The 1,153,433-nt window shown below is 36.7% G+C and overlaps 2 protein-coding genes, 4 long non-coding RNA genes and 1 pseudogene across 11 annotated transcripts; 5 read left to right on the top strand and 2 right to left on the bottom strand.

The window, feature by feature from the left end:
* Positions 1–26,396: 26,396 nt before the first annotated feature.
* On the bottom strand, positions 26,397–42,091 carry LOC126933859 (uncharacterized; annotated as a pseudogene). Its single transcript, XR_007718747.1, has 2 exons — positions 41,651–42,091; positions 26,397–27,645 (listed from the first exon to the last, which is right to left on the bottom strand). The product of XR_007718747.1 is annotated as an uncharacterized LOC126933859 (transcript).
* On the bottom strand, positions 37,274–949,642 carry LRATD1 (LRAT domain containing 1). 2 transcript variants are annotated; one of them, XM_050754043.1, is made up of 3 exons: positions 949,638–949,642; positions 44,358–44,572; positions 37,274–43,343 (listed from the first exon to the last, which is right to left on the bottom strand). In XM_050754043.1, the coding sequence occupies exon 3, from the start codon at positions 43,305–43,307 to the stop codon at positions 42,429–42,431; it is 879 nt and encodes a 292-aa protein (XP_050610000.1). In that variant the 5' UTR covers positions 43,308–43,343; positions 44,358–44,572; positions 949,638–949,642; the 3' UTR covers positions 37,274–42,428. The 2 variants fall into 2 exon arrangements, with proteins under 2 accessions (XP_050610000.1, XP_050609998.1); XM_050754041.1 differs by lacking the exon at positions 949,638–949,642 and having other exon boundaries at positions 44,358–44,606.
* LOC126933856 (protein NYNRIN-like) lies at positions 86,629–93,215 on the top strand. The gene is made up of 2 exons (XM_050754040.1): positions 86,629–87,502; positions 90,871–93,215. Exons 1-2 carry the CDS (start codon positions 87,202–87,204, stop codon positions 91,692–91,694), a joined length of 1,125 nt encoding a protein of 374 aa, XP_050609997.1. The 5' UTR covers positions 86,629–87,201; the 3' UTR covers positions 91,695–93,215.
* Positions 217,721–264,510, top strand: LOC126933861 (uncharacterized). Of its 2 annotated transcripts, none has more exons than XR_007718750.1 (3): positions 217,721–217,902; positions 220,122–220,151; positions 264,417–264,510. It is a non-coding gene; the product is annotated as an uncharacterized LOC126933861 (long non-coding RNA). The 2 variants fall into 2 exon arrangements; XR_007718751.1 differs by lacking the exon at positions 264,417–264,510 and adding an exon at positions 234,297–234,595.
* LOC126933860 (uncharacterized) lies at positions 554,624–836,312 on the top strand. 2 transcript variants are annotated; one of them, XR_007718748.1, is made up of 5 exons: positions 554,624–554,787; positions 713,822–713,925; positions 728,444–728,534; positions 734,736–734,806; positions 735,436–736,021. It is a non-coding gene; the product is annotated as an uncharacterized LOC126933860 (long non-coding RNA). The 2 variants fall into 2 exon arrangements; XR_007718749.1 differs by lacking the exons at positions 728,444–728,534; positions 734,736–734,806; positions 735,436–736,021 and adding an exon at positions 836,018–836,312.
* Positions 949,643–1,014,854: 65,212 nt separating the features above from the next.
* LOC126933698 (uncharacterized) lies at positions 1,014,855–1,024,251 on the top strand. 2 transcript variants are annotated; one of them, XR_007718708.1, is made up of 3 exons: positions 1,014,855–1,015,161; positions 1,016,197–1,016,307; positions 1,023,357–1,024,251. It is a non-coding gene; the product is annotated as an uncharacterized LOC126933698 (long non-coding RNA). The 2 variants fall into 2 exon arrangements; XR_007718707.1 differs by lacking the exon at positions 1,023,357–1,024,251 and adding an exon at positions 1,016,952–1,017,666.
* Positions 1,024,252–1,105,432: 81,181 nt separating this feature from the next.
* Positions 1,105,433–1,136,722, top strand: LOC126933505 (uncharacterized). Its single transcript, XR_007718643.1, has 4 exons — positions 1,105,433–1,105,762; positions 1,106,561–1,106,655; positions 1,135,121–1,135,266; positions 1,136,560–1,136,722. It is a non-coding gene; the product is annotated as an uncharacterized LOC126933505 (long non-coding RNA).
* Positions 1,136,723–1,153,433: the final 16,711 nt, after the last annotated feature.

The following is a 1,153,433-nucleotide window of genomic DNA, read 5'->3' on the forward strand; positions in this document are numbered from 1 at the left end:
TAAATTTGAAAGCTGCTTGAATAATGTGAATAAATAGGCACTTACTGATAGATAGAAATATGTATTATACTGCAGAAATAGCAGTGGAGTGGGAGTTAAGAAACCTCCTTCTGTTCCCAGTTTGCCATTTATTTCCAATGTGACCTTGGACAACTCACTTTTCTCTGGGTCTCAGTTTCTCTATTTGTAAAATAAGACATTATTAGATGAGATGACCAACTCCTCCCAGTTTCCCCAGGACTGTTCCAGCTCTAAAACTGAAAGTCCCACTGTGTGGGAGCCCTCTCACAGGGAAAACCAGAATGATTGGTCCCCCTAACATTAAGGTTATGTGATGTGGATGTTCTCTTCTATTTCTGACTCCAAATTCTTCCCTCTCTGGTCTCAGGTTTCCTATCTGAAAATTCTAGACTTGGATTTACTGAAGAGGATGGAGGCCTGGGGTGACCAACCATCCTGGTTTCCTGGAGGTGATTCCAGTTTTAGCTCTGAAAGCCTTATGTTCTGGGAAATCCCTTAGTCCTGGGCATACTGGGACATTTGGCTACCCTAAGGGCAAGAAGCCTTCCAGCTCTGCCCTCCCAGATGTGGAGCTGGCCTAGTTTATGATGCAGGCCTAGCCACATGTACTATAGTAGACTTGATCTGACCTAACTGGCCTAATTAGCTACTGGCTCTCAAAACATTGTGAGCAGAAGGCTGGGTTGAGCTAGTTAAGAGGCTCATGATTAATACTCTCAAAGGTTCATTTTCCCAGGCAAATCTATACAAAGCTGTATATAATACCACAACAATCAAAGCAATGCCCTGATCTCACACATGCGTTTACCCAGGAAAAAAAGCTCAGGCAGTATTCTAATGAGAGATTTTATGCTAAGAAAGAACATAAAGACTGACCTTTGATTATGATACAAGTTTAATTATTTTATTTATTTTTGGAAGCTAATTTTATGATTCTTAACCAAGTGGCTGATATTGGGAAGGGGAGTTGCATTAGCACTTCCAGGACAGGGATCAGTATTGGCAAGCTGGTTACCTTTAGAATTCCTTGGGGATGCAGTAGGAATAGCCTTGGATTTGGGGCAGAAAAGCAGGGATCATAGACTGGCTCCACCAGTTACTCAGCTTGTACCACTCAGTTGTTGTCTTTGGGCCCTGAGTTCAATGGCCCTCAATGCCCATCTGCCTATAGTGATGATAGTGCTGCTATGGTAGACTGTTTTATTGTTAAAAATGTTCCCTGCTCTTCCCTGGAGCAGGGGCACGGGTACTCCTTGTGTGAAGAAAATCCTTTTCATCAGCACTGCCATCAGGCTTAGCTGTGTGATGTGCTTTGTCCAGTGGAGTGTGAGCAGAAGCTTTGGAAGGCAGCACCTGATGCGTATCTCTCTGTTGCATCTGCTGCAACATCTCTTTCTCGCTTGCAACTCTCTGCAACAAAGCCGGTGTATCAGTTTGTTGGGGTTGCCTAACAAAGCACCACACACTGGGTGGCTTAAACAACAGAAATTTATTGTTTCATACTTCTGGGGGGGCTACAAATCAAAATTCAAGGTATTTACAGGGTTTTTTTTTTCTTTTTTCTTAAGGCTGTGAGAGAGAATCTGTTCCATGATTCTTCCATAACTTCTGGTGGTTTGCTGACAATCTTTAGCATTCTCTGGCTTGCAGAAGCATCATCCCAATCTCTGCCTTCGTCTTCACAAGGTGTCCTCCCTGTGCCCATATCTGTCTCTATGTCTGAATTTCTCCTCTTATTCGGGCGATGGTCAAATTCAGTTAGGGGTCCACCCTAATGACATCATCTTCACCTGATCAATGGTAAATATTCTATTTCCAAATAAGATCACATTCACAGGTACTAAGTGACAGTACTTTATCATCTTTTTAGGAGGACACAATTCAACCCACAATGACCAGCGATGGTCCAGATAGAGCTGCTCTGTCAGCCGGAGTCCTAGATTGAAAATACTGTGGAACAGAGGCACAGCCAACCCACATTGAACATGTATGTGAACAAGAAATGCATCTTTATTGTTGCAAGCCACACTGATTTGGGCATTTTTTTTTTGCTTCAGCAAAAACAAAAATAACTTTATGATATGATGATGTAATGAAATTAGATAAGGTACCTGAAAGAGCTGACTGGCATATCTCTGTATGGGAGTGAGGAATAGTACTGATTGTTTCTTCCAGCTGCCATTTCACATTGTGATGGAATTCTGTCTTGTGTTGTTGAGACCCCCTTATTTGAATAGAAAAAAAAAAAAACTGTCCAGGTGTGGTGGCTCATGCCTGTAATCCTAGCACTTTGGGAGGCCGAGGTAGATGGACTGCCTGAGCTCAGGAATTCAAGACCAGCCTGGGCAACACTGTGAAACCCTGTCTCTACTAAAAGAGAAAAAATTAGCCAGTCGTGGTGGCATGCGCCTGTAATCCCAGCTACTCAGGAGGTTGAAGCAGGAGAATTGTTTGAACCCAGGAGGCTGAGGTTGCAATGAGCTGAGATCGTGCCACTGCACTCCAGCCTGGTGACAGAGTGAGACTTAGTCTCCAACAAAACAAAACAAAACAAAACAAAACAAAACCCCACTAATTTCTGACCCTGGCTCCATCATTTCCTGGATTTGAGCTGGAGCGGTCTCTTCTTGATTCTGAGTTCAGTTTCCCCATCTGTAAAATGAGGGGTTTGTATTTTTCATGATTTCAAAGGCCCGTTCCAACTCTGATGTTGTGTGTTTTGCTCATATTCCTCACTGTTTGCTGGATGGGTTAGATCTCCCTGGTTTGGCTCAGAATCATTTAGCTGCTGAATGTGCGGCTTTTAGAGGCATGCTGCTTTTTGAAGGGCAGCTGTGGCTGAATAGCTAATGGATTTAATCAAAGAGGCAACAAATACTGCCTCATGAAGATAGGACTGTGTTAAAGAAAAAGAGTTATTTCAGAACGCTCCATCCCAGGAAATGAATGGAATTGTCTGCCTGAGTCAGAGTAGCTGCCGAATGCCTGCCCCAGTGATTGGGGTTTCTTTGAAGAACAACTGGCTCCCAAAGAAGTGACCTAGTGTGGTCTACCTCAGAGAAAATAAGCAGTCTTCTAGCGCTCAGCCCTAGGGCCACTTGGGAGAAGTTTTAGCACTGATTCGAATGATCTTCATGACTTTGGGCAACTCAGCTTCTGTAAACCACAGTTTGCTCATCTGCAAAATGGGGCTAAAAACAGATGGTCACGAGAACCACAGGAATACAGGTACAGGGAATGGTCTTGAAAGACTGACAGTTTGCAAATGCTATTTTCAGAGGAATACGTGGTAAATGAAGTGAGTTTTGGAATAAGCCATAGGTTTTAATCCCAGCTTTCCCTCTTACCCTGAGCAAATGACTTAATGCTTCAGAGCTCAAGTTTACTCATCTATAAAATGGGGATAATTATTCTTACCCCATAGCATTGTTGGGAAGATTAAATGACATTACATAAGTCCCTTAACAGAACTCACTACACAAAACAAATAATGAAATTTTTATATTTTATTGACTTTTGATAGACTTAAATGTAACACATAAAATTAAAATTAGAAAGGAAATTTTGACAATTTCAAGTACCTCATTTTACAGATAATAGCCCTTAAATGCCAATGGAAATTGAATGTCTTGCCCAAGGTCACACAGGTATTAAATTACACAAGTGAGATTACAACCCAGGATTCCTGATAACTCGTGATCTTTCTACCCTACCAGTCACTACCCTACCAGTGAATATATTTTACTTTAAAAAGACAGGGTCAAAGGGGCATAACACATACAAAATCCAGACATGGGAAACCTAGGCCTTAGCTTAAGTCTCTTTGACATGTCACTCCAGTACGCTGAGTAAAAGGGATTAGCCAATATGAGAAAGTTAGAACTCCTCATGAGGTTGTGCTGATAGTTTACTTTGGTTCTAGATTTAGTCTTCATGGAAATGTGCATTTACTTTGTCACAGAATAAATATTTTGTGATTTATTTTTATTTTTTTGAGACAGAGTCTCGTTCTGTCGCCCAGGTTGGAGTGCAGTGGCCGGATCTCAGCTCACTGCAAGCTCCGCCTCCCGGGTTTATGCCATTCTCCTGCCTCAGCCTCCTGAGTATCTAGGACTACAGGCGCCCGCCACCTCGCCGGGATAGTTTTTTGTATTTTTTGGTGGAGACGGGGTTTCACCGTGTTAGCCAGGATGGTCTCCATCTCCTGACCTTGTGATCCGCCCGTCTCGGCCTCCCAAAGTGCTGGGATTACAGGATATTTTGTGATTTTTTTAATGTTCCTTCATGTTTGGTCTCTACCTTTGAGATTTTGAAACATTTCCTCAATATTTGGTAGGTAGGCAGGTATAGGTTAGGGCTAGGGTTACAGAGGATGTTACACCCAACTGGGACAATTTTTGTGAGGGACCTTCACAAAGGATTTTGTGCTCTCTTTTCCCAACATCACTATCTCCCCAATTCAACTCATTACATTCTGAAAGTCTCTTTTATGAAATCTATGCCTTTGTAGGGGACCATCCAGAAATTGTTAAGGCAGCCTTTACTTTGGGTGGGAATGAGGAGATGGATGATAGGAAATCATGTTCATGCTCTTTCTCTCCCGTATGCCCAGCTGGCTCATGTGAAAGCATCCACCATTTTTGGAAGCCTAGAGGAGAAAATAACTACCATTTTCTCCACTTGACTCTCTCTGCCTGGGAGGAGAAGAGACCCACCTGATTAATAGAATCTGGGGACAGTTCCTTGGAGATGCATGGCCCCTCCTCCTCCACTCTCTCTTGCTGGCAAGATATGTGTGTCTCCAACTTCTCTTCCATGTGATAAATGACCAGGACAAGCTCTGCCATGGGATGGGGTGCCCTAGATTCTCCTGAAGCTGTGTATGTGACTAAGCAAGTAAAATCAACTGTAATGGTGGAGTGGGGAAGGAGTTGGCAGAGGGGATACGCTCAAAACCCATCTTGACCTCTAGTCCAAACCAACTTCTCTAGTCCAGTTTTACCTGAGATCAAGCTGATATCTTCATCCTGACTCCTGTACTGTATATGTTTTTCAATGGATTCAGACCCAGATGGGGTGAACCTATTCCCAAGTAGAATATCTCATCAGCTCCTAGTTTTCTATTTATTTATTTATTTATTTATTTATTTATTTATTTATTTATTTTTGAGATGGAGTCTCACTCTGTCACCAGGGCTGGAGTGCAGTGGTGCAGTCTCGGCTCACTGCAAGCTCCACCTCCCGGGTTCACGCCATTCTCTTGCCTCAGCCTCCTGAGTAGGTGGGACTACAGGTGCCCACCACCAAGCCTGGATAATTTTTTGTATTTCTTTAGTACAGATGGGGTTTCACCATGTTAACCAGGATGGTCTCGATCTGCTAACCTCATGATCTGCCCACCTCGGCCTCCCAAAGTGCTGGGATTACAGGGGTGAGCCACCACGCCTGGCTGTCAGCTCCTAGTTTTCATTGAAATATGGTTTAAGGGAGAAAGCTTTCCAAGTCTATCGAGATTGCTGTATTAGTGATTTCCCACATAGTCGAATAACCCATTTTAGGCAGCTGTGACATTTTATAACTGGGAGGGTAGTTAGATATGAACAACAGCCCAGGTAGCTTAGACATTCACCTTCCAGTTCCCACTCCCTTTGAAATTTCAGCTCAAGAAAACCTTCTCTGGTTCCTTGAACAACACAAGCATGCCTCTGAGACCACAGTGCCCATTCACTCTTCCTCAGTGGCATTAATCATTCTGTCTTGTCATGGTTGGTTGTGCCTTTCCTTCAGTGACCTTCTGTGTACCTGGGTTTACATTCAGCAGATAATAATTTGTCTATACATCTTAGTTAATATGCAAACACAGACAGTGGGCATTTGGATTAAAATAGATATTAGAAGAGGTAAAAATCACAAAAGAGACTACTAAGGCAAATAATTTCTTATCTAATTAGGAAAATTATAATATATTGCAGTTGACTGAGTAGTTTAGTAGTAGTCCAATAGGGAATCCAAGTTTGTTCTCATTCTATGCAACAATATTAGATATTTTTCTCACTTGGAATGCAGTCATTTTAGTTCAAACTTTTATTTTCTCTTGTAAACCCTCCTCAGCTACTTCTATACCTACTTGCCCCATGTTGTAATGTCTTCAACTATAAACAAAGTAAGTAAATTTAGAAGTAAAAATGTTAAGAGGTGGAGTTTTAGAATTTAGAGATTATCTGGTACAGCCGTCTCATAAAATAAATGAAAAAGTAGGACCCAGAAAAATGAATTAACTCCCAAACATGCCTGTAATCAGTTTAAGCCAGACTAGAACTAGAGCCCTGTTGTTTAAGATAAAACAGCTCTGACTTTGTATTCAGTCATAATATTTTTATTCAGTAATAGAAACCGACTTAAAAAAAACCTGTACCAAAAAATAACTTGTAAATTTCTCCTTCTACATTTTCCTTTAGCCTCTTTTGACTCCATCAGTTCATGCTGAAAGCCTTTCAGATATTTACTCATTCAGCCAATAATTGTTCATGTACTGTGCACTACTGCTGTAATCCATAGGAATAGAGAGAAAATTAAGACCTGGTCCCTGCCATTAAGAAAACCATGGCCTTGATTATGTACACAGGTAACTAGCAAATAAGGTCCTAGGATATTTGCAGGATGCTAGAGGTGTATAGAGAATGGGGGTACCTAGACTGATTTAAAAAGCCAGGGAGGACTTCCTGTAGGAGGCAATCTGGAAGGTAAAGTTAATTAGCCAATTAAATGGATACGTAGGGACTGAATGATGACAGAATAAGAGATAACAGTGTGTTTGAAGGCATAAAAAGTCAGAGAGCACCATACATCAGCAATGTTGCAAGTATTTCAAGATTGCTAGAACATAGCATATGAGGATAGAATGTCCTCATTGAATTCAAATTCAGCTCAAACACTTTTTATACAAAGAATAATGACCTATTCTCACCTCCTCAGGCACCTCTTTACAAGTTTTCATTTGCTCCATTTCATTATAGTTACGTTTATTATTTTACATGTTATGTATCTGTGTGATGTACGTGTCCTTAGAGTCTGTTTTTTGTTTTGTTTTGTTTTGTTTTGTTTTTTGTTTTTTTTTTGGTCTGAGCCTTGAAATTCCTCTGTTGGTAGAGTGAATTATTGAACCCTTCGCTGTTTCCTGTATCCATTCCTTTTGCTGTGTAAATTTGTAGTTTGCTCCACAAAAGACAGTGTATTTCCCTCTGACTATAGGCTTGGCCACGTGATTTGTTTTCACAAACGGGCTGTTGGTAGATGTGATGTAAATATGCGTGTGCAATGGGCCTTGCCCTGCTGCCCCTCCATCACTGCCATGAGATCTTCATCTGCTCTCCACCAAGTAGCTACATCACTTCATCCTGCACCCAAAAATTAGACACTTAGAGCAGATCTGAAGATCTACACCAGCTGGACCCACAGCTTGAAGACCAGCTGTTCAGGCAAGCCCAATTGCTATCACCCCAGCTGACCCATAGATGAGAAGCAAACCCAGCTGGATCAGCAGGGCCACTCACATCTGACTCACAAGTGAAAAATAAAGGCTTATGTTTAGATGCCACTAATTTGGGGGTTGCTTTTTGGACAGAAATGGTTGAAATGCCCTCCATTTCAACCCTTGACCTACATCATCTAAGGAATTGTTGTGCAATGTTTCAAAGGGTCTACACCTAGGTGACTGGGCTTCCCATCAACCCACTCATTCCTTGCCATGTCTGTCTCTGTGAATCATTCTATCCATCCCCAGGGTTCCTTCTCTCAGGAAACCCTAGTCTAGATACCTAGGGAGAACAGAGATCATCCATGAAGCTCATATGCCAGCTGAGGAGATAGGAAGCAACATTACATACAGTGAAATGTGGGAGATCTGTAGAAAGTAAAATGTGGAACAACTAGGGCTAGACTGGGCATGGAATGGATAATCCAACCAGCCCAGACTGTCCTGGGAATGTAGGTGGGACCTGGGCTCTTTCAAATGGATGATTACAAAAGCTGAAAACTGTAAGAGAAGGTAGAGAATGGGACCAAAGCTGTACACACAGGGAAATGAATAATAGTGAATAATTTCATTATTGAAATTATTTGAATTATTTAAATTATTATTGAGCTCATCTTCTTTTACTGTTTCTGTTATCTTTGTGATATTAAGCACAGAATTTACTTCTTAATATTTTATCTATCTGATGCTTAATATTTCATTTGTCAAGTGATGCAAATTCTTACAGACCAGCATAATTTAAAATGGCTGCATGAAATAATAGATGAACAAGTACTTTCGAAACCCCACCAAATATATACAATTGTAAGAAGTAATAATTGTTCTTATTAAAAGGCTTAAAAAGCATTTGGAAAAATATATTAGAATTTTTACAAAGTTAGATATTATTGTTACCAAATTTAGTTTTAAATAATGCCTTCCCATATTAGTGCAGTACTAAACTGTTAACACGACCTTTTCTCATCCATTATTCAATTTGATCTAATCAACATCTAAAGAGCACCTAGTGTACCTGGAGAGAATGGCAGCAGAAAAGCTATCCTACTAACTCTCCTAGGAATGGGGAGGACAAGAGACAAAGTTTGTAGACAAAGTCATCTGTCATTGCCTGATAATGCAAAATTTCACCACTCATCTCTAGTCAGCCACAGCACATGCGTACTTATAGAGTGAGTATGATGGATAGAGAAGGATGGGATTGGCAGCATAAAAGAATCACTCTTGGATTGAGTATTTGCCTCCCTTCCAGACACAGAGAACGAATATGCTTGAAAATGGTATGTGTCTTAATCTGCACCCCTCTCCCCTACAAGATGACAAGATGTTAAGGCCTGTCTTTAAGATTTATAGGTGATAACAGTTAAAACAATTTAGGGTATGTTAGTAAGTTATAAATGAATTCCTATTAAACTTTACCAAGAAGAAATCATACAGATTATTATCTCTTATACCGATAGTGTAACACTAGGTATTAATAACAATAGTTGAAAAACACTTTTAATAATGAAAGCAAAGATATACTAATTAGAAATTATTTAAAAGCACTATCTAAACAATTTCTATGTTTAAGTGGAAGTTAAAGCTGCAATATGTTTATTAGAAGCCTAGTAAAAATAAAGAAACTGTAAGAGAAGGTAGAGAATGGGACCAAAGCTATACACACAGGGAAATGAATAATAATGAATAATTTCATTATTGAAAACATCAAAATGAATTAAGTTAATTAAGGATGAACCTTATGAAATTTTAATGTGTAGGAATAACAATAAAATCAAATTGTAGGAAGAAAGGGCAAACAGGGATTATAAGCTAATGCATTCATACAAAAAAGAGTAGCATTGAAGAATTCAAAATACAATTTTTAATTTTGTTTTGAATTGAGAATAAGTCATGGAAGCCCTATACTAATACATTTGACTTTCTCAAAACAAAACTAATTTTTTAAATGAAAACATAAACAATCAAACATGTTTCAAGAAGAATGAAAAACCTGAATAAAACATGTAATTTAAAACATAGTAGAAAACCTATAATATGGAATGACCCCAGAAACAGGCAATGTTAAATATTTTATGGTGTTATGGAATAATTCTCATGTTATTAAAGTTGTTTCAAAGCAGATAAAAAGCAGAAATGTTCAGAAATTTATTTCACCAAAATGTGACAATGATAGCACAGAAGGAACAAAGCACAGAAGGAGCATCTCATTTGTAATTTTGAAAATAAATGGGAAAAACTTTACGAAATGCCAAGAAATGAAGAGGCAGAACTGTATTTAAAGATTAGTATACTACGACTATGTAGGTTTTATTCCTGAAATAAAAGGCTGTTATAAAATTAGTTGTATTATTTTAATACATGCTCATGTATTAGAGAAGCAACATTTCTAATAATCTCAAAAAGTATGAGAAGTCATTTAATGAAATTATTACCCATTCCAGATTAATGGGAAATGAAGAAATGAAAACACATATAATGGCAATGCGTAGTGAACTGGAAATTATAAAGACACTTCTTAAACATTATAAAGAATATCTAAAATCAAGAACCAACTGCATACTAATGTTGAATAATTAGAGACATTCCAATTAAAATCAAGTGCAAGTCAAGGTCCTAAAAGCCCATTATCACAACCTTTCAAGAAACTTTAGACCATTCGGTAATACATGAAAGAGACATAAAAGTTTCAGAGATTACAAAGGAGAAGTAAAATTATCATTGGTAGAAGATGATATGTTTGCCTATTTAGTACATCAAAGAGAGTCGATTATCCAGGATATAAAAGAGAATCAGCAACCTGTTTGAATGAATACACAAGTTAGTAACATGGCTGGACTTTTAAAATATAAAAATGAACTGCTTATGTAGGTACCAGATATGGCTAGATAGAAATTATAGCAGAGAAAAATAAAATAACAATAGACAAACACTGGTGAACCTCTACAAGATCCAGGAATAACAGGGAACATGAAGATCTGTTTAAGAACATTGTCAACTTTCATAGCAGAATGTGAAGGAAATATGAGTAAATGTAAAAGCATTTCAGGTCCTCAGCTAGGAAAATAAAACATTTTAACTAATTTCAGGTTTAATTATATTATAATTTTTTTAATGTAATGCATTACATTTTAGACTTCAATGTAGTTCTAACCTAAGAATAAATAAATAGCAAAGCAAGTTTGGAGGTTGTGGAAATCTTGAGTATTTTTTCCTACCAGATGTTAAAACACATTTTAAAATGACAATGATTAAAACAATGTACTGTTATTGACTTACTTGAACAGATGGCACACACAAACCGGGTGACTTGAGGAGAGTTGAATAAAGGAAGTGTTTATAAAAGTGTAGGCAGATTTTAGAGAAACGACTAAGGAATTATGCAATACTCCAGGCCAACCTTAGACCTGAAAGGTGGTGAGGAGCCAGGGGCAGTCATAAATCCACTGATGGGAGAGCAGTGGAAGACAGACAGCTGGCAGGTGCTGAGCCCTTCTAGAGGGACAAACTGCCCCATGGCCAGAAGGAAACCAAAGCAAGAAATGCTCCAACATAACTTACCTCCTTCCCCTGTCTCCTGTGATGTATCTCACTGGTCAAATCCAACCAGAAGCCAGAGAGCAAAGCAGTCTGTGGATGTAGTCCCTAGGCGTTAGCAGGCAGGGGACAGATAAGAGTGGACATAGTGGTTAGATCCAGAGAATGCATCTCAAATAACAACAGAAAATAGCCCACAAAATGCCAGAACTGACAATAGACTAGACTAGATAGTCCAAATATACACTCTAAAATATTATTCAGTCAACAAATATTCAATGCATAAGAACATTAGGATATTATAAATCAATAAAGAAAGTAGGATTATTCAATAAATGGCGCTAGAAAATTGAGCAGCTCTTTGGGAAAATTAGATTAGTGCCTGTGCAGGACTGTACAGATAGACCGATTCAGCACCCACTCCCACCTCTTTCCAACTTGGCTTCTTGTACCTAGAAACTGGGAAGCTTAAAACCACAAGCTGTACAACAGAATGGATGAGAGCACAGATTGAGGAGCCGGACGGCCTGGGTAAAAATTCTAGGTCTGCCATCCAATAGCTTTGTGATATTGGGTAATCAACTTAACTCTGTGTCTCGGCTTCCTTGTATGCAAAATGGGATAATAACAATACCATTTCAGAGGATATTGTAAAACTTAAATTAGATAATATCTGTAAAAGTCCTTAGAGCAATGCCGGCATGCAATAAGCATTGCATAGTGTTAGCTTTATTACATTGTTCAGACACGGGTTTTGCTTAGGAGATCTAGGAGATCCCAGTTCACTACACATTCTCTGCCCATTGGAAGGCGGAAATGGGCACCATGAAGTGGTAAGAGTGCCCCAGGAAACTGGGTCTCTTGGTAGAAATATTTAACTGTTCTGGGGCTGCTAAAGTGGGAGTTCTTCTCTCCAGTCCCAAGCATGCAGCAGTAGTGGGTTTCCCCTAAAATACTCACATGGGGTGTTTGAAGATTTCTTGCTCTTGGCTGTGGGGCATCCAAGTTTTATGCCCTTACCCTCCTGGTAATTCAGTAAATTAACTTAAACTATGTAACAAATCCCTCTCACCTTAAACCAGCTAAAATAGATCCATAATTCGACCACTAAAGATCCCTGCCTTATGCCAAAATAAAACCCAGAAATTCAAATACTTGATTGTAAAATTAAAGCATTTAACAATCAGAGAGTAAATGTGAGCTCTTAAATGACTTCAGCGCTTGGGCAAAAATTATTGTAAATATAAAGATATTGGAAAACATCTTGAGAGATTTGATCACATTCTTTATATATTTCATAATTTTATATTATGATCTTTATATATATTTATATATATGTTTATATATTAAAGATCAGAATTAAAATACATATAGAAGATCAAGATTTCCACATGAGAGTAGTCATACTCTTAACATATTAGTTTTTATATATATCATTATAAAAATACTAAAGCAGCAATATAAATAAATCCAGAAGACATCATCAAATAATTTATATTAAACACATTTATATTTAGGCCAGGTGAGGTGGCTCACACCTGCAATCTCAGCACTTTGGGAGGCTGAGGCAGGAGAATAGCTTGAACCCATGAGGTGGAGGCTGCAGTGAGCCAAGATCATGCCATTGTGCTCCAGCCTGGGCGACAGAGTGAGACTCCGTCTCAAAAAAATATATATGTATACGTATATATGTATATATGTGTGTATATATATTTCATTATAATTTACAATCAACTTCTATTTAAATATAATAAACATATTCCAATAAAGATATATAAAACATGTGTTTATGGGTAATTTTAAAATGCAAATTAAATGTAAAATATCTTGTTTTTTCTTTACCAATTTGGTAAACTAAGAAAAAGGATTAAAGGATTTAATTTTTATCCTGGCAAAGAAGGTAGTGAGGAAGTACATGCATTCTCTGTTGGTGGGAACATAGATTGGTGAAATCATTCTGGAGGACAATTTGGTAACATTTACTGAGGCTTTATGCATCCTACTCCTGGCTCTAAAAGCCGTGCTTCAAGCTGTGGCTGGTACATAGAAAACAGCTTGAAAACAAAATCTATTTCAGGGAATTGCCCACGGCCACTCCCATCTATTCCTGACTGCTGCTCTCTGCAACCCTCTCTTGCCACCCAGTTCCAGCTTCAAAGACCACTTTGGATTTGAGAGCTTTTGAACCCTCCTTTAATGCCAAACTGTTCAGACTTCTCAGGTCTCCAGATTGGATTTTACAGTTCACCCAATCTGAGATCCCACTCTAGTTTCCTACTGTCTCCTTCAGTCTCAGAATGAGATCACTCCAGTTCTCCCTACCAAGCCCAGCCACAGCCCCCACTGGCTGGCCCTGCCCACGCTGGCTCCTTCACCTACATCTCTCCTCATCCTTCTTCAGTGAATATTTAAACAGTCCCCAACTAGATCCACAGCTGATTGATTTTTGTCAAATGCCAAAGTTAATATATACCTTTTAGAATAAGTATAATTGAAAAGGCTCCTTACATGCTACATAGTGTTTTTCCTTTGATATTATTGAATGTGACTGAACCAATTATATGCTATCTCTTGTTGGCAACTTTCAACAATATAATTTCTTTGACTATATTTTCTGGAGCTTTGCTCTAAGCTTTTAGTGATTCCCATTCTCCTCAAATATTTTTGGATTCTTCCTGCTCTGGGGAAGTAAAATTCCTCTCTTCTCATTTAAGAATCCATAGATTGTGTGAGTCATCGCTTTAGCAATTTTGAAACTTCCTATCTTCTTTTTCTCCAAGTTTTGAGCAAAATATGAATTGTCTTTAAATGGAGAAAAAAAAGGGAAAAGCCACTTTTATATTCCTTCTCTATTTCTTGCTGTATCTCCACTTAATATGTGCCATTTTGTAACAGTTAATTATCTGTAGAAATCAAAATGAATTTTGAAGAGATAGTGAATGGGTTAGATTAAATGGCAGGTAGAGTCAGCCAAACAGGGATCTTTACTTTCTCATTTCAGCATTAATAGCCTTTCAGAAGTATTGTATCGACTGTCCTGGGGGAGAGGCAGCGTTATGTATTTATCTGAAGATCATCCACTTTACTAGTTCAAATAGGATAACAGTCCCTTAGGGGTGACTTACTTTACCTTCTTAAATGTTTAAAACACACACACACACACACACACACACACACACACACACACACACACACCCTCCCTGGTTAAGATTATTATTTTATTTTATTACATTTCTCGTTTTTCACTATAGCTAGCCCAGATTTGTGCTTGTCTTAATTTTTATTATGCTTAAATATAATCCACAAGCAAGATAAATAAATGTTAGAAATAATTTGCAGCCAGAGTGCAGAAACAGGGTTTGTTCATTATTTCTAGAGGCATAAAGTTTCATCAAAACATATTTGTCAAATATCTTCCATGTGACACTCACTTAGGGCATTCAGGGTCTTAATAACACATTGATGAACACAGCGGTGGGGAAGAGCACGTGAAATTTTAAAATGTAGTAAGTGTTACCATGGCGATATGCATAGAATGTTATAGAACCTTATCAAAATGGAGGGCAGTGATGCCAAACATTCCTGGGAATTCTGCAGGGCTCTAGAGCTGATGTTTGGGGTTGAATTAATAACAGGAGAAATCCATCTAAATAGCAGAAGAAGGAGAGAAGCTGGAGAGTAGAACTGGCAGGAGATATGGGTGAAAGGCAAAGAAGAATGAGATGTATTGGAATAATTGACAGTAATAAGTGCAACCTCTTGAAGGGCAAAATAGATGCACAGCCAAATGTGCCCAAACAGCTTTATTCATTCATATCATTTTCGGAAGCCTATTTCAAAGAAATAATGCTAAATACGGGAAGAAAAACAGTACAAAGCTATTTATAGCAGGCTTTTTTTTTTTTTTTTTTTTTTTTTTTTTTTTTTGAGATGGAGTCTCGCTCTGTCGCCCAGGCTGGAGTGCAGTGGCGCGACTCTGCTTACTGTAAGCTCCACCTCCTGGGTTCATGCCATTCTTCTGCCTCAGCCTCCTGAGTAGCTGGGACCACAGGCACCTGCCACCACGCCCGATTAATTTTTTGTATTTTTAGTAGAGACCGGGTTTCACTGTGTTAGCCAGGATGTTCTCGATCTCCTTACCTTGTGATCTGCCTGCTTCGGCCTCCCAAAGTGCTGGGATTACAGGCATGAGCCACCACACCCAGCCTATAGCAGGTATTTTTAATATTAAAATATGAGAAACAATCTCAAAGTTCAACTATCCGGAACACTTTAAATTAATTCAATTATTATAAAATTTAAAAACCCTCCAGTTTCATTAGAAAATTAGAAAGAAAAATTGCCCCACATTATTCTAAAATGATGTGTCAGTTATGGTTGTAGTTGTATAAAACTTAAAAGCAGAGGGATTAAAAATAGAAAGGGATCATAAAAATTGCCACAGCAGGGAGTCAAAATAAGTTCTTTTTTTTCATTTATAAGGTTTCAAGATGATTTAATAATATATTTTTAAAATAATTGTTAATGTCCACAAAAAGAAAACTCCAACCTAGTGAATTCTAAACTTCTGCACTGGGACTTGTACCTTGAGTCTAAATTTCCAATTTAACATAATAATCCTTTTAGTCCATGAAGAAGTACAAGATGACTTGTAGAAAAGGTAGATTTCAGAAATTCAAATTTGCACTTTCAATCAAAATATATTCTAAGAGCCATAATTACTTCTGGCTGATACAGAGTGCTATGTCCTGCTAACCTGGCCAAGCGTCTTTCAAGATAAATATGCAGAGTTGCCATAAGCTACTGGTTTAAGTCCCTCACCCTGGTTACTCAGATAAGAAAAAGAGCTGTTGGCTGTAATTTGATTATAGTTCATGCTCCAGCACTAACTGGCCTCTCTTTGAGGCTCCCTATTCTCATCTGAGAATTTGATCAGAGTAATCTTGACCTTGTCTATTTCATTAAACTGGATTTAGTTAAGATTGGCTCAGGAGTTGCCTGATATCCCGTGTTGAAATCTCCAAAGTTTGAACTGGAATTCTGGGACCATCAGATGAACGACATCAAAATCACTTCAGCAGCTCCTTTGAAAGCATACAAAACTCAGCCTCACCCTCAGAGATTCAGCTGGTTTGGGAAATGACTCTGGCAACTGTACATTTTAGAACCTTCACTAAAGGTGACTTCCTGTACCCTGTAATGAAGTGGCTTGAACTCGACTAACCTTTCAGCTGATAATAATTATAAATTGTGGGGTGAGGAAGAACCCAGTGCTTATAAATACTGATATGGACCCCAAAACAGGCAGACACTGGGAGATAATTCAATCTGTGAAAGAAGGAAATCACAGCGAGCAAAATCTGTGTTTTTAAAACTTTTTCCCTGATGATTGACCCCGTCTGCAGCATGTGGGTATAGAGTTCAAGCATAAAGTAACCATATTACTAGGCTGGGAAGTCAGACATTAGAAATAGAGGATATCATTTTGTCTGAGAATTGAAGAGGAAACCTTTAAAAGGAAGGAAACATGGGAGAGCCTCAAAATCTGTATACAAATTTCTCTTAAATTCTTGGCTGAATCCTAAAATGAATCATGTGGTCAATACTTCAAAAGGCCCAGAGAAAAACAATCAATAAAATATTGAAAGAGCTGAGCACAGATTTTAGCAGCTTCTAAGTACAGGGTGGACAGAGCTTGAAATTAGGTACTATCAAGCCAGGATTTATAACAACTATGATAAATATGCTAAATAATATACAGGGAAATGTGGTATAGTAGGAGAAAAGATGAAGAATGTAAGAAGAGGTATGAAAATTGCAAATAACAGCAAACTGTAATTCAAGAATTAAAATATATGACAATAAAAATTCAAAAATTCAAAATGAGTATGATTAAGAGCAAATTTTAATAACAGAACTGATATTGAAGACAGAGTGGCAAAAATAATACTAGCTGAAACAAAGACAAACAGATTGCAAAATATGAATGGAGATATGATCTGTGAAACAAAATCAAGTGGGCTAATATGCATGTAATTTACTAAAAAGAAAGAGAGAATGAGGAATTAATATTTGAGGAAGATTGACTCAAAATGTTTAATTATCAAAATTGGCAAACCACAGATGAGGTCTGCAAATCCCACAAAGGATAAATGCAAAGAATACTCCACCTAAGTACATCATAGTCAAACTGTAGTAAATCACTAATTTAAAAAAATGTCTGAAAAGCAACTAATTAAAAAATTACAAAGAACTATGTGGTAAACGATGTATTACACATAGGCTAAAAATAATAAGAATGACAGCTGACTATGAATTCAAAATAATGGTGACAAGAAGAGAATGGAGTTATATCACATTGCTAAAAATTAAAAATACAGTCTATATGCATCAAACATATGTTTTAAAAAGGAAGGTGAAATGGTGACATCTCACATGAGTGAAAGTCAGTAAAATGTGTTATTAGCAGTCTTGCACTACAGGAACCGCTAAGTTCTTCATACTAAAGGAAAATGATAACAAATAAAAATCAGGATCCATGAGAAGGAATAAAGAGGAGTACTGTGGTAAAGATGTGATTAATATGAAAGTTCTTTTCATTTTTTTCTTAAATTCTCTAAAGGAATTATTTAAAGACAAAAACAACAATGTACTATGGGTTTTATAGCAAATTTAGAAGTAAACTATGACAATAATAATACAAAGAATGGAAGGTGGTGTATGTTTCTTAATTATACACCAAGTAATCTAATCTTTTTTTTTTTTTTTTTTTTTTTTTTTTCAGACAGAGTTTCACTCTGTTGCCCAGGCTGGAGTGCAGTGGCCGGATCTCAGCTCACTGCAAGCTCCGCCTCCTGGGTTTACACCACTCTCCTGCCTCAGCCTCCCGAGTAGCTGGGACTACAGGCGCCCGCCACCTCGCCCGGCTAGGTTTTTGTATTTTTTGGTAGAGACGGGGTTTCACCATGTTAGCCAGGATGGTCTCAATCTCCTGACCTTGTGATCCACCTGTCTTGGCCTCCCAAAGTGCTGGGATTACAGGCTTGAGCCACCGCGCCTGGCCAAGTAATCTAATCTTAATTCAATGCCAAAATTCATAGATCAAACTATAGAAAATTATACAAAGCTAAAACTTCAATAAATAAAATAGGTAGAATTCTGAAGATATTTCATTAACTCAAAAAAGACAGGAAAGAAATAACAGAAGGAATAAATAGAAAAATAGCAAGATATTAGACTTAAAACACAAGCATACCAATAATTACATTAAATATAATTGGACTACCCCTCCAATTAGAACACAATATTTTCAGAATAGATTTTAAAAAGGCATAGTTATGCAGTGTTACACATAGGTTGGAAGTAGTAGGATGCAAATACTAAGCAAAAGAAAGATAGTGTAGCTGTATAATGTCGGGCAAAGTAGACTTCTAGACAAGGATTATAAGCAGAGGTAGAGGGATATTTCAAAATGATAAAAGGAAATCTCTCAGTAATAGAAAAAATAAATAAAAAATCATTAAGGACATGGAAGATTTGAGCAACACTTTTAAATAACTTGATCCTATAGGCATATATAAAACATCATGTTAAACAACTGCAGAAAAAAACATTCTTTTGAAGTATATATGACACGTATATCAAGATACACTACGTGGACCATAAATAAGAGTCTTAACACATTTCAAAGCATTGAGTTCATGCAGTATATACTCTCTTTTTACACTAGAATTAAACTAGAAATCATAAATAAAACCTATAGAATATTTGAAAATTAAGGGACATATTTTTAAATAATGTTTACGTCAAAGAAAAAGATTTATAAAGCCAATATATTTCTAACTAGATTCATCATGGTAAAAAAAAAAAAAAAAAAAAAGACTGAAAACAAAATTTATCACATTCCTTGAAAGTCTTCACAGGTTATTGTAGTACACAAAGTGATAATCTCTGGTCTAAAGGATGCCACATATTTCCTAATTCACTTGTGGCCTGCCATTTCTCTAATCCATACCACCATACCTCCAACCTTTTTCTACCTCTTCAGAACTTAAAATCTTCAAGGGCACTCTGATTTTGCCCATAGGATCATGTCCTGGCTTCTTAATTTGATATAAAATATACTTCATGACTATTTCTTGCTTATCCAACCTCTCTTATTTTCACTTTCACCTATATCTTGCATTCCAGCTATAAAACCAAAACATGTAAGGAAATTTTTATTGATTCAATGATGCACATTTTTCATATTTTAACATCTCTAATATTGGGATGTATTTTATGATCAATAGTATCATACAATCAATTTGCATATTATTTTTCTATTAGTGCAAGTTAAAAGTAATAGATGTTATGCTTTTTTTCATGTGTCTTTGATTAAACACATAGAATCTTGCTTCCTCTTTTGTGTGCATCTGGCAATCTAAACACTCAACAGTGTTCGCAAATGCTGCATCTATGTCAACTGGTTAAAAATAAAAACTACTATTTGAGTGTCTACTATGTGCTAACCTCTGTGCAATGTGCTTACAGGACCTCTTTCTAAGTTTTATGACCACACGATTAGCAAGTATTATCTTAGGCTCAGGGAGGTAAATTTAATAGCACAAAAGTCACACAGCTAGCAAAAAAGTGACACAGTTGGAATAGAACAAAAGACTATTTGGTCCTAAAGCCTTTGCCATTCCCACTTCCCATGAGTCCTTTCCTAGCAATGCTCCATTACTTATCAAATTAGGCATATGATTTTCAGAGCTCTCACAGTATCTTTTCACTATATTGTAAGGATTTTTCTTCCACATCTTTCTGATTTGTGACACAATGAAATAATTTATTTCTGTATCCTTAAGACTTAGCAGAGTGCCTGATACATAGCAATACTGCATAGTATGAAGTATAAGAAATTAATCAATGACGTATCCCCAACAAGGTGACTTTCCTATCTCCCCTTCCAACCATATCCATTATAGTGTCAGTGACACTGGAAAGTCAAACAATCTGAAGATAGGATTATGGTCTGGAACTGAGAAGCCTAACCTGTAAGGCAGTGACAAGAAACGGTTTTCATCTTAGCACTTATTCTTAGTGTTCAGAAACACTCTGAACCTGTCTTAGCTCAGTGAGAAGTGCAGGGATTCATACCTGTGTCATCTTCCCTGGACGTGGCTGGGTGGAGGATGGGAGAGTGGCAGCATTCCTGTGATGGGTTTGCTATCTGTGCTTGAAAGAATCCTGTTCTCTCCACCCTCAGGGCCTTTTCTGTTACTGTTCCCACTATTTGGAAAAGTCTTCTCCTAGATATGACTCTCTGCCACTCCCTCACTTTATTCAAAATTCTGTTTAAGTATCAGTTGATCAGAGAGGCAGACCTCGCCATTCATTCTAAAACAGCACATTTCGCCATCACATAATTCACTATGTATTTATTGGACTTTTAGAATTATTTGTTGCACTTATGTTTAAAATTATTTGTTGCACTTATGGACACTTCATATTATCTGATACATTTTTGTGTATTCACTTATTGTTTGTCTCCCCTGTGTAAGCTCCATGAGGGCAGATACTTTATTCTGTTCACCAGCCACCTGAAGAATGCTCAGCATATAGGAAATGTTGAATCAATAACAACTGAGTGCAGTATCCTCTGTGTCCTCTTCCCTTGGTGGCAGTAGCAGCAAACAATAAGTATGAGAAAGGATATCTGTGTTCTTAAATAATCTATTATCCATAAGATGGATCAGTTTTGCAAAATAAATTGTGTTTATGCCTTACATATTCTACATCTCTAACCGTTTATGCATTTCTCATTCTCTTCTTAATTTTACACCTCTCCACGTCTCTCTCTCTGGTCTTTACCATAAGAGACATTCGCTGTTTCTCTAAGAAGAGAATTTCAAAACACCTTTAACTATCCGGTCCAAAGAACCATGCTCTTTGTTTTCTTAATGAATGCTATTAATGAGTTCAGATTATTGACCCCTACACTTTTAATTATTCTCCTTCGCAGGTATTTTCTGAAAATAGTCCTCCAAAAAGCCTAGACTGTGATAAATTGGCTCATTTGTTAGTATCTCAAGGTCAGTTTGAGTATCAGTCCCAACGCTGAATTTTCTTTTTTACAGTGTTTGGCCTCTTGCAAGATACAGAGCCAAGTTAAGAAGAGAGGAAGAATAGTCCTGTCTTGAATGTTAACGTTAAACTTAAAAACTTTAGGAAAGAGGATAGTGCAGTTGTCTAGTTCAATCTGCATGTTATAGAAAGTCACTAGTAATGGTTCCAGTAACACATCTAAGGAGTATATTGGTTAGTATATAGTTTCAGTACCTTGTGACAAAAATGGAAAATAACAGTGGTATATACAAGGCAGAAATTTATTTGCTTCTTCCAAAAAGGCTGAAGATGCCATGGAGATGGCAGCTGTGGGCTTTGAATCTCTAAGGAGCCCAGGCTCCTTTTGATCCAATTTCTCGAACATTCCCAGAGTTTTCTCTTTGTCTACAAAGTCGTAAATTGTACAGTACTTCATCCCATGCCAGCCAGCAGGAAAGAGAAAATAGAGTTGGGAGGGGCACACCTCATCCCTCCAGGGCCCAGGCAGGAAACCGAACATCACTCCTGTTTACACCTCATTTTTCAGAACCTAGTCACACCAAGATGCAAGATAAATAGTGTTTATTCTTGGAAGCTGTGTAGAGAACTCAATATTAGACTTGCTCTTACTATAGACAGGGAGAGTGGTTAATGGCATATAGCTAATAGTTTTTTGTCACGGGAATAGTGGGTAGGATAGTACTGGTGTCTTCAATCCTATCTGATCAAGAACCATCAGTGGAAGACTTGGAATTCTTCTCATTGATTTCCCTTATGGCCCAGAATGTGGTCTTCTAACAAAACAAGCTGGTCATTTAGACAGAGTCACTAGAGCTGTTTCTTAGTTTTGTAGGTACAAAAATATATGGGGAAAGATTTGTGTCAAGCATACTCTCTGCTATGTTCTGAATGTTTATGTCCTTCTAAAAGGGGTCCTTAACCCCAAAGTGAGGATGTTAAGAAATAGGACTTTGGGGAGGTGATTAGGCCTTTGGGGAGATGAATAGAATTCATTTCTACATGGAACAGGCCCTGGAGATACCTTTCAATCCTTCTGCCATTTGTGGTTAGAGTGAGAAGACAGGTGTCTATGAGGAAGAGGGTCCTTTCCACACACCCAATCTGTCAGAGCCTTAATCTTGGATTTCCCAGCCTCCAAAGTATGAAAAATAAATTTCTGTTGTTTATAAGCTACCCAGTTTATGATAGTTTGTTATTTTAATAACAGCCTGAATGGACTAAGATATTCTTTAAAAATGGATGTATAAACCAGAAAAAGAAGCTAACTTAGAATGAGAAAAATAGTTATTGATTGGCACAGGCAGTTTGTATTAATAGGATCATATGGGAAGCTGTTAGGAAAGCCAAGGGATAATGGGAAGCTGCCGAATGAATATAAAGGATTACAAAAGACACCAGTTATTTCAATAAAAGTTCATAAAAATTGTAAATGTAAGTAACATCTGAAACAGGTCTTATAGACTTTTAGAACTTGGAGGATATTTAAAGATCATTTAATTCAGTCTCCAATTTTGAGAAATAAGGAACAGAGGTCCAAAGTGGAAAAGTGACTTGATGAAAGATCTCATAGCTCATTACAGGGAGAACGAGGCAAAAATGAAACAAAACAAAACAAACATGTTTCTTCATTTCTAATACAAGAGTCTTTTTCAATTTAATTTACACTGGATTTCATTGTTTCATTTATTGAATTATTCATTCAACAAACTTAAATATTTTAAAAGCGTATTTAAATAAATAAAAACACAGCCATATAATTACCACCCAGATTAAGAAACAGAATGTGATCAGCACCTCAGAGGGGCCCTTAATGTTTCTTCTATTTACTATGTTCTATCCAAAAGTAACCACTATCTTTATATATAACACCATAGCTTAGTTTTGTTATGTTAAAAACTTGATGTAAACAGAGTACTATGTACTCTTTTGTTCAGCATTATGTTAATGAGATTCATCATATTGTTGCATGCAAGAGCAATTCAATGACTTTTATTGCCATAGAGCATGCTACTATATGAATACAGCACAAATTATTTGTCTACTGTACTGTTGGAGATTTGAGTTTTCTCCAGTCTTTTGCTATGAGTAATAATGCCTCTTTTAAGATTTTTGTACACATCTTTTGTTACACCTGTGTATACATTTCTAGGATCCATAACTGAATGAAATTGCTGGGTCACAATGTATGAGTATTTCCAAGCTTAGCAGAAACTTCCCAAAGCTATTGTTATCAGTTTAAATGCCCATTAACCGTGTATGTGAGATCCAGGGACGTCACATCCTCAGCAGCACTTGGTATTGTCAGTCTTTTCAACTTTACTTTGTGGTTGGTGTGTAGTGAAGAGTAGAAATAAAAAGAACTTCCGCCTGGGCACGGTGGCTCACGCCTGTAATCCCAGCACTTTGGGAGGCCGAGGCGGGCGGGTCACGAGGTCAGGAGATCGAGACCATCCTGGCTAACATGGCGAAACCTCGTCTCTACTAAACAAAATACAAAACATTAGCCCAGCGTGGTCGTGGGCACCTGTAGTCACAGCTACTCGGGAGGCTGAGGCAGGAGAATGGCGTGAACCCAGGAGGTGGAGCTTGCAGTGAGCCAAGGTTGCCCCACTGCACTCCAGCCTGGATGACAGAGCAACACTCTGTCTCAAAAAAAATAATAATAAAAAATAAAATAAAAAGAACTTCCTTAGCTTAATAAAGAATTGCTACCCAAAATCTACAGTAAACATTATACTTAATGTTGAAACTTTAGAAGCTCTTTCTTTAATACCAGCAACAATATGAAAGTACTTGTTAACATGGTTTCTATTTAATCTTATACTGGATGTTCTAGTCAGTGTAGTAAAACAAATAAAATGAAATAAAATATTTAAGTAAAATTATGCAGGAAAATTGTGAAAAGGAGATCCCGAGGGATGATCAGTCTTACTGGCTTTTAAAATAATAACTAAAGCTACAGTAATTTTTATGGCCTAAACCTAAAGCATTAAAACACAGACCAATGATAAGTAATATAAAATTAAGAAACAGACCCACATATAGATGAAAAAATGTAGAATATGATAAATAGGACATTTCAAATCCATAGGGAAAGAGGGCTTATTCAACTGTGCAGCCAATACGATAATAAATTTGGATCTATACTTCACTTCTTATAACAGCATAAACTGCAAATAAATTAAATATTTAAATCTGAATTAATGAAAATATAAACCTACTAGAATAAAGCACAAGATAATTTCTTAGGGCCTTTGTAAGCGGGATACAAAATAAAACATTGATACATTCTATTTAATAATGGTATGGCAAAATCACCAAAAATATAGGCAAAAATAATTGTAACACATTCACAAACAAAGGGCTAATAAGCCATTTGCCTTGTTAAAGCAAAGAGCTAATTTTCCCAATTTCTAAAGAGCTTCTGTCAATTTCTAGGGGAAAAACCAGACTTTATTTATTTATTTATTTATTATTTTATTTTATTTTGAGATAGAGTCTCGCTCTGTCACCCAGGCTGGAGTGCAGTGGCGTGATCAGGGCTCACTGCAACCTCCACCTCCAGGGTTCAAGCGATTCCCCTGCCTCAGCCTCCGGAATAGCTGGCAGTACAGGCACATGCCACCAAGCACGGCTAATTTTTTGTATTTTTAGTAGAGACGGGGTTCCACCATGTTAGCCGGGATGGTCTCGATCTCTTGACCTTGTGATCCACCTGCCTCAGTCTCCAATGTGCAGACTTTATTTTTTAAAAAATATGATTGAACTGACAAAGTTAAGAAACAAAAAAGAAAGGTCCAAGACTACTGGAATAAAATCAATATATAAAAATCAATAGCATTTATCAAAAAATAAATTTATCACCAATTTACAATATGTACATTCAACGTAGATATAACAAAAAGATCTGTGAATCATCCTATTAAACAGAACCACAAGATTTTCTCAAAAAATATAAAATTCTATCAAAAATGTAAAATACATTATTAATATTTATGATAATGAGAAAAAAATGAAAACCCTGTCAGATAAATGGACAGAGATATAAACAGGCAAATCAGATTAGAGAAACACAAATGACTAACAAACATATGAAAAGATGCTCAAACTCACTGGTATTTAGGGAAATACAAATGCAAACAACCACGAGATATCACTTTCCAACTGCCAGAGTGGGAAAATCAGGAAGATGGATAATGCCAAGTATGGATGGGAATTGTGGTTACAGAGACTCATATGCACAGCTGCTAAGAACACAGACTAGAAGAATCACTCTGGAAAGCAATCAGGCAGTACTTAGTACAGATAGGTGTATGTATGTCTTATGGCCTAGCATTCTCATGTATATATATGTGTACACCTTACCCATGAGGTGGCAAGGACCAGGGAAAATTATAGCAGCACTATTTGTTGTAGTGCAGAGCTAGATGCAGTCCAGGGAAGTCTACTAGTTAGAGAAGTATAGCATAATGGATGCGTAGAAGCAAATCAGGCAGCACTCAGTAGTCTGAGATGGATCTATGGTGTAAACAGATCTTAAAAACCGAGTGCTAGGTGAAAAAAAGAGAAACACGAGGAGATCCATAGCACAACATCATCATTTGTGTGCATTTACAGTACGTACACACAAAAATTCTTGCTAATATGATGATGTACAAATAGATATATATTAAGCAAATTAGACTGGGGTCCTATGATGAAGATGAGGGGGATGAAAATTAAGATCGTAAATAAAAAGAAATCAATCAATAAAGAATGTAAGATTTCACAGATCAATGATTGTGATAGGCCATGAACATAGGCATATGTTAGCTTTTTGCAAAACAGTGTGTGTATATGCACATAAATGTGTGTGTGTATCCTAAAATCTTTCATGTTCATTTACTAAGTGACTCCATATCCAGAAATATCTAAGGAAATAACCCAAAATAAAGAAAAAAGTATCCAAAGATATTTATTGCAGCATGGTTTTCAATACTAAACAGTGTAAACAATGCAAATATTTAACAATAAATACAGTGATTAAATAAGCCATGGCATATCCAGTTGATATAATACTTTGCAACCATTAAATTGATGTTTACATGGAGTTTATATTGACATTGGTGATGCTAATAGCATATTAATAAGTAAAATGTATGATATAAAATTGTATTTGTGTGAATACAATTAAAATTGGGACATGCTTTGAGAGGTTAATAGAGGAAAGTACACATATGTGAATAGTGGTTTTATATGAGTGGTAGAATTATAGACAATTTTTTTCTTTCTTCCTACATTTTCAAATGTAATTTAATGAATAGCTATTACTTTCAAAAATGTAAGACAAATTATACCAAGAAAATAAAGCATTACTTCTAGTTTAAATGCAAATATCCTAAGAAATACAACCGATTACGAGCTGTCAGTACTTTTCCTAAGTGCAAGGAAACAGGACAAATTATGAAGCCACCTGAGTCCCTGGAACTGGGAACAGCCAGTGAATGCTGGTTTCTTTAAATAACAGGGTGTTCAACTAGATGCTTTGACTAAGTCACTAGAGATAGAAAAGAGGTGGAATGCTATACTGAGAGCTAGAAACATCCACAGTATAATAATAGGAAACTGGTTTAGACAACTCTTAAACCAACATTGAGGAAATACAATGTCTGTTTGGGCTGCTATGATATAATACCATAAACTGTGTTGCTTATAAACAATATACATTTATTTCTCCCAGTTCTGGAGGGTGAGAAGTCCAAGATCAAGGTGCCAGCAGATCTATGTCTGGTGAGGGACTGCTTTCTGGCTTATAGATGGTGCCTTCTCCCTGTGTCCTCACATGGTGTTAGAAGTGAGCAAGTTTCCTTGGACCTATTATTTTATAAGGGAACTAATCCATTTGTGAGGGCTTTTCCCCCATGTTTTAGTCAACTCCTGAAAGGCCCCACCTTCTAATATCATCACCTAGGGGGTTAGGATTTCAACATATGAATTTTAGGAAGACACAAAGATTCAGACCACAGCCTACAGGGAGAGAGAAGTTTTGAGGACGGTGGTGCACTGTGAGTCCTCCCAGGTCTCCTGGGCATAAGATGGGGCAGTTCTGTCTCACCTCAGGCCTAGCACAAAGGGCTTCAGGGAACCACTGGAGATTCCTTCACTGGGATTTGCTCCCAGGATATCCAAAGGACAAGAGGCTGGCCAACTGTAGGATTAGCCTGTGCTCCCATGCTGGATATAGGCTACACGCAAGAGAAAGCTTGGGTGGGATCTCCTGATATTTCACCCAGCAGAGCTGCTAGGTAGAGGAATTGCTTCTTACCTTACCTGGTAACAGGAGGGAGCATATGGTTGCTGAAAAGAATACATTCGTCCAGGTCAAGGGGTCCAGTTGCAATATCAGGGGTTGGTGCTTGGTGGGTCTCCTAAGAGCATCCATGAGACAAAGATCCAGCTCTAAAATTCTGCTAGGCACAGGAAAAACACAATGTTTTTATTGAAAGTGCCAATGAAGTCATACATTTCCTGACTGCTTTACCAGCCTTCCTCCACCATCCTCTCTACATCCCCCCTCCCCCAACCCCTACACAAGCACATGCTCTAGAGGAGTGGGGTCTAGAGTTATCAACATAGGTCAAAAAGTGAAGACAGGCAAAACTGTTCCCATTGGGAGAAAGGCAAGTTCCAGGACTTTTAATAAAGTTGTAAATGGACTCTTTGAAGGGTATAGACTTTCCAAGCACCACTTGAGATTTTGTTTCTGCAATTTGGAGCACCATAGAACTTTCTGTTACCTAAGAGAGAAGAGAAAAAGTTAATGAACTGGCCTGACTTTACCCAGTGATAGGGGAGAAACTACCTTCATGAATAAATGTAGGATTAAAAAAAACACGATAGTTTTGATTGTATTACTTCATGCCAGTTGCATGTGTATTTCACTGATGTGGTGATTTGGCAGATGGACGTCCTGAGTATGAGCCCCAGGAGAAGCTAGTTGGAGGCTACTTGGAAAGCTAGGCAAGATCTCATTGCAGTGGTTCTCAAAGTGTGGTCCTGAATCCTGTGGGGTCCCTGAGACTCTTTTACAGGATGCACAAGCTCAAAACCATTTTCACAATTCTACCATTTTGGCTTTTCTATTCTAATTCTTATACAAGTGTTTACAGGAGTTTGACAAAGTTTACAAGATGTGTTATATGAGAACAGTTTGAGTGCAAAGGCAGACATAAGAATCCAGTTGTCTTCTATTAAAATAGTCATTAAAAAATTTGCAAAAAAAAAAAAATTTGTAAAACAATGCCACTCTTCTCACTTTTCTCTTTGGAAAATATAGTTATTTTTATAAAAAGCATCACTATGTAACAGGTAATAGGTTTGTGATTTGGTATTTTAAAATGTGTTAATATTTTAAAACTTAGTATTATTTCTATCATGGCAAATGTTGATAAATATAATTTACATAGACAAAAGTTCTTTGGCCCCCCCCAATAATTTAAAGGCCCTAAGACCAAGAAGGTTGAGAACTGCTGTGCTAATGAAATAGGTAGAGGCTCCAAAGGGGAGACAGAGTCTATGAGGAACTGAAGCCTCTACAGACTGAGGAATGCAGTATTTATACAATTTCTTCTCACTTTTAAAAGTCTGAGTAAACACACAAATAAAAACATAACTTTTATAATAAAGAGTCACGCGTGTAAGATCTTCCTCCAATATACAACAGAGATAAACCTTGCAATAGAGTTTTCAGTTGAAAGGGCGAAGAAGTTAACTGTAAGCACTGGGAAGTCCTTAAAAGCAGAACATAGATGAGAGTGCAATAGCTCTCGGTGAAGGATAGGAGGATAATGCCTGGAGAACCCTCTGGCCTGGGAACACAGCTGTGGGTACTATTTTTAGACTTTCAGTGCAGCTCAGATGCAGTCATTGAATAAAATATTAGGAGGAAGTATTTGTACTTCCTTTAATAGAAGAGTGTCATAGTCCATTTGGGTTAAAATACCATGAACTGAGTGACTTATCCACATCAGAAATGTATACTTCACAGTTCTGGAGGCTGAAAATCTGAGATCACAGTGTCAGCATGATCAAGTTCTGGTGAGGGTCCTCTTAATGGTTACAGATTGCTATATTCTCATTATATCCTCACATGGATAATAGAGAGAAAAAGCAAGGTCTTAAGTGTCTTTTTATAGAGGTACTAATCCAATTCATGAGGGGGTCCACCCTCATGACCTAACACCTCCCAAGGGCCCCATCTCCTAATATCATCACTTTGGGGGTTAGGATTTCAACATATGGATTTGGGGAGAATACACATATTGAGTCCATAGCAAGTAGTTCATATATTCATTCTAAGAAACACCCATTTTCATTGTCCTCAGAGCACCTCTATTTGAGTGCAATTTTAGTTGCCCTTTGACTTTTATCAAGAAGTGTTTGAACTACTTCATGTTTGAAATTCTGCTAAGGGGGTTAAAAAATGAGTAAGAGAAGACTCATACTCTCCAAAGATTTATCACCTAAGTGGAGACAAATAAAACACATTCAAAAATTAGGAAACCTGCAATCTCAGTGATAAAAGAAAATTCACTTAGTATTTTAACTTAATTCAGCTAATGTCTGCTGATTGCCTTTTATGTACAAAGTATTGTGGGTGGACAGGTTTATAGACATTTAATTAACTTCATCCTAACATTGTGAGTTAGAGTTCATAGTCTCCTGTTAAAAGGCTGAGGGATAGAGGCTCAGGGCAGTGACTAGTCTAAGATCACACAGCCAGAAGCAAAGAGCTGGATGTGTAGCCATGTGTTTTTCAAGTCCAATGTCCTTTCCCATATACCATCTTTCTCTGAGACAATTTACTGAGTGGGTTTCATTTATTTGGGTCTAATTTGATGTGAGTTCATGGTTCATGAGGAACAACTAATCTCATTTAGAAGTGGATACCAGATATTTTTTCATGAGAATGGTCATAGGTAACTTGTTTTACTGCAGCATCTCATGGTAATGCTCTCCTAGCTAAGTTAAATAGGGATCTTTATATGTGTAAATAGGTCTGTCATTCAGATTTGTGCCTGGCCTGTCTCATGTCATTTACCCTGACATTAGGCCTGGCCATTCACTAAAGAGTCATTATTTTGTACAACTATTGCAGTTTGTTGCTGGAAAAATTTTCATTAAAATTAATTAGAATTGCAAATATGCTTTTTATCCAGAATATTTAACTTCTTATAAGAAATTAAATGCATGCTATGCATTGACATTTTTTCTTGTTCAGCTTATTTTTGAAAGACATTTTTCCCAACACATGATCAACAGCATAATATTTATTGATGAATAAATGAAAAGTCCTTTGAGAATTACCTTGGACCCCTGGTTACCAACACAGATGTGTTGACTATTATCCAACAGATGCACCTCTGTTTCTAAAGTTGAGGATGAAAAACAAAGGAATCTGAAAATTGAGGCTTGATTCCATTTTGATATTTGAACATGTACTTGAGACTTTCATTCCAGGAGGTTGGACATCAATTATAGGTGATTAGTGTGTGTTACACAATTGGTCCAGGGTTTGAATGGATTTGCCTTTTTGAATACCCTGATACCTACCTCTCTAAGGTAGATCATTTTGAAAAATTAAGAGCTCATCTTCATTAAGTGGCCACTACTAGAACTTTGATATAAATACTCCCACGCATTCACTGAAAACATTAAATGGGTTTTGTTCTATAAGAAAAAGGTGGAGGGAGACATTTGATTATTCCAGGAAAATCTTGTAAGGTTCAGAGAGATGTAATGTTCTGATCAGAACCCCTGAGTTAAAGTGCTGGTTCTACTAAATGCAAGATATGTGATACTGAGTTGGGTGTTTTTCCCCTTCCAAGCCTCAGTGCCCCTATTTGTATGCTGGGAACAGTAAGACCTGATAGACACAAGGTTGGTCATGAGGACAATTGACTATGTAAGCTACACATTTCTGAGCAAATGTCAATAATTATTCTTCTGATGATGTAGACTTAGTTGTCTCCTTACATTATTTCATCATTATAAGCAAATATGATATTCAGGACACTCTTGTAAGTAATAAAAGGTTTTTCAAAGGAAACAAAATCACTGTGGTGCTATAAGGTTGGAGACTTAAATATTTGTTACTTAAAATTACTCTGATGGATATTCTTCCTCTAAGCAGCCCTTATTAAATTCCAAATGTAATCCTATTGGAAAAGTAGAACTACAACATCAGCAATACTCCTTGAGAGTTCTTGTCAATTTGACAGATTTGACAGGCAGATAAATTTAATTTATTAAAAGATCCCGTCTAGCATTTTTAAAAGACAAGGGGTTTGTACACTGTAAATGGACTGTTTTCACAGCCTTATTAAAATAAATGCATAAAGTCAGCTGTTTGTCTTTGTATTTCATTAACATTAAGGAATTGTAGTCCAGTAGCTGACAGTTATATACCTGGATATTTTGGCAAACTTACCAATTTTTGTATATAATCTGGAATTTCTCCTTCTGAAAGTAAATGGGAATTGCACACAAGAAGGAACATTTCGTTTGTATGATGTGCCGAATTTCATAGAGACATTTACTGTAGTTATTAGAGGCATTTAGAGAGCCGATGCTATATGCCAAAAGCCATTGGAAACACATGAGCAAATTCAAGATTTCTTTGGACAAGAAGCTCAGATTTGTTTTTCTTCAAAGAAATGCAATTATTTCTATTGAAAGAATACTGTCAAAGTTAACAGGTTTTCTGTTTTGCTTTTTCCTTCAGAAGGCCATTTTAAATTAAACACAATATGCTTTAAAATTGAAATATTTATATAGATTGTGAGCCAATACCAGTTTTTAGAGTTGTTAATTCTCTTTTAGCAATTGTTGCACCTCAATTATTATTTCTACTTTGGAAAAGGGTCTTGGTCCTGAAACATTCTGCACACTGCATCTGATAGTTGTCCTCATAGCTCCAACATCCTGCTTGTTCTTTCTCTTTGTAGCTCCCCTAGCTCCTCAGCACTGGCCTGTGGCCCTGTCTTCCTGTCTATCAGCTCAGCCTCTCTCCTTGGGTGAGGCTCTCCTCTCAGTTCATCTCTGCTTTGGGTCCGGCCCCCTTCCAAGAAGCTCTTGTATGTTCACAGTTACCCATTAAAGAACCTGTCCCAACCCTGTGAACTGAATCTTAGGCAACCAATCCATCTATCAATCAAAGACCCTGTCTACAAATATACACTGGGAGGTGAATTAATTGGTAAATCCAATGCTAATAATCTGATCTTGGTAGTTCAACATCAAGAGGACTTCACTTAAACACATTTAAGCTGTACTTCTACAGACTTCATAAGACCAAACTCACCCTAAAAATAGTATTTAATATACAATGACAGAAGATAGTCTATTATATTTAAATAACAAGAAGGTATATTTATCCACATTTCCACCTAATAATAAAAAGTTAACAAAACTGTGTAATTATCTCAGAAGAATCATCCAAATACTCTATGCCAGTCAATGACTGATTTTTGAAGCTGATGTATGCCTTCAAGTGTTTCTTCCTTTGACCTCCTATGGTAATTTTAAAAAAATTATACCTGGGTAATTACCTATATTCCAGGCTGTAACGGATTATAGCTAATAGTGGGCCTGTCTTCTTTGTCCTATCTCGTTCTTGAAATCTAGACTATGCTTTGTATCCACGTGAAATAAAAAAAAAAAAAAAAATGCTTGCCTTTATTAGGGACCCAACAGATGTTTAAGGAGTTTATCTCCCACTAGGACATTAATTTCAAAATATAACTTACTGTTCTTGTTGTAGAATAGTTGTTTTTGAATTAAATTAGATTCAGATAATTAAGTCAGCGTTGATTGAGGACCTGCTAAGGACCAGATACTAGTTACTAACCAATCAAAGATCAAAGTGCCAAGACACCTTCCTCACATTTATTTCAGAAGGCAATCAGGTTCTCATTAACTTAAATAGATTATATTTGACATAGTTTAGGGGATGAAAACTGGAATATTAAATGGATGGCATGATCATTAAATGTTTGAAGAAAGTGCTATACCAGAAGTTCAAATGGGAGAGGATGAATTTGGCTAGTTTTAGCTGTTTTTGTAGGGGATGTTGCAGGAAAAGGAGAAGCGTCACAGAACAGCTGGTAAATGAACAGGGTTCTCATCAGGACTCAGGAGAAGCAGGACTTTTACTAAATGTGCCAAGGAGAGGAGAAGAATGTTCCATACAAGTGAAACAGCTTGAGCAAAGGCATACAATCACTAGGCTTTTGGGGAAAGGTAGGTGGTCCAGTACAGATGCCTCCCAGTGAGAATGTGCTGTGAAGATCAGGGGGCGAAACTTCAGAGGTTGGGAGCTGGGGTTGGAAGAGGGGAGTACGGGACAGCAGAGCTTGCGTGCTGCCAGGGAGTCTGGGTTTTATCTTATGAGTTATAGAAAGCCCTTAAAGGCTGTAAGGAAGTAACATAGGCAGAATTAATCTGGGTTTAGAGCCTTTGTTTTGTTGGCCTGTCAAAGGATGGAGTAACTACCTCTCCTCCCATTTTCTTTCATAGATCCTGTCTTATAAAATTATACACAAATAAAGCAGACACATGCAAGGGGCACTGATTTCTGACATCAGAATAGTGAGGCTGCATAATGAAAAATCTCCACCACTGTCTACTCTGGAAACTGCTCTCAGGGCAAAAGCAATGTTTTACCAGAACCCCTATTTACCTGGATTCGAATCTCAAATTAGTAATACTTTTCACTCTAAAGAAGTTCTCTAGAATTTTGACACTTTTTTCCTCAACAGGATATCGTGGTTTAAAATCCCAAATTAAAGTAGCTTGTCTTAGATACAGGTAAGCTTAACCATGTCCAGAACCAGATTAAACTAAACTAAATGTCCAGAGGTGCTAAGAGAATAACTCCCTACAAAAGTAAGGGGTGCTCCTCCTAGGAGTTCCAAGGAACACATCAATATAAAAGCATATATATTTCATAAGACATTAATGTAGTTACATTCTCAGTGCTCAATTGCATTTCAAATTATTCCAGCTGTTCAACCAGCCTGGAGGTCCAACCGTCAATCAAAGGAGGCTGTTTTTCCTCTGCTCCCCCTACTGGATGGTCAGGCAAAGTGATTTTTTTTCCCCCCAATACGTGCTGTAGGTGAATGTAGGTGAATTTGCTTACTAAGATTGGGAGAGATTTTACTTTCCAAAAAGTAAACAGTACTTGGGTTTTCAGGAGACTCTTTCTTCACTGAATGAACATCTCTGGCAGTCTACAGCCCATTCACTGCAGTGATCTATTCAAGAAATGTCTGGTCTCATCTTTAATTCTTGCAAATCAAACCTCAGGTGCCTTTGAAATTTGCAACACCCAAAGCTACCTCACCTGGGCAGAAATTAAATGACCAAGAAGAGAAAAATCTGTATTTCCATAGTAATGAAACTCATAAAGTTCATTCAAGAAGAAATGTTTGTACCAGTATACCCAGGATGGAGAAATCTTTTAAACTCTGTATAGCTAATCTCCCATCACTTGCAGTGTAATATACCACAATGAAGGTTCACATCATTCCAGCTTATTTTCTAAATGGAAACTAAATTTCTACTGTATGGTTCTTAAGGAGAATCTTGTATAAGTTGATACGCACTGTTAGCCCATTCCTACCATGGTTTACCTCCTAGAGAGATGCTGGGCAGTATTCCTCACACACCTTCCCCAGTTCCTCCACTGAGTGAATAGACTCTCATTTAGCACCTACTGCAAGTGTTAGACTTCCCAGCAGCAAAAAAGAGCAAGTCAGAGCCTTCCCCAATAGACCTAGGAAGAGACAGACATAAATGGTATTTGTAGTTGAAGAGAGAGTCTGGGGGTGTTAACAAACTACAGCGGGAACTACAAAAGAAACTGACTAAAGCCACCTGAGGGGCTAGCATGGAGCCCGGCCATAAAGCATAGATGAATAAGAGTTTGCTCTTCAGGAATTTATTTATTTATTTATTTATTTATTTATTTATTTTATTATTTTTGAGACAGAGTCTCGCTCTGTCGCCCAGGCTGGAGTGCAGTGGCCGGATCTCAGCTCACTGCAAGCTCCTCCTCCCGCGTTTACGCCATTCTCCTGCCTCAGCCTCCCGAGTAGCTGGGACTACAGGCGCCCGCCACCTCACCCGGCTAGTTTCTTGTATTTTTCAGTAGAGACGGGGTTTCACAGTGTTAGCCAGGTTGGTCTCGATCTCCTGACCTCGTGATCCGCCCGTCTCGGCCTCCCAAAGTGCTGGGATTACAGGCTTGAGCCACCGCGCCTGGCCTGTTCAGGAATTTAGAATGGTAAACAGGTTAAGGGGACAACATAGAAAGCCAAGAAAGTATGAATGAAAACTACATGTTCTACAAAAAGTCCTGTGTGGCCCGAGTGTAAGATGAGAGTTGAAGGAAATGCAAGTTGGTGAAGATAGGGGCCAGACCACGGAAGACGCTGACTGCCCCACTAAGGAGCTCAGCCTTTACTTGGCAGTGATGACTCTGTGGTTAGAAACAGCGCTATAGACCCAGGTGTTTGGATAGAAGAGCTAGAGGGGTAGAGACAGGTGAGGAAGCTATAGAAATAGCCAGGTGTAAAGTGAAAATCCAGATTGGAATAAATAGCAGGTGGGATAAAAAGCAGTAGCACACAGCATTCCTGACTATATCTAGGAAAGTATTCATCATCTTCCCAGGTAAAGGATGGTGTCTCCTACAAAATAGAATCAAGAGAGTAAAAGAAACACCTACCCATCAGCACCCACACATACACACAACCAACTCTCTCTCAATGATCATGGGGGCTGTGAACTCTTCTGAGGCTTCTCCTGCACAATGTGCTCATTCCTGGGCCTGAATCTGACTCTGGCCTTAAAAGACACATGGAAAATCTCACAGGACCTCAATGCTGTGGGTAGGGGTTGTGTCCTTTGCCAGCTCCAAAAAGTCAGGGGACTCTGTTGCTTCTTAGAGTTGATAAAGTTATCCTTGAGAACGGTTGCCAGATAATATACCGGACATGCAGTTACATTTGAATTTCAGATAAACAGATAAGCTTTAGTACAAACAACCTAAATATTGCAGGGAACATATTTATTCTAACACAATAATCCTAAAATCAATAATAATTTACCTGAAATTCAAGTGTAACTGAGAATCCTGTATTTTTATTTGCTAAATCTGGCAGTCCTACCTCTGAGCCTTGCTTCCCTTTAGCTCAGACCCCCTGGGCAGACACTTGCACTGAGAAGCCAAAGGTGGGAAGAAATAAAGCGAGTGCTATTGGGAGTTGAGAGATGTTTTTCAAAGTCATCACGGGTATGATCTCCCTAGATCTGCTCACCCCCTTGCAGAATCTGAAATCTACAGTGGACTTGGAAGTGAGCAAAGCGCTGGTATGTCATAGGACTGTCATGGGGAAAATAACTGAATTTAGAACAATAACTTACCTGCTAAAGCAAATGTCAGTGTACTTATAATAAAGAAGCTCTCAAATAGAACATTAATGTCTATATCACACACTGATGGCAAGAATTTCCTTAGGATACATATAAGCAATAGCCTTATATGAGCTTTTTCAATTTTTTGAAACATTAAATGATGCTCAAAGTAACTTTTGAAGCATTCATTTTATGCTTGAAATTTAGGACATTGATTCTATTCATACCTAGTATTTCATAGGCATCTATCCTTTGGACAACATAAAGTTCAGAACTCATATTCATATTAAGAATTGAATTATAAAAGCCAAGAGGCATAGCAATTATTTTAATATTTTAATATATCAATGAGTAATGTGTATTTAGAAAAACACCCATGACCAAACTCCATCAAATCTAATTTTCCCAGAGTTAAGTGTACATCTAATAAATATATTCCTATAAACCGAAGAAAATTTTTAACAAGAGCTACAATAAGCTTCCTTCTGAAGGAATAATCTTGTGATTTCATGTGAGAAAAATCTCTCCCTGAGGTGAATGAGAGATGAAGTTATGAAAGTTACAGTTGGAACTATGAGTTTGCTTTTCCCTTTCTGACTGAATGACAAGAGAACATTTTCTGCTTTTCCTGGATTCTTTGTTTTCTCTGCTAGAAGCAAATCAAATATTCCAAATACCCTTCAATTGAATTAGCCCCATAAGGTGTACTTCCATGAGCCTTTTGAGGTGGAAAGACCCTGCCAATTTTGCTTAGAGAAATTTCTTTAGCCTCACCTTTGCAGGCAAGGCAAGTGATGGGCTTTCTGGTTTCCTGGTAACTAAGAATTAGTGAGAAGCACTTGTACTAAACAGCTGCCATAGTCTTACATTTATGGAGTACCTACTGTGTGCTTCTTCTATCAGCCATCAAAAAGATGATAAAAGTCCACAGCATAGGAAGCCATTCATCTGAGTGTTCTGCCAAAAAATACAGTAATTACAAGCAGTGTCACCGTCAGTGACAAGATCGGGGAAGACTATTTTTCCTTTTTTTCCCTCAACTTATTCAAATACTTAAACCTCTTCTATTTCGAGTTCAAATGAGGTAAACATACAACCTCAAAGACAAACTTTGAGTTTTGAAATAATGGGATTTTATAAATTACTAAATGTTTGAAAGATAGGATCTTAGCTTCTCTTTAGTGTCTTCAGTTAGAAGGGAGAACAGGTGTCCCCTGTTGAAAAGCTTATTAGCTCATTATATCATCTCATAGCCTCCCCACTTTATCGTTCTTCTTAGTTTTCAGTTACTTCCTAATATTTACAGCTTTCCTTTGAATCTTTTTATTTTTAGTTAGAGAAATCAGGAACATATTTTTCCAAAAATGAGAATAAAACTAATTGCATAACTCCCACATTTTCTTTTTGTTTATTGTTAGCTTTACGAGTAGCTGCTTGCTGTCCAGTCATACATTAGCTATATGACCGCCAGGGCTTTTCTTCCTTTTTTGTATATCTCAAGTCACTCTCCATTTTGTTTTTAAGTAGCCTGTATGCGTGTGTGTGTGTGTATGTATCTGAATGAAATAATTGCTAGCTATAGGCAAAAATGTATGTGCACACAGATATATATACATGTGTATATATGTATATGAATGTGTACTTACATATACATAAATGTACACGTGTTTATGTATATGTAAATATGTATATATATGCATATTATACCAATAGCTAGTAATTTCAAAAAAAAGTTGACTTGAGTGTTAGATAACTATTCTGTAAATTCAGTTTTTGATGTTTCAAGAAACACAAAGGTCTGTCTTTTCACCTACAGACCCTTTGTGCACGTGGCAAATCACCTCTGAAAGGCAAAAACTAACTGGATTCTCTTCATGTGTTCAAAAAAGAGAAGAAAGTTTTAAAGATATGCCTATGAATAAAAGAAAATTAGGTTGCTGTATTATGATTGTGCAATTGGTATTAATTTCATTGGAACTCGACCCTGTTCCATTTATTAGATGACTAAGACATTTAACACTTAGGGGTGTTGAAAGCGCACCACAAAACATAAGTAGTCAATAAAGTATGTTTGAAGACTTTTAGTATATACTACTTATTCAGGTAAATCATTATTTTGTAAATACTAATAGCGTATTTTTCCAAGAAAAATAAAAAAAGCCATGTTCTAACAAAAGTATTCACCACAGAAAAATTAAACATAGGGGAAGGTAAACATTAAAGTTAAAAAAAAAAAAAAAACAAGTAAATCATACAGCTGCTTCTATGCTTGATGTTCTAATCTGGCATAAGTGTTTCCTAACTATAATATATATTATTATTTTTTAAAAATACTGTCATTACAATAGCTTACATTTTTTAATATTGAGGAACACTTTATATCAATTTAACTCATACTTAAAAATGCAACATATGTAAATTCTATATTTTTTTTTGGTTTGGAATGTAATTTGAGAATAACAGCATTTCAGGACTGGTTTTGTTTAAAGTATACCCAGCCCTCCTCCTTATTTTATTTGATTTTTGGTTTAAATAAAAGTGGACCAAAGCACTCTTTGAAGTAAAAGTACCTGTCTTTTCTTTTTCTTTTGTTAAATCATAGTTTGTCTTCACTACCTGAAAGTTGAGAAAGAATGCAGTATAAATATAGCTGTTCTCTACACTGGAGCAGGCAGAACAGAACCAATCCCCAACTTAGCCACACCCAACATCATGGAAATTACTGTGAAGCTGTGGTCTCTTGAGGACAACTAAAACCAAAACTAAACCCCTAGCATTATTAAAATGTTAGGAAACTTTTCAGGTAATTTCTGTAACTGGTAAAATACAGAAAGATTACATTCACTCATAATAAAAATCAAGTGTGCCCATGCCATCTGCAAAGGGAACTTGCACCATCTTGGTTTCACTCACATTGTTAACAATGCCCTAAAAATATACACCTTTTCCAGGATAAAACCATTAGGTAATATCGTGATCATATCCTCTGCATCATGAACTATCACTCAAATTATTCTGTCATGGGTTACCTTACTAACATTGACAAAGAGATAATAAATGATAATTTCAACAGGAATATGAGAAACCTTGCAAAACTTTCAAGTTTCTTTCATAACTATTGTTTTGTTATTGCATATTTGTAGAGGTATTATCATCAACCCAATCCTTTATAGGCCAATATAGTAACGAATGCTAATTGAACTGCCCAACTCATTTTTATTGTCAGTCTAGCCTTAGCAAGTATAAAACTGACAAGACATTTCCTCTATGAGAGTGACCCTCTTAGTGAGGGAGAAATCTGTGTACCATCAGAGGAAATAAATCTTAGTATTCGGTGTGATAGAGACTAACTCCTTTCTTTTGATGAGTCCCACCCTTTGAGTGACTTTGAGGTGGAAGACAAAATGTCAAGAAGGAGTCTGCAGGAACAAGTGCTTAAGATGGTGTTTAATACAGCAGGGAGCCAAGATACAGTAGTAGGACACAGTAAAGAATGTGGAGTGTGTAGATACAATAAAGAATTCATTTTATGATCTGCCACCTGTTATTTGAAAGAGGAAAAAGGGAAATAAATGACTTTCAGTTCTTCATACATGCAAATGTAAGTTAGTTATTACAAAAGTTTTGCTGTTGTTTGTGCTGAAAGAAAAGCATATGCGTTTAAACATTTATTTTTAAAAATAAATCACTCAATAGGCTTAAGAAAAATACTTTAGTTCATATTTCATTGATCTGACCTTTTGATTTAAGATCAGGGGATGAATCCAGGATGAAAACCAAAGAAAATAAAAAGAAAAAGAAAGAAAAAATAGAAGTGAATCATGTACCATGAAAAAGGCATTTCCAGTCTCAGCTAACCTCAACTAGTTTTTATTGCATTATTTTTGAAATGCCAAGAAACTGGCTTTGGCCATAATACTTGCTGTCCAATCAAATCACAGCTGTTAATATGCAATTGCTTGCAACAGTTAGTTAAACAGCATTATTTGACAAATTCCCTTGAAAGAGACATAGATGCTATAAGTGTCTAACACAGTGAATCAAGTAACTATCAGTTAGGCTGGGGCCACAGCGGGAGGAGAGAAGTTTACAAATCCTTGTCCACAGAAGGGGTTTCACACCCAGCCCTAAGTTTTTGAAAAACACACATTTGCCTGATCCTACAAGTTCTTCCCTGTTTTCAGGAAGAACTGAACTGTGGAACTGGCTAAAGAGGAGGGGAAAAAAGCCACCAACTCTAGATTCATTTTTAAGGAGATCAGGAGGAGAGGAAGAAAAATAGAAATGCAAATGTGAAATGGTAATGATATACAACATGGAGAAAATAAACATCATGGAACCTGCTAGCAATTTCCACCAATTTCCACCAAAGCAGTGAACCCCTTAACTGACAGAAATTCAGTACAATATACACATTAATTAACAACTCCACCATTACTAGGGCTGCTGTTGAAAGCCAAAAAATTAACAATATTCAAAAACAGAATTCTTATAATATTTGAGAAAAATAGAGTGAAAAGGCAATGTTAGCTAAGCTCTTAGCTACATCCACTCTTAATGGCCCCCAATATTTAAACTATCATGGATTAAAGCCATGAAAATAAAAATTTCAATTTGAAATTTTATTAGCATGTTGCTAAAATGGTCAATAAAAACATCAACACGATAGGCTTTGTTGACATAGTTGGAAAACTGCTCTCTCATTTTTAAAACTTTATTTCCACTGCCCCACCTTTGAAGATTTCTATGTTAGGAAAAGCCAAACTAAATATACTGGCTATGGTGTTGTAATAATGCTGGTTTCTGGAATGGTGCCATGTCCTCCCCCTCCCTCTCCTCCAACTCCTTTAAAAATATGACTATTTTTGAAACGCAGCCCGAGGAGGGAGCAATCAAGGGTTCAGAACAATAAGCGCCCTTCACACATTCAAGTTCCCAGACACCAGGTGAACGAGGGAGCTCCTTGTCGGGGGCGGGGCCGGCTGTCCTCACCGAAATCGCTGCGCCATCTTCCTCCCGGGACCAGGTCGGCTTCCCTTCGCCAGCGAGGGAGACTCGGAGGCAAAGGCGGGTGGGGGTGGCGTTCGCTTCCCTCGGTGGAAAGAACGGGAGGCAAACACTGTCTGGCTTAGCCCGCAGCCTGGAACACAATGTCAGGAGACCTGGGGCTGGAGAGCTGGAAAAGTCCCGGGCAGCCTCAGGATAACCCGGAATCCCGAAGTGCTGTCTTGGGGAATTATTCCCAAGTGCACAAGGGACAGGCTCGATTTCTTGGAAATCCTGCGATCTGGGGACGCATCCACAGAGGAGCTGAACTGTGCCCTGAAAAGACCAATTCTCGCCTCCGACCGGTCTCTGTGCACGCGCTCGGGGCGGTGATGGTCCCTTTTGAGAAGAGGGTCGTTTTCGGGTCGGGCCACAGTCACTGGCCATGGACTCGTGGGGGAGGCCATATCCTTTCTCCCCTCAGCCCCTTCTCCGTTCCCGGTTTACATCTCAAGGGGAAAGCGCACGCGGGGTCTCCCAGCACCGTCACTACCACCGTGGCTGTCGGCCAGGCGCGCGCAGCGGCGCCCTTTCGGCCCTGGGGCAGTTCCTGAGACTGCCTGCCGCTGGCTGGGGGGTGCGGGGGTGCAGCCCGGGCCCGGGACACCCGCAACGGACGCGCTTCGGGGGCAGGGGTTGAGAACCGCCAACTGCGAAGTCCGGGTGCGGGGAAGGGAAGGGAGCGAAGTGTGGGGAGGCAGAGGGGCTGGCAGCCCCTAGGCGGCTACTCCTTGTCGTCCACGAGGTCGGCGAGCTCCTGGAGCACTCGCAGGCGGCCGCTGGCGTCGATGCGGCGCTTCTCGCGGATGAGGTCTTCCAGGCTGTGAAACCTGGCGGTGTGGACCTTGTTCTCTCCCAGGTGCACCTTGAGATAGTACTGCTGCTGCGGGGACTGCGTGCCGGCCGGCACCTCCCCTCCCGCCTTGAACTCCCGCTTGCCAAAGCGGCACCAGGCGGCGAAGCTCTCCGAGTTCGTCCAGCAGATCTCCTCGCTCTTGAGGCCCAGGTGGCCGCAGGCGTTCTGCACCACCAGCTCCGCCACCAGCGGGCGGTAGCGGTACCAGCTATTCACCACCCGGCCCACGTTGGCCGCGCCCGCCTCGTATAGGCTGTCCTGGCGGATCTCGCCTTGGTGCAGGTGGATGATCTGCCCGCCGCCCACGTAGACGGCCCAGTGCGGGGCGGGCGCGGGCGGCTCCGGGGCGGGCTGCAGCCACAGCAGCTCCAGCAGGTCTCCGGGTTCGCAGAGCGCTGGCAGCGCGGTGACCGCGTAGACGCTCAGGTCGGCGCCCTGAGGCCCGCCGCTCACTTTGGAAAAGATGCATTCCTGGCCCCGAAAGGCGGAAAACTGAGTCTCGTTGAGGACCAGCTGGTGCAGCAGGTGGTGGTGGTGGCGGCTGGGGCTCTCCGGGCAGGGGGTGCAACCCGGGGGGGCCTTCACGCCAAACTTGTCGGGCTGCCCGCGTTCGTCCAGGTCTTCCTCATCATCCGAAAAGAAGTAGGCGACCCCGACCCGCAGTTCGTCCTTCTCAATCCCCGACGGGTCCCCTGTGGGCAACTCGCTGTAGTTGAGGTGGGTGATGCGGTCCAGTTGGTTGCCCATCAATGAGGTGGCGAGGTGAGGGCCAGGAGCGGGGATCTGCGGAGGCACAGAGAGACAGAGACACCGTCAGAGTCCTGGCTGCCCCTTTCTGTGTCCCTCCCCAAGACGTGCAGTGCCCCTGGGACCTGCTGGCTCGCCTACGTGCCCTCACCAGGGTCACCGTTTCCGGCCCAGTCCTCCGTGACTCCCCCAGGCTAGGAGGGGCAGAGAAGCCGCCACCGGTCCGGCGAGAGCAGATGCCACGACATAGCCTCCGACCCCTTCCGGGAACCCGGTCCAACTCCCAGAAGAAAACACCCAGGCTGGCTGGAGAGCTTGCGGGGTCCCAGTGGGGAGGACAGCGCTGACTGTGGCAGCGTGGGAGACGGACGCCCAGGAAGGACGGAGGGGTGGGCTGAAAGGGAGAAGGGAGCCTAAGGCCAGTGAGCTGGGAGCAAGCTAAGCTCCCATTTCTGTCCCCACCCTCTCCAGCCCACCTCCCAGTTTTGCACTAGGTTGCCTTCCTCCCCTTACAGTGGCTCGCACAATGACAATCGGACACATTCTCAGGCATTCAGTTGACACCAGCAACATTTTGGACACTTGGGAGTCCAGACACTGGCAAGCTGGTATACTGGTGTATAATGTCACATACACCCACAATGACAAACCTTCGCGACGACACACTGGCACACTTAGACCCCACACATTCGTACACAATTTCAGCTCCACACTTGCACGCTCGCCGTTGCACGTACGCCCAAGCACCCGGGCACACCTGCCCTCACCGGCAGGTGCACTCTGCCCCTTACTTCTCTTGCCTTGTCCCCATCAGGGCCAATCGGACTGCGCCAGGGCGAGGCTGCTCTGTCTAAAATAACCTAACAAAGAGGCAGGGGAAGGATGGAGAAAGCCTGTGCAGTGTATGTGTGTGGGTGTGGGTGGGAGCATGTGTGTGTAGAGAGGTCCACTTTTAGCCCAAAGACCCCTTTCCCTCCTACCCAGCACAGGATCCAAACAATCGGACGAAGAAAAACCGTTTCCAAGGCAAAGAAAGCCGCTTCTCCCTACCCGTGATTTCCCTGCTCCCGAAACCCCAAACTCCTTTAAAGTCTCGTGGTCCCCATGGGTGCTGCGGAAGCGGCGGTGGCGAGTGGGTCCTGGGCTGCGCGTGGGGCTGCGGCTCCGCTCTACCCCTCGCTGAACCGTGCAGTGCGGCGCCGGTGCGCCACCAGGTCTGCGCTGGCCGGCCCGCCTGCTCCCACTGGACAGTCCCGGCTCGGCTCTGCTTTCCCACCGCCGCGCCGACGACTCTAAGTAGCCGGAGCAGCCGGTTCCAGGGCCCGCCCCAGGACGCGCTCATTGGTTGGGGCGGGTGCCCGAGCCCTGTCAATCTCCGCCGGCGGGGGAGGGGAGCAGGGGCGGGCCTCCAGTGAGCTCCGCTCCGCTCCGCCCCGCCCCGTCCCACGCACACCCGACCGCGCGCCGCCTCCGGGAGCGGAGGTGTGCGCACAGGCGGGGTTCGCGGCGCTTTCTGCCAGCCGCTGCTGCAAGCTTGCGCCCGCGCCCCCAGGTCATGCGAGCTGATTGTGACTGAGAACACAGTCCGCCCGCGTTCCGTGTTCCAGGAAGACAGACTCGGGCGGCGAAGCTGAGTCTAGGTATGGAGAAGAAACCCCAGGACACCCCAGTGTGGCCCAGGCACTGCGAGCGGTCCGGGGCAGGCAGCGACATTGTTCGAGGCGGGCGCCTGGGCCCTGCTGGGATCCCCCAGAGCCTTGGTTCCTGATGGCCCCTAGGCTGGTCCTTGGATCAAAGACCCTTTCCCAGACGTCTTTGAAATTGCTTCTGTGAAGTTTGGCTCCTCTTCTTTGACTGGAGTGAGGCTGCTGACCCAGAGCTCATGCCCGGTTTAAAAGGAGTTTGGTGTCAAATGCCACTCAAAAGCCTGAGCTTTGGCCAGTCCATTCCCCGGCTGTGCCTATGATATTGGCCTCCAATTTTCTGACTATAAGAGGAATACCTCACAACTCATGTGTATGAGTTCATACATGCAAGCAGAGAGTAGGTCGTAAAAGTGTTTTCCAAACCTCAGAATTGGGATTCCTAAGCAAGTTTTGCTTGGTTTTGTGGGAAAAGGGGGTCCAGCAGTAGTTAATGATTACATTTCTGGATGGAAAGTTAATGAATGAATGTGTTCTGAATATTGGGTGTTGAAAAAATGAACTTCGTATATACAACATTCTAGACCAATCGTTTCAAAACTTCCTAACATTAAGCCTCAAAGAGTTCTTAGACATCTGGTTCTGGTCCCAACGCTACTCATCTTTAAGCGTGGACTCCAGCAGCTTTTCTATGAAGCCTCTTTTCTTTCCCAGTGAGGAAGTTGATGCTTCCTAGTTGAACCCCCCACCTCTTCCCTACAAAATGAATTCGTTGAGAGTAGACTTGCATTCTGCACAACCTTGTATTCTGGGCCTCTTTCCCAATGCTAGCCATGCAGTGGGTTCCATCAGCAATTGTAAAAATGAAAACAGCCTGTATTGACCACTTATACGTGGGCAGGCACGTAAGAATAAATTAAGTAGACAATTTAATCATTATTCATCCGAATTGTAACAAACAGGGAAACAAAATCTCCAATACTAATGCCAGCAATCCATCCAAGCCTATGGGATACCAGATCCAGTCTTTCACTAGATTATAGTGTTTATTGCATAAAATCTTGTTTCAAAAAATGAGAAACTGGTGTTCCAGAGAAGTTAGCTGATTGGCTCAAGGTTACATGGAGACTGATCCATATTACAACCCCCCTTTTTCTTTGCTAGACTTTTCTGCTTGAATATCTTCAAACCACTAAGCCTTCAGTTTATGTTTACTTTCTGAAGGTCTCTGTACACCCCCACAGCCTCCAAATGCAGTGATTTATCAAATTAGATGCTAAAATATTACTGGAAAAAAGGGTTTTAAGTGATCATCTGTATACATTTGATGTACCTAAATCTTTTTAGAAATTTGGCTATTGTCCATGTGCTTGCAAGTTATCAGAAAACAAGTTGTCATTCATGGAACTGACCACAGGTTGAGATGGCCTTTTTAATACTTGCCGTAAGTAATAAACAACTCATTTTGGCTCTGAAGTCAAGAGAATTGAACAAGCAGCTTTAGAGATCAAGAAGTGAGTTATTGGTCTTGTTACAAACTGGACTTCAGGGCTGTCTGGGATAAGGGTATCTGAAGAATTTATTATTGACGTCTAAGAAGAACTCTTTGAAAGCAACTCAGAATTTGAATAACTTAAAAAAATCCTCCCTCCATCCCCAAGATCAAACCTTGTGCACAAACATTTACAGCTCATTTGCTGTGTTCTGTCCTATGTGTTCTGTTTCATTCTGCTCCAGACTACAGAGTAAGCAGGTCGTTCCTCTTTGTTTAGTATTCCAATACTATAAAGCATAATTAAGATAAAATGTTGTCAGTTATTGGAGATACAGTGCCTAAAGTTTAAAAATTTTTGCCTCTCCCTTTCCTCTCATTCCCCCTGCTAGGCTAAAAGGCTAACTGCTTTTGTAATCACATGGGAGGAAAAAGAACCTGGAGCCGCCTTGAAACATAAGGCAGGGAACACATTGACTGTGAGGCTTGAAATAAAGGGAGCTAAAAGTAAACTAAGGAAAATACATCTACACTTTGTCATCTTTTGGCAATTATCAGATAATAAAGTAAGAAATATACCAATTGAATGAGGGCTGCTGATTGTAGAAAACGTTTTATGTTCATCACAAAATACTGTTTTCAAATCGTTTTGACTTTTATTTTTTACTCCATCCTGCCTGCGTTTACAATGAGAAAATACAGTGCTATCAAAAGTAGAATATAGTTGTCCAAAACACAAACTCTGAAAGCCAACTAATTTGAACTCTTTTTCAACATTTATTGCTGGGTAACCTCGAGTCAGTTATTGAACCTTTGTGGGCATCAGGAAACTTCCTTATCTGTAAAAAAGAGATAATAACAGTGGCTACCTCACTGAATTGTTGTGAGTTCATACATGTAAGCATAGTGTCTGACACACAGTGAGCTTTCAGTCAAAGCTATCTTATTATATTTCTTGGTGGAAGACAGAGGTCTCGTACCCTACTTGTTTAGGACAGCTGTGCAGTTCTCTTTCTCCTTTGCCTCAGGCAAAAGGTAGCAATAGATAGTGTCCAAGGTTCCTTGACTGGGGTGTAGGACTGCTTCTGTGTTAAGGTGGTGAGAGCCCTGCCTATCCTTCAAATACTCTGAGACCTAAATCTCTGTATAGATTTCAGCGTGTGAGCCCCCCGGGCTAATCATGTGGTGGCAGGGAGTGGGGCGGGGGTTCCCTGAAGGATTTTTAATCGTTTTAAACGAACATTTCCTGGTGTGAGGAATTTGTATGGGAAAAAAGTTATGGGGAGTGATTAGGAGTCAGTCAAATATATGTGATCTTTTCTGCTAGTGCCATCTGGTGTATTCTCTCTCTCTCTCTCTCTCTCTCTTTGTTGCTTCTTTGGCACTATACGAAAAACTGTTCTCCAGATTTTACTGAACAGGTCCTTGGCTCAAACTGTCATCCTTTAAAATTGGCCCTGGAGTAAGGGTTCAGGAAAATTACATGTCCCACTTTATACTTTAATGAATCGAACTGTTCCGTCTCCCTAGGCAGTTAATATACCCCCCGATCTGAGCTAAAGAATACTCTGTATCCATCTGGATTCGAGTTGGTGATATGGCTTCACCAATCCCATTTTCCTTCCTTCTGGGCATCCAGCTAAATGACAAGTCCCAGCATGCCTGCAGTCGTTTGCCCTGTGCCCTGTGATTGAGTTCTGGCGAATGGAATGTGGGTGGAAGTAGAATAAGCCACTCCCAGGTGCCGCTCCTGAAACTGAAACTATTAACACAATCTTCCAGAGCTTTCTTTTGCCATTTGGCTGTTTGTAGAGGATTCATGGTAGGACTCCTAGGATCTAATAGATGGAGGCGCCACTAGAAGGAAGAAGGCCACGGCTCCTGAATGACTGTGTAGAGCTGATAATTTCCCCTCCCAAGAAAACTGCATTGGACTGTGAAGAAATAAATCTTCTTGGGTTAAGTCACTCCAAAATTGTGTGGTTATTTATTAGAGCAGTTAGCCTGTACTGATTGATATACTCTCCTTCATTTTAGACCTCTCTCAGAACAATAAAAATCCTCTCGCTGCCCCTCCCCGCAACACACACACACCTCCTCCTCTCTTTGTATCTGTTCTCACTGTCAAGCTAACTTGCCTGGAATCCCTACAGCATTTCAGCAGGTTCACATCACCTAGAATGTAAAGAAATAACTAATGAACACATCTGTCCCCTCTAGGTACTACCCCATATCTCCCTACTATTTGTTCTAGAAATTTTCACAGCTTCCATGTGACTTAACTTACCCAGCTCTCTACACATCTTGCCTGCTTTCTACTTTTATAGACCACAAAAATGGCCTGGGAAATCCCTCCCAGTAAACTCCTTGCAGCTGGTATCCTGCTCCCCTTAACCTGCATGCATGTATTGACACTCTGGCTATCAATTTCTTCTTCAGTGACCTCTTCCAAGTTTGACTTCCACATTTGCATGTTTTCTAATTTCTTTCCCATAACTGAGTGTTCGTATTAAAGTGTCTTTCGTGACTTCTTTTCATTGAACCATTAAAGACTCATGAATGCTCCCTGGGCAAAACCTTTAGCACTAATTGGTTTAATATTTTCTTTTAGGTGGATTATACAAAGATATCGTCACCTAGCATTCATTTTTCTCTGTGTCCTCTCCTGATTTTAGGAGAGTTCATGCCTTTTGTGTGGGCCCACTTCCCCATATTAGTGATGGTTGAACTTCCCTGGGTAGGCATGGGTCACTATTACAGACACACTGCTTGCTCTTCCTTTTCTCTGGAATGCCTTTCCCTGCCTGTCTGATCTAACCTCCACTCAAAATTTATAACCCCTCCAAGTGTCAGCCCCTCCAATCTATCTGTCCCCTCAGCCCACTCTAATTGAGACCCTCCTGTATGCTTCCATAGCACCATGTGTGTATTGGACACAAGATGTGTCAGAAATTTGTGAAAACACTTATCAAATTGAGCTGGCATCATGGGTTGACTTTCCTCTTTTTCTTTATTAATAGACTAAAGAATATTTGAAGAAAAGTGCAAAATCTAGTTCAAGTCTATATTCCCTTTGCCAAGTATAGGTTTTGGTGCAGTGTGCACTCAGTAAATACACCTTGCCTGACTCAATGCGCACATGAATAACGGTCTCTGTTTTATTTAGTTAGGTGTCAGTATTTGCGTTTGTTTCAGCTTTCACTAATTTGAATGCTTCGATGCCTAAGACATGTATTAAATCAGACAATGTGTGGGAAGGTGTGCTATGTGATGTATAGTGTTGGTTTTCCAGATAGTCCTCTAGCATCATCAGGGAACCTGATAAAAATGCAGATTCCCAGGCTCTATCCCCAAGCTACTGAAACTTAATCTCAGGATTGGCGCTAGGAAATTTGCATTCTGAACAGTCTTTCCAGGCATTTTGGATGCCGCACAGTAATTACAAGTCAAATGCTACTCAAATGTAAAAAAAAAAAAAAAAAAAAAAAAAAAAAAAAAAAAAAAGAAAATTCTTCTTAAGTACAGCAATAGCCCTTGAGGAGTAGGCACTTAATAAATACTTGGAATTTCATTCTCTAGACATCCTCTGGTTCATTTCAACAGCACTGAGGCTCATTTTAGACTTGCTCTTACTAAGCTGGTAAATAAAGGTATCAGTTTGCATTGTGAAGTCAAGTGGCTTGTTTAAAAGTCATATTGCAGGTGTATGGTAGAGCTGAGGATTTATCTTTTTTTCTCCTTGCTCAAACTCCTGTGCCCTGGCCCACTGTGCTCATAGGCTGTGGTTAGAGCAGAAACCTGCATTAAACAGGAAAACTTTCTGGTCCTAGGTGTCAAATTCCCTTTTAGGCTACTGACTGACCGATTATGAAAACCTTGGTTCTGTCTCTGCAAAGAGTAACTTTTATGCTCTTTGTGTTGCTTCTGGATTGCCCTTTTATTAGTGCCTTTGCTGGCCCCATCCTGGCAAAGACAAGTCCATCAACCTGGGCTCTGAATGCCACCTGTTTGTGCCCTCTCAAGAACCTCACACTTTTAATAACCCCTTCTCTCTACCTTCGTATATAACTCCACCTATTCTCCTAACTGCTTCCCAGTTGCATGGAATCATATTTGTCTCTCACATCTTAAAAACGTCTCCTAAGTGTACCTCTTCCTTGGGATACTCTCCCATCTTGCGGTTTATCCCAACCCAACACAGGCTGTCTTGTGCAGCCATCGCTCCATCACTGAGCAGCTCTCACCAAGGGGACCAGTGATATCATCAGCATTGAATGTGATGGATGGTTTTGGGTTCTTACCTTACTTGATTTCTGAGAAGCACGTGCACAGACAATAACTTCTTCCTTGTTGAGCTAGGCTCTTCCTTTCCTTCCATTGTACTACAGTCACTTTCCTGGTTTCCTTCAGCCTCTCTGGCTATTCATCTTACAACATTTTGTGGACTCATTTCCTTTAACTTCTTTCAATAGTGGTTTTCTTCAGGACTTCTTCTGTTTGCAGGTGCTCTTCTCAATGCATCCTCATTGACTGGCTTTTGAAAAGTCATATTGAAGGTGATCTTGTCTGCTTCTTTGGCTTTCATCCCATGCCTATCTGATAACTCCCTAATGGAACTATAGACCCAAATATCCAACTGCCTAGAAGACACATCCTTGTGGCTATTCCACAGACGTGGAAAGGCCAGGATGTACCAAGCTCTGAGCACTTCTTTTGCTTTTCTTTTTGTCTTTCATTTTGCTAATAGGCACTGTTGCCCTCCCAGTTTTGCAAGCCAGTGCCTGGGCATTATCTATCACTTTTCCCTTACCCCGGGCTACATATGGCCATGTCCAACTCTTGTTACATCTCCCTTATGCATAGTCTTTCTCATCTGTCCCCTTTAGTCCCTTCCTACAGCTCACCTTAGTCCCAGGCACCAGGCACTCCCATCTACATTGCTGCAGCTGACTACGAATTATTCCCCCAACCCCAACGTTGTTGTTCCCCATAGTCATCTCCCTGTACTGTATACAGAGTGATTTCTAAAATGTGCATTTTTTAGGTCACTTCCCTGCTTGAAACTCTCAGTAACTTTCAGTTGCCCTCAGGAAAATATTGAACAACCATATGGCAGATTCATGATCTTGCCCTTGTTTACTGCTCCACCTCATCTTTTGCTACCCACCCCTCTTGCTTCTTGCTTCAGCCTTTCTGATTAAGCTTGTTTGTTTGTTTTTGAGGCAAAGTCTTGCTCTGTCACCCAGGCTGGAGTGCAGTGGCATGACCTTGGCTCACTCCAACCTCAACCTCCCAGGTTCCAGCGATTCTCGTGCCTCAGCCTCTGGAGTAGCTGGGATTACAGGCGCCCACCACCACTCCCAGCTAATTTTTGTATTTTTAGTAGAGACAGGGTTTCACCATGTTGGCTAGGCTGAACATGAACTCCTCACCTCAAGTGATCCACCTGCGTTAGCCTCCTAAAGTGCGGGGATTACAGGCATGAGCCATCGTGTCTGGCCTATTTGTTTGGTTTTAACTATTCTCTGCCTCATTGAGAGCCTGTGCTGTTTCTTGTGTTACTGCTTATATTTCCTCTGCTGAGATTCTTTCTTCCAATCTTCTTTTGACAAAAAAAATTCTTTCTTCATCTCCATTTAGATTTCACCTCCTCCTGGTAGCCTTCTCTCACTTAGAAAATCTGCCTTGGGTACCCTGCTAGGTGGTCCCACCGTTCTCTGTTCTTTCCCTGTTATATTGTCACTACCTAGCTCTGTGTCTGTATCCACTACGAGACTGTAAGCTTTTTAGGGGAGGGACTGTGTCTGTGATGTTCCTACCAGTATTTCCATCATTGAGCACTATCCATGATACAAGGTGGAAGTTTAATACACATTGGTTGAGTACAAATGAATTTGAATTGATAGTGATAGCTTTTGGAGTCAAAGGTGCTTTCTCTCTCTCTTTTTCTATTTCCTCTACCTACCTCCTCCTTCTTAGTTAAATTTTCCTACAACCAATAGCACAAGGTAGGGAATCTATGGAAAACTTGCAATAAATGCATTGCTGATTGATAGAGATAACTTCATATTTTTTTAAAAAAGTAGATATGTGCTTATTTAAAGCAGTAAAGTGTCTGCTTAGATATGTGTTTCACTTATTCTTCTAGGTGTTTATTTCTGGTGTCATGGCACATTTTTATAGCTACCAATGATGATTTATTTAGTTTTCCTTGCTTAGTAATTATCTTTATCATAATGAGGTATTTATTTGTTTGCAAGTTGTCAAAATGAACCTAACTATAGACATAGCACATAATTAATAAAGTATGATTTTTCTTTAAAACGTGTACTTAACATGCCACTCCTACCAGCAAATTTTTAGCCCATTTCTAAATTACCAAAAGCAAGGAGCTCAATTTACGCATGTCCTCATGTTTCCTTTCCCTCATCCCTCTTGCTCTAATATTGTCTTAATTGTTCTCTGAGTCTTTGCCTTTGATCCTAGTGTCTGAGCTGGTTCTCCTGCCATAGGTCAGCTTTAGTCTGAGGGTTCTATTCTGAGTGCCTGGATTCAAATTATGACTCACCTACTTATTCACAGTATGGTTTTAGGGAAGATGCCTAGTTCCTATGTTCCTACGTGTCTCAGTTTATTCATCTTTCAAATATGAATAATAGTATTTTTCCTTAAGAGGTTTTGATGAGTATTAAGTAAAATAATATAGTAAAACACTTAGCACAGCATCTAACCCAGAATAAGGTGTTAGTAACTATCAGGCCTTTTTTTTTTTTTTTTTTTTTTTTTTTTTTTTTGAGAAGGAGTCTTGGTCTTGTTATCCAGGCTGGAGTGTAACATGGTGTGATCTTGGCTCACTACAACCTCTGCAACCTCTGGGTTCAAGCGATTCTCCCACCTCAGTCTCCCAAGTAGCTGGGATTACAGGCATGTGCTCGCACGCCTGGCTAATTATTGTATTTTTAGTAGAGACGGGGTTTCGCCATGTTGGCCAGGCTGGTTTTGAACTCCTGACCTCTTGGCCAGGCTGATCTCAAACTCCTGACCTCAGGTGATCCGCCCACCTCACCCTCCCAAAGTGCTGTGATTACAGGCATGAGCCACCACGCCTGGTCACTATCAGGTCTTTTTAAAGAATCCTACCCTACTGAGTCAATAACATTTTCTTTTTCTATATTCCTCCTTTTTTAACATTCTGTAGTATTTCATTATTATTACTCTAGAGCACATAGTAATAAGCTTAAATATTTGATTTAGAATCTACCTTAGATACTATCCATAATATTAACTTTCACATTTGATTTCAAAGCATTTATTAAGCTTGTCCTGTGAATCAGACATAGGACTTAGACCTGGGTTGCAAAGGTGCAGAAGACACATTCACTATTCCCAGTGGAGCTCACATTATATGTGGAGGGGTGGCTAAGATATGAACAAATGCAAACTAACGGAAGCAATAAAACTTTTTAAAAGCACAGAGGAGGGAATTATTAACTCTGGAAGAGATAAGGAGGAGGCTATTTTATAAAGAAGTTTTATAGAATAAATAGAATTTTTCTGACTAGGAAAGAGTGGAAAGTCCTTTCAGCTACGAGGAGCAGCATATATAAATTTCAAGAGTCATAAAAAATGTGATATTTTCACAAAAACACAAAGTGGTTTGATATTGGTAGAATGTGAAGTAGGCATGAATCAAGTCAGAAAGGGGTCCTCATGGCATACCCTGGGCCCATAGTGTCAAGTTTATACTAAAGAAGAAAGAAGCCAGAGGCAGGGAGACCACCAAAGGGGATGTGGTAAGAGACCAGGTGTCTTAGCCCATTTGTGCTGCTTTAAAAATACCATAGACTGCCTGTGTTAAACAATAGAAACTTATTCTCACAGTTTTTAAGGCTAGAGGTCCAAGATGAAGTGTGGGCCCAGTTGGTTTGTGGTAAGGGCCTGTTTCTTAGTTTGCATACTGCTGGATTTCAGACTTGGATGGGGCCTGTAGCTCCCTTGTTTTGGCCAATTTCTGCTATTTGGAATGGCTGTATTTACCCAATGCCTGTACCCCCATTGTATCTAGGAAGTAACTAACTTGCTTTTGACTTTACAGGCTCATAGGCGGAAGGGACTTGCCTTGTCTCAGATAAGACTTTGGACTATGGCCTTTTGAGTTAATGCTGAAATGAGTTAAGACTTTGGGGGAGTGATAGGAAGGCATGATTGGTTTTGAAATTCGAGGACATGAGATTTGGGAGGGGGCAGGGACAGAATGATATGGTTTGGTTCTCTGTCCCCATCCACATCTCATCTTGAATTGTATTCCCATAATTCCGACATGTTGTGGAAGGGACCTGGTGGGAGACAATTGAATCATGGGGGCGGTTTCCTCCATACTGCTCTCGTGGCAGCGAATAAGACAAGATCCGAAGGTTTTATGAGGGGTTGCCACTTTTGCTTCTGTCATTCTCTCTTGCCACTGACAGGTAAGAAGTGCCTTTTGCCTTCCGCCATAATTGTGAGACCTCCTCAACTATGTGGAGCTATGTGTTCATTAAACTTATTTTTCTTCTCAGTCTCAGGTATGTCTTTATCAGCAGCATGAAAACGGACTAATATAGTAAATCTGCCTTCTTGCTGTGCGTTCACATGGTCAGGGTAGGAAGTCATAAGTTTTACTGACTTTCCTTATAAGGCCACCGATCCCTTCATATGAGCTCTGCCTTCAAGACCTAATTACCTTTCGAAAGTCCTGTCTCCAAATACCAAATTCCAATGCACTGGGCATTAGAGTTTCAACATAAGAATTTTGCAGGAACACAAACATTAGTGCCTAGCACCAGGTAAGCCAACTTAAGGCTCCAAAATAAGGCAGAGATAGTGGAGGCATAGGGGAATGTATGGGTTTTAGATCTATGTAGAAAGTAGAATCAATAGTGATTAGTGATTATTTGGATACTTTTGATAATAGGATGAATTAGGGAAAATGATAACTTCTAGCTTTCTTGGTTGGACATCCAGGGCATACCTAGAATACCTGGACAGTCATGTTTCACAGACCATAATGCTACTCTACAAAAAAGGTATTTCTGCTCCTCTCTAAAATTCAAAATAAGCTCCTCCCCACCTTCTTGTCAATACTTGTCTTTCATTATTCACTAACAGATTTTCAATAGGGAAATAGCACTACTCTCTGCCTTCAGAGCTTTGATTTTGAAATTCTTTCCATGTGGCATGTGCCCTGTTTTTTCTACCTAGTCTATTCTTGAAGGCTACTCTAATCTTACCTTCCGGGAAAAACTTTCCTTAACCACTCAGAATGACACCACTGTCTTCTACTTCTGATTTTCACATATGTCTAATTGACTCTCTGTGGCAGATACAATGCCATGTTGTGGTCACCATTTCTCTTTCGAGATACACAAGGAGGTTTTATACCTCCAGCTTCTGCATAGTTACAGTTCTAACCCCATGTGCCTAAGTTATCACCGTTGGGAATGTGAGCAGATATGATATGTCATGTTAAACCTGAGGCAGTTCTGAGTGTTGGGAGCTCTTCCTGCTTTGCCTTTCTGTCCATATATTTTGAAGGAGGAGATCTAACATCTTGTATGATGTTAGATCTTGTATGATGAAAGCCATCAGAGGTGAAGTCATCTTGTAGAGATAATTGACTTCAAATTAGACCAGAACCAAACCTAACCAAAAAAAGCTTTATTTTGCTAAACTCCTGAGATTTGAGGATTAATCAATCTGTGAACACAGCAAAGCACAGTCTATTCTGACTAGCATGACTAGATATCCTCTTATGGGGTAGATATAAAATCATAGTTCTGTTTTTAAAATTTCACATTGATATTTTTGGTTCTTAATATCTTTTGAAGGAATTGTACATTTTTTGATGACTAAATGAAAACTGACATCTTAGATGAGAGATAAACTTACAACCAGTGTTGACAGCCCCATCTACCCCTGTTTTTCTCACACTTAAAAAAATTACCTTATTTCAGTTAACTCATAATCTTGTGTACCTGACTGCATTTCCTCAGTTCAGAAAATGGACAGTGTTCACTTGTCAGAATTTAAGAATGTCTCTTAGTTATGTTCCACTGAATTATACTTTGTATTGAATTATACCATGAATAGAAGAGAGATAAAAGGAATGAAACTTGTCTACTTCTGATTATTATTATAGTCCTTTGATAGAAGTAGGCATATGAATGCATAGTTTTTCTTTCTTTCTTTTTTTTTTTTTTTTTCAGGGATACAGAAATTCTGATCCCAGCCAAAGTGTTGTTAAGTGTTGCTATGTTACCAATAAGACTGGGCCCCACTTTTCTCTCTTATATATAACACAATCTTTTATTGCATTTTTTTAATATCTCTGTTTGGGTGTAATGCTACCAATTTGAAATGTGTATGTATTGCCTCCTGTCCTCAAGGACCTTCATCGAAATGGAATGTTTTAACTAAAATGAAACACTAACAATTTCCCCCTGCCCTGCTGTTTCATTTATAATAAAAACCCTGTGCATCTATAAGACTTTGATTTTTCACGTTTATTATCTCAAAAGTGATAGTTCAAAATTTATAAATAATGATACATGATTGAAAAGCAAAGGGGAAGTTCTGTCCGGATGACAGCAGCTATTCATAAAATCTTTAAGCAGTCTTCTTCCAGATTGAAATATTGGCAGAATCTCACAACTAATTCACAGAGCTGGTTTCAATAGAAAGTTTGAACCACAGTACTTTCCGTTTCTTTGTATTTTCTTGTTTTTAAATGCAAGCTGCATATTCAGACAAAATCCTCTTTTCTGATTATGATAAGTATGACTTTTAAGGCTTTGAAATATATATTTACAAATATATATTATATAAAAATATAAATATTTATATATATATTTTCTGCTGCAGTCTCTTTCTGGAATGGAGTATGATTAGTAAGAGGAGTTAGTTTTCCTTTCTTTTGTCAACTCTATTGTACTGAAAAGAGGAATACAGAATAAGAATCAGGAGACTTGCATCCTTTTTTAATCACGAAGTCTCTGAGTGGCTTTTAAACAGCACATGTCTTCTTATTGGACCTCCATTTATCATGTGAATTAGATAAGAGTCTGACTCCATTATGGGTCTCAACCAGGAGTACACATTAGAATCAACGAGAGATCATCCTTAAAACTTGCATTTCTGAGCTCCATTCCAGACCTACTGAATCAGAATGTCTAGGAGGGGGCTTGAGGTATTTGTAGTTTTCAAAGTTGGCAGGATCTGTAAATCAGCATACTATGGACACGGGCATTCCATAAAGTTTTGTTGGATAATGAGAGAGGTAGGAGTCTGGAATAATAGTTCAGGACAGGAAGGTAGACCATATAGTGAAGCCTTGCAGTAGGGACCAGGAGCAGTCGCGAGCAGCTGGATGGCTGTGGGAAAAGACCACCACAGTGCATGCAAGCTGATGAGCGGTCATGAGAGCTAAGCCACATCTCCTTTACCGTCTTGATTAGGCTCTGGATTTGCTTGCTTTTGTCTGTTTTACAGTGTGCATATGTGTGTCTGTGCTTTCAGTGATCATGATTTTTTCAAAGAATACATTTCTGGGGGATGCTCTGCAGCTTCCCAGTAGCTCTCTGGGTGGGGGAAAGTCCTGGCCTGGCTTCACTCAATTACACGACTTACCTTAAATGGATCCCCAATAGAATGATTATAGGGACATAATGAGGGTGTAAGCACACTGTGAATATTGGTAAGCCCGTCTTTTGTCAGGTGGTCAATTTCATTCAGTTCAGTCTTCATCAATGAATATTTCCAAGTGCTGTCATGTACAGTGAAAGTATGGGTGGGGATGGAAGGTAAAAGAGGGAGGAAACAATAAAACCTGGACTAGCAAGGGAGCAAAGAGATTTGCAAACAACGAGTGGAGGGGAGGTACTAATACCAAAGGAAGTACAGACAGAGCAATGAAATTCATAGAAGCCACTAATTGTGACTGGGTTTCTAGAGCCACTGTGCTCTGTAGGCAGTGGGAGGCTTTCTAGAAAACACACTGCCTGCTAGACTCGAATTCTCTTAACACTGATTTTGGCAGGGGTGGGGGTCATGGAGGAGGAGTCTCATTATAATTATTATTGTCTCCTTTATTTTGTTTTATTCCAAAGCAGTGGAAAATCCTTCCTTCTAATGGATTAATCTAAGAATGAGACAGTACTTTCTTGCCATCCCTGAGATGCTTATGTGTAGTCTTTGAGAGTCATTTTTTTCTATTTTATTTGTGTCTATGTCATTTTGTGTTGGAATGGTCTGTTTTCTGAAGGCAGGGACTGGGTCTTCTATGCCCCTTCCTCTCTTCGTTGTGCTGGGCACACAGTAAGTGCTAGTTGACTAAGTAAAAGCATGATTAATGTGGATCCATGGAATAGTAATGAGAAATTGATGAGGATGTTAATAACTAAAATGTATTTTATGTAGAAGAGATCAGGGTATGTTAATGTCTACACATATTTTTTCATTCTAGGATTACTCTGGGCTAAATACAAAGCAGTAGAATCTGCCCATTATCGACAGAAAAACTGAGGCAAAGAGAGGTGCAGTGGCTTGCAAAGATTGTATAGAATGCAAATCCACTAATAAGTCCTGATAATAACCACTCTCACTTGCATATCAGCCCCACACTGTGAGGTGGGAATCACAGAGATTATTTGCATTTTATAGATAAGGACCTCAGGCTTAGAGAGGAGAAAATAAACAGGACACATTGACAAGTACTGGTAGGTCCCTGACAAAATGCTCTGCGTGAATTGCTTAAGCACAAATCAGTTTCGGGGATGCTCTGTGGAAGACAAGGGGGTTAGGATGTGTCAGTGGGGTAGAAAGGACATGGAGTTGGTGTTTGTCCTAGCTCACCCATGGATTTGTTTATGTCAGCTGGGAAAAAAATGACTTCCTTTTTCTTGGCTTTAGTTTCTTTAACCACAATGAGAGAGATGGGTCAAGATAATTTGTGAAGTTGCTTGTAGCTCGAACATGCTGACTTAAATATATCTTGAGTATTCCATATTCAAACTGCTTGAGACCAGACATGCTCTGGATTTTGGAACTTTTCATATTTTTTAAAACATGCATATATATAATGAAATATATTGGGAATGGTACCCAAATCTAGACTTGAGATTTGTTTCATATACACCTTCTACACATAGTCTGAAGATAATTTCAAACAACATTTTAAATAATTTAGTTCATGAAGCAAAGTTCACGTACATTAAGCCATTAGAAAGCAAAGGTGTCATGTCAGCACTCAAAAAGTTTCAGATTTTTGAGCATTTTAGATTTTGGATTAGAGATGCTCAACCTGCATATAGAGATACCATATTGGGAAATCATGATGGGCTGAATCATTTTAGGATAATATCATAGTTACTGATATATATAACTCTAAAATTTCTTTATTAAAAATTCTGTTTAAACCAAATTATCTCCCCTGTAATCCTTCAATGTTGGGGGCACATCGAGGAGAGATGATTGGGACACAAAGTTAATAAGTGGAGCATTTTGTAATAGTTTTTGGTGTTACCTAATCACAGGGTGAGGGATGAAGCACGTGACACTGCCTTCTGGGCTCTCTTCTTACCTGTCATCAAATACAATGATGAAATAGAAACCAGTAACCCCAGCTCCGTGTGTTTTATAGGCTCAGATGAGTATTCAATTTCTGCATTTAAAAATAGGAATAGGCCAAGCGTGGTGGCTCATGCCTGTAATCTCAGCACTTTGGGAGGCTGAGGCAGGCAGATCACTTGAGGTCAGGATTTCGAGAGCAGCCTGGCCAACATGGTGAAACCATGTCTCTACTAAAAATGCAAAAATTAGGTGGGCGTGGCAGTGCACACCTGTAGTTCCAGCTACTCGGGAGGCTTGAAGTATGAGAATTGCTTGAACCCCGGAGGCGGAGGTTGCGGTGAGCCAAGATCGTGCCACTGCACTTCAGCCTGGGTGACAGAGCAAAACCCTGTCTCAAAAAAATAAAAAATAAAGATAAATAAATAAATAATAAAAAGAGGAATAAAATGAGCAGCCTTGCCCCTTTCCAGAGGATCCTTACGTTGATCATGTGGAATAATCTGTCTGGAAGTATTTTGTAAACTGCAGAGAGCTGTACGAAGTCTCCTGTGGATGTGAGGAATTATGACTGACTAACACAATCCAATGGCCTTGAGTATATTCATGTGGGGACAGTGGTGACCTACCGTTGCCTGAATTACTTGACTCTGGCCTATATTGGGCTTAGGAAAAAGAAAGTGAACCGATTCTTATTTAGTTTTATCTAAATCCCTCGAGTTACCTGGCTCGCTTCCCAGAACCTCATCAAAACGGAGCATGAGCCAGCTGGGTTGTCCATCCTGGAATGGAAAGGAAACACCATTAGGTCCTCACTTTCGCTGGGTGCCTGTCATGTTTAGAGGAATTTTATTCACCTGACCTGATTATCCACCACTGTGCATTATCACATTTGTGTGACCTTGAAGAAATCATGCCGCCCCCCCTCTAGGCCTGAGTTTCTTACTCTTTCAAAGTTTAGGAGGTTTGACAGGATAATTTTTGAGATGCTATCCAACCTCTTGGTTTAACAGGGTTTTTAAATAAGGGTTTGTTCACATAGAAAACAGCATTAGAGCCTCTCCAGTACAACTGTACTCAAAGCTAGCATTTCACTGTGCTGGCAGGAGAGGGGCTGCGCCAGGTGACCTCACACTGATTTTTTTTTTTTCTTTTCCGTTTTCTTTTTCTCCAGCTGAGTGAAATGGGCTGATGTGAACATGAGTCCCACTGCGCTCTCTGAGAGATGAAGCTGGTTCAGGAATTCTGAACGTGACCTGCTTAGTAGTTGCGAATCAGAAACCTCTGGGCAAAAATTGGAGTTGCTTCCAAGACAAGCAGGAACTCTGAAAAGCCTGCCCCAGTAAGGCTACTGGGCCTCAGCTACCCATATGTTCCAGGCCGTGGCACTGAACTCTGAGACATCATCAGATGTCTCATCCCTAACACATGACGGTCATTGTGTACTCATATGGGTCATTGCCTACCCATATGTTCCAGGCCATGGCACTGAACTCTGAGACATCATCAGATGTCTCATCCCTAACACATGATGGTCATTCCAGTGATGGAACTTTGATAATTAGATAAGAAAATTCATGAACATATGATATAAAACCAAAAGAAAAGCAAGAACATTGTTATCATCACCTCTGGATAGGGTTTTCTAATGAGTGGGGGAGAGAGAAGGGACACATGGGGGGCTTCTGGTTCTGATAAGATCCTTTTAATTTAATTTGAGTGGCATGTACAAGGGCAATCACTTTATGATTATTCATTTAAATATACATTTACTATTTTATGAATCTTTCTATGTCTGTGTTTACTGCAGATTTTCAAATACTAAAATACGAGATAGTGCACGTGAAGCATCTAAGCACCTGGCAAAACATAAGCATTTAGTAGATGTTTTTATTGAGACAATTGCAGGCAGGTAACAAGGCAGATCAAGAAGGATACCTCCAAATTCAGAATCAGGCCCTGTAGGACAAAGGAATTCAGATGCGGAAGGAGATGCCTTCAGAGGCAGCTATGTGATCAGTCAGGGTTCCAATATCTGTCCCTGATTCTTACTGTCAGTGTAGAAAATGTTATTCCTATCTGAGACTCTTTCTTTTTTCTTTCCTTCCTTCCTTCCTTCCTTCCTTCCTTCCTTCCTTCCTTCCTTCCTTCCTTCCTTCCTTCCTTCCTTCCTTCCTTTCTTCCTCCCTCCCTCTCTCCTTCCCTTCCTCCCTTCCTTCCTCCCTCCCTCCCTTCCTCCCTCCCTCCCTCCTTTCCTCCTTCCCTCCCTCCACCTTTCTGTCTTTTAAATAGGTTATTAAGTCCCTGCTATATGATTAATACCATTAGGTATAAAGTCAAAGATGAAAAGACAAAGTTTCTTTCCCCCTTTTTGTGAAGTCTGGGTAACAAACATGTAAGCAGATTGGTACTCTAATGTGTCAGAAAAGCCAAGCTATAATTTTTGAAGGTGCTGTGTTATAGGCATATGGCACATCCTCAGAAATTTTAGTTACCATCAGAGGGTCCTGTCAAGTCTGTGGAGCCCTGAGGTTCTAAGGTGGCTTCTGAAAAACAGGTGTGATGTTAATTGACAAAGCAGAGAGTCAGAAGACTATTTTAAATCCACAGATTTTGCAGTTCAACTAGAGTGCTTCTTTCCCCCCCAGGAATGCATAAGGAAGGGCTAGTGACTTAGGCTGAGCTGGGAGAGCAAGTTTATCTTGTGTGGGAAAGATGTGCTTACCTGCTCAAGTACACCAGATGTCCTTTAAACTATGTCTGAACATCGTCACTTTATGAAAAACCTCCTGGGATTTCAGAAGAAACCAATTTCCTTGATTTTAAATTTAAAAAATAAAACTATTTTAGCCTCCCTCAGAGATTGAAATATGCAGTAGCAGTAGTACGTAATAGCGGATTTCTATCTTTTATAAGATAACATTTCATTTATATATAATTTTTTCTTTAAATGTTTCATGTAGTTTTCCATGGACATTGCTGGATTTTTGTAACAACAGTCTCACCCTTTTACTATCCCACCAGTAAAGAGTGGATCTAGCTTTTAGACACAAGGATACTATAAGGGATGGTTTACTCACAGTTAATATGTGAATGCTAAATGAATCATAGCACTCATTTTTAAAACTTTTTTTTGTATATGCTAATCCCTAGTTCTAGAAAATGTGGTCTAAGTGTCTGGATGCATACCAAACCTCTCACCAGAAGCTTGGTGGAAAGAAAACTCTGGAGGCAGAGCATCAGCACCCAGGAACAGTCCTTAGACTTTGCAAAATGCAAATACACAAATGGTTGTCTTCTAGATATTGCTGCTCTCCTTTGCTTCTGTACTCTGTTTCCTGGCTCCCTTTCTGCCAGTCTCCAAGACATTCAGCTCCTCTTGCCGGACCTGTTGTCCCAGAATCCATCACTCCAATTGCTGAGCATCTCTTCTCTCTCAACTTCTTTCCTTAAATTCCTTCCTCAGTGATCTATTTTGTCCGCTTGCCTATGCCATGCACTTAACAGATGTTCTGGAGGATCAGATCAGTAAGAGACATTTTGTAGATGAGTCAATAGATCAGCAAAATGAAAACTTTTTGAGAATCTGCTGAAAAGCATAAACCCCCTCCACATGAAAAATTGCACACCCCACCTTAGAAAGTCCTTGTCATCTTGAATCATAGTGCACAGCATAAGAAGGCTTTTAAGAACTCAGTAAGATAGGCTAGGTGTTGTGGTTCATGCCTGTAATCCCAGAACATCGGGGGGCTGAAGCAGGTGGATCACTTGAGTTCAGGAGCTTGAAGTCAGCCTGGGCTACATGGTGAAACCCCATCTCTACCAAAAAATTAGCTAGGGTGCACCCATGATTCCTGCTATTCAGGAGGTTGAGGTGGGAGGATCCCTGGAGCCCAGGAGGCAGAGGTTGCAGTGAGCCAAGATCACACCACTGCACCCCAGCCTGAGTGACAGAGTGAGACCCTCATCTCAAAAAAAACCAACCAACCAAGCAAAAAAACCTCACCTACTAGAAATACGTAGTGGTAGAGAGTTCAGGCACTTCTCAACTAAATTCCTATTCCCTCAGGGTTTTGTCTTTGAGTTACATAATAAAATATAATGATATAAACATAATACAATTAAAACCAATGAGACAAGGAGATGGAACGTTCTTTGTAAACTAGCATTCATTGTATCAGATAACGTATCATTATTATAACCAACAGGTAGTTTCAGTAAAGACAAGTGAACTTAGTCTTCTCAGATAAACATTAACAGTATTTACCATTATCTGCTTCCCCTTCTCTTCTTTCAGGACACAAAAAGTATTGAATGTCTTAGTCTCTTGGTAGTTGAACAAGACTATATGATTAGTCTTGGAAGTGACATCTGTCACCCAGGCTGAGATGGTAAAAAGCCAACGTGCAGTTTTTCAGCCTGAAAATTATCTTCCTTGTTAGGGAAGAGGCTTCCTGTTAAGATGATGGGGCCACACAATTGAAGCCGAGTGCATTGCTGAGAAACTATAGGAGTACCATTCAGATTTGCAGTGAAATTTGCATGAATGAGATATAAACCTTTATGTTATGCCACTAGGAATTTGGGAGTTGTTTATTACTGCAGTATAACGTGGTTTATCATGACTAATGCCTCCCCTAAGTGGACTGGCATTGAAGAAGAGAGGCGTGTTATTTACATGGAATTCTGATTTTGTTTTTGAGCAGTAGGTTCTTCCTTGTGTATATCTCTTATTGTCCTCCTCTACAAAATATAGAGCTGAATAAAAATGTCAGCCACATCTATATGTCAAAATAAAAATAGCAACATTTTAACCTCTCTTGTCAGAAAGGTTGGTGACTCCAATTTTAAAGGAATAATTGGTTACATATGCCTTGTAGCCATTGATAAAAATGTGTGTTTTAGTTCTTTCCCTAGGAAATTGCATGAATGGCATGCAGGAGAGAAGAGGGTCAACACATGATGGCTAATGCGATTAATTAAAGGGCTTAGTATAAATGGCCAGTGGTATTTAGTGATACCTTAGAGAGATTAATGCTGGTTAAACACATGGGTAGAGGGGGCAGATTAATGAATATCTCAGTGGCTGTAAAAGATGTTGTATTAATTTTTCAGTGGAGCAATTAATAAACATCTCTACCTCCACATTATATGTGAGGGATCTCACTTTAATCCTTTAAATGCTTTCACCATCTGTAATTAGGCAATTAGTTCAGGGAGCAATGTAGCACATACATAAGGAGAAAGAAAAACAACAAGTATGTATGACTAAGAGTTATTTATTTTGTATCAAATCAGTGCTTCTATTTCTTTTGTTGGTGAATAGCAATTATCCCAGGAGCCTTACTGCCCCTCCACAGGGATGGGGACCTAGTTCTTACCTCTGCTCAAAAGCCCTGCAGCTAGCACAGAATCGGAACCTATTGGCACTTCATTAAATAAATGCCTTTTAGTTGGTTTCCAAGCAGGCATCAGAGAAGAGCTTAAGACTGGGCCCTGGAAGTCCTTTCATGAGCAGACATACCACATCTGAAAAGAGACCTTGGCCAATTCTCTTGGATAAAAGAATGTTTGAGTCACTGCTTTTTATTCTTGCTCCTTCTCCCTTCCTTCAATTAATTCCTTTTATTCCTTCCTCATTCTGTGACCTTTCACAGCAAGGCTAGGTGCTATGAGATGCTTAAGATTTTGCCTTTGAGAAGTTCACAATTTACGTGGAGTTTGAGAAATAAGGCGCAGACCTATGACGAGTTAACTAATTATAAGGCAATATAAGTTTTGTATTAAATTACTGGGGCATATGATGAGGTTTAAATAGGCCTTTAGGGCATTGGTTTCGGAGTTGTGTTTTGTCCTTCTTGGTTCTTCTAATCTTCCTCAGCACACACTTGTATTTTCTTCTCCAGACCCATGGTCTATGCCTGCCACAGTGTAGCTTTGATCTTTGGTGATAATGAAGGTACAGATCATTTTTAAAATTATTTTGTCTATGGAATAAGTAACTTAAGGAAAGGAGTTATCAACCTGGAAAGATACTTTTCAAACAGATTCAGTATGATTTAAAAAAAATGGGTGAGTGTTCCTTTTTTTTTTAAATTTCAAAAAATGGGACATCTTTGGAAGAGTGAACAGAAAGGCTAAGAGAACCTACAAAATAGAGAGATTACAAGAGTTAGAAAAGCAAGGACTGAGGATGCATGATTCACCAACTCATACCTAATGCTTGGCACAAGTTACTCAGTTGTTTGTCAAATAGTAAATGAATAGTGAGAGTGGAGTAGGAGAAAAGAGACAAAGGGCCACTAAGGTGGGTGTCAGAGACAACTTTTGAGGTAGAGAATTAGGGGAATTTTGAAAATGAATCACTATTATTGTAAAGGATATTAAGAAGGGCATCAATAGTGAAAGAGAAAGGGTAAGAAGATACATTTATTCTGTCTTGAAAGAGTATTTTCTCAAGAGACTAGAGATTTGAAGTGCTGTACTTCATAATATTTAGTTGCTGGTAGTAAACTGTGTTTTTAATTTTTTCTTTGTTTTCTTTGGTTATTTATTTATTTTTCTTTTTGTTTTGTTTTGTTTTCTGAGGCGGAGTCTTGCTCTGTCGCCCAGGCTGGAGTGTGGTGACATGATCTAGGCTCACTGCAACCTCCGCCTCCACGGTTCAAGCATTCTTGTGCCTCAGCCTTCTGAGTAGCTGGGACTACAAGTATGCACCACCATGCATGGGGATAATTTTTTTTTTTTTTGAGACAGAGTCTCACTCTGTCGCCCAGGCTGGAGTGCAGTGGTGCAATCTTGGCTCACTGCAAGCTCTGCCTTCTGGGTTCACGCCATTCTCCTGCCTCAGTCACCTGAGTAGCTGGGACTACAGGTACCCTCCACCATGCCCGGCTAATATATATATATATTTTTTTTGTATTTTTAGTAGAGACAGAGTTTCACCGTGTTAGCCAGTATGGTCTCCATCTCCTGACCTTGTGATCTGCTCACCTTGGCCTCCCAAAGTGCTGGGATTACAGGCGTGAGCCACCCCATTCAGCCTGTTTTCTTTGGTTTATAATGTGATCTTGCTCTAACATAGCCTTGTGGGGCTCTAGGATTCGTTTGGTTGAGGCTGCTGTTTATGAGTGCACTCTTTGCCAGGCAATGCACTATGTGTTTTATGAGTATTATCTCCTTGAATCCTCATCGTATCCCTCTTGGGTAGCTATTACTAGCTAGATATTATTTTATCTTTTTTAAATAAACTGAGGTCAATAAATTTTTAGCAATCTGCCTATGGAGATATTCTACATTAACTGTACACTTAAGATTTAACCCCATACTCAAAAGACCATTACCTTAATCCTGCTTTATGATCCTATGGTCAAATTTATGTGTGCTGCAGGGTGTCAAGGCAATGAGAAAATTAGTGAATGGACCTGATTCTCATTCTCCACTTCCCTCTCTGTTATTTCACCTATTTGGTTGCTAGCCTTTTGTTTTCCTATCTTGTTTCTATTCCCAATCTAAGTTTGATTTTTCTATTTTGACCCATAGTGTTCTTTTTGGACAGAGATTCCCACTTTTCAACATTTTTTTTTTCGTGTATGATCTGACAAGCATGTACTTACTAGCACTTATGCTAAGCCCTGGCATCACAGATATGAAGGAGACATCATGCCTACTTTCAAGGAGGTCACAGGCCATGGAGAGAAAAAGACACACGGACAGATCATTACACTGAGGTGTGGCTAGTGTTATGCAAAATGAAAGCACCAATCATTGAAGAGGCTCAGGAAAGGCATGCTTTAAGGTATACCAGAGCAGAAGGTGGGTATTGAAGGCTGGTGAGACGTGATACAGCCTCAGTTTAGAGGGATCAGATTTGTGCTCAGACCTCTCTATTTTCCTGCTTCCATCACCGCAGGTAATGACTTTGCCTAAAGAAACCCTTGGACTCGGCCGGGAGCGGTGGCTCACGCCTGTAATCCCACCACTTTGGGAGGCCGAGGCGGGTGGGTCACAAGGTCAGGAGATCGAGACCATCCTGGCGAACATGGTGAAACCCCGTCTCTACTAAAAATACAAAAAAATTAGCCGGGCGTGGTGGTGGGTGCCTGTAGTCCCAGCTACTCAGGAGGCTGAGGCAGGAGAATGGCGTGAACCCGGGAGGCGGAGCTTGCAGTGAGCCGAGATCGCGCCACCGCACTCCAGCCTGGGCGACAGAGCGAGACTCCGTCTCAAAAAAAAAAAAAAAAAAAAAAAAGAAAGAAACCCTTGGACTGAGTTTTAGCCTGACCTTAGGTGACTTGAACAGCTTTTGTTCAAGGTATACCTGAAAACCAATGAAGGAGTGTTAGGAACATTTTAAAAGTTTTTAAATTTTGTATTTTGCTGCTAATATATAGAAATACAGTCGAGTTTAAAAATAAAAACCTTACATCCAGTAACCTTGCTAAATTAATTAATTCTAACAGATTGTAGCTTTTTTGTGTGTTTTCTACATACACAATCCTTTTACCTACAAACAGGCTGTATCCACAAGGCCATTATATTCTGTAGGGGTTTTTTTGTTTTGTTTTTTCAGTTTTTTTCTCTCTAAATTGTAGTTTGAATATTTTCTATTAATCAGTCCTCCAGTTCATGAATCCTGTCTTTTTCAGTATCCAATCTGTTGTTAAACACACTTACTGAGTTTAAAATTTTATTATATTTTTGTTAATATATTGCCCATTGTCCATTGAAATTATTTTAAATTTTTAATTACCTATGAAAGTTCTCCATTTTTTTAGTCTATTTTGTCTTTTTTTGTTGTTGTTTAGGAGATGGCATCTCACTCTGTCACCCAAGTTGGAGGACAGTGTCCTGATCAGAGCTCACAGCAACCTCGATCTCCTGGGCTCAAATGATCCTTCCGCCCCAGCCTCCCAAGTAGCTGGGATTACAGGAGTGAGCCACCGCACCCAGCTTCCATGATTTTTAAATTATTTTCCCCAACATATTCATCACAGTTATTTTAATGTATATATCTGCTATCTCTGATGCTCTCAACTCTGCTTCTGTTATCTTCTTTTAGGTTTTGGTCACACTGTACTGTATGTTCACATGCCCATTAATTTTGCTTGATGGCTAGACATGGTATATGCAAATTGGCAGGATCCCCAAATGATGTTTCATTTCGTGAATTGCTGACCACTTTGCATGACCAAGCTGGGATAAGGCAAGGTGGGTAGTGTTTGTAAGACGTAGTCTGCCTCTAGCTTGCCCCTGTTGCTGATGGGTCACCCACCAAGATTGTCAATTGAGAGCCTGGTAGTTGTTTGCATGCTCATAACAGAGAGACTTGAAATTTCCCCTCTGCCTTTTTGAGAGGTGCTTGGCTCACCTCTTTAGGAAGCCAATTTCTTCAGGCAGAGTCCAGCTTGGGGTCTTTAGGTCATTCACATCCCTTCCTTTGTTACTTTCTCCCAAAGTAACCACGAAAATTCTGATTTTTTTTTTTTTTTTTTTTGAGACATAGTTTCACTTCTGTTGCCCAGGCTGGAGTGCAGTGGTGTGATCTCAGCTCACTGAGACCTCCGCCTCCTGGGTTCAAGAAATTCTCCTGCCTCAGCCTCCCAAGTGACTGGGATTAAAGGTGACTGCCACCACTCCTGGCTAACTTTAGTAAAGATGGGGTTTCACCATGTTCGCCAGGCTGGTCTCGAACTCCTGACCTCAGGTGATCCACCTACCCCAGCCTCTTAAAGTGCTGGGGTTACAGGTGTAAGCCACCGTGCCCGGCCTCTGATTTTTTTTTTTTTTTTTTGTGGATGTTAAAATAGTTAACATTTATCATTGCTTACCATGTGCTATGCATTGTTTTAAGAGCTTTACATGTCCTCTATTTTCTTTTATCTTTTTTTTTCATTGTAGCAAGAACACTTAACATGAGCTCTATCCTCTTCAATTTTTAAGTCCACAAAACAGTACTTTAAGCTGTAGACACAATGTTGTATAGCAAATATCTAGAAAATGTTCATAGATGGATAAATAAATAAGGAAAATGTGGTATATACATATAATGGAATATTATTCAGCCACAAAATGGAAGGGAACCCTGCCATATGCAACAACATGAATGAACCTGGAGGATATTAAGCTAAATGAAATAGCCAATCGCAGAAAAACAAATACTGCATGATTCCATTTCTATGAAATATCTAAAATAGTAAAACTTACAGAAACAAATAATAGAATAGGGGTTGGCAGGTGCTGGGGGAGGAGAAATGAGGACTTGCTGTTAATGGGGTAAGGCCTCAGTTCTGCTGGTTTCTTTATATCCCAACAGCAGCCTTTTGCCAGCTCTCCCCACATGGGCAAATGTCCCCTGGAAAAAAGTCTTTGGAGGCCTTAGTGAAAGTCACCAGGTCTCAAGACATTCCCACTCTCATGTGTGGTTCTCCTGTAGGTTTTATTTCCTTAGCATGGGAGACTGCAAGGAAGTTCCATTCTACTCTTTTGAAAATTTGTCTTAACCTTTTAGTCTCCTGATCTATGCACTTTTAGTGTATGTTTGAATGGTATTATGTTTGGGATTTTGTATGTTTGGATGATAAAAATTGACTCTTTGAGGCCATGCAAATATCTAATTTGGTACCTGCCATCCTTTGCACTGAGATTAGCTCCACTGGTTTCTGTCTCACAGCAGAGGCCCCTCACCTGCCCCTAACCAGCTGGTCCACTTTCAGCTCACACCCAAGATCCATGACCCCATCCAGCTACGGCTGAAAGTGCTCAGGGTGCCTCTTCAAGGGGCTTTCTTCTTGGCGGAATTACAGTCTTCATTCTTCATTGCTTCTCTGATTCTTTGAAATATATGTTTAATTGTTTATTTGTTTTCATGTATATTGCTGTTCTGATTGCTTTTTGTGGAACAGTTGCTGTGTCTTGAAGACCTCCCTCTTTCTTAGTGCAAAAATCCTCAAAATGTATTTCCAAATTTAATGGAAATGGAGATTCAACATTATTACCTGAAAACACTAGGTGGGCCATGTAGGAAGAGACAACTAACCAACCAACCAACAAATAAATAACTTCAGGAGGCGCATTGGTCAGGACAGAACTAATAGGATATAGATATAGATATAATATATATAATATATAATATATGCATATATATAATATATACATTATATATAATATATAATAATATAATAGGATATATATATATATGGGAGTTTATTAAATATTAACTCACATGATCACAAAGTCCCACAGTGGGCCATCTGCAAGCTGAGAAGCAAAGAGAACCAGTCCAAGTCCCAAAACTGAAAAACATGGAGTCTGATGTTGGAGAGCAGGAAGCATCCAGCACAGGAGAAAGATGGAAGCTGGGAGGCGAGGCCAGTTTTCACGTTTTTCTGCCTGCTTTATATCCTGGCCGTGCTGGCAGCTGATTAGATGGTACCCATCCACATTAGTGGGTCTGCCTTTTCCAGTCCACCGACTCAAATGTTAATCTCCTTGGCAACACCCTCAGGGACAGACCCAGGATCAATACTTGGTATCCTTCAATCCAGTCAGGTTGACACTCAGTATTAACCATCACAGGAGGGTAGTAAAGATACAAGCAGTTACAGTGCAGCTAACCGGATATTTCTAAGTCAATAAATAAACATATAACTTTCTTTATACAGCATGAAGAAAGCTTTTTAAACCCAGTTGCAGAGCTGTTTTTATTAATCTCAGCATTTGAAAGAGATTTAATGTATTTGCTTCATTTTTTTAAGAGGAAAAGATGGAACACCAAATGTCACCAGTTTCACCAGTCATTTTAAAACATGCAAGAGGAACACACATACGAAATTAAGCTACCAAATATTTATTGGAGGAAAACAATCTTTCTTATTTCTTGATTCCTTTAAGACCGATTTCTTAATTATAATCCTGTCCCAACTTTGTGATAGATGGTTAGAGTCATTTCTTGAGGAAAGGTAATTTCATTTCCCAGTCTTGGCCTCAATGTCTCTGCACCTAAAATGCTGAGATTGGGTTAAATGATAGCTAAAGTGTAATTTCTCTGACTCCCTTATGAGATTGGCTTTTGAGATTTACACTTTTCCCCCCAATACATTTCTCAATAAACTAATATGTATAACCAAAATTAACATTAAAAATTGCATGTTAGTGAGTATAGGGCTTCCTCTATCCCCAGCAGATTTTGTTCCTTGTCTCAAACTCATCTAACTTAGTAAAACTATGTTCCTTATATAGAAAATCACATAGAAAATCATCGTTATCATTTATTCTGCTCTGTATGACAGGATCCACTTCAGAAACTTTCTGGGACTATTCTAACAGTCACAACTGAACAAACCTTCATTCATCCAAAGCTAAGCCAAAGTTGATTTAGACTTCAAGGTTAAGTTGTTGCCGTGATTAACTGGTTCTGTGGAATAAACGTTGAATAATACGTATTTTGGTGTTTAAAAATTGTAATGTATTTGGAACATCCTGTTGTGCATTACCTTTTCTTTCTAGAAATATTTAAATGATTTTTAAACATCAGAAATGAATTTCAGATCTTCATCCCCTGTGATCAACAGATGTTTATCTGTTAAAGAGATTGTTGGAAGTTTCCTTGTCACGGTCTAGACATAATGCAGTGCCACCTGGATAAAACCTTGTAGCCCAGACTGGGGATTTTGCCCATTTTATTAGCCAGTTTCAGGTCCAAGGGTGCATGCGGGTCTCTATACATAAGGTCATTGACCTGATCCTAAAGTATGAAATCTGATTTAGGCCAAAATAAGCATTTCTAAGATCTCACTTGCATTGTATTCAAAGTCATTAGGAGTTACAGTGAACAAATGCCTCTGATACTTATTTTGAATCCTCACTCTTATTTGCCACATGTTCTTGAGACTTTGAAGAATTACTTTACTTCTTTGGTGTCTGTGTCTTTATTTATAAGTGGTGGAGAATTGTACTCTGTGTGTAGAACTTCATTTTCTAAGATGTATTTCAAGGAAGTCTAGTCCCAGGGGATGCACTATCAAAAAGGAATTTTATGGTAATTTGAGTTTAGAAAATTCTGTGTATTCTTAGAGACTCAAAATGCATAACAAGCAAGATACAGTGACTCATGCCTGTAATCCCAGCACTTTGGAAGGCTGAGGTTGGAGGATCACTTGAGCCTAAGAGTTTGAGGCTGTAGTGAGCTATGATAGCACCATTGCACTCAAGCTTGGGTGACAGAGTAAGACCTTTAAAGACCTGGGTAGTGTTAATGAAAAACAGTATGCCATTTCACTTGTGTTCTAAATTATTTCTGAACAAGGAATCATTTTACCTTTTATTTCCCCACTACCGAGTTCGTGGAACATGCTTAGAGAAATGTCATAGAATAATTTGAAGGCATGGTGAACAAAGATGTGAAAATATTTTGATATTTGATGATAATTCTCAAGCATAGGTTGTTGAAAAACTCTCATTACTATACTTTTAAGAGCATCTTGCTGTGCCAATATCAAACTAAAACTTCCCTAACACTTGACTTTCTCCTAGAATCATATACATTTTCATGTCATCATCCTATTTGATCATCTACTTTTGACACCAGTTAAACAATGGGTATAACATAAGAACATTTTGGCCACAAAAAATCAGAGTTTAAGATAGTAAAACCATCACTTCTTGAGCATTTCACCCCATACTCCCCTCTTACTCTGGCTCCTCTCCTGCCTCTCCCACTCTCTACATCTCCTCTTCCTTCCCCTCCTTTACTTTTCCCCTTTTCCTTCACGATCTCTGACAGCCTGACATAGTCTTTTGGTCCAAGCCAACCAAGTTTTACTGGGACTTTACGTTTGAGAAAAGTGCTATGCCAATACGGGGATCCAAAACAGGTAGCACCTAGACATGGCTCTCAAAAGTCTTACTTTCTGATAGAGATAATGTATATGGAACAAAGAAGCTAAGAGTGACTCATGAAATAATGAGATTCTCTGTAAAGTACAGGAAGTGACCCAGTAGTTAACTACTCCTTCTTCCCAGTAGTAGAAGGAGTAGTTAATCTTGCTGGGAAATGTGGGAAGGGAAGTTCGTTAGTTAGGGTTCTTCAGAAAGAGAGAACTAATAGGATACATGTATATATGAAAGGCAGTTTATTAAGGATAATTGACTCACACTGGTATATATGAAAGGGAGTTTATTAAGGTTAATTGACTCATGTAATCACAAGGCAAAGTCCCATGATAGGGCATCTGCAAACTGAGAAAGAAGGAAGCCAGTAGTGGCTGAGTCTGAGTCCAAAAGCTTCAAAAGTAGGGAAGCCGACAGTGCAGCCTTCAGTCTGTGGCCGAAGGCCAGAGAGCCCCTGGCAAACCACTGGTGTGAGTCCAAGAAAGAGTCCAAAGGTGGAAGAACCTGGAGTCTGATTTTCAAAGGCAGGAAGCATCCAGCACAGGAGAAAGATGAAGTCCAGAAGACTCATCAAACCAGCTTATCCCACCTTCTTCCACCTGCTCTGTTCCAGCCGCGCTGGCAGCCAATTGAATGGTGCCCACCCACACTGACGGTGGGTCTTCCTCTCCCAGTTCATGGACTCAAATGTTAATCTCCTCTGGCAACACCTTCACAGACACACCCAGAAACAATACTTTACCAGCCATCTAGACATCCTTCAATCCAATCAAGTTGACACCTAATATTAACCATCACAGGAAGTGTGCACTGAATGCTTCACAGAGTAGGAGATGCCAGAGCAAGTGAGTTGTCATTTCCTGGGCAGTCAAGGACAGCAAGGTGGTTCTAGTAAGGGTAGTAGATTGTGAAAAACCACAGAGAGGGAGAGAGGGAGAGAGGGGGGGGGGGGGGGGAGAGAGAGAGAGAGAGAAAAAGAGAGAGAGAAACAAGTTAGATGACATGCAAATCTGCAAATCATCCAAATAAGTAGTAGAAATTTGGAGAGAAGCTGACACCGCCCTTTGGGCAGTGGCTTTCTATCATTTGTAAGCTTTGAAAACTCCTTGACTTCTTATCTGGAAGCTCAAATTTTACTTTGCACTTTCCCTAGCTGAAACAAGGGGAGAGAGCTTCCACTAGGCACTACTGGAAATCCACTGCTGCAGAAATATGAGCATATCTGTTTTCTGGTAGCACTCAGTAAATTTTTAATAGTGGCATAAAAGGATGAAAGTTTACCAAAACTAGAGAAAAGAAAAGGGGTAAATGAAAACACTTTATTGGATGCTATTTCAGGTGAAAAACCAGGATCCATCTGTTAATCCAGTAACACACGTAAGCAGCTTTCAAGAAAAGGAAGTGCTGATGTACATTAGCTCCTTCTGCTATTAAACGTGCTGGAACATATTTTAAAAACAGTTTAGAGCTAAAATTATACCCATTTATATCTTCTATTCCTTTGAAGTCTTTTAGTGATAGACAAGTCCGAACTATATTTATTCACGTGGGAGAAGAATTATCTTTGATTACCAAGTACTTTCTGCTTGGATGAAACCACTGCTGGGTATGTTGGGGTAGGTGTGTTTCTGTAAGATCAAAGATGGGGAAAGTTTGAGTGAAAGGAAATTTATTGCAAACATTATAAACATTCAGTTGACTTCTACCTCCCTATTTAGCCATGGCTCTGAATTTAACATGAATGCATTAGAAAAGGCTTTGTGTTATTTTTCTTGGCATACCTAAGTTGGTGTCCCTAAAGGGACAGCTTTATCCTCTCATGGGTGTCTTCTATCAGTCCTCACCTGGTGAGAAGGATATTTAAATCTTTAGCTCTGCCCATGGCAATGCCATGCTACAGACAAACATAGAAGGATATTCTGACCTGGCTTTATCAACCGTGTTACTTATATCTTGGCTCTTTTTTCCCATGGAGACAGAAATGCCAAACCAAGGCTTTGGTATGTTTTATCTGTTTCATTTGTAAATTACTCTTTTTTTTCACAAACGAATACATGTTCACTACAGATACATTTAAAAAACACAGATATGCAAAGGGAAGAAATTAAATCTACTGGCAATGCTTGACTCCTAGAAATAATTACTATTAACATTTAGAGTATATCCATATATTCATCTTGTCTTATATACTTTACAGTGCTTAAATGGTGTTACACAGATTATTTTGTAACCCAATTTTTGCATTTTAAATATATCAAAAACAAAAATACTTTTAAATTCAGTAAACAGTTCTACAACATAGCTTTTGCATGGATGCATGCTATTTCATTATAAGGATACATTCCAATTCATTTAAACAAACAATTCATTTCTGGACATTTGGCTTCTGGTTTGGAACCAATATAAACAGTGTGGCCAGAAATATACTACTCGCTAAAATTTGTACTCATTTATACTTTCCTCCTTAGAATAAATCCACAAGTGGAATTTCTGGGTCAAAGGCTATGCACATGCACATGGCCACTGCTGTTGATATGCTTTGAAAAACTGTCCTCAAGAAGGAAGGCTATTCTTGTTATGCTCCAAAAATGAATGCATGATAACATTTCCAACAAATATTACCAGTTCCAGTAAATACTGGTTCAGCCAGTTTCATATCACTTAAAATTCCTGGGGGTGATATCCTCCTCTGTACAATGGGTACAATAAAATGTACACTCAAGGGAAAGTGGTTAGGATTAAATGAGATAAGTGAGGCAGAGGAGCCTTCTACATGGTAGGGGCTCAGTAATGCATTTGGAATTGATTTAAGTTCATTTTGAGAATCCAACTTACAGATACAGCTCTTTGATGGATATTACATTTTAACTATTGAAGCTTTAGGATAAGGATTAAGTCACTTACGAACCACCATGATTCTATGCACCCTAAGGGAGGTTCCTCATCAGGTGGAGGGAAAGAGGTGCCTCAGGATAGGCACTGGGGACTCAGAAGGTTGTAGGGGTGGAGGATGAGAAATCACTTAATGGGCACGATGCACATTATTTGGGTGATGGATACACAAAAAGCTCAGACTTTACTGCTATGCAATGCATCCATGTAACAAAATTGTACCTGTACCCCTTCAAGTTATACAAATTTAAAAATAAAAGACAAAACAAAATTAAAACTGCTCTTAAAATCAACTTGAAATCAAGTGAGCCAGGTGGGCCTTAGTGATGTGGGGACTCCAAAAGGGTGGATAATTTTAAAGAAAATATAATCATTGGTTAAAGCTTGGAAAATACTGAAAAATATAGACGGTAGAGTGGTCCCCTGTAGAGCCGTTGTCCCTGATCTGCACTCTGGCATGGTGCCACTGGCTGATAGGGCAAATCGCTTTCTTTCTGGATTGAGAAGCACCAGAGCATGGTGATAAACCGTGCTAGGTGTGTGGAGTCAGAATTCTGGGTCCACCATTTGCTTGCTCGTTGAATCTGAGCCATTCTCCACACCTGTATCGGGTCTCTCGGGGATGATAATGATATATTGCAGGGTTGTGTGAGGATTAGATGAGCGAACACGGGTAAGTCACTTAACCTGGAGTCTGGGAATCCATAACGATCCACACACGTGGCTGTTGCTACTTTATGTATTTTTTGGCACTCCACTGCTTGGTTACACAGAGGCCACCGGGAACAACTCTAGGTGACTCTCTGGGTTATGGAGGGCAACAAATGTTACCCCCCACCGTTCGTCATTGTCCACAGAGTCCTCTTGAGCAGAGAACCATGGGAGAAGTTTCCTTCCTGTTTTCTGAAATGGAATAATGTTGCTTATTGCTGTTGTTTTCCTGTTAATGCTTCATTTTGTCCACATACAACACATAGTCTACTGTGTCTCCCTGTCTGTGTTGGTGGCTAGAAAGCTTAGGGGTGGATTTGTGTCCAATCTCTAGCTAATATGTAGGGCTTCTTGGGATACATTTCATACACTAGTCACCCTACTGGCTATACCTTATCTTTCTTATGTTCATTCCACATCTCTTTACATTTTCTCAAATTTAATATTTTCTTGCAAGTATTTTGTAAACAACTTCAAATTGATTTTAGAACAAGACAGATATAACTAAAGAAATAAAAATTAAGAAGAACATAAAACCCATCCCTGGTACACCCACTGCGGTAAATCTTGCTTATATAATTTCTTCTTTCCCTCTTCGCTCATTGTCTCTGTCTCTGTCCCTCAAATGTGTATCCATCCTTCCAGCTTACCTGCAGGCATGCAAGGTATGATTTTCATATAACTTTATGTCCTCAACATTTTCTTTCATTATAAAGTTCTTCATAAAATGGCTTTTAATGGCTGTCTAGCCTTCTATCATATAGATAAGCCATACTTTACTTAACTATTCTCCTGTTGTTAAAATTTAGGCTTTGTTTTTCTAAATTTTCCTTTGCTGTGTAACATTTATCTTTTTTTTTTCATAAAAGGCATTTTATAATGTGGCAGACTTTATAGAAGTTTGGGGCTACATTAGGGGTTAACTTCACAGCAACACTAACAGTTATAATGCTTATTACTAACCTTGTGTATAAATTTATATAATGCTTTACCGTTTTTAAACAAAATGCTTTCTTATGTTATTGGCAATACTCCTCCTCCTATTAAAAATGAAATTAAAGCATATAATGATTTCTGTCTGCCCCAGCAGAGTCAGGAAGCAGGAGAGTGGCATTCCCTGAGCCAGCCCTCTATGCATCAGGCAAGTGTGTAAAACAAGGAATAAAAATATCTTCTCCTTTTGGCATACAGAGGGCTTCATTAGAGAAGTCACTGAGGAATAGGAAGGCTTAGCTAGTAATTCCTGCTGCACCTGGCTTCTTCTTTCTCAAACCCCCAGAGGCAGTCTCCAACCATCGAATCCATGGCCTGAGAAGCAGGAGGCGTCCTTGCTGGGACCTCACTCCTGGTGGGTCTGGAGTTCACAGGCATCATCAAGTCTTCCTCAAAGACTGGGCCCTTCACCACTTGGTTTTCAGCAAAATGCAAGAATCTGACATCCCCGGATATGTTAAGGGTTTTGAGTTGGATGTTTTTCCAACTCAGTTGGCAAAGTCTGAAGGCCATGTTTAATAGAAGATGAGATGCTTGAGCTTTCAGCCTTTATCTTTAATTAAAGATTATAAGCAACATTTTAAATTCCCCTGTCAAAGAACTCCCTGCCTACAGCTCCCATGCCTAGTGATCCAGGCTTGAGGCCTTTATCTTGCCTCTGTGGTTGTGGCACCATATTCTGTCTCAATCTACTGACTTTTGTTTCCAGAATGTTATTTGAGTCAGGCTCAGACCTCCTTCAGAAACAACTGTGTCGTCTGTATAGATCCTCCTGAGTTTTGGATATCTGTGTTAGCAAACATGTCTCTTGCTTATGTTGTTTTTCAAGAAGAAGGCCTGGGTTGACTCTAGAATCCAGCTTCTATCAGCTGAGCCACTGTGAACACCAATTAGAACTTTAGTTTTTAAACCCATATCCAGGAAAATAATTATTTCCTCACAGAGTCACTGTGGAGACTGAACTGTCTGAGGTTAGATGAGATATTGTTTGAGGACGTGGCTGATACTTAACCAATGCCTGTTTCATTACGATGACCTGATTTTGATTCAAGAGTTTGACCTGGGCACAATTGGAAGGAGTTGTGAGAGCAAACAGTTACCAAGTTCTCAGAATATGCCTGTTACCATCCTCAATGCCTTACCAAAAATCCTACAAGGTAGGCACTGTTTTCATCCCCAGATCCACAGAGAAGTTAAGTGGCTTGTTGAGGTTTAGAGCTAGATGGAAACAAAGCCATGATTTGAACTCAAACAGTCTGGTTGTAGAATCTGTTCTCTTGACCACTCACTCATGCTGCCTAAAGCCTAACACATTGATTAAGAATGTGTTCTCTTTAAAGATTAACAAAAGCTCTGAATGTGGTTAGGCATTGGGAACCCTGGCCGGGCATTGCATCTTATTGCCAATAAATACCCACCTTTGCCTCCCAGCCAGTCACAGTCCCCTCTTGAGTCTGGGTCCTGTGACTTCAGCTCTGTTTTTTTCCTAAAACAGTGTATGACTTGCAAACCTGCTTTGCCACTGAGAGGTTTACATCTCAGTAGATCCTGGACCAGAGAGACCCAAGGAAAACAACCTCTTGTGTCCCAGTACCAAAGAAGAGGGGCTGTGACCCAGCATAGGAGTGGCATAAACTGAGTGTTGTTCTACACAGGAAAGTCCTGTGTGGCTCCTTCCAGGCGAGACTGTCAAATTTTTTACTCAACTTCAAATTATGCATTTTGGGGCTAAACTTTATCCCACAGAGCTCTTAAGCTTACACAGCAGTATGCAGTTTACAAAGCGTTTTCACTGCTTTGCCTTGTATAGTTGCCATAGCTAGTTCATGAGGGAAACCAGCAGTTTTTTCTTCCATCCCTGGCTCTCTAGTCCCTCCTCTTTGCTTTATTGAGTTCCTGTGGTGGGGTGTGTTTTGAGAACTAAAAAACAAAAGACAAGGCTCTTCCCTTACTTTCCCGTTGAGTCCTCATGGATTAATAAATGGGGATGTGCTTTAGAATCTGGATTTCTTGATGGGAAATCTAGCGATTGCTCTTTCCTCGGCTTGCCTTTTCCAAATGGCCACCAAACTTGATTAAGCGCTGAGTGCTGACGTATCAGTAACACAGGGCTCATAGCGAGCCTGTTACAGAAACTGTGGGCTCTAGGCCTGATCTTCTGCATGCTTAGGAAATGGCTCAGATCCAATCAGCTTGCATTTGATAAATCCTTTTTGAGGTTGTAGCCAAGGCTGACCGCAGCTAGTGATGCTAATGCTACATCTTGCAGAAACAAGAATGGTTAAAATCAAGAACTAACGTGCCCTAACAGCACTTTTAAAACAGGACGAAACAACATGAACATACTAATTTCTTAATCCATTAATTAATTAATTAATTTGTTCACTCTGAAATGGGGTGACCTCTGCATGGTAAAGGACTTGTCATGTCCATTGTATCTGTAGAATACCAATGATCAGTCATTGTAGAATACCAATGATCAGTCTCTCTGCATGCCCCCCTCTCATCAGGCCCCCAAAACTCTCTGATCAATAATGAGTAAAAGCTCTATACAGTTTCTTTCTCCTCTTTGTCTTGGGTCTTGAGGATGAAAGTGGCAGGAGAAGGGCATTCGTTTCTATTTCGCAAAGTGGTGGTTAAGAAGGAGGTCAACTTGGTGAGTTGCATCCAGGCACGATAAATGTTTCAAGTCCTCTTCCCTTAGTAGCTGCAGAGTCAGGGCATCATCAATTTCTGCTGTAATGAGACTTCAGCTTGGGGCTGCCCACTCCCTAGTACTTAGAAAGAGGTGACAATCAAACTGGCAAAGGCACTGTAAAGTTCACTCAGCAGAGACTTGGGTGAAGGAAGGTCAATGGTAATGCTGCCACTTATTGGGCATGGCGCATTAGGCATGTTGGATGGTGTGTAGGGAGGTGGAGGGCAAGTCCCTCTAGCAGAAGACTGAAGCTATCAGGAGTCGTAGCACCCAGGTCAGAGTCTGGGTCTACTGCTGGTCCTATTATATTCCTGTCTCTCATGCCATCTGTCAGAAAACAGAGTTATAGCTGTACTGATTAACCATTTCAGCCTTCCCACATGGCTACCTCTTCAAATGGCTGAGCTAAGACTTGTTCAAGCACTTACTACATCAAGAACCCAGATTCTCCATCCTTTTCTCTTCCTGAAGATATTCCCTTTTGAAAACTTTAAAATGCAAAGGTTCCCATTAGCTATTTTTTTTCTCAAGAAGGTGAACCTAATGACCACCCTCTGAGTAGGTCACCCTTAGGATTCCAAAGTGACTCTCATTCCTGCCAATATTGTGACATGACCTGTAATTATACTTTTTTAAAAAAATATTCTGACAGATAATCTGCCTCCCTCCATAGATTCATTCATTCCTATGCCAACCTCAAGGGGCCAGGAATTTGTAAATAAGTCATAGATATTCTAGATATGTGTCTAGCAATAAACTTGATTTTTTCATATTTCTCTAATTCCCCAGGATCTGCCTGGCTTCTGACATGTTGAACTTTGTTTCCTGGTACTGGCTGGGGGACACCCTTCAAAGCTGATGGCTGAACTCAGTTTCTCCAGCTTGGTGTTGGGTACCCCTAGGATATGGCTGTGCTCAATTCCTTGTCCCTGGTACTCCTGGCCCCTCTGACTGGCTCCCTTTACATGTAGCCCCAGCCCCATCCTAGGGCTTACCCTCCCCCCGCCCCTCAACCCCTTAACACCCTGGAGGGAACATGCTTACTATACCTTGTCTGTTACAAATTGTTCAGAACTCAATAAACCCTGGACAACACTCTTTCTGACTTAATTTATTCTTATAATGTGTCTTTGTAAGTCATCTTCTCATGAATAACAGGGCTAGGGTTTCGCTTGCCTTGTTGATATGTTGTTAAAAAGAAATAAATTGTATTTGAGTAAATCTGAAAAAGAAGAAGACTCTCCCTCCTTTCTCACCAGTCCTGCCCCACTGTTGCCCAATGTCAAAAATGTACTTGATCTGAAATTGCTCAGTAAACCACGAACAATAAAATAGAAATAATTTCTCTCTACAAAAATGAGGATGAATTAGTTATCCTTTAAATAACAAACTTGAAAGACTACTAATCTACCCTGAGAACTTTTTGAAGACCTGCCTTTGTCGCCAACTCTCTAGGAGGCCTGCTGTAGTCATTAACCTCTGGGACCCTCTTGTCCTCTCTTTATAAACAGAAGGCACAACATGGATATTCTATGGTCCTAAGAGGATGGCACATCATTCACAATGTAATGTGAGCAAATAGTGAGACCTTTGGTTATACATAATTTTGTTTTTACTATATGGATAAACCTTGATATTTAGAAATGAGCAGAATTATGTTATTCTCTGTATAGCCATTTGAAGTTAATTAGGCAGTGAATCTTAATTACCTATATTAGATGAACCTGGAAAACTAAAGTGAAACAGTTTCTGCACACTGTCTTCCAATCTGCCATTAATAGCATAAACAAAGAGCCAAATTCCTACATTTGGTCAGCAACCACTGACTTCAGGGTTTTTTAATTCATGGTTACATTTTTATCCCAGGTTAACAGTTTCCAGATCCAAGATAAGCCTCAACATTCTCTCTTGAAATGAAGATGAGAGAAGCTTAAGAACTTATTCTGTTTGGGCTGCTATAACAAATACTGTAACTGGGATGCCTTATAAGAAACAGATTTATTGCTCACAATTCTGGAGGCTGGGAATTTCAAGATCGAGGTGCCAGCAGATTTAATGTCTGGCAGGTGCCCATTTCCTGGTTCATAGATGGCATCTCCTTACTATCTTCCCAAGGGGTAAGTTCTCTGAAGCCTTTTTATTCTTTTTTCTTTTTTTTTTTAAATAAGGGCACTGATCCCAGAAATTTTATCTCTTAATACTATCACATTAGGATTAGATTTCAACAGATAAATTTGGGAGAGGATAAAAAATGTCTAGACACCAGCAAGGACTATGGCAATTCTTTACTCAGGCAATTAAGTTGTTCTGATTCTATTAAAATTTATTTTCTTCAGCTCCTAACATCTTGTATGTGCAAGTGTCTCAGCCTGAAATTTTTGTCTAAGTAGTGAAGTATCTAGGAGTAAGATCATCCACGTTAGAATAAGACCTGCTTCAGACAATCTGGATTTGAACATAGCAGTTGATGTCTTCTTTCTTCACTATGTAGAGCAAAAGGATTTTAGAAACCACCTAGTTCTCAGCCACATTTGGCCCATTTTGCTGATAGGAAAACTAAGTCTCAGAGGGGTCAAATATTTTGCTCAAAGTCATGCAGCAGCTAGTAGCAAACCCAAAACTAGGATCTAGCCTTCTGACTTTTAATCCTTGATAAAAAAAAGAAAAAGAAAAAGAAAAAGTATATGTTTGGTTGATTTAAAATGCTGAGTGTGGAAGGAAAATAATTTCAAAAGATTAACAACAATTACAATTTCTTTTTTCCAATGAATCCCAAGCCCTTTGATGCTAAAACATTGGAAAAAGATGAAGTTTCCTTTTACAGCTGTGCAGACTTAGACTTCTCCTTTGTACCTGGAAACATGATGCATTATTCATGCAAACAGAATGTATTTGTTCTGAGACTCTGCAGAGGAACAAAAAAAAAGTTAATGGCAAAATTAAGAGAAGGAGTGATCTCTGCTGTGCTTTGACAGAACAGCTATGAATAGCTATCTAAAGTTAGACATGGAAGCCCTCCTTGGGAAAGGAGCCCAAATAAAGACATTAATGAAAGCAGATTTATCGATGCATCTGGAATTCTACTGACTTTGTTCCTTCAGGTACAATGGTGTGCCATCTCTGGAGTCCTTCCCTTTCAAGTTTTAAGGCATTTAAGTGTTTTGTTTAATTTAATTTAATTTAGGAGGGCTAAATAATTAAACATGAGGCCAAAGTACATAAGAAAGTGGCAGTCTTTTATTGCAAATATGCACACACTCTCAGGCGAAGTTCTCTGGTCCTCAGGTGTGGGGGGCCAGGGAAGTCCCGCCGGCGCTCTGGGGTGATGTTCTCCGGTCCACGAATGTGGGGGGCCGAAGAAGTCACACTGGCTCCGGCCGGCAGCAGACTTTTATGCCTGGGAGCTGGAAGGGGAGGAGTTTGGGTCGTTTGTGTAGGAGTGGCTTCTTGAATTTTACTGTCCCCGGCTTGACGTCATTCTGCGCATGCTCAGTTGATTTGGTTCTTCCCCCGGGCGTGGGAAAATCTGTGATGAAGAACCCGGAAACAACAGGGACTGCTCCATCTTGTTCACCTTCCTCCATCTTGTCCCTTTTCCCTCACCCAAACATTAAGTACTAGACACCACAGTAAAAAGGGCTATGGATTCTATTTGTCCTCACTGTATGTTTTAGATGTGTAAAAAATATTATTTGCATGTTGTGAGATGTCAGAATAGTTTGAAGAGGGAGGTTACAGTGTTTTATAAAAAGGAAATATCCCAAAGTGGAAACGATTACTGTGGCATCACTCTGTTAATAGGCACTTGCTTAAAGTCTAGTGTATGGCAGACATCACAGTTATTAAATATGGATAGCAAGATTTTTCAACAGGTGATCTACAGACACCTACAGCTGACTCACTTGAGGCCGTTGACAAGATGTAGATACGCAGGCCAATTCCAGAGCTTCTGTAGCTGAATCTTTGGGGATGGACCTGAGCCTCTGCATTGCTAATCTGCTTCTGGGGGCTTCTGATACAAGAAACTGCTGTCGAGGGTGAAGATTCTTTCCTTCTTTTGCTTCTTTATTCAAAGTCGCTTATTTCATTTGAGGTATACAATGAAAGATGCGTTTAAATTAGGTCAAGATGTTTTGGGGCAAGCTTGTGACTGGTCTTTTTTCTTCCTATAGATAGTTTAGACTTTACCCCATAGGAAATAGGGAACTCACCACAATCTTTGAGTAAGATGGAATGCCTGATTTGATTTTTAGGAAAATAATCCTAGGAGCAATGGGGACACTGCACAATAGTGAAAAGATTGATTCGATCATTAAGGTTGTTTCTAAATGAGTTTGAAAGGACACAAAGATAGATGTGTACCCGCCCCCCACCCGCTACACCCTTGTTCTGCTCTCTAATCTTTGCACATACCAGAGATTTCGTAAGTTCTATGAGTACCTGGTTTTCTGCACGTACCAGAGATTTTGTTTTGCACATACCAGAGATTTTGTAAGTTCTGAGGCAAGGTCACAAGACGTGTTTAAGTAAGATAAACTCTTGCTGCCATAAACCTGCTCTCCCGCCTCAAAGTTTGAACCAAAATATCAGAAATGGCAGGAACCAATCATAGTTAGCCAAGTTGCCTTGTTCAAACACTAGCCAATCATATATCTGATTTGTATAATAACTCTATGCCCACTTTTCTTAGACTGTATAACATTGTTCGGAGCTGAGTGGGGGAGCTCTCCTGCCCGTCTCGTTTCATGAGCGAGGGAGAGTTCCAGGTTCGAACCTGTAATAAAGATCCTTGCTGCTTAGCTTTGACTCTGGACTCTGGTGGTCTTCTTCGGGGAATAAATGGTCTGGGCATAACAAATGGGGGCTCGTCCGGGATTTCCCCCAAGCCCACCAGACCCCCAAGTCAACGGATCTTAATCTGTAGGTAAGCCGGCTTTGTCACTGTCTCTGTCTTTGTCTCTGTCTGTCTCCCTGAAATTTCGCGAAATCCGTAATCTGTAATCTGTATTGGTCTGTTCTGTAAGTGGCACGGTCTTGGCGGACGCGCTAGAAGACAGCCACTCGGGACTGGTGGGAGACGTTCCCCAGTGCCCATCTGGGGGCCTCCATCCTTGGTTGCCCCGTCTGACTCAGGTCGGAAGTCCGACACGCGCTCGCGAATGCTCATCGTTATTACTGTCTGTCCGTTATTGTTAAGTGTTAAGTGTAAGCCCAAAACGAAACATAAAACCTTTTCTTCCCCTTCCAGGACCGGACCTGTCGGATACTCCCCTCTGCTTCACACTCATTTTCGTCCCCCCTTCTCTTTGTAGGAGCAGTCCAAAGATGGGCAACAACCAGAGCACGCCGCTCTCACTCCTTGTTACCAATTTTAAGGATGTGAAGGCTCGGGGGCGTAACTTCAGCGTAGAACTAAAGAAGGGAAAGCTAGTTACTTTCTGCCGTTCGGAGTGGCCGTCTTTCGGCGTAGGGTGGCCCTCCGAAGGAACTTTCTGTCTCTCTATTATTACTAAGGTAAAAACTAAGATTTTCCTGCCAGGGCAGTCAGGACATCCTGATCAAATTCCTTATATTCTAGTGTGGCAGGATCTTGTGGAAAACCCACCACCCTGGATAACTCCATTCATCCCTGAGCCCTGCAAAGTCCTAGTAACGCGACCTACAAGACAAAAGACTCCCTCTGCTCCCTCGGCCCCTGTGCTGCCAGACAGCCAGGACCCCCTAACGTTAGAACCCACATTTCCCCCACCATATCCGCACCTTATCCCGCAGGACCCAGTCCCCCAGGGTGGTGCTTCCGTAGAGGGAAACCGAGAAGCAGAAGCAGCCGAGAGCAAAAGTAACCTGGGGGGGCCGGCCGGCCGAACGCGAGGCCGCGTACAGCGGGACCAAGCTTCCCGACCCCCTGACTCCACTGTAGCCCTGCCTCTCAGAGAAATAGGATCGCTCGATGATACCGGGCTCTCCCGTCTCATGTATTGGCCTTTTTCCACCAGTGATTTATACAATTGGAAGTCCCAAAATGCTCGGTTCTCAGATAATCCCAAAGATCTAACCTTGTTGTTAGACAGTGTCATGTTTACTCACCAGCCGACCTGGGATGACTGTCAACAGCTCCTCCGAATCCTGTTCACAACGGAGGAGCGGGAAAGAATCCAAGTTGAGGCCAGAAAACTGGTTCCAGGAGATGACGGCCAGCCAACTGCAAATCCTGACCTCATTAATGCGGCTTTCCCTTTGACCCGGCCCAGATGGGACTACAACACGGCAGAAGGTAGGGGACGACTGCTCATTTATCGCCAGACTCTAATGGCGGGTCTCCGGGCTGCAGCTCGCAAGCCCACCAATTTGGCTAAAGTATATTCTGTGTTACAAGGTAAGACAGAAAGCCCCGCTGTGTATTTAGAGAGATTAATGGAAGCCTTCAGACAGTTTACCCCTATGGACCCGGAAGCACCGGAAAATCAGGCAGCGGTAGTAATGTCCTTTGTAAACCAGGCAACACCAGATATTAAAAGAAAACTCCAGAAATTAGAAGGTTTAGAGGGAAAGCAGATTCAGGACCTCCTTCAGATGGCCCAGCGAGTTTATAATAATAGGGATACTCCAGAAGAAAAACAGTTCAAGGCAACCAAAGAAATGACCAAAGTCTTAGTAGCAGCTCCCCCCCCAGGCAGGAAATGGCCAAAACAGAAAGCAGAAAAAGCAAGGCCCTGGGCAAGGATTAGAAAAAGATCATTGTGCTTATTGCAAGGAATGTGGCCACTGGATTAAAGACTGCCCAAAGAAACGGAGACCAGCTAACCCTACCTCCGTACTCGTTACCCAGGACTCTGACTAGGGAGGACGGGGTTCGGACCCCCTCCCCGAACCCAGGGTAACTTTGCAAGTGGAGGGGTCCCCAGTTCGCTTCTTGGTCGATACTGGGGCGGAACGCTCAGTCCTAACCAAACCAATTGGAAAAATGTCTAAGAAAACATCCTGGGTGCACGGGGCCACAGGCATCAAAAAATACCCCTGGACAACCCAGAGGACTGTAGACTTAGGAACAGGAAAAGTCTCCCATTCCTTCCTAGTTATCCCAGAGAGCCCCTGCCCTCTACTAGGGAGAGACTTGCTGACAAAGATGGGGGCCCAAATCCACTTTGAGCCAGAAGGGCCCAAGATAACTGATTCCCAAAACAGGCCAATATCTATCCTGACTGTCACCTTAGAAGATGAGTACCGACTCCATCAAGAGCAAAAGCCCCCCGATCAGGGAATTGACTCTTGGCTCCAGCGTTTCCCTGAAGCGTGGGCAGAAACTGGGGGCTTGGGTCTAGCTAAACATCGACCTGCCATATTTGTGGAAGTTAAGCCAGGGACGGACCCGGTTCGGGTTCGGCAATATCCTATGCCCCTGGAGGCAAGAGAAGGAATTACGCCCCATATCCGCCGACTCCTAGACCAGGGAGTCCTACGGGCTTGCCACTCATCCTGGAATACTCCACTGTTACCTGTTCGTAAACCCAACAGTACGGACTACAGGCCAGTACAGGATTTAAGAGAAGTTAATAAAAGGGTCATGGACATACATCCCACTGTGCCCAATCCATACACCCTTCTGAGTGCCTTACATCCCAAAAAACAGTGGTATACCGTTCTTGATCTAAAAGACACTTTCTTCAGCCTTCCTCTGGCTCCCAAAAGTCAAGAACTCTTTGCATTTCAATGGACGGATCCTGAGAGGGGCATCAACGGTCAGCTAACATGGACCAGACTGCCACAAGGGTTCAAGAACTCGCCAACCCTGTTCGATGAAGCCCTTCATGAAGATCTGGGTGAGTACCGGCGGCAACACCCTGAAATAACTCTTTTGCAATATGTTGATGATCTCTTAATAGCGGCCAGGTCCCCGGAAACTTGTGTTCAAGGGACTGAGGACCTCCTGAAGACTCTGGGGGAGCTAGGCTACCGAGCCTCAGCAACGAAGGCTCAGATCTGCAAGTCGGAGGTAACTTATCTGGGGTACCTATTAAAAGGGGGGCAACGCTGGCTAACCAAAGCCCGAAAGGAAACAGTCCTACGCATCCCTAGACCCCAGTCAACACGGCAAGTGAGAGAATTCCTGGGGTCGGCAGGGTTCTGTAGGTTATGGATACCCGGATTTGCTGAGTTAGCCAAGCCCCTATACCAGGCAACAAAGGAACGGCAGCCCTTCAATTGGACGGAAGAGGCTGAGCTGGCCTTTCAGCAAATCAAAACTGCCTTTGTTATCAGCCCCCGCGCTGGGGCTCCCTGATGTCTCCAAGCCCCTCCACTTATACGTGGATGAAAGTAAGGGTGTTGCAAAAGCCGTGTTAACACAGTACCTAGGCCCCTGGCAGAGGCCAGTTGCCTATTTGTCAAAAAAATTAGATTCAGTGGCTGCTGGCTGGCCACCCTGCCTCCGGATAATCGCGGCGACCGCCCTAATGGTCCGAGACGCTGATAAACTTATCATGGGGCAAGAGTTACGCGTTATAACCCCGCATGCCATTGAAGGCGTCCTCCGGCAGCCGCCGGACCGATGGATGAGTAACGCCCGGCTCACCCACTATCAAGGACTGCTGTTAAACCCCCTCAGAATAACTTTTCTGCCCCCAACCTCTTTAAACCCTGCTTCACTGCTGCCAAATCCAGACTTGGACGCCCCGTCCCATGAGTGCACTGAGATACTGGCTCAGGTGCATGGGGTGCGGGAGGACCTGCAAGATCGTCCGCTCCCCGACACAGAACTCACCTGGTTCACTGATGGCAGCAGCTACGTCCACCAAGGCCAGCGGTATGCAGGAGCGGCTGTAACGTCAGAGACTGAGGTAATCTGGGCGGAACCCTTGCCTCCAGGGACATCGGCCCAAAGAGCCGAACTGATAGCCCTCACACAGGCCCTCACCCTAGGGGCAGAGAAAAAACTAACAGTATACACGGATAGCCGCTATGCTTTCGCTACTGCGCACATACATGGGGCCTTCTACAGAGAAAGGGGACTATTAACAGCCGAAGGCAAAGAAATAAAAAACAAGCAAGAGATCCTAGCTCTATTAACTGCTTTGTGGAAACCAAAGAAATTGGCTATTGTACATTGCCCTGGGCATCAGAAACCAACTACGCCAATTGCTCGAGGCAACTTCTTAGCCGACCAAACCGCAAGGAGCATAGCAAAAGCTCCCAGTCAGCTCCTCGCGCTCCAGCTCCCCGATCCTGGCCCGCGAAATTTGCCATGTTTTCCCGACTATACCGAACAGGATCGCGAATGGATGAACACGCTTCCCCTAAAACAGGTTAAAAATGGGTGGTGGACTGATATAAATGACCAAACCATCCTACCAGAAAAATTAGGACAGCAGGTGTTGGAACATATCCACCGGACAACCCACCTGGGTGCCCGGTGAATGATGGACTTAATCAGGCACGCCAAGTTTAGAATCAGGCGCATAGCTGAACTGGCCAGCGATGTCACAACAAATTGCAAAGCCTGCCAACTAAACAACGCTTGCCCCCAAACCCAGACCACCGCAGGAATTAGGTGTAGAGGAACTAGGCCTGGTATCTATTGGGAAATAGACTTTACTGAGATAAAGCCTGGAAAATATGGGTATCAGTACTTACTTGTCTTTGTAGATACTTTTTCAGGATGGACAGAAGCGTTCCCAACTAAGAGAGAAACTGCTCAGGTTGTAGCAAAGAAAATATTGGAAGAAATCCTCCCCAGGTATGGCTTTCCCATCCAAATAGGGTCAGACAATGGACCAGCCTTCGTTGCTAAGGTAAGTCAGGATTTGGCTTCCATTCTGGGGGCAAATTGGAAATTACATTGTGCTTATAGGCCCCAAAGCTCAGGACAGGTAGAAAGGATGAATCGGACTCTGAAGGAGACCTTAACTAAATTGACCATGGAGACTGGCGCTAATTGGGTAGTACTTCTCCCCTACGCTCTGTTCCGGGCCCGAAATACCCCTTACAGACTAGGCCTCACACCATATGAAATCATGTATGGCAGACCCCCACCCCTGGTCCCCAGTCTAAAAGATGACTTACTCAAACCTGAAACTGAAAATGTCTCTGAGCTCCTGTTCTCCTTACAAGCCTTACAGAAAATTCACCAGGAAATTTGGCCCAGACTACGAGAACTGTACGAGGCAGGACCTCCGCCGACGCCTCATCCGTTCCAGCCGGGAGACTGGGTCCTAGTCAAGCGCCACCGGCAAGAAACTCTTCAACCCAGGTGGAAAGGACCACTGCAAGTACTCCTGACTACTCCCACCGCTCTCAAAGTAGAAGGCATCGCTTCGTGGATCCACTACACACACGTCAAACCAGTGGACCCAACATCCGACCTTCTCGAGCCGTCTGGAGCACCGGTTACATGGACTGTAGACAAAGCTAAGAACAATCCCTTAAAGCTAACCCTGCGCCGTCATCCCCATAGCCGTAACCATGTCTAGCTTACCTATGCTTTTATGCCTTATGCATCTGACTCTCCTCACTGCTGCGCCGTCTAATCCCTATGTCTGGAGGTTCTGGCTCTATGAGAACAAAACTCACCCCGGGGAAACCCCCCAAGCGGGTAAACTGCTAGCTAGCGCAGACTGCCCCCCCTCAGGGTGTAATACTATAGTTTACCTCAATTTCACTAGGTTCCAGATTGCCCAACCAGCAATACCCATGATCTGTTTTGAATATGATCAAACTGAATATAATTGTAAAAATTATTGGTGGCACCAGAGTGCAGGTTGCCCATATAGCTACTGTAAGACGCACTCTGTCCGATACTGGAGAGAACGACAAGGGTGGTATTTTTACAAAACTGAGTCTCCCGTCACTTACACTTGGATAATTAGAGACCCATGGGACTCTCGGTGGACAACCCCACAACATGGGGGAGTATATTACTCATCAACTAGTACCTGGCCCAGTAGCCATTTATATCTGTGGAGAAGTCTAGTCCAGATTCAACCCTTAATCCACACACAAATCCACAGGCAAGAAACCAAGCTATCACAAAACTTGCAGCCCTTCTCCTGGCTAACTCTATTACGGGAAGGGCTAGCATTCGCCAACCTCACTGGTTTAGGCGACCTGTCCTCTTGCTTTATGTGTGCAACCCTAGGAAGACCACCATTAACGGCTGTTCCTCTATCCTCCCCTCCCACAAACTATACAGGTTTTAACTCATCGATAGTCACGATACCCGATGTGGCCCTGTACCGTGACCCATACCAAGAGAAATACCCCTATTGTTATTTGGCATTTAGCAACAGCCTCTGTAACCAATCGGCTACATACCCTAATAGTCCCATATATGCTCCCCCTGGTGTGTTCTTCTGGTGTAATATGACTCTGTTAAAAACTCTGTCCAAAAGCATCTCTGACGGACAGTTGTGTATCCCTGTTACCCTAGTTCCCCGACTGACACTGCTAACCCCAGCAGAGTTCATAGGCTGGGCAGGGACCGCCCCAACTAAAACTGCGCGACATAGACGAGCAGTTTTTCTACCACTAATTGCCGGAATATCCTTAACCACCTCTGTCGTCGCAGCGGGGTTAGCAGGAGGGGCCCTACAACACTCCATGATAGAAAACGACAAGCTGTTACAACAATTCTCTGTTGCTATGGAAGACTCCGCCTATTCCCTAGCCTCCCTTCAGCGGCAGCTGACCTCCCTAGCACAGGTCACCCTTCAAAACCACAGAGCCTTAGACTTACTCACGGCTGAGAAAGGAGGTACCTGTATGTTCCTCAAAGAAGAATGCTGTTTCTATATAAATGAGTCAGGGTTAGTTGAGGAAAGAGTCCAACGCCTACACGAACTAAGCTTAGAAATGAAAAAGCAACAATTCACTACAGCCGCTAACAATTGGTGGAGCTCTTCAATGTTTTCCCTTCTGGCACCCCTTTTAGGCCCCCTAATGTCTTTACTACTTCTATTCACTATAGGCCCCTGTGTGGTAAATAAAATTTTACAATTTGTCAGAGAAAGGTTTGATACCATCCAACTAATGGTCCTCCGTAGCCATCACTAGCCTCTCCTGCACCCAGAAAGTGAGGCTATATTATAAGACTCTGGAAATCCAAGATTGGACATCCAGTTACTTATGAGAAGGGGGGAATGAAAGGACACAAAGATAGATGTGTACCCGCCCCCCCCCACCCGCTACACCCTTGTTCTGCTCTCTAATCTTTGCACATACCAGAGATTTCGTAAGTTCTGTGAGTACCTGGTTTTCTGCACGTACCAGAGATTTTGTTTTGCACATACCAGAGATTTTGTAAGTTCTGAGGCAAGGTCACAAGACGTGTTTAAGTAAGATAAACTCTTGCTGCCATAAACCTGCTCTCCCGCCTCAAAGTTTGAACCAAAATATCAGAAATGGCAGGAACCAATCATAGTTAGCCAAATCGCCTTGTTCAAACACTAGCCAATCATATATCTGATTTGTATAATAACTCTATGCCCACTTTTCTTAGACTATATAACATTGTTCGGAGCTGAGTGGGGGAGCTCTCCTGCCCGTCTCGTTTCATGAGCGAGGGAGAGTTCCAGGTTCGAACCTGTAATAAAGATCCTTGCTGCTTAGCTTTGACTCTGGACTCTGGTGGTCTTCTTCGGGGAATAAACGGTCTGGGCATAACAAGTTTCTCATACATTTATGTTGCTCCAAGATCATCTAATAGAAAGGAGAAGATCTGATATTCAGAATGTAGCTAAGAGTTGTTTTAATTTAATTTAATGTAACTTAATTTAGGAGAGCTAAGTAATTAAACATGAGGCCAAAGTACATAAGAAAGTGGCAGTCTTTTATTGCAAATATGCATACACTCTCGGACAAGGTTCTCTGGTCCTCAGGTGTGGGGGGCCAGGGAAGTCGTGCTGGCGCTCTGGGGTGATGTTCTCCGGTCCACAAATGCGGGGGCCGAAGAAGTCACGCGGCCTCCTGCCAGCGGCAGACTTTTATGCCTGGGAGCTGGAACGGGAGGAGTTTGGGGCGTTTGTGTAGGAGTGGCTTCTTGAATTTCGGTGTCCCCGGCTTGACGTCATTCTGCGCATGCTCAGTTGATTTGGTTCTTTTCCTGGGCGCGGGAAAATCTGTGATGAAGAACCCAGAAACAACAGGGACTGCTCCATCTTGTTCACCTTCCTCCATCTTGTCCCTTTTCCTTCACCCAAACAAGAGTATTTTTCTTTTTCTCTCCATGATAAGAACATTTTGGAGTGGGTTTATTTCTTCCCCTGCTCATTCCTCTTTACTTGTGCAGAAGTAACTAGCCTGATTAGTATAACTATGGCCAGTTGTTCTCCAATTTTGGTGTGCATAAGAATCACCTGGAGGGCATGTTACACTAAAGACTGTTGGGCCTCACCCCCAGAGGTTCTGATTTGGTGGGCCTGGGTTGGGAGACCAATAAATTTGCATTTCTAACGAGTTGCCAGGAGATGCTGATGCTTAACAAGGGGCCACACCTGGAGAGTTTTCTTTTTAGGCCAAAGCGTTCTTTACCTGGAAGTCTCTTGAAATAGTAAGAAGGGCAGTGGGGGGTTCCTCTTTGCTTTATTTTTCAATGAATTAAGCTCATCTGAGCTGGTCCTATTCACACTGTGGAGAGACACCCTGTTCCAACTTTTCAGTCTAAGACCACGTGTGTATGTCAAGGTGAACCTGCTTGTGCGTCCGGCTGTATCACTTGGGTGAGGCATAGATTAGGATGTTGTATTTCAGCAATCTCAAATCCAAGTTCACCATCTCATCCTTCTATTTACTAGATTGTTAGACAGGAAGGGGGAATGTGATAGTATTTGAACATCAACCACTTTTGTCCTCTTTAGGAAGAAAGTTTCCTTACAGAAAATCTGCATATTTGCTCAAATGAGCTGATATGCCAAACCTTGGCACCCCTTAGGCCGAGAAGTTTGCAGTAGATTGTGTGTGGATGCCATAGCATTGCAGTGACAGGGAGACATTATATTACCGGGACTTTAAGTTACAAAAATGAAGCTAAATTGCACCTATAAAACATTACTGTGTGATGTTTTGGCCCAGAGACTGTTAATACTTGGGATTTGACAGAGTACTAGAGTAGCATTTTCAAATATTGTCTCTGTTTTGTTTTGAATTTCATCCTAGAAGAAGAGGAAACTTTTCCCAGGAGACTTGCATTCATTCAGCTTCCAGAGGTGGAGTCACTCCTGCCCACATGACTCCCAGGTATGTTCTAGATTGTTCCCTTCAGAAGCCCTGAACATGAGTATGGGTTTCAGAGATCCGTGCTGAGATCAATGACAGAGAAATGTTGCATTTTTAGTCAATGAGAAGATAAAAAGAAATAGGATTTCTTCCTAGATCAGTAATGTGTCATTTTGGTGCATTGAGACTGAAAGCCTATGAAATGGAAAAAAAATTAAAACAGCCCATGTGTGAAGCAGACTGTTTTCAGGAATGGGAGCAGAATTAGTTTTAAAAATGACAAGTTTTCGTTGTCAAGTCAGAGAGGAGCAGTGGAAATGTGGGGAAAGAAATGAAGGAATCTGTGTTGATTGAAATGGAGCAAGAGAGGCATTTTCTTAACCCAAAGACTGAGAACTTACGAAACGCACAGATACGAATGGGAAAGGATTTTGCTGTATCTAATTGCTTTCAAAGGAGTAACTAAAAATAAAGAGGATGATTTAGTCGTTACTAGAATGGAGCCTATATTTCTCCCCTAAATTTTGGCAACTATTAGGCAGTATCTTCTCAGAGAGGGAACTAGAATGTTTTCCCAGAGGAAGGCTGCCTTAAGCACCATTGAGAGACCTTCTCTTAGTAGTAAGTGGGGAACCAGTCACAAGAGCAAATGAGATACCACCCTAAAACCCGAGACAGCTACATGAGGAGATTACATGAGATGGTCAGATTGTTAAGGTGGATACCAGCAGAGCATACTTCAGGGTAGCACAGTGACTTGTGGGGAAACAGATAAGGCATGTGCTATGAGGGATATGGCTAGGAAATGTATGAAGTTGATGGATTCAGGGAAGATTGCATTCTCAGTTTCAGCAAGAAACATCAATAAGATTTAAACTGGGCCTAGATTTGCTGTAGACTGCGGGAAGAGACCATCCATGTTGTGGGCTGCATTTATTTTTGGCAGATCTGGAACAGACTGAATTTCTTTCTCTCATGCTGGGGACACCGTGAGACAGAAGCTGGAGGCATGTGTGCCTGGCCCAAGAGCAAAGAGAAAGGAAGGAAAGCAGAGTGATCTAGCTAACAGGGTTAGCTCCACATGTGGTTAAGAAGAAAGAGAAGCAACTTAGAAAGTAGGTTAAACATTTTAAACTTCACTCAGTCTGCTGAGAAGGAAGAAAAGGAAAACAGGGGAACCAGAGCACTCAGACAAATCCCCTTTAAAAAAAAAATGAGAAAAGAAAGACATTTTGCTGCCAGAAAAACAGAACGAGTTAGTCAAGGCCTGAAAAATGCAAACACTGAGAGACGAGAAGATTTTCAGGGAGAGCACATGGTCTGGGGCGTGTTGATTCTTGCTGGCCTCTGGAGGTACACATGCTTTTGGAAGTTCATGAATTTGCTAAAGGCAATTTTGAACAGAGAGATGTAGAACACGAGGATGACTACCTTTAAGAGATAAGCTTTGTGTGCCTAGGTAACTCAAGAGCAAGAGGTAAGATCAGTAGCCACTAGTACATGAAAATACAACAGGCTTTGGAATCTTGCTGGGGGTGAAGAATGGCATAGAGAAAGCAAGGCAGTTGGGAGAGCTGACTGTTTATAAAAGTTATACATGTGAGGAAACATCCTCGTGAGAGACTCACTAGACAGGGTCTGCCACTATTCGGTTTTGAGTTAAAGAACATACAGCTCAAAATGGGGTTGGAATTTCAGAGGGACAGACCCTAAGAGGGAATATCTACCTGCAACTGTCTAACTCTTGTAAAAAGTCAGGATAATCCCAAATGCTACTCCTAGGGGGGCTGTATGATAGATGGATTTATTTTTTCTTTCAAGAAATCAGGGGGTCACAATTAACCTCTCAATAGAAGATTTCTCCTTACTGGTTTTAGATAATGACCCCAGGACAGACACAATACCCTCCTGGCAGAACTAAAGCCAAAAATATTTCCTCCTTTTTCTCAGTCAGTATTAAGCATTTGTGGCTGGAGATAGTACCGTGAGCCTGGGTCACTCTTCGAATTAGGTGCTAGGATCTGAAAACCTGACTCTGCATGCAGTAGGTGATTCAGAAGCTGGGGATTTATTTGTGACATCTAAACAATGCTGGTATGAGTTTGGCTCCGTGATACTCTTATGTGTACTTCCCACTGATGCTACGGAAAATGAAATCATGAGAAACTTGGAGTTCTACTAACTCAATTTTGGAGATGCTAAAAGCTGTAACCACTTGGCAGAAGTGGACCAAGATGCTACTTTTGCTGAAGACAGCCTCCATCAGAGTGACACTCATCTGGCTGAGGAAGAGCAGAATAAGGAAGTAGGGAGTGTATTATTTTCTAGGCTGCTGTAAGAAAGGTTGATCATCCCTAATTGAAACATCCAAAATCCAAAATGCTCCACAATCTGAGACTTTTTGAGTGCTGACATGAGGCCACAAGTGGAAACATCCACACTTGAATTCCGTGCATGAAACAAATTTGTGTTTTATGCACAAAATTAGTAAGAATATTGTATAAAACTACATTCAGGTTATGTGGGTAATGTGTACATGAAACATAAATGAATTTCTTGTTTAGACTGAGGTCCAATCCCCAACATATTTCATTATGTATATGCAAATACTTCAAAAAAAAAAAAAAAAAAAAGAAATCCGAAACACTTCTGGTTTCAAGCATATTAAGTAAGAGGTACTCAAACTGTACCACAGATTTGGTGGCTTAAACCAACATGAATGTGTGGTCTTATTGTTCTGTGAGTCTGAAATGGGTCTCATTGGGTTAACATTAAGTTTGGCAGGTTTGCTCTTGCCTTCTAGAGGCTTTAGGGGAGAATCCATTCTCTTGCCTTTTGCAGCTTCTAAAGGTGGCCCACCTTCCTTGGCTCATGGCCCCTTCAGATACCTTCAGAACCAGCAACACTAGGCTGATTCCTTCTCACACTGCTGTCTCTGTGGCTCCGAGTTCCTCTTGCCCTTTTAAGGACCCTTATTGTTACATTGGGCCCGTACAGAGAATCTAGGATAATCTCCCTATTTCAAGGTGGCTAATTAGCAACCTTAATTCTATCTGCAACTTTAGTTCTCCTTTGCCATATAAGGTAACATATTCACAGATTCGAGATTAGGACATGGACACAGGACAATTATTCTGCCTAATACAGGGAGCAAGAAATTTTGGGCCGGGCGCGGTGGCTCAAGCCTGTAATCCCAGCACTTTGGGAGGCCGGGATGGGTGGATCACGAGGTCAAGAGATCGAGACCATCCTGACTAACACGGTGAAACCATCTCTACTAAAAAATACAAAAAACTAGCCGGGCGAGGTGGCGGGCACCTGTGGTCCCAGCTACTCGGGAGGCTGAGGCAGGAGAATGGCATAAACCCGGGAGGCGGAGCTTGCAATGAGCTGAGATTCAGCCACTACACTCCAGCCTGGGGAACAGAGCGAGACTCTGTCTCAAAAAAAAAAAAAAAAAAAAAAAAAGAAATTTTGACTTCAGTTCTTTAATCTTGAATGTATGAGGCATAGAGGATTTTTAAAAATTTTACTTCCTTCCTTAGAATGTAAAAATGGGGAGATCCACCTACAAATTCAGGGCATTTTTATGTTACTCTTCATTGTATATCTTATAAGCAATATTTTAATGATGTGGCAGGGCATAATTTGAAATAAAATAGGTGATGAATTTTTGGTATAGGATAGAGCATTTAATGCTAATTTCATTAATGTCCTCTTCTGGCTCTTCAGCTGAACTGCCCGTATCATAGAAGGGCAGTTGTTCGTCTGTCTTATAGGCAGAAGCAGGAACCTTTTTTATAAGGATGATCTTTTTCTCCATAAAGAAAATGAGTAAAGCAATACTCCTGGCTGACCCAAGTCTTGGCCTTTGACCAAATGTTAAGAAAGAAGAAAAGTGAGGGAAAGGAAGGAGAAACACGTAACCTTTTCTTTCTGTGCCAAAGAAGACTCTGCCCTCCTCTCTGTGAGTAGGGAATATTGTGAGCAGTTTCAGATTTTCTCTCCAGTAGTTTTCTTGGGCCCATACTGTTACGGTTACTGAGGGTCATGGTTCTCTCTCTCTGCTTGTCTCATGGTTCAGTAAAAGGGAAGTGGATTTTTTTTCTGCTTTCTGTCCAATGTGATAAAACTATACATACCCACTGTACAAATGCAAATTTTTAGCTTGTGACTGGTGAGAAATTCTGAAAACTTTGCTTCAGGTCCCATTACCATAAGAGGGTAGGGCAGTGTCCATTTATTCTCAGGCGCAGGTAGTACTTTCCAAACCAACTTTATCGAGAAACCCTATGTCAAGGGCTTGTATGCAATTTCGAAGATTAACAATGCTGTTATATTGATCACCATTAACTATCAGTTCTTTGAAATTGGGATGGAGGGGTGATTTCTTCACCCCCAAACTTACATGTCTAGAAGATAAACAGAAATCCTAACAAGCAGAAATTTAAAGATGATATTACAACACCTCTCAACCTACCGAAGCTGTGACCTAAATCGTTATCCACAGTTTTATAAACACATACACTTTTATGAAGTCTTAACCCACAATGCTGTGATCGTCATCATCATCTTCATTAGAAGCAGATGACAGCAAAGTGTTGCCTACACATTTAGAATAATGTTTAAATAATTCCTGGGTGGGGGGTGAACCTGGTAACCTAATCAATTTTTGAGGGGCTATAGTAGGAGCTGGGGATGGGGGATTATTTAACAAATAATGTCTTCAAGAAACTAATTTATCGTCTAAGATGATGATGAGAGTATATTAAATTGAAAAACAGATCACTCTATAAAAAAGCAATCAATATAAAAATCTCATCAATATCATTGGGATAAATTTTTGAAATATAACATTGTTATTTGCTTTTTCTCTTCTATAAACACTTAAGATTTAGTATAGGATATTTGGAAAATATAGTGCAATGCATGCACACACATATCTCAATTTTCACTTCTGAGGATACATCACTGTTGAGAATTGTAGTTGAACATATTTTTGTTGTTGTTTTGTTTTTGTTTTTGTTTTTGTTTTTTGAGATGGAGTCTAGCTCTATCGCCAGGCTGAAGTGCAGTGGCACCATCTTGGCTCACTGCAACCTCCGATTTCCTGATTCAAGTGATTCTCTTGCCCCAGCCTCTCAAGTAGCTGGAATTACAGGCATGCACCACCATGCCCAGCTAATTTTTGTATTTTTAGTAGAGATGGGGTTTTACCACGTTTGCCAGAATGGTCTTGATCTCCTGACCGAGGCCCGCCTTGGCATCCCAAAGTGCTGGGATTACAGGTATGAGCCACCGTGCCTGGCCTGAACATGTTTTTATTGTGTCAGACAAGCCTTATCCCTTCCACTCAAATGGCTATCCCCAAATCTCTCCTATGTAGACATTCCAGAACTTCCCGGAACAGCTCCCAGTACTTGGTTGTGCTGGTGTCTTCCAATGTCAGTCTTGATGCTTTGTTTTCAACTTCCTTTCTTTTGAAAAAGCAAATCTCAGTATTCTGGAACATTTGTTACACTCTTGTTGCCTCCCTTAGGCCAGGCAACCTTGAAGGCAAGAGCCGTTCGTTCCAGTATCAGAAGGGAGATACTAACGAGGAGGGTGCAATGCTGCAGATGTGCTGAGTATGTATCTTATTCTCTGAAATCAGTATATTTTTCAGCTAGTTCTTCCTCCTGATAAAGGAAGATGAACTCTCTCTCTGAATCCTTTATTTTTGTTTCTAGAGACAGAAAGATTAACGGAAAGACAGAAAGATTATAAACACAGGTATAGCCTGTGTTTATAATCCTTTTTTTATGGACAAAACTCAGAATCAAAATCAACTGATCTTCTACTTCCCTCCCCAATCACCATTTTATTTTTCCTCACAGTAGTTTAAAACGTGATCAGAAAGATTTTGTTATGTACTATTTTCAGGGCCCAAATACAAGAAAAAGTAGCTGCTGTAACAATTCAATTTTAGAATAATATTTCTAAGAAATGCTCTGAAATGAAATGCATTTTAAACCATTGTATCATTGAATGTCACCAATTTTTTTTTTCAGTTTGCTCCTTTACTAGTTGTCCGGGTATTTCAATCCTTTCCTTTTGAATGGCTTTAAAAATTATTTATAATAAACTGTAGCTATTATTGCAATGAAGTGATATTATTCCGGATAGGTGAATATATGTTATTTTTGTAGAGCAATCATTTAGGAATCATAGTGTAGACAATTCAGAGGCTATTTCTCTTTACTGGGGAGGAAATCAACTCACAGGATGCTTCCTAACTTTATTTCCCTCTCTCGTTGAATACGTCTCTGGTTTCTTATACATAAACCCTTGAGTTACATCGGTTGTTGGTTATTGCAGTGACCTTAAGGCCGCACAGCTAGTGAATGGCAGGCTTGAGGCCAGAGCCAAATATTTAGTACCCAAGTCCTTTGCCCTTGGCACTGATTTTGCTTCCTGTCCAAAAGGATTAAAATAGTTTCCATTTAGGTGACTAAAAATAAATAAGAGATCCTTGACTGGAAGGCTTTTACTGTACAGAAAATTTCTTTTCATGTTTGAAAAGCTTTAAGCCCCAATTTCATTATTCTGTATGTATCTAGTTTTCTCAACACTATTTATTAAAGAGACTATTATTTTTTATTGCAAATTCTTGGCTCCTTTGTCAAAAATCAGTTGGCCATATATGTATGGGTTTATGTCTGAGCTCTCTATATTATTCCCTTGGTCAGGTTATCTATTATTATTATTAATATTTTTGGCCAGTACCATGGTATTTTAATTACTATTGCTTTGTAGTATTGTTTGAAATTAGGTAATGTGATACCTCCAGCTTTGTTCTTTTTGCTCAAGATTGCCTTAGCTATTCAGGTATTTTTGTAGTTCCATATAAATTTTAGTATTTTTTTCTATTTCTGTGAAAAATAATGTTGGAATTTTGATGGAAATTACATTGAATTTGTAGATTGCTTTAAGTAGTATGGACATTTTAAAAACTAGTTTTTTTCAATCCATGAACACAGGATATCTTTCCATTTATTTGTGTCCTGTACAATCTCTTTCATCAAAGTTTTATAGTTTTTGGTGTATACATCTTTCGCCTCTTTGGTTAAATTTATTCCTAAGTATTTTATTTTTTGTAGCTCTTATAAATGAGATTACTCTCTTGATTTCTTTTGCAAATCATTTGTTGTTAGTGTATAGAAATGCTAATGACTTTGTGTGTTGATTTTGTATTCTGTGACTTTACTGTATTAGATTATTAGTTCTAACAGTTCTTTGGTGGAGTTTGTAGAGTTTTCTATATATAAAATCATGTCATCACCAGTGACAATTTCACTACTTCCTTCCCTACTTGGATACCTTAATTTCTGTCTCTTGGCTAACTGCTCTGGCAAGTTCTTCCAATACTGTTGAGTAGAAGTTGTGAGAGTAGGCATCCTTGTCTTGTTCCAGGTCTTAGAAGTAAGGGTTTCAGTTTTTCACTAATGAGTATAATGCTAGCTGTGGGCTTCTCACACATGGCCTTTATTGTGTTGTATTGTATTTCTTCTATACTAATTTGGTGACAATTTTTAATTATGAAAGAATGTAGAATTTTATCAAATGCTTTATCTACATATAATCAGATATATGGTTTTTGCCCTTCATTCTGTTATCTCACAACATATACAAAAATCAAATCAAAAATGTATGAAAGACTTAAACATAAGACCACAAACTGTAAAGCTGCCAGAAGAAAACATAGGGGTGAAGTTACGTGAGATTGTAGGGCCAATGATCTTTTGGATTTGATGCCAGAAGTGCAGGCAATAAAAACAAAAATAGACAAATGGGATTATGTTAAACTGTAAAGCTTCTGCATAGCAAAGGAAAGAATCAACAGGGTAAGGAGACTCCCTACTGAATGAGTGAATATATTTGCAAATCATACAAGTCCTAAGGAGCTAATATCCAAAATATAATGTATAAGGAACTCAAACAATTCAATAGTAAGAAAACAACACGGTTTTAGAAATAGGCAAAGGACCTGAATAGATAATTTTAGAAGAAGCCATACAAATGGTTAACAGGTGTATGAAAAGGTGCTCCACATCACTAATTATTAGGGAAATACAAACTAAAACCACAATAAAATCTCACTTCATGCTGTTAGAATGACTACTATCAAAAAGAAGAAAGGTAAGTATTGATGAGTATGTGGAGAAAAGGGATCCCTTGCATGCTGTCGGTGGGAATGTAAATTAATATAGTCATTATGGAAAACTGTGTGGAGGTTCCTGAAAAAACTAGAAATAGAATTGTCATATGATCCAGCAATCCCATTTCTGAATATTTACACAGAAGATTTGAAATCAGTTTGGCAAAGGGTTATCTGCACTTCTATGTTCCTTGCAGCATTATTCACAATAGCCAAGTTATAGAATCAACCTAAGTCCATCAACAGAAGAATGAATAAAAAAAAAAAAATGTGCTAGGAACATGAAACGGAATACTATTTGGCCTTAAAAGAGAAGGAAATCCTGACATTTGTGACAACATGGATGGAATTGGAAATGTTATGCTAAGTGAAATAAGCCAGGCACAGAAAGACAAATGCCACATTCTCACTTATATGTAGAATCTAAATCAATTGAACTCACAGAAGCAGAGGGTAAGACGGTGGTTACAGAGGCTGGGGGGTGGAGCAATGGGGAACATGATGGTCAGAGCATATAAAACCTTAAGAGGAACATATTTTTGGGTTATGTTGCACAGCATAGTGAATACAGTTAATAATAGAGTATTGTATATTTCAAAATTTCTGAGAGTAAATTTCGAGTGTTTTCACCACAGACAATCTTAACTATCGGAAGTGCTGGATATGTTAACAAGCTTGATTTAATTATGTCACATTGTATTAATAACTCATAGCATCACTTTGTACCCTATAAATTTATAAAATTATAAATTGTCAATTTATAATTCAAACAAAACAAAACAAAAGCCTTGAGCTGCAGGGCTGGCTCCTACTTCACAGCCAGGATGAGACCCTTAGCAGAGAGCATGCTGGGAGGATGGAGAAGAAAGATGGACACCATCGTGCTTTCCCAGTGCTGATAGGGTCTCTACTGGGATGTCATTTTCTATAGCTATTTATTAATTAATGGAACAAATGTTTACTAAGCATTTGCTCTGTGTCAGAGATGTTTAGGATAGAAAGGAGTGAACAAAACAAACAAATAGTGCGGCTTCCTGGAGCTCACATTTTAACAATTGCCTTAGTGTTTTATTCTGTTAAGTCTGTCTTTAGCACCAATGATCTGAATGCTATCTCTATAATAGATATTTTGGTCGCAGAACAATTGCTACTCTTTACTGGATGCTTGTAACATTCCAGATACCATGCTAAGCAGGTCATACATTATTCAATTTAAACTACCCATCTTTGAGGTTGTTCTTATAATTTTTACTCTATATAATTAGTACATGGTAGACCTAGAATTTTAACATAGGTCTGTTTGACTCCTAAAGTTATTCTCTTTACCACAATCTACACTAGTGTATCTTAATAATCGTTGTCTTAAGTTAGAGGTCCAAAATAAAATAAAATAAAATAAAATAAAACATGAAATTGCTTTATTTTCATATCAGATAAATTCAACATAAATTAGTTTTCAAATCAGAAGAAAGCTATTTGTTCTTTAAGTCCCGTTGTGAGGTGGTAAAATAGAAGTATAAACTTCAGGATGGACAATTATGTCTATTTCAACACTTGCCTAGCTTATCATACATGGATGTGTTACTGTTGAAAATTATACCATCATCAGCAATTGTCTTCAGTTCTTTGTACTTGACCAAGAGTATACAGTAGATATATTACATGGTTAAAATGATTGCCACTATTTTTTTTTTTCTGGCACAGGGTCTTGCTGTGTGGTCCAGGCTGGAATGCAGTGGCATGATCTCATCTTACTGCAACCTCCATCTCCCTTACTCAAGGAATCCTCCCACCTCAGCCTCCCAAGTAAGCTGGGACTACAGGTGCCTGCCATCATGCCAGGCTAATTGTTGTATTTTTTGTAGAGATGGGATCTCACTATGTTGCCCAGGCTGGTCTTGAACTCCTGGGCTCAAGTGATCTGCCCATCTCAACCTCCCAAAGGTGTGAGTCACTGCACCTGGACTTTTGCCAATAGATTTTAATAATTATTGTATTTATCTTCAATGGAAAGTATGGGTCATAGCTTAAGGAAGTATGTATTTAAAACATACTTACACACATACAATACATACATACACACATTGTGGCAAAAGAGTTACTAGTGGTTTATACAAATGTATGAGTTTATGTAGCTTTTCCTCAACTCAGGTCTTTGATAATACATATAGTCTTTGACTCCCATTCTTCTTGTAACTTTCAAATGCTTACCTGTTTTAAAAGCTCTGTTTCCTTCTCTTCCCCTCTGTCCTTCTTGGATACCCGTTCTTTTGCAAATATTCATTATGGCTGCTCCGTGTAACTTCTACAGCATTAGAAGTTCAAAGCTGGGGCCAGGCTTTATGATTCCGACTTCACTAGCTGTGATTTCAGCATGATTTTGAAAACAACAATGAATTCTAGGTGGTTAGAGGAAGTAATGATTACCATAGATGTGCAAGCAAGTCTGATACAATGGAAAAATTAGAAAATTATATCAGGAGATATTAATATTAGCAGATGCTAACCATTGAGAGATTATCATATTCCAAGCAATTCTGCTAAGTGGTTTGTATAAATCGTCTCATTTAATCCTCACAGCAGGCCTATGTAAAAGATAACTGATTGCTGAGAGAGGTTCAGTAACTTGCTCATGGTTTGCACTGCTTGCAGATAGCTAATCAGAATTAAAGTCCAGGTAATTTTATTTCTAGAATTAGGATTCTTCTATAGTATGTGATAGGGTCAGAGATGGTGAGGAAGCCTTCACAGAGGCAACACCGCTGTACTTAAGCAAAAATTTCTACTGACACTTCAATCCCATTTACATCACTTTACCATTTCAGGTGTAACTAGATAGCATCAAGCATCTCTTATTTAATTAGATTAACTAAACCATATAACATAAGTAATTATAATTAATTATCTAATCAAATAGTTGTAATGACTGAAATTTACATAGTCCATGTTTTAGCACCATTTGGATTTGTGCACAGTTTACTACAGCCCTGTTCATTGTTCTTCTCACTACCAAAGAATGCTTAGATTTGATTTAAAAGTTGTCTCTTGCTTCTTGTATTGTGCCTCAGATTCTAGGATTACAACCAAAAAGAAATTATATGAGGTAAAATTTTACGATATTTTCAATCAAGAAAATCATAGACCATGAACAAAATGGACAGGTATTTGAGCAAAGTCTTTAGTCATCTTGGTCTTTATCATAAAAGCTTTTATTATGAAGTCAGTTAGAGACAATAATCTATTTGGCTTAACCATGTATAGCTATCATGTGCCCAAAGCTGTGTGACTCATCTTCATTGTTCTTTTACATGAACTGGAAAAAGGTGCTGCTTCTGAATTGGTATTCAGCTAGGCAACGGCAAGAGGATTTGTTAGGGAGAAGCAGGCATCGCTTCACAGAGATGGATGCAGCCCTGAGCCAGGACACAAACTTGGCAGGTGAAGAGAGGGATGAATTGCAGCCCATACTTACCAACAGAACAGGAACATTTGCGAAGTAAACAACCATACACGTTGGTTCTGTCTGCCTGTTGCTATAGAGGAAATTACAGGTAGAACGCTGGATACCATGTATTCCTTTCATATGGTCTTTTTTTTTTTTTTTTTTTTTGAGACAGTCTCGCTCTGTCGCCCAGGCTGGAGTGCAGTGGCCGGATCTCAGCTCACTGCAAGCTCCGCCTCCCGGGTTTAGGCCATTCTCCTGCCTCAGCCTCTCCAGTAGCTGGGACTACAGGCGCCCGCCACCTCGCCCGGCTAGTTTTTTTTTTTTTTTTTTTGTAGAGACGGGGTTTCACCGGGTTAGCCAGGATGGTCTCGATCTCCTGACCTCGTGATCCGCCCGTCTCGGCCTCCCAGTCTTAAGACCTTCTGTAAGGTCGGTAGTGAGGAAACTGACTAAGAGAAGCTGTGAGCACACAGCTATTAAGTGTGGGAGCCAGGATTTAGACTGAGGTCTGATTTATTCTAAAGTATGGCTCATTCTCTCTGATACACAAATACCTTATTTCTGCTCTGAAAGAATTTCCAAACTTGTGGGTGGCATAATTAGCCCCGATGAACAAAAAGCAGCAAGTCGAATCCTGTTTCTTGTGCACATCAAGCATTTTCTCATCTCTTTGCCTTTGTTTAATCTCTTTCTCCTACTAGGAGTTCCCTTTTCTTCTCATCTTCATGTATTAAAATCTTGCCTGTTTTAAAAAATGTCAATAAAATACTATTCTCTCCATGAAGCTTTCTGTGATACCCTTTAACATGAAAATAATCTCCATCCTCAAAATCCCCAAAGCACATTCTTTACCACTCTGATGGATCTGACCTTGTTGGAACTTTCATATGGCTATATGTATACATGCCTCTTTTGTGCCCCTGTAATGGACCATAAATTCTTAGATGCTGACGTTATATAAAAACTTTTTATCACCACTTCTTGGCACAGTATAGGAATTCAAGAGTTTGTTAACTAAATAAATCAATGATTGTATAAATGATTGAATGAATAAACCAATGATAATTAAGACTTATTTTCAATAAAATGATAGGCCAACCACCAATGCTGCTGGAAATAATGAAAATTCTTGATAAGAGAGTTTTGAAAATCTTAAATAAAGAGCTAACATGATGTTACCAGCTGAAATGAATGCCCCTCAAATTTGTATGTTGAAGTCTTAACCCTCAGTACCTCAGAATTTAACTTTATTTGGAAACAGGACCACTGCAGATATAGTTAGCTGTTAAGAAACTAGAGAAAAGCAATGCATTGCCTACTGAAGAACAGCAATTGGTGTGGCAGTAGAATTATCATCTGAAACCATGGAAGCCAAAAGGAAGTGGCACAAAGCATCAAGTGCTAAAAGAAAAGAGTAATCAACTCTGATTTTATATGCAGCAAAAATATCCTTCAGGAATGAAGGGAAAATGCAAGCCTCCTAAGATAAAGGAAAACTATGAAAATTTATTGCTAACGGAGACACCCTTAAAAATAACTACAGGTGACTCAGTGCGGTGGCTCAGGCTTGTAATTCCAGCACGTTGTGAGGCTGAGATGGGAGGATTGCTTGAGCCCAGGAGTTCAAGACCAGCCTGGGCAACATAGTGAGACCCATCTCTACAAGAAATAAACAAAATTAGTCAGGTGTGGTTGGTGCATGTCTGTAGTCCCAGCTACTCAGGAGGCTGAGGTGGGAGGATCCCTGGAGCCTAGGAGGTCAAGGCTGCAGTGAGTCAAGATCGTACTACTGCACTCCAGCCTGGGCGACAGAGTGAGACTCTGTCTCAAAAATAACAGCATGGCTGAATCCCACATTCCATGCAGCATCTATCTCGCTCTTTATATCTTAGAGTTATTGGGAGGTTTAGGATTTTTCTAGTCATCTCATTCCTACAGGACAGTGCTCCAGGTGGTCTTGAACCAACCCAGTTTCCCCTTTTCTTGTTTGTAGTTTTCAACAATAACTGTAGAATGTTCTGGGAATGCACATCCTGATATAAGCAGAAACTGGAGCAACCTGGGCTCTGTTATAGTCCCTCCCAGAAAAGGATGTCCTTCAAAGCTTTGGCACAGTGTGTCATGTTCCCTGGGGTATAAACCCTGGGGCACTTACAGAAGAGGCTACATCTGCCCTGGGCAGCTTTCCTGAGCCTTTTCCTGAAGCAAGCTTGCCCCGAATCCTGGTTTCTGTGGTCCCTTGCTACCTATTTGTAAGTAATAAACCCGCTTTCTGTGACTTGGGTATTTGACCATTCTGTCTCGCAGACTCATGCTCCAGATATGAATTGTGTTATTCCTCTGGAATAAAGAAGCAGTAGCTGCAGCAGATGTCTTGTTTATTAAGCATGTTTTAGTTCCTGCTAAGACATCATACACAGCCCTTTGATACCTGGCCCCTACTTCCCTTTTATTCTCTGTGTGGGGCATCCTGAATGGTATTTAGCATCTGTGCGGCCCTGGTCCTCTCTGAGCCTTTGCCTGTTTTCTTCTCTTTCCTTCTGGGAATACCTTATCACCAATCTCTTTCCCAGTTAACACCTTCTAAAAGTCAGTTTTTAGGTTAATTCCTTCACAGAGGCATCCCTGATGCTCTGGATTATGTTAGATGCTCTTGGAATGTGCCTTCAAGGGATCATGTATTTCACTTACCATGGAAAACATTCCATTCATTGGAATGAGCTGCTGGCTTCCCGGGGGCAGGAGCTGTGTTATCTTTTCCACTGTCAACCTGTGTCAGGTACTCTCTTCATGCATCATGAAAGTCAATAAACCTCTGCCATAGAAATGAAAAACAAGTCTATGATTCTTTTCTGAGAGGTTCAGAGGAAGCTTCACTGTCCTCTGCCAATAGTGAATCAATGATCACCAATCACTGATGGACTGTATTTGGTCCCACATTGGATAATTTCCTTTTTTTTTTTTTTTTGAGACGGAGTCTCACTCTGTCGCCCGGGCTGAAGTGCAGTGGCCGGATCTCAGCTCACTGCAATCTCTGCCTCCCGGGTTTACGCCATTCTCCTGCCTCAGCCTCCCGAGTAGCTGGGACTGCAGGTGCCCACCACCACACCCAGCTAATTTTTTGTATTTTTAGTAGAGACGGGGTTTCACTGTGTTAGCCAGGATGGTCTTGATCTCCTGACCTTGTGATCCACACGCCTCGGCCTTCCAAAGTGCTGGGATTACAGGCATGAGCCACCACGCCCAGCCCATATTGGATAATTTCTAAGTCATTACTCATTTCTGCTGTACTAATATTCTTTTGTGCTACGTAACTATTATATTAAAGTCAAGAGAAAAAAAAATGCAAGAAATGAAAAAACAACCTACTATTTCTTAGTTTCCAAGAAAAATAGAAGATTTAAGCCTCCCCTATTAGATTAAATCATTTTTCTAGGACATGCTAATTTAAACTAGGTTGTAAAATATATCCCAATTACTACATTTAGCAAAGCTATGTAGCATGAATTTTCTGTCACATTTTCCTAAAATGGGCTTCATTTATATCCTATTTTACTTTGCCTCATTTGATTTAATTGTTCTTGAAATATTCTACTTTCTTGTACAAACTTAGATCTTGAGGGCATTGCCCTCATGCATAACAAATTTGTTTTTTACAATCTTAAGGATAAAAGAACTTCAACCCCATTATTTCTTTCAAAAATCTTTGATAAGATATTTTAAAAATGTATTTTGTACTTATAAAATGCTATAAAATAATACTATGCACTCTTTCAAACAATTTCCAAGTTATTTATGATTTTAAGAAATGTTTATAAAATACTGAGATTTCAAAATTATTTAGATCACAAAATTTCAGATAACTCATGTAAGCTTCACAGCTACCTCAATCAGTAGGAGAGTACTGTCACTTTTTTCCATGTTTTACAGGGGACAGCATGGTAATATGTAGTTTTAATCCAAGATTCACGTTTGTGATTTTCTTTGATATGTAGAATACATTAAAAATAACAATAAGTAAACCCTTCAGAAGATACAGTTCTGTTAAGCACATTTATGAATGAGAGATTAAAAACTTCAGAGCATGGTAGCTGAGTCCTGACAGTGCAAATGTACTGAACACTTTTAGGTTCCTTTGCCATCAAATTAATCATTTGGCTAAAGTGGAAAAAATATGAGTCGACCTTCACATTTAAAGTTGTTGTTATCAACCTGCAAACAGAACATTCAGTTAAAAAATCATTTTTAAAAGAGTCTATCATAAAAAAGATAATTATGGGTTTGAAGCATCTCAAATTATAGAATTCCATAGAATTTTAGAGCAAAAAGCACTCTTTCAGATCTGCTAGTATTCTGAACTTTCAAAGAATTACAGTATTCTAATGCTTTTTAGAGGTGCTGTAGCCTGAGTTCCCAAGTACAATGACATATTTTGGTTCTGACGCATGAGGAAATTTTTATCAATTCTGAATAAATGAAAAAAAAAAACTAGTCAATTGTTTAAATAAACTCAATTATATTAAATTTAAAGAATTACATGTTATCTAAGATTTTAATTGTTTTATGTTTTTAAAATTCAAATAATATTTTCTTGTTTTATTTGCAGAAATTAAAAATTGACAATCCTATCTCAGGCTCCTCCTCCCCTTCTCTGAGTGTGTATGGGAAATTTTATTAGTCTGTGATACCAAACAATTTGGGTTCAGGAATATTAGCCACTGCTGGTGCTTCTGGAAGGATAGATGGATAAGATAAGGACAGGAAGTGTTCAACAACTTGCCGTAGGTCTGGGCTTGGAGCCTGGGTCCCCTGACTCCCAGGCCAGGTCTCTCCAGCTCATTGTGCTGCCACAGAAACCACAAAATAGCTGCTTTTCCCTTTTCTTTGCCAAATCCAAGAGTGAGAAGCTAAATTGCGCATTAAAATTCTACTCACCAATTCATGATAAAGCATTAAAAATTTAAATTTGATCCCTTTTGTCAAGCACCTTTCCTTTTATTAATTATCTAATCACAACAGACTCGATCAATAACCCTTGTTACATGAATCTCCAGCTTATTGATAACGTCCATCTGGGTACTATCGTGTATATGAAGACAAATGTATTTAAAAATTATTGGAGCACTTAAAATGAGGGTAAATAAAACTAGCCCAGTCTCAGCAGAATTGTGAGAAAATCATGAGGGGGGAAAATTACTTTCAATGGTAATGTTAAGGAGATTCACTCCAGCCCTGAGCCTACAGAAGATAACATCTTAAATACAAATTTCATTCTCTGATGACAGAAAAACTGTTAAACAGCTGGAGTTCAAGAAGGAAAATAGCCTAAAGTAGGGTGAAATTCCAAACATGCTATAAAAACAAATGCCTGATATTTTTATTGAGGTAATTTATTTTGAAAGGGAGGCGAGTAAATATTTAAAAAACAAAGTCAATAATTTTCTTTTTATTTGTTCAGACAAATGAAAAGGTCAGTAACTGAGCTCCTGATATGTGCTCCCAGGAGACAGGACCATAACGGTGATTTTTCAGCCTTTTAATTACTGCTGGTTTGCAAAGAGCATACATATTTGCATAATATAAAGCAACATGTTATGAATACAACAAAATGTAGGATACAGCCGCCAGTGCTGGCAAAATTAACTGGACCTAAGGGGAAATCAACTCTTTTAGCCTCCCCTAAATGTTCCCAATACCTCTAGATGGTGGGCATTTTGGAGGTTGATGATGTTTCCTATGATGCCGACCATTTCTGTAGATGGTATATACAATGTGTGAGAAAAACTGAACAGCAAGAAATTAGAAATAATCCTTTATGTTTGCATGTTGATCTAATATTTTACAAAACACTTTGCATATGGGAAAATAAGGTTCAGAAATGTCAAGATGTTAGTTCAAAGCCACTCAGGTAGAAATGGCTGAAGAGGAATGGAAACTAGTGACGTATGACTCCAGATTCAACTTGTCTGCCACACGCTACTTCAAATCTATCACTCGGTGTCTTAGAATATGCTTGTGTCTTAACATGTGCACTATAAGCATGTTCATTTCACCTGGGATATGGCTGTTTCTCCTTAATTTGGTAACTCTTTTGTATTCAGAGATCTTGAGATTCAGAGCTGGGGCCTTGCAGATGAGGGCGTAAAGTTAAATGATGATCCCAAATCCAACTTAGGTCAGACTCCATGATTTGGTAGTCCTGTCACCTGGCTCCAGGTGATTGATTGTTATTTCCAACACAGCCCATTCTGTTTCTTTCCAAAGTTGCTTAGTTTCAACCAAGGGGCTTGTCACCATAGCCTCGTGCAACGTTAGGAGGACTAAAAAATTACGTGATATAAATAAAGTAGCTTGTACGTGTTTAGAAAGGTACAAAGACCTAAACTAGTACTGACAATACAAGGAACCCCATTCAGGTCTTTAGGAATCAATTGAGTGGACTTCTAGTTATAAATGGCTTATTATTATTATTTTTTAAATATTGCTCTGTCACTCAGGCTAGAATGTAATGGCAGGATCTTGGCTCACTGAAACCGCCATCTCCCAGGTTCAGGTGATTCTTCTACCTCAGCCTCCTGAGTAGCTGGGACTGTAGGCACACACCACCACATCCAGCTAATTTTTGTATTTTTAGTAGAGACGGGGTTTCACCATATTGGCCAGGCTGGTCTTGAACTCCTGACCTTGTGATCTGCCTGCCTCGGACCCCCAGAGTGCTGGGATTATAGACTGAGCCACTGCACCCGGCCGTAGATGGCTTAATTCTGGCCATGTTGAGGTTTGTCTGCCACTGATGTTTTGTCTTCCTCTCCATCTAGTCCAACTCAAGCAACATAAAGGAATGTCTTCATTTCCATGATCTAGTGAGGTTTTCTGTTTGATTTTGGTGTCTATAAACTCCTGGAGAAATCTCCTTTACCCTTGTAATTGCCTAACAATGCCGTAACCTGGAAGATTACTTATATTTGCATTTCATTCATATTTAAAACAAACATGAATAATGTTCAGCATTTATTTCTGCAATTCCTTAAGACAGCTGCCCTCTTGTTCTGTCCTATAATTCACCTGTATTTCATGTTGAATCATGACACCAGTCAAGATTCTGAGAGAGACAAACTGTTCAAACACAAATACTTCATTTAAAGTATTCTCAGCCCAGTACTTTGGGAGGCTGAGGCAGGTGGATCACCTGAGGTCAGGACTTTGAGACCAGCCTGGCTAACATGGCGAAACCCCATCTCTACTAAAAATACAAAAACTAGCTGGGCATGGTGGTGGGCACCGTAATCCCAGCTACCCAGGAGGCGGAGGCAGGAGAATTGTTTGAACCTGGGAGTCATAGTTTGCAGTAACCTGAGATGGTGCCATTGCACTCCAGCCTGGGCAACAAGAGCTAAACTCTGTCTCTATCATCTATCTATCTATCTATCTATCTATCTATCTATCTATCTATCTGTCTATCTATCTGTCTGTCTATCTATCATCTATCATGTATTTATCTCTCTATCATCTATCTATCTATCTGTCTATCTATCTATCATCTATCATGTATTTATCTCTCTATCATCTATCTATCATCTGTCATGTATTTATCTATCTATCATCTATCATGTATTTATCTATCTATCTATCTATCTATCTATCTATCTATCCATCTGTCCATCCATCCATCCATCCATCCATCTATCTATCCTCTTAGTTAAGAATGCTTTGATTTCAGGTTAATTTACCTAAACAGTATCAGAATGAAGTAGAAACAGCGTGAGACTCAGAATTTGGATCCTGAAGCTTCAATCCCAGTTTCACTGCTAGGTTGCTTTATGAGCCTTGGCAAGTCTCTCTTCTGTGAGCCTGACTGCAATGAGGGATTAATTAGATGGTGCCTAAGTTCCGTCCCAGGCTACAGTCATTACATTATCCTGAAATCTATAATGGCAGAAGGGCTTCATCTGACTTCTTGACAGACGTCTATTGCCCCATAACTATGGGAAACAAGCTAGACTGAAACCTACACAAAGCATTCTCCTTTATGTTCTTGGTAAAAATACTGGATCAGGTTCTCAGAGCATGTTAACAAGTCTCAGGTAGTGGTACTTCATCCTGATCCTGCAGGTTTCTAAAGGCTCATCATCTATATTCTCATTTATTTGTGGCTATTGGCTGGTTATGGAGTGGCAGACATCTTAATTGCACATTAATGAGGAGTTAATTGCAATTAAGTGTTTTAATAGCAGCTGGTGATTATTAGCTTTTGAAGAAAAGGCAATTTTAGTTTAAGTAGGTCCCACAGCTTTTTAGGCTGAAAAAGGATAGACAATAATAGACCCTTAAAGCAGAGAATCTATGTGCAGCAGAGAACAGTCTTTAGGAGAGAATGTACCCTTTCAATGAGATCACTCATATGACTTGGGTCTCCTCTAAGAGAGGATCAAATCCATGTCAGGGCATTGGAATGGATTCCTATGGATTTGGAGTCAGGTTTCCCTATCATACCAGCTTAGACAAACTCTGTGTTTGAGTCGTAGGGTCCTCACTTGTAAAATCAATAATTACTACCATACCCACCTCCCTGGGTGTTGCTAAACTCAGATAAGATGAAAGACACGAAAGTGCTTACAAAAACATGTGTATATATTCACTCCTAGCTGTGCTGATCATGTAAAGTCATCTCTCATTATACTCTGGAGGACATTTAAGCCAAGACAATCTCTATACAATCCCAGTATAAAACTATTATAGAGGTAATTCACTGATAGATGAAAGGTGCCTGGGATGGGGTTATTGTTGAAACATCAAAACGGCAGAGGAAGTTTCCAAGAATCAACGACTCATGCTGAATCTTGAAGGGACCTGGAGGAAATGAGGCCTCTTGTCTGGTACAGTTTACGGACAGGCAGGTCTAGATTCCTTCCTTCTCTGTGATTCTAGGCAAAGAATCCTTACCCCAAAGTGCTTTAGACATTTTCCTTCTGTCTTCTGACATTTTCTTTCTCTAAAAGAGGACAGACAATTTGGAGATGAGCTTAGGGCACAATTTCAGGTTGGACAACTAAACTTTCTCTATACTCTGGGTTCATGTCAACTGAGGAGCTTCAAGTGCTTCTTGTCTTTCCCTAGGCTAAGGCAAAAGATTATTTTTCCCTCTAAGCAGACACAGAGATGATGAAGAGACCAAACTGTTGGAGGAGTTCCTATCCCACCAGTCCACATATCCTGTGTGATGGAAGCAAATCAGTCCTGAGCCCCGGCTGCCATGTCTGTGACTCTTTCCTTCACTGTTCACTGGCCCCTCTTTTTGGACCCCTCTCCTTGCTCTCTAGGTCCTGCCATCTGTAGAGACTAGTGGCATCTCCATTGCTGGATTTTTCATCCTTCTCTTTCTTCTCTTCCCCTTTCTTCCTTTTTTGGCTTCTTCAAAATAGTAATAATGATGATTACTATAGCAAAATGTATTTGGCTAAGAGTTTGTAGATCTGTAACCTGATATCACAACTGAAAGGTATGACGGTTTCCAGTTTATAGAAGAGGAAACTAATGCTCAAGGTTACATGATCAAGAAAAGACTTATTCAAACTTCACATAGCTACTTAGAGAGAGTGTTAGAATTTGTGTCTGCAGGTTCAAAGTCCTGTGGTGTTTGCATCACACCCTGTTTCTTTACCTGTGTACCTAAATTTATTCTTAACAGAAATCAGATATTAGCCTAGCATATGTTATGGAGAATGAAAGTGTTTTCTTTTTGTGGAATTACTTGTCCTTTGGTAAGTTGAATTCACGTAAAAATAACACTAGACTGGGCAGTCGGAATTCCAGGGTTCAAATCTCGGATCTCCTGTCTGTAAGACAAATAGAGGACTCAATGAGCAGTTTTCCTACTTTTCGCTTAAATGTATACAAGGCCTCTCTGTTACACAACTTTAGGTGGTGACGTTTACTTTGTGTCCCATGGCAGTGATGTTGTTTTTGTGTATGATATTTTGGACTCTGGTGGTGTTTCAAATGTAAAAACCAATAATTTATTTATTTCTCACTTAGCCTATTTGTTTCGTTATTATGGTACTGACATTTTGGTTGTACAGAATGTGTAAAATCTGTATTAAGTGTTTCTTTGTCTTAAATAGATGTTAATTATAATGCCAGCTGCATGACTTTCCTCTAACTATGTAACTTCCTTGATTCTTGGTTTCTCTGACAATCTAGAATGGTCTCAGGCTGGACTTCTAATATCATCTAACCTACAGCTGTGCAGATTTTAAAAGATGCTCTGCGGAATGAGTTTGTGTACTTCTCTCTCTCTCTCTCTCTGTCTCTGTGTGTGTGTGTGTGTTGAGACAGTTTTGGAGGTGTGGCCAGGAGCCCATTTCTCTAAACTGTCTCTGAAGCCAGTAGGATCCATTGTTTTCTTTGTACTGATAGCCAGCCTTAGCTGCTGTAGGGGCATTCAGGGCTTGAGTCATTCACTCATTCATTTATTATTCAACTCAACAAGTATTTATGAAGGGCTGACCCTGGCAGGCCCTGTACTATGATGAGTCAGACCCTAACCCTGTGTGAAAGAAACTCGTGGATCAATGTCAATATAGACAGGCCAAGAAACTATCAGAAAGCAATACTGTATGAGCTACGGTAGGAGCACTAAGGAAGCCTTCCAAAGTTATTCAAGCAGTCAGGGCAAGGGAGACTTCATTACTGATTTAGCTATTGAGGATGAGTTTTTCAGCAGAGTGGCGAAGGAATGGGTAATGAGTTGGGAAAGATTTCCTGGTAGAGAAGACAACATGACCTGAGACGTGGTGATGAAGTTGGTTAAGATATTTGTTTATTTAATCACTTAATCTATCCCAATATTGTGCCTTTACTTGGGACAGTAGCAGACTAGGGCTGTAGCTGGAGGCTGAAGAGAGCCACTTTGTCCTAAGAGAACGAGGAAAGCAGAAGCAAATTCCTAAAAAATTTTTTCTTGAGACATTGAATCTTTCACTAACAAGCCTAGTTCCTGAGCTCTGAGACTGAGTTCCCCACCCAGCTGGACCCATGGCACCATGACTGAATCCTGAGTGACAGATGAAAGAGAGACCTGGGATGCAAACCACATACCAATTTAGCAAAGGAGCCCTCTCGGGATTTCCTCTAAGATCCTGACTGCAGAGAAACGACACCATTTCCTGGCTTTAAAATGGAATTTTGAAAACCTTTCTAGTAACCTGCTTCTTTTGTATTGATTAATTTAACTATGCATGGGAATTGTATTTGGTGGTGATGGGAGGTTGTTTTAGGGAGATCTCAGAAGGCTTTTTTTTACCTCCAATAGCCTCAAATTTCCTATTCTGGGATATAAACCTTGCTTTTCACATGGTAAGATAAAGCTTAGAAAGTCAAGCTCCAGCAAGAGCTGACACAGCAACTCTGCTCAGGTGGGCCATGTTCTGCAAATCAGGGGTCCTTGACTCTGCCACTCACTGGCACAGCTCTCTGGAACTTAGTAAAGTGAGAAAATTAAACTATATGATAACTACATAAACAGTTCATCTTTCCAGGGCAACTTCTAGTAGAGATTGGATTGGCTGGAAGCATCTGATGGTGGCTAAAACGCTATGCCTTGTGGGTAAGAATGGACCAAAATGGGGGAACTACTATCCATGGCTGGCCCTGTTGGGGGGAGGCCCTTCTTTTTGGATCATCAGGGCTGAGCTCCACCCATCTAAGTAGTCCAGTGTCGGGTGCAGATACCTGTATTACAGTTGAGCTCCCTACATGCCTCCACCTATTCTTTGGTGATGGCCATTTCCCTGCCTAGATGGGCTTCCAAAATCCATCTCTGCAGTGGATTAACCTACCCAGTGTGTGTCCCACACAAGTGAGCAGATTCTGTGCCCAGCTTTGGCTTTCTCACTTTTCCTTCTTTTCCAATTCACCTGCTCGATCCTTCTGGGAGTGAGCCAACGTGCCATCTGCCCAGGGCTCCAGATTGGAAAAGAGAGGGGACACAGTTAGAAAGGAGACCTCCTCATGTATACAAGACAGAGGTCATTTCCTGGTAGAAGCAGTATGTAATTGTATTGCTTACAAACAGCCAATTCAAGCCTCAAAATGAGGCCATGGAAAGGGAAGATGAACTCAATAAAAATCAAACCCTTGAAACTTACTTTGAACATATAATTTTAGTAACAATCATCATCTGGATTAATTATGAAATTATTAGTGATGTATAACCAATGAAATTACCTCTTAAAACTTTTATGTTTTTCTCCGTCCTCTTCTTGAAATACAAAATAAATCCAAAATGAGTATTTATCCCAGTAAAACGCCTTGGTTTCAAAGAACAGCCAGCCTTGCTGCCTGTTGATTCTTCCCAGGTGAATGCCACCCCCAGGCTTTCTTTGGCATGCTTCAACGTTATGCATGAGCAATTTGGCTTGTAAAACCAGTTTGTAAATAAATGAATTTCAGAGATCTGTTTAACAAGAAGGCAAAATAGTGATCAAAGTGTTCAGTTGATTAGAAGAGGAATATGAAAAAGAGGAAGACAATAAGAGACAGAAATGAAGAGAAGGATGTATGCATGTGTATATATGATCAAACCTGCAATCTGACAGCTCTGTGGCCTCAGGAGGACTGAAACATTCACTCTCAGTGCTGTTGGGAGCCTGAGGACTAATGAGTGCTGATGGCAGATGTATTGTGCCTTTCTGCTTTCAAAGTTCTTGCAGTTATGCTATCTCCTTTGATCTCAGCAATCTGCTCAGAAAGCTAGACCAGAATTGCAATTCCCATTTCACAGATGACATTGAGAAGTGACTTGTCCAAGGAGATCATTTCTGTCTGTGTGTTTCTTTGTTTTTCTTTTCTTTTTTATTTTTTTGAGACGGAGTTTCACTCTTGTTGCCCAGGCTGGAGTGCAATGGTGTGATCTTGGCTCACTGCAACCTCCGCCTCCTGGGTTCAAGCGAAAATCATTTGTTTTTTGATAGAGTCAATTCTTGCCAATGAGCTACAGAGGCTCTATACATTCTTTGTCAAGTCCACCTTCCTCATCAATTCTTTCCTCATTGCTCTGCTGTTGTAAGGTAACTTGAGAAGTACCCCCATGTGCATGAAATGGATTTAGTGCTCCCCATTCCTGATGTCTTAACGCCTCAGAAATTTCTCTCCAGAAATTATATTCTTGACTTCCTCAGTTCTCTTTGAAAAGGCAAATATTGCTGGAAGGATTCATATCTTAAAGGAAGGAAGGTGGATTAGAGGAAAGAACACTTGGAAACTGCAATGGGCACAGATTACCTGAAACATCATTCAGCACTGAGTGTACAATTATACCCAAGCATCTCAGCTTGGCACTAAAAGCCCTTCACTTTAATTTTTCAGCTTTATAATCAACTTTATGATCAAGGCATGTACTATCATTTGCTGCTTCCTAAACACACCCTGCACTTTCTCATCCCTTCCTAATAGGAAGCACTCACTTTCAACAAGAAGTTGTCTTCTTTCAATTTGCCTCCTTTCCCCTTCCTGCTGTTTCTTCTTCTTGGGACTTCTGTAGTAATTTTCACAGTAGCCAGCATCAATTGTAGTGTGGGCTACTTTTCTGTTGCAGCTCTGACCAATTTCCACACACTTGGTGGCTTAATATAATGCAAATGATCTTACAGTTCTGTAGGTCAGAAATCTGACCTAGTCACTATCCCATTGCTTAATCCCATTGCTAAATCCCATTGCTAAATCGTACTCAAATACGTCAGTATTGGCTTCTTTCTGTTTGGCTTATGTGCTGAAGTTTAGCACACTGAAAGCAGGGCCTTCATCAGTCTCATTTACCATTGTAAACTCAACTCACAGTAATGACTAAAGCCTCAGTGCATAGGCCATCTTTTCGGGGCCATTTTTCTTAACTTCCAGACCTGGCATTCAGTGCCATATTCTTTGTTAGGTTGTCAACTCCTCAGGGGATATGTCCTGGTCTCACTCTCCAAGTTATGCCTCAAAGCACTCAGCTCAATGCACACCCACAACTGTGTGTAATACTGCCTCCACACACAGAGAAGGGGCTTCCCAGAGTCTAGCATTATTTAATTGACTTTTCCTATGTTCTTAAGGGCTACTGATCCAAATAAACTTTAGAATGCTCTTTCTAACTCTCTTTTCCTGCAAGTGTGATCAGTGTTCATAAACAGGTGAGTATTCAAGAGCTTTTCTAATTCTTTTCTGAGCCTCATAATCCTCCTGAGTCCTCACCAAAAGTAACTCCTGAACCCAGAACTTAGGAATTCCAAATGTAAGGGGCTAATACTGCACTGAAATGCCTAGTCGATGTCCTGCTTAAAATTCATAGGCTTGTATTTACTGCTTGCCAACTGCCACCCTTGGGAGTACCAGACTGAATGCTAATTTTCTTCTTGAAAGCCCTGAAGACAGACCTTAAGGAAAAGCAATTACAAAAATATATTACCACTGCCACCCCTAACTTCCTTTCAGTCATTTTAGAAATCAGTTTCCCATATCTTACAGAAGAACTCATATGTGAACTTTGGCGTTCGAAAGCCTTGGGTTCAAATTACAGAACGGCCATTTCCTAGGTGTATTATCTACATGAAGTTACTTCACACTTCTGAGCAGGGCCCCCAGCACAGCTTTACAGGCCATTTACTGTACAGTCTCAGTAGATGCCACCCACATAGATCACAATGAAAACAACCCACTCTGGAGTTGTACAGTGCTGCAGCCCCATCTGAGCTTCACTATACTGTAAAACGTTTGATTTGAACAACTGCCATGCATGCTGGTTATGGGGATTGATTGAAAATAATGCATCTAAAATACTTGGCATACATTGGAGTCACAATAAATATTAGTGAAGTGTCTGGTTTGAAGCTAGCTCTTGAGATGTTCTCATGAACACTGGACTGGAGCATGTTTTACCCAGCCACTAGCAGGTGGGAATTTTCAGTCCTTTTCATCCACACAAACACATAATTTGGCTTCTGATGGACTGGGGTTGATAATTGTTTACAACTGAGTGTTGTGCTTTCATCTGAGTAGCCTTCATTAGGCACAGAGAAAGAAACAGGTGCTGTTCTTTTGAGGTTATCACCACGCAGAGCTTCCTGACTCTCTCTTGGGCTTGGATATAAGGGAAAGAATGTTCTAAGGCAAATGTCATTGTCTGAGTGACGTTTCTAAATCTTGACTCAGAGCACATCACCTTCCACCTATTCAGCTCATTTATTGTAGCAAAGAGGGCAACTCCATTTAAAAAATGTATGATTCTAAAGGAGCTTTATTATGGCCATATATTAGAAGTATACATTTATAGCTAATTATTTGAATATTTAAATATGTTCTTTATGTTTTGACACACACAAAAGATCATTATACTGTATAACTTTATCTTGTTTATCTAATCTTTGTAATAATTAATATGCTATGCTTTATTTATTTTTAAAAATTATGTGTTTATTCTTTCTAATAAACTCTCCACCCTACATTTTCTCTCATGGAGACTGATGATGATACATGTATACAAAGATGTTATGAAAAGATATAGAACTCACATCATGGAACTTTCTAGGGGGAGCATGGCCAGGCACCCAAGGTGCTGGGGAATCACCGTAGTGAAGGGACGAGCAAGTGGCTCTGGGTGTTATTATGACTAGGGACTGGGGCCGGGATGAAGGGCCCTCTGCCACAGACCAGGGACACATTTAAAGGACACATTGTAATTGTGTGTATTTTTGAGGTACAATTTCATGTTTTAACACATATCTATGTTGTACTATAATTAACAAATGTTGTATATTACCAAATACCCAGGAAATAGGCTTTCAAAAGTTCTCACCGCAAAAACGTAATCAATGCATGAAGTGATGAATACATTAACTACCCTGACTGGGTCATTATACAGCATAGATATGTGACTCCATTTTGTTATGTGTGACCACTCACAGTGTTCATGCTCTCTCTCTCTCCCTCCCCTCTTACTCCATGTCTGAGTAAGCTGATTAGAAAGCCTAGGCGTACCCTCCATTTGCACCAGAAGGAAGTTCTAACCATGGAATCCCTGGCCTGTGGTATAGGACCCTTGACCCTGGCCCCAGTCCCTAGCCATGATAACACCCAGAGCCACTTGCCCGTCCCTTTACTAGAGTGATTCTCCAGCAGCTTGGGTGCCATGCTCCCCCCAGAAAGTTCTATGATGTGGGTTATAAATTTTTTTGTCCCATCTTTGTACATGTGTATCATCATCAGTCTCCATAAGAGAAAATTTGGGGTGGAGAGTTTATGAAATCCTCCATTGGGCAACCATAAAACATTTTATTTGCCTTTCTATCCATAAAACTCTTACATGCTAGGTGGCAGCTAGGATAGAAAAAAAGAGAATTGGACATGAGGGTGAAAGACAAGTGTGAGTCTTGTTTTAGCCAGTTATCAGCTGTGTGGTATCAGTGAATGGCTTACGTGTTCTCACTCCATTGAAATGGGCATCACAAGAAGTCAAAGGATAAAGACTTCAGCGCCTAACCCCATGTTTAGACATAGTAGTTGCTGGGATATTATGCTGATTCAGTGGGACAATGACTAACGTGCTTAACACCGTGCCTAGAATATAGTAAGTGTTCAACAAGAGCTAGCTTTCTTCCTTTTTCACCCTCTCTTTTCTTGATTCTCCTTTATCACCATAAAGAAATTCAGCAATAGATCTTTACTTCCTGCTTAGCTACCCTCAGTGTCCTGTCCAGCCCTGCCCTTGCACTGGATTCCCTATCCGAAATAAACTCAGGTCAAGAGAAGGATTTCATGATCCTAAGAACAGAGTAAGCCTAGGAGTTGTCATTCCAGGTCTAGACAATAAGGACTTGGGACCATCAGTGGCCATTTCCACTAAGACCATGTAAAAAGTTATAATCATATTTTGGGGGATTTGCATCAAAAAAAGTGTCCATCTCACGATAAAGTAGAAGTGATATTGGTAGATTTAATAAAATACAAATTATAGATTCAGACTTTCATGAAAAGGCATTTTGGAAAGAAAGGAATGAACATCAAAGAGAAAAGTCAAACTCTGAGGTAAATGTGGGTGGGGAACTTAGAATGAAGGGCAATGGTTAAGAAAGTAATCCTGTAATATTTGTAGGTGGTTATGGTCACAACACGCCCTATAATTTAGAGTCTTGTAATTTGGAAGACAACATTAAAGGTAACATGAACTGCTTTTGCCATGAGGCAATAAAGCTGTAAATGATTATCTTTTTAGTTCAGTTTATTCACCCCATCACTATTTCCTCGTTGTTTTCAAAGAAAGATTGGATAACCTTTTTGTTGCCCCAAATATAGGGTGACCTTTCTTTAATACAGAGAGAATTATTTTCTTTCAAAGGAACAGTTCTGTTTTCTGGACAACTCTCCTTTGTGAAATATAGGATTTTAGGTTGTCAGATCTATTGTATCCTTAGAGAGAATCTTAGGAAGTCCGACCCCCTCTGCTAAGAGATGAGGAGACTGCATTCCCTATCTTAAATAAAGTCAAGCCAAGAGAAGGATTTCATGATCCTAAGAGCAGAGTAAGCCTAGAAGTAAGACCCAATAAGGTTAAGTAACTTGCCCAAGATCTTACAACAGGTTAATGACTGAATATCTTGCTTTTTTTCCTGTGTAGCAATACATACTATACAATTGACTATTTCTCATTATTATGAGAGACATTACCAATCCATCTATGTATTTAATGTGAACTTGAGTTTTCTCCTAAACTTTTATCTGGGTCACTAATAATGCATTTCGAAATTGATCCTGCCGTATTTTGTGGTCTTTGATTAAAGCTTAAAATTAGAGGAAGACTTAAGAGTGATATGCCTCAACATCTCCACAATGTGGGAATTCCCTTAATAACATTCCATTTCTGATAGGTAAACATGTACTTTTTCTTTAACAGTTCTAGTGGTGAAGAACTAACTGCCATAGGAGCAAGTACAGGCTCTCACTTGCTCTCTTTTCTATTAGTCATGTTGAACACAATACTCTTTTTTTTTTTTTTTTTTTTTTTTTTTGAGGTGGAGTCTTGATCTGTCACCCAGGCTGGAGTGCAGTGGCACCATCTCAGCTCACTGCAACCTCAAGCGATTCTTCTGCCTCAGCCTCCTGAGTAGCTCGGATTACAGGCGTATGCCATCACACCTGGCTGATTTTTGTATTTTTTAGTAGAGACAGGATTTCACCATGTTGATCAGGCTGGTCTCAAACTACTGACCTCGTGATCTGCCTGCCTCAGCCTCCCAAAGTGTTGGGATTACAGGCTTGAGCCACTGCGCCTGGCCTAGCACAGTACTCTCTATCCAAGCCAGCCTATCCCTTCTTTGCTTTTCTTCATCTTATTCCAAAACTGAAATCCTTCATTCTTAGGCCACAAGCATTGTTCTCAAGCCTTGGTTCCTTCTCAGCTCTCTTGACCCTGTTTTATTGGGTTTGACCGTGTCATCGCTTGTTCAAGTCTTTTAAAAATTGGACTTTATTTGAGGAACTTGACAAACTACTTGTAAAAATAAACAATCTCATCTATTTTGCTTTTCTTTTGGTGATTTGTGATTGTGTATTTTCTCTTTGTAGCATCCTAGGAATCTTATAGAAGAGGCAGTTCAGGGAATATTGCCACAGATGGTAAAACCAAGACTAAATGAGGCTACTTGATTCACAGATACCCACACAACTAGTTGAGAGACGGATTTCAGACTGACATATTGGTCTCTGTCACCGAAGCTGAAGCTCAGTTTTGTTTTTAACAATCTGTGTGTTCTCCCTATTGAATCAATGTCTAGCACCTGTGATTATATCTGGGGATGAGAGGCATTTTGGGGGAATGCAGGGAAATTCCTTTTATTCCTAAAATTAATCCAGTACCATAATCCCCCACTCCATATCTTATTTCTGATAACCACTACATATTGTGCAATTCTTATTTTTTTCATTTTGTCTATTTTGAGTAGCTAATCCCCTTCCTTCCTACTCATATGTCTGGCCTAGGTCTCCTAGAACAGAAAGACAGCTTTTTCTAGATTGTACATAGCTTCCCAAATTCATGACAGTCATTCTCCTGTGATTTCCACACTGGAATCTTGCCTGTGAAATGTGTCCAACTGTTCCTAGGTGGCTTCTCAGTTTTAGACTAATTCCCATCATGTTGAAACAAAACAGACTTGTGAGACATAAGCTCAGATTTTAGATTTTGAGAACTGGTATTTTATCATTCAGTTCTAGAATCTGAAATGACAAAGGAAAGGATAGAGAAGAGTTGGTAGTTGGCATGTTAACAGGCAATGAACACAGGAGAAGAACAGGTACATTAATTTAATCTCTCTCTGATTCTCAGGATCATCATTGGTAAGTCAGACAAACTGTCATCAACCTGCTCCTCTTCCTGTACATCCATTAGCCAGCACATATGAAGTGCCCACCATTGGTGCTAGAAACACAGTAGGCTCTCAACCAGTGGTGATTTACTGTTTTATGACAAATGAGATCAGGCATAGAAAATGTCAACTTCAGAGGTCTCATTATTATTAGTTGTTCCTTGGGTGCTTAGACTTTCTCTCTTTAATTAGGGGCTACTCCATTTCCCTTTTGGAATACCATTAAATCACAAAGGCTGCCTTTGATCTGCCTGGATAGGTCACACCCAGATTTGTAAATACAGTTATAATCTCTAATTATATTGTAAGTGCTGACAGCTTGCTGCCTAGAAGGGAATAAGTATAAACCAGGATCCTTAGCCACTACTTCAGTTTTTCCATTCCTGGATTAACCAGGTAAGAAGTGTGAGAAAGAGCTCTGACTTTCCTCTTTTGGAAATCTTCCCGCAAATCAAGTAATTCTGGTCCTACCTAGTCACTGGGCCATACACAGAGAGCAGAAAACAGAAGTCAGCATAGTATTGAAAAGCATGAGCTTTAGAATCAGGCAGATAAGTTGATTCAAATCTTAGATGAGCCATTTGACTGCTGTAAAGCAAGTGGCAAGTTTTTTTTTTTTTTTTTTCTGTCACCATAAGTCCCCATTTTCCTTACTTATAAAAGGGACATCATGTTACCTACTTTTTGAGTTGTTGTGAGATCAAAAGAGATAATGTGTGTGATGCACTTAGCACATAGTAGAGGCTAAATACGCGTTAGTTTTGTTTTCGTCTTTTCCCCCCAGACTTTCTGTAAATGCACTAATGTCTGCCTCCTCAGCAGGGTTTGTCTTTCCATGCTCAGGAAGCTGCCCCTGTCACTCCCAAGCAGTGAGTGTGTTTATTGAAATGGTTTCACAGCCTGCCTAAAAGGCCAATAAAGAACACCATATTCCTCATATGCCTATTCATTTACTTATGCACTCTATTAACTTCCATTGAAGTCCTCATATATGAGATGCAGGTAAATTGGAAATTACAGTTTATGTTAAAATATTAACCAATCTCCTTAAGAAATACATTAAATCAAGAGTAGAGCTTCTGAGATATAATTTAGAAACTATAGGCTGGGTGCAGTGGCTCACACCTGTAATCCCAGCATTTTGGGAGGCTGAGGCAAGCGGATCATGAGGCCAGCCTAGTCAACATAGTGAAACCCCGTCTCTACTAAAAATACAAAAAATTTAGCAAGGCGTGGTGGTGTGCGCCTGTAATCCCAGCTCCTCAGGAGGCTGAGGAAGGATAATTGCTTGAACCCTGGAGGCAGAGGTTGCAGTGCACTGAGATCGTGCCGTTGCACTCCAGCTGGGGCAACAGGGTGAGATTCCATCCCCCCACCAAAAAAAAGAAAAAAGAAAAAAAAAACTATATAATTTACATACTTCGATGAAACTTGCATTTAAATGATTGACTTATATTTCCATACATCTTGATAACTTGCAAAACGATTTTATTTGAATACTCTTAATCTATCTATCTATCTATCTATCTATCTATCTATCTATCTATCTATCTGTCTGTCTATCTTAGTCTATTAGGGTTACTATAACAAAATATTATAAACTGGGTAGTTATCAAAAAGAGAAATTTAATTCTGTTCTGGGGGCTGGGAGTCCAAGAGCAAAGCACTAGTTGATTTGATGTCTGGTGAGGGTCCCCTTCTTGGCTCATAGTCGGCCATATTTATTCATTTATTTATATTTATTTTTGAGACAGGTTTTTGCACTGTTGCCCAGGCTGGAGTGCAATGGCACAATGTTGGCTTACTACAACCTCTGCCCCCCAGGATCCAGTGATCCTCATGCCTCAGCCTCCTGAGTAGCTGGGATTACAGGCATGTGCCACCATGCCCAGCTAATTTTTGTATTTTTTGTAGACACGTGGATTTACCATGTTGGCCAGGCTGGTCTCAAATTCCCGGCCTCAAGTGTTCCACCCACCTTGGCCTCCGAAAGTGCTGGGATTACAGGTGTAAGTCACCATGCCCAGCCTATAGCCAACTTCTTGTTATAGCGTCCCATGAAGGGAGGGGTAAACAAGCTCTCTTAGGCTTCTATTGATAAGGGCACTAACCTCAGAGCCCTCATGACCTCCCCACCACCAAAAGCCCACCTCCTAAGACCATCACATTGGGGATTAGGATTTCAATGACCACAAATGAATTTTGGGAAGACACAAATATTCAGACTATCTTTCTAGCTATCTAATTTCCTTGTGCACAGTAGGACTATGCCATATTTTAATTACATTGATAGATCTCTAGAAACGAAGGGGTAATCTGTCATTTACTAACAAAATACTGCCAGATATATTTTATTTAAGAATTCCTGCTTTTTTCACTAGAAAGGAAACAGAATGAACTCATCTCAGCATTGTTTTATATAACAAAAATGTATAAAATATCTATAACATGGCAAAGACTGCATGATTCCCCTCCTCTGACTGCTTGGCCCCATTGGATTCTTTCTAAAACTGTGTCTTCAGGCAAAGCTGAAGTTTGCATATCGTTAGCATGTTGTGGAGGGAATGTCATACATCAAAAAGGAGATGTTGGACTAAAAATTAGTTGTTGAGTTAAGGGGGTAGTGGTCTTGGTTGGAATTAATGAAGTCAAGTAGAAGATGAGAAAAGGATGGGAAGAGAGGTGGGAGAAGCAGACTGGGCAGCAGTGTGTGTGATTAAGAGGAAAATGGCATCAGTGGATTCTAAACAGGGAGGGCCAATGCCTATTTTTATTTAGTAGTCAGCAAGCCTTTATTGAGTATTAGTATATACCAATGTAAAGATGCCAATGTAAAATGGTTTCTCCACCTCAAGGAATTTTGTTTATTGGCTGTGCCCGTCTCAGCATCATCCAGGAAATAGGTCAAGGATTAATCTTGTGTGATTCATCTTTATCTAACGTAGGCAATAACAGTCAGGCACACCTTAATGCCATTTGACACTTGTTTTGTACAATTGCCTCCTCTCTTTCCAATTCTTCACACACACACACACACACACACACACACACACACACCTGGCTAAACTTTGATTTACTGTATAATTCTTTTATAGGAAGAAAAAAATTGGTCAAAATATATGAACAGCTGTTCTCTTTGACAGTTGTATTTTTCATTGCAAGTTAATTAAAAGATAAGACGTGGGTCCAACCATGACACACTGATTCTCTCTTTGAATCTTTGGGAAAAAAATTTGGAGCTGACCCTGGATCAGCGAGGTAAATATTTATTATAGCTATAGAAGCCAAGAAATTCTTTCTTACCATTGTGGCCACTTTTCTCTGAGGAACTATAGACCTGGACTTGTGTGGGAAAGAGTGGGAAGAAACATGAAGGGCTTTGTGGGAAGCAGCGAAATGAGGTCTGGTGGGACTCAGATGGATCCTAACTCTGGCTCTGTCACAATCCCACAGCGCATGTGATCCCTGGCAAGCAGCTTGAAACGCTGTGTAACTGTTCTTCTGATCTGCTACAAAAGATAATCGTATCTAGTCCTCATCCAGAGTCTTACTAAGAAGAGAAGACTAACTCATGAGAAATAACTAAGGAGTAGCAGAAACAGGTGTTCACAAGAATGACATTTGTGATTATTAACCATGACAGTGTGTGTCAGATTTTTTTTTTTTTTTGACAATATCTTGCTCTGTTACCCAGACTGGAGTGCAGTGGCATGATCACAGCTCACTACAGCCTTGACCTTCCAGGCTCAAGTGATCCTCCTGCCTCAGCCTCCTAACTCTGACTACCAGCACATGCCACCACACCCAGCTAATGTATCTTTTGTAGAGACATGGTCTTGCTATATTGCCCAGTCTGATCTCAAACTCCTGGTCTCAAGCAATCCTCCCACCTCAGCCTCCCGAGTGGCTGGGACTCTAGGTGTCTGCCACCATGCCTGGCTAATTTTTTAATGTTTTGTAGAGATGGGATTTTACTATGTTGCGCATGCTGGTCTGGAACTCCTGGACTTAGGTGATCTTCCTGCCTAGGCCTCGCAGAGTGTTGGCATTACAGGCATGAGCCACCACTCCTAGCCACTTATAGTAATGTTAAAAAGTAACAAATACCTAGATTCTACCTCAGACTGGAGTTATTCAGTCACCTTACCTTTGCCCTCACTCCCCCATACCCTTCTCAAAAAAAAAAAAAAAAAAAAAAAAAAAAGTGTATAAAAATGATATGAAAGGCTGGGCATGGTGGCTTATGCCGGTAATCCCAGCACTTTGGGAGGCAGGAGCGGGCGAATCACCTGAGGTCCAGAGTTTGAGACCAGCCTGACCAACATGGTGAAACCCCATCTCTACTAAAAGTACAAAATTAGCCAGGCGTGGTGGTGTGTGCCTGTAATCCCAGCTACTCAGAAGGCTGAGGCAGGAGAATTGCTTGAACCTGGGAGGCAGAGGTTGCAGTGAACTGAGATCAAGCCATTGCACTCCAGCCTGAGCAACAAGAGTGAAACTCTGTCTCAACAACAACAACAACAACAACAACAACAACAAAATGATATTAAAAAAGAGATCCTCCTTAGGTACACACATAAAACATTTTCAAATGAAGCCTGCTAGACTGTGAACTGCTGGGAGGCAGCTAGCGGGAAGAGTATCTTACCAGCTCTGTGCCCTTCAACCTGGAATGGGGCTTTAGCCACTGTTAGAGAGGGACAGAGGAGGGAGCAGTGGCTGGGGTCAGGGATGTTAGGGTTTTAGTCTCTGCTACTCATAGCTATGTGACTTTGGGCAAGTCAATTTCTCTCTTTGATCTTCAATTTTCTGACCTGCAAAATAAGGTAATTACAGAGTGGTGGCCCTCAATGTTTTCCAAAGCATGGGCTCTGTGGAGACCGATTTGGGCTTGAATCCTGGCTTCAACACTTATTTTTGGCCTTGGCACCTAGATTGTTAATTTTTTTCCATTTTCTTCTCCTCTCCTACACATAATTACGATCCTTCACATAATTACGTTCTCTGTGACTAAGACACAGAGAACACTGTGTGTTCCATCTGGTCTACCTCTGGCTTATCTTGCTTTCAACTAATTCTACAGAGTGAGGAAGAGGGAATATATAATAAATGGAGAGACACTTAAAGCTATGATTGGATATGTTTGGCTGTAAAACATCTGGAAAATTCAACTTCTTAAGGCAGTGTCTGTGGGGAGATATTGGGATATTAACCACCCTGACAAACTCATAGTAACAAAGCACTTTCAGAAATGATATTGAACAGGATAGCATGTGAGCATTCTGGTAATCCTGTGAATCAGCCGGGCATGGATTGTTTTCCACTTTTGCTGAGGATACATCTCAGGCCCAGAAATTTTAAGTGACTTAAGTTAAAGGTTTCTTGTGAATATGGCAGGAGTGCCCAAATATCAATCAGGTGTTCTGAATGCAACCTACTTCTCTACCCTGCTGCTTGTTTATATCAACACTGACCATTACTAGTAATATAAGTAGTGTTTATGATGTTTTTCAACATTCAAACTCTTTTCATATACTGTCATATCAGCTGTAAGCAATACCTGGAGGCTTATTTTAATTTTACCCAGCTGTAAGTTTCTTTTACAGCTGAAGAAACTTAATCTCAGAGATTTTAAAATATCTGTCCAACATCATAAAATAGCAAGTAATGGATTTACAATTCAATGTTTTGAACTCTTTGTTTCAGTACTTTGGAAACCGTATTAATAGTTTCTTTACTAAATTCTGTATTTCCATAGATTCGTAATCCTTTTTGAGAGAATTACTTGATAGAATGGGCAGAAATTAGACAACAATTCAGAAAGGCCTTCCAATTTGTATTTATTTCATTCTTCTTGGAAGTGCTATCAAGACATACAAAGACAAAGATTATCTCATGAATCCAAAAGATTCTTAAAATTGAGTTCCATTAATTCCTTCTGAGCCCAGATGCCACCAACTGAAGTCTTCAAATGTGTGGATTTCTAAGCTGTAGACCAGTTTTCCCCCACACAGAGTGTCCAGCTACTTAAATTTGATATTCTAATGTGCATATGAACTCTGGGTATTGGGAAAGTTATTGATCTGGATTGCATGACAGCTGCTTAATTCCAAAGTCTTAATTCCAAAGTTACAAAAATAAACCAAACTTGAAAATTAGCTAGTTCTGTCCCAGGCTCATCCACATTTTCCCCCTTGTCTCTAACAGTGAACTAGTCCATCTTATAGCTGCAGTTCTTGTTTAGCTGTGCTTCCTTTTAGCCTTTCCCAAAATGTGTTACTAATGAAGTTAGATTTTCTGTATTAATTTGGTACCGTATTGTACCAATATATGTTAATTATCCATTATATTTGTATTTTACTTTATGAAAATGGTGATGCACATTAATCTAACTCCTATATACCTTGTGATACAGTAATAAAATATAGTGTGATTCTCATTTTACACATGAGAAAAAGTATCGTGATTACTACTAATAAAAAGAGACTTGAAAAATTGTGACCTCAGTTCTGCTAAATATAGGACTAGTCCTTTTTTACGCTACATATATGATATCTACTTTAGATATCACTTCTTTGGCCACTTTTTAAAATCAACAGATCTACTTTCTAACTGAGAGTTAGTGGACACTTACCTTATGTCCATACGCTCCATGGCATAGAATAACTGGAGCTTTTGTTACAACTAAAAGTTGTAATAAGCTATTCTATAGTGGTTTGGCAACTCTGAAAAGAAAAATCATCTCAGCTCAATTATGTCCCCTCAAGTTTAATCCATTTAATCCAGCTTTCTTTTTATGAGTTTCGGCTCTTGCTTGGAGAATTCTCTCTGCCGCTCTCTGTTCTACTTATAGGTGTATTTTGTTAAGACTCCAAATACGTTAAGTCTCCAAATAAGGAAAAATACGAGGAAGAAAAACCATTTATATGTTATGATTTATTGTCAAAATGGTTATGTTGGTGAGTGGGGATTCACTCTAGTTTATGAATAATATATTTATGCTATTAAATCTCCTGAATTTATAAGACCTGTGGTCAAAAGAGAGACTCTAAGTATGATGAATTGCTACCACATAAAGGTAGTCAATCTCTATCAGCTTCCATTCAAAAAATGAGCTGGAATGGTTGCAGAAATGCTCTGAGAGGTTTCCAACTGGTGCTTTCTGTTTTAGTTTTGCAAGCTCTTTGGGAAAAAAAAAGTATTGAGCAGCCGACCCAAATTTTTTGATAACTTTAGTGGGCCCAGAAGCAGTGTATGCTGTGACTTATTAATACAGACGGGAGGCAAAATCTATGATGCTGTTAGAATTGGGGCATTTGGAGTGACTGAGGGGTTGAAATGTCAGCATTTGAACATGCAAAGTATTCAAAAAGGCCAGAATTTCGTCTAGGTTCAGACTGGTGTTAAATAAATGGATGTAAGTGGAGCCAGGAAGCATAAGTTTTCTGTACAATTGACTTTTTGTAGCTAAAAATATTAGAGCATTCTGGTTTCTTTATTCAACTTTCATTGATTTAGTGTCTACTGTGACACAAGCACTGCTTTAGGTATTTGGATGCATCAGAGAATGAAACAGACGAAGTCCTTGCTCATGGGGAACTTACATGAGAGAGGCCAAAAGTAATTAATAAACAAGCAAATATTTAGGAACTCAAGTGATAAAAATGACCATGGAAAAAGAGCATCTGCTCAACTCATTGATTCAAGTCAACCAAGATGCATGCAAATAAAGTGGCTTGTGAGTTCAGAGGGTAACTTCTTTTTGCCAAGGAAAATAATAGAGCCTCAGGAAAAAAGTGACCTTTAGTTTGGGACTTGAAGGATAAATGACATTACAGTAGACAGAGGGGATGGGCTTGGAAAATCCTTCCAATGCAGAAGGAGACTCATACAAATATATGCACATATACCAGTGCATGATGTGTTTCAAGAGCTGTGAGTTAGCTGCTGTATCTGGATAGTATTGTTCATGAAGAAAGGCAGTAGATCATAAGACAACCAAGGAGAGCAATGGAGAGCCACCTAAAGATGTTAACATGATGAGAGTTAGGTGCTGTATAAGATCCCTTTGTTTTAAGGGCCTTGTTCTACACAACATCTCTGCATTGAGTTAAATAGATGTGCATGTTGCAAATACTGAACCTGGGGGTCATGTCCCATAGACACAATCAGGGGAGTTGAAAAGCCTGCATGACGCAGATTTAACATCCATTGGTGCTCACTGTATGTTAGAAACTTATCTAAGCCCCCTATACAGAGATTATTTTATTTAATTCTTACAAGGAGGCTATCATCATGGTACTATTATTATTTTAACACTACAAATAAGGGAAGAGTGAAGGAACGTGTTAGAATCATATAGTTAGGCTGCAAGAGGCCTTCAAGGCTATGTATTACATTCTCATTAGGTGGGGAAGAAAATGGAAAGGGAAAGTGCTCCATCCATAGTACCCCCGCAAGTTAGTAGCAGAGCTGGGACTAGAGATCAGTCCTCTGGCTTTGGGTTCTGAAATGCATAGTACAGGAATCATTGAACTAAGCATGAGCCCGTGCCTCCTAGTGGGTCTCCATGTCCTTCTGTCCCTTTATTGACTATGAAGTATACAGACACCGTGTTCTCTGTCACTTGAGAGGCCTCAAGAAACCACCTCAATAACAATGGGTGTTCACCATTAGTGGTTAATTCATTTGGGAAGATCATTTCCTGCCCCACATTGTAGCTCTGAAATTAGAATGACCCCAAATGGGGAGTCATTTTAAGTATTCACTATTTTCGAGTGAGTTTGTCAAAAGTTTTTATATCTAAGCCCTCGCAACTCCATAGGTGGAAAATATTGGTTTGCATTGACATCAGAAGCTACTGGGGTAAAAAGACGGGGCTCTGAGGGAAGAATGTGTAAGTACAGCAGGGGTTTTGTGGTTAGTTTTCAATTTGGAGCTGGCATTTGCCTCCTCCTCTTTCATGAATTCCAATTCCTGCCATTCTTCTGTTATTACATTGTACTAAAGCCAAGCTAATGTACATTTCTAGCTTGCATGATATTTTGGTGATAATTTATATAATATCTTAATTACATGCCACTCTTTACTCTAGTGGCTTTCTTTCCATCTTTGGGTTGTGTCTTATCCTGCTATTCCCAGGAATCCTTCCTGAATCTGCCCCAGCCAGCTCTAAGCACACCCTTGTACTGTGTTTTCTTCACTATTCTGTACTGGGTGGATGCATTTACTGTATCTCTTTGCAGACTCATCTGTGCATGCTGCCAAGAAGGTAAAGTGAGGTAACAAAACTGGATTCTGGTTCCAGCTCCCCACTTACTAACCTATGACAAGTTCTAGTTTCCTCCTCCCTAAGGCAACTCATCCACCAAGAGATGGGAGGTTGTATCAAATATCCCTTCCCAATCTAAAAAGCAAAAGCCTAAGTTTTTGATACATTGCAGTCTTCTCAGTATGAGAGCGAATTTCCTATTTCTCTTGGAGTCTGTGCTCTACACCGAATAAGCGGCAAATGGCACAGTAGAAAGAACATTCAACCTAAAGTCATAGGCTTGTGTACAGATTTCAGCTCTGCTGTTACCTTTCTGCATGACCTTGGATAAGCCTCTTTGACAGACTTGGCCTTGGTATCCTCATCTACAAATTAGGGAGGATATATAACTCATAGCTGTGGGGAGGATTAAAAGAGATAAAGTGTAACAGTGCAGCACACACGATAACTTCCAAAAATGTTGAGTTGCAGCCACACAAAGGGGATATTCAGCTTTTGTTGTTACAATTGAGGGTTTATCTGGTTGAATTTGACATAACTGTAACTATCACCAGACCCTCTTTTGTCCAAAATGAGGAGTTCTTTTGTTACAGAGATAGATTAGAATAAGTTTAACTCAGTGGGAAGACTGCTGCTGTGCTTGGAAGCAAGGGCATCCTGGAGGGTCTATAACTAACCTTGCATTCTATAGAATCTCAATTCATACCTTGAAATATTTAGCACAATGACAGACACAGCTATATTTGCAGTTCCAAGATTAAAAAACAGGGTAAATGCCTTCATAAACAGATCTATAATCATTGAGATGTTTCCAATAAACTGTAATGAAACGTATTATTATTTTACCTATGAGACTCAATAGATTTGCAGATGGATAAGGACCAGTTCAGCTCAGCTCATCTCATTCTGTGAAATTGCCCATTCAGAGCTGCCCACTGCAATATATTCAGGAGTGATTTGTAGCAAACTTGCTCAAGTGACTTCACATTACAACCTTTTTCTCAAGACACTTTTCTAATGGCTCCTTTTTCTTGCTGGGTTTTCAAAGTCTTCTTTTGCTTTTGTTCTTGAATTTCAGAAGGGCCTAGGACAATTTAAAATAGGCAAATATAACATAATGAAATTGATTAAGAAATGTAAAGAAAATGAGCTTCAGGGCCAGAAAATTAAAACTTGAGTGTGCTTATAGCCAGGTAGAAAAAGCAGTGAAGAGCAAGGTGAAAGTATGTGTGTTCCACAGACATTAGGCTACATGTGTTTATTGACCACCTACTGTTTGTTAGAAATTAGAATACTAGCAAAACCTGCCTTCAAGATATCCCTCTTGACAGAGCGATGGGAATTAGCATTGTGGTGGGAAGTGTATGAAGTATATAAAGAATTTGACGCTGGGGAGATGTATTCGTTTCCTGTGGCTAGTGTAACAAATTACCACTAACTTAGTGGCTTAAAACCACACATTTATTATCATGTAGTGCTGTAGGTCAGAAGTCCACCACGAGTCTCCCTGGGCTGAAATCAAGTGTCAGCATGGCTGCATCCCTTCTGAAGGCAGGGGTCCCCAACCCCTGGTCCATGGCCAGTACTGGTCTGTGGCCTGTTAGAAACAGGGCAGCATAGAAGGAGGTGAGCATCGGGGGAGTGAGCAAAGCTTCATCTGTACTTACAGCTGCTCCCCATCACTCACATTACCTCCTGAGCTCCTCCTTCTGTCAGATCAGCTGTGGCATTAGATTCTCATAAGAGCACAAATCCTACTGTGAACTGCACATGTGAGGGATCTAGGTTGCATGCTCCTTATGAGAACCTAATGCCTGATGATCTGTCACTGTTTCCCATCACCCCTAGATGGGACCATCTACTTTCAGGAAAACAAGCTTAGGCCTCCCACTAATTCTACATGATTGTGGGTTGTATGATTATTTCATTATATATTACAACATAATAATAATAGAAATAAAATGGACAATAAATGTAATACACTTTAATCATCCTGGAACCATCCCCTGCCCCCTAGTCTGTAGAAAAAATTGTCTTCCATGAAACTGGCCCCTGGTGCTGACAAGGTGGCTGACTGCTGCTTTGAGGGGATGATTCTTCTCTTTGCCTTTCTTCAGCTTCCAGAGACACCCACGTTCCGTGGCTTGTGGACCCTCCCTCCAACTTCAAAGTTCAGATTTAGTAGTTCTCCCACTGGGTGACTCTTACCTCCTCTTCTGCTTCTCTCTTTCAATTTTGAGATCTGCATTAGTTCTCTGGGTCTGCTTTCACAAGATACAAAGCCCCAAATGGAGTGGTTTATACAAGAGAAATTTATTGCCTCCCAGTTTGGAGGCAGGAGCCTGAGATCAAGGTGTTGGAGGCACTGGTTTCTTCTGAGGGCTATGAAGGAGAACCAGTTTCCTCTCTTCTGGTGGTTTTCTTGCAATCTTTTGCACTCTTGGCTTGAGGAAGCATCACCATGCTTTCTGCCTTCACCTTCATATGCTGTTCTCCTTGTGTGTGTATCTGTGTGCTAATTTCCCCTTTTTATACAGATACCCATCATTTTAGACTAGGGGTCCATCCTAATCCAATATGATCTGATCTTAACAAATGATATCTGCAATCCCTCTATTTCCAAATAAGATCCCATTCTGAGGTAACTGGGGGTCTGGATTTCAGCAGAAAATTTTGGGAGGACACAATTCAACTCCAGCAGGACCCTTGTGATTATACTAGGCCTGCCCAGATAACCTAAGATAGTCTCCCTCTCACAAGATCCTTACTTTAGCCACATCAGTAAGGTGACATATGCACAGGTTCCAAGCATTAGGACAAGGACATCTTTAGCGGGATGTTAATCTGTCCATCACAGGAGGCTTCTGGGATCAGATATTGAAGGCCCAAAGATGAAAGGAAATTCATCAGATGTAGGGGAATTTTTGTGGGAGGACCCTTCAGATAGAAGAACCTCCAGCCCCTGCATCCTATGGAAAACAATAGTGCATTCAGTACACCACACAGATGCACGCAGGCTGGAAAGCTTTCACGCTCAGGCTTCATTTCACTCAATGTGACCTGGTCAACTATTTTTTCAATCTGATAGCACTGTCTCCAGGTTTCCATGACATCATGACCTACTTGTTCTCTTTCAACTGCCTTCACTACTCTTTTTCAGCCTTGTCCAGGAGACAGCAAGCCACAGTTGCTGGCAAAATCCTGCTTACAACTGCTTTTGTAAATAAGTTTTTTTCTTGGAACACAGCCATGTCCATTTGTTTCTATATTACCCATACGTGCTTTCATGATACAATGACTGAGTTGAGTAGCAGCAGGAGAGACAGTGTGGCCTTTAGAGCTGAAAATATCTTTTGCCTGGCCTTTTAGAGAAAAAGATTCCTAAAGCCTGGTCTACCTACTTTGCTGGATTTTTCTCCTCTTGGTATTAGAGAACCTCATCTCTTTTCTAGCCACATTCTGTAAACAATCTTAGCCAGTCCCCTGACTTTTACTACCTCTCTGCTCATGGCACTAACATTTGTATAAACAATTCTTATCCTGCCCCCATGAGCTCCAGACACACTTATCAAACAGCCTTCTCAACATCTCCACTTAGAAAATTAATAGGTATCCCAAATTTAATGTTTCCAAAAATGATTATTGGATTCTCTCAAATTCACTATTCTGTTTCCTCCTTAGGAAGCAAGTCAATATTGAGAGCCATCAATATCCACTCAGTTGTTGAAGCCAAATCTCCAAGAGAAAGCCTTCATTTTTCTCTTCCTTTCACCCTTTTATCCAATCCATCAGCAATCCAGTATCCATTACTTCTAATATATACCCAAATCTCAACCTTTCTCATGATCCGATATCTGCAACTACCCTCCTCATGCACGTCAGCATTCTCTTTCACCTGTGTTGCTGTAATGACACTTCCTGTTCTCCTTGCTTCCACTCTGCCCCACCCCTCCCTACAGTACATTCACTAACCAGCAGCCCAGTAATCTTTTCTAAAAGTAAATCTGAAGAGATTATTTTCCCCATTGTGTCTTCTTGATGGCCTTGTCAAAAATCTGTTGATCGTATATGCTTGGGTTTATTTCTGAGCTCTCTATTTTGTTCCATTGTTCTATGTGTCAGTTTTGATGTCAGTACCATTCTGTTTTGATTACTGTAGCTTTGTAATATAAGTTGACATCAGAAAGAAAGATGCTTCCAACTTTATTTTTCTTTCTCAAGGTTGTGTTAGCTACATGGGGTCTTTCTTTGGTTCCATACAAATTTTAGGTTTTTTAAAAAAATATTTAAATTTCTTTTTATAAAAACAATATTTCTCTGAAGAATGCCATTGGAATTTTGATAGAGATTGCATCAAACCCATATAATGCTTTGAGTAGTATGAACATTTAAACACTGTTATTTTTCCAATCCATAATCATAATCACTGTCTCTCCTGCCAGTTCTCCCTGTCTCCCATTGTACTTCTGCTGCCCTGGCCTTTATGCTGCTGCTTGACCGCAGCAAGTACTTCCTCATCTCTGCAACTTTGTGCAGTTATTGTTCCTTCTGCAGGGACCCTTTGCTCTGGAACTTCACATCTTGCTGTCTTATCATCATGACCCCAGTATAAATGTCAGTTCTTCAGATAGTTCTCCTCTGACCATCTTTGCTCTAAATATGCCTCCCCAGTAACCCTCTCTTATATCACACTTTTGTGAATTTTTTAAAAATTTTCTGAATGTATCATATTTTATTATGCTTAATATTTCCACAAAACTCACTCTTTCCCCTTCCTCTTCCCTTTCCCACAACACTGGGCTACTGGTTACATGATAGCAAGGGCTTGGGCTTAGTTAGCAGCATGCCTTCAAAGCTGGAGCTGCCCAGCTAATCTGTATCAAGGAGGAGAAAAGGTGGTTACAAGAAGAAAGAAGAGCACGTGTGGCAGTACAGGGATATAAATTAGAAATGTAGGGAAAGTATTCCAGAAAAAAAGTTCTCGGTGATATTTGGTGGAAAGAGGTGGCAATAGCATTGTGTTTATCTCTGTACTTCCAGCTTTTTCCTTCATTGACCCTGGCATAGGAGGCCTCTTCCCTGGAATCTTTAGAGGTCACTCTCTGGTCGTCCACTGGTGATGGCCGTCCCAATGAGTGACGTAATGCCCATAGACTGTTTTATGGATATACCATGATTTTTTAAACCAATCTTCTGAAGATGAGCATTTAGATGAGCATTTAGTCTTCTGGTTTTACAAACCCACTGTGATCAAGTCCACTGCATGCATTTTCAACTCTTGTATTTTTATAGGACCAGCTTTTTATCAGTATGCACAGTAAGGCCAGGGAAATTACTGCAGAAATGTTATACAGAATTGTCTACAACTGGCCACTTTGTACTGGTCAGTAGGGACAACTAAACGCCTCAGGTCTCAGCTTCCTTGGCTGCCCAAGACTCTTTCCCAGGACCCCTCAAACCATTCCAGCCTCGAGCTAAAGGTCAATGCCTAACTCAGCAGAGTCCCTCTGGAATTCCGTGGCAGGTCACTTCCATTCTGTGCTCTGCGGTAACACTTTCTGAATGTCTGAATATGAAACCTCTGCTCCATGGGCTTTAAAATTAGATAAGATTGCATATTACTCATTTTGATGCATATTGCCAAACGTTACTCTAGAAAATTGAGCATTTATAAATCCTAAGTATGGGAATATTATTTAATTGTAATTTCATCAGCACTGGGTATTGTCCATCTTTAATTTTTGTAAATCTTATGGGGAACATATATCTTATTTAAAAAATTTGCATTATTTTGAGAATTGATAAATTGAACATACTTTTTAATTTTTATTGCTGATTTGTATCCCTTTTTAAAGAAATTTTCTGCTTATTTGTTTTGTCCTCTTTTCTTTGGATGTATGCACATTTACAATTTTTTTTTCTTTTTTTTTTGAGTCAGGTTTATTAAGGTGTAATTATTTTATAAGCTTTATTGATATGTAATTTGCAGACCATACAGTTAATCATTTAGTATATTCATAGACTTGTGCAATCATCATCACAATCTAATGTTAAGATATTTTCGTCACTCCAAAAAGAAACTCTGTGCTCATTAGCAGTCACTTCTTATTACTCACCCCTCCACTAGTTCCTGACAAGCATTAATCTGCTTTCTATCTCTATGTATTTGCCTACTATAACTATTTCATGTGAATAGAATCATACAATATATGGTCTTTTGTGACTTGCTACTTTAACCTAGCATGTGTTTTTATGTTTTATCCATGTCATAGCCTGTGTCAGTACTTTATTCTTTTTTATTGTTGAGTAATATCTTATTGGATGAATATGCTATATTTTATATATTCATTTATCAGTTGATGGACATTTGGGTTGTTTCCACTTTTGGGATAATATGAAAAAGGCTTTATGAATATTCATGTACAAGTTTCTGTGTGTACATATATTTCCATTTACTTCGGTAAATAGCCAAGAGTGAAATTTCTGAGTCATATGGAAACTCTATGTTTAGCATTTTGAGGAACTGCCAAACTGTTTTTGAAAGTAGTGGCTGTACTATTTTACATTCTGACCAGCAATGTATAAGGGTTCAATTTCTTCACATTCTCAACAACATATATTATTTTCTGTTTTGTTTTGTTTTATTGTAACCATCTTAGTGGTTGTAAAGTATTATCTCATTGTGGTCTTTATTTCCATTTTCCTAATGTCTAGTGATGGTAATCATCTTTTTATGTGCTTTTTATCTATTTGTATATTCTTAGAGAAATGTCTATTTCATATAATCTTTCAATTTTTAATGGGGTTGTTTATCTTACTACCACTGAGTTGTAAGCATTCTTTATGTATTCAAGATAGAGTCCATTATCAGATAAATACTTTGTAAATATTTTCTCTCATTTTGTGATGTCTTTTCAAATTCTGGATGGTGTCAGTTGCACCCCAAAAGTTTTTAATTTTGATGAAGTTATACATATATTTGTATATATGTATATATATGTGTGTATATAGTATATATGTGTATGTATATGTGTGTGTGTGTATGTGTATATATATATATAGAGAGAGAGAGAGAGAGAGAGAGGGATGGAGTTTTGCTCTTTTGCTCTTGTTGACCAGGATGGAATTCAATGGTGCGATCTTAGTTCACTGCAGCCTCCACCTCCTAGGTTCAAACGATTCTCCTGCCTCAACCCCCCGAGCAGCTGGGACTATGGGTATGCACTACCATGCCCGGTTAATTTTGTATTTTTAGTAGAGATGGGGTTTCATCATGTTCGTCAGACTGGTCTTAAACTCCTGACCTCAGGTGGTCTGCCTGCCTTGGCCTCCAAAGTGTTGGGATTACAGGGGTGAGCCACTGCACCCAGCCAAAAGTGTATACTTTTTATATACAAGATTATATTATTGACAAGTATAATTTTCATGCAGTAACATTCGCTTTTTACATGTAAAGTTTTATAAATACATTATTATCATGTATCGACCACAATAATCAAGATGTAGAACAGGTCTATCATCCCTCCAATTTTTCTGGACTACTACTGGTCTATTTTTCTCTCCCTAAATTTTTGCTTTTTCAAGAATATTATGTAAATAATGTCATAGACAATAAAATACCAGATTTGTTTTAGTTTTAGTGAATCAAGTTCTAGCAAGTAGTTCTTTATAATCAAACTTACATATTTTTATTGCCAATGTTATGATCCCTGCTTTCTTTGCCTTTGCTTATCGTTTTTGTTTTAAGATTTCTCTGTCACTTAATTTTAGTTGTGACTACTTTATACTGCGTATATAGGACATCAAAATCTTCGCCTTCTTCTCAGGTATGCAGATTTTCTGGAAATAAAGTCCTGAGTTAAAGTTGCAAAAAGCTGATACAAATTAGATCGGTAACAAGAATGAAAAAATTGCAATGAGCAGGGTGGTTGTTCTCCAATTTTTATTTAAATAGGAGAATATTTTCTTCAAATAAAACCTTGTGTCGAAGCTAAAGATGTGAACACATAGAAGCAGAGTTTCTCTTTTGAATTCTGAGCAGAAATTCTGCCCACGTCATCTCTATTCCTTCAGAGCATAGTGAGTATCAGGGGCCTCCCTTATGAGTTACTCTGTGATCTACTAGGAGCAGCGTTAAGACATTGGTCAGCCCAGGACCCATCTCAGGATGAGGACAAGGGAGAAACTTGAGAAGCGATGAACCTAATCCTAGGGTTCCGATTTCAGGCAATGGTGTTTCCACTTTGCTCTTCCCTGCTCTAACCTCACAAGAGGAAACAAGAACACTCAGGGACAATGACAGCCGTCTTCCTATATAGGAAGGGCTGCTATGTGTCAGTCTTAAGAATTATTCAAAATTATTCCAGAAGAGAAATCTAGAATGAGAGTGATTAAATAAGCAAATAGAGGGAAGGACATTCTAAAAACAAGATCAACAGTGGAAGAGATTGCTTTTGAAATCCTTCAAGGTCAATTTCCTTGCCCCATCTTAAAAACTGTAATGGAGAACACACGATTCCACCCCGCACCACGTTCTGTGTCTGTGGCTGTTGTACACACGTCACTCTTCTGTGATAGATGCCTGTCGTCTAGCTCTTCTCTTCTATCTTGCCACTTCCCGGTGTCTGTCCTGGAGGCACAGAGGGGAGTGTCAGAGTGGCCAGTGATGGGGATCCCTAAAATGGATTTGTCTTTAAACTAAATTTTCAACTCCAACTTTAAAAAATCAATAACCCCCCAAATCAGAGTTTCTAATGAAGCACCATACATTTTCTTACTTTCAGGCATCTTTTCTGTGATATGAGACATCTTTGTAAGGGAACCAAAAGGAAATGTATAGTTTTTGTGATGTGTATGATTATTATTTCAGTGTGTGCAAAGGTAAGGATAGCCTTTCAGTGATATTTTTCCATTGTCTTTGTCTTTCTATAAACATTCCCCTTCTTGCTCTCACCTGGGATGTAGAGTTGCTGACTATCCTCACCACCTCCAGGAGATTGTACCCATGTATTCTTTGTGCACTTATGCATCCAGTTGGCTTCTCAAATGTCCACTGACATCCTATTAGAATTAAATAATGTCCACCTGTCAGTGCAGGGCTGCGCCAACTTGTTTCTTTAAAAGCCTGCACATAGTAATGCATTTTGGAAAGGAACCTGGGACTAATTCAAAAGAGCCAATGTTCCAAACCTCAAGTTAAATTCAATATGATTTTACCAAACTGACTATTCTATATTTGGTTTATATTTTGGTTTCATTTTGCTGTTTTGTATTATTTGTTTTTATTTTTAGCCCCCACCCAAGGTCATCAGCTTGATTGTTTCAATTTGGTATACTTTTGTAGTTTTTCTCAGTAAGTGTAGTATGATTAATCAGCTGATATTGAAGCTCTTGTGGGTCAGTAGTCCAGACATGACCTAGTCGGATCTTCCACTTGGTTCTCACAAGGTGAATCGAGGTGTTGGCAAGAGTGTTCTCATCTGAGGGCTCATCATTTCCAGGCTCATTTGGGTTGCTGGCAGAATGAACTTCCTTGTTTCAGTAAAGGCCCCAGTATTTTCCTGCTGGAGGCCAACGTCAGTTGGAGCCTAAGGAAACTAAGGCCACCTACTGTTCCTTGACACTTGGGTTACCTCCAAATGGCCACTCTTATTGTTCAACCAGCAAGGACGGCAAGGCCAGGCTCTTACCTCACAGAGGACTTGTCTCTCTTTTAAGGTCTTCATCTAAGTGAGGGTGCCCCAGGATCATCCACTTTGTATTAACTCAATAGCAACTAATTTGAGACCTTAATTACATTGGCAAACTCTCTTCGCCTTGGCCATATTTCAATGGCTAGAGGCAAGTCACAGGTTCCTCACACAGTGAAGGGCAGGCGTGATAAAGGGTGTGAACACCAAGGGGTGGCTGTTATTGGGGTCACCTTAGGGTCCATTCACCAGAGGTGTAAATGAAAACCCCATTAGGGGAACAAGAGGAGAATCTCAAGCTGTGATGTAAGGAGTCAAGGGGGGTATTGTAGAAATGAAGTTCTAAGAAAGCCAATGTCAACTCTGGGAAGGTTCCAGAATGGAGGCTGCTGGACTGAAAGGATCAGGCAGAAAAGCAGGAACTAAATTCCACAGTCAAAAATCGTCAGTGGGGAGGGTTAAGAGTACTAAATGGTCAGCAAGTACTAAATGGTCACAGTGGTGAAACTTGTGTGCAAAAGTGCCAAGGCTCCAGCAGCTGTGGATGCTACTTGTCACCCTCCCTTTGTGGACACATCAGCTGCTTTTAAAGGTTTCATCTGGAAAAATTGTGCCAAGCACTGCCCTCATCATTCCAAATACATTCTGTCATTTCCTTGTGTCTCTGGGAGGTAAAATTGGAATGTCTCATACTTGTAAAATGAGAGGCTCTGTAAAAATGCCAGAGGTGAAACTCTGTAAAACTGCTTCTATGTTGTTGTTAGGCAGCTTCCTTTGCTGTCTCATGACGCTGCTCTTGTCTTTGGCCCCAAAGCTCCACTGTCTGGTCGCCTACCTGACGCCCTGGTCTCACAGGAAGGCACATAGAATCTGTTGCTGAATCCCTACTCCCAGGGGATCTTGTTCAGGATGATGAAGGGATGTGCATACTTAGGGCCCAGTGGATTTGGCCTACAACAAGTAGAAGTGCAAACTATTGTAAGGAAGCTGTAACTTTAACACCTGAGCATGTAAATAACAGGATGATGTTTTTGAATGTGAGGATCAGGGCAAGCTTGGGCCGTGCAGTAATTAGAGACTATGAAATAGTAATTAGGTGTTTTTTAATGATGCAGTTGATTATATTGGGGTTCTCAGGTAGGGAAGCATATGGGGGTTGGCCAAAGGAAGTGGGAGAACATTGGCAAACCAGAATGGCTGGAGAGCCTACCAAGATGGCAAGGTACCAGCACCAGGGATATTTGGCATGGGTATGGGAGTATGAGAAACCTAGAAGAAACAATGGAAGCAGCATCATTGAATGCTCACGGTGAGTCAGGCATTGGTCTAAGTACTTTATGCTAATTAACTCTTTTATTCCTCATACTGTCCTATAAATTATATCCATTCTACAGATGAAAATCTGAACCATAGAGTGGAGAATAACTTGTCCAAGACCAGACAAGTGTAAAGTAGCACAATGGCTGTCTCCCCATTACAGCAGTGCACTGTGTGTCTGCTTAGCCCACAATCTCATTCTCCCTATCTTCCACCTCCTCTGTGAGTGATGGCACAATCCAATTGAACTGGCCCTGAACTGGAAACTCAGCAAGGGGGAGACAAGTTACTGAAGCAGAGAATGGGATGTGCCTCTAGGCATGCATCTAGACTGAGCTCCTGGATTTCTGGTTTAAGGTTGCTTCACAGGAACCTCCATTTAGGGTCAGGGCCCAGCCTGAGGGAGGATTCTACCTGCGAGCACTGGAGCGCAGCCTGCTAAGCAAGGCAAGGCAATGCACTAATGAGCGCTCACCTGTCCAGGTCTGTTTGGGGTGTGAGGAATTAATGGGGGAGTGAGATCCTCCCACCCTGGGACTGCTCCCAGTTGAGTGCTGCTGCTGGCTATTCTGTCTACACGAGGACCCCACGCTGATTTTAACCCCACATCAACCAGGTCTTTTCACTAACTACAGATTCTGGTGAATATTTTATGACAAAATAGGATTGAATCTGTAGAATAATGGTTTTAATTTTTCAAAGAAATATTTTGCAACACCTCTTGCTAGATATTGATAAGGTGACCTCACTCACTAGCCCCCATTCATACTGAGCCAGGAAGGGTAATGTCCTAGGGAAGGAAGAGGTGGACGGCTGAGAACCCAGGTCACTAGAGAAGAAGCAAGATATGGTGGATTAGAAGTCCCTACTAGACAGAAAACAAAAATAAAAAACCCTTTATTTTAAGGAAAAAGAGAAAGGAAGATTAAGACAAAAGGTGAAATTCTGGAGTCCTGTCTCCTTTGTGGGGCAATGAAAACAAAAATTACTAACCTCAGACAGCTATGCAAGGCAGACAGAAACAAAGGGGCTTTTGCCCCACTTTACCATATGGGACTCTGAGTGTTGGATCCCTCCCAGGCTTTCCCTTAGCAAAACACAAATGTTAGAAAAGTGGTCAGCCAGGGAGAGGACAGTGATAGTGCCCCTGCCTCTCTGCTCTGGGGTGGCATGTGGCTACTGTAGGCGTTCTTGCTCCATCTCACTGGGGAGCAGAGGATGCTGAGTTGAGAGTCAGAGGTCTGGCGTGAGTGGACAGCAGCAAGGCTGCTGTGCTCACCTTCTCTGCTGGGACCTAAATGAGGATGTTGCAGGGGCTCAGTGGGTCCGTAGCACCAGTGAAAGCAGGGAGGAGCTGGTCAGCAGGTTTACTAATGTTGGGGATTTAGTGGTGAGGGTATCCAGCCATAGACCAAGCAGTAGAAGCCAGGAGACCATCAAGGGGCCAGGAGGAGTTAGGACGATGCCATGGGCTGTGGGAGCCATCAGGACTAGAACAGCCCAGGACCACATGTGGACCAGACACTCAACTGCTTTGTGTCCCTCTTGAACCAAACACCTTGGAATTCAAGGGAGGAAATTAACTTTGAATTGATTCACTGTCCTAAAGATCCTATCTTAAATGTAAAAGTTGAAGACAGCTTTAATTAACAAATATGATTTCCTATAACCTTATGTCACCTTGAAAAATAATGAGTTCAGATGAGTGACAGTAAATTTACTATGGTAAATTCAAAGTGTTTAATTGTTTGTTTTTAATATCACTGAGCTGTAGTGTGTAAAGCAAATCATGAGAGTCTAAACAGGCAGGTTTCACATGTATGCTTTGTAAAATGTCTCCCATTTTCACTTGTATTTCTGAGCTGACGGCTTTAGCAAGAGACTCCTCAAGAAGAAAGCCAACTGCTCAGCAGGACAGTTAAGGAGCAAATACCAAGTCACAGAAGGGATTATCACAGCAGTGGCCACAAAGTCTAGAGAGGTGAGGGCCACAGAGTGCTTGCCACAGTCCTGGCCTCCTTGGAGTTCCAGGGAGCCCGACGCATCTTCATCACTTACTTTTGGGCTGAGGAATGATGCAGGGAAGGAGACAGGAGCCAACCTTTAGAGAGAACCTATTATGGGCTCACAATTTTGCATGCATGGCCAAATTTAACCATGCCAGCACCCAGAGGGTAAGTTATCCTCATCTTATGAAAAAAGAACCAGGAGCTAAGGAGATTCAATGTCTTGCTCAAGTTGCAAAACTCCTAAATACAGACCTTGGATTGGAATCCAAGTCTTTGTGATTTTTGTTCTCTGCTCTTGTCCCTAAGCCATAGTGGAAAGTTTGGCACATCTGACTGCACTGTTTCTGTTTTTATTTTTAAATCCAGCGGAAGCCTCTTCTGATTGTTGTATCAGTTGTCTCTGGGTAACCAGGATGTTTGACAGGAGGAGTAAAGGAAGTAGGCATAATAGCAGAGGGAAGGCAAATTTGACAGTGTCCCTGTGATGTGATTATATAAGGCTGATTCACAATCTTGCACCAATTATTTAAAGGCATGGGGCTTATTCACAAGCTTGCACCAATAATTTAAAGGCATGCATTTTATTGTAATTTAATCCATTTCAATTTCATTAAATTCACTTGAATTCAATTCAGCTCAGTTTAGTTAACAAGGCTTCTCTGTAAGAGGCTTTAGTTTAGCTTCTAGGAACATGGAGATTAATTAGATTGCACCTGTCCTGTCCTTAAGAAGCTCACAGTCAGATGCAAGGACAACAGTCAGGTTTTAGCTTAAACACCTAATTATATAATCTTCATAAACAATTTTTATGGAAAAAATATATTTCAAAATTCTTCATTAATTTATTAACAACTACCTACCAAATAGTGTTCCTGGCATATAAATGTTTAAAAAGTGCCTTGTTCACTATTTAGTTCCATATCAGCATATAATTACTAATTTTGAAGATGATTCAATGATGTGTAAAAGAGTATTTACTCATTTCTATTTGGAAGCAATCAGTGTATCTAAGAAAATATGTTGTTTGTTTTCAAAATCTTTACATAAAAGCAACTTCCAACATTACTTGTTAAATGTAATTGTGTTGTTTATCTGAAAGAGAAGATTGCAAAATGAATATATTGTAACACATTTTAGTAAGACAAAGAATGGTCAAATATTGAAAACTAGTTTCTCCTTGTCAGTGTTATTTAAAGCTATTGATTTGGGATTATTTAAAATATCGTTTACAAACATTTTACAAATAATTGCCTACGGTTATAAAAGTACAACTTTTAGATAAAACTCAGTTGTAATCCATGAAGGTGGAATTTTGTATTTTTCTTTTTAATTTAGCTGGATTATGTTTTGATGTTTAATATTATTAAGTCATTTTAAGATCAAGCTAAGTTGAATTGAGGCTTATTTAACAGAAATTTGAATTCATGGTAAAGTCACTAGAAAAGTCAAGATTTAAAAACCATTGACATGCTAAATACAAAATTCAGTTATATTATCCAAACTTTTTTTTTTTTTTCTTGAGATGGAGTCTAGTTCTGTCGTCCAGGCTGGAGTGCAATGGCACTATCTCGGCTCACTGCAATCTCAAGCCATTCTCCTGCCTCACCCTCCTGAGTAGCTGGGCCTACAGGTGTGTGCCACCACACATGGTGACTTTTTGTACTTTTAGTAGACATGGGGCCTCACCATGTTGGCCAGGCTGGTCTTGAACTCCTGACCTCAGGTGATCCACCCGCCTCAGCCTCCCAAAATGCTGGAATTACAGGTGTGAGTCCCCATGCCTGGCCAATAATATCCAAACTTGATGAGATTACTTGGGTTAGTTTATAAGTTGATACAATAGAACTGTGAAAGATGATAGCACTGCTCACAGTGGCCTTTTCAGCAAAGGAATATCTTAATATGCTTCTTGCCACCATGCTTAGCTTAGACAGTTTAAAGTTGCCTAACATCGGGAAACACTGTGCTTCCCAGCATCACACCTAATGTTGCCTTATCACTACCACAAGAATAGAAACAATTGATATTATCATTATTTTTTGAGACACACTTTTCCATAATAACATCCATTGCAGTTTTAATGAAACCCAAATGGAAATTCAATTAATTAAAAACCCATCCTTTTTTCATTTCCTCATTTTCAATGTAATTGAAACATTAACATGAGTTGAGAATAGAAAAAAATTAAAAACTCAAAAAAAATTATTAAATGCAAGGTGTTGGTATTATCCTGCATGTCATATATTTGCCATCTTTGGTTCATGGAGAGCTGATTCTGGCAGTCCACGGTACCACTGGAGACCTAACCTAGAACCATAGGAATCAAGCTCCCATACTGATCAGGAACAAACTCCATTGTGTGCACATCTTTTCAAAAATAAATATTTTCATGGACCCTCCAATGTGGAATTAGAGTATCTTTATTCTCACATTACTTAAATATGCATAAATATAAAATTAAGTATAAATTCTTTATGCTTTTATTCTTTACTTTTATTTTGAGACAGAGTCTCACTCCGTTGCCCAGGCTAGAGTGCTGTGGCAGGATCTTGGCTCATTGCAACTTCCACCTCAGGTGCTCAAGCTGTTCTCCTGCCTCAGCCTCCTGATTAACTGGGATTACAGGTGCCCACCACCATGCCCAGCTAATTTTTGTATTGTTAGTAGAGATAAGGTTTCATCATGTTGGCCAAACTGGTCTCGAAGTCGTGTCCTTAGGTGATCCACTTGCCTCAAGAACTCCCAAAGTACTGGGATTACAGGCGTGAGCCACCGCACCCCGCCTCTTTATGCTTTGGTTTCATATCACTCTGAAGTCAAAACAAATTTACAGACTAAAACCAAACAAATTACAAAACATAAATAATTTAAATTGTCAAACGTAATTCATTTTGCTGAAACTAAATTTCTGCTTGCACTTGGTCTGTGTCATGGATTATTCCTTTAATTTTAATATGCTTATTCAACTTTATTGGACTGAAGTCAATTTTCTCACCAGTTTTACACTCCCTTAGAACCATCATCCCTGCAGTTCACAGTGATGTCATTTGGAGTTCACACGGCAGTAATGCATCATTTGCCAACTAAATCTGCCTCTGTTCTTTTCTCATTAGCCTGAAACAATTAAAGTAGTACTATTTGATTGGTGACAACTCATTTATAAATATAATTACAAATTTGGATACTGGAACTGTGAGAAAGTGTTTGGAACTAAAGCAGTCATACCACTAATTCAGAGTATGCTATTTTTAATTTTTTAAATCTTTAGCAATGATGTTAAAAAATTTAAAAAGTCTGATGGGTAATGAAAAGACCTCTAAAAACTTGTCCTTGAACTTCTGTTTATAAAAACAGTCCGAAAATAACTCTGATAGGAAGCTATTTCTCACTTTATATCCTTTCTACCCTCCTTCAGTTTAACTTTGGGTGGGGTAGCAAATAACATCTGAAAGCTGGACATAGGTAGTCCTAACTGTGGTGCCTCACGCCTGTAATGCCAGAACTTTGGGAGGCTACGGTGGGTGGATCACTTAATGCCAGGAGTTCAAGACTAGCCTGGCCAACATGGTGAAACCTGGTCTCTACTAAAAATACAAAAAATTAGCTGGACGTGGTGGTGCACACCTGTCATCCCAGCTACTTGGGAGGCTGAGGCAGGAGAATTGCTTGAACCTGGAGGTGGAGGTTGCAGTCAGTTGAGATCATGCCATTGCACTCCAGCCTGGGCAACAGGAGTGAAACTCTGCCTCAAAAAAAAAAATAATAAAAAGAAATAAATAATAAACTCCATCAAAACAAAACAAAACAACAACAACAACAAAAACAAACAAAGATAGTTCTGGAAGGGGACAGATCAAGATGACATGGAGTCTTGGCATCTGAGTCATCAACAGAATCAAGTGGAGCAAATGAGAAAACAAAACTGTATGTAGAGTGTAGGTGCTTCATAATGGCTTTGTTGTGAAGGAGTCTCCCTGAAAATCGCCCTTTGGGATTCAATGTGTGAGTCAATGCTCCTTCATAGGTTAGCATCTGGCATCATTCATAAGTTCAACATCATTCTCATGTATTGGTGGAAGATTCACACCCTAAGGTGAGCCGTCTCGATATACGATGAACTTTTATCAGGGCATTGTTAGAGCTTAAAAATTAGGCACTTGGCAAATTTTGATGACTCCTGCCTGAGCTGCAGAAGCCTGCACCAGGATGCTGTCAGATTAGGGATATCATATAGCTTAGTCCATAAGAGCTCTGAGTTCCACCTTGGACCCTGCCACTTTAGACTAGGATGACCACCAGGATGACCCTGAGCAAGGAGTGGAGCCTGTATAAGCATCCGGTTGTTCTGCTGTCAAATGGGAATAGTAGTAGCACTTCCCTTATAAGGCTGCAAGGTAGCAACTAAATGGGCTAAAGTAGGGAAAGTTCTTAACACCTACCCAGCACAGAGCAAGTGCTTAATAAATGGAACCATTATTATTTACATCAGTAAAAAAATCAATATTTTCATGTAAGCATGGGGAAGGATGGCTCTAGAATAGTGGTTCTCAACCTGTGTTGAAGAGCTATAAGAAGTAGTAACAGACCAGGTGTGGTGGCTCATGCCTGTAATCCCGGCACTTTGGGAGGCTGAGGTGGGCAGATCATGAGGTCATGAGATCGAGACCATCCTGGCTAACACGGTGAAACCCTGTGTCTACTAAAAATATATTTTTAAAAATTCGCTGGGCGTGGTGGCAGGTGCCTATTGTCCCAACTACTCAGGAGGCTGAGGCAGGAGAATGGCGAGAACCTGGGAGGTCGAGGTTGCAGTGAGCCGATATCATGCCATTCACTCCAGCCTGGGCGACAGAGCAAGACTTTGTTTCCAAAAAAAAGAAAAAAAGAAAAAAGAAAAAAAGAGAGAGAGAAAAGAAAAGAAGCAGTAACACCTTGATCCTGTCCCAGAGATTCTGATGTACTTAGTACATGGTGTGGCTTGAACATGGGGATTTTAGAAAGTTCCCAGATGGTTCTACTGTACAGCCAAGATTGAGAATCAATTGCTTGTCTAGCAGAGCTCACCGTAGGGGTAGTCTGGTGTCATGCATACTGGAAATTCAGTTCCTCAGTCCCAGTCTGACTGTTGATAATTGATGCTGGGGCAAGACACTTTCCTACTCAGTTTCCCATTTATCTAGAATAATGGCCAGATTCCAACCAAACTTCATAGATTCAAAATTGTATGCTCTACTGGCTCAGAGAAGAGGAAAAAAAAAAAGTCCCCTTGGCTATAGCTCTATCTCTAAGCTGCTTTGGAAAAAAAGTCAAATCAATGAAGCAGTTATTTTTAAACTGTTCATCTAAAGGTGAGCAAGCATGAAAAAAAGTAATCCTCCTTTTCACTTTTTTACTTCTTGATATTTATAAACATACCACAATAGTTGATATTTGGAGACACAAAACAGAGAATGTTAAATGCGTAGCAGCTGGAAGTTGGAAAGTGTGTATATTACCATAATTTTCCATTGGCTACTTTCTTTCTACCACTTAACCAAGAAAACCAAAGATCTGAGAATGTCTTCTACAGCAGCCCTGGCTCCTGGGATGTATAAGGTGACTCTTGTATTGGATATGCCCCTGACAGGAAGGTCTTCATGGATTTTATGGGCAGGAAGGTTTAGTGGGGAGGACAGATGAAAGTTCATACCTATGTTGATGTTGAATCTCAGTACCAGGCCCAAATTCATAAGGATTCACCCCAGTTCCTTGGCTGTCCATTCACAACCACCTCCTAGTAGCTAGGCTTTAGAAAGTACACTGAAGGAAAACATCAGTGACCATCATGTGATGTACAAGTAGCACAATAATGACCAGGTGCATAGCAATTCGTGGCGTATGGAATACTTTCATATAAGTCATTAAAAATTTTAAGAAATAGCATTTACCTTACAAGGCTGCAGAGGGGAGCTAAATGGACTAAATCAGGGAAATTTATTGGCACATTCCCCAGCACAGAGCAAGTGCTGAATTTTATTTTAAATTTTTAAATTAAAAATATATTGTTGGCCGGGTGTGGTGGCTCATGCCTATAATCCTAACATTTTAGGTGGCCGAGGCGGGCAGATCACTTGAGCTCAGAAGCTCGAGACCAGCCCGGCCAACATGGTGAAACCCCGTCTCTACTAAAAATACAAAAATTAGCTGGGCGTGGTGGTGGGCGCCTGTAATCCCAGCTACTCGGGAGGCTAAAGCACAAGAATCACTTGTATCTAATAGGCAGAGGTTGCAGTGAGCCGAGATCATGCCCCTGCATTCCAGCCTGGGTCACAGAGCAAGACTCAGTCTCAAGAAATAAAATAAATAAAATGAAAATAAATAAATACACACACACACACACAGTGTATTAATGTTCACAATAAACCTGTGTGGATAAAATATTTTCATTCTAGTTTTGCAGAAGAGGAAACTGATGCATAGAGAGATAAGGTGATTCATTTGGTGGTATCCATATAGTAGGTGTCTGAGCAAGAACTCTATCTCCCATGACAAATTCTGGGTATCTCCACTGGACTGGGCTCACATATGGAGTGGAAACTGTGAATCTTATAGAACCGGGAAGTTGCATAATCCTTTCTCCACTGGACTGGGCTCACATATGGAGTGGAAACTGTGAATCTTATAGAACCGGGAAGTTGCATAATCCTTTAGTGCCTGTGACAGGAGCACTTAACTCTTGAATAGCTGAGATTTGTCCTTTCCCCTATCTTCCCCTCTAATATCTTCTTTCACGCCTGCCTTTCTCCACTGTCTTGTATTCTTTCTTGGACTTTCTTTATTTTCTCTTCCCTTTTTTTCTCTTTCTCTCGAGAATCTGGTAACTTCACAGAGCTGGAGCCTCTTTTCTTCTTCGAAATATGTCTATAATTCTTCTTGAGCTCCACTTTATTTCTCCCAAGGGAAGTCTTTCCTTGTCCTGATTAAGATGAGTGTCCTCCTCTGGTCCTTGTGCTGCTTGTCTGGAGCCAAACACCCTTCTGAGTTCATGCAGACTTCATCTCGTGAGACACTGGATCCATATCCCCATCTACCACTGGACCTGAGGGACAGAGGAAACTATTCCTTTCCCCTAGCTTCCCTTCTAATATTTTTATTCTTTCCTGCATTTCTCTATGTTCTTGTATTCTTCCCCTGGCTTTCTTTATCTTGTACTATCTTTTGTGTTCTTTCTCCCACGAATCTGGTAACTTCACAGCGCTGGAGCCTGTTTTCTTCACAGCCTTGAGCCCATTCCTACTTGGCACTAAGGTTCTTGTGTCTGCCAGGCTCTGTGTAACATCGCCCTTGAACATCCTCTGAATCTGTGCTTAAAGTTCGCATGTACTGTGCATACTCTTCTTTAGTCCTGCCAACGGAGGGCTGCTCTTGCCTCTGCTTTCTGCCTCCTTCCACCTAAGCCTCCACTGCTGAGGCCCATACCCTTGTAAAGTATAATGTGTTCTCCTCCTTCTTCAGGGGTTCTGTATCCTTATCAAGGAAGCTTCATGAGGAACTGAGATTACCCATTTTCTTTTATTGATTAGTCTTCAACTCTGGGATATTTTAACTGATTCAATAAGTTTAATTAAGATTGAGGATTTTTTTTTCTGTTAAAATGCTATAAAATCATGCTATTGATCTCAACCTTTAGATTGAAAGGGTAACAATTGTTTTCTATAGAACTCTCAATTTCATGCTAAATTTTTCTTTTTAGAGAATGTTTTGCCACATGGTAAGATTGGGTAATAATCATTTGAACTAGACCAGAATTTAAGTCTGATGTCATTCATATAGAAGATTATTTTTGCTTATGAATAATTTAAACCAATTTTTGGTTTGCTGTGTTCAGCAAAGAAAACCAGTTGAGTATATATTTCTCTTCTTTTTTCTATCTTTGTTAGTCACCATGTGTTTTTAAATTTAAATTAGTGTATGTATTATTAGATGCGTGACATAGAAAATGCCTAACCTATATGGAAATTGAGGGTTCCAAAAGCTGTGTAATTTGAGTTAGATAATATAAGACCTTCATTTGTTTCTTTATTGCTGAGTTCTGGTATATTTTATATAAGCCATTGCTGCATAGCCTAAAAGAGAGTCGATTCCTTTATCAACCTCATTTTACTCAACTGTAGCAAACTAAATTTTAATTCGATGATGGCCAATGGCTATTTCAGGTCTAACATCTTTTTCATGTTAGTTCCAAACCACCAACCTTACATAAAATATGTAAGTGAAACTCAATTATTTAGTATAAAAATCTCAGATATCTCTTATTTTTTTAAGGTTACTAAAAAGGACCACAATATAAATATATTTCCCTAACTAGGTAAATAGTGGTTTCTGTAGTAGAAACAAAAGCATCGTTTTCTTTCTTTATTTCTTCCTTTCTTCCATTTATCCTCCCTTCCTTACATTTTTCCTCCCTTCCTTCCTCCCTTCCTTCCTTCCTCCCACCCTCCCTCCTTCTCCTCTTCCTCCCTCTTCCCTTCCTTTCCCTTCTCTTCCCTTTTCTTCTTTCTTTTATCTTACTTTATTGGCACACCCTCATGAGATTTAAGATGGATTAATTTCTTTTAAAACTAAGTTGTACTTTTAGGGTAGATACTTAATCATTCCAATATATAAGGATATTTGCACTTCCAAATATAAACTCCCCAAAGTTGGAAACATTATTCAAATGCATGCACATTTAAAAATCTTTTCAGACATTGTTACTTTATTTCTACCAGATGGTTCTGTGATTCATTAAAGCCTGTGACTCCATTAAATGGGGAGGCAGCTCAATGGGAAACTCTTACTGTCTCTGGTTGTTCCACCACCTTACCTTGAATCTGCCTACCTACATTTCATTAAAGCAATTAACCACGGCCTTGTATATTCCTGCGGTTTAACGTTTAGGAGACTCAGATGCCTGATCACTCAGTAAGAACACACAATCTTGTGAGCCATCAGGGTTGCTCAGAACTCTTTCAATTCTCAAAAGTCCTTAATTTGAAGAGGCAGTTCGCTAATGCCTTAAACAAGTTCCCATGACCTCTCCATCTGCTTGCATTAAAATAAGGTAAATTGCTCGCTCTTCTTTCACTTTCTCCAAAAGTGACATGGACGTGATTACTGTCTCCATAGCCCAAACGACAAATGTTCTGATAACCCTCCACTTCTCCCTTCAGAATCCACAGCGCACCACCTCCGGAAGAATGGCGTGGGGGAGTACAGCATACAAACCTGTTCTGTGAGTTAAAGGAGCTATTCACACACCTTTGCATTTCTCTTCCTGCAGGTATTTAACCTACGGCAAGTGCATTCAGACTTTCCATATTTATCCAAACATTCTTACTGACAGGTGTGAATTGTAATTTATATAAATATTTTTGTTAAATATATCTAGCAGTCCATTCTGTACTCTTAGAACTTGCTGTATCCACGACTTAATGGTATTATTGCCCGTTTAATGATCTCACTCTCTCCCCAATAAAACTAGGATCTCTTTGAAGTAATCAGCTTTGTAATATTTGTTTATATCCTGCAGATTCTGGTACAGTTTCTGTGGTTGAATAACTAACTCATTGACCACTCTTGTTGGATCACATTCAGGGAAGGAATATACTTAGCCAGGTTTTATGTGAGGGAGGCCAAGTGTTTAGACCAAGAACTCTAAACTGGTAATTTACTTCATTGAAATTAACCCTACATATTCTGGTACTTTGTTATTTATACTACAACATTTACTTATACAACACATCCCATAAAAAAGAAGGATACATTGGAGGAAATGAAACTGAATTTGAGACTTAACAAATTGGTATAATCAAATTCCCATCAGTGTAGCAAAAATGAGAGAAAATCCCAGACAGTGAAATCTAGGAGATGGAGGTGAGGGGAAAGGATGAATATGTGAATATAGGTTTAGAAAAGGGTTTGCCTTTTTTTTTTTTGAGATGGAGTTCCTCTCTTTTTGTGCAGGCTGGAGTGCAGTGGCACGATCTCGGCTTCACTGCAACTTCCGCATCCCAGGTTCAAGTGATTCTCCTTCCTCAGTCTCCAGAGTAGCTGGGATTACAGGCGTTCACCACCTCACCCAGCTAATTTTGTATTTTTAGTAGAGATGGGGTTTCACCATGTTGGCCAGGCTGGTCTCGAACTCCTGACCTCATGTGATCTGCCCGCCTTGGCCTCCCCAAGTGCTAGGATTATAGGCATGAACTACCGTGCCCAGCCTGCCTCTCTTTTACTTACTCTTACAACTGAAATCTTGTGGAACAGGCTGTGCAGTTTTGAATATTTGCTGCCTACATTTTACATACCTTTTTTAAGATGTCTTCTGCAGGAAAAAAAACCTATAGTAAGAGATACACACTCAGACAATAAAATACTGTGTTTGCTTATAGCTTCTCTCCTAAAGTTAACTGTCAGTTAAGACTGTCTGTTTTAGCCATCGGAAACCCCCAAATGGATTGTATGAATCTTGTACTTCAGGCACCGAGTGGGGCTTTGCCACTGATGCCTTCATTCGTACTCCTTAGGTCAGCTGGTCACTCACTTGGCATGTTGGATCTGCTTGGATTGTAGTAAAGCTACAAATATCATTCCTGCACTCAAGAGACTGGTAATTTATAAAAAGGAGACAAAATTTTAGCGTAACATACAGTAAAGGGTAGTAAGTTACTCAAACTACTAGTCTTGAACAGAGAAATTGTAAACAAAAAACACAAGAGCTTACTACTTCTGATTTTCTGCTCATATAGGTATGTCTTTTGTTTTAAAAGACATTTTGAATCAAAATTTTACACCCAAATTTGTTTACGCCCAAAATTATACACAAATACAAACACACAGACACACAACAGCATACTAATGTGTTCAAAACACGGAACAGCTGTGAAGAACATTCTTGAACTCAATGAACTCCACCGTTGCTAAAAGAGAAAAATGGACAATGTTATCCATGAATATATATTATCCTACATACACACACTATATGTATGTATGTGTTTACACATATGGCTAATATTTCATAATATACACACATACATACTTATATTAATATTTAGGGTATAAATATTCTCACATTAGATAAAATATTGCTTAAAAGCCTAGAAACTTCTGTCAAGTGGATAGATACTAGATCCATAAATTAAAAAACTTTTCTTTGGAAAAGTCAGAGGAAAAATATTCTGATACTTTGAATGGCTACTCAAATAATTACAAGAATAATTAAAGTTAACATTTTCTTATCCTGACTTTGAACTTGTTTGGGACGAGTAATAGTATGTATTCAATTCTTCCTAATAATTAGTGTCAAGAAAAAAATATATCTTCTGTTCTTTCCCCTTTTGGACAAAAAGCTGACTGGTAGCTGAGGACTGGATAAGGAACGTATTAGTCTGTTCTCATGCTGCTAATAAAGACATACCCAATACTGGTAGCTTATAAAGGAAAGAGGTTTAATTGACTCACAGTTTCACGTGGCTGGGGAGGCCCTACAAACATGGTGGAAGGCAAAGGAGGAGCAAAGTCATGTCTTGCATGGCGGCAGGCAAGAGAGAGTGTGTATAGGGGAATTCCCTTTTATAATACCATCAGATCTTGTGAGACTTGTTCACTATCACACGAACAGCATGAGAAAGACCCACCCCCATGTTTCAACTACCGCCTCCAGGGTCCTTCCCCCGACATGTGGGAATTATGGGAATTATGGGAGCTACAGTTAAGATGAAATTTAGCGGGGGACACAGTCAAACCATATCAAGGGGAGTATGGTGGTCCAAATATTAGTACCAGACAGTGTTGTTATTATAACTCAGCAGTCATTAATTTATCCATTCAAAAAATATTTAGTGAGCTCAAGGCCAAGCACATAGAATCAATGCTGGGGGTAAAGATAAAAAAAAACACACAAGACAAAATCCATATTCCAGAAACAATAGCAGAAATATTTCCTGTCCCACATGCTCTTCCAGAACTTTTTATGAAGTCTATGCCCTCTCCTCTTGAACTTGGTCAGGCTTTTGTAACTGACTTGACTGTACAGCAACCCTGACTTCTAAGGGCCAGGTCATAAAAGGTAATGCAACTTCTGGTTTTCTTGGGATACTTGCTTTGGGGGCCTTGAGCTGCCATTTGAGAAGTCTGAGGTTGCCATCTTGTGTGGAAGCCCAAACTGACTCCTGCAGAGCAAACTCGTGGAGAGGAGAGATGTCCAGTCAGCCCTTAGATGACTTCCACTGTTCCAGCTCTAGCCACTGTCTGCAGACTGCAGAAGACTGCAGATCTATGCAGATATGCCCAAGACGGAACCATCTATGACTAGAGAAGAAACTCCAAGCCAGAATTGCCCAACTAGATGATTCTCAAATTTCTGACCCCGAGAAATCATTAGAGATAAATGATTGTTGTATTTTGAATAACCACTTTGAGATTATTTGTTATGCAATAATTGATACTGGAACAGACCTGAAGTATGTTCTAATTTCATGGGAGATATGAGCCTTAATAATTTACATACATTTCATAATAAATTATATAGAGATCACAATGTAAGAGAGAGAGACTTACAAATGTCACGAGAGAAAAGTAATTAAAGCACCATATAAACTCAGAGAAAGGTGAAATGAAGTACCCCTGAAGTTAATATTGAAAACCCTGTTGGAGAGCTGATGAATGAACTGGGCCTTCACTTAAGGATGAAATTTGGACATGATAAGAAAATTTCAGGTAGAAGGAACAAGTTATTCATCAACATATAACTGACTTTATATATAATACCTTACACGTGTCTCAATTATAGTGGCCCATTTAAACCTTATAGGACAAGATTGCCATTCTATGATGCCTTATGCCATTTTATCTTATGGCAAAATCATCCTTATGTTTTTACTTCTACTCTGGAATTCATGTCTGTTTCTCTGTTTCATACAGTATGCGTTATTTTGAGAGGTGCTGGGATTTATGGCATCCTCTGTCTTCATCAAAACCACATTGTCGGAGCATCTGCCATGTTCTTGTCCCTCTGGCTGGATTTGGAGAAAAGGGAGGAACAGGACATTGTCTTTGCCCTAAAGGAGCTCATGGCTTAGTCACCGTGGCGGTGCTGGAAACTGGGGTATTAAAAGAGTGGCAAGTTAAGAGAAAACTAGTGGCACATAGGAGGGAGTAAGCCACCATGCAGAGGAGGTGATATTCTAACTGAATCATTAAGGATTCAACTTTGCCAGACAGAAAGAGAAAGAAAGAATTCCCGACGGGGGGGTGGTGGCACACACCTGTAATCCCAGCTACTCAGGAGGCTAAGGCAGGAGAATGGTGTGAACCTAGGAAACGGAGGTTGCAGTGAGCCAAGATCACGCCACTGCACTCCAGCCTGGGTGACAGAGAAAGACTCCGTCTCAGAGGAAAAAAAAAAAAAAAAAGTTCCCAGCAGAGAAGACAGGAAGAGAAACAGCTCCAAATGTAAAACATGATATATTTTTGGGAAACACAAATAGTTCAGCACAACCCAGGGCATAAGATCTAAGTTGGGAACCTGAGTGTTGAGCTCGAAGAGGAGGCAGAAGGCAGATGACTGAGGGGCCTGCGTTCCTCATTTGCTGAGAGGTTTGGCCTCCATCCCAAAGGTGACAGATAATCTTAGGAAAGGTCTCGTGGCATTGAGCTTATACATTCAAGTTGCAATTATTTCTTATGTAGCTGTTCTCTCTATGTATGGTTTTTGGAGACAGAACATACTTTTTGATGAAAAACCATCACATTTCTGCTTACTTTAAGATTCTGACATGCATTTCCCCCATGGGTAGTGTTCACCCAAATGATTAGACCTAATGTAGCCTGAAGAAAATGCCACCTTACAGGAATCAGAAGCAATATATTCCAAAGCGTTTTCCACTCACTGCTCTTTCTGGAAATGTGGTTTCTCATGCCATGAAACTTGCATGATGCCATAAAGAGACTGATTGTAGTAATTTATGGACCTTGGCTCTGTCAGATCCATTGATCTCCTAGAGACAGATTAATTACAATTTAAGAACCCCTACCCCCATACAAAACACACACTATCAGTCTTTTCCCACTGTCAGGAAATTCTGGTGGTAAATAATTCAAGAAAAATGCAACCCCAGTGGGAACTGCAAGTGCCTGTATTTCATGACCCATGATATCCCCTGTGACGTGCGATGCTGTGCCAGTGAGACCACAGGCTCATTAATGAACCCTCACATTGCCCTGTTGTTCTGCTCCCTTTGGCTCAGGTTATCTGATCTGCCCAAAGTCTTTTCACTCATTGTCCTCTACAAAGAAGGGCATTTCCTCCACAAAACCCATCCTCATATTTTTTCTTTTCTGTAAGGCTGATGGTGTTCTAAATGCCTTATACATGTTTTGTTATTGTTGTTATTGTTTTCTATTCAGGTCTTTTAGAGTTTCAGGAAGAGACTTTAAAATCAGCCACCATTGTCCATTGAAGATATTTGTTTTTTTAATTTTATTCAATTGACAATCATACTCCCTAGGCAGTTAATAACTCTGGCTATATATTTCATGGTAAACAGCAGATATGACTTTAGAGCCCGAAGAATTGATGGTCTACCTCAGTATTGTCAGTAAAAAAGCAATGTTTAAAAAAGCAGTCTTTTACAAAACATTAGCTGAGCATAGTGGTGGGTGCCTGTAACCCCAGCTACTCAGCAGGCTGAGGCAGAAGAATCGCTTGAACCCAGGAGGCAGAGGTTGCAGTGAGCCAAGATTGTGCCACTGCACTCCAGCCTGAGCAACACAGCGAGACTCCATCTCAAAAAAAAAAAAAAAAAAGTGTTTTAGAATGGGCAAAACACTTGTGCATAAGGTCCTTTGAGCCCTTTTGGATGTTGGTTACTTGGGCACACCAATTAGCTTGGGGTACATTCTGTTCTGTTCTGTTTTTTCCAAATCTTTTTCTTAGACTTTCCCCTCCTGTCCTTCTCTAGGGTGAGTGCCTTTAATATATTTATTTTTAATGTCAGCAATTCACATTCTTGTGTCATTTAACTCTCACAACCATCTTGGAAGAGAAGTACTGTTAATCTAATTTTCCCAATGAGGAACTGACGTTTAGAGAAATTCAGTAACATGCCCCAGGTTACAGGGCTACCCCGTGGAAGAGCTCAGCTCCCAATCCTCAACTGTCTGACTTCAAAGTGTTTTTCTTATTCACTGTCCTAGGTAAGTTCCCTTCCAGGTAGCTGCATAAAATAATTTCTAGAAGTTTCCTTCTGCTTAGGCCTTTAAGAATATGACAAAGGGATTGCTTGTGCTTATAAAGTTTTGTCATATCATTTAGTTTTTTTAATTATAATGAACATGGAGAGCATATCTAAGCTTCCATCCTCTGTCTTTTGAGATTAATACAAAATTGACACAGGTTTTTACTTGCACTAATCCAGGAGTGTCCAATCATTTGGCTTCCCTGGGCTACATTGGAAGACGAAGGACTGTCTTGGGTATAACATAAAGCAAACTAACACAGGAACAGAAAACCAAACACCGCATGTTTTCACTCATGAGTGGGAGCTGAACAATGAGAACACATGGACACAGAGAGGGGAACATCACACACTGGGGCCTGTCAGGGGGTTGGGGGCTAGAGGAAGGGTAGCATTAGGAGAAATAGCTAATATACATGTCGGGTTGATGGGTGCAGCAAACCACCTTGGCACATGTATTCCTATGTAACAAACCTGCACATTCTGCACATGTATCCCAGAACTTAAAGTATAATATTAATAATAAACAGACTAACACTGATGATAGCTGATGAGCTAAAAAAAGGTCCATGCGTAAATCTCATAATGTTTTGCAAAACTTTACGAAGTTGTATTGGGCTGCATTCAAAGCAGCCTGGGCCACATGTGTCTGCAGCTGTGGGTTGGGCCAGCTTGGAGTAAACCCTCCTGTCTGCTGTTTGTTCTTCCCTCACCCACCCAGAAATGGAATGCAGTCCCTGCTCTATAATTTTTTAAAGCCATTTATATGTACAAAACATACCTTAATAAATTTTGGGGCAGTGATTGGGTTTTATTTAGTAGCTGTGCAAACAATGTAAAATTGAATACTAGGTGTACCATCAAAACTGAATATACAAATTCAATTACGAGATTAATACAGTAGCCAGAATTCCTTGTAAACAATACTAAAATAGAATAAAAATGAAAGTTGCTGGCAGGGCACGGGGGCTCACGCCTGTAATCCTAGCACTTTGGGAGGCCGAGGTGGGCAGATCATGAGGTCAGGAGATCGAGACCATCCTGGCTAACACAGTGAAACCCCGTCTCCACCAAAAATACAAAAAATTAGCCAGATGTGGTGGTGGGCGCCTGTAGTCCCAGCTACTTGGGAGGCTGAAGCAGGAGAATGGTGTGAAGCCAGGAGGCAGAGCTTGCAGTGAGCCAAGATCGTGCTACTGCACTCCAGCCTGGGCGACAGAGCGAGGCTCCATCTCAAAAAAAACAAAACAAACAAACAAAAAAACGAAAGAAAGTTGCTTCTACTGTAGATCATATATTTTATCCTTAATGTGTCATATGCAAGATGCCTGTCTTTCTGGCATCTTACCACCTGAAAACCCTTCCTTCCCACTACTGATTTTCTCAGCAGCATCAGCATCAGCATCCAGCCACGTCAGGGTCTTCACTCTACAAAAATGGCTTGCAGCTCAGTTCCGCTCTTTGATTTTTTAAATGTGGAGTTATCTAGTGTTCCAACTCTCAAAATGACTCATCAATGTACTCTGCAAAACAAAGGACCATTTCCTCTTTTCATCTCTTTGTAGCCTGGTAAACCTGCTTACAAATAGGAAATTTAGTCATCTTCCCCCAAAAGTCTTTAGCAATGTAAAGCTATGAAAGGGCCCATTCTCTTCCTTTACTGTCCATACACTCACCTCCAAAATAGTCAAACTGTAAAGCTTCTACAGTCAGATCTGGTCTCGTGTATCTTTTTAAAAAATGATCGTGCTGCACAGTCATACTACATAGATACACAAATTGTATTACAAGGTTATACCTGGTTATGAATTACCAAACAGTTCCTCATTAAGGAATAAATGAAAACTCTACAAAAATTATTTCGTACCTCATTTTTGGTATTATTCACTTTTACTGATTTTTTTTTTTTTTTTTTTTTTTTTTTTTTTTTTTTTGATGGAGTCTTGCTCTTTCTCCCAGGCTGGAGTGCAGTGGTGTGATCTCGGCTCACTACAACCTCTGCCTTCCCGGTTCAAGCGATTCTCCTGCCCCGGCCTCCTGAGTAGCTGGGATTACAGGCACCCGCCACCACGCCTGGCTAATTTTTGCATTTTTAGTAGAGATGGGGTTTCGCCATGTTGGCCAGACTGGTCCTGTCTTCTTGACCTCAAGTGATCCACCTGCCTCAGCCTCCCAAAGTGCTGGGATTATAGGTGTAAGCCACCACACCCGGCCTGATTCTGTGTTTTTTTATTGTTCCTACTGTAAATTAGTCTGTGCATACTTATTTTCACTTTTTTTGGGTCATTTGAAGAAAATCTTTAATCTTTTTAGCTTCCTTTACTTAGGCCAGTGACAGAGTTAAAGTTTCACAGTGCAGACTATGGTTGAGCATTGGACTCTAGAGTTGGACAGCTGAGCAGCAACTTGACTCTTACTAGTGTCCTAGCTGTGCGACATTGAACAAGTATTCAACCCCTCTTAGCTTCAGTTTTCTCATCTATGAAATAGGGAAATAAATAATCATCACTTTAAATGTTGTTGTGAGGAAGAAAAATGAGGTCATTTTAGGAGGAGAATTTAGCATGGCAGTTGTCATACAGAAAACTGTGAAAATATGCAAGCTGCTATCCATGTTTGTTTGTTTAAGAAGCAAGGTCTCACTCTGTCACCCACACTGGGGTGTGGTGGTGTGATCATAGCTCACTGCAGCCTCTGGCTGAAAGGATCCTCCTGCCTTAGCCCCCTGAGTAGCTGTGACTACAGGCACCTGCCACCATGGCTGGTTAATTTTTAATTTTTTTTGTAGAGATGGGGGCTTGCTGCATTGCTCAAGCTAGTCTCGAACTTCTGGCCTTGGCCTCTCAAAGTGCTGAGATTATAGAGGTAATCCACTGTGCCTGGCTCCATGTTATGTTTGTTCTTTTCAAAAATAATTATAAATGTTCATCTCTAACTATTGTCAAGAAATCCACAGACAAGGATTTTCTTTTAATAAAAAGGAAAGATATCATGCCAGCAAAGTTTGCAAACCAGGAAGATGTAGCCTTGGGTATGAAACAAAGATGCACTCCCAGAAAACAAAGAGAGAGGTTGTCTTGTATAGGGAAAGTTCCCGCCCTGGTTTCTACTCTGGTCTGCTATGAAAAAGAGGACTGCAAACTTGTTTGGTTTTGATTGGCTAAGCTTGCTGAAATCTGATTGGTCACACAGTCTATTTGTTAGATCCAGGAGGCAAAATGGGATTTTCCAGCAGTCACTGATACAAGCAGCATGAACAAGAACAGATAGCTATAAAGTCCCACAGTTATGTTACCATGTAGGTTTTCTGGGAACACAGAGTACTTGTGTGACCTCTAGTCAGCAAATGGCTGCTTGGCTCTATTTTTGAATTTATGCTTTTAGCTATTCTGGAACCATCTTAAAAATTGGCTTTCTCAGGATTCACACTATTTATTACGTTGGGGATAAAGTTTCCCCATTTGCCAAGTCCCTCAGCCCTTCACCTCTTCTTTGAATGTTCTGTGCTGCAATCTATTGCTTATGTCTTCTGTGCCTAAAGGGGGCATATTTTTCTTTTAGACAGAAATGAACTGCTTGAGCAGAAAATTGATGCCATGACCCTCCCTATACAATGCTATTTAAATCAAACAGTTTTCGTCCAAATTTCCAAACACCTGCCCAGTTTGTAGTTTTAGGTGCATCACTGGTTAGCCCTTTCTGTATGACACTGTGTTTGCTACATGAGTTCATGTTATTCCTGCTCTATGGAGAAAGAACTGAAGATAGGAGAGCTTGGGTCACATGTGCAGTGTAGCCATGTAGCTTGATTTATAGAAGCTTGCTTTTTAGAAGACTGAAGCTTGATTTATAGAAGGACACAAAATATGTTTGTTCATTAAGTTATTCAACAAATACATATGGTGCAACTAGGCAACGATTAAATAAGTGAATTCTCAGAGAAATTTTTAAATGATCGGTCTTCACCATTATTTAACTGAAAGAGGGCAAAGATTGTCTTTTAGTTCCCAGTAAATCTTTGTCCATATTGAAGTACGGTCAAGCAATTAGCAAGCAAATGTGAAAATATACTCAGGTAGGTTCTTATGTGCCTTCTCCTACCCTTCCTATAACAGGAAAGTCCAAGGAGTTTTTCTCCCTTGATAAATAAGCAAGAAACACAGTGTGACTTGTGTGTGCAATCCAGCGAGAGAATGAGAACATGACCCCAAATTTTCACTGTGACTCCAACATAAAAAAACTCTCACTGACTTCATTTGGAAAATATAATCTCCTCCAGAAAGGCTGAGGATGGCTGCAAAGGCTCAGACGGGCTCTAAATAAAGTCTCTTCGGAGGAGGTTTGGAACTTCAAAGCAAAGCAATTGAGTCTCAAGAAAAAAGAAACCTCTGGGGTCACCTCAGTGTGCCTCTCCACAGGCACCAAGCTGCTCACAGAAGCTCCTCTTATCCAGGAAAGTGTTGCAGCCCTACTGTCTCAGGAGGAGGCCAGCTTGACTCAGAGATTCTAAAATTTCCTGAATGTTTCTTAATTTGTTCCATTCTTTCCGTTGCTACCAAGTAACCTTAGCTCCAAATCTTCATATATCTTCTCTAGGCTCTTGCATCAGCCTAACAGGTCCCTGCCCAATGTCTAACCACAGCCCCTGTTAATTACAATTGCCAGAATTTATTTTTATTTTTATTTTTTTTTTAGCTACAAATGTGGTCAGGTTAATTGTCTGCTCAGAATCTTTCAAATCCTAGCATTTTATGCAAAGATCTAGATGTTTTGTCCTCTGCTTACCTATCTTACTTCATTTTCTGTTTCCTTAGTACTAACATCACAGTTCCTTGCATGGTCTGTGGAGGCCAACGTCTTTGTACCTTTACACATGGTGCTTTCTGAAACACCCGTCCTTCTGCCTTCTCCCAGTTGTTCAGTTAGTGAGTCTTTCCAAATGTATACCTCTTTGCCTAGGCTGGATAAGGGCCCTTATTTTTCCCAAGTAAGCATCCTTGGCTTACCCTTCCAAATGAATGCTTTCTCCTTTGAAGAAAACATCATTGTAGGCTATACACATATTCTGATGTGCCTTAAATATATTGTTTTAAAGTCAATTAAAGGCCGGGCACAGTGGCTCATGCCTTTAATCCCAGTACTTTGGGAGGCTGAGGTGGGCACATCACCTGAGGTCAGGAGTTCAAGACCAGCCTGGCCAACATGGTGAAACCTTGTCTCCTAAAAATACAAAAAATTAGCCAGGCATGGTGGTGCTGCCTGTAGTCCCAGCTACTCAGGAGGCTGAGGCAGGAGAATCGCTTGAACTCAGGAGGTGGAGTTTGCAGTGAGCTGAAATCGCACCACTATACTCTAGCCTGGACAACAGAGTGAGACTCTATCTCCAAAAAAAAAAAAAAAAAAAGTCAATTAAAATATTTTCAAGCCTTGTTTCTCACTAGATGGCCTTTGACCCACCACATTGGAGATAGTTTGTGTCATGTTTTAACACATGTGTTTTCAAATTGGACACATTGGGCTCAACTAACAATTCTGTCAAGTACTAGTATGTGTCCTTGAACAATTTCGCCAGCTTCTGAACATGATTTTTCCTCTTTAATACATAGGAAATACAGCCACATAAAGTTTTTGTGAAAATTAATTTTATTTATTTATTTTTTATCATTTTTTGAGACAGGGAGACTGTCTCCCATGCTGGAGTGCAGTGGTGCAGTCGCAGCTTACTGCAGCTTTGAACTCCCGGGTCCAGTGATCCTCCTGCCTCAGCCTCCGAAGTAGCTGAGACTACAGGTATGTGCCACCATGCCCAGCTAAAAATTAAATAATGCAATGCATAAGAAATATTTAGCACAATAAATGGTACATGTATGTTGGTTAATAAATATAAAAGGTGACATATCACATTTTCAAAAATATTTTTTGAACTTCTCAGTTGCATACTGTCTGCTTTCTGTTCTCTCATAGAACTTTCTTTCATGTGTAATGCAATTAAGGCCCATAATAGGATATATTATACAGGAGGGATAATATTTCCTGTTATGGAAATAGAGAGAGGAGGATAAGCAGACACTTTTAATGGTACACCAAAGGATGTTGTCTGGAGTTCTAAGTGAATTCATAAATGTAAAGTGGCTGACACATATTAGGTACTCCATGAATGTTTGCCTTCTCACTAATGGCAAAGCGTGGTTTCATGAAGTTGTTTATGTTCTTGGAAAAATATTGGAAAAAGATCTAAAGCCAAACTATGGTAGTCAGAATCATGACCACCCCAAAAATGCCCATGACCTAATCCTTGGAATTTGTGAATATGCAATCTTACAGGCAAAGGGGGATTAGGGTAGTTGATGCCATTAAGGTTGCTAATCAGCTGACCTGAAAATAGGGAGATTCTCTAGATTATCCAGAAACTGTTCATGGATTCTCCCCCAGGGTCTCCAGAAGGAATGTGGCCCTCATGACACTTTGATATTAGCCCAGGGAGACCACAGTCTGAAAGGATTGTGCGATAAAACTTTGTGTCGTTTTAAGTCAGTAAGTTAGTCGTAATTTGTTACAGCAGCGTCAGCAAACTAATATACAAACTAAGGAACAAATATGAACTTCTGATGGCTAGCCAGGAGCTTGGAGTTTTGTTATAGGGTACTGCATTGGTAGTTAAAACAAAATTGCCTGTCAAGTATGGAACTGAGTTTCTGTAGGAGCTCATGAACTCTCTTGGCACATAAATCCTGAAAGGTCATGTGGTTGTCATCGTTTACCTTTATCTTGTCAGTAACCTTCAGAGAAAACCAGTGTGTCTTCGTAGCCAGGAAAGTGGTAGGGGCCGTCACATTTTTTATCTCCTTATGTATGAGGGTGGTTGACTTAATGCTGGTGAAGAAGGGATGCAGGGGCAGCTGTTCTGAAAAATGCTGCACATTTGTTAATCATGTTCGTCGTGATGGTGACAACAATAATGACTAGTAGTTGTCAGTAGATTTCAGAGGATATGCATATATTTTTCTAATCCTCACCCAAAAAAGAAAGTCATACAAAGTAGCTATTCATGTATCTATATTTTTTTTTTTTTTTGAGATGGAGTTTCACTCTTGTTGTCCAGGCTGGAGTAAAATGGCACAATCTTGGCTCACTGCAATCTCTGCCTCCCGGATTCAAGCAATTCTCCTGCCTCAGCCTCCCGAGTAGCTGAGATTACAGGCATGCACCACCACACCCAGCTAATTTTGTATTTTTGTAGTAGAGGCGGGGTTTCTCCATATTGGTCAGGCTGGTCTTGAACTCCTGACCTCAGCTGATCCGCCTGCCTTGGCCTCCCAAAGTGCTGGGATTACAGGCACGAACCACCATGCCTGGCCCATATATCTATTTTTAAAATTAGGGAATTGAAGCACAAAGAAGTGAGTTGCCCAAAGGTGTAGAACCTGTATATCATGGTGCCTCTACCAACATCTGGTCTTGGAGACTCAAGCCCGTGCCTTGTACATTATGTAGTACTGTCTCCCTAACAAGCTGCGCTTCTCTGTTTCACTTTAGAATAAAAAAGCAGCTGACATTATTCTAAAATTTGTATCACACCTTGGTTTGTGAAACCTGCCCCCCATGTCCCCCGCCATGAAACCAATTCTGTTCACGAACTATTTGATGGATTTGATATTCAATGCCCATTCTTTCTAATAGATGTTGCATGTCAATATGCTGCTTATGGTGCTGAAGAGCTATTATTTCACTACAATATCATCATATAAAATGTCATTGTATTTTCCCAGGCACAGTGCTGTGATATGCAGTAACATTGAAATCAGTGGCTATTAGGACATTTTCCCAGAACAAAATGTGTCCCAGAAGAAACAATGTGATGTGGCTTATCCTGGTGTGTTATTTTCTCTCCAGTACTTGTCTCCTCCCCCTGCAAGCTCACATATTTTAAGCTTCACAAATAACACTTTCAAGAAGACTTTGAAATGAAAGGCCCACACAGTTATAGAGAACTCTAGGGGCATGTGTGTGTGTGTGTGTGTATGTGTGTATTTGCTTTTCTTAGGCGGATACTGAAATGGCACAGAATGTGGGAGGTGTTATGGTAGGTTTCCTGAGGCCTGGGGAGCATGAAAGAATCCCTTCATCAGCCTTATTGTTGCAGAACTTCAAAGTGAGGCCAAGAAAGAATAGGTGTTTGAGCAGTCAGGCTAGAAATTCACCATCTCCTCTGTTTCAATTGTGTTTCAAGTCCATTGCTCAGGTGACCTTACATAGTGTTGGGAACTAACGAGGGTGGTAAGCACATCAGCTTTTCAAAGTCTTACTGATTTAAATTGCCACCTTGGATTTTGCTTCCCTTCTGAGGCTATCTGCTCTCATCCGGAAGGGAAGGTGGTGAACCAGTAATTAGTAAGGAATAGGTTCTTATCTTTTATGATTGACCTATACATTCTATCCCCAAGAAGCTGGAGGTGGGAAAATTCATGTATTTATTCATTCACTCATATAAACCATTTTAATTAAATATAACCAGTGTGCTGAAAATGCAAGTGCAGCCTGTTTCTGAGAGCATACTGTTTTTTTTTTCCTTTTAGACCATACCACTTCATATATCCTTTGGATTATATAAACACAGTTAATAACTGGTTCCTACCCTTGAGAAACTTGGGGAAAATAAACTTTCCCATGTAGAAATCCATGGCTCTTTAAGGTGCCTACTGTTACCAAAACACCAGGTCCTGGTCGAGGTCCTGCTGCTCCAGGCACAGAAAGCCAATTGCTGTGGGAGCTCAGTCTCAAATCCATCTTTCTGATGGACTAAAACCAGGGGTTTTTATAGCAGGAAAGAAATGTAACAATGTGTAAGAAAACCAGAACTAGGGAGATGCAGGGAAGCAATCATGGTGAATGAGGAGTCTAGCATCTGGTGTAGTGATCTGGTGAGTTTTAATTTTTTGATAGTTTTTTGAGAGGCCTGAAGGTCCTTTCTTGAGGAAGGAATTGAGATTTAAAACAAATATATGTTTCAAGACTTAAGACCAGAAGGGTCTGCCGGGCACTGTGGCTGACGCCTGTAGTCCCAGCACTCTGGGAGTCTGAGGCAGGTGGATCACCTGAGGTCAGGAGTTCGAGACCAGCCTGGCCAACATAGCGAAACCCTGTCTCTACTAAAAATACAAAAAATTAGCTGGGCATGGTGGTGCACACTTGTAAAATCCCAGTTACTCATGAGGCTGAGGCAGGAGAATCGCTTGAACCCAGGAGGCAAAGGTTGCAGCAAGCAGAGATCGCAATACTACGCTCCAGCCTAGGCAACAGAGTGAGACTCTGTCTTAAAACAAAACAAAAACAAACAAAAACCAGAAGGGTCAATTTCTGTGTCTGTTAAACAAACAAACAAACAAACAAACAAACAAAAAACTACCTATAGAACTATTGGGTGGGTTTCACTACCATGCCAGCTTAACACATGAAGGGCCTGAGCAAGATTTAGCTATAGAAGAGAATCTGCTAAGTTGATGACATGTATAATACCTGCCATATTTCCAAAAGGGCAGCTACCACTTTAAGCCAAAACTACCTGGGAATGCTTTAGAGAACAGCGATTGAATAAGCTGGCTTTGAGGAGATTGGTAGGAATGAAGGGATAGAAGAAAAGCAAGAGCATTTTAGGTGATAGTGCTGCTACATGTGTGTCCCCATATCGCCCTAAGTAGGCTTGGATGAAGTGATGGCTTTTTATGGGAAGAATGGGAGAGCAGCTGAAGAGGAAGACTAGGCAGGTCTTGAGTGCTCCAGTAAGAGTTCACACGTTTTACAGGTGAAGGTAAGGTAAGAACTTGACAGTTGTCTTTTTTCTTTCTTTCTTTCTTTCTTTTTTTTTTTAGTCAGTGGAATGGCAGGATTAAATCACTAGTTTAGCGTTAGTTTAGGTGGTGAGTATGATGTATTAGGAGACAGAGAGACAAGTAACAGGTGTGCAGCAGGGAGGGTTATTTTTCCGGACGTGTGAAGGGGTGGCCTGCCCCTCCACACCTGTGGGCCTTTCTCATTAGGTGGAAGGAGAGACTTGAGAAAAGAAATGAGACACAGAGACAAAGCATAGAGAAAGAAAAAGTGGGCCCAGGGGACCGGCACTCAGCATACAGAGGACCCGCGCCGGCACAGGTCTCTGAGTTCCCTCAGTATTTATTGATTATTATCTTTACCATCTTAGAAAAGGGAAGTGGCAGGATCATAGTAGGGAGAAGGTCAGCAGTAAGACATATGAATAAAGATCTCTGTGACATGAATAAGTTTAAGGAAAAGTGCTGTGCCTTGATATGCATATGCAAACATCTCCATAAACCTTTTTAGTGCATAAAGAGTAGCATTGCCCATGGCCCACCTTCAGCCCTAAGGCGGTTTTCTCCCATCTCAGTAAATAGAACATACAATTGGGTTTTACACGGAGATGTTCCATTGCCCAGGGATGGGCAGGAGACAGATACTTTTCTCTATCTCAACTGCCAAAAGACCTTCTTTCCTCTTGTACTAGTCCTCCTCAGCACAGACCCTTCATGGGTGTCAGGCTGGGGGACGATCAGGTCTTTCCCTTCCCATGAGGCCATATTTCAGACTATCACATGGGGAGAAACCTTGGACAATACCTAGCTTTCCTAGGCAGAGATCCCTGCGACCTTCCACAGTGTATGTGTCCCTGGGTACTTGAGATTAAGAGAATGGTGATGACTTTTCACAAGCATACTGCCTTCAGGCACTTGTTTAACAAAGCACACCCTGCACAGCCCCAAATCCCTTAAACCTTGAGTCACCACAGCACATGTCTCTTGCAAGGACAGGGTTGGGGGTAGGGTCACTGATTAACAGCATCTCAAACACAGAACAAAATGGAGTCTCTTATGCCTACTTCTTTCTGTATAGACACAGTAACAGTCTGATCTCTGTTTCTTTTCCCCACAAAGTGAGAAAAGGAAGCATGGGAACCAATGAGTGTGGTGAGCCCAGAAGGTGCCAAGTGCCTCCCATACATGATCCTAGTTTATCCTTGGTGCAGTAGATACAATGATCCTTGCTTTAAAGATGAAGAACTGAAGCTTGGGCAAGTGTGATAACATGCATAAACTCAAAAGAATACTATTCTATAGAACTTTTCTTGGCTCTATGTCTCCTGTTTGTTTCATTTCATCAGGCTGCTGGGAGACCATGAGCACAAAGTTACTGTACATCCTGAGTTAACCTCCACATTACAATTGCCAATAACACAGCTCATATCCTCCTTACAGACACACAATCACGGTCAAAGCTTCCACCTCCACCCTTCCCAAAAGGCAGGGAAGGGAATTAGAAGTGGAGGGTGATATATTCTCTCAATGGGAATAATTCTTCTCTTGTTTATTAACTGAAGTCATCTCCTTACTTAATAAATTCCACTGGGGTGATCCACAAGATCTAAACATATGGAAGCCTTTTTTTCCTTTTGGGGTGCTCTGGGGAAGATGTACTTCATAGCATTTGCCTTTTGGAGTGTGAAAGGACACGTTATACTTAGATCCCTTTCTTGCCATGATGTCATCTATTCTCACATGTACAACCAGAGCTATTCATGTCCTATGTCCTGTACACAGCAGTCTCCCAACAGTGACTGCCTTATACTGGAATGATCTGCCTTGTCTCCCTTCCATACCAGATTGAGGTCTTTGAGACCAAGAATGGTTGCTTTTTAAATTTTTTTTCTTTTTTTAATCTGTTTCTCTAAGTTTTAGATCCTGAGAGAGCATCTTGGCATATTTAACTAAATTATGTGTTAAGAATTCTGACTATATCTAACTATACAATACAATATAGTCTTCAAAAACGTTCACAAGACAAGTAAATCATTAGATTCTATTGTTTGCAATGGTTAAACAGTTGAACTCATAGATTTCTAGTTGTGAAGGCTTAGTGTGCTTACTTACTGTGTCAAATGAAAACCTGTCTGGGCATGTTGGCTCACGCCTGTAATCCTAGCACTTTGAGAGGCCGAGGTGGGTGGATCACCTGAGGTCAGGAGTTGGAGACTACTCTGGCTAACATGGCGAAAACTGTCTCCACCAAAAATACCAAAATTAGCTGCCGTGGTGGCACACGACTGTAATCCCAGTGACTCAGGAACCTGAGGCAGGAGAATTGCTTGATCCCGGGAGGCAGAGGTTGCAGTGAGCTATCTCGCCACTGCGCTCCAGCCTGCACGATGGAGCGAGACCCCATCAGAAAAACAAACAAAAAACAAAAAACGAGAACCTGCAAGTACTAACAGGAAACCAAATATGTTCAGACCTATCTATTTTATATATCTATTCCTAATTATCTTTGCCATGAATTTTTGTTATTTTAATAACTTATTTATCACTATTTATTCTGAGATTATAACATGATATGAATTTATTTTATGTATATTTATATATCATATATATTTTTATATAATGCATTTTTATATTACTTATCCTTTTTTAAGAGACAGGGACTTGCTGTGTCAACCAGGTTGGAGTGCAATGGCCTGATCATGGCTTACTGCAGACTTGAACTTCTGGGCTCAAGTGATCCTCCTGCCTCAGCCTTCCAAGTAGCTACACCACTGCTCCTGGGCTTACTTATCTCTGTTTAATTAGTTATTCAGTAATTCATTTTGTTTTTTTTTTTATGGTGGTATTTATAAAGTTCCTGTTTCAACGCATCAAAAATTTGTATAACAGAAAGGCTACCAGATCAGAAAACAAGTGACTTGGGTTTTCGTGTCCTCCACTACAAACCGATTTTGTGATATTGGGCAAATCATTTCTCCTGTCAATGCATCAAATTCATCACGTGTACAATGAGCAAGTTGCTTTAAATACGTATCACAGAGTTTCACCAACTCTCAAATTTCTAGGTAGGAAAAGATGTTTTGTTTGTGTCTGAGGGTCAGTGTGTTGACCATCAGTATTAGAGTCCTCCACAAATCAAAAAGCAGCTGATGGATTTGACCTAATTGATATTTTTCGTGGCCTAGAATCGCATTTTGGCTGTCTGTTTGGCTCCTGGTCAAGCTGCCTAGCAGCCCTCGAAACACTCATATACTCCGATGAGGTGGATAGATAGAACTTTATAAACCCAGATGGTCTTGGAGTAGGTACCTATCTAAAACTGAAGTCTCTGGCTCCCAAAGTTTGACCACTAAGAACTTTTTTGATTAAGTTGTTAACCTTCAAATTATTTTGCTTTTAAAATTTTGCCAAGAAAACTTTATTATTCATCTAATGATTTTGAGTGCCTGTTTGTGTTAACAAAGTGATAGTAGTCTGAGCATCTGATAAAATTGTGATCACCAGTGTGACTCTCCAGTTCAAAGCAAATAAACTTTAGCTGCTATTCCATATGATTTCTTTGCAGGTAAATGTATGATTTCCAATTGGGCCAGGGCTTTACATAGAGGTGAATAAAAAAATATCTAGAACAATATATGGGGTGGAGGGAGAATGCTGACCTCCTGGGTCATTCATTAGAGAGAGCTGGAAGTGAAATTCTCAGGCTCTAATTGAGCCAAGTTGTGGTTAGATCAAAAGGAGATATGCAGCAGAGTATTTGGATACTTAGGCAAGCTTGTTCTCCAGCAGCATGTAGATTCAAACGAAACAGCAGAGAGAGCACAAGAAGGTTTAGAGAAATATAGAATAATGTGAAGAGAAGATATTTGACCTTAAGAATCTACAATTTGTAGAATAACATAGGATGAGAGTTATGGGTAGAGTGGCCCCAAGATTTGAAACAATATTCTGGTATAACATTCTTTTCATATAATGGTGATTCTGTGTGAGGCGAGAGAATGCCACCAAGTGTGGCCCTCTGATCTGCTGTGGCTGAAGTTGGTACAGAAGCAGGCCCTGAGTAAATGGATGAGGATTTGGTTGGTCCTGAGGACAGATCTCAAGTCTTCGGAAGCCTAAAACATAGCTATTGAAACTTAGATGCGTGTCGGTTAAATTGTACGGATTGGTTGGCATTTCAAAAATATTCAATTCATTCAAATGAATGAATGATCTACTCCATTTTTAAAGACGTTGATAGAAGTACCCAGGAAATGTCTTAACAGGAATGTTTGTGAGCTGGAATGGAGTAAAGAGGAGAGATATCATGGGGGTAAAGCCAAATATGATGTTCTCCAGGATTGGGGTGTGTATGTGGAGGTGGGGGCAACTTGTGGAAGAAATACCACCAAAGCATTTTGATGCTTCTAATATGTGATGGTCAAGAGGTAGAGCTTAGAACCAAATAGAAGCCAGAGAAACAGGATTCTAATTTGCTGTGAGATCCTAGGATAGTCTTGGAGTAATATTGTATGCAAGCAACAAGGTTCCTTAGAGTCTTCGTAGATTACAAAATCATTCAGGTATACATCAGCACACTCTTCAATTTATGTTTGAGGAAACTAAGGCCAAGGGGAGTAAAGTGATTGGCTCAAGTTGACACTGATGGGGGCAGAGCCTGGTCTGGAGCTCCCATCCTTCTTCCCACTCCCTTCCACTGATTCACGAATGAACAAAGACCCCAGACATGCCCTGGGTCTGTGGCAGGCTTAAAAGTTTCCGAAGCAGGGCTCTGTCAGATTGTCTACCCCTGCAACATCTGCCAAGCTGTCCTGCCACATCATGTTCTTTTCCCTCTTTGAGTTGTTAGGAATCTTCTGGTCACATTTGACAAGTGGAGCAGAACTCATAGGCTTTGCAAAGGCCTTTCACTAGCCAAATCCAGGAAAGCCTCATTAAGAGTGAATCAGTGAAGGCCTATCCAAGTAAGAGCTTTGAGCCAAACTAAACTATGACCTATTTATTGTGAAGAAGCACAAATAGAGATCTATTGAACTACAGCACCAAAATATTCTCAAATATTTTATTAGGCTTGTCTCTAATAAAAGCCTCTTTATTGTGAAGAAACACAAATAGAGATCTATTGAACAATAGCACCAAAATTTTCTCAAATATTGTATTAGGCTTGAATCCCTTGCTACATCAGAAATTAATGTGAACTATGCAATATTTACATGCAAAAGCGATTTCAAATTTCTTCAGTTTACATAGTCACTATTCTTCAGCATTCATACAGTGTTACTTAATGAAAGTTCTACTGGCCTTCACTAGAGACTCAATTCAGTTGTATGGGGAAACATTCATATTTGTGTAAAAAATGAATACTTTTTATTATCTTCCTTCTATTTTCCATCCCAAAATTAATGGATTTTATGTCAGAAAATTGTAACTTTAGACTATTCAGTTGAATGACTTTTAACATCATTTCCAAAGTTCTGTTTGCCAATCACCTAACTAACAAATTCGAACTATTTTCAGAAAAAAAATTGCATTAAATTTTACTTTATGTGGAAAATTAAAGATTGATAAGAGGTTGTTCGTCAAAATTCTTCTGCATCTTGACATCGTTTTAAGGACATAGGTCAGGACATTTACTGTAAAGGGCCAGAATAAATATCTAGATTTTTTTGAGACAGAGTCTCACTCTGTCACCCAGGCTGGAGTTCAGTGGCACGATCATGGCTCACTGCAACCTCCGCCTCCCAGGTTCAAGTGATTCTCCTGCCTCAGCCTCCAGAGTCTCTGGGAATACAGGTGTCTGCCATCATGCCTGGCTAATTTTTGTATTTTTTTTTAGTAGAGATAGGTTTCACTATGTTGGCCAGGCTGGTCTCGAACTCCTGACCTCAAGTGATCCGCCCACCTTGGCCTCTTGAAGTGTTGGGATTACAGGCATGAACCTCCACGTCCAGCCAAATATCTAGATTTTAAAGGCCACAAATGTATTTTGCATTATATATTCCTTTTTTCTCCCTCAACATCTCTTTAAAAATGCAAAAAGACGTTCTTAGCTCATGGGCCATACAAAAACAGGCCATGGGACAGGTTTTGTCTATGAGCCATAGTTGGCCCATCCCTGTGTGATTCTTTGAGTGGCATGCCTTTTGATTTGTTACCAGATATGTATGGTCTTCTCTTGATACAGGAGTCTATAGCTGATTTACTGGAGATGCATCACTCTGGATTTAGAGGTGCTTGCAAGTCTTGGTGCTTAACTTTTTGAGAGGTAATAGACACAGACATAAACACACAATTTGGCATAAACCATGGACACTATGCATATAAACACGTACTTTTGTGTAAAATCAAAGGGTTCACAGAACTTCCATGTATATATTCATAAATCCTTATTTAAGCATGTTCTAAATATATGATTCTCTTTTTTTCCCGTGAATTTGGCAATGATTTCTACATATTCATACAGATATTCTAAAAGAATTTTGTGTAATATGAACAACATTCTTAGTATATATTATTTTAAATGTCTACCTAATATTCCTTTTGGTATGTTTTCCAATTTATTTATTCATTTTGCTATATGTAGATGTTTAGGCTAGTTAAGTATTGAGTATTTTACCATTAAAATAATAAGGTAAATAGCTTTTTGCATAAAGCTTTTTCTTCTGTGGATGTATTTATTTTGTTTTATAAGTGGAACAGCCAGATCAAAACAAATAAAGCGTTTAAGAATTTCAATATTAATTTACAAATTAACAGTGCGAAATCAATACTATACTCTTTCTTATTTATTTACTTTTTTTTTTTTTTTTGCTTATCATAGGAAGCCTTCAGATATTGTGCAGAGTGCAGCATTTGTTTACCCCAAATGACACTTTTGACTTAACTGTTCTATAAAGGGCCTGGGAAATATGCATCCTACCCCTCTTGCATCTTGAGCACCAAGAATCCTAATTTGCTGAATGCTTAGTTTTGCCTCAATGAGCATCCAGTCATGGGATCGTTGTGATTACATATTACTTTGGTAGAAATCAATTGAATTTTGGGAAGAAATTAGTTTGTCACAAATTACTTTGGTTGAATTTTCTTTAATCTATCCATTCACTCAACAAATATTATCTATGAGTTGTTCCGTGCAGTAGTGTTTGGAATATACGGACTACAACAAAAGAAGAAGAATAGCAATAATAATATCATTGGCAACAATTAATAATAATAAAATAATAGCAGATATTTACATAGGGCATACTATGTGCTAGTTGTTATTTTTAGTGCTTTTACATATATTAACTTATTTAATTTAGTTTTATGGAGTAAACACCTTTAGCATTTTATTTTATAGATGAGAAAACTGAAGACTAAAGAAGTTAAGTAATAATCCCCACATCACCTAACTAGCAAGTTTGAGAGCTGATATTTAAGCTCAGGCAACCAAATTATAAAGTCCTTGCTTTCATGAAGATCTCATGCTAGTATGATGAGAATATTTTATGTGGAGTGAAGAATTTTGCATTTTAATGCTTCAAGTTATCTCTATAGATTTTGTTTGCAGGAGAGATGAATAAGATGAAGATGTGGTGCTGGATCATGAGTTTATGTTTCTCTTTTGATGAGTTTAAGTTCAAGTAGACTTTCCCTCCTTTCCCCATGCCTTAGCCTGAATCTACTAACTCAGACCATGTAAGCAGGAAACCCTATGGTCCAGACTCAAGTAATCAGACTTTTCACAACATTTACCAGTTAGGGTGTTTGTCTTCCTGTAGGCATAGCCCAGGAAGGTAATTTTTTGTTTTCCCAAGTCTCTCTACCTTTGGCTCTATTTGTTGTGGTTGTTATTCTCTGGGCATTGCATACATTCCCAGGTCCTAATGCAATCTCACAACAGGATTTGAAAGGTGTGAATCTTCAGTGACTGATACTGTTGAATACTCCCACTTACTTCTGCTAAAGAAACATTTCAATATCAAGAGGAATTCTATCCCCCACCCCCAGGCCATTCTCAGCTTCCAGACACTTCCTAATACAGCTGTGACTCTAACTGCTTGGTTTATTCTAGAAACTGCCACACAGAGAAGAAGCACATGTTTTAGAGTCACACAGGCCTGAGTTAGTCTCTCATTTTTATTCCTTACTACCTGTGTGACCCTTGGACAAGGCATTTAATTACTAGCTTCCTTATCTGAAAACTGGTTATAATTCCCAAGTTGAGAGGTCACAAATATGAAGAATAAATGATAACATTTATTAGCTGGTAGGCACTGAATAGATAGCAGTGTCTTTCTATCCTCAGACCTAACAAAATGAATGTTGGTGGTGAGTTGGTAAAGCGAGGAAAAAGTACAAACTATGGAAAAATTAACTTTTTAGGAGATGTGCATTAAAACAGGTCACGGAGTCATCAAAATGATTTCCACGTTGTTGAATGCGTATTTTTCTCCACATTAGCATCAGAATAATCTTCCTGAAACACAGCCCTTAGTATTTCATTCAAGTCCTCATAATCATTCAATGATACTTCACTGCCTGTAGGATCAATTCCAAGCCTCTTGGCCAGACTTTCAAAATGTTACATAACTTTGGACAAAATTAAAATAACATTCTTATTTCTCACCATGCCTACTGGTGTAATATTGTCCAGCAATCTTGAAATATTCACTATTTCTAGTTGATGTTTTTCTGATTCTTTGCCTTTGTTCATCCTCTAACTTACTCTTGGCATGTGCTTTCTATATTTCTGCCTGGTGATTATTCCATTCTTTAATGGCTCTCTTTAAAAGCAATTACTCTAGGCTTCCACAACCTCATGTTTCAAGAAAACACAAATTATTCTGTTCACCTCCCCATGATATTTAGTGCCTCGTCTCAAAATTTCCCTTATTCCATCCTGTATTTGTTGGGTGGTGTGGTCAAATGCCTCCCATTTTCTTTCCTGCCCAAGAGCAGGGCTAAAAATTTATTACCTTTTACCCTCAAAGAAATTCACACAGTGCCCGGCACAGTGGTCTGCTCTCAGCAAGTGTCGGTTGAATGAATGAAATAGGTAAACTGAATATAAAATATTAGGCCTCAGAGTTGGGCACCTGGATTGTCATCCTAGGTAGTATCTTGGTGATTTTGGGAAAGTCTACAACTCTAGTTGTAAATTAACTCATCTATAAAGCAGAAAATCTGGTTAGTGGTTTTCAAATTAGGCTTTGTTTAGTGGAAGTTCAGTGAAATCCTTCCGGATCCATTCTTGGAAGGAAATGTAATTCTAGGCTTCCTCTCTGCTTTCAACTAGCAAAGTGCATCTTTCATCCATTTACATCAGGATGTCAAATGAGCTATGTTCATTTAAACAACATATTCTATACATCAAACAAATTAAGCCATGAGATTGGCTAATATATGAGGCTCTTTCTCACTCATTTTTGACATGATGATATGTATTATTATATGTATATATTAGAGACATTAATACAATTACTTTAAAAATAGAATCGAATCTTATTCAAATTCAGAAATGAAGAGGCAGAGAACTATAATTTTTTCAGCAATTCATATATGTTTTAAGCACCTACTATATTCCAAGTAAATTCTAGAAATTTTAGTTTATCTCTAATCTCAAAAATCTACAACATAAATAAATAAAAGTTTCACTTTACATGTGGGTAAGCAAACAGGGTACAAATGTCTTCTATAAAACAGCCAAGTGCAAGTGGGAATTTGAGAGAAAACAGGTATGACTAGCCTCAGAGTTTGTGCTATCTTCCCAGTATGAGTCGTAATGCAATAAAAATTGATTCTGGGAATTACAATGCACAGACATATACTCAAAACAATGGAGTGGCTTTGAAAACACCTCTCTTCTCTCAGTCTGTAAGATGTAGGTTGTTTGGTGAGTAGCAGTGACTCAGACAGTCTCATTACAATTTCCCATTAAAAGTTCAGCTCAGACCAATGAATGGAATGATTACAAAGCCTATTCCTGTGCTGTGCAACTCCCATATGCTAAGCCATGACTAATTTCCACTGAGCCGGCTTGCCCATATTGGCATTTCATTTGCTGCCCAGAAAACATGCAGTGAGGCTTTAGCTACAGAACTGAGCAGGAAACAAAAGCCCAAATTCGTGCTGGAGAAAGGGAGGTGACATGAGCTTGAAGGGGTGTCGGAGGTGCTCAATTGCTGATATAGGAGCTGCAGGATGAGTGTGCTGAATAAAGTTTATTAAGGAAATTTCTGATATAAATTAGTAGATTTAGGCAGATAGTAGAGTATAATTTTGAAGGTTTTAGCTTGATAATATTCAAAGAAATTATTTTTTAGTATTTGTTCCAAAGCAGGTGTCCTGAGCAGCAGCATCCATGAAGAAGAGAATCATGACAAACTACAGATCATTTAGTGTTGAAATGTCGAGCTGTCTTGCTTGTATTTCATGTTGATGAGGAAGTACCTTAGACATCACCTATACCATTCCTTTTTCCAGTTGAAAATGAACTCAGTTATAGCAATGAAGTCATAACCTTAGATATCACCTATACCATTCCTTTTTCCAGTTGAAAATGAACTCAGTTATAGCAATGAAGTCATAATAAAAGCAAATCTTAGGGATTATGACACTTCTGCTATAACAACAGGATATGAATAATTCAGGTAAGATCTCTGAGGGCAGTGATTTTGGACGATTTTGCTCAGTGCTGTACTTCTATGCTCAGAACAGGGGAACAGGGCCTGGCCTAAATAATTGCTTGGGAAACATCTTCTGATGGAATGAACCACAGTAAGAATATGTTTTAAAATCTAGTTTTTAGACAAACTGAAGCTCATATTATAGTTGATTTAAATTTGCATCTCCATACCTTATAGATTTAATCAAACAACCTACAACAAATATTGACAATAACAAAGAGTAATTAACAGAAAATTTTCATTAAAAAAGCAATAATGCTAGTAATAGAAAAGCACAACCAAGTCGAATCAGCACTGACGCTTTTTATCTGACAAAGGTTCCTTCCCCACAAAGTGCTGGGACTTCAGTTATTCACAAGTACACTTGCTCTGCAAGAACATCATGACTTTGCCAAACATAAGGTCAGATTTTTTGGTAGAATTCTGAATTTAGAATATTTATAAAACTCTGGAAGTCATTGCTTTTGATTTCAAAATACTGTACTGTATTTTTACTCACATAATAGATTATATCTATTTTTTTAAGTAAAATGAATGACCATTGATGAGAACTCTTAAATACCCATGAAAGTGCCTATGTTTTTGGATTGGATCATAGAATTTGGGAAGGATCTTTTCAGTCCACTGGTGGACTCAGAACCAACATGTGATAATGGCCATGTTGGTTTAGTAGTTACATGAGACACATTAGTGGAGAGGGGGAAATTTGGGAGCCACCATGGAAGATTTAGGCCTCAGTTAAAGCCAAATTGCTCTATTTTAAAAACCTATTCAAAACCTATCCAATAAAGCATTTTCTTAAATATATGGTGCAATTTCTTGCTGGGTCCCTATTTATAAAAGAGTGAGCCAAGTTTTGTGACTATGATATCTGAAGAAGGGTGTTAGCTGGTAAGAGTTTATTTTCTTAAGGAAGAAATGGGAAAGAATATCACATTGCATGGTGATGTGGAGAAAGTTGTTGACAGGATTCTCCCTCTCAATCCTGTAAATGCATCTTTTTTTTTTTTTTTCAGCTGTATAGTCAACATCAGGATAGCCAAGAGTGCAAAACACACACGAGGATGGCACACATTAGAGAGACCCCCCATTGTGTTGTAGCAGAGCTGTGGCTAACACTTTGCTGGAGGGCCTGGGTGAAGACAGAGGGGTGCAGCATCCTACAGTTTCCCAGGAAGGTAGATTCAGAGACCTGGAAAGATTTGGCATACCCTACATAGCAAAAAGGAAAATATAAAATCTTGGTAATATAACTTTATTCCTAAAAACATGTGCTGGTGTTTTGGAACGTTGAATCCCACAGAGATAATGGAAGCTTTTAGAATCGTAGGGTAAAACTGAAGTGCAGACAACAAGATCAGTATCATTCACTGAGAGCTTTGGGCATATCAAAAAGATACTAAAACAGAAACAAATATAGACTCTTGTATTCATCAATTTAGGTTTATCTGTGAGCTCCATGTGGTGGCACAGCCTGAAGATGTTGAATCACCAATCTGTGCTTGGGATCTGGAATCAAAGGCACACCTGCCTATCTCCCATCTTTTTTCTCTACCCTCCAATGTACAATGTGCTAGGTGCTCAGTGTGTGGATGTCATGGAACTGGGTCAGAACTACTTCATATATGGAGTATCTTGGTTCCTGTTTTCATGGAGATAAAAGTCTAGTGATACAGAAGGGTGCTTCTCAAACTTTAATGTTTAGGTGAATCAACAGAGATTCTTTGTTTCTAATAGAGTTTTAGATCACTGCAATAAAACTTTCTGCAATGATGAAAATGTATTTTGTGCTGTCCAATATGGTAGCCACTGGCCACATGTGGCTATTGGGAATGTGAAATGTGGCAGAGTGGCTAGGAACTAAATTTTAAATTTCGTTTGATTCTCATTATTGTGAATGACCACATATAGCCATTGGCTAAAGTATTAGAAGCCAAGGGAGCTGGATCACTTGAGGTCAGGAGTTCAACACCAGCCTGGCTAACATTGTGTAACCTCGTCTCTACTAAAAATACAAAAATTAGCCAGGCATGGTGGTGCATGCTTGTAATCCCAGCTATTTGGGAGGTTGAGGCAGGAGGATCACTTGAACCTAGGAGGTGGAGGTTGCAGTGAGCCGAGATCATGCCACTGCACTCCAGTCTGGATGAAAGAGTGAGACTCCGTCTCGAAAAAAAAAAGAAAACAAAGTGAGCCGGATCCTTGTGGATCCTTGTTAATTACAACTTACACTGTTGATCAGCTGATATGTATTATGGAGGAGCTTATTAGAAATGTGTCATGTCCCTTTCAAGAGCTACCAAATTAGAATCTTCATTTAACAAGATCTCCAGATGATTTTGATACACATTAGAGTTTGAGAACCACAGATATTCAACAGTGGTTCTTAAATTTAAACATATATCAGAATTACAACGAAGCCTTGACATATTGCTGGAGTTCTAATTTAGTAGTTTAGTGAGGGGTGTACATGAATTTCCATTTCTAGCAAGTTCCCAGATGATGCTGATGATGCTAGTCCCATGATCACATTTTGAGAACCACTGCTGTAGAAGATATTCCATCCATTTTCCACTCTCTTTTCTTCAGGAATTGATGGAACTATTTGTAGACCTTGGTACCATTGTGTAAAGTTGCAAAGAGCAAAACCGAAAAAGCATAGGCAGAAGTGACATGAAATCCTCTTCTTCTCACTATTGACTGTGGTCTGGGACAAAACTCCCTGAGCTTCAGAGTTCTCTTCTTTTATTTTATTATGTGTAAAATTTTTAAAATGTAAGTAAAATATACATATAAAATATACCAACTGTATCATTCTTTTTTTCAAGTTTTATTTTAGATACAGGGAGTACATGTGTGAGGTGTTACAAGGTATATTGCACTTAGATAGTGAGCATAGTACACAATAGGTAGTTTTCAACCCATGCTTTCCTACCTTCCTACCCCTCCATTAGCCCAAGGTATCTATTGTTCGTGTGTTTATGTACATAAATGCTCAATGTTTAGCTTCCATTTTTAAGTGAGATTATGTGGTATTTGTTTTTTTCTTCCTGCATTAATTCATTTAGGATTATGGCCTTCAGCTCCATCCATGTTTCTGCAGAGGATATGATTTATTCCTTTTTATGGCTGCATAGTATTCCAATGGTGTGTATTACATTTTCTTTATTCCGTCCACCATTGATGGGCACCTACGTTGATTCTGTGTTTTTGCTATTGCAAATAGTGTAGTGATGAACATTAGAGTGCATGTGTCTTTTTGATATAATGATGTATTTTTCTTTGGGTATATATCTAGTAATGGGATAACTCTGTCTTAAGTTCTTTGAGACATCTTCAATTTGCTTTTCACAGTGGCTGAATCAATTTACATTATCACCAACAGTGTATGGTGAAGCTGTGGGGAAAATAGAATCCTGTTTTTTTTTTAAACCGTTATCTTAAGTTTAGGGGTACATGTTCAGGTTTGTTACATAGGTAAATGTGTGTCATGAGGGTTTGTTTTACAGATTATTTCATCATCCAAGTATTAAGCCTAGTACCCATTAATTATTTTTCCTGATCTTCTCCCTCCTCTCACCCTCCACCCTCCAATAGATCCCAGTGTATATTGTTCCCCTCTGTGTTCATGTGTTGTCATCATTTAGCTCCCACTTATAAGTGGGAACATGTGGTATTTGGTTTTCTGTTCCTGTGTTAGGTTTCTAAGGATAATGGCTTCCAGCTCCATCCATGACCCTGCAACAACATGTTCTAATCCTTTTGTATAGCTGCACAGTATTTCATGGTATATATGTACCACTTTTTCTATATTCAGTCTATCATTGATGGGCATTTAGGTTGATTCCATGTCTTTGCTATTGTGAATAATGCTGCAGTGAACATACACATGCATGTTTATTTACAATAAAAATATTTATATTCCTTTGGGCATATATCAGTAATAGGATTGCTGGGTTGAGTGGTATTTTTGTCTTTAGGTCTTTGAGGAATCACAACACTCTCTTCCACAGTGATTGAACTAATTTACACTTCTCCCGACAGCATATAAGCATTCCTTTTTATCCACAACCTCACCAGCATCTATTATTTTTTGACTTTTTAATAGCCATTCTGGCTACTGAGATGGTATTTCATTGTGGTTTTGATTTGCATTTCCCTAATGATCAATGATGTTGAGGTTTTTTTTTTTTAATATGATTGTTGGATCCATTTATGTCTTCTTTTAAAAAGTTTCTGTCCATATCATTTCCCTACTTTTTTATGGGGTCTTTTTTTTTTCTTGTAAATTCAAGTTCCTTATAGATGCTGGATATTAGATCTTTGTCAGATGCACAGTTTGCAAATATTTTCTCCCATTCTATACGTTGTCTATTTACTCTGTTGATAGTTTCTTTTGCTGTGCAGAAGCTCTTTAGTTTAATTAGATCCCATTTGTCAATTTTCACTTTTGTTGCAATTGCTTTTGGTGTCTTCTTCATGAAATCTTTGCCCAGGCCTAAGTCCTAAATGGTATTGTCTTGGTTATCTTTCAGGGGTTTTATAGTTCTGGCATTCACATTTAAGTCTTTAATTAATCTTCAGTTAATTTTTGTATATGGTATAAGGAAGGGGTTCAGTTTTAATCTTTTGCGTATGATTAGCCAGTTCTCGCAACATCATTTATTGAACAGGGAATTCTTTTCCCATTCTTTGTTTTTGTCAACTTTGTTGAAGGTCAGATAGTTGTAGGTATTTATTCTCATTTCTGGGTTCTCTGTTCTGTTCCATTAGTCTATGTGGTTTTTGTTTTTTTGTTTTGTACCAGTACTATACTATTTTGGTTACTGTAGCCCTGTAGTGTAGTTGGGAGTCAGGTAACATGATAACGTTGAATCTATAACCTGCTTTGGATAGTATGGCCATTTTAACAGTATTGATTCTTCCTATCCTGAGGATGCAATGTTTTTCCATTTGTTTGTGTCATCCCTGATTTCTTTGAGTGGTGGTGTGTAGTTCTCCTTATAGAGATCTTTCACCTCACTAGTTAGCCATATTCCTAGGTATTTTATTCTTTTTGTGGCAATTGTGAATGGGAGCTTATTCCTTATTTGGCTCTCAGCTTAACTGTTGTTGGTGTGTAGGAATTCTAGTGATTTTTGCATATTTTGTATGCAAAATATGTATGTTTTGTATCCTTAAGAAACTTTTGGGCTGAGACTGTGTGGTTTTCTGGATATAGAATTATGTCATCTGCAAATAGGAATAGTTTCACTTCTTATCTTCCTCTTTGGATGCCCTTTACTTCTTTCTCTTCCTTGATTACCCTGGCCAGAACTTTCAATACTATGTAGAATAGGAGTGGTGAGAGAGGGCATCCTTGTCTTGTGCTGGTTTTTAAGGGGAATACTTTCAAGTTTGCCCGTTCAGTAAGATGTTGTCTATAGGTTTGTCATATATGGTTCTTATTATTTTGAGGTATTTCCCTTCAATACCTAGTTTACTGAGGGTTTTAATATGAATGGGTGTTGAATTGTATCCAAAGGCTTTTCTGTGTCTATTGAGATAATCATGTGGTTTTTGTCTTTAGTTCGCTTCATGTGAGGACTCACATTTATTGATTTACATATGTTGAACCAACCTTGCATCCCAGGGATAAAACCTAGTTGATCATGGTGGGTAAGCTTTTTGATGTGCTGCTGGATTCAGTTTGCCAGTATTTTGTTGAAGATTTTGGCATTGATGCTCATCAAAAATATTGGCCTGAAGTTTTCATTTATTGTTGTATATCTGCCAGGTCTTACCATCAGAATGATGCTGGCCTCATAGAATGAGTTAGGGAGGGATCCCTCCTTTTCAAGATTTTGGAATAGTTTCAGTAGGATGGTATTAACTCTTCGTACATCTGGTAGAATTCAGCTGTGAATCCATCTGGTCCTGGGCTTTTTTTGGTTGGTAGGCTATTTATTACTGCCTCAATTTCAGAACGCATTATTGGTCTGTTCAGGGACTCAGTGTTTTCCTGGTTCAGTCTTGGGAGGGTGTATCCATTTCTTATAGATTTTCTAGTTTATGTGCATAGAGATGTTCAGACTATTCTCTCATGGTTGTGTGTATTTCTGTGGGGTCAGTGGTAATATCCCACTTGTAGTTTCTGATTGTGTTTATTTGAATCTTCTCTCTTTTCTTCTTTATTAGTCTAGCTAGAGGTCTATTTATTGTATTAATTTTTTCAAAAAAAAACCAAGCTCCTGGATTTGTTGATAGTTGAATGGTTGTTTTTGTGTCTCTGTGTCCTTCAGTTCAGCTCCGATTTTGTTTCTTGTCTTCTGCTAGCTTTTCTTTTAAAAACTGGATCAGCAAAGCTACCTAGTGGGGAGAGCATGAGTATCTTAGAGATTGAATGAAAGCCAAATACATTCCACAGTGCATGGTACACTATGGGTTCTGACTGAGTTGTAAACATCTCTGGGTGAAACTGGAACCAAACCATCACTTCTCAGGAAATCTCAGCTGCTTCCATGTTGTATCTCATCATCTTATGTCCATGCTGTCTTCTTTTCAGTTTTCTCTGTCTCTGTGCCATAAAATTTTTATTTCCCAGTTTTATTCTGTAACTTATTTATTTCTTTATTTGTTTTGAGACAGCGTCTCACTCAGTCTGTTGTGCAGGTTGGAATGCAGTGGCATGATCTCGGCCCACTGCAAACTCTGCCTCCCCGGTTCAAGCAATTCTTCTGCCTCAGCCTCCAGAGTTGCTGGGATTACAGGCTCATGCCACTACGTCTGGCTGATTTTTGTATTTTCAGTAGAGATGGTGTTTCACCATGTTGGCCAGGCTGGTCTCAAACTCCTGGCCTTAAGTGATTCACCCACCTCGGCCTCCCAGAATGCTGAGATTACAGGTGTGAGCCACTGCTCCCGGTCTTTGTTCCATTTATTCTTTGATTTATATCTTCCTCCCACTTTTTTTCTTTCCTTTCCTTCATTCCTCCATCTCTCTTTCCCTTCATTCCTTTCTTCCTCTCTTTCTTATCTTATTTTTTTCCTTTTGTCTCACTTTTTATTCCATTGGACTCCCTGTATTCTTTAAGATAATTAGTAGTGGATACTAAAATAATTTGGCTTTTTATAATAATTAGGAGAAATAATCAAATGGATTATCAGAAAAGAACCGTATATTCCAATTTCCTTAAATCACTTGTGATTAGTAGGAAGTGTTTTTTTGTAAAGTGGAAATGTTTAGATCCTTAAAGGACTGATTGAGAGGTAGTGGAAATGTTTAGATCCTTAAAGGACTGATTGAGAAGTAGTATAAAGGGTGCCCATTTCCCTTTATTTTTTGTTTCTCAGAACTGTTTCTACTTGCTCTCTATCTTAAAAGCTTATGAATCTCTATTCTGCCCCATGAGTTATACCTCAAATGATTTTTAGGTTGGAAGTGTGTATTCACTTCAATACCAGATACTTATTGCATTTGTGACCATTTTGTGGATCTTATTAGTAGAGTCCAGAATGGGCATTGTCAAGAAACAAGATTAGTACTATGAATGTCCTCATCTCACAGAATATTAAATCTGAAAGATTCTTAGAGTTCACCTTCTCCAACCTCTCACTTATTTATATTGGTAATACAAGCCTAGGTAGAAATGAAGACTTATACATAGTCATACATATTTAGATTTTGATGGTGTTCAGTTTATTAATCTAGGCTCTTTTTGCAGGTGACCAAAACACAACTTCAGCAAGTCTCTGCTAAGAATTGCCTCTATTGGCTGTGAGCTTCAAGGAAAGATTGAGCAACAGGTCCAAGAAGGGTAGAGATGGAGCTAGTCCTCAGAATTAGGGATGGACTTGCTGCTAAATTTTTGTCTCCATCTCTCATTCCTGCTTCTTTCAGTGCACTCTGCTGTTTTCCATGGTCATCAACTGCTTTTAAGTATTGACCTGTTATGATTTTATTCCTGAAAAAGGTTACTTGATGTTCTAGGACAAACGTTTAGGAGAACAACTTGGATCAAGTGCTAACCCTTGGATCAGTGAACTATGACTAGAGTGTGGGGTTTGTAACAGGATGACATGTTCCAATGCCAATGGTTATAATAGAGGAGAGACAGTTCCCAGAAGTAGAAGCATGCTGCTCTGGAGAAGAAAGGGGATGTTGGGCAGAGAAAACAATAAGTAATGTCTATGATTAGTGATAAGATTTGGTGACTGTGATTGCATTGGTTGGCAGCAGATGGCAGTGATCAAAAGCTTACACATTTTGGTTGCCCTGTGAAGTAAATGGTGTGGTGATTACACTCATTAAGTTATTTGTATATTAGTACTTATCTTGTGCTGTGAGGGTAATAAAATTCAGTGTTCTTTCATTATATAGGTAGCTCAGGTGATTTTATCCTTTGACCTAAAAGATTAAATAACACTAGTTTAGCATTGTGATATCATTGCTAGATACACACACACACACACACACATCTATATCTTTATCTATCTATACTCATTATCTATCTATCTATCTATCATCTATTTATCTATTCTGTCTGCCTACATATCTGTTTATGAAATTAGATGAATAGAACTGTTTAGGGGTTCCTATGTTCATGTTTCTTTAGTGTGTTCATATGTAATATGTAGATCATAGTAGGGTTTCATGTATTCATGCTTCTGTATTATTTTCCATAAGGGATCTATGAGCTTTCTCATTTTACTACTCTTTGAAAATTAAAAAATATATGTCTAGGTCTATTGTTTTAATTAAAGAATCTAGAAAGACAGTATAAGGTTTGTTTTAAAAATTAGTGTCCAAATTGTAGCAGAAATTAAACATAGCTCACTAAATTATCTATATATGTGTAGACATGCATCCACATACAGATATAGACATATATAACTACATGCCTGCAATGTTTATCTGCCGATTTTAATCTCCACAGAGTAGTTGTAAAATCATTGACTGGTATTAACTAGATTAGTGACTCTTGTGATCTTGATACTGCTTTTGTTTGCTTGTTTGCTTTTGATCATTTCTCCATTATCTTTCTATTAGTTTCAGATTCCCACTGACCTACAATAAACTGGCTTCTTTATTCCAAGGCTCATATAATGATTGCAGGGAAGGCAACATCTTTCTCTGAATGCCTAAAGTTGAGTTTCCCCTGTCATTTAAGATCTCTAATAGCTAAATGTGGATACTGAAGGTGGGAATGGTTCTTAACCCTGAATGAGGGTATATTTGTGTGCATGTGCATTCATCAGAGTACAGTGAAGTGTCAGAAAAGGTTCCAAGAGTAAGTGACTTCCAACTTGAATAATAAATATAATTCAGCCAGATGAGGGAATTATGTTCCAGGCAGCAGGAACAATGCACTCAAAGGTTCTGGGCAACAAGGAACATGTCCAGTAAGTATAGGTGGTCACACATGTAGGCCTAAGCATCATGAGATAAATCTTAGTTAGAGACAAATATTTTGAAGTCATCTGTATTTAGAGGGTAATCTAAGATAAGGAGAGATAAAGAGTGCTTGGAATGAAATTCTGTTAATAGCTGAATTTGAAGGATAGCCAAGTAAAAGAGGAAATTCACAAAATTCTGATCTGGGGAAGCCTAAGGGAATGTCTATTTCCAGAGAAAAAGGACTTGTCAACAAGAGTCCGTGTCACCAAGAGGTAAAAAGTCAAGATTGAGAAACTTCTTCAAATTTAGCGAGAAAGAGCTTGGTTATTTCATGTTCTTCCTGCTAATCATTCTCCTGGCCCAGCATGAAAATTTTAAAATGGACTTCTCTTACCAGATTAGCAGTTTGTAATCTGATCTCTTGAAGGTATAGATTACATTGGCAGGGGACCCTTTGAAAATACACTATTTTGTTATTTTAAAATAATAATAATAAATAGCTACTACTTAATAAGCATTTATCATAATTCAGACATTTAAGAACATGATCACAAATACTTACACCTCTATATTTTATAGGTAAAGAAACTAATGAACTTCTCTAATTCATATAGTTTCATATTCAGGAGTTTGTTATTTGAATTTAGATCTCTTTGACTCTCAAAGAGCTCAGTCCTTTGATCTTCACACCCTCTTTCTCTTCCTTTTATAAATCTAATCCTATCCCCTTGATGAGTTAACCATTCTCCTGGCTTGTAATGCCGTCTGTATGCCAACAACTTTCAACCTTATACCTCTAGACCTCTCTACTGAACTACATACTTCTTTATTCACTTGCTCATTTGAAATCTTCAACTAAGTATCTACAAGACTTGAAAAAAACCTTAACATACCTAAAACTGAACTTCCAAATTGCTTACTTTAAGTCTATTCACAATCTTGTTCATTTAAGCTGGTGGCAACTTCATTCTTCTAGTCGCTCAAAGTAAAAACCTTGGAGTCATCTTTAACTTCTCTTTCTCTCATACCTCAAATTTAAATCATCAGTAAATTATACCCCCAAAGCATATATAGAATCCAATCGCCTCTCACCATTTTTGCTATCATCCAAACCACTATCATTTCTTATCTGGAGAACCATAGTAGTCTCCTTTTTTTCCACCCTTCTCTACTAGAACTATGTTCTCAACTTAGCCACCAGAGTCTTTAAAAAAAAAAAAAAAGCATATGCTTAAATATGCATTCTTCTATTCAAAATCTTTCAGGGGCTGTCCATATGCCTTAGAATAAAAGCCAAAGTCCTCATAGTGACCTATAAGGCTATGTATGATTTGAGTTCTCCAACTCCCTTGCTTACCTCATTTCACATTACTATCAATCTTGTTCACTATGTTTTCTGCTGGCCCCATTGACTTCTTTGGTGTTCCTTGAAAGCTTCTGCAGTAAAACCTTTACACTGACTGTTTCATTTTCCTGAAATGCTCTTCCCACAGATATGTACGCCTAACTTCTTCAGTACCTTCAAGTTTTTGCTCAGGATTCTCATTTTAAATGAGATTTACCATTTCCTGACTTCCAGTTTGAACACAAAAAGAAGTAATTAAGGAAACTATCCCTTTCATTTTCATTGCACTGTAGACTTATCCTGAAGTTCAAAACAGTTCATATGTGAGTCAGATAGCATGCATGTTACTTGTGTTCATTTAAGCTATATGACAAAGTGTAACATACAAAATGCTCAGTGAGTGTCATTTGAGATAGAATGTTTGACTGAATTATTTTGTTCTTGCAATTGATGAATTGAACACATAATCAGGACCCAAGAACAACAAGGCAATAGGGCTCTTTGAAGAATAGAATTTCACTAGCTTCTCTTTTATTTGACAAATATTTGTTAGGCCAACACTCTGTGTTAGAAACTGGGATTTATTATAAAGGCGGAGGCAGGAAAGTGATCTATATATTGAAAGAACTCAGGATTCAGAGAAAGAATCAGACAAGAAAGGAGCTAAGAAGGTCTAGGTCAGAGTGAGGCATGAAGAAAGGCATGATCACTTATACCTGAGAGTGAGACAGGAGGGAAAGAAAATGAGATTAGTAAAAACTTCACAGAAGAGGTGACAATTTGAATATTGAAAGACATACAAAAGTTTGATACATAAACAATAGGAAGAAGAGCTGTCCAGGGAAAAGAAAACCAAAAACAAAACCATGGAGACTTAAGAATAAATGTCATATGTTCAGATAATGTAAGTGAATTTCCAAATTATCACTTTCTCACTCATAATGCAGTAAATATACATGGATATTTAAGTGATCTTTATGTGGAGCTTAGAAATTTCGCAAATTTCTAATAACTAATGGATAACTCCCTTAAGTCAAAGGAATTCTTAAAAGGAATTTAGACACGACACAGACACATTCTTTATTTATTTATTTATTTATTTTTTTGAGATGGAGTCTCACTCGGTTGCCCAGGCTGGAGTGCAGTGGCGGGATCTCAGCTCACTGCAAGCTCCGCCTCCCGGGTTCACGCCATTCTCCTACCTCAGCCTCCCGAGTAGCTGGGACTACAGGCGCCCACCACCTCGCCCCACTAGTTTTTTTGTATTTTTTAGTAGAGACGGGGTTTCACCGTGTTAGCCAGGATGGTCTCGATCTCCTGACCTCGTGATCCGCCCATCTCGGCCTCACAAAGTGCTGGCCCGGCCTATCACAAAGGGTTACTGCTTCACATTGTGTCGTTACGCATTACAACCTTATTGTACCTCCCCTAATCATGAATATTTCTGAACCCTCAATGAAAGTAAGATTTAATCCTTTTGTTTTGTTTGCTGCATGCATACCAGATGGCAAAGAAGATCTACATAGCTACTCTGAGAGTAACCAGATATTGATATAAAAATCTGTGAGAAACTCACAGGTAAAAGACAGTACAAAGTCAAATTCATAGTACCCTAATACTGTAATCTTGGTGTGCAAATCAATTATATATATATATAAAAATATATATATTGTGTATATTTATATATTTATATATTATATACATATATATAATTTATATATATATACACATTTTTTGTATGTGTGAGATGGAGTTTTGCTCTTGTTGCCCAGGCTGGAATGCAGTGGCACAATTTCGGCTCACCACAACCTCCACCTCCTGGTTTCAAGCAATTCTCCTGCCTCAACCTCCTGAGTAGCTGGGATTATAGGCATGCACCACCACAGCCAGCTAATTTTTTGTATTTTTAGTAAAGATGAGTTTCTACATGTTGCTAAGGCTGGTCTTGAACTCCCGACCTCAGGTAATCTGCCAAGTTGGCCTCCCAAAGTGCTGGGATTACAGGGGTGAGCCACCATTCCCGGCCAATCAATTGTATCTTTAGTATGAAGGTTAAAAGGTAAAACTACTACAATATGGTAGTTTGTTAAGGTATACACAATAAAATCAGAAGATGTAAAATGTGACATCAAAACTATAAAATGTATGTGTGTGATAAATGTTTGGATGTTTTAATGTGATGAAGGTTAAGTTGATATCAGCTTATACTACTTCTCTTGTAACTGTAAGATGTTTTATGTAAGCATCTTGGTAACTATAAGAGATACACAAAAGATTCACAGTAAAAGATTAAAGCATACCACTAGGGAAAACTGTCTAATCAAAAAGCAAGAGAGCAGAAAGAGGAAGAAAGGAACAAATGATCTATAAAACAATCATAAAACAATTAACAAAATGGTAGTAGTAAGTTCTTATCAATAATTACTTTGAATGTAAATGGACTAAATTCTCCAATCAAAAGATATAAAGTAGCTGAATGGATTTTTTAAAAACAGACACAAACAACTATATGATGCCTATAAGGGCCTCACTTCACCAGTAAGGACACGTAGGTTAAAAGTGAGAGGATGGAAAAAGATATGCCATGCAAATGGAAACCAAAAGAAAGCAGCAGCAATGTCTTAGTTCACCTTTTGCTGCTATAACAGAATACTTTTCAGAGTATTTTTTTTTTTTTAAATCTGTGAGAAAAAGACATTGGTAGTTTGCTAGAAATAGTGCTGAGTCTGTAGATTCCTTTGGGCAGTATGGCCATTTTAATAGTATTGATTCTTCCAGTCCATGAGTACAGAATATTTTTTCATTTATTTTTATCATCTATAATTTCTTTCATCGGTATTTTGTAGTTTTCCTTAGAGAGCTCTTTCACTTCCTTGGTTAGACATATTCCTAGGTGTTTTATTTCTTTTTTTCTGGCTATCATGAATGAGATTGTATTCTTGATTTGGCTGTAAGCTTGAATGTTATTGATGTATACAAGTGCTACTAATTTTTGTACATTGGCTTTGTATCATGGAACTTCATACCAAATTCATTTATCAGCTATAGGAGCTTTTGGTGGAGTCATTAATATCATCAGTGTAGACACATAACTTTATTTATTTTCCTATTTTGATTCATTTTATTTCTTTTTCTTACCCGATTGCTCTGAGTAGAACTTATAGTGCTATGTTGAATAGGAGTGGTGAGAGCAGGAGTCCTTGTCTTATTCCAGTTCTTAAGTGAACTGCTTCCAGATTTTGCCTATTCAGTATGATACTGGCTGTGAGTTTGTCATAGATGGCTCTTACTATTTTGAAGTATGTTCTTTTGATCTATTTTCTCATGTTTGTTGATGATTTTTATCATGAAGATTTAGGATTTTTTCAAAAGCTTTTTCTGCATCTATTGAGATGATTGTATGGTTTTTGTTTTTAATTCCGTTTATGTGATGAATCAGATGTATTGATTTGCATATGTTGAGCCAGCCATATATCACAGAAATAAAGCCTTCTTGATAGTGGTGAACTAACTTTTTGATGTGCTGCTGGATTTTGTTTGCTGATATTTTGAGAATTTTTGCATCTGTGCTCATTAGGGGTATTGTCCTGTAGTTTTCTTGTATGTTTGTCACATTTTGGTATTAGAGTGATGCTTGCTTCATAGAATGAGTTAGTGAGAAATTCCCCTATCTCAAATGGTTTGAAATAGTATCAGTGGGATTGGTACCAGCTCTTCCTTGTGTGTCCAGTAGTATTTGGTTGTAAATAAATCTTTTTCATGCCCATTTTGGTTGGTAGGTTTTTTTATTACTGATTTGATTTTGGAACTCAATATGCCATTCAAGGTTTTGATTTCTTTCTATTTCAGACTTGGGAGGTTGTGGGTTTCTAGGAATTTATCTGTTTCCTTTAAATTTTCTGGTTTGCGTGCCTAGTGGTGCTTATAATAATTTCTGAGCATTTTTTGTATTTCTATGGGATCAGTTGTCATGTCACCTTTGTCATTTCTGATTGCATTTATTTGGGTCTTCTCTCCTTTTTCTTTGTTAATCTGGTTAGCTGTATATTAACCTTGTTTATCCCTTCAATGAACTAGTTTTTGGTTTCATTGATCCTTTGTACTTATTTTTGGATCTCAATTTTGATGAACCCAATTTGAGATGACAATATTAATCTATTTATGAATGCTGAGCCCTTATATACTCATCACTCTTAAAGGTCCCATCTCTCAACACTGTTGAATTGGACGTCAAGTTTCCAGCATATCAACTTTGGAAAACATTCAAACTACAGCAGATAGCTATACTTAATATCAGATAAAATAAACTTTAAGTGAGAAACTGTAGGACAAGACAAAGTTGATCATTATATAATGTTAAAGAAACCAATTTGTCATGAAAATATAACAATTATAAATATATAGCACCCAACTTCAAAGCACCAAAATATATAAAGCAAGTATTAATAGATTGTAATATTATAATATGAGGGGATTTTGGTATTCCACTTTCAACAATAAACAGATTGCTCAGACACAAAATCAAGAAGGAAGCATTGGGCTTGAGCTACGCTTTTTGACCAGATGGACATAAGACTTATACAAAACATTTTACTCAACAGCAACAGTATACACATTTTTGTCCAGTGCACACAGAACATTCTCCAAGATAGATTATTTATTAGTCCACAAAACTCATCTTAATGAATTTCATAAGATTTAAATTATATCAGGTAACTTTTTCAACCATAATGGTATCAGACTAGAAATCAACAATAGGGAGAACTTCAAAAAATTCACAAATACATGAAAATTAAACAACATACTTCTGCCCCCCCACACAAAAAAAAATGTGTTAAAGGAGAAATTAAAAGGAAAACTCAAAAACATACATTAAGACAAATGACAACAGAAATACAACATATTAAAACTACGGGATGCAGCAAAGAAATTTTGAAAGGGAAGTATATAGCAACAAATGCCTACACTAAAAAAGAAGAAAGATCCCAAATAAACAATCTAACTTTATACCTCAAGAAATTAGAAAAGAAAAAGAACAAACCAAGCCTAAACTTAGTAGAAGGAAGTAAATAATGAAGATAAAAGCATAAATAAATAAATTAGAGAATAGAAAAACTAAAAATGATCAGTGACACCAAGAGTTAGTTTTTAAAAAGAGAAATAAAATCAACAAAACGTTAGCTATAGTAACTAAAAAAAATGATGAGAGAAAACTCAAGTAAATAAAATCAGAAATGCAAAAATGAAAGAGGAGACATTTTAAATGATACCACAGAAACAGAAATGATCATATAAAGAATAATTATATGCCAGCAAACTGCATAAAAAGAATAAATAGATAAATTTGTAGACAGATAAAATTTATCTAAAACTGAATTATGAAAAAAATTAAAAATTTGAATAGACCAATATTCATTGGATTAGTACTAAAAATCTCCCATCAAATAACTCAGTACCAGAGTTAGCATCAATGCTGAATTCTACCAAACATTTAAAGAAGAACAAATACCAATTCTCAAACTCATCCAAAAAATTGAAGAGGAGGAAAAACTTTTAAAGTCATATTGAGGGCAGCATTGCCTTTGTACCCAAGCCAGACAAGGGTACTACAAAATAAACTAAAGGCCAGTACAGCACATGATCTTTGATGAACATATATAAGAAAATCCTAAACAAAATTATAGAACACGAAATTCAGCAACACATGAAAAGTACCATTCGTCATGATGAAGTGGTATTTATCCTTGGGATGCAAGGATGGTTCAACATATGCTAATCAGTAAATGTGATTTATTAATTAACATATGTCACATTATCAGAATGAATAACAATAAAAAGATCATCTCCATAGATGTAGGAGAGGCATGCAACAAAATTCAGCATCTTTTTATGATGAAAACTCCGAAGAAATTAGGTATAGAAGGAATGTACGTCAACACAACAAAGACAATGCATGACAAGCCCAGAGCTAACATCATATTAAATAGTGAAAAGTTGAAAGTTTTTCCACTAAAATCAGGAAAAGGATAAGGATTCCCACTCTCACCATTTCAATTCAACGTAGTATTGAATGTCCTAACCAGAGCATTTAGGCAAGAGAAAGAAATAAAAGGCATTCAGATCACAAAAAATGTTAAATTGTGTTTGTTTGCAGAAGTGATTTTATATATAGACAACCTCACAGACTCTACCCAAAAATTGTTACAATAATCAAATTTAGTAAAGTTGCAAAATAGAAATTAATGCACAAAAATTAATAGCATTTCTACACACTAGCGATGAACCAGCCAAAAAAATAAATAAAGAAAACATTTACAATCAAGAAAATTATTTACAATGATTACAAGGAAAATAAAGTGCTTAGGAATAAATTTAACCAAGAACGTGAAGAATCCATATTCTAAACATTTTAAACATTGAAAAAGAAATTGAAGAAGACACAAATAATGGAAATATATCCCATGTTCGTGGATTGGAAGGCTTAATATTGTTAAAATGTCCATAACACCCACAGTGATCTACAGATTCCATGCAATTAGATGGAATTAAGATTTTGTGAAATAGAAAAAACAATCCCGAAATCTATATGGAACCACCAAGGACCTTGAATAGCCAAAGTAATCTTGAGGAAAATGAACGAAGTAAAGGCATCAGACTACTTGATTGGAAAATCTATTAAATGCTACAAAGGTATAGTTATTAAAACAGTATGGTAGTGAAATAAATACAGACATATATATCAGTGGAACACAATAGAGAGCTCAGAAAGAAATTCTGTCATATATGGCCAATGATGCCAAGAGTATACAATGGGGAAAGGTCAATGTCTTCAATAAATAGTGCTGTGAAAATTGGATATCCACATGGCAAAAGAATAAATTAATCCTTCTCACACTATATACAAAAGTCAACGCACAGTGAATTACACACTTACACATAAGACCTGAAACTAAAACTACTAGAAGAAAACATAAGGGAAAATTTCCATGACATTAGTCTGAGCAAATATTTTTTGTACTATGACACCACAAGCAGAGGCAATAAAAGCAAAATACACAAATGGGATTAAACTAAAAAGCTTCAGCAGAGCAAAGGAAACAATCAGCAAAGTGGACAAACAACCTACTAAATATGTGAATATATTTGCAAATCATACATCTGATAGGGGCCTTATATCCAAAATACATAAGAAATTCAAACAACTAAATAGTGAAAAAATAAATAAAGGACCGGACTAGACATCTCTCAAATAAAGACATAAAGATGGCTAACAGTTACATGAAAGTTCCTCAACATCACCAATCATAGAAATGCAAATTATAACCACAAAGAAACATCACATCATTGTTAAAATAGTTTTTATAAAAAGACAAAATATAACAAGTATTGGCAAAGCTGTGGAGAAAGAACAACCTTTGTACATGGTTGGTGGAAATGTAAATTAGAACAATAGTGGAAACCAGTATAGAAGTTTCTTAAAAATTAAAAATAGTAGTGCGCTATGATCCAGCAATCTCACTATCCAAAGAATATGAAATAAATATGTCAAAGAGATAGCCACACTCTCATGTTAATTGTAGTTTGTAGTATTATTTATAATAGCCAAATAGCCAAAATATGAAATCAACTTAAGTGTTCATCAGTGGATGAATGCATAAAGAAAATGTTATGTGTATATATATAACATTATATATATAAATATATATAAACATGAAATCAACTTAAGTGTTCATCAATGGATGAATGCATGAAGAAAATGTTATTATATATAACATTATATATATAAAATATATATTTACATATATATTTACATATGCAATGGAATACTATTTAGCCTTAAAAAAAAAAAAAGAATTCCTGTCATTCATGACAACATGAATGAACCTGAAGGACGTTATGTTATGTTATGTTATGTTATGTTATGTTATGTTATGTTATGTTATGTTATGTTATATAAAATAAGCCAGGCTCAGAAATACAAATATAGTATGGTATCCCTTATATGTGGAGTGAAAATGTTAGACTGATCAAAATAGAGAGTAAAGTGGTGATTATCAGAGACAGAGGAGTCAGAGATTCGGAAGATGTTGTTCAAAGGACATAACCTTTTAGTTAGATGGGAAGAATAAGTTTAAGATATCTATTGTACATGGTGACAACGGTTAATTACAATATATCATATATTTGAAAATTGTTCTCACCACAAAATAATGTTGTTTGTGAGGTAATACATACCTTAAATAGCTTACTTTAGCCAGCCATTCCACAATGTATACATATATCAAAATATTATGTCGTACACCATATATTTATACAATTTTACTTGTCAATTAGAAAAAAAAGACTGTTGAGTTTTCTGGTATACTTTCCAGTTGTCTTTCCAAGGGATGTTGGAAGTCAAGTAATTCATGGTTCGCAGTGCTCTTCCTTTATTTATCTGGATTAATCCAATTTTGAAAATATTTTAAGTACGATATTCTATTTGGACAAAAGAATATCAAAGCTATTATTTACACAAATGAAAATGATCCATATATTTTCTTTGGCTTTCATCAATGCGTTACTGTGCAGAGCAAGGCTATCTTGATTGGGGATTATAAGCACAATCTAAATCTCTTTTAAAGTATCTATTTGTCCACATCCCTAGACATCAAGTTGAAAGTGCATTTTGTTTTTTCTTCCCTTATTTGCTTTTCTAAATAGAACCCAAGTTTCTCCTTTCTACTGTGATTTTGGAAAGATGAGAAGATTTGGGTTTTGTCTGTCTTTATTTAGACAACGAAAATTTCATTCTCATGTTTCCAGGAGAGTTCAGGAAGTTAACAGTAGAAAAAACTGAGACTCTTGGTAGCCCTCAGGATTAAAATGTATGCTACATAAGTAAATAGATTTAACGCTGTTGCATCCTAAATGTCATGAAATACTAGAAAGCAACGTTTCAAAATATGTGTAACACTGGAAAGCAAAAATTATCCAATTACCAGACAACAAAAATGGTAAATATCTGGAAAGAGAATGGAATGATATAAATACTTTATGCACTGTGATAATCTTTCACTCAGATATTTAGTCTAATCACAATTAATATAATTAATGAATTTTTGCATTACATTATTTTACTATTGGTTTAGATAGATTATAAATACATATTCCATTTCTTTTATGCTTTTTTCTCTCCATTCATTTGTATGTATAAATTTTAATCATTTACTATGTCTTCTCTATTAGAATCTTAGTATTTTTGCTTTAACATTTCATTTTTGAATATTCTACAGATTATAAAACTCGACTTATGACAGTCAAATATAGACAGCTGTAACCACTTACTAGACAGCCCTATGACTTTAGAGCACCTTATCCTTCTACCTCCTTTGTGTATTTTGCTTTATTGTTCTTAGAATTTTTAATTCCTTACACATTTTGATTGTATAAGATAGTATTATAATTACTTTTTATGTATATATTAGTTTTCTTCTTTTGTTGCCTATACAATTTGTTTCTCTTTAGTTTCTGAAGTTTATTGTTACTAGAGTAGGTTGTTTTTCTTCTTTAGTTTGTGGAGTTTTTTCCTAGACCTTCCTAATTAGTGATGGTCAGTGTCTCCATAGAGTTGAGTTTATCAAGTCATTTCAGTGCCATTTTTGTACGCTTCTATGGGGCCAAGGCTATATCATCTATTTCCGTGTAGGCATTAAAATTGAAGGCCAACCTCTGGGACATACACCCCAGGAGGGGAAAAGCAGTCAAAACACTGATGCTCAGTACCCCCAACTCCTGTCTATTGTGGTATCATACGTTGAATTTAATAGTCTGGCTTTAAATTTCATTTTATTTTAGATCTTGGGTGCTTTTATTTCTCCTTACATGCTCAAATGGGTATTTTGTGGGGTTGCTCACACTTATTTTTTTTTTATCTGTTTATGCAGTTTTCTATACATTTATAATAGAAGATACAGTGCACATTCTTGCTATGTTGCTATAACTGGACCAAAGATATTATGTTAAATTAAACAAATAGTCACAATACAAAATATATTGTTTGAATCCATTCAATTATTTAAAATGCTTTTTTTAAATTTTAAACAAACATTTAGGTTTAGAAAATTTCAGAATAGGAACACAATCCAGAGTTAAGTATTATATTGGGGGGAGGAGGGAGATTGGGAAACACATAGAATTAAACATTAATTTTAATTTTATATTTTCCAGTGCACTATCGACTTTTTAAATCTTCCAATAACAATTCCATATAAAAATAGGCTTACAAATAAAAATCAAGGGCTGCTTATTTGCAAAGATTCATAAAATAGACAACTCTTTTGTAAGTCTGATTAAAGGGGAAAAAGAGGAATAGAATGAAAATTATTAGTATGAAATAATGAGTATAATTACAGGAACATAATATATTTTAGAAATCTGTGACATTTTATGCAAGTGCATGAAAATAATATTAAAAATTATAACAACATGTAAGACATTAAAAATATACATTATAAAATTTGATTTAAGAATAGGTAGAAAATTTAAATAGTTCAATAACAATTTAGAAAGTGAATTTAGGCAAATACTTGACACAAAAATAGAAATTTAGCTCTAATTATTTCACTGGCAAGTTTTAGTAACCTATTTATTAACAGGTAACTTCTAAGTTACTTAATTTATTAATTAGCAAAGAATACATGAATCTAGTTTTCAATGAACTTTTCTTATTCAGTCCATGAACCTGGCAAAATCATTTTTCCAAAAATGCAAATTAATCACATATAGAAAAATAAAAACTATGGACAAATTTTATTCAAAAATATAAATTGAAAGATTCCAAACTATTATAAAAAATTGCATATTTATTGTGCCATGATTTGTTCAGGATGATATGAATTAGGACAACTGTTGATGTCATTCTCTACTTGATAAAGTGAAAGGAGAAAATACATAATAATCACACAATATGAAAGAAGTCATTTGATAATACTCAATGCAAATTTATAATAAAACTAAAAATGGTATTCTTGACAAACTGAAAATAGGAAAAACTGCCTCACTTGATAAAGAATGTCTTTGATAATACTACAAGAATTCATAATGAAAATAAAACTGGCCTGCTATACCTAGTACCATTTATTTGATATTGACTGCACTGGACTACGTAATTGAAGTACAGACAAAAAAATTTACAAAGTATAAATAATGGAAAGGATTCGTAAACTTGCAGTAAGGTGCAAGCAATGTGATTTTCTATACCTAAAGGTCAAAACAATCAAATAAAACTATTAGAACTAGTAATCGAGTTTGTGAACTTAACAGGACACAAATCAGTATACAAAAATTAATGGTTTTCCTTTAACACAATAACATTCAATTAAAAATATCAAAGGCAATTATAGCCATAATAATAGCAAAAACCATAAAAAACTAGAGATAAACCTAACATAAAATAAAAAAGGATTATAAACTACTTATAAATCTTTACTTTAGGAGAGCAAAAAATAATAAAGGAAAAAACGTAGTCTGTCTTTGAATGAAAATACTCAAATATGTTAGATGAGTCTTTCTTCTTGAAAGTATTCTACAAGCCCCAATATTGTCTCAATTAACATAAAATAAGTTTCTAATAAAGTTTGATAAGCTGATTCTAAAGATTATCTGGAAAATTAATGTATTATAAATGCAAAGGAAATTTTGAAAGAAAAAAATAAGAATTTTTCTCATCAGTATTTTCAGTATGCCAAAATTAGATTACTTAAAACACTATGGAATTGAAATAGGGGGGTGTGTGTGTGTGTAATATATATGATATTATAAACACACATATATAAAGAGAATGTACTTGCATATATACGTATATATTCAATTACGTAGGATAAAGGTAGCATTTCAAATTTGTGGTGAAAGGATGACCTGTTTTATAAGTTATTTCTGGATATTTGCTATTATTTGGAAAACTATAAAAATATATCCTTACTTCCTCTTACACATTAAATAATGTCAGAAGGACCAAAGAGCTATAAGTCAAAATAAACAAAAAACAGATCCCTTGGAATTACAAAAAGAAAATATATTGTGTTGTTATTATAATTTCGGGATGAAAAAGGCCTTTCTATGTGGAATTCTGTCCAGAAATTTTTTTTTGGCAGAATTTTGCTCTTGTTGCCCAGGTTGGAGGGCAATGGCGCGATCTCAGCTCACCACAAACTCTGCCTCCCAGGTTCCAATGATTCTCCTGCCTCAACCTCCCCAGTAGCTAGGATTATAGGCATGTACCACCATGCCCAGCTAATTTTGTATTTTTAGCGGAGACGGGGTTTCTCCATGTTGGTCAGGCTGGACTGACATCATGTTACTTAAAAATATTTTGTATAGTAAAATATACGATAATAAAAATTAAAAGAAAAGTGAAAAACTGGACATATACTATTTTGATATATGTATGTATTATAAAAATGATCACCACAATCAAACTAATTAACATATCCATCACCTGACATACCTGTGTCTGTTTGTGTTGTAAGAATACTGAATATCTACTCTCTTAGCAAATTTCAAGCATACAATACATGATGACTAACTATAGTCATCCTACTGCACATCAGGTCTCCAGAACTTAGTCCTTATGATTGAAAGTTTGCATCCTTTGACCAATATCTCTCCATTTCTACCACTCCACAACTTCTGGTAACCACCCTTCTACTCTGTTTTCATGAGTTCTACATTTTTATATTCCACGTACAAGTCAGATTATGCAGTATATGTCTTTCTATGTCTGACTTATTTCTCTAAGCAGAAGGTCCTCCAGTTTCATTCTTCTTGTTGTACATAGCAGAATTTCCTTTCTGTTTAGGATGAATAATGTTCCATTGTATATGTGTGTGTGTGCACTTGTATGTGTATGGGTATGTATATATATTCCTTATCTATTTTATTTATCCATTAATTCATTGACAGATTGTTTCTGTATTTTGGCTATTGTGAATAATGTTGCAGTGAACATCAGAGTGCAGATATCTCTTTGAGGTAGTGATTTAATTCACTCTGGATATTATACCCAGAATGTTCATAAATGTAAATGAGTGAATTCTGTTTGAAAGTTAGTCGTTATGTATCATAATTTAAAATACCTATATTTTAAGAAATATTTTCACACCCATTTTTAAAGCATCATTTGTAATAGCCAACATTAGAAACAATCCACATGTCACTCAAAAGAAGCTGTTTAAATTAATTATAAAATATCTTTATTAGGGAATACTCTTCAGGGATTGAGAAAAATAAAGTAGACCTATATGTAGTAGCACAGAAAGCTTCCCAAACCCAGAGCCTGTGCAAAGTATAAACCCTGTTTTAAATCCTATTATTGGTCAACTTTTGTTTTTAACAGCATTTTAATTAAGCTTATTGTAGTCAGATTATCTATATTCAGTTTTAAATAACATGAATTACTTTTCATATGTGAGTTGAGGAATTCACTTTTACCTTAGCTTTCTTTATTCTTCATCCACAAAACTCCTCTCCTATTACCGAGCATTTTGCTGATATAATCTGGGTTTTAAGATTCACATAATTAATATTAATATTATATACCAATGCCATATTTGCAATAGTTGTTTATAATTAACTCTGCTCAATAGATTTCAATGTTATCTATTAGTTCTTTCGGTTTTTTGTGTTTTAACCAAATTTTTATTCATGTTTTTAAATTCAGCATCTAGTTGGCCAATGTTATTTTTAGTGAATAGTGTGTGAGCTGATACTTAGAGATATAGTGACCAGGCATTTTCGTATATGTGGCCCTTTCTTCTGTTGCTTTTTGCAGTATAGAGTTCTTAGTGTAGTGTACTTTTGTTTCTTTGTTTGTTTGTTTGTTTGAGATGGAGTCTCGTGTTGTCGCCCAGGCTGGAGTGCAGTGGCGTGATCTCGGCTCACTGAAAGCTCCACCTCCCAGATTCAAGCAATTCTCCTGTCTCAGCCTCCGAGTAGCTATGACTACAGGTACCCACCTCCATGCCCGGCTAATTTTTGTATTTTTAGTAGAGATGAGGTTTCACCATATCGGTCAGGCTGGTCTCAAACTCCTGACCTCAGGTGATCCACCCACTTTGGCATCCCAAAGTGCTGGGATTACAGGTGTGAGCCACCGTGCCCAGCTTGTTTTGTTTCCTAAAAAGCTCCATGGGTGTTCTTTTCCATGTTTAGTGTTTAGGAAGCAAAGTCTGTAGCTAACTTAAGTTTTTTCTAACTTTTGGAGTTTGTCTTTATTTAAGTTTGTCTAGTGTCTTTAAGTCACCAGAATACTTATTCTTCATCAGTTTTTATTAATTTGCTGAACACTTCATATTCACAGAATGGAATAATAGCAATAAAAAAGAATGAACTGCTACACTCAGCATCATGGATAATATCATAGGCCTACTGTCAGGTGAAGGAAGACAAATAGGTTTCCGTTTAAATGAAACTCAAGATAAACTAATCGATGTTGATGAAACTGGATTAATGACACTTTCTAGGGAGATGCAAATATTATATATCTCTATCTGTGTGATATTTACATGGTTTGACACACAGAAAACATACCAAGTTATACTTTTAAGATATGAGAAATTTACTGTTTGAATTATATCTTCCTTCCAACTGCCATATTTTTACTTAGTGAAATAATAGAATGCATAGGATTTAAGATGATCAAATTGCTGAACAAATGTTCTTTTCTTTTTAGAGATATCTTTTGTGCCTCTGTTGGTATCTTACCATTATAAATGAGGCACAGCATTTGGTAGGTCTCTTGAATTTTGGAAACAAAGGATAACAAAGTTTGATGTGTTTTGTCCACGAATTTACTGGAAGACCTAAAATACTGCCGTCCTTTAAGAAGATCTCGGCAGGTAATGACTCTCCAGCAGGTCTCAGCTGCAGTAAAGCAGCTCATCCACATTTGCCCTTATGAACCTGCATATCTAGTATCACTCAATGTGTCAACAGCAGACCAGAAAGCTGTATGTAGCTTGTGGCAAACCTTTGAAGGTTGAATCACTGTAAAGTCTCCTAGGGTTTTGAAGCATATTTATAACCCCTTTGGCAAGCAACTGTTCTGGTTTTCAAAGTAACTCATGGCTTCTTATTAAGGCCTTGTTACAGAGCCTAGAGTAGGTTTGGGTAAACTACAGTCCCCAAGACAATCCGGCCTGTTTTTATGTAGCCTGTGAGCTAAGAATGTTTTTCATATTTGTAAAGGATTATATAAAAAGGAGAACAATATTTTATATCTTAAAATTACATAAAACTAAAATTGTGGTGTCTATAAAGTTTTATTACAACATGATGATACTCATTCAGTTACCTATTGTCTATAGTTGCTTTCCCACTACCAAAGCAGAATTGAGTTGAGGCTATTAGACTGTATAGTCCACAAAACCTCAAATATTTACTATATGGCCCCTTTCAGAAGTTTGCCAACCTCTTGACTAGATGCCTGGCTATGAGTCATCGGGTAATTCTACTAAGTAGGTTTCCTATTATGTCTTGACTGTTTTCTGGTTCACTTTGACATACAATTGAGAGTTCCTAGCAGCTGTCCATTACCAATTGGAAATGTGTTTACATAATTGTTCTCATGCATGTTCTGATTTTGCAAGTAAATTGCATAAGTTCTTTCATATTTCCATTGTCCTATATGTAGGCAGTATGTTGCCCTTCAGCTTACATATATGGTAACCTGGAAAATTAACTGTAAATATCTAATTCAGGAGGAAAATAAGTCAAGCCTGGTTTATCCATGGCTCTGCACAAAAGATTGGTGTAACCAGAAGTGGTCTAAGGAGTGTTCTAGCCTCACTCAGGAAGGATATTGCAGAAGAGTGGGGAGATATTCTTCCCACTGAGTAGAAAATTGGTAATATATCTCAATATTCATTTCCTTGGGGAAGAGATGACTTGAAGTAATAAGCTACATCAGTTTACTAGCGGTGGCTAATTATCTAGCCAGAAGATACAGGGAGAAATCTTCCAAACTAGGCTTAAAATGTAGGACTGTCTATGGTCCAATGAATACTGACCAAAACCAAAGTAAATAAATCAACTAACAAAAAGGAAACCACTCCAGAAGAGAAATTTACTATCTAAATGGAATAGATGTAGGTCCAGCCCCATTCTTTAGCCATCCAAGCAGCTTCCCAATAGGTTCAACTAAGTGGTTATAAAGGCAAGGATGGAGTCTGTTTATGTGTTCACAACTGCACTTCAAGGTCAGATAGATTATCTGTCTTCCTCTACCACTGAGTGTCAAATTTTTCATTAGCAGCAATCAATTCTGAGCCCCATGAAGTTTACCCTCTTCTTACAGGAGCAGATACCTAGTAGTAGATTTTGTGTTTATATTTGACCCCAATCATGAAAGAGGCAGTTTTCACCAGAATAAACTTTTAACTCTCTCTTGATATGCATTCCCTGTATCTTATGGTTATGATGCAGGACAGGTGTGCCCCAAAATTGGGAACTGGGGCTTAGCCTGGGAGGGTTCTTGACTTTGCTCAGGAAAGAATTCAAGGGTGAGCAGTGTTATATAGTAAACTTTATTGAACCAGAGCTGCTCTTTGCAGAGAAGGAATAATTCATACACAGTGTGCTCAGAGTCAGCAAGGTATGGGCAGTTGGCAGCTATGTGTATACTTACTTATAGAAACTTTTAATTACATGCAAATTAGAGGGTGAGTTATTCAGAAATATCTAGAAAAAGGGATGGTAGCTTCTAGGTCATTGCCATGGAAAGAGGAAGTAACTTGCAGGCTGTTACCATAGCATTTGTAAACTGTCATGGCACTGGTGGGACTGTCTTATGCCAATGAGCAGCAAAGACAACTAGAGGCTGCCTTCAGCACCATTGGCTGAACCCTGCCAATTTGTTCACTCTATCCTGTTGGGACTAGGAAATAAGTCCAGTCAGTTTCCTACCTCATTACCCCCTCAGAGATTAGATACTCTTCTTTAATCTTAAGAAAGCTACAAAACAGTAGGAGCCGATCTTCTGTAATTGCTTCCTGCTGACTTTATGGACATAGGCCCTGCCTGATTGGATGAGTGAAAATCTCTGGATACCTGATATAAGGGCCCCAAAGGCAGGATGTTTTCATTCTCTAAGTCAAAAGACACGATGAGTTGGAAGTCGTGTGCTAGAATTGTCTTTACATGGAATTGCTGTACTCTAGAAAATACAAACTTCAAAGGAGGTTAAACAATCAAGGGGCAAAAGATAATAGTAAAAAGATAGGTATCAAAGGTCCCAGGAAGGGTGAAAAACAGGTGAGACTTGGGAAGATACTTTTGATAGTGGACTAGACATAGTTGGGGTCAGTTCCCTGGTTATATATATGTAACCTGGTGAAATTAATCATCAGGGGATCCTTCTTTCCAAGTTTTTAATAGAACTAAGTCTCCTGGTTTAACAGGAGAGATACTGTTTTTCTTTGGGGGAAATGGCAATATTTTTGTATTTTTGAAAGACCTTTTGAACCTGGCCTAAATTCTAAAAGGTACACAAGTGAAGTATGTCCATCACCCTGTTTCTCATCATGACCCAAATTAGGTTTTTAGTTTAGTTTTGTTTTGTTTTGTACTGTTTTTAAGACAGGGTTTGGCTCTGTTGTCTAGGCTGGAGTGCAGTGGTGCAATCTTGTCTCACTGCAACCTTCGCCTCCTGAACTCAAGCAATCCTTCCCCGTCAGCCTCCTGAGTAGCTGGGACCACAGGTATTCACTACCGAAACTGGCTAATTTTTGTATTTTTAGTGGAAACAGGGCTTTGGCATGTTGCCCCAGCTGGTCTCGAATTCCTGGCCTAAAATGTTCCACCTTCCTTGGCCTCCCAAAGTGCTAGAATTACAAGTGTGAGCCACCACCCCTGGCCAATATTTTGGGTTTCTTATAGCCAATTAAACATTTTAAGCTAGATTGAAATGGAGGTGGGAAGGCACTCATTACTCCTTATAACCTTTTTAAAGAAATAAAAGATTGAAACCAAAAACCAAAAATAAGGTGGCATGTGAAAAATATCAAGTTATATTGGGAGAAAACATTGCCTTTATAGAACTCCAAGATAAAATATTTTATCATCATTCCATAAGAACAGTTAGAACCAGAGGAGAAAAAGTTACAAGTGTTGACAAAAGCTCAAGAGAGTTATCGCTCAGGCTTTATCAAAAGGAAAAAAAAACTGATAGCAGTGAGACAAAGCAACCATTGAACCTCTGAGATATAAATTGGAGAACTTTTTGAATGAAACAGGTTACAGAATTGTAAAGGAAATCAATATCTTAAAATCTTTTTGTAATATGAAGACCATTTTTAGAAAGACTATTATAAATAATTCCTTGTTAATTATAGCTAGTTTAATTACACACTTTTTTTTTCATGAATTCATCTTAGGAAACATTATCATAATTCATATGGACTATCTATGACATGCTTGGACTTTCTGACTTGTCTTATACTACCTCTCCCTTAAATAGCCAGTCATTTTATTCTAGGACAAGAATTTACCATACCAGATTTTTCCTCATATAACATTACTTTTTAAATGCTCTCTTACCAAGAATACATCTTTGTATCCTTTAGCTTTCTTCACATCTGTCTTTCAATGCACTGGTTGCTTTTTATTTTATAATTAAAATGCCATATAAAACCAATGACTATGTAAAGCCAGTTTTCTGTTAGCCATAATAAAGCCTGTGAACATTAGTGGTTCACCTAGGTAAGAGCCTTAAAGTTAAAATGTAAAAGACACAACTTTCCCATCAAACTAATAATCTTATACTAGTCTCATTTACCCAAAGATAACCAAGTCACATGAACCTGAAAAGCATTTAATATTATTTGTTTTGTTTATGTGCACGCTTTTATGTGTAAGTCATTTGACAGCATTCTAGACACAACACATATCACGATACCCGTATGTACACATAAACAGAAACACATAAAGCTACCTACACAAGACAGCTACATACAAATTATTTACACAATTGGGACCTGTCTACCTGGCCAAATTTTGTTTGCCGTGATAGCTATGGAAGACAAGCAGAGGCAGAGAAGGGGATCCTGTAGTATTAAATAAGGAAGGGAGGGGCAAACTATTTTGCTTAAGGGGAGACCTCAGAGTCCCTGAGCTGCCAGAGAGCTCACCCAGTAGTGGAGACACTGAAGAAAAATGTTTGGGTGACTGCTTGTCTACCAGTATAGGGAACTATCTGTTGGGTCAAGGTTCCAGGATGCCCAAGTATTTTTCCTTGAGCAAGGCAGTTCATTGGGGGCAAATGGAAGAAGTCTAGCTCTAGTATTGATGGAGAGCTCTCTCCATTTCTCATCAAGAATAGTTAGGACATTCTCATTGCCAATGGCCCTCTTTCTTATAGTAGGCACACTGATTCTGGTCCAGGGGCTGTCAAGTCGGGGGCTCTCATCTGGGCATCTCAGACATGGAACTTGTGATACTTCTTCAGGATGGGTAACCCTAGGTGGCAGGAAGCTTAAAGCAGCCACTAACTATTACACTTTCTGACTATTTTTTATGTTTTTTACCCTAGTTTTTTGCTATCTCTATTGCTATAAACCCAAAAGGCCAAGTTTAGTGATTGGCTGGTAGGAGTTTGTGGTCCACTACTGGTTTTTGTAGCCTTCTCCTAATGTCAGGGGCAGATTGAGTAATAAAATGCATACCCAGGAGAGCTTGCCTTTCCAGAGAATCTGCGTCTGCATTAGTATATTTTCTGAGTACCTCAGCCAAATGGCCCTGAAGCAGAATGGGATTTTTATCCTTTCTCTAAGTTACTTCTCTAACCTGGTCATGATTAACTGGCTTAATCACACACTTCTCTATATCTTCTATTAAACAAGTAGTCATGTAATTTTTGTGTTCAAGATCTTGGGAACCCCCTTTGTTATTTCAAGTAGGGTCTAGATCTGGAAATGCATCTCTTCTCATGTGATAATTGGAATGGACTTGGTTACATGCGGCCACTCTACCTGCACATTCACAGTTGGCACTCAGAGTCTTCTACTTTTCCTCCACAGCACAGAAAGTAGATGGCAATACTGTCAATTCATGCCAAGTTAAATCAAAGAACATGGTCAACTTAACAAACTATTCTATAAATTTTCTGGATTCTCTGAAAACTGGCCAAATTTCTCCTCACATAAAGCCAAATCAGATATAGAAAATGGCATATATACTCAGAGTGTTCCTGTATCTCCATTAGCTACCTCCTGCAATGGACACAGATTTAGTTTTAGGGGCTGATATGGGGCCCCACTCCTGGTGGTACTGATTGGGCTACTTCTTTGAGAAACAAGGGGCATAGGCTGGGGCTAGTTGGATAAGAGGGAGGGATGCCTGATGATTTAGGGGTGGAATCCTGCATTATAGAACTAATGGGACCCCCCTTCAGGATGAGAGGACTGAGGAGACTCTGAGGAGGGTGTAGGCCTTCTACAGAGAGCAGCTAGAAGGAGATCCCATAGGTGTTGCTTCTGGGTGCCTGGCAGTAACATAAGCCAGTAAAAGGCCATAAAAGTCTGTACAGAAGGTACCTTCCCCAGTTTTCTTTTTTTAAATAAAATAAGTCCAACTGTAAAATAGTATTTTGACATGAAGAACCATTTTTAGAATAAATTTTTGGTCTCCCAATGTGTATTGTACCCTAATGGTGTTGCACTACAAAATGAGTTTGTTTTCTTTAAGCTGAATTTGAATTTGCCCAGATGCCCAGAAGAAACCTTAGCGGTGAATCCTCTGGGATGTTTGCCATTCTCCTTGTGTGTAACAAGGATCTTTACCAGACACAGAAGTTTTTCTAAGTCTAGCAAGAGGAAAAGCAACTGGGCTCTCATTATTTTTCTCTTTTAGATTTTAACCTCCTGCAGAGAAGGTGTAAGTATAGGTAGCAAAGTGTTACAAAACTGGATTGTGAGATACAGGCAGGCAGTAGAGTACTGTGCTTGCCAGCAAATGAAATATGACAAAAGAGGTATTTTTACTAGGCAAAGTATAAAAGGAAAAGTGAAAACAGAGTGGTGAAACTATAGGGCAGAAATCAGAAAAAGACAAGCCTGGGATTCCTCTCAGATTGGCCTCTAACCTACCATCCTAGAAGGAATGCAAATGCTGAAACTCTGGAGCCTCTGGGGGCAGCCAGTGATACTCAGTGCCAAGAAACCTGGAACACCTGAATATCAGTCGACGAGTGTCCTCACAACAATGACAAATATCCTGTAATATTTAGGGGCTGACCATGCTGAAAACCCTGAAACATCCAGGGCACAGCCAGGAGTGAAGCCCAAACACTTGATTGGGGCTGCACAGCAATATGACTCAGGCATTCCAGAGTCAACACAATTGGAGATCTCTTACAACCTAGTGCCTTGCTTAAATAATTACCCAAATACAACTATCAGGGAGCTAACGCCAGAAAAAAAATTCCCGTAACCAAAACATAAATATCAGAGTGGAAAAGAAAATGAAATAAAATGGCTGACAGAAAAAAATGTGATGACTTTGGAGAAGAAAGGACCAAGCGAAGGGACGACAAAGGATATAGTTGGTCAAGCATGCTACAGGAGACTTTGAATTGACTACCTAGCCAAAGCCCTTATTTCTTGGCTCACCTGATATTGGTGGGGGTAGAGGGGACACTCACCAGTCTACAGGAGCCAAAATGGCACTGATCAGTCTCCAACTTCGGGTTAAGGTGGAGATCTTCCAGGTTAAGTTGGAGGTTCCCCCAGCTTGGGTAGTTTTGGCTGCTGTGAGGGGACCAGCATGTGGTCCTGTGAATGGCCTGCTGGATTGGTGGGTCTCACCGGAGGCGGTATTGTGGCTGCTCACCCATCCAATTGGCCCCACTGCCTGTCAGGAAAGATAATGGCTCTTCAAAGAGCCTGTGGTTAGTGTTACAGCTCTGCAGTGTTAGCAGCTCTTTATTGTTACTGCTGCCATCTCTCACCATCTAGCCAATTGTTATCTCACCATCTCTGGCTATCTAGCTGAGTGCCCTCTCACCATTTCTCACTGTCTAGCCAACTGCTATCTTGCCATCTCACTGATGGCTGATCGCCATATTGACATCTTCACCATATTGATGTCTTTATTATCTTTGTGGTCACCAGATGATGTAAGCAGGTAGGTGAGCCCTGAAATTGGTGCTTAGCCTGGGAGAGTTCTTGGCTTAACCCAGGAGAGAATTCAAGGGTGAGTCAGTGGTATTAGACAACAATCTTTTATTGAACCAGAGCTGTTCCTTGTGGAGCAGTGCTAACTCCTAGGCAATGTGCCCAGGGTCAGCAGGATCTGGGCTGTTGGCAGCTGTATGTATACCCATTTTTAACTACATGCAAATTAGGGGTGGGTTATTCAGAACTCTTTAGAAAAGAATGGTCACTTCCCGGTTGTTGCCATGGAAAGGGGAGGTACTTGCAGGTCATCGTCATGGCGTTTGTAAACTATCATGGAACTGGTGGGAGAGTCTTATGCTAATGGGCAGTGAGGACACTGGGGGTGTTTTCAGCAACCCCTGCTGGCTTCTGCATTTCTTTACTTCATCCTGTCAGGACCAGAAAATAAGTTCTGCTTGTCTCTTAGCTCAGTTTCATCAATACTTCAAGGGCTTACTGTATGTTTTTTGCAACATCTCTCATATGTGGTAATGCTGTGTTCTAATGTGTCTCCCAAAATTCATATGTTGAAACCTCATCACTGATAAGATAGTATTAAGAGGTTAAGCCTTTAGGGGGTGATTAAGTCATAAGGGTGGAGCTCTCATGAATAGGATTAGTGACCTTATAAAAGATGTTTCAGAGGGCTGCTCGGCCCTTCCATTTCTTCTGCAATGTAAGGACACAGTTTATGTCTTCTGTCCTTGTGTCATTTTAGGACACAGGATGAAAGTGCCATCTTGAAAGCAGACAGTAGTCCTCGTCAGACATCGGATCTGCCTATGTCTTTATTTTGGACTCCTCAGCCTCCAGAACTATGAGAAATAATTTTTGATTGTTTATAAATCACCAAGGCGGTGGTATTTGTCATAGTAACCTGAAATAAAACTAAGACAGAAATTGGTACCAGGAGCAGCATTCTGCTATAACAAATACATAAAATTGTGGGAGCAGCTTTGGAATTGGGTAGTGGGTAAAATCAGAAAGAATTTAGAAGTGAAAGATAGAAAAAGCCTACATTTCCATGAACAGAGAGTTAAAAGAGATTCCACTGAGGGTTCAGAAGAAGAAGAGGGCCAAAGGGAAAGCCCTAGTCTTCTTAAAGATTACCTAGGAACTTGGTTAAATTGTGCCAATTTCCCAGTGCTTTGTAGAAAGCAGAACTTGCAAGTGATAAACTAGGATATTTAGTGGAAGAAATCTCTAAGCAAGGAGTTGAGGGAGCTGTACGGCTTCTCTTGGCAGCTTAGAGTAAAATACAGGAAGACAGAAATGAATTATAGATAAAATTCAGGCCGGGCGCGTTGGCTCATGCCTGTAATCCCTGCTCTTCGGGAGGCTGAGGCAGGTAGATCACGAGGTCAGGAGTTAGAGACCAGCCTGCTCAACATAGAGAAATTCTGTCTCTACTAAAGACACAAAAAATTAGCTGGGTGTGGTGGGGTGCACCTGTAATCCCAGCTACTCAGGAGACTGAGATGGGGGAATTGTTTGAACCTGGGAAGTGGAAGTTGCAGTGAGCCGAGATCATGCCATTGCACTCTAGCCTGGGCAACAGGGTGAGACTCTGTCTCAAAAATAAATAAATAAATAAATAAATAAATAAATAAATAAATAAATAAAATTCATGATCAAAATGTAAGTTTAACCATGTAAGAAAATAAAAAAAGCATGCTTGGGAGACAATACCAAGGATGTGGCAAAGTGAAAGTTGGATAAGATTACTGAGAATATAAAGAGGCCAGATGACATTCATCGTGACAGTGGAAGAAAGACTCCCAAAGCATTTCAGAAATCTTTGAGGCTGTCACTCTAATCACAGATTCAGAGTTCCAGGTCCTTGAAGGCAGAAATATTTTAAAGAAGGGGTTCAGGGAGTCTACTGGAATTTGAGGCTTGCTGCCCAGAACCACCTCAAGTCTTGTCTTTCTGCATTCCAGTACATGTGACCCTTGGCTTCCCCAGCTGTGGCTACAGAGGGCCCAGATGTAGCTCAGGCTGTCTCTGCAGAAGTCTCAAGTGGTAAACCATGGTGGTATCTGCATGATGCCAACTCTGCAAGTATATGAAGTACAAAAACTGTAGAGGAATGGCTACTCCCACCTAGATTTTAAAGGCCACCTCAGAGAGCTTTGGGTCTCAGTGAAGACCTGCCACAGGAGTGGGGCTTCTGCAGAAAACCCCCACTAGGGCAATGCCCAGCAGGGCCATGGGATGGAGCCACTACAGAAAGCCTGTATTAAGGTAAATCCAAGGTAGCAGGGACACTGTGAAGTCTTCACTAGGGCAATACTCTGCAGCACTATGGGAGGGGCCACCTCCACAAACCCTCACTAGGGCAATATTTAGTGGAGCCATGGGGGCAGGGCCATCCCCAAGGTCCCAGACCTGTAGAGCCACCAGCATACAATGCCATCCTTGGAAAGCCACAGGCACCCAACTCCAACCCAAGAGCTGCTACATAGGCTGTGCCCAGCAAAGCCAACACTTGTCCCAGTGTGTCCAAAAGGCAGGGCATGGAGTCAAAGATTATTCTCAAGCCTCAATATTTAATTTTTTTTTTTTTTTTGCCTTGTTGAGTTGTGGAATTACTTGGGACATATTACCCTTTTTTATTTTCTATTTCTGTCTTTCGGAATAGCAGTGTCTATCCTATGCCTATCTCATGATTGCATTTTGAAAGTACATACTTTGTTTGATTTTACAGGTTCACAGCTAGAGAACAATTTCCACCAAGGTGAGTTGTACCTTGAGTCTCATGTGTGTCTGATTTAGATGAGACTCTGGACAATGCATTTTGCATGTGAGAAGAACATAAATTTTTGGGGCCAGGGCAGAATGTTGTGGTATGACTGGATCCACATAACCCTTCATCTTGAAGAAGCTAGCATATCTATCCTACAGTGGAATGAGCCATCAAAGATCAATTACTGTGCTAGCTAGTACTTCTGGATACAGTATATGTTCTAAACCAGCAATCAATATGTGGTGCTAATTCTCCCACAGCTGTAAATTATAGGATAGGTAAATAAGAGATAGAATTGAAAATGGTACCTGTCATAATTCCATCTAATTAATCACTTACATACTTTTTGCTTTCCATCCTTGTTACTCTTGGCTCTACTGGTTTACAGATTTTAATGCCAAAGGAAGAATGCATTTATCAGGGGACACAATAACAGTTCCATTGAACTGGACTCCTGATTTTCACTTGATCAAGTTAGGCTCCTCTTATCACTAAGAAAACAAGCCAAAACAGGGATTATAGTGTTGGCTAGTGTGATTGAGTCTGCCTCTCCAGGGAAAACACAGTCGTTGCCACCTAATGGGAGTAATAAAGATTATGAACGACATATAGAGAATTCCCCTGAAACATGGAACATCTCCTTGTACTACTGCTGTTAAAAGTTAATGGTAAACCATTTCAGTCCAATGTAATCAGAACCTTCCATTCTCAGGTCTATCAGGAATAAAAGTTTGAGTCACTTAGCTGCAGGTTGCCTTTGATGAACTTAAAAGTACTTGCTGAACTTGAAAAATATAACAAGTACATATATGCGAAGAAAAATCATAAATGTCAACTACAGTAACGTCATCAGTTGCACAGCTAAGTACTGTTGAATCTACATATGTTTTCTTTCTTTATGGGTTAATTAAATAAGTATGTAAGTTAATTAGTATCTTTTTTTGCCCTCAAATTCCCCGAAACTATTTGACAAGGGATAGAGGGTGTTAGATTCAGAATATTATGGCAAAATCACAAAGAAATACTGATAGGAGAAACAGATGTCACCAGGTATGTTGAACTTGTAGCCAGGTGGAATTACTGATGATTTTTTAAAAATATATCTCCTTAGTGAATACTTTTTGATAGGTTAAGCAGTCTTAAAAATTGTAAGTGAGAAGTGTGTGTTTAAATACTGTTCACTAAAAGGGTGAATAGTATTGACATTTGTCAATTTAATGGCTCAGCACCAAACATCCTGCTGTCTATTTTGGTTAAAGATCTATATAGACAGGAGTCAGAAGTTGAAAAGGGAAAGCTACTTATTCTGCCTGTCTCCTGACAGTTGGAGAATGGGTCCACAGCTAAACTACAGTCAATCACTTGCTCCCACCCAGGAAATTGAATCTTGAGAGAATTACACAGAGGTGTAAAGTCTGTCAGAGGTTGTCTGTGGCAGCTGTGGTGGAGTCAAGAATTCAGTGATGAGCGGGTAAGTGTTCAGAAGCAGCAGTGACATTTCAGATGCATTTGTCTTGGGCTTGATCTTGGCTCTGCTTTTCCTAGCTTGGTTTATACCTGTGCCTGGCATGCCAGCCTTATAGTCAGTTTTGTAAACTACCTCGTTTCTTTTCAATAAGTTTCTTTTGTGCCTGTATTATCCAATATCATATTCTGTTATTTGAAATCAATATTGCTGCTTCATTGAATGGATTAAATTGGCAGGAGTCTGAGAGTGACAAACATTAAAAAAAAAAAAAAAAAAAAAAAAAAAAACAAAAAAACCACTGTCCATAGCTTGCAAGAAGCCTGGGACTAGAGTTCAAGAAGAGACAGTTTCTTCTGAGAAGAACTGAGAACAAAGAACAACTTCATAAACTGCGAATTTGGCCACTGGTTTCTAAGGCAGAGACTCATGCAGTAAGATTAAAGAGAGGCAAAGAATTAATAAGTAGAATTTGTCCAGCAATTTGCATTATGCGAAGCATCATCACAGTGATTATATTTAATCATTCCTTTAACTCAGTGGTTTTCAAAATATGGTAAACAGATCCCTAGGAGTCCCTTCTTCAATAGTTCTGTAAGGTCAAAACTATTTTCATAACAACACTGAAAAACTATTTGCCTTTTTCACTTGTTGACATTTACTGGTAAAGCAAAAACAATTTAGTTAAAAGCATGAATCAAGGCAATGGTGCCCAACTATTCTAATAGTTACTGTAGTTTTTCAACACCAAATACTCAGGGGAAAAAAAGGAGACAATTTTTCTTAAGACGATCTTTGATGAAATGGCAAAACATATTTTATTAACTATCTCAACCCTTGGGTACATACCTGTTTAATATTCAGTGTGATAAAATAGAAAGCATACATAAATAATAGGTTCCCAAGCTTTCTCCGTAGTGCCTTAGTGATTGTTTTTATGTTGGTCCCTATACCGAAGAAAATTCAGAACACAACCAATCCTACCAGTTGTATTTATTAAGTACAGTCATGCATCACTTGATAACAGGGGTACACTCTAAGAATCACACTATTAGGCAATTTTATCATTGTGCAAACATCACAGAGTATACTTACACAAACCTAGATAGTATAGTCTACTACACACCTAGGCTGCATGGTACAGCCTAGTGCTCCTAGGCTACATACCTGCACAGCTTGTTACTCTACTGAGTATTGTGTGTAGTTGGAAGACAATGGTAAATATTTGTGTATCTAAACGTAGAAAAGTTACAGTAAAAATATGATGTAAAGGATAAAAAATGGTACACCTGTATATAGCACTTACCATAAATGGAGCTTGCAGAACCAGAAGGTGCTCTGGTTGACTCAATCAGTGAGTGGTAAATGAATGTGAAGGCCTAGGACATTAACTGTACATTACTGTAGACTTTATAAACACTATATACTTAGGCCACACTAAATTCATATATTTTCTTCAATAATAAATTAACCTTAACTTGCTCTAAGTTTTTTATCTTATAAACTTTTATAACTGTTTGAGTCTTTTAAAATAACACACAGCTTAATACATAAATGTAGTATACAGATATATAAAATATTTTCCTTATATCCTTATTCTATAACTTATTTTCTATTTTTAATTTTTTTAAATGTTCTTACTTTTTAAAATTTTTTTGTGAAAAATTAAGACATACATATTAGCCTAGGCCTACACATGGTTAGGATGATCAGTATTACTGTCTTCCACTTAGGAGCCGTTTGAAAAAATAATGTTATGTCATTCATAGAAGTCAATTACTAATGGAAGGTGTTTGTTGGTCACTGCCCAAATTTCTCAAACCTTGGAATCAGATTGAAGTCGCCTTCATTTCCTGTTGCACTTTGATTTTCTAGTAGTAACTTGCTTTTTATCACAGCAACTGCAGAAAATGCAAGTTGGTAATTCTATGGTATCCTTCAAAGGGATGTAGTGCGATCTAACATTGAAACTGAACTACCTCTAGCTAGTAGTTTGCCCAGTGTTTACTAGATGATGCTGCATCTCCCTTGAAATATTCAAATACCCTGTGGTGCTACCGTGAGTTTTTGTTGGTGCTTTAGGGGGTGTTCTGGCACACAGTTTGGAAACTGTAGGCATAAAATATTTCTTTTCCATACCAAAGTACAGTGGTTTTCTCAAGGAAAAGCACTTGTACAATTTTTGAGCTGCAAGCTGAACTAGGTGCTTTTATCATAAAACAGGATTTTTATTTCAAAGAACAACTACCATACAATGGCTGCTCAGGCTTGGGTATTTAGTGAATGTTTCCTTCAAAATAAATGAAAATAAAGTGAGCCTATTACATCAAGGACAACAACTAACAGCACTCTTTGCCAATAATAAAATTCAAGTTTTCTTATAAATATTAAAATCTGTAAAACTTGTGTCTACCACCATGAGTTTGACAGCTTTTCAAAATTTAAAGATTCCATTAATGAGCCATCATCATATTAACAAATGTGATTTTTAATATTGTATAATAAAGTGTGTTAACATTTTGAAGCCCTGCATTACTCAATGAACCAACATGTTCGAGATGATTCATGTTACACAAAGATTCATGAGCAAAGGATCCATTCAAAGTGCAAGATCGATAAATAGATCTTAATATGCCAGATTACAAATAGTTCATGGATGTGGTTTCAGATTCCATGTTGCAACTAATCATTTAGAACCTACCACTTCTCCAGTTTTGTTGTAATATCAAAGCACAATGTCCACAGTTGTCCAAAAAGACTGTTAAAATACTCCACCCTTTTCTAACTATATGTCTGGTGAGCCCAAGTTTCCTTCATGTATTCCAGCCAAAGACACATATTGAAACAGATTGAATCTAGAAGCTGACATGAATGTTCAATTGTCTTTTATTAAACCAGGCATTAAAAAGATATTTCAAATATGTAAAATAATACTATTTTTTCTTATGAAATTTTTGAAAAAAGGTTATTTTCATAAAAGTGGACTTCCAATAAAACATTTATATATAAAATTCATATTATAAAATACCTTTTTGGGGTCATTACTAGTTGTTAAGATTTTAAAGGTTTCCTGAGACCATATGTTTGAGAACCATTGCTTTAGTCATATGAATTAGGCAGAGGAGTGCTTGCTACAGAAGAGAAAACCATGCTCATCAATGTTACGTGGACATGCCCAAAGTCACAGAGTATGCCACTGACATCACTACTAGTGGTGTCAGAATGCAAATTGATATTTCCCTTGTAGTCTTTGGGTTTGTAAAATATGGTGTTTTTTTTTTTTTTTTTTTTGAGACGGAGTCTCGCTGTGTCTCCCAGGCTGGAGTGCAGTGGCGCGATCTCGGCTCACTGCAAGCTCCGCCCCCTGGGTTACGCCATTCTGACTCAGCCTCCCAAGTAGCTGGGTACAGGCGCCCGCAACCACGCCCGGCTAAGTTTTTTGTAATTTTTTTAGTGATATTTCCCTTGTCGAGTCGTTTGGGCCTCCCAAAGTTGGGATTAGGCTTGAACCGCGCCCGGCCAAAATATGGTTTATGAAAAAGTAAAAGCGTAACTAAAATAGGACATGGAATCATGTGATTTAGATGTTCGTCCCCTCCAAATCTCATGTTGAAATATGATCCCAAGTGTTGGAGCTGGGGCCTTGTGGGAGGGGTTTGGATCATAGAAGTAGATCTCTTATGAATGACTTATGCCATCCCCTTGGTGATGAATAAGTTCCAGCTCTGAGTTCATGTGAGATCTGGTTGTTTAAAAGTGTGTGGCACCTCATCCCACTTTCTCCTTCTTGCCATATGACACACCTGCTGCCTCTTTGCCTTTGCCATGATTGTAAGCTTCCTGAGACCCTCACCAGAAGCAGATGCCAGCACCATGCTTTCTGTAAAGCTGCAGAATTGCTTTAGCAAGTAGGGTATACCTAAGGTATCCGGTGAAAGAAATTTCTAAGCAACAAAGTATTCAGAATGTTGACTGGCTGCTTCTAAAAGCCTATGATCAGATATGGGAGCAAAAAAAAAAATTACTGAAACTTGAAACTTATATTTAAAAGGGAATCAGAGTGTAAAAGTTTGGAAAATTTTCAGCCTAGCCCTGTGGTAGATAAAGAATCCAAGTAGCCTGTGGAAAAACTACTTGCTAAAGTGATTAGCATGACTAAAAGAGAGCCAAGTGCTAATATTTAAGACAATGGGAATAAGGGCTTGAAGACATTTCAGAAGTCTTCAAGTCAGCCCTTTTCATGACAGGCCCAGAGGCCTAGGAGGAAAGAATGGTCACACTGACCAGGCCAGGGGAACCACAGCTATGCAGATTTGGGACACTGCTCCTTGCATCCCAACTGCTCCAGCTATAGTCATGGCTTAATAGGCCACAGATACAGCTAGGGAAAGTACGAGTGTCCCAGATACAATCTGGAGAGCACAAGCTGCTGTAAGCCTTAACAATTTCCACATGGTGTTAAGCTGCTATAAGCCTTAACAATTTCCACATGGTGTTAAGCCTGCAGGCAAACAGAATGCAAGAGTGAGAGAGGCTTGACAACTCCCAAATAGATTTATGAGGATGTATGGAAAAGCCTGGGTGCTCAGTCAGAAGCCTGCCACATGGTTGGAGCTCCCCTCAAAACCCCCTGCCAGAGAAAGTCTACTAGGGTAGTACAGAGGAGGAAGATGGTGTTGGAGCACCCACACTAGTCCTCACCATAGCACTGCCTAGTGGAGCTGTGGGAAGGGGGCCACAACCCTCTAGACCTGAAAATAGTAGAGCCATTGGCAGCTTGTAACCTCAGTGTGGAAAAGCCACAAGCACTCACCAACCTATGAGAGCAGCCACAGGGTATGAATCTAGGAAAGCCACATAGTGGGGGACTGTTTAAGGCCTTGGAAGCCCACTTCTCACACCAGGATGTGTGATAGAAGTCAAAGAAGATTGTTTTGGAGCTATAAGATTTAATGACAATCCTGCTGGGTTTTGGACTTGTGCTAGGCTTATTGACCCTTTCTTTTGGGTAATTTCTCCTTTTTGGAATAGGAATGTGCGACCTGATATGTGGGAGTAAATAGCTTATATTTGATCTCACAGGCTCATAGGTAAAAGGAACTCATCTTAAGATGAGACTTTGGCCTTGGGGCATTTGAGTTAGTGCTGAAATGGGTTATGACTTTTGGGGACTATTGCAAATGCATAATTTTATTTTGAAATGTGACAAGAACATACGATTTGGAGTGTGTATTAGTCAGGGTTCTCTAGAGGGACAATACTAATAGGATATATGTATATCTGAAAGGGAGTTTATTAAGGAGAACTGACTCACATGATCACAAGGTAAAGCCCCACAATAGACCGTCTGCAAGCTGAGGAGCACAGAAGCCAGTGGTGGATGAGTCCAAGTCCCAAAACTTCAAAAGTAGGGAAACTGACAGTGCAGCCTTCAGTCTGTGCCAAAAGCCTGAGAGCCCCTGGCAAACCACTGGTGTAAGTCCAAGAGTTCAAAGACTCTTGGAGTCTGATATTCAAGGGCCAGAAGCATCAAACACAGGAGAAAGATGAAGGCTGGAAAACTCAGCAAGTTTGCTCTTCTGTCTTCTCCTGTCTGCTTTATTCTAGCTGTGCTGGCAGCTGATTAGGTGGTGCTCACCCGGGTTGAGGTGGGTCTGCTTCTCCAAGTCTACTGACTCAAGTGTTAATTTCCTTTGGTAATACCCTCAGAGATACACCCAGAAACAATACTTTGCATCCTTCAACCCAATCAAGTTGACACTCAATATTAATGATCAAGGGAGGTCGGGGGTGGAATTAAATGGTTTGAAGGTTTGTCCCCTCCAAATCTCATGTTGAAATGTGATTTTCAGTTTTGGAAATGAGGCCTGATGGGAGGTGTTTGGATCATGGGGGTTTTTCCCTCATGAATGGCTTAGTGCCATCCTCTTGGTGATGAGTGTGTTCTTGCTCAGTTAGTTCATCTGAGAGCTAGTTGTTTAAAAGAGTGTGGTACCTCTTCTATTGCTCTCTCTCCCTCATTCCTGCTCTCATCATGTGATGTGCTTGCGTCCACGTCATCTTCTGCCATAATTGTAAGCTTCCTGAGGCCCTCGCCAGAGGCCAAACAGATGTTGCTGCCTTGCCTGTACAGCCTGTAGAACCATGGACCAGTTCAACCTCTTTTCTTTATAAATTACCCAGCCTCACATATTTCTTTATAGTAGTGTGTAAACAACATTTAGAGAAACACAAAATAAGGCCAGCATGAATGCAGCAGTGAGAACTACTTATTATTTAGTCATTGATTGGCCTTGGTAGTATTTATCTAAACAAATCTAAGGTGAAAGCCAAAAAGCTTGAGTTGTGTGGTTATAGTACTGTGGGAGAATAGAGCTAATCAAGCTATTCAAGGATAGGAAATATCATTTAAGAATAAGAATATGGCCTGGAACTCTGAATTACAGAAAAGGGGCATAGCTCTGAAAAACTCATCGGGAGTAACATAGTGGAGGATGATCTGGCTAAAAAGGTCAACCTTCGGCAACATTTAACCTGTAATAAATTGCAGTCTGTCTTCATGCTTCATGCTTTCTGAAGCCCTGGTAGTTGCTGGGTTATTCTAGAAAGGTCTCAGACATATTTATACATTTGTGTGTGTGTGTGTGTGTGTGTGTGTGTGTCTTATTTGTGGTAATAATAAATATATATCTGCTTATTTATTTGTTGATTGGTTATGGGTTATTACAATTCTTCATTCTCTTAATGTCATCTAATTATAGTTACCATTTGATATTTACACAAGATTCCTAAATCATTGGTTTTATTGCCTCTTCTTTGACAAAAGAAATGTAGTATAGCAGTACTCTCCAATTTTACTCAATCTATAAAGAATGGAAAGTAATATTTACCTTTAATCTATGAAAATTATTTTTCCAAGATTGTGGAAATATTCCTGAAAGATGGTGGAGACCTTTAGGGTAGATTACTCTTGGAAAGTTGTTAGGCAAAGCAGTGACAAAAAAAAATGTATTATTTTGTTAAAATCATCTCTTCTTGCTATGTACACTCTTTTTATTGAATCCAGTCTAACTTTGACTTTTTCCTTATTGTTTTTGAGGTATAATTGACAAATAAAAACTGTATATATTTAAGGTATACAACTTGATGTTTTGATATACCTATACATTGTCAAATAGTCACCACAATCAAGCTTATTTAACATATTCATTACCTTACATAGTTACTATTTTCTTTTTCTCTTTGTATGTGTGATGAGAACACAAGATTTACCTTCTTAGCAAACTTAAAGAGTAAAACATGCTGTTGTTAACCATATTTACGTTGCTGTACTTTTGATCTTCAGAAAGTATTCATCCTTCATAACTGACACTGGTATCCTTTGACAAACATCTTCCCATTTCTTCTACCCCAGCCCCTGTCAACTTCTATTCTACTTTCTCCTTTTATGAATTTGACTATATTCCACATATAAGTAAGATCTACAGTATTTGCCTTTCTGTGTCTGGCTCATTAAACTTAGCATAATGTCCTCCAGGTTCATCCATATTACTTGCAAATGATAGCATTTCCTTATTTTTAAAAGCTAAATAAGGCTCTCTATCTAGACCATTTTCTTTATTCATGTATTTGTTGATGGACAATTAGGCTGTTTCCTTATCTTGGCTACTGTGAACTATGCTGCAATGAACATAAGAGTACAAGGAGGTTTTTGAGATACTGATTTCATTTCCTTTGGATATGTATTCAGAGAAGTAAGACTGCTAGATCATATGGTAGTCTTATTTATAATTTTTTGAGGAATCTCCATATTGTTTTACAGAGTGGCTGTACTAATTTACATTCCTATCCAAAGCCTGCAAGAGTTCTCTCTTTGCTTCATCCTTGCCCACACTTGTTCTTTTTTGTCCTTTTGAACATAGCCATCCTAACAGGTGTGAAGTGACATCTTATTTGTGGTTTTGACTTGCCTTTTCCTGATCATTAGTGTTGTTGAGCTCCTTTGCACATACCTCTTGGCCATATATATAACTTCTTTTGCGAAATGTCTATTCAGGTCTTCTATTTTTAAATCAGTATCTTTTTGTTGCTATTGAGTTGTGTTAGATCTTTATATATTTGGATATTAACCCCTTATTGAATATATGGTTTACAGTTTTTTTTTTTTTCCATTTCATAAGTTGGCTTTCCATTCTGTTGTTTTTTTCTTTTGCTGTGCATAAACTTTTCGGTTTGATGCCTTTCCACTTGTCTACTTCTGTTTTTGTTACATATTTTTGGTGTCATATCAAAAGAAATTATTGAGCAGACAATGTCAAGAAGCCTTTTCCCTATGGTTTTCTTTAATAGTTTTATGGTCTCAGGGATTATGTTTAAATTTAAATTCCTTTTGATTTAATTTGCATATGTGGTGTGATATAAGAGTCCAGTTTCTTTCTCCTGAATGTGGATTTCAGGTTTTCCCATCATCATTTATTGAAGACACTATCCAGTCCCCATTGTGTGATCCTGGGACTCTTATCCAAGGTTAGTTGACAAGCTGTGTGGATTTATTTGGGGGCTCTGTATTCTATTCCAGTGGTCTATATGTCTGTTTTGAGGTAATGGGTCATTTCAGAACATCATTCTTAGAGCAGTCAGTGATAAGGCATTGTTGCTTCTTGTTGCTTCCTTGTTGGTAGTTGCTAAATAATAAAAGACCTTTTCTTAATATTGCTTTACTTTTTAGTTTTGGAGGAGGCAAAGAAAGGGATACATGCAGAAGTCACATTGGAAAGTAAGTTCATAAACTAGAGAGCCCTTAAAGCTTTCAGAATAGAAAACATTTCTCTAGGCTCGGCTCCTGTAAAAGAGATATTTTTATCCTTTGCTTGATATAACAGGGAAAATTTAGCCCTGAATGGTTTGCTGGGGCTATTCTACTATTGAAAAATCAATAGCTACACAAGATAGGGCATTAGGCCATATTAGGGGCCTAAATTACAAATACCCTTTAATGTCTATGGAATCATAGCTATTACTAGGCAATCGATCCTGGCTTCATTACCTCTCTCACTCCCTGTTTTACATAAACATAGCAGCTCTGGTTACATTCAGAAAAAAATGGGTCTCAAAACAAATGCCAACATTCAGAGAGAAACTGAATAGCCAAGACTGTAGGATTTTTATTAGCAGGCCCATATTCTAGTGGGAAAGAGTCAATTGTGCAGGGGCACCAAAGTTAATACTATTCACATTGTAAGCCAAGGGCATGTTACTTCTACGATTTTCAGAGATGACTTACACAGGACATAAATATCTAAATGTTCTAGGAGTAATTATTGAAGGTCACAGTAATATGAGTCAAAAATCTCATTTTCTGACTATTCCAATCTCCAGTGATTTCTTATAGCAGCTCACCTTGGTTCCTGAAATGTCACCATTGTTCATTTCTAATGCAGGCTAGAAATTAAGGCTATTGTTAAATACTAGCATGCTTTTATCAAAATGCAGTTAACTGAGAGGGGGAATATCAAAGCAGGATTGGAGAGCAGGTAAGAAGATTGGTGTTTTGGGGAAATAAATCTTACTGACTGTAAGACGTATTGGGAATAAGGAAGAGACGGAAACTACAGTAATGAACGGCTGTGTAGTCTCTCCATAGCTATGGTTTGCAATCAATTGAGGTGGACACTGGCTTCCTGGGAATTATGTTTATGAGGGGAAAAGGCATATTAATCTCTGTTCAGATGTAGATGTGAACAAAGGGAAACCTAAGCAACAGACTTAGACTCAAGCTTTCTTTGTTTTGTTTCATTTGAATTAAGGCTTCTCTAGAACTAACATCTGTATGAAAACTTACATATTAGCAGAATAGTCTTTTGTTCCCAATCATGAGAACGCTGAATGCAGTGAACACACAATCTAGTCAAAGGCAGTTTCTTGCTCCCCTAACTCTCTGTTGCAAACTAAAATTATTCAAAACATATCTAGGATATTGAGCTGTATTAATGACATCAATACATTTACTTATCCACTAATCATTCATTCGATCCACAAACATTAACTCAGTATTTACTTATTTAATATCAGGCTCTAATGAAGGAGCATAACATAAGTATACGGTTGGGAAGGACCTTTCATTGCTCAAGAGTGTGGATGTTTGCCTATAAAAAATGAGAAGTTATTGGAGGATTTTAATAATAAGAGTAACATGGTCGAATTTAATTCTGGACAACTCAATGTGACTGCTGCACTGAATATGTGTTGCAGCAAGGGGAGCCTTGGAAGAGGACAAGTCAGGAGACTGTTTAAATAGTTCAGGTAAGAGGCCAGGTGCAGTGAATCACGTCTGAAATCCCAGCACTTTGGGAGTCTGTGATGGGAGGATTTCTTGAGCCCAGAAGTTGAAGATCAGCCTGGGCAACAAAGTGTGACCCCCGTCTCTACAAAAGCTCAAAGAATTTAGCCAGGCATGTGGTCCTAGGTACTCAGGAGGCAGTGACAGGAGGATCACTTGATCCCAGGAGATCGAGGCTTTGGTGAGCAGTGTTGGCACCACTCCAGCCTGGGCAACAGAGTTAGACTCTCTCTCTTTCTCTTTCTGTCTCTCTCTCTCTTCATATATATGTATATATATATGATTACAAGGTTCTAAACCAAAGCAGAAACAATAGGGATAGAAAAGGGACACCGAGGCCAGGCACGGTGGCTCACGCCTGTAATCCCAGCACTTTGGGAGGCCGAGGTGGGCAGATCACGAGGTCAGGAGATCGAGACCATCCTGGCTAACACGGTGAAACCCCATCTCTACTAAAAATACAAAAAAAAAAAAAAATTAGCCAGGCGTGGTGGTGCGCACCTGTAGTCCCAGCTACTCGGAGGCTGAGGCAGGAGAATGGCGTGAACCCGGGAGGCGGAGCTTGCAGTGAGCCGAGATCGTGCCACTGCACTCCAGCCTGGGCGGACAGAGCGAGACTCTGTCTCAAAAAGAAAAAAAAAAAAAAAGGGACACCGAGCTGTGGGATAGGAGACAGGAACAGTGAGATTTGCTGCTGAATTACCAATTAATTCCCAAATCCTTTTGAGGCTATTTCCTTGATGCTGAAGTGTTTTAGCGGTAATAATGACTCAGATAATTAACACATTCTAGAGCAGATTTTGTCAATCTAAGCTATGTAGTCAAAAATGGAAAGTGGACTTTAAGGGGTATATGGAGTTCTTCCTTGCCACTGCGCATTCTGTGATTCCATGCATTCTACCACTTCCTGCTCACACTGGTACCCACCTCAACGCAACTTTCCCATTAGCACGCATGTGGATGGGCAGGTTTTTCTCTCTCTCCCTCTCTCATTCTTTCTCTTGCTCCCTACCACCCACCATGGACTATAAAGAAACAAACAACAATCAGAGAACACAGACCTCAAGCTTAACAAGGTCTTTGTTGACTGCTATTCTAGAACATTATTCTAAAATTTCCAAGGCTACAGGTCCTTCAACAATAGATAGATACACTGGTGTCTATAAATATATTATTCTCTATCAAATTCCTTCTATTCTAACAAGATTTTGGGAATTTCTCTATCTAAACATCTGGTCTAGTCAGATAACTGGTACAAGATATTCTGACAGGTAGTATTCTGAGATTTTCTGATCTTTTGAGTATAATTGGTATAACCTGAGTCACCACCACTGTAAGGAGTGCTAGGAAGTAAATGAAGCGTGTGATGAAGAATAAAAGGAAGTTGTGTCTGAGTTGGGTGGGCCTTAGAAAAATGACCTACCTAAAAGATCTATCCTCAAAAGCCATGTTCTTACAATATTCTAACACACAGTGTCCATGGGCATGAGATGTTTTTCAGGCCAAGGTTATTGTCCAAGGAGGCCCAATCTGTCATATGATTAGAACAGGGTTACAAGCAGCAGGGCTTACTAGAGGTATGAGGGAGGTGGAAGGGTCATTGTTTTAGGGAATAAAATGGCAATTTAAAATATGAACATTAGCATACATTAGCAGCCAGGAAGATGAGAGAGGGGACTCTTTTTCCCAAGGGAAAGGACTGGCATATGTTGGTCAGGGTTTCAGGGCTCCAGCTAAGTAAACTTACATCCTAGATGAAAGCTATTTGTAATCCTTGTTGGCTGCCCTGGGACACAAGATGCATGGGACATCTCAGTTTTCACTCAAGCCTTCCAGATGCCAGATTCTGGGTAGTACAGCTAACTCTGGAATCACCTATGGCTGGAGGCTTTTGACATACACCCAGTTTGGGACAGAATTAACTCAAAATGTAAGTAGGATGAAGCCTGCATGTGAAGGACACCTTGAACTCTACAACTCAAAGATCAATTTGTACAGAAGTCCAGGCTGCACTTTAGTAGAACTCAATTTGGCTTTGTTTCAACTACCTTTTCAAATAGACACATTCTGATTCTGGGGTTAGCAATAAAATAGCCCAATTTCATTTTCTTTGTTGTCACTCATGACACATATAAATGTGTATTATTCAATACAGAGAATAGGTTGTGCCACAGATGTGAAACCCACATCAGAAATATTTGACTCCTTGGCTGAGTTTTCCACCTATTCTTGAGACTTGACCTTATTCATAGGATCTTTTTAGGAGATACAGGTGTATAGAAGGAATGAAATATAGTCAAAGTCAAGCAAATACTTTTTTTTTTTTTTCCAGACAAAGTCTCGCTCTTGTTCCCCAAGCTGGAGTGCAATGGCGCAATCTCAGCTCGCTGCAACCTCTGCCTCCCAGGTTCAAGTAATTCTCCTGCCTCAGCCTCCTGAGTATCTGGGATTACAGGCGCCCACCACCACCCCCGGCTGATTTTCGAATTTTAAGTAGAGACGGGGTTTCACCATATTGGCCAGGCTAGTCTCATACTCCTGACCTCAGATGATCCGCCTGCCTCGGCCTTCAAAAGTGCTGGGATTACAGGCGTGAGCCACCGCGCCCGGCCAAGCAGAGACTTTTTATAAGCCCCATAATGGTTTCAAGTTAAATAGTAACCTGTAAAATAGATGATCTCTATGGCCTTATGTGTTTTTATTGAGGTGTGTACACTTAAGTGTAAAGTGCAACGAATTTTTATAAATGTAAATATCCTTATATCTACCACCCAGGTCATGACATACATGTTTTTATCACCCCAGACGTTTTCCTCATGCCCCTTCCAAATCAAGTTTCCTTCAGAAGTAACCACTATTTTGATTTCTATCACTAAACATGTAGTCTACAGATAAGAACAATTTTCCTCTAGTCCAGGATATAATTCAGGATCATGAATTGCATTTAGTTATGTTTTTAATCGCCTTCAATCGAGAATAGTTCCCTAATCTTGTCTTTCATGATGTTATTTCAAAGAATACATGCCAGTTTTTTGGTTTTTTTTTTTTTTTTTTTTTGTATCAAAGCAGAATATCCCTCACTTTGAATTTTTCTGGTCTTTCCTTAAGATTAGATGGAGGTGATGCATTTTTAGCATCCCATACATGGGATGCTTCCCATACATGGAATCACAGTATGCAATCTTCTGTGTGTAGCTCCTTTCTCTGTCAAGGCAATGTCTTTGTGTTTAACTGGTGCTTCTGTGTATATCAGTAATTTGTGCATTTTATTCAACTTTTAAGTGATGATTTTACAACGTATTTATTGTTTTTTGTTTTAATGAACATTTAAATTTTTGGATAATATGAAAAAAGCTACTACAAAATGTTTGTACGTGTCTTTTGGTGGATGTATACACTCATTTATCTTGGGTATATACCTAGAAATAGCGTTGTTAGGTAAAAGGAGAAGTATTTTCCAATGCAACAGATGAATTTACTCTCCCACTAGCAATATATGAAAAATTCAGTGCTTGACAGCATCTCTAACACTTGGTATTGACAGTCTCTTGTATTTAGCCATCTCTTGGGTGTGCAGGGATATCTAATTGTAGTTTCAATTTTATTTTCCTGATGACAAATGAGTTCTGGTCATCTAGATAGTGAATTTTTGAAGCACTTGTTCAAATTATTTTTAATATTTAAAAATTGGGATGTTATTTTGTTATTTATTTACAGATGTTCTTTATATATTCTGGATATAAGTATTGTCTCATATACATATATTGTGACTATTTTATCCTTGTCAAGATATTGGGTATTCACTTAGTGTTGTATTTTGATGAATAGTTTTTAATGTAAAAGATCATATTTGTCATTTTTAAAATTTTGTGATTAATGCTTTTGGGGGTCCTATTTAAGAAATTGTTTCTTTCTAATAGAGAACTTAATTAGGACACATTTTCTGATGAGGTTAAAATTCTATTTAATATAGATGAAGCTCCTAAATGTGAAATAAGCACAATTTACAGGAAAAGTGCAAGAATAGTACAAAAATCTCCTATAATAGTTACCCAGGTTCTATTTGTTAACATTCTATCACATTTATGCTCTCTCTTCTCTTCTTTCCTCCACTCTCCCCTCTCCCTTCTCACTTTCCTCTCTCTCCTTCTTTTTTGTGTGTACTTCAATGCATACTTCAATGTGTATTTCATGTACACTCTTCTACATAATCACAGTAAAACTATCTAAATCAATAATTTGATGCAATTTTACCCATAACCAGGTCCCATCCAAATTTTAGAAATTGCTCCAATAATTCCCTTTAACCAAACACACACACAAACAAACAAATAAGAACAATTTTCCTCTAGTCCAGGATATAATTCAGGATCATGAATTGCATTTAGTTATGTTTTTAATCTCTTTCAGTCGGGAATAGTTCCCTAGTCTTGTCTTTCGTGATGTTATTTCAAAGAATACACGCCAGTTTTTTTCTTTCTTTTTTATCAAAGCAGAATATCCCTTACTTTGAATTTTTCTGATCTTTCCTTAAGATTAGATGGAGGTGATGCATTTTTAGCAATAATACCACAGGAACAGTGTTGTCTCCTTCTATGTGTATCATGTCAGGAGGCAAATGATGTTGATTTGTACTGCTGCTGTGGCTGTCAAATTTGATCACATAATTAAGGTAGGATCTGACTGGTGTTTCCACTGTAATGCCCTGACCTTACTGCAGAGGCACAATGAACTCCCACTCCAAATTTGTTCATACATCAAGACTAATGGTACTGCACACAGATCAAGAGAGTACAAAATGGTTTATTTCATATAAAATTGAGGTCTCTGGAACAAGCGGGGTAGGCCTCTCTAGCATGCATCATCTCACACACTGTCAAGAAATAGCTGTTGATCCTCTCAGTTTCCAGAACATTAAAATCAGCTCAATGTCTTTTAGGTCTTTTGGTGTCCTGGAGACAACATACTTCTCACTTACAAGTTGTACTTAAATCCATTTATGCTGTTATTTGCAAATCGGCCCACTTTGGGTGGGGACTCATCCAACAATAAGGCTCTAGAACCTGTTCAAATTGCAGTTCACAAGGCACTCTTGTTAGTGATAGTGGCAGGTGAGGGCGGGTGCCCGGCGAAACCCCACCTTCTAGCCAAAAATCCCAAAGCCTGTGGCCCAAAGTGAGAACTTCTATTCCTGTTTGCCTGCTCTCTCCCGATTGGTTCTTTCTGAATAATGTCTTTTTACCAATCAAATGTTGCCTTTTCCAAAACTACCTATGGCCCACCTCCCGCCCCCCAATCCTGTGCCTATAAAGACCCCAGACTAAGTTAGTAGAAGGGGAAGTGGCTTGACTGCAGAGAGGTGACTTGACTTCAGAGGGATGGCTGGACTTCGGTGAAGATGGCTTAACTTTGGAGAAGAGCCAGCCAGAGACGGCCAGACTTGAGGGAAGATTATCTGCTTGTCTCATCTCCTCTCCAGCTCCCCTCTCCGCTGAAAGCCACTTCCATTGCTAAATACAATTATCTGCCTCCAGCATCCTTCAAGTGTCCATGTGATCTAATTATTCTTAAACACTGCCCAAGAGCTTGGGATCCACTGAGTGGGGGTACCCAAAAAAGGCTGTCACATGGCCCTTGCCCTAGCTGGTGGAGGGTGGCTGCCCCACACGATGAACTAAGGGACCCAATGAGCTGATAACACACTGCTGCCCACAAATGGTGGAGCTAAGAGAGCGTGGTAACATGCCCTCTGGGGCTTCAGGAGTCACAGGCATCCCCACCTGGGTACCGCTGAGGGGCCTGCATGGAGCCTGCTCTTGCCAGCACCCAAAGCAGCTGGTCAGATCCTGTACTCATTTGCCCATCCCTGGTCTGGCTGTGGAGCGCGGGGCCTACTCTTGCCGGCACCCAAAGCAGCTGGCCAGATCTCACCCTCGCTCACTCACATGCTGCTTCCTGCAAGAGGCTGAGCACAGTGGACCGAATGAACAGGGCACCCCCATCGCAAGTCCGATGAAGGGGTCAAGAAAAACTCCTACATCATGAGTGCTCCCAGAGACTCCTCTTTGGGTCGTCCCTGACAACCATAAGTTGCCTAAGGACCTCAAGTGCCAAAAAGCTGCCATCGTCAGTCCCAGGCTTTATGCCCTTAGAGAGCCGATTGCTGGTCACGTCGTGAGCTCTCCCTGAAATAAAGGCTCTCACAGGCCCTGAATTAATAATTCTCGGTTTCCTAGCTGCCTATTATGTCTCAGATCATGCAAGCAGCAACCTGCAAGCTCGGCATGGCTACAAAGGTGTCCTTGTTATAGGATGAAGCCAGACTGGCTTTCTGGTATGTCCCAGCTGCGGGAAGGAGTGGCCTTCCTTCTTCTCAGTCTTTTGTCAGACACCATGTGTCTAGTAAGGTCACCCCTTTCTCAGGCCTCATTGCTTCCTGGGGAGTCCCTGGGTATGAATTGAATGAACAGCAATGGGAATTTGTGCACTTCACAGATAGTGTTACCACTGTCACGTGTCAGGGAGCTCAGTGGAAATTGCCACTTTTTATCCCTTAAACAGGACATCCTTGATAAAAGACAGGCCGCAAGGGCCAGTACACTTGGCCAAACTTCAGGCAGTTATTTTAGCACAGGATGCTTGGGCCAGTAATTGAAGCCGTCTACACATTTCGTATAGACTCTTGGGCCATTGTCCAAGGACTGGCACCTGTGGAATAGAGAATTCTAGGGATCTTTTGCCCCAAGGATACAAAACCAAGGTCATATATATTTGTAAACATACTAAATCCATCACGTGAAGCCTCATCAAATGCTTCTTATCCCCTCAAGTTCCAAACATCATTGATGGTAACCTAGGCACTCATTTCATATCTCACAATTCATAATAACAAGCTCTTGAAGCTCTTGAACAAGGGCATTTGATGGAATTTTCACCTCCATTATTAGCCTCAGGCTGCAGGCCTCGCATGATGCCGTAATGGCTTACTTAAAGAAGTTCAAATTCAACAAACATGGTACTTTTTAGTCATCATTCAAACATCAGGGGTGAACTGTCATGAAGAGCCTGATTTCATTTTTTGATGACAGAATGCTGTCATCTTTCAAGCTTGTGTCTCCTTTTTCCTATTCTGCCCTACATCTGAGCATGGTGATAAGTGAACAGGATGCTCCTTCCTTTAGTGCCAGCAGAATATTTAAACCCCACAAGCCCGTGGTAGAAAGATGCAGCCCAAGCCCATCGCCTAACTACAACAAACACTCTGGCTCAGTCTACTTTTCTTGCTCTCTCAAGCCGCTTTTGAACCAGAATTGGGGTGTCTTCCCTATTTGCTCCCCTAAAGTCTCATTATGTGAGTAATAAACCTTTTCATACCACTTGGTATGGAGGTGTGTCATCATCAGTCTTGACATCTAAACCAAATTTCGGGTGGGGCTTCATCCTGAAGAGTAGCCAGAATGCGAACAGTACATACTATTTTCTCCTTGTAATTATACATATTTTATGGGGGTAATGCTTTGAGATGGTATAATTATCCTGTTCTTTGCCAAACATTTACTTATAGGTTTAGCATCCATTTAGGATTCTTGTGTGAATCAGTTATTAATATGATGAATATAAATAATGTTATTCTAATTTCATCATTTATTTTACATTTATTAGTTGACATTTGACTGTGAGAAAGAGTTTTTCTCTGTTAGTTTATGTATGTATTTACTTATTTATTTCAGTATAAACTTATGGATTTATATTATACTAAACAAGTTACAATCTATTTTTATCTTTATTTTAATACTTCAATTATCTCATAATTAGTCAGTGGAATGCCTTTCAAGCTGACCCTGTGTCCTTTTGACAAACCCTTATCATTTTGTATGTATGATTTTCCCTTTAGTGTAATAAAATATTCTACTTCTGCACTGTTTATACTGCATCCCTCTAAATCAGCCATTTTTCCATGGAATATTAGTAAAGAATGACATTTAGAAGTCAAGATTCGGGTTCTTGACATGCTCATTGCTACTGAGATCCCATTGCTTATTGACATTTTCAGCAGACACACTAAGAAATAAATACATTTACACACATACACATACACACACAAGCACACACATGCCTATGTCCATACACACAAGTATATGAATATTTATATATGATTATATCTATTATGTACACACCCATATATATTTAGATATATCTCCATAACTATTAATCTATATTTTTCATTGAAGTTAGAAATATTGATGCAATCCTAAGATTATAAAAATACATAGATATTATGTATGTATATTACATACATATACATTTAAATCATCAGTATGTGTGTATAATTTATACAGCATGAGTTTCCACCAACACCTCCAATTCCAATCTAAAAAACACAAGAATTATCCTAGTCAAGTTGTTTGAACTTCCTTCTGTAGTGAAGAACATAGCTTCCATTATCTTTGCTTATATGCTCATTCCCTCTTTAGGTAGTCAGTATATTGACCCCACTGGCTGCCTCTTCAGTCAGACTCACAAGTCTTGGTCACTGTCCTTGGTCCCATTTGCCTCCTTGACCACAATTCTATATACCTCTCCATCCCCAGCCTCCCCTCCACCCCCAGCTGCCATGTGGCCCTGGCTTAGCCAAGATTGGTGACCACCGCTGCTTCACGGAAAGGTCTGGGTGGGAGCCAATACTTAATTCTTAAAGAAAACCGAAAGGAACAGCAGACAGAGCAGGAGAGAAAAAGAAGTATCAGCAGAAGTATTTTTGATTCAGTGTTGGGCTTAGATGTTTTTCTAAATTGTTAGAGCTTAATTGTGTTCTTTCATCAATACACTCTAAACTAAAATAATTTAAGATTGGCTAAATAATAGACTTTAATAAGTGTTGGGTGTTAATCATTGCTTTAAGTTTGAGATAGAGAAAATGGAAAATCTGGTAAAAAACAATGTGCTCAGCATGAGTAAAAGAAGGAGGGAGTAAAAGAAGGAGGAAGTAAAATTTAGTGACCATCTACTCAAGACTAACCACCTTTCATAAAGTTTTTAGTTATTATCAGTCTCAATACTAATACATTCAGGTAACTATCATTATTCCCATTTTAGTGATGAGCAAGTTAACTTCAATGAACATGCCTTTCATACAACAAAGCAAATTTATTACTTTGGCTGATTTGAACCTAGATTTATCTGACTCCAAAAGTTTGCTTTTTCCCCTCTATTTCTACCATTCTTACTCTAAAGGACTGCATGTCTAACTGATAAGTAAATACGAGAGTTGGAGTATTAATAATGTTGCCTTGATTAAAGATTAGCAGGGCCTCAATGTCTAGAGAAGGTTGGAAAATCAGAAGTCGTGAAGACAGAAAAGATGTGTTGAGTTTTGAAGTGTGTCAGAGGTATTTGGAGTCACCTTTGAAAAAAGATCAGGGACTACTACATTTCCTGGCATGTGGGGAAAGAGGAGTTATTTCTAGCTATGTTCAGCCAGAGGCAAAATCTTTGCCTTGGAGATAAGGATTTTTTTTTTCATAACTGCATATTTCTTATAATAGGCTAGATTTTAATACTGGAGCAATTTCTAATAGCTAAGCAAGGATTGCTTATTCCAAGCTGGCTGGTTGTGATACCTGTGGTGTCTTTCCCATTAAATTTCCCATTTAATGTATTTTTAAGGTATTTTGCATGTAACCCAGATGTTCTGTTCTCAAAATCAATCCACAAAATAAGAATACATTTCATATTTAATAGCAAAATTGTGATAACTTGAGAACTGCTGGCCTAATGGTTACCAATTAGCCTTCTTAATCTCTCTGAGCGTTCTCTGGGGTGCTAACTCATGTGTGAAGGAAGGGGCCCCACATTTTTCCACTGAGGATGAATTTTCATCTCGTCACTGTCAAATAAAATATCCAGACTTAGTAAAGAGATACTTTATTCAAAAGAATATTAGAAGAAGGAGAAAGGGACTAACAAAATAAGGAGAACTCTCTGACCATGTGATCATGTGATTACTTAGGGAACAAGCATTTTAGCCAAATATTTATGAAACGATGGGAATTTGGAGTGCCTGTGTCTTACCATATGTAAATAAGATGGGCATCTGTGAATCATCTGAGTCATATGGGGAAGAGTGTTTCTTTTCCAGAACACAAAAGATTAGGTGGAGTACTTCTTAGCCATCCGTGTTTTACAGCAATTGCCCTCAACCTTTTTGACACCAGGAAGCGGTTTTGTGGAAGACAGTTTTTCCATGGACATGGCAGGTGGGTGTGTGATGGTTTTCAGGGTGAAACTGTTCCACTTCAGATCATCATCAGGCATTAGTTCGATTCTCATATGGAGCACCTAGTGCAGTTCATGGTAGGGTTTGCACTATGAGAATCTAATGCCACTGCCCATCTGATCTGACAGGAGGCTGAGCTCAGGTGGTAATGCTCGCTTGAGCACTGCTCACCTTCTGCTGTGCGGACCAGTTCCTAACAGGCCACAGACTGGTACCAGTCCATGGCCTGGGGGTTGGGGACCCCTGTTTTACAGGATCCCAGGGCTCAGGAAAATTTCAACACTGTCACTATGTTTGGACTGCTGCTTGATCACTGTGTTGCTGGGTACACTTGGCTCCTGTGGTGTTGCTGCTCTGCCACTGCTCTAGGCCTCAGAGGCTGACTCTCCTAGCCACACACTTTCTCAAGTGTGGAAGAGAAATTTCCATAGATTCAAAGTGCACAGCTGAGGTCAGGCTTTGAATTTCAGTAAGAAGTATATTGAAAGTTTGGAGAAAAAGGACAGTAAATCACAGAGAACAACTCAAAACAGTCACATCTGGTCATCATAATTTTAAGTCCAAGTTTAAAGCCAGACTACACTCTAGTTAAAGGTGCAAAATGTGAGTCTTCATTTCCTGTCCCAACATCAGCCTTTTCACAAGATGATACAATTGAATTGTCCTCTTACTTAAGATAAAAATCCAGTCTTAGAGAGTAATCTTGCCTTTGGACAGGCACCAAGAGAAGCTATTAATATAATCAACCTAACAATGCCACATGTGAAGTATCTCACGTCCAGTCAATATTGAGCCTTGTGTTGTTTTGTTCACAGCACCTTTTCTAGGACAAGACAAACATTATGGTGTAACAGCCTTCACCTTACTAAAGTAATTTCCATCTCAGTGTACTACTACTGATAGCATCTACCCAGAAAAGAACATACAAAACCCACTAAGAATAAGAAATTATTTAAAGACACCATAGTCTAAACCCAGACAAAATAACATTCATTTTCACAGAGACAATAAAAACATATTTCCTAGAATATTCTGCCTTCACCTGGTGTCTCCCAGCTGGGTCAGTTCTGTTTATCTTTCCAGACTCAGGTTAAATATTCTTTCCTCACTTAAACCTCCCCTAACTCCACATTTATTGGTCCTCTTCTTACAGATCCTCATAGTACTTTTCACTGACTCATTGTCCTTAACACATTTATCATCATTAACTATTTGTGTGATTGTTGCTTAATTTTTTCTGTCTCCTGAAGTAACTGGTGAACACCATTAGGAGTAGGTCAGACTTTTTAACACTCTAACTCTCCTGACATAGAGAAGAGGTTCCATAAATACTTGAGTGAAAATTTGTAGAGAAAATCTTTGATAAAAGATACATCTCATTTATACAGAGGAGAAACGAGACATTCTGGGTCTAAGACATCAGTGTTCATATGGAAGATGACCTCTTGCTTCCTAAAAATAGCAAGTAAGACCTAACTTATATTTGCATAAATATATGGCATGGTTCTGTGTTTTCTGTTTTTCCCCAAAACAAGGTCACTACCTGCCTTAAAGGTAAATTAAAGTCTCCACTCTTGAGTAGTTGAGAAAATATGCAGGAATCTACAAAGTGGCAGTTTTTCAGCTTCTATACCCAACACGATATTTAAAGTAATAGCTTATTTTCAGCCATGTTTTGAGGTTATGTATGTTATTTTCAGAACTAATGATGTATAGTGTAATGTAGTGTAATTTGATCTCTTCAAATGATAATACCTATATTTATACTGTGATTTACCATTTTCAAAGCAATTTTACATTGGCTCATTTAATCTTCATGAGTACTTTTTGAGGGAAAATAATAAAAAGAAAACCTTTTACACCCATTTTAGAAATGAAGAAACTGCAAACCATATCCATTATCTAAGTAACCCACGACCACACAGCTAAGAGCAGCACTGGGACTCCAGCCCAGTTCTCCTGACTTTAACTCCGCCGTACTCTCCATGATTCTCTGGCTGCTGAGTCAACAGCAAGGCGACTTGGCCTATTTCTGTCTTAGTTTGAAATAGATTGTGTGTCTTTGGCCTCCTTTTCAAAATGAGAGCCATCAGTTGGGTTTATCTCAAAGTGAATTTTGTTCTTTGGCACTGGACCTTCTTTTCTAAAGGATAGTCAGATTTGGAAAGGAGCTCAGTCCAATGCAACACCCCCACCATGTGGCTGTCCAGCCTAAACTTGAATATTTGAAATGATGGAGAACTCACTCCTTTATACATGCCCTTGTGTATAAATGTTGGCTTGAGATTTATGACAAGTCATGAGATAAATACTACAATTATTTTTACTTTATAAAAAAGGGAAACTGAGGCACACTGAATTTAAAGAATTTACCTAAGATTACAACCCTAATAAATTATAGACTGAGGATTTGGTCCCTGTCAAGCTAACTCTAAAGCCTTCTTGCTAAATGGCCATAGTATGCTGCCTGCCTATCTAGGTAGTGTATCTCAATCGTTGCAAATGAGTTAAAGCCTTGTAAGTATTCTGATGCCAATTTGAACGCACATAGACGTGTATCCAAATAGATGGGGATTAAGGAAAGGGACACATTATTTAGAGATTTTAGTTTTGGCTTTATTACACAACTTGGCTGTGGCAGTGCAGGATTCATCACATCCAAAGGAAATGTGTTGACAAAATGCTTCCTTCTTTAAATGCTCCAAACGATTCCATGGTGGTTCTGGAAATTATCCCTTTTGGTATAAGACAATAATTAAAATCAAGAGTGGAGATCTAGTTTCATCCCAAACTATATTTAAATTCAGAGGCAAGCCCTCCAGCCCTGTCTTCAATGTATTTATCTTTAAACCTGAACGTGAAGTCCAGAGTACACAAATAATATCTTTTAACTTCTCAATATCTGATTCAGCTTGGCTCATGACCCACCCTTTTTTTTTCTTTTTTTCTGGTGCAGAAAACTAAATCTTGCAAGTTAAGTTAAATTTTCATTTTTATGCAAAATCTAATCTCGTTTAGGTAACTACTTCATCAAACCCATTTCTCCCAGTTTCTCCCCCTTCCTTCTTTTTTCCTGTGGCATTATCAGGGTTTAGAAGCTCTTGGCCTCGAGTGGGGACAAGGTAGGATGGGAGATGAGCATGTAGTGCCAGCCCATTGTATATTTTTGCAGACCATCACTGAGCTGTGTCTCATCCTCCCAGGTCTTGATCATCAGCCCTGTTCCTGAGAGAGCTATACTGTCTGCTGGCCTGATTCAGCATGGTCTCCAGTTGTAACATATTCTGTCTCCTTCCTATTCCAACTTGGAGGGCTCTTATCTGCTTGCACCTCAGACACTTTCGGATGCTCCCCTCTGACAGTTGGCACTGCTAGAGACTCAAAGATAGTTTCTTCAGGTCTTCCTGTAGCTGTTGCTGCTCTACCCAGTAGCTAATTGGTTTGTGATATCTGCAGGCCATAGCCCAAGGAGAGAGAAACTTTCTCAGCTTTGAGATCCTCTAAACTTATTTAAGGTTTTCTACCCCCCTTCACTCCCAATGTTTTGAGCCCCAAAATGGAACATAAAGTATGTCTCCCCCACCAACCCCCATACAGTGAGACACACTTACATCTCATTCCCAAGCTATACCCATCACCCATGTTTAATGCAGAACTTTTTCTTATCACTTCCATACATGGTTGTTATACAACTCTTAGGTCAGCAATTTTCCCTTCCCACTCCATGACTGGTAGCTGAACTCTGTATTCTCACTACTAGAGTTCTTTTTTTTTTTTTTTTTTTTTTGAGATGGAATCTCGCTTTGTTGCCCAGGCTGGAGTGCAGTGGCCCCATCTCAGCCACTCAGCTCACCACAAGCCCTGCCTCCCAGGTTCACGCCATTCTCCTGCCTCAGCCTCCTGAGTAGCTGGGACTACAGGCGCCCGCCACCACACCCAACTAATTTTTTGTATTTTTGGTAGAGACAGGGTTTCACCATGTTAGCAAGGATGGTCTTGATCTCCTGACCTCGTGATCTGCCCGCCTCGGCCTCCCAAAGTGCTGAGATTGTAGGAGTGAGCCACCGTGCCCGGCCTAGAGTTCTTAAAGAGCTAAAAACAACAGTGACCATGACAAAAGTCTCTTTAAATGTTCAAAGTTGTTAAAATAGGATACTGAATGAGGCTTTTTCTATTGTCTTGGAATTTTGGCTGAAACCCCAAACCTGAGAACAAAAAGGACCCTGAAATTTTAAATAGAGAACCAAGTTGCTGCCAGTTACCTCTTCCAGTGCTTACCGAGAGGTTGCCAAACCCATCTTACAATCCCTATCCTTCCCTCCTCAAACAACCTATACAAATAGGAGCCCAGGAATTCCAAGGAAATTGGTTAAAGGACAAGAAAAATTGTCAGTAGTAATCATACTTGAGGCTTTCCTATTTTCCTTGTTTGGGGATATGGAAGGGATTCTCCAAAAGAATCACTTAGAGAGATCTAGGGTATCAGCAGGAAAGCGACTGGTCTCACCCTCTCCAGGTGGATGTTGCTGAGTGGCAAAACTTATAAGTCACTGCAGTGCAGCACATCAGAGTATAGTACTATGAAGTGATTCTTAGGAGAATTTATTACAGGTGACCTGGTAACCATAGAAATGGGTGTGTGTTTCTAGCTCAGCAGCAGTAGGTGGCTGGAGCAACTCTGTTGGGAGAGCAATGAAAGAGGCAGTCAAGGGCAGACTACCTTTGCTGTTTGGTACAGCAAGATGTTTGAGAGTGGCCCAAATGGATGCTGTGGAAAGCAGCTAGAATCAAGCCATCTTTTAGATATCCAGTAAAGTGTGCTTTGGGGCAAAGGGAAGCCAGCAGTCTGTGGAATGTGTTCCCATGGACAGAAATGGAGGTGAGAGGAATTGACTAAAGGTCCAGGTGTCAATGTCAGGAATCTGCAGTGTGAGGTTGTTACAAGGATTCTGGAAAACCAAGATGCTTGATCTGGAAAGAACAAGCATGTAGACATCTGCTGCACCGAGAACATCACTGGATAGTCAGCACTAGCCTTAAGAGACCGTGAGAGCAGGACCTGAGAAATGAAAAAGTTTTTTTTTTTTTTTTTCCTTTTTCTGTATTCATACCCCTCTTTTGAGAAGAGCCTAAAGAGGTAGATGGAAAAGGTTTTCAATTTAAGCCCCTCAACTGAGTTTGTGATGGGGCAGAGTATGAAACTTTCATTGGGATGAGGGAAATAATTTTTGATTTACTTTCAGATGAATAGTTTTAGTGCCTGAAAATAGCCTTAATTACTAAAATAGGGTTTGCTTTTAAAATCAAGGGTGAATAGCACGTCATGGTTCAGCTTGAATTGTCATGCAAGAGTAGTAGGGAATATATCTGGGAAACAATAAAACTCATTTCCATAGACTGAGCAACAGTGGGTTACTGCCTCTGTGCCGTAAACTTCTAAGAACCAATTTATGAAGTCATTGTTAAGGATTAACTTGCAGTTACCACTGGAGTCATTTATGACTTCTCTTTTTTAGGGCTTTAAGTCTCAGCTTTACAAATAATTGAATGGTGGAATGATGACAAGAAAAATTAACAAGGAATATATATCTCAGTTAATATTTAAAATTATTGTTCTTTACATAAGAATTGTCTAAATGTGATCCCCAAATTACTATTTTTTAAAATTCTAGCATTTTATTCCTGCCAGCATTGCACAGTGTAGTACAGAGTTAGGGGTTGAGAAAAGCATTTTTCTGGGGATATTTTTATCATGGTCTTTGGAGATATCCTATTAACTTTTTTTGTTCTTATTCAACTAGAAAATTGTTACCAGATTAGTTCACCTTGTGCAGAGTTTGTAGAGAGCCAGACTTAAGCTCACTGCCTCTTCAGATCACTACCATAAACTTTTAAGATTTATCATTTACTCCTTAGATAATTGCAACAGTAAACTAAGAAGTCTCCTCATCCCTCTTCCAGATTTGTTCCTTCTGAAACATTTCCTATATTTCTTTTTTTTTTTTTTTTTTTTTTAATTTATTTATTATTATTATACTTTAAGTTGTAGGGTACATGTGCATAACGTGCAGGTTTGTTACATATGTATACTTGTGCCATGTTGCTGTGCTGCACCCATCAACTCGTCATTTACATCAGGTATAACTCCCAATGCAATCCCTTCCCCCTCCCCCCTCCCCATGATAAGCCCCGGTGTGTGATGTTCCCCTTCCTGAGTCCAAGTGATCTCATTGTTCAGTTCCCACCTATGAGTGAGAACATGCGGTGTTTGGTTTTCTGTTCTTGTGATAGTTTGCTAAGAATGATGGATTCCAGCTGCATCCAAGTCCCTACAAAGGACTCAAACTCATCCTTTTTTATGGCTGCATAGTATTCCATGGTGTATATGTGCCACATTTTCTTAATCCAATCTGTCACTGATGGACATTTGGGTTGATTCCAAGTCTTTGCTATTGTGAATAGTGCTGCAATAAACATACGTGTGCATGTGTCTTTTAGCAGCATAATTTATAATCCTTTGGGTATATACCCAGTAATGGGATGGCTGGGTCATATGGTACATCTAGTTCTAGATCCTTGAGGAATCGCCATACTGTTTTCCATAATGGTTGAACTAGTTTACAATCCCACCAACAGTGTAAAAGTGTTCCTATTTCTCCACATCCTCTCCAGCACCTGTTGTTTCCTGACTTTTTAATGATTGCCATTCTAACTGGTGTGAGATGGTATCTCATTGTGGTTTTGATTTGCATTTCTCTGATGGCCAGTGATGATGAGCATTTTTTCATGTGTCTGTTGGCTGTATGAATGTCTTCTTTTGAGAAATGTCTGTTCATGTCCTTTGCCCACTTTTTGATGGGGTTGTTTGTTTTTTTCTTGTAAATTTGTTTGAGTTCTTTGTAGGTTCTGGATATTAGCCCTTTGTCAGATGAGTAGATTGCAAAAATTTTCTCCCATTCTGTAGGTTGCCTGTTCACTCTGATGGTAGTCTTTTGCTGTGCAGAAGCTCTTTAGTTTAATGAGATCCCATTTGTCAATTTTGGCTTTTGCTGCCGTTGCTTTTGGTGTTTTAGACATGAAATCTTTGCCCATGCCTATGTCCTGAATGGTACTACCTAGGTTTTCCTCTAGGATTTTTATGGTATTAGGTCTAACATTTAAGTCTCTAATCCATCTTGAATTAATTTTCGTATAAGGAGTAAGGAAAGGATCCAGTTTCAGCTTTCTACTTATGGCTAGCCAATTTTCCCAGCACCATTTATTAAATAGGGAATCCTTTCCCCATTTCTTGTTTCTCTCAGGTTTGTCAAAGATCAAATGGCTGTAGATGTGTGGTATTATTTCTGAGGACTCTGTTCTGTTCCATTGGTCTATATCTCTGTTTTGGTACCAGTACCATGCTGTTTTGGTTACTGTAACCTTGTAGTATAGTTTGAAGTCAGGTAGCGTGATGCCTCCAGCTTTGTTCTTTTGACTTAGGATTGTCTTGGAGATGCGGGCTCTTTTTTGGTTCCATATGAACTTTAAAGCTTTTTTTTTTTCCAATTCTGTGAAGAAACTCATTGGTAGCTTGATGGGGATGGCATTGAATCTATAAATTACCAGGGCTTGGTAGTGTCAATGTTCTGGGTTTCAGCCATTCTAAATCCAGTAAGGTAGTGTTTTGATGCTGTCTGTGTGGTTGAAAGGAGCTCACAGAGCTTTGCAAAGTGAGTGAGTCTTCCGCTTCCTGCCACCTGCTCCAGCCTCTCTCCTGTTCACATTAGGCAGGAGAAGCCAGGCTTGGATCTTTCTCTTCTATACCTTGCTGGTTTTGGTCCCTGGAAGGTCTAAATCTGGTTTCAGATCTCTTCATTTCCTTTCCCAGAGCATGGCCTTACCAAAATTTAGTTTTGCTGACTAACAATTCTTGAAGGCCTGATTTCACTATTATCTAAATAAGAACACTTGGTCTGACTCATCCTGCGATTTGCACTCAAAATGTGACTTTAGAAAAACTGACATTTATTCTGAGGTGATGGAAGTGGAAATTTGGCTCTGCCTTATCTTCTGCAGTCAGTATTAGCTTCAATTCCTTATTTTCAAATGTTGGGTCCCATCAGGCATCACAGACATTTCCACATCAAAGGGCTTCCCGCCTTGAGATTTGTCCCATTATACTGACCACAGAGGCAAGGTTTTTAAAATGTCATGTGCGTGTGTGTGTGTGTGTGTGTGTGTGTGTGTGTGTGTGTGTGTTTTAATTCTTTAAAATTTCCCCTCAGAAAACTGGTAATCCTATTCTGGAAATTGCTAGTTTTGATGGAATTGGGTGTGGTCTGTAGCACCCTTGCAGAGTGATTGCAGCGAGGGTGTGCCTAGGCGCTTCTTCTCACGGTAAAGGCAACGGGAGAGACAGACAATCCCTAGCAGAGATTCATATTCATATGATGGACATGGAGGAGGGGGAGCCCAAGAGCTTTCATCAATGTTCTGTGAAGATAACCACTGTTAGGGTTTGATAGCATATATTCAGTCCCAGAGACTTCAAACCCAGGCTTTCCTTATGGAGAAATAAGAATGGCTTAAGCTCCAGACAAGAAGGAAAGGAAGCACTAAATTTCTCCGTCATTAACTCATCAGCTCTTGTATGTTTCCTGGGATTTTTATACACCCAGTATCACAAGTTCGGTGACTTAAAACAACAGAATTTAGTATCCTATGGTTCTAGGGCTGTGACATCTGAAATAAGATGTCCACGGGGTTGTGCTGCTTCTGATGCTCATGGTAGAATTCTTCTCACCTCTCTTTCTAGCTCCCCATGATGGCTGCCAAGCCTTGATGTCCTTGGATTGCTCTCCAATCTCTGCCACTATCATCATATGAGGCTCCCCTTGAGTATTTGTCTTCATTTTGTCTTCCCTCTTCTAATATAGACACGAGCCATATTAAATTAAGAGTCACCTTACTCCAGTATGACCTCATCTATGGCCTTATCTTAACTACTTAACACTTACAGCAACCCACAGAAAGTCATACTCTGAGGTACTGGGTATTAGAACTTTAACATAGATTTTCGGACACACGAAACAACCCATAATAGCCATTCAATACATTTGGCTTCAACAACTCATAAAACCCTATGTCTGGCTCTTCAGATCAAGCACTGCCCCTTCCTGTCTTTCCTGTGTTGTCTACTCCTGACATTGGGCTGGAATGCAGCATATTTATGCAGGCTCCAACTTTTGTTGTCAGAGTTAGGGAAGCAACGTGGAACTGAGGAGTGGTTCTCAAAAAATAGATTGGGCATAACACAAAGACTTGGAGAAATTGCTACAAGTTCAGATTCCTGGTGCCCAAGCCCTAGAAATGCTGTAAGTCATGTAGTTGCCTTTGGTCAAGTGGCTACATTTTGAGAAACACTTGCATGGAGGAAAAAGCATAGGATTGCAGTCCAGGTAAATTTAAATTTAATTTTGAGTACTAACTAGCTAGATGGCCTCTGGCAGTAATAAAGCTGTCTAAGCCTCAGCTTTTTTTTCCTCTTAATCTCCTAGAATTTCAGATTGAGTATGCCTGGATGAAGCCCAAAGGATTGCATTTCTAAGACATTCCCAGTGTAATGCACTTTTTTTTTCTTTCTTCTTTTTTTTTTAGATAGAGACTTACTCTGTCATGCAGGCTGGAATGCAGTGGCATGATCTCAGCCCACGGCAACCTCTGCCTCCTGGGTTCAAGCGGTCCTCCTGTCTCAGTCTCCCAAGTAGCTGGGATTGGAAGTACGCACCACCATGCCCAGCTAGCTTTTGTTTTTCGTTTTTTTTTTTTTTTCAATAGAGGTGGTTTCTCCACATTAGCCACGCTGATCTTGAACTCCTGACCTCAGGTGTCTCGGCCTCCCAAAGTGCTGGGATTATATGCGTGAGCCACCGTGCCCAGCCCCCAGTATAATGCACTTTGAAAGCCACTGCTGTAGTGGAAGCTCTTGGTGCTCATCCTGATATCTTTACCAGCTGCTGACCTGTCTCCCAGATGCTGACAACAACTCACTGCTGACCCTTCTTTGACAATTGCCTTCAGCCAAACACAAACACTTACCTCCAGGTAGATGTAATTCACACTGCAACTTCTACTCCGGAGCTTCCAGGTGGAATCAGGACACATGGAGGACACACCCGCTTAGCTCTTAACCTTCTTCAGAGAGACAGAACCAATGAGATGGATGAATAGATAGACCGATAGATACCGCACTGCCTTTAGAATCACGCCCACACTTCTTAGCAGGAGATTCCAAACTCTAAAACACCTGCCAAACTAACGTTCCTGGGTGTCTGATTTGACTCTTTCACCCATTTGTTGCTTTAAACTAGCCTCAGCTACCTCTTCCTTCAAGGATCCAAAGATCTTTTCCAAAAGTGGGGAGGGAAGGACGCAAGGGTTGAAAAACTACCTATCAACTATTTTGGTCACCATTTGAGATATGCGTTCAGTTGAAGCCCAAACCTCCGCATCGTGCAATGTATCGATGTAACAAACACGCACATGTACCTCTTGAATCTAAAATTTTAAAATAAAAAGGTCTTTTCATGGCTTCCCAGGCTGGAGTTGGAGTCCCTTCTCTATTTTCCTGCTAAACTGTTTTTGCTTATATGAGAGTATGTTTCTGTCCCCAACCCCCACCCAAAGTTTCCTAGTATGTTTTGCCTTTCATTCCTAAGTCTTCAGAAATTGACTCAATGTGGGCACTCAGTTATTCAGGTTTTGCTTCTGCATTTACCACTTTCTAGCTGTGTGATTTGAGGCAAGACATTTACTCCCCCTTAACTTCAGTTTCCTCATATCTAAAGTGGGACTAATAATCTGGTAGTTTTGTGAGATTTAATGAAATAATGCAAGTGAAAATGCCTAGCAGAATGCCTCTGAAGATCGTAAACACTCAATAATGTCACATCTCTTCTATCGACACTTCATCAAATCATAGTTTCCTTCTGCTGTTCTCTTCATTTTTAAAAATCTCACTCTTCTTCCAAGGCCAAGCTTTCCCACCTTCAGAGATCTTTCTCGTCTAGCCTCTGACAGCTGATGCCTCTTAGGGGAACTACAGGGGCCAGCAGAGAAAGAAATGGCTGGCTATGGTTGTGGTTACAAGTGGAAAGTATTTTCTGGCGCTCTTCTTCCCCTTGCTCTTCACTGCATGGATTCCTCCCACAGCCAGGAGCTCAGAGCTCTCCTGCTCTAAGGTATAAAGAAAAACTAGGAGAATGCTGGTTTTCAAATCTGGCTCTGTCTCTGCTGGGTAGAGTCATACGGTAAGTTATTTTCTGGCTTCCATATTACTTATATGATGGAGGTGGGAGAAAGAAATATCTCTCACAATGATTTGAAGGCAAAATGGTAGTACAAATGTGAACAAGTCTGACAGGAAGCTGGCTCTCAGTAGTGTATGCTAAGTGAATTAATAATTGATAAATGCTACATGTTTATTGGCAATACAGGATTGATTGTGCAAGAGGCAAAGCCCTGAAGTAAGTCCACAACAATGGAAACAGAAAGAGGAAGGTAGATTTCACTGACATTGACAATGAAACTATCTCCATATTTCTCAAAATATATTCTAAGTGAATAAAATACTGTAAAATATGCAAAGCACTTAGAAAAGTACTATATGCTGATTTCTCCATCATTTAGTGACTTTGGCTAATGGATTAGTAGTTCTGAAACCTTGGAGTATTGACTTGATTCGGTCTTCCAACTACAGCTCCTGCTAAGCGGAGATGAGCTGGAAACTTTCAGGTGCTCCCAATCAAAGCTGGTAATTAACTTGGCTAAGAAAAGAAAAAATGTGCGTTGGTCCTGAAAGCAGGATTATAAATCCTGGAGTGGGAGGAAAGTTTTTCCAAAGAAACTGCATTTTTAAAAAACAATGAAGTTGAAGTGAATCATGATACTGATTGTGATTTTGGAAAAGTGAAGACATAAGTGCTGGCATTGGTTTTGGTTGGAGGGAGGTGGCAGAAGGAAAGGGGAAGCATGCACAGTTTGTGCTGGGAACAATCTGAGTTTGATTCTTGGTTTTGCTGCTGACTGGTAGGCAAAACTGGGAAAGTGATTTTACTTATTTAGTTTTTATTTTTTCCTTTTTTTGAGATGGAGTCTCACTCTGTTGCCTAGGCTGGAATGCAATGGAGCGATCTTGGCTCACTGCAACCTCTGCCTCCCGGGTTCAAGCTATTCTCCTGCCTTAGCCTCCCAAGTAGCTGGGACGACAGGCATGTGCCACCACGCCTGGCTAATTTTGGTATTTTGAGTAGAGATGGGGTTTCACCATGTTGGCCAGGCTGGTCTCGAACTCCTGACCTCAAGAGATCCTCCTGCCTGGGCCTCCCAGAGTGCTGGGATTATAGGTGTGAGCCACTGTGCCAAGCCGGCAAGTGATTTTATATTCCTGAACTTTGGTTTTATTGTAAAGTTGGAGATTATCATCAATTAAAATTTTATATTAAATGTTTTATATAAATTATCTAGCATAATGTCTTTATAGTATGTGTAAATACTACAAATAATAGGGTTTTATGATCAACAATTCTGAAAGGTTGATGAACCCAACTAAAGCCCTCCAACTTGAGTTTAAATTTTTCTGATGTTTAAATTCTGGCAAATTATACAGAACTTTATAAACTTAAAATCTTTCTATTTCAGTGACTCCATTAAATGAGGTAAAAGGAGAAATAATTTTAAATTGGATATTGGAAACAGATACCCATTAACTTGGAGAAAAAGAACTACAACATACTAATTTATTAAAACATAGATGCTATACCAAAATCATATGCAAAGAGGAAAGTAGATCTATATCTATCCAAAAGGAATAGAATTATCTTTGAGAAGTAGTTCTAAACATTTAATTCTACTCATTAGATCTCTTTTCAAGGCTCACACATCTCTTGCTGTAAGAGCTAGAGAGAGAAGTGGAGTGTGGTCTTAGCCTTCCAGAAGTCCAGGTAGAGTGTAGAAAGGGCTATAATTCACTTGTGTTGCTTTCTCAGGCTACTCACTACTCCAGTACCTCATCGACACTGCTGCCTAAGCCATGCTCCTAAAATGGAAGTCTGATAACAACCCCTTTCCCCACCACTATATGATTGAAAAATACCCCAGTTGCCTACTATATTAGTCCATCCCCGTATTGCTATAAAGAAACACCTGAGACTGGGTAATCTGTGAAGAAAAGTGGTTTAATTGGCTCATGGTTACATAGTATATACAGGAAACGTAATGCTGGCATCTGCTTGGCTTCTGGGGAAACCTCAGGAAACCAACAATCATGGCAGAAGACAAAGGGGAAGCAGGATCATCTCACATGGCCAGAGCAGGAGCGCGAGAGAGAGGGAGGAGGTGCCGCACACTTTTAAACAACCAGATCTCACAAAAACTCACTCACTAACACGAAGACAGTGCCAAGAGGGAAATTTGCCCCCATGATCAAATCACCTCCCACAAGGCCCCACCTTCAGCTCTGGGGATTATAATTTGACATGAGATTTGGTCAGGGACACAGATCCAATCCATATAAACTTCCATTTCATCTAAACTCTGTAACCTGACACCCAAGGTTTTCACCATCATATTCCAATTTTCCTCTTAAGCCCCATCTCCTGATGGTACATTTTGTGAAGAATAAACCTCAAAGATTATAAACTTCTCAGTTTTTCAGACACTTCAAGATTTTCCTCATCGCTATGCCTTTCTATGTGGTTATTTTTTGATTAGAATTCCCTTTCTCAGTTTTCTACCCCCAAAACACTGACTCATACCTGAAGGCTTTCTATATATGTAGTAGTTAAGGTTTGAACACCACCTAGGCCTTTGCTGTGTGGCTTTCAGAAAATTATCATACATCATGTAGCTGAATTTCTCCTTTTTAAAAATATTGGAATAATGAAAATATCTAGCTTCATATAGTTTGGCTCTGTGTCCCCACCCAAATCTCATGTCAAATTGTAACTCCCAATGTTGGGGAGGAGACCCAGTGGAAGGCGATTGGATCATGGGGGTGGATTTCCCTCTTGCTGTTCTTATGATAGTGAGTGAGTTCTCATGAGATCTGGTTGTTTAAAAATATGTAGCACTTCACACTTCACTCCCTTTCTCTCCTGCCACCATGTGAATATGTGCTTGCTTCCCCTTCCCCTTCTGCCATGATTGTAAGTTTCCTGAGGCCTCGCCAGCCATGTGTCCTATATAGCCTGTGGAACTGTGAGTCCATTAAATCTCTTTTCTTTATACATTACCCAGTCTCAAGTAGTTATTTATAGAAGTGTGAGAACGAACTAATACATAGCTTACAGAGTTTCTGTGATCATTTAAATAATTGATAATTAAAAGATAATAAAACAGTTCCTTGTACACAGATAGCACTCAGTAAGTGTTAACTATCATCTTTCTTGTTTTTCCTTATCACCTCCACCCTCTTTTGCAGCTCAAAAATTAACTTTTTAAATGAAAACTTCTGGAGTGCCCCCAGGTAAATTAGCTGCGTGCTTTTTCCATATTCCCACAGGCCTAGGTTCTTAATTCGATTATACTGCTTATTAGACTATATTGTCATTATCTCTGCATCTCCCACACTTGCTGGAGAGTAAAACCAAACCAACACAAAGAGAAGAAAGTCTCACCTCCTTGACAGATGTGTTAGTAGAAAACTTGGAATCAGACTCAGCCAAGTCTCTGATTCCTAATCCATCTTTTCAATGCAACTAGGGAATGTACCCTATGGGAGGCAGCAGAGAGCAATGCTTAAGAACATAGGCCCTTGTGCCAACTTCCCTGAGTTCAAATCATGCATCTACCACATACTAGTTATGTCATTTTATTTATTTTTTATTTATTCTTATTATTTTTATTTTTCATAAGTTATTGTTGTACAGGTGGTATTTGGTTACATGAGTAATTTCTTTAGTGGCGATTTGTGAGATTTCGATGCACCCATCACCTGAGCAGTATATACTGCACCATATTTGTAGTCTTTTATTCCTCATCCCCTTCCCACCCTTTCCCCTAAGTCCTCAAAGTCCATTGTATCCTTATGCTTTTGTGCCCTCCTAGCTTAGCTCCCACATTATCAGTGAGAATATATGATGTTTGGTTTTCCATTCCTGAGTTACTTCACTTAGAATAATAGTCTCCAATCTCATCCAGGTCACTGCAAATGCCATTAATTCATACCTTCTTATGGCTGAGTAGTATTCTATCGTGTATGTGTATGTGTGTATATATATACACACACACTCACGTGTATATATATATAAAGAAACTGTGGTGTATACACCACAGTTTCTTTATCCACTCATTGATTGATGGGCATTTGTGTTGGTTCCACGATTTTGCAATTGCGAATTGTGCTGCTCTAAACATGCATCTGCAAGTATCTTTTTTGTATAATGACTTCTTTTCCTCTGAGTGGATACCCAGTAGTGGGATTGCTGGATCAAATGGTAGTACTACTTTTAGCTCTTTAAGGAATCGCTATGCTGTATTCCATAGTGGCTGTACTAGTTTACATTCCCACCAGCAGTGTAAAAGTGCTCATTCAGGGGCAGGTTATTTAATTTCCATGGTACTGAAGGTTCTTTTTGGAGTTCATTTCCAGTTTTATTCCATTGTGGTCTGAGAGAGTGCTGATATAGTTTCAATTTTTCTCAAATTTATTGAGGTTCATTTGACGGCCTATCATATGGTCTATTTTGGAGAAAGTTCCATGTGCTGTTGAATAGAATATGTATTCTTTGGTGTTAGATGGAATGTTCTGAATATATCTGTTAAATCCATTTGTTCCAAGGTTTGGTTAAATCCATTGTTTCTTTGTTGACTTTCTGTCTTGATGACCTGTCTAGTGCTGTCAGCGGAGTGTTAAAGTCCCCCACTATGATTGTGTTACTGTCTATCTCATTTCTTAGGTCTATTAGTAATTGTTTTATAAATTTGGAAGCTCCAGTGTTAGGTTCACATATGTTTAGGATTGTGATATTTTCCCATTGGACAAGGCCTTTTACCATTACATAATGTCCCTCTTTGTCTCTTTTAACTGCTGTTACTTTAAAGTTTGTTTTATCATATGGAAGAAGAGCTACCCCTGCTCGCTTTTGGTGTCCATTTGCATGAACTGCTTTTTTCCACTGCTTTACTTTAAGTTTACATGAGTCCTTATGTGTTAGGTGAGTCTTCCAAAGGCAGCAGGTAGTTGGTTAGTGAGTTCTTATCCTCTCTGCAGTTCTGTACCTTTTAAGTGGAGCATTTAGGCCATTTACATTCAATGTTAGTATTGAGATATGAGGTATCATTGCATTCATTGTACTATTTGTTGCCTGTGTACCTTGATTTTTTTTGTGCTTTATAACTTGTATTTTTGTTTTATAGGTCCTGTGTGATTTATGCTTTAAAGAGGTTCTATTTTGATGTGCTTCCAGGATTTGTTTCAAGATTTAGAGGTCCTTTTAGCATTTCTTGTAGTGGTGGCTTGGTAGTGGCAAACTCTCTCATTTGTTTGTCTGAAAACAACTGTATCTTTCCTTCATATATGATGCTTAGTTTCACTGGACACAAAATTCTTGGCTGATAATTGTCTTGTTTAAGGAGGCTAAAGATAGGGCCCCAATTCCTTCTAGCTTGTAGGGTTTCTGTTGAGAAATCCCCTGTTAATCTGATAGGTTTTCTTTTATAGGTTACCTGGTGCTTTTGCCTCACAGCTCTTAAGATTCTTTCCTTCGTCTTAACTTTGGATAACCTGATGATAATGTGCCTAGGTGATGATCTTTTTGTGATGAATTTCCCAGGTGTTCTTTGTGCTTCTTGTATTTGGATGTCTATGTCTCTAGCAAGGCCAAGGAAATTTTCCTCGATTATTCCCCAAAATATGTTTTTCAAACTTTTAGATTTCTCTTCCTTCTCAGGAACACCAGTTATTCTTAGGTTTGGTCATTTAACATAATCCCAGACTTCTTAGAGACTTTGTTCATATTTTCTTATTCTTTTTCCTTTGTCTCTGTTGGATTGAGTTAATTTGAAGACCTTGTCTTTGAGCTTTGAATTTCTTTCTTCTACTTGTTCAACTCTATTGCTGAGACTTTCCAGAGCATTTTGCACTTCTGTAAGTGTGTCCAATATTTCCTGAAGCTTTGATTATTTTTCCTTTATGCTATATATTTCCTTGAATATTTCTCTCATTGCTTCTTGAATAGCCTTTTAGGATTTCCTTGCACTGGGCTTTACCTTTCTCTGATGCCTCCCTGATTAGCTTAATAACTAACCTCCTGAATTGTTTTTCAAATAAATCAGGGATTTCTTCTTGGTTTGGATCTATTGCTGTGAACTAGTGTGATTTGTTTGGGGGTATTAAAGAGCCTTGTTTTGTGATATTACCAGAGTTGATTTTCTGGTTCCTTCTCATTTGGGTAGGCTCTGTCAGAGGGAAGGTCTAGGGCTGAAGGTTGTTGTTCAGATTCTTTCGATCTATGGGGTGTTCCCTTGATGTAGTACTCTCCCCCTTTTCCGGAGGATGTGGCTTCCTGTGAGCCAATCTGCAGTGATTGTTATCTTTCTTCTTGGTCTAGCCACCCAGCAAATCTGCTGGCTCCAAGCTGGTACTGAGGATTGTCTGCACAGAGTCCTGTGATGTGAACCATCTATGGGTCTCTCCGCTGTGGATACCAACACCGTATTTGGAGTGTCTCCTGGGTCCTGCGGGAGCAGTATGCTTTTTTTCCGAGGATGTGTGGGTCCTCTTGGGATTCCTAGTTATGTCATTTTAATCAGCTTCCTTAAAAAAAAAAAAAAAACCCTGTGTGCCTAAATTTTCTCATCTGTATGATAGGGATAAAATACATACCTATTGTAGAAGAGAAAATATATATTTTTTTCCTTTCTAGGTTCTCAGTTGAGATACTCTCTTGAAACCAAAAGTCAGATTAACGGAAGAAAAACAAGCAGAAATATATTAATGTATAATATACCAATTGTGTGGGAAAGGCCTCTACTCAAAAGTATTTCTCTGTCAAGGTGGTAGCTTAGAGGGTTTGCTTAAACAGTGTTTTCACAAAGAGCCAGAAATCCTACTTACTGGCAAGGCAAATGAGAGAGAGAGAGAGAGCAGTTCCAGTCTTTTAAAAGGTGGGAGAATGTGGAAAGATGGTACAATCTGTTTCCAGATCCTATTGGTGCCTGCTGGTGCCTTCTCTGGGACAATATACAAGTGCTGTTTTCAGTAAGGAAGGATTTATGTCCTGTGATCAGGCAAGTAGAAGTGGAGGCAGCGTGTTTCCCTGAGTTTTCAGTGTCATTAGCAATCCTCAATATTTTGGGGAGAATATTTTTATTTCCTTCACTATTCCATGAGGCTATTGGGTGAAAAGATAAATTAAAATATACAAAGTATTTAGAAAAGTACCTAGGAGTGTGACACATACTAAAACAAATTTAAATTCACCTATCAGAGTAACAATGAATATTTGAAATCCAAAAGTCAACATGTAGCTCTTTGAAACCCAACCATAATTTTAACAATGGTTGGGTTTAGAATCCTGATTCTATTTTATTTTAATTAACTAATTAATTAATTAATTATTTTAGATGGAGTTTGGTTCTGTCACCCAGGCTGGAGTGCAGTGGTACAATCTTAGCTTACTGCAACCCCCAACATCTGGGCTCAAGTAATTCTTGTGCCTCAACCTCCCGAGTGTCTGGGACTACAGGCATGCACTACCACACTCAGCTATTTTTTTGTATTTTTAGTAGATTTTAGTAGAGAAAGGGTTTACCATGTTGGCCAGGCTGGTCTCGAGCTCCTGATCTCAGGTGATCTGCAACCTGAGCCTCTCACAGTGCTGGGATTACTGGCGTGAGCCACCGCACCAGGCTCCCTGATTCTATTTTAGACCATCATGTATAGTATACAATTTTTTAAGAGGAAAGTTTTCTCTAAATTTCACACAATAATATAGACATCTTGAGATAGGATAGAATATTATTGACTGGCTTAATGCATGCTTATTGAGCCAAGCCCTGTGAAAGGCCTCAGTTATAAAGAAGCATACCAAACAGAGTATTAGTTCCTGACTTAATAGAGTTAAGGATACTGGAGGAAACAAAAATAAACAAAATAACTAACAAATAAATTATTACAAGATACAAAATAGATATGAATGTGTTTCCATGATGAAGAATAAAGTATTAGGCTTCACTGGGTAGGCTACATTTTAGCTGAGGCCTGAGGGGTAGAAAGAAGCTTTGAGTTAAATGAAGAGGCTTCCAGGCAGATGGGACAAGTGTGACCAAGGCCCCAAAACAAAATGTCTCGGTGTGTTCTTGAAATTGGAAAGAAGTTAAATAATTGTTGCCTCTGTGATAATGGGTAACATGACTCAATATAATGCTAAAATGGAAAGTAATTGAGGACTTTTAAGTAGCGGAGTGATATTAATCCAATGTATATGCTTATGGAATCACCGGTGGCTATATGACAAGAGATCAAAAAAATGCAAAACTGAGAGCAGCAAGACCAGTTAGAGATGTAATGTAATAGAACAGGTGACAGTGGGTAGAAACAATGGCCTGACCAAGGGTGGTGGGGTAGTGGAGATGAAGAAGTGTAGGTGGAATTCAAATCCCCCCTGTCCCCTGGCCACGCACACATGGATACACATGTTCTCATTTCCTTAGAAATACAACCATGAGTCCTTGATAATACATTTAGTTTTGGGAGTGATGCAGAGGGTTAAGTAACTTAATGACTCCCATATTTTTCACTTGAACAGCTGGGTGAATGGTGGCACAATTTATTGAGATTGTGGGGACATATGGTGAAGAAAGTTTTCAAAAGTTTTCAGAGGTGAAATTAAGAATTCATTATCAGATATGTTAAGTTTGAGATGCCAATGAGACAAAGACATGGAACCATCCAGGAAATAGTTGGGTAAACAAGATTGAATTCTGAGAAGGGGTCAGGGATAGATGAAGCTTTTGAAATGATTAGCACAGACAGTACTGAAAGTCATGTAAATAGATGAGATCCCCTAATAATGTAGGCAAAGCTTGAGTGCTGAGAAACACTGGCACATGCGGGGGAGATGCATTTGATAATTGGAGTAAGAGGGGACAATAGAGATTGGGATCACAGAAGCCTGGAGAAGAGAGTGTTTCAAAAAGTTTCAATGCACCGGGGACGTTGAGTAAAATTAGTGCAGGTTTGGCAACACTAGGTGACTGAGACCCTGGAAAGAGTCATTTCCATGCATTCTGCTGGGGAGGAGTGTTTGTGCAGTGACAGAAAGGTGAGGAGGTGGGGAGGTAGATGTCAAATGTGTACATAACTCTTTCAAGATGCTAGACTCTGAAACGGGCTGAGAAATGGGCAGGACCTGGATGACGATGTGGCTTCAGGGAAGCTTTTGCGTTTTGTCGTTGTGTAAGATGGGTGAAACTAGATCAAGTTGATAAGATGCTAAGAATGATGCAGTGTAGAGAAGGAGCGCATGATGGTAGGAGTGAGAGGCCAGAGGAGCACAGACTTTGGGAAGTCGAGAGAGGAAGACAAATAAGAATGAGGAAGGTGAATACAACAGGCAGGTAGAATTGGTCATGGAAGACAAGAAACTCTCCTCTGATGACTGGTCCCTGATATACCTGATACAGCAAGTTGTCCACTGTGATCCTCTTTGTAGTAACGTACCCTGGGGTCAGAATAGTTCAGCCTGGATAGAGTCTGTTGACCTAAGATTCCCAGGTTGGAGATCAAGCCTCTAACTGGGCAGGTTCCTGATTATGTCATCAGCAGAGTTAAACCATTCATGCCTCTTCTAAGCTCCCAACAATCTCCATGCTCCTTTCTGTTTTATGGCTTTCTCCTGAAGAAATTAGCATGTCTGGGCATCTGCCTACAGAACTGTTCTCTCTGTCATTTGTTGAATACATATTTATGATAGAGTTTCATCTCACTGGGGGTTAGGTTCTAAAGATAGCCGATAAGAACATCACATATTTGATTATTGCTTCTGAAAATGCTCCAAATCATCCAAAGAATAAAGAAAACATGACATGGTGAAACAACAGGACGTACCACAGATCCTATAGAGCTTGGATGCCTGAGTTTGAATTCTGTGTCCACCATTTACAAGCTGTGTGATAGTGAATGAAAACTCATGAACTTTAATTCCTTATCCCCAAAATATGTTAAGTTAGAAGTTCAATCACATGTAGACTATTGGGGGTCCCTGAAATTCTTTCAATGGATCTAGGAGTCAACACAGACACTTTTTGCCTTTTTCACTGTGTTTACATTTGCACTGATTTTGCAAAAGGGTGGTGGCACTAGACTGTACTAGTAGTTGTTTCATTCTTCACCGTCACACACTTGCAGGAAAAAAAAGTTTAATGTAAGAATGTTTTTGATAAAAGAGTAAATATTATTAATATTATTAGATCTCAACCTCTAAGCACACTTTACAAAAATTCTGTCTAACAAATGAGAAGTCCTTATAAAGCATTTCTGCTGCACAGTAGAGCACAATTGTTTTCTCTACAAAAGCACTTGTGATTGTTTCAGTTGTGAGTGAAACTAGCCATTTTTCTTTCATTAATATTACTTTTATACAAAAGAACAATGAACAGATGGAACAAAGCTCATCTGTACTTTGGTATTTGGCAGGTATAGTCTCAAAAGTGAACAAAGTGAGCTGATTACCTAAAAAATTGGTAATATTTGTTGCCAGTGATAAAAGTCAAGCTTTGAAGTGAAAGTCAGAGTTTTGGAAAACTCATCTGTGAGCTTGGCAGCTTCCCAATACTTAAGGATATATCCGATGAGATTGGTGGTGATATTAATGGCTATGATTTGAGGGAATGCTATATTTGATACTGTGTTTCAACACTTGAAAGATCTTTATAATTTAATGAGCCCATACTTTTCAAATTACCAACACACTGTGTTCAAAATCGAACATGAGTAATAGTTCTACTCTAACTATAAGGTAGATCAAAGGACTTTAACGTAACAGAGCAGAAAACGATTATTGATATAGGTTCAGATTCCACACAACTACTAACCTTTAAGAAACTACAACTTGTCAGTTTTGGTATATAAAAAATATATATTAACCATTATGTGAGAAGCCTATTAAAAACTTCTCTTTCTAACCACATTCCTAGGTGAGGCCAGATTTTCTTCATATACTTCAACCAAAATGACACATCACAACAGATTGAATGCAGAAGCAGAAATGGAAATTTAGCTGAATTCTAGTAACTAGACATTAAAGATTTGAAAAATGTAAAGCAATGCTACTTCTCTCAGCAATTTTTTTATTTTGAAAAATAATTTTTCAAAAATAAAATATGTCATTTATGTTAAGATGTGTATTATTTAAAATTAATACATATGAATTCTTTTATATTCTACAGTTTTTAATTTCTAATGTATAAAATATTTATAGATATAATCCCCACAAATTAAGCTCTGGTGGATTTTTAGTAATTGAGAACATAAAAGTTGTCAAAAGAATGTAAAAGAGTCCAAACCATTGTACCTACTTTATTGCGCTGTTATGAGATTTAAAGTACTTAATGTTTATTGAACCCTTAAAACAATGAGTGATATATAGTAAGTGATACACATAAATACAGTATAGCATTATTTTTGATGAGGTATAATGAAAAGGATGTACTCATCCCATTCCATCCCATTTCGTTCCATCCTATCCCATCAACCATATCACATCTACCTTCTCCTTCTTATTATGAAACATAAACTCACATTTTAGGATAATGAGTAAAAAATCTCTAATTCCTAAATTGCTTTTGCTTATTTTTCCTCTCATTCTCACCTCCACTTTATAACCCCCTCCACCTATACAGTTTAATTTGAATTCAGTAACATATGTGTTATAAAAACATATTTCAGTCATAGTGCTGTATGCTAGAAATAAAATGATTATTAAAACCCAGGGTTTTCCTGGAGGAAAAACTCAGTGTAGTGGGAAAAACAAAAACATAAAGAAATAGTTAAAATATTGTCATGTAAGAACGTAATAGTTAGATGAAAAACCATTTGTTGATGTACAGAGGCAGGTGCCTATAAAGAGAAATAAGATCTCAAAAGAGGGAGCTGTCCTTTAAATTGTGAAGAACAAATGGGATTTGCCAATTGCATAAGGGTCAAATAGTATTCCTGGGAATGGTTATGACATGGAGCAGCAAAGGCTTGAAGTCTCTGCTTTATATTTTAATTTAGACTATAGGATGACTGCAGTGGGAGGGGGAATAAAAGGTGAGACTGAAAAAATATTTGGAGATGAGATTGTGAGTGCTGAAGTGCCTCATGCTGAACAGATAGCTGGAGCCATGGAAACACTTTAGGGAGGTGTCTGGTTAGTGATAACACTAAACACCTCCTTCCTCATTCTCGGGCTAGAGCTCCCATCCCCATACTCCTGTGTCTGTGACAGCAGAATGCTCTCTGGTTTTCATGTCCTCTTCATAGCTGTCCCTGCATTATATGCTGGTACCAATGTTAGGATCTTTGCTTTAGGCTGATCCTTTTTATTTATTTATTTATTTATTTTGGAGCTAGAATCTTACTGTGTAACCCAGGCTGGAGTGCATGGTGTGATCTTGGCTTACTGCAACCTCCACCTCCCACCCTCAAGAGATTCTCTTGCCTCAGCCTCCCAAGTAGTTGGGACTACAGGTCTCCAAACTCTGATATATATATATATATACACACACACACACACACACGTGTGTATATATACATATATGTATACACACACACACATATATATATATGCTTTTTTTTTTTCTTTTTTAGTAGAGATGAGGTTTTACCATGTTGGCTGGAGTCTGCTCTTGAACTCCTGACCTCAAGTGATCCTCCTACCTCAGCCTCTGAAAGTGCTGGGTTTATAGGCATGAGCCATCATGCCTAGCCTGAAGTTTTCTGAAGAGGTCTTAAAATCAGGATACTGGGCTCCTAGTAAAGGCAACAGCAGTGGAAATAAAGGAGCGAATTAAAGAATATTTAGGAGACACAGCTGATAGAGAATTGTAACTGGCTGTGGGTGTAAAGAAGATGGAGCTTTTTGGGTTGGATGCTTCAGAACAAAATGATGTTACACAAAATAAAGCAGGGGATTAATATAACTGTTTTTTTTTTTTAAAATTTGACTGCTTGTTACTTATTTTCTCAGCCTTCTCGAAGGAAGTTTCTGCATCTGTTTTCCCTTCTTGCCTCCCTGAACCTAGAGAATGAAAACAATGGCAACAACATTTTTCTGTGGAGCTGTCTTATAGGATAGGATTCCAAAGCAGCACAAGTCACTCCCCCTTATTCCCCTTTCTGGAGCAAACGTGGGCAGGTGGGGAGGGAAGCCTGCATTCTGATTTAGCTCCCACCTTGGCAGACAATAACTTACCTCTTGCCACCAGAAGACAAGTCACAGCTGCTATTGTCTTGATAATTATGTTTATTCAAGCAGTGGAGTGGGAGTCCCGTGGTCAAGGGAGTGTGACTTGCCAGGTGCTCCCTGTCTAGGGCCTCTTTCCCCGTGAGGTGGATGGAGTTGTTCTCAGGAGCCCTTATAACCAGTTATAAATCACTTTCAGTGAGCTAAGGTCAAAGGCATGGGGAGAATAGAAAGTGACAACACTAAGGATTTATATGAGCCCTTCCCTACAAGGAGACCAAGCACTTCAAATATATGATCTCATTTGCCCTATCCCTGGAAAATGGAGGGCTTGAGGGAGGCAGTGGTTAGAGGCAGGTATGAAGGCTCTGGTAAACAACCTTGAATGGCCAATATGACAATATGGTTTTCTTTCTCTCTCATTTTTCTTTAGCACCTTTTTCCTCCTGTTTTTAGACAAATGAAGCAGACTAATTTTTCCAGGATGGTTTTCCACATTTTTACTTCCCTGCCTTAGTTTGATGGACTTCAGCAAGGTTGTGAGAATGAGCCTACATTTATTGGGGTTCTTTGGCTTTGATCCCTCAAGGAAGTGACATGCTGATACCAAAATACACATTAATAATCAGGATCAATAAATAAGTCAACTCTGATATGGAGAAATCTGTAAGGTCATTTATTAAAACATTAACTATTAAAGATAAATAATTATGACTGGAATAAGTGCCTAAGATTTGTTTCTAAGCATTTGCATCTACCACTTGCTACGTGAAACTCTTCCATGAATGAGAAATCTGTTCTGTGCTTCTTCAAAGACACAGGGAGGTTTTAAGTGAATCCTGGAAGGTATCTCCTATCTGACTAGTCCAAGGCCACACAGCATCTTTCTGGGAACTCTGACCTTATCACAGAGTCTCGGAAATTCCTATTCAGGTCTCTGCCTTATTTGAACATTGTATCTCTTGCTATTTGCCATACAAAGTAAAGTAACTTGAAAATGGTAGAAATAAACACCACAAAGGCAAAGTAGAATGGTAAAAGGATTAGAGGAATGACACAGGAAAAGCGATTACAGGAATTTAATCTGTTACATGAAGCTTTGGGCAAAGAGGATAAAAGGAGAGTGACTGCTTACAAATTGCACAGGCTGTAAAGGGAGGATTTGGGGAGCCCAGACTTGCCAATGGGTAAGTGAGTCTAGTCAAGAGGTAGGATTTCAGAAAAATCACTCAGAAGAGCAGGCTGAAGATAAGGGAAGCATCAGTCAGCAGCAATAACCAGGAGTAATGGCGGAGATCTTTAGGGTGTGGGCAAGTGACCCTAAAGACTTGCAATGTTAGTTTAGCCACCTGTTTGCAATTTTCAAATGAAAAACACTTGGAACAAAGATAAGCTGCATGGAATAAACTGCCCTAGGGGAGATTATAAATGATCAAAGGTGCCTTGGGAAGTAGGAGAACACAGTTTTCCTTGCAGCTTTTAGCAACTTGCTGATGGAGGTCAGAGTGAAGGTACTGTGGTCAGAGTGAAGACCTTCGCAGGTAGGTCCTTCCATATTCCCAAAACTACATTAATAGAGCTCCCTGGTCTCTGAACGGTGGGGAGCTATTTTGTAAGCCAATCAGGAATAATTCCACATTCAAGTAAGGGTATACCATCAAACAGTTCCTGGGAATCCTAGCAGTTTCAGAGACAGTCTTGACATAATAGGCTGATGCATTTTAGTTACTAAACCTAATATATTCTAAATTTTCATTACATTATTAAGTCACAATACCAAATGTGGCAATAATACACCTAGCTATGGATGCTTATGTGACTAAGAAACTTCCTCCTCAGCAGATCTAAAGCAGGGGTCTGACATGAACCCAATTCTGCTCTTTATTTAAGAGTAAACTAATAGTTGTAAAAAGTCGTTAGAAAGGAACCTGAAACATCATCTGGGCCAGGCTTATGAGGATACGTATGAGGATATGCATGAGGCCCAGAGGCATTCTTTCCTTACACCAGGACACACAGCAGAGAGGCAAAACTGCGTTTGGGTCGGGTAGTACTCAGCTCATCAAATCACAGGGCTTTTTTTCTTCTTCTTTTCTTTTTTCTCAAGCATGATCCTTCCTTGTTTGGCAGAGTCAGGGGAATTAATAATTAAAAATATGCTATTTTAGTTACAACAGTTTTGGTTTGGGGAATGATTACTTTTTTAGTATTTATTAGTGCTTAGTGAAAATTGTAACTTTCAGTTTGAAATGAAAACTGCCCAATTAGGCCAGGTGTGGTGGCTCACACCTGTAATCCCAGCACTTTGGGAGGCTGAGGTGGGCAGATTGCTTGAGCTCAGGAGTTTGAGACCAGCCTGGGAAACATGGAAAAACCTCTTCTCTACAGAAAATTAGCCAGGTATGGTACAGTGTACCTGTAGTGCCAGCTACCTGGGAAGCTGAAGTGGGAGGATCACCTGGTCCTGGTGGTCGAGGCTGCAGTGAGCTGTGATGGTTTCACTGCAGTCCAGCCTGGGTGACAGAGTGAGACTGTCTCAAAAACAAAACAAAAACAACAAAATAAACCTGCCCAATCATATCTACTGCACGATCAATGTAATTGTTCTGTAGTGTTATGATTACTGTAGCAATCTGTAGCTCTACTTTGTAACTGGATGCAAAAGATAGAGCATAAATACCTCTTCCCTGAAGAGAGTTGCATTGATTTGAGAGCTCTATTGAATAGTAGTCCTTTTATAAACAGCAATGAGGATCAAACTGAACTGTGTACAAAAGTAAATGTAACATGACCCAATTTTTTGAAATGACATAAAACCTTGATTTTTAAAAATGCACCTATGATTTAAAAACAATGGGTCTAAAACAAATCTGGTGGACAAATTACCTCTGAAACATAATGAAGTTTAAACTAGTAGCAACCTTTAAAGAAATGAATTAAACTCTAACTTGGTGTAGTATAATTTCAGCAGAATTCAAGCTATAAATATCAAAATGTTTTCTAAAACAAACAACCAATTTGATGATGGGAAGTAAGAGGATTTTAGAACCTGGTTTTATAAAAAGAAATTATAAGAAGCAAAACAATTACCGAATACATTTGTAGGCTGCAGTAATCACAGTTGGATTTTGGGTGGACGAATCACCTCTGAAATATAAAAGAGTTGCAGATATATTAAAAATTTAAAAAGCAGAACAGTTTGAAGATAATGCATTCCTCAATGAGTCACATGTAAAAAGCACCAACAGAGAGGTGCATGCTTGCAAATTTTCTTTTTCAATATGCAGTGTTTAAGCTCATGACATTTATTTTTAGGGATGTTCCAAACAGAGCAGGGGTTGGCCTTGTTCTTCTCTGATTTTGTAAGAGACATTTCTTACTGGTGAACTCATTTTAGGCAATAGAGAGTTGATGACCCTATTGTCTCTCTTTTTTAGTCTGTCCGTGATTCTTTTAACTAAATGCTCTAAGGTCAACTAAAACATAGTGTAGACAGAAATCAGGCTTTGAAATAAATTCTACTCAGTATATTACACACCACAAACACTGGACATCCCTTCAATGCAAAAGAGTACCTCTAATTTATACCGTTAAATCCTCCAAATTAGGATTTTAGCGAAACCTTTAGTTGGGTTTAATTGGTGAGTCTTTTTCTGTTCTGGTTTTGATTTTCTTCTGTTGTCATTTGGACCTTGTGGTTGGCTATTTCTTATTAGGACCTTGTGTCCTAATAAGCCTCCTTTGTGCTGCTCATGATATTAATATACACTGTAAAATATTTTGTCTCTTCAACTGCAAAGTTTCAAGCTTTAGAGTTTTCCTCTCATGTTTATTGCTCAGGTGGGTTGATTTTATCACCCTTCTTCACATTGATACAAATACAGGAAATGGCTGGAGGTCTCTCGCTGTCTTCCTATGTGGATGTGCGGTGGTTGCTGCAAAGGGCCCACCTTCCAGTGCTGTTTTGTTGGGAAGAACTTTATAAAGCTTCTTGACTTTAGGTAGGAGGAAAAACTTCAAGAGTGAATGTAGCCTACAAAAGACTATGCTTACTTCCTTTATCCCACAAAAATAATAATATCCAATATATTCCAGGTGCTCATCCACATTTAGTATATAAAACGAGTCCTGAAGGTAGCAGAAACTCAATGAATATTTGCTGAAATAGTGATGACTGTGTAAATGAGTAGTTATTAGCCTTCTTTTCAACATGAGAAAAGAGACTAGGAGACGTTAGATAAATACCTAAGTTTATAACCATAGAAAATCGTAGTGACATTATAACATTTTCTTTGATTTTTATCAGCTGGAGTGAAAAAGTGCCCAATTATCTCATCATTGAAACTTTGCTGTTAAAAATATTTCTAACTATTTAATTGTGGTTACATTATTTAGATTTTCTCACTATTAGTTTTCCTTTTGTTCAACAGACACTAGCCATTTACCAAGATTATGAGTGGCAACACATTGCCATTTGAACCCTTTGAACGCTTAACTCAAATATTGTCATAAATATTGTGAAACCATTTATACCTACATTCTACTTAGCTGGAACTCATGAGATTATCCAAAACTTGGGAACTTTATTCCTAAATATACTAAGAAAGATTTAATTTCTTCATTAAATTAACAGCACAATACATAGGAGAGTGCTTAGAGAGTTAGTAGGAGCTGTTTCTAAGCTTCTGAAGTTAAAAAAAAAAAAAGTGATAATTATAAGAGAATCTTATTTAATTATTAAAGAATTCCAGGAATACTCTGGTAGATAGGTATCAGATTTTAATTTTATGCACATATATACATATATATGAATATTTCTTCGTTTTTTTTTTTCATTTCCAGTAAAAGAGAAAAACGAAAGGATGAAATTTGAATACAAAACTAACCAATCTGTTCTGAACATATAATTATGTTGGTTTTTCACTTCCAGAAATATTTCCTTAGTATGAATGAGTTGCAAACGGACAAGTGTAAGTTCTTAACAAGTCAAAAGTATTTTCATAGCACAACAGGGAGTGTTTCCTTCCTCAGTGGCTCTGGCGATGGAAGGAAGTTCTCACATCCCAGTCTCCTCACCGGCTCCTTTATTCCCTCGAGAAAGCTGTTTCCTAGTGAGCGTGAACTGGCTGTTGCCTGCAGCTGTGAATGCAGCTTCTTATTAGCTAATCAATAATGAGAATTGATTGGCAAAGAAGTGTTCTCCATAGCCAGGGGGAGTAAATGAGATTCTATGGATTTCCTTCATTCCTCATTATGTTTGTAAAGTAATTTGTCTTTGACTCCTGCCTACATATGCAGCTTTGTTCATTTTGCATTTCTCTCTCCTAAAGGCCTTGCAAGGACAGAAGCTTCCGTTCTCTCCCCATGGCATGGACCAAGTTATTCCAATGCGAGCCTGGTGTTCCTGCAATAATTCTGAATTCTAGCTTTTAAGTTTCTCTTGCTTTTTGTCTCCTGTTTCACAGAAGCTTTATTGTAGAAGTTGCCCCCTCAACGAAGCCTTAAATAGTGGGCAGGAAATAACCAGGGGAAAGGCTAGAGAAAGGGGACAGGGCTACATTACAACTTTTATGAGCCCTAGACACCTTTGTGGTTGTGGGCCTCTTCCTCCATAAATATATTCCTATCTCCATACAGCAAACCAATCTTTCAGTTTCTCTCATATATATAATATAACATGTATATTACCTGTATCAGATATCATATGTCACATATATGTAATATATATAACGGCATAATCGGTGAGAATACAATTAAGAAAATTTTTAAAAAAGACAACGGTTTAAAAAAAAAAAAAAGAAAAGAAAGAAAGTTTTCCTGGCCATTGTCCCAGGGAAATTTTAAAATGGCTCTGTGAGATGAGGGCTAGATTTCAGACTATTATAAATGCGCATGTCTGATTTTTTTTTTTTTTTTTTTTTAAGGGAGAACTGGTTAATCCTCCCCCAGGGACCTACTCACAGTCTGTTGAATTTTTAAAGAACATTTCACGGGGGCTTTTGAGCCTGCTGAACTTAAAGGGGCACATTGGTGAAAGCTCCTTATGCTCTGAATTGATAACAATGAGGTCTGTAGCCCAGCGTTTCAAAACCTTGTCCCCAAGTGGAAGCCGAATAATCACTGATTTCAAGGTTTCTGTTTCTTTCAGTGTCTTTATTTAGATGATTTTCCCCATATTAAAAACTTTGCCTTCATACTTGCACTACAGGTTGTATTTTTATGTTTAAGCTTCAAAATTTATGGTATTGCGCTACCTGCATGTTTCCAAACATTTTTAAGAGTTTGTTTCTAGGGTAGCTGCACAAGCATTCAAAAAGGAAGATGTGGCAGGTGTGTTCACCTCTCCCTTATAAACCTAAGGCATCTGAGGCCCTCAAAAGGAGACGCTGAACCTCATAGAGCTTACTGTCAGTACTTGGGGTTAGAAGCTGGTTGTCCTGATGCTCAGATATAGTTGTGGCTATGGTTGCAGCGGGGATAATGGAGCTTTGCAGTCAGTGACCACTAAAGGCCCAGCCTGGCAGTCCAATATTTCCTGCTTCTCTTTCCCTAGCTTCAGCAGGAGACCCAGTTGACCAGTCTACTCCCTTTGCTTTGGTGACTTTGCAGTGTGTGCGCCCTCTGGCTTCAACATCAGCAGGCTCAGACTCACAGGATGAGGATCCGAACCTCCAGCATAGGATGGAGAAGGCCTGACTTCATCTGTTTCTGTCTTTACCCCTCCCAGAACTCCAGGTTTCAGTTTACTCCATCTTCTCTGGTGTCCCTCCAGATTTTTAGGGCACTCAGGGCCTGAGGGAGTGTCTGCGTTCTGTGTGTACATCCTGGCCACACAAGGCCTCTGTCACCTCTCAGCTCCCCGCAGAGAGCAGCTGAACAGCTTCTAAAACCTTAGCTTAGACTTCCCTGTGTTGTAGGAAACAGTGCCCATTTTTCAAACCTCCCCACGGGCTAACTCTCTTTCCCTCAGTCGGGGAACAAGTATATTTATGGCGTTTTAATGCATTTTTATTTGTCAGGAAATAATAGCTCTGCTTCATTTAAACAACAAAGGAACTTGAAAACTCTGTTGGTTTGGTCGCAATATTTGAAAGGTACATTAGAAACAGTTTTAGCTCTGGGTAGCAACACGTGTTTTGACAGCTCAGAACTGAGTCAAACCTGCGAATGGGATCTTACTGAATCGCTGGTTTTAAAAATGATTTCCTTTCAGTGGCAAAATGTGGAAATATTTCGTCTTTGCTCACCTTTGCTCTTAGAAAATGAAAAACTGCAACTTTAATAAATAAGTAACCCACGTTTTATTCAGAAATTTTGTCACATTCCAAATGGTTGCATTAAATAAGTCTAGTGATACCTTTGAGGATAACTACTGAATTTTAATTCATTGTAAGGTAAAAAATAGATTTTGTTGACTGTTAATCTCAGGGAAAGGTGTGCTAGTGGCAAAAACATGAGACTTGGAATTGAGACAAGGATTTCTGTCCTGGCTCTGCCAATTACTAACCCTGTCTGTCTGGGAAAACTCGTTTATCCTCACTGGGTCTTAGTGATCTGGGAACATCAATGTCTGCTTCCAAGACTTGTGAAGACTTAGTGACATATGTGGATTTTATAAACGTTAAAATATTATGTTAATGTTATTGTTTACTTCTGCCCTTTCAAAAGCAGGAACAATTTGTGGTTTAAAAATCTGTAAATTGAGTTTGATATTTCTCTAATCCTCTGTGAATTTAGTCGAAAGTTATGAGAAATTAAAACATCATGCAATTGTACCTCCATTTATTAATTATTGAATCAGATAATTTAATGTTTTATGTCAATCTATAGGATTATAAACATTCATATTTGGGGATTATTAATTCAAGGAGCATTAGAGCTAGAGTACTTTTGCAGATGACCAAAGTTCTCCTTTAGGTGTGTGTGATTTGAGGCTCAGAGAGGGTGAGTCACTTGTCTCGAATCACCAGCTTTCTGTGGGCTGACTAGGGCACCAGTACTAGGGCCCTGTTCTTCTGCCTCACAATTCACAGGCCCCATGTCCGCCATGGTTTTGGAAAGTGGGAGGGGGACGGCTAAGTTGGGTGGGTGCTGAGGATTGTGCTTCCTTAGCAGTGAATGGGAAGACTTGTACCTCTCTGTCCAAGCACTTATCACCATTCTTGCCTATGTTTCAGGCAAAAAAAGGTTTCTATGGGATGGAGATTTGTGCTGTAGAAAGAACATCCCTGCCCCCGAGCAGCTGTCCGTGTTAAGGTAAGCCCTTTAAACCATGTACACGTGCTTAAGCTCAGGATCTCATCTGTCATTTTCTCTAAGGCTGAAATGCAATAATTCGTATAAAACAGCATAATGTCTCATAATGGCAGATTCTATTACTTGTTTTTTGGTTGAAGGTTTTCAAGTTTCTCTAAGTCTTCTCTAAAGGAATTACTCAAAAAATAAGGGAGGTTTTGTTTTCCATCTTTGTTTGTGTACCTAAAAGTAAAAATATTAAATATCCTCAGTGGCAGTGAAGGAAAAGACCTCAGGAGCGAGCTGCTTATATTCTTTATCTCTGCCTCAGAAAGGTCAGCGAGACAGGGAGATGGGTCCCTGACAATCAGGAAGAGCCTCTGACTTTCTGTTCCTGATTGAGAAAGATTTTCTATTGGCCTATGGGACATTTTAGCAGCAGGTGAGTTCCTGAAGTGCTGCTGACAGTCCTTTGATAACAGGGACAAGGTTATAATTGTACTGAAAAGATTCCTGGAAGAGAATCTCCGAAAGGTGTCCCAAACCATCTTGTTCTTATGGCTAATGGGCTCTATTCAGAGTTTTTCCAAGTGACTGATGGCCTTCACTTGCATCGCCTCTCTCCATTCTGATACTGAAGAAGAAAAGGAAACATCTTAGAGCCAGACACAGCCACTAATGCGATGTGATTCATTCTTACACTTAGAAAGGGGAGAGCTGCTGCAAAAGACATTTCCGGCACTTGGAGGCATAGGATCTGGGTTTGACTCAGCTCTGAGTCTTCTCAGCTGTGAGACCGTGGTCTGGGCCTGTTACTGAATGTCTTTGAGCTTTAGTTTCTTTGCTTATCAGCTGGGGATAATTACATAATTTGGAGTAATAGACAGGACATGGGCCTTAGAGTCAAGTACAACTCAGTTCACATCCTGCCTACAACCTGCAGGGCTGGAGTTTTGGAGAAGGTTAGTCAAAGTGAATGAGTAGACTGAGTTTGGTGGCTCACATCTGTACTCCCAGCACTTCGAGAGGCTGAGGTGGGAGGACTGCTTGAGCCCAGGAGTTTGAGATCAGCCTGAGCAACATAATGATACTCTGTCTCTACAAAAAATTCAAAAACAAGAAAAAAAAAAAACTTAGCTTGTTATGGTAGCACATGCCTATAGTCCCAGCTGCATTGGAGGCTGAGGTGGGAAGATCACTTGAGCCCAGGAGTTTGAGGCCTCACTGAGCTAGAGTTATGCTACTCCACTCCAGGCTGGGCAACAGAGTGAGACCCTGTCTTAGAACAAAAACAAAAAACCTGAATGAGTCACTGTTACCCATAAAGTCACCTCATGGTATTAATGTTGGGGCAGGCTAAATGAGTTCTTCTAAGTTAAATGCCCAGCCCTAAAGAGATGCATTGATTACTATTAGTTTTCTTTCTATTGTGCAGAGATATGACAGATGGATAAAAATGAGTGGGGATTAGAATATAGCACAAAACAGTAAGTAAAGAGTAACATTTTGATTAAGAACTATCTTTTCAGAAGACAGGGAAAGCAAAATATTCTCTTTTTAGTGTAGGCAGATCTTTTACCAAGGGCTGCTTAGGAGGTGACTGACTCCTTATTTATTTTGTATTTTTTTTCTTTAACGACAGAAATACTATAATTGAAAGTGGAATTCAACAAGCAGACATATCATTATTACAGTGGCGAGATTGTGTAGGGTAAATTTCCATAAAGATACTGTGTGACCATTGGGATCTATCACATTGCAGACTGGCTGGAGTCTAGTTTATTCCATGCTTGACGTTGAAAGAATACTTTAGCCCTCTGGGTTAAGTATAACATTGTGGTACTTGAATAATTAAAGGAATAGGGGACAAGTATTAATATCTGGGGAGAATTATTCAACTTCCTGCTAATGAGATGAGGTTCCAGCAATGAGTGGGGGGAAGAAAGTGTAATTTGATTTGCATCCTCAGTTTGGAAAGACATTTATCTTGATTACATTTAGACAGTTGGCTTCCTCTTGTATTTTCATTTTCAATGACCTGTCCTATTCCTACTGTACATTTTACTGTCAATCCCAACTTTGAAAATTACATGTGGCCTTGCGTATGGGCAGGGTACTTCATGCTGTGGTAGGGGGTCTGCACATGTGTAGTGTACTTGCAGAGGGAGAGAGGGAGGGACAGGTGTTCACTTTGAAGACTGTGCATATGAGTTGCTGTCATTAGGAAGAGGGACAGTAAAGACAGGACCAAACTTATTTCTAGTGACCTTGATCTGACCTTGGATTGGGTGTTCGCAGCAAAAATTACTAAGGGACATATTGACTCTAGAAACAAATTTCAAAAATATTTCCCTTTCACTGTAGTGAGACTGATTTTCCTCTTATTCTCCTTTCTTCTGTGTAACTGTTGATGCTACATTTGTACTTTTGCAATTGCATAAACCTTTTCAAGGTAATCTGAAATTAGAGAATACTCACTTCTTATAACTTATATTTCATTAATTCAATTGTGAGTTGTTTGATAAATATTTGAACTTGTGAATAGAGAAAAAGGTTTCACATGTTGAAGAAGTACTCTCATTGTGAATGGAGAAAAAGTTCCACATTAGCAATAATGGATTTCCTACCAATTGGAGGGTAATTATTTGCTTGGTTTGGCAAGGAATAGAGTTTCAAAGGTTTAAAGCAAATGTTTAAAGTAGTGGAGCTTTGTTTGCCAAGCACCTACCCCCCCCCCCCCCCCAAAAAAAAAAAGAGAAATGTAAGTCAGGAATGGACATGAAGTGAAAATTTTCTACCAAAAATTCCTTTGGAAATTTGAGATTTGGTTCATGCTGGTCTCATTATATGCCTATTTTGAATTTTATTTGTTCAACAATATTGTTGACATACAGGCTTTCCTGATAATATAAGAAATAGATGTTTATTATAATAAATTCTAAATTCTTTTTTTTTTTTGCCCTCATTTTGTTTTATTTCTTCTGCTTGTTTTCCAGCTTATTTTCCTCCTCTTTTCCTTGATTCTTTAGGTTAGAGCTTACATTATTAACTTGAGATTTCCTTTATTTTCTAATGTAGGCCATAAACTTCTCTCTCAGCATTGCGTTAGTTATATCCCAGAAATTTTGATGTGTTCTGTTTTTATTTTTATTCAGTTCAATTTTTAAAAAATTTTCCCTTGGGAATTGCTCTGTGACCCCTGGATTATTTAGAAATGTGTTCTTTAGTTTTTATATGTTTGGAGGTTTTCCTGTTACTGATTTCTACTTGGGTTCCATTGTCATTAGGGAATATGGTTCATATGATTTCAGTTCTTTTTAAATGCATCGAGGTTGTTATATCACACAATGTGATTTGTCTTGGTCTACATTTTGTGAATACTTGAAAAGAATGTGTATTCTGCTTTTCTTGCATGGAATGTTCTATAAATGTCAGATCTTGTTGGTTGATGATACTGCTGAGTTCTTCTATATTCTTGCTTATTTTCTGCCTAGTTGTGTCAATCACTGAGAAAAAGTTGTTGAAGTTTCCAACTGTAATGCAGATTTTACTGCTATTTGTCCTCTCAGTTTTATCAGATTTTGCTGCTCATGTGTGGCAGTTTCATTATTTGGTCCATGCTCATTCAGGATTGCTACACCTTCTTGGTAGATTGACTCTTTTATCACTTGAAAATGTCCCTGTCTGTCTCTGGTAATTTTATTTGCTCTAAAGCTTACTTTATCTGGTATTAATATAGCCACTCTTGCTTTATATTCATTAATGTTTCCATAATATAGTTTTTCCATCATCCTAGTTTCCACATGCTGTATGATTATATATGAAGTGAATTTATTGTAGACAGCATGTAATTATCTTTTATTTTAAAATTCACTCTGCCAATCTTATTTTAATTCGTGAATTGGATTATTTACCTTTGATATAATTATTGATTTGAATTGCTTTTTTTTTTTTTTTTCTTTTTAAGACAGAATCTTATTTCATCACCCAGGCTGGAGTGCAGTGGTACAAGCTCAGCTCACTGCAACCTCCACCTCCTGGGTTGAAGTGATTCTTGTGCCTCAGTCTCCTGAGTGGCTGGGATTATAGGCATGCGCCACCATGTCTGGCTAATTTTTGTATTTTTAGTAGAGGCGGGGTCTTGGCATGTTGGCCAGGCTGGTCTCAAACTCCTGGCCTCAAGTGACCTGGCTGCTGCGGCCTCCCAAAGTGCTAAGATTACAGGCATGAGCCACCATATCTGGCCTGTTAGGGTATACTTTTAAAATATATACATTAATCTTTATTCTCTCTGTTTTTTATTCTTCTATTTTGTTTTTTTTTCTGGCTTTCTTGTGGGATACTTGCTGTTTAATAGAATTCCATTTTTAATTAACTGTGGTGTTTTGGAGTGTATCTATTTGTATGACTGTTTTAGTGGTTATGTGAGGTATTGCATTATACACATAACTTATTACTATCTACTGGTGTTGGCATTTTACCAGTTCATGTGAGGTGTAGAAGCCTTACCTGCTTTTACAGCTCCTATTTTATAATGGAAGTCTATTTCCTGCATATACATTGAGAACCAAACCAACTCGTGTTATGTTTTTGCTTTAACCATCAAATATAATTTAGAAATTCAAGAGGACAAAGGAAATTCATTGTTTTTATCTGTGTGTTTTTTTTTTTTTTTTTTTTTTTTTTACTCCTTCCATTGTTCTTTTTTCCTTCTTAGTATTTCAGGAATCCTTTTATTGTTTTTGTTTCTAAAACAAAATAATAGTTTAGATGACTTTTAGCTATCTTTTTATGGAAAGTTTTTGGCAACAAAATTTATTAGTTTTTTCTTCATCTGAAAATATCTTTATTTCCCTTTTATTCCTGAAGAATATTTTGCTGGATGTAAAATTCTGGGTTGAGAAGTCCAGCCTCTGCCCCTTGCCAAAAAAAGGTATCATTTATTTCTGGCCTCCACAGTTTCTTATGAGAAATCAGCTGATATTCAACTTGTTTTTTCTTTACAGGTAAAGTATCATTTCTCCCCTTCTTCTTTCAAGATATTTTGTTAGTTTACTTTCAGAAGTTTAACTATAATGTGTGTGGCAAACAGAATAGTTTCCTTTCAAAGGTATCTACCTCCTAATCCCTGGAACTTGTGACTATGCTACCTTACAAAGGGGCTTTATAAATGTGATTAAGCATCTTGAGAAGGGAAGATTATTAAGGCTTATCTGGATGGGCCTAATGTAATTTCTAGGGTCTTTTTAAGAGGAGTGTCAGAGACGGGGTGGAAGATGTGGTGATGGGAACACAGTTGAGATAGATTGGGAGAAGGGGAGTAGGAGGGAAGGGAAAGGGAAAGAGAAGGGAAGGAGGAGAAAGGGAGAGAGAGGAAAGAGAGAGACAAGAGAAAGATAGGAAAAGAGAAAGGAGAAGGATTCTACTTCTATGTTCTGTATTTGTCCCAAAGTAGTTTTCTCCTGGACTACTATTTTTTTTAATAGAAAAAGTTCTACCTGAAGTTATTTGTCCTAAAATGGATGGAGAGCATTACTCCTTAATTCAGCTTCAATGACTGGTACATAATCTGAAGAATTCTTTTAGAACTTAGACCTGAAGTATGCATATCCATGTGCTGAATTTAAATAGCTCTGTGCTAGATGATGGTAGAGTGAGGAGGGCAGTGAAAAGTTGGTCTCAGAGAAGTTTCCTTCTAGGATCAGGAAATTTTATCCTCCTGAGGAGGGTGTGTTAATAATACCCTGAGATTTTAGATATTCCCTGGCTTTGCGTCAAACATGCCATCCTTCAGAGAAGCCGAGTCTGCATGCAGTCTCATGACACTTTTTCGAAATTTTAATTGTTTTTTGAGCATTGACAATTGCTTATTGCTGGTGAATTGACTTTCCTCTGAAGGCCTAAGCCTACTGCCAGATTATTGATCTATAGGTTCATGAATGTTGTCTTTTTATTACACCTGTGAACCGGGCTTTTTCTTGTTGGAAGGCAGTCTAGGAAGTAGAGATGTTAGTTAAAACTGATGACTCTCCCTATCAGCTTTGCCTCTGCTATTATACTTTTATGAGGTGGAAAAAATGGTCCATGTGTAGGGAAGGGCACACTTCCCCTATAGCCCATATTGTCCTTTCCCTCAAGTTAGTTTTTTTCAGTAGGACTCATCAGAAGTCCTTGTTTGCTTCCTGAAGACTTCTGAAGATCCAAGAAAACAGAATCTCATCAGACTCACCTTGTCTACTAATCTGGGGTCTATGTCTCCTACGTCAGCTACCATCACCCTGGCTCTCTTCCCCTATTGCTCTGTACACTTCCCTTCATCAGATACAATTTCCCATTCTTTTCTCTCAAAGTATTTCACTAGCTCTTCAAAATTTCTGGACTATCTGTCAATTTTCTTATGCTCTAAACTTTAAAAAAAATTCTTTCACTACTTCATCTTTAAGTAAAATAAGGCTGCCCCACAAGGACTCTACACTTCTTGCTGTTCTTTCAAAATTAAGCCATTTAAGTTTTGTTTGTTGGTTTATTTGTTTCTGCTTCTTTTTACCCTCTCTCATCTTATGATCAGGAATTTATCTAGGTGTCCATTTATTCTTCATTGCCACTTTCAGATATGTATACCCTTGCTTCTCTTGGAGGGTGTTGGACAGTTCTCCTGCTTTCTTCAAGCTCATATCTTCTGGCTAGACCTCTTTCCCCCTCCTGGTTACTATCTTCTGTAAATAATATGTTCTCCTCCTCCTCCTCCTCCTCCTCCTCCTCCTCCCCTTCCCCCTCCTGCTTCTGCTCCTCCTCCTCATTCTGCTTCTGCTTCTTCTGCTGCTGCTTCTTTCTCTCTTCCTCTTCCTCTCTTCTTCTTCCTCTTCATCTTTTTTCTTCTCCTCCTCTTCCTTTTCCTCTTTCTCCTCCTTTTCCTCTTCTTCTTTTCTTCCTTCTCCTTCTTCTTTATTTGAATGTGTTGCACTATACTCTTTCTTGTTACTTCACTTACCGTTGTCAGAGACTTCATCTACATGGATAAAACATTCAGTAGCCTCTCAGTTCTTCATCTCTTCAAATCATCATTGTTATTTGCAACTCGGTAAAGGTGAAACTCTAAGCTGTGATGGTCAGCTAACACTGGATCATCTCTAAGCCAAAAGCACTAAACATACTAATTTGTTTTCACAACCTCCATTAGTTTTGGTCTGAAGAACCCTCATTTTTCCCTCCCCTGCATATTTAAAAACCACATCAAAGATTTTAATCCAAGGATCTCATTACTTTCTTGTGTTCAATCAGTTCTTCACTTTTCAACTTTTTAGTCATGGATTAAGCCATTATTGTTATTACTTTCTTGAAAATATCATCAATTCCATTGTCTTTGTCTTCCTCTCTTTTGCCCACATCAGAAGGAAGTTATGGTCCATATCCTCAGGGTCTGCACCTGAACAGGCACTCCTTAGAAAGTCACGCAAGTGAGCCAACCAGTTTTGTTTCCCTGTCTGATCACTAAGTTGAAAGGAGAATTGCTTCAAAATTATTCCCTGTGTCTCAAATGAACCTTTTTATCATGGTCCAAGATGACTGTCTTAAAGCTAATTATCTTTGCATGCCATTCTTAATCACGCTCAGCTGATGACCTAGCTTCATATTTCAAACTGAAAATTCAAGCCATCAGATGTGAATTGCTTTATTATTTTTGTCATGGGAGCCCTCTTAATATATACTATGTGACAGCCGGTGTTCATCTCTCAGGTGTATATGTCTAGGATCATAAATCTTAAAGCTAAGACGTGCCTCCCTTCACAACTTCCAAGCTGCTTATATGTCCCATTCAACATTCCTCCTGAGACGAGTTTCTGAGAAAGAAGAGAAAAAAGTTAGCTTTCCTTGTGCAGATCTTTATCCTTCCTGTATATATTTCTTTTTTTTTTTCTTTTTTGCCAGATGTAGACATTTTCAAGGGGAAGTAATTACAGCAGAAGAAGGCAAAGCATCTGCACCTGACCTTTGAGGTATGGTGCAGATTAAAGTCAGCAGTCCCTCTTTGGGAAGCTCCTTTCTCCAGCAACCACTGTAATACATTATACACAAACACAGCATCCTGCAGACTCATTTGTTCTACCATGACCAGATTTCAGTGACAACAGCAGCATATTCAGTCAGTTTCTGGCCTCCAGTGGTGATGGGGAAGAGACTACTCTGGCTGACTTCTTCTAATTTATTAGGAGAAACAGCTGCTCAGATTGGGAAAAACATTCTTTACACCAGCCAACCTGTACAATTCAACCCATGTTTTCCTTCTTCCTGCTTTTAGTATAGAAAGCATTTTTTCACCTATTAGTGACTTGACTGCTGTAGTAGATTTCTTTCCATCTTGTTTTTCAATGGCCTCTGTCTTTGGCTAGACACTCTAGACACTCCCCTGCATCATTGTATTGAGCTTCTCTGGTGAATCTTCCCCAGTGTCTTAGGAACATTCTTTAGCATCACTCACCTGAAAAACACTGTATCCCCCACAGTTTCATTCCAGAAACTTCCCCATTTCTTTTTCATGAGCCAGTCTACCCATATTTTTCCTGGACTTTATTATAGCAGTCACTGAGTGCTTTATTTTTGTGTGTGCTTTGTTTCTAATTTTGAAAATTAACAGAAAATTCGGAAGTTAATGATAGATACCCATACACCTAACATCCATAATTAATAAAAATATGTTATCATTTCTTCCCCAATCATATAAGGTATCTTTCTATAAATAGATATAAATCTTTGTGGCTCAAATGTATTTCTAAGCCTCCCTCCCTAAAGTAAATTTCTATCTTGAATCTGGTGTGTTTCCTTCCACTCTACCTTTTAGATGTGCTTTTATTTTTTAAATTCCTCTTGAAGCTATCATGCCACAATTAATCATTTAATTCAATATTATGAAGATAAGCAAGGATCTGGTTAGTTTATTTTAGTTTCTATAGTATTTCATTTTACAAATATACCATATTTTGGAGGCATTTACATTGTTTCAAGTTTTTCTAGTAGATAATGTGAATTTTGCTAAGTATACACCAAAAACCAGAATTACTGTATACTCGAGTGTGTTCATTTCAATTTCACTAAGTTTCTACTTGCTCTCCAAATTGGTTTTATAAACTGGTAATGCCTAACTTCCTAAATTATGCCAATCAGCTGGTGGATGTGCAATAGCTGCTCAGTGCTTTAGTTCACACTCTCCTGATTTTCTGTGAGGTTGCATGTATATTCATATTTATTCTCTATTTTCTCCACTGGAAATTCCCTGTTCAGTTCAATTAGTTCTTTTGCACATTTTTTCTAGTGGATTATTTCTGTTTTAAATATTGACTTATAGGCATTCTTTTTCTTTTCTGTAGACTAAAATTCTTGGTTATGTATATTGGAAATATCTTCTGCCAATTTGATCTGTTTTTAACTTTGTATATGGCACTTTTATATTATAGAACTTTAAAATCTCATATGATCACATTTATTTCTTTTTTTGTTATTAATGTGTTTTAGCTAAGAAATTTTTATGTTCTCAGCACGAAAACATTCTGCTACATTTTCTTTTAGGTGCATTACAAGTTTGATTTTATAATTCAGATGTTTAATGCATGTGGAAGTTTTTGTGTGTGTGTGATATGAAATAGTGCGCTAGATTCTGTTTTCCATAAGGAAAGCCAACTGAGTCACTACACATTTTTATGAAGAGTTTACCACTGCACACTGATTTGTATGCTATGTACAGCAGGTACTAATCTCCACATATCCTTGAGTCTGTTTCCAGTGTCTCTATTGATTTCCTTTATTGGTCTACTTCTCAGCCTCTTTCTAAATATTTTAATTAGCATATCTTTATAAAGTCTTAAGTCTAGTAGGGAAAGTTACCACACTTCTTGTTTTTTAGAATTTCAGAGAATATTAAATAATTGCTTTCAATTAATTTTGGAATTAGTCTGTTTAGCTCCCTGAAAAATCATGCTGAAATTTTGATTTAAATAGTTCTGATATATGGATTATTTGTGGGAATGCTAATCTACTTAGGAGAGTGAGATTTTTAATTCATGAACAACTTATACAAGTTCATCTGTGTAAATCTCTTATCTTCTTCAATAGCATTTTATAATTTTCTTTTTGTGGGTATTCTATATATTTTGACAGATTTATTCTATATCTCTTATAGTTAAAGTTGCTGTTGTGAGTGATATATTTTTCTATGAAATCTATTATTGTTGATATATAAGGTGACATTTATCTTTTAATTTTGGTCTTGATTTAAGCAACACTTCTAACTTGTTTTATTAGATTTTGGATAATCTATGTAAATTATCAAAATGTTCTGTGACAATGAGTACTTTTTTCTTTATTTGTCCAGTTCTGAGAATCTCTTTGTAAAAAAATTGCATGTTGTTGAATGGAAGCATGATGTTATTTTATGAAAGTTCAAAGTGGGCAGAAGGATGGTATGATTAATGAGTAGCCTAAAGCATGGACCTCTCAGAATCAGCATAGAATGCCAAGGTATTTGTGTTGCATGTGGCTGCTTACCAAAGGGCATAGGTTGTGAAAGGAGTCCTTGATCATCAAATGGGGAACATGCCCCTTTGTGTGGATGCTGGTCATTCTCTGCCCCCAGTTCCCTTAGTGCTTACTCACTGGGCCTATGTATATAGTGGCCATGGAATAGGAGATAGAGGCTATGCAAAGGTTCAGCAACATGGGCTTCCCCTCACCAAGACTGAGGGGCTACTGCTGGTGATGAACACCTAGCTTTCCAACAGCAGAGACCATATTGGTAAGCAGCACCATTCCCTAGGAAAACAAGCCAGCCTTGGTAAGTAGCACCATTCCCTAGGAAAACCAGCCAGACACCTGGTAACAGCTTGTTTCTAGTGGACCCTATCTGGCATGGAGTGGCTATTACTTATCTATCATTGAAAAAATTATTAATTTGGGATATAAATGTGCCTTTACTGACTGTTATAGTTGTGCCAGGCTTATTATACATGAATTCAGAATGCTTGCTCACTGACGTAATATTCTACACAATATTACTCTGACCAGTGGATTTATTTAAAACATAAGACATCGAGTAATGGGCTCGCACTCAAAATTCACTGCTCTTTTCATATATCCTATCAGTTAAAAATCATTTGACCTGACAGGACACAGAATAGTTCATTAAAGGTCCAGTTTTGGTGCCAATTGTGAGACAACATTTGCGATGCAGGTTATCGTTTAAATACACCAAAAATATATGATACTACTTTGCAAATAACCAGAAACATGATCAGGTAATCAACTGGTGGAAGAGGAATTGACTCCTTCAACTATTTTTTATTTGTATAAATTTAAGGGTTTAAATGAAACAAGTGCAATTTTGTTTCATGGATTATTGCATAGTGATGAAGCCTTGACTTTAAGTGGATCCATCATTTGAATACTGTGCTTTGATGTATCCATTAAGAAATTTTTCATCACTCATCCCCCTTCTGCCACCCCAAACTTTTTGAATCTCCAATATCTATCATTCTATATGCTATATCCACGTGTACACATTATTTAGCTCCTATTTATAAGTGAGAAAATTTGACTTTCTGTTGAGTTGTTTCACTTAACATAATGGCCTCCTGTTCTTTCCATGTTGCTGCAAAAGACAAATTTACGTTTTTTATGGCTGAGTAGTATTTTATTGTGTATATATACCAACTTTTCTTCATCCAGTCATCCACTGATGGACACTTAGGTTGATTCTGTGTCTTGCTATTGTGAATCGTGTTGTGATAAATATATAAGTACAGGTATCTTTTTTAATATAAAGATGTATTTTCCTTTGGAAAGACACATAGTAGTGGGATTGCTGGATTTAATGGTAGTTCTATTTTAAGTTCTTTGGGAAATCTTCATGCTTTTTCCATGGAAGTTGTACTTATTTACATTCCCATCAGCAGTATGTGTTTCCTTTTCTTCACATTCTCACCAGTATCTGTTATTTTTTTACATTTTAGTAATAGCCATTCTGACTGGTGTAAGATGATGTCTCACTGTGGTTTTAATGTGCATTTCTCTAAAGATTAGTAATGTTGAATTTTTTTTTCACATGCTTGTTGGTGATTTGCATGTCTTCCTTTGAAAAAATGTTTACTGCCAGCACAGTAGCTCATTCCTGTAATCCCAACACTTTGGGAGGCCAATATGGGAGGATCATTTGAGCCCAAGAGTTCTAAAGAAGCCTTGGCAACAGAGTGAGACCCCATCTCTGGAAAAAAAAAATCAGAAAAATTAGTTGGGCATGATGGACTGCACCTATGGTCGCAGCTACTTGGAAGGCTGAGGCACGAGGACTGCTTGGGCCCAGGAGGTCGAGGTTGCAGTGAACCATGATTATGCTACTGCATTCAGCCTGGATGACAGAGTGAGACTCTGACTCAAAAAATGAAAGAAGAAAAGAAAGAGAGATAGGAGAGAAGGAGGAGGAGAGAGAGAGAGAGAGAGAGAGAGAGAGAGAAAAGAAAAGAAAAGAAAAGAAAGATAAAAAGAGAAAGAAAGATGGAAAGAAGGAAGGAAAGAAAAGAAAAAAGAAAAGGAAAGAAAGAGAAAGATGGAAAGAAGGAAGAAAAGAAGGAAGGAAAGAAAAGAAGAGAGTCTATTCATGTCCTTCCCCCAGTTTTTAATAGGGTCATTTTGTTGGTTTCAGTTCATGTTAGATTCTCACATTAGTCTCCTGTCGGATGAACAGTGTGCACCATTGGGTGAGTATGAATGGTGCACCATTGTTCATTCTGTTGATTATTTAGCTGTACAGAAACTGTTTTAGTTTAATTAAGTGCCATTTGTCCATTTTTATTTGTATTGTTTGTGCATTTGAGGTCTTAGTCATGAATTCTTTACCAAGGCCAATGTTCCAAAGCGTTTTTCCTACATTTTCTTCTAGCATTTTTATAGGTTCAGGTCTTACATCTAAGTATTCCATCTTGAGTTGCTTTTTGTATATGGTAAGATATAGAAAAACCCTTTCTCAACACCATTTGTTGAAAATAATGTATTTTGATAGAGATTGGATTTAACGGCATATTAAATCCAATATGGCATAAAGATTATGGCATATTAATCTGCAGATTACTTTGGGCAGTATGGTCATTGGTCATTTTAGTGATATTCTGATCCATGCGCATGGGGTGTGTTTTTATTTCTGTCATCTATAATTTTTTTCATCATTGTTTTGTAGTTTCCCTTGTAGAGGTCTTTCACCTGCTTGGTTAAATATATTCCTAGATATTTTATTTATTTTGTAGTTGTTGTAAATGGATTTCCCTTCTCAATTTGGTTCTCAGCTTGATCATTATTGGTTTATTGAAATGGAGCTGATTTTTGCTTGTTGATTTTGTATCTGAAACTTTACTGAATCCATTTATCCAATTTAAGAGGTTTTTTTTTTTTTTTTTTTTTTTTTGAGTCTTTAGGGTTTTCTGGATATAAGATCATGTCATCAGCAAATAGAAATAATTTTAGTTCCTCTTTTTCGATTTAGATGATATTTATTTATATTTTCTGATTGCTCTGGCTGGGACTTCCAGTGCTGTGTGGAATGGAAGTGGTGAGAGTGGGCATCCTTGTGTTGTTCCAGTTCACATATGGAAGGCTTTCAACTTTTTGTCATTCAGTGTAATGTTGGTTGTAGGTTTGTTGTGTGTACTCTTTTAATTTGCTAAGTTTCTTTCTTTTTTCTATAGCTTCATACTTTCCTGATTTGTATGGTCTTAGAGTTCAAAGGGAGAATGCTTTCAACAAGGGACTAAACAGTGGCTCCATTAGTTTGAAAGTTAAGACTGCCACCTGGCCATTTCAAACTCTTTATATCAACTGTCTGGGGTGATTGATTCCTTTACCAATAATAAATTGATTTTTTGAATTAGCTGGGTGTGGCGGCACGCACCTGTAATCCCAACTACTCAGGAGGCTGAGGCAGGAGAATTGCTTGAACTCGGGATGCAGAGATTGCAGTGAGCTGAGATCACACCACTGCTGCTTTCCAGCTTGGGTGACAGAGTGAGACTCTGTCTCAAACAAAAAAATAAAAAATAAAATAAATTGATTTTTTGGTTTTTAATTGGTGCAAGAAATATTTTGTTGGAAAAAAAAAAGAGTTCTTGGTTTATCTCTTAGTATGTCTACATGTAATGGCAAAGTGAAAGAATAGTTACTAAAAAAAAAAAAAAAAAAAAAAAAAAATAGAGCAGGAGCATTGTGTCTCCACATCCTTTAGGAGAAAGAACCCTAACCAGGTGAGGAATTGGGTGAGAACAAAGAGTAGATGGAAGTGACAGAGAAAGAAGGAAGTTACAACTATCTACTAAGATTATAGAAAAGATAATCAGTTACAGAAACAATAACTGTATCTTTTTTGACCAGTTAAAGGGAAGATAACTGTAGAAGCTTCACACCTTTTTTTCTCCTTGTTATTTCTCTTTATATATGTGTATGTGTAATTGTATGTGTAATATATAATTGTATATGTTGTTTGTAAATTATATACATTTTTAAAATATTATTACTTTTCTCTCTTTTTCCTCTTATGTGTTTTATTAGGGTTTCTTGGTGATAGTTTATTCTATAATTTAGTCTGAAGAGTATAGGATATTGGTGGGATTCTGAATTTGTGAAATACATCATTTTACCCAGATTTAGTTGCTCAAATAAGAATTTGATGACTGTTGGTATATTGTCTTCAATTTATGGGGAAAAGGGTGAGCTATATTTGCCTACATATTTGTTTCTATGAAATGTAGTTTCATAGGTGAAAATTTGTAGAAATATGAATATGGCATAGAACTTCAAGTATATGTATGAGGGTATGCATAGACACTGAGTAGATGCTTAGTTTCCATCTTGTTCTAACCATCTCCCACCAATGGTTTTCCATTATCCTTCAATAAATTCAAATGCCTGGCATGATCTAATCACCACTACTCTGTTACTCAGAGTAAGTTTCAATCTTACTTGCTTTCTTTCGTTCCCTAAGATGTTCATTTATTTACTGCTTTAGACAGTTCTCATCTTTTCTTCTAAAATTCTGAGAATTTTAGTCAAAAATCAGAAATAAGTTACACAAAACTTTTTTACATCTTCATGGTCAACTTCCAGTCTCACAACTTCTGTTAGTATTTCCTGGAGTAGCTTATTCAGAGTAATGCCTGCTCCTTAAAACCATTCTATTTCTAACTCAACCCTTTGTCTGTCTTCTTAGGAAATTCATAACTATTATGGCATTAGGTCCAATTTATTTATTTATAAATTTAGTGCTTCAGAATAAACCAAGTGAATTTAGAGTCCGTGATTTCCCTGTTCATCATTGCATTTTAGCACTGAGCACACTTTATTTAATAAATGCTCACCCAAATTTTATTTAGCTGTTTGAAAAATGTCCAGAAGATGTAACAAGAAGTGATTTCAATTATGTTTTAGTTTTGTTTTGGTGGTATTACCTTCTCTATTTACATCCCTCTTTTTTTTCCTATTTAGTGGCTCTTAAAGAGGGGAGTAGTGTAGGAAAGTACTCCTTCCACCATCATTGTGAATTTCTTGTTTTTGGCAAGATTTCTAACCCTCTCAACTTTTCCATAGATAAATCCAATTCATGCCTTGATCCCCAAATATCTTACATTAGCAGACTCTTCTTTTTGGAGCTTACACTCTCCAGTGTCCCTGCCACTCACTGGGTAGGCAGCCTAGGATGTATTGGATCCTGACTAAATTCCCAAGTGTGATCTTGTCCCTTTAGGTAAAATGTTAGAATGTTTGTTAAACAAATGTGCATGGTTAGGGAGTACAAACAGTGCTTTTCTCCTTTCCTTGCCCTTCCCTTTCCTCTTCCACTTCCCCTTCACCTCCCCACCCCTCCCCCTCTCCTGTACCCTCTCCTTCTCCTGTCCTGTTCTTTCTTCTGTTTCTTTTCTTTTGTTGTTTTCTGAGACAAGGTTCCACTCTGTCACCTGAGCTGCCCACTTCAGTCTTGACCTCCCGGGGCTCAGGTGATCCTCCCACCCAGCTGACTTTTCTGAGTAACTAGGACTACAGGTATAGGCCACCATACTGGGCTAACTAAGCAGTGTTTTTCAAATGGAAGTTCTATTTAATTTGAGATTTTGGGACGTATTTGTCTAAAATAAGGAAAGTGTGGGCTTTTTTGATGTAGAAAAAGAATAAAAAAGCCTTTGGATATGCTATTAAATAGATAATCCAATACCACACCTGGTTTAGATATCCAATAAAGAAAGAGTGTAGTATATTAAATAGCATAAACCCTCACTTTAGACGAAGGAAACAAAGATTTATAACTTTGTTTTTGTGTGATTTAATTTCTAAAAATTTTAGTTCTCCCGTTTATTCAAGAGAGTGGAACCATTAGCTGTACAGATTAGTGGGTCATATATTTTGCTTTCCTCAGGGGAAAAATGGGTAATGTGTAAATGTATGAATTATAAGCTATGGAAGGCATGGTCTGTCTTCTCTGTTTCCCAAAAATGTCTGGGACAGGGCTGAGCATATATTACTTTATACATTAGGAATAAAAAATAACTATAACATATTTTCACTTAGTAAACAAAATTTGGATAAAATGATTCCTTAAAGGCAGTATTTGACAACAGAGTAATGCATATAAATTTGAAATTTGCTTACACATAAATAAAGTACAGAACACTTCTATTAAATATGACAAATATGTAAGAATCAGACAGACATAACTTCCCCAGGGTCATGTTGTAGAGGTAGAGTTAAGTCTAAAATATGAGTCTCCAATATCCAAGTCCAGGAAGGTTTCCAGTGTACCTCTCTAGGCTCCAAGTAGGGGGTAATGGATAAGGATGGAATGTGTGTACACACACACACACACACACACACACAGGTGTGCACATACACACATTCTAAAGATCCCCAGTTTTGTTTAAATTAGTTCTAAAAAGTTAGTTTGTTTTTATAACTTCTTATATTTTAGGTTCAGGGGTACATGGTTTGTTGTATAGGTAAAGTCATGTCACAGGGGTTTGTTGTATAGATTATTTCATCACTCAGGAATTGAGCCCATTAGCCAATAGTTACTTTTTCTGCTCCTCTTCCTTCTCCCACCCTCCACCCTCAAGTACTCCCTTTTTTTCCTTGTTTGTGCTCATAATTTCTCATAATTTAGCTCCCACTTGTAAGTGAGAACATGCGGTATTTGGTTTTCTGATCCTGAATTATTTTGCTGAGGATAATAGCCTTCAACTTCATCACCTTCCTGCAAAAAGACATGATCTCATTCATTTTTATGGCTGTGTCGTAGTCCAGGGTGTATATATACCACATTTTCTTTACCCAATCTGTCACTAATGAACGTTAGTGTTGATTCCATGTCTTTGCTATTGTGAATAGTGCTGCAATGAACATTCATGTTTATGTGTCTTTATAGTAGAAGGATTTACATTCCTCTGAGTATATACCCTGTAATGTGATTGCTGGGTCAAATAGTAGTTCTGCTTTTAGCTTTTTGAGGAATCACCACACTGTTTACACAATGGCTAAACTAATTTACACTCCCACTAACAGTGTGTAAGTGTTTTCTTTGCAACCTTGCCAACATCTGTTATTTTTTGACATTTTAATAATAGCCATTCTTCATCATGTGAGATAGGATGTCATTGTGGCTTTGATTTGCATTCCTCTAATGATCAGTGATACTGATCTTTTTTTATGTTTATTGACCGCATGTGTGTCTTCTTTACAGAAGTGTCTGTTCATGTCATTTTCCCACTTGTTAATTTTTTTTTTTTTTTTCGCTTGGGAATTTGTTTCAGTTCCTTATAGATGTTGGATGTAAGGCCTTTGTCAATACAAAGTTTGCAAAAATGTCCCCCCATTCCACAGGTTGTCTGTTTACTCTGTTGATAGTTTTTTTTGCTGAGCAGAAGCTCCTAGACCCCACTTTTCAATTATTGCCTTTGTTGCAATTGCTTTTGGTGTCTTTGATATAAAATCTTTGCCTGTTCTTATGTCCAGGATAGTATTTCCCAGATTGTTTTCCAAGGTTTTTATACTTTTGGATTTTACATTTAAGTCTTTAATCAATCTTGAATTGATTGTTTGCATATACTGTAAGAAAGGGGTCCAGCTTTAGTCTTCTGCTTATGGCTAGCCAGTTATCCCAGCACCATTTACTGAACAGGGAATTTTTCTCTTCATTGCTTGTTTTTGTCAACCTTGTGAAAAGATCAGATTGTTGTAAATGTATAGCCTTATTTCTGGGCTTACCATTCTGTTCCATTGGTCTATGTGCCTGTTTGTGTACCAATACCACACTTTTTTGGTTACTGTAGCCCAGTACTATAGTTCGAAGTTGGGTAACGTGATGTCTCCAGATTTGTTCTTTTTGCTTAGGATTGCCTTGGCTATTCAGTTCCTTTATTGGTTCCATATGTAGTTTAAAATAATTTTTTTCTGGTTTTGTGAAGAATGTCATTGGTAGTTTGAAAGGAATAGCATTAAATCTTTAACATTAAAGCAGTAAATTGCTTTGTTGCTTTGGGCAATATGGCCATTTTAATTATACTGATTCTTCCTATTCATGAACATGGGATGTTTTTCCATTTGTTTATGTATTCTATGGTTTCTTTGGGCAGTGTTTTGTAATTCTAATTGTAGAGATCATTCACCTCCCTGGTTAGCTGTATTACGGTATTTTATTCTTTTTGTGGCAATTGCAGATGGAATTGCCTTTGTGATTTGGCTCTTGTCTTGGCAGTTTGGGGTGTATAAAAATGCTAGTGACTTTTGTACATTGATTTTGTATCCTGAAACCTTGCTGAAGTTGTTTATCAGCTGAGGGAGGTTCTGGGCTGACACTATGGGGTATACACACACACACACACACAGACAGCTGAGGGAGCTTCTGGGCTGACACTATGGGGGATACACACACACACACACACACACACACACACACACACACACACAGATAGAATACCTCTCTTCCTATTTGGGTGCCCTTTATTTCTTTCTCTTGCCTGACTGCTTTGGCTAGGACCTCCAATACTATGTTGAATAAAAGTGGTGAGTGAGGACATTCTTGTCTTCTGCACATTTTCAATGGAAATGCTTCCATCTTTTACCCATGCAGTATAATATTGACTATGGGCTTGTCATAGATAGCTTTTATTATTTTAGGTATATTCCTTCAATGCCTAGTTTATTGAGGGTTTTTAACATAAAGGAGTGTTGAATTTTATCAAAAGCTTTTCTGTGTCAATTGAGAAAATCGTGTGGTTTTTGTCTTTAGTTCCATGTATATGATGAATCACATTTATTGATTTGCATATGTTCAACCAACCTTGCATCCCAGGAATAAAGCCTACTTGTTTACGTTGGATTAGCTTTTTGACATCCTGCTGGATTTAGTCTGCAGGTACTTTGTTGAGGATTTTTGCATCACATTGATGAAGTTTTGTTGTGGTTGTTGTAGTTTGATATCAGGATGATGTTTTGGTATCAGGATGATGCTGGACTCATATAATTAGTTGAAGAGAAGTCCATCCTCCTTAATTTTTTGCAATAGTTTCTATAAGAATGGTCCCACCTCTTCTTTATACATCTGGTAGAATTCAGCTGTGAATGTATCAGGTCCTAGACTTTTGTTTGTTTGTTTGTTTGTTTTTGATTGGTAGGATATTTATTCCTGATTCAATTTCAAAGCTCCTTATTGATCTATTCAGGAAATCCATTTCTTCTTGGTTCAGTCTTGGGAGGGTGTATGTGTGCAGGTATTTATCTATCTCTTCTAGGTTTTCTAGTTTGTATGCACAGAAGTGTCCGTAGTAGTTTTAAATGGTTATTTTTATTTCTGTGGGGTCAATGGTAACATTCCCTTCATTATTTCTATTGTGTTTATTTGGATTTTCTCCCATTTAATCTTTATTAGTTTAGCTAGTAGCCTTTCTATCTTATTTAAAAAAAACTCCTAGATTAATTGATCTTTTGAAAGACTTTCATGTCTCAATTTCCCTGAGTTCAGCTCTGAGTTTGGTTATTTTATGTCTTCTACTAGCTTTGGGGTTGATTTATGCTTGCTTCTCTCATTCTTTCAGTTGCGATGTTAAGCTGTTAACTTGAGATCTTTCTAACTTTTTGATGTGGGCATTTAGTGCTATGAATTTCCCTGTTAACTCTGTCTTAGCTTTGTTCAAGATATTCTGGTGTGTTGTATCTTTGTTCTCATTAGTTTCAAAGAATATCTTGGTTTCTGCATTAATTTCATTATTTACCCAAAAGTAATTCAGGAGCATGTTGTTTAATTTCCATTAATTGCATGGTTTTGAGTGATTTTCTTAGTTTTGACTTCTGTTTTTATTTCACTGTCGTCCAAGAATGTGTTTGGTATGATTTCAATTCTTTTGCACTTGCTGAGGATTGTTTCATGTCCAATTATGTGGTCAGTTTTAGACTATGTGTCTTGTGGCGATGAGAAGAATCTATATTCTGTTGTTTTGGAGTGCAGAGTTGTATAGAGGTCTATCACATCCATTTGGTCCAATGTTGAGTTCAGATCCTGAATATCTTTGTTAATTTTCTGCCTCAATGATCTGTGTAATACTGTCAGTGGATTGTTGAAGTTCTCTACTATTATTGTGTGGGAGTCTATGGCTCTTTGTAGGTCTTTAATATCTTGCTTTATGAATATGGGTGCTTCTGTGTTGGGTACATATATATTTAGGAAAGTTAGGACTTATTGTTGAATTGCATCCTTTGCCATTATGTAATGCCCTTCTTTTTCTTTTTAAATCTTTGCTGTTTTGAAGTCTGCTCTAAAATTAGAATTGCAATCCCTGCTTTTTTCTGTTTTCTATTTGCTTGGTAGATTTTCCTCTATCCCCCACCATCCCCACCCCCACCTGCCCTACCAACACACACTTTTTTTTTTTTTTTTTTTTTGAGCCTGTGGTTGTCATTTAGTGTGAAATGGGTTACTCGAAAATGGCATAACACTGGGTCTTGCTTATTTATCCAGCTTGCCATTCTGTGCCTTTTCAGTGGAGCATTTAGCCCATTTACATTCAAGGTTAGTATTGATATGTGTGGCTTTTATCCTGTCATTTCATTGTTATTTGGTTATTATGTTGGCTTGTTTGTGTGGTTGCTTTATAGTGGCAGTGGTTAACATCTGTTAATATCAGGTTGTGAGACTAAGTGCAGTGCACCTGCTGTAGTTGTCTCTGTTCATCCTACTGTCAGAGCAGTTCTGGGCAGTTCTCGTATCCAGACTCTTTCAATGAAGAATGTGCAGTAGTCTTCAAAATCTAGGTGATACATGTTGTGCATCTCAACATCTCTCTCCTCAAATATTGCTCTGGTTCTTTGGAAACATTGGGCTTGTATTTCATGCCCCAAAGTGGTGGTAGAAAGCTGATGCTAAAAGAATTAGATGACGTGAAACTGTAGAGTTTATAGAAAGGTAGGCTTGCATTCAGGAGACCCAAGTTTAAGTCTGGCCTCTGCTGTTTTTAGGTTTTGCAACCTTAAGAATATTATTTAATCATTCAAGTCTCAGTATTCTCTAAAGTGTAATGTTGTGCAGATTAAAAAGGAAAGGGAATGTAAAAGTGTTGTGGACCACACAGTGCTACAATTATTCTCTTTAAGATTTACTCTTATTTTGATACTTTTTTCTTTAAAAAAATTGATACATCATATTTTACATCTTTATTGGACAAGTAACATTTTGTTGTGTGCACTGAATGTATAACAATCAAATCAGGGTATTTGAGATATCCATCACTTTGTGTATTTATTATTTCTATGTGCTGGGAAAAATTCATGTCTTCTATCTACTTTGAGATATACAGCACATTATTGTTAACTATAGAAATATTTATTTAAATTCACAAGACACCCCCCAACTTTCAAGGAGGGAGATTTTTTTTTTTTAATGAAAGAATCAGTCCTCCTCTTCTAATGTGGGGCAAGAATAATATGGTGCACATGGAAGCACCTCTTCAGTAATTGTACAGTAAGTTTAGCAACTGAGAGTGAAACTCTCCTATCTTCAAGTTAGTGATGACTTCCCTTCTGAGGACCAAGGGTTTATGATTTGGAGGGCAGAGTAAAGACATGGATACTTTGATATAAGCCTAAGGAATCCCCTATCTTATGGCTGACCTCTTTTAATAAATAATTTTTTTTCTCACTTGATACCACTAGTGCCGCTGAGATAGAAAAATAACCATAAATTAGTTTCTAAACTTATTCCTTCTAAATGTGTTTAGAATTGATTTTATGGAAGTATAAAAAGGTATGAGGTTCCTTTTAATAATTCATCCTATCACTTATTGCTGAAATTAGATCTTGGGTTTCATCAAAGTCATTGGCAGTGAAAATAATTACTTAATTTAGCATTAATCTAAATTACATAAGTAAAATACAGGTGAGCTGATCCATACTCTTTGGAAGCCAAATATTTAAATTTGTGTAGCCTTAAATTATAAAGGACACTTTTTCTAATCTCTGTGGTTAAGATATGGCCTTTGTTATAATTAAACATATTTTATTTTAATGCCTTGATCTTATTTTTCTCCTCAAAATTGTCCCTTATCAACTGTCATTGGGTATCATGAGGTACATTTAACAAAGCAAAACAAAATTATTCATTTATTCAAATGCAGGCTGTATATTCTCATCTTAATTCTTTGTGTTTGTAGCTTTCTCCTTCTAGAATAATTGCCCTATTATTCATTTATTTATTCAACACAAATTTATTAAGAATCTACTCTGTGACTGACATTCTGTGTCGAAATTCAATCTATCCTTAAAGGGCCAGTTAAATTGTCACCTCTATTGTAAGTCAATCCCATTCTGCTTAGTTGGAATTAATTTTTTATATCTTATTGGCTAATAGTTGGTTTACGTACTTGTAAGATTGTATCTCAGAATACAACGATTATCTCATAATTAATTGTGCTCATTCCTATCTCCTCCTACTTGACTTTGAATGAAGCTTAGAGGCCACACTAGCAGAATAAACCTGTTCATAACTCAACTACTCCTTCCTTCTTCTGTTGGAGTATAGGCTCCATTCAGATAGAGAACTATTTCTCTTACTCATTTATGTTTTACCAGAGCCTGTCCCAGCCCTAGCATATAGAAGGCACAGAATAAATATTGTCTAAAAAATGTATGCTCTCCTGAATTGGTTTCAGCATATGCCAATATGGTGCAAGAATAACACAGTGTACATTAAAATGCTTCTCCCAATTTTCATATTGAAAAGAGAGGAATCCAGGTGGATCACAAGAGACTATATTATTATGATTATGATGATGATGATTATTTAATCAACATAATTAAACTTTTTTACTAATTTCTTGCTGACTATATACTGGAAGACATCCTATTATACATCAACTGGAGATTTCAGTATAAATAGATATTTGCATTAATTTTATAAACTTTGTACAGCTCAGAAATACTTAAATTATTTTTTTATTATTTAGGAACACAACTTCAGGTTGCCAATAAACAAACAAGACACTACATATTGTTAAAAGCAAACATATGAATAGCTTGACCCTACCTAATTATTGTGATAATGCTTTTGTTATCCAAATTGGCCAAGGAATAAGCAATTCTGTAAAATATTGTCTTAAAAATTCAAAATTATATCTGCAGGCACTCCATGTTATGTAGCTCATGCCCTTGGTACATATTAGGTATTAAATAAAATTGTGGAACTTTAGTTCCATTTAAGATTAAGATTATGCAATTGCAGAAAAGGTACTTTATATTTAGATTATGCTAACTAAACCTCCTACTCCTTGCCTGGATAAGGAGTACTGAGAATAATAATAATCCTGTGTTGATGTTGAAATGTCAAGCCAATGATTTTGCAAGATTCAATTTAGCAACATTGATAGAGGCTAGATGATTAAAAATAATATGAAATGCTAGTGTACAGTCTATATTCTGAAGGCAGAATTCCAATTATAAAACAGTGCCAGAGACTGAAAAATAGTTTTAAAACATTCTCAGGAACTCATCTGCCCTCTGAAACCAGAATCTATCTTTTACATTTTTGGAAAAGTAGGAAAATTAGCTCCTAGAGCCACTTAATGTTATAGAGGACATAAAAAAATCATGTGGGTAAAAACATCAAGATTCCTCTACTACTAGTAAAATATTAGGGAAACTAGGTATATTGAATGTTGTCTTATAAATCAGAAAATATTATCAAAGCTAATTTCCCAAAATGGGGAAGAATTGGGGGCAAAATACCCCCTCAGATGAAACAACCAGAGAGTAGTGATGTCTAGATAAAAAGATCCATCATAGTGTTTGCCATTGTTGTATTATTTATTGGGCTGCCCTTCACTCCTAATACCTTATCCCTTCAAAGATGGCCAAAATCCAGTTAATATGGTTGGTAACCAGCAAGCTATTGTTGGGAGTAACCACAGATCACTATGGAAACTGAGAGAAAAAATAAATAGGGCAATGGTGAAATCCATCACCAGTGCAGACCTATAGATACTGAGGTGGGGGTGGGGCAGTAGAATCCAAAGACTGAATTTCAGGGAGAAGGAATGAAATTGGGGCTGAAAGAAACTCTATGACTAATTTAGGGGATTCGTGTTCTAATAACATAGTAGGGCTCTGTGATTCAGTGACTAGCACGGCAATAAAACCCATCTACCATCTTGCAACCTTTGGGAATTTCCAGGCTTTAACTTTATCTGAACTGTAATAACCAGCACTCAGATTTTTATCTAAAGCGTAAACATGCAGTAGATAAAGTTGTGTCAAAGGTAAAAATGGGTTATAGGAAACATTGTGCAATGAGGGCAAATTTCCCTTTCCCTGACTTACAAAGGCTTGTCCTAATTCCTTTCCCTAACCAGAATCTACTTTCAAGTAGGAATTTTGTAATATTTATGACACTTGGAGTAAATTTGAATTAATTCATTTTCTTTTTCTGGGGAGGTAGAAAAACAGAGGGAATGTCATGCCCAGAGAACGAGTTAGTGGAAGAAGTAAGACCCAAGACAGTCTCCTGTCTACGACACCATGTAGTGCTAAGTAAGATCAAGAACTTAACATGCTGATAACTGTCATAAATGATCTGAAGAAATATAGTGTCAGGGAGACATGAATATGCATTCGTGCTAAGCTGAAATGCCATTTCTGCATATCTCCTTACTCTCAAACCACTTTAACTAAAGGGAAACCGAATAGTCTCCATGACTTCACACAGGATCCCTCCTTCCAATTCGGAGGGCTGATTCAAGAACTCTTGTCCGTTGGAATAAAAACTTGCTCACCTCTCCCCTCCAACACCCACACTAATGTTTGGATGCCAATTATCCTGAATCTATTGTCTTTCCTCTATTAAATGAAACAAATTGTGATGTTCAGTTACAGAGGCTTGTTGTTATTGTTGTCGGTTAGTTTTTGATGAGATACTCTTTCCTTGCCAGTTTTCTACTTAGAGGGGTTTCATGGGCTTGCAATTCTGGGGGACCAAATGGACGGTACATGAACTAGGAAGCTCAAAAACGTTGGCATCAGGGGTTTTTTCCCCAGAGAGAGAGCCAGGAACAGAGAAAGAGGTATAATCTTTAGCTGCAATTTAAAAATACTATGGGTTTAAAAAATGCAAGGCCAGCCAGTCTTCTCTATTTTCCTCTCTACGTCATGAAGGTATTTCTTTGTCTTCTTGGCTTCACTCCTCAATGCCTATCCTTAGAGGAGATTCTAGCTTGGTCAGACTGTACCCTGGAGTTTTGTGATACAGAGACAGAGAACAGAGGTATAAACAGGGTGAGAGAGGCGTGTAATCGAGTGAGAATGTTACAGTAGGTAAGTAGTCATACATGAGCAGGGCAGGAGAGTGACAGCCCTCCACCCGCTACAAGCAGGAATGTCAAGTGACCATCAGGTGATGGTCAGGCAGTTGTTATAGGGCCTCTCTAAATAATAATTGGTCGCAGCTGCTGCCAGGGAAAGGCCCTCTCCAATAGATAGAAACACCTGAAACTGTTGATAAGCAGCTTCCCAATAAGATCTTAGGAGTTGTGCGAGTGGGCTCAAGCTTCCACACTAAGAGGCAAAATGGCAGAGTTTAACTGGTCTATGACCTTCTTCTAAGAACACTGGGCTGGTAAGAGAAGAAATGCCTCAAGTGAGCATGCATACAACTTGAGGAAACACACTGTGCATGCGGCCCCTCCCAAGACCTGGCAGTCCACTGTGCCTGCAGATAGCCCACCCCAAGGGAAGAATCAGCAGAGACGGGGTGCAACCCTCCAGAAGCATGCTGATATATAAGACCCCAAGTCAAAGGTCAAACCATGTGCTTGATCTCTTGAGTCACCTGCTTGGCCCTCTTCCAAGTATAATTTACTTCCTTTCATTTCTGCTCTAAAACATTTATAAAAAACTTTCACTCCTGCTCTAAAAGTTGTCTCGGTGTCTCTCTCTGCCTTAAGCCCCTCAGATGAATTCTTTCTTCTGAGGAGCAAGAATTGAGGTTGCTGCAGACCTGTACAGATTCACCACTAGTAACAGAAGGACAAGGGAGGATAAAAAGATGAAGATCAGAGAGGGAAGGATAGAGAAAAACAGTCACTGGTGGCCAGTAAGAGCATAAAATGTAAACAACTGAAAAAGAAAGAACAAGGAAGATATGTCAGAAGGGCTAGTGGGTATTAATGGAAACCCTATTACTTTTTCATAGAAATGTAAATTAAAGATTGGGATTGCATGTTAAGAATAAATTTGTTGTAAAGAATGTGCTTTAATTTAATACAACTTAGTACATGGGGCATTTAGTGAACACCACACAGATACCACTTTCAGAACGGAAGCACTCATTTACCCAACTAATGGGAGTACTGGTTATTGAGAGCTGAAAATTGCTCATGGCCAAAAGGAGATCCTTGGCCCCAAATGATGCCCTTTCCATGAGGTATCTCACACCAGTGACTAGTCGATTAATATGAGGTGGAGGAATGTCCCTGGCCCCCTTCCCTCAGTGTATAACTATCCAGAGATTCCTGTGGGATTGGCTGGCTTTTGTTGAAATTGCACTACAGTTCAGCTTCTCTTCTGCCCAGGACTGCTTTGCTCACCCCTTTACAGATCCTGATACCAAGGCCATTACTAATCAACTTCCCGAATGCAAATTATCCTCTCAAAGTTTGTTTCCAGGAAGCTGACTCATACATGGATTATAAGGTGATTTAGGTTACATAAATAGCATACATTCATTTATCCAACATTTATGAGTTCTATTACATGCTAGTCACTGAGCTATGTACTGGAAACCCAGCATTGAATAATAGTCAAAATATTCATAGGCTAGAAAGGAAGCCAAGCCTGTAAAATCTAATTGCCATGTGGTTGATACTACAAGGTAGACATGGAGTAGTTATGAAGAGACTCCAAAGGAATAAATGATATTGGTGGATCATGAATTGTTTCACAGATCAGTTGATGTTTGAGCTTCTGAGCAGGTATTTGATAATGGCGTAAGAGAAGAAGAAAATACAAGGGAGAGGGAAGCAAATGCGGAAAACCACGGAGACCTCAGAGTGTCTGAGTCCTTCAGTGAATTGCTAGTAGTTTGATCTGGTTGAAATGTTGAATGGGTGATAGGAATGGTTAGTAAGGCAGAGGAAGCCTCTGTGATTTTTTCATATACCAAGCTAGTGTTTGAGCATTACCAAGATAAGTTAGGAAAACTTACAAGGGTTATGGACGGGAGTGATACAGGCATATTTTACTTTTCGTTACTTTTTTTCAGTTGAGATTTCGACCATGCAAGTGACATTCCTTGGTGCAGTGCCTTAGCTGTGATCTCCAAATGTATGTGTGGCCAGACTGGATGCTTTAGAATTGTGCAGGGCCATTCCTAACAAAGTAGACCATAGACTTCACACAAGTCTAACTGAACTAGAATCCCTGAAAATTAGGGCCAAGAATTTGAATGTTTCATGAGTATTTCTATCTAGCCACACTTATGTTTGTGATTGTGGTTCTGTCAAGGAGCTATACACATTGAAGTCTTAGGTGGAAATGAGCAGTATGAGATGGCAGCAATAATCCCCCAGCTGATCATAGCTTTCAAAAGTGTGGTGACAGAGGCTTTCAGTACTTCTGGATCAGGATTCTCTGGGATTCGAGTCTTAGCATCATTGATGATAAAACGGAGCCTGACAAAACCTTTCTACTACCACAATCTCGTGGTTAGACTGGGCATTTTTCTTGATACGATGTTTCTAGCTGCATTGTTCCTTATTGTGTAACATTCAACCTTAGTTCCTTGGACCTCCTGGAAATTTCATGCAATACCTTTTTGATGTCACTTGCAATGGTTAGAATGAATTTTATCTACAATTAAGAAATTTTAATCAATACATAACTACATACATTTATGATTGAAATTGTCTTAGGAAAAAAAGCAAATCTGTTAGTATTAACTGGAATTATTACTACAAAGTATAATTTGTGATAAAGTCTTACTGAAAGATTCTAGAGAATTTTGTGATTTAAACTCCCTTTGATTGAAAATAACTTCTATAGATATCATGGGCTTGCAAATCATTTTTGAGTTTATAAAGTTCTTTCTAGCACTTTTTCTGCTTTACTAATAAATATATTAAGTACATACTGTCAACCTTGTAAAGCAGTTGTTATTTTACAGATAAAGATTTTTACAACCGAATGAGCTTAATTATTTAAAATTACATATCAGCCAATGGTAAGTTAGAGTGTAATTGTTAGTCTTGATGCCAAAATGCAAAGGCTGTCTAAGTCATTCTTAGGACTCTTTGGTGTTGATTGTAATTGAACCAGTGATTTTTGATACTCAGTTTTGATCAACATTTTTCAGCTCTTGCTATGTGTAAGACAATATGCCAAATACCATGTGCAATACACATGCTTCAGATGAAAGCTTCTTTAAGATCTGTGATACAATTAGGGTAGCACTTGTATTCACAATTATTCAGAACTCAAGACGGAATGAGTTACGTCTTATGGGTATCAGAGGAGGAAGAGATTTATGCCAGCTAGAGTACCAGGGAGAATTCACTGAAGAGGTGGAATTTGAACTGAGCCTTGAAGAGCTGTTCAGCAGAAAGTGCAACCTTCATGTTCCACAGCGCTGCTTGCTCAGAAGGCTCCCACTCTTGCTCCTTGCTTAGAAGGCCTGTACACTTGGTTTAATCTCTGCTGTCTTGAATTCTTGACAATTTTAATTGGGACCCCTGGATATTTGTTTTGCACTGGGTGCCACAAATTATGTAGCTGATCCTGAGTAGGAATTCCGTGGGCCGATGTATTGAAAGTAAAGATGGTGTGGACTTTTAAATGTTATTTTATTTTTAAATATTTTAACTTGTATTTTAGTTCAGGGGTACATATGCAGGCTTGTTAAATAGGTAAATTCATGACTTGGGGGTTTGGTGTGCAGATTATTTCATCACCCAGGTACTAAGCATAGTATCCTATAGCTTTTTGTTTTTTGATATGTCTCCCTCGTCCCATCCTCCACTCTCAAGTAGGCACGAGTGTCTTTTGTTCCCCTTTTTCTGTCCATGTTTTCTCATGATTTAGCTCCCACTTATAAGTGAGAACATGTAGTATTTAGTTTTCTGTTCCTGAGTTAGTTTGCTAAGGATAATGGCCCCCAATTCCATCCATGTTCCTGCAAAGGACATGACCTTGTTCTTTTTATGCTATGGCTGTGTAGTATTCCATGGTATATAAGGGCTGTATTTTCTTTACCCAGTCTACTGTTGATGGGCATTTATGTTGATTCCATGTCTTTGCTATGGTGAATGATGCTGCAATGAACATATGTGTGCATGTGTCTTTATGGTAGAATGATATATAATCTTTTAGGTGCATACACAGTAGTGGGGTTGCTGGGTTGAATGGTAATTCTGGTTCTAGTTCTTTGAGGAATTGCCATAGTGTTTTCCACAATGTTTAAGCTAATTTACACTCTCACAGGCAGTGTATAAGTGTTCCCTTTTCTCCACAACCTCGCCAGCATCTGTTGTTTTTTAACTTTTTATTTATGTTTATTTTATAACTAATTGTTTTATTGATCATAATATTAACATTATTTTATTAATCAATAATATTAAGTTTTATTGATTATTCTGCTTTCTTTTGATTTACTCTTATTTAAACGTTATTTTTTAGTTGCCTATTTTTCTGTAGAGATGTATAAAAGACTTCCCCTTTATTCTCAGAATTCAGAGAAATTCCCTAGACATACATAGATGAGGATCTTTTTCAATGTGAAGACAACTTTTTCATCAGTTCAGGCCATTTGTCTTCTTTTATTCCTGTAGTAATTTTTTTGAGCACATCTCCATTCTCTTCCTTTTTTAAAATATACATATTTGAAAAAAAATATATATTAAAATATATATTTTATTTATATTTTATATATTTATATTTTATATATTTAAATATATAAAATATAATATATAAAATATAAAACTAATTTTATATTTATATGATATAAATATATATATTATATATATAATATATGTATTTTTAAATATATATAGTGAAATATATTTCAAGAGGTTTTGGGGAAACAGGTGGTATTTGGTTACATGAGTAAGTTCTTCAGTGGTGATTTCTGAGATTTTGGTACATCCATCACCCAAGCAGTGTACACTGTACCCAGTGTGCAGTCTTTTATCACTCACCACCCTCTGCCCTTTCCCCCGAGTCCCTGAAGTCCAATGTATCATTCTTATGCCTTTGTGTATTCATAAGTTAGCTCCCATATATGAGTGAGAACATATAATGTTTGGTTTTCCATTGCTGGGTTACTTCACTTAGAATAATAGTCTCCAGGCTGGACATGGTGACTCACGCCTGTAATCCTGGTACTTTGGGAGGCTGATGTGGGAGGATCACTTGAGGTCAGGAGTTTGAGACCAGCCTAGCCAACATGGTGAAACCCTGTCTCTACTAAAACTACAAAAATTAGCTGGGCTTGGTGGTGAGTGCCTGTAATCCCAGCTACTCTGGAGTCTGAGGCAGGAGAATCTCTTGGACCTGAAGCAGAGGCGGCAGTGACCTGAGATCATACCATTGCACTTAAATCTGGGTAACAGGAAAGACTCTGTCTCAAAAAAAAAAAAAAAAAAAAAAAAGTATAATAGTCTCCAATTCTATCTAGGTTGCAAATGCCATTATTTTGTTCCTTTTTATGGTTGAGTAGTATTCTTTGGGGGGTGTGTGTGTGTACATATGAAAATGTGATATATATATGTATATATATTATATATGTTTATATATTATATATGTGTATATAATATATACGTATATATTATATATTATGTATGTATATATTATATACGTGTATATTATATGTGTATATATAATATATACATATATATCTATATACACATATATATCTATCTATCACATTTTCCTTGTCAACTCATTGATTGATGGGCATTTGGGCTGGTTCCATATTTTTGCAATTGCAAATTGTGCTGCTATAAGCATGCATGTGCAAGTATCTTTTTCATATAATGACTTCTTTTCCTCTGGGTAGATACCTAGTAGTGGAATTGATGGTTCAAATGGTAGATCCACTTTTAGTCTTTAAAAATCTCCACCTTGTTTTCCATAGTGGTTGTACTAGTTTACATTCCTAGCAACAGTGTAAGAGTGTTCCCTTTTCACTGCATCCATGCCAACATCTATTTTTAAAAATTTTTTTGATTATGACCATTCTTGCAGGAGTGAGGTGGTATCCCTTTATGCTTTTGATCTGCATTTCCCTGATAATTAGTGATTTTGTCAGCAATTTTCATATCTTCTTTTGATAATTGTCTATTCATGTCCTTGGCCCACTTTTTGATGGGATTGTTCTTTTTTTTTTTTTTTTTTTTTTTTTTTTTTCTTGCTGATTTGTTTGAGTTCTTTGTAGATTCTGGATATTAGTTCTTTGTCAGATATATTGATTGTGAAGATTTTCTCCCAGTCTGTGGATTGCCTGTTAACTGTGCTAATTATTTCTTTTGCTGTGTGGAAGGTTTTTAGGTTAATTAAGTCCCAACTTTTATCTTTGTTTTTGTTGCATTAGCTTTTAATTTCTTGGTCTCAAAGTCTTTGCCTAAGCCAATATCTAGGATGGTTTTTCTGAGTTATCTTCTAAAATCTTTATGGTTTCAGGTCTTAGATTTAAGTCTTTGATTTCATCTTGAGTTGATATTTGTATAGCATGAGAGATGAGAATCCAGTTTCATTCTCCTTGATGTGGCTTGCAAATTATCCCAGCACCATTTGTTGAATAGGGTGTCCTTTTCCCACTTCATGTTTTTGTTTGCTTTATTGAAGATCAGTTGGTTGTATTTGGCTTTATTTCTGGGTTCTCTATTCTGTTTCATTGGTCTATGTGCCTATTTTTACACCACTACCATGCTGTTTTGGTGACTATGGCCTTATACTATAGTTTGAAGTCGGATTAATATGATGCCTCCAGATTTGTTCTTTTCACTTATTCTTGCTTTGGCTATGAGGGATCTTTTTCATTCCATGTGAGTTTTAGAATTTGTTTTTTCTAGTTCTGTGAAGAATGATGGTGTTTTTTTTGATGGGGATTACATTGAATTTGTAGATTGCTTTTGGCAGTATGGTTATTTTCACAATATTGATTCTACCCATCCATGAACATGGGATGTGTTTCCATTTGTTTGTTTCACCTATGATTTCTTTCAGTAGTGTTTAGTAATTATCCTTGTAGAGGTCTTTTGCCTCCTTGGTTAGGTATATTCCTAAGTTTTTAATTTTTTGCAGCTATTGTGAAAGGGATTGAGTTCTTGATTTGATTCTCAGCTTGGTCACTGTTGGTGTATAGCAGAGCTACTGACTTGTGTACACTAATTTTGTATCCTGAAACTTTGCTGAATTCATCGATCAGTTCTAGGAGCTTTATGGATGAGTCTCTAGAGTTTTCTAAGCATACAATCACATCATTAGCAAACAGCAACTATTTGACTTCCTCTTTACGGGTTTGGATGCCCTTTATTTATTTCTCTTGTCTGATTGCTCTGGCTAGGACTTTCAGTACAATGTTGAATTGAAGTGGTGAAAGTGGGTATCCTTTTCTGGTTCCAGTTCTCAGGGGTAATGCTTTCAACTTTTCCCGTTCAGTATAACGTTGTCTGTGGGTTTGTCATAGATAGCTGTAATACCTTAAGATATGTCCCTTCTATGCCAATTTTACTGAGGGTTTTAATTATAAAGGTATGCTGGATATTGTCAAATGCTTTTTCTGCATCTATTGAGGTGATCATGTTATTTTTGTTTTTAATCGTATTTATGTGGTGTATCACATTTATTGACTTATGTATGATAAACCATCCCTGCATTCCTGATATAAAACTCACTTGATCATGATGGATTATCTTTTTGATATGCTGTTGGATTTGGTTTGCTAGTATTTTATTGAGGATTTTTGCATCTATATTCATCAGGGATATTGGTAAGTAGTTTTATTTTATTGTTATGTCCTTCCCTGGTTTTGGTATTAGGGTGATATTGGCTTCACAGAATGATTTAGGGAGGATCCCCTCGTTCTTTATCTTTTGGAATAGTATCAGTAGGATTGGTATCAATTCTTACTTGAGTGTCTGATAGAATTCAGCTATGAATCCATCAGGTCCTGGACTTTATTTTGTTGGCAATTTTTTATCATTTTGATCTCACTGCTTGCTATCAGTCTGTTCAAAGGTTCTATTTCTTTCTGGTTTAATCTAGATGTGTTGCATATTTCCAGAAATTTATCCATCTCTTGTAGGTTCTATAGTTTATGTGTGTAAAGGTGTTCACAGTAGCCTTGTATAATCTTTTATATTTCTGTGGTATCAATTGTAATATCTCCCATTACATTTCTCATTGAGTTTATTTGGATCTTCTCTCTTCTTTTCTTGATTAATCTCACTTAATAGTCTATCAATTTTGTTTATCTTTTCAAAGAACCAGCTTTTTGTTTCATTTATCTTTTGTATTTTGTTGTTGTTGTTGTTGTTGTTGTTTCAATTTTATTTAGTTCTGCCACGATCTTCCTTATTTCTTTTCTTTTGCTCTGTTCAGGTTTGGATTGTTCTTGTTTCTCCAGTTCCATCTCAGCACCTGTTTTGCTGTATCCAAGATGTTTTGATAGCTTGTGTCACTATTATTATTCAGTTCCAAGTATTTTTAAATTTCCATCTTAACTTCATTGTTAACCCAACTATCATTCAGGAGCAGATTGTTTAATTTCCATGTGTTTGAATTATTTTGAGGGCTCCTTTTGGAGTTAATTTCCAGTTTTAATCCACTGTGGTCTGAGAGAGTAGTTGATATCATTTTGATTTTCTTAAATTTACTGAGACTTGTTTTGTGCCCTATCATATGGTCTATCTTGGAGAATGTTCCATGTACTAATGAATAGATGTATATTCTGCAGTTGTTGGGTAGAAAGTTCTGTAAATATTTGTTAAGTCAATTTCTTGTATGGTGTAGTTTAAGTCTATTGTTTCTTTGTTGACTTTCTGTCTTGATGACCTGTCTAGAGCTGTCAGTAGAGTATTAAATGTCCCCACTATTATTGCATTGCCATATACCTCATATCTTAAGTCTAGCAATAATTGTTTTATAAATTTGGGAGTGTTAAGTGCATATATATTTAGAACTGTGATATTTTCCAGTTGGACTAGTCTTTTTATCATTCATAATGTCCGCCTTTGTCTTTTTTTATTATTATACTTTAAATTCTAGGGTACATGTGCACAACGTACAGGTTTGTTACATATGTATACATGTGCTTGTTGGTGTGCTGCACCCATCAACTCGTCATTTACATTAGGTATATCTCCTAATGCTATTCCTCCCCATAGGACCTGGTGTGTGATGCGCCCCTTCCTATGTCCAAGTGATCTCATTTGTTCAATTCCCACTTATGAGTGAGAACATGTGGTATTTGGTTTTCTGTTCTTGTGATAGTTTGCTGAGAATGATGGTTTCCAGATGCATCCATGTCCCTACAAAGGGCACGAACTCATCCTTTTTTATGGCTGCATAGTATTCCATGGTGTATATGTGCCACATTTTCTTAATCCAGTCTGTCACTGATGGATATTTGGGTTGATTCCAAGTCTTTGCTCTTGGGAATACTGCCACAATAAACATACATGTGCATGTGTCTTTATAGCAGCATGACTTATAATCCTTTGGGTATATCCCCAATAATGGGATGGCTGAGTCAAATGGTATTTCTAGTTCTAGATCCTTGAGGAATGGCCACACTGTCTTCCACAATGGTTGAACTAGTTTACAGTCCCACCAACGGTGTAAAGGTGTTCCTATTTCTCCACATCCTCTCCAGCACCTGTTGTTTCCTGATTTTTTAATGATTGCCATTCTAACTGGTATGAGATGGTATCTCATTTTGGTTTGATTTGCATTTCTCTGATGGCCAGTGATGACGAGTATTTTTTCATGTGTCTGTTGGCTGTATGAATGTCGTCTTTTGAGAAGTGTCTGTTCATATCCTTTGCCCATTTTTTGATGGGGTTGTTTGTTTTTTTCTTGTAAATTTGATTGAGTTCTTTATAGGTTCTGGATATTAGCTGTTTGTCAGATGAGGAGATTGCAAAAATTTTCTCCCATTCTGTAGGTTGCCTGTTCACTCTGATGGTATTTTCTTTTGCTGGGCAGAAGCTCTTTAGTTGAATCAGATCCCATTTGTCAATTTTGGCTTTTGTTGCCATTGCTTTTGGTGTTTTAGACATGAAGTCCTTGCCCATGCCTATGTCCTGAATGGTATTACCTAGGTTTTCTTCTAGGGTTTTTATGGTATTATGTCTAACATTTAAGTCTCTAATCCATCTTGAATTAATTTTCATATCAGGAGTAAGGAAAGGATCCGGTTTCAGCTTTCTACTTATGGCTAGCCAATTTTTCCAGCACCATTTATTAAATAGGGAATCCTTTCCCCATTTCTTGTTTTTGTCAGGTTTTTCAAAGATCAGATGGCTGTAGATGTGTGGTATTATTTCTGAGGGCTCTGTTCTGTTCCATTGGTCTATATCTCTGTTTTGGTACCATAAATGCTGTTTTGGTTCCTGTAGTTTTGTAGTATAGTTTGAAGTCAGGTAGCCTGATGCCTCCAGCTTTGTTCTTTGGGCTTAGGATTGTCTATCAATGCGGGGCCTTTTTTGGTTCCATATGAACTTTAAATCAGTTTTTTCCAATTCTGTGAAGAAAGTCATTGGTAGCTTAATGGGGATGGCATTGAATCTATAAATTACCTTGGGCAGTATGGCCATTTTCACAATATTGATTCTTCCTATCCATGAGAATGGTATGTCCTTCCATTTGTTTGTGTCCTCTTTTATTTCACTGAGCAGCGGTTTGTAGTTGTCCTTGAAGAGGTCCTTTACATCCCTTGTAAGTTGGATTCCTGGGTATTTTATTCTCTTTGAAGCTATTGTGAATGGGAGTTCATTCCTGATTTGGCTGTCTGTTTGTCCGTTACTGTTGTATAAGAATGCTTGTGATTTTTGCACATTAATTTTGTATCCTGAGACTTTGCTGAAGTTGCTTATCAGCTTAAGGAGATTTTGGGCTGAGACAATGGGGTTTTCTAAATATACAATCATGTCATCTGCAAAGAGGGACAATTTGACTTCTTCTTTTCCTAACTGAATACCCTTTATTTCTTTCTCTTGCCAGATTTCCCTAGCCAGAACTTCTAAACTATGTTAAATAGGAGAGATGAGAGAGGGCATCCCTGTCTTGTGCCAGTTTTCAAAGGGAATGCTTCCAGTTTTTGCCCTTTTAGTATGATATTGACTGTGGGTTTGTCATAAATAGCTCTTATTATTTTGAGATATGTTCCATCAATACCGAATTTATTGAGAGTTTTTAGCATGAAGGGCTGTTGAATTTTGTCAGAGGCATTTTCTGCATCTATTGAGATAATCATGTGGTTTTTGTTTTTGGTTCTGTTTATATGCTGGATTACATTTATTGATTTGTGTATATTGAACCAGCCTTGCATCCCAGGGATGAAGCCCACTTGATCATGGTGGATAAGCTTTTTGATGTGCTGCTGGATTTGGTTTGCCAGTATTTTATTGAGGATTTTTGCATCGATGTTCATCAGGGATATTGGCCTAAAATTCTCTTTTTTTTGTTGTATCTCTGTCAGGCTTTGGTATCAGGATGATGTTGGCCTCGTAAAATGAGTTAGGGAGGATTCCCTCTTTTTCTATTGATTGGAATAGTTTCAGAAGGAATGGTACCAGCTCCTCCTTGTACCTCTGGTAGAATTCAGCTGTGAATCCATCTGGTCCTGGACTCTTTTTGGTTGGTAGGCTATTAATTATTGCCTCAATTTCAGAACCTGCTATTGGTCTATTCAGGGATTCAAGTTCTTCCTGGTTTAGTCTTGCGAGAGTGTAAGTGTCCAGGAAATTATCCATTTCTTCTAGTTTTCTAGTTTATTTGTGTAGAGGTGTTTATAGTATTCTCTGATGGTAATTTGTATTTCTGTGTTGTTGGTGGTGATAGCCCCTTTATCGTTTTTTATTGCGTCTATTTGATTCTTCTCTCTTTTCTTCTTTATTAGTCTTGCTAGTGGTCTATCAATTTTGTTGATCTTTTCAAAAAACCAACTCCTGGATTCATTGATTTTTTTTTTTTTTTTTTGAAGAGTTTTTTGTGTCTCTATCTCTTTCAGTTCTGCTCTGATCTTAGTTATTTCTTGCCTTCTGCTAGCTTTTGAATGTGTTTGCTCTTGCTTCTCTAGTTCTTTTAATTGCAATGTTAGGGTGTCAATTTTAGATCTATCCTGCTTTCTCTTGTGGGCATTTAGTGCTATAAATTTCCCTCTACACACTGCTTTAAATGTGTCCCAGAGATTCTGGTATGTTGTATCTTTGTTCTCATTGGTTTCAAAGAACGTCTTTATTTCTGCCTTCATTTCGTTATGTACCCAGGTTTTTTTGTTTCCATGTAGTTGAGCAATTTTGATTGAGTTTCTTAGTCCTGAGTTCTAGTTTAATTGCACTGTGGTCAGAGAGACAGTTTGTTATAATTTCTGTTCTTTTACATTTGCTGCGGAGTGCTTTACTTCCAACTATGTGGTCTATTTTGGAATAAATGCAATGTGGTGCTGAGAAGAATGTATATTCTGTTGATTTGGGGTGGAGAGTTCTGTAGATGTCTGTTAGGTTCACTTGGTGCAGAGATGAGTTCAATTCCTGGATATCCTTGTTAACTTTCTGTCTCATTGATCTGTCTAATGTTGACAGTGGGGTGTTAAAGTCTCCCATTATTATTGTATGGGAGTCTAAGTCTCTTTGCAAGTCTCTAAGGACTTGCTTTGTGAATCTGGGTGCTCTTCTATTGGGTGCATATGTATTTAGGATAGTTAGCTCTTCCTGATGAATTGATCCCTTTACCATTATGTAATGGCCTTCTTTGTCTCTTTTGATCTTTGATGGTTTAAAGTCTGTTTTATCAGAGACTAGGATTGCAACCCTTGCCTTTTTTTATTTTCCATTTGCTTGGTAGATCTTCCTCCATCCCTTTATTTTGAGCCTGTGTGTGTCTCTGCATTTGAGATGGGTCTCCTGAATACAGCAAACTGATGGGTCTTGACTCTTTATCCAATTTGCCAGTCTCTGTCTTTTAATTGGAGCATTTAGTCCATTTACATTTAAGGTTAATATTGTTATGTGTGAAGTTTATCCTGTCATTATGATATTAGCTGGTTATTTTGCTCGATAGTTGATGCAGTTTCTTCCTAGCATGGATGGACTTTTCATTTTGACTTGTTTTTGCAGTGGCTAGTACCTGTTGTTCCTTTCCGTGTTTAGTGCTTCCTTCAGGATCTCTTGTAGGGCAGGCCTGGTGGTGACAAAATCTCTAAGCATTTGCTTGTCTGTAAAGGATTTTGTTTCTCCTTCACTTATGAAACTTAGTTTGGCTGGATATGAAATTCTGGGTTGAAAATTCTTTTCTTTAAGAATGTTGAATATTGGCTCCCACTTTCTTCTGGCTTGGAGAGTTTCTGCTGAGAGATCTGCTGTTAGTCTGATGGGCTTCCCTTTGTATGTAACCTGACGTTTCTTTCTGGCTGTCCTTAACATTTTTTCCTTCATTTCAGCTTTGGTGATCTGACAATTATGTGTCTTGGAGTTGCTCTTCTCGAGGAATATCTTTGTGGCGTTCTCTGTATTTCCTGAATTTGGATGTTGGCCTGCCTTACTAGGTTTGGGAAGTTCTTCTGGATGATATCCTGCAGAGTGTTTTCCAACTTGGTTCCATTTCCCCCGTCACTTTGAGGCACACCAGTCAGACCTAGATTTGGTCTTTTCACATAATCCCATACTTCTTGAAGGCTTTGTTCATTTCTTTTTACTCTTTTTCTCCACACTTCTCTTCTCGCTTCATTTCATTCATTTGATCTTCAATCACTGATAACTTTTCTTCCAGTTGATCGAGTTGGTTACTGAAGCTTGTGCATTTGTCATGTAGTTCTCGTGTTATGGTTTTCATTTCTATCAGTTCTTTTAAAGTCATCTCTGCATTGATTATTCTAGTTATCCATTCATCCATTCTTTTTTCAAGGTTTTAAATTTCTTTGCAGTGGTTACGTAGTTCTTCCTTTAGCTCTGAGAAGTTTGACTGACTGAAGCCTTCTTCTCTCAACTCGTCAAAGTCATTCTCCATCCAGCTTTGTTCTGTTGCTGGTGATGAGCTGTGTTCCTTTGGAGGGGGAGATGCACTCTGATTTTTTGAATTTCCAGCTTTTCTGCACTGCTTTTTCAAGACTCCTCCTTTGGGGACAGGGCATAGCTAAACAAAAAACAGCAGAAACCTCGGCAGAGGTAATGCCCCTGTCTGATAGCTTTGAAGAGAGCAGTGGATCTCCCACAATGGAGGTTGAGATCTGAGAATGAACAGACTGCCTGCTCAAGTGGGTCCCTGACCCCTGAGTAGCCTAACTGGGAGACATCCCCCACTAGGTGCAGACCGACACCTCACATGACAGGGTACATCCCTGAGATGAAGCTTCCAGAGCAAGAATCAGACAGCAACACTCACTGTGCAGCAATATTCTATCTTCTGCAGCCTCCACTGCTGATACCCCAGCAAACAGGGTCTGGAGTGCACCTCATGCAAACTCCAACAGAGCTACAGCTGAGGGTCCTGACTATTAGAAGAAAACTAACAAACAGAAAGGACACCCACACCAAAACCCCATCAGTACGTCACCATCATCAAAGACCACATGCAGATAAAACCTCTTTGTCTTTTTTAACTGCTGTTGCTTTAAAGTGTGTTTTGTCTAATATAAGAATAGCGATTCCTGCTTGCTTTTGGTGTCCATTTGCATGAAGTATCTCTCTCCAGCCCTTTACCTTAAGTTTATGTGAGTCATTATGTATTAGGTACATCTCCTGAAGTCAGCAGAAACTTGGGTTGGTGAATTCTTATCCATTCTGTCAATCTGTATCTTTTAAGTGGAGCATGTAGGTCATCTACATTCAATGTTAATATTGAGATGTGAGGTACTATTCTATTTGTTGAGCTATTTGTTTCCTGAATGCCTTGGTTTTTTTCTCATTGTTTTATTGTTACATAGATCCTGTAAGATTTATGCTTTAAGGAGGTTCTACTTTGATGTATTTTGAGGATTTGCTTCAAGTTTTAGAGCTCCTTTTAGCAGTTCTTGTAGTGTTGGCTTTATGGTGACAAATTCTCTCAGCATTTGTTTGTCTGGAAATGACTATATCTTTCCTCATTTATGAAGCTTAATGTCACTGGATACAAAATTCCTGGCTGATAATTGTTTTGTTTAAGGAAGCTAAAAATTGGACCCCAATCCCTTCTAGCTGTAGGGTTTCTGCTGAGAAATCTGCTGTTAACCTGATAAGTTTTCCTTTATAGGTTACCTGATGTTTTTGCCTCACAGCTCTTAAGATTTTTTCCTTCATCTTGACTTTAGATAACCTGATGACTATGTGCCTAAAGGCTGGTCTCACTCCCACTGTACCCCTGTAACAGCACTGAGTCTACTTACAGGAAGCTGGTGACCAGAGCTGAGAACTTGCACCAGACCACAAGCCTCGTCATTGAGAAATCAAGCCAACTCACAGTTTTTTGGCATCTCAGGGAGCCTGCAGCAGTAATTCAGTTTCTTCAAAGGGTTGTGGATTCTCTTGGCTTTCCTGGTATGCTCCTGAGGTAGTTCTTGGAGCAAAAGTTCACGATGTGAGTCTCCACACACTGCTTTCTCTGAGCCGGGGCTGCAAACTAGTTCTGCCTTCTATTCACCATCTTAATCCAAGAATATCTCCATTCTCTTCTTACAGTGTCCTATTGTATCAGTAAAGACTTCCCTAAATTTATCAACTTGCCAGGCATTGTGGCTCAGGACCATAATTTCAGCACTTTGCAAGGCTGAGGCAGGAGGATCACTTGTGCTCGGGAGTTCGAGACCAGTCTGGGCAACATGCCGAGACTCTGTCTCTACAAAAAATAAAAATAAAAATAACTGGGGCCTGTGGACCCAGTTACTTGGGAGGCTGAGGTGGGAGGATAACCTGAGCCGGAGAGGTTGAGGATGCAGTGAGCTGTGATTGCACCACCGCATTCCAGTCTGGGTGACAGAGTAAAACTCTGTCTCAAAAAAAAAAAAAAAAAAGAATAAAAAAGTATATCAACTAAGTCTCATCTTTTCTCATAGTTTCCTTCTTTTTTCTTTTTGCCACATTTGAGGAGTTTCTGTTGGTTTTCTAAATGCCAATGTACATTCTGATATGAATGGGGAGTTTATTGATTTTGCAAACAAACTCGGTTATTTTCAAGAACTCTTTCCCATTGTTCTGTTTCCTTCTTTTCAGACCTGCCAAGCTATTATTTTAATTAATCTAAGATCTGCTTAAATTTTATTGATGCCTGTCATTTTAATGTTTTATATTTTAAGCTTACTTTTCCTTTTTGTCTTTTGAGTGACTGTTTCTATGTTTTTTGAATATTGTGTTACTGTTGTAATTGGTTTATATTTGTAAATATCTGGAAAGACCAGTTTCAGTGATAATATAGACTTTATTGGCTGTGATGAAGATGCTCTATTGTTTTCTTCTGGCCAGAGTCTCCTCTAAGAGTTGGAGTGAGCCTGTAATCCCAGCACTTTGGGAGGCCGAGAGGGGAAATCACGAGGTCAGGAGATCGAGACCATCCTGGCTAACCCGGTGAAACCCCGTCTCTACTAAAAAATACACAAAAAAAACTAGCCGGGCGAGGTGGCGGGCGGGCTCCTGTAGTCCCAGCTACTTGGGAGGCTGAGGCAGGAGAATGGCGTAAACCCGGGAGGTGGAGCTTGCAGTGAGCTGAGATCTGGCCTCTGCACTCCAGCCTGGGACAGAGCAAGACTCCGTCTCAAAAAAAAAAAAAAAGGAGTTGGAGTGATTACAGAATCTGAGGGTAACCACACGCCTCTTTTCCTTATATGTTGCCTAAAGCAAATAAGGACTCGTGCCTAATGTAGGAGGCCAGTGGAGTGCCTGCTTTTTAAGTACTTGATGACTTCTCCGTTATTAATTGCTCTATCCTTCATCTTTTGATGGTGAGATTTAAGGGGCTACATCCTATTGAAGCTTTGGTAGAGAGTGGAATACAAGGGAGGAGCGAATTAGGATTAGAAATATAGGAAATTTCCTTTTGCTTCTAGTGGCAGCTCTGAGTTAGCTGGGGTGTTGCCCCTTCTCTTTTCTTTTGATTGTTTCTTGATGACTTCATATTCTTGCTCTGTACCCTAAATTTACATTAAAAGTACAATCTGTTTTAAATGTATTTTAATTGCTGGAGAATTATTCAGTCTGCAAAACTAAATTGGCAAGAGAGTGACAAAAAACTATACTTCCTTTATAGCTGTGAACTCCACCAAATTCCTATCTGCATGTGGCAAAAAATGAGGTGGAAGGAGAAAGGAAAATTAACATTGGTATTTTGTGTGCGTGGGGGAAAATATCTCTTTTTTTTTAAAAAATATAGATATGTTTAGAACAGTTTAGGATTTTCAGAAAAACTGTAGTTTCCCCAATTATTAACAGTATTTACACGGTATATTTGTTGCAATTAATGAACCAATATTGATATATTGCTATTAACCAAGGGCCATACTTTATTTAGATTACCTTAGTTTTTATTTAATGTTCTTTTTTTGTTCCAGGATCTCATCCAAGCTACCATCATTGCATTTATTCATATCTCCTTAGGTTGCACTTGGCTGTGATAGTTTCTCACATTTCCCTTGGTTTTAATGACCTTGATAGTTTTAAGGAATATTTGGTAGAATACCACTCAATTGGAAAGTCTATTTTTTTTCTCATGTTTTGACTGGAGTTTAGTATTTTTGTCTCGTAATATCAAGCATACATACTAGTTTTTTTTCTTTTATTTTAAGAGACAGGGTCTTACTCTGCTACACAGGCTAGAGTGTGGTGGGATGCTCATAGCTCACTGCAGCCTCAAACTCCTAGGCTCAAGTCATCTTCTTACCTCAGCCTCCTAGGTAGCTAGGAATACACTACCACTCCCAGCTCATTTAAATTTTTTTTTTTTTTTTTGTAGAGACAGGTCTTGCTATGTTGTCCAGTCTGGTCTTAAACTCCTGGCCTCAAAATATCCTACCACCTTTGCCTCCCAACATTCTGGGGTTACAGGGATGAGCCACCTCATGTGACCCATACTATTAATTGATAACGTTGATCACTTGATTGAGCAGCCTTTGTCAGGTGTCTCCATTATAATGTTTTTCTTTTTTTGTTTCATTCCCCCTTGTCATGCTAAATTCATTGGAAAGTAGTAACTATACCCAATCCATACTTAAGGAGTGGGCAGAATATTTACATAAATCACATGGAATTTTTCTACATAGGAGATTTGTCTTTTTCCCTCCAATCGTTTATCAATTTATTCAATATTTTATTTCTACTAGTACAAACTCATGTATTTTATTTTATACTTTGTGTGATAACACAATACGGCTTTATTTGGTTGCTCAAATTGTTCTAACTTTGGTGCTTGGGAGTTCATTCAAGTTCACTCCTGTGTCCTTTCGACATACTGCCGGCAATATGGGTTTTCCTTTCTCTCTCTTTCTCTCTCTCTCTTCTTTTCTCTCTCTCTCTCCTCCTTTTAGTACTCACTTTCTGGCATGTGTCCCAGGCTCATTGTGTATGTTTTCTGTCCCAATCTTGGAATTAACCATTTTTCCATGTAGTCTGGCTCCTTTTATTGGAGAACGTGCTAGAAACCAAGATTTGGGTGATAGGTGTTCTCTTTGCTGTCAGGGTATTGTTCCTAATTTCTCTCATATGATAGAAAAATCTTTCTTTTACATTGTAGGGGCAGAAAGAAGGTGATCTCTTTCTCTGTAACACCATTTTAACAGGACAGGTTAACAAGAGAAAAGCATAACAACTTTATTACATACACATCAATGCATGGGAGTTACACATAATATAAGAACTCAAAGAAAAGGCCAGATGTTTGATGTTTATATACCCACTGCAGTAGGGAGAGGGAAGTAGGGGAAATGTGCTAAATTATTTTGAAGGATAAATGATTACTAGGAAAAATAAATGGACATCAGCAGACAGAAATTAACTTGTAAATAGTTATCTTTGTAATTGAAATGAGACTGAAAGGAAGACATCATCTTGTGAAAGTCCATCCATGTGTGGTGGCATTCCTCAATCGTCTTTCTTGCTATTGGCAATGAGGTTTCTGCGAAGGGATGGAAGGCAATTGTGTTCCTCTTTGGGAGTCCAGTTTCTAAGTAAATAAGGGAACCTCAGAGAAAAGCTTCGTCCTGTGCTTTGGAAGAGACAAAGGATTGAGAGAATTGAGGGGATGGGATCAGAGAGACCTTGAGGCTCTCTGCATTTGCTCCTTTAGTTCATCATGTCAAAGCACCATATATTAGGGCATGATTTTCTAACCTTAACAGTGTGTAAATAACATGTGGTTAAAAGGTGAGAAAATAATCTAATTCTGGGATTGTGAACATTTGTGTAGCCTGGTCTGCTTTCTACATAATGCTGACCACAGCCAAATTATTGCTCAGTGTTTAGCATTGGAATTCTTTAAAAATCACATGATATACAGTTTTGCTATTTTAATCCAGAATCTGTCCAAAGTGTAGAAAGAGTAGAAAATGTGAAAATCACCCTTACTTGGGGTATCTCATATAAGTACATTGGGATTCTCCACACACTTTTAACCATTAATTCTTGCTCAATATTGGCTTCCTTTACGTTAGTCTGAGCTTTCATTTGCTACAATACTTCAAGTTTAACAACCCCAAATATTGGCATCTTTGATACTTGAATATTTCTGCTTTATTTGCAACTTTGTACTTATCATTTGAAGCTTGGATTGACCTTATTGCTGTGATTAACCTCATTGCTTTACTCTTCCTATGAAAAACCCACTAGTTTTTTTGAGCTCTTATTCCCTTTTGCCATTGTGGCTTTTCCCTCCTAAAGAAGTTATTACAGCAAGTATGGACCAGTTTGATGAAGCTGACTTAGCAACATGCAGGGCTTTGGTTAAGTTAGCATATTTTGCAGTGGGGATGCCTTTGGAACAACTGATCTTAACTTTATTTCAAATTAGGATGAGCCTCTCCCTAGAGAGCTTATCATAAAGGGAAAGCTCTGATAAATAACTGAGAGTCTCTTTCAACTTTCTATATCTCCGTCCAAACCATAATTATAAAACATTAAAAACGTGGATTTACAAATTGAGAATGTGGATCAGAAGAACATGTCAAATTGTGCCTCCAGTTGGCAGACAAGATGGACTCCCTGTGGCTCAAAAGTTACAAGCAGAACCAAGAGGCCATGGCAGGGTGAGAGGGCAGTCACATTCTGCTGTGTCCTTAGAAAGTGTTACAGAACCTGTTTTTCTGCAACTGAGTCAAAGAACAGTTCCTGGAAAGAATAGCAGCTGGAAATTTCCCATCTGACCGCTAACAAGTCACCTGGAGCCAACAAACTGACCACCTGGAACCAGCCAATTAAGCAAGACTGATGATATGGGTCTTAAAGATCATCTGGTCCAGACTCTGTTCCTCATTCCCCTGACTCCTCTTCCCTGCCCTGCAGTTTTTGCCTTCATAATCTCCTGCATTCCAGACCCTCTTCAAAGTGCACTTTCATCTCCTCAATCTGCAGATTGCTTTAGAAAATAAAGTTCTAGGTTGACTGTAGTTAATAACAACTTAATTGTGTATTTTAAAATAAGTTAAAGAATGTAGCTGGATTGTTTGTAAGTCAAAAGATAAATGCTTGAAGGGAAAGATACTCATTTCTCATGATGTGCTTATTTCATACTGCATGCCTGCATCAAAACATCTCGCGTACCCCAGAAATATATACGCCTACTATGTGCCCACAAACGTTTAAAATAATAATAATAAAAAGAAAATAATAAAGTTCTTTTGCTTTTGCAGATCTCATTGGTCTTTTGTTAACATACAGTTTTTCCCTTTGGTGTTTGAACAGAGCATTGGAATAATCTTTTACTTGTTTGTGTTTACAAATTTAATTTGCTGCTTTTGAAATCTCTGAGCATTTTCCAACATTAAATTTTAGTTTTAAACTATCTCCTGGCAATGTGGTGCTATCTACATGAAAGCCCTTTCCAAAATGCAAATGTGGCCACCCACATTCTTACAGGAGGAATTTCCTGTCACCTCAGAGATCTAATCCTACCTACCTCTTCAGTGGTATCTTCTAATCCTTTGCCATTTACAATTTTTCCTGGATATATGCTCACTGTCTTGCAGTGAATATGCCAGGTGTCCTCACATCTGTGTCTGTGTCATGCCATCTTTCTGTGCCTTATAGAAGTGCTTTGAACTCAAACTATGTTCAAATACTAATCATTCCATTTACAAAATGCATCACTTTAGACAATGCTGGTATGTTTTCATTTTTTTTTTTTTGCCAACTCTAAAATGGGGGCCCAAAGTATTGAACCTATTATGTTATTAAATTTTAATGAGATCACATTATATTGAACATTCATTATTTATCTTGACACATATGGATTGTGTAAATATGTTCAATTTTTCTTCATCTGGCTAACTTCTATTCATCATTCAGGAATTAGTTGAGGCTACCCTCTTCCCAGAACAAGCTTTCATTCTTATACCTCTCCTCCCCAACCAAGGTTATTATAATTATCTGTCTTGGCTAGATAAACTGTATTTTTACCTATTTTAAAATCCTCAGGGAATGTCCTTTTCCCTGACTGTGTTTGTCATTGAAATATTTACTGAAATAATAAACATTAATTGTGTTGGCTGGCCAATAGAAATAATTAAAATAAGCTTACATGTTTTGACTTAAGATTATATTCAAATCTAAATAAATATGAGCACAAATCAAATATCCCAATCTAAGCTCTCCGTCCTCTACATGATTGTCTTAACTATGATTTTTTTTCTAGACAAGTTTAGAATGAATGAAAGATTTAGTGTTTCATCTAAGGCATTATGTACATGATGGCATAATGCCTTACAGACCATTTCAGAGAGATTTCTTTTCAGATTTAAATTATTACCGCTTTAGTGTTTTCTCCTTATGTTTGAGAACAATTCAATTAAAATGCCTGCATAATCAGTGCATATGGAATTGCTTGGATTCTAATCAACATTTTCTTACTGGAACCTCATTCTCAATTTCTATATTTTAGAAACCGACCAACCAATGGCTCCACTAAAAACCCTCAACTTCACAGGAAGTGGTAGACCTGACCTCTGCCTAATTTCACCTGTGCATCACAACCAATCCCACGCATGTCAGAAACACTTCAACCTCAACCTCAGTTGAGTCAAATTCAATCTCATACCACACTATTACTTTAGCTGATGTACTGATAAAAAACCAAAATAGTTTGACTATTTTTCTGGATTAGCTATTGGTTAATAACCACCTAATTGTCACATCAGATATAAGCACCACACTTTTAAACATGCTAATACAAGACCTGTAACTCAACCTCTGGCTTGATAGTAAATGGTTCATTTTCATATCCTAGGTCAGGCATTTATTAGTTGTTTGACTCCCATAAGTTACATAATCTGTGGTTAGTCTAACCTAGCAGTTAGACTCAAAATGTGGTTATGAGACTCCTAAAGGTCTCTCTTCAGTTTCTTTCAGAGGATCTGCACGCAAAGTAAAAACTATATTCACACTAACACTGACATTACTTGCCAATTCTATTCTCTATCTCTCATAAGTATACAGTGAAGTTTTCCAGAGGCTACATAACACAAAATACTGCACAAAAATTGAATGCAAAAGCAGATGTGAAAATCCATCAGTCTTCTTTTAAGCCAAGTATTAAAGAGATTTACCAAAATGTAAAATAATGATCATCTTCTCAATTCTATTTGCTTGTAAAACAGTAATTTTTATAAAATACATTAACATAAAGTGGGTTCATAGTTATTTTAAGTGAAAATAATTTAGTTTTTGCAATACGGTAGTTATTGATAGAGACACTCCATATAAAGAAATCTCTTAGGGGTCAACTGTAATTTTTAAACCTATATAGGGATTCTGATCTTTCATATATCCCAAATGGAATAGTTCTACTTGTATCTGGGGTTATTGTGAATATTATATAATATAAAGCACCTACAAAGTGCTTTGTGAACTACAATAAACATTATAATAGATAATATTATTCTTATTAACATTCATTTTGGAAGGGTCAAATATTTTGAATGCCAGTGGAAACAATTTAAATCAACCTCCTGGTTTCCTTCTCCGTCTGGAGAATCATCTTTTAGTGACAGCTGGAGAAGTAATACTCAGTAATCACAGTCATGTGTAAATCATAGGTTTTCATTGTTATAGATTGAAGGGTCTCTTATTTCAAGCTACCAGAAGCAGAATATGTTGTCATGATAGGTGTTTAAAATATTAATCTAGATTGTTTTTCTAGTCAAAATATTTGTTTTTAGTTAAGGGCCAATTATTTGTCTAGGCACTGGAAATACAAAATTAAAACTATTGCACCTTTCCTTAAAGGCCATCTCGTATAATAAAGAAGGCATGCATATTAGTGGGTTATCTTAATACTATTTGATGAATGCATCAATGAGAGTTAAGGCAGAGGTACAGTGGGAACACAGAGGCTGGCCTATAATTCTGTATAAGGAGTGTTAGGGAAGCCTTGTTATCTCAGGCTGGAGTGATTAGTTAGAGTTATCCAGATGAGGATGTGAAAAGAAGGGAAGGAGAATGTAATATAGATGGGGAAATGCACAGAACATCACAAGGCACTGATTGCACAATAGATTTGTGAGCAAGAACAAGATTTTGGAATGACTGAAGCATAAAGTGGGAGGCAGCCAGTGGGAAGAAAGCAGACTGGAAACCTAGGGTAGAAAGTAAAAGTCTTTGTAGGAACCTGCACTCAATCCTATATTGTGTTTCATTGAAAGGTTTAATTGGAGGAGTAGAATGGTCATGTTTATAATTTAGAAAGTTTAATGTATTCTCAAATGTTCTACAAAAGTGTCTTGCTTCACGGCATAAACACTGCAGTCATGAGAGAATTGGCCTCAGTTTTGCTAAGTACAGTTAAAGATCACATCTCATTTCCCAGTTGCATCAATTAGTTTCTTAAACCATAAGAAAAAACAAAGAAACAGCATTTAATTGTCCCATTTAACATGAAATTTGCAGGTAGGCAGTTCAAGTACTCAACTGTCTCCTTCCCTTGAAATCACTGTCTTTAGCTGTCAGTAATCGTCCCCTCAGGTTTACCAGATGACTGCTGTGAATCTAAGCATCAAATTCTCACACAACAAAGTCTAAAGAAGGAATGGCATATTTTTCTCATATAACCATTTCTTTTATCACAAAGGAAAATAATTTTCAAAAGTCACCTTGTAGATTGTTTATGTCTCCTGGGCTAGGAGATATATTCTTACTACCAGAACAATCCCTGTTAGACAAATCATGATTTATGCTGGAGGCGGGGTCTGGATACAGTTCTGTCTGAATAGAGTTAAGGATTCTGGAAGCAGGCAAGTAGAGGGCAACTAGATGTTAGGTAAACATCAACACTCTTTACTACACTAGATTAGTTCCAAAATAGAAATACAGCCACTGGACCCAATGATAATATACCCCATTCTCTGTAATGGGTTTTCATTCTTATTCAAAAACACTGTCTGACCTCTATTACTCCTGGAAAGTCCCTGGGTTTCCAATGGCTCTCTGATTAGATTGCAAGGCCTGTGCTTTGGACGCGCTCTAGCTCACCACGCGTGCACACACCAAGGCACTCAATTGCCCCCTCTCCACAGCTCCTGCCTCTTTGTCTCTAATCTCGCTGCTTTCAGCCCCTTTCCATCAGCTCTTTGAATCTCTCTCTCTCTCTCTCTCTCTCTCTCTCTCTCTCTCTCTCTCTCGTGTCTCTCTCTCTCCCTCTGTCTCTAGGCTTCCTGGAGTCTTAACCAAAAAGGGTGATACATACATTTTAGTGTGAACTGTTTTTTGTTTTCTTTTTTTTTTTAATTGCTGTTTGTTTTTGAGAAGGAGTCTCGCTCTGTCGCCAGGCTGGAGTGCAGTGGCGTGATCTCAGCTCACTGCAACCTCCACCTCCTGGGTTCAAGCAATTCTCCTGCCTCAGCCTCCCAGGTAGCTGGGACTACAGGTGCGCACCACCACACCCAGCTAATTTTTGTATTTGTTGTAGAGGCAGAGTTTCACCATGTTGGCCTTGATCTATTGACCTCATGATCTGCCCGCCTCGGCCTCCCAAAGTGCTGGAATTACAGGCATGAGCCACCGTGCCCAGCCGTGTGAACTGTTTAATACATCTTATAATGCATGCATATTTCCAAAACCTTCTAACAGTTCTTGTTGATATTAGTCATTCCAATTATGATTCCGGGCTGTTCCTCCTTTGAATGGTTGGATCTGGGGTAGAACAAGGGGCTAACACTAAACGATAAGCCTTGGTCTTTTATAGCATCCTCCAGTAGAACAATGCTTCTCAAAGTGTGTGTTGCCTATACCAGCAGCATTACTTGGGAATGAGTGAGAAGTGTAAAGTCTTGGGTCCTAAGTTAGAAACGCTGGGAATGGAGCCTAGCAATCTATGGTTTCATAACCCTCCTGGAGATTCTAATACACATTTATGTTTGAGGACCACAGGAATAAAAATGTCAGCAATCTGGAGTTAGGCAGTTGACTTTGGTTGAAATAATAAATCTGAGACTCTATTATAATTAATTATTATTGATAATGAAACACCTGCTTGATGAAGATTAAATGGACAGCTATTTTTGAAGAACTGAACTTTTGTTACTCATTAGTAGTAGGATTTTGTGCTCGTATTTTTCTCCTCCTTTTTGAATGTGATTATTAATAGTTTTTTTGAATCATAACTTTTATATTAATTTTAGCTACTCATAATCTAATTACTCATCAGAAATGCTTTCTGCTGTGCCCTTTCTTGGATAAGATCTATATGTGTTAAGTACTGAAGCTTTTCTTTCTTTTCCTAGTGTTTTAACTTTGCCTTTTGTCACCCACATTTTGGCTTTTTAACACCCAACTATTTTGTCTTTAATGTGCATTGCCTGTGTTCGAGAAGATGGGTACAAATGATTCTCCAAGTCATTCTCTCTCTCTCACTCTCTCCCTTCTCTTCCTTCCCCCTTTCATCTCCTGGTTGGGATTCATACAGCTGCTATTTCATTTCCTTAAAAGTCACTTTTCTTCGGGGTAAAAAGGATGCCTGCATATGCTAAGTTCCCTGGCTGTGGGCTTGTAGTTGAGAAATACCACCGTCTGTTCATATCTGCCTGAAAAATGCTCTCCACTTGGTGCCAATGGTGGCTGCAAATGGTCTCAGCTAGCAGGACTGTGTGGTTTCATTTCTTGGTGCATAACGTCACAACATAAAATGGGCATCATTTCTGGTACTGCACACGTGTTTCTAAGTGATTCCCAGCTCTGACTCTCTTGAGCAGGATGTTGGCTTTCCTTAGTATGGGCAATCCTGATTCTGTTACTAAATGCTTCTAGGAGGAGAGACGAATGTATTTTTCTTCCCCTGACAAAAGCCTATTCTAAGAACTGCAGCAAACAAGTGGCAGCATTTCTGAGCACCTACTATATGTACACACTGTGCAAGGTGCTTTTAAAATATTGTCTTTTTTTTTTTTTTTTGGAGACGGAGTCTTGCTCTGTTGCCAGGCTGGAGTGCAGGGGCACGAACTCGGCTCACTGCAACCTCCGCCTCCTGGGTTCAAGTGATTCTCCTTCAGCCTCCTGAGTAGCTGGGAATACAGACGTGCACCACCACTCCCAGCTAATTTTTGTATTTTTAGCAGAGATGTAGTTTTACCATGTTGGCCAGGATGGTCTCTATCTCTTGACTTCGTGATCTGCCCGCCTCGGCCTCCAAAGTGGGATTAGAGGCATGAGCCACTGCGCCTGTCCTGTCCTGATTGTTTACAATGATCTTTCAGGAAAGGTATTATAGCCTTACTTTACAGATGAGGAAACTATGGTTCTGAGGCTGTAACTGCTTTTTCTAGTTATACAAATACTGGATAGGAGCCTTTTATTACTACCTAGGTGTCTTTGATTCCAATGCCTTTGTGACATACTAAAAATAAAGGCAAATCATTAGACATGTATAGTGAGCTCTTACTGAAGATTTTGATAGCAATCCAATTTGGTATAGAGTAGCTTCTGTGTGTGTGTGTGTTGTCAATGCTGAACTTGACACCAGCTAAGTATTTAGAAATAATCTTTGGATTGCTAACTTTCAGCTTACAACCCTACTACGTATCCCAGAATTGTTGTATGTCTAGTTCGAGGGAAGGGGAGAGCATGTGTGTATTCACTTTTTCACTGTTGAATAATCATTAATCATCCAATAAATATTAGGCACCTACTAGTTAATATACCATGGACTAGGAATAAACCGATAACAGGACAATGCCCACCTTTGGGAGTCTTTGACCTTCTCCATGTTTTAAATAAGTTATCCATTTTACATTCAAGATTATCATGCACTCATTATTTCAGAAGTTAAAGAAGCACCTTAGATCAGTCTTAGCTCTGCCATGTTCGATAACCAGCACAGGAGAAAGATGTAGGCTGGGAGGCTAGGCCTGTCTCCTCACTTTATGATTTTCTGCCTGATTTATATTTGCTGGTGACTGATTAGATGGTACCCACCCAGTTAAGGGTGGGTCTGCCTTCCCCAGCCCACTGATTCAAATGTTCATCTCCTTTGGGAACGCCCTCACAGACACACCCAGGACCAATATTGCATCCTTCAGTCCAATCAAGTGGATGCTCACTAGTAACCATCACACCCCTTGGGGATAGAGAGCAACTCTTACTTATTTCTTTATTCCTGAAGAATATCACAGTTACTGGCCAATGGAAGGCACTCACTAAATATCTGTTGCATACATGCATGGTTGTTTCTAAAAATGCCAAGGAATTTCTAATTTCACAAAGAAAATTGTACTGGGATTAAAAAATAGTTTATTTCTAACTATACATAAATAATGACTCATAAAACTGATTTAGACATATAGGGATTTCATGGTAAAGTTATATATAGGTACTTAATATGATCTCAAGAAATATTTTCTATACTTTCATATAAAAATCAGTAGAAAATGTTTTAGAGTAGGACATTTCAGCATTTCTACTTCATAAAATACATTTCTATAAATAATTAAAAATTATTTTTTGAATGAAGTGTAATTTTAAGCAAAAGTATATTCTAGTCAGTTTTGTTTTCTATATCTTAGTAAGGCCATTGCTAAGGTTATCAATTAATTTAGAAAATCACATCTGTACTCAAGAGAGCTGGGATTGTCTTCTTGTTGAAACAGAGAAGCACTACGCATTGTATAAAAATGAGTGTTAATTATCTACAAACACCAGGGGGTAGACAATTAGCTGAATGCTCATACCTGTGTAGGCATTGTAAATACGTATTTCATACCATGGTACTATTTCTAACCAATATAAGTATTTGACAATTTTTATATCGACTTTAGAGCAGAAAATGTATCACTGTGGTAAATACTTTAGTAGAGGGGTAAAAAGGGGGTGTGAGCAGTGTGAATCCATGGTAGTGACACACTTTGAGTCTTTTCCATTTTTCCTAAAGTAGGTTTGATATTGGATTTTATAGAGGAGAATATAAGAAAAAAGTTCAGAATGTGATATATATGTTTCTGAAGAAAGAGCAGTAGGCTCAGTGAGATGTGAAAAGAGAAGGGATCAAAGGACTAAGCTGAGGGAGAGATCCTCAAGTACCGCAAAACATGAAATTTGTGTGATAGAACTATTCTACGTCTTTACTACAGTGGTCATTGTACTAATCTACACATGTGACAAAAATACATAAAACTAATCACTCCCCCCAACACACACACACAAATGCACATAAAACTGGTGAAACCTGAAAGGTTGGTGAATTGTATCATTGTGAATTTCCTGACTCTGATATACTATAGTTATGCACGATGTTTTCTCTTGGAGAAACTAGAAACCACTGAGTGTACAGAATCTCTATGATTTTTTTAAACTGTATGTTTCCATCCATCCATCCATCAACCCACCAATCCATTTATCCACTAATTATTTCTTATTTTGTTTTTCTTTTTATCCTACTTTTTCTGAGGTATGACTGATAATTGACAAGAATTATATATATTTAAGGTATACAGCTTTATATTTTGATGTATACATTAACTATAAAATGATCACCACAATTATGTTAATTAACATATCCATCACCTCACATAATTACCAATTTGTGTGGGGAGGGAGAAAGGAGAACACTTATGATACTCTCTCAGCAAATTTCAAGTATAAAATACAATATTTTTAACTGTGGTCACCATGCTTTACATTATATCTCCAGAACTTACTAATCTTAAATAACTGACACTTTATTCTCTTGATGAACATCTTCCATTTCCCACATCTCCTGCCCTGGAAATCCCCATTCTGCTCTCTGCTTCTATGAATTTGATTATTTTAGACTTCACATAAGTGAGATCACACAGCATTTGTCTTTCCGCTTCTGGACTACCTAGCATAATGTCTTCTAGGTTTATCCATGTTGTTGCAAATGGCAGGATTTTTTTTAAGATAAAATTTATATACTGCTATAAAGACACATGCACACGTATGTTCATTGCGGCACTATTCACAATAGCAAAGACTTGGAATCAACCCAAATGTCCATCAGTGACAGACTGGATTAAGAAAATGGCACATATACACCATGGAATACTATGCAGCCATAGAAAAGGATGAGTTTGTGTCCTTTGTAGGGACATGGATGCAGCTGGAAACCATCATTCTTAGCAAACTATCACAAGAACAGAAAACCAAACACCGCATGTTCTCACTCATAGGTGGGAACTGAACAATGAGATCACTTGGACTTGGGAAGGGGAACATCACACACCAGGGCCTATTATGGGGAGGAGGGAGGGGGGAAGGATTGCATTGGGAGTTATACCTGATGTAAATGACGAGTTGATGGTGCTGTTGAGTTGATGGGTGCAGCACACCAACATGGCACAAGTATACATATGTAACAAACCTGCACGTTATGCACATGTACCCTAGGACTTGAAGTATAATAAAAAAAAAATTTGTACACACACACACACAGACTAGACACACCTTTACATACATATATATACACACATAGATATACATACACACATGTATACATTTATATAAAATAAAGACACACATAGATATACATACACACATACACATATATACACACACACATATACACATACACACACACGTATATGTATATAGCTAAAGAAACTGTGATATAGTATCGGTTTCTTTATTTATCCACTGACAGATATTTAGGTTATATCCATATCTTAACTACTATGAATAATGCTGCAATGAAGATGGATGTGAAGGTATCTTTTCAAGATTGAGATTTCATTTGCTTTGTGTGTATACTCAGAAGTAGAATTACTAAAACTATAGTAGTCCTATTTTAATTTGAAAGGAATTTTCATACTGTGTCTTATAAGGGCTGCACCAATTTACATTCCTACTAACAGGGTAAAAATATCCCTTTTTCTCCACATTGTTGCCAACACTTACCATTTGTCTTATTGTAATAGCCATTCTAACAAGTGTATGAGGTGATATCTGATTATGGTTTTGATTTGCATTCCCTGTTGATTAGTGATATTGAACACCCATTTTATTTACTCATTGACCATTTAAATATCTTCCTTGGGAAAATGTCTATTTGGGTCCTTTGCCCATTTTAAAATTGTTACTTGTGTTTTCACTATTGACTTGTAGGAGTTCACTATATATTTTGAATATTAACTCTTTGTCAGATACATAGTTCATGAATATTTTCTCTCATTCCATAGGTTGTCTTTTCACTCTGGTCGTTGTCTCCTTTCCTGTGCAGAAAATTTTAAGTTTAATGCAATTCCACTTTTCTATTTTTGCTTTTGTTTCATGTGCTTTTGGTGTCATATCCCAAAAACCTGTTTCTAAGTCCAATACCAAAAAGCTTTATCTTTTTTCTATTAGTTTTACAGCTTCAGGTATTATGTTTAAGCCTTAATATATGTTGAGTTGATTTTTGTATATGGTGTGATACAGGGTTGCCTCTTATTTTCAGAGTGTAAGTTTCAAGACCCCAGTCGATACCAGAAACTGTCATGTGATCCTTGAGGTGTCGCTTTTCCAGCTAGAAACCTTTGTGGCCAGTGGTACCTTGTCTCAAGTTTTGCTAAGGCCCACTGGGCTCATTCCACCCCTTCAGCCTGACAGTCTGTGCTCGGCTCACGCTACTGGCCTGGATCTCATGCCTGCTAAGGGTGAGCCAGACATGGAGCAGTGAGGGGTGTGTCAGTGGGCAAACATAGAATCTGGCCACTGCGCACAGCCAGGCACGCTGGCTGTGACACTGCAGGCAGCTCCATGTGCCAGCATAGGTGCTGGCTCCCTGTGACGCTGTGGCTGGACCAGGCATACCACAGGCTTGTTTCACTGCTGGCACCGGGGCACGTAGTGGTGCCAAGAAGTTTGGAGATGCCAGTATCTACAGAACCCCAAAGATGGTGTCACAACCCTGGCTTGGGGAGCTCCTTGGTCTGGGCTCCCCAAAGGGCTGCAATTCTTCTCTCCTTCTCTCTTCTCTCCTCCTCATTGCCTGCAATGTGGCAAGCAAGGGGCATATTTCAGCCCTGTTTATGTTACAGCTCTTTTAGCCCTGCCATTTGGTGAGTCCTGAGTTCTTGTCCCATGCCCAGGAACAGTTAGGTACATGGACAACTGAAGGGTAAGCAAGACAAAGAGGTGCCTTATTAAATAGCTCAGAGGAGACCCGCAATGGGCAACTCCTCTCCACAGGCAGGTTGTCCTTTCATCTGCCCAGCTCTTAGCAGAGAGGAGAGTGACATTGGGTAGCTCCTCTCTGTCGGCAGGTAGTCCTGTCATCTGCCCAGCTCTCAGTAGACAGGAGACCTGCAGTGGGTATCTCCACTCCACGAGCAGGTTGTCCCATTGTCTGCTTGAGCCTGGCTAAGTCTGAGGTTTTTATGAGCTTCAGAGAGGAGGAACAGTGTGCTGATTGGTCCATGGGCAGCCATGGCAGGCCTGGAGAAAGCACTGTGGTCCACGGAACTGGAAGCCTCAGGCTGTCCCTGTCCTGAAGGTGGGGTTTCACCAGTAACCCATCTCTTTTTGCCCAGGAGCCTGTCTGCCTCTTGCCACCATTAACCTGCCATCCACAGTGCCCACAGTGCCCAGGCTGTTTGTGATGAGGGGTGGCTTCAGGCCCATGCCAAGCCCCCCTCAGAACTCCCTTGACCTCCCTCCTGTATTTGCCAGCACCCGAAGTCTGGAGGAGGCCGCAGCAGCAGCGGCTGTGTCAGTGATTCCCCAAGCATGCGCACACCTGGCCAAGTTGTCACAGCATCTGGACCTTGTCTCAACTTTGCTCCAGAATTGGTGTGGGCACTGGGATTGGCCAGGCAGTGGGAGCAGGCACTTCCAAGCCTGTGGGGGCAGGGGGGCTTCCTGGGCCCCCAAGAGCACAGGGATGCCTGGGTCTGCAGCCGTGGCTCAGCAGCTACATCTGTGCCCAGGAGGGCAGGGCTCTTGCCCTGCCAACTCAGAAGCAGGTGGGGCTTTTTCACCTGTTCCCAGCTCCTGTGGGCTTTGTGGAGCACACAGCGCCAGCCACACCTCCCCCACTGCAGCTCGCATCATGGCAGCAGTTGCTCCAGATGGGCTACTGCTGCCATCAAAACCCTGGATAGTACCAGATCCTATACATACTATGTTTTTTCTATACATACACACCTGTGATAAACTTCCACTTTTTCAAGCAATTTGCAGCTTCTCTTTGGAATATCCCAATTGCCAGCATCACTACTCTTATACTTTGAAGGCATTATTAAGTAAAATAAGGGTTGCTTGGACATAAAAACTGTGATACTGTGAAATTAGATCTGATAATCAAGATGGCTAAGTGACAAATGAATGAGTAGTGTATGCAGTGTGGATCTGTGGGTCAAAGGGATGATTCATACTGGGTGACAGATGCTTTTGTTGAATGGGATGGCGTGAGATTTAATCATCTTAGTATGGCAAACAATTTGAAATTTATAAATTGTTTATTTCTGGAATTTTTTATTTAATATGTTCAGGCCATAGTTGACTGTGGATAACTAAAACCACAGAAAGCAAAATGAGGAATTAGTGGGAACTCCTGCATAAGGGTCCAGTTTTATTCTTCTGCATGTTGATATCCAGTTTTCCCAATGCCATTTATTGAAGAGACCATTCCTTTCCATTGTGTGTTCTTGATACCCTTGCCAAAGATCAGTTGACTATAAATAGGTAGACTTATTTCTGGGCTCTCTGTGTTGTTTGATTGGTATATAGATCTGTTTTTATGCCAGTATTATGTATTTTTTTCATTACTGTAGAATTGTAATATATTTTTAAGTCAGGCATTGTGATGCCTCCAGTTTTGTTCTTGCTTAAAATTGCTTTGTCTATTTGAAGTCTTTTGTAGTTCCATAGTAATTTTAGTATCTTTTATTTCTATATCTGAAGGGAATGTTATGGGATGTTTATGAATAATTTGTTTAATCTACGGATCACTTTGAGTAGTATAGACATGTTAACAATATTAATTCTTTCAGTGCATGAACATGTGATATCTTTTTATCTGTGTCTTATTTAATTTCCTTCACGAATATTTATAATTTTCAGTGTATAAATCTTTAGCCTATTTGGTTAAGTTCATTTCTAAGTATTTTATTCTTTGGGTTGCTATTGCAAATTGCAAATAGAATTAAAAATTTTTTCTGTTTAAAATAGTTCATTGCTATTGTATAGAAATGACACTAATTTTGGTATGCTGATTTTGTATTTGCAAATTTACTGAATTCGATGATAAGTTCTAACAGGTTTTTTGGTGCTGTTGATTCCTTATGGTTTTCTACATATATGGCCATGTCCTTTCTCTATATATATAATTTTGATTCTTCTTTTTGTATTTGGGTACCTTTTATTTCTTTTTCTTGTCTAATTGCTCTGGTTAAGACTTCCAATAATCTGTTTAATAGAAGTGGCAAGAATAGAAATCCTTGTTTTCTATTGGGTCCTTGAGAAAAAGTTTTTAGTTTTTTTGTCTATTAATTATTATGTTAGTTGTGAGGTAAGTTTTTTTTGCCTATTTTGTTAAATATTACTTATCATTAATGGATGTTGAGTTTTGAAAAATATTTTTCTGTATCTATTGAAGTATTTATGTGTTTTTTCCTTTTAATCTGTTAATGTGAAATATCACGTTGACTGATTTATATATGCTGAGCCATCCTTACAACCTAGGGATAAATTTCTCTTGATCATGGCATATAAATCTTTTAATGTGCTGTTGAATTTGGTTCGCCAGTACTTTACTGAGGATATTTGCATCATTGTTCATTAGGGATTTCGGTGGTAGTTTTCTTTTCTTATAGTATTTTTGTCTAGCTTTGGAATCAGGGTGTTACTGGCCTCATAAAATAAGTTCGGAAGTTTTTCCTCCACATGTGTTTTCTTGGGAGAGTTAAAGAAGGATTGGTATTAAATCTTTTATCTGGTCCTGGGCCTTTTTGTTGAAAGTTTTGGATTATTGATTCAAGCTCTTTATTTATTAATTATCTGTTCAGTATTTTTATTTCTTCTTGATTCAATCTTTGAAGGTTACATTTCTAGGTATTTATCGATTCTAGCTTATTAAATTTTTGGCATATGATTATTTATAATAGTCTCATAATTCAAAGGGACTACACAACAGAGAACAGTTAACAATATGGCAATACTAAATCTTTTCCTATCAATAGTTTCCTTAAATGAAAATAAATTAAACTCTTGAATAAAAAGATATAGAGTAGTTGAGTGGATAAAAATACTAAAATTCAGCTATATGCTGTCTAAAAGAGACTCACTTTAGATTTAAGGACAGGGGCTGAAAGTGAAGATACTGAAAAAATGATATTCTATGTAAATGGTAACCAAAAAGAAACCTCAACACAAAACAATAAAAAAGCAGAAATGTCTCTACTTATACAAACAAAATTGATTTTAAGCCCTGACTATCATTTCTAGAGAAAATGAAGGCCCTTTAAAGATTAATAAAATATTTACTTCAACAAAAAGATACAGTTATAAATATATATGCACCCAACATCATAGCACCTAAATATGTAAAGTAAATATTGACTGATATGAAGACAGAAGTTGACAGCAATGCAATAATAGTAGGAATCTTCCATATCCCATTTTCAATAATTGATAGAACATACAGATAGAAAGTCAACAAAGAAATGGCAGACTTGAACAGCATTATAGACTAAATTGGCATAGCACATATATATGGAACTTTCTTCCCATTAACAAAAGGATATACATTCTTTTCAAACTCAAATGGAACATTATCCAGAATAGATTACATTTAGTCTACATAAAGAATCTTAACAAATTGAAGAAGATTAAAATCAAGCCAAGTGTCTCTTCCAAGAATGATGAAATGAAACTAGAAATCAATGACAGCCAAAAAAAAAAAAAAAAGGAAAATTGACAAGCACATGGAAACTAATCAATACACTCTTCAATAACAATTAGGGTGAAAAAGAAATGAAAAAGGAATTTCGAAAATCTTCAGATAAATGAAAGTAAAACAAAACACAATATACTAAAAGTTAAGGGAAACATTGCAAAAGCAATATTAAGTAGCATGAGGGAAGTTTATAGAAATAAATGCCTGCATTGGCAAAAGAAAAACAAGCTAAATAAACAATCTTAATACATACCTTAAGAAATGAGAAAAAGAAGGACAAACTAAGCCCAAGGTTAACAAAAGGAAGAAAATTATAAGAGCATAAATAAATACAGAATAGAAAAACAATATTAAAAAATCAATAAAACTAAGGGTTGGTTTTTAAATAAGATAAACAAAATGGTCAAACTCTTATCTAGACCAGGAAGAAAAGAGAAAAAACTCAAATAGTAGAATCATAAACAAAAGAGGAGATAGTACAAGAGATGCTTTAGAAACAAAAGAATAATTATTTTCTAAGCAGTATGATTTTCCAGAAAATGAACAGGCTAACAGGCCTAATACTATGCCTGCTGGAGAGGGAGGGAAACGTGTAACTCATACACACAGTGAAGCATAACTGACACAGTAATGGAAGTGTAAAGTAACAGAGTGTGCTCTAAAGGGAGTGCTTAGTATTTCCTGGAGAAGGCTAACATTAGGAAAACTCTCTTGAGAGAAATAAGTCTTGAAGTATTTATGTTTCTAGGAAGATTACCCACCACGCCATCAATCATACCTCAGAGAAATAGGCTGTCCAGAGAGAGCATTAAAAGTAAAAGCAGAGACATAGAATGTTGAAATGATTTGTCACAGGAACTGGTTTTTTTTTTTTTTTTTTTGCTACTGTTGGGGAAGAGGCGAGTGAACATGCAAGCAAGAAATGAGGTTAGACAGTAAGTAGGGGGCAACCATAGAAGGCATTGCATTGCCTGGTTAAGAAGTACATATTACAACTTCTAAATATGCATTAGTCATGGTTCACTAGAGGGACAGAACTAATAGTGTGTGTATATATATATACTATTTCGTGTATATATGTGTGTATATATATGAAAGGGAGTTTATTCAGAAGAATTGACTCACATGATCACAAGGTAAAGTCTCACGATAGGTCATCTGCAAGTTGAGGAGCAAGGAAACCCAGGAGTGGATCAGTCTGAGTCCCAAAACCTCAAAAGTAGAGAACCCAACAGTTCAGCCTTTGGTCTGTGGCCAAAACCCCCAAAACCCCTGGCAAACCACTGGGGCAGTTCCAAGAATCCAAAAGCTGAAGAACTTGGAGTCTAATGTTTGAGGACAGGAAGCATCCAGCACGGGAGAAAGATGAAGGCTGGAAGACTCAGCAAGTCTGGTCTTCTATCTTCTCCTGCCTGCTTTATTCTAGCTGTTCAGGCAGCTGATTCGATGGCGCCCACCCAGATTGAGGGTGTGTCTGCTTCTGCCAGTCCACTGAGGCAAATGTTAATCTCCTTTGGTAACACCCTCGCAGACACACCCAGGAACAATACTTTGCATCCTTCAATCCAGTCAAGTTGACAATCAATATTATTAACCATTACAAAATATGATAATGGATTTTTATAGAATGGTCAAATTTATTCTATGGAATTTAAGGCATATCTTGGGACTTTCATGGGAGAAGGATAGGGTAGCACACGAAACTGAGGTAAACACAAATACATTTGATTTCAAAGTTAAGGAAGGATATTATTTGAAGGGGCACAGATTTGCACATAGAGGGACACCTGCGAAACTGCTGTCAAGCACGGCCTTACCTTCTTCAGGCTACATAAGCTGGGAAGCTTGAAAATAAAAGATCAATAATTCCCTAGTTACAGATCATAATTTTTATCCGTCACATTGTAATTATCCAATTCATTCAATATTATGATACTTTAAATGTCTTGGTTTTCTTTTTCGTCTTCATGGCTCACAATCAATAAGTTGCAAGGTTTTGCCTTTGGGACCAGAAATAAGCTCATTCCTGCTTTTCCATTGTGAGTGTCAGTGCCATATTTTAGGCCCAATCTTTTCTTGCCTGAAATTTCTGAATAGATTTCTGGTAGGTTTTTTCTGTCTCTAGTTTTGTGTTGCTCTAGAATATCATATACGTGATGGTCAAAATGATCTGTCTAAAATATGGATGGAATTATGTCACTCATTTATTCTAATGTTTGATTGGCCCTTTAATGTCTGTAATGTCAGTTTTATTGCACTATCTCCATGAAGTAGAGATGCTGTAGAAAAAATAAGACACTTTGACTTCAAAAGACAAGGGTTTAAATCTTAGTTTTATCAACTACTCACTGCAGCTCCTACCTGTGGTCCAGGCAGACCTAGGCCATGCCTGCTATATTCCCAAACCCAGAAACAAATGGAGCACAGAGTTATGTAATCCTCAAGTGATGAGAAATTCATAAGTGACCTTTAGCACTGATGTGACACCTTCCCTAGCCTATGTTATAAAACGAGGATCTGTGACCCCAGGCCCTCTGACCATATGGGCTCACTCTCTGCATGCATTATATTGATCAATGAAGTTCAAATGCTTCACTACAAAGAAGAGGGAGTCTTCTCTCTGTTATGTATAATATTTGCACCATTCATTTGCTAGTTCTACAGGAAACAGCCTGAGAGTCACCTTGAAATGAGGCTTAGAACTCACTTTGGCTGGTCTTTAGCCCACTTCAGACTGTGTGGTCTGGCCTAGTTCACATGATCAAGCTATTTAAACCTCTCAAATGCCCAGTTTTCTCCTAACTAAAATTTGAGTTGTTAATGCTTACTGAGTAGAATCATTAAATTATACCATATTGACACCTTTTCTGGACATGGTAATTTTAAAAAGGTGCAATCTTTACCCTGCAGTTGAGCTCTAATTCACTTCATTCACCTTACTTCCCTCCATTTTAAGTGTATCATCAGCTGAAGCCACATTTGCTCAGCAGTCCTGATCAGGTCCTGTGTTCCTCTCCCTCCAGGCCTTTGCTCAAACTCTCTCTGTACACACTCTTAATCTCCAGTCTGGCACTAGTGCCATGGTCACCTGGCACAGCCCTGCTTATCTTTCAAACACAGGCTCAAGTCCCAGTTTCCTAGATTTCATCTTCTTGCTGATTTGCCTTGCACATTGATTTTAGTTCTCATCTTACCACAGTCACATGGCGGTTGTCCCCCTCTGATATATAAGAACATTCCAAGGCCAGCACTATTCACTGCAATATTATGTGGTTTTCCAATAAACAAAATGCCCCCAAATCCATGTAAATAAATCCGCAAAAATGTGATCATTTAACTTTTATTTCTAAAAAAGGGAAATGATGGAAGTAAATATGGTATTTACTTGCCATGGGATATTGTGCAGCTATTAAATCTAATAAATTAGATCTGTTTCTGTTTTACACACCCACATATCAATAATATCAATTATATGTGCAGCTATATATATGGTTTGTTTTTTATTCATGTATGAGAATGAGACAATTTTGTTAAATGTTAGTAATTTCCAAGGGAAGTCATTAGCATATTGCATAGCTTTCTGCTATTCTGTTGGTTTCTCTATTCCTTTTACTTGCCTCTGGTTTTCTCTCTCTTTGCTGGTACCTATTTCATGAAAAGACATTTTTATAAAACCCAGGTCTTTGAGGTCTCTTCTATCTCTTTATTTTCCCTCAATTTAAGAAATAATTTAAATCCAAAAACAAGCTATAAGAATAGTGTGATATACTCTCATACACCACTTAGTTAGATGCATCTATTGTAACATTTTGCCACAACAAATATGTACTATTAACTTAAAACAGCACATTGGACAATCATACACAATATGATCCCATTTTGGTAAATATATTCTGTCAAAACCAGAACTCTACATAAGGCGTATATTTCTGTGTTAGCTTGTATGACTAAGGAAACATTATGGAAGGCTATTTAAGAGCCTGTTTAATTGGTTACCTCTGTGGGCAGGGAATGGATGAGCAGGGAGAGATGTTTAACTTTTGCTTCTACAAAAGAATGTTTTAGTTGTTACAATCAATGCATATTCATTTTTGTTGTAACGAAAATAAAACAGAAAACAAGCAGGAATGGTCTTTTTCACAGTTGGTCTAAACATGACTAGCCCTCTGGATGAACGAACTTTTTCTCATACAGACAAGACGGAGACCGTAGGCTAGGCATGAGGTCCTGATTGTCAGGGAGGCCTCGGCCCTAGAAATCGGTCTCAGATTTTCTCTTTGCCCTCCAGGTAGTCCTAATGTGTACATCTACACAGTTACTTTCCTGCTGTCAGGTGAGGCTGTTTCTATGAATACGCCATGAAATTTCTGCCTTTTTAGGTGGTAGGATTATAATAATGTGTTTATTTTCTCTGTGTTTTAGAGAAAAGAGTGCAAATAAAATGCCAGTTTCTTAGATGTAAATAACACAATGGCTTTGCCCATGGTGTGAAGATAAATAGCTAAATTAATGAACATTTCAACTGATAGGGTAGTGTGTTGACCTGACTCACATTTTTGTCGCTAAAGGAGGATTATCATGGAATGCAGCAGAGGACACCAAAATGAGAGTTAGGATTGTGTTCTGGTTTCAATTTGTGTGATACTGACTAATAAAATCCTCTAGAGGCTATTTCCTTCACTGCAAAATGAGCTCAATAGAACCATTTTGAAGGCATCTGGAGATTGAATAAGATTACACAAATCAGTGCTCCACTGAGTCATAATTGGAACCTGAGGAAAATAGAAAAATCAGTAATACTGACCTTATTTTTATTTAAAATTATAATATTTTGTTTACCCTATATCTTTTCATTAATTTTGATTTGATTTATTTTTTATTTTTTGAGATGGAGTTTTACTCTTGTTGCTCAGGCTGGAGTGCAATGGCGCAATCTCGGCTCACTGCAACCTCTGCCTCCCAGGTTCAAGCAACTCTCCTGCCTCACCCTCCAGCGTAGCTGGGATTACAGGCACCCTCTGCCATGCCCGGCTAACTTTTATATTTTTAGTAGAGACGGGGTTTCACAATATTGGCCAGGCTGGTCTCAAACTCCTGACCTCATGATCCACCCGCCTCAGCCTCTCAAAGTGCTGGGATTACAGGTGTGAGACACCACACCTGGCCTTGATTTGATTTTTTTTTTTTTTAAATTGCACTAAACTATGATTTGTCATGATTACTGGGTTTTTTGGCACCCCCTTACATTTTGAGCTTAAAGCAAGTGTCTCATTTGCTTTTCCCTAGTCTTGGCCCCCAAATAAATACAATTATTTGCCATGAATCTTGACTCAGTAAATGTTAGTTTACTTCCCCCTCCACACGCGAACTGCATAGGTGCCTACACATTCATTAATGACTGTCGTCAGAATTCATAAAGTAGGTCAGGCATGTATATAAAAGAGTGACCCAGAAGAAATTAGGTTAATTTAGTTTAATTCAAAACTAAGTACATCTGTTTCACCCCTAACACAGTTAGAAAACCCTTAGGAAAGATTAAGTAGGTTTGAAGGTATCTGCTCTCTACCTGTGTTTTTTCCGTAGAGACTGAGAATGATAACATTGAATTCATGAACAGAGAGAAGAAGAATGGTTACCAGAGACTGGGAAGGGTGGTTGGGGGCTGGGGGGAAGGCGGGGATGGTTAATGGGTACAAAAATATAGTGAGAAAGGATGAATAACACCTACTATTTGATAGTACAACAGGCTGACTATAGTCAATAATAACCTAACTGTACATTTTTAAATAAAGAGTGCAATTCCATGGTATGCAATTCAACAGATAAATATTTGAGGGGATAGGTACCCTGTTCTCTATGATGTACTTATTTTACATTGCATGCCCATATTAAAATATATATAGGATATATTAATATCCCATATTAATATATCCCATGATGGGATATATTAAAGTATCCCATAAATATATATACCTACTATGTACCCACAATTTTTTAATTAAGAAAAACAACAAACAAAATGATCGAGAATGATACCCCAGCTACCTTACAGCTTTTTAACTCTAGAATCTCTAGGTCTAAGTTATACTTATTAAGTAAATTTTCAAATCCCTAGGTATTAATTATTTGAACCTGGTTTTAAGAAAAAGACTATCAGAAGGCTTTGACCAATAAGCTTTCTGGGAATTTCCCACACCCTGTGTATTCTATAACATTTATTTTACTTCAGGCACATCCTCTCAGGTCACGTGAAGCCTGATAGCATTATTAGTGGAGACATGAGTGTTTGGAGAATAAATGTTAAAAAGAGTAAAATAATTTCCCTTTGGTGTCACCTATAATCTTTTTAGAGTTTTAAATACTCAGAAAAACAACATGGCAGTCATTGAATATTGAAGCTGAAAATCAAGGAAGAGAAATAAAACATGAACAGAAGAGAACTACAAAGCAGCATGTGTGAATGAAAAACTTTATTATAGCGGGGAGTAACTCACCATTTTAGGGGTCCTGGGTAGGTAGAGATGTGTCATGAAGGGCTCCTAAGAAGGGATAGTATCTGATCTGAGCTTTTACTACAGTAATAACAAGAATGTAACATGAGAAAGTGTTATATCTGGCAATCCTCATAAGAACTTTGTGGCAGGTTATGTTGCCATTTACAGTTATCTGCTTCTCCCCTTCCCTGCGAGAGTGCTATACCTTCCTGCCCATTGTCATGCGTTTTGTCTGTCTCCTCTGGAAGCAGAATGCATCCTACTCCATCAACTTTCAGCTTAGCCATGTTTCTTCATGGGCCAATGGAATATGAACAGATGTGTCTATGCCCATCCAAACAAAATCTTTAAGAGCATGATTTAACTAGTTTCTTGTTGTTCCTCTCTGCGTTGAGAATAAATGTGCCCAATATTGTATCTGTTCTTTCACTCTGGGAGCTGGAATGAGAAGGAACGTGGAGTAGGGAGGGCCCTGCAGAATCAGGCAGAGCCAAGCAGAAGTTCAGCTGACTCGCAGATGGAAACATATGACATGAGCAAGAAATAAGTTTTTTGGTCACAAACTACTAAGATATCCCTGGTGATTTTGTACCAAAATTGACTAATGCAAACCCTATGAAGTAGAAGCTCCTATTACCTCTGTTTTCTGAGGACAAAACTGAGACAGAGAGAGAATTAACAATTTGCCCAATCACAAATTTATATAGTCCACACTTAAGAAGTAGCTTGTGTAAGGGCACAGGAGTATGGAAATTTATTTATTTAGTTACATATACACCATTATGTAAACAATTTGCTATTACTGGATTAAAAATTACAAAGAGAATAAGGAATGGTGGAAATAAGGATAGAAAACTAGACAGAGTTGTTCTAATTCATGAACGGCCTTTTAAAGGATGTTACACGATTGTCTTATAAATCATAAACAGGCTGCCATAACGAAACTCTGCAGGCTGAGTAACTTAAACAACAGAAGTTAGTTTTCTCATAGTTCTGTAGGCGACAGCTCCAAGATCAAGGATGACAGAAAATGTGTTTGTTGGTGAGGCCTCTCTCCAACTTGTCTATGGACATTTTCTTTGTGTTTTTGCATAACCTTTTCTTCTATGCATGCCTAGAACAAGAGAGAGAAAGTGAGAGAGAATGCAAGCAAGTCCTTTGGTATCTCTTCATCTGTTTATAGGGATATCAGTCCTATTGGATTAGGGTTCCACCCTTATGACTTAACTTTAATTACTTCCTTCAGGGCCCTGTTTCCAAATACAGTCACATTAGGGCATTAGGATTTCAACATAGAGACTGGGGTGGGGTTGGTGCACAATTCAGTCTGTTACAGTATACAAATATGGAGGAAATGCGTTGTTGATATATGTTAGAACTTTGAGTGCTCTTTACTGATCTACTTAAATAAAGTGCCGTATAAATTTAGTGTGATAATAAAAACACAGATATATATATAGTCCATTATATATGTATACTTGTTTATATATTCAATTATTCATATGCTCATTTATATATTAAATTATTAGATATTCATTATATATAATATTCAATTGAATATATTATAGATTCAATTATTTTTCTACATAGAAGAGATTCTGGTCAAGATCACATGGGGAAAAAGAAATTTATTTACATTTGATATTTCTGCAATGTTGGCTGCTTTCAATATCCAGATGCCTTTCCTTGATTTCTCAATTACCTTCTTTGTTTCTCAGGTGACTTACATTCAAAATTCCTGAATTTCCACAACACCTACTTTATGCCATCAGTCTCTAATGTCACAATTTCACCCAGATTCCTGCCCTTGATAATACTGCATCCTGGGAGAGTAAATAAGCCATTATATACACTCAAGGAGTTAACCCAGTAATTTACTGAAGCATGGGAAAAAAAGAAGAAAACAAAAACAAAAACAAAAACAAAAACAAAAAAAAAAAAAAAAAAAAAAAAAAAAACTAATAAAAGCTCCCCTAATGACCTAATGATATAACCTTTTCTTTTATTCAAGTATCACGTTTCACTTTCAGAACATGTCAATTTGAAGACAAATAGTTTTTTTCAACTTTTTAAGTGAAATAAAATAACAACTCTGTTCTTAAATACAAGTAACTATGAAGCATATGTGCGAATTGTCAGCTGTATGGCCTTTTACTCAGGTACCTTTCACACATGTAGGATTTCGTTCCAAGGGTGTCCACATATTTGGCCAATTATACAATTTTATCTGTAGGCAAACCTTACAATTATGGAATTACAGTGGCTACTATAATTACAATTCAGCAGCCATTAAAGAAACTGATGTGAAAATGGGGGCTTTCTAAAAATTGTGGGTATATTTCTTCACACCATTCAATAAAGAAACAAGAACATACAAATTCTCTTTATGGATTTAAATATCTGAATGTCATTTATACTGATTTTAGTATAATTTTCACTGAATGTGACATGTTTTCTGAATACTAAGAAATGTTTCTGGTGACTGAAGGTAAAAAGAGTTAAATTTCAGAAATCTTAAAATCTACTTGCGAAAATAAGGCAATGACACTATTTAAGACTAGTTCTACTTTTAGACTAGATTCCACTGGAACGTTGGTTTACCTTGGTTCTGACATTTCTCTCCTTTATTTTAAACACTGTCAGTCAGCTGGCTTCTTATTTGTGGACTAGGAACATCACAAATGTCTCTTAAAATATTCTTTATTTAACATTCCATTCCCTGTGAGATGCCATTTCATCTCTCCCCTTTACATACAAGCTCCTTCATCAAACCCTGGCCTCCACACCCTGAATGTAGATCCAGTGTTTACTCATCTGCATTTGGCTCTACCTCCTCCAGAACACCTTCATTCAATGCCATCAGGGGCTTTGCAATTGCCGAATCCATAGAGCACTTTTTAGTCCCTTTGTAGGCTCCACCCTGATGAACTTGACTGTGTTCGCAACTCTTTTTGATTCATTATTCTTCCATGGTTCGCATATCTCTTCTGATTCTCCTCCTGTCTCTGACATTGGTTATGGCTCCTTTGGCAGGTCTTCTTTTTCCTCTGATACTTTATGTTGAAGTCTGTCTTGGCACTTGTCTTACCCTTCAGCCTCCTCATAGAGCCTCCACTATAACTTGAAATTCAGCCAAATGCAGATTATTCTCAAATCTGTTTTCTCAGCCCAAACTCCTTGAGCACCAGACCCCAACATCCAGCTGCCTTAGAGATCACTCCATTTGAGAGCTTCATCGCACATAAGATCTGCACAGGTGGAAGGAATATCTGCTCTTCTTTCTGCATTCCTGTCTCTGGTGACTGCCACCAAGAGCCAGGCAGGTACCTCACTGGAGGTTTTGGAGTCATCCTGGCACTCTTCTTCTCTCATATGCTCTTCTATAATCAATCCAATCTGTTACCTAGCCCTGTAGTTTCCATTCACAACTCATACATAGATATGACTTTTAGCTCTTGCTCTTACCTGTATTATAATAACCTGTTAACTGGTTCATTGCTTCCTCTCTCTCTCTCTCTCTCTCTCTCTCTCTCTCTCCTCTCCTCTCCTCAAATCTCTCCCTCTTTGATACACAGGCACATACACACACGCACACGTTTTTCTCTCCTTCCAATCCATTTGGCATAGGTTGCCATATTCATAATAAAAATCAGATAACCTTCCTGGTGAACTCCACTCATATCTCTCATTTTTAAAACCTAAGTTCTTAAACATGACATTCAAAATCCCCATTATATGTCATAATCCTTATTTTCAGCCTTTTTTCTTTTATTAGTCACCATCTAATTTCTTGCAGTTTCTAATCACATAGATGTTTCTCATTCAATGCCTGTAGTAATTCTGTTGTTTTTTCCTTCTCCAAGAAATTTTCTACCCCTATACCAACTTCCTTGACTAATACTTAGCTTTTAAGGTACCTTGTATAGCTCATATACCACCTTTTTTTCTGTATAACATTTTATGATCTCTTACCACCCTAAGTAGAATTGACCTTGTTTCTCTACCACAACCTATGTCTCTCTCAGTGCACCTCTAATATTGGTTGAACAAATACCTTAATCTTCTCCTAAACAATATATCCTCTCTATACCTCAATATGGTATGAGGATATTCTAAGATAGAATAGAGTATGTGTAGTAAAATGTTTTGAGTCAATGACCAAATGAATGAAATGTACACATACCTAAAAAGATAGGCAGGATTGAATACAGATCACTAGAGAGGAATGAAAAAATGTCTCATGTTTCTGGCATCAAGAAAGACTTCATGAAAAAAAAATGCAATTGCTTCAGTTCTATAGAAGATTTAGAAACCTGGAATGAGGGTGGCATGAGACCCAGACTGTAATCTGGTATGTTCTCTTTTATTGCTAATATCTCTACATAAATATATTATGAAGTAAAATGATTTCTGGCTGATCGAAATTTCTGGTTATTTGTACAATAACACCTTTTCTGATCATCAGGCATAAAACTTCCTTAACCTATTGCCTTAGGTAATTTATTTTATCATAGACCTTTCTTCTCTAGTCTTTGCCACTATAAATACTTTACTAGTATCTTAAAGTCTAATTGTGAAAATAAGGCAATGACACTATTTAAAGCTACTTCTGCTTTTAGACTGGATTCCTCTTGTATGTTGATTGACCTGGGTTATGACATTTCTCTCCTTTATTTTACTAGTATCTAAAACCAGAATTCCCTTTTACTGTGATTCTTTATCTCTAGAAATTTTTGTTTCAGAAATCTTCAGAAAGGTAAAGAAAAAGTAGCAATGTCCTTTTTTGTTTTCTATATTTTCTTTCTCTACTGCATTCTTGAGACTATTATGGAACATGGCTCTGGATAAGCAAAATATTGTCTAAATTTCAAAGGTGTTGCTTCCTTGGGAATTTAATTGGTGGCTTGATTATGAGAATCCCAATGACATTTAATAATTGTTTTTTTTTTCTTATACAAGCTGTAGAAACAATACCTATTGTGCATAAGTCATAACAATTTACAAAACATTTTAGTTTGCATCATTTCATTAAGACTCGCAGCAAACTGGAAGCAGTATCAACATTTTCTTTATAGAGATGAAAAGACAAATTCAGATTAAGTTTCTGCTTTAAAGGTACAAAAGTAGTAAGTGATAATACTGGAACTTGAATTCTTTTTCACTTAGGAATTTCTTCAAAATGAATGAGTTCATGTCCTTTGTAGGAACATGGATGAAGGTGGAAAACATCATTCTCAGCAAACTAACAAAGGAAGAGAAAACTGAACACCACATGTTCTCACTCATAAGTGGGGTTTGAACAATGAGAACACATGGACACAGGGAGGGGAACATCACACACTGGGGTCTGTCGGGGTTGGGGGGCAAGGGAAGGGAAAGCATTAGGACAGATGCCTAATGTATGTGGATGACAGGTTGATGGGTGCAGCAAACCACCATGGCACATGTATACCTATGCAAAAAACCTGCACGTTTTGCATATATATCCCAGAACTTTAAGTCAAATTAAAAAAAAAAAAAAAGAAAAAGAAAAGAAAATCAGTCTTCCTCTCTCAAGACAGATCATGCCATTGAGAGACAGCTCTGATTATCTGTAAGTTCATCCTCCTGTTAGGTGAAATGTATGTCAGACAACACTTTCATTTTCAAATTCAAAGCATTGAGTTTTATTTAGAATCACAAACACAGAGAAAAATAAACAGCTCTCTCTTTTTAGTTTTCCTTTGAGATGACATGAAGCCCAAAACCCAGTTGTTAGAATAAGAGGTGTTAATAGAATCTGGAGGAGAGGCACACAGTTTGATATTCCGAGCCAAAGACAGGCTTGCTGGGCTGTTTCCTCTATCAAATCTTCATTATCCACCACACTGTGTCATTACTCACATGTTTTAGCATCAACAAGCTGCTCTGACATCCTCTCTAGCCCCCTTTCTCTCTAGAAATAAATGCTATTGATCAGCAGTTGCCATATCTAAAGCTGGCAGGAATGCATGAGCTTATTTTCTTTATTAAAGTTGACTGTAATCTGGAAAGAAGAGTTGATTCCCCTTGGATTTATGGTCATTTATATTTTTTCCTTGTAATCCTCCATTTGAAACATTTCATTACACACTGTCTAATGGGGTTTGGGAATATTTTTGTTCAGTAAACGATTTTTGTCATGCTGCTTTTTTACCCAATCATTAAAAACTCAGTAGAAGGTCCACAGAGAAAGATGCAAAGTGCAGCTGTGGCTATCTACAAGCTTAATATGTGGTCAATTATATTTGCTCTAATTTATAAGGTGATTTGAGACTGGCTTTTAGATCCAAAGAGTTTAACTGTAACATTCACCCTTTAGTGTCCTTGTGTTCTATCCATTATTTTCTTTCATATCTCTCAAATTTCAAGGCTTTATTTTTTCCTGCAGCTGTTTAATTCAATCGTTCTCTTGAATTTCAGCAAAAGCTTTATAATAAATTCCTCTGCTGCCAACTGCTCTTTCCCTTCTCCTTCTTTCCTCCCTTTTTTTACCTTGCTTTTGTAGCCCAAGTGATCCGTTCAGTATACACATATGATGTGTCACCCCGCTATGCACTTAAAATTTCTAATGATTCCTCATTACATTGAAGCTGGAAGCCAAATTCACTTCTAACCCCAAGGTGCTATGTCTGATTCCTCAGCTTTAAGCTGGAATTCCTCTGATTTAAGCTGGAAGCCAAATTCACTTCTAACCCTAAGATGCCTTGTCTGATTCCTTAGATTTGTATTCAGCCAATACTTCCCTCCTGCCCATCACACATATTATCCTTCAACTTCAATAAACTCCTCACCATTTCCTTTCATATCTGTATGGCTGTGTCCATGACACCATATCCCTTCTTCATCTAACTAACTTGTATTCGTCTTTGAGACTCACTTTCTTTTTTTCCTGGGATTACCTTCCTGCTCGAAGCGTGTCTACCATGTAGACCACTTGCACCAGTGACTTTCTGTTAGGGCTCTTAACACATTCAACTGTAATTACCTGATGACTTGAGCTTCTAACTACTACTCATGAGCTATTTGAAGACAGCATCTGCGTCTTTATAATTCCTTTGTCTCTAATTTCTAGCTCTGTGCCTGGCAAAGAGTAGGTTTTTAATAAAACGTTGTTGAATGATTGAGTTAAGGAATGAATGCATAAACATATGAAATAAAATAGAGTGAAACACTGTATAACAGATAATATTTGCTTGTCAAATGATTTTCAACTCCAGAAAGGAAGAATTGTGATGTCTGAAAAACCACATTTGGAGGACAAAATATATAGACCTGTGACTCTGAAAATGTTAGATCTGCAAAGGACCGTAGAGATTTCCTAAAGTGTTCAAATGAATTTAGTTCAACTTTTCACTTGATAGATGGAGAAACTGTCCTGAAGATGTTGAGGGGCTTCCTGGAGTTGCAGAACTAAGCCCCTCAGAGCTAGAGCACAGGACTTTTAAAGACTGCTTATGTATGACTGTGAAGAGTTAGTCACTTCATTTTTACCAGAATTGCAATGGTTATATAGTATGTGCTATCTTCATAAAAATATATATTACTCAGCAACCCATATGGTTAGAGGCAGGAGTTCTAAAAGAAGACTGTTCAAACCGCAGGGTTCTCCAAGTTCCCAAGTTTTACTGGAGACAATTTCAACATTTTTCTAAAATATACTGTTGACTCATCATAAGTTAAGAATGCATTAACACCCCCACAAAATGTAACCAAGAAACTGTGTTTTACCTGAAAGTGTATAGTCTAATTAAAAATGAGTAAAATGTGAATATCTCAATGTCTTCCTGGTACTTAATTTTTTCCTTTTATTCTGAATATATTCCAGTCATCTACTTAGGCCTTTCCATGAAGTATCAGAACATAGTTAACTTTCTCAACTCTAGAAGACGTGGGTACATAATTCCTAGTTTTAGCAGGAATTCTTCAGACTTGCTAATAGTAATATCAGAAGCCCTATTCAACTTTTCAATATGTCTAACACTAAGATGGATATTATGCATTGCCTCTCAATGAAATTACACAAATTTATTGGAATGTTAAGTTGGCTGAAATGGTTACAAATGAGAAGAGCATGCTGATTGCTGTTATATATTTCTTTGCCCAATAAAAAACGGAAATTAAAAAGAGTCAACCATTATAGAATAAATGCAGTTTATTTGGTAGATATTTGGTTCCTAAAAGTCGTGTCCAAATTTCTCCACAAAACTAAAAGAACGTTGCTTGGTTATAACAAGGTTGATGCCCCTTGGTAGAGTAGAAGTTCCTATTTTTCCAGGTCTGAGATTCTGAAAAATAGACTATGGGAGGTTATAAGTAGAGGTCATTATTTTACTATAACTCATTCCTAAAGTAGTGAAGAGTGTTAGGAACTGAGCAGCATCCTGAATTGAGCCTCTTAAGAATCATTGAGGTCCGATAACTTGTGTCAACATTGTTATCACAGGATTTGAAAGACTTGGGTAAGGACTCATGAGTGAGAAAACCGATAGAAAATTCTGGGGTCCCTTCTAATATTTGCACTTTCAATATCAAGTATAACTACCTTGATATGAGAACTGGAAATGACAGTTTCTAATTCATATAAGATCTCCAGGTTGATCAGTGGGAGAGCCCAAGTCTAAGGTTAGAAGGCAGCTGCTCTCCGTAATTCTGCAGTATACACAAGGGATCTATCTATCAATGAACTATAATTTATAATTACCCCAAATTCATATCATGAGAAGAGATATCACCAAGCATTTTTAATCAAGTCAGACTATTCAAAACCCACTGCTCAGGAAACTCTAAGATGTGGGGCTTTGGCTACTATTCAGTTTCTGAGGCATGGGGAATATGAATCTTCCAGAAATGCAGTTTCCTATTAAAGATGTTATATAGGAAAATAGCAGTAGAATTGGAGTTATAACTGGTATCTAATTTTGTTCCATTTGCTGAATTGCTGTATGACCTTGGATAATTCCCTTAATCTTTCTGAATCTTATTCCTTATCTATAACATTAATGGAGGTGTTGTTAAATGCATTCTTGGAAGCCTTATAGCTTCTTTAAAGTTGCCTTAGGAGAAAGATGAGGCGAATTCTACTCTAATTAGGGCTGATTATGGTCTCTTAAGGGAAGCAGTTATAATATCTCATTTATATACTTTTCTGGCAAATTGTTCAGTTGCATTTGCCTTTAAATGCTCTCAACTTAGTGGACAGTCTGAATTTCCAAATCTTATGGAAATAAGTGATTTCCCTAAACCTTAGAGATATTTTCTGCTAGGCTGAATTGTTAAGGATTTTTAAAAGTTCTAACTCCAGTTATTTTCCTTCCTTCAGTGATTGATTGGTGATGGTTGGAAATAAAATTAGAAGGTGTCCCCCAACTGTGAAATGACTCATAAGAAAGGTTCAAAGTGTTCTCTTTTGAAAAGTTCTTAGATTAAGAAAGTGCTTTATTCCCTTAAAATATCTTGGATGAAATGTCCAACCCACTTAGAATGATCTAATGTTAGAAATGGAAGGGACCTTAGTTTCACTTTCTACAAGTATCTTTTTATGGATGTGAAATTTGAGGTCCAGAAATATTTTCTTGACTGGGGAAGGGGAACAAGATGGGGAGAAAACCAATCATACAGCATGTTTCACTCTCTTTTAATAATCGTCTTTTATATTTGTATTTTAAAGTTTACAAAGCACTTACATAGCACTTAATTTCATATGCATTATCAGCCAGCGAGAAGGTTAGACTGTTGTAAATATCAAGTTTTATGTTGCAATGGTAATAACTAGGTAAATCAAGAAGAAAATAAAGACTTTCTGCTTCAGATCAGTGTTATTTCTACTCATTAATCTACCTTAAAATTTTAACTGTAATGATTAAAAAATAAATTAAATATTGATGCTGTGGTTATTTTCAGCTATTTCTCATTTAGATTGCCCCTTTTTCTGATAAAATTATTATCAATAGTGAGATGCAGAAATGTCTTTACTGGAGAATTGTTTGATCCAACAATGCTAAAACAAAAATATAAGTATCTTTGCATGCTTCTTTTAATATTTGTTAGGTGAATGGTAGGTAACAAGGAAGAAGGGCTGGGACATCCCTAGAGATAGAAGTCAAGAGTCTTACATATGTTACAAGCTGCTGGACTTTTCAAGGCAAAGGAGTTTGGTCCCAGTCTAACCTAACCAAAACTGTTGTAAGTTTACCACGGCTGTTGTGCTCATAGTCACCCCTTCTTTCTGAGAGACTCTGGAAACAAAGAACAAACACAGCTTGCTCCAACTTCTTTCTAACGCTTTGCCAGAAGCTGATCAGAAAATAGAGTTATTAATTAATAATTCATAACAAATATGAAGTAAGTACATAGTAAGTACACGTAGAGTAAAACTAAGCTTTCATTAGGCATAGATTACAGAGCTCCACCCTGTGCTGTGACATGCCAATGTTGAATGCTTATCATGTATTCTAGAAAGGGAAGAAGGATGGCAAATTGTTTGGGAGGAGAGCTTCCAAGTTAGATTGGAAGTCATGTTCTGCCTAGCAAAATCCCCCAGCATGAGATGATGACTAAGCGAAAAAAGAGGAAAGACAGGAGTTACCACTCCAAGGAAGGAATGAAATGGCTTTGCTACCCAGCCTCTCCCATCCTCTGCTGATTCTACATTAAAATCATGATGCAGGAGCATTAGATTTGAGAATCACACACTCATTTCAGAGAGGTTGTATTTTTTTCAGTTCTAGAAAAACCAAAGTGATGGCTTCTATGTGCCCAGGGAATAGACCCAGGAGGATCACCTCACAGACACCACAAGAGTGGCCAGTAAGGAATAATATTACTCCAAATGTCATGCTGTCATGAGTAAGGAGATGGTATCCAAACTACTACAAGTTACAAAATATTTTCTTTACTTTCTTACACAACTTGAAGAATGACTATATAAGAAAGTTAAAGAAAATATGACTTTAATTTACAAGTGAAAAACAGAAGACTCAAAGGTGTTAAATGATTTGCCCAGGGCCAGGTATTTCGAGTCATAATTTGAGTTTTTCCATTTCTAACAGTTTCCTCCCATTTGGGATGAAACTTGTGCATCATATTCGTTATATGTTATTGAACCATTATGTATTGTTCACTGAGTCAGGCATAAACAAGCCTTCTTCACTCAGTGGTAAGGAGTGTATTATTTTCATTTTCTCCCAACAGTCAATACAAGAGAAAACCCAGAACATTTTATGATAAAACTCCTTTTTTACCTTCTTATTTTTTCTTAATTCTCTCTTAGATATGTAGTTCTTAGTGGATTGATTTGCCCATTTCTGGACCCCGGAGGACACATGAGAATCAGAGACATATACTGGGGCAGTGGCCTTGCAAAGCCCAAAGCTGGGTCTTACGCTTCAAGGACAGAGTAAACACATACAACTTGGCTAAAAGTAGAATTTTCTTCACACTTCTGTGGACTAAGAGAAAAAAGTATTGGGAATATTGGAAGCAAAATCCATATATTTCCTTCCATATTCCAATCTCAGATGTGTTGGAGAAAGGTTAATTACATTTTGTCTGTTAGTCATTCTGATTATAGGTGTAAAAAAAATAAAAATTAATCAATTACCATTCTTATATTTTTTGTAACTCTCACAGAATTCTAATAGGACAGAGGACTTCGGTAGGTAGACTAATAGACTCCAACAGGACTCTACACCCTACTGGAACCTATGAATATGTTACCTTTTATGGCCAAAAGACTTTTCAGGTATGATTAAGTTAAGGATATTGAGATTGAGAGACCATCCTGGATAATCCTGGTGAGTCTAGTGAATTTACAGGGGTCTTTATGAGAGCGAGGCATATGGTTAACATCAGAAAAAGACATGATGAAACTAGAAGTTGGAATGATCCTCTCTGGAGATGAAAGAGACCCGGAACCAAGGATTGTAGGTGACCTCTAGAAGCTTGAAAAGACAAGGAAGAGAACTGTCTCCTAGAGACTACAGAAACAAGGCAGCCCTGATGATGCTTTGCTATTAGTCATGTGACTTCTGGAACTCTAAGAGACTACATTTATGTTGTTTTAAGCCACTAATTTGGTGGTAATTTGCTCCAGCAGAAACAAGAAAACAATATAGGTTCATCAGGGGAAGGGGTAGTATGTTTTAAAGAAAAGTAATTGAAGAAACACAGAACTAACGTAACTCAGTTTTACGTTCCTGTTAGGCTATAAGGCCGTGTTTTAATTTAATCCTTCATATTTTTGTGTTAATGCATCCATGTACTCATTGAGTACCAAAAGCAGTTCCCAGCACTGCTCAGTGGGTTTCTTATTGGAAGTCCAACGATGTCCTCTGAGATACACAATTGATCTTGAAAGGCTCTTGAATTATCATTTGAAATAGACACATGTTGGGAGAAAATAGAAACTCTAAATTGGGAGGCCATTTTGACACAGGAAGAGGCTGGGGCAAGACTAAGTGGTAAAGAAGCAGAGACTGGTGACTCAGGTCTGGATTTGGGCTTCATAAAACAGAGGACAGCAGCTTTAGGATTACTTTCTGGCCTTCTGGGCTATGGAAACTGGAAGATCTAGACAGATGCTCTGTCCAGGAGTAAAGGCACTGCATTTTTACCTTCCTTTCCTTGTGCCGTCTCTCAGGCATTTGTATATGGAAGATGGAGTGTGGGATAGAAGATAGCCTAAAAATGTGGCTCAGGAAAGCAATGGTTTGCCATTGGGTACATGTAGATGCGTGTACTTTTGGAGAACTCAGTTGTTCCTGGCTCCTGAACTACTCCTCACCCCCAACTCCCAAAATTCCAACTCCCCAGCCTCCAAGTAAAAAGCACGTGGCACATATAATTCAGAGATTGAGCTTTCTTAATCTTTTTGCCATTGTGAAAGACAGGTGTGAAAGCTGTTGGAAATTGGAGCTATTTTCCCTGGTAGGAGTTCATTGTCCTAACCCTCCTGGAATATGTTGTGTACTTTTTTTTTTTTTTAATCTCAAAATAACTCTCTTTATGGGAGGTGATAATTTTATATTTTTAAATATATATCTTTTTTGAAACATTTTTCTTACTAGACATTTTTGAAAAACCAAAATAGCATTTGTGATCACTATAATATTACTAATAATATGATTACTAGTAGCAGTAGCTGATATTAATGAAGTTCTAATAATGTGAAAGTTGCCGAATTGATATATAAGATATACATTATCATTAAAGCCAACGACAATTAATTAAGGTAGGAAGTACTATTATCTTCATTTCATTGACAAGGAAACTAAGGCTTGGAAAGGGAAAGGTCGCCTATATTATAAAGTCAGCCTGTGGCAGAAAAACTCAGAAGATAAACTTTGCGAATAGATCTTCTGACTTTATCCAATGAATCATTTAATTACTTGAAGGAGAAAACGTCATCTTCTTTAACTATGTAAGACCCATGAAAGAAGTGAAGCAGGTGGTCAATATTCAAATGATTGGAGATGGATATTTGTGTATCAGAGCCATAATGAATCCTGCTTCAGGCGTTAGCCTATCGTCTTCCCTCTAACATCAGCACACAACATCTAATACAGACCTCCTCACCCGACCCAAATCCAGTGTGACAGATTACACAAATGACTTTGGCAAATACTCAGAAGCAGGTAATTTATTGATTGATTGGTTGATTAATGAAGTTTCTGGTTGTAAGAATAAGTGCTTGATCAACAGAAAAGGGTAAAAGGCCATTGTGGAAATGAATCACTCAGGCATGATACCTATAGTAAGTGTGATTTTTTTTAACTTAGAATGAAGAGGGATACTAAAAATTTTTCTAGAAATAGCATTCTTTGAACTATCTCAAAAACACTGGCAGAATCTGCTATGGTATGAAAGTTTGTGTTCCTCCAAAATTTACATGATTTCAACATATGGATTTTGTAATTCTACCCCCCGAGGTGATAGTATTAGGCAGAGAATTTGGGAGGTGGTTAGGTCCGGAGGGTGGAAGCTTCACGAATGTGATTAATGCTCTTTTACAAGAGGGCCCTAGAGATTTCTTTTGCCCCTTGAGCCATGTGCGCATACTGCGAGAAGATGCTCTCCATGAGCCAGAAAGCATGCCCTCACCCAACACCAACACTTGCGATCACTGTTATACAGCCTCACTCACAGGTACATCTTGAAGGAAAATATATGAGCTTAACTAGGTCCATTCATCTTTATGCCTTGCAGACTCATTTCCTTTTTAGAAAACAAGAAAACAAGATCTGGTCACAGGATTTTACCAGTGCAAAGGATTAATCCATACCACTGGTGGTCAAGAAACCAGCCAGTGAGAGCAGGACACAAGAACACCTCGAGACAGATTGGTGCAATTATTTACTTTCATGGAGAGCTACACTTGGTCCTCAGCAAATCCAGACAAAATTGAAACTGCTTTAGCAAATGTTAATAACCACAAATAAAGCCTCTGTTGTTCCTCACCACTTCATTTTCAAACCCTGTGTCTCAATCAGTACTTAGAAAAACAGACACGGACTCCACAGGCCTGGAGCTATTCTCCCAGGAGATGTTGAAAATGAAAAAGAAGTCAGCAGCCCTGGATGAAATCCATTTCATACTTGTTTCATAACAATTGCACCAGATAGGGTATTGAAACACAATGAGTCTTTGGGACCAATTTCAGAAGCAATTTTTGAAGTTTACTTTTTAAAGGAGAGGCTACGGTATTTTGGGGAAACAATTGGAAAACTTTTTTCTCTAAAGGAACAGATATTAAATATTTTGAATTTGTGGGCCAAGAGGCCACATCGAGGATACTCTATGAGTGCTATATAACAAGAGAGATTAGAAACAAAGCTTGCCCTGCTGGCTTTTTTCCCTTGGGTGGTCCATAGACATCTGGATTGGTGAGCATGCTTTGGGTCCATCTACTGGCAGACGTTCTTCAGAGAAGATGAAATGCCAGCCTGGGTTGAAAGAGATTGTCCCTAGTTGCTTCTGTCCCAGCAACAACCAGATCTAGGCATGCTGCGTCTCCTCCTGGGGAGTCTGGCATTCTTAACTAGGCAAGTCGGGTGGAGCAAGAAGACTCACTGAGTCACCGACTTCTAGACAGAGATTTCATTGCTCCATGCCTGATGTTGCCAGCGACAGAGACCTCAACATGTAGACGGCAACTAGGGCAGGTGAGGCTTATCCGCTGGCCAGGGTAGCAAAGCCTGGGGGAGAACAGGGAATGGGGTGAAAGGGAAACCCAGCTTTGTTTCCACAGCTCAAAATGCTAGTCCTCTGGAGCAACGCTGGTGGGCTGTTTAATAACAGAGAGAAGCCTGGGTTTTGTCCACAGGTAACCTCTGTTTTAGATCCTGGCTGAACCCTGACATGATTACCTTGAGGAGAAACACTGGAAGAAGGTAGAAACTGGAGAAAGATGTTTCTACAAAAAAGCTGTGAAGATAGCTCCAGCTACAGGTAAATGAACATAGTCCAAAAGGCAGAATTGCAGGTGCAGACAAAGTGATTGGCACCATAAACATTAACAGGAAGGATGAGGGGAGTTTCCTAGGCAGAGACTTCATCGTGATTGGGAAAACAGAAGCAGCCATAGCTCATTGTATTACCCAGTTACTCGCTTCCCCTTTCTTGTGAAAGAATTACACATCCTTGTTCATTGCCTGGTGACTTTTGGGGCCTTCCCGTGGGAGTATAGTTCCTGCCCCATTATCCGGCTCGGCCATAGGATATATTTTGACTAATGAAATCTAAGCACGCATGATATAATGCTAGGTTGGATCAGAATCTTTCTGAAACATTTCATGCTTCTGTCAGTAATTCCCTTTTTCCTTCTGCCAACACAACGTCTACACTCATTTATTTTGGATGTGGAGTAGATTCAGGCCCACACTGCCATTTAGCCCACATTTCTTGAGGTGGAGAGTAAGACTCAGTTTTCATAAGCCATTGAGATTCTGAGGTCATGGGTTACTGTAGCAAAGATGACTAACTCACAGGTAAAATTTAGAAATGTAGAAAAGAGGCTTGTATTGGTGAAGTCTGTTACTGGACAGTCAGGTCCCAGACACCAAGCTGAGGGTTAAGGCCAGGGCTCTGGTCTCCATGATGATAAAATAAGCCAGGACATAATGTCTAAAGACCCTATTCCCAGGATACTTGACAGGATGCCAGGACAGGTATTTAGACTGAAGAAATATGTCTACCTTGAGCCACAAGGTTACAGCTGACCGTAGCAATCTTGACCCCAACCTCAGTCATTTAGTCATCTATCTGTATATTAAGAATCACCTGCTCTATATTCTAAGGACCTAAGGGTACAGAGATACCTCAATCTTTGGGGCCCTCAAGGATTAAGAAGGAAGATATACATATAAGCCAAATTTCCCAGAGTAGATTACATACTATGTTATAACTACAATCAGGATATGAGAAGGGAGAGATTAATTACTCATGGGGAGGGTACATCATAAAGTGTTTACAGGAAATTCTGGGTCTTGAAGGATGATTAGGTGTGTCTAGCTTGAAGGACTAACATGTTCAACAGCAAAGAAGCTTAAGGATTAGACCAAGTTCCCTAAATCTTTCTGGCCCAGTCAGACTTTGTCCAAGAGAAATTCTCAAAGTATGGTCCATTGGTCACCCTACACCAGAAGCAGCTTCATAATATAAACAGATCCTGTGTTCCCAAACCTCCTGAACTGGAATTTCTAGACCTGACTCCTGGGAGTATGCAAAACTAACTCACCTTCCAGATGACTCTCTGCCCACTCAAGTTTGAGACCCAGAGATGCAGCCTAGTGTGTCTCAAACCTGGTTACACATTAAATAATCCAGGCAGCTTTTGAAACATACTGATGCTTGGGCTTCACCGTAGAGAATATAATTTGATTGATCTGAAATGGGGCTGAAGCACTGGTATGTTTTAGAAGTTTTCTACATTTATTTTGGTGCATAATCAGTCGGAGAATCATTGGTCTAGAGATAAACATTGATTCACAGTTACCGTGTATCCATCATATGTGAGACATTATCCATGTGCCATAGTGGCCACAGTGATTAAAATTATAGTGGTCTCTCTTAAATGTAACTTAAAATATTGAAATCTGATAGGGAGACAGTGCCTGGCAGAGTAGACATTCAAAATCATACGTTGACTGAATGAATGAGGAGAAACTTATCAAAGAGGTTGAATATTTTAATCAAGTATTCCAGGTCATTCACAAGTACTGTAACTAAAGTTTAGGTACCACTGTCCCAGGGAGAATGGGACAGTGTCCCAGGGAGAATGTGGAAGGGAAGGAGAGTTAAATGGGAAATAGAGATAAAGTCTGAGTGCAGATAGAAGTGGCTCTGGCTGAGGGCACAGGAGCTGCAGTGGCCAGAAACCAGGCCAACCCGACAAGACAGTCTGGCTTTCAGAACAAAGAGGCTCCATTCTCACTGCCTTATGGGCATAGAGCTTTTGTTCTCTTGCTTCTATTACAGAACTTATCCTCAGAAAGTGTGTTATCTACCCATTTCGAGTTTTGCTTATTGCATTTGCAGAATTGAATTTTTCAAGAGTGATTGTCACAATACAATTTTGTAAACTTGTAGAACTGAACATTTCTAATTAGGTTGCTATAGCCCTTAGCCAAATTACTGCAAATGTCATCTCTCCACTCTCTTTTTGATGCAAAAATGTAGGGCAGTCAGCAATATACACAATTTAGTCTTAACACAGGCAGACGCTGTTCATGGTGACAGAAGGGTCTGTTTTTCATTAACCCAAAATTTGCTTAGTCAAGCAACTCCCTCATTACACAGCTTGCATTGAAAAGGAGGTTTCTTTCAAGCAAGCTGCTAGGTTAGCATTAGCTGTCCATAAAAATTAAGTAATTGCCCTATCTCAGGATGGTTAGCAAGTTGGTCATATTCAAGGGCCATCCCTGGCCGTGTTGAGTCTTCTCTAATGGCACAGACTCAGGTTTCAGGGATCGTTGGAAGACTTGGCAGAAACATCCAGTCTTTCATTGTTCTCTTCCATGAAAATCTATTTTCAGTTCAAGAAAACATTAATTTGTGAGTATTCCAATTCTGTCAACCCCAGAACTGAACTCTCCTGCCTTTATCATTCTATCCCCAGCCTTTCATGGATAGAACTATGAATTGTTCCAGTGCGAAGCTCATCTCTACACCCCAGTCTGGGCTGGTTCATTTGCAAACAAAGCATAGTAAAACACAATGAACAATTGATTAAAAAAACAAAAAGGACTAGTGGTCAGCGTTAATTGAGTACTTATTATGGATGAGGCATTGTCTTAGGCCCTTTAAGTCTCATTTAGTTCTGTTTACAGTTCAAAAAAAAGTACATTATTATGGCCTATATACAGATGAGAAAACCAAGTCATCAGAAATAAGTGGCAATAGTTAAGTTACACAGCTAAATTATGAAAGGGCTAGTTACACAGTAGTGTAATTCTATAGCTCTTTCTAATAACATTCTAATCAGCTTTGCTGTGGGCATTAACGATAGTAATTTTTATGCTTGGAATCCTCACCCCCAGTCATGAACTGTGGGCTCCCTCATCATGTGCCCTACTCTATGTGCACTTTTTCTACAGGTGAAGCTGGTTTCTCAAGGATGGTTTTCTCTAGTCTCCAGTTTGCTACCTATGGATAAATATTTAATATAAAGTTGACTTTAACTCCCAAATCTTTTGAATCATCTACTCCAGATATTTTATTGTTTAACTAGATCTGCCAATGAGAACAGAACCCCACGATTCTCTGCCCTCACCAGAAGGCTCCCTTCCCTCTGTCTTGGTCTGAGAGATGGGGTAGATGTGCACGCTTATGATGGAGAATGACATGCTCATGAGATCTTCTCTTTCATAGAGCTAGCATCACATAAAACCAGATTCGTCACCACTCATTATTCACAACCTTGCTCATGAACTGATTTTTCAGATTCGTTTCTTTCCCCCATCTCCTGTTGCTCTGTTGTGTAAGCTTTTTGTTTCATAAATTCATTTCTATTTTTAACCTCATTTTCTGCCCTAACTCCTCTAAGGTGACTGTAAGGTTCTTCCTAGATATTATTTGATTTCTCTCTCTGGCTCTACTGTCTTCCAGCTATCTCAATGATCACTAGCTTAGATATTCCTCATCCCCTCTACCTTCTAATTCAGAGCCAACTAGAAATCTTAGAAGCAGTTTTGATGACTCTTTCTTCTTTACATTTGCCATTCAGGACATTGTCCTATAGATTCTCATGCCTATAAATACCTTTGAATTTCTTTCCTTTCTCTCCATTCCCATTGCTATTCCCCTAGTTCCAGAGGCTCATGATTTATCACCTAGATTATAAAAATATCTTCTAACTGTTCTCCACATCATGACAGCCCTGTATTGTATTCTACTTTTCTACCAGAGTGATCTTCCTAAAGATTATACCTCTCCTTTTTAAGCCTCTGAATGGATATCCATGCTTTCAAGATAAAGTCCAAACCCCTTATGGTATCTCTCTTATCTATAGTTCAAATTTTATTCATTTTTCAAAACTCAATATAAATTTTCTTTAGATTTAAGCCTTTCTCAACTCACCTGCTATGGTTTGAATCCCTAAAACTCATGTTGAAAATCCCCAATGTGTCAATATTGAGAAGTGGAGGCTTTAAGAGATGATTGAGTCATGAGGGCTCTACCCTCAAGAATGGATCAGTCTATATTCATGGATTAATAAATTGAAGGATTAATTGATTAATGGATTAATGACTCCTGATGAGAATGACAATGGTGGCTTTATAAGAAGAGAAAGAGAGACTTTTTAGCTAGCACACTGAACCCCCTTGCCATTTGATGTCCTGCACTTCCTCAGGACTCCACTGGCAACAATGCCCTCTCCAGATACAACCCTTCAACCTTGGACTTCTTGGCCTTCGTCACTGTAACAAATAAATTCCTGTTTAAAATAAATTACTCCATTTCTGGTATTCTGTTAGAAGAAACAGAAAATGAACTAGGATATCACCCCACCCTGAAGCACTATTATAGCATTTCTTAAGTTGCACTGTACCTATTTATACGTGTCCTTTCTCCCCACTCTGAATTGTAGGCTTCTTGATTAGGCAAGGACTGTATCTAGTTAATTTCTGTACTCACAACTTCTAGCACAGTACCTGGCATGTACTTTTTGAATATTTAACAAATGTTTGCTAAATGTTTGGATGAAGAAATCAATTGGTGAGGGAAATAGAGGTCAGCATCGCCTATCCCTTTTCTTCTGCTGAGTTCAAAGTGTCTGCCCATGTCCACACATGGAAAGGTTACTGATTTATTCAGATATATGGATAGATGTGGTCGTTAGAAAGACCAATGAAGTTGCCTAGCTTCTTTTAGATCAAACATAAGCTAAGCTAATATCAACTGGCCTTTGTGCCGCAGAAAACTTGTATTCAAAGCATTTACTTTTTAACTGAAATTTTCATATGCCCTTCCCTTGTAGAAGAAGAGATGAAGTTGTAAAATTATTCTGAAATCGGTTTTTACAACTGAAGTAGATGAGGGATGAAAGCACAAGGGGGTTGATAATGCTGATACCTGAGAGAATATGAAAATTTGGTTGTAGGTAGAGAGCAAGATCAGTGAGTAATTTTCCTCCTGACTCTAACCTGTAGGACATGATGAGGGCGTGTGGAGGTCCTTGGAGGGGTTCTGAAACGAGGCATTCCACCAGCTACTTACTGAACACTGCCTGTGCCGAGCACTGCTTTAGGCTCCAGGAATGAAGAAGCAGTCAAGATGTGCTACCTGCTCCTGGAGCTTCTGTGTGGAAAGGGCACACAATAGCTAATTACAAGGCAATGTGTCAAGTGCTAGAATAGAGTGTAAAGAGTGCTCTGGAATCACATCAGACATTGAAGGCTTTCCTCTAGAGGCTCTGGCAGAACCCTGCAGAGGAAAATTTTTTTATTTTATTTTATTTTTTTTTGAGACAGAATCTTGCTTTGTTTCCCAGGCTGGAGTGCAATGGAGCAATCTTGGCTCAGTCAACCTCTGCCTCCTGGGTTCAAGCTCACTGCAACCTCAGTCTCCCGAGTAGCTGGGATTACAGGTGTACACCACCATGCCCAACTAATTCTTGTATTTATGGTAGAGACGAGTTTCTCCACGTTGGCCAGGCTGGTCTAGAACTCCTGACCTCAAGTGATCTGCCCTCCCTGGCCTCCCAAAGTACTGGGATTACAGGTGTTAGCCACTGTGCCTGACCTGCAGAGGGAACATTTGAATTAGATTAGGAAGAGTAAGAAAGGCTCCTCCAGCTTGATTCAGGGAAAATGACATTCTAGCTAGAGGGAAAAGTCGGCATAGAAATACCAGGATGTAAAGTGACATGGTCAAGTAATGATAGAAGGGTAAATGGTGAATGAAAGGGAGTGTTAACAGATGAGTCTTGTGGAGGAAGTTGGTCATAGTCATTGGTACTTCATGTATAGGGAGTGGAGTTGATGGAGGATATGAAAGTGGGAATTTACTTGATCACTCCAATATTGTATGTCCAGGGGCATCTTGGGGGCTTAAAGCTCATATGATTGAGGGTATTTTTGATGAGTTAAATAATATTTATATTTTGTACTAATGCAAAATTGAATGCAGGTCTGTAAAAGTGAGGGACTCTTGGCCGGGCACGGTGGCTCATGCTTGTAATCCCAGCACTTTGGGAGGCCGAGGCGGGCGGATCATGAGGTAAGGAGTTCGAGAGCAGCCTGGCCAACACAGTGAAACCCCATTTCTCCTAAAAATACAAAAATTAGCTGGATGTGGTGGCGGGCACCTATAATCCCAGCTAGTTAGGAGACTGAGGCAGGAGAATCACTTGATCATACCACAGCACTCCAGCCTGGGTGACAGAGCTAGACTCCGTCTCAAAAAAAAAAAAAAAAAAAGAGAGAAAAGAAAAAAGAAAGTGAGGGACTCTGAGTTTAAGGTTCATTAGGTTCAAGGTAAACTCTCTGCTGGTTCATAGAAGGTGAATATTGGTATAAAGCACCCTTACCGTCAAATAAATTCTGAGGATAAGGAGAGACTTGCTATATTAGAAAGAAAACGGACAGAACCATAAAACAAATAGAAACCTAATTTAGACGGGCTGAGCTGGCCTGTATAAAGATGTCCCTTGGTCCCTTGTCTGCTTCTTGAAAGCTGTCACCTCTCCCTTTATATAGGAGCGACAGATTGTGCCTTCTGACAATCCTATCATGTCCTCAGTGTTGCCTCTGGCTGCTCCTGGAAGCGGACGAATCCACTGGGGCAGGATGGTTGGAGAGGCAAAGGCAGGAGAGGGGGCTTTCGTTTGTTAAGTGTGCCAGATATCCTATGTTCAGACAGATGTCAGTACCATGCCTTTATTCCTGGAGCCTTTATTCCATACTTGTTATATAGGAAAAAAATGTCACGAGACCTCATACATTTTGCTGCTCCTCTTCCTAACAGGATCCGAAATAATCGATCTATTCATCTATGTATGCTATTTTTTCTCTTTCCAAGTACTCCTGGAAAGAAAATGTGGGGAAAATTTACCACTTTCTTTTAAGATTTTCTGCATATCGTGCATCTTACGCCAGTGAGCTAGTTTGAATTTATGAACGTTTTTGGTATCTTTCCCATCTCTACTGTGTCTGGCATATTACATTATTTATACTTTCTTTCTTCTTTTTTTCTTTTCTTTTTTCTTTTTTTTTCCAGACAGGTTCTAGCTCTGTCACCTAGGCTGGAGAGCAGTGGTGCAATCTCGGCTCACTGCAACCTCCGCTTCGAGGCTCAAACAATCCTCCAGCCTCAGCCTTCTGAGTAGCTGGGACCACAGGTGTGTGAGCTACCATGCCTAGCTCCTAGCTCATTTTTGTATTTTTTGTAGAGACAAGGTTTCACCATGTTGCCCAGGCTAGCCTTGACCTCCTGAGCTCAAGCTATCTGCCCATCTCAACCTCCCACTGTACCTGTTGTAACACTACAAGGTGACATATGTTAAACACACACCTAAACACACATAGTCACATACACACACACACACACACACACACACCCCAAAGAGACAGCTAATTCCTCGTGTTGCAGATAAGGTCATGTAATTTGCCCAAATCTATATGTTTCATAAAGTCAGAGTTCACATTTGAAATCTGGTATCACCAACACCAAAACTCAGTCTTTTCCCAGTAGGAATTTTAATTTTGTAAGTTTCCACAGTTTACAAAAATATTTAGGGCCATCAGGGCACACTACTCAAGGCACCCACAAAAATATTCTAATTTGCTTCCAACTAATGGAATCTCTAAAGAACTTGGACTTTTATCTGATATTCCTAATTAGAAGTTCTGGGAATAAGCACAGATACTTTCTCGTGTTCTGTCATAAATTTCACTACTCTAACGTCCTCATTTCAAACCCATCTCCTGCACAAAGAAGCCGTCCTTCTTATTTGGCATGCACATGTGATTTGACGCATGACAGCAGTGTGATCCAACTATTCAATATCACGTAGCTCTTATACCAATCAGACTGAGCTCCTAGATATTCCTATCATGAGTGGTTTGAGTTCTTCCACAGGAGACTTTATTCTTTCTATTCTCACTAATTGAATATTTATCACATTGTTAATTATTCAAGTGCTATTTCACTTTTATGCCTAACTTTGGCACTTGTATGCAATCATTTCTTCATGGCACATGTAGGGTCTTCCTTGTATCTTATTTAAATGTATATCCTCTTCTCTAATTGACTATGTCCTCTTCAAGTACATAATCAGTGTCTAGTAAATCTTTATATCTCTCACAGCGAAGAGCACAGTTCTGAATATGTTTTCCATAATTATTAGAATGAACAGATAGATACATTTAGGTATAATGATCTTTGACAAAATTGCTACTGTAGCATCTGCATATTGGTAGAAGTCAATTAGAGGCAGCTAGCAATTTTATGAAATCTTTCCAACTTTGATAGATTCTCAGAAAACTCTAAACGTGCTTTATATATCTCAGTGATAGGAAAAGAAGCAGTTTCTGATAGTGAGATTATACAGTGATTTCACATGTTTCTTCTCCAAATAACAGGCAAATATAATAATCTATTTTTTAAAGAAGGAAAATCTGACTTGTTTAACGTGAAGAGATTAAACTTAAGTGAATGGAATTTAGTAAGAATTTTATGCAGTAGACTATAGACACTTAAATCGGTGCCCTTCCTAGAAACAATGTTCTTCCACTATGACAGAGATTATTAATTGCCTTAAAACATTATGTAGGTCTGAAGAAAGAACCTATCTGAATTCACAAGATTAAATGTCTGAAAAACTAAGAAAAGAGGGTCAGAGAGGCATCTGACAGAAGAGTCATTGCAAGGGGGGTACAGTTCTAAATCCATCTCTACAGTTTTTAAATCTCTCTCATGTTCTCTCTGTTCAGTGGAACAAGAAAATGCCATAAACACGGTGAATCTTAGCACCAACAAAGAAAAGGAATTTGACAACATTACTCAGGCTATGTCTATTGAGTAGATGAAGACAGTAGATTAAAAGCTGGTTAAACATTCATGCAGTGAAGGCAGCAAATGGACAGTTGCCATCCTAGAGAAACTCTCTTAATGACATGCTACAGGACTATCTCCTTTGCAATGTTTGCATCGACAAATTGTATGAAAATATACATGGCCCATTTATAGAAGCAGAGCACAAAATAAAACTGAGTGGGAGAACTTTACATATGTAATTGCATTTATGGAAGTACAGCGTGTAGGAAAAAGAAGAGTTTTCTTAGCTACCCAGTTTAAAAATGAAAGTGATAATGAGGAATCTGAAAGTCAATTTGTGAGAAATTTTTTATAAACACTTTTGAATGCTTGAGCTAGTTGGTACAGCTTAGGGTATTTCCCTAAAGATACAAAAACACGGCCGGGTGTGGGTGGCTCACACCTGTAATCCCAGCCCTTTGGGAGGCCAAGGCAGGCAGATCACCAAAGGTCAGGAGTTCGAGACCAGCCTGACCAACATGGGGAAACCCCATCTCTACTAAAAATACAAACATTAGCCAGGCTAGGTGGTGGGTGCCTGTAGTCCCAGCTCCTTGGGAGGCTGAAGTAGGAGAATCACTTGAACCCAGGAGGCGGAGGTTTCAGTGAGCTGAGATTGTGCCACTGCACTCTAGCCTGGGTGACAAAAGCGAGACTCTGTCTCAAAGGAAAAAAAAAAATCAAAGACACACACAGGGAGATTTAATCATTGTACACCTTAAAGTCTGCCATGCTAAAAACACCTTTGGCTTCACCCATGTAGTTTAGGGAGAAGTAGGATCAATGGGTGGAAGTTACATTGAATCAGAATATCCCAGCATGCAGGACTTAATTAATTAAATCCACAAACATTTTCCGAACACTGTTAAGTTCTAAGATAGACTAATATGACACAGTAAGAAAATCTATGGAAAGTGGCAAGTTTGTAAATAAATAAATACAGAACTTCAGTGACTGTGCTATATGTTATTTTGCATATGGTCATATGGCTGTCTCCATAAAGGAAACTTTCAGAAAAGATCTACGTGGTTTTTCAGAGTTTGAGTTTTCCATTTAGGTTTCTTTTGAATATATCACAACGCTGAGATAGTCTTGAGGATGAGGGCAAAATTTTTTTTAAGAAAAGGAATCAGGCTGAGGCAGGAGAATGGTGTGAACCCGGGAGGCGGAGCGTGCAGTGAGCTGAGATCATGCCACTGCACTCCAGCCTGGGTGACAGAGTGAGACTCCTTCTCAAAGGAAAAAAAAAACGAATCAAAGATTTACTTTTTTCTTACAAAAGGACAGACACGGAATCTTAATTACCTACACGTGATGGTAGGACATTTGGCTGGAAAGTCAGGTGAGCAGCTGGAGATTAAGGAATGGAGCCCAGGTATACAGGGTGAGGCCTCAATCATTATGGCTAGAGAGAAGGTATGAGAGGAACAGAGTTCCCTGAGGCTGTACTGAATACCCACTGTCATTTGTTCACAGCTCATCCATGAAATTTTTAGGGTCGAGGGTTAACTTGTGAAGGAGAAAGAACACAATCAGGAATATCTCTGTTCTCCAGCAGAGGTCCTGTATTAGTTTACTAGGACCACCTTAACAAAGCACCACAAACTAGCTGGCTTAAACAACAGAAACATACTGTCTCACAGTTCTGGAGGCTGTAAGTCCCAGATCGAGACATTGGCAGGGTTAGTTCCTTTTGAAAGATGTGAGGGAGACTTACATGTCCCTCCCATAGCTTGTGATAGTTGCTGGCAATTTCTGCCATACCTTGACTTGTAGAAGCACCACACACTGACCTTTGCCTTCATTTTCATATGATGTTCTCTCTGTATCTGTGCTAAATTCTCTCTGTATCTGTGCTAATATCTGTATCTCTCTAAATTTCTCCCTTTTATGAGGATGCCAGTCATATTGGATTAGGGTCTACCCTAATGATCTAATTTCAAAGTGATTGCCTGTATAAAGATTCTCTTTCCAAATAATATCACATTCTAAGGTACTGGGAGTTATGGCTTCAGCACATCTTTTGGGGTAACACAACCCCTAGCAGGTACCTTATAAATATTAAGGCATTAGTAGAATTAAATCAGATTTCATTAAACATGTAGGTAACTCCCCATAAACAATGATGGCGAAATGGCAAAAGTGAGTTTGAAAATGGTGCATTTACTATTTAAAGAGAAAAATATAAAAATAGCTTCCTGAGATCAATAATATATTTTTTCACCATTTTCTCATAAATCCACCTTATTGCAGACTATGCTTTTGAAAATTAGTTGATTTCCATTTAGCTACTATTGCAAACAGCCTTTAAAGAAGAAATAGTAATTGAAGCATCTACATCAATAGTAATCCCATCCTATGAAAATGGCCTTTATCTCCTAATTGTCTATCCTATCAGGAACTAATTCATCAAAGCTTGGTATAGTAGACTGTGTCTTAGACTAGGAGTGATAAGTCCTTGATTTTAGTACCAATGCTGTCATTAATTGTGTCTTCTTTATGCAAATCACTTGATAATTCTGGACCACAGTGTTTTACTGAAGCCATGAAGGGTTGGTTTACTGGATTATGTATATAAATATTCTTGGAGTCTCTGTGCTACTTATGATGCTATACCATTCATGAATATAAATTAAATCGAAGATTGAATAGAATCCTAAATACCAGGAGATGAATGTAGACATCAATGTTAGTGAAGGAAGAAATGTGAGTGAAATAAAGTATAAAATAACTCAATTTGATTTATGAAAAATTATTTGATCATTATGTTAATTAACCACAGTTATTTTGGGAAATTTCAAGAAACTTCTACTAGATTTTTCAAGAAGAGAATAGATTGTTACTCCATGTAAGACAATGTTTTTTAAGCCACTGTTTTGGAACTATGAGTCACTCTGTTAAGTCAACTTAGTGTATCATGACCAGAACTAAGAAAAAAAACAATGTAATAGAATGGAACATAATAGAACATAAAAGAATAGAAAAGCAATGTGAAAATGTTTTCTATGTTAATATATGTACCTTTCAGCACTGGGTTGTGAGGTACAGTGTGTTTCTAACAGTCATCTCAGTTAGAAGCTTAAAAGCTTCTGTCTGTCTTAACTATCATCCATGCAATACTGTCTTTTCAAAGGTTTGGAACCACAGATAGGCTATGAGATCTAAAAAAGACAATGATGAAATAAGGGAAACATATTCAATTCTCATTTTGTTTCCATTAACCTCTTTAAACAACTTGATAAGCTTGCTAGAAATAGAAAACAAATGCTTTAGGGAGAAAAATTGAACATGAGTTGGATAAGAAATACGTTAGAGAATACAGTCATTTTAAATAAGCCCAGTCCTCCAAATCTAGATGAATTTTACACTAGGTTACTGAACGTGTTTACTAAGAGATCCAAATCAACTTAAAAAAAGACTTTTGTGAGCAGAAAACTTTAAACCTTGAATAAAGCAGAGACAGTAGTATAATGTGTGCTTAAGTGACTGTTACCTGGCTTTAATGATTCATAACTCATGATCCATCTTGCTTCATTTCAACTCCTCTTCCCAACCTCTTCTCTTTCTCCCAATTATTAAAAGAAAACTTCTGAGATAATCACTAAGCCTATGAACATTAGCGATAATTACTATTGTTAGTAAGTATCCTGTAGTGTTCAGATTTTTGGTAAACTTTTAAAAACTGAGATACTGCTTTGTACATAATAGAATATCTAAAATAAGAAAAATATATAATGATATATGCTGACAGAGATGTAGCAAACTTGAAACCCTCATCCACTGTTAAGGAAAATGTAAAACTGTGCAGTCATTTTCAAAACCAGTTTTCCAGTTTCTCAGAGTGCTAAATACAGAGTTGCCATATGATCTCATAGTCCTACTTCTGATTATCTACTGAAGAGGAATGGATGCATACATCTACACCAAAACGTGTACTTGAAGGTTCAGAGCAGCGCTATTCATAATAGTCAAAATGTGGAAACAACCACAATGTCTATAAGCTGATAAATGGTTATAAATAAAATGTGGTCGATCCACACAATGAACTGTTACTCATCAAAGAAAAGGAGCAAAGTGCTGATGCCCGCTACAAAATAGACAAACATCGAGACCACTATTCTGTGTGCAAGAAGCAAGTCTCAAAAGGCCACATATTGTAGAATCCTATTTATATAATATCCAGAGTAGGCAAATTTATTGTGACAGAAAGTAGATTACTGATTGCCAAAGGATGAGGTGAAAAAGTGGGGAAAATTAGGGAGTCACCTTTTAATGAATATAGGGTTTCTTTCTGGGGAAATGAAAATGTCCCAAAACTGATTATGGTGATGGTTGCACAACTCTCTAAATATGCTAAAAACCATTGAATTACACACTTTAAGGAGTGAATTTTATGGAATATGAAACTATTGAATTGTTAACTTTAAATAGGTAAATGTTATGGTGTGTGGATTATATCACAATAAAACTGTTATTTAAAAAAATGAAGGGAAATGAAAACATATTCATAGGATAACAGTATAAAATGCTGTAATTTCCAAAAGGTGAAGGAGGTGGCAAACATACCAGAGTTCATCATTATATGTTTAGTCTGATTTGAGTGAGTAGACATTTTTGAAAGGGGAAAGAAATGAGGTAAGGAAACTATGTATTAAAAGCACTTCCTTTGTCTCTGGCAAAGGCTGCACATTTGGGTAAACCAAATTTTAATTTGTTGTGTTTAGCAGGTACACATCTGCTGAATTTCTCACCTATCACCATCCCCTGGGAAAAATCTAGAGATAGTTCTGGTCAAATGATCTCTAGGCTTCTTATCAAGAGAATATTGACCTCTGAACTCAACCAAATCACCTTAACTGTAGGGGACTCAGAGTTACTCTACTTGTGTTACTTACTTAGGAGAATTGTCCTGAGTAAGTAACACAGGTAGAGTAACTGAGTCCTGTTCAGATTTACACTACTCTGAGGTAGAGTAACTCTGAAGTACAACTCAGATAATTGATATAACAATGTCTTGAAAATTGGGATGTTGCATTATTGCCATATTTGTCTATGTTGTTATATAGCAACAGAACCTATTCACGGAAAAACAAATTTGAGTTTTGACCTATAGATAATAGCTTCTGTGGCTATTGGTGGTCCATCGTAATGTATGATAGTCTCCATCCCTCACTCTGCAATCCTTGTACCAATTCTGGCAACTATGCTGTGGTGTCCATTTAGGAAACACAATAAATTGTATTACTGTGACTTATTTGTATTCACGCGTGTATTAAGAGAGAGACTTTTTAAAGGGGGGCACATTTGTATTTTTAAATGGTAGGCAAATCCTTCTTATGGTATAAAACTTCTATTTTCCTCCTAGACACCCTCTCATATACTTAACTCTATGTACTTAACTTCAGAGCTTAACAGGAGTTTTTTAAGGAGTTGGGGAGGTGGCCAACCATAGCTTCTCCCATAGGAAGGATTACAGAAAAGTCTGCATACATTTCACTCTTATCACCTCTAATTTGTCTTAGGCTTCATTTTTCCCCTGTTCCCTCTACGCCCCTCTTTCTGTCGAGTCAGTAACTGCATCAAGTGTCAAGAAGTAAAATCTAAAAATGGTGCAATTCTTCTTTTACTGGGACAGGTCTTTTCAGATTGAGCTGTTGGGACATCAAGGTATAATCTTGATGTCATATCACCCTGTAGCTGGAAGTGAATTTTGATAGTATCTATTGCCATCTGCTTTTACAGATGGAGATTTTAAGGCAAAGTGGAAAAGCTGCATAAGGATGACCACCTCCAGTGCTTTTCCTGGCCCCAGTGGCTGAGCATGCTCTTTCCTTTGAAACTCTCTGTGCTCTCAGCTCATACCCCAGGAATGTACTTACAACATAGCTTAGCATTCCACCAGGCTGCTTATTTTCTCTCCTTCTAAGCTCTACAATTTTGAAGGCACAGACCCTTTATTAACTTTGTTAACAAAGACTAGAGAATCGCACCTACCACAGGCAAGAGTTCTTTTTAGATCAATCCTCATTTAACAGCAGTCACTAATAGGCAAATGGTGTCCTGTGCCTTGGCTAAGAAATTTTAATCTGAGCATAAGCTGTAAAAGTAGGTATAAAACAACACAAGGCCTCGCTATTCTGCTTCTATATTTCAAGACCATGATCACTCTGTATAACATTAGGTCATTAGGCTGCAAAATCTTTGATCAGGAAGAAGCATGTTTGTGTCATATTTTTGTGCCATGCAAAAATACAAGTAAATCAAACAAAACAAAAACTTATACAAATCATAAATTTTTCTGCACAACTCTTTGCCTTTAATGCCTTTGTGTGTTTCAGAGTAAGCTCTTTGTTCCCAAAAATAATTTTAGAGATCAAATCTCGATCATTTTTTTTTTTTTTACTTGGTTTGACAACATTCCAGATGAACTGTCACTTTTGCTTCATAATTAAAAAATGAAATAGAGCTCTTTTTAGCTATTTTTCTCCAGCCTGTCATTAGGAACGAACACAAGTCAGTGCCGATATGTGGATTTATATTTCCTAGAAAGAGCGGGTGTTGATGGGCAAGAAGATATAAACCAACTTAAATTAAACTGCTTCTGCATATGAAATGGCTGGCTGCTTCTGGGCAGACTTTATTTCACCCGTAAATATTTAATAGAAATTGGTGTCTGTGGGTTTTGCTAGAGGGAATGGTTCTTACTCCTATTGACTTTGAGGGCCCAGGTGGCTCTGGGATAAAAAAGAAAGAAATTGTTTCATTTAATTTTTCCAAATCCAGTTTGTGGTCACATATGTCAGTGAATGGCGTTGGGCATGTTGGGGTACTCTTCTGTGCCTCAGTTGCATTACTCATAAAGCTGATAGGACTGTTTTTCTTATGTCCTGTCAGGCTTCTGCAGAGGATGCAATGAGAGAAAGGATGCAGCGGAAGTGCATGTGGGTTTATCCACAAGGAATTCTGGTGTTGCATTAGCGGGGAAGAGGCAGTCAGACCTGAGCGGGAGGAACTGTCCTGGTTCTAGGACAGGCTGATGAATAGGGACTAACAGTCACAGTTACTATTTCCAAAGAGGCACAGAAGTTAAGTGTCTTTGGAGCTTGGGTCACTTTCCAGGGAGTCCAGTCAAGATCACGGTGCACAGGATCAATGCCCTTCAGGATGTGATCATGCTCTCATGCCCATGGGTTGCACATGTCTGGACATCTGCAGAGTGTTTCCGGTTAGTCTGTTTCTTTTGATCAACATCGTAGGCAGCACCTGAGAGTTGTGTGTGTATGTGTGTGTGGGTGTATATGTGTGAGTCTGTATGTGCTTATGTGTGAGTGAAAGAGAGAGGGAGAAGAAGGGGTCAGGGACAAGTGGGGAGAGAGAGGGAGAGACAAGGAAGAAACTGGAGGCTAGTGAGAGACAAGCATGCAGAACATCCTAGCTCTCAGGAGAACCTATTATAACAAAGGCCAGGTAATATATCCCAGGCCATAGAGGAAAGGAAATGAAATTTAAAACAGGAACCAACCCCAGGAGAGACCTGGATGTGGTCAGGAGCCAAGGAAGAACCATGAAGGATTAGAGTAAAAGGGAACATGCAGCTCATTGGGCACAGGTGTATCCAAGGGCTCATCCAGATACACCTTTTACTAGCTGGGAACAAGAAGACTAATTCCAGACAAGGTCTTCTGGTGGGTTTGAGCTACCTAAAGAAATAATCCAGCTAAGTCTAATTTTGCTAAGACACTTACCAGGATGAAGCCTTCAGGCTAAAAGCCTACTGCTTTCTGGGACTAGGGGACACTATCAAGGACTCCAAAGGTCTGACCTGAACTGGCTGCCTTAGCAGAGGTATGAGGGAGCACTCCCAAGAGGGTAATTTCAAGACTTACAAACTGTTGAGTCTCTTTTTAAAATGCATTTAGGCCTAGCTGGTGTCTTGAAATTGTGTTCTTCTTGTCTCACAGAGTTTCGTCAATTAGACTGAGAAGCAGGTAATTTTTAAAACTTTTTAGATGAATGTAAAATATATCGTTTGTTCCATTGAGTTTGATCTTCGAGCTGCTTGTGACTACTAGATGGGAGACATAAAATCTCATGTTTTTAAGACTTCTAATGATGAGCATATGCTGTCAAGGTAAAGCTTTCAAAAGAAAATCTATTTATACCTGATATGTTAATCCTGGGAATAAAAGTCAAATGCAAAGTATGTGCCTACATCAATCATATCAGAACTTCTCACCCCAAACATATGTTAGCGTATGCCTTTCCCTTAAGGTGTCTCTAATACAAGAATGGGGGAAGGTGGAATCTAATTGCATCTATGCAAGGGCAAAAATCTGCCAACCCCATTCCACTAAGCTTGGTCCCAAAATGGTCTGGTTTCTGTTTACTCTTGTTTCTGAGCCTTCCTTGTACTTGCTGGTGCCTGATCACCCGATGCCCTGAGCCTTTGACATTGGCAGTGATGTGATATAGTAGGACCTGCAGTGGAGTCTGCCTTGAGTTTCTTGTTGAGAGGAAATGCAAGATTTAGGAAAACCAGGTAACAGAGGTGATAGATGGAGTCCTGTCTGAGAGCTGGATTCCAGGTCTAGAAATACAAGGAAGTCTAGGCCCAGTCATGCACAGAGGATAGTGTCTGACCATAATTAGCCAACCTAGGAGAGGGAGGCAGGGGACAGATAAAAGTTCCTGCCAAGGGAAAGAATGGAACTTAGTGTACAAGGAAGGGGCAGAGGCTGGTTATTAAACTGGCAGAGAAGAGAGCAAGGCCCTTTGGTTGTACAGTTACCATATCTTTAAATTGGCCCTCATGAAGAATAGAACTTTTCCCTGGCCCCAGAGTTTCAGACAGTGAGATTTCACAGAGGAACAGTCAGCCTAAGAGAGGATAGTTGAGACTTTGCAGGGACTGGGAACCAAGTGAGTATCATATCTCCTCCCATTCCTCTTAAGTCCAGTAAAACTTGTGCTTCTTCAGTCCTGAGGTTTTCTCTCAAGGGTCAGGAAGAATGCAATGAGACTCATTCACACCAAGGTGTGGTGGGTAGTTCATAGCTCATAGTACTTCCTGTAGTCTGAAATATGCTAAATACCCCTTCAACATTCAGCAGAAATTTTCAGAGTACATTGTGAAGCCAAATCAAACTCTAAAGGTGGACTTTCAGTCAGCATGCCAAAGATAGCACTGAGGAGTTCATCTAGAGAGGCTGGGCCTTTGAAATGCCACTTACCATTGCAATCACTGTAATACTGTGGCTTTTCTAAACCTCATGGGATCTGTATTGTGTGTGTTTGACCTCACATCTCTCTCTCTCTCCATGCCTACATACATACACATACATGAATATGGAGACAGATATGCTTATTTATGTATATATAATATACCCACTGTCTATATTATTTATTTATTCCTTAGCTTTTTTGTCACCATTTTAAAATAAATGGGCTTGTGGCAAATGTTGTCGGTGTCCGTGCCCACATCCCCACAGGAGCCCTTACCATTTTCCATCAGCCAGACTGACTTCCAATGGCCATTGTTAAAGTGAACTAAACATGGCCCAAAAAGGACTCCAGACTTCTGTATTCAAGTACTCGTGGACCAACTGCAGCCTAGCTTAATAGGTAGACCAAACTGAAACCTAACTTAGGAGTATACACCTGTAACAATAGCTAAGTCTTGGCCAATCCCAGTGGTCATACTTCAACCATTCATACACTGTTGAGTGTTTAAACTGTGCTCAGAAAAAGCAAACACCGACCTGTAACCAAGCCAGCCATTCTGTCCCTCACTTCTGGTTTCTGTATGTCATTTCCCTTTTTTTGTCTATAAATCTTCTACCACATGACTGTGCTAGAGTCTGTGAATCTGCATGATTCTGGGGGCTGCTGGATTCACAAATCATTCATTGATCAACTAAACTCCTTTAAATTTAATTTGGATGAAGTTTTTCTTTTTTCACCACCATCTGAGTCTTTGACTGATAGCTGTCCTCAGAATGCATGAACTGGTTGAAAATAGTCTCTTTCAAGGAAATACTCTTAGTCAGTGACTGGGAATGTAAAAGCTCAGCTCTCTTACTCTTAATGGGGATCATTCTAAATCATGTGTTTCCCAGCAATGCAGAACTTCCATGTTGGATTAAGCTGGTGGTAGTCAACTTAATAATACTCCTCTTATTAGCTGTGTATGTGAATCTCAGTCCCAAAATTAGACACACTCAACCCTAGACTCCTGGGAGAAACCCAACCAAGAGTGGGAAATTGATTATTTTTGTACTATTTTGCTAAAATATTTCACACACTGGTACTGATTTCCTAAAATATTTTTAATTCTTTATTTTTTTAAAGCATGTTTCAGAAAATTACGCTATCATGACTAAAAATTTAAAAATATTTTTAAAGGTGAATTACAAAGCCATTGTTTACCTTATAAAACTTAATAATCATGTCATGCACGATAAGGAGTTTTCACATAAATAAATAAAAGGAATTTCCGTCTCAATGATTATAAACTTTGATTTGACTACATCGTCTAACCTATCATGCAACATACACCTGAATCCAGTTTTACCAGCTTGTGGTAGATGATGTAACAAAGGATTTGAGAAACATTCAGGTGGAGAAACCCAGGGTGTGTGAAGAGTTCATGATGTAAAACTCTTTCTATAAACAAGCTCAGCCTTTGACTTCTGGGGCATTGTATTCTTCTACACCAGCCTCAGACAAAAATGCAAACAATACACACCTACAATTTAATCATTTCAAAAGATAATAGGTAATAGAGCAAGCAGTACTTGAAGTGTCATATTGCTGACTTATAAAAAAGTCTGCACAGAACAAGTTTGTATTAAAAGAACTATTGTATCCGTAAGGAGGGTCTCCACTTTGAAAACTGCTGAATGACACAAATCTTTAAGCCTGATCAACATCTGAGGCTTCCTGGATGAATTAGATGAACTTGAAAAGAAAAGAATTAAGAGTCACAACAGATGACTTAAAAGGGTTTTAGTTTCTTCAAGGAAATTACTGGCTACTGCAGCTGAACATATTTCAAAGTTTTTAAACAATTCATTTGTTTTGAATCAAACAATTTGAAATATTTTAAAACAATTTCAAACTTTCCTTCCAACTCTTAAACGTGGTATGTACCTGAAACTGAAAATATTACTCATCTAACTTTGTTCCATTTTAATAATTTTAGAAGACATTTTTGTTAAATCTGAAATCACATTTAAAATCTGTTTGTACATTCCTCAAAAGAAAAAAAAAAGGGTTTATGCATAAATAATTCCTTCCGATATGGATTTTAAATCATGTGTTCATTGGGAGCAAAATATTTTGGATCCCTGAGACCTCAAAAAGAGAGCTTATTATCTCCTGGACTTCCGTGGAGCTGCAGAAGCCAATGATTTCTTTGAATGAACTAAAACCTTTTTAAGTCTTCCATTTTGACTCTTAATTCTTTCTTTTCAAGTTCACCTAATTCATCCAGAAAGCCTCTGATGTTGATCAGGCTCAAAGTGTATGCCGGTGTCAAACATGGGGTCAATATCTGAAACAGCAACGTGATGTCTTCAGTGATTCAAAAATATTGATTGAGTGTCCACTTTCTGCCAGGCACTGTTTCAAACTCCAAGAGCACAGTGAGGAAGAAAACTACGACATTGCCCTCCTCGCGTTTGCCTTCTAGTGGGCTAAATGTGATGCATTTCACCATGAATAACTATAATGAATAACAAATAATAAGTAGCTGAAGAGCCTGACTTCATCTAGAGAAAGGCTTCCCTGCAGAAACACTCACAGACATCAGGCCGTGTTCCTCTCACCCCATCCCTGGCCCCCACCTGCCACCCCCACTAAATACTTGAGCATGTATCTCCTAAGAATGAGACCATCTCACACTTGACCACTAAATCATTATGAGAACCCTCCCCAAATTAGTAATAACTCTAAAATATCAGTTGATATAGAGTTCACATTCAAATTTCCCAAATTATCTCAAAATTATCTTCAAGCCATTTTTTTCCCCCAATCCAATCTCCAGTCTCTTTATCCTTTTCATTCTAGAACAGTTCTCCTACTTTTCATGTGTGTTTTTCCGACATTGGTTTTTTGAGTCCAGGTAGGTTGTCTTGTGGATTGTCCCACAATCTGAATGCATCTGTTTGCTTCCCATTGATTTCACTAAGATTAAACATTTTTGGCAACAATATTTTATAAATTAAGTCATGTACTTGTTCATCACCAGGAGGCTCCTAAGTCAGAGAGTCTCACTATTATTGCTATTTAATTACTTGGTCAAGATGGGCTTTATCAAATCTCTCCATTGCAAAGGCACACCTTTCCTTTTTGAATACGAAGTAATCTGCTGGGGAGACTTTGAAACTATATAACTTTCCTGTTCCCTGCAATAGCCTCTACTCCAATGCTCTGATTCTTATGCAGTATCACCTCTTTGTGAGATGCCTACATTCTTATCATAGATTCAATCTGATAACACCTGAATATGAGCTGGCCATTTATAGCATCAGGGACAAACAGGGCCAGATGAGGAGATTATCCTTGACAGCCCCTGCTGAGATTTTGGAGAGGAGTACCCAATGCATGCCGCACATTTGCTTCCTGTCTCCCATCAGAACTGCTTCTTTCCTCCTCATATCCCCCACACAGTTTTGAGTAATAGAAAACCGAAAGTTTCAGGTCTTTTTCAGGCTTTGCAAACCTATTTCAGTGATAACGTAAGCACCAGCACTTCAATACTGCCAGCTAAACAAACTTAAACATTTGCTGTACGCAGTGCCTAGGCTACAAAAACTCTTGCTCTGGTACAACTGAATTCCATCGTCTTCCCTTTTGGCAAAAATAAGCAATGCATTTGATAATCTCAGAAAAGAAAATCCAATTGGGGTATTTAGGGACCAGCTTTGTGCGTCCTATGTCTTAACAATAAAGGCAAACAAAGGTTAATTGTGGTGTGGCAGGGCAGATTTCTGGGATGGGCATGTGGGCGTATCAGGGCTTGCCATATATGCTGTTCTATTCCCAGCTCTATTGCTGTGATGTCCCGTCGGTTACTTAAAATCAGCCATAATAGAAGTTTGTACAACATGAAACTAATGCTACTACTACCAAATGCTACAAACTAGGACTCTTTCCTTTTCTGGAAAGTTATTGTTAAATATTTCCAAGCACATTGATGGATCCAGACTAACTCCTACCTTGAGTACTAACTCCTGCCTTGAGTATAGACCTGAGAGGGGAGAGGTCACAGCAGAGCATGTGCTCTCAAAGGCAGAACACATTATCCACAGATGACAGAAATGATATCTGTGAATGACAGAAAACAAGTGGTCGTTCAAGTGAGCTGTATCATCTAGGAGGGTCCTCAGGGGGTGACAATGGCGCTGCAGTGTGTGGGTGTGGGACAGTCATGGGCAGCCCTGAGCAACACAGGTACATCAGACAGCGTCAGAGAGCCAGGTGCAAGGGGAGGCTTCAGCTCGGTATCTTAGGGCCGAGTTCCATCTAATTTTCTGTGGTTCTGTTTTGGATTTGGAAGGTAAATGGCAAAGAAAAAGGAGTTCTCACACTTTACAGCAACAGAAACTCTAGTCTGGATATCAGAAGGGAACCTCCGACAGGGCATAAGTTAGAGATTCTGTTACCAGAACAACACTACAATTCCTAGAGAGTGTTGTCTTTAAACAGTTCAGGTTACATTTTATTATGAACTTTTATATTAACCTTTCCAGCAACATTTTCTAAATGGCCCTGGGTGACAGAGGAGGCTTCCTTTTTCTGCAAAAACACACATCTTGGTTTTGATATGGTGCACCAGAAATCCCTAAATCTCGTTTGAAGTCAGGGGTAAATTCAGACCCCAGGGAGACACTGGCCATCTGTGGAGGAACCAAGAGCCTGTTCCTCATTTAAACAAAGCAGGCTTAGGGGTCCGGCAATAAGGCTGGTCTTACTGTGGATGCATTAATACAGTAGTTGCCAAACTTGAGCAGGCATCAGAATCCCCTGGGTTGGGGGCGGGAAGGGGATTTTTAAACACAGATTGCTTGGTTCCACCCTCAGAGTTTCTAATTCAGTACATCTGGGGTGAGGCCAATTGTCTGTTATTTTTAAAAGGTTCCCATATGATGCTGATGCTACCAAGGACCACACTTTGAGAACCACCTTATTAGTGCAACCACATGAAGGGTGGGGCAGCTGATAGGTGTTTTCATGAGCCAATTTAGCCCAGTTTATCAACAGAAAATACAATTCTGTGTGTCATTGTTTTTCCCTCCATTGAACTGTGTACCACGCGGAAAGAAACCTTTCAGGATATGTAGAAACAGGTGCCCACCCTCCTTGGTAATAATAATAAAAACAGTCCCAAAAGAAATCCTGCATTTGGTGCAATAAACGAGCCTCCAAGAATAATCAGGTGCTGACAATTCCACAAACTTCCCATAAATTCTGACATGCCAGCCAAGAACAGCTCTGCTTTCCTGACATTCTGAAGTTAGCATTTTATGGCCTCACCATAATAAGATCATCCTGCTTTGGAGTCATTTGTGTTGTAATTGCTTTAAAATTTCAAAGAGCTCTGGATTTCTACACCTCATTAAATTGGATCACATCAGGAGGGCTGGAGATTTTTTTTTTTAAGATAGGAAAGTGACCTTTATTTGTTCCTTACCCTTCTGTGTAACTTCCTCTGGTCCTGTTTTTGCCACTGGACACTGCTGGACTCTTGTCCACAGACCTTGGAAGCTTCAAGGGATGGTTTGTGTTTACTACATATTCTGTTCTTCCTTTCCATGAGCTCAAAAGAGTCACAAGGCACCTGTGGCCTTGGGTTTAAAGTTTATCTAGGGATTGCTCGGGCCTGACTCATTTACCCCGTTATGGGCCTGACTCATTTACCCCGTTATCTTTCTACATGCCCTTGGGAACTACTTTACCCCATTATCCTTCTACATGCCCTGAGCTCTTCAGCCGCTCAGCCTCAGAAATATCAAGACATGGTGACAGGAGAAGGGTGAAAAGAAAGATGATTTCCCCCTCCCAACTGAGTTCTATTATCAATTAAGTTTTTTCAACAAGCTAATAATTTTTGAATGACTACCATGTGACAGGCATTGAATTAAATGATGTAGGTACATTGTTTCAGCTAACTACACATTAGCTCTATTAAGTAGACCTTGCTTAAAGGGCTCAGAGATAGTGAGTGGCTCCAAAGCCTATATTTCTACTACATCATGATGCCTAGTAGCGTTTTAAGGAACTGTAGGGATAAATTTGTAATATGTATGACAAACACGCCAACCGTGCTCTCGGGAAGCTCAAAATCTATTTCATTACAGCAGAACAAATGCCATATTTTGTCAATTTTGAGACAATATTGATCTACATTTTAATATATCTAAAATTAAAATCTTATAATTACTGCTGTTTTTAAAATTGCAGGCAGTCAGGTGGCTATGGTGACCTGTACCAGCACAGACATGGTCACCCACAGCCATTTCTTTTGTTATTTCTTCTAGCTCTAAATAAGTCTAACGCCTCTTTTGGTAAGTTTAAAATACTACTTTTAAATGATAAGAAAACATTATTTCATAGTTTAAGTGGCAGGGATTTTCTTTCTCAGGGTTACAAAAAATAATAGTGCAATTTGCTATGAAGAGTGTCTGTTTCCATGGAATGTGGTAACTGTTAAGAAACCACTTTTGTGTATGAGATAATAAGGGTGATAGACAAGGAAACCATTTTGGAGTGGGGGCGAGTCAGGCAAATTTTATGCAGAAAGAAACTTTTGCTGAGACCTGAAGGGAGTGGAAATTTGCAAAGAATGGCATTAACATGAGCCTTCTGGGCAGAGAGAAGGTGAGAACAGCATTCTCTGTTTTTGAAGCTGAATCTCTCCTATTACCTTATAGACCCATCCCTCTATCCCTCTAGAAGGCTAAAAAAGGATCGTATATGTGTATATTTATATTTAAACATCCTTATTATTTGCATGTATGTTTATATTTATATGTATGCATGTATGTATGCATGCATATACATGCACACTCAAGAATGTATGCAAATATAAACCTATGCATGTATGTGTATACATGTAATATATACATACATGTGTAAATATAAATGTAAACATACATACAAATAAATATAAACATATGAAACACATAATGCAAATACTACATTCAAATAATAATAAGCATAATTAAATATAAGCCTAGGTGTGTGAAAATACCTTCTGCCATCTCTTTCTTACTTTCTGTCTGTCCCTGGGTCATTCCATTTCTCTACTATCTGCCCCCATCCCACCCCCACTACCCATCTCAGTTTGACTGTAATTTGGATTCGAAAGTTGTCTTTCATTTAAAATTTACTTCATTTCTTGAAGAAAGCATTAGTTCCTCTATTCATAATTTAAAATAAAGTGAGCTGAGCATTTCATATGACCCTTACAGAGACAGCAAATGCAATTGGGATTCGCTAAATCAAGCAGCCCAATTTTTTAAAATCTGAGACCCAGTATGAGATTTTTCAGTGTGTCTGATGTCCATGTCAGGGCTGGGTAGTGTTGTCTGCCTGCCGTGGAACTCTCTCGTCTTCCTGACTGAAATGGTGATTTGCTAGCCTGGTGGGAAGTGCTTTATGCACCATCACTATGTGACCCTCACCCAAAGCCACCAGGTTCTCTTTGTGTATTTTGGAAGAAAATATTGAAAAAGTTAATACATTTTTTCAGTAGCGACGCATTAATTAGAAAAACCTGGTTTAATCTTTTACCTCAATGTAGAAGAATTTCTGTTGCCTGCGTGGTTGAGTGTTTCTGGATGGCAAAAAAAAAAAAAAAAAGATTTTAGGAACTTTTCTCACAAGGTAAGGTTTGCAGAATAATTTCCCTGCCAGTGTCTGCCTTCCTCCCCGGTCACATATGCTGCGGTGCTTCAGAAGGTGTTGCCTAATTCCAGCTCTTCCTAGATGTTTTTCTCTTGTTGTATCTTGTTTTGTTTTTACTTTTAAGTGAAATCATAACTGAAAAAAATGTCAAAACCACCACAGGGAGGCCTTCCGATGAAAAAGAGAGAAACACAATTACATTTGGAGTCAACATGAAAGGGATCAGCTGCACTGGAAAAGGCAGAAGATGGAGGGCATCCATTTTTTGTGTTGACTTGGTCGAAGTTCAATCTCAAATCTCTGTGTGACAATGCCATTAAGAGTACAGAAAGCACTAAATTCAGACCACCACCAATTACAACAGACACCTCTGGAAGGATCTTGGAAATGGAACTTAATGTTTTCATGATTGTACACTGAAATGATCATATTTTGGATATATATTAGAATAAATAGAGTATATTATTAAAATCAAGTTAGCTGGTTTTAAATTAATTCAGCCACTAGAAAATGTAAGTTTTCATTCGTGGCTTGTCATATATTTATATTGGATAGCACTGCTTTACATAATGTTCAGAGCATTTCCTTCAAAACGTCCTCGGAGGTCAGCATCATAATACCTATTTTAAAGTCAAGTAAGCCGAGGCTCAGAGATGCCGAGCAACTTGCCCGTCACCCAGATTCTATGCAGAGGCTCCTTTGCGTTTTGATTCTAAGTCAAATGAGTTCTCTTTCCAGCATAGTAGCCTCCTTTTTGCAGCAAATGCTTTCTCTCCCCAGTGGAGTGTCCATCTGAGTTCAAAGAGGAATGATGCAACCTCCCCAAATCAGCAAAAACTTGAAGAATAGAGAGCATGAGTGGATCATAGCCTTTCCATGATGCAACCTCCCCAAATCAGCAAAAACTTGAAGAATAGAGAGCATGAGTGGATCATAGCCTTTCCATGATGCAACCTCCCCAAATCAGCAAAAACTTGAAGAATAGAGAGCATGAGTGGATCATAGCCTTTCCAGGAAGCAGTCTGCTTGTCTACCTTAAGAGACGTAGCAACCAATTACATAGTTGACGAGAATTACTCCAGAGAAGTCCAAGAAGGAAATAGAGAGGCATAAATAACCAAAAATTGATCTTAATGATGATATTCTGAGAAAAGTAATGCTCGTCATTTCTGCATTTCCTCATGTCCTTCATTTCATTAACTGCTGCTCTGATTCAGCAGCTCCGGAAGAGCCACATTTGCATTTATAGATAGGATACCATACTCTCTAACTTGTCAGGGTGATCTTCTCACAGATTTGCATGTCCCCCTTCCAAGGCTTGAGGGGAAAATGGTTGCTAACTTTATCCAGATGTTGTTGTGCATCTAGACCACAAACAAGGCGGATCTGATTTACTGTTTCAACAAATATTGAGATTTTCCTTGCCATGTTTATTTAGCATCTCTTACATACCTAATTATGTAAAAATAAGCCAACTTTCATGAATGGAGTAGTTGAAACATTGATGGGTTTCATGGAATGGGTAAGTCGATTTGTGCTTATTGGTTTAATATTTCTAAACTTCAGATTATTCAGCTATAAAACAGAAATAATCCTTCCAATTGCTGAATTGTCAGGAAGAAGGAATGGGATAATAAACCAAAGTCAACAGATACTATGACTAGCACAACCAGGTGCTCAATTGATGATTTAATGATATTTAAAATTCAAAATATTAATTTAGATAGTGCAATGAAATTGACCTTGTTTGTGTTTGTGCTTTATGTGATGATGGGGAAAGGGGTGATGTGTACAGAACAGAGGACATGTATTCTAAACCCCTTATAAAAAGTTATTAATCACTCAGGTTCTCGTACAAGTTCAAAATGATGTGTTCAGTGCTTTCTCTTCTGTGCAGAGATCTGGAGAGGAAGACTGATGAGTAATGGGAAGGCAACACCTGTGCTTTTGTTATCTCTCTATCCTCTCTCTAGAGCTCAGTCTTCTCATCTATTAGTGGACAGGACATAAGAGGATGATTTCTAACAACCTGTTCAATGTAACATTTCACAAAGTTCTGATTTGCTTCCTAACCAACAGAAATGTATATTATAATATAGAAGATCAAATAAAACATTAAACTACTAACTGTAACAAATTCTTCTAGAAGGAAGTGGCATGAGGGAGACAGACACTACAGTCTTGGAGGGGGAGGAAAGACCACTTTTATCTGGGGGATCTGAGAGGTCATCTTAGAGAATCTGGCATTTGACATGTGTGTGAAAGATGGTCCAGATTGAAACATGGAGACGAGGGTGAAGAGAACTCCAAGCTGAGAGCCATGCCTGGGTGGGCAATGACATGGAAGTATGAGAAGGAGATGGCAAGATTTCTGTGGGGATGAAAGCATTGCTGTATTTCGTAAGTGGTGAGACTAGAAACAAAGATTGTGTCCAGATTGTGTATAGATAATGGTAGTGAAATTTGAGCTGAGGATGCATGAAAAAAGAGGATACAAGTGGAATTTGCTGTGCTGAGTTTTCTGTGATTCTGGGGACAGTGGGGTGAGGAAAGAAGGGCAGAGGACAAGAATCACTGAAAAATGACTGGCACTTTGAAGACCAGGAAGGATATGGGGCCCGAAAGAAGACATTTCATCAGGATTACCCCACCAACCCTTGATATTTTGAGTGAAAAAGTAACTTCAGTTATGTCTATGTTCCCATTTCCTGTGTTGTCAAAACCTGTGGGAGAAGCTGTGAAAGTGAGACTAAGTTCCCTTTTCCCCACATTGCGTGGATAAACATGGTTCTGATGAGCTTCACAGGATCTGGCCCAGCATGCGGCACTCAAGGCTGACATCTTGGCTCCCAGCCACCCATTGCTGGAAGATAGCACCAGACCTGTATGCACATGCTTGGGGCACTGGATAATTTCCAGATGAAAGTGTTTCTCAAAACCCCACCTGCCACAGCAGGACCTGAAGGATTCCCATGGGAGAGTGATAACTGGGACGTGCAAAAAACCAATGAAGCCTTCAGCCCACAGCGACAAGTCCTCTAGACGCCGCTACAGGAGGATCCCAGGGTTTAGCAAGTCTCCTGGAGTGGCTAGACAGGTTTGCCTTCGTTCGCTCCCTGGAGACAGAGCTGTCTGAGGCATGACTGAGCTGTTGTTCTTTGTCAGTTGTGCATGTCCAGGCAAAGGTGCTGGATTTCACTGCACACACACAGAGGGAACCTGTTTCGTGATCTGTGCTGAGACCTTAGAAGAAGGTGCAGAGCTCTCCCTAGTGCCTGGGGGTGGTGAAAGCAGGGAAGCAACAGTGAATATTGGATAAATATCTTTTTAGATTTCTTCAGGGAAAAGTCAGTTGAGCCCTTATGGCCTAATCACCTCTTAAAGGTTCCACCTTTTAATATTATAACAATGGCAATACAAGTTTTGTTTTGTTTTGTTTGTTTGTTTGTTTTGAGATGGAGGTTTGTTCTTGTTGCCCAGGCTGGAGTGCAGTGGTGCGATCTCGGCTTACTGCAACCTCCGCCTCCCAGGCTCAAGCAATTCTCTTGCCTCAGCCTCCCAAGTAGCTAGGACTACAGGTGCCTGCCACCAGGCCTTGCAATTTTTGTGTTTTTAATAGAGATGGGGTTTCACCATGTTGGCCAGGCTGGTCTTGAATTCCTGTCCTCAGGTGATGCACCTGCCTTGGCCTCCGATAGTGCTGACATTGCATGTGTGAGCCACTGCACCCAGCTGGCAATACAATTTTAACATGAATTTTGGGGGAAATCTTTGAACCATGACAATTACCAACACCACGAAGTCCCACAACACCCCTTGCTGTCTACTAGCCATAATTCTATGATATCCCCTGCCTTTCTTTTATTAAAAAGTTACAATAACCACTTAATCATGCTGATACAATATAGCTCAATTTCTGGTTTTGAGCTATATATAAATGCTATATGTAGACTTTTTAGCATTGTGTCCCATTGTGCCACCATGAGATAACTTTTTTTTTTTTTCAAATTAACCACAGATTTTAGGAATTTGGGAAATAGTGATCTAGTGGGTCAGGTTACATCTCTTAGAGGAGATAGGTCCAGGAGATGCTTTCTGTGTCATGGAGGATAAAAAGAAACTTAAAATCCACATGGAAATCCCATACAACTGTGCTGGGCCCAGGGGAGAATTTCCACACCTCTCTGTCTTAGCACTTCTCTTTCACGGGCCTGAGTCACATCATTAATGCCTAGATCAGCAACAGATTCATGGAAGGTGGAGTTCTTCTATCATCAGCAGTTTTCTCATAGGAGAATCTGAAGGATACTCTCAAGTTTTCGGAGGCGCATGTTGTTGCCTTCTCTCTCTCATAAAATTATAAGATGATAAGATTTGTTGTTAACAACTTCTGTATCTGATAATAATATTAACTGTTTCCTTCATGCTTTCATTCTTTCTTGAATGACCTCATTTCATTCTAGCTTCAGATCAGATGTTATTATTACCAGCTTATAAGCTGAGAAACAAAAGGTTGCAGTAGTTAAGTGGCTTGCTCAAGGTACCGTGAATATTTTAAGATGCAGCAATGGGGTCTCCTAGGATGGGCTTGAAATCAATTTGTTGGCCTGTCAGTGGGTAACTTACATAAGACAAGCTACTAACAGGTCTCATCTTCAGTTCTTTATTTGGAAAATGGGGATAGAAAGATACACACAAAGGAATCTGAATTTGAAGATTAAATGACAAAAAGTATAAAAGCGTGTAACGTGAATAGTACCCCGATTAATGCTAGTAATAATTAACAGTAAGCTAAATAAAAGCTCAGCCCTATTTGTTTTGTTTTTCATTGTTGTTGTTTTGTTTTTGAAATGGAGTCTTGCTTTGTTGCCCAGGCTGGAGTGCAGTGGCGTGATTTCGGCTCACTGCGACCTCCGCCTCCCTGGTTCAAGTGATTCTCCTGCCTCAGCCTCCTGAGTAGCTGGGACTACAGGTGTGCACCACCATGCCCAGCTAATTTTTGTATTATTTTTTATTATTTTAGTAGAGATGAGGTTTCCTTATATGTTGGCCAGGCTGGTCTCTAACTCCTGATCTCAGGTGTTCTGCCCACCTCGGCCTTACAAGGTGCCAGGATTACAGGCATGAGCCACTGCTTTCAGTCAGTGCTGGGGTTTTGACTATAAGTTCTATGCCGATTTCAGTACAGAAAGAAGAGCAATCAGTACATTTCCTTCATAAAATATTACCACTCTGTTGTAAGCCAGACTGTTGATTAAGTTCCTTAATAGAATATAACAATTGCAGTCTTTCATTATTAAAGGTCAATACTTTCTCAAATAGAGAATGTAAGTGCAATCCTTGAAAAACAAGTACTTTCTTTATATAAGAGTTTCAATGGCCAAGAATGCAGGTGATTCCCTACTCATTTGCCATGAGTCATCTAGCTTCAGAAGCTAGATCCGTACAATTACATACTTTCAAATTTCAGCTTCAGGTATATGTAGTCATATTTAAATTCACTGAGATTGATTTTTTCCTAGTAATGAAATAAGACAGTATTAGTTAAGCAGGACTGGCATAAAGATAAAATGGTATCCAAGAGGTAACATCATCTGTCATAGAACTAGGCACATACCAAATTTGGAATGAATTTTAGTATCCTCTGAAAATGTTGGCCACCTGACTGAGAATAATATATTAAAGTAAATGTATATTGACAAGCCTTCAACTCAGCTTGTAATTCTTACAAATACATAAAAACGTGTCTAGTAAAGTCAGTGAGCTCTTGGTGCATAGTGGAGAGAGTCAGAACATCGTCCAAATCTTGCCTTAGACTCTTGTGAGCTGTGTCATGTGGGTCAATTCCCTAACCTTTAGAACCTCGGTTATTTTTCATTAAAAAATATGGAAGTAATGATATCTATCTCAGAAAGGATTTGAGGATTTGAGGTTTTACAGTTAAGTTATATGATGCCTAATGTGGACCTCAACAAATGGTAGCTGTAGTTGTTATTTTGGTTATCCATGTGTTTTCTTCCCTGAACAAACTTTTAGGAGACACAGTTAAAAAGTTTATCACATCACATTTCCACATGTGGAACTTCCTGCGTGTAACTTTGCTATGGAACTTAAAATATTGACTCTTAGATTATATGACCAAATGTGAAATTGGACAGGGATTCCTGTGCAGATAAACAAGCATACTAGTCTAGGGTAAAATTTTGGACATTGATTTCAAAAAGATAACTCTTTCTCCTAATTAATATAATTTTCCTGCAATACGCATAGGAAGACAATGCAAGTTGCAAGTATACATGTAGTTTGGGGTGAGGGGGCTTAGAAGGTTGGGGAATATGTTTTATATCACACATTCATTGGAATTATTGTTTGCAAAAAACCTTTGCAACTTCAGTAGAGATAGTATTCATTACCCTACTTTTTGTCCCTTCAACCAGAGAAAAAATTTGGATGTCCCCAAACAAGGTGAAATTTGAGCTTTGATGCCTTGGTTCATGCTTTTGTCTATGCAGAATATTCTAGGTAAATTATTTTGCCTCTGGAAAATTCATACTAGATCTTCAAGGTTCAGCTCAAACGCTGCTTCTCAGATGAAGACATTCTACTGTCCTTCCCTTGAGGGAGGAATAATTTCTAGAAATTCAGTATATTGAAGTTAGCTTAATTCTGCTGGCAATGTTTATACGCAGGTCTTCACAGTAAGAAATTTTTGAGGAGACAGACAATATCCCATTTATCTTCTTCCCTTGTTAGTGATGAACATAAAGGTATTTACTCACTTTTACTGAATCTATCAGTCAATCAATCAATGAAGAGATAAATAAAATCTTTTGGAGGGAGATTAATGTCAGTGACTCATCACATCTTAAATTAGAAGGGTAAGGCAAGGTTATAAATTATCCATTATAATAGTCAAGCAGAGTTAGTGAAAGGGTCAAGAAGTGATATATGGGGGAGATTTAATGGGATGGATGGTATAGGTGCTTAATCCAAGGACACAGGCGAAGTCATAGTCATAGTAATGGAAAGATTATTATTTTAGTAGAACCTAAAAGGAACCTACCAGATTCTGCTCATATCTTTCTTATATCCTGAATGCATTAATAAATTATTAATCTTAAGGTATTTATTATTTCCATAAAAACACGAATGGGCTATATAAATAACAAATGAGAACAGTTTATAGATGAAGAGAACATGTATGACTAGCTGTTTTAGGAATCCTGAAAATCTCCACAAGTTACTCGCATTTAAATAATTTGAGAAAAATTTCCATCAAAAGACATATGATTCTATAGCAGAGGTATTTTAAGTTCAAAATTTTAGTTAATCTTCTTAAAGATTTAGGATCTTACATATTTAATCTATGCAACATATCCTGGTCAAATAATAATTTAACATTACAGTGAATTTGGTGGTGCCCTGAAAATTAAAATGCAGAGTTTCTGATTAATCACAGTATTGCTTATTAAATTGAGTGTTCTTGGGATCAAATGCCCTTGGTATCAAAAATCATTAGTGAGCTTTCTTTTCAAGTATCTTTTTTTTCTCTTTTTTTTCCATTTTTGGTAACTCTTTTTCTCTTTTACTTCTAGTGATGTAGTGTGATTAATAATAAAATGTTGCCTTACCACGGGGGGAAATAATAATGAATGTAAAATTCATATACGTGTTTCCATCCAAACGAAGGTATTATACAAATATAGAGATGATTATGATCACTGGATTATGGAACTCAGCACACTAACCTGCTGAATTTGTAGTCAGGAAGCTATGAAGTGAATAAGAAGAATATTTCATTTTTTTGAGCGAAGGTAGAAATGATACCTATTGAAGAAGATAATTTTCTGTCTATTGATTGCAGTTAAATCTACTGTTTAGTAGATTTAACAAATCTTCAGAGGTTTTCTACAAGTAGGTATAAAATGAATTTGGATCTTAAGTTTTGCATTGCTCTTTCTCGAGTCTTTGTTTTCCTCACTGCCCAAATTCTCTCAATATATATTTCATTCTTTTACATTCAGTACTTTTTTTTTTTTTTTTTTTTTTTTTTTTTTTGGTCTTTTTGAGATGGAGTATTGCTCTGTCGACCAGGCTGGAGTGCTGTGGTACAATCATGGCTCACTGCCACCTCCGCCTCCCAGGTTCAAGAAATTCTTGTGTCTCAGTGCCCCCAGGTTCAAGAAATTCATGTGTCTCGGTCTCCCTAGTAGCTGGTACTGTAGGTGCCTGCCATCACACCTGCCTCATTTTTGTATTTTTAGTAGAGATGGGCTTTCACCATGTTTGCCAGGCTAGTCTTGAACTCCTGATCTGAGGTGATCCACCCACCTCAGCCTCCCAAAGTCCTGGGATTACAGGCATGAGCCACCGTGCCCGGCCTTGTTCAGTACATTTTTGAGTGTTCTGTATGGGTTGCAGCCAATTCACTCAGGCAAACGGAACCAGGAAGATCCCTGCCCATCCAGTGACTTGAGAATGATGGACTGTGCTCAATTTCTCTTTCTCTGAGCTCTTTTCTGTTGTACTTACCATCATCATCTAGCCTTAAAGTGGTAGGGACTTTTGCTTTGGGGTTTTTATCCCATTTTGACACTGTCATTTCTTTGGGATGATGCTCTACTTACACATTATGCATCAACAATAAATTCAAATAAGACATTTCTTCAGAGTTTTCTGTACAAAATATGGATTTAGGACCAGTTTCACCAACTGCTCACATCTTTTCATTCATTAATAAACTAAATGTTTATTGATCAGCTACCACATGAAAAATGCTTCCTTAAGGTACTGAGAATACACTAGTGGATGAGGAAGTCACTGTCTTAGTCACAGACCCCAGATGTTGAGATAACTGTTACTATGGAAATGCAAATTATTGAAAATAGTATTTTTTCAGCACACATGAGAGTAAGACACTAGGTTCAAAAATAGTAAACAATAGGCCAGGCACGGTGGCTCACGCCTATAATCCCAGCACTTTGGGAGGCCATGGCAGGTAGATCACCTGACATCAGGATTTTGAGACCAGCCTGGCCAACATGGTGAAACCCCGTCTCTACTAAAAATACAAAAATTAGCTGGGCATGGTGGTGGGGACCTGTAGTCCGCCTACTCAGGAGGCCGAGGCATGAGAATTGCTTGAACCTGGGAGGTAGAGGTTGCAGTGACCTGAGATCGCACCACTGCACTCCAGCCTGGGTGACAGAGTGAGACTCCATTTCAAGAAGCAACAACAAAAAAAATAGTAAACAACAAAAAATTGATATTGGATAAATTATATTTCCAAAAACAAATATGGCCTTGTTTCTGTGTAAAACTCAAACCTATCCACCTCCAAAACTCAGCCTTCTCTCCTCTTCTCCATGTTGCTCTGCACTTCTCCTTGTTCCTTTACATTTCCTATTGACTTCTCCATATTCCTTTATGTGCTTTTTAGAGTACTTCTCCATATTCCCCCATCTCCCCTTCTACAGTTTTCTTTCTGCTTCAACTTACCCCCCGGGTTATCTTCTTGGATAGGGAACACTTCTCGTTGAACTTTACTCTCCTCTTAATTGCCTTTTCCCTTTCTGTCTTCTCCAGATTTATAGAGTTCTCACCTCAAACATAGTTCATAAGAGAATCCAAATATAGTATATCCCATTAGGCTCATAATTGTCTGATCATTTTTAGTACCTATAGGATAGATCGCAGACAATTTAAGATTATATTAGGTCTTCACAATTTGTGTACTTCCGCAAGTTTAGGCTCAATTTTCATTCATACCTCCTGCCCCAAACAGAGTCTACCCTAAATTACCCATCAATCTCTTTACCATTTCCTGATTGGATCATACCAATTGCATTGTATTTTTCATATCCTTCCTTTCTTTATACATGATATCTTGTTCTCTACAATGCCTTTACCCATTTTCTCCAGAGATTTCTACTCTAAGACTCATCTCAAAGATTATCTGCAGTATAAAACTTTCTCTAATAATTCTTGTTATAATTATTAGCTCTTTTCTATTATCCACACCGTTCATGCCTCTCTGCTGCCTAATGAATTTTAATGGCTTCTGCTAACTTGCTTGCATTTCCCTTGATATAACAGTGCTCTCATATTTTGATATCTAAGTTCATGATTCTGCTTCTGTCTGGAAGAATCTATCTCCACTCTTTCTTCCTCTACAAGACATCAAATACTCCTTCTAGATTCCAGCATCACTTTTTTTTTTTTTTAACACTTTTGCTAATCCTCTCACTAACTGAGGTCAAATTATTTCTCCTTGCATTCTGTGTGAATTATATGCACATGTTATAGATTTATGAATTTCTACCTTGTATCTCTTACATATTGGAGAACCTACATTTATCTATCTGTATTCTACTATAAGGCCATACGCATCTTGAGGGAAGGACTATGTAATATACATGTACATTACATATTATACTTATACATATACTTATACATATTATATGTATACATATACATATGCATTACTTATTTAGTTATTTTACATATGTGAATATTTGAACACTTAGTGTGCGCCAGGCACTGTGCTAAGTGCTAAATTACAATGGGGGCAGAACAAACACATTCCTCCATTTCATCATGCTTTATAGTCTACTAGAAAATGAAGTGGGAACATAATTCTGGTGAGTGTTACAAATGGATTAAGGGTATGACATAATTCTGGTGAGTGTTACAAATAGATTAAGGGTATGCAAAGAGATATATCAGGGTGGCTTAGCCTAAGTGGGGTGCAGTGAACCTGATTGAGAAAATAAGTCTGCAGTATAGCAGTTGTTTTCTTAGCATGAAAGTCTGAATTTGTGATTTCTTAGGTGGATAAGTTTCAAAGGATGGAAATGTATAGGGTATAACTGTAGTCAAGTAAAGAAAGTGTTCCCCTAATCTAGCACACTTCCTGAAACATGTAATATGAGCAGTAAATAGGTATGGAAACTATTTATAGTATGAAAATTTTTACACTTGTTATCTTTTCATCAATAGATTTTACCTAATTCTAAGGCTAACATTTATTTGGCGTAAAGTATTCTGCTTCATCATATATAAAACTTCATTCATGGCTTTCAATGGATGCTTTGATTTTTATTAAAGAAACACATTTGTTATATCTTGTGCTATATCTTGAATGAATTATTCTTCTACTTGAGTATCTCAGGCTGACAAAAATCTTGGAGCAAGAGGCAGAGAGGGTGTGGATAGTAGGGTGAAACATGTTCATTCCCTGATTTAATATTGTCTCGTATTTTTTTCTCCCTGTGTCTAGAATATACTTTTTATAAACATGGGAGATTAAACATCTGTACCTTCTGCCAAGTTTCCAGGAGACTCCTATAGGGGAGACAAAGCCTAGCGGCTTACAATGGCCTATGTACTTGGATGGTGAGGCTAGAGTCTTAGCTATGGGAAGAATATTGCAATGTTTCTTTCCTTTTCAGTCCCAAGACCTGTTGACCAGCTTTAGTTACAGTGACTATAAAATGAAATTTAGAGCCTGGTTAGGAGGAGAGATATTACCAGTGTTTCAAGGACCAGGTTTGTTTGTTTCCAGATTGGGGGTCTCAAAGAGGAGGATGGATGGGAGTCTCGCTAGCCCTTACTGACCATGTACATTTACCCCATTACAGGCTTGCATGGCACATGAAGGACAGGGGCAGATTCTGCTCCTGTCCAACTTCTCTTCCCTGGTTTTTGATAGGTGGACAATGATGTATACTCAATGGATAAATAAATGCATGTGCAAAATAACTCACTCTCATTGAGGGTAAATATGACATATATAATGACTTAGTGAAAACAAGAAATCAGAAAAGTATAATATAGATTTTTGGCCCTTAACATTGACTCAAGCTATAATCTACTATGTTATCTTAAATAAGCTACTTGGGGCTGGGCACGGTGGATTACGCCTGTAATCCCAGCACTTTGGGAGGCTGAAGTGGGCGAATTACAAGGTCAGGAGATGGAGACCATCCTGGCTAACACGGTGAAACCCTGTCTGTTCTAAAAGTAAAAAAAATTAGCCAGAAGTGGTGGCACATGCCCATAGTCCCAGCTACTCGGCAGCCTGAGGCAGGAGAATCGCTTGAACATGGGAGGCAGAGGTTGCAGTGAACAGAGATGCACCACTGCACTCCAGCCTGGGTGACAGAGCGAGACTCCATCTCAAAATAATTAATAATAATACTAATAATAAGCTACTTCGTCTCCTTAAATCTGGAGGGTATATATGGAAGTGATTCAACCTCTTAAAACTCCAGAGACTTATCATAGTTAGTACAGCTCCATTTCTGAGCTTAGCCCAATTCTGAGTGAGTTTAGACAAATGATTTCACTTTTCTAATCATTGATTTTCATAAAAAACGAGGTTAACTAGAAGACCTCTTAAGTTCCTTTTAGCTCTGAAGTTTTTTTTTAATAAAATTAAGAGCTCCTAGATCTGATAAACAACTTCAGCAAAGTTGCTGAATACAAAATCAATTTACACAAATCAGTACAATTTCTATACACCGACAATGTCCAAGCTGAGAGCCAAATCAAGAGTGCAATTCCATTCACAATAGCCACAAAATATAAATATCTATGAGTACACCTAATTAGGGAGGTGAAAGATCGCTACAATGATAATGACAGAACACTGCGGAAAGAAATCAGAGATGACATAAACAAATAGAAAAACATTCCATGCTCAAGGATAGAAAGAATTAACATTGTTAAATGGTCGTACTGCCTAAAGCAATTTGTTTATAGATTCAATACTCTTCCTATCAAACTACCAATGATTATTTACAGAATTAGAAAAAAAAAAAAAAAAACTATTGTAAAATTCATATGGAACCAAAAGAGCCCAGATAGACAAAGTATTCCTAAGTAAAAAGAACAAAGCCAGTGCCATCACATAACCCAACTTCAAACTATGTTATAAGGCTACTTTAACTGAAACAACATAGTATTGGTACAAAACCAGACACGTAGACCAATGGAATAAGTTAAAGAACCAAGAAATAAAGCCATGCACTTACAACCATTTGATCTTCAACAGAGTCAACAAAAACAAGCAATGGGGAAATGACACCCTTTTCAATAATGGTGCCGGGATAACTGGCTAACTATATGCAGAAGATTGAAACGGGGCCTCTTCCTTTAATCAAAAATCAATTCATGGTGAATTAAAGACTCAAATGGAAAACCTCAAACTATAAAAATCCTAGAAGAAAACCTAGGAAATATCATTCTAGACATAGGCCCTGACAAAGATTTTATGACAAAGACTCTAAAAGCAATTGAAACAACACCAAAATTGACAAGTGGGACCTAGTTAAACGAAAGTGCTTTTGCACAACAAAATAAATTATCAACAGAGTAAACAGACAGCCTACAGAATAGAAGAAAATATTTGCAAACTATGCATCCAACAGGGGTCTAATATGCAGAATCTGTAAGGAACTTCAACAAATTAGCAAAAACAAACAACCCTATTTTAAAATGGGCAAAAGACATGAACAGAGATTTCTCAAAGAGGAAACACAAGTAGGCAACAAGGATAGAAAAAAATGCTCAACATCATACGTCATTAGAGAAATGCAAATTAAAACCACAATGAGATACCATCTAACACCAGTCAGATTGGGTACTATTAAAAAAAAAAAAAGATGCTGGCAAGATTGCAAAGAAAGGGGAATGCTTATACACTGCTGGTGGAAGTGTAAATTAGTACAGCAGTGTGTAAAGCAGTTTGAAGATTTCTCAAAGAAAATATAACTACCATTTGACCCAGGAATCCCATTATTGAGTATATACCCAAAGGAAAATAGATCATTCTGCCATAAGGACACATGTACGCACATGTTCGTTGCAGCACAATTCACAGTGGCAAAGATATGGAATCAGCCTAAATGCCCATCGATCATAGACTAGATAAAGAAAATGTGGTACATATACACCAGGGAATACTATGCAGTCATAAAAAAAGACTAACATCATGTTTCTTGCGGTGAGATGGATGGATGGAGCTGGAAGCTATTATCCTAAGTAAATTAATGCAGGAACAGAAAACCAAATACCACATATTCCACTTATAAGTGTATGGATACCAGGAAGGAAACAATAGACACCAGGACCTACTTGAGGGTAAAGGGAGAGGATCAGAAAACTACCTATCTGTTATTGTGCTTATTACCTGAGTGACCACATAATTGGGCACCAAAATCTGTGACACACAATTTACCCATGTAACAAACCTGCATATGTACCTACCACCTGAATCTAACCTAAAAGTTGGAAATACATGTATATATCTGTTGACTATATGTACCAGAAGGTTTTTAAGTTATATGCAATTGATTAAATTCTAATTTATTAATATATATTCTTTTAAATACAAACCGTAATGTATAGTGTGATTTTGTTGATAACTTTTAAATCTATCTTAAGCATTTGTAGATGTTCCCTTTCAGGTATAGATAAAGGACAGGCCTATCTGAGACCTGTTAAGGACTTCTTTCATAATCTTCTATTTATTAAACTCTGAGTCTCTTCTACGCATCATGTTTTCTGTATACCTAGTTGTTCCATGTTAAATTAATGTGTTTTTTTAAATTAGGTGTCAAAAAATTGGACAAATTACAGAGCATTTGCCGTCTCTTTCTGTTTGTAGAAGTTTGAGGTTCACCTTCTATATGGTCTTTAGTCATCTGACTTTGTTTTATTTGATCTATATTATATATCCTAGGAAAGAGAATAGAGCCGACTTGCTAAATATTTTTATTCAGTACTCTCAGCAAACCATTTGTAAATATTTACTGTGTACCTACAATGTCCAGGTCACAACTGTAGGCTTTTGTATGCTGGAGCTGAGATAAAGTTGTAAAATTTTTAGGAATTTTGTGATCTGGTTGTTTAACACAGCCATTATATAAACGTAAGTTACATAAACTTACAGTTAAATAAATTATATTAAAAATAAAATGGGGCCAGACGCAGTGGCTCACGCCTGTAATCCCAACCCTTTGGGAGGCCGAGGCGAGTGGATCACGAGGGCAGAAGTTTGAGAGCAGCCTGGCTAACATGGTGAAACCCTGTCTCTACTAAAAATACAAAAATTAGCCGGGCGTGGTGGTGGGCGCCTGTAATTCCAGCTACTGGGGGGGCTGAGGCAGGAGAATCACTTGAAACTGGAAGGCGGAGGTTGCAGTGAGCCAAGATTGCGCCACTGCACTTCAGCCTGGGCAACAAGAGCAAATTTCTGTCTCGATCAATCAATCAATCAATCAATAAACAAATAGAACAGATACTCAAAACTCATCACTTTCTAAATATTATATTACATGCATCATTTTACATGTTCTTTAGACAATTTAAGTTATTGTGTCCATATGATAAAATGCCATACATGTGCACTGCTGGGCATCTTTTTTCAATTCTGTGTGTATTGGCATCATACTGATACCTTGAAATTGGCCATGGAGGGGATATTAGCACCACAGAAATCAGTATATGCTAGAAATCATTTCCCTTCTTCCCTTCCAGCCTACTTACAAACATTTTTCAGCACATCACTGCTTCTAGGCGCTACTTAAAGTCAGAGTCAGGAAGTAGCTGTGGCATTAAGGAAATCCAGTCTTCTGTGTAAGAAAGGTCAAAGGGGGAGGATTAGGGCTTTGAATGTTCATGCAGATTTATAATTAAAAGGTAATGGGCAAGGTAATTAAAAGGTAACTGAGGGAAACATTGTGTGCTTTGGGCATAGTATTGTAATTATATTCAATACATACTTTACCAGTTAGGATATAGTATAAAGCAGATTTTGCATATCCTGAATGCAATGAAAATACATTGGCCAAAGCTTATAGTTTTTTAAATGAGCTTTGTTAAAACGCAAATAGTTGCTCTCTCTTTGTTATTAAAATATATGTGTATACACAGACACACACACACACACACACACACACGAGTAATTTTATAGAACATCTGAGGTTTAGCTATAAAATCTGTCTCCCAACATTTATTTAGAGAAGTTTGATACAAGTGTTTGGGCCAATTTACCTTTAATACTCTTGAGGAAAGTCTTAATAGCTATTAAAGAACACTCTGGGATTATAAATCCCCCCTCATTTATGGAAATTGAAACCAGCATTTAATGAGGATCAACAATGTCCAGACAACTTGTTTGACAGTTAATATAGATGATTTCTTGCCTCCAGCACTTTATAAAGGGGAATGCATAGGAAAGAGAGAGAATTAATATATAGTTTGCCCTTGAACAATGTGGAGAGTGAGGAGTGGTGACCCATGCATAGAAAGGTAGACGGTGGGTGGAGGAAGACGATTAGGAAAACTAACCAATAGGAATGAGGCTTAATATCAGGGTGATGACATAATCTTTACAGCAAACCGCATAACACAAGTTTACCTATGTATTAACAAACCTACACTTATACCCCTGAACTTAAATCAAAGAAAATCCAAGGATAACTTTTGACTCCACCCCAATTTAACAACAAAGAGCCTACTGTTGACTGGAAGCCTTATCAATAACATACATAGTTGAATAAAACATATTTTTATGTTATATGTATTAGAGACTATATTCTTACAATTGTGTAAGTTAGAGAAAAGAAATGTTATTAAGAAAATTATGTCATCACTTCTGCAACACATACACTAAAATGAGTATGATACAGAGATTAGCGTTCTTGCACAGGATGAAAGACACATTCTTGAAACATTGCATATTTTTGTATGCCTGTATCAAAATATCACATGTATCACTAAATAAGCACATCAATTATATATGCATATAAATTTTTAAAAAATTAAAAAAGGAAGAGAAAATATATTTAGTGTTTATTAAGTGGAAGTGGATCATCATAAAGGTCTTCATCCTCATTATCTTCATGTTGAGCAGGCTGAGGAGGAGGAGGAAAAGGAGGGATTGGTCTTGCTGTCTCAAGAGTGGCAGAGGCAGAAAAGAAGGAGGAGATGGAAAGAGAGGCAGGAGAGTCAGGCACTATTGGTGTAAGTTTTATTTTTAAAAATCCACCTATAAGTGGACCTGTGCAGTTTAAACCTGCATTGTTCAAGGGTCAACAGAATACTGAACACATAGAAGGCATTGTTTGTAGCTTGCCTTCAATCTAATGATATTATTTATTCTAATTTGATAGTAAAGAAATAAAGGCTCCAAAAATTTGAGACCTTTACGTGATAACATTTCAAATAATTTGCAGAGACAAGATTTTCAAAACACATCTGTATCTATGATACTTTCATTCAACAGACTTTTCTTGGATGCTTGTTAGGCCAGCCCACTAAGTTCACAAGAAACATAATCATCATGGTCTTCAGAGTTCAGTAAGGACAAACAGGAATTAGGCAGGTAGGACAGAATGGAGTAGGTGCAAGGCATTTCAGGCAGAGAGAATAAATAACATCCTCAAGGGACTGGGAGCAAGAGCAGCAAGGCAAATTAACCACAATAGCAATTATTGTGAATATTTTGTTGATCACTTGAGGTGATTTATTCTTTTAATCCCCTAGACTCAGACATCATAAATGAAGTTATTCTAGGTGCTGGAATGACTAGATCATGAATTTACATCCCATTACAAGAAGTTTGAGTTTTTTCCATCAGCACAGAGTATTCCAAACAAAGAGATAATATAATCAGATTCGCAGTTTAGAAAGATCACTGTATTTCGTGTGAGTTTGACTAGTAACTGTCTCATTTAAAATGTGTTGTTCCTCCTCATATTTTTTTATGTGTTTATAAGAACTGAATGGATTTTATATGTGAAAATCTAGAGTGCCTGAGATACAGTAAGTCCTCAATAAAGAGTGGTCATTATTTTTTGCTTACAATTTCATGAGCTGTCCTCTGGCTAGCCTTCAATCTCATCTCTCACTGCTTTTGTCTTGAACTTCAACATACTTGGAGTATTTTTCCACGTGATGTATGTCTTTCTGAAGTGCTTCCATTTGCATAATTTGCTTAGTGAACTCCTACTATATTTTCACAACAGCAGAGGCTGAAGAAGAATCAGTGGCTGGAAGAAATTTGCATCACTCACATTTTGAAAGTAGCAATTGGAGGGGCTCAGGAAGGGACTCTCCAAAGAACTCATTTAAGAATCAACCAGAGAAATAGTAGGCTATAAATGACTATCAGGCCTGGAGTTCATGAGGTTATATTATAGCAGGAAAAACTTGAATTTCCTTTACCTGTTTGTTTCTCACTTTTTAGCCCCAGGAGTGTCTGTTGTAGCCTCTAGCAAGTTGAGGGATAAGTAAGGGAGGAAAGAAAAAGATGAGATTCCTTTCTTTTTTTGTTCGATTTAAGCTAAGGAAAGAGGCCTAAAACTGCTGAGTAGTTAATTATAATTAATACCTGGAAGATAATGACTTTAATAGAATTGAAATTGTGCTTACAGTTAAAAATGACCATGGAATCTGTGTATCATCTGTGAGTAATCAGGAAATTTGTGGAACTTCCTGAGATTTTATACAGGGCAATTGAAGAATGTCCTTGAGGAATATATTTTTATAAGAAAAAAGAGAAATAAAATACAGTTGTATTTGTATTGTATTTTCTCAATCCCACGTTTTCAAAGTCCTAAAAATACAAAGATTTTTGATTATAACACTCAGTGGGGTTTCTTTGACACTGGGAAAACATTTAAGAAAAGATGACAAATTCCTAGAAGGTATAATGCGATGGTAAAATTTGAGACCTAAATTTTTTTCAAGTGATTATGTTTAAATAAAAAGGAAATATATAATTCATGTGCAACCACCAAGACTATATTAAAGATTAATCATAGAGGTAACAAACCAAAAATTCAGTGATTAGAACACTGAGAATAATGGAGAATTTGAAGCTATTTATCTTCTAGCACATCTTGTTTCATAAACTTAGGACATCCACATTTTTAGCCTCTTTTTACCATGCCTCCGAAGTATGTTTTAGATCCTTTACAGGGTAGCCCTGGTACAGGTTGTCACATTGCAATGTCATCTCTTGGAAAGCCAATCTCCTTTCTAATCCCACCCGCAAGCCAACCCCTACCCCCTTATGAGAAAACTCAAACAAAACCTTCATTTCAACTACCCTGCAATTCAGTGCTCTTAGCCTTGCCAAAGACTTTTCACTCTTGCTATGGCCTTTATTAGATGTATTTTCTCTCACTGGTGAGACTTTATTCTTCAAGATTAAATTTTTTATTCTCATAATACTTTGTTCTTACTTATGATTACCACTTTGCATTATAAAAGGGTCTATTTGCTATTTTTCATAGACTGCTGTTTGCTTTGAGTAAGAAAACATGGAGAAAGGTTAAACATTTACAAGCACTCCCTAAGTGTCAGGAACTATTCTACTTGCTTTACAAAACTGTAATTTTCAAAATGACCCTATAGCATGTGTTATCATCTTCATTTTATAGATGAGTTAACCAGCTCTGTAAGTTAATTAACTTATCTGAGGGGATACAGCTGGTAAGGGTAGAAACTAAGTCTTTTCTGAGTTAAAGCCTCTGCTCTGTCACATTACCATGTGACAACACAGCAAATTTTGAGTAAGAGTTTCTTTACTTTTGTGCCTGGACTTTGTACTTTCTGAATGTGGTCTCTGGATTGCTGTTTTCCTCTATCTTGAGGGTGTGTGTGTGTGTGTGTGTGTGTGTGTGTGTGTGTATGATTTTCACCATTTTCCTCTTTTGCTAATTATACTTCCTAGGTACTTTCTAAAGATTTTGCCATACATACGAGTGTGGGAGGGGATCACAGGTGAAATTCCCCTTGAGGAATGCAGGGGGATAGTATCAGAGAGGAAGTAAAGGCTGCCATGATATTCTCAGTGGACAGAGATTTGCCACTGTATTGACCAACCAACACAAAGACTGGATCTGTGATGGCATTGAGCAGACTCAAGGGGAGGACCTGTACATTTCAACGTAAATCTGAATGGAAACAGGCACTGGACAGGTGGGACTGTGTCTGGAGCTACCACACAGGGCAAACCACCTGTCAGTTACCACGATGTTCATGTGAGAAGCAAAGCTCTATGAACACGGGCATTGTTCTATTGGTCAGTGAAAAAAGCAGCCTCCAATTCTTTCCACTAATCATAGTTAGCCATCCTTCCATTACCTGAGCATAAGGAGAGAGTGGTAACTCTTCAGCCTGTAAACTGGTGAAGTCTCTCTCTTTGCAAGCTATTTATTTCTTCTTGCATAATGAGCCTTTGGCAAGTGAATTTGAATTGGCTTTCTTGGCTGAAGAATAGAGGTCTTCTTAAATGACTTACTATGTATTCTGTTTTGCTATTGGAAAAAATACGTACTATCTTTTATCTCCATACTATCATATGTTTTAAAGGGCCTTTCTACTTATAGCTACAGGAAAATGGCATCACTGTCCATATTTCTGGTTAAGAAAATTAAGGCCTAGAGAAGTAAGGTGAACCCCAAAGCCACAGATTAATGTAGCAACAAAGCTGAGATGTGATCCTAGGTCTCTTGACATTTGGGTTAATGTTTATTTCATCACGTGTTTGTCAATATTTTTAAAAAGCAAAAGAATGAAAAGCAAAGAAATAGTGAAAAATCATTCTGGTTGATTTTTTGACAAGTTGTATACTCTTGGGAGTTATTAAGTGGAAGTTCAGCATCTGGGTAATTTTTGATCACCTGATGGCTCCAGGGACAAGGGTTTGAGCAGCTCAGAATGAAATTGGCTAGAGGAACAGTATCTCTTCTGACACAAATCACAGCTTTGAACATTTGCAGCATTTACCTACATCAGGCATGCACGTGAAAGACTCCAAGAAGTCATATATGAAAGCTGGTATTTTTAAAGCCCCTTTCTGAATATTTGTAAAACTTGATGACACTAGAGGATAGTGCTTTTCAAATTAAAAAATAATGCTGAAAAGGAATTGGAAGTCCATTTTACTTAAGGTAATGAGAATCCATTACAAATCTTTTTTTTTTTTTTTTTTTTTTTTTTTAGAGACGGAGTCCCACTTCATAGCCCAGGCTAGGGTGCAGTAGTGCAATTTCAGCTCACTGCAACCTCCCCCTCCCGGGTCCAAGAAATTCTTCTGTCCCAGCCTTCTGAGTAGCTGGGACTACAGACCTGTGTCACATGCCCAGATAACTTTTTTTGTATTTTTAGTAGAGACGGGGTTTCACCATATTGGTCAGGCTGGTCTCAAACTCCTCACCGCACGTGATCCAGCCACCTAAAAATGTTTTTAAGAATTTTCTCAGCATGTCTATTATGCTAGTGCCCATTCATTCAGTTTCCAATGAAGCTCAGGAAGTTGTCACTTTACAAATCCACACATTGGAATTTTTAGCCTTCTATTCTTTAGTTGGTATTCAAACCAGCAGTGGGAGTTTCTCTAGGAGGTAGATGTGTTATTTGTGAATATAAATGTTCTTAAGTTCCCCAATCTTCAGAGGCCACCTTTCTGAATTTGTATCTGCACTTGAAGCTTCTCCTCTGTGTGATGGGAAGGGGCCCCATCTTTGACTGAATTATCTTTCTTTACCCTTTCTGCAATCACCACAGTGTTTACATATCACCAAAGTCAGATTTCTGACACGGTTACAATATGCTATGAGTGCTGTCTCTTCTACAATTAAATAATCAAAGAGATGACTAACAAAAATATAAAACACAGGCTTTGTATTGCTGAGTTTCATGACTTCTTGCTTGTGTGTTTCCTTCCCCAGTTGGTTTGAATCTTCCCTATTGCTAGTGATCTCTATAGCATTGTATGCTTTCCTTTGCACTCTGACAGAGCAGGAACATTGCCATCTTGGACAATCACTGCCATTCCAAAGTCCTCCTTGATCAAAAACTGCCTAAATCCAAAGGGCATCAGCCTAATGGCTAAGGTCAGCATGACCATAAACCACAAATGACATCTCCAACCAGATACATTCCAACCATAAGATAAACCCCTCCTCCACCCGAGACATGCCAGCCCTGAGATAACCTCCACATCGGCCAGAGAGATGTCAGCTCCAAGATAACCTCCCCTCCGACCAGAGACATTCCAACCCTGCCATAAACTTCTCCTCCAGATAGAAACATTCCAAGCCTGTGATAAGCTCTCACCAAGAAATACTTTCAGTCTGTAAGAGAGAATAGTCCTGACTGAAATTGGTCAGAAGCCCCTCTCAGGTTTATTTTCCAGAATAAACCCATCTTTCACTGTTGAGCCACTTTTCATGTTTCTTTCCTCTTTCTTTTACTGCTATACACTCTAGTAGAGATTAATTCCTTTTTCATTTTTTTACACCAGACAATTTTAATCTGATTGTTAATTTTTATGCTATTTATACCTGTCCTAGGCAAATATAGGAAATCTTATTATTGCCAGTTTGAAAAACCTTGAGAGTTGGAAACACATCAGTTTGCTGAGACATATCTATAAATTGCAATTCTCGCAGGCTTGATTGGATTTTTCTTGCTCATGCTACAGTCTTGGACTGCATCCCAAGAGCCTCTGATTTCATCTGATTTTTTCTCCCAATCTTGAATTAATTTTATATTCTGATTTTTTCCCCATAGTGCTTCTCTGTAAATAGTTTGGCAGTCACTATTTTAATCAAGACTTTTTTTTGTTAATCTCAGTTCTACGACTCTGTATCAGTCAGGATCCAATCAAGATAAAGAAACTACACAGCAATTGAAAGAGTTAATTTTAAGATAAAGGATAATTCCATCCTGGCTAACATGGGGAAGACCCGTCTCTACTAAAAATACAAGAATTAGCCAGGCATGGTGGCACGTGCCTGTAGTCCCAGCTACTCAGGAGGCTGAGGCAGGAGAATCACTTGAGCCTGGGAGATGGAGGTTGCAGTGAGCTAAGATTATGCCACTGCACTCCAGTGCAGGTGACAAAGCGAGACTCCATCAAAAAATATATATATATATACAGGATTATTTTTGATGACTGTAAGGAAAATAACTTTACAGAATTAAAGAGAACTTTAAAATATTTTACACTTGATGGGAAAAACATGGAAAGAACAAACTTGGAAAGTAGTGAGCAGTTCCTCTCCAAAACTAGGATTCAGACATAATTGGACAAAGCATAGTTATAGCTCCTTGCATAGTTTAGAAATTCCCTGAATTACTCTGGGCCAAAGCTGGTCAATAGTCACTAACAAGGCAGGAAACATCCCTCCTTGGTGGGATACACCAAGACTTGGTATCTAACTGCTGGGCTGCCTGCAAGGCTCACTGAAAACCTTAAGTGGGGAGCCACTTAAACTTAATGAAAAAAATTGCTATGGAGCAGTTTGTTTCCTGTAATGTATCATGCTTCTTTATAGCCCTGGTTCTTAACAATACTCTCTATAGGAGTCAAAGAGGGCTGGTCCTATTCGTATTTCTTCTTGTTTCATTTTGAACCATTTTGTGAATTGTGAATAATTTGAAAAAGAAAAGAAAAGAAAAGAAAAAATATGCTGGGAAGAGTGTATGTTTCATTCATTCAAAGTAGCTGGAAACAATTTAAGCAAAGATTTGACCTTCTGAGAGCAATAAAGCACATATATTCAATCATTTCAGTTTTTCCCTTGAGAATCTGTCACAGTCAGCTAACCAAGAACATTTACTTTTTGTAGACCTGTATAAAGAATTGTTCTTGATGCTGTTAGGACAAAAGAGAAGTAAAAACATCATTAAATCAACACATTCACCAAAGCCTGTCAGTCTGCAGAGCCTATACTCTTCCCTAAGGTGTGAGTTTGGAATGATTCTTTAGTAACCTTGCATCAGGGCAGGTAGACAAAGTCTCTCTTTCCTTTTCTGCTCCACCTCAGGATATTTCCAAATCTTTATTTACCCTTTACTTCCTCTTATGGCAGAGGAGGTACTGCCACCACAGAATTTTATCAAGTATTAGAGCTTGATAAAGGTTGGATTCAAAATCATCACTGGCAAGCAGCTAACTGTTTTGTGTTGGAAAAAATCAATCTACATCTCTGAATCGTGACATGGGAGAATTATATCTATCTGATGACTGTTACAGTTATATATTATAAAAAGTATTCTTCTTTATTTCCTAAGCTAATGCCTACCAGAAACCTCATGATAATCTTCAAATACAGCATAAAGAAGAGGGTTGGGATAAATTGACCTGTTTAATGTATGTGATTGAAAAGTTTCTGTTTTTCCATTAAATGATACAAAATTAGCTGTAAAGTCACACTGAAAACTCAATATATTTCACATCTTGCAACTACAAAAAATGCCAAAATAAAAGGTATAGATAAAAGTCAAATCAATAAAATAAAACGCAGTTATAAAAATATTCAAATCCAAATGATGGTAGAAGAAAGAACAGAGGAAGAAAATCACAAATGACTAATAATAAAACGAAAAACTTAAGTTCAACCATATCAAATAGATTAATATTCCATAGAGAAAACACGTAAAGAAAACTCAAGGCCTAGAAGTTTTAATGGGTGGATTTTATAAAACATCCTAGGAAGAAAGAATCAGCATTCTTTGTTTATACAAAACTTTTCAGGAAGTGGAGGGTTGGGGTGCAGTGCCATCCATGTGTTGTCCCAGCTACTTGAGAAGCTGAGGCAGGAGAATGACTTGAGCCGAGGAATTTGAGGTTTAGCACTCTATAATGGTGCCACTGCACTCCCGCCCCTCCACCATCTGAAAAGGAAAGGAAAAGGAAGGGAAGGGGAGGGAAGAGGAGGGGAGGGAAGGGGAGCGGAGGGAAGCGGAGGGGAGGGAAGGGGAGGGGGAAAAAAGGAAAGAAAAAGAAAGAAAGAAAGAAAGAGAAAGAAAGAAAAAGAAAGAAAGAAAGAAAGAAAGACACTGACTCATTTTAAGAGGCCAATCTCACTCTGATAATAAAACCTGACACAGACATAATAAAACGAAAGGAAGTCAAGGAAAACAAATAAAAGGCAAACACTTGTCATGAACACATATTTAAAAATCCAAGAAAATAGTGAATCAAAGTAATCAATATATAAAGCAGATAAATCAAGATCAGAAAGGGTTTATTACAGAAATACAGGCCTGATTTAAATTTGGAGACATAATGAGTTTAGTTCAAAATATTAGCAGAATAAAAGGAAAACCAATATGAGTATCTCAATAGAAGCAGAAAAAAAGCTATTTTAAAAAGCTCAACATTCATTCCTGATAAAACTGTTTAGCAAAATAGGAATAAGGGGGAAATTCCTCAGTCTAATAAAGAACATCTATGAAAAAACTTATGACTAACATCATACTTAATAAAGATTTTGTTTAGACTTAAAGATAATATTCCTTCCTATTACTTTCTCTTTACCTGATACCCTTTCAGTAAGCTCTCCTTTTCCCTAAAGTATTATCTCCTGAGGGTGGTTTATCCATGTTGTCTCTATATTTTTATTATTTTCTTTCTTCTCAATTCCTTGTAATCTAATTTCTCAACCATCAAGTAATACCAAAGGTCTCAATTGTTTCAAAGCAATTTCCCTTTTCTTTTTCCTTTCTCAAACTATTCACAGCACTCACTCTCTCCTTCTTGGGACTTCCTAAGTATTAGCTGTTCTTTCTCAGTTTCCTTCTAGGTCTGGGATGACCCATGCAGCTCCTGAAGTATTATTCTTATAAATTCTTGTCACAATTCCATGTTTTTGCCATGATATTTTTTCTAAACTACAGGGAAGGGAAGTTCAATAAGATCAAATTGTATCAGCTAGTTTAAATTGTGGTGGTTTGACATCAGAAACTGGGAGAAGAAAGAATTCCTGTTACTTTCAATCTGTCCAATTCTTTTCGTCTTCCCAGCAAAGCGCCTATCATCGAGATCAATTGCCTTTCAGCTTGCATTTGGACACATACTCTGGTTTCTCTCAGTCCAGCATGCGCAGTTCAGAGAGCTCTGCTCAAATCACAAATCTTATTAGTGGTCTTTCCCCTCCTCCCATGTTTCTGCTTACACTTAAATGCCTTCCATGGCAATTCAAATAAAGAACAAACTCCTCAGTATGAAAAACTTACTGTGCCCACTAGGGCCCTAAGTATGATTCCAGCTTTAGTTTTAACCATACAGCCCTCTTATCTCTCTGCTCCAGCAGTCTAAGCCGTCCACCTGCTCCCTTTCTTGTCACTCGGGCTTCGCACTTAAATGTCTCTCTATCTGAGAGCTCTTCTTTCCCCCTTTTACCTAAGTACTAATCATTCTTCTGATTCAGCACAAATCTTATTCTCTCTAGAAACACTTCCATGACCTTTCTGCCTAGGCCAAATCTTCTATCAGTCAATTATTCTCACAGCGCCTTGACCTCTCCTGAACAGCACTTATCAGCATTGCAGTTTTGCCTTGCATTTATGGTGTAATTATCTAATTATTCTGTCTCTGTTAACAGACCATTTTACTTCAATAGTTCAGTAGCCATAGGTATGTTTACTTTTCATCATATGCTTGAGAATATAGTATTTATATATATTAATATATAATATGTTTCAGTGCATATCAAGATATATGTGTATCAGCATATATTAAGATATGTAAGTATACATAATGTGTATATTATATGATTACATATGTATATATAGTATGCAATATGTATAATATATAATATACTATGTATATTGTATATAAATATAGGCATATATAATATTGTATATAACATATAATATGTATATAATATATAACATTATATGTATATAATATAATATATAACATAATATATAATATAATATATAACATATATTATATATTACATATAATATATATATGAGTTTGCAGATACACATACAGACACCTGGCTAGGCAGATAGTCTTTACATATAAGGTCTATCTATTTACCTGTTCATTTGTCAATATTTCAGCCCTTCTTTAGGCCGCCTTCTTGATGACTCTGACTTCAAGGTTTATGGGCTCAACTGGCTTTCAACAGTTCCCACATTGCTTAGTCACTTTGACTGCCTGTTACCTGACTGCTCCTCTGTTGATGAATGACAACATCAACCTATGCTTGTTGCCTGCTGAAATCTGTATCCTCTGACCTAAGGCACTTGGAGCTCTTATTGGTTTATTTCTTACCTTCAAAATAACAGATTGTTTGCTTTTTAAGTGTTTGTTCTATATATTCAGAATACTAAGGGGATTTGCACGTGGGACACACCCAGAACTACCCTTTTAGCCCTTCTCTTCACCACCTTTCCTGTGCCCTGTCTTCTTCGGAGCCTGGCCTCCCTGACTATCCAGTATCTTGGGGTGAGTTCCCTGTTGCTCACTTGCAGCTGCAGCACGAATGAACTCATACCCTGCGAGGTACTGTCTCAGCTCAGATGAGGGAATCTAAACCCATATGCCAAAATCTCATCAGTTCATCACATTCATTTTGCATCTCTAATTAAGATGAAGCTCTCAGGACTGACATGAGCATCCTAGAGTTTTGGGGGCTCAGTGAGTGGAAAGCAAGTCGAAGAGAGTTGACATTGTCAGTGACCAATGACAAAACACTTAAGAACAATTAAGGAACTCAAACTGAAAATGCTTTCTTATGTAATATTTTATTTTATTATATAAGTAGATATTCGAATTAGACTACATTTAAAATTTTAATGTTTAAATATTTAATTATAATACTTATTGAATATGATAATGGGATGCTCTGGGAATTTTCTTTTTCTTTTTCTTTTTTTTTTTGATACCTCCATCAGTAGGCTACTCGTAATGTTAAAAAAAACACACACAAAAATTAAAATACCAAAGAAAACAGGCTGGACAATATGGATGGCCATGTCTAAATCACATAAGCCCAACAGACAGCATGTTCCAGCTGTGCTTCTATTTAGAGTTCTATTATAGAAAGAGAAACAGTTAAAGGATTCTGTAAGACTCTGCCAATTACATAGACTATTATCTTGAGCAAGTGCTTAACTTGTGTGCTTCAGTTTTCTCATCTGTAAAATGAGATTACAACAGTACTACCACACAGGGGTGCTCTGAGAAATAAAGGTGTTCCCATATGTAAAGTGTTGAGAACGATTCCTGCTATTTTCCTGGTCTTTTTCCTTCCTGTCTGGCATTCCCTACCAGGGCATCAGACTCATCAAATATGTTCATTTTGGATCACCTCTGTCTCTGGCAGGAGGCCTTCATTTATGCAACAAATTTTCCTAAAGAAAATTTGCACAAATGATCAATTAGAGGATTTGCGATGGATCTTGCCTGCTGTGGACATGAGGCTGTATTCTATCTTTAGTTGGAGCATATGCTGTGCATCTCACAGGCTTTCGTTAGTGCTTTCAAAATCCCAGACGCCCAAGAAATGTTCAGGCAATGAGTTCCTTTTCTTTCTTGGGTTATCAAAAGATAAATATGCTATAGTGAGAGAGCACTGGACAGGGAGCAGGTAGATATGGCTCTGCCAGTTTGTCTTCAGTTTCTACCCTTTCAGAGCTTCATTCCTTCTTCTGCAAAACTAGGAATCCAATCACAAGTTTGCAGAAAGGCTTTGAATACAAAATATGATCATTATATAAATGCACTTTGAAAGTAGTGAAGTTTTGTATAAATTTGAAAGCTATTGATGATGATTGTTAACACTGTTAACTGTTATTACAGTAAGTAGCAGAGGGTGCTCAGTATAGAATGGGTAAAATTTATTGTGCTACTTACTGTAATAATAACAACTTCTCATCACACTCTGCCCCCGATCTTGAAGAAGATCCAACTTGCAGGATATTCTTCAAGATCGGGGGCAGAGTGTAAAGGGAAGTTGTTAGTTTTCTATTCAAATTTCTCCTATACCAGCGCTAGAGCATGGCCACAGAGAAAGTGTATGGACTGATGTGTCATGATCCTTCCAGGAAAGACAGACACTGAAATAAGTACTCACTGTCCAGTCTCTGGAAGTGATTCTGACCAAATATTCCCAGATAAAAAATAAACTGGATGTTGGGGCCTGAAGGACCCACAGAATTTGAGGATGCAAAATATTTTTCAGATCTTAAGGACTAAATAAACCTATTACGTGGGTTTCAGATGAAATGAACTTTGAGGCCCTTTCAACTCATGTATTCTTGGATGTCACAAGTTTTAACCTGTCAAATAATAACAAAAACCACCCTGACCATCACCACACACACCACCACTATAACAACTGCCTTCATATAGTACTTAATTATGTGCCAGACACTATTTTAAGTGCTTTACATATATTATTTCCTTAACTGATATAACAGTACTATGAGGCAGTTACTATTAGTATCTCATTTTATAAATAAGACAACGAATCCACAGAAAAAGTAAAAACCTTGCTCGAGGACCAGAGTCATCAACATCAGAGCGAGGGTTTGAAGACGGATGGTCTGCCTCAGAGTTGCCATCTTAATCGTCACTTTCCTGTTTGAAGTCAGAAAACAGAATCTTTCCTACACGATTTGGAGCTGTGTCCCCACCCAAATCTCATGGAGAATTGAAATCTCAAGTGTTGGAGGTGGGGCTTGGAGGGAGGTGACTGGATCACGGGGTTGGACCATTCATGAATGGTTTAGCACCATTCCCTTGGTGCTAACTCGTGATGGAGCTCTCATGAGATTTGGTTGTTTAAAAGTATATAAACGCTTTTAAACCTTGGTCCTGCTCCTGCCACATAAGACACCTGCTCCCTCTTTGCCTTCTGCCTTGAGTAAAAGCTCCCTGAGACCTCCCCCAAAGCAGATGCTGTTATGCTTCCTGTACAGCCGGTGAAACGTGAGCCAATTAATCCTCTTTTTTTTATATAGATTGCCCTTTCTCAGGCATTTCTTTATAGCAATGGTGAGAATGGGCTAATACACTTCCCATCAAAACTAACTCCATCCTCTCCCTTAACTACTTCTCCCTCAAAGCAGACATAGAATAAATCATCTTCAGAAAAAGGGCATTTCTCTGAAACATGTTGCTTTTTACACTTGGTGCTATCACAATATCCCATAATGTGTATCATTCTAAATAAGCAAGTTCATTCATTCCTTCAACAGTTAGTGAGCGTTGACTCTCTCAGTTACACAGCTGGGAAGAGAGGAGTAAGACATGCAGATGTTTCTCAGGTACTCACAATGTGTAGTGATAGAAAGAAAAATGTGTAATCATAGGAGGAAATTAGAAGTGCTACAGAAAAGGTAGGTTTACAGTGTTACAAAGACACAAAGTCCAGTGTGCCCTCTTCTGTACCCACCAAGTTCACAATACTTCATTAGTAAGATCAATTATAAACTAACTCAAAAAGACCTAGACAACTCAAAAGCATTTTTCCCATTGAGAAATTTCTTTACTGTGAATAGCTGCACCTCTGAGGTGACAAACTAGCTTTGGAATGTGGCTGTTTGATGTCCAAATAGTGATGTTTTGTAGAAAATTTTCAAAAAATATTTTCTAAAAGAGGCATTTCCCCAATGAGACCAGCCAAAGGTAATAAAAAGAAAGATATTGCATGCTGCATTTGTAACTTAACATGAGGTTGAGATACTCTAGACCCCATGACTGCTGTAAGCAAATGAGCTCATAAACCTCTGAGGGGTCCTATTGGAGTGAAATCAGTATCTTTCTATTTTACTTTATTTTCATTTTTTAGTACTTCTCCACCAACCTTTAAAATTAATGCTTTAATTGATGTATTTATTTATACATTCATTCAGAACATAGTTATAAATGTCATTCTGTAATATTCTGTAATGTATATGACCATAGAGTTAGTACAGGTGGAAAGGGAGGCTGGGCAGAATCTGGATAGCTTCCCAGGGAATTTAACAGACTCATATCTGATTCTGAATTTTTTTTAGACAAGGAAAATGAAAAAAGGGTGAAAAGTGTCACAATTATCAGACAAAATGTAAAAGTCTGAGTAGGATTCTGGGGGTGCACATGGGAAGAAAAAGACTCTGGGGCTTTGACAAGATATGGCAGGTGGCCTCCCAGAGACCTGTGCTTTCTTCATAGGTCTCTCTGGAAATGAGAATCCTATGTTTATCCCAGAAGCGTATGAATATTCTAGCTTAGTCTACTAAAGCACTCAGGGACTTATCCCACTGTCTGGCCCTCAATCACAGAAAGCTCTGGCCAGATAGTTGACCTTCTGGCCATTAGTTTGGTTATAATGCAATTGAACATACAGCACCTTCAGTTGCAAGAAAATATGCAGGAAGGATATCTTGTTATTGACGGTGAAATTACACATGAGACCTGGGCAGGCCACAAGTTGACTCTTGGAGTTCATTACCTCCTTTGAACATCCACATTTCAGTTGAGGACCCAGGAGTCCATTCCTCAGTTCCTTGCTCTTGGCCATGAAGCTTTCAAATTCCAGACTTAAACCTCATTCTGGGCTTTGCACAGATTAAGTACTAAATCTAATAGTATGTGTATAAAAATGAGTATAAGTTTACTTAAGATTCCCAATTTCCTTTAGAAGAATAAATAAATGGCAATATTATTTCAATATCACCTCTCAATATTAATGTTTTTTAATTAACCATTTCTAAAGGTAATATATTATGTGACATGGTAATTAGACTTTGGGGCTTAATACATAGCTTTTTATTTTAAAAAATTACAAGTGATTCCTTTATTCCTTTTATGGAAATAAACAATATAAAGTTTTTGATTTCTTCAATTACTTTCTTCTTTCTAATTGAGGAATTTCTGCTACTCAACTCCTCCTCATCCCTTTTCTCAAGCTGCTATTTTCACAATTGGAGTGGAGATAGAGATTAGTGTTCTGAAATCCTGCACCCACAACTTGTTCATACACAATTTAGCAAGAAGAAGGAAGACTCAAATGATTTAAGGCTTACAGTCTGGGAGCCTGCACACTCTAAGTTGAGGCATCTAAATTGTACAGGTCCTCTTTTATTACTTATTATACCTTGGCAGGAATGAGGAACAGAATGATACATTTTAAGGCATAGGATCTTCTCTAGTGAAAGTTCTGCAGATCCACAAAAGAAGTGCTTGTCTCCTCTACCATTAGAGTGAAATGAAAATCTACCTTGATATTCCATGTCATCAGCAGTGTAGCCCAGTGACTACCGAAAACCATGTGTACAGGGAAGTGTCACAGGATTTGCCCTCTTCATTCCATCCTCATTCTCATTTTCTTCATTCAAGACTTTTCATTTATTTTCTAGGTTGTAAAATATCCCAATTTCTTCTACTGTCTTCATTATCACTCTTCCCCACTTACCTTCCATATTGCCATCAGATATCTTGAACATTGATTTTGTTTTCTGAACTTTACTAAAGTTATTTATCATAAAGTTACATCTTTTTATATATAATATCTATATATATAACTTTATCACAAAGTTATATATATGTTTGGGAGCCTTTTGGCAGAGTCTTTAAGGGTTGTCTAGGTATAGAATCATATCATCAGTGAAGAGAGATAATTTGATTTTCTCTTTTCTTCTTTGGATGCCTTCTATTTCTTTCTCTTGCCTACTTGCTGTGGCTATCACATCCAGTACCGTGTTGAGTGGTGAGAGTGGGCACATTTGTCTTGTTCCAGTTCTTAGGGGGAACGCTTCCAGCTTTTGCCCATTCAGTATGACGTTGGCTGTGGGTTTGTCATAGATGTCTCTTTTTCTTGAAGTCTGTTCCTTTTGTTCTTAGTTTAAGAGTTTTTAACATGAAGAGATGCTGAATTTTATCAGAAGATTTTTTCTGCATCTATTGAAATGATCATATGGTTTTCGTTCATAATTCTGTTTACATGGTGAATCACATTTATTGATTTGCATATGTTGAACCAACCTTGCATCCCAGGAATAAAGTCTACTTGATCATGGTGAATTAACTTTATGATATGCTGCTGGATTAAGTTTGCTAGTCTCTTGTTGAGAACTTTTGTGTCTATGTTCATCAGGAATATTGGCCTGTGGTTTTCTTTTTTATTGTATCTTTGCCAGATTTTGGTATCAGGATGATATTGGTTTCATAAAAGGAGTAGGGAGGAATCCCTCCTCCTCGATTTTTTGGGAATAGTTTCAGTAGGATTGGTACCATCTCTTCTTTGTACATCTGGTAGAATTTGGTCCAGGGATTTTTTTTTAATTGGTGGGTTTATTTTTATTACTGATTCAATTTTGGAACTCATTACTGGTCTGTTCAGGGTTTCAATTTCTTCCTGAGTCAATCTTGGGACATTTTTTCCAGGAGTTTATCTGTTTCTTCTAGATTTTCTAGTTTGTGTGCATGGAGGTGCTCATAACGGTCTCTGAGGATGTTTTGAAATTTTGTGAGATCAATTGCAATGTTTGTCATTTCTAATTATGTTTACTCATATTGCTATCAAATAGTTTGAAATTACTATCTTCATGATTCTCTCCCCTTCTTACAGCCCTTGGATGGTTGCTTATTATCTTCACAATAATGTTCTAACACCTTAACATGATATGCTACAATCTTTATGTTTTATGTCCTAATGAGTTTATCTTACCATGTCCCTTTTAGCATTTTGAATTCTAGCCATGTGGAGGTAGACTGCAAACATTCCAGGATCTTCTGGTCTCTGTGTTTTACATATGTCATATCTTAGTTACTAAAAAATTTTTAGTCACCTTTTCCTTTACCTGAAACTTATGGACCTTATGAAAACCCCATTTTGCATGCCTTTTTAGTTTGCTTAGCTTTCCATTTGATTCTCATACCTGTCTGTGCAAACCTACATCTTAGCATCTATCACATCATGTGATATTACTTTCTCAATATTTTCTCTTTTCTGCTAACATATAAACTATTTGAGAGTAGGAACTGTGTTTTATTTACATTGTTCTCTAGTATTTCACACAGTAACTAGCACACTGAAAGCAGTCAGTAAAGTTGTGTTGAATGATTGAATTAATTACTGAATGAACCAATTAATAAGACAGCTGTTTTCCAATGTAAAAAAAAACTGCATTACAGAATAGCACTTTAATTCAGTAATTTCAATCTTGGAAGCCTTGAATGCTAAGATGATGAGTTTAGGTTAATTTAGTGTTCAGCAGGAAACCATGATATGTATTGAGGGGAGGAATGGTTTAAAGGTTCTGCCCCTCTACAGGATTAATCTGTCAGGTTTGGCAAATTAGAACAAAGGGGCAGACAACCAATTATGAGTGTATGAGAAACAGAATTGACCTTCTATGGAAAACCTTTGTAGTATCATTTAAGTTCAAACACATGGCAGAGGCTACTTCTTTCATTCCATTTAATTAATTAATTTATGTATTTATTGATTGAGATGTGGTCTCATTGTGACCAGGCTAGACTGAAGCTTTCACTCATTTTAAGCTCTCTGTTGTGAGCTCAAAGGAGGACTTCTCCAGCTTCATCTCTGTACTTTCTGTGAATAGGTACAGGATGATTAAGTCATTTGTTCAAGGGCATACAGCAACTATTAGTAACAGAGGCAAAATATGAATCAGAGTTTGCTGTCTCAATTTCAGGCAAGACTGGTCAATCCTCTGTTTTTTAAAAAAGTAGTAATTTTTCTCACTTACTTAAACTTCTGAATTCTCATGTTCCCAAAATTTTCATATTTCTTACCTGCAAGTTCTAACATTAGTCATGAGACTCAGTAGATCTACATGTGGTCAAGAAGTTATGGAACTCCCTGTCATTTCTTTCTTCTCCAAGCTCCTCAGAGCAGTAAGAAGCAGTTCACTTAATATTTACGTTATAATATTCTGTTTTAACAACTATGTGCTCTTTCTATACCTTGCCTTCAATAGATCCTTCATTCTAAGTAAATACAGGGGAAATTATAAGTAACTATATTCCATGATATTATAAATAGCTATATGCCTCATTCTCTACTGGTGTTGTGGTTATTTCTGCCTTCATTTCAAATTGGGTTTGAGAATCTAGTCCCACAATCATTGTGGAGAGGCTCTATTTTCCTGGAATCATTTGCAATTACAAAAATTATCAGTTGAAGTATTTCAGGAATAAAAGCATCATAGGTAATTTTATTGGATAGAGATTTAATACATGGAACTAGAAATGCATACAGTCATTTGGAGGGCTGGGGATGTGAAGGTTAGAAATCTGCCTTTAAGAAATTTAGAAGTACAGGTATCAAAAGTAGTTGATGACACCATCTGCTTCCAGGACTAAAGTAGGTGTTCTTCAGGAGGTTCCTGGAAGCCAAGAGAAGGCACCCTCTATGTTTTTAGTTTCCCACATGCAATAGGTGTGATCTCTGTTGCTGTCAACAGAGAGGACTCCAGTAAGTCAAGGAATCCAGTGTGAATATTACAAGTGGCCTGCAGCTTCTGTGGGGGACGAGCTTTTCTTTCTCACTTGTTTCTAAATAGCATTCTAGTGACTCATTAGCTGAATCTAAAGTACAAGGGATTTTGAGAATTAGCATTCCTGGCTTCTCTCCTGTGATGCCAAGAAGAACCCAGAAAGAGGTGATGGTGGGGCTTCACTGAGCACAGTCTGGAACACTTGCATTCTTTACAGCTTTTCCAATTTCTTACAAGATAATTTTGCTTATTAATGAGGGGAAAACAATAGTAATAATGCACAGTGTATTTAGTGCTATGTTTAAACAATGCAAACATGAAATGGAAATGCTGTCCTACTGGAAGAATACCTTCAATACATCACATGTTCTACCTACTCTCTTCCAAAGCCATGAACTATTTAAACATTTTCACTGGGGTCTCACGCAGATCTTTAACACAGATAGTGACTTTGAAAATCATATTAGACTATATTTGAAAACATAGTTCATAAAATGATGAATAGTTCATGTTATATTAATGTAAATAGAATACTTGGTACTTATATGCTTTTGTGACTTTATTTTCTAGCTAAAAATAAGCACTTGATAGATATTTATTAAATTGAGGTGAGCTTATAAGCATTTAAACTCTATAAATGATTTTAAGTATTTAACTGGAAATGTATGGACAATGGAGTTTTTTTACTCTTTCCCATTTATATCAAATAGCTTTTGCTGCTAAATTAGTGGCTTTAAAAGTAAGCATTTATTGGCCAGGTATGGTGGCTCACGCCTGTAATCACAGCACTTTGGGAGGTCGAGGCAGGTGGATCATGAGGTCAGAAGATTGAGACCATCCTGGCCAAGATGGTGAAACCCCATCTCTACTAAAAATACAGAAGTTAGTTGGGTGTGGTGGCACACGCCTGTAGTCCCAGCTACTCGGGAGGCTGAGGCAGGAGAATTGCTTGAACCCAGGGGGCAGAGGTTGCAGTGGGCCGAGTTCACACCATTGCACTCCAGCATGGGAAACAGAGTGAGATTCCATCTCAAAATTTAAAAAATAAAATAAAATAAAATAAATAAAGCATGTATTTAGCTTGTGATTCAGCCCTTGGCCGGATTGTCCCTTGGGTCTAGGCCATCTTGACAGATATCTACTAACGTTGCTCCTATATCTGTGGTCAACTGGCAGGTCAGGTTGTGGCTGGATGATGTATGATGGCCTCATGTACATATCAGACAGCCATTAAGCTGTCGATCAGGATGACAGGGATGACTGGTTGACATTTCTCTCATTATTGGACAGAATAACCTGATCTTTTTCACCTGTTCCGAAGGTCTCAAGATCATTAAGAGAAGGCATATAAAAATGCATATATTCTTTTCAATTCTCTGCTTTTATTATATTTCCTTCTGTTAGCCGCAGCCCATCTGCAGCAGCCCCTGCAAAGATACCGGCTGCAGTGCGGGAGGCGTCACCACGGAGCTGGCAGGGAGACAAGAACAAGTAACCCCAGCAGGAGCCCTGCCCCCTACTGAGTTGGTAGGGCTAGAGCCAGCCTGGGCACAGCTGCGCCCACCCAGCTGTGGCTCTGGACCCGGGCATCCCTGTGCTCTTGGGGACCCAGGAAGTCTCCTGCCCCCACAGGTTCAGAAGTGCTGGCTCCTGCTGCCTGGTCTCTCTCTGCTCACAGCACCAGCTGCAGTAGGAAGCAAAGTTGTGGCTGAGAGCGAGTGCTGCTGTCACCCAGCTGGGTGTGCGTGTGCTTGGGGCGGCACTGACACACCAGCCCCCTGCTGCCTTGGCCCCGGCACTGACCAGCATTGGAGGTAGGCCTGCAGGCGCCCATCAGCAGGAGTGCTATGGACAGCACACTGATGGCAGCTGCAGGAAGCAGACAGGTTCCTTGATGGGAAGGGGTGGGACCCTGGTGAAACTCCTCCTTTAAGCCAGCAACTTTCTGAAGCCTGGGGGCCAAGACGCCAGTTCCAGCGAAGTCCACGCCCAGAGTGAGAACTTCATTGATGACGTTTTGGCCAATCGAATGGTGCTTTTTCCAGGCCCACTATTGGCCACCCATGGACCAATCAGTATGCACTTCCTCCATTCTGAGCCCATAAGACCCCAGACTCAGCCAGTGTCGCTCATTCAACGAGAGGACTTGCCTGCAGATAGGATCTACCCACTCCTTTTATTTTATTGAAATAAAAATACAATATCTGAAATTTCAAAAATTAAAAAATAAAAAGTAGTGTTAACAGCAGATTAAATATTGCAAAATAAAAGTTCAGCAAACTTGAAGATGAGACAATAATTATTGACAATGAAGTGCTGGGGAAAAAAGACCACACAACAAAAGTGAACATAATTTGTGGAAATAAGATACAGGAATACGGAAGCCATTCAGATTGTGTAATTGAGTTTCAGAAAGGGAGAAGGAGCAGAGAAATACTTAAAGAAACAATGGCTGAAATATTTGGTGAAAACTATCAAACTGTAGATCCAAGAAGTCTGATGAAGTCCAAGATGAAACATAAAGAAAACCACACCAAAGCGCATCATAATCAAATTGGTGAAAACCAGTAATAAAGACAAGAATCTTAAAAACTGCTTTGTTTCTGTACAGAGAAATAAAAATAAGAATGACAAAATTATTAAACAAGAAGACAGTTGAATGATATTTTTAAAGTGCTGAAATTTTAAAATTAAACTATAATTTTATAGCTAGTCAAACATCTCTTTCAGAAGTGGAGGTGAATCAGACTTTTCAGACAAACAAAAGGCAAGAGGCCATTGGCAACAAATCTAAACCATAAAAAAATTACAGCAAATGAAGTTCTTTAAATAAAAGGGAATGGAATGTGTTATCAGTTGGAAAACTGGGTCTATACAAAAGAATTAGAGTGTGGGATACAATAAATGTGCTGATAAGTATATAATACGTTTCTCATTTTAAAATTATTTTAAAAGATCACTGAGTTTTAGAAGCAATTATAATAACAATGTATTATGCAGTTTATAACATACTGAAAAGTCAGTAGCCTAAAAATCAGAGGAGGATTCGAAAGTCCGTTATAGGGAAAGTAGTATAATGTCATTCGAAGGCAAATGCTAAAAGGTAAAGGTGGATTTCTTTAAAATCATAGAAACCAGAAAAAAAGAAAGCTATAAGTAATAAGCTAACAGTAGAGATCAAATACAATCTTAAAGATACTAAATTAATCCTTTTGTCAAGAAAATAAAAGAAACCAAGAACAGACTGGATGAAGATAAAGCAAATATCCTGATGTTACTTATAAATCAAATCGTATCAATAATTGCACAAAATAAAATCATCTAAGCATTCTAGTTAAAAGACATTATTACCAAACTAAATAAAAAAGCACAACCCAACCAGCTGACTACATAAAAGGTGATTTGAATATAAAATTACTACATATAATCTAGAGGTAAACAAATAGAACAAGATGATGCAAACACTAACCAGTAAGAGATAGCTGAAATGCCTATACTGGTATAACACAAAGTAGACTTTAGAAAAAGAATTATTACCAGCTACAGAATGGGAAACTTCTTAATGATAAAAGGAGATATAGACTAGATGGATACACAATTCTAGGTTCTGAATATACTATAAAAGAGTTTTTAATTGCATGTAGCTAAAATTAGCATACCTAAAAGGAGAAAGAAAAATACCATTCTCCATAAGCTTAAAAAGATTAATATAGAATATGTTCTCTAATTATGTAAGAATGGAATCAGAAAGCAACAACAATAGGCATATGGAAAAGCCAAAGATCTTTGGAAATTATACAATTTACTACTAAATAAACCATGGACCAAAGAAAAAAATCATCAGGGAAATTAGAAAATATTTTGACTGAATGATAATGAAAGCATAACATAGTATAACATAATTTATCTACTAAAATAGTGCTTAGTGGGAAATTGTAACTTTAAAAACTTACATTAAAAAATAAAATTATAAATTAAATGATTGAAGCTTCCACTTTAACAAATTATAAACAGAAAAGCAAATTAAAATAAGTTTAAAAATAAAATTATAAATACACACACACACACACACACATTTGATCTTTGAACAATTCAGGGATTAGAGGAGCCAGGCTCCCTCCCTCATGTGAAAATCTGTGTATCACTTTTGACTCCCCACAAATTTAACTACTAATAATCTACTGTTTACCAGAAACCTTACCAATAACATCAACAGTTGATTACAAGTATTTGTATATTATATGCGTTATATATTATATTCTTTAATAAAGTAAACCAAATAAAGTGTTATGAAGAAAATCATAAGGAAGACAACATATTAATTAAATGGAAGTGTGGACCATCATGAGTTTCTTCATTTTTGTCTTCGCATTGAGTAGGCTGAGGAGGAGTAAGAGGAAGGGTTGGTCTTGCTGTCTCAGGAGTGGCAGAGGCTGAACAATATTGGCATATAAGTGAACTCATACAGTTCAAACCCATGTTGTTCAAGATCAACTCTGTGTGTGCACGTGTGTGTGTGTGTGTATGTGTTAACAGGAATCAATGAAATAGAAAATGTAAGCAATAGAAACTAAAATCAGCAAACAAAGCAAAAAAAAAAAAAATGAAACTTCAATGAATTGAAACAAAATGAAAAGGCAGAAGATAAAACATAGATAGCAACATTAGGAATGAAAAACCTCACTAAGATTTTACATATTGATATCACAATAAGAGGATTTTATGAAAGTATTTATCTCAATACATCTGACACTTCCAGTAGGCAAATTCAGTGAAAAGCATGGTTTAGCAAAACTGAATTAAGAAAAATTGACCAAGTGGAGTAGCTCCCTGCTGTAATCCCTGCACTTTGGAAGGCTGAGGCAGATGGGTCGCTTGAGCCCAGGAATTCGAGACCAGGCTGGACAACATGGCAAAGCCCCATCTTTACAAAATATACAAAAACTACCCTGGCATGGTGGTGTGTGCCTGTAATCCCAGCTACTCCAGAGGCTGAGGTGGGAAGATTGCTTGAGCCCAGGAATTTGAGGTTACAGTGAGCCAAGATTATACTGCTGCACTCCAGCCTGGGTCACAGAGTGAGGCCCTGTCTCAAAATAAAAGAAAGAAAAACTAAAATCTTAACAACTCTGCACATATTTTTAAAATTGAAATAGTAATTAACCATACCCCCTGACATAAATAGACAAAAGAACAAAACCAACCAATAAATAAGTACTAAGCCTAGATTGTTTCACAGATGAATTCAATCAAACATTTTTTTGACTACTGAACCTACTAACCTTCAGAAAATAGAGCAAGAGGAATAATTCCCAACATTTCATGAAGCTACCAGCCGATATTAAAACCCAACACAGACATCACAAGAAAACTACAGAAACACATGCTTTGTGAACACAGAGGCAACGATCCTCAAAATATTAGCAGATTGAATCCAGCATTATGTAAAACGATTAATTCACCATGACCAAATGGTATATACTTCAGGAATGCAAGGCCGAATCAACATTGAAAAAACAATCAATGCAATCTCATTTATAACCGACCAATAAAAGACTATAGGATCCCAAAAGATCAAAAAAAGAAAAAAAATGGCAAAATTCAACCCCCATTCATAAAAAAGCAAACAAACCTCTGAGAAAACAGGAATAAAAGGATGAAAGGGAGCTACCTCAACCCCGTAAAAGGCAACTACAAAAACAAATAAAAAACACACAAATAGGCTGGGCGTGGTGGCTCACGCATGTAATCCCAGCACTTTGGGATGCCGAGGCGGGAGGATCACCTGAGATCAGGAGTTCAAGACTAGCCTGGCCAACATGGCAAAATCCCGTGTCTACTAAAAATACAGAAAGTAGCTGGGCATGATGGCAGGCACCTGCAGTCCCAGCTACTCAGTAGGCTGAGGTGGAAGAATCACTTGAATCTGGGAAGAAGAGGTTGCTGTAAGCCAAGATCATGCCCCTGCACTCCAGCCTGGGCAACAGCAAGACTCTGTCTCAAAAAACAAAAACAAAAACACAAACAAAAAACTACAGTTAAAATTGTATTTATTGTGAAAGTCCAAATACTTTCTCACTAAGATCATAAAAACAGAAAGGATGCTCATTTTTACCTTTTCTGTCAAATACCATTTTTGAGATCTTAATCAGCATAATAAGATAAGAGAAATAAATAAACGTCAAACCAGTTGTAAAGAAAGAGGCAAAACTGACATTATTTGCAGACAAAGCCCTGTCTCTACTGAAAATACAAAAGTTAGCCAGGCATGGTGGCACATATATGTAATCCCAGCTACTCAGGAGGCTGAGGCAGGAGAATTGCTTGGACCTGGGAGATGGAGGTTGCAGTGAATGCAGTGAGCCAAGATCATGCTCCTGCACCATGTCAGCCTGAGCAACAAGAGCGAAACTGTCAAAAAAAAAAAAAAAAAAAAGAAAGAAAAATAAGGAATCTATAAAAAAATTCTAATAGAACTCAAAACTGCATTTAGTAGGGTTTTAGGATACCAGGTCGCAAAATATCACCTGTATGTCTATTTTCAATAATTTCAAAAAATGGAAATTCAAATTAAAATATTAACAAAACATACAATTAAAAATTAAATGCATATAGATATTGTGCAAAACCTTTGTAATAAAAGTTTAAAACATTGCTGAGAGAAGTTAAGATGTAAGTTACACAAATTTATAAATAACATTGAAAGGTTTACCTAAATTGTTTCTTTTGTGTGTATATTTTATTTTATTATTTTATATTCATTATACTTTAAGTTCTGGGGTACATATGCAGAACGTGCAGTTTTGTTACATACATATGCATGCGCCATGGTGGTTTGCTGCAACCATCAACCCATCAACCCATCATCTACATTAGGTATTTCTCCTAATGCTACCCCTCCCCTAGACTCCCACCCTCTGACAGTGTGTGATATTCCCCTCCCTGTGCCCATGTGTTCTCATTGTTCAACTCCCACTTACCAGTGAGAACATGTGGTTGTGGTTTTCTGTTCTTGTGTTAGTTTTCTGAGAATGATGGTTTCCAGCTTCTTCCATGTCCCTGCAAAGGACACGAACTCATCCTTTTTTATGGATGCATAGTATTCCATGGTGTATATGTGCCACATTTTCTTTATCCAGTCTATCATTGATGTGCCTTGGGGTTGGTTCCAAGTCTTTGCTATTGTGAACAGTGCTGCAAGAAACATACGTGTACATGTGTCTTTATAGTAGAATGATTTATAATCCTTTGGGTATATAACCAGTAATGGGATTGCTGGGTCAAATGGTATTTCTAGTTCTAGATCCTTGAGGAATCGCCACACTGTCTTCCACAATAGTTGAACTAATTTACACTCTCACCAACAGTGTAAAAGCATTCCTATTTCTCCACATCCTCTGTAGCATCTGTTGTTTCCTGATATTTTAATGATTGCCATTCTAACTGGTGTGAGATGGCATCTCACTGTGGTTTTGATTTGCATTTCTATAATGACTAGTGATGATGAGCTTTTTTTCATATGTTTGTTGGCTGCATAAATGTCTTCTTTTGAGAAGTGTCTGTTCATATCCTTTGCCCACTTTTTATGGGGTTATTTTTTTCTTGTAAATTTAAGTTCTCATAGATTCTGGATATTAGCCCTTTGTCAGATTGATAGATTGCAAAAATTTTCTCCCATTCTGTAGGTTACCTGTTCACTCTGATGATAGTTTCTTTTGCTGTGCAGAAGATCTAGTTTAATTAGATCCTATTTGCCAATTTTGGCCTTTTTTTTGCCATTGCTTTTGGTGGTTTAGACATGAAGTCTTTGCCCATGCCTATGTCCTGAATGGTATTGCCTCGGTTTTCCTCTAGGATTTTTGTCGTTTGAGGTCTTACATTTAAGTCTTTATTCCATGTTCATTTAATTTTTGTATAAGATGTAAGGAAGGGTTTCATTTTTAGTTTTCTGCATATGGCTAGCCAGTTTTCCTAACACCATTTACTAAATAGGGAATCGTTTCCCCATTCTTGTGTTTGTCAGGTTTGTCAAAGATCTCATGGTTATAGATGTGTGGTGTTATTTCTGAGGCCTGTGTTCTGTTCCACTTGTCTATATATCTGTTTTGGTAGCAGTACCATGCTGTTTTCGTTACTGTGTCGTATAGTTTGAAGTCAGGTAGTTTGATGTCTCCAGCTTTGTTCTTATGCTTAGGATTGTCTTGGCTGTGTGGGCTCTTTTTTGGTTCCATATAAACGTTAAAGTAGTTTTTTTTTTGTTTTGTTTTTCTTCAATTCTATGAAGAAATTCAATGGTAACTTAATGGGAATAGCATTGAATCTACAAATTTCTTTGGGCAGTATGGCCGTTTTCATGATATTGATTCCTCCTATCCATGAGCATTGGATGTTTTTCCATTTATTTGTGTCTGCTCTTATTTCCTTGAGCAATGGTTTGCAGTTCTTCTTGAAGAGGTCCTTCACATCCCTTGTAAGTTGTATTCCTAGGAATTTTATTCTCTTAGTAGCAATTGTGAATGAAGTTCACTCATGATTTGGCTCTCTGTCTGTTATCTTAAAATTCAATACAGTGGAGTGAAAACATTTATTTAAATTCTAAGTAGGTAGCCTAATCACAAAACCCAAGATTTTTTCTGATCACCCAGAACAGATTTTTCATAACAAGAATAAATAACTTGCTTTAAGTTACTTCCATGTGGGAAAAAATTTTACCCATTATACTTCTAATGATTAGAAATTCTTGAGGATTGCTGTTCATAATGCTTTTTTTCTTGTGATATTTCTGTTGTCCTTTGAGATGTATTAAAAACATATGTTATAACTAAGCATTTGAAAAAAATTAATTTAAAAAAATTATGTAGAAAAAGTGACATCTCTTGTAGTAGAAAAATGCATTCCAAATCAGCAAACAAAGGTATTTTTCTACAGCTTCATGCATTATCTGTATCCAAAAATATATAATTAAGTATGTTTATTTGCTATGGATACATTTTTTATCTGTTTTCTTGTTTGCCTCCTTGAAAGCATAGGTCAGTGGTAGTTTTGTTGAATGACTGTCTATTTGCTTTTGCTATTTGTTCTTTTATGATCTCCTTATCTCTAACATCTCATATGTTGTGAATTATCAATAAATATTGGTTGGATGAATTAGGGAATATATGACTTAATTAAAAATAAACAAATTATTAAATAAACAAATAAGTGATTCACCTACCATTATGTTTTGATCTTTTCTCCTTGTGACCCTTGACTTCAGCATAAACATGCTTGGCATCTTTCCTGACTGAATTTTTTAAACTGTTTTAATTTTGTAGCACAGCCTTCCCTGGCAATATGTTGCAATATTGCATAAGTGGTAATTCAGAGAGGTTCCATGCAACATCTGGCTTTTACAGAAAGTCCCCAAACAATATTAGCTCCATCTAAGTACACTCATCTCTTTATCCTTTGTCGACAAAAAGAAAGAAACTCTTATTACTGAGAATTAGAGCTTTATCTCCCAATTCTGATCAACTCTAGAAGAATTTTGTATTTTTAAATATTTTATTTTCTTTTTTGAAGGAAGCCACTTCTCCATTTCATTCTGCTCTGTCCCTTCATCATATAAGGTTTAAATGTGAATAGTTTACACATAAGTTCTAGTTTATTGATGGTCTATAATATTCTACCTTTATTACATTCTAATAGTCTAATAGAAATTAATATAAAAATTACCAAACTTTTTTTTATTATGGGCTTCTATAAAATTTTATTAACTTTTCTGACCACATTATCTTAGAAATAGCTCAATTAAAACTCTATGGGGAATATTTATGTCAAGTCAGCAATCACTGTGTGTGTAGAAGAGGTAAGACTAGCCATGCGCTAAGTAATATGATGATACAGTAAAATAAGAGAAATATTATGCCACTAGAGAACAGAAAACTCAGTGAAAACACAAATCAGGAGGGTGCTGAAGACATTCCATATCACCTAATTCAACTGACCAAGGAATACTCTATTCCATCTATAGTCTGTTGTGGCAAATTAGAAAAGTGGCCACAAATTCTTCCTATGCCAGTATGCCTGCCCTTTTGCAACTGATGTTGCATCTTCTTTCTTTAGGAGATGGAGTCTTCACTCCTTGAATCTAGGTTTCTCCACGTGACTGGCTTTGACTAATGTAATAGAAGTGACACAGCATTTGTTCACTGCCACTTCAACACCAAAAACCTCTGTAGCTGGTGGAGACTTTACTTGGGTTGGTGGGTTTGTTCTGCCCACTTGACCTGGCAGGCTGTGCTCAGCCCATACTAATGGCATGGATTCCACACCTGCCAAGGGCAAGCCAGGCACAGAGTGGTGAGGTGTGTTTGAGAATGCCAGCATGGAATCTGAACGCGGTACACAGTCTATCATGCTGGTTACTGCTGTGAGGCGGGCAGCTGTAGGCACTGGCATAGGTGCTGGCTCTGTGCAAGCCTGCAGGTGGACCAGCTGTACCACAAGTGGCTTCCACTGCAGGCACCCACATCTGGATGAGCAGAACATGGTGGTGCCCAAAAGCTCAGAGACACCCACAACCACAGAGCCCCAAAGAGGTAGTTACACCATGTCACAACCCTGGCTCTGGGAGCCCCTAGGTCTGGGGTCCTAGAAGGGTCATAGGTCTTCTCTGCTTCTGGTCACCTGAAATGTAGCAAGCAGTGGGGGATATGTTTCAGCCTGTTTTTGTTACAGCTTGTTCAGTCCTGCCATTCAGAGGGTCCAAGTTCCTGTCTCACATCAAGGAAGAATGAGGTATGCAGACAACTTGAGGGTGAGCAAAGTGGAGAGGACATTTTTTGAGTGACAGAACAGCTCTCAGAAGACCTGAAATGTATAGCTCCTATCTATAGGCGGGTCATCCATCAAGTGAGTGAGTCTGGCTGAGTCTGTGGTTTTTATGTGTTCTGAATGGAGGAAGTGCATGCTGATTAATTCACATATAGAAAATCTGTCAAATTATAAACATATAAGATATTTGAAGACATGGGCCATTTGTTCTAAGTTTTTGTAGACTTGAAGCTTACTACAGGGCTTGAACTGTATCAACTAAGCAATAAATACTCAAGTAAACAATTATCAAATATATTTATATTTTGTGCTTTAAATGTAATATGGCTTAGAAAATCTGGAAACCAGTTACTATAATTTGTAGTAACAAAGAATCAATAATTTCTGAATGAGGATCCCTTTAATATATTAAATTTATACATGCTTTAAGATGCCTATTTTCTTATTTCTGAATTCACACTTTTGTTATGGAAGTTTCTGATTGCTCCAAATAAAATTTTTGATAATGGAGGCTTTGTTGTACAAACAACTTACATTAGGATTCCTCTGTGGAGAGCTGATGTTATCTTATGAAAGGAGCACTGAAATGATGATACAAGGTTAAGACACCATGAAAAAAGAAAAACCAATTTTTAAAAACCTAACAAATTGTCTTTGCTATAAATATACTCTATATGTATACACATGCACAAAAACTGAGTGTGTATATGTAATAACTACTTATTTTTTGATGTGACAATAAAGTTAGTACATTCCCTTACTATTGTTTTACTTCACATTAGTACAGTTAATGCAATATTGCAACATTTTTGAAGATAGAAATCTGCATTGAGTATCAAAAGGACATAGTATAATAGCAAACATTGTACAGTCCCTAATATCTCTGAGTTTTAGGTCCCTGAATAGAAACAAAGAAATTATAAGCCTAGAAAGGGATATAATTTTCCAGAGGGCTGTTGCTAGAATCAAATAAGATAATTTAAATGAGAATATTTAATAATTGACAAATAATTCAAAAAATTAAAAACTATTATATTTAGCCTAATTCTAATAAATATGATTAGATTATGTTCAACATATGTACATATTTCACCAGTAGTGACTGTGTATGTATGGTTCTTTTTTAATATTTGATTGAGAGACAAGAAGTAGGGGTGTTTGAATGGTGTGACTACCCAACTCATGCATAGTAAAACAGTGCTACACATTTTTTCCAGGCAATGTTTATAATATTTTAAAAGCTATATTTGAAAACAAAATGGTACACGATTATGGTAAAAAGTAAAGTTACAAGTAGATACATATCTACCAACAAGCCTAATGACTTAAATCCAACAACCCCCAAAGAAAAGCTTAAACATAAGAAACAATCCATTTCTGGTGTACATTTAAAAATTGAACTTCTTTTAAAGGTGTGCTTATCTAATGGTTCTGATGGGGAAATGATGAGGGGAGGCAACAAACAGGGTGCCAGAAAGTTCTGATTGATTGGTGGTGTGAGTTGGTTTCAGTCTCCCTGGGCTTAGCAGGTGTTTGGTTACTCTTTCTCACACAGGAGCATGTTTATTGATCTTCTTAAACCTTTCCCCACCAGGGAACACACGTAGTGTTTTCTTAATGCTGGCAAATATATTTCCTTCTGTATGGCCACGTACTACTCCTTCTGTAGCTTCTGAACATTCAGCAGGGCACATTCTGTGTGCTCAGGTCCTTCAGCCCACCAGGTGCCTTGTTTGGACAGAATCTTCTGCCCTTTGTACAGAGCATAAATGACTCATGACAGACATTCTCAATTCTTTCTTCTTTGACAAACTCAGAGCTCAGGACAATCCCACTTTGGTGACTTGCTTTGTTGTAAGCCTAACTAGCAAGATGTGTTTTCTCCATGTAGATTTCTCTGTCTCTGCCTATGGATCTAATAGTCATCCGCTCTGCCTTCCAAACTTCAGGAAACAAGCATGTTATTATTATTCATGTTGTTTACTGAAAGCCACTTTCCTCAGGCTTGGGGTGCTGTGGGCACTCCCATCCTCTTCTTCTGTTCTGTTCTCAGCTTCTCTAACTTCTTTAGAAGGTAAAAGTTGGTGGCCAATAAAGGATAAAACACTTATTTTTTCATCCTAATGTCTTTTGCAAGTCTCATATGATGACCTCACATAGGACTTCTGTACAGGGTACCTACTACCTTTAAAAAAATCAAATCCTGAAACTATCAGTTTTCTTATTTTACTCTACAACAAACACCAATATTGTAAATATTTGCCCATTTTATGCAGTAATAAAAATATTTAATAACTTGCCCAAGAAAAAAAAGCAGGCAGGTACAATTTGAGCCCAAGTCTGACTCAGAGGTCTTTGCCCCAGCCCTGAATCATGCTTTCTTCCCAGCTCCCTATGTCTTACTGTATCAGTTTCTTCCCATGGTGCTGATAAAGACATACCCGAGACTGGATAATTTATAAAGGAAAGAGATTTAATTGACTCGTAATTCTACATGGCTGGGGAGGCCTGACAATCATGGTGGAAGGTGATGGAGGAGCAAAGTCATGTCTTACATGGTGGCAGGCAAGAGGGAGCTTATGCAGGGGGACTCCCATTTATAAAACCATCAGATCTCATGAGACTTACTCGCTACCAGTATGGAGGAAATTGTCCCCGTGATTCAAGTATCTCCACCTGGTCCTGCCCTTGACACAGGGCAAACCATATCCCCACATTTATCGTCTCATTTGTCCCCACATCTGTATTTGTGTTTTACTCTTATCCTATAAACCAACTGTTTGAGATACATACTGTTGGTAGAAGAACTGGGCCTAAAATTGATTTCTAGCTTAGGGATTGTTTTGTTACATTATACAGGCTCAATGATCTTGGATGCAGGATAAAATTCTTCGTTTATCCACATACTCTGCCTCACTCTGCTATGTGGTTTTCATCCAAAGTTTATCGAGAGAATGTGAAGATAATACAAAATGCTTAGTCAGAGGCTATCAAGGACTCCCATTATTTATGCATTTTGAGGTTATACGTAGAGGCCTCTTTGGATGGCCTCATGGCAGCTCAGTAGAGCTGGAGATGCAGAACTTTGGCTCTGAAGGCTGATATTGGATCACATTTCCCCAAATTGTCAACGTTGGGAAGCAGATATACACACGCCTGTGCTTGGGAACACGTGGCACTAAATTTAAGGAAATCTAACCTGTCGTATTTGTAGATATGGGGACTAAAGAAAAAAAACCAAAGATTGTTTTTTCATATAAATCCTTAAATAAGACAAGATGTGAGAGCAAAGCCAGAGGAAATCCAAAAGGTCAAGAAAATCGCTAAAGGAGCCAGACTGGAAAAGGCTGGATCTCTTGGGCAGCAGCCACCAGAGACTACAGGCAATATAGCTTGGTTTAAAGGTATTGGGTTAAAGCCAATGACAACTTTCTCATATTTGTTTCATCTCTTGTATAAAAGTAGGTTTAAAAAATAAATTAAATTTCAGAAATAGAATTTTATTGATGAGATGGTATGTTGGCTGTGGTCTTCAGTGAAATTTCACAGATCTTATCAAGGTGTGATTTTAAATAAATTGTTATCACAATGAGAGTAATCCTAAGACTCTAATCACCTTGCGTATATATCTCAGTTCAGCTAAATCAAATATAGGAGATGCACCAGGACTTGCCAACATTGTCCATGCTTTCACAGGTGTTTCCACTTCAGGCTGGGCCACATATACCTAAAGTAAGATACCAGATATGATAGTTGTCAGATGTGTATTCCCATATAGAGAACAAAACTGCAAAGAAGCATATTGGTGATGACAGGAACATTAATTCTCAAATTAAGCTGGCTCTATTCAAGACCTGAGCTTACTGTATCTTGGAATCAGTTGCAGAAGAAAAACAAAATAGTGGGGATTCTGTCAAATGAAATTACTAGGTAGGAAATAATGATATTTTCAGATCAAGATTTCTATCCTGAAAATGTTAGTATCTCAGTGTGTGTGTGTGTGTGTGTGCACGCGCGCATGTGCACGTATGTATGTGTGATAGAGGCTGAGGATTTTAAGAAATCCAGTGGTGCAAGAAAAGTTTTGCACTGAGAATAAAGAGATCTAAATTACATATTTTAACCTGCTCCAAACTCACCCATTTACCTTGAGGCACTCACTTTTCTTTTCTGACTATCTATCTGATCTCTTTTCTTAAAAAAAATAATAAAAGATATGGGCAAGTTGATTCCCGTGATCCCTTTCAATTCCAAAGTACTGTGACTATACACAGTGGTGAAGAGTTGAGAGTAAGTGCAATGCACACACTAAGGTGAGAGAACTGGTGGAGAGATTGCAGCGGGTTCTGGAATGCTTAGCTTGCATTTTAAACAAATAAAATGATGTTTTGGCCATTGCCATTCTCGTTTGAGACCATCATTCAGAAAATCATTTGATCTGGAATGTAACCTTGAAATTTCAAGTCAGGTCTAAAATTCTTAATCATATTTTTATGCCAAAGGGTAATATAGTTTTTCCTGCTAGAATATTGTGAAAAATGTCCTAACTTAAAGACATCTAATCAGTGAATTTTAACTTCTTTGTATTCTTTATAAAGCCTATTTGCTCTTCAGTGTATTGCAAAAGTAACTGCATGTTGTTCTTGTTGATAATCATCAACTCTTTGAATGCTTTTTGTTTGTTTGTTTGTTTGTTTGTTTTAGAGATGGAGTCTCACTCTGTTGCCCAGGCTGGAGTGGAGTGGCGCGATCTCGGCTCACTGCAAGCTCCACCTCCTGGGTTCAGGCCATTCTCCTGCTTCAGCTTCCCAAGTAGCTGGGATTACAGGCACCCACCACCACGCCCAGCTAATTTTTTATATTTTTTTTTAGTAGAGACGGAGTTTCACTGTGTTAGCCAGGATGGTCTTGATCTCCTGACCTCGTGATCTGCCCTACTCGGCCTCCCAAAGTGCTGGGATTACAGGCGTGAGCTACCACGTCTGGCCTGAGTGCTGTTTTCTAAATGAACTAATGTTCTAAGAGTTCAGTCACAGGAATAGTCATTATTTGTAATACTATCGTAAGCTAGTATATAACATTGCAAGCTAATATTTAACTTTCCTTAAAATATAAAAAATAGGTTCATTTACCTAAAAAGACCTCTTATTTTGATCTGGAGGGTAGGATAATCATGAATAGTCAAGGCATGTGCTGTTATATTCCTCTATTTACACCTATCATTCATATTTCCCTCTCCCTTGATTTCACCTTTGTGATTATCAGAAACAAATATGGGTAGCTTTACTGTGGTATAACTGACATACAATGAACTACATATATTTAGTGTATAATTTGATTAGTTTTGACAAATGTATAAGTCTGTAAAATTATCACGACAATCAAGATAGTGAGCATATAAATTATGCCTCCAAAATTTCCTCTTGCCCCTTTGAACTCCTCCCCCTCACCAGTACCTGGTACTTTTTAGTAACAGTTAATCTACCTTCTGACACTATAGATCTGTTTTTATTTTCTAGAATTTTGTAAAAATGGAATCATATTTTATACAATGTTTATGGTCTATATTCTTTCACTCAGCGTAATTATTTTGAGATTCACCTATGTTCTTATGTGCATCACATGATATTTTAAACCATTCATCTGTTGATAGTCATTTGAGTCTTCTCCAGTTTGGGGCTACTACAAATTAAAGTGCTATGTGACATTAGTATTCAAGCTTTTGTATAAACATATGCTTTCATTTGTCTTGAGTAAATACCTAGTAGTGAGATGGGTGGAATATATGATAGGTGTATGCTTCACTTTTTAAGAAACAGTGAATAAAAGCAGCTTTCTTTTCAGCCTGGATGTTTTTTTTTTATTATTTATTATTATTATTATTATTATTATTATTATTGCCCTGTTTTTCATTGACTTCGAAACAGTGAGAGCAAACATGTTTGTCTCATACTTGCCCTTAGAGGAAAAGCATTCAGCCATTCAACATTAGGTATGATGTTTAGCTATAGATTTTTTTCATGTCCTTCCTAGTTTTCTGAGCATTTTTATCAGGACTGGATATTAGATTTTGACAATTGCTTAATCTGTACCTATTGAGAAGATCATATTTCTATTTTTCTACTTTTTGTTTATTGATTTGGTGAATACATTGGATGACTATGTTAAATCAACTCTGCATCCCTGAGATAAACCCAAATTGGTTATGATGTGCTGTATTAGTCCGTTCTCACATTGCTTTGAAGAACTAAGACTGGGAAATTTATACAGAAAAGAGATTTAATTGGCTTATGGGTCCATAGGCTATACAGGGCGTATGACTGAGGAGGCCTCTTACATGGTCGATGCAGGAGGAAAAGAGTGAAGCAGGAGGTGCTACAGGCTTTTAAACAACCAGATCTTGTGAGAACTCTACCACAAGGAGTAGCAAGGGGGAAATCTGCCCCCACGATTCAATCATCTCCCACCAGGCCCCTCCTCCAGCATTGGAGATTACAATTCCACGTAAGATTTGGGTGGGAACACAGACCAAAACCATATCATATACCTTAAATATATTTTTGTTTTGATTTCTAATGTTTTTAAGTTTTTATATTTACGATTATGAGAGATATTGATCTGTAGTTTTATTTTCTTACAATGTCTTTGTCTGCTTTTGTTATTAAGTTAACACTGGCCTCAGGATTCATTGTGAAGTATTCCTTTTGCTTCTATTTCCTGGAAGAGTTTGTGCGTTTGTAACAGTCATAGAGACTATTTTCTTGTCTCTTACATCTATAATCAGTATTGGTTTTTCCTGTTTGGTAGAATTCACCAGTCATACCATTTGAGCCCAGAGTTACCTTTGTTAAGAGGTTTTAAGCTACAAATTTAATTCGTTTAATAGACATAGAGTTACTAGGGTTAACTGTTTTTTCTTGAATGAGCTTTGATCCTTTGTATCTTTCAAGGAATTTTTCCATTTTGTCTTAATTATCAAATTCATTTGCATTACTTTGTTTACAGTATTACTTTATTATTCTTTTCATGTATTTAGAATCAATAATGATGTCATCTTTCTTATATCAATTATTGGTAATTTGTGTCTTTCATCCCTCTTTTGTTCCTGATCAATCTGGCTACAGGTTTATCAATTTATTGGCCTTAAAAATTCAGCTTTTGATTTTATTTACTTTTCTGTTTTTTTCCTCTTTTTGATTTTTTTCTTTATTTTTGTTTTGATCTTTATTCTTATCTTGCTTACCTTGTGTTTAGTTTGCTTTTCTTTATTCAGTTTCTGAAAGCAGAAGTTAAGGTTATTCGTTGTAGAACTTTCTTCTTTGCTTATTGCTATTAATTTCCACCTCATTTTCCTTGACATATGCCAATAAATAAAAATTAAGCTATCTAAACAATGAATAAGAAAGAATTTAAAAATATTGTTATTATAGGAGAGTGGTTTTGATAACTAGTTCATCTTAGGAACCTCCTTGACCTGTGATCCAGAGGTTATCTTGCAATATATCTCATTCTATGATAAAATTCAAGATGTGTTCAAAAGTGTCATGCTTCTTTATGTTGAGGAAAACCCCAGGAATAAATGAAGCAGGAGATTGCTTCATTTATTCAAGTCATGAAGAAAGTACATTTAAATAAAAGTTAGATCTTTATATATCTTCATATATTTTGCTATAATGAAATATTTTTTAAATATAATTGTCATTAATGCTAATTTTCATTCATCTGTTTTTCAATAATTTTATATATTTTATTTGTTATACAGCATCAATGAATATTAAGAGCAAAGCCAGTATTTTCACTAAATTCACTTATACAAGGATTATTGTCTTGGAAATTCTTAAAGGAAATCTAAGTGAACACCCTAGCTTTAAATATGCCATTATCCTGAAACAATTGATAAATAATCTAAGATATGTAACAGTTTTTACTCAAAATTGCCCATTTGGAACTTGTTATATAAGTGCAACATTATTAGAGAGCACTGCTATTTCTCATCATTATCATAACACATGAAGTAATTTAGTAGAGACAGGCACTCAGGGGTTGACAAATTACGGTGTTATACATATGACACTCAAACGAATTCTCACCTTGTGACTAAAACATTAGGCTAAATGGTCACCAACTAGAGCACTGGGAGGAATCATCACTCTCCCCTTAGTCTATTTGCATTTTTTCTTAAATAAGGCATTCATTGTTCCTACCTTTGATCAGCTTTGAATGTTATAAGTTTCCTCTTTTACATCTTTAAGCTCTAGTTATTCCTTTTTTGGAACAAAGTAATAATCTTTATTAATCCACAGACATATTTTGAGGCTGAATTTAGGCAATGGCTAAGAGAGTCACAAGAATCTATAAGAAAGCACATAAATTTAAGGAGAGGTTTAATGTTTGAATTCAGTGCCACCATGGGCTTTTCTTCCTGCTTAAAATCCCTTAGGGTGTTTTAATATTAAGGCATGTGTGTTATGCTAGAGAAATTTAGCTTAGATTAGCTTTTCTAACAAACTCTTGATTTGAGGTAGAATCAGAAAGGAAATGTCATCCAGAACAACAATGTTTTTGAATGAGTAGTCAGGAAAAGTCAGGAAAACTTGCTCTCCTGTTTGTTTCCTTTGCCCTGTTTGTTTCAGAACAGTGATGTAACACATTTAAGATACTTTATCAATTTAAAATATGCTGAGGTATGACCAAATAGCCTCTGAGGGGAAGGCTGTGAGGATGTTTACCTAGTTGCTTCCTACCTGATAGCTACATCCTCCTTTCTCTCCCTGTTTCCTCCTTAAGGAGTCTCCCTGCTCAGATACAGACAGTAATGTCCCTATTTTTCCATCTGAAATCTGTTTTGGAGACACTTTTTCTGTTCTTCTGCAGTCTCCTTTTGTACGTCTATCAGTCTGTTTTTAGGAAGATCATCTCACATCAGGGACATGATCTCCTGACCTAGGTATGTGTGCGTGAAGGTTTGGGGGGTATTAGGGTGATGGAATTTGGGCAGCTAATGTCCAAGACATTTTAGTTGTAATCTCCACAAGTTGTATTTTTTATACCTGTTATATAAATAGACATAATATAAAACTTGCAGAATTGTTGAGTGATGATGTTGTATTAGGTAGTCCTCACACTGCTATAGAGAACTACCTGAAACTAGGTAATTTCTGAAGAAAAGAGGTTTAATTACTCACAGTTCCTCCATCTGTACAGAAGGCATGGCTGGGAGACCTCAGGAAACTTACAATCATGGCAGAAGGCAAAGAGTACGCTGGTAAGTCTTCCCGTGGTGGAGCAGGAGAGAGAGAGAGAGAGAGCAAAGGGGAAGTGCCACGCATTTTTAAACAGCCAGATCTCATGAGAACTCTATCACAAGACATCACTAGGAGGATGGTGCTAAACCATTAGAAACCACCCCCATGATATGATCACTTCCCACCAGGTTCCACCTCCAACCCTGGGGGATGACAGTTCAACACAAGATTGGGGTGTGGACATGGAGCCAAACCATATCAGATGTGTAAGGCATGCAGCATAGAATCCTCTAATATCTACATTACTGATTCTGCTGCCATTTGGAGTGAAATAAATTATAACAAATTTCTCTTTGATGTAGTAACCTTTTGAATCTCTCAGGATGACTATTTGTCATTCTCTTCTATTTTTGTAACATCACTGGATAAAGAAAATAAAGCTAGAATAAAATGGTCATGCCAGCCCATTACTGGAAAATGGCCCATGCTTCTCAAGTGGGTTTCTTTTGATTGTGATTCTTCTGTGAATTTCTGGGGATAAAATTCCAAAATAAAGAGTGATGATCATTTCTTATTATTGGTTAGCTAACTACCATTTTGTTGAACCTAGAAAAGCCCAAACATTTGCTGGCCATGTCAGAAGGAAGCAGCTGTTAAAGCTGGCATCTGGCAGAAGACGGCTTTCCCACAGCCACATTGCAGTAGTTGCTTGCAAGTGGATTCTTGCAAGTGGATTGCAAGTGGATTGCAAGTCGCTTGCAAGTGGATTGTAAAATGGGCATCTTAACAAATGGGCATGTTAACAAATCCTGTAAGCCTTTGACAATTTGCTTTTCCTCATTTCAGATCAGTGTTGGTCACTGATTTCTTGGTGATATCATAAAAGAAGAAACCCTATACTTTTCACTTCTGTGTTGATGGGTGTGTTGCATTCTTTTCTGAATATGAAGCAACAAGATTTGCCTTCTCCAAGCAGCAAGATCATTAGGCAATTTGTTCACATTCATCATGGTAGGGACTGTGTGGTAAACACACCTCAAAGTGATAACGTGACTTGAACTCACCTTGAGAATTACCCTGTGTGGCAGATGCCCTTGAATGTGTGTTCAGAGTTCCAACCTAGAGAATCCAAGAGTAGACAACCCAGAGATTTATTCCCTATCTACGAGGAACATCTGAGCCCCTAGCCATTCCCATGGACTGTGGTCTGTAAAGGGGATCAAGACCATTTGTTCCAGGTTAAATGAAGGTTGTCAGGTGGAGGTTGTTAGCAGGAGGCTGTTAAGTGAAGATGCTATATAAACTGCATGGCTTTTATAAGGGTTGTGGTTCTCCTGTCCAGCCTGCCACTGCTGGACTCTCTCCCCTGTATATAAGCCCCCAGTAAAACCCCATATCTCATTCACTGGCTCCAGGGCTCTTCTCTGACCTCTTGAACATGCTGCCATCCTCACTGGAGTCAACAGGATTCAGCACGACAGGAAGTCCTTTCTTATTGTTATTCTTCTTTTTAATTAAATGTTTTGTCCTGTATTAATGGAAATGCCCAATACATATGAAATCTTGCAAACATCTCAGAAAAACTGATTTCTCTAAAATTCTTACATTTGAAGGAGTATGTTTCACTCCCTGTTCCCTTTATCATTCCCTTTATCATTTCCTTATGGAAATAAGGACAGCATTTTCACTCACTGCAGTGTTTGCAAGGGATTTGTTATCAGCAACTGCTTCCTAAGTTATTTATAGTCTGACAAATAATTGACTTTTGCTATGGTGGGTACATATCAATTTGTATGGGGGTGGGGTATTTTCTCTGACATGAATAAAAAATAAGTTCAGGATAAATAATGTGCACAATAATATCAGGACTTAGAAAAGACCCGCCAGCATTCTGGTGATGTGAAAGGAATGCTGACCCGGGAGTCCTGGGTTGAGAAATCAAGTTTGCCGTTGATATGCTGTGTGACCTTGGGCTTGCTTCTTACTATTGCTGAGCCTCATCACTGGCATTGGCAAATTAAGGTGTTACTGTTGGTACTCTCCCCAGATCCTTTCATGTACCTTTTATTCTTCTGTATACCAGTTCCCTCACCTTCTCTCTGGTTTGCCTCTACTGATTTGTACCAGTGACTTTCTTCATGGGACTATTTTTGGATCCCTGGAGCCTCCTGCTTCATTCACCCTTATTCACAGACAGCCAAGGTGCTGGAGCGTTTATATATCTTCATTAGGCACCCCTAGCCTTTACTTAAGGACAAGCTAATACAGAGGTATGAAAAATAATTTGCCTTGCCTTCAGGCTGAACAAATTCCAAAGGTGTAATTTATATTCTACTGTTTCCGAGGTTGTTGCTGTGACTGCACCTAAAGTCTCAACCTGGCTGGACTTCTCCCATTCCCTGTACTCTTCCTCCCACATGCTCACGTAATTCTCCAGGGAGTACCTTGTTAAGAATCACTTGCACATAAAACCTCATCTCATGATCTGCTTCTGCAAAACCCTTTCAACTTCACTTAACCAGTTGTTAAAGGTTAACTAAATATAGGTTCAATACCGATTTATAGTTTTTTACTATTTCTCATAGTGTTTTAAATATTGCCTAGGTAAGTTTATATAATGAGATTATACAGACCATCAGTCTACATACCTGAGTTAGTGTAGGTGGGTAGATTTGGCCCCTTGAGGTCCAGATTGGAGTGAAAAATAAGTTACCATTTTACTTTATAATACTTCTTTCATTGTAGCAATAACTTTTGGTGGGAAGGAATTATTGCATTTTTTTAGACAAGGAAATAGAAACTCAGAAAGGACACATCACTTGTCTATATACATAGGGGACTTGGTTGTACCACTGGAACCCAAGTTCTCCAGCTCTGAACTCAAAGTCTTCTCCAAGTACAGACAAGGCTGTAGGTAAATGTTTTTCTTGAAACCACTTGATTCCCTGGTTTCCTCATCTGTCTTGCATGACCTCTAGCCTCAATATCATGTTTAATTTCTGAGAACCTTTAAATGTTAGCTAAGATATGAGCGTTGGGGCACCTAGGGAGCATAGATAAGTTAATAAGGGGCTTTAAGATATCTAAACCCTTAATATTCAAAAGAATCAAAGCTGAAAGGACACTGAACAAGATCTTTACTCACGTTCTTCTAATACCATAGCCTATAGGTAATGAAAACATGGGAACCATATTTTTACCTGTCTTCATGTTCTAACTGAGATTCATCCGTTCTCTTTTAAATAAACAACTTGGCTTTCTTTTTTATGACAAAGCCATTATGATTTGGTTTGCTTTCCAAATAGTTTGGTTACTGAATATCAACTTTTCTTAAGAAAAAATGTGATACCTTTAAGAAGCCAATTTGTAGAAAGAAAGACAGTTATAAGAGAAAAGTGGGAGCAAGTCAATTAAGTCTCAGGGAAACCTTTATTTTAACTACAGTCTCACAGCAGGAAAAAAGCACTCAAGGGACTGAGGTTCCTGCAAGGGAGGCCAAATGCATACTTCTCAGACTGAAGGAAAGAAAAGTTATTCTTAGGAGCCACTTGGAGGTGTTTAATAGGTAATTAGCGCCTTTCCTCTCCTTTGTTCCCGACAACTGACTGACATCCTAAATCAACCCAGGTGGTAAGAACAAGATAAAGGCCTTAAAGGCACTAGCTCTATGCTGAGATTGTGAATAATTACCTGGGGAAGCGGTTTTCAAATTCTTTCAGATTCTTGGGCCCAGTTTCTGCAAGTTCTGCTTTCTCTAGTGGGAGAATTCACATTTATAACAGGCATCGAAACTGTTTCCTAGTTCCTCATATCTAGAAACACAATTGGTAAAATACTATTTTAAGTATTTCTTCGAATTGAATCATATGTTTTCATTTTGTTGTTTTTTTCCTCTCAGTATCTTGTAATAAGTTAAATATTTGCTGAAGGAGGAGAGATATAATAGAAAATGAATGTGCCAGTGGTGAGACTTTATTTTTTTTCTGAGGAAGGGCTGAAATAAATGAAGATGCATAGAGAAGAAAAGAATTCTTAATAAGTGCAAGTGTCATCAAATACCATGCTTAAATGAACTCTTACTGAAGAGAGATTAGATTTTTTTCCCTGTATTTTGTTAAGAAAACAACTGAAGATCAACAAGTAGAAGTAAGGAGTAGACTCTTCAGATACATGAATTTCTAATAGTAGAGTTGCTCTAGCTGGACTCACTCAAACAAAATGAGTTCCAAATTCCCAGGGATGTGCAAACATTGAGTAAGCAATGAACTGCCAGGATTAAGTAGTACAAAGCTCATAGATGATTCCTGTTCCCATATTGCATATGTCTCCTTTGCGTTCAGAAAGACACTGGGCCTCCCCCAAACCAAAGGAGAATAGTGCCTCTGCCACCCACATCCAGAGGCATACATCTACTGCATAGGAGTTGCTTTCTTTTTCTTCTTTATAAATTGTTTTATCTTATTCTAAATTCACTAAAGAATGATGATTTTCAGAAATGTAACAGTATCAGGTGGAAGCATAGTTATGCATTAGTACAATACAAGTTAAGCTAATTAAAATATATCACTGATATATATCAAAATAGAAACACTTGCAAAAATGACAATACTTATTTTTATTGGGGATGTAGAGAAAATGGTACTCTAAAAATGGCAAGAGTGAATATGCGTTGTTATATCTTTAATTTTCAAGCCATCATAAAGATGGTATTAAAATTTAAAGTACATATACTTTTTGGTCAAGCAATACTTTATTTCTAGAAATATATGTTATAGAAACCAAATGGTTACTAGTAGAGACCTATGAATAAATAATTTTCTTGCATTAGATATTAGAAAAATACCCAAACATGATAAAGTAGTTATTCAAATTATGATACGTCTATACCATGGATGTTCATGAATGAAACCATTAGATACAACCTGTCATAAAACCATCAGATCTCATGAGACTTATTCATTATCAAGAGAACAGCATGAGAAAAACCCATCCCCATGATTCAGTTACCTCCCACAAAGTCCCTACCATGACACATGGGGATTATGGGAGCTACAATTCAAATGAGATTGGGCTAGGGACACAGCCAAACCATATCAGACATCAGACTATTTCTCTTCACAAATGATATAATTTTATACCTAGAAAACCTTATAGTCTTTGCAAAAAGCCTCCTAGGCCTAATAACTTCAGCAAAGTTTCAAAATATAAAATCAATGTACAAAAGTCAGTAGAATTTTCTATATACCAATAACATTCAAGCTGAGAGCAAAATCAAAAATGAAATCCCATTCACTATAGCCACATACAAAAAACTCCCTAGGAATATGTCTCACCAGGGAGATGAAACATCTCTAGACTAAGAATTATAAAACGCTGCTGAAATAAATCAGAGATGGCATAAACAAATGGAAAAACATTCCATGCTCTTGGATAGAAATAATCAGTATTTTTAAAATGGCCATACTGCCCAAAGCAATTTCACAGATTCAATGCTATTTCCATCAAACTACCAATGATATTTTTTATGGAATTAGAATAAACTATTTCAAATGTCATATAGAACCAAAAAAACCCCGAATAGTTAAAGCAATCCTGAGAAAAACAAACAAAAAAACCAAAAAACAAAGATGAAGGCATCTTGATACCTAACTTTAAAATATGTTATAGGGCTACAGTAACCAAAAAAGCATGGTACTGGTACAAAAACAGACATAGACTAATACAACAGGTTAGAGATCCCGGAAGTAAAGCCATAAACCTGCAACCATCTGATCTTTGACAAAACTGACAAAAACATGCAACAGGTAAAAGACTCCACATTCAACAAATGATGCTGGGATAACTGGCTAATCATATGCAGAAGACTGAAATTAGATTCTTTCCTTTCACCATATACAAAAACCAACTCAAGATGGATTAAAGACCTAAATGGAAAACCTCAAACTACGGAATCTCTAAAAGAAAACCTAGGAAATATCACCTTGGACAGAGGCCCTGACAAAGATTTTACAACAAAGCTTTCAAAAGCCTTTGCAACAAAAACAAAAATTGACAAACGGGACCTAATTAAACTAAAGAACTTCTGCACAACAAGAAAAATTATCAATTGAGTAAACAGATAATCTACAGAATAGGATAAAATATTTGCAAATTTTGCATCCCACAAAGGTCTAATATGAAGAGTCTATAAAGAACTTCAACAAATTAACAAAAAAAGAGTAAACAACCCTATCCAAAAATGTGCAAAGAAAATGAACAGATACTTCTCAAAGGAAGACATATAAGTGTCCAGAAAGCATATGAAAAAGAATGCTTATCATCACAAATATTTAGAGAAATGCAAGTCAAAACCACAGTGAGGCCATCTCATACCAGTCAGAATGGCTATTACTGAAAAGTCAAAAATAACATTCTGGTGAGGCTCTGCAGAAAAGGGAAAACTGATACACTCCTAGTAGGACTGTACATTAATTTAGCCATAGTGTAAATAAGTTTGGAGATCTTTCAAAGAACTTCCTCAAAGAACACACATATGTTCATTACAATACTATTCACAGTAGAAAAGACATGGAATCAACCTTGATGCTGATCAATGGTGGACTGGATAAGGAAAATGTGGTGCATATACACCATGCAGTACTATGCAGCCATAAAAAAAAAAAGAACAAAAGCATGTCCTTTGCAGGGACATGGATAGAGCCAGAGGCCATTATTCTAAGTCAATTAACAGAGGAACAGAAAACCAAATACTGCTAAGTAGGATCTAAACATTGAGAACACTTGGACAAAAAGAAGGGAACAATAGACATCGGACTTACTGGAGAGTAGAGCGTGGGAGGAGAGTGAGAACTGAAAAACTACCTATCTGATACTATGCTTATTACCTGGGTGATGAAATAATCTGTACACAAAACTCCTATGACATGCAATTTACCCATGTAGCAAACCTGCATATGTGCTCCTTGAACCTAAAATAAAAATCGAAAGGAAAAAAAAAGCAAAGCCATTAGAAAGAATGGATTGCAATTATAGCTGTTTATTGGAAGAAATGTTTATCAGGTATTGAGAAAACAAGGTGAAGAAAAATGTGTATGACATGTTTTAATTTTTGTAAGTCATGATTCAAATATGTGCACATATTTTAAAATTTAGGTTTATGTGTTTACCCAGGTATGCATATATACATAGTGCATTTTTGGATATACCTAAGTATAGAGACAAGTATGGAAGATGTTAACATGATTTACCTAGAAGGGTAGTGATAAGGGTGAAGAAATGAAGGAAAGAGGAAGGAAGTGGGCAATTAAAAAGCAAAATAAACGCTAGCCTCATTAAATAAATAGTGTGTGTTACATGGTTCTGCAACTGAGTATGTATAAAATTATATATGTGTAAAGAAAAATATATAAAATCTTTTCCTGAAAAATGAGGGGAAATACTTTACATATATTTTATTAGCCTAGTTTAAAAATCTAAGTGACAAATATTATTTGAGTAAAAAGTCGGCAAATACAGAGCTGGATTCAGCTCGATAGTGTATTTGCTTGTTCCTTTATTTATTTAAAACCTTTCTTATTCCAGTTCTGATTTAATCCAACTTGCAATGAAAATGTAGCATAATCTGAAAAATAATTGAGGAAATTACAGCGTAGGGGGGTTAGATGCATTTTAGACATTTTTTGGTAAACAATAACAAAAAACTCCTGTTGGGTATCTGACAAGTCACTCATGACTGAAGGGTCTATGCGTCCAAGCAGAACATCATCAATATTCTTATTGAGTTGGGTCTCCTGATGAATTTACCTCATTTATCTCTATGACAGATCAAAGCTATTTCTTTCACTTGGACAAACATTAAGGCATTGTTGAGCACTGTCAAACTCAATAAGTCAATGATAATTTCAGACAAAAAAACACATTTTCATTTTAATTGAATCCTAGCATAGGACTCACAGAAAAATGTCTACAGGATAAGAACTTAATTGCTGCAACCTTTCCATCTTCAGTTTTGTTTAATTTAACACTCGAGTAAACCGCCCAGTGGTAGCACACTATTATAGACAGATCTAGCTCCTTTGAAGTCATTTACAGGTTTTCACTAAATATCACAAATTAAGGAGTTCAGTATGGGTCAGGATATGTTATTTCTGAAGCCATATATCTGGATTCTGATATTTCATGTATCACTAAATCTATCAAGTAATAATTGTTTGCCTGGAGCTAATAGACATTAGAACATTTTTTAAAGTGGCTTTGCCTGGAGTGATGTGGTTTTTAGACTAAAAATTTCAGACAGAAATGAATGGGTCTCTTAAGGCAGTCAGAGGATGTACCTTCACCTCTAAATTCCAACCACTTTCCAATTACAGGAACAGGCCTGTAAGCTCTCCCTTAGAAAAGAACCCCTCTGGCTTTTACTATAACCTCTTCTTGCAGAAATTTATAACTCAACTGCAAAAATCCTCTCAAGGTGAAACATGTCATGTAGTCTTCCTGTCCCAACGTAGATTTTAAAAATACAGTTCCTGAGACTTCAATAGAAGACATTTAACTGAAGGAAGAAAATACGTCTTAAGTCTTCCAATTGAGAGGTCAGTAACATTCCCCAGTTGAGAAAAACAGGGCAAATATTAATTTAATATCCAAAATGTTGATTTTTCTTATAACTTTAATCCTTCCTTCCTCCCCTCCTTTCCTCCCTTTCTTCCATTTTATTTCCTTTCTAACAATTATCAGGCATTCGTTGAATTCCTTCTGTGTGTCAGGTACTGAGCTGGTTACCAGATATATTGGTTTCCTGTTACTGTTGTGACAAATTACCACGAAACTCATGGCTTAAAATAACAAACATTTATTTTCTTGCAGTTCTAGAGGCCAGAAATCCAAACTAAGGCTTACATAGCTAAATCAAGGTGTTGGCAGAGCTGTGCTCCCCTGGTAATCTCCAGGAAATAATTTGTTTTCTGTTGCCCCTCTTAGATTCTAGTGCCTGTCGATTTTCCTTGGCTATGGCCCTGTCACTCACTCCACTCTCTGTTCCTATTGTCGTATTGTCTTCTCCTCTTCTGTGTCAATTTTCCCTCTACTCACTCTTTTAAGATCCATTGTGACTGCATTTAGGGCCCACTCACATAATCCAGAGTAATTTTCCCATCTCAGAACCCCCAATAACCTCCACAAAGTTCCTTTTCACATAGAAGGTAACATTCATAGGTTTCAGGAATTAGGATCTGAATATCTTTAGGGACCAATGTTCAGCCTACCACTTGGAGATATACAAAACATATAGCATTCATCTACCTTCAAAGAAGCTCACCGGAGAGACACATAAGATTACCAAAATCTTACAAAAGATGTGAGACACACATTCTGAGAGCATAAGTACTTTGTTGCTAAAAAGATGGTTAAGAATTAACTGCTTCCCAACTATTAATTTCAGTTCCAGCTTGAACAGGAATCAAGGCCTACTTGAGGATATGAATAAAAATAAAATCTAGCAAAAATGGAGATGACTCTCTATGCCTGTGGTAGGCTGAATAATGACCCCCAAAGTTATCCAGGTCCTAATCCATAGATCCTGTGAACATTGCACTATATGGTAATGTGGCCTTTACAGCTGTGATTAAACAAAGAATTTTGAGATGGAAAAAAATATCCTGGATCATCTGAGCCAACCTTAAGTGAAATCACAAGTGTCCTTATAAGAGAGAGACAGATTTGAAGGCAGATTAGGGGAAGATGAAGTTATAATGGAAAAAGAGGATGCAAAACTGTTAGCTTTGAAGATGGAGGAATGGATCATCAACCAAGGACTGCAAGAGTGACTGCTCTAGAAGTTGGACAAGGTTGGGAACGAGATTCTTCCCTAGAGTCTCTGGCTGGAGCACAGCCCTGCTAACAACCTGTACTTTAGCCCAGTGAAACTGATTTTGAACTTCTGTCTGCCAAAACTATAAGTGAAATAAAAAATGTGTATTGTGTTATGCCAGCCCATTTTTGATAATTTATTAAAGCAGTCATGGGCAACTAAGGCAATATTTTAAAGGCATGAACGTTTTCAGCAATCTGATATAGCTGAAAGAGCACTGGTCTGAGAGATGAGAGACAGAATCCAGAATTGCCACTTATCATAAGCAACTACCTTTTTTTTTTTTTTTTTTTTTTTTTGGATATAGAGCCTCATTCTATTGCCCAGGCTGGAGTGCAATGGCACGATCTTGGCTCACTGTAACCTCCCCATCCCGGGTTCAAGTGATTCTCATGCCTCAGCCTCCCAAGTAGCTGGGATTACAGGCACGCACCACAATGCCTGGCTAATTTTTGTATTTTTAGTAGAGATGAGGTTTCACCATTTTGGCCAGTCTGGTCTTGAACTCCTGGCCTCAAGTGATCTGCCAGCTTTAGTCTCCCAAAGCACTGGGATTAGTGGCTCAGGTGTGAGCCACTGTGCCAGACCCAATCTTCATTTGGAGCCCAGGTCCTCTATCTGCAGGATGACTGCTGGGACTTTTCCCTTCATGTTCTCATGTTATTTACCTGAAAGAGGTTTTATATTATCCTACACTTTCTGAATCTCCAAATATTCAATCAGGAAATATCAAATGAGGAAAATAACATTGATTCGTGTATTCCTGAATTGAATTCGAATCAGCAGGAGGACATGAGACAATCTGTGCAGAATAGAGTAGATTTTATCATTATTGTCCTTGTTCTGGATCAGAATCCAATCAGAAATACACATTGAATTTTTTCATGTCTCACTAGACTTCATTCTAGAACAATTGCTCAGTATTCCTCTGTTTCTTCTGACTTGGAACACTTAAGGAGCACTGCCCAGTTGTTTTGTATGGTGCCTCAACTGGGTTAGACTGATTGCCTCTTCAGGAGTGCATCTAGGTGACGTATTTTAACAGAATTCCACAGAAGTAATATTGTGTCCTCCTCAGTCCACCATATTAGAATGCACACATTGTCAGTTTGTCCCATTTTGGGGATTTGGGTGAATGGTATATGAAAATTTTATATATATATATATATATCGTTTTCAGTTTTTATAAATCTAAATAATAAAAAAAATTCATACTCTTAAGCAATAGGGTATCAATTAGGAAATTCATATAGCTTTCAATGTCTAATATATTATTTTAAAGTTGAAAGAGTCAATGTCTCCCTAAAATAGCCTATATATCAGGGTCATAAAATCTGAGAGAGAGAAACAATGAAGATCTTTACGGAGCACACAGCATGATAGGTAAAATCCAGGGCTCCTCCTATTAGACCAGAGCACTGACTGATTTGGTCTCTGCCACTTAGTGGCACTATGATTTTGGACAACATATTACAATGATGGCAATTAGTCTACATTTATTGATAATTACTATGTTTCATGGGATGTTTTAAGAGGTGTGTATTTTTCCATTTAATCTCTACAACAACCAAATGAATTTTATATTAATATAATTGCCATTTTATAGGTCAGATAACAGTTGCATAAAGAGTTAAGTCACTTCCTTAAGATCACATAGCTAGAAGGTAGTGAAGCCAGAATTTAAACCCATTCTGCAACCAGGTCCTGTATTCATCACCACTGTATATACTGCCTCCCTAAAATTGCTAACCACTGTTTTCTCACATGGAAAATGAAGATAGTAATCATACCTATGTTATAGGTATCTGTGATTTAATAAAGGAGGCATTTAAATTTATGACTCATGTTAGACATGTAATAAATGTAAGTTTTATTATCTTATAGTTATCGTTGTGCCCTGATGTTATTGGTGGGAGGAGAAAAGGCTCAGGGAATTTAAATAATTGCCTAAGGTAGCATCAGGAGAAAATACAGATTAAAACCTTAAGCCACTGACTCATTCTGTGCCTCTTTCCACATCTCCTGAAAAGTGATTGTTATATTAAAAATCAGGGGGCAGATCCTATTATATTGATGTATAAATTAAAGACATAATTTACTCATAAACTCATTAAGAATCACTCATAGCTGCAGCTCATCAAAGAGAGGATATAGAAATCCTGTGTTTCCAGGAGCAGATGCAGAGAACATATTAGCAGCTTTGCTTCTGGAAAAAGTATATGCTTTGTTGATCACTCACCAACTGGCCCACTCCAAGGAAAGCTCTGAATCAGCAACCCCTTTTAAGAAAGTGTCAAGTCAACTCTTCATACCCTAGTAAGAAATGAGTAATGGCCCCATCACTAGAAGTAATTAGTGACTTTACACAAGACATTTCCAATGTGTGGGCCTCTATCTAAAATCACAAAATGAAAGAATTGGACTAGAGAAGTTATAATATTCCTCAAAGTTTAATCATTTTACGATACTCTGAAATATTTGATTATTAATTTTCTCCTTAGTGTGGGTTTTTAGAGCAGGAGTTAAGGAATCTATCGGCTAATAATTAATCTCGTATTTGGTATGGTGTTAAATATTCATGTTCATTGTAAATTACATAGCATTATCAGCCAAAGGTCTGGGGTTTCAAACATGCTTTTTCCTGGGCCCACTTGTCATTTGCCTGATTTCTTATTGAAATGTGCATACTTAGGCTTTATCTGAACATTTGCTCAAGAATCCCAGTTTCTTGTACTGCAGAGAGTCTCAAATGTGAGAACCTTGGTTTCCATAAAATGAAGGTATGTCTGTACAAACTCTCTGTGCTTTTTATCTATCCTTTATTGTTCCCAGGTAATACCAAAGGACACAAGAAGTTCACATCAGTGTTTGGTAATACACTGATTTTTAATTTTTATTGCTTTTATATGCAAAGGTTTTCTAAAGACCTTTGGAAGAATGAATTTCCTGCAAACTTTTCCACCATATGCCACACATTTTAAAATCAAGATGGGGGGGGGAAAAGCCAGCATATGATGGAATCAATGAGATCATGTGCCTCTGTCTTCTTATCCCAGCCTGTTTTCAAGTTGTATTAACTTGAAACCAAGATCAAAGTGATAATACCAAGATCCAAAATAAACCGAATTGCTTAAGACATTATACTGCAATTGGCCTATTGTTTTATTCTTTAGCAAATTAGCTTAGTCAATAGTTCAAACTTGAGTTTTCTTTTCAGAAACATTCTTTCTGAAACATTAAACAGAAGTAAAGTATCTTCCATAAGTTAAACTTCTTGTTTTTTTTTAATGGAAGTTTTAGTGCCATTTTTTATAGTTTACTTTATGAAGTGGTGCCTAGTCAAGAGTAGATTTTCTAAGATTTTTGCATTTATCTGGGAAGGAGTATAAATGATCATTTTTTTAAATCAAAGAATCATGGATATCATATTGCCTGCACAGAATACTCCATGGGCCTAGGTACTGGGAGACAGGCAGGGATGGATTCAAAGGAAAGGCAACAAGGCTGCCCAAAGTTGCAGCCATCCAAGTAGGGAGGGAAGAGATGCACATAAATTGCTTGAATGCAAAAGTCACCGTGTCACATAACTTGAGAGATTCGTAGAGCATTTTGAGAGTTCAGAGGAAAGTAAAACTGTTTCCAGGTGACAGATGAGGAAAAACTTTGCAAGTAGGTTAATATTTAGGCGGGAACTTGTAAAATGTTTCAAATGTGGACATGGAAAAATTCAGGATAAGGACACCTGAGAAAGAATGGATAGCTTAAGAGGAGGCACAAATGGACGCCTCCATTTGTAGGGTGTGGTTTGAAATTTGGGGATAGTTTAGTTTCATTAGAATGTATATCATGTAAAGAGGAATTCTAGGAAATTCTAGAACAAAAAGGATAAGTATGTGGGAGACACTAAGGAAGTGATTAGCAGGAATAACATTTAACCCAAAATTTTATTCTCACCCCACTAGCACTGTGCTTGGCATTATTCAGTTGAATTTATCTGATAGGAAAGAAGGAAGCAGAACATGTAGAATCATAAAGGAAATGGAAGAGATAGTCGAGATGTACAGTTTAGGATACCTTAATTTTTTTCTCCTACAGCAAACTTCTTAATAAAACACAGGAGAAGCAGGAATGCCTTTTTAATACTCTTGAAGGTAAAAAGAGTATAAAAAAGAAAAAAAAATAAATTATGGAATTGTGATTACTTGCAAACTAATGTCAGTGGGATTGCTTGGAGTGTCAAGTTTTGCTTTTTGAAAGATGCCCAATGAAAGAAAAAGTCGGAATGCAATTTCTAGAGGAGAATAGGTTTTGTGAACTTTGTCATCACTTCATTTTGCCTCTATGCAAAGAAAATTGTATCTTATGTTCCAAGTCACAGTACATTTGTCCTCAGATAGTTTTACGCGTAGTCACCACTACCAATTTTCTGTCAAAATATTTACATTATCTGTGGGGCTATTTCACAAACTAACAAACATTCTTAGGCTGAAGGAAATAAATTTTAGTGCGTTTAATATATACTTTGGCTTCCTTACCAAATTCAAATGCTGCTTGCAAGCTATATGACATTGCAATATTCTGCCAGTCCCCAAATTTGAAAGATCTGTTTGAGAAGATTAAATGTAATTACTTTGTTCATCAAATATTTGGGGAAGTTGAGTTTGGAGATTGCTGATTTGAGATTTAACTTTCAGTAAATTGGAAAGTTAAACAACAAAAAACCTATTGTTTCTCTCTCTCTCTTTTTTTTCTTTTCTACTTTGTTGTAGAGCCATCCATGTTTAAATTGCTTTTCCTATGGGGAGTGATTTATTTCAGGCTAACTTGTGATGGATATGTTTTCCATGATTCAAATGAGTACTTTTTAACCTTAGGCTATGGCAGATGGGTGCATAAATATGAAGCAGAAACTGAGCCAAGGATTGACTTGTTTGCTTTCTAATCCTTTTTTCCCCAACAATTTTTTTAAAAAACTAAAATCTCAGTAGTTTTTAAGAACTCTGGATTGGATTATTCAAACTTCTTGGTTCCAAAGCCAGTGTTTCATTTTGACAATGATAATAGCTGAATTTACTCACGGGTGTTTCTTACTTGGACTATCTCATCCTAATTTTAGGGTGCTGTTCAAGTACTAATTATTATAATCCTAGACATGTATCTCTTCTTAGCAATGCCAGGAGGAACTCTTCTATTTGCCAACTTATGGGAAAAACTAGAAATACCTAAAAGCAATCTTTATGTTCATGTAGGACATTGATCTGCGTTCTCTCTTATGTATAATATCTTTTACCAGTTATGTGATCATGGTTATATGAATATAGCATGTGATGGTATTTGGATAATCTAAAAGCAGATTGTATAAAATGGAAGGTCTTGTTTCATTAATAACAAAACATGAAATGAGACAAGCTAAACTCACATTGGAGAACAGTAGTGTGAGCACTAATTTAAGCAGAGACTCATATAACAAATTAGTATATATACAAGAATCATATAAATGTAATTCCAATTTTAAATTTTTATTTCTTTTATGGGCTGATTAGCAGTGGATAAGGAAATGCCTTTTGAATGATTTGGCCTGGATCTTCTTGCACTTTTGCTGTATTGTTCTAAATATTCTTGATTTTGACCCACTTGATCTATTTTCTTGTCACATTCTACTGGATTAACTGTTCTTCTATTTGCTCAGGAGTTTGCATAAGACGGTCTTTGCCTATGATGCATTTCTTCTGCCCTGGGTCTCTTGATTCACCTCTGGATTTCTTGTTCAGTGAGTCTTGGTATAAATCTCTTCAAAGACATTGAAATGACAAAAGATTCTCTGACATTTGGGGGTTGGAATTTAACATTATCATGGTAGTATATAGCCTGATAAACCAAGATTATCTTCTGACTGAGTACTATATTTATGACCCTTCTTTATCTTACAAAAACCTTTTCCTCTCTGCTTATTTCCTGCATCATCATGACCTAAGTTGTGGAAACTACATGGTGGAAGAGGAGGAGTAACGTTGCTGGATTTAGCAAATAAGAACTCCTAGGAAGGGCACAGAGAAGAGTTTGTTTTGGTGCATGTCTGAGCTATCAGATATCCCACGGAAAAGGTTGAATAGAAATGAGATATCTAAATTCGGTTGGGGAAAGTTTCTAATTGAATTAGGAGCCACTGGAATATAGATATCCTACGATTAAACCATGAAAGGGCAGTAGAACACCAGGGAGTGAATACAGATGAGAGAACCAAAAATTAGTACCTAGCCTCAGGGTAAAAGGGACAACATGAAAGCATGCCTGAACCTGTGTGATAATATTCATTTGCATACTTTTCCCAAGTTCTTATTTAGGTGGTCAATTAGAGTTATCTAAAATGGTTACAAAACTCGCCAAGATTACTTAAAATATTTCATGTATTTTGAAAATAAAGTCATTCATAAGATAACCTTTCCTTAAAAATAAAACAAAGTAAAATGAAGAAATATCTTTTGGTTTCCCCCTATTTCCGGCTATACAAAGACAAATGACATCTATTTCGAACCTGGCCTCCGTGACCCTCTGTGCTGCTTGGTCATAATACAGGTCCTCAAGCTATCCTTTTTTTTTTTTTTTTTTTTTTTTTTTAATTTGAGACAGAGTCTTGCTCTGCCACCCAGCCTGTAGTGCAGTGGTGTGATCATGGCTCATTACAGCCTCGAACTCCTGGGCTCAAGTGAAGGAGATGTAGCAGATACTACAACTGAGAGTTAAAATACTATATTACTAATAATGAAAAACTGGAACTGTGTTCCTCCTGATGAAACACTCTTGGAATAATACAACATCTCCTGAGAAACATCCTTGCTTATGTTTAATCTAAACATAAAGAAACATCAGACAACTATATATTGTGGGATACTAACAATGCACATGGCCTGTCTTTCTAAAAAATATAACGGTAAATTATATATATATAAAAAAGAAAAAAACACCAAAAGACTTGATTAGATTCAAGATAAAAAATTTGCACATAAGTTATTTCTTAACTGTATCATTGTATTAATGTTAGATTTCAAGGTTGTGAATATAATATTATAGTTACCCAAGAACATGATTTTATCTTTAGGAGATATAAGGGTACAGTAGAATAATGTCTACAACTTTTACAAAATTTTACGTACATACATATTAACATACATGCAGATACAGAGGCTATAGAAAGAAAATTTGGCAAAATGTTAATAATTGGTGAATTTACAATACTAATAGGGGTACATAAGCATTGTACTACTCTTTCAACTTTAGTGTAAGTTTGCATTTCACGAAAAAAAAGTTGGGGAAGTAAATTATATATACAATTGACCTTTGAACAACATGGTTTTGAACCATGAAGGACCACTTGTCCTTGGATTGTTTTTAATAAGAGTCACACGAAGTATGCCTGTCTGTCCTACCTCCCCTTCCACCTCCTCTACCTCCTTTACCTCTTCTGCCTCTGCCACCCCTGAGGCAGTGAGAACAACCACTCCTCTTCCTCCTCCTCTTCAGGCTAGTCAACATTAACAGGAGGAGAATGAAGACCTTTATAATGATCTACTTTCACTTAGTGAATAGTAAATATGTTTTCACCCCATTATAATTTTTCTTCATAACATTTTCTTTTCTCTGGCTTTCTTTATTGTGAGAATACAGTATATAAAGCATAGAACATTAAAAGTATGTGTTTACTATTCATGTTATCAGTAAGTCTTCCAGCCAACAGCAGGCTATTAATTGTTAAGTTTTGGGTGAGTAAAAAATTACATGCAAGATTTTTGACTGCATGAAGACTCAGCATCCCTAACTCTCCTATTGTTCAAAGGTCAACCATATTTGAAAGAAAAATTAATAGAACTGGAAAATATACTTCTCATTATAAATAACCCCAGTTTAAGAGGAGTACCTTTAATTGAAATCTGCAATTATGTATATAGTAATAGCTTATTTTTCAGAGAGTTCTGTACACTTTATCAAGCACTAATATATCCTATTTAGTTAGTATTTAGAAACTCCAATGGTGTCATATTGAATAATTTTTACTACTAATCTTCACTTTCTACTGTTGGAAAAGTTGCATCACTGAATTTAATAATCATGCACATGATTTTATAAGTTAAAAAACATGGAGAAACTCAACTCAAACTCAGGTCAACCAACTCTAAGTGTCCTTGCACTTTCTATATGGGATTCATTGCATGTACACGTTTGTGAGTGTATTAGTCTGTTCTCACACTGCTAATGAAGACATACCTGAGACTGGGTAATTTATAAAGGAAAGAAGTTTAATTGACTCACAATTCCACATGGCTGGGGAGGCCTCACAATCATGGTGGAAGGTGAATGAGGAGCACAGTCACGTCTTACATGGCAGCAGGCAAGAAAGCTCTTGCAGGGGAAGTCCCATTTATAAAACTATCAGATCTCATGAATCTTATTCACTACCATAAGAGTAGTATGGGGGAAACTGCCCCCTGAATCAATTATCTCCATCTGGCCCCACCCTCGACACATGGGGATTATTACAATTCAAGGTGAGATTTGGGTGGTGACACAGCCAAACCTTATCAGTGAGTGTGTGTGTTTTTCCAACAATTAAAAGATCTTTCAAATTTTGTGGCTGGCTCTTGCTTTGGTAGATAGGTCATGGAGCTGATGAAGCAAAAATTGTAGAATCAATTTTCATATTGAGAGAGAAATATCCAGCATTTCCCATTACTATGCCACAAACGATTGGGATTGGGATCACAGGGCATAGAGTAGTGTTGCTTTAAGAAAATGTTATTCCTGCAACTTGTATATATTTATTTGGTGGCTAGTACTGGCTTAAAACTCTTGTTTTCATTTACCCAGTTTGCTCTTGTAATACTTATAATTTTAATTCAAATATTCAGATTCTTATAGCTTTTGATCATTTCATGAGTCTTTTTCTTTTGACATTTGAAAACCATAAAGTCATATTAAATAAGAAAACCTTTTTTAGTTTTGGAAACTTGAAAATAAACTTATATTTCCCCATGCGCTACAAGTCAAAGGGGTTTTAGGAGCAACTTTCCTGAAGTTGCATTTATGATGATTTGTTTTAAAGTTTTTTTAATGATAAGATGACAGACATATTTATCATATGAAGTAGTGGCTATTACCTTAAATTTTTTTTTTGCCAGTTTCTTCTGACATTTTTCACTACTTTGGCAGATTTAACCAAACAATGCCAAACAAAGTACTGTACAAGTTAAGTGCTTTATGGAACCAAGTAAAGTGGGCCTTGAGATGTGTTTTTTCACTTTGTAATTGTATGATTATACATCAGGACTTCAACTCATATAGTTTATAACTGGTTCTTTAATTATGGATGTAATTCCTAGGCTTAATATGCTAGATTCAAAGTCATAAGCTGATTCACATCGATGCTCTGTGGCTATAGCTTTGCTGTCCCATGACTTCAGGGAAATGGCTTTCTCTGCCATTGCTGCTGCTGCTTAGATGAAATGGCTATTAAAGGGCTTGGTTCATTTGCTGACATGCCATATCCATTCCTTTCTATATCTCTTTATGAAGTATTCCGTGAACATTGAAAAAAAATAGCATTTTGAAGACATTTAAGGAGGGAGGCCAGTTCTCCTTAGAGCTGGTAAATCTGAAGGTCTGGACATGTGTGTACAGGCTTTTGATGTTTTCTGTTTTTCTAATAAGTAATTTTAGACACCTGGCTATTTTAAGAGGGCTATTTAAATCCCTCTTAAAGGAAGCAACTGCATTAATGTAAAATGTAGATTATTTGTGCATATTGTATGGAAAAAGCAGAAGTAACCATTAAAGAGCATTTGCTTGACCATCTCTTAAATAAAGTTTTATCAGACCAATTGCTCTTTCTCTTTTGATGATCCAGTATCCAAAAGGCCCAGGAACACTACAAAAATGGAAGTCCTGTAGCAGTAATAGAATGTAATAGAAAAATTGGCAAAGGATCCTAAGGTGTAATTCACAAAAGGGGGAGAAAAGAGGTAAACAAACAAATGGAAAAATATGCAACCTCTCTATAATTAGTCATACATATATAATTTTTCTGAAAAATAAATATAACAGTTCATGTAAATTAAATGCTTTAAAAAATACCATTTTAGATACATTTTAACATCATAAAAAGTTACATATGGTGACACATTATGCAATATTAGGAAAATACAGAAAGAAAAAATACCCATTATTTCCAATCCTCATGTCCCAGAAATAAGCACATTTAGTATTCAGTTCTTCTGTATTGTTTCATGCTTATCGTTTTATTTGTTAGTTTTATATAGTTTCAGGCTTAATACAGTATAGAATTGTGTATTCTTCTACACATACTTAGCAATTTTTCATTCTTCTCTATTTAAACTTAACAATATGAGCTTTCAATATACTATAAATTTCTCACCAGAATATGATAGCTTTTTCCTTTCTTTTATTCCTATCACAAATTTACATATGTAGAAGTGAAAATATGAAGTACAGAATTACAATGTGAAAGCCTTCACCTCTTAACTTTTCTAGTTCTTTGTGTACATTTCCAGATTCTCAGATAAGAATGGGTAAAAAGATAGGTGGGGCAGTAGCTAGGATAGAGAGAGAGCACAAATATAGGATCGTACTCAATATGTTGACTTGCAATTTGCTTTTGGATTCAATACATATAATGGACATTCTTCAATTTTACTAAGCAAAACAGCTTAGTCTGTTGAATAAATATGCAATGTTTACATTATAATTGATGCACTAATGGACATTTAAGTTCTCTCCAATATTTTGATGTTCCAAGGCTGCAACAGATATTCTTGTCCACTCTTCTGAGTGTTTTTGTATGAGAGTTAACTTAAAAGTAGAATTTTCTGGTCAGCAGTTTTACCTATTTTTTAGTTGATTGGTACTGACAAGTTACTCTCTAAAAATGTTGTACCAATTTATTCTTCAATCTATAATATGTGGAGTATCATATTTCCTATGGTCTTAAAAACACTAGATATTATACTGTTTTATAGTCTTTGAAAATATAATGGAGTAAAAATCGTACTCTATATTTTTATCATATTTCTCAGAGCAATACATAGTTTGAGCACATTTTCATATATGTATTATTCATTTTTGTGTAAATTGATGTTCAAATATTTTGGCCATTTTTATATTTATCTGTTTAAATCACAGTAAAACATTCCAATGAATGGTTTAACTATTGAATGCTATCATTTTGCAATATTGAAAAAATTACAGTATAAACACCTTTTGCAAAACGCTTTTATGCTATTCTAGATTACATACTTAGGATACAAATGATAAACCCAATTTGGGGTTAAGGGAGATACACATTTTTAAGGTTCTTCTTATTTTCCAAATAATTTCCCAGCAAAGGAGCAATGTATAGTAATGCTTATTTCATCAAAGACCAGAAAAAATACTTTTTTTGAAAATGTTGCTAAAATCATAAATGAATACATTTATTTTTCAGAAAAAGTATACATGTATGACTAATTAGAGAGTGGTAGCATATTTTTCAATTTGTTTGTTTACCTCTCTTCCCCCCTTTTGTGAATTACACCTTAGGATCCTTTGCCAGTTTTTCTATTACATTCTATTACTGCTACAGGATTCAATAGAGTATTGCAAGAGTGGGAGATGAAATAATTAACATAATCATAGAACAAAATCCACAATTTATCAAAAAGTCTGTATTGTACTGTGGTTGAGAACATTAATTCTGGAGCCAGATTATCTGGGGTTTGTATTCTAGGAGGATTAAATTAATTAATGTCAATGTATGAGTGTCCTGTGGCTGCTATGACAAGTTATAATAGACTGGAAGGCTTAACACATTTCTTTTTTTTTCATTCTCTCATAGTTCTGGAGCTTGTAAGTCCAACTACATATCACCTGAAGTCAAGGTGTTGGTGCTGTCTCTGGAGGTTCCAAGGAAGAATCAATTTCCTTGTCTTTTCAGCTACTAGAACTGCATTTCTTGCAATTCCTTGGCTTCTTGTCTTTTCTCCACCTTCAAAGCCAGTAGCACAGCATCTTGCTTCAGTCTTCGCATTGCCTCTGTCTTTCTCTGTGAAATCACCTGCTGCCTCATTCTTGTAAGAACACCTGTAACTACATTTAGTGCTCTCCTGGATAAACCAGGATAATCCCCCGACTTCAATATCCTTACTTTAATTATAGCTTCCAGGTCCCTTCGTTACATAAGGTGATATTCACAGGTTTCAGACGTTAGGATGTAAATATCTTTAGGGGACATTGATGAGTTTACCACAGTCTGTAAAGCACGTAGGACACCCTGGGCCACAGGAAATGCTAGGTAAATGTTGGCTGGTAGTATGTAAAAGTTGTTTGAAATAATGATGATATAAAATGCCCAATAAATTACTAGGGAAGTGCATGGGAATTTAGAGGAGGCTGAGTTTACTTCCATCTGAGGATATTGCAGGTGGCATAACACAGTGGTAAGCGTTGAGAAGAAGAGTAATATTTCAGTTTGCAAAGATGGGGGCAATGCAAGTTTAATGTGCTGCATAATTCAGCTATTCCTCCTGCCCCTCCATCCTGTGACCCCACATTTGCTTTGTATTCAAAAGGACAAGGATAGTATAATCTGTGGACAAGAAATTTTATTCCCTTCTCTTATTAGCTATGTTACTGAGAATGCTTTTTTCTCATTTTTGCATTTCTAAGCCTCAAATTCTTTCTCTATAGGATAGAGATTGAAGTACCTCTCTTACGGGCTTCAGAATTAAATAAAGTGTAATGGTTAGGGGGAGTGTTTTGTAAAACATAATTTAGTCCACAAATATTAGCTGTACTGTTTGTCTCTACATAATTATCAAGTATAAGGGGACTCCATTATTCCCAGGAAAAATGAGATCATTATCCTCAGAGCTTGATCAGGTTGAAGATATACTTTTCACAAAGATTCAGACTAAGTCTGAATGCAGGTAAAAATGAACTACTTTTTGTAACAATTAAATTTAAATACTTTGCTAAAATCATGGCACTACCGAGATGTGAGATTTGAGCAAACAGGTAACTCATTTCCAAATTAATAAATAGATTAATTCAATGGAAGTCAATATTAGAATAAAATTATGACTTTGAGGTTTTTCCTTGTTTTCTCTCTTTTCATACTTTATGCCTTAAAACTACAAGATTTGTATCTAAACCTATTCCCCTCCCTCAATTTTTTTCAGAAACTTTCAAGTATTTTCTTTCGCAGTCTTCTCCTCCAAGACCTAAACAATTCACTCTGGCATTTTTTTTTTTTTAAGGAACTAAAAGATTTTTTTTGACTCAGTGGGTTGTTCCAGCCACCCTAAGGCTCTCAGAATATCTCCCTCAAATTGTTAGTGACAAAATTCTGGTTTGCATACACTACGGGTTTTGATGAATAAAGAACTTATTTTACCTGGCGTATCTTATAAGAGCAAATCTGTGCAATTATAAACTCTGTCTTGTAGTTACTCTTATTAAGAAAAATTTCTCTGGTCAAAGTTAACTTTTCAGCATACCTAGTAGTGGTTAATGAAACTCGAGGTGTAATGTATGATAAATAACTTGCCCTGAAGCACTGCAAGAAGCAAAACCAATCCTTATTTCTCTTATGGAGATAGGAGTTCTACATTTTTCCTTTCTGCGCTTTTGTTAGTACATAATGTGGAAAAGAATTTTGTCACGTGATAGGGTTAGATGATGGCATTTTCTTCCTTAGTTGGTAAGAAAGAAATTGATGCTTGTGGTACATTGGTCATAGGTGGGGGTCCCTTTGGGTTTACTGCACTATGTCATTTTCCTAATGATTGGGGAAAGAAACATTATAGTCCACAAAAAATAAATGGGGTCCCGAGTGACCAGAACTTGTTATTTCTCTGATAATATGTCTTTATGTTTGTTTCCCTTTAAAACAGAGAAGTCAGCAGCTCCATCCAGGTTACACAGAGCAGGAGGAGGTATTTGGTCTTTTACTTGGTTCCACATGCTCTGAGCAGGAGAGGAAAGAAATCAAGCCAGTTAGACCTAGGCATTGGTGATAGTCTGTGATGGATCTTTATATCTTAGTTTCTTTTCACAACAATGAAAGCTGAATATCACCTACTTAAACTATACAGTAATAAATAGTTGTAACAAAAACATTGCATAGGAACAAAGACAGAAACTAATATAATTTGATACAATAAACATATCTTTGTATGATATATACATGTTTCAATAATACGTAAATGTAACATAAAGATACATATTAGGCACTTTATAGTTTGAAAATATTTTTAGATCTATCATGGCATCTGTTCCTCACAATAAACCTGGGACAATGAAAATCATCCCATTCTATAGACAAGAAAAGTAGAGGGGTGTGAATTAAATTTCTTCAACATCACTCACCCAGCTAGAGGGGCAGAACAGAGTGTGAGCCATGATTTCCTGGTTTTAAGACAAACCTCAAAACTTACTCTTAAACAACAGCTTCCACAGAAAACAAGCCTGGCTAATTCTCATCTCCTGCATGACAGTAGCCTGGTTTGTTATGCTCATTACTAATCGCTACTCTAAGCAGCAGGCAGTATCTTGGGAGGAAAAATGTCTTGATGCCAAGTATGATTTCTAACGTGTGTAAGTTTCATAAAGCAAAGGAAAGCTTGGACATGTATTACACGGCTGATGATGAAACAGGGTACTTACTGAGATGGATGTCTTTTTAAACACAGCAGCTGTACTATCTGTGTGTGTATCCATCCTTATATGTGAGTGTAAATAGCAATGTAAAAAATATGGTCCTTAGAATGGCAAACCCCCAAAAGCCTCATTAAATGCAAGTTTATGAAATATACTGATGTGCCAATGAACACGAGATATTAATGTATCTCTGATGGAAAGTATCATTCTTTAAAGTATGTTGGGTAAATATGATGCTATAAATCTAGGGCTCCCCAAGCAAGATTTTTCTAGTGAGTTTAGTAGACATGAGGGGAATCTGACCCACTGTGATTTTATTTGCTTTAGCGAATGGGGAAAACAAAAATCTCTCCATTGCTCAAAGCTCTTGGGCACACAGTTTTTTAAAAAAATGAATTACGGTATTAGCAGTCTTACAAGACACTCCCAGGTAGGTTAATAAAATATAAATACTTGCAGCGGCCAAATAATAGCACATTTGATTAGGAAAGTGGGGTGGGGGGGTTGGTCGTTAAGGTCCAGGGGAGTGATAAAGGTGCTGGTATGGGCTTGTGCGCTCTCTCTGTGTGGATGCAGAGACTGTAGCTGTGTTTTCCCCCAATGGCACTGCCAGCTGCAGTTCTTAATGAGTTATTACATCCTGGGCGGAGCAGACAACATGGTATATTAGGAAATATTTTAAAGAAAAATTTGCCGCCTTGCAGGGTCAACATTTTGAAGAGGCTAGACATGAGCTCCTGAGACCTTTCTTGAGAGGAGGTTAAAATAGAAAGTCTTCCTGGGAAAAGACAACGTGATTTTTATCAATGATCTAAAGGCTGAAAGTCAGCATGCCAACATGCAGAGAGAAATTACTGCAGTTCTTGCCTTCCACAGAAAGGTTCTTGTGACAAGGAATAAGTGAGTCTTACTGAGAGGAAAACAGAAATTAGAGTCCTCCACAGCCCTCCAAAAATGTTGCATGTCAGGTGAGTGTTTATCCATTTTAACGTTTTTTTAGTGATAATGGCTGAAGATACTCTTAGTATGTATTCATCAATAAAACATAAGGTAAGGGCCAAGAAACAGAGTCTGTGGCTTTTGAGGAATCAGTGCCTTAAGGAAAAATGTACCCCTGACATAGAAGGAAGCTGGAGAAAGAAAGCAGCACAGAACTCCTGTGATTGTTCTTTTCCTCGGTATTTTCCGTTTTATCCTCTCAAGAGTTTTGAAAGGTGAATATTTTGAAGTCTATTTTTTTGAGCAAGAAACTGAAGCAGAGAGAATGCAATTCCCCCTTAACTCTGCAAATAGAAGTGTCTATGCCTTTCTACCGCAGCCATAATTCTAGTGTTGATATACTTCCTTCAAATTGTTGTGGTGGTGGTTTTTCCTCTGCTATCTGTCTCTTCAATTCCTCAGTCATACGGTTAGCTTAGAGGGAAGGCAACTTTTTATGTTTCTCACAACTCATGCCCCACGGTTTTCACCTGTTTGGGTTGCACTTTCCAATCCCTGTTACTGTCATCTTCCTACTCCCCTTTCTCCTCTTTTATTTTCTATTACTCCATGGCAATATCAGCTCCATTAAGTTGTGGAAGGAAACGTGCAACAGTTGGCAATTTGCAGTTATGAAGCAGGAAAATGTGAACTTTCTCTTTCTTTGTGGAAATAACTCTATTTTTTTGGTGTGAGATGCACAGAAATTTCAAAAGTTTCTCTAAGGATATTTTATATCATACATTTACTAAATACCTACAATTTGTCTTGGATGGTAGTGGGAGCTTGATAATTTTGTGTATGTAGTTTAGGAGAAATAACGATGAATTCTTAAATGATGTGATAGACTTTCTGGTATTCAGAAGTTAAAGAAATGTATACATGTATGTATAAAATAAGAAATCATAACCAACAATTTTAGCATAAAAATAAGCAAAGAGCCAACACTACACAAAGTAAAGATAAATTGATTTTGATTGGGGAAAAATGAGCAGTTTATTAGAGGAGAGCTGGGCCTTATTACACAGAAAGGCAGTTTGAGCTGGCCTTACTATATGGTACAACTGGTCAACATGGTAAATCAAAAACCCTCTCTTCTGATTCTTTGTGGGATAACTTTTGAACCACAATAAGTGTTTTTATATTCTGTGTCAAAATTTATTTCATTTCCCTGATTTCCTTTTCTTTTAACCAGTTGTTTTTCTACTTTTTTGAATCTTTAAACATGCTTCTAAAAAACAAAGTGATTTTCAATATTATGTCTTGGGGCTGGAATAAGAAGTTGAGAGAGGTCTGTGGCTAATCAAAATAGAAGAGACACTCACAGACTATCACGAGGTTTCTGAATCTCACTGAAATAGACAAATACAGTGGCTGCCCATTGGTGCCCCAGGTTTGGAAGACACCTATAGTCTGAGTGCAGAATGTTCCAGCTTATATGTAGGATGACTGTGAAATCTTCTGTGGTACTTCATAGGCAAGCTTCAGGAGCATGACCTGGCTCTGAGTATGTTAGGGAACCTAGCTAAACCCAAATTTTTCTTCAGCATATGGTAAGTAAGATTCCTTTTTACAAGCTACAGTTTTCTTTATTATGCCTTTACTCAGGCTGATAACTAAAATACCTTATAATGTTGTTCTATCACATTTATAATTCAACAACTATTTACTAAGTATCTATTATAAAACAGATCTGAGGAAGTGCCTTCCACTTTCCAAACAATTATTTTCAGTGTTGCTGTTAGATAAATCAAGAGAGCCTTTCTACTTCTTTGCTTCCATTTTGCAAATTACTGAAATTCTCTGTTGTTCAATTTTTCATTTTAATTGGTAATGAATTACCTGGTGAGCAGGTGCAGGAGCCAAGGTGAGCATTTTGGGGCACTGGCAGGAGCAAACTCCGTGCAGACACAGTGGCAGCATCTGGGGATGCCTGTGACCCCCAAAGTCCCATAAAGAGTGTTACAGAAAGAGTGGATGGCTTAAGTGTTAAGAGTTCAGTGGATGCTCTGCATTTTTGCGTGAGGCAGCTGCCTTTCACCAGCGAGTGCAAAGGGTCAGTGTGACAGCATTTTGCATCCTCAATCATGGTTCACAAGTTCTTGTCCAGCGTCCAGGAGAAGTGAGGTCACATGAACAACTGAAGGATGGTGAATGTGGGGGATTTTATTGCTGATGAAAGACGTGGCTCTTAGTGGGAAGGGGAGCTGAAAAGGGGCTGGGGTGGGAAGGTAATCTCCCACTGCAGTCTGGCTGTCTCTGGCTGATTCTTCTCTGAAGTTACACCATCAAGCCATCCTTCTGAAGTCGAGTCGCTTCTCTCCCATGTCCAGCCGTAGCCTCCGATGTCCAGCTGCTTCTCCTCTCGCGCGCAGCTGAGCATGGGGTTGTTATAGGCACAGGATGGAGGCTGGGATGGGCCATGGGTGGTTTTGGAAAAGGCAACTTTGAAGTAGGAACAGGAATGTAAGTTCTCACTTTGGGCCATGGTTTCAGGCTTTTCGGCCTGAGGGTGGGGCTTTCACCAGGAACCCGCTCTTTTCTGCCTAGAATTTCTCTGCCTCCTGTCCCTATCATAAACCTGGGGAAAATAAGATTCTCTAGGAACACGTAGGAAGGGCATGACAGCATGCCCCAAGGCAGTGGGATAGATGAAATGCAGCACCTAATGAGCAAACAACTAAATTTAGTTATTTAGGGCTAATTTTAAAGATATGTCATTACCAGGCTGTTGTCTCAGGGGTCTGTGGATCACTAAGTAAGGGACCCTGGTGCTCTATTGATTATGCTAACTTTGTTCTCATCATCGCCCCTACACCTTTAATGTTATGAAAATTATATATTGTGTTTTTTCACTTCTTCCAGCTACCTTTAGAATTTTATCACTTAAAGGCTTACCTAGTAATTAACTAAAAATAAAGCAAGATGAATTTATTTTTGCCTTATTTTCCTTGAATCTCCTAATGGAACTTCTCATTAAAATTATTTGAAAATTGATTTTAGAGTTATTAAATTTTTAACATTATATATCAACTATTACTTATATTGAAAATAACTTATAATATTGTTAATTCATTAATCTATTGTTTCTTTTATTCTATGTCTTCCCTTTGCTTGTTGACTTTTTCCACCATTTTGTGGTGGTACATCCTTGAGAACTACATATTTTACAATTAGTATTTCTTGAATGGTACATTTGCCGAGTTATTGAATATACAACAGGCTTTTATTTTTCCCCCACAATTAACTCACAATTAGGTATAACTGAAAATCTTAGGCAAAAATCATATTTTTTGGAAGAAATTACTTCATAGTCTTCTAGCATTCAGTGCGGCTGATGAGAAGTCCCCACAAATTGTATTCTTTTTTTAATACTCTGCAAAATACTGGAAATTTGTATTTATCTTTGGTGTTCTTAAATATCACATGCATGTTGCAAGGCATGGCCTTTTAAAAAATATACACTACTTGACATTTAGTGGGTCTTTTTCATCTGAAAATTTAGGTCTTTTGACATTTTGAAAGTTTTGGAAAATTTTTCTCTGTCGTAATAATTCTATGTCTGCATAATCCCTTTTTCCTTAATCCCTCCCTCCCTCCCTCCCTCCCTTCCCCCCTCGCTTCCCCCCCCTCCCCCCTTCCCTCCCTTCCCCCCTTCCCCCCCTCCCCCCTTCCCTCCTTCCCCCCTTCCCTCCTTCCCCCCTTCCCTCCTTCCCCTCCTTCCCCTCCTTCCCCCCTTCCCTCCTTCCCTCCTTCCCTCCTTCCCTCCTTCCCTCCTTCCTTCCTTCCTTCCTTCCTTCCTTCCTTCCTTCCTTCCTTCCTTCCTTCTTTTCCCTTCCCGAGGTTTTCTTTAAGAGGTTATTGTGTTTATTTGTTTTTTTCCAAATATAGTTTAGTTGCAACATTTACTTTATCAATCTGTATTGCAGAAGGCTGTTAAAATTTCTATTTCTACATTGACACGCTTGTTTTTAGCTCTTTCTGTAAATTATATTTTGAAATGATTTCAAATCTACAAAATAGTTAAAAGAATGTACAAAGAGATTCTGTCCCACTTACACTTTTCCTTTCTCTTTCCTTCCTTCCTTCCTCCCCTCCACTCCACCTACTTTCTTATTTTGCTTCCTGGAACTTCTGTTGACATTTGCTGGGGTTTATGAGTTTATACTGCATTCTTAACTTTTCTTATCATTTAAGTTTGTGTTTTTAAGTCATTTTACATACTCCAGGAGAATCTTATCTTTTACCTTCCTGATCAATAATATGACATTAAAATATTTAGTCCATGATTCAGCTATTCAGCACCTATTTTTTATGTATGTATTCATAATTTCTACCAACTTGAATTTATTCTTTTTTTATAACAACTTACTCTTGTTTACAGTGAAGATACCTCTTTATCCCTTCAAGGATACTGTTCTTTGAAAGTCATATATGTTTTTTTTCTCTAATAAATCAACTTGCCAGTGTCTTAGTTTCTGTTTACTGAATTTTGCATATTTTTCAAAGTACTTTTTATTTTATTAAATATTTGATTACTCTTGATTTGGTGCTCACCATTTTATTTGAGATCTCCTTCTAATCTTTGCGTGGATCTAGATTCTGGTTGCTGTATTCAGCCTCCAAAGAGTGCAGTCTCTGCGGCAGTGCATGTCTCTCTGGTTGCTTTTTCCCTGGGTTTGGTTTCTAGTCACACTTTTGAAAGTAAATAGCTACCTGGGACACTGGTGCTACTTATTTGTCCATTTTGCCCATTGCAGTGTTCTCCTCTGAGTTCCAATGCTGAGGAAAAATGTGTTATGGGAAAGGGCTGATGACCCAGCTAGTCCAAAAGCTGCTCCTTAATTAATCACTTTCTGAAACACGCAGCCTGCCTTCTTCCAGGGTGTCTTACCTTGGTATTTCTGGAGAGATTCCTCCAGTGACAGAAGTTTCCCCTGTGCCTGAACTATACTGAGGTTTCCTTTAAGAGGTTGTTGTGTTGTTTTGTTTTGTTTGCTTTATCCAAATGTACTTATAACATTTACTTTATCAATCTGTATTGCAGAAGGCTGTTAAAATTTCCATTTCTCTGATTGCACTCTTATTTTCTAACCCTTCTTTTTAAAACTTTTCATTTTGAAATGATTTCAAATTTACAATGTAGTTGAAAGAATATACTAAGAGATCCCATTTCCACTTATATTTTACCAGATTTATTTACCCTTGGTTCTCTTGTATTTTTTTCTTAGCTATTTGAATATAGGTTGAATATATATTTATAGCTTTTACTAATTTATTACTACATCATGTTGATTTTCAGTATTTTCTAAGAACAACAATATCCTTTTAGATAAATATAGTAAAGTGTAGTTGAGAAAATTTAACATTGATATGACAAAACTTTTATCTGATCTACTGTCCACATCCCAATTTTAAAAATTTTCCCATTAATGTCCTTTATAACATTTTCCCCCCTCCATTATGGTATTTAGTCCAAATTACACATTTCATATAATATTTGCATATTTTTAATCCTTCTTTAATCTGAAAATTCCTCAGTCTTTTTTGTCTTTAATGACATTGACATTTTTAAGACACCATGGCAGTTATTTTTGTATTTGTCTCACAATTTGAGATTGTCTGATGTTTCTTTATAATTTGATTGTGTATTTCAGCCTATTTGGCTAAGGTACCACATAAGCAAGGTTGTGTGCTTCTCAGGGTTTGATATCGGGAGGTACAGAATGATATTTTTCCCTGTAACTGGTTAGGAGTGTTGTACATTTTCTTCAGTGTATAGTTAATATTTTCCTTTTATAAAGTAATTTACAGAGTGCTATATATAAATATAAAATACATTTAAATATAAAATATATAAATATAAAAATCTCTTTTATTTTCCCTGGAGTTAGTATCTAGTGATACATGCCTGATTCATGCTTACTATGATAGCTACATAACAAGAATATCTAATTTTATCATTCTTACATATTTTTAGTTGGCATTATAAATATAAAAAAGAGGGATTTTTGTCATATATCTCTATGTTTTTATTTTATTCCTGGATTCCCATTTTATACAATAGGATATAATCCATTATTACTTTCCTTATTTTTATGCTAAAATTTTCCCAGAACCAGCCACCAGTGAGGACTACTCCAGACTGACTTCCGTGTTTTAAAAATATGTCCTTGCTTATTTAGTCGTTTATTCAGGAGCATTCTTTTATTTTCTAATGGTGCAACATGTTCCAGGTTCGTTTTGTATTTTGTTTCTCAAACATGGAGATAGCCTTTTTTTTTTTTTTTTTTTTTTTTTTTTTTTTTTTTTTTGAGACTCCTGATTCCTTTTACTGGGGAGTAGTATTTATTAATAGACACCAACATCTGAGCAGTATCTGTGCTCATTTACTCTGGGGGTATTGTTGATTCTAGTCCCTTTCAGAGTTCAGAAATTGGAGCACTCCCTTTAATTCTAATTCAACCCCAAAGTGCTCTTGCATTTTTTCCCTCCTTCCATATTGTCTCTTCCTTCTATCATAGTAAAAACCTTGATTCTCAATAACATAAACATATTTATTTCTCAGTCTTCTGACATATACAAATAATACCATAATTGCTTTACCCATATCAGTGCAAAAAATAAAACTACTATTAAGAGTTCATAATTTTTTGATGTTCGTATACTTTTATTTGGACTGAAGTTGTATAATCAAAGTTATGAGTTCTAAAGTTATGTGGCTTAGCCCCTCTGCCTCCACAGTGTGATTGTTATTCATTTGAAATAAAACTAAATCTGAGTCTGGTAGCCTCTGGCTCTAGGATCTACTTCCCCATTTTTGTTGATTTAATTTTATTTTTCAAATAAGTCAACTCTCTCCCTCCTTCCTTGCCTCTTTCGAGTGACCAGTATTATTCATTTCTGTTTTATCTATCTTTTCTCTCTCTCTCTCTCTCTCTCTGTGTGTGTGTGTGTGTGTGTGTGTGTGTGTGTGTGTGTGTGTGTGTGTTTCATAGCAGAACTAAGAAGAGAGATGTTTTGCGATGGGCAGAATTCTAAGGTGACCCCCAATGAGTCAGTCATATCCTTATATAATTCCATCCCCTTAGGTATAGAAGGAATCTTTCACTTACTTTCAGTCAATAAACATAGACTAGATGAAGGGACAGTCACTCCCTTGATTATGTTACATTATACAAAACTGAAGAATGAGAGCGAGAGAGAGAGAGAGAAAGAGAGAGAGAGATTTTCCTGCCAGCTTTGAGGCAAGGACCTCCCACACTGTGAGAAGACCTGTGAGAGTGTCACTTGACAAGGGACTGTGGGGTTCTTTAGGTGCTGGGCATGGCCCAGCTGACAGCAGCAGGAAAGACAGGACTTCGGTCTTTCATCCACGAGGAATTCTGCCAACAACCACGTGAACTTAGAAAAGGACCTCAAGCTCCAGAAAGGAATGCATCCACTGTACACCTCTACTTAAGTCCTGTGAAACCCTGAGCAGAGAATCCAGTGTAGCTGTACACAGATGCCCAACCCACGGAAACTATGAAATTAGAAAAACAAAAAAGCACAAGCCACTAAATTTGTGGTATTTTTTTCTTAGTATTGAAAACTAATAAATATATTTCCTTATTTTCGATTTTATTTGCAGTAAACATAGAATTCTTCGTATATTCTTTTACACTTTTAAAATGCATTATATCCTGGAGATCTGCATGCTAGTTAATTTACAGATTTTTTTTCTCAATCTGGAGATCACAGTTGTAAAACACTTTATTATTGTAACAACAATTTTTCAACATTTGGGCAGTTATTCATTTCTAACACTTTACAGTTATAAATGATGATAGTTTAACTTTTTAGAAATGTGAAAATGATTTTCTTCTAGTAGAGAAGGTAAGCCCATTTGTCCTTATTGATATGACTAATATTTGGTCCCAGCTCTACCATAATATTTTATTTTCTAATTTCTCTTTATTCATGTTAACTTTTCTTTGTGTGGAGTGTCTTCTTTGTTCTCCCTGTATTTTTTTGATATTTAGTCATGTTTGTATTTCTATTCTAGCAGCTACCTTTGTGTTGGTGCCTTTTGTAAGTGTCCTGAATCCCCTCTATTCTTCCTTCACCTTTTACTATCTGGGTTGTTAGTTTTAAATGCCATCCTTTGATTCCTCTTAACAATGTATACAGTATTCAATTATCTCATTTTCTATTGTATTCTTTCCTCTTTTTGACTTATTAAAGACACAATCGTTTTGCTTTTTCAGTACATATAATATGTGTCTACTGTCCATGGCATTCCTGTTCCTACCATTCTAGATTTACTATTAAATATGTTATATCTTTCTCTGTCTCTTAGTATTGCTGAAGCTGTATCATGGGCAGTGTTATTGTGCCTAGTGTTAATCCCATGTAGAATTATTTTGGGGGAGGGATTAGATATGTCAAAAGATATAAAGTCACGTGGTCCTTCATATTCTAGGGTTATCCAGTGTGGATTTCTATTTTTTTTTTTTGTCATTTTAATCTTTTAAAAAGAATTTTTTTAGATTTGGAGTTGGAGAAAAAGTAAATGTATGTCCTTGTTTTGCCAAGCTAGTACCATTTTTATAGCTGTCATAGCTTTGTTCTCCCTATACATGTTTTGATATTTAGTTTACCCATTGAAGCTAGTTTCTGGATGAACTGACATATTCTGTTTCTCAGCCAAATGGCAAAACTGTCCTATTTCAGTGTTTCAATCCATCAGCCAGCATTCCTGTGCTCACTCAACTAAAGCCTTGGCAAAACAGGATGGCTTTGGCAAAAACTGTTCTGATGTGATTTGACAAGTTGGAGGACACAATAAAATGAACTGCATTGTCATTTCACTTCCACAACTTTCGCAAACATTCCACAGCTGTTTGTCTTGTATAGGCCATTCACCCAGAATAAGGAATGGAGTATGCTAGTAAAGTCTGTTGTAGGATGGGTAAGTAGGAGTTAACTCGGTGAAAGAGGATGGAGACAGAAGTTCGAGGCCTAAGGAATTATACATGGGCTGAACACAGCATTGACAGAAGAGGGCAGAGAGAAGGAATAAGGAAGAAACCAAAACAACAGGGCCTACTTAGGTCCCTGCTTTGCTTGCTAGCCCTGAGACTTGTAAGGAAATCCATTCTTTAATTAAATAAACATAACACTCCAAGAGGAAGTGAAAATTCCTAAAGGGATATCAAGGTCATTAGTATGGATAGTAGTTTTTCTTCGTCCTGACTTCTCCTAGGGAATGCTATGTTTTATATTTTAGGAAGGTGATTCTCCTGCATGAATTTGCTTTCCTTCCCTGAGTTTTCACATCATACTTAGTGTTCTTGTCCTGTATAGTTCCCCATTTTTGTATTCTCTATTGGTATTGTGGCCAGGTTTCATACTGAGTCTCTCAGGTATAAAATATCTTTACCTCTCGAGTTTCACAAAGCATCTCTGAGGGTAGTTATCAACACAATCAAATAGGGCTGTGAGTCTGTTCAGGGCTCCAGGAGTCTGGATATAAACGTTGCAAATTTGGTCAGGAACGTGAATAACACAATACATTTCTTTACATAGCATGCGTCATTCTTACAACTTATTAGTAGATAAAGAGAAGGAGAGTAAGTGGGGGAAAGTGAACAGAGAGAAGAGAGGACAGGAGAGTTGAGAAGAGGCACAGAGAGGAAAGGAGGGAGGACAGAAAGAGTGGAGAATATTTCTTACTGTGCAATTCCATCCAGTATATTAACCCCCTTTCTATAGGCATTAATATACTGGATAGAATTGCACTGTATGAAATTTCCAAATTATTAGACAAAACTTGCCACTCACTATAGAACAGGAAAATTCTACATTATTACTTTATAACCATTTTTGTAGTTTTTCTTGCAATTCTGGTACAAACAGATTTTGCTTTCCCATATTTTGAATCATCCTCTGCAGATGCAAAGAACCATAGGGCAGAAAGAATCCATTTCAGTGAGAATGGGAACAGCTGTCATGCACTGAATTTCTAGAGATGGCAATGGCTGTGATTCTAGTGGGACCTACCCAGTGTCCAGGGGTTGGGATTGGCATTGCAAACTATGTAACATATGCCCAACAGGAGAGACAGTAGTTTTCTAGTGAACCAGTTTTGTGACATGATTTTAGATATTCTCCTTACTTTTTACCCCAAAATCTGGGATCCTACTCTTCCAGAGAACTGTTCAATATTCTTTTGCATAAATTTTTCCTATTTAGCCTCTGTTGCTTACAACTAAGAACTCTAATGTACTGAATAAGTCACTTTTTCTTTTGGGGACTTTCGTTGTTGTGAAATTGGCTGATTGTTCTATCTATTTCAGTAAAATAATCTATCATCATAAGATTCATTAAAGACTCTTCATGTTAGAAATTAATAAGAGTAAGAGTTCCTTGAATTTAAAAAAAAAAAAGCAAAGAATGGCTCTTTCCAACTTTTCAGAAAATATTTCACACTCATTAGTGATTTTCTAATATCAAATGATTAATGACATGACAGTAAACTTCTTACTCCACTCAGTGAATTTCTGATTAAGTTAGAAGTGTGTTAATCACAGATGTAAGAAATTTATGTTTTTTTAAAAAAAGAATTTGATTATGGTTCTAATGAGAAGTGATTTTTTAAAGGGGCATACAATTTGCCATTTTGAACAAAATAACACTTTTTATGGGAATTGAAATATGCAGAGTGGAGATATAATAAAAGGAGCTTGAGATGTTGTCTGGAAAGGAAAAGAGCTCCAGGGTAAAAAGGACTGATAGTCAGAACATATAAACTGAGCATTCCATTGTTTTCCAGGGAAAGGAGATTCAAGAATTTTTTTTAAGATCAAAATAAAGGTTTTTTAAGACATCAGTTTCTTTCTGGAAAATATTTCAAAGTATTTGACATTTACATACCTTTATGGACAATGTGAGATATTTTTCAGGTCACCAGAATATAAGTATATTTAAAACATTCACCAGTAAAGATAGTTCAGCTTTCTTAAGATTGGACATATATCTTACAGTGCACAAAACTTACTGTTTTGAAAACATGCAACTTTAGAAGAAACAAATTTACTTGTGCAGATTTCAACAATAAAAACTCTTTGAAGGCTGTGAAAAAAATTTTTTAAATAATGACATGACATTTAAAATTTGAAGGGTTAATTGCCCTTGGGTGATTTTTAGGATGTTTCACCACAAGATGTAACAAAACAAAAAGGCAAAAGCATACTTTTTCAATCACCTAAAAAATCACTGACACTTTTGTGATAAATTGATTTAACATATAATCTACTTTTTTTCTTACTAGTGTTAAAATATTGATAATAAATAAGTACATTTTCCCACTACCCATCTTAAACATTCATCAGTGTGATGAATATGCATGATTATCTGGTATTTGTGACTGACACACACTTCTTTAGATGTGTCGTTGGTCTAGATAGTGTTTTATCTCAGGTTGAAAGCTCTTCAAAGCCAAGAACTATGCTTTTTACCTTTTTCCAATAGTAGTATTGAATACCACAGGTCTTTATCAGATATTTGATCATGTCCTTAGTGTACATTTAAACAGGTTTGCATTTCAAAGCCTGCGAAACAAGCATTTGTAAGACAGTATATGAATCTGGAAGTTTCATTCGTCAACTTTTGGTATACAGAGCAATCTTGTTTTTGTTGCTTTGTTTTGTTTTTAAAATTCACAAATTTTTTCAAACATTACATTCAGCTGAACTTTATCAAGTACTGCATAGTGCCAGGCACTGTTAGATGCTAAGACTCCAGGGTGAGTGAACAGAGCTGCTCTTTTACCTCATGTCCAGTGACAGATATATATTCATTTAAAAAATTACACCAAAATCAGTAAAAGGGAAACTGTGATAAGTGCTGTGAAAACATGTTAAAATAAAATTGAAAATGTGGAAGACATGTTCTGTGTTTTAGTCAGCTGTGTGTTCCCAAAGACAACCAAATAACTGGCAAATACTCCTTCATTAAAGGTCAGTTTAATTAATCATTTCCACCTTTCATCAAGCCTGTTTGTATCTATAATTGGAAGGCTAAGCTGGTTAGAGAGATCAGGACAATGTCCCTGAGTAGTGACTTCTGAGCCAAGAGCTGAAGAATGAATCTGGCTGGTAAACACCAGCCAGAAAGGAGAGTGCTTCAGGCAAGGGGAATGACTTGTGTAAACAGCACAAGCTCCTGGCAGCTGGTAACTGGTACAGTTGGCCCTCCCTTGATACTTACAGCACACTGTCCACTCACAGATACAATGACTACTCACACATCCCAAACCGTCAATATCCAGCTCTTCAATATGAATTTCAATAGAAAACAATTGAAATCACCGCTCAAGCAAATGGAGAGCAAAATTAACACAAGTCCATTCACAGTGTTCTTGGTACAAGAGATAGATAATAAAAACCTGCCTATTCAGTGAAAAATAACCAGCAGAAATGACCAGTCTAGAGGTGTGTCAGAGACATGTTACTCCACACAGAAAGGAACACCAAATTCCTAATAATGATGAAAAATGAAGTTCTTTAAGGAAATATCCAAATAAAAATGTTAAACAGATACTCAACTGCACCCTCAAGGAAATGAAAATAAATATCAATTAAAACTAATAATTGGAGGATGATTCGTAATGGATTTGAAGATGTGCCACTCATATCTCCCTCAGACAGGACTTGCTGCTGGCATGATGACAGCAGAGAACTGTCAGTCTGGGGTTGCCTCGGCTGCAGAGAACCATTTAGCACAAATCCAAGTTGTTCTCAGGGTGGCTGGCATCCATTGACCAACCATGGTCAGAATATAAATCTCTGCCCAACATGACCCGACAGGGAGCCTCACTGATGAATTATTTCAGTTCCAGAGCTCCCTGTGAGACCAACTGACACTATTGTTTAAACTACAACAGAGCTTGAATTCTGCCTCTGCACAATACTGACTATTCCTCTACCTTTCACAGGTGTTGATCACAAGATCACTTCCCAATAAACATCCTATGCTCAACTTGACTCAGAGTCAGCTTCCTAAAGAATCCAGCCTGAGACAAAATGCAAGACATTCAATAGCAGATCCAAAATTAAGAGCACCAGATGAAGTGAAAAATGGCAGCACTAAGGGAAGAAATTAAAACAAATTATGCTGTAGTATTTAAAATCAAATCAGAACCAGCAATGTCTGGAGTTGACTTGAAGAAAATACAGTCAACTATGCTAAGGACTAATTTTTAAAAATTCTGAAAAATGAAGTTGAAATGAGCCAAAAGAAAAGCAATTAGAGAGAGAAACATACTACCTGAAAGTTAGGTGCTTCCACAGAGATTGTGATTATTAAATAATATAAGCAAAATATTTGCAGAGTAGAAAATCTCAAATAGAAAAGTCTTTTTTTCTAAAATATATGTGTACATGATATTTATCGTGGTTTGAAACAAAAACAGGTGGGGATAGTTTCCTGGAGAAATTATCTCAGGATACAAGGAGGGAAGTGCAGAACTCAGGACAGGGTAAAGGTGTTGTAATGAGCATATTTCCACTATGGACCCCTTGGGCTTAGAAGTGCAATGTGCAACAAACCTTGGCATAATCCCACCAGAAAGGAGACTGAACCATTTAGCACCTGATTCCCATCCTCCATTGACAGAGGTGAATTCTGGGAACATTAATTCCCCATGTTGCCAGACAACCTGCTGGCACTGGTGAAAGCCTTTAGAAAGAGAAGAGGAGGAAAAAACAAACACACACACACACACACACACACACACACACACACACAATTTTAAAAACACAAGTTTTTGAGGTGGGAAACCGAAAGCATACTGAAAACTGTTGGTGCCTACGGACAAATTCAGGTATGGCAAACAAATATTGGGCAAGGCGTCGTTGGCTTTTGAAAAAATAATTTTAAAAAATCGAGATTGAGATTAAATTTGGTGAGGTAATTAAAATTCAAAAATGAAGAAAATATTGCACAAACACATTGGGGAAAAAGTCGGTTATGGAAGGGAAAGATACACCCCCATTTGCACATGGAATGGCATAAAACAAAGGTGAGTTTCCCAGAGTGTTGTAGGAAAATAAATATGTCCAGTAAATGTAATGGTGGAAAAAATCAACCCTCAGAAACCAAATAACTCCTCACAGAATAAAAACGGATTGACTGACTTTCCAACAAGAATTTTATAGTAGAGTAAAAATGACTTGGCTAGGGCAATCAGGCAAGAGGAAGAAATAAAGGGTAATCAGTTAGGAAAAGAAGAAGTCAAATTGTCCCTGTTTGCAGATGACATGATTGTATATTTAGAAAACCCCATTGTCTCAGCCCAAAATCTCCTTAAGCTGATAAGCAACTTCAGCAAAGTCTCAGGATACAAAATCAATGTGCAAAAATCACAAGCATTCTTATACACCAGTAACAGACAAACAGAGAGCCAAATCAGGAATGAACTCCTATTCACAATAGCTTCAAAGAGAATAATATACCTAGCAATCCAACTTACAAGGGATGTAAAGGATCTCTTCAAGGACAACTACAAACCACTGCTCAGTGAAATAAAAGAGGACACAAACAAATGGAAGAACATACCATGCTCATGGATAGGAAGAATCAATATTGCGAAAATGGCCATACTGCCCAAGGTAATTTATACATTCAATGCCATCCCCATTAAGCTACCAATGACTTTCTTCACAGAATTGGAAAAAACTGCTTTAAAGTTCATATGGAACCAAAAAAGAGCCCGCATTGCCAAGACAATCCTAAGCCAAAAGAACAAAGCTGGAGGCATCAGGCTACCTGACTTCAAACTATACTACAAGGGTACAGTAACCAAAACAGCATGGTACTGGTACAAAAAGAGATACAGACCAATGGAATGGAACAGAGCCTTCAGAAATAATACCACACATCTACAGCCATCTGATCTTTGACAAACCTGAGAAAAAACAAGAAATGGTGAAATGATTCCCTATTTAATAAATGGTGCTGGGAAAATTGGCTAGCTATAAGTAGAAAGCTGAAACTGGATCCTTTCCCTACTCCTTATATGAAAATTAATTCAAGATGGATTAGAGACTTAAATGTTAGACCTAAAACCATAAAAACCCTAGAAGAAAACCTAGGTAATACCATTCAGGACATAGGCATGGGGAAGGATTTCATGTCTAAAACACCAAAAGCAATGGCAACAAAAGCCAGAATTGACAAATGGGATCTAATTAAACTAAAGAACTTCTGCACAGCAAAAGAAACTACCATCAGAGTGAACAGGCAACCTACAGAATGGGAGAAAATTTTTGCAATCTCCTCATCTGACAAAGGGCTGATATCCACAACCTATAAAGAACTCAATCAAATTTACAAGAAAAAAACAACCCCATCAAAAAGTGGGCAAAGGATATGAACAGACACTTCTCAAAAGAAGACATTCATACAGCCAACAGACACATGAAAAAATGCTCATCATCACTCGCCATCAGAGAAATGCAAATCAAAACCACAATGAGATGCCATTCCACACCAGTTAGAATGGCAATCATGAAAAAATCATGAAGCAACAGGTGCTGGAGAGGATATGGAGAAACAGGAATGCTTTTACACTGTTGGTGGGACTGTAAACTAGTTCAATCATTGTGGAAAACAGTGTGGCGATTCCTCAAGGATCTAGAACTAGAAATACATTTGACCCAGCCATCCCATTACTGGGGATATACCCAAAGGATTATAAGTCATGCTGCTATAAAGACAAATGCACACATATGTTTATTGTGGAAGTATTCACAATAGTAAAGACTTGGGCAACCCAAATGTCCATCAGTGACAGATTGGATTAAGAAAATGTGGCACATATACACCATGGAATACTATGCTGCCATAAAAAAGGATGAGTTCATGCCCTTTGTAGGGACATGGATGCATCTGGAAACCATCATTCTCAGCAAACTATCACAAGAACAGAAAACCAAATACCGCATATCCTCACTCATAGGTGGGCATTGAACAATGAGATCACTTGGACACAGGAAGGGGAACATCACACACCGGGTCCTATTGTTGGGAGGGGTGGGGGGAGGGATAGCATTAGGAGAGATACCTAACGTAAATGACAAGTTAATAGGTGCAGCACACCAACATAGCACGTGTATACATATGTAACAAACCTGCAGGTTGTGCACATGTACCCTAGAACTTAAAGTATATAAAAAAAGAAATGAGTATAGGGAACAAAATGTGAAAATCAATAAAGATTAAATAATAAGTTATTAAATGGTAAAGTAGGAGACTTGAGAAATAAATGCCACAATTAGTAAAACAAATATATAAGCAAGTAGTAAAAGGGAAGTGTGAAAAATATGTAAAATTAAGAATTAAATAAGAAGATAACCACAGACACAGACAATCTCATTGAAAAGATAAAGTCTACATGATATACATAATTTCCTACAAATTACAGTAACCACTGTTGACTTAAACTTCAACTTCCAAAATAGTATGGAGGCAAATATAACGATCCACAGACATACTCACAGGCAAATTATTTCAAGAAGCAGTGATTTTAATGATATTAAGCTGTTACAGAGGATTCTGCATAAATATTCAAAAATATGAGTTATAAGCAGGTTCATTGCAGACTTATTTGTAATAGCAAAAAATGTGAAAACAATGTGGATGTCATACTTCTTTCTTTGAGACTGGAAAATTACCACGAAGAATTCATATTCCTTCCGTTTGAACCTGTCTACAAACATTCTGAATTCTGGTTAAACTTTTATTATTTATTTCCCAATACTTCTTCACAGGGAACTTTGTGGAAGTTGAAGTTTAAGGAGGCTCACTCTTGTTCTAATGAGATTCTTCTGAGCAATGGGCCATCGTGTTTTAGTGGCATTGAGAGGAGCAGTCACATAAATAATTTTCCTAGGCTAAAAGCCACCTGAAAATTTATTTTGCCATTTGAAAGTAATTGATCCCTTTATTTCCTATGTTCTACTCTCAAATAAGTATTCCTCCACAGACCTCCGCCCTCACTGTGCCTTTACTGCCCCACACTGCCCTGTTAACTGGTACTTGTCATTTGATTGTTTTCATTTCAAGATCAGGATCCAGAATTATGCCAGAATCATGCCAGAACCATCCCAATAGGCATCTCATGGGATGTCTTCTATCAAGACTTACTGGCCATCCATCATTCTCCAAGAAAGAAACTAGATTCAGCCTTCTCATTCATTACTTATTCAACAAATATTTATTGAAAGCTATTATTCATCAGGCATTGAGCTAGGTACTATGGATATGGATATGCATAAGATATAATTGTTGCTGTAAGTGATCTTGCATAAGTAAGTACGAAGGTTAAGCAGATAAAGTCATGAGGTGTTATGAGTGCAATAAAAATATTTTATGGAAATAGGGAGGAAGAGGAGCCTACACAATGTGGAAAGGGAACTAATAGGGCAAGACTTCCTTGGGAAAGTCACATGTGAATTATATCCCGAACAACAGTAGGATTTATTCACAGGAAGATGGGGTGTGTGTGTGTGTGTGTGTGTGTGTGTGTGTGTGTGTGTGCGTGCATTGGGGCAGTTGTCAGGAATATACAAGTCATGGGAAAGGTAACACAAAACTCAAAGGGAAAAAGTAACACAGAATATTCTGTACCAAAAGATAATGGAAGAGAAATGTGCTGTTACTACCTGTGTAACAACACATTCATTGAGCTTGTTGATTTTTAATCTTAAGCATCTGAATTTCTAAAATCAAATTCCTACATTTAAAGCAATCTAGAAGTAATTAGCAACACAACAAAAAACACTTATACTCGTACCTTGAAGAGTTTCTTTAGCTTGCCTTTTCCCAAAGCCATTCAAATGATAGACTTCATTTCCACCTTTAAAACACTTTAGACAGAAGAAGCCCTTGGGCATATAGAAAAGAGATGAAAGTAAATATTTATCGCCACAATTCATTTTCTTTTAAGCTCTCAGTCATGCTTTGGATCAAATAGAGCTAAAAGACTTCAAGGATCAAAGGGCTAAATATCATGAAGTGGCCACATAAATTCCAAAGCTATCTTTCATTTTAAGAATATATTAAGAGTGTCTTCGGTGACCTATAGAAAATTATTTTATGCTCTCGCTCCCAATTTAAAATAAACTCTTGCTAGCACACAAGAGACATTCATAATTTGCTTAATGTCTGCCTTGTGCAGCAGGAAAAAAATAAAAACTAATAAATTAGAGTGGAAAGAATAATCTTAAGTGCCTGCACTTTGGAGTCACTTATTCATTTATTTATTTATTCAATAATTTGATGATTTGTTTTGTGCCTACATTGTCACAGTGGAAGACACCAAAGATACCAGCAGACAAGTCAGGCGTACATCCTGCTTCTGGGGCCTAAATGCTCGTGGGGAAGATACACAACAATGTGTGTCAACGGATGAACCAACACAGATTCTAATAACTGCTATGAAGCAAGTAAACTGAGTGATATGATATGAAATAACTTAGGAATGCCACCTTAGGATAGGATGTTAGAGAAAGCCTTTCTTAACAGGTGACATTTCAACTGGCTTTCTGTAAGTCTCAGTTTACAGACATGTAAACTGTGAATAATAGTATCTATCTGATAGAACTTTTGAGAGCATCAACTGAAATAATGGACATAAAAAACCAAGCATAGTACCTGACAGTTAGTACTTGCATAAGTAAGTAAGAAGGTTAAACAGATAAAGTCATGAGGTGTTATGAGTGCAATAAAAATATTAAAACAGTTACTTACACTAGTATTAAAACAGTTACTTACAGACTATACCCCTGTACATTTTTAGTTTTTCAGTAAAGGTTGATGAAGCTTACATAGGTACACCCATTCTGTGAAGTAAGACTGTACACTTTCAAAATCCACTTCTTCCCAGAACTTTAGGATACGGAACATCAAATTAAGAAATGGTCTGCTGCTGCTTTTAAAAATGGCAAATTAACTTGTATCAGCTCGTTCCAACGCCAAGAACCACATGAGAGAAAGTAAGACGCAGAGACAGCGTGAGACAGATACCAGGCGTGCAGAGGCAGGCAGGCTTGATGAGGTTGTTCTTTGTTCTGATTATCATCTCTCTCCTTCATCTTCTGCACTTTGCTGATGCTGACTGGAGCTCCAGATTCGCCCTCAAAAAACTGATCTGTGTAAGGCGTAGAGTCTTCTCACAGAAGAGTGTAGCTGACAGGTTAAGTGCGATGATTCAGTACTGAGGTTTGGTGGAATTTGAGCTTTTTCAAGGGTTCTCAGGGCCGCATTTGAATGAGATGACCACTAGTATTTGTGTCAGTTGTGCCTTTGCGTCAATCCTTTCTGATCTTCCCCCTCCATCCAACTTAATAAACATAACAATAACAATAATGGCAACTGAAACCTACATACCATTTTACGGATCATAAAGTGCTATCTGGTACATTGCCATGAATAGGTTTGATAATAATCCATTGAATTTTTATTATTAGCCACTACTTTTGAATAGAGGAAAAGAATTATTTTGAGAAACTGGGTGATTTTCCTAAGAATACCCAGGTAGTAAGGACAGAAGAGGGGCCTGTTTCATGTCAAATTATAATCATTTTGGGAATCTAAGTTCCCATTTCTGTCTTTTGTTTTTTCTGAGAGTGAAAATGCATGGACTTGTCATTGTCATCCTAAAGAGAAGACAAAAGCCAAGATTGACAACTCAAATTTGCCTCCTTTGTGATACAGCATGGAGTATGTAATGGACAACCTGGTAGAACTGGTTATGATTAATACTCTACGGAATGAATCTGGGAGACCTAGTTGTTGCATAATCAATTCCCTTTCCCTTTTTATCTTGGCTGCTGGGGAGTCCTGAATAAATTTTAAATTGATTTCTGACACAGCTACCATCTCCTTTCTTCATAAATTTTCTTATTTTATTTTATTATTATTTGAGCTTCCCTGTGGGTATTTTTATATCTACATTGATATCTACATTTCTGTCTGTTTCTAAAACTACATTTACACTTGCATCTTTGTGGCAAGCTGCCTCTAGTCTGGTTCGGAAGCAGTCAGGACATAAATCATAAATGTAAGGTAGAACTACTTCACTCAAAGCAATCGAGCAACTTGTGAATGTAGGGAGAGTATTTTGACATTAAAAAGTAAAGCCAAATTTTTTTAGCATATTTGCCTGGATAAAGACATAGACTGAAGTCAGTCTGAATTTTGTAATATTTTCATTCGAATCTCATTATTTTAGTTACTTGCTCATTCTCAGACTTAAATGTCACTCCTTTGTGGGAGCTCCTCTACCATTTCAACAAGAAAACACATGGACATGTTGGGACACAGCTTCTGTTATTAATTGGAAAAATAAGAAATTTCTGTTTATACAAAACTTGTATGAGGTGCTGTTAATTTATTTGTCAAAACATAATTAAACTGCAAACAAATTACCGTACTTTTGACTGATATATTTTGATGCCTGGGTGGGAAATATCTCATTATTTTTTAGTCAATTACAAATGTGCAAATCAAGGATTTTAACACAGGTTTTCCTTTTGATGTAAATAGTAACATGTTTGGGTTTCTGATTTGGAGGTGATTATTTCAAAATTATTTCTTTCTTTTAGCTTGTAGGCCTGTGTGTGTGTGTGTGTGTGTGTGTGTGTGTGTATTTGCAATAATTATAAAAATAGCACCTACATCAAGGGATGCCAATTGAATTACTAGAGGAAGCTAGCTCAGTGGGAAGAATGATTCCATTTCTAGACAGCATAGTTCACCAAGAGACCCTTCCCCAGGTGAGAAGTTCTTTTTTGATTTTGCCTCTACTCAACCCCGGTTATTCTTTTTCAAAGGTCACGATATGCTCAGGATATTTCACTACTGCTTTATTAATTTAACAGAAATTTGTTGAACACACATCTTTAGATACCACCCTTAAGCCTACAATATAATTTATCATCTAAACTGGGACATTTTTTAAAGGAATGAAGGTGTTACTAATAATCAAGGCAAGGCTCATAAGATTTGGAGGTTTATTGACTTTTCTGATGGTCACACTAATAGCAAAGAACAGATGGAAAGCCTGGATCTATGTCAAATGTCTTTCCCTGTACTTCCCTTAAGGGCGGAGTAAGTGTTCAACAAATTTCTGAAAATTTAATGAAGGAATGAATCGATATTTTAGTTTCACCATGGCACTTAACATAAACCTTTGGGAAGAAGGATAGAAGTGTAAACTAGGACAGTCCCTGGCAGTCTGGTGCACAGGTTTGCCCTAACTAAACTAGACCCTGAGTATACAGATACTAATACCCTTCATAGATTGTCTTGTTAGCCATGCCATGAGACTGACATGCATCATAATATAAGAAAACATTGTGTGGTGAAAATGATAAAGGGCTTAGGTGTCCCACAAGTCAGGTGCTGAGTTACACTTTGGTCATTTTCTAAGTCACTATCTTGAATAACTCTCTTCACTTTTGAAATCGAGCTTCTTCATTTGTAATATATGGGTTTAACAGAGTTCTTATTTCCAAGCAACAGAATCAACAATGGTGATTTATGCAATTCTTTAATAAAACTAACATATTAAAATAATACCGAGGAGTCATAGAAACATTGGAAAAGCAGGCTAACTTGCCCAAATTAAGATGCAACGATTAAAGTCCAAAGCTCCACCCTACCACAAGCTTAGTGAGGAGACTGTTTGTCACACTCAACACTTGGTCCCATGTATTGCACTCCTCCTGGAAACTCCACTGAAACTGTTACTCTGTATCAAAAACTCTCCCTTTCAGTTATTGCTCCAGACTGAAGTCCAACTGCATGCATGCCTATGATTGTTGATATCTTGATCACATGATTAAGATTTAGCTGCTAAAGAGGCCAGGCAGAAGGCAGGTGGTAGGACACACACAAGGAGAACTCCACAAATAATGGAAGGATATCCAACCTCACAGGGTTTCTGTCATCATCAAGTTAGCCAATGAGAAAGTCCTTTGTAAATGGTAAAATGCTTCATTATTCATCATATTCCCATACCTGTTTAATGGTATGACATATAAAGAGGTTAAGAAAATGTTAATTGGCTAATGACAACTAAACAACAAGTTATGTTTCCTCCAACTCCCAACTGGGAAAAGAGGATCGTGTTTACTATGAGATATATACATTTTACAGACTAAGTGTAGCAATGGTTTAGGAACAACTTTTACTCACCTAGGGAAGTCAATGCTTGCAGATGTTTCTCGTTGCTCCATATCTTTCCATTTAATGTATGTAATTTGTGCATCCATTTCAAAATAATAACTTCGACTTCACCCCAAAGTGTGTAGACTAAAATAATCTGAACCTTTATGCCACTCAGTGATTAGAAGTTACCCTTGGTTGTTGACCAGCTCTACACTCTTCTTGTGCCTCTGCTTCTGACAACCCTGAACAGTCAATATTAAATAGCTGTAAAGCCTTCCAATGGGCGAAATGCTTAGGCTGTGCCCCCATCATTTCAGGACTCCATGGCATATACACATAGTGTCCCATCCCACTGTCCTCTTTGAAAATGGGGACACAAGATTAAGTATCTTTGATTAATATGGGATTAGCCCTTGAATCATATTCATTACCCCAACTTACACTTATAAGTACTTATAATAATCCTTTCCTTTGTGAGAAGTATATAGATAATATGCATAGCTTTTTTTTTCCCCTTTGGCCTGAGAAAACTGAGAACTTAGGTGGCTTTTCCAAATTCACAGTTTGTAAGAGGGAAACATGAGTAGAATGTGTCCCTTTAAATAATATTAGAAAAATTCAACTACAGTATCACTTGTATTTACATTATTGAATACGTCCATATTTTGTGGGCATTAGGTCAGAGATTTATCAGTCTTATCTTAGCTCAAGAAAAAGGTTTCACTAATTGCCCATGAAACTGAAGAAATGTATGTCCTGTAGTAAGTTGTAAATGAAAGTTCTCAACGTTATTATAGTTCTGTTTAAGAGTACTGGGTATCATTTTCTTGTGGCAAGACCCTTAAAGGTAAGAATGAGGGAAGTTTGTCCTAGTTATGGGTACCATATTGCCCAAATTTCCCAGGAATTAAATTTTAGATGTCCTAGGACCAGACAGAAGTAACAATTGGTCCAGAAAAATCACATTCAGACAGATAATAAATCCAGATCATCTTTTAACTAATGATCTGGTATTTACAGCTGTCTTTGGGTACTAATGTGGTGAGGAAGGGGACTGAGTGAAAGAGAAATGGGACAGGGCTAGTGTAAACCAGTCCCAAACAGAGGAAGTGAAGATTGGTCCTGAGTGTCAAGTATCAAAAAACTTACAGTTTCCTACAGGCAAAAATACACTCACCTCTTTTCTATGCTTAGAACCACTGTTCATTTATTTCCAAGAAGAAATTTTTGAAAAGAAAATGTACTTGTAATTCTAATATTTCTTTACATTTTAATCCAGTAGATGCCAACTTAAGGGAGATTGAACAAATCTTAGTTTTAGTAGAATACACACTTATCTATCTATGTATCCATCTGTCTACTTACCTGTGTATCTATGTATCTATCATCTATATATCTACTATCTATCTGTCCATCCATCCATCCATCTATCTAATCTTTCTCAGTTACTACACTTTAGATGAAAATGTATAGCTAAAAATAATGCCATGGGGAGAAAATTAACAGCAACTTGAGACTCAAGAAGTATCTGAAGAGTAAATATTTAGCTTTAATTTAAATTTTATCTTCATCATATTGTGAAGTAGTGTTATGGGATCTTTGGGGTGTCACTTTTCTGGCCAGAAACCTCTGTGTGGCTGCTGCAGTGGGGCAGACAGGTTCAGGTGCCAGCACCAACACCAGCTGTCTATGAGGCTACAGCTGGACCAGGTGTACTGCATGAAGTTTCCACAGCTGGCACCAGGGAACATGGTGGCACCTGGAAGCTTGGAGATGCCAGGAACTGCAGGGTTCCAAGGAGGGAGTCACAGCCTTAGCTCTGAGTGCTCTGAGGTCTGGGGTTCCCTGAAGGACTGCAGCTCTTCTTTCCTTCTCCCAAAACGTGGTGAGCAAGGAGCATGTCTCAGCCCTGTTTCTGTTATTGCTCTTATAGCCTTGCGAGTTGGTGGGCTCTGAGTTCTTGTCCTGTGGCCAGGAAGAATAAGGAAGAATGAGATATGCAAATAAGTGGATGGTGAGCAAGAGGAAGAGGAGCTTTACTGAATGATGGAACAGCTCAAAGGAGACCCCATGATGGGTAGCTCCTTTCTGCAACCATGTGTGGCCCATTGAGTGTTCAGCTCCTAGCAGAGAGGGTAGCTCCTCTCTGTAGCTGGTCTTCCAAACAAGTGTTCTGCTATCAGTGGACAGGTTAGCTACTCTCTGTAACTGATCTTCCGAACAAGTGTTCAGCTGTCAGTGGAGAAGTTAGCTACTCTCTGTAACTGATCTTCTGAACAAGTGTTCTGTTATCAGTGGAGAGGTTAGCTACTCTCTGTAACTGATCTTCCGAACAAGTGTTCAGCTATCAGTGAAGAAGTTAGCTACTCTCTGTAACTGATCTTCTGAACAAGTATTCTGCTATCAGTGGAGAGGTTAGCTCCGCTCTGTAGGTGTTTGTCCCATCATCTCCCCATCTTCTGCTCTCCTCATCCTCTGCTCTGCTCTGGCTGAGTCCAGGGCTTTTATGGGCCTCAGAGGGAAGAAAGTACATGCTGATTGGCCCATGAGCAGCTACGGGTGGCCTGGGAAAGGCACCACAAGTCCCACTTCAGTCCATGGGACTGGCAGCCCAGCCCCCAGCCTTCAGGCCCTCCATGGCCTGAAGGTGGGGCCTCACTGGGGATTCACAGGCTGAGGTGGCAGAGGGCTGACATGTCAGCACTGCCCTGAGCATGTGCACATATGGCTGGGCTATGACAGCACCAGGGCTTGGCCTCAACCCTGTTCCAACATTGGAGCAGGCACTGAAAGTGGGGAGAAGTCAGGCAGCAGGGGCAGAAACCCCAGTGCCTGCAAGGGGTAGGGGCCTTCCTAGGCCCCCAAGGGTGCAGACTGCAGAGCTGCCCGGGTCCTGTGCCCAGCCTCTCTGGCTCATGGCCCTGCCATGTGGATGGAGGGAGAGCTCTGGGAGTGAATCACCAGTCTTGGCCCAGCTATCATGAGTGTCAGACCCAGAAGTCACCCCAGTGTGGGGCAGACCCCAGGCACCTGGGTGGCACTGCAGCAGAGCCTCCTCCCAAGGTACAGGAACCGGGTGCCCTTGGCAGGGTGGGCATAGTGACCATGCTGCTAGTCGGGTCCTGAAGCAAAGGCTATTCCCACTTTCCCTGATGCGTGGCCCCAGCTGTGTTCCACAAGCCCAGCCCCTTGCTCTGGACGACCCCGCTCTCTGTGTGCAAGCATAACACCACCCCAGGCCCAGCTCCAACGTGGACCTGGCTCTGCCTTGGGACCCCTCTCTTCCCAATAGCACTGCAGTGGTTGTGGGCAAAAGCGGTGACGTAGGACCAAGGTCCAAAGAGGCAGAGGCTCTGGGCCTGGGGCAGGTTCTGACCGACTGCACAAGGGTGGATTCATGCAGTCGGCTGCCTCGGGGATGCGGGGCTTGGCGGCCCCCTGACCACTGCCACTGCTGCTCCTGCAGCCACTCTTGCTGCCACTGCTCACACCTCCCTGCTGTAGCTGGCACAGTGACAGCAGCCACTCCAGAGGGCCCTTCTGCTGCCATCAGTAGTAATACAGGAATTCAACTACTCTGATAAAATGTGGATGTATTTTCTTAATGAGAAATGTAAAATTTTATATGAAAGTGCTTCATTTTCCTAGATCGAATGCCATGCAGTCTTAGTGGTTTTCCCAAAGTTCCTCTCATGTTAAGTACTCGATGTAAGTAATATTTAATAGAATTTTTTTCAAAATAAATAGGCAAACTCGGGCCCACAGGCTGGTCACCTGCCTTGTAAGTAAAGGTTTATTGGAACTCTAGCCAGGATGAAGGTAAGGAAAATAGGTTTAGGTTGTACAAATACAGTCTTGAATCTTATATTTATTTAAAATCTCAATATTTTATTCATCTTGAATTATAGATTTTTTCATTAATTTTTGTATTTTTAAAGGCTGCATTAAATATTGTTTATCATAATTACTGAATTTTTTGGTACCTGTCTAAAGTCTACCTCTGAGATTGGAACCTTACTTCCTTCATCCTAATTTGGGGTTCCTGATATTTTCATCCCAGATTAAATTTTAAACAAAATATATGCTCAAAAATTATAAACCATAGCCCTATGATATGAAAAATAACATATGTTTAGAAAGGAAGGAAGGAGAGATGAAGAAATGGAGGCATAGGGAGAGGGTAAATCATTTTCTTCAACACCTAGGAAAGAATTCCACCACTTTCACCAGCCAGTTATATGCCCTTCTTTTATTTCCATGAGCACATAGTAGAATGCTGAAGAAGTGGTCCAGAGTTTAATCCTGGCTCCACCATTTATTAGCTATAGGTTTTAAGCTGCATTTTTAATCCAGCTGCACTTCAGTATCTGTACCTGTAACATTGGGTATAAGAAGACTTCTGTCACAAGATTATTTGTGATAATACATGAAGATAGTGCATTTCACAAAGTTTTCAAGTTTAGTTTCTGGTGCATGCTGAGGTCTCAGTAAATGGTAGTTATTGCTTTTCTTGTTTTTGATATGCTAGTAACGATATTATTGATTTTTTTCCTAATATTTTTGTATTACATAATAGAAATCAATGATATAATATGTAATATATTTTGTGTGTTAAATATATGGTAGTATACGACTAATATCAAATTGTACTACCCATAAGTTAATTATATTTATATATTGTTATATGTCAATTTTATATTCTCTTACGGTATCACTATCTATCTCTTGACTTATCGTGTATATTCTCAGAAAAAAGAGTTAACACCTTATATATTTATTGTATTTTGGCTTTTGGTTACATGATTCAGTTTCATGTTTAATATGTTTTATTCAGTTGGTACCATATTTCCAGTAGAAGTAGTAATGCTAGTTCCTTTCAATTTGGTACTTTCTTAATCCTCTCAATAACTCATGAGATCTATACTATTATCTATATTTGCCAGTTGAAGCACCAGGGTCTCAGAACGTCTGTGTGACTTGCCCAAGATCACAAAGCCAGTAGTAGAGCTTCCATTTAAATACAATCTAACGGACTTTTAGTCCAGTTGTAATTTTTTAAACTTTGTTTTGTTTTAGTTTAATTTTACTCATGAATTACACTGTCTCCCAGGATGTGAGCATATTATGTAGACCTAGTTGTGGTTTAATTAATGGTCATTTCCTTTCATTCAAGACCAGGCATCATCAACTCTTCTCAGTAGACTTTGCTAACACGTTTGAGGTGGATTAGATGTTGCCATAATAACTACTTTTTGCTATTTCAGCACTTCTCAGACACCATGTAATTGTTTTTTCATCTGTTTACCTGCTGCCACAATATGCGACCTTCCTGAGGTTATTAAACATGCTTTATTCACTTCTGCTTCTTCAGCACTTCATGAAATATTTGACACCTAGTAGGTGCTCAGTTAACATTTATTGACAAAATGAGTTAGTTCATGTGTAAATATTACTATTCATTTGAAATTTGAAAAATAACAGTAAGCATTAACATTCTCGAGTTCAAGACCAGCCTGGCTTACATAGTGAAATGCTGTTTCTAATAAAAATACAAAAAATTTAGCCTGTAGTCCCAGCTACTAGGGAGGCTGAGACAGGAGAATCGCTTGAACCCGGGAGGTGGAGGTTGTAGAGGTTGCAATGAGCCGAGATCATGCCATTGCACTCCAGCCTGGGCAGCAAGAGCAAAACTCCATCTCAAAAAAAAAAAAAAAAAAAGATTCTTTAGACATGATGTAAAAAGCTTTGCTATTTTGCTGCACTATGCTTGCTTTGATCTGTTGATTAATTAATAATAATTTTATGACTTTGTTCTGTAATGTATCTTACAAGCCAATCAATACATAAATATAATAAAATGGCATATTAAACACACTTCCCTCCTTCCAATTTTTACATATATCAGCAATTGTTTTTGTAATAGTAATAAAAGTAATTGCTGTTAGAGTACTGTAAGTTTGAGATTGCCTGGGAAGTTATATCCAACTTTTAGAAAGTCATTTGTTAGATGTTTAATAATTCATTTTAAGTGGGTAAAAAGTATTATGTTAGGTTTTAGGAATATATACATAAACACAACATGGTTTTTTCTGAGATGTACTGTTATCTATTGTAGAAAATGGAAACTTAACCAAAGGGTACTTTGATACACTTCACTGAGTACTTGTTTTTCTTTTTTTTTGCTAGCTGCAAACTGAGATGGTAAGACAAGGTGAATTTTAGAATTACTTTCTGTCCTAAAACCCTTTGTTGTTTTGATTATGATTAGCATTATTGGACATACCTATCAAAAGATGAGTATGGAATTTATTGTGTAATAAAACTTGATTCCTGGAAGGAAATAAATTAATTTAGTGCAGTAAGATAAAAGTTTCTGATCGTCTAAACCAAACACAGCTGGTAAATAAACTTGGAGGAGACATTTAAAGGAGGATTTGGATATCCAAAGGTTGCTCCTTACTGTATTAATTCCTATTTTAACTTAAGTCATTCTCTACCGAACAAATCCATTTTTTGAAAAATGAACTCTGTCACTGATGAGGTTGTCTCTGGCCTTTCCCTAGGAGAAATGTGATTTAAACAAATTAAATTCTCCCACTTTTTAAATTGAACAGGCCAGGATCGTCAGCCCTATCTCTCTTACTCCCATGCTGAAGTGAAATGAAGACCAAACTATAATTGGCAATTAATAACTTCAGATTCTATTACAGAACTCTTGTTGCAAAATTCATCTGCATAGAAATTTCCCAAGAAAAGTGCATGTCTAGGTCACTGTGACCAAAATCCGCCCTCTTCTATGGAACTACAAATGTCAAAACAACATCGAGACTGTACTCCTTGTCCCTGGGCTCATCTGCACTGGGATAATCAGTGTCTGGCTGTCCTACTGTTTCTCAGCCTCAGCCTGACCCGAGCAGGAGTCAGGAGGTTGGGTCTGTGAGGATTCTCAGGTCTACATGGCAAAAACTGGCAGAAAAGTTACTTAAGCCAAGGAATTATGTTTCTGCTATGAAAAGATCTTCATTATATGTTTTTTAAAAGGGACAAAGTCCTCTATCTCTATACATAAACTGGAAATTTAGAAAATGAAAAAATAAATGGAAAAGTGATATGATGAGTAGGTCATCTATCTGTTTAATTAGTAAAAATGCAAATTAGAATAATGATTGATCAGTTTTCCCCATGAATTGACTAAAAGAAGAAGAAAAATAGTGGTAATAACAAGTTTGGGCAGACATCTAGGAAGCTGCGCACTCTTATTTACCTTTGTAGTTGAGTTTGGAAAAACGTACCCAGAGCTATAAACACGTGTATGTCCTTTAAACTAATAATTTTACCTTTTAGAGATTAAAAAAGCAAATATTTCAGAATGTGAACATAGATCTAAATAAACATTTTATTTTTGACATTTTCATTTATAATAGCTAAACTAGGGAATCACATAAATATTCAAAAATTGAAAATATTAAATTCATTTCTGTATATACATACTATATACATACAATAAAGGACAATGAAGCCATTAAAATGGGATCATAGGAGAATACTTACCAGTGCTGTCAGATGACAGAAACACATATTTCAATGTGACTTCAGTAGTTTTCTCTAAGATGTCACTATATATTTGTATACTTTCAATATTTTGTAATGTCCTAAAATTTTATAAAAATTGCTTTTTCAAAGTAAAATAATTAATGTGTATATAAAATGTAAAATATATACTAAAATATCTCATTGTCAATAGGAATCACAAGCTATAAAATTACCTAACCTCAAAAGACATACATTTTTGGAGATAAACTACCAAAATGTATTTAAAGACTTGGAATTATATCAAGACCTTGGGCAGCAATTGTAAAGGTGTCAGTTCTTCCCAAATTAGGTTCCAAATTACTAAACATCGAATTAAATTGTAGTAATCGTTGCTGTAGGCGAATGCAGGGAGGGCTGTAGCCTTGAAAAGTTAAATTCCTTATTTGTCTATTTTTTCTGTGAATGAATAGAAAAATAAAGCCCACATATTTTAAAGCAGAAGTATGAGAGAACAATCCCTTTCTTAATATCAGTCGCACTGTAAAACTGCAGCAGTTCACACAAAATTATAATAATGGAAGCAGGATTGTCAGACTTACTGATGGAATGGAATACTAGTATAGATGTTTAATATGCAGATCCTTAGAGGGCAAAGGATTCATTATATTCTAGTATCTTTTAATCCAGCTCCTCCTCTTCTTTTCACCATAACCAAAATCTTAATACAGGTCCTAAACATTTCTCTCCTTTTCTTGCCGTGTAGTAATTTGCAATTATTCTGAGACATAAATTTGAACAAAGCTCTCTGAAGCTGCTGATCATTTAACAATGGAGACTTACTTGAAAAGCACTTTATTGCTGTATTTTCATTGACCGGAAAATGTTCTAAAGTTGGCAATTTGTGGACAAATGTCTATTTTGTGAGAAGACATAATCTTAGTATAATTTTAAAAGTTTCTGGTTACATGAGAACCTGTACCGAAAATATGTGAATTTATACAACTGTAATTCCATAGAAGGCCACAATCCACTTTCGACTTTTCCATATTGTTGAACTTGCTTAATATTAAATCAGTAAGGGAAGGAGATTATCTATTTAATAAAAATATAAATACCTTGGTCTTTGTCTCCCTTTGAATCAAAAATATTTCAAATTTTCTTAAGAGTTACATTTTGAAACAATAGAAATCAAATTTCTCGGAAAAACGCAAATGTAGTAGGTTTTAGTAATGAGAGGATTTTGTAATGCTAATGAAGTTTTAAGACCAAAAATAGAAACAAATGAGTAAACTTACTGTAAAACACTGAAACATTAATATCTAAGTGGGTTTCACAAAAGAAAATTTCTCTATTTTCTTAAGCTGATAAAACAAACTACTAAACAGCGTTACCATAACAACAGTAAAAACAAACAAACAAATGAATGTCGAAGTCTGGTAGAGCTGAGTTGAGGAAATTCTTATATGTTGTTGATTGAATTATAAGTTAGGACAAATTTTTAAAATAATATGGATCAAGAACTTGAAGCATGGTTCTATTTCTGAATCCATTTCCAACAGTCTATTCTAAGGAAACAAATAGATACAAATACAATAAAAATTATACATAAAAATCTCTCATCATATCATTACAGAATTCATAATAGTAAAATTCTGGAAGTAATGGCATTGTGCAGAATGTTTGATTATATAAATTTGTTGTAGTATAAGAGTAGTTGTTAAAATAATTTTTTCAAGTAATACTTAAATACTCAGGAAATATCATAGTATAGTGCTAAATGAAAAAGAAGAGAGATACTAAACCAAATTTATACTATGATTTGATATTTCACATAAATGTATGGGTTTTTTTTTTTGTATTTTTTTTGTTTTGGCTATAATGAAATAAGTTTAATTCAAAAGCATGCTAGCAGGTTTTTTTTTTTTTTTTCGTACTTTAAGTTCTAGAGTACATGTGCACAACGTGCAGGTTTGTTACATATGTATACATGTGCCATGTTGGTGTGCTGCACCCATTAACTCGTCATTTACATTAGGTATATCTCCTAATGCTAACCCTCCCCCTTTCCCCTTCCCAACAATAGGACCCGGTGTATGATGTTCCCCTTCCTGTGTCCAAATGATCTCATTGTTCAATGCTCACCTATGAGTGAGAACATGCGGTGTTTGGTTTTCTGTTCTTGCGATAGTTTGCTGAGAATGATGGTTTCCAGCTGCATCCATGTCCCCACAAAGGACACGAACTCATCCTATTTTATGGCTGCATAGTATTCCATGGTGTATATGTGCCACATTTTCTTAATCCAGTCTGTCACTGATGGACATTTGGGTTGATTCCAAGTCTTTGCTATTGTGAATAGTGCCGCAATAAACATATGTGTGCATGTGTCTTTATAGCAGCATGACTTATAATCCTTTGGGTATATCCCCAGTAATGGGATGGCTGGGTCAAATGGTATTTCTAGTTCTAGATCCTTGAGGAATCGCTACACTGTTTTCCACAATGGTTGAACTAGTTTACAGTCCCACCACCAGTGTAAAAGTGTTCCTATTTCTCCACATCCTCTCCAGCACCTGTTGTTTCCTGACTTTTTAATGATTGCCATTCTAACTGGTGTGAGATGGTATCTCATTGTGGTTTTGATTTGCATTTCTCTGATGGTGAGTGATGATGAGCATTTTTTCATGTGTCTGTTGGCTGTATGAATGTCTTCTTTTGAGAAGTGTCTGTTCATATCCTTTGCCCACTTTTTGATGGGGTTGTTTGTTTTCTTCTTTATGATTGAGTTCTTTATAGGTTCTGGATATTAGCCGTTTGTCAGATGAGGAGATTGCAAAAGTTTTCTCCCATTCTGTAGGTTGCCTGTTCACTCTGATGGTAGTTTCTTTTTCTGTGCAGAAGCTTTTTAGTTTAATGAGATCCCATTTGTCAACTTTGGCTTTTGTTGCCATTGCTTTTGGTGTTTTAGACATGAAGTCCTTGCCCATGCCTATGTCCTGAATGGTATTACCTAGGTTTTCTTCTAGGGTTTTTATGGTTTTAGGTCTAACATTTAAGTCTCCAATCTATCTTGAATTAATTTTCGTATAAGGAGTAGGGAAATGATCCAGTTTCAGCTTTCTACTTATGGCTAGCCATTTTTTCCAGCACCATTTATTAAATAGGGAATCCTTTCCACATTTCTTGTTTTTCTCAGCTTTGTCAAAGATCAGATGGCTGTAGATGTGTGGTATTATTTCTGAGGGTTCTGTTCTGTTCCATTGGTCTGTATCTCTGTTTTGGTACCAGTACTGTGCTGTTTTGTTTACTGTAGCCTTGTAGTATAGTTTGAAGTCAGGTAGCGTGATGCCTCCAGCTTTGTTCTTTTGGCTTAGGATTGTCTTGGCAATGAGGGGCCTTTTTTGGTTCCGTATGAACTTTAAAGCAGGTTTTCCCAATTCTGTGAGGAAAGGCATTGGTAGCTTAATGGGGATGGCATTGAATCTATAAATTACCTTGGGCAGTATGGCCATTTTCACAATACTGATTCTTCCTATCCATGAGCATGGTATGTTCTTCCATTTTTTTGTGTCCTCTTTGATTTCACTGAGCAGTGGTTTGTAATTCTCCTTGAAGAGGCCCTTCACATCCGTTGTAAGTTGGATTCCTAGGTATTTTATTCTCTTTGAAGCTATTGTGAATGGAAGTTCATTTCATGATTTGGCTGTCTGTTTGTCTGTTACTGGTGTATAAGAATGCTTGTGATTTTTGCACATTGATTTTGTATCCTGAGACTTTGCTGAAGTTGCTTATCAGCTTAAGGAGATTTTGGGCTGAGACAATGGGGTTTTCTAAATATAGAATCATGTCATCTGCAAACAGGGACAATTTGACTTCTTCTTTTCTTAACTGAATGCCCTTTATCTCTTTCTCTTGCCTGATTGCCCTGGCCAGAACTTCCAACACTATGTTGAATAGGAGTGGTGAGAGAGGGCATCCCTGTCTTGTGCCAGTTTTCAAAGGCAATGCTTCCAGTTTTTGCCCATTCACTATGATATTGGCTGTGCATTTGTCACAAATAGCTCTTATTATTTTGAGATATGTTCCATCAATACCGAATTTATTGAGAGTTTTTAGCATGAAGGGCTGTTGAATTTTGTCAAAGACTTTTTCTGCATCTATTGAGATAATCATGTGGTTTTTGTCTTTGGTTCTGTTTATATGTTGGATTACATTTATTGATTTGCATATGTTGAACCAGCCTGGCATCCCAGGGATGAAGCCCACTTGATCATGGTGGATAAGCTTTTTGATGTGCTGCTGGATTTGATTTGCCAGTATTTCATAGAAGATTTTTGCATCGATGTTCATCAGGGATATTGGTCTAAAATTCTCTTTTTTTGTTGTGTCTCTGCCAGGCTTTGGTATCAGGATGATGTTGGCCTCGTAAAATGAGTTAGGGAGGATTCCCTCCTATTCTATTTATTGGAATAGTTTCAGAAGGAATGGTACCAACTCCTCCTTGTGCCTCTTTTAGAATTTGACTGTGAATCCGTCTGGTCCTGGACTTTTTTTGATTGGTAAGCTATTAATTATTGCCTCAATTTCAGAGCCTGCTATTGGTCTATTCAGGGATTCAACTTCTTCCTGGTTTAGTCTTGGGAAAGTGTAAGTGTCCAGGAAATTATCCATTTCTTCTAGGTTTTCTAGTTTATTTGCATAGAGGTGTTTATAGTATTCTCTGATGGTAGTTTGTATTTCTGTGGGGTCGGTGGTGATATCCCCTTTATCATTTTTTATTGCGTCTATTTGATTCTTCTCTCTTTTCTTCTTTATTAGTCTTGCTGGTGGTCTATCAATTTTGTATGTGTATTTTATATGTATGTTCATAGAAACCACAGTTGCCCGAAACCCAATGATCCAAACCCAAGTCACCAATGGCCACTTTCAAATGATCAACTCTCCTAGTTCATAAACTGCCTGTTCCACACACATTCTTATATATTTTTTAAAAATATTTACATATTTAATCTTTATCTTTTGTCTGTAATCCGCCTGGAATTGATTTTTTCAGTAAGCTGTAAGTTAGGAACAACTTTTTTCTCATTTAGATAGCAAAAATACCATTGATTTATTCCCCCACCAATGATCTGCAGAATTTTCTTTCCTGTTCTTTATTTCCTTACATAAGTGAGTCTGCTTTTGAATTCTTTATTCTACTTCATTGCTTAATGTTTCTAACCCTTTCCAACAACTACAGTATCTTAATAGCTTTATCATATTTATTTACATCTGATTAGAAAAGTTATTCATTCCACTTATATTCTGCAAATTGTCTATTGCATTCTTGTCCACTGCTGTGCTGCATAAGTATTTTGATTATCTTTTAGAGTTTCATAAGAATTCCTGTTGGAATTTTGCCTGCCATTGCATTGAATTTATAGATTAATTTGGGGAGACTATGAATTTAGTGAGAATTCATATTCAATAATGAAACTTCCTATTTCATAGTCCGTAATGATATTATTACTCTCCATTTCCTTAGGTTTTTAAATTATGTCTTCAATGAAGTTTTATAATTTTTCCATATACTTCTTTTCATGGACATATTGATTGCAGTATTGTACATTTACTCTATGCTGGTAAAGTGATCATTTTCTTTGAAAAGAACACTAATCACAGAAGTGGCAACATAATTCCTGCTTTTTAGCTGAATGTGTAGAGCCAGAGTGTTATGACTGTAGAATATTTGTTTTAGGTCTGGCTCTTAACTCTAAAATTTGTCCTCTAAGGATGGTCAGTAACTACTTTTTTTCCTAAAGGATAACTTTCAGATCAAATCAGTCTTAGTTTTTTTCACTGGCATTATTTCTACATAGACACTTTATATATATACACATTATATATAACATATACATTATACTATATATAATATATAGTATACATACTATCTGTACACATAGTATATACATATATACTATACATATATATCTATATGTGTGCATGTGTATATATATGTCTAGAGAACAGTTGAAAAAAATTAAGTACAAGTCAATAATCAGTGCAGTATTTTAAGTTGTGCTACTCCAATTTATTACTTTTCAGCGTATTATAAAATAATTTTTAAAGCAAAGACAAGGAAAGAAAATCCTCCTGTAATTAGAAAATAATATGTAACAAAATGAATCTTTCAGCCTATAGGAATAATGGTATAAAACATTGTTTAAAAAGACATATGACAACGATAAGCACTTCTAATTTGAATCACGTCTGTAGTAGCTTTCACATAGCTGTTTTTATTCTAATTTCTAAGATGAGCATTCTGTTTCTCTACCCATTGAGAGATGTGTGAGATGTATGTTTTATCTCTTTTTTTCTGTATCATTGCACTTATGAATCAAATAATTTGCTTTTTAGGCAATCTTAAGCATTTTCATACACAACTGTCTATAGATAGGCTGGCTGTATTGAAAGCCTTTTAAAAAAATCAGTTCTCTGCCTAGAGGATATCACCAGCTTTTGAATTAGGTATATATGAGATCTACTTCACCATTTCTGTCAGATATGTCCCTTCCATTCTATAAGTACCAGTGTTCTCAACTATAAAAATGATTATAAGTGTACATTTCTCTGAGGGTGCCGAGAAATACAAATTAAATATAATATATAAGATTCTCAATATAGCTCTTGGAACATAGTATTGTCTCAGCCATTGGTCAATGTTCTAAATCTCTTTAACATCTTACCTCTGCTTGAAACAGTTTAAACCATTTATGGAGCTTTTTCTCTCCTTACGTATGTCTCAATTTTCCTGTTGATTGGAATGTTCTCTTATCAGTGAGGTCATCCCTAACAGACCAGTATAATAATGTGCTCTACCACACACTTTCTTCTCCAATTTTCTCTTTCCACTTGATCTAATTTATTTTTATTTATAGCTCTCTTACTACCTGACATGTAATTATTTGATTGTTTAATGTCTGTTTTCTTTCACTGGAATGGAGCAGGAGCTTTAAGTATCCTCAGTGCATAGAACAGCACCTGATACCATAGTAGCCATTCTTTTAATATTTGTTGAATGAATGGTCGAATACATGAATAAATATTTTCTATTTAAATTAGAATACATGAGTCAGGAAATGCTTGCATTACTATATAAAAGAATAATAGTATCTGCAAAATTGGTAATCTTCATCTTTTAGTTTAATAACAAATAACTTAATCTACATGCATGGTAAAAGTACATTTATGCTTTTGCTGAGCAATTGAGATTTCTGTCTTGTTATGTCTTGTTTTCTTTCTAGATGTAATAGTTCTTTTAAATGATCACATGACACTTTGATGTGGCTATTAAGAAATTTAAAGCCATTTATAGCCTATCTTTGTGCTATATAAGAGTTTATGATATCCATTTATTTACATTTAGCCTTATTTTATTTCTCTACCATTTTTTCTCGCTCACTTCCATATCCATAAATACTTATTTTTATTTCATTATATATTCTATTTGCCATCTAAATTTTAAAACTAGGAAGAGGTTTGTAATACACATACACATAGAATCATAAAGATACAGTTTTTATGTGTAAAGTATCACAGTGGCAATAAATGAAGTATATATACATTGTACATTCTTTGTAATTTGTAAATCTGTTAAACATATGCAGTAGTTCAATGAAGAGGATATATAGTCTAACCATATATCTATCTTTCATAATCAACCGAAGAGTTAATTCAGTATACATGTAGAGTGAATGGAGTAAACTGCTGCGAAATGTTCTGGCTTTAGGTCTAACGTGGAAATTTTTTAAGGGAAATGCCCTATGTATTCTTCTTTTCATAGTACTTTATTTTTAATAGAACTTTCACAAGTTACTGCTCTATCTTCTCTTCCATTGCATGAGATTTTTGAAGATGAGACCATTATATATTCAAATTGTAGCCATAATAGTGTTGTATCACTTAACACACTCTTCAAAATGAATGAAAAAAAGATCCTTTTTCAAATGTTCCAAATTATTTTATAGCCTAGTAATTAATGAATTTGGTTGAATTGTTGTATTTATCACATAAACTTTATAAAGATCAAATGATGAGAGAACCCACACATTTTTCCATCAGAATGACTCTGCTGTTAGTCTAAGTTTAAGCTCCCTTAGGGTATAAGCATCAATCTGCTTGAAAGTGCGACTTTTTTATGGATTAAAGTGGGAGATTCTGTTCAGTGAGATGGGACATTTTAGAAATTTCTCGATGTACAAGAAAATTATGTTATTATGATCAGTGAAACAGATGTATGATGATATAATTCTACAGTAGACATATTTTGGAGAAATGTTTATTACTCTACAGAAAACAAAGGAAAAAACAGAAAGATTAAATTCTATGATTGTTTTTGGAGATTTTTGGAAGGGGCCGCGAATAAATGGCAAATAAAAATACATAAGTGATAATTTAAAAGAACTCAAGTTATATCCTTATGATAGATATGGATGACGTTTTTGGAAAAATTGTTTTGGAAGAAAGAATGCAAATCATATTAGTCCAAGTCAAGATTTTCTGCACATTGATTTTCAACATTTTTAGTTAATTATGCATAAATCTGTTAGAATTTCTAGTAACATATATGTCAGATTAATTCACCAATTTTTGTTCTTCTAATGTTATAGAAAGAAGGGGAAAAAGCATGAAATATGCAGATTCCTCACTCAGATATGTTTATTTTTTATGCAGACACATGACTGGAAGTCTAGAGAGTCTACTTTATGATTTTTTATAGGTTTTTGCCCAATATACTGTTTCACAGTACTGAAATTGTCCCAATGAAAGTTCCCATTATCAGCATAACTCCTCCAAGATATGTGGATTTCATGCAGGGAACAAAAATAAGCAAGATCTAACCCATCATCATTTTCTAAGCTTGAATATTTAGTTACTATTGTACCCATTGCCAAATGCTTAAGTGGAAAGTGGAATTTTCATGATTTGCAGCAACGTTAGTATTTTCTAAAGATGTTGGTCCTAGGATATTCTTGCCTCTTACGACTGTGGGACCATTTTAAATTATTTTTGCCTTATGTCTCCCTATTTCTCTTCTCTCTCTACTTGATTACTTATGTGAGTATCTACCTGCGTGCTATAGAATCATCAAGTTATTCTAACCATAAAATAAGAAGATAGATTTTTTTCAAATGTCACATAATGAGTGTGTGTTCTCTGTATGACATTTTTGGAGCTAAAGCTTGTCACAAGAGTTTTTGCTAACAATGTTATGAGATTAAGTTTGCTCATTCATTTATTCTTGAACAATCTCTCAAAACCTATGAACTGCCAGGCACTGAGTTAGGCGCTGTAGAAGACAGAGCTTTGCATTAGACATGAGCTCCAGTAGCTCCCTGGTGCTCTCTCCTACACTTTGTAGTTGCCTTTCTTCTAATTGTTTCATTTTTATAATCCATTTTAACTTACATCAAATATTAATATTTATATGCGTGTCATACATAAATATATAGTTACTAAAATGTAGATATATGGATATAAATATTTTATGAAATATATATAGATGTCTATGGAAGTTTAAAAATATATACATTTTATAATTTTCCTTTAGCAAACTCCCTTATCCTTGTTAATAGATTAAATTAGGCAGTATTGCCCCCCAGGGATTGGAGGGATGGGAGCAGCATGGCTTTGATTTCTATTCATTCATAGTACTCCACAGTAAAAGCTAATTGTTTTAACTTACATTCACACATCATTTTTATATGATGATTTTATGCAAATGATTAGTACTTATGCAGATATTTAGTGCTTATTATTTTTATATGATGATTTTATGCAAATGATTAGTGCTTCCTCTGAGACCACCAAGTCTTTTCACACCTATAGTCATATTTATGTTAGACATAACCTTATAAAACTTGTAGAGTCTATCATACTAATTTTAGAAAGAAGGATACATTGAAATAGAGATTAGTTAAGTCATTTTCTGTAGGTCACAGAGTAAACACCATATTCAAGCATAAAATAACCTTGACTCCAACTAAATATAGTAGATGCTCAGTTATCTGCCAAAGGAAGGATCATCTGGAATGCTTTTATCTACCAATCAAATATTTTCCTAAACTGAAAGACTAAACCTTATCTTTTTCAGAGATGATATATTAATTCTAAACTCTTAATATTTAGTATCAGTCAGGAGAAAAGTGAAGTATGAGAGAAACATGGTATATTGTAGCATATGTTTAAGATGCTTTAAGTTTTAATTGGATAGAGTCTTAAAAAGAGACTCTCTTTTTGTCAGGTCAGCCTTAAATTTTTTTTTCTTTAAAATATTTCCATAGAGCTCTATCAGAGAACTTACAATAAGGTTCAAATTAATATTCTAAACCCAATATTTTCTTGGCTGAAAGATTATTTAGATTTATGCTTATATTTTTCAAACATTGAATTATAATCAATTTTAGCTTAATTGTATTATAATTGGAAAATAAGTTATATATTATTTCATTTCTTTGAAATCTATATAAATGTACCATTGTAAAAGTACCACTTATTCAAGAGACTGTCTTTTTATATAAAATTACTTTAGCAACATCTTTGAAAATCAATAGACCATGTATGTGTATCTATTTCTGCACTCTGTTTTTCAGTTCCATTGATCTCTACATCAATTATATGTCAATACTATATAATTATAAGTATTAAAATCAGATGATGTGACTCCTCCAACTTTGATATAGAGAAACTGTTTTGGTTTGTCAGTGTTTTTTGCTTTTTCATGGCAGTTTCTGTAAAGAGGCCTGCTGAGACTTTGAATTGGATAATATGGCTCTAAAGATCAATGTCATAAAAATGGGCATCTTTACAATATTGAGTCTTCTGATCCAAGGACTTGACATATTTCTAATTTTATTTATATGTATCAAATTTTTTGGTCATTTTCTTTGTATAGAATGTGCACATATTTTATTTAATTTATCCTTATATTTTCCATTATTTCTATGCAATTCATTTGGTTTTAAAATTTTTCAGCTTTCAGATATTTTTTTGGTAATATATAGGAGTATAATTGTTCTTTGTAATTTACCTAATGACTATAGCTTTGACTCATGGATTACTTAAGTGTATGGGGCTTATTTTCCAAGTATTTGGGAATTTTCCAGATATGTTTTCAATACTGATTTCTAGTTTAACTCAATTTTTTTCAGAGTTCATTTGCTGAAATGATTCTAATCCTTTCTAAATTTACTGAGACATGTTTAATAGTTCAGCATATGTAAAGAATAATGCAATTGAAAAGTTCTTCCAATGAGAGATAATATAATAATGGTGGTTAAACTAAAAAAGAAGACATAAAAACACTCAAATATATGCTGCTAAAAACATCACCTCAAAATATACAAGACAAAATAGAAAGAGCATGAGAAATAGGCAAATGCAGAATCACAATGAAGAATTTTAAAATGTCTTTTGGTAACTGATAGAACAATATGCCATATTATGTTAGAAACTATTCATACACTCTACAATCTAGCCTAATTAAAATCTTTATATTTTGCATACATTCAACATAAACCTTTTTCTCTTAGCCTTTGCCAATATTGCTTTTATTTTCTTGAAAACGTTTCCTAACATTTTTGTATGACCACTCTGGCCCAATTAGTTTAAAGGCCATATTACCTCTAAGGAGATTTTCTATTTCTCCTTCCTTCTAAGATTGAATAGCTAATAATTATTGAATATTGATTCTATGAAAGACACTGTGCTAATTATGTAATCATGTGATTTATCTTTATAAGAAAACTATGAGGTATCATTATGTCCATTGTATGCATCATGAAGTTGAGATTTATGTAGGTTGAATAATTTGCTATATTTAAACACTTCATGAAAGATGAAGTGAAACATGCACCTAATAGTTTCTACTCCAAAGCCCATGTTCTTAAATTCTATTCTAAATTGAATTACATATTTTCTGACTTCTCTTGGTGTAAACTTTAGTCGAATGCACGAAGTCTAATTAGGGTTCTAGTTCTATGTAACAATCAACCTGGATATTAGATACATAACCTATGGAAAAATACAAAAGCCAAAAATCACGTTTTCTAGAAGTAAAAACAAATACTTATACATCTTATTCTCTCTCTCTCTCTTTTTCCCTCTCTTACTTGCTCTATGTGTATGTATATGTGTGTGCATACATTTTTAATTGAATTTATTTGAACAAGTGCCCCAATACATGGTATTGCCCAAGGTAGTGTGCTTTTATGGTTCAGTACATGGTATTTGATTTTCTACTTGCGTCTTGGCAAAAACATCCATTAACTATATACACAATGATGAAGAAATTCAATCCAGCATGTAGCACATTTCTTTTCAGAACTTGTAATTTTGCTCTATAGGGAAGGCAGGTATTCTCAGTGGGAATCAGGGGCCTGCTCACTAAGAATTCCCCTGAGGCTCAGTAATGCCACCCAGACACATTTTCTCTCCTGCAGGCTCTTAGGATTAGTTTATTGAGACACAAGTTATTAGAGGGAATGACTGGGCAAACTGCTCTTAGCTACAGTTATGTTGAAAGCGTAAGAGATATATTTACTTATTATGGACCAAAAAAGCTTCCACAAAATACTCAGTTCTTGGTTATAAAGTGCCTTGAGGGGTAGCACAGATTAAAAAAAAGAATTAACTAGCAAATTAACTCAATTCTGCTCTGAAGCTATGGTTCAAATGAACATTTAATAGGCACTTTCTTTTTTCAGTAGCAACCCATTGATTTTTTTCTAAATGAGATTAAGTATTAATTTAAAAAGGATAAAAACTAAACCAACAAATAAGAAAACTATTTTTTACTCAAGTTATTGTATAAGCTATGTAACAAAAACTATATTGAAAATCAAAGTAGTGTTAACAATTCAGCCACAACTTCCTTGTCCTATTGTGGCAAATAATTACATTTTATAATATTGTCATAATTGCAAGATTTAAAGAGCAAAGCAGAAATATTGCTTATCTTCCTCAAATATTTTCATTGTGTATGGAGAAAACTAAATTATATTGAACACCAAATTAAAATGTATACAGCTAGATCCCATACCAGACAGAGTTACTTATGCGATTCACGTAATTTTCGCACTATAAATTAGGTATCATTATCCTCACTTAGCAGAATAAGATTGAAGCAGAGAGATATTTTTTTAAAAAGTTCTACATAAATTTCAAAATTACCAAGTGACGATGCCATGATTCAAATTTACATCTTACTAACTTTATAATCATTCCTTGCTCCAATTGCTGCATAGACAAAGAAACTGGCACTTGTATTTCTTAGAGGTCAGAGATTCATACTCAGCTAAGCAGAGATCTTTCCCAGGTGCCCTGAGTTTCACTTAGGAAATAATAAAGTTTCAAAATGGACAGATGAGTTCTTCATTAGAGTGATAACTGACCATTACAGTGACTGCCCATCTGAAAGTATCTCTTAATGTTAATCAGCATATTATCATTTATTATTATTATTATTATTATTAAATCTATTCTAAGTAAAGGTGTTGAATTGAGCTCATATAGTCTGACATTTTCAATGGCAGACCTTAAAGTCAGACTGAGTTTGTATCTGCCATTTATTTTGTGGGCATGTTTGTATCTTCTCTGTGCCTCAGTTTCTGAGCTGCAAACTGAATTAATGCTAGAATAATACATATATTAATATGTTATTGTAGGAATTTAGTGAATTTATAAAGAAAAGCACTCAGAACAGTGTTTTGTACGTTGTAAGTCGAATATTGGCTTCCTTTATTATGTAAATAGATAGTTACAACAAAATATAATTTAGACAAATGAATGTATTGTTATTGTTCTAACTTTTTGCAGAATGTATAAGAAAATTCTATGGACAATATTTATATTCAACCAAAGTTACAAAGTTAAAAAGACGAAAAGTTTATCCTACATTCTCATAATAATATATTTTATTGTCAGAAATGTTTGAAAAACGGTCCATTATTTAAAATTCCTTTGATATTACATTAATTCTTCAAGTCTTATTCTGTGCATAGAAATTATCCATTATTTGCATGTTGTTACTAAATTAGTTAATTGACCATGACTTGTAATTAAATCTAAGGTGGATATCAAATTATTCATGCTGTAAATAAATTAATGCTCACAGATTTTGCTTTTATTTTGGGAATATTTGATTCGTATTCCTTTACTCTGTAACTAACTCATTTTCATTTCTTATGGGCCATAATTTTCCACAGACGGGCATTATGAACCCATAAAAAGTTCATATGACTAATTTCAGTCCATTCTGCTTTGTCTTGAAAATATTTTCAGTAGCTCTTTCTGAGGTTTCTAACTGCAAATGAACGCCCAATGAAGCTTATTTCTCTGAAGTGTGACTTCAGTGTAATGGATCTTTCTAACAAACATGTCAAAATGCAAGTACCCAAATCAACTTTGTGTGTCAAAACGTCTTCTAGTGAGATTATAAATATTTCTATGAAATTATGGACAAATTACAATGGCCATTGTGAGATTTAATGTGACTAGTGTAATGCAGTGCAGATAGCAAATAATGATGGACACATACCATGGCTTTGAATACTTCTTAACTTCTAGTGTCACCTCTATATACAGACCTGCGTGTGCACACCCAATGGACACAAATATCATCTAGTGGCACTGTGGGTGAATTATGTAAATGAACTGGTATCAGAACATGTTCTGTTTAATACCATAAATAATTGTTGACCTATAATGGCCCTGTGACTGCTATGTTTTCAGAGTAGAAAAATCATTTCTTTTTTTCTCCCCAACTGATAGTTTACAGGGAAAATGAGTGTCAAGTACAAAAGAAAAACATGAAGAAAACTACTATATGTCCTGGTAAATGATCTGATAGAGGTATACTCGGGGTCCTTCTAGAATACAGTAGAACCACTTCTAGAATTATCAAGAAAAGTTTCTCATTGAAATTGTGGCCTGGATACTCACTGTCTTGGTGGAAGGTTAAGAAATGTTGTCAAAGCATTTCCATGGTTATGGGTTTCAAAGAAGCAGTGCTACCTTTGCCTGAGTAACCTGGAGGTCTCAGTGATCATTTTGATAATTCTAGAAGATCAGAAATTAATTTTTAAAATTTCTAGTACCTAACCAGTTAATAATTTCTCTTTCCAGGTAATACTATTCACAAAACTTTAAGATTTTTATCCATCAGCATTGTTCTATTATTATAGTGTAGAGGATATACACATTGTCCTTTTTGTGTACATTTACATACATTTAACCAATTTGAATTAAATATAACATTAAGATCTGCTTAATGTATGAGCTCACATAAGATATGTTCCTTGTTTTTAGAAGCCTAACATTCTAAACGGTGGAGACAGATGCATGAATAAATTTACATAATAGAGCTTTTGGTGCCGAGACTATTGCAGTATTAGAATGTTTTGAATCTGACAATGTACTTATGTTCCATGCTGAAATAGTATTGTTTACGTGGTCCACTTGAGCATTGAATCATGGCAGAATGTATACTTGATTGAATACATTTGATGCATGAACCTTCAAAACAACCTGAAATGTTAATTTCAATTTGAGATATTATAAGAAAAATAAATATTAATCAAATTTTTATTATTTGCTAAAAATTAATGTGCATGTTTAGGAGCATTGATTTATGGAGGAGAGTTGTGGAAATGATGGCAATATAAATTTGAATTTCTTGGTTTGATTCCCAACTTAATCTAATCACAGTAAAAATAGATAAAATTACTCTTAAATGCATAGCCTTTATCAGGGATAGAATATCATATCTGGGGATAAAAAACTCAGCGGTAAGTGACATGTCATAAATCACTTGACTCTTCCGTTCAAAGGCAGATGGAGGTACTTGGAAGGTTAGCTGCAGTGGGGTAAAGAAGGTCGGCATCTCCCCGTGTGTTTTAGGAAACTAGATTTGGACTCACCGAATGAAACTGCTGCAAACTTCTTGCATCCTTCTTATTAAAAAGTCAAAAAACAAAAAACAAACAACAACAACAAAAATAGATCCTGGTAAGGTTATGGAGAAAAGGAAACACTTATATACTGTTAGTGGGAATGTAAATTAGTTCAGTCATTATGGAAAGCAGTTTGGAGATTTCTCAAATAACTTAGAACTACATTTGACCCAGCAATCTCATTACTGGGTATATACCCAAAATAAAATAAATTATTCTATCAAAAAGATACATGCAGCACTATTTGTAATGCCAAACACGTAGAATCAGCCTAGGTGCCCATCAACAGTGGATTGGATAAGGAAAATGTGCACATATACACCACAGAAGATTAGCCTTTAAAGAAAATAAAATAATGTCCTTTGCAGCAACATGGACGCAGCTGGAGGCTAGACTATTATCTTAAGCCAATTAATGCAGAAACAGAAAACCAAATACCACATGTTCACATATATAAACGTTGGGTACACATGGACATAAAGATGACAACAATCACCATGGGACTACTAAAGCAGGGAGGGAAAGTGAGGGGCAAGGGTTGAAACACTATTGGAATTTAAGCTCACTACCTGAGTGATGGGATCAATCGTACCCCAAGCCTCAGCATCACACAGTGTACTCATGTAACAAACCTGCACATGTACCCCTTGAATCTAAAATAAAAGTTGAAATTATATAAAAAAAAATTAAATTTCTGCATCCTTTGATGGAGACAGAGAGAAAATATGACTGAGATTAGAATGTTTCTCTGTTGTTAAGTGGCATGTTCTACAGATGTCTATGAGGTCTAGTTGGTTTATAGTGTTGTCAATTTATGCATAGAAACATGACTCTTTGCCTTTTTTCTCATATTATTGTTATTCATATTAAACTTAGGCATGCAACAAAACCAACAATACATTGTTATATTTATTACTATGTATAATTTTATGTCTTCTAAGGAAGCTGAAAGAAGAAAGACTAACAAATATATATTTATAGCTTTTGTTATATTAATCCTCCTATTTTTCATCTTTGGTTTTCTTTGTTTCCATGGATTTGGGTTAACCTCTGGCATCATTCCCTTATCCCAAAACAACTTTGATCTTAATGGCAACTATATTACACACATATTATATTTCCGTATGTTACGTGACCAATGATAGGGTTTGACTGTGTCCCCGCCCAAAAGTCACCTTGAATTGTAATAATCCCCACATGCCAAAATGGGGCCAGGTGGAGATGATTCAATCATGGGGGTGGTTCCCCCATACTGTTCTCATGGTAGTAAGTAGGTCTCACGAGATCTGATGGTTTTATAAATGGAAGTTCCCCTGAACAAGCTCTCGTTTACCTACCACCATGTAAGACATGCCTTTCTCCTCCTTTGCCTTCTGCCACGATTGTGATGCCTCCCCAGTCATGTAGAATGGTGAATCCATTAAACCTCTTTTTCTTTATAAATTACCCAGTCTCAGGTATGTCTCTATTAGTAGCATGAGAATTAATACAGTCAACAATATATTGTATTCATATTTTCTATGATTACTTTTGTACAATCAGGAGAAAAAAAGACAGAAAAAAATGGCAGAATTGCCTTTTCCAGTCCCCTTTGCTTTTTCATGTGGATGGCTTACCATGTGTCGGTCATTTGTGTTTAACCTGAAGAACTTTCTTAGTATTTCTTGTAAGGCAGGTTTTAAAGAAATAAAGTCTCTGTTTTTTTTCTTTTTTAGGAAAGTCTTTTATCTTTACTTTTCAAAGATAGCTTTGCTGGATATAGAATTATTTGTTAATTTTTTTCCCTTGAGCTCTAAGAATATGTTATTCCACCACCTAGAGCTGAGTCCTTTTTCTCTTGCTGCTTTTGGAGTTTTTCCTTGTGTTTAACTTTCAGCATTTTATGATACATCTCTTTGTATATCTGTTTGTGCTATCCTATTTGGATTTTGTTGAGTATCTTGGATATGTAGATTGAATTAAAAAAATAAATTTGATAAGTTTTCAGCCATTATTTTTCAAATACATATATATATGTATTTATATATATATATATATATATATTTTTTTTTTTTTTCTAATGGTTTCTCTCCCTCACCTTCTTCTGGTGCTCTCATTCTTCATATTTGGTGCACTTAATGGTGTTCCACATTTCCCTGAGGATCCATGCATCTCCATTCCCTCTATCTTGTCTCCATTCTTTAGATTACATAATCTCTATCAATCTGTATTTATGTTTACTAATTATTTCTCTTGTTTGTTCAAATCTACCATCCTATTGAATACCCAATTCTTCCTAATTCTCAAATAGCTGTTATTTACTAAATAACTGTTATATATAGTAAATAGCAGACATTTGAGATCTACACATCTTGAATAGATATACTTGAAAGAATATTAGTTAACATTCTATTTCTAGACTTGATACTACATCATTATTGCTGAAATAGTGACTCGACTGCCCTGTACTCTGAACAGCTTTCTTTGTAACTTGGCAAATGTAGATATTACCTGTTTTCAAAGGATTAAAGGAAAAATAAATAACATATGTGGGAGTGTTTTAATAATATCAATATAAGGTATAATATTAATAATTCAAATGTAATAAATTCTGTTAAATTATTTAAAAGTTTATTAAGTATTTATATCAACCCTAGATAACTTCTTTAAAATTATATGAGCAAAGTTACAAAAACAGCTCTGATGACGTTTAAAAAATATTTCTGATGACATTTTAGATGAATATAAATGCAGTAAATATAATTCTGAGACATGGGACCAACATAGATATAATTCTGAAAACCAAGCATAGGGAGAGTTCTAGAACTGAGAAGATTTCAATATTTGGAAAAATAAACATTCATTTTCTTTTCACAAGGCAAAATTTAGAGTTTGTGTCTTGAAAAATTTGAATTCAATGCCAGCACTTTCTAAGGATTAAAACTTTTCACTAATGAAGCACAGCTATTAAATATTGTCTTGTTGATGGTATTAAAACAGAGGCAGACAAGTCTTTTGTCAGTATTTCTATATGAAGTATTGCTGAAATCTAAAGATTTCTCTCAATCAGCATATTAGTGTTAATAACAACTTGATGAGAAACTTTGTACTAAATGAATTCTATGGTTTGAATTTGTCCCCACCAAAATTTAGGTGTTGCCAATGTGGTAGTATTAAGAGGTAGAGCCTTTAAGCCATCATGATTAAGTTATGATGGCTCCTCCCTAGTGAATAGGACTAAGGTCCTTATAAAAGAAGCTTGAAGCAGTATTCAGCTAACTTGCTTTTCTGCCATTTGAGGACACAGTGTTTCTTCCTTCTGGAAGAACAGCAAGAAGGTCCTCACTAGACACCATGTGCCAACACTTTGATTCCAAACTTCTCAGCCTCCAGAATTGTGAGAAAATAAATTTATGTTATTTATACATTACCCAGGGCCAGATATTTTGTTACGGCAACATAAATAGACTAAGACAATTGGTGATTTTCAAATGAGGTTTAGGAAAAAAAAAAAAAAATTAAAAAAAAATTGACTCAAAGCCTCAAGCTGAGGATGAAAATGGAGACTGATCTCTTGGAATACCATGTTTTACTCAAAGTAAAATTTTAATTTTATATATATATATATAAATTTTAATAATATATATAAATTATAATTATATCTATTTAAATATTGGGAAGTAATGTAGGGCTCTTTGGGAAAAATCATTTTTTTTTTATTGTACTTTAAATTCTAGGGTACATGTGCATAACGTGCAGGTTTGTTACATATGTATACATGTGCCATGTTGGTGTGCAGCACCTGTTAACTCGTCATTTACATTAGGTATATCTCCTAATGCTATCCCTCCCACCTACCTCCACCCCACAACAGGCCCTGGTGTGTGATGTTCCCCACCCTGTGTCCAAGTGTTCTCATTGTTCAATTCCCACCTGTGAGTGAGAACATGAGGTGTTTGGTTTTCTGTCCTCGCAATGGTTTGCTCAGAATGATGGTTTCTAGCTTCATCCATGTCCCTACAAAGGACGTGAACTCATCCTTTTTAAGGCTGCATAATATTCCATGGTGTATATGTGCCACATTTTCTTAATCCAGTCTAACATTGATAGACATTTGGGTTGATTCCAAGTCTTTGCTCTTGTGAATAGTGCCGCAATCAACATACGTGTGCATGTGTCTTCATAGCATCATGATTTATAATCCTGTGGGTATACGCCCAGTAATGGTGTGGCTGGGTCAAATGGTATTTCTAGTTCTAGATCCTTGAGGAATGACCACACTGTCTTCCACAATGGTTGAACTAGTTTACAGTCCCACCAACAGTGTAAAAGCTTTCCGATTTCTCCACATCCTTTCCAGCAACTGTTGTTTCCTGACTTTTTAATGATCGCCATTCTAACTGGTGTAAGATGGTATTGCATTGTGGTTTTGATTTGCATTTTTCTGATGGCCAGTGATGGTGAGCATTTTTTCATGTGTCGGCTGCATAAATGTCTTCTTTTGAGAGATGTCTGTTCATATCCTTTGCCCACTTTTTGATGGGGTTGTTTGATTTTTCCTTGTAAATTTGTTTAAGTTCTTTGTAGATGCTGGATATTAGCCCTTTGTCAGATGGGTAGATTGTAAAAATGTTCTCCCATTCTGTAGGTTGCCTGTTCACTCTTATGGTAGTTTATTTTGCTGTGCAACTGGTTCAACATATGCAAGTCAATAAACGTAATCCATCGTATAAACAGAACCAAAGACAAAAACCCCACATGATTATCTCGATAGATGCAGAAAAGGCCTTCGACAAAATTCAACAGCCCTTCATGCTAAAAACTCTCAATAAACTAGGTATTGATGGGATGTATCTCAAAATAGTAAGAGTTGCTTATGACAAACCCACAGTCGATATCATACTGAATGGACAAAAACTGGAAGCATTACCTTTGAAAATTGGCACAAGACTGGGATGTCCTCTCTCACCACTCCTATTCAATATCCTGTTGGAAGTTCTGGCCAGGGCAATCAGGCAGGATAAAGAAATAAAGGGTATTCAATTAGGATAAGAGGAAGTAAAATTGTTCCTGTTTGCAGATGACATGGTTGTATGTTTAGAAAACCCAATCATCTCAGCCCAAAGTCTCCTTAAGCTGATAAGCAACTTCAGCAAAGTCTCAAGATACAAAATCAACGTGCGAAAATCTCAAGCATTGCTGTACACCAATAACAAACAGAGAGCCAAATCATGAGTGAACTCCCATTCACGATAGCTTCAAAGAGAATAAAATACCTAGGAATCCAGCTTACAAGGGATGTGAAGGACCTCTTCAAGGAGAACTATAAACCACTGCTCAGTGAAAGAAAAGAGGATACAAACAAATGGAAGAACATTCCATACTCATGGATAGGAAGAATCAATATTGTGAAAATGGCCATACTGCCCAAGGTAATTTATAGATTCAATGCCATCCCCATCAAGCTACCAATGACTTTCTTCACAGAATTGGAAAAAACTGCTTTAAACTTCATATGGAACCAAGAAAGACCCTGCATTGCCAAGACAATCCTAAGCCCAAAGAGCAAAGCTGTGGAGGCATCCCGCTACCTGACTTCAAAGTGTACTATGAGGTTACAGTAACCAAAACAGCTTGGTACTGGTACCAAAACAGAGATATAAACTAATGGAATAGAATAGAACCTCGGAAATAATAGCACACATCTACAACCATCTGATGTTTGACAAACCTGACAAAAATAAGAAATGGGGAAAGGATTCCCTATTTAATAAATGGTCCTGGGAAAACTGGCTAGCCATATGTAGAAAGCTGAAACCGGATCCCTTACTTATACCTTATACAAAAATTAATTCAAGATGGATTAAAGAGTTAAATGTTAGACCTAAAACCATAAAAACCCTAGAAGAAAACCTAGGCAAAAAAAAAAAAAAAATCCGTTTTTAAAAAACATTTGTAAAACAATGCTTCCAGTATGAATTTGTAAGCTACAAAACTAGGCAAACTCTCTTCATCTGTTCAGATTTATGATATTTTAAATTTGAAAACAGGTAAGTGAGGAAAACAGTTTCTGAATCTTAGTTCTGTGCTTTCTGGAATTTTTCTCTAGTTTTTCAGTTTTCCCTGGTTTATTTTCGACTTTCATCAGCATCTAATTATTTGGACTCTTTTTTTATCCTCTCAAGGGTAGAGCCACTCTGGAAGATATGACTTTTCTCTAAAGAGGATGTCTGGGGTATTGTTGCTGTAAAAAGACACATTCTGAGCTCTTCATTACAAAAAGAAAAGAGATTTTAACCCAGGTTCAACTTTTCTAGCAAAAGGACACAAATGCCAGATGCAATGCACATTTATTCTCTCATTCTTCTTCTCAGTTCTTTCTAGGCTGACAGCTGTATGGCATGAAATAAGGGATGCTTTTGGCCAGCCAGAAATATAAAGGCCATAAAGAAACAGCACACACTGCACTCATTTCCCATAAAACAGGACCAACTTTATTACTTTTGATTTATAATACAAATGACAATTGCATAAATTTGTTCGGACATGTACAGAATCAAACACAAAATAGAAAACTCCCTGAACAATTCAGGATGCTACCAATTAGGTCGAAAATTGAATAATTTCATTGAGTTTAATAACTTGAAAAACAGTTCTAATGATCTCTCTCTCCACCTCTTCCCCACACTCTCATTTTCTCTTTCATGGGCACATATACACACACATTTTCAGAAAATTATCAGTTATTACTACAGCTTAGAGTGCTTTTTGCCATTATTATTTACATCTGCAGTGTAAATTTTACATCTAAAATTATTTCCCATGAAGTTGAATTCAAATAATTCAAGAGATTTCTTTTGCTTTAAAACATCTTCAGAATATTTGGTCACGTGTCTTATTAAAAATATTATGCTACAGGATTATATATTATTCTTTCTTTTGTAATCTTATTACTAGAAATATCCTGGAATGGTCATTTTTATTAGATAAGTGTAAGTATATGTATACATGCATATTTACATATAGCTGCATGGAGTACACAAAATATATCCAGGAACCTTGAATCAAAGAGTTTTTTTTAAAAGAAGATACAAAAAAAAGTATAAATGTATATTGAGCACTTTCTCAATACCATGTACCATTTTATAACTAACATCTCATAGAAGCTGCTGTATATTTTAGAAATGAGAACCTTGAGAATCCATAGGATGATTAATTCAGTCACATAGTGGGTATATGTCTCAGTTGGGACTCAACTGATACCTTCTCCTGTCACATTTTCCCATTTTATTACTCCAAAGTTAATCAAGAAATAATGAAAATTAATCCATAAATGGTGCTTCTTCTTTAGGAATCAGTAAAATTTCATGATAAAGCAAAGTGTTCCACCAATTACTAGTTAGATAAACTTGGTCAAGTGAAATTCTCCGTGCTTCACCCTCTTCATCTGTGAAATGGGGATAAACACAGTCATTTTGTCATGTGACTATTGTAAAGAGCAAATGATTGAATCCGTGTAAAGTTTTTAGAAAGAGAATGCTCATATAACATAGCATTTTTCATAGTCTGGGACATGGAAGTCTCCTGGTATATTCTAATAAGTATTGTTATTTCTCTGACTCTAATACCTTGGTTCTTTTTTTTCTCTTATTCTGTGATAACGTAGTGGATATTTTCTTTTCCCCCAGAAATTACTGGGGTTTTTTTTTCTTCTCTTTTTAAGATAACTTTGTTCTAGTGCTTCCATAAAAAGGGAATGCAACTATGTTAGCAAATAAGGTTAAAATGAACCAGGGAGAATTGAGTATATTAACCTATTTTCCTGTCACTGAAGACTTAATTCTGTTGCTAGACAAAGCATAGCTGATGTAGCAGCTCCCAGGACGTTGGTATTCAGACCTAGTGCATCCATGGTGAATTAAGATAACTTTTCCAACTCTTTTATACAGGATTTAACTCTCTACTCTCTGGTGGCATTATGATAACACAGTTTCATAAACAGATTATCTTTTATCATTTCTGTCACATATTTAGAGTCTATATTTATTGCCTAGATCTCACTCCTCAGTAATAGAGCTGTGTATTCCCCTCTTTAGTAGATGTCTTCTGAATCTTCAAGAGGCAATTTGAACTCAGTATGGCCTAAGTTAGTTTATTTTCCTTTCCTCCAAAGTACTTCTGTCCATTGTGTAAACTTCATCTCCATTAGCAGATTTGCCTTATGTCTATGTCACTGGAGGAAAACTTAAGAGTCATCCTCTACTCTTCTGTATTTTTCAAATTAAAAAATAAAAGTTGAATGTTGCAACAGCCTTCCAATTAATTCTCTCTCAATCTTAAATTGTTGCTACAAGCATGATATCCTTTGATGAATGAAGATGGTTGCACCTTCTAAATAACTATTTCTTCCAATAATCATATTTTAGAAATAGACTTCAATGGAAATCATTTTCCTGTTTGAAAAATACCAAACTTATTAACATGGCATAGAAAATTCATCCTGACCTAATTTCTTTCTCTCTTCCCCCTTCCTTCTCAACAAAACATGTCTCATATCCCAATATGTATAACTGTTAAAGTTTCTAAGAAACACCACACACTGTCAGACTCAGAAGCAGGTTTGTTTAATAGCTAAATTGTGTGTGGCTTCCATCTCTCTTACTGCTGAATTCCTTATACTCATTTAGGACTTGATTAATGCTACCTCACCTGTGAAGCCTCTCAACAGCTTATGCAGAGGTAGGAACCCATAGAACCTCGTGAATACACTGTGAATAACTTTATAGTAACTTGCATACATCAATTGCCTAATTTCTAGTTGGGAACTATACCATTATAATACTAACTACAAAGGGTTGTTGGAAAGATTAAAAGACACAGGATGGCTAGTTTTATGTGTTAACTTGTCTATGCCATGGTCCCCAGTTGCTTGGTCAAACACTAATCTAGATCTTGTCGTGAAGGTCTTTTTAAGATGTAAATAACAAATCAGTAGACTTGGAGTAAAGTGGATTGCACTTGACAATACAGGTGAGCCTCATTCAATCTGTTGGAGACCTTAAGAGAAAAGATTGCTGTCCTCAAAGAGTAATAAACTCTGTCTCCAGACTGCCTCCAGTATTATGACTACAATGTCAACTCCTGCTGGAATTCCCAGCCTGCTAGCAGCCCTGCAAATTTCAAACTTGGCAGCCCCTATTTTTTTCTCTCTCCCTTTCTCCCTCTTCTTTTCTTTCTCTCCCTCTCTCTCTCGCATACATATATACACAGACAGTTATTTATGTATTTATATGAAAAAAACCTATTGGTTTTGTTTCTTTGGGGAACCCTGACTGGTAAAGGAGATGCACATAGTTAGTATTTAACATAATCTAAAATGGGCCCTGTTTCATACCAAGTACTTTAGTAATGACATAGTTAGATATTATTTAAATATATTCTGATATGAACACCCAATATACAAATTGATCAAACTGTGGCTGTTTGTTGATTTAATCAGAATGAAGGGTGGACAAGATTATTCACTGCTTAGCTGACTTCCTGCCTCTCTATTCCTCTGCATAAAGTCCATCTTTTGGGCACATCTTTGTGACTCTTGGAACACATTCTCAAATATAGGCTCAAGCTCAAGTCTATATTTTCTGTCTACCTAAAATAAAATAAGTGCATCCTTAGACAGTATTAAGTGTACCTTTGTACAACACAGGTCTTGGAATTTGTCCTTGGATTTATGCTTGACTTTGTGATGCATTTGAAGTACTGGAACACAGTGACCACTTTCTTACTCAGATAGTTTTCCCAGAGCACAGTGTCTGTCAAGGTGAGATTCATAATGATTTTGGTCAACTCAGAACACATTCAGATTAGACTGGGGTCAAAAGATGGGTGAGTGCTGATTTATTTCCTAGATTTTGTGGTAGTTTTAAAATGTCACATTAAAAAAAAAAAAAAAACTGGTCCCATTGGAGACCCATCTAATTATAATGTCTGGCTATTAGGTATTGATAGGTGAATTTTTTTTAAATGCATAGGTGATTCCGACATACAGCTCTGGGTAAAAATATTCATTATATTATTCCATGTACCTTGTTTTTCTTAGCCACTGGTGGGAGGGAGTTAAAAGAGTTGACTTGTGAGCCGTTCACTTGCTTTAGTTCTCTGGAGTAGGTGAAGAGAAAGAAGACAGGTGACCTGGTCTACTCTTCTTGTCAAGTGGAGCACTCTTTATCTCTGGATAAAGAGACAACATTGGCTTGATGGAAGAGGCTTCATCTAGTGAGTGCACTTAGCAGGGTTTTTCCTTACCAGAGATTTACTAATAGTGAAAAACAAAACAAAACAAAACTATGAGGCATGACTCCCTGGAAAAAGTAACATAAGTGATACAACTTTCTGAAGTCTAAAATGGGGATGTATCATAACATAGATGCTTCTCGTTGTGTTCAGTAATGACCTTTAAATCCTCACCTGGAGATTCGCTGTCTTATCCTTGACCAGACAGTGTAGGTCAAACACAGGAAGACACATTAAGGGAGCTTTTCTTATGTCCCAGACATCTGCCTTCTGTGCCTGAGCCTCTTTATTGCCTGTATCCCTGGGATTATTGGTAAAATTTGACCCCAGATAAAATCTCTGATATGTTTGAGCCTGATTTGACAATCCTATCCTGTGTATTAGCTTAGATACCAATGAGTATTTTGAATATTTTGCTCTGCCAACATAAAGAACTAGGTTGGAAGTGGAACAAAGGGCAATATTTAATTTTATCCTAATAGCCATGGACTATAAACACTGGTACCTAGGTTGGTAAAAGAAGCCAAAGGAACAGTTAGCGTGTGAATATTGTACCGGATCATTTCCTGCCTTCTTGTATACAAAGACATTTTGATATTTTGAAAGGAAATAAGGTGGAGAGGAACAAGGTGTCAATGCTGTCTTTCCTGTGACCTGAATATTAAGGGTATCTGTGTTTGTGATAGTTTCATTTTTAAAAACATGCCCTTTTACAGAGAAATGCATCCTTAACTTTAGGTGTCATGTTTTAGGGACAGATACTACGGTAATCTTTATTAGAAATATTATCTCAGAAATTCAAGGTAATGCCCTCGAGACATGCCCATCAAGTGAGCAACATAAACAACATGGCGCCCTGTTTCCAAAGTAACTAAATCACATCTGCTAACAATCACTTTTATTTAATAATGTCTACAAAGGTGCTGTAAAACAGTCTGTGCAGAAATTTCAGAAGTGTTCTCTGAGTTCTAATGAGACTTCTGAACTTCCCACAGTCTAAATGGAAGTGGAAGTGGGTTTATAGCAGGGAAGTCCCACTCGTGTGCTGGGGAATCTACATACACTATTGATTCTTTTTATTGGTAGTAGGGAGAACACTTAAAAACATTTCACATTTTAAGGGTTCCCCATTGCTCTACTGAGCTGCCGTGACATATAAAAGAAAGACGACTGATGAGTGTGCCTTCTATTTTTTTGAAAACAGTATTGAGGATAAGCCTAATGGGGTGTGACAAGGAGTAAAGTGCTGAGAATAATCTAAAAAGTTCTGGTTTGAGAGCTTGGAAACCTGACCTCTCAACTTGACTTTCAAACTTACTAGCTGCGTGGACTTGAGAAAGTCAGTAACTTCTCTGAGCTTGGCATTCTACTTCCAAAATATAAGGCCACTGAACTTGATAACGTCCAAGTAATTATCTTGCCCCACTTATTTTGACCCAATGAATCTATAATTCTATGATTTCTGAATATACTTGCTGTTTTCTATTACTTATGAAGAGTAAGAGATCAAATTTATATTTAGGGAAATCTAATTCTCATTTTTTCCAACTTTCCTCAACATTTTCATCCAATTACCTTAAAGGTCAAAGGAGAGTCTTCATGAACCTGGGGACTAGTTAAAGCAGCAGCAAGCAAGAATCTGCTTTGACATTCTGCTTTAAAGTTGAACATTAATTGAATGCGCTTAGCCTGTCCTGTAATTTATCCAATTGTTTTGTATAAAAGTAAGTGCTTTCCTCATTCTCCTATGATTCTTTACTAAAACTGATGCACATATTGTGCTGCCTATTAAGGCATCCATTACCCACATGTATCTATTTAAATTTACATATAAAATAGTTAAAATTCAATGCAATTAATAATTCAGTTGCTTGGGTGAATTAGCCACATTTTAAGAGCTCAGTAGCCATATGTGGCTAGTGGATAATGTACTGGACAGTGAAGATATAGAACAGTTCCAGCATCATAGAAAGATCTACCAAATCGGCCCAGGCGTGGTGGCTCAGGCCTGTAATCCCAGCACTTTAGGAGGCTGAGGCGGGTGAATCACCTGAGGTCAGAAATTTGAGACCAGCCTGACCAACATGGTGAAACCCCATCTCTGCTAAAAATACAAAATTAGTTTTTCATGGTGGCACATGCCTGTAATCCCAGCAACTTTGGAGGCTGAGACAGGAGAATCACTTCAACCAGGGAGTCAGAGGTTGCACTAAGCCGAGATTGTGCCATTGCACACCAGCTTGGGCAACAGAGCAAGATCCACCCTCAAAAAAGAAAGAGCTACCAAGTCACACTATGGCCAAAAATAATCTGGTGGTTTCTTGTTGTTCAGGAATTCTGAGTGCTTTCTGAAATATAGAAATCCAGTTTGAGAATTACAGCTGAAAGGATGCTGAGAAATATTAACTTCTAATATAGTAGAAACGAAGCCTAAATTGGAAATTAAAAATAATAGGAATCATATCAATTTCTGTAATGCAGGGATTTAGGCAAATCACTTAGATTATTGATGTATTTATATACAGTTGCTTTATCTGTATTATACTAATAAAAATAAAGGCACTTCCTAGATCATAGGGCCAACTGAAGATAAAATGAGATATTGCACAAAGACAAATATGTCCCATTAATATTTATATATTCTCAATTTACCAAGGTGTCAGACACATCTGGGCACTTAATAAACATTAATAACTGAAGGATTAAATGATGGTATTCATTCATTTATATAACATTGATATAAAAAAATAGAAAGTGAACTTGTTTATGAAATTTTCCAAACACAATTCTAGTAATGAAGACAAAATATTTTTACTTTATTAAAACTATTTCTCAAAAAAATTTTCTTTTTCTTTCTTTCTCTCTCTCTTTCCTTCCTTCCTTCCTTCCTTCCTTCCTTCCTTCCTTCCTTCCTTCCTTCCTTCCTTCCTTCCTTCCTTCCTTCCTTCCTTCTTTCATTTCTTTCTTTTTTTCTTTCAGGGTCTCATTCTGTTGCCCAAGCTGTAATGCAGTTGTGCAGTCTTGGCTCACTGCAACCTCTGCCTCCCAAGTTCAAGTGATTCTCCTGCCTCAGCCTCCTGAATAACTGGTACTACAGGTGCATGCCACCATACCTGGCCAATTTTTTTTTTTTTTTTTTTTTTTTTTTTTTTTTTGTCTTTTTAGTGGAGATGAGAGGTTTCACCATGTTGGCCAGTCTGGACTCAAATTCCTGACCTCAAGCGATCTGCCCACCTTGGCCTCCCAAAGTGCTGGGATTACAGGCTTGAACCACAGTGCCTGGCCTCAAAGACTTATTTCTAAATTTCACATGCTGGAGGATTAGCAGAGCAGCATAAATTACCTGTGAATTGTGGAATCTTATACCAAATTTAGTTTTAATGCTTTAGCCAACAAGTTTAGCATAAGTTCTAGAGCTAAAGATATGACACAAATTTTCCTTACAACCAAATCATCTCTGAACATTATCCTTTTCTATGGTTTTAAATAATATCTCAAGCTATTTTTGGAATGAGGCATTACTTTATTTGAAGGTTGCTTCCCTGGATCCCCTCTACTATAGTAGAGCACAGTATTAAGCCAAGAATTTGTAAAATAATGTTTGTAAGAGATAGGCAAGTGTCAAAATTTAGTGCATCTGCCTCATGATAATGTTTCCTGGGCCATTAAGCAATGTCTACTTGGTCTTAATTTACAGAGAATTCTAACAATGCCAGGGACCTACCTGCTTTCAGTTTATAGCAGATTATAGCTTGTAGCATTAAATGTATCTCAGTGGAGGGGTTACATATAAAGTAGAAAAAGTGATCACTGGCAGTCTTAAGAAAAATAAAATATCTTCAAGAAAAAGAGCAAATAAATAAGTAAAGCAGATAGAGGCCATTTCACATGGCACAAACCACTCTAAGTTTTCCAGTCTCCAAGGGCATTTTTGGAACCCAGTGTAATATTAGATGGAAGTATTAGATGATATGAAATAAAGCATGACTTACAGAGTCTGAGGAATTGGATTCTAATCTGGGCATTGCTATTCAGTGTTTGTATCAGCTTTGGCAAATACTCTTCTTGCTAGTTACTTCCCCTTCTCTATAAAATGAAGGTAAATTTGTATTATTGCTTGAGTCACTTTTGGTTTCTGAGTTTTATGATTTCGTTTGTAACAACAAATTAATGTGATTGTCCTGAGGGTTTTTTTTTTTTTTTTTTGGAAGAATTTGTTCATTCATTCTTCTTCTTTGACATGTGTGCTCATGTGTTTATATGTCACTCAACTGCTGATAGGATGACAGTCTCCAGACAGTAGTGCAAAGAACACACATTCCTTTGGAGCCACACAGGCCAGGCTTTGGGTCAGAGCTTTGGCAGTTCTTGGATATCTGACTTTTGTCAACTATTCTATGTATTTATGGAATCATAGTTCCTTCTCTGTAAAATGGGAATTGTATCATGCAAATTTAAAATGTTAGTCATGGGGATTAAAATCAAGTATAAAGAAAGCTAGACTTTGTTTTTATGCTTAATATAGGAGACTAAATGAAGAGTAATTAATACTCTTTATATCTTCCCTGTCTCTTTAAAATTCTCATGGCCTTACTGGTTGACAATTCAGTTAGAATATATTTGTTATTTTAAATTTTAAAAGTATAAGTGATTTAGACTAAAATGAAGACAATACTAAAGTAGCACTTTAAAGAGGACCATGAACAAATAAAATTAATCAAGCTTAAAGTGATACTTGTAATTCTAGAAATTTTTTATCCAAATGTTAGAATTTTCCTATAATTATTTTATTGTTCTTGTTAGTCATTTAGGTTATAAAAAAAGATTAATTCACATTTATTTTATTGATATCATGGCACTTGACTTGGTATTTGTATTTTCTGGAATTTCTACATGCCTGATTTTGAGATCAATAACCAACAATTCATTCCAGATACAAACATATGAAAAAAATTCAGTCTCACAAAATGTGCATTAAAAAAATGAAATATCACCTCTCCTCAATGTATGATATGCATTAATTTTAATTGTATTTTTATTTTTAGTTTTAACATATACATGATTTTTGGCTTATGGAAATTAAATTTACACTATTATATATTATTTTGGTAAAATCTATCAATATGTTAATGCTATTAGATATTTTAATTGTTGAATTACTCATTTCTTTTTTTAATTTTTTTATTATACTTTAAGTTCTAGGGTACATGTGCACAACATGCAGGTTTGTTACATATTGAATTACTAATTTCAACTGTAGATGTTAAGAAAAGAAATAACCAGAGGTGTATTAAAGTATATGTACATGGATACAAAGCAGTAATTATTTTTATTAGTGTATTTAAATGAATTTTGATCTTTAAGATATCTTTCTCAGCCTTATCATGTTTAATATACATTTTATGTAAAATATTATTGCCCTTGAACTTGCCTGAATCCCTTCTTACCTATTGGAAAGTATACTTTCATCGCATGCACAAGAAATGTAGCACTATTACTTATGTACATGCTCAGCAGTAGAGAATGCTTTTTATGTTATGTTACATTCATGCTAAACAAATATGTTTCAGAAATTAAATATGCTGCAGATTTATTTACATTAAAATATTTAGGATATTTAATGAGAAGCTGTGTGTTTATAGCACACATTCCACCATGAGCAATACCATCCCCAAGGGAGTGAAAACTTGGTTTTGGACGAGTGCCAAAAATCTTACTCTTTTTATGTGTAAAGCATAGATATACATATAGTACATAAAAAGATAAATGGCACACCTATGATATTAAAATTCATACTGCCTTTTTAACAACATGACTTTTTAAAAAACTATTGAGAAATGCTTCTTAAAGGGGTGATATTTAAAAAATCTTGAAAAATACTGGTTTAAATATAATGCTAAGTGCTAAAGAGGCTACAAAACTTGATACTTAGAGTCTCTCCCACTTTGGAGGATTGGTACAACACCCCCATGGATAGCAATCTACAGATTCTCAAGTCCCTTACATAAAATGACATAGTATTTGTATATAACCTTTGCACAGCTTCTTGTATACTTTAAATTATCTCCAGATAATTATAATACCTAATAAAATGTAAGAGCTATGTAGATAGTTGTTATGCTACATTGGTTTTGAATTTATATATTTTTTGTTGTATTGTTATTTTATTGTTTTTCCCCAAAATATTTTAGATGTGAGATTGTTTGAATCCTTAGGTGTGAAACCCATGGATACATAGGGCCAACTATATTTGTGTGTGATACATTTACAAATATATACACATGCAATATACGTAATGAGCACACACTCATCTACACACACATCCACTCAGAGAATGAAACTGAGAGTACTTTGTATGTATATATACTCACAAACACACACTTCTACAGAAAATTATTGTAGAATTATAGAATATTTTATAAAATATTTTAAGTGTTCCTTTTATTTGTGATTTTTACTGATAATTTGTAAAACACACAGTTTTTTTAAAATAATTATTTTGAAGACCAGTAACTACCATTGGTTTTATCTGAGCCCAGTATCAGACTACATAGAAGATTCCATGTTATAAAAGATAGGCTTAGAACACTTGGAGATTAGCATGTAACGAGGGAAAGAATCACACATAAAATTACCAAACATAAACAATGAGCTTTTTTGTGTGCCAAAAGAAAGATTTGAATGACAATGGTTCCACAATTTAGAAGAAAATCAGTTCTGCTAATCTATGTGCTCAGGGAAGTGTTAGGACTTGAACTTGTCTTTGGAAGACAAGTATATCAATGGGATTAGGTTTGGTTTATTTCCATGGTATGGAAAAGTTGGGTAAAAAGATAAATATTCACTTTTTTCTCACATAAAATCTGTCTTGGCAGAGGCAGTCCAGGGTTGGCATATGACTCTATTGCCCTCAAGATATCTTTCTATCTTGCTGCTTTACCATCTTAATGTTTGGCTTCTATCCTCAAGGTAACCTCACGAGGTACAAGTGATGCTGAAGATCTAGCTTTTATATCGAAATTCCAGGTAACAGGAAGGAAGAAAAGATCTCATTCTTTTCTTTTAAAAAGCCCTTTTGATAGGCTTGCAAAACACCTCTTCTTAAAACTCACTGGATAAAACTCAGTCATATTATGGCCACGTCTAGCTCCCAGTAGGACCAATAAAAGCATTCATATGCAAGGAGACAATGTCCTCTACCAAAATTTGGGCATTACTGGAGACATAAAAGTAGAATGGTTATATATTAGGCAATTAGCTGTGTCTGCGACAGTGCTGCCTTTAACAATGTAACAATCTTTGCATGTTTTAAATACAGAACACCTCTTCCCTGCCTCCCTAAAGAAATATCTCCATGGTCTTACAGAAGTTCTACATTCAACCCAAAGTCCATAGTCTCTGGATAAGATATATCCTTTCCACAGATCCAGAATGGCTCCTGATTATCCAACATTATATAAGCTGGAAATATTTATTAGCCTCCAAAATACCCAACAGAATTCATACAGAACAATTAAACAAGAAAGGTTATTTATAAAAGGAGGCGATTATATTACTGTGAGAATTGATGTACAAGAAGTACTAAGTGAGAAGGTCGCATAGAATAGGAGACAATTTTTTGTGACTAGAGAGATGCAGAAGTGGCTCACAGGGGAAAAAAATTATCTGGACCACAAAGAATCAATAGGACTTTAAAAGAAAAATGATAATAATGAAAATGATAGTGGCAAGAATATTATCAATAATAATAATAATAAAATTAACTAATATGTTAAGTGTTTTATATGTTTTGTGCATTTTCCTATTTCTCTATATGTGTTAACCCATGTGTTCATTTTAACAATCCTATAATACAAAATTCATCCCTGATTTTTTTGTTTGTTTTTTTGTTTTTTTGTTTTTTCTTTTCTTTTCTTTCTTCCTTTTTTTTTTTAAAATGGAGTCTCACTCTGTCGCCCAGGCTGGAGTGCAGTGGCGCGATCTTGACTCAGGTTCCCAGGTTGACGCCTCCGCCTCCCAGGTTCATGCCATTCTCCTGCCTCAGCCTCCCGAGTAGCTGGGACTACAGGGGCCCTGCCACCATGCCTGGCTAATTTTTTTTTTTGTATTTTTAGTAAAGACAGGGTTTCACTGTGTTAGCCAAGATGGTCTAGATCTCCTGACCTTGTGATCTGCCCACCTTGGCCTTCCAAAGTGCTGGGATTACGGCCTGAGCCACTTACCCAGCCTCATCCCTGTTTTATAGAGAAGTCTCGTGCTCATGCCCACACAGGTAGTAAGTGGCAAGGAAGTGACTTGTCATGCTCTTAACCACTAGAGTAGAATTGTATTGATGTTAGCATAAATAGAGGGAACACCTAATACTTTTTTTTTGGTGGTTTTGCATGGAATGTACTAGACTCCAGCAGGTAGTTTTAATTTATGCTATGGCACAAAGATGATTTCCAAAATACACATAAGAACCACTCTGTTAAAGTTGATGTGTGAATAGTATCTATGATTTACTGTTTATAAAAACTTATTTTAGACACTCTGAGCTCTAATAGTGATGAGATGATTACAATACCAAACCAATACTTATTTCACAGACTTTATACAGAAATAGTCATGTACTTTAGACATGCCTACCTATCAATGCTAAAGCCAATGTGCTTTAAATGGAGATTTGCTTGACGTTAGAACCGCGCCATATTTCTATGTCTTAAGCAAAGCCAGTTTAGAAAGAAAATGAAAAATATAGTGCTAAAAATACTCTATGCTCATCCTCTTCATTTTTTTACCATGTTATTTTCAAGGATAAAATACCAATTTATGAAAGAAAGATATTCTGAAGTAACAATTTAGGAGTGCTTTATTCATATATTTTTGTTTTAACATCAAATGCTTGAGGAATGTAAAATGAAAGCAAACTGTGGCTTTGAAGTTGATAACAGAAATGAAATTTAAATTCATAGCATTTATCACATAGTGGATAATGAATATATTCTTGTTAAATATAAGTCTTTCATTATGCTGGTTCTAGTGAAGGAGATTCTTTCTAGAATATCACAGTCCAATAGTACTTTCTGTGATGCTGAAAATATCCTGTACCTGTGTTGTCTAAAAATGGTAGCTACTATTCAGTACCTATTGAGCACTTGTGGCTTGGGCTAATAAGAAACTGCATTTTTAATTTTATTTTAGCTAACTTATATTTAAATGTATACAGCTACATAAAACTAATGGCTACCATATTGGGAAGCACAGCTGTAGTAGGCATAAATCTTAAATAAATGTGATGTACACATCTAGAGGAACTACAAAAACAAGAGCAAAGCAACCCCAAAGTTTGTAAAAGAAAAGAAATAACCAAAATCAGAGCTGAACTGAAAAAAAATTGAGACACACAAAAAATACAAAAGGTCAATTAATCCAGGAGTTTTTACTTGAAAGAATAAATAAGATTGACAGACTGCTAGCTAGACTAATAAAGAAAAAGAGAGACAATCCAAATAAACACAATGAGAAATGACAAAGGGAAATTACCACTGACCCAACAAGAATATATTAAAACAAACAAACAAACAAAAACCTCAGAGGCTACTACAAACACCTCTATGGACACAAACTAGAACACCTAGAAGAAATGGATAAGTTCCTAGAAACATACAATCTCCCAAGATTGAACAAGGAAGAAATTGATTCCCTTAGTAGACCAGTAACAAGTTCCAAAATTAAATCAGTGAAAATAAGCCTACCAACCAGAAAAAGGCCAGGACCAGAGAGATTCAGGGCTAAATTATACCAGATGTATAAATAAGAGCAGGTGCCATTTCTACTGAAACGATTTCAAAAAACTGAGGAGAAACTCTCCTTAACTCATTATATGAGGCCAGCATTATCTTAATACCAAAACCTGGCAGAGACACAACAACAACAACAAAAAACTTCAGGCCAATATCCTTGATGAATATGGACGCAAAAGTCTCCAACAAAATGCTAGAAAAGTGAATCCAACAGCACATTGAAAAGATAATCCACCATGATCAAGTAGTCTTTATCCCTGGGATGCAAGGTTGGTTCAATATAAACAAATCAATAAATGCAATTCACTGTATAGACAGAATAAAAAAGCAAAAAACCACATGATTATCTCAATGGATGCAGAAAAGGCTTTCAATAAAATTCAACATCTCTTCATGTTAAAAAAAAAAAAAAAAAATACACCCTCAACAAACTAAACACTGAAGGAACTTACCTCAAAATAATGAGTCATCTATGAGAAACCCACAGCCAACATCAAAATGAATGGGCATAAGCTGATGCATTCCCCTTGAAAACTAGAACACCATTCCTATTCAACATAGTACTGGAAGTCCTAGCCAGAGCAATCAGGCAAGAGAAGGAAATGAAAGGCATCCAAAAGAAAGAGAGGAAGTGAAACTATCTCTGTTTGCAGACTATATTATTCTCTACCTAGAAAACCCCGTAGTCTCTACCCAAAAGCTCCCAAATCTGATGAACAACTTCGGCAAAGTTTCACAATACATAACCATTGTACAAAAATGAGTAGCATTTTGTATACACCAATAATATCCAAGCTGAAAGCCAAATCAAAAATGCAGTTTCATTCACAATAGCCACAAAAAATAAAATACCTAGAAATACAGCTAACCAGGAGGATGAAATATCTCTATAGTGAAAATTGGAAATGAGTCACACTAACATGGTGAGTGTGGACAGAAATTGTGACTTGTGTTTTGGCAGTAGAATATGGTAAATGTGATGGATGTTTGCTGCATGTTGAAAGGCCAATTTCACTGATGTTGGAGACACTTCTTCTACTAGCAAAGAAGATTCTTTAGAATTTAGGGACTCATTGTCCCCTAGTTTCATCAGAGTCTTCCCACACATCTCCATTTCAAATTACAGGATCCTATCTTTCTGAACTAGTCCCCATACATTAACAATAGGCACTCAGTGAAGCTGGAAGTTCAAACGGCTTTATAATTTGGTCAATCTTGGGATAAAGTTCTGTTTTTAATTTTCAGCAATTATAGCCCTGTCACTATAGGAGATAAACCTTTCTTTTTGGGTATACCTAGTAGCTCTCAGGTCATTTTGATAGAGTGCATGAGCTGAACATTCAAATCCTTGAGCTCATACTTTTCTTTCACCACTGTAGCCAACTATATTAGGAGCAACCAACCAATGCAATTACATTCCATACCTTACAAAAAATGTTTAAATGTATTATATACATAAGTTACTTAACTCCTTGAGTCTTATTAATGCTTGAGTATCCAATGCAGATATTTTGTGAATCTGTATAAACAGTTCATTCCATGAATTATCAGTACTCTCTTTACTACTAAAAATAGCCATTAGCACTTTAATCAGACTAGCCAATTCCAGACACTACAGAACAAATTTAGCCAATATGTACTTATAAAATTTCACCCTATCCCTACCTTAATGCTTTTCCCTTCATGCAACAAAATTTGCATATATTTCTCCTTCCTTGTACAAATGAATACAAGCTCGTGTGTGTGTGTGTGTGTATTTGCATTTGTATACACACACTTGGGATTTTTTTACAGAAATAATAATATTAATATACAGCTCAAGCCTGTAATCCCAGCACTTTGGGAGGCCGAGACGGGCGGGCGGATCAATCAGGAGATCGAGACCATCCTGGCTAACACGGTGAAACCCCGTCTCTACTAAAAAATACAAACAAAAATAGCCGGGCGATAAAAAGGAGAATTTTTTCTAAATTTTTTCTAAATAATAAATGAACATACAAAGGTATAAATATAAATTTTCTCCTGATTTCATTGTGTTTACATATATGCAAACTTATATGTTATTATATGATATAAGTGCTTTATATGTGATTAGGGTGTTTAGTGTATCACTTTTTTGGTTTTACTTTTTTAGTTTTGCTTGTCTCATTCTCTCCTCTCTTCCCCATCACTCATGGAATAAATGCCCTCACTTCTTATACATGTGAAAATCTGACATCTGTTACCTGTTCATAAATCATAAGTTTGCATATACAAAGTTTTCATATATATATATGTACATATATATGTAGCATTTCTTTGTAGTATGCTGTAGAAAATTTATTTAAATTTAATACGGTTCTCTGTATATCATTGTTTATTTACTCCATATTAGCTCATGAAAATTTCTCCGAGACTCCTGGGACAGTTGCAGTTCCACAATATGCTATTTAATAGCTGCATGATAGAGTCTATTTTTAGATCTAAGTATATTCAATCAGCATTAATTTTGTTGTGGTATTTGCCTTAAAATTCCCCATAAGCATATCTTTGTGTTCCAGACTGGTTTAGCAAACAGATTCCCTAGATTCCCAGCAAATTTTGCATAGAAGGTATATGCAGTTATTATTTTAAAAGCACGGCTGTATTGTTTTCCTGCCATGGGGCCATCCCAACTGAGTTCCAGTGACTAAGAATCAGAAATGAGAAGTCATCACAGTATCCTTTGTGAATTCCTGTTAGTCCTATGAACGTTATAAATTAAAGATTTACTCTAAGTTTGTGTGTGGGTTTACAGCAGGAATAGGTACCTGGGTTAGAAACTGACTTCTGGAAGTGGGATGCTGCAGTATTGAAAACCTAAATATGAGGCATTCGTTTTGGGACTTGGAGATGGGCAGAATCTTGAAGGATCTTGAGGCAACTCTTATTGAAAACTGGAAAACTGGAAGGGCTCTAAGGTTCCCATTAGTAGAAACTGGAAGGCAAGAAGACAATTTTTATTGGACATTGGGGAAAAGGTGACACATATAATATGGCAGTGGAAAGTTTGTGAACAAAATCCCTACAATGAAATGGAAAGCAAAAACGCTATCAAATTATATTGCAAATCTGAGATTCCCAGGAAAAATGTAGAAAAGGCCCACAGGTAACTTCTAACTTCCTATGCAATCATAGAAAGATGAACGAAAAAAGAAACTGTCAACCTTTAAAGTATAATTTTTAGAAAATATAAAGCATTCAGGATGAGATGCATTCAAAACTAAATTGTTTCTCATCTCTAATATCTCCTGGAAAAAGACTCTCATGGTAATGAATAATCCCAAAATAACTATCAAATCTATGATGTTACCTCGTAAAACAATCTAAAAGAGCTTCTGTAACACATTGCGTTGACACCACATACCTAGCACAGTTTCTAAGGTGTTGAGGGTCATGGCTTTTAAAACTTCTCTCCTAGGGAATAGGACTTCTAAGAAGCTTAAAGGAATGTCTTGTAGATTCTTTCAATTTGACAAAATGCTTTTGGTATCATAAAGGCATTGTCCTATGATAGCTTTAATCTCAGCCCAAGGTATAGAGATGTTTGTCTCAGAGAAACTGTATATGAACCTCGATTTAATCAAGCCAACACCATTATAATTCATAAAAATTGGCAATTTAAGATAAATGTAGTAGCTGAAGCACCATTTGCTTGAAATAAAAAGGATAGAAAACAATCAAAATGCAAGAAGCCCCAGGAACCCCAACTTCTAAGGACAGGAGCTGAATAAGAAAATAAAACGCAACAGCACACACAGGCCACTTTCTGGGAGAGGCACTAGGAGAGCAAAGAGTTTTCCTGCATTTACTGTCTCTATGGGAGGCATCCTTAGGGGAAAGAAGGCAAGTGATCCATCTAACCTCCTTACCCATTGAAACTCCACTTAAATTAAGTAGTGATATTTGTTAAGAGGAAGAGTTCTTTTCTATAGAATGTCCTTAAGTAAGGTTTACTTACAGTAAATAAATTCAAACTCAATGAGGTGCATTCCTTGAAAATTGTCACAGAAGCTCTATACCTCTGTGTAGTATAAAATGAAGACATTCATAACTCAACTTTTCCCTGCTGTGTGAGATAATAACCTGCAAAACTCCACTTTGAGATTTCATCTGTTATTCTGAGATGGAGAGTAAGTATCTGGCAGGAGAAGCAAGGGCCTGAGGAGCCCAGCGGGGTGTCTCAGATCTCTCTGTTTTACCTGAGCCTTTACATGCCTGTATTCTTGAACTTCACAGTAAAGCTTGATTTCAGGTATATTCGTTTGTTAGGGCTGCTGTAACAAAGTACCACTAACTGGGTGGCTTGAAGAACAAATTTATTCTCTCAGTTCTGGCGACTGGAAGTTCCAAATGTAGATGTCAGCAACTTTGGTTTCTTCTGAAGGATATATGAGAAAAACTGTTCCATTTCTCTCTCCTAATTTCTGTTGATTTTCTGGCATTTTAAATTCTGAGCCTTTTTTTCCTTTCTGTTTTTGATTTTCAGTCTTATTATTTCCTATCTTTTACTTATCTTGGCTTCATTTACCTTATATTCACTTTATTTTTTCACTTTTTTTCCTATAAAATGTAAAATCTTAGGTTTTTTATAGTATAAGAAATAAAAAGATATACTCTTTCTTTTTTAATATTATAAAGCTATAGCTCCACAGATATTTTGTGTTCTGTTTGTTTGTATTCAGTTAGAAATATTTCTAATTACCCTTGTATTTTTGACTCATGAGTTCCTTACAATGTGTTGTTTAATTTCCAAATATTTGCAGTTCTACTACTTATTGAAGCAGTTCTACTGGCTTACTGAAATTAATAATTTAGTTCCACTAAGGTCAGTGAATATGTCCTCTGTATTTCCATCCTTTTGAAGTTTATTGACATTTTTTTCAGTGCTAGCAATTGATCTGTCTTGGTGAATGTACCATATGCAACTGAAAAACGTGCATTTTGCTATTGTGGCAGATAATTTTCTACATCTATTAATTAGATTAAGGTTGTTGATAGTTTTGTTCAAGTCTTCTGTGGTTTTTTTTTTTTTTTTTTTTTTTTTTTAAATCTAGCTGTTTGAACGATTGCTTAAAGTATTAAAATCTCTTTCTGATTGTGGAATTTTTTACTTCACTCTTTTAAATAGTCCATTTTTGCTTTATGTATTTAGGAATTCTGTCATTAGACACACATATACATTTTTAACAGTCTTATCTTCCAGACGAATCATCCCTTGTATTATTAAGAGACCTACATTCTGAACAGAATGAAGTCATAGTAATCAGGGCTATGTGAACAATTGAGACTGATAATTGAGGCCATCTACTCCAAATGAGATTTTTGTAATGTTTTAGCATCATTATATATTTTGGTTTTGCTGATATGAACCAGACTACTAATAGCATTAATCCACAGTATTTATTGAGCATCTATTATGTGTTAAGATACTAAGTGATGAGGATATATCAGTGAAGTAGTTTTGGAAAATGCCTGCTCCTGAACTTAAAATATAAATATATCCTAATTTATTTATAAATTGTATGGCAATTATTTAGTGGTATATAAAATCATCTATTACTATTTTGTATATATGTTTATATACATGTATATATAATAAATATATATATGCATGTGTATATATACCTGATATATAATATACATTACATGATATATATTATCTGTATATAATATATATAACATATATAACATATGAGTATATATTATATACATGCATTATATATAAGTATTATATGTAATACACAAACAGATGAATACACATGTTTTGCTAAATTTATTGCTCATGAGTGTTTTGTCTCCTTTTCTATTACCTTGAATCCTGATTCACTTGTTGTCTGGCTAGAGCCTTATAAAGATTTTTTTTTCTTAAAATACATGTTGTGGATAATATATTTTAACAATCTTTACATAGTCACTTTTTTTTCCCCACTAAGGTTAATGCTATCTTTACTGGGTTTAAGATACTGGTTGAAGTCATTTCCTCTTCAATTCTATAGTTCTCTGTTCTGATTTCTATGAGAAGTCCATAAGAAATAAAAAACACTAGTCAGATTTTTTTTTTTTTTTGCTTTTTGGTAAATATTTTTTATTGTTTTAAAGATTTTAGAATTTTATTCTTTGTCGTAATTCAGGAAATTTACCATCATAAGTCTAGATATTCACTCTTTTGTAGCAATCCTGCTTAGACTTAATGGGATCTCTCAGTATCCTGATTCAGATCTTAGGAAAAATTAATTCAGTTACATTATCATTTACTATCTTTCTTCCATAAGTTAAAATGTTTATTTTGTGTGTTACTAGTATTTGTGTTAGGTCTACTGAATTGATGCTAAAAATATATCATTTTATTCTTCATCTCATTGAATTTTACTTTCTCATTTTAGTTGTTTCTTTTATTTCATAACCAAGTCCATTAATTCACATCTTTTCAAGTGACCAACCGTATTCTCCTGCAACGTGTCTATTGACATTATATCAGGAAATTGTATTTGTTTTGTGTCAAAGGTGCTTTATTTGGTGTATACACTAGTTAAATCTTCCTAAGTGCTCTTATTACAGCCGGAGTTCTGAGTGTGGCATCCATCCTTCCTGTCTCTGACTGTTGGCTTTTCTTCAGTGTCATATTGTTTTCACTTGTTATTCACTGAGGCTGATCTTCTGAGATGCCTTAAGGGACTGCATTGCCAAGGCTTCAGTAGACACAGCAGCCTCTGTCCCCAGAGGTCAGTAGAGAGCAGGAAGCATTGCAATCAGTTCATACTGCAGGTCCAGAGCCTTTCTTATATTCTTCTGCCATGAATCTATAATGGCACTTATTTCAAAGACTTTTCTGATTTTTTCTAGAAGTTTTCCTCTGTCGCCCAGGCTGGAGTGCAGTGGCGTGATCTCGGCTCACTGCAAGCTCCGCCTCCTGGGTTCACGCCATTCTCCCGCCTCAGCCTCCCGAGTAGCTGGGACTACAAGCGGCCGCCACCACGCCCGGCTAATTTTTTGTATTTTTAGTAGAGATGGGGTTTCACCGTATTAGCCAGGATGGTCTCGATCTCCTGACCTCGTGATCTGCCTGCCTCGGCCTCCCAAAGTGCTGAGATTACAGTCGTGAGCCACCGTGCCCGGCCTTCCAGAAGTCTTTATTACCTAGATACAGGTGTAGAGAAAAGAGGTGTTTGCACTTATTCTGAACTTGGATTTTGCCTTTGAGTTTGTTGGAGAGAGAGCAAGTTCGTGCAAATGAGGCTATCTATGTGGTTAAAGTGAGAAAGATCATGAAACCAATCCACAGAAGGAAGGAAGAAGCGAGATGTTTACTAGGGACAAAACAATAATTAATATGCAATCAAAAAGCAGACAAAATGTAGTAATTTGATAAGAACCCAGAAAGGTTGCGATGTTTCACTTCTTTGTAAATATTTGTAGGAATAATACATATGTATTCTCTCAGTGAATCAGTTCTGAAGGATGGCAGGAAAGAGAACAAATGGCCCACGTGTCTTAGTTGGCAGTGGGTTCAGAGGAGTTTATTGCAAGGTAGTGATCCTGGAACAAGGAGAAGCAAAGAGAGCAATGGCATGCATTTCAAAGGATTATTTTTTTCTTTTGAAGTTGGAAGATAACATTTTTAAAGGCAAATGTTGAAAAAGGGAGAAGGGAATGAAGTGTATGAGAATGTGCAGCCTGGCAGCCTCCTCTGAGGGATGCACATTAAGTTATCATCTTAGGGGAAAGAAGGGTGTGAGCGAGAAGGGTGCAGGAGGCATTCAGCAAAGAGGATGCGTTTGCATGAGAGTTTCCTTTTTTCACATACTTGCATTGCATGGAGTAGGGTTTAAAATTTTGTGACAGAGAAGACATTAAGTCAAAGTTATATTGAGTCTCTAGCTTATGGTGTTACTAAGAAAATAAGAATTGCGTGTGACAGTGAGCTTATTTCCAGGTACAGACACACCTCAGAGATACTGTGGGTTCAGTTCTAGACAACCACAATGCAGCAAGTATCACAATAAACTGAGTCACACAGTTGTTTTGGTTTCTCAGCGCATATAAAAGTTATGTTTACATGGTAAGTTGCCTATTTAGTATGCAATAGCATTATGCCTTAAAAATAAACACATACCTTAAATTAAAATACATTATTGCTAAAAAAAATGCAATGATCATTTGTATCTTCAGAATTGTAATCTTTTTGCTGGGGAAGGGTCTTGCCTCAATGTTGAGAGCCTTGCTCTGGATTAGGTTTTGACTTATGGGAATATTGTGGTTGGCTTAGTCTTGTATCCAGACCAATAAAATTTTCATCATATCAGCAATAAGACTGCTTTGCTCTCTTATCATTCCTGTGTTCACTGTAGCAGCACTTTGACTTTTCATCAAGCCCTTTTCCTTTGCATTCAACAACTTGGCTAACTATTTGGTGCAGATGGCCTAGCTTTTGGTTTCTTTCACTTTTTGACATACCTTCCTCACTAAACTTGACAATTTTGACTTTTGATTTAAAGTGAAAGACGTGTGACTCTTTCATGTGAACACTTAATGGCTATTGTAAGGTTATTAATTAGCCTAATTTCAATATTGTTTTGTCTCAGAATAGGGAGCCCTAAGGAGAGGGAAAGAGATGTGAGGAATGGCCCATTAGTGGGGAAGTCAGAACACATAATAATTATCAATTACGTTTGCCATCTTACATAGACTCAATTCATGCTGCCCCAAAACGATTACAATGGTAACATCAAGAATCACCGATCAAAGATCATCATAAGGCATCTGATAATAATAATAATAAAAATAAAAGTTGGAAATATTGTGAGAGTTACCAAAATGTGGCACACAGACTGAAAATAAGCACATGATGTTGGAAAAATGGTGCCCATAGACTTGTTCAATGAAGGGTTGCCACAATCTTCCATTTGTAAAAAACACAGTATCTGCAAATAACAATAAAGTGAAGCCCAATAAAGCGAGTTATACCTGTATGTATTTGGCCGTTTGTGTTTGTATGAAAGTGTAGGACGTTCTAAGAAAAGTATGGGAGTAAGGTTCAGTCATTTCTGTGGCTTCTAGTTTATTTTCTTAGAGCATACCTATTTCTCACTGAATTCCTGCTTATGATCTTCAAGGCTGTAGAGATCAGCTCGTAAAGAAATGCACAAAGAGAGAGAAAATAGTTTCTGAGTATATTTCTAAAACGTTCACATTATGTAAAATGTAACACAGACTTCTTGGAAGGATTTTTTGCTGCCTGGAATACCCCTTAGTGAAATCCTCATTTCTGCCTATTTCCAGAGGGAAGCAGTACTCACTGTAGTGGTTTGAATTATTTTAAACCACCCACCGCAGCCACCCTGCTACCCCTCCCACTGTGGGTAGAGAATGCTTCTCACACCCATTAAGGTTGGGCTTTGCCACGTGACTTGTTCTAGCCAGTGGACTTTTAGTAGATGTGATGTGAGCAGAAGCATTAGGTGTGCTTGCACTATTTGGCTTGACTTTTTTGCTTTCGTGATTTGTCACAGAAAAGCATGCCTCAAGCAGCTGTTGATCTTTTAGCCAAGCCTGCAATAAATGACCTTGAGCTTTACTCTGCTCCGAGCCTTGCTGACCTCCAGTCTAAATCAGAGCTGTCCTTACTGACTCACAGATCCGCGAATAAAAAAGAAAATAGCAACTTGATATTTTAAGACATTGAGTTTTGGGGCAGTTTGTTACACAACAAGATATGATTAATAGAATGCAATTGTCAAGTAAGTTAAGTGCTGAATAGGTCACTTGTTACTTTATTTTCCACAGACCGCTTCTCTTTTCTTATTTTCCCTTCCTTTCTACTTTTTGCTCTTCTATATTCTCTTCTCTTTTCTTTCTCTTTTTCCTTCCTTCCTTCCTTCCTTCCTTCCTTCCTTCCTTCCTTCCTTCCTTCCTTCCTTCCTTCCTTCCCTCCCTCCCTCCTTCCCTCCCTCCCTCCCTCCCTCCTTCCCTTCCTCCCTTCCTTCCTTGCTTTCTTATTTAAATGCACATACTGATTATTTTTTAAGATTATCTATCAAAAATATATACTATTCTCCTTTCAGTAGTATCTCTTTGAAATATTTGTTTGTTTGAAACTCAGTAGCTCTTCTCCCTTAGTTTTTTTTATTACTTTGCATCTCTGTCTTTTCAATGTATTTTTTTCAATAAATTTATTTTTAATTGATAAATAATAACTATGTATATTTACAGGGCAAAATGTGGTGTTTTGATCCATGTATGCATTGTAGAAAAATCAGAAGTGGTGAATTAACATATCTATCATATTATCAACTTACTGTTTTATTTTGTGGTGAGAATGTTAAATATCTATTTTTATAGCAATTTTGAACTATGATGTTACTATATTTTCTAATTATAAAATTAGAAATAATTATTTTAGACATTTGTAAGGTACACAAAATAGAAAGAATATTTAAGTTTATCTGTAATTACACTTAGAGAAAGGGGGTTTTAATTTTTGGTTGTCATTCTCTAGTATATTATTTCAGGATGTATTTCTTGTTTATAAAGTCATTGTTTATATGGAGCAAATTTGTTTTTAGCTCCTCCACATAGTTTTGCATTCTGATTTATAAATTAATATATAATAATTATTTTCAACATTATGAAATTTTTAATTTTAAATTCTTTAGATTCTCTCACAAGGCCTCACCATTCTAGTTGCCCAATCATGAATATACAGCATATTCCTTTCACCTTTCATTCCATCATCTCTGCAGTTTTACATTCATCACCAGTGTTTATTGATTGCTTAATAATGTCTGAAAAAAGAGCACGTATTTTTGCCATAATAGATAATTTGATCTCTGCATACAACCCAAAAACCCATTATCCTTACCTTCGTTTTGTATGTGAGAAAACTGAGGTTGAGGAAATTGATTTTATTGTCCAAGATCTGGAGGTTCTTATGAGTCATTGTTGTACAAAGAAGCCAGATATCTTGATGGTTTGCTCTTTTGCCATGCTGTAGCTGCCTCTACTTTGCATGCCTGTAAACTCACATCTAGTTAGAACTTTTGGTTCAGTTTCAGCCACAATCTTATTTGCCTGAACAACTCATCCATCACCGCCATTCAAGGCCCCCAGCCATGGACCCAACTGACCTACCAAGACTGCACAGGGCATGAATGTTACCATCCATATTAGGCAACCCAGTCTGAAACTGTGGTAATCACCTACTCTTAAGTGAATGCAATGCCTTGGAGGAGTTAGGGATTCCTGAGTTATATCTCATCTCGACTATTTAAGACAACTGAACTCCTTAAGAATGTCTACTGTGGTCAAGTAGAAAGTATGTAGAGCTTAAACTCAAAAAGCCCTCAGAACTGATATAGAAGATTCCGTGGAAAAGAGTCCTGAGACTCAGCAAAGATGGCTGGGCCAATGTGATGCTGCAAGATAGTGGTAAAGATGGTTAAATATCTTTGCTTCTAGATGGACAGTACAACATTCTTTCCTCCGATAGTTGAAACATAATTTGGGGTTCTATTCTGCCTAGGGAGCTAGCTTATTGTGGATTTAACTTTTTGCTCTTGGCATTGTTCTTCATGTATCTTCCCCCATTAGAATTGTACAATAGGTTGACTTTATTTCTCTCAATTGAGTCCAAACAATTAATCTCAAATGTGTTTTGATTGACAGATAAGAAATTTGAACCCTTGACTCACCAGAAATATTTGGTTATGTATTTTATATAAGCTAGATTTATTTGTTGTTATAATAGATAGTTTTAAAAACCTAGACACACATCTGAGGTGGTGTTTAAAAATTCTTGTGTTTCAGCCTTATAGTACTGTTAAGATTCTACATTTCTATTCAGAAGACTTGTGAGAGGGTTTCAATTCAGGACAGTTTAAAATTGTATTTAATTAAAATTCTACCTCACTGTTAATTTCAAAGGAAGACAGAACATGCTTTCTAAGAATATCTTATCTACTAATCAATTCCTTTCCATTGCCATATGTATAAAAATAAGGATGATATTTTAAATGAATGTGTATGCAATAATGCATAACAAGTAATGTGTAACAATCTGCAGAAGTGCAGGTTACATTTTGCCTCCCCTGGGATGGTAACCGTTGGCTTGCTTTGCTATTGTGAAGTTTAAATGGACAGTAGTCTATAAAATAGCTAGTCTAGGGCAATGACCAGCCAGTGTTGATAATAAAAACAGCAATTCTTTCCTGTTTCTTTTTCACTCATCTAAAAATATCCTCTATTCATTAAGTGACACCTCTAACTTTTTTCAGATTGGGAAATATTTATAATGTTATTGAACGGATTTGTGAGCAAGTAATGTCAACAGCTAATTCTTTGTCTATCTACAGCCTGGGATAAAAAGAGTGGAATATGTAAAATAGATATTATCAGGGTGCCAACATTACAGTGATGCTTCAAAACTATTAATTAAACAAGCTGATTTAATTCTTACCATAAGCCAAGCTCTACGCAAGAGAGCCCATACAGACACATGGAGCTCCAAGGCAGGTAGGTCATGGTGACTACCGTGGAGCTGATCTTTAAGGATATTTCCTTTACCTTGTATATCCACAAACATCTCCCTTGCGTCTATTTTTCACAAATGCTACCCTGGTAACTCATCAGTAGTATTTTCTCTATCAAAACTCAGACCTTCATGAGCGTTCATGTGGCCTCTTAGAGCTGTGAGGCCGGAGTCTTGAGATCTTAAGAGATGTGTGTGTGTGTGTGTGTGTGTGTGTGTGTGTGTGTGTGTGTGTGTGTGTGTGTGGAGACTCACTTCATTTTTCCTTGTCCCTCCCGCATACAGGATGCTTTTCCATAATAACTGTTAAGGGGCATCTTGTAGGAAATAGTATTACCAAAGGTCCCCCACATACTCTATTCATTATTAGGGACTACAACAGAAGGTGTGAGAGGTTGAGTGGCTCTATAATGGGCACCAGGGCTTTTTTAGAACCAAATGACAGAAATGAATTCACCTGTAATATTGCTCCCTTCCCTCTGAGCCCAGCCATCATGAACACAGCTCCCCTCTTTGGAAAAGATTGAAATCTATGTAAGTGCCTCAATGTGCTGTGCTCTGTGGGTAACACTGAGCTGCGCGGAGCATCCGTCAGTTCCACCCTGCCTTTTCAGCACTGCCTTGGGCTGTAGAAATCCAACATCCACCACAGAACACAGCTAAGCCTGTCAGCACATCCACATCTTCTATAAGCCCCAGACTTGGATCTCTGTTCTGAGCTTATGGAATCATGAAGCTCACTCTACGAGGTGAACGCTGATGGATAAACACTTCTATAAATTATCCAGGAGAAACTCCAATCTGTGGATGATCTCTTCTTATCTCTCATGCATTTATTTATGTCAATGCTGCAGAAGCAGAAGGCTGTATAATCCGACAGCATACTGGTTTTGGAAAGGTTAGCTCAAAAGTTAGCAGAAAACTCTTCTTCACCTGTGTTACAACTTATTTGTTGAATGCTTCCAAAGATTTTTTTTAATCTCCAAGTTTAAAAATCGTATTGAGTGTTAGGAAGAGAGAAAGAAATTAAGAAAGAGCAAAACTAATGCTGTGTGTTAGCCTATTCTGACGTCTCCACATCTTCTTGGTATGCAAGGGTGATGGCCAAATGTGATAAAATGACCCCAGGTGGCCCCCGCCAAGTATGTATACCCACACACATACTTTATATAGTAATTTTTTTTGGGGGGAGGGCTACCCCAATGTAGAGGTGGATAGATTCCTGATGTGATGTCAGGGACATAAAATGAAGCTCCATTCTTATTTTCTTTTCGACTTTTTATTGATACCTAAGATCTCTTTAGCAAGTGGCAAAGCCTTTTGTTCTCTTATAAACAATGACAGTAACAAAGCAATAACAGCCACACTGACTTAAAATAAAATCATTGTTGTAGAAAATCATATTTATTGACATGATTTGGATGTTTTGTCCCCTCCAAATCTTATGTTGCAGTTTGATACCAAATGTTGGAGGAAGAACCTGGTGGGAGGTGTTTGGGTCACAGGAGCAGATCCCTCATAAATGGCTTGGTGCCCTCCCCATGGTAACAAATGTGTTCTTACTCTGTTAGCTTTCACGAGAGCTTGCACCTCCCCCTCCTCCCACCCTGCCCAGTCTCTTGCTCCCTCTCTCCCCATGTCACATGCCTGCTCCCCTGCTGCCTTCCGCCATGATTCTGCCTTCGTGAGACCTCACCAGAAGCCAAGCAGATGGCAGCATTATGCTTCCTATACCGCCTGCAGAAGCATGAGCCAAAATAAACCTCTTTTCTTTATAAATTACCCAGTCTCAGATGTTCCTTTATGACAATGCCAAATAGACTAACACATTCATCTTATTTTTTTTTTTTCCACATTATATTTTAAATGAATGTTAGGTAATGTCTTAGTCAGTTGGGCTGTGATATGGTTTGGCTCTCTGGAATGACATGGTTTGGCTCTGCGTCTTCAACCAAATCTCATCTGGAAATGTAATCCCCATGTATTGGAGGAGGGGCCTTGTGGGAGGTGATTGAATCATGGGGGCTGACTTCCCCCTTGCTGTTCTCATGATAGTGAGTGAGTTCTCATGAGATCTGAAGGTTTAAAAGTGTGTGGCATTTCCTCCCTCTCTCCATCTGTCTCCTACTTCACCACAGTAAGATGTGCTTGCTTCCTCTTTGCCTTCTGCAGTGATTGTAAGTTTCCTGAGGATTCTCCTGTTAAGCCTGAAGAACTGTGAGTTAATTAAACCTCATTTCTTCATAAATTACCCAGAGACTGGGTAAAACTCCAGGTAACAGGCTGCTGACTTCTCATTGTATCCTCATTTATTGAAAGAGCAAGCTAGCTCTATGACCTCTTCTTATAAGGTCACTAATTCCATTCATGAGCGTTCCACATTTATGACCTAATTATCTCTCAAAGATCTTGGCCACAAATATCATCACATTGGGGATGATATTTTAACATAGGAATTTTGGGGGAACACAAACGTTCAGTCCACAATAGGTACCATGCTTTTTAAGTTGTATTTAACTTAAACCTTATGACAAGTATTTATATAAATAGTTTACATTAAATCAAATTAAATATCAAATAACAGTTATTTAACATTCAACTATAATTGTTAAATAATTTAAATAAAATTTAACTAAATTTTAATTGATTAAAATAATTTAATTGTAATTATAAATAATAACTAATATTTAATTTGATTTATTATAAACATTACAATGCCATTTTTAGCATTTTAATTTTACTGTTGATAAAACTAATGCTGAGAAAGGCTAAGCTCATTGCCCAAATTAAAATGCAAACACCTGTCTGTCTTACTCCAATATTGTTTTTATTTCATTATGATACCTTGCTCTCAACTATAGCCCGGGTATAAGCATGCTTTTTAGAGAGGAAAAGTAAAGCATACTTATCAGACAGTATAGTATGTTTTCACTTGATCTATTTGTTTAAAATATTTCCTTTGATTATTTTAGAATTCTAAATTTGTAGACTACAGAACCACTAGAACTTAGCTAAATTATACTACATAATCCCAACGAAATAATCTCCTCTTCAATGACTGGGTAAAGAAGCCAAAACAAACTACTCAGTTTTGCCATCAGCCAGCCATTTTTCCTCTCCTCTCTCTTGCCTGTAGAAATAAAGGCATTCTGAACTTGAAAAAACCATAACTTCCCTCTTTTTCTGAGATACATGAACAGGGAGCTTGAATACAACTCTCAGTGCTCACACTCCTTAGTAACTGGCAGGGGTCAACGCCCCCCTCCTTCTGGCCTCCAGCAGTGAGATCTTGGAGCCTCAGCTCTTGCAGCCTGAATCTCTCCATCTGCAGTCTATCTGCATCCCCAACACAGCTGGGCTCTGCTAGGCAGGATTATTGCCAGTCATCTCCAACTCGCCAAACCTTCAGAAGGGCAGCTGGGACACAAGAACTTTCCTGGGAATTTCCTGGCCGCCAGCTCAGATACTGTATCCTTGTTTGCTGAGCTAAAACTAGTAAAGATTGGCAAAGATAAATTAGCAACAAATCCATGAGGATTCCATGTCTCATCCGAACATTTGCCCAGCACTGATTCCAAGTAGCATTCAACTTTGTCTCTAACGAGCTAACAGATGTGGGCATTACCAGAGGAAGTTAATGTGGGATTTTTCACAGAGCTGGGATTGGATGAGTTTCTTCTCTAAACTTTTTTCTGGAGCAACAGAATAGAAAATGTCATTCTAGTTTGACAGTCAACTCGAGAGAACATTGAACATTTTTTTTTTCCTTTTCCTTGGTTAATTTCTCAAGGCCAGATGATTCTCTAGCCTGTATTTGCCTAGAACATACCTGGAGGCTAGCATGAGGCACAATGTTCTGTCATTTATAGCACGGGGCTTTAGGAAAAGACATCTATTCCTGGTATGAGATCCATTACCTAGGGCTAATCAGACACTTAGCAAACTGCCACAGCTATAAAGTCCGGCGGCTCTGGAGGAAAAGCTGAGCAGGCCAATCTCACTGCATGAATGGGTGCCAAGCTTGTGTACATATTTTAGGCATTGTAAGCATGGAGAAAGGACTTATATGTTGAATACCCTTATTTGGCTGACACATCACACTCATTAAATTTTCAGATAAACCTATAAAGAGAACAATAATAATAGTTAAGAAAAATAGTGAACATTTATTGAGTAGTTAATATATGCCAGAAACTGTGCTTAAATATTGTATGTATATGATTACATAATAAAATCTACCTATGGTGTAGGTATTATAGGGCCTGCTATACAAATGAAGAAACGGAGACTCAGCAAGTCTGCATTATTTTAAAGTTCTCTCATACAGTAAATAATGAAATAGCCATAACATTTAACTTGTAATAAAGTAGAATGGAAGAACACAGGCTTCAGAGGCAGGTGGATGAAAGTTTGAACCCCTGCTCTGCTGACGTGTAGTAACAGCTGCTTGATGAGCTGTTTAACCTCCCTGATTTTCAGTTGTGTCATTACGGATGTGTGCTAAACGGATACTGAATGTACTTTCCAGGGATAAGGGAAGTAAAGTGCCCGTTGCACACTAGGCATTCAATAAAATGGTTGCTTTTTGTACTCTTTCTATGACTATTCACTTCAGGCAGGGAGGTAAGACCCTTTTTCAATATTTTCTGCCCCAGGAATGATTTAATTGAGATTGGTCTGAGGTCTAGGATTGGAGTGGCAGTTATGGTTGGGAGTGTAACAGATAGTTATAAGAAACAGAGCAGCAAGAAATGAAAGAATACAGAGAGGTTGGAATTCCCTTCTTTAATGGGTAATTAAATGTATTATTTTAGGGTTACCAAGGTGATGGCATGAATTCTCACTAGATCCTGCCCTTTGGGTAACTTAATCTAACAACAATTAAGATTTCCTGTTTCTTCTGATATTATCATATAAGGGTACATTGTTAGAATATACTTGATGTTTGGTGTGAAAGAAAAGAGAAGTTCAGGATGCTGAATTTTGAAGAGTGGAACTCCCTAGGGGGAAAATAAAAAGCCTTCAAAGGGAATAGTGATATATTATCTATGAGGTAAAAAGCTTTTGATAAAGTTGAGCATATTGCTCAGAACATAACATTCTCCAGTTATTTGTCCAAGGTATTTTATCCTGACAGAATTTCTTTGTTGGGAGAAATAATCTGGGTCCTTCTACTTTATTGCTCACTATGTGAGCAGAAATTATTAATGTAAATAATCTTTCCCAATTGTAGACTAAGCTGTTTATATAAATATTTTAACTCCAGATCCAGGTGATCTGTGCCATTGCCCAGGGCAGATGAGGAACTGAGGCTTGGCGAGATTATTTGTCCTTCCCATGATCATGCAATTAGGAAATGTCAGAGCACAAGCAACTGTATGTGGGACTCCAAGTCCAAAATAAAGTGTTTGTATTTCCAGGTGGAAACATGTTCTTATGATAGCAAATGTATCATATATATGTACATATATACGGTATTTGAAACATTTACTAGTATTTTTTATTTTATACACAGTTTATTATACTAACCATTAATATATAATACAATGAGCTAAACCCATTTAACTGGTTTGACTCATACTCTTAAGCACTTTGCTAAAACACTGTCTGTGAGTACTACATTAAGAACAAATTTGTGGGCCGGGTGTGTTGGCTCACTCCTGTGGTCCTAGCATTTTGGGAGGCCGAGGCAGGAAAGGTGCTGGAGCTCAGGAGTTCAATATGAGCCTAGACAACATGGTGAGACCTCCTTCTTTATAGAGAATATAGAGATTGGCTGGGCATGGTAGTGCGCGCTTGTGGTACCAGCTTAAGGGACTGGCATGGGAGGATTGCTTGAGCCTGGAGGGGTGAAGCCTGCAGTGGGCTATGGTTGTGCCACTGCCCTCCAGCCTGGGTGACAGAGCGAGACCCCATATCAAAACAAAACCCAAAAAAACTGTGATCATAAAAAGCGCCGTAAACACCAATTTCAAACTATGCCACTCTATCTTAAATTTTCAAACAGCTATGTGCCTAAAACTACAAGATTAAGTTTAGAAAAACAATTTTCAGTTCTGTTTGTTGCTCACATGCTAATTAACTGTATAACTTCTGTTTGCCACGTGAAAGGTTAAGAAACTAAAGTTCATTTTCGAATGAAAAAAATACTTCCTCCCAAAATGCTGGAATTACAGGCATGAGTCACGTGCCCCACAAATTTATTGCTTCTAATGTGGCTTTATCTTTATATTTATTTTACAGTTGACTCTTGAACAACATGATTTTGAACCGCACAGTTCACTTATGTGGGGATTTTTCTCCCCAGTAAATACAATTAACCTTCCATACTGGCAGGTTCTGCATTCCCAACGAAATGCACATTGAAACTACTGTGTTCCCAGGCTATGAAACTCATCCCTGTGGAGGCCTGGCATTTCATATCCAGAGGTTCAGAAGGGCTGACTGAGGGCCATGTGGATACATGAATTTTGGTAACTACAAGTGGTCCTGGAGTCTCCCCACCTCACTCTACTGTACCGAGGGACAACTGTATTTTTCTCTTGTTTCCTGCACTCTGCCACCAAAAGTTGCCTCTCTTTATCTTCTTTTTGTCTCTTACTTTATTTATTCTTGAACATTATCTTCAGATAATGTAACTCGTCTGTAATATTTCTGAGGCCATAGAACAAACCATTCTGATACATGGCGGTCTCCTTTCTTCATTTCTTTGACTCCTATTTCCTCCATTATTTACATGCATAAGTTTTATGCTACAGCTTTGGTCATTTCTTAGTTAAGGGTCATTTCCATTTGGGTCACTTCTGTTGAAGAATGCCCTGGTAAGTAAAATGAGGACAATTTATCATTTTAAGCTGAGCCTGTATACTTGAGTGTTTTTGATAAAATATATATTTTGTGTGTGTGCCTTGAGCACTGTCTACACCTGCGATCCAGAATTTTGGCATTATGCACAATGAAATCCCATAAATTATAAACTCTCTATGAACTCAAACTAATTGTCTTTACATGGTGTGTTTCTTTTCACCGTGCCAAACTGCCGTATACATTGGTCACATTATTGCTATGAATTTCTAGAAAAACCATCCTGCAAGGTTCATTCTACAGATTAGGATGCTGATAATGGCATCAATGGGATACATAGGAAGAAGTTACGGAAACATATCAAAGTGTCTTATCAAGTGGCACTTCTGTGGTGGAATTGAAAATGGTACCCACAGCTGGGCGCAGTGGCTCACGCCTGTAATCCCACCACTTTGGGAGGCCGAGGCGGGCAGATCAAGAGGTCTAGAGATCAAGCCCATCCTGGCCAACATGGTGAAACCTAATCTCTACTAAAAATACAAAAGTTAGCTGGGCATGGTGATGTGTACCTGTAGTCCCAGCTACTCGGGAGGCTGAGGCAGGAGAATCACTTGAACCTGGGAGGTGGAGGTTACAGTGAGCTGAGATTGTGTCACTGCACTCCAGCCTGGTGACAGAGCGAGCCTCCATCTCAAAAAAACAAAAAAGAAAAGAAAAGAAAAGAAAAAGAAAGAAAATGGTACCCACAATGAATTAAAATAAAAACAATTTTTGGAAGGAGACATATATAGAAGGGGTTTGGGGAAATAGGGATTGATAGCGGTGCTGTAAATCTTTCAGAGTTTCATGTGGTTAGAAGTCAGATAGCTGTGAGAGATTCAGCTGGGCAAATTGAAGCTGAATAGAAACAGTCTTGTGTTCACCTAGGTCAAATCCAAAAAGGTTTCCTGGTCTTGTATATAGGAAGAGATGCTGTTATTGGATTATAGTGTTAACATTATCAACAACAGATTATTCCTTCACAACAATAGGAGATCTCTTATTAGAAGGAGACAGCTGGTATCTATGTTTCTGATAAGGATAAAAGGCAGAGGAGTACATGGTAATCATAGGTTATTAAAAATTCACATTGTTAGAGATTCCTGCAGTCATTGCACATTTGGAAATAATTAAAACGATTGTCACCTTGGAGTCCCAGTAGCTTGTCACTTCAGCTGGCTACTCTAGCATCAAATGTACACCTAACAGCTGCTTCTCTGGAACTGAAAAAAAAAAAAAAAAAAAAAAAAAAAGGAAGGAAGGAAGGGAGGGAGAGAGGGAGGGAGGGAGGGAGGAAGGAAAGAAAGCAAGAGAAAGAATGGTATGCATTCTTTATGATTTTTCAGTGACAATCCAGGGTTTTTCATTTACTGGGTAATATTTTTCACTCAAATATGTAAATGTTTGCAAATAACACCCTATGAATATATCTCACATTTACTATAGCATCGTAATATAATAAAAGCAATTTTTAAAAGCATATTTCATATGGTATCTTCGTATGAAAAGTACTCCAGGGTAAAAGGCTATAAAATTACTTCGTGCCTTGATGTTGTTGTTTTTTTCTTACTACTGCTAATTCTCAGTTTTTATCGAGAGTCTGTTTTCCTATAGCATATAATAAACATGTTTACAACACTTTGCATCTTTTAAACAACATCGGATTAAAGTACATAAATAAATATAGAATGAGGAGCACAGGTGTTTTCTGATTCAATTAGCGCTTCTTTATTCTAAACTGTTTTCTTGACTTGCAGTCTCTTTCTTAATTCAAAAGATGAAAATAAACAGTTGTTTGGCTATTAGGGGAGCCCATGGAGGGCTCATTAGCTGGGTTCTAATTGGGTTATTTCACAAATCTGTCACTCAGGATTGAAGGTGAACCTGACGCCAGCAGCAAATGAGTGCACTGAGGGCTATGAAGTGGAATGACTGAGAGTACTTACGAGGAATATGGGGGAATGAGATGAATTTAGGACTAATGAAATGCACTTTTAATATAAAAAAAAAAAAGAGGTAGGAAGTCAAATAGTGAGGCTGGTGTTTGGAAAGAGTGATTTAGTTTGATTCTCCCTCACTTTTCCTTTATTTTCTTGACTGGAAAAAAGCATTTAACTAAACAAATAATGCTTCAGGACGTGTCTTGCCATCCCACCAACACCTAGATGTTTGTGCATGTCTGTATCATTTCAGGTAACGAATTAGACCTTGATTGTTTTACTTATCCCCTTCCCCCATTATGTGTGGCATATCTGGCAACCAGGGCTATCTCTCACTTAGATACATTGTACATTTACCACAAAGTAAGTTACCAATTAATGCTTATTGTGTCAATGAACCAATCAACCAATTGGCGAATGAGTGAATGCACTCTCATACTTGAGACCTTTCCTTCCTTTTGGCATTCCTTTATTTTTATTCTACTCCTGGCTACATCTTATTAACACTTCAAGGAGCAGTTTAAAGGCTAACTTCACTATGAAACTTTTCAACCATTCTCCAGCAAGATAGAGATAATAGCTTCATCTTGCCTCCTCAAAACACACAAGTAACATTCAGTATGTGACAGTATTCTCATACCCATTATAGCCCAGTATAATGACACATTAATGTACCTATTCCTCAGGAAGATTATGGGATATTTGGAGCATGGAACTAAGTACTAATCATATTTTGGGGCTTCTCTGTATTCTCCCCAACACTTGAGTTGGCACATAAGAAGTGTTACATAGACATTTGTTACGTTATGGGATATTTGGAGCATGGAACTAAGTACTAATCATATTTTGGGGCTTCTCTGTATTCTCCCCAACACTTGAGTTGGCACATAAGAGGTGTTACATAGACATTTGTTACGTGAATTATTTGATCCTTAACTAGGGATGGGACACAAAATATTCCAATCAAAGTTATCGCAAAATTCTCTTAACTCAGTGCTAATTTCCTCTTCAGATGGCATTGTTAGTTATGACAGGATCAGTCTTCTAGCCTCAGAAACCAACAAAACCCAAAACTTCTATTATATTTTATTATATATAAAATATATATAAAATACATATACATATTTTATTATATATAAAATACATATAAAATACAATACATATAAAAAATTTTATATATAATAAAATATAATAGCAAATTGAGATAATAAAGCAAGATAGCTACAATAAAGATAAGCTATAATAAAGATTAAGCTATGATTAAGATAATATACTTAAGAAAAATATATCTCTCATGTCAAGAAACATAACAGATACCTTCCTTGGAAAGCGGGTACCAAATCCTCAGTCAGCTCAGCTCTGGAACAGGAAACAGGGCGATGTGGCCCAGAATTCAATGACTGTGCAGGCGGCAGACAACTTGACACCCCCATGAAATCAGGAAGGCAAGGGAAAAGAAGAGGAGAAAGTAATACATTTATAAAATAACAATAACAAATCATAACTATAAAATTACATATTCATTAGGTATAACATATTCATAAACTATATTGCATACGTGAAACAATATATAGGTCATATAGAGATTACACTTTTTAAGATAAACTCTATAAAATGATCATAAAGCATTTTAATTTTTTTCAGAAAATGGGAATAAAATCTAGGTAATTATATGACCTTATGTGAGTTGAAACTTAAGAGAGATCATTAAAATAATAAAAATGCAAACCTTAACTTCCAAATCAGTAGAGGAGATAATAAAGACACCAAGAACTGGTCCCTCCAACACCAGTAATATTTGTTTGACAGAGGATCTAAAAATGCTACATCAGGGATATCAGCCGATTTCTTCCTTCCCTTTCTTCATTTTTTACCCTAATCCAACCTACCATCACTTATGACTGCTTTGACAGCCTCCCTTCACCTCGTTGATAAAGGAGGAACCCCATCCCTAAAGTGCACGATGGCCAAATCCACAGCACCTGACCCTGGATATATGCAATTAACAGCACTTTGCTAGTCACATATGATCACAGCCTCAGGGAAGCGGATTGCATTCCATGCAGAGCAATGCAGTGGGACACTTAGAAGCAGATAGAACCCGAAAAGATTGTCAGAGGGAGGCATTGTAGTGACAAGAGGGTGAGGTAACCCTTGGTTTCTACAGGAGAATGTGATTGCTTTTTCTGAATAATTTCTCAGACTAGTAGAAACGTGAAACCCATTAGCTTGAGGACGAGTTTGGTGTAGCTGATCAAACTATTAAGGAAACTAGCTTTGGCATAATCTGGGGAAACTTTCCCTCTGGGTTGGGTAGCTGCGGCGAGCAGGACTCAGGGCCCCCCCTAAACAAGGGGTATTTGTTCCAGGACTGCCCCCCACCTAAAAAAAAAAAATCCAAAGGTGCTGAAATCTCTTATAGAGTATAATGTTTTCATATAAACTATGCTACGTAAATAGTTGTTATAATGTACTTTTTATATTTATTTTTAGTTTTTTCTGATTATTTTCAGGCCGCTATTGACTGAATCTGCTGATGTGAAACTCGCAGATACAGACGGGCAGCCTTTGGTCAGCAAAGAGTCACGTCTACCCAGCTGGAGCTCCTGATCTACTCAGCCACAGATACTCGTGCTGTTTCCTCAAGCTCTGTCCATTGGGACTTCCAACCCCTTCGGGTGAGTGACTTTGTTTTCATGGTTGTAAGTTATACTTTTCCTAATGTTAAGGTTTATAAAAACCATTTGAGGTAACTTACAAAAATGAATACATAAACACAAGAAAGAGGGAAGAACAAAGGGTTTTTGATAAGGAGGAGAAAACTAAGCTGCAAAGAATCTGAGATGAGATATTTGATACAATTTATCATACTTTATGGTTCTAAGATTCCTGGCTGTCTGAAAAAAAAAATAACCAACACAACCACAACCAGAGAAACAAATTAATGTGCAACGTTTTATTATCTGGAAAATGAAAGAAAACTGCTCATTTCATGCTAGAATTAGTTTATAATAGATGTTACAAGGTATAAACCACTCTCTGCTTCTATAGTTTACCAAAGTTGTAGAGATGTATATTTTTCAGATGACCTTTTTCTATGGCAATGCTTTCTATAATGGAATGAATATATATTAAGAGTGTATTTTGTATCCGCCACTGTGCTTTGAACTTGATGTACATAATTTTATCTAATCCTCATCCCAATGCTGGTGAACTATATACTACTTTTGAAATTTTATAGTTGAGTTAATGAAGGCATACAGAGGTTATGTTAAATTCTCAAAATGAAAAACCTTGACAAATTGAGGTCAAGATGCAAATCCAGGGATACGTGGCTCCTAAAAGAATAAAATTTAATATTAAATAATAATGCAGTCATCTCTATTTAGAATTTAGGTAATGGCTTCCAGACATGCCACTTTTATAATAATAGTGTCCAGGCATGTGGAATTAGAGCTTAAAAATGCACAGAAATGAGTTGTTAAATCCTATTTACTGACTTGTATGCAAGTAAACCCAAGTAGGCATTGAGTGAATTTAGAATACCAGCCGACCTACATTGTGAGAGTTGCAAGTGTGTGCTTGTCATGCTCATACATATACAGAATTACCATTATTAATGTGAGATTGATGGCCTCCTATATCCAGTTTGTTATCAAAACATAAAGCAGTGGGACTAACTATGTCCGGTGCATGCTAAGGGCCAGCCCACTTTCTGAGTTTTCTTTGGAAGTTTGAAAAGGTAAGGCAAGGATTTCCTTGCAAATGCTTAGGTTCTTCCCAATGCTTAAGCATTATTTATTTAAATTTTAAACAGTCTCATCTAAGTCTAAAACATGGGAAATAAAATTATAATAAGGTGGGAGTTAATTATATTTTGCTAAATATGATGACCTCCTGTGTTTAGTTTATCTGCGTTTCTAAAGCAGTGCCTGATGAACAGCATGAAGCATCACCAAGCCAGAAATTTAGTGCTCACGTTGTGGGGAAGATAACAGAATCTTTAATTTGTAGCAACAGAACTTGGTAGCAATTACTGAATTGAAGACACAGGAATATTTTGTGCTGTTGCAAACTAAAAATTATCAGTTTCAAGGACACATCCTAAGCTGAAAGTCCCAATTTTGTGGGTATCTGAAAAACCACTATGCATGGTTATATGTGAATGACTAGTTAATATTATTCTAAAAATTAATGTTCTTAGCAATCTCATCTAATTAAAAAGCCTCCCAAATAAAAGAAATGAATGTTTAGCTAGCTCCTGTATGCTGGCAAATAATTTGTTGTCTAGCGAAGTTGAACAATCAGACCTCACTATTGTTCTAAGGAGGCAGGCCTCCCTCTTATCACAACACACAAGTAGAAATGTTGCAGCACAGACTCAAAAGCAAACGAAATAAAGGTACCATAAACTGAAGGATACATGGAGAAAATGCGTTTAGGGTCTTATTAAGTCCCAGGGATCTTTGGGTCTATCTGGGCTTTTATTTTCCTGTTTTCCACGCTTTTATTATTATTATTTTTTCACCCTTTCTCTTTCTGCCTTGGACCTGTGTCTCACTAGCTGCTTGAGAAAGGAGTTGTGCATGGCACAATGTAAAGAAACCAGGGTCTTCGGATGACGCTGAGTTCTCATTTTGGAGAGAGTAAGATTAGGCACTTTTTTTTTTTTTTTAATCGAAGTTGTATGTCTAAGTTACCTAGGACAGGAAAAATTGCAAAAATCAGGAATCAGATTTGTGTAACTGACTGCAACTTTTATTGCATCTTGTCTCCCAAGGAACTCAGTATGGAGAACTGTGTGCAGGATGATGAGAAATGACATTTCAAATGACCTTTAAGTCGACTTCCAACCTGTAAAGTGAGAGACACTGGCATAGTCATCAGATTGCCCTATTGCACAATTTTGCATAGGATTTTTAGACTCAGATGTATAATTTTTCATTTTCCATGTTACATTTCAAGGAAACATAACCTCTTGTTCAAGCCCGTCAAAAGCATTTTGGATCTGGGTTCTGTGGCATGGCATATGACCTAACAATCATAACTATACACCAGAGGTGAATTTGACAATATGTCACTGTGTAAAGTCCTCAACCAAGCTATTAGGGAAGAAAGAAAAAATTGAACAGATAAAGGACAGATACCTGTGGAATGTAAAACATTCCTTGTTCTCATTTGAAATGATCTGTGTTGGCTATTTACCCAATTCTTTTGGATTCAGGATTAATTTAATTAGTTCTATTTTGGTATTTTGACATGTTTACAGCAAATGTATAGATAAGCATAGAGATACATTAGAATATTTAGATATTGGGATTTCCTCCCATGAGCATATTATATCTTTACCTTTCAGTAGTTTTTATAATTTTCTATATTTTACAATTTTGTAACTCTTATTAGCACTACAATGAGTCTGTAGATTTAGAGAGAATAGGCATCTTTATAACCATAAGATGTCCTATTCAAAAACATGGGCAATTTTGGACATAATTCCTAAAGAAACCTTATGTAGCTTGTTAATATTAGTTACCTAATATTAATGTAATATTAATGTATTACATTATACATAATGTATATAATACATTGATATATACTGTATTAATATAATATTAATGTAACATTAGCTACCTAATATTAGTGTAATATTAGTGTAATATTAGATACCTAATATTAGTAATATTAATAAATGTTAGATAATATTAACTAATATGTAATATGCTAATATTACTAAATATAGGGTACCTAATATTACTAATATTACAGTAATATTAAGTACCTAATATTGGTGTACTATTAGGTACCCTATATTTCTGTCACTATCGAAAATATATGGTTTCAGATTACATATTCAGTTAAAATGTGTAGATCTGAAATCAACTCTCATTAACAAACTTTTTGTTAAGCAACCTTGCCATAATCTACTACTCATTATAATTTATCCCTAGGATATTTTAGAAATATTTTTTACACACATCAGATAATCAAGTTACCACATTTTTATTTTCTACCTCTTTTGTTTTAAAAAAATTATTTGTGTTGAATTTTATTCAATGCCTTTTTGGCATGTATTGAAATATTAAAATTGTTTGCTTTTTAATATGTTAATGGATGAGGTACATTCATACATTTTCTAATGTTAGAACAAAAATTGCATTTCTGTAATAAATGTTTATTAGTAATTATGTTATCCATTTTATACATTGCTTAATTCTTTTTTTTAACATAAATAACTTCTGCATACTGCCAGCAACCTTTTTCCAAAAGTCAGTTTGTCTTCATAACAGCATTTCCTGGCATATTATTTTGTCTTGTTATAAATGCAAAAATTATAATGCATAATATTTTAGCCCCAATTCCACAACCCTTTTTCTTATTATAATAATGTAGTATAAAGCTCTCCTCTTTAATCAAAAAAACCCCTCTCAATTTAGGGTACAAAAACATCTTTAAAAACTGTTTGCTGATAACCAAACAATTGATGTGCGTATTAAGAAGACATTTCTTTGTGTTTTTATTTGGGTTCTTCCTCAAAATTGCTCCTTTTGAGGATGGGGAGCCTGGCATATTTGATTTATTCACAGATTCGGATGTGTTTGGAGGGTGAATTTTCTGTTGTGAGTTACTCCTCTGGGGATTAACTCCCCCATAATTTTGTGGTGTATTGCTCATGGCTGAGAAGCCTTTTGTGGCTTTGGAGAACACAGATCAGAGTAGCCCATACATATTTGTGTGATGCTGGCAAGTGCCTGGAACTGCCCACTACTATGAGATGAAATCTGATAGGTTGGGTTGATTTGGTTTGGTGTATTATAAGTGTATGCTCACTTTGTATAGGGTTATCTTTTTAAAATTATATCACTTTTAACACCTCCTTTACTTTTTTTTTCCAAATATTTCTTTTACATTTTCTTGTTCTTTTAGTATACAGATATTGGCAAAAATAAGTACTGATTATAAAATGAAATATAGAAACATGCAAGAGAAGAATGCATGGCTGGGAATTAACTCACAATAAGGATGATACTCTGATGCTATCTTAGCACCAAGGGTACGTGACATCTGCATCACCTTTGTTGACATATGAGAGACTTTAGGAAACTTCTACATACCATTCGGTAGCACTAGTAATTGTGTTTGGAATATAGCTCAAAGACATTAATACACAGGTGTTGTTTAAAATTTTGTATTAATTTGGGGGAACATTGTTTACCATCTTTCTTATACAAACATAGATCATGAAACATTGTGTTGAAAAATGTACATTCTATGAAATTTGGGGATTAAAAAATCATAGGCATTCTACTGGGATAATTTTATGTAAGGGCAGTATATAATAGACTACACCTTTTTCTTTAGAGTTTTGCATCCATGCTTATGAAAGTAGTCTCTAAATTTTATTTATTATATGGTCCACATCTAGGTTTGATATCAAATTTCTTACAATCTTCACAGAATAATTTGTAGAATTATTTTTGTTCATTACTTTTCATTCATTTTAATTCTAAGTGGTTTCTGTAAGAATGGAATTAATTTATAATTAATATAATTTACCATTAATATTTGATGGAGCCAACCTGAGAGACTTCGTTTCTTTTTTGTGGTGAGATATGTTAATGACGTATTTACTGTCATCTCAGATTAAACCAGGACAACCAAATAATTTAACCACAGTTATCATGATTGTTTGTTTGTTTGGTTGGGTTTTTAAAAGAAATCTTTTCCACATTATGTCTACTAGTGTTTCATTGAGTTTACTGAGTCTGAGAATTGTTTTCTATCTCTTTGGTTTTTCATCTTTTGTCTCAGTTACCACTTCTGAAATTTCAGTTATGCATTAGCCCTCTCTCATGTTACCCTTGTCTGTCTTTCTGTGCTACAGTTTGTGAAATTTTTGTCAGATACCTTTCCCAGGCTACACATTTTCTTTTCAGCTATGTATAATTTGCTGCTTAACTCCTCCATGGAGTCCTGTATTTTTTCTCCTTTCATTTCTAAGATTTAAATTTGTTGTGAGTTTCATTCAAAGTCTAATTGGTCATTTTTGATAGTATCTAGTTCCTTGCTGATATGTTTGGTCTTTTCTTATAATTATTTACTCATCATTTGAATACAATAATTTAAAAATCTGATAGAATTTAAAATTACTATTTTTTTCTCTATTTATTATCTTGCTTATGACTACTTCTTGCTTATGTGTTTCCTGATTTTTTTATATTTAGGTCTAAATTAATTAATTTATGGCCATCTTTAAGTTGCCTTCTTCCTGAAAACTATTCATTTTGCGTTATAAAGATGTCTGTGGACACGGATAACCCAGGATCATTTAAAAATAGATCTAGTCTTACACTTTTTGGACCATATTGAAGTCTGAAGTCTGTTTGAGTTTTGGTTACACTTTTCCAACGGAAACTTTTTAGTTTTTTCTTCCAGACATAGCCATTTTGTAACGATAGGAGGATTAGATTCCTGTTTCCCATATGAGAGTGATATTTCTAAGCTCATACGTTTACTGACCGTGCGGTTCGTTGAGGTCCTGGCTCCAGGTAGTAGTGGTCTGATTTCCCACCTCACGTAGATACTCAGCTTTTTCTCTCATATTGTGCACAAGATGGACGAAACCCACTCACGTTGGTAAGGGCAGATCTTTGTTCAATTCACTGACCCAGAAACCCCCTCATGAACATACTCAAGAATAATGTTTACCAGCTATCTTGCTATCCCTTAACTCAGTCAAGTTGACACCTAAAATTAAACATCACTATATACATATAGTGATTTTTTCTAAAAAAAATTTAGAAAAATGTTTTTTCTGTATACACACACACTTACATATATGCATATATTGATATTATTAAATTTTTGAAATTTAACCTATTAATGTAGTGAATGACTTTATTTATTTATTTATTTATTTATTTATTTATTTATTTATTTATTTTGAGGCGGAGTCTTGCTCTGTCGCCCAGGCTGTATTGCAGTGGCGCAATCTCGGCTCACTGCAAGCTCCACCTCCCGAGTTCCCGCCATTCTCCTGCCTCAGCCTCTCAAGTAGCTGGGACTACAGGTGCCCGCCACCACGCCCAGCTAAATTTTTGTATTTTTAGTAGAGACAGGATTTCACCGTGTTAGCCAGGGTGGTCTCGATCTCCTGATCTCGTGATCTGCCTGCCTGGGCTTCCCAAAGTGCTAGGATTACAGGCGTGAGCCTCCGTGCCCAGCCCATGATTTTTAATATATTTTACTTTGTGTTAAGTCTTCCTTGCCTTTCTCACATAAATAATATGTGGTCACACATTTAAAAATTCAGTTTCCCAATATTGTTTTTACAGTCTTTGTATGTATATTAATGAAAATGCCTGGGAATTTTCTATTGTCAACCAATATTTTTCTGATTATGATATCAAGATGAATTCATCTTCTAAAGGACATAGATTTTTCTAACTTTCTTTTATGATAAGACATAACTTCTTCTCTTGAAAGCATCTATTTTACGAAAAAAGTCATTATTATTTCTTGTATTACATCTCTATTGTGGTTCACAGTTAAAGACAGCTGAAGATTTTGCAGCAGCTGCCTCAAGAATGTTGGCTTCTTCTTGGGAGTTTACAAATACTAACTCATTATCCCTGAAGTGTGTAATGTTGATTTAGGGAACTAACTGTAAAATTTAACAAACAAAAGCATATACATCACACGTTCAATGATGAATAATTAGCTTACAGACAGACTAACAAGTGTTCTGTAAATATAAGAGCAATAGAAATATCACTTCTAGACTTATCACTCAGAAATAAGCATAAATAACATTCTAATTTATGATATTGGGCTATTACTTTATATATATATACACATATGTGTGTGTGTGTGTGTGTGTATCTATATATGTACACACACACACAGGCACTTATAAACATATGTACACCTTTAGTTCTTGGTATTGACCTATACATTTTCATTTATTTTTGTGTATCTATATTAATATATGCACATATTTAGTATTCAGTATTGGTCTATACATTTTCATTTATTGTTGTATATCTGTAAACACACACATATGTGATGATACAGGACATATTTTGAATTCTACTGTTTAATATAAATGATATCTGTCTTTGTATATTTAAATGTATATTTATACTATGATTTTATATTTTCTCAGTTTCTTTTGATTATGTAGTAATAGAATTCATGTAATCTACCATTTGGACATTTATGCTGATTCCAATTTTACCTGGCTACTTTAACCGCATTATGATGGAAATACTTGTACAATATCTTCCTCTGCTTATCTGATAATTTCTTTAGAAAATATGTATATAAGCTGAATTATTAGGTATTTACACCTTAGGGATATGGATTTCTAAGGTAAGCTTTTAAGTTATCCTCCAGAAGAATTTTATTATTGATTTGTAACTTTGATATGTAAAGGATAACAAACTTTCTTATTTTACATGTGTAGCAATATTTTGCTTAATTTTTCATTATTTTTCAGTTTGGCTCTTTTATTTATTTATTTTAAAAAATCACAAACACGAAGCCATAAAGCCTATCAGCTATTTCCTTCATGGTTTCTGCTTTTACTGATATGCTTTAAAAAACTTTTCGTGGCCAGGCACAGTGACTCACACCTATAATCCCAGCACTCTGGAAGGCTGAGGTGAGTGGGTCACCTAAGGTCAGGAGTTTGAGACCAGCCTGGCCAACATGGCAAAAACCCATCTCTACTAAAACTACAGAAAATTAGCAGAGCTTGGTGGCGGGCTTCTGTAATCCCAGCAACTTGGGAGGCTGAGGCAGGAGAATCACTTGAACCCAGGAAGCAGAGGTTGCATTGAGTCAAGATCATACCTTTGCACTCCAGCCTGGACAACAAGAGCAAAACTTTGTCTCAAACAAACAAACAACAACAACAACAAATTTTCGTATGTCAAGACTATAACAGGAATATTCATTATATTTTCATTTACTGCTTTTATACTTTTATTTTAAAATAAACTACATTTTGTTTATTTTAGCTTAAATATGAAATACGTATCTGGCAAAATCAGTCATTTTTCTGCTAAACAGTGGGTGCTCTAGCCTCATTTTTGAATTATTCATTGCTTGAATACCAATTTTAAACGACATTTAAAAACATTTCAAAATATAGTACAATGTCCTTTAAAGAATTTACTATGCTTTTCATTGATGTGCATGTCTGTTCTCACATGGTCATGGGCCATATTAATTATTATGGCTGTTAAATATAATTTATTTTAGAAATAGCTTGGTATCCCAATTACTAGACTACATTGTGAATCATGATTAGAGATAAGATTACAGAGAAACATTGTCTCTCTCTACATAATTCAAATCTTTTATAACAATTGTGTATCATTCTAAAGAGCAGCAAAGATGTTTCTATTTAAAAATATACAACAAAAGAAAAACATAGTTTGTCTATTTTCAAAACTGTAGTTTGAGATTTGGTTAAGATTACATTGCACCTGCAGAGTAATTTCAAAAGAGCTAAAATATTAACAATATTAAATCTTCTCATTTCTAGCCAGTCATTTGTCCTCTGAAAAATGAGTAATCAGACTGTTTCAGGGAAATGCAAAAATTGGAATTTGGTATAAATTTCTTTCATACAGTAAGTCATCACAAGGGCAAAGATATTTTCTACATATATTTACTTATTTATCAACTCAGACATGCCTATAGATATAGTAGTTGTCACTACAGAATATTGTAATAGCATTATTAATTATAATTATAGCTGAAATATTTTTGATATTACCTAATTCAGAGAGGGACATTTGATGTTTTAAATACTCATGAGAAAAAGACTGGCTAAGAACTTTCAGTACATTTTCAGACATATACAAATTATGTATAATAATCAGACATAACTGATTATGTGTCATCGTTATCCATCCAAAAGTCAGAGTGTCTATTATATCCCAAACATAGAGCAAGTGAAGGCAATGCAAAAATGCATAGATTAATATAATGTGTGCTTCAATAACTGTATTAGTCTGTATTCACACTGCTATAAAGAACTACCTGAGACTGGGTAATTTTTGAAGAAAAGAGGTTTAACTGACTCATAGTTCTACAGACTTAACGGGAAGCATAATTGGGAGGCCTCGGGAAACTTACAATCATAGTGGAAGGCAAAGGGGAGCCAAGGCACATCTTCCCATGGCAGAGCAGGAGGGAGAGAGAGAGAAAGAGGAAGTGTCACACTTTTAGACAACCAGATCTCCTGAGAACACACTCAGCACCACAAGAACAGCAAGGAGGAACAGCAAGGAGGAAGTCTAAATCTAAGATTCAGTCACCTCCTACCAGGCCCCTCCCTTGACACATGGGAATTACAGTTCGAGACGAGATTTGGGTGGGGACACAAATCTAAACCATATCAGTAACTTACAGTATATCAAGGTAAACAAATCTAGAATCCATCTTTTTTTTTTCCTCTGATACATGTATTCCTATATGTTCAAAGTGGTAGCAGATTGTCCAGAAGAAGGTAGCTATTAGCATGTGAATCTAAGAAATATTCATACTATAATGTTTGAATTGTCAACTCTTTTTCACTCCTGAATATAGTCCAATCACCGCACTTCTCACATGAAGACAAAGAAAAAACATCTTTTACTAAACTAATAAATGATCTCAGTGTCCCTAACTTCATTGAATATTGCTATATATCTCCAACTATACCAGTGACTCCCTTGAACACCAGACCTCTGTATTCACCTAGCTATTCATTACTTCCACCTAGATGTATCAAAAACTCCTCAAAACTGACTGTCCAAACCAAACTCACAGTATTTGTCTATTAACTTGATATTCCACTGATGATGCTAATATCAATAAAAGCAACCAAAATCTATTTAGAAGAAATCACTCATTCCATGTTTTTTCTTTCTCTTTTTTTTTTTTTTTTTTTTTTTTTTTTTTTTTTTTTTTTTTTTGAGACAGAGTCTCGCTTTGTCACCCAGACTGGAGTGCAGTGGCGCAATCTTGGTTCACTGCAACCTCCGCCTCCCGGGTTCAGGCCATTCTCCCGCCTCAGCCTCCCAAGTAGCTGGGGCTACAGGAGCCCACCACCATGTCCAGCTAATTTTTTGTATTTTTAGTAGAGAAGGGGTCCATATTTTTAAACCCATGTTTTTCTGTACTACCATACCCAAGCCATCACCAATCATCACAATTTTCTTTCCTAAACAGCCCTCAATTCTTAAACTTCTTTACTTTCACTCCTCCCAGGGGAGTCTAAGCTATCAACGCCTCTCATCTAAACTACTGTAAAAGCCTATTGCAACAGCCCCCTCCATCATTTTTTTAATTGAAGTAAAATTCACACAACATACTCTCTGGACTTCAATTTTTTATTAACAAATTTGAGGGTCTATAACAGGTATAGAAGTTCTCTAAGTTCCTCCTTATTCTAAATCTGGAAATTTATCCATTTGTATGGAACATGAAATTTTTCACAGATAATGTTAACAATTTTTATGAAAATTGAATCTGAAGTAAATAGTTTTATTAAACTCTATGGTCAAAAAAATTGAGAGTTATAAAGTGTGAAAATAATTATATAACTATGTAAAAATTATGGCACTGTTCCTAGACATGATTAATACTTAATAAATATGTAAATGCATGAATATATATGTTATACATTAATGATTTTTCTCAAAATGTATTTAATTAAATAACTTTTTTCAGTTCTTTAAAATCTACTATATATTACTAACATATTTTTCTCCACGATGTGTTTAATTTATAAAGAAGTTGATATTTACTTTTAATGCATAAATATGCTTAAGATTTTTTAAAGAAAAAATTAAATTTCAATCTGATTTAAAATATGATATTTTACGCAACCAAAGAACTAAGTGTTATGTATTATTTGATCGCAAATTGGAGAGATAGATATTATTATATTTTATGATGCCAGGCAATTGACTATACCATGCTTGGTAGGAAAACTGTATTTAAAATATTAAATAAAAGTGTTCTGTTCTGTTCATCGGTTCTAATAAAACGAGACTTTTATAAATTATCACAGAAAGATGAATGAGGGGAAATAAAATGTTTACTCTATTGACAAGACTCCTATTTTTAATTGAGTAATTGAAAGTAAGATTGTACAAAAAAAAAAAAGCCTTCTGATTATAAATCCCCATAAATTTATCTAATTTCTTTAAAAAATCAAAATGTGATTGTGGATTTTTCTGGAATTTTATTTATGACCTAAAATCATCTTATAATTTGACCATTTTCCATTTTTTAAAGTTTAATTTTAGTTGTTTTAATTTTTGAAAGAAATGTTGAACTCAAAGGTGAAATCTCAGCTTCATTCAATTTTGAGGATTGTGTTTCTAGATATTCAACTTTATGCTGTAGATGTGTTATAGAGAGGTTTTCTTGTTTATCTTAGGGACTTTGTCCTTTCTGGCTTCTAATGAAGAACTTCTATGTGTTCATTTTAAGAATGCGCTGTTTTCTACAAGTCTAATGAATGCTATATTATTTTGAAAGAGGATATACAGGATCTTAGGATATTAGTTGTATTTACAAACACTGTTATGTTAGAAAATGTCACGGAAAATTTTTCCTGTCAATAATCACTAATGTGAATAGACAACATATTTACATCATTTGTGGGCTTTTAAATGTAGGTATCAAGTTTGCCTTCTGAGTAAGCTTAAGATATAAGTATTAATTTAGTTAATCGAGTTTTAGAGCTACTCTTCATTAATTATCAATGTTTGCTAAATGTCACAAAAGATAGTTCTTGATGCCTTACGCTGGTGAGAAAAGCTAGTATATAGAAATACACTGATAATCAACTAGGGTATGTGATGGTGTGGGAACACAGGGGAGAAGCTGTTTGTTATAAATACTCTTGCATCATTTGCTGAAAATCAGTATAAATGGTCCTAAAATGTTTAGAATTTATTCTGTAGGAAAAGGGAGAATGGAGAAGATGATGTTTGTTGTTGATTTTATCTAGTGTGTTGATTTTATTATGGTAATAGTAGCTGGTCTTTATTGAGTGGTTGTTACGCGGCATTCTCTATATTAAGCATTTTATAGATGCTATTTCAGAAAACAAGATTATGTTTCAGGGAATATGTGACTTAATAGAGTTAACACAGTTAGTCATAGAAAAGACAAAAATGAAAATTTATGATTTCTGACTACTCCTTCTACACTTTTCCACTTCCCCAAATCACCATTTAATTTATATTTTATAAATCCATCTAAATTTTGTGGAGATGCCTACTCCTGAGAGCAAGGACAGAGCACCCCAAGATATATCTTGGATCACGTGAGGAACCAGGATTCAGGGATCTAGCACTGAAATCATCTAGCTAGTTCTGGTAAAAGCTCAAACACACAAAGAAAAGGATACATGGCAAAGTACAAAGCCTAGCTCATTGTTTTGCCTCGTAGGGATAATATTTTTATTTGTAAAATTTTAAGGCTACAGGAATATAAAATTTAATGCCGTTTCTTCTGAATGAAGATGTTACAGCCTGAACACTCAGTGTAACGAACCCCCTGCATTCCTCAAGAGAATTCTTTCCATAGTTGCCTTCATTTTACACTGCACTGCTTCCAATCAAGAAAATGGCTTTAATTTAGAATCAAAATCCAGAGAAGTAAGAAAATTATAGCTGTTATAATATCATAATAGGCTCTAAAGGAAAGACAACAGTGAAACTGTTGCCTCCAGAGAATTCCACAGAGCATCATTGAATAAGCCAGAATTAGAATACAGTTATTAGATATTCATTTCCAACCACTGGATCACACAATTGCTTTTAGTTAGCGGTGCATTAGAATGGTCTCTAAAGAGTCTTAATATACTTACTTTTTATCTCGTAAAAATGTAAATGCTTTTAGTTCATGCTTTCCTCATTATATAGACAGGCTTTTGTTTAATTACAAAAATAATACCTAGTCAAAAAATAAAACAATGCAAAATTATGTAGAAGTAAAGACCACCTTTGTCTCTACATCAATATATTATAAATATAATTTTAATTAATATAATTAATGAATTTATGCCAAGTATATTTTTCTGTAACTTGCTTTGTTAACTTAGGACAATATCATAGTTATTTTTACATTTCAGTAGTAGATTTAATTTATTCTTCTTTCAGCTCATAGAAACCTGTGGTAGGCATATAGCATAGTTTATTCAACCTTCACTTACAGAGAGAAATTAAGTTTGTTTACAATGATTAGCTATTAACATTTTAACATATATGCATATCTCATACATATTATCAAATATGTATATTTACAAATACATGCACCTCTGTTTACATACATATATCTTAATGGTAATCCTTATCAAAATATGTATATGTCTGTGTGTGTGTGCATATATGTGTATGTGTGTTTTACGTTTGATTTTTCCCTTAGATACCAAGAATGAAATGGATGGGTCAAAGATTAGGTAGAATCTAAATTTTGATAAACGTAGTCAAATAATGTGCAAAATAGAGTATATAAACAGTGTGAACGTTGTATTAGAATGCCAACTACCCACCCACTTGCTAACAGTGATTGTTAATTCAATTCACTATTATGAATATAAAGGAAAATAATATGTTATCTCATGATTGCTCATTACTTATCTAGGGAAAACTAGCTTATTGTTCTGTTTCCAAATATAGCAGCAGAGAATATAAAACTGGTTTTTGAATCTATGAACTAAGTATATTGTAATGTCTTTTCCTTTATGTAGTCCTGCTGGGAGAAATAATAATAATGACAATAATAAGAATAAGTGGCTGTGCACGGTGGCTCATGCCTGTGATCCCACCACTTTGGGAGGCTGAGGCGGGTGGATCACAAGGTCAATGATCCAGAACATCCTGGCTAACATGGTGAAACCCTTTCTCTACTGAAAAAAAAAAATACAAAATATTAGCTGTGCATGGTGGCATGAGCCTGTAGTCCCAGCTACTCGAGAGACTGAGGCAGGAGAATCACTTGAACCTGGGAGGCAGAGGTTGCAGTGAGCCAAGATCACACCTCTGCACCCAGCCTGGGTGACAGAGTGAGACTCTGTCTCACAAAAAGTAAAATTTAAAAAAACAAAAAAAAAGTGATAATTTTCAAATTTATATTTATCGTACAGTTTACAAGCTCTTGAATGTATCTGCTTCTTTGCATCCTCATAGCACCCGTGTTTGGTTTTCATAGCTGTGCTTATTATTATATTTCTGCAAAAATGGAAAAGAAACAAAGTCAGAAAAATAAAATAACTTTACCAAGGTCACACGAAATCAAATGAGATGTGTGAAATTGCTTTTAAAATTGTAAAGATCATTGTATAAATTAAGAAATGGATCTGGGGGGGCACACCCAAGACAGCTGAATAGGAACAGCTCCAGCCTGCAGCTCCCAGGGTGAGTGACATAGAAGACGGATGATTTCTGCATTTTCAATTGAGGTACTGGGTTCATCTTACTGGGGCATGTCGGACAGTTGGCACTGGTCCGTGGGTGCAGCCCAACCAGCGAGAGCTGAAGCAGGGCAAGGTAACGCCTCACCCGGGAAGCACAAAGGGGAAGGGAATTCCTTTTCCTAGCCAAAGGAAATTGCGACACACAACACCTGGAAATTTGGGTAACTCCCACCCTAATACTGCACTTTACCGAGGGTCTTAGCAAACTGCACACCAGGAGATTATATCCCACACCTGACCCAGAGGGTCCCACGCCCACGGAGACTCCCTCATTGCTAGCACAGCAGTCTGAGATCTAACTTCAAGGCAGCAGCAAGGCTGGGGGAGGGGTGCTCGCCACTACTGAGGCTTGAGTAGGTAAACAGTGCCGCCAGGAAGCTGGAATTTGGTGGAGCCCACCACAGCTCAAGGAGGCCGGCCTGCCTCTGTAGACTCCTCCTCTGGGGACAGGGCATAGCTAAACAAAAAGCAGCAGAAACCTCGGCAGAGGTAAATGCCCCTGTCTGACAGCTTTGAAGAGAGCAGTGGATCTCCCAGCACAGAGTTTGAGATCTGAGAACGGACAGACTGCCTGCTCAAGTGGGTCCCTGACCCCTGAGTAGCCTAACTGGGAGACATCCCCCACTAGGTGCAGACCAACACCTCACACCTCACACGGTGGGGTACACCCCTGAGACGAAGCTTCCAGAGCAAGAATCAGACAGCAACACTCACTGTTCAGCAATATTCTTTCTTCTGCAGCCTTAGCTGCTGATACCTAGGCAAACAAGGTCTGGAGTGGACCTCAAGCAATCTCCAACAGACCTACAGCTGAGAGTCCTGACTGTTAGAAGGAAAACTAACAAACAGAAAGGACACCCACACCAAAACCCCATCAGTACGTCACCAACATCAAAGACCAGAGGCAGATAAAACCACAAAGATAGGGAAAAAGCAGTGCCGAAAAGCTGGAAATTCAAAAAGTCAGAGCATATCTCCCCCTCCAAAGGAATGCAGCTCATTGCCAGCAACGGAACAAAGCTGGACAGACAATGACTGACGAGTTGAGAGAAGAAGGCTTTAGTCCACCAAACTTCTCAGAGCTAAAGGAGGAGCTACATAACCAGCACAAAGAAACTAAAAACCTTGAAAAAAGAATGGATGAATGGATAACTAGAATAATCAATGCAGAGAAGACCTTAAAAGAACTGACAGAGATGAAAACCATAACACAAGAATTACGTGACAAATGCACAAGCTTCAGTAACTGACTCGATCAACTGGAAGAAAGAGAATCAGTGATTGAAGATCAAATGAATGAAATGAAGCGAGAAGAGAAGTGTAGAGAAAAAAGAGTAAAAAGAAATGAACAAAGCCTCCAAGAAATATGGGACTATGTGAAAAGACCAAATCTACATCTGATTGGTGTGCCTGAAAGTGACAGGGAAAATGGAACCAAGTTGGAAAACACTCTGCAGGATATCATCCAGGAGAATTTCCCCAACCTAGTAAGGCAGGCCAACATTCAAATTCAGGAAATACAGAGAACACCACAAAGATACTCCTCGAGAAGAGCAACTCCAAGACACATAATTGTCAGATTCCCCAAAGTTGAAGGAAAAAAATGTTAAGGGCAGCCAGAGAGAAAGGTTGGGTCACACACAAAGGGAAGCCCATCAGACTAACAGCAGATCTCTTGGCAGAAACTCTCCAAGCCAGAAGAGAGTGGGGGCCAATATTCAACATTCTTAAAGAAAAGAATTTTCAACCCAGAATTTCATATCCAGCCAAACTAAGTGTCATAAGAGAAGGAGAAATAAAATCCTTTACAAACAAGCAAATGCTTAGAGATTTTGTCACCACTAGGCCTGTCATACAAGAGATCCTGAAGGAAGCACTAAACATGGAAAGGAACAACAGGTACCAGCCATTGCAAAAACATTCAAAATGTAAAGTCCCATCGGTGCTAGGGAGAAACTGCATCAACTAGTGAGCAAAATAACCAACTAATATCATAATGACAGGATCAAGTTCACACATAACAATATTAACCTTAAATGTAAATGGACTAAATGGTCCAATTAAAAGACACAGACTGGCAAATTGGATAAAGAGTCAAGACCTATCAGTTTGCTGTATTCAGGAGACCCATCTCACATGCAGAGACACACATAGGCTCAAAATAAAGGGATGGAGGAAGATCTACCAAGCAAATGGAAAACAAACAACAAAAACAAGCAGGGGTTGCAATCCTAATCTCTGATAAAACAGACTTTAAACCATCAAAGATCAAAAGAGACAAAGAAAGCCATTACATAATGGTAAAGGGATCAATTCATCAGGAAGAGCTAACTATCCTAAATATATATGCACCCAATACAGGAGCACCCAGATTCATAAAGCAAGTCCTTAGAGACTTACAAAGAGTCTTAGACTCCCATACAATAATAATGGGAGACTTTAACACCCCACTGTCAACAGTAGACAGATCAATGAGACAGAAAGTTAACAAGGATATCCAGGAATTGAACTCAACTCTGCACCAAGAAGACTGACCTAATAGACATCTGCAGAACTCTCCACTCCAAATCAACAGAATATACATTCTTCTCAACACCACATCGCACTTATTCCAAAATTGACCACATAATTGGAAGTAAAGCACTCCTCAGCAAATGTACAAGAACAGAAATTATAACAAACTGTCTCTCAGACCACAGTGCAATCTAACTAGAATACAGGACTAAGAAACTCAATCAAAACTGCTCAACTACATGGAAACTGAACAACCTGCTCCTGAATGACTACTGGGTACATAACAAAACGAAGGCAGAAATAAAGATGTTCTTTGAAACCAATGAGAAAAAAGATACAACATACCAGAACCTCTGGGACACATTTAAAGCAGTGTGTAGAGGGAAATTTATAGCACTAAATCCCCACAGAGAAAGCAGGAAAGATCTAGAATTGACAGCCTAATATCACAATTAAAAGAACTAGAGAAGCAAGAGCAAACACATTCAAAAGCTAGCAGAAGGCAAGAAATAACTAACATCAGAGCAATACTGAAGGAGATAGAGACACAAAAAACCCTCCAAAAAATCAATGAATCCAGGAGCTGGTTTTTTGAAAAGATCAACAAAATTGATAGACTGCTAGCAAGACTAATAAGAAAAGAGAAGAATCAAACAGATGCAATAAAAAATGATAAAGGGGATATCACCACCGACCCCACAGAAATACAAACTACCATCAGAGAATACTATAAACACCTCTATGCAAATAACTAGAAAACCTAGAAGAAATTGATAATTTCCTGGAAACTTACACTCTCCCAAGACTAAACCAGGAAAAAGTTGAATTCCAGAATAGACCAATAGCAGGCTCTGAAATTGAGGCAATAATTAATAGCCTATCAACCAAAAAAAGTCCAGGACTAGATGGATTCACAGCCGAATTCTACCAGAGGTACAAGGAGGAGTTGGTACCATTCCTTCTGAAACTATTCCAATCAATAGAAAAAGAAGGAATCCTCCCTAACTCATTTTACACGGCCAACATCATCCTGATACCAAAGCCTGGCAGAGACACAACAAAAAAGAGAATTTTAGACCAATATCCCTGAAGAACATCGATGCAAAAATCCTCAATAAAATACTGGCAAACCGAATCTAGCAGCACATCAAAAAGCTTATCCACTCTGATCAAGTGGGCTTCATCCCTGGGATGCAGGGCTGGTTCAACATATGCAAATCAATAAACATAATCTAGCATATCAACAGAACCAAAGACAAAAACCACATGATTATCTCAATAGATGCAGAAAAGGCCTTTGACAAAATTCAACAGCCCTTCATGCTAAAAACTCTCAATAAATTCAGTGTTGATGGAACATATCTCAAAATAATAAGAACTATTTGTGACAAATGTACAGCCAATATCATACTGAATGGGCAAAAACTGGAAAAATTCCCTTTGAAAACTGGCACAAGACAGGGATGCCTTCTCTCATCTCTCCTATTCAACATCGTGTTGGACATTCTTCCCAGGGCAATCAGGCAGGAGAAAGAAATAAAGGGTATTCAGTTAGGAAAAGAAGAAGTAAAATTGTCCCTGTTAGCAGATGACATGATTGTATGTTTGGAAAACCCCATTGTCTCAGCCCAAAATCTCCTTAAGCTGATAAGCAACTTCAGCAAAGTCTCAGGATACAAAATCAATGTGCAGAAATCACAAGCATTCTTATACATCAATAACAGACAAACAGAGAGCCAAATCATGAATAAAATCCCATTCACAATAGCTTCAAAGAGAATAAAATACCTAGGAATCCAACTTACAAGGGATGTAAAGGGCCTCTTCAAGGACAACTACAAACCACTGCTCAGTGAAATAAAAGAGGACACAAACAAATGGAAGAACATACCATGCTCATGGATAGGAAGAATCAGTATTGTGAAAATGGCCATACTGCCTAAGGTAATTTATAGATTCAATGCCATCCCCATTAAGCTACCAATGACTTTCCTTGCAGAATTGGAAAAAACTGCTTTAAAGACATATGGAACCAAAAAAGACCCCGCATTGCCAAGACAATCCTAAGCCCAAAGAACAAAGCTGGAGGCATCCTGTTACCTGACTTCAAACTATACTACAAGGCTACAGTAAACAAAACAGCATGGTACTGCTACCAAAACAGAGATATAGACCAATGAAACAGAACAGAGCCCTGAGAAATAATACCACACATCTACAGCCATCTGATGTTTGACAAACCTGACAAAAACAAGAAATGGGGAAAGGATTCCCTATTTAATAAAAGATGCTGGGAAAATTGGCTAGCCATAAGTAGAAAGCTGAAACTGGATCCTTTCCTTACTCCTTATATGAAAATTAATTCAAGATGGATTAGAGACTGAAATGTTAAACCTAAAACCATAAAAACCCTAGGAGAAAACCTAGGTAATACCATTCAGGACATAGGCATGGGTAAGGATTTCATGTCTAAAACACCAAAAGCAATGGCAACAAAAGCCAAAATTGACATTGGGATCTAATTAAACTAAAGAGCTGCACAGCAAAAGAAACTACCATCAGAGTGAACAGGCAACCAACAGAACGGGAGAAAATTTTTGCAATCTCCTCATCTGACAAAGGGCTAATATCCAGAACCTATAAAGAACTCAATCATATTTACAAGAAAAAAACAACCCCATCAAAAAGTGGGCAAAGGATATGAACAGATACTTCTCAAAAGAAGACATTCATACAGCCAACAGACACATGAGAAAATGCTCATCATCACTCATCATCAGAGAAATGCAAATCAAAACCACAATGAGATACCATCTCACACCAGTTAGAATGGCAATCATTAAAAAATCAGGAAACAACAGGTGCTGGAGAGGATGTCGAAAAATAGGAACACTTTTACACTGTTGGTGGGAGTGTAAACTAGTTCAAGCATTGTGGAAAACAGTGTGGCCATTCCTCAATGATCTAGAACTAGAAATACCCTTTGACTCAGCCATCCCATTACTGGGGATATACCCCGAGGATTATAAGTCATGCTGCTATAAAGATACATGCACACGTATGTTTATTGCAGCACTATTCACAGTAGCAAAGACTTGGAATCAACCCAAATGTCCATCAGTGACAGACTGGATTAAGAAAATGTGGCACATATACACCATGGAATACTATGCAGACATAAAAAAGGATGAGTTCGTGTCCTTTGTAGGGACATGGGTGCAGCTGGAAACCATCATTCTCAGCAAACTATCGCAAGAACAGAAAACCAAAGACCGCATGTTCTCACTCATAGGTGGGAATTGAACAATGAGATCACTTGGACACAGGAAGGGGAACATCATACACTGGGTCCTATTGTGGGGGGGTGGGGGGAGGGATAGCATTAGGAGACATACCTAAGGTAAATGATGAGTTAAAGGGTGCAGCACACCAACAAGGCACATGTATACATATGTAACAAACCTGCACGTTGTGCACATGTACCCTAGAACTTAAAGTATAACTAAAAAAAAAAAAAAGAAATCGAAATTTAAGGATGAGAAAATACTTGCCGTACTGAATAAAATAACATGCATGTTTCTTGGCTGGAAAGGTAGGATCTACTGGAGAATTAAAATTGACGTGCTTGGAAAACTCTTTCCCTATATTTATATAGTATCCTGAAACAGGTGCACATCAGGACACAGCTGCCATCTCCTGCCTAGCAAAATCTTTGCCAAAATTTGGACTTTGTAAGACATGGGCATAAAATTTTTATAGGCTGCTGCAAAGGACCTGTAGTAAGAATTCTTCAAACAGTACTGGCAGCATCAGGTTATATAAAGCAGTGAAAAATAAAAGATGCAAACATGAGTGAGCAAGGGGAGCATGTAATTTATATTCAGAAAGGACTGTTTTACATCTTGCATTATTATTATTTTTTTCTCTGAAGCAGATAATTAATTTTCACTCCAGGAGATAGGTGGTGCCCCTCAGCTTATGTTTAAAACACACAAAAGTAAATACATACAGCAAGCACGCATAATGCATGCACACAGTCACAAAGATAAACACACTCACATGTAAACATACAAGCACACACTGTAATGCATATTTCCACAATGGAAATGGAACAGAGATAAATTGGATACACTTAAATAACTAGTATATACATTAAGCAGACATGTACTCACAACTAAGCATTTGCATAAATACATAGAACCATACACAACACATAAAATTGTATATACACAAACATGATAAATATGCTCAAAGAGTCCATGCATGCATAGATGTGTATGTAAAAATATTAATGCACAGAAAGAAATAAAATTGCATACGTGTTCAGACATTACAAAGGTTTTAAGGGCAGTACTAGTAAATTCCAGCAAAGGTATTACAAAAACAATAACAACAAATTACACACTAATACCCCTCAAAGAATACAAACACAAAATTTAAAAAATTTAGCAATCACTCTAGCAACATCCTGTAAAGATAATATGTCATGAAGATGTTGGGCTTATCCCAGAGATTTACAAATTTACAAAAGATTTATAAATTCGTGAAACTTTGTTTTTTTATTTACCAAAATTTATTATTTCTAAACAGATAGATTAGAGCATTATATCATATTATTAGTCAGTATTTGCCAAGCCCTAACATACACCACACACTATAGTAAATTCCATAAATACAAAATTGAATAGGTTATAATAATTGCTTCTGTGGAGGTCCTGGGATATTAATGTAACATGCAGGTATAAACCAATATGACAAGTGCTTCATAGCACTGTTTTTAGAAAGAATGGGTGCTTTGCAAAGAAGCTCCTTGATTGGCCTGTAAAGAAGATTAGCTCTGGAGAGCAACCTCAAGCAAGTGGTACCTGAGTTGCACCTCAAAATACAATGAAACAATTAATTAAAAAAAGAAGAGTAGGAGGAACATTTTAGGTATTGACAACAGCATGAGTAAAACCACAAACTCTAAATACAACATGAACATGAGAATTCAATAACTTTGTAATTCAGCATAAAAGACAGTGGAAATTCAGCCTAAGAGACTGGTAGGGGACATGTAATTAAAACCTTTGATTGTCTTTTTTATTTTTTGCTGTAGCTACAGCAACGTCTTAAACAGGAAAGTGACTTAATCAGATTCAATTTTATACTTTGCTATCTGAGAGGGAATGAAATTCAGTTGTGCAGTTTAAGAAATGAGACATTTAAAAATATGAAAATGTCTAGGCCAGATGATGAACGCATGTTTTAGAGCAATGTTAATAGAAAAGGAAAGAATGAATTTCATTTTTAAATATTGAAGATTCAGAAATTGGCAAAAGTTAATGATTCTTTGAATGAGAATGTGAGAAGGTAGTTTCTACTGTTATTCTCATGTTTGTTTGAAGCTCAGGGGAGAGGTCTGGAGTGAAATATGTAATAATGAGTTAACAGTTAATGTCAGGGGTATATGTGATTTTAGATGATGCATAATCAGATAAGATGGGTTGTAAGGATCACTGCAGTTTATGTGATGGACAAAGGAAGAGTATCTTTCAAAGATGCACAAATAGCGTGAGATAGGTAGGGAGAACTAAAAGTGTGTTATGCTAGAATCTAACAGAGTTAGCAATTTAAGTGAAAAGAGAGTGGCCACATTGTCAAAAGCCACAGAGATCTATGAAAAATGAAAATATAAATTAAGCATTAATTGGTATCTTTAGTGAATGTAGTTTAAAGCAGGTGGTGAGGGTAAGTTAGACGGCAGAGAATTTCATCAGAATGTAAGTTGAAAAAGTGCAAACATTGCTGAAGAACACACAGGTAGGAAGGCTGAACAAAAAGAGAAAGTTAATTTCACTGGTGACTAGAATTTGACTTTTGAATGAAACATATTGAGCAAATTTAGGGTAACTTCAAGAAATTTGAAGACAAAAATAAGTTCTAGTGAAAAATATTTATTGATTTTATTATGTAATAAATATTTTTCTAAACACTTTAAATGAATGGATTCTGTTGTCTCTATTGAGGCATAGAAGGAAAAATAATTTTCCCCGGGTTATTATTTTAATACATGGTAGAGCAAGGGTTTCAGCAGTTGGACCTCATCAGTCAATAGTGCTTTAAAATACTAAACTAAGGAGGCCATGGAAGTGATAGTGTTGGAAATAAAGGGGAAAATAAAGAAGTAAGACTGAGAAATGATGGTATGAAGTATACAAATGGAGCTTTTGATTGTGTGGATGAGGACAAATAATTCAACTGAGCCTTGAAGGAAAATAAAAATGGGTGAGATTCAAGAAACATTTATGCTAGAAACTGAAAGTTAAGCCATGTCATGCTTGAAAGCCTCATACTTTTGGAGAAGAACGAAGAAGTTGGTTTAACGTACCCTTATCTACTCATGTGCATTCTAAAAATGAACAAACAAACAAACAAAAAACAAAGGTAAATAACAGAAAGAAACCCTTCCTTCCGCCTTTAGCCAAAATTTCTACTTACTCTTTAAATTTAATTATCTTCCATTCTTTCAGAGACTTGAACTCCTACTCCTGTATCTTCAACTTCTCCCGAAAGATTTGAAACTTCTTTTCCATGAGGCTTCCAGTTAATATTCTTTCATATAAATATTTTTGGAGAGAAGTATACATCGTGAAACCATCAACACAATGTTTGCCATAAACCTATTCACCACCTCCAAGATTTTTACCGCCCCCTCACTCCTATTCCTCCCTCCCTCTCTCCCTTCCTTCTTTCCTTCTTTTTTCCTTCCTTCTCCCTCCATCTCTCTCTTTCTGTCCTTCCTTCCTTCCTTCCTTCCTCACTTCCTTCTTTTTCCTACCTTCTTTCTCCCTCCATCTCTCTCTTTCTCTCCTTCCTTCCCTCCCTCCTTTCCTTTTTTATTTTTCCTTCCTTTTCTTCTTCTCCTTTTTCTTCCTTCTCCCTAATCCCTTCTTTCTTTTTCCTTCTTCTTCCTTCTTCCCTCTATTCTTCCTGAATTTTTTAAAGTCAGGAACTTCCTTGGTCGCCCAGACTGGAGTGCATTGGCATGATTATAGTTCACACCAGCCTCTAATTACTGGACTAAAGCTATCCTCCCATCTCAGCCTCCTGAGTAGCTATAACTACAGGTATGTGCCATTATGCCTAGCTAATTTTTTTATAGACATGGGGTCTCAATATTTTGACTTCTTATTCTTGTTTGTAATAAGAATACAATATAATATCCACTCTCTTAGCAAGCATGTGTACAGTATAATATTGTTAACTATAGCCACTATACCATGTATGCGATCTCTTTCATCTCATGAAACTAAAACTTTTTACCCCCTAACTAATGTTTCTTTATTTCCTCCTCTCCCCCAGGCCCTGACAACCACTATTCCTCTTTCTGCTTCTATGAGTTTGTCTGTTTTAAATTTGTCACATAAGTATTAATAGTGTCATGTAGTATGTGTCCTTTTGTATGTAGCTTATTTCTCTTAGTATACTGTCCTTCAGGCTTATCCATGCAGTCACATATTGCAGGATTTACTTCTTTTTAAAAGATGAGTAATATTCCATTGTATGTGCATACCACATTTTCTTTACATATTTGTCTATCAATGGACATTTAATTGCTTCCATATCTTGAATGTTGTAAATAATGATTCAATGCATATCGGGGTGCAGATGTGTCTTTGAAATCCTGATTTTAGTTCCTGTGTATATATCCCCAAAAGTAGAAAGCCTGAAAAATCTAAAGAAACTGAAAAGAATGGATCAGTGATCAAAAATCTTCTAACAAAGAGAAGTCCAAGACCAGATGGCTTCACAGGCGAATTCTCCCAGAGATTGAAAGAACGAATACCAGTGCAAAATGTACTCTTCAAAAAAATATAAGCAGGAACACTTCTGAACTCTTTTTATGCGGCCAGCATCACCCTGATACCAAAGTCATACAGAGACACCGTAAGAAAAGAAAACCACAGATCAATATCCCTGATAATCATAACTTCACAAAATATTAGCAAACTGAATTCAACAGCATATTAAAAGATCATAATCATAACAAAGTAGGATTTATCCATATGATTCAAGGATGTTTCAATCTACACACATCAATCAGTGTCATACACAACATTAGGAAAATGCAAGGCAAAAACCATAAGATCATATTAATTGATGTAGAAAAAAGTGTTTGAGAAATTCAGCATCCTTAGAAATTCATTACTAAGATGTAGTAATAACATCTTCAAGAATTTTTTTTTCAAACACTTATGTGGCAAGACAAAATATTTCCTTAATTTTCAGTTGAATTATTACTGGTTCATGAGAATCATCATGCTTTGTTTTCCTGTATCATCCACTATTTCCCTGTTGTAACACATTCTATATTTAAATCACATATTGAGTATATTTTCTCTCCCATATTATGTACATTTCTTGAAGGATCATTTTTGTTTTCTTTGAAATCAGGCTGTTGAGCACAGACTTTAGTATCTAATGGAGACTCAATAAATTTTGTTTTATGAGCACATTATAAATGAATGAATGAAAGGATAAAGGTGTGACTGCTTTGTAATGAATGTATGTGTTATTTTCATGATTGCTGCTTATGTAATTTAATGTTAGAAAAGTGTCTTTAAAAACTTGAACATAAAATATTTTTAAGGGTTGTTATAGTGTGAATCCCATGTCTAATGTCATTTTTATCAACAGATTATGTCACAACCCCTATTACACTTATATTAAAGTTTAAATTTTTTGTGTGGGTGATAAGACCCCCATAATTTGTCCTCAGCCTACTTCTGCAACTCCACCTCCTAATAATCTTCCCTGTAGTCATCCTGTTCTAGGCATACTGGCGTGATTCTTGCTCCTTAAACATAGCAAAATCTTTTCCATTTCTGGACTTTTGCACTTCACGTTCAACTTTACTACATCCTACTTTTTTAAGAAGATCACATGATTTGCTCCTTTATATCAGTTCAGTCTCTTTCTAATTGCTTAGGGTAAAAGATAGAGTTCTTGGATGGGTGCTGTGGCTCACCCTTTAATTCCAGCACTTTGGGAGGCTGAGGTGAGTGGATCATGAGCTCAGGAGATCGAGCCCATCCTGGCCAACATTGTGAAACTTCGTCTCTACTAAAAATACAAAAATTAGCTGGGTGTGGTGGCACACACCTGTAGTCCAAGCTACTCGGGAGACTGAGGTAGGAGAATCACTTGAACCCAGGAGGTGGAGGTTGCAGTGGGTTGATATTGCTACACTGTACTCCAGCCTGAGTAACAGAGTGAGACTCTGTCTCAATTAAAAAAAAAAAAAAAAGATCGAGTTCATGATGGCATAACACGTGGCCTATTCTGGAGCATGTTCCATGTGCCTGTGAGAGAGAATCTTCATTCTGCTGTTGTTTTGCATAGTTTTCACATCTATCTATCTATCTATCTATCTATCTATCTATCTATCTATCTGTCTATCTATCTATTTATCAATCATCTATCATTTATTTATCTATATATCTGTCTATCTGTCTACCCCCCACCACACACATACACACACAGAATATTTGGCTTATGTTATTGTGAAACCTTTTATTTTTTGCTAATATTCTATCCAGTTATTTTATTATTGGAAGTGGGTTTTGCATTTTTAAACTTTTCTTATTTAATTATCTATTTTTCCCTTCGTTTCTACCTACTTTCTCTTATATATATAGTGACACTCTTTTTGGGTTAATATATGTTATAATTGTTCTATCTTTTTGATGAATTTACCTTTTATCATTACATGTGATCTATTTTTGTCTCATTTTAAAATTTTGTTTTAAAATTTATTTGCTCTGTTATTAGCATAGCTACTTTAGTTCTTTTTGGTGGCTGTTTGCAGTAATTACATTTTAAACCATTCAATCTATTTGTGTGTTTGGATTTAAAATGAGCCTCTTAAAAGACAGCGTGTTAAATCATTTAAAAAATACATTCTGCTCATCTCTGCATTTTAATTGGAGAGTTTAATCTGTTACAATATAATGTTATTATTGGTAAAAGAGGATTGATTTTGGTCATTTTGTTACTTGTTTTTTATATATATGTTTTTTTTCTTTCTTAACTCCATTCTGCATCCTCTTTTTAAAAAATGGCAATAGTTTATTTCTAAATATTTTTGACATATATTTCCCCAACTTTTTGAGGAATAATTGGCAAATAAAATCATATATATTTAAGTTGTACAACATGATAATTTGATAAATATTTATAAAATGTATCATTGTGAAATGTACATGTATTGTGAAATGAAACTGTTGTGAAATGGTTACTATTATCAAACCAATTAATGTATCCACCACCTCCCATAGTTACCTTTTTTGTATCTGGTGAGAATATTTAAAATCTATTCTTGTAGCAAATTTCAAGTATATGATACATCTTATTAGCTATAGTTACCCTACTATACATTTGTTATCTGGAACTTATTTATCCTTCATAATATCCTTCCTTATCAAACCTGCTGTTGAACCCCTCCAGTAATTTTTACATTTCAACTATTGTGCTCTTCAACCTCAGAACTTCTATTTGTTTATTGTTATACTTTCTATCTCTTTATGGACATTTTCTATTAGGTGAAGTATTGTTCTGGTTTCCTTTAGTTGTTTGAACATAGATAAAGTAGTTGGTTTTAAGTCTTTCTAGTAAATCACATGTCTGGTCTTTCTCTGGGACAGTTTCTATCTATTTTATGTTTCCCTTTTTCTTGGACTTTCTTGTTTCTTTGTATTCCTCATATTTTTTGTTGAAACCTGGAAATTTTGAAAGGTAAAATGTGGCTGTCCTAGAGATTAGATTATCTCTATTTCAAAGAATTTTACTTTTTGTTGTTGTTGTTGTTATTGTTATTGTTTAGTGACTTTTCTAAAATAATTTTGTAAAGTCTGTATTCTTTGTCTTATATGGCCACTGATATCTGTGTTCCCTTGGCTTGGTGCTCAGCTAGTGATATGAGAAGAATTTCTAAATACCATTCTATCACATTTTGTTTCATATATTTTGGGGCTCTGTTGTTAGGTGCATATATATTTATAATTGTTATATTATATTGATGAATTGATCCCTTTACCATCATATAATGTTCTTCTTAGCATCTTCTAACAATTTTTGCTTAGCAATTTAAGTATTTTTTGGATACTGGTATAGCCACTTCAATTTTTATCTGGTTACTGCATGCATATAACACATCTATCCTTCTCTTCACTTTTAACTATTTTTGTCTTTGGATCTCATGTGAATCTCCTATAGACAGTATATAGTTGGATTATTATTTTAAAATTCATTCTGCAAATCTCTGCCATTTAATTAAAGACTGTAACTCACTTATATTTAATGTAATTACCTATAAAAACACTCTAACTATCCAGTCTTTCCTCCCACATGTTTTCATTAGTCTATTGTCTGTTATAACTATTATTTTTTACTCTATAGGGAAGCAACTAATACATTTGCCTTTGAATATTTTGTTTTATTTTTATTTATTTATTTTTTCTTATTATACTTTAAATAGTGAGACACATGTGCAGAACATGCAGGTTTTTTACATAGGTATACATGTACCATGGTGGTTTGCTGCGCCCATCAACCCATCACCTACATTAGGTATTGCTCCTAATGGTATGCCTCCCTTAGCCGCTCACCCCCTGACAGGTCATGGTATGTGATGCTTCCCTCCCTGTGTCCACGTGTTCTCGTTGTTCAACTTCCATTTATGAATGAGAACATGTGATGTTTGGTTTTCTGTTCCTGTGTTAGTTTGCTGAGAATGATGGTTACCAGCTTCATCCATGTCCCTGCAAAGGATATGAACCCATCTTTTTTATGGCTGCATAGTATTCCATGGTGTATATGTGCCATGTTTTCTTTATCCAGTCTATCATTGATGGGCATTTAGGTTGCTTCCAAGTCTTTGTTATTGTGAATAGTGTTGCAATAAACATACGTGTGCATGTGTCTTTATAGTAGAATGATTCATAATCCTTTGAGTATATACTCAGTAATGGGATTCCTGGGTCAAATGATATTTCTGGTTCTAAATCCTTGAGAATCACTATACTGTCTTCCACAATGGTTGAACTAATTTACACTCCCAACAACAGTGTAAAAGCATTCCTGTTTCTCCACATTCTCTCCAGCATCTGTTGTTTCCTGACTTTTTAATGTTCGCCATTGTAACTGTCATGAAATGGTATCTCACTGAGGTTTTGATTTGCATTTCTCTAATGACCAGTGATTATGAGCTTTTTTCATATGCTTGTTGGTCACATAAATGTCTTCTTTTGAGAAATGTCTGTTCATATCCTTTGCCCACTTTTATATGGGGTTGTTTATTATTTTCTTGTAAATTTGTTTAAGTTCTTTTTAGATTCTGGATATTAACCGTTTGTCAGATGGACAGATTGCAAAAATATTCTCCCATTGTGTAGGCTGCCTGTTTACTCTGATGATAGTTTCTTTGTGCAGAAGCTCTTTAGTTTAATTAGATCCCATTTGTCAATTTTGGCTTTTGTTGCCATTGCTTTTGGTGTTTTAATCATGAAGTCATTTCCCATGCCTATGTCCTGAATGATATTGCCTAGGTTTTCTTCTAGGGTTTTTATGGTTTTAGATCTTACATTTAAGTCTTTAATCCACCTTGAGTTAACTTTTTTATAAAGTTTAAAGAAGGGATTCAGTTTCAACTTTCTGCATATAGCTAGCCAGTTTTCCCAACACCATTTATTAAATAGGGAATCCTTTCCCCATTGCTTGTTTTTGTCAGGTTTGTCAAAGATCAGATGGTTGTAGATGTGTGGCATTATTTCCGAGGGCTATGTTCTGTTCCATTGGTCTATATATCTGTTTTGGTACCAGTGTAACATGGTGTTTTGGTTACTGTAGCCTTGCAGGATAGTTTAAATTCAGGTGGCATGATGCCTCCACCTTTGTTCCTTTTGCTTAGGATTGTCTTGGCTATATGGGCTCTTTTTTTAGTTCCATATGAAATTTAAAGTAATTTTTTTCAATTCAATGAAGAAAGTCAATGGTAGCTTGCTGGGGATACCATTGAATCTATAAATTACTTTCGGCAGTATGGCCACTTTCACAATATTGATTCTTCCTATCCATTAGCAGGGAATGTTCTTCCACTTGTTTGTGTCCTATCTTATTTCCTTGAGCAGTGGTTTGTAATTTTCCTTGAAGAGGTCCTTAACATCCCTTGTAAGTTATATTCCTAGGTATATTATTCTCTTTGTAGCAGCTGTGAATGAGAGTTCACTCATGATTTGGCTCTCTGTTTGTTATTGGTGTATAGGAATGCTTGTGATTTTTGCACATTGGTTTTGTATCCTGACACTTTGCTGAATTTGCTTATCAGCTAAAGGAGATTTGGGGCTGAGACAATGGAGTTTTCTAAATATAGAATCATGCCATCTGCAAACAGAGACAATTTGACTTCCTCTCTTCCTATTCGAATACGCTTTGTTTCCTTCTCGCTTGATTATCCTAGCCAGAACTTTCAATACTATGTTGAATAGGAGTGTTAAGAGAGGACATCCTTGTCTTCTGTAGGTTTTCAAAAGGAATGCTTCCAGCTTTTGCCCATTCAGTATGATATTGGCTGTGGGTTTTTCGTAAGTAGTTATTATTTTGAGATAATAAGAGCTAAGTTCCATCAATACCTAGTTTATTGAGAGTTTTTAGCATGAAAGGGTCTTGAATTTTATCGAAGGCCTTTTCTGCATCTATTGAGATAATCATGTGGTTTTGTCATTGGTTCTGTTTAGGTGATGGATTACGTTTATTGATTTGCATATGTTGAACCGGCCTTGCATCCCAGGGTTCAAGCCGTCTTGATCGTGGTGGAGAAGCATTCTGATGTGCTGCTGGATTGGGTTTGCCAGCATTTTATTGAGGATTTTCACATTGATATTCATCAGGGATATTGGCCTGGATTTGTGTGTGTGTGTCTGCCAGGATGATGCCAGCCTCATAAAATGAGTTAGGAAGGAGTCTCTCTTTTTCTTGTCTTCTGTTAGCTTTGTAAATTGTTTGCTCTTGCTTCTCTAGTTCTTTTAATTGTGATGTTAGGGTGTTGATTTTAGATCTTTCCTGCTTTCTCTTATGGGCATTCCGTGCTATAAATTTCCCTCTAAATACTGCTTTAAATGTGTCTCAGAGATTCTGGTACGTTGTGCGTTTGTTCTCATTGGTTTAAAATAACTTATTTATTTCTGCCTTAATTTAATTATTTACCCAGTAGTCACTCAGGAACAGGTTGTTCAGTTTCCATGTAGTTGTGTGCTTAGAGTGAGGTTTTGTGGTTTTCGTTTTTGTTTTTGTTTTGAGATGGAATCTCGCCCTGTTGCCCAGGCTGGAGTCCAGTGGCGTGATCTCGGCTCACTGCAAGCTCCGCCTCTAGGGTTAATGCCATTCTCCTGCCTCAGCCTCTCTGAGTAGCTGGAACTAGAGGCGCTCACCACCACGCCCGGCTAATTTTTTTTTTTTTTTTTTTTTTTTTTTTTTTTTAGTACAGACGGGGTTTCACTGTGGTCTCGATCTCCTGACCTTGTGATCCGCCCGCCTTGGCCTCCCAGAGTGCTGGGATTGCAAGCGTGAGCCACCGCACCCGGCCTGGAGTGAATTTCTTAATCCTGAGTTCTAATTTGATTGCACTGTGGTCTGAGAGAGTGTTTGTTATGACTTCTGTTCTTTTGCATTTGCTGAGGAGTGTTTTACTTTTTTAAAAATTATGGGTCAGTTTTAGAATAAGTGTGATATATTGCTGAGAAGAATGTATATTCTGTTGATTTGGGGGGTGGGTAGAGTTCTGTAGATGTCTATTAGGTCCACTTGGTCAAGAGCTGAATTCGAGTTCTGAATATCCTTGTTATTTTTCTGTCTTGTTGATCTGTCTAATATTGACAGTGGGGTGTAAAAGCCTACCATTATTATTGTGTGGGAGTCTAAGTGTCTTTGTAGGTCTCTAAGAACTTGCTATATGCATCTGGGTACTCCTGTATTGGGGGCATATCTATTTAGGATAGTTAGCTCTTCTTGTTGCATTGATCCCTTTACCATTATGTAATTCCCTTCTGCTTCTCTTTTGATCTTTGCTGGTTTAAAGTCTGTTTTATCAGAGACTAGAGTTACAACCTCTATTTTTTTTTTCATTCCATTTTCTTGCTAAATATTCCTCCATCCCTTTTTATTAAGCCTATATGTGTCTTTGCACATGAGATGGGTCTGCTGAATACAGCACATTGAAGGATCTTGACTCTATCCAATTTGCCAGTCTGCATCATTTGATTGGGGCATTTAGTCCATTTACATTTAAGGTTAATATGATTATGTGTGAATTTGATCCCATCATTATGATGCTAGCTGGTTGTTTTGACCATTAGTTAATGCAGTTTCTTCATAATGTCAATGGTCTTTACAATTTGGTATGTCTTTGCAGTGGCTGGTACCAGTTGTTCCTTTCCATGTTTAGTGTTTCCTTCAGGAATTGTTGTAAGCACTAGTGGTACAAACAGGCCTAGTGGTAACAAAATCTCTCAGCATTTGCTTGTCTGTAAAAAAAAATTATTTTTCCTTCATTATGTAGCTTAGTTTGGCTGGATTTGAAATTCTGGGTTGAAAATTCTTTTCTTTAAGAATGTTGAATATTGGCCCCCACTCTCTTCTGGCTTGTAGGGTTTCTGCCAAGAGATCTGCTGATAGTCTTATGGGCTTCCCTTTGTGGGTAACCTGACCTTTCTCTCTGTCTGCCTTAACATTTTTTCCATCATTTCAACCTTGGTGAATCTGACGATTATGTGTCTTGGGGTTACTCTTCTCAAGGAGTATCTTTGTGGTGTTCTCTATATTTTGTGAATTTGAATGTTGGCCTATCTTGCTAGGTTGGAAAAGTTCTCCTGGATAATATCCTGAAGAGTGTCTTCCAACTTGGTTCTAATCTCCCCGTCACTTTCAGGTACACCAAACAAATGTAGGTTTGGTCTTTTCATGTAGTCCCATATTTCTTGGAAGCTTTGTTCATTCCTTTTCATTCCTTTTTCTCTAATCTTGTCTTCATGCTTTACTCCATTAAGTTGATCTTCAAACTCTGATATGCTTTTTTCTGCTTGATTGATTTGGCTATTGATACTTGTGTATGCTTCATGAAGTTCTCGTGCTGTATTTTTATTCCATCATGTAATTTATGTTCTTCTCTAAACTGGTTATTCTAGTTACCAATCCCTTTAACCTTTTTTCAAGGTTTTTGCTTCCTTGCATTGGGTTAGAACATGCTCCTTTAGTTGGAAGGAGTTCGTTATTACCTAGCTTCTGAAGCCTACTTCTGTCAATGAATCAAATTCATTCTCCATCCAGTTGTGTTACCTTGCTGGCAAGGAGTTGTGATCCTTTGGTATAGAAGAGGCATTCTGGTTTTTGAAATTTTCAAGCTTTTTTGCGCTGTTTTTTCCTAATCTTCGTGGATTTATCTATCTTTGGTCTTTGATGTGATGACCTTCAGATGGGGTTTCTGTGTGGACGTCCTTTTTGTTGGTGTTGATGGTATTCCTTTCTGTTTGTTAGCTTTCCTCCTAACAGTCAGGCCCCTCTGCTGCAGGTCTGCTGGAGTTTGCTGGAGGTCCACTCCAGACCCTGTTTGCCTGGATATCACCAGTGGAGGCTGCAGACCAGCAAGATTGCTGCCTATTCCTCCTTTGGAAGCTTTGTCCCAGAGGGGCACCTGCCAGATGGCAGTTGGAGCTCTCCTGTATGAGGTGTCTGTCAACCCCTGCTGGGAGGTGTCTCTCAGTCAGCAGGCAGAGGGGTCAGGGACCCACTTGAGGAGGCAGTCTGTCCCTTAGCAGAGCTGCAGCGCTGTGCTGGGAGATCTGCTGCTGTCTTCAGAGCCGCAGGCTGCCCCTTCCACAAGGTGCTTTGTCCCAGGGAGATGAGAGTTTTATCTGTAAGCCCCTGACCAGGGCTGCTACCTTTCTTTCAGAGATGCCTGGCCCAGAGAGGAGGAATCTAGAGAGGCAGTCTGGCTACCACAGCTTTGCTGAGCTGCAGTGGGCACCGCCCAGTTGGAACTTGCTAGAGGCTTTGTTTGCACTGTGAGGGGAAAACTGGCTACTCAAGCCTCAGTAATAGCGGATGCCCCTCCGCGTGCACAAAGCTCAAATGTCCCAGGTCGACTTCAGACTGCTGTGCTGGCAGTGAGAATTTCAAGCCAGTGGAACTTAGCTTGCTGGTCTCTGTGGGGGTGGGATTCGCTGAACTAGACCACTTGACTCCCTGGCTTCAACCCCCTTTCCCAGGGAGTGAATGGTTCTGTCTAGTTGCCATTCCAGGCACCACTGGGGTATGAAAAAACTCCTACAGCTAGCTCGGTGTCTGCCCAAAAGGCTGCCCAGTTTTCTGCTTGAAACCCATGGCTCTGGTAGCGTAGGCACCCGAGGGAATCCCCTGGTCTGTAGGTTGTGGTTGTGAAGACCATGGGAAAAGCATAGTATCTAGGCCAGCGTGCACAGTTGCTCAGGGCACAGTCCCTCATGGCTTCCCTTGGCTAGGGGAGACAGTTCCCCAACCCCTTGTGCTTCCCAGGTAAGGCGACTCCCCACTCTGCTTCAGCTGGCCCTCCACGGGCTGCACCCACTGTCTAACCAGTTCCAATGAGATGAGCCTGGTACTTCAGTTGGAAATCCAGAAATCGCCCACCTTCTGTGTTGATCTTGCTGGGAGCTGCAGACCGGAGCTGTTCTGACGGGGCCATCTTGCCTGCCCTGCCGCCTTTGAATATTTTAAACAAATCCTTCTTGGAAAGCTGCCTCAACCCTGGAAGAATCCTGAGGTATGGAAGAAAATGGCAAGGCTTTTGTATGAGTCATTCAGAAATCTACCAAACAGATAAAACAAAAAACCCCAATTTTTTAAAAGTAAGCTGTGTCTTGCTCACTCTAGTATCAGGTACCTTTACTGGGCATATGGACTATTGTCTTCAAGTCCTCTTCAGAGGGATTCAGAAAAGGTGTGAGGGTAAGTTAAAATGCTACACAGCTATTTTACCAATTGTTTTTCTATATTAAGTATTCCCTTGGTTTGTTGAAGCTTTTCATTAGTTTTCAGAGTTCTGAAAAAGTTGCTTCTAATAGTTTTATCACTTTATGTATTGTTTTCTTAGGAAAAATATGTGTTCAGTATTCGCTATACTGCCATAGTCATTGGGCATGGCCTCTTAAAAAAAGTCATAAACAAATTATAAACCACTGGGATAAAATTGTTTGCTAATGTCAAATGGCAAGTTAAAGTCAAAGCTAAAATTAAAACTCAACTTCTTAGTCTGTTGCCCTTCAGTCACAGTCAACTGCCTTTCAAAGAATGATCCCTAAATAAATGACTTTAATAATCATAATAATGACACTCCATGAAACTTCAACAATCTACAAAATCACTCCCATCTAAAACTTTACTGGGCAATAGAGTTGCAACTAACCACATATGGATATGTAAATGTATATTAGTTTAATTTAAAAGAAATTTAAATTACAGGCCTTCACTTATACTAACCACATTACAAATATCCTAGATATCAAGAGCTATGTAGCATAGTGAATATCTTACCGGACAGCACAGATATTGAACATTTACTTTATTACGAACATTTATTTTGGAGAGCACTAATCTAGAATATTTATTTCTAAGTCACTGTTATGCTTCCCAGGTTGAGAAATATAAAGTAAGAAGACACTTAGAGGTCAATTCTTTCATTTTAAAAAGGTAAAACCAGAGTGAATAAAATTACTTCCCCACACCACATAGCATTTCAGTGCTAGAGCCAGGATAGAATGTATTTCTTCAGCAAGTATGCATTGCCGGTCAACTTCTGAAGATTCTTTGTCTGCATAAACAATTGTATTGTTTCTTTGCAAAACCATAACGGTATTTTGTTTAATGCCTTGTTTCAGCCTTGCCAGTTAGCTTTTCCTGTGATTTAGGAGATAATGAAATGAATAGACTGCTAAATCAATATTAGTTACATTCTGATAAATTAATAGGAGTAGTGTGTTTCCTGCTTCATGTAGGACTGACCATTGGTGAAGAGTCACAGCGGCGAGAGCAGCTCTTTTGATTGATGAAAAGTTTGAGATCTCTAAATCAGTTGCTTATTATTTTACAGTTAGTTACCCTCTAGGAATTCAAAAATTCTTACTGACAACATGAACACTGATGTTTCAAACATTATTTTACAACTCCCAGGAGCAGGTTTTAATTTATCAAGATGTGATCATTTAATACTATATAGAAACAACAAATAACAATAATATACTTCACGATGATGCCTGTGGGGATGTCTGCATTTGTGTATTCAGATAAAGCTATAAATATAATTGAATTGAAGAGATAAAGCAATACTCATCAGAGGTTGGTAGCAGATTTGTCTCCTTCCTATAAATGATTAGGAGGGGAAATATTTTCCCACAGTGGGGAAGCTTGTTAATTTGCATAACAAAGGACAGCCTTTGGAATCAGATGCTGGCTTAAATCTTTGCCTTGCCTTTTACCATCGGCCTAACCTAGAATAAGCTAGCTATTTTCTCTGTGGATTAAATGAGATAATTTTTTTTTAAGTTTATTAGAGCAAGTGAGGATATTAGAATTTTCAAGAGTACATGCAAAGGACATATAATTTTTAGGACATTATTTTTCTACAGAATTATTTAAATTGTGGACACTTTTATTTTCTGGAATTCTTATCTAATTTCTGATACATATTTAAGTGTATTTGAAATATGCTTCCTATTTACACAAAAAGAGGAACTGGGTAGTCAGAGAGCTACAGAAAGATGGGTGATATTCTGTTTACTTATTTCTAACCTGAATTTATCAACCATCTCTAAACCACATGAAGATTTCCTAATATGCTGGAATTCTGAATTGATTCATTCACACATATCTAATTCTATTTTTATCCACACATGCATTCATTCATTGATAATGGGCACTTCATTTCCTTTTTTCCTCGATTGACACTGGTAATGTTACTATTCCATTTCTTCCTCCACATCTTTAAGTCAGACACAAGAATTTTGATAAATTGTATATTAAATGCACTATTTTTAAAAGAAGGTATGTTATGCTACTAGTTGAAATTTAACGAATATATGACTTGGCTCCTAAAAACATAAAATATATGACAGCAGGAAGAAACAATGCTAAAAGGAATGTCATAGATCAGTTTTGCTCTTGTCAATCAGTTAAAATGATGATAATCCACTAATCTTCACATGGGTTGTCATAAGAACTTGTGACATATTTAACACATACCACAAAGATGGTACATAAGGTACTAGAATGTAAAGTCTTAATGATATGCATTCACTTTCTTTCTGGAATAAACGCATATATATTCCAAAGTTACTGGTAGACAAAAATTATAAAAAGACACAGAGAGGGCTTCTATTTCTGGTTTTATAGATCAAGAACTACAGACCTGGAATAACCCTGAAAATGCAGTTGCTTTAAGAAAGATTTTGGCTGCAAGTTAAGAAGAAATAGGCATGTATCATAGGTTTCATTGGAAAATTAATTAATTTGCCTTTTACAGTAATTTTAAAACTATTATTAATCATGAGGTTCTTCATTGTCTCAGGCTTATCTCACAGAAAAATTTACTCTAAAAATAGTGAAGGAAATACCAGGTATTATTATTTAAATTTTCACTTCTTGGATCTATTTTTTAGAGTTCTTCCCCCCAACTCTTTTTGCTTGTTTTTCATTGATTAGTAAAAGTAAGTCAGAATCCAGAACCACAACTCATCAGTCAAAATAGCAATTTGCTCCAGCATTTCTTTATATTGTAGCTTCAGCCTTGAAATTTCCTTTATTAATCATCTCAGCATCTCTAAATTCAAATTTTTAAGGCCCAGTGCAAAAGCCACATATTTCATTGACCTAAAAGCATTTTACCTAAGCAAATCAAAATAATTCCTTCCTTTAAAGCTCCCCCCACCACACACACACACACACACACACACACATACATATGTTTATATTAATACATCAATCATATTTTCACCATTATTATTCTCACCTCCATCTTATATAGATTGAATCATTCTTGAAGAAAAGTATTATTATTATTTTAATCTGTGAATAGTTTTCTAGGACCTTGCCACTGGAAAATGCTCAATGATTATTTACTGATTTAAATATTTGAACTGGAAGGACTATGTTGCTTTTTTGGATTTATAGCAATTAAAGTAATTTGTCTCAATTAACTTCAGGGTTATCCCGCTCACTAGTGACTCTTTTTCATCAGATATATGAAGACATTCTTCTCCAAAAATGTATATAGATAGCCAAACCACAGAGCTAAAAATGTCCCTGGGAAAGTTATTGGCCAGCCTAAGCGTTTAATATCTTTGCAATGATTTTTAGGCATAGAATTATTGTGAATCAGTAATTGATTAGACTTTGATGAAAGGTGTCCGTCAGCTGTAAAATTATTTAGCAACCAGAAGCTTTTGTATTCATCTTTTTAACAAGTATTTGTGGTGCAAATATTATGTGCCAGATTCTGTGCTAAATCTTTGATATACAAAGGTGAGCAAGCATGCCAGCCTAGGCAGCATAGTGAGACCCCATCTCTACAAAAAATTTAAAAAGTAGCCAGGTGCAGTGGCACATGCCTATAGTCCCAGCTACTCAGGAGAATGACGTGGGAGGATTGCTTGAGTCTGGGGGGTTGAGGCTGCAGTGAGCTATGATAATACCACTGCACTCCCAGCCTGGGCAATATAGCCAGACTGTGACTCCAAAAAAACCACGGTGAATCAGTGTGTGTTTTCTTCCTTTATGAGCCTACATTCAAGTGAAGTGACAGACTGTGAGGAAATAAAACAAATCAATGACTGAATTATATATTTTCAAGAAGATAGAATTGTGCTACAGATAAACAAGTGAAGGGATAAAATAGGTGGATTGATCCAGGGTCAAACTACCAAATATACATATGTATATATATACATATATAGCTACACAAAACACACACACATATATGTGTGTGAGTGTGTGTGTGTGTATTCATTCAGCCTGATTTCTGAGGGGTGGAAATGCAGCCACCATTGCATTTGAATACACATGGAAAAATCTCTAGGGTCTGAGAGTCCTAAAGGAATTCAGGAAAGCTAGAGGGTGGTGAACAAGAGAGAGAATTAACCTCTGTTATTGGGTGGGCCTCATATCATCATTCGAAGGCTTGAATAAAATAAAAGGTGAACCCTCCCTAGAATAAAATAGCATTCCGCTGGCGGATGGCTTTTGAACTTGAACTTTGACTCTTCTTGGTTATCTAGGCTTCAGACTCAAGCTGGTACACCAGGTCCACTTTGTTCTATAAGTGCATGACAGCCTTTGAATTCTAACTGGTAAATAGAATGCAGATACTGCACTTGTCAGAGTCCATAATTGTGTGAAAGAGATATAAAATATTTATATACATAATTTTTATCTATATCTTACATAACGTGTGTGTGTGTGTACATACATATATATGTTATTGGTTCTGTTTCTCTGACAAACTTGACTTATTCGTCCATCAACACTTCTCCACACCAAAGTGCAGCTTGTTTGATGGTTCATCTGGTTAATCCACCATCTGGGGGCACTCAAAGGCAATTTCTATTGTCTATTTAATTTCCTCTGTGTATAGGTTGCATTTACCTGTCTGTTTTGTTTAATCTCTCATTTTTTAAGAACTGGACATTTTGGATACTGAATTACCCTTTTATTTCTATATCTTGTTCTCTGTCTTTAGTTTTCACTCCTGAAACATACTCTCTGCCTGATACATTATCTTGTGACAAGAACGTAAAAATTAACAAAAAAGTATCCCTAATTTCATTATACGTGTTTTGAATAACTATGTTATGATTGTTTCTGTGTACTTAGCATAAAGTAGAATGCTCTGATACAGATGAATAATGTTTATATTGTATGAGATCAAGCATACCAATTAGGTACTAAAATATCCCCTGAAGGATATAGTACATGTAAATATACATATAATATGTATATAAAATCTATATAAAATATAACTTACTACAAACATGTACCATATATATGTATTTGGTAATTGTATACATATATATTTGGTAAATGTAAATATATATAAATATATACTTTATATTAAATATATAATACATGATATTAAATATATGTTATATAATATATAATATAAACATAGCAAATATATAAATAAGTATAAATATTTGATAAATACATATGGTAAATATAATAGGTCATATTTATAGATAGATAGATAGATATAAATATTTATGTATTTTATAAATATTTGTAGTAAGTAATATTTATATATGTAGATTTTGAAACAACAGTTTACTGAACCACAGCTATTAATCAGTGATAATTATATTCAACTTCATATTTCTTGATTTTTGAAAAAATCTAATTCACTCCATTGGCAGTTGATACTTTAGAAAATAAAATAATCAAATAGTTACATTAATGCCCTTCTATGTCTTTTTTCTTAATTTCTACTTTTCTTGAGAAGGATCTAAACCTGAGAGTTCAACATTCCAGTATTTTTATTATACAATATTTTCATATGGCCAAGAAAAGTGATCATGTGGTACAAGACATAAAATGCAATAAAATGAAATAGGGGCCCTAAATAATTGAGACCAGAACTACATAAACAGCCTTTCTATTAGAAACTAAAGATTTTCATATGGTTTTCCCAAAAGAAGGTCAACAAGAGACTCAGAAAGTGCAATTATTCTCTGCTACTCAATTTTTCTAATCTAAACACTTGCTCTCACTTCTTTATGGTATAAAATATGGCATTCTTTTAATGCACTAGCTATGCATGGCTCCTCAAATGTAAATAATGTCTTGCTTCGGACTAAGGACTGATTGAACTAGCGGTTAGTTGGTGACACAAATACAGCCTTACTTTCTTATCTTTTCATATGTGCGACTTAGATTTTCATCCAATGAAAATAATTGTGCTTCTCTACTCTCATCCTGCTGCTTCTGTATCTAGGTCTACATATGAATTCACTATCAACCTGTAATGTTTTGCTATTACTCTATTGTTGTTTTTATAAATATCTTCGACTTCTCTGAAAGATCAATATAAAATGGGATTTCTGCTAAGTCTTCCCTGGCCTACTCCTTGACAAAGTTTATTTTCCCAATTGGAGACCTCTTACAGCTCTTTGTAACACTTGAGGTTAGTAAGAATGGAACTGTTGGTGTCAAGAAAGACCTGACTGACTTCGTAGCCTGTATTTCAAAGAAGATCTCTCGGAGAGGTCACTTTATGCAAGAAAATGTTTGATATATTTGTCATTGAAGTAAACAGGCTCAGAATGCTTTAGAAAATGTAATGCTATCATTAAAAAACAATTTATTAGTATAGAATGGAAGTTAAACATTTTTGGCCAATAGAACTCTAACTTTGCCTCTGAAAAGCATATAGAATTAGCATCCAAGAATGGTTTTGTGAAAGCTAACTAGCAATACTATCTAGAAGCATGGAATTTGAAGAAGGAAAGTAGCAAAGATGAAAAGCAAAAACAAAATTAAATTTTTCAAGAAAGCTCTTGATATGAATTAAAGACCGCATGAGTTCACCACACTAGAGAGAGGGATTTTAGACATGAGGAAACATGATTACAAACGAAGTTGAATGGAAACAAAGACCCTCTTTATTTGATTTGCTGTCATTTGACTACTTTATCTCTCTTTGTCTCTTACTTTTTTTTCCTGAAAAATATGGCTGATACAGTACAAGTAGGTCAATGACATGTTGCCAAAAGAAAATACCCTTGTTTGTTAAAGAAACTAGGGATTCAATGATTGAAAGAGTAACAAGAGGAGAGTGAACTAAACAATCTTTATTATTATAGCTTCCTGTGGAAGGGTATCTTTCATTTTCTGTTTAACTTATTTCTCTGATCTTTGAAGAGGGAAGACAGAAAGTCGAGAATCAGCCTTTAGGGAATGGGAAAGTTTTCCAAAAACCAATGACTTAACTTTCCTCATTAGGCCAAAAGCTTCTTGGTCAGTGCGTGACAGAAATAGACCAGGCCAGGATTAGTAGCTACAGCACATTTAATAAAGAAATTTCTATTAACAACAACAACAAAAAAAATCTGTGCCTTGGTCATAGGAATCACTTAATAAATATTTGTGAAAATTAATTTGTCTGAATTTTCATTTTTCATAAAACATGGTAAACTAGTACAACAATCAGCTGCATAATTATTTGGATATTTGAGATATTTCCAGTGGAAAATATTAATGTAGTTAGTCTTCATATAAATTTGTAGTGATAGTTTTATAAGATAATGTATGTAACTGTACTGAATACAGAATTAAAGGTCCTAGAAAGTAGAAATTTAGGCAGCAGAATGGCCAATCTTATACCACAGGTATTCACAGAAGCTGCTATCCATAGAAAGAACAATAGAGTTAAGGATGAAGAAGCCAGGGTGAATTTTGAATCTTTCAAGGGGTCCCATTATATATGTGCCATTATAGAACTCTCCTCGTCTTCTTATACACATCTATGAGTACGTAGCATATGTTCCAATGCTGCATTTAAAGAAACAGTATTTACAGTAAACTAAAGAGTGGAAAACACTGAGCATCAAAAGTAAAAGGGTTTTCCTTTGTTTGGTTTTCATACAATTTACAAACTATTTTCAATTATTGATTGGATCAGCTGAGGTCAGGGGTTCAAGACCAGCCTGGCCAATATGGCAAAACCCCGTCTATACTAAAAACACCAAAATTAGCCGGGTGTCATGACAGACGCCTGTAATCCCTGCTAATTGGGAGACTGAGAGAGGAGAATCACTTAAACCTTGAAGGAGGAGGTTGCAGTGAGCCGAGATCAAGCCATTGCACTCTTGCCTGGCTGACAGAGGGAGAATCCAGGTCAAAAAAAAAGAAAAAGCACAAATAAATATAACATAAACACATAAATACACATAAATTCATCCTTGAATTAAAAATAATTTAAAAAATAAACGCTTTCTATCACCTAAAATACAATTAAATGACAAACTGTAGCAGCAGATACATCTTTAAGAAACTCAGAAATAATAAAATATTCACTAAAGAAAGCCAGCAAGTAAGGTATACATTGAAATATGGAAGATTAAAACTATACAAGTTACTTTAAAAAGATAACATAAACATTATAAAAGTTGACATTGTGAAGGGAAAATGATGAAAAAGCATGAATTTGAACTTTTGAAATTCCTTCCATTGAATTTTAGTTTTTCTTCTTACAGGTAAATTCAAATAAATTCAAAATGTAATTATTTTAATTAAAATAGTATACATAATAAAATGCCATTTAAAATATCTTCAATTTCTTCATTTTTTCTTTCTATCAATTCATTTTTATATTTCTACATTTAATTATACACAGTGAGTGCTTGGTATAAAATTATAAAATTCACCAAATATTAATGACAGTTGCTACTTCCTGGTGTATGAACATGTTCCATTTGAACAGCAGATACATTTATATATATACACATATATTTCTCTATTTCCCATTAAATAAACGTTTTTGAAGTGAAAGTTTACTGTTTTTTTTGATATGACATTGAAACTTATTTTAGGTAATTCATCTACTTCATATTAGACAAACTGATCTTCTTAATTAGTCCTCCTATTAACAGAATTTGAAACCTGTTCAAAACTGTTTTATAAGATGTTATAAAGTCACTAAATTGGCAAACACTTACGAAGCCAAGTTCCTGGAGAGAATAGAAGTCTCAAGAAATAAGAATTACATTTGCCATCACTTTTATTCTAGAGGCATTTGTCAACTAACAAGGAGTTACTCAAACAGAAGATAGTATCCATACTGAAGCCTAGAGGCATTACTGTTGCAATTGCAGAAAAAATTATTAAGATACATATGAAACAGTTAAAAGGTGAAGTTTGTACATATTGCATTTCCTGGAAGGAAAGGGGAGAGGAGAATGAGGAAGAAATATTTGAAGACATAATGCCTGAGAACTCCCTCATACTTATAAAAGTCATAAAATTAGAGTTTCAAACGATGCGAAGAACCACAAGCCACATAAATACAAATAAAAACATACCAAGACACAATGGAAAAACAGCTTAAACTAGAGAGGAAATCTTAAAAGGATATTTAAAACTATATAAAAAATAGGATATTTTATCTACAAAGAATAAATTGCTTGGCAACCGATTTCTCGGTAGAATCAATGGAATCCTTTAAAAAAAATTCCATGAAGTGATAGTAGAATACTTTTCCACCAAGGATTTTATACAAAGCTACATTATACTGCAGGAATGAATTCATTTTCAGAAAGCAAAGAAACACACCTCAGACAGACTTTATCACCAATAAACAATCACTGAAGTATGATGTCAGACAGAAAGTTAATGCCAAAAGGAAGAGTGGTATGTAAGAAAAATTGAAGAGCAAGAGAAGGATGAATAAATACGCTAGCTCCTCCCGCAGATTGATTTCTAAGAGACAAGAACAGAAGCTGTACAGCTTTGATATCCTCGATTCTAATGTATCTTCTGCAAGTTTCTATTAATTAAACAAGTCACTAAGGCCAGCCCAGATTCAAGAAGAGAAGAAAAACTCTACCTGTCAGTGGGGGAATGGCATCGATGTATCGGCAGGAAAACCATTAAAAAGATGGCTGTCATCTTTCAGAGGAGTTGTCACATGCTCTGTAGCCACACTTACTCATTTTCAAGTCTTCAGTTATCAATGAAAGTATCACCATTCCCTTATTTGAATATCATTGTAAGCAAATTAACTATTATTATATCTCCAAGACTTAATGCTGCCTTGATCCTAGCACTGGAGATTAAGATTTGCCATTATAGACCTGAGAAGTGTCTTTAGTTTTTAAAATCCTACCAGCATCCATATATCCAACTGAACTAAAAAAACAGTATGTACGTTTGTCTGCTGAAAATTGTCTACTGAAAGTCAACAACCCCTGAATCAGTATAGTGTGTAGCACAGGTTCTAGAGTTATACTGAGTTTCAATTCCTGTTCTGCCGCTTACTAACTCTTGATATTGGGTGAATTCGTAAACCCCTAAGTGCTCAATTTCTTTACTGATATCCTAGAAACATAGTACATAGTATTATACATAGTACTTACATCATAGGGCAGATATAGGTAATTTCATACATGTTAAGAGCTTAGAAAGGTAATTGGTATACAGTAAACCCCTCCATAAGTGTTAGTAACTATTATTATGCACAAAACTGAAATTTTCATCTTTCATTTTCATCAGTTAATGTCATTACCGTTAATTCTTTTGCTCCTGCTAAAGACTTGAAGTCCCTTATATGATCCCTGAAATCCAAATCATCCATCTTAGTGATTCATTTTCAGAATTGCTTCTGAAATCTGCTGTTTTTTTCACTCCTTCAGACTCAATTCTGGTCCAAAAGTTGTTCATAGTATACAAAGATTATTACAATAAATCTCCCTTTCTATCTTGTTATTACCGTAACAGTCATTCCAGAGAACAAATATAATCACATCATCCCTTGATTAAACCATGTTTTTGAAAAAAAACTTACTGAATACGTTTCATGCTTTATGATAACTAAGACTCTTCATAGATTTGAGCCCAACCAGCTGCAGAATCTGATTACACGTCACTCTTTCCCATACAATTTTCAATTGAGATTACTAGCTCAAAATGTGACCATGGCTAATGATTAGAATCCAGTGCTCAGGATTGCTTCTTTAACCCCTTCTCTTCTCATATTATTCATTTTCCTTTCTTTTATTATTACTATTAATATTATTTTTGAGACGGAGTTTCACTCTTGTCGTCCAGGCTAGAGTGCAATGGCGCAATCTCAGTTCACTGCAACCTTCGCCTTCCGGGTTCAAGCAATCCTCCTGTCTCATCCTCCGGAGTAGCTTGGACTCCTGGCGTTCCTACCAAAAACACACTGAATCACTGAATTAAGATCTCCAGGAAGAGTCTGAAAAATACCTTGGTATTTCTAATGATCAACCAGTTTGGGAACCACAATTCCTATGTATCAGTTCCTAGGATATAAGATCTCCAGGAAGAGTCTGAAAAATACCTTGGTATTTCTAATGATCAACCAGTTTGGGAACCACAATTCCTATGTATCAGTTCCTAGGATATACCTGAGAACTCTTCTTTTGTCAGGTATTAACAGAGACAATAAGGTAAAACAATACTGTTGCTAAGTAAGTTTGGGAACTCCTCTTCCAGCCACATAGAATTACAGGGCATCTGTCTTCGCATTTCTCAATAACAGAATACATTCTTTAATTTTCTTTGTTCTTAGAATATCATGTGTATGCCCTTATACCTTCACGTTAGTTTCCGTTATATATAGTTGTTCCACGGTGAGCAGACATACACAACACTGCCCTCAAAGGCCGAGAGAGCTGAGAGGCCTAAGAAAGAAGGTGACAAATCCCGTTTCTCAGAAAGAAACATTTAATAGAGACTTAGGAACAGAAGCCATGTCCTGGCAGCCTCGAGAGGAGATGGTGGATCCTGGCACTGTTATCCTCAGACCCAAAGCTTATTCCTTCCACAGGGAAGGAATGTGTGGGACAGTCGACCCTTCAGGGAAAAGCAAGAATCTCCTACAGACAGGATTTATGGTAATTACAGGAAAATAGAAATCTTAAAGTCATTCCCGGAGCTGAGGTTAATCAGAAGTCATCGTGGCAGATAAGCATCCAAGATGCAGGTGCTTTATCCTCTACAGTAGTTACTTATTATAACTCCCTGTTATTCCTGGTACACTGTGAGCATGAGGGAAAAAAGAAACCACACGCGGCAATACTTATCTACCACCCACATCCACAGCATTTCCTAATCTGATGCTGTTGAATAAATGTTCATGAAGTGAATTTTTAAAAAAAATTGTAGTCAAGACTGTTAATGAGCTGAAGAAATTGAAGATCATTCTTTATGGCAGAGACACATCCTCCAATGAGTCTCTATTTGTCCCTGTTAAAACCTTAAAGTATTACTCCTTTCTGTTGAACCTCCACTTGGTTTAAAGACAAAACATCTGAATGGGTATTAATGGCATCTGCACCTCACCCTGGTCTGCATGTTCATGAATACACTTAAGGAGTATATTTGATATCTGAAACATATCATCTGTATACAACACCTTTGATTAAATTAATCTGATCTCCTTATGTCAGAGTTTCTAACTCATTCCAGTGGGGACTTGGAGATTTTCATAATTTAATTTTTACTGTTTTCACTTCTTTTTAAAGGAAAAACTAGCATTATATTAAATTTAATTTAAACTTACTGTAGGAGAGGTGGAAAAAATATAAATTAATAAAAAATAATTTTAGGAAACATTTTTTCAAGATTAAAGTTTTGTATCAAGTGTAAATTTTTTAGCTAGATGAGGAAAGATTTTCTCCAAAATTTAATTTTAAAAACATTTCAATTAAAAAATAATATTAAACATCACCTTAACTTTATATAAGAATAAACTTTTTGTGGGGGGTATGATAAATTTAAGGAATCATTTTGATATAATAATACTGCTCTCTCTTCTATTTTCCAAGTTGCCTTTTTCGTTTGCAACATTATCTCTAAAATTTCCATTAGTCTTGTGAGTCTTATGACTCATCTTAGTATAGTTTAATGACTATGTACTTTGTAGCAAATTAAACCTGATTAAATGAGAATTTTAGGATGAAAATAATACTTCCATTTAAATTTAGCAGTTCTGATTTTTACATATCCTTTAATTTCATTTTAAAAGCTTCATATTTTAGTTCATTGTATCCTATTTCAATGTGGAACTGTGCATATTAAAAATAGAAGTATCATTTCAGAAACTAAAAAAATAGATATGTGAATTTAGCAGGCACAAATATTTTTGGCATTTATTGTGCACTGTTGGACTGCATCAATGACTCATTAAAGTTCATTAAAATGATGCTGGATGTGTAATGGACTATTTGAATGTTCCTATTTGAGACAGAATAAAAATACACAAATTTTGTTCTGTTCTTTGTGACAAATTATGTACAAGTGAGATATTTTTCCTTGACATTTGTCAGTCTTTATTAGTTGAGTAATAAAATCTCAGTTTTTATCAGCTTATGCTGATTAATCAAATAAACAGAAAAAATATTTTAGAATCCACTATAAGTATCTAATTGTTTAAGACTCAAAATGCAGGAGTTTTATGCTACTTTAACCTATAGAATCCTTATTTTTGTTAATTGATAAATAGAAACAGAATTTTTAGTAAAGAAAATATTAAATGTATTGTATATATTAATTTCCAAATCTCTTGTATATTTTAAAAACATATTTTACAAAATAATTTTGAAAAATACGTTAATATAGAATGACTTTTTAAAAATTATAAAATAGAATTATAATAAAGCAACTAAAAATTGCCCATATTGGAATTGAAATCTAATATAAATGATGGAGATATTTTATAGATTTATCTTGAATTTCTTCTATGTGTTTTTTATGTCTTCATTTATTATGTCTGCTTTTTATTTAGCAATTTACTTATTAATGCTTTGTTTATGTTTTATGGGGTATTCTTCATTTCTTGTTTGAAAAGATTGGTTGCATTGGTATTGATTAACGTAGTGCCAAAATGATTTCCATGCTTTGTTATACATAGTACTTAGGTATAACAAAGTATACATAATCTATACAGATTAGACTTGTTGTATTTGTCTTCTCCTTACTTTGGGATCATAAGCGTCATCAGGTACTGAGGACAGGTTCTATACAAAGAACAGATGCTGTTATGATGCATTTTACAGTGATGAGTATACATATGCTTACTGAATTATTATATTTTGAAATGAAACACATTGGCTCTTATTTCATTCTGAAGTTTACTTAAGCAGATTGCATCCTGATTCCTGGTATCATTGCTTGAAGAAGAGGCCTATACAATTTCTTATTTGTCTTTTTAATAAAACGTTCTTACTTTAGATAACTGCTTCAAATAGAGCAAATTGTAACATCAGGAATTGTCTAGGATTGTCTGTATATTCACTATGTAATTGAATAGTGAAGAAGAGGAAGAGGAAAAGGAGGAGGAAGAAGAGAACGAGGAAAAGAGGAGAAGTCAGTCTTGCTGCTTAATCCCACTTGTGAAATGAAGGTGAAGAGAGTGAGAGGTCCACCTCTAGTGCAAACGTCTTCGTATTTATATATTTATTTATTTATTGAGACAGAGTCTCGTTCTGTCGCCCAGGCTGGAGTGCAGTGGCACGATCTCAGCTCACTGCAACCACTGCCTACTGGGTTCAAATTATTCTCCCGCCTCAGCCTCCCAAGTAGGTGGGACTATAGGTGCCCATACTTTAAAAATAGATGTACTTTTAGAAGAGATGGGATTTCACTGTGTTATCTAGGATGGTCTCGAACTCCTGGCCTTGTGATCCGCCCACCTCGTCCTCCCTAAGTGCTGGGATTACAGGCGTGAGCCACAGCGCCCGGACAGTATATATATATTTTCAGGTTGTGCTTCCTTATTGACATGGATTCTTCACCAGAACTCCTTGACTGCAGTAAAAGGCTGGAGATCTTGCTAGGATGAGCAATGATCAAAAGTGGAAGTAACTAAGATGTGGATTAATTAAAATGTAAGAGCCTTGAAACATAATGAGATAGCTACTGCTGATTGTTTTCCAGGAGACACAGGACATTCTGTGATGGGGCTGCTGGTTGTGTCTTACTCTTCAGAAGCTAGCTCAGAAACATAAAGGAATCATTTGCAGTTTCTTTTGTATGGTTTCAGGATAGATCTGAGAAGTCACGGGAATAAAGCTGAAGTTACAATTTCCTGACCACTGGCTTCAAAGTCACCCAGTGCTATTTTTCACTCCAATTGTGTCACTTACTAGTTGGGTGAATTTAGGCCATCTGCTTCGTACTTATAATTGAGTTTAATTTTCTTCATCTGTCAAATGCAGATTGAATTCTTCATATCAGATGTTGTTTCAAGCCACTTTATGTATTATCAAATTTACTCAACCTAATGAGATAAATAGACTTGCCCAATTTATAGTCAGAATATGATTTGGACACAATTAGATGTTTTCAGAGCCTCCATACTTAAATTCTAAGTTACATTAAATTTTAAACAATGACTTACACAAAATGCTCTGGTATATCATACTAATTCCTTAGAGCAGGACTTTTTGGGAGGGGAAAGATAACCACGACCATTTAAGTATAAAATCCCATTTTCAAGTTATTTTATCAAAAATAAAACATATGAAATATGTTTTCACCAAATATCTAACTTCTGCTTAACATGAAAGTCTTTTTTCCTGATAAATCAAGAAAAATTAAATTTATTTTCACAACTACAGAATACATGAGAACTGAACTGAAAGAAGTATTTAGGCCTAAGTACTCTAACAAAATGGAACTCACATGAAAACATTTTCTATCTCCTCTTTCTGTCATTTTTTATGGACATTTGACATCTTTCCTAAGGAAGGAAAGGGTCTGAATTATTGTCAAAATAAGTCAAGTCTTTTACTAATTTTTCAAATTATCATACAGTAAAATTGACTTTCAGTGTACAGTTCTATGAATTCTAACACATGTAGAGATTTATAAAACCACCGCCATCATCAGGGTCCAGAAAAATTCCATCACACCAAAAACTCTCCTATGCTGTTATCTTTTTGTTGGCTTTTCCTCTTCTGCACATACACAAACACACAAATACACACATCCACACACAGGCATATGTACACTCGTATCTGTTAATGTGCATACACAAAACATCCCTATAGCTTTCTTATTCTTATAGATTTAACATTTTGAAAATATCATATAAATGAAATAGAATAGTATGTTTCAATAAATTTTTTAGAAGAATAACTTTAAAATTTTTAAAAATAGCTCCTGATTCAGTATCCATACACATATGTAACTAAAATAGTGGAATATTTTATCTACCCTTCTAATTGCTTCTATATCACTAGGAAAATTTTCTTAAGAAAACAAACAGTTGTCATGACCTTCGAAATTAAATGTTACCCACTAATTAATCAAAGTCTGACAATTAATAATACTATTTTGAAAGTTTTCTGATATTTCATATATCCTCTGACGGGAAATTGTACAGACCCTGACTCTCTCCAAATGTAAAGTCAATAACTAGAATATTTTTCTGAATCTGGTAACAGAAAACATTGGCTATTGTGAGCCATAACATGTTTGATATCACAATACATCAAAGGCTTGTTTTTGTTGATGAAATATATTTTTTAAATACATATGGTCTATTAAGTGCTGTGAGAATTGGGTCTCATTCTGGCGATCACAAAGGCAAGTCAAGTAGTCTAAGTATTATGACGTAGAAGAAAACCATGAAGCTCAGAATCTGAGAATCAAAACATCTGAGCTTTACTCCAGATTTGACATTATTGGGAGGTAGAGACTCCTCTTAATATGGGTGAAAGAAAACAAAGAAAAAATTCCTTAGGCAACATGGAAGGAATTAATAGTTCCCATATTTGATATTTGCAGTCTAATAATAGACTGACTCCCTACAAAGTTTATTGAGGTGCTCAAGTACTGCCACAGGATTTACTTGGGCGACTTTTTCTGGTTTGGCTTCATTCTCAGGCAGGCTCTGCCTATGTTGTGACAGAAATGACCACTAACATTGTTAGGCTTATAAAATAGCAGCTTAGAAAACATCATGGAAACATAGGTTGGTGTGAAAGTAATGGCAAAACCGCGATTACCTTTGCACCAATCTAATATCCGTTTCCTTAAGAAGTGCAACAAATTTCCGAGCATGACATTGGTATAATAATTTGGCCATTTGAATTTTTTTGATCTATTCATTATGAATCTAATTAGCCATACCTGGGTTCAGCAGCTGACATTATCTCAAGCAGAAATACATAGAGAGAAATTTGTGGTTCCTCAAAGAAAAATCAGAGTGCTCTGATTAAAAGAAGGATTAATAAATGATGGGGAGGAAAAAAACAACAGATACATTTTGTAAATGCAAACTAGATATATAAATTTAGGTTATTCACCTTCTACTATTTAGAGTAAGAGTATATCCTTTCTAAAGACAAAGATCTAAAATTCGAAGTCCAAATTAGTAAAATTATTTAGACATGATAAGGGCAATATTTTAGCTTTCAATGGCTTTGTGACACATTCTATAATATGTGTGATCAGTTTGGCCTATTTTAGGTAAAAAAAAAAAATCACTAATATCCTAAATACTTATTTTATTACTTATATAGTATTTTGATGGGGTTTGCAGAAGACTCATTTGCTATTCTTACTGAAACTTGCGACACACATGCCATCTGACTTAAGTAAAATATTTAAATAAACAATTTCATTACTTTAAGATTTTCTTTATTTAGAAAAAATATAGAACTGTACCACACTAGAGTTAACAGAAACCCTGAAATCATGCTGGCCACATTCTGAAAAGGTTAATAGCAATGTTCCACATTGCTTAAGTACTATATCTGCAGTTAGTTTGATTTTTATTTTATAGCCAAAAGACTATGACCAGCACACATGTCCATCAGATGATAAACAGATAAATAATGCATGATGTATCTATCTGATAGGACATAATTTGCCAGTGAAAAGAAATAAAGTGATACACAGTACTATATAGGTTAACCTTGAACATGTTATTGTAAATGAAAAAATCCAGACACAAAAGACTATGTATTGTATGATACTATTTATATGAAATATCCAGAATAGACAAATCTATAAAGCCAAAATTAGATCAATGGTGACCTAGTGATATGGGGATGTAAAGTGCCTGCTAATAGTACAGGTATTCTTTTTGTAGTGAAATTAGATTACAACATAATCTAAAAGTGGTTACACAACTTTATGAATCCACTAAAAGGCATTAAGTTGTATAATTTACATAAGTAAAATTGATAGTGTGTGAACTAAGTCTCAATAGAGCTACAAAAATCCATGTTACAGGGGCTGGTGAGCGAGGGGAGGGAACTTAGGGCATGGGTCAGTAGGTGCAGCAAACCACCATGGCACGCGTATACCTGTGTAACAAACCTGCACGTTCTGCACTTGTATACAGTTTTTTTCTTGTTTTGTTTTGTTTTTTAGATTAAGTGAAAAACAAAACAAAGCAACCACAACAAAAAATCCATGTTACATGTTGTTTAAGTGTCATATTTACATGTAGTGTCTTACTTGTCTGGTTTATTAAATTATGATTGTACAATCATAAGGTTTTCTGTGGAATGCAAGTTAGGAAGCTTTGCTCAACTTCCAGCTAATAGTGCTGGAATGTTGGGGTTATAAAAACTGCTTGAGCTCTGGATTTCGAAGACGGGTCAGATTCCCTCCTTTGCCACATAGCTGTTGAAAATACTGTATATAACTATAATGGTCCTTACTTTACTTTTTTGAAAGTGTACATAATAACAGCATCAAACTTAAGTTTATCTTTAGCATCAAATGAAACATGAATGTAAAGCCTTACGTGGTTTGCTTATGACAAATACTCAGCAGCTACCAGCTAAAACTTGATGACATTTCAACATCTGTGAACCGAAGATGATTAATATTCATTTGTCTAACGTTCAGGTTTAATCTTGTTTTGGTTTTTGCATGATTGTAAATCAGTATAACTATAAAACTATAAGTAATATGGATCTTAGGGAATGAGGTAAAACCAAGACAATTTGAGGGAGAAGTTGACTATGAGAGAATAATCATTTGATCATGAGGGAATGAAGTCACTTAATGTCTCTCAGAATAAGAATATGAAGACTGAAAAGGTGCAGGGAAGAAAATTTTTGATTATATTCTTTAATTAGGCATAGATCATCTTTTCTCATATATGTCAGTGTTCTTTTTCCTCCATCTTAATTTGGAAAGCCAATTTGAAATATTCTGCTCATTTTCACATGAACAACCAGCACGTGCAAACATTTAAGGGAAATGTTTCATTCACATCCAAACATTTAAAGGAAAATGTATAGATTTTCTTGTATTTTAAACCACTTCCTCCTATTAATAGTATTCACTTTGCATCCAGAAAACTGAGGATTCCATGTGTATTTGACTTATGTATTCAGCTCTAATTTTCACCAGGTTTAAAATCAATGTTATTAACAGATCCAATTAAAATGATAAAGTTTACCAATGTTTAAATTAGAGCTAGCTGAATACATATTCCCTTCAGCATTTCAACAAAGTTTCAGGTAAACAGGCAGACTCCAAGGAGAGATTATAATTAAAATACCTATTTTTCCTACCTGGATATATATTAGGTTTCTTTTTCTGTAATACGTGTTTAAACATATTGATATTTTTTAAAACATTATGGTAGTGTGTAGCATAAACCCCACCCAAAGGACACTGAAAGTGATGTGGCATCAGAATGAGGTTCACTGTCTGCTTTCAGAAGAGATAAACTCTGCTTCTTCATCTAGACTTCTACAGCAACAGTGTGTAAAACACTTCTGGAATCCTTTAACTGGATTGTAATTCTCTTTCTTTAAGCTACCAGAAGCATAAACTTTTTAATTCCTATGCCTTAAGACTAAATTTTATTGCTAAACTCTTTACTCTCTTTTTAAAAACTTTCTTCTTATTTAAACCCTTTACTCAACTTCCCAGGACTTACAATACGTTTATCTTTATACACACCACTGTAATTTTTGGGGTTTCCACATGACTCAGTGTCACCATTCATTGGGAACCAGTATACCCAACTACTTCACAGATTCTTCGCATATAAGGGGATTTATTGGATTTATTAATCAGTTCCATAGGGAATGGAATAAACTAGAAAACAAATGTACATTTTTAGCATTTGCAAATGGAAAAATGTTTCTTAATGCACTACTTTAGGCTATGGTGTCTGCTGTGTAGTTCTGACTTCCTACAAGAGACTGAGGTTTCATTGAGCTTCTACCAACCTATTTCACTGCTAAGAAAAGGACATGTTGATCCTCTGTCCACTCGAATCCATGGCTAAAAGCTAACCTAACGATGTGTCTTCTATCATTAAGCTTCCTTCCTCCAGATAGGAAACCTAGCAAACCAGAGCAGAGCAGTGAGTGATCCTTTATCTCAAAAGAATAGCAAGAATATTCAGGAATCGTGATATACAATGAATCCGATGAGGCTCCTCTGCATAAATATGCTTCCATTAGGTAATAATTCATCTTTTCCTGTGAATATACCAGCTACACTGATTTTTAAACATTATTATTTGTCCGTGTTACTTTCTTCATGCTTTTCGCCTTTTGCATACTTATTTCTATCTAGTTATTTTCCAACACAAGAGTCTCATAAAATTTTCCCATTCAACACGATTAGAAATTATTGTTCTTTCTTCTGAGCTATTTGTTTATTTTTGCACAGCAATTGTTGAGCATAATTTATTTTGTCCTAATTGCTTTTTGTCTATTCTTTTAGAAAACGATATGTTCCTTGGAAACAGGAACTACATGTTATTTATTTTTATATCTCAAAGGACTAGCAAAGTTCCTAGTATACAATAGATGGTTTAAAAATGATTGCTGAATCAATATAACTGCTAACTCAAGTAAATACATGAGAACCGGATGAGCATATTACTCATTTTTGGGACTGATCTGAATGATTTCTATCATTCAAAAAAGAAAACCACAGCAAAAAAAAAAAAAAAAAGAAGAAGAAGAAGAAGAAAACTAAAATGGATTAAGGTGGGGCTAAGATTTCAAAAGGAAACTTTATACATTGCTGTGTGAAACACAAATGGTAAAACTACATGGAGAAACAGTCTAGGTTCTTACAAAGTTAAACAACACTATTTATACAACCCAAATATCTAACTCAGGTATTTATATAGGAGAAACGAAAACAAATACCCACACAACAACCTTTATATGAATGTTCATGGAATATTTTAATAAGAGCTGTATTGAGATGGAAATATATATAAAACAGCACAACTCACGTATTTGAAGTGCACAATTCAATGCTATTTTATTCACAGAATTATGCAAACACCATCACGATAAATTTTAGATCATTTTTGCTACCCCAAAAAGGAGCTCTGTACACCTTAGAAGTCACTCTCTACCTCTCAATACCTCCCTCCCTACCAACCAAGCTCTGGATAACAATTAGTACATTTTCTGTGTCAATAGATGCGGCTACATTGGACATTTCATGTGAATGGAACAATATCATATATGGTCCTTTATGATGGTTATCTTGAACATAGCATATTTTCAAGTTTCACGCATACTGTCACATGTATCAGTATCTTATTCCTTGTATTTCAGAATAATATTTCACTTTGATGATATACGACACTTTACTTCTATTGTTCAGTTGATGAATATTTGGGTGGTTTCACTTTTTTTTTTGTGAGATAGGATCTTGCTTTGTCACCCAGGCTGGAATGCAGTGGCTGGATCACAGCTCACTGCAGCTTCCACCTCCTGGTGCAAGTGACCCTCCTGCCTCGGCGCCCACCAAATAGCTGGGACCACAGGCAGGAGCCACCATGACCTGCTAATTTTTCTGTCTTTAGTAGAGATGGGGTTTTGCCGTGTTGCCCGGGTTGGTTTTGAAATTCTGAGCTCAAGCGATCTGCTCCTCTGCCACCGTAACTGCTGGGATTACAGGCGTGAGCCACCATGTTTGGCTCTGTTTCAAATGTTTTAATGTGATAAATAATGTCATTCTGAACATTCATGTACAAGTGTTTGTGTGTGCAAATGTTTTATCTTGAATATAAATTTAGGAGTGGAATTGCTGGATCATATGCTAACTATTTGCTTAAACTTTTGAGGAATTTTCAGACATTTTCTCAATGTAGCTGCACAATTTTACATTTACACCGGCAGTGTATGAGAGTTCTAATTTCTCTGAAATTCATGTTATTGTCTATCTCTTTTATCATAACCATCCTACAGGTATAAAGTAGAATCTCAGTGTGGTTTTGACTTACATTCCCCAACAGATAATGATTATCTTTTCATTTGCTTATTGGTCATTTGCATATTTTGTTAGGAGAAATGCCTATTCAGATCTTTTGCCCAATTTTTAATTGTGTTATCTGACTTCTATTATTGAGTCATAAGAGATATTTTAATATCCTGGACAAGTCTTTTATGAAACATAGGATTTGATAACAATTTCTTCCTTTCAGTGACTTCCTTTTTCACTGTCTTCATTGTGTTCTTTGAGGTAGAAAAGCTTTTAATGTTGATGAAGTCCAATTAATCTTTTTCATATATATGTGTGATATGACCAAAAATATAAAGATTAATTGGACTTATATAAGCCATATATATGACTTGTTTTTATACATAAACCATATATAAATATATATAGTATACAGATATATATAGTATATATAGTATGCAGTATAAAAAGTATAGTAATAAATATGTATTTACACATATACCAGCCTATTCAAGGTCATAAATATTTATTACTAAGAATTGTATAGTATTAGTTCTAATGAGCTATTCAATCCATTTGAGCTAATTTTTGTGCATGGTGTAAAATAGGCATTCCACTTCACTCTTTTGCATGTAGATATCAAGCTGCCACAGAGCAATTTTTTGAGAAAGGTTTTGTTTCCCGATTGAATTTTCTTGGCATGTTTGTTGAGTTAAGTTGGCCACCAGTGTATGGGACTATTTCTATACTATCAACTCTATCCCATTGATCTATATTATTATAATTATGTAATTACCACGTTGTCTTTATTATTGTATATTTGTAGCAAGCTTTTACAGTGGGGCAAAATGAGTCCTCCAACTGTTCTCTTTAAAGATAGTTTTGTCTACTCTGAGTCCCTGAGTTTCCATATGAATTTTAAGATCAGTGTGTTAATTTCTGCAGGACTTGATTTAGGATTTTGATAGAGATTGCATTAAACCAATAGATCTATTTTAGGAGTATTATCATCTTAATAAATTAAGTCCTCTGTTGATGATCATGGATGTCTTTCAACTTATTTATGTTTTTTTAAATTGTTTTTGAGATTTTAGCATATGTGTTATACTACTTTTTTATTACAGTTTTATTTTTAAGTATTTTATTCTTACTATTAAAATGCAAATATTTTCTTCATTTTATTTTGAATTGTTTATTGCAATTGTATGAAAATGCACTTGATTTTTGTGTATTGATCCTGTATCCTACAACTTCACTCATGTTTATTAGTACTAATAGTTTTTTTTGTGGAATCCTAATGATTTTATGTGTATAATATCATGCCTTCTGCAAATAGTGGTGTTTCTTACTTCTTTTTTCCTAGGTTGAGTTTTTTATTTCCCCCGGCTTAGTTTTCTTTGCTAAAATGTTTAAAACAACTATAGATAAAATATTATTGTCTTGGGCCAGGCGTTGGTGGTTCATGCCTGTAATCCCAGCTCCTTGGGAGGCCAAGGCAGGAGGATCACGAGGTCAGGGGATCGAGACCATCCTGGCTACGGTGAAACCCTGTCTCTACTAAAAATACAAAAAATTAGCCGGGCATGTTGGCAGGCACCTGTAGTCCACCTACTTGGAAGGCTGAGGCAGGAGAATGGCATGAACCTGGGAGGCGGATCTTGCAGTGAGCCGAGATCACGCCACTGCACTCCAGCCTAGGCAGTAAAGCGAGACGCCATTTCAAAAAAAGAAGGAGGAAAACTGTGATGTTCTAAAAAAAAGTTCCAGGCTTTCAAAATTAACTACAATTTTAGCTCTGAGTCTTTCAAAGATGGTTTTATTAGGTAGAAAAACTTCCTTTTCATACCTACATTGTTTAATATTTCTTTTATCGTGAGGCAATGTTGGATTTTGTCAAATGCCTTTTATGAACGTATTGAGATAATCTTTTTTATTTACTATATTGATAATATGTATTATAAATTTAATTTTTCATTATTTTTAATCTCCGTGGGTACATAGTAGGTCTATATATTTATGAGATACATGAGATGTTTTGATACAGGCATGCAATGTGAAAGAAGCACATCATGGAGAATGAGCTGTACATTCCCTAGGCATTATTCTTTGATTTAAAAACAATCTAATTATACTCTTTAAATTATTTTAAATGTACATTCATGTTATTATTAACGATAGTCACACTGTTGTGCCATCAAATTGTAGGTCTTATTCATTCTATTTTTGTCTTATATTTATTCATTTTCAGATGTTTAATGAGCTTTGAATTCTAGAGATTAATATCATTTGGTCATGTTGTACAATACTTTTTATATGTTGCTATATTCAATTTGCAAATATTACCTGTGGATTTTTGTGCCTAAAATATCTTCATAAGACAAATTGGTCTGTAGTTTTCTTTTGATATTGTTGTCTGGTTCTGTTATCAGAGTAACACTGGCTTTGTAGGGATTCTTTGTTGCTTCTCCTCTATTTCTATCAATACTTTGTGAAAGATTAGTGTTATTTCTTCCTTAAATATTTGATAGAACTCACAAATGAAGCCAGGTAGTCCTGAGCTTTGCTTTGCTGGAAGTTTTAAAATTACAAATTCAATTGTTTTGCTTGTTTTAAATGTGTTGATTCTTTTTGTTTGTATGTGAGTTAGTCTCAGTAGTTTGTGTATTACCAGGAACTTATTTCATTTAAGATAACCAATTTATTTACTTATGATTTTTCATATTATAGTATTTTCAAAGACTTTTAGTTTCTTCTATCAATATGAATGTTCCTTCTTTAATTTTGATTTTATTCATTTGAAGTTTCTTTGTTTTTTTCCCTCCATCATCTGAGCTAAAACTTTGTCAATTTTATTGATCTTTTCAAAGAATCTTTCTTTGGCTTCTTGGATATTCTCAATTTTTTCTATTCCCTATTTTATTAATATCCAACTTAGATGTTATCATTTATTTGTTCTATTTTCTTAGTTTTAGTTTCCTTTTTTAATTCAGTCACATAAGATGGAAGGATACCCTAGTTATTTGAGATTTATTATCCTTTTAAATATAGGCATTTACAGCTATAAATTTCCCTCTAAGTTCTGCTTCGTTCAATGAGTTTTAGTATATTGTGTTTTTCTTTTCCTTCATGTCAAACATCTTCAAATTTATCTCATGATTTCTCCTTTTACTCATTATTTAAGCGTGTGTTGAGACCATCCCAAATTTCTACTGGTTATTAATTTGGAATTGTATTCTACTGTGGTCCAGTAACTTTCTTTATATAATTTCAATCATTTTAAAGATTTTAAGGGTTGTTTGTTGCCCTAAGATATTATCTATCTTGTTGGATGTTTATTCCACATGTTCTTGTAAAGAATATTTATTCTGCTGTTTTATGGTACAGTGATCTATACATGTTTATTAAGGTTAGTCTATAGTGTTCATATCTATTATTTTTCACATCTTTATTTTGTGATCATTTGCATAATTGTTTCATGCATTTTGAAAGTGGAGTGTTTAAGTTCCAATTATTGTTCCATTGCTTATTTCTGCCTTCAATTTTGTCATTTTATGCTTTATGTATTTTGGTGCTTTTTTGTTAGATGCATACATGTTTATAGTTTATGTTTGCTGAAGAACTGATTTTTTATCATTACAAAATTTCTCTCTTTAACTCTAGTACCTTTTTATTTTCTTCTCTATTTGTCCTTATGTTAGTAGAGTCACTTCAGTGCTTTGCATTTTATATATATATATATATAAATATATATTTTTTACCTTTTTGCTATCAATCTATTTGTACCTTTAAATTTATGGTTTTTCTACTGTGAACTGCATGTAGTTGGCTTTTGTTTATTACTTCAGTGTGAGAACCTCTGGTTTTGATTGTTAAATCAAGTCGCATTTTATGCTATTTTCCATATTGTTGGGTGTGTGTGTGTGTATATATAAATATTTTTTCTATATGTCTCATGTCCTTTTCTCCTCTATGCCTCCTTCCCTGATTTCTTCCACAATAAGTAAATATTTTCTAGTGTAACATATATTTTTTTTAATTTTTCACACAATTGCTGGGTTTTTTTTTTTTTTTTTACAGTTGTTTTAGGGCTTACCATATACATATTAACTTATACAGAATGTGCTTTAAATATACAGATTTATTTCCTGTGAAATGTAAACACCTATTTCTATATAGTTATGGTTCCTTCCTCCCTATTTTTTTGCTCTAATTTAAAAAAAATTTTTAAAAAAATATCGTGTGATATCATACTTTATACATATTATATGCTTTATATAATTTTCTTTATCCAGTCTATCATTGATGGGCATTTGGGTTGATTCCATGCCTTTGCTATTGTGAATAGTGCTGCAATGAACATATGCATGCATTTGTCTTTATAATAGAATGATTTATATTCCTTTGGGTATATACCCAGTAATGGGATTACTGGGTCAAATGGTATTTCCAGCTCTAAATCTTTGAGGAATGACCGTGCCATCTTCCACAATGGTCGAACTAATCTGCGTTCCCACCAACAGTGAAAAAATATTTCTGTTTCTCCACAACTTCTCATTTCTCTAACAACAAGTGATGTTGAGGGTTTTTTTTTTTTCCATATGTTTGTTGGTTGTATAAATGTCTTCTTTTGAGAAGTGTCTGTTCATGTCCTTTACTCCCTTTTTAATTGGGTTGTTCGTTTTATTTTCTTGTAAATTTGCTTGTTTCTTATAGATTCTGGATATTAGACATTTGTCAGATAGATAGACTGCAAAAAATATCTCCCATTCTGTAGGTTGTCTGTTTGCTCTGATGATAGTTTCTTTTGATGTGCAGAAGCTCTTTAACTTAATTAGATCCCATTTGTCAGTATTTGCTTTTGTTGCATTTGCTTTCAGAGATTTCATCATAGTATCTTTGACCATACCTATGTCCTGGATGGTATTGTCTAGATTTTCTTCTAGGGTTTTTAGAGTTTTGGGTTTTAAATTTAAGTCTGTAATCCATTTCTGTACAAGGTGTAAGGAAGGGTTCTTGCTTCAGTTTTCTGCATATTGCTGGCCAGTTCTCTCAGCACAATTTGTTAAATAGGGAATCCTTTCCCCATTGCTTGTTTTTGTCAGGTTTGTCAAAGATCAGATGGTTGTACATGTGCAGTTTTATTTCTGAGTTCTCTACTTTGTTCCATTGGTCTATGTGCCTGTTTTTGTACCAGTACCATGCTGTTTTGGTTACTGTAGCCTTGTAGTATGATTTGAAGTATGATTGTGTGATATCTCCAGCTTTGTTCTTTTTGCTTAGGATTGTCCTGTCTATATGAGCTCTTTTTTGGTTCAATATGAATTTTAAAATAGTTTTCTTCCTAATTCTGTGAAGAATGCCAATGGTAGTTTAATGGGAATAGCATTGAATCTATACATTGCTTTGCAAAGTATGTCTGGCCTGCATTTTTTTCTTATGAGAAGTCAGCATTTAATCTGGTTGAGATTCCCTTATACGTGACAGTTCATCTATTTCTCTTATTTCAAGATTTTCCCTGTATTTTTGGCTTTCAGCATTTTTACTATGATGCATCTGCTTAAAGATCTCTTTTTCTTTATCCTCTTTGGATTTTGCTGAGCTTCTTAGATATATAGGTTAATTTTTTAAGTTAAATTTGAGAAATATTTAGACACTCTATATATGTATATATACATACATATGTAGTGTGTGTAAATAATCTCCATATATAATATATATACATATATTTTATATATATCTTCGTGTCTCTCTGTGTGTGTATATGTGTGTATATATACTCTCTTGCCTTCTATTTTTGTACTCCCATTATACTTATGTTAGTGAAGTGGTAAGGTTAATGGTGTTTCACCTTTCTCTGATGATACATTCATTTTCCTTCATTCTTTTTCTTTTCTGCTCTTTGGGTAGCATGATCTTTTCTATCTGTCTTCAAGTTCACTAATTCTTTTTTCCACCAATTCAATCTGTTGTCGAATCCCCCTAGTGAATTTTTCATTTTAGGTATTGTATTTTTAAATTCCACAATTTCCACTTTATTCTTGTTTAAAATAATTTGTCTTTTTATTTATGATTCCTGTTTGGTTTGACGTTGTTGTTAAACCTTCCTTTACTTGTTTTATAGATAGATAGATAGATAGATAGATAGATAGATAGATAGATAGATTTCTTGAACAGATTTGTAATAGTGACATTGAAAAAATTTTTACATCTGAAATCTAGGCCCTGTCACAGGCAGTTTGGGTTGTCTGTTTTATTTTGTTTTTCTCTGTGTATTAGTGAGAATTTTCTGCTTCTTTTTAGATCTTGCATACTTTATTGAAATCTGGACGTTATAAAAAATGTCTGGATGCTGTTTTTCTCTTCGATCTACCACTGTTATTTACTTGCGCATTTATTTAGTGCCCTGGTTGTCCTATTTTGGTAAAGTCTATTTCTCTTATAGCGTGAAGGCTTCGGTGTCACTGCTCAAGTCGGCAGAGCTCTGGGTATGTGCATAGTCACCCTGGGTCAACAGTGGTTTTGCAGAGCTTTTTCTCTTTCATTTTTGCTCTCTATGTTAACCATTTGTCTCAGTTGCTGCTTTTTTCTGTCTTGTTTTGCCCTGGTAAAGCTATTATTTCCACAGAGCTGGAAAGGGGGTGGAGGATTTATTTGACCAGATTTCAATGAAAACACCTTAGACTCCCACTGTTCTTATCCAAGTTTTAATAGTTTTGCTTGCATAAGTGCTTCTCAATTTGTCTACCCTTTTGTTCAATTATCGATTTCAGACATGGTTGTTTTAAATAATTGTGTGCAGTTTTAATATTGTTACATAGGAAATTTGCTGTGCTCCTTATCACACCATTCCAGAAACTCCAGCCTCCAAAGTGATATTTTTTTAGAACATATTCTTTAATCATAATCCAGTATATAGTACTTACATATCTTGTTTCCTTTGATCAACATTATGTTTAAATACTTCATGCGTATTTTTAGTATGTGACTGTAGTTTTGCTCTACATAAGATTTATGAAAATTTTACATAATCTAATATTATTTCAATATTGGTTTTTGATAACTACCTTATATGATATCATGTAAAATAGGCATAGGCTTTGGAGTTACCATGTATATAATAGCAGTTAATCTTGGTAACTTAAGGAGAAAATGTAGAGTGTTATTTCACCTTTATCTGCAACCATTTAGTTAAAAATAATATTAGGCAAGTAGGCAAAATGTTAATAGTTGTTAATATTTGGTGGTAGTACATGGTATTTGCGTTATTAGTTTTTAACCATATTTTAAATTTAAATCTGTTGCAATTATTTATATAATTAAAACGATCATAGAAAAAATATACTAAATATAAATAGCATGCTGTTATTTAAATATATAAACACTTAATTTCCTAGGACTCATGAACTATAACCTCCTCAACTTCCTATTTTTCTAAGGACTCAAAAGTTTATAGCTTGTTTCCATGTTTTTTCAGTTTCCCACACAAGGTGCACAAGTGAGTATGAATACGGACATACACATACACCTACACATGTGCACATAGTCCTTTGAAAACATGATGAAATAACTAATACTCCTATTACATTTTAATGAGACTGCTAGACACTTCTGACACAAATGAAATATGAAGTAGGTCTGACATTTTAGAATATGTATTAAATAACAACTTCGTAGGATAGAAAAATGGATTTTATTTGCCTTGTCTCTAGGAAATTTATCACAAATAATTACTGGGGGGTTTTGCAAAAATACAGTAATTACCTCTTTTTGTTTCTTACATATACTAGTTGAATACAAAAATATGCAATTTTTCAGATACATAATTTCAGTATGATTTATAAATCTCTTTTTCTCAACTTTCTTTTTTCTGGGCTCTAATATTTTCTGCATTTTTAGTGAGCAAAATTCTGATCACTCAACCCAAGTTAGGTGACAGTAGCCATAAGCTAGGTTTTCTGTCAGGGTATTTTTCCAAAGTAGCTAGAAATGAAATCTAAAGTTGAGGATAAAACTATGTCAGGCTAGACCATACTGAAGACAATAAACTCAGTTTGATACAGAGCTGTGGAATTCAAGTAGATTATAACATGTAGATTAGAGTCACACATTCAGTCAACGTGAACAAGCATGCAATATAATGCTTATTTTACTCAGCATTTTAGTTTGTGCTTTGTTATCAACTCCTCTGAGAAATCTTACCGAACACTTCCTAGACTAGCTTGATTTATACTCTTACTTTCTGTTATATGTGCTGTGGTTTGGTTGTTTGTCCTCTCCAAACCTTATGTTGAAATTCAGTCTCTAGTGTAGCAGCGGAAAGTGGAACCTGGTGGGAGGTGTTTGGGTCCTTGTGGTGGATCCCTCATAAATAGGTGAATGCCGTTCTTCAGCCGGGAGTTTTCACTCTATTAGTTTGACACCCCACCCCCTCAAGTGCAATCTTTGCATGCAGTGCTGTCTCTTTTTCCACTTTCCACCATCAATTGTAGCAGCCCCGAGGTCCTCAACAGAAGGAGATGCACAATTTATAACTTTACAGCACCAGAATTGTGAACCTTATAAACCTGTTTTCTTTGTAAACTACCCAATCTCAGGTATTCTGTTACAGCAACACTAAATGGAGTAAGACACAGTGCTGGCTTCCTACATCTCTTCTATCACAACCTTTATCATATCATATCATATATATATATATATATTTTTTTTTTCTTTTAAATATTATCTCTGTGAGGTGTGGCCAATGCATTTTCCAAGGATAGATTAGTGTTTGCCACCTAGTCACTTTCTTAGGCACTGTGGAAACAAAATCCAGTAAAACTTTCTCTTAAGGATGTGACAGAAAGGTGTGTGTGAGAGTATTTGTGTGTTTTTAAAAACAGACTTTTGAGTGTATTATCATAATAACTCTTGGAAAATTTAGTTCAATTGAGTACAGTTGTGAAGTGAACTATGGTTGATTGTCTGCAAAGATGGATGCCAACAATTCCCCTCATCCCTTTAACTCTTCTCCTAAAAAGTGGAATCTATTCCTCCACCACTTTGATCTGATCTTATAATGTGTGACCTACAGAATGAGGCAGACTTGATTTAGTGCAAGTTCTAGGCGTAGCCTGGAAGAATCCTGGAGGCTTCCACTTTTTTTCCTTACCTGAATCACCAAAGAATCTCTGACTGCATGGAGAGAGAAGTCTGGCCACTCTGAGGCATTTCCCTCACCCCAGCCAAGGTGCCAATGAAGGGAGTAAAGACATGTTGGATCCTTTAGCTGTAGTCAGACTTCCCCAAGCAACTTTGGGGAACTGACCAGAGACAATTTTTCCTCTTTGAGGCTGGCTCAATATGCTGTCATAAGTAAGTAAGTAGTTATTTTTATCTCTAAGCTCTGTAGCGGTTTCTTACACAGCAATAGATTTCTGAACCAGAAACTTACAGAAAGGAGGGATTAGTTCCGTGGGGAGGTGTAAATGTAGAGAAAAGAAGGCAGGATTAAGAGAAGTGTAGAAGATAAAATCAACAATGAGGACAAAAATGACAAAAATGGGAAAATCCAATAACTTACTGATTTCACATGATTAAACAAATGGTAATTGCATTAGCTGAGATGTAAAAGAATTGTTTAAAAGCATTTAATTATCAACAATATACTTTCCAAACAGGTTTGTTATAACATACTTCATTTAAAATGAATTTCATTCATTTAAATTATACAATATAGTTTTTCTACTACATTCACAGAGTTGTGTAACTATCACCATAATCAAAGTTGATAACATTTTCATCACCCCCAGAAGAAACCCTATACCATGTGTAATCACCTTCTAATCTCATACATCAAATCTTATGCAGTCAATAATCTGTTTCTATCAATTTTCCCCTTCTGAGCATTTCATACAAATGAATTTATGCAACATGTGCTTTTCTGCAAGTGGTTCATTTCATTAGTCTAGTGTTTATGAGGCTGATCTATGTTGTAGCATGAATTAGTACTACATTCATTTTCATTGCTGAGTAATGTATGATTGTTTGGATGTACTATATTTTATTTGTCCATCTATCAGGTGATAGATCATTTGGTTGAGTTTTTTAGCTGTTATGAGTAATGCTGCTAGGAACACTAGTGTGTATGTCTTCGTGGGTATATACGTTTCTCTTGGGTATATACCTAAGAGTGGAATTGCTGAGTTATATGTTAACTCTATGTGTAAACCTTTGAAGAACTGATATGCCATTTTGCATTGCAACCAAAAATATATATAAGTGAAAGTTCCAGTTTGTTCACAGTATCAACAACACTTACTTTTTGTCTCTCTTTTGATTACAGTTGTGCTAGTGATATGAAAAGTTATCTGACTGTGGTTTTATTTGCAAACCCCTAATAACTTATGATGCTGAGCATCCTACCATGTGTCTATTGGACATTTGTTTATTTCTTTGGAAAATGTCAATACACATTCTTTACCCATTTTGAAATTGGGCATCTGTCTTCCTGTTGTTGGTATGTGCATGTGGATACTTTCGTGAAAGGGCATAACTCTAAATAATTAATACGTGGATTATCAATGCTTAATTGTCCAGTTAAAATTCTTTTACTTTTGGATTAATTTCATCTTGTAATAGATACCCATTTTTTCTTCTATCTTAGAAACTTCATAAAGTTTTACTATTGTCACTATTTAATTAGAACATTTGAATGGAATAACATTCACCAATCTTGAAATGCCACAAACAAATTCAGAAAAAGTCAATTAGACATTTACGTGCTAGATATGTAAACACCGGATTCAGACTTGATGCAACTCTTGTATACAAAAGAAAAACAAAGGAACAACATCAAATTTTTCATGAAAATTTTACATCATTTTATCAGCTATATTGTAATCTATTTCTGCAAAGTAATTATAATATTAGTATCCAATTATAAGTGAGATATTGAAAACACATCTTGTAGTATTTCTATTTAAACAAAAATACATCTCAATTAAGACATATTATATTCAATACATAGATGACAGATATCATGGTGCAGAGGGATTGACTCATATGGTAAATAATGCATTTTTAATATAAAAAGGTGCTCTGGATCACCAAAATTATGGACTCTATTGGTAACAAATAATACAATGGCACCTTTTCAACAAAAAGATAAAATATGTTAATATTGCTGTCTGCATTTCACACATGGCTGATGTGTTTTGAACGTTCTTGTTTACCAAGTCATTTCAATACCTATCGTACAGCAACAATATGATATACGTGCTATTTCTACTACAACAATTTTATAGATTAAAAACATAAAAACGTGAGATTAAGTAATTTGTTCAACATACTGTTATTAACTACTAGAAACTAAATTCAAACCCAGGACACAGAGCTTCAAAGCCTTCACTATTTATCCCTGTGCGATACTGCATATTTCTCATAGAATCAGGTTAGAGCTATCTGTTAATTTCTTTCTTTGTACTGCCTTTCTTGGGGCATTGTCCAGATATAAGCTTTTTACATTCTGTTAAGAATGATTGGAAACTGCCGCCTACTGTCATGTCACCATTATTGATATATATGTTTTTATTTCTATATTTTTTTCTGACTCATTTCAATACACCAGATGCTTTTGCATGTATTGAATGGAGGTACTAAAAGATTGGTGTAAACTGGAGAACTTGTTGCCTCTCCAGGTGACTCCACTACACAGCCACAGTTGAGACATAGTGGTCTAGAAGAGAGGATAATATTGCTATGCAAAATGATGTAAAACACGAATCTCTGAAACTGTAATAACTTTGAAATTTACAATCTGAAAAGTGCTATTGTTTCGTAAACAACTGAAATATACCATAAATAAACGTAAGTACTAGACTGTTATCACCAGATATTAACTCACCTGAATTGCATGAAACAGTAAAATTTCATGTGAAAAATTCTAAGATACATGATATTTTCTATTTATTATTTAATTATTATTAATTTATTTATTTATTTTGAGACAGTCTCGCTCTGTCACCCAGGATGGAGTGCAGTGGTGTAATTTTGACTGATTGCAACCTCCGCCTCCCAGGTTCAAGCGTTTCTACTGCCTCAGCCTCCCAAGTTTCTGGGATTACGTGCGTGCAACATGACACCTGGCTAATTTTTGTGTTTTTAGTAGGACAGGATTTCACCATGTTGGCCAGGCTGATCTCAAACTCCTTACCTCAAGTGATCCACCTGCCTCAGCCTCCCAATGTGCTGTGATTACAGGTGTGAGCCACCGCACCCGGCATTTTTTTTATTGTTTCAGACCTCTCTCTGATGACTGATCCCTTTGATGTCTGGACTTCTGCCCCACTTATGGAGAGAGGGTCTTTTTTATTAATGCCAGCACCCAAATCAGTAGTCTGAAGATGTGTCAGATGTAATAGATCAAAGCAAAGAGAAGATCATCAGGCTTCATCACTAATGAAACACTGAGTATTAGAATGAGTACTGAGGGTTAAATATTAAACCAATGTTTTTAAACTTTCAGGTGTTAAGACTCTGCTCATTCCTTTTTAAAAATTTATTCTTTGGAAGTATATCCTTACTAATAATGGCCAGGGTTGAGACATTTCCCAGGTTAATAGTCTCTTCCTGGGCTCAAAGGATTAAGTGACCTTAAAAAGTATAATTTAATGGATTGACTAGTAGGTGAGAGTGTTCTGTCAGGTAAGGGAAACCATTCATCTCTTCTAAACTATAAGCAGGTATGCAGTATTCTACTGTATCTGTGTATGAGGCAATCCTTGAAAACAATCTCAATTCGTGTAATAACCTGTTTTTCCACCATGTACTCACCCTTTTCCCTAAAGCAGAGTTCTATTTGGATAAACATATTTAAAAAACAACTGTTTGAAAAAGTCAGGCGATACTGTATTATTTCAGTCCAAATATTTTATCATAAAACTTTGTTGACATTGCAAAGTAGGTATACTTGTGCTGAAGACAACAAGGATGTTATTAGGTTTGTGGACAACTCATGGCTCAGTCCTCTAGATTCTACTTACAGTGACAGCCTTGGGGAAAGAAAATCAGGGAACTACTTGGCTTGCTAGAGAGAGAGAGTGATCCCCTTCTCTGTCCAACACTGTAGATGGACAGAGAAAAAATAGATATCAAAAATTCATAATGCCAATTTTCCATATGATTATATATTATTTTTTTCTTTTTAAAATTAATATTTTAATTAAATCATAATTATATACATTTAGGGCATATAATGTGATATTTTGATATATGTATACAATGTGAAATGATTTTAATCTAACATATCCATAATTTCATCTAGTTATCATTTTTTTCTGGTAAGACATTAAGGAATCTAAAAATGTAGAACTCATGTAAGTAGAGAGTAGAATGATGACTATCAGGGGTTGGGTGTGGGAGAAGAGGGAATGGGGGGGTGTAGTCAAAGGGTGTAAGTATCAGTTAGACAGGAAGAATACATTTTTGAGATCTATTCTACAACATGGAGAATATTGCTTATAAAAATATACCATATATTATTCTTTGTATGTCTATAGATTATGTAGTTGTGTGATACTATATGAAGGGACTTCAAAAACTTCATAGAATTGAATTTGAAAATACAAACTTTATTTCTCAATATAAGCTCCATCAAGTTCAAGACACTTGTAAATGATGATACCAGGCATTTAGTCCATTGCTAAAGAACTTAGGGTTCTGGGAATTAAACCAAGTCAATGCAATCTTTTTTACATTGTTAATTAAAGAAAAATGGGTTCCCTTTAACAACTGTTTTAAGATTAGGAAACAAAAATAAGTCACAAGGAGCCAATTCGACTATAAGCTGGATGTCTAATGATTTCTTATCAAAACTCTCACAAAACTGCCTTTGTTTGATGACAGGAATGAGCCAAAGCACTGTAGTGGTGGAGAAAGACTCAATGGTGAAGCATTCCTGGGTGTTTTTCTGCCAAAGCTTGGGCTAACTTTCTCAGCACACTCTCATAATAATCAGATGGTAACATTATTTGGCCCACCAGCTATTCAAACACCAAAATGCCTGGAGCATCCCAAAAAACGGTTGCCATGCCCTGTGCTCTTGGCCGGTCTGCTTTTGCTTTGATTGGACCACTTTCGCCACTGGGTAGCCATTGCTTCCCCTGTGCATTGCTTTCAGGGTCCTGCTGATAGAACCACATTTCACTGCCTGTTATAATTCTTTGAAGACATGTGTTAGGACACAAGGAAGAGAGCAATAGACACAGGGTCCTTGAGGGCAGAGGGTGGTAAGAGGGTGAAGACAAAAAACCACCTACCTGGTACCATGCTTATTACCTTGGTGACAAAATAATCTGTTCACCAAACCCCCGCAACACGAAATTTACCCATGTAATAAACCTGCACATGTACCCCTCAAACCTAAAATTAAGTTGGAAATTTGAAAAAAAAAAATGCTTCAGGATCTTGATTTCACTTATGTAAAATTTTCACTAAAACCTCTGCTCTCATCTGAAGCTAATCTGGACGTAATAGTTTTGGAACCCATTGAGTAGGAAGTGTGCTCCACTTTAATTTTTTTAGTCAGAATTGTGTAAGCTGAACCAATTCAGATGTCTACAGTGTTGGCCATTGTTTCTGCTGTTAATTGTCAATCCTTTTCAATTGGGGCACAAACAAGATTAACTTTTTCTTTGCAAATTAATGTCAATGGTCTGTCATTTCAGGCTTTATCTTTAAAATTGTCTTGTTCCTTATTAGAACAAGTTATCCATGTAACAAAACTGCTGATTTATTTGCTGCATCAGCCTCATAAACTTTTCATAGAGCATCAATAATTTTAACACTCTTTCACCCATGCCTGCCCATGAATTTGATATTTGTTCTTGTGTCAACATTAGCAGAATTCATGTTGGTTTTATAGGGGCTCTTTCCAAACTTATATCTTATCTTTCTTAATGCCTCAAACTAGATCCTTCAGACATGTTTTAACAAGTCAGTATGAGTTTATAATGGTGCAAAAATATTAAAATCCACCTATAGTTTTTATGATAATATGTATTTCCCATGAACTTTTTGAAGATTCTTCCTTTGTGTTTACATATATATGTACAAATGTGAGAAGAAACTTTCTAGGGCCAGAAGATAAACCACAGCAGAGAAATAGGTCAAAAAATTTAAAATTCCTGGAACTTAAGCAAGGCTGGAATATTTTACCGAGGGAAGAAAATGCTCTCAATCAGTCAGGGTAGAAAGATCTTGAAATCTTCAAAACATAGAGTGGAATCCTCAGAGATCACCCGAGTTAGTAGGTCAGCACTAAAGGTCACTCTGGACCAGCCAAGAGAAAGCCTAAAAGCAGATTTCAAAAGGGGCCAATTGGTTAAAAGTAATTTATTTGTGCATCCAAACACAATATAAATTTATTTCTTTAAAAATGCAACAATACTTAACATCCATCAATGAATACAACACATACAATTAAAAGATATGGCATCCATTAAATGATCAGATATGCAAAGTAGCAGGAGAATGTGCCCCATATCCAGAACAAAATAACAATGAACAGAAAAGACACTGGAATAACAGAGATGATAGAACTAGTAGATAGGAACTTTAAAAACAGTCATTATGAAGATACTTCATATGTTTAAGACTATAGGAAAAAATTAAGCACACTGAAGAAAAAAAGTAAAGACATTAAACAATAAAACAGGACTTTAAGATATAAAAATACAGTATCTAAAATGGAAAATATGCTGGATGAGATTAGTAGCAAGTTGCACATTGCAGAAGAAAATATTAAGCACACTTGAAGACAGAAATAGTAACTATTAGAAATGAATCATAGACAAATGACCTAAAGTAAATGAATATAACATCAGTGAGTTTTGGGACAGTACCTAACAATCTAAGCTGTGAAATCGTAGTCTGAGAATGAATGAGGAGGTGAACATAAGGTAAGACAATAAAAACAGTTAAAGAAATAATAGTGGAGACTTTTCAAAATTTGATAGCAAACGTAAACTGACACATCCAAGAAACTGCATAAAACATGAGTACAATTAAATTAAAGAAAACCATGCTAAGGCACATTAAAATCAAATTGCTAAAATCAGTGATTTTTTTTTTTAAAGGGAGTAAAAGCAGCCAGCAATGGAAAGAATAATTAAATAGAAAGGAACAAGATTCAAGTTAGAGAGCAGTATTTAAGTCGGAAATGATGAAAGCCAGAAGAAAATAGAGTACTAAAAGGCACTGGAGTGGGGAGTGGGGGTGGAAATTATCAACCTAAAGACAAATAGGTTAAAAGTAAAGATGGATGAAAAAAGCTATAGTATGCAAATGCTACTGAAATGAACAGTAGACTGGCTATGTTGATATCAGAGAAAGTGCATTTTAGAACTAGAGATAAATTTTCATAATAAAAAGGCATGAGTTCATTGAGAGGACATATAACAACATTAAATGTGAAGATTAAATGTTTTTTTCTAAGATTGAAAACAGGACAAATATGTTAATGCTCATTAGTTTTGTGCAATATTTTTCTGGAGATTCAACTCAGCACAATAAGGTAATTAAAAAAGTATACATTAAGGAAAATGTGGCATAAGAGTGAATTTATTTGCAGATGACATGGCTATGTTTCCAGAAAATCTGAAGGTATCACCTAATGAGTTTAGTAATGTTGCAGAATATAAGGTCAATATACAAAAATCTGTTATGCTGCTACATGTAACAACAAACAAACAGTTGGAAATTGAAATTAAAATGAAAACAATGCCTTTTTCAGTAGTATAAAGATATTTTTGAGTAAAACTTATGGCATGATAACTAAACAGTAATTCCCAAATAGATATCAATCCTATAAAATTCAAACATTAAACTAAAGGTAACTACTTGAAGTCACTTGGAGAAAACAAAAGGTGTCAGATTCCAGTTGGATGAGGGATGTGGGAGTAAAGTAGTTCCGCAGCTGCACAGATTTAGGCCTGAGGATAAGTGCCAGCCACATGCCCTGCCCAGAAATGTAGGAGGCATCAGTGTAAAAAGGCACAATCTTTTGGATGAGAAGAATTAGAAACCTAAAGCCAGGGGGAACCATTAATAAAATGAATGGAGGAATCTAAAAAAGCAAAGAGCCAATGAAAATTCTTCCATTCTGTCTACTGACATTTCTGACTAATTTTTGAACCATGTGTTTGCAGAATAGACTTAAGGAAATTCTGCTAAATAACACGTATCAAACATGAAAGTCGCTGCCTAAGCTATAAGGTTTGCATTTTAAATACACCAAGAAAATTACCTGCTAACAAAATACACATCAGAGAAAAAAAAACTAACAGCATTCAAAATATTTACAATATAACTTATACATTTTCAAACATAAAATCAAAATTAATCAAAACACAAAGCATTAAAAAAACCTCAAGGGGAAATAAAATCAAGTGACTCTGACCCTGAGATGAACCAAACGTAAAAACTACCAGAGAAGAATTTTAAAATGGCTGTTAAAATTACTTTTATAAAAGGAAAGCAAAATATGTTTTTAATGTAATAAAAGTTAGAAAATATCAACATATAAATAGAAAAAGGGACAAAATAGAAATTCTAGAATTGGAAAACACTGTGGCTAAAATTCAAACAATATTAATGTAATGGATTTTTCATTTGACTGGAGATGATGGAAAAAAGATTAAATAAACTTGATGTTGTCAATAAGAAATGTTCCAAGATAAAGAATAGACCAAAAAAGACCGAAAAATAAAATAAAAGAAAAGAACAAAGCCTCAAATACCAATTATATAATTTCAAATGGCCCTACATACATATATGTGAAACCCCAAGGCAGCAATTAGGAAGAATTGGATATAAAAGTTATTTTAAAAAAATAGAAAAAATATTCTATATTTTAGGGAAGACATTTTAAGAGTCACAGATAGAATACATGCTTAATGGATACTAAGAAAAATAAATATGAATAATCATACAACATGCAAATAAAAATTTATTTAATCACACAAAATAAAAATGTAACATTATAGTTAAGTTTTTGAGGGTAAAATATAAAGAGCAAATGTTGAAAGCAACAAGAGAAAAAGTATGTATGAAACAGAAAAGAATGACAATATGTTTATATGCTGACATCTCGGTAGAAACTATGAAAATTAAAAGTGAATATAACTGCACATTAAAAGGGCTAAAAGATGAAACTATAAACTATTAATTCAGAATTCTACATCTAGTAGAAATATTCTTTAGAACTGAGTAAAACAGATATTACACAAAATGAAATGAATTTCTACTAAGTGGGCATGCATTATAAAAAATTGTAAAGAAAATTCTTTAGCTTTAAGGATTAGTGTATCGGGTGAAATCTAAGGCCATATAAAGAAAAAAGGGTATCAAAAATGGTAAATATCTTTGTAAATGCAAATAGTTATTTTTTTCTTTATACTTTGTTTTTATATTAATTTCTTTGTAAGCTTTCTAACTGCTTGAAGCAAAAATGATAACATTATTCTGAAGGATTTAAAAGACATGTCCATATAACACATAGAGCAACTATACAGGGAGGATATATATTAGGGTTCTCTAGAGGGACAGAACTAATGGAATATATATATATACACACACACACACACACACACATATTCTTTTATATATAAATATATATAAGTGTATATATACTTACATTTAAGTTTGAGACCAGCTTGCAATTTTTTTTTTTTTTTTTTTTTTTTTTTTTTTTGAGACGAAGGTTCCCTCTGTCACCCAGGCTGGAGTGCAGTGATGCAATCTCAGTCTTATATATATATATAAGTATATATACACACATTTTATGTATTTATGTATTTATTTATTTATATTTTATTTATTTTTAAGTTTATTAAGCATTAACTCACATGATCAAAAAGTTTCACAATAAGCCATCTGTAGGCTGAGGAGCAAGGAGAACCAGTCCAAGTTTTAAAATCTGAAGAACTTGGAGTCTGATGTTTGACAGTAGGAAGCATCCAGCAGGGAGAAAGATGTAGGCTGGGAGGCTAGGCAGTCTCTCTTTTCATATTTTTCTGCCTGTTTATATTCTAGCCCTCCTTGCAGCTGATTAGATGGTGCTCACCCAGATTAAGGGTGGGTCTGCGTCTCCCAGTCCACTGACTCAAATGTTAATCTCCTTTGGCAGTACCCTCAGAGACATACCCAGGATCAATACTTTGTATCCTTCAATCCAATCAAGTTGACACTCAGTATTAACCATCACAGGATACAAACCTAAATGAATCAGTACAATACTAATTCTAAGGAGACAGTGGAAAATTAATAACATATTGTAATCTTTATGATAACCCTTAAAATCATGGCTAGAAAATCAAATTGAGATGGATTCTGGGAAAGAAAGTTAAACATTTAAAAGCCAATTAATGCAGTTTGCCATATTAAGAGAATAAAGAAGCAAAAGTGGATGATCATTTCCATAAGTGTAGAAAGTCTTTGAAAAAAATGTATCACCCATTTAGGCGTTAAAAAAAGAAAATAAATACTATCAACAAAGTAGGGATAGGATAGATACTTCTTGTCCTGATAAAGGGCAAATGTGTACATTAATATTTTTTAAAGGCTGAAGGATTTCTCCCTGAGATTGGAGAACCATGATGTCCACTACCAGTGCTTCTATTTAACATTGTGTTGGAGATTCTAACTCTTACAATAAAACAAGAAAAAGAAGTATAATGTATAAACATTTGAAAGAGATATTTCCTTGCATAAGATATGATTGTGTATGAATAGCAAGAAAAGGAATCTATAGAATATTTACTAATTGCATATAAAAAGTCAATATTAAATCAATTGACATTCTATATCCAAAATGAACAATTGGAAAAATAAATTTTAGAAAAATTAAAATAGCATTTAAAACACTTAAGAAACACTTTAAAAATAGATGTGCAAATATAAGGTGATGGATATGTTAATTAGCATGACAATGGAAATCATTTTCCAATGTATACAAATATCAAAATACATTGTACACCTTGAATATATGCAATAATATTGTCAATTTAAAATATATATATATACAAGACTTTTCACTTAAAAGTCCAAAATATTGCAAAGGGAAATTAAAGAAGTCCAAAATAAATTGAGAGTTATGTCTTGTTGAATTGCAGGGCTAAATATTGATAATATAGCAATTCTTTCCAAATGTATCTATAGATTTGATGCAATCTTCCCCCAATCTCAGGAAACTTAAGCCACCTTTCTTTAAAAAATTAGCAAGCTGGTGGCTGCGCACAGTGGCTCACACCTGTAATCCCAGCACTTTGGGAGGCCGAGGCAGGCAGATCACCTGAGGTCAGGAGTTCGAAACCAGCCTGGCCAACACGGTGAAACCCCATCTCTACTAAAATTACAAAAGTTAGCCAGGCAGGGTGGCGGGCGCCTGTAATCCCAGCTACTTAGGGAGGCTGCGGCATGAGAATCTCCTGAACCCTGGAGGCAGGGGTTGCAGTGAGTTGAGATTGCACCACTGCACTCCAGCCTGGGCGACAGAGGGAGACTTCGCCTCAAAAAATAAATAAGTAAATAAATAAATAAATAAATAAATAAGTTGCAAGCTGGTTTCAAACTTAAATATAATGAAAACATATCTAAAATAGCAGAAACAATCTTTAAAAAAGAAGAACAGTGAGGATTTTTATTATTTGATTTTAAGATACGTTCTAATACTCTAGTATTTCAAAGGTTTAAATCTAAGAGCTAAGACCAAAGCATTTCTAGAAGAAAATCTAGGAGTAAAGCTTGGTGACATTGTGTTCAGCAATAGTTTGCTAAAATACACAAATATCATGAAGTAGAAAAGAAACAATTAGGCACATTGAACTTTACTAATTTTTTTTTTAATAATCAAAATCAATGCTAAAAAATTAAAAGGCAAACAGAAAACAGGGAGAAAATATTTTCAAAATATTTATCTGACAAAGGCTTGTATCCAGATTATCTGACAGACTTTAGCAATTTAAAATCAAGAAGTAAAAACTAACTAAATAAATAAATAAATAAATAATAGAAGAAGCAAAATATTTGTACATTTATTTCACCAAAGAAAATATATAAGTGAAAATATTCACATAAAATAGATGCTTAATATAGTTCATTGTTATACACAAATTAAAACCAAAATGACATACCAATACACACCCACAGGAATTTCTATAATTAAAGACTGCCAATATCAAGTACTGGCAAGAATAAGTAGCAACTGAAACTATCATGCAAGAATGATACCATCCCTTTGAAAAACAGTTGGGCCATTTTGATAAGTTAAATATATCATCACTATACATCCCGGAAATATTACTTCTATGTTTTTGCCAAAAGAATTAAAGTTACATGTATTAATATAGACATGTATTTGAATTTGCATATGAACCTTTTTTCATATAAGTGAAAAATTTGAATCAACCCAAACTTCTATTATGTAATGGATGGAGGTACAAACTGTGGTATACTCTAATTCTATCGTACTACTCAGCAATAAAAATTAACAAAACTTATATGTCCAAGAAAGGTGTCCCAGTTAGGGACATTTTAATAAAAACTTGAAAAATCACTAGAGGTTTGATTAGCAAATAGACGGAAATACTTTTCTAGAGTGGCTAAGGAAGAAAATGACATGGGTTGGGATGGATTTGGAAGCATGACAAAGAAGGGTAATTTTATTTTAAGTGCCATTAGGAAGTCATTGGAATGAGTGAAAATGACATTATTATATCAACTAAGAGAGAGTGAGACTATGGGGTTTGTGCCGTATATTTGAGAAGAAGAAAATAATATTTTAAAATAGAATGGCTATGGAATATCAGTAAAAGAACAATCAACGAACATTATTAAGTCTGGGGCTTGAGCAAAGGGAAACATGCTGGTGCCATTGGGAAGGCTGGAAAATGAACATGTTTCGGGTGGAGGGAATCAAGATCTCTGGTTTAGACATGTTAACTGAGAGGTTCTGAAACACCTAAGTATGCAGTTTGACAAGTCAACTGGAGAAAAGGGAAAGTTTAAGGCTGGAGATATAATTTGTATGTCATAAGCATAGAGACGGGGTTTTAAAATCACAGGTCTTAATTAACTGACCTAGCGAGAGTACATATAATAAGAGAAGGGAAAGGGATTATTCCTCTACCGAATTTTTGAGACTGGATGGAACAGCTCGAAAGATTATGATACAATTAAAAAATGGTAGCATCATACAAGCTGGGAAAATAAAACAAAATCCAGAATAAATTGGTCTTCAGTGTGAATGCCGTGAGCGCTTTCTGAGAACAGAGACGCTATCATTACATTTGGAAAGCTGGAATGATGAGTGATCTTGCCAGCAAACATTTCAGTGATGGAATAGAAGCCCAATTACAGGATATTGAGAAAGAATGGGAGTAGGGAAGTAGAAACAATATCTGGAGACAATGACTCCGGTAAAATATGAAAGGACCTATGCTTCAGGAGGATTTCTATTTTCCTCACTGATGGGAGGGATATCTGTGGGCCTTGATAGTAGATTCCCTCTCTCTCCCTCAAATCTTCCCAATTTGGAGTCCACAGATGGTATCCCGATCAGCCTGCCACTCACCTGTTCCATCCCTGAAGAGCCTGTCCTCCTACCCCAGACACTCAGCGAGCTCTAGGGCCCTCACAGGTTTAGCTTGGTGTTCCTCAGAGGCCACTTCCATAAATTCTTTGTGAGGGCCTAAGATCCTGTACAAGGCACAGGTCCTCAGGAGCTACCTCTACAACTATGAAGTGCCACAGCTCCTTTAGTAAAAGCTTTCTGTGGAATTGTGGCTCCATTCCTGTCCTCGTACTTTGGAAGTATTTTTAAGTTGTAATGATATAAAAAAAGAGGGGACTTTTATTTCTTCCATCAACTCAATGCTAGGGTTCTTTGTGCCAAATAGGTTCAATGGAAACCAAAACCAATTTCCAAAGTCAAAATACTGAGTCCTCATATCCCCACCCTATCTATGTTAAATATCTCACCTTCTTTTTTTTTCTAAATACCACAAAGTTGCTTAAATCTGACAACTACTCCAACATGCAGTAGTCAAAATCCCATTGCCATAACAATCCCCTTTGTTCTTTTAACCCTTCATCCCGATATCTTAATCCTGCTGTTCCTCTGGACACCTTTTGCTCCTTTCTGATAGTCAGTGGAATGGTGATCTGCATTTCACCTAGCCAGATTCTCCTGTTTTCAATCAATCCAACTCATGTCCTGTACAGAGAGTAGCACTGAAAGCTGCAGCCATCAATTTCCACCCTTGTCATTCAGAAGCAAAGAGTGTGCTTGTGGGAAATACTCCGTAAGTGTCTTCTACCATCATCAAAGCCGTACATCCTAGGATCACAGTGGTTATCCTCAGTAGTGTCCAAGAGTCTATATATACAAAATCTCATTTTTCCTCATACAACCTAGTGAGGAAAATGTTACCATTCTTATTTATAGATAAGAGAATTGACTCAGTTATTTTATCTAATAAGACCAAAGTTAACAAGCTCGTAAGTGGTAGGACAAGAGTTGAAATTCATGTTCATCTCACTACATATATGTCGACATTCCACTACTAAAATACTACTTTTCAGAAATATGTCACCAGAATGTTACTTTATGTAGATATTTTAGTCAATTATTCCTTTCACCTTTCTTGCTCTTGGCATTTGCTGTTGTTTCTCTCACTTCTGTACATTTCTCAACACTCAGTTCAGGCAAATTTCCTCCTCAAAACCTTTTCTGACACCCACTCCCTAGGCTACAACTCATATGTGTTCCCACAACAGCCTATCTATTCTTACTGAGATGTACAGTATTTGTCTGTCTTCCATAACAGTATAGAAGCATATATCTATGAATGAATGGATGAATACCTAAACAAAGGAATATATGTGTGGATCTGTCTTTAAAAATCTCAGCATGGATCATGCATATCAATTTTGGAGCCTCCACACATTTGGCAAAGGCATACCCTACTAAAGATCCTTAATAGAGGCATTTTTCTCTAACCCTGAACCGGAGGTAGCAGCTGTCCTCTAGCCTGGGATTATTTTTACATTACACTGCCTGTCAAATGGGAGCGAGTGGAATTTTCCTCCTAATGTTTTCCACCTGCAACCCGTCCTCTGAGCTGTGCCATTTCTGCCTGTTTGGTCCCATCCCTACCTCTCCGCTAGCAATTGAGAAATCTTTCTGTCTCTTAAAATGAGTACTGTCAATTTTCCCAGATGCCATTTGCTCCTTGTCTCAAGACCTCTGCTCTCTTATTAACCACTCTTTTCCTTTGATTCTTGAAGCTCCCTGGCTTCTTAATACCTGCCACTTTCCCCTTTTAAAGAAACATCTCAGCCCTGTCACTTGCACTAAGTACCAGCTCATCATTAACCTTCTTTTCTTCAGGCCTTGAAACTCTCTGAGTGCCTCTCTCATAACAGTGTCTGTAATTGATTTCAGTCTGGGCCTGGCTCTGGTGAAGCTGGGCCAGTCCGGGCTAGAAAACAACTGTCTTGAGGTGGATAGTCAGGCATCTTCCTGTCGCAATTTACTCCTGACTTGAGGCAAAAGGGCACTTTTATAGTTAACAAAGTTACAATTTTGAGCTTTTTGCACTTTGCTTTTGCCAAATCACTCAGTAATGGGCAAGTAGTAATAGGGTCAAAAATGTCCTGCCATGTGCAGAAACCTAGGCTTGGGTTTCAGACAGTTGTGGAACTTGGACCCTACCCTATGGTTTTTGCTATCACTCTGAGAAACATGGCTTCTGTTGGTATACTGTAAGCATTTCTGTTTTAAGAGTATCACATTATTCAAAGATCATCTATAATCAAGTAAGATAGCACATTCTTGGATTGTTTGTAGATTTGTAAACCTTATCTACTTTTAAATGTCTCAGCGACTCTGTGGATGTGAACATCCAACACTTAATAATTGTAATCCCTCTCATTGTCCTTGTTAAGTTTGCTCACCGCAACCTCTGCCTCCAGGGTTGAAGAGATTCTCCTGCCTCAGCCTCCCAAGTAGCTGAGATTACAGGTGCCAGCCACCACACCCGGCTAATTTTTGTATATTTAGTAGAGAAGGGGTTCCACCATATTGGCCAGGCTGGTCTTGAACTCCTGAGCTCAGGTGATCCACCTGCCTTGGCCTTCCAAAGTGCTGGGATGGCAGGCATGGACCACCACACCCAGCCTCTGAACTGTATTTTTACCTGCAAATAACCCTTTCATATTTTTGTAATGCACCATATCCAATCAAATGGACTGTCCTATGGTTTTGTCTGCTAAATATCTTTTTAAAATTGATCTCCTTTTCTCTATGTTCACTTCCATTACTTCAGTTTTTCTCTTCTATTAGTGCAACCTCATCCTGATTGCTCTCCTAGATTCTAGGGTTTTTTCTTCCAATCTGTTTCTTTCATTGTACATAAAGAAATCCATCCATAATAATAATACAGTTTTGACTACTACAGCCTGTCTCTATCTCTCAATAAAGATAACTAGAGACATAGATTTAATAAAAGGAACTTTATGGTGACCCATAAGAAGCCAATCTATTCCTGTGGACACAGTGTTTCACATCTGAATGTGAGGGTCATTCCTGAACTGACCCTATCCTCCAGTTTTGACTGCTCATATCTTGAAAAATAAAATTCCTCATTATTCTGAGAATAAGGGACATAATTTTTAATGTAGACAAAAGCATTTGTATGCTAGGCCCTTGCCTCCTTCCATAGTAATTCTTACAATTTTGTTTTCAGATCTCTGGTTTTCCTGGAATTTTATTTATTGGAAAGCTCAGTGTACTCTTCCGCATCAGAGTGTTTCTACATCCTCTTTCTGCCTGCAATGCTGTTTCCTTCTCAAATCGCCTCCTTCAAACCTCAGCTCTGTTGTTAATATCTCAGAGTGAAATCCAGAGCTAGCAACGTTGCATCTCTTTGACCCTGATTCTGCCTTTACATGTCTCTCTGATTGCAACCAAGAAAAGTTCTGTGCATTTAAGGATTTTTGTAATTACTGTGGGCATTGGGGTCATGTAAAATCCAGTGAAATCTTCCCATTTTGAGATCTATAATCTTAATATATCTGAAAATATATATATATATATATATATCCCTTATGTCCTTTAAGGTAATATATTCACAGGTTCCAGTGATTAGAGAATAGACATCTTGACACAGGAAGACGTTATTCTATTCTGCTTGTCACATTCTTCTCTGCTTTCCTGTAACACTTCATCTGAACTATTCTGTTTGTGTGAGACAGGGTCTTGCTCTGTTGTTCAGGCTAGCCTCGAACTCCTAGGCCCAAATGATTCTTCTGCATCAGCCTCCTGAGTAGCTGGGACCACAAGCGTGTGCCACTGAGCTCAGCTCATCTGAACTTTTTTTTTTTTTACATTTAAATCTATCTGTCTGTCTGTCTGTCTGTCTATCTATCTATCTATCTATCTATCTATCTGTCTATCTATCTGTCTACCTACCTACCTACCTACCTATCATCTATCTATATCAAAGCATATTTCTTCTCTGGTATATTAAATTGAAAACTATTTGAAAACAAAATGTACATGTAATTTGCTTTTCTGTCTCTCCACTATCCCAATCATATCTGCATGGACTTAGAAAAAATATCTAATAAATAGCAGGCTTCATTTCACATTTACTAAAATATTAAATACATATGAAGTCTTTTCTAACACCTGAAATAGAAAAATGTGCCTTTCCCTAAGGATGTATTTTCCTAACAAAATATTAACAGATATATTTTGATAGGCATCATTGTTCCTGTAGAACAAGACCAAAACAAAATTTAAAAAAATTAAAAAAGACATCAATTTAAGTTCGGAAGGGTTTTTAAATGTCCTCAGGGAATGACTAAGAGTCTACTAAAATGACCCCTCTGCAGAAAAGTCAGAAATCTTGAAATACAAAAAGCAGCTACCTGAAGAATAAAGAGAAGGAGTTATAACCTGGCACAGAGTCCTCTTGTGAGTAGAAATATTTTCAGGACTAAGTTGTCTGTTTTTGTCTCTTCCATTTGGGAGACAGAATAAGTTACCACTCATAGTACCATGGGGTTTCCTCATGAAAAATGTGTTCTTCAGGGAAGTTATGGAAGTTTTGAAAGAGATGAGAGGGTTTCAGAAGTAAATTAGCCAGAGAGGAATTCCCCAAATTCTGTCTTCCACATTCCTGACTGACATCAGATCAAGGCACATATAGAGCAGACACAGCTGCTCAGTTAAAGACAAAAGGTTGAACTGTGTTTGCCACCCAAGAAATAGTTAGTAGTCTGGGTTCAACCAAGCCAATTATTTATAAAACAAAAGCAGCACACTCACAACAGAAAAATAACAGAATCTACATTTTTTATTTCCAGGATACAATCCAAAATTATCTGATATGTGAAGTAAAAAGAAAACATGAACCTCTCAAAATAAAAGATAAGAAACTGAGAGCAATCCAGATGACCCAGCTGTTACAATTGGCAAACAAGGATGTTAAATCAACTCTCATCCTTTCCTTAAATTATGTAAGGTGTACGTGCCCTGCAGAAACATCAACATAGGAAACTGAGGCAGAGAATATAAGATTGTTGTTGTTATTCACGGTCCTTTGTAGTTCCATGTGAATTTTAGAATTATTTTCTTCTATTTCTGAAAAAAAAAAAAAATAGCACTGGGACTTCGATAGGGCTTGCACTGAATCTGTAGGCCACTTTCGGTAGCTTAATACATTTTAAAGCACTGAAACTCCTATCTCAACTAGTCTGTTCTGTTCACTAATCCCTAAATTCATCTTCCTTTAGGAAATCTAGATCCCTCTCTCAACAGAACTACAGGTTTTCTCACCAGGATTAAGTGGGAAAGGTATAGGTATACTACTATATAAAGCTAATATTTGCTTTGAGAAAGATAAGTGAATAAAGAGTAATTTTCTTCATAGAAATAAGCATAATCTCAGACTTGAATAAAAGGAGTAGGAAGTAAGGTCTAGGGAATACAAAATTTTATTCATAATAAAGCATGCATGCATAAAAACACTCAAAGTATTAAATAAGATGAGAATTTCAGTGTCAGGGTTGAGATAATTTCACACACTGTTGGTGCTAAGATGGAGCTGGACATGAGACAGTAACGGAGAAGCCTGCTTTCAAGTATAGACTATAAAAGAAGCAATTCACAAAACAGCAACAATTATTTTCTGTTTTCTGTTATTTAGGTTCATATGTATATTTTTCTGTGCCATTTTACTTGACTATTGATGTACACTATTCCTGCATTCTGTAACATTTCGCTTTTTCCTTTATGTAGCTCTTATTCCATTCGGTTTTATCCTTAATTATTTTCATGTCTACCTCTAACTGGATTACAGGTACCTTGGGGACAGGGGATAATCAACTTCATATCTATATTTCTGTTTCCTCCTATTGTATATAAAGGATATTTTCAACAGGTATCTGTTAAACACATGTTAACTTCCTATTGAGCACCCTAAAAAAAGGATCACATCTTCAAAACTTTGAAATATTTTCTTGTGAACAAAAATTTTTTAAATACGTATTTTGTTCCTGTGACAATCACAGACTTTTACCTCTTTTTGGTTTTAAACTTTGTTTGGTAGGCACACTTTCCAAAATTCCGTTGTTAAATTCACGTGTTTAATGTTTGCTTATCCTCATAAATATTTATCTGACATAATAATGAAATAATAATATTCTATCAATTCTAGCAAGGTCTCCTTCATAAATGCCCAAGAGATTTCCCAATTCTCATATCCATATGGTTAAGGTTTTCAAGATTAATTCATTATTCCCATATTGACAACAAATATAACTGCATCATAAATATTAATTACAAGGATCAGTGTCATTCCTTTCACCCCATCCCTTGTAATGTCATTACATTGTTTATGAAACTAATATTTCTCACCACCTTTTTCTCAGTACTACAACATTAAAATGTAGAAACCCTTGGATTTTCAACTTTTCAATAGATGTTCATTTTTGGAAGGCAACAACTATCAGAATTTATTTTAGAATTTACAAAAACAAGTATGCATACAAACTCTTTTTTGCCCTTTACCTCCATTTTAATTTACATAGCAGTTGTTTAAATTAAGATTTAGAATTTTGGGAGTATTAATTTACCAAGCTTTCCATCATATTGATTTTGATGTTCAGAGTTATCTTCAGAAGTCTGTGAAGAATGCTTACTGTGCAAGAATAAAGGGGCGTTTTATTAAACATAACTGGCAAAAAAAGATAAAGGGGCTTACACGTAAAGTCCAGTCACGATGTATCTTACATTGTTAAAAATAAAAGGGACAGTTAAAAAATCAAATAAAGCACAGGAGCTAAAGTAGAGGCTCACTGTTAGGCACATCCCAATGAAGAGACGTGGCGTGGTCAGTGGCTTCCATTCCACCACCTCCACTCTACTTCTTTCCCTCTCCAGGATGTTACACTCTGATTCTCAAATATTTTGCAGGAAGCTGGTCTTAGAGGCAAAAGTCCATATTAGAAAAAAATTCTGCCGTGTATTTTCTAATATTTTCTCTGACTCCAGCCTGAAAAATATATCCTTTTCATAGCACAGATTAAACCACCATGATCTGGAAGAGCTTACTATAAGTACTTAATATATTGCAGTATTTGGTGTCATCTTGCCTTCGGTTATGAGAGGAAATGAAAGGAACAACAAATTTGTTTATTGTCAGTAAATATTGTTTAAAAAAAAAGTAAATATAATTGTCTTGATCTGCTCAGCCAAAGCTGACTATGAGATTGCTTTAGTTTGTAGATTTTGTCAACTGCATTTAACCAAGGGTAAGAAAACTTCATGCTAAAAACGCTCAATAAATTCGGTATTGATGGAACGTACCTCAAAATAATAAGAGCTATTTATGACAAACCCACAGCCAATATCATACTGAATGGGCAAAAACTGGAAAAATTCCCTTTGAAAACTGGCACAAGACAGGGATGCCCTCTCTCACCACTCCTATTCAACATAGTGTTGGAAGTTCTGGCTAGGGCAATTAGGCAAGAGAAAGAAATCAAGGGTATTCAGTTAGGAAAAGAAGAAGTCAAATTGTCCCTGTTTGCAGATGACATGATTGTATATTTAGAAAACCCCATTGTCTCAGCCCAAAATCTCCTTAAGCTGATAAGCAACTTCAGCAAAGTCTCAGGATACAAAATTAATGTGCAAAAATCACAAGCATTCTTATACACCAGTAACAGACAAACAGAGAGCCAAATCATGAATGAACTTCCATTCACAATTGCTTCAAAGAGAATAAAATACCTAGGAATCCAACTTACAAGGGATGTAAAGGACCTCTTCAAGGAGAACTACAAACCACTGCTCAGTGAAATCAAAGAGGACACAAACAAATGGAAGAACACACCATGCTCATGGATAGGAAGAATCAATATCGTGAAAATGGCCATACTGCCCAAGGTAATTTATAGATTCAATGCCATCCCCATCAAGCTACCAATGAGTTTCTTCACAGAATTGGAAAAAAACTGCTTTAAAGTTCATATGGAACCAAAAAAGAGCCCGCATCTCCAAGACAATCCTAAGTCAAAAGAACAAAGCTGGAGGCATCACGCTACCTGACTTCAAACTATTCTACAAGGCTACAGTAACCAAAACAGCATGGTACTGGTACCAAAACAGAGATATAGACCAATGGAACAGAACAGAGTCCTCAGAAATAATACCACACATCTACAGCCATCTGATCTTTGACAAACCTGAGAGAAACAAGAAATGGGGAAAGGATTCCCTATTTAATAAATGGTGCTGGGAAAATTGGCTAGCCATAAGTAGAAAGCTGAAACTGGATCCTTTCCTTACTCCTTATACGAAAATTAATTCAAGATGGATTAGAGACTTAAATGTTAGACCTAATACCATAAAAATCCTAGAGGAAAACCTAGGTAGTACCATTCAGGACATAGGCATGGGCAAAGACTTCATGTCTAAAACACCAAAAGCAACAGCAGCAAAAGCCAAAATTGACAAATGGGATCTCATTAAACTAAAGAGCTTCTGCACAGCAAAAGAAACTACCATCAGAGTGAACAGGCAACCTACAGAATGGGAGAAAATTTTTGCAATCTACTCATCTGACAAAGGGCTAATATCCAGAACCTACAAAGAACTCAAACAAATTTACAAGAAAAAAACAAACAACCCCATCAAAAAGTGGGCAAAGGATATGAACAGACATTTCTCAAAAGAAGACATTCATACAGCCAACAGACACATGAAAAAATGCTCATCATCACTGGCCATCAGAGAAATGCAAATCAAAACCACAATGAGATACCATCTCACACCAGTTAGAATGGCGATCATTAAAAAGTCAGGAAACAACAGGTGCTGGAGAGGATGTGGAGAAATAGGAACGCTTTTACACTGTTGGTGGGATTGTAAACTAGTTCAACCATTATGGAAAACAGTATGGCGATTCCTCAAGGATCTAGAACTTGATGTACCATATGACCCAGCCATCCCATTACTGGGTATATACCCAAAGGATTATAAATTATGCTGCTATAAAGACACATGCACACGTATGTTTATTGCAGCACTATTCACAATAGCAAAGACTTGGAATCAACCCAAATGTCCATCAGTGACAGATTGGATTAAGAAAATGTGGCACATATACACCATGGAATACTATGCAGCCATCAAAAAGGATGAGTTTGTGTCCTTTGTAGGGACATGGATGCAGCTGGAAACCATCATTCTTAGCAAACTATCACAAGAACAGAAAACCAAACACCGCATGTTCTCACTCATAGGTGGGAACTGAACAATGAGGTCATTTGGACTCAGGAAGGGGAACATCACACACCGGGGCCTATCATGGGGAGTGGGGAGGGATTGCATTGGGAGTTATACCTGATGTAAATGACGAGTTGATGGGTGCAGCACACCAACATGGCACAAGTATACATATGTAACAAACCTGCACGTTATGCACATGTACCCTACAACTTAAAGTATAATAATAATAAATAAATTTAAAAAAAAAAAGAAAAGAAAACAGAAATCTAAAGAATTCTCATCGGCTGACTCTCTTTTCGGACTCAGCCTGCCTGCACCCAGGTGAAATAAACAGCCTTGTTGCTCACACAAAGCCTGTTTGGTTGTCTCTTCACGCGGACACACGTGACATTTCCTGCCGAAGACCCAGGACAGGAGGACTCCTTCCGGAGACTGGTCCCCTGTCCTTGCCCTCACTCTGTGAGGAGATCCACCTACGATCTCAGGTCCTCACACCAACCAGTCCAAAGAACATCTCATGAATTTCAAATCGGGTATGGGGTCTTTTCACTCTCTTCTCCAGCCTCTCTTGCTACCCTTCAATCTCTCTGTCTCACTACACTTCAGTCTACTGGTCCTTCCGGTTACATTTCTCCTCTCTAGTAGAGACAAAGGAGACACATTTTATCCATGGACCCAAAACTCCGGAGCCGGTCATGGACTCAACTTTCCCTTTAAACTTACCTCCTTCACTATGGGCAACCTTCCATCCTCCATTCTCCCTTCTTCTCCCTTAGCCTGTGTTCTCAAGAACTTAATACCTCTTCAACTCACACCTGACCTAAAACTTAAGTGCTTTATTTTCTTCTGCAATACCTCTTGGCCCCAGTGCAAACTCAACAGTAGTTCCAAGTTGCCAGAGAATGACACTTTCGATTTGTCTATCCTATAAGATTATCTCCCCACCTTAATCCACAAGCATGGGACACCTCTACTGTCTCCTTGGTGACTGATCATGCATCCCTTACCATCCCATTAAAACCTAATCACCCTTACCCTGCTCAACACCAATATCCCATCCTGCAGCACGCTTTAAAAGGATTGAAGCCTGTCATCACTCGCCTGTTACAGCATGGCCTTTTAAAGTCTATAAACTCTCCTTACAATTCCCCCATTTTACCTGTCCTAAAACCAGACAAACCTTACAGGTTAGTTCAGGATCTGTGCTTTATCAACCAAACTCTCTTGCCTATCCACCCCATGGTGGCAAGCCCATATACTCTGCTATCCTCAATACCTCCCTCCACAACACATTATTCTGTTCTAGATAAACCTAACTGACCCCACAAATCCCAAATCCTTTCCCCATTCCCCTTTCCATTCCTTAAAAAACAGCCCATAAAGTTGCTCCCACACTAGCTCTCCCTAACTCATCCCAACCTTTTTCATTACACACACCGAAGTGCAGGGCTGTGTGGTCGGAATTCTTACACAAGAGCCGGGACCATGCCCTGTAGCCTTTTTGTACAAACAACTTGACTTTACTGTTGTAGCCTAGCCTTCATGTCTGCATGCAGCGGCTGCTGCTGCTTTAATACTTTTAGGGGCCCTCAAAATCACAAACTATGCTCAACTTACTCTCTATAGTTCTCATAACTTGAAAAGTCTATTTTCTTCCTCACACCTGATGCATATACTTTCTGCCCCCCTCCACTACCTCTCAGCAAGCTGAACTCATTGCCTTAACTCAAGCCCTCACTCTTACAAAAGGACTACAATATTTATACTGACTCTAAATATGCCTTCCATATCCTGCACCATCACACTGTTATATAGTCAAAAGGAGGTTTCCTCACTACCCAAGGGTCCTCCATCATTAATGCCTCTTTAATAAAAACTCTTCTCAAGGCCACTTTACTTCCAAAGGAAGCTGGAGTCGTTCACTGCAAGGGCCATCAAAAGGCGTCAGATCCCATCATTCTTCACTTAGGGCAATACTTATGCTGATAAGGTGGCTAATAAAGCAGCTAACTTCCAACTTCTGTCCCTCATGGCCAGTTTTGCTCCTTCTCATCGGTCACTCCCACCTACTCCCCCACTGAAACTTCCACCTATCAGTCTCTTCCCACACAAGACAAATGGTTCCTGGACCAAGGAAAATATCTCCTTCCAGCCTCACAGGCCCATTCTATTCCATCATCATTTCATAACCTCTTCCATGTGGGTTACAAGCTGCTAGCTCATCTCTTAGAACCTCACATTTCCTTTCTATCGTGGAAATCTGTCCTCAAGGAAATCACTTCTCAATGTTCCATCTGCTATTCCACTACTCCTCAGGGATTTCTCAGGCCCCCTGCCCTTCCCTACACATCAAGCTTGAGGATTTGCCCCCACCCAGGACTGGCAAATTGACTTTACTCACTCACATGCCCCAAGTCAGGAAACTAAAATACTAAAATAGACACTTTCACTGGAAGGGTAGAGGTCTTTCCCACAGGGTCTGAGAAGGCTACCATGGTCATTTCTTCCCTTCTGTCAGACATAATTCCTCAGTTTCCTTCCCACCTCTATACAGTCTGATAACGGACCGGCCTTTATTAGTCAAATCACCTAAGCAGTTTCTCAGGCTCTTGGTATTCAGTAAAACCCTCATACCTCTTACCATCCTCAATCTTCAGGAAAGGTAGAATAGACTAATGGTCTTTTAAAAACACACCTCATCAAGCCGAGCCTCCAACTTAAAAAAGAGGACTCTGTCAAGAATAGAGCCTGAAAACTCGCCAACCAAACAAGTAATTACACTGAACCCCATTTGGCATACTCTAATTGGATGTCCTGGGTCCTCCCAATTCTTAGTCGTTTAATACCTGTTTTTCTCCTTCTCTTAATTCGGACCTTATGTCTTCCTTTTAGTTTCTCAGTTCACACTAAACTGCATCCAGGCCATCGCCAATCATTCTATATGACAAATGCTCCTTTTAACAACCCCACAATATCGCCCCTTACCACAAAATCTTCCTTCAGCTTAGTCTCTCCCACTCCAGGCTCCCATGCCGCCCCTAATCCCACTTGAAGCAGCCCTGAGAAACATCACCTATTATCTCTCCATACCACCCCCCATAATTTTCGCCACCCCAACACTTTACCACTATTTCATTTTATTTTTCTTATTAACATAAGAAGACAGGAATGTCAGGCCTCTGAGCCCAAGCCTGCACGTATACATCCAGATGGCCTGAAGTAACTGAAGAATCAGAAAAGAAGAGAAAATGGCCTGTTCCTGCCTTAACTGATGACATTACCTTGTGAAATTCCTTCTCCTGAGTCAGAAGCTCCCCCACTGAACACCTTGGGACTGCCCCCCTGCCTGCCGGAGAACCACCCCCTTTGACTGTAATTTTCCACTACCTATCCAAATCCTATAAAACGGCCCCACCCCTATCTCCCTTTGCTGACTCTCTTTTCAGACTCAGCCCACCTGCACCCAGGTGAAATAAACAGCCTTGTTGCTCACACACACACGCGTGCACGTACACACACACACACACACACACAAAATAATTCTCATCACCACTTCATAAAATTAACTTGAATACCACTCCCTCCCCCTTCCCTTTCCTGGTTTTCCGTAATAATCTATGCAAGATGTAATATTTTTTAAAAGATTTTAGAAACTGGTTAATTCTTTTTATTCCATGTTTTTCCTTGTAATCATAATACACGACCACAATATTTACATGAATGCTGCATTAGTTTTCTATTGTTGTATAACAAATTGTTCCAAAATTTTGTGGCACAATATAACAATAAACATACATTATCTCTTATATTCCCTGTGGGTCAGAAATTAGGGAGTAACTTGGTTGTGTGGTTCTGGCTTGAGGGCTCTCATCAATTTCAATCAGATGTCAACTGGGGCTGCAGTCATTTGAAGGCTTGACAGGGACTGGAGGATCCAATTCCAAAGGGCTCTCTCATATGACTGGCAAGTTCCTTCCTGCATTTGTCAGGAGATGTCAGTTTCTCACCACAGACCTCTCTAGGGAGCTGCTGGATTGTTTACATGACCAGTGGCTAACTTAAGTTAGGCAAAATAAATTATAAAAAAAAGGCAATACCTCAAAAATCACACACTATCACTTCTTCAATGTTCACTTGGTCATGCAGATTGGCCATGATTCACTATGGGAGGCGTATTAGTCTTTTCAAATGCTTGTCTTCTTCTGAGCCCTCCAAACAGTTTCAACCTCTGCCTGTTACCCAGTTCCAAAGTCACTTCCACATTTTCAGGCATCTTTTCAGCAGCACTCCACTCTACTGATACAAATTTATGGTATTAGTTTGTTTTCATGCTGCTGATAAAGACATACCCGAGACTGGGCAATTTACAAAACAAAGAGGTTTAATTGGACTTACAGTTCTACGTGACTGGGAAGGCCTCACCATCACAGCAGAAGGCAAGGAGAGCAAGTCACATCTTATGTGGTTGGCAGCAGGCCAAAAAAGGAGTACTTGTTCGGGGAAACTCCCCTTTCTATAACCATCAGGTATTGTGAGACTTGTTCACTATTATGAGAACAGCATGGGAAAGACCTGCCCCCATGATTCAGTTACCTCCTACCAGGTCCCTCCCACAACATGTGGGAATTCAAGATAAGATTTCAGTGGGGACATAGCCAAACCATATCAGGAAGAAAGTGCACAAGGCTGTAAAAACCAGAAATCAAGAATCATCAGGATCCATCATCATGGCTGGTTATCTACTACAAATAATTCTTCCAATTTTCTGGCCATCTTCAGTGGATTTCTTGACTTCAACTTAGCACCCACCCACAGGTTACACTCTAAAAACCTGAAAAAACTCCAACTGTAAGAGCACCAATTCACTTAATCAGCTTTCTAATTCAACCAGCTCGCTTTGAATTTTACTTGATCAACTCCTCATAAAGTGTACATTTGCTCAATCAAAAACGCAGTGAGATACCATCTCATACCAGTTAGAATGGCGATCATTAAAAAGTCAGGAAACAGCAGATGCTGGAGAGGATGTGGAGAAATAGGAATGCTTTTACCCTGTTGGTGGGAATGTAAATTAGTTCAACCATTGTGGAAGACAGTGTGGCAATTCCTCAAGGATCTAGAACTAGAAATACCATTTGACCCAGCAGTCCCATTACTGGGTATATACCAAAAGGATTATAAATCATGCTACTATAAAGACACATGCACATGTATGTTTACTGCAGCACTATTCACAATTGCAAAGTCTTGGAACTAAACCCAAATGCCCATCAATGATTGACTGGATAAAGGAAATGTGGCACATATACACCATGGAATACTATGCAGCCATAAAAAAGGATGGAACATGGATGAAACTGGAAACCATCATTCTTAACAAAGTAACACAAGAAGGGAAAACCAAACACTGCATGTTCTCACTGATAAGTGGGAGTTGAACAATGAGAACACATGGACACAGGGAGGGAAACGTCACACACAGGGGCCTTGCAGAGGGTGAGGGGCTGGGGGAGGGATAGTATTAGGAGAAATACCTAATGTAAATGATGAGTTCATGGGTGCAGCAAACCACACGGCACATGTATACCTATGTAACAAAGCTGCACGTTGTGCACGCGTACCCCAGAAATTAAAGTATAATAAAAAAGAAATATACGTTTGCTTAATTTCCAGCACTATTTACTTTTAATTATTTTCTTATTCAACTTGAATTTTAGAGTCTATCATTCCACTATTACTCTTGGACATACCTTTTTATCATTGACATTTAAATTATACAGTAACAGATAATAGTATCTATTTTCCCATTTTCAAATGAACTTCTTAAAAATACTGGAAAAGTTTACACAACAGTGTGAGTATCACTATTATTTAATGATTGCAAACCTCAAACAGGACCTCAGTTTCCCCAGGAAAATGTAATAGGTTAGTCAACTCATTCTCTGAATGAAACATTTTTTTTCCTCCTTGAAATGTGACCAACTCATTTCCTCTTTCAATATTACCGATGTCTCCTTCTTAACTAAGAATATGTAAGCTATCAGATGGGAAATCTCTTTACTTCCATTCAGTAAACACATAAACCTTGGTTACATCACACTCATCCTTTCCTTCTCTGTTTTGTTGCAATAGATCGGTAAGTTTCAAACTTTAGCATGCGTCAGAATTACCTGGAGAGTTTGTTAAATCATTGATTGCTGGTCCCTACTCTAACTTGTAAAGCATTCCAAAGTGATGCTGATGTTGCTGGTCTGAAAACTGTACTTTGAGAATTACTGTGATAGAGAACATATTACTGATTGGTGTAGTTAAAATCCCTCCACTTGCGCCCTGGACTCCAACACTTTCCTATTATTAGCATTATCACGATATTTATTACTCTTCTTTTTTCCAACCCCATAAACATATGTATATATGGACATTTGAAACAAACTTTTCTGTGAACCAATACCCTTCATAAATCTCCCTTTGACAGTAATTTTTTTGAAATAATTTTCCAATTTATTGTCCACATTCATTCATTTCCCTCTAACCCCTCATCTCTTTCCAGAGTGGCTGTTTCCCTGATCCACCCAACTGAAACACATTTTGATAAATTCATGAACTACCTCCAGCTTGCTAAATCCAAAGGGCATCTTTTTTATTCCTCATATTGATTTTTCTATTTCTTCTTTCTCGAAACACACCTGGTTTCAATTACACCATGTACTCCAGGCTTATCCAGAATGAAAATGTCACTATTTTATCCATCTCTGTTTGTTCCCATTTTATGATTATCTTTATAGGCTTCTTCAACATTTAGCCATTAGATTTTAGAGTCCCTTAACATTTTTCCCCAAACCTTCAACTTTCCTTCTCTATAATCTGTTCCCAGACAATTTTATGCTTTCCCAACATTTTAATCACCACCTTGATGCTGATTACTCTCAAATATAAATTCATGCTTAAGAGCTTCCTTTGATTATCCCTTACCTGTATAGCTACCTGACTGCTTGATTTCTCAATTTGAATAAACATAAGCACCTCAAAGACAATATTCCTCGACCCCTATTTATTTGCTTTCTTCTGCTTTGCACACCAGATTGGATTCCTTCCCATTGTTTCTTATATCAGAGAGTGGTTTCCACATCCAGTCAGTGAAGCAAGTTACAGACCTAACTGCCACCATTGGTACCTCACTCTTTCTAACATTCCATATTCAAACTATCATATAGTCAAGTGCACTTCACATTTTAAAATAGCTCCAAAATTCATGTATTTTCAGTATCTATATTGATAGAATTTTAGTTGCTATTCCTCCAAGGTTTATTTTCTTATGTTCTGTAGCCTGAGAGCAAACTTCTTATTTATGAATTTCTTATTATGAATTTATTTCTATTTATTCATAAAGTTGACTAAACTTTATGAATTTCAGGGTTACTTATTATTATCAGTTCTGGAATATGGTCAATTTCATTGCCCCTGTATTTGCTTTCCCTCTGAATTCTACTTAATTATGTCCTGAAGACTCTTTCTTAATTGTCCATTTGTTTGATTTTTTGCATAATTTCTGTTTTTTGCTTCTTGCTGCTACATTCTGAAATATTTTTCTGCTCTAATTTATTTTTCATATATGTTTAATTTGCTCATTTAATGAATCCAATGACTGTATTATGTCAAATATTAAATTTTTAATTTCTAGAAATTCTTTTTAACTTTTAAAATATACTTGAACTCTTCTGGTAATTCTCTGCTCTATCATCATCCTTTTATTGCTTATGTAATTTTAAACATACTTTGAAATATTAATAGTTTATGTCTGAGAACTCTGATAAGTACAGGTTTTTGAGATTTATTTTGCAGTTTATTTGTCTACTATCATTCATGGGGGTGAGGAGATTCTACATTGAGAGCCTACCTAGCATTTTTTAAAATTATGAAATTATGAGCTTATATTTAATGGAACTTTATTTTTAGAGCCAGTATTCAACGTTTGCCTTTAGATAAAAAATGCACTTGATTACTTTGACATAACTAGTTTGAGACTTCTTCTAAACTTAATTTTCATTTTTATGTGTGAGAATAAGAGCATATGGGTAATGTGAATTCAATTATAAAAGTCAACTTGAGGCCGGGCGCGGTGGCTCGCGCCTGTAATCCCAGCACTTTGGGAGGCCAAGGCGGATGAATCATGAGGTCAGGAGTTCAAGACCAGCCTGGCCAACATGGTGAAACCCTGTCTCTACTAAAAATACAAAAAATTAGCTGGGTGCAGTGGCAGGTACCTGTAATCCTAGCTACTCAGGAGGCTGAGGCAGGAGAATCGCTTGAACCCAGGAGGCGGAGGTTGCAGCAAACTGGGATGGCGCCACTGCATTCCAGCCCTGGCGACAGAGTGAGACTGTGTCTCAGAAAAAAAAAAAAAAAAAAACTCGAGAATGTGTTTAAGAATTCTCAGGGTGGGCTTTTTTCCTTCCTCTTCATAGACTATTGAGGCCTGTGCATATCTCCTCTGTCTATGCCTGAGGTATAGAAATTTTAAATGTATTTTTCTTATTACTGTATTCCCAATGTGTAAAACAATCTTTGACACCGATTAAGTATTTAATAAATACTTGAGGAATGAATGTTTAATGTTGAGTAGTTATAATTGATGTAAAGAAATCAGGTCCTGGTGTCCCTGCAGAAAAAGGTACTGATGCAAGGGAAACAGACTTCATGAAACATCTATGAGAGCAGTTTTGCAGGCATCAAATAACTTACAGGGTTTTTCCATCTTAAACATGTGTGAATGATTTTTACAGAATATAAGCTTACAGAGAAAAGCTATTATAAATAAAAAAGAACAAATATGCATTTTAACTAGAAGAAATTAATACATCTATTTCAATCTTTCTGAGGTAAAACATTGATCAATATTAGGATATCTATTAGTAGAAATTATCAAGTTATATAGGTAGAAGTCAAACATGAAGAGGGTATCTTTTTGTCTATGAAGTACTTCATAAAGTGCCCAAACTGACGCTCGAATTTATGCATCTTTGACTCCAAACCTATATTCTTAAACTATAATTTATATTGAAAATTGTCAGATGAGGGGCAGCACAGAAATTTTTCAGAATCCTAGAGTATAAAATAAAACTTTATTGCAAAAGAGTAAGTTGTTTGACATAAATAATCAAATCCATTTCTATTATATATTTATATATATAATATACACATATTTCTCATATATGTATGGATATACAACAATAAGGAAAATAGCTTTAACAAAAAAATTTTTTTATTATACTTTAAGTTCTAGGGTACATGTGCACAACATGCAGGTTTGTTACATATGTATATATGTGCCATGTTGGTGTGCTGCACAAAATTTCAGTTGCATTCACGGGGGAACCGAGCCTGGACCTCCCTCATGGCAGGTGAGAATTCTACCACTCAACCACCGGTGCTAGACGTATTTAAAAAATCTGTACCTCAGACATAGAGGAGATGTGGACCTGTCTCAATAGTCTATCCAGAGGAAGAAAAATAAGTCTACCCTGAGAATTCTGAACACACACACACACACACACACACACACACACACACACATATATATAAAATAGCTAGTTATAACAGCTAATGGGAAGACAACCATCTACAATAACCATATATACATAGAGATGAGAACAACATGCAGTTCTGATGGAATAAATACTCCAAAATCTTATTGAGAAACAATGGATTGTTAAATATGATAAGGTCTTTAATGATTCCATTTTTGAACTTATATCAACAAACATATCACCCCAAATTAACAAGTGTAATTTTGTTTCTATGTAAGTAGGGACACAATCAAACAGATAGAATTAACTCTGAGTATTTAAAAAGAAGGAATTCAATGCACAGGATGAATTACACAGAAGATGAAAGAGTTTCAAACAGCAGATCTTAAGCTACCAAGAGATTAACAATAGCAACAGACAATATTGCCCTTAGATTGGAGGGATATAGGGAAGGGGGAGATTTTATTGGAGCCCAGAACCCTGGCATAACTGTAATTTAAAGAGGAGATTTACTGGCAACTTGAGATGCTGTGCAAGGCAGAAAAGGAAGGGAAGAAATAACTTTGGCCTCACCTCCCTTCCCACCTTCCAATCTCCCACCAGTACATCTCATTGGACACAGCCATTTGGAAGCCTTTAAAATTAATCTCTAATGACAGACTCCCTCCCCCAGGACACTGAGGTATAAGCAAACCAGGAAAGGTTGACAAGCTGATAGGTGGGCAAAACCTTACCTTTTCTTCTATTTTTTTTCCTAATATGAATCTGAGCACATTTTTCATTGTGAGCATTTAGTGTATATACTTGACTGCTCTTTGTATCTTAAAATTGTTAAAAGCATTCTTCTCTACCATAATTTCTGGGTTTTTTTGAAAAAATATTTTTAATGACTGTCTTTTCTCAATGTATTACCTTAAAAATCAATTTTTTTGAGATTATTTCTAATTGTTAAGGTGTTAGAAAATGTATATAAGCCTGTACTTTATACTTATATTTTATTTTTCCTTAGAATAAATTCCTGTAAACTGACTTGATGGGTCAAAGTTAGTAAAGTTATTAAGTTTCTTGACTAACACAATCCTATTTGTATATTTATATATATATATGAAAAATTTACAGCTATTCATAATCCTATAGTATATATTTTAACTAAAATTCTATTCCTGCATTTGTATATATATAAAATATGCAAAAATTTAAAATTATTGATAATCCTATAGTACAGATTTATCACTCTTAAACATTTGGAAGACAAATATTTTTTCTACTAGTGAATAGACTATATTATTTATAATTCAATGTTTCTAACTTTTATTTTTTAATAACCTTTATTATTTTAGGACAGTTTTAGAGTCACAGAATTCTTGTGAAGATAATACAGAATTTTCATATATACGGTTTCTCCTATTAGCAACTTCTGATACTATTAAGGTACATATGTCACATTTAGTTAACCAATATTGAATTATTATTATTATTAACCAAAGTCCATTTTTTTATTTTAACTTCCTTAAACCTTACCTAATGTTTTTTTATTGTTCCATGACCTCATCTAGGATGCTACATTACATTTCGTATGTAATGTTTTATGTAGTATTTAGTATTGAGGCTCTTATTCAGAGCCTAAACAGACTCTAATTAATTAGAGCCTAACAGTCCTCTGGTTAAAAGGACTAATAATTGTGACCGTTTCTCAGACTTTCCATGTTTTTGATGCACTTGACAATGTTGAGCAGTACTAGTCAGATATTTTGTAAAACGTCCCTGAATCGAAATGAGTCTGATGATTCTCTTATGATTAGACTGGAGTAATGAATGGGCTTCTGGGAGGAAGACCACAGAGGTAAAGTGTCATTCCATCACATCGTATCAAGGGTCCATACTATGACCATGACTTGTCACTAACGATGCTAACCTTGATCATTGCTCCCAAGATAGTTTCTGAGGTAACAAATTATTTGGAATTATTCTACATGGGAAATTTGCTTATTCTCCCCTATTTATATGTTTATTCTAGTATTTATTTATCTCAGTTTAAATGTATGGATATTTATGTTACACTCTAGGTTATAACATTTATACTATTTTAAATTTTATAATAATTTTGTTTAGTTACATTGAGGGGAATCTGTGCATAAAACCTTGATTATTTTCTTAGTGATCGACAAAAGTTTCTTGGGTTAAAGGTAATACATTATTGAAGGCTTCTGATATAATTTGCCATAATGCCTGTCATAAATGTTATAAAAATGTCCACTTTACTTTGCCTCCTAACTACTTTATAAAAGGCAATGAAAGTACCTACTCTTTCTATATCCCCCAGTAGACATATTGTAGAACTTTTTACGTCAAGGAGGCACGGCTTGTGAATTACTCTCTCATCTACTGTATCTACTGTATGTTTTGCTTTTATCTTCAGCAAGACCTCTAACTACACCTGTTTCAGGAATGACATTTAAACCTCATCATTTGGAGACCACAAAATGAAAATAATCCCTTCTGGGTCAAATGAATGTTTTGCTCTCCTTTTTCACTTCCTTGTGAAAGATATGTGAGTTGTATAGAGACAGTAATGGGCGTTTGTATCAATTTTACACTTCGTTCCTGAGAGTGCTGGTTGTATTGCATTTAATTGTCACAACAACACTCTATGCATAAATGGGACTGTTTATGTTTAGAAGGTGAGAAAACAAATTCCAAAAGGTCAAGGTGCCCTAGATTATATACGTAGTTCAGTGTTAATATTAATGGTGTGTGAATGCTTTATACCAAGCATGGTTAATCTTCCACAACGCTGCAGAATGTTATTCTCATTTTGCAGACATTAAAACGGGAGTTGAAAGATGTTGAGCCTGAGGTAAGCAAAACTAAAAAGCAGTAAGGTGTTTTCCCCATTTGCATCATTTTCCTTTAAATCCATGCTGCTTCACGTAGTGTGGATAATAGTCACAGATAAAGGTAGATTTGCATATATAATTTGTGATGTTTATATTTGGTTGCTGCACTGTGCAGTCCTGTTTGGAGGAAAAGACAGAGTAGGAAGCAGAGAAGAGTACTATAAAATAAATAAATAGATAAGCTAGAGTTCAAAAGAAGAAATTTTAAATTTGATGTCACTGTGTCACTAGCATTACTTTAATTCTAAATATTTTCTTCTTAATCTTATTAAGCCTGAAACTTAAGTCCCAGCTTGAATGCAATTTTAGAGATGCTAAGCTAGATGGCATTATCTGTGAGGTTAGGACATTTCCCATTGCCAATGCTCATGCCAAAAAGTTTAGTAAGATCCCTAGTCTTGTCACATGCTGGAATGTAAGTTTTGTCCCCTGGCTAAAGACAGGGTTTTTTTTTTCTAATAAAAAATATTATGGATTCAGACAGACAAGTTTTTAATTCGCAGCTGCTGTGTGCATTTGGTCAAACTACTTAATCTCACTAAGCCTCTGTTCTTATTTAAAATATCTCGTGGTTAAAGATAACAGAATAAATCCACTATTACTCTATATAGTTAAAACACATGGAACTAGAGAAAAAATAGAGTAATTTAAAAGAAAATTTCTTAAACTCATTCCACAAATCATGAGTAACACCTGCATATTCTTGTAATGATTTCAACATGAGAAAGCCTGCTGAGAAACAAGCAACAGTTCTCAGACCTCTAATAGAATATGGATGTAGTCAAAGTATCTCCAACAGGAAATTTGGTTCAGTAATACTGAGACTAGAACAGGAATTTCCGAGACTCAACGAAAAACACAAAAACAGCAGAATCCAGTGGCAGAGGTGGGAGGGTGTGATTTAAACAATGGAAGCGATGTTGCCTTTCAATCTGGGTTTCATTCAAGCTGCTTCCATAAACTTTGAATCCCAACACTCTGGTAACTGCGATGCTAATCCAACCTTCCATTCTTCTCGCCTTCATCAAATGCCTTTGGAGTTCATTCTAACACATACTTCCCAGTTTTCTACATATGTTGGCAAATTTTGAAATATTTTTATATGTATGCCATCTCTTCTCAGACTTTGTATTTATGCTCTTTGATACCTACTCAGATTTGGGTCTCAACACAGGTTTTGAAAAGTGAGACAGATACAGTGAGTATTAAGGAGAGTCAACTTGCCTGTGCAAGGCAATTGCCTCTGGGAGAATTATTATTAAGATCTTTGGTCTCAGGGAAGCAAATCTCCTTCTACGGGGATAAAAGATTTCTACCTTCACCCCTGGGATTTGGGGATTTAAGATCTCAATACCAATTATTAGAGTTCCATTTATTTCTGATCTGAACATGAGAGACCTAAAGAGGCTATAAATTCAATTAACATTGTAATTCAGGCACTTGATGAGTACAACTTAGAATTTGGTTTCATGAAACCCTATGTAGATATAACAGAGCAGTCATAGAAAATGTCTGTTTTCTATACATGCCTTAGATTGAGACTTTAAACACCCAAGTTGGCCATTTTTGTTCTCCAAGATCTTCAGCACATTCACAAGCAGCTACCTATCTCAGAAAACCAGTACAACGTATTTCTGCCATAACTCTCTACTGCCAAGGTTATGTGGTATCCCCAAACATCATATTTTGTAGACATTCAACTCTAGGCAGCTTGAAATAACATGTTAAGAATTTTTAACTGATGATTGTCTCTGAATGGAAGGCCCTTAAATGGTTCTTAAGCTTTTTCCTAGTTCTATAATAGAAAAAAACAGAGAGTCTTTTTATACAATAGAATTTTTAAATACTTAGCAAAATATGCATTTAAATTCATGCTTAACAAGCAGGAATAATCACAGAACTATCTCCTGTCCCAACCTCACTCTGCCCAACAAATGTCATCTAGCAAATGAGTGGCACTACTTATTCAAATGACTGCATGTTTATATTCTGTGATATCACAGTAGAGAAATATTATCTATAAGGAAAGTTAATTTGTCTTGTTGACTAAGATGCTTTTCTTAATGTTTGTGGAATGAATGAATATTATTTCTGTATAATTGCTCTACTACAACAGAGCTAATTTTTTATGTTTCTTAAATAATTTTCTTAACATTAGGCAAGTTATTCTATTTTTTCTTGGTTAGACTCCTTGTCCATGAAACAGAAATTTTAATATATGAAACTTAACAGATATACCTGATAAAGAAGCACTGTGTGAACATAAAGAAATATACATGTTGTTCATTCATCTTCCCTCATAGTTGGTCGTTTCGTCTAAGCCTTGAGGCCAGAAGCTGACTTCTTGGGTCATTTTATAATCATTCCAATCTGGTCCAATTATGTACTGGCCCAGTTCTATACCTTCATTTGTTTGTGGCCTGTTATTTTCAGTTATTTCCAGGCTGCCATCTGTTCTACTTTGACCTCTTTAAAAGTTTTGAGCATGTATAACTCAGCAGCTGAGAGAACCATGGACACATCTCTCTCTGCATTTTGCATTTATTAAGTATTTACTATGAGTCAGAGCTATTTAAAAATGGGGAAATATATATCTCTCTAATAATATGTATTACTATATATATCTAATAATATGTATTATTATAGATATACATATATATCTATAATAAGAGTTCCATGGGTAAGTGTTCAGTATGTAGAAAAGTTGAAGAGCTGGATTTTGAACTCACAAAAGTTGAAGAGCTGGATTTTGAACTCACAGTTATTTTTCTGCCTATTTTCTTAACTACTGTGTATACTTTTCTTTTTCATATATTAAACTAGAAATTTCCTCTACCCAATTTGATTTAAACAAATTTTATCTTTCTACAGAGGCTACTTCTCTTCACCTAGTCTTATTTTTAGAGAGTAAATTTTTTACTCATTTCCCTGATTCTAACCTTGAATTTGCCCAGAATGTTGTTTTCCTAAATCCCCATCTGCTTCACAAGTTTAAATCATGTACAAGAGGCACATTTTTCAGTGACCCCGGCCACCTCTTGTCCTTGCTGGTAAGAGGAGGAGTCTCAGACTTCATTCTCAGGCCCTCTAGGCCATCTTAGAATCCTCACAATAGGGTCTTGGTGTTCTCCGGCCTGGTCTAATGCCCTTGTTCTCTGGAATACTCAGCTATTCCAACATCTCCAGTCTCCTACTTCTCTCAGTAATTAAATTTAAGGAGATCGATTCCTTGTAAAGCAGGTTCATAATTTATCTATCCGGGTGATCATTATTACTTCTCATTGAGAAACAATTGCCGTTTGAAATAGGCTTCACAATGCAGAAAAGTTGTACAGGATGCCTAACGATGATCAAAAGGTTATCCCAGAAATGAATCAAGAAGAGTCAAAAGGAAGAGATGAATAGCTAGTGACATACCAGTAAAAGAACCTGATGCATCTATGCCTAGAATCAAAAACCGACTACCATAGAAAACAAATAACCAAAGTAAGAACTGTTCCATGAACAGCCCCGCATGCCTAACACTGCCGTTTTTTATGTTCTGTGCTGAAAGAGTTCTTGTTTTTAGATGGGTTATTTGTATAGTTGTCTCAAAACTGATTTAAGATATGCATAAGGTTTTGTGTTCCTACCTTTGCTTTGGGATTGCGATAGCGTGTATCTCTAAGGGGCTTTTGTAGCTCTAGGGTCTCATTCACTGTGTTGTGGATGAATTCCATCAGCACATGAACTCTCAGAGTTCTGGTGGTGCTCCATTGTCACTTAAATAATGTCACTTACATATCTCTCTGTACATTTGGTCATTCTTTTCACATCACACAATCTGAAAAGAAAAGATACACTGAAACACAACAAAATCTGTGCAACGTTGCTTTGGCCTGGGTAAGCATATTGATTTTCTAGTTTTTGCTTTGGTCCCAACTTGATGAGAGCCTTTTGACTAATTACAGCTATTTCTGGGGTTTAGTTTTCTCCATGGGGGGAAGGAAAGCTCAACGAAATAACTACTAATTTTATTTTCAAATTGGCTGGTATAAATCAACTTGATATCTTTGACCCTTCAAGGCACCAGATTCAACATGACAATTTAATAATAATTTTAAAAAGAACTGCTAATAATGTGCCTGTTAGCCAGGCAGCCTACATGCAGAATCTTTATTAAATAAGGAAACCAATACTAATGTAGAGCAAGTGATTTCCCAAGGATGACATTGTTTTCTTTTTCTTTTTCTTTTTGAGACAGAGTCTCCCTCTATCACCCAGCTTGTAGTGCAGTGTGTTCTCAGCTCACTGCAAACTCTGCCTCCCAGGTTCAAGAGATTCCCCTTGCCTCAGCCTCTGACTACAGGCACGTGCCATCATGCCTGGCTAATTTTTTTTTTTTTTTTTTTTTGCATTTTTAGTACAGACGGGATTTCACCATATTTCTAGGCTTGTTTCAAACTCCTGACCTCAGGTGATCCACCCACCTTGGCTTCCCAAAGTGCTGGGAGCCACTGCACCCAGGGTTTGTTCAAGAAGGGCAGCCAGAATACAAATTGTCTGAGCATAAGGCCCTTGTTCTCACCATCACATGCTAAATAGTTTCTCCTTCTATCAAATGGACTACTTTAGATACACAGATGACTGCAGCACTGGCCTTATCTACCTGCTTACATCAATAATCTGATATTTAAGTAGAGCAATTTCTTTCAAAGGAGAAAACAATTTGAATGCTCCAAAACAAAAACAAAGGAAAAAAAAAAACTTAAACAAAATAAAAAATATTTAACTCCCCATAAAGGTTTGTAAGAATATGTGTTTCTGCTGGAAAGAAATTCAGTGAATTCAAATGAATTCAAATTAAGTCTGTTCTTTAGAGAAAGGTGCTGTCCATTGACAAGGTGAGACCAATCAGACGGTATCAGTCAGAACAGTGTCAGAGGACAAATTGATTTTGCTGTCTTAAGGGCATATAATCAAATAATTTGTAGAAATAGAGAAATCACCATTCAACTGTTGATGTCAATAATTCAATTATTTTGAATGTTAAAAATTTGAAGACAGTCAAAATTACATGTATTCTAGGTTTTAGAGACTGGCAAATCTTTTTTTTATTTGAATATTAATATTTTTCAAAATTTGAGTCAAAGTAAATCAGATACTGACTGTTGTCACTTACTTTTTTAAATAAAAAGGCATCCCTAAAAATTTCTAGTTGTATTTTACAGAAATGAAAGGTCACATTTTGTGTTTCCAGTTACAAATTGTTTGCCTGTAAACAAACACATTTTGGAAAAAAAAAAGTGCTAATAATGCTACATAAAGTTTATAAAAGTGCTGAATATGCTTTGTTTACATTCTAATATCTGATCTTGGAGTAAATACACTAGATAGGTAAGGAAAAGAAAAATATTTTCATTACAGAATAAAGGAAGTTTTCTGTGGTGTTCTACACTGTGACTTTGCCCTTAATCAGAGACCTCCTTAGCCCCCAGTCAGCCCACTTAATTCCTAATTACAATTCCAGGTCCAAATTACACTTAAACCTTTGTCAAGCCTCCTTCAGAGTCACCAGAAAATTCATTACATCCATCTTCTTCATCTATTTATCATCCATTATCATTTATGAAGATTTAGTTTACTGTTAAATATATTACACTGTAATCATTATAGTAATATAATACATTGATCACACCTCTTCTCCAGAAAATAATTGTCAGCTTATGAAAATACATTAAATATAAAAATCTCAAATCCGTAAAAAATTGAAGTGGCACAAAGAAAGGGGGAGTGATGGAAAATAAGTCACAAAAATAAAAATAAAAAACCTTAGTGTAATGACCTACTATATTTGCTGACATGGAGTTGCAAACCATGCTCAAGCAATCGATGAGAGGAATTTTTTAAGTCAATTTAATAATTCACTATGCTCAAAATTACAGAAAAAAAAAGTGCTCAGAAAAAAATCAGAATAGTTTTTGTAGAAGTTTGACACCAAAATTTCTCCCAACTCTCTGGTAAGTTGTTTTGGTTTTATGTCCCACTCACACCAGACTAGACCATGAGTTCCTTGAGGGCTGGGGTGACTCCCATTCACCTGTCAGAGGGAGATTTGTGTCATAGTGTCCTGCTTCATGCAGCCAAGGCAATAGGTACCCTATGAAAAGCCCACAGCTAAATGTTAGCAAAGCTGGAAGTCCCCTCAGGCTCTCTGGAGTCATGCCTCGCTCATAAAATGAGTTAAATTACTCTCAATTTTTATCGTCTAAAACACATTGCATAAAACAAAGGCAATCTGTTTTTTAAATAATTATTTAAACTCACCTTCAAAAAAAGAGCATTTAAAATAGTTTAAAATCAATGTACATGAATTTGTATTGCTCTAAATAGATAAATAATTGGGTAAATAAATAAATGGGTGAGAAAAATCAGTTCATCCTTAAAAAATGAAAGAGGAGGATTAAAAATCAACACTAGAACACTACAGTAGTAATTGTTTCAAGACGGATCCACCAATGAAGTCTGTAATTAGTGGGTGAAATTTGGGGGTGTAACTCCTGTTGTAGTCTACAATTACCCATGATATTTCTCAATTACAAAGGAAACATAGTAATAACTTTACATCAGAGAAAACCAACATTGCCGACCTCAGATAAGTGATCAAGTTTAACATCACCAGCATTAAGCTCGGCTGTCACCACATATCTCCTTATATGACCACGGAGAAAAGCGCATCACTCTCTGGGTATTCCTTGCCACAATTGCATGAGTCCAGTCTAATCGCGAGAAACAGCAAATAAATGGAAGCTGAGGGATATTTTTATAAAAGACCCGACTAGTATGCTTCCAAAGTGTCATGGTCAGGAAAAACAGAATAACTGAGGAATGTTTATAGATTAGAGGAGAGTAAGAAGGCATAATAAATGTGTGGTACAAAAGTAGTTTGGTGGGGACCAGGCATGGTGGCTCACTCCTGTGATCCCAGCACTTCGGGAGGCTGAGGCAGGTGGATCGCCTGAGGTTAGGAGTTCAAGACCAGCCTGGCTAACATGGCAAAACCCCATCTGTACTACAAATACACACACACACACACACACACACACACACACACACACACACACAGAGCTGGGTGTGGCAGCAGGCACCTGTAATCCCAGCTTCTTGGGAGGCTGAGGCGGGAGAATTACTTGAACCCAGGAGGCGGAGGTTGCAGTGAGCTGAGATCACACCACTCACTGCACTTCAGCCTGGGGGACAGAGTGAGACTCTATCTCCAAAAAAAAAAAAAGTAGATTGGTGGAAAACCCAGCAAAATTTGATCTGTATAAAATCTGCCATTGTGTTAGTAGTGTTGTCGTAGTATTTACACCTTAATTGTGACAAGTATATATGACTATGCAAGATGTGAGTAGTAGAGCAAGCAGAGAAAATATATACATAAACTCTATATTATTTTTGCAACTTTCCTGTAAATTTGAATTATTTTAAATGGAAATTTTCCTAGCATCTTTGGGAAGGAAGAATTTTGGTTACCAGTACAACTTCTTCTTTTTTTTTTTTTTAATACTTCTTTTGTTAACATGATTTTATTTAGAGGTAATTTCAGTCTTACATAAGATTGCAAGAATAGTACAAATAACCCCCACATATCCTTTGTCCAGATTCACCCCCTGTAATTTGTCACATTTATATTTTCTTGTTCTCTGCCTCTCTCTCCCTCTCTGTCACTAATAGTAATGACTAGTTTTCTTCTTTAATGTATCACTTCCTTTATAGAGGGCTCTTAAAAATCTCCCATTATCTTTATATAATTGCTTAAATAAATTTATTAAGTATGCTTAAATCTTTGCCAGAACTCAGTCTCATGGCCACACTTCTCTGGGAGAGAGCCTGGAAAATGTGGTTTACTTTCTGGGTGGCAAAGTGCCCAGCTAAACTTATGACTGTGGAAGGAGAAAGGAGGTGTAAAGTGGGTGAGTAGCCTGCTCTGAAATGCAGATCTGCTTTAAGAAGTTTCTCCTGCTTTGATTCATCTTTGTTTTCCCTATTCCCGCCTCCCTCTAAGTTAACTTCCCTTCCCATGTTTGCAGTTGCCACTACCTGATCCCTTCTGATCTCAAAGCAGAAGAAAGTCACACAAAATGTTCTTCCAGTGCTCCCGTGTTCAGCAAATTTGAAACTTTCCCAGATCGAATCAGCAAACAACAGGGAAGTTTCATTCAATTTCTGGTCACTATATGACGTTCAACATGGCTATTATACTATCAGAAAAGCTAAATACATTGTGAGATTGTGAGGGCTGCTAAGTTTAATTTTGTTTTGTGCTGGATCCAGCTACCTAAAATAAGCCCAAATTTAACATAACCATGTCATTAACATAACAATTTTTTAGCACTTATGACTAAGAAACATAATCTTCTTTTTTGTTTATTTAATGTCATCAGCTAAATATAGCAATAAATAAATATTAGTTTATAATTAGTAAATATGATGTATGCATTAAAATATTTATTTTAATAAAGTAGAATTCAGAATCTTGATCATGTTAGCAAGGTACAAACATAATTTTGGCATTTAAAAAATATTTTAACTAGTTATCTTTAATATACTTAGTATATATCTGTAAATATTCTCCTTTAATAAATTAGTTCTTTCTATTTATTCAAGATTGTGTGATATTTAACAAGGGTACAAAGACAATTCCCTAAGGAAAAAATAATGTTTTCAACAAAATGTCCTGAGACAACTATATATTCACATGTGAAAGAATAAAGTTAAAACACCTTTCTCATACTATACACAAAAATTAATTCAAAATACATAATAGACTTAAATGTAAGAGCTAAAACAACTAAAAAATCACAAGAACAAACTATAATAGTATATGCCTGTGACTTCAGGTTAGCAAAAGCTTTCTTAGATATGATACCAAAAGTGAAATTGAGAAAATAAAAAAAGAATAAAGTGTGCTTTATCTAAATTAAAAACCATCATGCTATAAATAGTACCACTGAGAAATTAGAAACACAGGGCTGCAAAAGAATGAAATAAAATATTTGCAAATCATTTATCTGTTAAGGGACTTAGATCCAGGATATATAAAGAACTCTACTCTTACAACTCAACAATAGAAAAGCTGAATAACCCAATTTAAAAATGGGCAAAGGAGCAGAATAAACATTTTTCCATAAAAGGTGTACAAATGACCATTAGGCAAATGAACATATGCTCAACATCATCAGCCAAGAAAGAAATGCAAAGCAAAATCACATGAAATACTAGTGCACTCACACTGGAACTCTTATAACAAAGGGAACAGAGTATCAATTATTGGGAAGGATGTGGAGAAACTGAAACCCTCATAAATTTTTGGTTGGAATGTAAAGTGGTGTGACTGCTTTGCAAAACGGTCTGGCAGTTCCTCAAATGTTTAAACACAGAGTTACCATGTGACAGCAATTCAACTCCTAGGTATACATCCAAGTAAAACAAAAATCTATCCACCCACAAACTTGTGCATAAATGTCCATACCATTATTCATAATAGTCAAAAAGTGAAAAACTACCCAAATGTCTATCAACAGAAAAATAAAATTGGGTATATCCATATAATGGAATATTATTCTGCAATAATAAATAAAGTACTGATTCATGGTACAATATGAATGAAACTTGAAAACATTATGCTAACTAAAAGAAATAACTCACAAAAGAAAACGTATTATATGATTTATTTTATATGAAATGTCCAGAATAGGCAGATTTGTAGAAAAAGTAAGTAGATTAGTGCTTACTTAGGGCCAGGTAGGTAGGAGGGGTAATGGGAGTGATTGCTAATGCATAACGAGTTTTCTTGGGGGATGATAAAAAAGTTCCAAAATTGATTGTGGTTATGATTGCACACCTCTATGTATATACTAAAAACCATTGAATTGTACGCTTTAAATAGATGTATTTTATGGGACGTAAATTATATTTCAGTAAATCTGTTGTATATAGATTTAGATAAATATCTATTTCTTTCTCTCTCCTCTCTTGAGAATGTATATTAGAGGAAATGAAAGATTTTTGGTCAGGAAAAAAACACGTTTCACAAGAAATAGTATTAATCATATGATTGACATTCTCTTAGCATCATCTTGTTACCTACTTTGTTTAAGTCTTTCTTGACCTCTTAACTCTTGTTGATTGTTATTTTTCAGCAAACATTTCAAAATCATAGAGCATATATAATTCTCATTTATGGGAGGTAAAAGGTGAGATAAACAGTTGGCCCTGTAAGGACATGTATCTTCAGTTGTCTAGGTATTGACTTAAGAATCATAATCTTACATAAAAACTATAAAAAAGGAAAAGAAAACCCACAAAAACGTGAAATAATTTGATGAGTCAAGGTCAAAGCTGAGGAAAAAATACATTAGAGAAACTTATCTAAATTGTATTTGGACAATGGGTCAAGAAAGTTCAATATCTACATATTGCATATTACACACTACTTATTACATAACAGTAGTTCTAGACAGCAGCTTATTGGAGCTAAGCGTGAAACATATGATGTCTAAAATTCAGTATTGAATTGCACAAAAATGGCTATTCAAAACAAGTGAACCATTTGAGATGAAATTTACAGTTTGGGGGAAACAACAGATTATGACATCAAGTATTTTTTAGAAACAGGTAGAATTGATTTCAATGACTTGATCTTCTCCTACTTAGCTCTGTACAAATTGTGAATATATTTACCTGAGTCAATCTCTGTTCTATAAAATTAGTCAGTAAAAATAAATTATCTCTAACATTCTACTATTTTGTTGCTGGAGGTAGAACCTCAAGATAAATATATCTGGGGAAACCCCCAACTAGTCAGCATGCATTGAACTCAGCAAATTTCTACCACTCCATCACTGAAGATACATTCTTGGTGTCCTATATAGACATAATGCTCTCTTGGTGTAGGCAGAACACAAAACCCCTAACTGGTATGATTTCTTCTCACTTAAATACCATTTGATACATTGCAATGCAATTTAACAAATGTTGGTTGAGTACATCCATTCCCACTGTTCTAGATCATTAGGATACAACAACCCAGTCCTGAGGGATCTCACATTCTGTTATTTATAAACTGGATATTGCCTACAAATGACTCACAATACAAACTAATAAATTAAAGTTAGTGGTATGCCCCTGGTGCAGGGCACACAGTGAAGGGAATGATCTATTACATCTAAGGATATCAGAGGTGATTTCCAAGAATACTTTACTCGTGACCTGGAGCTTGAAGGGTAAATGGGTTTGTCAGATAAAAGGCAAAGAAGGTGAGGAATATAGGCTGTTCTGATTAGAGGAGAGGCAGATAACAATGTCCAAAGACATGGTATCATCATGGCCTATCAAGGGAAATTCTTATAAAATATTTCATATGAAATTGTTTTATATAAAGTTGGTTTGGGTTTGTTTTGTTCTATTTCTCTCCCTTCACCCCCGCCCCGCCCCCCGCAACTATCCATGTATCATAGGTAGGAGCCTAATAGGGATGAAGAGTGAGGCCAGCATTTCATGCTGCTGTCTTCTTTTTCATTATGTCCATCAAATAGATCTATTATCTTTCCGAAAGCTTGGTAATTAAATGAATATTCTGGTATTGAACACTCAATTCAATTGAATCATATGGTTAAATTTCAGAAAGTATTTAGCAATATCTTACTTCCAATTTTAAATGATCAAACCAAGTAAGAAAAGCTATTCACAATGATAATAATAAAACTAAAAACAAAATAATGACTTACATTTACATAACTTAGCATGTACTAAGGTTTGTTTCAAGTCCATTTGCCTGGGTTGATTAAACTTCACAAAACTTATAAGCTAGCTACACGTGCTATTCCCATTTGCTACTCGGTGAGATTAAACTTTCACAGCAAGGATCCAGAGATGCATATTTAAACCACAACAGATATAGTGCTTCCAGCCCAAGTACTCCATCTGGCTCTAGAATCTGAGCTCTGGACCATTAAGCAACACAACCACAGAAAGTCAGTGTGGAAGGATCGGCCAGGATATCAGATCGAGGGTAGGCAGGGGCCAGATTGTAATGAGTCTTTATATTCCACTGAGCTTCTTTTTTATGTTCATGAGATTGAGAATCAATTAAGGGTTTATTTTCGGGATATTTTGTGATACATTCTGCATTAGTAAAGAATCACAGTACTGGGGATAACTGAGATGGGAGAGTCCCCTTGACCCTTTTGTAGGCAGGAACTGAAGCGTACCAGCTCCGGGTTCAGTCAGCCATTCCAACACTGGCAGGGACAAACTTCACTCACTCAAACCCACTGTGCTCAACCCCTCATGGGAGGCAGCACATAGGCAAGTGGGTGCTGGGGTGGGGTGAGCTTTTTTGGACTCCAGTCCTGTGGCAGTGTGTAGGGGTGTGTTACAATTAATGCTCTTTTAGCTTTGCTGTTGGCTGATGGCTTAAGTGTTAAACAGCTCAGTGAAGAGTCAGTGTGACAGCCTTCTGCACCTGCCCATTTGACGCCTGGGTTCTTGTTCGATGTCCAGGAGAATCAGGTCTCATGAACACAAAAGGTGATGAATGCAGAGGATTTTATTAAACAGTGGAAATGGCTCTGAGCCGAAGGGGAGCTGGAAAGGAGATGGTGCAGGAAGAAGGGGGTCTTTCTCTAAAGCGTGGCCGTCTCCAGCTGGGCTCCACTCTGAAGTCATGTCGTCTGAAGTTGAGCCGCATCTCTCTGTAGTCTCTGACCCTCAGTTGCTCCCTCCCCTCTCGACATTCAGCCACTTGTCTCTCTGTTAGCTGAGGTCTGGGACTTATATGGGCACAGAATACAGGGGCGAGTGGGTAAAAAAGGCAACATTTGGGTAGGAAAACAGGGATAACTGTTCTCACTTAGGGCTGTGGTTTCCAGGCTTGAGAGTGGGACTTTTGCTAGGGAACCTCCCTCTTTTACCCAGTGTTTTCCTGCCTCCTGTCCATATCATAACCACATGGAGGCTGACACATTAAACTTGACATTTCATGATATTTTAATTTTTATTTTCAAACAACAATGAATCAGAAAAAATAATGGTTCTGGCAGAAGTGTGGAGCATGGACAGAAACAGAGGAAGACTAACTTCAGTTGTATCAACAGAACAGACAAGAAATCAATGGAAAAAAATTTTCTAGTCAAGTGGGAAAGAGCTTAGGGAGTATAAACGACAAAAGTAATTCAGGAAGTGGTGGCAAATTGAAAGACTGCATAATGGTTAAGTAATCTGCTCTAGGTCATACGCAATGGTGTGCTGGTAAGCCAGCTCTCTGAAGGCAGTGGGGGAACCATGATTTGCAGTCTTTGTTGACTGCTGTAGTGTAAATACCCTCACCCATGGCTAATTTAAAGATAACAACCTGATGTAATAGATACACAAAATGGGATCTCAGGAGAGAGCTGGTTGGGATTGAATACAAGCTGTTTGCAAGCCAGCTCCAGCCACAGTAATAGTGAAGATGTGATGCTCTTCAGCACTGTGGTACATGCACTGCATTTCATGCAGACCTGGATTTGAAATAAATTGCTGCCACATTTAGTAGCTGTATGAGTGAGCTCAAGTTCTCATCCTTTCTAAGCTTCAATTTCTTCATTTTAAACTGGGACTAATACTACTTCAGGGAGTTGTTTTGCAAACTAAAAGATAAAATATGAAAAGCACGTTCCAGTGCTTGTTGCATAATGAACCTTCTATGAATAAATAACTAGTAGTATTATTACGCTTTATAAACCTGCAAGAAGCCATTCTTGTGCTAAAGAACACTGTTCTAGTGGTCTGGCTTGTAAATTAGAGTTAGGAATTTGACCCATAGCTCCTATTGTTAGGAAGTTCAGAAAGAATGTGTTTTTTTTCTTGTAGACTTAGGAATTTAGGAATTTATCATACCAGCCAGGCCCCAAACCCTGAACCCTTAGGCTACTTTTGTTTCCTTATCTTAGGGACTATCTCAGTTGATAAAGGGGGCATACATTTTGGTCTCTTAGATCAAATAAATAAATATTTTTTAAAAAGAGAAACATTTTTGTACCTTCAACTGGTACTGCACCCAGGTAAACAAGGGTCTGGATTCTGGAGCTGAAGTGTTTGGGTTTAAACTCTGGTTAGACCACTTGCTAATCTGGTAAGATGGCAATTTATTAACCTCTATCTCACCCAAAGTCATCTGCAAGATGGAGTTAATAATCATACCCACCTCATCAAATCATCATGAAGTTAAAATGAGGTAAGGTAGGCAATGCACTTAAAATGGTGTTTGTTATTATTGTTACTCTTCATACAACAGAGGTTCCCTTTAAGAAACAATTCCAGGTCTATAGAGCACTATAATTTATTCCTCCTACCTGGTTATAATTTTGTCAGATGGATATGCATGTATACATGTATCCAGACATCACTCTCCATCCCATAAATACGTATAATTATTACATGTCAACTAAAAATTAAAGGGAAAAAATAAAACTATAATTTTACCTCAGCAGCTTTAAAGCATTTTTATAGTTACTTAAAATATGAAAATGCACAGTATTAGGACTTCATGAGTGGTTACTATGTTAATTTTAATTTAAAATCAATGACAAACATTGATTTTCCTTAACATAACCTTCTGAAGATATGGTTTCAACCTCCAGCTCACCAACAGTAACTAAAAACATAACAACAGCATCCCTGGATGTAGAGTTGAGTTAATAAATGAGACATGTTAAAGACAGAAAAAAAATAATACTTTCACATTTTTAACAGAATGTAAAAATGGAAATTTGAACAAGAGATCAAATAGAATAGATGTGAGTTTGTAAACCAAAATAAATTTTAGAAGTAATTCCACAACTCTTGTACCTCAAGACAGATTAAGGATATTAAAAACAAATCAAAGGGTGAAGAGAAAAAAGTATTTAGACTCATTAAAAAAAATGCTTTTGGAGAAGGCTGTAGTCAGACGGTGTGACTCTTTCCCTGCCCAAGAGGATGGATTGTTTGGGTACAGGGTTAGCTACATAATTTTCAGGGCCTAATACAAAATGAAAATGCAGGGGTCTTGTTTAAGAAGAAAAAAAAAAGTGGTTTTGTTCTTTTTACTTTCTTCTTTTTGATGCATCGTAGAGTATTTTATCTGCTGTTTGATATTGCATTCTCTCAGGTGTAGGAATATCATTGAGTAAGAACAGGCGATCACTGTTCTTGGGAAGCCTGTGTCAGTCTGACTCTCCCTGTAGGTGTTCAGGCCCCTGCTGGAGTTGAAGGACCTATGCCAAGGAAGTGGGAAGGTGGAGGGGCGGGGATGTGGGACCTTACTTGAGGCTCCAATCTCCTCGTATAAATGTACCTACAAAATAGTCAGTTTCCAGCATCTGCCTCCAATCTCCCAGCACATACTCTATTGTTCCATTTGACTTCACTTACAAAACACAAATTAAAAACAAAGCCATCAAACATTTCAAATGGTGACCATAGAGAATTAAATCCTGATTTGAAACCCTTCTTGAGCATGGTGCCCTGTACAACTGCACTGGCCACGGCCCATTAAGCTGACCTCAGGGGTGGAAGAGTGTAGGGGTGAGAGGAGAGGTCTACCTCCTTCAGATCAAGCCTAGTATGCACAAATGCGCATGCTTGGTGGGGGTGGAGGGGCTGAAATCTACCTACCTCACAGAAAATCTTGTGAGGAGGCTCTATGGGGATGATTCAGATTTTAAATATGCCTCCTTCTTTGCAAAAATACGGAGAGCTAGCACTGACTCCTGACTCCTAATGCTAAAACAGACTGTGGAAGCAGGAGATGGAGGCTGCCTAGAGCAGGTCAGGGCATGAGGGGCAGAGACGCATGCCTGTTTCACAGGATCATCCTGTCTCAGAAAGACAGAGGTACCAGTCATCCAGAAACTTAGCGGGAACGCTCTAGGAGACGAAAAGTCATTTCAAGCAGATTTCTGGGAAACAGATAAGTGGAAATCTGCAAATGGACACGTCAAAATTATGGAAAAGCACCTACAAGAAAATCAGTTTTGAATATCTGCTAGCATTAGCAAACCTAAAGCTCTGTAGTGTGTGACGCACAGCAAAAGCATGGACTCCCGAGTCAGATTCTCTGGGAACAAATACTGGCTCTTTGATTTTGTTCAAAAACGAAGGAGAACCTGAGTGACTCTTGAAAGTGATTTAATCTGTAATCCTTTGTGCCTTCAGTTTCTCCTTCTAAGAATTGGTTATAATAAAATTTCCAGTGATTAATACGTGGTAAGAAATCAATAATATCTTTACAATATCAGTCCAGTTCAGACATTTCTAAGCCACTAACTCCTACCTACCCTATTTCTGAAAGCTTTGAAAATATTTTAATAGGAATTATCTCTCAAAATTAGTATGAAGATACTAGTTCAGTTAAGAAGTTTAACATATATTCTTCTTTCACCTCTTTTTTTTTTTTTTTTAATCTGGAGGATGTAATTTCCTGGGCAGAAGAAAAGGAATAATTCAACCATGCCTCTCTTTTCTATGCTGAACTTCTAACTATGATAAGGGGACAGGAGAGAGGGTAAATATTTTACTTTAAATTGACTTCAGAACATTGGTGGGTGTCTTTGACTGACACAGTCATTTCTCAACCATGTTTTTGTGTGCGTATGTGTGTAAGTTAAGTTTAGTGATAGGTAGTTTACATACAGGAAAACTAATCTTTTTAGGTGTATAGTTCTATGGATGTTGTAAAATGCATACATTTCTGTACCACAAACGAAATTGGAATAAGAACATTTTCATCTTCTTGAAAGTTTTCTCCCACCCCTTTATGGCAGTCCCCCATCTCCCCGTCACCTGATCACTGTAAACTACTGATCTTATTTCTTTTCCCCTTCGTTTTCTTTTTCCAGAAGGTAGTATAAATGAACTATCTTAGTCCACCAGGGCTTCTATAACAAAATCTAATTCACTGGGTAGCTTACAAGCAACCAAAATTTATTTATCATAGTTTTGGAGGCTGGGAGGTCCAAGATCAAGCCACTGACAGATTCAAAGTCTGTTGAGTGTCCCACTTCCTGGTTCATAGAAGGTACCTTCTGACTGTGTTCTCACATAGTGAAACGGGCTGTCTATCTACCTTGGATCTCTTTTATAAAGGCACTAATTCCATTCATTAGGGGGGTGCCTTTAGGACCTAATTATTTCCCAAAGGTCTTATCTTCTAATGCTGTCCCATAATGTATACCTTTGGTGGGGAACACACAGATTCAATAAGTAGCCTTTTTGTATCTGACTTTCTTCACATCATATGAGATGCATCCGTATTGTTGCACATTTCACCAGTCTGTTCCTTTATATTACTGAGCAATATTCCATCATATGGACCATCCCTCTATAAGTTCTATGATAATGTGATCACAAGACTGTCTATTATCTAACATTGTGCAGAACATTCATAGTGTCTACCTACCTTTCTATCTAGCAGCAAGGTAAAATGACCTCTATTGAAAGCAGAGCAATAACAAAACAAAAAAAAAGACTAACTTTATGATATTCTGAGGGTCATGCTCATTCTCTGTTATCTTAAGATCATATGATATCATATTCTATGATTATACCTTTGCATAACATCATTTCATATTATATGACTTTCTGTGTTCCTAAGTCATATCCATGGGAATTATAAATTATGAAAGGAAAAGTACAGGTTGACAACCACATTTACAAAGATGAAGACTGTAAAACTGAAAGAGGTGAAGACATTCTGGAGTCTACGCAGTTAAAAAATAATTAAAATAACATAATAATAGCTTACTTTTAATGAGTGTCTATGGCATGGCACATATTTTTCAAAGGATTTTTTCCTGTTTTGTACCATTTAATTCTTATAAAAATATTATTCATAAACTTGTTTAATATATTATCATTTTATAGATGGAAAAATTGAGAGGTGGAAGGTTAAAGTTACATAGCTAATATGGCCTGGATTTCAACAAGAATTATTTTCACTCAGAACATTAACCCTAAAGCCCTTTTCCAATCTACCATTTGACTGTTAAATAGAAAGACTGGGACTGAACTTTCATATCATTGATTTTTGCATAGTGTCCTTTTGCTTTATATGGCAAATAGTAAGGCACAGCCTGTGTTGCAGAAGAAACAAAAGAGAGAAGCATGCAGTGGCTATAAACACACAAACATACACATGTATATACATGTGTACATATTTGTGTGTATGATCATATGACTTGTATTCTATATATTTTACTCTTGTATCAAAATATTTTTCTAAGACTTAGATACAAATACTTAGTATACTTATACTTGGGTATACAAAAAAAATTTAAAAACTCTCAGTCTTTAGCAGGAACTTACAAAATATCTAGCTTGGTTCATTTCACACCCTCCCCTTGGCTGGCTATTTTACTATTTATTCTAACAATAAGAAATTTGTTTTAAAGTTGTAATAAGCAGACAATCAGTGTCCACCATCCTGTGACCCGAACATTAATTGAAATGCTACCTTTAACTTTGTATCTTGTAAAATACTAAAAACTTCAGATGGCAGTGGGATTTTTGTATATTTCTAACTTATTCTCACATACAACACCCATTATTCCTTGATGGAGCCAATTTTCCTTTCTGAGAGAATTTAACATCATCTTAAAATTGTTATCACTGGTATGTGGTCTGCAGTGTTTGATCATGTTTTTATTTTTATTAAGTTACTCCAACTCAATATCTCCTTCTAAATATTTTTGTAACCTGTACAACATAGAGATGAAAAGGACTATTTTCTTTTATTAAACACATTATTTGTGAATCTCCTTGCTACAATTTGTGGAGGATAAGTCATAAAGTATAAACAACATGCTCTCTGGAATTTATACTGTTTTCACTATATTTGTTTGTCTACCGGTAGGTATTGTGCACATATAAAATATAAAATAAAAGGTATATACTGACACAAAGATCCCTATTTTTCTTCTTCATAAGAGCCGTTAGGATAGTTTAAATTATGTGACAATTTTTCCTGTTTATTCTCTGATTCCAAATACTCACAGACACTGAAAGCCCTTGGTTCTCTAAGTTTAATTCCTCAAGTATTCATTTTTATCATGTTAGAAATTTTCTAAATGGAAAATGTGTAAAAATTACACTTCACTTTAAATAGAGTTAAGTCATTTATTATTTAAAATGCTAGACAAGATTTAGCAAAAGCTTCTCCTAAAGAAGTAGCACAAGGAAGTTACAGAGACAGAAAAGTTGCATTTAAATGTGTTTTGTGTCATTGAAGAAAACAAAACAAACCAAACCCCTTGATTCAGCTAGCTCTGTGTAAGGGGACTGACACCTAATTGGTGGGGGACAAAATAACTTGACCAGGAGCTCAACTTCCTGCTCCGGCACTTACTCTGTAAATTTGAGCTTGGGGAACATCTCTAACTATTGAAAAGTAGTTTGTTGATCTGAATTGTAAGTGCAATAATTCTCCTCCTATGTTATGTATAGGGCAGATTTGGGGCTACATTTTTAAGAGTTAAAAACTATTAGACATTTTACAAAGGCCAAGAATGGTGGCTCACACCTGTAATCCTAGCATTTTGGGAGGCCGAGGCAGGAGGATCACAAGGTCAGGAGATGGAGACCATCCTGTCTAGCACGGTGAAACCCCGTCTCTACTAAAAAAAAAAAATACAAAAAATTAGCTGGGCATGGTGGCGGGTGCCTATAGTACCAGCTACTCAGGAGGCTGAGGCAGGAGAATGGCGTGAACCCGGAAGGCGAAGCTTGCAGTGATCCGCGATCACGCCACTGCACTCCATCCTGGGCGACAGAGCGAGATTCCATCTCAAACAAACAAACACCTATAAGAGCGTGTTAATATTAACGAATGGGTTAATGCCATTATTATTCTTTTACTGGTTTTGTATTGCATTTAATCAAGAGTCATGGGGCTTTTTTCCTGTTCAGGCGTATTTTTTAACTTTGAATGGAGTGTCTGTGAAAAAGAATTGGCGCTTCCGTTGGGAAAACATTCTGTGATCTTCACTGGTTAGTTTCACATCCTTGTGAAAATCTCTTCACCACCTAAATCCCACATTTCTCCTCCAGTAAAGCACAGGGTTGCATTGTACACTCGGGTCTGTCTCATCTGCACTGAAGGGTCTTTGACTCCATTCGTGAACAATGCCACCATCCCTTTAAATTAGTTGGTATCCACAAGTGGAAAGGTGTAGTAATATCTTGGACTAAATTTAATGGGGAAGAGTGGTGGAGAATTGGAATAGTACGTAATGTTTTTTTAATTTTGATACTGATGCTTTATTCAGATCACTTATTCAATCTGACAATTCAGAACAGGTGTTATCTCAGCTTAGGATAAAACTAAGACTCAAGTTGTTGAAGAACCCTGTTCGAGGTCACCCAGCTAGGGATTAAGTGGTAGAAAGTGAATTAAAACCAATGACCCTGGTTCACAGTTTATCATTTTCCTCCTTTGTCTTGTTTCATCTGGCTGCTTCTTTGCCAACTTCTATTGTAGATCCTCATCCTTTTGGGAGTTTACCACTACTTGCAGATAGTAATTTGCTTTTTCTACTTGTATACCTTATATAAACATTCTTTCTAATTATCCTAACAATTCTGCAAGACAAATATGCCATTTTCCAGCTTTACTGAGGTATAATTGACCGACACAAATTGTATACATCTAAAGTATACAATATGATGTTTTCATATATCTATACATTGTGATAATTTTATGAAAATCAAGCTAATTTACATAAGTATCACCTCACATACTTTTATTTTTGTGGTGAGAATACTTAATATCTACCCTTTAACAAACTTGAAATATATATATAATATATAGAATACATTATTAACTATCATGACCATACTGTACATTTGGTTGCCAGAACTTACTCATCTTATAACTAAAAGTTTGTATCCTTTAACCAAATTCTCCCTATTTTCCCCACCATTTGAACCCTGGTAACCACCCTCTGCCTTCTACTCTATACTATGAATCTGACTTATTAAATTTTACTGTGAATGAGATCATTGAATATTTGTCTTTGTGTGTGTCTATTTCACTTAGCATGATGTTCTCCAAGATTATCTATGTTGCGGCAAATGGCAGGATTTTCTTCTTTCTTAAGGCTAAATAACATTCCACTGTGTGTGTGTGCACATATATTTAATATTTGGTATACTGATTTCATTTTCTTTGCATATATACTAAGAGGACAATTGGTAGATTATATGGTAGTTCTCTTTTGAATTTTATAAGGAATCTTCGTATTGTTTCTCATATTTGTACTAATTTACATTCCACCAACAATGTATAAGGGTCCCTTCTCCCCACATCTTCCCCAACATTTGATATCTTTTGACTATAGCGATTCTATTAGTTGTAAGGTTATATACCACAGGGGCTTTGATTTGCATTTCCCTGATGATTAGCAATGTCGAGCACCTTTGCATATACCTGTTGGCTATGTTTATGTCTTCTTAGAAAAAAATCAATTTAGATCCTTGCCCACTTTTTAATTGGATTTTTGTTTTATTGCCATTGAGTTGATGAGTCATTTAAATATTGTGGCTATTAAAACCATTATGGCGTATATAGTTTGCAACTATTTTCTCCCATTTCATAGGTTGTGCTTTTACTCTGTTGTTTCTCTTGCTGTGAAGAGGCTTTGCAGTTTAATATAGTCCCACTTGTTTATTTTAGCTTTTATTGCTTGTGTTACATTCAAAAAAACAATTGCCAGGACCAGTGTCAAAGAGCTCTTACCTTAAGTTTTCTTCAAGAAGTATTATGGATTCAGAAATTACATTTAAGTCATTAACCCATCTTGAGTTCATGTTTGTGTATAGTGTAAGATAATAATGCAATTTTCTTTTAATATGAATATCTTGATTTCTAATACCATTTATTAAATAAACGATCTTTCCCTGTAGTGTTTTCTGAGTGCCCCTGTTGAAATTTGTTGGTCATATAGGCTTGAGTTTATCTATGAATTTTCTGTTCCGTTCCATTGGATTATATCTCTGTTTTTATGACAGTACTGTACTATTTTGATTATTGTAGCTTTGTAATATAATTTAAAATCAATACATTTTATTTTCCCAACTTTGTTCTTCTTACTCAACATTGCTTTTGCTATGAAACATCTTTTCTGGTTCCACAGCAATTTTAGAATTTTTTTTTCCTAGTTTTGTGTAAAATACCATTGAAATATTGATAAGGGTTTTATTGCATCTGTAGATTGCTTTGATTGTTTACATATTAACAGTAAAGACACATAGAGTATCTTTCCATTTACTTAAATCTTTATTTTCTTTCACCAATGTTTCATAGGTTTCAGCATATAGATTTTTCACCAATGTTTTATAGTTTTCAGTGTATAGATTTTTCACCAATGTTTTATAGTGTTTAGGATATAGATTTTTCACCTATTTGAGTTATTCTTAAGTAGTTTGATTATTTTGATGCAATCGTGAATGGGGTTGTTTTCTTAATGTCTTTTCCAGATAGTTCGTTGATAGTGTATGGAAACACTACTAATTTTTGTATGTTAAATTTGTATCTTGCAACTTTACTTAATTTATTTATTAATTCTAACAGGTTTTGGTGGAGTCTTTAGGATATTTTATATGCACAATTCCATCATCTACAAATATAATTATTTATTTTCTGCTTTTGATGCTTTTATTTCTTTTTCCTGCCTAATCATTAGGTTAGGACTGCATGTACTATGTTGAATATAAGTGGAGAGAGTGGATACCCTTGTCTTGTTCTTGATATTAAAGGAAAAGCTTTCAGCTTTTCACCATTGAGTATAATGTTAGCTGTGGGCTTGTAATATATGACCTTTATTGTGTGGAGGTACATTTCTTCTATAATTAATTTTTGGAGTATTTATCATATAAAGATGTTGAATTTTGTCAAATGATTTTTCTGCATCTTTTGAAATCATCTTGTGATTTCATTCCATTAATGTACTTTAGTACATTTATCACTTTGTATATTTTGAGCCATCCTTGCATCCCTAAAACAAATCCCATTTGATCATACGGTATGAACCTAATTACTTTACAAAGGCCTTACCTTGTAATGCAATCACATGGGGGATAACATTAGCTCACACTAAGGAGAGCATTAATTTGTTATTGAAATTGTTTTGCTAGTATTTTTTTGAGTGTTAAGCATCTATGTTCATTAGGTATATTGGCTTGTAATTTTCTTATAACACTTGTCTAGCTTTGGTATTTGTGTAATGCTAACTTTCTACAATAAGTTTAAAAGAGTTTTCTTTATTTTTCTGGAAAAGTATGAGAAAGAGTAATATTATTTCTTATTTCAATATTTGGTAGAATTTACTAGGGAAGTCATTAGTTCCTAATATTTTTGATGGGGATGTTTTATTATGGATTCAACCGATATTTGTTATTAGTCTGTCCATATTTCATATTTCTGTATTATTCAGACATGGTAAGTTTTATATTTCTAGAAATTTATCAAGTGTTTCCAGGTTAACCCATTTTTTTGGCATAAAATTGTTTATACCAATATCTTGTGGTCCCTTATATTTCTGTGGTATCAGTTGTAATGTCTCCTATTTTGTGTCTCTTATTTACTTGAGTTTTCTTTCTTTTTTAGTGAAAAAAAAAGGGTTATCAAAGCTATAGGTTTGTCAATTTCATCTTTTCAAGAAAAACAACTTTTAGTTTCATTGATCTTTCCTATTTTATTTCTAGTTTCTATTTCATTTATTTTTGCTCTGATCTTTATTTCCTTCCTTCTACCTACCAATTTTGGGCCTTTTTTTTTTTTTTTTTTAAGTTCTTTGAAGGGTAAATTGTTTATTGGAGATTCTTTCTTTTTATTAAAGTAGGCATTGATTGATATAAACTTCCCTATTAGAACTGCTTTGGTTCTATATAAGAACTTCCCTATTAGAACTGCTTTGGTTCATAAGTTTTGGTATGTTGGGTTTCTATTTTCATTTGTTTTAGTATGTTTTTTCTTTCCCTCTTTATTTCTTCTTTGACTAATTGGTTGAGAGCATGTTGTTTGACTTTCTCATGTTTTTGAATTTTCCAACTTTCCACTTGTTATTGATTTCTAGTTTCATGCCTCTGTGGTCAGAGAATAAACTTCATGCAATTTCAATGTTTTAAAATTTGTTAAAAACTTACTTTGTGACTAAACACGATTAATCTTGGAGAACATTCTCTGTGTACTTAAGAATCACGTGTATCCTGCTGCTATTGGATGGTATATTCTGTATATGCCTATTATGTTCATTTGGTCGAGAGTGTAGTTCAAATCCAGTATTTCCTTAGTAATTTTCTGTCTGGATGATCAATCTATTTTTAAAAGTGAGGTACTGAATTTCCCTATTATTATTGTATTTTTGTGTATTTCTCCTATCAGATTTGTTTACAGTTGCTTTGTATCTTAGGTACTCTTATGTTAGGTGCATATATATATATAAATATATATATATATAAATGACTATATATTCTTTTTTTCGTTTAAGAATTAGTAATCATTTTTATTAAGGGGTCGAACTTAATTATAAACCCAGAGGCATAGAATTCTCTGCTTGCCTTGGGAACTCTATGTTATTTTAAGGGGAGGCATTGTTCTGTCTGCTTACTCTATTTTCAACGTTCTTCTTTCAACTTCCAAAAGTGACTCACGAAAACTTCAAGTGTACAATGCAACATCTAACAGCTGGACTGTTAAGTGGGATCCTGCTAGTGGTCATGTGCAGAAATGTAGGATCACTTATCAGCCTTCCACTGGGGAAGGCAATGAGCAAATGGCAACTTTTCAAATAAAAATTATAACTTGGATAAATTCTACCCATTTCTCTTCAAACTCTTTTTCCCCTCAGTGTTTAATTAGTCATACTTATTTTTTATTTATTATTATACTTTAAGTGCTGGGATACATGTGTACAACATGCAGGTTTGTTACATAGGTATATATGTGCCATGGTGATTTGTTGCACTCATCAACCCATCATCTACATTAGGTATTTCTCCTAATGCTATCCCTGCCTTAGCCCCCTACCCCCTAACAGGTCTCGGTGTGTGATATTCCCCTCCCTGTGTCCATATGTTCTCATTGTTCAGCTCCTACTTATAAGCGAGAATATGCAGTGTTTGGTTTTCTCTTCCAGTGTTAGTTTACTGAGAATGATGGTTTCCAGCTTCATCCATGTCCCTGCAGAGTCCATGAACTCATTCCTTTTTATGGCTGCATAGTATTCCATGGTGTATATGTGCCACATTTTCTTTATCCAGTCTATCATTGATGGGCATTTGGGTTGGTTCTAAGTCTTTGCTATTGCGAATAGTGCTGCAATAAACATACATGTGTGTGTGTCTTTATAGTAGAATGATTTATAATCCTTTCAGTATATTCTCAGTAATGGGATTGCTGGGTCAAATGGTATTTCTGTTTCTATATCCTTGAGGAATCACCACACTGTCTTCCACAATGGTTGAACTAATTTACATATATATTCTTAATGAATGAATTGATTTTTTACCCTTATATAATGACTTTATTTGACCCTTACAATATTTTACCTAGAGTCTAGTGTATCTTACATAAGTATATTTGTATACTTGTATATTTTGAGCCATCCTTGCATCCCTAAAACAAATCCCATTTGATCATACGGTATGAAGCTAATTACTTTACAAAGGCCTTACCTTGTAATGCAATCACATGGGAGATAACATTAGCTCACACTAAGGTGCTTACTCTGCACCGTTTGTTTCTATTAGCATAGGTTATCTCTTCCCAATCCCTTCATTTTCAACGTGTGTTCTTAAAGCTGCAATAGTGTCTTGTAAGCAGCATATAGTTGGATTTTTAAAAAATTCATTCACCCACTCAGTCTTTTGGTGAATTTAATCAATATACATTTAAAGTAATTATTGATAGGTAAAGACTTACTATTGTCTTCTTGGTTATTGTTTTCTATTTGTTTTGTAGTTTTTTTTTCCTTTCTCCCTCCATTTTGCCTTGTGCTTTTATAATTTTCTGTTGTGGTATATACCTTGTTTCCTTTTAAAAGAAATTTTGTATATACTATAAACTTTTGCTTTGTGGTTACTATGGGAGTTACATAAAACATTTAATATTTATAACACTCTATTTAAGCTGATAGCCATTTGTTTTCAATTGTCCATGAAAATCCTACACTTTTACTTACTCTGGCCTCTAAATTTTGTTTTTGTGTGCACAATTTACATTTTATATGTAGTTTTTCCCATTACAAATTATTGTAGCCATAGTTATTTTACTATTTTTGTCTTTAATATTTTACCAAAATTGTAAGTGATTTACACACCACCATTACAGAATTATAGTGTTCTGAATTTGATTATGTTCTTATCTTTGCCAGTGAGTTTTGTATTTTCATACGATTTTGTGTTACTAATTAACATCATTTTGTTGCAGTTTGAATAATTCCCTTTAGCAATTTTTATTCAGCAGATATAATAATAATCTCCTAAGCTTTTCTTTTTCTGTAAAATCAAAAAGTATCTCTCTTTCATTGCTTATTGATATATAATAGCTGCATATATTTATGAGGCACATGAGTTTTTTATATATGCATGCAATGTGTAATTCTCAAATCAAGATAAATGGAATATCCATCACCCCAAATATTCATCATATCTTTGTGTTTCAAACATTCACAATCCTCTCTCTAGCTTTTTCAAAAAATATAATGAATTCGTATTAGCTATAGTTGCCCTATTGTCCTCTCTCTTCATTTTTGAAGAAAAGGTTTGCCAGGTAAATTTTTGTTTGACAGGCATTTTTTTTTTTTTTTTTTTTTTTTTTTTTTGGTCACAGGACTTTCGGTATGTCACCCCACTCTTTCCTAACTTGCAAGGCTTCTGCTAAAATGTCTAATAACCTATGGCCATTCCTTTGTATTTCTCGTATTCCTTTTTTTTTCTTGCTGGATTTAAATATCTCTCTTTTTCTTTGATATTTAAAAGTTTGATTTTTTTGTGCGGGCATCACTGGTTTATTATATATTTAAATATATATTTAAATTTATAATATTTAAATTCTTATAATATTTAAATTCTTTTTTCTTTTTTTTATTTCAGTAGGTTTTAGGGGAATAGGTGGTGGTTGGTTACATGAGTAAGTTCTTTAGTGGTGATTTCTGAGGTTTTGATGCACTCATCACTCCAGCCACGTACACTGTATGCAATGTGTAGTCTCTTATTCCTCACCACACCCTGCTCTTTACCCCTGAGCACCCAAAGTCCGATTTGCCTTTGCATCCTCATAGCTTAGCTCCCACATATGAGTCAGAATATACAATGTTTGTTTTTTCATTCCAGAGTTACTTCACTTAGTATAATTGTCTCCAGTTTCATCCAGGTTGCTAGAAGTTATTTCAATTATTTTTTGGCTGAGTAGTATTCCATGGTGTATGTGTGTGTGTGTGTGTGTGTGTGTGTGTGTATGTGTATACATATATATGTATGTGTATATATATATATCACATTTTTCTTTATTCTTTATTCATTTTTCTTTATTCATTTGTTGATTGATGGGCATTTGGGCTGGTTTCATATTTTTGCAATTGCAAATTGTGCTGCCGTAAACATGCGTGTGCAAGTATCTTTTTCATATGACTTTTTTTATCACCTATGGATTGGGATTGCTGGATCAAGTATATCTACTTTTAGTTTTTAAAGGAATCTCCAGATTGTTTTCCATAGTGGTTGTACTAGTTTATATTCCCACCAACTGTGTAAAATTATTCCCTTTTCAGTACATGTCTGTCAACATCTATTTTTTTTTTTTTTGGCCATTCTAGCAGGAGTGAGGTAGTGTTGCTTTGTGGTTTTGATTTGCATTTCCCTGATAATTAGCTATGTTGAGCATTTTTTTCCATATACCTGTTGGCCATTTATATATCTTCTTTTGAGAATTGCCTATTCATGTCTTTAGCTCACTTTTTGATGGGATAGTTTGTTTTTCTCTTGCTGATTTGTTTGAGTTCTTTGTAGATTCTGGATATTAGTCCTTTGTCAGATGTACAGATTGTGAAGATTTTCTCCCACTCTGTCAGTTATCTGTTAATTCTGCTGGTTATTTCTTTTGCGATACAGAAGGTTTTAGTTTAATGAAGTCCTACCTATTTATTTTTGTTGTTGTTGCTTTTGCTTTTGGGTTCTTGGTCTTGAAGTCTTTGCCTAATCCAATGTGTAGGAGGGTTTCTCTAATGGCATCCTCCAGAATCTTTACAGTTTCAGACTTTAGATTTAAGTTTTTGAATCATCATTAGTTGATTTTGGTATACGGTGAGAGATGAGGATCCAGTTTTATTTTTCTACAGTGGCTTGTCAATCATTCCAGTACCATTTGTTGAATAGGGTGTTCTTTCCCCACTTGATATTTTTATTTGCTTTGTCAAAAATCAGTTGGCTATAAATGTTTGGTTTTATTTCTGGGTTCTTGATTCTGTTCCATTGGTCTATGTGTCTATTTTTATACTAGTACCATGCTGTTTTTGTTGTTATGGCTTTATAGTATATGTTTGAAGTCGGGTAATGTAATGCCTCCAGAATTGCTTTTTTTCGTTTAGTCTTGCTTTGGCTATGTGGGCTCTTTTTTGGTTCCATATGAATTTTAGGATTGTTTTTTCTAGTTCTGTGAAGAATGGTGGTGGTATTTTGATGGGAATTGCATTGCATATGTATATTGCTTTTGGCAGTATGGTCACTTTTACAATATCAGTTCTACCTACTTGTGAGCATGTGGTAACATTTTGGTATTAGTCCGTTTTCATTCTGCTATGAAGAAATACCTGAGATTGTATTAATTATAAAGAACAGAGATTTAATTGACTCACAGTTCCACATGGCTGGGGAGGCCTCAGGAAACTTACAAGCATGGCAGAAGACGCCTCTTCATGGGGTAGCGGAGAGATAATGAGTGCCACCAGGGGAAATGCCAGAAGCTTACAAAACTATCGGCTCTCACGAGAGAACTCACCCACTATCATGAGACCAGCATGGGGAAGACCACTCCCATGATTCAATTACATACCACTGGTTCCCTCTTATGACACATGGGATTATGGGGATTGCAATTTAAGATGAAGTTTGGGTGGCGACACAGCCAAACTATATCACTTTCTATTTGTTTTTGTCATCTATGATTTCAGCAGTTTTAGTATTCCTTGTAGAAGTCTTTTCTTGTAGTGGTCTTTCAGTAGTTTTAGTTTTTCTTGTAGAGGTCTTTCATGTCCTCGGTTAGGTATATTCCTCTGTGTGTGTGTGTGTGTGTGTGTGTGTGTCTGTGTTTTGGTAGCTATTATAAAAAGGGTTGAGATATCAATTTGATTCTTAGCTTGGTCACTGTTGGTATACAGCAGAGCTACTGATTTGTGTACATTAATTTTGTATCCTGAGGTCACACCTTATGAAACTGGAAAAACAAGAACAATCAAAACCCAAACACCATGGAAGAAAAGAAATAAGAGAGACCGGAGCAGAGCTAAATGAAATTGAAAGAAAATAGACAGACTGGGCACGGTGGATCAAGCCTGTAATCCCAGCACTTTGGGAGGCCGAGACGGGTGGATCACAAGGTCAGGGGATCGAGACCATCCTGGCTAACATGGTGAAACACCGTTTCTACTAAAAAAATACAAAAAAAAACTAGCTGGGCGAGGTGGCAGGCACCTGTAGTCCCAGCTACTTGGGAGGCTGAGGCAGGAGAATGGCATAAACCCAGGAGGCGGAGCTTGCAGTGAGCTGAGATCTGGTCACTGCACTCCAGCCTGGGCGACAGAGCAAGACTCCATCTCAAAAAAAAAAAAAAGAAAAGAAAATAGACAATTCAAAATATAAATGAAACAAAATACTGGTTCTTTCAAAAGATAAAGGAACTTGAGAGACCATCACGAAAATTAACCAAGAAAAGAAGAGAGAAGATCCAAATAAGCTCAATTAGAAACAAAACAGGAGATAATACTACAGATACCACAGAAATACAAAAGATTATTCAGGACCACTGTGAACACCTTTATGTGCATAAACTAGAAAACCTAGAGGAGATGGATAAATTCCTGGAAACATACAAAACTCCTACATTAAACTAGGAAGATATGGAATATCTGAACAGACCAATAACAAGCAGTGAGACTGAAATGATAATAAAAAATTATCAACAAAAGAAGTCTAGGAACAGACTGATTCACAGCTGAATTCTATCAGACATTCAAAGAAGAATTAGTACCAATCCTATTAATGCTATTTCAAAAGATAGAGAAAGAGGGAATACTCCCTGAATCATTCTATGAAGCCAGTATTACCCTAATACCAATACCAGGGAAGGATATAACAACAAACAAACAAACAACAAAAACTACAGACCATTGTCCCTGATGAACATAGATACTAAAATCCTCCACAAAATACTAGTAATTCGAATCCAACAGCATAAAAAAAAAGATAATCCACCATGATCAAGTGGCTTTCATACCAGGGACACAGGGATGGTTTGACACACATAGCTCAATAAATATAATACACCACATAAACAGAATTAAAAATCTCATGATTATCTCAAAGATGGAGTAAAAGGATTTGGCAAAATCCAACATCCCTTTATGGTTAAAACCCTCAGCAAAATCAAAATAGAAGGGACATACCTTAAGATAATAGGAGCCATCTATGACAAACCCACCATAAAAATTGCACTGAATTAGAAAAAGTTGAAAGCATTCCCCCTGAGAACTAGAACAAGACAAAGATCCCTACTTTCACCACTTTATTTAACATAGTACTGGAAGTCCTAGCCAGAGCAGTCAGACAAGAGAAAGAAATAAAGGGCTTCCAGATAGGTAAAGAGGAAGCTCAATTGTCACTGTTTGCTGATGATATGATTGTATACCTAGAAAACTCTAAAGACTCATCCAAAAAGGTCCTAGGACTGACAGTTGGATGATAATGTGTCTTGGTAAAGTGTTCTTTGGATTGAATCTGTTTGGAAACTTTTCAGCTTCATGTACCTAAATGTCCATATCTCGTCCAGGAAGAGAAGGAAGTTTTCACCCATTAAAATAAGCTTACTGCACCTTAAAATAAACTTACTCTCCTTTTTTCTTTTCTTTTTTCTTAATTTCCTAATTCAGATGTGGTATGGTTTTGCTGTGTCCCCACCCAAATCTCATCTTGAATTATAGCTCCCATAATTCCCACATGTTGTGGGAGGAACCTGGTGGGAGGTAATTGAATCATGAGAGCAGGTCTATTCCTGCCGTTCTCTTGGTAGTGCATGAGTCTCATGAGTTGATAATTTTATAAAGGGGAGCTCCCCTACACACGTTCTTTCCTGCCTGCTGCCATGTAAGATGTCCTGTTGCTCTTCCTTTTACTTCTATCACTTTTATGAGGCTTCCCTAACCATGTGGAACTGTAAGTCAATTAAACTTCTTTCCTATATAAATCACCCAGTCTCAGGTATGCCTTTATTAGCAGCATGAGAACAGACTAATACAGTAAATTAGCACTGGGTAGTGGGTGCTGATGTAAACACACTGAAAATGTGGAAGTGACTTTGGAACTGGGTAACAGTTTAGAGGTTGGAACAGTTTGGAGGGCTCAAAAAAATACAGGAAAATATGGGAAAGTTTGGAGCTTCCTAGAGACTTGTTGAATGGTTCTGACTAAAATGCTGATAGTGATATGGACAATGAAGTCCAGGGAAGGTGGTCTCAGACGGAGAAGAGGAACTTGTTGGGAACTGGAGTAAAGGTTACACTCACTATGCAAAGAGACTGGTGGCATTTTACCCCTGCCCTAGAGGTCTGTGGAACTTTGACTTTGCAAGAGATAATATAGGGTATCTGGCAGAAGAAATTTCTAAGCTGCAAAGTGTTCAAGAGGATGTGGAGCATAAAAGTTCAGAAAATGTGCAGCCTGACAATGGGATAGAAAAAGAAAACCCCATTTTCTGGGAAGAAATTCAAACCGGCTGCAGAAATTTGCATAAGTAATGAAGAAACAAATGTTAATCACTGAGACAATGGGGAAAATGTTTCCAGGACATGTCACAGACCTTCATGGCAGCCCCTCTCATCAGAGGCCCAGAGGTCCAGGCACCCCTCTGCTTTGTGCAGCATAGGAAATTGATATCCTGCATCTCAGCTGCTTCAACTCTAGCCATAACTAAAATGGGCCAATGTATGGTTCAGGCTGTTGCTTCAGAGGGTGCACCGAAGTCAAGAATTGAGGTTTAGGAACTTCTACCTAGATTTCAGAGGATGTATGGAAATGCCAGATGTCCAGGCAGAGGTGTGCTGCAGGGTCAGAGTCCTCGTGGTGAACCTCTGCTAGGGCAGTGGGGAAGGGAAATGTGGGGTGAGAGAATCCACACAGAGTCTCCACTGGGGCACTGCCTATTAGAGCTATGAGAAGAGGGTCACAATCCTCCAGATCCCAGAGTGGCAGATCCACTGACAGCTTGTACTGTTCACTGGGAAAAGCCACAGACACTCAATGCCAGCCTATGAAAGTAGCTGAGTGTTGGGGGGACATACTCTGCAGACCCACAGGGGCGGAGCTCCCCAAGGCCATGGGAGCCCACCTCTTGCATCAGCATGACCTGGATGTGAGAATTGGGGTCAAGGGAGATTATTTTGGAACTTTAAGGTTAAATGACTGCCCTATTGGATTTTGGAATTTCCTGGGGCCTGTAGCCCTTTTATTTTTGAACAATTTCTCTGATTTGGAATGAGTGTATTTACCCAATGCCTGTTCCCACTTTGTATCTAGGAAGCAACTAACTTGCTTTTGATTTTGTAGGTTCATAGCTGGAAAGGAATTACCTTGTCTCAGATGAGACTTTGAATTGTGGACTTTGAGTTAATGCTGAAATGAAGTAAGACTTTGGGGGACTGTTGAGAGGGCATGGTTGGTATTGAAATATGAGGACATGATATTTGTGAGGGACCGGGACAGAATATTGTGGTTTGGATGTGTCTCCACCCAATTTATCTTGAATTTTAGCTCCCATAATTTCTACATGTTGTAGGAGAGACCCAATGGGAGGTAATTGAATCATGGGGGCAGGTCTTCCTGTGCTGTTCTCATGATAGTGAATAAGTCTCATGAGATCTGATGATTTTATAAATGAGAGTTCCCCTGCACACATTCTCTTTTGCCTGCCATGTAAGATGTCATTTTGTTCTTACTTCGTCTTCCGCCATGGTGTGAGGCCTCCCCAGCCATGTGGAACTGTAAGTCAATTAAACCTTTTTCCTTTATAAATTACCCAATCTTAGGTATGTTTTTATTAGCAGTGTGAGAGTAGACTAATACAAGATATTAGCACTTTAGATGGTGTTCTGTAAATTCCATGGATGGTCTTCATTTCTTTTTATATTTGTATTCTTTTTCTACACTGACTGAATATTATAAAATGATCTTTGTTTTACTGCCCATGTTCTATTTTGTTATTGATCCCCAGAGTGAAGTGCAGTAGCATAGGAATCATCATGAGATGCATTCACAGGAGTCATCATAATATGCTTCAGCTTTTAACTCCTGGCGTCGTCCCATTTCAACCTCCCAAGTAATTTGGATTACAGTGGCACACCACTGCATCCAGTTTAAATTGACATATTTTTTTCTTCTGCTTAATCAAGTCTGCTGTTGATGCTCCCTGTGACATTTTGCATTTCACTCATTGTATTCTTCCACTCCAGAGTTCTATTTTGTACTTTTTAACAATTTTCTTCCTTTTAATAAACTTCTAGTTTTGATCATGTAATTTTTATGTCATTTTGTTGCATGATATCTGTGTTTTCTTGTAGCTTGCTGAGCTTCCTGACAACAATTATTTTAAATTCTTTTTTAGCAATTAGTCGATGTGCATTTCTCTGAGGTCAGTTACTAGAATGCTTTTGTGTCCCCTTGGTGGTAGCATGCTTCCTTTATGTTCTTCATTTTCTTGAACTCTTGCTTTGTTGTCTTCACATTTGAAGAATCACTTACCTCTTCCACTCTTTACTGACTGGTTTGAGAGAGACATGCCTTCATCAATCAGTTCAGTTTTGGAATCGGAGGCTATCAGAGACCTTTCCTTTGAATGTTCTCACTTTTGGTACTCCTTGGAAGTAATTATTATTCAGAACCTTTGTCTTCTCTCAGCAAATTCAGGACAGATGCTAAGTGCCTCTTGTTTGTTTTTCATAAAGCCGTGCCCTGAAGTGCTGAAATTTTTGTGCCTTCTCCCAATCCTGCAGAGTCAAGCCAGCCATCCACTTGAGAGGCTTGCACTCTCTGTCTGCAAAAATACATTTGAAGAGCTTGCCTGTAGGCTGAGGAGTGAGACACAGAGAGCATTTGGGGTGCCTGTGATCCAGTTGTGGGAAGGTCCACGGGTGAAGTATCCCAAAATTTCTGATTAAGTCCATGGAGTAAGTAATAGCGTCCATTTCCTCTCTCTCCCTTTTTATTTTTTTCTCCCAGCCTTTCTCAACCTCTCAGCTGTGCTAATTATCTCAGTATTCTGGATGGAGTAAGAAATACATGAACTTTTTGGAAAGTTACCTTTATGCCTAGGGATCTGGGCATTTATTCACCACAATCTCATTTATTTTTTCTGTAGAAGAATCTTTGAGTGAGGGTTTTCTCTGTGTACTGAACTGTGCCACTTTAGAGGAAGAGTGACACGGGTAAAGTTAAGATTGTTCTTTTACTTTCTTCAGTGTATCTATTTTCACAATTTTCCCCTATTTATGAACTAGAACTTCTCAGTTGGATTTCCACACTCCTACAAAAGTGTTCTTGTCCTTGAGTGGTTGTCAAAAGGAATGCTTCTGCATGGGGATAAAAACAAAAATCTTATTCTGCCATCTTTCTGATGTCTTATGATCCACCTTTTATATAAAGTCCCTAAAATTCTGCTAAATTAAGAAAATTGCTCCAAATCACAGAATAAATAAGTGATGAGTCAAAATTTTAACACAGATTTATCTGACTGGAAAGCCGCCTTTTCTCTGTCAAGCCATGCTATACTTCACAAACCTGGTTGCTGTACTCATTGGCCAGTTGTCCTGCATTCACATGAGCCTCATCTGCTTTAGGGTCATAGAACCTGGCTCCATTACATTTCTTCATCTTTAGTATCAGGAAAATACTAATATCTGTGGGGTTTCTGAGAGGATTAAATGAGCTAAATACTTGTGCAACCTTAGCTTAGTGTCTATCACATAATAGGCACTGAATAAATGATAGTTGTTATTGTTATTTTTATAAATTTTTTTGCAGAACAAGTAGCAATGGTAATGGCATATGTGCATTTGGAGATAGTTGTCTGTTTTTTGATGATATCCACAAATTAAGAACTGTAGTAGTTATTTTCTATTATACACATTTTTTTAAAGTTTTTTTTTATGATTTCTTGCATTTCAAACTGGATTATATTTCCAATTTGAACAGTTACCTTCACTGATACCATTAAAAATTAAATATATTCTGCAAACAAATATGTGCATTTGTACAATATTCTGAATCATAAAACATTCATTTTGTAAAAAAGAACATTAAGAATTAATATTTTCAGTAGTCAATATTTAATATATGTGCATACAACCTAAATATGAGATGATATTTTTGAAATATTTATGACATCTTTAACCTGTTCTGTGTGAACTACACTAGAGTCCTGAAAATTCAAGTTGTCATCTATTTCCACAAGGCTTGTGTAGACATAATAGAATTATATCACAATCATTCTGCACACCAACTTATTCAAATCCTACTGTGTGGCTGTAAACATTACTGATTCTTTACCCTTTTAGAGGTTTCTTGTATTTATCTAGCAAAATTAGCGTGCACTTTTTTAAAAACATTTTAACCTCTCTGAACTTGGAATGTGTCTTTTAGACATGTCATCTTATAGTTGCTGTCAGTTAGACATCAGCCATAATATAGGTGTTATGGCATGTGCATGCACAAACATTAAATGCAGCAATATAAGAATTCAAAAGAAACTTCCAGAAACAAAGGGGGAAATATTTTTAATTCCCACCATCAAATTGACTGTAGATGGGATAAGGAACATGACAAATAGGAAGTTGTGGGCAACATTCAAAAAACAAGACTACATTACAAATCTTCCTGAATAGCTATTTTTTGTGATTTTAAAAAAGTAAATTTAGCAACACCAATAATTCTGTTGAGCACAAATAATTATATTGCATGGATAAAACATAAGACTGACAACTCTGAGTTGAAAAGTGTTCAAAAGAAGCAAACTTCAAGTGTGCAGAAATTTATGGAATAATCTTACCAATTTATATATATATATATTTTTTTTACTAAGACTCAAAGAGCTTTTTCTGCAATGTATCAGAATGAATTTATTGTGTCTTTTTTATGTTTGGGCTTATTCATGGTATGAATGGACAGTGTGAACAGAACTTCAGAGGCATTCTCTTTAGAAACTGTAAGACAGTAAGACTTCCTGGGAAAGTTGACTGAGAAAGTGAGTAAGAATTCTATATCATAAGAAAAATATGTCAGAGTTGCATTTGCAGTACTTCATATTTCTTAGCAGCATATAATATAATGGTACATTGTACAATCAATGATGTTCTAGATACACTGAAGTAAGGTCTTTAAATGTCTGCTACCCCATAAGAGCATGAGTTCCTCCAGGTCACGCACCAGGTGCTACTCATTTTTGCATTATTTTTATAAAGTGCAACATTTGGTATAAAGAGAGAGTAAATAAATATATGTAAATTAATAAGTAAATTAAACATTCATTTTTGTATATATACTTTATGACTTTCAATTATGAGAAAAGCTTTTGATTTATTCTTTGATTTATAAATTGGGGAACTATTGAGTTGCTATTATATAGGGCAGGGGTTCCCAACCCCCAGACCAGTCCCAGTCCCTGGCCTGTTTGGAACTGGGCTGTACAACAGGAGGTGAGCAGGAGGAGGGCGTTAGCACCCAAGCTCTACCTCCTGTTAGATCAGTGGTGGCATTAGATTCTCATAGGAACCAGAACCATTATTGTTAACTTCACATACAAGGGATCTAGATTGCATGCTCTTTATGAGAGTCTAACTAATTACTGATGATCTGAGGTGGAAGAGTTTCATCCCGAAACCATCACCTGCCCCCTCACCCCTCATTCATGGAAAAATTGTCTTCCATGAAACTGGTCTATGGTGCCAGAAAGGTTGGGAACATTAGGGATTGGGGATTTCCAAAAGGGTCGGGATATTAGGGATTTGTTGGGGCTAAAATGTAGGAAAAAAGTACACATTTCCTGCTTTCAAGAAGCTCGTGGTGTAATGAATAAATACATATACAGAAGCTACATAGCCTGTCTTGAATGTTGTCATAGAAGTGTATTTGAGATTAAATGCAAACAAAAATGATGCAATAAATTCATCCTGGTATTTTGTGAAATGTTTTCTAGGAAAAGAGGATCTTAAACTGAGACTTGTATGGAGAGATGAGTTTTCAAGATAAATTGAGTGGCTTTTCTAGGTACAGAGATAAGTCTCTATAAAGCAAGTGAAGTAAGGAATAGTCCATAGTCCAGCATGGCAAAGAATCAAGTACATTTGTATAGGAAATTAGAAGTACTGGGGCATGTAGCTGGGAAAAAAAAAAAAAAAAAAAAAAGAGCTAGCTTGTAGAGACTTTTAAGCCATGATAAATTTGATAAATCTACAATTCATAAAAAATACCCTATAAAAGCAAACCTTGCACAATGTGACTCCCAATTAACCAGGGAAGGATCGCATAGACTTACTCATGATACAAGTGGACAGTGGGGAATAAACTTCAAAGGCATTCTCTTACTGTAAGACTTCCTGGGAAGGTTGAGAAGATGAGAAGAGAGAAAAATCGAGAGTCTATCTCTAATCAGCACTAATGCATTGTACATTTCCCCAGAGCCCATTTCAATTTACTAGTTTATCCGTTTGTTATTTTCAGTAAATTAATATCATTGCTCACCTCAAAGACATGAGTGTTTGACCCTGGAAAGAACAGGTAATTTATTTTTGAATTTGAATAGAAGATTACAGAAGGGGTTTTGTGATGTTGACATGTGCGTGCTGATAAACATGTCAGTAAACGGAGAAGTTCATTACCAGAATATGACCCTTGAAAGTGTCACATTGACAATGCCAAAGATAATTGCCGCCATAAGCATGGACCAGGAGACAATCAAGCTAGGCTATTTAAATCCCAGAAGAAGTCACAGATCTTTCCACATTCATTTTCATTTATTCTCCCTACGTTATTTCCTTCAGTATTCGTAATGCAGCCTGTTACTTACCCATTCATTTCCACATTAGAAAACAAGTCCCCTGAGCTGTGTCTCAGTTGTTAATCACTTGTGTGTTTGCCCTCCATGTCCATGTAGACAATATTAAGATAATGATTTTTCAAATCAATTGAATTTGTTATAGTCTTCTTGTAGTTTTACCACTTTAAATTTTCTAAGGGTTAAAACCTAAATATGCAGTGAGCCCAGACTGGGCCACTGCACTCCAGCCTGGGTTACAAAACAAGAGCCTATCTCTAAATTAATAAATAAATAAATACCCAGATACGGTAAAAGATTTTTATGCTTGGTGTTTTTTTTCAACCTGTCCCTTATTCTAAAGGAACTTTTTAAGCTACTTTGTCATGATTTACATATACCTTAAAGTACGTTATGATTTTAATGGCATGTAATGTGCCACACATATTCTTATGGCGTTTTTTGTATTTTATTATGTGCTGGACAGAGACTACTTGCTGTTCAACAATTCCTGTTAGGGGAATGGTGAAGGGAGGGTTGTCATCGTTTGCTTTTTTGTTTTCTTTTGTTATGTTTTGTTTCATTTTCTGGTCACTCACGGAGCCTACATTTCCCAGCTTCTTTAACCATTAGGGGTTGTTATAGACAATTTAATATAAGTACACACAACTTCCAGGCATTGACCATTAAAATTTTCCTGACGTATTTTGATGCAGACGAGTAGAGTGACCTTAGAAGCCAGGTTCTGAAGAAGATAGTTTGGCTGTCTCGGTGTGTTATGGGGAGCAGTGTACTGTGTACACACACCTGCTGACCAGGAACACGTACATTAGACAATTATGTGTGAGAATCATATGTATATTATCTTAAATCACTTAAATGATGGGCATGGTTTGTTAGAGTACTAAGAGTGTGCTTACCATAACTTAAAGGCATGTTAGGAGATCATGAAGGATATTAAAAGGCCAAAGAGACCCACACGAATAATAATGAAACTTCCCAGGAAGACAGATTAGTCCATCAAATGAGGAGACAGAAGTTTAAATCACAAATGCACAACCCATAGCCAAGTTTGATGCCTATAACCTGCTGCGTTGATAGTGGTGTAGGAGTAAGGAATACATAGTTCCAGGGCATCTAGAAAGCAACTTCTTCTTTCCATTGGTGGCTAATTCAAGCCCAGCAATGTGGAACAAGGTGCAACTATAAAAACAAATCCCAGTTTAAACCTTGGGATGAGGGAATGTTTTACAGTAATTTTAGGGAATCAAGTATCCAGTACACGGAGCTGGGGCTTAGAATGGCATCCAGTTCCAATGAGAAATTGTAACAAAACCCGAAATTAGGAGAGAAGCCGAAGCAGGCTACATTGCTGGATTACAAGAGGGAGAGGGAACCATGATGCATGAGGCGCTCGGGGCTCTGGTAGCTTCATGCACACTGACCTTGATAATGTGGCAAGAGACCATCTCCAGACCTCACCAAGGCATCGTGACCACTGAGTTCATGCTAGCCACAAACTGGAAAGATAAGAGCCCGGAAGTGCTGGCCTTTAAAACCCTCAGATATGCAAGACCAAATAGGCAGGGACTGACATTGTCAGAGCACACGGTTGGAATTTTATCCAATAAAGTATGAAATGTCCTCAACTTTGGTACTCATGAACCTTACAGTATTTGTGATGTACCATTACATTAATCCTTTGAAGATTAGTTCGTAATGTTACATGTATTTAAATATAATCAAACTCTGTCACATAAAGTCATATAATGCACCATTCTATTAATCAAAGATTACAAGGCAATTACTTTTATAACATTGGCAACAATTAGGACAATGGGAGAGAAATAGATGATAATGTGAAAGTCATTGCTAAATTAAAGATTTAGAAATGCAATCATAAGAATGCTAAATGAAGTGAGGACAAAACCAGGAACAAAATTAGTTTCTTGTTTGTTAGAAATGAAGGGGTAACATAAAGTCACTGTAGTAAGTATAAAGCTAAACATCTTCATGTCGGCAGAGAAAGGAATTACAGGAAACTCCTTCTGAATATATTTAAGTTTTCTCTTTAACATTTCTGAGTTGAGTACTGTAAAATTATATGTTCATTATTGTATAACTTTGACGTCCAAAAATTAAAAAGTAACTTTTTAGGAAAATAAGGTTACGAATGAACTGCCCCAAACCAATACATCTTTATGAAAAAACATCCCGTAATACAATATAATATCAATACTAGCGCGGTAAAAAAAAAAAAAAAAAAAAAAAAAAAAAGTCTGTTACCTGCCAAATGAAAAAAAAAAATGCTCTGTAATATATTAGGCTTCACCACTAAAATCAAAGTTAATGTTCTCAATGCAGAGGGTACAAGCAAGTTTGAAGCTACTAAGTTACACAGACAAGGACAAAATGCACATAGATTAAGAGGAACCATGCAGAAAGCACTTTCAAGACAGGACAGGGGATGTGTCCACACTGAGCCAAGACAAATAGAGAAATGAGGTAAATAAACATCATGTACCTTAATCCATATCTCTATGACTCTTGTTCAGCTGTCTTAGTAAACTTTGCATTCAACTGCTCTTACTTGAATGGCATAAAACTATTAGTGTAATAAAAAAAATATATAAATGAACCAACTTGACTGTTGTGTTACACTGATATCAATCCCTTATATAGTAATGAAATATGAGTTAATTTGAATCATGTATTAGAGAAGAACAGACTTTACTAAAGCTCATTATTAAATGCCTATCCATTGCAAGTACCTAGCATTTTTACATTTTAGAGAGTAGCTCATATGCACTCATGCACATATATATGAACTATAATTTTCAAATATTTTAAATACATTGAAATCCACTACAACATAAACTAGACATTTGAGTAGTCTAGACTGACAGAATACCATATGCAATCATATGAAAGCTGAAAAACCAAGACATAGTTGACATTACTGAGTTCAAATTTACGATATGAGATGTAGTGGGCAGGGAAATGGGAAGATTTAGGTCCATACAAAATTGGTACAGGTATATGCTATAGATACCACAAAGTCTTGGGAAATTCCTGCAATATGAAATGATATCATTGTCCTAGTGATTTAGGAAGCTAATTGTCATGGCAGAGTAGATTTCTTACATGCGTAAGAACAGTTAGGCAGTCATTACCATTGTGTAGAGAAATAGTTAAAATGAATATAAAACAGAGCAGTCTCAGGAGAGATGGAAAGATAGGAACAGACAGGAAAGATATTACAGAAACTAGAAATTACAATTCAGGTTGCAGTCCTTTGGAGCTTCCTGGTCTATTCACGATGATACAAACATTCTGTGTTTTTTGAAGTAGAAATCTGACTGGAGAAAGGAACAAAACACAGATCAACTATGCAGAGATAAACAACCACCACAGCAAACTCCTAGAAAGCACTCTGGATTCACAAGGCGGAGTTACAATTTCCTCAGTTATTAACACTATAATCCTAGAATACATACACATTACAAATATGCAGAAAACGCTTAATTTTCTCCAAAATGTTTTGGAAAGGTAACAGCCATTGATTAATGCCTAGATTCATTGGCCCTTTGTAGGTTACTGAATGGTGATATGCCATCATTCCTTCTTCAGTTAGCTACAATAGAAGAAACTTCCTGTTATCAATTATACGGTTACTCTCTTGTATAGTTTATATAGCAAAGGCATTATATATTTTTTTATGTTCCTTTATCTTTTTAAAAAAATGCTGAATTCAATTTTAGCATGTTTAGTTGATCAATTATATTTTTACTATTATTATAGATTTGTCTAAAAGTATGTATTATACTTTATTTTTAAAAATAAAACTCTTTGGAAAGAGTTTCACTCTTGTTGCCCAGGCTGGAGTGCAATGGCAGGAACTCGGCTCACTGCAACCTCCGGCTCCCAGATTCAAACAATACTCTGGCCTCAGTCTCCCAAGTAGCTGGGATTACAGGCACCAACCACCATTCCCGACTAATTTTTTTTTTTTTTTTTTTTTTTTTTTTTTTTTTTTTGTATTTTTAGTAGAGACAGGGTTTCACCATGTTGGTCAGGGTGGTCTCGAACTCTGGACCTCAGGTGATCTACCTGCCTCAGCTTCACAAAGTGCTGGGATTACAGACATGAGCCACTGTGACCAGCCAGCTCTTAAGTTCTTTTGACATGACCTTTTTACTCTTGGATAGCTCCCTTTCCTTCTGGAATGAAAAGATGTTTTAGGCTTATCCTATGTTTAGCTCACTCTAAGCAGGGGTCCTTGTTTCTTTTAGAATAAAATGGCATTTTAGAGTCCATGATTTAGTCATTAGTAGATAAAATCCTAATTAAAATTAAATAAAAAACTCATTTGAGTGTTTTTTTTTTTTTAGCTCTGTTAAACTTTCCTGACGTATACAAATTTATATTTGGAATCTTTTGTTTGATCGTGATGCAAGACCAATTGGTAGGACAGTATTTCTTGGATAAAAAGGTGAATTGAGTTATGGAATTGTATTTTAATTTTTTTATTATTTTGTGGGTCAAATCTCACTTCATTATTGAAAAATAGTGAATTACAAATACCATTACCACCTTCTTTCCTAGCACTTTTGATCCAGCATTTGTTTATAACAGTAGACTCAATACCAAATATGAGGAAAATAAGAAAGTTTCCATTTTTTTCTTTCAAAAAATATTATTTAAACCCTAAAATATTTTTGGTAGCACATTTTCCCTGTAGCTGGTAATTTATCTGTGTAAAGAAGTCCCTAGAGAAAGGGCATATACTCGCTGAGTAAAAGTATCAAGGACCAGGTCTATGTGGTTATTTTTTGTTAAATTTCCATTAGTATTAAAACAGATGATAATAAGATACTGATATGCTTGTATTTCAAAATTCACTGAACTAAGAAATTATCAAGTTTCTTTTAGCCTCTGTTAATTGTATGAATATAATGCAGATAGATTTTTGTGAAATAATATTTGTGTTCTGTTATGAAATCAAATTATAAATGTGGACATATGAACAAGTAATTATGCTCCCTTGTAATGGAAGAGAATAATTTGCCATGGAACTTATTATTCCTCCAGGCATTCTCAGAATATATTTCCAGGTAATAAAAATAGTGCAAGAATATACAGAAGTGAAAATTGGTCTCAAATGAAGGCCTCCCCAGAAAAGCAGTGGGGTCTTTCCTAACTCAAGTGCATGGCCAGAGGCTATTAGTACACAAATAATGGACACTAACCAGTCAGATTTTTCAAAAGGAAATATTTTTCTAGGATGGCACAGTAGATAGGCATGTTTTATGCTTGAGGCATGGATAAAACAGGCTTGAGATCAAGCTTATAAGTTGTTACATTGAGACACCACAGATAGCTGTAGGATATTAATGTGAAACCTTAAGATACCGAAGGAAAAATCATGGAGTATTTAGAATTCAATTATCATAAACTCAGAATCTCAATTTCTACTCTTTTGCTAAAACGAAAAGTGATTTTTAATATTACCAAAATTTGCATTTGATTCCGCATTAAGAGTGAAAACCCATATAACAGTGTCAGACCGTCAATAATTCAAACAGCTTTTTATTGGGTAGAAATTTTCATTTTTTTTTCTTGCATTCCCTAAACATATATTAAGGGAAGTGACTTTATTCTGGCTTAGCTATTTAGGAACCTGGCAGTGTTCTCAAAATGACTTTTGGATTAAAGTGCTCTAGCTATTCTGGTTAAAAGACAAGTTTCCTCCTCTTAACTAAACTCATTGTAACACTTATTTAAAATAAAATTCAGATGAGTTCATTTTACTTGCTCCTCCATTACCAATTGTAAAGAGTGTGCATTCAGAACAAATGAAGGCATTTCAGTTGAGTGGGCAGAGAAAAGCTCAGCATCTGCTTTTGCAGGTGCACTGATGTAATAGTCTCGACAAGGCACAGCTTATTGTTAGTAGGTAACAGGCAATGGAGGGAGCAGGGAGCCCTACTTAGAGTTATAGATGCAAAAGTGGCATCAAAACTTTTACCCTTGATTTCCATTTGTGCTTCTTGCTAGACTGTATTTCTGGGAAAGTTTCTTAACTTCTTGGAGCCTGTTGGCTCATTTTTGAAATGTGCATAAAAGAATTTCCCGTTTGAAATGTTGGTGGCTTTTCAACATTGGACTGACTAGCAATGCACTTTACAAAGATACTCCTTTGATCTCCTTTCTGCATTCTTTTAGGATTCAGATCAAGCATTCATCTCCTTCTGAAATGTTTCCCCTGCCAATAAAAGTAATAATAATAGTTAACATTCCTCAAATATTTACTCTGTGCCCAACAGATCTAAGAGTTTTGCACAAATTATCTCATAAATTCATCAGAAACCACTCTCTGTGGTTGTATTACTGTCTTCATTTTACAGATTTTACAGATTAAAAAAGCTGAGACATTGGGGGTGTAAGTAACATGTTCAAGATTCCATCGTGGTAAATGGGAGAGCAGAGGCTTGAGACAGAGTCTGTGCCATCAACTATTGCAGAGTTCTGCTCATACAGTATGGTGTTTATGGCTCTCTATCCTAGACTCTTTCACAGTATTTACTGCACTTCGTTGTAGTTTTTGGCTGGTGTGTTTTTACCTCTAGATCATCAACTCCTTGAGAGAATTAATTCCTTCCATACTCAAGTACAAGAAGTAGCATACACAGCATTTAGAAAAATAAACAGTGCATATGAACATTTAGCATAAAACATAATTTGATGAGAAAGAGTTGAACAGAAACATCCAGTAGACTGTCTCATGGGTGGGAAGGTGGCTGTGATCCTTGCTGCAGGGAATAATTGACAATACTACTCGGAAAGCAACCACTAAGAAATGCTTTCAGAGAAATCAGCCTTTTATTTCTGTGTCTTCATTAGATTAAAACCTTAAGAGAGAAGGGAGATTTTCTTATTTAATTTATTTTTTAGCCTTTATTCCTAACATAGTACTTAGTACAAAGTAATAATTTAGATAATGTTTGTTGGATGCATCTCAAATTTAAATTAGTTCTTTCTTTTAGGCAAAAATGGAAGCAGCTTGTTATGTCACTCATTCTACTCAGAAATTCAAATAATGTATAGATCTTGAGAAGGTGATCTTAAAATGCACACGAAATCGTTAAGTGTTCAAGAGGAGTCAAGTTAATTTTGAGAAAGAAGAATAGACAGTAGATTTGCCTTACTATAGATTATATATTAAAATGCTATTAATTAAATGATTGTAATATGGTACAGATTTTCATTAAAATTTTGAAATAAAAATTTTAATAAAAAATTTGATAATTAGGCTCATGCATGTATAAAATTCATATATAATATGCACGTGGTAAGTAATATGCATGAAATAAGCAATATTTCAACTAAGTAGAAAAAGATCGATGATGAAATAAATGACATTGGGTTAGTTAAGTATCCATTAAGGAGGGGAGATAAATCAAGTCAGACTGTTTCTATCCGTTCTAGATAGATGACAAAGAAATTTTTCAAAACAAGACTAAACTAAACAAAAACAAACCAATAAATAGAAACCTGGAAAATGTTAGAATACATTAATGTGGTCATTACTTTAGAGTTATCATAGTATCACAAGTAAGCTTCTGAATTGTATGCATTCCATTATTGTCGTATGCCTCACATAGCACATGGTACACTAAACTGAACACCAAAGAGAACTCCTTGAGTCATTATTAATTTTAGTATTCTCTGCGTGAAGTAGTTGGAAAAAAGCATAGTTTCTTGTAACTTCTATTTTTTTTTTTTTTTTTTTTTTTTTTTTTTTGAGACGGAGTCTCGCTCTGTCGCCCAGGCTGGAGTGCAGTGGAGCGATCTCGGCTCACTGCAAGCTCCGCCTCCCGGGTTCACGCCATTCTCCTGCCTCAACCTCCCGAGTAGCTGGGACTATAGGCGCCACCATGCCCGGCTAATTTTTGTATTTTTAGTAGAGACGGGGTTTCACCGTGTTAGTTAGGATAGTCTTGATCTCCTGAACTCCTGATCCGCCTGCCTCAGCCTCCCAAAGTGCTGGGATTACAAGCGTGAGACACCGCGCCCGGCCTGTAACTTCTATTTTTAAAGGAACTAATCCAAATTTATATTTGACTATGAGTTTTACAGTTCTATGTAGATCTGCCGAAGATAGATCTGTTAGCTTCTGGGGTCCTGTTTTAAGGTCTTAGATGTTCTTGTCTTGTGTTATTTTGACCTCGGTGATGGGGCAGTGTACTTTAGGATATTAGCACAAAATAAGAAAAGATAAGTATTTGAGGCCATGGATAGCCTAATTACCCTGATTTGATCCCACTGATCATTACACATTTTATATAGGTACCCCAAACATATGTACAACTAAGATATATAAATAAAAATACAAACAATGATGGAGTTTATGTTTCCAGCAGCCTAAGGGAGCATAACAAAGCTAGTTTCAGTATTGATTTTTCTATTTGGTGACCAAAATACTAGCAGTAATTTCATCTGCTATGAAAGAGGTAGAATGTAGTCAAATTTTGTGACAGAATGACACATTGACACATAAAACATTTTATTTTACTTCAGTTAACTTGAATAGGATGGAAAGGTCAACATGCTTATTCCTATGTATGACAAAAATATACAGCATTATTTTAAAAAATGGACATTTCACAACAAAAGATTAAGTAGCATTTAACTAAACATAAATAAAAGTCATCTTGCATTTTGAAGGATAAGAAGCATCTGTATCAGGTTTTTTTGTTTTGTTTTGTGTTTGTTTTTTCTTTTTTTTTTGAGACCGAGTTTCACTCTTGATGCCCAGGCTGGAGTGCAGCGGCACGATCTCGGCTCATCGCAACCTCTGCCTCCCGGGTTCCAGCGATTCTCCCACTTCAACCTTCCTGAATAGCTGGGATTACAGGCATGCGCCACCACGCTTGGCTACTTTTGTATTTTCAGTAGAGACGGACTTTCCCCCAGGCTGGCTTTGAACTCCCGACCTCAGATGATCCATCTGTCTCGGTCTCCCAAAGTGCTGGGATTACAGGCATGAGCCACCACGCCGGGCTGCATCTTTATCAGTTTTAAAGTAAAGACATCAGTGGATATACTGATCTGGAATGTCTGGAATAAAATTTTATAGTTGGAATTTTAAATTGAAGTTTTACATGCCATATTATCTCTGCCTCCCTAAATGTCTGGATGATATCTATTTATTTCTGAAGATTTTCCTCAGACATCCAACATTTGTCTTCACTGGGTAGCTACAATACTCCTGCAGTTATCCCATCTCTCTCATGGATCATCAATTTATTTTTCTGTATAGGATCTTTCCTAACAGTTTATACACATATGTAAATATATTCCTTAGTTGACTTCAGATGCACATTTTTTTTACTTGTTTGTATGGAACAATAATGAACAAAGTGTTTCTAAATGTCCTAATTTTCTAATGTCTAAAGTTCTCCACCTGGGTCCCCACAACTATACAGCTATTGTTCACAGCATTGTTATCAATAACCTACTCCTTGATCTATCAAATAGCCACTTACTTTACTAGGCTTCTCAGAAAAAAATGGACAAATATTGTCTACTCGCCGTTGGCTTCTGGATTACATAATTGCCCTAATTTCTCATTAGTTCCCTGGCAATTTCTCATGAGATTTTTTTTTTTTTTTCTGGCTTTGCCTCCCTGTTGAACACCTATTAAAATATCTGAGGACATAGTAGAGATCCTTCTTCCTTAGTTATCTGCATAAGTAACCTCATTCAGTCTATGGCTCTAAAATATGTATTTCCAGTTCCACTATTTATTTGTAGCTCCAGACTTACATTTATGCATCTCCCTGTGGATCTTTTTTCCTGTCTTCAAAAGCTTCTTCAAATCAGTCGCTAAAGTGAAAAACTAGGTGTCTTTCTTTTCTTCTTCCTACACCCAATCCATTAGGAAATGCTATGAAATTTATCTTGAAGTATATGCGGAAGTAAACTCCTTCACTCCAGTTCCACTACACCCATGCTGCTCAAAGCAGCCACCATTTTTCCTCAGGACTCCTTCAATAGCCTCCTGATCTTGTTTCGGCCTCATCCTTACATTTCACTTTTCACTCAGCAAACAGATTTCTAATTATTTTTTTTATAAAGATTATAACATTCATTCGCTTAATGTCTCTAATGGCTTCAAATTTTAGTAAAAATCCTGACACTTTATTTTTGGGGGATTAAAAAGCCTTTTGTAATTCAGCCCTTGACTACCTCTTCAATTTCACTTTGTGTACCTCTCCTCTTCATCTTTTATTCCCTATATTCTTGCCTCTCTAGTATTTTTTCTGTTTCTCAAAAAGTCTGAGCTTATTTGAACATTAATGGCTTGCTCTTATGTTATATATTTCCCTGAAGTGTTCTTAGCTTTCAACTTTATCACAAGATCTCAGTTTGAATACCATATGCTCATAGGGGCTTCTGTTGTCAATCCAGTGTCTCACTTGTTCACTTGCTATTGCTCTGTCCTATTTTAATTCCCTAAGAACATTCTTTACCTTTTGTTTGTTTGCTCACTTGTTGCTCAGTTGTTCTCTCATCTCACACAGGCATGCAATTCCATAAGAGCAAAACCTTGCCTCTCTTCTTCTCCTTGTATTTCCATTGGCCAGAAAGGCATATGATATATAACAGTTGCTCAAAAAATATCACTTGAAATAATCAGTAAATTGGTAATTTACTATTTATTTGTCATTGCTTCACCTAATCTTTGATCTGTCTGAGACTAATGACTGGCATGATTCATTCTTTGTATCTTCAGTAACCCCATGATAGCAAGAAAATCAATATATGAAAAAATGCCCGAATAAATGTAAGATTCATTAACAATGCTCCCATCATTGGATTTCTCAAAAGTCCTAAATAGTAATCTTCAATTGCAAAGTATCCTAGTTTTATTGTACATGATTGAAAGAAAAAGGGACTTCAGAACTTGTAGAAAAGGTGACTATGACCTTCTACATATGGTGACTACGACCTTCTGTGACCTTACCAGACCTGTAACAGGGTGCACCTGTGGGTGATGCAAACCTCAGACACTGTGTCACCCCTGCCACCCCAGAGAAGGCCAGATGCTATAAAGCACAGCCAAGCCATCCTGGCTATGCCCTTTCCAAATGGCTGGCTGGAAAATCTTTAAGTGTAATAAAATTGTTTTTGTTTTTTATGCCACTAAGTTGGTGGTGTTTTATCATGCAACCATAGCATGGATGAAAGTCATTAGTAAAAGCATCTGTGTTTTGTGGATCAAGAGGGTATGTGGAGCTACAGGGACCATCTCAGACCAGGTGGGAACAGAAGCTATTCACAGACACTAATATCTCTATGTGGAATCCTTATGTTGTCCTCCTACTAGAGATCGTACAGTCTTGGGATTTATTCTGGCCATTGGGTGACAGAAAGTAAAGAACTCATATTCACTGCAGATGTGAACTAGCACAGGTCAGGCCCTGCCGTGGAAAAATTTTGAATACAGTGTGAGAAAAAAGTCAATTGCATGGAGGCCAAAATGTTACATGAAACCCAAAATAAGAAACTTAAACATAGTATATGATTGTAATTCAATTGTCATAAAATAGTTTCGGCTTTAGAGTTTCTCAGGGAATGTCTGAAAGGGGGCTGTTATAAATACATCTAGAAAACTAGTACATTCTCTAATTAATATTATCTATAGATGACGTTACCAATTAAAAAATGCTTTATCCAGTGAGCTGTAACCTGTAGTCCTAGAAAAATATATTCTTTGACGAAAAATAAAAAATCTTTCTGATTTTTTTTTTTTCGCTTACAAAATAGATTCAAGATGAGGAGGTGAGGACAAACCAGTGAAATTCCTCATAGCCCACAGGAAACTTTCCCAAACCAACTTAGTCCAAGTTAACTGCTTGTCCATGTTTTCATTGTGGGATGAGTGGCCTCTCCTGATATTTAACAGGCATACATTTTTATTCCCTACCTTTTGATATTTCCATCTTCTCCTCTACTGCACTGTCAATGCAAATTATTTAGCTCACTGCTCAGTGCTGAGTTGATGGGATCAGTCAGCTGTTGTAGTCTTGGTGGGAGTCCTGTGAGGGTCTCTGGTTATCCCAGAGTAAATGGGGAGACAGTAATATATAATCCAAAATGTTAGGAAAGCATCACATAGAAACGAGTTAGTGCCCAGGTGAGGGATTTCCATTTGGCCAAATTGTAGCCACGTTAGAATTTAGTGGAGGTTCCTTGAAACAACGTTGTAAGGATATGTGGAAATAGGGCATTTTAAAAATAAACAACAGCACATATTGGATGAAAAATGTATTAAATGGACAATTAAAATAGTTTCTTGACACCTCCCTGCTTCCACCCTGTTCACAGATTGTACACAGTCTATTCTGTACATAACAGAGTGATTTTTTTCAAAATACATCAGATGATGCTAGCCATCTGCTCAGAACCTTCCTACAGTTGCTATTTCATGCAGAATAAAGTACAGAGTCAGTGGCCTACAAGGCTGAATACATCATGGCCTGGACTTATTTCCTGCTCTATCTCCTAACACTCCGCTGTGTTTATCCCAGCCTGGCCACATTCGTGTTCTCTTCCTCAGGACCTTTCCATTTCCCATTCGTGGTACCTGGAGTATTCTTTTCCCCAGCACTCCCTGTAGCTCCCTCTATCCTTTCATTTAAGTTGCTTCTAATTTCTCGCTCCTGGGTTGCTGGTGGTGGCTCACGCCCAGCATTTTGGGAGGCCGCGGCGCGCAGATCACATGAGGTCAGTAGTTCAAGACCAGCCTGGCTAACAAGGCAAAACCCCGTCTCTACTGAAAACACAAAAATTAGCCGGGTGTCGTAACAGGCGCATGTAATTCCAGCTAATCAGGACACTGAGGCAGGAGAATTGCTTGAACCCGGGAGGCGGGTGTTGTAGTGAGCCGAGATCATGACACTGCACTCCAGCCTGGGCAACAGAGTGAGACTCCTTCTCAAAAAAAAAAAAAAAAAAATTATTATTATTATTATTATTATTATTATTATTGCTTTCTTAGATATTTCCTTTGACTTCCCTACATAAAACTGTCTCCCCCAAGTACATCAGTCACTCACTGTCCACACCCTACTTCATTTAGTTCACAGTATTTATCACTATATCACTATGCGGTGTTTTTTTATATATATATATGTGTGTATATATATAGTTTTCCTTTTTATTATCTGTTATTCTTACTAGGACTCACGTTTCTGTAGGGCAGGTGATTTGTTGGGTTCCCTGCCTAACCTGCAGGTTGTAGTATGTAGTAAATGTTCAATAAATACTTGTTTAATTATATTTACTATTGCATTATATAAATATATGTTGAATTTGAATATCAAATGATATTGGACAAATTAAATGCAATATTTACATTTACCTGAAAATTCACCTGTATGTGTTCACCAAACAATTTTTAATTAGCTTAATTGGACCTGGAATTATTAGTGCGTTAGAGACTATATCTATGATATAGATATTTAGCCCAATATCACCACATTCAATGCACTAAGAACAAGAAAGTAAATAAGGTAATCACATCAATATTATTATTTAGTTGCTAAGCATAATACTATGTGTATAATACACATTTTTAGTAACTATAATCTTCTTAATATTCTTTTTTGTTTTGTTTTGTTTTGAGACCAAATCTCGCTCTGTTGCCCAGGCTGGAGTGCAGTAGCATGATCTTGGCTCACTGCAACCTCCACCTCCTGGGTTCATGCCATTCTCCTGCCTCAGTCTCCCGAGTAGCTGGGACTACAGGTGCCCGCCACCATGCACGGCTAATTTTTTTTATTTTTAGTAGAGATGAGATTTCACTGTATTAACCAGGATTGTCTCAATCTCCTGACATCATGATCTGCCAGCCTCTGCCTCCTAAAGTGCTGGGATCACAGGCATGAGCCACCGCGCCCGGCCAATAATCTTACGAATTTCACATATTTACAGTTATTGAGTGATGATGTGAAAACTTATAACCTGAGAGCTGAGTAAATAGAGGAACCTAGAATTAGAACTCAGGTCTATCTGACTTTCTAGCATGTGTTCTTTCTATTCTACTGCCTAACGTCTTTCGGTTTCCCCTTAGTAATTTCACTCACCGGGAATTAGGTTGCTCTTGGTGCAGTCCTGTTTTATTACTGGTCTCTAGGAGTGTGCAGTGACCTTGGTTTTGAGTCCAGGACCCATTCTACCTGCTTTTTGTTTTGACAGTCATTTGCCATCATCAGGTCTCAGTTCTCTCTCTTTTTTTTTTTTTTCCTACTCTAAAATAGCCATAATACTATCCCTTTTATCTACTCTCTTCAAAAGACTCAAGTATATGTGAAATTATTTTGCTAATTTCTAATTGGGTTATGCAAATATGAGCGATTGTTACATTTGTCAATAACAAATATTTAGCAGCTTTCATAGACGGTTTCGATTATAGCAGTGCTAAGTTTGCAGCTTGCTTCTATGATGGCTAATTCTTTCGGATTCCAATGTCACATTATCACATACATTTGTAGATATCAGACTCAAAACAGAGGCAAAGTTAAGAGAATCTAAAAGAATACACAATTTTCATATCTTCCAAATTTTCAAGACCATTCTCTGACTAGGACTGACTCAAATGTGCTTTATAGTTTTGCCTGTGGGAAGAAATAATTTATCTAAGAATATACAGGGGGCATATTTGGAAGATATTTTATGTTGCTGGATATTGTAGGATTTGGGCTATGCTCTTATCTAAATACATGCATAAGACCTGTTTGTTGAACCTGTTTTGGTAAAATGACTGAGTTAGATAACATCAAGTTAAGAAATGGGTAAGGGGCCGGGTACTGTGGCTGGCTCACGCCTGTAATTTCAGCACTTTGGGAGGCCGAGACGGCTGATCACGAGGTCAGAAAATCAAGACCATCCTAGCTAACACGGTGAAATTCCCTCTCTACCAAAAATACAAAAAATTAGCTGGGCGTGGTGGCAGACACCTGTAGTCCCAGCTACTCTGGAGGCTGAGGCAGGAGAATTGCTTGAACCCAGGAGGCGGAGCTTGCAGTGAGCTGAGATCGCGCCACTGCATTCCAGCCTGGCGACAGAGCGAGACTCCGTCTCAAAAAAAAAAAAAAGAAAAAAGAAAAGAAAAGAAATGGGTAAGAAGAGTCCTTATCTCAGTGTATAAGGTGGTTCTGGGGAAACTGTAATTGAAGTAAAATGCTGAGATGATTTTTGGAGGTAGCATTAAATATAAATTTATAGGAAGTCATGAGCTCTAGTCTGTCATTAGTCTCAAGAAGTTACCAAAGGCCAACTGCAGTTTTGAAAATGTGAACCTTAAAAGGTAAATTTTTTAAAATCTCTACTGAAGTTCTCCTACCAGAATTTTATTTATAGTTCTCACGGACAGTGGAACTGACTGTTCAACTGTTTACATTAGCAAAAGAACAAAATATACAGAATTGATAGCAACAATTGCCTACAGACAGGAAATGCCAAGGAATTTCCCCTCCATTGTTACATCTCCCCCGAGAAGACCTGCTCTTTTGGCCAAAGACTAACTTGGCCCATGGTATTAGGAGTTGGAGCTTTCAGATGAGTGATAAAAGGTTCAAAAGCTTCCTCTGTCTTGAGACTTTCTCCATTTTTCTTCGTTTTTGGGTTGATGTCAACCTGATCCTCTCTTTCATTTTCTGTCTGTGAGAATGCCTAGCTAAAAAGCTATGTGAAAATTAAAGTAGGGTTGAGAAAACACAAAGTTTGAAGGGTTATGTCAAAGTGGCTTTAACAGTCTGGGGCCTATACCTCAGCAGGCGATATTGTATTCCAATATCTCCTTTCATACTTTTCCCAAGTAGAGGACTATGAAGACAAGCATAGAGAATAGTACTGGCATATTAAACAGATAATTTTGTTTTTATGTTTCTTCTTCACTCATTTTTGAGAAGATGGTTAACTGAAGTAAATATATAAATATGACCAATACCTAATAGTTAATATTCTTATCTTTTATAAAATGCTTCCTCATTTATTTTTTATAGCTGATATAAGCAATCCTATGAGTTATGCTATTTTCGTTTTACAGTTGAGAAGAATGTATTGAGAAAATTTAATAGACTTGGCCAAGGTCAGTAAACTGAGCATGGTCACAAATCTAGCTTTTTACTCCTTTATTTTGTATGCTTCCCTTCTTGGAGAAGTAAAAGGCCAACGTGGAAAATATACAAAAATGCCAAATATGATAGTTTATATTTAAAATAGAGAGTTGATAAAAATTATTTTTCTGGCAAATTGAAAACTAATACCTAGAAAGACAATCCTGTATTTTAAACCAACCAACTATTAGAATTTCTAAAACAGAAATAAGTTTCCTTACATAGGCTCTGTCTCATAAAAAGGCTGATTGTGTTTTCTTAATGAGATTTCCTAGGTTAAGCTAATCATATTTATGTATTAAAATTTTCAAAGTTCTCAAATTGCCCACAAGTAATTTAAAACATCTGAACTAAATGACTATAAGCGGTGCCAACATCCATTTATGAACTTGCATTATCATCTAGAATATAATGTTGCATAGAACTAATATAAATGTTGACTTTTTTCTTTTCAACCTTCCTTCTGAATGTCAAGCAGATGGTTTGATTTAGGTATCAATAAAGGCACTTAAAGTGTGAGTTAACAATACCCTGAATGGCTTCTAGTAACTGCTGCTTCAAAGCATAGAATATAATAAAAATAAATAAATAAATAATAATCAGTTTTATTAAAGAAGAAGGGATAGAATGAAGAATCAGAAAATAAAAAAAGAAAAATTTTATGATTTCAAGTTCTGAGTAGATAATCTCTTCCAGTTTTGCAGTTTATCAATTATAAATTTAAAATTCGGTTAACAAATATTATTTTTAATGTTTAATCATGACACGATTTCTGTACCTACCCCTTTGCTTTGAGACATTTTTAACTTCCTAGCAAAGAAGAGTTATCCAGAGTCCCACATTTTTAACTTCCTAGCAAAGAAGAGGTATCCAGAGTCCCACAGTCTTGCTAAATTAAGGAGCAAGAGATAAGAATTTATAGAAATTAAGAGTGTTAGAATTCATGGATCAGAGGAATGGAGAGGAGAAAATTATTCAGAGAAAGAATAATAGAAATCTACAAAATGGTTTCCTTGGGTCTTTGAAATTCCGCAAGGATGATCACAGCACAATTGCAGAAAACAAAAACAAAAAAACATTGTATGGCAACATAAAGCTGAAAAATTTCTAGAGTTCACACAGAGAAGGGGATTGTTTTAGTTTCTAGCAGTCAGTATGCAGAGACTTTACTGGATGCCTGTGCCCTCAGTAGAGGCCCAAGGAAAGCCTTAGACGTGAAACTAAACTACCCTGGAGTAAGACTGTTCTAGACTTGCCCTAAAAAACTTTAGAAATAAGTCTCAAAGACTGCTAGAACACAAACCAACACTCCTCAACTATTACAACCAAGCATAACACTCAAAAATACAGAATTTTAAAAATCTGGAATTCAATAAAATATGATGCATATGCATGAGAAAAACCAGTCAGCTGAAACAGACCAAAATAACAGAGATGATGAAATTAACAAGCACTTTAAAACAGATAAAAAATAGGTTCAAGGGTGTAAAGAAAATCCTAAGCATATTGAGAAGAAAAATAAAATACATAAAAGGAGCAAATGTAATTTCTACATTTGAAAATAAATATAATGTCTAATATGAAAAATTCACTGGTCGGGCACGGTGGCTCACGCCTGAATCCCAGCACTTTGGGAAATGGAAGTGGCTGGATCACCTAAGGTAAGGAGTTCCAGACCAGCCTGGCCAACATGGTGAAACCCCGTCTTTACTAAAACTACAAAAATTAGCTAGGCGTGGTGGTGTGCACCTGTAATCCCAGTTACTTGGGAGGCTGAGGCAGGAGACTTGCTTGAACCCAGGTGGCAGAGGTTGCAGTAAGCCGAGATCGTGCCATTGTACTCCATCCTGGGCAACACAGTGAGACCCTGTCTCAAAAAATAAATAAATAAACAAATAAATAGAAAGAAAAATTTACTGATGGTTTGAATAAGATAATCACCGAAGAAGAAAAGAGTAATTAATTTGAAAACAAAGCAATACAAGTTAATAACTAAAGCACAACAGGAAAAGAATGAATGGGAAATAAATGGAGCTTCGGTAACCTGGGAAATAATATCGGATGGTCTCATATATGAGCGATTTTGAGCCACAAGGGGAAAAAGGGGGTGCAGAAAAAATTTTCAAGAATAATGGTTACAACATTTTTAAAAAATGATAAAATTATAAATGCACACATACACAATGTTAAATAAAATGAAAAGAATAGACTCCAAAAAAGTCACAAAGCACCCACATCATATTAAAAATGTTGAAGCAATAGAGATGAAGATTAAAATCTGAAAAGCAGCCTGATTGTAAAAGGACACATTAGAGAGGAACAAAAATGCAAATTTCCACAGATTCCTTGTCAAAAATTCTGCAAGCCAGAAGACAAAGACATATTTAAAGTGCTGGGGGAAGGGGAAAGTCTGCCAAACTAGAATTTCTTACCAGAGAAAACTTATACTAAAACTGAAGACAAATGGGCATTTTTTTTTCAGACACATGAATTCATTGTTGATAGATCCACTATATTAAAAAAATGTTAAAGATAGTTCTTCAGGTAGAAGAACATTGGTACCAAACAGGAAAATAACTACAGGAAAGAATGAAGAGCACTGGAAATGGCAAATACATGATAAAAATTAACTTTTTTTTTCAATCTTTTAACTAAAAAAATTGACTTTTGTCCAGTTTTATTGAAGTGCAGTTGACAACTAAAAATTTTATATATTTAAGGTTTACAATTTGGTGACTTGATATATCTATACATTGGGAAATGTTTACCACAATCAAGCTAATTAACATATCTATAATTTCATGTCTCACATAGGTACTATTTTCTGTGCATGTTTGCGTGTATGTGTTATGAGCACATAAGATGTACTGGCTTAGCAAATTTCAAATATACAATACAATATAGTTGACTGTAGTAATATTGTTTTACAATTAGGAGTCCAGAACTTCTTCATTCTGCAAAACTGAAACTTTGTACACGTTGACCAACATCCGTGTCCCACCTTGAAGAGACCTATGTGTCCCTTCCTTCAGCTTCTGGTAACCAGCGTTCTACTATGTTTCTATGAATTTAATTATTGTAGATTCCACATGTAAGTGAGATGATGTAGTATTTGTCTTTCTACGTTTGTCTTAGTTCACTTAGCGTAATGTCTGCCAGCTCAGAAGACTTACCATAACGTCTTCAACAAGGATTTATTGTGCAAATGGGAGGATTTCCTTTGTTTTTAAAGGCCTACTAATCTTAGTTAGTGTGTCTGTGTGTGAGTGTGTGTGTGTATACACAATGAAATACTAATATACATGCCCAAATTTCTTTATATATTTTTAATCCTTTGTTGAGCATTTGGATTTTTTAAATTTCTTGGCTACTATGAATAATGCTAAAATGAACACAAGGGTGTAGATGTCTCTTCCATCTTGATCATATTTTCTTTGGAAATATACCCAAATTATAGTTGTCAGATTATAACGTATTTCTATTTTAAGTGTTTTTAGAAACTTCCATACTGTTTTGTATACTGACTGAACCATTTTGAATGCCCAGCAACAGAGTACAAGGATTCCTTTTACTGCACATCCTTGCCAACACTTATCTTTCATCTTTCTGATAGTAGCCACTTGAACAGGTGTGAATTGATATTTTATTGTGGTTTTGATTTGCAGTTCCTTGGTGATTAGTGATATTGAGAACCTTTTCATCTACCTGTTGGTCATAAGCATTTCTTCTAAAAATTTCTATCTAGACATTTGCCTATTTTGCAATCAGACTATTATTATCATTATGCTGAGATTTAGTTGTAGGAGTTCCTTGCATATTTTAAATAGTAACCCCTTATCAGATATGTGGCTTGCAAATATTTTATCTCATTCTGTAGGTTGACTCTCTTTATTTTTTCCTTTGATGTGCAGAAACTTTTTAGCTTGTTGCAATCCAGTGTCCACTTTTGCCTTTGTTTCCTGAGTGTTTGGTGTACTATATGGAAATTATTGCCCAGAGCAATGCTAAGAAGTTTCTTCTTTATATTTTTTTCACGAATTTTACAGTTTCAGGTCTTACATTTAAATCTTTAATTCATCTTGAATTCATTTTTGTATAAAATGTGAGATACGCATTTGATTTCATTTTTGCATGCAAATGTTTGTTTTCCTAGCACCACTTACTGATGACACTATTTTTTCTCATTGTGTTTTCTCCCTTCTAAAGTTTAACAAATAAAAATGGAAACGTAGCATACCCAAATGTATGTGATTCAGCAAAAGCAATACGAAAAGTAAAAGTTGTAGTGAGAAATGCCTGCTTTAAAAAAAATCTCAAATAAACAATCTAACTTTATAACTCAGGGAACTAGAAAAAGAAGGACAAATGAAGCCCAAAGATAGGATAAAGAAGGGAATTATAAATACTAAAGGAGAAGTAAATAAAATAAATAATAAGATATTTTTAAGAACAAGTAAATTAATAGTTTATTTAATTAACAAAATAAATCAACACTTAGGCTAAATAAGAAAAAAATATAGAAGACTCAAATAAATAAAATTATAAATAAAAGAAGCAAAGAGGAGGCATTACAATGTATCCCTTGAAAATAAAAAAAGATTAGATGGGACTATTATGAAAAAAGAAAATATTTGAAGGTATAAACCTACTGGTAAAATTAAGAACACAGGAAAACCCAGAATACTCTAGTAGTATGATTGTGGTATGCAATCTGCTCATAACTCTGGAAATAAGCCCACAAGACAAGTCTATCAAAAACAACAATAGCTACAGCATTTAGTTAAGAGATAGGCAACATACAAACACATAAAATTATGCAACATAAAAAGTCTAAATGCTGTTTACAGCAACTAGAGTTACACTGTAGATTTTTTCTTCAATTTGTTCATTGTTTGTATCCTTTTCTTGGTAATCTAAGTTGTCATTTTTTAATATAATGTGTTATATATATAAGATGAATTTTATGAGCCTCATGGTAACAATAACGCAAGAACTATAGTTGAATCACTAAAAATAAAAAGTGACAAATAAAATGTACTACCAGAGAAATCACTTAACGACAAATGATAAATAATTGAGTAACAAAGAAAGAGTTACAAAACACCTAGAAAACAAGTAACCAAAAAGCAATAGTAAGTCATCATTTATTAATAATAACACTGAATATAATTTGACTCAATTCTCTAATTAAAAGGCATAGAGTGGCTGAATAAGGAAACAGGATCCTACTATGCTACCTATAAGAAGCTTACTTCGCCTGTTGTGACACACAGAGACTGAAAGTGCAGGGGTGAGAAAAAATTCTTCATGCAACTGGAAACCAAAAAAGAGAAGGAGTAGCTGTACTTATAACAGATAAAATAGAACACAAATCAAATACTATAAAAAGAGACAAAGAAGATCACTATATAATAATAAAGGCGTCAATTATTTGGTAGATAAGCTAAAAAAAAAAAAAGAGAGAGAGAGAAGACCAAAATAAATAACATCAGATTGAAAAAGGAGACACAGAAAATGGGACTAGAAAAATACAAAGAATCACTGGAGACTATTACAATAAACTGTATATCAACAAATTTGAAAACTGTAAGAAATTTATAAAATCCTGGACACATGCAACTTACCAAGATTAAACCATAAAGAAATAGAAGACCTAAACAAACCTCAAAAATAATGAGTAACAAGATCAAAACTGTAATAAAATGTCTCCCAGCAAGGAAAAGCTCATAACCTAATGCCTTCACTGCTAAATTCTACCATATGTTAAAACAACGAATACAAATTCAACTCAAACTCTTCAAGAAAACAATGAGGACGAGGGAATATTTCCAAACTTGTTTTATTAGACCAGTATTGCCCTGACACCAAAACCAAATAAGTATACAACAAAAAATGACTACAAGTCAGTATCACTGATGAACATAAATGTAAATATCCTCAACAAAATACTATCAAACCGAATTCAACCAAACATTAAAAAAATCACTTACCATGATCAAATGGAATTCATCTTAGGGATGCAAGGATGGTGCATATGCAAACTAATAAACTTGACACATTAGGGTGACAAAACCGATAACAAAATCAATATGTTTATTTCAATAGATGCTGAAAAAGCATTCAATAAAATTCGACATCACTTTATGACAAAAATCCTCAACAAACATGGTAGAAAAGGGTCAAATCTCAAAATGATAAATAACATATTGACAAACATGCAGCTAACAACATGTCAGGTGGGGTAAAATTGAAAGCCTTTCTTCTAAGATCCGGAACAAGGATGCTCACTTTCACCACTTTTATTTAACATATTACTGGAAGCCTGGCCAGAGCAATCAGAAAAGAGAAAGAAATAAAGAGCATCCAAATTGTAAAGGAAAAAGTCAAATTAGCCTTGTTTGGATGACACGATCTTATATTTAGAAAAAGCCAAAAGCTCCAGCAAAAATTCTTAGAAATGATATAGAAATTCAGTAAAGTTATAGAATTAAATATCAACATACAAAAATCAATACCATTTATATACATCAGCAGCAAACAATCTGAAAAAGAAATCAGAAAAACAATCTTATTTACAACAGCTACAAATAATATAAAATACCTCGGGATCAGTTTAGTCAAAGAAGTGAAATGTCTGTACAAGAAAAACTATAAAACATCAATGAAAGAAATTAAGTAGGACATGCAAAAAATGGTAACATATTCTATGTTCATGAATTAGAAGAATTAATACAGTTAGTATGATAACACAATTCAAAGCAATTTACAGATTCCATGAAATTTCTATCAAAATACCAGTGACTTTCTTCACAGAAATAGGAAAAACAATTTTAAAATGTATATGGAAAAGAACACATAATAGCCAAATCAGCATGGTACTGGAATAAGCACAGATACGGAGGCCAGAGGAAAATAATAAAAAGTTCAGAAACAAATCCACAAACCTACAGCCAACTGATATTTGACAAAGGCACCACACACATACAAAAGAAAGGAAATGTCTCTTTAATAAATGGTACTGCAAAACTGAATAACCATATGCACAAGACTGAAACTAGTCTCATATCTCACTATATGCAAAAATCAAACCACGATGGATTAAATAATTTAATGTTGCATCCCAATTTATGAAACTTCTAGAAGAAAATATAGGGGAAACACTTCAGGCCACTGATCTAGGCAAAGATTTTATGGATAAACTGCAAAAGCACAGTCAACAAAAACAAAAACAGGCAAATAAAATTATATACTAAAAAATTTTGCACGGCAAAGCAATCATCAGATGAAGAAACATCCTTCAAAATGGGACAAAATATTTGCAAACTATTCATCTGACAAGGGATTAATAACCAAAATATATAAGGAACTCAGATAACTCAAAAGCAAAACCCAAATAATTTGATAATGTAATGGAAAAAATGATCTGAATAGCTATTTTGCAAAAGAAGACATATAAATAACTGACAGGCATATGAAAAATACTCGACATCACTAATCATCAGAGAAATGTAAATCAAAACCACAATGAAATATCATCTCATCTCAGTTAAAATGGTTTTTATTAAAAAGACAGGAGCCGGCAGATGCTGGCGAGGATGTGATAAAAGGGCAACCTTCATACACTTTTGGTGGAAACGTAAATTATTACGGCCACTATGGAAAACTGTATGGAGGTTTCTTTAAATATTAAGAATAGAGCTACCATATGATCCAGCAATTCCACCACTACGTAAGTTTCCAAATGGAACAAAATCAATATGTTGAAGAAATTATCTGCACTCCCATGTTTATTGCAGCACTATTCGCAATAGCCAAAATATGAAATCAGCCTACATGCCCATCAATGGGTGAATGCGTAAAGAATATGCAATATAGATATACACACAAAATGTAATTCAGTCATAAAAATAATGAAATCCTATCATTTTCAGCAACATAAAAAGAACTAGCTTTTATAGTAAGAAAAATAACCTAAGCAGAGAAAGAAATGTTGCATGCTTTCACTCATATGTGGGAGCTAAAAAAAGTGGATCTCATGAAGGTAGAGAGTAGATTGGTAGTTACTAGAGGTTAGAAAGATTGCTGGGAGGAGCAGATGAAGAGAGGTTACCTTATGGGTAAACAAATATAGTTTGACAGAAAAAAATAAGATCTAGTATTTGATAAATCAGTAGGTTGACTATATTTTACAATCATCTATTGCATATTTTAAAATAGCTAGAAGAGATTAATTTGAAGTTTTCTAGCATAAAGAAAATACAAATATTTATAATTATATGAATGCGTCCAATTATCACATGTATCCCTAAATATGTAACATCTATTATATATCAATAAAAATAAGGTAAAATTTTAAAAGTTGCCAGCATATGTATCCATGTCACATACTGAGGACATAATACCCCAAATTTCAAGTTATTTAAATTTAAGTACCTTTCATATTTACTTCTTTTTTTTTTTTTTTTTTTTTGAGACGGAGTCTCACTCTGTCACCCAGGCTGGAGTACAGTGGCACAATCTCGGCTCACTTCAAGCTCTGCCTTCTGGGTTCATGCCACTCTCCTGCCTCAGCCTCCCAAGTAGCTGGGACTACAGGCACACACCACCACGCCTGGCTAATTTTTTGTATTTTTAGTAGAGACGGGGTTTCACCATGTTAGCCAGGATGGTCTCGATTTCCTGACCTCGTGATCCGCCTGCCTTGGCCTCCCAAAGTGCTGGGATTACAGGCATGAGCCACCGTGCTCGGCCCATATTTACTTCTTATGACTAATTGCCTCAATCAAGTCATACTACCAAAAAAAAAAAAGAAAAAAAAAAACTACCTTTGCCAATGATAGTTTAGATTAGACCCTATTTTGGAATAACTATTCATTTTCACTATGGCCAGTTGCTTGGTATTTGGCCTTAATGAAGAATTACAGGTGAAATCCAACTCCATGATTTAGTAGATGTGGAAATTGAAACCTATGAGTAGAGTTAAGTAAACTAGTCAAGGTCACATAACTGAAAAATGGCAAATCAAGCTTTTCTTTGTCCAAATATAGTATATTTTTTATTATATCACATAAAATTATGAATCAGCTATACAAATAGAAAGTAATCACCATAAAAGCTAGTCTTTTTGCTTTAAGTAAACTGTGCACTGGTGTAGTGTTTTCAGTTTATACATAGAGTCATCATTAATTTGCTGATTGTAATGATACTTCAGTGACACTGTTGAGGACATTGTTAATTTCATAACAGTAGCAAAATGAAACCCTTAGAAAAACACATTTTCTATATGTTGCTGTATATATAATGTTATAGACTGCATATAGTAAATATTTACATTCCATCCAATAAGCAGTAATTTTACATATAACACAGGGTCTCCCATGAAGAAGAAATTGCACTTATCCTGCTTTACCTTCTCATTCTTTGCCTCTCCTAATATTAAGTAAACTGGTAAACTAAAAGGCAAGTTTGTTATCAAAGGATACATGATTTTTAGCTTAATGTCAAGTAAGATCTTTCAAAATATAATTCTTTAGTACATTTGGAGAAGCAAAATAAAATAGTTTGTTATATTACTTATAGAATTCGTTTTATTAACTTGATAAAATGTACAAATTATGAAAACAATGAAATAAATTTAAAAGCACATAAATCATGAGATTCCATTACTTATAAGGACAACTGGATGCCAGAAGTTTTAATCAGTTAACAAATGGTGTGAACCTATAAAACTCACAGCATATGAAAGTTTCTAAACTTAGATTTGACTACAGAATCTCATTCAGAGGAAGCCTCACCAGGGACTGGTGTTCCCAGACAAACACTTTGAGAAATACGTTATTAGATATTGTTCAGAGGATTATAGCTATGCAGAAGTAAGATTACACTCAGTTTGTATTTGAACTTAATATCTAGATGCAGAGACAAGATATACACACATTAAATAAAATAACATTAGATAATCATGCAAAATATATCAAGGCAGTATATACTGTATTTCATAAAAATCATAAAATTAAAAATGCTAGGAGCTTAAAACTGCGAGAAAGTGGTCAAAGAACATTTTGTAATAGTCTTAATAATAATTTAGAAACTAAAATGATGAGCATTACATCTTATGCACTCTGTCTATAATTTTAGTACCTGTCGTTGGGTGAATAAAAATCATACCATTAATAAAATGCTTACAAAAATTAGCTGGTCATGGTGGCGGGCGCCTGTAATCCCAGCTACTCGGGAGGCTGAGGCAGGAGAATCACCTGAACCCAGGAGGCAAAGGTTGGAGTGAGCCAAGATTGTGCCATTGCACTCCAGCCTGGGTGACAAGAGCAAAACTCCATCTCAAATAATAAATAAATAAATAAATAAATAAATAAATAAATAAATAAAATGCCAAAGATTTAACATATTTTCTTTTTATTCTCCCACAACTCCATGATGCATATGTTGTTTTCTCCATTTTATAAACTTAAGTCCCAGCAGTTAAAACATACCTACCTATGAACTTAATACCAGTGAACTATATACTTGAAAATAGTTGACAGTAAATACAATGCGTATTTTCCCACAGCAAAGAAATAAAAAGAACAAACAATGCTTTTTCAAGCAAAATCAATTACAATGCACTGTAGCTTTTATATAATATATAGAAGTAAAATGAATGTATCAATGACTCAAACAAGGTGAAGGGGGATGTAATAATATTCTTGTAAGTTTTTCTATTATGCTTGAAATCCTAAAGTTACATAATGTTATTTTAGGTTAAACTGTGATAAGATATAATATTTTAAATACTAGAAAAAAAATATAATTATAGTTAATAAGATAATATACAAAATGAAATATAGATATATACTCAGCCCCAAAGAAAGCAATACAAGAAGGGTAAAGGAACAAAATGAGATTGGACAAAAAGAAAAGTAATGGAAAGATGGTAAATTTACATTCAATAAATACATAATGAAATAATTTAAACTTTCTATTATAAAGCAGAGATTGTCAGACTGTACAATAAGTAAAATAAATCTACTTTATACATAAAGGTGTAGATAGATTACAGATGAAAAGATGAAAATAAAACCACTATAGAAACACTAATCAAACTACATTGGGATGGCTATATTAAGATTAGAAAAAAATATATTTCAGAAAAGGAAATATCACCAACGATTAAAAGAACATTTTACAATGACAAAGTAAAGGTATAATGATTCTAACTGTGCATGCACTTACTAACATAGATTTAAAGTACTTGAAGCAAGAAATGATACAGATAAAAGGAAAAAGTAGGGAAACCCAGAATGATAGTTGAAGTTTTCAAGATTCCTTTCTCAGTATTGACACGACAATAGACAAAATCAATAACAACAGAAAAGACATAAACCAAAGTATCAATCAACTTAACATAATTGACATTTATAAATATTTCACTTAACAACAAAGAGTATACATTTTACATGCATATAGAATATACAAAAATACAGATAACTTGTTGGTCCATAAAACAAATTAAAATACATTTAACATAATTGGTATTATTTTCAGTATGTTCTCTGAATACACTTAAACTATCAACTAGTAAGAGAAAGAAAATTCTATAACATGAAATAAAACTATATATTTTAAACAACTCATGTTGAAAATAAATCACAAGGGAAATAAGAAAATAAGATCACCTATAATAAATAAAAATGCAACAAAACAAAATTTGTTAAATGCAGCTAAAATCGTTCATTGAGATATATTTATAGTATTATAAATATTATTTAATTTTTTTTTTTTTTTTTTTTTTGAGACCGAGTCTCACTCTGTCACCCAGACTAGAGTGCAATGGCGCTCACTGCAACCTCCGTCTCCTGGATTCAGGCGATTCTCCTGCCTCAGCCTCCGTAGAAGATGGGATTACAGGTGTGCACCACCATTCCCAGCTAATTTTTGTATTTTTAGTGGATATGGGGTTTCACCATGTTGGCCAGGCTGGTCTTTAACTCCTGACCTCAGGTGATCCACCCGCCTCGGCCTCTCAAAGCGCTGGGATTACATGCGTGAGCCACCATGCCTGGCACTATTTAATTTTTTATTTGTGTAAATTACCTTTAATTTACCTCTGTCAAAGGCAATTTTGTTACATGGATATAGTGCATAGTGGTGAAGTCCGGGCATTAGCCTAATGTTATTTGAATAAAATACATTGTACCCATTAACTAATTTTGCATCCCCTCCCACTCTTCCACCCTTCTGAGTCTCCAGTGTCTATTATTCCAGTCTCTATGTCTATGTGTACACATTATTTATCTCCTACTTACAAGTGCAAGAAAACATCTTATTTGACGTTCTGTTTTTGAGTTGTTACACTTAAGATAAAGGCCTCCATTTCCATAGATGTTGCAGCAAAATATTGTGTTTTTCTTCTTTTTTATGGCTGAACAGTATTCCATTGTACACATATATACATGTATATTGTTTTCTTTATACAATCATCTATTGATGGACATTTAGATTGATTCCCCATCTTTGTTATTGTGGATTATGCTGTGATAAACATGCAAGTGCAGTTATTTTATTTATTTGTTTTTTTCTTGAGACGGAGTCTCACTCTGTCACCCAGGCTGGAGAGCAGTGGTGCCATCTCAGCTCACTGCAACCTCCGCCTCCAGGGTTCAAGTGATTTTCCTACCTCAGCCTTCTGAGTAGATGGGATTACAGGCACGCACCACCACGCCTGGCTAATTTTTTTATTTTTAGTAGACATTGGGTTTCACCATGTTGGTCAGGTTGGTCTCCTACTCCTGACCTCGTGATCCACCTGCCTTGGCCTCCTAAAGTGCTGGGATTACGAACCTGAGTCCCCTCACCTGGCTGCAGTTATCTTCTTGATATAATGATTTCTTTTCCTTTGGATAGATGCTCAGTGATGGGATCGCTGAATCAAATGGTAGTTCAATTTTTAGTTCTTTGAGAAATATTCACACTCTTTTCCATAGAGGTTGTACTAATTTACATTCCCAATGTTTACGGTGTATAAACATTCTCTTTTCTCTGCACCCTCATCAACATGTATTACTTTTTGACTTTTTAATAATGGCCAGCCTGACTGGTATAAGATATCTCATTGTGGTTTTAATTTGCATTTTTTCTCATGATTACTGATGTTAAGTATTTTTTCATATCTTTCTTGGCCATTAGTAAACGATATGGCATAAAGCATTACTACTGGAGAGAGAGATGATAAAGATAGAGAGAGATGGAGATAGAGATGTGTGTGTGTATGTGTGAAAGGGAGAGAGAGAGGAACAGAGAGAGAGACAGAGAGAATAGAGATATTGATCTCTAACAGATGGAGATGTGTGTGTGAAAGAGAAGCACAAGCAGAGAGAGGAGAGATTGGTCTGGATTAAGATCCTACACTGTGCCTCTGCGTGATCTTATATAAATCAAATCCCCTCCCCGAGCATGTTTGCTTGTTAATGACAACGACCTCACCTATTTGTCAGGACAAATTAATGAAAATGCTATTATGCTTTGTAAAGTCATTGGTACATGCAGATTATTACTATCACGAGCATGTATTGATCAGAACAGTAATTTTATAACGATAGGGAAGTATGCTGCTCATTTCCAAGTTTGCTCGCAGATCTATTTTTTGCCTTTCCTTTCTCCATTCTGCTCCATTCTGTGCTTCAGAGGACCGCTGACCCCTAAAATTTATTTTGTCCAAATTTATTTGCCAACTGCACTGTTAGGGGCTAGAGATCAATAGGAATGAAGCCCTTCGCCACCCTCTGGCTTTCTTTCTTTCTCTCAAGTGGCTTCTCTAGAGCTGCTGCATCTCACCTGTGAGTACAGCATGGTCCAGCAGGTTCGCAGGTGAAGGCTGCGCTTTGACTGACACAGCCGGAGAATATTTGGCCACAAGAAGACTAAAACCCAGAAGATAAAATTTACTTTCCCAAAAATAAAGTAAACCCAGTAAGGCTTTTAACTGGAATTTTATTCTTGTCACATATTATTTTGTATTATTTTAAACCTATTATTTATTTTTACATATTACTTTCAAATGTGATTTTAGTGCAGAGACTTTCAAAGAAAAATACAAATACAATCAAAGCTTTCACATTATCTCCACCATTAATGTTTAAGCTTGAAAACTTTGCCTTCCCCAGTATGTTTTATTAAAATTATTATTATACATAAAAATTATTGCCACTCTAGGTAATCCCCAATAGGCATGTTGTTTAGATGCTGAATTTATAATTTGTTTTAATCTCATCAAAGTTTGAAATGCTTTTGCCGTTGTTTTTAATATCTTAAGCATATTATCCTGAAGCTTTATAAAATGCTTGGTTGTCACTTTTTCTTCTGTAAGTAATGATTTAAAAAACATGTTTTTGTACCTAATGTAGCTTTGCCCTTCTGGAAAATAAAAAAAGCCAGAATGGCTCTTAATTTGGATTGTTTCCGGAAAAAAGAAAAAACATACCAAATGCAAATAAATTACTTTAAAATGCAAAGACACATTGGAAACTTTAAAAATATGAGATGCAACATGAAAATAAACAATAGCAACCTCTCTATCAACTGGAACAGAATGTAAAACAATAGCAACCAATTCCAGTCTCCCCAATTAAAATGTGGTGACTTTGAGTAATTCCTGAGTTTCTCTTCCTCCCTTTAGGTCACGTGTTCTTTATAATGGTCAGTCTTGAGTCCCTCATAGAGTTGTTGGTTACTTTATGACATGAGCTGTACTTAAGCCAATGCTGGCTCACATAAGGGCTTAGAATCTATAACTCTAATTTTCCTTCTTAACTAAAACCTTCAAGGCAACTTAATAATGGTCTTTGCTTTACATTAATAAAGAAAATTTTTGGTGTGTCTTTTACACATTAATGTGGGTAATATGAAACAATTTTAACATATTTAAACAGATGTAGAAATTAATGAGACCAGGCACAATGGTGCATGCCTGTAATCCCAGTACTTTAGAAAGCAGAGATGTGAGGGTTGCTTAAGTCCAGGAGTTTGAGACCAGCCTGGGCAATATAGCAAGACCCTGTATCTACAAAATAATCATAAAATTAGCTGGGCATTGTGGTGTGTGCCTGTAGTCTCGGCTACTGGGGAGGCCAAGGTGGGAGGATTGCTTGAGATCAGGATGTTGAATCTACAGTGAGCTGTAATTGCATCACTGTACTCCATCCTAGGTGAAAGAGGGAGTCCCTGTATCAAAAAAAAAAAAAAAAAAAGTGAAAAGAAATGAAACACAGTCACTACTGTGAGCCTTATTTAGCCTTTTATGTACTAATGGACACATCTGAAGAGACATATAGGACATATAGTGTGTAATCTTCTTCAACATTGCTTGACCTTGCAAAATCCAATTCTTTGTAGCATGGGTAAGAAACAATTCACTATACTACACTAACCTTGTTTTACTACACTAACCTCATCATCCTAGTAATGTAGTTACTTAAAAATTATCACTTAAAAGGGACTCAGTATATTCTGAAGAAATTATCATTCTGTGGGATATAAAAATGAGACACGAATAAGGGAAAACTGCTTAATTTATCAGATAATTTATTCACTTTTATATAGTTACATATAGCTATTGAGCACAGATGATATTTCAAGCACAATATTAATCTTTCCAAAGAAAAAAGATGAATGATAAAGGCCTATACCAAGTTCTATATTACAGGAGAAAAATGATAAAATTCGCCCAGAGAAATCTTTCGAAAAAAAGGGACACTTGAGTTTGACCTTTAAGGATAGAAAAAGTTTCCCAAATAATGAAAAGTATCTTGGGCACAGGAAGAAGGCAGAGAAGAATAGAAATGGATTAAATATTTTGAGAATGACAAGTTCTGTGGATGAGAAAGGATTTAAAATATCCTTTACCCACTCGGTAACATTGAGAATATTGAAACAAGGGAGAATTGCAGAAATAATTATAGAAAGAACATGCTGATAGCCAAATAGAAGACACAGTTAAAGAGAAAATCACTGGACACAACTATAATACAGGTTGAGTATCTCTTACTGAAAAGCTTAGGAGCAGAACTGTTTGGGATATTTATTTGAATGTTTGGAATGTTTGGATATATGTAATGAAATATCTTGGAGGTGGGACTCAAGTTTAAACACAAAATTTATTTATGTTTCAGATACACCTTAAACACATAGCCTGAAGGTAATTCTAAATAATATGTTTAATAATTTTGTTCATGAAACAAAGTTTTGACTGCATTTTGACTGTCAAGACTTATCACATGAGGTCAGATGTGGAATTTTCCACTTGTGTTGTCATGTCGGCACTCAAAAATTTTTGGACTGTGGAGCATTTTGTTTGTTGTTAATTTTTTTTTGTTTTTTTTTTGTTTTTTTTTTTTTGAGACGGAGTCTCGCTCTGTCGCCCAGGCTGGAGTGCAGTGGTGCGATCTCAGCTCACTGCAAGCTCCGCCTCCCAGGTTCATGCCATTCTCCTGCCTCAGCCTCCCAAGTAGCTGGGACTACAGGCGCCCGCCACCTCGCCTGGCTAGTTTTTTGTATTTTTTAGTAGAGACGGGGTTTCACTGCGTTAGCCAGGATGGTCTCGATCTCCTGACCTCATGATCCACCCGTCTCGGCCTCCCAAAGTGCTGGGATTACAGGCTTGAGCCACCGCACCCGGCCCCCTTGTGGAGCATTTTGAATTTCAGATTTGTGGATTAGACACTCAACCTATAGCATAAGGCAGAGATTAAACATACTTTAATTCTTTGCATATGTGTATGGATATTGATGTATGCCCAAGGAAGAGATAAGTAAGGCAGCAAATCCTCACTGAACTTTAAAACATGCTGGTTTCCATGTCTCTGTTAAGCATTTGAATCAGCATAGATTTAAATTATATACCTTTCCCTCATAGTTCTCTATCGCGTTTTGCCCTCTGTTTTAACAATCAAAGAATGGCTATTTATTCAGTACCTCTTTCTAATCAGATTTTGTTAGCTGTTTGGAAATATGGCATAACCTAGGGATTTGTCATCTAGATGGAGAAAAGGTATATATACAAAGCATAATTAAAGCTAAGAAGCAATATTTGGAACAGAATTAACTTTTCTTTTTAAAATTGTTTGTTCAGATATTCAACAAAGTATTATGATCTGGGACTTCAGTTCAAACATCCTGATGGAGATCAGATGAAAAAGAACCTTGAAAGCTAAATAGATACAAGTAGCACAGCATATGTAACCCAATGTTACACTCTATGAGCTTTTGTCTCTTGACTTATAAAGAAGATAATACTTACCTTCCCTACAATACCTACAGCATAGCATACAGCATAGCATTGCTATATTATTTAAAATTAAATCTGGTAATTGACATACAAAGGGTTTTTAATAGATCTTTTTACACAGAGGTTATTTTGGGATATTTCTAATATTACAAGCAGAAGGGAAAGACAGGGTTTCAGGGCAAACAAATGGCAATGTGGGCATCAAAGCTAAAGTATTTTCTTCTTAAATTTCTTCTTTCCTCCTTTTTCCCTATTCATTGTGTACAATTCTATGCCAGTCCCGAAGTTAAGTGGTTCCTACCATGGAGAAGACCACAGAATGTGTGCTAGGAAATAAAGCCGGTTGAACATATGGAAGTACTTTATAGGGTAAGTGAGGGAGAATTTACTTTTCCAAGGGGAGAATTTAAAAGACCTCAAACGTGCTTTCCCCGTGAGAACAAGAATATTTTTTTGGTCTGCGGGAGCATTTCCCACTGCCAAGCAGGTATTTGTGATTCTGTGGCTCTTAATCTGCTTGGCACCTTGAGAATGGGAAAACAGGCAGAGCAGAGAGCCCTGCTGTTGGGGAATGACATGAAACTAACGTGGGTTTACTACAGAGTCATAAAGCCATTGGTGCTGCAGGACTTTAGAATTAGCTGAATGCTCTCTTCCTATCTATTGTTCCTGGGTTGCAAATGCCCAGGTATAACAACCTAGTTACAGTACTGATTACAGTGCATTCTCAGAGCCAACCATGTAAGACAGAACGAATGTTGAATCTAGGGTGACTCGGCCCACTTATTGATGGAGTTGTTAAGTGTTTTACACAAGGTCATGGATGATACAGGATCACATCTGCCACCCACTCCTCTCCTAGTTTACTTCCCTTGCTGTCAAGCTGTCCAACTAGAATATTGCCTTGTACAACCATCTTCATTAGAACATCCAATTTCCATACAAACTTGCAATAAAGATTTCAAACTATATTCTCTGTTTATATCTCATGTGTAAACTGGGAACTGTGGTTGTTAATTAAGTCTTACAAAGAATATTTTTAGTAAAAATGATTTTAAAATATGTTATTGGTACACATTCATCACACTTCTATCTGCACCATCTGATTCCAACACTGGCAATCACTGCATCTTGAATGAAGGCAGGTTTTGAGTGTGGTAACACCTCTAAAATTAGCAGAGAGAAGAAACTCACAATATTCAGGAAGAATTTTCTCTTCACATGTCACTTTATATTTTTAGAGGTACATATTTCCTTTTTGACACAAACTAGACATCATGTTTCTTTATAATCCATACTGCATTATAAATCATTTAACGGTTCTCAAAAGATACAGAAATCTTCATTGCTTTGTTTTGGGGAAGGATATTTAATCTCATTATCTTATTTTGGGTGTAGGAGTGGATGAGTTTAAGAATTCATCTCTGGCCGGGCGTGGTGACTCACGCCCGTAATCCTAGCACTTTGGGAGGCCAAGGCGGGCGGATCACGAGGTCAGGAGATCAACACCATCCTGGCTAACACGGTGAAACCCCGTCTCCACTAAAAATACAAAAAAAATTAGCCAGGCATGGAGGCAGGCACCTGTAGTCCCAGCTACTCGGGAGGCTGAGACAGGAGAATGGTGTGAACCTGGGAACGGAAGTTGCAGTGAGCTGAGATTGCGCCACTGCACTCCAGCCTGCAGGACAGAGCAAGACTCCGTCTCAAAAAAAAAAAAAAATTAATTTCTAATGATAACAGTAAGAACACACACAGCTTTAATATTTGAATGAACATTTTATCATCTCAATTCCTACCTTCCAAATACTTATTATTTTCAAGCTTTTCTTTTCTTTTGATTTTTATGTTTTGAGAAAGGGTCCCACTCTGTCATCTGGGCTGGAGTGCAATGGTGCTATCATGGCTTACTGCAGCAGCCTTGACCTCGGGGGCTTAAGCAATTCCCCGACCTCAGCCACCTGAGTAGTTGGGACAGGTGCATACCACCATGCCCAGGTAATTTGTGTATTTTTTGTAGAGCCAGGCTTTCACCATGTTGTCCTGGCGGGTCTTCAACTCCTGGGCTCAAGAGATCCACCCTCCTTGGTCTCCCAAAGTGCTGGGATTATAGGGATAAGTGACCGTGCCTGGCTGGTTAGTTTTTTTGTTTGTTTGTTTGTTTGTTTGTTTGTTTTGTGTGTGTGTGTTTAATACAAGAGTAATATCATTTCAATTATAGCCTTTAAGAGAAGGACGTGATCTTCCAGATTATGATATTAAAGCTCAGAAAGCTTAAATAACTGCTCGAGATCACACCATCAGTTTCTGAAGCCAGCGTGTCTCCATACACCAATGATTCTGTCCATGCTACATCAGCAACTTTGCAATATATTTCAGAAGACTTTTAAATTCTTGGAAATCTCAAATACCAAAATATTTCATCTTTCACAAACATGCCATTTCTGTTACAAACCACAATGGTCTTACAATTATATATAGTTGTCACTAAGACAACTGTCTAGCAATAGTGCTTGAGGGTGGTCAGGAACACTTGCCTGGAATGGGAAGATGAGTGTGCCTGTTTCTTCCTGTTCATTTGTTGTTTTAATGTGACGAGACCCAGGTTTGTCTTAAGCCAAATTTGATTCCCGCGGCTCTCAATCGCTGGTTTGTAAGCTAATTTTAAGCAATGGATTTAAGATCCTTAAATAAGCTGGCAGTTCTTTAGAGAAAAGATTACATCCTCCACAAGTAAATAAATAATGAACTTGAGACTTGATGCTTGCAGGGATTTTCTCGTGTAATAAAATTGCTTTTGTCTTTGTGGTCTTTATACGATGACATCTGGAAAACCCTAGATGACAATTCTAAGAAAAAAGCATAGTTAATAATAGAGTACAAATTAACCCAAGACATGTTCAGTTGGGAGCATATTTTAAATAAATAAAAAATTGAAGTATTTAAACCTTTACATAAATGCTTCAATTACCTTCCCCATTGGTATTTACGCCTGCAGTGACTAGCTCATACATTCACACTGAGTAAGCATTCAATGGATTGTCGTGGTTTTCAGCTATTGTTTATTTTTGTCATGTATCCATTTGTTCAGTTAGCACATATTGAATGTTTACTGTGTGTCAGATCCCTTGCTAATCTGAGAAACCAAGGAATAAAGTAATCTTTGCCTTTTTAGCACTCAGATATTATTGAAAGAAATAGAAACCTACGCAGATACAACTCTGTATAATTTAGCAAATATAATAAGAAAATTATTCACGTAGTGTGTTTAAAGGACTAACATGAGGATGCAAAATCTGGAGTAAAAGAAGAGTTTAAAGAGGTAACCTATATTAAGACCCTTGAAAAATGAGAGAGTTTATTTGATTAGATGTAGACTGATGGGGGACAAGGAAATATATCTCAGGCAAATACTGTTCAAAGAGTGGGATTGAATTAGTGCAAGAAGAAAAAAGGCAAGAAAGGAAGTTGAAGAGAAAGGTAGGTATCAGACCATGAAAAGTCACCTAAGACAAGATAAGGCGTGTGTGTGTGTGTGATATGTATGTGTGTGTTAGTGTGTCTATGTGTGTTTGTGTGAATATGTGTGTCTATATGTGCCTGTGTGTGTGTGTATATATGTGTGTGTATGAATTTAATTTGCAGAAGTGAGTGCAAAATCAAACTTTTTATAAGAAAGACAAATGTGCTACCACTTTGTGGAATACCTAGGAAGGGATAATACTGGAAGCAGGTAGGTCAGTTTGGAAACCATTTTAAGAACGCATATAGGTTCTATGTGACAAACTGATGACTAACCTAATATGCACATAGAAAACGTTGAAAGCTGTCCTTCTAAGATCTGGAACAAGGCAAGAAAGTCTCCTCTTGCTATTTCTATTAAACGCATTCTGGAAATCTTAGAGCAATTAGGCAAGAGGAAAATAAAAGGCATCCAAATTGGAAAGGAAAAAGTTGAATTTAACTGTCTGAAGACCACATCATCTTAAATATAGACAGTCCACTGCACCAAAAAACTGTACAAAGTACAGTCAAGTTGTAGGATAGAAATTCAAGATACAAAAGTCAGTAGCATTTCTATGTGTTAACAGCAAACTCTCTGAAAAACAAAGAAAATTATTTCATTTAAAATAGCTATGAAAAAATACTTTAAAATAAATTCAACCATGAAATGAAACACTGTATACTGAAAACTATAAAACATCAGTGAAAGAAATTGAGGAAAATGGGTTGGACGTGGTGGCTCACACCTGTCATCCCAGCATTTTGTGAAACTGAGGTAGACATATGACTTGAAGCCAGGAGGTCAAGACCAGCCTGGCCAACGCGGGAAAACCCCATCTCTACTAAAAATACAGAAAGTTAGCTGGGCGTGGTGGTGCACGCCTGTAGTCCCAGCTACTTAAGATGCTGAAGCATGAGAATGACTTGAACCGTTGAGGTGGAGGTCGCAGTGAGCTGAGAATATGCCATTGCACTACAGCCTAGGCTACAGAGACAGACTCGGTCTTTTAAAAAAAAAAAGAGAGATAAATTGAGGAAGGTGAAATAAATGGGAATATATCTCATGTTCATGGATTGGAAGAATTAATATAATTAAAATTTCTATACTATGCAAGTGATATACAGATTTGATAATATTCTGTCAAAATTTAAATGGCATTTTTAATAGAAAGAATAAACAATTCTAAAATTCACTTGGAACCACAAAAATACACCAATTAGCCAAAGCAATCTTGAACATAAAAAATAAAGTTGGAGGCATTACACTACCTCACTTTAAAATATACTGCAAAACTATAGTAACCAAAGCAAAACAACATGGTAACGGCATTAAAACAGACACATAAACCAATGGAACAGGATGGAGAGTTCAGAAATAAATCCACAAATTGGCAGCCAACTGATTTTCAACAAAAGAACCAAGAACACACTATTAGAAAAAGATATTCTATTCAATAAATTATGTTAGTAAAGCTGGATATACACATGCAAAAGAATGAAATTAACCCCTTATCTCACACCTTAACTAAAAATGGATTAAAAATTATAAGACTTAAAATTATGAAACTTCTAGAAGAAAACATAGGAAAAACAGCTCTATGATATGGGTCTGGGCAATTATTTTATCTTATTTTTGATATGACTCCATTATTGAATAAATATTCTTATCCACAAAGTCTTCAGGCCACTTACTTTTCATGGTTTCTAACTGAAAGAGTTTCATCTTTCTGATGTCACAAGTCTTATGCTTTGTGCAATTTAACTTAAAATAACTCCATGAATAAGCTTTTTCTGTTGTATATCTGAGATCTTTGTCAAAATCCTTCTTCGAATGAATGTATTTCTTTCTAGGACGATATTAGTCTTCTTTATGCCTGCACTTTTTGCTCCCTAATTATATCTGTAGTTCACCTGAAATAATTACTCAGCTTTTTGGGAATTTAAAACCCTCGGGAGTTAGGAGTTGGCCTGTGTATGCAGTCCACTTTGTCAGCTCCTGCTGCCATGGCTCCCTGCCTAAGACAGTCACTTGTGCAGCACTTAGTCAATGCCAAACCCATTTTGTCCTTACAATGATCTCTTTAGATCAGCCATTCTAGTTTCTGAGCCAGGTTGTCTTATGCATTTGCTTTAATAGTTTTCTAAGAGGGCTGATCCAAGTGATCACATTAGGAAGTATGAGGGGACAATTTTCATAAAGCCTGTGGGGTGTGAGAGGAGTACCAGCTGTGCCTATGGACCACCAGGCACTGGGTGCTGACTCTGCAGCCGCCTAGATGTGGGAGCTTAGATGAGCACATATCCTTTCATGCCTCCATTTCCATATTCATTAATGGAGATAACAAAATCTCTAAAGAGCCCAGTGTCATATTGTTTTCATTCAGTTTTTATCTTCAATAAAGTAGAAAGAATATATATATGTGTGTGTGTGTATATATACATATACATATACACATACATCTATATGTGTTTATGCACATATGCACATTTAAATGTATATATGTATACGTGTGTGTAACCTCAAAAATTTACAATGTACACTAAATTCATATGTATGAATAAATTTGTATTTATATTTATATATAAATTTAGCACAGAACATAGCACAGGATAGCCATTTTAATTATAATTTTAATAGTAGTGATTTTCATGCTATACTGGCATTTAAATGACATATGAAAGAGATGTCTGTTAATTCTGGTTGTTACTAATGATTTTCACTGTTCCAAGAATGCACACTTCAAACTGATTTTTAAAATTAGTTATATTGCCGGGGAATTTTACCACCATACCTTGTTCCTAAGAGCACTAGGACCAAGGGGTCATGCAGAGTGACGGTGGTGCCTACAACTTGACATCCAGACCACACATTTCCACATATAAATAGTGCAGAAAATTCTGTTGCTTTTTGACCATGTTTTGCTGTTGCATCTTTTCCTTGGAAAGGTTTTTGAATGTCTTGCACATATTTCTGCTTTTAAATATGCAAAGGTAATCCAAAAGGATGGGGAGTTTTAAAAATGAAGTGCCCAAATGGCAATCCCTTTTTTTCTGGCTTCTTGGTAGGCGGATGCACAGGTGGAAGGAGAAACATGGCCACTCAGACCCTTGAAGAAGAGCATGACATGTGAAATCAGGTACTGCACCATTTCTCATGTGAAAGCGCTAGGTTGGCAGCATATTAGCTGAAAATTAAAATTAATCTGTTATGAAGAGTTGGCCATGAAGTTAGTTCATTTGTAACGTGTATTTGATGCCTCTACCCTTTTTTAAAAATAGTTAAAATTCAACTCAGTAGCCTCACAAGTAAAATGTGTAGAACTAGTTCCCACTGGCTTTGTAGTGACCTAGAAATTCTAAACCAAATAAAGCAAAGTGGAGCATGAAGAATGGGTCTGACATGTTGTTATGAATTTTCAATCTTAGAAAATTTAAGCAAAGTCTTAAAAAATATCTTTCCATAGAGTAAAGTAATTCTACAAGCCTTTTAACTGCATGACAGTGAGAAACATTTAGAAAATACATCTCTCAAAAAATAAAACAAATATGGATATTTATTTTGCCTTTTTCAGTCATTAGCACAAAAGGCAGCTATGTTGGAAGCTGACAAGGAAACAATTATTCACAGCAGAACAAGGAAGAAAAAGCACTATTTATAAACACATAGAATACATGTTATATAAATAGATGTAAGCAGTCAAGTATCTTCGCTTAAAAAGGTACACTTGCAAATATACATTTGTGTGTCTTAAAATTTCATGTCCAGATACAAAAGGACGGTGAACACAGTCATGAACTCCAAACCCGTCTGCCCCTCCTTGGAGCTGCAGGGCTCTTGAGCAGTGACTGACAGTTCCTGTCAAGATTATCCCACTTGGGACAGAGGGCACAATACGCAAACTAGATGAAGAGGAAGTGCAAGCCGAAGACGATAGTACATAAAGACCTGATGAAGAAGAGAGAGAAGAAACAGAGAACAACCTGAGGGGGAAAATACATTTTCACAAAGGAGGTCTTGACATGTCACAAAAGTGTAATGGTCAGCAGATCCTTCATCTGTTACTCCCTCTGGAAGTTTAACCAACAGAAAAGCCAACACTCAACCACGCTGCACCCCACTGATACCAGTAATCCCCAGTGATCTATACTGGGGCAACTGGCTCTTAGTCAATCCTATCTAATCCTATCATTATGTGCAGAAGCAATACAGGAATATGTATTTCTAGCCTATTGGGCTGTTTTAAATTATAGATGGGCTACCTTTGTTTTCAGTCAAAACTCACATTTGCGTTTTTACATGTTATGCTTAGAAATCTTGGTGAGCAGGTCCGGTGTGGTGGCTCATGCCTGTAATCCCAGCACTTCGGGAGGTCGAGGCAGGCGGATCACGAGGTCAGGAGATCGAGACCAAACTGGCTAACACAGTGAAACCCCGACTCTACTAAAAATACAAAAAATTAACTGAGCGTGGTGGTGGGCGCCTGTAGTCCCAGCTACTCAGGAGGCTGAGGCAGGAGAATGGCGTGAACCTGGGAGGCAAAGGTGTGAACCTGGGAACCTGAGCCGAGATCGCGCCACTGCACTCCAGCCTGGGCAACAGAGCGAGACTCCATCTCAAAAAAAAAAATCCTCAGTGAGCAAAGGGCTGGTGGGATTCAGACTACAGTCTGAACTACTTGATCTTGATTCTGTATGATTAAATTAGGCATGGAAACTAGAGGTCTTCATTTTTTGGAGGGATAGCCACTTATCAGGAATCAGGACCAGGGGAGAGCATTTCCTTCTCCTCCTATCTTCCCAGGAAAGAGCATTTTATGAATCTGTTACCAGTAATTCCTCTTCTACAACTAGTCTATTCTCCCAAATACATACAATAATCTAACACAGTAGCCCAATTTTTGTGTTTGTAAAACATTATAGCAATAACTATAGTCAAAAAAAAAAAGACCCCCCAAGAAACTTCTGTCTCAGTATGTTTAAGAGTTTCTCCAACATTCGGAGCAATTAAAAACTGGAAATGATTTGGTTGGACAGACATCACTGCTACGTAATTAATGGTATTTGTGAAGAAGTCTGATTGGCAGGGGTTAATTAATTAGGAAAATATTATCTTCATTGTTCTAATTTCTATTAGCATTCTGAATTATTCTAACTACACTTTTAATGTTAATCCTTGCAAAAAACATTTTTTCAGTTGTTTGACCTGAGTGGAATGACTTTCTCCAGTCTCTATTCCATTCATGCAATCCCAGGGAGCCCTCCCACCTATATAGTGACAGGTGAACACAGTTAGGCTGAAGGATGTGCTTGTCATCTTCTGAAGATTAGAACAGATGAATTTAGATGAGAAGCTCCCATATGTTTGTGACAATCAAAGTATACCATGTTCTTGTCAGTTGACATCTCTTCCCATTTCTAGCCGGAACTCCATGGATCATTCTCTCGCCTACTTGATTTCTGTTCCTCTCTTTCATAGCATCTTCCCCATTGTCTCCCTCTTCTCAAGCTCTGGATAGACTCTCTGTTCTTAAATTCAGGAAACTGGATACACTGTAAAGATATCAAACAAAGCATTTTAAATTTGACTATGAACAAAAATTTCTAGGAGAGTTTTTCTAAAAAAGAAATGAGCTAATTCCATCTGCTTATGCCCTCATGGCGACTACTCTGACATCCCAAGATGCTTCCCTGTGGCACCTGTTCTCTTCCTCAAGTGAGAATTTTATGTGAGTCTTTATCTTATTGACCTGGGAACTGAAATGTGAATTTCCAAGCGCTTCTTATCTTTTCTACCACTAAAGTCATAAGCCAGAAAGAGGCCTGATGGTCCGCCAGATGCTCCTCAATATTTGGGGTGAGACTCTACATTAAAGCATTCCCATGACATTGGTATCACTTCCCCTAGTTCAGTTGTATAACTTCCACTTGTAAAGATAATCTCAGTAATTTTTTCTTTCCTAAATTTTGCTCGGTCCCATGCCTCTCAGGACGCCATCCTTCAATAGTGCATTGGTGACTCTTGGTTCCAACTTCCCAATCTTCAAACTATGTTGTATGTGAGTGCATTTCCATATTGTACATTCAGAAAAAAATATTTAAATTGCCTTGGTCTGTCAGAAAAATTAAATATTCATTTTTCTACTTATCTGTTAACCCTCTACTAGAAAATGTGCCCCCAAAATGACAGCTGACCATTAACTTTTAATGTCTTTCATTACAAAAACCTTTGGTCTGGGTGAATTCAAATGGGAGATTAAGTTTAATGTTATTATAGTAGAATGAATCACTTATTTCAATATTGGTCTTATTTTCAAAATGGTCAGTGCTTTTATCTATGAACACTTTAGAAAAATTCTTCTAGTTTCATGAGAAAGATTAAATAACTTATGTTTATTCTTCATTTTATTAACATTATCAATTTAATATGAGAGACTGATTTATTGAGAACTTTCCCAAAACTGAGAGTAAAAGAGCCTAAGAAACACAGATATGGATATATCTAATAAAATGAAAGATAAAAGCATTGACACATTCCGATCATCTAGTTTTATTTAAAAAAACATTACTTTAAGGGACACATTTATTTATTTTTGAAAAATACTTATATTAGAACTTCAGACACATTTAAGTAAACTTACAAAGGCCAGTGAATAAATGCATTAGGTGGCATTCTGTATATCTAGATATTTTTAAATTTATATTCTTACTAATTCCATTGCATAGTATTCTGAAGATAAACTCTGAAATACTAAATCCAAAAGAAGTTATTCAAAATCAAATTATATTTATAAATACACTTTTGAGGAAAGTTTTTTGATTAGTAAATATTCTTTTAATTTTTATCTAAACATACACCTAGATATTATAAATTAGAAAATATCTTTTAAAATAAGAAACAAAGTTTAGGTGGTAATCGTGCATAAGGGAGAGAGATATTGCTATTCACCTATCAGAATACTTACAAAAATATTAGAAATTATAGTAGCAAAGACTTTTATTTCAATGTATTTATTATGATGAAACTTTAGCCGAAAATAAAGAAAATTGTTATGTATTTTAAACAAGGCAGATATATTAGCTATATAAGTCTCTCAACTTTATATATAAACAAGAGCTGTGAATAAGATTATGTGAAATACAGAACATGCAAGTTTTCAAGGTCACTGGAGTAATTCAGTGCTACATGGGATTAGTCTTTTTAAGAAGGCATTTCACAGTTCCTAAGAGTCCCAGAGCTAACTAATCCAAACTTCGAATGCTCTCATTTCACTTGTTTTCAGACGTAATAATAGACCCTAAGTTGGAAATAGGCTGTTTACAGTAAAATAGCAATACAAAAGTGTGCCAATGTGTTGTAAATTATTAATGGATTGTAGAGGCATAAATTGCTTTAAGTTTTGATAAGGAACATAATTTAAAGCTGTATTTGTATATGGTTATCCAAAAATAAGTCATTTTATGGAAAGGAAGAGAAGCTATTTTCTAAACAAAGGTCAATTATGAGTCTATTCTTCTTTGGTTAGGCAATAAATATACCTGTCATTCCATTGCCTGAATAAAAAGCTGCTCCGAGTCTAGGTTAGTTTTAATCATTGTTGTCTAATTTCCCATCTTGGTTGGCAGACGTTGAAGAAAGCTAAATCAAGACTTTGGGAAGAATTTCCAACTTCTTATTACCAACAAATTTCTTCATTATTATTTCCTCCAACTCTGCTTTCCTTTATATATACCATATTCGTGAGATTCTCTGTATAGCAGACATCTGTGAGGAACGAATGGCATGCTGTTATGGAATTAGTCTGGCCTTTATAATGTGTTAGAGGCGAACTTGACTTCTCACTTGAACTTTTGATGGCTTGGTGACTTTAATCAAGTTAATTAATCTAATGAATCTTCAGATCCATCCACTGCTGCTTTGTAAGCTTATGGCGACAAATGTAGTAGAGGAAATGATGGTCTCAAAATTACATAGGAGGTGGCTGCTATGGTGAGCTGCCAACTTTTATTGTTTGCTTTCCTCCTTTCAATTTATATATTTAAGCAAACCTAAAATTCTATTTAGTATATTTCTAGTGTGAACGGTAATTTTTTCCATTCCAGAAACAACAAAGAAGTTGCATATATTAATTACATCTGGTTGCCTTACCACAGAAAAACCTTCCTATTTCAGTTATTTGTAAATTATTGTTTCAAATACAAATTTTTTATAAATACAACTTTTGTTAGTAGTAGTTAAAAAACTCCTATACTTATGTAATGTTCACTCACAGGCCAGGTTCAAGGTAAGCCTTCAGGAAGTGCATGGCCATTTTCTTACTACCTTTAACAAATCCATGGAACCTAAATTAGAGACTCATATTCTAGATGAAATGACATCTTTTAGTGCATATAGTACAAGTATGTAGTCTCTTTGCTGTTTACCTGAGCTATGTATTTTCCTCAGAATCTAAGTATGAGAAGAGTTCTGACCACCTTCATTTTCACCCTACTCTCTTGAGAAAGGACAGTAAATAAAAAAGCAAGACAAAGGGAAAAAGCAAGGAAACAGAAAAAAAAAAAAAAGAAAAAAGGTGTTATTCTCTTGATGCAGAAAGAAGAAGAAATGAAAACAGCCTCAGAGACCCTGTGTTAGTACTGCATTTAATTCCAAAGACAGATTGGTATTTGCTTTGAAAACATACTTATTTTACCCACAAGTATTAATGATGCAGAAGTCATAGCATCAAAAGATATTAAAATTATTGGATTCTGTATAAATATTAACCAAATTATACTGCTATGACAACCAAAAATATAGCATTGCCTAATGTATCTTAATATTCTTGCTTATATAATGTTGAAGTATTCATCTGGTTTTATACTACTAAATATGACAACATTTTAGATAAGTGCACAACTATCCTTTAGTCTCAATTATTAGATATTATATTTGATTGAGAATTCGACTTTTGTTTCATGCATTAAGTAAACTCTAATAAAATACATACAAAATTTATATTCCATAAACTACAAAACACTGATGGAAAAAAAATCACAGGTGACTTAAATTGCTAGACATATTATATTTATATTCATGATTGGTAGATATAGTAATTATGTTAATTCTTCCCAACTTGATCTATAGACATAATGCAAAATGATCAAGACTTTTTTTAGATATAGATAAGGTGATTCCAAAATTCGTATATGTGGTAGGCTAAAAAATGGTCCCTCAGCAAATATCCATGGCCTAATTTCTGGAATGTAGAAATGTTACTATATGTAGAAAAAAAATGGAGGAATGTCATCTTACAAATGAGATTAAATTAAGGATTTTGAGATGGAGAGATTATTCTGGATTATCCAGGTGTTTCCTAAATGCAACCATAGGTGTCCTGATAAATGGGAACAGACAGATATTTGACATTGACTCACAGAGAACAAGATGATGTCAGAGAGATTTGATGGTGTTGGCCTTCAACATGGGAGTGATACAGCCAACCAAAGAAGGACAGCATCCACCAGCTGGTGGAGGAAGGGAAGAAGGGATTCTCCCCTACAGCCCTGGATGGAGTATAACCCCGCCTGCACCTTGATTTTGGATGATACTGATTCCAGATTCCTGGCTTCCAGAATTGTAGGAGAATAGATTTATGCTACTTTAAGCTACTCAATATGTGATATTTTGTATGGCAGTCCCAGAAAACTAGTAGAATATATGAATGCAAAGGAACTCGATAGCCAACGCAAGTATGAAAAACAAAAACGTTGTATGTTTAATAACTTCCCTTCTTTAAATAACATTGCTAAAATAAGAGCTATTATGAAAAAATATTTACAAAACATATTTGATAAAGCACTTGCATCCAGATTATATGAAAAACTTTCAAAACTAAATAATGAGAAGATAACCCCTTTGAATGGTAAAAATACATAAATAATCTACCAAAGAATTATGTAGATTTTGTATAAGCACAGAAAAAAATATGCTCAATTTCTCAGGGTTGTGATCTATCTTTATTCTAATTTATGGAAAATATTTTCTTGCTTAATTTTTATTACATAATGATGCTATTTGATATGGAATAATTATCCATTATAAGATCATTAGGCATCATAATTATGATGAGATATCATACCCAAACTATAGAACAGCTAAAATACTGACAGTACTAAGTGGAGATAAGGATACACAGAAACTGAAACTCTCATTCACTGGTTCTTGGAACAGGAAATAATACAACTATGTTAGAAAGTGTTTGGGCAGTTTCTAATAAACTTAAACATGCACCATAAAACTCAGTCCACTTACATATATTTATGCAAGGGAATGAAAAATATATGTCCATAAAAAGACCTCTACATGAATATTGACAGCAGCTTTAGTCAGAGTCACACAAATACCCCCCAACCCTTACTACACACACACAAACACACACACACACCATGAGACTATCTTCATACCTCTCATGGTTTGAATGAAGTAATTCATTGTCTCCATACTTACTTGGCAATGAAAAGAGGTCCACTACTGATACATGCACAGCATTAATTTTCAAGACCTGGATACTAAGTGAAAAAAGCGAGAAACAAAATGTAAAAAATTACAAACACTGATTGAATGTATATGGAATTCTGGAAAAGGCATAACTATTAGGATCAGAATCAGCTTAGTTATACTTAGGGAATGGGATATGATGTAATGGTTGTCTGTAAAGGAACAAAAGGGAAGTTTTTGAGGTACTAATAAAAATACTCAATTTCTTGATTGTGGTGGTATTTTCATTGCTTTATATATTTGTCACAATTCACAGAACTAACCCTAAAAGAATGCACTTTTGTGTATGTAAATCTTATAAACCTGACCAAAAAAACCCCTTGAAATGCGTACAAATATTTACATAATAAGGGACAAATACTGGGTTTTAAAAGATGTATACATTAATATGTGTATTTGTGTGTTTGATGTCTATCTGATTGACAGTAATTCATTTTCTATTTGAAAACACAAACAAGGTAGAGAAAAAGTGCCTTATTTTAGGCAATATGCTAAGCTGGTATTTGGCAGCAGTACCACATAAAGTTGGCATGCCTTTGCCTGGGCATTTGACGTTGTGAATATTTAGTACCTTAGTTGTTACTGATGTTTCCTTAATATCTAAATTATTTCATGGCATAAACTGAAAGTATATTTGAAAGAAGACTTAATCTTCTAAGAATTCCAGTTGCCTCCTGATCCCAAGCCACTGGGATTTATTGAGATTTAGTAACTTGGACAGCATCTTAGAGCTTCAAATGGGTGGTACAAGGAATCAAACTAACTTCTTTGCTCTTAAGTCTGGAGCTGTTATGATAATGTCAGGACTTCCTTTTGCCTATATTGTATGGTTTGGTGTTGGCTCTCTGCAGTAAGTTGATTTAGGATGACTGAGGCTAAAATTTCTCAGGCTTGTGACAGAAAAAAGTCTCAATTCTAGTTTATGAAAAATATCTTCTTGCTTAATTTTTATTGTATAATAATGCTATTTGATATGGAATAATTATCAATTATAATGAAGCTCAAAGACAAATGCAGCTCATATCCCACTCTCCTAAAGATCATTTATTAATGATTTGGAATTTATTTGTTCATATTCTTAAATGTGTATGTTTTTGGAAACTGGAAGTTTATTAAAGCTGTCTATTACTACTTTTATTGAACAATTACCATGACCTTACTTTCCACGTTAATAAATATGGATTTTTAAAATAGATTTAGGGGGTACAAGTGCAGATTTATTACATGGACATATCGCATAAGTCTGGGATTTTGACAATACATGCTTGCCAAATGTAGAATGTTCATAAGGAAATGTATGATTCCATAAATATTTTCAAAGGGCACATAGATTTTTCCTTAAGATCGTAAACAATTCGATGAACAATTAGAATTCAAAATAGTAATAACAAATCACATATGCTAGAATAAAAAATCATGAAGTACAATGTAAATGACATATCTGTGGAAAACTGATGGAAGAAATCAAAAGACCTAAATAATAAGAGAGATGCTCCATACTCATATATTACGAGGCTCAGCATTATTTAAACTTCACTTTTTTACAACTTGAGGTGTTTGTTGAATGTACTACCAATTAAAGTCCAATTTATGTTGTAGTTATCAATAAACTGAATCTAAAATTTAATGGAACAATAAGAACTCAAAAATATTTGATATAATATTGAAGAAGAACCAAGCAAAAAAATTTACATGATCTCATTTTAAGATTTGCTGTAGCCTGTAATCCCAGCACTTTGGGAGGCCGAGGCGGGTGGATCACGAGGTCAGGAGATCGAGACCATCCTGGCTAACACGGTGAAACCCTGTCTCTACTAAAAATGCAAAAAACTAGCCAGGCGTGGTGGCGGCGCCTGTAGTCCCAGCTCCTCGGGAGGCTGAGGCAGGAGAATGGCGCGAACCCGGGAGGCGGAGCTTGCGGTGAGCGGAGATTGCCCCACTGCACTCCAGCCTGGGCGACTGAGCGAGACTCCATCTCAAAAAAAAATAAAATAAAATAAAAAATAAAATAAAATTAAAAAAAAAAAGATTTGCTGTAAAACTATTGTAATCAAGAGAGCATCGTGTGGCAGAAATAATACATACATAAATAATGAATACATAAGTGGACCAGAATGGACAGAAATAGATCCACACAAATATAGCCAACTGACCTTAGACCAAGAACAAAGGCAATTCAATGGAAAAATGAGAGTCTTTTAAATAAATGAAGATGGAATGATTGGAGGTCTACTTGCGTAAGAAGGAAAAAAAAAAAAAACAAAAAAAAAAAAACACTCTCAAACCCGATGTCATAGATTTCTCAAAACTGCCTCAAAATGAGTCACCTTACAGTGGAAAAATACTACTACCTAATCTACATTATCAAGATCAGTATCAATAGGGATAAATCATGTTGATTATATATATCTATCTAATAACAATCTAAATCATGAGGAAAACATCAGACAAATCCAAAGTTAGATACATTGTACAAAATACCTGACTTGGCATTCTTCAAAACTGTCATGTTCGTGTAAACAAGGAAATCTAGGAAACTGTTACAGCTAAGGAACTCTTAAAGACATGATGACTAAATGTAATGTGGTATCTTGGATGGAATCCTGTAAGAAAAACAAAAGAAAAAACAGATAAAACCCAAGAGAATCTGAATAAAGTATGAATTTTAGTTAATAATAATGTATCAATATTTGTTCTTTAATTGAGACAAATACACCATACCAATGCAAGATGTTAGACCTTGCAACAGATGTTAGGAAAGCAGATGTCAGATGTATGGAAACCCTTGCAATATCTTCACAATTTTCTTGCAAATCTAATAGCATCCTCAAATAAAATAAGTAATGCAAAACAAGGCAGGAATGAAACAATAAAGGAATAAGGCACACATGGTACAAATTGAAAACAAATAGTAAAATACGAGAATAAAACTGACTCAATCATTAATTACATTTAATTAACCATTCTCTTGAAACTGTTTTTGTTTGTTTGTTGCAATTGTCAACTAAAACCGTCATCTAAGAATCCAGTGGGCTATTCTGTGTTTATATTACTGAGTTTGTTTCAACAATATTTGACTGAGTTGACCTCGTTCTCCTTGAAAAGCACATCTTTATTAATTTTTGTAACTCTGCTTTCTAACTTAGGGATCATTTTACTTTTTTATTACTCCTTTACCCACGATGCAATTATTGAATAGTAGCAGGTGCTGGCCTGAGCCTTTTCCTCTTCTTACAAGATAATGTCCATTCCTATAACTTTCAATGTCATGCAAAATATACTCAGATTTATGCCACAAATGCACATTTCAGCTCTGAGCTAACATTTCTAGTTGTTTAGCTGATATCTCCATTTGAATGTCTTCCACGTATTTCAGGCTTCACATAGATAAAATCGACATTTTTATCCACTCCATTAGCCCTCAATCATGTTATTCCCTCAGATTCTTCTATCTTGGTAAATACAGTCAACATTAATTCAGCTATGTCAGGCAGAGATCTAGATGTTATTCTTAATCCCTCTTTCTTTTTTCACTTTTCATTTACAACTTATACATAAGTCTTTAACGTTGCCAGACACACAAAAATATCTCACATCATTTTCTTTTTGTTTCTGCACTCATATCATGCTAAATCAAGTCACTGTCATCTCCCGTGGACCACCACACTAACCTCTTAACTGTTCCAATTTCCTCCACTTTTGCTCACATCATCTTAATTATTTAAAGACAAGCCAAAAGTATCTCTTTAAATATAAATCAGATTATGTTAATCTCCTGCTTCAATCCCTTCATTGACTTCCCATTCATTCAAATAAAGTTCAGACTTGACAAGGTGATGTATTATCTAGCTAATTCTGTATTATCACACATCTACTCTTTCTCTTCCCACTGTTCCTCTTTCATTCACTTACTTTCCCATAAAATAAGTATTAACTACAGGGCCTTAGAATCCATCAGTAAACCAAGCAGATGATCATAGTTTTCTTTATGCACCTTCCTTACATTGTAGAGAGGCAAAAGGCACAACAAAAGAACAAGAAAAACACAAGTATACTATAGGCAGAATTGCTTTTCCTGATAGTGCCAACTCCCCTTCCCCTTACAAGAAAACACCTCAATAATTAATATAAAAAGTATTATTATTCAATTACCTTTAAAATTTTGTCTAAACATTAAAAACTGTCTTACTGCCCACCCTAAATGTGTCGGAAAATAAAAAGTATAAAATATAACATCTAGTATACTATAAAATATTAAAAACATTGAGAATTAATGTGTTTTGCTTTATAAAAAACTTACCAGAAGTAGTTTGAAGTGTTCTTTTCTTCAAGTTGTATAATTTACAAAATGGAGTGAACATGTTTCTATGCCTTGAAAAATTATCCTGTTTCGTTGTAAGTTTGCATCATTTTCCATCAAGCTATCCTTTGTGTTTGCCATAATAGGAAGTATCTCTAGAATTCCTTTAATGCAAAGTTTTAACTTTTTTTTTTTTTATTTTGCTGGCACCACTTCCTCTGGGACATCTTTATTCTTTTGGTCATAGCCACTTTTCTCACTTATGCCAATAAATTTGCCTTCACTAAATTCCTCTCGCTGTGTGTTTAGGGTCCCTGAAACAATGCAGCATCAATATTTCCACTGTCAGCTATTTCTTCTATAAATCTGCTTTATTCTATTTCAATGTCACTGATTTTGTGATTTATGCAATGAAGAGGTAGTGGTGAAGTTTTTATTTACATAATTATTATTGGTGATTATCCCATGCAAACTGAAATTTGATCAATGTAGTTGGGAGACTCATGTTACCTAAGTAAACTGTAGTAAGAAAAATCCATGCATATCAGAGCCATACAAAGTGAAGACTACCTTATTATAATGCTATTAGTCTATGAGTACTAGGAAGAAAACAGTGGAGCAAAGCAAGAAGAAAGGAAGAAAGGAGGTGCTACTTTTGATAGAGAATCAAGCAATTTCTTTGTTAGCAGGTGGCATTTGAGTGTAGCGTGGTTATTCTGGAAAAGAGCATTTAATTATATTTAATCATCCTGCCTTCTATGCACTTGATTGGCTTTTCCAAGCCTTTTTTTCCTGCTGATGAGGCTTTGCGCTTATTCTGTCTTTGAATGAATTCTCTTTTTCAGCTGATTTCTTCTCACCTGCAATTTTTGAAGAAATGACATTTAAGTCCAAAGAGGGTGATTCTAGGACTATTAAGTCTTGTATATAATACTTGTATCAAACATTTTACTAAAGCATGTAATATGTGCATAAATAATAAAAGTGCATTAAGTCAACAGACCCATATAACACCACAAATGAAGTAGGAAATTATTAGCACCCCAGAGGCTGTCTTCAGTCCCCACCTACACTATTCCTTTCTGTCAAAAGAAAACCACCACCTTGACTTCTAACATCATAGTGTAGTTTTGGACTTTTAAATTTTCTATATGGTAAATTGCATAGAATGTATTTCTTCTAGAAGACTTCTTTAATTCATTCTATACTGTTGCATGCATTAATAGTTTTTTCATCTCCCTGGCTGTAGAATATTCCATCATGTATATATTCCACAATCTATTCATTCCACTGACTATTGATCGATATGTGAGTTGAGATTATTATCATTAATAGTACTAGAAACATCCTTTTACACACTTTTGAAACATATATGCATGCATTGTGGATAGTATATACATAGGACTAAAGTTTCTGGATGAATTGTATGTATGTGGACATGCAAAATGACAGGCAACACTGAACATTTCAAAGTGGTACAAATATACACTCTCAACAGCAGTATATTACAGTTTCAAAGGTTCTGCATCCTCACAATCACATGATATTACCAGACTATTTTCAATTTTAGAAAATGTGATTGATATGTAGTGGTATTTTATTGTAGTTTTAATTTACATTTTCTTGTTGACTAATACAATCAAGCATCTTTTCGTATACTTATTGGCAATTTGATGTTGCTTCTTTGTGTGACATGAGGATATGTTTTTGTTTAAATTTTGGTTGGACTCTTTTATTTATTATATTTTAAAAATTCCCTAAATATTCTGAATATGAGATTTCATGTGTTAGAAATATTATAAATGTATTTCACCAAGTTTTCTTTCACCCTCTTAAGGGTTTTATAAATAACTTTTTAATGTTTTTTGATAAATAACTTTTTAATGTTCACATAGTCCAGTCAACCAATATTTTTCTCTATGGTTAGCATTCTTTGTAGCTGAGAAAGTTTTGCCTAGCCAAATATCATTAATTTCCATTGTAAGTCCCATAAGTTTCTTGGTTTACCTTTCCCAGTTAAAACAAAGTAATCACCTTTCCCTGTGTTTCTGAAAACTCTCCGTATGTTATCTTTCTGAGTTACAGTGGCCGAAGAGTTGTTTATGAGATTTGGAAGGTGTTAATAAGGTATCAGTCATCACGTTCAGAGAAACATCATTCATTAGCGATAGTAAGAAAGGGACAAAGATCCTTTGCCTGGACCCTATATGTTTGCTCCATTTGCTGCATATCGAGCTCTCTGTCTGAGGGCTGATATTCGTGAGCAGGTGTCTCCAGGCCCGCCCTGATTTTTCACCCTGAATGTCAGCCACAAAGAGCCACTCCATCAGCTCCCGTGTGATAGTGCTGACCTGGTGCCTGGAACTGCCTATCTTCCAGATTTTTCTGTCATCTCCAACTCATTCATATGAGGGAATGAATTTTCTATGGCCCTTCAATTCCCCTTTCATACCTAACTTCCTCAGTTCTTCCTACATAGTGAGAGGTTTACAGTAGTTTAGCTACTAATCTGAGACTGGTAAACCTTAAAAGTTATTTTTATATGCAGTTTCAAACTGGGATTACTGTTGTGCACAACCATGCCCAGATAATTGTTTTATTTTATTTTACTTTTGTAGAAGCAGGGTATCTCTGTGTTGCCCTGGTTGGTCTTGAACTCGCAGCTTCAATGATTCTCCCTCCTCAGCCTCCCAAAGTGCTGATTACAAGTGTGAGCCATGACACCCATCCCATTTTAACTTTAATTTTTATTTTTAAAAATCGTTTATTTTTTAAAGCAGCAAATATATTTCATTTAAAAAGAAACTGACAATTAAGTTATTAAAAGAAAAAATCCTCTTAGTTTAAGTCATATATTCTTGGTGACCTCTCCCTTTACTATCGTAACAAGGAAATTAAGCTCTCTATTTTTTCCTGAAGCTCTTGATGAAAGAAAACTTTAGCCGAATTATATTTAAAGGAGCTTAATTGAGCAATGAGCATCATAGCAGATTCACAGACTCCAGCGCAGCCACGTGGTGGAAGAAGATTTACAGACCAAAAAAAAAAAAAAAAAAAAAAAAAACGGAGGGGGAAATGACAAACATTAATTGGAAGTGAGGTACAGAATGGCTGGATTGGTTACAGCTCAGTGTGTGCCTTATTTGGACACAATTTGAACATTCAGCAGTGTATGAATGGTTGAAGTATGGTCGCTGGGATTGGCCAAGTCTTAGCTATTGCTACAGGTGCATACTACTAAGTTAGGTTTTCAATTTTGTCTGCCTGTTAAGCTAGGTTACAGTTCATTCACAAGGACTCAAAAATAGGAGTACGCAGTCCTTCTCAGGCCATACTTAGTTTGCTTTAACAATTCCCCACTTTTGGTCATCTGCTCAATTTTGAGAGATTGACCAAAATCTTAGTCATTGATGTCACTATCACCACCACAAATGGACTTATATGGTCTTGAAACCCACTGGGACTCAGTAGAACAGTGGATTTTGCAAGGAGGGAAAAAGGACTAAGTAGAGGGTATCTCTTTATGCTGGAATGTTCTGTTTATGGGAGAAAACCAAAACCTGGTCTGTTCCAGAATTTATATGTTTCCTTAAAGTCTTAGTTTGATTATATCACATTTAGCACAAGTGACTCCATTTTGTTTGGTTTGGTCTGTTGGAGTCTAGTGTATGAACTCAGTCCAAAACAATGGCCTCCCATAATTTTGTTTTTAAAAGATCCCTCCTTTTCTGCAAGGATCATATTTAAGTGAGAGTGTGACCTTGGGGCCTTAGCGCCACCCTGAGTTACCATGATTTTGGGTTTCCAGTCTCAGCATGTCATTCATAGGTTATGGTGTCTTCATGGTCACAAATTTCTTTCAGCTTTTGTCATTCCAGTTGAAGAGAGACCATTTGACAGTTTAGAGAGGGCTGCATGCAAACATTTAAAACCTTTGAGAGACTACAGCACGCAAGGGAGACTATTATTATGACTATGGGGAGGATGATACCAAGAGTTTGGAGTATGCTCGTTACACAGTGTCCCCATAAACCAAACCACCCAAAAATAAATAGATTAAAGAATGAACTAGATGAAGAGTTTACTCGCTTGACTAAGTAGTGTTTTCATTATTCACCTACACCCGAATTTTTATAATTTACATTTGATGTATTTCTTTATAGGCCCCAAGGGCCAGCTGCTGCAGAAATAGAGCCTGTTATGAGGGATACATTTCTAATTGTTGTCTCTTTTATTCTAAACCATGGAAAAAGGACATAATGAATGATGTCCATCTAGAAGAGTGAAGGTCACCTGGCAATGTTTTCTTTAACCCATGATGCAGGTTAAGAGGAGTTTTTACTGATTATGAGGTAACATAACTACCACGAAAGTTTCTCACCTACATTGGGCCTTCATCTTTTATCTATTAAAGTATAAGTTTATTCCTGTTTAAGGCCAGCTGCAAACTCCTTTACAAATAAAAGTGTACCCCATAAGTGCTCATAACAGACCCCTTTTCCACTTTTATTGCTCGTAGAGGAATAAGGAAGAAAAAAATATTCGACGGTAAGAGTCTCATAATAGTAGGAAAGTCTTGATCCGTGATCTTGGGAAAAGCTGTTCATATCAAGGATACCATCTTCTCCCGGGGAAGTTTTAGCTTCCCTGGTTAGGTTTACCTTAAGGTTCTAATGGGTGTACAGTTTCAAGAGTGTGGAGGGACCCTTCTTAGTTGTGAGAATAATTATGAACCCAAAGTTCAGGTTCCAAAGTTTTGCTGCGATGGGGATGGCAAGGATAGTCTCCTCTCTGAAGTTCTCAGAAGATACGATCTTCAGCTTCCAGACTGGGAAAGGTTGTCCTCAGTGACCCATAAAAAGCTTTCTTTACCTGGTGAATCTTCAGCTTCACTGTACTCTAATTACAAATCAGCCCTCTTGCATAGGAAAGCTTTTATACAACCAGAAAACATGCATTGAAAATGAGAATTGAATGAAATCCCTTTATAAATGTTTAAATGGCCCATTCGGTAGCCAAATGTACCTGAAGCTTTGATTGTTTTCCCAGGAATATGGAATCAAACATTGGTTTTAAACTATTTCCACAATGTGTAAGTCACCACATCAATATATTTAATTTGGATTATTTTATCTTTTCCATAATGAGTCATGGAATGCAGAACCTTTAATAACAAAAGTTTTAAGGACTCAGGAAGGACAAGGCGGCTGTCCTGGTTCTTCATGAGTCCATACTTAACGTTGGACTTATGTCCACTTGAACACCAGTTGTTTCTCCAACTTAGGTGCACAGCACTAATAACTGATGCATTATCATTGACTTAGACCATGGAATTTAATCAAATTGTATATCTAAACAATTTTAGTATTGGCTGATTTAACATGATAATCTGGCAAAGTATTTTCTTGGTATTTACTTAATTGTTATTAAACCAGCAGTTTCATGATAATCCAGAAGTATTTTGAACTTGGTATTTACCTGCACCTATGTCTAGTTTCAGGCATGTCCAATTCTAGAGGAACATTGGGGAATTCTGCGGGGAATTCTTACCTCCTGACAGGCCTGGTGCTCCACGTTTTTGGATCCCACATATTTCTGACACCACCCTCTAGTTTCCATGACTCCAAACCCAGTTTAGATCAGAAAGTTGCTCAAAGAAACTCAGAGAACTCAAAACACAAACCTGTAAAACTCCGAAATCCAAGAGAGTGCTTACCCACAATGCCCAGCAGCTCTGAGGCACCCAAGTGGGTCCTGCAGCTACCTTGCATGTTCACTCTGCACACCTGGGGGTTGCTGGCAGCTCCACTTTGGATCCCACTTCTGACACCATCTAATAAAAGAAAAACTTCTGCCAAATTAAATTTAAGGAGTTTAATTGAGCAATGAATGATTCACAAATCAGGCAGCCCCAGAATCAGAGCAGATTCACAGAGACTCCAGCACAGCCACATAGTGGAAGAAGATTTATAGACAAAAAAAAAAAAAGGAAATAATGTACAGAAATTGGAAGCGAGGTACAGAATGGCTAGATTGGTTACAGCTTGATGTATGCCTTATTTGAACACAGTTTAAACACTCAGTAGTGTATGAATGGTTGAAGTATGGCTGCTGGGATTGGCCAAGGCATAGCTGTTGTTACAGATGCATACTACTGAGTTAGGTTTTCAATCTTGTCTGCCTATTAAGCTAGGTTACTTACAGTTCATCCACAAGGGCTCTAAAATAGGAGTACGGAGTCCTTCTCAGGCCGTAATTTAGTTTGCTTTAACACTCTCTATACATACATTTATTGGCATATGCATGAAAATATTTAGTGCCTGATTTCCGTACACTTTCTCCCCTACTATATGATGAGGCTGTCCATAAATAAATAAAGTGACATTTCAGAGTATGAAGACTTAGGGATTTTCAGAATCCCCAGTATTTTAACACTTGTTGACATGGCATGCAACTTAAAGGGGAAGGCTGATGCTTTCAAAATTGGGTACAACTTAAAATCAGCTAAAAAAAAGTATTAAATAGCCCAATGTCCAGGATATACAGTAGGCTGACAGAACGAGAAACTCTGGATGATGAAAGAACAACATCAGCATTTTTAAAGCTGTCAAAGTGAATCCAATGTGAAAGCAAAGATGAAAACCACTGAAGAAGACAGAATCTCTACTAAAATATATGATACAATATTTATCTAGAGTTGTTTTCTCTTCCAGAAACTTCTGTTAACATTTCAGAAAATGATAATTTTTGGTCTGTAAATCACCTCTTTTTCTTGCCCCTGTACATAATAAAAACTAGACACAAATAACATTTTTGACATAATTTGTACATGTTATTTCCTTTTACAGGAACAATATAATAGACTCAGGAAGTGGACAAAAGATTTAAGTTTTTGAAAGTTATTGCCATGCTTGCAGAAGTTATCTGAACTTGGCCTAGGTCAGTTCTTTGTTAATGCCTTCTTTTCAGAATTTAGGAAATAAATCCGTGCTAACTAAAATTTGTATAAATCTAAGTAAATACCTTAGTACTACTTCAAAAATGTACCTTAAGGATATTTAGCAGGAATGGAAAGAACAATAATAACAGACATGTACTAAAGATAAAAGGCATATACAAAAACAATAGCAGGTGTATTCTAAAGAAGAGGAAGCAGGTCCAGGCAAAATATTGTGTCATATATCAACTAAAGGATTTAAACACATTTTAATTTAATTCTCACAAAGCCATTTTTGTACATAGTTATGAAGTACATGTGATATTTTGATACAAGCGTATGATGTGTAAATGATCAAATTGAAGCAACTGAGGTATCCATCACCTCAAACATTTATCATTTATTTGTGTTAGGAGCATTCTAATAACACTCTTTAGTTGTTTTGAAATATACAATAAATTATCATTAACTATAGTCTCCTTATTGTACTACCAAGTGCTAGACCTCATTCTTCCTACCAAATTCTATTTTTGTCCCATTAACCATTTCTTCTTTCCTCCCTTCCCACTATCCTTTCAGCTTCTGATAACCATCATTCTACTCTCTATCTGAATGAGGTCATTTTTTTGTTTTCCACTTACAAAACCTTTTGAAGCAAATAATATGTTCTAGTTTTTACAGACAATCAAATTAAAGTTCAGCATGTTTAAATAACTTTCCTAGGATTATGAAACTTGCAGTTGTTAAAGAAAGAATTTGAACATTCATCTGTCTGTGATTAGAGTTTATCTTGAATCACTGCATTCCTTTCCCTCTGAAGTCACTTGTGATGGTGAATTATAACACAAATGAATGGATGATTCATTTATCTTGATAAAACATTTTAATAAAGAAAATACATCTTTTCTCCTATGAGCTCTTGTATGAGGAACTAGATTTGAATCGGAGGGTAAGATTAAACTCTTACAAGTATGAATCCCAAATATCTGAGACAAGCTTCCATCAATTTTTTGCCAAGGTTAAGGACACATTGATGACACAGCCTGAGAAAGTTCTGAAACATATGCCCAAGGTGATCAGGGGCTGGAGTTTGCTTTTATACATTTTAGAAAGACATGAGACATCATGTGTAAGATGCATTGGTTCAGTTTGGTGAGACAGGACAACTCAAAGTAGGGGCTTCCACTTTAGAAGTAGAGACAAAAGTAGATAAGAGACAAAGTAGATAAGTAGCTAAGAGACAAAAAGTTGCATTCTTTGGTCAATTCCTTGGTCAGCCTTGCACTAAATACACAATTTAGTCTGGCTCAATGAATCTGTATTTTTACATAAACAACAAGGGAGAAGAAGCAATCAGATATGCATTTGTCTCAGGTGAACCTCAGAAGGATGACTTTGAATAGAAATGGAGGCAGGTTTGCCCTAAGCCATTCCCAGCTTGACTTTTCCCTTTAGCTTAGTGATTTTGGGGTCCTAAGATTTATTTTCCTTTCACACAAGCGTGTTAGAAGAAGAATTAAATATATTTAAATTATTGTTGAGTTTTTAAAGGTATGCCTTTCAGCAAAGCTATAGAGCTTATAGAGCTATGGGCAGCTTAAATAGTAAAAAATTCCACAAGGCTCACTGAGAAAAACAGCCATTCCTTTCCCCTTTCCACTTCCCTCTTGATTCCTATTAGAAAGGGTTTTGGTGACCCTTTGGTTGTACAGGAGTATGCCTCAGGCAGGCTTAAATCTTGAGTCTGATATGAGATGAGTTCTGGGAAACTGGTCAGTGGTTCATCACGTCTTGCCACAAATCGTAGAATTGGATGGTGGTTATTTACGCAAGTGTTACCTGTGGCTCCTGGTGAAGGAAGGGGCCTGGCCAGAGACTCTATCTAGTATAGTCAGACAAGAAGATAGTACATACAACTATAAAATCTTCCTTGAGAAGGTTAAAAGAAGCTTCTCATGAGTGATAGAACTCCCATTTTACATGGTTGATGTCATTCAGAGGTGCATTGCTTTCAGTTTTTAGTCTCAACAAAACAAGAGATACCCAATGTTGACATTAATTCTATAACAATTATTTTCCTAAGCTTTCATAGTTTTCCAATATCTTTTCATCTAAATATAAAAATATATTTTAATTAGTCAGGAAGCATGGCTTAATATTTTTGGCATTATCATGGTGCTTTGTTCATAATAAGAACCCAATAAATATTATATTTACAGGAATTTTGCTTAAAATTAATTTTCTTAGTTTGCATTGAAGCCTGGAGCTGTTTCATTTGTTAATAATGTTATGTGTGGATTGATTAATAAGAGGAAATGTACAAAGACCATGCTTAATGAATGGAATATAATAACTATAACTTTTTAAAAAAAGTTTCTGTTCTTTGGCTGTACTTTCCAAAATAAAACATGTTGGTAAAATAATTACACATATGAGTAGTTCATAAATTTAAAAAAGACCTTTTATATATATATATATTTAATGTTCCTTGGATTACTTTAAATGTTTAGGGATTCTTCTACATAATTTCCTCTGGTGTTTTTACTTCAAATATAAGATTTACTGAAAAATAAAGTATAATAATGGGGTGAGGCTTCATAATCATCAGAGAGACACTTTTTAAATTTAAATAAATTATATAATAAAGAAGAACATTTAAATATTAAACAATCAATAATATAGTTTATTATGAAAACTTTCAGACATTTCATCTCTAGTGAATTTGCATAGAGAAGCATCTATGCAAATTTCTTTGACACAACTTAATAAATATCTAGCCTCACCTAAACAGACTCAGAGGCATGAATTAAGACAGAGATTATAATGGTGGCTATGATTTTCAGTGGGGTGAGATTTTGCCTCTTAAGGAGTGTTGGAAGCTTTACAAGCTTATTTCAGTTTTCAGAGCAGTGGGAGACTGCCAATTAGAATGCAGGGCATGGACAGTCATAGCTCCCTCCTCTGTACACTCTCTCAAGTCTCTTGTCTCTAGTCTTGGACGGTTTTGCCTTCAAAATTTGCACTTTAGTGGAAATTTTAACTTACTGTTTTGTTGTTATTGTTGTTGGTATGAATTCGTAGTCCTTTCTATCTGAAGATCACTTTGCTTATTTACTTACTTGTTTTGGGACTTGAGTGGGTGGACATTTTAACAGATCTTTGAGGGATATCACTAGGTTTCACCAATTGTAGTGACTCATCACCAAATCAACACTGGTAAACTCTTGTAAGGATAATGTGTCTCTAAAATCAGACTTTAAGTTACAAAATTTGTGAATGGAGACTGCCAGTTTACTCAGGACAATTCGCATAGATGGTTCAGAAGTGACACAAATCCAGGTCAATATTTCTATCACTTGCAGTTCATATCAATACAACACTTAGATCTAGAAGTTTTGTATCTATGTACCAGATTTGAGACACAGGATATATAAAAAATATTTTTCTAATCATTATTCTTATTTTTGACTATCAGAATGTAGTCAGTAGGGTTGAAATGTCTGAACATATTCATATTAAAGTTATTGATTGCTTTACCATTAAATACATTTCCTGCATTATCATAAAAGTTGTTTAAACAAAATAGTGCCCATCTGATTATCACAAAATTTCACTTCTTTGCATAATAAGCTTCCTCTTTGGAGCTCAAAATACAAAACAAATGCATTGTATATTTGGAGTGAGGGTGAAGAGAGGGAGAGAAGTGAATAAATTAGGAAAAAATATGAATTGAGTGACTATAATTTACCAAGTGCTTTGCATAAATCATAACATTTTCTAGGTTGGAAATGATTATCTTCATTTCCAAAGATATACTTCAACAAAATGTAAAAGTACATATTAATGAGCAGAGAAAGTATGCAATTTACTCAGGGTCATATGATGAATAAACTAGTGTTTTAACATGCAACTGTTCAGTTAAATCCCTGATTGGAAACATAAAAATAAGTAATTTACTTAGTGTTGGGCATAAATGCAATCATGATCAAGTTAGATATGGGATATAGAACTGATAAATACTAAAATAAAACAAAGGGGTTTTATTTTTGTTATTTATTTTTCCTTTTTGACAGTGCAATCTTGTTCAGATCATTCATATATTAAATATTTTTTTCTTCAAGTGAAAATTGATTTTTCTCTTATAAAGTGTGTCTTCTCTGGTAGGTAAAGCACAGATCTATTTCACAGAAGTACAATATTCTAATACTATATAAACTTAATGTTATATCTGACATCTTTTGTAAGTAATTTCTATTTTTAAACAATAAAGAGAAATGAGTTTTGTCCACCTCACTGATTTGTTGGGAGGAACTCGCTAGATAGTGCACGTAAGAGATGATATTTAATGCAATTTAATGGATTATTAAACCATAAGTCTCATCAAAGAAAGAGATATAGTATTTAAGTTTATTTATTTATTTTCAGGACTTTTCACTACGCTGAAATTGACTAGTAAAGTTAGTTCAGAGGAATTTACTAAATGAATTCTGAGGTAACATATATAAGTACTGTATCATTTCAGGAAGAATGTAACATTCAGAATCTAATTGATCTATAATCCTCATCATTACCTTATGAGGTAGTTATTATCCATTCACTAAAATATGCATGAAGAAAGTCGCTGAAGAATCCAGTACCAATATTAATATTTAAGCAACAACCCAAAGTACAAAAATGCAGTAATTGTCTCACAAAAGAGAGGAAAGAACAAACACTTCTGTATGCAATAAAACATTACAGAAAAGAATATCGATTCTCTAGCCAACGAATATGAGACCTGCCAGGATGTCTTCTTGCATCTGGTCTCCTGGCTGTCGCAGGAGAATCCAGGTGCGGAGTAGTCTTTAGCAAAATCAGAGATTAAGTCCTGAGATTTGCAAGAGCCCAAATGACAAAGAGGATTGTAAGCCAAGATTAGGAAATGTCACTTTAGATGGTGTTGGAATGATATTAAAGCTTAGAAGCTCTTTAAATCACTAAAGTGAAGGAATTTGGAGGAAAGATTCTTCAGACAATTTTCATTTTAAATATTTCTGCTTAGCATATTATATAAAATGGTCTATTATTGTGTCTTTTACTGTGCTGTAGTTTAGTGGAAGTAAAGATGAGTGGGAAACATTCAGGGTCTTTTATCTGTTTATATTCTAATTGGTTTATACCATAATTCAAAAATAGTACAGCCTAGTTAGGCAAAATGTGGATATTAGGAGAGATACCTATACTGACACTAAAATTTAGAGGTGGACAGTCTAATATGACGTGAGACTGGGTGAAATCACCCAGGGAGAAAATATTTCACTCAACTCAGTGACATCTACCCATTTGGAATGAGTAGTCCAACAACTTTCTTTTGTAACTTTTAGTTTGAGATTTTAATGTTATAAATGACATTGATTTGAAAAAGTTGGAGTCATGATAAAGATTACAAGTTTCAACCATTAAAACTCTCAAAATCCTGAGAAGATACCTTTGTTATTTAAAAGTTTCTGAATACATGCTAGTCATGAGTCCAAAGGTAAATTAATATTTCTTCAAAAGAAAAAATATTGGGAAATCATAGAAATCAACAAAGGAATATTCTCTCCTATAAATTCCTTATTTTAAAATAACTTTGTACACTTCTGAATGTCTCTTCTGCAGGAAGACTTAAGTTGCACATATATAGCTGCAAAAATTGGAGGTATATATAAAAAAATATTATATTTTGGAATGAATTTAGCCAGGGTGGGGTGATTGGATCAGAAGATAAATAATCTGTTATTTTTTTGATAACAATTTTATTGATATATAATTTACATACCCTAAAATTTGCTGTTATGATTGAGAATGTATTGGATATAACTATATTACCAGAATTATGCCAGCTTCACTGATATTTAAATTGAGAATGTTTTCATTACTTCGAACGGATACCCCACACCCATTAGCAGTAATTCCCCATTCCCTCCTCCCCATGGCCTTTGGAAACCACTAATACATTTTCAGTCTTTATGAATTTTCCTATTCTGAACATTTTATATAAATGGAATCATACAATGAGTGACCTTTTGTGACTGGCTTCCTTCACGTAGTATGCTTTTATATATGTTGTAGTTGTATCAGTACTTCATTTTATTGCTGAATAATCTTATTAAATTAATAAACCAAATTTTGTTTTGTTTAAATTTATAAATTTGAGTTGTTGGCACCTTTTGGCTATTGTGAATAATGTTGCTGTGAACATTTGTGTAAAAACAATTTGTGGGCATAAAGTTTACTTCCTTTAGGGGCTATACTGAGATATGAAACTGATTTATTATATGACAACTCTCTTTATTCTAATGAGGAATTGCCAAACTGTGTTTTAAAGTGACTGTTCCATTTTACATTCAGACCAGCAGCATATGGGGAATTTACTTTTTAACATTCTTCCCAGGACTTGTTAATGCTTTCTTTTTAATTACAACAATCTTAGTGGTGTGTGAAGTAGTAATTTATAGTAGTTTTGATTTGCATTTTTAATAGCTAATAATGTTGAGCATCTTTTCATGTGCGTATTGGCCATTTATGTATCTTTTTTGGTGAATTATCTCTTCAAATTGTTTGCTCATTTTTTGATTGAGTTTTTTTCTTATTGTTTAATAGAAGAGTTTTTTAAGTATTCTGGATACTAAAGTTTTACTATCAAATATATGATTTTTAAATTTAATTTAAAATTAATTTGCTTTTAAATTAAAGTTAATTTTTGTCTGAGGAATGAGGTGAGGGGTCCAACTTAATTATTTTTTTTTTTTTTATATGTGGACATCCAGATATACCTGCAACAGTTGTTGAGATGATTTTTCTTCTCCCATTGAATGGTCTCGGAACCCTTGTTATAAATTAATTGATCAAAAATGTAAATATTTTTATCTGACTACTTAATTCTACTTCTTTATTCTGTATTTTGATCCATATGCCCATATATCATTATCTTAATTGCCGTAGCTTTGTAGTAAGTTTTGAAACATGGAGGTACGACTTCTCCAACTCTATCCTTTGTCAAAATTACTTTGGCTATTCTGTGCTCCTTAAGTTTTGACATGAATTTTAGAGGCAGCTATCAAATTTCTGCAAAAATTTCAACTTGGATTTTGTCAGAGACTGTGTTGAATCTGTATGAACTTTGGCAATATTATCTTAATAATATTTTTTTCTGAATAATGAAAATGGGATGCCTTTCTATTTCATAGGCCCTTAACTTATTTTGATGATTATTATAGTTTTCAGTGCACAAGAATTAAACTTATTTTGTTAAGAGTACTCACAAACATGTAAACCTCTTGAAACCATTAAAAATTGATTTTTTTTAAATTTTATGTTAAATTGTTAATTGATTAATATACAGAAACACAATTGATGTTTGTATGTGTATCTTGCATATTACAATCTCCTGGAAATAATTTATTCTAATATGTCTAATAGTATTACTTCTAACACTCTTTTTGTGGGTTTTTTAGGATTTTCTATGTATAAAATCATGTCATTTGCAAACAAAAATAGTTTTACTTCTTCCATTCCACTACAGATGTATTTTATTTCCTTTGTTTTCTAATTGTTATTTTAGTTGTCATATAATGGTTAGTCAATAATGTTTTTAAATTTCTTGACCCAGTAAGTCACCCAGCCCTTGTTAAGGGGCTCTGTGTGGATGCCGGGGCATGCCTTCAGTGCTCCAGCAGTTTACAATTCTTTAACCTTCACTTCTTGGGTGAAACTCCTCAAGTCAGCCCATAGTGAGGGATTACAGCCTCCTAAGGTCTTTCCAGGACACGCACACACCTGTGCGCTTGTGAGTAGTCTTCTATAGTCTCAGGAATATGTCAGACATTATTCAAAGCCCTCTGTGGACACCTCATTCTTCAAGTTTTAGTTTGAAGTTTTATGGCCAATGTTTCATCTGCCCCAAGAGGTTGCCATTTCATTAAGTTACAGTATTAAACAATTGCCACTGAGTTTTTTCAACAAATTACCTGGGAATAGGACTGTTTGCACTGGGCAAGCACTGAGTTAAGATAAATAGAGATAAGTCTTATGAATGCCATTGTTACAGGAAGACTCCAGAAAGGATTAATAATCACAATTCTTTAGTGTTTTGGCTTTTAGAGAAGGTCCATATGAATTCTAGTCCCTCCTTTGGCTTCTAGTATGCTCTTTTTGCAAGCACTATCATTGCAAAGTTGTTGGCTTTCAAAACTACCCCAAAGCTGAGGAGAAGGAGCTGGCATCAGGGCAAGTTAAAACACTAAAAAGCAAACTGTTTCTACTGAAGTTCAGCCATTTTTCTTAAATAAAGGCTCACCAGACTATTGCAAGTCTTTGTTAATTTACAGAGTTCTGAAGGTTAATTTTGACAATTTTTGCTAGTGTTCTCATTGCTTGTAAGTCAATTGCCCTTACTATATTATTCTGGAAGTGCTTCTAATCCATTACTTTTAAGATAAGCATGCATCACAACCTTAATTAACTTTATTTTTAAATGTTAAAGTATATGGAGAGCATAATTATAGCATTAAGTAGTATGACTAGAATGTTTAGGTGTTTGAAAGCAGAAAAAAATATCAGCTTGAAATGTAGAGGAGGCATAAAGATTACTTGGATGTGAAAGTAACTGAAGGGTGTGAGATGCAATGTGCATATTTGGGGTTGAAGAAATTATATGAACAATTGCAAATAGGAGAGCTACTGTAAGATATGTTAAGAAAAGTAATGTGAATGTAGTGGGATCAATTATTTTTACTTTGCTGGTGTATTAGTCCCTTCTTGCTTTGCTATAAAGAATTATGCAAGACTGGGTAATTTATTAAAAAAAGGTCTAACTGGCTCATAGTTCTGCAGGCTGTACAGGAAGCATGGCTGGGGAGGCCTCAGGAAACTAACACCACAGCAGAAGGGGAAGGGGAAGCAGGCATGTCTTACATGGCTGCAGATAGAGGAAGAGAGAAAAAGGGGAGGTGCCATACACTTTTAAACAACTAGATGTCATGAGAACTCACTCACTATCATGAGAAGAGCAAGGGGGAAATCCTCCTCCACGATCCAATCACCTCCCACCAGGTCCCTCTCTAAAACTGGGGATCACAATTCAACATAAGATTTGGGCAGGGACACAAATCCAATCCATATTAGCAAGGTATTTTTGTTTATACTTTATCATTATAAAGCACATCTACAGCCATCTGATCTTTGACAAACCTGAGAGAAACAAGAAATGGGGAAAGGATTCCCTATTTAATAAATAGTGCTGGGAAAATTGGCTAGCCATAAGGAGAAAGCTGAAACTGGATCCTTTCCTTACTCCTTATACGAAAATTAATTCAAGATGGATTAGAGACTTAAATGTTAGACCTAATACCATAAAAATCCTAGAGGAAAACCTAGGTAGTACCATTCAGGACATAGGCATGGGCAAAGACTTCATGTCTAAAACACCAAAAGCAACGGCAGCAAAAGCCAAAATTGACAAATGGGATCTCATTAAACTAAAGAGCTTCTGCACGGCAAAAGAAACTACCATCAGAGTGAACAGGCAACCTACAGAATGGGAGAAAATTTTTGCAAGCTACTCATCTGACAAAGGGCTAATATCCAGAACCTACAAAGAACTCAAACAAATTTACAAGAAAAAAACAAACAACCCCATCAAAAAGTGGGCAAAGGATATGAACAGACAGTTCTCAAAAGAAGACATTCATACAGCCAACAGACACATGAAACACTGCTCATCATCACTGGCCATCAGAGAAATGCAAATCAAAACCACAATGAGATACCATCTCACACCAGTTAGAATGGCGATCATTAAAAAGTCAGGGAACAACAGGTGCTGGAGAGGATGTGGAGAAATAGGAACACTTTTACACTGTTGGTGGGATTGTAAACTAGTTCAACCATTATGGAAAACAGTATGGCGATTCCTCAAGGATCTAGAACTAGATATACCATACGACCCAGCCATCCCATTACTGGGTATATACCCAAAGGATTATGAATCATGCTGCTATAAAGACACATGCACACGTATGTTTATTGTGGCACTATTCACAATAGCAAAGACTTGGAATCAACCCAAACGTCCATCAGTGACAGACTGGATTAAGAAAATGTGGCACATATACACCATGGAATACTATGCAGCCATAAAAAGGATGAGTTTGTGTCCTTTGTAGGGACATGGATGCAGCTGGAAACCATCATTCTTAGCAAACTATCACAAGAACAGAAAACCAAACATCGCATGTTCTCACTCATAGGTGGGAACTGAACAATGAGATCACTTGGACTCGGGAAGGGGAACATCACACAACGGGGCCTATCATGGGGAGGGGGGGGGGGGGGGTGGGGGGGGGGGGAGGGGGGAGGGGGGAGGGATTGCATTGGGAGTTATACCTGATGTAAATGACGAGTTGATGGGTGCTGACGAGTTGATGGGTGCAGCACAGCAACATGGCACAAGTATACATATGTAACAAACCTGCACGTTATGCACATGTACCCTAGAACTTAAAGTATAATAATAATAAAAAATAAAAATAAATAAATAAATAAAATATATTTTTCTACTTACTATAACAGAAAACAAGCTCAGAGAAGCTTAATAATTGTCCATGGTCACAAAGCTATTCACAGACCCAGTAGTCAATCCCAGCATTGTCTACCTATTTGGGGGCTCATGTCACAATGCTACCTACCATGTTAACAGTACTAGATCGGTATATATTGAATGCAGTGCTATATGCAATAGAGTTGGAAAGTTGATATTAATAGTCAATCCCAGCATTGTTTAGAATCTAAAATTCAGATCCAATACTGTACTAGGTAGTCCTAATTATGTCAGATAAATATATTCCATCTTTTTACTCAAAGGGATTAAAATCTAACTGGGGAGGAGTTGGTATAAAACTTAAGTCATGAATTAAGTAAATGAAGACATAAGATGGAATGTACTTATGTAACTAAGTGTTTGTAACAGGCTGTAATGTAGTTGGGAAATCCAAAACAAAATAAATCTGGGAGAGTCAGTATGTTGAGATTACTTTCTACATCCCTTATAACACAAGCAGAACGTTAAAGAACCCAAGTGATTATCATTGAAGCAGCCTTACCCACAACATTTTCTTAATGCATATTTGTTATATCATAGGATGATAAAAAGTATGGCTGGTAAAACACATTAACAATTATAAAATGTGTTTAGTTCTTACTACGTGACAAACACTTTGCATTCATTTTCACTAATACTCAAAACTATCCTGTCAGAAACTACAAAAAAAAAAGTGAAGAGTTTGTGGCCACAAACTTTTTGAGACTGCTACTGTGAAGAATTTTTCTGCCTCATTTCTGCTTAGTCCTATGACTTACTTCAGCCCATGAGATTTTAGCAACCCTGATGGAAGCAGATTGCTAAGAAGTGCTTGCACATTAAGGCTGACTCACTTTTGCTTCTGGGAACTTTTTATCATATGTGTAACCATAAGTTAACTCCCTGAGTGGCAGGCCATGGAAACAAGGAGTTCAGCTTTCCCAGACACCCCAGCTGAGGCCAGAGATATATGACTGAGAACATTCTAAGTCATCCAAGCCCAAACTAGTTAACCCAGATTAGAGAAACCACATGGTTTGCCCATAGAAAAAAAGTGTATTAAATAATTGCTATTTTAAGCCATTAACTTATGGAATGACTTTCTTTGCAGCAATATTAACTGATAAATTAATTGTAATCCTAGGTGTACACTATGAATTATCCTAATTCACCAGTTAAAGCAGCTGGATTCCAAGTTATTGCAGTGAATTGCTCGATGTTACTCAGCTAGAAAAAAGAAACACTGAATTTCAAAATCATAGTTGTTTCAATAGAAAAGTTTTTCTCAGTTGTAACACACATCATTGACTACACTCTGGTCCATCTAGTGATCCAAAGTGTAGCATAGAAGATTCAGCCTTTGTGACATCTTCAGTTAGTCACATCTAGAGCTCTCCCATTCTACTCGGAGGCCTACCAAACAATGAAGGGAAGAGTATTTAGATTTAAAATTACTATAATAGATTTATTTAGTGTGTTGGTTTTCTCAAATGCTGGTTATGCCAGCAGTGAAGTTGTCAAAAAATACACAATAATGTAAGTGCTATAATGTAATCATTCACAATGTGCTTTGTTAAAATCTAGTGAAATTCAATAAATAATTTTAAAGCCCAGTAGAAATTATTTCATCTAAAATGCTTTTATTAATACACAAAATTGATCTTGGAATAATGCATTGTAGAAAATGGAAAAGAAAAAAATTGACTCCTAGAGATGTTTAAAAGCAGGGTAGAAACAGCGCTTTAGCATTTTTAAATATCGATGTAAACAGTCAGTGGTTATATTCCCCTTCTTTCCTACTGAGTGGTAAGTAAAGCTCAAACTTAGAACTGATAGAGATTTGTTGTTCTTATTGATGGAAGGTCCAGTGTTAGATTTATTAATTTATCAGTTCAAAAACACACCAGAAGTCTAAACTTCAGTAATTTTGGTAAAAATATATGGCTATGGATGAGAGTATTGTGGGCCTTCTTAATGGGTCCACCACTACTAAATCTGTATGTTTTCTTAGACTCTCATTAAACTTTCTGAACACCAGTTTCTTTTTTTTTTTTTTTTTTGTATTTAATACATTGTTAATAAGTCTTTAAAAAGCTGTAAGTGCAAACATTTGTACTTGTTCTATTAGAAATATAATGGATTAATATTTAAATGTTGTTTTGCTTCTAAACGCCTCTGTCCTTGTGTGACCACAGTTCTGCATCCCATGGACACCTCCTGTGAGATGGTCACTGATAACATATTTGCACGACTCAGAGGGGGGAAACTTCATTCTCTAATAGTCAAAAGTTTGAATGAAAGTATGATGTAGGCATACAAATCTAATAAGTGCTTTCATATATTCCTAGAAATGGTCACTCTTGAAGCCCGTTTGTGTAATCTATGATCTGGAGATCACACAATCTCTAGCCCCTTCTGTGTATCTTGATGTTGCCAATTTGAAAAGACCCGCCTCCAGCCATACGCCTGGCATCTCCATATTGCTAGGAAGGAGTCTAAGCCTTATAGATGTATAGTTGACGGGGAGAGAAAAATGAATCTTGTTCTGCTTCTGCCCAACCTCAGTATGAACTTCTTCACAGAGTGACTGATCATTGAAGTCTTGTTGCTAGGAAAAACCTTATCATGTCTTAGGGCGCGTGTGCCAGCCTCACAGATACTAAGACAATTTCAACATGTGACAGTACACTTTCCACGGTTGGTTTTCAATTTAAGGCACTACCCCATGTTTAGTACCAAAACTTGTTTCACATTATGCCGCATAAGGGAGAGTACTTTTTGTATGGTCTGTCTTTCAGTACATGTACAGAAAGGCCCTCCTGTCAAAATCCGATAGCCTCGGAGCAATGGCTTGAGCAAGACACAAACACATAGACACACAAACACACACGCACACACACACACCCCATATGATCACAACACATATACCAAGTTTCCCAATGTAAACAGTAATCTTCAGGATTAGAAATATCATCATCGTTTTCATTTACAAAGCATCTGCTTCTCTAGGGCAGTATTCTCTTTGTGTCTCCTTTTCATATGGAAACAGTAAGTGAAGACAATAAGTGTCATATTGCCCAGGAAGAGATCTTTATTCTATGATTTATTCATCATATGAATTTGGAAGTATTACTTAAACTTTTGTGCCTCATTATATAACTCATAGGTTTGTGATAAGGACTAAATGAAATAAGGCACACAGAAAATGAAATGTCAATGCCTCACAGAGTGACTGTTAACTTTTAAACAAATTAAGTAAAATAAATATTAATTCATATTTATTTTAATTAATGATTATCTATGTAAAAGCATTAGTATGTGCTCAATAAATAAATTAATTTATGCATGTTTAGTCAACATTTACTATGAGACAGAGTTACTTCTATTATTTTTGATGACATTCAAAATTTGAGTATGAGAATGCACAGTAATGTTTTCCTCTCACATTTGTATTTCTTCAAGATGAATTTGAGAGACAAAAATACTTATTTAAAATTGTCCTTCTCTGTTCGGTAACTGAATAATTTGGTTTCTGATGTGTCTTGCACTTTAGTCATATCTGATCACTTTCCTCAAAAATATGTTGTTACTATTGTTGGCTGCAGATTCTAAGACAGCTGTGGCCAACTCACTTGTCAACACAATTTTAAGCTAAGTTTATATTTCAAGTGTTTAATTGCTTATGATGCTAGAAGGTGCCAAGAGAACACTATTGATTTCCAGATTGCAGACTGTAAGTGATAAAATTTGCGCCTCAGAAAAAAAAAAATCATCTGACTGTAAATTATGCAAATGTAGCAGGAAACCTGTAACAGAAAATCAGATTTTTAAAAATATCATTATCATTATACTTGTAATCTTCACTATATTTTCAAAGCAGATTTAAAATAAAATTTCATGAATATTCTGTGGTACTGTGCCCACATCTTTACTAAATTCAGGGCTCTCACTGTCATTTAGGGTGTCACACATTCTTATGTTATAAATGAAGTTGACAATTACACAACAGATATTAGACATGGAGTTATGGCAATGGAGGCCTCTACCTCAATGACTCCAGGTGTCATTGGACCTGAATAATAACTTAAGAAGGTTATTATAACAAATTTTGCCAACCAAGTGTATTTTGCCAAATACACTTGATGTGTATTACAAAATTCATATTGTGACAAGATAAATCTATTGGGACTTTGGAGAAAAAAGGCATGCCTGAAATGTATTAACTTTCTTGATTTGCAACTTATATAACACAATTTACATTTGGTAGTTACTTACTGGTCACTTAGTATAAATATAGGGAACAAAATTTTTCATAAATAAACTAACTTTTAATGAACTAATCTTTATGCATCACCTTGTTAATTTTTACAACAGTTCTATTTGGTTTATATTGCTATCTCAATATTACAGATTAAGAAACAGTAACTCAAAATATAAAATAACTTTCCTAATATTTCTCACACACAGAATTTCTATGTCTGGCAAAATCATTGACAAAAGAACTTGAAAACCCCTGTTACAAATACCTAGAAACACTAGATAAAATTCAAAGAACAATCTTTTAAAAATATAGATAACTTCACAATTTCACAACAGCATGTGAAACAAAGAGAATGTTGTAATTTTTAAAAAGATACCACAGCTTTTCAAGGAGAGCAAAATATATATGTATATTTCCAGGTTGCAGATTGGAAGTGATGCATACACACACACAAATATATAGCTGGAACTACAGCTGGGGTGCATAAAGTCTCCTCCACATGGTTTCCATTTATAAATAGCTTGAGTGTTCTTACAAACTGGCAGTCTCAAGGCAATGGTCCTAAAGTAAGCATTTGAAGACCATCAACATGCATTCAAAAATCTCTTAAAACATACCTTCAAAAGCCAGAAATTATGAATTTATGAAAAATATGTCAATTTTTCTCATTTATTTTATAGATTCTGTGACATCATATTCAAACTTACAGAACACCCTTTTCAGATATAAAAATTTTGATTTTAAAATGTACGTGGAATAGTATCAGTTATGGAATACCCAAAATAATTCTTAGGAGTAAGATTAAAATTAGAGACTCATATTATCTGATTTAATAAATGATTGTAAAGCTAAAATCATCAAGACAGTGATATTGGACAAATGAGAGACATATAGAGCAAAGAATAGCGATAGAGAACCTGGAAATAGATAAACAAACATATAGGCAACTGAATTTTCTAAAGGTATAAGAGCAATTGAATAAAGGAAGAATTCTTTCAGCAAGAGGTATAGAAACAATTTCATAATTTAAAAAAAAAGCAAAAGAAAAACTCCACACATAACGTACATCTTAGCATTGAAAAAAAAGTGATTCATAAAACTAAATGTAAAAGATATTCACTTCAAAATGTCTATAAAAAATCATGAGAGAAAAACTGCAATTTTTGGTTTGGCCATTAGTTTACAGACACAATATCAAAAACATAATTCACTGAAGAAAAAAATATGTTATATTGCACCTAGTTAACATGAAAAAACTTATACTCTAAAAACGTTATTCATGAGAGAAAATAATACAAGCCACAGACTCTGAGAAATATTAGCAAATTACATATCTGATAAATATTTTACATACATAATATGTAAACAACTTTTAAAAGTCAGCAATAAGAAAACACCCCAGTAAAATCATGGCAAAGTACAAACAAATGCTTCGAATAATATAAATAGATGACAAATAGCCTATGGAAAGTTGATCAGTACAATTTGTCTTTGGAAAAAAGCCAAATTAAAATAATGAGACAATACTAGAAACCTATTAGAATAGCTATTTTTTTAATAGCAATACCAAATACTGAAAAGAATATAGAGTAACAACGACTTTTATTTTTGGTAATGAAAATGCAAAATGGTAGTCACTTTTGAAGACAGTTTGGAAGTATTTTTATAAAGTTAAACATAGAACAGTCATACAACACAGAATTAACACCTCTATTTATTCAATTTCTTTAACTGAAAACTTATGATCACACCAAAACATACATGCACATTTTTATAGCAGTTTTATTCATAGTCAACAAAAATTGGAAGCAATCAATATTTCCTTCAACAAGTGATAAACGAACTATAAATCCATATAATTCAGTGATAAAAAAGAATGATCTATTGATTCTTACAACATGGATGTCTAAAATGTGTTTTGCTAAGTAGGAAGACAATCCCATGAGACTACCTATTGCATAATTCAGCTCATAGAACTTTCCAGAAACAGGAAAATTATAAAGACGGAAAACTACTTAGGGCTCAGAGGAGTTGCAGCGGTTGACTACAAAAAGGATACAAAATAGTTTTCAAAGATGGAATTTATCTGCATGGTACCAGTGTGAGAAACACATTTCTATAAATTTTGAAAATTCATAGTACTGTATATTGCAAGGAGTTAAAACAAATCTATGCAAATATAAAAAAATTAACCACCATGTTGGGAGATCATGAAATGGAATGCAGATTTTCACAAATAAATCAAACTGTATTACAAATGTGTGACTTAAAAATGAACTGACCTCATTAACTTTAGAAACTATTGCCTTGATTGGAAACTATAATGTTAAAGACAGAAAGAATAAACAAAAACTTTAGTTGATAAATTTGTTTCTCATAGTGACATAGTAATATATGCAAATAATTCTTAAGGTGCTTTAGTTCTACACTTATGCAGGTAATAAATTGTAGATAATGGGATCCAGATTTCTCACTGTCAATGAAAGAAATTACAACCAAGTGAAGAATATGATAATATATACTTTGATATTGGATTTTGAGTCCTAAATACCAGTTTTATGTATATACTGCTAGATAAGTGCAGAAATAATTAGTTATATGTATATATGTAGGTTGCTATATTTCCTAACTCCATGCTGAGAGATTCTAGAGAGTGATATCAGAGTAGCAATAATCTCAGCACCTTGCTCTTGGTTTCCAAATATCACTCTCCAAAAAAAATGTATTAGGACTCCTTGGAAAAAATGGCTATTTCTTTTTTTTTTTTTTTTTTTTTTAATTTTAACTTCAATAGTTTTGAGGGAACAAGTGGTTTTTCGTTACATGGGTAAGTTCTTTGGTGATGATTTCTGAGATTCTGTTGCTCCTGTCACCAGAACAGTATACACTATACCCAGTATGTAGTCTTTTATCCTTCACCCCACTACCAACTGCGTCCTCAAAATCCATTATACCAATCCTATGCCTTTGTGTCCTCATAGTTTAGCTCTTACTTATAGGTGACAATGTAGGATATTTAGTTTTCCATTCCCAAGTTACTTCACTTAGAATAATGGCCTCCAAATTCATCAAGTTGCTGCAAAGGCCATTATTTTGTTCTGTTTTATGGCTGAGTAGTATTCCATGGATATATACATATGTGTATATAAGTGTATATATGCATGGAATACTATTATATATGTATATACACACTATAATACATGTACATATACATATATATGTACATGTAACTATACATATATATGTACATATTATATGTGTATGTATATATCCGTGGTGTGTGTGTGTGTGTATGTGTGTATATATATATATATATATATATATCTCTCACATTTTCTTTATCCACTCATTGGTTGATGGCCATTTAGGTTGGTTCCATATTTTTGCAGTTGTGCATTGTGCCACTACAAACATGCATGTGCATGTGTCTTTTTCATATAATGAATTCTTTTCCTTTTAGTAGATACCTGGTAGTGGGATTGCTAGATCGAATGGTTTAAGAGTTCTACTTTTAATTCTTGAAGGAATCTCCATATTGGTTTCCATAGTGGTTGTACTAGTTTACATTCTCACCAGAAGTGCAAAAGTGTTCCTTTTCACCAAATCCATGCCAACATTTATTATTGTTTTGATTTTTAAATTATGGCCAATCTTGCAGAAGTAAGGTGGTATTTCATTGTGATAATTTTAAAAATGGCTATTTTTAAGGTTTCTGAAGGAAAAATAAACATGTTTAATGCCAGAAACAAGGAAGTAATTAAAAAAATAGAATGAAGGCAGGTCAAATGAACAGAGAGGGCAACCTGAAAGACTTCTCAGTTGCCAAAGTTGGAACAATTTGAGCAACAACAAAAAAGTAGCGTTAGGTTTTAAACCAAATTACAAATTAACTATGCATTAGTCCATACTGATATTAATTAAATTTTTAAAAAATATTTTCTCGCACACAAATTCCGAATAATATACGTAGATATTCCCCTGCCAGAAATGTAGATTGATCTCCTCCCCTCAAGTACAAGCTAGCTAGATATAATAACACATAGACTGTGGAAGAGAACTTTACAGTAGGGAAAGCCATATCATAACCAATTAATCAAAGGGAACATCACCAGTGATAATTCATATTGATATTATGTGCCCTACTATATAATGTGATTTGAAGGACACTTCTTACCAAAAACCCATGACTCCAAACTGATTATGAGAAAAGCATCAAACAAATGCAAATTCAGAAACATTCCAGAAAATATTTGATAGATACTTCTCAAAACCATAGGTCATGGAAAACAAGGAAAATCAGAAATTATCACAGACCACAGAAGACTAAGTAGGCATAATAAATAAATACAATATGCTATTCTAAATGAAATCTTGAAAGAGAAACAAAGACATTGTGCAAAAACATGAGACTTGAATAAAACCTGGGGTTTTGTTAACAACATTGTACAACGTTTAATTTCTTAGTTTTAAAAAATGTATTATGGTTATATAAGATGTTACCATTGAGAAAAGTAGGTGGAGAGTGTTTGGGAAGAAATCTGTATGTCTGCAATTTTCTGCAAGTTTAAAATTATTCCAAAATATGTAGTTTTAAATGTAGAAAAGATGTGATGAACCTTGGTTGGAGCTATGCAGTCCTCACTTCCCCACTGAATCAATTTAGCACAATTCCCTTAATAGTACAATTTATTGTAAACATACTAACAGTTGGCAGCAGTAGTATCCTGACACTTTCACTAAAACAGTACTGTTTCATAATAAAATATGTACCAGCATGTGAAAAGATTAGTAAAAATGAATAAATAGATATTGTATTGCCATGAGTTCTCCAGTTGTAAATTGTTGTCATTTTTTAATTATATTTGTCTTCATTTTGATGCCATAGTATCTTTCCTTGTCATCATATTGTGATAGTGTATAGTAGACATTTTTTATTTTTATTTTTTAGCTCCAAGGGAAACGTGGTCATGCTATGTAAAATAAACTTCCTCATTTATTTCTACTTGTCCAGAAATCAGAAATTTGTCAAAAACTAACATAAAAGATAAATTTAACATTATAATAATTGTTAGTTGTATGTATCTAATATTGTTATAAATATTATTGTAACAAGTTATATGTGTTAAGATGTTGCTGTGGGAAAAAAAGCAAAACAAACAGAACAAAATATACAGACTAATTATATTGACTTGTTAATAATAACATATGTCTTTAGTACTCTTTCTAAAAGCTACAAAAATGGCAGTAAGGAATTGTAATTATGAAACTGATGAGAGAGGGAGAGGAGAGAGAGAGGGAAAGACTGGAAGAGTCGGTGAATAACAAATGACTTAGTAGCTGACTTAAGAAGCTGGAGGGCCAAGAGCAGTGACTCAGGCCTAAATCCCAGCAGTTTGAGGGGCTGAGATAGGAGGATCACTTGAGACCTAGGAATTTGAGACTAGTATGGGCAACATAGCAAGACAGCATCTCTACTTTTTTTTTAATTAGCTAGATGATCCCCTCAAGGCTCAAGAATGACTGGCATCAGCTATCTCTGGAAGCAGATGAGTGAAGATGAGCTAAAAATTCAAGGATTAATTGAACGTTTATTAAGATTGACTGAGACTCCCAGACTGCTTAGCCCATGTCGTGTAAATGAGCGTGTCCTTCCCCACTGCTATGGTTTGAAGGTCCTCTCCAAAACTCATGTTGAAATTTGACTGCCATTGTAACAGTATTAAAAGATGGGACATTTAAGAGTTAATTAGGCCTCATGAGTGTAATTGATGCCAGTATAAAAGGGTGAGTCCTGGCTCTCTTACCCTCTCCAGTCCTTTTGCTGTCTGGCATGTGAGGAACTGTGTTCTCCCTACTGAAGGATGCAGTGCTCCAAGCACCATCTTGGAAGTTTGAACAAGCCCTTACCAGACACCAAACCTGTCAGTGCCTTAATATTGGTTTTTGTAGCCAACAAAACTATAGGAAATAAATCTGTTCTTTATAAATTACCCAAATGTTAAGTATAATATTATAGCAGCACAAAAATAAAGTAAGACATCCGCTGTGACAAAGGCAGAAGGTTTATTCTTCACAGAAAATTGTTCAAAGTTGCCAAGTTTAGGGAGAGGATACTATTTCAATACTGAAGATTAAGTAAAAGTGAATATACTGTGTAAAGAGTTTGAGTTCCCCAGAAACAGACACTGGAATGACAGTAACATCAGAGTTTCTGTGAGTAAAACTTTAAAGCGATCACCATTAGCAGAGACCAGAGGGAAGAAAAAGACACACCAGAACTTCCAATCAGCTTTCAGATGTCCCGCCTAGCAATCATGAGGACATAGCCAAAGATTATCAAGTTCTAATAAAAATGACATAAAACGCACCCAAACCATGATAAAATAAAAATAAAAACTCATTGAAAGAATGAGGATCATAAAAAAACACAATTTAAAAATATGCAGTTTACATAAAGCAAAGAGTTTAAGTAAAAAATAATGAGAAAGAATTATTTTAATTTAATAATGTATAACAGGAAAAATTCAAGAACAACCAGTCTTGACTAAAGCCCATGAGAAGGCTCTAGTCAGAAGATAAAATTAATAGAACACATAATGAGTTTGGAAGAGTAGAGAGAGATTTACACAATTGCAGTTCAATTTAAAGTAAATACATGATGACTGCTAAAGCTAAGAAAGTAAAAAAAACCATATCAGCGAAAGCTATCACAACTGAGAATCAGCATAAAATTGTGGTTAAACACGCAAGTGGATTCTGGAGCTGAATTCTTGTGTTCCAATACCGTTATACCATTTTCTAGCTGTGTGACTTTGGACAATTAATAAAGACTTATTTTCTTCGTCCATAAGGTACACATAAAAATATAACAATACCACCTCATATAATTGTTATGAGGGTTAAATGAATAATTATATATTCAGCTACTAAAAGTGCTAGGGGAAAAATAAAAGTTTGAAAAAATGGTAAGCAAAATACAATGTACCTAATGGAGTAATAGTAATTCAATATTATTTTTAAAACATGTTATAATTACATTAGAAAGTTGGACTGGAGTGTGTGTGTGTGTGTGTGTAATTGTCTGAGACAGAATAATGTTGAGGTAAGAAAATACAGTTCGATTATTATATTCTATGCTACAAAGTTCATAGATAAGGGCTAAAACTAAAAAATCAATAAGTGGTTATATAAGCATGCCATTTGTCAAGATGGAGGTAACACTAACAGAATTAGTTCAAACAGTTGAACGTATTTGATTCTGTACAGAGTTCGATGGTTAGGATCTGCAATATTGTATTAGCTTTGCACGATGAAATGACTCTTTAAACTTATGTGTTACTTTGATGGAAAGTTAAACTATATTTAAAAATTAGTATTGCTATGAATATATGCATACATTCACATGCTTGCTAATGTGTTTATGTCTTTGCCTATTGCTTTTTCTCTGCTTATAATGTCCAATATCTGCTATGTTTTATCTGGCTGTTTTCATCAGTAAGCATGGACCGACTCATATTCTCGGGTTGGAGATCATTACTGACCTACTCATGCAGATTCAATCGCTCATTTATTTGTGTCTTCACTGAAGTGTGAGCATTCCTCCCTAGTACACTGCATTGAAATATCAATTATGTGCCTGCTTTCACTTCTAGGCTGGATGCTCACAATAAGAACTGTTCTCTAATTGTCTCTGTGTTTTAGACTTCAGTATAAAACATAGCAAGTACTGAACAATTAGCTTTCAACCAAACTAAAGGAAGTTAATACTGTGGATTGAGGTCCTTGGAGAGGTATGGTGCCCAATGAAGGGTATGCCATACTATTTCCTGGTTCATTCCTTATAATGGATGTCTTAGTCTCCTCAGGCTGTTGTCACAAAACACCATGAACTGAGTAGCTTAAGGCCTTACCTTGAAATACCCTCACATTGGGGGCCAGGGCTTCAGTGGATGCATTTGCAGGAGATACACAGTTTCAGCCCTTAATGGGAAAGGATGTCAACTTTGAATTAAAAGTCTGCATGTTATTAATTGGTTATGGGTATTTGGCCTATCCAATATGCCAGCATCTGCCACTAGTCATAGAATTCCTGAAAACTGCTCCACATTTTCCTGAGAGGCGAAATCTTTCTCCTCACTCTTATCTGCCTTTACAAGTGCATGCACACACACATGCGCACACACACACACACAAACACACACACACCATTTACATGGTTACCATGAATGTTAGCATGTTATTAAATTATGATAACTCATGTTCGTGGCACAATATTGCCTTAGTTGAATGGTTCATGGATATAACTATAATTCTGACACAATAGGTATTCCTCCTTTGGAATTTTGAAACTGAAACTGAGGGAGGAGATTTGTTTCTCCGGGACTGCCTGAAGGTTATATCACCTGAAATTCAGAAATTTCTATCAGTCATGTTCCATACTGCCAGAGATAGAGAAGTGCAGAAAGTCCATCTTAAGATGGAGAATAAAGAACAAAACAGATGCATGAAGCAGAAAAATAAGGAGACCAGAGAAAACTTTGTTTCCATTTATTCCTAAAAATGTGTTCTCAGTCCTAGGTTTCTCCACACACCTTAGTGTGATTCCTTTTTTGATTTAAGTTGTTTTAAATTCGATTCATGGTATTTGTAACCAAAATACTACTAACAAATGCAAAATTACTGAAGAAAGAATTACACATGATAGTTTGGAAAAGTATTACCAGATAAGTTATGTTAGAGATAAGGAATTTAGGAGCTGGCTTGTTAAAATAATTGTATGTTGCATCTAAACAACATTTGTATGCTAGTCGCTGTTTTTGTTTTTTTTTGTTTGTTTTGTTTTTTTTTTTTGCATCCATTTTCTGAAATTCATCAGAACACTTTTAACATATATTAACTTGGCCTAAGTTATAATAAAAGTATTATGGGTTAGTCTACTCTAAAATTTGGATTGAATGGCAAAGGAAACATTTGAATGAGACACCAAAGTGTGTTGGCAGTGGTGATAAATAATAGAAAAAAATATGATAAACTGTGGAACAATCACAGATAACAGCAGCAAAAGAATAATAAAATGGACTGATGGGGAAGTTGTACCAGTGGATATTGAGGTACCTGAGTATTCTTAAAAATTTCTGAGAGAATGTTTGGAATAAGCAAATGTCTGAGATTTGTCAGTAGAAATTATAGCTTTAAAATGTGATTATTTTTGCCTTAGTATGGTACAGACTAATTTACTTCTTTAAGTATCTAAAATTATATATAAAATGTATTTGGACAGGGTAGACACAAGTACGCACTCAGAATATGGTAGCTAGTAGTAGTTCATCAGTGAAAACTGAAATAATATTGACGAGATTTAAAGAAAACTGAGAAAAATCAGCTGACTTGAATTAGTTTTCTATTGCTACTTAATAAATTACCATAAACTTATTGGTATAAAAGAGTAATTATCTCACAGTTTCTGTTGGTCAGGATTCCAGGCATCGTTTGGCTGGGTTCTCAGTAGAGATCTCCTAAAGTTGAAATCCAGGTCGGGCCGGGCGCGGTGGCTCAAGCCTGTAATCCCAGCACTTTGAGAGGCCGAGGCGGGTGGATCGCGAGGTCAGGAGATCGAGACCATCCTGGCTAACACGGTGAAACCCCGACTCTACTAAAAAATACAAAAAACTAGCCGGGCGAGGTGGCGGGCGCCTGTGGTCCCAGCTACTCAGGAGGCTGAGGTAGGAGAATGGCGTAAACCCGGGAGGCGGAGCTTGCAGTGAGCTGAGATCTGGCCACTGCACTCCAGCCTGGGCGACAGAGCCAGACTACGTCTCATAAAAAAGAAAAAAGAAATCCAGGTCACAGGGCTGTAGTTTTCATTTGGAGCCTGAGGTTCTCGTTAAAGTTCATAGCGGTTGTTGGCTGAATTCGGTTCCTTGTGACTGTTTTTGTAGGATTAAGGTGGGTTTTTTTGGTTTCTTTTTTCTGTTATTATTCTTTTTTATTTTTAATGCCAGCTCTCAGTCATAGACTGCTCTCAGCTCCTCGAGTTCTCGTGGTTTAAAACAGCAGTTTGTTTCTTCATGGAGAATGGTCAGAGCGTGTTTCCCTGATGCTTCAATGTTGTGATGCGCTTCACATCCTCTGAACATTTATCATGTCACAGAAAATGCTTACTTCCACTAATTGGTTAACAGGTTTCCAATAGAACATAGTTTTGACAGTAATAGTGTATGATTTATCTTTGTGTGTGCTTTGTTCAAGAATATCTTAGACTTTAAGGACATTAATTAATATTTAGAAGAAAGGAAAGAATGAATAAAAAAATAAAAGAAGGAGAGCCAGGATTGATTATGACATTAATAGTAATGGATTTAAGTTAATTATATATCTATACTAAATAACAAAGTAAGATATTCTTAGTGTTGTCCATAAGTGGTTATAGTACTGTATTAGTCTGTTCTCATGCTGCTATAAAGAACTGCCTAAGACTGGATAGCTTATAACGGAAAGAGGCTTAATTGTCTCAGTTTCTCATGGCTGGAGAGGCCTCAGGAAATTTACAGTCATGGTGGAAAGGGAAGCAGGCACCTTCTTCACAACGCAGCAGGAGAGAGTGTCAGTGTGGGAAGGAGGAACTTTCAAACATTTATAAAAACCATCAGATATCATAAGAACTCACTCACTATCAGGAGAACAGCATTGGGTAAACTGTTCCCATGATACAATCACCTTTCTCCTTCAACACATGGATTAAAGGTTCTCCCTCAACTTGTGGAAATTACAATTAGAGATGAGATTTCAGTGGGACACAGAGCCAAACCATATCATTCCACCCCTGGCCCCTTCCAAATCTCATCTTTTTACATTTCAAAACCAATCATGACATCCCAACAGTTCTCCAAAGTCTTAACTCATTTCAGCATTAGCTCAAAAGTCCACAGTGCAAAGTCTCATTTGAGACAGTGCAAGACACTCAATGCCTATGAGCCTGTAAAATCAAAAGCAAGTTAGTTACTTCCTAGATTCAATGGGGGTACAGGCATTGGGTAAATACAGCCAAATGGGATAAATTGGCCAAAACAAAGGGGATACAGACCCACACAAGCCTGAAATCCAGCGTGGCAGTCAAATCTTAAAGCTCCAAAATGATCTCCTTTGACTCCAGGTCTCACATCAATGTCACACTGATGCAAGAGGTGAGCTCTTGTAGTCTTGGGCAGCTTTGCCCATGTGGCTTTCCAGGGTACAGCTTCCTCCCAGCTGTTTTCACAGACTGGCATTGGCATCTGTGACTTTTCCAGGTGCATGGTGTGAGCTGTCAGTGGATCTACCATTCTGGCATCTGCGGGAGGGTGGCCCTCTTTTCACAGCTCCACTAGGCAGGGCCTCAGTGGGGACTCTGTGTAGGGACTCCAATTCTACATTTCCTTTCCACATTGCCCTAGCAGAGGTACTCCATGAAGTCCCCACACCTGTAGCAGAATTCTGCCTGGACATCCATGGTGTTTCCATACATCCTCTGAAATCTAGGTGGAGGTTCCAAACCTTAATTCTTGAGTTCTGTGCACCCACAGGCCCAATACTACATGTAAGTTGCCAAAGCTTAGATCTTGTACCCTCTGAAGTAATGGCCTGAGCTGTACTTGGCCCCTTTTGGTACAGCTGGGATGCAGGGCACCAAGTCCCAAGTCCCAAGCCCATAAAACCATTTTCCCTCCTAGGCTTCTGGAATTGTGATGGGAGGGGCTGCCTTGAATTTCTCTGACATGCCCTGGGGATGTTTTCCCCATTGTCTTGGTGATTAATATTTGGTTCCTAGTTACTTATGCAAATTTATTCAGCAGGCTTGAATTTCTCTCCAGAAAATGGGTTTTTCTTTCTTTTTTTTTTTTTTTTTTTTTGAGTTGGAATCTCACTCTGTCGCCCAGGCTGGAGTGCAGTGGCATGATCTCAGCTTACTGCAGCCTCCACCTCCCAGGTTCAAGCAATTCCGTGCCTCAGCCACTTGAGTAGCTGGGATTGCAGGTGTCTACCACCATGCTTAGCTAATTTTTGTATTTTTAGTAGAGATGGGGTTTCACCATCTTTGCCAGGCTGATCTTGAACTCCTGACCTTGTGATCTGCCCACCTCGACCTCCCAAAGTGCTGGGATTATAGGCGTGATCCGCTGCATCTGGCTGGGTTTTTCTTTTTATTGTATGGTCAGGCTGCAAATTTTCCCAACTTTTATGTTCTGTCACCTCTTGAATGCTTTGCTGCTTAGAAATTTTTTCTGCCAGATACCCTTAATAATCTCTCTCATGTTCAAAGTTCCACAGATCTCTAGTGCAGGGGCGAAAAGTCACCAGTCTCTTTACTAAAGCATAACATGAGTGACGTTTACTCCAGCTTGCAATTAGTTCCTCATCTCCATCTGGGACCACCTCAGCCTGGACTTCATTATTCACATGGCTATCAGCATTTTGTTCAAAAACATCCAACAAGTGTCTAGGAAGTCCTAAATTTTCCTACATCTTCCTGTCTTCTTCTGAGTTTTTCAAACTATTCCAACCTCTGCCAGTTACCCAGTTCCAAAGCTGCTCCCATATTTTCAAGTATCTTTATAGTAGTACTACATTGTCTGCAGTACCAATTTATATGGAGTACCTACTAATTTTTTAGGTTTTAAGAATATTTAGTTGAACAAAACATATGTGGCACCTATACTAAAGCTTATATTTTTGGTGAAACAAAATAAGCAAGTGCACAAATAAATTAACAATATAATTTTAGATATTTATTAATATCCTAAATAAACATAAAAGAAAATATGATAAACAGTAACATGGCAGATGGTGGTGGTGACTACTGTATTTAGCAGGAGAAGCATAAGAAGGTTTTTCTCAAAGTTTGTTATTCAATCTGAGACCTGAAGTGCAAGAAGTGGTAACTATGAGAAGGTTTGAAACAAGTGGGAAAAAGAAGTGCTAACAAGGTTGGTACATCTGAAAAATCTGGAGAAAGTGAAGCATGGCTATATCTTATTAAGTAAGAAAAGAGTGGCAATAAATTAGATATGAAAGAAAGATAGAAATCAGATTCTGTGGGAAACTATAGGACACAGAAAGGAGGTATTGTTATTGTTGCTGTTTATTCATTTGAGTGTTTATGATTTGGGGGGAGAGTCTAATGGGAAACTACAGAATGGAGAGAGGTAATTTATGTGATACAATTTAAACATGAAACAGAACAAGTTGTAGGAGAATTCCAATTAGAAGAATATTGGAGTGTTCCAAGTGGTATATAATGATGGCCTTTAGTATAACGAAGTGGTGGCAGCGACAATAAACAGACATGGAAAGAAAAGTAAGATATTTGACTGTAGAAAAGAAAAGAAAAGAAGAAAACAAAAAGAAAAGAGAAAAGAAAAGAAAAGAGAAAAGAGAAAAGAAAAAAATAACAGTAACATCAGCAAGATGTCTGACTAGAGGTGCTGGGTGCTTGCCTCATTCTTCACAGAAAAGGACAAAACAATAAACAACTAAAACTTTACTGGATTGTTTGAGGAAGAACACTGGAGTGCAACAGGGGAGTAGCAAGATTCCTATAAAGCATGAATGCCCGGTATATCAGCATAGACACATGAGTGAGGCTTCTGCCTCTTCACGTCTTCACTGCAGCCCATCTTCACTGCTGAGACTGGCTCAGATCTGGGAGACACTTCCTTTTGCAGGGAATAGGTCATCAGAAGGCCCCCAACAGCCTCCATTATTACCACAGACATTTGCAGTCCTTACCCCAAGAAAATCCCACCATCCTCACAAGTTATGAGCTGAGTTTGGAAGCTGCCTGGAATTTATATAGCTGTACCACTCCAGAGAAGTAGCACATATTGGACACTCTCTAATGTCCATGGCTCCAGCAGCTGCATCATGATGCTATCTTGAAGCTGGAGCCACTGCTGGAGTGTACCCTTTTCTGCATGTCAGTAGCCACTGTGCCTCTTCAGCCTTGAGGCTTTGCTGCTATACAACCACTCTCACAGGGCCAGCTGTAATACCATAACCCTGGCTCTCAGAGCCCAGGCCCAAGAAGAGCCATGACCCTGCTCCTACACAGTAGAGAAGCCAACCCTGGGTGAGACGAACTACTGCATGGCCACATCCCCAGCCAGAGAACCAACTTGGAAATTATATCCTCAGTGTATCCACCCTCCAACCACAATATACATATACAATTAGCTGAGGAAACAGCTTGGTAGACCTGCTCCCAGCAAAGCCACACCACCATTGCTAAAATCTCCCCCAGCTTAGACCACCAAGGCACTCATACCTATCTTTAATGAGGAGTGTGTCTGATGAATCTGCCTGAAAATTAAATTGCTGGGTCCAAAGGAAGTGCACTCTACTCAACCAACACCATGGGACCCATTTATGGTAATAAGCCTCTCTCTTTAGGAAAGCTGCTTTTGTGTTTCTACATTTGCCCCTGCACATGTGGTAGAAAAATTGCTCTTCCAGTTTTTTTGTTTGTTTGTTTGTTTGTTTGCCTGGGTGACAGAAGGAGTCCCTGTCCCCCACCACCCCCCAAAAAGAAGAGAGAGAGAGAGGTAATAATAATTTTTAAAAGACTCTTTTGGCTTAGGCAACTAAGTAAATATAGATGTCATTTACTGAGATGAAAAAATGTTGATCTTTGAGGGTGATAATTAATCAGACCTCCTCAATGTCCTAAAAGTTCAGGACAAACAAATAAACAGGTGTCAGACAGGTGGAAAGCATTATTACTGATAAGCTGAATTAGAGAATAGAGCTTGGATCACAACTGATTTGTTAACACCACCATGAATTAAATACATTAATTGGATAAGGGCTATAAAATTTAACTGTAGAGTAGCTCCATTGGAACAGGCCATTTACCATGTTTCAGAGTGAAAAAGAAAAAAAACATCTATATGCTGAGAATGTGATAATTTAAAATAACAAGGGAGGGAGGGAAAGACAGAGAGAAAAAAAGAGAGAGAATGCAAGAGAGAAATTGAGTAGATTTATAATTCACCAAATATAAGATTTACCTTCTTTTATTGGGGAGGAGTGCATAAGTGGTGGAATTATTGTTCAGAAACATTATTTAGCAGGATAAAATATACGGTAACTTGAAGAATAAAGAAAAAAAAATATGTTGGGGTGGAGTTAGGTGCCTCCACAACACACACACAAAAGTTCTGTTTTTGTGAAGTTTGAAATGGATATGACACATCAAAAAAAAAGTCAAATAGTCAAATACAAAAGTTTAAAGAGTGAATATATCACATATATCGATAGGAAAGCAGATGTCAATGTTGTGCGAAACTATGTGTATATCCAAAGAGCAGTTTAGAAAAAGAAGATAATATACAGCTAAATAGAGAATTGTAGGGTCCTATGATATTTAGATGCTGCACAGAAGATGAATCTAGAACAAAGGGGACTGAGAGGGAACAGAGGTAGAACTAAAACCAAGAACTTGTGATATCATGGAATCTGAGAAAAGAAATCATTCCAGAAGAGAAATGTACATGTACAGAATGTTCCTGAGAAGTGACTACAGAAGGTAATAACAGGCAGGCCTTGATATATCTGATATATCTTGATAAGTTTCAGCAAAGCAATAGCGATGGAACATGCTTCAAGGTGGATGACTATAGAATGAGAGGTGAAGATATAGAAATAAAGTGTAAGCAACTCTTTCGAAAATGTGTAAATGTGTGTATGTGAGTGTGTAGGTTACTTACACTTTAACTGCAGGGGAATATGAGTAATGGAGGCTAATTTTATTAGTAGTTTGTTTTTGCAGAGGGACTTGGAATGTAGTGGCCATATTCTTCTACACTGCCTACTGGTTCTTTAATTTTTAATTTTGATGGGTAGATAGTAGGTGTATATTGATTGGATACAAACATATTTTGATACAGGCATACAATGTATAATAATAATGTCAGGGCAAATGGGGTATCCACCACCTCAAGCATTCATCACTTCTCTGTGTTACAAACATTTCAATTTTACTGGATCAATGACTCAAAATTGTACAACAAATTGTTGCTGACCATAGTCACCTTGATGTGCTATAAAATACTAGATCGTATTCATTGTATCTCACTATATTTTTGTACCCATTAACCATCTCCCTCCCCTCCACCCTCCAACTACCCTTCCCAGCCTCTGGCAACAATCATTCTACTCTCTGTCTCCATGAGTTCAATTGTTTTAATTTTTAGTTCAAACAAGTGAGAGCATGTGAAGTCTGTCTTTCTGTGCCAGGCTTATTTCACTGAAGGTATATAATATCCTCCAATTTTATCAGTGTTGTTGCAAAGAACAGGATCTCCGTTTTTATGACTGAATACACTCTACTGTGTATATATTCTACATTTAGTTTATCTACTTGTCTGATAATGGAAACCTAGGTTGATTCCAAATATTGGGTAATAAACATGGACGTGAAGGTATTTCTTCAATATACTGATTTCCTTTCTTTTGATTATTTATCTAGCAGTGAGATTGTTGGATTATATGGAAGTTCTACTTCTAGTTTTTGAGGTAATTCCACAAGGTTCTCCTTAGGGGTTGTACTAATTTGTATTTCCATCAAGAGTGTATGAAGTTTCCCCTTTCTCCACTTCCTCACCAGCACTGGTTATTGCCTGTCTTTTGGAGAAAAACCATTTCAACTGGGGTGAGATGATATCTCATTTTAGTTTTAATTAGCATCTCTCTGATGATCAATGATGTTGAGCACTTCTTCGTATACCTGTTTGCTATTTGTATGTTTTCTTTTGAGAAATGTCTATTCAGATCTTTTGCCCACTTTTTTTTTTTTTTTTTTTTTTTTATTATTATACTTTAAGTTGTAGGGTACATGTGCATAACGTGCAGGTTTGTTACATATGTATACTTGTGCCATTTTGCTGTGCTGCACCCATCAACTCATCATTTACATCAGGTATAACTCCCAATGCAATCCCTCCCCCCTCCTCCCTCCCCATGATAGGCCCCTGTGTGTGATGTTCCCCTTCCTGAGTCCAAGTGATCTTATTGTTCAGTTCCCACCTATGAGTGAGAACATGCGGTGTTTGGTTTTCTATTCTTGTGATAGTTTGCTAAGAATGATGGTTTCCAGCTGCATCCATGTCCCTACAAAGGACACAAACTCATCCTTTTTGATGGCTGCATAGTATTCCATGGTGTATATGTGCCACATTTTCTTAATCCAATCTGTCACTGATGGACATTTGGGTTGATTCCAAGTCTTTGCTATTGTGAATAGTGCTGCAATAAACATACGTGTGCATGTGTCTTTATAGCAGCATAATTTATAATCCTTTGGGTATATACCCAGTAATGGGATGGCTGGGTCATATGGTACATCAAGTTCTAGATCCTTGAGGAATCGCCATACTGTTTTCCATAATGGTTGAACTAGTTTACAATCCCACCACCAGTGTAAAAGCGTTCCTATTTCTCCACATCCTCTCCAGCACCTGTTGTTTCCTGACTTTTTAATGATCGCCATTCTAACTGGTGTGAGATGGTATCTCATTGTGGTTTTGATTTGCATTTCTCTGATGGCCAGTGATGATGAACATTTTTTCATGTGTCTGTTGGCTGTATGAATGTCTTCTTTTGAGAAATGTCTGTTCATATCCTTTGCCCACTTTTTGATGGGGTTGTTTGTTTTTTTCTTGTAAATTTGTTTGAGTTCTTTGTAGGTTCTGGATATTAGCCCTTTGTCAGATGAGTAGCTTGCAAAAATTTTCTCCCATTCTGTAGGTTGCCTGTTCACTCTGATGGTAGTTTCTTTTGCTGTGCAGAAGCTCTTTAGTTTAATGAGATCCCATTTGTCAATTTTGGCTTTTGCTGCCGTTGCTTTTGGTGTTTTAGACATGAAGTCTTTGCCCATGCCTATGTCCTGAATGGTACTACCTAGGTTTTCCTCTAAGATTTTTATGGTATTAGGTCTAACATTTAAGTCTCTAATCCATCTTGAATTAATTTTCGTATAAGGAGTAAGGAAAGGATCCAGTTTCAGCTTTCTCCTTATGGCTAGCCAATTTTCCCAGCACCGTTTATTAAATAGGGAATCCTTTCCCCATTTCTTGTTTCTCTCAGGTTTGTCAAAGATCAGATGGCTGTAGATGTGTGGTATTATTTCTGAGGACTCTGTTCTGTTCCATTGGTCTATATCTCTGTTTTGGTACCAGTACCATGCTGTTTTGGTTACTGTAGCCTTGTAGTATAGTTTGAAGTCAGGTAGCGTGATGCCTCCAGCTTTGTTCTTTTGACTTAGGATTGTCTTGGAGATGCGTTGCCCACTTTTTAATCAGATTATTAGATTTTTTTCATATTGTTTGAGCTCCTTGTATATTCCACTTATTAATCCCTTGCCAGGTGGAAAGTTCGCAAATATTGTATTCCATTCTATGGGTTGTCTCTTCACTTTGTTGATTGTTTCCTCTGCTGTGCAGAAACTTTTATTAGTAACTTGATGTGATCCGATTTATCCATTTTTGCTTTAGTAGCCTAAGCTTTTGGGGTGTTACTCAAGAAATCTAGAGTCAGACAATGATCTACAGAGTTTCCCGCAAAGTTTTCTTTTAATAGTTCCATAGTTTGAGGTCTTAGATTTAAATATTTAATCCACTTTGATTTTATTTTTGTATATAACAAGAGATAAGGGTCTAGTTTCATCCTTTTGCATATGGATATCTAGTTTTCCCAACACCAGGTATTGAAGAAACTGTCCTTTCTTCTTGGCAACTTTGCTGAAGATGAATTCATTGTAGATGTATGAATTTATTTTTAGGTTCTTTATTCTGTTACATTGATCTATGTGTCTTTTATGCAAATATCATGCTATTTTGGTTACTGTAGTTCTGCAAAGTAATTCGAAGTAAGGTAATGTGATTCCTTCAAATGTGATTTATTTTGTTCAGTTTGCTCAGGATAGATTTGACTATTCTGGGTCTTTTGGGGTTAGGTATAAATTTTAGAATATTTATTTTCTTTTCTGTGAAGAGTGTCATTGGTATTTTGATAGATTGCATTGAACTTGTAGATTGCTTTGGCTAGTAAGAACATTTTGATATTGATTCTTACTATCCATGAGCATGGAATATCTTTCTATTTTTTTGTGACCTCTTCAATTTCTTGCATCATTGTGAAGATCTTTCACTTCTTCATTAAGTTAATTTATTGGTATTTTATTTTATTTGTAGCTATGGTAAATGGGGTTACTTTCTTGATTTCTTTTTTACATTCACTGTTGGTATACAGAAACACAACTGATTGTTTATGTTGATTTTGTATCCTGCAACTTTACTGAATTTATCAGTTTGAATAGTTTTCTTGTGGAGTCTTCAGGTTTTTCCAGATATAAGATCATATCATCTTCAAACAAGGATAATTTAACTTACTCACTTTTAATTTGAATAGCTTTTATATCTTCCTCTCATTTGATGCTCTAGCTAGGACTTCCAGGACTATGTTAAATAACAGTGATGAAAGTGGGCATCCTGTCTGGTTCCAGATCTTAGAGGAAAGTCTTTCAGTTTTTCCCTGCTCAGTGTGATACTAGCTGTGAGACTGTCATATATAACTTTTATTGTATTAAGGTATGTTGCTTCTATACCCATTTTTTTTTAATCATGAAGTGATGTTGAATATTATCAAATGCTTTTTCAGCATCAGTTGAGATGACTATGGTTTTTGACCTTCATTCTGTTGATATGATGTATCACTTTGATTAATTTGCCTGTGTTGAACCACACTTGCATCCCAGGGATGAATTCCACTTTTTTATGATAAATGAACATTTTAATGTGTTGTTGAATTTGGTTTGCCAGTATTGTGTTAAGAATTTTCACATCAGAGTTCATTGGAAATACTGGCCTGTGGTTTTCTTTTATTGACGTCTCTTCTTCTGGTTTTGGTGTCACAGTATTACTACCTTCCTAAATGAGTTTGGAATTATTCCTTCCTCTGTTTTTTTCAAATAGTTTGAGACAGATTAATTCTTTTTAAATAAAACTAATTGGTAATTTATTGGTAAAATTCAGCGGTGAAGCCTTTGGGTCCCAGGCTTTTCTTTGCTGGGAGATTTTTTTTTACAGCTTTGCTCTCATTACTTGTTATTAGTCTATTCAAATTTTGGATTTCTTAGTGGTTTAATCTTGGCAGGCTGTATATGTCTAGGAATGTATCCATTTCTTGCAGGTTTCCCAATTTATTGGCATATAGTTGCTTATAGTAGACTCTAATGAACCTTTGAATTTCTGTGAAATCAGTTGTAATCTCCCCTTTACCATTTTTTATTTTATTTATTTGAGTTTTCTCTATTTTATTCCTCACTTAGCCTGGCTAAAGGTTTGTCTATTTTGTTTATCTTTCCAAAAAAGAAAACTTTTAATTTAGTTAATAATTTGCATTTTTATTTCAATATTTCCATTTTATTTATTTTCATTTTGATATTTATTGCTATATATACATATTGATATATATTTATTGAAGTTTTTATACTTTTTTGCTATAGGCACTTATTGTTATAGACATTTCTCTTATTACTATTTTTGCTGTATCCTGTAAGTTTTGGTATGCTGTGTATCCATTTTCATCTGTTTCACTAAATTTTTTAATGTTCCTCTTAATTTTTTCATTGACCAACTGGTCATTTTGGAGCATATTTTTAAATTTCCATGTGTTTGTATAGTTTCCAAAATTTCTCTTGTTATAGATTTCTAGTTTTCTTTCATTGTGGTCAGAGAAGACACATGATATAATTTCCACTTTTTTGAAAATGTTAAGACTTATTTTGTGGCCTAACATATGACCTATCTTTGAGAATAATTCCTGTTCTGAGGGGAATAATGTATATTCTACAGCTGTTGGGTGAAATGTTCTATAATATTTTTACATTCTCTTGCTGAATTGATACCTTTATCAACATATAATGACTTTATTTGTCTCTTTTTCTAGTTTTTATGTTGAAATCTATTTATTCCTGGAACAAGTATAGCTCATCCATCTCTTTTTTTGGCTCCCATTTGCGTGGAATATCTTTTTCCAACCCTTTATTTTCAGTGTGCGTATCTTTATAAGTGAATTGTGTTTATTGTAGGCAACAGATCATTGGGTTTTGTTTTTTGAAATCCATTCAGCCACTTTATGTCTTTTGACTGGAAAATTTAGTCCATTTACATTCAATATCATTATTGCTAAGTAACCTACTCCTGTCATTTTGTTATTGTTTTCTAGTTGTTTCATGGTCTTCTCTTCCTGCCTTCCTTTTAGAGAAGATGATTTTCTTTTAGAAAATCTTCCTTTCTTTTAGAGAAGATGATTTTCTATGGTGGTAAATGTTAATTACTTGATTGTTATTTCTTATGTATCTTTTGTATTTTGTTAAGATTACTATGAGACTTTGAAACAACATCTTATAAAAATCCATTACAACTTAATTCTTATTGCAAAAACAATCTAACAAGCAAAGAAAAAAGTATTACAAACTCTACACTTTAACTTCATTCTCTTCATTTTTTGCTATTTTGTGTTGTTTCTATATACTTCTTATTATACTGTCTGTATCATAAAACGTTGTTGTAGCTATCATTTTGATAGGTTCGTCTTTCAGTCTTCCTACTGAAGAGGTTATTAGTATATATATTATATATATACTATATATTAGTAGTTTACATATGGCTATGACAGTATTATAATATTGTTTATTTGTCTGTGTACTTATTGTTACCAATGAATTTTATGTTTTCAGATGATTTCTTATTGCTCATTAACATCCTTTTCTTTCAGGTTGAAGATCTCCCTGTAGCTTTTTTTTTTTTTTTTTTTTTTTTTTTTTTTAGGATAGGTCTAGTATTGATGAAATCTCTTAGCTTTTGGGGGTGGAGTAGAGGAGGGTCTGGAAGAGCCATTATTTCTCCCTGGGGTTTGAAGGATAATTTCACTAGATATATTATTCTAGGATAAAATTTTTTTCTTTCAGCACTTTAAATATATCATGCCACCCTCTCCTGCCTGTAATATTTCCACTGGAAATTTGCTGCCAGACATTTTGGAGCTCCTTTATATGTTATTTGTTTCTTTTATCTTGCTGCTTTTAGGATCTATTTTTTATCCTTGGCCTTTGGGAGTTTGACTATTATAGGTCTTGAGGTAGTTTTGTTTGTTGTAAATCTGCTTGGTGTTCTATAACTTTCTTTTACTTGAATACTGATATCATTCTGTAGGGTTGGAAAATTATCCATTATTATCGCTTCATATAAACTTTCTACCGTGGTTTCTCTAACTCCTCTTTAAGGCCAATATCTTCTAGAGTTACATTTTTTAAGGTTATATTCTAGATCCTTTTTTGTGCTCTGTTCTTCTTAATTCTTTTGACTTCTCTGACTGTCTATTTTCAAATAGTCTGTTGTCAAACTCACATTTTTTTCTGCTTGATAAATTCTGCTGTTAAGAGACTCATGTATTCTTCAGTTTGATTCTTTTTAATTATTTCAATCCCTTTGTTAAATGTATCTGATAGAATTCTGGATTCCTTCTCTTTGTTGTCTTGGATTTTTCTGAGCATGGTTAAAAGAGCCATTTTTAATTCTCTGTCTGAAAATCCACGTATCTCTGTCACTCTGAAATTGCTCACTGGGGCCTTATTTTGTTGTCAGTGAAGTCATGTTTTCCTGGTTGGTCTTGATTATTGTTGATGTTGATCACTCTGGGCATTGAAGAGTTAGTATTTACTCTAATCTTCTTTAGTCTGGGCTTGTTTGTATCCATCCTTCTTGAGAAGGCTGTCCAAGTATTTAAAGGGAATTGAATTTTGTGATCTAAGTCTTTGGTCAATGCAGCTATATGTGCATTAAGGGTCACCCCGGTCTCAGTAATGCTGTGACTTTTGTAGGTTCAGAGGCACCACCTTGGTAGTCTTGGGTAAAATCTGGGAAATTTCTCTGGATTACCAATAGTGTCTCTTGTTCCCTTCCCATACTTTCCCCCAGACAAACGGAATCTGTCTCTATCCCTGCTGAGCTGCCTGGAGTTTGGGGATAGGTGATACAAGCACTGCTGCAGCCACCACTGCCATGACTATGCTGGGTCACGCCTTAAGTGAACAAAGTATTTGGTCTTGCCCAAGGCCTGTGGAAACTATTTTCTGGTGATTGCTGATGTTTATTCAAAGCCCAAGGACTGTTTAGTCAATAGGTTATGAATCTTGCTGGTACTGGATCTTTCCCTTCAGTACAACAAGTTCCATTCTGGCCCAGGGTGAGTCTACGAATGATGTCTGGGAACTGGGACCTGGGATTGGCAACTTTAGGAATCTGCATAGTGCTTTCTTTTACCGGGACCGAGCTACTAACCAGGTTGCAAGACAAAGTCCTCTTTATTTTTCTTCTCCTTCCCTCAAGCGGAAGAAATCTCTGTCCACGGCTACCACCAACCCAGGCACATGGTGACTAGAGACTGCAGCCTGGCTACTGCTCATGTTTATTCAAGGCCCACAAGCTCTTTAGTTAGCACCTGTGAGTCCTGCAGGCCCTTCAGGGCAGTAGTTTCTCTCCTGGCTTAGGGTGGATCTAGAAATGCCTTCCAGTAACTAAGATCTAGAATCATGGACTTTAGTAGTATGTTTGATGCTTTATTTTACTTTGGCTGAGCTGGTAACCAAGATGCAAGATAAAGTCCTTTTTGTTCTTTATTCTCCTTTCCTCAAGCAGAAAATGTCTCTCGCCAAAGCCACCATAATTTTCAATGTACTGGGTCACACCTGAAGCCAGCACAATACTGGGTGGTGACTGCTGTCTGGCCACCACTGATATTTATTCAAGGCCCAATGGCTCTTTAGTCAGCAAGTCATGAATTCTGCCAGGAATGGCTACTTCCCTTCAGGTGCCCCAGCTGGTATCTCACCAGGTCATGAGTGCTTTGCTGCTTAGAAATTTCTTCTGCCAGATACCCTTAATAATCTCTCTCATGTTCAAAGTTCCACAGATCTCTAGTGCAGGGGAGAAAAGCCACCAGTCTCTTTACTAAAGCATAACATGAGTGACGTTTACTCCAGCTTGCAATTAGTTGGGAAGGCGGGTGTCAGTGAGTCAAGACTGTTTTTCATACCTTCTTTGGTGCCTCTTTCCTTGACATGATCTTAAAACCAGGTACTGTCATCGCTCACCTGATTTTTGGTTCTTATGAAGGTGTTTTGTGTGTGGATAGATGATCAGTTTGGTATTTTTGCTGGGGGATGATTGCTGATGGGCTCTATTTGGCCAGCTTGCTCTGTCTTGCCACATTGCTCATTAATTGAGAATACATACACGTTTTTCTAATGCTCTGTAACCAGTTTGTTCATACATACAATAGAAGTATTACAACTATCATGGCTTGTTGTGAGAAGTAAAAGTATTAACACACATAAATCACTTAGAATTTCTAAGATATTAAAGGGACCCATTTATCCTTAACTACTGTTATTTTTATTGATTACTATTATCTTTATATGCCTTTACACATTTTAGTATCAACAAGAAATAGATCCTCTGAAAGTATTGTTAATTAATAAGTAAATGACTGATGGAGTATTTTTCTGCCTCTAGATCCAGTTTACAAAAGGTCAGAGGAATCAGCTTAATCTAAATTCAAAGCTATGGTACTCTGGAAATTTACTAGAAATCCTTCAGTTGTACACATACAAGAAGTTATTTATGCTATGTAAAATATACTTAAATTAAGCTGTTAAAAATCAACTTAAGGCCGGGCGCGGTGGCTCACGCCTGTAATCCCAGCACTTTGGGAGGCCGAGGCGGGCGGATCACGAGGTCAGGAGATCGAGACCATCCTGGCTAATATGGTGAAACCCCATCTCTACTAAAAATACAAAAAATTAGCTGGGTGTGGTGGCGGGCGCTTGTAGTCCCAGCTGCTCGGGAGGCTGAGGCAGGAGACTGGCGTGAACCCAGGAGGCGGAGCTTGCAGTGAGCCGAGATCGCGCCACTGCACTCCAGTCTGGGAGACAGAGCGAGACTCTGTCTCAAAAAAAAAAAAAAAAAAAAAAAAAAAAAATCAAATGAGCAAGACCTATTTCCTATGCAGCTATAACTCTAATCATGGAGCTACTAAAGCAGAGTAAGAGGTGTTGTTGTTTCCAGATTCCAAGCAAGCAATTCTGTTGGAAGATAAATGATTCTCAATGAACTTATTTGCCTGGCATACAATTCAGTATTTTAAAAGGTTCTTCTCCTTCTTCTCCTTCTCCTTCTCCTTCTCCTTCTCCTTCTCCTTCTCCTTCTCTTCTTCTTCTTCTTCTTCCTCCTCCTCCTCCTCCTCCTCCTCTTCTTCCTCCTCCTCCTCCTCCTTCTTTCTTCTTCTTCTTCTTCCTCTTCCTCTTCCTCCTCCTCCTCTTCCTCTTCTTCCTCCTCCTCTTCTTTTTTCCTCTTCCTCTTCTTTCTTCCTCTTCTTTCTTCCCCTTCCCCTTCCCCTTCCCCTCCTCCTCCTCCTCCTCCTCCTCTCTCCTTCTTTCTTCTTTCTTCTTTCTTCTTTCTTCTTCTTCTTCTTCTTTTTAATTTTTATTTATTTTATTTTTTTTGAGACAGAGTCTCACTCTGTCACTTAGACTGGAGTGCAATGGCACAATCTCCACTCGCTACAACCTCTGCCTCCCGGGTTCAAGCAATTTTCCTACCTTAGACTCCCACGTAGCTGGGATTACGGGCGCCTGCCACCACGCCTAGCTAATTTTTCATATATTTTTTTAAGTAGAGATGGGGTTTTGCCATGTTGGCCAGGCTGGCATCAAACTCCTGACCTCAGGTGATCCACATGCCTCGACCTCCCAAAGTGCTGGGATTACAGGCGTGAGCCACTGCGCCCGGTCCTGAGTAGAATCATTAATGGTTAGTAATTCTTATAGATTACTAATGTCTGCATTTTAGTAAGTAGATTATATAAATTTATGAAATCACAAAATGTTATTTAAGATATAGTATAATATGCCCAAGCTCAACTCATTCATAATTTTAAAATAAAGTATAATGAAAAATATTAAATTTAGATGTATGAATAATAATTGTGGTAATATTTTTATCGGCTTATGTGATCTTAAAATTGGCAAAGTCCTTCACGTTAGTCTGGGAAACTTAGAGGTTTTACAGTTTTCTTTTTATATCATTTTTACTTAACCCTATTGTTGATGAAATTCTCTGGGCTACATATCAAATAAAGATTTATTTTGCGCTCACTTGATTCCAAGAAGGATATAAAATGGTTGCACCTAAATTACTGAGCCATAAATTCTGTTTCTAAATGACATGTTATTGAACCATTCTATACCAATGCCATTTCTGAATGAAATTTGAATCATATCAAAAGCTTAAAATAATTTCTAAAGGAATGTACTTATTTGACAGAGTAAACTTTTTTTGGCTATAGTAGACATTCCTGATGTATAATTTTATAGCCTTTTCTGTAAAGAAAAAAAACCCCAAACTCCACAAAGTTACAGCTAGACAGGAGAAATACTAATAGTTCTTATGATCTATAACTGTAGGATGATCATAATTAACAATAATATATCATTTCACACAGCAAGGAGGATATTGAACATTCCCAACACAAAGTATCATAAATATCTGAGATGGCGAATATACTAATTACTCTGATCTGATCACTATACATATGTGTATTGAAACATCACTATGTAGCCCAAGAATAGGTACAATTACTATTTGTCAATTAAAAAGAATTGAAAAGACAAACGCCAGCCATTTATTTCTCAAAAATTACATGACACATATGTTTTGTTCAAGAGTAGTAGATACAGGATAGTAAATTAGCAATGGAAATTACACTTTAGATATCCAGTTTTGAGATCAGAGCCCATTCCATTTACAAGCTCGAATGCACCATTAATTAGCTGTGTGAGGCTGGACAAGTTATTGAATTGTTTTAATCTCTTTGTAATATCCTGCTTTTAGGGCCTATAAAACCTAAATCATAGGATTATAATAAAGATTAATTGAGATACATAATATAACACACTATACAGAGTAAAGTACAAAGTAAGTGCTGAAGGTTATTTTTGATAATGATGACAATGATTAAGAAATGAGTAAAACAACAGTATTTTCAACCTAGTAATGTGGAAAAACTATATTCAAGTGATTACAAAATTAATTATCTATTTCTGTATAAGCTCATCAGTAATTAAAATTTCAAAAGAACTAACTTGAGTATTTGATAACATTCTGAATATTGAAAAGATATGGAAAACCAATCCCAGACCTATTACAGAATTTAAACTGGGCATTTTCACTAGATGATATCTTTCAGTTTCTCAGTTGAAGCTTTTCATGTAAGAAGATAAAAAGACCAACAGGGTAACAGCAGTGGTCTAGAGAATAATACACTCTTACTATGTTTTTGCCATAATATGGCAATAAAAGAGAGAAATGGAGGAGAACGATGGGATAAAGGGGCATGTTATCATAATCTTTAATCTTTTGTCCACTCCAACCCATTCAGTTGTAATGTTCCAATACTCATGTTAAGAGTCAATCAATTTAATTTGTGGTATTATCAAACCAATTTTAAACTATCAGATTAATCTTTTTCTTGGATTTGAAAATTAATTTAATTTAGCATGATCTTTATGATGGTATAAATAAATAAATGAGGACAAAATAGTATTTGCCACATGAAAATCGTAAACACATTGCACAGATACAACTATGCTGTAGTGATTAGGTAAATTTAGCTACATTGGGAAAAGCTTTAGGCTTTGGAGTTTGTGAAAGAATTATCTGCTCTAGCTTTTGTATATGCATGTGAGGTGATCAAGTAAAAATAGAACTAAATTCACATTCCTTTTTAAAGTCATATTGGAATTAATTATTTCTTTCTTCCTTAATTATGCCAGTCAAGTGTGCTATTTTTATTCTAACAAGAGAAAGAGGAAGAACCTTGAGAATATGAGAAGGTATGGGATCCAATTAATAAGTAGAGTTGTGGACCGCTGATAGAGAAGAAATACAGACTTCACTGAGAGGAGAGAAGAAAATTTGAGTCAAGCATAGAAACATTAGTATATTTGGTGGTTAGGAACTTGTTACCTGATCTTTTTTTTTCCCATTGAAGTTGTATCTTAGTATCATGACATCACAAAATCATATATCTAAAGAGAATTGATTTTTGATTTGTTCTATTTGCTTACTCATTCTGCAAACACTTATTGAGTTTTGCTAGTATATGCCAGGTGCCATGGAAATTGCTGGAGTTAGGGGAATGTAAAATAGGAACTTACAGCCTAATAGGGTATACTGACATTAAATAAACTGTCAAGCAAATAAATGCATAATTAAAATTTTATCTATGTAAAATAGAGCCCTTGCAAGAATTATTCGAGCAAGTAGAACTTCAGATGACACATAAAAATTTTAGGTGTAGTCACCAGTCAAAAAGTAGGTAAAGAGTGGTCTAGCCAAGGCAATCACATGTGAAAATTCTAGGTGCAACAGTTTATGACAAACTTAATGCAGGGAAAGACACCAACCTGAGAGGTGACCGGAGCATGTTTAGTGGATAAAGGCCCAGGATGGTGTTTCTAGACCAGGGATAGACCTCAAAGCAATGTTTAAGGTTTGAATTTTATGCCAAGGGTATGGGAAGCAATTTAGGGATTTATTTGTTTAATATAGTGCAGCACACCAACATGGCACATGTATACATATGTAACAAACCTGCACGTTGTGCACATGTACCCTAGAACTGAAAGTGTAACTAAAACAAACAAACAAACCAAAAAAAACATAACATTGAATGCTACACATGGCTGGTAGCAACACAATAATGATATTAATGATCCAATCTTTTTTATTTTCCATTCAGCCACCTTGAGTATATATATTTTACCTTCATATCTCATGGTTGACTTTGGGTTCTCCAGTTCAGTACTTACACCCTCCATCGAGGCAGCTCAAAGACAGAGGGGGGAAATGGTCAAAGGGGCCCTGAGATTCTCTCATGAACTCAAGAAAAAATCCTTTCTCAATAATTTCATTTGCCACTCATCAGAAATGGTGACAAAATAGGTTAGGAATTAATAATTTATGCCTTTAGCCTTTCTGGTAGGACAGACCAAGGGCTAAGGATATATATGAGAGGCTTTGTATAGCAGATCACATTATCTGCCACTATCATTCCTTTAACTACCCAATATTCCTTCTTTCAAAGGTAACAATTTATGTGGAATGCCATCATCACCTCACTAAGAAAAGTAGCTCCAAGGTCTCAGGATTGCATTCAGCTCAAAACTTAGGATATTTTGTATGACGTATGGTTTCTTATGTCATGGTAAGACCCTGATCCAAAAGGAGCCCTTGGTCTTTTAAGTTCAATAAACTCATCAGGTAATTGAGGCTACGCAGGTCGAGTTGTTTTCAGGATGACCACCTGTGGAGAGATGGCAAGACGATCTCTTAGAAAGAGTCTGTTCTTACATGATAGTATTCTTTCGGACCAGTGATTTACAGCATCCACCTAGAGCAGTATTCTATCTATCTGCCTTCTGAAGCCAGAAATGATTTTAGAAACAGTTTCCATATCATTCTTTTCATACCACCTCCTCCCTATATAGACAGCTCAAATGACATTCAGTTACTCGCCTTCCATATGTCTGTGGTTTAATTATAATTCACACTGCCAGAGAGGGATGCTAAATCACAGAAATCTGCCAGAGCATGCTGGCACAGCATGGGCATTTTCCATGTTCATCTTTTCTCTGACTTAAAATTGATACTAACAGCCATCATTCTTCAGGAAGCTTTTCTAAGAAGTACTGACCACCAAGAATGAAAGAGAAATAAACTATGTATTGCCTCAAGCAGAAAATGACTGCTGCTAAACTGCCTAAATACAAATTTAAGATGCTCAGTTAAAGCCTCATATGACAAGATCTTTTCCATTTCATCAACGAATCACATATGTCCTGTCTAATTTATCCTGTGTGGATAAGAAGGTGTTAGCTATTCTAACACAAAGGAAAAAAAAAATCAGAAATAGAACAAATTTACATGAGACAAAATAACTAAGAATAAATTGATAAATTAAAGCCACCAAGAATAGACATTTTAAGGTCTACAGATTTCTTTGAGGTGAATTATATGGAATAGACCATAAAATAAGGCACTTCCATTTAGGTAAAATAGAAGGTGTAGCACATTTAAATAGCAAAAAACAAACAAAAAAAATTCTCAAGACAGCATTCTCTAAGAGGTTTCAGTTACATGATTTCTCTGACTTTCAAAATGAGATTCTTGATCTAATCCAGATAATCAGGTTTAATCTACTTGTTCAGGATTTTAGGAATAGATTAAAGAGGTTAGCTAGATGGAAATAAATTCATACCATATAGTGGGAATGATATAAAGATTATATTTATCCATCTGTGTTTACACACACAAACACATTGAACCATTAGACTCTATACAAACTCTAAAGTCACTAGACAAGCCATGAGATCTGCTCAATGTGACCATAAGAACATCCTTGATTATTTCCTGGTCTGGATTTCTTTTCCTCCAATTCTACTGACCCTGTTGTGACCCTACTGATTTCTGCCCTAAAAAATCAGCTCCAGTGTTGTTAGTGTGTAGCCTGTCCCTAAATGTCAGTTTGCGTGTAAGAATGTTCTCAAGTTTTACCAACACTGTTTTGTTACAAGAGATTATTTGCTGGCGGCACTTCATAATTTGACAGTTTTTCTGTCTCACCCGCCCCCATCCCACCCACCCCCACCCCAACAGCCTGTCTATTTCTGTGTAGAGAGTTTTCTGCTGTGCTATGATAAAGGAAGGACCTTAATTCCTTTAGTGGGAGAGAACAGTTCTAATTCAGATCAAATTCAAAAGTGGTTTTCCCATTAAACAGACAGGTATATTATTAATCTTTCTGTGAAAAGCTCGTTAAATATCTACACCCAGTATTTTGGAACGTTTTTAGAAATGCTTTCTTTTTATTTTTAAATCACTGAATGTTTGCTAACAATTGCTCTCAAGTACCAAGACAAAGATGCATTACACATTACGCATGAGCAGAGTCACTAAAATATTTATCATATGCCACTGCTAGAGCCTTATTTGGGCCTTGTCACTAATGTTTATTAAGTTGAATTAATAAAATATGACAAATTGGTTTGACATAAAAATAAAATAGTGTGCATTCAATTTCCTTTACAGCATGAGAGTTGAATTTTTGTGAGGAGAAGCCTAAATATTCCAAATAATTGACACGTGGCTTAAGTTAAATTAGGTTTCTCACATTCCCAGTAACAACAACAAAATTGGGGTTTTAAATATATATGTTTATTCTTAAAATATAGGGTTTTTTTTGTTTGTTGTTATTGTTTTGAGACAGAGTCTTACTCTGTCACCCAGACTGGAGTGCAGTGGCGTGATCTCGACTCCCTGCAACTTCTGCCTCCCTGGTTCAAGTGATTTTCCTGCCTCAGCTTCCCGAGTAACTGGGATTACAGGCGTGCACCACCACGCCAAGCTAATTTTTGTATTTTCAGTAAAGGTGGGGTTTTGCCATTTTGGCCAGGCTGGTCTCGAACTCCTGACCTCAAACGATCCTCTCGCCTCAGCCTCCCAAAGTGCTGGGATTACAAATGTGAGTCACTGTGCCCTGCCTAAAATATAGACTTTATAATCAGGGATTTTTGATCACTTATATTCCAAATAGAGAAACAATTATTAGCTAAGTTTAAATAGCAAATTTTTTTTTTTTTTTTTTTTTTTTTTCCTGAGGCGGAGTCTCGCTCTGTCTCCCAGGCTGGAGTGCAGTGGCACGATCTCGGCTCACTGCAAGCTCCGCCTCCTGGGTTCACGCCATTCTCCTGCCTCAGCCTCCCGAGTAGCTGGGCCTACAGGCGCCTGCCACCTCGCCCAGCTAATTTTTTGTATTTTTAGTAGAGACGGGGTTTCACCGTGTTAGCCAAGATGGTCTCGATCTCCTGACCTCGTGATCCACCCACCTCGGCCTCCCAAAGTGCTGGGATTACAAGCGTGAGCCACCTCGCCCGGCCTAAATAGCAAATATTGAAATTTCTGGAACTTAATGATCTAGAATAACAATTCTAAAGTTTCTCTATTGAGTTATTTGTGAAGATAATAAAACTATACCCCGTAGCTTCTTGGTCACAGCCAGTCACTGGCATCACTTGTCTTTACTACTTCAATTATGTGTTAAAATTTCATAAACATTTTTTATTTTTCAATGCAATATTTATATTTGTTTTAATAGTTAAATAATAAATTATTTTATATCAGGCAAAGCTAAGAACAAATAAAAAACTAAAATTTATACTTGTCATGTTAATTAACAGGTGATCTTTTTGTACACCTAATCAATCAATTTCAGAAGACTTCAAGTACATGTTTTGGGTGAGAGACACGTGGCATAACACATAAACTTCAGGTTCCAAGTAGTTTTCTTCATTTATCTACAACATACTTTTATATATTCTCAAGAGTTCCTAAATGAGACACTTGGAAATAGAGACAAATGTTTCATCTAGTTGACTTTCCAACTAATGTCTGAAGAAGAGTTGATCAGAACTATTAGTGAGAGAAAGGCATTCTGAGTTGTGGAAACACTGAGATGCGTGACAACAGGCTGGAAATCCAATATTGACTAGAAAGAGACAAGATGACTACTTGGGTGGAAGCCATATAGAAGAATTCATGCACCCCACATAAGTCTTTAGGTTTTATGCTTTAGACTGTGCAGAGGCATTGAAAATTTCAAGAATAGATGTCCATGATATTATTACAGTTTAGGATCATCTCTCTGTAGCTGTATAGATGGTGTATTTGAGGCAGTTGAGCCTGGGATAGGCAAATAGGTACAGAGACAATTGCGATGTTTCAAATGAGAAGTAATAGCACAGTGACAAGTTACAGAATTCACAATTATTTCAGAATATGGACTTAACAGTTGGGTGGATTTTCTTGAGTATTTGAATGAGAGAGAGAATGGAATCTAGGACGATTGCTAGATTTTTGCTTGGTGTACAGTATAATTACTAAGGAGGGTAAGATATTTTGGGAGTGGGATGGAAGGCAAATTCAACAAGGCTATACACTCCAAGTGTTGTGAAACTAAATAACCACTCTGAGTTAGTAGCACAAGTCTAAGGATGTAAAATGTCTTACCACATTGTTAAACATCTTTTCTCTCACACTGTGTTATGCTTATGAGACAGCAGTGGATAATAGTGAATTAAAGTTAAAGAATAATCGTGAGACGATGTTATAGTGAAAAAAAGACAGGTCTTCATATTTGACTCTAAGACGCATAACCTACTATACAACTCTGGAAAAGAGGTATACATCTCAATCAGAATTTAATTCCCTTGTTTTGAAAATGTCAATAAAATAATAGCAATGTTATGACACTGATGTAAATATGAAGTAGGAAAATATAAGTGAAATTGTACAACCCAGTATTGTCCACAACCATTGATTAATCTTAATTTGCCTAATTAAACATAGGAATATATATATGAGGGATGTTAGCCTTTCTTTTCCATGAGTTTTAGTACAGGTAGAAATAATCAGAACAATTTCCATTTATTGGATTGTGATGGTTAATACTGTCAACTTAATTTGATTGAAAGATACAAAGTGTTGATCCTGAACGTGTCTGTGAGGGTCTTGCCAAAGGAGATTAACATTTGAGTCAGTGATCTGGCAAAGGCAGTCCCACCCTTAATCTGGGGGGGCACAATTTAATCAACTGCCAGCACAACTAGACTAGAATATAAGCAGGCAGAAAAATGTGAAAAAAGAGACCAGCCTAACCTCCCAACCTACATCTTTCTCCTGTGCTGAATGCTTCCTGCCCTCAAACATAGGACTCCAAGTTCTTCAGATTTTTGAAATCAGACTGGCTCTCCTTGCTCCTCAGCCTACAGACAGCGTATTGTAGGACCTTGTGATCCTGTGAGTTAATATTTAATAAACTACCATATATATTCATATTCAATATTATATATTATAAATATGTATATATGAATATATATGGTAGTTTATTAAATATATAAATATATATGTATTCATATATGTATAAATATATATGTATTCATATATGTATATTCCATTAGTTCTGTCCCTCTGGAGAACTCTGACTAATACACTGGGTGATTAGAGTAGGCCAGTAATTCTAATGAATTATGGGTATTTTATACCTTAATTTATATAATCCTTACAAAAGCCCTGTTGAGATAAATATTATCACTCCCGTTTTGCTAATTATTCAGATTATGGAATACATTAAATACTAGCACTAGGAAAAAAACCCAGATGTGCCTGACTCTAGACCAAATCTGCTAATTAAGTCTTGTCAAAAGTAAGGTTATGACTTTTATATCCTGAGTATCTAGGCAGAGAAAAAAAGAACCAATAATCCTGGGTATAGAACGATGGAAACTGCAAAATATCTTTACAGCAAAAACCCTATGCTACTAATGTCATTTTATTTTTGAAGTCACCAGCTGTAAATGGCATCCAAAAATAAACAAATCAAAACAACAAAAAGTCTTATTTTTTTGTCACTATGTAACAGACTTCTAAAACTTACATTTACTTGGATATCTTTTGAATTTTATTAAATGCCACCTCCTTCCCCCCCTCCCAACTACTGTGTCCCTCTCATCTATGTTTCATCATTAATAGCACCATTTTCAATGATATTTATTATATAGGCTTACTATATTTAATCTTTTTTTATTCCCTGCTGTACCATATAATTATTTTTGATACCATACAGAAGCCATTAAAAGTATATGAGACAGAAAGAATCTAAGAAACCCCAGGTTGTTTTCTGTGGTGTTTTTCTATACAGATAAAACCAAGGAACTGAATAGAATTCACAGAAAACTCACAAACATAGGAAAGATAAGAAGCATCTGCTTTTAGATGAAAATGTGTAAAGATAACAGCTATCTCAGTATCAGCACCATAATCCAATGTTTAAAGGACATTGGATTTGGTGTTCTATATGTAGGATTTACTATGTGTAGCATTTTGGGTTGTTTACCTAGTCTCTTCAAATGTTATCTTCCTCATCTGCAAAACAGAACACCTCAAAACAAAACAACAACAGAAAAAGGATCTGAATTACTGTCTCATAAGATCACTGTGACTATTACATGAGATAATGTATACAAATCCCTTGACATAGCCATATTGAAGTTCTTTCCATTGAAAATTAATTCTTTTATTTAAATGAAAGTAAAACATTTTTGATATGTGCTGACTTAAATGAAGAAAGTATCTTTGTTTCCCTAAGGTAATTAAAATATATTGTCATTGTGATAAAATTTAAACTGTACCATAGTCTCTCTCTCAGGCTGCATCACAATAAAATATAAATAAGTTGTTAAAATATGACTGATTTAGTTGAATTGATCACTGGATTTCTATGCAAAAAAAGTTTATTTATTTTGTTGAATTCAGTTGGTGTGGGTTTAGAGTTTGGTTCTTAGACCCGTAGAGACAAAAGCTTAATCAGTAAAGCTCATCCATCTATCCCCTCTTCTTGGAAGCAAAATATCCAAGCTGGTACACTCATTTCAGGCAGGTGCCGTTTATCCAGCTACAAAAGGTTGACTCCTCCAACAGTTCCAAGAAGTCCAAAGTACTAATGCCTTATGATCAGAAAGCCTCTGCAGCCTGGCCTCTGCTTAGCTACTAAGCATGATAACTATGGGCTTCCCTTCCCATCACTTTCCTCAGATACCCTGTGTTCTAACACCACTAAAGTACTTTGTACTTCCAAATGATTCTTTCCCTTGTCTTTCCTCTCACTGAGAAGTCCAGTTCTAGGCTAAATCCTTCTTGTGACCTTTCAGGCCCAACTGTAGGAAATTACAAGGCTTGCCGTGGTAGGCATCATAGAAAAAGTTGTTCTCCCACCCTAGACTTGGTGTTCACTGCAGTTCCTGGAGAAAGTTTCAGACAAGGACCCACTTTCTCTGGGCTGGTTCCTGCACATATCTGTATTCCCAGCCCAAGTGTCTCCATTCTGAAGGAGACACTTGGCCGAGGTACTTTTCAGGGACCTCTGTTAGAGTCTCTTTCTAAGGGAATCTTGACTAAATCACTCTTCTCCTCTCCAACTCAGTATTTTTGTACTCTTAGTTTTTTAATGGACCTACAGAACTTTTTTTTTTTTTTTTTTACGGCTCCTCAGGGGTGAAATAATTACCCTTACCTGTACTGCTGTATCATCTGAGTGACCCTCATTAGATGTGCTGTTCTGTGGGGGAAAAATGGAACACTAGGGTTTCTGCTTCTTGCATATAATTTTTCAGTACCTGAATAAAGGCATGATTGTTATTTATTTAACTTTATTGACTTAATTGGCCAACTGGGCAATGAAGTTGATCAATTAAGTCGATGAAGTTAAATAAACAAAGGACTTTTCTAGACATATGAAGAGTGCCATAACTGGCAGCCATGGTAATCTTCATATGTCTAGAAAAGTTCTTTACATGCTGCCAGGCACAGCAAAGTATTCTCAGAATTTTCTGTTCTCTGACCCATAAGAATTTGAACTAATCCCTACTTTATAAATGTTTATCTTCGTCCTACATATACCTCTACATTTATATTACTCTCATTGTTATGTGGCTTTAAAATTTTCTGCTCTCTTCACTTTTGTTCCTAAGAGAACATGAGACTTTTGAGGAGACACTGTGGCATATTCATTTTTTCCCTATATAAACTATGACAATACGTGACACATTCTGGGTGCATGTTAAAAATGTTCAATGGGTCAATCTTATCAAAATCTAGTGAATGTTTCAACATTAGCTTCTTATAAAGACATATTTTCTTTGCTTTATATAATCTTAAAAAGAGATTTACAATGTAAAAACAACATAATGTAAAACCTATATCTTCCATTATCAGAAAATGAGATGTGAAAATAAAATAATTTCCCAAGTATCTAAGGCCTACATCATTAAATGCCTATTTCTTTTATTGGTTTTAAGCATTTTTGAAGTGAGTGCCATTCACATTGTATTCCCTAATTCCCCATTTTTTTTTACCTCACTGCTACATATGTAGATAGCCATCAATTTACATTCACATTTACCTTCTCATATAATTACAGTGAAATAATGTTCTGTAGAGTTTAAAATATCTCCAATTCTGAACTCTTCATAAATATTCCAATTGCTGCTGTGGTTATAAAAGACTGGTTATTAAAATTAAAATATAATATTTAAGCTATGAAGATACAAAATGAAATGGAAATAATTTATTCATTATTGTCATATAAGAATACTATTCAAAAACATTCTTCCAAGTATTAAAATATTGCACTTAAACTTTTGCAAATCTATAGTCACTTAAATAAAAGCACTACCTTAATCTAATGAAGAAAGCTAGTTAAAAAAATCTTTTAAGAAATACCAAAATTGGCTCAAAATTCTTAGTGTGACTGTATTCAGCAAAATCCCTTTTTTATTGTTGAATTACTTCTAAAGACCCTTCCCTTCTATTCTTAGTATATGGACAATTGGATAATTATCCAAGCCTGGAAGAGTAATCATGAGTAAAAACCCTTGGTAAATAGGAAAAAAGAGGTAGGCTAAGAAACCCCCCAGATGGACTCTCTGGAGAATGTGCATCTACACCAAATCCCTGGAAGAAGTTCTTTTCACAAACAGTCCCCTTGTAGTCATTGTAAATGAAGGAACTCAGATTGAATAATAAAAAGAAGAAATGAAATATTGTAGCACTGGCTACAGTATTAATCCAGAGGAAACACAAGTTCTTTTTGAGAGTTGTCTAACCCATTGGCAGGGGAATATGTTTGAAGCCCTTGAGCAAATGGTCTGCTGTAAAAACCATCTTATTTAATGGATTGGTTTATTCTTCTAATGACTGTATTTTTCATATTTTGCTATCCATCAACTTGTTTTGAGCACTTTCCTTCTTTAGTTTATATTGTATTGCCTTGTCTTTTAAGATAAAGTTTGCAGATTAAGGTTATTGTTTTTTATTTTGGTGACAAAATAATTACAGGGATATTTTAATGTAATCTAAAAATTTTAAAATGCTTGTTCTCAGTTGCTTCTGAGTAGGATGTAGTAATATTTAGTAGATGCAAGCTACTATCTACTAAAAACAGGCAATGTGAAATATTTAAATAGAAATAATGTTGTGACCTATTGTTTAAAAACATCAAATGACTACAAAGAAGTAATGGATACAAGGAAATTGAGACAAGTTAAAAATTTTGCACAGTGAAGAGCACTTTCTAGGTAAGGTGAAATATTTAGCGATTTCTTTCCTTGGACATCTTCTCTAAGTCTGTTACAGGTGGATAACTTGTCTCTCTTGCCTTTGTCGGAAGTTTCTAATAGGGAAAATAGAAAAGAGTGAACTTTGGGGTATAGCTTGAGGAGTTACAACCAGAAGAACACAGAAATCACAGCTAGTTTTCCCCATTAACCTTTACCAAACGTTAGAGGCGTGCATGAATATGGGAAATTGAAACAGCAGAATAAAATATTCTACAGTGTTTTGATGCTTAAGAAGCAAAGCTCCACTAACAAACAAAACGTCTACTGCTCATATCATTTATGATATTTTAACCTGAATAAGTTAAAGAGATAAGCTAAGTTCAAAACATCTGAAAGTACAAATTTTCAAGCTTGCCATATGAGAGAGAAACACACACACAGAGAAATACTTCAAGAGGGAACTATTTATGAGAGAGAGAGTGTGTAAAAGAGAGAGGTAAAGATTGATATACAGTCTCACAGAGAGAGAGAGAGAGAGCGAGAGAGAGAAAGAGATCGACCTAGAGTCTCAGAGTACTAGAAATAATGTTTTCGTTTCCTTAGGTTTCCATTAAATTGGAAACTTTTTCAACCATTATTTATTCAAGTGATTTTATGTCCACCTCCATTTGTAGGTTTCCGTTGTGTATGGTAGATAAAGTGATATTTTCCACGTGCCATTGTCTCTCTGTTTTGTTTTTAGTTTTGTATTTTTCTGTGCTCCAGTTGGCAGTTTCTATGGTTATGAATTCAAGCATACTGTTTACATTTGTTGTTTTCTGTAGCATCAAATCAATTCTTGAGCCTATCTGTAGAATGTATGTGAGAGGTTTTATTTTTTAACTCAAAGTGTTCTATTTCAGTATTTCATATATCTCGCATTGCTTTACCTACATATACTCATATGAGTTCACATGCATATATAATGTTAATGTGATTGAATAAGTTTTTGATAGTTAGATTAAAATTCTTACCTGCTAATCCCAATATCTCTTTTAATTATGGACCCACTTCTTTTGTCTGACCTTTCTCATGTGCTATTGATTCATAACTTTTTGCTTCACCATAGTTCTACTAATTTTTGATTAAATGCTTGACATTGTGACTCTGAGTTGTTCAGTGGTAATTTTTGTGTGTTTTTTTCTTTGAATATTGCCACACTTGGTTTGCCAGCAGTTAATTATCAGTAGGTTGCTTGATTATCATAGCTCTCTTAAAGCTTTGTAGAACTCTTTCCTGAGCCACTTTAGCCCTACTATTAAGGCATGGCTCCTCTGGAGGAATCTCATGACTCAACCTGGTGTTTAATAAGACCTGTTTACTCTTGCTACTTAGAGCACAATTATTTTTTAGCAGTGTGCCAAGTTCTAAAGATAGTTTAGTTTACAACTCACCAGTACTTCTTTGTCTGGTCTTGTGGAATTGCAGCTTTTATATAAGCAGTTTGGTATTCAACAATAGTATCAAGGAACCTAAATAATATGTATAATTTTTTCTTATGTGGTTCCATTATCTCTTCACTTTACTCCACAGAATCAAGTTACTGCATCCTTCACCAAATCCAACCTCTTTTGTCCTCCACCAAAATGTATTTCTATATTTTCAATTAAAAATGTATGTTTTTTAACTGAGCTTGTAGCAGTATTGACAATGAGGTCAACTATTTTGTTTTAGAAAGACAAAAATTCTACAAGTGATACTTGGATTCCATGAGTCATTAGGAAAAAAAAAAAAATTATTAGAATTAACTATTTACTTTATTTGAACCATTCAATGACACTGGTATTATTTAGCTGTTTGTAAAGTTCCTCTTCTGCTAAAAGAGGCAAAATTTAACATTTATGATATCTACTTGAGACAGCTTGAAATTTAAAATGAAAAAAAGTTTAAAAACGCACATACTTGATTTAAATGAAAAGACATGCTTCATGGAATAAAATGTCAATGTACTTCTAATGTACTACATGTTAAATCATCATCTTTCATACAATCTTGGTAACACTAGTAATTTTGAAGTAGATGCTACTGCTTTTTCAGCAGAGCTGTGTCTGAGGAAATTTATCTGATCACTTATGTTATTATAACCCCATAATGGAAAGTACACATTTTGTGCAAGTTATATATTCACTATGTGCTTTCTTGAGGAATGAACATTTAAATGTAATTTTCATTAAACATTACTGTTTTGATCATTGCTGCTGAAAGTGTTCATTGCCAAATACATAGGCAACTCATAAACAAATAAAAATGTACTGCCAAACAAAATGTATTACTTCTAATACGTTTTGTATTAGTTCTACAAAATGTAGAACTTCCAGACTACTCTGTGTAGGTTATGGCTGTATTGCTCGGACTACTTGCCACACATTTCCTGTATTTGAAATCTCTAATATTCTACATTTCCCACTGAGCCCACTGACTTGAAGTCTTAGCTTTATGTGAAGGCTGTGCCATAAACTATGGTAAACCTAGCTGATACATCTAGTATCTGGTAGGCAGTGCTATTGAATACTTCCTTGTATTACTTCCCAAGACTACAAGGAATAACTGTCTATAATAATGAGCATCTAAGCACACTTCACAGGTTTTTGCTTTAAATTCTGCATGCTGTCTAGAAGAAAATGTGTAGTAGGTTAGATTTCATATGAAAGTGTTAATGAAAATAGAGATCAGTTACCACTGGTCATAATTCAGATTAAACTATGTGTTACAAAGAGTAAACCTTCTTTAATGAACAAGGATTTCATAAGTAAATATATGACAGAAACGACAGGTACAAAGGGAAGCCTCCAAATCGACCTTGCCTTACTTGAATGAAACTTTTAATTATAATGTGTTACTGTTAACATTACAGCTCAGGAACAAATTTCAACACAGATGGAATTCCGGTACAACACGCCTATCTTGGGACTTCCCTAAGCAAAGAAGACATATAGTCATCCTGTCTTAGGGAAGTGCCCCTCCTTCCATGTATCTTAGTCAATTGTTTGAATTATTATCCCTAGTTCTATTATTTAATTTTTGTATGCCTTCTCCACCAGACAATGAAAGCAGAGACTGTTACTCATTGGGTATTGCTAACAATGGGCAGTATACTGAGTTACTCTAAAATTTTAATAAATATTTGTTGAATGGGGGACACTTCCAATAAAATTTACATAGTCTCACGATTTATGAGAACTATATGAAGTTCTGGAAAATTGTTTAGTTAGCAATATCAACCTTACAGTACAATTTGGAGTTCAAACAAATTCTGAAGAACACAAATGCAAATTTAAAAATTAATACAAAGAAGTAGGTGTGTATATAGAATGGTATTGGGTGAAATTGGAATAAAATATGATAAAATATACAGCTCTTAGCAATAAGGATTGTATTATGAAATCGATTTTGATTCACATCAAGTGGCATGCAAATAGAATAGGAGTCATGTATTTGGAAAAGAAAGGATTCATAGTGGACACTAGAGATGCATTAAAGAAATTTTATAAAGATATTAGTGAGATCTTCATACATGGAAACTTGTGCTAGACTTTGAAAGAAGAAACTCTTAAGGAGGTATTTTATATAAGATCATGTACAAAATGTTGACATGGGACTATGTCTGACATATGTGGAGACCGTCAGGAACAGTTGAGATGAGGCAATGTTTTTTCCTTTGAATCAGGGTCTTGCTCTTTTTCCCAGCTGGAATGCAGTGATATGATCTCGGCTCACTTCAACCCCAGCTCCCGGGTTCAAGCGATTCTGCTTCCTCAGCCTTCCGAGTAGCTGGGATTACAGGAACCCGCCACCACGCCAGGCTAATTTTTGTATTTTTAGTAGAGACAGGGTTTCACCATGTTGGCCAGGCTGGTCTCTAACTCCTGACCTCAGGTGATCTGCCCGCCTTGGCCTCCCAAAGTGCTGGGATGACAGGCGTGAGCCACCTCACCTGGCCAAAGCAAATCTTTTCTATAAAAGAGCAGGGGATGGATAACTAACTAGAGTCGAGTTGTAAATTGTCTTATAAATGTTCTTGGAAGGAAAGTTTCTAATTCTATACCCCGATTCGTTGAAAGCCATGAAAATAATAGAGAAAGACAATTTAGAAAATCCTTAAAGGGCTTTCAAAATAAATTTTTGGAGAGGGTTATTTATCGAATTTGAGCTGGGTCAAGCCACTAGACATTGCAAATGTCAGAAAATCAAAATCAAACTGGATTAAAGAATAAGTTGATTTATTATATTATTGTAAACAGAAACTCCAGAGGCAAGACTTCCTTCAGGCATGGCTTAATACAGAAATTAACTCCAATTTTGTAGTATTCTACGTCCTGTTACCTTGGCTTGACCTTTTAATGTGTATAGCTTTCTTAATGGTTATAGCACAGCTACTGTTAGCAACTGGCGCAATGCAGTTCCTTGTTTATAGTCAAATATTAAACTTTGCACCAATTCGTCTAACCTGGACCAATAGCTATAGAAAGAAATTCTATGGTTAGCTTAATATTGTTATTGGCTGTTCTTAAACATATTTTGGGCTAAAAGATGTGACTTTATTTGTGAGCTTAAAAAAATCAGAACTCCCTTCCAAACCACAAAACTATACTCTAAAAATAAATCTGGGTATCAATATTAAAAAGACACTAGAAAAATGTGGGCAATTACTGACATCCATCCTTTGGGTACGTAGTGAGAAGCAGGATAAATTCTGATTCTTTTTCTATATTGTCTTGTGCTAGCAATTAAAGTTTAACAGTTACATATAGTCAGGCCTCTGTATGCACAGGTTGTGCATCATGGATTCAATCAACCGCGGATTTTAAATGTTTAGGGGGAAAAAAGGATCATTGCCTTCAGTACTGAACACATACAAATTTTGTTTCCTGTTATTATTCCCTAAACAATATAATGTAACAACTATTCACATGGCATTTATATAGTATTAGATATTATAATTAATCTAGAGATGATTTAAAGTATATGGGAGGATATCTGTATGTAAAATGCAATTACTATACCATTTTATATAAGGAATTTGAGGCTTTGTGAATTTTGGTAGCTGTGGGGTTGAGGCAATCCTGGAACTGATTCTCCATGGATACTGAGAAACAATTTACATTAAGTTGTTACAATTCCTGGAAATAAATGTACTCAGAACTATCTTTTAGTTTTATAAGTATAGTATAAGACTTCATGATAAAGATGAGCAAAAATAAAATTAATCTTAGTTTCTGGACCTTTATACCTATGAATAAGATTAGCTATTTTCTGACCTATGACCACAAATTTTAATTAAATTACAGTGAAATAAACAGACACATGAAATCTTTGACATAGGTACTAAAACACTAAAGTGCGCCTTTCCACAAGATGACCAAGAGTGCACTAGCAGGGCATTGCTTCCTTTTTTTTTTTTTTTTTTTTTTTTGAGACGGAGTCTTGCTCTGTCTCCCAGGCTGGAGTGCAGTGGCGGGATCTCAGCTCACTGCAAGCTCCGCCTCCCGGGTTCCCGCCATTCTCCTGCCTCAGCCTCCCGAGTAGTTGGGACTACAGGCGCCCGCCACCTCGCCCGGCTAGTTTTTTGTATTTTTTAGTAGAGACGGGGTTTCACTGTGTTAGCCAGGATGGTCTCGATCTCCTGACCTCGTGATCCGCCCGTCTCGGCCTCCCAAAGTGCTGGGATTACAGGCTTGAGCCACCGCGCCCGGCCTTTTTTTTTTTTTTTTTTTTTTTTTTTTTTTTTTTTTGAGACAGAGTCTCGCTCTGTCCCCCAGGCAGGTTTTGTTTTGTTTTGTTTTGTTTTGTTTTGTTTTGTTTTGTTTTGTTTTTTGAGACAGAGTCTCGCTCTGTCCCCCAGGCAGTGGCACGATCTCGGCTCACTGCAAGCTCCGCCTCCCGGGTTCCCGCCATTCTCCTGCCTCAGCCTCCTGAGTAGCTGGGACTACAGGCGCCCGCCACCGCGCCCGGCTAATTTTTTGTATTTTTAGTAGAGACAGGGTTTCACCGTAGTCTCGATCTCCTGACCTTGTGATCCACCCGCCTCGGCCTCCCAAAGTGCTGGGATTACAGGCGTGAGCCACCGCGCCCGGCCAGGCATTGCTTTCTAGTAGCAGAAGAGCAGACCTCTTAAAACTTCTTTCCTCATTTGCTTCATTCATTTATATACAAACTCAATTAAAAAATAAAATGCTAAAGAACTGTGAAAGTGGTAAACACGATTTGATAGGCATGCTTATGTGTGATCTCATTTAATTCACCAAACAAGCATGTGGATTCTTACAAAGGAGATAACTAAAGCTCAAAGAGAAGCTAAATACTTCGTCACATTTGCACAAATTAGCAAGTAGAAGAGCCTGGATGTTAGGTCAAATGGGATACTTGGGAAGGCAATTCCTACCTTACTTTGTTGCTTTGACTCATTAACATTTAGGATTTTCCAGTAGATATATTCAAAGTTAATTGAATTTAGCCTAGTTAATTTCCTAATGAAGGAAGTCCAGATGATTGCCCTTTGGATCTACTTCTTGGTACATGTCTTCCCATGAGTAGAACTGATATGTATTGCCTGCATTCTCTTTACAGTAGTATGGCCAAATCTCTGTCTTTGTTGAAGGGATGACTCTAGACCTGCTTTTCCCACTTAAAAAAAAAAAAAAAAAAAAAAAAAACCTTTCTTAAAATTATTATATCTAAGAATTGATATTTTCACACTCTATCTCACCATTCTTTTAATGGATTCTAGTAGTCAGTTGAGTTCTTTATTTTACAATTAAGAAATATTAAAATGCCAACGTTTGTTAAGAGCAATGAGAGCTTGGTTTATATTCATAATAAGGATTACATGATTGCTATATTTTTTTCCTGAAACACTATTTAGACAGGTTGTATGAATCAAAGAGTGGTAGTAAATTAGGGGAAAAAATAAAGGAATGTTAAAGTTTACTACAGAAGAAGGAAATTCTCAGAGAAAGACAGGAAATGGTAAGATAGTCTTCACTGTTGCCTCTAATTATCCTTTATGCTGGAAGCACAATTGGGAGGAAAATGCAAGGATTCTCTGCTTCTTATGTCTAATTGCCAAAGTCATACTACAGGAATTGCATTCTTAATTCAGGGTTTTGTCTCTCTTTCTATTATGGATATATAGTTTAAACCTATAAAGTCTATTCCTCATGCCTCTTTTTTAAAAATAAATTTTCATACAATGTTATTTCATAATAATTTCTGTTTCAAAATTATTGGTTTTAGTATTTTTCAAGAACTTATGAGTTTAAACAAATTATTTTTTTCTTTCCTTAAATACCTATATTTGGGAATGCAGAGCTATGTATGCCCATGTGTTTTTCTTTAGAGAATATAGCGCTCATGAGTGTTCTGTTTTCAGTTGTGAAGAAAAAATGCTAAAAGTTTCTCTAACAAGGTCACCTAATCATCCCTAGCAATCAAACTATCTGTAAATGTCACTGCACTTGTTCACAAATTTCCAGCTGCTAAGAAAACTATGAAGACTTTGCAGGAGTTTTATTTATTTATTTATTTATTTATTTATTTATTTATTTATTTTGAGACAGAGTCTCGCTCTGTCGCCTGGGCTGGAGTGCAGTGGCCTCAGCTCACTGCAAGCTCCGCCTCCCGGGTTTACGCCATTCTCCTGCCTCAGCCTCCCGAGTAGTTGGGACTACAGGCGCCGCCACCTCGCCCGGCTAGTTTTTTGTATTTTTTAGTAGAGACGGGGTTTCACCGTGTTAGCCAGGAAGGTCTCGATCTCCTGACTTCGTGATCTGCCCGTCTCGGCCTCCCAAAGTGCTGGGATTACAGGCTTGAGCCACAGCGCCCGGCTAGTAGTTTTAAATTTTTCTTTTCTCTGACCTCTAATACATGTTTGAAGGCCACTAGACAACTAAAAGCTGAAATTTTCACCAAGGAAGTTGCCTAATCAAACTCATTCAATCTGTTCATATCCATATAAACAGCTGAATGTCATGCTGTCCTACTTTTAAAATACATTTTTCTTAAAGTATTTTATTTTATTTTTTAAGTTGATTGAGTTCTTGCCAACTGGAGTAGGAAATCACAGGATCTGCTTGCAAATTACACGAAAACATTCAGGTTAGTTTTTTTCAGCAAGAATATATTAAATTCAACACTTTCAATATACCACATTGGCCGAACATAAGTGCTTATTCAGGTATCTTGAGGCATCCATACTGAGGTTAATCAGATTTCTATTGTTGTAAGAACCTCACGAGTCTCACTAAAGGCACAAGATAGGGACAGCCTGATATGTCTGACCAAGCTTACAAATAGTTTGTATACAATGGTCAGTCACAAGCTTTCATACCATGGTGTTAGATGTGCAAATAAGTCATATTAAGAGAAAAGAGAGTCAAGAAACACAACTTTGTTTGGTAAAGAGGAGTAATCTTGGTGTCTCATTGTGTGATGTTGAGAGGTGAAGCCGGCTGGGCTTCTGGGTTCAGTGGGGACTTGGACAACTTTTTTGTCTAGCTAAAGAATTGTAAACACACCCATCAGTGCTCTGTGTGTAGCTAAAGGTTTGTAAATACACCAATCAAAACTGTAAAAACGCACCAATCAGTGCTGTGTGTCTAACTAAAGGTTTGTAAACACACCAATCAGCACTCTGTAAAAATGGACCAATCAGCACTCTGTAAAATGGACCAATCAGCAGGACGTGGGCAGGGCCAAATAAGGGACTAAAACTTTGCCACCCAAGCCAGCAGCCACAACCTGCTTGGGTCCCCTTCCATGCTGTGGAAGCTTTGTTCTTTCACTCTTGGCAACAAATATTGCTGCTTCTCACTCTTTGGGTCAGCACAACCTTTATAAGCTGTAACACTCACTGCAAAGGTCTGCAGCTTCACTCCTGAAGTCAGTGAGGCCACAAACCGACCGGGAGGAAGGAATAACTCTGGACATGCCACTTTTTTTTTTTTTTTGAGATGGAGTCTTGCTCTGTTGCCCAGGCTGGAGTGCAGTGGCGCAATCTCGGCTCACTGCAACCTCCGCCCCTCCAGGTTTAAGCAATTCTCTGCCTCAGCCTCCAGAGTAGCTGGGATTACAGGCGCGTGCCACCACGCCTGGCTAATTTTTTTGTATTTTTAGCAGAGACGGGGTTTCACCATCTTGGCCAGGCTGGTCTTGAACTCCTGACCTCGTGATCCACCCACCTTGGCCTCCCAGAGTGCTGGGATTACTGGCGTGAGCCACCGCGCCCAGCTGACATGCCACCTTTAAGAGCTGTACCACTCACTGCAAAGGTCTGTGGCTTCACTCCTGAAGTCAGCAAGACCACGAACCCACCGGGAGGAAGAAACTCCAGACACACCATCTTTAAGAGCTGTAGCACTCACTGCTAGGGTCCGTGGCTTCATTCTTGAAGTCAGCAAGACCAAAAACCCACCGGAAGGAACAAATTCCGGACACAATGTCATTAAAATTGACCTTTGTCTTAGTTTCTAGGAAACTTACACTAATGTCACATAGTGAACTAAAAAAAAATTAATGATTGAGTAAAATGTTTAGACTCATATTGGTATGTAATCATAGTGATGGTCACCTTATAAGGTTTCATTCAACTGAAAGCATACGTGATAGGAAAAGAAGGCCATATGAAAATATACAATTTGGAAAACAGGCATGAAACAGAATATTCTAATGTATCCAATACTTAGATGCACCCTAAAATCGGTGAGATTAACAGAGATGAGAAAATATTCTGTTTATGCTGAGCATCATTCTTAGAATAAATCTCCTTCTACACACTTACACACTTGAAAGTGACTACTTAGAAGCACACATATGCATATAGCAATTAGAGAACAAGCAACTAGAAAGTCCCATATACAGTGGCAACATTAACTGAAGGAATCTGATCCCACATTGCAGGAGGAGAGAATACACTGGGTTATTTATAAACAATTGTTTCTTTAGGCATGGTTTATTTCTTATTTATATTTGAATTAGTATGGCACCTGGTGCAAACTTTGGTCATGTTGGACTCAAAAGTGTATGTTTATTTTAAAAAATGTACATTGTCTAAATATCCACATTAGCTCTTGGGGAAAAAGTGATAAAGACTACTTGACGTGAGGGATAGTGGGCTATTGGCTACATTGGTTATGGAGGCTAAGTGAGGAAAAACAAACTTTGATTCTGTTTGTTAATTTGATTCTATTATGTTAGCTTCTCCTTTTACTTTGTGTCATGGGTGGCAGTTTCAAAGGTAGTAATGTTTGTTCTTGTGCAATATTAGTGATACCATTATTAGTGCAACCAAACCATCAAACCTCACATTCGCCACACTCTGGGAACTGAAACCACATTTCATTCTCTACCTTTACATGATTTCTCTATTCCTCTGATTTCATTAGAATGACTTCATTGTTCTAGCAGTTTCCTGGAAACAACCAAATGGTTTGATTGTTCAGTATGAAAACTTACCAAAAGATCAATTGACTTTGCAATGAAAAACTTCATTAGTTTTCTGTGCTATAAGATTCCCTAAATCCGCCGGGCACGGTGGCTCAAGCCTGTAATCCCAGCACTTTGGGAGGCCGAGACGGGCGGATCACGAGGTCGGGAGATGGAGACCATCCTGGCTAACACGGTGAAACCCCGTCTCTACTAAAAAAATACAAAAAACTAGCCGGGCGAGGTGGTAGGCGCCTGTAGTCCCAGCTACTCAGGAGGCTGAGGCAGGAGAATGGCGTGAACCCGGGAGGCGGAGCTTGCAGTGAGCTGAGATCCGGCCACTGCACTCCAGCCTGGGCGACAGAGCGAGACTCCGCCTCAAAAAAAAAAAAAAAAAAAAAAAAAAAAAAAAAAAAAAAGATTCCCTAAATCCTTTGTGTCAAATTCTTCACCTTAGTGTTCCCAACAATTCTGTACTGTTGTGTCTTGATTTGAATCCAATCTTCTTTATATCCTTACATTGAAAAACCCACCTTAAATCAAACTTCCAGTATCTCCATTTGATACACTGACAAACTTTGTGAGGTAATGTTCCCCATGACCCCATGACCTAGGTCTGTAATACACACAACTTTGACTTTTCAACAGGTTTTGTTGGTAACACTGGGGGAGTCAGTTTCTGACAGTTTTTGAGGCCAATTTTTTTTTACAATTATTTACCACAAAAAGCAATTCCACTTGTGTTTCTTATTAACAATGTCACCTTTCCTTATCTTACCTTGAAACAGTTGGCATTATTCTCTTTCATAGGACTAAAGTTTCCTGATACACATCACGTAGATGAGACACCTGTTTCTCTCTCTCTCTCTCTCTCGGAAAAGAAGAAAAATTTTTGAAAGTGTAAATTTTGACAGTTAATCTTTTTTCTCATGAGTTACAAAGGAGATATTACTGTTTGTCTGAAAAGTTAATTTCAGAACTTCTGGTTCCTAAATGGCAAAGTTCCTCTTGGATCATCCCTCCCAGAGTTAAGTATTATAAACTTTGTGGAAAAATAATAGAATGCAAGTAAATCTGGAAGGAAACAGACATTTTTAAGAAGGGAAAGGCACAAGGTGAGTTTCTAGAACTAACAGCTTAAGCCTTTGAAGTGACCAAATTTAGGACCACATAGCATGGTTAGAATTTGAAAGAAAACACACAGTCTTTCTAACATCAAGAAACGTAAGTGTTTCAGGCAATCAACACCACTTAAAAGTGAGAGGGAGTCTAGTAAAGGAGAAATCCAGAGAGGAAAGCACCACATGCTGTGTAGCTGTGTATGTATATTCTCTGCCAGCACTTCTGACTGACCCCTAAATCACTACATACATGCATGGTCCAGATTTCAAGAAATGTGCTGAAACTCGAACTGCTCTCCAAGAGAAAGGTCTTACACTTGAGTTGATCTAAATTAATTGCCTACTAAAACAAACAAATGAACAAGCAGCAATACCAATACTTTTCAGAGGACTAGAACGTCACGTGACTTCCATAACAAAATTTTCACAATCGACTGGATAAAATTCACAATTATCCAACAATAAAAACAAAACAGAAAAACATGAACCATTTTCAAAAGAAAGTAAATGGAAAATTTGTGAATTTATGACTATTTGAGGCTTAAAAATGTCTTTAAACTCTCAAAATTCTACAGGGATGAGAAAACTGAAGAAGCCACTCTGACAGCAAAAAAGGGCAAATTATTTAATAGCCACATGTGATGAAACCAAGGAGGTAAAAACCTTACAAAGTCACAGGGCTTTGTGTTTGATATTGTAACTGGCTAGGAATTTTGAGTCCTTACTCTTGTGCAATGACAAATACTCTATTTTTATTTAGGAAAACAAGTGAGCTAAATATTAGTAACCAAAAGAGTGAAATACAGTTTACCAATTATTTCCAGCTCTCTATTTTCTGAAAATATTTTCTCTATTTTCTCTATACAATTTCACCTGCTGGAGCATTTTGTGGTTGGGTGGGACCATACACTGAATTAGTAAATCAGTGGTAGACAAGTTAGTAGCATGTCACTGAAGAGACATATTATTCACATATATATTGACCAGCCCATTTAAATGCAATGTAAGATCACCCAAGCAGATTTTTATTTTTCTCTCTAGTATAGAAACTAGGAGCATCCAAATGAGTGGTTACTGTTTACTAGGTTTCTACAGGATTACAACCGAGCAGAAGCCCTCCTGTAACCCAAATGGCTAAGAATTTATAGTGAGAAATAAATATTTGTTGCTTAAGAATATAAAGTTTTTGTAAAAAAATCACACATTATGTTTTTGAGGATGCTCGTTATTTTAGAGAAACATGGATGGCCTATGCTGACCACTGAGAAAACTCAACTAACTACTTTAGTTTTCCCTGTTGGCTGTGATGAGTCACTCAGCCAGGAGACCTCTGGTGTGTGTGATGTACTTGATCTTCCATAGCTTTTACTGAAACTTTGAACATTCTGTCAGTTCTCTGTCCTGCCTCATTGGCTACAGAAAATTCCATCTCTATCATGACTGTCTATCAGATTTTCTTTTCCACTTTTAGCTTTTCTCATTCTAAATTTAAAGAATCTACTGTCTAGATTTTCTCTCAGTATTTCTAGCTATGACAAACTCTCTTCATCTCTAAAAAAGGGTAATAACAGATCATGCATTAGGGAGTTGTTAGAGGGATTTAAAAAAATGGATGTTAAGAATGTAGACATGTCTGTTGGCATTATGATCACCATCATCATCCCGTCCCTACCAGCATCTTTATCTCTGCCATCTTACAACAGATATGGGGACGGTTGAAGTGATTTTCTATGTAATGTCAAGAACTATGGGATCACCTCAGCATTATTTCCTTAAGTATCTCACTCAGATATTGGGGTTTCTCTACCCTAATTTTATCAATTTTCATTATCGGCAGGTCTTACCTTATAAACAAAGCACAAACGTTATCTGTTCAAAGATACCTTCATACTTACCGATGCATTTTCATTCGCACTCCTGCTGATCTTTCTTTGGATTTGACCCAAATGGATCAAAGTAGGAAATTGTAACTGTAGAGACTCAACATATCTACATTTTAGTCAAGGCCCATTTGAATTTTACTCCTTTGATACATGCTTGGTGATAAAACTCTTTTCTCCTTTGGATGAGAAGAAGATATTTAGCATTATCATGCATTCTCAGCTTTATAGTTTGAGGACTGTATACTCTGAGAGCTTCTGACTTTCATCCTAGTAAGTGATGCTCTGCTTTTTGAACTAAAAATAAAATCTCAGTTATCCACCATAAATAAAGTTCTAGAGATCTGCTACACGACATTGTACCTATAGATATTAATACTTTATTATACACTTAAAAATTTGTTAAGAATGCGCTTATCTCATGTTAAGTGTTCTTACCACAATAACAATACTTTATCATATATTTAAAAATCTGTAAAGAGGGTAGATTCTCATGCTAAGCGTTCTTACTACAATAAAATTTTTAAAATGCAACAAATAACAACAGCATTTTAACAATACTCCTGCAAAAAGTTTAAAAATATCCATTGAAATTCACAACTGAGATTATTTTTTTTCTTTAATCAAACTAGATTGTCTCTTTTCCTGTGGCAGTAAATGTACTGGTTTGTTAGGGGAGAGACCATGGAAAGGAAGGATCAATGTGAACAAGTAAAATTTCAGTTTCAAATCTTCATGTTATATTTTGCAACACTAACAGTATAATAAGGCTGAAATTTTGGGCTAGATAAAATATTAAATTAACACTCTACGCTTGACATTGCTAACTGGAAAACTTATGTGTTGATAAAAGCACTCTGTCCCCTACTCTTTCTGTTTCTAACAAACAGTGGTTCTATCACTTAAGCTCCACTCAGCTACAGGCCAAAGCATTTCTGACACTCACAGACTCCCTTCTTTGTATTTCAGCCCCTTTCTCCCTTCTCTGAAAGAGAAAGGACATGCAGTTCTAAAACTTCAAGTTTTGCTTTTCTTTTTTGTCTCAATTTACCTTTTTTATTTTTTAATGAGTACTGATATTCTCTGGCTATGACCAACAATATTCCTCACCTCTGCTGTTTTTTTTTTTTTTTTTTTTTGCACTGACGTATGATTATTCTTTTTTCTATATAACCTATATTTTAAATGTGATTCAAGTTATATACCTTAAATATCATATTTATCAGTAAATTACTTACGGAACTCTTTACTTTGTATCCTTGAATATAGAGATGGTATCATATAAGTTGGTAGCCCAAAAAGTGTCCAGATTCCTAAATTAACATAAAAATGTTCAAAAACGTTTATCATAAGAATTTTTCAATCGACTTCAGTGAAAATGTTTAGAATATGTTACATACCAATAGAAAGCTACTAACAAGAAGACGTTTTCCTTTTCCCCACTCCCTATGGTATAATATGAATATAGTTCAAAAAACACATAACAAATTCACACTTTTGTGTTTATCCTTTTGAGAATTTACAATTTTGATACTGTGGGTTTTCAAATTTCTTGATTCCTTTCAGCCAGTCTTCATATATAAATGCTGGATTTCCATAGATAGTTCCTATTGCAACTAATGACAGCATATAAATTAATCTGAAAACTGCTTCTGTTGGCCTATCTATTACAAGCCTTCCTTTTTAATGATAACCCATTTTTTTTTCCTAATGGGAAACATGACAACAAAATGGCTTTGACAATATACCTGTAGATTTTCCCCTCTAATGGCAGTTTGTATAGTTTTAAGATTATTAGCAGAAGTAAGAGAAAAAGTGGTATGCCAATGACTCAGTGGCTTTTTGTTTCATAAAAATGAATTGTGTGTGCTTCATTATACATTAAAACAATAGCCCAGCTGTTATTGACACACATTTCAAAAATGGTGATTGGAAGTTTTAAAAATGTGTAATTACCTGAGAGTTAAGAACAACCTTGTGAATCGACGATGAATAACAAGAAGTGTTTGGCAGGCCATCTAGAGTTTCAAAGAGTCATTCAACCAAGATAAAAAATGCAGATCTATTATGGGGAAAAATACAAGCTGATGAAAACAGCTTGTGTATTTTTTTGCTAATAGACTAAACTTTGCTTTAAGGAAAAAAGTGATCTTGTTCTTTATTTTGTGATAGATATTCCAAGAAAGGGGGATTTCTTACCTATTTAAGATATCCTCTTTTTTTGTCTTTGTTGTTGTTGTTTTGAGATGGTGTCTCCTGTGCTGCACAGACTGGAGTGCAGTGGCGCAATCTTGGCTCACTGCAACCTCCGCGTCCCAGGTTCAAGCAATTCTCCTGCCTTAGCCTCCTGAGTAGCTGAGATTACAGGTACACACCACCACACCTGGTTATTTTTTGTATTTTTAGTACAGACAGGTTTTTGCCATGTTGGTCAGGCTGAAATCGAACTCATGACCTCAAGTGATCTGCCTGCCCCAGCCTCCCAAAGTGCAGAGATTACAAGCGTGAGCCACCACACCTAGCCATATGACTGATACCCTTTGATCAGCCTTCTCACAGAGCTCTTAGCAGGTCACGGACATGGGTCAGAATCTCTGGTTATAGGAACATATTTTGACGTCTCTCCAGCTAAACAGGGAAGCCACCTTTACATAAATTTAGAGATCACCATGAAACTCTTAATTCCACAAACACAATTAATTATTTCTAGTCTCCTCTTACTTGCATTAGTGTTTCAGAGTTGCCACTTTGGGCAAGTGAGGCAGAGTGGTAGAGTATGGGTCACACACCTGTTCCCTATTGAAGAGAACACTGGAAAAGCAAGAACAAGCTTTCTCATGTTCTATCAAGGAAGAAAGGGGAAAGGGTCTATTCCCACCAAAGTCTGTGATAACCTAAATTTTCTGTGTATCAAGAGTTCAGATAGTCAATATAGCCCTTCACCAAAATGTCAAATATCAAGTATAGACATTAAGAAAATAAACAATGAACTTAATTAAACTTGGTTTCAAATCCCAGCTATGCCACCACTTCTGTGTTATTCTGGGAAAATTATGTGCCTTCTATGAGCATCAGTTTCAACTGTAAATATGGAGAAAAGCATCTGCCCTAACTTACAAAATTATTTTTGGTATTAAAATAATGTAAATAAAATGCAGTATCTGGCACAATTCGTACTCAATAAATATTAATGTTAATTATGATACATGAGGCTGTATATTTCTCTGAAGATTTTCGGGAGGATATTGGGTATTGTGATGAAGGGTAACAGAACACTTGATGGCCAAGTTGCTAAAAGAAACACAAGTCATATCTTCAGATTTCATATGACCCAGCAATCTTCCTTCTGGGTATATATCTGATATGGTTTGACTGTGTCTCCACCCAAATATCATCTTGAATTATAGCTCCCATAATTCCAATGAGTTGTGGGAGGGACCCGGTGGGAGATAATTGAATCATGGAGGCAGTTTCCCCTCTTCTGTTCTCTTGGTAGTGAATGTGTCTCACAAGATCTGATGATTTTATAAGGGGAAATCTCTTTCCCTTGGTTCTCATTCTGTCTTTGCCTGATGCCATTAAGGCATGCCTTTGCTCTTCCTTTACCTTCCACCTTGGTTGTGAGGCCTCCCCAGCCATGTAAATGTGTGAGTCCGTTAAACCTCTTTTTCTTTATAAATTACCCAGTCTCGGGTATGTCTTTATTAGTAGCATGAAAATGGACTAATACAATATCAAAAAAAAAAAAAGAAAAGAAAAGAAAATCAATGTATTAAGGAGATATTTGCACTCCCATTTTTATTATGACACTATTCACAATAACTAAGATATGAAATCAATGTAAGTGTCCATCAATGGATGAATGGATAAAAAAATGTGGTACATATACACAACAGAATATTATTAACCCATGTGTTTGCAAATGACAGGATCACATTCATTTTTATGGACAAATAGTACTCCATTGTGTATATGTACCACATTTCCTTCAATACATTCATCTGCTGATGGACACTTAGGTAACTTCCAAATCTTGGCTGTCGTGAAGAGTGCCGTAATAAACATGGGAGTGTAGACATCTCTTTGATACACTGATTTCTGTTTTTTAGGGTATATATCTTGCAGTGGGATTGCTGAATCATATGAAAGTTCTATTTTTAGTTTTTGCAGAACCTCTAAACCGTTCTCTAGAGTGGCTATAATAATTTACATTGTCACCAACAGTGTACTTGGGTTCCCTATTCTCCATATCCTCACCAACATTTATTTTTTCCTCCAGCAAATTAAATATGTCACGTCACTCTCTTCTGGCCTATAATGTTTCCACTGAGAATTCTGCTGGAAGATATATTAGAGACCAATTGTTATATAACATATTGTATTTGTATTTTTCCTGATGCTTTTAAAATATTTTCCTTATCCTTGACCTTTGGGAGTTGATTATTAAATGTCATCAGGTATTCTTACTTGGGCTAAATGTTCTTAGTGTTATATGACTTTTTTGAACTTGAATATTGATATCATTCTCTAGCTTTGGGAAGTTCTCTATTATAATCCCTGTGAATAAAATTTCTACCCCTCTCTCTCTACTCCCTCCTTAAGACTAGTAACTCTTAGATTTGCCCTTTTGAGGCTGTGTTCTAGATTTTGTAGGCATGCTTCTTTCTGTTTTATTTCTTTTTCTTTTGTCTCATTTGTGTATTTTCAAATAGCCTGTCTTCAAGCTCAATAATTCTTTCTTCTGCCTGATGAATTCTGATGTTAAGAAACTCTTTTACATTCTTCAGTATTTTAATTGCATTTTCAACTCCAGAATTTATTTTTATTTTTTTTTTTTTATTTATTTATTTATTTATTTATTTATTTATTTATTTTTTGAGACGTAGTCTTGCTCTGTCGCCCAGGCTGGAGTGCAGTGGCCGGATCTCGGCTCACTGCAAGCTCCGCCTCCCAGGTTCACGCCATTCTCCTGCCTCAGCCTCCCGAGTAGCTGGGACTACAGGCGCCCGCCACCTCACCCGGCTAGTTTTTTTGTACTTTTTAGTAGAGACGGGGTTTCACCGTGTTCGCCAGGATGGTCTCGATCTCCTGACCTCGTGATCTGCCCGTCTCGGCCTCCCAAAGTGCTGGGATTACAGGTTTGAGCCACCGCACCCAGCGTCAGAATTTATTTTTAATTATTTTAATCTCTTTGTTAAATTTATCTGATAAGACTCTGAATCCCTTCTCTGTATTATCTTGAATTTTTTTGAGATTCTTTAAAATAGCTATTTTGAATTTTCTGTCTGAGAAGTCACATATCTCTGTCTCTCCAAGATTGGTCACTCCAATCTTGGACACTCTTGAACATCCACAAGCATCAAGAGCATCCAGGAAAACATGACCGCACCAAATGGGCTAGTTTTCCTGGATGGTCTTAATGCTTGTGGATGTTCAAGAGTGTCTGGGCATTTAAGAGTTTGGTATTATTTTAGTCTTTGATGCCTAGCCTTGGTTGTACCCATCCTTGTTGGGAAAGCTTTCCAGGTCTTCAAAGGGACTAGGGTGTTGTACTCTACATCTTTGGTTACTGCAGCTATATCTACTGCTACACAGCCAGTGGTGCTGTGGCTATTGCATATTTGTAGAGGTACCACCTTGGTGATCTTGAATAAGATCCACGAGAATTCTCCAGATTACCAGTCAGAGACTCTTGTTCTCTTCCCTTACTTTCTCCCAAACCAACCAACCCTCTCTCTCTCTCTCTCTCTCTCTTTCTTTCTCTCTCTCTCTCTCTCTCTCTCCTCTCTCTCCCTCTCCTGATCTTGCTGGAGCTGGGGGATGAGTAACGCAAGCACCCTTGTGGCCACCAACCCTGGGGCTGTGCTGGGTCAGATCTAAACCATCACAGCACTGGGTCTTACCCAAGGCTTGTGATAACCACTGCTTTGGTACTGCCTGTGTTCACTCAGACCTCAGAGCCCTACAATCAGCAGTTGGCAAAGCCAGCCAGGATCATGTCCTTCTCTTCAGGGCAGTGAGCTCTCTCCAGTTCTTGCTGGTCTCCAAGATTCATCTGGAGCGGGGACCTGAAGTCAGAAACCTTAAGAATCTACCTAGTGCTCTATTTTACTGTGGCTGAGCTGGCACCTAAACCATGAGGCAAAGTCCTTCCTACTCTTCCTTCCCCTTTATACAAGAGGAATAGTTTCTCCCTGTGGCCACACCACCCCATGCCCATGGTGAGTACTCTCTGACGACAACCTGTATTCATTCCCTGGGCCTTCCCAGTTGGTGTCTCACTGGGTTGCATGCCCCACGATCCATGGGTCCAAGCCCAGCACAACTCCAGGACTTGTCTGGGATTGCAGTTCTGTGGCCTAGACTGCCTCTCAAGTTTATTCAGGAACCCAGAGCCCTTTAGCTCATGGTAGTGGGGCTAGCTAGAACTCAGGTCCCAACCGCTGAGATGAGTGACTGCCCCATGGATAGGGTTGGTCTAATTCTCCCTCTGTAGGTGTCAGCTGAGTTCTGCTTAGTGTTGCTTTCCCCTGTGACAGGGCAACACGGGGTTCAAATGCAAAGTCCCACAATTACTGCGCTCTCTCTTCTCAAAGCACTTAGATTCTCTCTCTGAGTAGTGTGACCACTGCAAAAAGATGAGGGTAGAGTGATGCCAGCAATTCACACTGTCTTTTCTACCCTCTTTAGTGCCTCTTTCCTTGATATAGTGTTAAAACCAGGTACTACGATAGCTAACCTGATTTTTGGTTATTATGAAGGTGCTTTGTTGTGTGGATTGTAGTTCAGTTTGTATTCCTGTCAAAAGGACAATCTGTGGAGGCTTTTATTCACCCATGCTCTGCCTCCTCCGGGAATTTTTTTTTTTACTGTAAGTTCGGGGGTACATGTGCAGAATGTGCAAGTTAGTTACATAGTTATACGTGTGCCATGGTGGTTTGCTGCACCTATCAACACATCATATAGGTTTTAAGCCCTGCATGCATTAGGTATTTGTCCTAAAATGCTCTCCCTCCCCTTACCCCTAACCTTCCATCAGATCCTGGTGTGTAATATTCCCCTCCCTGTGTCCATGTGTTCTCGTTGTTCAACTCCCACTTATGAGTGAGAGCATGCGGTGTTTGGCTTTCTGTTCCTATGTTAGTTTACTAAGAATGATGGCTCCCAGCATCATCCATGTCCTTGCAGAGGACATGAACTCATCCTGTTTTATGGCTGCCTAGTATTCCATGGTATATGTGTGCCACATTTTCTTTATCCAATCTATCATTAATGGGCATTGGATTGGTTCCAAGTCTTTGCTATTGTAAATAGTGCTGCAATAAACATATGTGTGCATCTGTCTTTATAGTAGAATGATTTATAAACCTTTTGGTATATACCCAGTAATGGGATTTCTGGGTCAAATGGTATTTCTGTTTCTATATCCTTGAGGAATTGCCACACTGTCTTCCACAATGGTTAAACTAATTTACACTCACACCAACAGTGTAAAAGCGTTCCTATTTCTCCACAGCCTTGCAATCTAACCATCTGACAAAGGTCTAATATCCACAATCTACAAGGAACTTGAACAAATTTACAAGAAAAAAACAAAACCCCATCAAAAATGGGCAAAGGATATGAACAGACTCTTCTCAAGAAAAGAAGACATTTATGCCACCAACAAACATATGAAAGAAAGTTCATCATCACTGGTCGTTAGAGAAATGCAAATCAAAACCAAAATGGGAATATTCTTAACATGAAGAAATGATAAATGTTTAAGGTGATGCCTGCCCCAATTACCCTGATTTGATCATTATACATTGCATGCTTGCATCGAAATATCATATTATCCCATTAATATGTATAACTATTATACAGCCATAATAATTAAAATTAAAAATTAAAAAAATAAATGCTCATAATTTGGGAAAATCTTTCTCTAAACCTGGTTCCTTTCTCAATAATCATATTCTAATGAAACAAAAAGGCTATTCTATGCAAAGAGTTGGAAAATCCCTTAGAGTTAAGAATAATTTTATCACATTCCCACAAGATAAGTTCCAGCCCTTAAACTGAGAGCAAAACCAACTCCCCTGGTGTTGGAATGGTTTGTGTCTTACCATAGGATATTACTCAGCTTATGTCTAAAATAGTTAGAATTTAAATGAATTTTGAAAAGGCAATTAAAACACACTATGGTTATAAAGATATATTTTTTAAATCTAAAACTTAGATCTGATATTTAATTGATGATTTGTCATTCTGTAATTTTTATATTCCTTGGCAAATTATTATAGATTATCACAAATTTAAGTTATCTGCAATTTGACATTTAGGAAATACATTTTATTATAAAGATATATTTTCTTAAGTTGTCAGTGTTTTAAAAAACTGTCAGATGTTTACCATAATTGTAGCTCAATTATACATCTCTAATGACCCATATTCAGCCTGCAGCTCCAGTGACTTTCTCAATAGGCACTACCATTTAACTTTAGTTTGAAAGCCAGAAATGTTGTCTGCATGCTATTAGTTTCAAATTTTACAGGACAAAATGCAAGGTCAGCTGTCTCACTGAGATCAGTTTGCATCTCATTAACATTGTATCTCCATAGTATGCACTTTTAGTAAGGTGTAAAACAATGTATTCTACTATTTTCATTAACTTAGTAGTATTACGTAAATTTTATCCAACTTTATTTGGCAAAGTTTTCTTTGACCTGGCAAAAGCAAATTTTGTCAGTATCTTCAAATACTTCATAAACTTCGTGATTTCCAAATAGCTGTCATTTGAATTATTACAGTCAATTTATTTTCAGCAGGGAGATAATAGTATCACTAAATTCATTAATCAATAAAATCAAAATTTGTTTCACTTCATTGTTTTCAGAGGCTTTATTTGCATTTTCCATATTTGTTTCTCTGTCCTTCCTCTCTACCCATGTACATATTAAGTGTATATATAATTATATCTGTGCAGGTATGCCATACCTATTTATATATTAAAACATACACACACAACTACGTGTAGGTGCACAGAACTTACACATTATACACATGCACACACTTACAGTTATGATCATCATTATCAGATGGGAATTGCAAATTGTTCAATATGTATAGCTTTGTTAACTTAAAAGGAACACATTCTCTTGAACATTTTTGCTATAACTGTTAGTCTCTAAGCTACATACGATGCATTTCAACTTTATGTGAATTCATATAAGTTCCTTAACCTCTCATGGCCTCAGTTTGATCATCTGTAAAAAGGCCGTAATTAAAATGTATGCCTCACATTCTTGTGAAAATTAAGGTAATTATCTTGCATAAACCACTTAGTCCCTTACTTGCCCCTTGCTTGGCAAATAGCATGTAAATACTACCAGTCATTTTCAAACTCTATATTTCATGAACTTTATGACAGCAAATTCTTCATTTTCTCTCTGATTTCTGTATCAATTCTGAATTATTTTTTCTGCATGGATAGCAGCCTCAAAATGTCAGGTCCCCAGCTACTCCATCTACCAAGGTAGCAGTTATCATATTTTTAGATTCCATGAACAGTAAGTTAAAAATGAGAACTGTGGCGTATTTTCCATATTTATGACTTTTTAAATTAATGTATTTTCCACATGTGCACATAAATGTACATATTTAAACTCCTGCATCATCCGTGATGTTCATAAAAAGAATCAAGGAATAAAGGAAAGTCAATTTAATTTCTGTCCATGTATGCAGCATATCTTATAGGTACATATAAAATGTTTTATGTTTCCAGTTGTCTGGAGTAAAACTATCATTTTTGTAAATATAATGGTGGGTTCGATGCAAAAGAGATAATGGGTGGAGTACAGTACAGTGTCCTTGAATTAACTGGAAAAAACAACAAATTGGTGATAGACATTCATACTGAAGATGGTCTGTCATAGTCAAGATTTGTCAAGTTGCATCCAAAAATTGCATGGTTACCCAGATGATAGCAGTCTTGTAGGAGGTAAAAGCACATAGCCTTCTTATTTGACTTTCTTTGTTTTCTTTTTCAAAAAATTAAATTCAAAGTTCTGACTGGAAAACCTCTGAAAAAAAATAAAAATAAAAAAGAAATTAAATAAGAGTAAAGAAAAGAGCACCTGAAGTTTTAGTAAATGCATTATATTTTGGGTCACTAGAAAATAAGTCAATATAGTTTCTCAATAAAATAACTGAAAATTATCTGTAAACACTCTTGAAATCCATTAAAAATTTTATTGTTAAACAAAGTCTAATTATATTGATAAAATAGTGTTAAAAACACCCCCTAAAATATTAAATTCTGGTATGATCACATAAGGAACATTGCATGCCCATTCTCTTCTTTATGGAGTCTCTTAAAATCTTTGCCCATTTTGTATATTGTTTTTATGTTATCATATTGAAAGAGGGCTTTATATATTTAGGATACAAGTCTCTTTAAATATCTGTTGTAGATATTTTATCCAACTCTCTAGCTAGCCTTTTCATTTTTAATACTGATTTTCAAAGAGCAAATCTTTTTCATTTGAAAACATTTCAATGTATCTTTTTTTTTACTTCAATATGTGCTTATTTGTGCTAAAAATTTTTTATGCTTTACAGCTGCAATAATTTTCACTGCATTTTCTTCTAATCTATGAGTTTTTATTTTACATTTGTTGATGTGGTCACAAGTCTAGCCACTAAATATAAATAATAGTAATTGTTACTATTGACTGTTTGTCTGCTAGATACTAGCACTATGCAAAAGTACATAAGGTGCTAAGGTACTAGAGAGAAACCGATAAAATAAATTTAAATGCTCAGAGATTTCTTCACTAAAAGGTAACATCTAAGCTGAGTAATTAGGGAAGAATGAAATTTAACCAGGCAAAGATGAATAGGAGAGGTTTAAACATTCAACATGGCAAATACCAAATGCATAAGCCAAGAGGTAACAGTAGATGGTAAGTGTGGGGAAGAGCAGGTTTAGCTTGATTGAAACTTTGCATTTGAGGGAATAAAGGCTGAGAGACAGATCTGAAATAATTAGGAAAGGTTAGATCATAAATGTCTTACACATCTTGTGCTCTGGAGTAGCATTCACAGCGAACACAATGGGAAACTATTGAAATGCTTTAATCAAGAAAGGGATCTAACACATTTCAACTTTGGGGGGAAAAAGCAACACAGGCCGTCATGTTCCAAATGAACTTGAGAGAGAATATGTAAGGAGTTATTTTAATATTCAGTGATAGAAAACATGGGAGTCTATAGATAATTTGAGGAGATGGGGTATTGAGATAATTCGGAGAGATATTTGAGGACACCAAATTAACTGGATTTTGTCACTGACTCATTGTTAGGCAAAGGGATGAATAAAGGTTGACCTGAGCAAATGTGTGAATACTCTTTTTTTTTTTTTTTTTTTTTTTTTTGAGACGGAGTCTTGCTCTATCGCCCAGACTGGAGTGCAGTGGCGCAATCTTGGCTCACTGCAAGCTCCGCCTCCCGGGTTCACGCCATTCTCCTGCCTCAGCCTCCCGAGTAGCTGGGACTACAGGCGCCCACCACCACGCCCGGCTAGTTTTTTGTCTTTTTAGTAGAGACGGGATTTCACCGTGTTAGCCAGGATGGTCTCCATCACCTGACCTTGTGATCCTCCCGCCTCGGCCTCACAAAGTGCTGGTATTACAGGCATGAGCCACCGCGCCCAGCCAAATGTGTGAATACTTCTAACATTCACTAATATAAAAAATACATAATGAAACACAGATTTGAGAGGGAAAACATCATTGGTTTATCATGTTTGAGGTAACAAAATATCCTCCTGGTGTTGTATGCAGCAGGTAGCTGATAGCATAGGTACAAATCATATGGTAATACAATTATGTGTACATATAAATTTAGGAAGTGTCAAACATATCAATGGTGTTTAATTATTTGGGAGAAGACTATCAGAATCCCTTTGCTTGAGTGCCAGAAAAACCTGCACTTACATGGATTACATTGATACGGTGATAAGTATTTACATGTCTGTTCAGAGCTATTGTAACTGCATCAGGCCAATCTGGTTCAACTTTTACATTACAAAGTTATGAGTTGTTTTATAGTTGCCATGGACTCTCAGGTTGAAGTTCATGCAACCTGAGCATGCGCAGATGTAGCAAGTATGCAACCACAGGGGGAACCTAGGTGCTCAGTCTGAAGAGCGGGGACTGAATTTAGAAGTGGACACCCCATGGCAGGATCCAGGATTCAGTCAGATCAAGCTCTGGTGTAATCTCATGGCAGGACCAGTCAGATCATGCCCCTTAGCACCATCTCATTATAAGATCCAGTCAGATTACATTTCATTACCCTATGTTTATAAAACCTGACCCAAACTCAAGCTTAGGGAGACAGATTTGAGCATATCCTCTTGTCTGCTTGCCAGTTGACTTGAAATAAAGCTTTTCTTGGGTCGAAAGTCTGTGCCATGGTATTGGCCTCTATGCACGTCAGGCAAGGAGCCCATTGATTGCTTGGTAATATTATGGCTCTTTCAATATCACAAAATGTAACAGATATTAGTTTGTGTTTGCTGCACAAATAAACAAATTAGTGAGTTAATGAATACGTAAATAAATGAGACATAAAGAGTAAAAATGCCCATTTTATGATATAGCCTCAAATTCTCACAGCATGACTTTAACTGCAATCTGTAAGTTCCTAAGAGCCCAAATTCAAGGGGAGAATTAGACTCCACATTTTTATTAGAAGAGCCACATATATGTACATGGACGGACAGCTGATATCAGCCAACTATGATATAATATATTATACTAGTTTACTGTGAGTCCAAAAATATAGGTCTTAAAAAATAGAAAAAAGGAAAAGACACTACTTGGTGATACGCATTTCAGTAATCACTGAAAGTTGGTTGCTAGTCTCCTTGGCAGCTGATTCAGGAAGATAAGTATGCCTGGCCATTATTCAACAACGCATACTTCCAAAGCGATTACTTCAACTGAAGAGAAATACTACAATGTACTTTTATAATTCACTGTATCTTTGATCATTGATCTTATGTTACATGATAAATATACAATGTGGAGAGGTCTGAAGTTAATTGCTTTAGAATTAAATTTATATGCTAAACATAAGTCTACGAACGAAGATACTTCATTCAGAATTGATGCCTAAGAAAAGGATCCAGTACAGAGAATATATTATATTTAGAGGTTAATACATTTCTTTAAAATTAATAAATGAAAAATAAAAAATTGTGTGTTTGAAGAAATCACATATGTAATAGCTGGGACAGATCAGACCAATGAAATAGTGGATACCTCTCCTTTAAATATTTTGTATGCAAGTAACAAAAAAATGTATACTAAGCTTATAAGAATTTTAACAATTCAATTTAACGTATGGTCTAACTTTCACTACCAGTCGTGCCTAAAATGTCTTTCAGTAGTTTGTGGAAAGTCTTAATCTATGCTACTTGAAGGGTAGTTGATGGGCTATGCCAACCTAGGGAAGGGTAGTTTTCAGTCTACAGATATGTTTAGAAACTTTTACAGCCATTGATTTTCTCATGATAACAAAAGATGTAATCAGTTATTCATTTTAATCATATTTTATAAAAGGATTGGTTTGCAAACTTTTAAAATTAACAAATAAAACATGTGTCTTCATCAAAGACTAGTTTGAAAAGCATTACATCTAGTCTATGTTTTATACATTAAATACACTCATACCTTCTTACCTTACATTAGTGTAACTTACTGTATTTATTGCTATTTATTTATTGTATTTATTGCTGTATTTATTATAAACTCTTACACTCAAAAATTAACCTTTTTTCCATAAGTTATGGGGGTTCAGGTGGTATTTGGCTACGTGAGTAAGTTCTTTAGTGGTGATTTGTGAGATTTTTGTGCACCCATCACCCAAGTAGTATACACTGCACCATATTTGTAGTCTTTTATCTCTTACCTCCCTACTCTTACCCCAAGTTCCCAAAGTCCATCGTATCATTCTTATGCCTTTGCGTCCTCATAGCTGAGCTCTGACATATCAGTGAGAACATACAATGTTTGGCTTTTCATTCCTGAGTTACTTTGCTTAGGATAATAGTCTGCAATCTCATCCAGGTCACTGAAAATGCCGTTAATTCATTACTTTTATTGGCTGAGTAATATTACCTCATATCAATATACTACAGTTTCTTTATCCACTCATTGATTAATGGGCATTTGGGTTGGTTCCACGATTTTATTATTGCGAATTGTGCTGCTATGCACATATGTGTTCAAGTATCTTTTTGGTATAATGACTTTTTTTTCCTCTGGCTAGCTACCCATAAGAGGAATTGCTGAATCAAAAGGTAGTTCACTTTTAGTTCTTTAAGGAAACTCCACACTGTTTTCCATAGTGGTTGTACTAGTTTACATCCCTACCAGCAGTGTGGAAGCATTCCTTGATCACAACATCCATGCCAACATCTAGCGTTTTTGTATTTTTCAATTATGGCCATTCTTGTAGAAGTAAGGTGGTATCACATTGTGATTTTGATTTGTATTTCCCTGATCATTAGTTATGTTGGGCATTTTTTCACATTTGTTGGCCATTGTATATCTTCTTTTGAGAATTGTCTATTCATGTCCTTAACCCACTTTTTGATGGGATTGCTAGTTTTTTCTTACTGATTTGCTTGAGTTTGTTATAGATTTTGGATATTAGTCCTTTGTTAGATGTATAGCTTGTGAAGATTTTCTTCTACTCTGTGGGTTTCCCCTATACTCTGCTGACTGTTCCTTTTGCCATGCAAAAGCTCTTTAGTTTAATTAGCTCCCAACTATTTATCTTTGTTTTTGTTGCATTTCCTTTTGCGTTCTTGGTCGTGTAATTCTTGCCTAAGCCAATGTTTGAAATGGTTTTTCCAATGTTATCTTCTAGAATTTTTATAGTTTCAGTTCTTAGATTTAAGTCTTTAATCCATCTTGAGTTGATTTTCATGTAAGGTAAGAAATAAGGACGCCTTTATGACCTGTCAGTGTTAATATAATGTGATTTTATTTCCATTCTTTATAATTGATGCATAATATTCATTGAATAAATATACTATCATGTATGTAATACAACTCTTCTATTGAAATAATTTAAATATTTTCCAATTTTTTTATTGTGGAAAAATACAGTAAAACCTTTCCACATATGTCTTCATACATATACGTGAGTTATGTTTAGGACAGATTGTAGAAGTGTATGTACTAGCTTAATATATGCACGTAATTAAAAGTCAGTCAGATAATGACCAATTTCCTTCCAAAAATTGTTTATCTTTCAATTCTGGCTGTGATAAACTAGTTTGCAGCAGAGCAAACTTCACATCAGGAAGAACTAGAAAACTAGATATAATTTTAAAAATCTATTTAAAGGCATTGGAGAGAAGTCAAGGTAGCCAGAGAATGTGGCATTTACTTCATCTCTCTGGGAACACTCAGAGGATAGAATATTCATTGAAGTGATTTCCTGAATTCTACAACTGTGTTTTCTTTTGAAGCATCATCTTTTTCATAAACAAAACCAAGTATAATACAATGTAGGTTATTCTTATTCTTTTCTATTGATTACGGTTTTAAGTCAAAATAAGGGCCATGTCTACTCATAGACCATTAGAGAAAAGAATGTTGTGTGATTCCAGGGTCTGACACTTAATAGTTCTTGAAGAATTGGTCAATTTCCTTCAACTCCAGGAGCCTTGCCTTTTTCACTTGCAAAATGAGGATAATAAAATGTAACTCACAAAATTGTTAGGAGGAAATGCACTATGAAATGTAAAGTTATAAAAGTTCTTAACTCACGAATAAGGGTCACTCAGATAACATTAACCTATTTCCTTGTCATTTTTTGGATTTTCTTTGACTTTGTTCAAACTGATTTTAGGTCTTCTTTCTCTCTGCAGGACAGTGAGCTGGACAACACTGCTTTATTATTTCAGCTGCTTCGGAAGGAGGTAAGTTAAAAGCCTTCCAGGCTTGGTTGCTTTCTCTACAAGGAGCCTGCTTACTCATTCTTAGTGGGAAGTCTGTTTCATGGGTCAATAATGGATTCTGTTTTCCTGGAGTTTAGTCAATTGCCACAGGTCTGAGGCAGTTTGGGCCTTGATGTCAGTGCTTTTATGCTTTGATTCCAGCTGGTGAGCTTGCCTGTTTCTTACTATGTAATCTTAGATTGTGGAGTTAAGAGATACGCATATATCTAGGAGGCTTATGAAAACACTCATGCTTATTTGCATGCAGTTGGTAGTACATGACAGACATTTCTCCAGCTCCCACAAGTATCAAGACACTAGGGAGCTGCATGGGTCCTTACGATAGCTTCTTACCCAGCTCGACCCAGAAAAGCGTGTTGCTTACTTGTCTTGCCGCGCTACATCTTCTGCTAAAACCTCTAGGTAACCAGTGGTTTGCTAGTTTCCTTCAGCAGCGTTCATGTGTTTTCAAGGAATCTAAGAGTCCACGATCAACGCCACTAACACATCCCCAGGCAAGATATTGTCTATTGACTTTCCAGTCCCATTTCAAAAAACACATGTATGGTTGTCCTTTGTACAGAGCCTTGTTGGGGAGCACTGGAATTATTCACTATTTGGAAGAGTCAATGAAATTGGCCCAAGGAATTAAATTAATTAGGGTCATTTTTAGTTACTGCATTTCTAAAGCATGTCACCTTCTTTCATATGAAGGTGAAATGTGATATGATGTCACATTCTTTAATATATCCCCATGACATAATTTATCCAAGCCTTAATTCTGCAGTGTCAACGGGCTTTTACAATGTGGGTGGCTTTTCCAGCATTCACTTCCTGCAGCACCCATGACTTCCTCAGTGCCCAGTGTCTGCAACATGGGCAAAGTTCCAGCGCCAGGCTCTCGTAGTGCGTACAGTTTCTGCAGTGCTCAGCATCTGCAGTGCTCAGCAGCCACAAGCTCCTAGTGGCCAGAAGCTGTTATCAGAAATCTAGGTGACCAACCATATTGGTTGGCTCAGGACTGGGGGTGTTTGTGACATATAGGGCTTTATACTTTAAAATTAGGCATTTTTGGACAAGCCAGGACAAGTTAGTCACCCTATGGAAAATACCTCTGCCCTTGGTAGTTTAGTAGCTTCTGGTGAGACAGGGATACCCCGTCCCCCACACCATGAAACCTTCCCCAGAACCCTAGAAAACATGTTTAATTTCTGCTAGCACAGTGACTTTTCTCCTATACAGTGGACTTGTTTATGACCTCCAGAGCCAAGCAGGTTCCTCCTTGAGCATACTCTCTCAGTCCAAGATATAGTGATGGATCCGTATATCTGCTAGCCCCACACTGCTTAGCGTTCTCCTTACTTCTTCTAGCCAATATCTCATTACTCCAGTTTCCTATTATAGTTAAAAACACTTTGTATGAAATCTTCCCTGTTCAAATTTCTGTTTTGTTTCTGTTCACTGTTTGAACCCTGACTGATACAGATGGTACATTCATTTTTCCCTTGTTGTATTGAAGAATACTTGGCAAGTAAAAATTGTATATATTTAATGTATACAATATTTTGTGATGTTTATATATAAATGTATTATTAAATGATTATAACAATCAAGCTAATTAACATATTCATTCACCTCACATAGTTAGGAGTTTGTGTGCATCAAAATCACTTTTTAACTAGCACTGAGAATACTTCCTGGCACATAAGAGGTGCCAAATACACATTGCTAGCTAAATCTATTAGCATGTGTATTATGTTGGTATCAAGTTTACCCATACCTCTCACATAATTGGACAAGAATTCATTTAAAAGGTTGCATGAAAATATAGAACTTTTTGTAATCAGATGATATTACACTAAACAGAAGAATATAAAAAAACAAGAATCGTGCATTATTTTTTTTTCCATCTTGTTACATCCCAGATGATAAAATTTTTGTCAGAACCTGAGACAAGAAAATTTCCTGCTTAAATATTTGGGGTTGGGGAGCGGAATAAAGTCTTTTAAAAATGTACAGTTGTTGACTTGAGAGATAAAATGAAGTATAAGCTTCCTAATTGTTAGAACTTATAGCCTTCTCAATGTACATCAGATTCACAAGAGCTGAAATAGGACTTGGCATTATCAAACCTCAAAGCTTAAATTTAGGACTTGGAGTATCATCAGAGTGAGGAGTAATAATAATATCCCCTCATGGTCATTGGAATAGGAAACATCACTCCAACAGGTGAAGTCTTAGAATTAGAATATTGTCACAGAAACACATTATACTGTTCAAGGAAATTTAATGTTCCCATTGAAATATTAAGTTGGTGCAAAAGTTATTGGGTTCTTGCCTATTAAAAGTATTGTCAAAAACTGCAATTATGTTTGCACCAACCTAATATTTGCTCCATGGAGAATACAGTAACTCCTTCAGCACTCATATAGACCTTACATTTCTTAACAAAGTACTACATTGATTTGTCCTTAGGATTTATGATAGAGGATACCCTTTTTTGAGATATTGCAAAAGTATGCTGCTTATTCTGAGGACCTCTTTTGACTTACAACCGTATTCATGTTCTCTCTTCTTGTATTTTAGTCTTTGGTTCTTTTCTCATTATCTATTTTCTGTCTCAGATGTTGCCATCTTTTGTTGCCTGATGACTTGAAAACCATTGTTTCCTTAGTTTTGTCCAGTTTTTTTTTCTTTTTTGTATCAAGTAGGAAGGTAAATCTGATCTGTGTTCTTCAACCTTATCTAGAAGCTACTCAAAATTTCGTCTATTATTATATTATTCAGGGAACTGAACTAGGGGTGTAATTTTTAATTTCTTAAAATTTATTCATTTTAAGCCACATTTTCACAGATAGGGAGCAATGCAGTATAACACACATGGCTAGTGACCCAGGATGCAAATCAGTTTACAAGGTTTGGTTAGTGAAACATTTTTCCAAGTTAGTTTTAAAAGACTGTAGTGATGCTAGATATGTGTGTAGGTAAATATGCACTGAAGTTTCTAATGCCCAACTCAAGAGGGCCTTGCAGTTCCTATTAGATGAGTAACCTCAGCTCAGCTTTGAGACTTTTCAACCTCAGCATCATGTTTTCAGAAGTTTCTTGTTTGGTGTGAATCAGATTTTATTGTCCTACCTTAGAAATCAAAGAAAATTGGGGGTTGGGAGGAAGAACTTGCTTGTCTTCCTGTGTTCTTTACTTGTCAAGAATTGTATGGACAGTGTAATGTTAACAGAAAATTAGTTATAGTGATGGTTTTGAGATAAGACTAAAGAGCTAAAAACAAAAACAAAAACAAAAAACCAAACAGCAAGATCTCCAGTGGCTTGAAAGATTTAAAGTTTTGCTTTATTATTTTAATATTGAGGACTTACTGAAATCATCTGAAGACAGGAATTAAAACATCTGACCTGTATTTTGAAGGATAAATTTGGCAGCAATCTCTTTAAGCACAGCACTTTTCCAAGGCCAAATGAAACATGTTAAAGTGACTTTTGTTCTGTGTATTAGTCCATTTTCACACTGCTGATAAAGACATACCCGAGACTGGGCATTTTACAAAAGAAAGTTTATTGGACATACAGTTCCACATGGCTGAAGAGGCTTCACAATCACAGCGGAGGGCAAAGAGCAGCAAGTCACATCTTACATGGATGGCCGCAAGCAAAGAGAGCTTGTGCAGGAAAATTCCCCCTTGTAAAAACCATCAGATTTCTTGAGACTTACTCACTCTCATGAGCACAGGAAAGACCTGCCCCATGATTCAGTTACTTCCCTTCAGGTCCCTTTCACAACACGTAGGAATTCAAGATGAGATTTAGGTGGGGACACAGCCAAACCATATCATTCTGGAAAAAAGCAAAAATAAAAATAAAAACGTAAGTCTTAGCAAAGCAATCTTTGTAAAGAAAGACATTTGAGGCTAGGTGCTGTGGCTCACATCTGTAATCCCAGTGTTTGGGGAGGCCAAGTTGGGATGAGAGGATCATCTGAGGCCAGGAGTTCAAGACCAGCTTGGGCAATAAAGTGAGACCTTCATCTATTAAAATAAAAATGCATTTGATAAATGCTTCTGCTCATGTGTTTAGAAATGTTTTTCATTGTATAGGTATTTTTTTTAGAAATGTCACAAGTGGCATGCACTTCAAGAGAGTATTCTCTTTCAGGCCTGAATTCTTCCCAAGTTCACAGCTATAGTATGACACTTGATTTGGAAAGTTTTCAAACGTGCTTTCTTAACTGTGTATAATTTTCAAGTGGAAAACAAGCATGAGTGAAGCAACAACAATAATAATAACAACAACAACAGATTTTGAGAAATCGAAGTTGTATTTTTTAAATTTCTCTATCAAAAAATGAATTGGTAGAAGGTTATTAGGAAGTGAGTACTAAGAACTATATTATCAAGGCCTAAGTTAATTGCATTTAAAATATTATACTTTCTAAGAGATGGGATGTTTCTGAGAAATAATTTGTATGTATATAAACAGTGTTGAACTCATAAATCATTTGGCTGTATTTTCAGTTCACAAAATGTGATAGAATGCTTAGTCTACTTGGTGTATGGCTGTGCTTATCGTATCCATACGTTTGGGGAATATTCTGTAGTCATCATATATTACTACACAGGATTCTTCCAGGGAAGACTGATTCATGCATAAGAAATGATATTATAGCTATTTCCACAGGGGAAGGGAAAATTTGGCAAACTAAACCAAGATACTGCATACAGACTTATATTCTTTACAATTAACTTTGAAATGGGAAATTTTATTCTTTTACTTTTTCACCTTTACTTTCTGGATCTCCTTTAGGAAAGATGAAAGTGGATGTACAGGACTTAGCATCTGATAATTTTGGAATTAGATTTCTATTCTGTAACCTTGACAAGTCACTTAATCTAATTTTATATAATCATTTTTGTACAAATTAAGATTCATAATTATCAGCAATAGCTGGTTTGTGAATTAAAGCAGATAATATAACAATTGCATAGCATGTCTTATAATAGATTTTACAATATGTGCTTGGATTATATTCCACTTGAATCTTAGGTATAATTAGGTCTAAAACGCTAGTTTCACAAACTTAATTTTTCAAATTGAGATTTCTGAGGTATTTTGCTCCTCAGTAACAGTAGGACAGAATAATGGGTGTGAAAATGGTTTGAGGAAACCTATCCATATCATATATAGTACATTCCACATTACACTAGGTGTGTTTTAAGCTCCACACTTATAATTACTAAAATAAAATGATAAGAAAAACTATAATAATATAGTAATAATTGTTTTATAAGAATTTAGGGAGAGAATTCAGACATGAATGCAAACATTTTTATACCAGTTTTCCTAGGAGGAAATATGGGTTGGTTCTTTGGCAAATAATAATGATAATGCTTTACATTCTTACAACTCCCATTGTCTTAAGAACTTCCTGCACTATGCGAAGAAAGATCAACAGGTGTCATCTGAGGTGAAGTGTTTGAAGGAAGAGTGGTTTTTCAATTATGAACGCGGAGAGCTACAAAAGGTCACAGAACACAACAAGTAAGGATAGACGTAAAGCTGTGAGAGAGAATGACATTTTAGGAAACCTGTAATCCAGTTTTACAGCATTGTTTTCATTCAAACAATACTCTTCAAATTATTCTATAAACTAGGCATTCCAGTAGGCAACATCATAGGACGTCATAGTCAATGTACAGTTAAGAACTGAAATGTAAAAGTGGTTACCCACCCCCTAACAAATTGAAGGGTCTGCATCTGTATCTATATTGATCCAGATATTTTAAAATGAATTTTAGTTCATCTTTCTTTCTCTAGTAATCGCAACTATTTGTAAAACTTGCTACTTTGATAAAGGATGTGGCCACGGATATTTTTCTTATTAAAATGAGACCTTTTTTTAGTCAGTTCTCACAATGGAAGTTGTATGCATGTATAATCCACAAGTTTTTGTGTAATATTTTTATTATTATTCAGTTCAAGACATTTTTCAATTTACGTTTGATTTCTTATTTTACCAATCAGAAGTTAATTGCCTTATTTCCCAGTGGCTAGACATTTTATAGTTATCTTTGTATTATTGATTTCTAATTTATTTGTACTGATCAGAAAATACATTTTCCTGGATAAAAATATATGGTATTTATCATTTAAAATAGGTTAAGTCTTTATAACCTGGCATATAGTTAATTTTGGTAAACTTTAATGAATGTCGTTAAATAATAAGCATTCTATAGTTATAGGGTGCAGTGTTCTTTATGTGCCGATTAGGATAAGTATCTTAATCTTTTATTGTTCAGATAATATGTAACATTTTTTTAAATTCAATATGCCCAGAAGTTCTTTTGCATGCCATCTTTCCCTTATTTACTAAAAAGCTTGAAAGAAATTTTGTAACTATTTACCTATATTAAAATTCTTTTTTATAATACTTAGGATTACTTCCGTTGTCAGACTAGCATGACAATAAAGTAGTAACAGTGGAACATTTCTGTATGTGTTCAAGAGTAGATGTAAACTGAAGGAAGTTTGTCAGGACAGAAAGAGATTTAAGCTGAATACCCCTTTCATAATTATATTATCTCTTTAAATATAAATAAATTACAATTTTGAATACAGTAACCTAAATTATGACATCTATACTTTTAATAAAACCACCTGAGTTAAAATGAAAAACTAGGATGTAAGAAAAGATAGATTTCTGGCAATGTGAATTATTATTAGCATTTATCATAATTTCTAATAAGATGGCAAAATGCTTTCAATAAATAAAGTAAGAGAGAAATTTCTATAGAAATGTGTATGTTCAACAACATCACATACAATGTTACAGGTTGTTGAAATTGCATGAATGTAATCATTCTGACACATTTTTAGTTGAATATTACACTATCAAATGTACTGTGATATTTTTATATATTTGTTCACAAACTATTTACTTTGTGATTTGCCTGAGCATATACATTATAGTAAAAAGTCAATATTTGTTTTTCAGATAATATATTACTTAAGGGTACAATTATATGATGTTTCTATTTTATGCATTTTAGCAAATTAAAAATTGGTAAAGCAAATATTTTTTACAATGTTAATTGACCAATCTAAGTGACAAGCATATGAGTATGCAAAACACAACACTTTTATTTCTACATGATAAACATTTTTCAAAAAACAAGGAAAGAAAAAAATAGTTAATTTTATTTTAAAGTACCCATCACAATTTTCGCAATTTTTTAATTGCAATTTCTCATTAGACATTTTAAAACATGTAAAATCATTCGTATTTATTCTTCAAGTGATGTAGAAAGTTGTAATAATTTATCTTGAGATTTTGAAAACAAAGACAATAAAACCTGAGAGTCTTGTTGGGGTTTTATGAAACCAGCTGTTTTATGTGATTGTTTCATTACTGGTCAAAGAAGATCTGACCACATATATACAGAACACTGTAAACAGTCATACGAGCTACCATTTATTAGTAATTTTTCTGTACCAAACACTATTCTTAGGTATACTACAAGTATCAAATTGTTTAGTATTCACAGCTAGGTCTTGAGGAAAAACAGTATAATTATCTTCATCTTACAGATGACAAAACTGAGGATCAGAGCATTTAGGCTGTTTCTTGGAGACCGAGGGCACAGTAATGGCAGAGTACCCTTACCTGCCACACTGCTACCGAAACAGTAAACAAAATATTATTCTAATATGCACATCCTTGCTAACAACAAGGAACAATGTGAGAAAACTCTGTCTAAATATAATAATTATTGGTTCTTGTACTTTGATATAATTACGTATTCAATGACTAAAACATACATTTCAGACATATTTAAATAAATTGTTTTAGTTTTTGCTACAAATATGGCAGTAATATTGTAAATGAAGATTTTCCCAAATGGTGCTTTAGTTAAAACCCAGTTGTCAATGCATCTTTTAAAAATAGAGCATAGAAACAGTATTGACCATCACAGAAATATTCCATTAACCATATAGGATTAAGGAATTTATAAAGAACTTCTTTTTAAATGACAAATGACACTAGAATTTTAGTTTAGTTATAGCTGTACTAGTAAATGCTATCTCTAGTAAAATTTGATTTAGTTAACCGTTTAATAAAATGTATGTCATTTATTTTGTATTTATTTTCAATTTTCCACAATTGATATTTTAATACCTCAAATGTCTTATTAAAGAAAATTATAAATAAGAGATTACAAATTTATCATCTTAATGCAGAATCTGTCGAGCAGATATGTAGTAATGGCCTGCACAGGATTTTTTTCTTTTTTTTTACTTCAACTTTTATTTTAAGTTCCAGGGTACATGTGCAGGAAGTACAGGTTTGTTACACAGGTAAAGGTGTACCATGGTGGTTTGCTGCACAGATCAACCCATCACCTGGGTATTAAGCCGAGCATCCATTAGCTATTCTTCCTGATGCTCTCCTTCCCCCAACCCCTGCCCCAACAGGCCCCATTGTGTGTTTTTCCCTGCCACATGTCCAAGTGTTCTCATGGTTCAGCTCCCACTTATAAGTGAGAACATACGGTGTTTGATTTTCTGTGCTTGCATTAGTTTGCTGAGGATAATGGCTTCCAGCTTCATCCACATCTCTGCAAAAAACATGATCTCATTCCTTTGAATGGCTGCATAGTATCTCATGATGCATATGTAGCACGTTTCCTTTATCTATTCTATCATTGATGGGCATTTGGGTTGATTCCATGTATTAGCTATTGTAAATAGTGCTGCAATGAACATATATGTGCATGTATCTTTGTAATGGAATGATTTATATTCCTTTGGGTATATACCCAATAATGGGATTACTGGTTCAAATGGTATTTCTGTTTCTAGGTCTTTGAGGAATTGCCACACTGTCCTCCACAGTGGTTGAACTAGTTTGCACTCCCACCGACAGTGTAAAAGCATTCCTTTTTCTCCATAACCTTGCCAGCATCTGTTGTTTCTGGAATTTTTAATAATCACCATTCTGACTGGCATGAGATGGTATCTCGTTAGTGGTTTTGATTTGCATTTCTCTAATGATTAGTGATGTTTAGCTTTTGAGAAGTATCTGTTCATGTCCTTTGCTCACTTTTTAATGGGGTTGTGTGTTTTTTTCCCTGTATATTTGTTTAAGTTCCTTGTATACTCTGAATATTAGACCTTTGTCAGATGAATAGATTGCTAAAATTTTCTCTCATTCTGTAGGTTGTCGGTTAACTCTGAGGATAGTTTCTTTTGCTGTGCAGAAGCTCTTTAGTTTAATTAGATCCCATTTGTCAATTTTTTCTTTTGTTGCAATTGCTTTTGATGTTTTTGTTATGAAATCTTTGCCCACGTCTATGTTCTGAATGATATTGCTTAGATTTTCTTACAGGGTTTTTATAGTTTTGGGTTTTGTATTTAAATCTTTAATCCATCTTGAATTAATTTCTGTATAAGGTGTAAAGAAGAGTTCTAGTTTCATTGTTCTGCATATGACTAGCCAGTTATCCCAACACTGTTCATTAAATAAGAAATCCTTTTCCCATTGCTTGTTTTTGTCAGTTTTGTTGAAAATCAGATTGTTGTTGGTGTGTGGTCTTATTTCTGAGTTCTGTTCTGTCTGGTCTTTGTGTCTGTTTTTGTACCAGTATCATGCTGTTTTGGTTACTGTATCCTCATAGTATAGTTTGAAGTCAGGTAGCATGATACCTCCAGCTTTGTACTTTTTGCTTAGCATTTTCTTGGCTATTCTAGCTCCTTTTGGGTTCCATATGAATTTTAAAATAATTTCTTCTAATTCTGCAAAAAATGTCAATGGCAGTTTAATGGAAAAAGCAATGAATCTATAAATTACTTTGGATAGTATGACCATTTCCACAATATTGATGCTTCCTATCCATGAGCATGGAATGTTTTTCCATTTGTTTGTGTCCTCTCTGATTTCCTTGAGCAGTAGCTTGTAATTCTCCTTCAAGAGTTTCTTCACTTCCCTTGTTGGCCATATTTTTAGGTATTTTATTCTTTTTGTAGCAATGGGAGTTCATTCATGATTTGGCTCTTTGCCTGCCTGTTGTTGATGTATAGGAATGCTGGAGATTTTTGCACATTGATTTTGTATCCTGAGACTGCTGAAGTTGCTTATTAGCTTAAGAAGTTTTTGGGCTGAGACAATGGGGTTTTCTAGATACAGGGTCATGTCACCTGCAAACAAAGATATTTTGTCTTCCTTTCTCTGTATTTGAATATCCTTTATTTATTTATCTTGCCTGATTGCCCTGGCCAGATGTTGCAATACTGTGTTGAGCAGGAGTGCTGAGAGAGGGCATCCTTGTTTTGTGTCAGTTTTCAGTGGGAATCCTTCCAGCTTTTGCCCATTCGGTACGATATTGGCTGTGGGTTTGCCATACATGGCTCTTACTATTTTGAGGTATGTGCCTCCAGGACCTAGTTTACTGAGAGTTTTTAACATGAAGCCATGTTGAATTTTATCCAATGTCTTTTCTACATCTATTGAGATAATTATGTGGTTTTTATCTTTAGTTCTGTTTATGTGATGACTTGCATTTATTGATTTGCATATGTTGAACCAACCTTGCATCCTGGGGATGAAGCCAACACAATCATGATGGATAAGCTTTTTGATGTGCTGCTGGATTTGGTTTGCCAGTATTTTATTAAGGATTTCTGCACTGATGTTCACTGGGGATATTGGCCTGAAGTTTTCCTTTTTGTTGTATGTCTGCCAGGTTTTGGTATCGGGATGATGCTGGCCTAATACAATGAGTTAGCAAAGAGATCTTCCTTTTCAATGTTTTCGGAGCAGTTTCAGTAGAAATGGTAACAGCTCTTCTTCGTACCTCAGGTAGAATTCAGCTGTACATCTATCTGGTCCTGGGCTTTTTTTTCAGTTGGTAGGCTATTCATTATTACCTCAGTTTCCTAACTCATTATTGGTCAATTCTGGGATTCAATTTCAATTTCTTCCTGGTTAAGTCTTGGGAAAGTGTGATTCAAAGTGATGGCAAAAACCACAATAACTTTTGCACCAACCTATGTATTGGCTATACAAGGACTCAATGGATAAGTGCAGCTTAAAGTTATACCCATCTAAAGTTAAATGACTAGTAAGTGAATTTGTTAAAATTTCATTGGTGTGTGCATTTCTTCATAGTTATAAATATTCAGAAAGAAATCATGTAATAATTATGAAGAAAATAGAACACGAAGAAAAAATTCTCCCATGATAATTCTAAATAGCCAACTGGCTCTCACATGTGTTTGAGACCAGAATGTATAAAATATGCTTGGAATGAATTACACTTAAGAATAATCTTCTGGAAGAATCTAGCTAAACCCATGTTGAAGAATTCTGGCAAGCAAATCTCCAAGAATTATGAACTATAAAAATATATGAACAGTACAATAAAAACCTCCATAAAATGAGAGTTAGGCCCACCCATATAGCAGATATGGGAATTGCTAAATAAAAAAAAAAAAAGTTTATTAGGTTGCTATCATTTAATTAAATAAAATAGAGTATTAAAATGTACAACCAAGGAATGAGAGTTCACCAAGAAGGATCAGAGTGACTGGCAAATAAATATTAAAGCAGCAAATAACACTCTAAGAAAAAATATATATACTTGTGTATGTATATGTGTGTTTATAGACATATATATTTAAACATTGATATAAATTTAATAAAATTACTCAGAATAAAAAATAGTGGGAAAATAGATTAATAATAAGGAAAGGCAGCACAATTAATAGAATGAGTGGTCATTAAATATCTAAATAAAATAATAAATGAACACAGTGCAGAAAAATTGGATTAAAAATATTTAAAGATATATTGACATAATATTTTCTAGAATTAATAGATAACATATATCTTCAGATTCTAAAGTTTCAAGGAGCCACAAGTTACATAATTAGTAAGCAAATATCACTGAATGCTTAATAATAAAAAATGCTAAATACCAAAGCAAATAGATTTTTAAAATACAGATAAAGAACAATAAACTAGCTACCAAAAAAGCAATAAGAAGACTGACAGAATAGGTCTCATGATTAACAATATAAAACAGCTTACACTGGTGTAATATGTTCAAAGGGATGATAAAAAGTGTATCATCCTAAAATTCCATACTGCATGATGGTAAAAACAAATCAATATCCAAAAAAAAAACTTAAGAGAGGCCAGGTACTATGGCTCACAGTTGTAATCCCAGACCTTTAGGAAGCTGCGACAGGAGGATCACTTGAAGCCAAGAGTTTGAGACCAGTCTGGACAAAATAGCAAGACCCCGTCTCTACAAAAAAAAATATATATATATATTTTCTACAAAAAATATATATATATATAAAAATATATATATGTATTATTATATGAGGAACCGCAGGGCTCAACTTTAGTCCTAGCTACTCAGGAAACTCAGGTGGGAAGATCGCTTGAGCCAGGAGTTTGAGGCTGCAGTGAGCTATGGTTGTGCCACTGCACTCCAGCCTGGGCAACAGATTGAGATCTTGTCTCTTAATTAAAACAAAAATAGAAACAAGGTTAAGAGAATATTTTATCGATAAACACTGATTAAAATAACTCCTAAAGGATATAATTCAAGAAAGAGTTAAAAAGATTCCAAAAATAAATAATACTAATATTAATAAATAATATCAGTTACAAAATGGGTAATTGAAATTAAAGATCTTTAAATTCCTTAAATTGAAATGCAGAGGATTTATAATACTGATTAAGTTAGGTATTACTATTTATTGTGTAAGTACTATGTAAACACATGCAAATGTTAGAATATTTGTGCTAAGCACTGAAATACCAGGTATGAGTGTATAATTTTCTATCTAGTACAAAGAAAAATGTAATAAATACACTAAAAAGTAAAAATTAAAATAATAAAAAATACAAAAATAATAAAAAATACAAAAGGCAAGAACTAACCAAATATTAAACACATCAACATTATTCTTGAGTTAAACATGCCTATTTCAGAGGCAGTGTTGTAATACTGACTTCATTAAATCCATTTGCTGAGTTTATCCAATATTGGAAAATATTAAAGATAGTCCTAGTAGTTCAGAGAATTATTTGTCTTTAAAATTTCACACTCAAGTTAAAATTTTCCCTTTACCTTAGTAATTAGAAATGCACAGAATTATTGCTCCAAGTCTGCTCAGGGAAATCTCTCTCTTTTCGTATATTCTATGTATTTATTATACAGCAGGAAACAGATATTCTCTCAGATTTCCCTTTACCTAAAATCTTGACTGAAATATTTATTTCATAAGATTTAATCCAGTTATTTTTTCTTTTATATCTCTCCTTTTATTTTGGGGAAGACATATCTTGATATTGGTTGCTTTCAATCGGTATTAACACAAGGTCAAATAAAATGCACAAGATGGCATTTAGTGCCTTGAATTTATAGTAAAATCCAACAAGAATCCATCACCTAAAGCCTAAGAGAGTGACAAAATTTATTATCACTCTCTCTCAAACTCCAGCTTTATTTATTTTGTGAGCAGTCTAAAGAAAATAGCACAGTTAATGGGCAATTCAGAGAAGAATCACTTTTCAATTATGTAGGAAACAATTTGTTAATGTCAGAATCTGGGAGTAGAGCAAGTGTGGTCTGTTCTAAACAATCACTTTTAAAAATTGGATGATGAGAAATTATCGTGGTTGCTATTTTAAAATCTTAGCTTACCATATCCCCATTGAGGCTGCATTAGTTTCAGGAGCCAGAGTTGCTGGTTCATGTAACAGGATATAGTCATGAAGAAACATGATGTACCAGATACTACAATCATTCCACTAATAGGTGTTTCATATGCATTCTATCATTTAATCTTCATTTCAAAGAGGAAATATTCACAATTGCACCATTTTTATATACACAGGGAGTAGGAGTACAAATCGACTTTCATAGTCGAAAAAATCTCAAGTGATGGAGCTAGAATTCAGAGAATCTTTACCTGACTCGCAGATTATACCGATGACAGTAAATCAGCCTGAGTCTCTGTCTTCAAGGAAGTTGCAATTTATCAGAAAAGAAGATAAAATGAAAATAGGAAGCTTTGCCTAACACAGCTATTATTTTATATACAAATTCAGAAACCATTAAAATATTTTGAATTAACCAGTGAGTTTTAAAAATTTCTTTATTAGGTCAGGGGTACATGTGCAGATTTATTATATAGGTAATCTCATATCATGGGGAATTGTACAGATTATTTTGTCACTTGGGTACTAAAGTTAGCACCCAATAGTTATTTTTTCTGATTCTCTCCCATCTCCCACCTTCCACCCTCCAGTAGGCCTCAGTGTCTGTTGTTCCCCTTTTTGTGTCCATATGTTCTCATCATTTAGCTCTCATTTATAAATGAGAACATGCAGTATTTACTTTTCTGTTCGTGTGTTAGTTTGGATAGTTCATGTGTTACTTAGTAAGGGTAATGGCCTCCATCTCCGTTCATTTTCTTGAAAAGGACGTGATCTCATTCCTTTTTATGGCTGCATAGCATACCATGGTGTTTGTGTACCACGTTTTCTTTATCCATTCTACAACTGATATGCATTTAGATTGATTCAATGTCTTTGCTAGAATGAATAGTGCTGCAATGAACACACATGTGCATATGTCTTTATGGTAGCACAATTTATATTCCTTTGGGCATATACCCAGTAATGGGATTGCTGGGTGGCATGGCACTTTTGTCTTTAGCTGTATGAAGAATTTTCACACTGCTTTCCACAATGGTTGAACTAATTTACACTTCCACCAGAAGTGCTCCCTTTTCTCTAATCAGTGATTTTTTGGGAATCTGATGTATTTGTTTTCTATTGTTGCCATAACAAATCTCCACAAATGTAGTTGTTTAAAACAACACAAGTTTATTATCTGACAGTTCTGCAAGTTAAAATTCAAATACAGGGCTTACCAGGTTAAAATCAAGGTGTTAGTAGAACTTGTTACTAATGAGAGGCTCTGGGGAAAAATCTGCTTCCAAGATCATTCAGATTGTTGGCATTTGTAGGACAGTTTTCTCACTGGCTATCAACCAGAAATACTTCTTTGCTTCTAAAAACTGCATGCATTTCTTCTCATATTTTGCATTAGCTCCAATAGGCTTCTCTTTGATCCTTATACAGGTGACCCTACATCTCAAAGCAGTAACAGTTTGTCCAGTCCACAACATGCTTGAAATCCCTCTGACTTCCCTTCCTGTATCATCTCTCTTGCCATTCTCTCTTGCAGCGTCTTTCTCCAGGCAGCCTGAGAAAATGTACTTTAAGTGGCTCATGTAATGAGGTCAGGTGTACCCAGATAAGCCAGGATTATCTTATTTTAAGGTCTGCCACCTTAGTTACATCTGCAAAGTCCCTTTTGCCATGTAACACAACACAGTCACATGTTCCAAGATTGGGGCTGAGAATTTGAACAATAAACAGCCACATGTGCTTAAGATAGCAAATATATATATAGGAGAGTGAGCATTGGACCCTGTGGGTGATCAAAGACAACTTCTCAGAAAGAATGCCCACTGGAAGACATGATTTTGAAATCCAGCCAGTGGACTCATCAACCTCTTTTGTTTACTAATCTACCTGTCTTTGGAGACATTTTTCATGAGGTAGTGGGTTGGCTGAACATACCTTGGAATTCATCTGGTTTGATCTCCTTTGTTTTTGAAGGAGAAAAGTTTTCACGGAAGAGTAATGAGTTATTCAAGTTTAAACAAACACTGAATAACTGGCAAACTACTTAATTAAAAAGATAAAAAATAATACAAAAATACAACGGACACAGCATTATGAAAAGGACAGCTGAGCTTCTCTTTGGTTTAGTGTGTTCTAGGAAAGACCTACATTCTTCCTGAGTCCCCCTCTTCCTCACATGGTAAAGGAGCCTGAGACTTTACAAATTCCTACTGTTCAATCTCTTCTCTCTCCAATTCTCCAAGACGTGAAATTCCCCCCAACTGAGTCCCAAGTTGCCGATTGTCTAATCCAGTACTGTTGTATCCTTTACTTGTTTACTTCATGGTGATCTTGATGTTTGTTTTATTTTTATTTTTATTTTTTAAGAATTATACTACTTTCAAAATAGAATGGCAAACAATTTCAGGGCCTAGAAAAATGGTCTTTCTATATTTTGTCATCTGTTTCCTTTACAGAAATGTAAATACTTCCTAACTCCCACAAACAAAGATTATACTACCTTTTTCAGTGAGATACCTGACCCATCAGATGAAGAGATATTTATTTTGATTTTTTATTTGGAATTTTATGTTCCATTTTTTTAACTATTACAATTTTTAACTATTACTCACAAAGTACCTTCCGAGCCTATCTTTTATTGACAAGGATAAATAGATGAAAGTTACAGACCACAGACCAGAGACACGGATTTAATTCTTTGTTCATTTACTAGATCAGTGAATTTGGTTAGGTTATTTAACATCATTGAGCCTTAACTTCCTCATCTGTGAAATGAGAAAAACACAGTTACTCAACTACATTGCCATGTGAATTAAATAAAATCATGTATGTGAAAGTATCTGGCACAAAAACACTAGCACAGAGTTCTAGTTCTCTATCCCAATGTTTCTATTTTAATTCTGTTATGTGTTTTGCAGGAATCTCTGTTGCTGAATTTAAAAGACAAAATGGAAGGCAAACTCTAGATTCTAATTCACAGAGAAAGTGTTAAGAACAATTTATTAATGAAGCTTAGAGAACAATGGTTTAAAGAAAATATTAGGGTAAATTTCAAAACCTTGCAATTTCCCATGTTGTCTTTGTAATTAGATGTGTTCTCAGAATGCAGTTATACATTTTGTAAATGACTTGTGAATGTCAGTTAATCTTGTTTTAATTAGAGCAAATAAGACTGATGTGAAGGAAAGTTTTAAACTTTAATGTTGAATTCCTTTCAAGTGTAAAGTGCAGTGAAAAAGTTCCTTTTTTAAGTGAGAAAGAAGACAATATAATGAATCATGGACCTCAAGAGGAATAAAGCACTTCTTTTACGAAGCAGAAGAAAAATAAATATTTTTAAATAGTAAAAATTTTTCTTTGAGAAACCAGATAAAGCCGAATTCCAAATTTAAAAGCTTGATGTACAAATCATGATGATTACACTAATTATAAGAGCTAAAATGTACTGAAGATGTTCTATGTTCTTGACATTGACCAAGAAAGCCTTCATGTTTCCCTCAGCTTGGACTAAACTTCAGACAGGATTGTAAGCCGTAACCTTTCTCTCCTTAGAGCATTTATTTTAGAAAACTTGTAATTGCACATTCATTCTCTGCCCCTTTGAGATGTAAATCTTTTTTAAAAGCCTCTTCCCAGTTTTACAATTCAGCACTGCCTTTCTCAAGGACCTAGCAGCCTTACCTTTGCAATGCAACTATCAAGGAAGGTAACACCCCTATCTCCTCTTCCTATGGCAGGGTAGGAACCTAACTTCAGCTGGCACCTTGCTTCAAGTTGGATAATCACCTCCTTTCATGAAGACTTGAGAAAGTTCACTTTTCCTTTTAGTAATGACAATTAGCAAGGGTAGGTGGTCTGTGATCCTCCAATCCAAGCTCTTAAAACGCTCCCGCCTTTTGTTTCAGCAGAGGTGAGCTCAGACTGAATTCTGGAGTCTCTTTCTTACGTGTTGAACTCTGTACAGTTCAAGTTTTGCTTTGAAAAGATCTATTCTTTGTAATGGGCTAAGGGGGCATATAGCACATTCTCTCCATCAAAAATGTAATAGTAATAACAGAAATATACCTATACCTGGTTCAGGCAGCATTGTATGTGCATATAATAATAATAATAATAATAGTACATATACCTGGTGCAGGCAGCATTTTCCATGAGAACTGCTCTGGACCCTGACCACTAGAATCCTGGCTCATAGAATCAGGTGGTGCTATGTGATCCATCAGTTTAACCTCAACTATCTAAGAGAACCTTAGACACAGTATTTTGTGATAATAAATAAATGTGTTGACAATGACTGAAACCTCTTCTTGAAAAAAAGACAATTAAACATACACGTGCATATAAAAATAAATATTAAGGATTTGTAGTGGGTAAGAACGACTCCTCAGACTTTCCTCCTCACTGCTCTCTTGAAGCACCTGGTCAGATGTCTCTGTTTAGTCCAGAGTCCCTGTGAGTGCCCAGTTGCCCATCTTGTTCAAGCCTATCACAATCAGAGAGAATCTTGGATTTCACAGCTTCTTAAAGAATTGTCCTGAAGGACGATGTTCTAGCAAACGATTTCTAGGATGCGATTGTCATCGTCCAAATAAGCCTTCAGTGTACGGGCCAGCCCGTGAAGGGCAGCTTCTCTCTGTGTCACCCACCTGGATGTGTTACGTGCATATATGCCTGCTCTTGGTATATGTGCTCTGTGAGGGCTCTTCACTCTTAAGATTATGTGAGGACTACTTTGAACTCTCTTTGGTAAAAAAGACTCATTTCCTGCTTAGCACAGACTTGGAAAACAACCCACTTTCCTTGCACAGAGTGGTCATGACATTTTCTAGAGAGTGATATGAAGTATCCCCCATGAATGTGAAGTGACTCAACAGTGGTTCAGGTGTGTCTGTGATTATCCCAAGCCAAGCTGCCTGCAGAATCACACTTCGTTGGCAAAATAATACAGTAAGGCTAAAGAATTTATAAATAAATGGTTTTTTTAAATAGATGAGAAAACTAATAGGTAAAAAACTGATCAGAGACACATGACTGGCAAATTAACAACCCTGAATTCCAACTGTCTTTGAATCTAAATCATGCCTTTCTCCCACTTAAATTGGCTCTTTCATAGCTGTAAGAGATGTCAGTTCCCCACAGCACATAATTTACAGATGAGCTGCTTTTTCACTTTACCACTGAGAGTCAAAGAGGTCGACTGATTTTGCCCTAGGTCCTCCAGTTACTGAATGGCAGAACTTAAACAAGAACCCAGGTCTTCTGACTCTAAGCCAGGATTCACATCATAATTAATAGAGGGGTCAAAATGTATCAAAATAGAGGTGTTCCTAGTGAGGGCAGGGGTTGGGGTGTCATTAGAGAGTTAATTGCTCTCTTTGAAAAAGTAATTCCTAATAAAAATGACCTTGTGCTAACCATCAGAACTTCTATGAGTGTAACTTGTGGGCTTACTTAGTTATACATAGCTTTTATATATGGACAGAAGAAGGGCAGCCAAAGGGGGAGAAAAATCTATCATTAAAAAAATATTCATTTAACATTGTATTAATCAATGTTATTCAGAGAAAAAAAAACAATAGGATGTGTGTGTGTGTGTGTGTGTGTGAGAGAGAGAGAGAGAGAGAGATTGAGATTAAGAGTAAGGCTTTAAGTTATTGGTTTAAGCAATTATGGAGACTAGCAAGGTCAAAATTTATAGGATAGGTAATAGTCCATCAGGCTGGAGACCAATGGTTAGCTGATGTTGCGGTTTGAGTCCACTGCAGTCTGTTGGCAGAATTATTTCTTCTTTGGGCAGATCCATCTATTTTTTTTCTTCAGTTGATTGGATGAAACTGACCCCCATTTTGTAAGAAAATCTGCTTTTCTCAAAGTCTACTGATTTAAATGTTTACCTTATCTTTAAGATACATACAAAGAAACATCTGAAATTATGTTTGGGAAAAAGCTGTTACTGTGGCCCACTCAAGTTGACCAGTACGACTAACAATCACAAGTATGTGTCGTGAGTCACTCTTTGCACTGATGCTGAACATTTAAAGATGAAAATAAAACAAAACATAGGCTTACATAGCCTAGTATAGAAACAAACAACAAATGATTTCATCATCATACAATTTTTATGCTAATAGAGATATTTGCAAAGTAGAGAGCAGGAAAGGGATTCACTTAATTGTTGCTAAGGAGACGAGCAGGGAAGCTTTCCTAATAGGCAGAGAGTTTAGCTTGGAACTTCAAGGGTGGGTGGGGACTTCCCAAGCAAACAAACGGAAAACAGGACTTCCCAGTCAGAGGAAATGTTTGTGGAAAAATAGAGATTTGATGGAATGCTTCCTACCGGGGAAGCTATGGATAATTTTTTATATATATATATATATGTATTATCTGAGAATGTTAAGTACTTTGTGGACCTTGAAGGGCTTCTGTGACTAGGAGAATAGTGGTGGGAAATCAGCCAAATCGCTGCCACCCTGTGAGAGTGTGTGAGTGGGACATGAGAACTGATTCACACAGCACTCAGGAGAGGGAGACAGCACCTTGACAAGTTTGAAGAAAGAGATTACGTGTATATGTATATGTGTGTGTGTGTGTGTGTGTATACACACATATATATGTGTGTGTGTGTGTGTATATATGTGTGTGTGTATATATATGTGTGTATATATATACATGTATATATATATATACACACACACATACACACACATATATATGTAGTGGAGGGGGCAAAAGACAGGAGATGAAGATCAAAGTCCAGGTAAGACCTAGATTGTGGAGGACTTTGTGAGCCATGCAGTGGCTTCTGCACCTTATCCTGTAGTCCCTGGGAGAAATGGAAGAATTTAATGCGAGTCTTCTCATGGCCAGATATTTGTTATAGAATTCACAAGATGGGAAAAGCAAAGACAAATGAAAAACCTGGATACATATAGCCATTAGAATCAGACTGGCATGATGGGATTATTACAGACACAGCACAACTTCATTAGGTAATTGTCCAACGTTTGCCAGCCACACAGATATTTACTAATATTAAAGATCTCAGTAGCAGGCTGATCCCCAAAACATACTTCTCTTATTTCTTTGAAGTCAGTGGAGTTCAGATACTCCTCTCTCCTTTGGACCTGGTTGTTTTCCCAAAGTTCTTATGAGCTGAGATCAAGTGACCAAAACTAACAGTGCCAATGAATTCAGATAACCGTCAGGGGCCGTTGGGGTGAGGTGGGACAGGTTTTCGTCTCAGCGTGACCCGGTTCCTCTCAGGGTCAGAAGCCATTTAGAAATCATATTGGACTGTGTAAGTTTGAGTTGCTTTGACACTTCAGAACCTTGAGTAAGTCATTTTAGATCTTAGGTTTCAGTTTTCTTACCTTTAACGTGGAGATAGAACTGTCCACCTGGTTGATTACTGTGGGAAATAAAAAGAATTTCTAAAAAGTGCTTAGCCTAGGGTTTCTTGAATAATACTTGACCTAAAATTTCCTTCTGCTTGGCCAGGTTTCTGACAGCCTGTCTATGCTTACCCTTCTCTCAGTCGAGATGCTGTTTGCTTCCTAAATATGGAACTATGTGCTACTCTGAGTTCAGCCTAATATTTTATCCTTTAATTCTTCTGCCTGGAATATCTGTTTTCTGCATGGAATATCTGGTGGGTTAAGTCTTCCTATCAGTAAACTCTTAGGGGAAATGTTACGTCTTCCAGGAAGCCTTCCATGCTAAGTTCCTTCCAGGCTTCCCAGAGCCACTTCTTCACCTCCCCACAGCTATTAGCCCTACACCAGTGGGGGCTGTGAGCTTTAAAACTATGTTTTCACTTTTATTTCCCCAGAAACTTCTGCAGAACAGCACACGTAGTGGAAAATAAATATTTACATTAAAAGAAACAAAACAAAGAGCTGAAATAGCAAATCAAATATCCACCCACTGCATGAGGGAAATGATATTTCCTACAAAAGTTATGTTTCATGTGGCTTAAATATGCTTTCCTCTTCCACATGTTTCAGTGAATTTTGGCACAATGTTTCTCTTTCCTGGTGTCCATTTCCTTGTCTGTAGTAAAAGACTGAAGTTTCTGAATTACTGGATAAGGCTCCCTGTAGTTTGGAATCTGTGTTTCTTCAAAACAACCCAGTAGTAACAAGTAAATACTTTCTTATGAAAAAAAAAAAAAAAAAAATGCCTGACATTTTAAAGGAGTCAGAAAACAACTGCACACATTGAAATCCAAGTCCTAGCTAGATCACACTCATGTGTACTTGTGCTTCTGGCTGTGACAACTTTTCACAGAGCATCTCTTTCTTCAAACTTGTCGAGGTGCTGTCTCCCTCTCCTGAGTGCTGTGTGAATCAGTTCTCATGTCCCACTCACACACTCTCACAGGGTGGCAGCAGTTTGACTGATTTCCCACCACTATTCTCCTAGTCACAGAAGCCCTTCATCTTCTTCAAGGTCAACAAAGTACTTTTCATTTTCAGAGAAAAAGAGCTATTATAATGCAGTGTGCTATCTTTTTTTCAAAATAGAAGAAATCTCTGACTTTAAAAAAGTTCTCATATAGAATCTGCACACTTAGACTACATATAAATGATTAACCTGATGTATTTTATATCAATCTTTAATAGCTGCATATTTAATAATTCTTCATAGCAATCTAACCTCATATTCCCACCAATAAAAAAATGACTAATTTAGTTTGCCTAAACTATCCAAACTTTCTGTTTTCCACGCATAGTTGGCATCCATATAGGCATCAGCGTGTTTGATTTTGAATATAGTAAACATAATTTTGCATAGTTTTTAAAAATTAAAACAATCCATTTTTCTCGGATTTTCCAAATTATTTACATTTTAACCGATTGCGTTAATGGCCTCTTAAACTTCTTTTGTGATTTAGTGTAAAACTTTTTTTGTGATTTAGTGTCAAAAGCAAAATGTTTGTAATTACACAGATGTGAATTAGAATTCAAGCTCTGACACCAGCATGTTGGGTTTCCTGAGACACCTTATTATGTATTTATTTAGTTAGTTGAGATGGAGTCTCTTTGTGTCGCCCAGGCTGGAGTGCAATGGCGCGATCTCAGCTTACTGCAACCTCTGCCTCCCAAATTCAAGCAATTCTCCTGCCTCAGCCTCCTGAGTAGCTGGGATTACATGGTGAGCCACCATGCCCAGGTAATTTTTGTATTTTTAGTAGAAGCGCAGTTTCATCATGTTGGCCAGGGTGGTTTTGTACTCCTGACCTTGTGATCTGCCCGCCTTGGCCTCCCAAAGTGCTGAAATTACAGGCATGAGCCACCGACACCTTATTATTAATAATAATGCTGAGCCATGTTTATCTTAATTATAAAATAGAGAAAATAATTCATCAATGTTAGGGTGCTTATGAAAATTAAATGTGTTAACACGTGAGAATGTCTTCTTTCCTCCTGTTAGAAAGTTGAAATTATTTTTTTCTTTTTGTTAGTGCTTATGCTGTTACAAATAATGCTGTAATATAAGGTTATCCTCTATTCTCATACAGATATGAGCATAGAAAATTACACATAAAATGTTTCTAATTATATGTGTTCCTAGGTAAATGTATGTATAGGACAAGAATTGTCTAATTAATCCCTGTATATCTGAAGTCAATGGTTCCCACCTGGGGATAATTTTGTCCCCCTGGGGACATGTGACAACGTTTGCAGACATTTTTGATTGTCACAACTAGAGGATAGGGTGAAACTGCCATTACCCGCTTAGTGGGTAAAGATCATGGATGATGATAGACGTTCTACAATGGGTGGGACAACCATCCGTAACCAAGAACTACTTGGCTCAAAATTCCAATAGTGCTAAAGTTGAGAAAACATGCCCTAAATCTATCATAGCACCTGGCATATCATACATGACCAATAAATATTTTCTGACTGTATGGGGAATTTTCGGGTCCTCACCGAAAGTAAACAGCTGGGTGCATGAATTCACAATGTCTAGTATGCTATTTTTCATGTTATAAAGAAAGGGCAAGGGATGCCAAAAATACTACAATGTCAAGAGGATTTATTCTGAAAACATGTTTACTTATTTGAAAATAAAGTAGTTTCTCCAAATAGCACTTTGTCCTCACGAAGGTACTTTCTTTCAGATACAAAATAGATTAGCATCCACTCTTGCCCACTTTATCAAAAGCTGTAAAGCAGTTAAAATTAATAGAAGGGAATGACCTCCATTATAAATGTTGCTCATTACCTGTCAGATCAATGAGTATTTAGATGGACTGAAAAAAATAACACTCTCAGATCAAAAGCCCACTAACAGCTGAAATATATTTCAGATTAAGTTAATTGCAACCCAGGAGGGATGACGTTAGCCAATATTGTTCTGTGCAATCTAATTAAAGGAAGCCAGGTAAAATCAAGAGCCTTTGGGGAGCTTTATCAGGTTTTACCAAGTCACAGACTCAACATATTTGATGAAATAGAATGTGTTTACAAAGAACAACTGCACTAACAAAAGAACCATATGAAATAAAATGAAGGAAGCGTGTGTCTTCCTAGACAGATATGATATGAAGACCTGAATTGCAATCTTGGATTTATCATCATATTCCTCAAAGAAAGTATTAATTACTCTGTGCTTTTATTTTCTACACCTATGCAATAAAGACTGCTGAAGAATTTTATTACTATTATTTCTTTGAAAAAATTAAATAAAATGAAATAAGATGAATAAAAGAAGGAACAGTAAAGATAGGATATGTCTTATTCTAATAAATAAAATGTATAGCTAAACTTTAATATACCAAGTACAGATTGTGGTAAAACTCTTTTTTCATCATCTCATTCAACTCTTGGAACATATGATGAGGGACATACTATTGTTAGAATTTTACAGATAAAGAAACCAAGGCACATACAAGTTACTGGATGGGCTAAGATCATGCAGGTGGTAACAGAGATGACCTTCAGGTTTCTAAACCCTACATTATACAACTTCTCAAAGTTGGTAAGGAGAATAACCGTGTTTAACACCAAATCTTCTGATACCAAAGCCTTCTTATTTGTACCCCAGTTAGTTGAAGACTGGTGATTAAACAATGATAACAAGTTCAAAAACTGCCCAGAAAGGAAAGTACTGCCTAACATTAGTAGGAATTTGATATTAGCACCTGCGTCTTTAGTCAAAGTTCCTTGAAATACTATGAGATAATTAATCATGTGTAGAAAAATACTATGAGATAATTAATCATGTGTAGAAAAAGTTCATGAGTAAGTTTACATCATGGAAATACGGTAGTTAGAATTTGGGTGCTCATGGAGAGTAAAGAAGGTATAGAGTATCATTATGAATAGCACTTTTGGGTGCAAGCTTTGCTTTATTGGCTCTGAGAAATCATATAGCCTACTCTCATGGCCATTTGAGGTCAAATGGCAAAAAAAAAAAAAAAAAAAAAAAAAAAACCTCTGAATTGATATACTTTAAGGTAACATCTTCACTCTGCTAGCCCAAGTAGTCGTACAGGTAGAATGAAACTTCCTTTTTACTTATTTGACAAATACTAGTCTATTTCTATGTTCAAGGAACAATATGCTAGTGGGTGAAGATAAGATTAAACATGCAGATAACATTCTTGCTCTCATTAAGCTTCTATTAAAGTCAGAGAGACAGAATATAAACAATAAATTAGTAGCGTAACTGGAGATAGCGGCAGGTACAAGTTGGGGAATAAAATAGAGTAATGGATGAGAGAATGAACTGGAAGAAGCTGTTTTCATCCAGAAAGTCCGGTCTATGGGGTAAGGATTAAATTAAATTAAAATATATCTTCTGTGATAACTAGAACATAGTGGGGACTTAGAGCAGGGAATAAATTATTAACATTTACTTTAAAATCGTAAGTCATTAGGAAACATTCCTTCGACTTTGTTAGATGAGACTGACCATGTGTCATAATTAGAACCACAAAATTCAAAGGTGGTAGTTACACATACACTCATCCAACTCTATTCCCTACGGTAATAAGCTGGAGAAGAATGTGGGCAGAGTTAAAATTTAGAAACTGGCCAGTTCTGAGTTTGAATGTAGTGGGTTATTTACTGGCTGTAAAGTCATGGATAATTTAAATAAAGTCTGAGTTTCTGCTTCCTTCTTTGTTGAAATGATTGGCAAGCACTACGTAGTCATCAGTTTCCTTTCCTTTCTACCCATTTAATTATGAAGAAATTGACTGGAGGAGAAAGGAAGGGACTTGCCCATGATGACATAACTATTTGACACAGTTATTTATTAGGTAAACCTGAAGAAATACCTACTATATTAGTCTGTTTTCACACTGTTATAAAGAACTACCTGAGACTGGGTAATGTATAAAGAAAAGAGGTTTAATTGACTCACAGTTCCACATACTGTAAAGAAGCATGGTTGGGAGGCCTCAGGAAACTTGCAATTACGGCAGAAAGTAAAGGGGAAGCAAGCACGTCTTACCATGGTGGAACAGGAGAGAGAGAGAAGGGGGAAGTGTTATACACTTTTAGACCATGGGATCTCATGGGAACGCACCCACTATCACGAGAACAGCAAGGAAGTAATCTGTCCCATGATCCAGTCGCTTCCCACCAGGCCCCTCCTCCAATTTGATGCGAAATTTGGGTGGGGACACAAATCCAAACCTTATCACCTACTCTCCATTTTATAGTCTTTCCTGAACTCCATTTTGCTATCCCCATGATAAATTTAATCAGTAATGTGCAAAACGACAAAAAGAAGGGAGATATTTAGAAGGATAGGACAAATGAGAAAAAATATCTTTGTGAAAAAAGTGAGTTAGAGGGTCTTGAGAGCGATCCCAGGAGTAGCAGCATTATCATCTCTTAGGAACTTGTTAGAAATGCAAATTATTGAGCCCTACCCTAGACCTACTGAGTTAAAAACTCTGGGGGAGGCCCCAGAAATCTGCGCTTTAACAAGCTTTTTAGGTGATTCTTATGCACATCTCAGTTTGAGAGCCAGCCACTGTTTTAGATCAGTTTTAGGAAAAGGAAAGGTATCTACCATAAAAGAAGCGAGCTTCTTTGCAACATAATACTGCAAGAATGAAATTGCCACCTTAAAGGATGTTTTGTGAATGGAAAATTAAATGTAGATTGATGGATTAGATAGATTAGATAGATAGGTAGATAGACATGACAGATATGCATATAAATATAGATTTTATTCATCCTACTGTATCATCAATCACTTTCACATTCTACCTGTTTCTGCCTGAACCTACTCATTTGGCAATATTCTATTTAGTAAAGAATTGGTAATACTAATCGTATTGGGTTTTTACTCACTTTAAATTTACCTAATTGCAGAAAAATAAAGTAACAGATTTTATCCATAGCATAATTTATAGATGTTAATGCAATGCCCTCAGACCTCACCCAGAGTATTATGCCGAGTGATGTTATCCATCTAAATTATTGATAATTTGCATTTCTAACAGTTTCCCTGGTGGGTGGTACCTTAATTTTGGCTCAGCTATCATCAACTTCCACTCATTAGAATTCTTTGTAAAATGTAAAATACTTTTAAAATATTAATTATTGATCTTTTTGTAGGAGACTCTTACATGTGCTCAAATTATTTCAGATAGATTCTTAGGTCTAATTTACATTACAATGATTTTACACTATATTTATACATAAAATATGTGCTATTTTGCTCAGAATTGGAGTAGTAACCCAGAGAGTCAGCATTACAGGTCATTAAGAAAAAGGATAGAATGTGCCTCAAGTGGCGGATCACTCAAGAATAAAAAGAACCATTTACTGAATTCCGTATGTGGATATTGCTGTTGTGGCTTTACAGACATTCTATGGACTCCTCACAACTTTAAGGCTAGTATCATTTTGCCATTTTAGGTAAAAAAAAAAAAAAAAAAAAAAAAAAAAAATGAGGCTTGATTTTAGATTAAGTTCAATCTAAATCTAAATTTCTTAAAGTTAAGAAACCAGTGATTGAGACCCAAATTCTGGTTAACTAAAAGCTCTTATTTTCAACTCTCAATGGCGGACTAGTCAAGAATAAAAAGGACCATTTACTGAATTCCACATGTGGATATTGCCATTGTGGATTTACAGACATTCGATGGACTCCTCACAACCCTAAGGTTAGCATCATTATGCCATTTTATGTCAAAGAAATTGAGGTCTGAGCTTAAATTAAATATGATACATTAAAATTAAGAAACCAGTGATTGAGACCCAAATTCTGGTTGACTAAAAGGTTTTGTTTTCAACTCTCTGGGGCCACGTTTCCAGAACCACGAAAACAGTTTAGCATTAACTTATCAAACACTTACTGTGCACCTACCATGCCATACAATGCTTTGTAGAGTATTAGAATGAACAATGGCCATGTCTACCCTACTTGCCAACCTGTTTCAGCTTCCATGTCACCTTAGAGAAGCCTAAGTTCACCCATCCCATGGGGTGAACCCATTCTTGTTTCTTTTCTCATCTATAAAACAGTGTGAAAATGCATAATTTATACAGATTAAAATGTATTCAAAGATCTAATTAGTAAAACAATAGGTGATTTTTAAAGGCCCTGTCATGTCCCAATGTTTCTTAATGAGTATATATTATTTAAATACTGATAGGTATTTTCCACTAGTGTTCTGGAAAATGTATTCAGTGCCTACTCATCTAAAGAATTCCTATTTTGCTCCCCGCTGAAGTTGTAGGTTGCTGTCCTATACTGGATTGGACAGAGGCAGGAATGAAACAGCAGGGAATAAATATTTTATTTCTCAAGTCTTAAAATAACTAAAATATTAGAGAGAAAAAATATGTGCAAAAGAACCTGCTCTATCAAGTTTGGAATCTGAGTCCCTTGACAGGTTTCATTGGTAAATTTTTATACAACACTGACTTAGAATTTTGTATATACCTGTATTGTCAATCCCTGTAGAAATATTCTTAAACTGTCAACACCTATGCATATGCAAATCTCACCTTTCCTTCAAACTACAGCGTAAAAGCCATTAAGCCTCCCTTTGTTCTTTGAAGCTGGAAATTCTAAACAGCTTGTCTGAACTCAGTGGGTTCTTCATCTGTCTGTCTCCTAGGAGCACATGCCTAAGAAAATGTTGGCAAGAAAAAAACAGATATTATTATACCATTAAAACAGAGTGTAGGGAGAAAAGAAAAAATTACCTCTATGCTTGTCCTAAGGCATTAGCTGCTAGGATTTTGGTTTATTCTGTTCACTATGCTTTCAATGTTTTATTGGTATATATTATTTTACACAATTAAAATTAACTTGTAAAAATATTAGATCAATTTTTTTAAATAATACAATTTTTCATATCAAGTGTGACATTACAGTATCAGAGTTTACCTAGCTGCTAAAGATTTTTCAGGATATATTGCTTTCTAACATGAAGTCTAAGTTTTCATTGACTATTTCCTATTATACTAGACTGCAAACTGGATGATGCCATAAATTGTATCTGAATTGTGCATTTCCCCCAGGGCCTTACTCAGAGTAGATATACAACAAATATTTGTATACCGAACAGCTTTTGCTGTATTGCATTTGGAATCCATGAAATACATTTTATCATTTAACAATGTCTGCTCCTTAGGAAAGAGTAGACCTTTTTACTTATTTCATGGGTAATTTAACTTTGAAGAGTGAGAGGTCAAATAGACGTGACCATCCATCCCGAGCCTTTTGTCTCAGGGCTGGTGTTCCTTCTACCATAGCCAGCTGCCTTAAGTTTAAAAAATGAATGGATTCTGGGATGATCTTTTAACTTGAATTTATACTCTATAGGATGGGCAACAAACTCTTCCCAGTAATATTCAGGATATGAATACTCAGACAGATTGGAGGTATTTCTAATGAATTGGGCTTCAAATCTTCAGAACACATATCATGCCAAAAACATTATTTTGATGAATAGGCCCTAAACTTTTGAAAAATGAAGCTGTGATGGCAAATATCAAATCTTTTAAACAAAATCAAATTCAGGAGTTCAATTTAAATTTTGGCAAAGTCCCAGCACATTAAAAGAGAATTAAATCAGTTTTAGGAAGCAGAACATTCATATTTTACCTTTATTTTTAAACAACTGTTAAAACCTCTACCTTTTTATTTCTTTACTTCAGAAAAGAATGGCCCTGAAGCAGCAATGTCTTGTCTGACCCTGGATACCATAATTGAAATAAATGGAGGAAAAAGATGTTTTTATTTTAAAAGCTCCTTCCGTATGAAAGGAAATGTATTACTGTGAAGAAGCAATTAGAACAATTTATAATTGTATTTTTAAATGTATTTTCATTTTTATAAATTTAGCCCTGTACAATCCTACTCCAAACAGGAATTTAAAGAATAATAATGTCTACTATTTTTAAGCACCTACTATGTGACAGGTATTGTCCTACGCTTTTTACTACATTACATCACCAATCTTTCAAAACAGCTGTTAGTATGTCTATTATTACAGATGAGAACATTGTTCCTGAAATAGTAAGAAATCTTGCCATATTTGCATGCCTATTATCTGATGGATTGAGGTTGTTGACTTCAAAATTCGTTTTTCTCTGCATACTACCCGGCTATTACAAAAATCCATAAGTCATTGTGCTTAAAGATGAAGAAAACATTTTTGAACATGCCTAATAGATTTGTATCATGTTCCTTATCTGCTAAGCAAGGCACTAGAGGCTTTTGCTGATGTGGAATTTATATAATTATTTAAAATTTCATGTAAGTAGAATTTGTGAATACAAATTTAATATAAACCAATAATAATTCTTCTGATAATTTTGCAAAAGAAATTTGGAATGGCAGAAGACAGAAAATAATAGCAGTTAGTAGTAAGAGTTCCTAGAAATGGTTGGCCTGGGGTCAAGCTCCACCCAAGGAAACCTGGACAGATAGAAGCAGAAAAGTTCTTTAAAATCTAATAGTTATATGTATATAATCATATATATATGTAATTTTATGTATTTATATATAATTTCTGCTGCAGTTACAATGTGGCCGTTTATTTTAATGTAAAGGTAATATTGTATATTCCCTACTACGAAGAAAAATTGAAACCCTAGAAAGAAATGACATATTTTCCCTTGAGCATTCGATGCACCAGATATGCAACTGTGGACCCCAGGAGTACATGCACCAAGTTTGAGAAGAATTATTAAATGTTTTACCATGTATTTGATGTTTATCGTAAGAAATGATTACATATACATGATTTTTAAGGACTTCAAGTATAAGATTTTATTTAATCCTCACCAAAATCACTGAGACATATTCTTTTGTTTGCATTTATATAAAATACTCTATGACTTATCATTTAACAGCATCATCAATTCCCCTTTACCTGAAGTGTTTGATAAGTCACACCAAGTTTGAAATGTTCAAAGCTACAGATCATGTTTAATTGATTGCTTTGTTTTCCTAAATTTTAGAAGTAGTGGCAGAGGGAAAAACAAGGGATGAGTAGTTATAGGCAATGGGTGGGAGCCCAGAAATTTTGAGGAAGATCATGCTTTTAGGTGATACTGTAAACACTATGTTCATCAGATTAAATTACTTTTCATGGGACTTGTAAACATTCTGCTAGGTTAAATTTTTGTGAAACCCCATCCTATCATTTAACAGTTAACTCAAGTAATAGGCTAAATGTATACATGGGAGTATCTGTGAAGTTTTACAGAAAAGAAAATTCATGGGAACACTGTGTAGCTAACTGCCTATATTAGCTTAGAAAAAAATACAATGTTTTTCCGTTTAGGCCACATTTATTTCCACTGTCCTTAAGTGAAAGTTGTCCCACACCTTAAGATTTCTTTATAGCTATTAAATACACAGATTCCATTCAGTTTACACAGAAGTAAACGCCTGGAAGGAGCTTACCCTTCTTACTACCAAGGGATGGGCACAGCAATACTGGGAGAAAGGGAGATCAGTTCTTAGCATCTTCATCCTACCAAGGTGAATACTGTGGTCCTGAGGGCTTAAAGGCTATTTTTTAGGTCAAAAATTAAATGACAGACATTGTGCTTAAATAATTTGACCTTTAAGGATTTCAGTTCCCTAAAGAACTTAGAATTCTCAGTTTCAAAATTAACACAACAGATGTGTTAATTTTACAAGTGGGCATAGATTAAGGCATTCAGGCACACATTGCAATTGTAGCTGGAAAAAAAGACACGGATGTGATCAGGGAAACTAGTCTCTAATGACTATTATTATTCTGAAGCTAATGGTGATGAGCCCTGGGTGAACTTCTGGTTCTTCTGTAGCTACACCTTATTTCAGGGAAGCTCGACTGTAAATACAGACAAGTTACAGGAAATGAAGATTGTTTTTGTTCAAAAGTGTTCAACATAACATTGCCTTCTACAGCCAGCTTCCCAGTAATGTTTCCAAATCTATTTTTAAATGGCTTAATTTATTTTTGTTTATTACTCAGTTGATCAAAGACTATTTTCCAGGTGCTGTGCTAGGTGCTTGTCTCATGGGATCACAGTTTCTTTCTTCATCAAACAAATATGTTAATGAAAAATATATTCAAATGATAGATCAATGTTTGATTACAAAATGAGTTCCTCTATCAAAACAGTTAAGACAGGAATCTAGATCTTTCTGAAGAGGTGACATTGAAGCTGACATCTACTGGAGTCCAAGAGTGAGAGAGGAGCATGTGGGATGGGGTGGGCAGGCAAAGTACCCTGAGGTGGGCAATAGCCTTAAATAAAGCCACCATAACTGAAGCCAATGGAGAGAAGGAGAGTAATGCAAGGTAAGGTTTCAAAAGGAAGGCTGAAACTCAGTTTTGAAGAATCCTAAGGCCATTGTATCGTATTAGCTTTCCTAGATTTCCCTTTCAAAAACTGGGTGGTTTTTGAGAATTATTTTCTTATAATCCTGGAGGCCAGAAGTCCGAAATGAGGGTGTCATTGGTGGTGGTTCCTTCTGAAGCCTCTGAGGGAGAATCTGTTCCTTAACTTTCTCCAGCTGTCAATACTGGGTATTCCTTGGCTTGTAGATATAAACAGCCCTCTATATTCAAGGATTCCGCATCTGCAGAGGCAAGTATTTACTTAGCATTTATACTGTATTGGATATTATTTGTCATCTAGAGATGATTTTAAATATATAGGAGGGCCAGGCACAGTGGTCCAGGCCTATAATCCTAGAACTTGGGAGGCCAAGGCAGGTGGATCCCCTGAGCTCAGGAGTTTGAGACCAGCTGAGGTAACATGGTGAAACCCCTTCTCTACTAAAAATACAAAAAATTAGCAGGGCGCAGTTGCACATGCCTGTCATCCAAGCTACTCCAGAGGCTGAGGGACATGAATTGCTTAAGCCTGTGAGGTGGAGTTTGCAGTGAGCCGATATTGCATCACTGCACACTGCCCTCCAGCCTGGGTGACAGAGTGAGAATCTGTCTCAAAAAAATATATATATATATGTAAATTGTATGCAAATATTATGCCTTTTATATAAGGAACTTGAGCAGACTTTGGTACCCCAAGAGGTCCTGAAATGAATCCTCTGAGGATACTGAGGGTAAACAGTACGTTTTAACAAGCTTTGTGCATGGCATTCTCTTCTGTGTGGTTTTGTCTCTTCACATGGCCATATTTTCATAAAGACATCAGTCATATTGGATTAGGAGCCGATCCTACTCCAGTATGACCTCAACTAATAACATTTGTAATGATCCTATTTCTAAATATAGTTACCTTTTTAGGTACTGAGGATTTGGACTTCAACATATCTTCTTTTGGGGGACACATTGCAACCCGTAAGTCATATTAAGATATTTTTATTTCTCTTAAGATCAAAGAGAAATCACTGAGCAAGTTTATACCTCCTTCTGACATTTCTTTGAAGAAAATAAAAGGGCAGGAGGAGAAAAAGCTAATGAATTAGCAAGCTCTTGCAAATACATTAGGATGGTAAGAAGTAATTGTGGCTTAAACTAAGATGCCAGCACTAAAGGTAGCGAGAAAGGACACATTTGGCAAAATGTCATAAGAAAAAGTTGATTTGGCCGGGCACGGTGGCTCAAGCCTGTAATCCCAGCACTTTGGGAGGCCGAGACGGGCGGATCATGAGGTCAGGAGATCGAGACCATCCTGGCTAACACGGTGAAACCCCGTCTCTACTAAAAAAAAATACAAAAAACTAGCCGGGCGAGGTGGCGGGCGCCTGCAGTCCCAGCTACTCGGGAGGCTGAGGCAGGAGAATGGCGGGAACCCGGGAGGTGGAGCTTGCAGTGAGCTGAGATCCCGCCACTGCACTCCAGCCTGGGCGACAGAGCGAGACTCCGTCTCAAAAAAAAAAAGAAAGAAAAAGTTGATTTGAGAACACCAGCAAATCAATAGATCGTTATGGACTTGAGTTTGGCATGCCACCGACACTAAGGAAAATGAGAGGAAGTTGGCCACATAGGAGTACCATTCAAAAGAGAGGCTGGACTTACAATTTTAGGACTCATAAACACACAGATGACTCTAAAGACATAAGTGTGGATGTCTCGTAGAAAGAGCATAAGGAGAATAGAATAGGAGAATAGGGCTCTGGACTAAGCCCAGTCCAGGTAGAGGGTAGGAAAAGAATACTGAGCAGTAGGTGCCTGAGAGGTAAAAAGAAAAACAAAGAGACAGATAATAACTAAAGGCCATAAATAAAGCCTTTAGAACGAGCCTGAAGAATGAAGTCACATAAATCAAGAGAAGAAAATGTTTCTAGAACGGAGAATTGAATAGTATTCAATGCTGCTGAATTTGATGAAAAATGAAGGACCCAAAAGGCAAAAAGGGATAATACAAATGCCATTTTTGATTACATAACAGAATATCACATTTACCAGACTGATTTTGGAGAGGTGAGGCCAGCTGGACTTCCTGGGTCAAGTGGGGACTTGAGGAACTTTCCTGTCTTACAAGAGGATTGTAAAATGAATCAATCAGTGCTCTGTAAAACGCATCTATCAGCGCTCTGTAAAATGCACTTAGCAGGATTCTAAAAGTAGCCAGTCGTGGGAAGGATTGAAAAAAGGGCCCTCTGATAGGACAGAACTGGAACATGGGCAGGGACAATAAGGGAATAAAAGCTGGCCACCCCAGCCAACAGTGGCAACCCACTCCGGTCCCCTTCGACATGTGGAAGCTGTGTCCATTTGCTCTTCACAATAAACCTTGCTACCACTCACTCACTGAGTCCGTGCCATCTTTGAGAGCTGTAACACTCAGCGTGAGGGTCCCCGGCTTCATTCTTGAACTCAGCAAGACCACGCACCCACTGGCAGGAGCCAACTCCTGACACAATTTTAAATATATGATATAGTATACCTATATATGGGAAGTTTTACAACTTTGACCAACAACTTTTGACTTATTCTATTCTTGGCACAAACAACTGTCAAAATCATAAATTGATAGGGTAAAAATAATATGGACTTGAATAGATCCCAATCTCTTTTTAAAAACTTCTTTGAATGATATTAAATCAATGAGTCCTGAAAATTTACAATCATGTTTTACCAGAATAATTGAGGGCAGTTACTTTGTATACTTTTGGACAGAAAGTACTTATATGTTTCCCAATTTTAGGAATCAGCAGGTAATCCTTAAGTAGTGCCACCTTTAATTTTTAATAATGCACTTTCCATATTGTAATATTCAAATGACATTACAGGGACATTTTATTACTTTATTTCTCTTACAATTCCCCCTCCTCTTCCTTTCTTAGTGGAGACTCTACAAAACAGTTAAGAAGGCTAGGTGTAAAAAAGTAGTCAATCATGTGACTATAATCAGCAACGAAGTGCCATACCTGAAAATCATTCATGTTCATTTTCTGAAACAGTTTGGAAACCCCCAAACCAAAACAAAACAAACAAGAAATTCTTCCCCAATGTCTTGATGTTATATATTTATAATCTGAAATTATATTTTCAAAACAGCAGGCATATAAAAGTCTAAAAAATGCAAGAAACTTGAACGAGCTTTTGAGTATTCCATAGAGTCTTAATTCTTTCTACACTTCAATTTATTGAATTAACCTGGCAGTACAATAATTTCCTCTCCTTCCATAGACTTGTCTACCTGCTGTTAAGAATTGGACAAGATTTACTGATCTGGCTACCTACTGGTGTGGTATCTTTAAGTGGTGAATATAAATCTTTAAATCACAATGCTCACAATGACTTCACTTCCTCCTAGTATTTCATCCACAAATACGAAAAAAAAAAAAGCAATGGAGAACATATTACTGACATTTGCAACACCATTTTTCCCTCTTTAAATTTTTTTTTAACACCTCTGGGGAAGTTGTAACTTTTTTTCTACTAGATCTTAAGAGGAAAACATCTACTCTGCAATATGTACATAAATGCTGAAGGGAATGCTAAAATACAAGGATGAAAAGTTTGAGACAGGACACCTTCAATTCCTGGTAAATAGATGTAATTAAACTCAGTGGGGTTTTTTTGTTTGTTTTGTTTTGTTTTTTTAACCTAACTTCATTGTTCAGGTTTGTTATTGCATCAAATGAATCATTAAGAGTTTGGTATTGCTAAAGCTTCTGCAAAATTACTCGAATAGCTAAGCATCCTAAAGACTAACTTTTTAAAATACACTTAATTTTTCCCACCTTAAACATACCACCCCACTTCCCTCTCCCAACTCCCTACTCCCCAACCACACTTATTCTTTGACTCTGCTATAGATTTTTTGATGAGGATAATTCATCATAACTTAATTTGTGGTTGAGCATGTATCATTTTTGCCTGATTATGAAGTATACATTGCTTAGTTTTAGTGTCATTTTTTCAGATTCTGTGATTTCAAAACTGCTAAGAAAAAATGAATGTCAATATCTCTGTCTTTGTGGGGGTTTTTTTTGTTTGTTTTTTGTTTTTGAGACAGTCTTGCTTTGTTGCCTAGGCTGGAGTGCAGGGGCACAATCTCGGCTCACTGCACCCTCCACCTCTCAGGTTCAAGCGATTCTCCTGCCTCAGCCTCTCGAGTAGCAATAAATCTCTCTCTCCTCCCTTTTTTTTTTTTTTTTTTTTTTTTTTTTTTTTAGATGCAGTTTTGCTCTTTTTGCCCAGGCTGGAGTGCAATGGCGTGATCTCGGCTCACTGCAACTTCCACCTCCTGGGTTCAAGCGATTCTCAAGCCTCAGCCTCCCAAATAGCTGGGATTACAGGTGCATGCCACCACACTCAGCTAATTTTTTATATTTGTAGTAGACACAGGGTTTCACCACGTTTGCCAGGCTGGTCTTGAACTTCTGTCTTTAGGTGATCCACCTGCCTCAGCCTCCCAAAGTGCTGGAATTACAGGTGTGAGCCACTGTGACCAGCAATATCTCTTTTTAATAGTGGAGTATCACTGGGTACTAAAAGTGTGGTGGAGTATACTGAGGTAGCAGAGCTTGGGTATAACAATTTGGAAATTGAATCCTGTTTTTGCCTTTTACTAGCTTTATGTTTATGAAGTCAATAGCCTATTTTCTCAGAATGTCATTTTACCTACCTATAAAAATAGACACTCAGAGCTTTCAAAACTCTGTCAACAGTAGTTGGAACAATTAAAAGAAATAAGTGGGTAAGTGTGCCTAGAAATTAGTAAGTGGTTACTTAACTTGAAGTCTTCCCCTTTTATATCAAAAAAGATCTTTAGTAAGATCTAATGCTATTATAATATTTTTATGCAACAAAAACTCTTCTTGAGAAGACAATGAACCTCTCATTCATAAATAACGTAATTATTATACGGTTGCTGATTTCTTTTGTTATGTTAATATCATTGCCTCATTAGTGAAAATTGTGCCCAATGCGAGGACGACTCTGTTATTTTTGAGACATTTTGTAAATTTGCTTTCCAGAGGATTGTATTAACTGAAAATGCCACCAGTAAGGAGATTAGCAAACCCACGTACTATTTTTTTGCTATTATTTACTTACTGCTATTTTACCATTTTAAATGAAATACAATATTTATAACTTTAAAATTAAACAAAGGACACAAGGTTGCCATCAGAGCAAATGCTATATTCATTTACCTCATTTTTTTGTATATACATAGAAAAGGTTGTTTTCCTCCATAAATCTTCAATGAAATCTAGGGGAAGATACAGTCGTAGTGGTGGCAACCACAGGGGTTCTTGTGTCATTTCACCCCCAGCTTTAGATGGCTTAGAATGGAGAGGGATTTTATTTGTTTGGGAGAAAGTGAAGAACTAGAATAAGAGTTTCTGCCTGATAATCCAGAGAATTCTCCTGGAGCATGTCCAAAACTATCGAGGCAGTACCTCTATAAGTCTGCAAGAACCATGGCATTACTGGATTTGAGATTACCCCTACTAGAGTTTAGATCACAGAAACAAGTTCCTCCTACAGTTTAGATCACAGAAACAAGTCTTTTCAAATATCTGGAAAGCCATTCCAAGAAGGATGACTACAAATAATCCCAGACAGTGAAGACTAAAATAAATACCTAATTCTAAATTCTCAGACACCAAAGAACATCTACTAGCATCAACACCATCCAGGAAAACATGATCTCACCAAATGAACTAAACAAGTCCCCACAGATCAATCCTGGAGAAATAGAGCTGTGTAACCTTTCAGACAGAGCATTCAAAATAACTATGAAAAAGAAAAAAAAAAACTCAGAGAATTTCAATACAACAGAGAGAAAGAATTCAGACTTCTATCAGAGAAATGTAACAAAGAGATTGAAGTAATTAAAAAGAAGAAGAAATTCTGGAGATGAAAAATACAATTGTCATACTGAAGAATGCAGCAGAATTATTTAATAGCATAATCAATCAAGCAGAAGAAAGAATTAGTGAGTTTGAAGACAGATTAGTTGAAAACACACAGTCAGTGGGCAGAAAAAAAAGAATAAAAAACAATGAAGGACACCTACAGGATCTAAAAAATAGCCTCACAAGGGCAAATCTAAGCATGATTGGCCTTAAAGAGGAAGTAGAAAAAGAGGTAGGGTTAGAAATCATATTCAAAGTTGTCTATATAATAACAGACAACTTTCAAACCAAGAGCAAGATATCAATATCCAAGTACAAGAAGGTTATACAACACCAAGCAGATTTAACCCAAAGAAGACTATCTCAAGACGTTTAATAATCAGACTCCCCAAGTCAAAGATAAAGAAAGGATCCCAAAAGCAGCAAGGGAAAAGAAACAAATAACATACAATGGAGCTCCAATATGGTCAATGGCAGACTTTTTAGTGGAAATCTTACAGGTTAGGAGAAAGAGGCATGACATGCTTAAAGTGCTGAAGGGAAAAAACATTCACCCTAGAATAGTATGTCCAGTGAAAATATCCTTCAAACCAGAGGGAGAAATAAAGACTTTCCTAAGACAAACAAAAGCTGAGAAATTTCATCAACACCAGGCCTGTCCTACAAGAAATGCTAAAGGGAGTACTTCAGTCCCAAAGAAAAGGACATTAATGAGCAAAAAGTAATAGCCTGAAGGTAGAAAACTCACTAATAATAGTAAGTACACAAACCAACTCAGAATCTTATAATACTGACACTGTGGTGTGTAAGCTACTCTTGTCCTGACTGGAAAGACTAAATGATGACCAATCAAAAGTATTAACTACAACAATTTTTCAAGACATAGTCAGTACAATAAGATATAAATTAAAACAACAAAAAGTTAAAAAGTAGGGGGAATGAAGTTAAGGCATAGCGTTTTTACTAGTTTTCTTTGTGCTTCTTTGTTTATGCAAACAGTGCTAAGTTTTTATCAAGTGAAAATAATGGGTTCTAAGATAATATTTCTAAGCCTTATGGTAACCTCAAACCAAAAAACATACAAGGGATACACACACATAAAAAAGCAAAAAGCTAAATCATATCATCAGAGAAAATCACCTTTACTAAAGAAAGACAAAAAGAAAAGAAAGAAGTGAAGACAGAATACAAATAACAACCAGAATACAAATAACAAAATGGCAGAAGTAAGCGCTTACTTATTAATTAACAGTGAATATAAATGGACTAACCTCTCCAATCAAAAGACACGGACTGGCTAAAATGGATGAAAAAACAAGACCCTTTGATCTGTTGCCCAGAAGAAACACACTTCACTTACAAAGACACACATAGACTGAAAATGAAGGAATGAAAAAAATATGCTATACCAATGGAAAGGAGCACGAGTCATACTCACATCAGACAAATAGTTTTGACAAAAACTATTAAGAAGAGACTAAGAAGGTCACTATAAAATGATAAAGGTGTCAAGCAAGAGGACATAACAATTTTAAATGTATATGCATCCAACATGGGAGCACCCAGATATATAAAGGAAATATTATTTGAGCCTAAGAGAGATATATGTCCCAGTACAATAATAACTGGAAACTTCAACACCCCACTTTCAGCATTGGACAGATCTTCCAGATAGAAAATCGACAAAGAATCATCAGACTTAATCTACACTGTAGAACAAATGGATCTAATAGATATTTATGGAAAATTTTATCCAACGGCTGCAGAATATGCGTTCTTTTCCTCAGCACATGGATTATTCTCAAGGATAGACCATATGTTTTTTCACAAAATAAATCTTCATACATTACCAAATGTAAAGTAATATCAAGCATCTTGTCTGACCATGATGAAATAGAAATTAATAACAAAAGAAATTTTGGAAGCTATACAAATAAATGGAAATTAAGCAATATGCTCCTGAATGACCAATAGTCAATAAATAATTTTAGGAGGAAAGTGAAAAATTTGTTTCATTATATTGAAACAAATGATAATGGAAACACAACATACCAAAACCTGTAAGATACAGCAAAAACATTACTAAGAGGGAAGATTATAGCTGTAAGTGCCTATATCAAAAGAAGAGGAAAAATTTCAAATAAACCCTAGTGATGCACCTTAAAGAACTAGAAAAGCAAGAGCAAATCAAACCCCCAATTAGTAGAAGAAATAATAAAGATCAGACAATAAATAAATAAAACTATATTTTATTTATATATAAAAAAATAAATACAAAATATAAATGAAGTAAAAAGTGTTTTTCTTAAAAAAAAAAAAATAAATAAAATTGACAAACCTTTAGTCACACTAAGGAAAAAAGAGAGGGGCTGGGGACTGTGCCTCACACCTGTAATCCCAGCACTTTGGGAGGCCGAGGCAGGTGGATCATGAGGTCAAAAGATTGAGACCATCCTGGCCAATATGGTAAAACCCTGCCTCAACTAAAAATACAAAAATTAGCTGTGCATGGTGGTGTGTGCCTGTAGTCCCAGCAACTCTGGAGGCTGAGGTAGGAGAATAGCTTGAACCCAGAAGGCAGAAGTTGCAGTGAGCCAAGATGGCACCACTGCACTCCAGCCTGGCAACAGAGTGAGACTCTGAATCCAAAAACAAAGAATAAGGAATAAGGAAAAAAGAGAGAAGATCCAAATATATAAAATCAAAAATGAAAAAGTAGACATTATAACAACTGATACTGCAGAAATTCAAAGGATCATTAGCAGCTACTATGAGCAACTGTATGCCAATAAATTGGAAATTCTAGAAGAAATGGACAAATTCCTAGACACGTATAACCTACCAAGATTGAACCATGAAGAAATCCAAAACCTGAATTGACCAATAACAAGTAATGAGGAATGAAGCTGTAATAAAAAGTCTCAAAGGTGACCAAAGTGTTTGAAGATACTTAACCATGTTCATGTATTGGAAGGCTCAACATAGTGAAGATGACAAGTAGTTACGGATCGCTAATAGTTAGGCATTGGCAGAGGGGGTAGCATGTGAATGTGGCTATACATGAGTGAAAAGAGGGAGCCTTGAAGTGATGGCACAGTTCTGTATGTCAATTGTGGTTGTTGTCATTACATGAAGTTGCATATATGATAGAACTTTATTGAATTATATACACACATAAAGAGGTGCTTGTGAAAATGGTAATATCTGAATAAACTTTGTGAGTTGTACTATGTCAATTTCCTGGCATTAATATTTTTTACAATCATTATACAAGATGTTACTATGGTGGGTGCTGTTGAAGGGTGATTGTGGAATCTTGCAACTTCCTACAATGTTCTTATTATCTTAAAATAAGCTTAAAATTATAATTAATTCTATCACACTTTTACAATAACAAATAAATAATTTCATATTCCATGTAAAAGTAACTCTTAGCAGTTTTCTCAAAAGTTATTCCAATTGTCTATCTCATTTACTTTTAAATATTTTATGGTGTCCTAAGTCTAGCTATTATCCTTAGGTGTCTGATGGCTTCCCCAAACTCACAGATAGATAAAGTTAGTAGTCAACCCTGAATAGGACATAAGAGAAATAATTATTGCATGTGGAAGTCTTGTTGTAAACCTTGAACTATAGTAAAATGACTAAATACCACTTAACTTATGTTTTCTGATTTCTATCCTGATATTCTATTATATTTTTCATAGTGGCCTTAACTTTAACTTTCAAACAAAGAGAATTATGATCTGTCTTGTCACTGACCCTACATACTTAATCTTGAAAAATCTTCACGCAAGGGATTTTTTAAAAATTCAATCTGGAAGCTTAACTATCACCTAACATAACCTTTCTGAAGAAAGATTTTTCTCTGCAATTTGTTCCTTTGAATATTTTCAGACTTTCTTTTAGGTTCATTTGACATTATTTTCTGTAAGTTATAGAGAAATTTTGTTTCATTTGGTCCCAGAAAAATGTGCCTGCAATCTTATTTTAATAAATAAGCTCTTATCTCCCCATTTAAGTTACTCTGACGTACATGAAGAGTTTCAGTCTTGCAAGAGTAGTATAGTTGCTGAAAGTACCCATGTTGTCATATAATGCATTCACCATGCTTTAGTGAACTTGAAAGTATTATATTGTTAGGTGACAAAAATGATGAAAGAACATGTAGAGGGTTCATGCAGAAAATCATCTTTGCTGATCAAATAAACATGAAGCAAATCTAACATGCTAGGTAAATACCTAACCATGGCTGAGTAAGCCTGGCTCCACGAGTGGGCATACTGCAGCAAATTAATTTTGCTGATTCAGTGGACAACTGTGAGCTGGTGCCAGATGAGAGTCACTTAGTGTAGATCTATGATTGTTTTCCAGGCAAAAGTTACAGAAGATTTTTAATTTTCTCTTTCTACTTACCCCAGAACAAAGCAAAACAAAACAAAAAAATTCAAAGACAAATTTTATAAAGCCTCTAATATATATAAAAAAATAGTTTATTTTTATAAAATTAGAGTTAAGTTGAAAATTTTATGTTTAAAGTTATGGAAGTCAAATATCTAAGGTCTTAACGGCATCTTGATGTTTTACTTCTGTCTAGAGAGAGTTATAATAACTGCATGGCTTATGGAAAATAAATGTTAGTTTTGGTTATCTCATTGGAGATTCCCATGGTTTACAAAGGGTAATATTTAATATTTTATCTCTCTTCTGTACAATTTTTACTTCTCAGGATTTTGGTTTTAAAAAATTGAATGGTATCCAAATAAATAATTGTGTGATTTCCAGTTTACACAATGCAAAATTACGTCTACTTTACTATTTTGTCTTAATCTGAGGTAAGTGTTCTATGAGACCATTATTCTCATCACCATTTCATAAACAGTGAAATTAAGAGCCACCAAAAGAAACATGTCCTATGTCCCTTCACTAATATAGGACAGAGTTGAAGTTCTAACTCTTAGATTTGTCTGAAACCATAGCCCATGCTGTTTCTCTTCTATTCTGCTGTGTAAATGAATGCAGTATTCCTTGTAACAGAAATGTCTCTGAGTACACCAGGGAGAAGGTTCTCTCTACCTAGAAGTCCTAAAAAGTCCTCGAAAGACGGTTTTTCCCTTATCTAATTAATCTCAGTGATCTAGGAAGAGGACTAAGTATAAAAAGAAGAATTGAAAAGTAAGTAAATCTTTCAGAATCTAGGAATGTAGTGTATTGCTTCTCCTCTACCATTGATACTGACTTTAAATAGTGTTGTTATGCCATACTAAGTAGGTATAAAAAATCAGAAGACTTATTAAAAAGTAAGTCATGGATTTCTGTCATGGATTTTACATTACATAAAGTATCACTATATTTGAAGGGAGGATAGAAGTGTGATTCATCTGGCTTATTTTCTCAGTCAATACTTGCCCTTAATAACAACACTGACTTCCAATGAAGTACATGATATTTAGCTTTTACATTATTTAATTTTTTGGAAACAAAATAAATAATATAGTTTGGTTATTATCCATACTTTAAGAGGTATTATTATCCATACTTTCAGATAAGGACCCTAAAACTCTGAGAGGTTAAGCAATTTAATCAATAGCATTAGCTTGGAGTTGATAATGCTAAGACTTATGTTCAGGTTTCTCTAATTCTAAGCCTAGGTTCTAAAAAATCATGCTTAGATGCCCAGTTTACCTCTTGGGTGGTGGTTTAAGGTTTTTAACTCAAGGAGTTAAGGCTCAGAGGGCACAGACCAGTGGGTGAGACTGCCTCTTCCTTATTCTAGTGAGCTAGGCTCAAGGCCAACAGTTCCCGGTGCCCTGGGATGGGCTTCTACCATGGTCTGCCTGGAAGGCAGGGATACCACCCTGATGAACATGAAGGACAGATAATCCAGCCAAAGGGGGATTGTTCTCAGCTTTAAAATATAATGGCAACTGACCTGCTAGATTTTGGACTTGTTGGGAACCTTGACCCCTTTCTTAGTCCTCATTTCTCCCTTTTGGAATGGCAATGATTATGACTATCCTATGCCTGTCCCACCATCGTATGAAACAGATAACTTGTCTGCTTTGATAGATTCACAGCTGAAGGGGCATTTTGCCTCAGTATGAATCATACCTCCAGCTTCACCCATACTTGAATTAGATGATATTTAGGTGACATTTTGGACTTAGAGTTTGTGTGGGAACGGGTTAAGACTTTTGGGACAGTTGGGATGGGGTTAATGTATTTTTTATATGAGAAAGCCATGCATTTGGGAGAACCAGACAGTGGAGTGTTATGGACTGAATTGTATTCCCTTGCAAATTTGTACGTTGAAGTCTTATCCCCCCAGTGGTTCATAATGTGGCTGCATTTGAAGATAGGGTCTCTATAGAGACAATTGAATTAAAAGGAGGTTATATAGGTGGGCCCTAATCCAATACTACTGGTGTCCTTGTAAGAAAAAGAAATTTGGACACAGATACAGAGAGGACTCATGGAGAATAATGCCATCTAAAAGCCAAAATAAGACTGGAACAAGTCTTTTCCTTGTGGCTCTCGGAAACAAGCAACTCCACTGACAACTTGATCTTGCACTCTCAGCTTCCAACACTGTGAGACAACATATTTCTATTGTTTAAGTCACCCAGTCTGTGGTACTTTGTTACGACAGCCCCAACAAACTAACACACCAATCAAAATGATAAATCTCTTCACCTGATTTCACACAATTCGTGAGGCTAAAAATAGTCTCAAACACGTGATTATCTGTCCATTTCTGAGAACACGCAGTTACGTTAGTGTTCCTTTTTGAAGCCAATAAAAAGTCAATGTGACTTTAGCTGTATATTTTTCTTTTTTAGAGTGTCTCTGAAAGTTAAGCAGAAACAATTATAAATGCATGCATAATATGGGTAATGAAAAAAAAAAAACTGCCTTTCAAGCTGGTGGATCAGAATCATAGATTTTTAGATCTTGAAAACATTTGAGAATGTCATTCCAAACTGATATTATACAATGTTCTTGGCTCAAGCCTTTTCTTTAGTAACAAGTAAATGTCAATTTCTGCTATTATAAAAATAAAATACTACTTATAACTTTATTCCATTTTTCATCATTAAAGACCCTCTCCCTAAATTCCCTTCAGTAAACGCTTCTTGTTCATCAATAGGATAGAAATAAATCTCTTAAAAATACAACACACTAAACATGAGCAAATCATGAGGAAGCTTTTTGAAAGGTAGCCACAAAAGAGTTCATCATTCCAGAACTTTATGAGGGAACCAAACTACTTTTTAAAGGTCAACTCACTATATAGAAACAATTTCTACATTTTCTATTGTTTGGTTATCTTAAGCATAATCATTTTTGGTAAACTCAATTGGTATAAAGTGTTTTAACTTTCAAAATAATACAACTTTTTAAACTAAGGAACTGGAAAACATCTTTAGGATGGACGAGTTAACAGAAGAGTTTCAATACAGAATAAGCTACATTTGAAAATGACAAATCCTCCACCTTGGTGTATAACCTGCAGGCACACTTCTGGAGAGTGGAGCATTGCAGGGCTCCTAAGCATACTCACTCTGCACCCAGAATCTTTGGTGATGCAAACAATCTGCCTACTGTGGATAGCAGCCCTCTTTTTGTATTGTTTAATTCTAGATTCCTGTACATTCTGAAACGTACAAGAGCTGTTGCTCCCAAACTGTGCATCTTGTGCTGCTCTTTCTCCATGCTGTCTACTTTTAGATTTAGAATGGTTATCATAAATCGGCTCTCCCTAAATCTCTGCCCTAGTCCTTTCCCTTGGTTTCTATACCCATGTGTTCTGTAACCCACTTGATATTTCTATTTGAATATGTAATATATAGCTACATTAACGCAATATGTCAAAAATTGAACTTTACTATTCCCCCATAAGTCCTGTTTCCCTATTCAACAAAAATTCTGTTCCTCTTCCTCCTGTGTTTTATATACCATGGAATATCATTGTAACTCAGGGGGCTTTCCATACTGTAAACATGTATGTCACCTAATTTCCTCTGCTCTCTACTCCCATACCCATCCATTTACATTTTTATTTTATTACCAAAATATCGAAGATAATTTTTTTCCTTTTTTTCCCTTCTCAAATTCCACCTCCACAGTTTCAGTCATTAGCATCTATTCCCAGAATTAGTGTGACGTCTTTGAAAGTGTGTTCTAGCTTTTCATTTTGGTTTCCTTCCTTCAATATTTCATTGAATTCATGTTGATATTCCCAAATAGAAAATCTGCTTTGTAAAAATGTCTTTGCTTCAAGTCCTTGAACTTGCTATCCTTAGGATGAGTTCCAATGTTGTGAATGAACCCAACACAGTCATTCATTATTTGCCCCTACCGTTTCTTTCATTTTTTACTACTTCCTTTCAAGTAAAGGTAACTGAAGCTATTAGATTTTTGTACACACTTGTGGATTTCTAAAAGACTTCCTGTTTTCTCTCTCCTCAATACTTATTACTACTCTAGAACATTCTCTTCCCCTCTACCTTATCAGCAGCAACTTAATCTGAATAACTTTTACATACCCTTTGGAAATCATGTTTGAAGTGTGATTACAAATAAAATTTGTAATTTGTATTACAAATAAAATCTGATTCTCTAAGTCAGAATTTAGTATACCAACAAGGTGCTCCACTAAGGACCTTGTAGTTACTTCAACTATAACACTTGTGAGATATATTGTTATTATTGGTTTACTTCTATAAGGTCTTTGTTGGAAAAGAATATTATTTTGCATAATTCATATATTCAGAACCTATTGTGCTCCTTGGCACCTAGTAGATACTTAAAAATATTTGTTAAAAGGTTAGAAAATAAATGTCCTTTATCTAGCTTAAATCCTTTCCGGTTCACTTGACCTTAATCTAGTCTTCAGCATTAGATGCAATATTTTCTTGCAGCTTTTGGAACTGTTAGCTAATGTATTACAACAAACATGAATGCCTGAAAAGCTATGACTTAGGAATTCAGATATCCTAGTATTCATAGTGTATATGTATTTATTCATTCAATTGTCAGATATCACTGAACTTTAATATGTATAAAATCTAAGTCAGGAGTAGACATACAAGGTAATATAGATAACATTGGATCAATTATCAAGGTGTATATAGCAGCTTCAGTCTAGATATTAACGTAGATGACTCCATTAATAAGTACTGAAAAATATTTGGTATATTTACCTGAATTATATTAAATTGTTGATGGTTGCTAAAATTGCTGATTACTTTTTGTCCTAAACATTATACTTTTAATGGTTTCAACCTAATATAGTGCCTGTAAATTTGAGAACTGTTATAAAATATTTGTCTACATATGTTCCTCTGTAAATAAATTTCAGAATATATAATGTTAGCATAAGTAGAAGTCAGGAATCATAATTTTCCCCCAGGTTATTATCATATATACATATATCTATATAAATATATGTATCTGCAAGTAAGTGAACATTTATTTATCACATAACATGTGCTTGCCACATAGGTAAAATAGATGAATTTATGAATTTCACCTGTTGTCTTCAGGGCAAATATATATATGAAAATACACAAACTCAAAACAACATACTTGTATTTGTGCCTTATTTTAGTCACTCATTAGCTGTATTATTTTGGATAGTAACCTTAAAAGCTTACTTCAAATACTCAATTCATGCACACATAGAAATTCCTTTCATCCGTCACTCAACTAGGGTCTGTGGGACAGACCCAGCACTGTCATTACATTCTTCTTGCATTATATATTTGTCCCACTCTTTGTCCCAGCATAGGTAAAACTTTGTAACCAGGGCATTGATTATTTTTTATCAATCCAAATGAATATGGAGATGTTATCTCAGAAAATAATTTAAAAATGTATTACTTCCTTAAAAACTATGTTATTTTATAAACTCAGTTCTCAGATACCATGCTCATTTGGCAGCAGCTCATCTCAGACTCTGATGCCTGCGGTCCAAGTACAGATTGATTCCATTTTTTCCTTATTTTTTGCTAGTAACTGGAGGAGCACATTTCACACAACTTATGACAAGCAAGTCATCAAATGGCAACCTTCCTGTTCCAGAGGAACAATACAACTGATCTAAACAGAGAGGCTAGAGTTGTCCTGGATTCAGCGCTGGGGTTCACCTCACTATCAGAACGTACAGAACAGGATGCCAGGCCTCAAATACCTACACAATAATCTAAGCAGGAGAGGGCTTTAATGAGACCCAATAATTCATCACAACCTTCAGAAGTACAAACCTGCATCCCAGACATATAGACTGTGGCCGCCCTATGTTCACGACTGTCATTGTAATTAGAAGAAGTACAATTTGGCCGGGCGCCGTGGCTCACGCCTGTAATCCCAGCACTTTGGGAGGCCAAGGCGGGTGGATCATGAGGTCAGGAGATCGAGACCATCCTGGCTAACACGGTGAAACCCCGTCTCTACTAAAAATACAAAAAAATTAGCCAGGCGTGGTGGTGGGCACCTATAGTCCCAGCAACTCAGAAGGCTGAGGCAGGAGAATGGTGTAAACCCGGGAGGTGGAGCTTGTAGTAAGCCGAGATTGCACCACTGCATTCCAACCTGGGTGACAGAGTAAGACTCCATCTCAAAAAAAAAAAAAAAAGAAGTAGAAAAATCTGTTTTGTGAAAGTAAAAAAGGTTCAAATTTTCACCACTGTTTTGCCAAACCATTACTGTATAAATCGTCTGAAGCGTCAAACATATAAATATTGGAAAATCTCTTTAAAAACCAGAAGACTTTTCATATTTAAAAAGAAGATCAAGATATATACCAAGTTGTAAAGATTAGATACAATATATGAAACGTGTTCAGCACTGTCCAGATTAGTGATAGATTGGTTTCCCATGTTGCATTGAATGTGTAAAAACAAAACAAAACAAGAAAGTGTTTTTCTGATACAGCTTTATTGATTTTTCTCTTGGTGTGCCATTTTTATTGCCTATTTATTTCCTTTTCTGTGTATATTTTTTAGTTATCTTCTTTGTGGCCACCATGGAGGTTATGCTCATCATAAATTTATAACAACCATGCATAAATTGATACCAACTTAGCTTCAATAGCATACAGTAACTCTGCTCATTATAAAAGTATCTTCCTACCTCTTTATGTTGTTATATTTCAAACAAAATATTTGTACATTGTGTGCCTGTCAACATAGTTTATAATTGTTATTTATGAATTAGTTGTTAAAATTATATAGGAAACAAAATGAGGAATGATAGACAAAAAGAATAATAATAATGGTTTTTATATTTATCTAGGTTGTTACCTTTACCAGTGATCTTAACTCTTTGTATGGCTTTGAGTCAATGTTTGGTGTCATATTTTTTCCGACTGACAGAATCCCTTTAGCTGTTATTATAGGTTGGGTCAACTAGTTAGGCACATCTTTAACTTTTGTTTATCTGAGTATGTCTTAGTATTTTCTTCATTCTTGAAAAAGAGTGTTTTCAAATATAGAATTTTTGGATAAGTTTCATTTACCGTTTGGCACTTTAAAAGTATCATCTCACTGCCTTCTTGTCCACATGGTTTGTAACGTTTCTTAGCATAGATTTTTTTTAGTTTATCCTATGTGAGATTTATTGAGCTTCTTGAATGTCTAGATTCATATTTCTTATCAAAGTTTTATCAAGATATTTTTGGAATTATTTATTCAATTATTTTTACTGTCCCTTTCTCTTTTGCTTTTCTTCTGGAACTCCATTAATATTAGTACTAATTTAGTCAGCTGGATGATGCATCATAGGTCCCATAGGCTCTCTTCATGTATCTTTATTGTTTTTCATCCTGCTTCTCAGACTGATAATATATATTGCACTAATTTCAAGTTTGCTGATTCTTTCTTTGCCTGCTCAAATCTGTCATTGAAACTCTCTAATGATTTTCTTTTTTGATTTCAGCTAACTTACTTTCAACTCCTAAATTTCTCTTTTGTTCACTTTATAATTTCTATCTCTTTTTTTTGGTATTCTATGTTTGTTCATACATTTTTCTGCTGATATTCTTTAGTTCTTTGTCCATCATTTCTTTCAGCTGTTTGAACATTTTTAAGACAGCTTTCAAGTTTTAAGAGAAGTTACTGTTTTCATCTAGTAGGTTCAAGGTATGGGCTTCTTAAAGGATGGTTTCTATCACATTCTTGTTTTCCTTAAAATGACTCATTATATACACGTTTTTTGTATTATTTATAAATTTTTGTAGAGAATTGAAAATTTTGAGTATTGTAGTTGTTAACTCTGGAAATCATATATTCTCCTCTCCCCGAGGACTGTTATTGTTTCCTGATTAATATTACAGTTGTCTCTTGAACGTCTTTACAAAATGATTTTTGCAAAGACTATATTTCTTGTTATGTGTGGTTACTGAAGTCTCTGTTCCATTTTCTCCATGGTCAGGCAGTGACCTGGCTGAGATTTACTTAAATTCATAAACTCAATTGAAAAGAAGAAAAAGAAAGAAAAACAAATAAGAGCATTCTGTCTCTTAAATTCCTTTAATCAATCCTGCAAGGAAAGCCACTTTCTGATAGTTGAATCAATGATCAGCCTCTATGTCATCCCCTCAGCAAACTACCATATCCATCAAAACTCAAAACTCCAGTTTATGGAGGGTAAGCTCCCCATTGTTCACTCTGGTACAAGCAAGCCTCACCAAGAATGTAGGGTACCATTCATTTATATTTCTTCTGTAGAGCTGGGAGCTAGGAAATTGTACCTACTACACAAAATGCTAAAATTCACACATTTCTTTCTTCTTTTCTTCATCAAGCATATTTTGATGTTACAAGTATTCAACAAGACTTCAGAGGTCCCAGAATAGTTGATTCAGACAATTGTTGTGCTAAATAGTTGCTTTAGGAGAGGGATGGATTCCTAGAACTTCCTACTCTATCTTCTGCAAAGTCAAAGATGCACATTTTTATGCCTTTTATTTTCTTTCATTCTTTGCATTATTTATTTGTTTTGATAAGCTTTATTTTTAGAGTAGTATTAGCTTCATAGCATACAGAGAATTTCCATACCTCTTTCCCCCATAAATGCATACCTTCACCACTACTGACGTTCTACACTGCAGTAGTACACTGGTTACAATTGACGAACCTACACTAACACATCATCACCCCAAATCCATTGTTTGTATTAGGGTTCATTCTTGGTATTCTACATTCTATGGGTTTTGACAACTGTACAATTATGTGACTAACACATAATAGTTTTCATTGTCCTAAAAATCCTCAGCGTTCTGCCTATTATCCTTCCCTCTTTCCAAATACCTGGCAACCGCTGATCTTTTTACTGTGCTCATAGTAAGCCATGCCCATGGCTTAATAGCATATTTTTTTAGTGTTGAATAATATTCTGTTGTCTGGATGCACCAGTTTCTTTATCCATTCACTTAATGAAGAACATCGTGATTACTTTCACGTTTTGAAAGTTATGAACAAAGCTGCCATAAACATCTGTGTGCAGTTTTTGTCGTGGATATTACTTTTTAATTCATTTGGGTAAATACCAATGAGCAGAATTGCTGTATGTATAGTAAAAGTCTATTTAGATTCATGAGAAACTGACAAACTGCCTTCCAAAAGGCCATACCATATGCCTTCAGACCAGCAATGAATGAGAGGCCCTATTGCTCCTCATGCACACCAACATTTGGTGTTGTCAAGGTTTTAGATTTTGGCCATTCTCATGAGTGTATTGTGGTGTCTCGTTGTTTTAATTTGTATTTACCTGCAGCATACGATGTTGAACATCTTTTGTATGTTTATTCTCCATCTGTCTATCTTTTTTGACAAAGTTTTGCTCATTGGATTGCCGGCTTTCTAGTTAACAAATTTTAATATTTTTATGTTTTGGATGGCAGTCCTGTATCAGATGTGTCTTTTGCAAAATTGTTCTCCTAGTCTGTGACTTATTCTCTTTACAGTGCCTCTCAAAGAGTTGTTTTTTTTTTAATGTAGTTTTGCTTATTATATCTAAACAATGATTGCCATATCAAAAATTAAGTAGATATTTTGTTATGTTGTCTTCTAGGAGTCTTATCATTTTTCTTTCTTTCTTTCTTTTTTTTTTTTTTTTTTTTGAGATGGAGTCTCACTCTGTCCCCAAGGCTGGAGTGCAGCAGGGCGAACTCGGCTCACTGCAAGCTTCGCCTCCAGGGTTCACACCATTCTACTACCTCAGCCTCCAGAGTAGCTGGGACTACAGGCGCCCGCCACCATACCCAGCTAATTTTCTGTATTTTTAGTAGAGACAGGGTTTCACCGTGTTAGCCAGGATGGTCTCAATCTCCTAACCTCGTGATCCGCCCGCTTTGGCCTCCCAAAGTGCTGGAATTACAGATGTGAGCCACCATGCCCAGCTCCATTTTACATTTTTCAATATGGCCTATGTTCTATTTTGAGTTAATTTGTGTGACCTTATTCATTTTTTATGTGGATTTGCAGGTTTTCCAGTATTATTTGTTGAAAAGACAACTTTTTCTCCATTATGTTATTTTTGCTCCTTTGCCAAACATAATTTAATTATATTTATGTAGATCTGTCTTGGGATCTCTATTCTATTCCATTAATCTATTTGTCTATTGTTTCACCAATACCACACTCTCTGGATTCCTGAAGCTGTATAGTCAGCTCTTGAAGTCTGGTGTTGTCTGGCCTCCAGCTCTGTTACTCTCAACACACAACAATGTTGTGTTGGCTATGCTGGATATTTTGCCTCTTCATGTAAATTTTAGGATCGGTTTTTTGATATTCATAAAATTACTTGATGAAATTTTTATTGGAATAAATTGAATCACTAGATACATTTGGGGAAAACTATTTCTTGACAATATTGAGTCTTCATATCCATGAACATATCCTACCGTTTCAGGCTTTTAGTTTTAGTTTTTCTTTTATTACTTTTTCAACTTTTATTACTTTTTAAATACATTTTGTGCATTTTAGAAATTGGTCTGTGATTTTATGTTTCTAATGCCTGAATCTCCTTCCTGTGGATCATGAGTCATCTTTGCCAAGTCTCCTATAAATAGTAGCTAAAAATTGCATTTGATTTTTTTAAGTATATGTTATCTTTGAATTTATCTCACTTTTATTTATAATTACTTGTATTTTAGGAATTATGAAACTATTTTTGTACTGCCTTATACTTTTTCATCCTAGTTGTTCCTTTCTTATATTTAATGACAGATACATATTTCTATTTCTTAACTTAAAATGACACTGCTTGGGTTATTAAAATAAACATATTTATAACATAATGTGGGAGAATTGCAAAAATCAACAAAGGAGAATTTAAAAAATTCTCATATACAGATATACTATTTATGGTATATTGAAATTTATAATACATATCATTTACATTTTTATATACAAATAAAATTGGTATAGATAGGCGTAGATTTTATTTTATACTAATTAATTTACTCAAGTTTTTTTCTGTGCACACAATTCTTTCTCCTGTATGTTCTCTACATAAATAAACCCTTATGTATTTGTTCCCATAAAAACATATATCATTTTTTCCTGAATTTTGTCTTATTATTTCATGAGCATTTCCACATTATTTGAAAATTTTTTCAGAATATATAATCTGCTTAAATAATCTCCTATGTAATTATGGCTTTAACAGTAATCTACGTGCAGATACTTAACAAATGCTCGCCTTTCTTGAAACTCTAAAACTATATATCACACTCTGTACTCAAAATATACTTGAATTCTCAAAAGTTTTCCAAAACCCTTAAGTAAAAATTCTAACCTATTAAGCTATGATTGTGCCACTCTACTCTAGCCTGAGTGATAGAACGAGACCCTGTCTCAAATTTTAAAAAATCTAATTTATACTATGTTATTGCAAATGTATTCATATTGAAGTTTCCCATGTACCATTGTTTGATGTAACCATCATTCATTATCTGAGCCATAGACTCTGAAATAATCTTTATAAACTCAAACTTATAACATTATAATCTCTTGAGAATATATTTCATTCTTTGAAAACACATTTTAAGTCAAAAACATGCTGTTAAATAAATTCTAATAGACTTTCATGAATAACCAAAAAGAAATGCAGATATTTCTACACAAATAGTATTTATAATTTTGAAAAATGGAAACTGTATAAATATCCAATCATAGAAAAAAATGGCTAAGCGAATTAGAGTGACATTATAATTTAGGTGATTTATTGCAATGTTTCCATGGGCAGAGGATAATGATAAACTGAATTAAAGTGCTATAAATTAAAATAAGAAATAGAGGTGTAAGAGAGCCTTAAAGTGGCAAATTCTAGGTCTCAGAAATAAGTTGAATGCATAAATACTTGAATGGGGTGAAAGTGGTATTTGAAAGAGGAATCAAGATGACCCCTAGACTTACAAATTGGTTAACTATAATAAGGGTGGTATCAATATGTAGGTATCTCACACATATACACACACTGGGAAAGAAAGGGGAGGCAGAGAGATTTAGTCATGTTTAAGGGAAAGTTGATGGAGTAAGAATTGAAATTTTTGTGACAAATTTATCAGACATCCAGGAAGAAAGATAGAGATAATCATTGTAACTACAGTTTGCCCTCAAGTGAGATATCATGGTATCCAGGAAACTATCTTTAGGTACTCCTAAGCATAATGACTTATAAAAAGGTCAATTAATACCTCAAATACAGAAATTGGAAAGATGTGTCTGGAGATTATGAAGACAGTGGCAATATTAATAAGAAAATAACATTATGCCTAAAATCTATGGTTTCCTTGATTTCTTTTCCAGACTTTTCTTGGTATTCAGAGCTTGGAACATATACACACATTTCAGCATGTAAGGAAAAAATTACTTCATAGACATGCTTTTATTAATTGATATTAGAACCAGAAGTGACCTGGCACAGTAGATTTTAAAATTGTGTTCCTCCAAAGAGCCAAGATCTAGAATTTGAGTATTTTTCTTCACACCACCAGAGCAATTTGTCCTTATTTCTTTTGCCTAATGGGGTCTTGCATATCTTTTCTTCTATATAGATAAAGAATTAAACTACTAAAATAGATTTGAAAGTTTTCCATTTACTCAATTTCACTCATTTTTCAGACAAGAAAATGGAGAGTGAATAGAAAGTGAATCCAACATCATACTTAAAGTAAATGACTAATAGACAAATAACTAATGTTTTCTAATTTTCAAACTAGAGTTCTTGACATATGACCTAAAATAGTTTTTTCATATATGTGTAAATTTACTAATGTTATTACAATCATTGTTATTATCATTTTCATCATATTTTTCCAAACAAAATGAGTCATCCAGTAAAGATAGTATAAACAAAATGCCACAAAGTATAAGTAAAATTTATCTTGGAGAATTATTAAAATACTGATTGAGTTTTGTGTTGTCAACTACTTTCCATAATAAACCAGTGAACTGCTGATTTAGTCATGTCATAAGTATTAGCTTACACTCTTCTAGCCAAGGAATTAATTACTATAATTTTATTTAATTTCCTCAATTTATTCCAAAACTTGCAATTCTCTATTAGACCTAGCTTTGCATACTGTCTTCATCACAATGTCTGTCACTCTTTTTCATTTAAAGCTGGTATTTTTGAGTTGGCATTTAAAACCAGCTCTCATCAATGGAAATAGGGATAAAATAATATCCAAGCCAACTTGCAAATATAGTGTGACTGGGAATATGAAAACTATGAAATTCCGACGTGGTAGGATGATCACAGTAGAAGTCTCAGTGCCAAGATTATAATCCTGGTATTTATAACCACCAGCTGAGCAAACTTAAAGAAAGCAGTTAATCTCACTATCTGTCAGAACCCCCATTCTCAGTGTAACAGGATGATCACTCTCTAAAATTATATTTTGCTCAAAATGAACAAAATTTCATTTTGTGTGTGCCTAGACACTTTCATTCTAGATTTCTCTTTAGTACTTAGTTTGCATGACTGTTAAGGACCTCTAGCATTCCAGGCCATTTTAGCTCATCAAGTATTTACGAATTTCCCAAGACTAACACAACACTAATATCCCCAAATTTTGTTCTGTAAGCATGAATTATTTGGCAAAACAAAAAAAACAACAAAAACAGACTGTCTATGGTTCAATGCCATGTACTGTTTGGTATAGCACAGGTTTCTGTGGATCAAACTCCTTTCACGAGACTTTATTTAATCTCATTTATTTAAAAATCAACTTGAATTTTATTATTTATTCCACACTATGGAAATACATTGTTTGAGTTAGAACATTAGATTTTTTTAATACAAAAATTTTAAATGTATTTTACCACAGAATAAATTTAGATAGCCTAATAAAAATTATTATAAAAGTAATATTACTGATGGACATTTGGGTTGATTCCAAGTCAAATACCGCATGTTCTCACTCATAGGTGGGAATTGAACAACGAGATCACTTGGACACAGGAAGGGGAACATCACACACCGGGTCCTATTGTGGGGGGTGGCGAGGGATAGCATTAGGAGATATACCTAACATAAATGACGAGTTAATGAGTGCAGCACACCAACATGGCACATGTATACATATGTAACAAACCTGCACGTTGTGCACATGTACCCTAGAACTTAAAGTATAATAATAATAATAATAATAATAATAATAATATTACTCACTGTGTACTCTTTTTATAAAATATACAGAGTTATGTGTTTGGTTGTGTCATACACAAGATTAGAGGTCATAGATTTAAATAAGTAACACAGTCATGTGCTACCTAATATTTTAGTCAATGACAGACAAATTATTCAATGGTGATCCCATAAGATTATAACAGAGCTAAAAAATTTCTGTTATGTGGTGACATCATAGACTTCCCAATGGGACAAGGTGTGGAGGTAGAAGAGAATAGGATTGATAATGTTGATCTAATGCAGGCCTAAAATAATGTGCATATTTAGATAACAAAAAATTTTGAATAGTAGAAAAAAATTAAAAATAGAAAAAAGTTTAAACAATAAGGGTATAATGAAATACAATTTTTTTACAACTGTACCATGTGTTTGTGTTTTAAGCCAAGTGTTATGAGTCATAAAGTTTTTAAAAAGTTAATGAAATAAAAAGTTACAGTAAGCTAAGGTTAATTTATTATTAAAGAAAGAAAAATATTATTAATTTACCATAGCTTAAGTTTACAGTGTTTATAAAGTCCTTAGTTGTGTACAGTCACTTCCGAGGCCTTCACATTCACCCACCACTCACTCAATTACTCACACAGAGCAACTTCCAGTACCACAGGCTCCATTCGTGCTAAATGCCCTATAAAGGTATACCAGCTTTTCATTCATACCATATTTTTACTGTGCCTTTTCCATGTTTAGATATGTTTAAATGCACAAATGCTAACCACATGTTACAGTTACCTGTAATATTTAGTACAGTGACATACTATACAGGTTTTCAGCCTAGGAACAACACACTATACCACATAGCCTAGGTGCATAGTAGGCTATACCATCTAGGATGTTTATGTAAGCACATTCTGTGATGTTCAGACCTCAAAGAAATCTTTTACTGGGACATTTCTCAGAATGTATACTCTTCATTAAGTGACAAATGACTGCATTTTAGAACCTGTGAACCTCGGGATGCCTATTTGCCTTAATATCTGGGAAATTAAAGTTTAATTACTGCTTAATTTAGTCAATCTCAGAAAAAAATTAAACCAGCAATTATTTTACAGTTTATCATTTCCTGTTCTAATACTCTAACATGATAGATTTTATACTCACATTCTTCTAGAAAGAATGTGAGTATAAAAACTGGTTATTCAATGAAAGTGCAGATAATTTTCACAAATCATTCTGTTGAGACATTACATTGCTCAATTATGAACTTACTATGGGCACTTACTACATGAACATTCTTTCTAATTCAATGCATTATGCAATTTATACAATAAAATAAGAGTAAGATTAACAGCATAAGAAAGAAAATAGTCATTCAATAAAATAAAATAATTTGGAATCAGAACTAAGACTCTTCAAGGAACTCCTACTGACCAAATATTGGTAATAGTAAGCACTACTTGAAAAAATATGGTTTGTCCTAGGGTCATTTGGACAAAATTAAAATACTAAGAACACTTTGCAGCATTTTCATCACATAATCCTGTCAAGAAATAAGCACCCACACCCTTCTATTTACCAACTCATATTGGCCCCATTAGAAACACTTTTCAGTAGAAGATTTAGGACCAGGTTCAAATTATAAATTAAAATAGCACAGGGAATGGAAATAGATTGTGCAGCCAAACATAAAGATAAATTTTCTCATTATTTGCTTCCCAATGTACATGTGCATGCATTCCTTTAAGAGTCTGAATAGCTTGTAATTTAACGTCTATGAACATTTATAAATGCTGTTAGACTATAATGACACATTTCACTCTGAATTATAGCCAATTTATGTATCTGAAATTAAAGAAGCTCAGCTTAAAAAGAAATAATCTCTTGAGTGTTGCAGAGTATATAATAGCTTTTCCAAACACAAAATGAAACAAAGCAAACACATTTACTACAGGAAAGTATAATCAAAACTGTTACATGACATCCAGAATTTTGATTCTATGGTTATTGATCATTGAAAAGCCTGGAATATACCCTTTTTCGGCACAGAATTTAACTAATTTGTTTTCTAGAAATATCACACGTTTTAAACCCCATGGTTTAATAATTTAATAGTATTTTGTTTGTTTGTTTGTCTGTTTTTGTTTTGTCTCAGGAAAGATACCCTTCAAGCCACCAGACGGTATTCAATTAAAATAGTTTCTTAGCTTTTATTTTAATTAACCTCAATTAATATTATTGAGCACATTTTCTGAATACTCACCAAATCCAGGAGATTCAACAAAGAGTTTTGAATGACCTTTTCCCTTTGTGATATAAAGCAGCAAGTTTCCATACAATATGGTAAATGCCATGATGAATGTATGCACAAGGAGAAAACACCAAGGAGAGATTGCTCACCAAATTAGGAGGTTTAGGGAACAATTTCTGGAAAGGACATTTAGTTGAATATTGAGACATGACTAGGCTTCCCAAGTTAAAAAAGAGATCGGGTCCTGTGCCGTGGCCCACGCCTGTAATCCCAGAACTCTGAGAGGCCGAGGCAGGCGGATTACCTGAGGTCAGGAGTTCGAGAACAGCCTGACCAACATGGAGAAATCCCGTTTGTACTAATAATACAAAAATAAGCCAGGCGTGGTGGTGCATGCCTGTAATCCCAGCTACTCGGGAGGCTGAGGCAGGAGAATTGTTTGAACCTGGGAGGCGGAGGTTGCAGTGATCCGAGATCACGCCATTGCACTCTAATGTGGGCAATAAGAGGGAAACTCTGTCTCAAAAAAAAAAAATAAAAATAAAAATAAAAAAGGAGAGAAAGAGATCGGAAAAGTAGAGCATTTCAGAAAAAGGAGAACTGACCAATTAAAGAGACTCTCGTGCATTGAGAATGACTGCAAAATGTTTTGATTTACTGGAGAATAAAGATGAATATGCAGATCGTTGAGAGACAAAACCAGATAGAAAGGTAGAAGCCAGACTGTGAAAGTCCTGCATGCCATGTTTCAGCTTGGGCGTTTTCTTAAAGTGAATGGAAGATACAAAAGAAATTAAACCCTGGGGATACTAGAAAGATTGTCCTTGAAATAAGGCAGATTTATGATAAAGAAGTGGGCCGGGCGCGGTGGCTCAAGCCTGTAATCCCAGCACTTTGGGAGGCCGAGACGGACGGATCACGAGGTCAGGAGATCGAGACCATCCTGGCTAACACAATGAAACCCCGTCTCTACTAAAAATACAAAAAAATTAGCCGGGCGAGGTGGCGGGCGCCTGTAGTCCCAGCTACTCGGGAGGCTGAGGCAGGAGAATGGCGTAAACCCGGGAGGCGGAGCTTGCAGTGAGCCGAGATAGCGCCACTGCACTCCAGCCTGGGCGACAGAGCGAGACTCCGTCTCAAAAAAAAAAAAAAAAAAAAAAAAAAAAAAAAAGAAGTGGTTTGGGGACAAAAATCAACAGTAAAGAAAATTAGCTTCTGTCAAGCATGTGGTTAAAAAATCTATTAATTCCATAAATCTATTGATGCTAAAATAAAACAGTCTGAAAAGTAATTGTAATGGCCATATGATCTTCTTCTACTTGTTATGTAATGATAAAGTTTACCTCTGTGTTCACATTCATATAAAATGGCATTTTGACTCCACCGAACTCACTTGAATAGTTCACCAGTGACAGCCAAGATTTAGCATGAATAGACCTTGTATGAAGAGGTTCATCATTATAATCTACATACTCTGCAGGCTAAAATGAGAGGACCTCATTCTAAAATTTATGGCTGGCTCATATATTTTACGGAGTTAGTCTTGCTCAGCCTCATGAAATCTGGGCTGCGTTTGAGCACTACAGATCCTTAGCAGTTAAACTGTTTTCTGCAAAGTTCAAATTATTGCTGGGCTAGCTATGTCGTCTTGCATAGAGAGAAATCATCAGAAATAGTTCTCTAAATAACAAAATGTCTCAGGTGTTTGAGTGTTTTCTTGTTCTCACTGAATCTGGAGGCTTAAATGATTACAATAATTTAGTCTTTCATTTATTTAATCATCCACCCTTTAATTAATTTATTCATTTCACAAATGTAGAAGCTTTCTCTGTTAGACACTTTCCTAGGCACCGAGAATGCAGAGTTGAAAATTCAAAACTGCCTTTAAAGTGTCAGCAACTCATTAATAACATTCTGAACTTTCTTTGCCATTGTTGATACGCAAAGCAGAAAAAAAAATCTGAAAAATTTCCCAGATATACACAACATGTGGCTATAAGAAAAATCATTAAATTTATAATCTCTCCTTAATAATGTTTACTGATCCTCCTTTTTATTGTCTTTTCTTGACACTCTATTCCAATCTTGCTAGCCCTGCACAAATGAGCCACTGTTATGGTGTCCAGTTTTAGCCACTAGTTTAATACTTCTATTCTGGTACACTGAGAACTCATTTTTTATTCACACTGTGAGTTAGGAAGGTTGAAAAACATCTACATAAGCAGAAGATAGAAAAATGCCCGCTATATGCTCAGTATATTACAAAATATATTCACCTATGATATTAAACTTTATATTTATAATCTAATGGGTGTGGATTATCATCCAAGCTGATAGATGAAAACAATTAATTTGTCTAAGATTAAATATAAGATTTGTCTAAGATCACCCATATTGAAAATGTCAGACCTTGTATTAAATATGGGTCTTTGTGTTATGGAAGTTTGCCTCTGATGTCAATGACCTCAGTTATTAACTCAAGTATTTTACAGTTTTTAATTTTGATTTGTACACGAATTCCTGAATCCTGATTGGTCATTCTGTTAATGTTCACCCCATAGGCACTGAAAATGGACACTGACCTGAAGTTTTTCTAATTATGTTCAGCAGTTATCGGGAGCCATACAAGTATGAAATATTGGGGCTTGATAGAACCTGTTGTCAAAATAGTGATATTATGATTGGAAAATACATAAATTTTTAGGAAGCAAGTCGAAGGATTGCAATGCAAACTTACTATTTTATTAAATACACGTGCATATAAAGGATTACTCTGCATGAAATACTATACAGCTAAGAATACAAATAGAATTTGTATTCTGTGGAAGGTGTCACAGACAAGTACATTTAGAACTATATATTTGATAAACATTATCCTCAATCTTCATTTCAGTGCTCTTTCCAGGCTGCCACTGAAATATTCATTTTATCGTCCAATTTTTATTTATGTATTTATTCATTCGAGACAGGGCCTTGCCCTGCTGCCTAGACTGGAGTGCAGTGTCATGATCTTTGCTCACTGCAGCCTTGACCTCCTGGGCTCAAGTGATCCTGCCATTTCAGCCTCCCCAGTAACTGGGACTACAGGCGTGTGCCACTATGCCTGTCTAATTTTCTCTTTTTTTTTTTTATTTTGGAGAGACTGGGTTTTACTATATGGCCCAAACTGGTCTCGAACTCCTGGACCCATGAAATCTGCCCGCCTCGGCCTCCCAAAGTGCTGGGATTATAGGTGTAAGCCACCATGCCTGACTCTTTCAATGTATGGAGAATAGAAAGAAGTTGGCTGGGCATGATGGCTCACGCTTGTAATCCCACCACTTTGGGAGGCCGAGACGGGCAGATCAAGAGGTCAGGAGTTTGAGACCAGCCTGGCCAACACAGCATAACCCTGTCTTTACTAAAACTGCAAAAATTTGCTGAACATGGTGGCGGGCGCCTGTAATCCCAGCTACTCGGGTGGATGAGGCAGGAGAATTGCCTGAACCCAGGAGGCAGAGGTTGCAGTGAGCCGAGATCGCACCACTGCACTCTACAGCCTGGGCGGCAGAACTAGACTCCACCTCAAAAAAAGAAAAAAAAAAAAAGTTAAGATGTTTGCCTTATATTACAAAAATGTGTAAGTGAAGGAAATCTGTCTAGTCTGAGTTGCAATGTTTCCATGAATTCCAGGAAAATGCTTCCTAAAAAGAGTAAAGCTCCAAATTCTGGAAAAATGGCAAAGTAGAAAGCACCAGTAATCTCTCGCTTCGTCTAGAAGACAATTATTTTGGCTGAATTTGTCTGACATAACTAATTTTGGAACTCTGGGGTCTGTTGAAAGATTGCAAATTCCTGGATAAGATGTATCCCATAAATTGTGGTTAATTTTGGCCAATTTCAGACCTTAGCACAGTAGCAGGTACTCATTCCTCATACCCAGGTCCTGGGCAGGCAGTCATGTGTTCATTCTAGGATCAGCTTGCAGGCAACCATAGGACCCACAGTAAGCAAAACAACCCTGTCCTCCATGTACAGGGGATCTGTTCTCTAACCTCTAATTGTTGCTTCTAGTCACAGAGATGCAGACAAAAAGTTGTTGAAACTCCTTTTTTTCTTGGAAGCCCTTTCCCTTGGCTGAAGTGGCTTCCTTTGGATTTAAAAGGCCAACATTTATTTCCCTTCTTTTTACCCTTCCTGGAGCCAGACATTAAAGACAAGAATATTCAAAAACAACAGTATATATGGGAGAAATTAGAAAGTGATCACTTATACCCAGGGTCAGAAAAAGTGCTGGCTCAGAAAAGATCGGAGAAAATGTGAAAAGACCTTAAGTTTACACTTCAGCTTGATTCTTAGCACAGAGACAACCTACAACAATTAAAAAAGGAATAAACAATTAAAAAAAAAAACCAAAAAACAGAAATCCTGGGGAAAGTGGAAAAATCTGATTTCAAGATTTGCCACCCATTAAACTGAAATGCACAGTTTTTTGAAAGAAAAACAAAAGGCATGAAAGAAACAGGAAAGTAGGGCCCATAAAAGGAAAAAATCAGTAAAAGCTATTTCTGGAAAAAGATCTGATGACAGGCCTACTAGAGAAAGACTTTCAACAACTTTCTAAAAGATGCTGAAATAACTAAAGAAAGATGTGGAGACAGTCAAGAAAATGATGTATGAACAAAATGGAAATTCTAATAAAAAGATAGAAAACATAAAAAGAAATGAAAAAGAAACTCTGCAGCTAAAAATTACAGTAAGTGAAATAAAATGAAAAAAAATGTACCAGGCATATTTGAGCCGGCAGAAGAGAGAATTAACCTGAAGGTCAATAATATATTATTCAATATAATATTGAAATCCAAGGAACAGAAGGAGAAAATTGAAGGAAAGTGAGCAGAGCCTAAGAAACCTATGGAATACGATCATGAGAACCAACATACTTACTGTCTCATTGTAGAAATTTCAGAAGAAAAGAGAAAAAAAAGAAAAAGAATAATAGCTGAAAATCTTCCAAATTTCACTGTAAATATCCAAAGAGCTCAGTGAATTTCCAGTAAGGTGAATTCAAAGACACAAACTGAGATACAGTGTAATCAAGCTTTTGAGAGACAAAGAGAATCTTGAAAGCAGCAATTTAGAAAAGTGATTCATCACGTACAAAAGATCATTAGTAACATTATTATTATTGATTAGTCGATTTCCTAATAGAAAACTTGGAGGTTAGGAGGCAGTGGGCCAATGTGATCAAAGTGCTAAAAGAAAAAAAATCACCCAAGATTCTTACATGTAAGAAAACTGTCCTTCAAAAGTAAGAGAAAACTTAAGACCATCCCAGATATACAAAAGCTGAGTAAGTTTGTTATCCCAAGAAGTGTTCAAAGATGTCCTGCAAGGTAAAATGAGAAGACATTAGACATAGTGTGATGATAACCCTCAGCCATGTGAAAAAATAAAGATCTTAATAATGATAAATACATGGACAATTATAAAAGGTAGCATTACTACAACAATACTTTATAACTCTATTTTTTGTTTTCTACATGATTTAAAGGATTAATTCATTAAAAAATCTAAAAGCTAGTATTATTATAACTTTAATTTGTAACTCTATATTTTGTTTATAACATAATTGAAGAGGCTAATCAATTTAAAATAGTTATTTGGGGTTATTTTGGCACACAGCATACAAAGATATAAGTTTGTGATATTAGCAACCAAAAAGGGTAGAAATAGAGCTGTAAAGGAGGAGAATTTTGTGTTTTATTAGAGTTAAGCTTTTATAAACTTAAAGCATTATAATTTTAGGGTATCAAATGTAAGCTCCATGGCAAACACAGGAAAACAATTGTAAAATAAGTACAAATGAAACTAAGAAATGAATGTATACATTTCACTACAAAAAATCAACTAAACACACACACAGAAATGCAGAAAATGAGGGACAAAAAGAGCTATGAAGGTCGGACATAGTGGCTCACGCCTGTAATCTCAGCACTTTGGGAGGCCGAGGCAGGCAGATCACCTGGGGTCAGGAGTTTGAGACCAGCCTGGTCAACATGGTGAAACCCTGTCTCTACTAAAAATACAAAAAATAGCTGAGTGTGGTGGCAGGTACCTGTAATCCCAGCTACTTGGGAGGCTGAGGCAGGCGGAGGTTGCAGTGAGCCGAGATCGGGCCACTGCACTTTAGACTGGGCAACAGAGGGAAACTCCATCTCAAAAAAAAAAAAAAAAAAAAAAAAGGTATGAGGCATATAGGAAACAAGTAGCAAAATTAAAAAAGAAAAAGTAAGTCCCTCCTTATCAATAATTATTTCAAATGCAAATGAGTTAAACTCTCTAGTTAAAAAACAGAAATTGGTAGAAAGCATTAACAAAACAAAACAAAAACATGATCCAACTATATGGTATGTATAGCAGGCTTTACTTTAGTTGTGTAGTTATGTAGTTAAAGCTTTACTAGTTTTTCATTTTTTTTCTTTACTTTTCCTTCTTTTCTTTTCTTTCTACTTCTTTCTACCTTCCTTTTTTTGAATGTCTGTTGTTAGTGTTTTGGAATTACTGACTTCTCCAGCTTCAAGTTTAGGTATATGAATTAGAAGGAAAACCTGGAGAACTCACCATTTTATTCCTTGGGCAACCCTGCAATCCCTAGCTAATTTACTTTCTTCTCTCCACATTCAAAATCCTGCGTTTGTTTTATGTACGATGCTCAGGTCTTTAGTTGTAAAATTTGTTTGGAAAATATTTTGGATAGATTTACTTTTGCTGTTACTTGACTTATAATTAAATTTGTAGATATGTTATTAGAAATTACCACTGGACTGGTTTTCAAATGTTTAAATATTATACAATGGACATATTCAGATAAATTTCAATTCCAAGATCATATACAATCAACATTTTGTGGGGGGAACATCATCAGAATGGGACTGCAGATTAGTACATGCATTCAATAGTTCATTCAACACAAAAGTGCAGAGTACCTCTTCTGTTCTGGAAGAGGAAAGGATGAAGGTTCAGAGATAAAAGAAAACACTGGAAGTGTAGGCATGTAGACATGGAGATTTTCAATGCAATGCATTCATTGGTATCATAGGGGTAAACACAAGGTATTCTGAGAATTTGTAGGTTCTGCAGATAACTATGATGTAGAAGTGGCAGTTATTGAGAAAGAAAAGAGTACGTTTCTTCCAAATGAGGCATCTAAACTCAATTTGAAATGTGAATTATTGAAGCATAAAGGAGAATTCAAGGAGGAGACCACAGAAACAAAGAAGTAACATGAGCATATGTATGAAATATCAATTAATCTAGAAATTGAAGCTGTTTGGCAAGAATGAAACTTAGGTTGAAAGTGGTAAGTAAAAAATGAATGCTATTATATACAATGTTAATAAATTAAGATCAATAATTAAAAGCAATAGGTAGACTTTTGAAATCATTCTGTTCAAAACCATTTCTACCCATATTTTCATAGAACAGATCATACTATGAAACCATACATAGAATGGTTCATACTTATTATAGCTCATAATTACTAAGAGATTACTAAGTCAATTAAATGAGTATAAATCAGTATCAGTATGTATGGGGATACTGGAAATCCACATGCAAAAAAAAAAAAAAGAAGAAAGAAGAAGGAAGAAGAAGAAGGAGGAGGAGGAGGAAAGAAGAAGGAAGAGGAAGAGGAAGAAGAAGAAGGAGGAGGAGGAAGAGGAGGAGGAAGAAGAGGAGGAAAGAAGAAGGAAGACAACGACGACGACGACGACGAAGAAGAAGAAGAAGAATTATTTGAAACCTTACCTTACACAGATACAAAAGGTAACTCAAAATCAATCAAATACCTAAATGCAAGTGCTAAAATTATAAAACGCTTAGAAGAAAATATGGGGTAAAATCTTCCTTGCATTGGATTTAGCAATGATTCCTTGGATATGACAACAAACGCAGAGGCAACAGAACTTATTATCTGTGGCTCTAAGAAGATGAAAGGAGAAAAAAAGGAAAAAATAGATTAGGTAGACTATATCAAAATATAAAACTTCTGTGCCTCAGGGATTACAGAGTGAAAAAGCAACTCATGAAACAGAAGAAAATAACTGCCAATTATGTATGTGGTAAGGGTTTCGTATTCTATATAAAGAACTATATGTATGTGAATTTTTCTTTTATCAACAATCCTTCTGTCCTTTTTAGAACAAAAATTCAACTTCGCATTGGGGAAACTACATACCCTATTAATTGTGTTCTTATTGGGAATATTAAATATGGTGCTCCAACTTGCAATTAAGAGGTCAAAGCCTATGTGTCAGTGATCTCCATCACCACCCTCAGGTTGGATGATTTTCTAGAGAGACTCACAGAACTCAGTAAAGCTTTTATATTTATAGACATGATTTGTCACAGTGAAGGGATCTAGATTAAATTAGAGAAGGTAATAGGTGCATAAAACAATACAGGAAGGTCCAAGCACAAGGTTATAATTGATGGTCAATCACATAGGCATGGTGCATCTTGTGTAACTGACCTTAGCTATTAATTCCACAGCCATCCTCTAGAGGTCAAAATGATATAGCCTGGTCCAGGAGCCTCAGATGAATATCTGAATAGGTACTCAGCATGTATGGCATTGTTAGCACAAACTATCTGGTGTGACCCAATATCTTAGGTATACAAAAACACTTCTATCAAATAGGCCATTCATTCCAAGGGCTCAAAGTTTATCTCCAAGGAGCTAGTTGAGAGCAAGACCTTACTTTCAAATGCACAAAATTTGAACACTTCATGTTTGCTGATGTAAAATTGTATTACATAGCTAGTAACATATATTGCGGTACTCAATGCAAAGGGAAAAAATGTGGGAGCACTAGTCCTTCATCCCTAGAAGCAGGTTAGTAAGTCATAGACCATTACAGGAAGTAGGTTCTTAATATAAATACACCAGAAGAATATGCCTGATGGAGCCCTTAGGTTTTCTCTAGAGGCTGTGGAATATTAGGGGGGTTCCTGAGAAACAGTAGGGAAACTTCTCCTGACTGGGGTTTAGGTATAGGGGCACGTTCAGGATAGGAGCATACAGTGGTTTCAATGTAGAGGATCCCCATGGCAGAGGGACAGCTGTGGGACGCCCTTCATGAAGTCCTGTAAGGTTAGCAAGCAGTGACTTTAACCAGGAGAAAGGACGTAATAGTCTGTTTTAGCCATTACAGGAAGTAAATATAAATCTTTTTATTTTCTCTATTGTCTCACACAATGTTATGGTGTTTCATATTTGCTGTGACATTATTCTCATTAAAGAAGAATTAAAACTTTTAGTTATTAGCAAAAAGTCACTATTTATCTATATATAATTCTAGTTTTAAATGCAAATGCAATGTCATTTAATTTTTATGTTGAACAATCAAATTGCACATTTCATAAGGAGTAAGGCCCAGTCTGTAAGGGGTTAGAAGGACCACCCAATTAGCGCCAGTCTCCATAGTTAATTTAGTTAAGGTCTCTTTTAAGGCCTGCAATGTAGTATTCCAATTTGCCTCCCAAGGATGGGAAGCCAAACTCCGGACTTACCTTAGCGAGGGGATAAGAAAAACCGGGCCCATTATCTGACCCTTTATTTGCGACGGGGAAGACAATCCCTGGGGAGGATATCTTCCAATTTTCTTTGCTACAATATTTTATTTTTGTATTTTATAGCACATAAGTGCATATGTATTTTGTTCTTACAAGAACTGTGAAAAAACACACAAAACTAACTCAAATGTTTTACACTACATGCTACGCACACCTTCTACCATAGGTCTGCCGATTCATCAGTATATAAAAGGACTGAAAAACAGAACTCTCTTTGTGTATCTTTGTGGTGCTACCTTTCTGTTTCTTTTACATCATTATTTTCAGTGTTGAACACTACAGTGAAATAGCATGAATTAGAAAAGATATGACTGGCTTCTTTGGTTATTTGTCTTTTTGAGAGCACCACAATCTTCTGGGTTCTCATGTCCCGGGGGCAGACCTCTGGCCCTGATGCATGTGTGAACGAACTCCGTGCACCTGAGCTAGTATCTCAGTCAGCGAGGCAGGGTTTAAGGTCGTTCCCCTGCCTACACCTTCAGTGCACCATCAGAGCCGTGGCATCATTCGGAGACAAGGGGGCCACCCGGCAGCCACTGGGTCTAACTTCTTTGACAGGTAGGCAACTGGCCTCCGCCAGGGGCCCCTATGTATAATTGGAAGGGCTTGGTAACATCAGGTATTCCCAGTGCCGGCGCGGAGAGTAGGGCAGTTTTAATCTGTTGGAAAGCCGACTCTGGGCTTCGTCTGTCCACTTAAATGGCTGCTTGCCCCCGTGTTGCCCTGATTATAGGGTTTTAGCCAGTTTTCTGCGAACTCCAAGTATCCTAGTCTAAGAAATTGCCCAACACTGTAGTCGGGTGGATTTGCGGCTCTGAGGATCCTGCAGAAACATGTTTGTTTTCGGGCGTCTGTTACTAAGAGGCTATTCTAGGTATGTTCCTTTATTGTGCCCGTTGTACTTGCCTTGAGTGTCACTGAACTCTCGTGTATTGTGCATTCACAGGAGTTTTATGTGCATGGGGTATTAAAAACACTATGCAATTAAGCCAGCAAGAAACTATACCAGATAAACCTGTTGGGCATATTTCACCTGCTCTCTTTTATACTTCATTGTCTCATTGGCTTCACTTATAAAAAAATAAGTTCAAAGAAAATTCTTAAGAATTTTAGATGGTAACAGAAGAGCACTTAAATAAGTCTGAGGCTTTTCTGACTGCATGGTTTTCTTCAATTTTTAACAGCATAAAATTGGAATGAGCTACATATTAATATAGGATCTATTAACTAGGGATAGAATGATAAATACATCACATTTTCAGTGAACTTGAAATTCATTTGAGCTATCTGAAGGAGGTCCTGAATCCGCTTTCCTTCCAAGTCTTCTAATTTCTGGAGTTTTCTTTTAATATCTGGGGCTGCCTGATTTACGAATGACATTACAATAGCTGCCTGACTTCCTGTCTAGGCAATTAAGCTATCATTAGAACATAGCATGAAAAATAGCAATACTGGAATTGTTCAGGGTGAATTAGTTGTGGACAACTAATTCAATTTGAGTTTCAGGAATTTTTTTTTTTTTTTGAAACAAGTAATATTTAAATGACAGTCAAGGCTTGAGTAGAAATAAATTTAAAGAACATGGGTGAAGGAAAAAGAATATTTTGGAGGAGAGTGAATAGCATGGATGAATGATCTCCCCCTATTATCCTTTTCTCATATATAATCAATAGATTTCCTTTTTAAAAAATAAAAGATACTTTACATTTTCCAGGCTTTTAAAGATGTCTCTATATTTTTCATTAGTAATTAGGGTGCCACAAACCCAAGGGAAAGACAGACATAGTTTGAATGGAATTTCAGAGTAAGGACTCACAGACAAACATATTAGTTGCAATTTCAAACCAAAATACTATTTTGAATGGACCTGCTTAAAGCTTCTGAGCTTCACTCAGAAATTACTCTACTTATATATCAGACACAAATGGAAGCTGATTTTATTCTCTTCTATACAAGTTTTTCAAAAGGAAATGGACCATAGGATTAGTAAATTTATATCTTATAGATAATGATACCCACAGATGCTGTTTATCTGGGCTCTTGGGAAAATTGTGGGTTTATTCATTTTTTAGATCTCTTTCTCACTTTTAGAAATTGTTAACATTAATTAAAGAGTTAACAGAGTTGAACACATAGACATGAATTTTATTTATCTTTGTACAAATACGTCTTAGACCCTAAAGAAAAATAAGTAAGCAAGGAGGTGACACATCTCTATTAAATACACCCTTGATTCATAAATCTAATATTACCCTTGCCAGTTGTTTTTAGCATAATTGTTGCTAGTATTAGGAAGTAAAAAATTCTAGACATTGATGTGCAACTAATTAAGTTGAGGCCTAGTGCTTCTGTTCTGTCATCTTGGTCCTTTATATACACCCCAAAAGATGTACTTCACGCAAATCACAATCTTACTGCCATTTATCTTAGAGTCGGAGATAATAAGTTAATCCATTATGAATCTCAAGCGAGTTCAAAGCTTGAAAAAGCAACCTAATAGGTGTTGTAACAAGTATGCCACAGTCTCTGAAATGAAAAAGTGTATAAAGTAATGCGGCGGTGATGAAATGACCAGACAAACAGAATGGAGGTGCTGGGTTAGGGTCTAGGGTGATTAATTAAGTGACATCACTTGAGGAAAATCAGTGTAGCTTGCAGAAGTGTTGTTTGCATATGCAGTAAATTGTGGAAAGTTGAGGTATGCTGAGAGGAAAGATCATGGGCCAATGCCTATTTTAAGTACAGGATATGTAGACACATAAACACAAAGTGTGATATCATCATGGGGAGATTCAAAATGAGAATCATGACTGTCAAATAATAATGATTGGACAAACAGAATGGAGGTGCTGGGTTAGGGTCTAGGGGATTAATTAAGTGACATCACTTGAGGAAAATCAGTGTAGCTTGCAGAAATATGCAGTAAATGTTGAGAGGAAAGATCATGGGCCAATGCCTATTTTAAGTACAGGATATGTAGACACATAAACACAGTGTGATATCATCAATGGGAGATTCAAAAATGATCAAATGTAACAGGGAAATGTGACCAGAGAGAAAGTTTAGTAATCCACCAGCTACCTTGGGAACAGAATCTAAGTTTCTCTATTCTCTGCCGTCTATGACCTTGTTACATTATTCTCTCTGGCCTATATTCCCTTTGAATTCATTTTCTCCAGTCCTTAAGATGCTCAGGGACCATAAATTTGTTTTTCAAAAGGAAATGGACCATAGGATTAGCCAATTTATATCTTATAGGTAATGATATCTAGAGTAATATCAAATTTGTCTTACTTGTGTGGCATTCTCCTAGGACTCTAAACTACCTTTATAAATTAATAGAAGCAATTTAACTTTGACATTTATTTCTTTAATCAATCATCCACTTCCAAAATATTTACTAAACACCTTCTTTATGTAAAATCTGTTTTAAAAACTGGAGACATCAAGAGATGACACAGATGTAGATACTTGTTGTAGAGATTTCATGTGTACATAGACAAGTATCTGTAATCCCAGTTAAACATAATATATGCTTTATGAAAGCATTGTAATAGGAATGTGGAAAGGTTTCCCAGAAAAGATCATATTTAAATTAGTTCATGAGAATGTATATAATTTGAATACATACAACTGTGTGAGATTTTTTAACACTGTTGAAGAATATGAGCAAGGAATGCTAAGGGTGCATGGGTGTTTGGATGAGTAAAGAATAGTTTGCATCGGGGAAATGTGATATACCAGATACATTTATGGAGAGTTTATTATTTTTGGAAAGATTTGGTTCTCAAAAGAGTGGTATTAGAATGTAAGACCAGAATGTCTTGGACTAAAAATGTGGATAAAAGAATTTAGGGAGGTAATGATAATTTGAGGGGTACTAAAAGTCACTTTTTCATTTATACTCGTTTTTATCAACTAAGGAATTATTTATATGCAGTGAAATCCACCAACTTTAAGTGTACAGTTTGATGAATTAAGTAACTCTATACAATCATTAAGAAATAACAGAAATCAGATTAGAAAACAGTTTTCTCATCCTTAAATGATTGCTTCTCTGGAATCAATCCCCATACCTTATGCCAGCTCCAGGAAACTACTGTTCTGACTTGTCATTAGAGTTTTGCTGTTTCTAGGTATTCTAATAAATGGTATCACAAGATATGTAGGGTTTTGTGTTTGACTTATTTTATTTTGCTTAATATGTTTGAGATTCATTCATATGTGTTATTGTGCACCAAAATTGTGGTCTTTTTTTAAAATTGCTGAGTAGTATTTGATGGTACAGATATACCCACAAGTTGCTCATAGACTTATCAGTTGATATGAACTGGACTTGCTCCCCAGTTTTGGTGTTTTACAAACAATGCTGTCATGTGTATTTAGTTGCACATCTTTGAGTGGACATACATGTCCATTTCTGTCAAGAAAACACTCAGGGATGAGTTACTGAGTCAGACTATTTACTATTACAAGAAGTGGTGGGGCTACTTTTGCCTGCTTACTAGAAATAGATGAAAGGTTGCTCTGCTCTTCAACCAAGCCAATGGTTTGTAGCTCAGATACAGTGCTGAACAAGAGTGGTGAGAGCAAACATTCTTACATTGCTTTTCATTTTAGGAGAAAAGCATTCAGTTTTCCATTATTTAAACTATACATTTTATATGGGTGTCCCTAACTAGGTGGAAGCAATTCCCTTCTATTCCCAGTTTGCTAAGATGTTATAAATAAGTGGGCATTTCATTTTACACATTTATTGAAATGATTATATGGCTTCTCTTTCTTTAGTCTGTTCATACGGTGAATTACACTGATTTAACTTTGAGTGCTGAATCAATCTTGCTTAACAAGAATAGACACAGCTTAGTTATGGAACATTATTGTCTTTCTATATGTTATTCTCTTTTCCATTATACTCCCAAAGAGTTTCTGTAGAATTGATATAACTTGTGTCTTATTTCTAAAATTAATCATTGAAGCCTTTGGAATTGGAGATCTCATCAAGGGATTAAAAAATAATAATCAAATTTCTGTAGTAAATAGACACTCTTCAGATATTGCAGTTTTTTCTAAGTGAGGTTTCGTAGTTTGTGTCTTTCAAGAATTTTTTTTCGGCCGGGCGCGGTGGCTCAAGCCTGTAATCCCAGCACTTTGGGAGGCCGAGGCGGGCGGATCACGAGGTCAGGAGATCGAGACCATCCTGGCTAACATGGTGAAACCCCATCTCTACTAAAAAAAAATACAAAAAAACTAGCCAGGCGAGGTGGTGGGCGCCTGTAGTCCCAGCTACTCGGGAGGCTGAGGCAGGAGAATGGCGTGAACCCAAAAGGCGGAGCTTGCAGTGAGCTGAGATCCAGCCACTGCCCTCCAGCCTGGGTGACAGAACGAGACTCCGTCTCAAAAAAAAAAAAAAAAAAAAAAAAAAAGAATTTTTTTTCAATTCTATCTGAGGTGTCAGAAGTACATGTACAGCTAATAGTACTTTATTTTTCATACTTGTGCAATCTACAGCAGTCTCCCCTCTTTCATTGCTAATATATATAACTCTTCTCTTTTCCTTGGCAGCCATGCTAGAGGTTCATTGGTGGTGGTGGTGGTGTCATTGTTATTGTTATCTTCTAATTTTTTCAGAGAAAAAGCTTATATTTATTAATTTCTTTTTTTTTTTCACTTTTAATTGTACTAATTTTGGTACTTACATTCACAATTTTCTTCTTTTGGATTGCTTCGTGTTTATTTTGTTATCCCTTTACTAGTTTCTTAAGGTAGAAGTTGAGATCATTCACTTGAGACTCTTCTCCTTTTCTAATGTAACTATTTAATAGCATAGGTTCTTTGCAAAGCAAAACTTAAGCGGCCTCCATAATTTTTGATATATTTAAAAAATTTTTCACTTAATTAAAAATATTTTTTTCTCTTGTGACTTCCTCCTGGACCATGCAACATTTAGAAGTGTATGGTTTAATGTACAAATATTCTTCTGTTATTATTATTTGTGTTTTATTGTTTAACAGTTACTCCTAGATAGTGTTTTATCAGGATTTTTAATCTTTTCAAATAAGTTTTTTACTTACTGATTTTCTGTCTTTATTTTTGTTTTTCTATTTTAATAATTTCCAACCTTTATTAATTTCAAATGTTTACTTTGCTTTTAATTTACTAAATTTCTAGTTTACTAAGGTGAAAGAAAATCTATGAAATTGATTTTTTTCCTTCTATATGTGTTTATTGATATCAGCTTATTCTAAGCAATGCTTTAGCTTTGGTTTACATTTTAAATCAAAATAATTTCTACTTTTATTTTGATTTTTTGTTGACTTCTTGATTTTATTTAGAAGTGCATTAGTTGGATTTCAAATATTTGAAGATTTTCCAGATCTATATCTATTTATTTCTAAGTTAGTAATTGTATTTAGAAAACATATATTGAATGGTCTGAATATTTCTAATTTTTTGAGACTTGTTTTATAACATAAAATTGATCTCAGTATATATTTCATGTTTTCTTAAAAGTAATGTGCATTTTTGTTTATCAATGATGTGTTCTCTAAATGTCAGTTAGTTCAAGTTGGCCATTTATCTACTTTATTTTGTGAAGTGTTTGTATGCTTTTGCTCTTTAAATTGGGGGTGTTGTGTTACTTCAATACACCTTGCTTTCCCAGCATAAACTCCACTTGGTCTTTGTACATTACCATTTGTACATGTTGTTAAATTTTTTTTAATATATTACTAAGAATTTTTGCCTCATAGCTCATAAGTAATATTGGTCTCCTATTTTCTTTATTTGTTATGACTTTATCCAGTTTTAGATTGATATTAATGCTAGTTGCATACAATGAAATGGGAAATATTTTCTCCCTATTTTGTGAAAGAGTTTGTAGATAATTTGTTTCATCTTTTTCTTAAATGTAGACAGCATTCAACAATGAAGCCATTTGAGATTGGAGTTTTCTTTGTAGAAAGATTTTAAATTATGGATTCAATTTTTTAAATTGGTTTATAGGTATTCAGGCTTTACTTCTTTTAAATCAGTTTCGGTAACTTGTTTCTTTCAATAAATTATCTATTTCATCTAGTTGTCAATTTCATTCGCATGAACTTGTGCATATATTTCACATATTGTCTTCTATGATACCTTTTTTATTTCAGATAGTAATAATTGGGCCTTCTCTTTTTTATTGTCATATTCATCTCTCTGGCTGGGGAGTTGTTACATTTCATGTTTTCCACTGTATCCTTCTTATGTTTACTTATTTCATGGGTATCTTACTCTGTCAATTTACTTTCCAGTTATTATTCTCAATATTAAAGTACATTTCTTGTTAACAGTAACTTTTTGTGAATTCTGACAATCTGTTTACATATTTGGGTTTGGCTACGGCTTTTTTTATTTTTTGTTACTTATTTATTTATTTATTTATTTACTTCGAGACAGAGTCTTGCTCTGTCGCCCAGACTAGAGTGCAATGGCGCGATCTTGCCTCACTGCAACCTCCGCCTCTCGGGTTCAAGCGATTCTCCAGCCTCAACCTCCAGAATAGCTGGGATTACAGGCATGTGCCATTGCGTCCAGCTAATTTTTGTATTTTTAGTAGAGACTGGGTTTCACCATGTTGGCCAGGCTGGTCTCTGAGGTCAGGAGACCTCAAGTGATCCGCCTGCCTCTGTCTCTCAAAGTGCTAGGATTACAGGAGTGAGCCACTGTGCCTGGCCACTGATTATAGCTTTTTAAAAATCTTGACTTCCAAAGTTTCTGTACTTTGTACTTTTGATTCATCTCCACAACTTTCTAAATTCTTTCATTTTTCTCTCATGATTGCTGTTTCCATAATTTTATCAGATGGTGATAATGATGATGACAGTGATGATGATGATTTGGGAGAATGTGCACTGGAAACTCTGCTTCATGAGCAGAAGTCCTCTCATGAGGTAATATATTTTGATCAACTGCTTTGAGTTTTTTCCATATATATGTGGCTCAGGAACCAGTCAGAAATACCGGCAAACCAATTTCGGGAATCCCTTCTCTGGTTCTTTCTATTCTGTTATTCTTTTACTCTCTGTAGTGTTCAGAGCTTCCTACCTTCCCACTTCTGCCTCCTTTTGCCAGAAAGATTACAGGTTTTTCCATCTGCGATACAGCCGTTACTGGACAAGCTACATACACTGCCATTAGCCCAAAATTATAAGTGGTGGAGATGAGATCTCACAGGTGTAGCTCCTTGTCTCACTTTTTCCAAGCCAGGTTGTGATGCTTTCTCCACCAGAATTTGCCTATTTTGTCCATTCTCATGTGCTTTTAGCATTTAGTTTTTGTAGTATGTCATATGTTATATTTGTTTTCTGCAGAGGGTAGACACCCAGTATAGTTTTATTCTCTCATATCTCTTAGTTGTCTTAATTAAGTCTAATTTGGGACAACAGTATTAAAACTTGGCAGAGCACAGTGGCTCACACCTGTGATCCCAGCACTTTGGGAGGCCGAGGTGGACGGACCCTGAGGCCAGGAGATCAAGACCATCCTAGCTAATATGGTGAAACTCCGTCTCTACTAAAAAATACAAAAAATTAGCCAGGCGTGGTGGCAGGCGCCTGTAGTCCCAGCTATTCCGGAGGCTAAGGAAGAAGAACAGCGTGAACCCAGGAGGCAGAGCTTGCAGTGAGCCGAAATCGTGCCACTGCACTCCAGCCTGAGCGACAGAGTGAGACTCTGTCTCAAAAAAAAAAAAAAAAAAAAAAAAAACACTTCAAAAATGTTCATTTGTTCGATTATATCTATTTTCTCTCTTTCATTTGGCTTGCAGAGGAGGTACATCTTCAATGTGGTTAGGAAGAAGTAACAAAACTAAATGGTTTTTAACACCCCCTTGTTGGCCCAGAATTTCCAAAATAACCTCCCAAAGATGCTCCACACAATCACTAGAATCTGTGAATATGAAGGGGTATATTCAGATATATGATATTACATGACAAAAGGAACTTTAAGAGAAGAGAGGGAAAAGGAAGGAGAGGTAAGTCTTGTCTACTGTGTAACAGAGGGCACTGCCATTCTTTGACAGATGAGCCAAGGAGGAAAATGTCCTTCACACTAAACATGCTCTTCTCTCTCTAATGAGCTGAGTATTTTCTCTTTAATGAGCTCAGCGTTTTCTATCTCATGGCATCTCTGATTCTCTCTGTGTCTGCTCTCATCTTTCTATTTTACTTCTACTTGGTGGCTGTCTCATAATTTCTGCTCCCTCATTACTTTTCTTGCCAAATGTTCGACTTACAATGATCCCCTTTACCCAGAATCTGCTTCAAGATGTTCCTAAAAATAACTTGACCTCACTTCCAAATATCTTTTGCTTTCAGTTTCCTCATTTTGTATTCCAGAGCAATAAAACTATTTAGCTCCCCTTTAAGCATCAGGCCATAAATCACAAATTACAAATGTGGTGTGGCTGCCTCTGGTCCTGACCAATTACTGTTTCAACCAATTATGAACAGGGAAGACATGTTTGAGGTAACATAGTCACACCCTGTGCTTCCTCAGGAAGTCTGAAATCATGTTTCTCAAGGAAATCTAAAGGAATCACCTTCATATCTCTAACACAACCCTTTTTCTTTCTTTCTTTCTTTCTTTCTTTCTTTCTTTCTTTCTTCCTTTCTTTCTTTCTTTCTTTCTTTCTTTTTATTACACTTTAAGTTCTAAGGTACATGTGCACAACGTGCAGGTTTGTTACATATGTATACTTGTGCCATGTTGGTGTGCTGCACCCATCAACTCATCAGCATCCATCCATCAATTCATCATTTACATCAGGTATAACTCCCAATGCCATCCCTCCCCCAACCCCCTCCCCATAATAGGCCCCGATGTGTGATGTTCCCCTTCCAGAGTCCAAGTGACCTCATTGTTCAATTCCCACCTATGAGTCAGAACATGCGGTGTTTGGTTTTCTGTTCTTGCGATAGTTTGCTGAGAATGATGGTTTCCAGCTGCATCCATGTCCCTACAAAGGACACGAACTCATCCTTTTTTATGGCTGCATAGTATTCCATGGTAACACAACCCTTTCTGACTGTACTCACTAAGAACTGAAGCCACACATCTTAGTAATCAAGCTTGGCTACTAAGAAAAGAAAGAAAAAGAAAACAAAAACAAAAATTAATTTACAACTGTTTTTGCATGAGTATGACGTTACTATTCTAGGAAATTCTTTCTCGTGAAGATGATTTGGGAAGTAACTTTATTATTTGTTTCAAAGGCTTCCTTTTCAGAAAAACAGATTACTAAACTGGATTTATAAAATGACTATTTATTAGAAAATATTCACTTTCAAATCATGCCTCATTGTATGCATTAATCCTAAATTATTACATCACAAACTTGCTTAATTCTAATCAGGCCCTCCTATTAAACTTCCACCTAAAATCTTACTTTCAAAACGAAGGTCCTATCCTTGACTTTTCTTTCCCAACGAAGATCTTTCCCAAGTCCTCTTTGCTGTGTTCAGCGGGAAATTTGTTTGCGTGGTCAGCAGGTGATACTGGTTTTGTTTTATGGGATCATCAGTCAACATCTCACTGTGATCCTGACTGCCACCTATGAGGGATACAGGGTAGGCATACTTTTTAGAATGAGGAAACGAAGATGAGTATGTTGACATCACTTCCAGTTATTTGATTTTATTCTAGGAAAGTTTCCACTATATAAATCTACTGCCTCAACAATATTAAACATGTCATGTTAAGTATGAATAATTCATCCCTGAAAGACCTGAAATTAACTATTATACATCCTCAAGTTATCAAGTACATACTTTAGAATTTAATCTTCTTTAACCTTTTTTAATCTTTCTAATATTACTTGCCTGAGGTCATATTTCTGCTCAAACCTTCTCTGGTCCTGAAGTTCTCTTCAAGATAAATTGCATGTTCTTATTTGACATTAAGAACTCTTCCTAATATGGGTTCTAAGTTTGGGTGTGCTAACCCAAACTACCCTTTTGGCTTAGCACCAATGAGCCTTTCTTAATCTTAACAATGCTTGCCCTCACCCATCTCTCAATGCCAGCTACTTTTTTATTTCTATGCTTTTGTTCTCTCTTGTTAAGCATGATGAGAAAAATAATTTCTGCTTATGTTTCATCTCTAGCCTAAGTCTATTCACCCATATGAAACTAAGTATGGCCCTTTCAAAAATATATCTGATAAATCATAATTGTTCAATGAATGCATTTTCAACTGAATATTGCTTCAGACTAATAAATTGCTCACTCCAATCTCAATGAAGAGGGTAAGGAGAAGGTCAGGAGAAGCATAAAGCTATAACTATATCCCTTAATATGTTATTTCCAGGGAATTCATAAAGGTTAATTCATATTGTTCTTGTGCTTAACACAATGGTAAAGTGAGGCTTCTGAAATAATGCAGCAGGAAATTCTGATGAAGTGAATCATTTTGTAGCAAAATCTAAACAATGGTGTTAGAAGACCAAATGGATTGTGCATAAGGAAAACCAACTCTCCTATTACTTTAATTATTCAGCCTATTAACTGTGACAGTGTGGTTTTAAAATCTCTTCATTATTCACCGTAATTAAGTGGCACAGCAAACAACAGGATGTCAGAACTCACATTCAGAGAAGACAAGCTGTGAGCGATGGTGTGCACACTATATATAGACAAAACATTTTAAAAAGAATAATTGCTCTCACATCACTTCCCAAGATGCCTCACCCGTCTTCTTTTACATCTTTTTTTTTTTCAAGCGAATGCTCGTAAATGTACAACATCAGTTTAGCACTTTCTAGTTTGCAACTTTGTAAACAGCAGCTTTACCACTTGAATAAGAGTGAAGAGGAAGTTCAGAATGGTTTGTGCCTAATCGTTGATGGACAATCATAGAAAGTAAAACTAAACATAGGCAAAGTAAGGGGAAGTAAGAAAGCAGGCCATTGTCTACAGAAATACACATAGAGATTTACAATAGCTTGATAATTGCTTTGAAATGTTTTATTATAAAAAAGAAGAAATAAGATTGGGAAAACAAATGAAGTAACAGTGTGCAAACTGGCAGGGGGTAGTTTTTGTTTTGTTTTAGTTTTTTAATGGGCTCTTACGAGCTGCCTTTCTTTCCCCTTGGGAGAAGGGACTGTTGAGATGGAATAAAGAGGGCCCTTAAATAAAAGACTAGGATTATTTTTCTTGTTTATTACAGTTGATATTTTGACATTCTATAATAGCACAATACCCGTCTTTCAAGCTCCCCCCACCCCCCGCAGAATACATATCAAGACAGATGACATCCTAAGTCATAAAATCTCGACAAATTTAAAATAACTGAAATCACATAGAGAGTGTTCTCTGAGCACAGTGGGATCTATCTAGAAATCAGTAAGTTAAAGATAACAGAAAAAAAATCTTCGAACACTTGGAACTGAACAAGCCACTTTCAAAATAACCTACAGGTCCTAGAAGAAGACTCAAGACATGTTATAGACTGAATGTGTTCCCCCCAAATTCATGTGTTAAAATCTATCCGCTAATGTGATAATATTTGGAGGTAGAGTCTTTGGGAGAGAATTGTCATGAAAGTGGAGCCTTTGTATTGGGATTGGTGCCCTTATAAGAAAGGATCCAGGAGCTAGCTCAATCTCTTTCTGCCCTGGGAATACATACAGAAAAGTCAGCAATCTGCAACCCAAAAGAGGGCCCTCACCAGAACCTGACAACATGACACTTTGATTGTGGACTTTCAGCTTCCAGAACTGTAGGAAAAAAGTTGTTTGAGAGTTTGTGGCACTGTTATAGCATCCTGGACTAAGACAAAAGAAAAGGTTTTTAAAAATACATTGAACGTAATGAAATTAAAAACACAACGTATCAAAAGTTGTTGAACTCAGCTAAAGCAGTGCTAACAGGAAAATGTAAAAAGATGTATCTAGCATGAAGGAGTTCTTTGTGGTGATGAAATATCGCTGTATTTTGATTGCAATGCTGATATCATAGAATTAGACTTGTGATTAAAAAACATATAATTACATACACACACATGGTTCTGAGATCAAATTCCTGATGACCATAATTATGTAAAATATAACCATCGGGAGAAACTGGGTAAAAGATGCATGTGATCTCATTATTCTTTTTAAGAGTTATCTTAGCCATTACTGTTGCTTTTTCTTCTACACAGGATTTTGTTGTATGGAATGTTCTTTTTCCCTTCAAGATTTTCATTACATGGAAAATTGACCTGTTTATGATAATGTTAATATATTTAAATGAGTTGAATAAAATATTTGAAAATACCTGATTCATGTAGGCCTCATGAATATTTCTGTTTTAACTTTTATTTATTTGTTTCATATTTTGTAGTTATAAAAGATGTCCAATTAAAAAAAGGCTGTTGGAGTCTTCTATAAAGTATATCCAATGAAACTGCAAAATATATCTTAAAATTAACTATTTGGCTGATATCTGATGTTACCACCTTTGTCTAATCCATCCATGCTTCTATAATTGCTTCCCTATAATTTCCACATAAAAACTCAAGTAATTTTTATATATGATGTCAGTTTATAGCCTCATATTTCTTTCTCTTCCTTCGACCCTAAACCCTGCCAAATCTTCCCATTTATGCAGAATAGTATTTAAACTCCTTATACTGGCATTACTGTCATTAAAATTGTAGCTTAACTGTCACCTTCCCAGAGAAGCCTCGTCTAGTAAGAGTCAAAAGTATATAACCATTCCCTCCCTACTGTGTAATTCTTAGCACAGCATTTATTACTATTGCAAATGTTCTATTTGTTTACTTCGTTATTCTTTCTCTTCTGTAGAGTGTAAGCTCCCTGAAAATAGATGTCTTTATTTTTCTTCACTACTGAATCATAATAATGAAAAATGTATTTATAAGCATAAATTTACATTGACTAATTCAGCTCTCATAACAACAACAATATAAATATATATATATTATTATCACCATCATCAGTATTTTATGGTTGAAAAACTAGACAGATAAGTTAGGTAAATTCCTCAAGATCTCACGATCTGGAACATTTAGGATACATAATTTAAACCCAGGCGGTCTGCCTCTAGTGTCTTTATTCTTAATCACTAAGTTACAATGCCTATAATTGTTTCCAGACCTTAGCAGGTTTTTAATTAATGTTCCTTGATCAGTGAAAATATTAAGTTACTTCTCTTGAAGAGGTGGTTGTGCTCTGAGTTTATTATAGAGCTTGTTTTACTCGGTTAAACATTTTATATCTAGAAATAATTTTACATGTGAACTATTTTGGGGACAATAATCCACAAATTAAGTCTTTATTATTTACTAATAGATATTAATAGATTTGCTTAAATCATTCTTATGGAAACTGTATGAAATTATATCCTGAGCATAAGGACAAGAAATTTTCCTAATCAGAGCACAAATTAACTATCATATCAGTGGAGTTTATTAAAATGCATCAGTATTCATTTGTTTTAGATATTAGACAAGCTATATGCAAATATATTATTATTATAGAGTAGCTGAAAAAATGTCTATGGCAATTTACAGCTTTATAATTTAGCATATACTTAATCTCTTTTTTAAAAACATATTTAATGCTGTGCTCAGCTCTTAGGGAAATCTGAAGATTAGGCAAAGCCAGGGCTCTGGAAAGCCTAGAGCCTGGGCTCGCTTTAAGGTACATCCTATAACCAGGACAGCTTAATGGTAAGTTACTTTCATTTTTTTCTACATCTTGGATACTGCTAATAGGTGCTATTCAGAATATATAATTGCCATTTAAAAAGGATAACACTTTGGCATAGAGTAAATGTGTACCCCCCAAATTCATATGTTGAACCATACTGTACCACGTAATGTTATTAGAAAAGGCTTTTGGGATGTAATTAGGTTTAAACAGGTCATGAAGGTGGAAACTTTATATGAAGAATAAGAGAACAGAGCTCGCTCTCTTTCTATGCCATGGGAAGATACAACAAGGAGGTAGTCTTCTACAAACCAGAAAGAGTCTCTCACAAAGAGCCAAGTCTCCTGGCATCCTGATTTTGGACTTTTTATCATCTACAACTGTGAGAAATAAATATCTGTTGCTTAATCCATCCAGTCTCTGGGAATTTGTTATAGCAGTCCTAGCTAACTAAGACAGTCTTCTTTCATGAAAGTAATGTTAGCAACTAAAGAAAAATAGAGTTGCTCTTGTCTTATTTAATTGAGTCTTTTATGTGTTTGGATATGCAAAGTGGCCTAGAGCTTGAATTAGAAATATGACCGTGAGAAAGGTATATTATTCTGCATTAGTAAGCAGAAAAAAAAATGTTATTCCTAGAAGAGAAATGAAAATATTGACATGGATGAGGGAAAAAGGAGAGAGTTAGGGACAAATAGAGAAATTACCAGAGGACCAAACTTTCAATGGAGATGACTTAAGAAGAATTCCTGACTGTGGCCAAAACAACCCTTGGAAATAGATATTTTATCATCTTAGGGGCTCATAGTAAACCTTACTAATGCATATACATACAGAAAGACCCTATCATGAAGAATGTTTTGTTTGTTCCCTATAAATTGTAAAGGTAGCTGCTTTTATTACTGTATCACTAGTGGTAAAGAATGCAGACAGAATACAGGGGAGCAAGGAATCCTCCTAGAGTAGAAGTCTAATGCCAGAGATGAAAATGAGAACGCTAGCTGCATAGGAATGTGCACATACGTTGAGTAAATTACATATGGATAATGATGTTTGAATATATGTGATAGTGTTCATGATGATTATTGATGATTATTATAATAGTAACCTATATTTAGTAATCACTTACTATGTATCAGGCCTGCAGGAAGCCTAACATGGATTATTGTCCTAAATTTCCTGAGCAATTCCATTCTATTTTCCCCCCACTTATTAATATGTATTTGGGACTCAGTGGGACTGAGTAACCTGTGCACATTCACATTTTTAGTAACCGATGATGATGGGACCGAATTCTCAAATTACTTGACATGTTAAATGTGAATTAAGGTCATCATTATTTTACTTTGCAGCTTATTGCACTGGATGCTAAAGAATATGAGCGATGCTTATTTCACGTCTCTGAGATTTTGTAGATATTATTGCTGTCTTGAATAGACTTTCTTCCTTTTCTTTCGGGTTTGCAAGTTTCTAAATGTGATTGAACACAGATTTGAGACTATAAACGAACAGTTTAAACAAGATTTGTTGACACTTTACCTACAAAAAAGTAATTTTTTCTCTATACCTTTATGCATCTTTTTGGGAATACTTTTCCTTATTGAAGCTAATCATGACTGTCACCCTGACTTGTTTACTTGACTGAGCCCAATTTTAAACCATGAGTTCCTAGAAGACTAAAGACTGAGTCATAATTTGAAGCACTAATTAGATATTTGTCAAGATAAAATTCAATTAGAGTGGGAAGGTGACCCTCAGATTCTATTCTAGTTTTATTTGTTAAGTATGACCATGATAAAGTCTGTCTATCAATAAAAAGAGTAATCAACTCTGCTGCTAACTCCTTGCTACAAGTTATAAGAAGAGATACTATTTTGTGACTATTAAAGAGCTTTGAAACAGAAAGGAATTTACTTACTTGTAAAATCTCAGACTTTTTATTTTAGGAGATGCTGATGTTATAAACACTTGTATAAGCTATCAGTTGTCAAGACTGCTATAGTTTGTTGTTCAAGGTCATGGTTAAGATATCAAGACAATAAGGTTAAGAGAAATATTTGCAAGTGTAAAGGAAAAGTATAATAATATTTTCTGGGATAGTCTTTCCTTCTTTTAGTGAGTTGGAAAACTTCTGAAGACTCAACTCAGTCAGCATTTTTAAGAAGCTTTCACTGAATAACCAAGTGTGACACAGCTTGACATTATGATCCCAGAAAATCTGAGACAGGTCTCAGTTAATTTAGAAAGTTTATTTTTCCAAGGTTGAGGATGTGCCCATGACACAGCCTCAGGATGTCCTCACAGCATGTGCACAAGGTGGTTGGGGCACGGCTTGGTTTTATACATTTTAAGGGAAACATGAGACATCAATTAATATGTAAGAGGTACATTGGTGCCGTCTGAAAAGGTGGGAAAACTTGAAGCAAAGTCAGGAAAACTGGAAACAGGAGGGAGCTTCCAGGTTGGGAATAGGTGAGACACAAAGAGTTGCATTCTTTTGAGTTTCTGATTAGCCTTTCCAATGGAGGCAATCAGATATGCATCCATCTCAGTGAGGAGAGGGCTGACTTTGAATAGAATAGGAGTCAGGATTGCCTTAAGCAGTTTCTAGCTTGAGTTTTCCTTAGGGATTTTGTGGGCCCAAAATATTTTCTTTTCACATTTCCCCCCTTTTCTTTTTAAAAATCTTTTGGAGAAAACATTTTACAAGAAAATGAGTCTCTGGTCTCTGATCTCTCATGGCTAGGATGGCTTATTCCTAGATGGGTAGGTTCCGAAAGTTCATTTTTAGCAGGTTGTGAAGACTCATATTGTGTGAAGAGAAAATAGTGGGGAGGAAGGGAGAAAACAACAACAACAACAACAACAACAGCAACAAACAAAAGAACAATCCTAGAAAAATTGATATAGGCCACATTACTCTGAAGCCCACACATTAGTTGGCAGTGATGAAAGTGGCTTATGTATGTAAATATGTTGCTGTTACTTTATTCTGAAGTTTAAGTTGTCTGGCTTCAGTTCATAAGGTTTTAGGAAAGCACAGCTTAGTTTTCAGTGATTCCAAATTAGGAAAAAGTAAGGAAAAAAAATGAAAACATTATTTTGAAAACTTGTAGCCAAGAAAAATTAGAATTCAGTCCAAACTGTAGAAAATAAAAATTGAAGAAAAAAAAAAAAAACAATATTAGGCAAGACTAGAATATAACAACAGATTTACTATCATTTTGAAACATATATTTTTTTTTTACTCTCTCCATTTTACCACTTTACTAAAGACAAATTATGGTAGAACTGGTTTGCTTATTATATTTGGCCTAATTATTTGTTTACAGTGCAACAAGTATAATTATTTTTTACACAGGCTTTAAAATGGGATTTGATGGAACTTTGTTCCATAGGAGGAATCTCAGATAAGACTTTTTTAAAGCAAATCCAGGCCATGGATTTGTGCCATCAAATACCTATGAGTTGGGTGAATTTCTTCTTCCCTTGAGGTTCCTAGATAAACCTGGGACTTCTGCACCTGTCAGAAAGTGGCATCTTTTACTTACCACAGGTCAGAAACATTTTACTTAGCACAGGTCAGAAAACAAATAAACAAACAAACAAAAAAAACATTTTAAGGTAGTCATAGTCAAAAGACACAATTGTCAAGGAAATTTGTTACCTCTGTAGCACACAATAATTTTAACATAACAATTGTCATTATTACTGATAATGTACACTAAGTTATATCAGAATTACATGAGTTTCCCATAAGTTTGAAATATACACCAATAACATATTTCTACAAATACGGTCCAAAGAACACCAAACACAATTCCATATTTGACAATGCTTCCTGTGTAATTTTTATACCAAATGAGTCAAAATATGTTATTTTTGGACATTGGGGAAGCTAATGTCTTAAAGGATTAATTAGGTTAGAAAAAGACATAGTTGTAATTTGATTTTGGAAATTTTGTCAAATATAAAAGGTTTAAAACATTTGATGTTACAAAATAGGATTACAGTTTGTTATAAAGTCATTTATTTAACCAAAGTGACAATTCAAGGATTTGAATAAAAAACAAAAATCTTTATTCTTTGAGAGGTGAGACTTAATTTTCTAAACAAGAAACACTAATAAAAACAGCAAGAAGCCAGTTACATTTGTTTTTCAGAATTTTGTAAACAATCTATACAATTTAATCTTAATTATAAAATATAACTTCCATAAGCCCTTTATAACCTTTATAGCCTTCATTAAGGAGTAGGTTTATGCTGCAAGAAAGCTTTGTTAATCTGACACAGGGGTTTATATACTGGTTTTGCTTCAGGGTGCCTTTGACACTGATAATTAATTTATAGAGAAGCTAAATTTATTTTATCTTTCAAAGTCGGACCTTACAATCTTACGCATTCACCACTTCCACAAGAGTCCCTGGGCCTTGAGGAGCTGAATAGCTTTAATTTCTTGCCCTATGTCTCAGGAATGAAGTTCATTTGGTTGGCATCTCTATGGGGCCTGAATAGGATGATGTAATTGCTGTTAAGTGTTTAAGATTTAGCAGGGCTTGGGATCCATTTTAGACCCAGGAGTTAAAATCCTCAACTAAACATTACAAGGACTTTAAAAGCACATACAGGAAGATACATGGATGTTAAAAGCTTAATTTAAAAAAATTCTCAGTTTTTTTTTTCCTAAGCAAACCACAACTTAATAATATGACAAACTGATTATATAAAAGTTTTTGTTTGTCATATATATATGCTTCTTATTGAGACTTACACTGACCATTCATGACATGCTCAGACTTTCTCTTTGTCCTGAACATCTGTCCCTTTTAAACAACCAGTTATTTATTTTAGGACTAAATTTAGCATACAAGATACTTTTTTATATAAAAGTATTTCTCTTTAAGCATTTTACCTTAAAAAAAAAAAAAAAAAAAAGAAAAAAACCTCAGAGCTGTGTATGGTGGCTTACACCTATAATCCCAGCACTTTGGGAGGCTGAAGTGTGAGGATAACTTGAGATCCGGAGTTTGAGACCAACTTGGCCAACATGGTGAAACCCTGTCTCTACTAAAAACACAAAAATTAGCCAGACTTGGTGGTGGGCGCTTATAATCCCAGTTACTCAGGAGACTGAGGCAGGAGAATTGCTTGAACCTGGGAGGTGGAGGTTGCAGGCCGAAATGGTGCCATTGCACTCCAGCCTGGGTGATAAAGTGAGACTCCATCCAAAAAAAAAAAAAAAAAAAAAAAACACTTTATTTTCAAAACTTCTTTACATCTTTTAAAAAATGTTCTGGTTCCTTTTACCTTGTTTAATACATTACCTTTAAATAAATTTTGAATTAGAAAAACTTGTTTACTTTTTTTTTTTTTAAAGAGACACACCTTTTTATTTTTATTATACTTTAATTCTGGGGTACATGTGAAAAACATGCAGGTTTGTTACATAGGTATACACATGCCATGGTAGCTTGCTGCACACATCAATCCGTCATCTACATTAGGTATTCCTCTTAATGCTATTCCTCCCATAGCCACCTACCCCCTGACAGGCCCCAGTGTGTGATGTTCCCCTCCCTAGTCCATGTGTTCTCATTGATAAACTCCCACTTATGAGTGAGAATATGTGGTGTTGGATTTTCTGTTCTTGTGTTAGTTTGCAGAGAATGATGATTTCTAGCTTCATCCATGTCCCCGCAAAGGACATGAACTCATCATTTTTTATGGCTACATAGTATTCCATGGTGTATGTACGCCACATTTTCTTTTTTCAGTCTATCACTGATAGGCCTTTGAGTTAGTTTTAAGTCTTTGCTATTGTGAACAGTGCCACAGTAAACATACGTGTGAATAGGTCTTTATAGCAGAATGATTTATAATCCTTTGGGCATATATTCAGTAATGTGATTGCTGGATCAAATGGCATTTCTAGTTCTAGATCCTTGAGGAATTGCCACACTGTCTTCCACAATGGTTGAACTAATTTACACTCCAACCATCAATGTAAAAGTGTTCCTATTTCTCCACATCCTCTCCAGCATCTGTTGTTTCCTGATTTTTTAATGATTGCAATTCTAACTGGAGCGAGATGGTATCTCATTGTGGTTTTGATTTGCATTTCTCTAATGACCCATGATGATGAGCTTTTCTTCATATGTTTGTTGACTGCATAAATGTCTTCTTTTGAGAAGTGTTGGTTCATATCATTTGCCCACTTTTTGATGGGATTGTTTGTTTTCTTCTTGTAAATTTGTTTAAGTTATTTATAGATTCTGGATATTAGTCCTTTGTCAGATGGATATATTGCAAAAATTTTCTCCCATTCTGTAGGTTGTCTGTTCATGCTGATGATAGTTTCTTTTGCTATGCAGAAACAGTTTAGTTTAAGTAGATTCCATATGTCAATTTTGGCTTCTGTTGCTCTTGCTTTTGGTGTTTTACTCATGAAGGCCCATGCCTATGCCCTGAATGGTATTGCCTAGGTTTTCTTCTACAGTTTTTATTGTTTTAGGGTTTACATTTAAGTCTTTCATCCATCTTGAGTTAATTTTTGTATAAGGTTTAAGAAAGGGATCCAATTTCAGTTTTCTGCATATGGCTACCCAGTTTTCCCAACAACATTCTTTAAATAGGGAATCCTTTCCCCATTGATTGTTTTTGTCAGGTTTGTCAAAGATCAGATGGTTGTAGATGTGTAGTGTTATTTCTGAGGCCTCTGTTCTGTTCCATTGGTCTATATACCTGTTTTGGTACCAGTACTCTGCTATTTTGGTTACTGTAGCCTTGTAGTATAGTTTGAAGTCAGGTAGCATGATACCTCCAGCTTTGTTCTTTTTGCTTAGGATTGTCTTTGCTATGTGGGCTCTTTTTGGGTTTCATAAGAAATTTAAAGTAGTTTTTTTTTTTTTTTTTTTTTTTTCTAATTCTGTGAAGAAAGTCAATGGCAGCTTCATGGGGATAGCATTAAATCTATAAATTCCTTTGGGAAGTATGGCCATTTTCACAGTATTGATTCTTCCTGTCCATAAGCATGGAATGTTTTTGCATTTGTGTGTGTCCTCTCTTATTTTTTTGAGCAGTGGTTTGTAGTTCTCCTTGAAGAGTTCTTTCACATCCATTGTAAGTTGTATTCCTAGGTATTGTATTCTCTTTGTAGTAATTGTGAATGGGAGTTCACTCATGATTTTGCTCTCCGTGTGTCTATTATTGGTGTAATGGACTGCTTGTGATTTTTGGACATTGATTTTGTATCCTGAGACTTTGCTGATGTTGCTTATCAGCTTAAGGAGATTTTGGGCTGAGATGATGCGGTTTTCTAAATACACAATCATTTCCTATGCAAACAGAGATAATTTGACTTTCTCTCTTCCTATTTTAATACCCTTTATTTTTTTTGTCTTGCCTAATTGTCCTCGCCAGAACTTCCAATACTATTTTGAATAGGAGTGATAAGATAGGGCATCCTTGCCTTGTGCTGGTTTTCACAGGGGATGCTTCCAGTTTTTGTTTACTCAGTATGATATTGGCTGTGAGTTTATCATAAATAGCTCTTATTATTTTGAAATATGTTCCCACAATACCTAGTTTACTGAGCGCTTTTAGCGTAAAGGGGTGTTGGATTTTATCGAAGGCCTTTTCTGCATCTATTGAGATAATCATGTGGTTTTTGTCATTGGTTCTGTTTATGTGATGGATTACGTTTATTGATTTGCATATGTTGAAACAGCCTTGCATCCTAGGGATGAAGCCTACTTGAGCATGATGGATAAGCTTTTTGATGTGCTGCTGGATTCAGTTTGTCAGTATTTTATTAAGGATTTTCACATCGATGTTCACCAGGGATATTGGCCTGAAATTTTCTTTTTTTTTGTTGTGTCTCTGCCAGGTTTTGGTATCAGGATGATGCTGGCCTCATAAAATAAGTTAGGGAGGAGTCCTTATTTTTCTATTTTTTGTAATAGTTTCAGAAGGAATGGTACCAGCTCCTCTTTGTACATCTGGTAGAATTTGGCTGTGAATCCATCCAGTCCTGGACTTTGGTTGATAGGCTATTAATTACTGCCTCAATTACAGATCTTGTTATCAGACTATTCAGGGAGTTGACTTCTTTCTGGTTTAATCTTGGGATTAAACATGTCCAGGAATTTATCCATTTCTTCTAAATTTTCTAGTTTATTTGCATAGAGGTGTTTATGGTATTCTTTCAGGGTAGTTTGTATTTCTGTGGGATCAGTGGTGATATTCCCTTTATCATTTTTATTTCATCTATTTGATCTTCTCTCTTTTCTTCTTTATTAGTCTGGCTAGAGGTCTATCTATTTTGTTGATCTTTTAAAAAACCAGCTCCTCGCTTCATTGATTTTTTGAAGGGGTTTTCATGTCTCTATCTCCTTCAGTTCTGCTCTGATCTTAGTTAATTCTTGTCTTCTGCTATCTTTTGAATTTGTTTGCTCTTGCTTCTCTAGTTCTTTTAATTGTGATGTTAGGGTGTCAAATTTAGATCTCTCCTGTTTTGTCTTGTTGGCACTTAGTGTTATAAATTTCCCTCTAAATACTGCTTTAACTGTGTCCCAGAGATTCTGGTACGTGGTGTCTTTGTTCTCATTGGTTTTAAAGAACTTATTTATTTCTGCCTTCATTCCGTTAATGACCCAGTAGTCATTCAGGAGCAGGTTGTTCTGTTTCCATGTAGTTGTGTGGTTTTGCATGAGTTTCTTAATCCTGAGTTCTAATTTGATCACACTGTGGTCTGAGAGACTGTTTGTTATGATTTCAGTTCTTTTGCATTTGCTGAGGAGTGTTTTACTTCCAATTATGTTGTCAATTTTAGAATAAGTGCGATGTGGTGCTGAGAAGAATGTGTATTCTATTGATTTGGGGTGGAGAGTTCTGTAGATGTCTATAGGTCTGCTTGGTCCAGAGCTGAGTTCAAGTCCTGAATATCCTTGTTGATTTTCTGTTTTGTTGATCTGTCTAGTATTGACAGTGGGGTGTTAAAGTCTCCCACTATTATTGTGCAGGAGTCTAAGTCTCTTAGTAGATCTCCAAGAACTTGCTTTATGAATCTGGGTGCTCTTGTATTGGGTACATATAAAATTAGGTTAGTTAGCTTTTCTTGTTGCATTGGGCCCTTTCTTATTGTGTTTGTCTTTTGATCTTTGTTGGTTTAAAGTCTGTTTTGTCAGAGACTGGGATGGCAACTCCTGCTTTTTTTCTTTTTTCTTTTTTTGGCTTTCTATTTACTTGGGAAATATTCCTCCATTCCTTTATTTTGAGCCTGTGTGTGTGTCTTTGCATGTGAGATGGGTCTCCTGAATACAGCACACTGATGGGTCTTGACTCTTTATCCAATTTGCCAGTCTTTGTCTTTTAATTGGGTTATTTAGTCCATTTACATTTAAGGCTAATTATTATTATCTTGGAATTTGATCCTGTCATTATGTTGTTATCTGGTTATTTCGCCCGTTAGTTGATGCAGTTTCCTCATAGTGTCCATGGTCTTTACAATTTGGTATGTTTTTGAGGTGGCTGCTGTCAGATGTCCCTTTCCATATTTAGTGCTTCCTTCAGGAGCTTTTGTAAGGCAGGCCTGGTAGTGACAAAATCTCTCAGCATTTGCTTGTCTGTAAAGGATTTTATTTCTCCTTCATTTATGAAGCTTAGTTTGGCTGGATATGAAATTCTGGGTTGAAAACTATTTTCTTTAAGAATGTTGAATATTGGTCCCCACTCTCTTCTAGCTTGTAAGGTTTCTTCACTGAGATCCACCGTTAGTCTCATGGGCTTCTCTTTGTGGGTAACCTGTCCTTTCTCTCTGGCTTCCTTTATTTCAACCTTGGTAAATCTGACGATTATGTGTTTTGGGGTTGGTCTTCTCAGAGAGTACCTTTGTATTGTTCCCTGTATTTCCCGAATTTGAATGTTGGTCTCTCTTGCTAGGTTGGGGAAGTTCTTCTGGATAATATCCTGAAGAGCGTTTTCCAACTTTGTTCCATTCTCCCTGTCACTTTCAGGTACACCAATCAAACATAGGTTTGGTGTTTTCACATAGTCCCATATTTCTTGGAGGCTTTGTTTGTTCCTTTTCAATCTTTTTTCTCTAATCTTGTCTTCACACTTTATTTCATTAAGTTGATCTTCAATCTCTGATACCCTTTCTTCCACTTGATCAATTCAGCTATTGATACTTATGTATGCTTCACGAAGTTCTCATGCTGTGTTTTTTCACTTCTTCTCTAAACTGGTTATTTACGTTCTTCTCTAAACTGGTCATTTACGTTCTTCTCTAAACTGGTTATTCTAATTAGCAATTCCTCTGACCTTTTTTCATGGTTCTTAGCTTTCTTGCATTGGGTTAAAACATGCTCCTTTAGCTCAGAGCAGTTTGTTATTACCCACCTTCTGAAGCCTATTTCTGTTAATTCATCAAACTCTTTCTCCGTTCAATTTTGTTCCCTTGCTGACAAGGAGTTGCGATCGTTTGGAGGAGAAGGGGCCTTCTGGTTTTTGGAATTTTCAACATTTCTGCCCTGGTTTCTCTCCATCTTCGTGGATTTATCTACCTCTGGACTTTGATGTTGGTGATATTCAGATGGGGTTTCTGCATGGACATCTTTTTTGTTGATGTTAATGCTCTTCCTTTCTGTTTGTTAGTTTTCCTTCTAAGAGCCAGGCCCCTCTGCTGCAGGTCCATTGGAGTTTGCTGGAGGTCCACTCCAGACCCTGTTTTCCTGGGTATCACCAGCAGAGGCTGCAGAACAGCAAAAATTGCTGCCCATTCTTTCCTCTGGAAGCTTCATCCCAGAGGGACACCCGCCAGATGCCAGCTGGTGCTCTCCTGTATGAGATGTCTGTCGACCCCTGCTGGGAGGTGTCTTCCCCATCAGGAGGCACAGGGGTCAGGAACCCACTTGAGGAGGCAGTCTGTCCCTTAGCAGAGCTGGAGCACTGTGATGGGAGAACCGCCTCTCTCTTCAGAGTTGGCAGCCAGGAACTTTTAAGTCTGCTGAAGCTGTGCCCACAGCAGCCCCTTCCCCCAGGTGCACTGTCCCAGGGAAATGGGGGTTTTATCTATAAGCCCCTGACTGGGGCTGCTGTCTTTTTTGCAGAGATGCCCTGCCCAGAGAGAAGGAATCTACAGAGGTAGTCTGGCTACAGTGGCTTTGCTGAGCTGCAGAGGACCCTGCCCAGTAGGAGCTTTCCTGAGGCTTTGTTTACACTGTGAGGGGAACACTGCCTCCTCACGCCTCAGTAATGGTAGACACCCCTCCCCCAATCAAGCTCTAGTGTCCCAGGTCAACTTTAAACTGCTGTGCTCACGGCGAGAATTTCAAGCCAGTGGATCTTAGCTTGTTGGGCTCTGTGGAGGTGGGATCTGCTGAGCTAGATCACTTGACTCCCTGGCTTCAGCCTTCTTTCCAGGCAAGTGAATGGTTCTGTCTTGCTGGTGTTCTAGGCGCCGCTGGTGTATGGAAAAAAAAAAAAAACTTCTGCAACTAGTTTGGTGTCTGCCCAGATAGCCGCCTAGTTTTGTGCTTGAAACCCAGGGCGTTGGTGAGGTAGGCACCCAAGGGAATCTCCTGGTCCGTGGGTTGTGAAGACCACGGGAAAAGAGTAGTATCTGCGCCAGAGTGCACCATTATTCTCCGCACAGACTTTCACGGCTTCCCTTGGCTAGGGGCGGGAGTACCCCAACCGCTTGCGTTTCTTGGGTGAGGCTACACCCACTCTGCTTTGTCTCACCCTTCGTGGTCTGCTCCGACTGTCTAACCAGTCCCAGTAAGATGAGCTGGGTACCTCAGCTGGAAATGGAGAAATCACCTGCCTTCTGCATTGATCTCCCTGGGAGCTGCAGACTGCAGCTGTTCCTATTCAGACACCTTGGTAATTCCTGACAATCTTTTTTTTAGCAAGAATGTTTTCCTCCAATATATGTTAATTGGAGAATACACAGATGAAAAAATATCTGTTATTTAATTTAATAGACCTTTATATTCTAAAGTATGACCAGTTTGTTTATAAGTATTTACCCCATTACATCTACCTGATTATTTTATTTTAATCATTTACCTAGATTATTTATGCAAACTGTGATAGCTATGATTTAATGTTGTAAAACCACTATTGCAAAATTATAACAGAGGCAGTGAAAAAATATTTGACCTAACTGATTTCATCTTGCTTTTAACCTCCAAGCTGTCCTTGGTCCTTCCTGGGCATGGGGGAAGAAACTTGGGGAGAAACTTATTTTATAGTTTAGCTTTGAAACAAAGATGATAACAGTTCTTTCCCAAAACAAGCCTCCTTGTTGTCTGTGGACTATAATGCCTAAAGCCACAGGATTAGAAGTTATGATAATCTTACTACATTCGAGATGCAGCTATTTTTATTAAACCCATATCAATGCCTTATTTATTAAAAATTAAACAAGAAAAGATCATTCTATTTCGGGCTGGGTTGATAGTTTTGTAACCCCAGTGTCAAATTTTGACACCCTATAGTATCTGACAGTGATAGGTATGAAATTGCTTCATTAATAAATGCAAACAAAAATGAATGCTGGCAATTCTTAAGACATTTCTACTATTACTTTATCAACGATTTTAAAGCTATCTTATTTTTTTAAAATTTTACTTAACTTACATAAACTTGAAAAAGCATTCAACTAGTCTTTTCTTTTTTAGTACCTGATATAAGTGCTTTTATTTTTTAAACCAATTAATTAGAGCTCTTTTATATATTTTTAATAGTGAAACTTTGTGTACACAATACATAAATACACAACAAGATGTATTAGGCATGCCAGTAGAAGTACATTGTATAGATTTATAAATACCTCCCCCCCCACCTGCTTTTTTTCCTTCTCTTAGACTTTCAGCTTCTTGACAACCTGTTTTATAACCCTAGGCAATTCTCAGCAAAATAGCTTTAAATTTTCACGTTAAAGGAAACAACTCAGATGAAAATCAAACAGCAAAATTTATATTATAAGGTACAGAGAGAAAAAAGTTTCATGGTGCTAGAGATGCTTTAATTTTTGGGGGGCCACAACATAAAATTAAACTATACTCTTCCTTAAAAACCCAAGAGTAGCCTCTGTTTCAATAACTACTTTAGTCAAAAAATCAGGTGAAAAAAGAATTCAGTCAACTGAGAAGAAGAAAAAGAAAAAAAAAAACTATTGCTCAAAAAAGACAAGGTATTAGGAAAGAAAAACAAACAAACAAACAAAATAACAAAAACATGAAGGCCTTTCAAATACAAACATGCACACATGCATACACACACATCTTACATGTTAAAGTTTTAATTCAGCTAACTTTTAACCATTAAGCACCTATTATTACCATATTTAAGCTAAGACAAAAAGCTGCTATTTCAGAAGTACAGCCGTTGCTCTTTCAGTTTGGTTTTCCTGGCAAAAATGTGGCCTTGTTATGTAAATATAGCCCCTTTGGTAGGTAATATTAAAAATCAAGTGTTTTTCCTTTTGTTGGCCATTTTCCTCCCACTTCAGAGGCCTTGTTTCCCATAATTTAGGGTTCCCCTTCAAATTTTACCAGGGCAGAAATAAACAACAAAACAGTTAAGCAAAACTAACAATGATCACACAAATTATACAATTTCTGAGCATTCTAAGTGTAAGCAGAAATTAACACCAGCTGGCTGTTAAATGCTAACTTCAGTCATTTGGAAATAATTTGCAAGACAGGATCCCAAACCAGTTTGTTACCTAGTGATGGGTCTCATGCTGTAGACTGCTCTCTACCATCCTAGAAGCAGGGGGGAAAATCCTATCGTTCCTGTTGGAAGCAAGCTCAAACTCCATAAAGGACTTACCTGCCGTCCATCCTCATGAAAGCAGGAAAACTTGCCTGCCTTGTTGAGGCAATTACAACTCTAGAAAAAAAAAAACCAAAAAAACCCAAAAAAACAAAAACAAACCAGTTGTACAGCAAAATAAAATTTAGATCTCGACCAAATCTGGGGAGATAAAGGATCTCTGGAGGGGATGCTCTCAGACCTTAGCAATTTGTCCTATTCGTTTGAGCCATAAATTTAGCTCATGCTGGTAACAAGCACTGACAGAAGATTTGTCAAAGATCAGGGACATTTCCATTCAGAATCCTTCCATGGTCACCAAATTTTGAACCCAAAAACTCTGAGACAGGTTTCAGTTAATTTAGAAAGTTAATTTTGCCAAGGTTGAGGACATACCTGTGACAAAGCCCCAGCACGTCCTGACAACATGTGCCAAAGGGGGTCAGGGCACAGCTTGGTTTTATACATTTTAAGGGAGACATGAGACATGTATCAATATATCTAAGAATACAATGGTTCTGCCTGGAAACGCGGGACAACTTGAAGCAAAGGCAGGAAGACTTGAAGCAGAAGGGAGCTTCCAGGTCAAGGATAGTTGAGACACAAAAGGGTGCATTGCATTCTTTTGAGTTTCTGATTAGCCTTTCCAAAGGAGGGAATCAGATACGCATCCATCTCAGTGAGCAGAGGGATAACTTTAAATAGAATGGAAAGCAGGTTTGCGTTAACCAGTTTCCAGCTTGAGTTTTCCTTAGTGATGTTGGGGGCCCAAAATATTTCCTTTGACAACATAACATTTCTGTTTATTTGTGATCTCTGTATTGGTCCATTTCCACACTGTTGATAAAGACATACCTGGAATGGGGCAATTTAAAAAACAAAGATGTTTAATGGACTTACAGTTCCACGTGGATAGGAAGGCCTCACAATCATGGTGGAAGGTAAAAGACACCTCTTACATGGTGGCAGAAAGAGAATGAGAGCCAAGCAAAACGAGTTTCCCCATATGAAACCATCAGATCTCATGAGAGTTATTCACTACCATGAGAACAATATGGGGGAAACCTCAGCCATGATTCAGTCATCTCCCTCCGCGTCCCTCCCACAACACATGGTAATTATAGGAGTACAATTCAAGATGAGATTTGGGTGGGGACACTGAGCCAAACCATATCATTCTGCCTCTGACACCTCCCAAATCTCGTGTCCTCATTTCAAAACTTATCATGCCTTCCCAACAGTCCCCCAAAGTCTTAACTCATTTCAGCATTGACCCAAAAGTCCACAGTTCAAAGTCTCATCTGAAACAAGGCAACTCCCTTCTGCCTATGGGTCTGTAAAATCAAATAGTCTTACAAATCAAAATCAGTTTGGAAAACGTTCCAATGGGTAATAGAAATGAAAACTCTTTGAGGAGGTTTAATGACTGTATTAAAGGTTGTAGTTGTCACTCTCTACTGATGTCAGTTCCTTCTACCATCCTCTTGCACAATTTCTTTTCTTTTCTTTCTTTCTTTTTTTTTTTTTTTTTTTTTTTTTTTTTGAGACATTGTCTCTCTCTCCTGCCCAGGCTAGAGTAATGCAGTGCTGCTATCTCAGGGCTCCCAAAGAGCTGGGATTACAGGGGTGAGCCATTGTGCCTGTCCCATTGTGCATAAATCTTAATACCTTCCAAATCTTACAGTAAATTTATTCTACTCCAAGAGTAGAGTCCCATGCTTTCACAGCTATTCACAAGAGGTGACAGAGCCATAAAATTACACTTGCAGAAATCATATGTGAAGAACTTGTCTTTTGTTTACTTGTAGGGAATTGTGGTTTTAGAGTCATGAAGATAGCATTTTAGCATCATATATGTGTGGTTTAGCATTAGGATTAAGGGAAAAAGAAAAAAAAAAGCTTTCATTTACTTTATAACAGTTTGAGTAAAAATTGTAATGCTGTATAAAGGTTTTGCTTTGTTTTGTTTGCGACAGAGTCTCACTCTGTCGCCCAGGCTGGAATGCAGTGGTGCGATCTTGGCTCACTGCAACCTCCGCCTCCTGGGTTCAAGTAATTCTCCTGCCTCAGGCTCCCGAGTAGCTGGGATTACAGGTATGTGCCACCATGCCTGGCTAACTTTTGTACTTTTAGTAGAGATGGGGTTTTGCCATGTTGACCATCCTGGTCTGGAACCCCTGACTTCTGGTGATCCGCCTGCCTTGGCCTTCCAGAGTGCGGGGATTACAGGCGTGAGCCACTGCACCAGGCCTAAAGTTTTTTTATTACTAAGTAGAAATGACATTTAAATTGAAAATGGGATTGTACCGGTATCATTCAGCTGTGCAGTTTGAAAGATTTTTTTTTCTTTTCTTTTCTTTTTTGACAGTTTTCTGGCTTAGAATGTACTTTAAAATTGGTTTCTTTGCTTCAAGACTTGTTAACTAATAATATATGTTTTTCTTAAGCTAGTTTGTTATTTCTGTATGTGTAAATGCCATCTTCTGAAATTTGTTGGAGACACAGACATCAATAGCCTTCAAATATTGAACTGCCTTGGGGTCTCAATTCTCCAGTCAGAGGGGTTAGTGCAAGGAAAGGGGCTAGCGAGAATAAAAGTCTTTTAAATCTTCATAGTCTTTAATATTTAAACTAACATTTCAAACTCTTCAGACACTTGTTAAATAATTGGGTGTACTTTTGTAAATTGCCTTTGAAACTGCTGAAACATTTTTTCTTACACTGTTTTTTCTAAAAATAGCATGATAGTCTTCATCATTAGTATGATTCAAAGATTGTCATCAGTGGATTTCTGATGAGATTCCAGTTTGTTCACTACCTAAATAGAATGATAGTCATTTTTGTTGTTCGTTTTTATAATAAAGGAAGAAAATATTGTTTGTAATAAACCTTCTGGTTGAATAAAAAGGAGACACGGGAAATCTGATGTCATTCAGGGTTGAAACCACACCTGTAAGAGAAGGTCAGTTCAGATGAGGGGACATCTCTTGTTTTACATATACTCCATCTTTGGAAGGCTGAGACACCTTCAACGACAAAGGAGTCTTCTTCCAACTGGGAATGATGCTTCTATTTAGACATTCCTTTCTAGCATTTCTCAGGACATATATTTCTGGATTTTGAATCCTGAAGAAAAATGGTTAAGAAATCTTGAAATCAAGCAAAAGGTTTACAGAACCCATATGGTAACATAGAAATGTTACTGCTTTGAAGGAATCACTGATTCCAAGTGAAAAGCAAGAAGAGGAATGGTGACATGCTGAGTTGAAATTTAAGGTAGACATTTCCAACAACTAGGACAAGAGCACATGAGAGAAGCAGTAACAAGGTAGTCTTGGGGACAGCAAATTTTTTCTGTAATGAGCCAGACAGTAAATATTTTAGGCTTTATAGTCTCTGTTGCAATTATTAATCTGTTTTGTGGTATCATAAACAATATGTAATTAGATATGTGTAGCTATTTTCCAATAAAGCTTTATTTAGAAACATTAAAAGTTGAGTTTTATATATATTTCAAGCTTGATCATATATCATTCTTTTGATTTTTTTGACAATTTAAAAATGTAAAAAATTCTCAACTTGTGAGGCATACAAAAATAAGGGGGGCTTAGTTGGCCAATGTCAATCTAATCAGTTTCTGCTGCCATGTTGTGTAAAGAGTGGGCCTCATTGTTGTTAACAGTGAGTCTTTTTCGCATATATATTACAATAATATATATGTAGTAAATGTTTTAAAAATTCTATAAAAGATGTTTCAAAAATAAATCTACAAGCAAAGTCAGTCTTTAAATTGGCAATTTTGACAAATGATTTTGTGAGGTGTTGTTAACTGTGCTAGAAATTGTGAATGTTAAGTTGTTTATATGCTACCCAATTAAATGTCATCCAATCACTCAAAAATGTTCTGACATTTTTCAGTGGATTTCTCCAAATTTGCTGTCAATATCTTTTTTTGGTAAATACGCCAAAAAAAGAAATGTAAACAGAAGGTAAGAATTTTGTTGTCTAATACTCCAAAATGAAATCAGAAACTGATCTAAAATCTGAATTAGCCAATGCAATATGGATTTTTATAGCTCAGTCAAAATAATGAAAAACAGATAAGCTTTTCATTATGAAAAAGAAAATGAGGATAATAGACATAATGACATCCAACTTCAAAATGGTTTTGGACATATTTTTAACAGCCAAAGCAGTGCCAAACCAAAATGAAAGAAATGTCTTTATTTTTGAAATATGTGTTGCTAAAGGTCAAAAGAGTTGGTGCTCTAGTCCCATCAATTCAGGACTTATTTATTGAATTAAATTGAATTACAGGAATCAAAAAAGATACGCCAAAAATTGTGAATACTTCAATATGACTAGAGAATACAATCTTCAATAAGCAGAAAGCTATATGTGATGAGACTGGAGAAAGATTTGGAAAAACTTGATTTGCTTTACACTTCAGACTAGTTTTATCAGAATCCCTTTTATTCTCACCAGATATGTATATATCTATTTCCAGCCACAGATGGGAAAAAATAAATATTTTAATAAAGTTCTAAAAAAAGCCATGTGAAGATTTTGAGTTGAGTACCAATAAAATCAGATTTTTATTTTTAATGAAAAACAATGTTTTATGACATTTACATTTTGAGAAAACCTAAAATTTCATTTCACTAATTTTATTTGGCATATTTGAAAAATTATTTTGTGTTAGACAAGAAATATTTAATTCTTTTTTAAATATACTATGCACAGTCGTGTAATATACAATAAAAATACTAAAAATAATATTTTAAACTGACACATTTTGTTTTTTAGATGTGGTTGATTTAAAAGTCTCTACTTACAAGTTTTGTAAAAAATAAACAAGGAAAACTAAAATGAAAACATAACAGAAAATTCAGAAATTGTTTTATTTAGAAGAGTTGCCACCATTCCCACTTGCATTTGCTATAGACTCAAAGGAGACAGGGAAGTGACGGAGCTCTATAGAGAAAAAGGGACAATTCCAACTATGCTTTGACTCAAGGTTCTTGTCATGGAAAAGGTGGAAATGAGCAGCAGAACATCTTAGGCATGTAAACCTAAAACAAAATTCTGAGCTCCCACAACCATCTGAATGAATCTCTCCTCTCAGCAAGGGCCTTCCTAAGTTAACCTGAAAAAATAGTTCAGGCCACAATGTGAAGGGGACTAGAGATGCCTCATTATATATACCCTTTTGGGGTTACTCATATAAAAGAATCTTTAAGTCTGATAAAAATCATTTTTAATCTATTCTCTCCGAAACCTGCTACATGGAAGCTACATCTGGAAGATAAAACCTTGGTGTCCACAACTCCTTAGTACAACCCAGACATACCTTTCTATTGATAATAACTCTTTCAACCAATTGCCAATCAGAAAATATTTGAATCTGCCTGTGACTTAGAAGCTCTCACTTTGAGTTTTCCCAACTTTCCAAAGTGAACAAATGTACATCTTACAAGTATTAACTGATGCTTCATGTCTCCCTAAATTGTATAAAACCAAGCTGTGGCCTGACTACCTCGAGTACATGTTCTCACGATCTCCTGAGTGCTGTGTCATGGACCATGGACACTCATATTTGGCTCAGAATAAATGTCTTCAGATATTTTACAGAGGTTGACTCTTCATTGACAGGTGATTGCTTTGGAAAACATACTTGGCTTTCTCTGGTTGGTGCTGTCTTGAAACTGAGGTAAAGAGAAGTAGCAATCACTGATCCAGTTTGGATGCTTTGGGGCCAATTGCTGTAGTTGGGGTTTGGTTTCCTGGCCAGTTGCTGTAGACATGGTGGATTAGAATTCGATTGTCCTACATGATCTGGCCATTGTCCATTTGTACACTAATTTCATCACAGCTTTCATCCCTTTCATAAATGCTAAGCACTTTATATCATTACTAAAACCTTCAGTCCTTGGGGAATTCAAATGCTGTATTTATACTAAAATTCCATCTTTATTTTTGCATAGTGATTCCTTGTTAAAAACACAGATTATGACATATAATTTGAAAAAACTTTTCTCAATCACTGAGCTGGATTGATGAATGCTCACTTTTATCTCTTAAATTTTGGGTATCTTAATTTATTAAAAATATGTGTGTATTTATATTTACTTATCATCTCACGGTTTAATATCACAAAAACTGTTTTTTTAAATAACCTTTGTTCATTAGCATTAGACTCATTAAACCAATCTCAACTGTGTGCTTGAATTGTTTATATGCTCCTAAAAAAGTATAATAATGCAATGTAACTGCCTGATGGGTTCTTTCTGTCCACTGCCCAAAGACCACGGCATTTTAGTAAGAAAGAGTTTAACTGATGCAAGGCTCATCATGCCATATGGGAGATAGAGTTATTGCTCAAATAAGGCAACTCGAGGTTTGGAGCATGGGAGTTTTTCAAAGACAGCTTGGAGCTAGGGTAGTGGCAGTTCTGATTGGTTGAGTCAAAGATGAAATAATAGGAAAGTCCAAGGTGGCCTCTTTGGCTGAGTCACTGCTGGGGGGGACCACAGGAGTGACTGGCAGGTGAAGGTGGAGCCATCAGTCATCAGACATGAAAAAAAAAAAAAAAAAACTGAAAAAATATCTCGAAAGGCCAGTCTTAGGTTCTACAATAGTTATGTTATCTCAAAGGGAAATTGGGGAAGTTGCATATCTTACAACCTCCAGAATAATGCCTGACAATGGTTTCTGGGTCTACACCTTAGCATAATTCAGGCTTCTCTCCTACCCCTAGCTTTGTGATCTCTCATTAGCTTTACAAAGGCAGCTGAGTTTTGGGAAACGGCTACTATCATTTAAACTATAAACTAAATGTCTCCCAAAGTTAACTGGCCTAAGCCCATGATTACTTAAAGCAGTTTGAAGGCTAAAGGCAAGATGGGGGTTGGCTAGATCAGATCTCTTCAACCACCATGGTTATCTGACATAATTTTTGCAAAGGTGGTTTCAGCAAGAAATCAATAACACTTGTTTGGTAAACAAACCCTAATTTGCTGTTGGAGTTTTAAAACAGTACAATGGATTTATAACAATACATTTTGATAAAAATCTAATTCTACTTATTTAAATGTAAATAATATGAAAAAAGTTTATGCAAAAGGCAACTGTTGAATTAAGTTTAGAGCTTTTGTTTTGGACATCAGTACACAAATACTTTTAGAAGAAAATTATGAAAAATGGACATATAAATAGAGCCATGAATGCATAATAATTATGGTTTATTTTAAAGTTTTAAGTGGCTTCAATATTTTTATTATATCCAGTTTCAGTAATTTAAATATTTTGAGCTAGTAGCTATTTACTACATTTCACACGAGATATATAAGGAATCATACAACGAACTCATTAATCTTCTGAACAGGATGCCACTGATGGTTCATTGTGTTCAATTACTATTTACCAAGGATCAGATATTGTGCCAGGTTAAGGGAGCATAAAAGTAAAACACCCACCATCACTGTTCTAATGTAATTTTCAAATTTGTGTGGCGGTGTATGTATACACTCATATATGTATGAAATACACACATTATATAATGTATATATAATATACATATTATAATGTATATATAATATACATATTATACATAATATATAATATACATTATATATTATGTATAATATATAATACATATAATATATACATTATATATACTATCTATAATAAATATATATTAACCTCTAATTATTTATTCAAATAACATTTCATGAATGCCTACTATTTGCCAGCAAATCTTCTAAGTGAGAGAGGAACAATTATATTCAAGCCATAAAAGGTTCTTCATGCAGCTAACATTTAGTGAAGAAGACTGATATGGTTTGGCTCTGTGTCCCCACCCACATCTCATCTTGAATTGTACTCCCATAATTCCCATGTGTTATGGGAGGTATCAGGTTTTCCCCATACTGTTCTCCTGGTAGTTAATATGTCTCATGAAATCTGATGGTTTGATAAGTAGAAAGACGTTTCATTTAACTTTCATTCTTTCTCTTGTCACTCCCATGTAAAAAGTGACTTTTGCCTTCTGCCATGATTTTGAGGCCTTCCTAGGCACGTGGAACTGTAAGTCCACTAACCCTCCTTCTTGTGTAAATTATGCAGTCTCAAGTATGTCTATTAGAAACCAATGATTTAACATAGAGTACGAAACTTGCAGAAGTCTCAGTGATAAAGTTTCAGGGAAGAACAGTAAGGTAAATATTTTACAGAGAAAATATGACTGGATCTCTCCCATAATAGTAGCAATTCAGTGGAAAACAAATAGTGTTTTCAGCAAATGGTGCTAGAACACTTGGGCATATATATTTTTAAAACTAAACTTTGATCTATACTTCATATCAAGTACAAAAATTAACTCAAAACGCATCATAGATATAAAGGTAAAACCAAAAACTATAAAACTTTTAGAACAACTAGTAGAAAACTTTTGTGACCTTGGGCTAAGCAACCATATCTGAAATACAATAGCAAAAGCAAATATTAAAAAAAGAAAATGTTGATAATTTCGATTTCACCAAAATTAAAAGTTTCAGTTTTCAAAAGTTATTTTCAGAGACTGAAATGACAGGCCACAGATTGAATTAAAATATTTTCCAATCTAATATCTGATAAGCAATTAGAAAATAAACAAGCCACTTTAAATAATGGGCAAAATATTTGAATAGTTATTTCACCAAGAAGAGAGCTGGATGAAAAATAAGCCCATAACAAGACTTTCAACATCATTAGTCATTAGGGAATTGCAAATTGAAACCACTACACATCTTTTAGAATGGCTGGAATTATAAGGAGCGACAGCTAATACTGACAAGGATGTACAGAAACTAGATATGTCATATATTGCTGGTGGGAATGTAAAATGGAACAACCACTTTGGGAAATAGTTTGGTGGTTTCCTAAAATATAATGTGTATGCCTACCTGCTCCAACCATCCCACTCTAGGCATTTATCCAAGAGAAGTAAAACTCTAAGTTAATATGAAGACTTGTGCATGAATGTTCACACCGTTTTGTTTGTAATAACCCTACACTACAAACAACCTAAATTCCCAGCAAGAGATGAATGGATAAGCAAATTTTCCTATATCTTTTCAATGGAACAATACTTAGTTATGAAATAACCATCAGTGCATTCTATAACATAGATTAATCTCAAAATGATTATAGTGAGTGAAAGTAACTAGACAATATACATAGTTTCAGCATGTCATAGCAACATTCTTCCTCCAAGGAAATAAAACTATCACCTTTGAAGCAAATAACTTGTCTGAGATTACCCTTTTTTGAGAACTAGGTATTTCATTTCTAATATTACCTTTGCTAGGAAATCAGCAGCTTCATCCAGTCTCATTAAATCAGCAGTAAAAAGATTAGGAGGGAACCTCTATTACCTCTGTAAATTTACTGTTTTTTAAAAAGGAAAGCACAATGAGAAGTTTTCTTAAAGAAAAGGATAACTCTGTAGAGCTCAACATTTGAAGTAACATTTTTTTCCATCTAAACTGTAAGTTAGCTTTTGCCTAATTTTTTAACTTAAATTTTATTTTACTTATCCTTGCGTTGAAATATCTAACAGATTCTGGCCAGGTGCAGTGGCTCATGCCTGTAATCTCAGTATTTTGGGGGACCTAGGTGGACAGATCACAAAGTCAGGAGTTCAAGACCAGCCTGACTAACATGGTGAAACCCCATCTCAACTAAAAATACAAAAATTAGCCAGGCATGGTGGTGCACTCCTGTAATCCCAGTTACTCAGGAGGCTGAGGCAGGAGAATCACTTGAACCTGGGAGGCAGAGGTTGCAGTGAGCCAAGATCACGCTACTGCACTCCAGGCTTGGTGACAGAGCGAGACTTCCAAATCAAAAAAAAAAAAAAAAAATTAACAAATTCTAAAGATTATGATAAAATAGGCCAAATTACAGGCACCCATCTAATCAACTGTAATCAACTGGTAACTTCTAACAACCCAATAGTTCTGCATCACAGTTTTAGGGAGAAGGCATTACCCAAATGTCAAAGCCTAGGGAATTCTTTTTTTTCTTTTTTTTTTTTTTATTATTATTATACTTGAAGTTCTAGGGTACATGTGCATAACGTGCAGGTTTGTTACATATGTATACTTGTGCCATGTTGCTGTGCTGCACCCATCAACTCGTCAGCACCCATCAACTCGTCATTTACATCAGATATAACTCCCAATGCAATCCCTCCCCCCTCCCCCCTCCCCATGATAGGCCCCGGTGTGTGATGTTCTCCTTCCTGAGTCCAAGTGATCTCATTGTTCAGTTCCCACCTATGAGTGAGAACATGCGGTGTTTGGTTTTCTGTTCTTGTGATAGTTTGCTAAGAATGATGGTTTCCAGCTGCATCCATGTCCCTACAAAGGACACAAACTCATCCTTTTTATGGCTGCATAGTATTCCATGGTGTATATGTGCCACATTTTCTTAATCCAGTCTGTCACTGATGGACATTTGGGTTGATTCCAAGTCTTTGCTATTGTGAGTAGTGCCTCAATAAACATACGTGTGCATGTGTCTTTATAGCAGCATGATTTAGAATCCTTTGGGTATATCCCCAGTAATGGGATGGCTGGGTCATATGGTACATCTAGTTCTAGATCCTTGAGGAATCGCCATACTGTTTTCCATAATGGTTGAACTAGTTTACAATCCCACCAACAGTGTAAAAGTATTCCTGTTTCTCCACATCCTCTCCAGCACCTGTTGTTTCCTGACTTTTTAATGATCGCCATTCTAACTGGTGTGAGATGGTATCTCATTGTGGTTTTGATTTGCATTTCTCTGATGGCCAGTGATGATGAGCATTTTTTCATGTGTCTGTTGGCCGTATGAATGTCTTCTTTTGAGAAATGTCTGTTCATATCCTTTGCCCACTTTTTGATGGGGCTGTTTGTTTTTTTCTTGTAAATTTGTTTGAGTTCTTTGTAGGTTCTGGATATTAGCCCTTTGTCAGATGAGTAGATTGCAAAAATTTTCTCCCATTCTGTAGGTTGCCTGTTCACTCTGATGGTAGTTTCTTTTGCTGTGCAGAAGCTCTTTAGTTTAATGAGATCCCATTTGTCAATTTTGGCTTTTGCTGCCGTTGCTTTTGGTGTTTTAGACATGAAGTCTTTGCCCATGCCTATGTCCTGAATGGTACTACCTAGGTTTTCCTCTAGGATTTTTATGGTATTAGGTCTAACATTTAAGTCTCTAATCCATCTTGAATTAATTTTCGTATAAGGAGTAAGGAAAGGATCCAGTTTCAACTTTCTACTTATGGCTAGCCAATTTTCCCAGCACCATTTATTAAATAGGGAATCCTTTCCCCATTTCTTGTTTCTCTCAGGTTTGTCAAAGATCAGATGGCTGTAGATGTGTGGTATTATTTCTGAGGACTCTGTTCTGTTCCATTGGTGTATATCTCTGTTTTGGTACCAGTACCATGCTGTTTTGGTTACTGTAGCCTTGTAGTATAGTTTGAAGTCAGGTAGCGTGATGCCTCCAGCTTTGTTCTTTTGACTTAGGATTGTCTTGGAGATGCGGGCTCTTTTTTGGTTCCATATGAACTTTAAAGCAGTTTTTTCCAATTCTGTGAAGAAACTCATTGGTAGCTTGATGGGGATGGCATTGAATCTATAAATTACCTTGGGCAGTATGGCCATTTTCACGATATTGATTCTTCCTATCCATGAGCATGGTATGTTCTTCCATTTGTTTGTGTCCTCTTTGATTTCACTGAGCAGTGGTTTGTAGTTCTCCTTGAAGAGGTCCTTTACATCCCTTGTAAGTTGGATTCCTAGGTATTTTATTCTCTTTGAAGCAATTGTGAATGGAAGTTCATTCATGATTTGGCTCTCTGTTTGTCTGTTACTGGTGTATAAGAATGCTTGTGATTTTTGCACATTAATTTTGTATCCTGAGACTTTGCTGAAGTTGCTTATCAGCTTAAGGAGATTTTGGGCTGAGACAATGGGATTTTCTAAATATACAATCATGTCATCTGCAAAGAGGGACAGTTTGACTTCTTCTATTCCTCACTGAATACCCTTGATTTCTTTCTCTTGCCTGATTGCCCTAGCCAGAACTTCGAACACTATGTTGAATAGGAGTGGTGAGAGAGGGCATCCCTGTCTTGTGCCAGTTTTCAAAGGGAATTTTTCCAGTTTTTGCCCATTTAGTATGATATTGGCTGTGGGTTTGTCATAAATAGGTCTTATTATTTTGAGGTACGTTCCATCAATACCGAATTTATTGAGCGTTTTTAGCATGAAGGGCTGTTGAATTTTGTCAAAAGCCTTTTCTGCATCTATTGAGATAATCATGTGGTTCTTGTCTTTGGTTCTGTTTATATGCTGGATTATGTTTATTGATTTGCGAACGTTGAACCAGCCTTGCATCCCAGGGATGAAGCCCACTTGATCATGGTGGATAAGCTTTTGGATGTGCTGCTGAATCCGCTTTGCCAGTATTTTATTGAGGATTTTTGCATCGATGTTCATCAGGGATATTGGTCTAAAATTCTCTTTTTTTTGTTGTGTCTCTGCCAGGCTTTGGTATCAGGATGATGTTGGCCTCATAAAATGAGTTAGGGAGGATTCCCTCTTTTTCTATTGATTGGAATAGTTTCAGAAGGAATGGTACCAGCTCCTCCTTGTACCTCTGGTAGAATTCAGCTGTGAATCCATCTGGCCCTGGACTTTTTTTCGTTGGTAGGCTATTAATTATTGCCTCAATTTCAGAGCCTGCTATTGGTCTATTCAGGGATTCAACTTCTTCCTGGTTTAGTCCTGGAAGAGTGTAAGTGTCCAGGAAATTATCCATTTCTTCTAGATTTTCCAGTTTATTTGCGTAGAGGTGTTTATAGTATTCTCTGATGGTAGTTTGTATTTCTGTGGGGTCGGTGGTGATATCCCCTTTATCATTTTTTATTGCATCTATTTGATTCTTCTCTCTTTTCTTCTTAATAGTCCTGCTAGCGGTCTGTTAATTTTGTTGATCTTTTCAAAAAACCAACTCCTGGATTCATTGATTTTTTTGGAGGGTTTTTTGTGTCTCTATCTCCTTCAGTTCTGCTCTGATCTTAGTTATTTCTTGCCTTCTGCTAGCTTTTGAATGCATTTGCTCTTGCTTCTCTAGTTCTTTTAATTGTGATGTTAGAGTGTCAATTTTAGATCTTTCCTGCTTTCTCTTGTGGGCATTTAGTGCTATAAATTTCCCTCTACACACTGCTTTACATGTGTCCCAGAGGTTCTGGTATGTTGTATCTTTTTTCTCATTGGTTTCAAAGAACATCTTTATTTCTGCCTTCATTTCGTTATGTACCCAGTAGTCATTCAGGAGCAAGTTGTTCAGTTTCCATGTAGTTGAGCGGTTTGGATTGAGTTTCTTAGTCCTGAGTTCTAGTTTGATTGCACTGTGGTCTGAGAGACAGTTTGTTATTATTTCTGTTCTTGTACATTTGCTGAGGAGTGCTTTACTTCCAATTATGTGGTCAATTTTGGAATAAGTGCAATGTGGTGCTGAGAAGAATGTATATTCTGTTGATTTGGGGTGGAGAGTTCTATAGATGTCTATTAGGTCTGCTTGCTGCAGAGATGAGTTCAATTCCTGGATATCTTTGTTAACTTTCTGTCTCGTTGATCTGTCTAATGTTGACAGTGGAGTGTTGAAGTCTCCCATTATTATTGTATGGGAGTCTAAGTCTCTTTGTAAGTCTCTAAGGACTTGCTTGATGAATCTGGGTGCTCCTGTATTGGGTGCATATATATTTAGGATAGTTAGCTCTTCCTGTTGAATTGATCCTTTTACCATTATGTAATGGCCTTCTTTGTCTCTTTTGATCTTTGATGGTTTAAAGTCTGTTTTATCAGAGACTAGTATTGCAACCCCTGCTTTTTTTTGTTCTCCATTTGCTTGGTAAATCTTCCTCCATCCCTTTATTTTGAGCCTATGTATGTCTCTGCGTGTGAGATGGGTCTCCTGAATACAGCAGACTGATGGGTCTTGACTCTTTATCCAGTTTGCCAGTCTGTGTCTTTTAATTGGAGCATTTAGTCCATTTACATTTAAGGTTAATATTGTTATGTGTGAACTTGATCCTGCCATTATGATATTAACTGGTTATTTTGCTCGTTAGTTGATGCAGTTTCTTCCTAGCCTAAATGGTCTTTACATTTTGGCATGTTTTTGCAATGGCTGGTACCAGTTGTTCCTTTCCATGTTTAGTGCTTCCTTCAGGGTCTCTTGTAAGGCAGGCCTAGTGGTGACAAAATCTCTAAGCATTTGCTTATCTGTAAAGGATTTTATTTCTCCTTCACTTATGAAACTTAGTTTGGCTGGATATGAAATTCTGGGTTGAAAATTCTTTTCTTGAAGAATGTTGAATATTGGCCCCCACTCTCTTCTGGCTTGGAGAGTTTCTGCCGAGAGATCTGCTGTTAGTCTGATGGGCTTCCCTTTGTGGGTAACCCGACCTTTCTCTCTGGCTGCCCTTAAGATTTTTTCCTTCATTTCAACTTTGGTGAATCTGGCAATTATGTGTCTTGGAGTTGCTCTTCTCAAGGAGTATCTTTGTAGCGTTCTCTGTATTTCCTGGATTTGAATGTTGGCCTGCCCTACTAGGTTGGGGAAGTTCTCCTGGATGATATCCTGAAGAGTGTTTTCCAACTTGGTTCCATTTTCCCCCTCACTTTCAGGCACCCCAATCAGATGTAGATTTGGTCTTTTTACATAATCCCATACTTCTTGCAGGCTTTGTTCATTTCTTTTTCTTCTTTTTTCTTTTGGTTTCTCTTCTCGCTTCATTTCGTTCATTTGATCCTCAATCGCTGATACTCTTTCTTCCAGTTGATCGAGTCGGTTACTGAAGCTTGTGCATTTGTCACATATTTCTCGTGTCATGGTTTTCATCTCTTTCATTTCGTTTATGACCTTCTCTGCATTAATTACTCTAGCCATCAATTCTTCCACTTTTTTTTCAAGATTTTTAGTTTCTTTGCGCTGGGTATGTAATTCCTCCTTTAGCTCTGAGAAGTTTGATGGACTGAAGCCTTCATCTCTCAACTCGTCAAAGTCATTCTCCGTCAAGCTTTGATCCGTTGCTGGCGATGAGCTGCGCTCCTTTGCTGGGGGAGATGCGCTCTTATTTTTTGAATTTCCAGCTTTTCTGCCCTGCTTTTTCCCCATCTTTGTGGTTTTATCTGCCGCTGGTCTTTGATGATGATGGTGATGTACTGATGGGGTTTTGGTGTAGGTGTCCTTCCTGTTTGATAGTTTTCCTTCTAACAGTCAGGACCCTCAGCTGTAGGTCTGTTGGAGATTGCTTGAGGTCCACTCCAGACCCTGTTTGCCTGGGTGTCAGCAGCAGAGGCTGCAGAAGATAGAATATTGCTGAACAGCGAGTGTACCTGTCTGATTCTTGCTTTGGAGGCTTCCTCTCAGGGGTGTACTCCTCCCTGTGAGGTGTGGGGTGTCAGACTGCCCCTAGTGGGGGATGTCTCCCAGTTAGGCTACTCAGGGGTCAGGGACCCACTTGAGCAGGCAGTCTGTCCCTTCTCAGATCTCAACCTCCATGTTGGGAGATCCACTGCACTCTTCAAAGCTGTCAGACAGAGTCGTTTGCGTCTGCAGAGGTTTCTGCTGCTTTTGTTGTTTACTGTGCCCTGTCCCCAGAGGTGGAGTCTACAGAGACAGGCAGGTTTCCTTGAGCTGCTGTGAGCTCCACCCAGTTCGAGCTTCCCAGTGGCTTTGTTTACCTACTTAAGCCTCAGCAATGGCCGGCGCCCCTCCCCCAGCCTCGCTGCTGCCTTGCCGCGATATCGCAGACTGCTGTGCTAGCAATGAGGGAGGCTCCGTGGGTGTGGGACCCTCCTGGCCAGGTGTGGGATATGATCTCCTGGTGTGCCTGTTTGCTTAAAGCGCAGTATTGGGATGGGAGTTACCCGATTTTCCAGGTGTTGTGTGTCTCAGTTCCCCTGGCTAGGAAAAGGGATTCCCTTTCCCCTTGCACTTGCCAGGTGAGGCGATGCCTCACCCTGCTTCAGCTCTCGCTGGTCGGGCTGCAGCAGCTGACCAGCACCGATTGTCTGGCACTCCCTAGTGAGATGAACCCAGTACCTCAGTTGAAAATGCAGAAATCACTGGTCTTCTGTGTCGCTCATGCTGGGAGTTGGAGACTGGAGCTGTTCCTATTCGGCCATCTTGCTCCGCCCCCTACCAAGAATTCTTAAATAAAAGTAATCTATCATATTTTTTTCCCTGATAATTACATCTACATGAATTAAACATTATTAAAAATGATATGCATTGTTTGTGATGGCTGTTTTGTCTTTCCATTTTTATTTTCAGAATTGAATTGCTGCCAGCTCTGTATCCCATTCAGATCTTGTTACCCATATAACATCTGAGCAGTTACATTGTGCCTCTGCAAGGTATCACAGGAAGAGATAATGACTAGAATTACGTAGGACCAGTCTCATGGGAAGATACTGTGCTTGAAAAAGGAAGTGTTCGTATTCTCTATATTCTGATCTATTAAATCTTATTGAAAATTTAGAGGCAAACTCTAATCATGTATGTTGATTATAACAAAACTATCATAAACAAAAGCAATGACTTCAAAGTATTTCAGTTAAAGCAGCAGAAGGATATCATCCAAAAATTTCCAAAGGAAAATGAATTAAGAAAATTATTCTGGTGTGTCATGTTCCACTGTATCTGATAGAAGCAGCCACATCTTGTCATCTTCTTGGGAACACAATTTGAGTCTTGAAGTCCTAGGCTTCTAGGTTTTTTTTAAATAGTATTAGTTTGAACTCACTCATGAGTGTAAAACTCCACTGGTATGCAGGTTAGTAGTATGCCTGCACCGTTTTGAATCTTCACTGCTATTGCTATAGTCAGAAGGGTATAAAATGTTCTCTTCAAGCAAGGATAAAGAACTTTTCATTACTATTAGTCTCTCTTCTAGTAGATCCAGTTTCCATGCTGGAAATCATGCAATGTTTGGAAGGTGGCTTGTACTTGCTAAATCTAATTATAAATATAACAAGTAAGTCCATGACTGTGTTTAAATAGATCTGTGTGTAACACGAAGGCAGTTACTGGTAGAATTTTTCTAAATATTACAAATTCCATGAAATGTTCTGATATTATCTCACAGGGAGAAAGTTACTTTGTACTCTGAGATTTTTTTCCATGACCGCTAATGTTAGTGAAAAAAATCTAGGCCGAGAGAGCAACAAATTCTTATATTTTGGACAATTTTAACTTCAGCATCATGTTTACTGTTACTAATTTTCCTAATAACTGGGGGTGATATAAACAGTGAACTCATTTCTGAAGTAAGAGAAGAAGCTTGATGGGCTCTTTCTATGTAGGGAACAAAGAGTGTAGTATTTAAGTTGTTGCAAAATTAATTGCAGTCTTTGACATTACTTTTGCACCAACCTAAATAGTATTTTTGTCACTTCATCAGTTGTAGTCCTCTATCAATGAAAATATCATAGCCAACCAGAAACTTTATAAACAAGAACTTTATAAAATATACTCGTAGTCTAAAGATGTGAGAAATTCATTTGTAAATAAATGCTTGATAAGACTTTGAGGAGGAAGTCCTGAACAATTTTTCATCTTTACATATTCTCAGGATTTTGCTGCTTATAGATGAGCCATGTAGCAACTGTCTTTTTAATTATGTAAAGAGCAATAAAGAAGCAATTTGACCAGGATCCATTAGATGAAATATAATGTTTCTAGGAAGCCAGGATAAAATCAATAGTATCTATCACTAAAGTGGGAGAAGTCTTCTGATAGTGGATATATATTTTTTTCAGAAGGTTGAGCTGACTGCATTGATTCAATCATAATTTTATAAATTTATTAGCACTTAATATATTGGGTGGGTAAATGCCACATTTACCAAGGCCATTGCCCTTAACTTCAGGAGTGATCTCTAATATAAAGTACTGGTTTATTTACAGACATCTCTTTGCTGCATTGAATAGTTTTTAAAACTGCACTGCTTTATTTAGTATTTTCAATAGACCTGCATATTTCAGCCATATATTGCCAAATCACACAAAACTTGGAAAGCACATCTACTATTTGCATAAGCGTTTACTTTTTAAGCTTTTTCCAGGGTTAATGCTCAAACTGGAGATGTTGAGTTTAGTTACCTGAGCAGATTAAGGGTTAAGAATAGAAATTCTCTGATAACTGCAAGTTCAGTGGTAATAGCATATCCCACATAAGGTGCGCCTTCACCAATTCTAAGATAAGAGCCATATCAAACAATATTAATTTAGTATTGAATATGAGGGATCTGTAAAATCATAACTGAACATTCTTAATTCCTGAGTTACTGCTAAATAGTCACGTGGTTCTCCATGTAGAAGGAGTAAACTTGCAGGATTAAGATTTTAATAAAGTTTAATGGTAGCATAAAGTAAACAATACAAAATTTTCTTGAGTCTTCATGTGGTAAATTAAGAATTAACCAGAGTTATCTGCATGTGGAACCTATCAAGTTAGCACAAAGCAATTTGGCTGCGTCACACAAGCAGAAAGTCTACGCTTTACGTTTTGAGTGGAGGGTTAGGCTAACGGCACAGGTCTGGTATAAAACTGCTTTACCATGTTAGTAGTCCTAATTCACAATCTCCTCTTTCAGAAACAAAAAGACAGAAGGATTTAGCACAATTAGGGATACCCAAAGTTGGAGGCTGCTGCAGACAGGTCTTTAAAGAGAAGGAATTGTTTTGCTTTTCTATCCCATGGGATATGCCAGTATTAGTAAACACATGTGAAGGCTGATGTAATTTAGGGGAAAAGGCATTATTGCCTATACAAAGCAGTCGATCCTAAAAAATAAAATGAAAAAGCTTTTGGTGGTTTTTAATTTGCAGTCAACTGTAGTCAAATAACCTTATTCTCACAGAGTAGAATATATGTCTGCTGAGATCACAACCTAAATATTGCATAATTTGTTCACAGATTTGCAAGTTTTCTCTAGGTGCTTTCTGTTCCTCTTCAGTTAATCTTCTTGAGCGATATATGGAGTTCTCCTGTGGACTCCTTCAAGAGAGCACAGCACTAAATCACCTACATTTCATTCCAGGATGTATTTTCAAGCAAGAGTCAAATCTGTGATTATTATTTAGACATCAGGAGAAATATAAGGGAGTTTTCATAAATAACAGAGGCATAACCAACTAGGGAGATTGCTGATTGTCCCAGAAAAGAGTAAATAAATACTGACTGCCCTTACCTACTAGTTCCTAAATAAGACTGCAAATAAATCTGCCATCTTAAAGTGTTTACTTGGTGGTTAGAAGCTTCGGGAAATCTAGGGATCACGGTTCTATTGATTGCCCTGAGGCCTTGTACACATAAGTAGCCTTTTACATTAAGCTGTTTAACTGGCAATATGGGAGTACTGCAAGGACTGATGTCCGACACAATGAGTCCTTTTTCTAACAAAGGATCAATAATAGGTCTTCTTCCTGAGGTTGCTTGAGGTCTCAAAACACATTGAAATAGAATTCGGGCAAGGGCTTATATGGAATAATTTTAATTTTAATAAAGTAAGCTCCGTGTATTCTGCTCAGTTCAATAAAATCTTAGGCCCAAAGAGTAGAGGGTGAATAATCTAATATTTGATTTGTAGAGGTCATTGGGTGCACAGAAACTGTGGTACACATGATTGCTATAAATTGGTTTTATACAGCCTATTCCTTTGGGATCTCTAGATATCTACCAGCTTAAAAAGATTTAATTTGACAGTTTCGACCTAATAAATTTTGCTGAAGCAGTGTTGCAAAATAGAAAGTCATGTTCTTCCTCCAATTATTTGCTTCAAATTGTTAAGGTTGTGAGGCTGCTAGGATCATAGGTTCATTTGAGATGTCCACTGCCTCTACTCCATTTGTATCTTAAGGAATATTTTGGCATAAGTCACAAAATTTATTCAGAAAGAGAAGCCACTGTATCTGTTAGAAATGTGTCAGCCTGTCCTGAACAATCATATTAATTTCATTTTAATTGTCTAGAAAAATCAGTAAATATATTAATTTGATCCAGATCTGTATAGATGGGGCATTGTTGAATCCCTAAGTTGGCTCATTAGACCCCCTTTTTAGTTTTTGAGGATCAGTAAATTTTTTAGTGTTCTTACTTTCCTCTCAAGTTCTCCATACTAGTCTACTGCTGGTGTTTGCTTTGTTAATATAAATTATGCCAAATTTTTTGCCCAAATCTGCTTTCATAAAGAAGACATTTAGGATGCCCTGAGGCTATCCTATTTCTTTAGTGTTCAATACATTTTCTTCTGACTTGTGATATGCTAATAATCTTCAATTGAGTTTCAGTTTGCTCTTTGGAACCATCTATAGCCTTCTGATGGTGAGACTATTATATTTATAGGTGGATAAAATTCTAGCAGAACTGGACTTCAGCACTAGAAAATATTTTAATTCCAGGAAATGTGTTGGGTCTCTGTAGGCTTGAAGAATCATTTTACTGTAATGGGGAGCTTCACTTGTGACCAGTTTTCAAAAACAATGGCATAGACTTTCCCTGGAGGGCGGGAATAGAATCTTAGTGGTGATTGTGAGATAGTTTTTCCTTTACTGAGATTAAGCTCAACAATGAGGAAGAATATGGGGCTAACAGACGCAAAGAAATGAGGAGTTTGGAAAACTCCATGAGGATGATATTGGGAGAATGTTGCAAAGTTTTAGTCTTCTCAACAGTCAGAATATTATTATTTTGCAGGATACAGTGGAAGTAGATTGTAAGGTCTAGGAAGACAAAAATGGAGAGAGGTAGAGAAAAATAAGTGGTACAGTTATAAAAGGTTAACTTGATAATTAGCTAGGCTTTTGCTTAGTATTTACTACAGGATTCTTTAAAAAAAGTTAATTTTGAGTTATGAAAATGCTTAAATCCTTTGACTCATACTCAAATACAGAGATCATGAAAGAGGATTACTTTCTGTTTGTCTTAAGATGCAACAGAGGTGTAAGACCTTGTGGAAAAATGAAGGTTATTCAAAATTCAATTTGAAACATTTTTCGATATATGTGTGCAGTTTTATTAGCTATGTACATGAATTTGACATGTAGTAAACATAAATATAAGACATACGGATCCTGGCGGTTGGTAAGGTTTGATTTTTTGAAGGGACAGAATGTTATTATAAACAACAAAAAGGAGATTACGTCAACACCTGCTAGACACCTGTAAACAAGGCACTCTCCTCACTCCACAGTTTGGGCTGGGCTACTGGTCTGATTTACTACTAGATGCTGATTCCAAGTAATGGCATAGCTTATGTTCCAAACAATGAGCTATTTGAGAAACTCCTTGACAATACACAGATCCACTAATAGAACAGATCAGACATTGCAGAGATTCCCTCTCTTTGTGGCATTCAAAGGAGAAATTATATTACTTCTCTGTATTCAAGCATGAAAAGACCAGAAGGCTGTGAATCAAAATGAACAGAAACTCATAAGAAAGAACAAGAAAAAACTCAGTGACAGCAAAAATTAATGTAGTAACTATAATGTATTCAGTCAAACAAGCCAAAAAAGAGTTTGAAGTCAAGACTTGATGGGCCCCTGAAATATTTATTTCAAGAGTCACTGGTCAATGTACTTCAAGAGGTAGTGTGATCAAGTAATTTTGGTGGCACTTCTAGAATGTTAAAGAATATGAAGACCAAAAGCATTCCTACCAACAGTATAACCTGATAGAATACAGAGTCTAGGTACATTCTCAGGAATAAGATAAGTAAAGTAAAAGGGAAGTTGATCTTCAAAAGCCAAAAGACTCATATTAAGAAGTATACTGATTGGCCAGCAAAATCTAGATTTGTTGGTTGTGAGAGCACTGCACCGGTAAAAAGTGTTCTGTGTGTCTCAAGATTATAAATACCTTCATTGGATACCTGAAGTTTCCACCTTGAGATTTTGGCTTTCAGCTGTCTCTTGACATGCCCAGTTCACAGTTATTTCACCCAGTCGAGTCTGCATCAATTAAACAGGGTAGGTGGCCAGATCAAGAATTTTCAATCAGGTCTACAACAGTATCAGACAGCTAGATGGTCAGTTTGAGGACTCAGTCAAGACACTTTAATACTCACATAACAAAAATCTTTACTGAATATTATTATAAACAATGACCTATAATATAATTGGAAGTCTAGGAGTAGGTCTGATTCCAGTGATGTCTGAGCAGTAGCTTAATAATGTCATGAAAGACTGAAGCCCTTCTATTCTATGTGTTCTCTGATAGCAGTATCACACAGGGGTTAAGAGAACACGTTCACAAGTAAAACTGCTTGCCTTGCTTGAACTCTCTTACTAATGTGCCATACAGAGCCCAGTAGCAACTACTGCTAGTAAAACAGACGCACACACACACCCACCCACCATAGAAAAGTACTTTAAATTAAATATTAGTTGTTATTCCATCTTATTTGCTTTAGCATTTTGTTGTAGTAAGATGAATACCAATGCCATATACAATTTGTTCTTCCTATTCATTTATTCCATGTGTACATAGTGTGACTCTGTGCTGAGTCTTGTTCCATGCCACAGAAGGAAAGAAACACTTTATCTTAGAAAATGAATCATTGGTCTTTCTACTTAATTAAGTAAAGTAGATGAATATGTAATGAAAGAAAGAAACCTGAATCAGAGAGACATTCTAGTAGGAAAGAGAAAGGTAGAAAAGAAGGTTGGGAAGGCAACACATATTCACCACACATGTAAAAATTAACACATAAGTTACAAGGATATAAAAATAAAATCAGTAAAAGTTAGTGTATTGCTATGCCATTAAAATATCTAACATCTCTAAAAGTGAAATGGGAGAGTTCCCTGATTCCCCTCACAGGCCATGTGATGAGGGTGTGGCTCATCTATTTACGCTCAAACCCCTTATGGGAGAGGGAGCATGCAGACAGGCAGGTGTTGGAGTCAGGGTGAGCACTTTTGGCTTCAGCCCCACAGTAGCATCTAGGAGTGTTTGCCGGCAACTCCCAAAGCCCCAGTGTGCACATTACAGTGCTCTTGTAGCTCTGCCATCTGCAGATAGCTTAAGTGTTAACCAACTCAGTGCCCTCCAGGTTCTTGTCCAGCATCCAGGAAGAATCAGGTCACAGGGACAAATTGAAGGATGGTAAATGTGGGGGTTTTATTGCTGGACGGAGGTGGCTCTCAGTGGGATGGATGGGGAGCTGGAGGGGGATGGAGTAGGAAGATGATCTTCCCCTGGAGTTTGGCCATCCCATGGCGGATCTCCTCCCTGACTGTCCCCAGCTGAACTTTCAACGTTCGGATGTTCCTTCTCTTCTCTCCTCTGCCACACTGCTCTTCTGCTACTATGCTCATCTGCTCATGGAATCTGTGGTTTGCATTTATATGATGATATAATTTGGCTGTGTCCCCACCCAAATCTCATCTTGAATTGTAGCTCCCATAATTCCCAGGTGTTTTGTAGGGGGGGTACCTGGTGAGATAATTAAATCATGGGGGTGGCTTTCCCCACACTGTTCTCATGGTAGTGAGTGAGTCTCATGAGATCTGATGGTTTTGTAAGGGGAAAGCCCTTTTGATGGGCTCTCATTCTCTCTCTTTGCTGGCCATCCTTTAAGACGTGCCTTTTGCCTTCCACCATGATTGTAAGGCCTCCATAGTCATGTGGAACTGTGAGTCCATTAAACCTCATTCCTTTATAAATTACCCAGTCTCAGGTATGTCTTTATCAGCAGCGTGAAAACAAACTAATATACATGGGTACAGGATGGGAGGGGGGGGGTGGGGGGCCAAAAGGCAATATTTGGGTGCAAAACCAGGAATGCCCATTTTCATTTAGGGCCGTAGGTTTCCAGGCTTGATGGTAGGGCATTTGCTGGGGAATCACTCTCTTCTAGCCAGTGTCTACCTGCCTCCTGTCTGTATCAAAGGGTTACTATGTTCTAAAAGTTCAGTTAATCATCATTATTTCATTTAATCTTTAATCACTTTTCAGAGATACTCTATTAAATATTTTTACCTGAGAAAATTAAAACAAAAAGAATTTCATAATTTACAAAAATAGCTTATAAAAGGTAAAGCTAGTAAGAAAACCTAAATTCAACGGATTCTAGAACTTAAGCTCATAAACCCTATTCTACCTTTATTTGAATTTTCATTATACATAAGCAAAGTAGAGTGTTACTACAAGCCATTGAGAAAAATAATTATTCAAGAAAAATCTCTGGAACAATGAGATTAGTGCACAAAAACATTTCACTGAGCAAATAGTCATACAATACAAGCATGCTAAAGAATTAAATTTATAAGTAAAGCTGTCAATCAGCTGTCAACAACAAAAGAAAGCAAATAGATTATTTATCAGCTAAGGTATAAGGTTATAATTTTTAATCATAAAAGTTTCAAAAATTTGTCATACAAATTTTAATAACTTTATATCATTTTGAAACTAAATATTTTACAGCAAAGAGATTGGAATGGTACAAATTAGAAAACATTTTGGTATACAATATATAAAAGCCTAATTAAAATCAGTAACAGAAATACACCTTAATGAAAAGTAGTGAACATGACAAGAGAGCTTACTAGAGAAATACAAATACATTTAGCAATGGAAAATTTTGTTTGCTTTGAAAGAATAAAGAAATGCCATTTCATTCGGTTAAAACTATACTATCTTGAAATAAAAGCAAAGATACCTTATTTGGATAGGCCGGCATAGTAATCACTCTATTGTAATTCTTCTTGGAAAGTTTATTTTTGTAATCTTTCTAGAAATATGTAAGGTAGGGATCTACCAGTCACCAGTGCTTTCTCACATAAGAACTTAAATGAGGATAATCAGAGATTAATATTCTATGTCCCTATCAGCTTATAAACTAGTGAGTAGCTTCTTTTTTATTTTATTCCCCAAAGATTTAGGACACTTTAGGCTCTGACTAGACCATGAATACCCTCACCCAATGAGATCCTGAGAGAAGTATATTTAGAAGGTTAAATAGCAATAAATAAATACAAACATTTCATAGATAGCTCATATGTGTAGAATAGAAAATAGAAAAAAATTTATATGTCAAAATAGCAGGATAATAAATATATTTGTTATATTTTTAAAATATTGTATCCAGCTATTTTAAAATTATATGTTATGAATATTCTTAGTATTTGGGTTGAAATACTTAACATTAAATTTAATTAAATATATTTTACATATGAAAGCATGATTTCAATTTTTAAAAACATAAATATAAATGCTACTTTGATGACGGGCGTTTGAGTTCTGGTTCTGTTTATCTAAACTACTGGACATGAAAAGATAAAGATGGTAATGATTTCTGTATCGCAAATCTTCCTCTATGGAAGATTATTCCGTTTAAAACAGAAGTAAAGAGTTATACAGTTGGTCTTTCATATCCATGGATTCAGCATTCACAGTATAAACCAGCCATGGGTAGAATATATTTTTTAAGAAACGTAAAAAAAAAAAAATACAACAATAAAAAATAACCCAAATAAAAAAAACATGCTCTAAAAACTGTGTACATAGCATTTGCATTGTATTTGGTATTTTAACTGATCTAGAGATGATTTAAAGTATACAGGAGGATGTGCATAGTTTATATGTAAATACTACACATGGTTTTATATAAGGGGCTTGAGCATCCCCAGATTTGGTATCTGAGGAAGTCCCAGAACCCATCCCTTGTAGAAGCCAAGAGCTGACACTGCACTGATACATTTGGTGTCTTTGGGCTTAACACACATCTTGAATCAATAATAATTTAGTCTGGTTAGCACCATTTGACTGGGAGAATGAAACAACTTATTAAAATCATTTTTCTCCAGTAAAATAAGTGGGTGAACAAATGTTAATTAGTATCAGAGGGTTAAATGAGCCCATCACAGATAAGATATCAATTTCAGAAAAAACATGGCATGGTGATGAGGCACAGGGTTGCACAGCACACAAAGAAAACTAAGCCTTGGTTCTGGGGCAGCTGTCACTACACCCACCTCACTTGTTTATATCATGCTTGGAGGATCAACTGATCACTTACATCTTCTACACAGAGAAATGTAATTTCTGTAAAGTGGATCTCCAGCACATCCAATTTTAGTGCTAGGGGAAAAGAAATTAAATTCTGGAGTCATATCAACATTTTCTTCTCTACGTTAAAAGTCAGTGTGGGGAGATTTCTATAGGTACCAGCAAGGATGTTTTGGTGCCATTACCATCTTTTCTTTTCTGAATCCATTGCATCCTGTTGACACAGGTGGACTAGATAGGATTTAAGCAAACTTTATGCATATAATTTAAGTTATTGTAGAATTCATTCTGCTAAAGTCAATATCTCCATTCATATTAAAACATTAAAGCAGGAGTCTGCAAACTGTGGTCTCTGGGCCAATCCAACCTATTGTCTGCTTTTGTACAGCCTATAAGCTAAGAAACATTTTCAGTTTTTTAAATGGTTGAAAAAAAGTAAAAGAATAATATTATGACATGTAAAATTATATGACATTCAAATGTTAGTGTCCATAACTGAAGTTTTATTGGAACATAGCTATGCTCATGTATTTACAGGTTGTCTCTGCCTGCTTTCATACCACAATGGCAGAGTTCAGTAGTTGTATTAGAGACTGTTTGAACTACAAAATCTAAAATATTTACTCTCTGGCCCTTTACAGAAAAGCTTGCCAACCCCTGTATTAAAGTAACCCAAGATGCTAACCCTTTTATATTTTTGAGTTTGATAGTATTTTGGAATATAACCTGTATACTAAACAGGAAAGATATGTACATTATAATGAAAATGGAGAACCTGGGCCAAATGCAGTGGCTAATGCCTGTAATCTCAATAGTTTGGGAGGCCGAGATGGGAGGATTGCTTGAGGCCAGGGGTTTGAGACCAGCCTGGTCAACGTAGTGAGATCCCATCTCTAAAAAAAAAAGAAAATGGAGAACTCAAGATGTAGATTTATCAGAAATTTGTTGCTTTGAATAGGGTACATAATTTGGAATTAGGTTAATGTCAACTACCATTCAACTGTGCTGTGTGTAAATATAGTAATAATTATATACCTCAATAATGTGTAAGTAAAATGTTGGTTTGATGGAAGGAAGTGGTTACTAAATAACTGTATTTAGCAAATTAAGGGAAAATGCATGGATTATTATTTCAAAATAAAATTTTAATTTAACTTGGTCTTACCTTCCTTTTTTGAAGCGCTTTTATTTCTGTGATATTAAATAGCTTTCTTTTTTATGAAGATTCCATGACAGTAAATAGAATTTGGTATTGTGATTGTTATTTTTCATTTACAAAAGGCAAATTAAAAACAGGAACCCATTTACACAGACATGCAAACTCACACATGCACACACATGCACACACAAACACAGATGTGCAGACACGCATACACAGAAAATATATGTATATGTAAATATACCGACATAAATGCACATGTATACATACCTGTGCATATATTTACATGCTAAATATTTTTAAGTCTTCTGAATAATTTGACTAGCTGCCACTTATGTTATATCCATCTTTAAAATACATGTATGCTTTATACCTGTGAGTTTTCAAATAAAGACTATCCTTGCATAATTTTTGAGAAAATGTCCGACCCTTCTAGAACATTATGGGAAATTTAAAAGACTACTACAATATTGTGTATTCAATGGTACAATGGTTACTTCACTGTCATGCTGTCTAAAATACTGACTTAGGTCATATGAGTTAAATCATTTCTCCTATTTTTTTCTAAGACAAAATTTACACCAAGGTATTAGAATTCATTGTGATTCATAGCTTCTGTGTCTACAGAAGTATTTCAAGTGCATTCTTCTCTAACACAATCACCTTGTGAATTGATTTGCTATATTACGTGTTAGAACAAATGACCAGCTGCTCTAAGGAAACAGCAATTCTCATCACAGCCTCCACTCTACACTTTTTATCTTTGTGGGTAATTTGAAGAACCTGACTAAGGAATTATATCTATTCTTTTCTGACAGTATGTGCCCAATTACTTAAATATCTAACTTGTACCTATTGATCTCTATTGAATTTCCTTTGTCCTCAGAAGCCTTTGAGGAATTCTCTAAATTCAAACAAGTATATTTTCCTGAAAGGTAAAAATGGAAAACCCTAGGGGCCTGATATGTGCAAGAATAATTCTGAAATGTTCTATTCATTGCGTCTATACAATTTCATGAATTGTTTTTCTTCATGTTCACAATTTTATATCTTTTTACAAACCTCTTGGTGAAGTTGATTTCAGCTCTATTCATGACTGATGTATAAAATTTTGTGAATTATACATGTCACACAGAAAAGCTCAAGTCATTAAAAAGTAAATTGTTAAAAAAAATAAAAACAACCTGGCTAGGGGTGTGGTGGCTCACGCCTGTAATCCCAGCACTTTGGGAGGCTGAGGAGGGTGGATCACGAGGTCAGGAGACCAAGACTATCCTGCTAAAATGACGAAACCTTGTCTCTACTAAAAAATACAAAAAAATTAGCAGAACCCAGGAGGCAGAGCTAGGAGTGAGCCGAGGTCACGCCACTGCACTCCAGCCTGGGCGACAGAGCAAGAGAGCGAGAGAGTGAGACTGTCTCAAAGATAAATACATAAATAAATAAAAATAAAAAATAAAAACAACCTTTGGACCTGCATCAGATGTTATCAATATAGGTAGCTAAAAAATAGGTACACCTGACTCAAAGTACAATATACCCTCTTTAAAGGACAATGAATAATGGGGAAAATATGAAAATAATAAAAAGGAGAAAATACTGTCCTTTTAAAAACATATGGGTGAGGGACATTCTGTAAACCTCTAGACTTCTTAGCTTCACCTTGATGCAAGATAAATTTTAAATTAAATTATTGTAAAAGAGCTTATTATATTACCTGTGTCTAACAAGCAGCATTATTTTAATGCGTTAAATTCATATGAGACAATTGTCTTTCTCTCCCTTGATGAGGCAACTGACTTTGTAAAGCATAATTGGAGGAAATATGATTACAGGAGAACCAACGTGAAGCTGACTTCAACTTGTTGATTACTCAGTAGGATAAACTGATGTGATGTGGCTGTAAGCTATAAGCTCTTCACTTGCATATAAAATTTTAGCTTACATTACTGTAAGCAAAAATAACTTTTCAAATGAGAGGAATATAAAAAATAGAATTTAGGGTGGAACAAGATCTCCATAGTATGAAACCATTACCGTGACTCTTAGTAATTCATTGCATATTTCAGCTTTTGAAAAGACCCAGAGTATAAATGGTACTTCATGTTGGATGAAAGATATTACAGAGCAGGATTTGCAGTCTGGTTTATGGTCTTTCTTCACAATTCCTTGTGTTGTGTTCTCTAATGCCAAAAAGTATGCATTCAACCTTATGTTCCTGACACATAGTCATAGTTGCTTTATTTTATACCTAGAAGGGCAAAGCATATCTTCAAGTCGCCTTGAAAGTGCTCAAAGATAATATAGGCAGATAATTAGTTTTAAAATATAAAAAGAAGCTATCATAACTTAAGTTTTCAAGAAAAAAATAAAACCCAGTCATAGGGTTGGTTGTCTGGTGCAAGAGATTGGGTCAGAGGAGAAATAGATGACTCTACTCAATTAAGGTTTGGTGGGGCCAGTAAGTCCTGAACTAAACTGTTCGTGCAAAGATGGGTTTGATTTGGGAGATGGAGAATCATAATAGTAAAGTGTGGTATGATGTCACCAGTATCTTTGCTTTACTACAGTGGAGGAGCCATAGATTTATAAATCTCATGAAAATGAAATCAGAAGAAATGGTCTAAAGAGTTGACTAACAAAACAATGTTGACTATAAAGACTGCTGTTCTTGAATTCATTCATGAAATTAGTAGTTTTTCCACCAGGTATGTTTTGAAGGCTGGCTACTCTAGTCTTTCCAAGACTATTTAAGTGTAGATACGTTGTAACAAAATGACCACTGAAAAGCCTTTGATTCTTCAGGAATTAAGGAACCATATGCACAATTTATTTTGTAAACTATTCTGCTTAATCTCTATCATTCTCTCTAGTTGCCAGCCACAATTCTCACCACATTTTCTTCACAGTAAGGTTTACTTATAATCATATTTCCTTCAGTAACGCTTTAAGCTGGCAACCCTCATCAAAGGAGATATCAAGTCTGTAAGACTTAAGACTTATAGATCTGCTCAAAAAATCTGAAGGCATTCTGTTTTCTCTCATTTGCTGTATTATATACACTCGTGTTCTGTTGTGGGAAAGGTATGTATCTATGCTCTACCTGGCTAATTTCTCATCCTGTAAGATTTGGTTCAGTCACAGTGCTCACAAGGATGCTTCTTCTGATTATCCACTGGTTGGAGTTTAGTTCCTTTCCTATGGATCCCCTTCCCGTGTTTTCTGCTTTCATAATGCTTACTCAAGTCTTCCAAAACATTTGGTTTATTTGCCTATTATTAGAGTAGACTAACCTATTTCGGGGTGGGAACCATGATTTCTAAATGTTTCCATCTTTTGCAATAACATAATACCTGAAAAGACATAGCTAATTAATGAATACTATTAATAGTTAAATAGAGTGAGTTAACCCACATAAACACAACACACACTCACATCCACCTAATACACAAAGAGGAAATTGCCCAAAACCATGTTCAGAGCAGCATGACCCTCGAGGTGCATAGTCTTCCAAGTCCTCTTTAGATGTCAGTGTCATCTGAGATAAATATAATTCTGAAGGACATGTTGGTGTGCAATGATGAATAATAAAGAAGAGCTCTAAACTCATGCAGCCAGAGGGTATGTTTAATGATGCTGTATGTGAAGAAGAAAAATGTCTACATTTCTGCATAACAAAGGAACCCATTTTCAGCTCAAATATCAACAAGAAAGTTACTTTCAACAAAAGGAACAAATTGTTGTAGTACTTTTGTCGCAAAAGCATGTAGCAGAATGCAAAACACAGAGGCAGAACACAAAATTATCAAGTCAGAGAACACAGAGTCCTTGAATTGGAAAGAAGCAAGATAAAAAGCTGCAGGGTAACACGGAGAGGCCAAACACATGACAATTATTAACTCATGAACTAATGGGTGGCCTTTTTAAAAACATATTTAAAGGACAAAGACTGATTACTGCAAGTGAACCTGAAAAGTTCAATAAAAAATTCAGAAAATCATTTAAAATTGAGCCAAAGATGAAAATTATTAGGCATACTCAAAAGAAAAAATATATGGCAATGATTCAGTCAATTTAAATAAATGCGTCAGAAGGCAGAATTGTTTTTTGGAGTAGTGACAATAATTGTAAAATTCATCTTAGGAGGAAAAAAAGCATGAGAACAATAAAATTTTTGAAAAATAAAGAATATTAACATAATCTGTCTACAAAAGTACAACAATATGTTATTTCAAATGGGTAATATTGGCACCTAAAAAGAAGAATTAATAGAGCAAATTAGGATCACTATTTATATAATTTTGATATACTAAAGAAGTAAATTAGTTCACAACATTCTTATCTCATTTCTTAGTTACTTTGGTTGTGGCCTTATAATTAATTCAGTTGATATTCCAGAGTATCAATGCTTTCAGCATTTCCTGCATAATATTTTTTTAACCACATCCTTTATCTTTCTGAAAAGTCATGAGGATGGAGTTCTCATGAATGAGATTAGTGCCCTTGTAGAACAGACCCAAGAGAGACTCTTGCTTCTTCCATCATGTGACAACACAGAAAGAAGGTATTGTCTATGAACCAGGAAACTGTTCCTTGATCTTGGACTTCCCAGTCTCCAGAACTGTCAGAAATAAATGTTTCTGGTTTATAAGCCACTCCATTTATGGTATTTTCTTATAGCAACCTGAACAGACTAAGACAAAGGATAACTTGCTTTACTCAAAGTCTGCCTATGTAAATGTTAGTCTTACCTAAAAAATATCTTCACAGCAACATCTAGACTGGTATTTGACCAAATCTGGATATCATGGCTTTGCCAAGTTGACATATAAATTTAACTATCACAAGTTCACCCTTTGTCAACTTGGCATTGGTATATATATCCTTAAACTTTATGTACTTAATCTCCAAAAGGAAACAAATAACAATGTCATACTTCCTCCTAACATGATACAACCATCCTGCATACAACCTGAAATGCATAACCTTTTTTCCAGAAAAGATACAGAGTGCTTGCTTGAGTGATGTTCACTCTTCTCCTTAATATCTTGCAACTTAAATATTATAATATTAAGCTGGCAATACTTAAAACTATAATGTAAAGTCAATACATATTATAAGATAAGGGGATACAAGAACAAAGAAAATATTTTATATGCGTGATATATATTATATTTTATATATATAAAATATGCACACACAAACATAACAAAATAAGGAAGAAATACTCATGGCAATTAGTCTTCTTTTCTGTAAATGTTTGTGTGGTCATAGCTAATATTCACAATTACCCTCTATCACTGCTCATTTCATTTCACCTCTTTCCTCAACAAGCACCTCAGCTGGTTGTTATTATTTACCTGGTTGGGTAACCCAAACTTTCATTCCTGAAGTATCTGGACCATCAGTAGTCCTGCCTGAAGGGGGTTCTTGTAGTTTTCCATTGACCTTAATCACAGGGTATGCGAATATGAAGAAATGCCCCAAGGGAGCTGCTGTATTTCAGATACACCCTTTCTCACTTCCGTTGTGGATTACCAGTTCAATTTTCCCTTGGTAATCAGGATCAGTCACCACAGCCAGCACAGTGATTCCCTTTTCTGCCTGTTAATTTGGAGAAATGAGAAGCCTAAGTGGTCTGAGGGCAGTCTTCACTTTCAGCTCAATTACATCATTGTTTGCTTCCCGGTGGAAGCATTTCTCCCTTTGGAACTAAGACCTCAAGGTCAGCAGAGCATAACGTTTCAGGAAGCAAAAACTTTACTAGTGGATCACTAGGGGTAATGGTAAGTGGTAACTCTTCCATTTCCACCTCTTTGATACCTGAACACAAGAATCCCGGCTACAGAAGAAACAGCACCATATATTGGATGCTGACTCAGAACATACACAGTCATACATTAGTGTAAGCATGGACTCATAACAATGAAGTTGGCATTATCCAAATTCATGTTGATTCCATCATTATTCCACATCCTTAATGTTCATTCTCAGCATTATCCAAATTCATGTTGATTCCATCATTATTCCACATCCTTAATGTTCATTCTCAGCATTATCCAAATTCATGTTGATTCCATCATTATTCCACATCCTTAATATTTATTCTCATACATGCTCGCTAGATTTCTGTCCATATAAATTTGAGATATCATGTAGTTCTTTTGGAGTATAGCATATTTCTTCATTGGTTACACTTAGTACATCACTTTTAGTGACTGGCGGAAACACGAATCTAGTAATAGGTCTAGAAGCAAAAAGAAGCAGGCAATAGTTGATCTTGAGATTCAAGTCCTAAGGCAGTCTGGTGACAGAATTCTCTCTTGAAGGATCTCAGTCCTTTTCTCTTAAGTCCTTCAACTGATTAGATGAGGCTTACAACCTTAGGAAGAGTCACTTATTTAAATGATAATCTCATTTTAACAGCAACATTTGGATGGTATTTGACCAGATATCTGGGTCCTGTAGACTAGCCAAGTTAACACATAAGATTTGTTATCACAACAATCATTCTTCTTCACTTATTTGCTTCCTCTTCTTGCCTTCTTTCACAGTTCCAACAAGAGGCCCAGTATTTGAGTGAATCATTTCTGCACTCTACCTGTAGTTTGCAGTGCCCCTTTCTTTTTTTGGCGATAGCTGGGAAATGGAGTTATCTTTTCAACAGTACCAAGAGTTTTAGTGATGATAAATCATGGTATCCTATATTCACGGCCCTTGCCATCCCTTGAAAAACACTTCCTCCACCTCTTAGGATATCTTGGGTTTACCTGCTGGTGTTTCATAGAATTATGGTCACTTTCTGATTGGAAAACATTTAGCTTTTTATTAGTTTCAGGAGATCTAAAATCCTTATAAGTAATTATGATTCATTTCACAAAAAAAGTTTCAAAAATATCCTGTAGCAATAAACTGTGTTGATTAGTAGTTAATAGATAAACAGGTAACTAAACTTGATAAATCTAAGCGAGGCTTTCAATCGTTTCCATCAGATCTTAAAACATAAACTGTTGGACAAATTTCAGAAGAAAAATAGAAGCCTTTACAATTTCTCTGGTGCATCAAAGGCAAGAAAACAAAGATGGTGATATGGTGCAAATAAATGTTTTTAATTTTTTAAGTTGTTGTCTATGTGACAAGTGCCTCCAATTTACAAGTTGCTATCTTAGATATTTTAAAATATATAGTATCACTTAATTGTTACAGAATTATTATGGATTGATTAGTATATCCATTTGAAAGATCTATAAATCAAGCCTTGAAAAGGTTAAGGAAGTAGTTCAATAGGTATTGTTTGTGTTAGAGCACCCAGTATGAACCCCTATGCTTTTTTCTAGATCATGTATTCTCTCTTCACCTGCATCTAGTCCAAAATTAAAGCTATATGACATTTGGATCTCAATTGACATATTCTTATTTCTTAGATTTCTACTAGAAATAGTTTGAAAACTGCCTTGTCCACATTTTTGTCTTTGCCTTATTTATTGAAACCAATGAACATAAACAAAACTGTTTTTTATTTGTATCCATTATTTAATGAATTTGAGGATTACTCTAGGTATAACTTTTTTGTACTTACTAATGAAAGCATTATCTTGTATATTTATTATGTTAATGTGAATATTAGCCTTCTATTTTGTCTATAGGAATTATCCGATGAAAATTTTTCTTTGTTTCTTTCAGGTTCCTGCAATCAGTATAGATCTATGAGTTAGGATTTTAAACTGTGTTTGCCACTTGCATCATTCTGGGTCATCCAGGTAGTTTGCTAGAGATATCTGTCTACCTCAGGACTAGTGCATGGTCACAAAATTTCAGGAAAAAGAAATGAATTTTTGCTTTTAATCTCTGCTCACGGTTAAATTTTCTGAACAGATGTTCTCTTATCCAGGCAATAAGACAGTTATTGCTAGTTTTCTATCCAGAGCAATTTTTACTGCTGTGTCAGGGATGTATTAAAGACATTTGTTTGTTTTATAACAGCATTTTGATTATTATCAGCAGAAGTACCAGTGTAGTCAACTGGGTATGGCAAGAATTGTAAGTTCTTTCTTTCAGCGTGATTTTCAGTTTATCACATTTTGTCCTTAATTTCAAAACCACTACTACATCAGAAATGTCCAGTTTTTATTTAAGTAGTGTCATCTTGTGAAGTTTGTTGGTTTGAATTTACATTGCTAGAGGCTTTTCTATTTGGTTTACCATTAAACACAAACTCTTCTGGGTATTTTGAACGTATGTGTGTGTGTGTATGTGTGGGTAGATACATATATTATTATATGTGTTACATTTATATGATATATATACGGTATTCCATATTCTATATTATGTATTATATATCATTATGTATATAATTAGTTCCATTAATTGTTAGTCATAGTATTTGCTCCCTGAAATGCTAAAAAGTGTTGAGTTTAGACTAAACGTGAAGTTCAAATGAAATATTATGTTTGAAATCAATCTGAAAAGCCAGAAAATAAACATATTTTAGTCACCTGAAAAGGCACCCTGGAGTAGCTAGACTGGGGATTGAAGTTTGAATGAATAGTTTGTAGGGAAAGTGGAGAGCTGAGGCAAGAGAAAGTATTGCATAGGTTATCTCCTGTAATTCTCACACATGTGTGCATGATCAAGTAGTGACTATCTCCATTACTTAGGGATGGATAGTGAGGTTCAGAATGATTAACTAGGTTTAAGTAAAACCTACATGTACCTAAAATTTACAATTTGTAAGTCATAGGTAGCTGGATCAAAAGATTTGGGGCTTTGTTTTGCTTCTGTTATTTAACTTCATGATCTTACTTATTGGTTTCTTACGTCTTATACTCTTCTTAACCCATATGTCTAGTGTTCTATTATTGGAACACTAAGCATGTAGGAGTTATTTATATCCTACTGCTCAAGGTCATTGCAAAGCTCTGATTGCCAGAATTCAAAGAATTGCAACCTCAGGCATAACAGGGTTAAGGCTGAGAGGAGAATATGTACAGGATCAGAGGCAGGGTGAGTCCATCATGCCAGGGCAGTCACCTCACCAGAGAAGCGGGAGGTAAAGCATGAGATGTTCGGTTTTGCTTGTTTTTACCCTGTGTGACACAATAGAGGTAGATCGATGATAGACAATAGATAGCTAGATCGATAGTGAAGCCTTAACAAAATACCACAAAGCAGGATGCTTAAACAACAGAAATGTATGTTCTCATAGTTCTAGAGGCTGGAGGCATTGACAGGATTGGTTTATTCCAAGTTATTTCTCCTTGTCTCATAGGTGGCCCTCTTCTCCTTGTATTCTCGCTTGGTCTTTCCTTGGTCTCAGGAAGCAAGGAGAGAGAGATAAGGTCACCAATCTCACCAGATTAAGACCCCACCCTTATAACTATATTCAACATTAGTTGCCTCCTAAAATCTCTGTTTCCAAACACTGTCACATTGCAGGTTAGGGCTTGAAGATTTAAATTGCGGGGAGTTACATACAACTCAGTCCATAGCCAACAGACAGTTGGGTCAACAGATAGAAAAATATTGTATCAAGAAATGATAAGACCCACTCACATTTTTCAAGAAAAAAACAAAATCTGGAATCATTAATTAATAGTTGGTGTTATTTTAGCCAAAAAAAATATGACTACAAAGAAATTGGAAATGCTAGATTCCAACAGATTCTGGCAAGAAATCTGTTAAAGAACTACACTAGTGACTTTCTCCTGCTCTGCATCTTTGGGCCAGGTTCATGCTATATGTTAAATAATGACTTGCATGTCCCACGAAGAGCACTCTGAAGACATTTAACTTATTTTGACTTGAGGATAATGAGATGTTTCCTACACATTGGCATGGATACCCTGGTACACATACTATGTGTACCACCTCACAACCTCTTTTCAAGTAACACTGGCTTTGGAATTTTCAAAACAGAACCTTAACATTTAATGCTTTTTAAAAATGATCTCTCACTTCTTTCACTCCAGTCCCATGATTTAATGGGCAATCTAACATCTAATTATATTAAGGTGAAATGTATCAAATTTCTGATATTTAATGGTATCTGACCTACAAAAAGAAAAAATTCATCTGGGTTTAATATAATACCCAATATTACACTGAGTGTGGTATACACATAGATTCATTAGAAATGATTTAATGTAAATTATTTTAGAACTGAAAAATATTCAGCTACTTGGGAGGCTGAGACAGGAGAATCGCTTGAACCCAATAGGTGAAGGTTGCAGTGAGCCGAGATTGTGCCACTGTTCTCCAGCCTGGCAACACAGCGAGACTCCAGAAAAATAAATAAATAAATTAATTAATTAATTAAAAAACTGAAAAATATTATCATTTACTGTTTCTAAATTTAATGGATTCTAGCATGAACATATGCTTACTTGGCTCTCTAATATTTGCCTCACTGCCACTCTTACTGCTGAACATTCTGGTTCTAGTCATCCTCATCATCTTTTTGACAGTCGTAATAACTTTGATTGTGTCCTTCCTGCCCATTTCTTATTTCCTCCCACTCCTTTTCAGTTATCTTTATAAAATTATTTCCGGGCCTGTCATTTTCATGCTCAATCATTTTAGAGACTTTTTCTGACCTACAGAAAAAAATCTGATAGCTTTACCACATCATTCTATATTCCTAACAATGCCCAACTTACGTTTCTGCTCTCTGTGTCTGTCTGCCTATCTGTCTCTCTCTCTCTCTCTCTCCCCACCCCCAACAATTGTGCTACAGCTGATCATTTTATTCAGCTAATGTCTCACTGTTATTCAAGTATCACTAAAAAATCTTAGGCCTCTACTCTTTCCCAAATAGTGTTTACTGGGCTTGAACCAACCACTTCATTCTTTACCAATCAGTGAAAGACTGATTATATTCCATTATTTAACTGAATGTCACCTCTGTTCTTATTTTCTCCCCAGAAGGATCATATTCTATACCTAGTACAAGAAGAAAGAACTCCCTCTTCTGTCTGTCCTCAAAACTTTCCCATATACCTAACTTACTGTATTGTGTTATGGTTATTGCATAGGCTATTTTCTCTCCTGGATTGTGACGTCTTTTGTGGATAATTAATGTACCAAAATTTCAAGCATAGAAAGGAACTTGAAATGAACTCTCCATAAGCAGGTATTCAATTTAATTAAATTAATTTGGGATTGGTACTTAAATATTTTACACACACACACACTCTTCTATTTTATTCTTGGAACTCTGAATATTATCTATGGAGTGATTCCAGGGTCACGGTTGATTATTTGTGTTTTCTGACTCCATGCAGTTGCAATTTAGGTAATTGTTTAAAAATGTTGGAAATTGTGGCCTCCAGGCTTGCCCTATATGTTAGCCCTTTCTCCTTGAAATCTATGATGCAGAGTTAAAAGCTGGGGACAAACTTAAAAAAAACAAATTTATAGTTTTGGATGAAGTTGATCAACCTACAGATTTCAGAGTAATGTAGAAATCTCTACACAACGAATATCTGCAGTTTTAGTTGGTAACATGGATTCTTTGTTTCCCAAACTGCAGCACAAATTTCTTTTCTAGGCTTACCCTAAATCTTTCTTGCTAAAATTCTAACTCATTCCCTCAGTTAACAGAAAAGGCCACTGCTCATTGTTCCATAAGCAATATTTCTTTTCCTCGAAGATTAGGTCTCCATTCAACCTTCTCCCTTTCCATCGATCATGAACGTCTTTCTTCTCTCTCTCTCCTGCGGGGCCAATTCCATGACTTTTCATCACTCTGCTTGCTCCTCTGTGGTTTCTTGCTCAAATGCCTGTAACCACCTTCTTGCTTCTTGCCAGGGTCTGTGTCTCATCCAAAAACTGTCCTGGGTCCATCCTATCTTTTTCATCCTTAGGTGACACACATGACAATCAACTATGCAAAAGTCTATACTCCCATATAGATTTCTCCAAGTAAGCAAAACGACTTCTTGCTCTCGCACAGTGAACACTATAATTGTCATAGGTTTTATCAAATCCACAAGACGTCTGCAGATAGGGCCTTAGATAAACAGTTTATCACATCAGCTTGGTGCCTCGTAATGCAAAAATGCAGTGGTTTCCAGTGACAGTTTTTTGTGGTTTCCTAAAACTGTGGGCCTTCTCTAAATATTTTATTTCCTTTTAGGAAATGCAGAAATGTTGTTAAACCTAACTCAATTCTTTTAAAACTTTAGAGTCTTTGGCTTGTCAGCAGAACAAATAGACATGGCTCCAATGAGCCCTGCATATGAAATCACTAGCAGAATAATCCTACAGGATGTCAGCTTCTACGCTCCAATGACAAAGCACTTCAATAATAGTTTTCTACAGAGGTATATTTTACAATCCAATGAGCTAACAAATTCTAACCCACCAAGCTTAAAACAAGATGAAATAAAATAAAACATAAAATGGTCTTGTTCTGCGGAACTGGGAGTGACAATTTTTTGTAGCTTTTTTTAAAAATTGAATTTCAAATGGCTCTTCTCATATGTTTGGGTAAAAATAATTTCATACAAAGAATATGTATTAATAGTTGTGTGTTATTAAAAGGCGGTCCAAGTTATTATTTTCCCCTCATGGTATGAGAAGATTTTATTTAAAGCCTTCAGTAGGACAACGTAATGTTTAGTTCATCCCTTCTGCCGTCTTCACTTGTTTATTAATTAGCACGATCTTCTAACGTTTAGTAAGACAAAGCCTGCTGAACACTAGGAAGATGTATTTGGAAAAGAAATATAATAGCTGGTGAAAATCCTACCTCATAGCCAGCCTTCTCACTTTATCACTTTGAATCAAGACAGATTTGGGTATAAACCATCATCACTTGGTATTTGTGTGCAATGCTTCCTCATTAGCAACCAGAGAGAGACTGAGGATATGGCTGATTAAGCTGTTTGTCCCATGTTGTGGCATCTTGGAGTAACACAGAAAGTGAGATATTTGAAGTTATATCAGAGAAAAATTATTTAACACTTGGGGCACCATGGCAGGACAAGCAAGTTATGTGACATGACACAGTTGTCCTTCTCAGAGGCTGTCCTGGAATTATTCAATTCCCATGTATATGGTACTCCTATCGTATGTTAATCACTGCATGTAAAACAGATGTAGACTTTGTTGTCTCCTCCAAGACTTGTCTGTCAGGGCATATAAACACTAATTAAATAATCATGCGATGAATATTAAGTTAAAATCTGCGAGACTTATTTTAAACAACCACAGCAATAGCAACAACAAAAGGGTTCTGGGAAAAGCTTCCCTGAGATAATGCTTACTCTAAATATGTAACAAGGTGAAGACAAGTGAGAGCATTTTTGGTTTTGTTAGTATGCTTGTTTATTATTACACGATTATTTGATGAAGTTGTTTTCAAATAGTGTTCTATATTCACAGAAAATATGCTTACATTTCTTCACAGTTTTTTTAATAGAAAAGATTTACTATAAAAGTTACCTTTTTGGCAATCATTTTTTAATAATTACATCAAGGTTTCTAACTGCAAAGCAATTTTTTTATGCAATCTTTTTATGCTTGTGGGTGTACAGATTTCCAGACTTCATGATAACATAAATATTTGCAGTAAGAATTTAAGTACACACGTACATACACACACACAAACACACACACATCTCATTTATCCATACTGAAATTTCTCATTAAATGTACAAATAAAAGAAAGCAAAGAGAGGAAAAGAACCAAATGATGTCTCAGAAGGCCAGTCATGTGTCACTAATCTAAAATAGGCTTGGATTCAAAAGCATATCTGTCATCCCAATCTGTACTCAAGTGACCCAGTGCCATCATCTTAATGGGGGTTATGAAGTATAATGTTCCTAGATAGCAAAGTATGTAACATTAATTCTTAATCTGTATTAGATTATTGGTTCAAAGGTCTTATAAATTCAGAAGAGGAGCTATTACTCCATATTTAATGTTCCATATTTAATGACCTATTACTCCATACTTAATTTTCCTCAAATAATATGCTAGGCTTACTTTTGGTAATTATGAAACTAGTAGCCCTGGATGGTTTGCAGGGATGCCTCCGTGCTCTTGCACCTCCTCCGGAACCTCAACCCTCTTCATTTGCCTCATTTTTCATTTTCATCACTTTTTCTTTTCTTCCTTCTTTTTTATTTTCTTCATATGCTATGTCCCTCCCTTTGCTAGAAGTTATATAATTTGTTCCATAAAGCTAAATCTATTAACTTGGTTCTAACAAATATAATTTCTTGGAACTTAAGAAAGAAGAAAGAAATTTACTTCTATCACTCTATGTTTTCAAATACATATTTTATAAATTATAGAATTTCCATTCATTTATTCTTACTACTTTATTTTTCGTCATTGTATTGCTATGTTTCAAAAATTAAAAAGCCCAGTTTTTCCTATTAAAGCACTAGTTCCAAACATATATTTAATGAAATGCAGTTATAAATCTTCATAAAATCTTGAATATCTGCCTGTTCAGTTCTTTGAAAATCCAAATGCCTAATTAGTTTTGAAAGTGAATATAGAAATTGAAATAAGGGCTTGCTAGTACAACTCAAGCAGTGGTGATTATTTAACAATAGATAACTTCCATCTACTTCTTTTTTTTTTTTTTTTTGAGACGGAGTCTCGCTCTGTCTCCCAAGCTGGAGTGCAGTGGCCGGATCTCAGCTCACTGCAAGCTCCGCTTCCCGGGTTTACGCCATTCTCCTGCCTCAGCCTCCCGAGGAGCTGGGACTACAGGCGCCCGCCACCTTGCCCGGCTAGTTTTTTGTATTTTTTAGTAGAGATGGGGTTTCACCGGGTTAGCCAGGATGGTCTAGATCTCCTGACCTCGTGATCCGCCCGTCTCGGCCTCCCAAAGTGCTGGGATTACAGGCTTGAGCCACCGCGCCCAGCCACTTCCATCTACTTCTAAAGTTAAAATGTTTGTTGATACTTTGACATTGACCCAAAGCAAAAAAGGAATTTCCATTTAAAAAAATTAAATAGTGAAAGAAATAGATTATTAAATTGAATAAATATGCAAAAATGACTGTTTCAGAAGGTAATTAGAAGAAATATCTGGAAATTAATTACCTAATAAAAATAATAAAAAATAAATGAATTCCTAGAATGTATTTTATAGAATTTGAAACATTAGAGTGAAAACCAGAAATGAAGGGACGGTATATAGTAGTAAAATTAAATGGAGGATAAATTAAATGGAGGATAAGCACATAGGAACATGTGAGATCAGAGATTGGTTTACATATCAGCTGGTTAGAAAATAAATTTAGAACCAGGCTCTCTTGAGGTGGGAAGGAGGCAGCTATGTCAAGTAGTTTGGCCAGGTCCTCTCTAATCTTAGTTGTTAAATAAATCACTCTTCCTTTTGCTCTGTATTAGTCCATTTTCACACTGCCTTAAAGAAATACCTGAGACTGGGTAATTTATAAAGGGAAGAGGTTCATTGGACTCACAGTCCACATGGCTGGGGAGGCCGCAAGAAACTTACAATCATGGTGGAAGGTGAAAGGGGAAGCAAGCACTTTCTTCCCAAGGTGGAAGGAGAAAGGAGTGCAAGCAGTGGAAATGCCAGGTGCTTAGAAAATCATCAAATCTTGTGAGAACTCACTCACTATCACGAGAACAGCATAGAAAAAAACTTCCCCCGTGATCCAATCACCCCCCTCCCTCGACACATGGGGATTACGGATCCCTCCCATAACACGTGAGGACTACAATTCAAGATGAGATTTGGATGGGGACACAGAGTCAAACCATATCATCCTCCTTCTCTAGAGAGCTGAGCATAGTTTGCTCACATTCTTATTGTCCCTGGACCACAGTATTATTGACGTTTTAAACTCAAGAATCAATGATCATAGGGTGCTGTCTTGTGCATTGCACAATGTATGGCAGAGTCCTGATCACTACCACTAGATGCCAATGGCAGTCCTGCCCCACTAGTTTTTATAATAAAAAAATCTCCAGACATTGGCAAACATTATCTGAGAATAAAAATTGTCCCCTACTTGCAAACCACTTGCTTGGATGTAATCTCCAGGTTGGGGCAGTCCCTAGGCTGTCAGACAGTCATCAAAGTAGTGTGTCTTTTCATGTTCTTGGAGGCAACATGTTAAACTTTGGAAGTGATACATACGAGTGAGAGATCCTCAAGCTTAATCTTCATGGTAAATTTGCTTGTCAGTCCATACTACCTATACATCTGTAATACAGTATGTTTAACAGTTTGAACACTTTAAGTATTTGTTTGTATGTCTGTAGGCTGACCACCAACACTCTGAATCCAGGGAATGTCTCTTTGCTTATCTCTGTTTGCTCAGCACTTCCAAAATGCCTGGCAAACATACGACCCTTGATAGGCATTTATGATAAAATCACAAAACAATTCCACTGAATTTCTAAATTAATTAGCGATAGCATCATGTGTTCTTCTAAAAAGAAAAGCATAGCTGATGAATTTTATCAAGGTAGAAGTCTACCCGTCAATGAATATGGTGAGAAATTTAAAAATAAATGAAGAATCCTATGGGAGAATTTTTCTCATACTAAGTCCATCATGTGTAGGTCTCCTTTCTCCTCTCACAGTTAGTGACTCACAACTTAGAACAAAATTTTGCTTGTCATGTCCTGTTATCTCATAGACTCCCAGTAGTGTGGCTTATCTCCACAACCCCAGTGCTGAAGCCACAACAAAGTCATCACCAAAGGTTGCCCTCTGTGCTCAGTACAGACACACATTGAATGCTCAGCAAAATCTTAATCATTTGATTGAAAACTTTTTTAGTACTTTGTTAAAGTAAATATGAGTTAGTCTATACAAAAATCCAAACTGTTTAGACTTTAGGTTTACTTAAATTACTCTGCCACAGCCCATGTAGTAATTTAAAATCTGAAAGAACTGAAGACAGATATATTTCATTATGCCAAAGTTTAGTTACTCCTGTTCATTCATTCTTTCATTTACTAACAAAGACTGTCTGTTCTTTTATTTAATGCAGAGCTCATAATCTAGTCGTCAAGATTGCCATGGAAATACACAGATGTTATAAAACACATAAATGTTATGATAAAAAATGGACAAAGTCAGTACAGAATAATGGATAACAACATAAACTCTGTAGTCATACTGTCTGGGTTCATATAGCAGCCATGACACTTACTACTAATGTGACTTTGGAAAACTGACTTATTCTCACTGGTGCCTCAATTTCTTCATCTGGAAAATGTCGGTAATGACAATGACAATCTCTAACCTCAGAGTTGTCACAATACAGATTTCTACATTGTTTATTTTTCTTTCAATATTTAAAACATTTTTCCTCTTTGTTTTTGCTCACTGTCTTTGCTTGCATGGTTTATCACGAGAAGTCTGCTATAATACCAATGTTGGCTTCTCTGCAAACAGGAAGTGTTTTATGCCCTCTGGATTCTTTCAAGACGTTTTCCTTTGTCTTTGGGCTGTACCTGGTTGAAGATGATTGTGTGTGAGTGTTTTGTGTGTGTGTTCCTCCTCAGTTTTCTAATGGCGCCGGAAAAGTCATTCATTTTCTGTTTGTGTAGTTTTTCCTTGTAACTGTGGAAATTCCAACTTCTACACTCTTTACAGGTCAAGACTGAAACTGGAAGTTAGAAACAGATTTGAAAGGAGATCTTCTAGACTTCTCTTCATAATCCTTTTCCATAGTAAAGGCAAAAGGAATGTTTTCAGTTTCCTCTGTCATATTTCGAAAAACAATACAAAAATACGTCATAAAGGAAACATAAAATTCACATCTAGAACATAAGTCACTGCTATCTGCATTTTCTTTTTTTTTTTTTTTTTTTTGGAGACAGAGTCTTGCTCTGTCGCCCAGGCTGGAGTGTAGTGGCGCGATCTCGGCTCACTGCAAGCTTCGCCTCCTCGGTTCATGCCATTCTCCTGCGTTCATGCCATTCTCCTGTGTTCATGCCATTCTCCTGCCTCAGCCTCCCAAGTAGCTGGGATTACAGGTGCCCGCCACCATGCCCAGCTAATTTTTTTTTTTTTTCTTTTTGTATTTTTGGTAGAGACGGAGTTTCACCCTGTTAGCCAGGATGGTCTCAATCTCCTGACCTCATGATCCGCCTGCCTCAGCCTCCCAAAGTGCTGGGATTACAGGCGTGAGCCACTGTGCCCAGCCAACCTGCATTATTCTTTTAGACTCATTATTTGAAGAACATGTTCCTTTTTTATCACTTAAAATTGTACAGGTAAAATACCTCCTTTTAAAAAAATTTACTGTTGAATGGTAGTCTAGATTTTCTATATTGCCTTTCTTTCCTATAGAATATGTAATTCTGTGTGTGTGTGTGTGTGTGTGTGTGTGTGTGTGTAACTTTACTAGTAAGTTCTTTGGAAGCAAATGTATTAACTCTTCCACCTTTAAAACAAAGTGTCTAACAGTGAGTTGCCTATGTAATGGGGCTTAGCAAAATTATTTGGAATAAACAAATGAATGAAGCATTAGTGTTATTTCCTTTTTAGTATCCATACACACAGGCCAATCTTGAAAAAAATGTGAATTCGTATATTAAATTTCCACCTATTAATTTACTTGTTTACACAGAAATGCTCTCCTCTGGGTGTTTTTTTGTGTCATTCTCTTAACTTTCCTTTCTACTCAAATTTATTTGATCTAGGTTTCAATTCTTCTGGTCCAATAAGCGATTCCGATGTCCTGATGTAGCCCCCTTTAGATTAAACTGGTCATCCATGAAATAATATATTTGGAACTAACTACTATCTTTAAAAAGAAATTTGCCTATTTGCAGGTAGTCTACACATCTCTGCATGTCAAGTCATGCCCTTTGTTGTCAAGTTCAAACACTCACATTGGCATATTTGAGAATGTACTCGTAATCGTATAAATGCCAGAAGGAAGTAAAAGATTAAGCCTACTAAAAAGTACTTGTGAGAGAGATAGTAAAACCTTAGAAATTTGAAAGTCTGAGGCAAGTAGATAGAGCAGTTATCTCCCTATGCAATGGGGACTTCTGTCTCACGGAATTTATATTCAACTATAACCATTCAAGCACATTTTAGAGAAAAGCATATAAAAATCATCAATAGTAACCACAAGAATGTTTATATGTGAGAAAATATTCTTTAGACAAATGTTTCCATTTTCAGAACTTTAATATTAAGAAAGCAATCAGGATTAATTCACATTTATGTGTAATTAAAGCCTTACTTCGACCAAATTGTTTTTTAATATACATAATTGGTCTTTGTAAATAGACGTAGTTCAAGTTGCTATGTAAAATTAATTCCATATGTCTTCAGATGATATTCCTGAGCATTTGAGGTTATTCAATTTTTAATCTGTAGAAACTGTGAGCTAGTGCTTTAAGGATGCAATTACTATGGTCCAAGTAAAACACGAGAACAAATTTAGTAAGAATCAGAAATCTCTTTCTTGTTCTTAATGAATTACAATTACAAAATACAATCACTATGGTAGAGTGCCACAAATGGCAATGGAAAATAAAATTATTTTTTTCCATCTTCATTGTTTTGTGCAACAGGATTCAATATATTTATATATATTTCAATATACAAAAGGTACAATTTCAAAAGCATAAAATTTTAAAGTCATGAATATTTCCAGGAGTAAATTCAGACATTACCTCCACCATATGCATTCCTGCTGCATTTTAATTAGCAAAAAAGGTTGCAATTAAGGCCACACATCTTATTAATTCTGTAAAGAAATGAAGTGCTCCTTTTTGATATCTCTCACAAGGAAGATTTGGAAATGTCAGAGACTGAGTTATAGGAAAAAGAACATTTCATGGCCTAGTAATTCAGGCAATACACGCCAAACAATCAGAAGGGAAGAAAGATAATTGAAGCAGGTAGGATAGAGGAAAGATTGCAAGATAAACATTATGTATGTAGGCATACTCCTCAGGTAATGAGCGGATAGATCTAATCTTTTGTAAAATGTAATATACAAATAGCCGTTTTCTAGAAATAGACAATACCTGCAGCTATAAAAGAACAAGTAATCAAGCATTTATTATTCTGTAGCTCTAACAATAAGCAGAAACTTATGAGGGTGAAAGAAATTTTTTTAGATTAAGAAAATGGTTCAATTTAGGCTTTCTCACACTGCAGATCAGCTCTCAATTATATGCACCGATGGAAGAGGAGACCTGATTCAGGCTACTGGAAATGGCAAGTATAGAAAAAGGACAATTACAGATGGTTTGGTAATGGAGGTAAGCCCTAAAAACAACAAAGACCCAATGTCTACTGACAATTATGTCATGAAAACTCACAACCTGGGGGCACTGTGTACTAATAGTTGCACACAATACACATCTTCTGTTAGGATGTGTGCTGTTGGTACAAGATTTGGAATTATTAGGCAAGGTAACAAACTCTTTTACTTTCTGATCATTAGTGTTTCCATCACTAAAATTGTCTCAATTGGTTCTTATCAGGATTCAATGAAATAAGTTGTGTGAAAACATTAGGAATCTGTTTAAATTACAGGTTTTAAAATTGTACCACAAAGACAGATAGTTGTTTGTTTTTTAAACATTCTTTCCCAGTACGTGGCCCAGTAATTGGCAAACAGGTTGACACTAAGTATTTTTTGAACAAACAAATACGTATTCTCATTAGTATTATTATAAACTATAAGATAAGTTTCTGATGACCTGTTGAATAAGAGGTATTTTTTCTTATGACAATAGTAGAGAAAATAATTTTTGAGGAACCACGTAGAAATATAATTAGCAAAATCTAAAACTGTAAACTTTAGTTTATCAACTCTCCTTCAGACTTGTCAGTGATCCTCTTTGCTTGGTCAGCAGTATAATAATATTATGTGATGGTTAATGCTTTGAAAATTTCCTATATTATAGCTAAAATACTCCTATTTAGTGAAACCTAATACTATTTGAGTACATCATATTTCTATAAAATCATATTTATCATTTAAACCTCAGATAATCTGATAGATAGAAACTATTATTATACTCAGTGAAAAGATGAAGAAAGAAAACTGAGATGAAGAAAGTTTTAAAACTTGTCCAAACATAGAACTAACAAGGAGTCCATCTGAGATTTATATTCTGCTGTGCGACTCTATGTCTTGACTTTTTCCTTAAAAATACTTAGTCTTTGGGTAAATTGAATACCTGATTATTGATTTTAGCATAAGAACAAGACATAAAATATAATATTTATTATATGTAGGTATAAAATATATCTTATTTTTTATAAAATATAATACTTATATATAATATATGAAATAAGTATATATAATATTTGAAATATATTTATACATATATTTATTGATACTAATTTATACATTTATATTTTTATAATATGTGAAATAAGCATTATATTTTATATAAAATATATTTATATATAAATAAAATTTATAAAGTAACATTATTATATATTCTTATTATAATTATTATATAGTATTTATACATTTGGTAGTATATATTAAATATATTTATTCTTTATAAAATAATATATGTAATATATAATGTTATATTTTATATAAAATAAGATGTGTTTATAAAATTTGTAAAATAATATATTTATTATATTATTTATTATAATTATTATTAGTATATATTTATTATATATCATTAAATATAATAATATATGTATATTTATTTATAAAATAATACATCATATATTATGTATAATAAGTATTATATTTTTATATAAATAAGATATATTGTATATAAGGTATTCTATTTTATATAAAATAAGGTACATAATATATATGTAAGATATATTATATATTATACATTATGTAAAAGATATATACATTATATAACATACAATGTATTATATAATAAGTATTATATTTTATATGAAATAAGATATATTTTGTATCTCTTCTTATGCTAAAATCAATAATCAGGTGTTCAATTTCCCCAAAGACTAAGTATTGTTAAGGAAAATGGCAAGACATAGAGTCACAGAGCAGAATATGAATCTCAGACAGACTCCTTGTTAGTTCTGTTTGGACAAGTTTTAAAACTTTACTTATTTAATACTTATTATATATTATATACATTAATATGTATACATATCATATATATATTCTCAAGTGTATGTATATTCAACCTTGGTAGGCAGAACGTCTTAGGATTCCTGTTTTGCAAAGTCATCCATTATAAACCCTAAAGACTTCACCTTTTTGTCAATTTCCATCCTTTTATTTATGAAGCAAAATTAAGGGTAAGAAAAAGATATGTGGATTGCTAATAAACATTGAGTCACCTCAGCCTTGATAGTCTATACTACTTGGGGGTTTAATATTCTTGTAAAATATCTAACGTTCAAAGCATATTTGGGAATTAATTTTAGGTTAGGTAGAAAACAACAGACAATGTTTGGAGTTTAAATATTAGGAATGTGAAATGCACCCATGTTGTCTCATTTCTACTTTTATTCCCAGATTCTATAGCAGTCTCCATATGTGAATATTTGATCAAAACATTTTTATTATATAATTAAATGAGAAAATTTGAAATATAATTTTCCTGAAGCATAGTAGAGATACAGAGTACAATCCCCTTTCTCACCAACTTAATTTTGTTCAGTATTTGTGAAATTATCTATAAAAATGTGTAATATTAGTCAATGGGATGGATATAAAATACAATAAAATCACTTACATAATTAGTATAGCAGGGGATTCAAACTGCATTTGTAGATATGTTTGCCTTCTAACCTTACCTTGTTATTTTTGTTTCAATAGGTAGAAACTGTGCTATACTGATCACTGTTAAAGCTGAGTTTGTACGTGGCAAATAAATTAGAATATATGTAAAGTCCATAACCAAATTAGCAGGGAAGCAATACAGCAGTTCGTAGCCCATTGAGAAAAGCAAATAAAATCACTGGACAAGAGCCTTCTAGGAAAAATCAGAGTGATTACATGAAGAGCACACGATGATGACAATGGTGATTAACCTGATAACTGTGTAGATAAAAGGGGGATAATATTGCATAGTAAAATAAGCTATACTTTCACCTCTTTCCTATCTCTTGTTTCTGAAGTGAAGTTGGTGAATTTCCTAACAACCAAGGGGCAAACTCAGTACTGACAACGTACTGGGAATGTAGTGGTTGAGAATGAGGATTGAGGGAAGGGAGGATAGATGCTTTGATGAAAACCTTGCCTAATTCTTCACTTGTCAACCAGCCAAGTTCCTGTGCTCTCATGTATTAATCCGTTATCACGCTGCTATAAGGACATACCTGATACTGGATAATTTATAAAGGAAAGAGGTTTAATGGACTCACAGTTCCGCATGACTTGAGAGGTCTCATAATCATGGCAGAAGGTGAAGGAGGAACAAAGGCATGTCTTACATGGTAGCAGACAAGAGAGCATGTGCAGGGGAAAAGTCTTTTGTGAAACCATCAGATCTCGTGAGACTTATTCGCTATCATGAGAACAGCATAGGAAAAACCCACCCCCATGATACAATTTCCTCCCACCAGGTTTCTCCCATGACACATGGGGATTATGGTAGCTACAATTCAAGATGAGATTTGGTTGGGGACACAGCCAAACCATATCAATTCACAAGTTGGAATTTTAGCAACATAAGCCCTCACATCTCTCAACATTCTTTAAAAGCTAACTGCTTTATACATATTGATCGCATTAAACCTCAGAACACTACTGGGTAGGTAGCAGTAGTATTTCTGTTTTATAAAGCAAATCATAAGAATAATAATAAGTGGATTAAGAAAGCATAGGTTACTTTTCCTAGGTTTCAGAGCCTTCAGTAGAATAGAGCTTCATGCGTAAAATCATGTACTTAGTCATGATAAAATAGTGACTCTCATCTACCAACTTGGCATGTAGTGTATGCCCATATCTGTTAATGACTTCTCTGTTTAAGTTGTGTCTCATTTGATGTGTGATTAAAAGTATAGACACAGAGCGCTCTTCACATTTCACGTATCCTATGGAGTGCTGGCAGAAATGGAACATAATGTTGGTACTTAGCAAAGACAAGTATTTTAAAAGAGGCAATACCTTAAAAAGGTGACCAATTAGTAAAAACATGAAAGACTGTGTCATTTCAGGCATTGCCTATTCATTAGAAAAATAAATATTCATGTTAATATAAACACCTTATTAATGATAATACAAAAACCTTAACCCCATTAGAAAAGAAATATATGATACTCAAGCTCTTATGGACTAGGAACTGGGTAAAGTGCTTTATATACATTATTTCATTTAGTCATGGCAATAAGCAGAATCACCTTTACCTCTGCTAAGATGCTATCTTCATGATTACCTGAGATATTTTCTTTCAATGCCTCTTGGGGTCCAAAAAAGATGATTTTAGCATTCTGGGGAAAGTGAAAGCAGAGTATCTCCTCTTCCTGGATAATGCTCACAAACTGTTTGATATCACTGCTGTACTGTCAAGAGATAACTCCCCCTTATTGTATAGGAGGTCAGACTGAAGTGGCTGGAATGCAGAGTAATGAGACTAACATTCCGCGGTCACTGGCCAGCTACCTAATTCTTAAAACTTCTCTAGAAACCAGATGCAATTTCATGGAAATGATAAATACATCACGGGTAAGATTATTTTATTTTGTATCTGTTAAAAAGTATAATAAAGAGCCATTGCCATTGCTTTTCTTAAGTAATAATGGTTAAGATGCTTTCATGTATCCACAGATCTAACCTATGACTCCATAAGGTATAACAAAATAGGCATTAAAAGTAATAACTTGAGATGAGTTAGGTCTAATTATATTAATAATACTAAGATGGGAAGTAGTTAAAGGGAAAAAAGAAAAATTAAAGATAGCTAGATTAAGTTTTCTTAGCTTTAACTTGGTAGAGCTTGACCCTGGAACAATGGCCCATGACTCTGATGGTGATGACAGCTTATTGACTCGGGTATGATGTGCCCATCCTTTTCTGCGTGCGAACGGCAGTCTCGGTGGTTAGCAGCACAAGGTAGGTTCCTTCACAGGCTGGCTCGAGTTTCCCCTGTTTACATCCCTTTGATGAGGACATGGTTCTCAGGCTGGTGCTGTTTTACTGGGAATTCTAGGGGTGGTGTCTGTGCTAAAAGACTTTTAGTTTTGAGGGACGGGAAAGTGGAAGCGAGACCAAGTATATAATTTTTAGTAAACTGAACTTTTGTTTTAAAAGTGGGGACATCAGCAGTGGACTTTACAGTCCCCAGTGCCTTCTTGCTGAGAGATTTCCTTTTTCTTAGTTTTACTTATGTTGTCTCTAAGGGACCCTTTGGGGCTCCTTGATGTAGTTGGAACAAGAGTTCCTTTATAAGGGATTTGGATAACATTTTTTAACCTTTTAATGTAGGTAAAAATCCACATTCTTATGCCTCCTTATAATCCTTTTACCAAAAGTATATTTTACTTTCCTTACACACCTTGCACATAAACTGTTTCTTCAATAGTTTTACATTCAGGAGGCCTAATTACTTTTAAATTATACAACATTTCTTGCATAAATTCCCTTTGATAATTTTTCATGACTTTCACAATCTTTGACATGTCTCAACTTTCTGACTTGTAAACAACCCTTTCTTTAAACAACCAGTTAATTTATTTTAGGACAAGAATTTACCATATGACATTCTATTTATATAAATTCTCCTCCCCCCCCCCCTTTTTTCTTTTTTTTTTTTTAAGATGATAACCATTCTTTTCCAAAGCAAATTTCCTTCATGTTTGTGGACTAGACTGCCTAAGGCCATAAGATTAGAAGTGAGGATGAATACATGTTACACTGTTAACTTTTAGCAGATTTTACTTCTGTTGAAAACTTTGTAAGTTTGGGATTTTAATTATCCTTTGCAATTAATAAGACCTCATTTAGTCCAAATTAACTTAAAATTGGTATAGATGGTTCCTTCCTGGTTCTGTAAGTACTTTAAGGCTTGGCTGAGTGCAAACAGCCCACACATTTGAGCCGACCAATTATTAGGCAATTTTCCTAACTTCATTTCTGCAAGGGTTTCCCTATCAGTTACTGGATACCCATAGTGTCTTTTTCCTTCAGTCATCCAGGAGGAACCATCTATCATCCTGCCCTGAAGGGAGTCCCTCCTAGGTCTGGTCAGATCTCTGTATTGTCATTAATTAAGGTTTAGATCCCCTGTCAGAAAACCTGCTGAGTTAAGGGACTTACCAGTGGTTAATGTTAAATCATCTTTTTCTAACAGAATAGCCTCATACTTTAAGGTTCTTGAGTCAGTAAGCTACTTTTTTGCTTTTTTGACTTAGGATAGTTTTGACCTGTTGAGGTGTTGTACTCACAATGGGGTTTCCTTTAAAAGTTATTTTTCTACTTTCTTCTGTTAGCAAAGCAGTTGTCACTACAGTTTGAATGCATTTGGGCCATCCGCAGGTTACTGGGTTAAGAATTTTTGATGGGAAGGTTATATGGGTTGTCTGTGGCCTCCGTGCTTTCAGGCTATGCCCTTGTTTATACTGACAACAAAGTGGAATGGCTGATTAAGGAGGGTAAAGCTAAGACAGGGGCAGTTAAAACTAATAGATGTTTTAACCTTTCCACCTATTGGATTTCTGGTAATTGCCAAATTAGGAAGGGGTTTTTGCCAGTCTTGCGTGAGCTTTCTGTATAAGGGTTTTGTTTTCAGGACGTAAGAGTCTATCCATAGATGACAGCATCTGACTAATCTTAAAATTGTCTAAGTTTTGTTTAGTCCCCAGCACAGGCAAGGATATGATGCCTTTAATCCGTTCAAGCTCAATTAGGCGTTTACCTTTGCTAATTAAATTACTTGTTCTAATATTTGACTAAATAAATCTGAAGACTCCATAAAGCCTTGGGGTAAGACTGTCTATTGGTATTGCTATTTTTGACTGGAGTGAGGGTCTTCACACTCAAAGGCAAATAGGTCCCAGCTGTCCTCTGCTAACGGACAAGCCCGGAAGGCATCTTTTAAATCTATTACCGTAATGATGGGGTGGGTAGTTTGGAGTATCTGATGAATAGCTCTAAGGTCTTGCACTCACTGGTGTGACCTGTCTGGCTTCTTTACAGGCAGTATTGGAGTGTTATAGGGTCACGGAGAAGACTTTCAGTTATCAATTATAGATTTTAAATTTACCCTGGCTTTTAGAGGAATAGGGTACATTGCTTTCTCTTTACCACTTCTATCTTTCTCTTTCTCTCTCTCTCTCTCTGATTCTCTCTCTCTCTCTTTGACTCCCTCTTTGTCTCTTTCTCTCTCTTCTAAGATTTTTTTTCTTCCTTTGAGTTTCCTGGTTTTACTCTTTCTTACCCTTTATATTGTCTGGAGAGTGGGGTTCTGTGTTCTTTATAGGTTTTGGCCCCCTGGGTACTTCGGCTGGTAGTGAGTGGGCTCTTGGGATGATTCCCAAGAGGCAAGTTTATAAAGAGGAGGACAACAGGGATAGGAGAAGGGTCTGGGACAGCAGCTGCTTTTTCTTGTTTTTGGGCCTTTCATTATCCTTCTAATATATTAACATATGCCCTAAAGGACTGTTAGAAGAAATCTGATCACCTTCACCTTTCCCTGAGTCATCTTTACTCCCTATCCTTGTTTTACCAGAAACGTTTCCCATGTTGGGTAGTGGTCAGGTTCAATCTCCTGAAATTAGTGGAAGGCTCAACCCCTCAAACTAGGGATGTCTTGCTTTGCCTGCCCTGGGAGGTTGACCTGTTTCCTCACTTTCCCCCTCTGAATGTCCCTCACACACTTCTCATTCATGTTGTCCTCTCTGGCTGCTCCCCAGAGGGAGAATTAGGCCCCTCTTAGCGTGGGCATGCCGGTATAAATCCCACAGCAGAATCCACCCTACGCCATATGAGGTAGCTACCAAACTGCAGAGAGGACCCACTCACTCTGTCCAGCAGTAGGACTTGTCACCACCCACACAAACACCACCACAAGCAGGATTGTCTGTGATCATTCATGCACACACACATTCAGCCCTCCAGAATCTGACCACCCAGGAAGTACTTTACTGGCTCCTGTGGCTTTTCCTTCCTTGTTCTGTGCACAGAATTGTTGCTGCAGTAAGTGACAATCCTTTACCCCAGGTTGCTGGCCAGTTTCTTTCCATGTTGTTGAGAGTCTGGGTTTATTTGTCACACTGGGTGGGTCTTGATTCCTCACCCCTGAGGCCACCAAAAGAAGGTGGCGGGACCCATCCTCATGAGAGAGGACTAGAGACCACCACCAGAGGACAGTGAGTCCCCACACGGATTGCCACCAAAATTGTCAAAATTGTTCCATCTGCGAGGAGCACCCTTTCTGCAGAAAATAAAAATGGCCTTGTTGAGAAATACTTTGTCTCTGTGCTGACTTTTCTTTGTGGCACTCATTATCTATTTCTAACAGCAGGTTTGTCTAAGCATTCCCAGCTTGAATTTTCCCTTCAACTTAGTGATTTTGGAGGCCCAAAATATTTTTCTTTCATAAATTACTCGCATTCATCAAAACAGAACACACAAACCAAGTTCATTTTGTTTTCGCTGGGTGTATCGTTTTACAACCTTCTGTGCCAAACACTGAAATGTTAAAATATCTAGCAAAGACAAACAGAAAATTCAGACAAAATGTATGCTGACAATTCTGAAGGCATTTCTATTTTTATTCTACCAATAATTGTAAAGCCAGCTTGTTTAGTAAAGTTATACTTAAGTCAGGTGAGCTTGAAAATTGCTTGGACTTATTTACTTAATATTTTAGCACTTTTTTACTTATAACCCAATTTGTGCTCACCACATATAACAATAAGTGTACATACAAATAAATACATTTAGACATGTATATGCAGTCATAAACAAAGATCCAATAACGTGGAACCTTAGCATGGGATAGCAACACAAGCTTCTTGCAGTTTTTACTTTGTTTGGCCCAATAGATAATCCAATGAAGGCTGTGAACCAAAATTACAGGTAAAGCAGTCTCCATGGCAGTTTGATTTTTAAAGGCCAAACCTTTTAAAGGCCACCTATGAAGGGGAAAATTTACATCTCAAAGTTACAGAACTTAGATCTAAACAAAAGCGTGGTTTGTTACATAAACTTTAAGCCATTGTCTTCCCCATAAAGTTCCTAGTGGTTTCAGTGCAGAGACAGAAATGCCCTTACAAATGGAAGATTTTCTTTAAAGATGTAAATTTCTTTTACAAACAGTTTAAAAGAATGATTTAGTTTGATAGGTAGTCTTTTAACTTGACTTGTTCCTTCATTAGATTACTAACTTTAGGGTAGAGCCCTTTAAGGAACACTATCAGGAAAGTTTTAGGACTAAAACATGCAAAGAGCCAAATAGTCCCCTGTTGTAATAACCACTTATAAACAACACTGCTGTCTGCTACGTCTAACACTGTAGCTGTCATGACTAAAAGCCAGTATACACCAGGGTCAAGTCCTCTCACGATATATTTTCTCATAGCTCTGAAAAGCCAAAGCAATCAAGTAACATAATAACAAAGACAGCAGAGCCTTAGACCTAAGGGGATCTGCCTGCTTACAATGCTTGGGATTCCCTGAGGGAAAACACGTTCCTCTAAACAGCAGAGTCTTTGGCACCTTTCTGTTTTTCCTAAGGGATCCCAGGCTGTCAGAAATTTCCTTTCTTTTTTTTTTTCATTTGTTCATTCTATTTTCTTTTTTTTCTTTCTTTTTTTTTTTTTTTTTTATTATACTTTAAGTTCTAGGGTACATGTGGATAACGTGCACGTTTGTAACATATGTATACTTGTGCCATGTTGGCATGCTGCAAAGAAATTTCCTTTTTTAAGGTTCCTCCTATGGCGTCAAGGTGTTACAGGTAGTTAGACAGGTATGAGCAGGGCAGGAGAGGGCTCTTCCCCCACCCACCAAGAATGTCAAACGATCATTGGGTATGGTTCAACGGTTATCACATCACCTCCCTAAAAATGTTAATTTGGCAGCTGGTATCAGGGAGATACAATCTCCTGATGGTCCACAGCTGCCACATTAAAGTGTTAATTAAATGTAGGCACCAGAGAGAGGCAACTTTCTGGGCATGTGCATTAAGAGACAAAATGGCACGAGTATGACCTTCGGGGAGTATACCACTGGAAAGGGAAGAAAGTCTCACATGGGCATGCATACAACTTCCAAAACACACTGCCCATGCTCACACCCAAAGCCTAAGAAGGGCGCTGTGCATGCCTGCAGCCCACCCTAAGCAAAGAATCATGAGAAAGGGGTGCAAGATGCCAGGAGTGGCTCAGCATGTAAAGTCATAAGATGAAGGTTAAATGCTGCACTTGATGTTCACAATGCCTGCTTGGGTGCCTTCCAAGTGTACCTTCCTTTCTTTCCTATTCTAAAGCTTTTTAATAAACGTTTACTCCTACTCTGAAACTTGCTTCAGTCTCTGTGTTTTTCTGCCTTATGCTCCTCACTCAAATTCTTTCTTCTGAGGAGGCAAGAATTGAGGTTGCCGAAGACACATATGGATTCACCACCAGTAACTTGGTGACCTTCCATCCCTAACAAAGGGTTGTAAGAGGAAGGAGAGGCAGATAGAAGCAAATGGAGAAACAGAGAAGATTCAGTTGACTGAGATGTTGTACAGAGAAAGAAAAAGGGTCTTAAAAGAATACCTATGTATACATAAATAGCCCAAATGTCAGTTTTAACAAAGTTGACTTTTGTGTATAGAGTTTTTTAAGAATAACATTTTCCTAGTTGTAATTCCTACTCAAGCAATTTTATTCTGCTTCTGCTGCTACCTGGGTTCCAACACTGACCAAGCAGCCCACGGAAGCAGCCATCCACTGCAGTAGCTGCTGGCTGCCCTTCTTGCTGCATGTGCTGTCTCTCAGCCAACAATCACTGAGAACAGGAGTAAAGGTGACTATAACACTTCACATTTTCAGGGCATCTCCATACTCACCCACAAGCATTCGAAAGGTGAGCCATGCCATTCAACCTCGAAGTGGCTGCTACCCGGGATTTTGCCTAAAAATGCCTCAGGTTGTTGTGAGTTTCTTGGTCTCTCACTTTCTGGCTAGGGCTTGCCACATGTTTCACAGTTGGTGGGTCTATGGAATCGAGCTTCAGGGCCCAAGGAAGCTGAGAGGGCAAAGAAAGAGGGTGATAAATCCAGTTTCTTAGAAAGGAACATTTAAAAGTGACTAACAAAGCGATGTGTATTTTGTTCAGCGATGAGATGAGATGGTGGATCCCTGCCTTTTTAAATTATTCTTCATGTTGGAAGCTTTATGTAGTGATTTGAGATCTTTCATGTTTTTTAATGTAGGCATTTAATTTTATAAAAATCCCACTAATCACTATTTTAATTGCATCCCATACATGTTGTTGTGTTGTATTTTTTTCTTTTCCACTAAGTACAAAATAAAATGAATTTCCTGGGCAATTTCCTCCTTGATCTAGTTATTATTTAGAAGTATACTGCTTAATTTACAAGTACTCAGGAAATGTCTAGATAACTCTCTGTTATTGGTTTCTAATTTAACTCCATATGAACAGAGTATAAATTCAATTATTAAAAACTTGTTGCACCAGGCATGGCGGCTGACATGGTTTGATTGCGTCCCCATGCAAATCTCATCTTGAATTGTAACCCCCACAATTTCCAGCTGTCATGCAAAGAATCTGGTGGGAGGTAATTGAATCGTGGGGGTGGGTCTTTCCTGTGCTGTTCTCATGATAGTGAATAAGTCTCACAAGAGCTGATGGTTTTAAAAATAGGAATTTCCCTGCGCAAGGTCTCTCTTTGCCTGCTGCCATTCATGAAAGACATGACTTGCTCCTGCTAGCCTTCTGCCATGATTGTGAGGCTTCCCCAGCCACGTGGAACTGTAAGTCCATTAAACTTTTTTTTTTTTTTTTTTTTTTTTTTTTGTAAACTGCCTGGGTATATCTGCAAAACCCTATTTCTGAATAAGGATGTAGTCACAGGTACCCGGGGTCAGAACTCCAACATATACTTTGGGAGGACACATTTCAACCCATAACACACTAGAAACTTTAACCCAGAAATCACAGTTATTTTAAAGTCTCTGTTGAGTAATTCAACCTATGTCATCTTTGAGTTTATGTCTTGAGAATACATCATTTTTGTGCTTGTTTACATACATTGTCATTTTCAGTTAGGTAAAAGGTTTTGTATAAAAAAGAACAGTAGATACGGAGTCATATCCAGCTGAAAATGGGCACTTTTATTTCTCATCCAGTCATTAGTGTATGTATCATATTGGATCATTCTAGTCACCGGGTGAGTTGGGTATGAGTTTTGTTTTTGCTATTGCAATTTATTTTCCCACACACTTCACACTTCTCCAGTGGCAGACTTTTGTTGCTTGTTATTCAGTGCTAGTCCTATGGTGCAGGCAGGAAATATTTCTCAATCCTCTTGGTCCACCCTCCGTTTGAGGTAAGACCTGAGCTTCTGGGTTCAAGACTGAGCCTTTTCAACTCCCTCATCCATTTTCTCATTATGGCCAATACAACCTCATGTCTGTGTGAGATCTTGAGCATGAGAAATTTTCCCACTCATCTCCCGGTTACAGGTGGCTTTCACTTTTACCCTTCTTCCAAAAATACAACGATCACTAACAACAGTAAAAACCCTGGTCTTCACTTGGTTCCTTGAGATAAAGAGAGACTTTTCTGACCTTGGGAAGCCAGAATGTTCTGCTTTTACTTCTTCAAAAGTGACTTTAGAAATCAAAAGTTTCGATGCCCTTTCTTTTGTGGTTGAAAGCCTTCTTTTTAATGTGTGAGAGAAGAGCTTTAGGAAGTGGGTGGTGTTTGGGTATGTCTTGCATCAGCATCTGACACGTCTCATAAAACTGTGCCACTGAGAACAGCTCCTTTGGCCTTGGTCTAACCCCTACGCTTTTTTGTGAGTACCCAAAGAGGAACTTCTGAGGAAGTGTGTGCTCTGATTTCTGGACTTGTAATTATGTTAAATTGGTGTGCTATTGCACACTTGGCCTTCAGAAATTTGTAATAAATTCAGCTGATTTATTCTTACCCTCCTCTATGGGGGCTGCTTCTTCCTCCCATGCCTAGTAAAGGTGAAACAGTTCATATGTCTGCTCTCCATGGAGGTACGTGTTACTCTTTGAAATTCAGCCCCCTTTGTTGCCTTGTGACCTCAGCTCTTGGATAGGGTCAAAGAAATGTTTGATTTTGTAGATTAAATGGCTTTTCTCATTCTTAGCATGAAAGCAACATTCTTTTGCATCTTTCTACATCCTAATCACATACCGAACTCTCAGTCATTTTTAGGTCTGTGTTGCAATTCAAAGCAAAAGACAAATCTCATACTTGATTCTTTATTTTTCTTATTGTTTGTTTCACCCTACTGGAATAAAAATGCTTTGAGAGCAGGGGTTTCTGTCACTTTTATTTATTACTATAGTTCTTAGAACACTTAAGAGGGGAGTCTGCCATGAAGTCTGCTTCTCAATAAATGTTATTGAATGAATGAATATTTAATAAAATAGTTGAAAACATAAGTATGTTTTCACAGTTTGTACTCAAAAATATTTAAGTAATATTATTCCCATATTTTGGAAGAAAAAATGATTTCCAAATATATTAAATTCATTGACCTGCATAGCATAGTTTTACTTGGCAAAGAGAGACACAAAGTATTGTCAGAGAAGAACAAGAATATTTATGGAGGCAAAAATAGGCTTAAATCCTGACTTCTCTATGGACTATATTTGAGCAAATCACCTACGTTTTCTCATCTTCAGTATTTTTCCCTTCTACAGAGGTTAATACTTTCTTGTTTAAAATGTTATATTAAATAATTAATGGAATCATTATTTAAAGCAAGTACCACATGGTAGGCACTAAATAAATGTTGTTATTTCAATTAGTCTTAATATTAGCATTATTTTCGTATTACTTTTCTTATTATCTGGATCTTGATTTCGTTGTTCTCTGATACAAAATTTTGGGCAGGTTTTACTTTATTATGTTGCATCTGTTGAGAAAATAATGACATTTTTGTTTATAGTTTTGTTTATATGATGAATCGCATTAATTAGTTTGCATAGCTTGAACCAACCTTGCATCCCAGAGATAAAGTCTACTTGACTATGGTCAAATAGTTGTTTTGATGTGCTGCTGAATTCAGTTTGCTAGATTTTTGTTGAGAATTTTTGCATCAGTGTTCATCAAGGATATTGGCCTGAAGTTTTCTATTTTTGTTGCATCTCTGCCAGGTTTTGGTATCAGGATGATGCTGGCCTCACAGAATAAGTTAGAGAGGAGCCCTTCCGCCTAAATATTTTAAAATAGTTTTGGCAGGAATGGTACTGTCTCTTCTTTATACATCTGGTAGAATTCAGCTGTGAATCCATCTGGTCCTGAGCTTTTTTTGGTGGATAGTCTTTGTATTATGATTCAGTTTTGGAACTCATTATTAGTCTGTTCAGGGATTCAGTTTCTTCCTGATTCAGTCTTGGGAGCTTATATGAGTCCAGGAATTTATTAATTTTTTCTAGATTTTCAGTTTGTGTGCATAGAGATGTCCATAGTAGTCTCTAGGGAGTTTTTTTGTCTTCCTGTGGGATCAGTGGTAACATCCCCTTTGTCATTTCTAATTATATTTATTTGGATCTTCTCCATTTTTTCTTTATTGGCATTGATGCTATCTTTCTGGCATTTTGTTGGAGTTAGAATACATGTATTTTAAATTTTTATTGTAACCTGCCCATCACTTTCCAAATGAAAAAGTGGTTGAAATTCAAAATTTTAAATATGAGAGATTGGTGAAAAACAAAATAAGCACTTACAGAAGGTTTTTAGTTTAACACTCAATGAATAATTTTGAGAAAAAAGTTTTGAAATAGAAGTTTTTATTAAAAAATAGTCAATAAAACACAAATACCATTGAGGAGAGTGTCAGGGATTATAATGATAATGATATGACAAATGAATCAGGATGAATCTTCTAGGCCATATTACTTGGGACTTTATTAGCAAGAATAGGAGTGTGGAAATGATTTAAACAGAATAACAAATTTATATATCTTAAATTTATTTCTCACAGCAGAATAGAGTGGTGTAAGAGTAAAGTCATAAATACTTTATTCAAATTCAAATGTTCTGTTATTGTACGTTGTTTGAGACACAGTAGTGCTTTTGTATGTTCAGGGAGTAGCATGACAGCCAAAGGGGGGTGATGGGAACGAAAGCACCATCATGAAAGTTGCAATCGCAACTCAACTACTAACGCAATAATGATCACACTGACTCAAGAATGAAACCAACTTTCTGTGTCAAGTATAAGTTCTGGATTCCTTAAGCAAATGGTCCAACATGTATCATTTTACTCATTTTTGGAAGAAATGATAGATGTTTTTGTGTCATTTTAAGAAAACAGATTATTTTTCTCTCAGTGCAAATGTCATAATAAAGACAAGAAATTTTGAATGAACACATCTTGATGATAAAATACATTTTTCTTTTAAGAAATAGAATTCTGTAGGGCTTTACTTTGTGTGTTTAAGAAAACATCTGAAGCATTATGTTCTAACATACTGGTTAACATCTACTTTTCAAATTTCATTAATCAAAGAAATTCAGGCTGAATATGAGTGTTTTCTTTTCTTATTTAAAACAAATTAGAGATAACTGGGGCTATTTTGAAGGCTAGAAAGACATTATAGCTGGAAATCATCTCAATGTCATGAAGAAAAACATTTATTTCATAGTTGAAAAATCTAAGGCCTAAATTAAAAAATGCTATAACCGAAGTCACGCAATGATTACCTTCATTGGCTAGGTTTTATCATATTGCCTTGACTGCTAATTAATTGTGCTTTAAATTGTAGCTCAAAACTTTTCATTGAATTTTTCACAAATGATATTGTTACATTGATTATGTAGCAATAAAAACATTATTTCATCTAATAGCTTAGAATTTCAACTAATTACTTTTTATGTTTTCAGATAACTTAATGATTTACATGTTATTTTTTCAGAAGAAAAGTTTACATGCAGAACAAACGACACTGACATTCAATGAAACCCAATTTTAGTAAGACATACACACTTTCTTCAATGAACTCATTATCTAGTAGTGAGGCAGACACTAAGAAATTTATATGTATATTTTAATAATTGAAATAATAGAATGATAGAAATAAAAGGCTTTTTGAGCAGCAATTTGATTGTGCAGCTGAAAAGAAAACATATGTATGACATGCTTTAAAACTGTAGTATAAGATGCTTAATACAGGGTTTTCTGAAGAAATGCTGCAATGAGAAATTTTTAGTAACAAACTGTACATAGAATAACATCATTATTACACAGAATATCTACTACCAGTTTGGACCCTAATTTAGAAATGACTTTGACTCCAAATGGTTTGAATACAAGTCTTTCCAATAGAGAGACAACATGAATATAAAATATTTAAAGAACTCTCAAAACTCAGGAGTACAAAACAAATTGGCAATTACACTCATAAAAAGATACTCAATGTTATCAACAAGTATAAAAATGAAAAATAAAACCATAATGGAAATTCACTGCATATCTATTAGAACTGCTAAAATGGTGGGGTAGGGCTCCTGTCAAAGCCCTCTTTGGGGGTATGGAAATGCAGACATGGCACCATTAACTGAAGCAGCCCAAGGAATCGACTAGTGAAGGAGTCATCTCTCGCCCCCCATCTCCCCTCCCCAGGGCACTGCTGCATATGCTCTGTAATACTAATACAAAAGAGGCATGCCCTGATTAAGAGTCTATCAGCCAACCCCTACTCTTAAAGATCATCTACTGGATTGGAGTCTGAATTATACTACCAAACAAAAATAAATTCCTTCAACACACAAAGTCCATGAAACCCAATGCAGGAAATTATCTACAACTAAGAAACCCATACAGAGCCTTGGCCCTCTGAAAGCACACAGAAACAAAGGCAATCTACTATACACACCGTACACCATAGTCGAATTCTCAACGGGAAAAAAAAACCTAAGAAGCCCCATTTAAACAAAAGCAATTTCCAAAAAAAAAGAAAAAAAAAAAGAAAAAAAACTACTAGTGACCTCCAATGAAACAGATTCAGCAATTCAAAAAGCCAGAGTGTTTCTTTATCTTCAAATAATTGCACTAATCTCCCAGCTATGGATTCTAACCAGATTGAAAAGCCCGAAATGACAGACCTACAATTCAGAATCTGGGTGGCAAAACACAATGAAATTCAAGAGAAAATAGAAATCCAATCCAAGGAAGACAGAAAAATGCTCCAAGACATGAAAGATGACACAGTCATAATAAAAGAAAAAGCAAACTGAACTTACAGAATTAAAAAGTCACTATAGAAATTTCAAAATACAGTTGGAAATCTTAATCACAATAGACTAAATTAAGCTGAGAAAAGAATTTCAGAGCTTAAAGAATGGTGTTTTGAATCAACCCAATCAGACAAAAAGAAAAAAAAAATTGAAAAAATCCGCAAAGACTCTAGAGAATATGGGATTATGTAAAGAAACAAAATCTATGAATCACTGACATTTTTGAGACAGAAGAAGAGAGAGTAAGCAAATTGAAAAACATATGTGAAGATATAATCCACAAAAAATTTCCTAAGTTCTCTAGACCAGTTGACACAGAAATTCAAGAAATTCAGAGAACCGCTGTGTGATACTATGCAAGATGACCATTACCAAAATACGTAGTCATCAGACTTTCTAAGGTCAATGAAAAAGAAAATATCTTAAAGGCAGCTGGACAAAAGGGTCACATCACTAACACATGGATTTACATCAGGCAAACAGTGGACAGATCAGCAGAAATTTTACAAGACAGAATAGATTAGGACCTGTTTTTCGCACTCTAAAAGAAAGTGAATTCTAAACAAGAATTTCATATTCCACCAAACTAAGCTTCATGAGGAAAAGAGCAATAAAATATTTTCTGGGCACACAATTGCTAAGATTTTTTTTGACACTAGACTAACCTCACAAGATATGATTCAGGGAGTTCTGAACATGAAAACCAAAGAACAATACCTTCTATTACAAAAAACACACATAAGTACATAGGCCCAGGCCGTATAAAGCAACTGTACATTCAAGACTACAAATCAACTAACAATTCCACAAAAGACTTAAAACTTCACATATCAATATTAACCTTAAAGATAAACAGTCTAAACACCCCCACTTAACAGACATAGAATAGTAAGTTGGATAAAAAACAAGATGCAAAATTCTGCTGTCCTCAAGTGACCCATGTCACATGTAATGACACACATAAGCTCAAAGTACAGGATGGAATAAGATCTTTCAGGCAAATGGAAAACAATAGAGAGCAAGACAGCTATTCTTATAGCAGATAAAACACACTTTAAGCCAGCAAGAGTAAAAACGGACAAAGAAGAGCATTACGTAATGATAAAAGGTTCAATTCATCAAGAAGACTTAACAATCTTACATATATATGCACCCAACATTGGAGCAACCAGATTCATAAAATAAGTATTTCCAGACCTATGAAAAGATTTTGAAAGCCCCACAATAATTGTGGGGGACTTCACAATCTTATTGAAGGTGTTAGACAGATCATCAGAGCAGAAAAACTAACAAAAAATTCTGGACTCAATGTTGTCATTTGACCAATTAGACCTAATAGACATCTACAGAATAATCCATCCAACAATCACAGCAAATATGTTCTTCTCACATGCACACAGAACACACTCTAAGATCGATGAAATGCATGGCCATAAAGCAAGTCTCAATAAATTAAAAAATATCAAAATCATACAAAGCATATTCTTAGACTAAAGTGAAATAAAAAATAGAAATCAATAACAAGAGGATGTCTCAAAACCACACAATGACATGAAAAGTAAACAACTTGCTCCTGAATGACTTTTAGAAAAACAACTAAATTAAGGCAGAAATCAAAACAACATCCTTTGAAATAATTAAATAAAGAAACAAAACATAACGAAATCCCTGGCATGCAAGAAAAGCACTGTTAAGAGGAAAGTTTATAGTGCTAAACACCTACATCAAGAAGACAGATCTCAAATAAATAATCTAACATTGCACCTGTGGAACTACAAAAATAAGAACAAACTAATTTCAAAGCTAGCACAATAAATGACAAATAAAATCAGAGCAGAATTGAGTGAAATTAAGACACATGAATCCATACACAGAATCAATGAAACCCAAAGCTGGTTATTTGAAAAAATAACAAAGGGCAGTAAATTGCTAGCCAGATCAATAAAGAAAAAAGAGATAATCCAAATAATTACAACCAGAAATGACGAAGATTTTCTATTCAATGCCATGGAAATACAGAATATCCTCAGACACTAATATGAACACTTTTATGAACACAAACTAGAAAATCTAGAGGAAATATATGAATTCCTGGAATTATACAATCTCCTAAGATTGAATCGGGAAGAAATTGAAACTCTGAACAGAATAATGAGTTCCAAAATTGAGTCAGTAATAAAAACCCTACTAAACACACACAAAAAGCTCCATACCAGATGGATTCACAGCCAAATTCTACCGGACATACAAAGAAGAGCTGGTACCAATTCTATTGAAACTATTCCAAAAAAATCAAAGAGAAGAGACTCTTCTCTAACACATTTTACAAAGCCACCATCACCCTGATACCAAAACCTGGCAAAGTTATAATGATGAAAGAAAACTACAGGAAAATATTCCAGATGAACATATATTGAAAAATTCTCAACAATATATTAGCAAACTGAGTTCAGCAGTATATAAAAAAGCTAATTGACCACAATCAAGTAGACTTTTCTCCTGGGACGCTTTCTTGGCTCAAAATATGCAAATCAATGGATATAATTCACCACAAAAATAGAGATAAAAGGAAAAAACCACATGATCATCTCAACAGACACAGGAAAAGCTTTCAATAAAATCCAGTATCCCTTCATGATAAAAACCCTCAACAAACTAGACATTGCAGTAACATACTTCAAAATAATAAAAGTCATGTATGTCAGATCCACGGCCAACATCATACCAAATGGGCAAAAGCTGGAAGCATTGCCTTAAGATCTGGAAAAAGACAAGAACGCCCACTCTCACTGCTCCTATTCAAGATAGGACTGGAAGCCCCGAAATAAATGAAAGGCATTGAAGTAGAAAAAGAATAAATCAAATTATCTCTCCACTGATGATATGATTCTATTCCTGAAAACCTCCAATGACTTCATCAGGCTTCTAGACCTGATAAACGATTTCAGTAAAGTTTCAGGACAAAAACCACATACAAAAATCAGTAGCATTCCTATATATCAATAACATTCAAGTTGAGAGCCAGATCAAGAACACAATCCCATTTACAATAGCCACAGCAATAAAATATAATACCTAGGAATATATTTAACCAAGGAGATGAAAGAGCTCTACAAATAGAACTACAAAACATGACTGAAAGAAATCAGTGATGACACAAATGAAAAAAAATTCATCCTCATGGATTGTGAAAATCAATTATCATTAAAATGTTCATAATGCCCCAAGCAATCTATGTTTTCAATATCATTTCTACCAAACTACCAATATCATTCTCCACAGAATTAGAAAAAAAAGTATTCTAAATTTCATTTGAAGTCAAAACAGGGCCCAAATAGCCACAGTAATCCTAAGCAAAAAGAATCCAAGGCACCACATTATTTTACTTGAAACTATACTACAAGGCTGTAGTAACCAAATAGCATGGTACTCGTACAAAAAACAGACACAAAGATCAATGTAACAGGACACAGAACCCAGAAATAAAGTCACACACCTACCACCAACTGATTTTCACAAAAGTCGACAAAAAAAGGGATGTAGAAAGGATTTACTATTTAATAGGTGGTGTTGGAATAACTGGCTAACCATATGCAGAAGAATGAAATCAGACCTTACCCATCGTCATAAACAAAAATTAAATCAAGATAGATTAAAGAATTAAAGTAAGACCTCGAACTATAAAAATCCCAGAATGAAACCTAGGAAATACTCCTCTGGACATCTGCCTTGACAAAGAATTTATGACTAAGTTCTCAAAAGCAATTGCAAAAAAATGACAAGTGGAACCTAATTAAACTAAAGAGACTCTGCACAGCAAAAGAAACTATCAACAGAGTAAACGGAAAAAAACACAGAATGGGAGAAATATTCACAAACTATGTATCTGATAAAGCTCTAACATCCAGAATCTATAAGGAACTTAACAAGCCAAAACAAATAACCCTGTTAAACAGTGGGCAAAGGGTATGAATAGACACTTCTCAAAAGAAGACATACGAGTAGCCAACAGACATAAGAACAAATGCTCATCATCACTAATCATCAGAGAAATTCAAATCAAAACCAGAATGAGACACTCTCACATCCGTCAGAATAGCTATTACTAGAAAGTCTAAAAACAACAGATGTTGGCAAGGCTGGAGAGACAACGGAACACTTATACACTGTTGGTAGTAATGTAAATTAGCTCTGTCACTGTGGAAAGCAGTTTGGAAATTTTTTTAAGAATTAAAAATAGAACAACGATTTATCCAGCCACCCCATTATTTAGTGTATGTATACCTAAAGGAAAATAATTTTTTCTACCAAAAAGATGCATAAATTCTCATGCTCATCATGTCACTCTTCAAAATAGTGAAGACATGAATCAACCTAAATGGCCATGAACAGTGGATTGAATAAGGAAAATGTGGTACCTATGAAATACTACACAGCCATAAAAAGAATGAAATCACGTCTTTTGTAGTAACACTGATGAAGGCCATTATCCTAAGGGAATCATTTTGACTTCAAAAGGCAGCTTGAGGGAACATTTTCTGCTGGTGTAATTCTTCTGTATCCTGATTGTAATGGTGGTTACAAAATCTATACATAACTTAGATTCATAGAACTATATACCAAAAATATATATTTAATTGTATATAAATTTAATAATAACAAGAAATGACATTATTATAATAATACACCACTAATTCAATGACTATATTGGAAATATGTGGACTCCAAGTGCTGGAGAGAATGTACAGGAAGTGGAACTCTTCTATTTTCTGATGTAAATTACTTTGGAAAATAGTTTTACATCTTTTTATTATTTTTTTTTTTTTTCAGACAGGATCTTACTCATCACCCAAGATGGAGTGCAGTGCTGTGATCTTGATCACGGCTCACTGCAGTCTTGAGCTCCCTAGGCTGAGGAGATCCTCCCACCTGTCTCCTGAGAAATAGGGACTACAGGTGTGAGCTAACACATCTGGCTAATTTTTGTATTTTTTGTAGAGATGAAGTTTTGCCATGTTGCCCAGGCTGGTTTCAAACTCCTGGACTCAAGTGATTCGACCGCCTCAGACTCCCAAATTTCTAGGATTACAGGATGAGGCACCACTTCCGGCCTTACATCCATTTAGAGTAAACACAAGCCAACACTATGACCCAACATTTTACTCCTAGATTATATAGTTAAGAGTGTGTATGTCAATCAAAAGCATACGTTAGAGTGTGCATAGCAGCTTCTCATAATTCCAAAATGTGGAAACAACTTTAAAAACTAGTACATAAAGAACGTTTAAATGAGGTGCAATAACATAATAGAGTTCTATATAAAAATAAAAGTAAGCTACTGATAACACACAACAACATTGCTGAACCTCACAGATATGTTGAATGAAAGAACAGAAACACAAAGAGAATATTTATATAATTCACTATGTATCTCAATGACAGAAAACACTAATCTCTGATAATAAAAAATGAGAACAGGAATTACCTCTGGAAGGTACTGGGTGAGCTGGAACAGGAGGAGTCATTTTTTGTTGATGGAAACATTCTATATCTCAGTGTGAGTAGTGGTTAAATGGTTACAAACATATAAATTTCATTGGGTTTCATGTTTAAGATTTGTATACTACACATATGCTATATTCAATTTTAAAGTAAAACTTTTTTTAAAAATGAGATAAAAAGAAAGGATTTTTTAAAAAGAAACAAAGGAAAAGGAAAAAACGGAGAAAAATTAAAAACTTTCAGGTTTTTCTATTTCAGGTCTTTCTATTGAGTTCTAATTATCTAAATGCTGATGCTAAAGTAGATACACTTGGTAAGCCTCCTTCTGCTTTGAAAATATTCTTTTTCTGGCTTATCTTCATATGCTATTTATTTCACATAGATATTTAATTATTCCACAACCTCAGTTATTAGTTACATGAATATATAAAAAAGTATGCCAATCGGACAATTTAGTACTAAGCGACCTTCCTGAGCAGCTAGAGTCCTGAATACAGTTCACACCATCCTTGCATTGCATCTGGCAACCTACAGAGTAATCAGATAGTTGCTTGTATAGCAACTATAGTTGCACTTTATCATTGTATTTTATTTCATCCACTTGATTTATTAAACACAGCAATCCTAGTTATCTGGTAGTCACGGACCCAAAAGAGGAAAATACAATGAACACAGCAATCCTAGTTACCTAGTAGTCATGGACCCAAAAGAGGAAAATACAATGACTGAGGGAATTTGTTATTCTCTATCTTTATCTGGTAAAGCCTGTGATTGTTAACTCATTATTTCCACCAGCTTCTTCTAAGATCTCTGTTGTATTGTATGGTACAAGCTGGGGACAATATAAGCTTTTCTTTTTGCTTCCTCTTGTAAGAGTCACTAAGGTGAGATTTGAAATTTGGAGAGAAGACACCACAATTCTGTTGATTAATTTTCAGGCATATACACGATCAGAGGACTCAGGCAGGGAGCTAAGCAGTTTCTAAAGCAATGCCTGAGAATCACCAATTTTGGTGCTTAATGGAACATAGACGCTGGCATCTGTGACCTTTGCTTCCCTAGACTTCCCTAGAGCCAAAGCAGGAACACCTCACCTAAGTAAGGGAAGTCTTCCTAGAAGAAAGGACATTTAAGTTGACAAATAGAATTGGCATCAGTTTAATAAAGTTGGAAACGGAAACATTACTGGGGTCCTCTAGAAGATAAATATATCTAATCTCTTCTCAAACAATACCAATAGATTAATTTAGAAATATCCTCACACATATGAGAAATATTCTGTAATAACACACAAGCCTGTATATTTCAAAAATAATTCTTTCATAAGGAAGAAATGTATTTAAGACTGGAGTCAATCTTGGATCCATTTGCACCATGCCCATATTGCACTAATACATTTAGGCACTCTGACAGGTAGAATGTATCTTGGCCTTTCAATAGGATGTAGTTTTACATTAATCTGTATTGAAAGGTGCTAACAACTTATTTAGTTATTACTAGCTACTGTGGCTTGAGTATCAACTCCCTGCCTGTTACTGTGTTTGGCATTTTGTGTTTGTTATTGGATCTAATGTTCCCGTCAAAACTGTCCTATAATAAGGCACCTATTTCACCAAGAAACATAAAGTTGTAGGGAACTATACCACTTGCCAGTGGGATGCATCTACTGCATGCCAAACAGGGGAATGATTCTACCTCTGAATGCAGGACTCGCATTATTTTCTCTACTATACAATGGCTCCAAAGACTAAAAGGCACATTTCTGGATTTCCTATAACTGATGCAAATCAGTTGTATTTATCTTTTGGAATCCTGGGAATTAGACTACATTTATTATTTTATAGGAAGTAATATTTGTTGAGGACATGTCATGTACTAGGTCTTTTGTTAGTTGTCTTAAAAATAAGGTATCATTTTATTTTTAAGCCTTCTGAGTAAATAGTTTACCTTTATTGCAGAGAATAATTAGAAACTCAAAGAGATACAAGTTCATAGAGTTAATGTAAGAGTGGGACTTTGGATTTGAACTTGGTCTGGTTTGGTATTAAACCTCTATGTTTTTTGCAACTGTCCAATAAGTGTGACCTCTAACAGAAAATTCTAAGAGATATATTAACAGTTAAAGGTATTTAAATAAAAGTAAATTTCTCAGTGACAGTAGATTTAATTCCATGTGTTAAAGAAACTGAAAATTCATTCTGGCAAGCTGCGGAGATAATACACAAAGTTGGGCTGTGAGATATAAATTAACATTCACTAGAAATTAAATATAGGTGTTACAGCAGAGATAGGAAACTAGGTTAACAGACTAGAGTTTGAGGGATGAATAGTTGGTGCCAAATAGGATGCTTATCTAGCTGAAATCTTTACAAGCAAGCTGCCTTAGTGTATGAGCCACTATGTGGTTTTATGAAACAACAACAGATCTTTGGCTGGAAAAAAGTTATCCTGGTGTCTGGACCTGAAGAGCAGATTCCATTGTCGAAAGACCAAAAACATCTTCATTTTCTATAAAAGAGGGAAATATAATAATACAAAGAAAAGGCATTTTTTGTTCATAGACATTTTTCTAGCTGGAAGGCAACTGTAAAATCACTAAGATAATGTTAGTGTATACAAGTAAAAGTGGAGAGCAAGAGAAGATTTACGTATCTAAGCCCACAGAGCTTATTAGGTGTAATAACTTAAGTTTCCTTTTCGGAGCCCAGTGATTTCCTACAGCCCACACATTAGTGTGGTTTGGGGGTGAACCTCGATGATACTCTTTCCAAGAAATAGTTATTGATTTTTTACACACAAAGGCATGGTGCTACACAATGAGAGTACATTTTCCACTCAGGCCACAAAATAAGTGAGTCTCTCATTGGATAATATTTATAAGTCTTTTCTTATTTCCACTGCTTGAGCAATATACTGATCATGACAGAGACAAATGCAATCTGTAAAAGACACATAGGTGCACTGAAAAACCTTGCAGTTCAGAGAGAAAGAGATTGATTAACAACTGCAGAGGATATTGTATGAAACTAAAGCATAATGTGGAATTCAATTAAAGGTTTTTGTTAATTAAAGATTGTTGCTGAAGCAAGTGAATAAACGAATACCAAAATATACTGAATAGGCCGGGCGCGGTGGCTCAAGCCTGTAATCCCAGCACTTCGGGAGGCCTCTGAGACGGGCGGATCACGAGGTCAGGAGATCGAGACCATCCTGGCTAAGACGGTGAAACCCCGTCTCTATTAAAAAATACAAAAAATTAACCGGGAGAGGTGGCGGGCGCCTGTAGTCCCAGCTACTTGGGAGGCTGCGGCAGGAGAATGGCCTAAACCCGGGAGGCGGAGCTTGCAGTGAGCTGAGATCCGGCCACTGCACTCCAGCCTGGGCGACAGAGCGAGACTCCGTCTCAAAAAAAAAAAAATACTGAATAAGAGTACTAAAGAAAAAATGTCACATTCTCACCCACGTGCTGGAGACTACAAACAGACCAAAATAAAAGTTTGGGAATTTGAAAGACAAATTAACAGGATTAGCCTAGAAGAAAACAATTCTTGCACAAATGTAATTACACATTTATTATGGAGTTAGGAAAAAAATGATATCAAAATGTGCTTGTCTTAATTTAGGGTTATAAAAAATGGACAGAAAAAAGAACTTGCATACAGATAATTTTCAGGGAGATGATCTATGGAATAACAGATTTTAGAGCATGAGACAGAAAAAGAGGAAAAGCTAACTTAAGGTCTATTATTGCTATTTCATCAGTAGGCAGCATGACACTTCTGACAATCATAAAGGATGCTTTTTAGATTGTTCACCTAAAAAGCTAACGCCTTTTCCCACTGTCTGCAGTAACTATTAGTTAAAGGTTGCCTTGAGGATGATAAGCTCCTGCCTTTCCAGATGAAATTGCCACTGAAGAAGACCGGGCAACAGAATGCAGAAAGTTGGGTGGGGTTGATGCGAGGTGAGTCACTGGCAGCAGGAAATGAGTCTGAGCTCCTCATAACAGTTCACAACAGCTGTGGCTGCATCTGAGGTGGGCTGAGAGGGCTTGTCATAGGCACCAGAGGTATCTACTACAGCACTGTACTTCCTATATAATTTGTTGTAAGCCATTTTTATTGAAGACACTCTTCTTTTTTATGCCTATAATTAAGAGAATGTACCCATCCAGGCTGTAAATTCATTCCCATTTACCTGTATGTGGGTCCCATTTACACTTCATAAGAGAGTCTAATCGCCAGCCATTCTGAAGTCAGAAAAGCAGCTAGCCCCTGCCATTTACTCCCTCATCTGCCTGATTATTTAATGCTTTCTGAATGCTTCCTGATTGATTGAATTTGTATTTTGCTTCGTGTTGCACTTCTTCTACATGATTCCAAACTATTTATTCCACATGCTGATGGAGATGATGACTTATTCATGAGTCACACGGTGATCATCTGATTATTTGTTTAAATTGTAATACTGAGCAAGACAATTTCAGTGATCATTTGCTTTAAAAATAAAAAATATTCTAGCACATTATTAATGAACTTTTAGATAATGAGAGTAAAAGGAAAAATGAATTTTATAATAAAGAGATAATGAGTTAGTTTTTGAATATGCTGTTTGTTAAACAGATAGCAGAAAAAATTAATATGCAAAATAAAACTATCTCTAAAGCTAGAGATCTAGATTTGGGAATTATTGATATTAGATGACTAGAAGATGAATTCCCATATATAAAATTGAGAAATAAAACAGATGAAGATAGATTTCTTGCAGGTGCATACAGAAGGCAGAAGAAGAGTAAGAGAGACAAGAAATAGGGTCACGATTTTTTTTAAAATTTGCATGTATGTTTTAGGAAGCAGAGAAAAGAAAGATTTAATTAAAGTGTTGAGTATTGGTTGTAAATTTGAAATCAAGAAGTGACAAAGGACTCTATATTTAGTGATGTGTCATTTTTCCCCTCATGAGTGCTTTTGGTGAACTGATGGTTTATTTGCTGCAGAAGGGCTAGAAAGGGAGTACAATCTGAGGACATGGTGAGAAGCTTGAAACTGAAACCCATAATTTTGAGTGTCTCCTATTATCATGAGTAGATTTTTAATTTAGCATAGTTTCATTTTCATAGAATTTTAAAGACCTTTTCTAGTGAGAAAGAAACAATGGAAACAGAGAAATTGAATCCATTACAGGAAGGCAATCATTGATACATAAATTGATGGAGGAGAAGTTAATCACATAAAAGTAGCCATATAATGTTCCCTTTTCGAAAAGGTGTGAGACAGATACAGTGAAAATACAAACTATCCATAAATCAACTGAGGGGAAGTTGTAGATATAACTGATGATCCTAGTACTCACAGGTAGAACATAAAAAGCGTAAGTTCACTTGTTAGGGGGAAGTGCTGTTTTGGTACTTGAGAAGAGTAAAATAAAAAATGAAACTGTACATGATAGTACATATTTATGAGATAACAGTGAGGTTCTGTTTATATGCCTGGTAGTAGACAAATGATTTAGGATTTCTGTGGATTATGAGTGTCTCAGAAAGTCAGGATGGGATGCTAACCATTGCTTTACCACTAGCCAAATAACCTACAAGTCACTTAACATCTCCCCATCTTAATGTATCTTTTTCTTTTTTTTTTTTTTTTTTTTTTTTTTTTGAGACTGAGTCTGGCTCTGTCGCCCAGGCTGGAGTGCAGTGGCCGGATCTCAGCTCACTGCAAGCTCCACCTCCCGGGTTTACGCCATTCTCCTGCCTCAGCCTCCCAAGTAGCTGGGACCACAGGCGCCCGCCACTTCGCCCGGCTAGTTTTTTGCATTTTTTAGTAGAGACGGGGTTTCACCGTGTTAGCCAGGATGGTCTCGATCTCCTGACCTCGTGATCCGCCCGTCTCGGCCTCCCAAAGTGCTGGGATTACAGGCTTGAGCCACCGCGCCCAGCCCCTTAATGTATCTTTTTCTATTTTTTTTATGCTGACCAAAAAGCTTTTTAGATGTAAAAGTGATAATAATATGATGAAAATGAAGAGTGACAAATCCAGTAAGATTCACAGAGCAATTAACCCTTGACAGCTGTGTAGGGTGGCTGGCTAAATATAAACACCTACACACCAGGATGGCCTATCTCCCTTGAGACAAAAGATTGGACAGAGAAGAGAGTCTTAATGGTCATAGTGGCAGGACGCAGACAAATGCCTAGGCAGATAGGGGCAGGTTCCCAAAGAAACCCCACCTTCAAGCCAAAAACAGCCTGAAGGCTGAAACACCCAACTGTTCATTCTGGATGAAAAATGTGACACAGAGTGCGAACTTCTTTCCTGTTTTCTTGCCCTTTCCTGCTTGGTTCTTTCTGAATAATGCTTTTTAATGAATCAAATGTTTCCTTTTCCCATATTACCACAGCCCACCCCTCCCCTATTCTGTGCCTCTAAAAACCTCAGATTCAGTCACCCTGGGGGAGAAATCACCCAACCGTGGGAGTGGAAGACTATCCCATGTCCCCTCTGCTGAAAGCTATTCTGTCACTCAATAAAATTATTCTCTGCCCTCCTCACTCTTTGAGTCAGAATATCCTCATTCTTCTTGGATATGAGACAAGAGCTTGGGACATACTGAATGTGCGTATAGAAAAGGCTATAACATCGTGGCCCTCTGCCCTCTGCTGGAGGAGGGCAGAAGCCCAATGTGACAGAAACACTGGCAGGGCCTCACCTGCCTTGATGCCTTGGGCCGAGGTACAGCAAGGGAGTTTCTGACTAGGTGTTTCTGGCTGGCAAAAGTGGTGGAGAAGAGTCCTGTGTCATTTTCTGGGAGATCATCTGGGATTCCTGAAGGGTGAGTAAATGTGGACCTACACTCTTCACTTTTTTCTGAGGCTTCTTGTCCTCACACTTTTTACTAAAGACATACGAAGGACCAAATCTCTGATTAGCTAGTTAAGAGTGAATGGCACTACTACAGAGGACAGGATGCGGGAGAGGACACTGCCACCACCATCCTCTTCACTCTTAGGGGTTGGGAGTGCCAGTTTCAGTATAATCTGGTCTTTTTTATGGCATTCTCCTTCTTCCTTTTAGGACTATCACGGCACCTATCTTTTCTTTGACAATGTTGGGGTGTTGTTGGACCCTCCCCTTGAATGCATATATCTCTATACCTATCCAGTTATAGGCATCGAAATATGTAATTCAGAACAGTCATCAAAAATGTAATTCAGAACAGTGCAGTTTTCATCTATTCTCGGAAGCAGGGAGGAGTCAGTAATTAAAAGCTGTTTTTTTTTTTTTCCTGTTGAAGGAACCAATTTGCATGAGAGCAAGAGACTTTTTCCACAGGCATCTTCCCCTCCCTGCATTTAAACTGTTTTTACTTCTTTTCTCCACAATGCCAGGAATTAATACAGCTCTGTGAATATGAAAGCTTTGCTATGTTTCTTTTTTTTTTTTCTTTTTGGAAGGCATGTTCCTAGGCCAGGTCCCAAATTCTCAGGGACTCCCTGTTCTCTCCCTTGTTTGAGGAGGATTCAGCTCCACAGCTTCACCTTAGCTTTTGGCTTATGATAAGAAAGCAGTGAAGGAGCAGCGCTCCTGGCTGCTGACTGCAGTCTGGCGAGGGCCACCTGGGATTTGTCTGAATGAGTTCATTCACCCTCCTGCGGTTTTTTTTTTTTCATCCCAAACTCAATTCCAAGCTTCCAGTTGAAGCCCTAGAAAGGAAAACTGGATTTGAGGGATCCAGAGGCAGATGACAGCAGAAGTCAAGGGGCACAGTGCACATAAGTATGACTAATTCCAGCTGATTAGTGCCCCCCCACCCCCGCCCCATTTCATGGATGGAGATCATGCTCGTATACAGGGCATAGATGAGATCTAGGGAACTCAAAGGTTACTGACTGTGGGGAGGATAGGCCAGTGCATAGGTGAGTGCAGATGAATCCTACCCTGTTGGACTCCCTGTGATATGGGTGAAAACCACATGGGCACCCACAAGTGGCACCTGCCGAGGTTGCCAGGACTCAGAAATATAAGTATGGAAGAAAAAACGGGGATACATTTTTTTGTCTTTCTCTCTCTCACATACTCTGTGTATTCAACGGGAAGAGAAACAAACTAAGCGACATGTTTTTCCAGATGTTTCCAGATGGGTAACCAACCATCATCAGTCTGTATTTCTCTTGAATGCATCCTGAATCATTGGGACTCCTGTGGAAAAAAAACGTGCCCAATTTTTCTGTTTCCTCCTCTGTCCTCTCTTTGTGGATGAGTAATTGTGTGTCCATACCACGGGACCCTCCCCTTGAATGCATTCCTCAAACTGAGAAAAATTTAATTTCCCCACACCTTAAACCGTTTGGCTTAAAAATGAATCAGGAAGAAATTACAGATCTAACTAAGCAAATCTCTTGAGGAGGGACAACTTTTACAGTATGCAAATAAAACCTCTTTGTCTGTTCTCCCTTTATGGGACTCCAGGGTCAAAAGGGCTCCATAGATCAAGGGAAGGAAACCCAGCAGCCTGACATGCTGGCAAAAGAGTAAAAGCTCTTACCAGTCAGACTTCTGGCCTCTCTCTCTCTGTGCAAACTGGTCATAGGTGTGGTAAAAAATCACTGTTTACATCCTCTGTAAAGTTTTGATTAATGGAAATAAGAGTTTGTGAGCTAGTCTTATGCAATAGCCAATTTGGTGTGATTTGTGTGTCTTTCTTTATGGTTCTCTCAGAAAGAGGGGTACCTTAGGATAGAGTGCGGGCCTAGGACCCCATAAGCTCACTATTGAAGCCAGCCTAACAAACTGGTTAGTAAAAACTTCGCTACAGCTCTCTGAAGAAACAAACAAACAAACTGGATGTGGTCTCCACCTTGTTTTCATCCTTGGGAGCTTGACCTTGTAACTATGTGGCAGTCCTTTCTTTCGGTCTCTGCCATTTTATAATGACAGCCTGGGTTCAACCCTGGCTTAGGAAATGACTACTTTCTGGTTAACGCCTGTGTGACATTTGCTGATTCTCTTCCCTTCCATGAATGACTTCTAGATTCCTTTCTTAAATCTTTCTTTCTCTGAGCTACCATTGAAGATTCTAGATATTGTAAAAACTCCTTATCACCTCCTTGAAAAATACCTCATACACTCGCACTTAAGTCACAACTATAGGTAACACTTGTTGGTTTCACCTGTGAGGTTACTTTTGGTAAAGTTCAAAAGCGAGAAATATCAGTCACTTGGTGGGGCTAAAGTAATGTAACAAGGGATTTTAAATAATTTTTTTAAAGAGTACCATGTTTAAAAGTCAGCTTAATTAAAAATGGATATCTAGGCTATCGGTATATTTAAAGGGTCTTTATGTTTTTTTTCGTTTATTTTCTTGGATCTTGTTTTGCTGGAAAAAAGGTTTTTTTTCTCTCAGTCAGCTGAATTATCTTTATTCACTTTTAATGTATACACGAGAGGTCCTAACATAACTTCTGATAGCTTGGGACTCCTTGGAAGAAACAAAGAAGGCACCAGAGAACCAATTTTGTAAAAAATTATCTGTTTTCCTCGTGGAACCCCAAGAATTAGAAGTGGATAGATCTCTCTAAAAATCTGTTTTTGTCTTCCAGCTATACCTGCTTATTAAACCCTAAAAACTGAATGTTTTCCTAGCCCTGTTTCTTGAAAGGCTTCACAATGAGGCCAATAATTTAATTAAGAGATTGGCAAATAAAAATCGTACAACTACTGGATCTTCTTCTGTCTGTCTGCATATATGTTTTATGTGTGTGATGTTTATATATAAAAGAGCTCTAAGCAATTGGCGTACAGAAAAATAAGTGCTTAGAACAAATATTTTTAAATAAAAAGCAAGCTGTAATGTCTTTCAGTTCACATGATTTTACTCTTTGAAAAATAAAAACAATTTTAAAGATTATTGGTAAAATACAAATGTTTTCAAAATGTGAACATGTGGTCTAAATCATGTTCAGATATTAGGTTTGCTAAATGCTTTAAAGTAACAAACTGCTTCTTTGGCTTCTGAAAATTGTTCAATTTGCCTGCTTTACAGTTTGGTAAGGCCTGAGGACATATGAAACTAACCACACCTCCAACTATGCTGGAAAAAGTCAGACCTTATGTGCAACTAGTATGTAATTAAAATACCTTACCAGGTTTTACATTAAAATTAAAAATCGCTAAGAGTTACCATAATTACATGTAATTGTTATACTGAGACTACTGAAAATAGATTTACATTCAAGGTATATAAGGAAAGTAAAATGTGTTTTTAGTAAAAGATTATAAAAAGGCATGAGAATGTAAATTTTTGCCTAGTTAGAGGGTTAAAGGATTGTCTTAAATTAGATAAAGTTGAAGGTTTAAACAAGTTATGAAACCTTTGTAAAATTTAATCTTAGAAAAGAAATCCTGCGTGTGAACATATTGACAAAATTCAAAAGAGTATTATATGGTTTTTCTGTAAATTGAGCATTGAAATGAAAACACAAGGTTTTCTTAAGGCATTGATCTGCTCTTTAACAAAAATTTGTAAAGGATTATAAAAGGTTTATAGGAATCTCACCTCATAGCCAAACTGATTAAGATTGTATAGTATTATCTACAAGGTTTCATTTAAAAATTGGGGTTAAGATTGATAGTAGACTAATGCAAGGGTGAAATTTGGCTTTCTCTCCCTTGAACAAGATTTTCATGTAATAGTAAAGGATAATGAATGATTTTTGTTTGCCTTGTGAATGACCTACCAAAAAAGAAGATAACAAGAAACAAATTGTTTGGAAAGTTAAGTCTTCCATCTTAATGAGTAAAGGTTTTTGCCTTGTTTTAACATATTTGAGTCATATTTTGACTAAATGAATAACTTAAGGTAATCTGGAGTTATATTTAATAATATGAAGTGTTTTAAATCTGTAACATACTTAACAGGCTTCCCCAAATCAAACTTCAGCTTCAAAAGTTTTTTTTTTCTGACCCCTAACTTTTGAATGCTACAGAGGGCCCCTGGAGCATCCAAAAGAGAGGTGAACAGGGCTATTTCACATGCTTAGTTACATGGGATTGCCAAAATAAAAATAAGGTTTAATCTTCTTCCAGCTATATTTTAGTGAATAATGTTAGTATGTTTCAAAATTGTATGGCATTTATAAAATTCTGATATCCAAGTATATGCTACCAATCATAATAAAGCTTGTAATGTTAAGTTATTGTAAACCAGATATAACCAAATTTCTTTGTCAATCATGTTTTTGACTGTAACTCCTCTGGACATTTTGTAACTCACAGAAAATTGCTGTCTTGCTCTAATCCTTTACAAAAGATGGTTTATAATCAGCTGGAGGACTTCGGCAGGTACTCTCAAATGCAAGTTTCTGATAACTTTGGATATTGTGATAACGGAATAGAGGAAAAATACACAGGACTCATGAAGAGCTGCAATGTTCATGAATATCAAGCAGAGAAAAAGTAAGTGGGATTAATTAAATAGAAAACTGTAGTAATCCTTTTTAACTTTTTCTTAAAACATTGCTGAACCTTGTTTTATTTTTCAGAATCGTCTAATAATCTAGTTTGTCTCTTCTTGCCTTCAGGCCATCAAACTCCAAATGGTCATGCAACTGGAGCCTCATATTATGGCTGCCATTTACCAGAGACCCTTAGATAGGCATATGAGAGAGATCTGACTGCCCTCTTTCCAAAACAACTCACCTGTCAGCAGAAAGCAGTTAAGAGTGATCACCATCCTTTTCCTAAGGGCAGTGTACCTCTTGATAGGGGAAAATTAATAGTGGCAGGAGGCAGACAAATGCCTAGGCAGATAGGGGCATTTCCCTGATAAAACCCTACCTTCAAGCCAAAAACAGCCTGACTGTTCAGACCAGACTGCTGGTTCCTCATGAAAAACATGTCCTGGAGTGAGAAATTCTGTTTCTGTTTTCCTGCCATTTCCCAATTGGTTATTTCTCAATAATGCTTTTTAACCAATTGAATATTGCTTTTTCCAAGACTACCTATGGCCTGCCCCACCCCCATCCTGTGCCCATAAAAACTCCAGACTCAGACACCCTGGGGGAGAAACCACCTGACTTCAGGGGTGGGGGACCACTCTTGTGTCCCCTCTCCCCTGAGAGCTGTTCGTTGTTCAATAAAATTATTCTTCACCCACGTCACTCTTTGTTCATTAGCATATCCTCATTCTTCTTGGATGTGAGACAAGAGCTCAGGACCCACTGAACTTGTGTACAATGAAGGCTGTAACATCGTGCCCTCTGCCCTCCACTGGCAGATGGTAGCTGCCCCATGTTACAGAAATGTTGGCAGGGCTGAGCCAGCCCCATAGCGCAGGCCAAGGTTAGGCCAGGGTATTGTCAGTTAGGTGTTTCCAGTTGGTGAAAGTGATTAAGATAAGTCCTGCATCAATGACAGATTAGATACTGTCTATTCTATGTATCTCACATGCAAGGAGCTCTGTAAGATAAATTTTTATGTTATTGTCTACAGAAAAGCAACCCTCTACTGTGAATATACATAGAAAAGTGTCCTCACTGTGACACATCATGGGTGGACCAGGAAATCATCATCTTTAATGTGAACATTGGAGTCTATAGATATGTAAGTTTACACATTTTGTTCCTGGTCAAATTAATCAGTCAAAAAGTTTGAAGATTGTGATATTCATAATTAAGATTTTACAATTAAAATCAGCGTGAAATTTGCTAAGAGAAATCCTAAGATATAACGGGAAAAATGCAAAGATATTTTGAGGAAAACACTAGGCAATATTAAATTTCTAGTGTCTATGATTTTTCCCTAGAAAAAGCATGTTATAAATGATCCATTCATATTATCAGTTTGAATCATTTCCTTTAGTTTAGATTGACGGTTTCCTTTTCTCACAACCCCAATCCTAATACTTTTCAATAGAGGCAATTTGTAAAGACATGCCCTGAGGAAAGTTATATTAATGCACCATGCTTTCCTAGTATTTAAATCAAAAACAGCCTTCTATTATTTGACAGAAAAGGTAATGAATAAAATAACAGCAGGATGAAAGAAACACTTTCTAGGAGGATATAGCTATTGATAACACAGAAATAACTTCGTATCTTTGACAGTCAATATGGTTCACAGTTAAAAATCTTATAATGTATTTTGTGGGATTAGAGATGAAAGAACTGATTCAGTTCCTACTTTGCTGAGCTGTTTTTGTTTTATTCAGCTTTATTGACTTCTTTTTCCTACACCTTCTCCCCTAGATTATTTCTTTCAGCCCTCAAGAATCAGCTCCAGTGTCATTTTCATTCTGAACGCTTCCTATTCCTCCCCAGGTTGTATTGGTTCCTCTTAAATTTGTGCTCTCACATCACATAATATTTCTTGTACTGCATTTGTATTAGCCAATATCAAGTTAGGAAAATATACACAATGCTACTTCTTTCAAATGGGAAATTGAATACCAGGAACTAGTTTTAATGTGCTGAAAGAACTGGATGAACAATAGAAGGTTAAGCTCTCTCACCAGTTGGTGGCTGATTCAAATCTAATGATTAACCAATCAGCTGAATGGGAGATCAAGTAAAAATGTATCATAAGCCAAGAAAGATTTACCTCAAAAAAGATTGCCCAAAGGGACTAAACTAAGTTAAGGCAAAAATACCAATGGCTTCACTTTACAAAATGGAAACTCTACCCTTAGCACAGTAGTCATTAGCATACTTGAGTCTTCCTCCTCTGAGTGTTCCATCTCAGAGATATTAACATATTTAGACAGAATATCCAACATAATTAACATAGAATAGAGTAGCGTGAGTTATTAAGAAAAATATTCTAATGTGTATGAGCTTTAGAATTAGAAAGGTTGGTTAGTTTGCTCTATTCTTTAAACTCAAATGAGGAAATACAATTTGTGTCTCAGAATTGCTGGTAAGATTGGAGAACATAAATTCAAAAAGAATAGTGTATAGTGTGTGCTCAGTCACTGAAAGCTACTCTTTATATTACTATTTTTCATTAAAACTCTCTGTTTCCTTTTGCTCTGATTCTGTCTTTAGAAATTCACATTTAGGATGATTCATTTGCTTTCTGGATATGTTGATTCTGATCAACTATAGCCATACATGTAATTATTTTCACACACAGATTATCTTTTGATTCCTTCTTATTTGGATCACCTTCAAGCTATAACCAATATTTCTGAGTGAACTGAGAACCTATCCTACTTTTTGGTTGGCCCTGCTTGATGACCAAATCTAGGGTATGATGAATTCACCTAATTAACCTACCTTACACACAAATGGTGACAAATCTGTCTGCTTCTTTTACTTTGCAGGCATCATCACCTCATTTATTCTTAATTTGACAAGTTGCTCCCTTTTTTAAAAATTCAAATTTCATCAGTATCCAAGATTTCTTTCACATGACAGTGATATTTTTTGTTCTCAGAGCATGCCCATAGGGTGAGTAACATTGGCTTTGATTAATAGAAATAGAGACAAATTTTATTTTTGAAGAGTAAGTAGCTTTTTAAAGTATAACAAAATGTATTTTTGCAAAATATCATTTACCAATAGTTAATTAAAAATACATAAAATACTTCAAAACATCCTGCACAAAAAGAGCATACAAATTATATTAATAACAATTTTAGATATAAAAATCCTTTTAATTTAAGAACTTACTACACTAAAATGTTCAAAACCAAAGAACAAAAACATTAAGTAAATTGAAACACTCTTTGCAAAGATTATAACAGTGAAGAAATTATGACAGCAAAAGAGATCTGACCTATCTGACTTCATCTTGCCTATAACCTCCAACCTGTCCTTATTCATTCTTGGGTGTAGGTTGAATTAACTTTGAGAAGAACTTAGTCTATAGTTTAACATTGACACAAAGATGATACCATTCCCTCCCCCAAAGGAACCCCACTTTACTTGAGGACCAGATCACCTCTGTAAAACTAACAAATTATCCGCAAGACTAGAAATTATGGCTCAGGAGTCATGCAGCCAGAGGCCACAAGATTCCTCATCTCCCTAATTACTCCTGTGGATAACATTACTGTTTTAAAGCCTAGGATTTATCTTCAAGATATTTTTCAGACCCTGTATTCTCATGGATCAGCCAGCACCACCCAGACTAATAAACTAGTTCCTCTTGTCTTGTAGTCCCCACCCAGAAACTGACTCAGTGCAGGAGAATAGCTTTGACTCCCTATAACTTCATCTCCAGCCCAACCAACTGGCATTCCATGTTCCCGGGAGTCTCTCCTGCCAAACTATCTTTAAAAAACCCTATCCTCTGAGTTTTCGGAAAGGCTGACTTGAGTAATAATAAAATTTTGGTCTTTTAGCCAGCTCTATGTGGATTAAACTGTTTCTCTATTGCAATTGCCCTGTCTTGATAAATCAGCTCTATCTGGGCAGCAGACAAGGAGAAACCATTGGACAGTTACAAAACCGCTTAATGGTGTATGATACCATAATTTTATTTCTGTAACACTGCAGGCAGATTTTTGTGCTAGGAAAAAAATGAAGAAAAATGTAGATTAGAACATAAATAAAAGCAATGGGTGTTCATCAATTTCTGGTTAACTAAAACTTACCTTTGTATGGACTGGATGCTTTTAAGCATCAATTGTGTTGATAAAAATTTTATTACATATTATTAATACTTTTTACTTCAGCAAAAATGCTTTTTACTGATATTTCAGAATCCTGTTGTACATTTGTCAAATTTATAAACACCTGATTAACTTTTCAAATTTAACTATCAATGTCACCCTTCAGATGTGGTTTTCATTAAAATTCCTTATAACATATTTTACCCCAATGAACCTAGGACCTAGAATAGGGAAGACACTAAAATCTACTTAGATAATTGGTCTTAGAGATACTTTATTCAGAAAGTGATTATTGAATGCCTAGTATATTCCTAGCTTTGTCTAGATAAAGCAAAACAGATATAACTCCTCTCTTTGGGAGCTCCACATTGTAGTAAAAAGCTTGAGTACTGCTTCTGAATCACTTATGAGCATTCATTTCATTTTACAATGTGAGTATAGATGTCTATTTCCTCTATGAGAGTAAATAAAACGTTTCTTTATGCACATCATTCTTTGGATTCTCATATGACAAATTTTATTTTATATTTTATTTTATTTTATTTTATTTTATTTTATTTTATTTATCTTGAGATGGAGTCTCTCTCTGTTGCCCAGGCTGGAGTGCAGTGACTCCATCTTGGCTCACTGCAACCTCTGTCTCTGGGATTCCAGTGATTCTCCTGCCTCAGCCTCCCAAGTAGCTGGGATTACAGGTGCCTGCCACCACACCCAGCTAATTTTTATATTTTTAGTAGAGACAGGGTTTCACCATGTTGGCCAGGCTGGTCTCGAACTCCTGACCTCAAGTGATCTGTCCACCTTGGCCTCTCAAAGTGCTGGGATTACAGGAGTGAACCACTGTGCCCCTCTTGGAAAAAGTTTTAAATATAAAATAATTTGACAAGGCCTAAATTCTGATGTATTTAGTTCCTATTTTCTATTATGACAATGTCAAGTGTTCATTTTTGCGTCTCAGTTTTCCCAGTATACCTTCTGCAATTTTGTAATCTGGTTGGCTTTTTCTGTGACACTTTGCTACAGTGCTCTGTTCCCCTTTACTGTTTTTTGTCCTTTGCTACTTCCTCCTTACTAAAAGGCTAATCATCAAGGACTTTCCTACCTTTCTTTTTCTGGTTCATATGTACTTTGATTGATTAATCTTAACACTTCCTTAAACACTGAGTTTTTAACAAGTAAATGAATATCTTTTGCATTTATTTCAGTTTTGTTATGAAAATCAGATCTTCTTTGCAACAATACTCTCTTATTGAATACCATATAGAACTCCTCAAAAAGCTGATGGTTTCTGTTTTAAAAGTGGTAATAAAATACATTGATAAATCCATACTTTCACCAGAATGGATCTAATATGTTATCAATTATCACCACTGAAATCATTGAAATCTGCAAGATCATAGTTAAAAGTATTTGATGTGGTGTGCCAATTTATAATCTAAGGATCAAACTTAAAAAATCAATTTCTTGCATGTTGATGATAAATTAAATTTTATATAAACACATGGAGCTTATAACTTAAAAAAACTAAATAATAAAAATGAAGATATTTAAGTATTCATTGATGTGCCTGTTACCTTCAATGTAAACTATATATAATTAAGAATTTAGCTATTTATGTGTCTTGCAAATCAGATGCTATTAAAAAACTGTTGTCTATAAACCACATTATTCTTAACTCAGTAATAAGTTAATGATAACAAATAATTCAGGTTCAGAAATTTTTTACTAAATAGATTATTTTTTAGAACACTTTTAAGTTTAGAGAAAAATTGTACTGTCCGGTTATATGGCCTTGACCAAATGCATACATGGCTTTGACCAAATACATGCATAATGCCATGTATCACCATTATATTATTATACAGAACAGTTTCGGTATTATTCTTAAATTTCCCGTGATCCACCTATTCATTCTTACTTCCCCTCTCTCGACAACTATTGATCTTTTTGCTTTCCCTATAGGTTTGTCTTTTCCATAATGTTATACAGTTTGAATTGTATACCATGTAGCCATTTTGAACTGGATTCTTTCACTTAGCAATATGTATATAAGGTTTCTCCATGTCTTTTGTATTTTGATAGTTCATTTATTTTTAGCACTGAATAATATCCTATTGTATAGATGTACTATAGTTTGTTCATTCAAGAACCTATAGAAGGATATCTTGGTTGCTTCCAAATTTTGGTAATTGTGAGCAAAGTTGCTAGAAATATTTACATGCAGGTTTTTGTGTAGACATAAGTTTTTAACTCACTTTGGTAAATACCAACGAGTGCAATTAATAAATCATATGGTAAGAGAAGAAGGCATAAATCATATGCCTTCAAAGAGGCTAAATCATTTTGCATTCCCACCATCAATGAATGAGAATTCAGGTTGCCCCACATCCTTGACAGAATTGGTATTCTCAGTATTTTGGATTTTAGCCATTCTAATAGTAGTGTGCTGGTATCTCATTGTTGTTTAAATTTGTATTTATTTAATGCTGTATGATGATGAACATCTTTTAATACACTTATTTGCCATTTGTATATCTTCTGTGGTATCTTCTCAGATCCTTTGCTAATATTTAAATTGGGTTGTTTGATCTCTCATTGTTTAGTTTTAAGAGTTCTTTGTATATATTGGATTCAAGTCGTTTATCAAAAAGATGTTTTGTAAAATCTTTTCTCCTAGTATGGGATTTGTCATTTCATTCTTTCAACAGTGCCTTTCATAGAGGAGTAGATTTTTAATTTTAATTGTCACACTTAACTTTTTTCTTTCATGGATCTTGCTTTTGGTGTTGTATCTACTAACTCACCATGACACTCAAAGTAGCTTAGATTTTCTTGTTTTCTTCTAGAAATTTTCTGGTTTGTGATTTTCCATTTGGGCTTATGATCCATTTTGGCTTATAATGTCAGTGTCTAGATTCATCATTTTGCATGTGAAGGTCCAGTTTTCCTCAGCACCATTTACTGGAAGGACATGTCCTCACTCATTTGACAGAGATCAGTTGACTGTAGTTCAGTAGGTTTGTTCACAGACTTTCCATTCTGTTTTCTTCATCTGTTTGTCTATCCTTTCACCATCACCATACTGTCTTTATTCTTACAGCCTTATAGTAAGACTTAAAGTCAGGTAGTGGCAATCCTTCAACTTTGTTCTTTAATAGTGTGTTGACTATTCTGGATTTTTTGCCTTTCTCAATAAACATTAGAATTAGTTTTTCAATATCCACAAAGTAACTTACTAAGATTTAAATTAAGTTATTATTTCTCAATTATTTTTAAAAATCATTTTCAGAAATATAATTATTATACAAAAATAGTCAGATATAAATATATGGCATGTATTGCTCAGAAAATCAAATTTACATACTATCTAAAATAGCTAGATAAACTTTTTCCACCAATAAACAACCTTGTTCATTAGGTAACAATGAAGGACGATAGGCTTTTCTGTGTTGGTGGCAGTCCCATTGTGCAGCATTCTCTCTTAATACTAATCATATGAACAACAGAAAGGGATAAAAGAATTCTCCTTCATTACTTATTGACTACTGTCACTTTCACAGTATTCTAAATAGCCTGACATCGATGTTACAAAAACCAAACCAAACGAAACGAAACACAAAAACCAATATGTGTTCTGAAAGGTAATCAATTGTTCCTAATAACAGACATTATTTCCAACACAATCTCTAGAAACAATTTGCAGTTTGAACCATACTTTTGAATACTGTTTCCTGAAGTCTGTACAGGATTTATTTCTATCCCATCATTAATAATTATTACACTTGTAATTTCAAGCACTTTCCGCTCTACAAACCTCGGTGAAAAGTTCACCTTTCAGACACTGAGTATTTTGTACAGCAGACATGGTCCATCATCAGCATAATCTTGAAGGAAACATGTCACATGGTGGAGCCATTGTGGTCAGAGACCACGTGGTAACTCTGTGTAGTGTCCGCATTTCCTCCCTTGTTCAGGAAGCACCCTACCCAATTCAGGAGTAAGTAGACTTTGAAATACAGTTCTGCTTTTTTCTACCCAGAGATGTGTGTGCTAACACTATATGCCAAAGAGGAACGGACACCCAAGAAAGCACAGTCTTACAGCAAGTCTACAAAACTGTTCCACTCTAAGGAAGCAATGGAATATATATAGGGGGAAAAAAAGCATGCACAGTTTTAGCTCTCATTTACCTCCAATGATTCTGGACATGCCACCTGGATTCAGTGAGTATCAATGTCTTTATCTGTTAAAAAGGCTACTATCAGCTCATTTGCAGGGTTTCAAAGATGGCTAAATTGAACCACACATAAAACTACCTGGTACATATTAATACTCAGAACATGTTTCTTGAATTGAAATTTATATGAGTTATTTAATAGCTCTCCATTCTGCACTCAATTTTGTAAATGAGAAAACTTATCTCATCCATCAGACAACATCTTGCACAAGGCTCATTTTCCTTCTCCAATGCAGTCTTTACATACAACCAAACCATTTCTTTTCTTTTCTGAATCCCTATTTTCATTTCAGCACAATAATTTCTCATCTTCTGCCACTGTCATAGGGTATTTTCATAAAAATAAAAGTGAAAACTTACCCATGACCATAATGAGACAGGGCTTTTGAGGAGTTAAAGACTGGGTATCATGAGGTTATGATGTACACAAAAAAGGAATTCAGAGCTATGTAAGAAATATCATGTTTATCCATGATAGTTACATTCAATTGCTATAAATCAAATAATAAAAGGCAATCTATGCTATTATTATTATAGAATCCTGTCTGAGAAAAACAACAAAGAATAAATGTATGCTAGGACATTTCCCACTTTCCTACTAACCAAAATATTAATAGAGAAAATAATTGGACAAAAAAGAAGAACATTACATATCTGCATATAGATTAGGTAGAGGATACAAATACATATAGTGATTAGGAATTGATAATACAATCCATTTATTTTACTCTCCAATTCATAATTAATGAATAAAATTAATGGTGCAATTCCACTGGGACATAATCTTTATCTCTTTAAGCCTAAATTGGAAAATCTTAAATAAAGCAGAGTGTATATTTACACACACACACAAAACACTTAAAGATATATAGAGAGTGGAATTTTCTGTCTATTGCATTTCAAATCTGGTACACTCAGTTTTCCAAATTCTACTATGATAAAATATTTTTCTTGTTCTTTTTTTATTGACTGTCTTTCTTTTCTTCTTTTTATTATTATACTTTAAGTTCTAGGGTACATGTGCACAACATGCAGGCTTGTTACATATGTGTACATGTGCCATGTTGGTGTGCTGTACCCATTAACTCATCATTTACATTGGGTATATCTCCTAATGCTATCCCTCCCCCTCCACCACCCCACAACAGGCCCCAGTGTGTGATGTTCCCCTTCCTGTGTCCAAGAGTTATTGTTCAATTCCCACGTATGAGTGAGAACATGTGGTGTTTGGTTTTTTTGTCGTTGCGATAGTTTGCTGAGAATGATAGTTTACATCTTCCTCCATGTCCCTACAAAGGACATGAACTCATCATTTTTTATGGCTGCATAGTATTCCATGGTGTATATGTGCCACATTTTCTTAATCCAGTTTATCATTGTTGGACATTTGGGTTGGTTCCAAGTCTTTGATATTGTGAATAGTGTCGCAGCAAACATACCTGTGCGTGTGTCTTTACAGAAGCATGATTTATAATCCTTTGGGTATATACCCACTAATGGGATGGCTGGGTCAAATGGTATTTCTATTTCTAGATCCCTGAGGAATCACCACACTGTCTTCCACAATGGTTGAACTAGTTTACAGTCCCACCAACAGTGTAAAAGTGTTCGTATTTCTCCACATCCTCTCCAGCATCTGTTGTTTCGTGACTTTTTAATGATCGCCATTCTAACTGGTGTGAGATTGTATCTCATTGTGATTTTGATTTGCATTTCTGTGATGGCCAGTGATGATGAGCAGTGTTTCATGTGTCTGTTGGCTGCATAAATGTCTTCTTTTGAGAAGTGTCTGTTCATATCCTTTGCCCACTTTTTGATGGGGTTGTTTGTTTTTTTCTTGTAAATTTGAGTTCTTTGTCGAATCTGGATATTAACCCTGTGTCAGATGAGCAGATTGCAGAAATTTTCTCCCATTCTGTAGGCTACCTGTTCACTCTGATGGTAGTTTCTTTTGCTGTGAAGACGCTGTTTAGTTTGATTAGATCCCATTTGTCAATTTTGGCTTTTGTTGCCATTGCTTTTGGTGTTTTAGTCATGAAGTCCTTGCCCATGCCTATGTCCTGAATGGTATTGCCTAGGTTTTCTTCTAGGGTTTTTATGGTTTTAGGTCTAACATTTAAGTCTCTAATCCATCTTGAATTAATTTTTGCATAAGGTGCAAGGAAGGGATCCAGTTTCAGCTTTCTACATATGGCTAGCCAGTTTTCCCAGCACCATTTGCTAAATAGGGAATCCTTTCTTCATTTCTTATTTTTGTCAGGTTTATCAAAGATCATATAGTTGTAGATGTGTGGTATTATGTCTGAGGGCTCTGTTCTGTTCCATTGGTCTATATCTCTGTTTTCGTACCAGTACCATGCTGTTGTGGTTACTGTAGCCTTGTAGTATAGTTTGAAGTCAGGTAGCATGACGCCTCCAGCTTTGTTCTTTTGGCTTAGGATTGACTTGGCAATGTCAGCTGTTTTTTGGTTCCATATGAACTTTAAAGTAGTTTTTCCAATTCTGTAAAGAAAGTCATTGGTAGCTTGATGGGGATGGCATTGAATCTATAAATTACCTTAGGCAGTATGGCCATTTTCACGATATTGATCCTTCCTATTCATGAGCATGGAGTGTTCTTCCATTTGTTTTTAATCCTCCTTTATTTCGTTCGGCAGTGGTTTGTAGTTCTCCTTGAAGAGGTCCTTCACATTTACTATCTTTCTAATTTTAAAATATTTTAACTAAGAGCAGACTGCTGAATGATGAAATTTTGTAAGTACCTTGGATTTCAAAGGTGGCAGAGATACAAAGGAATTAGTTGTTGCAACTTGTACGCTGAAGGGAAATATACTTTGTCCCGTTGAAGATAATATCTTTTTAAAAATCAGGAGCACTCGAAGTAAAAACAAAGACACATGAAGTCACATGTAAAAAACTAAAATGAAGAAAATGATTCAGAGCAAAATCTGCTGCAGAGAAGGTATAAAAGCAGCTTATCTGCCTGAAATTTGTATTCTAAGTTCTTACTGTGCTTTCAGTAGTCTTAAATTTGATTATAAATCTGTGTTGGGGGGCAATTTTACATGATAATACTGTTGTTTTCATTTATTTTAGTTTGTTTATTTTCATTCTATTTTCCATAATAATGTTCCCTTAGCTTAGTCTAGATCCTACTGGCAGGACAGCTGTTTTGTGTAACTCCAGGGATGCCTATTATACGTAATTCATATGAATGGGGTGCCATGGACTTTGGCAATCCTCAGCTTACATGGGCTTATATGGAGTCTTACTCATCCTATTGAAAAATGATGAGGTGCCTGAGATGAGCTCTAAAGTCATTTCAACTCTGAATATTTTGAGATTTCTGTCTATTTTCAATTTTTTTCTCCTTTTTATTTGATCAAATTCCATGGCTTTAACTATCACTTTATACTAATGAATCTAAATTAATAAAGATAAGTATTGGTATCAGATATTAGAAACAGCCTCAAATCCCAGTGTCTTCACATAGTAAATGTTGTTTTTGCTGACTCATGCCATAGTCCAATTCAATAAACGCTCTTCTGAGTGTAAATCTAGACTTGCTAGACAATGTACAGAAACAAGAAGTCGAGTTATCTGCCTCCATCCCCCATATACAAATACAGGGCAGCAAAGCTGGGACAAACAGAGCATCCACAATGCTGCAATACTGTGAGAGACATGGTATGGGGTGTCCTTGTCCATGGATGTGGGGGTACATGTCCTTATTATTCCTAATGTTGCTCCTGGAAAGAACTCCCTTGTCTCTTCTCTGATTCATGTCCCTGCCTTCTACAATATTCTTCCTTGTTATCCTCTCTTGTGAGTCCAGAAGATCACAGAAATTTTGAAAATTGTTTTCTACTCAAAGAAATTTGGTGGCTTAAGATTGTTTTACTTATTTTATTGTCAAAGGCAATTTAATTTGGGCTTAATGTTTTATGTTTTATTTCATTTGTTTTTAGAAACACAATTCCTGCAAAAACACAGTTAACTTCTGTTGTTTTGATTTAGTTCCATATTCCAATAGCTGCATATAGAGTCATTTTCTACATATTTTACTTGTCAATTTTTTTCTTTTTCACCACCATGATTGCACTTACTACCTCAATCTAATGGCAGCTACTTTGAGAGTCTCAAGCTTTAATGCTAAGGGCACACTCTTTACTTGATTTTTAACAAAAGCATCTTGTTAATGTGTTTCCACAGCTCAAGGACTTTTGCAGTGCTACTTTTCAAATTTGGAGTAAACAGGTGTTATTAACTCCCCTTTGAAATGAAAAAAAAAAAAAGAAAAAGAAAACAGTGCTGGACTTTCCATTTCCTTTCATTATACCCACAATCTGGCCAAGTTTCCTCTGAGCGCACCTCTTTCTTGTAATACTTTGTCAAACACAGCCAGTAGTAGCTAATACGGTGTATCAATACAGTGTATTCACTGTATTCATTTTCTATTTCTGCTGTAACAAATTGCCGCAAACTTAGTGACTTAAAAAAGCATATATTTTTTTATCTAAGAGTCTGTAGACCATAAATCTAAAATGAGTCTCATTGGGCTAAAATTAAGTTGTTGGCAGGGTTGTATTCCCTTCTAGAGGCTCTGGAGAGAATCCATTTTCTTGCTTTTACAGCTTTTAGAAGGCTGCTCACTGACCTCAACTTATGTAAACTTTCATTCATCTCTGAAGCCAGCAATGTTCAGCTGAATTCTTCTCACAATGGCACCTTTCTGGTTCTCCTTTTCCACCTGCCCCTTTGACCTTTAAGGATCACTGCAGTTTTACTGTGTTTATTTGTATATTGTCCAATATAATCTGCCTATTTTATCTATTAGGTCAGTGGATTAGTACCTGGAGTGCATTCTGCAATTTTAATTCTTCTTTGCCTTGAAAGATAACACATTCACAGATTCCAGAGATTAGGATGTGAACATCTCTGAGGGAACCATTATTATGCCTAGGATTACATTAACCCTATATTTCCAGTTATTTCCTCGAGAGCTGTCAGCCTCAAAGACTCATAATCTTCTTTCCAAATTCTCACTGGCAAAAGTTTTGTAAAATATTTTGACACAGCTTAAAATGATTATCCAATTTTCCAGACACTGATATCAATTTCCTTAACACCCACACCTTGATAGATAAGCTAATGCAACATATATAATATATTACATATACATAATTTTTAAATAATTATAGATTTATAGGAAGTCACAAACAAACATAAAATACAGAGAGGTTTTGTGTTCTCTTTACCCAGGTGCATGTTAGGCTACTATAATACAATATAGAAACTAAGGAATTGAGAACGACATTGGTACAATGTGTGTGTGTAGTTCTATATCATTTTATTGCATGTAGTTTTGTGTAACCACCACCACAATAATGACAAGGAGCTCTTCTATTACCACAATTATCTCTCTCTTGCCACCCCTATAAATTCACATCCACCTCTTTCTCATACACCACCCCCAACCCCTGTCAAACAATAGTCTATCTTCTCTCTCAATAATTTTGACATCTTAAGAATGTTACATAAATAGAATTGCAAAATATGTGACATTTTGATGTTGTATTTTTCTTTTGTACTCAGCATAATTTCCTTGTGATCCATTCAAGTCATTAGATATATCAATAGTTTCTTGTTTATTTAATTTTTATTGTTGAGTAGTTTTTCATGATATGGATCTATCACTGTTTGTTTATTCATTAGTCTATTATGAGAAATTTTATTTTTTCAGATGTTTTTTCTAGTATAAATAATGCTACTGTCATGCGCATTCCTGTGAAGAGACCACCAAACAGGCTTTGTGTTAGCAATAAAGTGTTTTAATTACCTGGGTGCAGGCAGGCTGAGTCCGAAAAAAGAGTCAGCGAAGGGAGATAAGAGTGGGACCGTTTGATAGGATTTGGGTAGGTAAAGGAAAATTACAGTCAAAGGGGGGTTGTTCTCTGGCGGGCAGGAGTGGGGGTCACAAGGTGCTCAGTGGGGGAGTTTTTGAGCCAGGATGCGCCAGGAAAAGGAATTTCACAAGATAATATGAAATTCTATTTCATATTAAGGCAAGGACCCGCCATTTTCACTTCTTTTGTGGTGAAATGTCATCAGTTAAGGCGAGGCAGGGCATTTGCACTTCTTTTGTGATTCTTCAGTTACTTCAGGCCATCTGGGCGTTTAGGTGCAAGTCACAGGGGATGCAATGGCTTGGCTTGGGCTCAGAGGCCTGACAGCTACTATGAACAATCTTGTACTAGAGTTTGTAAAGACGTAAGTGTCCATTCCTTAAAAAAATATCCATAAAGGTGATTGCTGGATAATGCAATAAGCATAAGTTTACATTAAAAAAGGAAAAACAGCAAAACTATTTTTCTAGTATTGTTTTAGAAAGCCAGCAGCAACGTACAAGGAATCTAGTTTCTCTACATTCAAACCAGCATTTGGTATCATGGTGTTTTTGTTTTGTTTTTCTTTTAGCTGTTCCAGTAGGCTGTGTTGTGGTATCTCATCATGGTCTTTCTTTCTGCTGACCTGATGGTCCAATAATGATGAATATGTTTTCATGTGCCTTCTGGATATCATCTGTGGTAAAATATATGTTCACGTTTTTACCCATTTTATAACTGGCTAGCTTTTAGTTTTTGTTTTTCTTTACTTTTTTTTTTTTTTAACTGTTGAGTTTTGAGAGTTCTTTATATATTCCAGATATGAGTACTTTAATAGTTATGTAGATTTTCAAATACTTTCTGAGTCTGTAGCTTGTCTTTTAATCCTCTTGACATGGTCTTTCACAAAGCAGAAGCTTCTGATTTTGACAAAGCACAATTTATCATCTTTTAAAAATTGCATGCATCATAATATTTGTGTCAGATCTAAATTTGCTCATCAAGCCTGAGCTCCCCAGGAGTTTCTCCAGTGTTTTTTTCCAGATATTTTTATAGTGTTACATTTTATATCTAATTCTATAATCCATCTTGAATTAATTTTTGTTTACCGTGTGAAGATTAGGTTGATGTTAATTCTTTTTGCCTAAGGATATATGTATTAGTCCTCTCAGACTGTTATAGCAGAATACTGTAAAATGGGTGTCTTATAAACAATAGAAGTTTATTTCTCACAATTGTGCAGGCAGAGAAGTCTAAAATTAAGACACTTGTAGAATTAGTGACTGAGGGTCTCTATCTAGTTTCATAGATGGCCTTCTCACTGTATCCTCACATGGCAGAAAATGTGAGGGGGCCCTCTGAAACCCTTTTATAAGTGCACTAATCCTGTGAATGAAGGTTATGACCTCATGATCTAATTACCTTCTAAAGTCCCCACCTCCAAATACTATTACATTGTGGATTACGTTTAAACACATCAGTTTGGTGAAGACATAAACATTCAAGCTGTAGAAATAGCCAGTTGTCCCAGCACTATTTATTGAAAAGACTAGTTCTCCTCCATGGAATTATTTTTGTGTGTTTTGTAAGTCACCCTTGCATGGGACCATTGCATGGTATTACTCTATTCACTTGATCTATGATTCTATTTCCACCAATGCTACACAGTCTTGAACACTATATAGATATTGTTGTGGGAAGTCAGGGACCCTGAATCGAGGGACCCGCTGAAGCTGCGGCAGAAGAACATAAATTGTGAAGATTTCATGGATATTTATTAGTTCCCCAAATTAATACTTTTATAATTTCTTACGCCTGTCTTTACTGCAATCTCTGAAGATAAATTGTGAAGATTTCATGGACACTTATCACTTCCCCAGTCAATACCCTTGTGATTTCCTATGCCTGTCTTTACTTTAATCTCTTAATCCCGTCATCTTCTTCATAAACTGAGGAGGATATATGTCGCCTCAGGACCCTGTGATGATTGCCTTAACTGCACAAATCGTTTGTAGAGCATGTGTGTTTGAACAATATGAAATCTGGACATCTTGAAAAAAGAACAGGATAACAGCGATGTTCAGGGAACAAGGGAGATAAGATAAGACTTGGAGCCTGACTGAGCTAGTGAGCCAGGTGGAACAGAGCCATATTTCTCTTCTTTCAAATGCAAATAGGAGGAATATCGCTGAATTCTTTTTCTCAGCAGGGAACATCCCTGAGAAAGAGAATGTGCCCTGAGGGTAGGTCTATGAACGGCCCCCTGAGGGTGACCACATTTTACGGTTGAAGCAGAAGGGATGAAATAAGCCCCGGTCTCCTGTAACGCTCCCAGGCTCATTAGGACAGGAAATTCCCACCTAAAAAATTTTGGTCAGACAGGTTGTCTGCTCTCAAACCCTGTCTCCTGATAAGATGTTATCAATGACAATGCATGCCGAAACTTCATTAACAATTTTAATTTCGCCCCATCCTGTGGTCCTGTGATCTCGCCCTGCCTCCACTTGCTTTGTGATATTTTATTACCCTGTGGAGTATGTGATCTCTGTGACCCACACCCTAGTCATGCACTCCTTCCCCTTTTGAAAATCGCTAATAAAAACTTGCTGGTTTTACGGCTCAGGGAATATCACGGATCCTGCCGACATGTGATATCTTCCCCGGAAACGCAGCTTTAAATCTCTCTCTCATACTCTTTCCCTTTATTTCTCAAACCAGCCAAGACACCTAGGAAATAGAAAATAACTCACATTAACTATCGGGAGCAGGTTCACCCGATAGTATATAGTAAGTATTGTAATCAGGTAAAGCAATTCTACTTTATTCTTCTTGTTCATGATTGTTTGAGATATTTGAGTATATGTTTTTTTTTCATAGACATTTTAGAAAAGGCCTATTTCTAAATAAAATAATAAAATAAAATAACCCCCCCCATCCCGCAGAATTTAATTAAAATTGCACTGAACCTGAAGATCAATTTGGGGAAAATGGATATCTTTACAATGTTGGGTCTTCCAATCCACAAACATAGTATGTCTGTTTATTTATGTAGGTTGTAGGTCTTTTTTTTTTCATGTGCATTTTGAAACTTATAGCTAGAGATGCTGTTCAGGTTTTATAGAGTTTAACATAACAGTATTTCAGTTTTATTGCTGCAATTGTACATGGTGTGTTTATCACTTAGGTTTCTAGATGCTCACTGTTAGTATATACAAATAAGACTGACTTTTCATATTTTTCTTGCATCCTGTAACCTTAATAAACTCACTTATGAATTCTAGATTTTATTTTCCTTTTGTTGGTTTTTCATAATTTTTTACACATACCTTTTCTCATCTGCAAATAGAGGCAAATTTGTTCCTTCCTTTCAAATGTGTGAGCAATTGATACCCATTGTATGTCTGATTACTCTTTCTAGAACCTCCATTATTATGTTCAATATCAACAGTGATGGTAAATACCCTTGCCTTGCTCTCAAACATTCAATCTTTTATTATTTAATGTAATACTAGCTGTAGATTTTTCATAATTGATGTTTGTGAGGAAGCTCCTTCTGTTATTTTTCTGAGAGTGTTATAAGAAATGAGTGCTGAATCTTCGAAAACTTTTTATGCATCAAATGATATAATCATGAGATTTGTCTTTTTTTGACCTTTTCATATGGTGGATTACATTGATCTTTTAGTATTGAACCATCTTAGCAACCCTACAGTAAAACTCACTTGGACATGGTATAAAATTCTTTTTGTATATTGTTGAATTCTATTTTATAATATTTTGCTAAGAATTTTTGCATTGATATTGATCTGTAGTTTTCATTTTCATTGCTATTTTTGGTCATGGTATCAGGGTAATATTACCTTCATAAGAAAAGTTGGGAAGTCTTCTATTTTTTGAAAATGATTTGTGTTGTTTATGTTAATTCTTCTTTGAATATTTGTAAGAATCCCTCAGTGAAAACTGAGTTTGGATATTATCTTTTTTAATTAAAAAATATTTATTTACTTATTTATTTAATTTTGTCAATAGTTACAGGAGCATTCAAATTACCTATACCATATTAGATGAGTCAGGGTAAATTTTGCTTTTCAAGAAATTGGTAAATTTCACCTAAGTTTTCAAATTTCATGTGTGTAAGTGTATCAGCAGGATTTTCTAATTAGTCTTTGAATATCTGTGGAGTCCATAGTGATCTCCCCTGTTTCATTCCTGATGTTGATGATTTGTGTCTTCTCTCTTATTTTTTTTCATTTTGGTAGAGCTTTGTCAATTTTATTGATAATTAAAGAACCATATTTTTGTTCATTTTAATTTATTATTCTTTCTCACTTCAATTTCATTGATTTATTCTCTCAACTGATCTAGTAGCTAGGACTACAGGCACATGCCACTATAACTAGCTCTTCTGTGTGAATTCTAGTTTGATTCCATTGTACAGGGAGAATATATTGTATACAATTGCAGTTCTTTGAAATGTGCTGAGATTTCTTTTCTGGTCAAGGATATACTCTAATTTAGTGTAATTTATATAGGCAGTTGAAAATACTGTATATTATTCATTGTCTAATGTTGATTCAATCCTACTGGTTAATCATATTTTGAGTTTTTTTATTATTGCAGATTTATGCCTAATTTTATAGTATTTGCTGAGAGAGAATTGTTAAAGTTTTCCACTGCAATTGTGAAATTTCCTATTCTTTTCAGCTTTGTCAGTTTTGGCTTATATATTTTATAGCTCTATTGTTTGATTCATACACAAGTAGAAGTGCCATTTTTTCTGGCTGAATTAAACGTTTTATCATTAAGTAATGTTTCACTCTATCCTGGTAATACTAATGTAATCACTCCTGATTCATTTTATTCATATTTACATGATACATTTTTCACCATTCTTTTAACTTTCCTCTTTATATTTGAAGGCTGTTTCTGATAAAAAAGCATATCCTCGGGTACTGTTTTTTAAATCTACACCGTTGATTTATTTAATTTAATTGTGCATTTAGACCATTTACATTTAAGTTATTTACACTGTAGAGCTTATCTGTCATTTTAATTTTTGTTTGTTCTTTATTGTCTGTTTTATATCTCTATTTTCTTTTTTCTGCTTTCTTCTATGTTATTTGAGATTTTAAAATTAATTTATATACTTTCTGTGAAGCACAATTATTAGTATTTTATTCTTAAATTTCAACTTTTATTTTAGATACATGCGGTACATGTTCAGATATATTGCATGGGAATATTGCACGATGCTGGGGTTTGGAGTATGGATTCCATCACCTTGGTAATGAGCATAGTACTTGATTGTTAGTTTTTTAACTCACCTTCCCACTCCACTCACTGGCAGTCCACAGTGCCTATTCTCACATCTATTTCTATGTGTGCTCAATGTTTAGCTCCCATTCATAATTTAGAACAAGTGATATTTGATTTTCTGTTCCTGCTTTAATTTGTATAGGTTTGGCCGGGCGCGGTGGCTCAAGCCTGTAATCCCAGCACTTTGGGAGGCCGAGACAGGCAGATTACGAGGTCAGGAGATCGAGACCATCTTGGCTAACACAGTGAAACCCCGTCTCTACTAAAAACTACAAAAAAAAACTAGCCGGGCGAGGTGGTGGGCACCTGTAGTCCCAGCTACTCGGGAGGCTGAGACAGGAGAATGGCGTGAACCTGGGAGGTGGAGCTTGCAGTGAGCTGAGATCCGGCCACTGCACTCCAGCCCAGGCAACAGAGTGAGACTCCGTCTCAAAAAAAAAAAAAAAAAAAAAAAAAAAAAAAAAATTTGTATAGGATTATGGCTTCCAGCTCCATCCATATTGCTGCAAAGGAAGTAATTTTATTCATTTTTATGACTTGTGTAGTATTTCATGGTATATATGCATCAATTTTTCTTTATCCAATTTGTTCTTGGCGAGCATGTAGGTTGATTCCATGTCTTTGCTATTGTGAAAAGAGCAGTGGTGAACATATGAGTCCATGTGTCTTTTGGTTTAATGATCTATATTCCTTTGGGTGTATACGCAGTAATGGGACTGCTGAGTCAAATGGCAGCTCTGTTGTAAGTTCTTTGAGAAACCTTCAGACTGCCTTCCATAGTGGCTGGACTAATATACATTCCCACCAACACTGTAGAAGTATTCTTTATTTTCTCTGGAATCTCATCAAGGTCTATTGTTTTTTGACTTTTTAATAACAGCTATTCTGTCTGGTGTGAGATGGTACCTCATTGTGGCTTTGATTTGCATTTCTCTGGTGATTAATGATGCTAAGCATTCGTTGATAGGTTTGTTGGCTCCTTGTATATCTTCTTTTGAGAAGAGCCTGTTCATGTCTTTTGTCCATTTTTTAATGAGGGTTTTATTATTATTATAAATTCCCTATAGATTCTGGGTATTAGGCTTTTGTTGGATGCATGGTTTGCAAATGTCTTCTCCCATTCTGTAGTTTGTGTGTTTGCTCTGCTGATAGTTCTTTTGCTGTGCAGAAGCTCTAGTTTACGTAGGTCCCATGTATCTATTTTTGTTTTTGTTACAATTGCTTTTGGGGACTTAGCCAAAAGTTCTTTGCCAAGGCCGATGTAGAAAAGTGTATTTCCAAGGTTGTCATTCAGAATTTTTATAGCTTGAGGTTTTACATTTAAATCTTTAATACATTATGTGTTAATTTTTGCATATGGTAAAAAGTAAGGGTCCAGCTTCTAACTTCTGCATATGGCTAGCGAGTGAGAGAACTACAAAACACAACTGAAAGAAATCAGAGATGATACAAATAAATGGAAAAACATTCTATGCTCATAGATTGGAAAAATCAATATCGTAAAAATGGCCATACTTCTGAAAGCAATTTATAGATTCAATGTTATTCCCATCAAATTATCAATGTCATTCTTCACAGAATTAGAAATATGGAACCAAAAAGAAGCCCAAATAGCAAAGCAGTCCTAAGCAAACAGAACAAAGCTGGAGGCATCACACTATCCAACTTTATACTATAAAGCCACAGTAACCAAAACAACCTGGTGTTGGTACAAAAAGAGATATTTGAAAATATTTTAAACTTCAATTTTATTTATCCATAGTGCTTTTGAGTGAATCTGTATAGATTTTTAATGGTTATTCTAGGTAAAACATTATATATACATAATTTATCATGTCTACTGGAGATAGCATTTTACCAATTTGAGTAAAATTTAGAAATTTTTACATGCTTGTATGGTCTTTTACCCTCCACCATTTATAATTGTTTCAAATATTGCCTCTAAATATATTTGAGTCAAATAACATAGTATCACAATTTTTTGTTTTAACTACCTAACATTATGTATTAAAATCGAAAGGATAATACAATGTATATATTTGACTGTATTTTTCCTTTTCCACTTTTTCTTTCTTCCTGATTTTCTAGTGTTCCTCTTTTATTCATTTCTTTTTGTTTAGAAATCTTTCTGTAGCCATTTATTTAGGATTGTTCTGATGACAACAAATTCACTTAGTTTTTCTTAATCTGAGGATGTCTGGACTCTCCTTTTATTTCTGAAAGATTTCTGCTAGTTATACAATTATGGTTATCCTTAGTTTCAGACCTGAAAAATATCTCACTTCTTATTGGCCTCCATTGTTTTGGCTGAGAAGTCAGCTGTGTTTTGAATCATTTTCTTCTATATTTAAAGTCTCATTCTCTCTTGCTGTTTTCAAGGTTTTTCTTCAGTGTTTTTAGCTTTTAGAAATTTGATTATGATGTGCCTTGGTGTACACTTCTTTCCAATTTTCCTGACTGGGATTAATTCAGCTCTTCTGAAAGGAATGAAAAAAATCAGGCACATTCCTCAGCCCCGGGCTCAACTTCCTGAGCCCAGTACAAACACATCCCCCCATATATCTCTCAACTTCCCGAGCCCAGTACAAACACATACCCCCATATATCTCTCAACTTCCCGAGCCCAGTACAAACACATCCCCCCATATATCACTCAACTTCCCAAGCCCAGTACAAACACCACCTGGAAAGTCTCTGATAAGGACACAGCCGTTTGTGGATGTACTGAAAGCACGGGAACCAATAGAAAACTGCTAAATGTATAACTTAAAATGTTACCCAATTGTAGTGCTGTAACCAAAAGAATTCCTTTGTTCCTCTGTAACTTGACGTATCCTATTTACCTCGGGCTATAAAAGGCAAGCACTTGCTTTGTTCGGGGCCCTCCTATATGCGGTGGAATGGAGGGACCAAGTTCGAACTTGTAGTAAAAGATCCTTGCCTCTTGGCTTTGACTCTGGACTCTGGTGGTCTTCTTTGGGGAACAAACGGTCTGGGCATAACATCTGGGGGCTCGTCCGGGATTCCCCAAGCCCACCAGACCCCTGGTCAATGGATCTACTAGGATTGATCTACTGATAGGTGAGCCGGCTCGTCTCCGTTTGTCTGTCTGTGTCTGTTCTGAACCTGAATCTGTGACTTGCGAGGTCTGTAACTGAAGCTGGCGCAGTCCTGGCGGACGCGCGATGGGACGGCCAGCGGAGACCCGTGGGAGACGTCCCCTGGCTTTTGTCTGATCTAGATTTTTATCTGAGCTGATTCTGAGCCGGGCTGCCGGAGCGCGCTTGTGATCTGAGCTGCCGGAGCGCGTTTGCGATCTGAGCAGCTGATTCTGACCCGGGCTTCCGGAGCGCGCTTGCGATCTGAGCTGATTCTGACCCGGGCTGCCTGAGCGTACTTGCGATCTGAGCTGCCGGAGCGCGTTTGCGATCTGAGCAGCTGATTCTGACCCAGGCTGCCGAAGCGCGCTTGCGATCTGAGCTGATTCTGACCCGGGCTGCCGGAGCGCGCTTGCGATCTGAGCTGATTCTGACCCGGGCTGCCGGAGCGCGCTTGCAATCTGAGCTGCCGGAGCGCGTTTGCGATCTGAGCAGCTGATTCTTACCCGGGCTTCCGGAGCGCGCTTGCGATCTGAGCTGATTCTGACCCGGGCTGCCGGAGCGCGCTTGCGATCTGAGCAGCTGATTCTGACCCGGGCTTCCGGAGCACGCTTGCGGCTAGATATTATTAATACGTCAGATTTCCTTTACAGGAATTCTAACCCATATTCTTTTGCAGGAAGAGACTACAAATTATTACAGGATGGGTAATACCCAGAGCACTCCCCTATCTCTCCTTATAAGTAATTTCAAGGATGTTATAGCAAGGGGCCATGATCTTGGTATGGAAATCAGGAAGAGAAAGCTAATTACTCTGTGCCACTCTGAATGGCCTGCCTTTGATGTGGCGTGGCCACCCGAAGGTACGTTCCGACTTCCTGTCATCACTAAAGTCCAAGATTTTCCTACCTGGGCGTGCGGGCCACTTAGATCAAATCCCATATATCCTCGTATGGTAGGACCTTGTTGAGAACCCGCCTCCCTGGCTGTCACCTTTCCAACCAGCCCCTAAACCTTGTAAGGCACTGGTTGCCCGGCCGCTAAAATCCAAGCAGCCGACTGCCCCCCCCATCCTGTTCTACCTGATAGCGGGGACCCACTGTCCACAGAACCCCCTCCGTACCCCTCCAGGCCCCGGACCTGCCCCCCGAGCTGAGCCGTGGGAAAGAGCAGGTGGACGGGAGGCGGCCGGCGCACCGGACCCACCCCTCAGGCTGAGCCGTGGGAAGGAGCAGGCAGACGGGAGGTGGCCAGGCCCCAGACCCGCCCCCCGGGCTGAGCCGCGGGAAGGAGCAGGTGGACGGGAGGCGGCGGGCACACACGGATCCGCTGAAAGTGAAAGTAACTTTGAAGGGCCGGCGGGGCGGATGCGAGGGCGCACTTCGCGGGCCAGCCCCTCCCCCCAGCCGCCTGACTCCACAATGGCTCTACCCCTTCGGGAAATAGGAACCCCAGATGACACGGGAATCCCCAGGCTCCAGTACTGGCCATCCTCTACCAGTGATCTGTATAACTGGAAGACCCAGAGTGCTCGGTTTTCAAACAACCCCAAAGATTTAATGGCTTTACTGGATAGTGTCATGTTCACCCACCAGCCCACTTGGGATGATTGTCAGCAGCTCCTCTGAATCTTGTTCACAACGGAAGAGCGAGAGAGAATACAGGCCGGCGTGGGACTACAACACAGCAGAAGGTAGGGGACGGCTACACCTTTATCGCCAGACTCTGATGGCGGGTCTCCGGGCAGCTGCTCGCAAGCCCACTAATTTGGCTAGAGTATACTCTGTTCTGCAGGGAAAGACAGGGAGCCCAGCTACCTACTTAGAAAGATTAATGGAAGCTTTTAGACAGTACACCCCCATAGACCCAGAGGCTCCAGGAAGTCAGGCAGCTGTTGTAAGGTCTCTTGTAAATCAGGTGGCCCCAGACATTAAAAGGCGGGACCTCCTTCAGATAGTCCAGCGGGTTTACAATAACAGAGCAAACACCCTGAAATAACCTTACTACAGTATGTTGATGACCTCCTGATTGCTGCTGAGACCCAAGAAACTTGTATTCAAGGGACCAGGAGTCTCTTACAAGCTCTAAAGAATCTAGGCTACCGAGCCTCGGCAAAGAAAGCTCAAATCTGTAAGCCAGAAGTAACATATCTGGGGTACCTGTTAAAAGGAGGGCAGCGCTGGTTAACCGATGCCCGGAAGCAGACTGTTCTGCAGATCCCCAGGCCACAATCCACCCGACAAGTGAGGGAATTCCTGGGGTCGGCGGGATTTTATAGACTATGGATACCTGGGTTCGCAGAACTGGCTAAACCCTTGTATCAGGCAACACGGGGGCAGCAGCCATTTAATTGGACAGACAAAGCCGAGTCGGCTTTCCAACATATCAAAACTGCCCTACTCTCTCCACCTGCACTGGGACTACCTGATGTCACCAAGCCCTTCCACTTATACGTGGATGAGAGTAAGGGTGTCGCCAAGGCGGTAATAACTCAGAACTTAGGCCCCTGGTGGAGGCCGGTTGCCTACCTGTCAAAGAAGTTAGACCCAGTGGCTGCCGGGTGGCCCCCTTGTCTCCGAATGATTGCGGCCACGGCTCTGATGGTACAAGATGCTGATGAACTTGTCATGGGTCAAGAATTGCGGGTCGTTACCCCACATGCCATCAAGGGTGTACTCAAACAGCCACCTAATCGAAGGATAAGTAACGCCCAGCTCACCCACTACCAAGGACTACTACTAAATCCTCTCAGGATAACTTTCCTGCCCCCAACGACCTTAAATCCTGCCTCGCTGCTGCCCAACCCGGACCTGGACGCCCCACTCCATGATTGCACCGAGATACTAGCTCAGGTGCACGGAGTTCGAGAGGACCTGCAGGACCGCCCACTCCCTGACGCTGACCTTGTCTGGTTCACTGATGGGAGCAGCTTCATGCATCAAGGCCAGAGGTACGCTGGAGCGGCAGTGACTTCAGAGACTGAGGTAATCTGGGCGGAACCCCTGCCCCCGGGGACATCAGCCCAGAAGGCCGAACTGATAGCGCTCACCCAAGTTCTTACCTTAGGGGCAGGGAAGAAGCTGACAGTATATACAGACAGCCGATATGCTTTTGCTACGGCGCACATACATGGGGCCATTTACAGGGAGCGAGGGTTACTAACGGCTGAAGGAAAAGAGATAAAAAACAAGCAAGAGATCCTAGCCCTGTTAACAGCCCTATGGAGGCCAGAAAAGTTAGCCATTGTGCATTGCCCAGGGCATCAGAAACCAACCACTCCAACTGCTCAAGGCAACTTTCTGGCAGACCAAACTGCAAGGAGTGTGGCAAAGGCTCCCAGCCAGCTCCTTGCACTCCAGCTCCCTGATCCGGGCCCCCGGGACTTGCCATATCTCCCTGATTATTCAGAACAAGATCTCCAGTGGATTGACAAACTTCCCCTGAAACAGATCCAGAATGGGTGGTGGACTGATACTAATGACCAAACCATCCTACCGGAAAAATTAGGACAGCAAGTGTTAAAACACATCCACCGAACCACCAACCTGGGTGCCCGGCGGATGACAGACCTGATCAGACGCTGTAAGCTCAAAATCAGACATATAGCCGAGACGGCCAGCAGCATCGTGACAAGTTGCAAAGTCTGCCAGCTTAACAACGCCTACCCCCAATCCCAGGCTGCAATGAGAACAAGGCTTAGGGGAACCAGGCCCGGTATCTACTGAAAAATAGATTTTACTGAGATAAAGTCAGGAAAATACGGGTATCGGTACTTACTTGTCTTTGTAGATACTTTTTCAGGGTGGACTGAAGCATTCCCAACCAAAAGGGAAACTGCTCAGGTTATAGCAAAGAAAATTCTGGAAGATATCCTCTCCAGGTATGGCTTCCCCGTCCAGATAGGGTCAGATAACGGGCCGGCCTTCGTTGCTAAGGTAAGTCAAGATTTGGCTTCCATCCTTGGGGCAAATTGGAAACTACATTGTGCTTACAGGCCCCAGAGTTTAAGACAGGAAGAGAGGATAAATCGGACCTTAAAAGAGACCTTAACTAAATTGACTATAGAGACTGGCGCTAATTGGGTGGTCCTTCTCCCCTACGCTCTGTTCCGGGCCCGTAATACCCCTTACAGACTGGGCCTTACCCCTTACGAAATCATGTATGGCAGACCGCCACCCCTGGTTCCCAGCCTAAAAGATGATCTGCTCAAGTCTGAAACAGAAAATGTCTCTGAACTCTTATTTTCCCTACAAGCCTTGCAGAAAATTCATCAAGAGTTCTGGCCCAAGCTGAAGGAACTATATGAGACCGGTCCCCCACCGACACCCCATCCATACCAGCCAAGAGACTGGGTCCTGGTTAAGCGACACTGACAAGAGACCCTAAAACCCAGGTGGAAAGGACCGCTCCAGGTACTCCTAACCACTCCCACCGCCCTGAAGGTAGAAGGCATCGCGTCGTGGATCCATTACACCCACGTCAAGCCAGTGGACCCAACCTCCGACCTTCTGGGGCCAATCACGGTGGCAGCTAAAGCACCGGCCACGTGGACTGTGGACAGAGCTAAGAACAACCCCCTTAAAACTCACCCTGTGCCGGCAGCATAGCTCACTGTAAACATGCAGTTAGGTAGTCTAACCCTAACGTTAGTCGCCCTAGTGGCCGCTGGGGAAATCACAAAACCAGCTCCTAATCCCTTTGTCTGGAGATTCTGGCTTTATGAAAACCAAACCCACCCTGGGCAACCTCATAAGCCCAGAAAATTATTGGCCAGTGCTGATTGCCCCTCCTCAGGGTGCAATAGCCCAGTTCTACTAAATTTTACTGGTTTTCAAATAGCCAAACCTATGGCACCAATAATATGCTTTGAGTTTGATGAGACTAAATACAATTGTAAACACTATTGGTGGCACCAAAATGCTGGCTGTCTTTATAACTATTGTAACATCCATAGATCCCGTTATTGGGGAGGGGAAAAACAGTTAGACCCTAAGTGGCCCTTCCATCGTAGACAGGACGGAGACTTTTCATATACATGAATAGTTAGAGACCCCTGGAACTCCCACTGGACCACGCCTCAACATGGGGCTGTATACTACTCCTCCTCCTCCACATGGCCTAGCAGTCACCTCTATCTGTGGCGAGGTCTAGTGCAGGTACTGCCCCTGGTCCATGGGAATATCCAACAACAAGAAAACAGACTAACACAAGACTTACGTCCTTTCTCCTGGTTAAAAATATTACAAGAAGGACTAGAACTTGCTAACCTTATGGGACTTCACAGCCTGTCTGGCTGCTTTCTGTGTGCCACTCTAGGGCGTCCACCGCTAACCGCTGTCCCTCTGCCATGGGGATCCTCTACCTCTGCCCAAGCTAACAACCTCCAAAACCTCTCATATGCCCCTATCCTAAACGTGCCACTATACCTAAACCCCAGTCAGGAGAAGTTTCCCTACTGCTTCTCAGGAACCAATTCCAGCCTCTGCAGCATCACTGCAATGCCCCCTAATATCACCCTAAGGGCTCTGCCGGGCATATTCTTCTGGTGTAATGGAACATTATCTAAGAACCTATCTGGTCCCTCTGTTACCAACCTACTGTGTCTTCCTGTCACATTAGTTCCCCGGTTGACTCTACTAACTGCCGGCGAGTTCCTGGGGTACACCGGTAACTGGACTAGTACTGCTATTCACCCAGTCCCTAGACTGAGACCTGCACGAGCCACATTTCTCCCCCTCATTGCGGGAATCTCCCTCACCGCATCCCTCATTGCGGCCGGACTGGCGGGGGGAGCCCTAGGTCACACCCTCATAGAAAGCAACAAGTTATACCAACAATTTGCCATTGCTATGGAGGAGTCGGCTGAGTCCCTTGCCTCCCTTCAGCGGCAGCTCACGTCCCTAGCCCAGGTAACCTTGCAGAACCGGAGGGCCCTAGACCTACTCACTGCTGAAAAAGGTGGTACATGTATGTTTCTAAAAGAAGACTGTTGTTTCTACATAAATGAATCAGGGCTTGTAGAGGACCGGGTCCAACAGTTACGCAAGTTAAGCACAGAAGTAAGAACACAGCAGTTTGCTTCAGCTGCAGACCAATGGTGGAATTCCTCTATGTTTTCCCTGTTAGCCCCCTTCCTTGGACCCCTGCTAAGTCTACTATTTCTGCTTACCGTAGGACCTTGTGTTGTTAACAGAATTTTGCAGTTTGTCAGAGAAAGGTTTGACACCGTTCAGCTCATGGTCCTCAGAGCCCAATACCAACCTGTAAACGCTGAAACAGAATCAGACTTGTAAGACCCAAGATTGGCTCTAGAGGTTCCTGAGGAAAGGGGGGGATGAAAGGAATGAAAAAAATCAGGCACATTCCTCAGCCCCGGGCTCAACTTCCCGAGCCCAGTACAAACACATCCCCCCATATATCTCTCAACTTCCCGAGCCCAGTACAAACACAACCCCCCATATATCTCTCAACTTCCTGAGCCCAGTACAAACACATACCCCCATATATCTCTCAACTTCCCGAGCCCAGTACAAATACATCCCCCCATATATCACTCAACTTCCCAAGCCCAGTACAAACACCACCTGGAAAGTCTCCGATAAGGACACAGCCATTCGTGGATTTACTGAAAGCGCGGGAACCAATAGAAAACTGCTAAATGTATAACTTAAAATGTTACCCTATTGTAGTGCTGTAACCAAAAGAATTCCTTTGTTCCTCTGTAACTTGACGTATCCTATTTACCTCGGGCTATAAAAGGCAAGCACTTGCTTTGTTCGGGGCCCTCCTATATGCGGTGGAACGGAGGGACCAAGTTCGAACTTGTAGTAAAAGATCCTTGCCGCTTGGCTTTGACTCTAGACTCTGGTGGTCTTCTTTGGGGAACAAACGGTCTGGGCATAACACTTCATATCTATAGGTTTATATATTTCACCAAAGTGGACATTTTTTCAGTCATTATGACATTCAACTCTTTTTCTTCAGCCCTTCCCACTTTTTTCTTTTTTCAAAAATTCAATAATACAAACATTAGATCTTTTGTTATAGCTTCCACTTGTCTCTAAGGCTCTGCTCATTTTAATGTTTAGTTTATTTTCTCTTTCTTTTCAGTTTAGGTAATTTCTACTGTTTCATTTCAATTTCACTGACTATTCTCTGTTTTATTCATTTTTCTGAGTTGTTTGTTCATTTTATTTTTAAGTTCTACAATTTCCATTTAGTTTGTTTTTACATCTTCTACTTTTTGCTGAAACTTTCTAATTTTTGGTTAAGATCTTCTATTTTTGAATATTTTTGTCAAACATGTTTAAAATTTTTCTTTAAAGCACTTTCTAGTAATTGCTTTAAAATCTTTGTCAGATAATTCTATCATCACCATCATCTTGGTGTTGGCATCTGCTATCTTTCTCTTTTAAGCACAGACTTTTCTGTTTCTTGATATGATGCATAATTTTTGATGGAAACCTGGCTGTTTTCCTAGTATGGTATGATTTTTCTCATTCTTATTTAAAATCTGTGTTTGCCTTGACTTCTCTGTCACTACTCCATCAGAAAAAAAGCAGGGTACTGCATCTTTATTGCTATGTAGACTAGAAGACCACACACCATACTCAGCATCCATTAATACCCAAGTGGTAAAAACTCCCAATTTCTGTTCAAATGTGTAGGAGTTACAGTTGTCTACTAAGCCTCTACTACACTCACCTGGTTGGGAGGGACAGGAATGTCTTTTTGCCATCTCCCATGTGTCCTACATTGACACCGAGGGTGTCTGGCTTTGTTCCTATTGGGCACTATTGAAATTCCTGACACTGCATTAAGCCTCCTCTCACACCACTCCAGCTAGAAGATGGAGGAATGTCTCATCACCTCCATGTGAAAATGGAAGTCCGCCAGGCGCAGTGGCTCACGCCTGTAATCCCAGCACTTTGGGAGGCCGAGGCGGGTGGATCAAGAGGTCAGGAGATCAAGACCATCCTAGCTAACATGGTGAAACCCCATCTCTACTAAAAATGCAAAAAATTAGTTGGGCGAGGTGGCGGGCGCCTGTAGTCCCAGCTACTTGGGAGGCTGAGGCAGGAGAATGGCGTGAACCCGGGAGGCGGAGCTTGCAGTGAGCCGAGATCACGCCACCGCACTCCAGCCTGGGGCACAGAGCAAGACTCCGTCTCAAAAAAAAAAAAAAATGGAAGTCCAAGATCTCATGTACTCTGTCCTGAAACAGTGGAGAAAGAGGTCACTCATTACTGCACAGCAGGTATAAAAATCTCAACTTCCTCTTTAGCCTTTATGTTGTGCAATAAAATAAGCATCAGTAAATTCTGAAATATCAAAATGTTTAATTTCATAGAGGAATTAAATATAGTATCTGAATAAATCTACTGATATCTACTTCTTAAGGTTGGGGTTCATTTAGGTATTTCAAGCTAAAGCAACTATGCCCGTTGTTCTGAATTCAATTACGAATTTCTTGCTTTGACCTTTAACAAGTTTCTAGAGATGTATAAAAACATGAAAACATTAATATGTTATTAGCCTTGCTTGCATCTGCCAGTGAGAAGTGTCATTTTGTTTCAACATGCTATTTTCCTATCATGCTTGAATAGTTACAAAGATTATTTTATGTTCCCTTGTATTTCTGAGTTATTTATCCCACAGTAGTTGCCTTAGACTAGCCACACATCAACTACACTGTATACTTCTGGTCTCCAAATTTCCTATGATAATCCACATACACCAAAAATTAATAACTCCTGGACTCCTATAAATGCCACATAACACCCTCTATGATCATCCTTGTTCTCATTGCCTGTTCACTTCCTTACAAGCTCCCTAGCCTCAAATATGTTGTTCCCTCTGGTATCTTCATTCTGTCATAAGTGGAGATTGTGGGGTGTTTATTGAATCTCAGGTAGTGGGTATACACCATATACTTTTCCTCTTGATTGGAAACCCCAGTCATCCTAAACTTATTTTTAAGCCCTTGATGACTCATCTCAAGAGTTCCATCTTCTGATACATTTTACATGAATACCTTGCTATACTCTTTCTAAATTCTCTTACATCCAATATTAATTGCTAACACAATATATTTTTAACTCCTTACTAATTGTCTTTAAAAATAAACTATTTTCAGATCCATAAAAATTGTGAAGATAGTACAGAGTTCCCAGATACCTATATCCATTTTTTCCCATTTTTGACATCTTGCATTAGTATGGTACAGTAGTTATAATAAATGAACCAATATTAATACATTATTATTAACTAAAGTCCATACTTTATTCAAATTTTTTTAATTTACTGCCTCTTTCTGTTTTAGGATTCCATTCAGAATATCACATGAGATTTCACTGCCATGTCTCCTTAAGCTCCTCTTGGTGACAATTTCTCAACCTTTTTTGGTTTGTTTTTGATGGTCCCAAGCATTTTGAGTACTGATCAGTTACTCTGTGGAACAGTACTGGCTTAGTGTGTGCTGCCATAACAAAATACTTGAGTCTGGGTGTATTAGTTCATTCTCATGCTGCTGTAAAGAATTGCCTGAGATTGGGTAATTTCTAAACGAAAGAGGTTTAATTGACCCACAGTTCCACATTGCTAGGGAGGCTTCCAGAAAGCTACACTCACAGCGGAAGGTAAAGGGGAAGCAGGCACCTTCTTTACAGGGCGGCGGGACAGAGTGAGTGCAAGCAGAGGAAATGTCAGATGCTTATAAAATCATCGGATCTCACGAGAACTCACCCACTATCACCAGAACAGCTTGAGGGAAACAGCCCTGTGATCCAGTTCCCTCCACCTGCTCCTGCCCTTGACATATGGGGATTATGGGGATTACAATTCAAAGTGAGATTTGGGTGGAGGACACAGAGCCAAACTATATTACTGAGTAATTTATAAAGAACAGAAATTACATCGCACAGTTTTGGCGCTGGAAGGTCGAAGATTAAGGTGCTGGCAGGTTCTGTTATCTGGCGAAGGCTGCTCTCTACTTCCCAGATGGTGCCTTGTTGCGGCATCCTTCTGAGGGAAGGAGTGCTGTGTCCTCACAAGGCAGAAAGCGAGACAGCCAAACATTAAGTGAAGCAATTTTTAAAAGGGGCTTAATCCCATCCCCAAGAGAAAAGTCCTCAAGGCTTAATCACCTCTGAAAGGCCCCATCTCTCTCTCTCTCTCTCTCTCTCTTTTTATTCTCCAATTTAAAACTTTAAAAAGGAAGCTTTAATGTTGAAAATGGAAACTTGGGGAGGGCAGGAAGATCACATACAAGGCTGTCACTTCACACTTGGAGGGTTGCACAGGGACCGGGCAGAGGTGCCCCTCACTTCCCAGACGGGGCAACAGCCTTGGCAGAGGCTCGCCTCACTTCCCAGACGGTGCGGAGGCCAGGCAGAGGTGCCCCTCACTTCCCAGACTATGCAGCAGCCGGGCAGAGGCGCCCCTCTCTTCCCAGTCAGTTGGGTTGCCGGCCGGAGGTGACCCTCACTTCCCAGACGATGAGGGGGCCGGGCAGAAGCCCCTCTCACCTCCCAGACGGGGCGGCAGCTGGGCAGAGTCGCTCCTCCCTTCCCAGGCGATGGGTGGCTGGGGAGAGGAACTCCTCACTTTGAAAGGCCCCATTTCTTAAAAACTGAGTTCAATAACACATGAAAAAGATCTTCATTGTGACCAAGTGGGTCACATCCTTGAATCCCTCAGATTCAAGGATGGTTCAACATATGCGAATCAATCAGTGTGATACACCATAATAAGAGAATAAAGGAGAGAAACCATAGGATCATTTCAACTGATGTTGAGAAAGTGTTTGATAAAATTCAACATTCTTTCATGATAAAAACCCTTAAAAACTGGGTACAGAAACAACATACGTCAACCCAGTGAAAGCCATCAATGACAGACCCAAAGACAGTATCATACTGAACAGGGACAAACTGAAAGTCTTTTTGCTCTAAGATCTGGAACAAGTCAAGATGCCCTGCTGAATAACCACTGTGATTCAACATAGTACTGAGGGTCCTCAGTGGAGCAATCAGACAAAAGAAAAAAATTAAGGGCATCCAAATTGGAAAGGAAGAATTCAAACTACCCTTGTTTGATATGATCTTATTTTTAGAAAATCCTAAATACTGTACCAAAAAACTGTTAGAACTGATAAGCAAATTCAGTAAAGTTGCAGGATACAAAATCAACATACTGAAATCAGTAGCATTTCTATATGCAAACAGCAAACAACCTGAAAAAGTAATTCCATTTATAATAAAATATATTAATATATAAATTATATAATATGATATAAATATAACTTATTTATAAATTATGATTTATTATATTTAATGTGTATTATACTTATATAAGTATATTTGTTGTATATTATAATACAATAATATATAACATTACAATGTAATAATAAGTATAATATAATTATACTTATATAATTACATTATATTTATTGCATATTAAAATTGTATAATATATGATAAGTATAATATACAATAAATATAATAAGATAAAATACCTAGGAATAAGCTTACCAAAGAAGTGAAAGATCTTTACAATGAAAACTCTAGTATATTGATGAAATAAATTAAATAAGACATAAAAAAATGGAAAGATAGTCCATGTTTTTTGGTTGAAAGAGCCAATATTGTTAAAATGTTCACACTACCAAAAGCAATCTATAGATTCAATACAATCCCTATCAAAATACCAAAGATAGAAATAAGAAAAATAATTCTAAAATTTATATGAACCCACAAAAGAACCAGAATAGTGAAAACTATCCTGAGGAAAAAGAGCAAAGCTGCGGCATCGTCTGACTTCAAATTATACTACAAAGCTATGGTAACCAAAACAGCATGGTACTGGCATAAAACAGACATATAGACCAATGATAAATGAAACAGAATAAAAATCCTAGAAATAAATCCACATATTTATAGTCAACCTGTTTTTGACAAGGTGTCAAGAACATACACTGGGATAGGACAGCCTTTTTAACAAATGATGCTGGAAAAGCCTAGATAACTATATGTCAAAGAATGAAACTAGACCTTTATCTCTAAACATACACAATAATCAAACCTCAACAAAGTGAAGAGACAATACACAAATGAGAGAAAATATCTGCAAAGCACCCATCTGACAACAGAAAAACCAGAATAAAGCAGGAGTTCAAACAACTCAATGGGCAGGGGAGACAAATAATTTGATCAAAAAAAAAAAAAACACATTTGAATAGACATTTCTTAAAAGAAGACATACAAATGGCCAACAGGTATATTTAAAAAAATTATTGACAACATCACTAATCATCAGGGAAATGCAAATCAAAACCACCATGAGCTATCATCTCACCCCAGTAAAAGTGGCTTTTATTCAAAAGACAGGCAATAACAAGTTCTGGTGAAAATGTGAAGAAAGGGCCCCTCATACACTGCTAGTAGAAATGTAAATTACTATAGCCAAAAGAATATTATGGAATTTCTCAAAAAACTAAAAATAGGACTTCCACATGGTTTAGCAAACCCACTGATGCATTTATATCCAAATGAAAGAAAATCAATATATCAAAGATATGTCTGCACTCCCATGTTTATTATAGTAGTATTCAAAAGAGCTAAGATATGGAATCAACCTGTGTCCATCAACAGATTAATGGATTTTAAAATGTAGTACGTATATGCAATGGAATGTTATTTAGCCATGAAAAAGAATGAAATCCTGTCATTTGTAACAACATGAGTGAAACTGGAGGTCATTATAAGTGAAATAAAGCAGACACAGAAAACAAATTGCATGTTCTAAGTAATATTTGGGAGATAAAAAAAAAATTGAACCCATAACGATAGAGAGCAGAATGTTTACCAGAGGCTGAAAAGAGTAGTGGGGAGGGATTATAAAGTAAGGATGGTTAATGGGTACAGAACTATGCAATTAGACAGAAGGTGTAAGATCTAATATTTAGTAGCACAATAGGCTTACTATAGTTAACAATAATTTATTGTATATTTCAAATAACTTAATGAGCAAAACTGGAACATTTCTAGCTCAAAGAAATGACAAATAATTGAGGTGATTTGTACCTCAATTATCCTGATTTGATCATTGCACATTGTAGGTTTGTGTCAAAATACCACATGTGCCCTATAAGTGTGTTCATTATTTATTCATAATCATTAAAAAATTAGAAATTAAAAAGTTTTTAGAGAAAAATATAAGATTCCATGTACCCATCTCCCAGCATAAAGTATAAACGTTTTATAAACACACTGAATGTCCTTATTCCTTTCACTCTTTCTTAGAAGATAACCACTCTCTTGAAATTTAAATATTTCATTTCCATGTAATCCTTTACATACCTCTTACTTCTTATGTTTCCACGCAACAATATATACCACAAGTGATCAGAAGCTACTTAACCAGACAGCATAGATTCAGATTGTTTCCAACCTTCTTAGATCAGAGAATGACTGTTGCATAACTCCTTTGTACCTGTGAGAGTTTCTCTTAGGTGCATATCAAGGACTAGCATTGCTTAGCCACAGATCAGACACATTCCGAAACTGTAACAGAATTGCCACATTGTTTTCGAAAGTTATTGCCATAATTTATACTCTTACTGGCAGTATATGAGAATTCCTGTTTTCCTGCATCCTACCTAACTGTTGATATTGTCAAATGATAAAAGTACCAACATTATGAATCCTAAAAGATTTTTTGTTGTGCTTTTAATTTGTATTTACCTGATTACAAGAGAATCTGGGTATGTTATCATGTTAATCATTGCTCATTTAGAGCTCCATTTCTCTTAAACAACTGCTGGTTAAATTCGTTCATTTATTGTATTGCTAAAAAAGTTTAAATGAAGAGAAACTTTCAGATAGGTATCATTATTACTAATTATTACTTTGAGGCAGGGTCACACTCTGTCATCTTGGTTGGAGTGCAATGACACCATCTCAGCTCACTGCAACCTCCGCCTCTGAGATAGGCATGAGCCACTGTGCCCTGCTTCAGTTAGGCATTAATATTCCCATTGTGTTAAAAAAGAATCTGATGCAGAGATAATCAGAGAATTGTGCAAAGGCATAGCCATGCTAATGAGGAAGTATTTTTGTTTGTTTATGTGTTTGTTTGTTTGATACTAGCCTCTTTTCTTTGGACTTTGGGATGTTGAAGACTTTCTTACTGATACACGCCAGAAAAGGATTAACCCTCATTGCTCCCTGTTGCTTCATATGACTTACCTGGTAGGAAAACTTAATGCAGAGTGACTGTCAACTGCTCTGTGGCCCCACAGAGCACCGCATGCGCTAACCACTGTGAAGAGGAAGAGCCTAGAGAAGCTCTCTGCTGGGATGCATCAAACATTCATTTTCTGAATTCTGCCCAGCATGGCCCTTTTCCTTTAGTTTCCTTTAGCTTGATGATCCTTTAGTTTCAAACTCTCTCTAGGGCTTCCTGCCTTTAACACCTGCCCCAAAAACTCTTTCATTGCATCACCCCTTCCTGGTACACAACATACAAAACGCTAGTGTTTTGCTCTAGGCAATAACGGATTTATGAGGTAAAAAATTTGACATAGCTAAGATTTATTTTTCCCTCCCTGTAGAATGGGCTCCTTCTGCCCTCTGTCAGGACATGAATACATAAATGCACATATCTATAAATATTTCTATATACTACCATCTATACATATATTAAGCTAAACAGTAGTTCATAATCATGCCCTAATCCATCACCGTATAGATCATTCTCTCCTCTTCCAATTTTTATTTGTAACGTCCCACTCCAACAGCAAGAAACTTGTACCTCTTGATTTGTGATGCAAATACAATTGTTAAATTCAATTAACCATATATAGTAATATATATAATATATAAAATACCAAATGCTGGCCGAGATGCAGAGCAACAGTAACTTTCACTCATTTCTAGTGTGATTGTAAAATAGTATATATATAAATTTATATAATATTAATATATATAAATATATTAATATAATATTATATAATAATATATTATTATATTATATAATAATATATTTATATATAATATATATATATATAATATATAATATATAATATATATAATATAATATATATATTATATAAATATAATAATATATTATTACATAATATATAATAATATATTAATATATAATAATATATCATTATATAATATATAATAATATATTAATATATAATAATATATCATCATATATAATATATAATGATATATTAATATATATATATATAATATAATAATATATATTATATATATAATAATATATCATTATATAATATATAATGATATATTAATATATATTATATATATTATCTTTTGCCATTTTAATAGATATACTGTAGTATCTTGTTGTTTTAACTTACATTTGTTTAAGGACCGTACATGTGATTATTTGTTATTTGTATGTCTTTTTGTTGATGTGTTTGTTCATATCTTTCATTTTTTATGTAGGTTTCCTGTCTTACTGTTGAGTTTAAAGTGTTCCTTGTATGTTTTGGATACATGTTATTTGTAACATATATGTTCTGCAAATATTCAAGTCTGTGGTTTATATTTTTATTCTGTGAACAGTGTCCCTTCCTCTGTCCCTTCCCATTCCTCAGAGCCACAATGGAAACTGCAGGTTCTTCACCGGGAGAACAAGATAGGGTTCCTGGAGGTAAAGCCCAGAAAAGTGTGGCCCCTCCCTAAGACTGAGGTCCACAGGAGGTTTTCATTCACCACCTAGACTACCCTCAGCTTCCAGTAATTTTTCAAGATTACCACTCGAGTATTCCTACCTGTTTGTGGCACCTGCGGCCTTTAATCCAAGGAAAATCCCAGCTGTGACTCCTTAGACACTCCACATTTCCAGGAGGCAGTTTGCCCTCTGTTCCATGATGTATCCTAAAAAAAAAAACATCGATTATCACTTTGTCCAGCTTTTTGTTGTTGTTGCTGTTGTTCTAAGGAGGCTTTGTTGTTGTTGTTTTTCTTGACTTACTCTATATTTGAATTTATATTCTTGATTATTTTCTTTTTTTTGCATTTTGATGATTTTTTTTCTGGTTTTGTCAAATTTCTGTTGATTCTATATTTCGCATTGACAACTTCGTACATGTAGAATGCTTCTCCATTACATTAACTATTAACTTTTTAAACTTGGAAATCATAAATTTGCTTTATAAATATTTATTTATTATTCACGTTTCTGCCTGGCATGGGACTAAGACAAAGACTGAAATAGACAAAGTCCTTAACACAATACAGTTTATATTCTAATTATTCTAATACAAAAACAAACACTAACAAAGATGCAAATCAATATATGATAAAATGTCAAGAAATAAGTGCTATGGAAAATAACAGTAAATCAGTTAATGGGTTGGAAATTGATAAGGTTGTCCAATTAGTCAATACATTTTTGAAATTCTGAGGAGGGTGCATAATTCTGATAATAATAAAACTCATTATTTTTCTTGTTTAACATAATACTAAGTATTTTTCCAGACAAATATGCTTTGATGCCATCATTTCCCATTACTAATACTGTGTGATACCTTTAAAATGCTTGTTTTCTCTATCTTACTATTTTTCTGTCAGTGCCTACATAGGTTTTTACTTAGTCTATTATTAAAATTTAGCTTATAATCTCTCATCTATATAGATAGATTTACATTAAATTATACTATATTGACAATTACCCTATATAATAGTTGACAATTGTACATTTATTTTATATGTATATGTATCTTTAGCTGTAACGTACTGCTATATATTTTACATTTTTATTACTCATCATTTTACTCTTAAAATTTTTTTTTCTCATTGTAGAGAGCTAAAAAATATTTTGTAGAGTCCTTGCTCAAGTATTTGAATATTTCTTTGAACTCAAATTCATGGATGATAAACTCTTGAATATCCACAACATACTTCTTTTTTCCTAGATATTGATAGTTTTGTTGGGTATGACATTTTCTATCACTGTGAATTTCTTTTGATGTCATTCTACCACCTTTTAGCTTCTGATGTGGTAAATGAAAAAAAAAATACTGTACTACTCTAATTTTTTTCTTTGTAAGAAATTGTTTTCCCCATCTTAAAGTTTGTGTGAATTTTTTCTTTATCCTTGAATTAATTATATTTGGCTGCAAGAATCCTCCTATATTGTGTCACTTCTCTTTATTTGCTTATTGGAGTCCAAGTCTTTGGTTGAAATACCTTGAGTTGTGGGATTTCTGCAAGTGGTACAATGTAGACATGGTTGGCATCTGTCAACAAGCAGGATGCACATCCCCATGGAAGTATCAATGCTCTCAACTTTCCTAGCCTCAGGAGTAGGAGGAGTTAGACAGTTTTGGCTCCTTGGAGATAAGGCAGGTCAGGCAAACTCACATAGGAACAAGGTGGTTTTTACAATTCTGTAGGCCAGGCTCTTTCTAGGAGATGATAGTTATAGATGATATATAGATACACCTATACATATTATATTCTTTTCTTTACACTGGGGTCCTTTTAAAATGGCCTCTAGTAGTCGCACTGGCCACTGGCCACAAGAGCCTTGTACCACTTTCGTTTTATTGGATTTCCCTAGAGCTAAACTTCTCTTTCCTAATCAGTCACTGACAAGACTCGGGAACTGCTTGCCTCAAGATAGTTGGCTGATTTAGAGTTGAGTTGAAAGGGATGAAAGATGATTTTGAGCCATCATCTTCCTGGAATTAGTCCAGAAATTGGCTCTAGTTATTTATTGATTTTTTTCTTGAGTTATAAGATATTACCCAGACTCTCAGAAAAATGCTTAGGCAAATCAGATGAAAATAACCACAGGAAATACAGTCAGAATGATTTATTATTTATCTTTTAAAAATATACCTAAATGTTCTAGAAATAAGTATGTACTTCTCTCTAATAAAGCAAACATATTTTCAATTTACTTGTATTTTGGCAAGATTTTAAATATTTATTATTTTACAAAATAAGGTTGACAATTTCAAAGGACGGTTTGAGCCAGATTCCTATATTTGATAAAAAATTATATTTATCCTTTAATACTGAGCTCCTTTATCCTTTGAAGTAATTGTTTAACCTCCTCAAAATAATTCACACTTCCCTCTACATCAATTATTTTATGAGTATTTGGATAGTATGAGTATTTGGATACTAATGTAATTAGTTGTTTGAATATTAATCTCTCTAAATATTTTTATCTGTGAACACTTGGGCTGTAAATATCTTTTTACTGAATATTGACATATATAACTGTTTAATAAATGTTAGCTTGAGTGTAATATTCAACTAGATGGAGATATTTAGTCATTTGTTATATTAGATAAAACTTTTAATAATTACTTTTGTTAAGAATCTGATAAGTGATTACTTGTCAGAAGGGTTATTGTTTGTCAGATAAATTAAAATTTCATTCTTATCATTTACTTACCTGAAGACTAGAATAATGTTAACAAATTTCATCTACTCCCAGAATAAATGATTATAGTCATGTACTATATAGATTTTTTTAGTCAACAATGGATCATGTATGATAGTGATCCTGTAAAATTATAAAGAAATGCAAATCAAAACCACAATGAGATACCATCTCACACCAGTTAGAATGGCAATCATTAAAAAGTCAGGAAACAACAGGTGCTGGAGAGGATGTGGAGTAATAGAAACACTTTTATACTGTTGACAGGACTGTAAACTAGTTCAACCATTGTGGAAAAAACAGTGTGGTGATCCCTCAAGGATCTAGAACTAGAAATACCATTTGACCTAGCCATCCCATTACTGGGTATATAACCAAAGGATTACAAATCATGCTGCTATAAAGACACATGCACACATATGTTTATTGCAGCACTATTCACAATAGTAAAGACCTGGAATCAACCCAAATGTCCATCAATGACAGACTGGATTAAGAAAATGTGGCACATATACACTATAGAATGCTATGCAGCCATAAAAAAGGATGAGTTTGTGTCCTTTGTAGGGACATGGATGCAGCTGGAAACCATCATTCTCAGCAAACTATCGCAAAAACAGAAAAGCAAACACCGCATGTTCTCACTCATAGGTGGAAATTGAACAATGAGATCACTTGGACACAGGAAGGGGAACATCGCACACTGGGGCCTATTGTGGGGAGGGGGAAGGAGGAAGGGATAGCATTAGGAGATATACCTAATGTAAATGACGAGTTAATGGGTGCAGCACACCAACATGGCACATGTATACATATGTAACAAACCTGCACGTTGTGCAAATGTACCCTAAAACTTAAAAAGTATAATAAAAAAAGAAAAAAAAAACATTTCATATACTCCCAGAATAAATGATTATAGTCATGCAACAGAGTGAAAGAAAGGGAGGGAGGGAAGGAAGGAAGGAAGGAAGGAAGGAAGGAAGGAAGGAAGGAAGGAAGGAAGGAAAGAAGGAAGGGAGGGAGGGAGGGAGGGAGGGAGGGAGGAAGGAGAGAAGGGAAGAAGGAAAGAAAAAGAAAGAAAGAAGGAAAGAAAGAAAGAAAGAGAGAGAGAAGAGGGAAGGGGGAGGAAGGGGGAGGGAGGAAGGAAGGAAAGAAGGAAGCAAGGAAGGAAGGAAGGAAGGAAGGAAAGACGGACGAACCTGATATGGGTACCTAACTGGATTTTCAGAGATGTTATTAAGTAATATTTACTTTAGGCTACAAATATATAGCCTTTAAAATATCTTTTTCATTCAAACTTCTGTAGCAAATATTTCTAATATACTCCACATATAGTTAATAATTATTTCATTTTTAAAATGTTGTCTGTCCAAGCTGAGACAATATTTCATTTATGTCAAGTAGCCCAATTACAAAATTTACAGATCCTGGCTTACAAAGTGATGAGAGCCAAAGAGGACAAGAGCTTCTATTATCATATGCTCTTTTAACTAGATCTGGAAAGACTTTAGCTCTCCTACAAGGCCTGGCAGTAGGACATACAAGCTAGACCGTATACCCCATCACAGCTTTGGAAGGAAGACAGTAAGAAGCTTGGATGTCCAGCACTCAGTACACACGTTGCAGTAGCTCAGGATACTCCATAACCAGCATCTGGGTTTGACAAACTGCCTGATTGCAGCCTTATATAGGATTACTACCACAGCACATGGAATATCCTACAACTCAGGTCCTGCCACGTATATGCCCCAGTGAGGGCAGGCTAGAGTGGACAGAGCCTCAACAGAGCCAGATTGAGTTATGCTTGCCTAGCCCTAAGGCCATCCCAATCAACAAGGGGAATTGCCTAATGAGAAGTAGAGAGCAATCCAGGCCCACTTCCCAATGACTTGGCTTGTGTACTGATCTCTGGGCTGATGTACTCATCTGGGAAGACTGTTTCTGCTAAGTAAGGAGCAGCACCTTGGGACGTTGCTGCCAGGCAGGACAGTAAGGGTTAGAATCATGTCCCAAGGTTGTTGGAGGGCCCTCCTCTGGCCACTTGGAACTGTCCCTGAACTTCATTTTCAAACTATGTTTGGGATTAGCACCAGATTAAGACCCAGGCCATCCTTTTAGAACCAGTACTTGTACTTGGCTAATACTACAAAGCTAATTTGATTACTCATTTTGTCAATCAGATGTAGAGCAAGCTAACTACAAAGATTCCTTGCAAAGGTAACCTGGGTTAGGATATGGAAAAATATTTACATTCCGTGATTTCTATTATATTCTGTGTACTGATAGGATCCAGCCTAAGAGAACAAAATCAAGAATGTGATTCAATGTAACATACTGGAGAAGGAAACAATAATGTAAAACCAATGAAATAATGCAAATCCCTAGAGATATATTGTCATGAAACATAAGAAAATAATAGCAAAACACATCACCAAATATTTTTAAAGGAGGAAATAATTACCATTTTCATACAAGAGCTTTAATCTGGGATGCAAGAATCCAAAGGAGATGATGAAGAAATAGGTAGAAATGAAAAATAGGCTTTTGGGTCTAAGGAAACAATAAATGAGTATAATTAAATCAACACAGGAATGAAGCCAATAATGAAATGAAATGAAGCCATGTGGACTCCACAGTCCGCATGGTAAGGATCTGGAGGGCAATATTAGTGGTCCATGTAATGTATGTCAAGATGTTAATATCTGCAGCTGAGCAGAAACTAGGTTTGTGAGACAATTTTCCTAATACATTTTACAGTTTTTATGAAGTTTTTAGACTTTATAATGTAAGTTATTTTTAACCTACAGTATATTTCTGAACGTAATTATGTCAGAAAAGTTGGGGTCTGGAATTCAGCAGTGTGATGCTCTCTTTTTCAGATCTAATTAACAGAAGCATGAAAACAGACCACAGAGGCAGGAGGGCTTATGTAATACAAATTGATTTAAAATACTACAAGAAAATTCAAGTCCACTCTGCTCAATTTCTCATGGGGGTATAAATCAGCTCCTACAACTTTGAATAAAAGAAATTTTAGGCATTTTGATAGGTATTTTTAATAACTGATTTTATTTCATATTTCATTTTGCACCAAAGTGGTGAGGTAAGCATAATTGTTAAAATTTTAGAGAATCAAATTGAAAATTAGAATTGTTGAGTTACCTGTTTTACAAAAGCAGGAAGTGCTTACTTTTCTCCCATTACACCACAAAGACTTATTATTAAAGATCTTTAAGACTTTTCTGGATTATTTTTACATTTTCATTGGTAACTGAAAATAAATCCTCAATATGTTTAATGATTACTTATTTTGTCTCAGGTTTGAAGAAGTCTAGATACAACACATTTTCTGTACTTTATTTAATAGATTTGTATAATATTTATAGAAAGAATGTTAAAATAGTAAATAAACATGAATCAATAAAATAAAACAACAGAAATATGGTGTGATTGAGGTATAAACATATTCATGTTAGAACTTAGAAGGGTAGCAGCTAGCATCTTACATCATGCCAGATAAAAATATATATATATATATTTATATCTGAATTACACTTGCATTTTTGTCATTAATATTCCTGAATATCTGTCATAAAATTGAAATAAATGATCTGTGCTTCCAGCAAAATTACTGTCAGGTTTTGAAAATGGCTAAAAAACAGTCGTTATTTATAGACCCACAATATAACTTTTAAGTTAAATGGAAATGGAAATAAACACAGCTTTTCTTTTTCTTTTACAAGTAAAAGTTATATTTACAGAATATCCTTTTCTAGTTTAAAATAACGTATAGTTTTGAACATTATAATAAATTGTATTACTATTATCCAACCAATCATATATGTATCATATATTTACGATACTATGATAATGCACTTTAGAAATTTTGCTGCAAGAATTTTTTAGTTTTATCTCATTGGGTGCTTCCATTAGGAAAGGAATTTCACAAGTTAATCAAATATGGACACATTTTAAGTGTAATGAAGCAACGGTTTTAGGAAGAATAACCTACTCAATTTCTTGGACTCAACAGTGCTATCAGTGGTCCCCATCAAAAGCAGTATGGAGTCGAGGTCTTACATTTAATTTTTACCATGTCAGAAATCTCTTACAATAGACATTCTTTATGATGTGTTTACTAATATTGACCAAAATATAACTTTTTCACAGAAGAAACTATTGCTCTGTTCAAAAAGTGCAGAGTGATTGCTATAGTTTTGCGTTTCCAGTTTCCTATAAATGGAATTAGATAATACAAAGGCTTTTATGTCTATTTCTCACACTTCACAAAGTAATTTTAGTATTCATCCATGTTTTTGCATACATCATATTTATTTTTATTTTTATTGTGTGGTAAGCCATTGAACAAATGTGTCATAATTTGTTCTTTTACCATCCGAAAGACAATTGTGTTGTTTTCAGTTTGGGGTGCTAATGATTAAAAAAAAATACTCTGAGAATTCACCTGAAAGTCCTTGTTTGGACATATATTTTCATTGTCAGTAAATAACTAGGAGTGAAATTTCTGAGTTGTATGAAACATATATTTTTAGATTTATGACGAACTGCAAACACTTTCCAAATTGGCTATAACATGTTGTATTCACACTAGCAATGTATAACAGTTCCAGTTAGCCTCACTAGCACTTGTTATTTTTACTCATTGACATTTTGCCAACATAATTGCTTTGGAGAGGTATTCATTGTGTTTTTAATTATGTTTCCTTAAATATGAAAACCTCAGCTATTTGAGCATTATTTCTTGTCTTATTGTCACTCATACATCTTCTTTGAAGTGTATACTCAAATCTTTTATCCTATTGAATCATTTTTGTCCTAATTATTGAATTGTAAGTATTATTTATATATTCCAGATATAAGTCCTTTTACCAAATATATGTTTATAAAATGTCTTCTGCCAGTTGGTAGCCTGTCTTTTCATTTTCTTAAAAGTTTTTAGAAAGAGCAAAGCATTTTTTACTTCAAAGAAGTCAAGTTTATCATTTATTCTTTTATAGTATTTGCCTTTTTGAGTCATAACGACAAAAAAATTTGCATAACTGAAGGTCAGATTTTCTTTCACGTTTCCTATCACACATTTCATACTTTTAACTTTTGTATTTAGTCTTGTAATAGTTTCACTAAATGCTGCTATATGGTACAAGAAAGGTTCAAGTTCACATATGTACGCATGTATATTTACAACATTTCTGGTATCATTTGTTGAAAATACAATTTTTTCTCTATTAAATAACATTTGTGGTCGGGTGTGGTGGCTCACGCCTGTAATCTCAGCACTTTGGGAGGCCGAGGTGGGTGAATCACGAGGTCAGGAGATCGAGACCATCCTGGCTAACACAGTGAAACCCCGTCTCTACTAAAAATACAATAAATTAGCCGAGCGTGGTGGCGGGCGCCTGCAGTCCCAGCTACTCGAGAGGCTGAGGCAGGAGAATGGTGCGAACTCGGGAGGCGGAGCTTGCAGTGAGCCGAGATCATGCCACTGCACTCCAGCCTGGGCGACAGAGCGAGACTCTATCTCAAAAAAAAAAAAAAAAAATTGTATCCTAGCATCATTGTAAAATATAAAAAGTCCACATCAAGTGCATCAATTTCTTGACACTTCTTTGAGCTGAATGTCTGTCTCTATGCCAATATCACACTGCCTTGACAATTTTCGCTTTATAGTAAGTTTTGAAGCCAGCTGGTATCAGCCCTCTAGTGTTTTTTCATTTGTTTCTTTGTTTTGTTTTTTGTTTTACTTTTTTAAATTTTTGTAAGTACCTTATTATTTGATAACACTTTTATAATCAGTGTGACCATTTCTAGCAAAACCTTTTTGGAATTTTTATTGCATAGAATCTCTCTGTATGTGTAGGTGTGTATGTGCGTGTGTGTGTGTTGTCTGTGTGTATATAATATTTGGGGAATATTGAAATCTTATTATTGAGTGTTCTGATTCATGGATATCATATATGTCTATATTTATTTAGGCCTTCAATTTTTTTCAAGAATTTTTTTGTAGTTCTTCATATGTTTTGTGAAGTTTATCTGTATTTCATGTTTTTCATGCTATTATAAATATTTTATCTTCAGTTATATCACTATAAACTTTGAAGCTCTTTTTTGAATGTATTCTTACTTATTTAAGATTGTTATGTATTGATGAATTGACTTCTGTAACATGCAAATTATTTTTCATCCATAGTATTTTTTAAGTCTACTTTGCCTTGTATTCATGTAGCCACTCAGGATTTGTCTATTTGTGTTTTCATGATGTAATATATTTTATTATTTTATTATTAATCTAGCTTTTCTTTCTGTATTTGGAGTGGATTTCCTTTTTTTTTTTTTTTTCTTGAGATGGAGTCTGGCTCTGTTGCCCAGGCTGGAGTGCAGTGGCACGATCTCGGCTCACTGCAAGCTCCACCTCCTGGGTTCATGCCATTCTCCTGCCTCAGCCTCCAGAGAAGGTGGGACTACAGGCACCTGCCCCCATGCCTGGCTAATTCTTTGTATTTTTAGTAGAGACGGAGTTTCACTGTGTTAACCAGGATGGTCTCGATCTCCTGATCTCGTGATCCGCCCGCCTCGGCCTCCCAAAGTGCTGGGATTACAGGCATGAGCCACCGCACCCGGCCTGGAGTGGATTTCTTATATGTAGCATGTATGTGGATCTTGCTATTTTATCCATCTAGTTAAATCTATATGTAACTAGAGTATTTGGAAGATGCATGTTTAATGTAATTATTGATACTTTTAGTTTTTAAATATACTCTAGCTATTTCTTTTCTATTTTACTCTGCTTTTCCTCTTTCTGCTATATTTGGAAAAATTATTTTATTTCAATTTATTCTCACTATTAATTTTGTAGGCATATTTCTATGTTTTATTTCTTAAGAGCTGTTCTCAGATTATAAAAGGTACATTAATTTATTGGAGTCTACTTTTGCATAATACCACCTCATGCAACATATAAGTATCTTAGCATAATAATTTTCCATTTTGCTCACTCCCATCCTTTATTATTTGATCTTTTCCTCTGCCACTTGGTAGAAATCTCACAGTACACTTTTATCATTTACAATATTAAGTATAAGGAAAATATTTTGTATATTTGTTATCATTTTCACCATTTCTGTATTCTTCTTTTTTTGTGCATTTAAATTTTTATCTGGTGTCATGTAGACTTTCCCTGAAAAAAGAAAACCCTGTAATATTACCTGTAAGGCAAGTCTGCTTTCAATAAATCCTCCAGCTTTGGTTTGCCTCCCATCGATGCCTCGTTTTGGATAAAAAGTCTGCTGTTATCATCATATATTTTCATATATTTTATTTTATTTTCCTATCCCCCTCTGCTGCATTCAATATTTTCTTTTTTTTTTTTAATATTTCACAATTTAGCTATAATGTGCCCTTGGAAATTTTCTTAGTATTTATCCTGCCTATGGTTACCAGTAGAGTCTTTTGATTCTACCTGGTATGGGTTTTGATTAATTTAATGTAATCCTTGCCACTTTCTTTTCAACTATTCTTCTAACCTTTCCTTTTCTTTTCCATTTGTTTTTTCTTTTAGGACACCAATTACATTTACGTTAAACACTCTGATATAGTTTAATAACTCTTAGAAGCTCTATTCTGAACTAAAAAATACGTTTATATTTCATTTTAGATATTTTTTATTAGAATGTCTTCAAATTCACTTATTACATCTTTTACAGAGTCCAGTCGACTTATTCAGCCTGTTACAAGACATCTACATCTCTGATACCATGGTTTGCATTTCTTCCATTTCCATTTGACACTTTTTATGGTTATCACTTTGTAGTTATCCATTTGTTCAAGCATGTTGTTACCTTTTCCATTACGTTCTTAAACTGATTATTCATAGTTTACAATTCCTTTCCCGGCATTTTCAACATCAAGGCCATTTTTGAGTATGGTTTTGTTGGCTGCTTTTTCTCTTTAAAACTCTTTCCGATCACTTTGTCTCGGAAGTGGATGACTTAGCTTTAATTGTGGCTGAATTGCTCTTCAGTGAACCACTGACTTCATATTTCTTCATCAATGGCGGACTCCCACCTGTTGCTTACTGTATGGCCTGTAGCACTGGAGAGTTTTTTCTCAATGACCCTGCTCTGCTTCAGCTTTTAAGGGACCTTGCACACCAGAGACACAAAGTGACTTACTCTCTCTATTCATCCTTGGCTCTCCTTCTTCGGTCTCAGTCTTAGGTAGCCCATGAATATATGTGTTTCCAAGATAATGTGTTTCCCACTTTCTTTACCTACCTTATAATAGCCAAATGCTACCATATAACGTTGAGGAGGCGTGGGAGGAGAGTGATTTTTCAGCACTTTGTCTGCTTTATTCCAGTGCATGATACTTGGCGAGGAGGTGTTCTTACAGTTCTCTAAAAAAGATGGTTTGGTTTCTTTTCCTTTACTAAGAGTGGCTACCCACTCTCTGGGTCTGGTGGTGGGGAGATTTCTAGCTTGTCCTTAGCAGGAGGCAGCTTTCTTTCATGTGAGATAAGAGTCTGCGTTTTGTACCTGTTCTCTAGGAACAGCTTATCATGATATGCCTGCCTGTGTCACCACAGGACCCCCTCAGATCTACGGTCTGCTGCATGTTTCTCCTGAGCACCCCAAGACAGCTTCTGCAAGCAAGCCCTTAGAGGAATGTGTGGGACATTCAGGTAGAACTAAACTGTCACATTCCCCTAAATGTGATCCTTAGGAACTTGAAAAAAATTCGGTTGTTTTCTTCTTTTCTGCTTTTCTGGTTGTTACCTTGTTTCATAAACTCTCCCAAAGGTGAAACAGTTTATGTGGCTCACTGAGGAATTAGTTACCATTTTGAATTCAGTTCATCAAGTTATTTTGCAATGATTAGTTCTTTGATAGGCTCAAAAAAGGTATGATTTTATAGATTACTTAGAGTATTCTCAATGTTATCAACAGAGCAAAATTATTTGCCGCCTTTCTTATTCCTTGTGGAAGTGGTATTCTCTGAAGCACCTTTCTGAACAGTCTTTAAATATCATAGAAAAAGTATTCATATTCTCAAGGAAATACTGGAAAAATGTCAGAGTAATGATATGGCAGAGAAGAAAATATTTCAATGCTATTTCTACATGTTTCTTCATATCTAATATATGCATTTATTTATTCATCCATCCCTAAACATTTATAGTTTACCCAGAGCATGTTAAGTATTTTGTTAGACTCTAGAAATAAATAATATATGATACTCTATTTACTAAAAGGTCCAGTTTTGTTTTTATTTCACTTTACACAAAATGACTCTGTATCTGTACAGTTCACTGTTGGTAAAAAAAAAAAATCCTCAAAAGATAATATTGTATTTCTCATCAATCTCAATAAGCAGGCTTTAGTTATTTGAGAAACAAAATTTGTGTTTCTTCAAACTGATATGCTATGCAACAACAGCACCAAAAAAGCCTATAGCATGTATAAATGAAAGTACTGAAGCCATGTTTTTATCTTCATTCAAATAACTCAATCCCATCAGTACACAATGATATGTGGTGAAACTGTAGAGATTTGAGGAAACTGGAATTTGCAACGTTCACTAGTGCACAAGTGACTGAATGTTTGTTATGAGAGTTTACATACTTCAACATAAAGGGCTGAATTTATGTTCATATAAGCTAAAATGCAAGCCTGGAAGGTGTAATTTGAGACACTTTAGGAACTACCACAAATATCTCTTTCCCAATCATGCAACACCACTTGTAGACAAAGAAGACGTCCTCTACCATGAGCCAGGCTCAGAATGCCTGACTTCTACTCAGATTTATCTTTTTGGATCTCTCCCTTTGAACATCTGTTTGGCAATGAAAGTCATCTTAGAAAGGATTATGTGCTACGCTAATATACATTGAGGTATATATATACTTACTGACTCAGTGGGAAGTTATAAAGGAGAATGGAGGCAGTAAAGAAAGAAGCAGTAAAGAACATTTTGGCAGACATAATAACTTAGGTCAAAGATTCTAATGTGAAGTTCTATGGACGTATTAGCACAGAAGATTCTTTGTTCTATTTGGCTGTACTGTGCATTGTATGAAGATTTGCAGCATTCTCATTCTCTATCCACTAATTGCAGGAGCAACCTCTCACTTGTGGCAACCAAAATTGTTCGTAGATATTATCAAATGTCCTCTCAGTGGAGGGTAATGACCTCTGGGTGAACAACTGACTTAATCCAAATCGAACAAAGAATACATCCATAGAACTTCACATTAGAATCTTTGACCTAAGTTATTATGTCTGCCAAAATGTTCCTTACTGCTTCTTTCTTTACTGCCTCCACTCTCCTTAATAACTTCCCACTGAGTCACTAAATGTATATGTACCTCAATGTATATTAGTTTAGCACATAAACCTTTTAAAGATGACTTTCATTATATATATTAAAAAATAAAAAAGACAAAATATTTTAGATAAAAGCGACTATACTATGTGAAATTTTTCTTACAATTTCACTGAGTTGTAGGTATATTTTTATATTGTTTTGTTCCCAATTATTAAATATCTCCAAGTGACAGATGACTTATAGCTTTACTTAACGGGCAGACCATCTAAGTAAAATATGTAGACAAGCATAAAACCAGATAGAAGATAAATAATAGTGGTTTTATGACATCTGCACAGATCAGTTTTTCTTGATAGAAGTGTCATTATTTTAACAGTTATATTCCAGAGAAATGACTCTCTCTCTCTCTGTCGTGTGTGTGTGTAAATAACCAGCTTCAGAAAGGACACATCAGGGCTTTGAGACTACTCACTGTGACGAAATAATACGTTCATAGTGCCACTTGATTAGTACACTGATGCGGTTTCCCCCCCTGCGTATGAAAATTAATGATTTTTTTTCTTCTGAAACTCCTAAAGCTAACCATAATGGGAATAATATTGAGCTTCGTTTTAAATCTCCTATGACATGCATCCAATCAAGGCGTTCTCCTAGGTTTTCAGCAGAAGTAATCTTAAAGAATTCAGTAGATTGATATTAAAAAATAAAATAACTTCTACTACCTCATGATCATTATGGTTGGAACAGACTAGGAACATTTTATTAATGATGAGTAAAAATCTGTACAATCCAGCTTCGACATGTGAAGAGCTCAGAGGTCATTATTCCCACCCTTACATCCAGAAAAGAGCTGAATAAACTCAAAATCAATGATTTTTCCTGGATCCAATAGAAAATTCAGGTCACAGTGCAAACTGCCACTCTGAAAACTGGAGAGACAGAAAAATAAAGACAAGTCCAGCCAAGATCAGATTAACCAGAAAAGAAACTACTGGACCCATAAACTGACAGGAGCATTTAAATGGCAATTTGATACGTATGGGCTAACTTGAGAGTGAGAATCATGGGACCTGCAACCTTAGGAAATCCTTGTACTTTAGTTTTCAATTCCAGGACTTTATCAGGTTTTTTAAGTAAAGGGCAAGAAAAATCAACCTGTGTCTTTGGCAGGTGGAGTGATGTGGTTCCGCTGTGTCCCCACCCAAATCTCATCTTAAATTGTAACTCCCACAATCCCCACATTTCGTGGGAGAAACCCAGTGGGAAGTAATTGAATCATGGGGGCAGATCTTTCCCTTGCTGTTCTTGTGATAGTGAATAAGTTTCACAAGATCTGATGGTTTTAAAAATGGGAGTTTCTCTGCACAAGCCCTCTCTTTGCCGCTGCCATCCATGTGAGATGTGACCTGTTCCTCCTTGCCTTCTGCCATGATTGTGAGGCCTCCTCAACCATGTAGAACTGTAAGTCCAACAAACCTCTTTCTTTTGTAAATGGCCCAGTCCAGATAGGTCTTTATCAGTTACCTGAAAACAAACTAATATAGGGAGTGAATGAGTAACCATCTGAAATATACTGTGTGTTCTCCTAACGAAGACCTGTGCTTGTAGCAGTCTTTGTCAGAAGCCTCTCTCACACAGGCTTAAGGAAAATTATCAAAAGTTACTCCTTCTGGCATTTCTGTTGTCTAAATCAAGAGACAGTAAAAGATTTTGAAAGCTTTGAAAGTCACAGACCACGAACACGGTCCCTTTGAAAGACAGATCTCATCATGTGATTACTGAATGTTTTCTCTCCCCCACCCCTTACTACCATATAAACAGGGATTACAGCTGAAATAGCAGCAAGAGACACACTCAGTTTTAAGGAGTTCTTAGGAAAACACAAAGAAAACAGAGGATAGTAAAGGAAAAACACTAAATAAATTTGAAGCCTCTGATACCTACTATTGCAAAGAACATTAAACATAGCCCAATTCAGAGGCAAATAAACATAAAATCTCAGACCAAAGGTTTATTTATCTCTGATCCTAACACCTGATACATCATGCCCAGCTTTCAACAAAAATTACAAAGCATTAGTAAAGCCAAGTTGGAAGAAAAGTCTGAAGAGACAAAGCAAGGATGAGAGCCTGACTCACATATAGTATAGATTTTGGAAATATTAGAAAATGAATTTAAAATAAATATAACTAATACATCATGTGATTTAATGAAAAAAGTAGACAACATGAAAGAAAAGGTATGTAATATAAGCAGGGAGATGGAAACTCTTTTTAAAAAGCTAGAAATCAAAAATATGGTAACAGAAATGAAGAATGTTTTTAAAGGCCTATTAATTGATTGGACACAGATACAAAAGAATTAGTAACCTTAAACACTTTTTATTAAACACTGCCTGAAATGAAATACAAAAACAGAGAAGAAAGAGAAAAAAAGGACAGGATTTACAAGAACTGTGTGGTAATTCCAAAAGGTGCAACACGAATGTAATTGAAGTATCATAAAGAAAAAAATGAGAGAAGAGATTTGAAAGGAATGTTTGAAGAAATAATAACTATGATGTTAAAAAAATATAATGACAGACAATGGACCACAAAACCTGGAAACAAAAACTACCATTAGACTTATTATGTTAAAACTGTAGAAAGTCAAAGAAAAGTACAAAATCTTGAAAAAAGATGTAGGAAAGAACAAAACAAACTTTTTTTTCCTATAGAAGGAAAGGAATAGATTACAGTAAATTTCTTAGAAACCACACAAGGAAGCAGACAATGGAGTGAAATGTCCAAAGTATGAAAGAAAGAAAACATCAATGTAGATTTTTATATTCAGAAAATTTATTCTTACAAAGTGAAGGAAAAATTAAGGCTTTCTCAGGAAACAAGCAAATAAAAAATGCTGACAGGATTCATATCTAGCAGATATTTCCTGCAAAATGCATTCAAATAAATTCTTCAGGAAGAAGGCAAACAACATGTCCTCAATTCCTATCTACATTAAAAATGAGAATGCTGAGAGAAATTCGAGATTGCCAACTAGATGCAGCCAGGAAGAACTTCTCCCACCACGACAGAGCAGAATATCAAGTAAACCGGCATATTCCAAACAGACCATCAGAGAGAAGGCTCTGAGAGTGGTTGAAGAGATGATCCAGATTCTGGGACCGAAGGGAGAGAAAGCTGGGAACCCCACTGGGTTGGCCCAGCGTCGATGCCCTTTCCAGGCCTGGAATGGCTCTTAAAGACAAAGTGGCTCTGCCCTATGCAAGCTGTGGACCTGGAGAGAATGGAAAGAGCAGAACTATCATTCCCCTGGGACAAGGGAAAGCCTGATATGCCTGCTTTGCTGATTCCAGTCTCTCCTAGAGTCCCTGCCTGGCCATGTCTGCAGATAGTGAGCCCCCACCCCTGCCAAAGGAGTGCCTTTGCTGATAACCTCCCACCGGAACATGCTAGCCTGAGACCCTGCAGCCACCCTTTTGGAGCACTTCCTGCCGGCAGCACCCTCACCAAAATGCTTTCCTCCTGTGCCACCGCTACTGAAACACTTCCTGCTCACTATGCCTGTGCCCTCCCCCAACCAGAGTGCCTCATACCATACCATTGTGACACCCCACGCCAGAGCACCCTCACTCACAGCACCCTCCCATCCCCCTGCTGGAGTGCCTCCTGCCCAAGATTCCCCCATTGTCCCCACCAGAGCCCCTCCAGCCAGTGGTACCCTGCTGTCGCCTATGGAGTGCTATTGCCAGTGGTCTTTGAGAACTTTGGACTCTCTAGCCCAGCTGGGGCTTGACCTCGAGGAAGAAGGGGATGAAACCACTGACCCAGACCCAGTACTCCAAGGTTAGAGAACACAGCCCAGAAGTGTGAAACTGAACCTTGCCCGGTAAAAGCATCCAGAAATAAAGTATTTCAGCTACACCCATGTTGTGCCACAGCCAAATCCTCAAAGGTAATAATGACAATAAAAACGAAAATTTCCATCTAAAAGACAGCAATACCAAATAGATAAAGGATCATCACCCCTTAAAGATGAGAAAGATCCAGTACAAGAACTCTGGCAACACTGAAGGCCAGAGTGTCTTCTTACCGCCAAACAATCACACTAGCGCCCCAGCAATGGAATCTAACCAGATTGAAATGGTTGAAATGTCAGACATAGAATTCAAAATCTGGATGGCAAGGAAGGTCATTGAGATACAAGAGATGGTTGAAACTCAATACAAGGAACATACTAAAATGATCCAGGAGTTGAAGAATGACACACTCATTTTAAGAAAGAATGAAGCTGAACTTTTGGAAATAAAAAATGTACTATAGGAGTTTCAAAGTAAAATTTGAAGGACAACAACAGAATAGACCAAGATGCGGTAAGTACCTCAGAGTCTGATGACCACTCCTTGAAAGCAATACCGGCAGACAAAAATAAAGAAAAAATAATTTTAATAAATTAACAAAACTGCTGAGAAATATGGGATTATATAAAAATACCAAAGCTACCACTCACTGGCATTTCAGAAAGAGGAGAGAGACCAAGCAACATAAATTTTGAAGATATAGTCCATGAAAAATTATACAATCTCACTAAAGAGGTTGACATGCAAATTCAAGAAATTTAGAGAACCCTTGTGTAATACTGTGCACAGTGACCATCAGCAAGACACACAGTCATCATATTCAACAAAGTCAATTTGAGGGAAAAAAATTAAAGGCAGCTAGAGAGAAGGCGAAAGTCAATTAAAAAGCTAAGGGAATTTGTTACCACTAGATCTACCTTATGAGAGCTTCTAAAGGGAATGCAAAACATGGGAATGGAAAGACAGTATGTGCACCACAAAAACACACTTAAGCACATGTCTCACTGACACTATAGAGCAACTATACAATCAAATATACATAACAACTCTCTAACAGCATGATGACAGGAACAAATCCTTACATATCAGTATTAACCCTGAATGTAAACAGGCTAAATGGTCCACTTAAAAAGCACAAATGAGCAAGTTGGATAAAGATGCAAGACTCAATTGTATCCTGTCTAAGAAACCCATCTCATATGTAAGGGTACCCATAGGGCTCAAACTAAAGGGATGGATGCATATCTATCAAGTCAAAGGAAAACAAAGAAGAGCAGGGGTAGCTATCCTTATATGAGATAAAAACAGGCTTTAAATTAGCAATAATCAAAATGGACAAATGCATCACATAATGATGAAGGGCTCAATCCAACAAGACTTAATTGTCCTAAATATATACACACAATATTGGAGCATCTAGATTCATAAAACAAATTCTTAGACATCTACAGAGAGATTTAAACAGCTGCACATAATACTGGGGGACTTCAACACCCCACTGACAGATTTACACAGATCATTGAGGCAGAAAACTAACAAAGAAATTATGGACATAAACTAGACATTTGACTAATTAGATGTAAGAGACATCTATGGAAAACTCCACCCAATGACAATAGAATATATATGCTTCTCATCAACACATGACACATACTCTAAGACTGAGCACACAACTGGCCATAAAGCACACCTTAACAAATTTTTAAAAAAAGAAATCATACCACGCTCTCAAACCACAGTGCAATAAAAGTAGAAACAACACCAAGATTTATCAAAACCATAAAATTACATAAGAGTTAAACAAGTGGTCCTGGATGGCTTTTGGGTAAAGAATGAAATTAAGGCAGAAATTTTTAGAAAAATCTTTGAAAGTAATGAAAACAGAGACACAATGTACCTGAATCTTTGAAACTCAGCTAAAGTCGTGCTAAGAGGAGAGATTTTTTTTGCACTAAACACCTACATCAATAAGTTAGAAAGATCTCAAATTAGGAACCTAACATCACACCCACAGGAACTAAAGAAACAGGAACAAACCAACCCCAAAGCTAGCAGAAGAAAAGAAATAAAAAATCAGAGTTGGACTGAATAAGATTGAGACACACAAAAAAATTCAAAAGATCAACAAAACCAAAAGTTGGTTCTCTGAAAGAATAAATAAGATTGATAGACCACTAGCTAGACTAATAAAGAAAAGAAAGAGAGAAGATCCAAATAAATACAATTAGAAAGACAAAAGGGACATTATCAACAACCTCACAGAAATAATAATAAAAAAATAAAAAGGCCAGGTATGGTAGCTAGTGCTTGTAATCCCAGCACTTTGGGAGGATGAGGCAGGTGGATCACGAGGTCAGGGGTTCAAGACCAGTGTGGCCAACATAGTGAAACCCCATCTACCAAAAATGCCAAAATTAGTCAGGTGTGGTGGCACACGCTTGTAGTCCCAGCTACTCAGGAGTCTGAGGTGGGAGAATCATTTGAACCTGGGAGGTAGAAGTTTCAGAGAGCGGAGATCACACCATTTCACTCAAGCCTGGGTGACACAGTAAGACTTCGTCTCAAAAATAAACAAAGAAGAAAAAAAATCTTTCAGACTATTATGAACACCTCTATGCACACAAACTAGAAAACCTAGATGAAATGGATAAATTCTTGGAAAAATAAAACCTCCCAAAATTGAACCACCAAAGGTACCCACGCAAGATGGGTCCTTGCTGGTGCTTTTGTCTGGGCTTCTGGTAGAAAGATATGAAATAAGAAAAGGACATTACATAATGATACGGAAGTCAATTCCCCATGAAGGTATCACAGTTCTTAACATGTGTGTACCTAACAATAGGGCACAAAATGCATAAGGCAAAATCTGATAGAACTGCAAACTGAAAAAAACAAAACCTTTATTAGAACTGAAGAACATAACATGCACATTCTTTATGTTTATAACATAACACATTCTTTTCAAGCTCATATGAAACATTCAGAAAAGTAAACTATTGCCTGTATTAAAAAGCACAATTAAACAAATAAACATTTAAAAGAAATTAAAAAGAATACAAATCATATAAAGTATGTGTTCACACCACAATAGAATACAATTAGAAATCAATAATGGAAAGATGACTTCAAAACATTCCAATATATATGGAGATGAAATAACATATTTGTAAATAAAATAATATCAGAACTCATGAAAAATAGTTAATCTGACTAGGCCTATTGTCTATGAAAAAATAACTTCCTAATAACCTTTCCACAAAAATGTCCCAAGGATCACTCTCAGAAGGTTATTAGTAAGTTATGGTATTAGGTTATTACTATATGAAGCATTCTACAAATGTTATGCGATCAAGTCTACTGATAATATTGTTCAGATCAACTATATCGTTACTGATTTTCAGCAAGTTAGGTTTATCAATTGCTGAAAATGAGATGTTGAATTCTTCAGTTATAACAAAGGTTTTGTTTTTTTCCATTTGCAGTTCTGGGCTACACACAGTGACTTCCTTCCAAAGATGCACCGTATGGAAAGGAGAAATTTTAAATAAATTGACAGATTTTAGTTGATAATATTGCATCCATATTGACTCATTAATTCTAATAAACATACATACTAATGTAAAATGTTAAAAATAAAGGGAGCTGAGTGAGGGACATGGTTATAGAGACCATTTATACTATCTTCACAATTTCTACATAAATATAAAAATAAACACCAAACTACCCATTTTTCTGAATTTTGTTAGTTCATTATTCAAAAAATCTTTCTTGCCAGCTCAATGAGAAAAAAGATAAGGAAAGAACATTGTTTTTTTTGTTTTTTTTTAGAGTTCATAGTAGAGGAAAATGGAGACAATAATCAAAATACAATGAAATAAAGGATATAAAACACTTACACAAATATGAGAGCAGTAAGTTTCTACCATGAAAATAAGGAAATGTTTCAAAGGAACAATGACTGACATATGACAGGAGCATTTAAGGGTGAATGAGTTCCTCAAATAAAGAAAGTAAAGGTGGGTATTTCATGCAAGTTGAGCAGTATATGTGAAGGAACAAGCATGAAACTGATAATGATCACATTATACTATGTAAACAGCAAATAACTGTGTGGCATAAATAGTGGATACTTGGTGGGAACTTGAGGTTAAATCAAGTAGGTTATAGAAGGTATCGCTGAGGTCATGTCATAAGTAACTTGCATGCAACATGAAGGGAATTTTATTTTATTATGTGAAACATCAGAAAAATCTGGCATGTTTAAAACAGTTTATTTATAATAAGAAAGATGTTTCAGAAAGATGACTCTTAACACAGTAGATTGTTTAGGAGAGAATGAGATCTAAAGTCTGGTTAAACTTAGATTTCAAAAGTTCTGTGATGTCACTCTTACATGACAGCAATTTTTTGTTCAGTTCCAGTAAAAAATCATGGCACTTTAGGTTTTATGCTCCAACAGATGTATTTTGGACTTAGACTTTGTCAAGACAATTGCAACTGCCTTAACACAAGCTATTCACAGTTTGCAAGTGGAGAGATTACATCAAATGCCCAAAAGCCAAACTCTTAAAAATAACTATATCTGAAATGGGTGAAAACATCATCCCAATTTTGTTAAAGTGTTGGCAGGCTTATTTAAGAACTTAATAATTTTAATATATTTTCCTAAATAAATTGGATCTGCCCTCTGTGCATAATTTTAAAACATTATTTCAGTATTTCTTTTAATAGATTATTGTTAAGGCCTTTTCAGAAATGAAATATCGAAATTGTTTCTCTCCCTAAAAGAGCAATTTGTGCTCGTCAGTGAGGACTCTTTATAAATGAGTTAAACATAGACACATGGGAGAAGGGGAAAGATACTTATAATATTATATTATTGAAGGCTTTTATTCTGGAAGGATTAACAAATGCAAATACTAGTTAAGTACTTGCCACAAATATACATGCTGTAAAGAATTAGTGTTGCCTCTTGAATTAGTGGTATTCTGTTTAGCTAAGTCTTGAACTCATTGCTCAGCCGGACATAAAGAGTTGGAATATGTTTAACATGGAGGGGATGAATGTTTAATGACTAGATTCTGTGTCATGGTATCTTTAAATTATGTAAAATGTAAACATAATTTTATATTAAGTAATTATATAAACCTAGGCTTTGGGAAGGCATGCACTAAAATGATTTTGATGATTGTCAAAGTTTTAGGATTATAAAATGACTTCATGTTTTCAAAGTTTTATTCCTAATGTGTCTACAGATTTTTTAATCAATCATAGACAAAAGCAAATGTTAACAATGTACTGATTTATGAATATAGTTTGAGAGATGTGAATATATGTGCAGACATTTGTGTGTGTGTGTAGCTATGTATGGAATCAGAAGTATTTTTATCTTCTGGGAACTATTATTTCCTTTACATTCATTTAATCAGTAATTCATTTATTTAACCAATAAATGAACTTTAACACATATTTTATACCAGGCATAATGTTGAAGGTTAAAAAAGACACAATCTTACTTTATCTTTATTCTGCCACCACTTTTAAATAATTGAAGAAGATGAAAAGGTCTTATGTTTGTTTTAATTACTCATTGCATGAGATATAAGAATATGCCACTGAAATGTATTTAATGTTTTATTAATAAACTTGGTACTATTATTCAGGGGAGTTGCCATAAAAGGACATATTTTTTTTAAGTATCATACTGGAAATGATTGGCTTGTGTAAGGTAGAAGACAGAAATATTGTAAGAAAATGGTTCTGGGAGCTGAGAGGCCATAGCTGTGGATGAATTGTTTATGTATATGTTGAAATCAACAACCAAAACATGGGTCATTTTGTTCAGAATAATGGCGATCAAGAAGACAAAACTGTCCTAGTAGTTGGTACAAAACAGCAGCAATGCAGGCCAATGGACAAGAAACTTGCTAATATTAGATTTGAAGGTGAAGGGAGTGGGGGTTGGGAGCAAGGAAAGTGGTTTATAAACAGCCATGTGGCATAAGAAGACAACTTTCAAGGAGGTGATGGGGATGACAGGATGAGGGAGACTAAAAACAGCCGTCACTGTAAAGCCTGGCAGGGCAATTATGGTCCTCAGGGAAAAGCCAGCTTTCTCTTAGAACAAAAACTAAAGAATATTCCTAAAATGGATTGAAGTTAGAGGCCATTTTTTCTCATAATTAAGTAAAAAGAATTTCGAGGAAGGGTCTTATGTCTTGGAAAAGGTAAGAAAAGAGAACGGAATAAAGATGTACAATACTTTACAGGGATTAGAATGTGGAAGTCTCAGGTGAGCTGGGTGTCTGCGTGTTGTGTTGTTGGCTCGCTGAACAAGGTCAGATTGGAACTATGGACTTCAAGGCAGACAGTGGTGGTGAGGCTGAGAGTAATGGGGTAGGGAGCAGTGGGTTTCACAGTTTCAATCTTTATCTCTGATGAACATAAACCATGAGTGCTAACTACTCTTCTCAACCAATCTTCCAAGAATAGTATCTCTCATTCTCAGAAGGTAAATTTTCACATTGATGCAAGGAATGAGGCATATCAAGTGTGCCAAGTTCTTCCAATTTTATCAAACTTTAATGTTTTTAAAGAACAAAGGAAGTTCTGTCTATTGAAACACACACACACACATCACACACACACACACACACACATCACACACACATGACCAAAAGGTCTCATAGAAAATAGTATCACATAAATATCTAAACTGAACTTTCTAATGTTAAAAATGTGGAAACTGAAGTGACACAGCCAATTCAAAAAAATAACTGTTTTTTCAAGGACTTACAGTGAAATAGAAGAATATATTTCTTCACTGGATTGTACCCAATTTTTCCATTCTATGTGAAGTATGTGATATAATTATGTGGCCAGGCATTAGGTGCCTAGGTCTATAATAAAAAGATACATTTTACATTTAAAAAATCAAGTAACAAGCTATGAATTTTATACTACTATTACTTCTAGTATAATTGCCAGACAATTTTCAGGCCATAAATAACCCTACAATTACTTAATGCTTTTTTATGGTCTATAGTCTACATGGCAACAATCACATTATTACAGAATAATTACATGAATTACTTTATTTGTAATTGCCATAAAGACATTATTTCACTACCTTATTCAAAGCACAAAGATTCAATACAATGTTTGTGATGCTGAGGATTTGATCCATTATTAGGGAATTAAATCATATTAAACCTTCACCTTTTATTATATATTTGAAGAAACACATATATGAGTCTCTATGGGTCATTTGTCAAATATTGTTCTTTTAATGCCTTAAAACACACTTGGTAAAATAAGAGAACAGGGAAATTTCTTAATCCATTGTATTATAATTTTCTTGTGTATGCCCCTTTGCAAAAAGACTGTATCAAATCATAAAATGGCATGAATATAGTTTTAAGAACACAATAACTGGAGACTTTGTGTTTCAATGAATAGGCTTCAAGCAGCAAAACAGAACTGCATTTAAAAGAGTCATTCAATAAACTATTTTCACCGGGACCCAAGGATGCTTGAATAAAGCTAAAAGTTACAATTTGGTATTAAATTCTACTAGAACCATTAGTTGAATTAATTTTCATAATTTTTTAGAAATTGATTGCCTCAATCAAGTTTGATGTATAATCAAATGACTAAGATGCAATGAGAAATGCTACCATTTTTACCTTTCCTGAGCAGCCAGATTCCAGGCATCTTCTTTTTACCCAAAATACATTCATAGCAAAAAAAAAAAAAAAAAAAAAAAAAAAAAAACCCACAAAAAATCATTCTGCTCAAACTTTTTGTTTATCAGACAGTTTGAATATCCCTATGCATATAACTATGTGGTAAATGAGGAAATCCAGTGTGACTTATTTTTGTGGGGATTTATTTGGTTGGTTTCTGTTTTTTAGTTAAAAAAAAAAAAGCCACAACTTCATAAATTGTTAGAAACACGATTACTTACTCTTTTGGGACTGCAATTACTCATTGGAGACTCCAAAGAGCCCAGATCTCCAAATGATATAATTGCTCATTGCCTAATAGCATTTACAGCTATTTTGCTGTTGTTTTCCAGAGCCCAGATCACTTTCACTCTGTACACATTTTTGTATGTTATGGTCAATTTTATTTCCTTCCATTTCTTTCCAATTAACCTCTCCCTCTTCTCTCTGCTCTTGTGCAGTTGGAGTATACGCTTTTGCTTGAATGTTTATGACTAATTCTGAAATTCGATTTTTCTCAGAAGCTGCTAGTTGATTTTGAATTCTCCAAAAGCTATACAGGTATCTGAAGCTGGACTCCTGTGGACATACGGCTTTGTGAAAACAGAGAGGATTTTATTAGATTTCCAGAGAATGACTGTGCTGATTTCGAGTATAGCCTTTCAGGCTTTCTTTTCACCCTGTTTGGCTTTACTGGGTCTTCTGAGTCTGCATTAAGTCAGCTGCTGCCGCCAGCTCTATTGGATGTATGGTAGCTGTGCATCCTGTTTCTAGAATTCCAGTGCTGATTCATCACTTTTAAATTCTGTTATTTCCAGGATAAGCATGGCATTTTTAAAAAACTACATTGTAGACCCTATCTTAATTGAGGGTTGTGGAAATTCCTGTTCTGTGAGAGAAAGGGCTTCTGTGGCTATGTCTTGCAATAAAAAGGAGAATGCAGAGTCTATATGTTGGCAGAAAACAGAGGTTTATTCTTTATAGAACATGCCTTGAAGCAAGTCAAACTCTTAGTAGATTATGGTTTCTTTTTTTTTTTCTGAGATTTGGAGAAATTTTTATTTTAAGGCATTGTATCAGTCAGGATTCTTCAGAGAAAGAGAGCCAATAATACACTAGTACACAGTATGTGTCCCTAGCTATGTCTATGGATCTATCATCTACCTGTCCATGTATCTATCATCTATCTATGTATCTGTCATCTATCTTTCTATGTATCTACCATCTATCTTTCATTTGTCTGTCTAGTCTAGTCTGTCTATCTATATATGAGAAAGATATATTGATTTATGTTAAATAATTGTCCTTTTTGATTATGGATGCTGGCAAGTTCTGCAGAATGGTCCAGCAGGCTGGAGACGGAGAGACGAGCCAATGTTACAGTTCAAGTCCAAAGTCTCTTAGACTGGAGACGCAGGAGAGGGCCAATATTGTAGTTCAAGCCCAGAAGCTGTTTGCTGCAGAATTCATGCACATTATGGAGGGCAATCTGCTTTACTCATAGTCCCCTGATTTAAATGTTAATCTCATCCCCAAACACCCTCAAACATTCAGATTCATGTTTGACCACACATCTGGGCACCATGGCCCACATAAATTGACACATAAAATTAACCACCTAGATATTTAGGTTAAACAAATATACACATACCTTATAGTAGAGATTAAAATTTTGTATTGATTTTTGATGTAGAGCATAAACTTTCAAATAAATTTTATTCTTGTTGCAAACCACTATAATCTATGTCTTTAGGCCCCTAGCAATAGCATTTATTTTTTTTCAGTATATAAATGGAAGATCTGGAAAATGGTAGAGATAACAAGAATACCCTAAGTGTCAGGATACTTTGCTGTATCTTCAACATGCAGTGTTTGCATTGAGAATGCCATGCTCCTATCTGATCCCCATGTCCTTCAACTGTGAAATAGAGCATAGTTGTGAAATATTACATGTAAAATATTTACATATAGCATAGTTGCAAAATATTCCACATATTGTTACATATGTGCACATAAATATTACATATATTAATGTAGAATAGCTGTGAAATATTACATGTAAAATATTTAATATTAATATTACCTGTAAAATGTAGCATAGCATAATTTCTCAGCACGTTTCCAGCTCTGACAGCCTCTGACTGTGCTTATTTTACAGTGGCAACAAGAAACAGACAGGCTCATCAGAAAAAAAGAATCAGCCTTGTGACATCTGGTATATGACAGCAACAGACAATTTGATGACTGGATAACTGTGATGTTTAACTTTATGTGTTAAATTGACTGGGCAGCAATACTCATATAGTTGTTCAAACACTATTCTTAATGTTTTTGTGAGGGTGCTTTTGAATGAGATATACATTTTGATTGGTGGACTGTGAGTAAAGCAGATTACCCTCCATGGTATAGATGGGTCTTATCCAATCAGGTAAAGGTTTGAATGGAACAAAAGACTGACATCTCCCAGCAAGAAATAATTCTGCTAGCTCTCTGACTTCATGGATAACATTGGACCTGACTGAATCTCCAGCATTCCAGCCTCTCCCAAAGGCTTACATATGAAAATAAACCTTTCATATAGATATAGATATATTTCATAAAATAAATATGAAAAAACATATATGAAAGGCTGATATTTCATGAAATAAATCTATATCTATATGAAAGGTTTGTTTTTGTTTTTGAGATGGCGTCTTGCTCTGTCACCCAGGCTGGAGTGCAGTGGTGCCATCTAGGCTCACTGCAACCTCTGCGTTCAAGCAATTCTCCTGCCTCAGCCTCCCAAGTAGCTGGGATTACAGGCACCCGCCACCATGCTCGGCTAATTTTTGTATTTGTAGTAGAGATGGGATTTCTCCATGTTGGCAAGGGTGGTCTCCAACTCCTAACCTCAGGTGATCCACCTGCCTCAGCCTCCGCAAGTGCTGGGATTACAGGCACGAACCACCATGCCGGCTGAAAAGTTTATTTTTAAGAAATTTGTTCACGCCATTGTGGAGGCTTGCTAAGTCCAAAAGTATATATATATTTTATGAACTATATATATACTTTATGAACTATATATATGTAGTTCATAAAATATATATATTTATGAATATATAGTTTTCATTTTCTATATATATATTTTTGAATATATAGTTCAAACTATATATTTATGAATATATAGTTCATAAAATATATATAGTTCATAAAATATATATATATGAAATATGTGAAAGGTTTATATTTTATAATATATACATACACACACACACACTTTTTTTGGCTTGGTAAGTCCAAAAATATATACATATATATAATAAAAATATATGTATGTATATGATTTTTATATTATATATATGTATGACACATCTTATTGGTTTTGCTTCTCTAGAGAACCTTGACTAATACAATAATTCAGTCTTAAAATTTAGTCAAGTTGAGACCATGTGAAAGCTGTTCACTAGGTTAGGCTAAATAAAAGATAACAGTGTCATGTGGAAACATGAGGTGACTTGGAAGAAATGCTGATGCCCCAAGTCTAATGAAGCCAAATGTCAATAAGGACGTGAGTCTTTGGCTAAGTTTGCCCCACTCAAGTGCTAGGTCCTTTGCCTACAGATCCAGCCATACCTTAATCACTACCAACTCTGACCAAGTCTAGACACTGAAGAGCTTGCCTAATCTCAATCTAACCATATGGAAACATCAAATACACCCAAGGGACAGTCCATAAAATAATTGGTGTATATTCTTCAAAGTAATCAAGTTCCAGAAAAGCAAAAACAAACTGGAAAAAAGTGCCCAAAGAAACATAACAAAAATAAATACTAGGTTGGTGCAAAAGTAATTGCAGTGTTTGCCATTGGAAGTAATGGCATTTACAGATAGCAACAAAAACATTGCTGAACATTGAAAGTAATGCCATTACTCTCAATGGCAAAACCACAATTACATTTGCACCAACCTCATAAAATGAATATATAGTTGGAAATTGGAAGTGAGCATATACAGTATGGTTACAGAACAATAAATAACAGAGTTCCTTCCCTTTAGCAACCAACATTTGATAAATTAGAGAAACATGTCAATAGGAAAGTATAGATTGAAGTGAAAAGTGTGCTAATGAAGATATGCAAAATATGCTAGGGCAGCTGAAAGTAGGAACAAAAAGTCTATCTTTTGAAGGAATGTAAAAGTTGGAGACATTTGAACTAGCTATTGGAAGAAAGTTAGACTGTGAATCTTAGAGACCTGGCTTCAAATTTTGCCACTGCACTTACTCAGCTTCTGTGAGGTCTGCAACAGAGACAGTCTTTTTTTTTTTTTTTTTTTTTTTTTTAAGAGACGGAGTCTCTCTCTATTGCCCAGACTGGAGTGCAGTGGTGCATCTCAGCTCACTGCAAGCTCCGCCTCCCTGGTTCACGCCATTCTCCTGCCTCAGCCTCCCGAGTAGCTGGGAATACAGGTGGCCGCCACCACACCCAGCTAATTTTTTGTATTTTTAGTAGAGACGGACCTTCACCATGTTAGCCAGGATGGTCTCGATCTCCTGACCTCGTGATCCTCCCGCTTCGGCCTCCCAAAGTGCTGGGATTACAGGCTTGAGCCACCACGCCCAGCCGAAGAAGCTTTTACAAAGTGTGAGACTTGGGAAGGATACGGGAAAAGCCAAAAGCATTGCACAGCTGTTCCTAATGTAGTACAAATGGGAATATCTCTGTTGCTATTTTTAAATACCTACAGTCTTGGTCATGGGCCACATCCTTAGACATTATATGATTGAATCTTAAAATATACCTCAGGTGATTCTGATGTACAGTTGTAATAAGAGCTACCCTTTTTGAAAACTTATTTGATCCTAGAGGCTTTGCATTTATTATTAATAATTCCTACATACATCCTGTAAAATAGGCACCCTTATCTTTCTTTAAAACATGAGCAATAGATACGTGGTCTCTGAGAGGTTAAGTACTTGCCCTCAGTCAGACATATTGAGAAGCTGGAGTTTCATTCAAGGTCTGTGTAACCACAAATGCTATGCCAATTTTAATTCCACCTATCCTTCTCTAGTGATTAAATTTACCACATAATTCACAGAGAGGATTATAAAGTTAACCAAAAGGAGAAGCAGAAAATAAATACTGACACTTCAGTGAGTGCAGAATATTGATGATTAAATATGTCATTCTGTGCTTTCAGAAGCACTATGTATTCCCACAGATGTTTCCTCTTTACAAACTACATCAAAGAGGATGAAGATAATATATGCTAATTTCTACAGTCCTTCGACTCACAATTTCTGAGGATTAGTAGAATTCAGAATATTTTTAGTTTTCACTATATGATTTAAGAAATTGTATTCGTATTAAGATCTTGATGTTGTAAAAAGAAAGTCATACCTTATCATATGTTTTCAAAATTGTTTGATTCCACCAAAGTTTAATCATTTTTCGTGACTCAATACTTTATGCTTGTGTTATTTCATTAAAGATGATAATACTAGTATTGTGAAAAATGCTTATATGAAATATGGGGAGATTTCTTCTCTGATTGTTCCCCATCATTGATGTGCAATTGAATTTTCAAGTAGAATTTAAGAAATATTTAGTTTCTTTAAACAAATATTTTTTATATTCTACCATAAACTCTATTTTTACATTTAAAAAAATAATCAATTTGCTAAATTACTGTGATGTCCCCCCATCCCTTGTCACAACCAAAAAACAGCCACATTAAAGTACAAACACCTACTAGTGTGCCATTACTACACCCAGTGGAGGGCAATCACCTTAGAGGTGAACTGGTAAGGGTGTCAGTTACACTCCTACTTCAAGGGAGCCTGTGGTCATTCTTATATCCTCATTCCTCATACCTTTGAAAATGCGAGTATTTTAGGTCTAAAGATGAAAATTCATCCTCAGTGCAGTCAACTTAGCATCCACTAACCTCCTTGCATTCAGTTAATATTTTTAGGCCAGGGGATTTATTTTCCTTTCTTGAAAACTTAGTCATGCAGTGAAGAGAATGTTTTGCTGTTTATTCATCTTTTCAAATGTATGGCTCTGGAAGTGCCTACAGATTATCTAGTCTGTCTTCATGTTAAAATGAAGTACCCCTCTCAGAATTAATCTTTTCTATACCTGTGTGCTTCCTCTCAAGGCTACACTCCGTGTTCCCCAAAGGACTGCAATGTCCAGCCAAGCGGTGTCTACTCTATAGACACTCATTTAATCCCATACTTTGTATGATATTTTGGGAAGGATGGGTCTAAAACATGTTTATATAGAAACAATGTATCACAGTGAAAAGAGTTTAAACTGAATGATGAACAAGCTGATCTTCTAATTCAGTTTTTGCTGATGTCTTGCGGTAGTTGTTAACTATATCACCTTTTCATTTTCAAATGTGTTTAAGTTTGGGTGATAAATTCTACAAACACCCTACCAAAAGAGGGCATTTTTGATTATAATTGCTTTTGTTGAATTCACTAACATACTTTATGGAAAAAAATATTTATAAGGAGCTTGATATTTTCACTTCTCTCAATAAATGGCTATTCTATAATTTCATATTTGCTTATGCAAAGCTTATTTCACTAGAATGAAAGACTGACAATTCAGTGTGTGAATAATGTAATTAATACTTATGCAAGAAATTATTATGGCAAAATATAACCAATTATACTTTATATTCTGTTATAAAGCAACATATTTTTAAAAATACACTTGGGTGGATTTTCAACCAAATTACACATTGGTCTGTTTTTATAAATGGATTATTTACAGACCTCTGTCCTTGGTTGAAAATTACTATAAAGAGCAGAGATAAGGCTGCCCTCTAAAGAACTCAAAGCTCAGCACAGAACTCAAAGCTCAGCTAGAGTGGACTCTAGGGGGCAAATGATGAGACGATGAAACTAAAAAACATCCACTATAGTAAGACAGAGTTAGGCCATGATCAGATCTTTTGCAACTCTGGTGCTCATAATTCTAGAAATGAGATATATCAAGGTCAGTAAAGAAAAGACATGTTTTTTACCTAGCATTCAACAGAAAATACTTCATCCAATACATCATATTGACATAGGACATCACAGGTCAGGAGAAGTGTGGCTCATGAAGAGAAATTGGGGAATAAATGTGTTCTATGCTCAGATGACCTTATTTGTTGATGACTTTATCTTATTCTTCAGTCAGCACAGAATTATGATACACTGACTTTGGAATGCAAACATTTCATTTCATTGGCCATTTTAAGAGCAATGATGTGCTACAGACCAATGCTGTGCTGAATAAGAACCTGTGTCCTTCAAGTATATGGAAATGATCTCATACCTTCATTCCTTTATTGAGAATCACTGACTTTCTGCCACTTTCAGGTAAAGTGACATTTTCAGGGGTGCTGGCTACTTGATATAAAAATAACTTAGACTTCTTATGAATCTTATAGCAGATCCCCTTAGAGAGAGAAGTATCATTACCATGATTTTATGGATGAATAAATTGAGCCTGAGGACAGGGGTGGTGGCTCACACACGTAGTCCCAGCATTTTAGGAGGCCAAATTGGGCAGATAGCTTCAGCCGAGGAGTTCGAGACCAGCCTGGGCAACATAGCGAAATTCTGTCTCTACAAAAATAAAAATAAAAATAAAAAAAAGCCGTGTGGTGCAGTGTGCCTGTGGTCCCAGCTACTCAGGAGGCTGGGGTGGGAGCCCAGGAGGTGTTGGTTGCAGTGAACTACAATCATGCCACTGCACTCCAGCCTGGGTGACAGAGTGAGACTCCATCTCAAAAAAATCTTTTTTTAAATGAAGAAAAAGAAAGAAATAAGGAAAGAAAGAAGGGAGAAAGAGAGAAAGAAGGAAAGGAAGGAAGAAGCCAAGGAAGGAAAGAAGGAAGGGAGGAAGGGAGGTAGGAAGGGAGGGAAGGAGGGAGGGAGGGAGGGAGGGAGGGAAGGGAAACTGAGAGGTACAAAATAAATTTTTTGTTTACATACCCACTGAGGCAAAGCCAGTTTTCAAACCGATATTAATACAAATCCTTTGTTCATTAATTTATACCCTTTTGAATATTTTTGAGCAAGAAAGAAAAGTGATTTGTAATTCCTCAAGAAAGTTATAAGCAAAGTACCTCTGAGTGTGAATGTTCAGATTTGTTTTGCAATCTGGTCATCACCTGCAAGGATTGGGTCTGGAGTAGAAGAACGATAGTTTCCAGTCTAGTCGGATGAGAATTGTAATAAGTGGCACTTTTGGAACTACTAAAAGATTATAAAAAATGTGTAATATTTGATACCTGCAACACATATGTGGTGATTTCTGTACTGAATTGATCTATTATTTCACAGCTGAGGAACCCGAGGTACAGTGGTAATTCATTTTTTCAGAGGAAAACATTAGTTGTTGTATAAATTGAAATTTCAATGCCCATCTGTTTGCCACAGAAGTCTTTGGATTTGTCATTATTTGTAAATGCAAAAATATATTCTGAGAACTTATTCTGTATCTTACTCTAAAAATGCATCAATTAATGGATAAGAACCCTGGCCCAAATATGGCTACATGCCTTTAGGCAAAATTTTAAATATAAATAAATAAATACAATTGGCAGGAGATTGTAAATTTAAGGGCAGGGGTGGGGACAAACCCTGAGCAGAGATTGCAGCGAGTGCAGAGGCTTGCAGGCTAGAGTATACCTGACATGTTTGAAAAATAGCAGGGAGGCTAGGATTGTATTGAGTGAGAGGTCAGAGAGGAAGCACCTGCCAATTCATGCAGAGACCCGCAGTCTGTTATGACGGCTTTGTGGTCTGGTCAAAAATGGGAGACCGCTGGAAGGTTTGAGTTGACAGTGACCAGACCTGACATATCTTGAAAGGAATACAGTGGAAGTTGTGTTGAGAAAAGGCTAAAGTGAAGAAAAAGCAGATAGATAAGAGGGGTACGTTTTATTCCAGAAATTCTATTGAGAAAGGACAGTGACCTGGACCAACGTGATAGATCACAGTGTGTGTCCACCATAACAGTGCACCTCTCAGATCTCTGACAGCCAGGAGCATTCTGAAATCCATCAGTGGGTTTCAGCTGAGGTCATGTGTCCCATAGACTGCCTAGCCAATGACTGAATGTGGCAGGGATACAAAGGCAGGCTCATTTGTTGGGAGTTGAAGCAATTTTCTGATGAGTGACTGGACTTTGGCTTGAGGACTCCCAATGGCCTTGCCAAACAAACCTTAGCATTGCTCTGCAGTCAAAGTTACTTACACTCATGTTCATTAGGCAGTTAAAAATAAAGTCTGGAGTTTCAGGAAGGAATCCAGGTTGGAGACATAAGTAGAGGATTTATCATGTAGAGGCGGTATTTAATGACATGATGCTGGATGAGATCATCACGGATTTGAATTATTGAGTGTGGAATAAAAAGAGATATGAGTTCCCAAAACTACGCACTAGAGCACTCCAAAAATGTATTAATCAAAAAGAACTAGCAAAGGAAGTTAAAAGGAGTGACAATGGGACAGGACAGGAGAAAATCCAGAGAATACGGGGTACCTGGAAGCTATGAATTTATTTCCCAATTCAACATGTTGTATTGTAGAAATATACAGATTTAGAAAATACTCCAAAACAATTTCTGGCTTTGAAAACTATGAATGTCTAACTGTATGTATCTAAATAATCTTCAATACTTAACTTCGCCTACAGACAAAGCATTTTTCCTCTCACTAAGCAAAGATTCAAATCATAGCAGTGATTTCCCATGAGTGACTTAATCTCTCTAAGGTTTAGTCTCCTCATCTATATGACAGTGATAAGCAATCACTATTGAGTTTGGAGAGTTTGAAGAAAAAGTGAGCTCACGACTACACAGTACTTAGCTCAAAGGCAATTGTCCCCAAAGCAACACTGAATAGATATCATTAATCCCGTTTTTAGGATTGAAGTTGGGTAATTCAACAAGATAATAACATAAAAGGTGGGAGAGTTAGATTAAATCCAATGTCAATGGCCCATTTATTGATGAACTTACCACACACAAACACCACACACACACACACACAAAAGGACCTATTCTATGCCATGCAATAACTTTTGGGATATGTTCTGTGTGCTAAATTTAGACAGTAGCTGACTTCCAGTATCGTTCCAGGAAGCCTGCCGTCTGACACTTCTCATATAAATAGGCACTCATCAGTTACACTGCTTTCAAACTTGAATGTAGGAGCCACTAAAAGATTGATTAAATATACATTTGAGAAATATTTTGGCATGATACTATTTCTGTACTTTCTGAATGAGGATAAAAATCAAATGTCTTGCATTTCAATAATAAGGAAGGATCAAATAAAATTCTAGGAAACCATCCTGAGAGGTTTGATTACAACAAAATTCTGACAGTGTGATAAATTGGGATCAACTCCTAGAAAACAGAATGGTAAAAGACTGTAACACACACATGCATCTAACATGCATGTCTGTGCCAACACAGGCATCCCACATTTGTCCGTAGCAAATACATTTACCAAACACAGCATTTTGCTGTAAGCAGGAAGTCTGCAGCATACTGATTGGGGATCTCACTTTGCTTTTGGCAAACTTCCTTTAATGCAATAATATATTCCGCCTGGGATTGTTGTCCATGGTTCTTGGTTCTGCCCTTTAGCCTTGGTTCTGTTCTCTAGGTCATCCTTAGTTTCCTACAAAATAGGACATGTGTAGGTAGTGGATAGCCTTCCTGGACACCTTCCTGTGTAAAGACTAAGGTCTAAAGACCCTTTGTACCCTTGACTGTCTCTATTCCTTTCAACTAATGCTGTTGGGGCTTTCGCTGGTACAACTTGCTTACAAACTTTGTGATAATTTTTATAAATTGTATTAAAATTTACTCCATTTAGACATAAAGCCACAATGACAAATCTCTGAGGAATTCCTTTCTCTGTTGCGATCCCTTTAGATTCTTAGAATCTCTGTTTTTTAACAGGGATTGTCTGTGAGCCACATACACACGATCATTAGAAAGGCCTTTTGTCTCTAAGAAAGGGCTCCATGAGTCACCACCTTAAAACTCTGAGGTTATATAAGGGGTCTTTATAGTCACATATCAAAGCCTTAAAACAGCAATAATTTTATTTGCTTGTGTTTTTGGCAGGTCAGGAATTCCAAAGAGCTTGGCTGGGCAGTTCTTTCTTTGGAGCCTTTAACATCCCTCACTTCCTAGCAGTTGATGCCGATCTCCAGCTGAGAGCTCATCTGTGGTTCTTGCTGGTGACCTGCACGTGACTCTCCAGGACAGTGACTTCAGGTACTCAGACTTCTTACATAGCAGCGAGCCTCCTTCAGAATATCCCACGTCACCAAAGAAATCATGAAGAAATGACATGGTCTAATCTGACCTGTGCTAACAAGTTACACAGAGTAACTTTTACTTCATTCTACCGGTTACAACTGAGTCACTAAGGCTAGACCAGGATCAATCTCTCTCTAAAAAGGTGATGTTTTAGAAGAAATCTGAAAGAAGAACAGCAAAATATAGGTCAATCTGGAGGAAAAGCAACTCAGAAAGAGAGAGCGAGAGAGAAAGAAAGAACAGTACTTAGAATGTGTGTGTGCTTAAGAGGACGTCAGAGTGCAGCAGGTGGCCTGGTCTTTTAAGGTTATGTAAACTGTTGTAAACATTGTATATATTCCTGTGGGTAAGATGAAAATCAGAGGAATACTTGAGATGCAGGCATATTCTACCCAAGTTAATGTTTTAAATGTGTTCCTCTCCAGCAATGAGGAAACCAGGGTCTGGGGAAACAAGAGTATATTCAGGCATATTTGTGGGTGTTTACTGCAATGATTCAGATGAGAAGTGATGATGGCTTGAATAAATTGAGTACACAGAAGGTAATTAGAATTATTCACACTCAGAATACCCTTTGAATGTAGAGTTGCTAGAATTTCTTGATGAATTAAATGTGAGGTATGAGAGAAAGAAAAGGGCTCAGAATTTTCAAAGAATTTTGGCCTAATGTCTTCCTAAATGAAAAAAAGCTGGTACTTCTTCAAATAAGTACTGTGGTTGGAAAAACTGTAGATAAAATTGAAGGAATTCTATGTTGAAGAACTTGTGGGCAAAACTGTGGATAATTCTAAGTGTATATTGTATGATAGACACACACACGCACACACACCCCTAGAGTAAACAATTAGAAATTCATTTAAAAGTGCAACGTTAACACTATTAAAAAATCGTCTATCTAGGGAAATTCTAACAAAATATACAGCACATTTGAAAGTTACAAATTGCAAGATTCAGTTATGTAAAGATGTCACTTGCCTTTAATTTGATCTATACATTCAGTTTCAGCTTAATCTAAAGATGATTAAAGTGTGATAACAGCAAGTGAAATTAAGTTTATCATCATGGCTCCATTATGTGAAATATATAATTCTAAATTAATATGCAGAGTCACAACCAAGAATAGCAGAGACTACTAGAGATAAACAATGGTTTAGTATTTCCTCAAACCTATATCAATATTTAGTATTTCCTCAACTATATATCAACCATACATATTAAAAAACTATCTATAGTAACTGAGACAATAGTACATCAGTGAAAAGCAAGATTGAGAGGAAAATCGTACAAAAAAACAAAGCCCAGAAATAGACTCACATATTTGTAGACTCTTGACTAATAAAAGATTGGTATTGTTAAAGCAGTAGGAAAATTTGGTAGTAGATTAAAAAATTATATGTATAATCAATTATATATGTAATATTATATAATAATTGATTATATATGATTATGTAATACTATGTGCACATAATTTACATATAACATTGATATATGAAATACACATATATACACATGAATATAACGACATTTTACTACTACATATCATAAAGAAAGTGAATTCTAAATGAATTTTAGAAATCAGTGCGAAAGGGAAAACAGAAGATGTGAATACTTTCATGCCTTTGGTGGAGGAAAAGATTTCTGAAACTAGACACAAAAAGTCTTAATATAAAAGGAAAGTATTAATGAATTCAATCTTATGTAAATTGAGAATTTATATTCATCAAAAACCACTGATGTGACAAATGGCAAGTGACAAATAACAGATAATATTTGCAACCCATATAGTAATCACAAAGAATTTAGACTCAGAATATATAAATACTGTAAATCTATAACATAACATTGAAATTCTATTTAATAGCAGATAATCCAATAGAATAACAGTATAGGAGACCTGAAAAGATATTTCATAAACCAGAATAAATAAAATGTAAATACAAATATCAAACAATATTCAACCTTATTACTAATCAAGAAAATTAAAATTATGTGACCAAGATAATGGCTAAAATTAGCAAATGGCTGTTCCCTTGATGAGAATGATGTAGTGAGCATCTAAATTAGCACAATCACCAGAAAAAAAAATCATTTTTTACTAAATTTGAATATGTGAACTATCAACTATCTTTCAATAGAAATATGAACACCAGTGCATTAAAAAACTGTTTTTATACTTAACTTTTAAAAATATTGGCTTTGTGCTTAGGGAAAGAAGCATTTATATGACCATTTAAGAGGGGAATTGATAAAAATATGATTTACACAATAGAATGAAAAAAAAACAAATTAAACTACTTTCAATGTAGATGGATCTGCCAAATATGTTGAATAAAAACAGTCAGAAAAATATTCATAATTAAGCTATAACTCTAGAATAAATTTACAAATTTAGAAATTAAGCTATAGCAATCTTGGGGTAAAAGGAAAGAAACAGTTAATGAGATAGAAAGTAAAATGTCTCGTCTGATACTGTCGGTGCCTTATTTTTGGTGCCTTTTGGTAGTGGATACACTGCTGTTAATTTTGTGGTAATTCTTTGAGCTGACTTTTGTATTTTTGTACTATCTTTTGCTGTTATTTTGCAATATAATTTTTTCTTGTTGATGGATTTTATTATTATTATTATTATTTTTACTTTAAAACTTCTGGGATATGTGTGCAGAATGTTCAGGTTTGTTACATAAGTATACATATGCCATGGTGGTTTGCTGCACCTATCAACCCACCAGCTAGGTTTTAAGCTCTGCATGCATTAGGTATTCGTCCTAATGCTCTCCCTCCCATTGCCCCCACCCCTACCCCCGACAGGCCCCAGTGTGTAATGTTCACCTCCCTGTGTCCATGTGTTCTCATTGTTCACTTCCCACTTACGAATGAGAACATGTGGTGTTTGGTTTTCTGTTCCTGTTTTAGTATGCTGAGAATGAAGGATTCCAGCTTCATCCATGTCCCTGCAAAGGACATGAACTCATTCTTTTTTATGGCTGCACAGTATTTCATGGTGTATGTGTGCCACATTTTCTTAATCCAGTCTATCATTTTTGGGCATTTGAGTTTGTTCCAAGTCTTTGCTATTGTAAATAGTGCTGCAATACACATACATCTCCATGTGTCTTTATAGTAGAATGATTTATAATCCTTTGGGTATATACTCAGTAATGGGATTGCTGGGTCAGATGGTGTTGTTTCTAGTTCTAGATACCTGAGGAATCGCCACACTGTCTTCCACAATAGTTGAACTAACTTACTCTCCCACCAACAGTGTAAAAGCGTTCCAATTTCTCCACAGCCTCGCCAGCATCTATTGTTTCCGGACTTTTTAATGATTGCCATTCTAACTGGCCTGAGATGGTATCTCATTGTGGTTTTGATTTGCATTTCTCTAATGACTAGGGATGATGAGATTGTTTTTTCCTATGTTTGTTGGCTGCATGCATGTCTTCTTTTGAGAAAGGTCTCTTCATATTCTTTGCCCAGTTTTTGATAGGGTTGTTTGTTTTTTTCTTGTAAATTTGTTAAAGTTCCTTCTAGATTAAGGATATTAGATATTTATCAGATGCATAGCTTGCAAAAATTTTCTTCCATTCTGTAGGCTGCCTGTTCACTCTGATGATAATTTCTTTTGCTGTGCAGAAGCTCTTTAGTTTGATTAGATCCCATTTTTCAATTTTGGCCTTTGTTGCAATTGGTTTTGGTGTTTTAGTCATGAAAACTTTGCCTATGCCTGTATCCTGAATGGTATTGCCTAGGTATTCTTCTAGGGTTTTTATTGTTTTGGGTTTTATATTTAAGTATCTAATCCATCTTTAGTTAATTTTTGTATAAGGTGTAAGGAAGAGGTCCAGGTTCTGTTTTCTGCATATAGCTAGCCAATTTTCCCAGCATGATTTTTAAAATAGAAAATCCTTTCCTCATTGCTTGTTTTTGTCAGGTTTGCTGAAGATCAGATGGTTGTGGATGTGTGGTGTTATTTCTGAAGCTTCTGTTCTGTTCCATTGGTCTATATATCTGTTCTGATACCAGTACCATGCTGTTTTCATTACTGTAGCCTTGTAGTGTAGTTTGAAGTCTGGTAGCGTGATGCCTCCAGCTTTGTTCTTTTTGCTTAGGATTATCTTGGCTATATGGGCTCTTTTTTGGTTCCATATGAAATTTAAAGTAGTTTTTTTTGTTTGTTTGTTTTTGTTTTTTTTTTTTTTAATTCTGTGAAGAAAGTAGTAGCTTAATGGGGGTAACATGCAATACAAATTTTTAAAATAACAAAACCTTTTACATGGGCAAGGTACCACAATGGCCTGTTCCTTAGCTGTCTTTATTGATCTCTGTTAGGCTCTTCCCTTTTGCTCTTGGTGCTGCTATTCATACAGGCCTTCTTTATTCCCCAAGTACATACTCAAGAAAGGCTTATGCTCCCTCCAGCCACTGGGATTTCTACTTGCTGTTGACTTTCTTCATCACCTTCTTATTCTTTGGATAAAGTCAGTGGTTCCCTTTTTCAGAAAAAATTTTCTTGAACTTCATTTCTAGGTCAAACCCACATTAACCTAGTATGTAAACTTTACAAATTTTCAAAAACCATGATCCTCTAAATTTTTTCCATGTATTGTAAATGTAATTTTACATTTACTGCTATCATTATTATTATTTGATGAATGTCCTGAAATGTCTTGTTTTGAAGAACAAATGATATAAAAGCATTAAATCACCAAGAATGGTATTTGATGTTACATACACTCCTAAAAAATATCAATTATTTTTATTATTGTTTAGCATGATCTTAGAGAGGAGGATTTGCCCAAAGTGATTTGCCCAGAGTAGCTAGTTAATAACCATTAGATTCATAAATAATTATCTTTTATTTAACTGAATTTTTTTCAGTATGAAATTTTGCAAAATGTGATATGTGGAGAAAGTATACTTGAGTGTGCTAGGTATAATCCATAGGATATGATTTAACAGCCCTAGTACTTATTCAATGTATCTTCGCTTGAAGAATATCAGTACTGTATTTTCATAGAACCATTTGGCAAGAATGTAAAAATAAACGGTAAACTGAATTGATTATACTCAATTTTCAGTTCACTTGGGCTGGCTTTCTTTTCAAACACACATACACACACACACACACAATTGGATATATTGGTCCCTAATTGCTATCATTTATTTAGATTACATTTTCTATTAGGCATTCTATTGGACATTTCAAATGTGTTATTTATAACCCTCACAAAAACACAATGCAATATATAATGTTATACTTTTTATATATGGGAGTAAACTATCATCAGAGAACTTAAATGGATTGCTAAAGGCCACAGAATAAGCAAATAGCTAAACCAAAATTGAAACCTAGTATATCTAGCTCTAAAGCTTGGGCTCTTTTGTATCCATCACTCTTCCTCTCAAAAAAAAATTGTGAAATTGTGATTCAATATTAACATGTAACATAATCTAGGGATATATTAAAATGCTAAATAGTATGAATCAAAGAATTGAAGGCTATAACCAAAGTGATTAAGTGATATTTAATTGATTTGCCTGCTTTTGGATTATTCTCAGGATCTCTATACAATTTAAGTTTGCATCTGTTAGGTGTGCATTTTATTTCTTTCAGTTTGTTGAGGTAGATTCTCTAAATCTAAACGGCAAGTGTATTTATATTTCACTTTACATTCCTTAGTATTTTAAGATAGGTTATCTGAATAACTCCAAATTGCAATTCATATAAGTTATCACAAGGTCCTGTTCCCTTTGTCAGTGAATAACACAGGAAATATTTTTTTGATATTAAAATGAAACACACAGAATAAATGACCTTCCTTCCCTCCCTCCCTCCCTCCATCCTTTCCTTCGCTTCCCTTCCCTTCCTTCCTTCCTTGTTTCCTCCCTACCTCCCTCTCTCCTTCCCTCCCTCCCTCTCTCCCCCCCTCCCTCCCTCTGCCACTTTCTCCCTTCATTTTTTATTTTCTTTCCTCTTCAGCTGCTGGATGTTATTTCTTCACTTAATATCTGGAATTGCCACAGGCTTCTTTCTACCATTAATAAGTGACATTTAGGAGAATATTTGGAAAATGGAAAGCCAAACAATAAGAACAGCCCAAGTATTGATAATTTCATGAACTCACCCAATTAACCAGTCGTGGAACTGCTCTACCTCTGAAATTGTTGAAATGAGACACATTAAGTCATTATTTCAATTATAGACCTTTGCGTGTTGAATTCTTTTATCTGCTGCAAAAGTATCCTAAGTAATGCTTCCTTGCTTCTTCCTGAGAAAGGCAAAAATTTCTCAGGGATGACAAATGAAACTTTACTGATTCGACAATAGTTAATAGTTGCACTTTCTAGGTGGCTTATACACTTGGCTGAATAGATTGCCTACCCAATAGCTCGGAAGATGAAATGACTTTCCTTGAGGCCGAAAAATGATGTCAAAGACATTACCACCTACTAGGACATTTTTTGTGGCCTTCATTTTTTCTCAGCAGCAAATGGTGAAAAATCTTTTCTGAAGGAGATAATCATGGTAAAAATGGATTGCAATTCCAGTGTTTAAACTGTCCAATGATTTGTACAGAAAAATGGTAGCAAATTGGTCCCTCTTCTCAGTAGTTTCAGGAGGGCTAAGTTTCAAATAGCTCTGTTATGATGGGCTTAATACATATTTGATTCAGGGCACCTATGAGAAAAAAACACACTTTAGGTCAAATATTTATATTAAGCCCCCAAAGAGTTCAAAGTGTCCAAAAATATATTTTGCATAGTGATATATTTTAAGATTACTGGCTTTTAGTCTAGTTTTTCCCACTTAATAACAAGTGATTATCCTTTTGATCCTCAGTACTTGCTTATATAATATGAGGACTTTTCTAATTCACCTGAGAGTTCTTCATGCCTTTCCAACAGTGTTGCATCATTTGACATTTTCTGCTTTAATACTGTAGCTATATTTTAAATAACCATATCTTGCCAAATAATGGTTTCTATGTTAATACTTTTTTGAAACCTCCAAAAATTTTAACATATATTTTGCTGCCATTAAAACTTCTTAATCATAACTTGAAAAAGTCATTTTACATGCTTACAAAAATTTTTATGTAGCACAAACATTCAGTTGGTATGTGATAGAGTATTGGTCCTTACAGATTTTTTTTTTTTCTTAAGAGATACTCTTCTTTATATTTCTTCTTTTCCTCTCTCTCTCCTGTTTTGTGCTATGGCACTTAGCTGCTGTCAGTTATGAATAGTTACTGTTATAATTAACAAGCCTCAGTATGTTTTGGGCTGTTTCTCATTTACATGAAATGAAAAAACAAGTCATGTGGCTAAGTAAAAGCATGTAAAACTGCATTTTTAAAAAGCAGACATTTCTTAAAAAGATAAAAAAGTGCAGCAGAAGCTCTGTAGACATCTCTCTGGCATGCTGCCTGCTGCTTGGCCTTATGGTCAGGTGTGTGATCTTAGGGTTAGTTTCTGGAGCTTTCTCTTACAAATCATTACGAGTTTGTGTTTGGGGGCTCAGCAAATATTTCTTGGAACAGGCTAGCAATAATGTTTCTCAAGCTGTGCTATTTTTATTATTATCATTTAAAAATACATTAAGTTTGTCATTTAAAATATTTGTAAGTATACAATGCAGTAGTGTTAAGTTACATAAACCTTGATGTGCAACAGATCTCTAGAACTTTTTCATCTTGCAAAATTGAAATTCTATACCCATTGAACAGCAACTCTCCATTTTCCCCATCCCCTGCCAACCACCATTCTTATCTCTCTGAGTTTGACTACTTCAAATGCCTCATATAATTGGAATGATGCAGTATAATGACTGGCTTATTTTACTTAACATTTTTTATGACTGCCTTATTTTACTTAACATTATGTCCTTAACGTTCATTCACACTGTAGCCTATAAGAGGATTTTTTCTTTATTTGAGGTTGAATAATATTCCACTGTATGTGTTCCCCACATTTTTTTATCCATCTGTCACAGACATTCAGGTCCCACATCTTTGCTATTGTGAATAATGCTACAATGAACATTAGTATACCAACATTTCTTAGAGATACTGTTTTCGATTCTATTGTATATATACCCAGACATGGGATTGTTCAATCATATGGTAATTCTATTTCTAATTTTTCATTTTTTTAAGGATCTCCATACTGTTTTCCATACCTAGGCACCATGTTACAAGCCCACCAATGGTACCCAAGGGTTTCAATATCTTGACATTCTTGTCAACACTTGTTATTATCTATTTTTTTTAATAGTAACCATCCTAATGGGTGTGAGGTGTATATATTTAAGATGTTAACTCTTCTTTAAAAGTCTGGCAAAATTTTCCAGGAAAGCCACTTGGTACTGGGTTCTCCTTTGCTAGTAATCTTTTGATTGCCGATTCAGTAAGCTTGCTAGTTATAAGTCTACTCGTATTTTCTTATTTCTTAAAAATTCAGTCATAGTATGTTGTATGTTCCTAGGAACTTACCCATTTCTTTTGGTTCTCCAATTTCTTGATGTATAATTGCTCATAGAAGTCACTTATATTGCTTTTCATTTATATAGCATCAGTTGTGACGTTTCCTCTTTCTTTTATGGTTTTGTTCTTTGTTCTTTTTTCTTTTTCAGTGTAGATAAAGTTTAATCAATTTTGTTGATCTTTAAAATTTAACTCTTAAGTTTGTTGGGTTTTTTTGCATTGTTTTTCTATTCCTCATTTTACTTCATTTTAGTTTTAATCCTTATAATTATTTTCATCTGCTATTTTTGGTTTTAGTTTGTTTTACTTTTCTGGTTTCTTCATATGCATAGACAGTTGACTTGAAATCTTTCTGCTTTTTTAGTGTAAGCATTATGGCTATAAACTTTCCTGTCACTATGGTTTTTGCCGCAACGCATATGTTTTGGTACTTCTATTTGTCTCAAAATATTTTCTAATTTTCATTATGACTTTATGTTTGACCCGTATTTCTTCAAAAATGTGCTGTGGCTAAGCATTATGGCTACTACCTGTAATCCCAACACTTCTGGAGGCCAAGGTGGAAGGATCACTTTAGGTCAAGAGTTCAAGACCAGCCTGCACAACAATGAGAGACCGTGGAGATTTCTCAGACCTTTCCTGAGGATGCGTCTTCTCTGGGCTCACGTGTGCAATTTCCCAAGTAGAGAAATTTACCACCGTCTTTTTAAGAAGCTAATAAAAAATCCCTCCCTATGGTGTCTGTCTGGAGTATCGCAGGTTCTCTGCTGCTGTAACAAACCACCAAGCTCTCCTTTGTTCTAAGCAGCCCAAAGTATGCTGATTCTCCATCAATACTCTGAGTCAGGCAAGACAGAAACCAATTTCTCTGTCAGCCCTTCACAAATTGAGAATATTGGATGTACATTCCACTTTTCTCTTTCCCTTTCAAACAATACATCACAAGTTGAACATTTTCTCCCAATTACACTGAGCAGTGCCAGCTTCAGGGAAAGCTTACCATAGGTAAAATGCAATGCCTTTCTTTAAGCTATTCCATTTGCTTTGTGCTCACCTGGTAGACTATGACTTCTTGTCTAATTTTTGCAGTTCTCATTAAAGCATTTTTAGATCATATATTATTTTTAGGTCAGTGTCTCTGTAAAACAATGAGGTCCAGAGCTTCTTATTCCACCATCTTGCAGACATCATTCTGTCCTCAAGCAATATTCTCATCATTAGAAACTCAATGCAGATAAGTCTATTCAAACAAAAAGTTAGCATAATTTCATTCTAAATTTTAACATTTGTTCAATTAATACTAATATCATCTGTTTGGGGATTGAAAGAAACAAGTAAATAGTACTTTTTGTTTCTCCTTAAATTCAGAATTATTTGCAAAATATACAGTGCAGTCAAGCATATTGAAATATAACTTTATATATAATAGAAAAGTAAGCTTTTCAGTAATTCATCCTTAAAATGACTTGCTCACCCAGGTTGAGCAACAGTTTTCTCAAAGGGGAAAAGTACTACACAATTTACTGTGAAAACTAGAAAACATTTAAGAATGTAGAGAAAACAAAAAATATTTAAAAACTGTACATGTTATTGATTTAAGTATACTAGTAGATCTGCATAATAATTCCATTTAAAAGCCACTCTAATAAGTAAAATATCATATAGAAATATAAAGATATAGAGACATGCGTACCTTAAATGAAGAAGTTTAAAATATCATAGTGAATATGTAAACATAAAACATCAAAATAAACTGGGCATGGTGGTTCATGCCTGTAATCCTCAGGACTTTGGGAGGCTGAGCTGGGTGGATCCCCTGAGGTCAGGAATTTGAGACCAGCCTGGCCAACATGGTGAAAACTTGCCAATACTAAAAATACAAAAATTAGCTGGGCATGGTGGTGGGCACCTGTAATCCCAGGTACTTTGGAGGCTGAGGCAGGAGAATCACTTGAACCTGGGAGGCGAAGGTTGCAGTGAGCCGAGATCTTGCCTCTGCACTCCAGCCTGGGTGACAGGAGCAAAACTCTGTCTCAAAAAAAAAAGAAAAGAAAAAGAAAATAATGCAATATATATTCATATATTTATAATCAATTTCATATCTATATTTGTTTCTAATACCATGTCACTGTTGCACTATTTTCTGAAAAACATGTTTTATCATGTTATTAATTTTAATGAGTTTAAGAATGAACCAGAAATCTTCTGCAAGGTTTAATTTATGGCGACAGATTACTAACTTTTGTGATATCTTCTATTGACTGTCTTATGTAGACCTCAATTAAAAAAATCATTTTATCTCTGCACTTGCTGAGATACCTGAAAAAATGAGGGCAAATTTTGATGAAGGGTGAGTACTTTCATTTCTGCTTTTATTCATATAGACATTTTATTAATAACAGTTTTATAAAGTATTTGTCTTCATTCTAAAAGACATTTTGCAAGAAAACCCATATCAAATATTCTTTATTTGTGTATTATTCTATTTATAATCCATAATTCAATTTAAATGTTATAACATTGCAGGCCTTCCTAAATTATATCTAATTCTTATGCATAATATAAATTTATCCAATTAAAAGTAGAAGCTCACTCTAAGATCTTTTCTCCATGTTGTAATATTTAAAACCTCAAATACAGAAGTTCAAAATTAAACCTCATGCATTGCCTGAGCTCTTATCTTTTAATTAGTGCTATAAGTTTCCGTCTTAGATCCACTTTTGCTGAATCCCATAGGTTTTGGTATGCTGTGTTTCCATTTTTAATTGTCTCATGAACTTCTGAAATTTACCATTTAGTTTCTTCATTGAATCATTTGTTATTTAAGAACACATTGCTTAATTTCCATGTATTTATGAATTTTCTGAAGTTCCTACTCTTAGCGATATTAGTTTAACATCATTATCATCAGAAAAGGTACTTAATATGATTTCAATTTTCTTAAATTTCTTAAGACTTGTTTTGTGAACTAAAGTATTTTCTATACTGGAGAATATTTTATTTGCCATTAAGAAGAATGGGTAATTTGAATCTGTTGAATGGATTGTTCTGTAAATATGTCTATTATTTGACAATCCATTTGATTGAGCGTATAGTTTAAGTATGATGTTTCTTTATTGATTTTCTGTCTGGATGATTTGTCTATTTCTGAAAATGTGTTGTTAATTTTTTATTGTTATTGTATTGCAGTCTATCTATTACTTTAGATCTATTAATATTTGCATTATACACCTAGTTGCTCCAGTGTTGGGCAGCACATATATAGTTATGATTGTTATATCCTCTTGTTGAATTGAGTACTTTATTATTATGTAATTATCTGTTTGTCTTCTTTTACAAACTTTGATTTAAAGTCTATTTTATCCTATTTAAATATAGCCACTCCTGCTCTCTTATGGTTTCTATTTGCATGGAATATCTTTTTTATGCCTTCGCTTTCAGTATGTGAGTTCTTTCAGAAGTGAGTCTCTTGGAGCAGCTTATAGTTGGGTCTTGCTTTTTTGTTTCCATTCAGGGACTCTATATTATTTTATTGGAGAATTTAGTTCATTTACATTCAAGGCAATTATTGATAGACAGGGGTTTATTACTACCATTTTGTGGATTGTTTTCTATTTGTTTTGCAGATCTTTTCTTATCTCTTCCTCTCTTGCTGTCTTCCTTTTTGGCTAATTATCTCTAGTCAAATGTTTTTATTGTTTCTTTTGTGTGTGTGTCTATTTACTACAGGTTTTTGCTTTGTGGTTGCCATGAAGCTTACAAAATATCTTATAGTTGCAACAGGTATTTATTTATTTGTTTATTTATGATAAAGTCTCGCTCTATCCTCCAGGCTGGAGTGGAGTGACACGATCTCAGCTCACTGCAGCCTACACCTCCCAGGTTCAAGTAATTCTCCTGCCTCAGCCTCCCAAGAATCTGGGACTACAGGTGCTCACTGCCACACCTGGCTAATTTTTGTATTTTTAGTAGAGACTGGGTTCACCATGTTGGCCAGGATGGTCTTGATCTCCTGACCTCATCATCCGCCTAGTTTGGCCTCCCAAAGTGCTGGGATTACAGGCATGAGCCACCGCGCCCGGCCTATAACAGGTTATTTTAAGCTGATTATAACAACTTAACTATAGCCACATACATACACATACACACAAAAAACTCCACACTCCAATTCATTCCACCCCACATTTCAAATTTTTGATGTCACAGTTTACATCATTTTATATTGCATATTCCTTAACAAATTATTCTTACATTCATACTAAAAATACAAGTAATTTACACACATAATAGTATTCTAAATTTAACTCTATATGTACTTTTACTAGTGAGTTTTATACTTTCAGATGTGTTTGTCTTACTCATTAGCATTCTTTCAGCTTGAAGAACTACCTTCAGTGTTTCTTGTAAGGCATATTTGGTACTGATGTTCTTCACCTTTTGTTTGGAGAAGCCTTCATCTCATTCCTGAATTTTTGAAGGAGAGATTTGCTGGGTACAGTTTTCTTGGTTGGTGGTTGTTTTATTTTTTCACTTGGCATTTTGAATATCACACTCTCTCCACATGAAAGTTTCTGCTGAGAAGTCTGCTGCTATCTGTATAGGTAATTCTTTATATGTCATTTGCTTCTTTTTTCTTACTACTTTCAGGATTCTCTCTTTGTTTGCATTTTGACAGTTTTACTATTGTTTGTTTGGGGATGGTCCTATTTAGATTGAATCTGGTGGGAACCTTTTGACCTTCATATACTGGAATGTCACTTTCTACCTTTTATCTTTCTCTTCTCCTTTTGAATTCATTTGATTCAAACATTCCTTCTTTAGAGGCAGTCTCAAAAATCCTGTATGTTTTCCTTACTCTTTTTCATTCTTTGTCTCTTTTTTCTCTTCTGACTGTACATTTTCAAATAACCCATCTTTGAGTTCACAGATTCCTTCTTCTGCCTGATTATTTCTGCTATTGATGCTCTTCCTTGCTTTTTAAATTTCATTCATTATAATTTTTTATCTCCAGAATTCCTGGGGTTTTTAATTATCATTTGAGTTTCTGTATTCAGTTTCATCTTCTGATTTATTTCTTAATTCATTGAGTTTTTTCTTTGTATTTTCTTGAAGTTTACTTGGCTTCCTTAAAAAGTTATTTTGAATTATTGGTAGGGAAGTGCACACATCTCCATTTCTTTAGAGTCAGTCACTGGCACCTTATTTTCTCCATTTAATGATGTAATATTTCCCTGATTATTCTTGATCTTTTTGGCAGTTCATCAATGTCTACGGATTTGAAAATGTAGATGTTCATTTTAGTCTTCACAGACTGGCTTTCTCTGGAAAAGCCTTGCAGCAGGCATAGTTCTGTAATATTTCAGAAGTACAGAGCAGCTGTGGCCAGTATGGTGCTCCAGAAGCCTAGGTCTTGCTATGGTAAGTATGGACCTGGGGCACACCGTAAGTCTGGGACCTCGGAGGCCTGCCTGATAATGAGGGCTTTCTAGCACCTGAGGCCACTCACAGCAGCCTAAAAGTGTTGTAGGTCAGAAATTGAGTTCTCCCAGAAAGCATAATGCTTAGAGCTGTGTTATCCCACCAGCACCGGGGCAGGTATACAGGATCAGGCCACAGGTACCAGCCTGGAATATGGAGCTATGGGGATCTGTCCAGTGCTGAGTTTTACTGTGATGGGCTGAGTGCTATGATTTAAGGCAAAATCCTCATTTTGTCTCTCTCTTCTCTAAGCAGACAGAATCTTTTTCCACACTGCACTGCCTCAGATTGTGGAGGGATGATACAGGTAACGTACAAATATCCTTCTTCCCTTCTTCAGTGTGCCTTTTCTTACTGTTATGCAACAACCAGGTACTACGGTCTCTGACCTAGCTTCCTCAGCTCTTGTGAATGTATTCTTGTGCATAGATACTTGTTCTAATTGACGTTTCTGTGGGGGGATGATTGCTGGGGAGTCCTATTCTGCTACCTTGCTCCCCACTTCTATATTTTAATTGACAGTACATCACACCTTGCTTGGACACAATTGTGAATTTTATGCATTCTAAAACCAAATTCAAATACATGTTTCCCCACAGAATTCTTAATTTAATGAGAATGGAATATTGGTTTTGCTATGATCTCTACCACCTCAAAACATGTATTTAAAATACTCTAAGCAAAAAAAACTTTTTTGCACTTTTAAGCAAGATACTCTGTAACACTCACAACATTTCTGCTTGTTTCATTTTTAATAAAATCAGCTACCAAAGATTTTGATTTCATGAGTTGTTGTATAAAATATCTGAACAATATTGGAATTAATCTGATTGTATATATTATTGATCACATGATATAAATGAGCATTAATTGTTTATGAAATTTTTCTTCTACTAATAAAGCCAAAACATTAACAGCTATTTGTTACCACTTCATATATGCACAAAAATTGAATTAAAAATTAATTTGAAAATACACAAATGTCCTCTTTACAAATGTATGTAGCTATCTACTTGCTCCTCTCTTACAATAACTGCTACTGTGATTTGTATCTTATGGGTTTACCACATTAGATGGTAAATACTGATAGACATTTTGTGAACATTACACACTAAGATTCCAATTTTAAAAAACCCAATACCAGTTATTTTAACTGAGAAAATACAAGACAATTGGTTAGACAGGTTTTGGAGAACAGAAATAAAAAGAAAGGAATATTGATGGAAGGTGGTTTGTAACTTCCAGAAACTGCTATCATCCCTAATTTCTTGGGAAACAGAAGGAAGAAGTTGGGGTTGTTGGAATTTAGAGTCTTATAGAAAGGATTGCACAGAATTGTAAAAAAGGCGTGGTGCCCATGTAATGTGGGGACTCAGAAAACACAGCTTGTTGGAGGGTTCTCTCAGAACTGAAACTCGGGTTTCTGAAAATGGGTTGACAGCTGGTGTTAGTTTCAGCCTAGAGGGTATGATGAACCTGGTTCTGAGACGAAAAAAAATTAGAACAAAGAAAAAATAATTTCCCTTTTCTCTTCTCCTACTTATTAGTCTCTCAGTAGGCCACCTATGTCCAGAAACTGACAGCAAGCCATGTGACAAAGAAGAAAGAAATGTAGTTTTTATGATCTTAGCCCCAGCCTCCTAAAGCAAAGTATATAAAATCATTTTAGAGCTGAAAAACCAAAGTTTAGTCCAGAGCATAATCAGCATTTTTTATAAACGTGAACTTTTACTACTTAAGTGTTCATTAACTATACATTTTAAAAAACTAATTAATGGTAGAATTTATTATTAAATTGTTATCAAGTAATATAACACAATGAATAATTGTGATTTACCTCTGTAGCAAAAGGATTGCCATCTTCTCTTTATCTATGGTTAGTCTCCTCAGTCTCTATTTTCCACACTTATTTCATCTAAATTGTAAGTTTTTAAAATTTTCACCAAGGTATCCTGATGTAATTTGCATATCTCACAGCTTACCAGAAGTTCTGCGGTTCAGTTTTCTGATACAATAGGTAGCTTGTGGGGATAGCAGCATTAACTACTTCTCCTCCTATTACTCAAAGACTAGACGGAATTGGCTGTCTGTAGCTGCTTATGTCTGAATATACTCTTGTGTGGTGTACTTTAAAGGGAGGCCAGAGGTACTGACATCAAGAAAGGCTACTCAAGAGAGAAGCTTGCTCACTGGTCAACTCTTTGATTTATCCATGTGTTAAATGAGAACTCTGTTCACTTTGAATTTACTTCTGACACTAATAGGTAAGATTATGACAGAAGCTAGAGAAAAGACAAGTTGTAGGTCTATCAAACGTAAAGCCACTTATTTTCCTGCAACTGTTAATAACACAACTTTATAAGAAAAAAAATCGGTACCCATTCTAAATTGAATGAGGCTCCAGAAAAGAATAAACTTTGACTTATCTGGGCAAAGCAGAATGTATGACCACCTTACTCATGGAAGCCTGTCTCTAGAAAATTAGAAATTCCATGCTTTTGGGGGTTAGGCAGAATCTAAGAATTAGCTTGGAGGAGTCTGAGCCAGGCATGTCCATCTGCTTCAATCACACTCAGTAATCAAGAAGTCACCCTTTCTCACCAAGGAATGCTGAAAAAGTGCCTGAGACAGCACAGAAATGTCATTTTAATGGAGGACTTTCTGCTTCCATTAAAATATCATGTTATCATCATGTTAATAGAGGAAACATAGGGAGTAGAATATAAATATGATTTTTCCTCCCCATTATCTTATATTGAAGACATTATAACCATGTTCTATCTATAGAGAATTGCAATGATAGAATATGCTTACATTTACATAAATGAAATACGTAACTTTTATAAGTCATATGTCAAGATTATATATTTGGATGATGCATTATTATAATATTCTGGAGGTGGGGTCTGGGAGAAAGTATTTGGGTCATGGGGGTGGATCCTTCATGGCTTGGTACTGTCTTTGCAATAGCAAGTTCTGATAGGATCTGGTCATTTTAAAAGTGTGTGGCACCCACTCTTACCCCACTCTCTTTCTCTTGCTTCTGCTTTTGCCATGTGAAGTGCCTACTCCTGTTTTGCCTTCCACCATGATTGAAAACTCCCTGAAGCTTCAAGCAGATGCCAGCACCAAGGATTCCTTTAAATCCTGCAGAACTGTGAGCCAGTTAAACTTCTTTTCTTTATAAATTACCCAGTCATGCGTAATTCTTTATAGCCATGCAAGAACTGCTTAACACATCATCTATTCCTATGTATTTACAGCCAGAAATTTGAACTCCAAATAGAGGTCTGGCCTTTGACCCAGCTCCTGGGAGGTGACCTCTATACCTTTGAATTTTTCTGAGTCATAAGAGTGTCTTTTTTTCAACCATGATGGGCCCCTTAACCAAACCTCATAGTTTATGCCAAAAAAAGTGACTTAATGAGTAGATTCCAGGACTGCACTCAACAATCTTAGGGTTAGGTGGCTGGCCAGACCAGAAAGACTAAACAGGTGATTAAGGGTTGGGAATTTAGCTCACAAGATATCAACCCAACCTATGGGGAAGGGGGATGCTGAAGACTAAATTCAACCACATAAACAATAATTACAGTAATTGTGCTTACCTACATAATAGAGGCCCAGTAAAAGCTCTGAATACTGTAGCATGCATGGGTTTTTCTGATTGGAAATAATATCTGGATATTGTAACACATTGTGGCTGGGAGGCAGTAATGCCATGCATGACTCCACAGCACGATGACAAGCAGAAACTCTGCTTTAGGCCCCTGCTGTATTCTACCTTATGCCTTTCTTTCTAATGTGTGTCCTTCGCCTGAAGTAAACATAACTGTGAGTGTCAGGGCCTGCAGTGAGTTCTGTGAGTCTACTGAACTTTCTACTGAATTATCAAAACTGACAGTGGTTTTGGGAAAGCCTCCAGCTTGCCATTGGTGTCAGAAGTCTTGGGCAGACTTGATCATCTGATATACTGTGCCCTTCGCCTCCAATTTGGCTAACTTTGGGTAATGCACAATAGGTAAATTTATATTTTTGCATGTTATACCCATTCATATAGTTGATAGGCCAGAGTGAACACTAGAGAGGGGGCTCAGAAGATTTATATTCTGAGCCTATTGTATAATTTCACAACTGTATGATCATTTGGCAAAATACTTTATTTCTCTGACCTCACGGGAGTTTTCTCCCATGTAAAATGGTTATAATGTTGGCATAGAAGAGGTAGCTAGACTTTTAAGGATGTCATCAAATGTATCATTCTAAGATCACATAAAAATATATAAAAGACATGAAATTATAACATTTGATTTTGTTAGTATGACTTAGTCATACAAAAATGTATGAGGGTTTACTTCACACATACACATGTAAGAAAAATATATTCCTTTTCACTGTATATGTTCAAGACTGTCGTTTCCTTAAAACATATTTTCATTAAATTAATAAGAATCGACATCTGGTTCATTGGCAACATACTCCTTCTGCAAATTAGCTTTTCTGATGTTGGCTGGGTTCCTTAGGAAACTTTTCACCTGCTATTAAAATAATGCAAAATGACAATATTTAACCCTGGAATGACAGAGTGGTGGGGAAGTCCCTGATGGACCTGGGGAGATCTATGCTGGGTCTTGAAAAACATTAAGGTATTTATGACACCAAGGAGATTTGGAAAAGAGTGTTCAAGCCTAATCAAGAGCAATGTTGAGGCAGGTGTGGCACTTGTGGGGAAATAGCAATAGTTCAGTTACAACTAAGCATCATATGCAGAATAGGGAGAAGGAGGAGCTCTAAGAAATAAAGCAAAAAGGCTTCAATATTTGAAAAGTCATATATTCCACGCTAAGTTTTTGGACTTAACCTTGCAAGAAATGGGAAGCCATAGCTTATTTTTAAGGTTAGTTTTACTTTCTTATTTTCAACAATATAGAGAAGCTATCTCTCAAAATGTATGTATCAATGTACATATGTACATGCACCAAGGATTTGGAATAATGTGAGAGGGAAATTAAAATAATAAGCATAAAGAACCAGATGTCTGGGTGCTCAAAACCTAGGCAGACAGCCAGCCACAGGAACAGAGCACATTGACATTTAAGTTGTTGGTGACAGAAAAAATGCAGGCTATGACCCCCCTTACACTAATCTCTTACAAGGTGCTCTGCCTCATTTTTGAACAAAAAGTTCTGTTCTTTAAAATGCAGAGGTGCCCACATTATCAAGTGTTAGAAAACTTGAGGACCAGAAAAGAGAGAGAGAAGATTCTTTGGCTTTTTATCAGACTCCCAAGGTTCCTCTTGAGAAATAAATCTTAAATGCCACAGTGCTTTTAATCATTATTAACTCCATCAAATATATTTTAAGATGTTTTTCCAATAATTTTTGCACGCTAGAGAGAAAATGTATCCTCGTCAGAACAGGTGGAAAATATTATATGTAATCACACCTGCTTTATCCAATTTAACAGGAAAAAAGTTGAGAATATTGTTAAATGAGATAAGAATTTTGGTATCACAAGACTTCAGTGTGGTATAGTGGAAAGACAGTGTGTTTGGAAGTCAGGGAGGCCTGGGTATAAGATTCAGTGTGGTCAATTTGGAGCTGTGTCTCCCTTTAAAGTCACCAGTCTGCATATCTGTGAAAATTTTCTACCAGGAAGGTTGTTGAAAAGTACATTTGTGATCACATGCTGTCAACAAGATATTGAGCATAAAATAGATGCTCAACAAATTCTAGTTCATTTTACTCTAAATAAATGCAACTCCACCACACTTGCTTTTTTTCTGTTTTCCCCTCAAAATAATTATCTCCATTTTCTTTTCTTTCTTGCTTTATTATTGTGTATTAAGATTTACAACATGATATTTTAAATGATTACAATAGTCAAGTAATTTAACTTATCTGTAACTCTCCAGTTACTTTTTTGTAGAAAGAGCACCTAAAATAGAATCTTTTGACAAATTTTTATGAATATTGCCTTTTAAATTAAATATTGACATTTCCTATTGTCACATTTGTTTATTTATTTTAAGTTGACTGGTGAAATTAAATGTATTTATTGTGTATAACATGATACTTTGAAGTACACAGGCCAACTTTGTCTTACTGCACTTTGCTTTATTGCACTGTGCAGTGATAACATTTTTTACAAAGTAAAGGTTTGTGGCAGCCCTGCATTGAGGTAGTCCATTGGCAGCACCATTTTTTCAACAGCATGTACTCATGTTGTATCTCTGTCACATTTTGGTAATTCTTACTATATTTCAAACTTTTTACTTGCTATTATATCTGTTATAGTGATCTGTGATTGGTCATCTTTCAGGTTACCATTATAAATATTTTGGGGCACCAAAAGCTGCTCCCATTTAAGACAGCAAACAATCTGTAAACAGTGTGTGTTCTGGCCGCCTCACTCACTGGCCATTCCCCCATCTCTCTCCCTCTCGTTGGCATCCCTATTTGCTTAGATGCAACAATATTCACTGTGGGCCAATTAATAACCCTACAATGGCCTATAAGTGTTTAAGTGAGAATAAGAATTGCATGTCTTCCACTTTTAACCAAAAACTAGAAATGATTACGCTTACTGAGGAACGTATGTTGAAAGCCAAGACAGGCCAAATGGTGGGCCTCTTGTACCAAACAGTTAGCCAAGTTGTGAATGCAAAGAAAAAGGTCTTGAAGGAAATTAAAAGAGCTACTCCCCCGAACACATGGATGACAAAAAAAAGTAAAGAAGCTTATTGCTTACATGGAGAATGTTTCACTGGTGTAGATAGAAGATCAAAGCACCCACAAGATTCGCTCAAACCAAAGCCTAATTCAGAGCAAGACTCTAACTCTCTTCAATTCTGCAATGGCTGAGAGAGGTGAGGAAGCTGCAGAGAAAAATTTGAAGCTAGCAGAGATGGGTTCATAACGCTTAAAGAAAGAGGACAGGCACCGTGGCACATGCCTGTAATCCCAGCACTCTAGGAGGCCAAGGTGGGTGGATCACCTGAGGTCAGGAGTTCGAGGCCAGCCTAACCACCATGGAGAAACCCTGTCTCTACTAAAAATACAAAACATCAGCCAGGCTTGGTGGCTCATGCCTGTAATCCAAGCTACTCGGGAGGCTGAGGTAGGAGAATCGCTTGAACTCGGGAGGCGGAGATTGTGGTGAGCTGAGATCGTGCCATTGCACTCCAGCCTGGGCAACAGGAGCAAAACGCCATCTCTAAATAAATAAATAAAAGAAAGGATCTATATCGTGAAACATAAAAGTGCAAAGTGAAACATGAAATGCTGATATAGAAGTTGCAACAAGTTATCCAGAAGATCTAGCTAAGATAATTGATAACAATAGCTACACCAAAGAACAGATTTTCAAAGTAGACAAAATAGCACTATAATGGCAGGAGATTCCATCTAAAATTTTCATAACTAAAAAGAAGTCAATTCCTGGCTTCAAAGCTTCAAATAACAGGCTAACTCTTATGTTAAGGACTAATGCAACTAGTGAGAATGGCAGCCAATTCTCATCTACCATTCTGAAATCCTAAGACCCTCAAGAATGATGCTAAATCTCCTCTGCCTGTGCTCTGTAAATGGAACAACGAAGGCTGGATGACAGCACATCTGTTTACTGCATGGTTTACTGAACATTTTAAGCTCACTGTTGAGACTTACTGCTTGGAAAAAAAGCTTCCTTTCCATGTGTAATCACTGACTGAGAATACATCTAGTCACCCAAGAGCTCTGATGAAGACATACGAGGAGATTAAATTGTTTCTCTGTCTAATAACACAATATACATTCTGCAGCCCATGGATCAAGGAGTAATTTTCACTTTCAAGTCTTATTATTTGAGAAATATATTTTGTAAGGCCATAGCTGCCATAGATAGTGATTCCACTAATGGCTCTGGGCAAAGAAAATTAAAAACCTCCTGGAAAGGATTTGCCATTGTAGATGCTGTTGAGGACATTCATGATTCATGGGATAAGGCCAAAATATCATCATTAACAGATGTTTGGAAGAAGCTGATTCCAACTCTCATGAATGACTTTGAGGGGTTTAAAACTTCAGCGGGGGAAGTAACTTCAGATGTAGTAATAGCAATAAAATTAGAATTAGAGGTAGAGCCTGATAAGACTGAATTGCTGCAATTTCATGATAAAGCCTCAATGGATAGGATAAGGAGTTGCTTCTTATGCATGAGCAAAGACAGTGGTTTCTTGGAATAGAATCTACTCCTGGTGAAGGTGCTGTGAACACTATTTGAATGACAATAAAAGATATGGAAGGCCAGGTGTTGTGGCTCACTCCTATAATCCCAACACTTTGGGAGGCCAAGGCAGAAGGATCACTTGGGCCCAAGAGTTCGAAACCAGCATGAGCAATAAAGGGAGACTGGTCTCTACAAAAAATTAAAAAGTTAGTCAAGCATGGTAACATATGCCTATAGTCCCAGCTACTCAGGAGGGTGAGGCAGAAGGATTATTTGAGTCAGGGAATTCAAGGCTGCAGTGAGCTTTGCTCACACCACTGCACTTCAGCCTGGGTGACAGAGCAAAATCTTTCCTCAAAGGAACAACAACAACAAAAAGGATTTAAAATATTACCTAAGTTTAGCAGTGGCAGAGTTTGTGAAAATTGACTTTGATTTTTAAAGAAGCTCTACTTTGGGTAAAATGTTCTCAAACAGCGTAACAATGCCACAGAGAAATCTTTCATGAAAGAAGGAGTCAAATTCATGCAGCAAACTTTATTATTGTCTTATTTTAAGAAACTGTCCCAGCCACCCCAGCCTTCAGCAACCACCGCCCTGATTAGCCAACAGCCAACAACATCAAGACAAGGCCCTCCACCAGCAAAAAAATTACAAGTTACAAGATAACCATTAGCATGTTTTTGGCAATAATGTATATTTCAGTTAAAGCACATATATTTTTAAATACCTAATGCTATTTCACACTCAATAGGCTACAGTATAGTATAAAATAACTTTTAAATGTGCTGGGGAACCAAACAATTTATGTAACTTGATTTATTTTGGTGTTTGCTTTATTTGCTTTAGGAACTAACCCTGCAACATATCTGAGGTATGCTTGCATATACATTGTGGAATAGTTAATTCTAGCTAATTAAAATACGCACTACCATACATGGTTATCATTTTTGTAGTGAGAATATTTAAAATCTACTCTTTTACAATTTTGTAAAGCATTTTTCAAGAATATAATGTATTTTCATTAACTGTAGTTGCTGCACTGTACAATAGATCTTTCAAACTTATTCCTGTTATCTAACTGTAATTTTGTCTCCTTTGACCAAGATCTCCTTGGTCTCCCCTCAACCAGTTCAGCCTCTGCTAACCACCATTCTACTCTATGTCTATGAAACCAACCTTTTCAGATGTGAGTGAAAACAGACAGTATTTGTCTTTCTGTGCTTTATTTGACTCAACAGAATGATCGCCAGTTCCATTCATATTGCTGCAAATGAGAGGATGTTGTTTTGTGACTGAATAGTATTCCGCTGTGCATATTTGCATTTTCTTTATCTATTGATGGGCACGTAGAATGATTTTACAGCTTGGCTATTGTGAATAGTGTTGTAACAAACATGGCAACGAAGGAATCTCTTTCACATACTGGTATCATTTTCTTTGATATATACACAATGGTTGGATTGTTGGATCATTTGGTAATTCTATTTTTAATATTTTGAGGAACTTCCATATTGTTTTCCATAATAGCTGCACTGATTTACTTTCTCATGAACAGTGTGCAAGGGGTCTCTTTTCTCCGTATCCTCACCAACATTTGTTATCTTTTGTCTTTTTTATAATAGCCATTCTAACAAGAGCCAGATGATATTTCATTGTGGTTTTAATTTACATTTCCCTAATGGTTAGCGATGTTGAGCTTTTTTTTCATATCCCTATTGGCCATTGTATGTCCCCTTTTGTAAAATGTCTATTCAGGTCCTTTGCCTATTTTTAAATTGGATTTTTTTTTAGTATTTACATTTTCAAAGATAAATCAAAAGCTGTATGCTAGTAAAATCATCGTCTTATTTGTAATAGAGACGGACTGGAAACAATATTAAAATCATCTATGAGGAAATTGTTGCACAAAAGATACTGTATTCACAGGTTGAAAATTAAAGTATATGTTTAAAATAGTAATACTGATGAGTGAAGACTATGGAAACATTTTTCTAAGTAAAGACACAGGCTTATACATATAAATTCATTATAGTCCTGCACAATAGGCATGGAAGATAAAGAAGGTAATACGTTAAAATTATAACTGTAATTTTTTTCTTAGATTGATGATTTCTCTCTGTACTCTTTGCTAGTATATTTGTAAAATTCCTGAAATTTATTTTTTTCTCCCATTTTCACTGGGTGAGCTCATCTCAACTGGTAACTATTTGGAAAATTTTCTTTGTTCTTCTTCTGTAAATAATCACTTATTTCTCCATGCTACTCTAATACATTATAACTATGTTTACTGTATTACTAAATGAATAGTTTTGTAGTTATTTTTATATGCTGCCTTCATTAGAATATTGGACCGTTTAATAGTCAGCCTTTGCTGCATGACAAAGAAACACACAACCTTGGTGGCAAAATAAAAAATGTATTTTTATGCTTAGGGTCTAGCAGTTTAACTGGATTTCCCAATGCAGTCTGAGCTGTTATCCTCTGCTACAAGTTGAGGCTTCCACTGCTCTGAGATCCTAGCTCTGGGTTGGGTTATGCCAATTTAATTTGTATTTACTCTGGGTCCTAGATGAAAGTAGTCACAACTATCTAGAGAAAGTTCTTCCCATAACTGGTCACTGGAGCCCTAGAGTGCAAGTCCAATTGTATAAGCAAATGTCAAGCCTCAGCTCTCATCATATGCACTATGACGTCACATTGGACAAAACAAGTCAGCCAGCCAAGGTTAAGATTAAGGAGGTAGAAAGCCTATTCTGCCCACAGGTGAACCATAGAAAGTGTGTGAATTCTTAACTGTGTCAAGGGAGTGAGGAATTGTGAAAATGATTCGGTCAACCACAGGGATCCTTTACAGCTTATATTTATTTTTGTGACATCATTGCTCTATATAACTCACATGTTATTTTGCATGAAGGGCTTATAGAGTAATATGCTGAGGACTCCAGGGAACACTGAGAATGAAATAATACCTTCTTCTCTGCACAACGCAGAATCCATTTCCATTTTCCTCTCTAAGCAGCAAGTGCTTGAATCTGCCCAAAGAGGTTTGAAACCTCTTCAACAGCTGTCGGTGACTGTGCCTGTTACTGTATAAGCACTTAAGATTTTTGTTGGTGAAATTATTAAAATGGCTGTATCTGGAAGAAATTTATATAGTTAAAACTGAAGGAAATAATCAGTTTTGTTGTTGTTTCAAATCATTGAGTATTATTTTAACAAATACGCAAAACTTCTTGGTTTGTTCAAAATAGATGCTGGGGTTTTCTTCTGACTTAATTTTTTTCCCTAAAATGAACCTAATTCAGAAGTTTATTTATGAGAGACTCATAGAGCTTTTTCTAAAAGGATGAGGAGCAGCATGCAATCTAGAAGAAAGAAACCTTGTTTATTCTTTGTTTTCACTTTGGGTCTAGTCTCAAAATACATAAGTCCAATGTTGAAAGAAATTTTAAAATCTTGTAATGCATTTCATATAAGAGGAGCTAATGACTGGCTATGAGTGTTAGTTGAGAATAAGAATAAGCCTGGCACGGTTTACAAAACAATTTGCGTGTCCTATAGTATGTGGAGACACACATTGCATGTCAGCCATCCTTCTTCTTTTTCTTTACTTCTTTTATTATCATAATTATTATTGCTGCTATTTGATTTAAAAACATGACAGTGATAATTATCACAGAATACACACAGTGCTGCAGAATTAATATTCCCCCAACCCTTATCATATAGCTGGGCACATTGAGGAGGACAGAGTGCTCTGATCAAAGTCTTAAAGTGAGTTAGTAGCAGCTCAGCAAATTGAAATCTGGCTATTTTCTAGTTTCTAGAATAAAATACAGTACCCCATAATTGGTAATATTTCACAGTAAAAAGTAAGAAAAGTAAGTACGATGGTAGGGAATAAGGGGATGCTTTCAGAAGCAGTATGGAGGAAGATAAAAATAACCAAATACGGGCTACATTCTCGTTTGATAAGAAACATTGTTCAGATGTGATCGAAGTGGACGGAGTGGAATTAGAATAGCCTGGTGTGTTCAGCTGTGTTCTAGAGAGTGGATTTTGGATGAGTCTAAAATTTTAATCCCTGTGTATTTGAACAGGGATAGAAAAGACTCACAATGCCCATGGAGAAATCCTCCTTTGTAATAGCAAGGAAGTAATATGGACACTTTCAGTTAGAACTGCTTCTAGAGCATGTAGCTAAATTACTTGGGGTCTCTAGTGCCACACACTTGTCAGGACGCAGACATAACGCATATTTTTAAAAGACCTTTCCTTTATCCGATGAACATCCAGAAACTGAATTCTTATATTTAACATGCAATATTTATTTTGTGACCTTGTGATTATAGTGAATAAATTCTAATCTCTGATTTTTTGTGTGTTTAATTTTTCTTTTTTTTTTACTGATAGGCTTTATTAAGGTAGTTTTAAGTTTATAGGAAAATTAAGGGCCGGGCGCGGTGGCTCAAGCCTGTAATCCCAGCACTTTGGGAGGCCGACGCGGGCGGATAACGAGGTCAGGAGATCAAGACCATCCTGGCTAACACAGTGAAACCCCATCTCTACTAAAAAATACAAAAAAAAAAAACTAGCCGGGCATGGTGGCGGGCGCCTGTAGTCCCAGCTACTCGGGAGGCTGAGGCAGGAGAATGGCCTGAACCCGGGAGGCGGAGCTTGCAATGAGCTGAGATCCGGCCACTGCACTCCAGCCTGGGCGACAGAGTGAGACTCCGTCTCAAAAAAAAAAAAAAAAGAAAAAGAAAATTAAGTAAAAAGTACAGACAGTTCTCGTATACTACCTTTTCTCTCTCATCCCAGCCACAATTTCCCTATTATTAGCATCTTCTTTGGCACATTTGTTAGAATTGGTGGACAAATATTGATATACAATTATTAACTAGTTCATGCTAGGGTTTATTCTGTGTTTTTTACAGTTCTATTGGTTTTGACAAATACATGATGTCATGTACGTACTATTACAGTACCATACCAAAATAGTTTTGTTATTCCAAAAATCCCCTATTTTCCATTTGTTCATTTCTCCCTCCGTTCCCCCAAACCCCTACTGACCACTGAGCATTTCACTGTGTCTGTAGCTTTGCCTTTACTAGATTGTCACAGAGATAAAGTCATACGGTATGTAGTACTTTTAGTCATTTTAGGCTGGCTTCTTTTATTTAACTAGGGCATCCTGTAGTGACTTTTAGGCTTGCTCGTTTCCACAGAAAGTTCCTAGCAGTGAGAGCTGTTTGTTACTAATATGCACTGAAGGTTTTTCATAGTTTTCATATCTTGATAGCTCATTTTTTAATGTTTTTTTTTTTAGATGGAGTCTCACTTTGTCACCTAGGCTAGAGTGCAGTGGCTCTATCTCGGCTCACTGCAACCTCCACCTTCTGGGTTCAAGCAATTCTCTGCCTTAGCCTCCTGAGTAGCTGGGATTACAGGCGCCTGCCACCACGACCAGCTCATTTTTGTATTTTTAGTAGAGACAGGGTTTCAGCATCTTGGCCAGACTGGTCTTGAACTGCTGACCTCAGGTGATCCACCTGCCTCGGACTCCCAAAGAGCTGGGATTACAGGCGTGAGCCACCGCGCCTGGCCAGCTCATTTCTTTTTATCACCGAATAAAATTCCATTGTATGCATGTACCACAGTTTGTTCATTCATTCACACATTGAAAGAGATCTTGGTTGCGTTCGGTTTTGTCAATTATAAATAAAGCTGCTATAAACATCTGTGTTCAGGCTTTTATAAGGACATAAGGTTTTTACATGGACATTTTCAGCTTAGTTAAATATCTAGGAGTGTGAATGCTGAATTTTATGACATGAGTATGTTTAGCTTTGTAAAGAACTGTCAAACTATCTTCCAAACTGGTTGTGTATTTTTCATTCCCAGCAGCAATGAATAACTGCTCTGGTTGCTCCATATTCTCATCAACATTTGGTGTTGTGTTTTAGATTGTAGCCATTCTAATAGGTGTGTAGTATCTCATTGTTGTTTTCATTTGAAATTCCTGAATGACATACCATGTTCAGCATCTTTACTTATGTTTATTTTCCTTTTGTATATCTTCTTTGATGAAATGTCTGTTCAGATCTTTTGCCCATTTTTAAATTAGGCTTTTAGATTTTATTGTTAATGTTTAAGAGTTCCTTTTATATTTTTGAAACAAGTCCTTTATCAGATACTTGTTTCGCAAATATTTTCTCCCAGTTGTGGCTAGCTTTTTCATTTACTTAATAATGTCTTTTGCAGAGTGAGCATTTTTTAATTTAATAAAGTCCTACTTACTGATTTATTCAGTCATGGATTGTATTTTTGGTGTTGTATCCAAAAAGGCAACACTAAACTCAAGGTCACCTAGATTTTCTCATGCTATTTCCTTGAAAGTTTATGGTTTTGCATTTTACATTTGGGCCTATGATCCATTTGGGGGTTAACTTTTATGAAAAGTGTAAGGCTTGTATATAGATATTCTGCAGGGGATATGGATGTCTAGTTGTCTACTTGTTCTAGCACTATTTGTTGAAAAGATTTTTTTTTTTTCATTGAATTGTTTTTTGCCTTTGTTACAGTCAGTTAATTGTATTTGTGTTGGTCTATTTCATAGTAAGTGTTAAAGTAACGTAATGTCAGTCCTCTGACTTGGTTCTTGTTCTCAATATTATGATGACTATTCTGGGCATTTTGCCTTTCCTATACTTTTAGAATCAATTTGTTGATAACCACAAACTAATTTACTAGTAGTTTGATTTGTAGTGCATTGATTCTATTGATGAAGTTGGAAGAAAACTGGCATCTTAATAGTACACAAGACGTTTACTGCTCTTAATTGTACTTAGTACTAATCAGCAATTAAGACCAAGAATACGTTTCCCCATACATGAGCACAAAATATTTCCATATTTATTTCTGTGATTTTTTTCATCAGAGGTTTGTAATTTTCCTCATACAGATCTTATACATACTTTAAACACATACCTAGGTTTTCAAAATTTTGGTGTTCATGTAAATGGCTGTGTGTTTTTTATTTCCAATTCTAATTGTTCATTGTTTATATATAGGAAAGCAATTGAATTTAACTATTAATTTTGTGTCCTGCAGTCATGCCATAATCACTTGTTAGTGACAGTTTTTTGTTTGTTTATTGATTCTTTGAGTCTTTTCTACATAGAAAAGCATGTTTCTTTAGAATAAATATTTATCCCAATAATTTTTAAAATTTCCTTTCCTTGCTTTTCATTAGCTAGAATTTTCACTATGATGTTGAATATGAGTGATAAGATAGGACATCCTTGACTTGTTCCTGACTTTAGAGAAAAAGCTTCCAGTTTCTCACTATTAAGTATGATGTTAACTGTAGATTTTTGTAGATGTGCTTTATCAAGATAAGGAAGTTTCCCTCTATTACTAGTTTACTGAGAGTGTTTGTCTTGAACAAGTGTTGAATTTTGTCAAGTGCTTTTTCTGCATCTGTTGATATGATCATGACTTTTCTTCTTTAGCCTGTTAAAACAGTGTTTCATCTTAATTGGTTTTGGATGTTGAACAAGCCTTGCATACCTAGCATAAAACCCATTTGGGTGTAATGTCTTTTTAAATACATTGTTTAAGTCTATTCTCTGATATTTTGTTGAGGGTCACGTTCGTGAGATATATTGGCCTGGACTTTTACTTTCTTGTAATATCTTTGTCTGGTTTTGATATTAAGGTAATGCTGACCTTGTATATTTTATTTTAAAATATCTCCTCTGCTTCTATTTTTTGGAAGAGTTTGCACTTAATTGTTATCATTTCTTTCTTAAATGTAGGGTAGAATTCACCAGTGAAACTCTTGGCATGAAACTCTCTTTTTATTACTCCATCTTATTGTTCCATATTAGAGTCACTGTGATTTTTTTTCATTTCCACTGACATTAAAATCTACAATTAGCTTTCAAAACAATACTGATGGTGGATAAATGGTTTTCTAAGAAATGCATTCTAAGCTGAGTTTCTGAGTATAATCTAAAAATCTTGGCCTCACCATTCTGTGAATGCAGTATAAGGTCCTATGTCTTTCAATACTCATACTATGACTTCAAGCCCTCACCTGTCAAACTGAAGGTCCAATTTTTTAAACATCACAATTTTATGTACCTTTGTTTAGAAATTATTCCTTGTAACTCAAGTAGGGCCACCTGAGGACTAGCAGAAAATAGGATACCTTGAAATAGATTCTGCAAATATTGGTCTCTGGAATTTATCTCCATAGCTAAAAGTATTTGCAGTTGTCACCTTGTTGTTATCTATAGTAAACTGCAAATTTTCATGCAGAATTCTGGCAGTCTTAGCACAATAGGGTTGAATAGACTACAAGTTCCTCCTAGATCCACTGCCTTTTCATTCTCATGACGGTTTCAGGAATTGACTACAGTTGACATTCCTAGATTTCTGTGGCTCCTAAACTTATGAGGAATAGTGATCTTTCTGTCACTGTCACAGTGTGTCATGAGTGAGTCACAGAAGTCTGCCCTGACCACAGTGTCATATTTAGTGGTTAGGCTGTATTATCTCCAACATAGATGTATCTTGAGTTCCAGAATGTCTGCACCATAACCAGTGAAATCATCAGCAGAACATATGCCCATAATTATGATTCTACTCTAGCTACATAACCATGGATGTTAGCCCAAGTCTTGAGTTCAGAAATTATCATCTCTGATGATAGGGTTCTACTGGGTCACCATGGTCAATCTCTGCCAGTTGATCTTATGCTGGACCATGCCACATTAACAGATACATTTTTTAATATTTTGAGTATCAATCAGATGCTCTTTCTACAGTTTTCTAATTTCATGTGAGTCTTCTATGATTCCATTGAAATACCTAGGAGCAGTTAATGTTTAATGCTATAATACAATTTGACTGGGCCATGGGGTATCCAGATATTTGGTTAAACATTATTACTAGATGTGTCCGTGAGGATATTTCTGGAAGAGATTAGCATTTAAATTGATAAAATAATGTGGAGGGAAATTATCCATTGAGGGCCTGAATAGAACAAGAGACAGAGAAATGGAGTCCATTCTCTCCACGTGATATGATTTGGCTCTGCATCCCCACCTGAATCTCATCTTAAACTGTAATCCCCATGTGTCATGGGAGGGACCTGGTGGGAGGTGACTGGATCATAGGGCTTGGTTTACCCCATGCTGTTCTCATGACAGTGAGTGAGATCTCACAAGATCTGATGGTTTAAAAGTGTTTGGTAATTCTCCTCTGTATTATTATGTTCTCACATTGCTACAAAGACAGATCCGAGACTGGATAATTTATAAAGGAAACAGGTTTAATTGACTCACAGTTCTACATGGTTGGGGAAGCCTCAGGAAACTTACAATCATGGTAGAAGGCAAGAGAGAAGCAAAGGCACATCTTTTATGATGGCAGGTGAGAGAGAGCAAATGAGTGAAGAGGAAAGAGCCCCTTACCAAACCATCAGATCTCATGAGAATTAACTCACTATCATGAGAACAGCATGGGGGAAACTGCCCCATAATCCATTCACCTCTCACCCAGTCCCTCCCTGGACACACGGATTATGGAAATCACAATTCAAGATAAGACGTGGGTGGGGACAGAAAGCCTAACCATATCACCACCACCTCTCTCTCTCCTGCTGCCTTGTGAAGAAGGTGCTTGCTTCCCTTTTGCCTTTCACTGTGATGGTAAGTTTCATGAGGCCTATCCAGCCATGTGGAAGGCCAACCCAGCCATGTGGAACTGTAAGTCAAGTAAGCCTCTTTTATTTATAAATTACTCAGTGTTAGGTAGTATCCTTGTATCACTGTGAAAACAGACTGATACACCACCTGACTGCTTGAGCAGGCACATGATTCTGGCTTCAAATTGGAACTTTATGAGCCACTCTACTAGTTATCAGGCCATTATATCAGGACTGGAATTCATAGCACCAGCTCTTTTGGGTCTCTAGCTTGCTGATTGTAGATTGTGGGACTTCTAAGACTCCCCATTCATGGAACATATTCATGGAACATACATATAATATATACATATATATATATAAGCAATTTCTGTGCAGTTCTCAGTAGCATTTGCAACCTATTTTTGAGTGAATATATTTGGTGATGTCCTGAGAGATGCCTAACTTGTTAGATAAAAGCCACTGGATCTGCCACTACCTAGTTGTATGACTTCGAATAAATGTGTAAACTTGTCTGCTTCTCAATCTGCCAATCTACAAAGCAAGGAATATAGTCCCCACTCCTGGTCTCACATGGTTGGGAAGGAAACTAAAAAGACATGTGTGAAACCACAATGCAGGTTTCTCAACAGCAGTAGTATTATCACTTTAGGACATATAATTCTTTGTTGTGGGGACTGTCCTGAGTAATCCAAGATATTAACAACATCTCTGGCCTCCACTAGCCAGGTGCCAGTAGCACACTCCCAGAAGTGACAACAAAACCCTCTCCATGAAGTTGAATTTTGAGGAAAAATAAAAACAAAAGAACTCCCTCTAGATATTGCCACATGGCCCCTGGAGGATAAAATTGCCCTTAGTTTAGAAGCACTGGTATAATACGTGGCTTATTCAGACTAAAAGGAATTTTTAAAAAGTATTTAGTAGTGAATGCTGTATTAACTGAGTCTCTAGGATCTTGATGTGTGTTTCCAATTATGTCTCAATTCACTTCCCATACACACAAGAATTAAAATAGCTGAACAAAATATTACGAACAAAAAACTAAAATACAGATTTAAAATAAAAACATATATGACATATATAATATAAACTAAAAGATACAAAAAGCATAATTTTCCAATTCCTCTTCACTACAGAACTGATACAATATTTAACATATTTAACCATGTTTTGCTCTGGATGAAACTGTTCTTTCATGTACTACTCATTTGTGCGTGTGTGTGTGTGTGTGTGTGTGTGTGTTACACATCAATTTTATCCAGACCATGTCTGTGAATGGTGGCTCATATAACTCCACACAGTATCCTTCTCTTTAGAGTATATATATTCTCATGGAGCCCATGCAGGGGTAACATGTACCTAACTTGCCATTCTTCAGAAAAAATAACTGGGCCAGACTCTCACCGTGCTAACCTTGCCTGCAGCCTTCCCTGTTTTGCCTGCAAACAAGTGCTCTAGAAAAGTGCTATTTAGTGAGGAGAAATTTGATACATATATGTAATTGCTATTGTTTGAATGTCTTCTCTATATTTCTGTGTTGAGAATTTAATCATCAATGTGGCATTATTGAAAGGTAGTGCCTTTAAGAGGTGATTGGATCATGAGAGAGAGCCCTCAAGGATGGATTAATCTATTCGTGGATTAATGGATTATTGTGGGAGTGAAACTGGTGCCTTTTTCAGAAGATATCTCTGGGCATGCACGTGAGTATGCTCAGTACCCTCACCATGTGATACCTTGTACCACCTCTGAACCTCTGAATGCTGCAAAGGCCTCGTTAGCAAGTAGGCTCTCACCAGATACATACTGTTAACTGTGGATTTCCTAGCCTTCATAACTATAAGAAATAGATTTATTTTCTTTATAAATTACCCTGTTACATGTTTTCTGTTATAAGCAACAGAAAACAAACTAATACAGTAAGATGTTCCAGCGGTCTGCATTTCTTATCATGGTGAAGATACATGTTCCTCAGCATTTTCAGATTCATTGATCTTAGAGCTGGACAAAATGTGAGAGTCAGTTTAGAATTAAGCAAACAAGGTCCAGAAATAGGTAGACATTTGCTTGAATAAAGTGAATGCTGGTGATAGACCTAAGGCAGGAAGTCATTTCCACATTCAGCACTTTTTTTTTTTTGAGACAGAGTTTCATTCTTGTTGCCCAGGGTAGAGTGCAATGGCACCGTCTTGGCTCACTGCAACCTCTGCCTCCAGAGTTCAAGCAATTTTCCTACCTCATCCTCCCAAGTAGCTGGGATTACAGGCACCCACCACCATGCCTGGCTAATTTTTTTTTTTTTTTTTTGGTATTTTTAATAGAGAAGGGATTTCAGCATGTTGGTCAGGTTGGTCTCAAACATTCAGCTTTGCCTGTATATTACACACTTTTATTGATGGGAACCATACCATGCTGTGCTGAATTGAAAATTTAACAGGCAGAATCTACCTACATTCTAACCTTTCCATGTTTAAGTTTCTATCAGTGAGTCTGCTTTTTGATTGATTAATTCTCCAATTTGTTCAATAAGCCCCAGTGTTATTTTCAAGTACATTACAAAGGCTTGAGAGAATTTGTGTCAGCTTCTAGGTTTTTTCCCTTATTGTGATATGTGCCAGGTAAGAGTATTACCTCCTGGAGATGATCCTGCATTTATTAATCCATTGTTCAAAACTACATTGTAAGTTGTGCCTGCTTAAAAATTTTTCATTTTCCATGACACTGAGAATAAAAAAGGTTATCCACAATATAAAGGTCAATCTCTCAGTTTTCTAATCCCTCAGAACAAAACAAAACAAAAAACATGTGCCAATAGATATTAAAATGTATTACAAAAATAATTGGATTCTCTTGTTTAGTTGTCATCTTCTGTCCATTAAATAGAAAGATTATTAGCAGAAACAAGTCTAGGTTCTAAGGAAGAAGCTGATTCAGGAACACTATTTGCCAACAAAATGCTTATTGCATGCAAAAATGAATTCATGTCTTTTCATTACAGCTTTAACTCTAAGGCTCATATTAATTAAGAATCACAGGAAACCATAAAAGTTATCACCTGTTTTCTCTGTAAAATTACTCAACACAATTTTATAACTACAAAAGAAATCATTCATTTTCTATTCAAAGTCACTCCTTTCCCTTCAGAATTCCACTCTCTTTTTAATGGAAAAAATAAGCAGCCCTAGGAAAAGTGGAATAATATTGGAAATAATTATGGTTACATATTAGCTGTGATCCTGTGGAATATTGTTCACAAATATTTGCAACTGCTTCCTGTGAAGCCAAGAATTGAACAAACTAAACTGCCTTGTGAAGTCGAACTTGGCCTTGTGACTGCGTTTGGCTGATGGATGGTTTTTTGGTGTTTGTTTTTGGTGTTTGTTTTTGATGTCTTTGTTGTTTTTCATCCCAGGGGCTTTGGAGCCAGTGCATGTTGGGCCACGTTCTCTCTGTCTGTCTTCCCTGCCTCTTGGGCTGTGACAGTAGTGTCCAAATGAAGGCATGGAGAGCCTGGCTCCCTATGTTAGAATGATGAGCAGTTTCTACTTGCCAAAAAGCAAAGGTTCACCCTGAGCTAAAGCATTTTGAAAAAGCTTCAAAGGTGATTCTGATGGGCAAGATTGAGATCCCTATTAATTAATAAATGTTCAGTTCTCAGAGATTACTTTGCTTTTTAGTAGTATATGTGTCTCCACCATAAGGCTATTACTGAACTCTCACCTGTCAAGGCCCTCCTTCCGTAAGACTTTCAAAAGTTGTCCTAGAATCAATCACTTCTTCTCAGTTACATTTATACTTCCTGTAATTTATTATAAATTACTCTTCATACATCCACCTTTTTTCAGAAGATTAAGGAATAGCTGCCACACCTTTTGCATGTAGGAGCTCCATACAATTAGGCATGCCACTTTTCTGATACAAAGTGGTATTTTGGGGTGGTTCGTTACAAAAAAAAAAAAATAGCTTTTATTTCTCATTCACACAAAAACAGAATGGGAAACCCGTACAGATGAAAACAGACTAGGCTTTGCAGTGAGATACACTTGACTTTCAATTTTTTCCCTGCTACTAGATATTCGTTAATTTGCCTCTTAGACATTAGTTACCTTATATGTAAACCATGTTATGTCTTTGTATATATATCATGTAAGAATGTTGGGAGATACTTAACGGACAGATGGATGTGAAGGAATGGAAGCAAATGTTTTCTAAAACCTTTCAAAGTGCTGGGAAAAATAGAAGGCTTGATTTTTGTCTTTTAAAAAATTTTGGGCCGGGCGCGGTGGCTCAAGCCTGTAATCCCAGCACTTTGGGAGGCCGAGACGGGTGGATCACAAGGTCAGGAGATCGAGACCATCCTGGCTAATCCGGTGAAACCCCGTCTCTACTAAAAAATACAAAAAAAAAACTAGCCGGGCGAGGTGGCGGGCGCCTGTAGTCCCAGCTACTCGGGAGGCTGAGGCAGGAGAATGGCGTGAACCCGGGAGGTGGAGCTTGCAGTGAGCTGAGATCCGGCCACTGCACTCCAGCCTGGGTGACAGAGCGAGACCCCGCCTCAAAAAAAAAAAAAAAAAAAAAAAAAAAAAATGTTGTGTTCTATAATTTTCAGTAAGAGGTAATATGATTAAAATAGACTGTTCTATGCATAGTAATAGGAAGTCTACATGTATCAGCGCTAATGCTTACAACAACCCTTCTACACAGATACTACATCATTTTATGAATGAGGAAACTGAAGCTTTAGGTTTCAGGGTCAAAATGCTGCAAAACACGAGATCTGTGAATCAAGTCCAGATCTCTCTTACTCCAAAGCTCATGTTCTTTTTATTAAACCATCTTCACTCTGTCAAGAAGCTTTCCTTAATTCTCATTGATATACTCTGACATACGCATGACACATATCTGCAGTTCTAGGAACTGCGTATGGAGTTTCACATAACCAACTTGTCATCCAGACAGGATCAGTCTTATTTCCACTTTTATATAAGGGGAAACTGAGGCTCACATAGTTTACATGGTATTTTAAGGCCATCCAGGTAGTGAATGACAGAGGCAGAGTATAAATACATGCTATATAGACTGAATGCACACCCATGAAGTCATCTCTTGGTCTCTCTTTTTTTTTCTGTTTACATCTATTCACAATTTCCTTCCCTTGCTCCTTATTGTCCAACAGCAATTCCATGTTCCTTTGAGTCCACTCTCCTTTCAATTATTTCTCACAACGTCTTCCCTTCCCTTTGGGACAATAAGAGGTTAGCGAGCTAGATCTGAGCAGAAACGGATTGCAGTTGTTGGCAGGTACCTGCTGAGCACCAAATCACCTGATCCCTCATCAGCCTGCTCTCAGCAGTCTCCACTTCAGCCTGCCTTGTGGATCCATTAAATGCAGGCAGCTGTATAAATTCTATTCTTTCGAAGGTAGAGCGTAGTTTCATGCACTGTTTAAACTGATCTTACAAATATAGCATCCGAAGGCTTATCATAGCATAGACTTTCTTTTGCTTGAGGACCAGATCTTTTTAGAAACTAAAGGTAAAAGAAGGATGGTTGGCACAGCAGGCACCCACAGGTACCAAGATGAATTCCCAGACATTCACTAAACCAGGCCAATGAAAACAATAGAATTCCAATAGTCCTACTTCTTTTTATATATTATATAGAATATATATTATGGTTACCTATATGCATGATTGTGCTAAGTGTTTTCTATTATCATATTTCATACATGCAGCACTGTGATTTATTATATTTCTCCTCTTACAGATGGGGTAATTGAGAATGAGATTGATTATCTTACTGAAAACAGTAATAGGTCTTGTAAGGGGTGACTTTCTGCATTCTAGAATGTTTAGGCATTACATGCCATGGGAGAATAAAAGCACTGGATGTATGGAGGATTGAGAAAGGCCAATACGTTCTAAAGTTCACTCTTTCCTGACTCTTACCTACTAAACTGCATCTGCCTATCAAAGTATAATACTATAAAATGATTCATGATTTCATGAATCAGTGATTTTATGGATTTGGTGAAACTGATTAAAATACTCTCACATTAACCTTTTTTCTCAGTAATCATCTGTCTCATTTTTACTAGAATAAAAATGAAATAGCTACATTATCCACCTATTCTAAGATTGTCTTAGCCACTCAGATAAGTTTTACTCAAAGCTCCATGACATTAGGAAAGAAAATAAGCTAAGTAGAGTATGGCTTATAATTTTTCTTTACGAAATGTACTTTTGCTTTCATTTTGATACATATTCACTTAAATGAGCTTTAAGGGTGATAATTTTCCTTCTCAAATGTCAGAATAGATTGAAGAAGATATTGATGTCTCACAGAAAACTGTCACAGATAAAGCTGTATTGAAAGATATTGTATACACTAGAAGCCAACATTAGGATTCTGATGATTTTCCATCTGAAATGGGTTGGACATTTGCAGGGCAGAGGAGCTCAGTCCAGTTGAAATTTCCACATGGGAACAAAAGCAGAGGAAAGATTATCTATGTTCTGTAGGCAGGGTGTGTCTGAAAGAATGTGCCAAGGAAATATTTCTGGGACATGTGGCTTTGCCTCTGATCCTGTTTGCTCAATGCATATTTTAGGGTACTACATGAGAAGGCACACCAGTGCAGAAGAGAGGCCCATGGGACCTGGACCAAGCATGGTCAGTGGCCCCTTGTATTAGTTCGTTTTCACATTGCTATGAAGAAATATCTGACACTGGGTAATTTATAAAGGAAAGAAGTATTAATTGACTCATGGTTCCACATTGCTGGGGAGGCCTCAGGAGACTTACACTCATGGTGGAAGGCAAAGAAGAAGCAGGCACCTTCTTCAGAGGGTGGCATGATAGAGTGAGTGCAAGCAGGGGAAATGCCAGACACTTATACAATCATCAGATCCCACGAGACTCAATCAGTATCACCAGAAGAGCATAGGGAAAACTGCCCCCATGATCCAACTGGCCTCCACCAGGTCCTGCTCTTGCCATGTGAGAAATTATGGGGAATACAATTCAAGATGAGATCTGGGTGGGAACACAGAGCCAAATTTATATCACCCCTTTTCTAATATTCCCCCTTTGTGTGGGAGTTTTAGTGTGTAAGTGTATGAAGACAGGTAGAATTTATATGCCTAATGTTGGGGACCATAAAAATGTTTATTGTAATGTGTGTCTGCTCTTTATCCACTGAATCCGCTGAGAGGAACAAGGGAAGAGCAAAACTGTTTCCAATCCTCCTCCACTCCTCAAACAACTTACCTCCAGTTATATGAAAACTATGCCAGGAATGAATCTTTTAAATTACAAGGAGATCGAAGGGCTATCTCTTTATAGTGTTCAACAGCTGTGGTGGCTAAATTGTTCACTCTGTAGCCATTTGGACTGAGTTTGGAATCTGAAGTCCATTTATTTAATGGGGGTATGAGGCATGGAGTCAGGGTTAACATGTGCAGCGCAAAATAAAAATATTTTTATGAGTGTAAGGGAAAACAAACAACTTTATATAATCAGAACATCGTACTGATATTCTTCTATTCAGACGAAGAGCACCTAATGATGTTTTCTGACTTATTTTCTCTCCACTGAATACCTCCTGTGATTCAGATTGTTGAAGCACAATGTGACTTTTTCTTTTCTTTCTTTATTTATTGAGACCCTGGCCTTGGATAAATAGTTATTCTTGCCCTCTGTGTCTAACTTCCAGTGTGTCACTTACCCTATATTGCATTTCAGGAGCAGCATGAAATCATTGTAAGCCTGTGGGATTTGTAATTTTTAAAATCCTGGATTTAAGTAACATATGTGAATATTTATTCTTAAGATATTAGAGATAAAGCCATAAATTCCTATTTAATTCAATTGGCATAGTGATCAAATTCAATGAGACCATCCCTTCAATATTTTTATCAAATGTATTGGGGATATATAACCCCATTATCAAGATATGCATCACTTCCAAAGATTCTCCCATGCTCTTTATTTTCCCCATGTCCTTTTGTAGTTAACACTTACCCTCATACCATGTGTCTGGCAACCTAACAACCACTGAGATATTTTCATTTTCTTTAGTGCTGCCTTTTCCAAAAATTCATGTATGTGGAATCATCCAATGTGTGGTTTTTTGAGTCTAGCTTCCTTCATTTAGCACTATGTGTTTGAGATTTTTCTATGTGTTACATATACTACTAGTTTTTTATCGTTGAGAAGTAGTCTGTTGTGTGATGCACTATGCGGGATATTACCAGTCTAAAAATATTTAGTTTATTTTCAGTTTGGAGTCATTAGGAACAAAGCCTTATTATGAAATTTCAAATAACAGATTTTGTGTATATACAAGTTTTTATAGTTTTCAGATAAATACCTTAAAATGACATTGCTAGTGCAAATGTTAACTATATGTTTAACATCATAATAAATTAACAAATTATTTTCTGAAGTGACTGTAACATGTTCCATGTTCATGAATGATGCATAAATGATCCAGTTTCTCTCTATCATCATCGGGACCAAACTGTGTCACACACACACACAAACACAACACTTATTTTAACTATGTAGTGGGTTCAGTTACAATCCCCCACAGCCATATCTCCCCAAGGCTTCAGAATGAGAACTTATTTGGAATCAGGGTACAGATGAAATTAACGTAAGATTCTCAAGATGAGTTCAATTTGGAATAGGTTGGGTACTAAAATCTGACAAGCCCTCATAAAGGAAAAATAAGGAGTAGCTGACAGAAACACACAGGGAGAGTGACCCTGTGTAGATGGAGGCAGAGATGGCACTAATGAGCTTACAAGCCAAAGACACCAAGAATTGCCAAAACCACCTGAAGTCAGAAGGTGACATGACATGGATTCTACCTGAAAGCCTGCAGAAGGGAGTTTGCACTCTTGGCCTCTAGAACTCTGAAATAATACATTTCTGTTGTTTTAATCCATCCCATTTGAGGCCATTTGTTACGGCAGCCTTAGGAAACAAATACACTACTCGAACAGATAGGCAGTAGCATCTCTTTGTGATTTTAATTTACATTTTATGAAAGGCTAATGTTAAGCATGTATTTATATACTTATTTTATATATAAAATTTATGTATATATGTATATAGAGAGAGATGCTGTTCAAAGTTTTACCCTTTTTTATTGTTGAGTTTTGAATATTATTTATACATTCCATATACATATCTTTCATTGGTTATAGTTTCCAAATATTTTCCCCAGTGCATCGCTCATCCTTTTATTTTCTTAAGACTGAATTTTTTGAATAGTAGAAGTTTTTAATTTGTTAAAGTCAAATTTGTCAATTTCTTATTGGTTTGTGTTTGTGTGTGTGTGTGTTTATGTGTGTGATGCCTAAGAAATTTTTGCCTAAACCAAGCAAAATTACCTCTAGATATTATTCTGGAAAATTTATAAATTTAGGTAATGCATTTAGGTGTATGATCAATTTGAGATAATTTTTATATATGCTGTGTGTGTCTGTGTGTCAAGGTTTATGTTTTGCCTATAATTAGATGATTAAAGAATTACTCTATTATTATTTTTGGACTAAAATTTCCATGTTGCTACCTGTTTTCTGTTTGTTTCAAATGTCCTTTGACCAGTTTGCACTCCGCCTGCATTTGGATTGACTATATTTTACCCGATTATTAGTTTTCATTTATTCTTTTTAAAATCACTTTCTTTATTACTCACTTTTGTTTGGTTAGTTTGCTTTCTTTTGTTTTACCCTGGCTTTGTGGTTGCCCTAGGATTGACAATATAATTTTTGAATAAATCACATTCTATATTTTTGAAGAACAATGTACATGTTGGTAAAGTTTAAACGAGGACGAAGCAAAACTAGATTTATTTATTTATTATTATTATTATTTCTTCCTTCGCTTGCTTCCTTGTTTCACCACTCACTTTATGGGTCAGAGTTCCAAAAAACAGATAAAGTCTTTTCAGCGTGCTTATTACTGAGCTAGGTAGTATGCTATTATAGATACAACCTTTTGAGGGAAAGCTTATATTTAATTAACTTGTTTTAGTATCTTCAACACATAGGATGTACTATGTGTCAGATAAATATATATTTAAATTTTCTGCAATTTGACAAAATAATTTTTATGTAACATCTATTATATATTTTACATATATATATACTATAAAGTGCACATACCAAAGTATACAGTTTTACAAGATCTGTGATCTATTTACACCTAGAAATATCACCAAAATTATCCTAATGAACATATGTATGATGCCCAATAGTTTCTTCATGTCCCTTTGCAGCTCATCCATCCCTCACTATTCCATCTTCTTATTCCCAGAAATCTTCTAGCCTACTTTAAGTACTGATTTGTTTGCAGTTTTTAAAGCTTTACATAAAGAATCATGTACAATGTACTAATTATTTTTGGTGTGACTGTAAATACTTTTGGCCATTAAAAAAGATTGTTTTATTATTTAGTTGTAAGAGTTATTTTTATATTGTAGATACAAAGCCTTTGCCAGATACATTTTTCACATATTTTTTTCTCAGCCTGTAGTTTGCCTTTTTTACTTTTATAGTAGTGACATTTGAAGTGAAAAAGGTTTAATTTTGATGCAGCTTAATTTACAATTTATTCTTTTGTATTTTCTCTTCTGATGTAGTATCTAAGTAACTATTACCTAAGTCAATATCACAAAGATTTTCTTTTATGTTTTCTTCTAGAAATGTTATACATTTACATTTTCCATTTACGTTTTTAGGTTTTTGTTTTTGTGTGTGCGTGGAACAAGGTTTATTTCCTTGCACGTATTCTACCAGTACCATTGTTGAAACATATCAGATTCAATTGAATTGCCTTTGAAACAATTTAAATATAAATTGGCCATAATCTGATGGGTTATTTTTGGACTCTCTATCTCCTTCAATTATTTATATATATTTATAATTGTATTAAGTTCATATAGTCTTGATGGCTGTACCATTATACTGTATGTGTAACTCCTAGCAGATTTCCTACTTGTTCCCTGGGAGCTGACTTGTGCAGCTGCAGTCAGATGGCAGCTCTGTTGAGGCAGTCTAGTGGACCAGTCTAGCAGGGCTTTGCTCATATGTGTCATATGTAGCAGGGTGTTGGCCAGAGTTCCCTGACTCTTCACATGGCTCTTCAATGGAAAGCCCATAGTTCGTGAATGGTAGTTCCTGGGTTCCCAGTAGCAATAGAGGCCAACCCTCAATATGCAAATACTTTTAAAGTTTTACTTGTATCATATTTCTAATGCCTTCTGACCAAGGCAATTTGCATGGTCATGCCAAGATTCAAATGATGGAGAGAAAAATTTCACCTCTCTTTTGAGGAGTAGCAAAGTCACATCGGGAAGAACATACCTACATGCATGGGAAAAAACTGTGGCCATTTTTTTCACTCTACCACAATTCCATTGATTTATATTCCATTCAACATACGTTGGCCAATTTTGAACCATTCTTGTTTCCTACTTAATGTGAAAAAAACATACAGTATCATCTTTCAACCTTTCCTTTTTCTTTCATCCTGTCAATGTCTTCATTGTAAACCATACTAGCACATACCAAAAAAAAAAAAAGTTGTAAGTGTGAAATCATTTCAAATGCTTATTCTGCACACTGGGAGAAAATAAGTTCTAGATTTATTTGGTACTGAAGTCATTAATACCAAAAAATTTCCATATTAATATTACTACTCACTCATTAATTTACTGTGTCAGTATGACTCTGTTACAGCTCTTATCTGCCAATAGTGATTAATCACTGAATGGCATGTATCTGTAACATTTGTCGACTATGAAATGTTTTCAGGAACATATGATTTACACATTTTAGGACAGTAGAACCAATATAATGTTGTTTAAAAATAGCATTTCTAACTGCTGTATGACATCTATGAGTCTTCAACCCTATCATTCTGTCTCCCTTTCTTTTTTATTAATAACATTGCAGCACAGCTGAAGACATGTCATAAATTTATCATTTATCTTGAATATAGAACATGGATTAAAACAATAAAATTAGTCACCTATACATATTGGCTTTCTTTTTTTTAACTTTTCAATTAGATTGACATCATTAGGAAAGACATTGACTATGAAGTACATCAAAATGAAGAACAAGTGGATATAGTTTCACATGAATTTAGTTTTATAAGTGGCTTATTAGGAAAGTGAGGTGGAAAAAGCAGTGGGAACGTGGAGGGCTATATCCTTTCTCTAGTTTGACTGCTAACTCATTATTTATCTCAGCAGGGTTACATCTCTCTAAGCCATAATTTCTTTCTCTATAAATCTATGAGTTGGGAGTAACAAGTTGATTTTCCCCAGGTATTAACAGAGCTACCTCTAGGGTTCACCACAATTGTAACTTGAGTTTCACTTCTGATTTTACATTTAACTTTAAAAAAGAAAACTGAATATTTTCACATGTGCGGATGCGTATTTCATAAACTTTTTATACTTTGTGTTTGTTGTGGAGTGAATGGTGGATTAATCCCTTTTTTGAACGTGACAGATAGCCTTCTCTGCATTTTTTGCTTAATTAACATTGCCACTCTGCTATGGATTCAATTATATTCACTAAAAATGTACATACTGATGCTGTAATCTCCAAATGTGGTAGTTTAGAGATAGAATCTTTGGTAGATGAGGTTGTAAGTGTGGGGCCCTCATGACGGGATTGTTGCCCTTATAAGAAGAGACGCCAGAGAGCTTGATCGCTCTCTCCACCATGTAAGGGCAATGAGAAGGCAGCCAGATGCAAGCCAGGAAAAGAATCTGATCCTACTGGGCTTCTAACTTCCACAGTTCATCTTGGACTTCTAACCTTCAGAACTGTGAGAAATGAAATGATTGTTGTTTAAACTACCCAGTCAATGGTATTTGATATAGCAGCCTGAGCTGCCTAAGACATCTTTTTCTGACTCTAACAGAATAAAATCTTTTCTGCATCCTTTGCTTAATCAAATATTTTTAATATAGAGATTTTTAAATTTATGAGAGTTTTATTGATATTAGGCAACCAAAACAAAGCCACAAACTCACTAAGATGTTACAGGCTTTAAAAGACCCCATGAATTCCCTCCCCCATTCTCAAAATCACATATTCATTAAAAATGACCTTAATTTTCCATATCATTTTTGTTAAACACATGTTATCAGTTTCATTGTGTATATTTTTCACTGCATTAAAAAGTTCCTTTGGCCATTCTGTATGTCCACATATAAAATAGCCTGTGACAAAAATATTCTACACTGAGAATGTGAAACTTGAGAAAAGGAAAATAGCTGAGAGCAGTCTGAGATCTCCGAGGTATGCAGACCCAGAGAGACGTGGGTATGGGATTCAGTCATGCCCGCACCCCACACGCATGCCTAGGGGAAATTGTTTAAAGTCATTTTGTTCCTGACTGCCTCACTCAATATCTTCATGTTCTTAGAATTTATGATACAAAGAACAATGTTGAGCCAATCAATAGCTTATATTATTTTAACGTAAATCCTTGGTAAAAACCTCAGGAACTGACTCTTTTTTTTCCCTTTAAAAATCCACTTGTTACTGTTGCTAATCAGAGTGTATATTCAGGACAAATAGAATCTATGCTCTTGGGTTGCAGCCCTCAAACTTAGCCCAAGTAAAATCTCTGCTTATTAATAGATTAAATTTGACTCAGCAGGTTCCTTTGAGATGGGCGTTATCTGGCATCGTCAGCAGGATTCAGAGTGACTCATTCTCACCACCAGGTGCGGTGTTTCTCCCTGAAATCAGTGCTTGATACCAGCACGAACTCTGTGTCTTCAGAAGTCCCACTGGGTGTTTTGGGTAAGTTCTCCAGAATTAGGACCTCCCACACTTGGGTTGAAAATTTAGACTTTATTTGGCTGTTTTTCAAACCGTCTCTTTTCTTTAAGAGAGGACTTTGGTCTCTGTCTTTGGACATGAGCTTCAAGTAAAGAGCTCTGCAGAAAATGTGTTTTTGCTGCTGTGTCTCACAGCAGAGGTTCAGATCAAGGTTCTTCCACCTCTACCTCAGGATGGAGATTTAGGTCAAGGTTTTTCTGCCCTGTCTCACAGCAGAGGTTCAGGTCAAAGGACTGGCAGTTACGCACAGATGCTTTTGTTTTATATGGCATGCTCTTAAGATTAGAACTCTTTCTATTGCTTAAAAATTCAGACCTATCGTTTTATTTGAGACCAATTCCTGTTAGTTTCTAACTGAAAAGTGTTCCCTCTTTTTGCTCTTCCAAAAACGTATACTATGAAGATCTGGTCCTCATACACTGAGTACACTATTGACCCCTGGAAGTTAGAGACAGTCCGAGATAAGTTACACTTTCACCCTAAACACACTCCCAACCTTGAAAAGTTCCTAAATTAGGGAAAGTCAAGCGTCAAGCATCAAAATTAGAGTACCCCGTTTAGAAACACCAGCTGGATTTATGTGTAACACTCATGGGGCATCCTCTTGTAAAGGCCTAGGAAAGTGGACCCGCCTAATTTAGTGATACAGAAGGTAGAAATTATTTAGACAGATAGTGAGGGCAACAGAGTTCTTCGCAGAGCTTCCCTTCTAACAAAAAGGAGCCCCCCAAATCATTCCTTTTCTAATGAACATCAGCCTGAAACATAGAGCTGCAAACACAGATAATCAAGAGAGAAGCTTGCAGGGGCGAATGCTGGCAGAGGCCCTGATAGAAAAGGGCCACCTGAGGGCCGAGCACGTCCAACACGGAGGCTCCATCTTCCCTTTTCTTGTTACCATGTGTGCGATAAAGAAACAGGCAACATGGCGCAGCTCAGGCAGAGGACCCGCCTGCATAATAAAAGATTAGGGCGGGGGTGGCCAGAAATTCGCACCCTGTGCAGATGGCACACCTAATCCCAACCAGTTTTTCATGATCTATGCAAATGGCACCCCTGGTCCAACCAATCTTTCACACCCTATGTAAATCAAACACTGCCTCCTCACCAGGCACCTATAAATCCCCCTGCATTTCGCCATGGATCCGGCAACCCCTTTTTCTGGGACCCCTCTCTGCAACAGAGTGCTCTTCTCTTTCTTTTGCCTATTAAACTTCTACTCTCAACCTGACACTTTGTGTATCTGCATCCTAGATTTCTGTGACTGAGACAACAGATCTCGGGTGTTAACTCCACAACCAGCCCGTTTCACTGGAACGATCAGCAGTAGGTAAAATAAGAATCCTTTGCTATGTCTAAAAGAATCCATTTGCTCACACAATTGGAAAAAGAAAAAGAAAAAAAAGCTGGTTTTAGCACCACACATACTGAATCAGAGAAGTACTTTGTTTTTCTTGAATTAAGTCTCGTAATAAGAGATTTAAAAAGATTCTTTCTTAGAGCTCTAGGGTCAGAAGTGAGCTTAACTAAAAGCTGACATTTAGGCTATAATTTTAAAAAATAAGAATAAAAAGGGCTTTCTGCATTTTCTTCTTTTGGTTCCTGTTTTGGGGGATTTTTTTCAGTTGACTGAAACTCTTTTTAAAGGTGTTTGATCCGTCTGGTTACTTCCTATCTTGTTGGCATAATTTTTGCTGAGAAAAATGTAAAACATCATTTGCCTTTTAGAAAGCTTAACATGCCCCCAAATTGATTCCTATAAGACTAATTCTTCTGTTTCTTTTCACTTCTGATCCTTTCTTTCACTACTTTTGATACCACAAATAATAGTAATAATAATAATTTAATAAGATATACTATATTATTAATATATTATTATATATTATATTAATATATTATATTATATATAATATTATATATAATATATTATATTAATATATATTAATATATTAATATATATTATAGTATATCTCTAGAGGAGATATACTATATATTATTATGTCTTTCAACATTGTATGATATTCCTAAAATTATGATGTGTTAACATACATTGTCAGACATAAATATGGTTATTATGTTACATTGTCGTTTGCCACAGACATAACCAAATTTCCTTGTCAATTGCGTTTTTAACCATGACTAGTCTAAGTCTTTTGTCATCCACAGACAACTATTGTTTTACTTGGATTCTTCTCAGAAAGTGGTTTACAACTGACAACAGTTCAAAATTTGCTTTTTTTTTTTTTAAGACAATTCATGGAAAGAACCCTGACAAGTACTCTTGAATACAGGTTTCTGATAACTTTGGAGATTGTATTATTAGACTAAGCAAAAACTTTGAGAACTCTCATAAACTGTTGTGTTCATGAAGATTTCTAACTCAACATCAAGCAGAACAAGAATTTATTATGTGGGACTGAACTGATAGAAAAAGAAGACTGAAATGATTTTTAGGACTTTGTGTTTAAAACATTGCTGATTCTTTTTATAACTGTTGTGCAGAGTAAATGAAACTTTTTTGAGCTATTTATAGCTTATAGAATGGGGTGAAATATACATGTGTGAATAAAATTCTCTATAAGTTATTTCTGCAAAATTTAAAATCCTTTTATGAATACTCTTACGTTATGGTAACCGTAAAATAAGATACACTAGATACAATGATTATTATACTAAGGCTACGACCAAAATGGCATATTTTTGGATATTACTAGACTGCTTTAAAAAATTAAGACTGACTTTATAGATTCAATAAAAAGTCCTCGGAGAGATTGGCCTGGTACTTCATCTACATAGTTCCCTTTCAAAATTCTGACCTTGCAGTAAGTAAAGAACGTCTATACCTGACAGGCTCAGGAAATTCAAGATATCTTGGGGACCTTGAGAAGGGAAAAATTTACTCAATTTGTACAGGTATTACAGGCACATTCTAATTGTGAATCTTTGACTTGGCTTCCTAGCCTGGAGACTTATGAAAGCCTAATCTGAAATTCCTTAAGAAAGTTTCAGCAAAACCAATTTAAAAGAGCCTATACGGTAATAGCTATTCTTGTGTTTTTTGAAAATAATCAGGCCCAGTGTAACACTAAAACTTACTTTGCAAGTAAATTGGTCCTACTAAGATTTGTCCTGGGTATAAATGGGAAACTGGAGAGATAAAAATTATGGCTCAGAGAAAAATTATAGCATACCTGTTACTAGATTCCAGCCCTGACCACTGTTTTCGAGTTTTTGTAATTTTCCAACAATTTGGACTGAATCCCCAATGAAACAGGTTTTTGATTATGTATTTATCAGTTTTACTTCTTCTGAGAAAACCAAAAGCATGAAATTCTGAAGACTGGAGATGACTCAACAAGCAATGACAGTTCTATAAATCAATGACTTGACTGAGGATTATCCAAGAATGAGCCTTCCCAGTGCCAAGGGATGAAGGCCTAAGAGACTGATCATCACTGCTTCCATGGGAATATTTTTTATAAACAGGAGAAATGAGGAAAGAAAAATAGTTCAGAGCAGTCTGAAGTCTGCAAGGTCTGCAGGCCCAGAGAGACATGAGTATGGGACTTTAGTCATACTCCGATGCCACATTATGCCTAGGAAAAGTTATTTAGTTTTTGTGCTCCTGTCCAGCTGCCTCGCCCATTATCTTCAGGTTCCTAGAATTTGTGACACAAAGAACAATGTATAACCTATCAACAGCTTATGTTATTTTAATGTAAATTTTTGGTAAACAACTCAAGAACTGCCTCTTCTTTCCCTTTACTTCCCTAGTTACTTACAAGCAACGCTTGTTACATTGCTGATCTGAGTGTATATTCAGGATAAATAGAATCTATGCTCCTGGGTTGCAGACCTCAAGCTTGGTCCAAATAAACTCTCTACTTACATTGTTTGCCTCAGCTGCTTCCTTTTTTTATCAAAAAATCCATGGAGGTAAATGCTCTCTTGAAGTATTTTAAAGATTAATCTTGACTGGTTCCCATGTCAAGAGAAGAAAACTTTTAAAAAAAGAAAAGAAAAGAAAAGAAAAAAACTGCATAGAGGTGCTATATTCTCACTGCTGAGTTGCTGGTAAGTTTTCATTTTTAACGAGGTCCGTGTCACACTGAAAGGTTGGAAGTTCTAGCTTGAAGATGTAGTATATGGCGGTTTTATTAAGGAGACTGAAGAAAAGCTTAAAGGGATAAGCAAGAACCCGTGGTTAGCAAAGAATTTATTATGAATCTGAACATTTTTAACACAAAATATTAAAATTCAGAAATATGTGCCAAAGCTGTCAAGTTAGAATTAAGCCTTATATGAGAATCCAAATGACTAGAGTCAGAGGCCCTTCGTACTGAAAGCATCATTACATGTTGGAGTTCATGCGATAGTAAAGTCCAGAGATACAGATGAAGGAAATGAACTTTCCCAAATGTATACACTAAGCCTCGGACATAGCTAGGTTGAAGCATGAAAGTGATGATACATGTTATCACAGGGAAATACAGTAGAGTTTTAGACCCTTTTCTCCTAAAATACTTTGGAGTCTGCAAAACTTAGCTAACCTATGAACAACTGGTGTTCTGCAGATCAGTGAATAATTTTATCACTCTCCTGTTTAGCTATTAAAAGCTTCATAGACAAAATGCTTGACTATCTACTTTCTGTATTTCTACATTAGTTGCATTCCTATTTGCTTTATGTTTGTGTAATAAAAGAGTCATTTTGAAGATTTTGCCAAAACAAAGAAAAGATTTCCTAAATATTTCCACTTAAAAATGACATAAACCCATAAAATGCAAACGTAATAATCAATTTGACTATTAACTAAAATTAATTAACTTTCTTCTAGGAGTTCTACTGCAGGTAAGTTCTTATTTCTGTCTCTTAGCGCTTCCTACCTTAAGCTTGAACATAAAGAAAGGCTTAAGTATGGATTTGGCCTGACTTAATTAAAGTTTATGTATAATGCAATATATTGATGAAATGAGTTACTTGGTCTTCTGGCAAATGAAGATATTTGTCAAAACAGATAATTTGCAAATTTATATATAGAGAAATGAAGCACAAACTTTATGAAGAGAAGCATATTTAAGATAATTTTTCACAAATTACTTATTTTATAAAATGTTTTTGTTCTGCCCTACTTTTTAACTTTCTCCGCATCATTGCTAGTGTCTTAGAACAATAGTAGGTGTATATGCAGTACCATTTATACAGAAAGGAGTTGCTATTAATGAAATCTTTCACCCTGCCTCACTTTCAGGTGTGGTTTTGGGTGAATTCCCTAAAAGCCAGTTCAGAATTGTCATTAAGAACTGCAGCCTTACTCTAGGCACAGAAAGGGATCTCAAAGATGCTAGAACTTCTTCTTAAATATATGTGTGTAATGTTCGGAAAGTCACATCAAATTAGTGGGCTTCATCTTTCGCTTCTAAAAAAATAAAGAATTAGATTATCAGGAAAATCTTTGCTGGTACTAATATTCTGCAAAATTTACTTAGAGGGACATTTCCTCTTAAGGAGAAATAATTGACCTTTCTAGGAGGGGCACGTTTGTACAAATAGGATGCATTCACTTTTTCATTTAATTTCTCTCTGAATGCTGCACAGGTTTTTACAGATGAGGTCACTCAAGCTCAGAGAGCTTCAATAGCTAGCAATCTACTCCGAAGCCATGCCTTGATCTCTACATTGGAAAAAAATCAGCACATTTTTCTCCTAGCAACATGAAGATCAGGGTACATAACGGAGCTATGAGAGACACTAAATGTATCAAAATTATTATAATTAGTAACATTTACAGATGAACTGTTAAAAACGCTTTTTACTTTACCAGTTCCTGTCATAAGTGATATCCTATTTGATCTTCACGCAGTTGTTAGGGATTGTAAACCTGAACAGACCTAGAGTTTTCAGTTGGGTATTTCTGAATCAGGAGATTTTCTGAATCAGGGGTTGGATTCAGAAAGACAAAATACTAGGTCCACTGCTCACCAGATCTAAAATTTGGTCAAAATGCTCATTTCCTAACTTGTGACGTTTTCATTTTACTTTATCTACAATTCTGTTGTAATCACCATTTTATAATTTGATATTCAGTGTTATATTTGAGTATCTTTTCAATCAATCTATTTTGTGTCATTAAGAAGAAAAAAACTTTGTGTCACTGACAAATAATAATTTAAAATAAACATGTATTCAAAGTATCATAAATACATGTTCTGTTAGGTTATATTTGGATTCTCTACATGAGTGATCTGGAAACTAAAGCACCCAAAGGACTAGTTGCAGTGGATCACACAAGGAGTACCAGAGACAGATTAAAAGCACAATTATTCTTTTGATAATAATGGAGAAATTGCATTGCCTCTTCTATGTCACATATACTTTTTATGTAAGTCCCATTGTTAATCTTTGTGCTTTTTTTGTACACTGGGCATTAAGGAGGATTACATTTCTAATACTACTCTTTATGATTAAAGGTAAATAATAATTATGCTTGTTACTTCTATGAGCACAGGTGGAGAACAGCAATCACCTGGAAGTATATTTTTATGATTATGGGAGGAATCCTTTAGAGAACTTATTCTTTTTCAGTAGGCAAATATAAGACAAATAGGTAAATAGTTGCTTGGGTGGAAGGATGTAATTGATTTTCTGTGGCTTGGACAATACTGCCATTCTTGACATCCTTGAGTATACATGCCGTAGAGTGAAAATAGACCAGTTTACATAAGGAGCACCAGGACTTCGAGAAGAGACCAAGATCCCAATCCTTCTACCCTGAGATTCCATGTTATAGAAAGCTGTTTGTATAAACAGCTGTCTTTGTAAACACCATGACCTATAGTTGATCTGCAGAGAGAAAAAGATAACAAGAGTCTGAAAAAAGAACTTAGTAAGAGAAAAATTTTAGTTGGTACCTATGCTAAGCAGAAAGGACTACTGAGAAATGGCTGATTGGAATGAAGTTAGAATAAAGGTTCAACTTGGAATGGTGCTGAGGAACATACTGAGTATATCAAAGAGCTATGAACTTGAAGCCCAGCAGGAGGAAACACAATGTTGCCAGGAGGAATTTGTACTTAAATATTATTATTGAAACAGAGGACAGAGTAAATGGTGTGGAACCAACCAGTCTTCTAAATAGCACCTAGTAGCAGCATCTAAAGCAGTTAGAGTAATGGTTGACTTACCGTAATCAGTAAAGGTTAGAGTTGACTTAAGATGTTATTGGGAGAAGGAAGATTCCCTGTTAATCAGAGAAAATGAATGCTTGTGTGTCATTTATAAACATGTGGGAGATATGAAAGCATCTGTGTTTAAAGATAATTAAGCATTTCCTATAGTTGGCATTAGTCATGACAGGGCAGGCACTACAGAGACACAGGTGCCACTGGGATTAGAGATAGTTTGTTACTATCATTTTGAATGAAAAACTCTTTTCACACCTAGGTAGGGTAGAGACTATTGGGAGGTTCTTCTTGCATCAGTATGAATACACTGGTCACCTCTGCACCTGGCATTCACAAGGAAATCTTGGTATAGAGTAGACTCAGTCTTTGCCTTTAAGAGATTTACTTCTCCAAGGTTAAGCGATGCTGATAGAAATCATGATTAGTGGTATAAAAAAGTCATTTGAAATAATCAGAGGGAAAATACATGGAATTTTGAAGAAGGAAAAGATTCCATTTGACTAGTATGATGAAAAGCCTCAATAGAAGGAGTTAAGACTGAGGAAATCCATGAATGAGGCATGGAATTTTAATGAACCATGAGAACAAAACTTGTGTTCTTTCCTCTTTTTTTCCTCTTGGGAGCCAAAGATAGAACAGCGTTTTCACTATATTCTTTGCAGAAATGCTTTTGTAGAACACGAATGTTTATTTGGCAAAAAGAAATATGTAACATATAAGTATTAATTCGTACAGAGAGAAACTGCCTTATTCTACAGAAACCAAGGTATTGTTTCTTTGCGTAGGGCAATTATTTTTCCTTGAAAAGCAAACTACCTTTTAAAAATGAGGCAGTAAGTTTTAGTGTCATCTTAAGCAGAATATTATGGCTTTAAAAATGTCTTAGAATCAAATTCAAGGCTATGGTGTTCAGTAGTTGTTAATTTCACTTCACTGAAATGGGTTTTCTTTATTACAAGACATTGAAAGAAAAAACCCAAAAAGGCAGAACGGTGCTTTTCCCATTGATAAGGAAGAATCATCCCTCTGATTTGCTGCTTTATTTATCTTGTGAATATCTGAGCTCTCCTCTGGTTGAGTATTTATTTATTTATAGATGAATTTTGTTTTTCATTCAGAGCACCGAGAATAACTAGTTAAAAGGAGCTCAGCATAAAGAATTGAAGTCTTTTGTGTATATGTTTTTCCCTTTCACTGACTGTAAAAGCAGAACAGTTGCAATTGTTACTTCGTTTCTTTTCTTTTTGTCTGCATCAGTTTTGTTCCAGGCCTGTGCTTTTCAGGAAGACATAACAATGCTAGATGTAGGTGTAATAAACCACACAAATGAAGGCCTCCGTAATCATGTTATATTTTGGTTTAAATATTCTGCGCTACTGCTTGACATTGTTAACTTTTTTGAATAAATGTTTAATGAAATTCTTCTTTACTAATTTAAATCCAAATTCAGAATAATATATTCTGTGAAATTACAGGTCTATGAATCAGGTGCATGTTGTCACAGCATTTTCTAACCACACATTAAAAAAATAAAACCTTTATGCCCAAAAGTCAGCGACAGTTATCCCTAAAGCTGAATGTTCCCATATCAAATGACAAAGTCCAAAGTGGCCTAAGTAACTACATATCAAACACTGAAGAATATTTGAAGTATTTTTGCTGTTTTATTTTTGTCCCCCTCTCCCAAATGTTATTCAGGTATAACATTACAACTGAGGGGTAAACAATCATTAGTTTGTTTCGCCAAATTCTGATAAGGAGATAATCTAATGTAGCTGGACCTGAAATAATCCACCTATCAAACTTGGCCTGAGATTCACTGATAGGTCAACAATGTAAAGAGAGATAGTGGATATGAGGTGATTCCACTAGACATTAATTTTAAATACAGTTATACATCACCTGCCTACGTTGTAAGTAGTATTAAGGACTCAATAGAGGACACTTTATTTAGAAAGATTTACAGCAAAATTCTAAATTTTGCTACTTAAGAAGAATTAGAACATTTATTGCACTGTGATATTAAAAGAATTTTTTAGTGATCATATCTTCACTTTTCATCTCATATCTTAGAACACTCAGAGCAAAATTTAACAGCTGCAGTCAGTAACTGTGAATTCAGGCAGACTTATTTATGATTACCTTTTTTTATTGATCTAGGCTATAAGCTCTTGAGTAGCTTTTGCATGGTCCAGGCTTGTTTATTATTTTTACCTTTTATAAATCATATACATATATAATATATATCACATATAGTATACATATTTTATATATATACACACACATATAGTATATATAAGTGGAAAACTGGAGTTTATTAATCAAATCAGTCTCCCACAGAATTTGGAGACGGGGAATTTTTAAGGATAATTTGGCAGGCAGGGGACTAGGGAATGCGTACTACTGATTGGTTGGGGTGAAATCACAGGGGTGTGGAAAGCAGTCCTTGTTTGCTGAGTCAGCCCAATATGAGGGTCCAAAAAAGTGATTTTATCTATTTTTATCTATGAGTAGTTGGGGAAGTTACAAATCTTATGACTTCCAGAATAATGGCTGGTTATCATGTAACTAAACCGATATCTTAGCAGAATCCAAGCCCCTCTCATAATCCTAACATTATGGCCTTTCATTAGTATTACGATGGCAGTTTTGGTCCCAAATATGGAAGGAGTGGTTTTGGGAAAGGTTATTATCATCCTTCCTCTAAGGTTAAACTACAAACAAAATTCCTCCCAAATTTAGCTTAACCTATACCCAGAAATGAAGAAGGACAGCTTGGAGGTTAGAAGCAAGATGGAGTCAACAATGTCAAAACACTATTCAGGGGGAAAAAACAATAATAGAAATATAGCATTTGTGGAATAATATCTGCTAGTGATTTAATTTAAATTAAATTCATTTAGATTAATTAAAAATTTAAAAAAATTAAATCAATTAAAATAATATCTGCTAGTGATTTTACCTAAATTAACTAATTTAATCCTGAAAGTAATACAATGATAACAGAGTTAGTAGATTTTAGAGATAAAGAGCTCAACCTTGAGAGAAGTTAACAGTTTCCTAATGTCCCTTTGTTACCCTGATTCAACCAAAGTCTCTAAATGCTAAACAGATGCTCTTCCCACCCCATCCCCATTGAGCAGGCTTCAGTCAATACGTGGGGGACAGTGGAGCAAATACACAAACTTAAGTGCTCACCAGTATAGTGTCCAAATATATGGTGTCATAATCACCTCCCCTAATAATTCCTGTTACTGTTTCACAGTGGCCTTTTTCTAAAGAGACATTTGGATTAAACTTTCATTATATCTGATGACCTCCATGTACTGTGAAAATAAACAGGAGAGGAAGAAAAGTGTGAAGGATGAGAGAAGTCAGAGGATAGCCATGGGCATGAGAAGCCAAACGATGGGAAACAACTATCTCACCTAAATGGAGTCAAGTTCCTGGCCCAGGAGGAAGCTGCATTGTCCCAGATGAAAAATTAATTTGTTTTCCTGCATGCCTCTGAGGGCTTTCACTACAGAAGTCGGCCTCTTGGAAATTCTTTCTTCCTTTCTCCCTCATTCTATTACTGTGTCTTATAGCTGTGGTCCTACCTAATCAGGTCACCCAATGCCTAAAGCACAGAAAGTTTATAATGCTGAAAAGGGAGCAAATTATCTCATCTTATTATCTCTGAGACTAATTAGTATGCAAAATGACCATTTTCCCTGAAATCTACTTTTTTCATTATCTGTGGAATGACAGAGACACCTCAAGGAAGACAACTTAGTTCGACCACCCGCTTTATCCTTTGGATACCTATGGATAAGACATGTCAGCAATGCACATTCTCCCAAAGTTATTTGAGCTGGCTGGCAGGCCATTTATAGAGCAGGTCATTTACATAAGCAAGAGCAGTGTAAAGTCGGGTGAAATCAAAAAAACCTTCTATAGTTTGGCATAGAAATTAAAACAAACAAACAAAAGCCTCCTTTAGCACTGGTTAGAATACCCATGGATTTGAAGTCTTGTTGATGCAGAGGGTACACAACGACAGGATTACTGCTGAACAAAAGCATTCGAAATGTGCTTTTTAAAGAAATCTGTATTTCTAGATTCTCTTAAAAAAAACTGGAAGATTTGACATAACTATCCCATATTTCAACATGATATAATTTCACTTGAACTTGGACCTGACATCGGATGTCTCTTTAGATTGGTCATGATATCTTCAGTTTTTTGCAGTCCCTACTATACATAAAATATAATCATAGCTATTTAAACTTTGCTTGCTTCTCTCAGTTATGTTAAGTACTAATTCTTGTGCCGCAGGAATTTGCTAATTCTTCCTTCAGGAAAATGCCAAAAGCAGATTAAAGCATTAGTGTGAAAATGTTAAGTGCTGTGTTTTAATGGATTTTGAATGAGACACATAATCTAACTTTTTTCTTTCATCTGTAAAAACAACTCTGTGGGTTAGTCATTGTACGAGGCAATAAAAATTTATTCTATTTAATTTCCATACAGACAGTTCAAGATTTCTGTTATCCACATTTTCTGATGGAAAAATTAAATGTGAGAAAATTTTTTAAAATTCCAAGGTTAGATAACAATTAGAGTTCAAACACAGATCACTCTTGCTCCTGTGACTTATCCAGAAGACCAAAATTTGAATCATAGCTCTATATTTACTCCAGAGAAAACCCTGCAAAAACACCATTTATCAAGAGTGTCATGAGATTCTGACAGAGAGTACCTCCCAGGCAATATGAGTTACGCAAACTCTCTGAGACTCAATTCCTTCGATTATTTTTTCCAGAGTAATATTCTTCCTGTAGTTCTTCTCATTTTCAAACTTCAAAACACCTTGCTATGTATTTTCTCCCAGAAACTTCTTAAACATGTATGGATCCTTCATTTATGCTCATACTTTTTCTTCATCCTGATCAGTTTCTCCCTTGCTTCAACTGTACTCTCAGAAGTCTCTGAACTACATGAAGACATTAAACTATTCTTGATGTTTAGTGTCATGATTGTTCTGACACAGCATTCATCACATTTTATTAGAGCTAGTTGTTTATGTTTTTGTGTATTTTACCAGATTTCGAATTACCCACAGTAGCATTTTGTCCTGTTTTTTTAACTCCCAGGAGTTACAAAAGCAAATGACAATTAAGAATTTTTAAATTAAATTGGTAGACTGAAGAAAGAAGCATATCAATAAAATATATATATAATTTTTTATTAGTTTGAGAATTATTTTTCTAACTACATCTTTCATCTTCATTAGACTTTTTTTTCAATATCCGAGAGCCAAAATAGTTTAGTATATTTGAAATAATCAAATTTTTAGGTTGCTAAATAAGACAAAAATTGGTGAGACTAAAATATATAATGAGGCTGATACTCTGAAAGATATACTAATGGAATATAAATACTTTTAAACTATTTAGAATCTGGAGGCAAGAAGAATATTGATTTTTCTGCCAAGCACACAAATTTGGATTTTTACGATAAATGACTGAAGAAATTCATTTATCAAAGATATTGCGATATAAAAGATGTATAAGATCTGATTTCATATGTTTATCTCAACTTTTTTATAGGTTAAAGAGACATTTATTGAGCATATACAATGTCCTTTGTACCAAGACTATGGAAATGAAAGACCAAAGACATGATTTCTGTTATTCAGTGACCAAGATTGATAAGTCAACAGGACATTGTAATAAAACATCAAAAGTGATATAACAGTGATAGTCTATGAATTATCTCTGTGTCCTTTGGCAAGCCATGTGATTTACTGGTTTTGATGGCTTCATCTGTAAAACAAGTTACGTGAATTAAGTACAATTTAGAGATTCTTCTAGCTCTGGTATTTATAAACATTTCTGTGAAAGAATAGTCTAATGTCTTTACATTTAAACATGTCTAGATATATTATGTAAGTCCACGATTCCAAAACTATGTGTTGAAGCATCCTGCAGTACCGTAGAGATAACTCTGAGACAGTTTAAATTTTTTGAAACAAGAGAAGAGATATTGAGTGTATTTTGAAAGCTATGTGAACTAGCAGCTTGAGATATTTCACAGTTTGCACATTAGATCCCATTGCACTCCTTTCATGAATGTGATATTTGTGTGAAGCTGGGATTTTAGTGGATGTTGGAATTAGAAGCAAACACCAGTATAAAGCAAGAAAATCACTGTGGAACAGAAAATGAGGGTGGTGGTGTCCAATCTGGTTCCAGGTTTTAGAGGCAGTACAGTACCCAAAGATCACTTTTACTAGTAAGTAATTGTAATTAAGAAGGAAAGGATTTTTAAAAATCATTTAACATATATAACATACGTATTTTGATTATTCCAATTTAGGATATACGTATTTAAGTTGTTTGAAACTTTTTAATACATATATTGAAATTGTTTGGTACTTCTGTTGGCCTAAAGCATACCATGAAAAAATTACTGTGATGCAAGGAGCACAGTGAAATGAGACAACTTGAAAATATCTAGGGTAAATCATTTCAAATAGGTTTCTCAGTTATAAGCGAAGTGGGTATAACATTGCTGATCAGAACTATGTAGGAGTCAAACTTTCATTCAATAGATTAAAAAAATTTATACTGAGAAAAGACATATATATTTTTTTCCTAGAGTCACATAGCTGGTTAATGATGGGTTGTTCTATCTCTCCATTTTGTCTGTGTACTAATGGTACACAGATAGGCTAATCATTCTTCTACAATCCTTTTACAAAATACATATTTCTACAAAAAGGTTAAATAGAAAAGAAACACCAGCTGCTAAATAATTTCCATAATTACGGAAATTAGGTGTGAGCACCATTCTCTTGGTAAATTGCCAATATGTCCAGCTGGTAGAAACAATTGGCCAGCTATGCGTGAAGAGGACAGTGTTAATTTTTACATAAGACATAGAAATGATGATTTTATGTAAATATACAATTTTTTACACATGTATTCTCTTGTCTGATTTCTTTTTCATTTTTAAAAAATGTCACCTACCCATTGAAGTAAACAGAGAATACAGAAATAATGAAAAAAGATTACAAGCAATCTGTCATTTAATCACTCCTATACATTGATATCTTGAGGTATACCATTTAATACTTATTGCTTCCTATTAATGAACATTTAAAAATTATTGCAATCACAATGGATGTAAAATTGGTTATTAGTCTAATCCTCACCATAGCCAATTTCCATAAAGTAGGTAATCTTTATAAAAAATATTTTAATTATAGCATGTTGTTCCAATAAGCAGAATTACCATAAGCTTTTCAAAAATAATTGAACATTGTAATTTTCTTCAAAAATTTCACTATCATACCCAATTCAGTTAAAATGATGGATACATAGACATATTTGGTTTATTGTCTTCAAAATCTACATGAACCTGACAGTGAAATAATAAAAAAAGACGTAACCTCAAAACAAAATAAATAAAGGGAATGATATAAGCAGTGAAGACAGACAAGAACATTTTGGAAACTGTAAGATGAATGGGTGATTTACACTTTGTTTATGAGGGTTGAACTTCAATTATAGGTAGGGTCTACATATCCCTGAAAATTTTAGAAATGTACTTTCTCAATATTTTGAATAAAAGTAAGTTTAAATGTAGGATAAAAGGGACCCAAAAGGACAGTAGTGATATACCTTATGAAAAACAGGGGGCTCAGCAAAGTCTGCAGAAACAATTTTGAGTCACGATTTTCCTCTTCCACATTTTGTTCTCAGGACACTAACAGCCAAACTTATAGACCCCTCCCACCAGTAAGGACAGTGGATTACTTGCTCTGATCCAATTCAGTAGCCCCGCATAAAACAGCTATAGGTAGTCTCTAAGATGGTGCCATGGAAACATCAGGTTGGCACCTCATACTGTGTCTGGAATTGGTGGGTTCTTGGTCTCACTGACTTCAAGAATGAAACCACGGACCCTCGTGGTGAGTGTTACAGTTCTTAAAGATGGTGTGTCTGGAGTTTGTTCCTTCAGATGTTCAGATCTGTCTGGAGTTTTTTCCTTTTGGTGGGTTTGTGGTCTCCCTGGCTTCAGGAGTGAAGCTGCAGACCTTCCCAGTGAGCGTTACAGCTCATAAAGGTGGCGCAGACCCAGAGAGTAAACAGCAGCAAGATTTATCGCAGAGCAAAAGAACTAGCCTTCCACACTGTGGAAGGGGGAACTCCAATGGGTTGCCATTGCTGGCTAGGGCAGCCTGCTTTTATTCCCTTATCTGACCCCACCCACCTCCTGCTGATTGTTCCTTCTTACAGTGAGCTGATTGGTCCGTTTTACAGAGAGCTGATTGGTCCGTTTTGACAGAGTGCTGATCGGTGCGTTTACAATCCCTGAGCTAGACAAAGAGTGCTGATTGGTGCATTTACAATCCTCTAGCTAGATACAAAAGTTCTCCAAGTTCCCACCAGATTAGCTAAATACAGAGTGCTGACTGGTGCATCCACAAACCCAGAGCTAGACACAGAGTGCTGATTGGTGCATTTACAATCCTCCAGCTAGACATAAAAGTTCTCCAAATCCCCAGCTAACTAAGGAGGCCAGCTGGCTTCCCCTAGTGGATCCCGCCCCTGGCCATGAAGGGAGCTGCCTGCCAGTCACATGCACTGCGCCTGCACTCCTCAGCCCTTGGGCGGTGGATGGGACTAGGCACCGCAGAGCAGGAGGCAGCACCCCTTGGGGAGGCTCCGGCTTCGGGGGAGACCAGGGCGGGAGGGCAGGGAGGGGAGGTGAGAGTCTCAAGGTTTGAGGCTTCAGGCTCGGGCATGGCAGGCTGTAAGTCCTGGGAGGCAGCTGAGGCCTGGCAAGAATTCCAACGCTGTGCGGGTGGGCAGGCACTGCTGGGGGACCCAGAACACCCTCTGCAGCTGCTGGCCTGAGTGCTAAGCTCCTCATTGCCTGGGGCCAGCAGCGCCTGCCTGCTGCTCCCAGTACAGGGCCGCCGAGCCCATGCCCACCCGGAACTCATGCTGGCCTGTGAGCACAGTGAACAGCCCCAGTTCCCGCGGGGGGCCTCTCCCTCCACACCTCCCCACAAGCAGAGGGAACCCTCTCCAGCCTCCGCCAGCCCAGAGAGGGGCTCCCACAGTGCACCGGTGGGCTGAAGGGTTCCTTAAGCGTGGCCAGAGGGGACACTGAGGCCTGAGGAGGTGCCAAGAGCAAGGGAGGGCTGCTAGCACATTGTTACCTCTCAATACCATGGCATAGACCATCAAATAGGAACATAGACCGTTCAATAATCATTTCAGTGTTCCCTCAAATATAAACAATCTACAAGTGATTACATTTCTGATAAATGTCAGATAGAATAATAAACCAAAGCCAGTATTATAAAAAGAGATGATGATAAGACAAAAAAAACTTCAAAAATATTTTAATATCCTCAGAGAGGTAGGTAAAGTTAATATGTGAAGAAAACCAGAACATTGGGGATCATCATCCATTCAATAAATGATTTTTTGAAAAGTTGCAGACATGTTTAATGAAGACAGAGATGATATATTTATTACAAGTTGTGAAGGTAAAATGGAGAGTTTTCTAATCACAAAAGTAGAACAATATAGAGAATTGGAAGAAAAAAATAAGTAAATTAAAGATTCTTTTCAGGAGATAGCTGAATAAAAGTTGTTCCAGAACAAAGAAAACAAAGAATGGCAGGAGAATATCAAAGAAATAACATTTTTCATAGCTATAAAATATAAGGTTTCTAAATAGAAAATAAAAACTGAATGCTAAGCATAAGGAATAAAATGGAATAATAGCACATTTTTGGTGAAACATAAAAAATAACAATGTCACGATCTCTAAAAGCTTTCACAGAGAATGAAAAGTCAAACCACATAAAAAGAATGAAGGAATCAAACTGGGCTCCACTTAAAAATGGACAAAGAAAACTTTTAAAATGCTAATGAGAATGGATGTCCAACCTCTATTTTTCACGCAGAGAAGTTTATAATCAATTGTAAAGGTTCATTTAAATTTATTTTCAAGTAATTATGATGGTATAGTTTAAATGTGTCCCCTCTAAAATTCTCATTTTAGTCTAATCCCTGTTGCGGTGATGTTAGGAAGCAGAGCCTTTTGGGAAGTGACTAAGTTATAAGGGCTCTGTATTAGTCTGTTTCCACACTGCTATAAAGAAGTACCCAAGACTTGGTAATTTATAAAGGAAAGAGGTTTAATAGACTCACAGTTCTGGGGAGGCCCCAGGAAACTCATAATCATGGTGGAAGGCGAAGCAGGCACCTACTTCACAAGGTGGCAGGAGGGAGTGAGTTCAAGAAGGGGAAATACCAGACAGTTATAAAACCATCCAATCTCATGAGAACTTACTACTATCACGAGCGCAGCATGGGGGAAACCACCCCCATAATCCAATCACCTCCAATCAGGTTTCTCCCTTGACACAGGCACATTACAATTCAAGATGAGATTTGGATGAGGACACCGAGCCAAACCATGTCAAACACCATACTCATGAACAGATGAGTACCTTGTTAAAGGGCTGGAGGGAACTGGTTTAGGCACTTTTGCCCTTCTGCTATGTGAGGACACAGATTTCCTCCCCCTCGTATGATGCAGGAACAAGGTACCATCTTGGAAGAAGAGAGACTGGGCCCTCACCAACCAGCACCTTGATTTTGGACTTCTCAGCCTCCAGAATAGGGAGAAATAAATTTTTATTGTTTATAAATGACCCGGTCTGTGGTATCTTGTTACAACAGCACAAAATGTCTAAGACAGGAGCATATTACAAATAAGCCTCTCATGGACTTAATGACATGAAGATGCTTAGAAGATGAATATTACCAAAACGAAGTGGAAACCAAGAAAGAGGATAACATGTTGTATCCATTATGGCTCTTGGTTGCAAATGAGAAAAATTCACTTGAACTGTTTGAATGAGAAAGGTGTTCA

This window comes from Macaca thibetana, chromosome 13 (assembly GCF_024542745.1).
Source record: "Macaca thibetana thibetana isolate TM-01 chromosome 13, ASM2454274v1, whole genome shotgun sequence".
NCBI classification, from domain to species: domain Eukaryota; kingdom Metazoa; phylum Chordata; class Mammalia; order Primates; family Cercopithecidae; genus Macaca; species Macaca thibetana.

Bases quoted from the DNA above. Each gene is read 5' to 3' on its own strand.
- LOC126933856 (XM_050754040.1), top strand. From the start codon at position 87,202: ATGTATTGGCCTTTTTCCACCAGTGATTTATACAATTGGAAGTCCCAA. The intron at 87,503-90,870 runs GTAGGGGACGAC...TTGTCTTTGTAG, and splicing joins GGACTACAACACGGCAGAAG to ATACTTTTTCAGGATGGACA.
- LRATD1 (XM_050754043.1), bottom strand. From the start codon at position 43,307: ATGGGCAACCAACTGGACCGCATCACCCACCTCAACTACAGCGAGTTG.